Source organism: Molossus molossus, unplaced genomic scaffold (genome assembly GCF_014108415.1).
Source record: "Molossus molossus isolate mMolMol1 unplaced genomic scaffold, mMolMol1.p scaffold_m16_p_5, whole genome shotgun sequence".
In the NCBI taxonomy this organism is placed as follows: Eukaryota; Metazoa; Chordata; class Mammalia; order Chiroptera; family Molossidae; genus Molossus; species Molossus molossus.
The window spans coordinates 67,609,696-68,763,128 of NW_023425388.1; the positions used below are offsets into that span (position 1 = coordinate 67,609,696).

Below are 1,153,433 nucleotides of genomic sequence, written 5' to 3' on the forward strand. Positions count from 1 at the left end.
CTTGGCCAGTCTGGCCACACATAAAATTTCTTCCTCAAGCTTCCTTTTCTACAAAACTTCTACAAGTTTGTTTTATATCCATTTATATTTTTGTCTTCTGTTTTCTCTTCTTTCTCATTCTAGAACAAAGTCATTTTACTTTCCATACATGATTGTTTTCTTTCATCCTTATTATTTCTAAGTAGTTTTAATTACTTATGACTATAATTTTTAACCCTTAGAATCCTTAATTTTCAGTAAAAACTGAGAAGTAAGCAATTTTGGATCATTACATTAGCATTCTGAGGGTTGGCAAACACACAAATACATTTTATGCTTTTCAGAAGTATATTCTTTTACACATTAAATTTTTTTAATGTGGCACAATACATATTTATTAAAAGACCCAAATACCTTTAGTCTGACACCATTGTAATTAATCTAGTTATTAATAACTGGAAAGGATCAAAAGAAAGACCAATTTTTATAGACATGCTACCTGGGCAGCTTTGCCTGGAATCGCCAGTTTAATACTCCCCAGGGAGCCAGTGGTCCCTGGAGATCTCTGGGGAAGGGACTGGACTTGGGGAGAATAGAGGCATGCCCAGTAAAGTCTGGGTAAAATAAGAAAGGTACTTGCCTGTAAGTCACATCTGGGAACAGGTCTTTGGCCAGAGGAGGCATGGCCACTGCAAGCGTGGGAAGATTTGAGAGATTTAATCTCCTAAATGAAGAAGGTCACTCTCTTGGCTCCTGGCTACCTTGGTTTACTCTCTTGGTTGACTCCTGGCTTGCAGGGCTCTGATGCTCCTACTCTCTTGCATTCATCCACATGGCCCACAGCCATGTGGACCCCACACAACAGACTAATGGACTGCAACTAGCCTAATGCTAAACCAGACACAATTCTAAGATGGAACAGAAACTCTGGACACTGGCTTGGCTTTTAGCTCTACTGCATCCCCATCTGTACCTCTTCTAGGATTGGATGAAGGGAAATGGGACTTTGGAAACCCACAGATGTAATTCCTCATGAGTCAAAATCATTCATTCTCCCATATAAGTCTCAGAAAATGCTTTTTCTCAAAATATCATAAGGACCCCATCCCCAATACCCAGTGGGGAAGGGGATACCCCACTTCCACCAGTAACTGTTCCTCTATAAAAGAAAGCCAAAACTAGATAAACCTATATCCACCAATTAATGTTTCAGTGTTTTATCTTATTGGGAAGTGATCTAGATATTCAATGAATATCCATAATTTAATTTATCTCAGTATACTTTCAACATTTCAAGTTACCAAAAAGGTTTGTTAAGTGACTTGTAAAACAGACATACCAAGAAATACAATTCATGCTAAAAAGCTTATTTATAAACTGTTATCTTACATATATTTTATTATTTAACAATATGTTTAGATTACTTCTGAAAATTTCATGAAACTTTAGCCAACTAATCCTCAACTTAAATTATCTTTCTTGTTGACAAATTCTATAACAGATCCGAACTATGTTTCTGGCAGATGGAATAAGTTAAGGTTACCTACTCAGATGTCTAAAGCTTTTTACTATTTGTAGAAGAGACTTTTAAGGCTTTTTATAGGGATAGTTTTCAAAATAGTATTTCCTTTTTTCCCCCCCCTCCTTTTTATAAGAATTACCTTGGTTCCTGGAAAGACCAGGTAGAATACTTTCCTATGTCAATATAAAAAACATTCAAGCCTGTAGAGAATTTTTATGAGTTTATTTGAGGCAAACTGATGACAATTGCCAGGAAGCAAATTCTCAACTGATTGAGAAAATGTTCTGGGAAATGGCAGTTTTACCACTTATTTTATATATCAGAATGAAAGGAGAAGACATACGGGGGTTACATGAAATCCACTGATGATAGATTAGGGAGGTGGGAGAAAGCAAAGAGAGGGGAAGTCTGTGGGATTGGATTAAAAATAAAATGATAGACACATACTTCTCTTACATTGGTGGGTATAAGATAGTTAGCAATTACAATTAACATAACAATAACAATGAGGGGTTCTGTGGTCCTGTGCTCTGGTGCAGTAATTGTGCCCTGAGGGAGTCTGGGAAGAGGAAATTACCCTCAATTCCAAAGGTATTTTATCTTAGATGCAAAAGGACAATAGAGGGGCTCAGTTAAGGTAAAGCTTGATCTTTGTCAGGGAAGATACCAGTCTAGGACATGTCTACCCACCATGACTTTCTTTTAGTTAGGAAGTTTTCATTTCAGACCATTTTATGTGGTTACTTCCTTTTTGTTTTTGTTTTTTTTAAACTGGATTTATTTGGGGTGACATTGGTTAATACAATTATATAGATTTCAGGTGTATAATTCTATAATACATCATCTGTATATGTATTGTTAGTTCATCACCCCAAGTCAAGTCTCCTTCCATCTTCATTTATATCCCCTTACCCTTTTCTACCTCTCCCACCCCTTTTCCTCTGGCAATCACCATACTGTTGTCTGTGTCTATGAGTTTTGCTTAATGGCTTTACCGTTTAACCTAGACCCCTATCCCACTCCCTGTGATAGCTGCCAGTCTGTGTTCTCTGTTTCTATGCCTGTTTCTATTTTGTTTGCTCCACTTCTGGGAATATATCTGAAGAAACCCAAAACACTAGTTAAAAGAATATATGCACCCCTGTGTTCACTGCATCATTATTTACAATAGCCAAGATTTCAGTGGATGAGTGGATAAAAACCTCTGGTACATTTGCACAATGGAATACTATTTGGCCATTAAAAAAAAAAAAAAAAAAAAAAAGGAAATCTTATCATTCAGGACAGCGTGCACAGACCTGGAGATTATTATGAGAAATAAATAAGCCAGTCAGAGAAAGACAAGTACCATATGATTTCACTTGTATGTGGAATCTAATGAACAAAATTAACTATGTGGTTACTTTTGGTCCATGCAGGACTCCTCTGAGCTTGTCAGCTTTAGTATGTGGCCCCCTTTTTTGTCTACACTTTTCAAAAGGCACAGGGAAGGAATGCAAGTTCCACCAAGAGGAATTTGGGGAACTTTTGGAATATGTAAAAAAAAAAACAGGTGGGTTTTGAATAGTTTCTAGAGCCACATTTCTGTTCTTGTAAAGATTAGATTGATAAGACAAGTACAGTTGTTTTTAATTCCTCAGAGAATTGGGTTGGGACCTGAATGGTGTGGAGGTTGACCCACATATCCAACTACATGATCTTCAGTTTGCTTCTTTGTATCAGGCAGTAGGTCTTCAACTCAGATACAGATCAAAAGATTCCTCGCTACAAATGAGTGCAAACCATATTTCTGTTGGCCATATCTAGCAGTAAATGGAGTACAGCCCACATTTCTATACAGGCATATTTTTGGGGCCCCCAACCTGACAGTTGCCAAACTAAGTCCTCAGAATACAAATGACACAAATAAGAAGGCAATACTGTCCCTTGAGAGAAAGGATCAACAACCAGTGAGTACCTGAAAGCACATTTAGGGTCACAATTCAAAGATTTAATTCTTACAAACGTTTTTTCCTGCCAATCTGAATTTGGAAAGGAAGGGACAATGTAAAATGTCACCTTCCTCTCCCAACCAGGCACAGAGATTGAGATCTGGGAGAGCTGATTTTGTTCTGGACTCTCACTCTTTGCAGGCTTTTACCAGTTTTAGGCTCTGGAGCAAGTGTATTGTCCCACAGGGTGTCACCTGACCACCAGAAACTGTAGAGAGGGAAAAATAAATTTCCCTCAACCCTGTTGGTCAGTGCTTAGCTGAGGCCCCTTTATCTTTAGAGCACCTCATAAATGGATAAGCTTATCTAGGTTAAAAGTTCTTTGTGACCACTGTTAACTCAAGGTTATCTTTGGTAAGATTAACCTGCTGGTTCAGCCTTGAGACTCATTTTTATTCACCTGAGGCCTCACAGTGGACCTAGTTCAGCTTAAGTTGGACTTTTTCTGACCTCAAACCCAATTAAATTTCTAGTCAGACCCGGACTCTTCTGGACCCAGTCTGACACTGGCCGGTTTCTGGACCTGGTCAGAAAAAATAAAGCTCAAATAAAGGCCGAAAGCTCACAACACAGAAGCTTCGCAGATGGGATCCAAGAGAGACTTATCCAGGACCTACAGGGTAGTGAGAAAACATGGAGCTCAAGGGGCTCAACAAGTACCTATGCCTGGTTGCTAGTTGCTCCCGAGGGACATTGGGGCTCTCCTTGGTTCCCTTTCCTGACATCAGAATTGTTATAGGATAAACTGGGGCATATTAAAAATTTTAAGAATTTATTTGAGCAAAAATCAATTTGAATTAGGCAGTATTCAATCTAGCAGATAAAAGTAGCTCTGAGGAGCTGGAGAAAATGAAGAGAACTAAATGTTATAGTAGGCAAAACAGTAGCTGGGTTATTGCAAAGTTCCTTTTCTTTAGGGAATGTGAGCGGTCTGTCAGGCAGATTACCTAACTGGTGCTGATCAGGCAGTTCCTACTTGACTGGTTGAAGATTCCATTTTTGCGAGAGCCAAACCTGTAATTAAATTAAGTATTGGTGTGGTGACATGGGGCTTAGTGTAAACAACCCCATTTTGAGCCAGTTGTCTTGTTTTTAACATTAGGAAAGGGGACAGGATATGACAGAAAGTTTACATTTATGTTCAATCACCTATGATAATTTGCTTCATGACTGTTTGTGCTCCTCAAACATATAAAATTCCTCTCCTCTAGTTTCACAGTTTTGCAATGTGTGTATTTTTGCTCTGGTCCAGGCTTTCTCCTATAGCAACATCTCAGCTGTGCCTGGGCTTCCACAAAGTCCAGTGAGAAGAACTGCTAAGGCATTGTCGTGTGGGACAGCAAGTCTCCTTAATTCTAACGGGAGCGAGAGAAGACACCCGATAGCTCCAGGACAAGAACCCACTTATTAAAAAGGAGGGGCAATTTTGCGTACAACAAATCTGTCACTCAAATTGCCTTTGGGTTGGGTTGCAATGAGTGGAAAACGGACAACCAAGGGCTTTTCCATTGTGGTCTCTGTAGCTCATTGATGGCACAAGGTTCTAGGAAGAGATGTGCCAGGGCCATCTGCAATGCTTGTAAGCAGCACTGCTGCCTTAGTAGTGACACTTGCCAGGGCTCTGCATGCAGACAGTATGCCCTCATGACTTTGGCTGCCTGAAGGCACACAGAACTGGGCTGCAATATCACTATTAGCTGTCCTACTGCCTTCACCGCACATACCAACGGTGTACCTGAAATAAAGGGGAATCCAGTAATTCAAGTCATATTGTAGCTTAGAGGACTGGTCCGTAAAGAACATGGATGACACTTGCTGATGATTCCACAACTGGAATTCCTGTAGAGTGAGTGGGGATAATACACCCAGAGATATTGAGCTTTGTGATGACTGTTGTGATTATCTTCTTATATGTTTATTATATTTATTTATAACTATGTCAATACAAATATACTTATGCATATATAACATATACTCAAAATGTATTTATTGTTATTTATTTAGTTATTACATAGGCTAAGAACTACCTACTGCAGTGCTGCCTGTTCTAAACCACCAATATACCTGCTCATTCTCAGGTCCTCATTACACTGGCGGCAGTGAGAATGGCCAGTGGGGTCAGACTGTACTTGAGTTCTGGCTGGGAAAGAATTTAGAGCCAAGACTTAAACTCTAAGAGAAAGTTTATTTAGAAAGTCACAGAGGTAGAAGAAGTGAGTGGTAGAAGAAATGGTCTCAGGAAACAAGTTACAGAGGCAAAAGAAGGGCCCTTGGCGCTTAGGAGAGAGAAGGGTAAAGGTAATGATTGTGGTGAGAGCTGGGGACACACAGGTGTACTTCAGGGAAGAGAGCCGCCCTGGGTTCTCCTTCATAAGGGCCTTTAGGGGTGGAGATTGTAGGGGATGTCCAAGGGGAGGATCTCAATGGAATATCTGTCAGCTTTCCAGGGTGTTCTTTCAGAGTCATGGTCTCTGCTGATGGTCAGTGCCAGGGCAGGGGGTCCTTAGTCAATGCAGCTGGTCCTGAGGTCAGCCATAGCATTGCTTGTCAGGTTTTACTGTTTTCTGGGGGCCTGGAACTGAAAAACAACTGAGGCCTAGATATATTTGATGTAGGTCAGAACCTCATTGTCCCAGGGGCCTAATGCTTAAGGGCTATTCTCTGGCCCCTTGTTCCTCCTCCAAGGGAGGCTAACCCACATGACTAGCAACATGGTGGGGGAGGAAAGGTCAGGGGGTCTGAACTGCATGACCAGCAATATGCTAGGGGAGGAAAGGTTGCCCTGGAGACAAGGTCCTTGTTTTCCCAGTTATGTCCATTGCTGGCAACCCAGGACTTTCCACCCCGGCGATCTTCTATACCTACCCTGTCATTTTTACTCATGTCAGTCTAACTGCCTACCACAATTACATTTGAAATTATTTTGACTTGAAGATTAGAATTATTATCTCATAGGCTGAGTTTCTTATATTACCCCTCAAAATTACCTTTTGACATTCTTACCTACCTATTTTTTCAGATGGTATAGATTTTTTTCTTATAAGGCTCAAATCTTTTGCACAGATAAGGTAGGGGATAATAGATAAATATTGATAAATACATTCACATGCATACTTTCATATATTCACACACATACTGAGCAGGCAAGTTTTTTCTTAAACACTTGGTTATTTTCCCACAACTATCACAAAAAGGCCCAGATTCTTTGGGTTGATATCTAAAAACTTTTAGAATCTGAGTTGAATTTTCCTTTCCGTCATATCTTTGGGACAGTTTTTATTTTCTTAAGTGATTTTGCCCATGCTATGAGTCTTTTCTGGTTGCTTATACTTCCTACTCTGTCTATTAAAACATGTTTATCTTCTATGTTTCCCACAAGGGCATAACCACTAGGTTTTTCCTGAGCTCTTTTTCCTTTGAATTCAGAGCCAACTGTAATTCATGAATGTAATTCAACATGTACCACTTGGTGTCTAGCCTTTTTTGGTCCTTTAATGTTTATGCCTTATGTTCTCAACAATGATGTACTTTCTTTGGTATCAGGGAGAATATCTTGTCTATCTCTGTGCCCCCAGGCCTTCATGGTTCCTGGGGCACAGTGGGGCCTGAATATGTGCTTACTGCTTTCTTGATTGATTGGAGTGCATAAACTGAGAAGAAACTCCTATGGAATTGGAATAGGTTAAAAAAAAAAAATAGAGAGAAATGGCAGGAGGGCTAAAATTTCTTTAGTTTTAACTTCAAGGTTTACTGCTAGCCATAGATAAGCTGCTATTACAGATAAGCCTCTTCAGTCCCAGAACTCTCCCTCTGTGCTGCTCCAGTAATGATAACACTGGGAGGGGAGGGGTGAGCCAGAGGAAGGAGTGAAGGAGGAACTGAGGCTTAGCATCTGCTCCCTCCTGAAGAAGCTTGGCAGAGGCTTCTGTAATCCAGTGCTGAGTCAAAAAGTAAGCACCTTTGAAATGCTTCCCTGACCCCCATCATCAGATATACACAACTAGGGGGATTCACTCTGGGGACTCGTTTTTTAGAGTCAGTTCATTATTTGAACCATTTACACACATACACTTCCTTGCTTCCTTTTCTGTTTAGTTTTTTTCCAACTTTGCTCTCCTTTTTACCCCTTCTTTTCCACTGGCTTTTCTTCTTCAAGTTTGCCAGATCACACGAATGGGAACTGCTTAGTTCTGCTGGTGACACAATGCATGAAAGAGCTGCTTGGCCTAGATTAGCTCATGGGGTCTCTCTCAAGGAATTATATAATACAGTTGTACAGTAGAGGGTTGTGCTATGCTAGGAAGCAAATGAGGTCAAGTTTGCAAAGTGAAGTGAAGAGTTGGACATTACCTTGAGGAACTGGGCCATAGAGAGTACTATATCAGTTTATTCAGGCCAGAAGAATTTTCCTCCTTGTTTCTCTTATCCATTATATAATATAACTGTCTACATAGCCAGCATTTATCAGGTATTAGCTGCTTCATGGGACTGAACTGATTTAATGTAGTATCTACTCCAGTTGGGTCCTTGGCCTTGAACAAGACTTTTGGGCACCCTGGAGTTAAGCCACCAAGGGCTTAATTGCTTCAGATATCTCTGCTTGTTTGTAATTTGGATTTTGTTTGCTGGTAGTCCCTTGGGAGTGCTTTATGCTGTTCAGTTAATTGAAAGTGGCTAAAGCTGAGTGAGGCAGCAGCGTTGCAGGTGGCGTCTTTGGGATCAGTTTGAGAAGACTATTGAAATTCTCTTGCTTAGTTTAATAATTATCTCTGATTGAGATAGGATTTCAGTCCTGAGACTAATAGGAGATTCCAAAGTTTCCCATTGGCTTTAGGGAATAGCAATTCCCACAGCAATTAGATTTTCCTACAGGGTGTTTCCATTAAATAGTACAGCTGATGATGTTAGAAAGTAGAGTAGAAACGGCATGGAGTGGGGGCATTACATACAAAAGAGATGGGAAATGAAACGGCAGATATGAAAGAGTTGGCGTGAAAGATAAGAGACTACAAAACATATCCTAAGCATCCCAATACAGAGAATTAGAGGAGCATATGTTGGAGAAATTAAAGCACAATTCAAAATTTTATTTTAAGTTACATAACAATATAGAAGAAAATAACAGGTAAAAAATAATACTAGTATTTTCAAAGAATAAAAATGGAGTGCCAGTAGTATGAAGAGAGAAAAAAAAAAAAGGAAAAACTTAAAAAAACAATAAAAGTGAGATGGTGACAAAATAGTAGGTAGGAAGGACACTGGTATCATCTTTTATTTTATTTTTGGATCCCTCTGTCAAAGTGTGTATGGCTGTGTGTGTGCGTGTGTGTGGGTGTGTGTGCATGTGTGTGTCCCTCTGAGTTCTTGTAAAGCTTTGAAGCTATACTTCCTGTTAGTATTCTAGTGTCTCAGACGATATTTGCTTTTTCCAGCCTACAAGTGGTAGACCAGATCCACATTTTGTGTATCTTAGAGTTGAACAATATAAAAATGCCACATAATCCTAATTCTTGGTCCAGGTCAGTTATAGTAATTCAATGAGGCCACTGTTTTTCAAAGTAGTGAAGAAAAGAAGAAGGTACCTCTTAGAATTTGCTATGTGTCAGGGATTCTGTTGGTTACTTATTTTACTTTCCATTTATCCCCTCTTCCCCGCCCCCCCCCCCACCCCTCCACAATTACTACACTGCTGTTGTCCATATCCATGAGTTCTCTCTTTAAAAAAATTATTTTTCTTTATTGATTTTAGAAAGAAGGGAAAGGGAGAAAGAGATAGAAACATCGATGAGAAAGAACATGATTGGCTACCTCCTACATGCCCCCCCACTGGGGATTGGGCTCATAACCTGGGCATGTACTCTGACCAGGAATCAAATTGGCGATCTCTTGGTGCAGGGATCGATGCTCAACCACTGAACCACACCAGCCCCGTCTCTCTTTTCTTTTTTGCTCAACCAAGCAAAATAAAGATAGACTCATAGACAGAGAGTGAGCAGACAGCTCTGGTGTGGTGGTGGGGTGTTGGTTACTCTTATAACATTGAGATCTGGGAGTTGATGGGAACTTCTTGTGTGACAGGCATCACGCTAAGGGCTGTGCATATATGGAATCTGTCAACCCCACAGTGACCCTATTACAGATAGGTTCCATTTTATACTACTTAGAAGTCCCCTTTTTTAAAAATCCACAATTATGAATTGACAAATATGTGTGAAAGTGGATATATCCTTAGAAAAAGACAGAACAATCACAAACATTTGCAAATTTAGAAAAGCTGACAAATACCGCAAACATCTCTCACACACACAAAATACCACATCTTTATTAATGAACTGCTTAACTGCCTCACACAACTCCATAATACTTTGACTTTTGGTATAATCAATAAGTATAAATATGTGTATTTAGTCTGAAATCAAGGAATACACAAAAGCAAATCAAATGCATTTAAAATTTGCAACTACATTGAATTGAGCTACATAATTATGGAATCAAATGATTCTTAAATTGCATGCATTGACTTACTGATACATGTGTGTGGGGGGTTGTCACTGGAACATTTGTTTCTTCAGGCTGTTTTGTAGCTTTAGTAGCAATTTTGAGCAGTGATGTGTCTGGACATGTCAGACTATATGAGGACAAAATGCATCAGGTTTGCTAGGATATAGTTCAACACCTTGGGATGCTCACACAGACAGCTTCACATTCCACTGTCCTGGCTCTTTGGAATACTGTGACAGGTGTCTGCCTTATAAAAACTAATTCTGATAAGCTTAATTTTGTGATAGCTTGATAATTGCATGTGTTGCATTATTGAGTATATTCTTGACAGGTGGAAACTTTTGTTTTGACTAGACTCCATGAGAATTGAATGCACTGCTTATAATTTTATAAGACTGATGACTGGAAGACATTTTCACAGGCTGCCTCCTGCCTCCTGGCTGCACACATTTCAACCCTTTTCTCCCCGTTACCCTGATACTTCCAGTACTAAGAGCTGTGGGGCATGGTCATACTATGACAGGCTTCTGATACTGCACCACGTGTCACCTCACAGGGTTAGTTCATGCAGCAAGAGGTACCTTTATTCTGGGATTGGTTCCTACACTAGGATGGCTGACAATAAGCTCACTCTACACAGGACTGATTATGAACCACATAATACATATGCTACTAAACCCAAAAGAAATGCATTCTCCATTGAAATTCTTCTTTGTAGAATTCCCTAAATGCCTACAGTTACTCCGAAGCCATCTGCCATAAGGGAAAGTGCGAAGAAAGGGAAATCAGAGAGTAAAGAGACAGTCTGTAAGTTATCTTCTTGTTCCAACTTTTATATTAACATGTGACCATGAACATGTTTTTGGAACCCTCTTGGAGCCTTGTAAGAGCCCTATGGTAAAGAGTTTCCCTGAATTCCGAAGTTACATTCATTTCATGGCAAACTCATCCTTGGTGTTGAGTGATTTAGTTGAATAACTCAGGAAAGATTGCAATAGAAATATCATGACTCGATTTTCTAATTGGATTTCAATAATAGGATGTTACCTTTTACTATTTTTTATATTTTCCCCCACGAAATGTTGATACCATTGTAAATTAACCCAGCTATTAATTAACTGGAAAGGAGCAAAGGGAAGACCAAATATGGGCATATCATTTGTGCAGCTTTGCCAGGAAGCTGCAGTATAGACGCATGCCCAGTAAAGTCTGGGTGAAATAGAAAAGGTACCTGCTTGTCAGTCACAACCGGTTACAGTCGTTGGCCAGAGCAGACATGGCCACTGCAAGAGTGGGAAGATTTAATATAGTTAGTCTCCCAAACAAAGAAGTTCTCTCTCTTGGCTTTTACTCTTGCCTCTTGTGCTCCTGGCTGTGGGATTCTCTTGTTCCTGCATTCATCCACATGGCTCGCAGCCATGTAGACCCTGCACACAATTGACTAATGACTGCACTAGTGATACACTGGACCCAGATCCACCATGGAACGCAAACTCTGAACTCTAACTTTGCTTTTAGCTCTGCTGAATCTCCAGATATGTATCTTCCAGGACTGGATTAAGGGACAGGGGACTTTAGAAACTGAGGGATGTAATTCCACGCAAATAAGTCCACAGCTCATCCTCCCATGGGGGCTTCCAGAAACTCTTATTCCAGTAGTTCCCTGAGTACCCTACTATCACTAGCAAGAGAGAAAGACCATTCATGTATTTTTCTGATGACCATGTTACTTAAATCTTCTATGAATTATGGTTTTCACCTATTATGTTATCATTCCACATATGCTCCTAGAAGGCAGTCACTATTATAAATCTTTCTCTCCTGCAATATGCCTGAGTGCTTTGCATAGTCAGTAAATATAGTTAACTGATTAGAAACACATTAACTAAAGAAACAGAGAATTGACTGCATATCTTTTCCTCATTACTGTTAAATGCATAACCATTGATATGAGAAAATTAGGCACCAAGTATAAGCAGGTGAGATGGCCTTGAGTGTTTACACCCTCGCAGCACAAATGACATTGAACTTGGTGACGCTATCTGGGGTTCCTTCTATGGGATTAGTTGAAGATCGACATGAGTATTGTTCTTTGGGACTTATGGTAATGGTAACAAAACTAATACTTATACTCTGGTTTTCTTCAGATTGCATAAATCTTTTGCCTTTTACAAAACTAATACTTATCGAATGATTATTCTGTGGCTTGCGCTGTCCTAAATGCTTATACAGTTATTGTCAATTAACCATCAAAAGAACCTTGACAGGTAGATACTATTATTATATTCATTTTCATTCTGAGGCAACTTAGGGAGAGAGTTTACATAGTAAGCTGGAGAACCCATGCTTTGAAACTTGAACCACTTCTTCATAAGAGGAGCATTACATTGTAAAAACCAAGGAACCAATGGAATTCCCTTGGCTCAGAATTTGTTCTGTTTGCCACCCAGTTGAGTACTCTGCCTCTGAGACCATCAGAAAGATATACATTTTATTATTCCACAGTGCATATGTATATCAAATAATCTTGTTGTATACTTTAAGTATACATATAGTTATGTTTGTCAATTATGCCTCCATAAAGTTGGGAAAAAAAGAAATAAGAAATAAGAGATTCAGATTCATCTCCATTTACTTCAAAGCTCCAATAAAGTCATGATTTAGGTACAAGAAAAGGATAAGCTCACATGAACAATAACTAGAGAAGAGAATACAGAAATGCATTTTAGAAGCTGAAAAATAGATGGGCATAGAAAACAGAAACACAGAAACCAGGTGATTTATATCACAGGATTTCAGAGAGCCTGAGGAATGGAGTACCAATACCTTTGAAAGGGGTGGGGAGCATGAGGGATGAAAACAGAACTATCTGGAAATCTCCCTAAGAATCCGCTAAACAGATCCTTTCCCTGCCCTGTTTGGAACATTGATGATGAAAAGTGATAAAGGTCAGCTCTTCAATGAGGTAAACTATAAATAATAATAATAATATTTACTATTAAATAAAAATAATAAAATGGATAATATGCAAAATTCATCTTTGATACACTGTAAGAGGTATCATTACCTTCCATCCCATATGAGTTTGACTATCTGTTCTCATATTTAAATGGCACTTTATACCTTTTATTTGTTAATTATTTTCCCCATTTTCCATCATAGTTTTGGTTTTCTGTCCCTCAGTGTTTTTAGAGTTCATTATATATTATGGCTTAATTTTTTTTTTTTTTTTATCCTCACCCGAGGACATTTTTCCATTTTTTGTTCAGGTAGAGTGGGAGGGAGAGAGAGGAACAGAGAGAGAGAGAGAGAAACATCGACATGAAAGGAACACATCGAGTGGCTGCCACCCGCACAACCGACCAGGGCCGGGGACAAACTGCAACCGAGGTACGCGCCCTAAGCGGGAACCGAACCCAGGTCTCTCAGGACCGCAGGTCGACGCTCTAACCGCTGAGCCAAACCGGCCAGGGCGAGTTCATTATATATTATGAATAGTATCCATTTGCAATATGTGTTGCATAGTTTTTTTTTTTTAATTAGTTTTTCAGTTGTCTTTGACTTTGCTTATAATATTTTGTCATTCAAATGCTTTAAAATTTCTGTAATGTAGTCAAATTCATCTTTTTATTTTTTTAAATATGCATTTTGAGTTTCATTTAGGAAGTCTTTACCTACATAGAGGTTATGTAAAATTTACCCATAATTTCTTTTAGTATGTATATTGTTTAATTTACTTCATGAATATCCCTGATCCAATTGGAGTTTATTCTAGTGTATGGTGTGAAGTATAGGTACAATTTTGTCTTCTTCTGAGTAGCTAATGATGTGTTTCTGAACAACTTATTAACTAGTCTATCTTTGTCCTAGTGGTTTGAGATGCTACCTTTATGAAATCCTAAATTTTTATATGTACTTGCTTTATTTCTAAGCTCTCTATACTATTCCACTGGTTTATTTGTTTATTCATGCATCAGAAACACATAATTTTGATTGTACAGGTTTTATAGTATGTGTTTTTTAATATTTGGTAGGGCAAGTCCATTCCTATAGTTTTCTCTTTCTTTGTTTTTTATATTCTTGCATGTTTATTTTACCATATGAACTTTATCATGAATGTGGACGTGACACAATATCTTGACTAGTCCAGCAATTGTAAACTAATATCAACGCAGCCAAAATGTCCATTCATAATGCACTAATTTCATCTTCCTCATGGAGAAAGAGACACAGACTCCCAAAGGCAAGTAATTAGAATAATCATTTGTAAGAGTGTGTAAAGTTAGGGGATGGTCTGATATTTTTCCCTAGGTTTTGTTTCCTCTACTATTTAAAAAATCTTTTTTCCCCCTGAACAGAAATGGTAATAGTAGATTACTGCTAAGACAAAACTGTGAAATCTGCAAACAGAAAGGCCCACAGTAACATGATTGTGTAATAGGAGGGAGCAAGGTGCCAGCTGATGAAATGGCTGTTCCGTGTCTGTGGCTCATTTCATCTTTTCTCCCTTGTCCTGCCTTCTCTCTGTGGGTGTTCCGGAAAGAATTCACTTCTGTGAGCAAGACAGTGACTAAGCTCAAAGTCAGACACTCGACTGTATTTATCACTAGTTGCCTTCTAAGTTCTTACCTGCCAGGATTTGAAGAATATTTAAATCAGTGATTTGGTAGCAAATTATGGCTTCAATTTTTCTGCTTCCTCAGACTGCAATTCATATGGAATGCATTTCATTTCAGGGAAAAAAATAGTTTATGCTGTTTTGTTTTGCCTGTATGAAATAATGTAATATTGTTTTGCCTGTGCAAACTAACTTAATAGCTTTTTTCTTGGTTGTGCCAACCCAGAGCTGGGAATTCTAAGAAAATCAAGTTGACAGTGATGAAGATGATTTAGAAAAACACCTTCTTGACTTTCTTTAGTCTCACATTTTTGTTTTTATTTTAAAATTTATCTTTATTGTTGAAAGTATTGCAGATGCTCCCCGCCTTACCCCCATTGACCCCTCCCACACTCCACCTTCACTGTGGACAGTGGCTGACCAGTATTGGGAAGGAAGAGTTCTTTGAAACTGTTCTAAGAAATAAGGCTTTTTAAAATTACAAACACACCATTTTTCCTTGTTAGGTTATGAGAAAGGAAGTTGATTTAGAGATGTTTACAAAACTCTGACTCGAAGTTTATGTTGTTGACAGGCCCATTCATTGTGATCAATGTCAGACTCTAATTCTATATTTTTCAACGTGCTTTTAATTTCAGAAAGAAGAGACTGTTAATAATAAACTTACATGAAAAATTAAAGTGACACAGGCTATGTATTTGAGATGGAAAACCTGAAATAGCACTCTACAATTGTACAGCCTCCTTTCATTTTTCTAAAAAGTTATTTATGAAATATTCACACCAGAATTTTTTTCTTGTACATTTTAAATTATGAATGAAAAATAAGAAACAGCAGTATTTGCTTGCAAATTCAATCTTATTTCTTACCCTTTAAAAGTATTATTTTTTTCTCCCTATCTGGGTCCTCTTGTAATTACTACTTTATTTAACAATGTAATTTTTATATAATAGTTTCATTAAGATAGTATAAAATTTACCTTTTATAATGTACAAAATGTACAATTTGGTGGTTTAAGTATATTCACAGAGTTATGCAACAACCATTGCTGCTCACTAATTATAAAACATTTTCATCATCCCCAAAAGAAGCCCCATATCCATTAGCATGCTCTCCAATCCTCCTTCCCCCTACTCTGTGGAAGACACGACTTTTCTCTCGGTCACTGTAGATTTGCTTATTCTGGATATTTTATATAAATGTAGTGTGTGTTTTTATGATTGTCTTCTTTCACTTAGCATAATGTTTTCAAGGTTCATTTCTGCTGTAGCATGAATCAGTATTCCATTTCTTTTTATTGCCGAATAATATTCCATTGCATAGATATATTTTGTTTATCTATTATTCAGTTAATGGACATTTTGGTGGATTTCACTTTTTGATTATTATAAATCATGACCAAAGAACAGTTGTGTACAGGTGTGTGTGTGTTTGTGTGTGTGTATTTTTATTTCTCTTTGGTATACACCTAGGAGTAGAATTGCTGGGTCATGTAGTAACTCTGTATCTAACTTTTTGAGTAATTTCCAAACTTCTCCAAAGCAGCTGCACTATTTCATATTTCTTCCAGCAATGAAAAGGGTTTAATTTCTCCACATACTCGCCAACACTTGTGATTACCTGTATTTTTTATTTTCACCACCCCAGTGAGTGTGTATCTCCCTGTGGTTTTTATTTACATTTTCCTAAACACTAATGATGTTGAACATTTTCTTCTGTGCTTATAGGTCCTTTACATAGCTCATTGGGGAAAAAGTTTATTCAGATGCTTGGCTCTGTTTGTCAATTGTATTGTCTCTTTATTATTTATATGAGTTATACGAGTTCCTAATATATTTTCTTAATACCAATCCCTTAATAGATATACGATTTACAAGTATTTTCTCCTATTCTGTGTGTTGTTTTTTTCTTTCTTTATGGTATCCTTTGAAGAATAAAAGCTTTTTTAATTATAAAGATGTCCTTCAATTTTTCTGTTGAATGTATTTTATTAACAAACAGTTGTCTAATCCAAGGTCACAAAAGTTTACTACTATTTTTTTTCTAAGATTTTTATAGTTTTAGCTCTTACAGTTATGTCTATTATCCATTTTAAGTTAATTTTTGTGTGTCTTGCATGGTAGGAGTCTAACTTCATTCTTTTGCACATCAAGATATATAAGCACAATTTGTTGAGAATACTGTTGCTTTCCATTTTATTGTCTTTGCACCAATGTCAAAAATCAATTGACTGTACATCTAAGGGTTTATTCCTAGACATGACTCCCCCCCCCCCCCATTTATCTGTATGTCTAGGTTTATGTTATTATCACTCAGGTTTGATTAATTTAACTTTGTAGTGAAGTTTGAAATTGAGAAATGAGTCCTTTAACTTTGTTCTTTCTTTCAAAATTGTTTTTTGCTATTACAGATCACTTGCATTTCCATACACATATATAGAAGATCTATTTGTCACTTTCTGCCAAAAAAAAAGACAGCTAGGATTTTGACAGGGACTGCATTGACTTTGTAGATCAATCTGAAGCATATTTTCATCCTAACACTACAAAATCTTCCCATTCATGAATATTGGCTATCTTTCCACTTATTTAGATCTTTAATTTTTTTCAATGAACTTATTTTTAAGTATTTTGATGTTTGTTGCTCTTATAAAGGGAATTCTTTTATTAATTTTTATTTTTCATTGGTAATTCCAGTGATTTCTGAAACAGACTACTTAGACTTGTGCTAAATTTCAAACATTAAGGGCACAGTCCCCTACAAGACTGCTCTAACTTCAGCCATCAGCTCCCCGTTCAGTGGTCCCCAGGCTGCTCTCACTTTTGAACAGCTAATTACAAATTGCATATTTCTACTCTCCCCTCAGGTTTGCTAATTTTCTATACTGACACACAGAACTCAGGAAAGTGCTATACATTTTTTTTAAGCTTTCATTGATTTGAGAGAGAGAGAAATGGAGAGGGAGAGAGAGGAACATCTATGTGTGAGAGAAACATCAATCAGTTGCCTCCAGAATACAACCTGACAGGGGATTGAACCATAATCTGGGTATGTATCCTGATCAGGAATTGAACCCATGATCTTTGGTGCATGGGACAATGCTCAGCCGACTGAGTCACACTGGCCAGGGCAAGGTGCTATACTTCTTATTACAGTTTTATTATAGTCAAAGATGTAAATAGAACCCAACAAAAGAAGAGACACATTGAGCAAGATTCCAGAGGGTCCCAAATGCAAAGCTTCATTGTGTTCTCCCATAGAGTCAGCACGTATTACTCTCCCAGCACATCAATGTGTGACAATATGCAAAGCATTGCCAACCAGAGAAACTCACCTGAGACTAGTGTGCAGAGTTTTTATTGAGGTAATTACCTGGGCAAAATAATTGAATCATTTACCATGGTTGAAGTAAATCAACCTCTTTCCATCTTTTGAAATTGGGTTGATATCACATGACTCAAAGCCTCAGCTCTCTAGTTGTGTGGTTGGTCTTTTTGCTGTGGCCTCATCTTGAGTCATTTTGTTAACACACACTATCTAGAGCCCACCAAGTGTCACTTTATTAACATAAACTATCTATCAGGGACCACTGTGAGAGTCTCCTATCAGATGTCCAGTGAATTCCAAGGATTTAGAGGGTACCTCTGATACTGGGGATAAAGCTAGCCACATTCTTTATTGTATAGGACTAGTTTATAGAAATAATTGATTTTTATATATTCATTTTATATTGTCCAACTATACTGGTGTGTGTGTGTGTGTGTGTGTGTGTGTGTGTGTATTGCTTAGAGTTTCTGTATACAGTATTATGCCATCTGTGAAGAGAGCACTACTTCTTTCTTTTCAGTCTGGCTATTTCCTTTTTCTTGCCTAATTGCCCTTTTCTGAACCTTTAGTACAATGTCAAATAGAAATGGTAAATAATGGATCTACTTGTTTTATTCCTGATCATAAGGGGAAAGCATTCTTTTCATCATTATGTATATTAGCAGCGGTTTTTTTAATAGATGCCCTTTTAACACATTGAGGAAGTTCTCTTATAATCCTAGTTTGTTGAGTATTTGTAATAATGAAAAGATAATGGATTTTTTCAAAAAATTTTTCTGAATTTATAAATATGATCATGTGTTTTTTTCCTTTATTTTATTTTTTTGTGGTGTTTTACGTTGACTCATTTGGGGATGTTAAAACAAATTTGCATTCCCAAAATAAATCCTACTTTGTCAGAATGTATCATTCTTTTTAAAATTTTCTTATTACTGGTAATTTAATTTGACACTTTTGCTTAATTAGTTTTGTTTTTGTTTTACCAGTCATTACTCTTTGTTGATACATAAAACGGAGAATATAGAATACATAAAGAGGAGAATATAGCCCAGCCAGTGTGGCTCATTGGTTGAGTGTTGACCCATGCACCAAGAGGTTGCCTGTTCGATTCCTGGTCAGAGCACATGTCCAGGTTGCAGACCTAATTCCAAGTGGGGGGCTTGCAGAAGGCAGCTAATCGATGTTCTCTCTCATTGGATGTTTCTCTCTCTCTCTCTTCTGTCCTCTCTCTGTAAAATCAATAAAGAAAAAAAAGGGGGAGGAGGGAAATAAATCAGTTAGGATATTTTCCCCAACTTTTGTCACATTTAAGCTGTAACTTTTCTGAATCCTTTGGACTCAGAATCACTGATGTCTGTGCTTTTCCACACAGTGAATTCTCCTTCCAACTAAAGTGCAGGTAGTGTAGCATTTCCAAAATGAACCATAAAAGAACTAAAAGTCTTTAGCACTGGGCTCTTATGCTGCTTTTGAAATTACTTTTAATTCCTGGTACTGGAACAGTACTAAACATTTCTAGTTTACCACCTCCCCTGACTTTTCCTTGCAACCATTTGGTTTCTGAGGGTGTAAATAGAGCCTCCAAAACTTTCTTCAACACCCATTCTGCAAGTATTTTTTCTGTGTTTTTGTTTGTTTTATCTTAATTATCTTTAAGTGTACAGTACTGTAATCTTAACTATTTGCACATGTATAACAGATCACTAGAACTTTTTCATCTTGCAAAACTGGAAATCTATATCCTTTGAATAATTCCCCTCCTCCTCTTCTTTTCAGTTTCTGACGATCACATTTTATTGTTCATTTCTAAGAGCTTGATGTATTTAGACACTTCATATAAGTGGAATCATACAGTATTTGTCTTTTTGTGCCTGGCTTATTTCACTTTGCATATTGTCTTCCATGTTCATCCATGTTGTAGCATATTACAGGACAGGATTTCCTTCTTTTTCAAGGCCAAATATTATTCTGTTGTATAAGTATACCACATGTTCTTTATCCATTCATTCCTTGTTTTCACTAAAAATGTGCTGCAATTAACATGGGTCTGTAAATATTTCTTTGACACCTGTTTTCCATTCTTTTGGATATATACTTAGAAGTGGGATTGCTGGGTCATGTGATAATGCCACGTTTAATTCTTTGAGCAATTTCTAAAATGTTTTCCCTAGTACTGGCACCATTTTATAACTCCACCAACAATGTACAAGGTTTCTCATTTATCTACATTCTTGTCAACACTTATTATTTTCTGGGTTTATTTTATTTGATTTTTAAGTACATATCCTAACAGGTGTGAGGTGATATTTCACCATTGTTTTACATCAGCTCATTGTCTTTCATAAACAATATGAGCAAGAATTATGCTCAGTGTCAGGGTCAATTAACCCCTCCCAGAGCCTCCGGATGCATCCTTTCTGGACTGTCCTAGATCACACTAAGGTACTTGGGAATGGAATGAATGCTTATTCACATCCTGGTTTTGCCTCTTATGACACAATCTTGTGACAGTTACAGAACCTCAGTTACTCAGTTTGTCATCTGTAAAATGGAAATAATATGCCCTATAGGATGGTTTTGAAGATTAAATGAAATAATGCATGCAATGTGCTCAAAACCATGTCTTGCACAGAATAATCTCCCATAAATGTTAGCTCTCTTTTTTTATTTATCCTCACCTGAGGACATTTTTGCGTTTATCCTCAGACAGAGTGGGAAGGAGAGAGGGAGGAAGAGAGAGAGCGAAACATCGATGTGAGAGAGACACATCAAGTGATTGCCACCCACACAACCCCAACCAGGGCCAGGGACAAATTGCAACTGAGGTATGTACTCTTAGTGGAAACTGAACCCGGGACGCTCTGGTCTGCAGGCTGACACTCTAACTGCTGAGCCAAACTGGCCAGGGCAATGTTAGCTCTTAATAAGATTATTTAGACTTTGATGTAGTTGTCTTCTCAGAGTGTCATTAAGTAAATGTAGGAAATTCACATTATATGGTATGGAGAATTAGACTTGATTAAAAAGGCATGACCTATACAGGAGAAGTATCCGCTGTCAGAGGTATGTGTCAGGAGAAAAGTGGCATTAGGCTTTTGCTCTAGTGGGCTTGGTGGCTCTGTTGAAATAGATGTAAAGCCTGGATAAAGTTAGCAGAGGTTTCTCGAAGATTCAGATAACTTTTAACTATCAGTCTTAGTTTTTATAAAATGTTTTTAGTAGTTCCACATTGTATGATTTTCATAGGTATTTTCAGAGGGAGAGGCGGCTTCCGGGGTTGTTACCAAGATTTTTAACCAGAAGTCACTGGGAATATTTAAAAATTTTAAAACTAAAGCCCAAGTGAAAATGTTTGTATCACACAAAAGAATTTCTCATAAGAATTGACCAAGCCTGTTCTCCACCGCTGACCCCATCTACTGAGGTTCATTAGATAATGTCCTATTCGAAGAAAGTAAAGATGATAAAGTAATCAGCTGATGACATCAAATGACAAAGATAATTAAAAGAAATCAAACTACTTTATGATATAAATGCATTGATAAAAATTATAAATTTTTGCTTGGCAGTGATGGAAAGCCTTGAAGACTTCTCAGCTTTGTGGGTTGCATTCTTTCCTTCTTGGTAATGGCCAGGTCTCCCTCAGCTTGGCATAGTGCTAACCCCTAGTGACTGCTTAATGAATTACCCTCTACTGAACATGGGGCATCCAGGATGAAAAGAATCTGGCAACAGTAGGATGACTACTAAGAGAAGAGAAGAAGGGAATGTTGTATGTACAGCTTACCCAGCAAACCTCATACAACATAGTGGCCAAAATGTAAAAGCCATGTACTGTACATCTCATATTTAAGGTAGAAACTGGAAACATTAACTGAGAATGGTCAATCAAATTAGACAGGAGAATACTGTTGGAAGACTTCAAGTATCCGGCCAATAGAGACTAAGCCAGGATAAAAGCCTAAGTTGAAGCAAGTTACGTGGATGAGTTCTATCCACTTCCTAGAATACACCATCTGAAAATTCACAAAGAAAATCTATATTGGCTTGATTCTTTGTAGGAAACAGAAATTTGTTTCTTATTCATCTGTAAAGATAAATAAGAGGAAACACCAAGAAGCATTAAAATTTAACATAATGATCATATGGGAAAAGGAAAATAAAAAGCAAAAAGATATTTAATATACAATTTAAATTTAGGGATCAAAAATGGACAAAATAAGATGTTAGGAACAACCCCATGAAAATGAAAAAAAATAAAAGCCAATACATCACAGAAGCCTGAATCAAGTTTTCAAAAAGGAGTTCTATTTTTACAGAAAGAGGAAGATCAGTTAGGAAATGAGAACTGGGTAGCTAAGAACTGGACAGGTCAAGAGCATAGTAAACATTTTGGCAAGTAAAAAAATAAAGGTAATTCAAAGAAAATTTGTAAGAGTTTCTAATGCTGATGATAATTTCTTTAAGCATTTCAAAGGCAGAAAACTGGAGGGAAAAACACTTGGCAATGTTGGTGTGAAAGATGCTCTTGGGAATGAAAGGGAGAGAGCAAGAAAAATAAATGAATTTTTTGCTTGGTAGTTTTCTGAGGAAGACATTAGAGGAATCTTCACTCTCAAATTATCTCCTAACAAAGACAGATCAGAGATACTAGATCAAATGCCAGTAAATGCTAGGTATGTTCTTTATGTAACTGAAAAACTAGATGAAGACAAATAACTTAGACTGATACCATCCATCCCAGGTTTTTGTGAAGAAAATGCCTTTGTTTCACCTACTCTTAACCTCACTCTCCAACGTGGCAGCTATGTGCAGGTGTCTTCCCCTGGCCAGGCTCAGTATGGACTGGCTCCCACCCCAGTGCAAGGAACATGATACAGCCGATCATCTTCAGCATCCCAACGTAGGCCCTGCTTTTCCCTCTGCTGCATGTTCTCTCCCTATTTCCTCCCTGTGTTCCAAGCTTCTAGTTGTAGACTATCTCCCCATGTGCACAGCCACTAGCCTTCTGGATTTTAAAATCTCTCTGATTCTGCTTTATATAAGAGTATGCACTTGAGACCTATTGGATATCTGACTCATGACTTTGTCTAGGTCCTGGTGTTTGGTGAGGGTTTAGTTTTTTCCTCCCTGTTCTATGGTCCTAGCATCTCTCAGATTCCCTAGGCCCTAGCTGCTAATGACCTGTTGAGAGAGTTTTAAAGGAGCTCAAGGGTGAAATTGTGGAGTCATTGGCATAAATATGCAAACTGCCATAAATGGGCCACTCTGCTGTGTGATTGCCAAGAAAACTCTCAACCATGAGAGAGAAGGGTTCCCTGGAGACCAGATTGTTACAGACCAGTGACTCCCATTCTCTGCTAGGCAAATAGGTAGGATTTGTAACAAAGGTTTACTCCACTGACTACTGAAGCCAGCGCTTCTGAGACTTTCCCAAAGAGGATTTATACTGGCGGAGTAAATTGAACAGGTACACCCTGGGTGTTGAAGGTACACCCTAGGCATGATTTAAAGAAATCTGCTACAGGAACAAAATGTATTTTAATTTTTGTATTTTATCTGTGATGTTCATGTGAACCTTGCATTCTGCTCTATAATAATATTTTAGGAGATATATTCTTTTTTGGGTTCTGGTTCCTGGAAAAAAAAAAGTGATGTAGCATGAACTAGCTGCTCATTCCTTCTATAAAGTCAACCATAAAGAGGTTAGAGGGCAGCTCAAATCTGAGAAATGAACACAACAATAATAAGAAACCTTGAGCTGGCATGTATGGAGAAGGGATGGGGGTTTCAGTAGCTTAGACTAGAGGTCAGCCTGACACAGTGTTAGAAGATGGATGGTGGCTTGGAAATTCTGTTTTTGCTTTTCCTGAACATCGAGTTAGGCTATCATTGCTGACTCCATCAACTCAGCAGCAGCTCTGGCCACCTAGTGTTCCAAGGTGTTGTCAAGCACTACAAAGGTCTGCTGAGGCAGCTAGGTGATGGCCAATGGCATGGCTGACTGCACTCAGGCATCCACACCTCCATTCCATTTTCTTCCTAACTCGCAGAGCTACTGGATAATTTTAAAAGAGGATGCCTGTCCAGCACTGCTTTTTCCAATAAGTTAAAAAAACAGACCTTTAATTGGTAACAGTGGCCACAAGTGGGAGCAGTAAATGCTGCTATTATGGAACCATCCCCAGGGCTCATGCCTTCACTTCTTTTGCAGCTCATTCAGAAGAAGGACACAAACTAGGGACAGAATATTGTCCCTTCTCTCTTACACTTTATTTGATAAGATAGCTGATATTCTTAAGGGCACGTGAGCCCAGTGATCAAAATAACTAGTCATTTGAGAGGTCAAAAAAGAAGGCCAACAACTAGACAATATGGAGCAGATTTACTGGAACTGATGAATTACAAATTTACAATAAGCAAAATAATATGCTTAGTGAGCTATAGGAGGATATGAAGCAGAAAAATGCATACAAAGAATCAAGCAGAAATGTTAGGTCTGAAAAATATTGGGAGTGAAAATCAAGAACACAATAGCTGAGAGAAACAGCAGGATGGATAGAGTTGAAAATGAATCAGTGAGCTAGTACAGATTGAAGAAATCTGTTAGTGGGTGGCAGGCAAGAATAAAGACAGAAAAAATTAATACAAAAGTTAGAGAGAGAGAGAGAGTAGAAGTAGTTGATAAGGAGTTTCAGAAAAAGACAAAAACTATCTTTTAAAATTCTGACTAGTTGACAACATTTTTCCTCTAAATTTTATAGTAAAGTTGATATCTCAGGAGGATTTATTACATTTATCCTACAGATACATATCAAGCCTTTACTATGGAAATATCAGGGGAAAAGATATATTAATTCCACAGTATGTATATATGTGTGTGCATTGATATGGGAGGAAAAGTGATGTGCTCGTGGCCATGCTGTGTAAATGAACACATGAACAAGGAGAAGTCAGATAATATGATTTATTTTGTCTTAAAACTGTTGCCAAAGATTTACACCAAATGCACACGTTAACACATGTGCATGTGTACACACACACATACACACAGAAATTATCCTAATAACTTCTTATCAGAATGGTATTACTTGTACCTGGGTGATTTATATAGGAAAAGAAACGAGGAAGTCAACATACAAGAATATATGAAAAACTGGTTATTTCTTTGGCTCTAGGAGTGTTAAAGTGAGTTCCAGGAGGTATTTGGCATGTTTGGACCTCATGAAAACTTTTAACAAATATTGTAGAAGTTTTCAAGAGATTTTCAGGTTTTTCAATACATTGAGGACTTTCTAACACTAAAATTCCAAACAAATGTGCTGAGTGGTTGTACAGATGAGTAATGTCATGTAGATTGGTTTCTTGGTCATGTTAGACTAAACTCAGACCAAGACATGCATCCAAGTTAACATCTTATTCTTAATATCTGTGTTATTCTAGAAAATTCAGAAAGCTTACAATTGCTTGAAGAAGGAGGTATGACAGAGGGCCTATAACATGAGAAAAGTTGTAAATTATATATGTATATATATACACACACACACATATATATGTGTGTGTGTATATATATGTATATATGTACATATGTATATATATATATACACACACACATATACATATATTTAAATCCTAGGGCTAAAATAAACCAATGTTTTATTAATGTTTGTTTAATGAAGCTAGTACATTCACAAACATTTCATATAGATTTGTTCACTAGATTTCAAAATGCCAAACTTACAGGGATTCTCTGCCATACCAAAAGAGGTCAATTTATATATGGCTTATGTGATGGTTAATTTTATGTGTTAACTTGGCCAGGCTGTGAAGCCCAAGTGTTTGGTCAAACACTAGTCTAGATGCTGCTGTGAGGTGGATGCAATGAACATTTACTATCAATAGACTTCAGTTATATGGATGGGCCTCATCCAATGACCTGAAGGCCTTAAAAGCAAATTATGAGGTTTTCCCCAGAATAAGAAATTTTGTTACAAGATTAACATAAAAATCCTTCCTGAATTTCTAGCCTGCTGGCCTGCCCTACACATTACAGACTTGCCAGCCTCCACAATTGTGTGAGCCAATTTCTTGAAATGAATCTCCCTTTACACACACACACACATACATATTCACACACATATATACATATACATATATATGTATATGTGTGTGTGTGTGTGTGTGTGTGTGTGTGTATCCTATTGGTTCATTTCTTTGGAAAATCCTAACTGATACAGTGACACAGCTCACAAACTCAGAGAGTTGTCTGGATAGAGGAATGAGACAACTCACTTTACTTAAGTATAATTTATAGGCAAAGATAGATTTAGATCTGTTCAAGTCTTACTGCTTTTACTTTCTAAATATCTCCCAAATACAACCAATTTTATCATTTCCATGGCCCTACCAATTCAAATAACCTTTCTCTCAAATGGACAAGTAAAATAGCCTCATAGTTTACCGCTTCTACTCTGCATCATGATACTTTTCCCATCTTGCCAAATGATCCATGAACATTTGAAATAATAATTCAATCATAATCATATTTTTACCCACTCTTTTGAAGGGAGTATGTGGTTATTTTTTCAGGTTTATCTCACTCCAGTCTCTTTTTCATCATGCTTCTCTTGATTCTGGCCACATGGATCTCTTCTAGTCTTTTGCACTTTTGATATTTCATCCCACTAGAAAGCTTTTTGTAATATTTTAGGCATTAAGCGTTTTTCCATGTCTTTTTTGTCAGGAAGAACTTTTAGACATTTTTTTTTTAGAGATATTGTAATGTCGTCACTTCTTCAGGTGAGCTATCCTTGACCTTGACCAGGTTTAATCCCATTGTTAATATGCTTTCACAGAACCTGTAGTTCACATTCATTGCAGTTATCACAACTCAAATATTATGTTTGCTTTTGATGTAGTATGATTGATGTCTGTCTACTCTACTAGACTGAATGGTCCTTGAGATCAAGGATCATGACTACTTTGTCTTTTATTCTGAGAGTTTGCACATGTAGCCAATCAATAAATATTTAATGAATAAGTTGATTTATTAATTTATGAGTCATCCATTTAGAGTATGAAAATCAGAGATATTTGCAGTTACATCTTAAAACCTGAATTTGGCAAAACAGGCTCCAGTGTGATTTCTTTAAAAATGTTCGGATTAAATGGATCAAGGAGTAATGTGTCCTTTTGATTACATTGTATGCAATAAATTATACATTTAAGTTCCCAGCATATCAGATACCCTGAATCTAGGTAAGCTTTATCTTGATTTTTGTTGTTAAAATGTTATGAGGTTTCAGATTATACTCAGCAGAATATATTCATATACTGTTATAAAGTTTTGCTTGGCAATCAGTAGAGAAAGGAAGAAGCAACCTTAATCAATTAGAGATCTGCTGATTCACAAAATCTAGGTTTAATGGAGACTTTGGCCAGCACATTAAATGTTATTAAGTACATGGTAGTGGTAGCATGCTTGGTGGATTAGCTGAGCTGGTTAGATTGAAGGATACGATGGGGAAAAATATGAGTCAAGCAGGAGCAAACACATACAAAAACATGATCGTTTTTATTGTTGCTCTTCCAGTAGCTCAATAATTTTTAAGAAATGGGTAATAAATATAAAATAGCATCATCCTGTTATTACAGATATTTATAACATGCCTGATAATAAATCTTATTTATTTGACAATTAGTATAATTAATTTAATAATATGATATCAAATCATAAGGGGTCTATAAAGGTCATTCAGCTGAACTTCCCACCTCCCTACTCACCTACAGGTGCATGTGCATGTAAAAATGATTATCAGGAACCTTTGCGGTTAGTGAGTTTATTGCTTCCATAAAGAAGCTTCTGTTTTCAGACAGCTCGGATTGTTAGAAAATCATTTTACTTCTTAAGTCTAAACCTATAGCTCTGTACTTTCCATCTTCGAGTCCCAATCCTGGATCTACATAGAATAAATTCAATACCTTTCCCACACGTCTTCATCTCTTTGATTAAGTAAGTGAGTTGCTATGCAGTCTGACTCTCCCGAGGCTAAACAGTCTCAGATTGTTAACCATTACATGCTTTCTTGATAATTGTCCTTTCCCTCTTCTAAAAGCATCTACTTTAAAAAATTTCTTCCTTAAATTTATTAATTCAGAAGTGACTACACGACCCATGTTTACTCTGGTAAAAACGAAAGGCAAAATACACTTGGTCTATTAATTACTTCAGCTGATCTGAAGATTGTGTTCCTATTAAGATTGCAGATGGATGTATTGTTTTTTTTTGTTTTTTTTTTTAACACTGTTATAGAAAGATCAGTTGAACTTGCATCCAAATGAAATACCAGGCATTTACCCACAATGGCTGTTAGACTCTTTTTCTTTCTCTGTGCTTACAAAATTAACTTTTTTAGTTTTTATGCTAAGCTATTCATTTATCCATATAAAACAATATCTCATTAATTGCAACTCATTTTTTCTAGGTGTTATGGTATCTCTAAATCTTCATTTAAAGTTATGTAATTTATTGATGACTCCTAGATTTGTACATGTAAAAATTGATAAATATGTCATTTGTATCTTAATCCAAGATTATGATTAAATGCTGATTAAGACAGAGCAAGAGGGTTGGAGAATAAATCCAACCCACAGGTCCACAATATCATTTATCTACATTCTATCTGTAACTGTTCAGGTAGTTGGGAATCTATGTAAACATACCATCTTCTAGTTTGTACTTCTTCAACAATGCTAAGAGACTTTATAAAAACTCTATTGACATTTAATAATAAAGATTATTTTAAAAATTATTTTGAAGTACAGAGGACACGGTTTAACTATTGCTGGATGGTTCCAGAGGGCAGTACCTGTTTTTTTTTTTAATCCTCACTGGAAGTTATTTTTTCATCTATCTTCAGATAGAGTGGGTGGGAAGAGAGGAAGGAAGAGAGAGAGAAACATTGACGTGAGAGGAACACATTGACTGGCTACCTCCCAAAGGGCCCTGACCAGAGCTGGGGATGAACCACAATTGAGGTTCGTGCCCTTGACTGGAACTGAACCCATGACTCTTTGGTCTGCGGGCCAATACTCTAACTGCTGAGCCACACCAGCCAGGGCTTCAGGACCTGTTTTTTTGTTTGTTTGTTTTTTCCTTTGCCATGGATCTGCTTTCTTCTGGCCTGTCCTAATTCTGATGCAGGTTGTCTCTACATGGTAATCTTCAGCATATCTAGGGTTATATGCATAAACCTCTATGTATAGTCCATATATAGCAGATAAAGGGTGTACTTTTTCATTGCCAGAATTCCCTGATTGTTTCTCGGTGCGTCTGTGCTCATCCCTGAACAAATCACTATGGCCAGTAACATGTGATAACTCTCCTATGTTATAAAGCCTACACTAAACAATTATTTCTAATAATGAAGGTCAGAAAATATATAGTACTTTATTTGATAAGTGTGTGAACTCAAATATATTTTCTGCTTTCTTAGTATATCCAATTAAATTAAGTTTATTTTCAAGTTATGATCATAAATAGTGATTTTTTATGTCTCATTTTTCTCCTTTTCCTTCATATATATATATATGTGTGTGTGTGTGTGTGTGTGTGTGTGTGTGTGTGTATATATATTTTTTTGGCAACTTTTATCACAGAGAATTTCAAGCGTATACAAAAGTAGGCAGAGCAATATAATGAACCTCCATTCACCGACATCCAGATTTGACAATTACCAATTACAGCCAATGTCGTTTCATTCTTGCCCACTTATCCTTTCAATATTATTTTGAAGCTAATCTCAGACAATTTAACTGGTAAATATATTAGTGTATATCTTTAATACATAAGGACTTTGCAAAAGTTACCATAAAATTATCTCAACTAAAAAAAATTCTGAATTATTTCTTCATATCATCAAATATTCATCATTGTTTAACTTTTCAAATCTCCAAAATAAAGTTTTAATTTGTTTTAAATATATGTATGTGTATATATATATGTATATATAGGTATATATATGTGTCTGTATATATATATACATACATTCAGATTACAAATAAGATTCAAACTTTATAACTGAATGATGTCTTTTGAATCTCTTAATCTCTTGGGGGCTTCCTTCTCTCTAGACTTTCTTCTCTTCGCTTTTCTTCTTTTACTCCGCTCTTTCTTATGTATATACTGTATTTGTTTGTTTGTTTAATTCTGCAATTTCTATGTTGAAGAAAATGAGTCATTTGTTCTAGAGCATTTCCCACACCCTGTGTTTTGCTGATTGCAGCCGCTTGGTGGAATTTAACATTTCTTATTTCTTGTAACTTGGCATTTGTCCTAGGGGCTTGAGATTGCAGGTCAGTGTTATCAGCATGACTATTTTATTTATTTATTTTTTACTGATATTGTCTTCTTCCATTAGGAGGCAATTAATACCTGGTTGTTAGAAGTCCCTATTATTTACTGTCTGGGTCAATTATTGATCCATTTAGGTATGGTGCTGTTTTAGTTCTATCATTCCTCTTCATTTGTTACCAAATTATTTCTATAAAAAGATACTTTCCTTCATCCTGATTAGCTCACCCTGTGGTATAATTGGATGGGAAGTTAGTTTGAATATCTGACTTTTTCCTTTCATTCCTCAGTTCTCAAATAATGAATTGAATCACTAACACAGTGACCAATTAGGTTTTAAAACATTTTTACTATTATTTGAACTAAGTTTAAAATACGGTATGTTTCAATCCACTGCAATTTTTATTCTAATTGATGTTCAAATTCCCCATTTTTGGTAGTAGGAACCTTTTCAAACTGGCTCCTGAGTTATTCTGACCCCAAGTTCACAGTCTTTGATAGTTTTCTCTGGTATGTCAAAGTGTTCCAGACTCAAACAGAAATGAATCAGCCAATTCTCTAAGAAGTCCTGGTTCCTTGAAGTGAGAAATTGTCTATAGAGACTACATCATGGACAATATGAGTGCAGACTGCTATTGGTTTGGACGTTGTTTCTAAGTCTTTCAGGTGAACAGAGCTAGAAAATATTTTTTAAAGACAAAATATATCCTGAGTTTATTTTGATACTTCCATGTGTTTCAAAGTGAGGATAACTGGGTTTTTACTTATTTCTTTGATCTATAGTGCCTTTATCCCATAGCAAGAATTACAGTTTTCATTGATGATCCTAGGAAAGAGGGACTGTCCTATCATTACTCACTCACTTTACCCCCTAATACACTACATGACTGCAAATAATATTCGTTAGTAAAAATAGTTTAAGACCCTATTTGCACTTTTATTTAAAAAATCTAGAATTCTAGTATTTAAAGTTGAATTAGTGTGTTTTAAAGTCTCTTGAAGTAGCCTGGTTGGTGTGGCTCAGTGGTTGAGTGTCGACCCATGCATCAGGAGGTCACCAATTCTATTCCAGGTCAGTGCACACATCCGGGTTTTGGGTCTGATTTCTGGTGTGGGGCATGCAAGAGGCAGCCAATTGATGTTCTCTCTCATCGATATTTCTGTCTCTCCCTCTCCCTTCCTCTCTCTCTCTCTAACATCAATTAAAAAAAAAAAAGTTTCTTAAAATAGTACATCCCATTGACTACACAGGTTCATTTCTTTTATTTTTAATTGAAGGTATTGATTCATAATCTTATTATTTTAAATACTGTTTGGAACATATTGACAGTTTCAAACTAAAATTTTAAAAATATATTAAAAGAATTCAAGCTTCTTTCTTTGTTCCCATCACTGTATTCTGTTTCTTCTCCTATATAGCCACTATTTTCCCATTATTTGTTATTGAAAAATCTTTCTTGAGTATACTTTCTGGTGTTTAGAAGGGCTGAATTTTTGTATTAATGTTTATTTCTATAATAACACATTTATAAGATATTCTAAGTTCCTTTTAAAAAACTTAGTTATTTTCTATTGTTTCCCTACTATTAGCAATATATAATTTGTAACCACTTCTTTCTAGACAGTCTTTCTCTACAAGTATCTGATCTGAAGTAGTATTCTTTTTATCACCTATTAGGTGATCCATGATTTTAACTTGTTACACAACTGATGACGTTATCTTTGATTACTTGATAATGTTGATTTATATAAGACTTTTCAATGTAAATTATCCTTTTTCCTTTGTAATTTATCAATATTTGGGGAAAAGGTTCTACTTTGGAACTAGATGTAAATGTCCTGGTGCTTCTCAAACTTTTCATATTCTTTCTATCAGTATGAATTCATGGATTCTTATAATGTGTAGTGGATTATAATTTGTTGATATCATTGTTTATTTTAATGCTAAAATTATGTTTATTACTGAGAGCTTCTCTTAGCTGGCTTTGACATGTTCTCATCATGATTTAAGCACTTCCTTACTTCCTATCACAACAAGATATTCCTGGCTTATTTTGTTCTATCCCTACTCCAACCTTGGAATCAGCCATTTTTCCAGGGATTCTTGGTTTCTTTCAGTGGAGAATGGTATTTAGTAATTAAGATCTAAAGGCTAGGTGTGCTCATCACTTTTGAGATGTCATTGCCCCGGGCTGTCTCAGTGAACAGAGCTAGGTAATATATGTATACACATAGGCATATTTACATCTATATTTGTTTCAATAGGTATCTATGTATCTATATTAAACACCCTAGACTTTCACTGGTCCCTCCAAATCCAATCCAGTGCCACAGGATTCACTTTCTTTTTCTCCCTTTGAATATTTGTAATTGTTTTCTGAGTGAGAAAGCACTATCCTTATTCTAATAAATGTATTTATTTTATCATTTTATGCATATACAACTAATATCCTGTTGCTGATGATGCCCTTCTTAAATTGTGTGTTTGTCATCTTTACCCCTCCCTATGCTACATGGGGCCATCTTACTGTGAGGAAGCTCTCTTATTCTGCCTGTGTTTGAACTCTCTATACTAGCTTACTTGTCAAACCCTTAATGTATACCTTGCTCAGCACAGTCAGGCTCTAAAATCCCTAGCTGGTCACCCATTTTTCCTCCAGTGAGGATGTCATCTTCACCCTCCTCAGCCTCAGCCAGTGTTTCCTCTCCTTCTTACCACTGTGCAGATGCCTGCCTGGCTTGGTTTCACCTAATGCCTTTCGGAGTGAGTTGTTTAGTTAGCTAAGAGAAGTGAAAGACAAAAAAGGAAGAAGAGAAAAAGGGGAAAGTGGAAAACTGACACTAGGCTATTTTTAAAAGAAATGTGTCCTGTATTGCTGTTGTGCATATCCTCCTTGTTGACATTCGAAGTGTTGTGCCAATTTTATTATGTCAAATGTAACTTGAGAATTTCCCACACATTGTTTTGTTAGATACGATGCATTAAATTTGGGGGCTGTACAGTTTCCTATAAAAATACCAGCTGAAAAATATTACACTGAGAAATGTATAGGTTTTATAAAGTTTGAGTATTAAAAACCAAGTGCCATTCTACTAGTAAATATTAACTAGTAAGATATTCTGCAGATAGTAAAATAATAATATTCCTTGACCAAATGGAACTTTATTATAGATATATAAGGATGGGTCAACATTAGGAAATCTATTTGTTAAGCACCATGTTAATAAATTTTAAGAAAAAACTCATGTCAAAAGATGGCTGTTGGGAGGATCAGAGGGAGGGTGAGTGTGTGAGAGAGTAAGCAACTGTGTGAGAGATTGTGAGTGGACGTGAAGGTGGACAACCAAACCCAAGCAGTGCAGAACGGCAGAGCAGAAAGTTCCTGTGCTGTGGACGGGAACAGCCGGCTACCGCGGTAAGTGGTTCTTTTGGGCACTTCTTACTGCTCCACGGGGAGGTCCCACCATTTTGGAATATCCTGGGTCTTCCCTGGGAGGAGGCAGTGGGAGCGGCTAGGGCCCAGCAACCTGAGCCCAACAGCACACCGGGCACCACTGGACCAGTGGACACTCTGTGTCAGCACAGACCAGTGCACAGTAGTGGACCTCCCAAGGTGCTGGTTGCAGAAGCCACAGACAGCTGGGAGCCCAGCACCATCCCCATAGTAGCAGTCCAATCAGAGTCGAGATATACCCCCAGCAACAGAGGCTGGGGAGCAAACATTCATCCCCAGGCAACAGAAGAACAGACCAGCAGCTAAGACCCTTCACCAAAAACTGCAGCAAAAGCTGAGCAGGAGTTAAACCCCATGGTGCAGAAGCACTCCCCAGCCATCAGCAGCAGGACCTGGGACTCCACAGAGGCTTTTGCTGTCCAGTAGCCCACAAGAGTAGTGGGAAACCGGAGCCTGAGAGAAACTGGTGCAATCCAGCTGCCCACCCACAGGAACTGCAGGGTGCGGGGACACAAGAGAGGCCTGTGTGACCCAGCAGGGATTGTGCAATCCAGCTACCTCCAGGGCCTGCAGGGTGCTGGGGAATAAGAGAGGCCTGTGTAACCCAGCTGTGCATAAGATAGGCATTAAGGATGTAAAAATGGAGGCAGAGTGAATAGAAGCTATACAGAGGATCTCCCAGGACCAAATGGGAATTACAACTAAAATAAAAACAAATCCTCGGAAAAAAGCAACAGAAAAGCAGCAGGACAGGACCATATAACCATTGACACTGGTAGGATCTGTGGAGGCATGAGAGGGTGGTGGGCTGAGAGCCCACGAACAGCAGCAGTCTTAGCCATGAGAAGCACCAATGAGGAATAAAAACCAAGCCCGCTCCACAGCTCAGAGAGCCAGGACGAAGTGATAAAATGACCATAGCTACTCACCTGGGGGCTCCAGAAGAGGGATGACAAACTGGGCTGGAACTCTGTGGGGACAACCAGAATTTGGAAGGCACTCAAAGTTTTGGCGGAGTTGCGGCCAAAAAGGACAGAGGCCAGTGTGCTCCTTACCCTAGCTGTGAGTAAAAGCAGCAGTCCCCCCTTCATCGGAGATTCACCCTTTCCCAGGTGAGGCAAAGAAATGCCAGTTGAGGCTCATTAACAACCAGCATCTATCCCACCCTCTGGAAATCCTCTTATGCAGAACACCAGGGCTACACTCCAAGGCACTGAGTAACTGAGACTACTAACCTCAAGGAAAAAGCTACAGGATAACTGAACCTTTCCTGGGCTTGCATATCTACCCAGGAAAGTAAGACTTGACAGTGGTGTTTAATGTGGACCCGCCCAGGCCCATCCAAACCCAGTGGAGGGAGCCACAAACAGCAAAACACCTACACGCACAGGGAAAATTTGGCAGGCTCCAAAATCCACTTATATAACCAAAATAGTGAAACAAAGAAATAAATCACAAATGAAAGGACAAGAGAACTCTATCAAAGATGAGATCAATAAAATGCAGTTAAGCAAATTATCAGAGGTAGAGTTCAGAGCCATGATCTTAAGGAAGCTTAACAGCATGAGTAAGGACATCGGCACCATGAGTAAAGATATAGAAACATTGAAAACCAACCAAATGGAAATGAAGAATGACATAGCAGAAATTAAGAAAACATTAGAAGGAATAATCAGCAGAGTAGAGGAAGCTGAGGACCAGATCAGTGAATTAGAAGACACGGTAGATAAAATCAACCAATCAGAAAACCAAAAGGAAAAAACAAATAAAAAACAGGAAGATAGCATAAGAGAACTGTGGGACAACTGGAAACATAATAACATTCACATCATAGGAGTCCCTGTAAAGGAAGAAAATGGGTAAGGGTTAGAGAATATATTGGAAGAAATAGTGACAGAAAACTTTCCTAACTTGGTGAAGAAAGAAGGCATTCAAGTTCAAGAAGCACAGAGAGCCCCAAGTAAGAAGAACTCACACCAGGCCCACACCAAGACACATAGTAATTAAAATGCCAAAAATTAGAGACAAAGAGAGAATCCTAAAGGCAGCAAGAGATAAGTAACAGGGTACCTACAAAGGAAAGCCCATAAGGCTCTCAGCTTATTTCTCAACAGAAACACTACAGGCCAGAAGGGAATGGCATGAAGTAATCAAGGTCATGAAAAACAAGGATCTGAATCTAAGACTACTCTATTCAGCAAGGCTATCATTCAAAATAGAAGGTCAAACAAAGAGCTTTTCAGACAGAAAAAAGCTAAGGGAATATATTAACACCAAACCAGCACTGCAAGATATGCTAAAACGACTGCTGTAATTAGTAGAAGAAATAGGAAGAAAAATAGAACCACACTAAACAAAAATGGCAATAAATAAGTACATATTAATTATCACCTTAAATATGAATGGTTCGAATGCTCTGATAAAAAGACACAGAGCAGCTGACTGGGTAAGAAAGCATGACTCACATATATGTTGTTTACAAGAGACCCACCTCACAACAAAAGACTCACACAGGTTCAAAGTGAAGGGATGGAGAAAAATTTTTCAAGCAAACAGAAAACAAAACAAAACAAAAAGGTGGGGTAGCAATACTCATATCTGATAAACTAGATTTCAAAATGAAGGTCATAACTACAGACAAAGAAGGCCACTACATAATATTGAAAGGATCTATTCAACAGGAAGATATAACCTCAGTAAATAGATATGCACCCAATACAGGAGCACCAACATATATTAAAAATCTTTTGGAGCACTTCAAAGAACGAATAAACAGCAATATAGTCATAGCAGAGGACTTCAATACCCAGCTGACGTCAATGGACAGATCTTCTAGACAAAAAATTAACAAGGAAACACAGACTCTAAATGAAGTGCTAGATCAAATGGATTTAATAGCTATCTATATAGCATTACACCCCAAAATTACAGAATTCACATTCTTTTCAAGTGCACATGGGACATTCTCAAAGATCGACTACATGTTAGGACACAAACTAAGTCTCTACAAGTTCAAGAAGATTGAAATCATATCAAGCATCTTCTCAGATCACAATGGCATGAAACTAGAAATCAATTGCAACAGGAATATGCAAAGACATTTGAAAACATGGAGGCTAAATAGCATGTTATTGAACAATGAATGGGTTACCAAGGAGATCAAGGAAAAAATTAAAACCTTCCTGGAAACCAATGAAAATGAACACACAACAACACAAAATCAATGGGATACAACAAAAGCAGTTCTGAGAGGGAAGTTTATACCACTACAAGCCTACCTGAAGAAGCAAGAAAAATTTCTAATAGACTATCTAATTTCACAACTTAAAGAACTAGAAAGCAAACAAACAAACAAACAAACAAACAAAAAAACCCCAGAGCACGTAGAAGGAAGAAAATAGTAAAGATCAGAGCAGAAATAAATGACATGGAGACCAAAAAATTCAAAGGATCAATGAAACAAAGAGCTGGTTCTCTGAAAAGATAAACAAGATTAGATTGAGGAACACTTAGCTAGACTCATCAAGAAACAAAGTGAGAGAACCCAAATACACAAAATCAGAAATGAAAGAGGAGAAATAATAACTGACACCACAGAAATGCAGAGGATTGTTGACAAATATTATGAACAATAACACGGCAACAAATTAGACAATCTAAGTGAAATGGACAAATTTCTAGAAACACATAGCCTCCCAAAACTGCACCGGGGAGAGATAGAATACTTGAACAGACCAATATCAGCTAAGGAAATTGAAGATGTAATCAAGACTCTCCCAGCAAACAAAAGTCCAGGCCCGGATGGCTTCATGAAGAAATTCTACCGAATATTCAAAGAAGAACTAATACCCATTCTCCTAAAACTATTTCAAAAAATTCAAGAAGAAGAAAGACTTCCAAACTCGTTTTATGAGGCCAGCATAATTCTTATTCCAAAACCAAAAAGAGACACTTCAAAGAAACAAAACTACAGACCAATATCCCTGATGAACATAGATGCTAAAATCCTGAACAAAATACTAGCAAATTGAATCCAGCAAGACATCAAAAAAATTATTCACCATGACCAAGTGAAATTCATCCCAGGGATACAAGGCTGGTACAGTATTCGCAAATCAATAAATGTGATACATCACATAAACAAAATGAAAGTTAAAAATTATATGATTATATCAATAGACACTGAAAAAGCATTTGACAAAATCCCGCACCCATTTCTGATAGAAACGCTCAGCAATGTGGGAATAGAGAGCTCATATCTCGACATGATAAAGGCCATATATGAAAGACCTACAGCCAACATTACACTCAATGGACAAAAATTAAAAGCATTTTCCTTAAGAACAGGAACAAGACAAGAATGCCCACATTTGCCATTCTTGCTTGTAACATAGCACTGGAAGTCTTAGCCACAGCAATCAGAAAGGAAAAAAAAATAAAAGAGATCCAAATTGGAAACGAGGAAGTGAAACTGTGATTATTCACAGATGACATGATACTATATGTAGAAAACCCCAAAGACTCCATAAAAAATTTACTAGACTTAATAAATGAATTTGGCAAAGCAGCAGGATACAAAATTAACGTCAAGAAATTGATGGCATTCTTATACTCTAATGATTAATTCACAGAAAGAGAAACTAAAAAAACAATCCCATTTACCATCATGGCAAAATATTAAGATATCTAGGAATAAAAATAAACAAAGATATAAAGGACCTGTTCATAGAAAATTACAGGTCATTGAAAAAAGAAGTAGAGGAAGGAATAAAAAAGTGGAAGCACATACCTTCTTCATGGATTGGAAGAATTAACATCATTAAAATGTCCATACTACCCAAAGCAATCTATAGATTCAATGCAATCCCCATCAAAATACCAACAACATATTTCACAGAACTAGAACAAATACTTCAAAAGTTCATATGGAACCAAAAAAGACCTCGAATATCCACAGCAATCTTGAAAAAGAATAACAAAGTTGGAGGGATCACAGTACCAGATTTCAGGTTATACTACAAAGCCACTGTAATCAAAACAGCCTGGTACTGACATGAGAACAGGTATATAAACCAGTGGAATAGAATAGAGAACCCAGAAATGAACCCAAGACAATATGCTCAATTAACATTTGACAAAAGTGGTAAGAGCATACAGTGGAGCTGAGAAATAAATGGTGCTGGGAAATAATAAATAAATGGTGCTGGGAAAATTGGACAGCTACATGCAAAAAAATGAAATTAGACCATCAACTTATACCATACACAAGAATAAACTCAAAATAAATAAAAGACTTAAATGAGACTCAGGAATCCATAAAAATCTTAGAAAAACTGTAGGGAACAAAATTTCAGACATCATATGCAGCAGAATTTTCACTGATACATCATCTAAGGCAACAGAAACAAGGAGAAAAGGAACACATGGGACTACCTCAAACCCAAAAGTTTCTGCACAGCAAAAGATACAATCATCAAAATGGAAAGGCCACCCACTGTATGGGAGAGCATAATTGCCAATGATATATCAGATAAGGGGTTAATTTTCAAAATATAGAGAGTGCTCATAGAACTCAACAAAAGGAAGGCAAAGAACCCAATTAAAAAATGGGTAGAGGAACTAAATAAACACCTCTCCAAACAGGACACACACAAATGGCTAAGACATATATGAAGAAATGCTCAATATCACTAATCATGAGAGAGATGCAAATTAAAACAACAATGAGGTATCACCTCATACCTGTCAGAATGGCCACCATCAACAAATCATCAAACAACAAGTGCTGGCGAGGGTGTGGAGAAAAGGCGACTCGAGGACACTGCTGGTGGGAATGCAGACTGGTGCAGCCACTATGGAAAACAATATGGTGTTACCTTAAAAAGTTAAAAATTGAACTTCCATTTGAACCAGTGATCCTACTTCTAGGAATATATCCTAAGAAGTCTGAAAAACCAATCAGAAAGAATATATGTACCCTCATGTTCATAGCAGCACTATTTACAATAGCTAAGATCTGGAAACAGCCAAAATGTCTATCAGTAGACAAATGGATAAAAAAGCGGTGGTACATACACAATGGAGTACTATGTAGCTATAAGAAAGAAAGATCTCTTATCTTTTAAGACGACATTGAGGGACCTGGAAAGTATTATCCTAAGCAAAAGAAGCCAGGCAGAGAAAGACAAGTATCACATGATCTCACTTATTTGTGTAATATAATGAACACAACAGTCTGAGGAACAGGGTAGTCCCAGAGAAGTGGGGTACAGACTGACAATCCCCAGAAGAGGGGATGGTGGAGGAGAGATAAACCACAGAACTTATATGCATGTGTGCATGAACAGTGGACATGGACAACAAAGCTGGGACAGGTCAGGGGGGTGGGGGAGGTGGAAATCAGTGGGGGAAAAAAGGAGAAACATCTGTACCAATAATAAATTAATTAATTTAAAAAATAAAATATGTATTTATTTAAAAAAAGAAAAAAACTAATGTCATTTGAGATGATGAAAAGTCTTTTGAGAAAATCTATTGACAAAATTAGTTTTTAAAATAGAAATGTATTTATCTCATACCAAAAAACAGCATCATGATTATTGGTGAAATCCTAGAAATATTTCTACTGACATTAGAAATTAAGAAAGGATGAGGATGTTCATTAACTCCCAGATTCTTGGATTTTTTTCCCCTCAGGCAATAAAAATGTAAATATACAAGACCAAGAATAGGAATATATACAAATAAAAATCATAAGTATGTAATTATCTGCAGAAGTTATAAATGTTTACTTAAAAATTCAACATCATTAACCAAAAAAGACTATAAATAAAATTTCATTAAGGTGTCACAATATAAAATTAATGTACAAAAATATGTTGTCTTTCTATAGAAAAGCAGAGCCAGTAAAAAAAAAATAATGATGGTTAAAAAGATCTTACTTATAATAGCAACAACAAAAATAAGAAAATTATAGAAATAAATTGAACATGAAATGTTCAAGAAAAAAAAAACAACATTACTGACAGTTGAAAAAAATAATTCAAACATATGAGAAGACTTTTTTTTTTTTGCATAGGAAAATTCAGTCTCTTAAAGATGTCATTTTTCTCTTAAACTGGTAAATAAACTTATAATGCCCCCCAAATATTACCAGGCCTTATTTTAATACCTAAACAAGGTAATTTAAAAACTCATTGAAAAATTAAGAAAAAAAATAAATCCAAGCAAAGCACAAAGAGAAGAGTCACAGAGAAACTATTGTAATTAAGACAGGATGGTACTCATGTATGAATATCCAGATCAATGGAATAGAAACGGAATTCCAGAAATAGATTCAATATATGCAAATTTATTATATTTTATAGATAAATTGCATCTAACAGTTTAGAAAACGTGTTTACTTAGTAAATGGTTTTGGGACAACTGAGTAACCTTGAAGAAAAACATCATTTTCTTACTTCTTATGTCTAAAGAAATTCCAGTTAAATCAAACACTAAAATATAAAAAGAAATTATGAAATTTATAGAAGACAATATAAAAAGTTATATTTATATTGTTGGAGTAAAGTAACTTTCTTAAATATGACACAAAATCCTGGACCCACTAAAATGAAAGAGTGATAAACTAGAATTCCTTAAGATTTAAGAAGCAAACTCAACAACAAAAAATAAAATCAAAAGACAATTGATCTCCTGAGATAGTCCCTCTATATGGGTACAAAATGAGGATTTTTTTTTTTATCCTCACCCGAGGACGTTTTTTGATTTTTTTGTTCAGATAAAGTGGGAGAGAGAGAGAGGAAGAGAGAGAGAGAGAGAGAGAGAGAGAGAGAGAGAGAGAGAGAGAGAGAGAGAGAGAGAGAGAGAGAAATCGACGTGAAAGGGACACATCGAGTGGCCGCCACCCGCATGACCCAACCAGCGCCGGGGACAAACTGCAACTGAGATACGTGCTCTTAATGGAAACCGAACCCGGGTCCCTCTGTACCGCAGGCTGACGCTCTAACTGCTGAGCCAAACTGGCCAGGGCCAAAATGTGAATTTTTATAATTTATAAATTTATAATTTATAAATGACCATTAATGATATTTCATACAGGCTGCTCCCCTGTCATTCCAGGGGAGCCAGTCAGATAGATGTGAATCTTACATACCTATTCATGGCATCCCCAACCCACAGACCAGTGGAAATATGGTTAAAGGACATAAAAAAATGGTGCACAAAAGATAATAATCTTGGCTCTTAAACATATATCCCAAATGACAACCATACAAAGATATTCATTATAACATTGGTGTGTAATAGGACAGGATGAGAACAACCTAAATATCTATCAAGAGGGAGCAATCAAGAAATTAATGATAATCCTATGTCCATTCAATGGAATACTACGTTGGCACTAAAAAGAATGAAACAAGAATGATGGAATAATTTATCTATCTGTCTAGCATGTATCTCTATCTATTCCTATTTTCTATTTTTATGTAGATGAAGAAAGATTTAGAATAACAAAGTCATCATTCATGTGTGTTTATATCATTGCATTTCCACATACTTGCCTACACATTGATTATCTCCAGCAGGCTATACTAAAAATTGGAAACATCAGTTTCCTCTAAGAAAGCTGACTGAATGGCTGAGACAGTAGTAAGAGAGATATTAGTATCTATCTTATGGTACACACTTTTGTTCCTTTCGTTTTTTTTCCGGTTACATCCACACAATAAAAATACAAACAACAGAGCTCTGCTTATGATGTCATCTATTTCAACTGTGTAATTTTGACATAAAGATATACAATGGGTATGTTGAGTGATATGTGTGAATCAGTTAGTAGGTGTGTTTATCAAAGTAGAGCAGGGGCTGTGTGGAGAGGGTCAAAGGGTGTGCAAAATAGAGAGCATCTATAATATCAACATTAAAAAGGAGAATTATCAACAAATGCAGCAATATACTACAGAAAATCTATCTAAACCCAAATGCAATACCTTACACACATTAGAGGAATTCATTTTTGTGGACTGGACCTATGCTCGACTGCTTATCAGGTATGTGAACTCAATAAATTTTGTTAACCTCCTTGTCTCAGTTTGTCCATATATACAATGGTGATAATAACAGTACCTGTCTCTAGAGTGAATATGTGTGAAATGTAGTAGATTTACATAAAGTATAATAAACATGATAATAAATTCTCTATATGTTTTCTCCCCCCTATTTTCTTTCCTGCCTTTTTTTTTTTGTCTTTTTAAATTTTTTTCTTTATTGATTTTAGAGAAGAAGAAAGGAGAGGGAGAGAGAGATAGAAACATTGATGAGAGAGAACATCAATCTGCTGCCTCCTGCTTGCCCCCGCTGGGGATTTGGCCAACAACCTGGGCGTGTGCCCTGACTGGGAATTGAACCAGCGACCTCTTGGTTCATGGGTCGATGCTCAACCACTGAGCCACACTGGCTGGCTGTCTTTATGTCTTTCTTTTACCTGTATGTTACTCAGTGGTTCCTACATTCCTTCTTTCTTTCCTTTCTTTCTTCTTTGCTTTCATTGTCTTTATATACTTATCTCTCTCCTACATTATCCAAAACTGTTTTCACAAGTCACACGGTATATATAGCCTTGTAGATTTAACTCTCTGCCATCTCGTGTAACAAGCTTCATATGGGTAGGTTCATGTTGAAGCTATTCAGTGACTATTGTCCTGGGTTCCAGAGCCCTATGGTTTCACTGCTCTGTTACTTGAGTCAGTCCTAATGGCACACTCTAGGCCTCTGGCCACGCTGTCCTGTCTTCTCTCTTTGGTAACAGTTAGTTCTTTGACAGTTTTGTCCACCAAAGCACATCAGTCCCACTGTTCAGTAGCCATCCCAGCTCTCACTTATATGTCACAGATGGATTTTCCTGTACTTGCCCAGAACACGTTTACATAAAAGGGGTTCTTAGAGGCTGAGGAGGAGCACATATTATAGAGATGTGTTAATACTTAACAAAAATAAGACCCGATCTAATTACTCCAGAAAGTAATTGGCTTCCAGCACATCAGTTATACCCACCAGCACCTTTTCTACCTACCCTTTGTCATAGTTGGAGCCCCAGTAACTTCCACTAGGACTTTTCTTATTCAAAAATAGTATGTCCAAGATGGCAACACTTCCTTCCATCTTGCCAAATGCTGGTTTGTCTGTCCATCTCCCCTGGGACCAGCTACATAATTTGTATTCACTCACGTCTCAACATTTGCTTACCAAGGTAACATGACTAAACCACTCAGTTTCAATTTTAGGTTTCTCTAGAAGTTACCTGTCTATGGAAATCTGGTCTGTGTAGTTTTTGCAGAGGGACTCAGGGGATGCAAAGATGGGGTGCACAGGGATTGAAGTGCCCAGAGCAGAGATTAGGTGCCTAACCAGACCTGCAAGGCAGGGACTTCAGGCTCATGCCTTCTGGGGATAGGGGTAGGGTGAGGGCCCTTTGACTGAGAGGGTGAACAAAGCCATGAGCAATGAGGAGTTTATAGTTTCCCTGCTCTCGTGATGAGATGCAGAAGATATTAAAACATGAAAATGACCATATTTTCAGACAGAATATATTCAGCTGAACTTTTGTAAATTAGAGAAATAGAAAACAGATAACATTTTGTACATTATTTTTATCTCCTTTATTTAAAACCAAGTACTGTGGGGCTAAAAATTAATTAGAAGTATAAACTTATTATGATGAAAATCATGTAATGGATTTCTAGACCAAATATAAAAGTAAACTGGACTATCTGCTATTTAAAATTTTTTCCAGTTCTTTTATTACAGAGAATAATGGGTTGTAAAGAAATGATTCCTCTAAGAGTGGCAAGAATTCAAGGGTGTTGGAAACAATACCTGGTAATACTTTTAATTTCCTTTCTAAGAGTTCATTGCATAGCTCTGCCAGGAGGTGAGTGGATGTATAATCAGTTTTTCAAATTTGTTAACTGACTGCAGTGTTAACTTTATCAGCATTCGGAGTAGTATTTATTTCTAAATGGTTTTGTTATTAATGTTTTGATAATAGATAATTAATGTTTTGATAATAGATTAACAGTAAATTAATAGTCAATAATGTAATAATATATCTCGAGTCAAAGACATAAAGCCACAACAACCTAAGAAATCATATCATGTATTTATTTACTTCTTCTTATTTGCTGTATTTAATTCTCTTACATAATGTCTGCTGGAAATATGTCCAGTCTTTTATTAAATTGGACTCTGTGTTTTAGATGGTTTCCCTTGTCCACAGTGCTTTACTTTTTGAAAATCTCAGAAGAGGCTGCTCTTTGTCTGAGAGCTACACTCTCTCAGATCACACTTGCCCCTACCAGCCTCTTGTCTGACTCTCCTCTGTCACACTCTTGATGTGCTCTGACCAGCTACCTGCTGGCTCTCTCAAAAGTGGAGGAAAGTTCTATCATATTTAACACTTAAACTATCCATGAGAATATTTTTCTTTTAGTTTATGTATTAAAGTCCTGTCCAACTATACCAGCATCTGATTTAAAGAGCATTGCATAACCCAGTTTAGGGTTATGAGTATTGCATAACCCAGGCCAGTTTAGTTCAGCAGTTGGAGCATCAGACTGGGGACCGAAGGGTCGCAGATTCGATTCCTGGCCTCAGTCGGGATGGTGATAGAAGCAGCCAGTCAATGTGCCTCTCTCACATCAATGTTTCTCTCTCTCTTCCTTCCTACCTTCTATTCTGTCTAAAAGTCAATGAAAAAATATCCTCGGGTGAGGATTAACAAACAAAAATGAATAAATAAAATGCATTGCATTAATATAGTTAGATATGCCCATTGCCAGTCCCTCCTCCCAGCAATCTCAATGATAGGTAATTTCATTTATGACTTGTGCAATAAAATGTGCCACCCTCATTCCACAGCAAGGCATCACTGCTGCCACCTTATTCTACAGAACTCACTAAATTATACCCCCAAGTGATTGTGTTCTTAAGTGTACATGTACCACTTCCTAAATTGCCCTTTTTATTTTTATTTTTTTCTTTATTGATTTTAGAGAGAGAGGAAAGGAGAGGGAGAGAGCGATAGAAACATTGATGAGAGAGAACATCGACTGGTCACCTCCTGCATGCCCCTCACTGGAGATTTGGCCCCAAAGTAGGGCATGTGCCCTAACCGGGAATCGAACTGGTGACCTCTTGGTGCATGGGTTGACGCTCAACCACTGAGCCACACCAGCCAGGCCCAAATTGCCCTTTTTAAAATCCTTACCCTGTCACCACAGGAAAAATCTGTCCTTCCTCCCCTTCCTCTTTCTTTGTGAGTTTGACAGTGACAGCTAGGAGGCTGTCCAGCATAATTAAACAACTTGGTTTCTCATCCTGAATATTCCTCTTATTAATGATGTAGTCACATAACCTTTAGTTTTCCCACCTGAAATTTGGGAATAATGATGTCAATATATGGGAGCATTTGCACAGATTTAATGAGTAGGTCTGACTGGGGCACAGCATAGTAGTGACAGTTACTGGGCCAAGGAAATCCATGGCTTTTTAAAGTAAATTTAGCATAAGTAAAGGATCAGGGAGAACAGTCAGGGCATGACTTCCATTGTCCGTAAGAGAGATGAGGTCCTCTTTTAGTCTGTTTGGGCTGTTGTAAGAAAAAACACTATAAACCGGATGGCATGTAAACAACAGACTTTTTTTACAATTCTGAAAGCTGGGAAGTCCAAGGTCAAGACTCCAGGCTATTCAGTATCTGGTGCAGGCCCACTCCTGGTTTACAGACTGCATATTTTTGCTGTGTCCTCACTTGGAGGGAGGGCTGAGGGAGCTCTTTGGGGTCTCTTTTATTAGGGTACTAATTCCATCACACGGGCCCCATTCTCATGACCTAATCCCTCCAAAAGCCCCACCTCTAGATACCATCACATTGGGCATTAGGGTTTAATATATGAATTTGGGGGAGGGCACAAACTTCAGACTATAAGCAGGGCCTTAACTAAGGCAGAGGCAATAAAAGATGACAGAGTATAAGACTGATATAAGATTTCCTAAGGTTATGACTTCAAAGTACTTTGTTAATTAGTTGAGTGTCACAAAGAAGTGGAAGTCAATGAATAAAATAGCTGCTTGAGAATTGGATGTATGGCCCTGAATCTCAGGAGAGATTTCTGGGCTGGAGAGTCATGAATTAGCAATCATTACTAACTGCTGGGAGGTGAAGCTATAGGAATCCATGAGACCACCAAGGAGAAAACATCAGGTGGGACAAGCAAGGTTGTCATTGTTGAACTAACAGGTTTTTCATTTCATGTTTTAAGTACCAGCAACCAAGATTTTTAAAAATTGTATTGTCCATTTAGTTTGTTTTCTTATGCTGAGTAGTACTCCCAGCTATTGTCATGCCTTAAGACGGCATTGTGTCCGTGTGGTAGCACTTGCATCGTTTTCTGCCTTTTGGATACCTGGCTCTTGTCCATAGCAAATTATTGGGCTCTGTTATTTCACTATAAATATTTCCATGCCATTGACTATAATGGAAACCATTGCACTGATAACAAATTTTTAGAAAAAAAAATATTTTAATTGGGAAGCAGATTACAATTTTAATATCAAAATATGAAAAATTTATGCATTTTGGAGCTGAATAAATACAGTGTATTTATATAGCAATGCCAGGAATATTGTTTAACTTATAAGTTTATACAGGACCACTCCATGAAATGAGAACCACATATATTTGACTACACAGACAATTCAAGCAAACGTGAATAGTTTATGGCAGAGAACTGTTATCAGATGTTAGTGTTTCTTCACTAAAATGATAAGCTTTACTGAGAATATTGAAGAAAACAATCCTTGGTTCTGTAGACTTCCTTTTCTTTCTTCTTCCCTTGTTCTATGAGATGGTCATTCTTTCCTGTGTGCGATGCAGTTTTGTCCCACGTTGTTCTGAATACAAGGGTCCACATCACTGCTTATGACTTGCAGTCAGCTTGCATACCTAACAGTGCTAAAGTTTGTTGTTTTTAAGTACTAATTCTTTATCAAAGAGAAGATTTATTAGCGTCCTGATTCCACTTTTCTACATGAGTTCCCACAAACGGGAACATTTAAATGCTTTGATTACAACATTTCGATAGAATGATGGTTTTTAAATTTTTCTTGTACCATGACATAGTTACATGAAGTAAAATCAGAAGTGAATGATAAAGCAGAAAATAAGAAGATGTGTCTTCAAGTACCTGATCAGTATTTTATCTGCCTTTATCCCAAGGTATTTTAATTAGCAACTAGCCACGTTAGTATTTTATCTACCCCCAGTTTTATTTAAGACTATGGTCTCTGCTCAGAAAGGTGTGTAGCTCTCCCCAAACACTTTGCAGGACTTGTGTGTCTAGAAAGTTAGAGCAGTCTCATCTCCAACGAATGGTGTGAATCAAGAGTATTTCTGAGGTCAAGGACTTGAACACCTATAAAACTGTTGGTGTGTATTAATTATGATGCTTGGCTACCAGCACATTTTCACCGTATCTCCTACAGAGGGAACTGTGAAGTTAGTGAACTGAGTCCACAAGGCCACCCTTACTTCTGTCCCCAATTACAAGTTTAAGGAGTTCCCCAAACCACACTGTTTCAATGGTTCACTAGAAAGGCTCACAGAATTCACTGGAAGCTGTTATTACACTCAAAGTTACAATTTGTTACAGAGAAAAAATACAGATCAAAATCATCCAAGGGAAGGTAAATAGAGTTGGGGTAAGTACCAGGCACAGAACTTCGCGTCACCCTCTCCGTGTGCAGTCAGGGCAGTCACAAAGTGTGACAGCATGCGTGGAGTATCGCCAACCAGAAAGCTTGCTCAAGCCTTGGCAACTCCCGTCTTTACATAGGAATGGTTGACTGCCCACATGGCTAACTTGTTTGCAGCCTTCAGGAAGTCAAGCTGTGTGAACCTCCCTGCTTTCCTTTTTTTTTTTTTAGTTCATTGAATAGGAGGAAGGAAGGGAGAGAGAAAGAAAAACATTGCTTTGAGAGAGATACATCATCGACTGGTTACCTCCTGCATGACCCCCTCTGGGGCCTGGGATTGACCTGCAATCCAGGTACATTCCCTTGACCGGAAATTGAACCCAAGACTCTTCATTCCTGCAGCCAAGGCTCTAAACACTGAGCCAAACTGGCCAGGGCCTTATGATATTGATATGACTCGCATGCCTTGCCCAAGTCACATTGTTATCTTCTTGCTGGCTCAGGGCCCTCAGGCAAACATCGATACTCTTACCTGGCATGACATTCCAAGAGATTAGAGATTACCTCCAAGAAGTTAAAGGCAAAAGTCAGACCTGTGGTCAAGGTTATATTCTTTACTGCCTATTCTTTTTCTGATTTCTTTGGTGACTCCTCCTCTCTTCTGTGTGGAGAAGCAAATACCTTGTGTCTTGTACTCTGACTGCTGGGGTGGGAAATGCAACCCAAGCTGGGCCCGTCAGAAGCCTCCCCAGAATCTTTCTATCGGACATGGAGATCTAGTTTATGATGTCTTTCAGTTACCTTCCTGTCATGTGGAGAAAAATCTGTATGCAACAGGAGACAATCAGAAGGCAAAGTGAGAGACAGAACACAAGGGAGAGATATAGATGTGGAGATGGAAATAGAAGTGAAATCAGAACCCCGTTTCATATGCTGTCTGAATCAGTGAGGCCACTTCTGCATCAGTTGGGGACACCCCTGAATTTTATCATAGGATATATGATTCAATTTCTTTGTTTTCCTCAAATATTTTGAGGTAGTTTCCCACTTGTAGCACAAAGTTCTATAACTAATACATACAAGGTCCAAAGCATAAACATTGGCTGTTGTTGGGAAGTGATCTGAACAAGAGAACTCATGGATAAGTGAAGCTCTTAGGACCCTAGGTGAAGGGACAAACAGGCCATTCCCTTCTCTGACCTTCGAATGACATAATCACAGCATTAGTCCCCAGTACCTGAGACCTCCTACAGAGCCTAACTCCCTGGCTTTCACATTCCTTCCCAAGAGGCACTGTCTGAGCACTTACTATGCGTCTTTAACAAAGCCTTAGAGGAGAGATTGTATCAAAATTTCCAGAAAGTCTGCATACATTTAACTTATCATTGGACACTCCTATATCAACGCTTTCATTAAAAGGTAACTCTTGAGAGAAGAAATTTGCTAAAATAGATTTTGGAAACAGAAGTGAAGCTTAAAATAACAATGTTTAATATAAAATGTGTTAAAAGTTAGCAGTGGTTCTGAAGGATAATCCATGCCTCTCTGGTGTTTAGGTCTTTAAAAAATAGATGTCGACTGTGTTTTAATCTTTTTGTCTAGGCATGCAGGCCAGGAACACCAGTTATAGAAGTATAACACAAAGGGCATAGCCTTGATGAGATTCCTATGAGCTTGTGCTCTTACTAATATGTGGTACCCTAGCTCACAAATGTAGTATAACAAAAGTTCTTTAGGTCAGTGTACAGGCACACACATCTGCACACGGACCTCTGACACACTCAAGGTCTTGATTCAGAAGCATATAACAATGTTCTTGGATAGTTGGTGATGAATATGCCGACTTACATGCTCCTCTTTATAAAACTAACAAAAGAATGTCCAAATGGCCATTAAGAATAGAATGAATAAACTGTAACATAAACATACAATGAAATACAATACTGCAATGAACATGGTGAATTATAGATACATACAACAGGAATGACTCATAAGACATACTATTGAATTAAAGAAGCCAGACATAGTATAACAAATAGTTATTACACTATTCACATAAACTTCATAAAATAGGTAAAATTAAACCATATTGTTTAGGAGTGTACAATTAGGTAGTAAATCTGATTAATACTCAGAAATTAAATTTCATAAAATTGAACATATTGATACTGCTAGGGGGGATGGAAGAGATTTTATTTGAAAGGGAACATGCAGAGGGTTATGGAGTCCTGTTAATACTTAATTTCTTGACTTGGACAAAAGTTAAACAGGTGTTTGTTTTACAGTTCATTGCATTATACTTTTTTAGGCTTTCTTTTTATAGTTGACATTATTATAGATGCCCCCATTTTCCTCCTCTTTGCCCACCAACACAGCCCCCAACCTCCTTAGCTCTGGCTCTCACCACACTACTGTCTGTGTCTATAGGTTATGCATATATGTTCTTTGGCTAATCCCTCACCTTCTTTTACCCAGTCTCTCCCTCCCCATTCCCCACTGACAGTTGTCAGTCTGTTCCATGTATTCTTGCCTTTGTTTCTATTTTGTTAGTTTATGTTGCTCCACATATATGTGAGATCATATGGTATTTGTCTTTCTCTGACTGGCTTCTTTCACCTAGCATAATATTCTCCAGGTCCATCTATGCTGTTGCAAAAGGTAAGCTTTTCTTCTTTTTTATGGCCATCTAGTATTCCATTATGTAAATGTACCACAGCTTTTTATCCACTTTACTGATAAACACTTTGGCTGGTTCCAAATCTTGGCTATTGTAAATAGTGCTGCTATGAACATAGGGGTACATATATTCCAAATTGGTGTTTTGGGATTCTTAGAATATATTCCCAGAAATGGGATTGCTAGGTCAAAAGGCAATTCCATTTTTAATGTTTTGAGAAAACTCCATATTGTTTTTCACAGTGGTTGCACCAGTCTGTATTCCCATCAGCAGTGTACTAGGGTTCCCTTTTCTCTACATCCTCATCAACACTTGTTTGTTGATTTATTGATGGTAGCCATTCTGGCAGGTGTGAGGTGATACCTCATTGTAGTTTTAATTTGCATTTCTCTGATGATTAGTGACACTGAGCATTTTTTCATATATCCATTGGCCATCTGTATGTCTTCTTTGGAGAAGTGTCTATTCAGGTCCTCTGCCCATTTTTTAATTGGATTGTTTTCCTGGTGTTGAGTTGTGTAATTTCTTTATATACTTTGACAATTAACTCCTTATCAGATATATCATTGGCAAACATGTTCTCCCATACAGTTGGTTCCTTTTTCATTTTGTTTCATTGTTCTGTGCAGAAATTGTTAATTTGATGTAGTCTCATTTGTTACTTGTTTTCTTTTTTCCCCTTTGTTTTCCTGTCCTAGAAGACAAATTGGTAAAAATATTGATACAAGAGATGTCCAAGATTTTACTGCCTATGTTTTCTTGTAGGATGGATTTTTATAGTATACTTTTATACTTTATGCACTTTTCTGTACATTTGTACTATTTCAGATATTAGGGGTTTACAAAATGACTATTAGTAATATGGTTTGTGGTGCAGAAACAGGAAGGAGAATAGAACAGAGTCTCTGCTCTTCATCCCCATCCAGGATTGAGCCCTGGATTTGGCTTCCAATGAAATGAACTTGCAGCGAGCGAGGTCTCAGAGAGGAAGAGAGAGGAGAATGGTTCTTGCAGACAAGGAAGCAGAATTCTGGGCTCTTTTCTGGACCCTAATCTTAATCTCCAGAGGAAGCATGCTGGGTCTCTGTCCAGTTACACTGTCTCACAGCAGTGTGTGCCCATTACTCTGTTTCTAAGGGCCCTGCTCTGTCTACCCACCTTCCCACAACAAATTTTCTGGGCACAGAAACCAGACAGAACAGGACTCAGTTAGAACCCCCTCAGCCATCACCCCTCCTGGAACCATCTTCCTATCAGAAAGGTCCCACCTACCCTACTGCATCAAAGAAGGTACACATACCTCCCTTGGCTTAAATGTAGGTTGGGGCAAATCCTCTCAGCTTGGGCCCTATATTAAAGTCATTCTTCTCCACATCACAGTACTCGTCTCCCCAGAGACAAAGGGGAAAAAATAATTCCTGCTGTGGCTATTGGAAATCATTAGCAAACTCCCTGCACTGGACCCTTCTGTTCTAAAATTTGGCCAGCAATTCCCCTAGCAAGAGAATTAATGACTCCCACCAGAATTTGCTGGGGAGACAACCATTCTCACTGAAATGATAATATGATCTTCCTTTGAATAAATTTATGATCAAGAAAATCTAAGACTGTTTTGGAGTGAGGAAATCTGTGTTAGAAATGTTCATTATTTTATAAGTGCTTTCAAGCTTGAGTTCTGGATATTTCTTTAAAGTATTTTATAAGTATCTATTGAAGGAACACCTTACATGGTAGAAAATGATATTGATCATTTTGGGGATGTAAAGATGAGTAGATAAAAGTCTCTTCTTTTTTCTAAAGAAATATATATTGGGTAGAAGTGGGCAAGATACAAAGAGCAAGAACAAAAGTAGAAATGAAAGGGATTGAAAGAAATCACTTGGAGAGTTCAAAGGAGAGAGAGATGGCATTAATTTAGAGAAAACTAATTCAGACAGGAAAAGGAATCTGGTGTGGACTTGAAGAACAAGTGGTTTATTACCAGAGAAGTTTCCATGCAAAGGGAATAGTACAAGTAAGAGCACAAAGGCAAAAGATTTGGGGCAAGGTCCAGGGTGACTGGCGTGTAGTGTATGTGCATGAAAGCCTTGGGTAATAATAGCAAAAGCTCTGTGACTAGATCATGAAATGTATTGAATGTCCAGCTTAAGAGCTTGGTCTTATGTTGGAATACAACATATATTCACTGAAGTTTTGGCATAGGAGATGGTGAATATTAAACCAATATATGTATTGTTTAGATCTGACATTTCTCCCTTTATGTCTACCTGTCTGGGATGTAATAGCTGTGATTTGTCTTTCTTTTTTTTTGTTTAATTATATATTTTTATCATCCTATCATATTTATTTATTTAACATTTTCTTTATTCATTTTTAAAGAGAGAGGAAGGGAGAGGGAGAGAGAGATAGAAACACTGATGAGAGAGAACATCAATTGGCCACCCCCCTGCAAGCCCCCCACTGGGAACCCAGCCCACAACCTGGAAGTGTGCCCTGACCTGGAATTGAACCAGTGACCTCTTGGTGCATGGGTCGATGCTCAACCACCAAGCCACACTGCCTGGGCCATCCTTTCATATTTATTTTTCCAATCACTTTTTAAAAGGGAAACAAATAAAATATATGTGGTTGTATTCCTGTGGTATTACTGGTTGGACGCCCATAGAAAAACATCTAGCATCCCTTCAGACTCCTGACTTGGGAAATATACTCCAGGCTCCTTGAAAAAGTGGTTGATTTCAGAGCTGGAGCAGGGAAAATCCAAGATACTTTTGGAAAATTTAAAAGTTATAGAACTAATGAAATGTAATCCACATACCTCAGGATTCAGAATTCTGGAACTCTTGGCTATTTTTTTCTCCTTACTCTACCTAGAATTGTATTTCATCTAACTAAAAAAACTGTTGATTTCGAAATAATTTAGATTTATGCAAAAAATACAGTGTTTCTATTTATTCTTCCCTCAACTTACCCTGAGGTTAACATCTTATATAACCATAACTTATCAAAATTTTCTAAATTATATACTTTATTTGATTCTTACCAGTTTTTTAATTAGTGTTCTTTTTTATGTTTCAGGATTCAATCTAGGATCCCTAATGCATTTGATGGTCATATGTTTTTAGTTTCCTTCAGTACCTGACAGTTCCTTAGTCATTCCTTGACCTTCATGAACTTCAGAGCTTTGAAGAGTAGTGCTCAGATATTTTGTAGAATGTTTCTCATTTGTATTTGTCTGATTTTACCCCCGATAATTAGGTCTAGCTTATGCATTTTTAGTTTGCATTTACAGAGAGAATATAGCTTTGTTAGTGCAATCAAACAGGAATTCCATAATGTTGATAGGATTTCTCACTGGTTAGGTTAAGCTTGATCACGTGGTTAAGTTAGTGTCTTCCAGTTTCTTTGTTGTAAAGATACTAATTTTTCCTTCTTTATATTTGAAGGAAATGCTTTGAGACTAGGTAAATACTTTCTTTCTTCTTAAACTTTCATCAGTAGATCTCGTTGTTGTAATGGTAATGTTCCATTTTCCTAGTTCTTTATTTATTAATTAGAATGTTTCCATAAGGAAGAGCTATTCTTACTCCTCCTTATGATTATTACATCAGTCATTCATTTATGCCAATAAGGACTCGTGGATATTTATTTATTATTTGATTATAGTCCAACACTATTTTTTTTTTTTTTTGCTCAATTTTTATTTTTATTTTGGGCTCAAGTCCTCTTACATGTTGCTTCCTGTGTCCTTTTCATATCTTTTTTCCTCTCCCTCCTTTTTGAGCACTTTCTAGACTGCTGGGTGCTCCAGGCTTATTTTGGACTTTTCTTTCTCCAGCTCTGGTATCAATTACTTCACTAAGGGGACTAATTCCTTTCACTAGAAAACAGTATTTATAAATACATTTGCATATTGCTAGTGAGGTATTATTGCTATGTGCAGACAGAGCAAAGAAATGTCTGTATGTCTACCAAACCATGTAAAAATAGACATATATATTTTTTTATGTGTAATCTATCTGACCAGGTATTTAGAAACACCTCCTCCTCTTCAAAAAAAAAATAAAAACTAAAAACAAACAAACGAATGAAACAACTCTGTAAATTCACACCGATACCTCTGATTCTAATCTAGTAACCCACGGTTCATTCTAACCATTCACTTTTACTTATTTATAACTTCTTCCAACAGTGAGAACCCTGGCTGTCAATATTTACAATATATGTCTTTATTGTTTAACCTAGTATGCATAGAAAGTAGTTTCAGAATTACTGACTCATACCACTGTGAAAAACAAGTTACCTTAGTGCTTGTGTACAGTTCTTTCTTGTCTTTAGCATTATAGTAGACAGTCAAAACAATGATTTTCCAAGGTCACTTAGGCCAACGCATTTCCTCCCAACCACTTTGGTGTGTTATGTCACTTACTTGAATTACAGTTAATCGCATTGTCACACCCTGCATTCCATCTGTAGTTCTTTTCACAGCCTGGTAGATATTTTAAAATTTGCATGCAGTAAAACTTAGTCTTGATGGCATATAATTCCTTGGTTTTTAAAAAATTAAAAGAATACCAAAAGTTTCCTTCACTGCCCCTTTCTAGTCAGTGCCTTCCCCTCACACCCCTTGACAACACTTATCAACGTCTTAATAGTTCTGCCTTTTCCAAAATTTTATATAAATAGGATCATATAATATGCAGACTTATTCACTTGTTGAAAGACAAGTGAATTTTTGCTTCCATGCTTTTTTGTAATTATGAATAACGTTGCTATAAATGTTCATGTACAGGTTTTATGTGAACGTAAGTTAAGTTTTTATTTCATTTGGGTAAATGCCTAGGAGTAGAATTGCTAAGCTGTATGGCAAATGTATGTTTAATTTGGGGGGAAAAAGCCAAACTATTTTTTAAAATGACTGAACCATTTTGCATTTGTAACAGCAGATAATTCCACTTTTTCTGCATCCTGTATGGCACCTGTTTTGTTTTATTTATAAATATGGTCGCTGTAGTAAGTGTGTAATCATATCTCATTGGGTTTCAATTTTCATTTCCCTAATGGATAATGTTGTTGAGCATCTTTTCATATGCTTATTTACTATCTGCATCTTCTATGGTTAAATGTCTTTTCAGAACTTTTACCCATTTTTATTGAGATGTTTGTTTTCTTATTATTGAATTTTGAGAATTAGTTATATATTGTTAATATAAATTCTTTATCAAATTTGAACATTTCAAATATTTTCTACCAGTCTATGGCTTGCCTTTTCGTTATCTTAACTGTTTTTCATGGAACAAACAAGTATAATTTTTTTTTTATGGATTGTTTTTGGTGTCATAACTAAAAATTCTTTGCCAAATTTGAGTTCACAAAGATTTTCTCCTGTATTTTCTTTTGGAAGTGTTACAGTTTTACCTTTTACACTTAAGTCTATAATATAAGTAAAAAATTGAGTTATTTTGTGTAAAACATTTGAGGTATGTTTGAGGGGCTTTTTTTTTTGTACGTATGGATGTAAAATTGTTCCAGTCCCACTGGTTGAAAAGATTAGTATTTTTTCAGTTTATTGCTTTTGTACCTGGGTCAAAATTCAGTTGACTATATTTATGTGAATCTATTTCTGGGCTCTGTATTCAGTTCCAATGATATTTGTGCTCATTCCTTTGCCAAACCACATTTTCTTGATTACTGTAGATTTATGATGTTTTGATATCAGATAGCATGACACATTTACCTTGGTTGTCCTCTGTCAAAAATATTTTGATTATTCTAATTCTTTTGCATTTATGCATACCTTTTAGAATCAGTTAGTTGATTTCTTCTCAGTTGATATCTATTTCATCAAATTGGAAGTCATTGATATCTTGACAATATTGAGTTTTCCAATCCAGGATCACAATATATCTCTCCATTTACTTAAGCACCCCCCTCCCCCAGTATTTTTCATCCTAAATGGCCTTAACATTGATTTGATATATTAAAACTTAAATATTTCATTTTTGGTGGTATGTTAAGTGGCACTTTAAAAATTTAAACTCCAAATGTTCATTGCTAGTATATAGAAATACAATACAATTTTGCATATTAACCTTATATCATTGCTAAATTCATGTAGTATTTCTAGGAGTTTATTACATTCTTTGGATTTTTAAAAAATATGTTTTTATTGATTTTAGATAGAGAGGAAGGGAGAGAAAGAGACAGAAACATTGATTGACTACTTCCTGCACAGCCCCTACGAGGGACTGAGCCCACAACCCAGGCAAGTTCCCTGCCAGGTACTCAAACTGGCAACCTCTCAGTGCATGGGGCAATGCCCAACCAACTAAGCCACACCGGCAAGGACTATGGGCTTTTATATGTATACAAATATGCCATCTGTGAATAGATACAGTTTAATTTCTTTCTTTCCAGTCTATGTGTTTTTTATTTGTTTTTCTTGCCATATTATATTGTATATGATTTATGTTACAATTTTGAATTACAAAAAAGAGGACGTTCTTCCATTGTTCCCAATCTTATGGGAAAACGTTGTCTTTCAACATTACATAAGATATTAGTTCTAGGTTTTATGTAGATATCCTTTTATCATCATCATTTTCTGAGTTTTTTTTTTTTGTGTGTGAGCAGAAGCAGAATTTTGTCATATGCTTTTTCTCTCTCTCTTGAAATCATCATGTGGTTTTTCTACTTTAGTTAGTTAATAGAGTAGATGTGATTGATTTTATTTCTTAATATATTTTCATTGATTATTAGAGAAGAAGAATGAGGGAGAAGGAGACAGAAACACTGATATGAGAACCATCTACAGGCTGCTTCCTGTGCACCTCTTATTGGAGACCAAGCCTGAAACCTGATCGGGAATCAAACCAGCAACCCATTGATGCATGGCTTGTCACTTGACCACTGAGCCACATGGACAGGCAATGTGACTGATTTTTAAATCTTGAAGTATTTGTGTAGAATTAGTATTTTTATTTTCTTAACTGTGGTAGAATTTGCCAGTAACACCATCTAGGTAAAAAGATTACTTTGTTTGAAGTGATATAATTATAGAATACATTTCTTATAGTACTATTCAGGTTATAATTTTCTCTAGTGAGCTTTGGTAGTATGTATCTTGCAAGGAGTTAATCCATTTTATCTACTTTGCCAAATTTAGAGATTTAGATTCATTGGAATATTTTTGTTATGGTACTTTTATTTCTTTAAATTAATTTTATTTAATTAAATAATTGATTTTGTTACAGATGTTTCTCCTCCCCCCCCCCACTGATAACCCCTTCCCCCACCCTCCCCTCCCTATCCCCAGCTTTGTTGTCGATGTCCATTGTTCATGCATACATGCATATAAGTTCTGTGGTTTATCTCTCCTCCCCACCCCTCTCCTGGGGATCGTCCGTCTGTATGCCACTTCCACGTCTCTGGGACTACGTTGTTCCTCAGACTGTTATGTTCATTATATTCCATGAATAAGTGAGATCATGTGATATTCATCTTTCTCTGCTGGTCTTGTTTCGCTTAGGATAATACTTTCCAGGTCCCTCCATATTGTCTCAAAGAATAAGAGATCTTTCTTTCTTACAGCTGCATTGTACTCCATTGTGTATATGTACCACTGCTTTTTTTTATCCATTCGTCTACTGATGGACATTTGGACTGTTTCCAGATCTTAGCTATTGTAAATAGTGCTGCTATGAACATGGAAGCACATATATTCTTTCTGATGGGTGTTTCAGAATTCTTAGGGTATATTCCTAGAAGTGGGATCACTGGGTCAAATGGAAGTTCAATTTTTAATTTTTTGAGGTAACATCATATTGTTTTCTATAGCGGCTGCACCAGTCTGCATTCCCACCAACAGTGTCCTAGAGTCTCCTTTTCTCCACACCCTCGCCAACACTTGTTTGAGGATTTGTTGATGGTGGCCATTCTGACAGGTGTGAGGTGATACCTGATTGTTGTCTTAATTTGCATCTCTCTGATGATTAGTGATGTTGAGCATTTCTTCATATGTCTCTTAGCCATATGTCCTGTTTGGAGAGGTGTCTATTTAGTTTCTCTGCCCATTTCTTAATTGGGTTCTTTGTCTTACTTTTGTTGAGCTGTATGAGCAGTCTATATATATTGGAAATTAACCCTTTATCTGATGTATTGTTGGCAATTATACTCTCCCACAGAGTGGGTTGCCTTTCCTTTATGGTGGTTGTTTCTTTTGCTATACAGAAGCTTTTGAGTTTGATGTAGTCCCACGTGTTCATTTTCTCCTTTGTTTCTGTTGCCTTAGGTGATGTGTAAGTGAAAATTCTGCTGTGTATGATGTCTGAAATTTTGTTACCTGCAGTTTCTTCTAGGATTTTTATGGATTCATGAGTCACATTTAAGTCTTTTATCCATTTTGAGTTCATTCTTGTGTATGGTGTAAATTGATGGTCTAGTTTCATTTTTTGCATGTAGCTGTCCAATTTCTCAACACCATTTATTAAAGAGACTGTCTTTATTCCACTGTATGCTCTTCCTCTTTTGTCAAATATTAATTGAGCATATTGTCTTGGATCCATTTCTGGGTTCTCTATTCTGTTCCATTGATCTATCTGCCTGTTCTTGTGCCAGTACCAGGCTGTTTTGATTACAGTGGCTTTGTAGTATAACCTGAAATCTGGTAATGTGATCCCTCCAACTTTGTTATTCTTTTTCAAGATTGCTGTGGCTATTTGGGATCTTTTTTGGTTTCATATGAACTTTTGAAGTATTTGTTCTAGTCCTCTGAAGTATGTTGTTGGTATTTTGATGGGGATTGCATTGAATCTATAGATTGCTTTGGGTAATATGGACATTTTAATGATATTAATTCTTCCAATCCATGAACAAGGTATTTGCTCCCACTATTTTATATCTTCCTCTATCCTTTTTCAATGACCTGTCGTTTTCTGCAAATCGGTCCTTTATTTCTTTGGTTAAGTTTATTCCTAGGTATCTTAATTTTTTTGCTGTGATGGTAAATGGGATTGTTTTTTTTTTTAGTTTCTCTTTCAGAGAGTTCATCATTGGTGTATAAGAATGCCATCAATTTCTTGATGTTAATTTTGTATCCTGCTACTTTGCCAAATTCATTTATTAAGTGTAGTAAATTTTTGATGGAGTCTTTGGGGTTTTGTATGTATAGTATCATGTCATCTGTGACTAATGACAGTTTCACGTCCTCTTTTCCAATTTGGATCCCTTTTATTTTTAATTCCTGTCTGATTGCTGTGGCTAAGACTTCCAGTCCTATGTTAAATAAGAATGGTGAAGGTGGGCATCCTTGTCTTGTTCCTGTTCTTAAGGGAAATACTTTTAGTTTCTGTGCATTGAGTATGACATTGGCTGTAGGTCTTTCATATATGGCCTTTATTATGCCGAGCTATGATCCCTCTATTCCCAGATTGCTGAATATTTTTATCAGAAACGGGTGCTGGATTTTGTCTAATGCTTTTTCAGCATCTATTGATATGATCATAAGATTTTTATATTTCATTTTGTTTATGTGGTATATCACATTTATTGACTTGCAAATATTGTACCGGCTTTGCATACCTGGGATGAATCGCACTTGGTCATGGTGAATAATTTTTTTAATGTCTTACTGGATTCGATTTGCTAGTATTTTGTTCAGGATTTTGGCATCTATGTTCATCAGGGATATTGGCCTGTAGTTTCTTTCTTTGTAGTGTCTTTTTCTGGTTTTTGAATTAGAATTACGCTGGCTTTGTAAAACGAATTTGGAAGTCTTCCTTCTTGAATTTTTTGAAATAGTTTGGGGAGAATGGGTATTAGTTCTTTGAATGTTTGTAAAAATTTCCCCATGAAGCCATCAAGGCCTCGGCTTTTGTTTGCTGGGAGAGTCTTGATTACATCTTCAATGTCTTTTGTTGTTATTGGTCTGTTCAAGTTTTCTGTCTATCCCCGGTGCAGTTTTGGGAGGCTATGTGTTTCTAGAAATTTGTCCATTTTGCTTAGATTGTCAAATTTGTTGCCATATAATTGTTCATAATATTTGTTAAGGATCCTTTGTATTTCTGTGATGTCAGGTATTATTTCTTCTTTTTACTTCTGATTTTATGTATTTGGGTCCTCTCACTTTGTTTCTTGGTGCATCTAGCTAAGGGTCCATCAATCTTGTTTATCTTTTCAAAGAACCAGCTCTTTGTTTCATTGATCCTTTGAATTTTTTTGTCGGTCTCCATGTCATTTATTTCTGCTCTGATCTTTACTATTTCCTTCATTCTACTTGCTCTGGGGTTTTCTTTTTGTTTGCTTTCTAGTTGTTTAAGTTGTGTGGTTAGATAGTCTATTAGAGGTTTCTCTTGTTTCTTGAGGTAGGTCTGTAGTGCTATGAACTTTCTTCTCAGAACGGCTTTCACTGCATTTCACAGATTTTGTGTTTTTGTGTGTTCATTTTCACTGGTTTCCAGAAAGTTTTTAATTTCTTCCTTGATCTCCATGATAACCCATTTATTATTCAATAGCATAATATTTAACCTCCATGTTTTCAAATGTCTGTGCATGTTCTTGTTGCAACTGGTTTCTAGTTTCATGTCGTTGTGATCTGAGAAGATGCTTGATTTGATTTCAATCTTCTTGAACTTGTAGAGAGTTAGTTTGCCCTAACATGTGGTCTATCTATGAAAATATCTCATGTGCACTTGAGAAGAATGTGAATTCTGCACTTTTGAGTTGTAATTCTATGTAGATATCTATTAAATTCATTTGATCTAGTGCTTCATTTAGAGTCTGTGTTTCCTTGTTAATTTTTTGTCTAGATGATCTGTCCAGTGATGTTAGCGAGGTATTGAAGTCACCTGCTGTGATTGTATTGCTGTTGATTTCTCCTTTGAAGTCCTCCAAAAGATTTTTTATATATGTTGGTGCTCCTATATTGGGTACATGTATGTTTACCAAGGTTATATCTTCCTGTTGGATAGATTTTTTTCAATATTATGTAGTAGCCTTCTTTGTCTCTAGTTATAGTCTTCATTTTGAAATCTACTTTATCAGATAAAGGTATAGCTACCCCAGGTTTTTTTGCTTTTTGTTTGCTTGAAAGATTTTTTTTATCTCTTCACTTTCAACCTATGTGAGTCTTTTGTTGTGAGGTGGGTCTCTTGTAAACAACATATATGTAAGTCCTGCTGCCTTATCCAGTCAGCTACTCTGTGTCTTTTTATCAGAGCATTCAAACTATTCACATTTAAGGTGATAATGGATATGTACTTATTTATTGCCATTTTTTTTTAGTGTGGGTCTATATTTCTTCCTATTTCTTCCACTAATTATAGCAGTCCCTTTAGCATATCTTGCAGTGCTGGTTTGGTGTTAATATATTCCCTTAGCCTTTTTCTGCCTGGAAAGCTTTTTATTTGACCTTCTATTTTGAATGATAGCCTTGCTGTATAGTGGAGTCTTAGATTCACATCCTTGTTTTTCATGACCTTGATTATTTCATGCCACTCCCTCTGGCCTGTAGAGTTTCTGTTGAGAAGTTTGCTGAAAGCCTTATGGGGTTTTCTTTGTAGGTAACCTGTTGCTTATCTCTTGCTGTCTTTAGGATTCTCTCTTTGTCTTTAATTTTTGGCATTTTAATTACTGTGTGTCTTGGTGTGGGCCTGTTTGAGTTCTTCTTACTTGGGGCTCTCTGTGCTTCTTGAAATTGAATGCCTTCTTCATTTACCAAGTTAGAAAAGTTTTCTGTCACTGTTTCTTCAAATATATTCTCTAACCCGTGCCCATTTTCTTCCTCTTCGGGGACTCCTATGATGCAAATGTTATTACGGTTTCAGTTGTGCCACAATTTTCTTAAGCTGTCTTCCTGTTTTTTAATTGTTTTTTCCTTTTGGTTTTCTGATTTGTTGATTTTTTTTTACCCTGTCTTCTAAATCACTGATTCAGTCCTCAGCTTCCTGTACTCTGCTGGTTAGTCCTTTCAATGTGTTCTTAATTTCTGCTATGTCATTCTTCATTTCCACTTGGTTGGTTTTCATGGCACGATGTCCTTACTCATGCTGTTGAGCTTCTTCAAAATCATGGCTCTGATCTCTGCCTCTGATAATTTTCTTAACTGCATTTCATTGATTTCCTCTTAAATAGAGTTCTCTTGTTGTTTTAGTTGGGATTTGTTTGTTTGTTTCTTTCTTTCTTTCTTTCTTTTTTTTTTTTTTTTACCATTTTGGTTATCTCAGTGGGTTTTGGATCCTGCCAAATTTTCCCTGTGTGTGTTAGTGTTCTGCTGTTTATGGCTCCCTCCACTGGGTTTGGATTGTCCTGGGCAGGCCCACATTACACACCACTGTCAAGTCTTACTTTCCTGTTGCAAGCCCAAGAAAGGTTCAGTTATCCTCTAGCATTTTCCTTTAGGCTAGTAGTCTCAGTTACTCAGTGTCTTGGAATGTAGCCCTGGTGTTCTGCACAAGAGGATTTCCAGAGGGTGGGATAGATGCTGGTTATTAATGAGCCTCAATTGGCATTTCTTTGCCTCACCTGGGAAAGGGTTAATCTCTGAAGGAGGTGCTGCTGCTTTTCCCCACAGCTCTGGGAAGGAGCACAGTGGCCTCCGTCCTTTGTGTCTGCAACTCAGCAAAAACTCTGAGTGCACTCCAAATTCTGGTTGTCCCCACAGAGTTCTACCCAGTCTGCCTTCCCTCTGCTGGAGCCCCCAGGTGAGTGACTGTGGCTATTTTAGTGCACTGTCCTGGCTCTCTGACCTGTGGAGTACGCTTGGTCTTTATTCCCCAACGTAGCTGCTCATAGCTAAGACTGCTGCTGTCCTTGGGCTCCCAGCTCACCACCCTCTTACCTCTCTGCAGAACCAATCACTGTCACTGGTTATATCGTCCTGTCCTGCTGCTTTTCTGTTGCTTTTTTTTTTTTTTTTTTTTTTTTTGAGGATTTGTCTTTATTTTAGTTATAATTCCTGTTTGGTCCTGGGGGATCCTCTGTGTAGCTTGTATTCACTCCGCCTCCATTTTTACATCCTCTAGGCCTATCTAGTGTGCAGCTGGGTTGCACCAGCCTAACTAGTGCCCCAGCATCCTGCAGGTCCTGGGGGTAACTGGATCCCACAGTCCCTTTGGGGTCCCGGCTCTATGCCTATGTTATGGGCTGCTGGGTTGCACAGTTTTCTTTGGTGCTTCAGCACCCTGCATGTCCTGTCAGTAACTAGATCGTGCAGTCCCTGCTGGGTTGCACAGGCCTCTCTGGTGATTCACCACCCCACAGGTCCCATAGGTAATTGGATGGCACAGTCTCTACTGGGTCGCATAGGCCTCTCTGGTGCTCCAGCACCCAGCAGGTCCTGTGGGTAACTGGATGGAAAAGTCCCTGCTGGGTTGCACAGGCCTCTCTGGTGCTCCCGCACACTGCAGGTCCCATGGGAGGGTAGCTGGACTTCACCAGTCTCTCTAGGGCTCTGGCTTCCCACTGCTCTTATGAACTGCTGGACCACACAGGTTTCTCTGCAGCCCCAGGTCCAGCTGCTGGCAGGTGGAAAGTGCTGCTGTCCTGTGGAGCTTAATTGCTGCCCAGCTTTTGCTATAGGTTTTGGGGATGGGTCTCAGCTGCTGGTCTGTTCTGTTGCCTGGGGATGAATGTCTGCTCCCCAGCCTCTGTTCCTGGGGGTATATCTCAACTCTGAACAGGCTGCTACTATGGGGGATTGTGCTGGGCTCCTGGCTGTCCATGGCTTCTGAGACTAGCACCTTGGGAGCTCCACTACTGTGCACTGGTCTGTGTTGACACAGAGTGTCCACTGGTCCGATGGTGCCAGGTGCACTGGTGGGATCAGGTTGCTGGGCCCTAGCTGCTCCCACTGCCTCCTCCCAAGGAAAACCCATGATCTTCCAAAATGGTGGGACCTCCCCACTGCGCAGGGAGAACAACCCTGAAGAGCAGCTTACCGCAGTAGCTGGCTGCTCTGTTCTGCAGCACAGGTACCTTCTGATCAGTGTCTCTGGATTGCACAAGTTTGGTCGTCCACCTTCAAGTCCACTCACAATCTCTCACACACTATCTCACTCTCTCACACACTCACCCTCCCTCTGGTCCTGCATGCCACCATCTTCTCCTTACTGTACTTTTAATATAATCTTCATTAATGTCTCTACTTTCATTCCAGATATGGCAATTTATTTGCCATCCCCCTCTCATTTTTCTTATTCTTTATTAATTAATTAATTTATTTTTGTTACAGATGTTTCTCCTTTTTCACCCACTGATTCTCCCCTCCCCCTCCCTTCCTGCCCTGTCCTGAGCTTTGTTGTCTATGTCCATTGTTCATGCATACATGCATATAAGTTCTGTGGTTTATCTCTCCCCCACCACCCACTCTTCTGGGGATTGTCATTCTGTACCCGACTTCCATGTCTCTGGGACTACCCCATTTCTCAGACTGTTATGTTCATTATATTCCACAAATAAGTGAGATCATGTGATACTTGTATTTCTCTGTTTGGCTTGTTTCGCTTAGGATAATACTTTCCAGGTCCCTCCATGTCGTCTCAAAGAATAAGAGGTCTTTCTTTCTTACAGCTGCGTAGTATTCCATTGTGTTTTTTATCCATTTGTCTACTGATGGACACTTGGGCTGTTTCCAGATCTTAGCTATTGTAAACAGTGCTGCTATGAACATGGGGGTACATATATTCTTTCTGATTGGTGTTTCAGGCTTCTTAGGGTATATTCCTAAAAGTGTCATTTTTCTTTTTAAATTTTTTTCTTTATTGATTTTTAGAGAGGAAGGTAGGAGCAGAGAGAGATAGAAACATCAGTGAGAGAGAACATCAATTGGCTGCCTTCTGCATGTCCCCCACTGGGGATTGGGCCCACAACCTGGGCATGTGCCCTGACTGTGAATTGAACCAGCAACCTCTTGGTGCTTGGGTTGACAATCAACTACTGAGCCACATTGTCTGGGCCCCCCTCTCATATTTTATGATCAGTCAAGCTAGAGATTTATCAATTTTATTTATTTTAAAAAACTAGCTTTTGATATAATTCATTTTTATATTATTTTTCTTTTTCTAATTGTGTTGATTTGTTTTCTGAATCTATCACTTTTCTTCCTTTTGCTCTCTGTATTTAATTTCCTCTTTTTTCTCTAGTTTTTCAAAGTGGGAGCTATTTAATTTTCTAATATAAATATTTGATGCTATATATTTTTCTCTAAGTAATGATTTAGCTGAATTCCACATTTTTTTATTAATTTATTTTTGTTACAAATATTTCTCCTTTTTCCCCATTGACACCCTCCTCCCCCCCCCCACCCTATCCCCAGCTTTGTTGTCCATGTACATCAGTTATGCATACATGCATATAAGTTCTGTGGTTCATCCCTCCCCCACAACCCCGTCTTCTGGGGATTGTCAGTCTGTACCTCACTTCCACGTCTCTGGGACTACCCCATTGCTCAGACTGTTATGTTCATTATATTCCACAAATAAGTGAGATCGTATGGTACTTGTCTTTCTGTTTGGCTTGTTTTGCTTAGGATGATATTTTCCAGGTCCCTCCATGTCGTCTCAAAGGATAAGAGATCTTTCTTTCTTACAGCTGCATAGCACTCCATTGTGTATATGTACCACAGCTTTTTATCCATTCTTCTACTGATGGACACTTGGGCTGTTTCCAGATCTTAGCTATTGTAAATAATGCTGCTATAAACATGGGGGTGCATATATTCTTCCACATGTTTTTTTATACCTGCTTTATTATGTTTTTCTGAATAATTTGATTTTTAATCTTTTAAAATTTTTATTGAATTTATTGGGGTGACATTGGTTAGTAAAATTATATAGATTTCAGGTGTACAATTCTATAATGTATTATCTGTATTTTATATTGTGTTTTTACCACCCAAAGTCAAATCTCCTCTGTCTCTATTTATCCCCCCTTTAATGTCTTCTACCTCCTCTATCTCCTTTGCTTCTGGTAATCACCATGCTGTTGTCTGTGTCTATGATTTTTTTTTTTTATTTGCTTAATCTTTCACCTTTTTACCCAACCCTTCATCCACATATTTTAAATTTAGTATTTATTACTTAGTTCAAAATAGTTTTCAGTTTCTCTTGAAAATTCCTATTAGACCAATGGATTATTTAGGATCTATTGTTTAATTATCAAGTACTTTAGGATTTTCCACGCATCATTCTGTCATTGACATTTCTTAAAATTGTGATAAAATACATCTAACATAAAATTTAGCATCATAACTATTTCAGATGTTCAGATGAATATTGATGGTGACAAAAGAGCTCATAAAGCCTAAATAATTTTCTTAAAAAATTTTGCTGTCTGTCCAAACCATTTAGATTTAATATAGTTATGGTGATGGTTGGGTTAAAACATATCTTAATCTATCCTTTTTAAAAAATTTATCTTCCTGTTCGTGGGTTAATTTAGCATTTTTATGATTCTGTGACATTGTTTATAATTCTTTAAGAATTTTTTTAGTGCTTTGGTTTAAAATATATATCTTTAATTAATCATAGCCTACGTTCAAGTACTGCTTCATGTGGAGTATAATGACCTTTTACTAACATATTCCCAATGCTTGCAGCTTTTACTTTGTGCTAGTTCATACCCCTCTCACAGAGGCTGCTGTGCCGTCTGTAGTTGCACACCACGAAGGAGACTTTTCTCTGAACTTTCCTAATGTTTTCTGTGAACATATGTTAAATGCACTTCTATTTTGCATCTGTATATATATAGCTCTGCTATCCCTATGTTTGCAAGCTACTTGTGAGGGGTCTCACCACATGGTAGTTATAATTTGTGTGACTAGATATTGATGTTTTATGGTTGGTGTTGGGAAGAGGCAGCACACATTGTTTAATACAGTAGTGTTTGTTTTATTTTTAGGGTAAGACAATGGAAATTCAGAGACTAAAGAATGAGTGAGTGTTTCTTGGTGTGAAATGAGAAATTTCAGTAATTCCTACAGAACTATAGAATCTGTATTTCACAATATTTAGTCTGATTATATTTTTTCATCTTGTTTTGAAATAACTTTTATGTATGTTTTCTAACACTGATGATATAGTTAATTTCCTTGCTATTTTTAGTTGTTTGTTTTTCCTCAAAACAACCTGTATCCTGTTTTATCTTTCATATATGCCAACTGTTATATATTCCACATTGCTAGCTGTCTTCATTTTATTTATGTAAAATACAATCATACATTTTTTATTTAGAAATAATTTTCTTTTTTATTGGAGTTATACTGTGTTAAATTTCTTTCCAGCAACATAGTTAAAATACAGTATAATTATAAGAATTTTGGAGTTTTAGTATGTATGTTTTCTTTCTATAACACTTGAGAATAATTAATGTATATCTTGAATGGAAAAGGCATTTCTGTTATGAGTGGGAATCAGTGGGATATAGTCTTCCATTCTGATAAGAGAAAGAAGAGCTCTATCCTTACGCATTTACAATTAATGACCTAATCAGAGAATTGGTTGACTCATATCTGTATTTGATTAGGCTGCAATGGACTGGGAATAAGATCAGACTCTGCCCATTTATTCTAACAGTGAAATTCAAGTTTCTTTTCTGTTTCTCATATGACAAAAGAGAAAAATAAGAACAACTATAATACCCTGAAATGAGAAAGGAGTTAGAAGTTGGTACATTTTAGTATGAACTTGAGAGATTCACAAAGGGTCTTAAAAGATAGGTTCACATTTGTCTAAATTATATGTTTATGCTTTTTACATTGACATATGTAATAATATGTTGGTGGAGATTTATGATCAGAGAAAACAGGTAGAAACAAAAGCCGAGCAAAGACCTTTTTACTTTTCAGGGTTATTTAAATAAAATTTTTCCTTTGTGTGCAAATATAGATATTGACTATAGAAAACAAAGAAAACATCAATCCACAAAAATTGTGCATGCCACAATAGTTTTTAGCATAGTAATGCGATTAAAAGACTGTAACAATTAGATTCCTGCTAATTTCTTGTTTTGTGGCAAAATTGCCTTCATAACCTCATAAGGTAGGTTAAGACTACAGGATTAGAAATTTTCATAATTAATTTTGAGAAGAAAAAACCGCTAAATCAACACTGCCTACAATTTTATTTTTATATATAAGCCAAATTGTACTTCTACATGCAAAAAGAATTGTGAGACTAACTTTTAACACTTGGAAGTCTGTACATCCCACAAGTTATTTTGAGGTGATAAAAGGGTTTTTCAAATCCTGTCAAATGTAATATGCATTTCCAACTGCTACAAGGATGACCAAAAATCTTGTATGTAGGATGTGTCTTGTAGTCACTTTAGATTGTTGTCTCAGGCAGGGCCTTGATGATACAAGTGGTGGTTTTATTGAACTTGGCTTTTTAACAGAATCCAGCTGCTGCTATTGCTGCAGTACAAACTGCACTAACCATATTGGTTACCCATTCATCATGTTACACAACATTAAAGGAGCCACACATAAGCACACTTGATGGTATAATTCATGCCTAAGAGGAATCTGAAGATTATGGGAAATTTGATGTGTATACCAGTCAGTATTCAGTGTAAGTAAGAATAACTTTCAAGGTATTACAGGGAATTAGGTGTATACAAAAATTAAGTAAATAGGAGCAAGGTCTAGACTGGGCCTACAGCAATGATTTTTAGAATGCTGTATACTTTACTTGGCATAGCTGTTATTCCCTTTAAGACTGCAACTGACGTTTTTTATTTCAAGAACACTCAGCTATAATTATGATCCCAGAATTAGGAAGTCCCTGGTACAACTTTCTCTTATTACTAACAAACTGAATGGTTATGGAGATGTGATATAGGAAAATCCCATGTCTCTATAACTTTATTTGTTTGTTAAAACCAGCCAAACTGTCAGTAGAGTGGGTTGAATTGTGTCTCCCCTATAAAAATACAGTAGGTTGAAGTCCAATCGGAGAGCATTTGAAGTCACAATGTGACCTTATTTGGTAATAGGGTCTTTGCAGGTATAGTTAAGTTAAGATGAGGTCATTGGAGAGAATCTTAATCCCACATAACTAGTGTATTTATCAAAAGGAATATTTAGATACAAAGACAGACATGCACAGAAGGAAAACAATAAAAAAGATACAGGGAGAATGCCACATGAAGGTCAAGGTAGAGGTCAGATTGATGCTTCTGCAAACCAATGGACACTTAGAATTGACAGTCATCACCAGAGTCAGGGAAGGAGTCTCCCCTACAGCCTTCAGAAGGAGCATGATTCTGTTGATACTGATTTTGGACTGTGAGACCTCCAGAATTGTGAGACAATACATTTTTGTTATTTTAAGCCATTCAATTCTTGGTACTGTTTTAGCAGACCTAGGAAGCAAATACAACGTCCTATACCTGTGGTCTGCTTTCAAATATTGAAATTGCATTTGATTTATGGAACCTTACATGCATCCAGAATCCTAGCTGCAAGATGTCTGTGAAATTGAATGTTTAGCATTCCACCCTTTGCTGTATAGTAAGACATGCTAGAATGAAACTGGAAAGGAGGCTGAGTGATTTAATTAATACTGTCCACCTTAGCCATTTTTTTTTGCAAAATTAACAGCAAATGAAAATGTGGAATAGCAAAATGTTTTAATGTCCTAAATTCCATCATACATTTTTTTTTTGTAATTGAGTAAGAATATCATTGATAAAATTGGTCTAAGAAGGAATCAGGGACAGGTGTGGGAAAATATATTTTGGTGGTACTTTTCCAAAAACTTATTTTACAGATGTAAACTTGGAGTGTACAATAATAATTTAGACAAATTTTTAGCCATAAATAGAGCTAATAGATGACTTATCAGTGCATTTGATCTAGGAAACATGTTCCAGTTGGATTAGTGGCAAAGAGAAACCTCTCAATCAATGAGAGAGAGAGAGAGAGAGAAATGTAGGGTATTCTAATTTCAGAAATATGAAATTTATAATAGCCATGTTATTCATGTGCCACTTATGGAAATAGGTGTTAGGGAAGGAAGCCTGGCCAGATCTGCAAAAGCAGCAGGCTCATGAGGGCACTTATTGAATGATGACTTGAATGAGCAGCACCATGCAGCTTTGGATGGGCCTAGTGTGGAAAAATGTGATAGACAAATGGTAATATCTCTATATTTATTAAGAACTGAGTGAATAATAAATAAGGAAAAGAAAAACATATATTTAATAAAAAATATAGGAAACTGAGAAGATAGGGATTGATTTGAATGGGTGTGTGTGTAGGAGGTGGGCAGGTGGAGAAGTAATCACTTGATTGAAACGTTGGTTCGTGAGAAGTAGATGTGATTTTCTGTTGGCCTGCTCTGTACCACAGAGCACCGCATTTTCTTTACTTATTTTTTTTTTATCCTCACCCGATGACATTTTTTTTTTCATCCCTGCTTGAGATAAAGCAGGGAGGAAGAGAGGGAGGGAGAGAGAGAGAAACACTGATGTGAGAGAGACACATCAAGTGGCTGCCACCCACACAACCCCAACTGGGGCCCAGGACAAACCGCAATCAAGTTATGTGCCCTTAACGGGAACCGCACCTGGGCCTCTTAGGTCCGTGGGCCGAGGCTCCAACCGCTGAGCCAAACCGGCCAGGGTGAGCTCCGCATTTTCTATCTACACTCCCAGGAGTTTGAGAAATAAATAATATGCATTGCCAGAATTATTGATATATCTGAGGAGGAGAAGCTCCCAGACTAAAATAACAAGACATTAAAAACTTTAAAAAATAACCAACACATCGGAATACGCAGTTTCACAGAATTAGATATATTAGAATAGATGCACCAACATTTTAAAATTGCACTGTTAGAATTAAACATTAAGAAAGGGAGGTTATTAGCCATATATCACAAGAAAATAAAACAGAAAAGCAGAAATATTAAATATGAAAAGTAATGGTTAAAATCAAGAGCTATTCTAATTAAGGCACCACTGAGCAGATTTTGTGCAGCTTTCAGAAATTATTCATAAAGTTATATGGAAAAGAATTGTCTGGGCACTTCTGTGAAGTGCGGCAAGAAGAACTTGTCACATAAAATGTTATCACTGAATGTATTCCTATTGTAATTAGCATAGTGTGGTATTAGTGCAAGGGTATATACATTGACTAATGAAAACAAATACAAAGTCAGGAACAGAATCACAGATCTATGGAGTTTGGCAGATGACAGAGGTAGCACGGGAGATAAGTTTGGAAAAGGGGAAGTATTCTTCAATTGAAAACAGAAAAAGTTATTTATCAAAAGAGAAAATTGTATTCTCATCTCAATTATCAACTCCAGTTGTACTAGAGACTCAAATGTAAATAATAATTGAAAAAACAAATAGAAAACATGTTATTAAAAACAAACAATCATTGTCCATGAAATCAAAGACTGATTTCAATATATAAAATTAAAGTCAAGTCCCTTCACTGCTCTGCTTCTGTCCTACTTCTCTGGCCTCATTTTCTTCCCATAGTTCTCGCATGGCAACAGTCCCTCTCTGCCTTTGCATTATTGTATCACACTTTTCTCCAGAGACTCCTTTCTCCATTTTCCAACCCAGAAAAATTCCCATTGCACTCAGAAAAATAAAGCATGTATAGTCTCATAATCTACCTTTGATTTCAGTAATAATTTTTAAACTACAAATGTGTCAGTGTATTTCTAAAAATACAGAAAATTAAACTATATAAAATATAGAATGCAATTTATGTTATAGCCATAATCCTTTACAAAGCAATAAAAAAACACTAAAGTTCTGTAGTAAAAACTGACAGAGAAGAATCACTATGTCATCTATAATATTACTAAAATTAGTAGAATTTAATCAGTAAACAATAATGGTTGAGGGTCTTTAAAGAAACCACAGATGGGAAGACCAATTTACTTGAGGGTGGTTTCCAGATTTAAACACAGAACTTCTCCTAGGTTCTAAAGCCAGTTTCCTCAGCAGTCATCCAACATGTCAACCAGTTTTTACCAAATGGTCTAGAAAAAAAAAAATAACATTCTTCAGGAGCAAAATGTATTTTTTCTCATAAAGACATAAAAAATACTTTATTAATAAATTCAAAACAATGCTTCAAACTAACCCATGCTCACAAAATGTCTTGAATCTTAAATTTAAATGCAGACATGTGCATTATAATATCATTGTGCTAAATTTGACTAGATTTACAAAGCAAGGACACAAATAATAAGCAACACAGTAAGGGCTTAAAATTGAAAACATATTTTTCAGATATTTGAGATTCAGAATGTCATTGAGTGTTTAGACCAGAAATGAAGTCTGGGAGAAGCCACTTCTGATGATTATCAAAGGGTGGCATGAGACGTGCAATAAGTTATTTCCCCCAAGTAATCACTTAATGGAGAAAATTATTAAAAAAATAAAAATAAAAAAACAATGATATAAGTCTCTTGAAATTGTCCTAATGTTGGTTCAGCCAATGAAACAACAATCATTACAATAAATATTCTACATCTTGGTAAGAAAAGTAAGAGATTGTGGACTTGAGCCATGGATTTATTCCTTACCTCCTTCTGAATTCTGTTTTATGGGAACTCTATTTGGGGTGGTTAACTCTGAGTGGATACAACCAAAAATATCGGACTCTCCACTAAAATCTAGTCTAGGGCTATGGTTTCAACTTAGAAGAGGCAAGACACTTGGGCTTCTCTCTATCCAGCTCTAGGTTGCAGAAACTCTATTTCTACTGAGTGTCGTAAAAGGACCAAAGGTCTTTTAACTCACCCAGCTCCTTTGTATAAGAGGTGAAACTGACTCTAGACACAGCAGGCTGAGAATACTGGGAAACTAATTGCCCCTGTACCCACTTAGTCATAGGGTAGAGTTGCCACACCAGGAAATTAAGAGGGGCAATATGAGCATGCTCGGGCTAGCTACCACCTTCACCCACGACCCATTTAAAACAGAGAGGTTGCTCCGGGATAAGGGAAATCACTTTTACTACTCCCAGTTCCTGTTTAGTGTCAAAGATGTTCTGTCTGAGAGAGAGGCCTTATTTAAAGACGAAGCTCCACAGCTCTGTCTGAGGAGACTGGTTTATTTAAATCAAAGCGTTAAAATTCCATGACTGTTGGTTTCATTGCAAACAATGTTGGACAGACTAAAAAACATTCCCAAACAATGCACAGACTCATTAGCAAAAGGGGAAGACTCAGTGACACAAGGGACTTAAGCAAACAGATTTATACCCAGATACATCATAATAAAAATATTTAAAATTAAATATAAAGGGAAAAGATAGAAAGTGCTAAGAAAAAAATGACTCATCATGCACAAGGGAAACCCAACAAATTAACAGTAGAGTTTGTAGCAGAAGTGATGGGGCCAGAGGCAGTGGAATGACATATTCAAAGTGTTGAAAGTAAAAATCTATTGATCAAGTGTTTTATATCCAGTAAAACTACCTTAAAAAAAAAAAAAAAAGATGAAATTTAGACATTCCCAGATAAATAAAGGATGAAAGAATTTGCTTGTTTTCAGAACTGCCTTACAGTACTTAAGCATATTCTTCAAATGGAAAGCAAGCAACTTCAGACTATAATTTGAATCTATGTAAGTAAAGCATTAATGAATGTAATTGTGCAGATAATTATAAAAGATAATAGTACTGAGTTTTTTTCCTCTTTTCTCTTAACTGATTTAAAAAATAGTTTATAAAAGTATGTATCTAACTACATTGCTGAGCTTAGAATATATAGCTGTAATATATTTGACAATAACAGCACAGAGAGTAAAGATGGAAACAAGAATGTATTGGAGTAAGGAAATGACAGATGGTATCCCAAATCAATAAGAATAAAGAGAATCAGAAAGGGTAAATAAAGTAAATACAACAAACTCTATAAATATATGTTTTCTTCCTTCTCTAAGTTTCTTTAAAAGACATAGATTATATTAAATAGTTTTAACAATGCATTGTTGAGTTTGTAACATATATATAGAGGAAGTGTGTATAATAACAATAACAAGCAAGGAAGGAGGGAATGGAGTTATATAGGAATACAATTTCTGAATTTCACTGTGATTAAGTGAGTATAAATCCAAAGTATATTTTGGTTATTTAAGATGTACATTATTTACTATAGGGCAACAACTAAAACTTTTAAAAAATATGATTAAATATTATTTATGAGGTTAAAATACTACACTGGGCAATTTCTACAAAGTACAAAACTTTCTCAACCTGATATAGGATATCTATAAAAAACACACAGTTTAGATCATAACTAATGGTTAATACTGAATGCCTCCTCTGTAAGATCAGACACAAAGCAAGAATATACACTCTTGCTATCTCTACTGAATTTTTTCCTGTAGTAATTAGGCAAGAGAAAGAAAAAAACGACATCGAGTGGAAAGGAAGAAGTAAACTCTCTACTTGCTGGTAACATAATCTTATACAGTATATATACAATTCTAAGAAATATACTAAACATATAGAACTAATACATTCAGCAAGTTTGCAGGGTTCAAGATTAATATACAAAAATCGATTATATTTCTGTATACTAGTAATGAAAAATCTGAGAATAAAATTTAGAAAACAATTTTATTTACAATAGCACCAAGAAGAATATAATATTTAGGAATACGTTTAATAAGAGCAAGACTTGTATATTGACAACTACAAGGCACTGCTGAATAAAATTAAAGTCTAAGTAAGTAGAGACACATTCATTGTTCATGGGTCTGAAGCTTTAATGTTAAAATGGGCAATATTACCCAAATTGATCTATATATAGATTTGATGCAATCATTATCAAAATTCTTCCTTGATGTTTTTGCAGAAATTTGAAAGCTGATTCTAAAATCCATGTGAAAATATAAGGTAAACAGAATAACCCAATTGTTTTTGAAAAAGAACAAAGTTGGATAACCTCGCAAATTCAAAACTGACTCCAGAGCTACAGTATTCAAGACAGCATAACAATCACTACCAATACAGAGATATAGATCAACTGGATCAAATTTAGTGTCTAGAAATAAATCTATATATTTATAGATACAGGTTTTGGCTAAGATGAACAGAATACAATACTAAAACAAACAAACAAACAAAAAACAAGTAATTTTGGCACAACTGTAGAAGCATATCCAAAAAACAAATGAATTTGGAACCTGATCATGCATCATACACAAACATTAACTTAAAATGAACCATATACCTAAATATCAGAACTGAAATTATTAAACACTTATAAGAAAACCATCATGATATTTGGTTGAGCAATGGAGTCCTTGGTATGACATCACATGCACAAGCAGCAGCAATAACAACAAAAAAGTAAAAAAAGGTAATTGAAATTAAAAAAAGTACAATGAAATTAAAAACCTTGTGATGCAAATCATACCATCAATAAAGTGAAAAGACAACTCATAGAATAGGAGAAATCCTTTGCAAATCATATATCTCTCAAAGGACTTATATCCAGAGTATATATAGAACTATTTGAACTGAATAATAAAAGGACAAGTGACTCAATTTAAAAGTGGGCAGAAGATTTGAATAGCTATTTCTTTATAAAAATAGATAATTGGCCAATAAACACATGAAAAGAAACTCATCATTAGTCTTTAAGAAAATGCACATCTAAGCCACAATGATATAATACTTCACATTCACTAGGCTGGCTATTCTCAACAAGTCAGACAATATGTGTTGGTGAGAAAACAGAGAAATTACTAGTAGGAATGTTAATGTGCAAAATTTGGAAAATCAACAACTTTGGAATATTCTCAAATGTTAGTTATTGCACATCCCAGCAATTTCACTCCTAAGTATACAACCAAGAGGAATGAAAGCATATGCCTATACAGAAGCATGTGCAATATGTTGATAGCAGCATTATTTATAATAGCCATGAATTGGAAACAACCTAAAAGTCTGTCGACTGATGAATGAATAAGCAGAATGTGGTATAAGTAAGCAGTGGAATACTTAGCAATAAAAAGAAATGAATTACTGATACAAGCTACAACATAGATGAACCTTGAGAGCATTATGCTAAGAGGAAGAAGCCAGTACCAAACGACTGTGTATTGTATAATTCCGTTTATGTGGAATAGCAGAATAGGCAAATCTGTAAACTCAAAATAAATTAATGGTTGCCTGGGGCTGGGGTGGGGTTTGGGGAGTGATGGTTAATGTGAATAGTTTTTTTACAGGGGATGATGAAAATGTTCTAAACATACATTGTGGTGATGATTGCACAACTCTGAATATACAGTGAATTGTACAATTTAAATGGGTCAACTTTATAGCATGTGAGTTATATGTTAATAAAGACGCTAAAAGAAAGGAAGAAGGAAAAAAAAATCCTGGGTTTTGCCATGGTGATTTAAGAGATTTGCCAACTAAGATTTCAGACAGAACACATTCCACAATATTAACTACAAGTTCTGGGGATCCCCAAACTACCCTCGAGTTTAAATATTCACTAGAAGGATTTACAGAATTCCCTTGAAAACTATTACACTTGTGGTTACAGTTTACTACTGAAAAAGAATATTGATTAAAATTAGCCAAGGGATAGCTCTGCCCAGGTGGCTCAGTCAGGTGGAACATCGTTCCTACACACCAAAGGGTTGCAGGTTCCATCCTCAGTTGGGGTGTGTACAGGAGGCAATTTATGGAGGTTTCTCTCTCTCATCGATTTTCTCTCTCTCTCTCTCTAAATTCAATAAAAACATATTCTAAGATGAGGATTAAAAAAAAAAGAATAAATTTTAAATAAAATGAGCCAAGGGAAGAAACATATAAAGTGGGGTCTGGGAGTAGCAATACTGCTATTATTGGTGGATATGCCTGGAATATCGCCAACCCTGGATGTTCACCTGAATCTAGGTGTTCCGAGTTTTACTGGGGTTCTAAACATAGGCATGATTGATTGATTAGCCTTATTGGTTGTGACTTATGGCCTCCACCCTAAATCACATTATTTCATTATCCATCTTGGCCTAAGATCTCCTATCAGGCATGATATTTTAGGGAGTACCTCCCAGAAGCAGAGAACAAAAACCAAACCTCTTTTTGGTTAAGATTAAGATTTTTACCAAACAGGGACCTTTTTATATCATATTGGCAAGACAACCCCATTGGAGTCTCAGCTCTACTCTCTCAGCTGTCTCAGATTCCTTCTCTTTTGTGCTCAGTGAATGAAACTGCTCCCTCTGTAGAGGTGTGCTCATTGAATAAGGATAGGTGGGGTTGTAAGTGTGTGTAATCTGGTGCTGCTCATAGCTGTCACACAGACATCAAAACAAAGCTCCTGTGATGCTCCAGGTTTATGTGATTTGTGTTATCCTTGGGAATAGCTATCAGAGCACCAAAACAGACAGCAGTGTTTTAAACTATGTATTATTTAACATAATGATATGGTTTATTATAAAATTGAAGTCATATTAGCAAATTTAAAAAAATACATAAAAAATTATGTATTTAGAAGTTGATTTAGAAGTTGATATGTAAAGCTACCAGATCCCAATTCTATACCATGGATTCTTACATTTTTTTTAATTTTTTACTTGGACCTTGTCATTCTCATATCTATACTCTTTTAGCACTCAAATTGCAACCCCATGGGGACTGTCCACTGTGTTCAGATCCCCCTCGACTCTGAGGTAGGCAGACAGCATGCAGAGTGCCCACAGGATTCCTGAGCAGGAAGGGCTTCTACTCTTCTCTCTTGTGCTGACTGCTTTCCTGTACTCCTTCTCCTACTGCTCTCGCCTCATTTCTCACAAGCTCATGTGGATTCCAACCACTTGGGAGCTATTTTCTTTCTGATCCACCTTATCCAGTATCTGGCAATTTCTGCTCTCCACACCCACCTTTCCCTGGACCCACCTTGTTGGGTCAAGCCTCTTTCCGGTCCCACTCCACCTTGTCTCATAATGCTGGAAAGAACCTTGCATTTCCCGAGAAATGCTCCAGTGTGCTCCAGGTCACACTGCCTAGAACTCAGACATTTGTCTCTAAGACCAGTTGTTTTTCTACAAGAAATTCTTCAATTTTCAGAATAAAGCATCTGAGGAAGCAAAAACTGCTTAGGGAGATGACTTAGAGGTGGAAAATAATTGAAGTCTCGCATGGTAAATCTGTTCAGTGAATTTTTTTTCTTTTATTCCAAAGTTATTTTGAAAATGACTGCTTTCTATATGTGCTTGACATTGTACTGAAAACACTGATTCAGGAAAATACAAGGACTATCTTTGTTATATTATAATATTGATGTTTCTTCTTGTCTCAAAATTTTGCTTATTATAATCTGGCAGAAGTGAGAATATATTTCTTACAGTTCAGCAGCTTGTAGTTTAATTTACTACATTTTAAGGAATTCTCCTAGTAAGTTTGTAATTGTCTGAGTAAACTATATTTTAAAATTTAATATATAAAACATGAACATTTTATGAACAAACCAATTAGGCCTAATATGTTCTTATGCTTCTAAGTTAACAAAATTGCTTTAGATATACAAGAAATGCTAAAAAGTAAGCATTGCATTTGTTTCTATCTTCCTTGAAATATCTTTAACTACAGTAACAAAAAAGTAGAAAGATTTTTGGGGACGCAAAATTTTGTAAATTAAATCTCTATTCCTTTTCCCTATGAGATTCTAAAGCAAGTAAACACATGTTCTTTCCTATGTGCATAAAAAATGGCATAGATTTGTATATGCAACTTTCTCTATCTAGAACACTCCTTCACCTACTTGGATGGTTCTATCTAGATGTTGTTTATCTCAGGTCACACTGCCTATTGCATAGTGGAAAATCAACAAATACCTATTGGAATAATTAATGCATAAATAAAGGAGTGGATGAAGGGATAAGTGATAAAGATAGCAATTGGTGATGAGAGTAACCTGTGCTCTGTGCTGTCCTGGCATTGCTTCTGGAGTAGGAGGTTCGAGGGCTACAGAAGATGTTGCAGGGAGGGACATTGGAAGACAGACTGAGGGTTTGGGAGATTTGCAGCAATGGATAAAGGATGAGAGGAAGAGACCAGAATATCTGGATGCTATCTATACCAGGACTTGTTGAATCCCTTACAATAATCCTTAATGTTCTTTCAATTTTTATCATGTTGTTTTATACCAATACATATGGTATTTTTCATGGTAGATTTTTGCTTTGGCCCTGTTCTTTTTAATCCTCATCTGAGTGTATGTGTTGTTTGTTTGTTTGTTTTTAGAGAAAGAGGAAGGGAGAGGGAGAGGGAGAAACATCAATGTAAGAGAGTAACATTGATCGGTCACCTCCCACACTCACCCTGACCGGGAATCAAACTGCAACCCTAGTAGGTGCCTGAGTGGGAATTAAATCTGACATTTCGGTGTATGGGATGATGCTCCAATCAACTGAGCCATACTGGCCAGGGCACTTTGGTCCTGTTTTAATGTCCTGAAAGAACATAAATCCTTTTGGCAAAACTACCATAAGTTTTAATTTGTCATGCCCAGTTCTCAACCCTTCTTCCCTCACCCTCCCTCAGCTAACCCACCTCAATGCACTGATGTCTGAATTTGAATATGTCTAAGCAGAATTTGGAGTATCTGTGTACTATTATAAATAACCCTTGTTTTTTTTTTTTTTTTTTTTTTTCCAAGTAATTGCCAGTTTTACTTCAGGAAGATCAAGGTTTAGAAAAGATATACCTTGCTTCCGGGTTCTCTTTGTTTCCCATAATCACCCAAGGCTTAAGGTACATTTTATCTATCTAATATCCACAGATACAATTAAGTTCTCTCTATTAGGTTTCCATAATCAAGTCAAGTTCTTACATCTCCACTTGTTCTCTAGCATGCTTAGTTCCCTTGTGAAACCATATTTCTATGAACTTTTTGACTAGTCAGTGGGAAAGGTGGAGTAAAGGAAAGTGTGTGAGTTGGCTTCAGTTGTTGGATGAAGCTGGGTGGATGCTAATGAGGACTAAGCAGGGTGTGGATGTCAGAGAGCAACAGTGTGTCTGGGCTCCTGCCCTCTGGTTAGGGATCTCTCAAGTTGCACCTTTACATACAACCAGTTCTGCATCATAGCCTCCCTTTTTTGATATCCTAAAGGACTAAAGACTATGCAACTTAAGTTATAGTTTGTGTTTCTAAATTTTTATTAATATATATTTACCTGGTCTCTTCAGCTAGATGGGTAGTTTCCATAAGAGTCTACCCTTCATGGTTAGAGTGATGTCTCAAATATATTCTATACCTCAAACAATTTCTAATACAATTTCAGATAAAAATATAAAATGCCCAAATCTATAAAATGGAAGAAGACTTAAATGGGTTGAACAAATACAAGTTTATATACAGAGTATTTTTCTGGTATGCAGTGAAACCTTGCCCTGTAGGAACTAAAATGTATTTTGGGGAAAGATACAGCACACAATTTGAAGGTACAAAAATGTGCTCCAGGCATTTAGAAAATGAGTCCCAACTTGGGAATGGGTGTTATCTAGAAAACTTATAGAGAAAGCCTTGAAAGATAAGTATGATTTAATAGGTGGGAAAGAGAAGATACATTCTATGCTCAGGAAATACTTATAGTTATTTTCCCTACAAAGTGTTTTCAACAGAAAACTAGTTTTAATGAATATTATTAGTCACTTACATGGAAGGATTTTTTGTATAAATATTCTAGAGTGTGCTGAGCTAAAAGAGAATTCTTATTGTATTTATTATAAGATTTCACCCAGCAGTTCCTATTATGATAAGTAATATAAATCTTTAAAATCAATGCAGAGAAAGCATTTTCATAATTTATTTGATTTTAAAACTATCATTTCCAATAGTATCAGAGGACTAGTGTTCCTGAGAACAAGCTTTGGGAAATGCTGAGCTGGATGAAAGACTCAGAGTCATGAACATGCGTGGGATTTTCTGTGGACTCTCCAGTAGCGAGCAATTCATAGTAAACTCCTGTGATAATGATAATTTAAAAGTATTGATGTGATTATAGGTTGCAACATAGTAAAAGGCCTAATTTTAATCTTCCTCCCTAGGTTACAGAGGCACTACAGGGTTCTGAGGATAGGAGTGAGATTATCTGATGAGGAAGATAATTCTGGTTTAAATCTGAAGAATGCATTACAGAAGTCAAACATGTATGACAGTAACACCAATTAGGAGGTTATCACAGTAATGCAGGTGAAAGATGATGGCTACGGACTAACACCAGGGCAGCAAGCGTATCATGGAAAGAGATCGAAAACTTAAAAATAGAATGGACAGAAATGTGAAAATTGTTTACCTTTAGAAAAACTATTAATGAAATTCACTGCATGAATAGATGGAGAAAAATCTGTAATCATCTTGACTATATCTGCAATTATTATGTAAAATCCAACACTTTTCTGTTTTTAAACAAAGGAAAAGAAAACAATCTCATAGTAAATGTGGGATAGAAGTAAACATTCTTAACTTGATAAAGAGACTCTACCAGAAGCAAACAGGCTAGTTTATGGTTTTACATTAGAGTTATTTTTATTATAGTTAAGATTTATTGGAGGTCTTAGCCTATGAATAAGATAAGAATTAAAAGGAATAAGAAAGGTGAAATGAAGGCATATTTAATTGTGAGTGATACATTCTATATAGGAAATCTCTCAAACATTTAGACATATTATGAGAATTAAACATCATTTATACAGCATGACAAATTGCCACTTTTATAAATGCGGTTCCAAACTTCTGTAGCATGACTTTACTGGATACTAGAAGCTAGAAATCATAAGATTATATTTACCAAACTCTCTTTCAGCTCCTGTTCCACACGTGATCTGGCTTCTAAAGCAGGTACTCATAAGAGATATTTAGAACTGAAAACGAGGCACAAAACATGCTTCTGTTGTTCTTGCTGGCAGTGAGTGTTGAAAAAACATTTGGCTTCTGGGGTGGCAGTAACAGTTCCCATGTTCGGACCCTCCCCCACTTCTAGCTGCTGAGAGGTTTCCATCTCGGAGGCTAAGGAAGTGTAGCCCTGGGGTCAACAGCTAGATGAGCTTCTTGATGCCTGGGTGTGGCTGAGCTGTGCTCTTGGAGTCAGCACTTGGACAGTGAGTTTCTGATTCTCCAGCATTCAATTTCTGGCAGAGATATTCATCCCATTGGTAGGCTAGTTTAAGATGCTATTCTGGGTGTCGCTCTGGAAGCTCAGCCTGAAGCTCATTTGGGACTTTCTACAATTGTACAAACACTTAATTCTCCATCCTTTTCTCTGGGAGAACAAACTAGAGTGGTATCTATTATCCATAAGTCCTTGACTGATATAGTTAGATTGCCTGATATAAGATGAATACATTTCAATTTTTATTTCTACAAAAGAACAAATAGATTGTTAATAAATTTTAAACTTTTTTTTTTACTTATTTAAACTTTACAAAAGTTTACTTTTATGTAAAAGTTTCTGTGTAGCCACCTTTTTATTTCTCTTGGTTCACTATCTAGGAGTAGAAAGATTTCTGAACCATATGGTAGCTGTGTATTTAATTTTTCAGAAACTGCCAAGTTGTTCTCCCAAGCAGTTGTTTCATTTTACATCCTGAACCATGAACATATCACTTCCATTACATTCTTTCAGCACTTGCTATGGTTAGACTTTTTAGTTTTACCTAAAACATTTCAGAGTAGCTCATCTGGTTTTAATTTGAGTTTTCCTTTCCTAATGACTAGTGATGTCGAGCATCTTTTCATGTGCTTATTTGCCATATCTTGTTAGGTGAAATGTCTATTCAAATATGTTGCTTATTTTAATATGTATGCTGCTCATTTCCTTTTTCTTGAGTTTTGATAGTTCTTTATATATTCTAGATTCAAGTCCTTTGTCAGCTATATGATTTGAAAGCATTTTTCCACTTAGTTGTTTGTATTCTACTTCTTTTAACAATGTCTTTTGAAGAACAGAATTTTTAATATTGATAAAGCCCAATTATCAAGTTGTTTTTTTATGGATTTGCATAATCTCAACCACTGTTTTTCTTCTAAAGTTTTCTTTGAAAAATTTTATAGATTTTGGTTTTACATTTAGATTTATGATCCATTTTTAGTTAATTTTTTTGTATGGAGTGATGTATGAATTGAAGTACATTAAAAATATGATCCAATTTTATAGCATTATTTGTTGAAAAGATTATCTTATTCTACTGAATTGTCTTGTACTTTTGTTGAAAATTTGTTGTATGGGTCTATTTCTTTATACTCTATTGTGTTACTTTGAGTTTTTTATCTTTTTAACTATAACAGATTGTCTTGATTACTATATTTTAAAATACATCGTAAACTCAGTTACTTTTAGTCTACCAATTTTCTTTCTATTTTCCAAAGTTGTTATGTATATTCTAGGTTCTTCCCATTTTCATAAAGATTTCAGAATTAATTGTCTATTCAAAAAATAGAAAAAACTATGGGATTTTCATTGAGATTTTGTTGTATCTATAAATAATTTGGGGAGAATTGACATCTTAACAATATTAAGCCTTCTGTCCTATGAACATTTATTTAGGTCTCCAGTAATTTCTATTTGCTAAATAGTTGAGGTGTTCTCTCTGTTATCTCTGGAATTCTCCCTTTATGCTGTTCTTCCCTCCCTGGTACTGTGTCAAGAAACTTCAGCTTCCTGGAGGTCTCATTGGAAAATCAACTCTGTCTCCTCGACTCATGGAGTTCACCAGGCTTCACATGGATTTTTCATTCTTCACTGTAGCCTGAAAATGTGTTCATAGCAGTGAGCGTGGACAGTGGAAGGTCTCATCTCCTCTGTTTTCTGTCTCAGTTTTGGCTCTTATACTTGAGACTACTATGTATATTTGTGTACAGGTCTTTGAATGACAGGTGGTTTTTGTTTCTTTAGGTTAAAAGCTAGGATTGGAAAGGCTAAGTCATATGGTAGCTAGATTTATAGATGTACAAAATCTTGCAAAACATGGGTTCATATATTTCTTGGTTGTTTCACATGAAAACATAAATACAGTTCCTGTTATTCCATTCTGGACTGAAGAAGTTTCTTTTTAATGACTGTAGGATCTTTAGTGATTTGTCTACCTTCTTAATTTGATATTGGTTATTTCTGTCTTTGATGTTTTATTGGGATCATTTCACTAAAGTTTTATTAATTTATTGATGTTTTCAATTAACAATCTTTTGGCTATATAGTTAATCTTTTCTATGTGTGTTTGTTTTCTATTTTAATATCTTTCCCTAATGTTAATATTTTTTCCATTCAACTTTTTTCAGGTTAAATGTAGTGTTCTATTCTAAACTTTGTAGGTGGATAATTTAAACAGATTTTTTTTTTTTTTAGTTTTTTAATGTATTTTAAGGATATAAATTTCCTTCTAAGCCTAACTTCAGCTAGACCCCAGAAGTTTTGAGGTATCATGTTTTAATTAATACTCTACTTACAATGATTTATATTTTGAGTATGATATTTCCTTTAACTTACGTGTTGTATAAATTTTATTTATTAATTTTCCCAAGTATAGGTAAATTCCCATTATTTTCTGTTATTGAATTTCTCTGGAGCGACACTCTTGTTAATTTCAGGTTCTAAATCATTCATATTTGCTTTATGGACAAGCATGTAATCAATATCATGTGATTTTCAGAAAGTGTGTATTCAGCAATTGCTGGGTACATGTATGATTATTTAGGTCCAGTTTATTAACGGTGTTGTTCAAGTTTTCTGTATCTCTACTGACTTTTTATCCTATTATTTATTCTACTAGCTACTTTAAAATGTACGGTGCTATTCACCTCCTTGCAGATTAAGAATTTGCTATTTTGTATAATTTTCTATTTTATTGTATTAGTTTTAGCTTTATGTATACTGAGACTATATTATTAGGTGCAAACATTTCAGATTGGAATTTTTTGGGGTAAATTTACCATTTAATTATTAAAAATATAATCTTTATCTCTAATAATATTTCCCCTAAGTTCTATGTTATAGAATATCAATATGGATTAATATCAATATAAGAGCGACACAATTGATAAAGCTATCCAGGTTGATCAGGGGGAAAAAGACACAAGTGAGCAATATTAAGAATTAGAGAGGTGACAAAACTAAAGATTTTATACATATTAAAAGGATAAGTGAAAATTAAGAATGGAAATCATGCCAATAATTTCAATTCAAAGTCATTGGACAAATTCTTTGAGGATAGAGTTGACATATCTATTAAAGAAATTGTTAAATTTGTATTCAATAATCGTTCCACAGAGAAAACTTTAAGGCAGTAAATTATACCATGCATCTAATGAAGAAATGATATCACTTCTGAAAATCAAAGGGGAAGATAAATATTCCAATTCATTTTATGAAGCCAGTATTATGCTGCTACCAATGCCAACAATATTAACAGATACTATAAAGATAAAAATAACAGGCCAGTATCCCCCATGAGCATAAATAATAATAATAATAATAAAACCTTAAAATTTTAGCTAACTAAATCAATGACATTTAACAATGATAACACTTTATGTGTAACTGGGTTTTATCCCAGGAATTTAAGTTTGCTATAGCATTTGAAAAGGAGTCATCATATCAGCAGACTAAAAAAGAAAAACAAAACAAAAAACAACAGCACATAATTAATACAAGAAAGAAACAACATTTGGCAAAATCTAACATCAATACCTGGTAAAAACTCTCAGGAGGCTTATATAGGTATCTTTCTCAACCTGATGTAGGTCAACCACAAAATTTACTCCTAATGTCATACTTCACAGCTAAAGACAGTTTTCCTTTTAAGACAGGAACAAGGCAATGATATCTGATCTCACCACTTCTCTTCATTATAATGGGCATTTTAACTACGAGAAATTAATAATACAGTTAAAAATGGAAGGAAAAAAGGTATCTGAATGAGATGGAAAAAAAAGAAAATTGTGCTTATTCACTCAGAACTTGATTTTGTAATATAAAGTTCCACACAATAAACAAAAAAAGCTTCAGAATTGATAACTGAGTTGCACATAAACTCAGGGAATAAGGCCAATATAAAAAACCAATTGCATTGCTATATATTTGCAATTGCAAATTGAAATAAAAAATGGCACTTACAATAGCCTCAATATTGAAATAATTAGTATATTAGGTCATTGCAGTGCTAGAGGCATGAGCCATTGAGGATGAAGACAACTAGGATAAAGAAGAGGAACGTGGTTATGAGAGGGAATCTAAAGTAAAAAATGGGATCAATAAAAGAAGGGGCACATCTGTAATACTTTCAACAATAAAAAACAAATAAAGTAAAAATGGGTAGAAAAGGAGAGGACTATTAAGACCATGACACCATAGATTGCATACTGAGTAATAGGAACAATGTTGACTCTTAACAAAAATAGAAGGGCAAATGAGAAACTGATTTCAGGAAGAATATTTAATGTCTTTGAGCAAATGAAGTTTTAAAAGCCAGAATGATATTTATGTGAAATGAATCCTACTGATCTTTCTTCTTGCCTGCCCCTTAATAACTGATTCCATTTTTTTCATTAGTGTTATATCCTTGCCTCTCCTCTCTTCCTTTATTCTTTCTCTGAATACCTTACTAGCTCTCAATCAAGGCTCATACATGTTGAAATCCATTGTGTTTATTGCCAATATCATTTTGAATTCTCATCTTAACCTGAATGTTGCTAAATATCTCTACTAACATACATTTTTTTCCCCATTACTGAGGACACTGATGAATGTAAAAAAATTGGTCCCAATATTCACCTAAGCAGAACACTGCTTGCTATGTCCCCTCCGGGTAACATTACTCTTATAAAGGAAATTTATTATGAGTGACCCTTCAACTAGCAATTAGGCAGTCTGGGCCATAATTTCTCATTGAATTGATAATGGTGTCGTGAAGGGAAGAATGTAAAGCTTTGCTAAAGTCAAAGGGGGCTCCATTGTCTCTCTTGCATCTACCTATCCTGTCATTTCTTCATAGAAGATTAATCTTGTAATTTCATAAAATGCTGACACAAGCTTTATGGCTTCATCACCAAGTAGTTGATGTCCTCATTATGGCCTGCTTGTGGCTAGGATGATTCTTCTTACAACATAATGGAATTCAGACAAAAGACAGGATTTCAGGGGGCTACTAGGAGTATGCTTTCTTTATCAACATTTTTCTATTTCTTCATAACCAAGAGGAATGCCTAGCAAAGCTTCCACCATCTTAAATTTGACTGATATGGTCTTTACTACCTGTGATAGAATGAAGCTCTGTTGAGGTCTATAATAGTGCAGCATAGGCTTTGTTTCTGTTGTCTAACAGTCATTCTCAAATGTGCCAGAGGAAGAGATAATAAAAACAGATTTTATTTATTATTTTTATGTTGAAAGTATTACAGATTTCCTCCCTTCTTTTCCCTTTGACCCCCTCTTCCCCACTCCCAACCCCCTCCTGCTTTCCCCAAACTAATGTCTGTGTCCATTGATTGTGCATATATGCATTGTAATATTTACAATAGTTAAGATCCGGAAATAGATTTTATTTTTTGAGTGCTAAGTTCTAGAGATTCTTTTTTAAGCACAACTTTATATATCATGAACACAAGTCATTCAAATGGGGCAAGGGGACCCATTTACAGAAACTGTATGATAAAAGATGGTTATGATGTCAGAAAATAAGTTTTTTCCTAATATTGTTCGTCACATTGCTGTACAGGCTGAGAGAGTCAGACTCACTTAGCTTTAATTGGCCTGCATTGCAGTACATTTCCGTGACACACAATCTATACTCTGGCATGTTTTTACTTCTCTGAACAGTGACTCCAAATAAGGCCATTGAAATGAGCAGAGATTAGTGTGTGTGTTCACTGCACACATCTCCAGAGCTAGCCGAGGTTTAATGTTCCTTCATCAGGTACTATGGTGCCCTTCACAGCCATTGCCTATAGTAGAGGTTCTGGAGACACACCGCAGAACTTGTGGCTATATGGGTGCTTCAGAAATGAACTCCTTGGTGGACATGGCCTTTGAATTGGGTTTAGTTTGCGTCTTAATTGAAACCATCAGGTCTTTTTTGTTTTGTTTTGTTTTGTTTTTTTATCCTCACCCGAGCACATTTTTCCATTTTTTTGTTCAGATAGAGCGGGAGGGAGAGAGAGGAAGAGAGAGAGAGAGAAACATAGATGTGAAGGGACACCGAGTGGCTGCCACCCGCACGACCAACCAGGGCCGGGGACAAACTGGAACCGAGGTACGTGCCCTTAGCGGGAAGGTACGTGCCCTTAGCGGGAACCGAACCCGGGTCTCTCAGTACCGCAGGCCGACGCTCCAACAGCTGCGCCAAACCGGCCAGGGCCCATCAGGTCTTTTAATCTTTCTTATCATATCCTCCCTTTATTAAACAACAACAACTCGGTTTTCTCATGCAGCTCTCCTAACAAGCCCTATAATTAATTTGATTTGTGATGTTTATGTATTTTACTATATTTGTGTACCATTTCTGTTCCTTTCTGTTTTTTCTAATTTATTAGTTTTTGACTTCATCTTTTAGCTATTGCATTGATAGATTGTGCAATTTTTCATACGGCTTACTTGTAGTTGATGCTTAACTTGTTTTCATTTTTTCTTAATTATTAATAAAGAAATTTAATGCTGTGAAATTGCATTAATAATTTTCGCCACATGGCTTCTTAGTGAGAAGGTAGGTTAAGTTGCTGTAACAAACAGGTCTCAGAATGCAATGGCTTAAACAAGGCAGTCATGGATGGGGGCTGGCAAAAGTAGGTTTACAATTGTGATTACGTGAAACATACAGTTTATTCTTGTATTATTATTTATTATTTTATTTTTCATACAAACAAATGTAAACCTACTTTTGCCAGCCCTTGTATATTTTTTCAGTATAATAGTCCAGGTATGTCCAAGTCATTTAGCGACTATACTTTATGGTATCATTGTGGGGCCTAAGTGTCTTTCATTTTCTGATTCTGTCTTTGCAGTATTGTCTTCATCTGCATGGTTAGAACCAAGATAACACAACTCCCAGATCTAGTCCACAGTAAGTGACTTCATCTATAATTATGATGATGACCTGGAAATTACACCAATTATTTCTCTTAACCCCATTGACCAGACCACAGTTACATGGCCAAATCTAGTTACAAAGAAGGCTGGGAAATGTATTCTCTAGCTTTTTTACCTTCTAAATCAATAGGAAGAAAGGCAAAATCAATGTTATAACCCCACCCCATATTTTAATACACAATGTTCTCATTTCCTAAATAGTTTATAATTTAATTTTCTTCTTTGACTAAGAAGTAATTTGGGAGGATTCTTAAATTTCATTAATTTGAATTTTTTAAAAAGTATTTATCTTTTTTAATTTTTAAAAAATTATTTTTAGAGAGCAAGGAAGGGAGAGGGAGAGAGAGAGAGAAACATTTATGTGAGAATGAACTATCAGTAGTCTGCCTCCTGCATGCCCACTACTGGTGATTGAGCCCACAACCTGGGCATGTTCCCTGACCGGGAATCAAGCGGGTAAACTTTTGGTGCATGGGACGACACCCAACCACTTGAGCCACACGGGCCAGGGCTTAAAAAAGTATTTCTTACTGATTTATAACTTGATCCTCTAGTGCCTTAAAACTAAATCTATTTACTTTCTTCTTCTTCTTGTTTTTTGAATAAGAGACCTTGGGTCCTTATCAATTTTTACAAATGTTCCATGATTCTTGAAAAGAAAGCATAAAATCTGTTGGTAGGATTAAAAAACCAAATGTACCTTGTAATAACTTTCTTAATTATATTATCACTTGTCAACTTGTCAACATATCTCAATACTCTTTGTCCATTTATGTAGCAAAAAAGATAGTTGCATTAAAATCCCCCTAATAATTGTCACTAACATTTTTGCTTTTATGTAGTTTTCTTCTGTTATTTGACACATAAAATTCCATGATTCTTTTATTCTAAAAGTTGTAAGTTTTATTAATATAAAACAACTATTTATTTTTTAACATTTTAATTTGAATTTAATGTTTCATAGTGTTGCTATTTATGTTTCTACTTTGTTTTTATTGGTTTAATGAGGTTAGTAAGGAGAAAGATGCATTGTTTTGAGGTGTAAGAAAATCTATTCAGCATGAAGGGTTCTTGGTGGGTGGAAGGAGAGTGTATAAAACATTTTAAATAATAACAATAAAAGGAAATCTAGGCACTTTCTGGTAAGAAAGGAGTTGAGAAAACTTTTCCTCCCCAAGATTTAAGTTACTGAAATCTCTGAATGTAGACAAGAGTGACCTGTCCAGATTCTAGTGACTTGGAATAGATAAGCTTCCTGAGATAACATCACCACCAGAGCTTAAATCAGCTGGGTCAATAGACTTACCTGAACACTAAATTGATTGTTAAAGATGAAATATGCTCTTATGTTCCTGATACAGTGGACATGGAACTTTCCCAGTTCGTTCATTTTTAGACTAAGCTTTTGCCCAGAAGAATCAGGTCTACCGATGAATCTAAACTATTTTGACATTCAAGATAAATGTTGGCTAAGAACACTTGGTGGATCATAACATAGAGGGAAGGATGTTCTTTGTAAAAATTTGCTGTGGGAGATTGTATTATTCTATCTTATACCCAAATATGGATGAAATATATTTACCCACCCCATTCTCAGGCTTTGCCATGTGACTTATTTAAACTGGAATTGACATAATGCACCATACTATCACCAAACAAATGTTTTAAAGAAAGTTGCGTTTCATTTCAGATCCTTGTGGTTTTTCCTTCAGCCATAAAAATCGCATGCTCTAAATAGGAGATGCTTCTTCTGCCAGACCCTAGTATTGAAGACCTGTGAAACATATCCTAACTGACGCCCAGCATAGAGCAACTTATCAGCCACCTACATGTAATGTGAGTAAGAAATAAATCTCAGTTGTTATAAGTCACTGAAAAAATTTTAAATATTTTTGGTGGTGTTATTTGTTACATAGCCTAATTTAGCAAAACTGACTAATACAGAAATTTTTATCCGGAAGTTTTGCCTCCCATGACAATATGGGAGGAAATAGAGTATATCTTTTGAACATGTGTAAACAATGGAAAGATTTTACATATATATTTTTCTTGTTTTGGATATATGGGAATGTTTTATTAGCTACAAGTAAAACTTAGTCTTAAAAACTGTTTTTAATAAATTTGTATATAGACAGATACAAAAGTTGAGAGTATAATAAAATGAATCCTTAAACTTCACACAACTTCAATAGTTATCAATATTCTACTATTTTCACTTGAATTACTATCTGAACATTCTTGTTCCGGGTGACTATACAACTCTGCCTATTAATATCATTTTTCACCTTTCCTTTTGAATTTGCTAAGCATTATTAGAGCATATTGCAGGTATCTTATCATCTAGCTTATAAGTACTTCAGTATATATTTTTTTCTAAATTTGCAGTATTTAGAGCTAGCAGGTAAGACTGGAAGCTTGGTGAGGTTCAAGTTAATTTTTGTTATTGATGATGATGTTGCTGATGTTACATTACATTACATCAGGATGCACATGATATTTGATGGCTGTACTTTTAGTGATGGGATTAGTTTTGTTGGTCTGTTCCCTCCATTAAATTTCTCCAACAACATTTCAACTGATGGTTTGAGCTATTGGTGATAAATGTCTGAATTTGTTGTTTAATTAAGGGTTTCAAAGTAGTGATTATTTTATTTTTTGCACTTATTAGCTGAGTTTTTGTTTTTGTAGAGATAATTGTCCTAGATTAACTATTTGGTTACAGTAGAATTTTGTCCATACAGGAAAGGCAGAATAAGTTCTTGAGTCTTTGCCCTTATTAATTTTCAAAATAATTACCTTTAGTGGTGCCTGATAAATTTATTTTAGTATAACTATGAACTCAAATGATCTTATCTTTGGTTATTAGAGACCCTTTAGATTTGGCTCCTGTGTTGCTTTGACATGATCCTAGTAGTCTTTGATAATTTCTTTCTTTAAGCCACAATATGTCTACATCTTACACATTTATATTCCTGCCCCAAACATGGATTTGGGTGTTTTTCCCAGAAGTCTTGGATCTTCTTCATGTTAAATGGGAGTTAGAAATCATAATATGGGCACTCAGGGTACAAATTGCTACTGAGTTGCCATTGATTTTAATCTTCTTCCATGGACAAAACTAAAAAAAAATTATAATATTTGCAATAGAAAATAAAATAAAGAGTTTCTGTTCATCTTTCCAACTCGAATGAAAGATTATAGTTTTTACTTAGCCCGTCAATCTTTGATTCTCATGATATTAATATTTGCTTCCTTCTCACTCTATCAATCATCTGCTTTTCTTTCTATCTCTATGTATGTATGCATGTGTCTAAGTATAGAATTTTCTTTCCTAATACTTTTCTTCAATCATTTTTTTGAGGCCAGTCATTTCCCCTTCCTGGGCAGCTGATTACCACCCCCAACCACTTCTCTTATCAGGGCCCTTACCCTCCCAGGTTTCTGTGCATCTGCTGGAATCATCCTGGAGCCAGGAATCAGATAACCATCGACATCCCCTATGCCAAGGAACCCGTGAAATTATTTGAGTTAGCCAATCCACCAGCTGCCTGTGAGACCTAGCTAACCTCACCCTGTTTGTTCTATGTAAACTTCCCCTACAGCTCCAGCTTGCTGTTATCTTGTCTGTAGTGTAAACTCCTATGTGGCCTGTGTGTCAGCCTTCTCTTGTTTTGAGCTGTAAATAACAGAGTTCCGCCTTTCGTCTCTCCAAGTGTCATTGTTTATGGCTTGCCAGCAAAAGGATCTTTAAATCCTGTAACACGTTCTTCTCTCTCTCTTTCTGTCTCTTTCTCCATTAGTTTCAAAACAATGAAACCAATATTATTATCAAGAATAAGATAAATGAATGTGGTTGAGGTATCTTTGTAATTATTTTGCTTTTAGAACAATTCTCCTGGGGCGGTACAACCCCAAATACTTCTCTTCACTTGAAATAATTCTCTGTATGGCTTTGCCAACAATTTGACATGCAGTTAAGTTAATTTGTTTCAGCTTGTTTTTGATTTTAAGGATTGGTTTGCTTTTCAAAAATTTTATTTTATTTTATAGCTTTGCAAAATATTTACATAGTTGCAAAGTTAAATATATAAAGCAAGATATATTGAGATGTCTAATTTTAATAACTGTTCCCAGAACCTCTCCCATTATGTTTTTTCACTATTGGTTACCATTTTACTAGTTCTTGATTTCTCATTTCATTGTTTCTTTATGAAAAAGTGGGTATGTACACACACAGAGTCACAAACATGCATGTATATTTTTCTTACTTTTCTTTCATCAAAGGTAGCATTTGATGCACACTCTTCTGCACCTTGCTTTCTTTATATTTCCTGAAAATGACTGTATATAATCATTTTTCTTATTCTTTAAAGACTCTTTATTGCTTAGGACAGTTTTATATTTACAGAATAACTGCAGTGGTGGTACAGAAGATGCACATATAACTTGCATACATTTTCCTCTATTAACATCTTGCATTAATATGGTAAATTTTTTATCATAAAGGAACCAACATTGGCATATTATATATTATTACCAATATATTATTATTTTAATATATTATTAATAATGTATAATTACCAATAAACTATATTATATAATATATAATAATAGCAATAATATATATTACCAATATATTATTACCAATTTATTACTAATAATATACCAAGATATATTAATGAAATTCCATACTTGGCTCAACTTTTCTTAGATTTTTATTTAATGTCCTTTTTCTGTTCTGGGATACTGTTTAGGACATAATATTACATTTAGTTGTCATTTCTCTTGAGATAATTCTTGGCTATAATAGTTGTTCAGACTTCCCTTGTTTTTGATGACCTTGATAGTTTTGAGGAATACTGAACCGGTATTTCTTAGAATGTCTCTCTATTGGAATTTGTCAGATATCTTTTTAAAATGATTACACAAAATTAACATATCTTCAGTAGAAAGACCACAGAGATAAAGTGCAATGTTTAATATATCATATCAAAGGACTATGCCTGGGTATACTAATACATTTATATACAATGCTCATAAATAATTTCACATATATCTTTTGTATCTATACTAGTATCTCCAACTGATCAATTACCACATGGTTCATTCCAGCTTCCTCTTCTCACTTTATATGTCAACTCCCACTAAAGTTTAATGAGAAAACTGTTAACCCAAGGAAAACAACTTTATAAACAAGTGTGTAGTGCTTACTGGTAGTGTCTGTTATGCTTTCTTTTCCCCACTCTTTAGTTGACAGACTAGTTATTTCTAAAGTGACTTAGGTCAACACCTTTTTCCCTCAACCCTTTCAGCAAACTTGTTTCATATGTTTGTAATACAGTTACATACTCTTCTCAATCTGCATTGTATGCTGAGATTCCCTCACCAGAAGGTTGTTTGTTTGTTTTTTCTTACATTAAAACTCAATCTTTATGCTATAAAGTTATATGGATTTTGACATATGTATAATATCTTATATTGACCATTATATCATACAGAATATTTTCACTTCTTGGAATGGCAGAAAACTTCTATTTAACACATCTTCTGAATGCCTGGCAATTACTAACATTTTTACTTTCAGTGTTTCATCTTTTCCAGAATATCATATAATTGGAATCACATAGTGTAAGGCCACTTCAGAGTATCTTCATTCACTTATCAATATGCATTCAAGGTTGTTTCCTAAATTGATAGCTATTTTTTCTTTAACTGAACATTATTTCATTGCATGGATATATCAAATTGTTTTCCATACACAGATTGAAGATAATCTTTATTATTTCCAATTTTTGGAAATTATGAATAGGATACTATAAACATCTGTGTTCAGGTTCTTGTGTTGGATATAAATTCTGATTTTGTTTGATAAATCTGTAGGAGCATGATTGCTGGATTATATGGTGAGACTTTGAACTGGGGAAATGAATTCTAGTAACGTATTTTATTAAATAGGTAATGTGTTATTACCCATTTTTATCTATATAAAATGTATTTTTAAATTTTATATTTTGTCTTTTACTTTTAATTTTTTTATCACATTCTATTCATCTATGAGCTAACAAAATCACCCCAATAATTGTTTTAGAGTATCATAAGGAGGCACTTCTGCCAGACTCTAAGAATCGGCTACTATGATACTCTATCCCCTAACAATCAACCTATGTTAAATACACTCTTGTTTCTTCTATTTTTGTTTTGTGACACTTCTTGAATTCTTGATCAGTTACCCGATGAGCCCAACTCTTCCTTCTTGTGGCTTTTTCTCTCAAGCACATTTACTGAATGTTATTATAAGATCATCAGCAATTTTTTTGTTAAGATTATCACTGCTTATTGCTAGAAAACTCTTTAGCATTAGAGAATTCTTCTAAATAATAAAAGTAGTTGCAGTGCAATTTTTTTTTTTTTTTTTGCTATGTAGTAATTTGGACAGAACTCTACAATGATTTAGGCCTACTACAATGTCATAATTCTTATACTTGCAAGCATTCTCTTCTGCAAAAAACCATGTTACCCAGCATGCCACTTCCCCCCCATGAATCTGCAGCTTTGCTTTTGTGTTAACAGAAAACCTTATTAATCCAATATTGGTTTATTTAGGATAGCAAGAGGACTGCCAGTCCCCAGATATGCAGATGCTCTGTTACTTTAATAAAAATTTTTTAGATAATCTCAAGCAAGTTAATTGCAATTCTGTATTTTTTTTTTCTTTCTCTGGTCCCCTGTGTTAAGAATTAATAAGACTTTTACGGTATTATGTTAGCATTTTCCTGATACTCAAATTAAGCTTATAGAACTGTAGTTTCTAGGGTAATTCTTTTTTACATTTCAAAATGAAGGTAGTTATATGATTTTTATAAAATATTCTACTTGTTTTTTATGATGTCTCAAATTATTACCAATATATATGTACATAATTTTATGGGTTTATATTTTCCTTTGTTTAATTTAATCTATTTTTATACTTTCACCAGAAAAGATAAATTAGGAGTACTTTCTAAAGTATTTTCTTCCAAAAGTATTGTTCTCATTATAGAAACAGTCACTATAGATTTCCTTTAACTAGCACACTTACCTCTTGCCAAAGTGCTGGAATAAGGTTTATTTGTGCATGTTTGTATCCTGAAGAGGCAGAGTGTATGGAAATGGAAAGAGGCTAAAATACCAATGAGGGAATTGGTAACTGTGAGAGGGAGGGAAGGAATAAAAAGCCCAGCAAAAAGTATCTTACTTTAGCAATTGGGAGGCACATTTCTTCGAGCACTACCTCCATTCTTTAGGTAATTAACAGTCAGAAAATCAGGACTGGCACTAAGGAAAATTAAGTTTTCCCATATTTATGGATAAAATGCTGAAAAACCTGTAGGCACTTTTGCCACTTTACTTGTGATCACTGTCAACAATTAAAATAATATAGAAATTTACGGAGGCTTGAAAATAAGAAAGAATGCACTGGTGTGCTAATTTTGAGCTGCACCCTTCCAAAGCTCACTAAGTGCTAAGGAAAGTTAATGCAAAGGGAATACATCTGTGCAGGCCAGACACATTTCTGAATGTCAAGGATTTTAAAGATAGCAGAAACATTCAGGCCCCTATATGATAAACAAACACATGAACAGACAATCCAACAAATAAAACCAGGTTACCTACAAATTACAAAAATCAATTTTATTTCAAACTTCTCTCAAACATTAATCCCTTAAAATAAAACCTCGGTGGGTTTGTCTAGTTAATTTGTTTTCTGAAGGACACAGAGAATTGTTCAGATAAGAAAGCATAGAGACAGCAGAAAAATCACATTCCTTATTGAAAATTTTCTTGAGACATTTTAGTGTACACATTTAAAACCTCAACAAAGTAAAATTGTGAATAATCGCTGACACTGGTTGAATATATAATTTGTGTTACTTCCAATTAATTTTATTTGTATTAATGTGTTGCATGCATATTACGGAAAAATCAATTAATGCTACAACATTCATAACAAAAGCAGCAATCACTTGCTCCGTTCTCCCAGTCTCATCGTCCCTTTGCCAAAGGCAACGGCTTTCAATTCTTGAGGCTGTTTCTTCTGGTAGTTTAATATATATTTCTATATAACACTTATAATTTAATTTTTAAACTATTAAATTGATACATTATTTATTGGCATTTTTAACCAGAGCTGAGACACATCTTTCTACTATAATTATATCACATATTTGTTAAATAAAAAAATCTATTTTTTTTTTTGGCTAAATGAAGAATTCATATCATATGACTATGATTATGCAATACTCTTTCTTATTGAGTCAAGTAGTATACCATGATTCTTTTTTCCTTTTAAAATACAAATGTTGCCCTAGCCAGTTTGGCTTAGCGGTTAGAGTGTCAACCTGCGGTCCAGAGAGACCCGGGTTCGGTTCCCGCTGAGGGCATGTATCTCGGTTTTAGTTTGTCCCCGGCCCTGGTTGGGTTGTGAGGGTGGCAGCCACTCGATGTGTCCCTTTCACGTAGATGTTTCTTTCTCTCTCTCTCTTCCTCTCCCTCCTGTTCTATCTGAACAAAAAATGAAAAAAACATCCTTGGGTGAGTATTAAAAAAAAAAATACAAATGTTAATTGGAAAAAAATATAAAATACAAATGTTATTTTCTTGAATGTAATAATTTTTTATTATTTAATTTCTTTAGTTTTCTATAGAAATAATCTGAGGTTTCCCTGAAATTTGAATACATCTTTCAAACCCCCCAAGAAATTTCCAAATATATACACATATTAGGCATATCATTTCCCATTTAATTATTGTTATTATTATCATTATTATCTTAATCCCAGAGGCCTTCCTTTTTTGTTTTTCTTACCTTATCCTGGAATTTGAATTGTTTTTTTTCTTCTTCAAACTGTCACCTGAGGATTTTTGTGTTATTTGTGTGTGTAGATCCAAGTCCTTCTCTATGCTTTGCTCTCTCGTTTTGCAAGAGTAAACTTCTTAGGAACTTCTAAGTTAATTCTTTGAGAGATGTATTTTTGGATTCTTTGAATTCTGAAATTGACATTATTCTATTCTCACCTCTTATTTAAAATTCAGTTGAATGGAGAATTTTACATGGAAAGTTATTTTTCCTTAGACTTCTAAAAATATTGCTCAACTTTCTTCCGGCATTGTTATTGTTTACTTTCTGGCTCCTATTATGTGGATATTTCCTGCTGTAATTTTTAGCTTCTTTTTATCCTTGTATTCTGAAAGTTCACAATGGTATGTATGTCTTTGTGAAGTCTGATCAATATATCTGTGTGTAGGTGTAGAAGAGAGGTTTGCTACTTTAACAGTTGTATATAAAGATTTCAAGCCATCACTGTGTTAGACCCTGTACTCCTCAATGCCACTTTCCTCCAAGTGCTGAGTCTAGAGGTTCAATAGTACTATGGGGTTAGGTACTAATATCCCCGGCTGTAGGCACATAAGTAGTAGCATGTCTATTATTTCTCCTGTTCAGGTTTCTTACTCTTAAAACTATGTTTATATCTCATATTTATTTTTGCTACCTCTCTAGATTTCTTTGTTTCTGTGTGTGTATTAGTCCTGGTTTAAATCCATTGATACCATATTAGTAGGGTTTAATTGTAAGCACAGATAAATACATGTCATCATCTACAATTATTAATTGAAAAGAAAACTGATTTTATGGTTATAAAATAGCATATGAGACTATCTAATATGTGAAATAAATAATTATTAACTGAAATATTAAACAATAGTAATCTGGGACTAAAATCACTAATGATTTAAAAAAATTGTGGGAAGAAAAGAAAGTGGTCAATTTTTTTTTATTATTGTTTATCTAGAGTAAATGTCTAGAGGTTCCTTGGGGAAAAGACATGAAGAGTAATTACTGTGTATTTTGCTAAGGGAAGAATATCATATATTCTTCTTCCTTGGCACCTGGATTCTCCTCTGGTCAATGGATTCTGGGTCTGAAAACTGAGGTCCTGTAGTCACTCCTGACATCAGTAAGCCCAGATCTATAATTGCAACTCTAATTACCATTCCTGGTCTATAGATGAGAGCCCAAACTGAATGTAGTAGTGATGTTGGTGCCCTCTTTACCAGCACAATCTTTGGGGGGCTTCAATAAAACAAAGATCTCTGGTGTGTTTTCTGGATTTTTAATTTCTTTTACACCCTTTCCATTGGAATTTTTGCATTTTCACCTTACTTTGTGTTGACTATCACTTTTCTCAAGCTTTTAGCAGATACCCTAGCAGCATGCTCATCCTGTCTTCTGGAATTTTTGCCAATGTGCCCCTTACCCTCAGACAGTGTTCTCAAAGTAATGGACTTTGCATCATCATTCCTTATATTGCACATAATTTGATAAAAAAAACCCTCAGAATCCACTTCCATGCATATTCTTCCAGCTTTTTCCAATACATGCAGATTAGGTACTGCAGATCCGTTGTCATACAGACTTTTCCTTGTTTATCGGGTCTAGCCCAACTCTCGTCACATTATGTTATGACTTAACCCCAGTTATTGGCCTAGTGATCTGGAAATGAGTTGGGGTAGATCCTGCGGTGGGCATAAGTTGTATATTTGGGGAGAGGATTTCCATTTATTTTCAAGCAAAAAAGGAGTGCTAATTGTTAAGGGAGAGGAGTGAGAGACTTCTGCAGGTTCAGAGGGTTCAAGGCACTCTGGGAAGTCAAGGCTTTTGTGTGTATCAACTGAGATGTCCCATTGTGTCAGAGTGTCCAAACTCCCAAACAAGAGTTCTGACCGTGGCACAGTCGACCTGCTACAGCTGAGTTTAATCTTTGGGGTTCTTATGATTAAGTTCTAGAAATGTGCTTATCTTTCTCTGCCATCTTTTTTTTTTTTTTTTTCATGCTACCAGTGAAGCACTTCAACTGTCCTACTTAGTTTTTGTCTGTGACTGGTCACACTCAGCTTTTCATTTTCTTTAGTTGAGCTAGTAACAGTCACTCCATTCCACTGAACTTATAGTTACTGTATCCCACACATTTCTTAAATACCTGATACATTGTACCACTAGTAGATTCACTTCCATGGTATACCCTCCTAGTTCACATAGGTAAAGATTTTAACAATTGCTTTGCTACCTTGTAGTGGGGCTGTCAGTACTCCGCCTTAGGAAGTTATTGGTTTCTTGTTACCAACAGAGTCTACTTTCTGTTACAGATTGTATTTCCAAGGAAAGATATTCTGAGATGGAGATTAGCATGAAAGAGGTTTCTTAAGAGTGTTTTTGTTAGTAACACCTGAGAAAGGGCTGGAAGCAAAATTAAAGAAAAGAAGTTGAGCTAAAATATAGTCCTAACAGAAAACTCAAGTAGTTCTTTGAAGATCTTTGAAGCTGAGATGATTCCTCAGTTTGTCCTGAGTTTAAACATAGAGTCAGACATTTATACCACCACAGTGGACAGTTATCAGATATGGGCTACAATTAGGAAAGGCATGATCTTGAGTGTGCTGTCTCTCTCCAATTAAGGCAATCCCCAAAGGGGAATGAATGCTGAAGACTTTCATCTAGGAAAGACATTTCTCTACTAAAAGGGGATCTAAATAGGACCTCAGATTATTCACCACATATAGAAATAAAAGGACTAGAATACTCAAGACAGTTGTGAAAAGATTAGAACTAACTGGAAATATATCAGGAGGAATTTTAAAGCTATAGTAATTAAATAATTATTGTTTTGGTGTAAGAATAGATAAATAAAAGTTCGAAACAAAATAGTATATAAATCAACCCACATATATCTGAACACTTGACTTATGATGATAAAGTTGGCATTATAATGAGTTTGTGAAAGTGTATATCTTATCAAAAAATAATGTTGAATGAATTAGATATCCATATGGAAAAATATATTGATATTTAAACTCGGACCATGAAAAATATTCAATTCCAGATGGAATATGAAAGAACTTACTATAAAGTCTACAAAAATTAAAGTGTTTAGGGAAAAAAACCACACAAGATTATATCTTCATGCAATTGAGTGAGGTGTGAAGCACTAATCATTAGACTATTAAAATTAAGGTTTTTGTTAAACAAAACACACCAAAGACCTTAAGAGATTGTAAAGCAAGCTACAGAATAAAAGATGTTTGCTACAAACATATGATTAAATAATTCATATCCAAAAATATGAAGAAACTGGGCTAAACCTGTAAGAAAAGATTTTAAATTGATTAAAAAAATGGAAAAACCTCTTAAATAAGCACTTCACAAAAAAATGATTTTCAAATGGTGAATTAATATATGAAAGATGTTCAACTTTATTTCTCAATTGGTATTACAAATTCAAATTTACTTTGATGTACTTCAAACACTTACCTGAATAACTAAAATTAAAAGCAAAATTAACAAATTAAAACAAGTGAAGGTAAGAATGTGAAATAGCTGGTACACTCATATTGCTTGTAAGTGTTAATTGATACAATCACTTTAGAAAACTGTTTGACAATATATACTAAAGCTGAACATATGCATAACCTATTCAAAACAGAAATGTGTATGTTCACCGAAAGATGTGTGTAAGATCTTTGTAGCAACAATGTTGGTAATATATAACTTGGAAACAACCTAAATGGCCATAAAAGAAATAGAATGAATAAATAAGCTGAGGTATATTTATAACAGATAATTATAATGATCAATGACAGTCCACAAATTATTATTATAGATATATAAATTTTGATGAAACTCACACAATATTGAGTGATAAAGAAACAAGACACAAAAGAATACTGTGGGGAAAAATGTGTGTGTGGTATATCTTTTAAAAGCAGGAAAATTAATATATGGTATAATATATCATATTATTTATTTATTTTGTTTGGGAGTATAGTAATTCTATGGGGGCACCAAGATAATTCTAGAAGGTTGAGAATATTCTCTATCTTGCTGCTGATTACATGGATGTAAAATTTTATTGAGCCCATGCATACAATTTTATATATTGTATTTTATTCCTGTAATACTTCAATTAAAGTAGTATTCACACAAAATTTAGGAATATAACTTCCTTAACATGAAAAAACTACCATTAAGATCAAAATGGTTTTGTGATAGCGATGGTTCCAAGATATCAGAAATAAAAAAACATACCCTTTTTTATTTCTAGTATTTAATTTTTTTTCTGGAAGTTCTATATGATGCAATAAGGTAAGAAAAATAAATTAAGGATATAGTTACTATAAGGTAGTGTCAAAATAATCCTTATAAGTAAGTAACATATTTGACAATCTGAGAAAATAAAATAATTCACTATAAATGGTTACATTTAATAATAGATGTGGAGAGTCTGGCTTGTTTAAAAAATATATATGTATATATACACCATTGCTATTTAGTTGAATTAACCTACTAAAAAACAAATGACAAAATATCATATTTATATAGTAGCTTTGGGAATCAATTTATACATGTTATTATTAATAGTGTTCCTTTTAACTAGTAAAGTCTACTGGTTTGAATAACAAATTACATGGTCATCCTACTAACAAACACTTAGAAATATAATATATGTACAAATAAACCCAATAAGAAGTATAAGAAAAGTGCACAAAAAAACACACCCTACCAAATATGAATTTATGTAGGCAAATACCAAGACTCAGTACTAAAAAATATTAATTCTCCTCCACATAACACAATTTATAATATGGTATAATACCAGCCAAGGTATCGATGGATGTTTTTGAACAGTTTTAAAGATGTTTCTAAAGGTCATTTTGAAATATTTATGATTATAACATCCACAAATCCTGAAAATAAAAGAATAATGAGAAATGATTTCTACTGGTTAATAATAAAATGGTATTAGAATGCCAAAGTCATTAAAATAGTTTGATGTGGGATAAGAACTGACTGATTAATGTACCAAGTAGAAAACATAAAGATAGATTCATCACATTTATATTCAGAATGGCATAGTTCAAATAAAGTCAATATATAAAGTAAGATGTATTTGGGTAAATGATAAATTCTAATTAATAAAATAGTTAAAACAAGAAAAAGGTGGCCAACCATAAAATAGCAAGAAGTAAATGAAGGATTGGGGTTCAGGGAAGGTATTGTATGCATAGTAGAAAAAGCAACAAATCCTACAGCCAGACTGATAGTTTGCATAATTTTAATTAAAATTGATATATTCTATTAAGTTATTGTCAATATTAAAATGATAATTTAAAAAGATAGAATTTGTGGAAAATTAATAATGTAACTACATAAAATATTTTAGTAGTAACAACATAGATGAACATAGTAATAAAAATAGCCAAAATATATGGCTATGGACTAAATGCTTATGTCCTCTCAAAATGTATATGTTGAAACTCTAATCTCTAATGTGATATTTGGAGATGGGGCCTTTAGAAAGTAACTAGGTCATGAGAGTGGAACCCTTAGAGATCTTAAATGAAGAGACACAAAAAATTGTTGCTTCCTCTCTCTGTTCTCTGCCATGTGAGGATACAAGAAGACAACAATTTGCAAACTAAGAAGAGGGCCCTCAACCAGATCCCTACTATGTTGGCACCCCGATCTCCCAGCCTTTAGAACTGTGAGAAATGAACTTAAGTTATTCAAGCCAGCTAATCTATGGTATTTGTTATAGCAGCCTGGACTAAGACATATAGAAACAGGTGAGTAATAATAATATTACTAATTTGTCACTGATGACAAAAACATTGAGTTAAATAGTTTTTACAAAATTCAAAGAGATATGCTCTAAGAAAATAAGACTCTAGTCAATCTATCCTTTTAAATTTTATCCTCAGTGGCTTAATCCTTAACTTTATGCAGTTGCTCTAGGATTTTTTAGCTTTGGCAATGGATTATAAAATTTTTCTAGCAAATCAATTATTTCACTTACTCCCATTTTTTTGTAATTACCAATAGGGGGTGTATTTTGTGGTTTGAATACTAAAGGAAAATAACAAATTCAGAACAATAGTAGAGTGTTTTTTTATCCTTATAAAAACACTTGAATAACAATAATTTTATTATATTCATATGTGTATTTTATTTTAAACCTATTTACAAATCCAAACTTTCTTTTCTACCACACAATGAAACCAAAATCAGAAACTAAAATTAAGGTTATCTGTTTATTTTTAAATTCTGGTTTATTTGTAAAATGCTGTATTAAAAACATTAATTTTAGGAGTCGTAGATGCAGGCAAAAATAATTATGCTGCCCTGGCTGCTTTGGCTCAGCGGTTAGAGCGTCGGCCTGTGGTCCTGAGAGACCTGGGTTTGGTTCCCACTAAGGACATGTACCTTGGTTGTGGTTTGTCTCTGTCCCTGGTTGGGTTGTGCAGATGGCAGCCACTCAATGTGTCCCTTTCACATCAATGTTTTTCTCTCCCTCCTACTCTATCTGAACAAAAAAATGGAAAAAATATCCTCGGGTGAGGATTAAAAAAAAATTATGCTTAATGGCAAAGAGAATAATTTGTCACAAAATATGGCAGTCACAAACTTTATATCTCTAACAATATAGATGTGAAATACATGAAGCAAAAAAGCAAAGAATTTCAAGGGGAGGTTGACAATATTTTTATTGTAGTGTAAACTTTTTTTTAAAGAATAGTTTATTGATTCATTTTTAGAAGAAAAGGAAGGGAGAGGAAGAAAGAGAGCGAGAGAGAAACATCAATGTGCAAGTGCAACATAGATTGACTGCACGCCCCCTACTGGGCATCAAGCCCACAACCTGGGTATGTGCTCTTGACCAGGAATCAAACCGGCCCCTTTCTGGTGTATCAGATAACACCCAACCAACTGAGCCACACTGTCCAGGGCTATAGTGTAAACTTTTAATAAATGAATCTCAGAATCTAATGAGTCGTTCAAAGAGAAAATTAGTGAAGATGAAGAAAAATCAAACAACACAATTACTATGTTTAATGCAAATGATTTTTATAAAAGCTACATCCCCCAGAGACAATACTTTTTAAGGACATGTAACTGACCAAATATTATATTATAAAAGAACTTTTAATACATATAAAATATTATTATGCAGACCAAATTCTTTTAAAAATGCATGATGATTAGAAATAATAATACAAGTTGGTCAATATGACCTGATAAGTCTGGAATCTAAATTTTACATAGTTCGTGAGCCACATAGGAACTCCTAATGAAAATACTGTAGAAGTGACCATCAGGTTTGCAGGATGAAGTTTCAGTTTAGAGGACATGTATAGCCTTAAATCCTTTTGTTAGAAAGGAATTATATAATGAAAAATAAAGTTTAAGACATCTGCATCAGACCAGAATAATTGAAACTTGATCTGTAATAGTATCAACAATAAAATAAAAAATTAAAACAAACAAACAAACAAACAAAACAGAAACACAGTACTAAGAAACACACACAGAGTTTTGGTCTAGTAGGTCTGAGGTCTGAGATGGGGTCCAGGAATTTGAATTTCTAACATGTTACTAGTTAACACAGATGCTGCTGATCTCAGAACCAAACTTTGAGAACCACATGCTTACAGAGAGGAGGGATGCACGCCTGGTCAAAACTGGGGTTCTGCTAAGAAAAAAAAAAAAAAAGAAAGAATCAATATTGGTGTGCCAACTCAGAATGTCAACTCAAATAAAAACTTGAAGCTTTATTCTACTTTTCCTGAATCTTAAAAGAGCAACAAGATATTGCACAAAGCTATAGATGGAGATGACAGGAACATAAAAAACAAAACAAGTAAACAACCAACACTCTTACCTTAAACAATTAGAAAATTGAACAAAATACATGAAACGATGATTTTCAAACACTAGACAACAGGCAGCACATGATAGTGAGATCTGAGAGAAGAGAAGGAAATATGTGAGCTGTTACTTCCAATTTAATGATTGTAGATACTTTCCAGATGCAGAATACAGAAGGGAAACCAAAATAAATCCAGTGGTTTATAAGACAGAATATAGATGTTGGGAGTCCAAGGTGCTGAAATTCACAGGGAAGAGTACTAGAGAAATGAAAATTACACAAGGAAAGAGAGCTCCAGAGATTTGCACAAGGTTTCTCCTGATTCTCCAACTGACTACTGATTGGCACATGTGGGTGAGGAAAATCCCATTAGAAAAGATCTTGTGGAGCAATCCTCACACAGGGCTAGGTCCAATCAATCAGAGTTCTTATGAATCAGAACCCAGGCTATCTGGATTCACCTAAAAAATCTTAAAAAGGTCACCAGAAAGAATTAAATTGTTTCTACATAACTGCATAATAGAACAAATCCCAAAAGTACTTTAAAAATTTAAAAAAAAAAAAAAGTAATATCCAAATTTTAAACTTGACAGAATCTGGCATGGAAGAAAAAGTTAGCAGGCATGAAAAGAAGCAGAAATATAAAAACAATAATGAGAAGAAAAAATAATCAATAGAACCAGAAATAACAAATGTGGGAGAATTAGCAGATAAGAACATGTCTTATAGATACAAACCATAAGCTCAATATGAAGAAGAAATCATGAGCTTGTTACAGACATGGAAGATGATAGATAGATGATTGATAGATAGATAGATAGATAGATAGATAGATAGATAGATATTCCAAATCAAGTTTCTAGATATAAAATTTAGACTGTATAAGTTGAAAAATATATTAGATAGGCTTCATGGCAAAATAGAGATTGTGGGAGAAAAAATTAGCGATCTTGAAGACATGGCAATAAAAACTATCCAGAATGAGATACAGAAAGAAAAAAAGATTTTAAAAAAGAAGCAGTGTGGCAGTGAACAATGAGAAAACATCAAGTATTCTAATATGTATAACTGGAATCTCAGAAAGATAGGAGAGGTGGGAAAGATAAAGACATTTAAAGAAATACTGGAAAAAAAATGTCAAATTTGATAAAACTCTGAAGCTACAGATTCAAGAAGCCCAATGAATCACAATCCGAAAAAATCTACACCAAGGGGCATAATAACATAGTTGCATTAAACCAGTGATTAAAGAGAAAATCTTCAGTGCCAGACATAGGAAAAAGGTCCATGATACACAGAAGGAAAACAAAAAACAAAAACAACAGCACATTTCTTCTCAGAAACAATGTAAATCAGAGAAGAGTGGAATAATATCTTCATAATACAGAAAAAAAAAGTCAACTTGAAATTACCTACCATGTGAAAATATCTTTCATAAACAGAGAAAATAATTTTTAAGATAGAAAAATGTTTAGAGTATTATCACTCGTATACCACTGTACTACTCACCATTCTAACTATAAGTAATCTTAAAAAGAATCACTTAATGAGAATAAAAATAATACCCAATGTAAATTTGAATATATATAAAGAACAAAAAACATCACAAGTAGTAAATATGTTGATAAATGTAATATAGTTTTCTTATTTTGTAAATTCCCTTTAAAGATCATTAATTTGTTATAAAAATAATAAAAATATACTGTGAGTTTTTAATATAAGTAATATCAAAACATGTGACACTAGTACAAAGATCAGGAAGGGTGAAATGAAATGATGTTTTAAAGTTATTATATTACTTGGTATATTATTACATTAAGGTAGACTATGATAAATTAAACCTTAATACAAGCACAAAAAATATGGTATGTCTAATAAGCCAATGAAGAAGATGAAATTGAATAAAAAAGCAGTGGTACATATACACAATGGAATACTATGCAGCTGTAAGAAAGAAAGATCTCTTATCCTTTGAGACAACATGGAGGGACCTAGGTAGTATTATGATAAGCAAAATAAGCCAATCAGAGAAAGACACATATCACATAATCTCACTTATTTGTGGAATATAATGAACAAAATAAGCTGATGAACAAAACAGACCCACAGACATAGAAGTACGAATCAGGCTGATAAACCTCAGGGGTTTCGGGGTAGGTTGAGATAAACCAAACAACTTATATGCATATGTACATAACCGATGGACATAGACAATAATATTATGAAGGGGAGGGGCGGAAGCAGGGAGGAGGATGTCAATAGGAAAAAAGGAGAGACATCTGAAACAAAATAAATTAATTTAAAAAAATCTTAAGAAAAAAATTCAAGGGAAAGCTAAAAAACAAGAAAAATGAAACAAAGAATAGATGCTGCAGTAGGAAGATGGGTCAGTAGATCTATTCTCACCTTATAAAAATAGAAGATTAGTTTATATCAAAACTAATCATAATAAAAGAACTACATAAGAACAGACCAATGTAATACCAAACAAAACAGCAAAGAAAATTGAGGAAATCAGAAATGGGTTCTTAGAAAATAGCAATTAAATGGATAATTATCAAAATAGATTGATCAGAAAAGCAGAAAAGATAAAGAGAAAAAGGAACACACCAAATTTAAGAATAAAAGAGCTAATATAGATCCTATGGACACTGAAAAAGTAATAACTAAATATTATAAACATATTTCATAAATTTCACAACATATGCTACATATTGATATTCCTCATGACCATCAACAAAAAAATTTTACACAAAATTTTAGCAAATATAATTGACACAATATATGAAGCTAATTTATTTTGGCTAAATAGGGTTTCTTCTTTTTAATTAATTAATTTTTGTTACAGATGTTTCTCCTTTTTCCCCCACTGATACACCCCTCCCCCTCCCTCCTCGCCCTGTCCCCAGTTTTGTTGTCCATGTCCATTGTTCATGCATATATGCATATAAATTCTGTGGTTCATCTCTCCCCCCTACCCCCTCTTTTGGGGATTGTCAGTCTGTACCTCACTTCCACATCTCTGAAACTACCCTGTTCTTCAGACTGCTATGTTCATTGTATTCCACAAATAAGTGAGATAATATGATACTTGTCTTTCTCTGCTTGGCTTGTTTCGCTTAGGATAATACTTTCCAGGTCCCTCCATGTCTTCTCAAAGGATAAGAGATCTTTCTTTCTTACAGCTGCATAGTACTCCATTGTGTATATGCACCACTGCTTTTTTATCCATTTGTCTACTGATGTACATTTGGGCTGTTTACAGATCTTAGCTATTGTAAATAGTGCTGCTGTGAACATAGGGGTACATATATTCTTTCAGATTGGTGTTTCAGGCTTCTTAGGGTATATTGCTAGAAGTGGGATCACTGCGTCAAATGGAAGATCAATTTTTAATTTTTTGAGGTATCACCTTATTGTTTTCCATAGTGGCTGCACCAGTCTGCATTCCACCAGCAGTGTATTAGAGTCCTCTTTTCTCCACACCCTCGCCAACACTTGTTGTTTGATGATTTGTTGATGGCGGCCATTCTGACAGGTGTGAGGTGATACCTCATTGTTGTTTTAATTTGCATCTCTCTGATGATTAGTGATGTTGAGCATTTCTTCATATGTGTCTTCGCCATTTGTATGTCCTGTTTGGAGAGGTGTCTATTTAGTTCCTCTGCCCATTTTTTAATTGGGTTCTTTGTCCTCTTTTTGTTGAGCAGGATGAGCACTCTATATATTTTGGAAATTAACCCCTTATCTGATGTATCAGTGGCAATTATGCTCTCCCATAATGTCCATAACTAGGGTTTCTAAAAGGTTGATTTGGCATTATTAATTCAACTAATATATAATTCACTAAATTAAGTGATGAAAAAAAGTTATATGAGCAGTTTAAGAGATACAGGTAACTCACTTAATAAAATTAAACATCCATTTTTGATGAAAACTCACTGAAAATATGGAAGAGAAGGAAACTTCTTCAATTGGATAAAGAGCATGTATGTGAAATTTACAGCTAGCATCATATTTATTGGTGAAAATGAAAATATGTTTTCCTAATTTCAGGTGCAAGCAAGGATGACTTTTCCCACTTCTCTTCAACATTTTCCTGGAAGTAGGGCCAGTTCAATAAGACAGGAAACAAATAAATAAATATTAAAATTAAAATAAAATGCACCCAGATATTAGAGGAAGGTATAAAACTATCCTTACTTGCTGACAACATAATCTTCCACGTAGCTAATTTCAAGGAGTGGATAAAAAAGCTTGTAGTTTCAATGAATTTGCAGGATAAAATGTCATCACATAAAACATAATTGTCATCATCAAAATTATAACTACAGCACAACCGTCATTCAGAATCACCTAAAATCAAGCTGAATGGAAGTCCAACAACTACGAAATTAAAGAAGAAGCCTCTTCGAGACTGGTAGGAGGGGCGGAGGCACTGACAGGCTGGTCCCACACCCACATGTGGCAGATAAAAATCAGGAGGACACCTCAGCTGTGAAGGCTCTTCCTGAGGAGTGAGGGGTTCCTGTCCTACACCAGGCATCCAGCTCAGGGTTCCAGTGCCAGGAAGAGAAGTCCCCATCACTTCTGGCTGTAAAAACCAGTGGGAACTGAGGCTAAGGGAGGCTGAGGCTTTTGGAGTTCCAGGTAGCTCATCTTAGAGGGCCCGCGCACGAACTTACTCAGACTTGCTCCCTCTAAGCTCCAAAATGAGACAGCTTGAAAGGCATCAGAGACATACTGGGAAGAACTAAGCTCTTTGACCTTGCTTGGGTCCTGGGCTGGAGAGGCAGCTTTCTATCAGACAGATGTGCTGGTGGAGGCCATTGTTCCTTTGGTGAGCCCTTCCCTGGGGCGACAAATGGCATCATATCTGGGACTCCAACAACCTGGCTCACACTCTTTGCCCTGTCCTTGTGATTCCCTGAGGCCCCGCCCCACCCAATTTTCAGGCCCACCCAAGCTGTTTCTAAAGGCTTTATCATAGGATTGGCCTGTCTTGGCTCCTGCTTCAGAGCTTTCTAAAATCTTTCAAACAAGCAGCATCTGGTCACAGTGAGCCCCATACCTCTCGTTAAGTGGCCCCAGGCCCTGCACTAGAAGCAGCCAGCCTTGGTTCACAATTTGGCTTTTCCTAGGTACCTCCAAGCCCAGAACAAGCAGCATCCATATGCAGGTCACTTTGTAGCTTATGCCTGGTGGACCCAGGCAGAGGCTGACCTTGCCCCAGAGCCAGCACACCCAGTGGATAGCTTCAGACCACATCAAAGCACCATCAACAAAACACCTCCACAAGTGACACACTCAATAAGTGGACTCAGTGGGTACCAGAGCCCTGCTGAAGTAAGTCTTGCTCTGTGTGTTGGACTCCTACACCTCTGATCCTCCAAGGAGTCAGAAGCCATTGGTCAGTGGGCACAGCCAGTCCTTGTAGCTAATCAGCCTGAGTAAATCCCTCCCATTGATGTGCCAACAGCAATTAAGACTCAATTACAACAGAAGGGTATAAAGTCCACAAGAGGGGTGCACCTCAAGGGCCCAGCTGGGGTGATCAGGGAGGCTGTGCCACTGGATCCAATAAGACATCTAAAACAATAGGCCACTCTACAAAGCCTAGGAGACAGCAACCCCACCTATTACATAGAAACAATCACAGGGAAGCAGCCAAAGTGAGCAGACAAAGAGACATGTCCCAAGTGAAAGAAAAGAACAAAACTCCAGGAAAAGAACTAAACAAAATGGAGATAAGCAATCAATCAGATGTAGAGTTCAAAACATTGGTTATAAGGTTGCTCAAGGAACTTAGTGAGACCTTCAAGGAACTTACAGACACCTCCAAGAAACTTCGTGAGGGCCTCAAGAGCATAAAAAAGTACCAGTCAGAAATAAAGAAAGCACTAACTGAAATACAGAATAATTTACAGGGAATCAATAGTAGAGTAGGTAAAGCCAAGAAGCAAACCATCAATTTGGAATATTAGGAAGAAAAAAACACCCAATCAGAGCAGCAAAAAAATTAAATAAATAAATAAAATCCAAAAAATTGAGTATAGTGTAAGGAGCCTGTGGGACAACTTCAAGAATGCCAACATTCATATCATAGGGCTTCCAGAAGGAGAAGAGAAAGAGCAAAAAACTGAAAACCTATTTAAAAAAATAATGACATAAAACTTCCCTAACTTGGTGAAGAAACCAGATATACAATCCAGGAAGCACAGAGAGTTCCAAACAAGATGAACCCAAAGAAGTCCACATCAAGACACACCATCATCAAAATGTGAAAGTTTAAGGACAAAGAGAAAATCTTAAAAGCAGTTTGTAACCTACAAAGGAGCTCCCATAAGACTATCAGCTGATTTCTCAAAAGAAACTTTGCAGGCCAGAAAAGGAGTGGCAAGAGATTTTCAAGGTGATATAAAGAAACGCCCTACAACCAAGATTACTCTATCCTACAAAGCTATCATTTAGAATCGATAGACATATGAAGAATTTTCCAGACAAGAAAAAGCTAAAGTAGTTCATCACCACCAAACCAGTATTATATAAAATGTTGAAGGGTCTTCTTGAAGGAGAAGAACAAAAATATGAACAATAAAATGGCAATTAATACACATCTATCAATCAACAATGGAATCTACAGACAAAATGAGCAAGCAGAACAGAAACAGACTCAGAGAACTTTTTGTTGCTTGCCAGATGGCTGGGGGTTTGGGGGATGGGTGAAAAGATGAAGGAATTAAGAAGTACAAATTGGTTGTTAGACTGATGAACCTTAAAGGGAAAGGGGAAGAGACGGCAGGATGAGATAAACCAAAGAACTTCTATGCATATATGCATAACCAATGGACATTGACAATAGTGTGGGGAGGAGGGGGGTCAATGGGACAAAAAAGGGGGATGTCAGTAATACATTCAACAATAATAATGAGTTAAAAATAATTGTGTGGCCCTGGCCGGTTTGGCTCAGCGGTTAGAGCGTCGGCCTGCGGTCCTGAGAGACCCGGGTTCGGTTCCCGCTAGGGGCGCGTGCCTCAGTTGCAGTTTGTCCCTGGCCCTGGTTGGGTTGTGTGGGTGGCAGCCACTCGATGTGTCCCTTTCACATCGATGTTTCTCTCTCTGTCTCTGTTCCTCTCTCTCCCTCCCACTCTACCTGAACAAAAAATGGAAAAATGTCCTCGGGTGAGGATAAAAAAATAAAAAATAAAAAAAAATAATTGTGTGTACTAGCAACAAATAATTGTAAGTCAAATTAAATATATATATATAGATGTTAGAGAGAGAGATTAAGGGAGAGGGAGAGAGAGATAGAAACATCGATGAGAGAGAATATCAATTGGCTGTCTCCTGGATGCCCCCCACTGGGGATCAGGCCCACAACCTGGGCATGTGCCTGGATCAGGAATTGAACCCGCGACATCTAGGTGCGTGAGTTGATGCTCAACCACTGAGCTGCACTGGCCAGGCTATAAGTCAAATTTTAAATAATAATGCCATTTAAAATATAAGAACATGGAACAAGTATTACGTTAACAACTTATGTGCAGGGCCTATAAATTGAAAACTAAAATATTGCTAAGAGAAAGCAAAATGACTTAAATGTGGAGACATACCATTTTTGGAACATTCAGTATTAAGTTGTCAAGCCTTTCCAATTCTATCTATAAAGGCAATGAAAACTGATTAAAAATCCTACATAGTGTTTTATTTTATAGAAATTGACAAGCCAATTATAAAAACTATATGGAAAAACCTAGGACTGAGAATATCAAAACAATTTTGAGAATTATGACCAAATTTGAAAGAGTTGTAGTATTTTTTTAAGACTTAATATAACACTACAATTATCTAGACATCATGTTATTGGCATAAAGATAAATATTTAGGTCATTGGAACAGAATAGAGAATCCCAAAATAGATTTGGTAATAATGTTAAGGCCATTCAATAAGGAAAGGACACTCTTTTCAAAATATGATGTTGGATACACAAGTGCAAAAAACCCCCTTATCTCTTCTTACCTTACACTATATGTAAAGCTAAAGCTTAATATGGAGCAGAGATCTAAATGTAAGGTATAGAATGATATTGTGTTAGGTAAAGATTTTTAAGAAAGAGATAAAAAGAATGAACTATAAAAGAAAAAAATAATAAACCTAATTTTATCAAAATAAAAAATGTTTTCAACAGAAATTTAGGATATCAAATAAATCTATTGACTGAAAATATATTTATAAAACTTATATCTGAAAAAGGACTTGTAACTAGAATACATAAAGAACACATAATTAAATAATAATAAGAAAAAACAAAAGGGCAAACTATTTGAATACTTATCCAAAGAAAATATATAGATAGAAAATAAGTACATGAGAAGATGCTTAACCTCATTAGTGATTAGCAAATTTTAAATTAAAACCACAGTAAAATAATGCTATACACCCTCTAGAACAGATAAAACCATAAAAGGCTATTCTTACCAAATTCTGGCAAGAAATTGGAGCAACCAGAATTCTAATGTACTACTGTGAAAGACAGTTTAGTATTTTCATAAAAATTTAAACATAGACCTACCATTAGAAACAGCTGCTTCATTCCAAGATATTTAACCGAGAGAAATAGCCATGTACTCCAATATTTCTGTAACAAACAGAAATAGAAGGCAATTCAAAGTTCTTCAATATTGAATGGATTAGCAAAATGCTGGATCTGTTCGATAAAATAATATTCAGAAATAAGAAGAACAAACTATTGGCACATGCCTGAACATAGATGAATTTCAGAAGGAGATTGTGCATTAGGAAGAGAGAATAATGGATGCAATTGAGGGGCAGGGGCTTGGTACTGATGGGCAAAGCAGGAGAATGGGGACACTTGTAATAGTGTCCACAATAAAAATAAAATTAAAGAAAAGAGCATAAGGAATCTTTAGAGTGACAAAAATGTTCAATACCTTGATTATATTGATTATTTCGCATACATACATATACATGTCAAAACACATCAAATTGTAGACTTAAATTATGTCTAATTCATTTTGTATTAAGCATATCTCAATAAATCTATAAAATATAATAGAAAAGTAAACCCAAAACAAGTATTACAAAAGAAAGAATTGAAATAAGTCAGGATTTTTGAAACAGAAGACATTACCAGGAAAAAAACCAACCAAACAAAAACAAAACAATAAACCCAAACCAAAGGCTTGTTATTTAAAAAGACAAGTGAAATAGATGGTCACCTGACAATATAGAGATAAAAAGAGAGAAACTGCAGATAGTATTAGGAATTAAAAGAAGAGTTTGGCAAGATATATAGAGAGGTTTAAAATCTTAACAAATGATATCAATTATTTAATAATAATTTTTAAAACATAGATAATATGGACAATTCCCAAAAGAATAAAATCCATCAATTTAAAAAAAAATTAATTGAAAATGGAAATAATTTTCCAACACATTTTGGAGGCTAAGCAGAATTGGTATCAAAACTGGATGTAGAGATTGGCAAAGAGTGTTTTTCTGAGAAATGCAAGAACAGTTTCATATTATAAAAACTGATTAAATGAGAAAAAAATATATAGTATGAGTAGTTTTAGGGAAAGTATTCAACTTTATTTAATGCTCATTCATAATATAGCACTGAGGCCAACTAAAAAGAAAATAAAACTTTCTCAGCTTCATGAAGTATTTCTATAAAAAACCAGCAGAAAATATGCACAACTAAATACAGAAGCATTCCTTGTGAAATAAAAAAAATAATTTAAAGAGCCCTGGTCGGTTTGGCTCAGAGATTAGGGTGTCGGCCTGCAGGCCAGAGAGGCCTGGGTTCAGTTCCCACTAGGGGCACATACCTCAGTTGCAGTTTGTCCTCGGCCCGGTTGGGGTCATGTGGGTGGCAACCACTCAATATGTCTCTCTCACATCGATGTTTCTCTCTCTCTCTCTTCCTCCCTCTTTTCCTTTCACTCTATCTGAAGATAAATGCAAAAATGTCCTCAGGTGAGGATTAAAAAAAAAAAAATTAAAGAGACTTAATATTTCTTTTCTTATTCTACACAGTATTACAAGTCCTAGTCTTTGTAATGAAGCAAGAAGTGTTCCTAACACACGAATGGTAAGGTTTTTAAAGAAAGAATTGAATTCTTATTATTCAGGGACAATATGACTAAGTACATAAATAATCCAAGAAGATCTATGTCAATCTATCAGAATTAATGAAAGAATTTGGCAAAGTTGTTGGAAATTAATCACTTACCAATATCAAGAGCATTCCTATAGATCAATATCTTAGTAGTGGTTTCCCCTGAAAGCAGAACCTAAAACAAGAATTTGGGTATAGCTAATTCATTTTTAAAATCTTTTAGTTTACTTTTTTATTTTTTAAATTGATTTTAGAGACAGGAAGGGAAAGAGAGAGAGAGAGATGGAGAGAGAGATTCATTGATGTAAGAGAGAGACATAGATGGGTTTCCTTCTACTCTCACCACAACCAAGGATAGAAACTGCAACCTGGGTATGTGTCCTGACTGGGAATCGAACCCCATCCTTTGGCAAATGGGACAGCGCTTCAACCAACTGAGCCACACCAGTCAGGGCAGCTAATTGTTTTGATATGAACTCAAAGAGCAGTAATCGGGACAGGTGAGTAAACAAGGAAAGGAACAAAAGTCAATGCATGGGTGAAGTATTGAGGTCACTGCTTTAGACAGTGGGTGTTTGATTTATAAAAAAATTTTTTTTAATCCTCACCTGAGATATTTTTACATTTATCTTCAGGCAGAGTGGGAGGGAAAGAGAGAGAGTGAGAGAGAAAGAGAGAGAGAGAAACATCGATGTGAGAGAGACACATCGACTGGTTGCCACCCACACGACCCCAACCAGGTCCAGGAATGAACCACAATGGAGGTATGTGCCCTTGGCTGGAATCTAACCCGGGACTCCTTGCTCCATGGGCTGATGGTCTAATCACTGAACCAAACCTGCCAGGGCTGGGTGCTTGATTTTATTATTGGGACATCTGGGAAGCACACAGACTTTTAGAATATCTGGTTGAAAGGAGAGGACTCTGGGTCATTTATCCATGGCTCCCATCCCCACTGGTTAAGATCTGTCCTTGATGGCGTTAACTTCTCCAAACTGCTCTGCTGTGCATGTGGTGTTTGCCTAGTGGGCTTCTGTGGATTCAGAGAGGGCTCTAGGAGTCTCTCACTTGGAACTGTCTGCCACAACTGAATTTGCAGTCAGAGGTGAGTTGAGGGGATGTAACATGAGACCCCCAAAGGCATCAGTGACAACAAAGAAGATAATGAAGTTTAAAAAATATATCTATCTATCTATCATCTATCTTTCTCTATCTATCTATCATCTATCTATCTATCTATCTATCTATCTATCTATCTATCTATCTATCATCTATCTAAGACTAAGCCCAATAAAAGACTTGTGCAACATTGCAGGAAAAAAATTATAACATTTTATTAAAAGACATAAATGGAGAGGGTATTATGTTCATAAATGAGAAGATAATATCTTAAAGACATTATTATCTTAAAATTTAACATAATTCAAAGTAATTAAAATGTAAAAGCAACACTTTTTGTGGAATTTGACAAGACGTATGTATATGGAAGCAAATGTAATGGAAGCAAAAGGGAACTAGATTAGCCAAGATAACTGAGTGAGAATCAAGGAGGACTTGCCCTCTATAAGATGTTAAGACTTATTACAGAACTGGAGAAACATTTAGGTAAGTCTTTTGATGCAAAGAGAGGGAAAAACCTTTTGTTTAAAGGCAAACCTCAGACTGGGTGATGATATTTACAACCCACTTAACTGATAAAGGATTAGCGTGTGCATCCATAAAGAACAATACAAAAATAAGTGAAAATACAACCTAACAACAAGGTGGGTAAAGGACATGAGCCAGAAATTCAATGAATAGTATTACAAATAAACAGTAAAACATGAAAACAAATCACCAGTAATCAGGGAAATGTTATATTTTTACAATTTCACACATTTATCAGATTGAGAGAAAAAAAGTCCTAAAATAATAACTGCTGGTAAAAAATATGATAGAGGGAATGCTTTGCGTGAATTGCTGCAAGTGAGTATTGAAACCAACCTTTGTGGATCAATTTTCCTGTATCAATGAAGCTGATGCTGAATTTACCTGCTAAAGTGGATCACAGTTTTGTTCATTTTGTATCTCTAGCACCTGAATCAATATCTGGTATATATTAGGTTCTAACTAACGAACAAATGAATGAACGAAGTGCCTTGTATGAGTAACCTTTTTTTTTAAAAAAATGGGGTTTTAAATTTATTTTTAGAAAGAGAGGAGGGGAGAGGGAGGGAGAGAGAGAAACATCGATTGGCTGCCACACCGGCCTGGGCAGTAGCTTTTTAAAGGTAACCTTTTACTGTACAACTGACCATCTTCAAAATTAGTGGTATAAAACAATTTAGTGCTCATGAGTTTGAGTCCAAACAACTTGGCTCGAATGGTTTATCTTGGCTTTCTCATAATGCCATCTCTCCTGAATAGTATTAGGCCTTGACTGGGATGTGTGGGGCTTCTTTCCTCAAGTTCTTTATCATCCTTCAGAAGATTAGCCTGGATTTTTATCACATGGTGTCAAGAGTTTCCAGAAGCAAAAGACTGCAACCCCCAAAGTGCAAACAGGTTTTAATCCTCTCTTTTATCACACTTGCAAATGTCTATTGAAAAATGTGAAGGCTATAATATTTTACCTGTAAACTAACAAATTAGCTTGCTATAGTTTTCTGGAAACTGGTAGAAAATACAAGTCTCTTGGTCCAGAGGCAAAGAATTTTGTTACTCGGAGAACAGCAAGTAGCATGAGCATTGCATTCATGTGTTTTCCTTGCCTCTCAAATCATATGAGAGTGACACAGAGGTGGATGCTTCAAAGCAGTTGGTTTCCATCACAACTGAGGAACTCTGAGCTTATGGGACCTAAATCTTTTACAAGCAGCTGCAAGCAAATCTGCCTTAGCCCCACAGGAAGACATCATCTTTATGGTATAAGATGTTAAGCAAATCTGTCTTTTGCTCTGCAAGGAGACACTGTCTGTATCTCTTAAGGTCATTTGGTGTACAAACATCCTTGCAAACATAGTCTGGAACAGAAGGCCAATTACTGCCTTACTTGTTAGATGTGTAGAAATGTAAGAGAGCCATAGAGAATTATTTTCCAGCAAAATCCTATTGGACAAAGAGTCACATGAACAACTTTAGAGTCCATATGGGAGGAGACAATATGGGGACATGGATGCATTGAAAGCCATTACTCCAATGTTCTATCACATCGTTCAATCCCACGATTCACATCTTGGAATAAGATATTCTCACACATATATACAAGGAGGTGTGTACAGGGATGTCCATTACAACACTTTTTGGGGTACAAGTAAAATTTTGGATACTATTTAAAAGTTCATCAGTAGGGGAATGGGTATATAAATCATCTATTCATGTGACTAAATGACAATAATAATGAAAATAATAATGATGGGTAGCCTTTATTGAGTGTTAAGTACATGTAAGACATTGTTAAAATAACTTACCTGTATAATGTCAGCTCTCGAAGAGATTATGATGTATCAGAGGCATGCACTTGACCAACTTTTGAGATTTAGTGAGATGGTTGGTCTGAAGTATGCTGTAACCAAATGGGTATATGGAACCAAAAATTCAGTGAAAATATAAATTGTGGGTGGAGACAGTATGAATCCATTATATAAAATTTAAGGACATACAAAGCAATATTTGTTCATTTTTTTCTTTGCATGTCTTTAGTCTTCTCTATTTTTTAATATATCTATGTGGGAGTTCCAATGTAATTTTGAGCTTTCCTTTGCTTCTCCTGCTGAATTCTACCTCCTCCTTCCACCATTAAAAATACATATTTTATTTAAAGCTGGGGGTCTAATGCTGTAGCCAAGACAAGATTAGTAAAGGAGAATGCCTTGCTCAGCCTGCAAGTGGTCCTTCTACAGTGTTTCTTTGGGCTCCTAGGAAGATTAACACATCTCTGCTGCTATTCCTAACTTATACACTTATTTTTGATACAAACATAATACATATTCTTTTCACCTTAGTCTTTGACATTTTCTGTTATTTACATTACATTCACCCAACTTTTAGATTTTTCCATTTCTCTATGAAAATGACTGCACATTTTTATCATATCCTCTGATATTCTTACCATTTTTTTTTGTCTAAGATTTTCACAATAAATCTTGCTTAAACATATTGATGTCCTAAGATCTCCAATAAAATTCAACAAATATTTATTGAGCCACTTGGATATTCTTGTCATAGGTAGCCCGGGGATGAATAAGATATGGTCCCTGCCTTTGAAGAACTCACAGTCTACTGGGAAAGAAAGAACCATAAACATATTAGCAAACCATGATGTGATATGTGCTAAGACAAATGTGTTTATAAACTACTTTGAGCTCACAGATAAGAGAATGATTAATTCTGCCTTCAAGGCTGAGGGAAAACTGTAGAAATTAAATGACATCGAGTTGAAGCTTGATAGATAAGTAAGGGATTCCACAAAAGAAAAAGTGAGCAGGGCTATTCTGGGAAGGGTAGATCACACACAAATGACTAAAATATGAAAGAATATGAGGGATATAGAATATTCTTTGCAAAATGAGGGTCACACTATGAGACAAAGTTAGAAGAAAAGACTGGAGGCTGGTGTGGGGAGGAGACTTGGGCCTCAGGCTAAGGAGTTTGACTGTTAGTACGCAAGCAATAGGGACTTTTAAAGAATTGGGGTAGGAAAGTGTCATGGCCAGATTTTTAGTTTAATAAGGTTTGTTTTTGTCCATTGGAATGTAGGCTTTGTGAAAGTAGTAACTTTGCTTGTTTTATTATTATACCCTGTGCCAAAGACATTCCAAGCATATAGGAGGCATCTAGTAATAGTTGTTAAATCTATGAGGAGTGGCAGCTAAGAGTGGAGGCAGATAGTTCAAGTTGGAAGTTTATACAATAGTCCAGGGAAGTGACAATAAGAGTCTTTATTAAAATGCTTTGGTTAATCCCACTCAAATTAATGAGGTAATATAATTTATTGTCCAAATTGGGAAACCTTTGAAAATATAAGCTGGTGCAGTTGAGAGTATTCTGAAGGTGACAGGTGAATATTGGGTTATATGGTGGGTATATCTTAAGCTCTTATGTTGTCAAGGTCTCAGCCTCAGGTCAGCACTTAGTGTGAAAAATGGTGAGAAGATACCACCAGGGAACAGGGGAAGGCTGAGAAGGATGTGTCTTATCTTTGTGAGTATGTGTATTTATTTGGCCTGGTCTGCTTTGTAGTTATTACCTACCCTTGGAGTTCTTACAGCTTTATGAAATGCAGTTCATTAATATAATTTAGGGGCAAATAGAAAGGATAATACCCAATGGATGGGACAAGAGTTTTTCTCTGAAGGGAATCTTCCCATTGAGAGATCAATCCTGGAGCAAGAAGGTAGTACTCAGGAGGGCCTTAGATTGACAGTGGTGGAAACCATTTCCACTTTTTCTGGGTCTTTTGACAGCTGGGTGGGAGGACACCAGCATGCCTGAAGGGCTTTTGGTCAAAGCTGGCTTCTGCTTTGAGGAAGCAGATGAGCTGTAAGTCAAGGCTGTTAACTGTTAAAGAAGCTTAAGTGGTAGGCATAGGTCAGAACATACACACAGCTAGCAGTAGATATGAGTTATTCTTCCTGCTGTGTTTCTTCCACTATCACCAAACCATCTGTAAAATTTTCTTAAAAGTTGCATATTTTCCCTAGCTGGTTTGGCTCAGTGGTGAGAGCATCATCCCGCAGACCGAAGTATTGCAGGTTCAATTCCTGGCCTACGGCACATACCTGGGTTGCAGATTCAGTCCCTGCCCCCGGTCAGGGTTGTGTGGGAGGCAGCCGATCGATCGATGTATCCCTCTCTCTCTCCACTCCTTCCATGCTATCTGAAAAAAAATCAATGGAAAAATATCCTCGGGTGAAGATTAACAACAACAAAAAAAACCTGCAGATTTTCTCAGCTCTGCTATGGGAATAGGGGAGAAAGCTGGGGAAGATTCTGAAGGTGCCGGGGACAGAGCCAGCAGCAGCTACCTGAGGTTAGCCCTTCGGAAGAGGAAGGGGGTGGAGGGGAGCAGTGAACTGAACCAGGCAGTGAACAGAGGCAGGTGTGTCGAGCAGCAACAAGGCCAGATTTGTGGTTCCTTGTCACATTCTCCAGAAACATTTTAGAAAGGAAGCCTAGGGAAAGGCAGGACTTTTCAAAGTCAAGTTGACTGCGGGTTCAAATATCATCATTGCATATTTCATTTCATAGCCACAGGATGGTCAGGCTGAGATATTTGGGTTGAAAAATTACTATTTTTTGACTTGATCTTTCTAATTCCCAGAGCAGAAGCATTTTTCTTCACTCTTGCCTTATTTTCTTCCTGCTGCCAATGGCCAACATAAACAAAAGCAATTGTATTTTTTTTCCCCAATTCTCCATTCCAATTTTTCCTCCTTACCTTTTCCCCATCACAATTCACCAGTCTTTTTCTGTACCCCTGTTTTTAGTCTTCACTTACTGATGCTGATGGTGGCTGTAAAGCGAGGTGAACTCTGGGCTTAACGTACTCTGATCCTGCATTTTTCTTCGCTTTTGTCACCTTACCGGTTTCTGTGTGGCTAGTGTGCTGTGTTCGCACTGGCCTCCTCCTGGTTTATCTTTTGTCCTGCTTGAGCTGCTATCACATCTTATAGAGCTTGCTCTTCTCCTTACATGAAGGCCTCATGAGCCACTTCCCAGAAGACCTCAGTAACTCCCACACTCACACAGCATTTGTTTCTCTGACCATTCCTAACAAGGAGCACTGGGAATGGTTTATTATTATTATTTTACCAATAAAGAAACGTAAGCGCAGAAAGGTCTTGAAAGCCAAGCAGCCATAAATGGCAGACCACAACATTATGTCAATTAGAGAGAAGTCTACTTATATGTGTTAGAAATCACTGAAGCTGGGACATTACAGTGGCATCTAAAACAATCTCAAGAGAGGGCACTTACCAAATCGACCAATGAAAGAATGTGAAATATGAGTTCCTGGTGGCCATAGGTCACCAAGGCAGTGTGGCCACTCTCGTCAGCCTGGACACAGTAGCCCTGTTGCTGTCACTAAGTGCCACCATAATGGCAGGAGTATTGTCAGTGTAACCAGCTGCCAAGTTAAAATAAACAGTGAGGTTTGGTAAATGTAAAAGCAGGAAAACTGAAATATAAAGTGAGATTTGCACCGGTTTTAAACAACATTAGCTCAATTTGCGAGAAATGTAAATATGACCCTTTGGAAATGTCAGGTGCCAACTTTAGTGACTCTAGCATTTGTGTAAGACAGAACACACAGAAGACTAGAGCTCATCTTCGAGAATTTAAGAACCATCGTCATGGTCCTTTAACAACTCTGTGGCACTTTTACAAATGTCTCCTTGACAATGTTTTCAGGTCATAAAGCCAGATGGGAGAGATCATCTTTTATTTATCAGCCTCACAAGAAAATGTTATCATCTCTGAGATTTGAAAAGAATTTTGGTGGCTTCAGTTTTTTTTCCTCATCCTTTCATCACCACCATTCCCACCCCAGCCAACTTTCTGTTGTTGTTCTGAATTGCTCTGTTCCAATGGGAAAGCCAGCTAATTAAACTGGTCCTGTTATTCATCTTGGCTCTATCAGCCATCCAGCTAATTTAAACCATTGATTTCCACCCTTGGCTGAGCCTCAGGATTATCGGGGGATCTTGTTTAAAATACAAATTCTTGGGCCCCATTCCAGATCTCCAAATGATAATTTCTAGGAGTGTGGCATGGAAGTCTCAATTTTAGGACATTCTGCAGTAATTTCTATATAGACTTGTATTTGGGAACTACTGAAATTTGCAGCTTCCCCATCTGATCAATGTCTGACCTGGGGTGTGTGAGGGTGTCTCTGTTGATAACTCTGAGATTGCCAATAGGCCAAAGAATGCCAAAGGATCATGGCGAAAGCACATGTCTCCTGCAGAAGCTAAGAGCCATGGGTTGAGTTGCAGATATGAAGAAGAATAAATTTCTTCTGGTATCAGTCTGGTAAGTCCATCTTTTCTGTGGACTGCCTTCACTGACCTGGTGGACAACGTAAAGCCTGCCCAGGGATTAGCAAATTTCTAGGTTGGTGATAGCAATATAAGATGTGTTGGGGCTATGTGTTTTGGGATAAAGTTAGAAAGTATGTTGGTTCCATATTGAATGCATGTTAAGTAACAGGGTCTTTCAATTTTGAACAAGTAAACTTTTATATACGTATCTATTAAATATTATTCTTTATAGTGCAATAAATGGGGAGTTTTCAAGCAAAGGAGTGACATCATCACATACATGTTTTAGAATGATAGCCAGATAGCCATGAGTGGCTTTGAATAGATTGGAAAGGAAAGAATTGGAAGTGGGGAGATCAGCTAGTAGCCAGTGACATGACGCAAAGGGAAACTCAGGCAGTGGCCATTGGAATATAGAATCAGGAACAGATTTCAAAATCATTTCTTAGGTAGGACTGGCAGAAATTTTCTAATTAACCATGTAGGGAGACTGATCAGAGAACAGGAGGAATTTAGAATGACTCTGATGTTTTAATTTGAGTGACAGGGGAAATGATCATGCTCTAGAGATAGGAAACACATTAAGAAGAGCAGACCTTTCCCTCCTGAACGTGAAATGTCTGTGAGATGTGGAGTTTGGCCTCTTCGGTGGAATGTTAAGCAGGGCAACTGAGACTGGAGTTCAGGAGGGAGGAAATGAGGAATTCAGAGAGACTGGCCATCGAGGGTAATTGGATCCTTGGGATTGTGGAATGATGGTTCAGAGGGAATGCCCAATCATAGAAAATGAAGGATGAAAACAGGAGTGCACAGAAAAGGGGGAAGTATAAGTCAAGGGTCCGTCAACAAGAAAAAATATTTCCAAGGAAGTGTTAGAATGCTCAGTTCCCAGTGGAGCAGGTGCCCGGCCGTTGGTGTGATGCCAGCATGGGGTTTGTGTGTGGCGGTGATTGAGATGTGTCAGGAGGGAAGTGTGTGTGGCAGTACCCAGGTGAGGACTTCTCATCCACCAGCTTTAAGCTACAGGAAGTACCAACACTAGGGCAGTGAGCAAAGCCAAAATCTGAGTGGGAAACTAATGTCCAATAAAACAAAAAGAGGAGTCTAACCAATCATGAAAACCTCAGTGCTAAAAGTAGGCGATGCATGCCAGAGTACTGTCAGCTCCCAAGGGCCAGCATGTTGAGAATTAGCGGTGGACCTAGAACTCATTGCTTTGGAGACATGTAGCTAAACATTGTGTCCTGCATCTTCCTTTATATGAGCCAGCTGCAAAATGCTGTGTGAGCAAACTAGTCAAATGCAAAGGTCCAGGTAGATCACAAAAATAGGTAACTGTTGCAAAGACTTCCTTGTGTTGATTTATGAAACCTTGGTTCTGTGCTTGGCACATAGTAGGTTATCAATCAAGATCAGATGAAGGAATCTGTGAATGGATTAAAAGTAACAAATAATTTCTGGGAGTAAACTAAATTCCCAGGAATATCAAAGATGAGTGCCAGTGCAAAACAATTCTATTGAGGAAGTCTGGGGATGCCAACCTCTGGCTAAAATGTCAAGGTGAAGTGCATTCACTGGAGAAAACATCCAGGTCACTTTTGCTATTCTTCATGGAATGGAAAACCTGCCATCCTAATGCCCCTGTGGAGCAGGACAGATAGTCCTCTTTTCTCCTGATGAGATTGGAGAGGTGATAGATAAAGAATAATGAACCCTATCAGAATCCATAATTATATCACACGATTTTAGTTTTATAAACTTGTAGTGCTATAATTTTCTGTCTTTTCTTTGAACCATTGTTTTGAAAGACTGCAGTGTGTGCTTTATTTTCCCTGCACGAGGACTGCCATCACCCGGCATATCACATCCACTATATCATATTAATGGCTGCCAGCTCAACAGTCTGATACTCAATCCCATATATCAACCACTGATATAATCCATTGCCATACAGTATATTTCATTTGCATTTATCTTTTCCATATACAGCCCTCTCTTTTATCACTCTTTCAGAAGCCCCTCTCCCCTTCCCCCCTTGTTTATTCTCACTGGCACACATCTATACATTCTTCCTGGCTGTGTTATTAATATTCCTTACAAAGACCTTTCTCCCCCTTTTACCTTTTCTCCTCTGAGTAACTGACAGCTCCTTACAATTTGGCCTTTTAATGCGGTTGAGTCAGGCCTGAATGAGGATGTTTCTTTGTTATTTTCACAGACATTAGCATAGCTGCCTGAGTTGGAACTCAGGCACTTTCTCTAGATATGATTTATGAGATCAATCCAATTTATGGCCATTTAAAGGAATGCTGAACTGGCTGTAAATCAGCAAAAGCACATAAAATACTCATGAGAACTGCTGGAATCCATCTGCATCGGCCTCCATCACCTGTAACAGCAGCCAATCAGCAGCAAAGGGACGGAGCTATCATGTGGGCAGAGGGAAGCAATGGTAATGATAGCCTTGCATCAAGGAGAAACAACTCACCTGATGACAATAGAACAGCCGTGAATTTCAGGTGCATTAAGAAAAGTATAGGGGCAGAGTGGAGGGTGAAATTTTGGACTAGTAACTACTATGTGTACATTCAATCGATGTTGCAAAGGAAGCAAGAATCACTAACGTGTTTAGTGGTTTACAATTTATAGAGAAACTTCTTATGTAGTTTCTCATGTCAGCCTATTGGCAAACTTGATAATTGGATTTTATTTTACCTATTTTATCTATGAGAAAGATCAAGTCTATAGTTACAAAGAGTCAAATTAAGTCCATATCCTCCCTAACATAGACAGTTAAGCCAAAACAAAAACAAAAAAGGTGAATTATTTTGCATTGTTGTAGCCAATTAGTTGAAGAAAGACATTGCGATACCTTTAAATACATTTCTAGGCACTGAGTAGCATTTTCGTTAAAGATCATTTACTCTGCTTGTACAGGTAAATAAGCTCTTGAGAGGTTTCGGTTATTCTTAAGATATTTGTCTTCCAGTGCATTGTTGAAAAGAAAAAATAATAATCCTATAATAAAGCTAGTTGTTTCTTCTTCCACCCTTTGGCTCTCTACTTGTACATCCATCCAACAATTTTGTCTTTCTTTGTGATGGTACACATGGGTGGATGGAGAATATTTTGACTTATTAACTTTTATTTCTTGCTCCCTAGCCTTTTCTTATCTCCCCTTTTCCACTCAAATAAGTAACTGATGTTCTGTTTATTCCCTCAGGGACTTGTGTGGCAGCAAGGAAACTCGATGTAAGTCAAAAAGACCGCCTAGCTTTCATTTCCCAAAGCTGTTTCTCTTGTGGCTCACTCTCACTGGTGTTCCATCACTGTTCAAAATTCAGAAGCTCTGAATGGGAGAACATTTTTGAGTAGAGCAGAGTGTCTTGGAGAAGCAGAAGAGAGAGATGGATTAAGACCCTGCTGTTTCCACTCTTATCTATAAAGAGATTTCTTCATGCTGGGAGAAGGAGAAAATGGGAAAACGGTCTCACAGAGCTCTGGAGATCTGGGCCCTGCTTCTTGGCAATATTGCTTGGAGATCACAAGACACCAGGTGCTTTTATTACTTTAATTAAAAATATTTTCAGTTAATTATGTTTAAAATTGTGTGTGTGTGTTTAAACATGTGCGTGATTGTATGTGCATCGTGATTTTTTTATTTGCCTTGTGATAAACGAGTTCAGCTTTTTCTCCAGGTCCATGGCTAACATATTCCCTGACACATGCATTTTCCTCTGCCTGGTCTTTCAGAAGGTTGTATATTTCCTAATGATTTTTTACTATTTCTCTCACTTGCTTCCCTCACCTCCCATAAATTATATCCCTTGGACAAACTTTTTCCCAACTGTGCATACGTTTGTTGAACCTTTCAAAGGAAAGATGCTATAAAACATCTAATCGATAAATAACCTGTTCTCTTCATAGAGCAAAAGAGTCAATCAATCTTTACTTCTCCTCATAAATGTGCATATCTTATCATAGCTCAAATCCCATTACAATTATTTCCATGGGGGATTTTTTTTTTTTTTTGGTTGCAAGGGAGATTTTGGAATAAGTAAAAAGGATTCCTTATTTACCAGAAGTCTTTGCCTCCTTTTCAAACAAGGTGGGGGAGGTGAACAGAAAAGCAGACTAGGTTTTGGTATTTGCAGGTGCTTAGTACCTATGGAAGACCTTGGATGAGCTAACCCCAAACAGGTCTATTAATTTTCAAGCAGCATCCAGGACATGAACAGTAATTCCTAGAGGGCTCAAGAGCTTTCCTGAATAAGACTCTAACACATTAAAAATTGTAGATGGACTGTGCTGGATTATGTAGTCATTACCCTTGATTAAATTTAATCACTATAATTTATGAAAGACATGGAGTTGTTTGGTTTTGAATTGTAAAGACTGGTTGTTTATGTTTTATAGATTTGGTGGACATTTGCCTTTACACTACTTCATTTTGGGTATGTTTCTGTGTCTTACAATTTTCATCATCCCACTGTGGATTGAGTCACCCTTCCGGGTGGTAGAATGAAGATATCAGAAGAGGCCTTGCTGGGGAGTCACAAGTTAGCAGTCACATGAAAACAGAACATTTCAGTAGGAGAAGATTCTCTAAGACAATGGTGGGGATCAAGACTGGAGGGCCATGGTGTGAGGATATGTTGTATGTGAGATAAGCTGCCTTGAGGTATAATTTCAAATCAAATGTTATTGCCTCAATGACGTAAAAGGTTTGTGACCTTAGTCAAACTGATTTAAACTAGCTCTGCCTCAGTTTCTTCATCTGTAAGGCAGAGACAGTAATAATACTTATTTCAAGATTAACCGAGGTATTTCATATAAAGTGCTTCGAACAGTTTGTGGCACAAAGGAAGTGCTGAGTAATGCTAGTTATCAGTAATTTTGTTATTATTGTTATACACTTTTTGTTCTTGTTACCTCCTCTTATTAAAGCCAAACTAAATTATATTACCATGATTGATTTGGCCCATAGTTGTTCCATATTTTTTTGTAGATTGTTATCACCATAGTATTTCCTTCTCCAAAAACTTCTATAATCTACATATGGTGCAATTTAACATTGCATATGTTCTCACTCGATGCCTATACATTGAATTAATTCTTTCCTAGCCCATAAATCCTCCTCAGTGAACAGACTGATCCAACAACATAGATTCCTATATGCTACCCATCTGGTTTTCAAGATAGTCTTTGCAACCTAACTCTTTTGGTTATTTATTTATTGGAATTTATACTCTTTTTTTTTTTTTTTAAGAAAGGATTTGAGGCAGTAAACATCAGTATCAGAAAGCTAGCAACAATTACAAAAGGAGTTAAATTGCTATATTAAAGATTTAGTATGTGAAATTCTCTTCCTAAGAGCAAGGGGTATTGAATGCTGGAGAGGGTTGCCAAATTGTTTAACTAAAGTATCAGGGCTTTAAGCTCACATATTTGTGTCCAAGTAGTATGTGAGCACAGGGCCGAAAGCTCAGACCTACAGTGAGCAAGGACCCTTACTCAGATCATATCATATCAAAACATCCCTTTATTTATTTATTTTTTATTGATTAATTTTTGTTACAGATGTTTCTCCTTTTCCCCCCACTGATTTCCCCCTACCTCCCCTCCCTGCCCCTTCCCCAGATTGTTGTCCATGTCCACTGTTCATGCATACATGCATATAAGTTCTGTGGTTCATCTCTCCCCCACCTCCCCACTCCTTAGGGGATTGTCAGTCTGTACCCCACTTCCGCGTCTCTGGGACTACCCCATTCCTCAAACTGTTATGTTCATTATATTCCACAAATAAGTGAGATCATATGAAACTTGTCTTGCTCTGTTTGGCTTGTTTCACTTAGGAAGATACTTTCAAGGTTCCTCCATGTAGTCTCAAAGGATAAGAGTTCTTTCTTTCTTACCGCTGCGTAGTACTCCATTGTGTATATGTACCACAGTTTTTTGATCCATTCGTCTACTGATGGACACTTGGGCTGTTTCCAGATCTTAGCGATTGTAAATAGTGCTGCTACAGAGATCGGGGTACATATATTCTTTCTGATTGGTGTTTTATGCTTCTTAGGGTATATTCCTAGAAGTGGGATCGCTGGGTCAAATGGAAGATCAATTTTTAATTTTTTGAGGTAACACCATATTGTTTTCCATAGTGGCTGCACCAGTCTGCATTCCCACCAGCAGTGCACTAGAGTCCCCTTTTCTCCACACCCTCGCCAACACTTGTTGTTTGATGATTTGTTGATGGCGGCCCTTCTGACAGGTATGAGGTGATACCTCATTGTTGTTTTGACTTGCATCTCTCTGATGATTAGTGATGATGAGCATTTCTTCATATGTTTCTTAGCCATTTGTATGTCCTGTTTGGAGAGGTGTCTATTCAGCTCCTCTGCCCAGTTTTTAATTGGGTTCTTTGTCTTCCTTTTGTGGAGTTGTATGAGCACTCTATATGTATTCGAAATTAACCCCTTATCTGATATATCATTGGCAATTATGCTCTCCCATACAGTGGGTAGCCTTTCCGTTTTGATGATTGTATCTTTCGCTGTGCAGAAGCTTTTGAGTTTGATGTAGTCCCATGTGTTCATTTTCTCCTTTGTTTCTATTGCCTTAGGTGATGTGTCAGTAAAAATTCTGCTGCATATGATGTCTGAAATTTTGTTGCCCACAGTCTCTTCTAGGATTTTTATGGATTCATGAGTTACATTTAAATCTTTTATCCATTTTGAGTTTATTCTAGTGTAGGGTGTAAGTTGATGGTCTACTTTCATTTTTCTGCAAGTAGCTGTCCAATTTTCCCAACACCATTTATTAAAGAGGCTGTCCTTACTCCACTGTATGCTTTTGCCACCTTTGTCAAATATTAATTGAGCATATTGCCTTGGGTCCATTTCTGGGTTCTCTATTCTGTTCCGCTGGTCTATATGCCTGTCCTTGTGCCAGTACCAGGCTGTTTTGATTATAGTGGCTTTGTAGTATAACCTGAAATCTGGTATTGTGATCCCTCCAACTTTGTTCTTCTTTTTCAAGATTGCTGTGGCTATTTGAGGCCTTTTTTGGTTCCATATGAACTTTTGAAGTAATTGTTCTAATTCTGTGAAGTATGCCGTTGGCATTTTGATGGGGATTGCGTTGAATCTATATATTGCTTTGGGTAATATGGACATTTTAATGATGTTAATTCTCCCAATCCATGAACAGGGTATGTGCTTCCACTTTTTTATATCTTGCTCTATTTCTTTTTTCAAAGACCTGTAGTTTTCTGCGAATAGGTCCTTTATTTCTTTGGTTAAGTTTATTCCTAGGTATCTTAATTTTTTTGCCGCAATGGTAAATGGGATTGTTTTCTTAGTTTCTCTTTCTGTGAGTTCATCATTGGTGTATAAGAATGCCATCGATTTCTTGACGTTAATTTTGTATCCTGCTACATTGCCAAATTCATTTATTAAGTCTAGTAAACTTTTGGTGGAGTCTTTGGGGTTTTCTATGTACAGTATCATGTCATCTGCAAATAATGACAATTTCACTTCCTCCTTTCCATCAAAACATCCCTTTAATTGACAGAGGATTTTCTATCTTTATTTTTTTTATCCTCACGCGAGAACATTTCTCCATTTTTTGTTCAGATAGAATGGGAGGAAGAGAGAGAGAGAGAGAGAGAGAGAGAAACATCGACATGAAAGGGTACACATTGAGTGGCTGTCTGCAAGACCCAACCAGGGCCGGGGACAAAGTGCAACTGAGATATGTGCCCTTAGCGGGAAACGAACCCAGTTCTCTCTGGACTGCAGGCCGACGCTCTAACCACTGAGCAACTGTCCAGGGCAACAGAGCATTTTCTTAAAACAGAGACAACAAAGTAGAATCGATATAGGACTGACTTGGATTCTCCTGGATTAAAGCGGCAGATATTAGAAATATTAAAAGGGCATTTTTACTTAGTTATTATTCTAATCCCAATTGTAGATTGATTAGTTAAGAATATCAGTCCTCCCCTGACTTTGCTAATGAAAGAAAAATATGGATACACATGCTTAAAAATACAAGTTCCCAGGCCCCATCCAAGATATTTGAACCAGAATTTTCAGATATACCCGGTGAAACCAGATGTGTAGCAGGCACCTATGTAACTTAGTTTTGAGTGATTTTTGGAAATCACTGCATTGGGTGGTCACTTGGTAATCTCACCAATCTCTTTTGTCTGTTCCTATAGGTCATCATAGAATTTCTCTTAGATTAGGACAGTCATCATGCCACCATAGTGGAAGAATGTGAGCAGACATCATCAAAGGCCTACTTTTGACATTTATTGTCTCTGTTTAGGACATTGACCTTTTATGCCTCAATTTTGTCTACCTGAAAAATGAGAATAATCACATAATAGGTCCTTCAAAATATTGTGAGACCAAATGAGACAAAGAGCAAGTATTACATTAATATTAATTATTATTATTATTTCTTTAGTGGGGCTTCATCTCTGGGGATGATTTTTCCACTAATCCTTAATATTTTCTTTGTTGTCATTTTAATAACACCACTATAATGTTTTCTATGTCCTGCAGATTCTATTCTCTCTTTTATTCCTTCCATGCTTTCCTTCTCCATCCAAAGAAGAATGCTTAGAGTTTCTATCCTTTTCTCCAAAGCTGAAGGCTGATGCTAAACGATCAATCTTTATCCCTTAGATGCAGGGGTTCTCAACCTTCCTAATGCCGTGACCCTTTAAAACAGTTCCTCATGTTGTGGTGACCCCCAACCATAAAATTATTTTTGTTGCTACTTCATAACTGTAATTTTGCTACTGTTATGTCTTAGGTGACCCCTGTGAAAGGGTCGTTCAACCCCCGAAGGGGTCGAGACCCACAGGTTGAGAATCACTGCCAGGGGAACTGTGAACTTGGCTATTGGCACTGCTGCTTTCTATGACTTCTATATTTTTGTGTTTTAAGGCAAAGTTATTCTACAAATCGACTACTTGTAGCGGAGAAAAACAAGCTTTCCAAAGTCAAAGAACCCAGAATAGAACTCAGATTTCTGACTCATCAGAGGCAGTTTAGAATTTGTCTCCATCTGCTCTAAAAGTATAAAGAGCCTGATGGTTCTGTGCCTCAGTCATCAGTAGAGTTAGGAAGGAATACCCATCCCACCTTAAAACACCTGCCTCCTCTGTGGGTGCATCCGCCCACGACCTCATTTCGTGGGATGCCTTGCACATCTGAAATTATGTAAATCACAATATGAAAGGACTGAAAATTCTCTCTTGTTTAGGAAGTCTGAAGATCTTGAGTGATGGAAAGGGGAATAGTATGATATATCATCCAGGGGAAATATGGACGACTGTGAAACTGGGGTAGAAGGGCTTGGAGAAAACGTGCGCTTGTGCACACGAATACTGGTGTACATTCTAAGACCCTGAGAATCACTTCGAGGTCTGGTTAAAATTTAGATTTCAAAGCAGAAGTTTGACGTGGGGTCAGAGATGTACATTTCAGCTAAGTCCCAGGGGATCTTAAAACTATTGCTCTGTAGACCACATTATGAGCCAGAGTACCAGCCCAGACCTTAGGCAACATTATTCTCATTATGTTTGAGAAACAATAATCAAGAATGATTCTTGGTCTATACATTAGAATCACCTGGGGAACTTCAAAATACAGGGGTGAGCCAAAGTAGGCTTACAGTTGTTTATACGGAAAATAATACAATAACAAATAAATAATAATATAGGAATACACTTTTTTGTGTACTCCTAACTATAAACCTACTTTTGCCCATCCTGCATATGGATCCCCACACAGATATTTTGATTTAATTATTTTGTAGTGCATCCTGGTCATTAAATCCCCAGGTAATTCAAATATATGTGTAGACTGTCCAAACAGATGGCTGCTCCTCTTTCCCGAGTTTCTGACTCAGTAGGACTTGGGTAGGACCATAGACTCTACTTTGAAGCCACAGGTCTAGATGCAGAAGGGACCATGGATAAAGGGAGATTGTAGCTTTAAAAGAGCCTAGAAACACCCCAAATAGCCACAGCAATCTTGAAAAAAAAAAAGAACAAAGTAGGTGGGATTACAATACCGGATATCAGGTTATATTACAAAGCTATTGTAATCAAAATAGCCTAGTACTAGCACAAGAACAGGCATATAGATTAATGGAACAGAACAGAGAACCCAGAAATTGATGCAAGACATTATGCTCAATTAATATTTGACAAAGGTGGTAAGAGCATACAATGGAGTAAGACAGCTTCTTTAATAAATGGTGTTGGGAAAATTAGACAGCTACATGCAAAAAAATGAAACTACATCATCAACTTGCACTATACACAAGAATAAACTCAAAATGGATAAAACACTTAAATGTGACTTGTGAATCCATAAAAATCCTAGAAGAAAATATAGGCAATGAAATTTCAGACATCATATGCAGTAGAATTTTCACTGACTCATCACCTAAGGCAACAGAAACGAAGGGAAAAATGAACACATGGGACTATATCAAACTAAAAAGCTTCTGCACAGCGAAAGAAACAACCATCAAAATGGAAAGGGAACCCACTACATGGAAGAGCAGAATTGCCAATGATACATCAGATAAGGAGTTAATTTTCAAAATATATATACTCATACAACTCAAGAAAAGGAAGACTAAGAACCCAAATAAAAAATGAACAGAGGACCTAAATAGACACCTCTCCAAACAGGACATACAAATGGCCAAGAGACATATGAAGAAATGCTCAACATCGCTAATCATCAGAGAGATGCAAATGAAAACAACAATGCGGTTTCACCTCACACCTGTCAGAATGGCCGCCATCAACAAATCATCAAACAAGTGTTGGTGAGGGTGTGGAGAAAAGGGGATTCTAGTACACTGTTGATGGGAATGAAGACTGGTGCAGCCACTATGGAAAACAATATGGTGTTACCTCAAAAAATTAAAAATTGAACTTCCATTTGACGCAGTGATCTCACTTCTAGCAACATACCCTAAGAAGCCTGAAACACCAGATGGAACTGAGGCTGAGGGAGGCTGCGGCTTCTGGAGCCCTAGGCAGTTCCTCTTAAAAGGACCATGCATGGACTTAACTCAGACTTGCTCCCTCTAAGCTTGGAGGGGAGGCAGCTTGAGGAGTGCCAGAGTCATATAGGGACGAACTGAACTGTTTGGCCTCAGGACTAGGGTTGGAGAGGCAGTTTTCTCCTGTATAGACATGCTGTCAGAGGCTGATGTTGCTTTGGAGAGCCCTTCCCTGGAGCAGCAGATGGCTGCCATATCAAGGACTCCAGCAACATGGCTTACACTGTTTGCCCCACCCTGGTGATTCCCTTAGGCTCTGCCCCACCCAACTTACGGGCCCACCCAAGCTGTTTCTAAAGGCTTTACCATAGAATGAGCCTGTCTTGGATTCTGCTTAAGTTTCCTAAATCTCTCAAGCAAGAAGCATCTGGTCTTGGTGAGCCCCATACCTATTGTTAAGTGGCCCTAGGCCTGGCACTACAAGCAGCCAGCCTTGATTCACAACTGGGCTTTTCCTTGGAACCTCCAAGCCCAGCACAAGAAGCAGCCATCTGCAGATCACTTTGTAGCTTATGCTGGGTGGACCTGGATTGATCACAGGCAGTGGCTGACCTTGCCCCAGAGCCAGCACACCCAGTGGACAGCTTCAGACCATGTCGAAACACCAGCACCCAACCACTTCTACAAGTGACACACTCAGTGAGTAGATTCAGTGGGTACCAGAGCCCTGCTGAAGTAAGCCTTTCTCTGTGTGGTTGGCCCCTACACAGCTGATTCTCCAAGGTAGTCAGAGGCCAGTGTTCAGTGTGCACAGCCAGTCCTTGCAGCTGATCAGCCTGAGTAAATTTCTCCCATTCATGTGCCAAGAGCAATCAAGACTCAATTACAACAGAAGGGTATACAGTCCACACTAGGAGTGCACCTTGAAGGCCCAGCTGGGGTGAGCAGGGAAGCTGTAACACTGGATCCTACAGGACGCCTATAATAATAGGACACCCTACGAAGCCTAGGAGACATAGAAACTCTACCTAATACATAGAAACAAACACAGGGAAGCAGCCAAAACAAGGAGACAAAAAAAAACAAAACAAAAAAAAAACAAAAAAAAAAAACATGTCCCAAAACAAAGAAAAGAACAAAACTCCAGGTAAATAATTAAACAAAATGGAGATAAGCAATCAATCAGTTGCCGAGTTCAAAACACTGGTTATAAGGTTGCTCAAGGAACTTGGTGAGACATTCAAGGAACTTAGTGAGACCTTCAAGAAACTTAAGGAGACCTCCAAGGAACTTAGTGAGAGCATCAACAACATAAAAAAGAGCCAGTCAGAAATGAAGGAGGCACCAACTGAAATAAAGAATAATTTACAGAGATTCAATAGTAGACTAGGTACAGCCAAGAAACAAACCATCTTTGGACTATAAGGAAGGAAAAAACACCCAATCAGAACAGCAAAAAGATAAAAGAATTCAAAAAAATGAGGATAGTGTATGGAACCTCCGGAACAACATCAAACTTGCCAACATTCCCATCATAGAAATGCCAGAAGGAGAAGAGAAAGAGCAAAAAATTGAAAACCTATTTGAAACAATAATGATAGAAAACTTCCCTAACTTGGTGAAGGAAACACACATACAAGTCTATGAAGCACAGAACATCCCAAACAAGGTGAACCCAAAGAGGTCCACACCAAGACATAGCATCATCAAAATGTGAAAGTTTAAGGACAAAGAGAGAATCTTAAAAGCAGCAAGAGAAAAGCAGTTTATAACCTACAAAGGAGCTCCCATAAGACTATCAGCTGATTTCTCAAAAGAAACTTTACAGGCCAGAAAGGAGTGGCAAGAGATAGTCAAGGTGATGAAAAGCAACGCCCTACAACCAAGATTACTCTATACTATAAAGCTATCATTTAGAATCGATGGACATATGAAGAGTTTCTCAGTCAAGAAAAAGCTAAAGTAGTTCATCACCACCAAATCAGTATAATATAAAATGTTGAAGGGTCTTCTTGAAGGAGAAGAACAAAAATATGAATAATAAAATGGCAATTAATACATATCTATCAACAAATGAATCTATAAACAAAATGAGTAAGCAGAACAGTAACAGACTCCTAGATACAGAAAACTTTTTGTTGCTTGCCAGATGGCTGGGGGTTTGGAGGTTGGGTAAAAAAGATGAAGGAATTAAGAACTACAAATTGGTTGTTAGATTGATGAACCTCAAAGGGAAGGGGGGGGGAGGACTGGTTGAGATAAACCAAAGAACTTCTATGCATATATGCATAACCGATGGACACCTGGGGAAGGAAGGGGGGAATGGGATTAAGGAGGAGGAGGTCAATGGGTAAAAAAAGGGGGACATTTTTAATACATTCAACAATAAAGATGAGTTACAAAAACAAAATAGAACAGTGAATTAGCCTGGCCGATGTGGCTCAGTGGTTGAGTGTCAACCCAGACACCAAGAGGTCGCCAGTTGCATTTCTGGTGCAGGCACATGCTCAGCTTGTGGGCCCAGTTTCCAGTGGGGGGCATGCAGGAGGCGGCCAATTGATGTTCTCTCTCATTGATGTTTCCATCTCTCTCTCCCTCTCCCTTCCTCTCTCTCTAAAATCAACAAAGAAAAAAAAATAACAGTGAATTAATAACAATAAATAACCTGTAAGTTTAATTATAAGCAAATTTTGGCTAAAAGCATTTAAAAATTAACAGGGTGTTCATTTTTACATATGTTATAGGGACTAGAAATTTTGTTCATTAAATCCGAAGTTCATTAAATCAAGGTCCACAAAATTGAGGGTTTAGTGTACTTATATTTATTAGTTAATTTGACAACCATGTATTGCATTCCTGTTGTATTCGGCCTTGTGCCACATGCCAGGGAAAGCAGGATGAATAATCACAATCCTTTTTTTAAGGAACTGATAGTTCCTCTGACCTTCATTCACTTATTCTGCGTTTATTCTTCCCTCTCTTCTGACCTATTTGTTGAATACTTACTGTGTCGAGAAACTTCTGAAGTGCCACATACAAGTTAGCAAACAAAACAATTCAACCCTACCTTACTGTTTAAAATAGTTACTTGAATGAACAGATAATTTCAAATTATAACGAGGGCTCTGAAGAAATGCACAGAATCTTGTTGGAATAACAGAAGAGAAGACTTGAGTGGCAGGAAAGAGTCCTTGGAAAGTGCAACACACTCCTCAAAAGAGAAGAGACACCGTTATAGTAGTGGTTCGAAACTGGGTTCGGGGTCTGATCTTGGCTGGAAAACATAGTAGTTGTATAATCTTGAACCAGTTACTTTAATTCTCTAAATCTCAGCTTCCTCATTTTAAAAAAGAGAATGGTAATAGTTCTACCTCACAGGGTGCTCAGGAGTATTAAATGAGATCATCCTTATAAAGTATTTACTTTCCTCTATGGCATATTTGAAGTCCATGTGGTGTGATAGAGATGGATTCAACCATGTGAATATGTGTTGGCTTTGTTTACATGCTGGAAATACAAAGAGAAATATGAAGCATGGTTGTCCTTGAAGAGCTTACAGTATTATGATTAGATAGTTTACACTGAATAACAGTCTTTTTAAAAACTTTTTTCTTTATTGATTTTTGGAGAGAGAGGAAGGGAGAGGGAGACAGAGAGAGACAGAAACATTGATGAGAGAGAACATCGATTGACCACCTCCAGCATGTCCCCAACTGGGGATTGGGCCCACAACCTGGGCATGTGCTCTGACCAAGAATCGAACTGGTGACCCCTTGGTGCATGGGTCAATGCTCAACTACTGAGACACACTGGCCGGGCTGAATAACAGTCTTGCACAGAAGATCACCGTGGTGCAAACTGCATCAAGTATTATGGGAGAAGGTAGCTCAGACAATGAAAAAGAAAAAAAAAAAACCTCAGATTTTAGGCTGGTCTTTTGGCAGATAAATCTTTACTGATTTCTTGGATCCTGACTGTTGAAGAGTTTTTCTGGTAATCAAGTCAAGATATCAACCTTCTCTTTGGGGAGCTAGGGGGAGGGCTATCTTTTTATGCATAACCATGCATGGAAGCAATGCCATGCTCCCTCCCACACTGGATGCTGTCCCTGGGACTATTGAAAAAACGTTGAATTGTTGGACAATTCATTAAGCATTCAACATTTCTAAAGGGCATTACACTTTATATTTTGGTAGTATCAAGAGGTTAAAAAGTAGTATTGTGTGGCTTTAGTGTTTATGAATTTTAATAGTATTAATTAACTTTAATAATAGTAATGGTAATATAATAAATGCCATTTATTGAGCATTTACTATATGCCAGGTATGGCTATAGATGCTTTATATACATTATCTGATTTTATTGTTAAAAACAACAACAAAAAACCTCACGGAATACATATTTTTCAGACATATGGTAATGGAGGTGCAAGAGGTTAAATGACTTGGCTAACGTTACCAGTAGAAAGAATGAAATATGAAGGCAGTTCTATTGAGTGTAAAAGCCTTTGCCCCACTCCCCTCTACCCCTCCACTGTTTTTATTCTGTTGCTCTTTTGATATTAAGTTTGGGATGCATTATTTACCCGTTACCCTAATTTTCTCTTTTCTTTCTAAGCAATGCAATAATGTAGAATGAGGCAAATAAAAGTAAAGCGCTCTCTCTCTCTCTCTCTCTCTCTCTCTCTCTCTCTTGTGATTTCTCACACCTATCTGGCTTGAAGCAAGGGTCAGATTGGGAACAAATATCACCTTTTCCACAAAGCCTCAGAATTTATCTCCATATCTTTTTTAAATCTATAGTTCTGGGTGTTTTGCTAAGTAGGGTCAGTTTTTCTTCTCATATACTTCTTGTCTTTTCATACAAAGAGTAAAATGGAGAACTAAGAAATTTTTTAAAGTGCAGAATAGAAAATTGGTCTACCTCCATTGTCTGTCTATCTGTCTGAGACCCCAAGATTGGCAACTAGGAATGTATGGTCCACGAAGGAGAGGTAGCAGTTATAGTCAGAACTGAACTGATTGATACATTGTTTGACTTTAGTGTTGTGTAGAAAGAATATAGTACACCAAGATGTGGTCATAATTTAAAATGCTTTTAGTGCTCACAAAATAATAATAATACTTACTGCTTCATCATTATTAAGCTGCAATATATTTTCTGAAGTGTTCCAGCATCAGAAAGTGTTATATACATAGGAGAGCAGGTGGCACCTTTTTGGAAGTGGTACATCTTGGATGCTCTTCCTGCTGTGGAGATATCAAATAGAGAGTGTGGTTGGTTATCATGATTTATTCTGCCCGCATTCTGGCTGGAGAAGTTTGACTCTAACACCTCTATTTTATGAGAGAATCAAATTGTGATATTTTGTGAATCCATTCTCAAATAATCACAGTATTGAATTAAGAAAATACCTCTTCACTCACCCTATATTTACCTTTCAAAGCCTCAATTTTGTCAGCTGCCCAGTTGGTTCAGTTCCTTCCAGCTCTAATATAATAGTTCTCAGGTTGAAGATAGCCAAAATGACTACCAGTTCTTCACCTCTACTTTTTGTATTTTCCGGATATCATTGTTGATGACTGATTTCTGAGCATTAATGTCATTGAAAAGTGATGAATTTAGCCAGGTGAAAATGATGCATTGGTGCATGACATTAACGTTTGCAATTTCTCTTTACTTACTGGACTGTGAAATTCATGAGCACCTAAGCACTTTGAAGTTTTTCAAACATTTTTTATCTTTTTTTTTTCTTTTTTACAATAAATGTGAGAACAGCAACTTTGAGCTAATAGTGGACTTAAAATTCCACATGTTTTCCCATGTAATGTGTTAATCTATGAACTGGCCCCCTTATACTCAGTTGACAGATGAAATGAAGATGCTGTGACACAAGGTCACACAGTAGAAGCATGGGGTTTGGAGAGTGCTAGTCCAAACCTGGCATGACCACTTTTAGTTACATGGCATGGATAAGTTAACAAACTCTGCAGTCTCAGTGTTCTCATATGTACTGAAATGGAAATAATGGGATATCTTACTTCAGAGGGTTGTTCTGAAGATTCATGGAGATAATGACTATGAAACTGTGGCATAGTGTCTAGTTTATATTAGGAATTCAGTAAACATTGTCTGTTATTATCATTGCCTGAGATCACAGAGCTACTATGTGGTGGACCTGGAATTCAAATTCAATGCTCTTTTTCTCAAAAGTCTCTTCTCTTACCAGCATACTGAAGAGGAGAATATGCCACCTCAACACATGCCACTTTGGCATAAGTGTTATTTCGAGCTGAAAGCAATTGAGAAACAGCACACTTGGAAAAAAACTCTCTACTCTCTCCCTTTGGGTCTAAAAGCAGGGCATAGATTTCCCTTATGAAGGTGTCCCTATTACCCTCTCCTGTATCTCAAAGTAGAGACAACTTGCATCACTGCAGGTGGTACTGACACAAATCAGCATAGACACATGTTAGTAAAATAACCCTATCTTACATTAGTTTCTCCCATATATTTACCTTCCGACAATTTACCACCTCTGGAAGCCAAAAACCCCTTTTTTATGTCTTGTCACATCTCCACAATTTATCACGCTTTGTTAAAATGATATATGAACTCTGAAGCCTAACTGCTTTTTGAGAATTTTAACTTCTTTTCTGTGAAGTCCCCCATACCACATAGAAATATTAACGTCAAATAAAATTTGTATGTCTTTTGTCTTGTTAATCTGTCTTTTTCAGTTTCACTTACAGAGCCCTTGGTCACTGAACATAGTAGGGTAGAGGGAAAATTTTTTTTCTCTTATAGTACCATACCTCCAGAGATGTCATTAGCCTAAGATGGGTTGTGAGCAATTATACCCAACACTTGCATGAATATGGTGGTTCGAAACTATTGTCTCGAAGGTCAATTCTCTACCTAGCAGTTAATCTTCTAAATCTGTAAGTCAGATCATAACACATTCCTTCCTGAACTGCATCAGTGGCTTTCCATTGCTCCTAAGGTTAAGTCCCTATTCCTGACCTTGGCCTCTTCCCTGTGTCTGACAGTTCTGCTTTCTCACTTACTCTGCTCAGCAATACAGTCATCCTTCAGTTCCTTGAACTTGGCAATCTGTTCACAGTATCAGGGATTTTACACGATGTTCCCTGTGCTTGGCAGAATGTTTCCCCCAATTTTCTCCTGGTTAATTCTTATTAATTTTTTAGGCCTCAGCATAAATATTTGATCTCAGAGAAGACATTCCTGACTATACCACTCCCTCAGCCTCCTAGTCTCCAATAAATGTCATCTATAGTTCATAATACTTACCACAGGTGCAATTATGCATTTATTTATGTTTACTTGCTTACTGTCTGCCTCTCCCAATATACTGTTAACCTTATAAGAGTAAAGACTAAATCTGTTTTGTGTAACACTGTGTGGGGTGCAGATTATTTATTTGTAGGCATCCTTCCCCAGAAATTCTACCATTCTAAAGAATATGACCCTTTTTGAGGGGTGTAGAGGTGTGTGTGTGTGTATGTGTGTGTGTGAGTGTGTGTGTGTGTGAGTGTGTGTGAGAGAGAGAGAATTTCTATTATAAAGTACTATAAGCATAAAGAAAGGTTTATAGAAAATATAAATATATATGTATTTATTACATAACATTATCAATTTTTAACCATGTTTATTTCACATTTTTTAATTATTAAAAAATTCAGATACAGTTGAAGACCTCTTTCTATCCAGAGATAGTCCATGTATTGAATTTGATATTTATTATCCTCATGCATATTTTTATATTATTATTACAAATAAACATCTTAACCAATATGTAGCATTGTTTAGCTTATTAGTGAACGTCAGAGAATTCATCGTAGTGTCTATATCATACTACAATATTCTTTTCATTCTTTTTTCCTCTGGATATTATTCCATAAATGTTTGATCATGTTGGTATTAGTAGTCTAGTTAATTCATTTTACCAACATGCAGTATAAAATTTGGTAAATACACTGCATTTATTTATTATCCTGCTGATGGACATAAGTCATTTCCAATGTTTCCTTCTCTCTAGCAAAGTGTAATGGACATGTTTGGCATGACTCTTTATGAATAACTTCAAATTTTCTCTGGGAAAGATAGCTCAAAGTAAAAGTGCAGAGTTAAAGAAAAGCTCATTTTCAAATGTAGTACATATTTTTAAATGTTCTCCAAAATGCACACATTTACTCCCTGCCACATGAGAGGTTTTTTTTTTCTTTCTCAGTAGTTGTGTTAATGCTTGACATTGTCAAAATTTTAAGATTTATCTATCTGATGGTTGAGGAATGGTACTTTACTGCTCTAAAGGCTCTTTGTATTCTTGAAATATGGTAGGCATCAGACACACAGTTATGCTTTGTTGTATGGCTGCTACTTCTTTTATATTAGCCTCAGAATTCAGTTTTTATACATATCAGGGAGAAGATAAGATCCTTGTAGAGTTATCACTAATAATGGGACACCAAAAGTAAAGTTTCATTGTAAGACTTAAGAAATCCTTCTCCTCTTCTGTTATTTCTAAGCGGAAAGTGAAATATGCATCTCTCCTAAATTATACTTTTATTAAATAATAATTTTTTTTTTTTTTTTTTTGGTATGTGCCCCTAGCAAGAACCAAACCCAGGGCTCTGGTCTGCAGGCCAACGCTCCAACCGCTGAGCCAAACCAGCCAGGGCTAAATAAATTCTTTTTAATAAAAAGTTTATTGTTTTCTTTTATTCTTTCCCCTTTAACTTCTTTCCCTACCCTAGGAGGCAGCAGTGTGGCCTGAGGTGGTGAGGAGGCAGCAGGTAGTATGAGGGCTAAAGAGGTGTAGTCTTGCCCAAGGAGTGAGTGGCAGGGTTAGGGGTGAAGCAGTGCTGAGCTTGAGAAAGCGGTGGAGCTTGGAGGCGAGGGCACAGGGCCAAGGGCTGTGTGGTGTCCAGCATGGTCTGGAGATTGGTTACATACAGGGGGATTACATACTCCAACCCCTTGAGATACCAAATGAACGAAAATCTGTTTGCCTCATTCATTACCCCTACAGTAATAGGGACTACCTATTGTTGTTCTAATTATTATATTCCCAACCATTTTATTCCTGTCAACGACCCAACTAATTAATAACCGCATCACTGCAATCCAGCAATGACTCATTCACCTAACATCAAAACAGATGATGACTATCCACAACAAAAAAGGCCAAACATGAACTCTCATATTAATATCACTAATTACATTTATTGGTTCAACAAATCATCTAGGTCTTCTCCTACATTCATTCACCCCAACCACACAACTTTCAATAAATTTAGGCATAGCCATTCCTCTCTGAGCAGGGACCGTGATCCTGTTCAGTATGTATTTAATCCAGTAGAAGCAGACTAGCTTGAGCATGTTCTCATGACAATTAAAGAGAAGCAAGAGAGGAAAAGGAAAGGCAAAATGCATTTTCTACCTATGCTGGCATCAAGTCTGCTCAGACACTAGTGACTAAAAGCAGGTCACATGTCTAAGTCCAGGGTCAGAGAGGGAGAGAACTACACATTTACAGGGTACAAGGTTTGGATATAGAAGGAGGTCCCATTAATGCAACAATCTCCCACATTCTTCTTCAGAAGATGGCATGAAAATTACAAAGACAACCCTATTCCTCTTTAAATGGGATACCAAAGGAGTGGGTGAATGAGCAAGTGTTTGTAAAATATGCATGCTCTATGTACTTTTTTGGGTCATCTTATCATTTTTAATTTATCTAGTTGTTCAATTTAGGACCTTCACCTCTAGTTCTTGATTTATTGACTCTAGACAGTTTCTATTTATTTCCTGATATTAAAATTAGAGAATCAGAGTAATTGCCCCTTCTTTCCATCATTCTTCTTTTATCTTAAGTCACTTTTTGCCATTTATGTTATATTTTACATTAAGATCCTTAATATGTATCAGTTTTATATCCATTCATTTTTCATACTTAATCAGTTAATTTCTAAAAATTGAAAGCAGCACATAATTCACATTATGTACATATTGCTCACTCTAAAACAAAAAAAAGTATGCTTAACCCCGAGAAGGAATTGTTACCCAATATCATTTAAACTCTGTGGTAGAGGAATTTTCTCAGCATCTCATTTTAATCGATTCCTTTTTCAATGCTTTTAAGCTTTCTTCCCTTCTTCTGGGTCATACTTCAATATATATTCTAGGTCATCCTCTTTCTTGGCTCCTTGTTTTTTTTCATTTTGTTGGAGTTCCTTGTTGAGTAATTTCTTTTTCTCATAAAGACCATGTGAGTTGTAAACTTTCTAAGTTCTTGCCTGTCACCTAGTGCCTTCATTTTTCTGTTGTATTTGATTGATATTTTCTTTAGGCATCAAGTTTTGGTTTATATTCTTTTCTCCTTGAAAAAGTTGAAGGTAGCACTGCATTTTTCTCTGCCCTCTAAGTTGTTGAATACATAGAATTATCTCTAAATTGTGCAATTTCACCTGGATGTGTTTTTATTGGTTCTGCATGTATTTGATTGGTCCTCAATCTAATAGATTTTGTGCTTCTCTTCAATATGAGGAAATTATTTCTTCTTGTTTCCTCGTACTGGCCCCTACATTGCCATTATTTCTATGTGATTGATATTTTATTAGATCATCATTGACTATCAAACATTTTGTCCACAATCTAAAATAAGAACTACAGTTTACATGCTAGTTAATATGTACATGCATATTACAATACGTAGTACATTCGGATCTATCCTATTTCATGTTCTTTTATTTTTTGGTTAATCCTCACACAAGGATATTTTTCCATTGATTTTTAGATAAAATAGAAGGAAGGCAGGGGGAGAGGGGGAGAGAGAGAGAGAGAGAGAGAGAGAGACATCAAGTGAGAGAGACATCAATTGGTTGCCTCCAGCAGGACCCTGACCCTGACAGGGGCTAGGACTGAACCTACAACCCAGGTACATGCTCGGGGACCCTTTGGTAAGTAGACCAATGCTCTAACTACTGAGCAAAACTGGTCAGGGCCCCATTTTATGTTTTAAAGTGCTACTTGTCTAGCACTATCTGGATATTGTGACTCACTAAAGGGCTAAACCTGCAGTTTAAAAAACAATGTATTTGATCAATGGTGCTCTTTGAACTATTCTTCAAACCTCTTTAATATACTTTCATATGTTTTAGTTAATTCCTTTGATATATATCAAATATATATTTAATCCTCACCCGAGGATATACTTTTTATTGATTTTAGAGAGAGAGGAAGGGAGAGAGAAAGAGAGAGAGAAGGGAGAGAGAAACCTTGATTGGTTTGATCAGAGGTTGAACCTGCAACCTAGGCATGTGCCCTGAACAGGAACTGAACCCACAACCGTTTTGGTGTATGGGAAGACGCTCCAACCGAGCCACCTGGCCAGGGCTTTTGTATGTTAAGCTTTTAACTTTATGTTTGTGTTAATAAATTGATTTTAATCTGAATCCAATTTATTATTTTGCCAATCCATTGGTTATTTTTCTTTCAGTAATAACATTTTTAATTTCTAAGAATAGTTTCTTACTTTCTGAATACTATTTTCAAAATAGTATATTCTTGTTTTATGGCTACAATTGCCTCTTTTTAAAAATAGAGATATAAGTTCACATAATAAAAATTCACTATTTTTTTTATTAAGAAACATCTTTATTTTAAATGATAGTACAAAAATTATATATATATATATATATATATATATATATGTATATAATATTGACCTGTATAGATATATATACACACAAAAATATGGAACGCTTCACGAATTTGCGTGTCATCCTTGTGCAGGGGCCATGCTAATCTTCTCTGTATCGTTCCAATTTTAGAATATGTGCTGCTGAAGTGAGCACTCACTATTTTTAAGTGTGTAATTCACTATCTTCTTCCCTGTATATTCACTATGTTGTGCAACCATGACTATTAGCTAATTCTAGAACATTTCCATTATGCAAAAAGAAGCCCTGTACCAGTTAGCAGCTAGTCCCAAAAACCCTCTTTCCTTAGCCCATGAAAACCAATAATCTATTTTCTGTCTCTATGGATTTACTTAATCTAGGTTTTTTTATAAAAACATAATTATATAACAGGTGGCCTTTTGTGTCTTGTTTCGTCCAGTTAACATAATGTTTTTAAGTTTCATGCATGTTCTAGCATTTAATATAGTACTTCATTCCTTTTTATAGTGGAATAATACTCCATTGCATGAATATACCACATTTTGTTTATCCATACTCTGGTTGGTGGACATTGGGTTATTTTCAATTTTTGGCTATGATGGATAAAGTTAATATGAACATTTGTGTACAAATTTTTATATGGACATATATTTTCATTTTTCTTGGGTATATATATATATAGGAATGGAATAGCTGGGTCAAATGGTAATTCTATGTTTAACTTTTTGATGAATTGCCAAACTATTTTCCATAGTGGCTGTACCATTTTATATTATCACTAGCAATGCATGAGGAGTCTAATATTTTAATATCTCCCTCACTTGTTTTCATTTGTTTGTTTATTTTAATTCTAGCCATCTTAGTGGATATGAAGTGGTATCTCATTGTGGTTTTGTTCTGCATTTTTCTGACAGTTAATCATGTTGAACATGTTTTCTGTGCTTAGCCATTTGTATATTTTCTTTTCCTTTTTTTTTTTTATCCTCACCTGAGTACATTTTTGCATTTATCTTCAGATAGAGCAGGAGGGAGAGAGGGGGAAAGAGAGAGGGGGGAAAACATCAATATGAGAGAGACACATTCACTGGCTGCCATCCACATGACCCCAATCGGGGCCAGGGACAAGCTGTAACAGAGGTATGTGCCCTTAGCGGGAACCGAACCCAAGACTCTCTGGTCCATGGGCCCACGCTGTAACCGCTGAGCCTAACTAGCCAGGGCCAGAGTTTTTAATTTTGATGAAGTTCAGTTTATTTTGTCTTTGCTTGTTTGTGCTTTTGGTGTCATACCTAAGAAACTGGTCTAATCCAAGGTGACATAGTTTTGCTCCTGTTTTCTTCTAGGAGTTTTATGGCTTTAGCTCTTAATTTTAGTCTTTGATTCATTTTAACTTAATGCTGGTATATGGTGTAAGAGAGGAGCTCAAATTTATTCTTTTGCATGTGAACATTGAATTTTTCTAGCTTTCATTTATTGAGAGGACTATTCTTTCACCCATTCAATTGTTTTGGTATCCTTGTTGAATATCAATTAATCAAGGGTATGTGGGTTTATTTCTGGACTCTCAGTTTTATTCTATTGGTCTATAGGTCTATCCTGTGCCAGTACTATGCTCTCTTGATTACTGTAGCTTTGTAATTGGGAAGTCCTCCAAACTTTTTCTTTTTTTCAAGATTGTTTTCAGAGTCCCTTGAATTTTTATAAGAAATTTATATTAGCCTGTCCAGTCATTGTAGCTTATTGAATCTCTCTGAAGCATGAGACTAGTTTAAAATACTATTTTCTAACACATTTTTTTTTACTTTAATTTATCTATCATTCCTCTTTTTACTTATCTTGATTCTTTATTTTTGCTCTTTATTTTCCTCAGTTGTTTGATCTTCTATTCATAGTAGGTACCTGAGTGTATCTGTTGAAGTAGTGAGTGAATAAATGGCAAACTTGATAAAAATGGATTACTGGATTTTTTTTTAGTGACTTAGGTCAAAATTTACTGCCTACAGATATATTCTTCATTGAAATGCCAGTAGTGACTCTGATCAATGCTCACTTTATACAACTCATGATTTATGTGTTCAGTTTCAGGCATAAGTATTATGAGTGTTCTTAGTTATTTAATTCTGCTTGCTCCTTTAGATAGAGATAGGTCTTCTGTGTATCTGTTTCTCTCTGTCTCCCATCTTTGTCTTCGTCTCCCTGTTTTAACTTCTTCCCTCCTCTGCTTCTCATTGCCACAGTGGTGCTCAATAATTAAGATTAATTAACACTGATATTGACTTTAGCTGAACAGAAAGAGCAGTTACTGGATACACAGCAGCTTTACTAAATCTTTACAATTTCACCTGAGTTCACACATTTGTATGGTAATCATTCCTTGTCAGGTGGTTTAAGTAATAGAGAGCTTCATAATATACAAATTGATAACTGATAGAATACATTTTTATAAGAAAACTCTTCTTGAGAGAAAATGTAGTAGAAACTATACAATCTTCTAAGCACACTTATCATTTTGTGTGTGCTTGTTTTGAAACAATCTTCCTACATTGGGGGGATCCTGTGAGGAGTCTGCCTCCCATATGGAATCCATAGGTGGAGGGCAGCTAGCATACAGAAATCACCCTGTGAAATACTGCTCCCAAACACTTTGGATCTTGAGAAAGTGAAATAAATATTAAGATATGCCCACCTGCCTTGGCTGTGTAGCTCACTTGGTTAGAGCATTGTCCTGATACTCCAAGGTTCAAGATTTCATCCTTGGTCAGGACACATACAAGAATTAATCAATAAATGCATAAATAAGTAGAACAACAAATCTCTTTCTCTCACACATACTCTCTGTCCCTCCCTCCCTTCCTCCTCTCTCTCTCAAAAAAAAAAAGTATGTCCAGAGATTGTGTGGACAGTGCTGTGGAATCATAGCTTTATGTCCCAGCAGTGAGTGTTCATGGGCAGTGTCATCCACGGTTATGTTGCTCTGGTAGGATCTTGAACACTTCTTTCTGAACTTGGCTCTGTGGCATTCCTGATGATTTTGTGAGCTACTCAATATCCTTCAAATAAATTATCTTCTAATAAAACCAATATAGTTTGGTTTCTGTGGTTTGCCACAGCTACTGATACAAAAAAAATCAATATAGTTCTCCAACTAAGTCAAATTTATGACATCAGAAATTCTTAAATTATGAATAATGTGTATGAGCTCTTACTTTTCATTTGTGAGCTCTTATATCATACATTTGTTTTTGGATTATTTTTCCCAGATTTAATTTCTGTATTTATTTAATTCTTATATTCATTTGATTCCTATATTTATTTTTAATATGTTAAACAAGACTTTTCCCCCTTCATCTGGTTCTTCAACCACATACTTAGGATTGTGTCATTGGAAGCGCTCAGCTCTGTTTTCCTCTCACTAAGCATCTATCCTTGCATACTTCCTACACACTCCTCAGCTCCCTCCCTCCTCACACTCCATCAGGGTAGAGATGTACTTTCTCCTCTCTTCCTTATTTTTCTTAGAGTATCACTAAAAACCATTTTATTCTTTTTCTGTGACACATTGTATCTACTGTTTCTATACCTTTCCCCGCATTTCCTCTTCTCATAATTCTCTCGGATAGAAACAAGTCAAAATTCACACAATTCACATATCCGAGAACAGTAATTTCCATTGCTGAAAATTCACTGGTAATTCACCAATATTGCAGTGTTAACACCTAGAACGTATTGGATGTAATAGTTGGCTTTAAATCTAGTCCGCAAATGCCTCAAACTTGTAAGAACATCCAGCATCACTCATTTTGCAAAGGTTTTCTATGCATTGCTTCTATCAGAGATGAATCTGGGAGGCTTATTTTGTTCCCCAAAAGGAGATGAGGAAAACCCTGCCTTTCTTTGTCTATGGGTGCTATTATTGCTGTTGCTCCTTGTTCCAAAAAAGAGGTATATGTTTCCAAATAGCCACAGCTAGCTCGAACTGAGAGCAGCATCTCCCTTGAGGTAGGACAGGAACTCTCGGGCTTGCTCAGCCTGCAGCACCTCCTATTGTCCCCTGGAAAGCCAGAGGTCAACTAGAATTTATCCTACAAATTTAGCATTCATTTCCATGGTCTGCCTTTTCCCAGAAAGGCTTTGAATTTGTGAATTCTGGCTCAGCAATACAAAAACAAAAACAAAAACAAACCCTATTTATTATCTGAGTGACTCAGATTTACTTAGCAACTTCTCTTTTGTCTAGAAACACATAGCTGATTACTGCCCTGCTAGCCCCATGGATAAGAGTGGTCCAGATCTTAGAAGCAAAAGAAGTGTGACTTTTCTTTAGTAGGAAAAGAAAAAGGCTTCCATATTTCTTTGTTTTTCCTGGCATATTAAAAAAAACAGAGCACCAAGCAATTTCTTAGTAGGCTTTCCAGCTACCTTAACTTCATAATTACTTCATTCTGTTATCCATGTAAGCCACATTTTATTTAAGGGGAACTCATGCTTATAGAGGGTTTACTGAACCACATATACTTCCTCCCTATAGCTTCCACTGGTCAGTGGATGCTTATAAACAACAGCAAGTGTTCCGAGCACAGAGCGTAGAATTCTGAGATCCCAGGGAAGGGCTGCCAGCTGACGAGATGCCAGAGCGTGCACTGTCTAACTGCAAAGTCCTTTGGGAGAGAAACCAGCTTGCAGCTGCTGCCCCTCTGAGGGTGACCAGGTACAGCTGCTGTCTACTTTAATTTATTAGGGAAAGTGACAAGGAATTGAGAGGTTCTCTCAGGATTCCCTTATGAAATCAACATGGGCAGCCAGTTTGGGCTTCCTGAGGAAACATCTCTTCCCCAGGTCTCTCTAGGGTCCTACCTGTAACCTACTATTTGGCCTTGCGAGTTGGCACTGGAATGGATGGTGTATTTGTTCCCCTGGAAGCACCATAAATGGCAAGGATCCAGAGATGGAGGTAGTGTTTTCATCTGTTCCTGGAAGTATATCCAGGGCCTTTGCTAACTGAGAAGATACTTATGTTTGTTTCAAAGCACACTTGCAATTATAGAGAAGAGAATAAATGCAATTTCCTCCTGAGTCCTCAATTGCCCTTTTTGGAAAGCTAAGTGGTGTGTTGAATGATTCATTATTCATTATTATAATGATTCATTATTAAACCTCCACATCACTTTTTGTTAAGGCCTTCTCACATTTTCTGAGAAGTATTACCACATTTGTAATATTTGTACTTAAATTTTGCTGGCTGAGTAGACATAGGATTCCAGTGTAACAGGAAAACAGATGCACAGACCTAGAAAGTTACTTCAATCAAACTAGTGGAGGAACAAAATCTGGGCAATGGTTCTCCTCCTATGACTAATTGAGGTTTTGAAGACCATCTTTGCCTTTTGTGGATACTTCTCGAATAAAGTTTAGAAGTCAGAGATATCTTAAGAATCCCTTTGGAATTACCATAGAGTGTAAAGCTGACTCACCAGTCAGGTACTTCCCTGCTTTTTACCACTAATTGTAGCCATGGATACTCCAGTAGGCAGGTTTCCCCTGGGCCAATTGAATTAGATATTTTCCTCCTAGTGCCCAGTGTAACAGAAAACCTAAAATATCAATAGTTTACTAAAGCAGCTTTATATTACTTAAAATTCTCTGGGTTAGCCGGAGCAGTTTGATTTCAAGATACAGTTAGCTGGATTTTGCTTTAGGTTGACTTCAGGTCATCTCATTTGTCTGTTAATCCTTTCTGGGTGAATGGCTATTAGGAAATATTTCCATGGTGAATTGCTAGAATACAAGAGGTCAAGTGGAAACACATCAAGCCTCTTTAGGACTCACCTTAGAACTGAAACTTTCACTTTTACCTGCTTCCACTGGCAAAAGCTAAACACCCAATATCAATGGGGAGGTAATGTACTCTGCTCAATCTAGTAAAGTCACATGACAGAGGACACATGTAAGTAATTATAATACAGAGTTGTGAACAATGATTTACTTTCACAACAGTGAAGAATATTGGAAGAGAATCTCCCTGAAATAATGGAATAAAGAAAAAATATTTATTATTCAACAATGAAATTATAAATGTTAGGGATATCAGTCATTCACTCTTGGAAAGGTGGATACAGATTAAAAGGAGGATGTTGTATACAAAAGACAGGACCAATTAGGTGATGGGAATGAATGAGTTATTAAAAAAAATAATTCCCCCCAAAAGTTTTATCTGGCAAATATAACATTGATAAGAAATGAAAGAATAGAAGAGAATATATGGAAAGGAAAAGAATGAATAAGAAAAATTTGGTCTAGAAACTGACAAAGTATATTCGTGACATACAATTTGGAACAACCTTTTGGAAGGTCAGGAGGTTAAAATTCCAGAACTCTGCTTTCTAATTCAGGGTAATTGACATCTAAGTTGCAGGGGTTCTATGTTCAGAAAATTTGGCCTAATGCTTTTTGTCTGTTCTCAATGACTTAAAAAATGCAATGCATAAAAGCAAACAATGACTAGAAATATAGAATCTTAGAGATTACAGCATATTATGCTTAGATTAACTACCCAATATCTATTATCCCCTTTTTACTAAGAGAATGCAATGTTAATATGGGTAGCAATGTACTCAATTAAAAATGTATATTTTCCAAACTCTCTTGCAACTAGGGATGGATTTATGACACAGTGATAGCTGGTTATATATAAGTTATTGGATGAAGCTTTTAGGTAAACTCTTAACAAGGGGTTATGCTCAGCTGGAACTGTCTGTCATTCTTCTTCCTGCCTAGATGCAATTGCTGGAGATAGAGCAGTCATCTTGAAATCACAGGTGAAAAGCATGAAATCAAAAGCCATTCGCTGAGCAGAAATACCAGAATATGGCTCTCTGTTTACATTTGGGGAACCTTTATACCAGCTTTTTCATTATCTAATTTGCATACCTACTATCAGTGTGAGGAAAACACTCTACATGTGTTTCAGCTCCTGTATTTAGATTTCTGCTACCAAATGCATCACCTTGCTAAAAAATGGTGAAAGGTCATTAACATTAAAGATCATTTAATCAAATATTTATTTATTTATTTATTTATTTATTTATTTATGTTACAGATCTTTCTTCTTATTTCCCCCATTGACACCCTCCTCCCAATCCCCCCCCACCCCCAGCAGTATTGTCTATGTCCTTGTTTACACATATATGGGTATAAGTTCTGTGGTTTATCTCTTCCTTCCCCCTACACCCACCTCTTCTGAGGTTTGTCAGTCTGTATCCCACTTTCATGTCTCTGGGTCTATTTTGTTCCTCAGCTTGTTTTGTTCATTATATTCCACAAATAAGTGAGATAATGTGATATTTGTCTTTCTCTGACTGCCTTATTTCACTTAGCAAAATACTCTCCAGGTCCCTCCATGTCATCTCAAAGGATAAGAGATCTTTCTTTCTTACAGCTGCATAGTACTCCACTGTGTATATGTACCACCTTTTTTTATCCACTCATCTACTGATGGACACTTGGGCTGTTTCCAGATCTTAGCGACTGTAAATAGTGCTGCTATGAACATAGGGGTACATATATTCTTTCTGATTGGCGTTTCAGGCTTCTTAGGGTATATTTCTGCAAGTGGTATCACTGGATCAAATGGCAGTTCCATTTTTAATTATCTGAGGAAACACCATATTGTTTTCCATTGTAGCTGCACCAGTCTGTATTCCCACCAGCAGTGTACTAGAGTTCCCTTTTGTCCACATCCTTGCCAGCACTTGTTGTTTGATATTTATTTTTATTTTTAAATGTGTTTTTACTGATTTTTTAGGAGGAAGGGAGAGAGAGATAGAAACATCGATGTGAGAGAGAAACATCGATTGGCTGCCTCCTGTGTAACTCCTCCTGGGGACTGAGCCCACAACCTGGGCATGTGCCCTGACCTGGAATCGAACCACGACCTCTCAGTCCATGGGACAGAGCTCAATCTACTGAGCAACATTAGCCAGGCTATTATTTTTTTAATCCTCATCAAGGATATGTTTTTATTGATTTTAGAAGGAGAGGGAGAAGGAGAGAAAGAGAAACATCCATTAGCTGCCTCTTGTATGTGCCCCAACCAGGGACTGAAACCAAAACCTGGGTATGTGCCCTGACCGCGAATCAAACCTGTGACCCTTTGGTACATAGGCTGATGATCCAACCAACTGAGCCACAACAGCCAGAGTCACCCTTTCTCTATTTTACAGTGAATTAAACAAAATCAAGGTGTGTTTTATACCTTGAGACAAACTGCCTTTCATACATTTTAAACTCTTACCAGAGTACATGATAGTGCCTGCTTTTGAGAAAAAAAAAGATAAAATTTCTTTAAGAATTATTATTATACCATGTGGAATATGGAATTCCGAAATGTTGGGATGGGGGTACAGGGAAATCTTTGTGTATCTAATTGTTGCCCTGGAGCCTTGGCTTTAGATTTAAGTTCTCTAAAGGAGGACAGAAAGTGGTGAAAGGTCATTAAAGATCACCTAATCAACCCCTTCCATTTCATTTTACAGTGAATGAAACAAAAGTTCTGAAGAGTAAAGTGATGTGTGTAAGAGCAGGCAGCTGGATATCTCAACAGTCCCTCAGCGCTGTGATCCTAGGGTTGGGACCACAGAGCTATGTGTGAATTAACCTAAAAAGCATTAATGCACAGGACTTACAGCATAGCTATGTTTTGCTCCAAAGTCCTGATTCACAGCATGATTTTGCCCATATGAATATGGCCATTAGCATGCTGGACACTTCTAATTTCATAGGCCAAAGTCAATTGACCTCCAACTGTGTTGACATTCCCTGTGCTCTCTAAAATGAACCAAACCCAGAGGCGCTGAATTGTGGACAGCCTTGCAGAGAGACACGCTTAAACGTATACCAATAACCAGAAATGGTAGTAGTTCAGGGCAGCTAGAAAACCTCCTTCCATTTCCCAGGAGGTGTAGCAACTGGCAAACCAGCTGGCTTCACCCTCAGCAGATGCTCTTTGAAACTGCAGGTGGGCTTGAGTTGCAGGAGGACAAACACAGCACGAGCTTCCTGAGATCAAATCCATGGTGTGAGGGCTGAAATTTAATTGACTGACTGGAGTTTAGGAAAGCTTATCTGGGCATTTCAGTCCCTCCATTATAATTATTGCTTAAGGAGCCTCTGCAAGGAAACCTACAAAGGAGCCTATCACTTCTGCCTTGGGGAGTTCTAGTGAGATAATTTTTTTTTATCCTCTCTGGAGACATTTTTGCATTTATCTTGAGATAGAGCAAGAAGGAAAGAGGGAGGAAGAGAGAGAGAGAAACCTCGATGTGAGAGAGACACATCGAGTGGTCGCCACCCACACGACCCCAAACGGGGCCAGAGAAAAACTGCAACCGAGGTATGTGCCCTTAGCAGGAACTGAACCCGAGACTCTCCAGTCTGCAGGCCAACACTCTAACCACTGAGCCAAACCTGCCAGGGCTAGTGAGATAAATTTTATGTTTCAAGCCTCCTTGAGGAGTCTAACACCTTGGCCTACATGCCAACTTTCAGGGTACAAACACACACACACACACTCACACACACATACAGGAGAGCCATTATTTAAACTTACATTATGAATCTTTGAGCATATTTTACACTTCCTTTTCCTAAAATGGAGGCTACTGTTTTCCATTTGGGGGAAGAATGGGCAGGAGAAATATATTTCTAACTTCCAGACTACCTCACTCAAATTCTTTTTACAAATAGCAGTAGTTTTCTTACTGACATCAGTTAAAAGGCCTTTCAATTGAAATTGTCAAAGTGACAAGATAAATGGGTACATTCATCTTCAAGCTTGAGAAATACACAAGGGAATGAATCTCTGTAAGAATTAGAAAGAAGCCATGACAATCCTTGGACTGAGCTAAAAATGCAAATGCAGTGAGTTTACTCAATGTTAATTTACTTACAAGAGAAATCAAACCCTGTAATGATCAGATTTCAACACATTGTTTTCTTTTTAATAACTAGACTTTTTTCCTTCTTCCTGTCTTCTCTTACATAGTTGGTCATTTATTAGCCAATATTTTTTTCTTTTGTACATCATATCTTTTATTAATATTTTTTCTTTATTGATTTGAGAGAGAGAGAGAGAGACAGTGAGAGAGATTGACATTGATGAGAGAGAATATTGATTGGCCGCCTCCTGCATGCCCCCAATGGGGATTGGGCCCATAACCTGGGCATATGTCTTGACCGGGAATTGAACTGGTAACCTCTTGGTGCATGGGTCGATGCTCAACCACTGAGCCACACCAGCAGGACTATACATCATATCTTTTAAAGGAACTGAATTTGACATTAGGGAGAACTCAATTTATATAAGTTCTGGCAGTGGTGCATATATTTAGATATTAATGAGGGAATACGTAATAACCCAGCACAATAAAAGGAACTTTCAGAAGAATTTAAGAATGTTTTATCTATTTGGGAAAGACAGTAACACCTGCTTTTCCAGGACAAGTAAAACTACATAGTGATAGTTAAGTCATGTGGTTGGAAACATGCAAAACAATGAGGACTGTAAGGTATTTGAGGTCACTCTTTCTTTGAAAACTTCCCAGGTAAGGTTTTCATATTTAACAAATATAAAATACAGGATGTCCAGTGAAATTTAAATTTTAGGTGAACAATGAATTGCACAGAACATACTAATAGTACTAGCAACTATTTATATTATCTGAAATTCAATTATATTCAAATTATATTATCAGAGTGTCCTATATTTTATCTGGCAATCTTATCTTCAGGACATCCCCCGTTTCTCCTTGTTGGTCATTAAATGTCTCCTAAGCCTTTGGTTCTCCTTTCTCCATTAACACGATCCCTGTCATACTGAGATAGAAGAAAGATTCATTACCAGCTGTTACTGTTCTTTTTAGACTGTCACAAAGGGGGCTAGGGCACTATTTCAGTACCTCCAGAATTAGGATATTTTTAAATGAAATTTACTCTCTTAGATTTTTACCTGTTTTTATTATAGGGTATATTGGAACATGTTCCCAGTTACAGTTTCACTGACATTATACAAAACCATGAAGTCATCTTTTCTTGACAAAAATCAACCTCTGTGCTAAGACTATACTCAGATTCCTTGACTCCATCCTTCTTCAGGACAGGTCTACCCATCCTCCATGTGGAACACCTCTTTGGAAGTGAGGGGTTGACCCCTCTTCATTTAAAAGCCCTTATCCTTTGTCAGATTCAACCAACATGTTTCACTTTTTTTTTCTCTCTCTAAGGAGGAGTCTTGGTTATTCATTCCATGAAAATGCTAGAAATGCACAGTATGCATGTTGGAAAAAGAATTCTTTTTAACATCATACTAAATATGATGAAATTTGCTCTCTTGATAAAAAGTTGGATGAAACCTGTAGGATAAAATCATAGACTAAGTAGACCTTTAGCTCTTATTGACTCCTAGCCACCCTGATCACAGTTAGATAAATTCAAAAGCGTAGTGAACATCTGTATTACCTAAGACATGTTGATTAATGGATTATGGTCAACCTGGAGGTGGATTTCTTGGCTCAGATCATTGTCCCATGTCTGTTTTGGTCAACATTATTCTTACTGACATGGATTTAGATTGTGCTTTTCTGAAATTTAACTGGGAGATGCCCAAATGTTGATTTTTAAAAAGGGATAAAAAGGTTAATATGTGTTACATGTACAAATATCATTTAAGCTATTTCCTGTTATATCATGTAGGAATTGCTATGTTGAATTATAGATAGCTGGACATAAAATTAACTGTTGGGGAGAGATGCAATAAAAATACTACATTCTAGCAACATTATTTTCAATAAAATTTAGCTTTTTGAGTTGCTTTTGAACTGAGCTCGTCTCTTCCAGGTGCTGGAAACTATATCATGCTAGGGAGCTATATCATGGGAAAGCTGAAGGAACTTATTAGTTTCACTTTGTGTTCATAGCCTTATGCAGTAAATAATATCTATGTATTTCTGTGCATTCATAGTCATTTGGTATATATATGTGGCATAATAATCACTGTTGTTGTTTTTATATCACCCGAGGACATTTTTCCATTTTTTGTACAGAGACAAACTGCAACCGAGGAACGTGCCCTTAGCGGGAACCGAACCCGGGTCTCTCCGGACCGCAGGCCGACGCTCTAACCGCTGAGCCAAACTGGCCAGGGCATCACTGTTGTTTTTTTAAAAAATTTTCTTTATTGATTTTAGAGAGAGAGGAAGGGGGAGGGAGAGAGAGAGAGAGAAACATGATGAGAGAAAACATTGATTGGCTGCCTCCTGCATGCCCTCCACTGGGGATTAGGCTCACAACCTGGGCATGTGCCCTAACCGGGAATTGAACTGGTGACCTCTTGGTGCATGGGTCGACGCTCAACCACTGAGCCACACAGGCCGGGCATAATCACTGATTTTTAATGTTTGCATCAAACTTTGACATTTCAACCAGATAAGCAAATTTCTAGAATTAGCAAAAATTTTGTATATGGAAATAAATATGTTATAGAGAAATGGTCATTATGATGGGATCTATTAGACTAAGCTAGAATCCCTTTCTCTATTTAGAATACATTGGGAAAAAGAATGCAGCTCAAGTTAAGTTATTACTGGAGCACACAGAGGGAACAAGAAGATCCTGAGGGGTAAAGAATAAATATGGATTATTTCATGATGGTACTCATAAAAACTATGTTTGTATTTTGTTTTCCATCCACACATGCATGTTTCTGTGTTCTTACTTAACATTAAGCATTAGTTGAACTTAAAAACAGGTGGACTACATCCCTACTCACAAAAAAAAAATAAACATAGCAGCAGGTAGAAGCAATATAGTGCAAAAGAAGTCCATTAAAAATCAGCAAACATAGAGTAAGATGAATGAATAAAAGCCAAATTTATCAGTTGTAACAATAAATGAAAATAAGTTAATGCCACATTTTTAAAAAGGTTCTGAATTATAGTAAAAAGCTAAAATAAACTGCTTAAAATAAATGCATAATGACACTGAAAATATAAAAGTATAAATTAATATCAGGCAAACTGTTATTTAAAATAAAGCAAAAGATCTTAAAATTTAAACAAAGACAAAGGAGAATTGTTTGTTTCTTCACTAATAATTTTGTATATACTTCAGTAGCAGAAACTTTATCAAGAAGTTCTCAGTGGATATCAAATCCAAAACAAAAGACAATAAAGTGCATAGAATATTACTTTATTCTGATAAATAATATAATCCTCAATAAAGATTCAAGACATAAACATTTATGTCCAAAATACCACTATATCAAAATGTATAAATCAAAAGCTATTAGATAAACAAAAAGAAGTTGGCAATGTCATATCTCTGTAAGTCCTTTATAGACCCCCAAAAAAGAGATGATTGCCCTGGCCTGTGTGGCTCGGTTGGTTGGAGCATCATCCTGTACACTGAAAAACTGTGGATTTGATTCCTGTCAGGGCACATACTGCTTTTAAGGTTTCATCCCTGGTTGGGAAGTGTACAGAAGTCAGTCAATGGATGTATGGATGTTTCTCTCTCTCTCTCTCTCTCTTTTTCTCCCTCCCTCCCTCCCTCCCTTCTTTTATTTCTAAAATTAATGAAAATATCCTCAGGTGAGGATTTAAAAAAAAAAAAAAAGAGGGGATGATGATCTCAATAATATAATTAATGAGGTAATTTGATAGAATATATATATATATATATATATATAATCTGATCATCTTTAAATAGAAAATATGAACATTATAGCCTCAAGTCCATCTTAAAAATAATTTACTGTGTTAGAACACAGTAAATACTCAAAAATTCCAAAATGCAGAAAATCAATGGACTACAATCCCCTAATATCAACAGCCTCCTAATTAGGCTTTCTGTCTCTAGCTTTTGTCCTTCTCCAGCCACTTTCCACTTTTACCCAAGTAATCTTTCTTCAAGTCAGAAAAGCTCATGTAAGTCCCCTGGATGAACTTTTTTACCGAATCCCTATTTTCTGTGTGCTTCCTGGTAACCTGTTGCTGACTCTTCAACTTAATCTTTTCTTCTTGCACCACATCTGCAGGCTTGGCAGAATTACTCCCAAGTTCTTTTTCATAAGTTGTTTTCTCCTACTGGAATTCTCTTCCTCTATTTGTTGTGTAGTTAATACCTACTCTTTTAGGAATCAGCTTAGATTCCACATGCATGACAAGTTTTCCTTGCTGCTCTTCCTCCATGACCCTCTACAAATGTCTTCATCACAGTACGTAGATGGTTTGGTCCCTGCCTGTTACTTATTTGCCTCAGTTATTGGTCATACTGATCCCTGGAAGGTGGGGATCTCTGCCTTTTAATACTTTATCTCCAGTTGTTAGCATAATGCTTAGTGTATATTAACTATTCTAATATTTTTGAATGAATCAATGGATGAATGAATGGATACTAAATAGACTATAGGCATTTTTATCTATATTACACTTTCTTAATCAAATGTTATAAATTATTTGCAGACAGCATTTCATATACTTTTTAGCTTTATGTAGAGTGAAAAAAAGAGGTTTTCATTTATTTAAAAACAACAGTATACAAGTGCTAACTATATTAACCACATGTTTTATTTAATCTTTCCAATAAACTTGAGAGGTGGTGTTTATATATATATATCTGTATATATATCATCTGTATTTATATCTAAGAAAAGTGAAGCCAAGAGAGTTAAATAACTTGCATTATCCCATGCAGTAGGAGCAAAGAACAAGACATAAAACTCTGGGTTGTCTGATTCTAAAAGCCAATACCCACCACAATTTCCTAATTTTTCCTATTTTACAAATAATAAAAAAATCTAACTTTATAAATATTTATTATGTACCAGGCCCTGTTATAACTGTTTTTCACATATTATTGTATCAAATATTTATAATTACTCTGTGAGTTAGGTATTATCACTATGACTCTAGTTTTATAGGTTAAAATTAAAAGGAATATTTTGCACTTCTAGGAATATATCCTGAAAATCCTGAAACACCAATCAGAGAGAATATATGTTCATCCTTATGTTCATAGCAGCATTATTTAAAATAGCTAAGATCTGGAAACAGCCCAAGTGCCCATCAATAGATGACTGGATAAAAAGTTGTGGTACATTTACACAATGGAATGCTATGTAGCTGTATTACCTTCTGAGAGAGCATGGAGGGACCTGGAGATGATTATAGTAAGTAAAACAAGCCAGTCAAAGAAAGACAAGTATCACATGATCTCACTCATATGTGGAATCTAATTAACAATAGGCCCAGAAACATGTAAACATGGAACAGATTGATGAACCTCAGAAGGAAGGGGGGAGAGAGGGTGGGAAGAGATTAACCAAATAACTTTATATATACATACCCCATGGGGCAGGGTGGGAACCAGGTGGAGAGGGGAAATGGGAAAAAGAAGGGGGGGGGCATCTATAATACTCTCAACAGTAAAATTAAAAATAAATAAATAAAGGAACAAAGCCTTTAAGTAACTTGCCCTATCACATTCAGCTAGAATGAGGAAGAACTGACTTTGAATACAAATAGTCTGACTTCAGTATCCAATATTTTAACTGCTAAACTATACTATCTCTCAGATGAAGCAGTCTAATTAGTTCTCAGATTTAAAAAAAATAACATATCAAATATTCATAAGATGTATATTGATCAACATTTCTGAGATCAAAATGTGAAGAAAAGACATTTTTGATTAATTATAAGTAATCAAGATTAATGAAGTGATACAACTTCAAATAAAGTTTTATTGATCACTGAAAGAGGAGCCAGCCCAGCCAGTGTGGCTCAGTGGATTGAGCGCTGTCCCATGGACTGAGAGGTCCTGGTTCGATTCCCGGTCACGGCACATGAGGGTTGTCATCTCTACCCACAGTAGGGGGTGCAGGAGGCAGCTGATCGATGTTTCTGTCACATCAATGTTTCTATTTCTCTCTCTCCCTCTTAAAAAATCAATAAAAAACATTTTAAAATGTTTTAAAATAAATAAATAATATAATAATTAAAGAGGAGCCAATATAATCTTATACAAAAGCATTAATAGAATTAGAATAATTAGAATGCCAAAAAGACTCATTGTGAAATGTTAAAATTGATGTCAATGAAATGGAGATTTCCTGAATTTTAAATGTCATTACTTGCTGAAATGTTCACCTGATATAATAGTGGTCTGTCAAGAATTAAAAAAAAAGAAATGAAAATCTTTTGTCTGAAATACTTTAACTTTTATCAAATTTGATATAAGAATGCAGTTTTTAAAGTTTTTATATATGTTTATATTATTCAGAGTCTCTTAAGTTCCATGGAAGATGATGGAAGATGTGTTTTTTAATTCAATTGTCACTTTTAAAGAAATCTTTTTTTTTTTCTCCTAGACCACCGAGGTACCTGGTACATCTAGTTTCACATGGAATCTCAATTTAGTAGTGCCCCCAAACTCAATTATAAACCCAGCTCAGTGACATTGGGAGAGATCCTTAAACATGCTGAGCCCCAGCTGGCTCATCGGTACAGTGGGTGTAATTGATGGCACCTACTTCTAAGGGTTGTTGAGAAGACTCAATGAGAATGCTTGCTAAGGTGCATGGCACCCAATGGTGCCTAAGAAACATCACCGTCCTGGCTTTTTAGTTGGCATTGACTCAAAAAATCTTTTTTTTTTTTTAATTGATATTTTAGAGAGAAAGGAAGAGAGAGAGAGAGAGATAAACATGAGTGTGAGAGAGAAACATCCACCGGCTGCCTCCTGCAAGCCCCCAACTGGGGATCAAGCCCTCAACTTGGGCATGTGCCCTGACTGGGAATCAAACCGGGACCTCTCAGACCATGGGACGGCTCTCAATCCACTGAGCCATGTTGGACTGGTTGATTGTCACCTTTTTTTTCTCTTTTAAATCTTTATTGTTGTATGTATTACAGATGTTCCTCATTTTTCCCCCATTGACTCCCTCCTCCCCTGTCCCACCCCCCTCCCATCTTTTCCCATACTATTGTCTGTGTCCATTGGTTAGGCATATAAGTTCTTTGGTTTATTTCTTTCCACCCCCAACCCCTTTCCCTTTGAGGTTTGTCAGTCTAGCAATGAATTTGTACATCTTAATCCCTTCACCTTTTTCAGCCATTCTCCCAACCCCCCCTTCGATCTGGCAACCAACAAAATGTTCTCTGTATCTATGAGAATTTTTCTGTTCTGCCTATTCATTTTGTTTGTAGATTCCATTGTCGATAAATATGTATTCATTGCCATTTTATTTGTTCATATATTTTATCTTTTTCTTCAAAAAGACCCTTCATCATTTCATATAATAACGGTTTGGTGGTGATGAACGTCTTTAACTTTTTCTTGTCTGGGAAACTCTTTATATGGCCATTTATTCTAAATGACAGCTTTGCAGGATAGAGTAATCTTGGTTGTAGGTTCTTGCTTTTCATCACTCTGAATATTTCTTGCCACTCCCTTGTGGCCTGCAAAGTTTCTTTTGAGAAATCAGCTCACAGCCTTATGGGAACTTCCTTGTAGGTAACTAACTGCTTTTCTCTTGCTGCTTTTAAGATTCTCTCTTTGTCTTGAACCTTTTGCATTTTGATGATGATGTGTCTTGGTGTGGGCCTCTTGGGGTTCATCTTGTTTGGGACTCTCTGTGCTTCCTGGACTTGTATGTCTGTTTCCTTCACCAAGTTAGGAAAGTTTTCTGCTATTATTGTTTCAAACAGGTTTTCAATTTCTTGTTCTCTCTCTTCTCCTTCTGGCACCCCCAAGATGTGAATGTTGGCACGCTTGAAGTAGTCCCAGAGGCTCCTTACACTATCTTCATTTTTTTGGATTCCTTTTTCTTTTTGCTGTTCTGATTGGGCATTTTTTGCTTCCTTATATTCCAAATCAATGGTTTGCTTCTTGGATTTACATACTCTACTATTGAACCTGTGTAAATTATTCTTTATTTCAGTTAAAGCCTCCTTTGTTTCTAACCGTGCATTCATCAGTTCTGACTGGTCCTTTTTTATGCTCTTGAGGCCCTCACTAAGTTCACTGAGCATCCTTATAAGCAGTATTTTGAACTCAGCATCTGTTAGGTTGCTTATCTCCATTTCGCTTAGTTCTTTTCTTGGGGTTTTGTTCTGTTCTTTTATTTGGGACCTGTTTCTCTGTCTCCTCATTTTGGCTGCCTCCCTGTGTTTGTTTCTGTGTATTACTTAACGAGAGGTATGGGGCTATCTGAGACCAGATGCTGCTTGTTTGAAAGAATTTAGGAACACCTGAAGCAGGATCCAAGACAGGCCAATCCTATGGTGAAGCAACTGGCAACAGCTTGGGTGGGCCTGAAAGTTGGGTGGGGCAGGGCCTCAGGGAGTCACCAGGGTGGAGCAACCAGTGTGAGCCAGGTTTCTGGAGTCCCAGATATGGTGGCTGTCTGCTGCCCAGGGAAGTGCTCACCAAAGGAACAAAGGCCTCTGACAGCACGTTTGTCCCAGAGAAAGCCCCCTCTCCAGCCTTCGCTCCAATGCCAAACAGCTCAGTTCTTTCCTGTATGTCTCTGGCGCCCCTCGAGCTGCCTCCCCTCCAAGCTTAGAGGGAGAGAGTCTGATAAGTTTGTGCATAGAACCTTTAAGAGGAGCTGCCTGGGGCTCTAGCCGCCACAGCTTCCCTGAGCCTCAGTTCCCGCTGGTTTTTCCAGCCAGAAGTTATGGGGACTTCTCTTCCTGGCACTGGAACCCTGAGCGGGGCATGTGGTGTGGGACAGGGACCCCTCAGTCCTCAGGGAGGACCTTCCCCGCCAAGGTATCCTCCTGATTTTTATCCGCCACACGTGGGTGTGGGACCAGCTCGTCAGCCTCTGCCCCTCCTACCAGTCTCGATGCGGCTGCTGCTTTAATTCCGTAGTTGTAGGACTTCCATTCAGCTTGATTTCAGGCGGTTTTGAATGATGGTTGTTCTGTAGTTTAGTTGTAACTTTGATGTGGTTGTGGGAGGACACGATACCGCGTTTACCTACCCGCCATCTTGACTGGAAGTTTTTTTTTGTTTGTTTTTTTTAGATAGAGCAGGAGGGAGAGAGGAAGGAAGAGAGAGAGAAATACTGACATGAGAGAGACACACTGAGTGGTTGCCACCCACACGACCCCAACCGGGACCAGGGACAAACTGCAACTGAGGTACTTGCCCTTAGTGGGAACCAAACCCGCGACTCTCTGGTCCGCGGGCTGACGCTCCAACCGCTGAGCCAAACTAGCCAGGGCCTGATTGTCACTTTTTGAACTTCCATCTCAAAATAATTTGAGCTAGGATCACTTGCAGAGAAAAATAAATATCAGAACAATCATGGAATTGATTGAATCTGTTGTCTTTTTTTATTTCATTGCTGATAATGTCTGTGTCTACCACCACATAGAATGGGTATGTCAAGTATGAAGAGCAACACTTTTAGAGATTGGGGTGTTTTAAACATTTGTTTGCATTGTTTAAATGTCTGATTTAAGACCCACTCATATGTCTGGCCCTTTCAAGACAAAGTGGTAGAGCTACCTCTTTCTCTATTACACCTAACTCTCATAATTAAAGAAGAGAAAAACCTTTGGCAGATTGGGCACAAGGCTGTATTAAACACATCCATAGATGCAGGTCAAGCTAAGCATTTGTATGCAACATTTTACATACAAAATTTAGCTCATGTAAAGTCATAAACTATTGATTCAGTAGGGATTAGTGGCCAGTCCTAATAGTGGGCATTTTTGTGCCTACTAGTTAATGTAAAACTAAAGATTGGACGATAGACCAGGAGTGTGTCAACATCTGTACCTGGAAATAATTTATAAAGTCTGGTTTAAAGAATTTGCTTCTGGATACATAAAATTATCTCAAAATTTTTTCCAAACCTCCCACCCACTACTACCTGCAAGGAGAAGTCTGGAACAACTACCTTGCTTTTCCTCATATATCTTTCAGACAGTTTTTAGTGGTTCATGTCCCCTTAGCTACAAATGCTGTCAAACTTCACACAGCAGGTCAGCCATAACTAGACGTAGAGCCTAGCCTAACCGCACCTTAGCCCTGGTCTTAGGAGCATCATCTTCAAACATGAGTAGAGCCCAGATGTCTTGATGCTCAAGGTCCTATTCACTGTGTGTCTGGATGATATTCTAGGCTCCATTTCCACTGAGCTACAACCGCTGCTACCTCGCCGCCAACCTGCTTCTACAATATGTATATGACTGGATATTTCCATTTCCCAGTGTTTATGAGCTCAGCATTTGGAACCAGATAGAGATGGGTACAGAGTTTGGTACCAGTGACTAATTGTATAACCTTGAGCAAGTTACTTAAGCATTTTATGTCTCAATTTTTATTATTGCTATGTCCTTATTTATTTTTAGTAAGTAGGAGTTAGCATTTATTTAGTGCTTACTATGTGCCCGGTATTCATTGAAGTCCTTCATTACATTGACTAATTCGTTTTTTTTTATCCTCACTCAAGGACATTTTTCCACTTTTTGTTCAGATAGCGTGGAAGGGAGAGAGAGAGAGAGAGAGAGAGAGAGAGAGAGAGAGAGAGAGAGAGAGAGAAACATCGATGTGAAAGGGACACATCGAGTGGCTGCCTCTCGCACGACCCAATCAGGGCCAGGGAGAAACTGTAACCGAGGTACGTAGGTATGTGCCCTTAGCGGGTCTCTCTGGACTGCAGATTGATGCTCTAATCGCTGAGCCAAACCGGCCAGGGCACATTGACTAATTCTTAAAAGAACAATTTTAGTTAGGTAATTATTTTCTCCCCATTTTACTAAAATTCACTTTGAGGTCATGCTTTTAAAATTTGACTACCTCTCAGAAATAATATTATAATTCTGTTTTTCTATAGAGTTACTGAATAGAAAAAATCATTTATATTTTTTATGGGACAAGCCTAAAACAGTGCCTGGGACATGGTCCTCACTAAATCATATTATTATTATTAATGTGCCTCAACTTCTTAATTCACATTGTAGTTTCTTTCAGCTACAAAAACCATTCCGAGCATCAACTCTCTCCCTGGGGCTCTGAAAATCTCCCCAAGTCTGCATTTATTTCCACATGATCCCACTTTAAAGTGATTGGTGCCCCTGGCACTCAGGTCTGTCTACATATTTGATGCCAAATATTACTACTTTCTGCTTATACTTGACCTATTGCCATGTGTGACTACAAAATTCAGTCTATTAGTAACCAACTCTAGACTCTTTGGCAGCTTGGACCCTGGGCAGCTGGTTAATCCCTTTAAGATGAAACCTGAAAAGTTAAGTTTCCTGGTCCTAGACTTTCTGGTTCTTGTTATCTCCTCTCCCTAGAGCTCCACATTCAGGAGGTCTCACTTCATCACAGCTGAAACAGCAGAGTTAATTATTGTAGATGCAAAAAAAAAAAAAAAAAGTAACAGAGGATGGAAGCTATCACCCCAAAGAATGGTCCTGACTTATCCATTTCAGCCATACCAACAGAAAGAACTTCATGTTTCAGAGGACAAATAGATAATTCAAAGGGCTGTCAAATCTAGATGCTCTTATATAGTGATTTTGTATTATACAGATATTCCAGAGAAACCTGATGCAAAAGCTTTCTACAATTGGCCTATTGTAGGAATAGGGATTTAATCACATTAATATCTTAAGAGAACTGCTTAAGGAGGTGAGTCACTTAATCTTTCTGAACCTCAGTTTCCTCATTTATGAAGGGAGGATAATATGATGATTTAATATAATGAAGATAATTATGCAGTGATCAAGAACAGAATTATAGGCTTAAAAGCTGTGGGAAACAGAAAGCAGAGTGGTAGCACTCTCCTTTGTCATAGCGTTGTCTTTGCCTTATTTGAGACGAAAGTGGAAAATGGTTCTACTCCCTATGAAGGGGCAAGAAGAATAAAATTGAAAGGCAGATAATAGATGGCAGCGTGATCTCCCTACCTTCCCTCTGAATTTCTCACAAAACTAGGAACTTTCCTTTGACTCATCCTACACTACTTTAATGTAAGCTTTTGTTACTGGGGGCCTTCGCCCAGTGTTATTAGAGAGCCTTTTACTTTCAAGTCTTTTAGCATTTTTTGATGATGAGACTGAGGCGCTACCTACAGTGCTAACGAGGCACTATATTTTTTTGTCTTTTGTGTTTTGAGGGTAACACTTACCCAAAGATATGTTTTCCATTGATTTTTATAGAGAGTTAAAGAGAGGGAGGGAGAAAAGAGATAGAAAGAGAGAGAAACATTGATGTGAGAGAGACACATTGATTGGTTGCCTCCCATATGAGCCTCAACTGGGGCCAGGGATCAAATCTGTAACCCAGGTACATGCCTTTGACCGGGAATCGAACCTGCAACCCTTCCATGCATGGGCTGGCATACTAACCATGGAGCCACACTGACTAGGGCTTCTTCTTATTATTATTATTATTTAAATCCCTGTGAAGAGCTGCTTCAAACTTTTGTTTCTCTTATTCCTATATTTGATCCTATTTCTCTTTATTGTTTGGGTCATTTCTCATTGGTGAGCTAAGCACTGTTAACCACCGTCTGATTTTATTGAGCACCTGTGCTGTGTTTCCTTCTGGGCCAGGTGCTGTAGTATTAGAGAAGGAGTGTAAGGAGCTCCCTATTTGGTTGTGATACGATTGTGAGGCAAGTAGTATTGTCTTCATTTTATAATGAGCAATCTCAGGTTCAAAGAAATAAATAACTAGCCCTGGCCAGTTTGGCTCAGCGGTTAGAGCGTCGGCCTGCGGTCCGGAGAGACCCGGGTTCGGTTCCCGCTAAGGGCACGTACTTCGGTTGCAGTTTGTCCCCGGCCCTGGTTGGTCGTGCGGGTGGCAGCCACTCTATGTGTCCCTTCACGTCGATGTTTCTCACTCTCTCTCCCTCCCACTCTATCTGTACAAAAAATGGAAAAATGTCCTCGGGTGAGGATAAAAAAAAAAAAAAAAAAAGAAAGAAATAACTTGTCAAGGTAACAGCTAATCAAGGGAAAGCCAGGATTTCAATCTAAAGTTTTGTGACACCAAAGACTCCGAGATAAGGCTGTGCTTTGCATGTGTGTGACTCGGGAAGGAACCAGATTGACCACAAGGAGATAGGATGTTGAAAGCAGTCAGAAACTGGGCAGCAAATAGTTTGCTTATTTTTGAGTCTGCATCTAATCTGGCAGAGGATTTTAAACCTGACATAGGAGGAAACAGAACCCGTGCATGTTTTAGATCTGGGCACAGTTTCTGAAAGGTGATTAGAGATGATGGCGATGAGAAATGGGAAGGGTAAGGTTAGAACGGGCCACATTGCAGTGAAATCTAGCCACAGAAAGGGAGGACCTGGAGCAGTATTGAAAGTGAACACGGAAACTCAGGGATTCATGACATTTGAGAGAAAGTAAAAACATTTTGTACCTTATAACTGACTAGTGGGGGAGTGGTGTGAAAGAAGGAACTTAGTCAAAGGTAATTGCTAGGTTTGAACTGGAGCAGCAGAGAAATAATGTACACATTGATATACAGCAAACAGAAGGGAGCTCTCCACCGACAGGTGTTTGCCTGGAGGGAAGGGAGGTAGACATCAGTTACAGGCCGACCGCATTTGGTGTGCCAGTGAGACGTCTGAGAAGAAATATCAAGTACTAGAGTAAGAAAGGGTATGATCTATGAGAGAAATGGAATATTAAAGGAGCAACAAGAAGATTAGTATTGAGCATTTGGATACTCACTGAGAAAGGGGAGAGAAGGAGCTCATATAAGAGACAGTGAAGTACCTGTTCAGGGAGAAAGAAACCAGAATCGTCAAGGAGGAATGTTCAAGAAAGAAATGTTGAACACAATTTACTCTTAAATACTTTGGTTCTGATGTGGTCTCCATCTTCCTGGTGGTTAGAATCCATTCAGAGAAAAGGAGGCGAACCGCTGAGGAAACAGAACCCGTGCTGAGGACTGTAGAATGGTGGTAATAGAAGCAAAATGGAAAAAAGATAAATAAAATAGCAGGCAGGAATATACATCCAGCCCTTCAAAGATAGTTTGGATTTTAACAATGTCAAGTGTAAGACAGAAATGATTAGTTAATTGTGGCAAAAAGTGGTGGGGTTTGGGGTGGGAGTTCCCCTGTAAACTTGTAGTGCCCTAGGAGGACAGGAGGCGGACGGCTCCAAGTGAATGATGATGCTAGAGAGGCCACCTGGCCAATCAGAGGCCTGGTCACAGTAGGAAGGGATGAAATGAGCATTCACCAGGGGCTTAAGGTCAGAGTTTGTGGAAGGAGTGACTGGATGGAGCTTAGAGATGGCCAACTGCTGGGGAAGGGGCGTTTGGGCAGGAACATGGTGTAGTGAATGAGTTGGGGCTGGGTGTAGAGAGGAGGAAGGGGCATGCCATCCTTTGTCTTGGGAACAAAGGATATGAAATTGGGCAGAGGGAAAATCAGGGAAGCTTTCTGAACACCTATGGCATGGTGTTGACTTTCCCATAAAAGTAGGAGGAGAAATTGTCATCTTTTGAGGCCTGGGACATGAAGAAGACCAGGGCATCTTTTGATGTTCCAAGGTGCTGAGAAGAACTGCTTGAGGTATTACTGGAGGCGACTTAGAATAAAAGTTTTACTGAAAAGTGGCAGTTAAAATAAGCAAAGAAAATGTTCTTCAAGACCAGATCTTTTTGGTTTGGCACTTGACCCTAGCAGCACTCAGAACCTAGGGAGGAGGAGACAGTAGGTAGTGGTGGTTGATTGAGGTTATGGTAGGGCAGTAAACAAAGACAGTCAGAGACCATGGGAGCCTTGGCTGAGGCAGTTGTCAATGGAGAAGAGAATGTGGTCATGAGGTGGAGCCAACCTGGTTAACAGGACTGGCCTCATGGATTGCTGAGTGGCCATGTGAGTTCACTGAAGACAAGCATCTGACTCATAGAAATGGGTGTGGAGTGGAAGATAGGAAAGGGTAAGAGGTTGTGAAAGAGAACTAGACCCATTTGTTGGATTATTCAAAACTCCACCGTCCAGGCCCTGAAGATCAGACCATCTGACTTTTCTCATGTTAATAAATGGGAAGAAGATTGTCAGGATCACTGTGTATAGTTGAGGGAGGAGACAGTCTTTTCTCTCGTTTCTTTTCTTCCTTTTTATTTTTATTATTTTTCTTGTATTTAATTGCCACCTTTATTTTCTTTGAGAGTCAAGACATCTGCTTTCCCAGTTGAGAGGTACAGTGCGTGGAAAAGACAGAAAAGATGAATACATTTTGCTCCTCTGTGAGTCAATTCCTTTCTCCTCCTCCCCCCCCCCCACTTTTTAATTATTCACTTTCATCCTTTCTCATTATTCACTTATCCTCTTATTTCAGTGTTCATGTCACATTGTTATTCTTAAATCATAGCCACAGGAGGGGGGAGAGGGTTGTCTAAGACCTAAAATATGGAGGTTACCAATTTATAATGCACGCATGTAGAGCAGAGCTCAGCAGTGATTTCTCTGGCCTCTTCAATACCACTTCTGGATGTTATAGCGGAGCAAAGCACAAGGACATGAACATTTCATTTGCCTCTCAGTCTTTCTCTCTGTCCCCCTCCCACAGGCAAAAGACCTTTAAGCACAGGCATTCATAAATTAAAGTGTGTTACTAATTATTCTTAGACACCAGAAGCAGTTCTTTCAAACAGAACATATATTAGACTTCAGAAATCATTTCAATTTCTAGCTCTTTAACACTAACTCACTAGTGGTTTCTAAAGAAGAAATAAAAGAGGTTTAGAAAATAATTAATATAAATATGTAGAAGGGATTCTTCATTCCCATTTTTGCAAACTCTCTCGGGGGGTATTTATGTGACTAAAAACCAAAGAAGAGTAATAAAAATGTGATATTTTGTCTGGGGTAAATTAGAGTGGAATAGAGTAAAAAATGAGCTCATTTCTTCCTAAAGCACTGGCATCTCCTCTCTCTCCCTCTATTTCTCTGTCTCCATGTCTAGATTGCTACCTTAGTGCTTTCACTTCTCCCATCAATCATTTATTCAACACTTATTTATCAAACACGATGCTAGGCTTTGAAGACAAAAATAGATCCAGCCCTGGCAGGTTTGCTCAGTGGTTAGAGTCTCAGCCCTCGGACTGCTAAGGGCATATACCTTGGTTGCAGTTTGTCCCTGGCCCTGGCTGGGGTCATGTGGGTGGCAACCACTCGATGTGTCTCTCTTACATCGATGTCTCTCTCTCTCTTCCCACCTCTCTCCCTCCTGCTCTATCTGAAGATAAATGCAAAAATGTTCTCGGTTGAGGATAAAAAAAAAAAAAAAAAAAGACCCAACGTGGTCTCTGCTCTCAAAAGCTCACAGATGACAAAATAACAAGTAATTCAATTAATTTTTTTAGAATTAAGCTATTATGTAAGATGACGAAAGGTGCCCGGTGGTGTAGCCATGTGGTGGGTAACGCCATGAGGCAGGCTTGCTGCCTTACCTAGATCACCAGAAGGTGGCATTCATTACCTTGATGTACTATTGTGACCTCGGCTCTGTTGTTCTCTGCAGTCTCAAGGCTTGGTATCAACCGATCAACCCATGACAAATAGGTCTATCTGTAAAGAGCAGGTTTATGTAGTTTGGCCTCTCAGAGATAGAGTATAACCAAGAAATTCAATAAGAAATACAACTGTTGGGAAAACAGTCCTGCTCTCTAAATAAAATATTCTCTCCCTGAAAGAAAGACATGTGGAATACTGAAGAACAGCTAGACAATTGTTGGAGGACTTGGGCTATCCATACTCTGATGCATTAGCTGATGGTTTCCTATTTTACATCCCAGATGGAATCTTGCCATAGACTTTCACTCCACTGATTCACAGACAGCTGAGACCCAAGCCTCCAATCTGTGGCATGTGACCAAGACACCATCTCCAATTTGTCGCAATACATTTTAATGAGAGAGTAATTTCTATGCAGTGCTTGTGTCTCAAACACTGAATCAGGAAAAGCAAACACATAAAGTGACAGCTATATCACCACAATCGTTTTGGGTCAGATTTCCTAAGGGGCGGTGAGGAACAATCAAATCCTCTGTTCCTTTTTTCTGCTATTTTTGAGTCTTGGTGGCATGTGGCCTGTCTGTCATATCTAAAAGTACTCAACCTCTGGAAAACCTTTTCTCCAATTATAGGCTTGCAGGAATGCTTTGAAGAAGAGCACTCTTCAGACCAAAGGGGAGTGACTGCTTTCTTGGTGAAATTCAGAAAATTAGAGCAATGACAGTAATAACCCTTTGCAATGACGTATGTCAGTGTCTCCCACTTAAAGCAGCCTCGTTGGTATTAACAAAATAGGAAGGCACGGAATAGGGCTTGGAAATGAGTTCAACTGGCATGGCAGTGATTTCCTGTTCTAAGAAAAGGGTGATCGTAGAAATCTGTTTAAAACATTTTTGACATTAGAAATGCTTGAGGAGCACAGGTAAATGTTCTTTATTGTCAAAGGTCTGTAGCTCTTACCCCAGCTCATAGTACAAGGCTACTTGATATCTAAAGTGAGAGAAGGATCATCACTTTTTTTGTTTGGTTTGTCCCTCAGCAAGGGAGAAAGATAATGGCATTGCTTCAGGAGATTTCGTGGGGAAAACCTCAGAACTTGTCATGAATTCTTGAGACAGCTGTAGAGACTGCAATGTAACCTATCTCAGAATTTTTAAAAATACAGATGTGTAAAATCAAGATACCCACAGGGAAAAATCAGCAACAACAACAACAACAACAACGGAACATCTTTTTATGCTGCAGTTTAGAGAGAAAAGAACACAGAAAAGGTTTTATCTAGCAGAGAAGTTTCTGTGAGCCTTCAATTATCTTCTGTGATTGATCTGTCAATAAGGTATGAATCATTTTCCTCCCTCTCCACCCATCTCAGGGTACCAGATCTCCTTTTTTGGTTAATTCATTATAAACTGAGATCTCTCTATAGTGTGAGACTTACTGGATTCTCTTGCTAGAATATTTCATTCTATATGAGAAATCATGCATAATATTTTTTAAACATAATATTTTATTTTGACTGTAGTGTTTTGTAAAATATGACTTCACAGAACATATAAAGGAAATATAATATTATTACCCAGATTTCTATGATTATATTTTTGTATACTTTTCTATATAAAGATATCATGTGTACCACATAAAGTATACACATGTGGATATATATACACATATTTATGCATATACATATATAAATGTGTGTATACATAAAATGACATAGCCTGGCCGGTGTGGCTCAGTGGATTGAGTGTCATCCCATGGACTGAGAGTTCTCAGTTCAATTCCCCATCAGGGCAAATGCCCTGGTTGCTGGCTCAATCCCAGTAGGGGACATGCAGGAGGCAGCTGATTGATGTTTCTCTCTCACATCAACGTTTCTGTCTCTCTCTTTCTTCCTCTCTCTCTAAAAAAATCAATAAAATATATTTTAAAATAAAGACATAAATATGTTTGCATATATGTATAAATATTCATATATATGAAATATAGATTATTTTACAGTATAGATAGTTTGGTTTTGATTTTACTTAAGTTATATTGTATAAATTTCTGGTATCATTAGATACACTTTAAAGCAGGATTTTTAAAAACCACATACTGCTTTATAGTTTGGGTAAGCCATGCTTTATGTTGTTATTTTCTCTGAATTTTTTTTTTTTTTTTAATCAAGTACCATGTATTACTCCCTTTTCATAGATTTGTTTGGTGATTTTATATTTCTTTTTATTTTTAAAGAATGTCATAAGTAGAATAATACTCTTCCCAAAGATATCCATGCCCCAAATCCCTGGAATCTGTGAATATCTTATACTACCTAGAAAAAGAGAATTTTCAAATGTAATTAATATTAAGAACTTTAAAATAAAGAGATTATCCTGGATTGTTCAGGTGGGTATAATGTAATCACACAAGCACTTAAAAGCCAATAACTTTCTTTGGCTGGAAGCAAAAGAGACATTTGGCAGAAGGAGAAGTTAGAAAAATTCCAATTATGAGAAAGATTTAACAGGTACTTGTTAGCTCTGTAAAGTAGGGACATGTGTGCAAATGTAACCCAAACACAGTTTCAGCTGCCTGCTGCAACAAAAGCAAACTCTTGAGATAGATGCAACTGCAAAAGGAAAGAGGTTTATTCAGGTGCCACAGCTTGGGAGAATAGTGGAATCCCATCTCAAAGACTATGTCCCTTTCCTGCTCAAGCCCGGTGCTTATAAGGCTTTTAAAATCCAGTTACTTTGCTAGTTTTTGGCATGCTTGGGCCCTATTCATTTATCTTTCTAGCCTTTGGCTCACTCGGTGTAAGAACCTCCCCCTGCACCATTTTGGCCAGTGGGGAGGAGGGGGCTGCAGATCCACCATAAGGAAGCCTGGAGCTGCCACAGGCTTCAACCTACCTTTCAATGCTGGACATCCAAGGTAGCTCATTGAAATCCCTGGGGCACCCCTGGATCATAGCACACCAGCATCTTCTAAGCAATCCCTGCATAGCTTGCCCATCAAAAGTGGCTAGCCAACCCATGCACAGCCTGCTGCAGGTTGCCCACACTCTGACTGACTGTCTATGGTAACACAAGGACTGAAAATAGGACTTGAGGAGCTAAGGGCAGCCCCCAGCTGAGAGCCAGCAAGAAAAGAGAGACATCAGTCTTATTAGCTACAAGGAACTGAATTCCACCAATAGCCTGAATGACCCTGCAAGAAAATTCTTCCCAGAGCCTCCTGATAAGATACTAGCCAGCCCAAAACTTGATTAGGAGCTGGTGAAACTCAGAGCAGAGAAACTTGCTGAGCCAACCCAGACTTCTGACCTACAGAACTGAGATAATAAATTTGTATCATTGTAAGCTGCTAGGTTCGTGGTGATTTATTACAGCAGTAATAGAAAACTAATACAGTGGCCTATAATATATTCACTTTCATTAATAATAACTTACTTTATTTTTATTTTTTGAGCTTTTCAGATTGGATGATTATTATCTTTAGAAACCAATTATTTGAAATTTTCATGTATGAATCTAAATTTGAGATATACAATGAATAAGATAAAAACTAGTACCGTATTATAACTATTTCTGCTGGAGTTATACAAATTAAACTCCACTATGGTGTTCCCCAGAGTTTACTGACAAAAAGTTGAACAGTGTTACCCTAATTTGTGAAAAGTTGCTTTTGATGGATCTTTCTGATGAACTATATGATCCTACAGTAGTAACATTATTGTGCTTAAAAATAAATGTAATGTGAAACCAATTAATCAGTTGACTTCTAAATTTTATGTTAAAGGGACACTGGTTTATAATAACTTTTTTATTATATTCACATCCTTATTTCACTGGCACTTAGAAAGGTTCTATCAGAAGAAATTGTTATTAGGAAAATTGTCCTCTTACATCTTCCTTTCCTGGAAACCATGTGAATTTTCCTGCAGAATGATGGAAAAATATTGAATTACTCCTTTACATATTGGTTAGCTAATCAAAGCCTCTCATAAAAAAAATTACGTTTTGCAACATTATATAAATAGAACCAGTATTTATAGACCTTTTCAGGAAATAATTTACTCTCCTGGGCCCTCTAAGAAATCGTAGTTTGGTGTAATTCACTCATGATCCCACTCTTAAATGGCAACCCTAGAAAAGTTGCAAAAAATGACTTTAAAAAAATGCCTTTTTTTTTTTTTTTCCTGAGAAAGACTTCTGTTCTAATAAAGGTATTAAATTATAATTAGTGCCATGCAACCATCAGACACTTCTTTGTGCAGACAATGCTTTATTCTTTTTTAGGCAAATAGAGTTAAAATTAGACAAAATCTTTCTAACAACACTTAAAATTTTGTCATTGAGAACTCTGCATTGGTTATATACAAAAGGGAGAGTTTTCAAGGGCTGGAGAAATAATGACCAAAAGGAGACACCCAAAGGGTGATGCTCCTGGTGAGGAGTTGAACACTGAGGAGACCAACTTAAGGGAAATAAATCTGAAAAGGGACCATAAGTACCTTAGGATTGGAAGCAGGATAAGGCAGGCCTTAACAAGCAGGAAAAGGAGAACAAATGCTTATATCCTCTCAATTTTGGTGGCTGCTGCAAGGGAATGGTTTCTTTCCCTGTCAATGATTTCTGTTCAATGAGGAATATTCTCCATCAACTCCACCTGGTCCTACAGTCCACACCTTTTGTGAGGGGCCACTATGCATTGGTCTAACCTCTTGCTTTTTCCCATTGTAGCTGTTTCTCTTGCCATCAAATTACAACATGCATGCCAATTACTGTTGCCCAGCACAGCTGCCACCTGCCCACCTTGTGACTCCCAGAGCCACTCAGGTTCTGCTAAAACTCTGTGGGATTTGGTGAGGTCAGAGAGTCCACAAACCTTAAGGGTTGTTGGGCTAAAGTCACCGAGCCTGTATCCCTGTTTTCTTGCATCTCACATAATATGAAAGATTTAAATCTCTTTTGCACTTATCCCATCGGTATTCTCTGTTTTCTGAATCAGACCAAATATTTAATTCCTCACTTTTCTCAAAGCTCTTTTGCATTTTAGAACATATTCTGGGATTAATAAACTCCACTAAAGTCTTAATCTTTCCATCCACGTAAAGGGCCTTACCCTGAAACCTGGGGTTCTGCAAATGCCATGTTTTCTTCATTTATGTCAAGTGGAAGCTGCTCCTTTTCCCTCATCCCAGGTACTCAAAGGTAAGGATGTGGCATAGGCATTGCCTTCTCTCTTCAGTTCATAGTAAGACAATCATACATTCAGTTTGATGTTAAAAACTAAGTATAAAACTGTAATTATATCATAGCCTCATATCTTTTAAATACTGTATGCTCTTGCTTTCTTTATCCTGTCATTCAATATTTCCTCATTTCGCTACTTTATTTACTCAAGTATTTCTTCTGGTTCCAAGTGTCTTTGAACCAAGACCTACTCTCATTCTGAATCACTTCAAGGTCATAGTAGAACACCATCCATCCAAGGCATCTCAGTTCTTTGATGTTGTAATATCTCCTAGCCTTGTTCCTTACATCTTTTCAACAATATTAGATTATGTTGTTATTAGAAACCATCAGCATTTCTTACTTTAGTCATTGAATATAATGACTTCTACCCCATCTCCTTGCTTCCATGATGGCTCTCCTCCAATTTACTCTGTATACTAGAGTAATCTTTTAAAAAAGGAAAATAGAATCACACCATTATTCTTATTTAAACCCTTTGAAAGATTCTGGGTTTTGGGTATGACATATAAAAAAAGCTATCATTCCTGTCACACACACACACACACACACACACACCTTGACAAACTGAAAATCAATGACTTTTCTTGGCCCCATCAGAGAACTGAGGTCACAAGGCAAATTGCCCTCCTGATATCTGAAGAGAGAGGCATATCCAGAGAGATGCAGACCTGAGTTTGCTCACCTGGAGCAAAAGCCAATGGACTCCATTTAATTAATTACATTGCAATTGAATCGTAAATATGTTTAAAACTAGATTTAATACTGAGCAAACCTGATAGAAATATAAGTAATGGTATAAATAAAAATATAAGTTAATAATTTCTAGAATTGTCACATATTTCTTCAGCTTATCTTCTTGTTTCTTTTCATGATATTCTCTGTTCTTACATGGTATTTTCAGGTGCTAAAAATGTAAAGTTCTAATATCTCAGTTGACCCCGAGCTTCCTGACAAGCCACCTGCCTTTCAAGCCCTTACTGTACTTTTTCTTGCTGTTAATTAGGAGTTATTCATGGCATGGCTTCTTCAAGTCTGTTGAGCTTCACCAGATAGGCAATCCCTCTCCTTAAAAAAAAAAAAAAAAAAAAGTTCTTGTTAGCCTCAGAGAAACCTGAAATAACATTTTCTCCAAATTTATTCTTTTCTTTTTTTCAGATGAAAAGAGGTGATCCTGTGTCTCTCATCAGTTTGCTTATTTTTTCTAAACCCATGACCTTCCACCAGTAAAAAAAAAAAAAAAAGAAAAGAAAAGAAAGAAAAGGTGGGCGGGGGGCCAGGGTTGCTTATCTCTGTGACTAAATAACTAATTCATTCAACTTCCTTTCTCAATGCTCAATTAAGAGACACTATCTCCCCTTATTTCTTCCAGTTTTGCAACCTGCTTAGACCAACTTGATTTTCCTTTGACTGTTATAAATATGTCTGCCCATGGAAAGATAATTACAGTGATTGCCTCACAATGGCTATTTTAGTAACCATGCCTGACACGTATTCCTGGCATGTAATGTCATACAATAATTCACTGTGATGGTAGTTCCAAGGATTACTTGTACTCTTTTTTAGAAAGATACTATACAGATTTGTGCAATGTTAAACTACTTTTAGTGCAGTTTCTCCAGTAAAAATGTATACAACTGAAAGCTTTCTCATATATTTCACAATTATGCATCATTTAAGATTTTGGAAAGGGCAACTACTCTTAGCTCCACTGACGGTGCTCAGAGCGCTCCTTACATATTTTACCGTCTCTTTACTTACTTGGTTCCCTATTTGCCTGAGGCTTCTTGCCAACAGAGACCTTACCTTTCTGTGAGTTCACAACAATGCTTTACATGTTGTTCAGTAAATATTTGTTGAGTGAATGGATGAGTGAATGAATACATGATTCAATATATGCATGGAGAAATGAATAAATGAAAGAGTATGTTAAGTATAGTTAGTATTCTAAAAGCTAGGCTTAGTATGAAAGGAGACTAGAAATCTTTTTGGCTTTGGAGATAAACCAATAAACAAATGCACTCCTGGATTCAGACATACCTGAAGACACTACTTCTGTTGCTCAGTAACCCCCTCTCTGGCTGCTTTCTGCATTGCACCTTAACTTAAACCTTCCTCAAAAGCAGCTGCTTGTTACCTCGTTCAGTTTCCTTTCCTATTATGTGAGAGTTGGAAAAAAAAATGAGAGAAAGAGGTCTCTTAAATAAAACAGAGAAAAGGAAAATAAAGGTAGCTGGCAAAACATGTTTCTCTGATTTGCTTTTTAAAAACAGTGGGTACTTTGTGCCATCACACATTCTTTGCTGTCCAGAGCTCTCAATTTCATATGTATATTTAGTGAGGTCCAGACAGAAGGGCTTAGTAGTATGAAGTGAATGCCACATATTAAAATATTATGAAAAATTAATGGTATGAGCGCCAGAGATTGATGTCTGAAACAATTTGCTCCTTACTTTATAGTATGGAAGTAAGGAGGAAAGATTCTTGTCAACGCAGAGTTTTCCTACAGCTCTATGATAAGCTCTCTAATGAGAATAAGCAGAGTATCCAAGAACAAAGATTTTAAAAATTGGCTTGCAGTGAGTGCAGGTGATGAAGCAGCTGGCAGAGTTAATAACATACCTTCTATAATTGCCAAAGACCTAGTTACAAACAGAGTGAGTAATGCCACATTGGAAAGAGATGAAGAGAAAATTTGGTAGGGGTGAGGGGCAGAATGTATGGGGGGGGGATGCATAGAAGTTACAGGAGGGTGCAGAGTGTGTGAATGGGTGTCTGGACAAGGAGTCATCTCAGACTGAAGATATGGGAAAAGAAATTTTGGGAAGGAGTGTATTGATGGGTAGGTAGGAAGACAGGAAACAAAATATTTGGAAAGAAATAATGTTTTGAGCAGGAAATGAGAGTTCGGGTTACTAAGACCCAGGCTGCTTTTGGCTCAGAATGATTTGAATTGGAAGAAGCATGTTTGGAGAACTCAGAGACTGAATCTTAATGTTTATTTGCAAAATCGGGGTAAATATAGAACTAAGTGTTTAGACTGGGGAAGAAAAAGATAAGGAAGGATTAACTTGGGTTAATAGTTGATTTTTGGAATATTTTGCCACAGAGATAGAGCAATAGCAGCCTAGCATGTTTAAAGTGATTACAGGGAAACCTGGAATCAGCTGCAATTTATAAAAATTCACTATGCAAAAATGTTGCCAATAACTCTGTCCTAGCAGGAATAGCTATAGCGTTGTGTTCACCTTGAATCTGGGTTTAACATCTCATTAAATTCTGCGTAAATGTTTTCTCAAGTAATGCTTCAATAACTTTAGTTTTGTAGCAGGAAAGAGTGTATGATTTGTTGGTGAATAAAACAAAATATAAAAGCAATCCTAATAGTACTTCAGATATACAAAAATATAAGCCAAACAAAACATACTGTTTAAAAAGCAGAAACAAAATAAAAAGACCATGGAAAACAGACAGTCAGTTTAACACCAGCTGGCATCAGTGAAGTGTAATGGAAAAAAATTTGTCTAGTTCTAATATAGTTTTGATTACTGAAGCATTTTACTGACTAAATATGCTTCAAAGAAAGATAAACTACATTAGGGTTATCAACAGGAAAGGACCCTACCAAACCAAGTAGACTTTGGTACCAAACCACCCTCCATATTATAATGTCAAGATGGTTAAAGGAAATAGAGGTACTTGCTAACGTGGTCCCACAATAATATAGCCCTAAGGGATTTGGGACCAGAAGTTGACAAGTGGAGGGTAGAGGCTTAAGGAAGCGGGAGTTCTGTTTTAAATATCTAAATCCAAGTTTGAGATCTTTCTTGATGCTGCAGACCTATTGTTCTTCTTTCTCTGGATGCGTACGAAGCATTGATGGTCACAGGGACACAGACCCATGTTGCTAATGCACAGTGGACTCTCCTGTTCTCTTAGACAGTCAACATTGCATTGCAGAGGACTCTATAGATCATAAGCTTGCTTTCCAGCTTCCCTGGTGAATCAGTCTGTACACAACACAGTCTGGGCAGTCCTACTGCTGAGTCCTATTTTCTCTGCACTCACCATTTCTCAGAAAGGTAGTTGTATGTCCAGAAGGAGAAGTCAAATAAGCATCATTTCTTTATAAAAAGAGAGTTTTGTACCAGAAGTGATGATCTAAAGCTACAAGTAGTCTATTGACTTGAAAAATAATTATATGCAAGTTTGAGGCAAATAACTAGAGAAGGAAGGAAATAGTAAAAGATAAAACTGCATAACATTTCACACACACACAGACACAAAAAGAGAAAATCAGAAAGAGACAACTGGAGAAAGAAGCCTGGGTTAGGTAACATGGTCTGTGCTTCAATTCCCTGTGATTATGCTCTACTTTTCTGCCAGAGGCTTATGTAAAAGCTGCTCACCCATGCATCTGTGTCTCCCCCGGAAATCTTCACCCCTCCCACAGCACTATCTGCTAGGGTATTCCTGAAATTGATTGCCACGTCTTCCAGTTCTCAGTTCTGATGGCCAGACAAGACGGCCCCAGGTCTACTGTTGTGTCTGCTCCAGCTGTGCCTGTCCCAACATGAGAGGCAAAGCCTCTGATTCTGCTCCTTTCCCATCAGGTTCACAGCCGTGACTGGTGTGGTTCATGACAGGAAAGTCTATACCTAATGATTTTTTAATTGTTAGATGTTAAAATATCAGCATATGGTTTCAGTGATGATTTCTTCTTTCTTAAACATTTGCTCATTTTTGGATTTTGCCCAGAGTCATATAGTAAGGGAACTCAGCAGCCATCAAGATGGCAGGCATGATACTATCAGTTCTCCCGTTTTTTAATTTTGAGTTTTTCTGGCCCGTAGGCTGACTTCTCTGCTAAATTAAACGATCTTCATATTTAGACTTGTTTTCAATGAATTTCAGTTTAGCAAGGTTTGGATTTCTGTGACAAATGACAGGTGGCAAAGCCAAATGCTGACAGCTATGGCAGCTATATATTTGACACAGCGAACTTTTTTTCAAGAATCAGTATTGTCACATTTTTCCAATTTCACTTGAATGCTAAGAGCAAGCTAGGAATCAGTTGTAAAGAACGCTCAAAGAAAAAGAGTAAACAACATGTTACCTGGATTCCCCTATTGTTGTTTTATTAGGCTCTACCATCAATATTAGGCACAAAGGAAAAAGAGGTTTTCACTGTTCAACTTCCATGTCATTGATGGCATCTGGGAGATGTGCCCACCTTGTACATGAGGATGGGGAGAGGAGTGTGGTGTATACCACTTGCTGTGTTCTCACTCTCCTATGCTCCAGGCCAAGGTCTCTGTGGCATTGCACATTCTCAGTGGAGAAATGCTGCTATTTCAGAAGGGAAAAGTGGATCAAGTATAGGCTAGCAGATTGCCATTGGCCCTTGAGAGACTGCTCAGTTATGCAAAATTAACTCAGGTCTTTTGATATTCAGTGCATTAGTCCCAGTTCTATCAGGATTTGTATGCATGGCCTTGGAGGCAGGGAATGCTGTATCTTCCTAAACTCCAGTGTTATCATCTATGAAAGAAAGATAAACATCTTCAGTTTCATACTTCTAGAACTACAGTCACTCAAATTGTATAGCTTTAAGAAAGTTCTTAATAATCTGTAATGAGCTATAGTGTTACTATAGAACTCTCATTTGGTATCATAACTGTAGGTCTGAGTCCCTTTAAATGGGTCTTGGGGTTGAAGAGGCATGCAGTTCCTGTTTACAGGTTGGTTCTTACTCTCCACAGCTGTCCTACGATGTTGATGGGTTGGACAGCAGAAGCTGAGACGCAGCTTGTTTGTCACATCCCATCTGCATCACTTCTCAGCTGCTACCACTAAAGATTTTGTGATCAAACAAGGTAGAGAGGATACTTGACAATTAGTCTTGAGTCCACTCCCCTCACTGGCTTTCTTCCCAATATCAAACACAAGGTTTTCTTTGGTTTTATTGCCCCCAATCCCAATCCCAACTCAAAGTGTTTTTACTTCGTTGAGAAAGTACCAATTACCCAGCACAAAAAGCATTCTTGGAACTGAATTGCTGAAAGCCATCAGGACCAGATATTTGAGAGTCAGGGCCTTATTAAGTGGACACTCAACAGTCTATTGTTTTGACACTTCCTTATGTCTTATAATAAATACTAGTCAGCTCTAGGCACTGAAAATCTGCTTCTGTGAGTCAGGACAAATAAACTGGTATTATTTGTTCCACATTGCAATGTGGATAGTAGTCATGAGGTCAGGATGGCTTCAAGATCTGGGTGAATCCTTTTATCTACATTATTAAAGACCACTAGTCATCTTTCTAAACTTCCCTGTCCATCACACACACACACACACACACACACACACACACACACACACACCTCTGTAATTAGTCACATGTGCTTTTGAGTGTTCCTCTTAAATGCCTTTTGAATCTTTCTTTTCTCTAGAAGAAAGACTAACTTTTTCTTGCCCCATCAGAACCATTGCAATAACCTTCATGCAGTTGACCTTGTGGCAGCAGCATTCCTTCCCCCAATCCATCTTTGCTCCACTCTACTACCAGAGACATCTCCAAATACATAAACCATGACTTTGTTATTCCTCTGTGAATGCTCCAGTGCTTCCCTGGAACCCAAAGGATTATGTCCAATGCTTTAGCACAGACTACAAGGTTGTATTGTTCCACCTAATATAGGTCTGTGCTTCTCAAGCTTGACCCTAAGATCATCTGCTTTAAAGTAAACCAGATTGCTTATTTAAAATGAGTACTGAAGGGCTCCACCCTGAAAGTGCTGAATTATGATTTTGGAGGAGTGGTCTACCAAATCCACATTTTAAACAATGGTCCTAGGTGACTTTTACACGTAGTAAAATCAGAGCTGCTGCACTCGACCATGAAAAAAGAAACCCCTTGGGGTCAAGGAAGCAACTGTGTCTATTCTTCTTGTGTATCTTTCCCATATTTTTCTGGCACTACTATGAACTCAGTAAATATTTGTTTAATAAATAAGACATAAAATGAGCCTAATTCAAAATACACCAAAGGGGATGTTTGTTGACTAGAAGCAGGCAAGAGGAAACTTTATGGTGAGCTGGGAATATTCTGTATTGATCTGAGTTATTGCTTCATGTATTTATGTAAATGTGAAAATTCACTTAAGATTAATGCATTTTTATGCAGTTAACTATACACACGTTATACCTCCATATGAGAGAAAAAATGACTCAGTGAATCAATGAATCCAGCCCAGCACTTTGTTTCTCCTCATTTCTATGCCCAAAGTAGATTTTTTTTCTCCAGTCTTCCTTATCTTGGTCAATTCACCTCTCTAGCCACAAGGCTTAACTCCTCAATCATTAAAAAAATATATATTTGTATTTATAATCTTGTTGAAAATACTCCTAATCCATCTTTTTCCTCTACAATGTCTCAGAAGACTTTCTTCCTTGCCCTTCTCAATGACATTGCCCAATTCAGGCCCTAATTATTTATAATTCAGCTCTAATTATGCCTTCCCAACCCAATTTGAACTCCAAATGGCTCTGTATTGCATAGAAAGTGCTGCTCACTCATATTTGACCTTCATTAGCTGATCTTAACCTATGTATACCCCTTGCTTGTTAATGTCTCTTGGCCTCAACACCCAATGCACCTTATACTTAAATCAATCTTCTTGAATATTATTTCATGTCCTGTGTCTTTGCTCATGCTCTTTCACTATTCAGAATGCCTTTATACCATTTTCATCTTCGGAGGGTCTATACAGCCCAGCTCCAATGCTGTCTCTTTCTTGAAGCTGCCTCTGATCCCGTCTGCAAAGAATCATTTACTACAGAATATTTTTAATGTGTGAGACTGTGTTAATTCAGAATAAACATTGGTTCTGCAAGTCTCCAAGTCCAGAGAAAAAATATTAAGGTGGTGGGGAACAGCATCATTTAACTGTTGTCTAGGAGCAGCATCATTTAACTGTTGTCTACACTTTGCAGAAAAATAAGGGGTGTAGGACAATTAGTGTGCATTAGGCACTAAAACAGAATGCCTAATGGCTGTCAATCTCCAGCAGCCATATTTTTGGAAGTGTGAATGGAAGAGAGAGTGGCCTTTGCTTACAGTCAAGATGACTGCAGTCTCCATCCTGTGAACATGAGCTCAAAACCACCAGAGGACTTCAAAGGAGAGAAGAAGTAGGTTCTTCCATTATGAAATTCACTTTGCTGGTACATAAATCTAAACAGGAGATACAGTTGTCCCTTGCCACTTTGTGCTTTAACTTTTGAAGCTTCACTCTATCGTGGTTTTTCCAAATATATTCATTAAAAAGTTGATTGAGACAGTAAAAAATGATACAGTGCATGCTCAGTTGTCTGAGTCAGTTATACACCCCTGTATTACAATTAAAATTAAAATTATTGTATGTATGGACTGTAAGCCTGTGTATTCAAGCATCCCAGGTGCAACCGCTAGAGTCTGGAACGAATTAACCGCAATAAATGAGGGACAGCTGTACTTGTAAGTTTATGTGCATATGAAATTGTTATGACTGATGCGTAATATTTGTAAAAAATTTCAACTCAAAAATTTATTTTTTATATCTCTCCTTTAACTTTAATAACAACTTCATGGAGAAAAATGTTACTTATATTCCATATTTTAAAAAATAAATAATATGTGCCCTGGTCGGTTTGGCTCAGCGGTAGGCCTGCAGTCCAGAGAGACCTGGGTTTGATTTCCGCTAAGGGCGCGTACCTTGGTTGCAGTTTATCCCCGACCCTAGTTGGTCATGCTGGTGGGAGCTACTTGATGTGTCCCTTTCACGTCGATGTTTCTCTCTCTTTCTCTCTCTCTCTCTCCCACTCTATCTGAACAAGAAATAAAAAAATGTCCTCAGGTAAGGATAATAAATAAATAAATAAATAAATAAATAAATAAATAAATAAGATGTTATTTAGAGAAGTTAAGTCATCTAAGTTTTTATAGAAAGTGGTACAATGGAGACCCAATGCAGAATTTGTTATAAATCTTGTGATTTGAAGTAAAATGAAATGTTTTCTTAATATTATAATTTTACTTAAAATTTTCAAGTTGAAACTAGAAGTAGAAGGTGTACACATACATACATATGTGCATATCACATACATGTATATATGTTATAAACATGCATACTTATAGGTATAATATATATGAATCTTCTGTAAATTAAACCTGTGCTGAGATTTGAATTTTGAGCCAACTAATTAGAGAATAAAGCTTATGTTCTTTTAAGAGTTTAAACTGTTTTTAATATTTTGTCTGGCTTCTTTTACTCAGAATAATTATTTTTAATTAATTTATTGAGTGACATTAGTTAATGAAATTATATAGGTTTCCGGTGTACAAGTCTATAATACATCATCTGTATTGTATTATGTGTTCACCACTCCAAGTCAAGTCTCTTTCCATCACTATTTATTTCCCCCTCTACCCTCTTCTAACTCCTTTCCCTCTATGATCCCATATAAAAAAAAGAAAACAGTGTCAACTTTATTATATGTGATAGTAGTATTAACAGTAGGAAAACATCCTTCCTTAGAGATGCATGCTGAAGTGGTTAGAGGTAATGTGTTATAATATCTGTAATTTAAAATGGTTCAGCAACAAAAATAAGAGAGATGATACAAATGTGGAAAAGGTTTATGATTATTGAATCCAGGTGGTAGACTGATGATGTTTTTACTAGTATTCTTTCTACTGTTATGTATGTTTGAATTTTAATGGTTAAAAGTTTTAAAGGCTTAAAAAATAGTTAAAGCTGTTGGAAATCTTAACTTTATGTAGGTCTCTTAAATTAAAGTTTGTGCAGGCAGTGGGACTTCCTTAGTGACCCTAGCATTTCTTGAGGCTTTATATATTAGAAGGAAAAATGTGGGGATGTCTTGATCTTATTTTCAAATCAAACTGTTATTATTTCAGCACTGAATTTTTTCTAAATGATCTATAAGACCCTAATTTTGTATTTCAGAAAAAAAAACTTAATAACAGTAATGAAACAGCTAATATTTATTTTGTATTATGTGTCAGTAATTATACTTTGTTACTTAATCCTCATAACAATTACCTACCATTAATATTGCTATTGTATATTGATACAAATGAGACAAAGAGAAGTTAAGTAATTTTCTAACCATCACACAGTGAGGTTATAGGAATGGTATTTGTCTTAGTCTAGTTTCCTCCTTTAGGTAAAGCAGATTTCAGAGTGATGATTTGTGAGAATCAAGAATGAGGGACTGGGGAAAATAAAACTGGGAAGGATGAAAAGTCAATTTAAGAATCTGATATCAAGTCACTGCCACAGTGAAGCTGTATCCCATTAGGACCTTCTTTCAGAGAGGCAGTCGAGCAATCCTCAAATTGTCTTCCAAAGGATTGACATGGACAAGCATTTACTCCATGGCTCCCATCATTCTTCACTGAGTGTACCCCATGGACCTTTAATACCCACCTTAATACACACACACACACACACACACACACACACACACACACACACACACTTCTGGACTGCACGAGCTTCACGCTACTGAGTTCCAACTGGGTTCTAATGCTTTAACATTGGAGAAGACATAGGTCAAAGAGAAAAAAGTGGAGGAACAAGTCAAAGTCCACACAGAGTTTGTTTATCAAGCTAGTGTTGGAATCAGAGATGAGGTTGAGAGGGTATGAAGTCAGACACATTTAATATAGTTCACACTTGCACTACTAAGAACTTGTGCCTTACATAAAACCGAAATCATAACTTCTTCAGGGTTGTGACTAACTGCAGTTTCCAAAAGACTTAGTATTCACCTGAAACAAATATAATGTTATATATCAATTGTACCTCAAAAAATCAGTTTTTAAAAACATAATATTCAGTAGTGAGTAGAGCAAGCTACTAGCTACTGGTCTCAGGGCCATAGTTGATATTTATATTTTGTCTCTCCATCATTCTTTCTAGATGTCTCTACCTTCATTTGGCACTTTAGTTGGTATAGTTTGCTTGCCTAGTAGCGTGACCCAGATCTTTATTCCTCAGTGGTCTGAGCCATGCTAGGCTGAGTTTGCTACAATTGTGTATTCACCATTATCACAAGACTTGAAGCATCAAAATATATCCTAATAATTTTTTTTTCATTCTAGACATATCCTTTCTTGTTTTTTATTATGGAGGAGTCACTTTTGCTCCCTGTGAAAATCTGATCAATTTCTCATAAATATAGTAACTTTTTTTTCTCGGCTTCTGGACCCTGACACCAGGTGGTACTTACAGCAATTGTTTAGTGAAGCCCTTATTGTGTTTTCCTGTAGATTTGTCTCTGTTTTGGAAATCAGGATATTTGCTCCTTCAGACCCTAGTATTTTAGATTTGAAAAATGTACATTTCTCCAAGGGATCATTAAAAAATGGTGATGATAAGTGCCAGCATTCCACCCTTTGTTTTTTAGGTCAAAGTATTTATTCTAGATTTTGGAGGATGAGTCACCATATAAAGGTTAATTGTAGACTATAAATGAGTTAGTGGCCTGTAACATATGCCAAACATAGATAGAATAAACAGCCAAGATGATGGAACAAAAATGAGTACTACTTATAGATAAAAAAGGATAGAAAGAGGTTCTTTCAAATTGATAGCACCTTATGTATTCTATGAAAGAAATGTAAATAAAATCCAAGGTTGCTCAACAGGCTAATTGGCAACTTCCAGCTATGGCCAATTGTTCTTGTCCCTGCTTTTTTTTTTTTTTTTTTTTGATAGAGCAAGCATGAGTCATTGGCCCAGAACACCTTCTATGAACCCCCTGCTTTGACTTCAACTCTGGATCTTATAGTGACACCAGGACGCAAGAGGCTGATACAGCTGGGAGAGATAAGACGAATGCATACTAATAACCCAGCACTCAGGTTATTCTGTTCACCTGTAACCTATCCTAATAATGTTAATTAACCCTGCTTCTCTCCCCTTGCTTCTTGCTGTGTGTAGTAGATGATTGTGTAACCACTATGCTTTATACCTGAAACTATTACAAAATCATATTCAGTGTAAATTGTAATTAAAAAAGAGAACTTAAAGTTCTTTTTAAAAAATGTACCTATTTCTGTATAACCCAGTAATTTTACTCCTAATTATTTTACCCAATAGAAATGAAAATATACTTCCACATAAAGACTTGACAGTAATGTTCTTAGCAGCTTGTTCAAATTAGCTCATAACTAGAAACAACATAACTATTTATCAGAAGGTGACTATATAAAAACATTGTGGCAAATTTGAAAAATGAGGTGATAGTAATAAAAAAAGCATGAGTTACTCTTACATATGATGACATGTTTGAAACTTAGAGTACTATGCTGAGTAAAAGAATACATGCATGAGAGCACATGCTATGTGAATTTCTTTATATGATGTTTTCAAATGAGGAAAACTGATTTATAGCTGTAGATATCAGATCCACATTGCCTGAGCGCAGGGTGGGGAAAATTTACAGCAAAGGGCACAAGGGAAATTTTTGTACTGATGAAATATTTTTATATTAATTAGAATGGGTGTGGGTATCTGAATTTATTAAAAATCCTGAAACTACACACTTACAATGTGTGCATTTATTGTATGTAAATTGTACCTTAATAAAGTTGATTAAGACTTTCACAATTCCCACATTTGACTTCAATTACTGTAGACTATAAGTATATTAGAGATTTAAGAAACCATTTCAGCAGCATACTAGAATTCGCTCTAGTTATTCAGGCTAGAATATGACATCTGTGTAATGGAGAGGGCATCTATGTGAGTAACTTCTGCCCCTCTATCCAAGGAGAGCTCTCATGATTCTTTGTACATTTTGGCCCAAATCTGCAATTCTTTTTTTTTTATCCTCACCCGAGGACATTTTTCCATTTTTTGTTCAGATAGAGTGGGAGGAAGAGGAAGAGAGAGAGAGAAACATCGACATGAAAGAGACACATCGAGTGGCTGCCACCCGCACAACCAACCAGGGCCGGGGACAAACTGCAACCGAGGTACGTGCCCTTAGTGGGAACCGAACCCAAGCCTCTCTGGACCACAGGCCGACACTCTAAGCGCTGAGCCAAACTGGCCAGGGCCCAAATCTGCAATTCTCTTAGTGAGTAAGCTATTACCTTCTGGAGCAGAAACTCTGTTTCCTTGCTTAGGTTTTGGTGATTTGATTCTAGTTATTGATTTGTTGGAATGAGTAGAGATGAGCTGGATTTTGAGGAATGCAAATACAACCTTACAAAGCATTTGCCTTGGGTAAGTTCTTTGCATTGTCTTCAGGCAAGGGGAGGCTGCTGTCCTCTCTAAGGGGCATTGGGGGATTTGCTTCTTCTGGCCTACAGGACTCAGGGAAATTTGGGAGTTCAATGTTCTTAGACTTGTCCACCCAAATGTTCTCATACCTGGTATCAGGATTGCATTCCTTCTCTATCCTGATTCCTTTGGTATAGGAGTCATGTTGAGTCTTCACATTAATCTCCTTTAAAGTTTTCTCACTCTTAAATCAATCTGGGATCTGAGCTTCAAAATAGGCTGCCTGCGTCTGCTGGAGAAGAGGTTTGCTTAAAACTTTTCTGTGAAGGCCTTTATGGCTTTCACAGCTCGCTCTGAGTTAGCAATTGGTTCACCAGACCAATCCTTTTTCTTTTTCAGTGTTTCCGATGCAGCCAATAGAACCCTGCCTTATAATTACCACTGCCGCCTATTCTATTTGATAGCATGCATTACCCCAGACTTCACTTTTCACCTGTATTTCATTCCAACACACCAGAGGTGACAGTATATCTAATTGTGATTTTATAGCATGCCTGGTATTATCACCACCCCACTGGTCTCCAGCATTTGTTGAGTGATTCAGGTCAGAAATCATCCTGGAGGTCTAATCTCTAGGGCTACTTCTAGTATTAATTGTTGTAGCCTGGGTTCTAACAATCTACCCCCATACAGCTCCTCCTCCCTCCAAAAGAACAGAGTTTAAAACAAAGACTTATGAGCAGGTAGTTTATTTGGGAGGTGATTTCAGTAAATAGAAGTGAGAAACTGTACAGAGTTTAATAGAGAAAGACAAAAAGTCAATATATGAGAGCATTATTGAGTTGTTTACCATTATGGAGAACTAAAGTTCAGTCCTTCTGGGATCGTCTAAAGTCATATAAAAGGCTTCAGAGAACAGTGACTCTAAGGATTGACAATGGAGACTATTCATCCATTGGCCCCCATCCCAGATTGATTATTCTTTTTACCCCAGAGGTAATTCTTCCTCATTGTGCAGCTGTGCATGAGTTGTGCTGAGAAAGTTCCCACTGTAAACCCATGCTTTGGCACTGGACAAGTCATGGGCAATAAGTAAAGACGCATGGCCTGTCATGAAGGTGAAATGCTGTAACATTCAAAATGAGTCCAAGCCTACCCGAAAAAGTGTGTTACTGCTGTGGCTTATTAGTGGTAAGGACGTAAAGATTTACAAAGGGGCACAAGAGGCAACAAACATCCGCCTGTTTGGCTTCCAGGCTGAGACATCAGATTATCATATATAATATCTCCAATGAACCAAGCCAAAACTCTGACCCCCAAAACTCTTGTATCTTCAGATCTCTTATTTAGTTTGGGTGAATTTAAAACGATCATATTTATAATAACACTAAATGTGTTACAGAACTTTACATGGTTTTTCAGATAGAAATCCAGGATATTTTCCAAGAATCTTTCTTTAAGCTGCTGTTTGGTGAAATGCAGTATAAAAAAAAAAACAAAAAAAACTTTTAAAATAACTGATAATTAGTACACAGTAAGGGTCATACAAATATACTGAAACACAACCCATGGTTTCTAAGGCTTTTATGAGAACATAATTCTTTCAAAACCTTTCACAGCCAGAGTTAATTTATAAGCATTATTCTCTTAGGTCTTTGAGACATGGCCTGTGGCCCTAAAGAATAATGTGGCAGAACTAATATTTGTGTTTTGGCAAGGCTTTATTAATTTATTTTTCAGAAATGCTAAAAGTGAATCACCCCTTTCAAACTCAGAGGGATGTAATTAATGAGTGCAGGGGACATGGAAAATCCTCCCCCAACACTGGAATAAAAAAAAAAAATTATATGGAGAAACAAGCTCTTACATAGCTGGAAAAGGCCAGAATTATACTCAAACCAGTCTCCAGACTCTCAGTCCAATTTTTGTTTCTGATAGTCTGAAGGAATTAGCATCAGAAAATGTGAATTTAAGCCCTGACTCTGCCTCTTATACAATACATGAACTTACACACGCACATGTCTTCATTAGCTTTAGGATCTTCATGTGTAATATGGGGATACATGTAAGGCAGCCCTTTCTACCTCATGAGACTGCTGTAAGGGTTAAAGTATCGACTGTATATAAAGCCCTGTGCAAATGTTTTCTGTTGTGGTTGTAGTGGTTACCAGGTTAGCCCTAGACTAACTGTGGTTTGACTTCTGTACCTTCTTGCCTTCACATTCATTGTTTTCTCCTCTCTTCCTAATTTTCCTGTTTAGTCACTTCCAGTTTATTAGGGTTATGCCCTCTCCTCCCACAACACCCATTATTACTTGCTCTCCTGTGCAGCTGTCTTTTATAAGTGAAGCTGATGAACAAATCAGGCTAAGCTGCAAAGAAGTGATTCTGATTTTTCCATGTTAATCTCTCTCCTCCATGAAGTATTTAGCCACAAGGACTGAAGGTCAGAATTGAAAGGACCATATGAAGATCAGATGTTTACCTCAATTTATAAATGAGAAAATCTAAGCCCAGAGTTGGAAAGACTTGTCTAACAACACAGGAATAGTTACTAGAAAAGCCATTTCTCAAACTAATTCTTCTGATTTATTCTCCAGTGGGCCTTTACTTGAGGTAAAGGGGCATTTTGGGAGGCTGGTTTGGGGGTGAATGCTTCCAAAGTTGCATGTCTGCAAAAAGCCAAAGGACTAGCACATTGCACAAATGAAAAATCTTAAACTTTCCCAAACGCCTAAGAATTTGCACTAAATTTTCCAAGGCAGAGTTTCTCAACCTCGGCATTATTGACATTTTAGTTTTGATAATTCTTCGTTGGTGGAACTGTCCTACGCATTGTAAAACTTGAGCAGCATCCCCGACCTCTGCCTTTTAGGTGGCGATAACCCCTCCTGCAGTTTTGACAACCAAACAAGACTCCAGAGGTTGCCAATTCCCTTAGGGATTCACATATCTAGGTCAATCTATAGGTCAGGCACAACTATTGCAGCAAAACTGTAATTTGTCATGTTAATCCTCCCCTTATATTTCCAGTAATTTTTGCCATTTAGAATTGTGAAGAAGCTTTAACTCTCTAGGGTGAGCATATTGTGATGAACAAGTACAAATGAACAGTGCAAGGGGTGAACCATCGTAGATGAGTTGATGCCCCACTCTGATCCCCTTTATTGGCTGGTGTATGATTCCTCAACTTCTGTGATTGGTCACTATTTACAGCTGCCAGAGGATTGCTCTCAGCTCAGTACAAGCCACCTGCTTGGTAGAGTACATTCCAATTCCATTCCCTTTGGGACAGACATTGGCCAATAAATAAACGACATAAGTACAAAAAGTCAGTCTCTCCTAGCTCAGGGTGAGACTATATGGTGTAATTTCTGTGCCAGAACTTTTCTGTCAGATCAAATTGAAGCAAATCTCAACCAAGAACATAGCCTTATGTAGCCTTTTTCCTAGTCTACCTTAGTTTTCACTCCTCTTTTTCTGAGAGCAATCTCCAAAAAATCATATATATGAATATAATATATAGTTCTGGTCTTTTTCAGTGTTTAAGTTTGATAATTTGCATGTATAAGGAACTTTGTCCATTGCCTATATATTTTCACATATTTCGGTATAAACTTATTGAAATTTCCTCTTACCTTTTAGTAATTGAAATAATATTTTTGTGGTCACACTTTTTTCATTTCTTATATTAGAAAATTGTGTACTTTTTTGTGCTGCTAGGGTTATATAAAATTTAATAGTAATTTAAAACTATAAACATTGGACTTTGTTGCTTTTCCCTTTTATTTCTATTTCCTGCATTGTAGTTCTTATATTTGTTATTTTCGTTTTCCAATTTTATGCAGAATTTTTTGCTACTTCATTTAACTTCTTGAGATGGGTATATAGCTTCTTGATTTTCAGCTTTTCTTATTTTCTAATATATAATTTTCTTAGGCTAGTTGGTATTTAAATGTGATTTTTAAAACTTTTTTTTGAGGATGAGTGTTTTTTATTTATGTGGAATTTACATTTCTGTTTATGAAGTCCCATTTCCCTTAGTCAAGTTATAGAGGAGGTGCAGCTGGGGATTCAGTAGAGCTAAAAGCAAAGCCAGTGTCCAGAGTGTTTGTTGCATGTTGCAGCTTGGCCCAGTTCAGCATCAGGCTAGTTGCAGGCCATGAGTACATTTTGTGTGTGGGGGGGGGGGCAAATGCAGGAAGCAGGAGCAAGAGAGCACCATAAGCCAGGAGTCAAGTGCAACATGCCAAGAGTCAAGAGCACAAGAAGAGCTAACTTCTTTGTTTGGGGAATTAAGTATCCCAAATTTTCCCTAGCTTGCAGTGGCCACACACCCATTCTGGTCAATAACCTCTGTTCCTAGGTGTGACTGACAGCAAGCACCTTTCTGATGTTACCCCACCTTTGAAACTTCCTAGTTATATCTCTGTTTTATATGCCTTAATTCTACTGTGATCAGATCATACAAGTTGCATGACTTTAGTTCTTCAAAATTTATTAAGATTTTTTTGAGGTTTGTAGAGTTATTGCCCTGCCTATTGTCCAGTTCAAAATAATGTACATTCTACAGTTGATCAGTATATTAGGTTAAATTAGATTAAGTGGGTTGATTTAAATGAAATTTGCTGTGTTGTTATTAGATCTTATCTTTACTCATATTTTGCCTGGTTGTTTTATTAGTTATCCACAATGAATGTGGATTTCTTTATTTCTTTTTCTAGTTCTATGTGTTTTGTCATTATATATGTTGAGACTATGTTATTAGGTGCACACACATTTGTAATTATCAAATATTCCAGTTAATTGACTTGTTTACCTTTAAAAGAGGTAATGTAGAAATAATTTGTTACTCTACCTTAGAGGTTTTTTTGTTTGTTTTGTTTTTTTAGTTTACTATTGCCTTCAACTCGACTTTGTAGAATACCTTATAGTTATGGCAGTTTTATCATGGTTAATATGTGAATATTATGCAATTAAACACATTGAAAAGGAGTGGGGTAGAAAAGGAAAATGCTCTTTTTTGCAGAAGGATGCCAACTCCTAAATGCAGAAGTAATGATGGAAATGTAAAAATCACCATTTTACAAACAGCATGGTAGTGATTAAATAAAGCAAGAATCATCAATAGATACTAAAACCACTGGGTAAAATGTTGGTGAACAAGGTATTTATAGAGTTTCAACTATTACCTCACATTAGTTGTTAACTGTGAAGTAGGAGGTACTCTAATAGTAGAAAAATCTGATGGGCATATCTTAACCAAATAATCAAAATTAATATCACTAATAATGGGATAAACTGATAAATATGTCTATCTATAAGATACACTAGATGAGAGACTGCATCATAAATGTAGAATTTCTTACAAAGATTTTGTTGTTGTTAATCCTCACCTGAGGATATTTTTTCATTGATTTTTTTAGATAGAATGGAAGGGAGGGAGGGAGGGAGGAAAAGAGAGAGAAACATTACTGTGAGAGAGACTCATCAATTTGTTGTCTCACACATGACTGAGACTGGGGCCAGGGATCGAACTTGCAACCCAGGTATGTGCCCTTGACTGGGCATTGAACCTGCAACCCTTTGGTCTGAGCACCAGTGTTGTAACCACTGAGCTAAACTGGGCAGGGCATTAGAAAAAATTTTAACCTAAAAGCAAACATAAGAAAACCATCAACCAATCAAAATTGTGAGACATGCTCCAAAAGGCTAAGGAGCTATTCTAGATGAAAAGAGATGAACAGTACATGACAATTTATTGAGATTCTTGATGAAATCTGTGAGCTATAAATTTACCTTCAAATGCAGCTTTTTCTGTGCCCCATTATAAGGAGAAAGTGAGAGAGTGAGTGCACATATATGTGGCTAAATATTAAACAATTGGTTAATTTAGGTAAGGGAATATAGTACTTCTCTTGCAACTTTTTGGGGACATTTAACACTTTTTATTAAGAAATAAGAATTGATGGGAAAAGATCATTTTATTTCAGATACTAAAAACATTCTAAATATCTTCTAACAGTAGAATTGATAAGTAAATTGTGATATATCATTCAATGACATACAGCACAGCAATAAAAATAAATAATAGGTACAAGTATCAACATGGATGAATTACTAAAACATGAAAAAAGTCACAAAACAATATGTACATCATGAGTCTACTAATGTACAATTCAAAAACAAGTAAGCTACATGTTATATTTTTATTTGACAAAAGGGCAGTCATGCAGAGCTATGTGGAAAGCATCTAAGATACAGGTAGCATTCTATTCAGCTGTGTGGTGAGTATACAGGTGTTTGTGCTATTTTTATTTTTCACTATTTGTTTAATACACTTTTTTGTTGGTCAGATAAAATTCACAATAATAACTTACAGAAGGTCAAGAATTGCATGAATTTTGGGTGACTGTAACAATTTAAATACAAAATGCGATTTATGAGGTTTTATTACCCAGAGCCATTTTTTTTTCCCCAAGAAGAATGCTTATGTCCACTTCTCCTGGCCCCTAACTGTATGAACAGTTGTCTAGAGCGAGACTGACTGGGTAGAAGAGTAGGAGGCCAGAAGCATGGTTTAGAAACTGCCTTTCTTTCCCTTAAACTCTTTGAGGCAATTTCCACTGGAGATAAATATTCCTTGGAAACGGCTGTCTCTCCCACACATGCCCTGGCAGTTCTTTCTCCCCTGTCCTACCAAATCCAACACTGATTTATTCAGCCAGCTTTTTCTTACTTTGCGTTTGACCCTGAGGGAGATATGAGACTTGATTCATTCCCATCGCAACCGTCCTTGGGTTTTGCTTTAAAATGTCACTAAAGCTCCTTCTACTTTTTATTGATTAACTTTTCCCCCACTTAAATTATTGACCATCGAAAGGATTAGTTAATCTAAGCACTTCCCTAAATTCTGCATGAAGGAAATATTACAGAAAATGTCTTTATTTTTTGGTCATCTGTATTTATACCAAAATTTTTAAATAAAGTAGCATTAATAAGCAAGTTATTTCTTATCGATGCATGCAGGTGTTTACATACAATTTAAAAGATCCCAGTGTAGCAGGAAGGAGGGGGAAAAAAGGAGGACATCCATAATACTTTCAACAATAAAAATAAAATAAAATAAAATAAAATAAAATAAAATAAAATAAAATAAAATAAAATAAAAGATCCCAGTGTAGATTAACTTTGGAGATGTATCAGAATCTTTAGTTTAGAGTGTTAACTATCAACATGGGAAATGTATCTGGTATTTAAGGATGGACTTCGGGTACTTTCAAACTTTCTTTAATGAACAGAGAAAATAATTAACTCTCAGGTTGTTTTAATGCTACCTGACTCCACCAGAGCTAAATTTAAGAGTACTGTAGAAGAGGTATATTGATTTTTCCGAACACAGAAACCTTCCCTGAATAGCATCGCCAAGCCCCAGAACTGGCATGGCAGCTTCTAGGAAAGGGTTCTCTGAAACTATTATTTCTACAGTCGGATTTTCTCAGAGACGGCCCCACCATACCTGCAATGGGAAGGCCTCTTTCAGTTTCATCAAGAATAGCTTATCTTGCACTTTTAAAAGCATATCAAATGTGAAAGAATAATCATTAAACCTTTATTTTTATGAAGTCTCCAGAGATTTGTGGAAAAGACAGCATGCAGTATTTTGTAAATGTCAAATCTCTTTACAGAAATGCGAAGGAGGTATTGCAGGCTGTCATCTGTTCTTCATGCTGCCTACTGACCCTCATTGGGAGCTACTGATTCCCAAAGATTCTGTGGCCGCTAAAATAAATAGCTCTCTCATGTACCAAACAAAATGTTAGACGACATTCAGCGGAACAGAACCCACTTTAATTATCCTATGCAATGTGTTTCATAAAGAAACAGAGATCTGAAGGGTTACACATTGAAGGACAGTTCCAGCTGGCAGGCAATGAAGGAGAATGTTTCCAAATGACTGTGGCAAATGACATAGAAAGCAAGGGAAGAAAAAGTGGGTTTCAGGCACTTGAAGAAAGAAAAAGGATGATACAGATTTTGGAATGTCAAATATCAAAGTTTGATTGTGTTGCTTCCAGGTACATGTGAGTAGCCCAGAGGATGGGGGTCAGAATAGAGTGATTGGGCAGGTGTAGGTGCTCACCAGCACCTGCCTGATCTTCTGGGTTAGCCCAATGGGCTACAGACACAGTCTCACAGTCCTGGGCACACAGCACCACTGTGTTTTCCCAGCATTATTACTAATAGGCTATTTCACTAACAAAAGGTACTGCTTTGCATGAAAATGTATATGGTCGCCTGGGATGTAGACCACACTATTCATTTACAGCATAGTGAACAAAGTAGGTTTAGTCTCCCAAGGTCCAAGAATAGCTATGAGTCTTACTGGATATACGGACGTTAGGGAAGTTACCTGAGTGCTCAGAACTCCAGTTTCACTGTTTCTAATTCTTATACTCATCAAAAATGTTAACTTATGGGGCCAGATTGTAATCAGCAGCACAAAAATCTTCATTGTGCCAGCTTTGTAGGTCATGGTGTCTTTTTATGAGTCATATTTTCTTTTGCTTTTGTACTTGTTAATTAAATTACTACATTTAAAAACGTTAAATGCCATATTAACCTCCAGATTTCCCCTTGATTTAGAAACTCTTCTAGATTTGATCAGTTTATTATAGAGAATTTTTCAACTCTAACAGCTGTGAAGCAACTCTTTATACTTCACCTTTCTTCCTGTACTCAGATCCCAATGGTAACTTTATCCTTTTTCCTGAACTATCTCTGTTTGTTATACTCTCCTTCCCATGCATCGAGTTTCTCAGTCGTAGAGGTTAGCCCCCAGTTCAGTGCAGAAAATTCCTCAACGTTATCTCTCGTAATGGGTTCTGTAGTTTCTGCATGAACATAGAATTCCTAACTGTTGTACTTTTGGATAGCTGTCAGTGCTAGAATCCTCAGTCTCATATAGTCGTGCCCCTTACCTGCGGGGCATGTGTTCCAAGACTCCCAGTAGATGCTTGAAACTGCAGATACTACCAAACTGCATATATTTTCTGTTCATGCGTTCCACCAGCAACTGCAAGGCCCTTTCCGTATTAACTAAGCCCTCATCACCTACTGTGGCTATCATTTTTGCAGTGTGAGATGCAACACAAACTAGCACACATTTCTTTCTCCTTCACAATTTCACAGATAGAAAATTTGTTCCTACAGTAGCTCTTAGTAACCTCAGCATACAATTTTTTTTCCCCTAAGTGGAGAACTTTCACCTTTTCACTTAAAAAAAAAACACTTAATGGCTTCTCTTTGGAATATCTGAATTGCCAGCATCACTACTCTTGTGCTCTGAGGACCTCACTAAGTAATGTAGGGGTTACTTGAAAACACACACTGTGATGTTATGACAGTCGATCTGATAGCCAACATTGCTTTCCACTCTCCCTTCTTTCAAGATCTGTATGTAACCTTGTAATTATCCCCCCCCCCGACACCATCTAGCATTTCTATGTGTTTGAGAGGAAAGCTATATTCTCCTTATCAATTCAATCTCTCATAATAGCCAGGTGTCCATTAGATCTGTTCCAATACTGAGATCATTGTTTTCTTTCTATTTCCATTATAGTTATTATTAAATTTGTTTCAGGGCTCCACTAAATCCTCTAAAATCATTTCCCCTTTTAAATCTAAGGCTCTAGAACAAAATATATACAAAATATATACAAAAATATATATTTCTTCCTGAATCTCAGACCAATATCTACATGATGCTTGCATTTCCCTCTGTGTTTATCAGAATTCCTAGTGGCCAGCAGTGGAAACCCACATCTTTAAATACAGGCAGATACGGTTGTGCGGGTGGCAGCCACTCGATGTGTTCCTTTCACATCGATCTTTCTCTCTCTCTCTCTGTTTCTCTCTCTCCCTCCCACTCTACCTGAACAAAAAATGGAAAAATGTCCTTGGGTGAGGATAAAAAAATAAAAAATAAATAAATACAGGCAGATAATAAATGCATTAAAGGATATTCAATAGTCCATAGTTTCCCTGGGATTATGCTCAGAGATTAGGTACCAGAAATAATTTTCTGAGACTGTTCCAGTGGAAAAACATACAGTACCAAGACTGTTGAGCACAGACTCTGGCTGATTTTGCACACCTGATACTGGGAGTTGGACCTTTCTGCTAGGATCTTAGCCACTGCGGCCTCTGAAAGTTGTGTCTCTCCTGCCTCTCATACCAGAGTGGATTCTGTCCAGCACCTTGTCTACAAGGTGCAGCATTCTTCAGTAACATAGTTCACTGTTTGTATTGAGTAGGGTGCTATCAAAGAGTAACTTCAGTTCAGCCCAATTAGAAATTTATTCTATACTCCTGTATGCTAGAGTGGAAAGATCTAATGGTTTTTTCAGTTACTTTCACCAAATTAAAACTGAGCTTTTCAGGTGATGAAAGCATTAAATCTTCAGGCCTAGACACCTTATGGGGAAGTGGTCTATGGTTTCTTTTCATACTGTTTCAAGACCTTGTTCTTTGGAAACTTCTCTCACTCATTAAGCTGCTTCTGGTTAACTCCAGGTTAGGGCCAGAGAAAGGGAGGAGAAAAAGGCACAAAAGGTCGCACATGAGTAGCGCTGTTGATATCTGGCATTGGTTCCCCCTCTGGCACGAATGCCCAAATGCTGTTTCTCTCCTTGGAGTGCTTTTGTGAGTTATACAACACTGATCACACCTGGCACAGGTGATAAACTCTCCTGATTAGATCATTGTCTAATTCCCTTCAGCTTCTGCTTGGGGAGAAAGCAGACCCATCCTCTTCTCCTGGGGTCATATTGTTATAGCAGGCTGTCTTCTTGGGATGGAGGTCTTCACAAGATGGCTACAACAGGCTCCTTTTAGCAGCATGAAGGAAGGTACTTTGTTCCCTCACATTTCTAAGCCATGACTGTCCCCACTGTGGCCCCTGTTCTCCATTCTCTGCCTCAGGCTCCTCCAGCCAACCACAATTCTTTAGACTCTCTAGGCAATAGCATCATTCTTTTTTTCTTCTTCTGCTACCCTCCTCTCAAACTGCTTGGCAAATAGATGAAAGTCCTTTAAGGCTCCTCTCCATGGTCTACATGAGGCAGGTCTTCAGACAGGTCCCACCAGGGAGTCAGAGATCAGCCTCTTTTTCAGGCCAGCATTCTCAGTATCTGGATGTCTCCAGGATTCTCTCATTTTGCTTGGAAGAAGAAATGTACATGATGATAATTCTCTTTTAAAAACATACAAACATGGAGGGACCTGGAAAGTATTATCCTAAGTGAAAGAAGCCAAGCAGAGAAAGACAAATACCACATGATCTCACTTATATACGGAATATAATGAACATAACAGTCTGAGGAATACAGTAGACCCAGACACGTGGAAGTAGGGCACAGACTGACAACCCTCAGAAGAGGGGATGGGGGGGTGGGGGGTGGGAAGAGATAAACCACAGAACTTATATGCATGTATGCATGACCAATGGACATGGACAGCTAAGCCGGGGACGGGGCAGAGGTGGGGTGGGGTGGGGGGTGCCAATGGGGTAAAAAGTTAAAATATCTGTAACAAAAAAATAAATAAAAATTCATAAAATAAAAACAACAACAACAACAACAAAAAACATACAAACATCAAAACGCTCTGACCCAGTTTCTGGCATTTTCTTACATATAAGTTAGAAGTTAAGAGCTAAGGATCCTAGAACATTTTGTGATCTCAAAACAGTCCTGTAAATATGTCTGGCAGGTAACTATATTGTCAGCTATTATTCTCACTTATGAGGCTTCAGTCGAAAGGAAAAGTTTTCATTTAACATCCCAAGGGTGTTCATCATGTTGGGGTAGAAAACAATGTCACTCCTGATATGGCCATTCTCATGTATGATTCGCACTGCTTCTACTTACCAACCAGATTTCTGTGTTATCGTTAGGTTCAGATAACTATTCTCACTACAGATTTTATCTTTTGAAATAATAAATTGTGTTAAAAATGTATCAGATGTTCTCCCATTGGTAAAATAGCACTGTTACCAAATGTCTGGATAGTTGAAGTTGCTCCAGCTTTGCCAAACTGTGGCTGTCACATTACAGTCTTTATTATGAAAGCTTTATATCTATCTTATGATCAGTACATTTTCATAGAACAAATATGTATTAACACTGGTGGTAATTAGGTAAATAACACACAACACAGGCATAGACTCTACCCCCATGGGGCTTTTAATCTAGCAGGCAGTACAGATATTAAACAGCTAATTTTACATTTGATTAACTATTGTGATCATAGTCATAAAGGAAAACAATAGAATATACAGAAAGCAAATAAAACAGGGAGACTTTATCAAAATGAGACATTCTGGGGGAAATTATTCATTCATTAACTCACTCATATATTTATTGAGCATGTACTTGTCATACCCTGGGATTCCCTAAGGAAGAGATGAGAAGTTGAAGTCTGAAGTATAATGGGGAGTTAAGTTGGTAGAGAAGTGGGGAATAGAAAATTCTCCAGATGCAGGCAACAGAATGCTAGATCTCCCCAAGGTAGAAAGAAGTGTAACTCACTTGAAGATATAAATTTTTCTTTTGCCCCTGGCTGGTTTGGCTCAGCAGTTAGAGCTGTTGGCCTGAGGACCAGAGAGTCCCAGGTTCAGTTCCCACTAAGGGCACTTACTTTGGTGGCAGTTTGTCCCCGGCCCCGGTTGGGGTCGTGTGGGTGGCAGCCAGTCGATGTGTCTCTCTCACATCGATGTTTCTCTCTCTCTTTTCCCCCTTCTCTCCCTCCCGCTCTATCTGAAGATAAGTGAAAAAATGTCCTCGAGTGAAGATTAAAAAAAAAAAGATATACATTTTTTAAAAGGCTATGTTTTTGAAGGGCATAGATCAAGAGAAAGAGGGTGGTGAAACAAGCATAATGAAATAAACAGAGACCAGATCTTATAGGATCTTATAGATCAAACTATGGATTTGGGAAATTGTGTGAAAGTAATGGAAAGATTTTCAGCAAGGAAAAGTCATGTTATAGACTGAATTTTAAATGATAGCGTTTAATACTTTCTGAAGAATTCATTAAAGAATGACAAAAATTTTTAGCTTTTTCTTAACACTTTGAGCATTAAATGCCAAATATATTTTTCTAAATCAAATCAAATCTTGGTTTGCAAAATCACTTTTCAAGGTTGGTAAGAAGTATAATATTGGTTAACTTTTCTTGCCGAGGTTATATCTAGGTTCTAGGGCTCTGTGCCCGCATACAAGCTCTAGTTTGTGCCTGGAAATTCGAGAACATGCTTTTTTGCACAGGTCATTTAAATTTATGTGGACCTATGGAAGGTGCCAATATTGTCCTTAGTGATTCTCTAACCAGTGTCAAAGCTAGAACCGTATCCTCAGAAGCATGTGTACAACTCTTAGACTAACTAAGACTTTAAAAAAAGTAAACAACACCTTTGAAAACAATGGTATTTAAGATATGCCTTTAAGGTATCACTTCTCCACTTTTTTGGTCTAACCTGAAATATAACACAGTGCAACTACATTGCAAATACCAGAGAGAATGGAATGAGGGCACATGGCTTAGGTATTAGGTCTGACAACTTTGTGGGAAAGAATAGACGAAAGCAATTTCTGAAAACTACAGAGGAGAGTTTTTAATGTATACGGTGGCTGTGGTTATTGCAAATGTTTTTTCCCAGTCTGTGGCTTGTCTTTTCAATTACCTAATGGTGATTTTCAAAAAGCATATGTTTTTAGTTGTGACAAAGTCCAATTTACATTTTTAAAAAATGGTTTTCCTTTTCAGTGTAGTCTATAAGAAATATTTGTTTTCCCAGGGTTCTGAAGTTTTCTAGTTATGCTTTCTTCTACAAATTTAATAGCTTTAGCTTTTGTATTGAGAACCATGATCCATTTCAAATTAAATTTGTGTAAGGTATGAAGTAAGCATATGGTTCATTTTTCCATATGGATAACCAGTTCTTTCAATAACATTTATTGAACATACTATTCTTTACTCATTGAATTATTGTAGTGCCTTTGTCTAAAAACAGGTGGTCATGAATACATAGTTTTATGGCTGGATGCTCTATTCTATTCCATTGATCTATATGTCTATTTTTATGACAATACTACACTTTTTAAAAATACTATAGTTTTATGGTAAGTCTTGAAAACAGCATAAGTCCTCAAAATTCTTTGTTCTCTTAAAAAAATTAATTTGGCTATTCTAGGTCTATGTATTTCCTACAGGTTGTAAAAAATCTAGCTATCAATTTGAAAGAAATTTACATCTTAATATTTAGACTTCTAATCTATGGACATGATAAATCTCTCCATTTACTAAGATATTTAATTTCTTTTAGCAATATAGCTTTCATTATACAGGTCTTATGTACATTTTATTAAATTTAATCTGAGTATTTCATGTTTTAGGATGTGATTGTAACTGGTCATTTTAATATTGATTATCTGATTATTTGTAGCTGGTATGTAGAAAAAAACTAGTTTCTGAAAAAGTTTTTTTTTTTTTGCAATTTTTCTTAATTATTACTATTAATAGCTATTTTAAAATACCTTACAGTTTTCTACATATATCATTGTCATCTATGAATAAGGACAATTTTACTTTTTTCTCCCCCAACTTTATGCCTTGTATTTTTATTTTGTTGCCTTATTTTATTGACGAGGGTCTCCAGTTTAATATTGAATAGAGTGGTGAGATTGAGGACCAAAATAAGTTAATGACTGTGAAAATGCTAAAAAAATTAACATTTTTTATTATTCCTTTCACATGTCAACAGTAGTGGGCAGTGGGCAGAAAACATGAGAAAGCTTCTCACAGCATAGCACATAGATGTTCCTGAAGAGAGCACAATTTACACCTATTATTTTTTAAAAATTCTGATTTGGCCTATGCCACTTCCTAGTTTCATAGTTTTGAGTATCTTATTTAAACTTCCAAAGATGAAGTTAAATGAAGAAAATTATGTTTGCCACAGAACGTGTTCCAGCCATGACTCTTCCATATTTAAGTTCCAGGAATCAGCTCAGTTAGTTCAAGTTAAAAACAAAATAGATTGAATTTATTTACTGCTGAAAAATGTTGTAGCACATCTGGCTTCAGGCCAAATGGTATTTTCAGATCCCACTCTCTCCCCACTCCTCAGATTTGCTCAGCAGGCTCTCTCCATATGGGAGCCCATATGACTCTCGGGGGCTCCTTAAAGCAGAGAGAGTGCCTCTTTCCTCATAAGTCTTGTAGAAGTCCCAGGCACTGATGCTGTAGGCAGAAAATGTCATAGTCTGATTGCCTGTGTGTCTGTGCATCCTTGGAACTGAGGGTACATTTAGTCCCACTTGAACCACTGATGTAAAAGAGGGAGAGGGGTATTTCACCCATAGAAGACACAGTTATTGTTATCAAAAAAAAAAAAAAAGGAGAAGGGATAATGGGAAAGCAAATAAACAAACAAACAAACAGAAAGCAACTAAAATAGATCAGTACCAAACAAATCTGTTCTATTGAAGCAGGGTTCCACCTACTACCACCACGACACATCTCTGATTCTTAGGATCTGTAGAAGGATTTATATAATACCTGTGGCTCTTTCATATGATCCATGAAATGGGTATAATGTAGTTTCTTCACAAGAATTACATTTAATGTTTTGGTGAAGAACCTTATAGCTCCAAGGTTTCTTGCCTTTACCTTTTATATATACATCATATTTTGATGATCTCTGAACAACTGATATTATTCTTGATTCCCCTCTGCCTCTACAGAATGTTTTTTTTCCATATTCTGTTACCTAACATATGTGGGCTTCCCAGAATAGACAGTAATGACCCCAAGCTACTCCTTGAGCCACTTGCTACCATAGGGGTGGCAAATGGTGCTCATGGTTATATATTGTGGCATATATTTTAGGTCATGAACTCCAAGCAGAAGGGACTTTCTCTTCAAAATGGGTACAAAGCATACATCTTATCACCACAGATCACAAAACATACAAATTCTGGCAAAAGAGAGAACAGGTATACATTTTTCAATATACGTGAACAAAGGCAGCATTTTTCTCATAACCTGTTCTTTTGAAGAGCATATTAAAGTGAAGCAAACAAAGCCTTCTGTAAAATAAATTAGTAGATATTCAGTCCTAAAATTTTATATTTCAGGTATTGAAGAGATACGTTATAATTGGATCAAAGAATTAAGGAATGAAACGCTACAAACTGTAATACTTGAAAGCATTCCAGCTACACTACACAGTTCCCTCAGCTAAACTGTTTAAGGGTCCTTCCCAGTTTTTTAATGTAGAGAATGGAAAGAACTATCAGAAAGAATTATACACTCATTTTCTTTTTGTATGTAAGGAATTGCATAGTTCTCATTTCAGATTATGGGTGCCAGCATTTTCAGCAAATAGTTTTTTTAAATGAATTTTTTCTTTATTGATTTTTAGAGAGAGAGAAAGGGAGAAGAAGAGAGAGTTAGAAACATCCATGAGAGAGAACACCAACTGGCTGCCTCCTGCATGCCCCACACTGGGGATTTGGCCCGCCACCTGGGCATGTACCCTGATGGGGAATCAAATGGCAACCTTTTGGTGCATGGGTTGATGCTCAACCAGCGACTCATACCAGCCAGGCTCAGCAAATCTCTTGTCCTCCTAAAGCTCTGACTTAAAAACACACACACAACTTTATTGTTTCTGTATATAGATATCTGAAACAACCCATCAGTAGATGAGTGGATAAAAAAAGCTGTGGTACATTTACACAGTGAAATACCATGCAGCTGTAAGAAAGAAAGATCTCGTACTCTTCAAGATGACATGGACAGACCCGGAGAGTATTATACTGAGCGAAATAAGCCAGTCAGAGAAAGACAAGTACCACATGATCTCACTTATTTATGGAACATAATGAACAAAATAAGCTGTTGACCAAAAGAGATCCAGATTCATGGAGGTAGGGAAGAGACTAACAAACCTTAGAGGGAGGGGGTTGGAAGGGGTGTGAAGAGATAAACCAAAGAATTTATATGCATATATGCACAACCAATCAACAAGGACACTAGGTTGGGAAAAGCAGGAAGGGTTTGGGAGCAAGAAGGATGTGGTAAATAGGGAAGAAAGAGGGACACCTGTAATACTTTCAACAATAAATAAAATGAATTAAAAAAAAAAAAAAAAGGAAGCAAATCTTTCTTTGGTTGCCACTAAACCCTGGCTGAGAAATAGTTTGAAGGAGAGTTTTGTTAATTTTCACTAGCATTAACATGAGCAATCTTGTTTAAGAGTCCACAATTTCATGATCTTTTAAAATATGATTTGGTCTTTTCAGGGTACCCAAAAGGCGTAAAAAGGGTCTTCTTTTTATTTTACATTCACAGCCCTGGCCGGTTTGTCTCAGCGGTTGGAGCGTCAACTCTGCGGACCAGAGAGTCCTGGGTTCAGTTCCCACTAGGGGCACTAACCAAAAAAAAAAAAAAACATTTACATTCCAGTGGCTTCACTTTCTCATCAACATCAACTGGAGCTTAATGATCTTATGTGCTCTTACTATGAGGATATACTGAGTCGACTGAAATAATCTTCTTCCTTTAGCCAACTTTAGGTAATTTATGGAACACATGCTTTCCTTAACCCTTTACTTATAAAATTATTTAACTTTTACCCAGTTGTTAATATAAGGCATTTAAGATAGCATTGTTTATTTTTGGATTGGGGGGAGGGATACTTGAATGTAAACAGTATGAGTAAACATCCACTTTACATGAATAACCTTTCAGACATCCCAATAGAAAAAGTAGCAAAGACTATGAAGAAGCAATGCTGGCTGTTTGGAAGATTGTATTTTTAAAATAAAGAGTATTTTAAAAATCTCAAATTTAACTTGATAATTTGGGGTCTAAGTTTTCTCACTATGTAAAATGGAGACACACGAGTATCTGACTTACTAACAAGTTGGTATAACAAGTGAGTATTATAAACCATCTCCTTGAAGATCAGAATGTCATTTCTTTATGTCATAGTGGTGCTTAAGTCCCAACACAAGTATACAAATTATATTTAACATTTGATTTATTTGAAATGTAACTATAAAACTAAACTTTATGTGTAAAAATGCTTTCTGAGAGAAAACATTTTGAGTTCCTTTTTGAAGATGTCAAGATTACTTCTTGCCTGTTACACAGTAGAAATGACTGAATGACTTCTTCTACTCATCCATTTGGTGGGTAGCATGATTAGAGGAGCCCACCAAGAAGAGATTATGCATTGTGTTTATGACTATAGTGAATGTATAAGCAAAATGAAAGTCAACAAGTTTCTCTGGGAAGCTCTGTTGGGTGTCCCCCAAATACAATTCACTAGAGACTGCCTCTTGTATAAATTCCTGCCCTGTGGCAGGGGAGCAGGGAAGGGGGGGAGTTTGGTTTTAGCCCACTGGTAGTATTTATAATACCATATTCAATTGCCTGTTTATTTACTTCTCTCTTTCCTAGTATACTGAGCATTTTAGGGCAAGACTGTATTCAGTTCACAATGGTATCCACAGTTCCAACAATAGTAACTAGCACATAGAAATGCAAAATAAATATTGGCTTATCAATGAACTGGGAATGGAGAACACAAATAGAATGATGAGCGTGGAAGTTGGAGGATTTCAATGATAGAGGCTTATGAAGCTCAGGAACTGCAAAGGTATGGGGACTCACAGGATCTTTTTGTTTTCAGCTATTCGCCTGGTTGCCACCCCACTCTCCTTTGGGGGTTTCTTTCTGGCTACCCATATCCACAAGCTTTGGACTGTAGCCTCCCATCACATTGTTCAGCCTTCACTCATTCCTCTCTCTCCTTTCCTGCTCACCATCCCACATTTTTTTTTTTTACCTCCCTTGAAGAGTAGTATAGTTATTGCTTTCTCTCTTGTTAGACCATGCCCTTATCATTTTACTGAGTGCACACTCAATAGAGTCAAGAAAGGCAATTTCTTAAATGAAAACCATAAAAACTCTGGTACTGTTGTTTAAATAATTAAGAGAACTCCTTCGTTAACGTATTTATCAGGCATTGATGGCCTCTCACTTTCTGCCAGGAGTGATGCTGGACACTTAGCATACAAAGATGTAAAAGATGTTAAGACTGACCTGCACATTATATTCTAAGAAAAAGACAAAAACAGAAAGAGGCTATTGATTCGTATATGCTACACTGGTGGTAAAAAATATCTGCAGGACATTATGCGTACACCAAGGAGCTTGGCAGTAAGCATCTGATTGGCTTCTTGGAGAAGAGGACAACTGAATTACGTCTAAAAGGAAATTAAGACTTATCCAGAGGAAGCGGTGGATGGTTTTGGTAGGGACAGAAAACAATACTTTAAATAGAGCCCATGCACAAAGGGGAGAAACAGTGTGGCCAGTCTAAATATAGCAGTTTATTGTCACTGTAATATCATATGGGAGGAAAGGACTGATGGGAAAAACAAAACAAAACAAAAAAATATAGTGATGGGCAGAAATCAGCTCATGGAGTGCCTTCTATGTCACACTGAGTACCTTGGGCATTGTACTGTAGATGTTTTAAGGAGGGGGCTAAATAGATTACTTGGGTGGCAGAGTTAGACACAGAACTGAGGGAAAAGGAATAGCAGTCATGCAATGTGTTCAGCACTTAAATTAGGGCAGTGATAGCAAGGATGGAGATGGTAGGATTTGGATTGGTGTATTACTTAGAAGATAAAATCTGTACACTTGAATGGCTGGGTTTGGTGAGCCCAGGGACAGGTTATCTAAAGAGAGCTGTCCATGGTAGTGACTGACAATAGATATTATAAGGATAGAGATAACTTCCTTTCAGATCCTTGGATGAAATTTCATTGTTATCACCCATTAAGATATAGGTTCACTTTTTTTTTTTTTCATGCATACATAGAAAAGTTAGCAACTATTCTTTTAAAAATGTTTTTAGTGGTTGTTTTTGGAATCTGCCCAGGGCAAAATTGTGTTCTTGATATATTGGCCAGTATTTAACATGGAATACATCAATATTTCCAATCACAATAAATATGCTATAAAGACAAGTTCAATGCTTATCTTAATTGGCTAACAGATAATCAGGCTCATGGTGCTTTTTAATCCATTAGCATTAACAAGATAGAGGTAGGTTTTATCAATACTGACACTTGTTCAGATCCCTAGGCTCAGGAAAATAAGAATTTACAATCACAACCAATGGTTCTTCATTAACAATAGTGTGTTACCCTTAATTGTTTCAAACTCTAAAATTCTGCTAGATCACACTGGAAAATTTACTGCCGGTACTTCACTGTTAGTAGCCTAAAGCCTCACTATTCAAAGTGTTACCTGTAGACAGAGCATCCATATAACCTTGCTAAAAGTGTAGCACCTTAGACTAACCCGGACCTCCTGGAATCAAACTTGCATTTTAGCATAATTCCCAGATGATTAATTTGGGCACTAAAATGTGAGAAGCATTTATGTAGGATGTTGATTTGTCTAAACATAAAAATTACGTAGAGGACTTCCAGTTTCTGATTAACGTCAGAGGATCTGGAATGAGAATAATTCTCATACTGAAAACAACGATACACTTTGGAAAACTGCTTTAAGCCACTGACAAGTCTGGAGGCACAGGGAGATACTGGAGCAATTAGGTTCTTTCTTTCTTTTTCATGAAATGTATTGGGGGTGACATTGGTTAATCAAATTATATAGTTTTCAGGTATACAATTCTACAATGTGTCATCTATAAATTTTATTGTGTCTGTCACCGCAAGCTGAGTCTCCTCTCATCACCATTTATCTCACCTTTACCCTCTTCCACCTGCTTCCTCTGGCAAGCACCACACTTGTCTGTGTCCATAAGTCTTTCTTTCTTTTTTCTTTTTCACCCATCTCACTCAGCCCTTACTCCCCTCTCTGGAGCAATTAGATTCCTAAGTAAAGAGAATCACTGCATTTATACAACTTTGCTCTGAAGGTACTAACCAGTAAACACAGTGCACTGGCAGGTACAGGTCAAGCAGAAACCGGAATCCTAAGGCATTTAGAGATGCTACCATGGCTGGAAATGGATAAAATCCCACAAAATAGGGAACTGCAGAAGAAGGGCCCCGGATCTTGATAAAAAAACATTCTCAAATTCTAGGCTGATTTTTATTTATAGCCATAGGGGTTGAAACTCCAAACTTCCAAAGGGAAAACAAACAAAAGACTGAAGAAATTTGATAGATTTCAGCTGCAGAGGCAACAAGGGAAACATAATTTATTAATATCTTATATTGTTTTTTTCTTTTGTTAATTTCTGATCTTTATTATTGCTCTCCTTCTTCTTACTGTGATATTACTTTATTCTACTTTTCTAGCTTCTTAAGGTGAAAACCTAAGTCATTGATTTTCTACCTTTCTTCTTTTCTAATATAATCATGCAAGATTAATAAATTTCCCTGTAAGAACTCCTTTTATTGTATCTCATAAGTTTCGGTCTGTTGTAATTTCATTATCATTCAGTTAGAAATATTTTCTAGTTTACTCTGTGATTTATTTTTTAGACCCTAGGTTATTTAGATGTGTGTCATTCAATTTCTTTTGGGATTTTTCTAGATAGAATCTTATTGCTATTGACTTCTAATTTAATGTCATTGTGGTAATGGAACATACTTTGTATGATATTGGCTCATTCTAATTTATAGAGACTTGTGTCATGTCCCAGAATGTAATCTATCTTGATCGTATGTACCATGTAAACTTCAAAAGAATGTATATTCTGAAGTCGTTCATCATATTATTCTTGTACATTTTAATTCAATCAAAATGTTTGGCAGTGTGTCTTGGATCTTCTATGGTTGCTCAAAATGCTGTTCTCTCTTTCTTTAAAGCCAGAAGTATTGTGGTTTCAACATTCTACAACTGTCCTTCATGAGGATGTGACTGGAATCTGCTCTCAGGACAAAATGATGAGAAATAACCCTGTGGTGATAACTTCTGACAAGTTTTAACTCTTCTCCAGAATCTGACTCCTTGTTTTTACTCTCCAAAACCATTAGATAAGTGCTTTTGTATTTTCCAGAGTAAATAACTATTTTCTTTAGGATAGTTTATGTGAATAGGACCTTGCTTGGCCCAACCAGAGGAAACCATGCTTGGAGTTCAGTTCCTAGAAATCAGGTTCCAACTAAGACCAACTATACTGAAATTTTTATTTTAGCATAATTCCCACATGAGTTGCATATGTATTTGTGCTGGTTGTCCATTTATTGTCTCTTGGATAAAAATTCACCTTTAAGTCCTGGCCAGTTTTGCTCAGTGGTTAGAGCGTTGGCCTGCAGTCCAGATTGAGCTGGGTTCGGTTTCTGCTAAGGGCATGTACTTTGGTTGCAGTTTGTCCCCGGTCCTTGTTGGGTCGTGCAGGTGGCAGCCACTCAATGTGTACCTTTCACGTCGATGTTTCTCTCTCTCTCTCTTCCTCCTGCTCTATCTGAACAAAAAAATGAAAAAATGTCCTCGGGTGAGGATTAAAAAAAAAAAATCACCTTTAAAAATCTGCTTTGCAACAGTGGAGATTGATCCTTTAAGCATTTCTTCTATGTAGAGAGCAACATATTGAACTTTAAGAGTAGAGGGTGCTGGGGAGACATTGCAGAAGAAAGGACACACCCTTTCTCATCCCAACGTGTTTTCAATTTTGTCTCTTTTGCTCCTACTGCATTATTCCCAGGGGCACACAAACGTAGGAATGTTTATGACACTGCCCACACCATATGCCCAGAGCACACAATGCCTTAGTAAACGAGTAGCCTTAGTCCAGGCCCAGTGAACACCTCACTGTGGCACTCCTGAAATGGACACTGAACCTCAGACCTTTTATTACTGTGCTTGCAAGTAGGTTCCCATGGTCTTGATGCCCTCTGAGCTTACCTGCCAACCTTGGCTTACCTGTGCCCCAGAGAAATATTTCCTACTGGCCCGGCAATGGTAGACCAGCTCTGATGCAGGCAACCAAATAGCCTTTGCCACAATACAGTCAAATCCAGTTACACCTTCTCAGCCATGTCTGAATATCCCCAGTGGGCCTGATGTTAGTGACAAGATTCTGAATTTACAGCCGATTTGACAATGAGATGGGACATCTGAGAGATGGGGATGGGAGAAATGTATTTTACATTTGTAGGAAGATAGTGAAGATTTTGTTTAAAGTTTGGACTGTGATTGTTGTAAAAATCCCCCAAATTGTTTTATACTCCTTCCTTTAAGGGGAAGATCTTCATTCCCTCGCTGTCGAGCGTGGGATAGACTTAGTGAACAGAATATGACAGAAACTGTGAGGTGCCATATTATGTATGAGATTAGATAATGAAAAGAGTGTCGTTGCCATCTGGCGTGGACGTTCTCACTTTCAGATCACTTGCTCTGTGGGCAGCCAGAGCCTTGCCATGAGTTCACTCAGGCAGCCTATGGAGAGGGAGTAGCACATGGTGAAAAACAAGTCTCCGGCCCACAGCCAGCAAAGCCCCAAAGCCTGCGAACTGCCATGGGAGAGAGCTCGGAAGTGTACTCTTTCTGAGTTGAGCCTTCAGGTGCGACTGTAGTTCTAGCTACTCAATGAAGGACCTTGAGGCAAACCACCTACCTGTGCCATTCCTGCTTTCCTGACCCCTGGGCCCCGTGAAGAAACTGTTTTCAGACGCAGCATTAGAGATCCAGTACAAATACTTCAGGGAAAAGTCTCAAATCAATAGCCTTTGCCTTCATTTTGGAAACTAGGAAGTGATGGGAAATTAAACAGAAAGTAAGCAGAAGACAAGAAATCATAAACGGTGGAAATGGATGAAAGTAGAGTCAGAAAGATAATTTTAAAATACCAGCAGAGTCAGAAGTTTGTTCTTTAAGAAGGTAAATAAAATGGAAGAGGAAAAGAAAAACTCTCACAAGACGGATAAGAAAATAAAATGAGAGAAGATGCTCTGATAACAAAAACGAGAAAGGTGACATTCTCAAAGATCATTTAGATACTAAGCAGATAATTATGGAGCACAGTCATGTGTCACATAACAGTGATTTGGTCAGTGATGGACCAAATATAGGATGGTGGTCCCATAGATTATAATGGGATTGAAAAACTCCTATTGCTTAGCGATGCTGTAGCCGTTTCAACATCGCCACACAATGAACGCAGTACTCACCTGTTTGTGGCAATGCTGGTGAAAACAAACCCGCTGCACTGCCTGTCATACAAAAGTACAGCACATACAGTTGTGTGCCGCACATTATAATTAATAATGATACTAGATGACCATGTTCCTGGTTTATGTCTTTACTATACTATACTATTTAATTATTATTTCAGAGTGTACTCTCTCTACTCATATAAAAACAAGTTTGCTGCAAAAGAGCGTTCTGTGACACACCAGCAGCAGCCTCATGTACCTCGTGCTTGCCACAGCTCTCCACCGCATCATTTTCTCTTGTGCTTGATTTAACCTGACCTTGTTTTATAAATGTAATGTAGCCTGAATATACATTAAAATCTTTATGAAGTCGACTTTGCAACGTTTACAGTAGTGTACAGTCATGTCCCAGGCCTGCACAAGCACTCTGCACTCACTCACTGATTCCCCTGGAGCAACTTCCAGGCCTGCAGGCTCCATTCATGGTGGTGTCTGTACAGGTTTGTCATTTTTCTTCTCTGATATCATATTATTATTGTATTTTTTCTATGTTTTGACATGTCTAAATACAAATACCATTATGGTATAATTACATACAGTATTTAAATTCTGAAATGGAAAACTCCATTCATTTTTATAGCTTTGACTATTTTGGGCATTTAAATTCCAACATAGAAAACTCCATTTTTTTTTCTATAGACTTGACTATTCTGGGCATTTCATAAAAAATGGAATCATGCAATATATGGTCCTTTATGATTGGCTTCTTTAACTTAGCAGAATGTTTTCAAGTTTCATCCACATTATAGCATATATCAGCACTTCACTCCTTTACTGCTAACGTTGTTCTGTTGTATGAATAGACCATATTTTATTTATCGATCAGTTGATGAGTATTTGGATTCTTTTCACTTTTTTACTATTATGTATAATGCTGTGTGAACATTCAAAAAATTTTGCATGCCCATATGGTCTTATTTCTCTTGGATGTATATATAAGAGTGGAATTTCTTGGTCATATTGTAACAACATGTTTAACATTTCCCTTTTCCAAAGTGACTTCATGACACACCCACTAAGAGTGTTCCAGGATTCCAATTTCTTCATATTCTCACCAACACTTATTATTATCTAACTTTTTTTATTTTAGTTGTCCTTATGGATATAAAGTGATATCTTATTATGGTTTTGATTTGTATTTCCCTACTGATTAAGGATGTTGAGCATATTTTATATGCTTATAGGACATTTATATATGTTCTTTGGGAAAATATCTATTGAAGGCCTTTGCCTGTTTTTGAGGCATTGGTCACCTTAATTGTCCACCTCAGCAATAAAAACATCCATCTTCTAATATATCCAACAACATAGATGAATCTCAAAAACATGCTGAGTGAATGAAAATGCAAAAGAGTCCGGCCGGTGTGGCTCAGTGGTTGAGCGTCGACCCATGCACCAAGAGGTCACTGGTTCAATTCCCAATCAGGACTCATGCTCAGGTTGTGGGCCCAATCCCCAGTGGGGGGCATGCAGGAGGCGGCCAATTGATGTTCTCTCTCATTGATGTTTCCATCTTTCTCTCCCTCTCCCTTCCTCTCTCTTTAGAAATCAATAAAGGAAAGAAAAAAAATGCAAAAGAGTTCATATTCTTTGATCCCATTTATATGAACTTCTAGAGTAGGCAGAACTACATTGTGGTAAACAACAAAGCAGGAGAGTATTTGCATTTGGAGGTTTGGCTGATGGGGACGGAATGTGAGTGAACTATCTGGAGTGATAGCCATGTTCTCTCTTTTAGTGGGCATTTGGGTTCCATAGATGAACACATTTGTCAAAACTTAATGAATGGTAGTTGAGGTTTCTGCATATCTGTATTCTAAAAATACCTCTAAACAAATACTGAACTCTAGTTAACGACACATACTGAAATGTTCACATGTGTGATGAAGTGAGGTGTACCTCTTCTTTACGTGTCATGTGGGGATTTCTAAAGAAGTGGTGGTTGAAAGAGATGGGGGAAAAGGGAGAATCATTTCTTGAGGACTGCTCCTGAGTGGGATTGTTCTGACTCCATTCATTTTAGGAAGGTATTTTTTTTTTTTTTTTTAACATTTTGACACTGCTTTCCATGTTGCTGGATCCTTATTTTTCACTTTAATAATTCCATTTATTGCAGGAAGGATCTTATTTTGTCTTCTAAATCAATGGAATTCTATTGCTGCATGTGTATAATTTGGCTGCTGTCTGTTTTGTTTTGTTTTATTATTTGCTTGGTATTATTGATCCTTTGCTCTTTTTTCACAAAAAAAGTGTTTTATGTATTTACAAGTTTAAGCAGAGTCTTTTTATAGTGAACCACATTTTTTGAGATATAATTGATACATAACATTATATTAGTGTCAGGTGTACAATACAATTTAACCAACATTTTTAAATTACTCAGAAAATAATTACAATGTAATGATTCCATATTTGTATATGTTGTGAAAAAAATTAGTATAGATAACATAGATACATCACCATAGTTACACTTTCTTCCTTGTGATGAGAACTTTTAAAATCTACTCTTAGTAACTTTCAGATATACAGTTCAGTATTATTACTGTAGTTAATGTACTTTACATAATATTTCCATAAATTATTTATTGAATAAATGGAAGTTTGTATCTTTTGACCAATTTTACTCATGTCACCGCTTCCCCCACCCCCTACCTCTGGCAAACACTAACCTATCCTCTGTATCTATGAGTGTGGGTTTTATTTTGGTTAGGTTCCACATATATGTGTGATTATATAATATTTGTCTTTTTTGCCTGACTTATTTCACTTAGCAAAATACTCTCAAAGTCCATTCATGTATCCACGTTGTCTTAAGTGGCAAAATGTGCTTAACTATCTTATTTGGAAAAATATCTGCTCAAGGCCTTGGCCTATTTTTTAACTTCAGGTTATTTGTCTTTTATTGATGAGTTGTAAGATTTCTTCATATATTTTGGACACAATCCTTTGTCAGATATATAATTTGCATATATTTTCTTTCATTCTGTGGATGTCTTTTCACTTGATACAAGTTACTTTTTTCTTTCTTTTGCTGGTATTAAGAGGTCATTATTAAATTTTGTTTATTTTTTAAAATTTTATTGAATTTATTGGGGCAACATTTTTAATATGATTATATAGGTTTCAAGTGTACAGTTCTATAATATATCATCTGTATATTGTATTGTGTGTTCACCACTCAAAGTCAAGTCTCCTTCCATAACTATTTATCCTCCCTTTACCCTCATCTACCTCCCTTTACCCCTTTCTCTCTGGTAATCACCATACTGTTCTCTATGTTTATGAGGGGTTTTTTTCTTCCTTTTCTTTTTTGTTTAATTCCTTCACCTTTTTCACCCAGCCCTCCAATCCCTCTCCCCTCTAACAGCTGTCAATCTGTTTTCTGTATCTAAGAGTCTGTTTTGATTTTGTTAGTTTGTTTTGTTCATTAGATTCTACATGTAAGTGAAATCATATGGTAGTTATCTTTCTCTGATTGGTTTATTTCACTTAGCATAATACTCTCCATGTCCATCCATGCTGTCACTCACTTGATGATACAGTTTTCAACACAAAGTTTCTAATTTTAATGAAATCCCAATTTATATACTTTTATTTTTTGTCACTTTTTCTTTTGGTATCATGTCTAAGAAATCATTACCTAATTCAAGATGACAAAGATTTTGTCCTGGCCAGTTTGGCTCAGCGGTTAGAGCGTTGGCCTGCGGTCCGGAGAGACCCGGGTTCGGTTCCCGCTAAGGGCACGTACTTCGGTTGCAGTTTGTCCCCGGCCCTGGTTGGTCGTGCGGGTGGCAGCCACTCGATGTGTCACTTCACGTCGATGTTTCTCTCTCTCTCTCTCTCCCTCCCACTCTATCTGTACAAAAAAATGGAAAAATATCCTCGGGTGAGGATAAAAAAAAAAAAAAAAAAAAAAAAAAGATTTCCTCTTTGCTCTCTTCTAAAGGTTTTAAAGTTTTAGCTCTTATATATTGATCTGTGATCCATTTTCAGAGAATGTACAATTGTCTTCTGCCTCCCACTCCAAGTCATCTTGCTTTAAGATGTGTAAGCATAAGAGGGTCCTGACCAGTAGTATGGACTTGCGTTTGGACAATGGGGAGGAAATGGTAGTTCAGGCTGTGTCTGTGTGGATGTCTTTGAATTTGTTCTCCTTGGCGTTCATAGAACATTTTGGATCTGGATATTAATGCTTTTTTTAAAAAATCAAATTTGGGTTGTTTTTAGACATCTTATTTTCAAATATTATTTCTGCCCTTTTCTTTCTCTCACCTCCTCTGGGACATTCATTATGCATTTGTTAGTGCAACCTGGGCTCACCATAGGTCTCAGAGGTACTGTTAATTTTTGTTAATTATTTATTTTTCTGTTCCATCTTCTAGACTAAATCAATTGTTCTCTCTTCAAGATTGTTCATTATTTCTCCTACCAGTTCATGTTCACTCTAAGGTCCACCTAGTGATTTTTCAAATTTTAGTGATTATATTTTTCAATTTGAGAATTTCTATTTGGTTCTTTCTTTAAAATTTGCATCAGTTTGTTGATAATCTTTTTATCAATGATGAGAATCATTGTCAAACATGTCTTTAATGTTTTAGACATGCTTTTCTCTAGTTCTTTGAACACACTTACATTACCTGATTTAAGTCTCTGATTCATCTAACATCTGGATCCCCTCGAATATAATTTCTATTGATTGCATTTCTTTCTGTGAATGGGCAATACTTGTAATAATTACATGTGTCTTGTCATTTTTGTTATTGTTGTTGCTGAAAACAAAATGTTTGAGATAATATAATATGGTAATTCTGGAAATCTCATTCTCCCTCTCCCTCAGGTCTGTTGTTTTGCTATTTGTTTGGTGATTTTTCTAGACTGATTTAATAAAGTCTGTATTCACTATAATGTGCCGCCACTGAAATTTCTACTTGATTTACTTAGTGCTCAGCTAATGATCAGTTAGATATTTCTTTAAATGCCTTGACCAATAAATTTTCTGTCTATTGAAAAGGGGCTCTGTGAATGTTGTGGCTAAAATATGCCTTCCACACGTGGTCTGTTCACAGCCCTGCCTTATCCTTCACTTCCTGTGTACATAGAGTTTCAATTTCAACCACATCTGAGATTTTGGGGTCTGCTTAGGTCTTTCTTGGGCATGTGCACAGACTTCTTTAACTTCAGGTACAGGTATGTCAGAGGTTTTTAAAGATTCCTGTGGACATTTTGTGCCATAAGTCTCTTTTTAACTTTCTGTCAATCTCTTATTTGCCTCAACTAGTTCTGCAGACTTAAGAGGCTGCAGTGATAAAAAAAAAATTGCCATTGATTTTTTTCAGCAATGGCCACGGGGATAGAGATTTTATAATGCAGTGAGCTGTAAGTCAGGTTAAATGACAGGTTAAATGACAATGTCCTGTAAGTCAAGCTTTTCTAGATAGCTATGATATAAATCTCATACGGACAGTACTCTGGAAAAGGGGGTTTCTGAAGAACTAAAATCTTTGTCTGCTCTTTCTTGTTGTTCTAAGACTTCCTGGTTTTCACTGCCATTGTGGCTGTGAGGCTAGTTCTTTTCACGGCTACTGTGAAACTTTTAAATTGCATTATTAAGTGATATCTGTGGAGAGGGAGATGAGAATAGGCCAAGCATAAAGGCCCCAAATCCTGATTTTGTTTTTAAGTTACAACAGTTTTTGTTTTGTTTAAAAAAAACAACAAACAAAAACAAAAACGCTCTTCTCATTGCACAAGCCTATGGATGATTTCCAGTCTTGTGAAAGTTGATGGTGACAATTATTCTTCTAGAATTTTTATTGATCTTTATGAAGGAAATGATTCACAGAGGTTCTCAATGTCTCATTTGGGAAACCCTATTCCTTTATCCAAATTTAAAAAAATATAAATTAAAAAATGGATTCTAAACTTTATTTGGAAATACAGAAGAAATTGAATAACCAACATTTTTGAGGTATTAATGAACAAATAGGTTAAAGAAGGAGAATGGAGAGTTAAGAAATAATTATACACCTTTATGGAAATCTGCTTTTTTTATTATTGATTTTAGAGAGAGAAGAAGGGAGAGGGAGAGAGAAACACTGATGAAGAGAACATCCATTGGCTGCCTCCTGCATGCCCCCCACTGGGGATCAGACCCAGAACCTGGGCATGTGTCCTGACTGGGAAACAAACCAGCAACCTCTTGGTGCGTGGGTCAACATTCAACCACTGAGCCACACCGGCCAGGCAGAAAACTGCTTTTTTTTTTTTTTTTTTATAAAGTTGCAAAGCTAGATCAATGGAGTAAAAATAGTATTTTCAACATTGGTTAATCATATTTGAAAAAAAAAAGAACACAACAAAAAAACTTCATTTCATACCTGACCTGATATTAAAACACACACATACACAAAAACCCAAATAGCACAAGAAAGGTCTTAAACCTAAATATAAAAATCTAGAGCTAGATAAGTTCTAAAAAATATAGAAAAATTTGTGTGATTTGAATTTAGGAAAAGGCTTCTTAAATGTAACACCAAAGGCACAGTCCACAAAAGAAGAGATTAGAAATTTGAACTTCATACAAATAGATAACTTCTTGTGCAATCATATATATAATAAAATATTTATATCCATAAACATATAATGAACTTTTAAGCTGGCTAGGTGGCTCAGTTGGTTGAATGTCATCCTGTGCACAGAAAGGATGTCAGTTCAATTCCCAGTCAGAGCACTTACCTGGGCTGCAGGCTCAGTTCCTAGTTGGGACAAGTATGGTAGGTGACCAGTTCTCCCTCTCATTCTCTCTCTCTCTCTCTCTCTCTCTCTCTCTCTCTCTCTCTCTCTCTCTCCTCTCCTTCCTCTCTCTAAGTAGGTCCTTGGGTGAGGATTTAAAAAAAAGTACTAACAAGCAAATTAGTAAAAAATTTGATTTGAGCAGATATTTCATTATAAGATAAATAAAAATAAAAAGTATAATGTAATACCACTACATTATTAGAATTGCTAAAAATAAAAAGACCTACTATACCATTTATTGGGAAGTATTTGGAGAAACTGGAACTCTCATACTGCTAGTCAAAATGTAAAAGAGAACAACTACTTTGGAAAACAGTTGGCAGTTTTTGAAAAAAGAATTACATACTTCTACCATATGAATAGCTATTTCATTCCAAGATATTTATCCAAGAAAAGTGAAAGACTATGTTTATACATAGACTTGTACATGAATATTCATAACAGCTTTATTTGTAGTAGCCTAAAACGGGAAAAAATTCAGTTTATATCAATAGATGAATGGATATAATAGCATTCAGCAATAAAAAGAAATAAACTATTGGTACATGATGCAAAATGAATGAACCTCAAAACAATTGCATTGAATGGAAGCAGCTAGACCCAAAAAAAGATTATATATTATATGGTCCTATTCATGTTAATTCTAGAAAATGCAAACTGTATTGATGGAAAGCAGATCAATGTTTTACAGGATAGAGTTAGGGACATGCAGGTGAGAGAGCAGGAGGATGAATTACAAAAGGACGTGAGAAAAATTTGGGGATTAATGTATAGTTTCATTATCTTAACTGTGGTGATGGTTTTATTGCACTACATATATAAAACCATCAATTTATATACTTTAAATATATTCAACTTATATGTAACTATACTTCAAATAAAGTTGTTAAAAATAATTTCAGCCATTTTGAAAAATTTTATATATTATATTCCTCACCCGAGGATATGAATTGAGAGAGAGAGAGAGAGAAATGTGTTCAGTCGCCTCCCACATGCACCCTGGCCAGGGTGAAATATAATTTTTGTAGTAAGTGATAAAACAATATTCTGGGATTAGAAAAATGTATACATATACTCAGAGGTAGGCTAAAACATGGATAGTTTAAAGCAAATTGCTGAAGGTGTCTTAGACTCGAAGTCAAACAGGTAAATAAATAGGTTATTGAGTTTCAGTTTGAATGTAAATATATGATTTCCTTAAAAAGGAATAGTGAGTTATAGGTCAATAGGAAACAATTTAGGAAAACCTGTGATACTTTATTTTATTTTATTAAACCGTTTTTGTTCTTATTGTGTTAAGAACACTTAACATTAGTTCTACCCTCTTGACAAATTTTAACTCCACAATGAAGTCTTATTAACCATATTATATTATTAGCTATATTGTTGGCACAATGTTGCACAGTAGATCTATAGGACTTATTTGTCTTGCATAACTGAAACTATATACCATTGAAAACAATAACTTCATTTGTTGATGTGTTCTAAAATATTTCTCCAAAAGTGTTGTCTGTTTTAAGGTTAAACATCACTCAAGTTTGGTTATTTTCACAGAGAGCTATATTTGAACCTTAAAGGCATTGGCAATCCATAACCATAAATACATCAATATTTGTGCAATGCCTGGAGAGAAGTTTTGTTCTTGAGGAAAACTATGCAATACTTGCTGCTCCCTAGTAACACAATGTAAAAATGACAGGTAAGGTTTAAGAAAGTAAAATGACCATGCTGACCCTGAAATTAAGTAGCAATAGGCATGCATGGGTAGCATGAGTTCCTTTTTCTAGACTTAATGAGGTTACTTATTTCATTCACTCTGGAATTTGACATCTTGTTTATCTAACATTTTTTCAAAGAGAACCACACTTTCCAATGCTATTCATTTTTATGCTTATAAAACATTAACATTTAGGTTTTCTCTGTCTCAGGTAACAATCCAATCCAAGTGAGAGTGAGTGTGAATGGCACCAGAATGGTGATAGAAAGCAGTTAAAGAATTGGTGGGTAATTTGACCTTTACTTTCACACAATAGTCTGGTTACTATCTTCTTTTTTCGTTACAGAGTTTCAGTCATGGGGATTTACATTCATCTTGCTATTCATTAAAAGTATTTAATCTAATATTCATTTTTTAATAATATTGAGAAATGAAACAAAATGACTTTCAATTGAATTTGTTCAGTATCATTATGTGTTACTTGGGTTTCATAATCTTTAGAGACTGATATTTCCTTTGGAAATTCCCCATTTAAAAATTAGATGAAAATTTCACAGACTTAGAAATATAGAGGAATAAAGCTAGTTGGGTTAGCTCAAATACTTGAGTCTGAGTTATTAATATCTTATTTTCAGCCTGTGAGTTGACTGGCATAACTGTAAGTGAATCACGTTTAGATAAAAAGACTGATGAACCTCAGAGAGAAGGGGGCAGAGGGCGGAAAAGGATAAGCTAGGGAACTTATATGCATAACCCTTGGACACAGAAAAAAGTGTGGGGAAGGCAAGGGGTGGGGCAGGAGCGGGGAGGAGGGAGTCAATGGGGGAGAAAGTGGGGACAACTGTAATACTTTCAATAATAAAGATAAATTAAAAGAAAAGTAACCATTGCAAATCTTTTTTATCCTGGAAGTATTTGATTTTAAATCACAGTATAGTTTTTCCTCTTTATGCTAGGGGTCTTTGAAGCTAGTATACTTCTCTCATTCTTGGCAGACAGGAGAGTATCCTTCCCAGGTAAGATAGGTATACATTTCACTCTTGTCCTTGGAGTAGAAATTGAGTTGCAATATAATATTGAGTGTGGTATCATGCAAAGAGGCTTGGAGGTTAGATATTCTCTGAAAAAAGAAGATGAATATAGGTCCAAAAATAGCTGGGTTCGATTCTTGGCTTTATTATTTGTGAAATGTGAGTTTGAGCATGTTATTTAACATTTTAATCCAGTTTACTTCTCTGTTAAATGGTGATAATACTGACCTCATGGGGTTATTTTGAGGAATAAATGAGATAAATGCATATAAAAAATTGACCACATGTGTTTAACAAATACATATTCCTTAAAAAATTGCTAATATATTCCTTAAAAAATTATATACAACTTGTTAGCATTGCTACACTGGGGATATTATATTAACATGTCAGATACTGAGTTTGCTTATACATGAAATTGAGATATTATTATTAAATCATTCTTAGAACTTTTAATTAAATAATATTTTAAGCATATTTGTAAATGGATAGAATAGCTATGTTAACTGGAGCTGTCTTAGCGCAGTGTCTCAATTGGAATAATAATGATAATAACTGCCATTTATGAAGCTATTTTTATGTTCTTTGTACCAAGTATACTTTATATAATTTAATTAATGCAATCCTTGCAACAAACCTATGAATTGGTTGAGTTTGAAATTAATCTACTTATATGGTAGATATTTCTATTATACTAATTTTACATATTGGGAAAACTGAATCATAGAAAGATTATACAACTAATAAGAGTGTGACTCAAGAGTCTGTATGCCACAATATATAAGCCCAGGTATTCTATCTGGCTATAGGACTATATTCTTATGATAATGTCAGAGGCGGCGGTGTCGAGGGTGGGAGGTGACTTTAATTTCAGAGAGTGTAAAAGAGTGGAGGAAAGAGATTGCAAAATGTACAAAATGAGTGAGAAATATTTATGATGGATAAAAAGGGAGGCTTTACGTTTGCCCTGATTGGAAGCTGTTGACATGGGGATGTTGTAAGCAGGCTAACTAGAAGTGTTCCACTTCTATGTGGTTGGTTAAGGTTACATTTTTGGCTTTCTCTGATTGGTTCTAAATTGGAAATAGAGACAAAAATTAGGGAAGCTGTCAGTTATTAATCAATCCCTGACCATTTTAGAACAATTGACACAGAAGTCATTGTTTAGCTTCCTAGATTACCACTAGAGACAGCAGTCTCTGCTTTTACAAGTCTGACTTATAGCAGGCTAACTTTCTGAGTGGTTTATTATAGATTAGGGTTGGTTTCCTGAGCAGGTGACTCCAGGTTGTGGGTCAAAATTCTGTTTTTATATATGTTCTGGCCATTGTCTGTCTGTATAGTCAATCTCTCAATAGATCTGAAACAAAATGTAGCACTCCCCTATCTATGGGGGTGGGGGTGGGGGCAGAATAAACAAAGTTGAGAAGAATATTGGACCATGGAAGATAATTATAAAACATATAACATGTAATTATATGCTAATATATTTATCACAAAGAAAGTTTTTACAATGTATAAAGAAATTTTTAAATATCTCAATGGAAAAAAATCAGGGTAATATTAACAGGTAATTCACACACACACACATATATATTTAACTTCAAAGAAATGCAAATATAATAATTTAATTTTTAGCCTATTCCACTGACAAATACTAGAATGACAGGCAAAATGGAGTGACAGCATGGGTTAAAAGAAGCAGACATTCTGCTCCACTGCTAATGGTAGTCTAAATTGGTCAACTTTCCTGAAAGGGAATTTGGCAACTCTATCAAGTGGTGTAAACATATGCCTTTTGGGGAGGGCCAGCAATGTTCTTCTACAAATTTACCCTTAGAAATAATGAAGCAAATGCACAAATGTGTAAGGAGAATGGATGATTTCAAAGCAGCCTATGATTCCAACTATAATGGGTTCATTAAATAAATTATGGTACATTAAATGTAGTCCTTAAAATGGTGATGTAGAAATATAAGTAGTGTGAAAAGTTATATATCAGGTCTTAAATTGGCATAATCTATTTTAGAAAACAACCTGGAAGAATAAACATCTGAAATATAACAGTTGTATTTGAATGAATCGTGGGTTTTGAACATGTTTTATGAGTATTATTTCTTTTTATCAGTGACTTCTAATTTCCAATAATGAATGAGTATATGAGTATTGCTGAAAATAGCATTACGCTTTTGGTATACAAAACTACAAAAAAGAAAATACACATAACTCACAATCTATCCATCAGGAAAATACCTGTTGGCATTTAAAAAAGTTACCCATGCACATTATTACAACATTAAAATAAATCCAAAGTTTATAATGAGAGCCTTCTTTCTCTGTTCCCGTATTCCTCCTCCGAAGATAATTATTATTATAGAATTTTACATATTTTTGGTCACATTTTTAAATGGTTGAGGGGACATCCATACATCAAAAAAGAGAAAAAAAATTAACCAACAATTCTGAAGTTAGTTGGCTCAGGAAATAAGTCTCCGTTTCAGTTTCTCTTTAGCTTTTTCCCATGTTTCCAACTCATTGGCTTCATAGTAGAGAGTTCTAAATTATACTTTTCAGTTTATGTTACAATATGTAACTTCTTATACGTCTTTGAGTTCAAATCTTTTTTTTTCACTCAAATTAAAGGTACATTTAAAAAGGCACAGCATTTTCTACATAGTGACTAGATGTTCCTTTGGTTGCAGTACCAACGCACATTGCATCATTCCTCAGATTATCCATGATGCTAAAAATTCTTCCCACACTTGCATTTGACACAGGAATTGAAATAGAAAACTGAACCCATTTAAGCAAATTTAGAGCTGCAGTTTCTGTGCTAAATGCAAGTTTTAATTTTTTTAGTGTTGTTTCCTCAAGGGAAATAAATGTTCTTCTTATGGCCAAAGCACAGACTTTTCATAAGGAAATTTGGGGAGTGGGCTCTTATTTTTGTGATGAAAATGTTCTGACGTGAATTACTTTATCAAAAGAAGGAGATGACGCATGACTAGGCAAACATAAAGCACCCAGAGCAATATATGGTGGATTTTCCAAAAGAAATTACTTCTCTCTATATGTGAGAGCTCTTCTATTTATATTTAATTTTTCACAGGTAAATGTGCCCAGTACACAAACTGGTAAATAGTTATTTTACAATGTGTATAAATCTCCTGTTGAAAAACTACATTGATTTTTTGTTCTCCAAAAATTTTTGAACTAAATTAAAGAAAAAAAATATTGGCTGATGGCAATTTTGTTTAATGAAATTTCCAAATATTCCTTAACTTAAAAGAGAGTTACAAATGTACCAGCTAAATGAGAATCCAAGAGCTGAAGGTTTATGTGAAGAAAGTTCTATAGTCCTGCTGCACATTAGCATATGGCCTCAGGGCATGACTTCAGAACCTTAGGTTGGGCCTCCTAGGCTGCATTATTAAGAAGCACCGTTACCCTAGCCTGTATAGCTCAGTTGGTTAGAGTCCTCCCATCATGTACCAAAGGGGTTCGGGTTTGATTCCCTGTCAGAATACATTGGTATTTCTCTCTAAAAAGAGGCAATATTGCATTGATTTAATTCTCAGATACTCCTGGCTAATCAGCTCAGTTGTGTGAAGTGCCCTTGACTTTGACTGGACAATATTACCCTCAGCTCTACAATAATCTCTGTACCTCCTGTCATATACCACTTTGTCTGTCACTCCTGTGCCCTGGTTGCTGGACATGTACGCCATCTAGAGTGAGGTGCATTCAGATGAGGAGGTGCTTTTCTCTAACTTACAAGTGGCAGACGTCTTGTGCAATATACAGATGGCACATTGAAGTGGGCTTATTAAGGACCATTACTCCCCCCCTCCCCCCCGCCGCTAGGATGCCAACTTCATTAGAAATAACTTCTGCCAGGCCTGCTTTAGCCTCAAATGTGTCACCTCTGTGACTGTTCTTTCCTAGTTCCATTGATCTATTGATCTTCTGAAGTAGATCTGAAGTACTGACTTGTGGATATCATTTTTCTGAAGCCTACAACCTCATGAATATCTAGAAGATATTTTATCACCATTCTTTGCTCAATGGATTACTAAGTCACCATAGCCTGGCACCATCTTATGTCTTGATTTGGCAGCACTACATAGGCCTCTGGGGTTCCTGTCTCCTAGCCATTATTCTCTGATTGATAGCATAGCTATCCATCAAAAGCGGGAAAACTACCTCCTATGAATAAAAGTTCTCTTCATAATTCAGATCAGTTATAATAACTCACTGACTTCTCCTTGAGAATTGGCCTTTTCAAAATAATCATGGCTGCTTTTCCCCTTATAATAGCTGAGCTGCATGGAGTTAATGCTAAATAATCCATGGGATACCATGTGATGGTAATATGAGTGTCCCCAATGGAGTTGAGCAATATGGTGCTTTCACTGACTACTTAGAGGTGTCACATCTAACCAAGATGTAGATGATCAGAGAAGGTATACCAAAAGTAATATAAAGGGATCCTCTGTGGAGCCTCAGGTTCACTTAAATATCTATCATTTCCCTGTTTATGGTACTTGTCATATTGTAGTATAACTGGTTATTTTAATTCTTCACCTCCTCAACTATACCGTGGATTTCATGAAGGCATTGTTTACTCACATTCTACCACCAACAGATAGCAAATTACCCTGCATGTTTTAAGACTCATTGTTGACAAACAACAAGTGTTGGTGAAGATGCGGAGAAAAGAAAACCATAGTGGACTGGCTGTTGGTGAGAATGCAGACTGGTGCAGCCACTGAGAAACAGTATGAAGTTTCCTCAAAAAATTAAAAATGGAACTGCCTTTTGACCCAGCAACTCCAATTATGGAAATATATTCTAAGAATTTCAAAACACCAATTGAAAAGAATATATGCACCCCTATGTTCATAGCAGGGTATTTATAATAGCCAAGGTCTGGAATAGCTCAAGTACCCATCAGCAGATGAGTGTATAAAAAAGCTATGGTACATTTCACAATGAAATGTTAACTGGTTATAAAAAATAAGGAATTCTTACCCTTTGCAAAAGCATGGATGGACCTGGAGAGTATTATGCTAAGAAAAATAAATCAGTGAAAGAAAAATACTATATGATGCCACTAATATGCGGAATATAATGAGCAAAAGAAACTGATGAACAAAATCAAACCAGAAGCATGGATAGATGGAACAGATTGATGGGTGCCAGAGGGGAGGGGGATGATAGTAACTGAATAAAGAAGGTGAAGGGATTAGCTAAAAACCATATATGAATACCCCATGGACATGAACAATATGTGGTGAAGGCCAAGGGAGGGGGAGGCAAGGATGAAAGGAGGTGGGCAAGGGGAGATGGGGGGATATCTGCAATAGTGTCAACATTAGAATTTTAATAAAAAAATATTTATTGTTGAAACATATAGACTAAAATACATTCAATGTTATGGCAAATAGCAAGAAGAGACAGTAACTCTGGGGGATGAGACTGAAATGGTAGGCCATCTAATCATTGCCCCAGTAAAAGTCGTATGCTTATGTCAATATCTATAATTTAATATCTTATAATTGCTGAAGATGAAAAAGGTCATCAAATCTCAGAGTTTCAAATCTAACCATGCCTTCCAAATGCACTCACACATTTTTCATAGCTCTTATTGATGCTTAGCTCACTGAGGATGCAACTCTTTTGATAACCCATCAATTTTCCCCAGTGAGTCAAAAGTAATATAGTACACAGTGAAAACTTATGGACACTAGTAGCACCATGGACAGCACTGTTACCTAGATCTGCTCTAGAGGTACATAGCAAAGGATCATGCATATGAACTTCACTTTCACCTAGATAACACACTTGAGACAGCAGAGACCTTTGCTGGAGAAATCTAGAGACAGTCCATTCTTACCCTAAGAAGTATGAATGAACCCTAAGGAAAGTGAAAGTGTAGGCAATAATAAGCATATATTATTATATGCAATAATTAGTCAAGTCCAAATTAAACAAAAAGAGAGTCTACATTTAAGTTGTATTCTTAAATTCCTCAGAACCAGCTTCACCTACAATTTTAAGAACAATAAAAGTCACTATAATTGCATATTAATCAGCTTCAGAAATATATCCAGTCTTTGACCCTTCAAATCTCATCTTAAATCTCTGTTATCTTCATGGTTTCCCTATGTTCTTTGTACATGGAACTATTATCATAGACAACCTTGAATTTGATCTTCCAGTGTGTGTGTGTGTGTGTGTGTGTGTGTGTATATATATATATATATATATATATATATATATATATTTTTTTTTTTTAGTGGTAGGAACCAGATAACCAGCCCTGAACAATCAGATCACCAAGAATGATACTTATGTTTTTGATAGACATCCACCAGCATGTAAATACAACAAGTGCAAGGACAATGCTTATTAATTGATTTATTCTGTTATTTATTCATTTAAATCTATATGGTTTAACTTCCATATTTCAGGCCCTATACTAGATTTAAATATTCAGTAATGTCTAAAATGGGCATAGTCCCCATATACATAGAATGTATGGCCCAGTAGCCCAGTTGGGAATACAGATATTTAAAAAAATACAGTTACAAAATTTAAATGCTATGAAGAAAATTAATATAGTGTCATGGATAACTGCAAGATTATATACTCAGAAAAATGTCTGTCAATTTTTTAAAAAGTTAAGTAAAGATGTTTACTGAAATAAATATTGGAATAATTAGTCACTACAAGATTATCAGTTATTGAAAAACCTAAAAAATAATTTTCAGGTCAAAGAAAGTGATCTCTGATTGAATATCTGTGTTACAAGAAGAAATAAAGATCAAAGACAGTATAAATGTATGGGTAATATAAACAAACACTGAACCTATAAAATTAAAATAACAACATTTGGAGGGGAGAACATATATATAGAAAAAAATATTTTAAAGTTTCAGATAACCAAAAAAAATCATTGAAACATAATTGGAATTAATGGGCTAAAATTTCAAATATCATATTTTCAAAGAAGAAGTTAAAATAACTAAACAATTAAGACCTTTAATAAGTTAACTATGCATGTTATAATTTCTAATATTACCGCGGTAAGACTGGAAACAGAGGATCTAAATTTAACAGTAATCATGGATGAAAACATTATTAAAAATATTCATAAATAGTAACAAATAAATAAGAAAAGAGATAAAAACAAAGATGACAAACAGAAAGTGTCACATAAGATGGTGTAAAGAAATGCAAATATTTCTTGCAGTGCTGTTTTGGTGGTGGTAAATTCCTTTCGCTTTTTTTGCTCGTGTCCATCAATAAATGAGTGGATGGAAAAGCTGTGGTACATATACACAGTGGAATACTATGCAGCTGTAAGAAAGAAAGATCTCTTATTTTTTGAGATAACATGGAGGGACCTGGAGAGTATAATCCTAAACAAAACAAGCCAAGCAGAGAAAGACAAATATTACATGATCTCACTTATTTGTGGAATGTAATGAACAAGACAAGCTGATGAACAAAATAGACCCAAAGACATAGAAGTAGGGTACAGACTGACAAACCCCAGAAGAGGAAGTTGATGGGGAGGGAAGAAAGAAACCACAGAACTTATATACATGTATGTATATCCATGGACATAGACAACAATGATGGGGATGGGGTAGGAGGTGGGGGAATCGGGAGGAGGGTGTTGATGGGGGGAAAAGGGGAAACATCTGTAAAAAAATAAATTAATAAAATAAATTAAAAATTAAAAAGAAATGCAATTATATCAGTAATTGTTCTGAATACAAATGGAGTAAATGCTCTAATTTAAAACAAAAGATAATCCCACTGGAAATAGAAAGTTTGTACTCTTTACCAGAAATAAATCTAAAATACATGGGTATAGAATGTGTTGAAAAGCAATGGATGGAAAATACATCATTAAATTCTAATTTTTAAAAAGTTGATATAATTTTATTAATAAGCAACAAGAGACTTAAAGTGAAATAGAATTAGTTAAATTAAAGGAATCATTTAAAAATGATAACAGATTCAATGACCAGAATAATACAGCAATTTTAAAACTGCATGCATATATTAGTAAAGTTTCAAATTATTCAAAGCAAAATGAACAGAAATACAACAATGAATTGATAAATCTCCAAAGTCAGAAAGTTCAACAGTTCTCTCTTAGAAAATAATAGAAAATCACTTAAAAATATCAGAATATAACATTTTTGAAAAACATCATTAACAAATTCACTCATCAACTGCAAAATATACATTAATTTTAATTATGCACAGATCATTTATACATATTTAACACAGTCCACAAAACATGTCTAAACTCTTGCAGAAAATTGAAGAAACTATTTTCCAACACATTTTACATGCTAGCATTACTCTGATAGCAAAACCAGACCAACACATTACAGAAAAGAAACAAAACAATATCCCTATGAACATACATGCAAATATTTTCAACAAAATTTTAGCAAATCATATCCAACAATATATAAAAACGATAATACATTATGCCCAATTTGGATTTATCTCAGGAATGTAAAATTTGTTTAACATTTAAATATCCATGTAATTCACATTATTAACAGACTAGACACACACACAGACACACAACACAACAAAATGAAGTGATCATCTCAGCAGTTACAGGGAAAGCATTTAACAAAACCCAACATCCATTACTGATAAAAAGTTCCCAGAAAACAAGGAATAGAAGAGATGTCCTTAATCTGAAAAATGTCATCTATGAAAAGCTTTCAGCTGACATCATTCTTAATGGTGGGGGAAAAAAAAAATGTTTCCTTCTAAGATCAGTAGCAAAGTAAAATATTCATTCACACAAATTCTACTTAACATTGTACTGGAGGCTCTATTCAGCCCAATAAGTTAATGAAAGACATTATCGGAAAAAAAAATTATTGAAAAGGAAGAAGTAAAATTGTCTTTATTTTCAGAAAGCACAATTGTTTGGGTAAACTATCTTATGGAATCCAAAATAAATAACCTAGTGAATCTAGTATGTGAGGTCAGCAGTTGTGGGATATACGATTAACTAACAGAATCAATTAGATTGCTATGTACTAGTAGTAATTAGTAATTGATATAGTAAAAATGCCATTTGCAAGAGCATCGAGAATATTAAATACTTAGATATAAATCTGACCAAAAATGTACAGAGTCTTTATACTGAAAAATAAAATTAAAGAATGCTGAGAGAAATTTAGCTCTACAAAGATAAAGATACAATGTCCACAGATTATATGACTCAATATTGTTAACCTGTCATTTCTCTTTAGTTTATAGATTCAGTGTAATAGCAATCAAAATCTCAGAAGAAATTTTTTGACAGACTGCTTTTTAACATTCATATTGAAATGTAAAGTATCTAGAGTAGACAAAAGAACATTGAAAATAAGGCTGTAAAGTTGGAGGACTATCTGATCAAGATTTACATTAATGCTATACTAATCAAGATAGTAATCAAAATAAATAAATAGAAACTAATTGAATCCAGAATAGACCTGCAAATACATACTTAATGTTTCAACTTAATAAATATTTATTTGAATTTGACAAAGGTGAAGAGGCATTGGAGAAGCATAGATACTTTCAACAAATGGTTCTTGAACTATTTGTATATCCACATGCAAAAAATGCCTTAACTGTGATTCATTTCATTCAGTTCATATCTCCCACTTGGTACCAAAATGAACTCAAAATAGATAATGGGTATAAATATAAAACACAAAAACCATACAATTTCAAGAATAACACCCAGAGTGTGCCTTGGTGACTTTGGGTTAGGCAGAAACTCCTTAGATAAAATAGCAAAAAGTACAATTCATAAAAGGACCTATAAATTAGACTTTATGAAAGTTAACTTATTTCTGCTCTTTGAAATACAGTTAATAGAATAAAATAAATACACACTACAAATTGTGAGAAAATATTTTCAAATTACATGTCTAATAAGAGAATTTTATCTAGAAAATATAATGAATTCTCAAAATTCAATAATGAGAAAACCAACAACCCAATTAAAAAAAAAAACAGTGGTAAGAGATTCGAAGAGACACTTTATAAAGTGATATACAGATTGCTACTGAGCACGTGAAAAGATGCTCAACATCTTTAACCATTAGAAAAAGGAAAATTAAAATGCCAAGGATATACTCCCATACCTGTTAGAATGACTAATGATAAAAAGACTAACAATAACCAAGTATTGAAAGAGTATGAAAGAACTGAACTCTTATGTACTGCTGGTGGGAATGTCAAGTTGTACAACTAGTTTGAAAACTAATTTGGCAATTTTTTAGAAAGTTAAATGTATACCTACATATGACCCCAACCTTACAGATTTAGCTATTTACCCTAGAGAAATTAGAATATTTATTCATATACACACATACACCAATATTTAAGAATAGTTTTATTTGTAATAGTCAAAAGTTGTACACAACCCCGATGCCTATCAATAAGTGAATGAATGAACAAATTGTGGCATATCAATATAATGACATATTATTCAGCAATTGCAATATCAAACTATCAATATGTAGAGCATTTATGAGTATCAAAATAATACTATTGAGTGAAAGTATCTAGACCATGATAAAGTACATAATGACTGTCTAATTCCGATTATATAAAATTATAGACAATGCAAACTAATCTATAGTGATAGAAAGTACTTCAGTATCTGCCAGAGGATTGGAAGTGAGGTTTAGGATGGATTGAAGGGAAAGATTACAAAGGGACAAGGGGATAATTTGGGGGGTGATAAATATGTTCACAATCTTGATTATAGTGATAGTTTGCTAGGGTGCGTATGTATCTCTCTTTGTGAATATAAACACATATATACATGCATAGATCACAACTGCATACTTTAAAATAGAATTTTTGGTGTATATAGTCATCCCTTGTTTATCACAGTTAATCCATTCAAGACTCTAGCGGTTGCACCTCGCATTGAAAGATTCTTGGGGTGCTCGAATACATAGGCCTACAGTCCATACATGCAGTAACTTTAATTTTAATTGTAATACAGGGTGTATAATTGACTCCGACAACCGAGCACACGCTGTATCATTTTCACTGTCTCGATCAACTTTTTAATGAATATATTTAAAAAAAACTGTGATAGAGTGAAGCCGCGAAAATCCAAGCGCAAAGTAGCGAGGGACGACTGTATATGTTACACTTTACTAAATTGTTTTAAACTGCTAAGGACTCAGCAAAAATTTAAATTAAAGTTCAATACTAATCAGAGACTACAAAAGCAAAATTTCAAACAGAATGATAGCAAAAGAAAAACCTAAGTGTATAGTACTATATAAAAAAAGATAAGACATTATATTCAAGCTCAGGGATTACAGTGAAAATATTGTTAATTTTCAATATATATAGAAAAAGCATTAGACAAAAGACAACACCCAGTTTTGGTTTTTAAAAAAATCTAAATCTTTGGTGATTTAGCAATCAAGCGATAAGGGTATCTATAATAAAAGCTTCCACCAACACATTACTTAAGGATCAAATGTTATAAGCTTTCTTTTAAGTTTGTGAATCAGACAAAGATTCCCCGCTACCATCATTATCCTCATGGCCTCAAACAATGCAATAAAGAAAAAATAAAAAGGAAAGGGTAAAAAAAAAATTGAAAGAAAGAAATAATTTCTCATTACCCATAAGTGAAATGATTGTGACTGTATAAAAATGTATAAGTAAACTATTAAAATTTACAAAAGAGCTTAGCTGGTTAAGTATATACAAACATCCATGTAAAATATCAATTGTATATTCACATACCATCAAATATTTAGTTAATACAAATTTTTAAATCAATCATTTATATATTTATATAAATTACCTAAATCTTGCAAATGAATTTAATAAAATATGTGTAAGAGCTCATAGGTAAAATTTATACCTTTATAGGAAAACATTAAAGAAGACTTAAGGATGTGGATTCTTCATAAAATGATATATGCAGTCAATGAAATTCCATTCATAATCTCAACAAGTTCATTTTTAAATTTATATGGAATTGTAAAGAGCTAAAAATAGCCAAGTCAGTTTTGAAGGAAAACAAGATAGGAGAACTTTCTCTGTTATCCAGAACCTACAGTAATAAGGACAGTGTGGTTTTGGCAAACACAGATCAATGACTCAGAAGAGAGATCTTAGAACGAGCACTAAGTAAAAATGGAGTTTTGATTTATTAAGAAAATGTTACTGCAGAGAAGTGTAAGAAACACAAACTTTAAATAAACCATGCAGGCAATATTTTTTTAAGTACACTGCTGACTCACATCATATTAAGAAAAATCACAAAATTTTAAAGGTAAAAAGCTATAAAGTATTTAAGAGTGAATGTAGGAGAATATCTTTAGACCTCAGGTTAGGAATGATTTATGTAAAAACAATACAAATAACAGAGACATAATGATAATGACTTACAAGGAATGCATTAAGTTAATAATTTCTAATAATCAGAAATAATTTATTATGGAGACATGGCTTTCATGAGGAACCAAATTGGCTGGCAACATGATCTTAGACTTCCCAGGCTCCGAAACACTGAGAAATAAATAAATGTCTGTTGTTTAAGCCACCCAGTCTATGATATTTTGTTACCACAGCCTGAGCAAACTATGACAATGACCAAAAGGATGTTAAAAGTTGACATGAATAGTCACTCGTAATGAGAGAAATGCATATTAGAATTAAAATAAGATTCTAGTACACATATTCCATGTTGATAGATACTAAAGCGTACTTAACTACACCAAGTGATAGCAAGGATATGGAACAAATAAACTTTCATGCATCACTTAGGAATGTAAATTAGTACATTTTGCAAAGTAGTATAGATTATCTAGTAATGTTATAGTTATAAAAAAAAAAAAAACTAGCAAAGTTGAAAAAGCATGTACATGCTATGACCTAGTCTTTCCATTTGTCAAGGTATACCCTATACATCTGCATGTTTATATGTAACAAACAAGATGCAAGAATGTTCGGCCCTAGCCAGGTAGCTTAGTTGGTTAGAACATCATCCCAATTTGCCAAGGTTGCAGGTTCAATCCCCAGTGAGGGCACATGTAAGAATCAACCAATGACTGCATAAATAAGTGGAACAACAAATTGATATTTCTCTCTCTCCCTTCATCTCTTTCTCTAAAATCAATAAATAAAAATTTTAATAAAGAATGTGCAAAGCTGCATTTTTCAAATTTTCCAAAAATTGAAAAGAGCTCTTTAATAGTAAAATGTATAAACAAATTGTGATATCAATAAACCATAAAATATATACAGCAATAAAAATTAGTGAACTAGTTCCATGTGCAACATTATAGCTAAAACTTACAATCTTAATAGTGAATAATAATGAAAAACATCATGTTATAGAAAATATATGCAGCACAATTTCATTTATATAATATTCAAAAGAGACAAAACTAAAGTCTTTTGTGTAGGGATGCATAACAAGAACTAAAACTAAAGAAAAAAAGGACCTGATTATTATTAATGTCAAGTTAATGATTACCCAAAGGGAGGGACTGGTGGGAGGAGACACATGTGGGGGTTCTGGAATGTGGATGGTATTATTTTGCTTGACTTACATTTACGCGAGTGCTGCTTATAGCTATTTATTAAGCTGAAAATATATTTCATGCACTTCACTAGATGCATATCTATTCTATTACAACATAATAAAAGAGTTTCAAAAGCAAATACCACCAGTCTTTATAAAACCTAGTGAGAGATTTGGGCTCATTTCCTGGCCCAGGCTAGGCCTTAGCATGTTAGTCTCTTATGAGGCTTCATAGGGCCTATGAGCAAAAGAATTGGGTTGGGGGACGGTACATGCATTTTTAAGCCCACTCCAGCACTCTCCATGTGTCAAAAGTGAGCTCCCTGAAAATCTTTGTTTCTGCTTCTTGCATTCACCCATACCTACAATGTAAAACTTAAGGTCTCTAGACTGTGACTCGCAAGCTTTAAGAGAAAATGCAGTGCTTCTTTGAGCCGAAGGTAAAGACTCGTAACTTGAGTGTAACCAGTCATGATGGAGCACTTCACCTGCTCAGTAAAGCCTGCAGATTGTCCCTTCATGTGAACTGACAGTACCTCGAACACTAGATGGTTCGGCAGTGAAGCAGGGAAAACTGTGTCCAAGTGAAAATAATGTGATACACAAAAATGCTCTAAATCGCTGTAATAGTAGAGAAATGTTATGGTTGGTGCAAAAGCAAGTCATTACTGGAGGCAAATGACTGAACTAAAGAAATTTGATTTCCCCTGGATTTTAACTTCATGGGTGGCTGCCTACAAGAAAACTCAATATATCTCTAAGACTTCTGCCTCTTTGTCAATTTGACTGAAATCATCCTATGAAATCCAAATGATTTTATTCCACTAGAAACTAGGAAAAAAATATTTGAAGGCTGTATTTTCCATCAAAATTCAGAATTCCTTGAAGACTATGGTTTCTTGGTCAGATGACTTTGTGGAATCATAAAATGTGATCCCCAGCTGAAATAAGTCATCAGCTTGAGATGAAGGTTGGACATCACTAGATGATCTATGACTCAGGAGAATTATGTCTGCTCACTTGAGACATGCTAGTTTCTGGAATGAAGAAAAAGTGATATAAGCTAAAAACTGAAGGGGAAGATTCCAGTCACTACCCTTTCTGGTTTCAATGTCAGTTCCAGGCTGGCAGAGTTATGGATTTGTTGAATCGAGTGAAAAGATTATTGTCTGCACTAGAGTGTTCTAACTCAACATTCTAATGGCAGAATCAGTAGGACATGAGGTAGGACATAGACCTCATCCCGAGCTCTCTTCCCATAGGAAAGCAGACTTCAATTATAGGCTGGAAGTGCAGTGCACAGAGAATTGCTCGATTAAATAGTAAACTACTTGAGGCCATGGGTCATGCCTTTCTTGCATTCATCTGTATACTAACCTAACTGACAATTTCTGTGAATCATGGACTCAGTGATTGATTTGCCAACAAATAGGAAACCTGCTTATCATGGGGCTACTAAGAAAGCAACACATGGAATATTAGTACTTCATGATGTAGTCCTTGCTTCCATCGACCTCATATAGGCCCTAGAAGATAGCACTTTCATGTCAAATGATAAAAAATGGTATCCTGTTTACCTTATGATCATGAAAAATGATTAGCAAGACTGTTTCCATAGCCTGTAAATTCTGAATGAGGATTTGGGCATCTTCCTTTAAAACTAGCCCTGGTTTAAAAGAGAGGCGGGAAGAAAAACAACACATGAGGGTACATCTGTTGGAGCATGTTAGCTTTGCATCCCCATGGACTTAAATAAAATGGCCCTTTGTTGACATGTCTGAGTGGAATCTTAGAAATAGGGTAAGCTTGAGGATAAGCATAAGCTCATGACTCTGGCTGGTGTTCTGCATTTCTGTGGTTATGTCTTCTCAGTACCAGTCATATCCTCAGCTGTGTCTGTCATGGAGAACAATGGCTATAGTGGTTCCTCGCTTCTCATCCACTCCCTACAATGTCCTGGGGAAGAAAGAAAATCTTTTTCTCACAGACTCTTAAGCAAATGTCCTGAGATCTACTGTGACAGGGCTGTTGATGTGCTGACCCCTGGACCAATGATGGTGGGTAGAGGAATGGAATGAATTGATGACCACAAGCCAAGAAGGCTTGATCTTGAAGCTGAGAGGAGTCAATCTTCCTAACATTTTCCTAAATGAGTAAGAGCAGAGGCTTAAACGAAAACTTAGTTGTTGGAGGAAAAAGAAAATTTATTTTGGGTAGACAAAACAGAATAAAAGAGAAAGAGAGAACGAGAGAAAGAATAACCTATAGCAATGGTTCTCAACATTGGCTGCCTATTAGGATCCCCGGGGAGCATTTACAAATCCTTACGTCCAAGGCAAAGCACTGGGCCAAGCAAATCAGAATCTCGGGGGGAAGGGAGAGCACCGTAGTTTTAAGGCTCCATGGTTGCTTCTGATGTGCACTCCAATGAAACCACTGCATTGCATGCTAAGACTTCATTACAGGGAGACAGAACTAATACCTGTCAGCTGCTCTCTCGAGTAGGGATTTTGAAGAGAGATGGGTTGGTTTTAGCCCTCAAGCTCTGGCAGCTTAAAGCCACCTGAGCTGACAGTTGCATTTCCCCTTACAAAGTGGCTTAAATGTTGCAGGATTGTACTTTCCTGGCCTCACAATGAACAACACAAATATTACAATGGTGGCTAAATCTCACGTGGGAGGCACAGAGAAAGCCAGGGTAAGCACTGCTTTTCCACAATGACAGAAAATAGAGGGGGATTACAGTTGGGTTTGAAATACAGCTTCCTTCTCTCCAGCACTGAAGGCATTTGTGGAGTATGCAGCTGTGAGGTGCCTGGTCAGCAGTAGCATGGCTTTGTTTTGTTGTCTGATTCTTAGCACTATCCTTTCATCTATTTACCACTTATTTCCTCACTCTGTTTGCTACTCTGGATTCAGTAGTTTTAGTTTCCCCCCTGAGAATTTAGCAGGTGAATCAGGCAGAATTACAGCAGAGAGCAACCAAATCCCCTTTAGATTTGTAAACTTGTAATTAATTTCCTACTTTTTTTTGTCTTCTCGTTTTTTTTTTTGGGGGGGGGGGGGGGCAGGGGCATGTAAAAAGAATAAAGAAAACACTTTTTATTCTCTTGTCTGACTTCTAAAACTGTTTGGTATTTATTTATTTACTTATTTATTTATTTATTTATTTATTTAGAAAGCCTTACCTTCTCTTTAAATTTCATTTCTATGCAGAAAATAGTGTCCTAGAAAAAGATGGGCTAATATTGGCTTTCATACTCTTCTTATTTGCCCATTATTTATAAACAAAAAATTACGGAATGCCTAATATATGTCAGGTGCTGCATGAGGGATAGAACCAAAAAAATAATGTCCCTATCCTTATAAACCTTATATTGCAATGAGGGAAAAATGATTCATAAGCAAATACATAGCAGGTCAGATAGCAATGAACTTGATGTAGAACAATAAAGGAGGTTAAGAAGGACTGAGAACTGTGACAGAAGGGTGCAGTGGAAGGGAATAGAAGTCACCAGTTACTATTCTAAGCAGAATGATGAGGGACAACCTCTTATGAGGTACCGTTTGGAGAGAAACCCGAAGGAACTGATGGAGCAAGCCATAGGAACATCTGGGGAGCACGCCAGGCAGAGAACAGAGCCGTGCAGACACTCTGAGGCGGGAGCATGCTCGGAGCCAGGGAAGTGAGGCCAGTGGAGCTGGAGCAGAGTGGAGGCAGGAAGTGGTTGGGCAGAGAGCAGGACTCAGATTATGCAATGCACCATTTGAAGAACTTCAGCCTTAATCTGAATGAAGTAACTACCCTTAGAGGATTTTGAACAAAGGAGTGTTGACACCTGACATGTTTTAGAGGGACATCTGTAATAATGTCAACAATAAAAAATAAAAACAAATATAGACATAACTAGCAAAAACAAATAAACAAAATGGCTTAGGTGGGTAAGGATTGACTTAAGGAGGATTAAATATTTATTGTTTAATAATTTCCATTTGACCCAGTGATCCCACTTCTAGGAATTTACCCTGAGAAGCCTGAAACACCAATCAGAAAGAATATATGTACCCCCATGTTTGTAGCAGCACTATTTACAATAGCTAAGATCTGGAAACAGCCCAAATGTCCATCAGTAGACGAATGGATAAAAAAGCAGTGGTACATATACACAATGGAGTACTATGCAGCTGTAAGAAAGATAGATCTCTTATCCTTTTGAGACGACATGGAGGGACCTGGAGAGTATTATCCTAAGCGAAACAAGTCAGAGAAAGACAAGTATCATGTGATCTTACTTATTTATGAAATATAATGAACATAACAGTCTGAGGAATAGGGTAGACCCAGAAACATGGAAGTAGGGTACAGACTGACAATGCCCAGAAGAAAGGGTGGTGGGGGGAGGGAAGAGATAAACCACAGAACTTATATGCATGTATGCATAACCAATGGACATGGACAACAAAGCTGGGGACCGGGCAGGGGGTGGGAGGGAACAGGGTAGAGGGTGTCAATGGGGTAAAAAAGGAGAAACATCTGTAACAAAAATAAAATTAAAAAAAAAAGAGCGAGAGGACTAGCTAATGGTAGTACCCAAAATGCCCATTTCCATATGTTACCCAGGAACTCCAATATTCCAATAATAATAATAATAATAATAATAATTTTATGTTTAATGCTGGGTTGTGGTATAAGATTAAGATTATGCCTTAATTTGTTGAATATATTTCGTCTTGATATGTGAGGTTCCTTTGCCATATATTAAATTTTTATACTAAACTATAACCTGTTTCCGAAGTCTTTATTCACTTCATTAAGCTAACTATTGATTATTGTACTAATCCCTTAATTATTGAATTGCTGTGGCTTTTATTAGGCAGCAACAAAATCTTAGGTTTTTAGTGAATACTTGATCATTCAGAAAATGCTCATCATTTAATATTAAGTCACTGGAAGGAAATATACAAAATTACAAATAGTCCTGTTCTTCGGTGGTAATATTATGCTCATCTACAGCTTCCTAATTTTCTATGATAATCATATCTTCAATTTTATAATTAGACAAAAATGTACAAATATTCAAATAAGACAAATGATCCTTTCTCCCTTACTTGCCTTTAGTATAGCCACATTACTTGTTAATTTACTAAATATAAATGCCTCAGGAGGAAAACTAATTTTTCAATAAATTAAAGATTCCAGACTCATATATCTCCTCCTACTTAATGTTTCAACTTGAACATGTAATAGGCAAATAACAAGCTTAACATGACTGAAAAAAGTCACATTCCCCTCTTTCCAAATTCCTTCTCTGTAAATGTTCCTCATACAATAAATAGAAGCACTTGTCATTTGGTTACCCTAGTCAAACCCACTGGTGTCACCCTGACTACTCACTTTCTGTCATATCTGACCTCTGTTCATTCAGCAAAAATTGTTGCTTCTACCCTAAAACACTCAACTAAGTCCTTTTGCTTCTCACCACCTCAGAGGACACCACCTTCTAATTTATCTTCCTCTGCTACTCTCAATTTTTCATGCAGAAACAGGAGTGATGCTTAAAATACCTGAACCAGATCATGTTAGTTATCCCACAAAACATTTCAGTAGTTTCCTATCACACTAAAGGCAGAAACCAAAGTTGTTCCATGGCCAAGTAAGTTCCATGTGTGCTTGTTCCATGAATGACTCCAAATTGATGACCTATTGCCCCTCCTCCTCTCGCCTGGCCCCTTCCACCATGGCCTTCCAGATATTTGTCAACACAAACAAAGGCATTCCTTTAAGACTTTTGGTATTTCCTGTTCTTTCTGCTTGGAATGCTCTTCTTCCAAGTGTTTTCACGGATTGTTCTTTTACTTCATTTAGTCCCTGTTTAAAATATCTTCAGAGAGGACGTCTATGATCAACCTTTTCTGAAAAAGCATCCTGAATCATGCTCCATCCTTTCACCTGACTCATTTGTCCTTAAAATACCTATCACTACCTATTTATATATTTTGTGTGCTTTTTAATTTCCTCCCAACCCACTTGAATAAAATTATTTGAATGCTGACAGAATGTTATGTCCAACATTCTGAGCACAAACACATTCAATTTTTTCTATTGTGTTACTTCCACATAAAGAAAATTCAAGATTATAAAAGTATTTACTTCTCTTTTGCTTTTACATTTATAACCATAGTTTTATAAACAAGACAAAACAAAACAAAACACCAGGTCTTGGTCCATATTTCAGGGCCATCCCTCTCTACCTCCGTCTTCATCACTCACTGCTAAACACGATTGTATCTTCACCTTGTCGTTCAGCTTCAGTTTATATTTTGGGTATTAGTTAGAGCCTAATGTAGGAAATAGGAATGACTCAAGGCATTTCAAGCAGAAGATAATTTAATAAAGAAACTCTGTTGCTGACAAACTTACAGAAGTGCTTTAGGGGAAGTATGCTATCTCTAGACCTTTGGGTTCAAAGTCACCGCACCTGGCTGTGACGGAGAGATCAAAAACTTTTACCGTACTGCCTCCAACCCCACTTCTTCCAGAGAGATGATGGAGAAATGAGGAGAAAAGTTTTAAATAACCTATGATGGATATAGCCAGTGTTAAGAGAATGAGTTTCAGTCACAAAGCAGAAACAAGAGGTTTTTAAGAAATAAAAAGAAATGGAAAGAAAGAAGGAAAGAGAACAAGAAAGGAGAGAGAGAGACAGAGAGAGAGAGATCAGAAACCAACACCAAAATGCACTTGGGATTTGAATCATGGCACTACTCGAATCCTCCCATGACCACATCAAAATGACAACTAAACTACAGAACAACCAGCATTCAGAACTGCCTGAAATCTAGATGAACAGAAGTCCTACAACTGAAGATATAAAGATATCACACTGAGACTGGTAGAAAGGGCAGAGATGAGGTAAGGTTGGTTCCACACCCGTGTGTGGCAGTTAAAAATGGAGAGGGATAATTCAGGTTGGAAGGCTTCCCTGAGGTGGGAGGGATCCCAGCCCCAACCCAAGGCCCCCCAGCCCATGGTCCAATAGCAGGAAGAGATGTCTCCATAACTTCTGGCTGTGAGAACCAGTGATCGTGGTTGAGTGAGATGGAGGGCCCTGGAGTCCCAGCCATTCCTCTTAAAAAGCCCGTGCATGGACTTGGACTCTCACTCTGAGCTCTGGTGCTGGGGCAGCAACTTGAAAGGTACCAGGGACAAATGGGTAGGAGCTGAATTTTCCAGTGAGGGCTAGAGGGGCAGCTTTTTCCCAGATAGAAATAAGAATAAGAATAATAAAAAGACAGAACAAAAGATTATTAAAGAATGAAACAAACAAAGAATTTATGATAGAGGACGCAGTTTTCCAGAGTAGAATAGTCACTGAGTACTCAGCCAATAATAAAAAAAAAGAAAGAAAAAAATTAAAAAAACAGTAACTCACACGAAGACACAGTATCATGAAATACCAGAGCACTAAGAAAGAAAAGTAGCTCAAAACTTTCAGAGGCAAAAAAGATTAAGTCTTTAGCAAAAGATAGGGAATCAATATGGCAACAGCTTTCTTTAAGGCAACTTTGGAAGCAAGATGCTAATGTTCTTCTAAATTCCCTAGTACAGACTTTACAATTTTATACCCACAAAATTATCAGTAAGTGTGGGATGTATTGGACTAGGTATATAAACAAGAACATAGGAAAAGTCAAATAATTTAAAAACAGGAAGAACCCGAAGTTTAGCAGAGCCATTCTAATGAGTAAGGAAACCAGATCCCGAGAGTGCCAGGAATTTTAGCAAAGGAAGTTTAAATGTTTTCAGTGCCTCATCACTTACCCTACTCAGCTGCTTCCTACTTAGCAAGGGCTATGAGCAAGGCATTTGTAGTTACAGCAGTGGTTCTTCATCGGTGTCACCTGGGAACTTATTAGACATGCCCATTTTGGGCTCCACCTCTGGGGTAGGTCACAGCCATCGATGTTTTAGCAGACCCTCTGAGTGATGCCATGCACACTAAGGTCAGAAGAGGGGGTGGGGGGTGAGAAGAGATAAACCACAGAACTTATATGCATATATGCATAACCAATGGACATGGACAACAAAACCGGAGATGGGGTAGGGGGGATGGGGAGGGGGGTGCCAATGGGGTAAAAAAGGAGAAACATCTGTAACAAAAAAAAAAAAAAAATTAAAAAAAAAAAAAGAAAACTCGACTTCAGGTCAAGATGGCGGCGTAGGTAAATGAGGTATCGCATCCTCCCACAACCACATCAAAGTTACAACTAAACTACAGAACAAACATCATTCAAAACCACCTGAAATCAAGCTGAATGGAACTCCTACAACTACGAAATTTAAAAAAGCAGCCACATCCAGACCAGTAGGAGGGGCAGCGGCTCCAGGGGAGGTGGCAGCGGCGGCGCCACGGGCTGGTCCCACACCCACGTGTGGCAGATAAAAATCAGGAGGCTCCCGCGGCTGGGAAGGTCCTTCCTGAGAACTGAGGGGTCCCCGTCCCACACCAGGTGCCCCGCTCAGGGTTCCAGTGCCAGGAAGAGAATCCCCATAACTTCTGGCTGGAAAAACCAGCGGGAACTGAGGCTCAGGGAAGCTGAAGAGGCTGGAGCCCCAGGCAGCTCCTTAAAGGGCCCGCGCTCGGACTTATCAGACTCTCTCCCTCTAAGCTCGGAGGGGAGGCAGCTCGAGGGGCGCCAGAGACATACAGGGAAGAACTGAGCTGTTTGGCACTGGAGCGAGGGCTGGAAAGGGGGCTTTCTCGGGGACAAACGTGCTATAAGAGGTCTTTGTTCCTTTGGTGAGCCCTCCCCTGGGGCGGCAGACAGAAGCCATATCTGGGACTCCAGCAACCTCGCTCACACTGGTAGCCCCGCCCTGCTGACTCCCTGAGGCCCCGCCCCACCCCACCCAACTTTCAAGCGTACTCAAGCTGTTGCCACTTGCTTAACCATAGGATTGGCCTGTCTTGGATCCTGCTTCAGGTTTTTCCTAAATTCTTTCAAATGAGCAGCCTTGGGTCTCAGCGAGCCCCATACCTCTCATTAAGTAATACACTGAAACAACACAGGGAGGCAGCCAAAATGAGGAGACAAAGAAACAGGTCCCAAATGAAAGAACAGAACAAAACCCCAATAAAAGAACTAAGCGAAAGGGAGATAAGCAACATAACAGATACTGAGTTCAAAATACTGCTTATAAGGATGCTCAATGAACTTAGTGAGAACCTCAGTGAACTTAGGGAGGGCCTCAAGAGCATAAAAAAGGACCAGTAAGAAATCATGGATACACATTTAGAATTGAAGGAGGCATTAACTGAAATAAAGAATAATTTACACAGCTTCAATAATAGAGTACATAAATCCAAGGAGCAAACCATCGATTTGGAATATAAGGAAGCAAAAAATCCCCAATCAGAACAGCAAAATGAAAAAAGAACCAAAAAAATGAGGATAGTGTAAGGAGCCTCTGGGACAACTTCAAGCGTGCCAACATTCGCATCTTGTGGGTGCCCGAAGGAGAAGAGAGAGAACAAGAAATCGAAAACCTGTTTGAAACAATAATGGCAGAAAACTTCCCTAACTTGGGGAAGGAAACAGACATACAAGTCCAGGAAGCACAGAGAGTCCCAAACAAGATGAACCCCAAGAGGCCCACACCAAGACACATCATCAAAATGCAAAAGGTTCAAGACAAAGAGAGAATCATAAAAGCAGCAAGAGAAAGGCAGCTAGTTACCTACAAGGGAGTTCCCATTAGGCTGTGAGCCGATTTCTCAAAAGAAACTTTGCAGGCCAGAAGGGAGTGGCAAGAAATATTCAGAGTCATGAAAACCAAGAACCTACAACCAAAATTACTCTATCCTGCAAAGCTGTCATTTAGAATCGATGGACATATAAAAACTTTCCCAGACAAGAAAAAGTTAAAGGAGTTTATCACTACCAAACCGTTATTATATGAAATGATGAAGGGTCTTTTTGAATAAAAAGATAAAATGTAAACAAACAAAATGGTAATGAATACATATCTATCATCAATGGAATCTACAAACAAAATGAACAGGTAGAACAGAAACAGTCTCATAGATACAGAGATCATTTTGTTGGTTGCCAGTTGGGAAGGGGGTTGGGGGAATGGGTGAAAAAGGTGAAGGGATTAAGAAGCACAAATTCATTGCTAGACTGACAAACCTCAAAGGGAAAGGGGTTGGGGGGGTGGGAAGAAATAAACCAAAAAACTTATATGCATAACCAATGGACACAGACAATAGTGTGGGAAAAGGTGGGAGGGGGGCGGGAGTGGGGAGGAGGGGGTCAATGGGGGAAAAAATGTGGAACATCTGTAATACATTTTACATCCAACAATAAAGATTTGGAAAAATAAAAAATAATAAATAAATAAAATAAAATCATGCCATTAGAAGGGGCTTTCACAGTATTGTTGGATATTTAGTTTATAATCTCTTTGTCTCTAAGATCTTTTAACATTAAAAGGTGATAAAATGACCCTCCTTTCATTTATTCTTCTGAAAATGTAATGGCTTTCTGTATATTACCCCTTCTGTTTTTTTTTTCCTTTTCATTCTTTCTTTATTTTTTATTTTTCATTTTTATCAATTAATTTATTTATTTATTTTTGTTACAGATGTTTTTCCCTTTCCCCCCACTGATACTCCCCTTCTTCACTCTCCTTGCCCTGTCCCCACCTTTGTTGTCTATGTACACTGTTCATGCACACATGCATATAAGTTCTGTAGTTTATCTCTCCCCCACCACCCCTTCTTCTGGGGATTGTCAGTCTGTACCCCACTTCCACGTTTCTGGAACTACCCCATTCCTCAGACTGTTATGTTCATCATATTCCACAAATAAGTGAGATCATATGATACTTGTCTTTCTCTGTTTGGCTGGTTTCACTTAGGATGACACTTTCCAGGTCCCTCCATGTCGTCTCAAAGGATAAGAGATCTTTCTTTCTTATGGCTGCATAGTACTCCATTGTGTATATGTACGACTGCTTTTTTATCCATTCATCTACTAATGGATATTTGGGCTGTTTCCAGATCTTAGCTATTGTAAATAATGCTGCGACGAACATGGAGGTACATATATTCTTTCTGATGGGTGTTTCGGGCGTCTTAGGGTATATTCTTAGAAGTGGAATCACTGGGTCAAATGAAAGTTCAATTTTTAATTTTTTGAGGTAACACCATATTGTTTTCCATAGTGGCTGCAGCAGTCTGCATTCCCACCAGCAGTGTACTAGAGTCCCCTTTTCTCCACACCCTCACTAACACTTGCTTGATAATTTTTTGATGGCAGTCATTCTGACAGGTGTGAGGTGATACCTCATTGTTGTTTCAATTTGCATCTCTCTGATGATTAGTGATGTTGAGCATTTCTTCATATGTCTCTTGGCCATTTGTATGTCCTGTTGGGAGAGGTGTCTATTTAGTTCCTCTGCTCATTTCTTCATTGGGTTCTTTGTCTTCCTTTTGTTGAGTTGTATGAGCACTCTATATATATTGGAAATTACCCCTTATCTGATATATCATTGGCAATTATGCTCTCCCATAGAGTGAGTTGCCTTTCATTTTGATGATTGTATCTTTTGCTGTGCAGAAGCTTTTGGGTTTGATGTAGTCCCATGTGTTCATTTTCTCCTTTGCTTCTGTTGCCTTAGGTGATGTATGATTGAAAATTCTGCTGTGTATGATGTCTGAAATTTTGTTGCCTACAGTTTCTTCTAGAATTTTTATGGATTCATGAGTCACATTTAAGTCTTTTATCCATTTTGAGTTTATTCTTGTGTATGGTGTAAGTTGATGGTCTAGTTTTATGTTTTCTCATGTAGCTTTCCAATTTTCCCAACACCATTTATTAAAGAGGCTGTCTTTTCTCCACTGTATGCTCTTTCCACCTTTGTCAAATATTAATTGAGCCTATTGCCTTGGGTCCATTTCTGGGTTCTCTGTTCTGTTCCACTGGTCTATATGCCTGTTCTTGTGCCAGTTCCTGGCTGTTTTGATTACAGTGGCTTTGTAGTATAACCTGATATCTGTTATTGTGACCCCACCTACTTCGTCCTTCTTTTTCAAGATTGCTGTGGCTATTTGGGGTCTTTTTGGTTCCATATGAACTTTTGAAGTACTTGTTCTAGTTCTGTGAACTATGTAGTGGGTATTTTGATGGGGATTGCATTAAATCTATAGATTGCTTTTGGTAGTATGGACATTTTAATTCTTCCAATCCATGAACAAGGTATGTGCTTTTACTTTTTTATACCTTCCTCTATGTCTTTTATCCATGACCTGTAGTTTTCTGTGAATAGGTCCTTTATTTCTTTGGTTACGTTTATTCCTAGGTATCTTAATTTTTTTGCCGTAATGATAAATGGGATTTTTTTTAGTTTATCTTTCTGTGAGTTCATCACTGGTGTATAAGAATGTTAATTTTGTATCATGCTACTCTGCCAAATTCATTTATTAAGTCTAGTAAATTTTTGATGGAGTCCTTTGGGGTTTTCTACGTATAGTATCATGTCATCTGTGAATGGTGACAGTTTCACTTCCTCCTTTCCAATTTGGATCCCTTTTATTTTTTCTTCCTGTCTGATTGCTGTGGCTAAGACTTCCAGTACTATGTTAAATAAGAATGGCAAAAGTGGGCATCCCTGTCTTATTCTTGTTCTTATGGGAAATGCTTATAATGTTTGCCCATTGAGTATGATGTTGGCTGCAGGTCTTTCATATATGGCCTTTATTATGCCAAGATATGATCCCTCTATTCCCACATTGCTGAGCATTTTTATCAGAAATGGATGCTGGATTTTGTCGAAGGTGTTTTTGATATAATCATGTGGTTTTTATCCTTCATTTTATTTATGTGGTGTATCATATTTATTGATTTGCGAATATTATACCAGCCTTGCATCCCTGGGATGAATCCCACTAGGTCATGGTGAATAATTTTTTTGATGTATTGCTGGATCCGATTTGCTAGTATTTTGTTCAGGATTTTGATGTGTATGTTCATCAGGGATATTGACCTGTAGTTTTCTTTCTTTGTAATGTCTTTTTTTGGTTTTGGAATTAAAATTATGCTGCCTTCATAAAATGAGTTTGGAGGGCTTCCTTCTTGAGTTTTTTGAAATAGTTTGAGGAGAATTGGTGTTAGTTCTTCTTTGAATGTTTGGTAAAACTCCCCTGTGAAGCCAGTTGGGCCTGGGCTTTTGTTTGCTAGGAGAGTCTTGGTTACATCTTCAATTTCTTCTGTTGTTATTGGTCTGTTCAAGTTTTCTATCTCCTTATGATCCAGTTTTGGGAGACTATGTGTTTCTAGAAATTTTTCCATTTTGCTTAGATTGTCGAATCTGTTGTCATATAATTGTTCATAGTAGTTGTTAACAATCTTTTGTATTTCTGTGGTGTCAATTGTTACTTCTTCTCTTTCAGTTCTGATTTTGTGTATTTGTGTTCTCTCTCTTTGTTTCTTGCTGAGTCTAAATAAGGGTTCATCAATCTTGTTTATCTTTTTTGAGAAACCATCTCTTTGTTTTATTGATCCTTTGAATTGTTTTTTTGGACTCTATGTCATTTATTTCAGCTCTGATCTTTACTATTTCCTTCCTTCTACTTGCTCTGAGGTTTTCTTTTTTTCCTTTTTAGTTCTTTAAGTTGTGAGGTTAGATAGTCTATTAGAGGTTTTTTTTTGTTTGTTTCTTGAGGTAGGCCTGTAGTGCTATGAACTCGCTGTCAGAACTGCTTTCGCTGCATTCCATAGGTTTAGTGTTGTTGTATGTTCATTTTCATTGGTTTCTAGGAAGTTTTTAAATTCTTCCTTGATCTCCATGGTAACCCACTCATTGTTCAATAACATGCTATTTAGCCTCCATGTGTTCAAATTTCTGTGCATGATTTCTAGTTTCATGCCATTGTGATCTGAGAAGATGCTTGATATGATTTCAGTCTTCTTGAACTTGTAGAGACTTAGTTTGAGTCCTAACATGTGGTCTATCTTTGAGTATGTCCCATGTGCACTTGAGAAGAATGTGAATTCTGTAGTTTTGTGGTGTAATTCTCTGTAGATATTTATTAAATTTATTTGGTCTAGTGGTTCATTTAGAGTCTCTGTTTTCTTGTTAATTTTTTGTCTAGAGTATCTATCCAGTGATGTCAGCGGAGTGTTGATGTCCCCTGCTATAATTGTATTGCTATTGATTTCTCCTTTGAAGTCTTCCAGAAGATTTTTAATATATGTTGGTGCTTCTATATTGGGTACATATAGGTTTATCAAGGTTATAGCTTCCTGTTGGATCCTTTCAATATTATGTAGTTGCCTTCTTTGTCTCTAGTTATGGCCTTCATTTTGAAATCTATTTTATCAGATATGAGTATTGCTACCCCAGCTTTTTTTTTGCTTTCCATTTGCTTGGAAGGTTTTTTTTTTCATCCCTTCACTTTCAACCTATGTGAGTCTTTTGTTGTGAGGTGGGTCTCTTGTAAACAACATATATGTGAGTCATGCTTTTTTATTCAGTCAGCTACTCTGTGTCTTTTTATCAGAGCATTCAAACCATTCACATTTAAGGTTATTATTGATATGTACTCATTCATTGCCATTTTTGTTTAGTGTGGTTCTATTTTTCTTCCTATTTCTCCTGCTAATTACAGCAGTCTTTTAAACATTTCTTGCAGTGCTGGTTTGGTCCTAATGTACTCTCTTAGCCTTTTTTTTTTTTTTGGTCTGGGAAGCTTTTTATTTGACCTTCTATTTTGAGTGATAGCCTTGCTCAGTAGAGTAGTCTTGGATTCAGATCCTTGTTTTTCATGACCTTGATTTCCTCATGCTATTCCATTCTGGCCTGTGTTTCTGTTGAGAAGTCACCTGAGAGCCTTATGGGGGTTCCTTTGTAGGTAACCTGTTGCTTAACTCTTGCTGCTTTTAGGATTCTCTCTTTGTATTTAATTATTGACATTTTGATTACTATGTGTCTTGGCGTGAGCCTGTTTGGGTTCTTCTTACTTGGGGCTCTCTGTGCTTCTTGAACTTGAATGCCTTCTTCCTTCACCAAATTAGGGAAAAGTTCTGTCACTATTTCTTCAAATAAATTATCTAACCCTTGCTCATTTTCTTCTTCTTCAGGGACTCCTATGATGTGAATATTATTACCTTTTGAATTGTCCCACAGTTCTCTTAAGCTGTCTTCCTGTTTTATCCTTTTGGTTTTCTGATTGGTTGATTTTTTCTACCCTGTCTTCTAATTCACTGATTCATTCCTCAGCTTCTTCTACTCTGCTGTTTAACCTCCCAATGTGTTCTTTATTTTTGATATATCATTGTTCATTTCTTCTTGGTGTTTTTTTTATTTCCAACTGGTTGATTTTCAACCTTTCTATGTCTTTACTCATGGTTCTCATGTCCTTACACATGCTGTTGAGCTTCCTCAAGATCATGGCTCTGACTTCTAGTTCTGTTAACTTGTTTAACTGCACCTCATTTATCTCATCTCTGGTAGAGGTCTCTTGTTCTTTCATTTGGGTTTTGTTTCTGTGTTTCACCATTTTGGCTTATCACAGTGGGCTTTGGAGCCTGCGAAATCTTCCCTGTGGGTGTTGGTGCTCTGCTGTTTGTGGCTCCCTCTCCTGGTTTTGGATGAGCCAGAGAGGACCCATGTTAAACGCCACTATCAAGTCTTATTTTCCTTCTTAGAGTTGGTAACCCAGGAATGGTACAGTTATCCTCTAGCTTTTTGCCTGGAGGCTATCAGTAGGTGTTACTTGAAGAGCCTTGGCCTCTCAGTTGAATGAAAAACTCCCACAGGTGCTCAGTGTAAGGGGATTTCCTGAGAGTGGGGCAGATGCTGGTTGTTAATGGCCCTCAATTTGCATTTCAATGGCTTCCTCAGGGTGGGGTTGAATCTCTGAGGGAGGGGCCGCTGCCTCTCCCCAGAGCCCTGGGAAGGAGTAAGATGACCACAGTCCTGCATGGCCACAACTCAGCAAGAGCTCTGAGTGCCCTCCAAATCCCGAGTGTCCCCACATAGTTCCCGTCTAGTCTGCCCTCCCTCTCCTGGAGCCCAAGGTAAGTGGCTGTGGCTATTTTAGTGTGTGTCCCTGCCCTGTGCTGTGGAGCCACTTGGGAGTTTAACCTGAGGGCACTGCTCCCAGCTACGACCACTGCTGACCATGGGCTCCCAGCCCCCATCTTGCACCTCCGCAGTCCTACCAGGATCGATCACTGTCCCTGGTTATATGGTCCGCCAAGCTACTTTTCTGTTGCTTTTTCCTGATGATTTGTCTTTATTTTTGTTGTAATTCCAGTTTGGTCCTGGGAGATGGTCTGTGTAGCTTCCATTCACTCTGCTGCCATTTTTAATCCTTGTATATTACCCCTTCTTAATTGTAGGATAGGCATGGATAGAAGGCAGCTGCATGATTAGATCACTGTGTACTTACCCCAATAAGACAACACTAATATATACAAACCTCTAGCAATTCCAGAAACATTCTAACTAGCATCAAATCTTAGTTCCCTTGAATATTTCCAACCACAGGAAAGTCATTCCTTTTGCTTTAACTTATTGACTCTCCAATCCATAGTTCTATATTCTTCCCACTAGAGCAACATAGAATGAATTTAGATTTGATTGTCACTTACTGAGAATCTTGTATGTGCCATGTTATCTCTCTTATCTCCCCATTATTCTCTGTATTAGGCATTTTTACAGCCTTTCTATATGGAAGCTTTTGAAACATTTGTAGACATCCTTATGCATCTCTTTCCAGGCAAAACAACCCTAGTTCTGTCAACTGCTTACCATATAATAAGATTTTAGGCTTTTTAAAGTTCTGGTTGCTTTTCCCAGATCAGATTTGAACTTCCTAATATGGTGCTGTTTCTCATATTTCAATATTTAGATACTTCATATAAAAGCATATTATCATGTAACATTATCTCTTTTGTCCTGGACATAATAGTCCTATTAGAGAAACCTAAAATTGCCCTCAACTCCCAGCCATATAACTGTGGTTCATATAAACTGATGTCATAACAGGTCTCCCTTGACATGATTTTTTTTAACTGAAGTGTATTTTACATCTATTCATATTAAATATCATTTTAGTAGTTTTAGTCATCATTCCAATCTGTCATGATTTCTTTGAACTTTGATTCTATCTTCCTTTCTTTTTATTAGCTATTCCTCCCATATGTCTATCATCTGCAACGCTTATAATCGTGCTTTTATGTCTTTGTTCGAGTGGTTGATGAAAATGTTGGGTAGAACAGATTCCCATAATAATGCACATAATACTAATATTTTATATTTGCTAAAGCATTCACAAAGCATATTCATGTACATGATCTCATTTGGTACTATAATCCTTAGTGGCAGGAAGGACAACATTTTTGTTTTTCCTCTTTTACTGTGGATATGCTAAGAGAACACAAGTCCCACTGCTACTGGTAGTGCTATCATTTAAGTGTTTTAAGGAGGTTTTTGTTTGTAGTTCTAACCAAACATGAATTTGAATCCCCATAACTCCACTACCATTCAGCCCATCTTCATACATCTATAATTAGTTTCATGAAGCAGGAAGGACTAATTCATTCTTCTGGAAAGAAAATGAAGTTAAAACAGGTAGGACAGACCAAAGAGGAAAGGTCCCTGGTGACAGAAGTGATGGATGAGGCAAAGGGATGCCAGACGGCCTCTGACTCTTTCAATACAACATGAGCAAAATGGGCCTAGAGAAGGGAAGTCAGGAGAGCTGGTGGGGAATCTGCTGGAAGTGGAGGTGGTGTGTGTTCATGTGGACCACGTGCACACAAAGAGCCATGTGGGGGATCTCCTTTGGTGACATATAAGGTGCCACATATTTCTGGTTTTGAAGCCTAATATGAAGTTCTAAGAACACGTTTGACAACAACTCTCACTGATTGAAAAAGTTCATTTTGACAGTAAGCGTACAAGGCCAGGACTGAGTAACACCCCCTCTGCAATGAGCCTGACTAGCCCATACCTGCTCCTATAAGGCTTCATCCCCAAATGATGCACAACAGTGAGGAACACATGGTACTTTAGTTACCAACAGCATAGCAACCCTGCTCTCCAGCAAACAGGAATGCAGGCGAGAAAGGGTCTGGGTGCTAAATCAGGACCCTATCCTTACCAGGTTGAAACCATGGGGATTACCAAGGAACTTGAGAAAGTAGCTATCTATTAGGTTGAATCCTATAAAACTATTAATCTTTAAGTCTTTTTGACCAATGGCCATTTAATAGAGTTCATTTAATACTTTCCAGTTATGTTATAAAAGAGTTTGAAAAGACCAGGACAAGGGAATGTGCCTAACGTACCAGAGTTTCCTTCCTTATAAAGGTCTTTTGAGAAAGAAATAATTTTAGCTGGATTTTGTTATTTCAGATGAATAGTATATTAGTTCACAAACAGCTTAGCAAATCTATCAGATCATTAAGTAATGGAAAAATATCAGAATAAATGCAATCAAACAAATATATATTGAGGATTTTCTGTGTTCTGAGCACTATTGTAGGTGCTAGGGATAGAGAAATAGGTAACATAAAATTCTTAACTTCAAGAGTCCCTAACAAAATTGAGGTGTCAGACAAAATCAAATAAATTATAATATAATAAAATTAATTTAAGATAAAAATATGGAAAGATAGATCACATTTTTCTGGGCCAGCCAATGTTAGGGAGATAAGTTGACAACATATCTGAATTGTGAAGGACGGATATGAGTTAGCCAGATAGACAAGAGAGATAAAGGGCAGTCTAGGTCAGATAATGGAGAGTTTGAGAGATTCACAATTGGAAATGTTTTCTTTTATTGATGGTATCACATGCTTATAATGTTAATTAACCTTGGCCTAATGAAAATCTTAAATATCTTTAATTTGTTTTTTTTTGTTTTTTTTTTGTTTTTGCATTTAATGCCCCTGTGTTTTCGATTTAGGAAACTAAATTGGCAGAGTTTTTTAAGAAGGAAAAATTGTGCCTTGATTGAGTTACCTAACTTTATTTGCATACCTACGTACATTTTAAAATAGAGCACAATATCAAGACAAACAATAATATCCCTGCCATGTTACTCAGAGGTATGATTACACAATTTAAAACTCAGTTTTATCATGCATATATAATGACTGATTTTTTGATTGCTCATTTTTCTCCCCCAAAACTCATAACAATTTCATTCTTCATCTTAAAGTTCTAAGGTTCAACTATATTTGAATTATCTATAAAAATCATAAGTATTTTCTCTGTGGGAAAATTTACCCTATAGTTCTTAACTTGAAAATGACTAAAGCAGTTTGTGCACTAAAACAGGCAGGAGGAAACCTTCTTTGTTCTCAGACAAGGGCAAGGGAGTTAGAGAGAATCAAAGGATAATATCTTGAAAGAAAAGGTTGAACAGGTCAAAACAGAGGTGACACTGGATGTTGTTTTGAAATGCTAACAATAGCATCCCTTCTTGCTTGCCCTTTCTGGTACCATGGTCTGAAATAAAACTGTCTGGGGCTAGCATCCCAGGATCTCTCTGCAGACCCTCTTTAGGAGCCATAAAGACCCCGTGTTCTTCATTTCCTCGCTTCTACTTTGGAGTGAGAGAAACTTATGCGATTGAAGATCAAAAGGAAGGTTAAAATCTAAGGCAGACAACAAGGAAGCAGTAAAAGGGCTTGTTCAGCCTGCGGCGTAATGAAAGATGTTGGTTCTGAGGTGAGAACTAGGCTTTGTTGGAGACTTCTGGTTGCCTAGAAGTTCGCAATCAAAGAGGAGCCGGAGTCTGATGCGGTTGCGAGCAAGCGGTGGTGCCTCTGGTGCGTTGCACTCCTGTGATGCAGAGGCCAGATCCAGGCGAGGTGCTGAACTGGGAATCCCTGGGAGGTCCCCAACTCAAGGCTTCCAGGTGTGTTCTGCAGAAGCAGTCAACTCCAAAGGGACCCAGGGCTCCTACCTCAAAGACGGCAGGACTGAGACGCATGGCCTTTTCCCGCCACTTGTGTTGTTTCTACCAATAGTGGTAACTGACAAGCCGTGCCAGGGTACACTGACTATTTTACTGCATTGTGAGGAAACCTCAAAAGCTAAACCATTAATGAAATGGGTTTGGTTAAAGGTATATAGACAGCCTAATCATAATATATGAATCAGTCTCTTCTGGTAAAGTGACCGGGATTTAAATAGGGCCTTACTTAGATATTAATAAATCTCAAAAGCCAATGGTACATTTTGAAATAGGAGTAGTGTGGTAAGAAAATATAGTGTGATTAAGACATGGGCAGATCTCAACATTAGATACTGTGAACTAAAATATTAATAGACTTGAAATTAAGGTGGTAATAGGTATCATACAGTGAAAGCTGAAAATTAGGGCAGAAGGGGACCTGGCAGTGAAGGACCGGAGACCACACCGTAACTGGTGCAAATTGCTGCAGCTTCAACACAAGTACAGCATCCAGGGAAATTAAACAGTATGTGAGTAAGGTGGCTTAAATTTTGTCAATCTGGTAATATATTGTTGGCGAAATGAACTAAATAAAATTGTCACATGAAATTCAGTAGTCTCTCATATTGCAGTAAGAGTTTGTTGTGCATAAAACCATCTACCCTAGGTGAAGCTTTGGGGTTAGGGGAAATGTTAGGGCTGAGGGGGAAGATATCATACCAATTAAGTAGGCTGAGAAAAAGTGGAGAGCAGGAGAAGCTCTTGGAGCAGCTTGTCTTAGGCGAGAATCTTCCCTATCCCACCAGCCTTTACTTGCTCTTTGAATTGAGACATTGGAGAAGGAAAGCTAACATTGTATCATAAATGAAGTAGTAGTGCTCAGCAAAACTGAATAGTGACTCCATGCCCACCAGTCTATGTTAGTCAGAGAACACGGACACCAAAGAGCATCCTTTGTCTGGATCCATCTTGTGCTAACATTTTACTTGCTTTGCTTTATCTCCAAAGATATTTTGATTGGAAGAGCATTCAAAGGTTCCTAGATGCTTGAGTGACTTTTCTCCAAATCCAAAAGAGATACTGCTCTATCCTCTCTCATGTCTGTACTTCCTTACTTTATTCCCAAGCCCACTGAAGCCTTCTCTTTTTGCTGGACTGCCAAGACTCCTTCCTCTCTGGCCTTCTAATGGAAACTACTCTCCTCAAAGCTCTCAGCATCCCAAATTTATCCAAGGTTATTTCCTGAGTCCCCCGCCCCTATTCATGCCCAATGTATCACTGTTGAGCTCTCTGCAATCTGAGTTCTGCTTTCTTAGAGCCTTTTTTTCCTTTACTTTACAGCTCCATATGCTTGCCTAATTTTAACCCCCAGCCCCCACAAACCTCTCTCCACCGGCTGCCCCTCCCATTTGGAAGCAGTCCTCCCCCAGTTACATTAGTATTAAAAAGTATCCTAATGCAGTCCACACATCTGACCTAGGACTCTATCATTGTCTCTCCCCCTGGAAGCTGCACATTTGCATTTTATCACATCCACCCCAGGCCATATGGGGTCACCTTTCAATCCTCTGATATTTTTAGAGAGGGTTTTGCTACAATTGTTAGTCTGATATTCGTGGGTTTTTAGCTGAAATTTTAGCTTTCTAGTCACTGGCTGCTGCAGAGACGGAGAAGTGGATTATAGCTACTGTCATGGAGAAAAAGGATTGCTGGACATTCTAGAAACCTGAAACCTGTGTCTCCTCTTTTCTCCTGTGTGTTGAACTGTTAGGTAGAGTGTAGAACTATTAGGTAGTGGGATGAACATGGCTGAGAGGAAGAAATGCACCAAGAAAAGAGGGGGCCACATGCAGTTTGGGTTAGAATCTTCTGAATTCTATTAGCACTTTCACCAAATAAAATTCTTGGGGATAATTGTTGGTCTTAGGGTAACAATAACTTTCTCTGCCAGGACATATTCAAGGTGTTGCTTTTTACCTTTCATCTTAGATGTATTTAATGATACATTGAGAATATGGAGTGGCATGATATGTCAATTTGAGTTATCTATTCATCTCCTAGAACAGCTGTTTACTATTAGGTACTGCTAGCTGTCAGTTTGCTTGCCTGTGAAATGGGGACATTGGATTGATAATCCTAAAGGGCTAGTCCATTCTATTTCTAAGAGTGCATGACCATTCTGAAGCACTTTGGAGGGTACTCAGAAACTCCTTCCTTGGAAGAGGAAACTGTAGAAATAGGACCAGGAGTATTTATACTCCTTGTTTCTACATAGAATTATCCAACTGGGACAAAGAGAAGAAGAGTTCTTCCTTCACACCCAAAATGACTACAGTTGTTTCAGCCTTCTAAGGGAAATTGGATAAAATAATCTCTATGTACTTTTCCTTTCCTGTCTTGGAGATTGGCTGTGAGGATAGAAAATAAGGACATCTCAAACTTTTCCCAGTCCATTTATGTTCTTTTGAGGGCCCTGGAAGAGTCTGTTGCTTTGCACAGTCTCCCAGTGAATCTTTGGCTATGCAGTGTATGCAGCAGCAGGCCTTGAGCTGGGTAGGTGGAAAAGAGCTAAGGGGCTCTGCATAGTCAAATGAGGGGAGTGTCCTCTCTGGGAGACGTTGGGAAGAAACTCCAGAAAGTGGTGAAGCGAGGAGTTTTGAGGTGGCTGGGCAGCAGAATGAAGCAAACACCTGTCACTTTAACCCTTTAGGAAAGTCTGTTCCATGCAAATGCTCTAAGTGAGAAGGTTTGAGTAGAAAGAAGAGACCAGCAGAGTGGAGTTCATTAGGAGATAGAGCTCAAAACCGGAAGAGATGATTTATGAACATTTTGAAATGAGCATTGGACATTTGGGATAGTGGAATGAAGCCACATATGGAACATGTCATATTTACCCAACTGACTCTGGTTTCTAAAGAAAATTATCACTCCTGGGGCACACCTTTTATATACTTTTTATTCTTATACCTGAAACTTGTAAAAAGCCCTGCATATGTGAGCATGTTTGCCCTTTAAATGTGGCATAATCAGCTGCAAGGGTTTTATTCGGCAGTTTGTAAACTACAAGGGCTAATTAGATATAATCCATATAAAACATTACAAAGAGAGACATTTAAATGTCATAATTTTTATCTATAATATAGACTTAATACCATTTTACCACATTAATTTTTTTCCAGATATAATGTTGAAGTCAGTGTTAATGTTCAAATCTATCAGCACACCATCAAACATTTTTCATTCCCTTGGAAACTTGGGAGCTGTTCAGGGTAATAATCAATACTAAGTAGATGGAACTTTTGAATTACTTAATATCAGAGCTTTAGAGAAAAACACTGACTTTTATTGAAAGCATATTCATAATGCTTTAGTATAGAGCCTGGCACATAGTAATCATGCAATAAATATTAGTTATTACCAATATTATTATTTTTGCAGTTGATATTGGATGCCAAATATAATTTTTTTTACAATTATTATCTCATTAAGACTAAACAACATCAAGGTAAATACCATATCCCGATTTTATAGAAAAGGAGTCTCAGGTTCTAAAGCCCAGTATTACTTACTTGCCTGTATTTTAATAAATAGCAAATGCCAAAGTCACTATTCAAACTCAAAACACATGTTTCTTCATAATTTTTTATAAACTTAGTCTACCTCCCACTGGAGATGAAGTGATTATAGGTGGTACATAGAAAAACATTAAAATATTTACTATTTAATAGATTTACATTAATTTTAAATTATATAAGAAAAATGTTTATGACCAATAACAATAGATTTCTGACTATAGTAGTGATTATACCTGTTTTCTTAAAATAGTTTTATTGGAGTAAAAGTGAACTTTTAACTTAAAATATTAGTAATACTACAACTCTGGAAAAGTAACGAAGGAGGTACTTGAATGGGTAAAGCTGAGATAACACTGAAAGAAATTCACATACTGGAATTCTCAAATCTCCGCTCAGGAACTCACTGATGGCTTTAGGCACTAGAAAAATCCGCTCAGATATTTAAAAATATTTCTAAAAATCGTGTTTACTAAATTGTTATTATAAAGGAAATGCCATTTTAAAAGCAAGTACACTTCTTATGTGTTCTAACATTACTGTTCCGTCTTTCCCCTCACTAGCCACTTCTTACACTAATCCCCTGCCTCACTGGGGTGGCTCCAGACAGCAGAGAAAAGTTGTTGTCTGAGCATTTTAGGGACTTAATCCACTTTAAGTGTTGAGGTTTATTTAGGCCATCACTCTCCCAGAGGGACTCATGACACAGCAATGTGGGTAAATACATTCCTCACCACTACTTGTTTTCCTGTCTGTGGAAGGCACACAGTGATCATCACCCCCTGATATCCGTGGCCTCTCCTTCATTCAGTGTGGAATAGACATAATTACTTGCTTCTAATGGATAGAATATGACAAAAGTAATAAGATGGCACTTCTGTGATTAAATTGAAAAATACTGTGACTTCCATCTTGCTGGACTCTCTTCCCTTTGAGTTCCCCATTGGCACTTTGATGAAGTAGCTGTCATGTTGGAAAGGCCCACCTTGCAAGGGACGGAAGGGAGCCTCCAGCCGAAAGCCTACAAGGAGCTGAGACCCTCGTTCAACACCCACAATGAACAGAATCCTGCCGATAACCATAGGAGTGATCTTGGAGCGGCTCCTTCTCCAGTTGAGACTTAGAGTCTACAGACACAGCCTACACCGGGGTTGCATTGAAATCCATGGGAGACCCTGAAGGAAAATACCCCACTGAACTGGGCCTACATTCCTGACCTTCCGAAACTTTGAGAAAGTAAGTGTTGGTGTTTCAAGCTCTTAAGTTTGAGAGTAACTTGTTATGCAGCAATAGCTAAACAATATACTGTCTTACTAAGTTAGACTTTAAAAAGGCCACCGTACGGACCTTCTCTGTACCCATGGCTGTATTTTACTCACTTAGGGAGAACTTGCCATCAAATATGTTTTAATAACATTTAACTTCCTACAAGATATTCTTCATCTCAAACCCCACTCTATCACATCCTCAATTAACTTCTGGCAGATATCCTGGGTGTTTTCTCTCTCACGTTCACCTATAAATAAGTTATATCAGATATAGTGTGGTTTCTGCCTTTTCCTCCTCTCTGTCCACATCCCTTCTGCTGGTGGGCCTTCTGCTGCTGAGCCTCTGTTACCTGTAAAGCTAAGGAAGAATTCCTCAGCCCTGCCCCTGGTAAAAAACAATTCAGGAATGTCTACTTTTTCTGGGGCACTGACCAAGGTTCTGGAGCCTTCAATGATTCGGGGCAATATGGGAAAGTGTAGTTTTTGATAGGCCGAACCAGCTCCATGTCCTGAGCTGAAAAGGGCAGAAAGCCCGTTTCCCCAGTTTTTACTTTAAATTTTTCTTATTGTATTACATAAACATTTAAAGCTATAAATGTTTTTTTAGCACTGCTTTAATTGTATTTCACAAATTGTGAGGAGTTCTCCTTTTTTTTTTTTTTTTGTCACTTTCTTCCTTGCTATTCATTTTGGACAGTTTCTGTTGCTGTCTTTTCAAGTTCACTGATATTTTCTTCTGCTGTGTCTTATTTTATGTTATGCCAATTCTTTGAATTTTTTTATTTCAGATATTATATTGTTTTAACATGAAAAATTAATTTTTTCTTATACTTTTTATTTTTTCCTCATTATGTTCATGTTTTCTTTCAAATCCTTGAACATACTATAGCTCTTTCAGTGTTCTTTATTCTAACATGTCTATTTTTTCTGACTCTGTCTCCATTGACTGATTTTTTTCGTGATTATGGGTGCATTTTCTGGCTGCTTTTATCCTAGGAACTTTTGAATTTCTACTATATAATATAAAATTTACATTGCTGAGTTCTGGGATTCTGTTGTCTTCTATTAAAGACAATTAAGCCTTTGCTAGTTTGCTCAGCATTTAGAGCATCGGTCTGCGGACCAGAGAGTCCCCTCATTTAGTTCTTGCAGTTGCAGTTTGTCCCCGGCCCCAGTTGGGGTTGTGTAGGCGGCAAGCAGTTGATGTGTCTCTCTTACATCGATGTTTCTCTCTCTCTCTCTCTTCCCCCCTCTCCCTCCCACTCTATCTGAAGATAAATGCAAAAATGTCCTCGCATGAAGATTAAAACCAACCAACCAAACAAACAAACAAATATAAAAAGAGAGCTGGTATTTGTTTAGAGAGGCAGTTAAAATTACTTGCAAGTCAGCTTGCTCATTTTACAACTTGTTTTAAGCTTGAGCCTTGTTTGTTAGTTTAGGCCCAGGGTGCCCTTCATTACAGGGCTTGTTTACCTCCACTACCAAAGCAGGAACATTCTGGGATCTCCACTAAGTGTCCCGATGAGAACTATCCACTCTACTTAGTTGGAAATCAAATGGGTCCCAAGCTTGTGTTATCTTGGAGAACTGTTCAGGTTACAACTCTTTAGTAGCTGTTTTTTCTTTAGTGGTTATTCTTTTTCCAGTCTTGTGAAGATCCAACTATGCAGACTTAACTTACATTCAGCCAAAGCCTAAAGGAACCCTTGTGTAATTTCTGGAGATCTTTTTCTGAATAGCTCCCTCTTCTCTAGTACTTACTCTTACAAAGTCTAACCATCCTAGCCCCCCTCAAATCACATCTCTGGCACCTCAAATAAGCAAAACTTTTGCATTCTTTTTGGATTTCTCTTTTCTGTGCTTTGCTATCCTATGGCACCCATCATTTGTTTACTTTTTCTCAAGGGTTAAAGTCCAGCCTATTTATTGCACAATGTCTGAAAATCGTTGTTTCCTATTTTGTACAGTTCTATATTTTATAAGGTTTTCAGTTGTCTCAGCAGGAGGGCAAGCTTCTCTCTGCCATCTTGGTTCCTAAACAGAGCTTACCTGTGTCCTAATATCCTGGAAGAAATGCACATACATTGGTTTATCCATTTGTACTTCTCATCTCCTTAGAATAATATATAAATTCATTGGGGCTTAGCGGGAAGGTGACTCCAAGTTACAGGCACCAAGTTTTACTCAGAAGCCACTCCTCCCTTTTAGAAAACGTTTCATTAATTCAAGCATTTCACCTACTCCTTCCTCCATTTAAAGGAGTCTTCACTTAAGAGTCTTCGATTACTCATGCACATAGGTGCTTGTCAGGACAGTGCCATCAGCCTGTCAGAGAAGTCTGAACATGCCTTCCTGCATCCAGGCACTGGCTATTCTCAGGTTCAGGAGTTTCGACCTCACTCCTCACCCTTTATGCAGTTATGAGATTCCCTTACTCTTGAACACTCTGGCTCATTCTTCCTCCCATTGAATATTTGAGGTAGGGAAAATAACTCCCTTTTTCATTTATTTTCTTTAAAAATTTGCCTGTAAGAGATGACCAGTTTTGGCATTTACTTTCTGTTTGTATCTTAGGGAAAATATCCTGCCTAAAGCAAGGGTTCTCAAACATTAGCAGGCTGAAGAATCACATGGGCCACGATTACAGATTCATAAGCAGGTAATCTTTATTTTTCTAATAGTGAATCAAATCTGACACCAAATCTCTTTATTTCCTAAGGCTAATAAGAAATTGATTTTCTGTCACTAATTGGGATTCTGCCCTTCAGGGCATGACATGATTCTAGGGGATTTAACTCAAAGCGTAACTTTTAGGGAGATGACTCTGGTTTTTGTTGCATGTAGTATAGTTTCATTTGCTAAGCCTGCGTGGTTCCTGAAAGGAAATGGTCCTATGGCTTTTTGTGTCACACTTAGAAGGATCTTTGTCACACCTGGAAGAAGCTGTGCTCATGTGGTTGCCCTCTGGGAATGTTCCATACAACCAGTTCCCTCCCAAGATGTTCGACCTCCTCAGGCTCTGCCAAGGAGGAGTGCAGGCCCTCCTAATTTTTGCAGGGCTTCTCTTCTTCTCTGGTCCTTAGGAAGTTCCTCTGCCTCTCTTTGTCCTTTTTTCACCAAGAACTTGCCTTACTCCTCGAAAGCATTACAGTATTTCCCACCTTCCTCAGATATAGGTGTTGAGGTGGTGGTAGCGGTTTCTCTACGCTTCCATTAGTCCTGACATAAGAGGACACTAACAACTACTACCACACACACATGTTAAGGTTTCCCTAACTTACCTGGCCATACATCCATTTTTATGTCTAAATTTAGTAGCCTTCTGGGGGTCTCACACATGATGATTGTGCTATGTTTTCTAAATAGTTTTAGCTATAATATCTAATATCTATTATTTTGAAGTCTATATTATTTTAACATCTTCAATATGAATGTTTACAGCTTGCTGCACATCTCAAAGAAAATTGGTTTTGTTTGCTTACTGGGGATAGAACCTGAAGGAGAAAGACAGACAAGGGTAATTTTGTAAGACATGGAAACATATCCCTCTGATGATTTTGGCAAAAGAGCCCAAGGATCTCCCAATGTGGCGAGTTTTTTTATTCCAGCAAATGTGAATTTAGCATCTACTATGGATACATTACATAGCATACTATTTTAAGTCTTGTGGGAGGATTCAAAATGGTCTCTCCCCTTCTGATGTTTGCATTTTGACAGACTTTCAGAGAGCATTTTGAATGCCTCCTACTTTCCATTTCTACACTTACTCCTTTCCTTCTCTCTCTGTCTTTCTGTGTGTTCCTCTTCCACCCCCCTCTCCCTCCACTTTCCTCCATCATCCTGTTCCTCCCCTCATTGCTTCTCTCCTGGCATCTCTACTTCATTCTGCCTGTCTTCCAAATTCTTTTCTCCACTGACAGTTTTTCTCATCTTAATTAGAGTCCTTTCCCTTATAACGGTTCCCCACAGCTAGCATGGCAATAGCTACCTGACCACTTCCTAGCTACTTTCATTTTTATCCTCATTCTTAACTGCTTCCACCATTCAGGTTTATAACTTATAACTCACACCAATGTATATGAACTTGTGTGTTCTTCACAGTAGTGTCCTGCAGTAGGCAGGGCAGCTGTTGTTATTTACACATGGCTGGTAAGTTCATTAAGGCACCAATAGATAATGTTATGACCATAGTTTAGTAGGAGAAAGTAAAGAACAGAACAAAAACCTTCCAATTCTCAATACCAAGATCTTTGCAAGTCACCACAATGTCTTTCAGGAGCCTTCTCGTGGTTGGTGTGGCCCTTCACAACATGGAAGGTTGTGTTGTCAGGGCCACCCATATTGTTTTAACCATTCACCATCTTGAGGCCAGGGACTATGACTAACTCATCTCTCCTCTGCCAGAGTAGCACATCCTGAGGACTTATTACTCCTCCACAAATAGTTGATGACATAATCCCAAATAATCCCCTGGCAAAAAGTATTACATTGGGGTTGGGCAGTGTGGTGGCACAAGGACAGGGGAGGGTCTCTTGGCAATCCTGTCCATTGTGTTTACAGGTTCTGTACCTCTTTATACTGAGCAAAGAGGAAGGATGCCGCAAGTGATCAGCCAGTGTTACTGATCTTTCTTCTCACCTGCATGGAATTTCATGTTGTGGACATCACTGAATGAACATGGAAATGGAGTTCCAATAGTGGGAGCAAAAATTACCCTTTTCCCCAGAAATAGATGAATTTGACCTTTAACAATGATGTGATAAACCATGAAGCTTCTTCCCCTACATACATTGCTGCCCTTTGATTCTGGGAAGGTTATCACTTTTTCTTCAACGACTCTCCCCTGCCTCTCTGCTTTATTTATGTTGCTCCTACTGGTGTGTGACAGGGAACTTGAGCTTGAAGGCAGTGCCTCATTATGTAGATCATGTGGCCATGGGCTTTGTGCCTGTGAACCGGTTCCTAGTTTGCTGAGGCTACATTTTTACTTCAGAATGAATTCATGCATCACCGTCTTCTTATGCAGCTTCGTGAAAACGACACCTGCCTTCTCCTTGCTGCAAAGAGACTTATGGAAGATTGATGTTTGTAAGAAGGATTGAACTCCTTTGAGTTAGTTGCCACCAATGAAAATGTTATTAAGCCGAATTTATGTATGGAACAAGGTGAGTGGATTGATTGTGTGGTTTATTCAAGGTTATACATTTAAAAAATATAGTTATCAAAGCAAAATAGAGAGAAAGATTGAACAGAAACTGTCTCCCAACCAAACAGGGGTTTTTGACTACTCAAAAAAATATTTAAAAAAAAATGATTTTGCAATGTGTGGTCAGTTTCTGTTTTGTTTGTTTGGTTTAAGATTAATGGTACACCTCAAATATTCTTTCCGATTTTCTCTGCCACTGCACATAATTTCGCTTTTTCATAAAGCCCGATTCCAAACTCACTTACTATCCAAATTAATCTCACCTTCTTGGATGCTGAAGATGGAATGTGGTAGGAGAAAGAATAAGGACTCAAAGCCCCAGTGTGACCAGAGTAGTGAGAAACTCTTAAGTCCTAGTTTGTTCATCAGCAAGGTACGGATAATATAAAGTTAGTCTTTTATATGACAAGGTTGTAGCCAAATAAGGTAATAAAGGTATTTGTAAATTAGAAAAGACTATATAATTTCAGTTATTATTTTCATTATCCTTCCTTTGCTCTGTAGATAATACTTTATTTACACTATATTAATGGATATATCTATTTGCAAATTGCTTTCTAAGCCTTCCCAAGCCCTTTTCATGACTTAAAAATTCTCCAAGGACAGGACTGTGTCTTTTGTTTCTTTTCTATCTAGTGCCTCCTTCTCCCACCCTGGTGCACTGTCAATCGATACCATCTTGAATGTAAAGTGCCCTGAGAAGCAAGTGATGGAAAATGACTTTGGATCATCCGCAGACCATGACATCAGCAATCTAGACAGCGTGCTTCAGTCTGAAGAGTGAGAGCAGGAACTGGACAATGGGGCTGTAAACTACAGCAGCCTTGACATGAAACTACAGAGAAAATGGTTATTAGCTTTAGCAGCAGACTTTCGGGGGTAAAAGGTGAGGGAGGCGAAAACATTTTATTGCTTTACGGATAAAAGCATTACTCCCTTATTAAGCCAGAGCACGCAGACCTCATTGCTTAGCAAGTGGAGAGCAGTGGCCCCACAGAGGGCCCCCATATTTCTTCTCTATGAGGTCTAGCTTTCTCCTATGCACTTCATTATAAATGAGGCTCTGCTGTAATGACACTGCTCTCTCCCTTAAAAGCTCAGGCCCAGATTCAGACCACATCTCTTCAGTACGGTTAAGTTCAGCAGGAAATGTCAAGGAGTTTACCAAAAGATAAATGAACATAGAAAGCAGGAAATCTCAGATCAGTGCATCTGACAAAGCATAGGTTCCTAGCCCATGAGAGATGCCAACTTGTTCCCAAAGCTCACAGCTTGGTTGAGGACTGAACAGTATCTTGATACCTTCCACCAAAAGCTGCTACAACTTCATGAACATCTTGCTTTGCTTTCCTGCTTCCAAAATGCCTGTGTAACTTCATGTGGTTGCCATCTTACTGCCCTGTTGGTTTCTGCTACTTGGTTACAATCTGTAGTATAAAGACTGGAGGAAACTTTGTGCATCTACACTCATCTCCCAGGACCCTTTTTTTACTAAGTGGTTCATTTCATGAGGAAAAACTCTTCCACTGGTTGTTGCCATCACTTCTGCTTGAGATTCCATTTCTTTTACAAATGAGAAATGGCTCACTCCTTTGCATAAGGGCATCTCATTTCGCAAAAAAAAAAAAAAAATCACATCCATGTCACATGAATTATGCACATGAAATAATAAGGACTCCTTTCTTCACACGGGAGAAAATTAAGTCTTACCTTTTCAAGATTCCTACATTAATTTTCAGGAAAACCCATGGATTTGAGGATTTGAGTATCCATGTTTTCAATTTCTCTCTATAGCCCACAATTAGGTAATTACTAGTTGTTTCTTGATGCTCTTGCTGGGACCTGTCTGTGCGGCTATTGCTAGCACATTAAATGAGAGGAATCATTTGCTTTTTTTCTTGTAGTTTCTCAGAAATTTCAGTGTGTTAAAAATGTGCCCCTAGTTGAAACTCTCTGGTGTATCCAAAGACTGAAAGGAAACTAAGTCAAGAAAAGTTCTTTAAAAAAATGACTTGTTTCCAATGACAATTTTTCAAAATTATAATAATATCACAATCATGATATATTCACTTCTGTTCATATTTCTCCAATTTTATCTGGCCGTGTGTGTGTGTGTGTGTGTTTTGAGTACTACATGATTTTGTCACCTTTGAGGGCTTGTGTATCCACCACCACAGTCAGGAGACTGAATAATTCCAGCAGTACAGAGACCCTTCATATTGTCTTGTTATAACCACACCTGTAACCCATTCTTGTCCTTAAACCCTGACAACCATTCATCTGTTCTTCATTTTTTAAGTTTTGTCATTTCACAGGTTATAAAATGGAATCATGCAGTGTAAGATTTTTGAGCTTGGCTTTTTTTTTTTTCTTCCACAGCTTAATTTCCTAGAGATCCATCTAACTTGTTGCTTTCTTTCATCACTCATTTCTTCTTATTGATGAGTAGTGTTCCAAGATATGTATTTCCTATAGTTTGTTTAATCATACCTGTTGGATAATATATGGGTTGGTTGCAGTTTTAGGTACTATAAATAAAGCTGTTATGAATATTTGTTTTTGTGGGTTTCTCTGTGAAAAGAAATCCTTCATTTCTCTGGGATAGAAGCCCAAGAGTGCAATTGCTGTGTCATATGGTAATTTCATGTTTAGCTTTTATAAGAAACTGTCAAAATGTTTTCTAGAGTGGCTGTTTCATTTTAAATTCCCATCAGTAATATATGAGTGATGAGTTTCTATAGATCTTCACCAGCATTTGGAATTGTGGCTACTTTTTATTTTAGCCATTCTCATAGGTGTGTGATGAAATCTCATTGTGGTTTTAATTTTTGGCTTTGCAGTGTGGCTAATTATGTTGAATATATTTTCATGTGCTTATTTGATCTCTGTATATTCTCCTGAATGACATGTCTGTTTATATTTTTTGCCCATTTTGTAATTGGATTGTATATTATTTATTTAACTAGTATTTTTTACAGTTCTGTATTTGGAGTTATTTTTATATTTTATATACTAGTCCTTTGTCAGATATGTGGTTTGCAAATATTTTCTTTCTGTCTATAGATTGTCTTTTCACCCTTGCTACAAGGGCTTTCAGAGAGAAACTGTTTTTAAATTAGATGGAGTCCAATTTATAATTTTTTTTCTTTTATGGATCCTACTTTTGTGTCAAGTATAACAACTTTTGATTAGCTCTAGAGTCCCAAGATTTTTCTCCTATCTTTTTCTAAAATTTTTGTTGTTTCATGTTTTACATTTAAGTCTGTGATTTATTTTTATTAAACTTTGTAGCGGTCTGAGGTGTGAGGTTTAGGCAGAGGTTCATTATTTCATCTATGATATTCCATTGCTCCAGCACTTTTTGTTGAAAGGCTATCATTCTTCCACTGAATCGCTTTCCCCTTAAAAAATAATTTGAGCATATTTCTGTGGGTCTATTTCTGGGTTTGTTATGCATTCAACCAACCTATGAGTTTTTAGCTCTGCCAATATCATACTATCTTGACTACTGTAGCTATATAGCAAGTCTTACTATTGGGTAGAGTGATTCCTCCCCTTTATTCTTCTTTTTTTTTTTTTGGCCAAGTTTGTTTTAGCTATTCTATGAGATGTGCCCAAGCTTATGTACAAAAAATTTTGCTGGGATTTTAATAAGAATTACATTAAACTTATAACTCAGTTTTGGGACAACTGACATTTTCACCATGTTGAGTTTTTTAATCCATGAACATGATGTATTTCTTCATTTACATAGGTCTTGTTTAATTTTTTACATCGTTTTTTTATAATTTTTAGCGTACAGACTCTATGCATATTTTGTTAAATGTATCCCTCCCTAAATCTTTATTTTCCTCTGAAGCCATTATGATTGGTATTGCGCTTTTAACTTCAGTTCCTCTATTCAGTTCCCGTATAAAATGCAATTGATTTTTGTGTGTTGAACTTGTATCCCATGACCTCACTGAACTCACTTAGTAGTTTTAAGAGCTTTTGCAAACTCTTCGGGGTTTCCTATGTAGACAATTATATTATCTGCAAATAGAGATAGTTTTACATCTTTTCTGATCTACATGCCTGGCTAGAACTTACAGTTCTATGTTGAATAAGACTGGTGAGAGTGCACATTGCTACCTAACTAATATGTTTTAAAAGCTCACTGAGAAATGGAATTTATTCAAAGGAACAGAACTTGGCTTGGTCCAGTTCCTTGGAGGAGCCTGGCTTGTTTAATATGTATAACCACAACCATATTAAAAGCCTGTCTTTTAATATTTGAGAGATAAATTTGGAGGAAAATATATAAGAGTTTTATGTTGCCACATGACAATGGGAATTATTTGAAAAAAAAAAAAACATGTAAAATTGAAGATTTTGGCTTAGAAAAAAAATAGAAATAGTAGGAATACCCTCTGGCATTGGGGAAGGACGTCTCATGGAATATTAGTTCTATTTCCTAAAGGTATTCAAACAGAGGCCAGATTATTTTCTCTGTAGAAGGACCATGTAGAAAGTGCTCCTCCCTGAGTCCCAAGTAGTCAACAAGGAGCTGTGCCATTCTCCATGCTGGTATTCTGGAGTCAATTACTATTCTCTCTCTAAAAACATAGTCAATTGCATTTCTCTTTTATGCAGTTATTGACTCATGCTGTTTTATGCACTTATGACTTTGGACACAGATAAAGTTCTCAGCTCAGAATACTAATTAATAATGGATGGTCATGGTGATGATAACCCCAGAGTCACTATGGCATAAAAATAATAGAACCCTAAATAGGCTTAATGGGTATTAAGTACAGCAATTCAACCTCAGTCAATTTTTTTGGATCCTCACCCAAGGATATGTTTTACTGATTTTTGTGAGAGGGGAATGGAGAGAGAAAGAGAGAAACATTGATGTGTGAGAGAAACATCAATTGGTTACCTCTTGTATGTGCCCTGGCCAGGAATCAATCTTACAACCTAGGCATGTACCCCAACTGGTAATGGAACAGGCAATAATTTCGTGCATTGGACAATGCTCCAACCAACTGAGCCACCCCAGCCAGGGCCTCAGTCACTTTTAAAATCAGTTTCTTTTTTTTCTTCTTCTTCTCTTTTAACCCCATAGTTGCCATTTTTTGTTCAAATTTTGCATTTTTCTCCCCAAAGCAACGCGAGTGATCTTTCGCCCCATGCACAAAGAATAGATACTGCCTTAGAGTTCTGTCTCATAATTTTTATTGCCTGCCTTGTATGGTTTGGGTACGGAATGAACAAAAGTGGAATAAAAAGAAGAGAGAAGAAATAGAGATGAAATATGAAGCCAGGACTAAGATGAGCAAAAAAGGCACTAGGTGTGAACATAAGAAGGCACATGCTCTGGGGCTCATGGTGGCTCAGTACCTGAGAGCCACTATTTCTTTAAATGTTGTGCCCTGTTGTACCTAGTTCCTCTCACCCAGGTCCAGCCTGCTGACTTCTGATTCATCATTCAGTAACACTAGCAGGTAGGTGTCAGCTAAGGAAGGAATTTCCCATCGATAGTTGATAGGAAATTTTATTTCTAGTTTTATCAAAATGCAATTCACTAAAAAAAGCAAATTAACTTGTAAAACGTAATGTTCATATAGCTTTATTTCTTTGCCGTAATTCCTTTTATAGTACTTTATTTTCTTTTAAGACTTTAAACTTATTATATTAACACGATACAAAAATTAAAACTTTTGTTGGCTAAAAAATTGAATACTGGCTCTTTCATGTGATTGGTTCAACCTATCACTACATGGTATAGTGGAAAGAACATGAGCTAAGGAGTCAGATCTGTATTTTAATTCTAGGTAGGTCATTTGGCAGCTTTGATTTTGGTGTTCTCATCTGTAAAATAAAATCACTATTATTGCCTGGCCAGTGTGACTCAGTAGATTGAATGTCATCCCATGGACGAAGAGGTCCTGGTTCAATTCACAGTCAGGGCACATGCACAGGTGGTGGGCTCAATCCCTGGAGGGGGGCATGCAGGAGGCAGTCGATCCAGGTTTCTGTCTCACATTGATGTTTCTCTCTCTCTAAAAAAAATCAATACAAAATATTTTTTAAAAAATCATGATTATCTTTCAGGATTGTTTTGATTATTAAATGAGGTTATGTAGTTAAAATACTGCTGTGAATGATCAGTATCCACTACACCTGATTGCTGAAGAAACTCCAGGGTAGACGTCCAAAGGAGTTATGATTGTGCCAGCAGTAGAAGTAAGGTGAGTATTCTTAGATGCTTAAAATTAGAGAATTCCAAACCTGTTCGTATCAGATTCTGACACAATTATTCTAGCATGGAGCTTGATTAACTATATTTTTAATGAGCATCCCTGATGATTGACATGTGCTGCCACGTTTGAGAGGGTTCCCCAGATAACAACAAAGATCCCTTCTAACTTTGTCTTGTAATTGTTTATCAAATTCTCTTTGGGGCTTTTTTTTTTTTTCTTTTTTTTTTTCCTTTTTAAATATACACCCAGGATTCCTTTACTCTGTAATTTCCTTCTAAAGAAGGCCCCAGGCTGGCCTGCTGTGTGCAGTCCTCATGTGCACAAGGGAAGCCTTTTGTTCTTGCTTCGTCCTATGAATCTGCCAGGTCTGCTCTGCATTTCTGGGAGAAGCACTTTTAATTAAAAAAAAGTCAAACAAGATTACTCAGTTTTCTTGTTTAAAAGGCATCATTGTCAGTTTCCATGAAATCTCTTTTCTCTTTAACTCTCTTTCTGAAGATATTTGAGTTCAGCAAGATCCTCTGTGTCAACTTCTGGATAAAAAAGATGTTTCTTGGCCTGCTCCTATTGTCCGTGGCTGCCACGGTAAAACAATCCCTGCCAATAGCCTCGCCTGCGGGGCAGCCACGATAAGAACCCCGCTTCCTTGGGCTGGCATCTTGTCCTGATACTATATCAAAGGCTCTATTACTCTCTGGGGAGCAACTTGAGTGTCATCGTGGTGGCTTGTGGCCAATGTTCTGCCCCATGGAAGGGGATCCTTGGGCACAATCCAGAATGAAGACTGTATTATGTTGTCCAGAGGACTGTTCTCCCTGTATAGTTAAACCTGTATTTCTGACCTTCAATTCTGACAGTTTGAATTTTATTCAAGCAAATATATTTGCCTGGATTAAATCTAGCTCACTCTGGAAAAAGAAGCTTTCAAGGAAGTTGTCATTACTTTAGGACTAAACATTAAAGACAAATTGTAGCTTCCACCTGGGTTATATCAGAAATCTAATTTTCAAGTAATTGAACTTGTTACTTTATCCCTATAATGTTGTCATTCAAACAATAGACTCTCAGCAGCAGAAATGTACTACAGGATATTTGGAGGTCATTAATTCTAACATTCACTTCATGGAGAGTCCTTTACTAAAACTACCTGATAGACTGTCATCAAAGCCTTTGACTGAAAACTTCATTTGATTGGCAGCTCACTGCATTATAGGACAACCCATTTGGATTTGAAGTTCCTTATTTTTTACAAGGTAACTCTAAATATTAATCAGGCTCTCTAATATCAAACCATTTATTTTATTTATGCTCTGGAAATCCACACAGAATAAATTTAGTTCCTCTTCTCTATGAACTCTTCAAATATTTAATCATAGTTATACTTGCCCATGTATTCTCCAGTTAAAATAATGCTAATTCTCTCTCCTTTATATGTAATAGCTTAAAACCCATATAATTCTGTTCACTTTCTTTATAGCTTACCTGGGTTCTTTTAGGTACTTAAATTCATGAATATGGTTTGACCAGGGCAGACTGCAATGTATTATAATCTTCCTTATACTAGATATTGTACTTTATTAATACAACCTCTTATAACATTCACATTTTGACTGCCTTTTAGCCCTTTTACATAAAAATAAATTTTTAGTTAGCTGTAATTCCCTATGGTGTTTAACATAAATTTATATTAAGTAAATAATTTAAAAAGTATGAAGAGAAAGGAGACAGCTGGATTGGGCTCCAGTTCCAGCTTTGCTACTACTTTATTTGTGGTCTTGGGCAAGTATCTAATTCTCTGTTCCTTCAACTGTAAAAAGGAAAGTTTGGATTCAATGATTTCTAGAGTCCCTACCAGCTCTAATAGTCTGCTATTCTCAGAAATCCTATGTATTTCTCATATAATTGCTTGCTTTTTAAACTCAAATGCAAGACTTTTTGTTTATCTCAACAAATGTGTACTATTGTGGTGGTGTTTATGTTTATTATTATTTCAATGTATTATTATACATTCACCTTTTGAAAATTGAATCCATAGACACACAGATATGGAATTTGGTTATGTACTGTGAAACTCCTAAGGGTAGAGGGGGGCACAACATCTTTCACTGCAACATGGGGTAAAGAGAAAACGCCTGTGTTAGAGTTGAATCAAGGAAGTGTATCACTACTATGAGTGGTATAAAATAAGGGATCAGAATGCGTACGATTGTGGGTATGTGTGAAGATGTTTATGGAAGGCCTGTGCATCTGGTGGCTGGCCTACCATCTCTGTATTTTAGTAGGGCCGTTTGGGGAAAAAATAAATGTGAAATGGAAAGAATAAGGACAGACTAAAATTTGTGAAGGTAAAATGAAATCCATGTAGACAAATTAGAACTCACCTCTGTGTGTTGCACCCTCTAAATTTGACAGCATGGTGACTTGTTGGGACATGGAGTCCTCTTCAAGGAATTAAAGTAGACCCTTGATAAACATAGACTGAAAGTGCATGGGTCTACTTAAACACAAGTTTAAATATCTACTTATAAGTGCTCATACAAAGTTCAAACCATGTGTTCAAGGGTCAACTGTATACATGCAGCTGACCCAACCCTTGGTGAGGCTTGATGGGGGGTAGAGAAACGTCAGGTCCAAGTGGTGCCCCATACCAAGAGGAACTAGCATATTAGGAATAATTAGGCACGTTTTGGTGATGACTTAATGCTACACAGCTTTCACTTTACTGCCTTCCAAATCTCATGCAAATTTCCTTGTGGTCAATCCTACTGATCCAGAACTACACAGGGAGGCTATTCTGAAGTATGTGCTCCCAGATTAGGCAGGTTAACATAGAACAAAAACACAGCAATAATAGCACTTTCTGAATATCTTAGATAGTAGTATCTGAAGGTTTAGAAAAAAGTGAACATAGACAACTCAAAACAAACATGAAAATGAAAAGAGCTGGTAATGATTGCTTTGTTGCATCAAATGTAGTAATTACTGAAAATCTAAAATAGCATTCTATGTATGTAACATCTATTCTACATACTATTTTTTCTACATAATAACACTAAGTTGAGCCACATAAGGAAACTTTATTAAGCTCTCTGGTCAGTATAATAAATGCATCAACAAATATAAAATGTTATATTTAAGATAAGTGTGAAATTGAAATCATCTAAGTGTGACTCATGCATTCAGGACATTTGAAATGTGTGTGTGTGTGGAGGGGGTGGATTTGATGACCTTATCCTGTGTCAAGAATTAACCTTGTGTTAGCCAAGAGTCCTAGTAGTCTTCCTTCTGGAGTTTCTCTCTTGATCCTTCTCTCCCTTATGTGAGCGACTCTTTTCCTACTTCCAGCCTTCATTGGAACATTTTCCCGCTAGTGTTCATTCCACCACACCTCCTGATTCCTACTTACAATAATTTTGTAAATTACATTATTTTGGATTGTATTCATTATTATTATTATTAATTATTATTTTACCATGGAAAACAGTGTTTGGTCTGCTACAGCCTGTCATTGTGGTTTCAATTGCAAGGCATCTTCATTCTGGATAGATATAATAACTTGTGGTATTCAAAACACTAGTGTCTTGAATACTCAAAGAGCATTCTGTAGTCTATGAATGGTTCTAAGTGCTTTTGAGTATGCCTTTAAAAACACAGAAGGTCAAGGTATTGTGGTTTCATTAAAGGTCAAGGTGGGGTTTACAATAGTTTAAACTAAACTTGTTGTGTATTTCAGCCTTAGTTATTCTTGATTTGCCTTCAAACAGCTCAATCAACCAAAACAAAAGAATTCTTTTAAACTCCACAAGATGATCTGGGCTAATGTAGAAGAAAGGGTGGTTAATGCCTTTTCACTGAATAGACTGAAGGTAAAACACATATTTTCTCTTTCCAAAACTTTTATGTCAGGTGCATACCCTGAAGTCTTCCCTTGATTCCTTATCATCTTTCACGTATTGCTGGTTTTTCCTGACTATTTACACCACATGTTACTCCTGGAATACTAATTGTGATTATTCCTGGTGATCCCAGACACCATAGAACTTTCTGTCTATAGTAGGCAAGATACTGAACAAAAAAGAATTGTTTGCATCTCTGCTATATCAGATAAGGACAGTTAAAAAGGGATTAAAAAGTTCAGGAGGTTATTCAGAGAAACTTGAGTTCAGAAGATGATAATAAATGAGATTTAGATGCAGGTGACCTATTTAAGGCTTCAGGGAGGAACTCTTAGAGCATACTTATGTAAATGTCAGGAAATGGTGGTATTTACCTAATCATCAATTTACAGTAGTAGGCTTAAGCTTTGCAGACATTTACCAAAACAATATCAACAAGATCAACTAGTTTTTGACAGCCAAATGTATCACATACCATTTGCATTTTCTTTTAAAGCTCTATTTTCTGGATAAACTTTTAGAAGAAGAGAAATTTCTTTCTGCCCAATTAAGACCACTTAAATTTCTCCTATTAATTAAACATTAAAGTTTCCCTATAGTACAGCTAATTAATTCTTGAAATATGAAAATCACCATGAGGAAGACAATTTATGTAATAATTTACATAATTTAAGCCTTTGCTATCGTGATCAAGATAGGGGATACATGAAAATTAAATACCAGTGGGAGGAGAGGGTGAATGTTTATTTTCATATACACTTAGCACAAAATGATGGACAATCAGACTGATCTTATTTTTTTCTCTTAAGTATTAAAATCTTAACATATATGTATCAACTTGACAATTTAAATTTAAATTATAGTAGTTTTATAGATGTAATAAATTGAACTCTTCTTGAAAGAAATGATATTCAATATGAAGTCAAGCTTTATAGATTTTCAAAATTTAGATATTTTAAAAAGAATAATCACACATTAACTTATTTTAATTTTTACAAAGTTTTCTTATTACCATCTTTTCAAATAACAAAGAAAGAAGTTAAGGAATTGCTCAGTCTCTCCAGTTAGTGGATTTCTTCACTGATAGTCCAGCCCAAAACTTGATGTAACTAATGAAGTAGGTTGCCAAGGTGCTATCCCACGGGAGCCATTTAGGATTAGGACAGATAGATCATGCTTTATGCTATTTTCTTTCTTTCTTTCTTTCTTTCTTTCTTTCTTTCTTTCTTTCTTTCTTTCTTTCTTTCTTTCTTTCTTTCTTTCTTTCTTTCTTTCCTTCCTTCCTTCCTTCCTTCCTTCCTTCCTTCCTTCCTTCCTTCCTTCCTTCCTTCCTTCCTTCCTTCCTTCCTTCCGTCTTTCTTTCTTCCTCCTCCTCCTCCTCCTCCTCCTCCTCCTCCTCCTCCTCCTCCTCCTCCTCCTCCTCCTCCTCCTCCTTCTTCTTCTTCTTCTTCTTCTTCTTCTTCTTCTTCTTCTTCTTCTTCTTCTTCTTCTTCTTCTTCCCTTAAATACTAGTATTGAATAGGAGGAGTCAGCCTAACACACACTTTGTTGGTAATAATCAAGGGGCAAATATTTTACAGGGGTGATTGACTGGAAGATGGAGATGAATTCTATCAACTTTGCCTTGAGGATGGTTCCACCAATTGCCAGGTCAACACTTCTCCTTGTTCACCTTTCAGCACAGGACCTTGGAAGCTGGTGATGGGACTACTGGCCTGAATGGACCAACTGAAAGATGCTTTCTGCTTCTTGCAAAGCCTAGGAAGTGGTAGCATTGCTGTTGTTGACTCGTGTGATTGATCATCAGCAATCTGACTGAAGATCTGAGACACAGATGTGACAGAATGCTAATCTGAAATCTCCTGAGTTAGAGCTAGAAGCCTAATTGGGAGATAAACACTGATGAGGTTAGTATAGAAAGCAACATAAATTATTTCTCACCCTCAAGTCTGTCCTAGCCAAGAGGAGTACAATTTATGCCTTATACTAATGAGGGGGTGAATTGATCTAATTATTATAGATCTTTATAGAAAGTGTCAAGAGAAAAAGTGAGTGAATTTTTAGCCATGGCTAGATGTTTGGACCATTTAGAATGTTACTTGCTTGCAGGCTTATGAAGCAGAACTAGAATTGGTCATTGTTTATATATAGTTGGTTCATGAAAAAATCTGAGAAATGTAGACCTATTTTGCCTTTAACACAGGCACAAAAAATAAATTGCTGAATCTATCACTTCCTGTTCCAAAGTGTAATTATAATCAGAAGGAATGCAGGGGCCAAGTAGGCAGGTAAAAGGAGAAGGTGGGAGGGAAGAGCAAAAGTGATAGGCTCAGAGGATATGGGCTAAGGTGTCTTAGGTCTGAAAGCAACTAGGGCAGGAAAGGCTGATATATAAAGAGTGATGTATGGAAATCATGTAGGAAGAGTTTAAGTGTATTTTGTCCTTTGGTCTGGAACAACGAAGGCAGAGAGGTGAGAGGATAAAGTAGATACAATAACTGAGAATGTGAATAGCTCCAAGGGGCTTCATTGAGGCTTGAAGAGCAAATTTAGGATAAGAAAAATGCTGTATTTTATAGTCTGTGTCAATCCAAGGAATTTGCACTGCCGCTTATATAGAAATCCTCTGGAAAAATATAGATAAAATAATGAATAATATCTTCTCAAGGTGCTATCATTGCTAATAAAGCTAACTTACATATGCATAATGCTTAATGGTTTTCAAACTACTTTCATATAAATTAACTTATATGATTTCACAATCCCTGTGAGATATGTAGGACAGGTATAATTTTACAAACCTTATAAGTAAGGAAATTGAAGTGAGATTTAGAAATGCTAATTGTCTTATCTTCCATCACCACAATCTGCAAACAGCTGAATTTGCACTTAGATCCTGATTTTCTGATTAGGACTATAGTCTTTTTATTAGTAAATATATATATATATTTGGTAAATATGTATGTAAATATATACTTATTTACATATATTTATTTGGTAAATATAACAACTATATTTGAAAAATATATATGTAAATATATATAAATTTTGTAAAAGTTAAATATGTTTGATGATATATTTAGATTTTCAAAATGTTAAAATAGGGGATATTTATGTTATATTTGAGTGTCTTTCTGCTGGGGCCAGAATTTTGGTCTGGAGAAAATTTTGGCCTAATTCACTGTACCTTCTGATTTTCTCATGAAGTGTTTGAAAAGAGAAGGACAAATATAAGTAGGTCAACCTGGGAACCCAGTGAATAAAAAGTACATCAAGCAGGAGGGCCTTGGTGCTCTCCACCATTTAGAACACCATTCTGGCATGGGATGGCATTTTAGTCCTTCAAAATATCTGGATTCTTGGAAACTGAAGTCAGAGAATTGAATAAGCTTCTTTTAAGAAATAAAATGTTGGGAGATCTGTAGGACTTTTGAACACATTTTAGAACTGAGACTGTATGAATTTTTCCAACCATGCCCAAAGACAATGCAGGCAACTAGGTGAATATGGCAGGCCAGTGCTCAAGACCTACCTTTGCTATTTACTGCATGTCAGTTGATTTTGCTAATGCTCAAGTTTACTTGTCCATATAAAGGCAATAATGACATCTACCCCATGAGATGTTTGGAGACTGATTCTATGTAAGTAAATGTATTTCGGAAATATCAATTGTTGGAAATATCAGCCTATCAAGAAGATACCCCCTTTGAAACATTTCATGTTAAACACATCTGAAGTCATTTATACAATTTCTGAATTGTATCACATTGAGGCAAGGACAGAAACTTAAGAAAAATGCTGTGTATAATATTAACAGCTCTTTATTTTTCCTTTTCTATAAGCCTGCTGGGGAGATTTTCTGGGCTGGACAAGATGACAGCCACTAGAGAGGAGAGGGAGGTAGAAGTAGCAGCTGCTTTTGCAGCTGCAGAGAGTTGCTGACACAGGACTCAGTTGGGAAAGCAGTGAATGGAATGCAGTAATTTGATGGAGAAAGGAAAGAGAAGGCAGACAGCACACAGTGAAGAATGATGGGGAGAGATTTTCCTACCCAGAACTTGATTGTACTGGAGTTCTCTTTAGCGTTTTTGTCATTGAAAATTAGAAGCTTAGAATCAACAAGAAGACTAAAAAAGAGTCTCTGATGAACCTCCAGATGGAGGTGCTTTGTTTTAAAATTAGTAAAAATAGAAAGAGAGGTGAACTTGCATACCAAAAAGAGGCACAAAGAGTAGATGGACATCTGTAGATAAAAGAGGTTGTTCAGTGATTGCAGAGGGAGAAGCACCCCTCAGTATTCCTCAAGAAGGTCTTAGGAAATGGTTCAGAAAAAGCAAAGGGACACTGAAACTTTTCAAGTTGATGGAAATGTTCATTACCTTAATTGAGATGATGGTATCATGAGCACATGCATATGTCCAAAGTCATCAAATTATACACATTAAATATGTGCAGTTTTTTATATATCAATTATACCTTAAGACAGCTGAAATAAAGCAAGAAAGATGAAAAGAAAAAAGGTTTTATTCTGTCTTGTTCCCATTCTTTGAAGTAGGGGCTAAAATTTAGCTCTAAACACTGTAAAAGAAAACTGACTTCATTCAACATCTAAGCTTATATCTAGCTCAATAAATTAGAAGAAAGAACTTATAGCTGGTGTACAAACTGTGCCTCCTGTGTTATTGATTGGTGGAGGTTCAAAGAATGTATTTAGAGAATTTAGTGCTAAAATATGTATTCATATTTTTCTAAACAGCTTTGTTGAGAAAATTTTCATAAAATAAAATTTGATGATTTAAAATGTACAGTTTTATGAGTTTATAAAATGTGTACAGTCATCTAAGTACCATCATAATCACAAGATAGAACATTTCCATCATGACAAAAAAGTTCCCTTACAACTGTTTGCAGACAATTCCCCCTTCCTGCACCTGGCCCCTAGATAACAATGGTGATTTGTTTCTAACATGACAGTTTGTCCTTTTCTAGAATTTCATATGAAGCATCTCATACAATATAGAGTCTTTTATTTTGAGATTTATTTATTCTGAATCCTATGTCAGGTTCTTTTTATTGCTAAATAATATTCTTTGGTATGAATATACTACATGTTTACCCTTCACCAGGCGATGGACATTTGTGTTGTTTGCAGTTTTTGGCTATTATGGATAAAGGTTGTATGAACACTTATGTACAGAATTTGGTAAGCCGGTTTGGTTTCTCTTGGGTCAGTAGCTATAAATGGGATTGTTAGGTTACAGTGAAGTACAGGTTTAAAAGAAATTACCCAGTGATTTCCAAAGTGAATGTACTGTGTAGGCTTCCCACCAGCAGTGCACGAGAGACCAAGTTGTTGAATTTCTTGCCAACATTTTGAATTATCGGTCCTTCTTATTTGCATATACCCAATAAAGAGTGATGCTGAATATTGCTATTGATATATCATATTTGGTGGTGTGTTCCAACCTTTCCCTCTATCTTTATTTGATTTTGACTTACTATGGTTCAATTTTAAGATACCGTATATTTTGGACATAAATTCTTAATTACTTAGCAGTTTTGCTGATATTTTCCCCAGAGTACCAGGTGCCTTTTTATTTTATTAACCGTGGCTTTTGAAAAATAGAAGATATTAAACTTAATGAAGTCCAATTTATTGGTTTTTATTTATGGTTTATCCTTTTTCTGTACTTCTTAGGAAAAAAATCTTTGCCTATCCCAAGGTCATAAAGATTTTCTCCTATATTTTCTTCTCTAAGTTTTATGATTTTTAGCTCTTACATTTTGCTTTATGATTTATTTTAAATTACTTTCTTTGTATGGTATGAGGTTAGGGATAGGGTTTATTTGTTACTTATTTTGCATATAGCTATCCAATTTTCCCAGCTTCATTTGCTGGAATGACTAACCATTTACAACAAAACACTTTGGCATCTTTGTTGATAATCAACTGGTCCAAACATGTTTGTGTCTATTTCTGGACCCTGTTTTTTCTTCCAGGCATATGTTCGTTGTTGTTATGTGCCATTGAGGGGGCTGTGATTCCTAGCAACATTATCAACAGGTGCTGTCCACGGTGTTCATTTCTCAATTATATGACAATATCACACTGCCTTGATTATTGTTTTTTATATTAAACCTGAAATTGGGTATATCTGTTCTCCAGTTTTGTCTTCCTTTCAAAATTGTTTTGACCAACTAGGTCCTATGCATTTCCAAACTGATATTAAAATCAGTTAGTCAGTTTCTTCAAATGACCTACTGAAAGTTGGTTCAAGATTGTTTTGAATCCATAGATACATTTGGGAGAATATATTTTAAAAATATTATTGAATCTATGAACATAAATATTTGTCCACGTATTTAGGTGTTCTTTAATTTATTTCAGCAACTGTTTATAGGTTTAAGCATATATATATCTTTCACATATTTTGTCATTTTATCACAATATTTCATATTGTTGATGCAATTATAAATTATATATTTTTAATTAATTTATAATTGTTACTAGTATATAGATATTTCATTGGTTATAATATATTAACTTCATGCATGCAAATTTGATTAATTAGTTTCTTCTAGGGTTTTGGAAATTTGGGGGAAGGATTATTTATCTAGGAAAAGATAATTTCACTTATTCCTTTCCAATCTCTTCCTTGCATTTTTGCACTGACTAGGACCTGCAATACAATGCTGAATACAAGTTGCCTCTTTACTGGTCATTGGGAGAAAGCATTTAGTTTTTTACTATTAAGTATAATATTAGTTGTAGATATTTTATATTCTTTATGAGATTGCTGTTCCTAGTAGGCTGAGAGATTTATTTTTTTCATGAATTGTATATCTATTGAAATGATCATGTAATTTTATTTTTTTATTCTTTAATATTGAGAATATAGTCTGATTAGATAAATATTAATTTTATTAATCTTAGAAGAACTTGCTTTGGTTCCATGGACTTTCTCTATTTTTAAAAATTTCATCCATTTTACCATTATGTTAATGATTTCCTTCCTTATGCTTACTTTGTATTTACAGTACTCCTCTTCTTCTAGTTTTAAAGGAAGAAGCATAGATCATTTATTTGAGATAATTCTTTTTTTTCTATTATAAACCTTTAAAACTATACATTTGGCTCTAAGCACTGCTGTGTTGGCATTGCACACATTTCAAAGGTTGTATTTATTTTTTTTATCAGATCAAAAGATTTTCTGAATTCTTTCGTGATTTTTTTCTTTAAGTCATTAGAGGCATATTATTTAATATCCAAATATTTGGGAATTATCCAGATCTTTTTGTTATCAATTTCTAGTTTATATTCATCATGCTGATAAAGCATGCTTGAGATTATTTCAATTTTAAAAATTTATTAAGAATTTTAATGGCTATAATTGTCGTCTATCTTGGTGAATGTTCCATGTGCACTTGAAAAGTGATGTATTCTGCAGTTGTGAATATAATATTCTTTGAATGTCAAGTAAATTGGTTGATAGTGTTGTTCAATATTCCATATACTCATGGATTATTTACTTGCTCTATTAAATCCTGAGAGAAGAGTGTTGAAATCTCCAACTATAATTAATTGTAAATTTGATTTTTTCTTTTTTTAGTTTTAACATTTGTATGTGTTTTTGCTTCAGGTATTTTGAATCTCTATTATTTAGCATATATACATTTAGAATTATAATGGCTTCTTGATAAATTGGTCCTTTTATTTTAAAAATGTCCCTCCTTATCTGGTAATATCTATTGTTTTTAACTTACTTCTTCTGATATTACTGTATCTATTCCAGCTATATCATATTTTAATTTAGGTTTATAGATATATAATTAACATATAATAAAATTTAAAATTTATAGTTTTATGAGGTTTGAAAAAATGTGGACATGTTTGTAACCAGCAGAATAACAAATATAAAAGAACATTTCCATAATCATAAAAAAGTTCCCTCACTTCTTTGAAGTCAGTCCTCTCCTTCCATCCCTTGTCCCTTTGAAGAGGTCATCTACTTTCTATCCCCCAACATTTGCATTTTCCAGAGTGCAATGTAAATAGAATCAAACAATATGTAGCATTTTTGCCAGTAATATTAGTAAGTTTCTCCTTTTTTATGACTGAGTAATATTTCATTACATTGATGTACTGCTTTTTGTCTCTTCATTCTCTAGTCAATAGATATTTGTTTTATTTTTCCAACTTAGAGCCATGTGAATTAAGCTATATAAGCTATATAAGGTCTTCCTGTGATGGACATTTTCATAATGTTCTAGACCTTAGGATGTAAACAGCATGAACCTTCACAAAGCACGTAAGAACAAAAAATTGAAATACCCAGACAATTTTGAAGACATCTTTTGTGAATCTGGTCCTAGAGCAAGTTCCACCTTCTGTGAACACAATCTAATAGTGGCTGATTTAACTAAAAAATGTAGTTTAATAAAACCTTGTTAGGCAGCTACCATGATTTTGGAAGGGCTGGATAAAGAAGTGCCAGCCAAGCTTGTAGGAATAATAATGCCACAAACCAACTGAAGAATGACGTAGTATGAAAATGCTGAGGGTGTGTCTGCTACCTCATGAAGCTCTTATGAAATTACTGCTATAATCACACCAATGCCATTTTTATTCCAGGACTAAACCTTGCAAATATTGTCAAACCCAAAGTCAGACATCACTAACACATTTGCAAGCAAACTTGATTCTCCTCTGTTCCTCTCTGAGTCTACTTCCTCAAGCTGCTCACTCTGTCATAATAGGACTGAGCCTAGCAGGTAGAGCCCAGGCAAACTGCTTGTGCTCTAACTCCAAAGGAGGCTGGTGGGGTAAGTTTTCCAGTCCTATTTTGGACAGGAAAAAATTGTAATATTAAGAGTTTGCCAAATATACTACTATTTTATAAAATATTTTGATCAGCCAGAAGTGTACTCTTTTCTTATTCCTTTCATCACTTGCATGAAACTCAATCTTCACCCCATATTCTACTTAAACAAGAATTATTAAAGAGAATAAAAAAAAATACAGAGAGTAGTCACCACAGATTTGATCCTAACAGATTTAGATTAGTAGACAAAATGGACATAAATCAGAGGAAGACAGACCATAAGCCCTTTGAAGACAGAGGTGTTCTATTTTGTTTTGTTTTTATTTGTTTGAGTTTTGTTTTTTGTTTTTTGTTTGTTTGTTTGTTTTTACCATTATCTTTTTAACCTAAAGAAACAAAGTACCTGGCACATAATAGGTATTTAATTAAAAATATTTTCCAAGATCAATAAGCCACATGGAAAGAATAATACAACTAAATGCAACTTTTGATTATTAAAAAAAAAAAATTCAGTGGGAAAGAGCTATGTTATTAAAAGAGTTCTTACTTTATAAAATAAAGTTTATATGTTCTATTTAAACAAATAGTTTTCTCAGTCGAATGATATTTAAAATGTGTTTTAATTTAGAACTGTTATTTACACATAACTTTTCCAGATATAAAGTTATTCCTTGCATACGGCAAAATCTACTTTATCTTATTGCTACTACTTCTTGAAAGTGTTTCATTTAATTTTCCCATATGCATTTAAGAAAGCTAATAGTCAAATTATACATGAGCGAGTCAGGATGTTCAGTTCTAATCATGCCTGACAGAAAAGTAGGGTGGGGTTAAAAAGTAAAAATGAAAATTAAAGAGAATTAAGAAGATAGGTAATATCTAAAATAGTACGTGTTTATATTGTTATAATTGTATGTTCTTTGCATTAATATACAGTTTGGAATTTTTATTTTTTCTGAGTTACTATTGTAATCATGAAGATAACCCACTCAGATGTCCCTTCAAGTGAACCTAATGTGGGTTACATAGCTGATTGATAGCCACCAGCTGCCAGCTCTTCAGAGGGACCATGGACCATGGACTCATCTGTGCTGCTCCCAACTAATGACTAAGCATGATTAAGGGAGTAGAATCACACTATTCCTGCTTCATGTGAGATTATCCAACAAGAGAATGACTGAAACTTTCTTAGAACTGCATTGTGGTCTGAGAACCTACCTTCACAATCCTTCTTTCTCTCTCTTTTTTTCCACAGGGGCCAGACGTGATTCATCAACCCTCTCCTGCTCTCCTGCATCAACCTGCTCTTTCTCCCCTTTCCATTTACCCTTTATAGGCATTCTGCGAAAAAATTGCTTGCTTGAATGGTCCCATCTTACTGTCTTGTCTTCTTCATTCAGAACATCTAAATTACATTAACAAAAAAGGAAAAACACATTTTTTTTCCCATTACAACATGAAAAGAATACCATTAGGAATGGTCATTGGGTTAATGGTTTTAACTCAGTTAGCCACACCTTAAACACACACACACACACACCCCTAGGATTTAGATCTACCAGAGCCAAATTGATGTAACACTGTCGCAAATGATTTATCATAAATCTTGACATTATAAATAGAAAGAAATAACCAACATAAGGAATTATCATTAGCTCATAATTAGCGTCAAATATCATATGCCCTTCCAACAGTAAGAAGGTAAGTGATTTATTTTATGAAAATTAGTGCCTTACTAATTATGGGTAGTTTTTATAAGATGTTTATATGGCCTAGATTTTTTTTTAAGAGAAAAGAATACAGATTATTGACGATGGTCTAAGCCAGAGGTTACAGTCTGGAAGCTGGAGTGCTGAACTGGGCCAGCAGATATGATCAACTATGTATAAATTCCATGTTCTGCTAAATTTTTCTATAAAACCAAACCTGCTTTAGAAAATAAAGTCCATTAATTTAAAAAAGCAAAAAAAAAAAAAAAAAAAAAAAGCTAATGATATTAAATGTCCTTAAAAAGAGCCAGCCCAGTTAGAGAGACTGAGCCCATGATATACCTTATATTACTTCTCCACATATTTATTACCCGGCTCTGAAGCTGTTACAGTATTTCATAAAATGGGCCTTCAGGGAAGGAAGTAAATTGGTTGAATGAAGATTTTGGAGGAAGATGGCTCCTTTATGCCTGGACGAGCTGGTTGGGTACACATTTTGGAAGGCCATGAAAGATAGATCAAAGAGGAAAGGTTTTGTTTGTTTGTTTTGGTTAACAATGGAAAGTCAAATATTTGAATCAGAAGAATGATATTTAAATGCCAACAACACACATACACAAAAAGAATAAAGCATTACCAGAATGAAATGAAAAGTTGTAAAGCACTTTCAAATGGTTTTTTGATTTGTGGTGTAAAAAATTAGTAGAAAAAATAGTACCCCCCAAAATGGATTTTACAATATGTTTGGCTGTATCTGGTTCATTAAAATTATTATTGATGGATAAACCAAGAGATGATATAACCATCAAATAAGAAAGAATTGGTTGGTTAGTGTTTTTCTAGAAATTACTAGACAATTAGAAATTAATATCTTCCCCCTACTGATAACCAAACTTACTGTTTAAAGAGAAGTACGTGAGTGAGAGCTACAAATCACAAAGATTTTCCATTTCAGTTCTGCGATCTGTCTTCTGTCTGCAAGTGTTGGAAACCACTGTAGGGATGACTTTTAGACAGGGATCAGCCATCTCGGCGCTACCCACACAGACTGACATTGAATTTCTCAGTGATGACCCAGAGGATGGCAATGTTTACTGTAGCTTCAGGGGCTAGCTCTTACTGTGTTTCTTTAAAGATAAAGAAGAATGTAAAATTTGCCAAATGAACAGTAAGGGGATGAAGGCAGCACAAACTTGGTGGGTAAAGGACACACGGGAGATCCTCCCAAAGACGACTTTGTCATAGAATCAGATTTATGAGTGAGGGTAGTAAAAGCCCACAAGCAGAATATGGAATAAAAACATTGATAGAAACCCATTAGGAATGTCTCCAAAAAATGTCTGAGTAGCAATTCAACTTCACTGTTTTCTTTCATTTTTTTCTTGGTTGGACTTTATACTCCACTCCACCACCAAGCACTCTTATCTGGCTGCCTTGCCCCCCTTTTTCTTAGCATGAATTTCCTTCTAAATAGGGAATGTTTATTTAACTTGGAATTATTGGTAAAAATGAGCAGAAAAAGGAATAGCAGAAATGCAGCTTGGGGACCACATATTTTTCCTGCCGTAATTGGCTATCCTTAATACTCTTCTGTTTGCACTAGGATCTTAGTTGCACCTGCTCTAAAACATGATAACAATTCCATAACATTTCCTTCAAGCCAAGCTCCTCGAGGCAACTTGCCAACATTCACCTTAAAATGTTTGGATAAAGAATGCATGTGGAAATCACTTCCTGCCAACTCCCACTTTCATGCTCATTACAAGGCAAAGTTTATGTGTGCTAGTAATCACAACTACTATTTATATGTGTCTTCTCTCAACTGAGCCAAGTACTTTGAATGTTTCCTACACATTCTTAAATTTTTAGGACTGTGGTAAACACAATTCTAAATAAGTACCTCCAATATTTTCTGGTTATTAAAAAAAATTTTTTATTTCTAGGCAGTGCTGTGACGTGACTTTGGAGACGGACTTTTAGTTACTAATCAGCTGGCCTTCAAACAAGAAGCTTATCCTGCTGGGCCTCATGCAATCACATGGGCCTTAGGCACAGACAAGACAGGCAAACGGATGTGGCAGAATAGGCAAACAAAGGAGGTAGGAGGCAAGAGGGAAAATCAGAGAAATTTAAAGTATGAGAAAGATTCTATTCATTATTGCTGGCTTTGAAGATAGAGAAAAGGGGCCAAGGCTAAGGAATGTAGGGAGCCTCTAAATGCTGAAAATGACAGCTGGCCAAAATAGCAAGGACATGGGGACCTCCAAGCTACAACAACATAGAGCTGAATTCAGCCAATAATCCGAACTTTTGTGGTGATTCATCCACAGGATCCCCAGAAAGGAACACCTTGATTTTTGGACTTATGAAGCCCGGAGCAGCCATATTGCACCTGGACTTCTGGTGTATTGAAATTTTGAAAAATTAAATGTGTGTTGTTTTAATAAAGTTTGTGGTAATTTGTTACAGCAGAAGGACAGAATTAAACGAGTCAGTCAGGCAGAACATTTTTATTGAGCACCTATTATATCCAAGTATTTGTGCTAGCCACTGGAAGGGACAGAAAACAACAAAAGGCAAGAAGTCTTTGCCCTTTCTGAGCTTTTTTTTCTAGTGGATGGGACTATATATGTGTATATATGTGAATATATATATATATATATATATATATATATATCTATATATATCTTGTCATTAGTTAGCAATGATCTGTTTGGTGAGTGTTGAGAAGGGACGAATGTATGAAATAGAATAACATGAGTGGTTGCTCTTCATGATTGGCTAGTACGGGCCCTTATACTGTGCTTCCACTTCTTTCTGAAAAACAAGGTGCTTCTGACTAATGTATTGACTTATTTCTAAAATGCATTAACTTTGTAAATGTATGCACATATTTAAATATTTTTATCTTCCTACTCTTTTTTGGGTGGGGAAATATAGTATTTATATATATTAACATATATATCTATAAAACTGACACCTATATGCATAATTCTATGTATATATAAGCATATAGATATAGATATAGATATAGATATAGATATAGATATAGATATAGATATAGATAATTATAAACCTTTTTTGGGGACAGTCATTAGCTTTTGAAATGAGCCTCTAACTTCAAAAGTGGTAAGATCTTATCTAAAATCTGTTCATCTAACCCTTCCAATCTGAGGCAGTGTAAACTGTCTTCAACTATATTTTTCCTTTTAAAATTAGCTCCTACTAACAGTTTCTTGCATGGTAGATCTGTTTATCACTAGTGCCTTTGCTAGTGTTGTATATACTTCAACAGTGTTAGGATTACATTACCCTCAGTGAAGCATAGTGCTCTGGAAAGAAAAGTAAGGTGATTTGATAACAGGAAAGACAGAATATCTTAAAACAAATTCCTCAACCAACTACCAGCACTTAAAATTGTAAACATTAGCATCATTCTGTTTGTATGGCTTAGGGTAAGTTGATGATGATATTGATTAAAATGCAGATGTATCATATAGATAGGATAACCTTAACTCACTGTAAACAGTGATTTATTATCTTTGATTAATTTAAGGGTTAGTTATAAAACAGAATAGTTACGTTTTAAAAAATTAATTCAACTATAATTACATAAACTGCACAAATCTTAAGTGGAGAGCTCACCTAATTATTACATTTATATGCACCCAGGTAACACCAAGCCATAAAGATACAGAATATTTCCAGCATCCAGGAAACTCTATGTCCCCTCCTAGACAGGAGCCCCTCTCCAAAGTTAACCACTCTTCTGATTTCAATAAGAAAAAAGGAGTTTTGCATCAGAACAGGTTATGTTTATATTTAAGTTGGGAGGTGGTTAATAAAAATGAGGAAGACTAGCTTGGGCAGAGGTTTTTGGCTACTCAGGTGTGTATCGCAGATGGAAAAAGAAAGAATCAAAGACAATCGTTGCCTACTCCCTGCTCCAGAGTAGCATGGGAAAGCTCAAATCACAGAGGTAAAACATTTTGCAAAGATCACATATTGTGCTATTGAAAATATGACGTCTCCAATTTCAAAAAAGCTCATTTATATGTTTATCACTGGGAACTTGGAACCTACTTCCCTATAGGAGCAAAATCACAAATGGTGGTTAGGATCCCAGGTTATTCATATAAACCTAAATTAACCATAATGTATCTGAAACATTGCACTTTTAAAATGAAAAGTAGTTTCAAATCCATGACACACATAAATAAACTAAACAGACAAAAAATGAATAATTATTTCTATTTATCTTGTTGTTGGTACTTCAGAAAAGCCAGGCTTAATTAGAGGACTTATGTGACATTAATTTATTTGGGTTTTGAAAGGATTTGAGGCGTATTTTCAAATACTTTAGATGATGTTTTCTTTTATTTTGTTTTTCTATTTTTACTCTGAAAATATCACTTGTTTCCCTGATCCAGGTGAATCACTAACCCTAGGCCTATATTCACCCGCCATTTATGAATAAAAACAAGTGGTTTAGGCAGACACATTAGAAAAAAAAAGAGTAATGCTAGTGTTTTCTTCCTCCTTATTTAAAAATCTCTTTCCTCTTCTGGGAAAAAAAAATTGGAAGATGGGATGGGGAATTGTGCCCTGAAGCTCTCCAAATATGCAGGGCTTCATGGGTCAAGGGCCCCAGTGTGGTGCTCTGAAATATGCCAGTGCACTTGTGCTGAAGCAAGGGTTTCCAACCAGTGACTGCATACCGCTAAGGAACTATGGTCCTTGAAGAAAAGTCACAGCTCTACTCTGATAGTTGACTTTGGCTAGAGGATGCCCTGATGGCATCACAGAACCTGCTCTTCACTGTAGGGCAGACAAGGATCTTCCATCCAGTATTCTTACCTTCTCTCCTTCACTCAGGCTTGACTTGCATTGCATTCTGGAAATTCTCTGGACCTTCCCCAGCTCCTTTCCCATTTTTTTTTTCCTCACAGTGTTTCCTCGAAAAAGATCTATGTTTCACCTCATCTTGGCATCTGTTTCTCAAAGTATACAGACTAACATAGAAATGTTCTCTACAAGCTGTGCTACACTTGGGAGTGGGGGAGGTATTAGGTGAAAACAAGCTGGAAATAGAGTAATGAAAACAAGAAGTATGTGTTCTATAAGGCTTTAGAAAGAAGGAATGTAAGGAATCCTTATTCTCTTTTACCCAATCTACAGAGTTAGGAAATAAATAGTCAAGCATGTGAGCAGAAGAACAAATTAGCAACAAAGTTTGGTGGGCATATGCCCCTTGTATTGTCTGGCAGAAAGAAGATCAAGCAAGGTGGTAGGTGGGTGGAGTGAGGGTTGAACAGAAACAATCATAACTCTTAGGTATGTGTAAGGGGATGGAAAATGAAAAAGAATATAATGAATTACATTTGGAATTTAGGAGAGAAGAACTTCAGAAAGCAGTTTTACATTTTTAGAATTGAGTTGCAGATGGACAATGAGGCTCATATCCTGAGAAGGGTCATGGTTTATGTGTTTTGTATTCAGTGTGTGTGTGGGTGTATATTCATTTTCTATTAGATTTTTTAAATATTTATCTGAGACATAAAGTAATAAAAGAAATCTGTAGCAGAGACAATAAAAAAAAAAAAAAGACACAAAAATTTCTAATACCTAAAACAATACTCGTGTCCCTCTCTGAGTTACTAATGTTATTTTGAATTGCGTGTGAAGTTTGATCAGGAGAGAGTCTTCATTTTATCATAAACGGGACATTCAAAGTCTTACATTTCCAGCAGTTGACTTTCCCACTTGTCTCTGTTTCTACCAGGTAGAATTCTAATGTCCTGGCTGCACTGCCTTCCCAGGTGTCTCCTCAACAGCTGCGGAACTGTCCTTGGAGGTACAAGTGATAAGTTCCAATAGCGTACAGTTGGAAGTTGTGGTGGGGACACACCAATTACTATTTCACAGAGAATCATCTGGCCACACAATTTTCCTGGAGGCACCTTCCAAATCCATGCTTTTAGGAAAACTATAGAAATCAAACCAGCACTCTTTTCATTTTTGTTGTTGTTATTGTGTATTTGTTTCTGTGCTGGGTTCTGAATTTCTTATCTATATCTATTTCATTTGGCAGCTAGTGCCTCCATTACACAGACTTGCCATGGAGAGCTGCTCTTAAGTCAGTAAAAATCAAAACTTACTCCTCCTAAATATTATGTTTTTCTTCAGCTTTAATTTCCCTGATGTTGGGTAAGGTTCTGATGGGAGTATATATGTCTCCAAGCACCATGATCTCATTTTATGCCACTGTGGGAACTTAGAATTATAAAAAATAGCAAAGAGGAATAGCGAATAAGTCAGTGTTGGAAATAAAATGTACTCCAAAACAACAGCAACAAAGACAACAAAATCACAAACCTATTAAATCCAGAAGAAATCAGAAAAAAAGATAAAATAAATAAAAAGAACTGATAGAATAAAAAGAAAGCAAAAGGTAAGATAATAGAATTAAACCCAGTCATTTTAATAACATTAAATGCCAATAGTCTAAACACTGCAATAAAAATCAAAGATTGTCAGAATAAATATAAAGCAAGAGTCAAATATATGCTGTCTGTAGAAAATGCATTTTAATAGCAAAAATACAGATGAGTTACAAAATAATTCTGAAAAATGTATTCCATAGACAATAGTTGTAAGAAAGCTATATATATATATATATATATATATATATATATTTTAAATACGGTTTCATTGATTTTTAAGAGAGAAAGAAAGGGAGAAATAGATAGAAACATCGATGAGAGAGAAACATCGATTAGTTGCCTCCTGCACATTCTCTACTGGGCATCAAGCCCACAACCTGGGCATGTGGTCTGACCAAGAATCAAACTGGGGCCTCTCAGTCCATGGGATGATGCTCAATCCCCTGAGCCACATTGGCTGGGCTGGAGTGACTATATTAATATTAGACAAAATTGACTTCAGAACCATAAATATCAACAGGGGTAATGAAGATAATCTCATAAGAGGATAAATTCATCAAGATTACTTAATAATCCAAAATGTTTATGCACTTAATTACAGAGCTTCACAATAAAATAGATCATACTTGAGAGCTATAAAAGAAAAATAAATAAGCCTACAATTATAATTGGGAATTTATATATTCTTCTTTCATTTTTATAGAAGTACACTGGAAATTATTAAGGATATAGAAATTGTAAACACCTCTATCAAATAAATTGAATTAATTGACATTTTTTGGAATATTACCTCTGAAAAGTCCAAAGAAATTTCAAAAGACTAAAATAGTTTATGTTCTCTGACCACGATGACATTCAATTAAATTTAATAAAAATAGATTACCTCAAAAATAAAAAATAAAAAGAAGGAAAATAAACAAAATACTTTAAACATAATTGATGGGATGAAAGATTGTAAGGGAACATGAAAAAACATTTTCTAATTGACTGGTAATGAAAATGCAGCATATCAATCTGTGAGATGCAGCTATCACAGTGTCAGAAAGAGTCATAGCTTTAAATACTGTGTTCTATTACAGAGATGGAAGATCTGAAACTAATAATCTGTAATTCTATCATAAGAAGTAACAAAATAAAAGCAGAGCAAACAAAATATAAGTGGAAGGGAAGAACTGATAAAGATAAGAGCTGAAACCAATGAAACAAAACCCAGAAAACTAGTAAGAAAAGAAGGTGTTGAATCTAAACTCTTTCTTTTTAAAGAGAAAAATACAATTGATGAGCCTCTAGTCAGTCTGATCAAGGAAAAAAACGGCAAAAAGACACACATTACCACAATTATAAATGAAAGAGAGTGTATCACTGGAGATACTACAGACATTAAATAATGATAAAAGACTGTTATGAACAACATCTTACCAAAAAAATCTGATGATTTAGATAAAATTTAAATTTCTTAAAGAACTCATGAAATTCGTGAATCTAGCCTAGGAAAATGTAGAAAATTCTGAATAGTCTACATCTATTCAGGAAATTGAATTAATAATTAAAAGCCATTCCACAATAAAAACTTCAGTTTGAGATTGCTGGAATGATTCATTTCTTCAGATGTTTAAGAAAGCAATAACACCAATCATGCACTAACTCTTCCAGAAAGTAGAGGAAGAGGCATTATCTCCCAACTCATATTCTGAAACCAGTATTATACTGACACCAAATCCAAAGATATTACAATAAAAGAGCACAACAGATATATATAGAGAAATCTATATCTATCTATCTATCTATCTATCTATCTATCTATCTATCTATCATCTATCTATATATCTATCTATCTATCTAAAGAGATAGATATACCTCATAAATCCAGGTGTGAAAATACCTAACAAAAATTTTACAAATCATATCCGACAATATATAAAATAAATAACACATCTGACTGAATAGAGTTTCCCTAAGAAATGCAAGGTTGGTTTGACATCCAAAAATTGATCATTGTAATTTAGCGCATTAATAGAACAATGCATTTTCATATATGCAGAAATGCATTTAAAAATTTAATACTCATTTATTTAAAAAAAATTAAAATGCTCAGCAAACAAGAAATAGAAGGGAATGTCTTCAGCCTGATTAAGGGCACCTCTAAAACCTTGCAGCGAACATTATACTCAACAGGAAAAGGCTCAGTGCCTTCCATTTTTAATCAGGACCAGTCAGGGTTTTAATCAAAATTGTTCTATCAGTTCTATCTGGTGAAATTTGGTAAAATAAAGAAACACACACACAAACAAACAAAAAACTAATAAAAGTAAAAAAGGAAGAAAAAAAGTCTCTGAAAAGAACATGATTGTGTACATAAATAATGTACTAAATTACTAATATGCTACTGAGTTTAGTATGTCAAGGGTGCATATGCAAGGTCAGATTAGAGCTATAAATTGTGTTTTATATACTTTCTATGAATAATTAGTAAGAAGAAATTTTAACTCCAATTACAGTGGCAGCAAGAAAAATAAAATACTGAAAAATAAATTTAGAAAATCTTTACATGATCTCTACACTGACAAGTATAAAACATGACAAAGAGAATAAAAGACATAAACTTCTTAAACATGAACTATAAAATAAATAAACTTGGTAATAATTTAAAATTTTTTCTATTTTAAAGACAATTTAGAAAAGAGTTGAGCTATTGACTGAGAGAAAACATTCACAAAACCAATATCTGGCAACGGGCTGAAATCTAGAATATATAAAGAATACATATTCCAGCTCATTAGTAAAAAAAAAAAATACCATTTAGAATGGGCAAATGGTTTAAGCAGGCACTTCACAAAAGAAGATATATGAATGCGCAATACTCATATGGGCAAAAGATGTTCAAGTCTTTAGTCATCATGGAAATGCAAATTTAAATCACAATGAGATGCCACTAAACATCCACTAAGCTAAAGTCAAAAGGGCTAAAAATATCAGGTGTGAACAAGGATGGGAAACAACTGGAACTTTTATATCTTACAGGTGGGTTTGAAAAATGATAGAGCCACTGTGGAAAACAGCATGGCAATATCTTATGAAGTTAAGTATACACTTCCCATGTAACCCAGCAATCTCACTCCTAGATATTTGTCCAAGAGAAATGAGAGCATTTATTCACATTACCATTTCTACCTAAATTTTCATAGATGAGTTATTTAAAATAGCATAGAATTAGCAGTACTACATAATGGAAGTAAATATTTACAACACATATATCTCACTTTTGTTACTATAAAGCAACAAAAAAAACAAACAAATAAAATTTGCCAAAAGTCCTAAAAAATCATTGCAAAAGTAAATATTTTAATGCCAGAAAACACATAAAGAAATGCTCAAACTATTTAGTTAACTGGAGAAATGCAAATTGAAACCACGATGAGATATCATTTCATAATCCATAAAATGGCTAAAAACGAACAAGTAGCAAATAATAAGAAATAACAAAACAAAACTATGAATACCAAATGTTGGCAAATGTATGAGGAACTAGAATTCTACATTGCTTATGGAAAGCACACCTACCAAACATCCAGTAATTCTACTCCATACCTAAGTAAATAAGAGCAAATGAAAATATAACCGTAAGTGCTCCAAAATGTAAACAATCCAAAAGCTTATTTATTAATAGAAGCATATATAAACAAATTGGGATACTACTAAAAAGAAAACAGAAACCAAAACTACAAATAAATGCAGATAAGTCAAAAAATATTATGTAAAAAAAGTCAGAAACAAAATGATACATATTTATTTCATGTATATAAAGTTCAAGAATATGCAAAACAAATCTTTGATGATAGAAATTAGAATAAGTTATGCCTCCAAAGGGTAGAGATTGACACAAAGGGTACAAGAGGATTTTCGGGGTACAAAAATACATCTTCATTGTGGTAATGGTTAGATTGGTGTATGCATTTATCAGAACTAACCAAGTTGTGTGCTTATATCTGGATATTCCACTATATGTACATAGTACCTTATTAAAAAATTTAAAGCCGTGATAATATAATAGCAGCGAACATTAGAGCCTCTCAGTGTGTCGTCCATTGTATTTCAAATGCTTATTATGAATTAAACTAATTTAATTCTAACCTCAACTTTATGAAGTTTATATTATTGGTGCAATTTTTGATTATTACTATTTTACAGATTGGAAAATTGAAGATATGAGAGATTAAACAATTTACCCAAGGCCACACAACTAGTAAACAGTGAAACCAGAAATTGAACCGAGATGTTCCAGGTCCACAATGTAAATTTTGAAATGTGATGTTCTAGTAACTCTTGAAAGCAGTTCAGGCTCATGGAAAAAATGAAATCAAATAGTAGAGAAGAATAATCAAATAAAAATTCTCATCGCCTTATCTACCTTACTCTTTAACTGCTATTAATAGTTTTTTCAGCTTTCTTGACATTTTCTATCATATACAGATTTGTATTATTTCAGATTACATCGTTATAGTTTATTACATAAAATACTATATGCCTCACATAATTTTATGCAAATTAAATAGCTTTACAAATATGCTACTGCAACTTGCATTTTAACAATTAATATACTTGGGTATATTTTTCTGATCAGTATATGCAGATATACCTCTTTCACATTATCTTTGAAAGACTATAATATTGAAACATGTGTTGGTTCACAACATCTGGAGTTTCCTGGTACAATCTGAAACTGGACCCCTGTACACAGAGAGCAGGGAGAAACAGAAGAAAGAGGCAGGCTTTAATAAGCAAGGGAACTTACAGAGGAGACTTGGCTTGGTAGCCAAAGATGAGCAGGTTTCTGCAACCTGCCAAATCTGGAGAGTACATAGAGTCCTGAATTGGGTTCAGTGTGGTGTGCAGTCCGGTGGTCTCAATACCACTTGCTCTCTCAAGGATACCTCCTCATAAACAGCTCTCACTGTGGGAACTGTGGGCAAAAAGTACATTGCAAGGGACAGGGAATAGGGTGAGGAGCCTCTGATTGCATGAGCCCAACTGCAAAGTCAGCTAGCCCTCACAGACCGTCCTCCATGTGTACCATCATATATTTACTTAGTTCTTTCTTGATAAACATTGAGAGGTTTTTAATTGAATCATTTTTTTTCTACTTTTATAAACAGTGCAATAATGAATATATTTGTGATATATTTTAGGAACTTTGGCTGGTACTTCTGTAGAAAACTTTGTTCTTGGAGAAGAAAAAGGTATGAGAGTTTAATATTTTGGTGCACATTATTAAAGTCTTCCAAAAAGGCTGTGCTAATTAACACTCTCCTCACTAGCATAGAAGAGTATCTATTTGTAGCCCAGAATTTTGTCAAAACAATTATAATTTTTAATCATTTCAATTTAATAAAACAATGATTGTTTAAAATGGTATATTTAAATATGAATGAAATGGAGCATCTTTTCAGATGTGCACATTTCTATAAATTACCTCTTTGTGCCTTATGCATGTTTTTATTGTGGATTATTCATATTTTCTTTTAGATATTTAAAATCTTTTTTCTTGTTGAGATAAGTTTGCCTTTGTTATAAGTGTTACAGATAATGTCCTCACTTATTTACATTATCTACTTCTTTCCTTCAGAAACTTCTTTCTGTTTTTATGCAATGGTGTTCAGGATCCTTCCCTACTCTGAACTTTAACATAAAGTCTCCCATGTTTTATTCTAGTACTTTTATTATATTTAAAATTTTATTCTATTTTTTATTATTTAAAATTTTTTTTAAATTTATTGATTTTAGAGAGAAAGGAAGGGAGAGAGAGAGAAAGATAGAAACATTGATGAGAGAGAACATGGATTGGCCACCTCATGCTTGCCCCCCACTGGGGATCAAGCCCACAATCTGGGCATGTGACCTGACTAGTGACCTCTTGGTGCACGGTCAATGCTCAGCCGCTGAACCACACTGGCCAGGCTTAAATTTATCTTTATTGTTGAAAATATTACATACAAATGCCCCCTTTCCTCCCTGCATTGACCCAGCCATTGATTCCCCACACTATTGTCTGTGTCTATTGGTTATGCATATATGCATACAAGTTTTTTCAGTCTCTTTCAAACCCCTCTCCCTTCTTCCCATTTTAAGCCTTTACTACATCTCAAAATTATTTTAGTTTAAGTACTGAAATTTTGTTTCAGTACAAAATTATTTTAAGTTTAAATCTAAGCCCCACTTTGCTAGTACCAATACTGGCCAATAGTATCAAGAAAGAGAATTAATAATGGGTATTTTCTCCCACTGATTTGGATTATTCTTTAATATATACTAAATTACTATTTTTAGAATTTCTATCTGTAGGTCATAGTATCTTCTATTAATTGATTTATCTTACATCAGTAAAAAAAGATTTTTCTAGTATTAATTTATTTTAAATTTTACTAATTTTAAAGGTCATATGCTCTCATTTCTCTTTTTTAGAAAAATGTTTCTGATTATCTCTTCATGTTTGTAAAATTAGACTAAATTTAGTATCAACTTTTCAAAGTTTCAAGAAAAATTCTGTTAATATTTTGATTGAGGCCATATTAAATTTCTACATAAACTTGAGAAGGATGGATAGTTTTACAGTGATAATAGGCTTTTCTAGTTTGTTTTTTTTCACCCACAAATATAGTAAATTTTTACTTTTATTTAAATCTTCCTTTAGTCTTTTGGTCATTAAATTTTTCTATTTTATCATTACAAATGCCATACAAGTTTATTCCTGGTTGCATGTTTTTGTTGCTATGACTTATAGAATCTTGTGGTATATTATATTTTGTAACAAAAAAAGCCATTTCCATTTATAAATTAGTTTTGCAACCAAGTCAACTTACTAAATTCATATTTTTTCCTATAGATTTTTTTCAATGACTTCTCTTTCTTTTCCCAGTTTTAAAATCATATTAATATCCAATAATAAGGTAATCGTTTCTATTCAGTGTTTTTGTCTATGTAATTCTCCAGAGTGTTTGTGTAGACTAACTTCCAAAGTATTGTTCAATAACAATACTGAGTATAGGTATCCACATAATTTTGTTAGTTTTAGAGGGAATCTTTTCAGTTTTCTACAGTTTGACATAATGATGGCTGCTTGCTAATTTAATTCTATTTAATATGTCAATAAATTATCTATTTGGTATTATTAAGTGTTTCTATCAGGTATAAGTATTTAATTCTGTTAAATGTCCTTGCATAAGCTAGTGAGATAGTTCTTTCATATTTTTATTTAGATCTATTAATATTGGAATCAAATAAACAAATTTTCTTATTTTAAAACATTTCTGCTCTATAAACATTACATGTTTACAGTTATCTGTTATTTTAAAATATTACTTAGTTTTTTGTGCTAATATTTAACATAAGAGTTCTGCGTGCATCCATATCCTTGGGCAATGCCCAGTCTTCTTTTTCTTCTTAAATGTGTTGCTTTTGTTAGGTTTGGGAGATTACTAATATATGGGTTTTATGAGATCTACTGGAAAACTTTCTTTTTTTTTATAAAGCAGTTTTCCAAATGTGTTGTACATGGACCATCACTATTGTAACTACCCAATTGTGCTTTATTTTATGAGTTTTTAATTATGGTGACTATATATTTTCATTAGTTTTTCTTTCAGTAAACTAGCCCTTGAATTTTCTTTTCTTCTTTCTACTTTTTGTCTTTTCTGCTGTTTCTTATATTTATTATTTATTTAGTTTTAAAATATGTTGTTATTCATTTTTATTTTATTTTTTTATTTAATTAATTTATTTTTGTTACAGATGTTTCTCTTTTTTCCCCCACTGACACCCCCCACCGTCCCCGCCCTCTCCCCAGCTTTGTTGTCCATGTACATTGTTCATGCATACATGCATATAAGTTCTGTGGTTTATCTCTCCCCAACCCCTCTTCTGGGGATTGTCAGGCTGTACCCCACTTCCACGTATCTGGGACTACACCATTCCTCAGACTGTTATGTTCATTATATTCCACAAATAAGTGAGATCATATGATACTTGTCTTTCTCTGCTCGGCTTACTTCGTTTAGGATAATACTTTCCAGGTCCCTCCATGTCGTCTCAAAGGATAAGAGATCTTTCTTACAGCTGCATAGTACTCCATTGTGTATATGTACCATTGCAATTTTATTAGTGTACTGATGGACATTAGGGCAGTTTCCAGATCTTAGCTATTGTAAATAATGCTGCTACAAACATGGGGGTACATATATTCTTTCTGATGGGTGTTTCAGGCTTCTTAGGGTATATTCCTAGAAGTGGGATCACTGGGTCAAATGAAAGTTCAATTTTTAATTTTTTGAGGTAACACCATATTGTTTTCCATAGTGGCTGCACCAGTCTGCATTTCCACCAGCAGTGTACTAGAGTCGCCTTTTCTCCACACCCTCACCAACACTTGCTTGATGATTTGTTGATGGTGGCCATTCTGACAGGTGTGAGGTGATACCTCATTGTTGTTTTAATTTGCATCTCTGTGATGATTAGTGATGTTGAACATTTCTTCATATGTCTCTTAGCCATTTGTATGTCCTGTTTGGAGAGGCGTCTATTCAGCTCCTCTGACCATTTTTTATTTGGGTGCTTTGTCTTCCTTTTGTTGAGCTGTATGAGCACTCTATATATATTGGAAATTAACCCATCATCTGACATATCATTGGCAATTATGCTCTCCCATACAGTGGGTTGCCTTTCCATTTTGTTAGTTGTTTCTTCTGCTGTGCAGAAGCTTTTGAGTTTGCTGTAGTCCCATGTGTTTATTTTTTCCTGTGTTTCTGTAGCCTTAGGTGATGTATCCGTGAAAATTCTGTTGTGTATGATGTCTGAAAATTTGTTGCCTACATTTTTTTCTAGGATTTTTATGGATTCATGGGTCACATTTAAGTCTTTTATCCATTTTGAGTTTATTCTTGTGTATGGTGTAAGTTGATGATCTAGTTTCATTTTTTTGCATGTAGCTGTCCAATTTTCACAACACCATTTATTAAAGAGGCTTTCTTTACTCCACAGTTCTCTATTCTGTTCCATTGATCTATGTGTCTGTTCTTGTGCCAGTACCAGGCTGTTTTGATTATAGTGGCTTTGTAGTATAACCTGAAATCTGGTAATGTAATGCCTCCAACTTTGTTCTTCTTTTTCAAGATTGCTGCAACTATTCAGGGACTTTTTTGATTCCTCGTGAACTTTTGAAGTATTAGTTCTAGTTCTGTGAAGTATGGAATTGGTATATTGATAGGGATTGCATTGAATCCATAGATTGCTTTGGGTAGTATGGACATTTTAATGATGTTAATTCTTCCAATCCATGAACAAGGTATGTGCTTCCACTTTTTTATACCTTCCTCTATTTCTTTTTTTAATGACCTGTAGTTTTCTGCGAATAGGTACTTTATTTCTTTGGTTTAGTTTATGCTTAGGTATCTTAATTTTTTTGCCATGATGGTAAATGGGATTGTTTTTTAGTTTCTCTTTCTGTGAGTTCATCATCGGTGTATAAGAATGCTATTGATTTTTTGATATTAATTTTGTATCTTGCTACTTTGCCAAATTCATTTATTAAGTCTAGTAGATTTTTGATGGAGTCTTTGGGGGTTTTCTACGTATAGTATCATGTCATCTGTGACTAATGACAGTTTTACTTTCTCCTTTCCAATTTGGATCCCTTTCATTTTTTCTTCCTGTCTTATTTCTGTGGCTAAGACTTCCAGTACTATGTTAAATAAAAATGGCGAAAGTGGGCATCCTTGTCTTGTTCCTGTTCTTAAGGAAAATGTTTTTAGTTTTTGCCTATTGAATATGATTTTGGCTGTAGGTCTTTCATATATGGCCTTTATTATGTCGAGATATGATCCCTCTATTCTCACACTGCTGAGAGTTTTTATCAGAAATGGATGCTAGATTGTGTTGAATAATTTTTCAGCATCTATTGATATGATCATATAAATTTTATTCTTCATTTTGTTTATGTGGTGTATCACATTTCTTGATTTGCGAATATTGTACCTGCCTTGCATCCCTGGGATGAATCTCACTTGGTCATGGTGAATAACTTTTTTGATGTATTGCTGGATTCAATTTGCTAGTATTTTGTTCAGGATTTTGGCATCTATGTTCATCAGGGAAGAAGGAAGTCTTTATTTTCTTGAATTTTTTGAAATAGTTTGAGGAGAATGGGTATTGGTTCTTCTTTGAATGTTTGGTAAAATTCCTTTGTGAAGCCGTTCAGGCCTGGGCATTTGTTTGCTGGGAGAGTCTTGGTTACATCTTTAATTTCTTTTCTTGTTATTGGTCTGTTCAAGTTTTTTTTTTTTTTTTATGAATTTTTATTTATTTTTTTGTTACAGATATTTTACCTTTTTACCCCATTGGCAACCCCCCCCCACCTCCGCCCCGTCCCCGGCTTAGTTGTCCATGTCCATTGGTCATGCATACATGCATATAAGTTCTGTGGTTTATCTCTTCCCACTCCCCCCCCATCCCCTCTTCTGAGGGATGTCAGTCTGTGCCCTACTTCCATGTTTCTGGGTCTACTGTATTCCTCAGACTGTTATGTTCATTATATTCCATATATAGGTGAGATCATGTGGTATTTGTCTTTTTCTGCTTGGCTTCTTTCACTTAGAATAATACTTTCCAGGTCCCTCCATGTCGTCTCAAAGGATAAGAGATCTTTCTTTCTTACCGCTGCATAGTACTCCATTGTGTATATGTAGCACTGCTTTTTTATCCATTCGTCTACTGGTGGACACTTGGGCTGTTTCCAGATCTTAGTTATTGTAAATAGTGCTGCTGTGAACATGGGGGTACATATATTCTTCCTGATTGGTGTTTCAGGCTTCTTAGGGTATATTCCCAGCAGTGGGATCACTGGGTCAAATGGAAGTTCAATTTTTAATTTTTTGAGGTAGCACCATATTGTTTTCCATAGTGGCTGCACCAGTCTGCATTCCCACCAGCAGTGTATTAGAGTCCCCTTTTCTCCACACCCTCGCCAACACTTGTTGTTTGATGATTTGTTGATGGCGGCCATTCTGACAGGTGTGAGGTGATACCTCATTGTTGTTTTAATTTGCATCTCTCTGATGATTAGTGATGTTGAGCATTTCTTCATATGTCTTTTGGCCATTTGTATGTCCTGTTTGGAGAGGTGTTTATTCAGCTCCTCTGCCCATTTTTTAATTGGCTTCTTTGTCTTCCTTTTGTTGAGTTGTATGAGCACTCTCTATATATTGGATATTAACCCCTTATCTGATACATCATTGGCAATGATGTTCTCCCATACAGTGGGTTGCCTTTCCATTTTGATGATTGTTTCTTTTGCTGTGCAGCTTTTTAGTTTGATGTAGTCCCATGTGTTCATTTTCTCCTTTATTACTGTTGCCTTAGGTGATGTATCAGTGAAAATTCTGGTCTGTTCAAGTTTTATACCTCTTCCCAGTTCAGTTTTGGGAGACTATGTGTTTCTAGATATTCATCCATTTCACTTAGATTGTCGAATTTGTTGCCATATAATTGTTCATAATATTTGTTAACAATTCTTTGTATTTCTGTGGTGTCAATTATTATTTCTCCTCTTTCATTTCTGATTTTGTGTATTTGGGTTCTCTCTTTTTGTTTCTTGGTGAGTCTAGTTAAGGGTCTATCAATCTTGTTTATCTTTTCAATGAACCAGCTCTTTGTTTCATTGTTTGTTTGTTTTTGTTTTTTTTTGGTCTCCATGTGATTGATTTCTGCTCTTATCTTTACTATTTCCTTTCTTCTACTTGTTCTGGAATTTTATTTTGGTTTGCTTTCTAGTTCTTCAAGTTGTGAGGTTAGGTAGTCTATTTGAAATTTTTCTTGCTTCTTGAGGTAGTCCTGGGGAGTGCTGCTGCCCCATGGGGCTCAACTCCTGCTCAGCTTTTGCAGTAGTTTTTGGGGATGGGTCTCAGTTGCTGGTCTGTGCTTCTGTTGCCTGGGGATAGATGTCTCCTCCCCAGCCTCTATTTCTGGGGGTATATCTCGACTCTGATCAGGTTGCTACTATGGGGGATGGTGCTGGGCTATGCGGCTTTCGCAACTGGCACCTTGGGAGCTACACTACTGTACACTGGTCTCTGTTGACACAGAATGTCCACTGGACTGATGGTGCCAGGTGCACTGATGGGCTCAGGTTGCTGGGCCCTAGCCGCTCCCACTGCCTCCTCCCAGGGAAGACCCAGGATCATCCAAAATGGTGTGACCTCCCAGAGGCACAGGGAGAAGCGCCCTGAAGAGCAGCTTACCGCGGTAGCCGGCTGCTCCAGTCCACAGCACAGGAACCTTCTGCTCAGCTTCCCTGCACTGCAGGAGTTTTGTCGTTCACCTTCACGTCCATTCACACTCTCTCACACACTAGCTCGCTCTCTCACACACTCACCCCCCCTCTGGTCCTGCCTGCCACCATCTTTATCATTGATTTTTAGAGAGAGATAAAAACATGGATCAGCTGCCTCCTGCACACACCCTACTGGGCTCAAGCTCAAAACCTGGACATGTACCCTTACCAGGAATTGAACTGGGACCTCTCAGTCCATGGGTTGATGCTCAATCCACTGAGCCACACCGGACGGGCTGCTTCCTATATTTGATATGGCCAACTCAACTTGTCATGTTGCCCTCCTTTTGCATTCCTGGTTTGTGATTTCTACCTTCTTAAGTTGAGCACTTAGTTTCTTTTCTTTCTTTCTTATTTATTTTTGTTTATTGTTGTTTTCTGTAAAGCTACAAATCTTCTAATGGGCACAAAATTGAGTCTCAATCAATGGGTTCTGATATACAATATTTTTACTACTATTGTTCTCTAGATATTTTATTACCTCAGTCTTGATTTCCTCTCTGACCTGGGAGTTAGAATTTTTATCTTTTAATAGCTATAGCTGGTAATATTGTTTTTTTAGCTATTTGTAGTTCTAATTGTATTATAGTATGGTTAGCAAATGTTATCTGCACTGTTTCAGCATTTTAGACTTGAACTTGTGGAGCTGTTTTTAGATTACTATATGGTAAATTTTTATAAATGTTCTTTGATGGTATCACATACCCTATGTATGAGAGATTTTATGTATGTGTCGTATTCATATATATCATATTATTTAGATTATTACATATTTTTATTATGAGCAGAGAAAAGTGAATTAAAATGTCCTATTCTCTTTCTTTGATTTCTCCTTGTACCTGCTGCAGTCTTGGTTTTGTGTTTTAATGTTATGTTAATTTCTAGCTTAAAGAATGACAGCAATATACTGACTGTTAATTATATTCTTTATTATTAAAAATACTCCCCTCTGTCACATTTAATACATGCATTCTTTGAATCAAACTTGTTTGATATCACTACAAAGATGTCAGCTTTCTTTTTATTAGCATTTGTCTGGGTTATCTTTGTCTTCCTTTTACTGAGAAGATTTTGACTTATTTATCTTAGATATATTTGTTGTCTGTGACCTACAGTTTTGTCTTTATGTTTTGTTTTTGAGTCATACAAACTTAGTACACATTTTTATAGGGGAGTTTATCAATTACATTTACCAGTATTTTATTTGACACCAATTAGCAAGTATTTTGCATTTTAAGCTTTATTGTAACACATCTTTCTGTTTTTTTTTTTTTTTTTTCTGTATTCTGCCATATAATCTATGTATTCTTTCTTCTACTCCCACATCTCTCAATTTGAAAATCATATAATCTTATTACTTCCTTTGATGGTTATATTTATAATTTAAATAATATAGTAATATCTGTATTTTATACTTTTCAGTTTTAAAAGTGAGCATTATATATTATATTTTTTTTCTAAAAGATGAGGAAATTAGTCATACTCCACCTCTTCTTCATTCCTACCCTTAGACTTTTATTGTAAAGCTGAAATTTTGGTCTAATTCAATGCAGTTATATTTTCATTTTCATCTGGTGTATTTTTTCTCAGTGTCTATCATTTTCTTGAAACATAATTTACTCATTTATTTTGCTGTAATCCAATAATTCCATAATCCATGGTGTTGAATTTTTATTCCCACCTTTCATATTATGGTGTCTGCATTCCCCAGTTTTGTTTTTGTTTTATTTACTCTTTTGTTAGATCTCTCCATCAAGTTGATTTTTAAGGATTTATGTTTATTATATTTCCTGATTTGTTTAACAATGTCAATCTTTATATGTTCAAAATCTTTTAACTACATATAAAAATCTTGATTTATATTTTTTCCCTTTATCCATTCAGAATTCAGAACTTATGGCTATCATTCTTATGTCTATTTGGAGGTAAACGCTGCTGTCCTAAAGTATTAGGACATTTTTTTACTCTTGATAAGTAAACCGCTTTTTTTTTTTTTTTTTCCTCTCAAAAAACTCCCTTGGGAGTTTTTCTTTAAATTGAAGTCTAATACATTAATCAGGAAACTTTTCATGAAAAAATAACAGAAATTAAGTTGAAACTGACATGAATAAAAAAAGATGAATTTGAAAGCTCACACAATGAACTGGGAGGGGCAGAAGATTGTTACTTTTAAAGATGTCTGTAATGAATACTCAAATGATATCAGGTTTTGTTATTTGTTTCTACATTGTGCTTTGTGCTTTGTGCTACGTTATTATTTCCAATTAAAGACTTATGTGGGAGATACGATTATAAGCAGCTCCAGACATACATTCTCAAGGGGGGTTAGCAACAAAAAAGGGCAAGTTATTATCTTGTAGATCCACCTAGAAAAATATCATAAACTCTCTGATTGTTCTGAGGGTCATCTCCATATGAACCTGTCCTTGCAGTCAGTGGAGTTATACACTCTTTTTTTAAAATTTTTTTATCCTCGCCCTACGACATTTTTTGATATTTTGTTCAGAAAGAGTGAAAGGAAGAGAGAGAGAGAGAGAGAAACATCAACATGAAAGGGACACATCGAGTGCCCGCCACCCACACAACCCAACTGGGGCCGGACACAAACCGCAGCCGAGGTACAAACTGCAACCGAGGTATGTGCCCTTAGCAGGAACCAAACACAGGTCTCTGCAGACCGCAGGCTGATGCTCTAACCACTGAGCCAAACCAGGGCGGGTTATACACTCTTAATGAACTACCCCGTGATCTTCTCTCCACCAAGCACAGAGGTGTTATGATGGTGCATCCCCACTATAATTGAGTTGGCGAGTATATTTTAAAAATTTTGAGGGTTACTTTAATCGGAAGAAGAACTAATTGTGCACTTTATTCAGTAATTCACTAGGCTATCACTTATTATTTGAGATTCTGAATCAGTAATTTTTTAACTGATGTTATTTCATTTCTGAATACTTTTCTCCACTTTTTCTTGGGCCCCTGGTCTTCCTTGCAAATTTATATCATTTTGTTATGCCAAGAAATTCAACCTTTTCTTCACTGATGCCCCTTTGATACAATGCAATAAGCATTCTCTTTATTCCCAAAGATTCATTAAGGTATTTTGTCAAACAAAAGACAGTGTATGATTTAAATATTACCATAATAATATGTAAAAAAACTTAGTTGTATACAAAAATAACTATTTTATGCTCATGGATCTTAGTTAGGCTTGGATGGTCTAAACTTCAAACTGCAGGTTGGGCTCAGATCATGTCCAAGAATCACTCATCCTTCTTGAAACCCAAACCTGCCCAAGGCATAGTCTTCACCTGTGAAGGGCAGGAATACAAGAATGCAAATTCAGCTGCAAAGAACTTTTCAAGCCTTTGCTGGTGTCACATCCACTTACATCGCATGGTCAAAGTAAGTCTTGTGATCAAGCCCAAAGCAAGAGTTAGTTAGTTCAGTCCTTCCAACCATGACGTGAGTGTGAATGTATAATATTGCTGCAGGAGAGTTAAGAATTGAGAAAAGGGATTCAATGTTTTGCAGTTTCTTTTTGGTCGCAGTTATTCACATGTAAAATGTACTCATCCTTATGCAAAGACTCCCAAAAGTTTCATTTAATTGGAGTAGCAGACGCAAAGTCCAGAATCAGAGGATCTACATTATGTCCAGATGTAGTTCCTTATAATCCAGAAACCTATGAACCATTAAAAAGTTCACAAGTCTCCAAAGTACATTGGTATAACAAGAATGGGACAAATACTATGAACATTTCCATGCAAAAATAACAGTAATGGAATGTACTTATCAGTCAGTGGTCCACAGAGAGTTTGTTGTCCTGCTGGATAAATATTTCCAAGTCCACCTGCCGAAGCGGCAGACAATGTTCTTTGATTAGGTCCTCTGTCTGCCCTCTGGAAATGGTTCCCTGGAACATTGTTCTCCACGGCTCATTTTCTGTCATCTTAAAAGTCTTTCCTTATCCAAAAATCTTCTTGATCACTTCTGAAGAACACGGGAGAACATGCTTTCTTCAGAGTAAAGGAGGTTTTTGAACTTGCTTTCTGTATGAAAAAGTTGAAGGTCTTTGACTCAAAGATCTTATTTCTTGGATATTTTCAGTCTCTTTTAGTCCAAAATAGAGAGATTTTGCCAATACAACTCTCTCAAAAACAGTAACATTTCTATGTATTTTATTCAAATCAGTTTTATCCAATAACTTATAACCACAATTATTTCTGAGACATGCCTCTCATTGTAATTGCAATTATAGTTTCCCCAAGAGTATAGGATGTCTGGTAGACCACACTCCTAAGTTTTCTAGGAGCTTTTCCTTCTTTTCTAGATAAAAAGATCTACTAAATGTTCATTTAATTATTTCAGAAGTGTTAAAAATAGTATCACAGCCATACATTTAATTTGTATATACTCTGAATCTGTATCTCATTGGAAGTACAGATAACTATTCTTTCCCCAAGGGTATATTTTAATAACCATATATTTCATATGGTGAAAACCAGTTCAGCTTTTCAATTTTATAGTCCTAGAATTTCTGGGTTCTTCATATGTCCTCCCAGTTCCATATTTACCTTACCAGCTCTTTCTTGTCTTATAAAACTTGATCATGTGCAGCATGTAGTGGTCACCTAGGAATTTCAGGAGTCACCACACAATCTCAGTCAACATGACAAGTTCTTTAGATTTATTCTCTGTTCTCACCCATTATCATGAGTGACTGTTTTTGCCAAATGTTTGGCCACTACATGGCATAAGTTGACATTTTCCCACTTCTTATAACTTTCTTCAAAATTTTACTCACCTCTTATTGTTATTTGCTTGCCACCTGTTGCCCAGTTCCCAAACCCCTGCCACCAATTTTAGGTTTCTGTTATAGCTGCTCTCCTTAGAAGCAATTGCGGGAATGATGCTACATAACCAACCACCCTAAAACTCAGTGACTTATAACAATAAGCATATTTTCTGTCCATGCCATTGTGGGGTAGCTTTAATTCTACTGATCTAGACTGGGTTTGGCTCCAAATTTCAGATTAGATCCAGGTCTGCACAATGTGGCTATCATTCTTCAGAAACCAGCAACTATCTGAGGCATGATTTTCTTATGACTAAAAGCAAGAGTTCAAGAAGGTAAATCTACATATGTGAACACATTTCAAGCTTTTGAGTATGTCAAATATGCCAACATCTTATTGCCAAAGTAAGTCAATTGGCCAAATTCATAACAAGAGGTGAGCAATTGTGCTCTGCAGACCACAAAGGTATGACAACGATATGGACGTATATCAATATTAGAGGAACATGAACCATGTAGAGCTACAATTCAATCTATGCAACATTTTTGTTGTTAAGAAGAATTCAATATAGAACTTCTAAAATTATAATACTTTCTCCCAGATGCATCTTAATCAAGGCTTCCTTGTATCGAAAATTATCGAGGAGAGGGTAAGAGGAGAATTATTTAATTTTAATGTTAATGCCATATAAATTTTTTATATTAATATTCTCATATGTCATTTTGACTTATCATAAACCTATGACTCTGGCTTTCCTGTTTTCTAATGAGAGCTAATCAGAACCAGTTTAAGAGCAATTATTGGAATTCCAGCATTTCATAAGTTAATAACAACAGTGTAAGTCAAGATTTCTACACATCTCCCAAAATAGCCAGAGATAAAAAAGAAGAAGAACTAAAACCACCCAGGACATATGCCTCCAGCATAACACAGAGAGCATGACAAATCATAAGTCATGGATAAGTAGAGTGATGAACACTCAAGTAGCACAAATATATCTCCCGAATTTATGTTTATAAATAGGGAAGGAGACCCAAGAACAAAGGGGCCAAGAGCAATGGAGCAGAGGTAAAATTTACCTCAGAGAGTCTTACATCGAGTAAGAGAATATTAAAGATAGATTTGTGACTAGTAACTCAGAGACTAGTTATTAAAGAATTGAATGCAATTCTGTGCACAGGACTCAAGGTGACAGATCAGGAGGTACTGCTTCTAGTAAAAAAAAAAAAAAAAAAGTGGAAAACTTGGGAACTTGAGACTTTGTAGTTACAATGAATAAAAAAACAAGCAATACATATTATAGAGTATTATTAAGAAACTCAAGGAAAGGAAATATGTATCAGTATGTATCAAGGATTGTGTATACAGACAAGTTTTTGTTTTTTTGTTTTTTTTTTAATATCAAGGGTATATAAAAATAGCTTTACTCTGTAGAACCAAACAAACAAATACAATCAGAAAGCCCAGCCATCATCCCCTAAAAGACTATATTTTACTATATTAAGAGAAAAGAACAAAGTTAATCACAGAATTTACCAAGCTCTCTAGAGCCTTCCAGTCATAGCTGCATACAAATACTTGCTAGTCCCAGAAGATAAGACATCACAAAATGAAGCAGCCATTTCTGTCCACAGGAAGAAAATAAAAAATAACAATAAAAATTTTGAGCTTATGAAAATTTTATTGAAAGAACATTCATGAAACAGAAGAAGGAAACTATAACATAATACATAATACCCCCACCTCAATTAAATATTGTTAACAAGCTTTTTCAGATAAGTAGAAACAACTTAAATCAGAAATTTTAGAACTCAAAAAAAATTAGAAAGCTTTTAAATAGGACCATAATCAGGGATGAAATTAAAAAAAAAAAAAATCAGTAAGAAATGAAGACAGAGTACAAGGTATCCCAAAGGGAATAGATTAAATTTATTACCTAAAAAAAGAATATTGAGAAAAGACATGAAAGCAACCAGAAGAACATGAAGACAATAGAGATAGTAGTATAAAAGGATCTGATAAAAGGGATTCATAAATAAATTGGGGAAATAAAGACCAATGCATATTATTGAAGTCCCTGAAAAATTTTTTAAAAAGCAATAAAAATGAAATAGAATTATTTTAAAAATTATTTTCCAGGAATTTTTCTACTGATCAAAGACCTGAATTTACTTACTGGAATTGCCCATGATTTCTGGAAAAACTAGACCAGCAAAGAACAACTCTAAAACATATCATAATGCAATTCTTGGCTGCCAACTTTATGAGTGTTTCTTGTTTTTTTCCTCCCTCCTTAGGTGGGACAGGTTTTCTAGAGTGCACTGAAGTTGGGTATTTCCCTTCCCCAGGTCAGTTATGGTCTGATAATAACCCCAGCAGCTCAACTAGTTTCTCCTAAAGATAGACCTCCTTGAGAAGAACACAGTGCTCTGGAGTGGTCCCCCCCCCCCTTTGATATTTATTGTGGGAACTGGTTAAGGTTTTGGATATAAAATTTACAAAATTGTTGGGTTCCCCATGACTGGATCCCTTGGCATTTTAACTCTGTGTTGTCTGTACTGAACGTCCAGTAATTTGTTGAGTATAGTTAAGGTTTTCCTAACCCAGCGCTGGTTCCTGGGGTGGTTTCCTCGAATGAGTCTCCGCTCTGGTAACTGTGCTACCCTGAAGTCATCTGTCCGTCACTCCAGTCGTGGGGACAGCAATTTGACTGTGTTCTTCTTGCTCTTAAGATTCCATGAAGGGTTGCTAATTTTCAGTCTATTCAGTTTTGTTGTGAGGAGAGAGTGGCAACTACCAGGCGTCTTATATGTAGAACTGAAAAACTGACATCTTAATTTGTTTCTTTTTTAGCTAATATTAGGTTCTCTAAACTATTTTTACCCAGAGGAAAAGCCTTATTATGAGGAACAGAGTGCTCTGACATATTTCAAAATTGTTCTTTCTTCCTCCTCTCCCTGCTGGAAGCAAGAGGATTTTTCTCTGGTGTTTAGAACTGTTGGGATCCAGTCGAGCTCCTGGAGTTATCTCACAATATTAAGGGAGCAGTCCGGAGACTGAGATCCTGATGTGTTGAGCTCTTGGATAACTCCAGCTGTCCGTGCATTACAGCTCAGGGTTTTCTGCCCGGGCACTGGTTCCAGCAGTTTCTCTTTGTAGGTCTCTGCCCTGGCAGTTCGTAAACTGTGCTGCCTTGTATTTGCCTTCCTATCTGCCCCATCTTGGGGGCAGCGGTTTGCCCTTTCTCCTCCCCTCTCTATGGATCCAAGGAGAATTGTTGGTTCTTCAGTCTGTTCAGCTTTTTCCTTGTCACAAAAGTGGTGAACTCCAACTCCTTTCATGTGGAACTGGAAATGGAAGTCCCCAACAATATGGTTTTAATTTGCATTTTGCTGATGGCTAAGGATATTTTCAACACATTATTTGCCATTCACATTGTTCTATTTTGAAACGTCTGTTCAAATCTTGTGCCTTTTTTTTTTTTTCATTGCTTTGTGTGTATTTTGACTTTGTGAAACTCTGTGCAGATACATTGCAAACTTAGGTAAGAGACAAGTTTTCCTAGAAAGGTGCAGTTAAGTAAAAATAATCCTGTTGCACACAGAGATGAAATAGACTAGTTTCACAGGAGAATAATGAAAGTTAAATAAAAATATTCCCCCAACAAAACAGCACCAAACCTAGGATGCTCCAAAAAGGCAATATCTTAGCCACAGCAATCAGACAGGAAGAAAAAAATAAAAGGAACCCAAATTGGAAAGGAGAAAGTGAAATTGTCATTATTTGCAGATGACATGATACTGTACATAGAAAACCCCAAAGACTCCACCAAAAGTTTACTAGACTTAATAAATGAATTTGGCAAAGTAGCAGGATACAAAATTAACGTCAAGAAATCGATGGCATTCTTATACACCAATGATGAACTCACAGAAAGAGAAACTAAAAAAAATCTAATTTACCATTGCGGCAAAAAAATTAAGATACCTAGGAATAAACTTAACCAAAGAAATAAAGGACCTATTCGCAGAAAACTAAAGGTCTTTGAAAAAAGAAATAGAGCAAGATATAAAAAAGTGGAAGCACATACCCTGTTCATGGATTGGGAGAATTAACATCATTAAAATGTCCATATTACCCAAAGCAATATATAGATTCAACGCAATCCCCATCAAAATGCCAATGGCATACTTCATAGAATTAGAACAATTACTTCAAAAGTTCATATGGAACCAAAAAAGGCCTCGAATAGCCACTGCAATCTTGAAAAGGAAGAACAAAGTTGGAGGGATCACAATACCAGATTTCAGGTTATACTACAAAGCCACTATAATCAAAACAGCCTGGTACTGGCACAAGAACAGGTATATAGACCAGTGGAACAGAATAGAGAACCCAGAAATGGAAACAAGGCAATATGCTCAATTAATATTTGACAAAGGTGGCAAGAGCATACAGTGGAGTAAGGACAGCCTCTTTAATAAATGGTGCTGGGAAAATTGGACAGCTACTTGCAGAAAAATGAAACTAGACCATCAACTTACACCCTACACCAAAATAAACTCAAAATGGATAAAAGACTTAAATGTAACTCATGAATCCATAAAAATCCTAGAGGAGACTGTGGGCAACAAAAATCTCAGACATCATACACAGCAGAATTTTTACTGACACATCACCTAAGGCAATAGAAACAAAGGAAAAAATGAACACATGGGACTACATCAAACTCAAATGCTTCTGCACAGCGAAAGATACAATCATCAAAACGGAAAGGCTACCCACTGTATGCCAGAGCATAATTGCCAATGATATATCAGATAAGGGGTTAATTTCCAATACATATAGAGTGCTCATACAACTCAACAAAAGGAAGACAAAGAATCCAATTAAAAAATGGGCAGAGGAACTAAATAGACACCTCTCCAAACAGGACATACAAATGGCTAAGAAACATATGAAGAAATGCTCATCATCACTAATCATCAGAGAGATGAAAATCAAAACAACAATGAGGTATCACCTCACACCTGTCAGAATGGCCGCCATCAACAAATCATCAAACAACAAGTGTTGGCGAGGGTATGGAGAAAAGGGGACTCTAGTACACTGCTGGTGGGAATGCAGACTGGTGCAGCCACTCTGGAAAACAATATGGTGTCACCTCAAAAAATTAAAAATTGATCTTCCATTTGACCCAGTGATCCCACTTCTAGGAATATACCCTAAGAAGCATAAAACAGCAATAAGAAAGAATATATGTACCCCCATCTTTGTAGCAGCACTATTTACAATCGCTAAGATCTGGAAACAGCCCAAGTGCCCATCAGTAGATGAATGGATCAAAAAGCTGTGGTACATATACACAATGGAGTACTACGCAGCGGTAAGAAAGAAAGATCTCTTATCCTTTGAGACTACATAGAGGGACCTGGAAAGTATCATCCTAAGTGAAACAAGCCAAACAGAGAAAGACAAATTTCATATGATCTCACTTATTTGTGGAATATAATGAACATAACAGTTTGAGGAATGGGATTAGTGATGATGACGGAATGATGATTAGTGAGACGCGGAAGCAGGGTACAGACTGACAATCCCCTAAGGAGTGGGGAGGTGGGGGAGGGATGAACCACAGAACTTATATGCATGTATGCAAGAACAGTGGACATGGACAACAATCTGGGGAAGGGGCAGGGAGGGGAGGGGGAGGGAGGAATCAGTGGGGGAAAAAGGAGAATCATCTGTAACAAAAATTAATCAATAAAAAAAATAAATTATATAAAAAAAAAGGCAATGTATGAAATGGGTAATGTCTAGATGATCCTAATGCTACATAAATTGTTCTGGAATTTTCAAAGTAAAGCAGAACTTCCAAATCACTACTTCTGAGACAAATATAATCTTAATTGCCGAGTCCAATGTGTAGCAGAACAGAAAACAAAATAAAAACCAAATATCATTTGTGAAAGATGAAATAAATATTCTAAATAAAACATTAGCAAATGGAAGTGAACAGTTTCATTTAAAAATAATACATCATGACCAAGTAAGGTTTATTCTTGAAAGGTAAGGATGGCTCTTTGGAACTCTTCTAACATATCTCTTCAAATTATTAAAGATAATTTCTTTATATTAGTTACTGGGAAGAAAAATCGTAATTACTCATTGACACTTTGAGGACCTTTGACACACTGACACCCATTTCTTCTGATAACATGTAATGGAATAAGAATGCACACACATATACACACACAAACATACACATGATAGAAACATTCACACTGAGATCAAGAATAAGGTAAAGACACCTAGTCCCTCACTACTATTTAACATTGTATGGGAATATTGATCAAATTTGAAAAGAACAAGTAACACTATATCCTTCTGCAAATGATAAGATAGTATCTCTGGAAAATGCAAAATAATAAATTATAAAACAAATTTATATAATAAAAATTCTATAATGTATCAAGATATTAAAAGTTAACAGAAAAACCAATAGCCTTTGACGACATAAACAATAACCAGTAAAAATATATAATAGGTAAAAATCCCATTAAACAGCAACAAAATACATAAAATACTTAGGGAAAACCACTCATGAAAGACACAAAAATAGATTTGAGTAAAAGGAAAAATATTTCTTGGTTTTGGATTCAATACCATAAGCATGTCAATTTTTTAAAAAAGTTAATATATGTACCTAATAAAATTTTAATAAAATGTGTTATAGCTACACAAGTGAATATGAGAAACTTAATGTGGAAAAATAAACATGAAAGAATGATAAATTCTTGAAGAGTCATGGGGTGGGGGTTGGGGAGTGGTGCATATATATCAGATACTAAAACAGACTGAAAATCTTCTGTAATCAAAGCAGTCGTGTATTGGCAGATGAACAAACAGAAAGAGCAGCAGAACAGACTAGAAAGTTGAGGAAAAAAACCTCCAAGTAAATAAAGAAATTTATTAGTCACTGGAGAAAATATAAGCTTATTAATAAATGCAAAAGGCCAACTGCATAGCTATTTGGAATAAACAATGTCAAATTTATACCTCGTAAATTACACAAGGATCAATTCCAAAAGAATCAGACATTTATTTATTTTTTCAAATGTAACCATACTCAGAGTCAGAAAAAAACACGGAATACGAATAATTTAATTAAGCTTGAATGTCCTGTGTCACCTCTTGCAGGAACCTGTGACCAAATATAATACACTGCTAGCAGAGATAAATAACATTTAGAACAGGTAAAATAAAGATTGCCCAACATAGAATTAATTGAGCCATGTCAGGTGAAAGGAAGCAAGACCCTGAGCAGGGAGAAAGGAGACAATGTAGTGTGGAATTTAACTTGGACCAATTTCTCCTATCATCACCTGGCATCATCAAAGGCCAGGAGGGTGGTGAGGCATGTTGATGGTAAGTAAGTGGCCTCTTACATGTCAGGCTGAAGAGAGGACACAGCACAGTCAGGTGTTCAGAAAGGGAGCTGTCCAATAATTATCCCCAAATTATGCTGTTTTTAGTTAAGAATTTGAAGGAAGTGGGTTTTCTTCAGACTAGTTAATAAATATTTACAAGTTATTATATGATAACTTGAAAAAAAATAGTAAATCCTGATGAAGGGAGTTGATCCTGAGACCTAGCCAATATTAAAGTTTTTGCCAAAACAGCCCTGACATTTGGCTTCATCACAAAGGCAATCTCGTGGATGAGGAAGCATCTGCTCTCCCACTTACTGCTTATGTGAAAATGAAAGCTATTCAATAAAATATTTATAAGTACCACTTCCACTGGTGGCTGGATGGAAATAAAATGGCGAGAAACCAAATTTCTAATAAATATATGAATAGTCACTCAGTTGACCACTCTTTGTCATGAACATCATTCATAATTCCTGATTCTTTCTCAGTGTGTGCTGTCTTATCAAAAGTTAAATAAATATATTCTAGGTCTCCTAAGTGTCCAACAGAAATATTTCTAACAACCACTAATTGGTGTGTTTTTTCTCTTTAAAAATTAGATTGTTAATCATTCGTTAGTTAATCCTTTAAACATGCATTTTGTTCCAGATACAGAGATAGGTTCTGTGGATAGACAACCAAACTGGATCCTTCTAAACTTACCTGTAGCTGATAAAAGGGAATTAAGAAAAGAAATTAAAGCCCTGCCTGTGTGGCTTAGTGTTTGATTGTTGACCCATGCACCAGAAGGTCACTGGTTCAATTCCCAATCAGGGCACATGCCCAGGTTGTGGGCTTGATCCCCAGTAGGGGGAGTGCAGAAGGCAGCTGATCAATGTTTCTCATCGATCTCTCTCTCTCTCTCTCTCTCTCTCTCTCTCCTCTCTGAAATATATATATATATATAACATATATATATATAATTTATTTTTAATTAGATAATTTATTTTTGTTACAGACATTTCTCTTTTTTCCCCCCAGACACCCTCTGCCCTGTCCTGTCCCCCACTCCGACCCCACAAGTATTGTTGTCTATGTTAATTGGTTATGCATACATGCATACAAGTTCCTTGGTTTATCTCATCCTTCCCTCCTGTCCCCCTCCTCTGAAGTGTGTCTGTTTTGAAAAAAGGAATTAAAAAAAGAAAAGGAAAAAATATGCTTATTCCTTTGTAACGCATAAAGTCAGGTTATTTAGATCTTGCCTTCAAGTTAGTCTTTAAGTAATTAAAAACAGTTTGGTGCCCAGCCAGGTGTGGCTAACTAGGTTGGGCATCATGCTGTGCATCAGTAAGTTGCCAGTTGGATTCCTGGGCAGGGTACAAACCAGTGTTTGCTGGCTGGCTCCCTGGTAGGAGGCGTGCAGGAGGCAGATGATAGATATTATACTCTCACATAGATATTTTTCTCTTGCTCTCCCTCCCCCTTCCCCTCTCTCTAAAAATCAACCGAAACAAAACAAAACAAAACATAACATACACACATACAATTTGGATATTTTATCTAGACTTTTTCAAAATGTTATTAAACAGAGCTCAATTCTAACATATCATAAATTTTCTAAAATTATATTTTCTTTGGCTCTATATGTCAAAACCTTTCATAAGTATTTCCCTTTATTCTGTAAGCTCTTTAAAAGCAAGCCTTCTCTGCACCCTATATATACAGGTTCTGAGTGCTTTTTCCTTCCCTCACTACCTCACTTTGTTATGGCATGGGTCATCTTAGCCACTCTGGCTTCCCTATTTATTGAGTGGTGGATCAAATGGTAAGGTTTTACTCATATCTTTTGTCAGCATTATATAGGCCTCTACAGAGAGGTGTAAGATATATATTTATAATACCTTTTACTCTCTACCAACCTATCTGCTTAATTTTTATTCTTCTTTGAGTGAGATTCATGTAGGACAATTCCAGAAATCTCCCCAAATTCAGCTTTGTAGAGCCCACCCCATTTCCAACCAGAAATTCTATGAACTTAGAGAATTTAAATTTCTTATAAGAGAGGGACCAGGCAAAGGCAAAATGGCTTGCTCTTACTTTGAGCACAGACTTAAAAAATAAGTAGTCAAAACACACAAACTAATTAAAAAACACACTAACTAAATTAATTAAAAAATATTAATTCTTTCCTTTGTTTTTCTTGCCCTAGGCGATGTATTGGTGAAAATTCTGCTATGTGTGATGTCTGAGATTTTGGTGCCTACGTTTTCTTCTATGATTTTTATGGTTTCATGACTTACATTTAAGTATATATTTTGAGTTTATTCTTGTATATAGTGTAAATTGTGGTCTAGTTTCAATTTTTTGCACATATCTGACCAATTTTCCCAAAACCATTTATTGATGAGACTGTCTTTATTCCATTATACACTCTTGCTTCCTTTGTCAAATATTAATTGAGCATAGTAGCTTGGGTCGATTTCTGGGTTCTCTGTTCTGTTCCATTGATCTATATGCCTGTTCTTGTGCCAGTACCAGGTTATTTTGATTAAAATGGCTTTGTAGTATAACCTGATATCTGGTATTGTGATCCTTCTAACTTTGTTTTTCTTTTTCAAGATTGCTGTGTCTATTCAGGGTCTTTTGTGGTTCCATATAAATTTTTGGAATTTTTGTTCTAGATCTGTGAAATATACCATTGGTATATTAATAGGGATTGCACTGAATCTATAAATTGCTTTGGGTAGTATGGACATTTTAACTAAAAAGTTTCTGCACAGTAAAATAAACCAGCATCAAAATGAAAAGGGAACCCACTGTAAGAGAGAACATATTTTCCAAGGATACATCAGATAAGATATTAATTTCTAAAATATATAAAGTACTTATATAATTCAGCAAAAGGAAGATAACAATCCAGTTAAAATTGGGCAAAGGGTTTTGGGACTGGTACAGCCACTATGGAAAAAACTATGGGGTTACCTCAAAATATTAAAAATTGAATTTCTATTTGACCCAGTGACCCTTCTTTTAGGAATATACCCTAAGAAGCCTGAAACACCAATCAGAAATAATATATGTAGCCCTATGTTCATAGCAGCACTATTTACAATAGCTAAGATCTGGAAACAGTGCAAGTGTCCATCAGTAGAAGAATGGATAAAAAGCTGTGGTACATATACACAATGGAGTACTATGCAGCTATAAGAAAGAAAGATCTCTTATCCTTTGAGACAACATGAAAGGACCTGGAAAATATTATCCTAAGTGAAACAAGCCGAGCAGAGAAAGACAAATATCATATGATCTCACTTATTTGCGGAATATAATGACTATAATAATCTGAGGAACAGGGTAGACCCAGAGACGTGGAAGTATCACACAGATTGACAATCCACAGAAGAGGGGGTGTGGGGGGAGAGAGATAAACCACAGAATTTATAGGCATATACACATAACTAATGGACATGGACAACAAAGCTGGGGTGGGGTGGGGAGGGAGGGGGAGGAAGGTGGCAATGGGGAAAAAGGAGAAACATCTGTAACAAAAATAAATAAATTAATTAATTTTTAAAAAATGGGCAGAGGACTTGAATAGATACTTTTACAAAGAGGACAGACAAATGGCCAAGAGATATATAAAAAAAATGCCCAATGTCATTAATCATCAGGTAGATGTAAATGAAAATGACTATAAAGTATCACCTCACACCTGCCCGAATGGCTACCGTCAACAAATCATCAAACAACAAGTGCTGAGGAGGCTGTGGAGAAAAGGAGACACTAGTACACTGCGGGTGGGAATGCGGACTGGTGGAGCAATTATGGAAAACTATATGGTGTTTCCTCAAAAAATTAAAAATGCAACTGCCATTTTACCCAGTGACCCCACTTTTTGGAATATATTCTAAGAGGCCTGAAACACCAATCAGAAAGAATATATGCACCCTTATGTTTATTATAGCACTATTTATAAAAGCTAAAATCTGGAAACAGCCCAATTGCCCATCAGTAGATGAGTGGATAAAAAAGCTGTGGTTTATTTACACAGTGGAGTACTATACAGCTGTAAGAAAGACCTCTTACCTTTTGAGATGACATGGAGGGACCTAGAGAGTATTCTGCTAAGCTGAATAAGCCAATCGGAGAAAGACAAGTATCACATGATCTCACTTATTGTGGAATATAATAAAGAAAATAAGCTGACGATTAAAATAGATCCACAGACATGGAAGTAGGGAACAGATTGACAAACCTCAAAGGAATGGGAGATGGTAAGGGGGTGGGAAGAGATAAACCAAAAAAATTACATACAAATATGCACAACCAATGGACACAGACAACAGTGTGGTGAAGGCAGTTGGGGGGATGGGAGCAGGGAGAAAACAAGAAGAATATCTGTAATATTTTCAACAGTAAAGATAAATTTAAATAGAATTTGGCAGCAAAATCTTAATTAAGAGCTGTTTGAGTCTTGACTATAAATTGTCTCAAAAATTCCACAATAGATATTCCAGTTATAATGCTTTCCAAACTTCTAGGAAGCCTCTCTTCCAACACTTGCTACCGATTTCACTTGTCTGGCAACTATCTACTCTCCACTGTTTCCAAGTGTCATTTCATCTCTGGATTCCCTAAATCTCTCCATCTACCCTACCTCCATAAACTCCTTTAGTTCCCCCTCGTCCTCCTGCTCCTGGCCTTTACTGTGTGGATAACATTTACATTTTGTTACTATTTTCTCCCACTTTACTCATTATCTGGATTCTTCCCAATAAAGAAGGGCCTGAGGAGGCGTAGAGAGGACTCTCAGAGGAGGGTAGATGGCTAACATGTAACTTACTAACAATGTTATCCCCGTCACAGATGAGAAAATCATGGTAAGAAGGAAAGAGAAATAACATTTCTGAATACCTATTGTATGTTAAGAACCATATCAGAATATTTTTCTAAATTATGTCACTTAGTTGAAATTGGGCCTTTAGACATGTTAAATGCAGTGATTTCCATATTTATGGGCCAAAAATGTTGAGTGGCTGTAGATTTGTTTTCAGTCATATCAATGTTCATATCAAGCAGAAAGTCAAGCAATCACTTCTTTCAAGAAAAGATTCTCAACCTTTTATTTTTCTTATCAGGACACACCTGATAGACAATTCCACGACCCTTCTGAGAGGTAGACTTTGGTAAAGATAAGCAGAGTATTAAATGGGGTTCTATTTTTAGTATGCTTCCATTACCCCACCCATTTTCCTCAATTAGGTATTTTAGGATGTGAAGGAGACACATTTAAATACAATACTCTTGAATCTCTCCTTATGTACATCAAATAAATTAAACATTCACTGTCACATTATTCACAATAAATTACTTGTATCAAAACTCCAAACAAATATATTGGTTCAAAATACATAAGTACAAATGATCAGTACAAGTACTCCTGATGTGGTCTGTGCCACCTCAGAGGAAACAGTACTTTTTCCTGCCATTTCAGAAGTATTTGCTAAGAAGCTACTAAGTGTTGATAGTGGACCAACAGAAAACATACCTGCCCTAGTGGAGCAGGAAGTTTCAGGTAGTAAACAAATAAGCAGATATATAACATCAGGGAGTTTGTGATGGTTTAGGCCGTAAAGTGGTTCTCAATCTTCCTAATGCCGTCACCCTTTAATATGGTTTCTCATGTTGTGGTGACCCCCAACCATAAAATTATTTTCATTGCTACTTCATAACTGTAATTTTGCTACTGTTATGTCTTAGGCGACCCCTGTGAAAGGGTCATTCAACCCCCAAAGGGGTCACGACCCACAGGTTGAGAGCTGCTGGTTTGGGGTGGGGGGGAAGAGAAATAAAGAGTGAGGGTGAAGGTTGCTGGAGAAGGTCATGGAGGGGACGCGACAGCCGCTTGACCTGTGAGCTGCTTCTGGGCAATCGGAGGTTCTTCACCTTCTCCCCTGTCCTTGGAATGTCCCTTCTGCCCACCATTCCCAAAATGGGAGCTGTTTTCAAGGACATAGCCTTGACAGAGCAGTGTGTGGTTGAGACCATGCGGACTGAACGCAGTTAAGGCCTCTATACAAACTTTTAAGATTCTGGCGGGCAGGTGCAGAGGTCTACGTGCTGCCACCCAAGGCAGAGCTGCTGTGTACATTCCCTTCCTTATCGAACCCGCCACCTAACAATGGGGAACAGGCTGCCTCTTTTTGCAGTCACCCCTTGCTTGACCTTCGTGTACAGGGGCCAGTTTGCAAACCAAACCGGGGTGTTAGTCTTTTAGAGAGGGAGAACCTCTCTGAAGAAGTAGTAGTTGAGCTTCCACGAGAAAGAGTTGAGGGAGGCAGCTCTGTGGGAAGAACATTTCAGAGAGGAGAGCCCTATCAGGAAAGGACCTGAGTAAGCATATGCTCAGACAGGGATGAGTGAACTAAGAAGGGTTGAGGAAGGACCCTTCAGGTAAAGGGCTTTGATCTTATACTCAAGTGATGGAAAGTCATTACAATGCTTTCAGCAAGGGTGTAACATGATCAGATTAATGTTTTAAAAGGATCACTCTGGCGGCTCTGCAGAAAATAGCTGTTGGGGGCAGGTGTACAGGAGTTCAGGAAGCTACTGCGGGAATCCACAAGGGAAATGTTGTGACTAAGAGGCCTTGGGAATGACTGTTTTAAAAGTACATTCTAAGCTGCAGCTGTGAAAAATAGAACATCCTCATCTCGGGATGGGGGGTTTATTTGAGATAGGAATAGGGGAGAACATAAACTGGTCGTTGATGGTTTTGACAATAACTGACAACAGTGAAATGGTCTTCTGAGAGTGAGCACAGTGATATGGCTACATGTACCTTACTATTTAGGGATAGGTATAACTTTACTGGAACGGGCATACATTCATCATAAGAGGTTAGTAGATATAGGAGAGAAACAGGGTAAGTGGAAGGTAGCCCCATAAGATAATTTTGCATATTTCCAATACTTCTCACTGGAATCCCTCTGTTCTTTAGTCTAGTTTGAATATGGTCTCTTGCTTGATTGTGGCCTACCATTTCCCACTTGTTCCTTGAGATTTGCATTGTTGCTCCGTAAAAAGTATCAGGGTTCAACAAACTTATCTTTCCTGTGACAGCACTCCAGGAGAAGTTCTGTGAGAGCAGGCAGATATATTGATGGGTATGCTGGAAGGTGAAGAGATGCACGTCTTTGGCCAACCACTTGCAAAGAGAAGACACACATTCTGTAGGAATTATCATTGGCTCAGGCCTTATGTGAGCCTGAGCATTTCAGAAGTGTAGGAAGTAAATAAAAATGTCTCCAAATATAATCACTGTCTTCAGTCACATTACTTCATGTGCAGGTAATGTTGATACCCGCATGACACTGAGATCCTCAGGGCCTTAGAGCCGAGTTGTGGTGTCAGATGCACGGGCCACCTGGATGCTGGGGTTGGATTCAGAACCATCTTCTGGTGGTCATGCACAAACACAAATGACTTGGCATTTCTAACCCTCAGTTCCTTCATCAAATATAATAATCTGGATCCATTGATTCCAAAAGTCCTTTCCTTCTCTAGCTTCCTGTTTCTGGGTTGAATAGAATCTAATGGTGGGCTTAAATCTCAAATACTGAATTTTTTCCTTGGTGTATTTTCACCCTCTTCTTTGACTGTTACAGCCATTTTTTCGTCTCTGCCTACACGAAAATTGAAATAAAGAGCCACGAGACACATTTCTTAGAGATTTTCAGACTGGGCTTTCCTCTCCAAGAAACCCAGTAAGATTGAGTGCTGTGGTCTGAAAGCTTGTGTGTCCCCCAATTCATATGTTGAAATTCTAATGCTCAATATGATAGTATTAGAAGGAGGGGCTTTGAGAAGTGACAAGAGCCTGGTGAATGAGATTAATGCCTGTGAAAAAAGGAGGTCAGAGGAGCTCCTTTGCCTCTTGTACCACATGAGGATGAAGGAGAAATTTGAAGTCTTCAGCCTGGAGGAGGTTCCTCGCCTCATCATGCTGGCACCCTTATCTCAGACTTCCAGCCTCCAGACTGGGAGAAATGAATACCCAGTGTGTGGTATTTTGTTACAGCTGCCTGAACACACTGAGACATTGAGTTTGGATAGAGGGAAATAAGAGAAAAAGTTGCCAGTTGTACAGCAGGAGGACTGATGGGAAGAAGGAGAGGAACTCAACTTGAAGTGTGTAGGGTTAGAGGGGAAAGGAGAATTCTTTGTGTTGGGCCTGAAAGTGGACTCCAAATTTGAATCGTCTTCTGGTGTAGGCTTCTGCTTTCACTGAGTTTATCCATTACTTTAGACAGTGCCATTCAACTATTTTGAACACATGCAATTTTCCCTCTGACCTGGGCTTGATACATTGTCTCTGAAAAAAGGAGCATGAATGGGAGCATGGTCTCCCCACCAAGGTAAACTGAATAGAACAGTTGGGAGTTTGTATCTGGTCCATTTCTATCAGTAATATGCAAGTAGACATAATGCATATTGCAATCACTTTGTTATGGGAAGAGAAACATACTAGTAGAAAGACTAGGAAAAGAAAAACTTGATATATTATATTATATTACTTACAAATAATGTGAAGGTTGTTTTAATGTGCAAGGATATCAGAGTAAGTTGGTGGCACTGGGCTGGTCTGAAAACAGTGTGAATCTAGGTTAACCACTACCTAATTGTATGATCTCTGCAAGTAACTACACTTTCTTTGGATTTCAGTTTTCTCATTTATAAAACAAGGGAGTTGGAATTGGCAGTCTCTGGGATCCCTTTTAGTTGTAACAATCTCTGGTGCTGTGGATGGAATCTGATAAGATATGTTCTATAAAGTTGGGGGATGATTTAAATAGATTGCACCTGGACTCAATTCTTTCTTCTGGGCATTTCTTGTCTTCTAAGTTGAATTAACGGTGAGGCAAATTCTCAGTAATGTAAAATGTCGCTTAAACATGTGCAGAGTTAAAAGTGAATAAGAGAAAATATACCAAAATGGCATAAAGCTTGTATTTGAGAGGTGAGTCTATGGGATAGTCTTTTACTTTTTTATTTCTCAGAGTTTTTTATTTCTATTTTCACTTAACTTGTAATTCTTTAAAAAATAGCTTTAACTAAAATTTTTTACTATAGAGAAGAAGTTATTGATATTCTCTGTGTGTGTATCTCTTTCTCTTTGTGTGTCTCTATGCAATGAAGAACAGCTGAAACATTTTCTGTAACAATCAAGCTTTTGTATTTAGAGGTCAGGAAACCTTCTGTGAAGGTCCAGTATCTCTTTCAGACTTAGCCTTGAGCTTAACAATGTTCATGTTGAATTTTCCTGTCTCCAATGTGAAGGAGACACATTCTATACTTTTTTATATAGTTAGTCCTAGATTAATTTTTTAAAATCCGATAATAGATTAGCCTTTTAAAAAATCTGCTTATAGTTTATTTCTGGAAAGAAATAAATGACTGAAAAACCTTTTATTTTTCTGTATTGATATTAAAGAAAGAGAGAAGAAGGGAGAGGGAGAGAGATGTAGAAACATGATGAGAAAGAACATCGATTGGCCACCTCCTGCATCACCCCACTGGGGATTAGACCCACAACCTGGACATGTGCCCTGACCTCTTGGTGCATGGTCGACGCTCATCCACTGAACCATACTGGCCAGCCTGGAATACCTATTTTACAAGACTCCTTTCTGCAATAGCAGAGTACTAATTCCTTATGGGGATGCATTTACCTGTACAATAACTTTCTTTTTATATCAGAAAAGTCTGATGTAAAGCCAAAAAGTCTGCCCTAGCAATTAGCAACTAGTCTGTTTAGAGACTAAATATTATTGGACAGCTTTCTGTAATTCCTTGTCATACTTTCTTGTTATAGATGGTCACTCTTGGTGTCAAGACCTCTACAAGGAGTAATGTGGACTCAGGGATATGGTTTCCATAGCAGCATGACTCTCTAGTGCACTCATATCAACCATTGCAGCCACTTCTGCCAACTTAAGCTTGATACCTTCAGATGACAACAGACAGCTAAGTAGTCTACTTCAACTATCGGAATGATCCAGCTAAATAACCTTTCTTGTCTCCTTCAAAACTATCCTTACATTCCAACTCTGCTAGGCAATTTTGATTAAGTGGGAATAAGATGTGTTTAAATAGGTAGTCCTTGCACATTCATATAAATACCTTTCTAACCCTTATCCTTGCCACAGATGTAAATAAACACTAGAACATGAATAGGGCAGAAAGAGATGTGGCATTAACAAGCACTCTAAAAACAGTCTCCTTTCTCTTCTTGTCTTCGGATGCGAAAATGATCTCCTTGAGCGTGAGACTCTGACCAGTTATGTCTAATATATGGGAGTGCTTAAAAAGTCTAACTTAGATAAGCTAATTTCAAGTCAAATTACTTTTCTGCTCTGTATTTGAGTATTTATAAATCCCTCTTACATTAAAAATGTACCTCCGTTGTGATCTAAAACTGTTAGGGCAAATTAGATGCCCAAATTTGGATAACTAGTGTCACCAGCTTTTACAATTTTGGGCCTATCTTTTGGAGGGAGTGGAGAGCCATTCAATTAATATTTGTTAATTATTATGACCAACTGCTTTTGTTTTAGCTGTGGTCCCTTCAAAAGGCTCAGGCCTGAGTGTTATCAGAGTTGAAATGGACAGCCATAAATTCATAACTACTTTGGATTGTTATGTCAAGTTGGCCCATGAGGTGTGTATGAATTATTGAAAGGAAGCTGTAACCTAGCAAAAAGCTACAGGTTTTCTGACAAAAGAAACTTTTAATCATTTTAAAGTAACTTTCCTCTATTAGTCATGCAACCTTCTTTAATTCTTGACTTCAGCAATTTTGGGAATTTTATTGGTGTTGATTCAGATTCAAACAGCTATCACCCCAGAATTGATTTCTATCAAAAAGAGAAGGAATTAGGCTCCCTGGATTCGAAGGACAGTTTATACAACGGATGATCACAGCTCTCTAAACTTTAGCTAACATATACTTGCTGGTGATTTTCCAAGAAATACTAGAATGTTTCTTTTTTAGATTAAGGGTAATCTATAATAGTTGGAGAATAATTTTAACAATGTTTTTGCTATTTTAGATGCTTTTCTATGTGTTGGTCTGATAGCAGTACAACGATGACAGTCTTATAATCAGTTTGTATTTTATAATGAAAGGATAAGAGACAAGAGTAGCCAACCACAAGTTCCAAGGCAGTGAAATAGGATCTCACACTGATGGTTCTTTATTGCCTCTCTAGTTATCTATTTAGCATTTTGTGAATCGACTGTCCCAGAAAAGGGAAATTCAAAGCCAGTGAAAACTGGCAGAGAGACTGAAAATTGGCCCCTTCAGCAGGAAATTTGTCTTGTTATTGTTAATGTTGATAAAATAATAAATAATAAAATAATACTTTTACATTTCTGTAATATACCCATTCCCAGCCTGGGGTCCTAGACGCATAGAGAACTTATCAAGTTTGTAGTTGTAAATTGTTTACAATGTTTTAAAATAATTCAATAAGGATAATATTGCAGCTCTTGATTGTTTTACTACACAGTATGTTATGTATTTATCTGATTAATAAAAGTAAGGAAATAAGTTACTTATTAGTAAATATATACAGTTTGATTTGGTAGAGAGCTTTTCAAATGATGGCAGGGAGGGGTAGTAAGAGGCAACTTAAGAGACGTAGAAGTCATTGGAATATTTATAGTTAAATAATTAATTTGATTTTTATACTGCTCTGTGAAGGGGGCAGATGAATATAATTAGTTTCATTTATTAGACCACATGAAAATTCATTAAAAAAAGAGGGACAAAGTATGACTTACTCATTTTTCTATCTTGTTATAGTTTCAATGATATCAAAGAGATGACTTGAGAGATCCTACACAAATATAAACAATTACAAAAGGATAGTGTAAGGCAACATATGATTATGAGACAAATAAATGATGCAAACAATGTGAATTTTCAGGAAGGATGGGTGACCATAAGTGCAGTTATTTATTTATTTATTTGTTTGTTTGCTTGTTTATTTATTTATTTTTATTTATTGACTTTTTAGAGAGAGAGGAAAGGAGAGGGAGATGGAAACATCAGTGAGAGAGGCCATCGATTGGCCACCTCCTGCATGCCTCTCCCTGGGGTTTGTGCCCACAACCTGGGCATGTGCCCTGCCTGAGAATTGAACTGGCAGCCTCTTGGTGCCACTGAGCCACAGCGGTCAGGCTGTAGTTATTGTTTAGGAAATAATTTGATGATCATAAGCCTAACCTTGAGTGATTGGTCTATGGTAAGGAAAAAGGGATAGAGAAAATGATTTGGGGGGCAGCATATGGATTCTGTCATATGGCATGCTCTTTCTAAGTAAGATGTTATATTTGAATATGTTCTAATGTCATATTTTTACCATTTTTTAACTTTTGAAAACTACAAAGAAAAACATAAACTGGAAAGATAGAAGTAAATGCATGAAGAATGAAAAATTTGAAACAGGTAAAGAAGGATTACATCTTTTGTCATAATCTCTACCCTCACCGTACTAAAGAGGAGCCAAGGAAGAATCGGACCATGTGTATCACATACGTTAAAATGAAATTGGGTTCAGGTCCTTAGACATCACACTAGATATAGCAGAGGGTGAGCACAGCCAGACAGAGCTGTTAAAGAAAGGTGGTGAGTAACACGAGGGCGGGGCAGAGAGATAGTAATCTTGTGAAATGGGCCAGAAAAATAATGGCGACCCTAGAGCAAAATTTGGAAGAAAAAGTCTGCCATGCAGAAGGTCATAAGCCAACACTGGGGTGGGTTCTGCCAGTCATCAGGTAACAGACGAATAAGGAATTTGAATTCAGTTTGCTCAGTCTATCAGCCTGGCCAGGTGTGAGAACATTCATCAAGCTCCTGATAGACTATGGCACCCATCCATGAGAAATCTCATTTCTGGACATTCGGCAATCCTTGACCTTGAAAGCAGTTCCGGACTGATAGTCAGTCTAACTTGATAAATGATGATTTCTCAAAGAGAAATGTAATTCCCCAACTCCACTATGACCACACACACACACACACACACACACACACACACACACACACAACATAAAAATATATAGCTACGTACATGAAAAATCCATGAATGTGTGACATATTCATTCCGCCAGTAAGTCACTGATAACAATGGTGCACTTGATGCATTCAACATAATTACAGATGCCAATGCCAGTGCCTGCCCTGCTCTAAAAGCTCCCAGAGAAATCTTGGCTGTCTGACAGCAAGATGTACAAGGCAGTCTTTGCCAAAGAGTAAGAATACAAATGTTTATTACGAATAATATCTGGGGTTATGGTCATGTTCTGTGCAGAACTCGGGGGCCTGACCAGAGCACCTGGCCAAAGAATAACAAAATGTGCTGTGATTTTATTTAAATATGTATATTTTTAGTCAAAACAGGTAAGGTTACAATATTTTCTGTCTCCTCTTTTTCACAGTATTGTAATTGATTTATTTTATTCTTGTTTCTCTTCCTAAATTGTAAACTCCTATGATGATAGTGGCTATGTGTCACCTATCTTGATTTCTTGTGCATCTGTCATAGTTTTCTCTCTTTCTCTCTCTCTCCCTCTGTGTCTCTGTCTCTGTCTCTGTCTCTGTCTATCTCTCTTTCCCTCTCTATCTTTGAATGATATGTGATCAGTGATTGCTTGTGACATGAGTTATTCATTAGTCTTCCTTCATCCCTGAAATAATAAAAGTAAAATAAATATGTATGAATATATGACATTTAATATTCGTAAGAATTAATTATTTCTACAACCAATAGTAAGCTTAGGTATATTTTATAGATGAGTAAATATAGGCACCTTTTTATTAATAAAATATCAAATTTAGGAATATATCTGAGGCCCATACATGGATTCCCTTTTTATTGTTATAAATATTCCTTTTTCTGAGATATCTGAATTCTTTATGCACTTGATATTATAGATGCAGAATGACAACTATCTCTAGATTTATTTGTGTTACAGGAAAAGATGTCTTAGCCACTGTACTTATATTACTCATCAATTAACCAATACCCTGCTTCCTCTATTCTGAGGACGGTCCACTGATTAGTAGACCCCCTTAGTACTGCATGTTGTTCTTTTCCCATTAGCTAAATTATATGTTTATCAAGTGTTAAGCATTTTTCCAAACATATTTATTTCAGCTTTATAAGCCATTGCAGTTACATAATTTAACTAATTACTATTTAAAACAAATAAAGAGACAAAAAGAAAACTTTGGTGTTTAAATGAAAACTATGTTGAATGCTTTGGACATATTTGTTAAAGGTAATCTATAAATGCTGTTAAATTAGGTGGGGGTGGTGGTGAGACACTATGAAAGACTCAGGGAAAACTCTAAAAATGTGGAAGAAATTCCATACTCAGATTTTTCACATGTATCATAAATTTTGGTAAAAAAGATAATGAGCCTTTTTGAAAAAAGGGCCTTGGGCTTACATTAAAATTGCGGTAAATAAGTATACTTTTATAAAGTTTTAAGTCAAAATAAAGTATCTATATATTTATAGAAAAATAATAATCTGCCTTAATAGACTTTTAAAAACTGACTTACTCTAAGATGGCTAGATATAAAGGCTTCTACTCTTTATTGGTCTTTGCATTTATTCTATTACAAATAATATTTATTGTTGTTGATATACTTCAGGAGACTCTCTCAAAACCTCAACTTTAATGCATTGATTAATTACTTTATTCATTCACTTTATTGTGGCTAATTGCTTACAACAACACTTAATGTTGCTGTGGATACCTTCAGCAGCATGTCCTGCCCTCAGAGAGCTTGCAATTGAACAGGGAAGATGTGCTTCCTATACACACAACTACAGTCAATTATTTATAAGTTGTACAAGGCAAAATATGGACTCGCCTACAGAAGCGCAGACGAAAGACTCATTTCTTTATTCAAGATATTTTTAGACATTAATTCTTTGGTACCAGGAACTGTGCTGAGGTCCAAGGACACAGCAGTGAATAAGGCAGACACGTCCTTGCCTCATGGTTGTAAGTGAGAAGATGCTCCTTGAATATAAGGTAGGATTGTCAAAGGTAAACACAGGGTTTGAAGAAAATAAAAACTGAGGTAAGTGGGTGGCTTGAGCAAAAAGCTCAATGTGTTAAGGGGTTAGTGAATGATTTGGCTACAGGATGAGGTGTCTGTGGAAGTATAGGGAGAGATGGGGATGAAAATGTATGCAGCTCTCTCTTTCCATGTAAGCACACATTCTTTGAAAATTATCCTCGTGCCCTTCTGAGCCTGTTTCCTCATCAGTGAGGTGCAGGCAGAGTTCAGGCTCCATGATCATCAAGGTCCTTTTACAGGTTGCAATGTTTTATTCTGAATTCAAACTCCTGTTTGTGGTCTTTGGAACACAATCAAAAGTGCAAAACCTTCCTTCCAAGTTTGACTTGCTCTTTCACTCTCACCATGGACTGGAATTAACACAAGGAGTGAGGGTGAGAAAATGGAATTTCTAATCCACATTGCTCAGTGCAGGTCGTTAGGTCCTGCTATGGCACTCCATTCACTGCTAAGAGCACACTATAAAAAAGGGCAGCAGGAACACGAGAGAGAAAACCAGAAGCCTTTTTAACTCCATTTGGTTCCTATAAATCCCTGTTCTTAAGAGTGTGTTTTGCCCCCCTGAGCTTTACATACAAAAGTGTCATCTAGATTTGGAATTTATAGCTTCTTCTCCATTTATGTTATTTGCTTTTATAGTTTAGGCTTTACAAATTCTAAGACTATGTCTATATAATGCCCCAAAAGATTTATTGGGCAACAAATTTGCTTGGCCATTTGCATCCTAATGGCAAAAGCAATTTCTTCAGCCAGAATAGTTTATTTTCTTTTCAGTTGCAAATGGGGATATTTTAAGGGAAAAGAAGTTATTTTGGTTCAAAGGGGGGATATTATAGCTCCCCATTCTGACACCTGTCAACTTCCATTCTCAGCAAAAGTTCTTTATTGGTCAGGAATGAGTGCCCTTACTCAAATGACCCCAGGCTGTATTATCTATCTGGTCCTTATCTAAAATAAACTTTGGAGTGTTTTTATTTTAGGTTTATGTAAATAGTTTAAAAATTATACCACATACAGAAGAAAAAGTGTTATTTTATGGAAGAGGGTCAGTGGGAAACCTTACCTTGGGCTGTGTACTTACAGCACTATATTAGGAAGCAGAAGGGCTAAGTTCTATATTTTTTTTGTTTAGTTGTAGGACTTTAGACACATTGCTTGAGTTTTGGAAGCCTTAGTCTTTTGATGAAATTGAAAGGGGAGTGGGTTTAGGGAAAGGAAGAAGATGGGTGGTGGTGTTTGAGGTAGTGTCACGGGTAAACCTACACTGAGTGCCTCAATTTATATCGTGTCTTTCAATAGATAGTCAGAACACCCTGAAGGGGAGAACTAAAGTGCAAAGAAGCTGGGTTATGTACCCAGGTGTCAGAGGAGGTCATGGAGAGGATGTGACCTATGGTCCTATGGTTGATCCATGAGCTGGACCCACAGAATCAGAAGTTTCTCACTCCTCCCCACCCCTGACAGTGCTTAGAATGTACATTACAGTCATCATTCCCATCGCTGGAGCTGTTTCCAAGGACACAGCCTTGAGAGAGCAAGGTCTTGTTGAGACCATCTGGGTGGAATACACGCTGAACCCAATTTTAAGACCTCTATATGAACTTTTAAAATTTTGGCAGATGGAAGCAGAGGTCTACTCGTCTTGCTGCCACCCAAGACAAGGCTCATATGTAAGTTCCCTTGCTTATGGAAACTGCTGCCTACCAATGTGACTGCTTTTTTCTGCAGTCTCTCATGGACCTCCGTGTACAAGGACCAGTTTGCAAACCAACACCAGGCTTATATAGTGAGTGGAAAACCCCGCATATGTTTGAGGTTACAATTAGATTTTTCTTCTACATCACAGCACATGGCCTCATCTAAAGTCCCTTCATACTGAAGTTCTTTCACATGAAGCTCTCCTCTTTGGGCCATTGACAAATTAAATTCCAGCTTTTTCTTCTTTAGTCGCAAACTGCCAGGGTGAAACACATCAAAGACAAGACGAACTCCCACCCTCTGAAATTTCCTCCATGGCTGCGTTATTGAGCTCATGCCCATGAAGTAGCTTTGTGGCATTAATGTATTATTATTGTGAGCTGAGCACAGCTACACACTTCAGGCTCTTATTTCTGGAGCTGGACTTGTTTCATTTCAGATGCCTACAAAATTCTGCATTCTTGTTCCTGATTCTCTGATACCACATAAATTATGCAACCATTTCTACGATCTGTGAAAACTTCTCTGGCAGGCACTGGGACAGCCTGTGGGTTGAAGGCTGATTGCAAAGTCTGTTATGGAAGATATTGTGCATCTCATGTCTTATCTGAAATCAAGTAGTGGGAGCACAGTACAGGCAGGAATGAATGGCAGTTATACAGGCTACAGGATGAGAATTCTTTTGTTTAAAGGAGGAAAATTGCTCTGATGTAGAAAAGATTAGAATAGGTAATCTATCCGTTTTAAATTTTTGTTTTTCTTTTTTGGCTTGTTGTCTCATATTAAGGGTTCTCTGGACAAAATGCTGTTCTGTGTATAATATAATTGTACTGACAATAAAAATTTTTTATTTTGTTCTTAAAATTTTTTTTTTCTTTATTGATTTTAGACAGAGGGGAAGGGAGAGGGAGAGAGAGATAGAAACATCGATGAGAGAGAATATTGATTGGCTGCCTCCTGCATGCCCCCCACTGGGGACCTGGCCCACAACCTGGGCATGTGCCCTGACCAGAAACCAAACCTGGTACATGGGTCAATGCTCAACCACTGATCCACACATCCACACCGACCGGCTGGGCTCTTTTTTTTTTTTTTTTAAAGGGAACCTTTGAAAAGTATTTTATTTAGAGATAGTTCTGCTGACTCAGTATGTCATGAATTTGGTATTCCTTTCCTCTCTTGATTTTATTTTGGGTATATTAGTATGAAACCTGTTTTCTCTTAAACCTTTCTTATGCTTTTTTTGATAACTGTGGAGGAAAACTCCATGTAAGTTAGTTTAGACAAAAATATTTTAACCTAAATAGTCTTCCCACTCAACGGGGGAGGTGATTGGAGGTCTATTAAATAAAATATGAGACGCCAGCTCAGGTGTCTCTGGGGCTCTTTTGAGTGGGAGAGGAATTTTTTTTTTTTTTTTTTTTGTAAGGAAATTTGGGTTTCTAATGAAAGGAAGAGAGTTGATAACGACATCCAGTACTATTAGCTTTTTTTTCTTTTTTTTAAACCTGTTTTTATTTTCTACTCAGAAGGAGAGAATCCAGTTGAACAAGAGAGAGGGTGCAACTTTTAGGAATTCCTGGACCCATCAGAACACAAATCTTTTGACAGAATGTAAATGATTTAACAGTAGTACCAAGAAATTTCTCAGAGCAAAGTATAATCCCATCACTGAGAATTAGCAATGGGAGTCGACAGATTTTATAAACTTGGAGTGGAGGCAGTTGCAGGGAAGGTAAACCCTTAGGTAAACAGCTAGGAAGGACTCTATGTCTATATTTAATTCTTCTTACGCTATGTGCAGCTTTCTAACCAAAATTTGCTTTTTATAACTAGATGATAATGCAGAATCACATTATTTTTGCCTATTTACACAAATATATACATATATACAGGCATGTCTTCCATCATGGTTTTAGGAAGGATTTCATCCACATCAGCTGAACTTCACAGAAGGTAGGTTAATTTTTGCATTCAGAAACACACACACGTCTTTACGTACAATGCTCCTGAACTAGGGCAATGCATTGGACTGACCTGTGGCCCTATCCACACCTGCATTAAAACTTCTGGGGATAGGGTCTGAAAATCTGCTATTTATAGAATTTCTACAAGTGAATTTACCCAAGCAATCTGAGAAGCATCCTTCTGTGTTGTAAACAGTGTCCCTGAACTAAAGTGAAGGGTATGGGAAGAAATAGAATTGGATACTTTCTTTCCACTAGAAAAGAATATTTATGAGGAAAAAAAGTATCAAAGCATATATTATGATTGAAAAAATTTCTGATAAAAATATTTGGACAATTGAGACATAAATACATAAGTGCTCTATGGCCTCACACAAACAAGTAATTATTTAATTGTGAACTATATTCAAGAAAGACCTGCCCTACATCTTGTACTCTGCTAGGCTCTGTAAGGGATACAAGATAATTAAAAGATGCGTTTACAATCAATTTGGAAAACTATAATACTAACATAGAAATTAGAGACTGCTTCTTTAAAGCAATACAGAAACAAATAGAAGATATTATAGCTGATAGAGTATATGTTTCTGGCAAATGTCTAGGCATCACAAAATTTTTGAGAGAACTTCTAAATAATTGTTGGAGTCCATTCTAAGCATAGTTTAGAGGGATCGCAAGGTCTGATATAACCCACCTCTTGGCTCTGACAAATCCATATCTAAACTGTATGACCTTGGTAAGTCATGTGACTTTCCTGGGACTCCATTTCTTTACCTAATAAAGGTGTTTGGACATGCTGGGTTGTCTCCACAGAGGTGGCAGAGTGGGGATGGGGAAATTATTTTAGCAGGAAACATGTGAAATGTCTGGAGATATTTTTGTTTATCACAACTGGAGGAGAATGTTAATGACATCTAATTGGTAGAGGCCAGGGATCATGCTAGACATTGTGCAGATGTCTACATTGTGCAGGTCAGTTCCACACAATAAAAACTTACCTGGCTCAAAATGCCAATAGAACTGAAATTGAGCTTAAATAATTTTCACAGCTCTTAACAATTTTTTGGTGCCTTGATAATGTTTCTCAATTATTTGAAGGCACAAGAATGACCTAGAATAAAAATTAGTTAAATGCAGATTGCTAGACTCCAACATCCAAATCTATTACTACATTAGGTCTGTGGTGTGTGACTAACTAATTTGGATTTTTAGCATGCATATTAAGTGATTCTGTGGCATCTGAGTCCTCCAATGACATTTTTGAGAAACCTTACTAAGATATACATTGATACTAAATAAATCTAAGTTGATTCTTGAAAAATAATACTGTTAGACATTATTTGTTAAATACATCATGAGTCATACTCACAACCCTTGGAGACTTTATACAAGGTTAGAGGCAAGGTAGATATGAATCCAGCTTGTTCTAGCTCCCAAGTCCAAGCTCTGGCCACTGTGAAAACTGCCTCCTGAGAGTAGTACAGTCTTGGCAAGACAAACAAGCAGCTAAATGGAGGAAGTACATGGGACTAAAAGAAGATGGGGCAATCTGGAAGACGGGATCTAAATTGGTGATAGAAAAGGGAAGGTGAATTGTTAAAAGTGAGAGTTTAAATTAGGAACCGAGGACTCTGCAATCAATCTGGTAGGCCAGGTGTTTCTCAGCCCTAGTTGAGAATCACCTGGGATCTTCTAAAACCAACTGATGTGAGGGCCCCATCCCAGAGATCCCGATTGAATGGTTCTGGGTTGGGGTCATGTATCAGTAGGTTTTAAAGGCTCTGAAGACCATAGGGAGCCACCATAGCTATCAAATAGGTAACAGCCTTAAAGAAGGTGTTAAAGAAAAGTAGAGGAAGGGGCCAGCTGTAGGACCGTGGTGTGTAGAGATAAAGACCTACATCAAGGAGATGGGTTAGAAATAGCACTGAAGTCAGGAGACTACCCTTAGCTCTGGTGATGTCACTTCATTTTTCTGTCCCCATTTCTCACTAATGCAAAAAAGCTAATGTTGTCCCTGAATATATCACAGTATTGTTATGAGAATCAGAGAACTGATATTTTGTATAGTGCATCACACATGCTCAATATATTATAAAAATGGCAGCAGTGCAGCTTGTAAAAGATAGAGACAGCTTAGACAGTTCACGTCGGTGAGACTGATGACCAACCAAAATGAGAAGGGAGGACACACAGATACTTCTAAAGGCATGCGCCTGTGGAATTGGATGATCCTTCCCACATAACAGGGAAATTGGGGGTGTGGACTAATTCCTTACAGAAAATGGCAGTAGGTATAGATCACAGGTTCTCAGCTGAGGGCAATTTTTCTCCATAGGAGGCATTGGGCAATGCCTAGGGACATTTTTGTTTGTCATGACATGTGTATGTGGGGGTGCTACTGTCATCTAGTGGGTAGAGGACAGGGGAGCTACTAAACGTCACATACTGCACAAGACAACCTCCCACAGCAAAGTTACCTGGTGCATCATGTCAGTAGTGCCAGAGCTGAAAAATCTGATACAAACATTACAAGCATGTAGAGTTGGAAGGGGCCAAAGACATCATGTTTATGCAATTCAACTATTTTATTTCACTGAATAAAATGAAGCTTTGAGATTAAATGACTTGGTTAAGGTCCCCAACCAGTGGAGTCCACAGTAACATCTTGAATTCAGCTCACCTGACTGCCAGACAGGACTCTTTCCTGGGGAACCCATCTGACCTCTCAACTCAGACCTGGCCTCAGGGGGATTCCATTGGAAATGCTTGATGCCCACCCCGCTAGGAAGATAGATTTGAGGGCTAAATAGGTTAGTGGTGAGGTCTTCATCTTGGGGGAAGCAGCAGGATTGTGTTAGATTTCCAAATAACTTACATTTGGGAAAGAAATAAGAAAATATAACAGAAAATATGAATAGAGGAGAGCTGGAGATCCAGGGGGCTAATGGAGGGAAGGGCAGAAACCAGGAAGGCTGTTTTGATTCAGTGACTTTGAAATCACGTAAAAGGGAACGGTCAGCAGAGTGAAATGAAGCCTACACAAGTCAGGTAAAATGAGGCTTCAAAGAGCCACGAGATTGCTGAGGTGGAGGAGCCTTGCCACTGAGTCGCTGGGGAAAGGACATTTCAAAGCGAGAAGGAGTAATGGGATAATGGAAGACATGTGGGTAGTAAATTACCAAAGTTCCCTCGTGAAAAAGAGATAATCAGGACCTATGCGCTAACAAGGTCATGTCAAGGACTCCGGAGGGCAAGAATTTCACCTGTATTTGCTGAGAGCAGGGGGGAATTGGAAGCCTTGGATGGACCTCGCGCACACAAGCAAACGCAGAGCTGCGGTGATACCAGGATGTGCACACTAGATGGCAGTAGCGGGGTCCTTTCGGCTCGGTTCGCGGTCCTATAAAACGCTGCTTGTTTAAGTACAGTCGCATTTAGTTGGAGCTGCAGGGGAGTGAGGGAGACCAGGGCAGGAAGGAGGACCGCGGGAGAGCTTGAGGGAGAAGGCGGCTCGCTGTGTTTACACCGCGCACGGGCTCCGAGCGTCCTCCCCAGCCCGCGGCTCGAGCTGTTGCGGAGGAGAGTGAGGCTGTTCTGGGTCCGGCCGTCGTGCGGCAGGAGCCTGGTCTGTCCGGGCTGCCAGAGCCCCGGGAGCCCAGAGGGAAACCGAGGGAAACGAGCAGCGCGTTTTTCTGGACAGAGCACGAGTGGAAGAGGACAGAGCCCGAGAGCGTGAGGGAGCATCGAGCGCGGCGGAGACATGAGGACCTACTGGCTGCACAGCATCTGGGTGTTGGGCTTCTTCCTGTCCCTCTTCTCGCTGCAAGGTAAGGGCGGGGGGTTCCCCGGCCCCTCGCGTCCCCTCCTTCCCGCCGCGGGGTTCGGAGGTGGTCGGTGGAGTAGGAGCGCTCGGAAGATGGACCGGCCGGGCTTATTGACAAGTCCTGCGGTGCGCTCCCTGCCCTCCCGGCTCTGCGCCCTGGCTGGTCCCCAGGCGTGCAGGAGTGTGCGGACAGACTTGCTGCAATATCGGTGGTGTGTGTGTGTGTGTGTGTGTGTGTGTGTGTGTGTGTGTGTGTGTGTGTGTTGGCGGGGGTAGGGGCTGGGGCCAGTGGTGGTGGCGGAGGAGCTGCGGTTTGGGGTTTCTGCTCTGGAAACTCCAAGCGCCTCCACGTTCGCTGTCCCCGCGTCCCCAGTGCTGATACCACTGCATTCCTGCTCTTTCAGGAGGGAATTGGCGTTAAGTTTAAGAGGAGGTTGGGTATGAGCTTGGCACCTGGTACTTGTATCTCTAAGCAAAATAACCCCTACAGATTCTGCCCGAGGTAGGTGAGAAATGAATTTTCGGGTTAATAGCTATACTGACTCGGAATGGTCAATATGCTTCATGCTCAGAGGACTAGTGCTGGGTGTTTACTTTGAAGGGGTTTTAGGGCTTTATGTTTTGGGAGGTTGTGAAATGAATTCACAGAGGTTAAAAAAGAAAACACACACCCAGTGTGCGCAATTCACTTACAAGCTGGCATCCAGAGCCCACATGTATGTGCAGGAATACACAAAGTAATTCTAACAACAATATATTATCTTTCTAATCCACCTGTCTCACACTTTCCACCCATGAGAGGAGCCCTGCACAATTAGCCATAGAGATTCAGTGCTGTTTGCTCTACTCCCAAAGGTTCCACTACATCTCATGTTCGGGGCATTGTGCCGTCACTAGGACCTGCACCCGCTCACATTCCTCATGCTACTGCACATGTGAGGCTATTCATTCACATACACGTGCATGTACACACACACACAGCCCTTCTCATGAACACACTGACATGAAATGACCAGAGGCAATCCTACTCCTGATTTTCTTCTGACAGCTGGTTGCTAATGTTACATTGGTGGGTTTCATTTTTCATTGCTGGGGATATTTTGTGTAGCTATAGAACCCTCTTGCCAGAGGAAAAGAACATAGACTCCCTGGCTCTTTGCTAGTTGAACCATTGCAAGTGAAAGAATACTATGTCAAAGTTACAGTTTGAAATAAGCGTAGCCAGCTAGAACTCACCCATAACACAATTACAAGTTACAGGTCCTAAAAACTTCATCTGAAAACACTGACCCATTCCTCCACCATCTAAATTGTGGGGTCTTGTAATACATAATTTCTCTACTATGCTTGCCTATGTGAAAAATAGAATCCCAAACCTCTTTGGCTTTAAATATTTTATTGTCATATTTTTTTCCTCCAAAGCTCTCAGGACTTTTCCTGTGATTTCAGATATTGCTGCAATTCAGCTTTTTCATGCAGAGACATTAGCATTGAGACTATGCTATGCCAGCAGCAGAGGTTAATCCCTCGCCTTCTTATTCCATTTAACTCTAGGAACTTAACTCTTCAGATAAAATGCTAAGAATGAAGTCACTAATACATGCTACTCTTAAGTTTGAAAAAAATCTAGATATTCATTGCACAGCCATGGGACCACATGAGTGAAAGGCAATTCAGAGTGTGGGCTGATGTTAGTAGCACTTCTAAAGGATAGGGAAGGTTTGTTTTTCTATATCTGCACCAAAGCAGATATTTCTATTTTAGAAGATCTTTTGCTTAAATAGTACAGCTTTATTATTATTTTTTTATTTCGTAAACCCAATGCTATAGTGGCAGTTCTCTGAAATTGAGTATCTGGTATTACTTGGGCAAAACAGACAGTTTTTCTCCCTGGAAACCTTGTCCTTTCCAACGAGGAATTTTTAAAGGTTTCCTCAACAGAGTTCAGTGAAATTATGAGACATGGTCCCAGTCCTCACGGTTTGTGTGGCACAGACCAGGCAGCAGTAACTTTCCACTGTGGGGTAGCAGGAGAGGGCAGTGTGTCCTGATGCAGCTAGAAAACACGGGGTCACTCACAAAGAGTTGCTATACACTCCTTCCTTCTGCTGTCATCATGGCTGTTCTGGGACTGGAGGCCTCACCACACGCGCTCTTAGCACGCACGTTCCTCAGCCTTATCCCTGGCGACCGGCTCCCTCCTGAAGCAGGGCTACTTCTCCACAGATGCCTGCTCTTCTTGGTGTTCATTTTCAGTTAGACTCCATTTGTTCAAAAAATGTTCAATGTACGTATTTGGGGCTGTGTGGATGGATGTTTACTGAACAGCTTGGGCTGGCCTTGTGGGACAGAGGTTGTGCAGTCTGTCCTACTTTGTGACCACGACTGAGTCAGACATCCATTGGTGTGTTCTCAGTAGTAATTATGTTTGTTTTTTTGGTGATGATGTAAATATTTGTTGCACTTTTTATCCAAAAACCCTAGAGTTCTTTGCTAGAGTTGATTATATTTCATCCATGCAATATCTTGGTTGCACTGGTGGAGAAACTTCTGAGCAATGAAGAAATGGTGAGAAGGTGACAGAGTTAGCTGGATTTTATCTGTGATGTGTTGGTAAATGTACTAATCAAAACTCTGTTGAGAAAAGCACACATGATTCTCAGAAGAAAGTTTTCACACTGTTATCACATTCACTTGTAACCCTCTGCAAGAACAGAGATAAAAGTTCAGCTGGACGGTTTCAAAGGCAAGGGAAGCAGGGAAACAGCGGGAAGCGCTCCTCAGAGCTCTCCAGTCGTGCTTGGTTTCGTTTGAGGGCCCTGTTCCACTGGCTCCGATCTGGCTGGGTCTCTTGTCATCTGGCATCTGTCCTTTTTTCTCATGCTTCGGAGCCAGAGGGCAGCCGCTTTTTCTACTGAGCTTGGCTCCATTTTCTCCTTGTGGCATCTGGGGTGGCAGTAACTGTGTGCCCTTTGGGACTGCAGAAGAGATGAAGTCCACTTGGCCCACCCCACCCCCATTTCTGGTTTATCTGGGCATGAAGGTCGCCTTGGCTGCTGCCTGCAGCCAGATTTGGGCTGCTGAGTGGCCAGGACCAGAGTTTGGTTGCACTGCAGAGGCAGCAGGGCCAACCCCTGAGGGGAGCCCTGCAGCAGCTGCAGAGTGTGGGAGCAGGGGAAATGCCTAGGAGTGAGCGTTCTATCCCACTGCTGAGAGGTGCTCCTTCAAGAACATCTTCCCAGAGCTGTGCCGACATTGCCCACAGGAACACTCTCTCCCCTCTCCGAAAACAGTTCCATTGCAGATGTTTTGGGGAAACCTCTCCTGTGGTCATTGACAGCTCCCTCTGACAAGGACAAAAAACAAGACCCCTTTTTGAGTCCAAGAAACATGTTATTTTAAAATAAGATAGTAGCAAGTCATTAGGAAGTGAAAATAGAAAGTTTCTCATTTTACCCCAAGTAACGTAAAAAGCATCCCTTAGTCCCGATTCCCTGCTAGGTAGGAATGGTGATGATTTCGTCATCAGCTTGGTAAACAACCTAGCACAGGTTCAGTGAGTAAGGCCCCTCTGTGTGAGATACAGGGAAGCATAGTTTCTTTTATCTAAGACTCATATTTCAAGGAAATGTCTGACTTCCTTATTTAAAAACAATACTGCCGTTAGCATTCCGAGGAACCTAGACACTGCCCTCTTTGTGGAGCGTTGTATTCTCTCTAGATTTTATAGGTGGTTGAACAGAACTTGTCATCACAAGCTTTCAGTGATGATTATTCCCTTAATACAGAACCCCAGCTCAAATGACCATGATAGCTGCTGAAAAATGTATCTAATGTTTTTGTGTGAGTTCTTCACAAGTAGCTTATTAATCTAGAAAGGCACAGTACAGCTTAGAAGTAAAGCAGTTGACCAGAAGGCCTTAAGATTTATCTTATTTTATTTTAGAACTGTTCACAAGTCAATCAAGACAACTATAGTTCATTTCTCAGAATTGTGATTAGATCCTGAAGCCAACCATGGGTTGGGTAACAGTGATGTACTGTGAAGATCTTGTTTATCATATTTTGCCACATAGTACATGTTCTTCACTATGTACTTATTCTCCTGCCTGACATATCTGAAATAAATAAAAAAAAAATATTTTCCTTACATGATTCTTCCCTTCATCCCATTACCCCTCCACCACCCATGATTCCCCTGTGTTCTCTTTCATTCTTTACGATTTAAACACATCAGTGCTGCCAAGAGAAGCAGGGCCAGGCTGGACACTCAGGTTGGGAAGGTGGTCAAGTGAGAATACCAAGATTTGTATTTGAAAACCTAGATACTGAGTTTGAATTTGCTAACGATTTCCTGATAAAATGTGGACCATAATCTCACATAAGTCTTGGATTCCCCATTTACTGCACTGGGGTAGGGGTGCCGGTCAGATGTCATTGACGTGCTTTGAAAGGTCTAAGTCTTTAAGAAAATGCATTATTTGTTTTGCCAGAGAAGATAAAGAGTTAAATTAAAAGGGTTATCTGGCTGCTTGCCACCGACTGAACAGAATTTGCCAGTGTTCATAGCTGTCTTTCTCCCCGCCTCCATCCTTTCTTTCTTTCTCTGGACTTGGGTGAGAGCCACACTGAGCTCCCAGGATACTTTAAAGCTGGGGGGAGATACCATTACTGATATGGGGTTGCATAAACTGCTTCTGACTTCTCACTCTGCTCAAGGGCTGAAGCCAAAACACAAAACCAAACTAAATAAAATCGTATTGAAAGAAAATGTGTCCACTTTTAATGCTGGGCTAACCACCCTTTGTTTCTCTTTCTCATAAGCCTACAACAGTCTCACCTAATATTTTAACTTGGCAGTACTGAGGAATTGCTGAAGGAAGGAAGAAATGTTAAGGGATCTAGATTCCAATTAACTTTGCTACTGTGGCTGTGCAACTCTGTGTGAATCACTGTTGTTTAGTAAATGAGAGCGAGAATCTCCAAGATTAATGAATCTTGCTGAGGATGTCAACAGACCAGAACTCACTGCTCAAATAACCTCCATCCCTTCTCTTCTTTTATTTTTCTCCTTTCTTATTTCAGTATGAAAAAGTCACAGAGAAAGTTGTTATGCAGGAAAAGAGGCTGGTATTGTTGACATGCATAATTAGTGTCTGTCTCCCATTGACATAGCAATGATGTTAAGGGGTTCTCTTCTAGGCCATTTTATAGCCTTATTTCAAGTGCAGGGTTTTGTACATTTAAACCAATGATAGGACTTTGTTCTAAGTTGAATTAATGCTGAGCATTTTATGAGGAAGCAAGACGAATTCATATAAATGTCTTCCCTGATCCAGGCACATGCTCTCTTTTCTCTCCTTGAAAAGGCAATTATGTACTCCCATGGGTGGGAAGGAAGAGAGGCTTACCTCTTCCCCTCCTGTCATCTCTCCTTCCTCCAAACTGGCAGCCCCAGAAGCCGTGTCCTACTCCCAGGAGAGGTGGTAGGTGACTTTATCTCCCGAGAGAGTGGCAAGCTGCTAGGAGGAAACCCAGATTAGCTGTCCCTGACAAAGTCCTCAGAGGGATGCTGGCTGGGTCAGCTTGGTCCAGGCAGCCTGCAACCAGGCCTGCTTTTCACTGGGGACATTCTGTCTGAGTAGGAATGGAGAGAAACTATGATTTCTGCCTCACAGAGCCGAGATAAGACAATTCCATTGACTTGACCCAAACCTGTGCTGGCATATCAAATGCAGGCTTAAAACTGTTCCTCGCAACAACTATGGTTTTGTTACTGAAATTTTAATTTCCTATCTTTCCCATTAGGCAATAATGTGGTTTGAACAGAGGAGGAAGGAGAAGAGTGGGCACTCTGTGGGTTGACATTGTTTTTGTTTGTATGATGTGTGCAGCATGATGCTGGGGGAGTTATGTCAGCGAGCTGGGGTATGTACAAGGTGCAGGGCATAGGAAAGGGGGTGGATATACCAGAAACAGCTACTATCCCCTTCTTCCCTCCCTGCCTCCCTCCCTTTCTCCCTTCCTTTCATAAATATTTATTAGTCTAAGCAAACACTGTTATAAACCTTATAGCAAAGGAGACAGACACTTAAAAGATAAGTTAATTAACATTGTAATGCAATATAATGAAGGGGATTTTAGGGTACCAGGAGAATAGATTTTAGGGAGATTTTTAGCTTAGTTTGGGGAGCTAGGAAGGGCTTTCCTGAAGGACTTGACATGTAATTGTATTTGAATGATGAATAGGATTTAGCTATGTGAAGAGAGGGGCAGAGAGCGCTTTTGCAGCAAAAGGAGTCTGCCAAGGTCTTGTGGTCCCAAGGAAACACAAATTGTAGAAACTGGAGGAGAAGAAGTGCTGAGACCAAAGGGGAAAATGATAGGAGGTAAACCTGGACGGGTGAACTAATCCTGACATGTGGGGTCTAGAGAGCATTGCAGGAATGTGGGGTTTTGTCTGAGGGGCAAAAATGAAGGGTGGCATTGAAGGGCTCGGAAGTAGGAACGTGCCGCATGAGGTATGAGTTTGTAAAAGAAGACTGTCTAAAGTATGGGGAAAAGAAAAAGTGATGGGAAAAGCCAGTTCAGAGGCTTTTATTAGAGAAGAACAGTGATGATGGTGGTTTGGACTAAGGTTGTGGCATTGGGGAGAGAGACTGAGTGCATCGGTGAGAGGGATCCTCAGGGCTTGGTGGCGTGAGGTCCTCTGGCTCACAAGTGTGTGAAAACCATTGCATTTTGGGCCCAGGATGCAAAGTTGACAATTAGAATGGCCATGTTTATATATTATCTATCATCTATCTATTACCAACAACATTGTGAGGTCATATGCCCTTATTTCCACTTGACAGCTGAGGAAAGAGGATTAAAGCAAATAAAACTGGGCTTGACTCAGGCCTGGGCTTCTCTCTCCAAATCCAGGTCTTTACATGGAGTTACTCTAAGTGGTGCTGCTCTGGGAATGACTCATGGAATTAAAAAAATCACTTTTGACTAACCATTTACGTGGCCTTGGGCAAGTTACTCTCTGATTTCGGAGATAATCTCTAAGGTCTCTTTGAACTCAAAAAATTAGACAAGTCTGTGATTTTATTCTGATTGGGAAGAAGTCTAGTCTTAATTAGCAAAACGACTGACTTTGCTATTTTTAAAGAATGCCGTTTTATTACATTCAGGTACATATAGAAAAAAAAGTCATTCCCAACAAAGTCTCTACAAGGAGAAGATCTTGCTGACCTGATTTTATGACTAGATTGAAAAAGAACCAGTCTTTTTCATTATAACACCATTTATTTATAATTACGTTGCTAAAATCATAACAGCAGCTCATTTTGGGGTACATATTATACTGTATTTTTATAAAACTTCATGCCAATGGACATTTAAGCTTCAATATGTATTCATTGGGAGTCTAGTATTCTTTTTTTTAAATTTATTTATTTTTATTAATTAATTACAGATGATTCTCCTTTTCCCCCCACTGATTCCCCCTTCCTCTCCCTTCCTGCCCTGTCCCCAGTTTGTTGTCCATGTCCACTGTTCATGCACACATGCATATAAGTTCTGTGGTTTATCTCTCCCCCACCACCCCCTCTTCTGGGGAATGTCAGTCTGTACCCCACTTCCATGTCTCTGGGACTACCCCATTCCTCAGACTGTTATGTTCATTATAGTCCACAAATAAGTGAGATCATATGATACTTGTCTTTCTCTGTTTGGCTTGTTTCACTTAGAATGATACGTTCCAGGTTCTTCCATGTAGTCTGAAACGATAAGAGATCTTTCTTTCTTACAGCTGCTTAGTACTCCATTGTGTATATGTACCACTGCTTTTTTATCCATTCGTCTACTGATGGACACTTGGGCTGTTTCCAGATCTTGGCTATTGTAAATAGTGCTGCTACAAACATGGGGGTACATATATTCTTTCTGATTGGTGTTTCAGGCTTCTTAGGGTATATTCCTAGAAGTGGGATCACTGAGTCAAATGGAAGTTCAATTTTTAATTTTTTGAGGTAACACCATATTGTTTTCCATAGTGGCTGCAGCAGTCTGCATTCCCACCAGCAGTGCACTAGAGTCCCCTTTTCTCCACACCCTCGTCAACAATTGTTGTTTGATGATTTGTTGATGGCGGCCATTCTGACAGGTGTGAGGTGATACCTCATTGTTGTTTTAATTTGCATCTCTGTGATGATTAGTGATGATGAACATTTCTTCATATGTCTCTTAGCCATTTGAGAGGTGTCTATTTAGTTCCTCTGCCCATTTTTTAATTGGGTTCTTTGTTTTCCTTTTGTGGAGTTGTATGAGCACTCTATATATATTGGAAATTAACCCCTTATCTGATATATCTAGCCCAGGGAATAGTAGTTATCCTCTAGCTTTTTTTGCCTGAAGGCTATTAGTAGAGGTCACCTGAAGAACCTTGGTTTCTGAGTTGCCTGAAAAACTCCATCAGGTGCTCAGTGTAAGGGGATTTTCCGAGGGTGGGGCAGATGCTGGTTGTTAATGGGACTCAATTAGCATGTCAATGGCCACCATGTGCGGTTGAATCTCAGAGGGAGGGGCCGCCACCTCTCCCCAGAGCCCTGGGAAGGAGTAAGATGACCACAGTCCTGTGTGGCTGCACTCAGCAAAAGCTCTGAGCACCCTCCAAATCCCTAGTGTCCCCACACAGTCTCAATCCAGTCTGCCCTCCCTCTGCCGGAGCCCAAGGTGAGTGGCTGCTGCCAATTTAGCCTCTGTCCGGACTCTGCATTGTGGAGCCGCCTGGGACTTTAACCTGAGGGTGCTGCTCCCAGCCAAGGGCGGCTGAGGCTGCTGAGGGTGTAGCACCCAGCCGAGGGCGCAGCTTCCAGCAGAGTCCCCTGATCCCAGCCTATTCCACTGGTCCCAGCCCAGGCCTCTGCGGACCTTGGGCTCCCGGCCCCCTCTCGTGTCCTCGCAAGCCTACCAGGATTGAGTCAGTGTCCCTGGTAATGTGGTCCTCCAGGCTGCCTTTCGGTTGCCCCTTCCTGATGATTTGTCTTTATTTTCGTTGTAAATCCAGTTTGGTCCTGGGAGATGGTCTGTGTAGCTTCCATTCACTTCACCGCCATTTTTCCTCTCTGGGAGTCTAGTATTCTTAAGAAATAATTTCCTAAAGAGTAGTAGATGCTGTATGATAATGTATAAAGCAGAATAGTTCAGAAAATAAGTTTGAGCAACCAGATGGTGAGAATGTATCACTGACATGGCTTATGCCTGATGTTGAAGCATAGGAGGATTTATAGGAGTATGGAAAAAGACAAAGGATACTTCCACTGGAAAAAATAACACAAACTAATAGAGGAAAAAAATATTCATTCTGTGTTTAGGTTGTAGTAGGGACTCCAGTATGAGGGGAGTTAAGAATTTATGTTAGAAAGTATTGACAAAGAAGCCTGGAGACTCAAGTTGACCCTTGGATGCCTGGCTGAGCCATTTGTACTGGATTCTGAAAGAAATAAAGGACCATTGATTGGTCCAGGAAGGAAGTGACATAAAGGAAATGTTGCTTCTGGAAGACTAATTTGATGCCATTTGCATACATAATACGGAGTCAAATTCAAGCCTTGCCTTTGTTTGCTGCAAATTTCATGCTATTTAGTTTTTATTTTTTGTATAAAATCTATAATATGTGAGGCAAGGATGTAATTTTTTAAAAAAATGTCACTAGGGTCATATGATGTGTAAATAGCTCTATAATGTCATCTTCCAAAGACACACACATACACACAGATGTGTGTGTGTGTCCTGTAGGAGCTATGTAAGACTTTGACATATGGGATTTATGTAAGACTCAGTCATGTATGTTATTACTAAGGCAACGAGGAGGTGTGTGTGTGTGTGTGTGTGTGTATGTGTGTGATGTATAGTATGTAATATATGATGAGTAGGTACTGTGAGGATAGCTGTTCCTAGATTGCTGGGTTTCCGATGTAGACCATCTGTTTAGTTCTGTTCTTGTATAATATATGGTGAGAAAATATTGTTAAATAAACCTTGGCAACACTAAAGGAACTTTGAAGTACTTCCCATTTTATTCCAAAGCAAAGCTTGCTTTTATATTCTTAGAATGAGTGAAACTACAGTTTTTCCTGACATGTCTTAAATAATCATTTATATTTTTAAAAGCTTCTCATTACAAATTAATGTGTTCATTATAGAAAAATGAGAAAACACTGAAAAGCACAGGAACAAAATGAAAAATTAATTATATACTCAATACTACAGAAACCTCTATTAACTTTTTTTTGTTGTATACCATTCCAGACTCCCTCCCACCCCCACACATATATATTCATAAGTTACAAAATTAGAATCATAGTTTACATATACCTTGTGATTTACTTATTTCTTTTAATAGCATATCATGAAATATTTTTTTATTAAATATCCACCTAAAATATCTTCATTAATGATTGAAAAGTGTCCCATACCATAATTTATTTATTAATGCCCTATTGAATATAATTTTGGGTGTTTTTTTTTAAATAAGAAGATATGACATAGTGCGATCCACAATTAATTTGTTTTTGCTTCATGATCATAGTAGTTTTTAGCAACCTTAGGAAATTGACTAGCAAATTAACTCATGTTGTATCATGTTTTGGAAACCATGTTGATTTTCCTCCAACAGCTTATGTTTGGTTGCTTATTCAGTGACACATTCTTGTTAATAGATCCCATGGTCTCTTCATAAAAGTATATGTGCTCCCAATGATTTAACACTTTATGAAGTACTTTCATATACATTAATTTGTTTGGGCTCCAAGAATACTCTGTGGGGAAGAAAGAAAACTAAGAGTATTTAGCACCTACAATGTGAGCATTGCACTAAAACATCTAGTCCAGTACCTGGCAATATAGTGAAATCTCTAAAAATATCAGTTCCTGCTGTTATTTGGCAGTCATGATCATACTGTCTCCTTGAATCCTTACTCCTTTTTTTTTTTTTTGGTTTAGAGATTAGTAAACTCTTTTGAAAGGTGAGGAAACTGAGATTTTAGAGGTTCGATAATTAAGATAAAAAGCTAGTGCCTGGCCTGTGTGGCTCAGTGGTTGAGCATCGACTCATACAACAAGAGGTCACAGATTCAATTCCCGGTCAGGGCACATGCCCAGGTTGTGGGCCTGATCTCCAGTGGGGGGCATGTAGGAGGTGGCCAATTGATGTTCTCTCTCATTGATGTTTCCATCTCTCTGTTCCTCTCCCTTCTTCTCTCTCTCTAATATCAATTAAAAAAAAAAAAAAAGATAAAATGCTGGTTAATAACATAGCAAACCATGATCTCTCTCCTGGCCCAGTGCTCTTTTGTCTCCACAGCGCCACCTCTGGTGGGGATGGAGCATCAATTGTTTCATGCTTTTCACAGGGATTTGACTTCATTATGAAAGGGCGCATCACTAGCTCTTCTTTGAAAACATGCTGTGGGAGAATCTCTCTGGCAAATGTCAAATTGCCTACAATGTGGAAGTTAAAAGCACATCTACATTGATCTACAGTTTCAAGGTCCCAACTTTGAATTACTTTTAGAGTTTGTAGATGGATGCCATCCAGCCAGGATGACTCATCTACATTTGGTTTGTCAATGTGTTTTCAAAGATCACATATATCTAGCATCCTTTTGATCTTATTATCTCTTTAAATATGAAACAGGTAATGACCTTGAGATAGACTGAGGCAAAAGATCTAGTTCCTGGCTTTTACCTTATTACCTTGGGTATGCCCTCTCATTCCTGTGGTCAGGTGGTTTGTGTAATTCTGCACCTGATTGCTTTCTTTTGCTACATTTAAAACTTATATTAGGCTCTATAGATTTGTCTTGCACGCTATTCCTTAGTTTCTTTTTTTGGACACCTATAATTTCTAAGTTGTACTTGAAGTACCGCATTTTTGTGGCCTTCCTTGTGTTTTTTTTTGTTTGTTTGTTTGTTTTTTTAACTCTATTTATATTTTGTGTATATTTATTTTTATTTTTCCTCTGCCTTTTAATATCTCTGGTACTTCATCAGTTGGTAATAAAGGACTTTTTCAAGCTCACTCTCTTTCTTTCTTTTTTCTTCCTGGGCCTACATTTACTCCAGGCTTTAAAATGTTTCTAAAGAGCTTTAAGACATCTTGTGGGTTATTTATTTTTATTTGTAGTTTTTCTTTACTAATGATGTCATTTTTTTCACTGTTTCCTTTTCTAAAATTAAATAACAGTGTGATTGATTTCATTGGATTTCCCTGTACCGCTAGGATGTGGGGTTGAGTTTTGTTATATATAGCTCAGCCTCATCTGATTTCTTTGTATAAAGAGTTTTTCTCTCTCACCCTACCTCCCTCCCTTCTATTATTCTAGAACTACCTGCCATAGGGAGCGATTACATGGCCTATCAAACACATACAAACACATGCATCTGTGTGCACATCTACACACATATGTACTTAATCCTGTTTTTCCTTCCAGTTGTACTAAATAATTAAAAAAAACCTTATTAATATCTGCATTTGATTTTAATTTTTCAAATTATTTCATTGTCATAATTTAATGGGTTATTATATCGCCTAGATGTAACTTTTTTTTATCCTCACCTGAGGATTTTTTCATTTATTTTCAGACAGAGTGGGAGGGAGGGAGGTTGGGAAGGAGAGAGAGAGAGAGAAAGGGGGGGAGAGAGAGAGAGAGAGAGAGAGAGAGAGAGAGAGAGAGATAATAGAGACATATCTATTGGATGTCTCTCACATGACCCTGACCAAGGCCAGGGGCCAAACTGCAAACAAGGTATATGCCCTTGACCGATCATATCAATAAATGCAGAAAATATATTTGATATAATCTAGCACCCATTTATGATAAAAACTCTAAGCAAAGTGGGAATAGAGGGAACATACTTTAACATAATAAAGACCATATATGACAAACCCACAGCCAACATCATGCTCAGTGGGCAAAAACTACAAGCATTCTCCTTAAGATTAGGAATAAGACAGGGATGTCTGCTTTCACCACTCTTATTCAACATAGTACTGGAAGTCCTAGCCACAGCAACCAGGGAAGATGAAATAAAAGGCACCCAAACTGGAAAAGAAGAAGTAAAACATTATTTACAGATGACATGATATTCTATGCAGAGAATCCTAAAGATTCCATCCAAAAAATTACTTGAAATGATAAATTCAGTAAAGTAGCAAGATACAAAATAAATATCTAGAAATCAGTTGCATTTCAATGCATCATTGATGAACTATCAAAACAGAAAATTAAGAAAACAATCCCATTCACAATTACTCAAAAAAAAAACAAAAAAAAAAAACCCTAGGAATAGATTTAACCAAAGATGTAAAAGACCCATACTTGGAAAATTATGAGACACCGAAGAAAGAAACTGAAGAAGATACAAGTAAGTGGAAGCATATACCATGTTCATGGATAGGATGTAGTAACATCATTAAAATGTCCATACTACCCAAATATATAGATTCAGTGCAATTCTTAGCAAGATATCAATAACATATTTCACAGAACTAGAACAAATATTCAAAAAAATTAATGTGGGACTCCAGAATACCTCAAATAGCCATAGCAATCTTGAGAAAGAAGAACATAGTTGGAGGAATTACTTTACTGGATATCAAACTATACTACAAGGCCATAGTAATCAAAACAATGTGGTGCTGACATAAAACAGACATATACCTACATGGAACAGAATAGAAAGCCCAGAAATAAACCTTTGTAGTCAAGTAATATTTGATGAAGGAGGCAGAAACATACAATGGGGTAAAGATAGTCTGAACTATAAATGGAGTTGGGAATATTGGGCTGACATATGCAAAAAATGAAATAGATCATCTTATTACCCCATACACAAAAATAAACTCAAAATGGATTAAAAACTTAAATTTAATCTCAAAACCATAACAATTCTAGAAGAAAACATAGGCAGTAAAATCTCAGACATTGTTCTTAGCATTTGTTTTCTGATGTATTTCCTCCAGCAAGGGAAACAAACAAACAAAAAATAAACAAATAGGACAACATCAAACTAAAAGTAAACTATCAATAAAATAAAAAGGAAACTCACTGTATGGGAGGACATATTTGTCAATGATACATCTCATAAAGGGTTAATTTCCAAAATAAAGAAGTTGTATAGCCCTGGCCGGTTTGGCTCCGCGGTTAGAGCGTCGGCCTGCGGTCCAGAGAGACTCGGGTTTGGTTCCCGCTAAGGGCGCGTACTTCGGTTGCAGTTTGTCCCCGGCCCTGGTTGGTCGTGCGGGTGGCAGCCACTCGATGTGTCCCTTCATGTCGATGTTTCTCTCACTCTCTCTCTCTCTTCCTCTCTCTCCCTCCCACTCTATCTGTACAAAAAATGGAAAAATATCCTCGGGTGAGGATAAAAAAAAAAAAAAAAAAAAAAGCTTCATTGAAAAAAAATATTTAGCACTGGCCAGTTTGGTTCAGCGGTTAGAGCGTCGGCCTGCGGTCCAGAGAGACTCGGGTTCGGTTACCGATAAGGGCACGTACCTCGGTTGTAGTTTGTCCCTGGCCCTAGTTGGTCATGCGGGTGGCAGCCACTCGATGTGTCCCTTTCACATCGATGTTTCTCTCTTTCTCTCTCTTCCTCTCTCCCTCCCACTCTACCTGAACAAAAAATGGAAAAAATGTCCTCGGGTGAGGATAAAAAAAATATATATTAAAAAAAAAAAAGAAGTTGTGTAAAGACCTCATACAACTCAACATCATGAAGACAAAAAATCCAATTAAAAATGGGCAAAGGACCTGAATAGACACTTTTCCAAAAAGGATGTACAGATGGCCAATAGACATATAAAAAGATGTTCAATGTCACTACTCAACAGAGAAATGCAAATTAAAACCACAATAAGACATCACCTCACTCCTGTCAGAATGGTTATCATCAATAAATCAACAAACAATTGTTGGCGAGGATGTGGAGAAAAGGGAACACCTCTTGCACTGTTGGTGGAAATGAAGATTGGTGCAGAGCCACTCAGGAAAGCAATATGGAATTACCTAAAAAATTAAAAATGGAACTCCCTTTGATCCAGTGATCCCACTACTAGAAATATATCTGAAGAAATCTGAAACAATAATTTAAAAATATATAGGCACCCCTGTATTCGTAGCACTGGTATTTATGATAGCCCAAGGTCCATCAGTAGGCAAATGGATAAAAAAGCTATGGTACTTATACACAATGGAATACTACTGAGATATAAAAAGAAAGAAAATCTTACCCTTTGAGACAGCATGAATGGACTTGGAGAGCATTATGCTCATTGAAATAAGGTAGTCAGAGCAAGACAAGTACCGTGTGATTTACTCATATGTGGGATCTAATAAACAAAGTGAACTAACAAGAAAAATAGGTTCATAGATAGAAAGCAGGCTGACATCTGTCATAGGGGGAGGAGTTGAGTGGCTGGGTGGGGGAGGGATTGAGCAAAAAAGAATAAAATAATTCATTGACCTGGACAGAAGTGTGGTAATTGCTTTGGGGGGAGTTGGTAGGGGAGGTAGAATAGGGTGTAGCTGGGGTAAATGGTGATGAAAAAAGACTTGACTTGGGGTGGTGAACACATAATACAGGGTACAGATGATGTGCTGTGAAATTGTGCATCTGAAGCCTGTATAATTTTGTTAACCAGTGTCACCCCAATAAATTCAATAACAAGAACAAATAGAAATAGGCAAAATACCTTCTATTTCCATTTGTGCCATGTTTTGTAATTAGAACAAATGTTGTCTTTGTCTTTCAATAGTCTGTTCTCAATTTTTCAAAAAAGTTGACTTCATTATTAAAGTGCTTCTTTCCAAGTGAGGAGATGTTGCTTAATGGCTGTCCCTTTTCAATTATGCCAAATGTGTAAGTTTTAGAGTGTGCCTACACAACATAGTGCCTGTAGATAACAACACTGTAGTGTGCTCTAGAATGTGTATTAAGTGGGTAGATCTCATGTTAAGTATTCTTACCACATAGCAAAACAAATAAAAACCTAAAGAGGCATGAGGACATTTTGGAGGTAATGGATATGGCTATTATCTTGATTATATTGGTGCATTAGTTGTATGCATAGGTCCAAACTCATCACATTGCATACATTAAATATTTTTTCTTTTTCTTTTTTTTTTTTTAATCCTCACCCGAGGACATTTTTTTTTTCTTCATTTCTGTTCAGATAGAGTGGGAGGGAGAGAGAGAGGAAGAGAGAGTGAGAGAGAGAAACATCGATGTGAAAGGGACACATCAAGTGGCTGCCACCCACACGACCCAACCAGGGTCAGGGACAAACTGCAACCGAAGTACGCGCCCTTAGCGGGAACCGAACCCGGGTCTCTCCAGACCGCAGGCCAACGCTCTAACCGCTGAGCCAAACCGGCCAGGGCTTCAATGAAGCTTTAAAAAAAAAAAACAAAAAACAGTAAGCAAGACAAAAGTGCTCTGCTCCCCAAGCTGACCAAAACTTCCAAGCACCCAGAAGACTTAAGCATGAGTGTATGGAGATGGGTCAGAGAGCATTTCATTCACATCAAAATTATAGCTTCCCCCCCGCAACTTCTCATCCTTGTACTTAGGTGTATTTAGGTTTTGTAACCTGAATCTTTCTTCTTGTAGTGGTAAATTTCTTCCTATACAGTGTTTTAGCTATTCATGCAAATAGTCCCACCTTGAAGTTCCATTATAGAGCATCGGGCATTCCTTCTAGAAAACAGTAATACAATTGGGTATTTCAAAAATGATTTCTGATATAAAATGAGAGCTCAGATTTTGTCGTTCATTGATGAGAGGAGATAGTGCAATTTTCTATATTATCTTTGGATCTTTTTAGAAATTCACTCTTCGTCCTCACATGAGAACAGGGCTAGGAATGCTCTCACCACATTGGCCTCTTAAAGGTAGCATAGAATTCTAATATCACAAGACCAGCAGAGGTGGGATGCAGTTGCTAGGGATGGAATGACAGGTTGTGGATAGAAGCTTCATGATATCTGAAAGTCAGGAAGCCCGAGCTGCAGCGAAGGACTCTGCAAAGTGGCATTGTACCATTTTACAGTAATAATAAAAACAAAATAATCACAGTAATAAAATACTTAGTAATTTAAACTTGTTAATCAATTTAATTCTAAGTATTAATGATTTTATTAATACAGGTGAAGAAAATGAGGTATAGAACAGTTTATGTTGTCTAATGGAACACGACTATAAAAGGCACAGGGTTGTTACAAATATTAAATGAGATATATCATTTGAAATACTATGCTGCATTGTATAAATTAGGCTCTCATTGTCATTAAATACATGCATCCTTTTGGTACAATGTTCTTTTAACAGTGTACTCCTTTTTAAATTTGTGATCTTTTATTTTGAAGAATGTTGCTAACAAGAACTCCTCTCTATTAATTCAACCAAAGAGACTGATGTGTAACCTTTCCTTGCTTTCCCAAATAAAACTGTGCTGGGTTGTTTACAGTCTTGTCAATGTTTATTCAATTCTGCTTCTTAGATGCCCTGTTTCCCCAAGCCTCCGCTTTAAAAGGCCTCCCTTTCCTAGACCCTTGTAAACAAGAGGCCTGTCAGTGTTTTCCCTCAGCAATCCACACCTCTGCCAGTGTATTTGAAGCTTGGGTTCAGTGGATTTTTGTTTTTTTATCCTCACCCAGGACATTTTCCTATTTTTTGTTCAGATAGAGTGGGAGGGAGAGAGGAAGAGAGAGAGAGAGAGAAACATTAACGTGAAAGATACACATTAAATAGCTGCCACCCATACAACCCAACCAGGGCCGGGAACAAACTGCAAGTGAGGTACATGCCCTTAGCAGGAACTGAACCCTGGTCTCTCTGGACCACAGGCCGATGCTCTAACCACTAAACCAAACCAGCCAGGGCGGGTTCAGTGGATATTTGAAGGCTGACTTCCTCTTCCTGGCAGATGTAGGTCCCACTCCACCTCATGTGTAGCTGCAGCAGAGGAATTGCTGTCCTTCTCTGTAGGTATCCTCTCTGGCAGAACTGTGGGGCTGGGAGCATCACTTCCAGACTAGTACCCCTGCCTTCCAGACCAAGTACCTTCAAATTGGAGCTACCATGTGGAAAAACTGAACTCCACAACACTTGGGAGGCTAAGTTGTGCTTGATAGTAGAAAGAAACCTTTTTCTTTTGGCTGAAATTCTTTTTTTTTTTTGGTAACAGCTTTTGATAGATTTTCTGCTGGGGACTTGGCTGGCTGCTTTCTCTCATGCTAGGGTGAAATTCTATTTATCCCTCAGGTAAATCTTTAATAATGATGCCCTGTTCTCCAGCCAGCCTGCAGGACAGTGGCCTACAAATGTACTTTTGCCCTTAACATCTCATTTCTTCTCATCTTCACTTGAGTTCTCACTTTACCTTTCATTTCATAAGAAGAACTTGATTTACCAATAAGCAAATTTTTCTACCTAGACAGACTATCAGACACAAGTGGTAAATGTTGACAATTTTGAAAGTAAGAAACACTCCTTATTGGAAGTTGTTCTTAGATACTGTTGTATCTACTTCAGTGTTGCAGCACCAGACATATTGCTACTCAGACAGAAGTTTCTTTGTTGTTGTTAATCCTCAGGGGAGACATTTTTTCCCCATTGATTTGTAGAGAGAGTGAAAGGAAGGGAGGAAGAGGGAGAGGGAGAGAATGAGAAATACCAGTGTTAGAGAGACACCTTGATTAGTTACCTCCTGCATATACCCCAACCAGGGCCGGGATGGAACCAGCAACTGAGGTACATGAAACCGAGGTATGTGCCCTTGACTAGGAATAGAACCCGCCACCCTTCGGTGTACAGGCTCTAATAGCTGAGCAACACCAGCCAGGCTCAGATAGACTTTCTGAAGAGTCCTAATTGGTTCTACATGCCCAGTGTTTGAAAATATAGGGTAAAATATATTGAGGAATATCTGAGAAGCCCTATGGTTATAGTTCCCAAAGTGTGGTCCCTGGACCAAAGGCATCATCATCTGGGAACCTATTATTATCAGGTTCTAATAATAATAGTCATAAAATCAGAAACTTAGGAGGGAAGTCCCAATAGTCCCATTTACCTAGTTTAGCAAGCCTTCAGGGTGATTGTGATGAAGACTACAGTTGGAGAATCACTGACCTTTGAAATGAGACACAATGAGATCTTAACTAGTTCATGGTGGTGATGCTAAGTGAAGACTGCCCAATGCTAGATTTTATATACCTGATAGAAAATGTGAAAGTCAGTGTGGAATAGTCTTTTTCTTTTTCTTTTTTTTTTTTTTATTGCATAGTCCAGATGTTGGAAGATATCGATTTGATAGGAATGATGAATTTTCCTCTACACAGAAAATTTGAGATAAAAATAACACTAGATGCTGTAACCCCTCCTCTCCAGTAAAATATACCATAAGTTAAATACAATAGGAGTGAGTATGTGTCTCACAGTCCAAGGGAGTTTCAGGTCAACAGGCAGCTCATGATCCTCACAGTCATTCAGGACCCAGGCTGATATTTCTGAAAGCTTTAACACATAACTGTTGATTTTTAGAGAGAGAAGAAGGGAGAGGGAGAGAAAGATAGAAACATTGATGAGAGAGAACATTGATAGGCTGCCTCCTGGGGATCAGGTCCACAACCTGGGCATGTGCCCTGTCCTGGAATTGAACCAGTGACCTCTTGCTGCATGGGTCAATACTCAACCACTGAGCCACACCAGCTGGGCCAAGAGATTTTTTTTTTTGGTGAATCTTGGAAGTGCTGCATATCACTTTTGATCACATTCTATTAAGTGGAACTAAATCACATAGTTACCTCTCATTGCAGTGAACTCTGGGAAACCTGTGTTCCAGGAAGGGGAAGAAATGCACTCTAGTAAATAGCAGTCTCTGTCAGAAAGTACCGGTTTCCCATATATCTTCTTTGGTGTTCTCATTAGAGAACTTTATTTTCAAGTTATTGCCATCTAAGAAGTCTGGGCAAAATAGTTCTCATTCTGTTAGCCCCAGGATTGTACAAGTGACTTAGGAGCTCTGATGTTCTCACACAGAAATACAGTGGTGACTATCCAAAGCAGGATATGCACCTCTGAGCTGGTAGTTGACTCTCTCTACTTCTGTAATTTGGATCCCTGTTCCCTGGTCCCTGATACCTGAACATTAAAGTGAATTGATATATATCATACCTTGAAACTCATTTCCAGGTATCATCTTAAACCTTGAAACTCATTTCTAGGTGTCAGGGATATAAGACTCATAAATCTAAAATTTTATAAACTATAAACATTGGAATAGGAGTTAGGAGACCTAGAGAACTTTGTGCTCATCAAAAAGGTACCTGGCTTTTCTAAGTAAGAATTCTATTCTTTGTAAAATAGTGGTGTTAGGCCAGATAATATTAATTGTCCCTTTCAGTACTATAATGTTATATTATTTCATTTCCTATGCCTGAAATTATTTGTTGACAAACATTTACTGAGTGCCAGATATGTCCAAGACATTTCACCAATTGCTGAAATAAACAGGGGACCAAACCTCTGTCCTCAGGGAGACCATGGTTTATTTGTGAAGGAGGTGAACACATTAGCAGATAAGTATTAATCAGTGTAGTACCTAAACTGACTTATATATTTGAAGCACTAATTCAGCAAAATAGAAAAATTAGTATATTGAATGCATTGATGATGTTCATTAGTAAAAATCTTGGCATTATTATTATTTTTTAATCCTCACCCGAGGATACATTTCCATTTATCTTCAGACAGAGTGGGGGGAGGTGGGGGAAGAGAGAGAGATGTGAGGGAGACACATCAATAGGCTGCCTCCCGTACCACCCTGACCAGGGCCAGGGCCTGAACCACAACCAAGGTACGTGCTCTTTACTGAAAACAAACCCACAACTCTTTGGTCTGTGGGCCGATGCTCTAACCACTGAACAAAACCAACCAGGGCTTGTTTTTGTTCATATTTCAAATATCTTACTAAAAGTAATTCATGCATATAAGTCACTATTGTGTGTAAGATAGGAATCCAATGTTTTCTTTTTTTTCTCAAAACACCAGTATATTAAATAATTTTTCAACAAATTCGACAATTTCATTAAAATAGAAATCAACCCTAAGCTAACTTAAATTGAGCTCAGCTACTCCATTTGGGTTCATTTTAACTGGCTACATGAGAATAGAAATTTTGGAAGAAGCCCAAATAGGATTTGTAGAGATTCATATTATATCAGATTTTTCTGTTTTATATGGATGTTGATATGTTCTTAGTAGAAATTTATAACTGCAATAGAAAACTGAATAGCTATTGATTATTTTTTAGTTACCTAAACTAATTGACACATAAACCTTTGTAAATCCTTTTAGATGAGTATGGGTATAAATTAAAAACTAATTAAAGCAGAGGCTTATAAAGACACCATCTCCAATTCAATGGGTTATATATTTTGTTATGTATTAGGAAGATAACCCTTGGTCTCCCCACCCAAAGCTCCTGCCAAACAAGCAAATCCTAGATATAAAAATCATTTTAATTGCTAAAAGCCAATTTAAAAATAGTCTTTTATAAAAAAGTAAGTAGAATTATTTTAACAAAGTAATATTAATTTTTTTTTTTTTAACTCAAGGAAAATGCCATTCAGAGGCAACAGGCCTGATTAGTCTGTTATCTGTAATCTCCATACTCACTGTTAACAAGGCGTTTATCTTTGAAGACACTGAACATCTGGTATCTGAGCCCTGACACCTATTAGTTACAGTGGTTTCTTTTTACCTTTCTAAACAATCCGATAGATAAACCTCCAGGAATTCTAAAAAAATCAGGCCCTTAATTGACCAAATGAGTGGCTGTCTCTCTTTTTCAATCTAAATTGAAAAGTGTACTCCTGCAAATTAAGACAATGTACAGTGGAAAAGGTATTCCAGCTGTAGCCCCACTGGCAACTATCAGTCTGGTCTCAGAATCTCTCCCTACTTCACTCCCCTAACAGCTACCAAAGTGATTTTTCTAAAACTCACATCCATCTATTTCACCTTCTTTTGAAAAATTCCTGAGTAAATGGGAGGATGAAGTCAACAAAACAGGGTACCTTGTTCTCTTCCAGCCTCTTTCCTCCATACCTTCTTACACCCCTTAAACGATATCCGTAATGAGGATCTTACATTCCAATGGTGTCTCCTGCTCCATAACTTCAGTCTTGAAGTCCTTATGTTTCCCCTGCTTTGGTGTCAAATTTATTTAGCCTTCAAGACTTACCTCAATAGTACAGCTGTCCTCCTTGTAGCCTCTAAGGCCAGTCAATAGCTTCATGCAGTAATTTGGTATACATTCACTGAGCTGTTGCTATATGCCAGGAAATGTTCTACATATTGGATATTAGGTAGTGAAAGAAGCTCCTGTTTCCTTTGTGCAACTCACCATAAAGGTAGGAAGATAGATGACAATGAAGAAATCAGCAAATGAGTAACATAATTTCAGATGGAAATAGATACCATGAAGAAAGTCAAACAGGATGATGAGTATTTCTATTGGACTCACCACATTGAGCTCTCCTGGAATTTAGCAGCCATATGTTATTGATCTTAGTCTCCAGTTCTTCCCTGCCCATTTCCAACATGATGACCAACACATTGGACACACTGGATATACCTGGACAAATAAATTAATGGTTAATATTTTCAATTTTTATGCTGTAATTTTTCATCCAAGAAATGAAGGGATTGGAGGAATGAATATGAAGATCCCACCACCTCTGGGATTTTAGAAGCAGAGAGTCTACATTGTCTGATGTATTATTCATTTATAATTTTCAAAGGAGCTGGTTAATTTGACATTTGTTTCATTGAGTTCTAAGTCAGAACTAAAGTTTACACGATCTTTAAAATACTTAACAAAAAAAAAAAAGATGGCAGTTGAAAAGGTATGATAAAATGGTATTTTCTGAAATGCAACTGAGTTTTCTCCCCAGATTCACTGGTATTACCTTTTGTTGTTTGAAACCTATTTTTGGAAAGTTTTTGAATGATCGGGGACTCATTTTTTTAAAATACTGAATTAACTAGATATTACAATTCATATTCAATGACAATATTAAAACCTTAACATATTTTAAATTAAAATGATTTTATTCACTTTAATATCAAGTTCAATTAAAATGAAATAGCTGGGTAATGTTACTTTTATAAAGATGCATTAAGTCATATTCTTTGGTTAAAATACTTTATACATTTTGAATACAAAGTGAATAATAGAAGGAAAGAGATAAGAAAATGACAGCAGAAATTAATTAACTGAACACAGAAAAATAATATAAAAAATCTTTGGATAAAAACATAATAGGAAAATATCTGGAAATATTGGTAAAAAAAACAGAAAAAATATACAGCATTTTGAATGATCAAGGGGCTCTAACTATTGAGAATAAGATTAAAAACTAAGTAAAATTTTCTCTGTGTAAAACTTCTTTGGATGCATTTGAAATTATGATAAATTAGATGAGTTTCATTAGGAATTTGTAATTATCAACATTCACTTTAAAATTAACTGAGAAATACTGAAAAAATTAAAATTAAAATGCCAAAGAACTATCTTTTAAAATGTTCTTACTCTCTGTAGTTTTATAGGAAGCTTAAAAATGCTAAGGCAAAGTTAATTCTCATAGTAATTTGTTAAAAGCACAGAAACATAAAATTATGGGTAATAGACATATCTGTTGTTATGGGGTTATATAATAATGATACAAAAACTTTATAAAATAGCAAAATGCTTATAAAGATACAAAAATTCTAAATAAAATAATGAATCACATCCATCAATATATAAATAGAAGAGAAATAAAAGAGTTTATTCTAGGAATGTGTACCTAAACGTAAAATAAAATTCTTAAATTTTATTGTTGGTTAAAGGATAAAAACCATGTTTACCTCCTCAGTTCTCAAAATGATATTTGATATCAGTTAAAACATGTTGTTGTTGAATACTTTAAACTTTATTGCAAGTTAAGAAAAATCAATGAACAACGTAATTCTTAACGATGAAAATCTACAAGCATTTTTATTAAATGAAAAACAAGGTGAAGAGGTTTGTTATGAGAGATATTGTTTGCTGTATTCTAGTATTTTAGCTAGTAAAATAAAATATGAAGTTTAGAGCTACTGGAAAGGAGACAAAATGATCCCTATTTATATAAGACTAAACACATGGAAAACTCAAGAGAGACAACCACTATAAAAACATCATTTAAGACTAATAGTAAGCATATTTATAGGTATTTGGCTACTTATATAAAATTAATATTTAAAAATCAATACTTTCCCAAGATAACAAAAACAGGTAGAACATATAAAGAAAAATAAAATATATTTTTGACTATGGCAAGAGACTGTAATGAGGATTAGCATGATTTACATGTAAGAATTATAAACTACTTGAATTGCAAGTCTCTGTTTTCATAACTGAAGATATGTCATTGTTCTGTGAATATTGTAAATGTGTCCGTTCTTTTCAACTTACTGTGTGTATCTTATGCCTTTTCCAACCAAAATCACAAATAATTTCTCAAACTTTTCACAATGATTCCACAGTGAATTAAATCGATGTTTGAGACTAATAAAAGATAATGATAGTTAACTCTCAATGTGTCACAGGCAATCTTGTAAACTTTGTGTGTGTTGACTTGTTTGCTCCTTACAGAAACTCTGTGAGACGGAGACTTGCATTAATCTCCATTTGCAGTTGAGGAAACTGCACATTCTATGATCTTCCCAAGATTACGTAACTGACATTATGAACCAATGGACAAAGGAAAGAGCATTCAAATTAAGTTTTTCAAGGAGTGTTGGGTGATCATTTGGAAAAAGTGAACTGAGTTTCTCATTCATAGCAAATAAGCTTCAAATAAAATGGATTTAAAACATAAAAAAAATACATCTTTGGAAAAATATTGACTTTCATGAAATGGAAAGATTTCCAAAGCAATTAAAATAGGGGAAAAAGGTCAAAATAGAAAAAATAATTAATAATAAAAATAAATTATTAAATCATTCAAAATTAAAGTATAAAAAATTTGAATATTACACATGTTTATATTCAAATCCCATAATAAAAAAAAAAACCAGAAAAAAATAGACTTAGAATATAAAATATAGACAAATAGTAGCAGTCTTAAACAAATTAAATTTTACTATTAAAGAAAATGGAATAAATGACTTTGTAAACTATTGATCCATAGTGCCCAGTTGCATCCCTATAAAATGGTCATACTTTATTTGGTTTTCTAATATAATGATAACTGTCCCTGGACTGAAGCTGAATTCAGGATTTTTTTTTCAGTTTGTACTCCTCACAAAGTTTCTCTTTTGCTAGATTTACTACAGAAACAAGTGCCTCTAGGCTGGCTGTCAGCCCCGATGATTGTGCAGGCTGAGCTGAGGCCCGTGATCTCTTGCATATCTTAACAGTGTGGCTGCTCCTGGAGCAGAATGATTGGCAGACAGCAATTCCTGAATGACTGCAACTAGGATCTCTGAACACGGTTACCATCTGTTGAACAGGGATAGTGTATCAGTACACCAGAATGTATTTAATAACTTCTTCCAGGTTCTTTCCTGATTTCCCAGGATAATCACTGAAAATATTGGATAAAATTGGTCCATAAATAGGGCTTCATCCATTGCACGAAAACAAAATGTTATCCTTAGAAACGAATATCTTGTAGAAGTCTATTATCTTTATTTAGGGGTTGATACATATATTTTTAATATGAAGATGAAAGCCTTCAGATATTTTTCTCACTCATTTCCGTTGTTAAATAACCAGAATATATTTAACATTGTTGTTTCGGAACAACATTGTTGTCTCAGAAAGGGATCACTGATCATTTTTACAATATCTTTTTAGAATTACATTAGTAACAACTGCACATATGTCAGTTTTAGTAAGAAACTTGGGAATTAGATTTTCTCTCATTTCCTTTTGAAAACATTAAACACTGAAGAAGAAACATGTTGGAATACTCACACGAGTGTGTGCTACATTTTCTTGTTGAAGCATCCTAGCAGATAGAACATTGCACCCGTCTTTTTAACTCTGATCTCAGTGACTTCTGCCAATTTGAGGTGCTGGGCAAGGTTTTTACTTTAACACCATGTTTCATCATTTCAGATCGCACAGGGTTAATCCTGTGGGAAGAGTCTTTAAGTGTTATTAATGCCTCTCTTAAAGATTCTAAAAAATAAGTCAGTCAAAAGTAAATGTGTGGGCTTTGTGTTAAAATTCAGAGTATCATATGTAACCAAAGCGATGGTGTGTTGGTGAATTTTTGTAGTACACATTAACAGTGGGTTTTAACACACTTGTTTCAAGAAATGGATTGCATAGGCATTTTCATAACATTTTCGAAAACTTTAAGCACTTGCTTTTCGATTTCATTTAGCCTTATGTATATGCTGTATTGTTGGCAACTCAGACATAACTGCCTGGAGCTAGTGCATAAAGTACCCCCTAGGTTGGTGGTTTAGGAGGCCAGTGTGGGTTTGGAGGTTCTGTTAACATGAATTCTCTTCATTCTTGGCTTTTATTCATTATCAAACTGTGGACCACATAATCTGCATCGTTATCCTAAACTCTGCATTCTAACTTCCATGTCTCCAGGTATAACATCTGGAATCCAAATATAGAATTTCCAACTAAACGATGGTGTCTGAGGACATTGCAACCTAGGACTTACAAATAATATCATGGTTCTATGTAGAGAATAGAAGCTTTCCAGCCCGGAGTCTTTCCAGGCAGCAGTAAGCTGACCCTGGCATGTTGCATATAGATACACACCTGTCTTCAGAGTCAGTTTAACAGAGATCTTAGAAACTCTTACAGTTTAATGTAACTAATTTTTCTCTTCAATCTGCAGGCATCTGTGGGCAATTTTATTGATATGGCAGGATCTCACATTGAGTTTTGGAGTGTAAACTCCCATTTCCCAAATATTAAACACAACACAACACAATTTCTGAAAAAATAAAATAAAAAGGGATGTATGACTTACAAAGTTCATATGGAAATAGAATGATTTTATTTGTTTTATTCTTGAATACTTCAAAACATATGAATGGCATGAAATTCCAGTCTAGTTAAAGATTTTTTTTCAGGACTTATATCATATGCAATTCAAAACTATTGTTTTAAATCAAACATTAAGCTTTTCTCCCAAATGGAAAGTGTGATAGCAATTTCATGTCTCATAGGATTTATTTCTGAGGCAAAGATTTACAGGCTTCCCAAAGAATTGGCAAAGGTTATAATAAAGCTTGTTTTCCGGACATGTTAGAAGACAAGGAATGTGATCAACTGACTAATGAAAGGAGGGTGGTGGAAGTGAAGGGGTCCAGACAATGTCTGCCCATCCCAATTAGCCTACGTGTGAGACGTGATAGCCGGTCAAATCTGTCTCTAGTATTTCTTTCCAAAGCATAACCAAATAAGGATGCATTTTCTCTTGTTCTATTGAAAATAAAGTAAAAATAGAAAAGAAGGGGGGAAAAGCTATCAGATGAGACCCTGAGAGTTTAGACTTCTCTATTTTTCAGAATTCATAGTTAGGAAAGAGATTCATAGACAGGTTTTATTTTAATTTTAATTGAATTTATTAGGGTGGCATTGGTTTATAAAACCATACAGGTTTCAAGTGCACACCTCAACAAAACATCATCTGTACACTGCAGCATGCACCCATTGCCCCAAGCAAAGTCTCTATCCATCCCCATTTAACACTCCTTTGCCCACCTCTACCTCCCCTCACCCTCTTTACATTCTAGTTACCACCACACTGTTGTGTGTGTGTGTGTGTGTGTGTGTGTGTGTGTATTTAATACCTTCATCTTTTTTCATCCAGTTTCATCCAGCTCTCCAACCCGGTCCCCTCTGATAGCTGTCAGCTGTCAGTCTGTTCCATGTATCTATGCCTCTGTTTCTGTTTTGTTTATCAGTTTATTTTGTTCAAGTGGACTGGTGCAGCCACTGTGTAATTCAATACAGAGTTGCCTCAAACAATTAAAAATGGAACTACTTTTGACCCAGTGATCCCACTTCTAGGACTATACCTGAAGAAACCCAAAACACTAACTCAAAGCAATATGGACACCTCTATTTTTGTTGCAGTGTTATTTACAATAGACAAGATCTGGAAACAGCCCATTTATACAATGGACTATTTCTTAGCTGTAAAAACAAAAAAGGAAATCTTAGCCTTTGTGACAGCATGGATGGACCTGGAGTTTATTACGCTAAGTGAAATAAGCCAGTCAGAGAAAGACATATACCATATGATCTCACTTATACGTGGGATCTAAGGAACATAGTCAAGCTTTCAGTTGACTTGCCCTTGCCCTGTGTCTCTACCCAGAGTGGGTGAGAGATTGCCAAAGGGGGAGATAACTGGCCTCAAGAATTATATGGTTTCCTTTCATGTAAACACTTCTGTTGAAGAAGCCTTGTGGTGTTTGACTGAAGTCACCATCTGTATATTTGTAGTTTATGAGACAACCCCACTTTGTGTATTTTCTCCACAGAATTACATTATAAGAACAAGAATTATCCTTGTGCTTTCTCACCCCACACTGAAGGTCCCCACAATGGTAGCTAAGAAAACAGTGTTACTTAATATTTTCTTTGATCATGTGTTCTAATGGGAGCCCTGGGTACATATTGCTTGACTTTATTTTCAAACCCTTAGGCAAGAAGCCATTTGTTTTAACATTTAAGCAAGACCATGCTAAATGTGGAGCACAGACTAGAAATCCTAATTTGTCAGTTTAAGTGACATTCACCAAGAGAAAAAACCTGACTACTTAAATCTATCTCAAGGCATTAAACAAGGTACATACACTCTAGTGACACTTTATATTTCTTCCTCTGAAGAGAAATTTGGGATCCAATAAATAAAACCTGAGTAGAAATCTGAACCCCTTTTAAAGAAAAATGCATTTATGGAGGTGGAGGAATTACACAGGGAAGAATGGGGTACATGGCAAAGCAGCTTCTTCCTGGATGTGTTTCCTGATCCTTTAACCTGGTTCAACTCCTGTCTCCTCTCATGCACTGTGATTGGTTGTACATGCTCTTCCCTCTGCTTGGAGTGCACCCCTCTCCTCTCCATTTGGTAAGCCCTACCTATCAAGTAGGCCTTTCTCTTTGGTTAGAGAAAACCCCACTGACCCTATACCATTTAGGTTCTGTCTTCCTCTGCTCTTCCCTTTCATGTCATGGTCTTATTTTCCTTTGTAACACTTAGGAGTGTTTGTGATTTTACATTTATCTGTGTGCTTACTGGTTTGAAATCTTTTTTTTTTTTTAAACTAGAATGTTGTATTGTGAGGTCAGGGCCATTCCCTTTCATCCTTACCTCTAGTGCACAGCACAGGCTCAACTCCTTTGTAAATAATAATATTTAATCTTATTTATAAACAGTAATATAAAATATTACCTATGGCGAATAATACATGATTTATTTATAACAACTAATTTACAATATACCTTCATGATCTGAGCTCCCCCAATTATTGTGACAACCAAAACCACCCCAGCTAAATTCCAAAGTCCTCCAAAGCATCAGCACTTTTAAGAATCTTTGCCACACCTATCATAAATGCTTCAAATATAATGAGTGAATAAATGTATTTATACCTCTCCTACTGTTTTTTATTTTATTTTAATTCTCACCCGAGGATATTTTTCCATTGATTTTTAGATAGAGTGGGAGGGAGGGAGGCAGAGAGACAGAGAGCGAGAGAAAGAAAGAAACATTGATGTGAGAGAGACAGTTTGATTGGTTGTCTTTTGCATGACCTGAACTGGGACAGGTCATTGCACCTGCAACTTGGACATGTGCTCTTCACCAGGAATCCAACCTGAGACCCTTCTATCTGTTGGCCAACACGTATACCTACGCAAGTAGCCAAATTACATTGTCTTCTCCTTCTAAGGGCTGCCAGACCCTCACCCGTACATCCCTTATGTAACCCTGACTGTTACAGATACCGGCGCTGACCCCACCTTAGGAGTCAACCCGGCAGGTAACTCCCCAATAGAATTCTCTTGCCTGAACCCAGGTGTGTTCCTCTTTCAGCCAACCTTTCAAGAATGTCCTGAAGAAGACAGAAAAGTGTAGTTCTTTGAGAAGGAATAGCAAAGAGGCAATCTGACAATTATTCCCTGTACTTGGAGGACACAATTCTCATTGCAGCATTTTAGGGCAGCTGCAAACAGCAGATATTTCGCCTGATCTCTTTGGGTCTTTTCCGCCTTTGCCTGTTTTTCTCGCTTATCATAGATGTTAAAAGCCATACTAAGGAGATCTCTTTGAGGGGTTTGAGGGCCCTCCTCTGCCTTTTTAAGTTTTTTTTTTTTCCGAATATTGGGGGCTGACTGGGAGATAAAATGAGTGTTAAGGGCTATAGCCCCCTCGACCGAGTTGTGGTTGATTTTAGTGAATTTTAAGAGTGCCTCTGTTAGGCGGGCCAAGAATTGGGCTAGATTTTTATCTGCCCTTTGTGAAATTTCTTGGAGTTTTTCATAGTTAACTGCTTTGTGAGCGGCCTCCTGGAGCCTGGTTATTAGGCAGGTGGCCATATGGTTATGGAGGTCTCTGCCAGGTTTACCCACCTGATAGTCCCAGTTGGGGTCTTCCCACAGGTTGTTGGTTGTCTGCCCTGTGGAGGTCTCCACGTGTGCCTGTGCAGCCACCAGACCCGCTCTTTCTCTTCAGGTAGAAAGGAAGAAGAGAGGATGATATAGAGGTCGTGCCAATTGAGGTCACGTGACTGGGTTAGGTATCTAAATTTCTTCAAATAAGTGTCCGGATGGTGGAGAAGGAGCCTAGTCTCTTCTCTATCTGGGACAGGTCTGAGAGGGAGAAGCGGACCTGGACTCTAATGGTCCCCTCAGCGCCTGCTACTTCTCCAAGGGGGAGGAGAGGTGCTGGAGGGTCCCAAGGGCCCCCCTGTCCTGTGCGTGAGCAAGTATGAGAGGAGAAGGGGGGCCTGGGGAGTCAGGATCTGACTCTGAGCTCGAATGGTCCCCAGATGGCAGGGAGACATCTCGGAGTGGGGGGTCTTGAGGAGGGGCATAGAGAGGAGGAATAGACGGGGCTGATGGTGGGACACTGATGGGCAGGATCAAAGAGCGGAGATTCAGAGTCGGCTGGAGGAGGAGGTTTGGAGTGTGCTAAAAGAATTTGATGATAGAGCAGGACTGACAGAGAGGGGCGAGATCAGAGGGTAAAGAAGGCCTGAACATCGGGGATTTCCAACCATTTGCCATTGTGTTGACAGAAGCTATCAAGATCTTGAAGTGTGTTAAAGTCAGAAGTGCTATTTTCGGGCCACCGAAACCCGTTATTTAGCCAGTACTGGGGCCAAACAGTATTGCAATAAAAGATGAGTTTTTTGGATTTGACTGCATCTCGAAAACCGAAAGAGTTTACATCCCAATGGGGTGTCTTTCGAAGGAAGAGACTGCGAGGTTCCCATGATGTGGAGTTGGAGGGTGAGTGCGAGGGTCCCTAGGAGGGGAAGGGTAAAAAAAGGGGCGTCCCAGTTCCCCTGGCCAGTCTCCGGGAGGCCAGAGAGGGGGATCATTCACAAATTGGGCGTCCCCGAATTAGTGAGGATCAGGACCCGAAGGTCTAAAGGATCTTGCTCGCCTAGCATTAGGACCTTCGAGGACCGAAGCCGACAGAGAGACAAGAGACCCGGACTAGGAGACCTCGTTACTCACCCGTAGGAGGAGAAATCACATCGGTGGTGTTTGTATCTTCAGCAATGGCAGGGGTGGGGAGCCCTGGAGAGAGTGCGTCCTCTTGGAAGGTTCAGGACGGACGCCCAGTAGGCCGATGAAGCCTCCTTAAAGGGAAAGAACAGCGATCCAGCGGGTCCTGGCAGGCACCCCTCCAGGGTTTCTGGCACCAAGATGAAAGAAAGGTTGGTCGAAGGAGGAACGCACCTGGGTTCAGGCAAGAGAAGTTTATTGGGAAGTTACCTAAGGCGGGATCAGCGCCGGTATCTCTAACAGGCAGGGTTATTTAGGGGTGGATGGGAGAGGGGCTGGCAGCTCTTAGTGCAGTGATGCTCCACCTTCCTAATGCCTTGAACCTTTAATACAGTTCCTCATGTTGTGGTGACCCCCAACCATAAAATTATTTTTGTTGCTACTTCAAAACTAATTTTGCTACTGCTATGAGTTGCCATAGGAAATAACGTGTTTTCCGCTGGTCTTAGGCGACCCCTGTGAAAGGGTTGTTCCACCCCCAAAAGGGCTGCGACCCACAGGTTCAGAACCGCTGCCTTAGAGGGAGAGGGCAATGTAATTTGGATACTTGCGTAGGTATATGCCCAAGGAGACCAAGGGGGGTCTCCACTCCCACTGTGATTCAACCTGGACACCTGGGGTAGTGATCTGGACCATCCTGTTTCTCAGAATTCTTTTCATATATCAAGGGAGGAGGGAGTTGAAGACTTTGGCTGCAACCCAATCAATTCTAATCTTTAATCCCCTTAGCTTCCATTAGAGACATGGTGAGGTGAAATGTCACCAAATTTTTGTCTGGCCTACCGCTGTTGCTCCTATTCGAATCACCCATATGCTGACGAGTCACTGATTTCATTTAACAACACGAGGTCAAGTTTTATGAAGACATCTACCTGTGAGGTCTCAGATCTTCCTCATATTTGCATTGTTCCTGTTATTAAAGATGTTTTGTATTTGAACATTATTCTCTTCAATATACTGATTTTCATGTCAGTGGATACAGACACACAGAAGCAACTTTACTGGGGAGAGACTGTGAATGATTGTAAAGACGATAGGGTCACAGGAGAAAGGACTTTTTGGATTATTTTTCTGTACTTATACTGATGCCATGTTATAATTTATTATGCTAGCATGTCAATCAGTATTTTAAAGTGACATTTTGAAAGGAATTCAAGTACTTCTTGCTTGTGCCAAGTCACTAGGCTAGAGGTGCGAAAGCCTATACTTCTTACTTTAGGAACTACGCCATCTCAAGCTACACAGTTAACTTATTTCATGCAAATTATCTTTCTCTTGTGAGGTTAAATTAATGCTTGTAAGTAGTGCTGGGAATGAGCTATTTCAATAGAAGATGTTTCAGAAATGCAAAGTGTTATTGTTACAATTTGTGCTTATGTAGATACATCTTTACTTTCAGTGCTGGGCCACGATTGTTCAGGGATGGCTAAACCTCAGACTGAAAGTTTAGATAATGAGACCAGGTATTTTCACAGTTTCTTGCATCTGAGAATCTCAATATATGCAGCCCCAATGCAAATGCAAATTGGATAGCAAATATATAAATATCTATGCGTATAGTGAGTCACCTGATTTGCAGCAGGAGTCACTGGCAGATGGTCGGGACAAAAGTGCCTGTGTTATTCTCTCTGGCTACCTGGTGAGAAGAGTCCCAATTCTATAAAGTCTGAACATGCAAAATCAAAACAACAAGTTAAATACACTTAAGTCAGGTTGATTTTTATAATTCAGAATGTTTTATATCTATGAAAATAGTGAAAGTTGATTTCTTCTTCTCTGCTACCCTAAGAGCACCTGCTACCTTTATTACTCGTCATTTATCATGGCACTTCATCGTATCTCCCTTGTGTTGTTACCTGTTTTATGGGCATATATCTTGTTTTTCTAATTAGATTGCAAACTCCCAAGAGATAATGATAATCCTTCCTTAGAAAGAAAGAAAGAAAGAAAGAAAGAAAGAAAGAAAGAAAGAAAGAAAGAAAGAAAGAAAGAAATTCATCTCACTATCCAGCTTGCTTTTTTGGCCCATAGTAGATAATCCATATATTATTTGTCCATACCATAAGATAATGAAATAAAAGTAAAAATCCTACATTGAACAGTAGTATAGCTGGTTTCCCACAGCATAATTTACTTAGCAATTCCCAGGTGAGTAAAATCATCATTTATATCATCTTCCTTTACTATGCCTTACTCTGCAAAATACCTGATGAAACATGGATTTCAAAGAATAATTGAAGTCACACCCAGTCACTTCAGATTATGCTAAAGTTTCCATCTTGGCATTCTGTATTCATTTGAGAGGATGTTATATTTCAAGAGAAACATGTTTTGGTAAATTGCTTGTCACCACCTTCCTTTTCCACACTGGACTCTGAAACGTCAAAACCATATGTTCTATATTCCTTTATCAACAGAATTCCTTGTAGAGAGGTTTTCAAAAAGTGTAAACTTAGCATTGACTGTTTGCTGTACCCCTAAATTGTTTATATATACATATACCATAGCGTCCCCCCTTATCTACTGTTTCTCTTTCCAGGATTTCAGTTACTCGTGGTCAACTATGATCTGAAAATATTGAATGAAAATTCTATAAGTAAATAATTCATAAGTTTGCAATTGCACACTGTTCTAAGAATGATGAAACTTGGGGCATTCCCCTCTAGACTTGAATTGTCACTTTGTCCAATGTATCCCCTCTGTAGGCTCCCCACCCATGAGTTACTTAGTAACAATCTCAGTTATCAAATCTTCTGTAGCAGTAGCACAGTGCTTATGTTCCAGTAACCCTTATTTACTTAATAATGGTTCCAAAGTGCAAGAATAAGTGATGCTGGCAATTCGGATATGCCAAAGAGGAGCCATTAAATGCCTCCTTGAAGTAAAAAAGGTGATAGCTTGCCACTTAACAAGGAAAGAAAGAAAAGCGTATGCTAAGGTAGCTAAAATCTACAGTGAGAATGAGTATTCTATTCATGAAATTGTAAAGAAAGAAAAAAGAAACTCATGCTAGTTTTTCTGTCACACTTCAAACTGTAAAAGATACAACCATAGTGCATGATACTTGCTTAGTTGAGATGGAAATGTTATTAAGTTTGTGTGTGGAAGACAAACAGAAAACATGATTGATGGAAACGTGTTTTGCAGGAAAGAACTGAGCCTGTACTCAAACTCCAGCCTGGGATCCCCTGAAATTGGTGACCCCTTTCACATAACCTTTATTACAGTATTATCATAATGATTATTTTTATTATTAGTTATTGCTGTTAAACTCTTCCTGTACATAAATTATCAAATAAACTTTATCATAGATATATACGGGGGTGGGCAAAAGTAGACTTACAGTGGTGCATATGTGAAACAGAGTTTATTCTTGTATTATTATATATTAATTATTGTATTATTCTTCATACAAACAACTGGAAACCTATTTTTTCCCATGCATGTATAGACAAAAGCATGGAATATGTAGGGCTTAGTACTATGATTTTAGATGCATTTTGGGGGGCCTTGGAACATATCCCCCATGGATAAGAAGGGGACTACTGTATGTGTATGCAAGAATTTTCCCACAAGTAGCATTGTAAAGCCAATAGAGGGTACAAATCTAGGGCTGTTAAAACAAACAAACAAAAAACCTCAACATCAGCATCTCTTCCGTTGATCTGGTTGCACCTGAGCCATCTGTCTCAGCTTGAATGTCCATCTGACTGCAGGGCAGACTACAGGGAGAGAGAAGGTATTTCACATCGCTCCACTGTTAGAGGTGTCACTGTAATTAGAGTACATGGCCACCATGCTATACTAGCAATCAGCAGTTTCTGGCACGTCTTAAGCAACACTCTTTGTGCTGGAGGTGGATAGATATTACTAGAAAAATAGCTTTCGTGGTCAAAGGCATTTGGAACAAGTCTGGGATTTGGGCTAAGCTAAATGTTGGTTTCCTTATGGCTTCTTTGAGCCTATAACATAATAATGTATTATTTAAATCTCCAATAGGACCATGTATCATACAATATTACCCAAATTTACTTAGTCACAAGAGATTTTTCCAAAGCATCCTCAGGGACTGATGTTTCTTAGAACATATTTTAAGAAATATTTTAATAGATTAATTATGGATTACCACTTTCTAGTTACATTCACTAAATCTAACAAAATACATAAATAGGAAATCCTACCAACATGTTTCTTTATTGTAAAGCAACTACATAATACATACTTATATTTTGAATGAACCAGAAAAATTAACAAACTTAAATAACTGTAGAATTTGTTCTTTCGCAATATATGATTATCTCCCTTTTCCCCTTTAAACATTTTTTTTTTTTTTGTTATCATTAGAAGAATCTTAGTCATTCTTGGGGAGTTCTAGATAGCAAGGAGTTAACCATTACTGTTGACTTTTTCTCATATTCTCTGCATTGGAAAGTCCCATAGAGTGGACTCAGTTTAACCCTTTTGGCCTGGATCTTGCAAAATCTCATGGTACTCATGATCAGTTTTCAGTTTATGGAGCTGTATTTCTATGAGGTTTCAGGGCTCTTTGATTCAGTGTTGTTCTTATACCACATCCTAAAATATATACTTTGGATTAAAAAGTTCTATATCAGTTTATTTCCTTGTCATTTTCCCATAAAACAGTAAAGAATGTGAAATTATATGGTCTCCTGGTAGGTGGACCAGGGATGTTCTGTCACAAAAATGATCAATTTTGAATGAAAAAGGACAACGCACTTGTGTTGATTACCTACTATGTGATCATCACGCATAATGACTATGTTTAAATTATACATAAAGAATCCAGGCTTTCCTCCCCATCCCAAGAGCTAGAAAATACCAGAAATGAAATGTTAATGTAGGTATGTCAGATTTCAAAGTTCAGCCTCTTTTCTTTTAACTATATTGCTTTCCAACCAAAGGCTACAGTCTTCTAGAAAGGTAATCTACATGCTTCATTCACTTTTTTTAATAATAGTTCATTAGAATTCAACTTTAAAAACACCCTTACCATATCTACATTGTTAATGTATTATCTATCTCTATCTCTATCTCTATCTCTATCTCTATCTCTATCTCTATCTCTATCTCTATCTCTATCTCTATCTCTATCTACATCTATATCATCTATGTATCTTTATCTTCAAGAACCAAAACAATATAGTAGCTAAAGCAAACAGGAATTATATATTTTTAAGTCATGGGGATGTGAAGTACAGCATAGGGTATATAATTAATAATATTGTAATAACTATGTATGGTGCCAGGTGGGTACTTGAAATATCAGAGGGAACACTTTGTAAAGTATACGACTGCATAAATGCTGTGATGTACACCTGAAACTAATACAAAATAGTTTTAAATGTAAACTGTAATTGAAAAACAACATTTAAAAGTAATAATTAAAAAAGAAGTCTATGCTGTAGAATATTGAGGCTAACATTGCTGCAATTCTTTTAGCCTTTCCTTCATGATTTTTGTCTTCAAGTTCACAATGGCTATGGTATTCTCAGGCATTGTATTCACATTCGAAGCAGATGACAGTGGTGGTGGAGGAAGGGGAGGAGTGGAGTTGTCAGCTACAAATGGTTTCCATCCCTTCTATCAGCACGAGCAAAGGCCTTGCTAGAGTCCAGAGCAGATGTTTCCTTCTCTGCGCCTGTGTAAGATGGTCACACAAGAGAGGTGGAAAGTGAGACCTTACCTTGGCCTGAGCATTATCAAGGTTTTGTTAGAGGAAGAGAACAGATATGGGTATAGTGTCTGCACAATATGCCGTGTACTGCCTTATCAGCTTCAACCCACGTTCATGTCTCACTTTTATTAAGTTTATTGATTGGCTGTGATGAATCAGCCTTCACCATGCAAGGTTTGTTGGAAATAGGCTATTTCTAAACACAAAGGAGAGTGGAATTTTTCCTTTAATATTCACTTTACATAGATTTCCAGATGTAGATAACATTTAAATTGAATTATGTGTTCTGTTATAAGAAGGTAAAATGTCCTGGGCATATTTTCAGAGTGTGTCAACACTTTCTGATAAAATAATGTGGGAGATAGCATTTGTTATTTGAACAGCACTTTGTTCTGGGGGAAATCGGTGAGGTGATAAGATAGGGGATAGGGATAGAACTTTAGAAGTTTTAATAGGTAATTTGAAAATACCTATCAAAACTTAAAATGCAAGTTTCAGTATTCAAAAGATAAAGGGGTTTTATTGCAAACTTAGAACGAAGCTAGAATAGATAAAGCTGGTGAGTTTATATGTGCTCTGGCGTTTAGTATATGCATGATAGCCAAGAAATTGGGGGTGATTTGGATTTACTTGAATTGAATTGGAATGTATGGACCAACCATATCAGAACGTTTCTCTGAACTGGACACCTGTATGGTGCAAATAATTTTCTTTAATGTGTGTGGGTTAGATTTAGGCTGCTTCTTTCTAGACAAATAAGGCCCCTGATGCCCGTTTGTAAACTTGGAAGCAACTGTCTCCACTCCCTGAGACAAGCGCGATGGAAATCTCTGAGACAAGGTGGAACCTAGGGCCCTTATTCTGTATCACAGTCCAAACCCCTACACCACAAGTGAGACTATCTTGTTGCAAGACCAAAGCATCTTCCTAACCTTTAAAGCTTGGTCAGAGTCCCTTCCCATTCCATAGTCCCTTCCCTTTGTGCCTTTACATAGCACTCCCTGCACTGCCTCACGACAAGTCTGTTAACCTTTTCTGCAGAGGCCCCCTGAAAACCCTGTGCCCTTATAAGTGGAACCTCCATTTTGTAAAGATGTTAACAGGATTGTTGGCATAGTTGCATTTCCATGCTTGTGGCTAGGCATTCCTTTGAGGAAAACTTTCCCTGCACCTTTACCTGGGAGTCCATGAACCAGGGTCGGGTGGATGGATGATCCTCTGGCTCAGGCTGTTGTTTGCATCTTCCTCTTTGAAGTTCTTGCCAACTGACATTGTCACTTTCTACCTTCCTCAGTACTGCCATTCATGAGTCTCCCCTAGTTTTGAAGAGTTTGGAATCAAACTCACTATTTTCGTTTCTACCTCCATCAAGGGGATAAACACATTTTTGGATGTTCCTTACAATACACTAGTTTACAAGACCTTGATTTCCTCAATTCTACACCCTTCACTTCAGCTTCAGTACACCCACCCACTCCTAGGTCCCTTACTCAGGAATGCTGAACTCCAGTTGACCACAATCTCGAGGAAATTTCAATAGAATCTTCTGTATCTTTCACATTCACTTCTGTTATCTCTCATATTCAATCTTCCTGACAATTAAAGGCCTTTGCTATGCTCACTTTCTCATTATGTCAGCTGCCTCCTGACATTACTGGGTCCTCTTTCCAGCTTAGGTCTTTTGAATATCTGAACTACGCCTCTTCTGGCAGTGCTGGTATGCTTGCCCGCTCTACTGCATCTGTCCAGAAAACCATACATCTTCATGAAGGCTGCAGTCCACTTTGAAATACATTATATCATTCAATCCTCACAACCTCTGCAAGAGAGACAAGGCAGAGTTATTTTCCCTGCTCTACAGTGTGGGAATCAGAATATCAGCAGGGTTAGGTCACTTGTCTAAGATGAAGGTGATGGTACCTAGGTGAGTACAGAATACAGCACAACTCTTGGGATACGGACTCCAAAGCCCTTTCTCTGGTTTTAAAGCTATACATTTTTTTAACGGATTTTTTTGGCTCACAAATTGATGTCATGACATATAAAACAGATAACCACAGAGATGCTTTTGTTGAAAATAAAGTCCAAAGGGTCCAAGGTTTTATTTGTTCAGTTTTTTCATTGCTACTCAAGTTGGCTGTCCCCTAAGAGTTTTATAGAGGAAAAACTTTTGGCAACATTTTATATCTCCATATCTCAAATAGCTTTAGTACACAGAAGAAACATATACATATATCAATAGAGAGTGATTGTACTGAACTTATTTTAACAAGGGAGGAAAAACAGAGTCTAGAGATAAATAAGAGCTCCTCTGAATGAAGAAGTAAAAACAGTTTGGTGTTTTAGGGATTGGCCCTGGAACCTGTCTTATTTTACATTTTCATAAATGATTTGGAAGAAAGAATGCATGATGAATTATCCAAGTTTGCAGATGACACTAAGCTCTTCCAGGTAGTGAAATGCCAAGCAGATGGAGATAAACTGCAGGGAGAACTTGCCAGCCTGCATGAGTGGGCAGAAAAGTGGTAGATGATATTCAATGTGGGCAATGAAAGGTAATTCACTTAGGAAAAAGTAATAAAAGTCTATGCTTATAGAAAAATAAATTGAGTGTTTTGGTAGTCTCATAAAAGATATAGACATTTTTATAGACCATTCTTTGAGTTAACCCTTGAGTAAATTGACAAATCAGGAAGGGGATTGAAAATAAACACACAGAAACATTAATCTTGAATTAAATAATGTATCATAATATGAGATATTTAGTCCATTTGTCAAGCATTGCTAATTGAGTGCCTAGTATGTGTCAAGCTCTCTTCTGGGCATTGAAGTCTGTTTGGCCATTGCATCTCAAAAGAAAAACAAAAACAAACATCTATAAAATATTTAGAGAAGGCCAATGAGGATAGACTACAAATTAGGTAGCAGCTGTCAAAGCTTAAAAGAAACTAATGCACAAATATATTTATAAAATGTTTTGAATGTTCTAAGAATTTTTCTTATCTAATTTGATATACAAAAGAAAGATATATATATATATATATTTTTCTAGTAGGCTTACAGATGTAGACTCAACGAGTAAGGGGATTCAAATGGCTTTCCTAAGTTCATAAAATAGTGGAATGTTAAGATTTAAGCATGAGTTTTCTGATTCCAAGGAACTTGTTACATCCAAAGGTAGGAAGATTGGAAATGTAAACAAGTTATGAATCATTGGATAATGGCTTGCTCTGTAAACCGTGGATGTGGCTAATGTTCATAAAGATGCATGCAACTCTGAAGCGTCTGTTCCAATATTTTTTTTTTTTTTAACTAATAAGTGGCTTTAGAGAAGTGTGTCTTCTAAGCCATCACCAAGCACATGTAGGTCAAATAGCACTTTACAACTCCATTATACTAGTAGAAGCAAAGAAAAGAAACATACATCTCAAGGTATCCAAAAAGGTGGAATACCTGCCTATTTCCTATGCTAGCACCCTGCATGAATGTTGCTTAGTGGAACTACTGAAGCTATGTACTTTATCCATAAATGAGTGAAGAATAAGATCAGAAAACCTCAGCTGATATGGTAGACAATGGTTAAGAATCTGGAGTTCAAAGAGAAACCTGGAGGTGAACCAAGAAATAACCCAAAGGGAAGCTCATGAGAGTGAAAGTAGGAAAAGGAAGGCAAAGGAGTGAAGGGAGAGAATGTGGGATCAAGAAAGTGCATGAATAAAAATTAATCTAAAATTAAATATTACTGAAATCAATCATACTCATATAGTTTCTACGATGCTATTCTGGGCCCTCATATCCTTAAGCTTATGAAACTATTACCCTGGATTAATTTAATTGTTACTATAAAAATATAATTTGGAATCAGGATTTTTGTTTTTTTAGAGTGTTAACACGTACTTATAAGAAATATACATGTGTTCTTTGTGTCCTCTGACCTTTTCTCCATTTTAGCTTGTTTCTGTTATGTTGGCCACAAAAAGTGCAACCTGTCTACCTGGTTTCCATTCCTTCATATGGTCCCTGTTAATTCTTGCACATCAAATATATTTTCCATTAGCTTTAGCTCATTGGAGCCTACCCACCTCTCGAGACTGAACCCAATTACCATAATCTGTTCATTTATTTATTTTTTAATCCGTTGTACAATTATTTAGCAAAAATCTAATATATTGATGGAACTGTGCTCATTTATTCCCATATATCTGTAGTGTGCATAATTCATACAGTTTTACAGTGAATTATTTGTGCTTTGGTTTGCCACAGTACAAAGTATTGTAAATTATTGGAGGTAAGGGATCATGCTTTCGAATTCTCTGTACCTATCTTGTTCATAGTGCTGGAATGCAGTAAAACCTTTCACTTGGTTGATTGCCTCATAGGTTGAAATTGTCATCTGAAAGAGAACAGATATGTATCATCTACTTTGTTGTAGAGAATAACTATGTATTTTGTTTCTCTGAAGAATCATCTCTTTTACTTTGTAAATAAGATTTCCCTCAACAAAAGGACAATAAAAACAAAACAAAACAACATCATCAACAACAAAAAAAACTTGAAACAGCCTGACTGTGCTTTTTCGAGTTCTAGAAGTTTTCTTCTTGTTATACTACTATTCAAAACAATTTTTCACTTAGAACTATCTTTTGATTTTAGAGGTTTTCCCAATTTTATATGCAAAGCTTTCTTTTTAATTATTCACTTTGTCATCTTGTTCATCTCTCATATTCACAACTTCTTTTGGTCATTTGTGAATAATCTTGGACTTTTTCCTAGAAAAATCAGGTTGTGACAAGTGGGTGTCACAAAACCTGGTGTTGGTCATTTAAAATGTATAACCAAGAAACTCAGATGACAGCCATTACTTGTACCCAGGACATAACATAATTGCAGATTACAAATTTAAAAAACAGTGAGAGTGCAATACGAGGAGCATTTAGGGTGATTGGTGAAAAGCAAAGTGGGGGGCAATAGATGAAAATCTTAGATGTGAGTGTAAGTATCTTGCAAAGAGCAACAACAAAACCCCTGAATACCACAAAACTCACTAGTCCCAGCCTATAGAAAAGTCGCCATTTGGAGAATTGTCATTAATCTATAGCAGGTACCTAGAAGCCACTCACTCAGGGTCCTATGCTAAAGTATGAGCACAGTTCTCATCCATCTGCTTGTATTAACTCTGAGATGGCTGTGCAACTTCTGTGGACAGCTCGGCATCCTCTACAGTGCCTGACATGTGATAGTCATTAAATAGAAAATAGTGAATAAACTGGGTTAGCCTTCAGGGATTTGTTTAACTATACCTAGCTATTGTCTTAGCAGAAAACAGAGATCTAGGAAAGAATGATAAGCCTGGAGGGGAAATTACCTTTGGTAGCCCAGTCAGCCAGGACAGCTGAAAAGCACTAGACAGTGTGTTGGGTCAGGACAAATGGGCAGTGGACAAATGATGACCATGAGAAGAAGAGGTCGGTAGTCCTAGTCACAATTTTGGACTGTTAAATAATATTTCATAGGGCCAGCACTCACCCACTATTTCTTTGGTAGACTACCTCAGCAATTTTATCTCAAAAATGTTGTAACATTCTGCTCTCCTTTTGCTCTCATATTTCACTTTCAAAAATCTATCCAATTATTCTCCTTAGTTTGTCCCATTGTACTGTGTTCGATCATTCTAGCAGGGGACTCCTTATTTGTGAGTGTTCGTTTGTTCCAAGTGTTTTCGTACCAGCCTTTATCAATAGCTATTTTAGCAGTGTCTTCATTACTTCCTAATTGTCTACTGTTCTTTGGTTTACTGCTTAAAAAAAAAAAAATGAATTTAGTATTTCAGCCATTGTTGAGTAGTCATTGATTTCAAGCCTACCCTATTTATTTAGAGAGTCTATTTTCTCCTACTATCTTTCTGATTCAAAATTTTACATATAGTTAGCTTTCTCATTATTTTTAATCCCTTTGGCTAGTACTAACGCTTCTATTTTTCTGGCCATTATCTGCTTTCAGCTGTGAGAAACTGATTCATATTCTTCTAACCAAAAAAAGCTATTGTTTCTCATTAAGTGCTAAATAATAATACATAATGATAGTAGTGCAAGAAAATAGAACATAGTTTCCTGTCCTCATAGTGATCAGAGTCTAAAAGAGGAAAGAAGAGACAGATTCACATGACTAAAATATACCTATCATCAATTAATTGCTGCTATTCAGAAAACACTAAGAATTCAAGGATCAGGGGAGGAAGGGTTAACAGCATCCAAGTGGAGTGATTTTGCTGAGTGGAGGCAGGGAGGTTTACTTGGAAATATCTTCATGGAACCAGTGAGTTTTGAGAAAAATGACCTTGGTGGAGGTTAAGACAGGGGATTAAAGTGTTAACCTTTGCATATTTGAAAGTGTCTAAGCACCTGAATCCTAAAGTTTTCACCAAATATTTGATCTTGGAAAGTAAGAGAAGAAAATAGGAGATTTTAACCCAGAATGAGGACATGCCTTTCTTTGGTTATTCACTTAAACCAAAGAAATCTTCTGAACTATTTTAATCATAAATTAATGCAGTTTATTGGACGGCATTTTTTTTGTTGTTGTTCACTACCGCTGTCCTCTAGGACTAAAAGCAACAAGAATCTGGATATGTTTCCTAGCTAGTGCCTTTCATTGTGTTGACATGGCCTCAATTGCAGTGTGGTAAAATGGAGATGGCAGACGTTGCCTGGTTTGTAACATTACTATCATGTTACATCAAGTCCCAATACTCTCACCTAAATTTTCTAAAGTATCTAAATATTCATTGTGTTGAATCAATATTCATTTCTTTTCAAAACACACCTAATTTTGGTCACTGCCCCTACCCATGTTTTTTCACACAATTATTCTCTACTTTATGCTGTTCCTCTCCATGTTTTGTAGCCCTCTGCATCCTTTAGGCCTAACTTTAAGCATTTATTCTTAAATATCCCTTTACTCAATATTCTAACTGTTCTTGTAAAATTACTTATAAGAGTTACTGCCATAATAGTTTTATGCTTAATTATTACCATGTGATTGTTTCGATCTTGAATCATCAGTTAAATGGAGGTACCATGGTTTCTTGTATGTTCCATAATGACAGGTAGGGGGTTAAAATATAATAGATTTCTAATACAAGTTTGTGGATTGAGCAAGCAAAGAATAACAATTTCTATGTGTTGTGGAGGTAACTGGAGTCCGGGCAGAAGCATGAGCCTTTTATTGCCTTATGGGTTCTGTAGACATGGATTTTACTTACTAGTTAAATATTAAACCAAAGCAATGGTATTGCCATGAAGTCTGGACAATCAAACTGTGTCTTAGTGAACATAAAATGCTACTCACTTCTGAAATCCTCTCCCCACAATAAGGTCCTCTTCGCTCTCCTGAAGGCTTATAGCATTGCTTTTATTGATTTCTGTCTGCAACAACCCAATGCTGTTCACTCGGTATTAAATAATAGCAATGACAGCAACAGATAACAAAGTGATCCATTCCTTTTAATGTCAGAATACCCTGAAGGGAGTTCAGTCATTTGTCTGATGGCTTACTGGTAGGGTGACTATATAATGTATCATTCAAGCTGAGGCACTTCTGAGAATGCAAGGGAACTTTACCAATAATTACACTGGGACCATTGGTATAAACTAGGACTGTCCAAAACAAACTAAGACATATGATTATCCTATATATTAGAATCTCAGAATTTCTTTATGGTGTAATAAAGAAGGTGTTTAGGATGAAGTAAAGTCCATTCTGATTACTTAGTTCTTTTCTTCCAACTCATAATCCACTTCTGAGTGGCTTTGTTGTTGTCATTAGAAATTCCACCCAGTAGATTGACAGCACAGGCATTTATTCCATTTTTTTTCTAGCTTATTAGAAATAGTGCTTTCCAATTATTATGTTTAAGACCACTTTTTTCTTTTTCATCATAAATTATATATATATTTTAATACATTTTAATTAAATTTATTGAGGTGATATTGGTTAATAAGATTATATGGGTTTCAAGTATACATTTCTATGATGCATGATCTGTATATTATATTGTATGCCCACCACCAAAAGTCAGATAATCTTCTATCACCATATATTTGACCCCCTTTCCCCTTTACTATTCTCCAACCCCCTCTTCCCTCTGATGACCACCGTACTGTTGTCTGTGTCTGTGAGTTTTTGTTTGTTTGTTTTCTTGTTTGTTCATTTGTTACTTCAGTTTTATATCCTACATATGAGTGAAATCATATGGCTCTTAACGTTTTCCATTTGACTTATTTCACTTAGCATGCTATTCTCAAGGTTTATTCATGTTGTTGCAAATAGCAATATTTCATCTTTTCTATGGCTGAGTAGTATTCCATTGTATAGATGTACCACTTCTTCTTTATCCAACCATCTATCAGATGGTTGTTTTCATGTCTTGGTCACTGCGGATAATGATTTAATGAATGCAGAGGTGCTTATATTATTGCAAATAAACATTTTCAAATTTTTAGGGTAGACACCTAGAAGAGGGGTTGCTGGGTTGTGTGGTAACTCTATTCTTAATTTTTGAAGAACTTGCTTACTATTTTTCATAGTGGCTATTCCAGTTTACATTCCCACTAGCAGTGAATAAGGGTTCCTTTTTTTCTCCACAACCTCTCCAACACTTGTTATTACCTGTCTTGTTGATAATAGCATTTTAACAGGTGTGAGGTGGTATCTCATTGTAGGTTTTTTTTTTTTTTTTTTTTAATCCTCACCCAAGGATATTTCTCCAGTTATCTTCAGATAGAGTGGGAGGGAAGGAGAGAGAGAAACATTGATGTGAGAGGGACACATCAACTTGTTGCCTCCTGCACAACCCTGACAAGTGCTGAGGGCAAACAACAACCGAGGTACATGCCCTTGACTGGAAATGAACCCGAGACTCATTGGTCTGCAGGCTGATACTCTGTTGAGCCAAATTGGCCAGGGCTCATTGTAGCTTTTATTTGCATTTCTTTAATAGCTAGAGAAGTTGAGCATTTTTTTCATATATCTTTTGGCCATTTGTATGTATTCTTGGGAAGTGTTCAGATCCTCTGCTCATTTTTTAATTGGATTGTTTGGTGTTGAGTGTATGAGTTCTTTACATATTTTGGATATTAACTCCTTGTTGGAGCTGATGTTTGCAAATATTTTCTCCCATGTGATTGGCTGCCTTGGTGTTTTGTTGTTGGTTTCTTTTGCTGTATAGAAGTTTTTTAGTTTGATATAGTCCCATTCATTTATTTTTGCTTTCACTTTTTTTTGTCTTTGGAGTCAAATTCATTTGTGATAAAACCCTCAATAAAATAGGTATAGAAAGAAAATACCTCAACATAATAAAGGCCATATATGACAAACCCTCAGCTAATATCACACACAATGGTGAAAAACTGAAAGCTTTTTCTCTAAGATCAGGAACTAGACAAGGATGTGTAATCTCACTATGACTCCTAAATCAACATAGTACTGGAAGGCCTAGCCAGAGCAATCAGGCATGAGAAATAAATTAAAGGCATTCAGATTGGGAATGAAGAAGTAAGTGTCACTTTTTGCAAATGACATGATTCTTAATATAGAAAAACCTAAAGACTCTATCAAAAAACTATTAGAAACAATAAAAAATGCAGTAAATTTGCAGAATACAAAATCAATGTGCAAAAATCTATCACATTCCTATATACTAACAATAAAATTTCAGAAAAAAAAAATGGGAAAAGTCCTATTACAATTACAACCAAAAGAATAAGATTTCTGGGAATAAACTTAACAAAGTATATGAAGACTATATATTCTGAAAAGTATAAAACATTATTAAAGGAGATTTTAAAAGACACAATGAAATGGAAAGATACTCCATGTTCATGGATTGGAAAAATCAACATAGTTAAGATGGCCATGTTACCCAAAGCAATACACAGATTTAATGCAATCCCCATCAAAATTTCAATGTCATTTTTTTAAAGAAATAGAACAAAAAATCATCAGATTTGTATGAAACCACAAAAGAATGCAAAAAGCCAAAGCAATCCTGTTAAAAAATAATGAATTCGGGAGTATCACATTCTATGACTTCAAATTATACTACAAAGCAATAATAAACAAAACAGAATGATATTGGCAGATAAATAGACACAGACCAATGGAACAAAATTGAGATCTTGAAATAAATTCACATGTTTATGGGAAAATAATTTTTGACAAAGGAACCAGAAACACAATGGAGAAAAGAAAGCCTATTTAATAAATGGTGCTGGGTCAATAAACAAAAAATGCTGGCAAGGATGTGGGAACAAGGGGACTCTAGTATACTGCTGGTGGGAATGCAGACCAGTACAGCCTCAGTGGAAACCATTATGGAGTTGCCTCAAGAAAATTAAAAATTGAACTGAAGTTTGACCCAGTGATCCCACTTTTAGGAATATATTCTAAGAATCCTGCAACACCAACCAGAATGAATTTATACATGTCTATGGTCATAACAGTGCTATTTATAATAGCTAAGATCTAGAAATAGCCCAAGTGTCCATCAGTAGATGAGTAGATAACAAAGTTGTGGTACATTTATACATGGAATACTATGAACATATATAAAAAAAGCATCTCTCACCCTTTGAGACAGCATGGAGGGACCTGGAGAGTATTATGCTAAGCAAAATAAGCCAGTCAGAGAGACGTGGAATCTAATGAATGAAATAAACCCACAAACAAAATAGACCCAGAGGCATGGTACAGCCTGATGAATCTGAGGGAAGGGGAGAGTGGTGGTGGGTAGAGAGTAGCCAAAGAATTTGTATGCATAATCCATGGACACAGACAGTAGTGTGGTAAGGGTCCGGGCTGGGGAGGGAACAGGGTGGATGGGAGAAGTGGAGATAGATGGGGGTACCATGGAGCTGTAAATTAAATGAGAAACAGCATCCAAGGAGTGAGGCAGATTATTCTAAAATCAAGTTCAGTGTCAAGTGGATGTGGATTTTTAGAAGCAACATTGGAGCTGCACAGAGACTTTGAGATACCTTTTATCCCAGTGGTGTGTCGCATGCTAGGCAATACTCTACTTGGTGCCCAGGGAGAATTCAATTCGATTTCTCTTTGTTCTATGAAAGACTCTTTCCTCTACTGTCAGAGGAAGGGGTGTAAATTCTCTGACCTAAAGCCAATCCCTCAACCTATGTACTGGATCACTTCTGCTCCCTCCTCTGTGAGGGGCCTTGCTGGCACCTTCTTATCTGCATCCTTTCTTCCATGACTCAACTTAGTGTACTCCCCACTTGAGCTCTTCTATCCTCTTTCAAATAAAGCATAAATTGAATTATGTAGTTTTCATGAACATCCACATTATTTAAAAAAAATCATAATTGTTGTTACCTGGTTTGTATAATTAAGTAATTTGTTGACATAAACAGGGTCTTTGGCCCAGCAGAAGCTGTAACAGATGGCATCTAAAACCAAAAAGTCATTAACCTGACCTGTGGAAGGTATGAAGCACCATGTGTAGAAACAAGCTTGGCTGTAAGATGGCTCTTTTGAAATATGTGAGCAGTGCATTCTTCAGACATTTATAGGATAAGGAGGTGGAAGGGACAGGGGTACAAAAAAAAAAAAAAAAAAGGGACAACCAGACTTTTATAATATGAGTGAAGGGCTGTGAGTTCTCAAGGTATTAAAAGTATTTAATATATTTTAATACAACAGTATAATATATTATAATATAATGAACATAGAACATATATTTCAATATTATCAATGTTATGTTATATATATATGACTATGACTGCATATTTCATTAACTAATTTATAATATTTAATATAGTATAAAACACTAATAAAATGGGAGTGTACAAATATCTATGTTTATAAGTACAACCCTTAAAAAACCAAATGTGAATTGATTTTTGTTATCTGTAATAGTGTTTATTTTCCTCAGGGTGTTTATCAAGGTTTTTCATTATTGTATGTATTATATTTCTTATTTTAATATATAAAACTCTTTCTTTGATCTTCTTCTAACAGAGTCAGTAAAAGGTAACCACATCCATCTAATTTTAGACTAATATTTTTAGAAACAAAAAGAAAATAAGAAACATATCAACTCTAGGTTAAACGTCATTGTGGCAAATAAATATTCTGTTATTTCAAATTATTTCTTGTTAAATTTAGTCTTTCTTTTTATTTATTTTTATTAGTGTTAAAGTGTGATGGTAACATTTTACCCCTTGGTGTTAAATACACATAACTTGTTAGGTATTCTCCTACCCCCAAAAAATATTCTGTAGGGAAGAGGCTGCTAAGCCTCCCTTCAAAGGTAGCACAGGAATATTAATGTGGGACACTGATACCTCCCAAGCACAGCTGCTCATGGAATCAACATTAGCATCCTTTTCTGGGCTGCTTTCTCAGTGTTAGAGATCTCAGTCGTATAATGAACACAGAGCCAAACCTTCACTTTTAAAAGTGGGATCCCCTAAATGAAGGCACTTAAAATTATAAATACAAACTGATATCTCTACCAACTGCATGTTCTCGCACCTGCTCTTAGGTCAAGCTTTCACAGTCTAGAATAAGAATACATGTAACCGCAGATCTTTATTGAACTTTTATACAAGACACTTTTTCTGTTATTTATTCCTTACACGACACAGCAGAATAGGCATGCTTAGTTCCTGTGTTCTTTCAGGTGAAGAAATTTGGTTTAGATTAGGTATATGCCTTGCTCAAGATTACTCAACCAATAAGTGGTGGAGCCACAGTTTAATTTTTGGTATATTTTACTTTACAGCCTATGCTGCTTTGGAAGGGAGGAAAATTCAACTGTTCTTCAATTAAATTGCTGTAAAACACTATTATTTTTTGAGGAAATGGTCCCTGCTGAAATGATTCCTCTTATGCATTTTAAATATTGTTGCATCAGTCACTTGAATTTTGTGCATGTATGGTTTGTAGGATTTTAAATTTTGTTTTGCCAAATACATACCTCCCCCTGTTGGTGCTGACATGACAACTCACCTGAAGATTTTAGTAGAAAATGCTGGGATCTCTGATATTTGAACATCAGAAACTTGCTGTTAGCATTCCCAGCACAGAAGGATACACACCATTATAATTATACCCATAAATCTAGGTGTGATCTGGGTAACCAGAGAAGGAGTAGCACTGAGAAAGGAAGGGGATTTATCTCCCTACTTAAGGACTTAGGTGGCAATGATCCTGCCTCACACCTGGACTCAGCAACTTTTTAATTTTATTAAAGTTCCTAAAATGATAACTCAGTTGTCATTGGGAATAAGCAGATGAGTGAAGAGAAGCTGTCTCCACCCTTCCATCCATTTATTCATCCATTATTTTTATAATGAATACTATTTGTCGCTCATTTTTCTAAGTGGATAAAGCAGCTGTAGTCGCACGACTAGTCAATTACAATTATGGTAAGTGCACTGAAGGACATGGGACAGGAGGATGGGATTCCTCAACCTGGTATGATGAAAGCTTTCAGTATCAGTGTATATAATGTGATGCAGGATGCAGACCAGGTGAGTATGGACCACTTCTACTGCCTTGCCAGAATTGCTTCTGCTTGAAAAAGGGACATCCCTTAGTAATCGGGAAGGTGAATTTGAACATAACTATGCAATCCTCCAGATTATTTTAGTGTCAGACAATCTTTTATTCATCTCAAAGTCAGAAAACCTATTTCAGTATACCTTCTGCCCAAGCTAGAGAGAAGATTCTATAACATTTGGAGTGAGGAACCTGCCCAACTGACGAGGGGAGGATTCTCTTTATCTCCAGCATTTTACTTCATGAATATTGTTTAACCCAGAAGATCCAGAGTGAAGCACCTTCCCATAGTCCCTGAAAAAAAAAAGAGCTTATCTTTTTATTTTTCAGAGTAAATCTAGGAATGAGTGTTGCTTACATACCTGCTTGAACACTAGAGTCTTCTCCAAAGGGCCAGAACTTTGAAAATATAGGTCATGCACTTTGGCTTGGGAAACAGCTAAAATAAAATAATGACCCTTCTATTTAGTTTTAAGATTGTATTTTTACAGGGTCAAGGTGATTCACATTGAGCAAAAGTTGCTATATTTGATGATTTTGTTCAACTGACTATGGCTTCTTTGCCTTGTCAGTGAAATAGACATACTTTAATGACCAAAATTTTTTTGAATTACATACATCAACTCTGATTATGAAGGTGTTCTGATTTTTGTTAGTTCCTTGACAATGACTTTATTTTTAAATTTTCCTGGAGAAAAAACATATACAGTTCACATCAACCTTTCTCTTCCCAGGGAACAGTTCCTTTTTAATTACCTTTTGCATGCCAGGTTTTTTAAACATTGTAATTAAAGTTTGTGGGGAGTTACTTGGGTCAGATATAGCATGAATTCTCTTTCTCTGAGAAAGCAAGTAAAAGTGCACTGAAATGTAAACATTTCTGCTGACTGTTCATAGTTTCATTCTGCTGGTGCTCCTTATGTTGATGTTCTGAAGTACGTGCCTGAAGAAGAAGAAACAAGAGAAGGTAGAGTTGTTCTAGCACTCCACTTTTGTGTGGACTGAGGGTGTGTTCAGAAAGGGAACCCTCATGGCCAAGCAGTTGGACAGTGTTCAGGACTCATTCATCATTTGTTCTTTGCCCAGTTGACCAGCGGTGGTAATGGGTCCCTATCTCTGGATGGTAGCATCAACCCAGCTGTATGGCTCAGTGTTGTATTCATGCTATACATTTTGAATGCATGCTTATTGGAAATTTTTAAAAACTTTAGATACTTCTGGATACTTTGGTAATACCCTGAAATTGCCTTATCCAATCCTGATTCTCAGTGTAAAGTATCCTTTAACCATTTCATGCACTTCCTGCCTGCATCTAGACATAGGAATAGCAAATGGCAACTGTCATGAAGAAGTGAGTGAAGTAAAGGCCTCAGACCCTGCACGAATCATGAAAAGAAGGCACGAAGTCAGTGTCACATAGTCCCTCCCTCAGTGAGTCTCTCTGACTTTCTCCTCATTCTGCCAAGTCCCTCATTCCCCAGCTTTTGCCAACTCATGTCTCTAGAGCAGAAAGTATTGCTGACTCAGGTTTTTTTTGGTGGCAGCAACATAGTAGCAGTAATTGATGGATTTCCAACAATTACAGGAAAAACAATAGCATGCCCATTCCTCGATTTTTTCCTGTCTAACAACATGACTCAGTGACAGATCATCTCCAACATTTATTTAAGATAGAAGTCTGAATACCCAGAAGATTTAGATAGCTTGAGACAACTTCCTGCATTGTCAGAGAAAGCATGTGCTTCTGGGGATAAACAGGATTCAAAGAAAGCTTCTTTTGTACAAAATTGTCTCTTGCACCTCTGAACCCCAGAACCTGATATTTATCTTGTCTCTTCATTTATCTGATCACTTATAATCAAATACTTGCTATGTGCTACTCTGCTAGGTACTGGGATTGAGTAGTGAAAAAAAGCAAACCTCTCGGTACCTCCTGCTCCCCATTTCTTGGGACTCACATCCTGATCACGGAGGACAGCAAATCTATAAAAGGAAAAGTAAGTTCTACAGTACATTAGAAGCTAGCTGCATTGAATAAAATTAGGTAGGAAATAGTGGGGTTGGGGTGGAAAAGGAAATTTCAGTTTTTAAAGGCAGGTAAGGGAAGGTGGCAAGCAAACTCTTGAAGAAGATATAGGAGCAAGTCAATGGTATATTGGAAGGAAAGTGGTCCAAGAAGAAGGGAAAGCTACTGTAAAAACACTGATGCCAGTGTTGTAGGTGCAGGGTAAGCAAGTGGGTGAAGAAAAGATGAAGTTAGAGTGATGAGTGGATTGTGTAGGGTCTTATAGACCAGTGTCAGGATTCAATTTTTCTCTACTGAGATGCAGAGCTGTTGGAAGTTCTTAAACAGAAAAAAAAAAAAGAAAGCAAGCCATGTTCACATTTAAAAGGATAATTTGGGTTGTGGTGAAGGGGATAACCTGGGGGCAGGGAGGATGAGAGTGGCAAAGATGCAGTGGCACCATCTACAGATGTATTTAGAAAGCTATTGCAGTGATACAGGTGATATATGATGGTTATTTGGACCAACATGAAAATGATGATAAATGGTCAGATTTTGGATCTGTGCTGGAAGTTGAGCTGTCAGTAGTAGTTCATAAGGGATTGGATGTGGGCATAAAGGCAAGAACGAAGTCAAGTGTTAGTCCAAAGATTTTGGTCCAAACAACTCAAAGAGTGGAGTTGCTATTAACTAAGTTAGGATAAACCTATAGGTAGAAAGTGTTATTAGGTAGGAGGAAACAGTCAGAAGATTCTGCCCTGATAACAGAATGTTGTAAATACATGTATTAGTCTCATCCTTTCTTAGTTTTGTTACATAAACACAATAGGGAACATTTTAAAAAATAGTACAAGGAGGAATAAGGAATGGTGATTTTTCAGTGTGGTTTTAGAACCCAAAAATACATTTGTCAGCTCAGCCAGAGAGTTGGCATAGTTGCCAGCAGCACATGGGTCCCATGACCATGAGGCACTGCTGAGGCTGCTACTGACCTTGGACAACTCGTTTATTCTCTCTGGATTTTGTTTATTTGTAACTGCAGAATGAAGGCTCTTCGTGTCTCTGATGCATTCCTTTGGCATTTTTATGCCATGAGACTCCATAGAGAAGAGAGCCCCAGTGGCTAAAAAACAGAAACAAAAACAAACAAACAATCAAAAAACCCAACTATTTCACAATTTTTCCCTTATTCATATACCACCGATTGGTAATTCACTAGTGAGGAGGAGTTAGGGCCATTGTCTAGTTAACTAAATCAAGACAGACAACCAAACTGGGTAATTCAATTTTTAAAATCTACCATGGCATCTATATTATTGAGTTTGGCCATCTGTCTTGATTAGATTAAAACAATGCTTGTAGATCTCCTCTTATTTGTGTTGAGAACACACAAATAGGTTTGATTTTCAGAGAATATTCATGCTTGAAAATTTGTCACTATGTATAAAGAAATAAAGCCTCTTTATATTTTGGACAATTTATGATATGATATAATCACTATTTGATGCCCTATGGGATGTGATAGAATATTTAAGTGCCATAAATCAGAGTGTTCATCCCAATTATTATTGTGGTACTACCATTTTGTGGTACTAAACATATAGAATGCTATACTATCAGCTCATCTGTATATGAGATGTGTTAATCACAGGACAGATGAAACTCTGGCATCCAGACAAAGTCTACTCTGTGCCTCTGAGTATGCTACATATTTGTGTTGCTGCTGTTTTTGGAATGTCCCCCTGTATTATATTTTTTGAATTGAGAACTTTTCTGGTTGAGCTGTATCGTCTTGAGGGGGCAACTATGAAATTACTGTGAATTCTGCAGTGCTATTAAACTTCACATCTCTCCAATGCTCTGATGCTGACATTCCAAGCACACAAGCAGTTATGCAAGAATTGATTTTTGCCATGGATAGGGTGGGGGGGTTTGAGCAAGCACCTTGGTCAACAACCAGCTCTGGAGGGGATGTAAAACCCATTATTGATCCAAAGCTGCAAAATCAGTGGCTGTTGTATTATATAATTATCGATGGAGCCAGAAAATGCCACGGGCAAAGCACAACTTACTATTTGTTATGCTGGGTTGTCTCTCTTGTCTGTGTCAGGCTGCGGTGTTCTGCCCTTGTGTTCCCATACCATGTTTATTTATACTATGTGCAGTTAGCTTTCATATTTCTCTTGTGATTCCATCTTGGAAAATGAATACTGGTTTTGTTTAGGAGCTGTAAAAGAAATAATTTTTTTCAGACTGAAAAATGGGCCCAGGCTGAATACCAAAGACTGGACAGAGGGGAGATGGGCCTCTAAGAAAGACGATCAAAAGAGGGTTCGAGAGGAGTGACTCCATTATCCCATCCAGAGACACATTTGTTGCAGGGGCAGTGCACCAACCACAAGGAACGACATTTCACCAAGAAGCTAAATTGACATATAAGAGCAGGACTCCTGGCTTCAAGTTCAAGATGGTCAAATGGGAAGATCCTGAGCTGACCACCTCCCATTGACACCAAACTACAACTATATAGAGAACAACTACCTCTGAGAATTACCTGAAGACTAGCAGAACAGATGCTCTACAACTATGGATATAAAGAAAAAGCCATACTGAAACAGGAAGGAGGAGTAGAGACTAAGTCTAGTCAGGGCCTATCCTACACCCACTTCACATGTAGTGATTCACAAGTAGAAGGGATATCACAACTATGGAGGTTGTCTTGGTAGAATGAGGGGTCCTAGCCCTAGCCTGGGGGTCCTCTACCAGGAAAAGGAGCCCCTGTAACATCTGGCTTTGAAAACCAGTGAGGTTTTTGTGCGGGAGAGCCAAAGGGCGGTAGGAAACCCAGGCTTCACTCTTTCTGAGTCCTGGCACTGAGGCAGCACCTGGATCATATGTGAAGGTGATACCTTGACTTATTTTAGGGTTTGTGCTGGAGGGACAGGGATCTGTTGGAACTTTGTTCTGAGTCAGAGGTGCTTATGGGCACCATTTCCCCCCCTTTCTTCAACCTCTGGTCTCACATTGGCAGGCTCCATTTCTGACACTCTCCAGTAAACTTGCTAACACTTTTCACCACACCATGAAGAACCACCCAGTTTAGCAACCCTCCAAAGCATCTTCTGCCTTGCCACACCCTGTGGGTGGCCTCATTTGGCACAAGCAGTCTGCAACAGTGTGGCTAGGTCTTGCCACTGGCCACACCAAAGGCTTGTTCTGCACACCAGGGACCAGCCTCACCTGCTAGTGTGTCTATAGAATTTGTGGCCCAACCACAACATGAGGACACACTATTCCACACAGAGAACACCTTCTGTCTCTGACTCTACCACTGGGCTCCCTAGGACACCTTCTAAATAAGGCCACTTTTTTAAGACCAGGAGATTTAGCTGACCTACTGAATACATAGAAACAGAGACAAAATGAGGAGAGAAAAGAATATGTTCCAAACAAACAAAAACCAGGATAAAATTTTAGAAAAATAAATGAAATTGTGGTAAATTGTCTACTAGAAAAAGAGTTCAAAGTAATAGTCATAAAGATGTTCATCAAACTCTGTAGACCAGTGAATAAACTCAGTGAGAACTTCAACAAAGAGATAAAGGTTACAAAAAAAGTACCTATCAGAACTAAAAAACATAACTGAAATGAAAAATAGTCTGGAGGGAATCAATAGCAGATCAGATGATGCAGAAGAATTGATTAGCGATCGGGAAGCAGAATAGTAGAACTTACCCAACTGGAAGATCAAAAAGAAAAAAATAGCCCAGCTGGTGTGGCTCAGTGGTTTAGCATCAACCCACCAAGTGGTCACTGGTTTGATTCCCGGTTAGGGCACATGTCCAGGTTGTGGGCCAAATTGCCAGTGGGGGGCATACAGGAGGTGGCCAATCGATGTTTTCTCTCATTGATGTCTCTCTCTCTCTCTCTCCCTAAAATCAATAAAGAAAAAAAAAAAGTTGGGGAAAAAAGTGTTTTAAAAAAAAAAAGAAAAATAATTAAAAAGAATGAGGCTAACATAAGGGACCTCTGGGACAACATCAAGCATATTAACATTCACATCATAGTTGACCCAGAAGGAGAAGAGAGAGAAAGGTTTTTCATCCCTATTTGAAGAAATAACGGGTGAACATTTCCCTAACCTAGTGAAGGGAACAGACATTTAAGTCCAGAAAGTACAGAGTCCCAAACCCAAAATGCCCTCACCACACGGAAATATTACTCAGCCTTAAAAAAAGAATGAAATCTTGCCATTTGCAATATCATGGATAGACCTAGAGTATATTATGTAAAGTGAAATAAGTCAGAGAAAGATAAATATTGTATCATTTCACTTATATGTATAATCTAATAAACTAACAAATGAACAAATAAAACAGATCCATAGATACAGAAAAACTGATAGTTGCCATGGGGTTGGAATGTGAGACTTTGGGCATTTATACCATAAATAAGTCATGGGTATATAAAGTACAGCATAGGGAATAAAGTAAATACCAAAATCACTTTGTATGGTGAGAGATAGATGTGGACTTTTTGTGGTGGTCACTTTGTAAGGTATTTAAATGTGAAATCTCACTATGTTGTACACCCGAAACTAATAAAATACTGTATGTCAACTGTACTTTAATTAAAAAGAGCTTTACATTCCAGAATGAAAGTTAAAAAAAAAAAACAAAAAAAAAAAACTGAAGAAAAGAAGATCCTTCTTGTGTACCACTGGCCCACACTCCCTCTCCTCCCTTTCCTCCCGTGCCCCAAGAAAAGAAGGGTACAGATCATTAGCATGGCCTAGTGGTGGAGAATTCTGACTGAACATCTACTGTCTGTAAGGTCATGCAGTAGGCCCCTAAGGAAGGGTAAGACGTGTTTGAGAATGAAAAGAGAACATGGTTGTAGCCCAGATGCTGGATAAATTGCTCCATTATCCTCTTTTCAGTTCTACCTCCCCATTTCTCCTTCTTCCCTTCTCTTGGGTGCTGTTCTTTTCTTTGCGCTTACTAGCTAACTTGCAGTTCCTAGATAAAATGCTAGCTTCTTTTATGATGAATGTGCATCATTGATTCCACTGCTATCTATCAAGTTCATGAACACAGAACAAATGTTTACTATAAACAGGAGGGCCTATGAAGAAATCTTGACCACTGTTTAGCTGCTTCAACTGATGTATCTCTAAGCTACTGAGATATGAGAATGTTATGGACAGTGAAAGGCTACTAGCACTTGTCAGTGTTACAGCTAATTTTCATCACTGGCTTATGTTCACAAATGCTTAGGGAAAATTATTAAATTGCATTTAAGGTATCAATCAAATGATTTATTTAGCTCATACCTGCCAATGAAATTAGGAAGGCTTAATATGTCAAAAGTATCTTTTAAAGAATTTAAGAAGAGATAGCTCTGAGAAGAAAGTAGTTCTTGAATAATAAAACAGCCTGCACTAAAAGAAAGGCAGTCTATATTAGGTGTAGGGGAACTATTTTCTGTTCTTTTGGGTAATGGCACTGGACTCATAATAAAAATGTATCTTATGGGCATGAGCATTCAGAACCTTCACTCGTGAAATGCACATGTAGAGATTCATAGTATTTATTCTATAATAGCTGACGTAGAATTTCTTGGAAATGAAACTTAGTAAATGTGATTTTCTCAGTGCCACATTCAGTGTTTTCATGTTGAACAGTTAAAGTGAGTTCTTTGGGATGAAAACAAGTTCCAGCTGCTGCCCTTGTTGCTTTATGTATGGATAGCATGACACTACTGGGCAGTTCCTGAAAATCTTCATTTAAATGTGAACTCTGCATGCATCCATGAATACTTTCAGGTTTTTATGGGAATTCTTTCACTTCAGAAACCATACAGATGTCTTCAACTTTTCTTATGCAAATTTAACTGTTTTTATGAATGCTGTCTTATAAACACTCAAGCACTGATCTTATCTTTAGTTATTTATTTTCTGTTTAAATTAATTGAAAATAATTTAATTTCGATATCAGAAATGAGACTACAATAAAATTTTAACAAATCACTAAACTCTATGTCTAAATAAAGCAAAATATTTTTTTTCTCCTTATCAATTGTCTGTAAGATGCTAGGCAGTGGTAAAGGAAGAGGCTAATCAAATTGGATAAAAACAAATTCAAATATTTGCTAGGGAAAGTTCTTGTAGTATAGTAGACATGAATGTTTAGAATTGAAGACTCAAGCAAAATATTCCATTGTATGTACTTACCTACAAAATTCAAACTCATACCCACTCACACGAGTTATTTAATTTTCAAGCCATCTTTCCCCGTGATTATAGTCTCATCACCATAGTATAAAAATAAGTGAGAGCTGAATTCAATCAAACATTGTTTGACTAAATATTTTAGTTACTGTTTGGCTAATTAGTTTTTTTTCTTTTCTGAGCATTTTATAAACTCGTGGAAATGTTTAAACTCCCATAGTTGGCTCATTAAAACCAAACTAACACTATTATAAGAAAGACATTTTTTCTTGTTTTTAAGTTTTGTCAAATGCAAAAGGAAAAATAATAATCAACACATTGTGAAAGCAATTGGTCAAAGTTATGAATGAGGCAATTCTTTATGTATAAGGCATCATAGAAAAGTAATGAGGGAAAATATGACAATAAATTGAAGGCTGCTTTGGATTATGTGACATTCTTATTAGTAAAAGAGTCAATTCAGGGGAAGAAATCAACTTTCTGTAAATTACAAATACAAATTTATGCATTATAGACGGTCATGTGCTTTTATCAGTTTTTCTGTACCCTAAGGCTTTTATAATTTTGGGGTCTGTTCTTAAAAAAAAAAAAAAAGAATCCAAAAATTCCTTTTGGAAAAATTTACAAAATATTTGAAAAGGTTCCTAGGACTTTCCCAGGATCTTAGAAGAATGCTGTGGGGGTGAAGTGTCCTTTACTTTAATGATAAGAAGTAAAGTTTTAATATTTGACATCAATAATCCCACTATTAATGAGGTACCTAATTAATTAATTAGTTGAATTTTGTGTTTTTTGTATTAGTTAGGGTTACTCTAGTTGATGTAGCAAATAGACACATTTCAGTGGCTTAACACAATAAACATTTATCGGGGATGCACTTGAGAAAGTAGCACCTGGATGGGCAACCACTTGCTAGTGACATCTTTGTTCTATGAATGGTAAACACAAATCCCATGAGCATTGAAAATCTGTCATATTCATCTTTTTCTTTTCTTTAGAACCTGTTGAATATCAGATACTGCAATAGGTACAAGGTAAAAAATACTGAATCTTGGACTCTACGCTAAAAAATACATGGACTCTGTGTCAAAGAGCCAGTCTAATAAGTGAGGTATTATGTTTACAAATGGCTTCAATGCAGGATAGAGAATTAGTATATTCACAGGAGCATTAATATAATTCATATATAACTTGTATATTTAAAGACTCAAAGTTCAGAAAGATTCAATTAATATTTTAGGTAATAAATTTATGTATTCCACATGTTTAAAAGTTTTGTTTATTTAAGGATTTATACTATAAGGATTTATAATTTATAATCTAACCATAAAGCTTTTTTATGTGAGCTGGCAGAATTGACAGCCAACAACAGGTGATCTTTTTCATTCTTTCTTTATTTACTGTTGCTGTATATACTTTCAAAACATAGGAAAAAGAGTTAGGCTGGTGGGAATAAAGGAAGAGAAATCCCTTCCTCTTCTTCCTTCACAGCTCTTCCGCAATTTTCATCCTCTTTGCATCCTCCCTGTAGGATTTTAGAAGCATTTATGATGAGCTGCAGGAAATTATACCAAGTTATAAAGGAACAGCCTAGAATGAAGTATTGAAATATGCTTTATAGAGGAAACATACACATTTTTTAAGCAAAAGTTTTTCATATCCCATTTCATGCTGGCCAGAGAAAATAGACCCTATGACAGATAACTGAGTCCTTACATAATACTGTAGTCTGTAAAAGGTCCAAACTCAGAAGAAGTTCTTCCTCTTCTTGATTCTCAATTCTCTCTGCAGTCAGATGTGTTCAGCAGTCTTGGCCTGCAGTCAGTCCCAAAGGAGTCTGAGTTCAGAGTAGATGGTGGCCCTGACCAAATGTACAGAAACTCCTTCTCTAAGGCATCATTATCCATGTCCCTTGGGTTACTGAGTTCACAAACCTACATTCTTGTTCCAAACATCTGGCCCTGACAGATCACTCCAGACCTTGAGCAGAAACTGGAGAAAGGAGGCAGGCTGGAGAAGTGAGCAGCATGATCAGGGAGAGAGAGAATCAAGGCAATTGTGTGATGGTTCACCAAGTCTGTCTCTCTCTACAGGTCTTAATGTGCACGCAGAATTTAAATCTTAGAAAGGACAGGGTTCATATAGGTGCTGCCATCTGAGTGTGAAATCTGATGGATGGAGAGGTCCTGGTAGCACCTCATCCATATAGATGGTATCACTCCTCTTTTGGATATTCTCTTAGTAATGGCTAGACTCCACCTAATGGCTGAGAGATGTCAATATGTTCTCTAGGGTTTGTTTTGGGTGTGGGGGAAGACGATGAATAACAGGAACTAAGTAGACTATATAGACTCTGCTGAATGGGCTGAGATGCAGGGGAAAACTCTAAACTAAGTAGGAAGCTGAGTCAGATATTTAGCCCCTGTCCCTGGGCTAAAGCCTGTGACAGGTAGGAAACACCAGGTTTAGGGCATGGAAGCATATTATTTTGAATCTCATGAAGGCAAATGATTTCTGAATGGTGAGACTGAGGTGCTCCACACCCCTGTCCCAGGTTTGAGTTACAGCCCAGGAACTAGAATAGACCTTAGTGGATGGAAGAAGTCATCATGGAAAACAATGTGGATTTGAGGAAAGAACCCAGGCTTTGGATTTAGGAGGCTTGGAATCAAAAGCTATTGCATCAATTCACTTAACTTGTCCAGCCTTTAGTGTCTTCTTTGTAAAATAAAATGAATGATTCTAACCCCAACAAAGGTATTTTAAGAATCAAATGAGCTAATATATTTGCAACTGGTTGCTAGTGATAACGCAGGAGATAGCAACAGATACCATTTAATACAGCTACAGAAAGTGCTAAGAGATTTGAATGTTCTTTTAGGAGAGACAAATTTGAGCCCATTTAATTTATTAGAATTGAAGTTCAAAGGGTTTAAATAACTAATTTTATTTATATATAAAAAAAAAAATGGCAGAACCAAGATTCTAACTCCAGAGTGATTGACCTCAAATTGCACGTTAATTCTACTTTATCATTGGATCCTAGAGCACCAGCAATAGGGTATGTTCCAAGGCTACATGCAACTTCTACCTAGCTCCTTAATAAAAAAAATCTACGATTAATAATTTTGTGGAGATTTGACTCTTCTAAATCTTTTCCAGTGGCTTGAGTTTTTCAGGGAAGTATTGTTTCTAGGGTGTTAGTATGTCAGGGAGTGAACAGATTGCTGAGGAAGCGAATTCTGATGTGGCTGTGTGCGACAAGACCAGGCTGGTCCTGGGATGAGGAAGAGGAGCATTCAGGTAAGGCCACTCTGCAGGCCTCTTGCTGTGGCCCTGTGTTGTGAGACGTCACATTGAATAGTAAGGAGCACAAATCTGTGTCCTTCTCTTGTATCACTTGAGTCTTAAGGTAATTAGGTAATTTCAGAGTTTGAGGTTATTCTATACCTACTAATCTGGATATAGATTTTCAGCTTCCACATAAATTGTTCTCAGGAAGATGAAAGTTATATGAGTTACGCTCTTCCTGTCTTACATTCATTTCCTCCCTCCCTCCCTCCCTCCCTCCCTCCCTCCCTCCCTCCCTCCCTCCCTCCCTCCCTCCCTCCCTCCCTCCCTCCCTTCCTTCCTTCCTTCCTTCCTTCCTTCCTTCCTTCCTTCCTTCCTTCCTTCCTTCCTTCCTTCCTCTCATTTTCTCTTTTATGAACATTTATCAACTTTTTCTCTTCTCTGTCTCATCTGGTATCAATCTCTTGACTCACTATCCTTTTTAGATGGGGTAAGGCTTCTTCTTGATCTGAGAACTAGCAAGTTTGAACAAAACGTAGTCACCTTCACAGACCCTACCGATGATCAGCAAAACTGCCAGACGATGCCTCTATTAATTGCTGTCACTTATGTATTAAAGTTAAAATGAAGGACCAGTACATCTAACAGCCAGAATGACTTTAAAGGGACAATGGAATATTCCATAATGCATGTTATTTGGCTTGGCATTTGACAGAAGATGAGTGAAAGTCTGCCCTGTGAAATTGGTACCATCCATTCAAATACAGACTTTGGAATAGCAGTGATGATGTACTCTCTTTTGTCAAAAACACTATCAGTGACCTAGAGTAGGATCAGCAAACATTTTATGTAAAGGGCTAGATAAGAGCTATTTTAGGATGTGTGGGCCATTCAGTCTCTGCTGCGATTATCCAACTCTGCTTTTGCAGCACGAAAGCAGCCATAGACAATATGTAAATGAATACATATGGCTGTGTTCTAATCAAACTTTATTTGCACAAAACAGGTGGTGGTCTGTATTTAGCCCATCATCTTTGGTTTGCTGGTGCCTGGCTTAAAGTCAATGAGAGGTAAAACTGGAAACACTTCTTGCCAACCTTCTCCTTTTGGAGATAAGGGAAGTAAAGTCCAGAGACAGGTGAATGGTCTAATATAACTGAGCTGGTTCATGCCGAATGGAGAATTAGAACCCAGTTTTGTGATTCCCAGTCCAACGGTGTCTCCACTGTAATGAATTGTATCTTGCCTTTTGATTAATCTTTCCCCAGGCCTCTCTTCTCAGCCTGCAATCATGATGCAAGTCATGTGTGTTCTTAATGTAGGCACACCGAGTTCTGAACCTATTTATTTTTAAAATCAGAGAGAAACATCTCCTTTTAAAAATATTTTTCCCTGTTGAAACTTTGCACAGGCAAACCACCTAGATCTGAGTGAAACATACTTTAAAACATGAAATCTTGTAGGACCGTTTTGAGAGAGATTGCTTGAACACCCCCTCCTTCTAATACTTCCCGTCCATGGCCCAAATCCCCACATGGGATGTTTATCTTAAGTTCACAACTGAGACCTACACGATTACTAGAATGAACTCAAGAGAATGACCCAGATTTACTGAAGCTCTTGGTATGAGGCATTTGTTATTTTTTCACCATGCAACTGGGCCTAATTATGGTTGATTCACATGGAGGGATAAAGTCTTGATGAAACAAAGGAGCTGGATACAGGCAGTGTGATTGCTTTTGGAGAAATTCTATACTGTGTATGCGTTTAGTTCTTCTAGCATTTTCTCTTGACTTACCGATAAATAAGAGATTTGGGGTAACTCTCAAATCTGTCGTGTGGATGGAAGATAGGTCCATTCAGATTTGTACTTTATAGTTACCTCAGTGGTGCGGGTGCTACTATTAATCGTGAAATCACAATGCAGTGCTTCTCCGGCTCCAGGCGCCCCGCACAATGTGGAGGGCCTTTTCGGCCTTTATCCAGTTTATTTGGTCAATGTAGGCAGTCAGGGAAGGTAATTGAGGACCCAAATTGGATTTTCTGGCCATAATTATCTCTGTTTGTCTGTACACATCCATCAAATTTATCGGATAATTGCCATATAGCTTCATTTTGTGCTGTCCTGAGTAAGCTTGGCTAAAGGGGAATGTGGACTGGCCTGAGACAAGGAGCCTTGGGTCTGGTTCTGATTCTGTCACGCGATGTTTCTGTGACCTTTGGGTGAATTGCCCAACGTCTCTGGATTTTTGTTTCTTTCTGGATCTGGACTTCTAAAGGCCTCGTGGTATCTGAGGTTGCCTTCAACTTTTATGGTCTAGGACTGGATTGAGTCTATGTCCTGTAACTGTACCCTTAAAATGATTAAGGTATTAAGATGTATGTTAGTGTTTGTTTTTTATTTGGTTTTTGTTTGTTTTTAGGTTGATTTAGGGAATCACAGACCCCGTCAGTCACTTAGTGAATAAAAAAAACTAAATGCTCCATGTTTTAGTCATTAAAATAACCAGAGAAGTTTGACCGTTTTATATTTGATCTATGGCTTATCATTTGTCTATATGATTTTGCCTGAGTGCTGAGTGCAGTCAGCCCTGGTGGCCTGGACTCCTCCCATGGTGTCCAAGATGTATAGAGGAAAAAAGAACAGATCATATTATTAAGCATCCTCACTTGTGCAACTTGTAACATAGTAAAAAGCAAACCAATGTGGCTTCCCCTCTAGGCCAAAAGTTGAGAGCTGACATCTTGTGTTTGCTTCCTGGATGGAAGGAAAAAAGAGGTGATCTGATCAAAATGAGTTACTTAAAGATAAACACCAGCATTCTAAATGTCAAGGGTACAAAGTAGCTGAGTAGTGCATACCAGGTATTACAGTGAATCATAAAATTTAGTGCAGGAATTAAAGTATGCGTTCATTAACATACTGGTGTCTTATAAATGACCTTAACTTAGAGTCTTGAGAACATAGCTTGCTATGGGATTTAAAGGAAATGGCATAGTTTTCTTCCTCCCTGATCAATCCTTATCCTTCCCATTTTTCATTTCCGTTGGCTCCTGACCTCACCTACTCTGACTACCTTGGTATGGTTGCCTATTCTTTTATTCTGTTCACCCCTTTATCTGACTAGGTTGTCCCTGATTGTCTCATCTCTGCGCTGTACCAGCTGTCAGCCTCTTAAGGGCCTTTTCATCTTGTACTTTCCACCTTCCGTCATTTTCTGCTCCAGCATGGTGAAATTCAGAACACAGTTATCTATGACTTAGAAGTCATTCATTCTTGGAGGGGGTGGGCTGTTTTTCAATGGCCCAGTGGTTATTCATTAGGCCAAGGGCAATTAGAAGATAATGATGGGAGGGAAAGTGAAAGTGTCAGGAGGTCTCTATACTAGTTTTCAGCTGCTAGAAGAATTTAAACTCCTAAGAGAAGTGAGAATATTATCCAGCCTTGCATTTTTCCACCTCAACTCCACTGGAGACTTATAAAAACAATGAAACCCTGTTTTATTCTCAAGTCACACCAGATCCTCAATATTTCTGGATAGTTAATCTGATATTGCAAAATCTTCACATTATCTTTTATTCCTTGATATAAAACCTGATAGATATATGAAAACCAAGATATGCTAGCTATGGCTTAGCTACATAGAAACACTAGAGCTCTTGCCTTATAGTCTTGCTATTTAAAATAGTTTGCGTCCACTGTAATCACTGACTCCAAACCAGCTGATATTCTAAACATAAACATCGATAAAAGTTTCTAAATACTGTAGTAAAGAAAATAAGCACAATATTTTAATCAACAGTTACGAAAAAGGACTAGAATATTATAATCTGTTTAATTTTTCAAGGAACTGTAGGTTAAATTAATTTTTGTATGGAGAGAGCCTGGAATAAATTTGCCTCTGAATAGGATTTGGGGACATAATTTCCTCTGTAGCATGCTCCTCATTCAAGCACAAGGTGCAGGCTCCACTCCTTGTGTTTCCGATTAAATAAGCGTGAGATGGGAGTCCAAGTATTTTCATTTCTAATAAGTTCTCAGGTAATATAGATGCTGTTGGTTTGAAGACTGCACTGAGAGGAGCCACTGTTCTACAGCTTTAGTGATATTTTATTCTAGTAGGTATTACTTTGCTGCAGCAGAATATTTATAGACCTATTTATAAAACTTTATGGTAATTTATTTATACAATCATATTCCTTTTCTTTTTTTTTTTTAATTGTCTTTTTTTACTTTTTAGGGAGAGAAAGATAGAAACATCAATGTGAGAGAGAAACCTTGATCGGTTGCCTCCTGCATGCCCCCTACTGGGGATCGAGCCAGCAACCCAGACTTGTGCCCTGACCAGAAATTGAACCCAGACCTCTCAGTCCATAGAATGACACTCAATCTACTGAGCCACACTGGCCAGGCCATATTTCTTTTCTAAAAAAATGATATTTGTTCAACTAACATGCATTCTAAATAGTTGAGATTTCATTAAATTTAGGGAGTAAATGACCTGACCTATAAGTGATAAGGTCTGGGTCTTATTTCCTACATTTGACCTATCAGCACTGGGTTTACAGTTTGACTCTGGTGGTGAGTCAAGGTTCCAAAGTCAGCTTACACACAGATCATCTGATTTCTGTCTGCAGCCCAGCCTATGCTATTTTCTGCCTCCTGAACTTGATTTGTGCTTTTTTTTTTTTTTTTTTTTTTTTTAATCACTCCCATTCCCTGGGTACCAGTTCCCCAGGAATCTTGTGTGCTTAGTGCCTTTATTCTCAATTTGTGTGGCTGTGGAACACAAGCTGATTAGAAATAACTTTTGTGGACCAAATGAGATTGGAAATATATACAGGGCCTAAAAGTGTTTAGAGAAATATGACCCCAACCTGAACCATATTTTCCAGGAACAGCAAAAGGCATAAGTGATTAAGAAAATTTGCTACACATTCATTTCTTGTTTGGACAGGCTTTTAGAAATCATTAACACTAAGAAACAGTATTTATTGTCATATTCTGGCAGCGTTTCAGTTTTCATGAAGTTAGCACTGGTACAATATGGTGAGAACAGATGCCTTTGCAACTTGGGGTCATGGGCATTCTGGATCCTCTGGGACAACCGAAGGTTTGAAAAGGCTGCTTGCACCTTAGGGATGCCTGGGGTGAAGGCTCAGACTTCGAGGTGAACCAGAGATACCTCTTGTACTCACAACATCTGTGCATGTCATTACACAGCCACCTGTCATCCTGGCAAACTTCAAAAAAGTCTACACTGTCTGGATTGCTTTCTGGTAAAAATCAACCTAGATACTGAGGCTAAGACTTCCCAATCTAATTTTGTATGTTATTTCTCCTTATCTAACATTGTTTTATCCTTAACAATCTATTAGGACTACGATAATGGAACCATGAGAGTAATGACAATAACTTTGCCCATAAGAAAAGGGGATAGTATGTTAGAAACAGGTTATTTAAAATAGAAGTTAAGTTAATCAAATAAGAACTGGGAAGGTATGCTATTCAGACTCGTTTTACTCATAGACTAGAGTAGAAAGACAAGGGCTTCCCTGGTTTACTTTGTCTTGTTGGTTCATGAACCATACATTATCCCTTAACTTAGAGTAAATTAATCCAAAGAAAAAGCAACTTTGTATACCTACTGAAGATGGCCTTATGATAAAACTGTATTATCATTTCAGGAACCTCTTATGAATCTATTTGCTTAAGTGACTTTCATCAGTGCACCGATGTAATTTCTTTAAAACCTCAGCATTCAACATATGTTTCTTGAATGGTTCATATCTTAGCCTTAAAATCTATTATAATTTTCAGTTTTAGAGGAGAAATTTTTTCCATTTATATCAAAATAAAGCCCTAGGTTGCAGTAAATGATTGACATAGTTATTGAAAATAATGGCAGGAGAAGGAGCTAATGGTGACACCATCACTACTTTCCACATCTCTCAGCCGCTAAGCTGCAAAGTCTAAATTCCAAGTCCTGTGTTTTATCTGAAAATCCTGGTTGCTTTATAGTATGTTGTGTGGATTCTTTATCATCGTCTGCAGAGAGCTTACAACCAAATGGAAGAAAAAACTTGCATACACAAGTCAAAAATGTAAAGAATGGTGCTAAAATCCCACGTAAGTGTTAATATACATGTATATGAACCAACACTGGCATACATATGGTTGATATTTGCTATGTGCACTCATGATACCTCATGGAATTTATTTTTGTCTTATTTTTGTTCTTGATAGAGTTCTTGATTTTTGTTTTTTACAGAAGTTTATGTTCCTTCCCTTTAAGAGTTTATTGGGAACATTTTGCTCATTTTCCAAAAATTGGAACACACTTTTATTATTTCTTGGGTTCATTTTCCAGATCTTTGTCCTTCCTGCAGTCTTCAAGGACACTACCAAGTCCTTAAGCTTGCAGATAAACAAACACTATATTCATACTTCATATTCACAATAGATGACTAAAGTATTTAGGAAGTTATTAGTATGTACTAAAGTACTTGGCACAAAATAGATGGTGGGAATTAATATTTATTATTTACACATGCAGAAAGATATACATATTTCTTTCTCTTTAATCCTATCACTGTTTTATAAATATTGTACTTAATCCATCAATAATACAACATGCTTTCATTAATCCCAAGAAATAATTATAAAACATTTATGATAATGATAATATTACTTTGTACAAATAATATATCAATCCATTAAACCCTTAGGGAAAATTGCAGCTGGTAAGAATGTCAAATGCCCTGTCTGCTCTAAAATGGATAATAGTGTGCTGATTTGATATTTAATGGAAAAGTATGCTAATTATACAATATTTAAAAAGAGCCATTAATGCCCCAGCCGGTTTTGCTCAGTGGTTGGAGCGTCGGCCTGTGGACCAGAGAGTCCCGGGTTCAGTTCCCACTAGGGGCATGTACTAAAAAAAATAAAAAAATAAAAAAGAGCTATTAATACCCTGACCACCTTATTATATCTTAGCTAAGACAGATCATCTTTTTTTCCATATTTTGTTCAGATACAGTGAGAGGGAGAGAGAGAGAGAGAGAAACATCGACGTGAAAGGGACACATCGAGTGGTTGCCACCCGCACAACCCAACCAGGGCCAGGGACAAACTGCAACCGAGGTACATGCCCTTAGCGGGGACCGAACCCGGGTCTCTCCGGACCGCAGGCCGATGCTCTAACCGCTGAGCCAAACCAGCCAGGGCAAGACAGATCATCTTAAACATTGAATCCTACCTTAGAAATTGTCCATGTTGAAGTGACTCCTGTAACATATTCTCATTTCATATTCCTTTAAAAGTTGTATTCTATGACATTTATCTGTTGATGATGGTTTACAGTGATGGGTCAAGATTTTCACTGAGACACTGCCACTTGACTTTTTTGTTTTCCCATGGCTGCCATACTAAACTATGTGTTACGATATGTATTACAAACATAGTCAACCTGTTCCTCTCATACTATTCTTAGAAGATGTTTTCAAGTAACCATTTAGTGACTGAGCAACAATCTACATGGTTTAACATAATGCTGACAGTTGACACTGGGTGTTGAACACAGTGCAATATGCAGGTGATGTACTAACCAATGTCACCCCAATACATTTAATGAAAATAAATAAATGAAAGTATTTACACCAGTCCACTCAAAGATTGATACTCTTTGGTAATTTATATAATGTGGCATTTCTTAGATAGTTAGTAGTAGTAGTATGTTTGAAACTACCAACAGGATTCCAGATTTTATATTGTGAATATGCTCTTGACCTCATGAGGTAACATTGACATTGACAATTGAGAAAATCACTTACCTGTTTGATTATCCATTTTAATATCTGCAAAAATAATATCTCATAGAGTAGTTGGAAAGTTGAAATTATGTAACCTATATGGAAGCATTTAGTGTACTGATGATGAAAATATACCAGTCCCTTCCATTTTTCCCCTCTATCCTTCCTTTTATCAAGCTGAAATTCCTTCCTTCCTTCCTTCCTTCCTTCCTTCCTTCCTTCCTTCCTTCCTTCCTTCCTTCCTTCCTTCCCTCCCTCCCTCCCTCCCTCCCTTATATCCCTTTTTCTACCTCTTAAAGGCAGTGAACTGGGCTTGATACATTGTAGCCCACTATGGGCAGCACCATGCTTTTAAGAACAACCTACGTCATAAATATGTGTTTTAATTAAATTGAACTTTGAATTGAGCTAAATTAGTGAGTATTTTAGAATTAATTTTTCCTGGAGAAGGAATTATCTTCTCTCTCACAGTACCCAGTTAATCACTGTAATCTCTCTACTTTCAGAGGGGAGGGAGAGAGAGGGGGAGGGAGGGAGGGAGGAGCCTGCTAAGGCACAGGTAGACACAGGGAGGTGAGAGAGTAGCCCCATCAATGTCTGTCCCTCTACCGGGTGAGAATGTGATTGGGGAATTTTTTCTACTCTAGAAAGAATATTTTGTATGCTGAGACAATTGGAAGAAGAAATATGATGTGAGAGAGGTGGAATCAAAACCTAGCAATTGAGATGAGCTGAAGCACAGAGAAACAGCAGGTCCAGGTGGAAGAGGGAAGTGAAGTGTGTAAGGGTATTGAGCCTCTGAGCAAGGCACTGCTGGTCTCCGATTTGGGAAGGATTCCCATGGTGAGGCTGCGAAGAAGTCTCACTCTGCTGTAAGAAAGCGGTGTACAGCATGTTCACCGGGATGCTTACAGGGAGGCGTGGGGGCTTCGAGTCTGCAGCAGCACTGCCCAGTGCTTCAGAGTCCTTACTTCATCATTTTCTAACCAACTAGCCTCACACCGTGCTTCCTGTTTGCAGTGGGCTCAACAATCATGTTTTATTAATTAATCCTTACGGCTTTGCTCTGGGCTACATCTATATTATTATCCTCATTTTGTAGACAAGAAGGTTGATGCACAGGGACATTCAGTAGCCATATACAGGCAGAAAATTAAAGCCTTAGACAAAGCAACAAGAGACCCCTGTGCTCTGACACCTTTAGAGAAAGAAGCAGAGGTAGGCTATTCTGCCTTTCCCCTTCTCAAAATATGTTTCACTTCTTTTTTGGTCAATTCACTACCTCTCAGACCCAACATGTTAAGAATGGGTAATTCCATTTTTAAAAAAATATGTTCTTATTGATTTTTTTTTTAGAGAGAAAGATAGAAACATTGATGTGAGAGATACATCGATCTACCTCCTACACATGCCCCACTGGGGATTGGGCTGCAACCGGGGCATGTGCCCTGACAGGAAATTTAACCGGGACCTTTCAGTCCATGGGACGACTCTCAATCCGAGCCACACTGGTTGGGTGTAATTCCATTTTTATTAAAGCATAATCAAACCAAAAAAAAAAAAAAAGAAAGAAACATGCTACAAAAACTGCCATGAGAATCCCATTCATCATCCATGCAATCAAATTGTGGGGCACTGAAGTCAGTATTAGCAACTTATGTCCGAAGCTCTCCAGCCATCCTCTCTGTCACCAGCAAACACACCGAGTTCCGACCGAGTGGAGGAGGAGTGGAAGGGGGGAGCCAGGGACTGGTCTGCTGTCTACTCTGGTGGAGAGGGCTACACAGTGGCCTACTCTCCAGGGAAGAGGGGTAAGATTTTAAGAAATATAAATTTAAAAAATATATATTTTCATCTTTGATTTTAGAGAGAAGAGGGGAGAGAGAGAGAGGGAGAGAGAGAGAGAGAGAGAGAGAGAGAGAGAGAGAGAGAGAGAGAGACATCCATGCGAGAGAGTAGCATGGCTGCCTCCTGCACGCCCCCTGGTGGGCAATGAGACTGTAACTTGGGCAAGTGCCCTGAATGAAAATGGAACTCACAACCATTCTATACACCGGAGGACGCTCAACCAACTGAGCCACACTAGCCAGGGTTTAAGAAACATTTAAAAGGAAAATTCACCTATCAAAAATTTTCAGCTTATTTTGTGAAGGACCTGAAACATGACTGTGGATTTTATTCGACAAATTCAACCTGTTCACTGCTCAGTCTATCCTTACTGCTTCCTAAAAGTCCAGCCCGGTGCCATGAAGCTTGCAGGGCACTTCATTGTCTCCATCAATGACCACCGCTGTTTTCCCATTTGCGTGTGTGCACACATGCACCATATTAAAATTTTTCATCACTCTTTATTTTTGTAAATAAATTGACTGTGGATAAACCCAGTTTTGAACTGCATGGGTTTTTACAATATATCCTATAAATGCATTTCTCTTCCTTATGATTTTCTTAACCTTCTTTTCTTTAGCTTGCTCTATTGTGAGAACAATGTATATAATACATATAACATGCAAACTATGTGTTAATTGCCAATTTACGTTTTCCATCATTCCAGTCAACAGTAGTCTATTAGTGGTTATGTTTTTAGAGTCAAAGTTATGTGCAGATTTTTGACTTTGAGAGGGGTCAGTGCCCTAAGCCCTGTATTTTTATTTGGTCTTCATACTTGAAAACATCTGTTTTGAGGTAAAAGGTGCTATGTATTTGTTTACATTCTCATTCATATCTAGCAAGTAGGTGGTCTTGTGGAATAAAAAGGCTGGCTATGCAGATTAGAAAAGAAACCCTAATATCTTTCCTTCTAATTCTTTGAGTTACGGGCATGAGGGAAAAGGAGAAGCCCCCACTCTCCATCCATGTTTTGAAATTAAAAAATAAAATTTTTTTTCTTTATTGATTTTAGAGAGAGCAAGTGAGAGGGAGAGAGAGATAGAAACATCGATGAGAGAGAACATCGATTGGCCACCTCCTGCATGCCCCCCACTGGGGATCGGGCCCACAACCTGGGCATGTGCCCTGACTGGGAATCGAGCTAGTGACCTCTTGGTGCACAGGTCAACACTCAACCACTGAGCCATACCGGCCAGACTGTTTTGAACTTTTAAAGAAGACTTTTAGTCTTCAGGCTGGTGATAGATAAATAGATTGAAGAGAGGAGTAAGAGTTTGAACCTGTAGAGCGTACGTTCTGCAATATTCAACCCACTTTTTTTCATTGACAAATGGGAAAATTTTGGATTAATAAAAATTACAGATAAAAATCTAAGTGTTATGACAACGTGCTCTCATGGTGTATTACCAGAGTCTCTGTCATTCCCTTCACCACACACACAGAACGCAACCTGGAAGGCTGCCAAAGCCTCTCGGGAGTGTCGTTTGTCACACCTGAAAAAGAAAGAACTGTCAAGATGACCAGAGATGCCGTGGTGGCCGGAATGCTCTGTCAGCCTGCCCACCCTTGGGCCTTTGGCCTCAATGCAAATCAGTGCTGGTTGATGGGAGACGCACAGGAGAATGTAAATAGGACCCACGAGCTGGGCTGCTGCTTGCTCCAGTTCACCTCCCCTGTCCCCCACAGACGGCGGGCCGGTGTTCTGGAGTCAGCCTCCCACAGTATTTTAAATAAGACTTTATGTTGTCTTTTTTCTGTCAGGGTTTCTGGTGGCCAGATTTCCAAGCTAATTAAAAGGAGCACAGACAGGTCTTGCATTCTTTCCCTCCTTAGTGAGTTATTGGCAGCATTTCCAGTCTTTCAGGTCAGAGTTTGTGGAAACAAGTCAGAAAACACTGACTGACTGGCAGTTCAAATCACTATGATGGCCCTCAGCGAGCCACAGGGGGAACTCAAAAGGATCTGGCATTACTCAGGTGACGCTGCCTCCCACAGCACGGCTGCCTGCTTCGGGTTGGCAGTATCTGATGAGGGCAGCCCTCTACATCGCAAAGGTGGAAATCATGACCTCCTCACTGCCTGACGGGGGTTTGTCACAGAGTCAGTACTTCAAAAATGTTTGAACTGAGTTGATTTATTTTAATAACCTACCCCCAGAAAAAGTAAATTGCCTCAGGAACATCTAACTCAGAACGGCAACACTGATGATGAGGATGGACACCTGCAATTTACTTTCTATCTTGATTCTAGTCCTGCTCTATACTATTTAATTTTACTGGACTGATTTCCCCTTTGGTGCTTTATAAGTTTTTTTTTTTTTTTTGGGGGGGGGAGGAGATATGCTCAGTTATTGGTAACATTCCAGGCCATCTGTCTGCCTAGGCCAGTCATGTATAGTGGCATCAGAGATTTCCCTATGCATAGGGGTCACAGTCTCAGAAGGAAGAAGGTCAGCTATTGTTGGACAAGTTCTGAGGAACCGTGGGAGCCAGATCAGTGCAGAATGGGCTCCAGAACATAGTATTGGGAATGGGAAACAGGACAACAACATAGAAATTGAGCAAAATAGAGGTGAAAACACGGAGCTATACATATATCAAAAATGAGGCACAGTATTTCTGTTCACATAATAGGCAGATATCACTTTGTTAGATTCTTTTCAGACTCTCTGCTTGCTTAAATATATGGTGCTTTATTTTAATAAAAAACTTCTATGAATATATACTTGTTATTTTTAACCAGAATTGCATAGCTGAGTATGATTTTTTAGGCTGATTTTTGTAAGAAAACTTATTTTATTTTTTTGTAGTCTTGTGTGGACAGTTCCTCTTTACTTTTTAAAAATCTTTATTATTTAAAGTAATACAGTTCTCCCCTCCTTCTTTTCCCCACATTGACTCCTCCTCCCTTCTCCAATCCCCCTCCTACTTTCCCCAAACTATTGTCTGTGTCCATTGGTTATGCATATATGCACATGAGCTCTTTGGTTTTAAAAGCTTGTTTTAAGAAAATTCCCATCATCATATCACCATTCTACTGTGACTTTAATTTCTGTAATGAGGTCCCTTTTGTCACTAAACAAAGCTTTCAATATTATTTATTCATACTAAGGTGTGAGTGACCTGAATTGATCCTCCCCTTAGACATATTTTCATCTCATAAGATGAAACACAACAGTGATTAAACCAAAGATAGGCTGCTAGTACAGAATTCAAAGTGTCAACTCATGATCAATGGGAACATATTTTTACAGCTTGGGTTCTTTCATGATACTCATCAACTCCCACCACCTAAGCTTATTCTGCTAACACATGAATATAGCTCAGCCCCTGTGTAAAGCAAGATACAAACATATATTTATGCTAAAATGGATGTGATATGATTTTCAGAAATTATGAAAAAATCATCTTGATATGTACTGAATTCAAATATTAGATGAATATTCTTCCTTTTAGTTACTTCCTCTATGACTCAATTTTTACACTTGAGTGATCTCTCTAGTTTCTTGGTAGAGTGTTAGCATGAGTTATATTTGTTAAACTCTATTAACTCAAGTGAGTTATACAGACCTGTATTATGTCATGTTGTTTTCTCAAGCCGCAGGACACTGGTATATTCTGCATTAATATATTTTCCAGGTGGGAAGTATTTTAGTACATGCTAATATATATTATTTTAATAAAATATTTCTCAATAGTTATACACTTATTCTTCAACTATTTTTATTTATTTTTAGTTTTTTCATCACCATTTATCCCTTCTATGCCCTCTACCTCTATCCCCCCAACATGCTACAATCACCACACTGTTTTTAAATAAAAACTATTCATTTTTTTAAAATTCTAAATGTGAATATTTACAAACTATTTTGTGTACCCCCTCCATTGTTAGATAGAGGGTACCAAATGCTATCCATCTTTTTAGTGATTTATTACCCAGACCATCAGTACAATGGGAACTTGTACTCTGAGAGGCTGTATTAGTGCCTTCAGCATCTGTATTAATATCTCTGGATTCTTTGGATACCTCGACCCTCCAAATACATACTATGTCTTGTTAGGTTATTGGAGTCTGATGTGTTCCTACACTAAATGCTTCATAAATTATCCTGTCTGTATGGAAGTTTTTCCGCCTCTTTCCTCAGTGTTCCTACTATTTGTTGCCACTGTACATTCACTTTGGTACATGGGATTTATAACCTCTGTTCTGGACAGTTTTCATTCTTGACAGAGTTTGGAACATCTCATGTCTTAAGTTGGGTTCTTCTTGAAGTATACTCTTTAAACAAGATTTGAGAGCAGGTAGTTTGTTTGGGGAGATAATGTCAGGGAAAGTGAGGAATGGAGAGTGGAGGTGTGACCAGGAAAGGGTGTGTTCCAATACACAAGGGTGTATCATGCACAGCGAGGGCTCAGCCTCAGTGGGGAACATTGGGACACAGTGAGGAACAGGTCTCAGAGCCTTCCCACCTAAAGGCAAGGACACCAGGATCTGTCCTTCACTTTCCACCTGTCATTAGTTGGGAGCTGTTCCCAGGGACTTAACTCCTCGGTGCTACTGGCCTCCCACACAAATGCCAGTGGAAAGGCCTCAGGTAGAGTGTCTCAGGAGCTTTTGCAGTAGGACATGGTCAGAGTTCTCTGACATGGTATGTCCCAAGTGAACTTGGGCACTTCACAAATAACATCTATAAGCAAAATACCTTTAGGAACCTGTGAATACATGAGGGGCCACTGTATTTAACTCCTCTTGTTTAAATTCTGGTGATTTCTATGACTAGATATTAGTTAAAATTGTTGAACCAATCTCTGCTTCTGATATGTAGGCACTCAATTAATCACATTTTAGTTTAAATTTTTAACCATATGAATACTTTATTTCTTTTCTGATTTCAGTATGGATATATTGGCTTAATAGCATGTTAAATCTGATTTATTTTTTAAAAATATTCTACCTAGGTCAGCCAGTTCTCATCATGGGGCCCTGTGTGTGGAAGGTCTTGTTTACATCTGACGGGTGAATTGAGCTTGCCCTGTAGTATTTCCTTATATTCCCACAGCGATGTCCAGGATGCCATTTTGTACAGTCTATTTGAGAAGCATCCTGTGACTTTTTATTTGGTTGCACTCTGCCCCATTATGATTATATGTGGTAACTTTCCACGGAGTCCCTTTGCCCTCTACCCTCCAAGTACATATTATGTCTTATGCAGACAAACTATCTTTTCTCATACACGGGCGGCAGCAGATGTGATTAGAAGGAAATCTAATTTATCTGGAGCATTCCAGAAATGGGAGGAAATTACTTCACAGCAATATTTGCAAATGCATTCATCACAGACACCCAGCCATTTCAACACTAGCAGATGATGGCTTTGTGATCTCTCTGTGGTCTGTTTAGAACCGCTTTCTAATGGTCCATATGAATTCTCTCCTTTTTATGCTTCTACATTGTGCTTAGAGCATAAGACAGATGTGTCCGACAGAGGGAGATTGGCGTGGTGTGGACAAATTTCTATTCCTTCTATCTCTAATTGTCTTCCTAATTGGTGTGGTAGATACCTCTGGATTTTTTGTTAGGTTTGTCTAAATAGACTGTGTTTGGATAAGATAGAATGAGTGCTTGCTATTTTCTCTTGTTAGAATAGATTCTTAGATTTCACATCTCCTTGAATTTAGGAGTTTGCATATTTATTCAAATTCAAGACATTTGTGATTTTCTACTGTATTAAGCATGATGTATTTGTGTTTTCTAGCTTTCAGTCACCTTATCTGCAACTCACGTCTCACAGGTGTGTGGTTAAGAAGGAAGATCCAAGGGGGACAATGGAAGGAGGAGGCTGACAGGGTCTTAGAAAGTCTTATGTAGTTGACGTACCTTTTAGAGGTGGGAAGAGGAGAAAGTAGGAGATGAATACAGATTTTAAGTGCAACACAGGATCATGGAAGCTGAACTAAACAATTTTCTGTTGAAAGGAATCACTGCCCTCTGGTCCAGGTCCTCTGAGTCAGCCGCAGAACAATGACCCTGGCCTGCTGCGTCTGGGTACAGGCCTGCCTCTCTGAAACACTAGGCAAAACCCTCTGAGCCTCAGTTTTCTCATCTGCAAAAGGAAATGTGCAGATTACAGTCTCTTCCAAATCTGTACTGACATAAGGTAGCCTGTTTTTTAAATACAAGCCTATTTATTTTGCTTTTCTTCCATTCATGTCCTCCCCCTCCTTTTTTGTCCTGTCTCATCTCTCTCTTAGACACAATAAGGCAGAATTCACTTACATTGGTTATAAACTCACTTTTCTTAGCTATACCTAATTAATAGGAGATCAAATAAACAAATATACACCAAAAAGAATAAACATACCTGTGTTGCAGGAATAATATAATTATACACTCACACATATCAGAGTACAAAGGAGAACATATTACCATTTATAAACATTGAGAGGCAGGAAATAAATGTCGCTGATGGAGATCTATTTATTCACATCTGACTCTAACCCGACAGTATGTATTTTATTTTTGCATTTTTCTATTCATACAGAAGTTTCCCAGAATGTTGTGGAAATTGGAAATAAATGAATGCCCATAAAAATAATATCTCCAGGCAATTGCAATATCTGATGTAAAGAGTATCTACAGGTTGTGAATTTTAACCACAGTTGGCTTCTTCTGAAAATGCTTATAACAAAACCCACAGGCACTTAAATCTGATGCTTTCAATGGTTTGGGGACCTAGTGGATAGACACTCTCAACTCATATTTAATTAATACATAATAGATTTAGGTGTAGTCAATTTTATTTTGGATAAGATGGAGCCAATCCAATTTTAACAGTTTGGGAATGTCTTTTGAACAATTTGGAGAACTGTCTTTGGGGAAGAAGTGAGAGAGGCAAAAGCTGAGAATACTAAATGGATGTACAAGAATCTCAATCACCTTAGGACTCGTAATATCAGTAGACAATGTCAGTGGTTTTCTGTCTCATCACATCTGTGGTTTTTGAAAACATGTTTAAAAACCAGAAAATGTGGATATCTATATACTGGAAACAAAAATGGGATGAGAATATAAGAAACAACTCAAGTAAAAGGACCTTTATTTTTTTTTTTTTTTTTCACTTTTTACAAAATAATTCTGTCTTTTACACATTGCTTTCACAGTACTGGAGAGTGACTGCAACCTAACTAGTAGAAGAGGCAGACACCAGGATATCTGTTAAATATTTATTTACTAAACACATAATTTTTCAGAGGGCAGTCAGGGAAGACAAAGCTGTGTGTTAAATATGAGCTCCCTGTCCAAAAGAGAATATACACCAGCTCCGTTTAGCAGGGCTCCCCCGGGCTGCAGATGGGGAGCCGGGACCTTACTCACATACAGTTATTAACAATCCCGATAAATCCCCAGGATCCCGATCCGGTTGATATATGTCATGGCAGAAACAGCTTAGTACACGGAGCGACAGTCAATGCTGTTCCTGTCAGTGGCAGAGATACTGCCGTTCACATTAAATCAAGGGTGGATGGAGACACTACAAGCGCTGAGTTCATAATGCCAGGGCTTCACGCCTGCCGCTGTCCCCACTCTGTCTTACACACTCTGTTCCCCACCAGGGCTTTGACAGAGAACACTGCCTCTGAAATCAGGGTTGCCAAGCAATGCTATGCCAGCCCGGGCATCTGGAAACTATTTTTTTGTTTGCTTTGTTATTGTTGTTTATGTAGACGTCCGGCAGACTTCCATGACCTTGAGCAAGCCATGTCAACTTCTTTCTCCGCAGTATTATCATTGGGGAAACAACAAATATGGTATTTACTACATACAGAATGACTTCTAGGAAAATTATACAACCACAAGCTTTCCCAGTCACTAGGGAATATAAGTTCATTTCCCAGAAGAAAAATAATTGCCTTCAATATTGCTATTCTTGCACCAGGCTTACATTTGCCCTAAACACAGACTCACTGAGCTCTTGAGACAGAGGCCTTTGGCCAAGTCACTTCAGTATCAGGTGTGAAGTGATACCTCTCCCACAGAGGGAAAGTTTTAGGGGCTCCTGAACATCCAAAGGAGGCCAGAAGATCACCCCCAGCACTACCAGTGGTGGTGACCGTCACCTACTTCGACTCCAGAGACAAGGATAGATGCATTCAATTAACAGACAGTTAATTTCTCTTTCTCACCCCGTAAATGTCTAGCCAAGGTGAAAGCCACAACTCAGCTGGTAAGAATTCTCCCAAGAATAGTGTGGTGGCTGAAGGGGAAGAGGACGAGGGGAAGCTGTGGTGAGGCAAGGCACAGTATTGTTCCGTTAGCTTTCCCTGGCCAGGCAGAAGGAAACCACCGCTGGGGGATTATCAACCACGTGCTGAGCACTAAGCAGAACACACGATTTGCAATCAAAATCAGACCTATCAGACAACCTGCTGTTCTCAAACGTCCAAGGCAGGGCCTCACTTATTTTACTGACGCTAAATCTAGAAATGTCATGGAAAAGGTCCCCCTCTAGGAGAACTACGGGACTTCCCACCGGGGACTGTGCCGATGACAGTATGAAAGTGACCTTTTCATGCTAGCCTGGACTTGGCCTTCTGGTCTCTCCAGGCCTGTGAAGAGGAATATACTTTTGCAGATAGGAAAATAAAACAATAAGGAGGTGACGATTAGGATGACTGTTTTCAAAAGCAAGTGACAGTGTATATGTAAACCTCTAAAGGTGGACCCGATACCAGGCTGAACAAAGAGACAAGGCAGACAGAGGGGAAGAAATAAAAGGCCCTGGACTTGAGAGAAGACGTTCAAGGGAGGCGCTGTGTGGATGCTGATGTGGGATGTGCTTGGAGGGTATATGCAAGCAGACACTAAGCAGGCCTGAGATTGCACCCCAGTCATTTTTACAGCTCCGTTAGGGAGGATGCTGTTTTCTATTCTTCTGCACTACCCTTTTTATTTTTTATTTCAATTTTTTTGCCGGTGAGGTATGAAAGCCCAAGGTGCTCTGGTGCTAACTTAAGTGCTTTTGATTTATTGTCTGAAGCCAGGTTTTTGAGTTCCAGAGGCACTTGTTCTCCCCCAGCTATTTACTATTTGGAATAGTAAGCTTGTTGTTTTGTGGAACTTTTTTTCTTTCTTTCTGGTTCCAGATGAACGACTTTGACCTCTTCTCCACATTGCCAGAGAATGGGAAAATGTAACCCAAAATGAAATGGAAGAAAGCACGGGGTGTTTAGAATAAAAGCTGATGAGAGAGAAAGCAAGGCCTGGAGTTGGCAGAGGGAAATGTGTACAAGGACAGGTCACTCGGCTGGCCTGGGGAGAACCGGAGGCACCCCCTGTCTGTGGGTGAGGACACATGTTCAGGGGGCCTGGTTCAAAGCCCATTGGGAACCCATGCATTCGAGCTGACCCTCTGGATTTTTGTAATGTGATGTTGCTATTTTAAAACGATTGAGGTTTATTATTCTAAGCATTATAGGAGACTTGTTGGTGATGCTGCTGAGCCTTGATGAGGACCCCTGTAGGTAGATTCTCTCCGTCCTCAGAACTGTGGGAAAGAGGTTTGTTTTAATCTTATGGACACTATGAAACCTAACATGAACCACATTGCAAAGAGCCAAATGTGCCACTTAATTCAAAGATGCAGAAATATATGGAACGCTGTGCTGCCCTTTGTTGTCTTTCCCCATTCTTTTTGTTTTTGTTTTTTGTTTTTTTAAAAAATCATATTTGATCTATTCCTTTTATCTACTTATGTGTGTATATTTCTGAAACCTGACTCAAATTTTTGGAATGATGCTTCTATAAATAATTTATATTCCGAAATACCACAGATGTGTATCTGGAATGGGAAGGATACTCATGAGAAGGCGCACACACCAGAGCACTGATCTGGGTATATAGTATTACCTCCCTTATGTGAGATATTTTTAACCTCTGTTACAGTAACAGGTAACCTTGATTGAGCTCACTGTGTACAAGATGCAACATTAAGAATGTTATACTACTGATTATTTTTATACTTCTATTTGTACTTTATTACAATCATATGTGTTATATAGAGATGAAATGATTTAGGAGGTTAGTTATTTTATCCAAGGTCAAAATATTAATAAGTAGTGGAGCTACATTTCCAGCCAGGGTAAGTCTGACTTCAGAGCACCTTCTCTTCACCTTGGGGATTGTAGGTCTGAGTTCAAATCCCTGTTCCATCATTTACTAATGATATGAGCCTGGGAAAATGATATAACGATTCTTATCTTTTCTTTTTTCTTTGCAGTCTTGAAAATGGGAATAAATATAGTATTTAAATCAAATATTTAAAATGCTTACAACAGTGTTTGGTACTTAGAAAGTGCTCAGTAAATCAATAAATATTAGCTATTGTTAATCATATTTAAAGAGTATGTCCATAGTATACATAATTAAACTTTCCCACCAGTAGAGACATTTCTTCAATATTCAATTAATCACATCTTACGACTCCCCGCACATATGCACTGGCAGTGACTGTTCCCAGGAGAGCCGTGTTGGAAGGCACATGTCGACATTTCAGATGTAAGGTGCTGCAAGGTCAGTGTGTCCCAGGAGGAGTCCAGCTGCCAGGAGACCTTGCAGGGTAGCATTTCTAGGGTGAAATCATCACAGCTGGAGTTCAGACCACAGTGATGCAGGTCCCAGCGTTTAGTCTAGTCTGTGCCCAGAGCTGATTATTCAGGGGAGATGACTTGTACCAACTAACAAAAGCCTGAAGCATATAAATTGGAAGGCCACTGTATTAATTTACAGTGAAAAATATTACTGTTAACTGGACTGAACATTTGCATTCGTCTGACCAGTGAATGCCTGCCCTGTAGGCAAGCTACATAGGGAGCCACATTAGCAGACGGTTGCTTGGTGAGTGAGATGCTTGTTTCAAATGCATAGTCTCATCAGGCTCTAAGGGCAGCCTGCATCCATCTTCTTCTACCTGCCAGAAAGAACAGATATCCTGAGCAGCTTGGCAGGGATAGGATGTCCCCTTCCTGGACAGGAGCAGAATGTGCTTCTGTGAATTTCCTTGTTCTGTGGTACAAAGGTGGACCAATCTCAGCTTCAGATTGTCACTTTCTTTTTTTAGATATGTAAATTGTCCCAGGAAGGTTGCTGTGGTCCAGAAGACATCTTACCTCTTAACAGGAATCTTTACTGATTAAATAGTTTAACTTTTAAAGGGCATCTTCATTGCTGGCCATTCCAAAGTCCCCTGGGCACTTCATGTGCCATGAACACAATGCATACTCTACCCTGTCACCACAGCCCCATATCTCCAGCTATTTATAGTTTTCTCAAAATGCATGTGCATTTTTGTTAAATGAACCTCCTGCTCTCTACTAAAACCCACCCAGAGCCTGTATTTTAACTATCTTAACTACCAATGTTACCAAAATGCAGCCCCATTAATTGTTACTAGCCTACTTAAATATATTTAAAACAAACTGGTTTGTAATTCATGAATATATCCTATAAAGACTTGATACTTCAATAATAATGAAAAAATGTTATGGAATTATTCAAATTATTTTGGATACTTTATTGAGCATCAAAATGTTATTAGGATCCTGTCACCCATCACAGTTTTTGACCTTCCCTTTGCTTCCTGTGACATCCAGCTTGGAACCAAATGTCCCGGAATGGCCGAGAAGAACCTTCATGATCTTGCCTCTGGCTGCCTCTCCGTATTGATTTCCTCCCGCTCATCTGCCTTTCACATAGCTTTACAGACTCCTTCATGGCTTTGGAATATGCCAAGTGTATAGGTGCTTGAGATTCTTTGCCCTTATTGTTCTCTGCCTGGAAGGCTCTCCCACTAAACATTTGTACCTGGTTCATTCTTCCATTTATTTAATTCTGTAAAGATTTTGGTGATCACCAGACATTATTATTCATGTTGTGCCAGTCAGCCAAGCTTGCCGAAAATGATGTATAGGTGCTGACGTTGCCATTATTATGATGCTTTTCATGGCATATCAAAGGAAGCCAGGGTAATGTTCAGACCTGCCTAGATGCTCATCCAAGAGTGGCCATCCACATCTTTGTCACTGTCATGAGTTCTTATTTAATCCCATCCCCCTTCCTTTTTTTGCATCTGGCTTATCTTTATTCTTTCTCACTATAAGCCATCCTTCAGTTATTATCATTCTTCACCACATTAGTTCCCATGAATGATAAGAGGGTTTGTAGGCACTTCAAATAACCAACAAGCAATTATTTGTACTCACGTGTCTCCAGCCTCCAGCAGCTGAAGTCCTACATTTCCCTTCAGGTCATCCGTTGTCATCTCCCTTGTCACCACTCTCACTAACTTACACTGAGACAGGAAACTGCAGTGCTTGATCTCATGTGACTGTGGGAGGCCTTGTAACGGTCCATCAAGTGTCACAATGTACATGAGTGGGGCCATCACATCGCAATGTCTTTTTAAGTCCAGTTCTCATTTCTGTATTATTTTTTACTGTTTTCCACCTTTCTCTCAGCAGTGTTAATGGAGAGGTTGTTAACTACAAAGCCTGAAACTTCCAGTTTTAATTTTTTTTTTCTTCCCAGGGCAAACAGGTATCTTAAAAACGATTGACATGTACAAGTTCTATTTGTTAATATGCTGGGAGAATCTAGTTCAATTTGGTTATTATGGGGAGAATTAATTCTAAGAGTACTTTTGAATATTAACTTTCTTTTTTGATGGGGGGAATCTGTAGCCCACTGAAACTCCAACAGATCAGTTCACAGATTCTTCACTCAGGACATTGTTGTTCTTTAGATCTGACTCTTCTGAGTGGCATGACATTTTGCTAGACAGCGGGCACTAAAAGATATACTCATCTTTCAGATTTACTCATCCAGGAATACCTAAGGAATGCTGCTGGGATGTCTTTGAGCAGGTTCACAGATGCTGCTGAGGATAGTACACAGTGTAAAATGCAAAAAGGAGTTGTTTAAAAGCCTTAAAAATGTCATGAACTGTGAGAGAAATGTGAACTCTGTTTTAAAGAACCGTGTTTCTAAATGCAGTGGGACCTAAGAGGTAGAAAAAAAAATCCAAGTTTATTCTGCAACCTTCTGTCCATAAACACATGCCTGTTGGAGATATCTACCCCCCACCCTCAGGTGTGCGTTTCTTAGAATCTATAAGTGAGCCAGAAAGATGGGCTTGTGGCTTTGTTATTATGCAAGACACGAGCAGGCTGCTAGACGGCTCTGTGCTTCGTGTCTGTTGCTCTTATCTGGACAGTCTTTACTGTTACTGTTTGGCCTATTGGCTTGGGCTGCAGGCTGTTCTTCCAGAAAAAGACATTTTCTCTGAGATTGATTTAAAACAACCTATTCTATATGTTGCTGCTGCAGCTTCCCAAGGTTTCATGTGATGTTACTGAAGTTCGGTTTACTATGTCACCATACTGTTGCCTTCCTCTGACCCTGGCTATACTCAATCTGCCACACAGCTGCCACCCATCCTTTGTGTGGGTCCAGAGGGGTGGAGCTGTGTTGCAGCAGGACTCACTTATGCGCCAGTTGACGTTCTAAGATTTCATTGCACCGTCCTGTCTTGCCTTCCCAGGCGAAGTCCAGGATGATCTCAGTGGGACTCTCAGATGGGAGAAGGTAGTTACGTATATGGTATGATGTTAGAATGACAAGAAGGCTTTCTCTCCCTAAATCATTTCTATCCAAGTATCAATGTGCCTGAGATTCCATTTCCAGAAGCATTTTCTTGTCAGGTTAAGTTTGTCTGTTCTTTCCTCAGAATGGGTTGTACATTAATGCACTGATATGTTGAATGGGTGATACTATTAGCATGATTTGGAAAGACCTGTGCCTCAGTTCCAGGATCTGAGGATAACACTGAGTTATGGGAAATGATTTCTTCATAGATTTTAGGGGGCAGACATTTTCCTTATTATATTATACTTATTAAATCAGGTCAACAATCCCACGAAGATGGCAGCTACACTTTTACAACATCCACCCTGTGTGTGTTTCCCATTTAAGCAGATGAGTTTGTGTGAAGGACAGAACACTAGCTGTCATGAGACAGTAACCTATCCATTTTGCACATAGTGAAGGGGCCATGACTACTGTAGCAAGTCCTGTCTGTGGATGTTTTCAGACAGGGTGGGAAAGGATGGAGCAGTTCAAGCTTCTGTATGTTTCCTCACTATGTGCAACCCAGAGGAAATCAGAGAAGTTCGAGCATGTCCTGTTCTCACTACCACTAAGCATTAAGGTGAGAACATTGTGGGTTATTCACTGTTTTCCACCATTGACAATATCTTGGCCAGAGTTCACAGTACCCATGTAATAAAAATAACACTTAATGTTTATTGATCAATTACTTTATGCCATTAGGTTCATTAAATATATTGTTTTATGATATTCCCAAGGGCCTTATGAGATCAATAATATCATTATCTAAATTTTATTCACATTAGTTAAATTAAGTAAATTGCTCAAAGTCCTACATGTAAAGGTTGGCTTGAATTCAGGTCTAACTCCAAAACAATGTTTTCAAAGATTACACTAAACCTGTTTGGACTGAGAGCTAAGGACATATTGGTCATTAACTATAAACAATGTGAGCGCACACACACACACACCACACAACTAGGCACAGACAAAGGATTTACAACATAAACAACAACAAAACCTAGGGAGAGCCAAATATATTTATAGACAAAATTAATTACCAAAATATAGATAAACAAATAAGTAAATAAACAGAAAACAGGTACACAGCTGACACCAATTTCTCTGTTAGGTTAGCTTTCAATAAAGAGGTAAGAAGTAAAAATTTAAATAGAGCACAGTGCTCAAACTGAATACTAGGATTGGAATCAACTATATAAAAACAATGGCAAGAGGATCTTCTTCTAAGCAATGACTACCTAACCTTATGGTTCTTAGACTTGATTGACCTGGACTTAAGTCATCTTTGATTGAAGTCACACTCCAGGCCTACCCAAGGTCATGTAACTCTTCAGTGTATCCTCCACCCAGCACCTAAGAATTTTATACTCTCTTAGAATCACATGTTATCATCAAGTTTAGTAAACTCATTTAGAATACTTTGTCACCACACATGACACACCACATGGTGTCTTGTTTGTACCTTGATTTTAAACTATTTCCCCCCAAAATGAAATTAACACATGCTTATTGCAGACAAATTAGAAATATAGAATTGCATGATCAGGAAAGTGAAAGCCTTGTACAAAGTCAATCACTGCTAACATATCAGTGTATGCCTTCCTAGTATTTAAATGCATGTTTTATTTAGCTGAAATGATATTGAAATATAATTTTGTTTTCTGACTTTCTTCCATGTTAACATGATAACAAAAGCATTTCCTATCTTCTTAAATCCCTTCACGAGCAGCATTCTGATGGCTGCAGAGCAGTGTGTCTAGAAGTACTATCGTTTTCTTAATACTTGATTGTTGAACACTGACGAAGAGACATCAGATATGAATATTCTGTGTTCAGCTACCAATTATGGTGTGTGTTCATGTGGTACAAGATGTTGATAGAGGTTTGGGCTGAAGGCAAATGTACTTTATCCCAGCCCCTCAATTTCAATAGGATTTAAATGGACACCGGTCTGGGGATGAGGAGAGACATGGAACTGAGCAGTGGGGATTGAGGGCAAAAGAGAGAGAAAAGTGGAGAAGAGAACAGAACAGGGAAGCACTAGAGAGAGAGTAAAGTAGAAGAGAGAGAGGGACAAAAAAAGGTGTGGAAGAGGGTGAAATAATGGATCAGTTATATGCTAATACTCACAGAGATGGCTCAGCTGGAACTAAGCATCCACAATACTGAGTGTAAACTAGCCATCTTCTTGCTTTCTTTCAAACCTGCCTCAACTATTTGGTACCAGTCTGTGAATTTATGTGACATGTTCTGTCTTCTGATATGGGCGATGACATCATTTCAGAATCCAGCTTTATTTCCAGGAATCTGTACTATGTTACAAAACTCCGAAATTAGATTTCCTGCCGCCCTTCCACCTTCTCAGCTGCCTGGCATCACCACAGACGTCTTTGTGATGGAGATGGAGGCCCGAGTACTGGCCTCGGACCAGCAGTGGCCCCCTGGGGCTGCACACAGCAGTGCTCTGAAATTCCTACTTACTCGCTCCTTCAACAAGACTGATGCTGAAAGGGCTGTGTTTCTGCTTTCAGCATTCATCACATTCCTTATAAATGAAACATGAACGTAATTCATATTTCTTCTAGGGAGAGGAGTTTTAGAGGCTTCATTTATTCATTCATTCAACAAATATTTATTGGGTTCCCTTCTGCCCTTAAAATACCACGGCAGGCACTGAGAGGGATACAAAGCAATGTAAGCACAGTTCCTACCCTTAGGAGTCTAATCTAGCTCCAAGCCTTGTTAATTTGATCTTTTCAATATTTCCTGCGTCCATCCACTTCTGTTGATACTAAATACAGTACTCTTAATTTAAGTAACAGTTATCCTCTCCTGGATTACTATATTTTAAGAATTTGGTTAGATTATTTCTATGCTTAAAAGCATTCACTGCCAGTCCAAATCTCTATATTATTATTGTCACCTATAAGGCCCCAGAGGATGTGGGACCAATCAACCCTCAGATGCTATCTCTTGACCCTTGACATTTTAGCCATCTAGATTTTTTTTATTTTATCCTTAGAATGCATATCTTACTACTAAATTCGCATATACTACTACTTCTGCTTCCAGAATTCCACTTTCCTGCTCTCCTCTGCTATTTATGTACCAAATGCTATTCATTATTTAGGTCTTAAATTAGATGTTGCTTCAACTAAGATATTCCTCTCTGCTCATGTACCTCTTCCATTTCAAGACCAGATTTGGTTCCCCTTCTTTGTGTCCCATGACATGTTGTACTACCCTCTTCACACCGCTCATCATATGTTTTTATTGCTTACTGATTTACTTCTACTAGGCTAAAGAGTTGATGAGGCAGGTACCCTGTCTACCTTGTCTTCTACTATGTCCTCATCATATAATAATACAATGCCTGTACATTCTATATTTAGTTGGGAATATTTTTAATTGAACTTTTGCATTCAGAACCCCGTATTATGATTTAGGAGCCCTTGCAGACACCAAAAGTGCTTCATACACTGTATATTCATATATTACACATAGGGTAAATTACAGGTATATAGGGAATATTACAGGCATCAAAGACACAACATACCACAATCAAGAAGTTAGACACTCAGAACTGGAACTTCTAACTTTTTATGTTTATTGCCTTTTCCCGAGTCTACCCACCTACTACTCTGCAAATTCAAAAGTATATATTTAATGAGCTGCCATATGCAAATTTAATAACATATTATTTCAACTATTGTGAATGAACTTAGCACGTGGAAGTCTATGTCTTCTTCTTCAAAGAGTGCTCACTCATGGATTCCACAACCATCCCTAAACCTATGGTACCCAAATGTACAGCTCCAACCCTGCCTTCTATCCCATCATTTGCTTTCTTAATTTTTAATTCCCCCCTGAAAATTTCCATCAAGATATACACGAAGGTGTAATATGTTGTGTCTCTCTGAGAGGGCATAGGATATGAAGCTGGGTGCTAGGTTGACTAAATCTTGGAGTAAATCTAAATGACTACAGATTCAGTTGCATTCCTACTACTATATAAAGGTATTGGTGGTGTTACATAACTTTCACATATTAAGTGAAATTTGAATAAATCATGTTGAGAAATGTGATCACAGACTAAAGAGATACAGAGAAATAAGAGGTAAGAGAACAAGGAAATAGATGTGGATCTAAATGAATTAAATAAAAGCCAGTGTTCACTGACATATCACCAGGTTTTTTAACATACATGACTGTAATAATCTTTATAGCAATATAGCAATAATAGAGTACTATACTGTTTCCTTGTATCCATGAGAAAATCAAAGCCAATGAAGGTTTAATAACTTGCCTACGTTTACACATGTAGGATGTGGAAATGATGAGGTGTGATACAGGACATGTGATTGCAGCATCTGAAACCTTATGAAGTCCACTGAATGGAGGGATTGAATGAGTTAAAGGAAGTGAGAGTTAGGGCGAGAATGAAGGTAAAGGAAAATGCTAGCTTGCAGGTGTGAGGATCAGAAGAGTAAACTAGAATGTCTGGACAGTGTAGATGAACTAACTCCATATGGTCATCAAGTCCCATATTGTCAGAGCATATGCTCCACTTGCCAGATGCCTTAAAAGCTGGCACAGGTCAGACCAAGGAAACATTACCTGGGAAAAGGGCAGGAGGGTTTTCCAAGTTGAAAACCGGAAACTCACTACTGACATCTCAGGTGTTCACAGAGGGCTTGCAGGATGCCTCTGGACATCAACAGCCCCTTACCGTCCCCTAATATATGAGGAAGTAAAAATATGTAGAGAAATGAAATGTATCTGTAAAGCTGAATTCGTGCATACAAGGGATATCACAGCAGAAATATCAGCAGTCATTCCTGCAACAAGCATGAGAGTACCTTGAAAGTATACTTTCCAATTTCCTCAGCCCATGTGCTTCCCTTAATCCATGGATGAAACTACGTAAAAGACCCTGCCTTAGAGAAAACTACAGGAATAAGGGAGAAGCAGCTTTCTGGCCTCAAGTGACCTAATAACATGGAAAGTGAATTCAACCCATAGTCAATGAATCTCCCTGGCTAAAAGGAAGAGCACTGAATGAATTTCTTACTTGACAGCAGCACAAAGCAGAACCCTATGATATGTGTGGGGCCATTTCTGAGTAACCTTCACCTTCCTTGACATGCCACTATTAGATGCTGGTGATCCATGTGGCCACTGTGCTGCATAAAGGCTGGTCCAGACTGGTTTTTAATTAAATCCCCCTAAAGGATGGTCAAATCGACCTGTCTTCACTGAAAAAGTAGTTGTGATCCAGGGCCCTGAGAATACATACTACTCCATGGCCTTCCTCTCTCCCCAGAGGCTGTCTCGTTGCATCACTGATCAATGTCTCTCTCTTTCTCCCTGGCTTTGGAGCAGAAGCGTGACGGAGACAGAATAGAAACTCAGTGTAGTTTCCATAGCAACATTTTTAGAAAGAAAGGAATGAAAGAGGGAAACAAGTGGAACTCTACTATGAATTGGGTTCTGAACATCAGTGAATGAGGTGCCTGTTCTAAGCAGTCAGTGCTAAGGTTTGTTTATGTAAGCAGTACAGAATCAGGATTCCTTCAATTCCAGATTCTTCCGGCAGGGGGTGGAAACATGAATAGCCTGAGGCCAAGATGAAGGAAAACAGTCACGCTTGTACCTGCTTACTCTGATATTGGCCACACTGTTAAATAGTAGTCTGTAAATATTTATTCTGATATCCTGGTACCTTCACGAACCTTGGGGAAGATAGCATATGAAGTCTTGGTGACCTTGCTTCAGAGAGCTTATTAACATAAAGAACAAGCAAATATTGAATATTTTCCCAAGCAAAGCAATGCACAACACAACAGCAAAGTGTGAACTGAAAGCAAATATGCTAAGTGAATATAGGTTAAAGAACCCAGCACTGAGTGGTATTAATTTGGAAGCCTTCACGGAAGGGCTCATGGTTTTGTAAAAAGGAAGAAACTTGATCTTGATAGTAACACAAAGCAGAACTCTTCCCACCCCCACCCTGGGTGGAGTAGAATAGAATGCAAAATACATGAACTGGCAGGTGAAATTGGTAAAGTGTGCCTGAGATAGTAGGATGAGCTTGGCTGTCCTACAATACATTGTCAATGAGAGATAAGGAAAGGGTTTGGTGTGATTGGCAGAATACATGTTTAGTGAAGAGCAGAGAAATTTATATTTAATATTGAAGGCCATGGGAAGTTCTAAAAAGTTCTAAGACACTTGAGTCTTATGTAGTAAGTGCTTAAGGTAAATGATATGAAGCAATGCACAGAATAAATTTCTTGCCTGGAGCATAGACAATACTAGAGACAGAGAGAAGAACCTGAAATGAATGCCATATGCCTAGGCCCTTTAAATGGAAGGGAAGTCTGGTCATTCCAATAATGGCAAGGTGGGAGTTAATTCAATGTTTTAAGATGAGCTTCACATATGATCATAACACTTGCCACCATTTCAGAGCTCGTGATGTACCAGACAATGCAATCAGTATATGTAATATAATATCACATTTATAGTCTTCAAATAACCCACTGAGGTTTTACTATGGTGCCCATTTTATAACCAGGAAACTGAAAATCTGGGAGGTTAAATGCACACAGCTGATGAGCATGAGACTGGCATCCAGATGCCCAAGCTCCAGAGCCTTCTGTCGGAGCGCACTGTGTGATGCACGTGTACAGTTGGTTGTAAGAGATGAGACACAGAGAGTGCTGCGGCTTGACATTAAATGGTCAGAGGGTGAAGGAGAAATCCCCAAAGAAAGTGGACAAAGGCAGTGTCATCAGGAGTGATGGAGATATTTGCAGGAGAGGATTTTCATATGTTATTTTCAGTTTGGGAAGAAACTGTCCCTGTAGTTTTCATTGATTACATTTTAATTAATAGCAGCAGGGGTAGCTATGTGCACCTTTTGATAAGCTTTCTGTAGTTTGGAAAATTTCAAATTTTGCATGGGGCTGGGAGCACTGAGTTAATGCACTTTCTGGACATTCTAATTACGACCTAGGAGGAGGAAGAAGGTCAGCCGAAAACAGAACCACCAACAGCTGTAGTTTGAATTGTTCTTTCCACCAGCCTTTGACAAAATGTCCTTTTAACTTTTTTTATTTCTCATCTTGCAGAGATGAAGGCTTTTGGTTTAAGTTGTAATAGAAGTTGAACTAAGTGTTCAATCCTAAAATCTTAATATGCATGTCTACAATTTATCCCAGTCCCTATATGAGCATGGGAAGAAGGAAAACATTTCATGTTCCTTTGCATATTTCCCTCAATTCTTTTCCGAAATGATAACCCTAGGGTCTAATAGCATGCCTTCTGCTTTTCTACCTAATTTGCATGGTGAATATTTTATAGCGCAAAATATCCATTGATGGGCAAGAACAGGAAAAAAGAGATAGTGACTGTTTCATGTCCACAGCAGGGGAATGTGGGTTGGGTTTAGTTCGTTCTGAACAGTGATAAGGAAGATTAGCACTGAAATGCAACAATGCTGACTTTAGCAGCTTCTCTGCCCCTTGAGGCAAACAGCAGTTTATTAGCAGGGTGTTTAGAATGTGGATTCTGGAGGCAGAGACCTAAATTCAAGTCCTGGCTTCACTATTTGTACTTCTGGAACTTGGGCAGTTGCCTAATATACATCAGCCTTTGTTTCTTTATCTGGAAAATGGATATTAATAACAGCACCAATTTACTCAGTAAGTATAAGTAATGCTGCATATAAAGTTATGAAGTGTTAAAAACAGTCTGGACCATTATGTGATTGGAGACTGCTATTATTAAGAACACAGATGGCTAGGTGGCGGGGTGGGGTGGGGGGGTGAACCTGATGTAGCAGGAGAGCCCTGTATACCATTTCAGAGCCACAGTGATTGCCTCAAAATGAGGAGCTAGGAGATGGGGTTCAAACAAAGCTGGAAAAAGAATTTTCTCAGATATAAGAACCACACAGTGCAAATATATAGTATGTGAGGGAAGCAGTGGGGAGTCTCAAAGTTTAGCAGGCGGGAGTGTGTGTATGGGTGTGAGTGTGCGTTCAACCCAACACTAGCACTAATTTGCAGAGAAAAGTTTACTCTCTTTCCCCCTTGCTCAGTCTTGAATATAAGTTTAAAAAAAAAAAAAAAACAATGTCAGAAGGAAGTGTAGAAAGCTTTCACTCCTTCACATACTCATACACAGAACAAGATTTCCCAATCAAGAGCAAAGCTGACAATAGCAACCATTGTTAGAATAGTGCCCCATTTAGTTATAAGGGATAATTGTCATCCTGACTTCAAGCCACTTCATCATTTGATATGTCAGTTACTTTGGCAGTTTTACAGGATATGTCTTTGAGGAAATTTTTCTCTAATTACTCAGGTTGTTCATGGGAAACCACAACCCAGGTAAGAAGTGTTTCAAAGAAATTGCATATTGCTTTGGCCGGCATGCCTCAGTTGGTTGGGCGTCATCTTATGAACTGAAAGGTTGCCAGTTGGATTTCTGATCAGGGCACACATTCGGGTTTGTGGGCTTGATCCCTGGTAGGGGCATGCAGGACACAGCAGATTGATATTTTCCTCTTAGATACATGTTTCTTCTCTCTCTCTGTCCCTCCCTCTCCCTTCCTCTTTCTAACAATTCAATAAAAGCTCTGGCCAGTGTGGCTTTGCTGGTTGAGTGTTATCTCATGAACTGAGAAGTTGCATTTTCGATTCCAGGTCAGGGCACATGCCCAGTTGCAGGCTTGATCCTCAGTAGGGGGCATGCAGGAGGCAGCTGACTGATGGTTCTCTTCTCTCATCGATGTTTTTCTCTCCCTCTCCCCTCTTCTCTCTGTCAAATCAATGAAAGCATATTTTAAAAGGTTTGTAAATTACATATATGTTACACACACACACATATGTATAAATGGAACTGTAGTTTTGTCTAGCAACAAAGATCTGAAAAGTCTGTTTTGGAGATAAACAGTGGGCTACTCTAGACTTTTCCATCATCTCAAATAAAAACCAATTGACAATGACTTTGGGCTGACCAGATACCTAACATTTTGCCCAATTTACAATCTGTAACCATTTCTCTCATGTTTTTACTCCCATTTCTTTAAATTTTTAATTAGTGTCCCTATGGTATATCATACTTTAGTATTTCAAGCTAATAACTTCCTATCGAGATTCAACCCATCCTTCATGTGAGCTCCAGGGTTGATACACTGTACAATGTGTTCCCCTCAATAGCCTCTAAATAATTAATTAAATGCTAATATTGCCCTTTTTTCTTAACAATTGTTCTTCACTGTTAAATGAATCACAGATTAGTTGAAACTTCTTCACCATTTTCCCTTTTTTCTCCATAAATTAGATTTTATTTTCATTTTCTTTCATGGACCTTTTTCCCCTTCTCCTCAGGCATTCTCGGAGGGCATCTAAATTTCTTTGGCTCTGTGGTTTTGAAGTGTGCAATTTGGAAGGGATGTGGGTCTGGAGGGAATTAAATTAACTAGAAGCACTCTGATTTTTGATTAAATTGCTTTTTTCAAAGATATTATAGAACATTCTAGGTATTTATTTTGAAATTTTCTTCAAAAAAGAGGGAAAAGGCATTAAAGTTCAGACAATTTTATTTTCTTTTTTGCTTTACTTTTAGGGTTTATACTCAAATTACTTTTATCACGCTTTTACTACAAAGTCCCAAAACATTAAGAAAATACGTTTATTGAATTTAATTTGGTGAAAATGAGGGAGTGCAGAACAACCAGAAAATGATGAGAATGTAAGAAGCCAGAGGAGAAAGACATGAAGGAGCTCTGTGCTAAAGCTGGATAATTCTCCACATGCTGGAAAATTCAAACAGTGCTCACACGCAGTAGACCAATGTGAGAACAAAGAGCGTAATCCTATCGAGGAAATTCTGAGCATAAGACGGTAAGACAGAGCAAGAAAATTTTGTTCAGTCTGGGTAGAAATATCTATAGGGGGCCATAATGAAAAACAATGAGGCCACCAGTCAGCACATATTTCCCCCCTTTGTACTGGTAAAAGGTAACTGTGTGATTATGAGAAATGAGTAAGTAGTTCTTTTGCCATAGTCAATATGACTCAGGCCTTGGCTGGACTAATGTATTCATTCGGTCCTGGGATTCTTTACTGGGGACATAATAAAACACCTCAAGAGAAATGGAAAAATAGAATCAGCCAAAGAGTGCTTACTGAACTTCTGCACCTTTGAAGTTTTCAGTTATTCTCACCACTTTTAGTTTGCTTGCTTCATGTAGGCATTCAAAAAAGGTGTGGTGCATTCAGAGAACTAAAATGTCGATTATAGTTTAGATTGGCTAGATTGCCTTCTCTTCTTAAAATCCTTTAGTGAATTTCAGTTGCCTGAGTGTAAAATCTACATTCCTTAAGATGACTTAAATGGTCCTGGTCCCTCTTTTCCAACCTGTCTTCCTGGTTGGCTAATTATTTTCATTATTTCTTAACTTTTTCCTCCAACCATTACTGATCAACTTCAGTGATCTTAACAAACACATTCTCTCATGATTTCAAGTCATTTGGCTTGCTGTTTGCTCTGCTAGAGAGCTCTATTCCAACCTTGATGTCTCCTACTTTTAAATCAAGAATTGTCTGACATATAAAGGCATCCAGAAGATCTTATGATGCCTGGTCAAAAGGTCTTTCCCTATTTTTAGTACTGTCCGCACCATGGCATGGATACCTCTTTACTTCTCCATTTCTCCCATTAGACTGTCAGTAGTAGCTTTAGGAAGATGCCATGAGGTCTGTTCAGTTTTCGCTAGCCATTGCCTAGCAAAGTGCCTGCCATCTAAATAACATTAAATGTTGTTTGAATGAAATGTCAAAGAAATTAGGATAATTTTATTACAGGAGAAGACTGAAGAGGTAAGTAACAGCACTCAATAGACTGAGAGATGTACGTAAAAATTAGTCACAAGTTCCACATCTCATCAATTGATGGTGATGACCACTATTTTATTAAAAACAACAACAACAATAACAAAAAACAGACCTTTCCTAAAAACAACAAGCTATCCCACAACATTTTTATTATGCTTGTATTTTATGACTCCTGAATCTTCTTGTATAAAATGTTATTTTACCTTTTTATATGCTATGATCTCTCTCTCTCTCTAATCTTTAACTAAACTAGAGACTTGCATCTTCTCTTTTCAATCTTCCAAAGGATTTGACAAAGTACCATGAACATAGAAGAAATTTTTAGTTTTATCTTCAATAAAATGCTTTTTGGATATAGTACCCTTGGAAGATAGGCTTTGTGAAATTGTTAAAAATTAAAAACCAGTAATGTCAAATCTATATTCTTTCTACACATTGGTCCTAATATTTATTTAACATATAAAGAAACTGACATTATAAAGGATGAGGCCATACCCCATATTTTATTAAAAAAATTTTTTTCCTTTATTAGTTTTTAGAGAGAGAGGAAGCGAGAGGGAGAGAGAGAGAGAGAGATAGAAACATCAATGAGAGAGAACATTGATTGGCTGACTCCTGCATACCCCCCACTGGGGGTTTGGCCCACAACCTGGTCATGTGCTCTGACCAGGAATCAAACCAGCAACCTTTTGGTGCATGGGTTGATGCTCAACCACTGAGCCACACTGTACAGGCATACCCAGTATTTTAACTGTCAGTGGAATTAAATGTTCTTTAACAAAGTCTATATAGCTGTAGAGTAAACCATATCCAGTTTTGGGTATCCATACCACTCAATTATATTTTATAAAGTGAACGTTTGATACCAAGTAGAGAAAAGTTAGCTTATTAAATGTTTACTTTTCAATCCCAGGTTGTGGTGGTGGTATTATTATTATTTTTTCTAGTCTGGAGATGGGATTCATGATGTAGATCCCAAGACAAGATTGGCCAGGAAATCAGCATGTAATTGAATAGAACAGTGATTCACAAAATGTAGTTCTTAGAGCAGAATCATGAAAGTTACCTAGAAACTCATTAGAAATACACATTCTCACCCTGGCCAGGTGGCTCAGTTAGTTGGAGTTGTCCCATATACCAAAAGGTTGTGGGTTCAACTCTCGGTCAGGGCACATACCCAGGTTGCTGGTTCAATCCCTGGTTGCAGGGCAAAAGGGAGGCAACTGATCAATGTTTCTCTTTCTTAGGCACCTTAGTTCTACCAAGTCAGAAACTCCCTCATTTTCTTAAAGTTTCAAAGTGTATTTTTTCAATTACAGTTCAAATATTTCAAATACATGCAATATTATAGTATTTTCAGGTATACAACATAATGATTAGACATATATAACTTAAGAAGGGATCACTCCATAAGTCTTGTACCATCTTACACTTAGTTATTACAATATTAGTGACCATATTCCCTATGCCATACTTTATATCCCTGTGACTATTTTTATTACTAATTTGTACTTCTCATACTTTTCATCTTTTCTACTCATTTCTCTAATCTGCCTCCTATCTGGCAACCACCAGTTTGTTCTCTGTATATATGATATGCACCCCTATGTTCATTGTAGCTTGATTTGAAATAGCCAAGATGTGGAAGCAACCTAAGTGCCCATCAATAGACGACTGGATAAAGAAAAAGTGATACATATATGCAATGGAATAATACTCAGCCATAAAAAAGAATGAAATCTTACCATTTTAACAACATGAATGGACCTAGAGGGTATTATATAAGTGCAATAAGTCAGAGAAAAACAAATACTATATGATATTACTTATACATGTAATATAAAAAATAAAATAAAATGAACAAACAAAACTGAACCAAGTCACAAACTCTTGGGATAAGGCCCAGAATTCTGTGTTTTAACAAGCCCTTCAGATGATTCTGATACACAATACATTTTGAAACCCACTGGAACTAACTTTTCAGAGCAGTAGTAACTTCAGAGCTGACCATGGCCGCACTGAGGATCTCAGGGTTTTCTAGCCTTGAGCATCCCTGGGAACTGCCAGTGCATTTCCATGCTCCCTCTCAAGTGCTGACTCTTGATTTAGTCCACATTTTTATGCCAGTCGAAAACAACAAGAACTGTTTGTTATGTATGTCAGAGACTAAAACCTATCTGACCCTGTTAACTTAGAAAATATTAGAGTAATTAAGAATAGAAAATGTGTATGGGAAACTGTTCATCAAAACAGGATGATAGAAAATGCATTTACTATTCTTCCTTGCTATATAACTGATAGCACACATAATAATAAAACAGGTGGATAGTTTGGAAATATACTTATTTGGACCCAATATCGACCAATGGCACAAATTCTTCAATTCTTTGGACAGTGTACACCTGTCTATTTTTTTATGTTAAGTATCAATACAATTATATTCCTTTTCCATTTATTCTCTTTTTTATACTATTTTGTTTGGCTATACCATTTTCTTCCTGTCCTCATCTCTCCTCTGATAGTCTCCTATGTAGTAAGGAATCATGTCAAAGTGAGATGTCTTACTTACAACTATCTAAGAATATTAAAAATGACTGCTGTTTCTCAAACTGTGATTTCAGAATTAGCTCTGCAGTCCTGTAACATGCCTTGTTGTTATTTTTGGACTCCACTCTTTGGAGTGGTCAATGACAAGAGCTATTTAGGAAACCACACACTATTAGTGGATAGTTTTATTTTGGTGGCTAATTTATCTACTTTTTATTTAAATATTTGTGGATGAGAACAAAGCTTTTAAAAAATAATATGGAAAATAATTTCAACCCTTCAGATCAAATAGCTAAAGCAAAGGAAAAGTTTTTGATGTATATGCATATTCTTAGATACATCACACATGATAGAGAGAAGATGAGAAGTTATAGCTCCATTTTCTTGTATCTCTAGAAAGCTATAAAAGTGCATATGTGACTCAGGTCATCTCATAAAGAAAAAATAATATGCAACATATAAAATACAGAGATGTTTAATGGGATTATAAAATCTGGACTACCTACTTATTTTCGAGTAGCAAATTTATTCATTATGGTCGCTATTAATAATAGCAATATCATTATGAAGCTGTGCATATATTTAAAAACCCACTATTTGCATTATCCACAAAAGATAATTTTCCCTCTGAGATTTAATTGTGGCTTTTGAAGGAGAGAAGTGAAATCATTATAAAATGCTGAGAGATTCATACCTTTCTGCTCATGGGTCTAACACATTAATATTAATGTGAGGATTTTATTTTGTGGGAAAGAAGAGGAGGTGTAATAGAAGGCTCTTTGATGGGTACAAGGTGAGGAAATGTGGTATGCAGCACAGTACTCTGTCACAAAGATCAGTAGTTAGTTTGGGAAGAGGAAAAAGTTCTCTTTTGAGTAATAAAGTATAATATTTCCATTGCATTTTGCCCATCCACAAATGGAGAGCTGCCTGTTCAAGAAACTCAGAAGGCCCCTGGTACACTATCTCAAGAGAGATGTGGGGGCTCAAGATAAGTGTGTCAAAAAAGCTGGTTTATTCTTGCTCCATTCTTTGTGACTGCGCTTCTTTATTGGCACAGAGTGCACCTTGCCTTAATCTAGGGCCAGTGTGGCATTCTCTTCTGCTTGGTTTCTCTCAGTTGAGCACAAGCTGTTGAGGATATAGCAACAGACAATCCCTTTTGAAGTGAGGCCTTTAAGCTCCTTGGTCTGTTTGCTGATGTACACATTCATACGACATTGTGAGAATTTCATACTATTAAGAGGTCATTTTGTTAGCAATAGTGAACTAGTTATTAACAGGTGGGTGAACTGGGTCAGGCAAAGGAGGAACAGACCTTAATTTCTACAGCAAACACAATCTGCATCAAATTTCAAAGACTGGTGTGTGTATGTGTATGTGTGTGCTTAATAAAAATTTCCCATTGTGTTACTTAAGGGATCTCATGAACTAAGTGGATGAGGAATCACCAGGACTGGACAAGAGATAATCAGAAAGGGAATTCAGGACAGAGCTCGGTCTTTCAAGTGACTCATGAGCTGAGGTCCTGACTTAGCACCTTCGATACTGTTCTGAGTCAGTACTGAACTACTGCCCCGTTCCAGTAATAACATGGGGATAAAATAAAACATCCTCCAAGGAGGCATTTGGTGGTGAGCTAAGGCTGAGAGCCTTCAAGGACATTTATCTCCATAGCAGCAACGTTTGACTCTTTGTGGTTTCCACAAATCTCTGTAAAAGGCATTGATCGCCACTGTCAATGTGATTAGAGGAAGCACTGATGCATAGCATGTTTATGATTAAAAAAAATACAACTCATGCACTTAATGCATGTCACGAGGGGGAGTTCACTCTCCTGGGGAAAGATAAATTTTACTTTTTAAAGAGACGCTTTCTATTTTTTATGTTTTGCTTATATAGCTTTGGCTTTTATTTAAGATATATGGTCCGAGGACCAATTTACTTGGTTCTCATCATCACATCTTTAAAATGAGATTATCTAATATGTTCTACACCTAGAAAGTTTATGGAATTCAATGATACTGCCATTGTTTTGCATAGCTCTATCAGTGTGCATTTTAGGATTTACCTTAAAGAGTCTGTGTTAGAGTAATCATCAAAGATTTAGCCTCCTCCATCTAATACCTGTTGAACACCTATGTAGTTGAAACTCTTATCACTCTGGAGGAGAGGGATGTAGAATACAAAATAGTATAATCATAGTCTTTGACCTCTGTGAATATTTAATATATTATATAAATCAAATGCCGTAAAGATGTTACAAAGACCATTATCAAATACACTAGGGTTTCTCAACCTTCTACTATTGACATGTTAAGATAGATGGATAATTCTTTGTTATAGAAAATTTCTTATGCATTAATCATTGCATGTTGCATTCATAGACCATTAGATACCAGTAACATCCCCGCAGTTACAACAACCAAAAATGTCTCTAAAGATTACCAAATGTTCCCTGAGGGTCAAAGTAGCCATTATTGATAACCATTGCATGAGAAGGAAGAAATAGTATCTGTGTAATTTTCAGAGAAGACATTTGAGAGGATTTATTTGACCTGGGTCTAAAATTATGAGGGATATACCTACAAATACATATTGAAGTAATAATTTGCCAAATACTCATTACTCTTGCCATTGGGGAACATCCAAAGTTTTGAGATGGAAGAATGAGATAAAGAGTCATTGTAAATATACACAAGTGGTTGTGCATCATCTTTGGATTAAGACAAAACTGGATTTAAGTCCTGGATCTAAAACTTTACTACTCATATGACTTTCGGCAGGTAATTTAATACTTTCACTTGTAACAATGATTCAGTGTAACATATAAAGTCCTCAGCACTGTGTTGGTCATAAATGGCATATACTATGATTATCATGGTAACTCACACATCAACCAAAGGGTCATGACATGCTAAAGTCTGCCCAGGAGCTGTGAATTTTATTGCAAGTATTTTGCTATTCATAATGAAATTCTAACATAATGTGGATGGCTTAAGTTTATATTCATTGGACTTAATATTTCTAATAATGATCTATAATTCACTAATATGCTTTCTTTAGTATTAGAGAAAAAAGAGTGGCATTAAAGCTAGCATATGAAAACTGAGTTGAACCTGCAGTGTTCATGGAGGGGTGACACAACACATAACCTGCAATGTTCATGGAGGGGTGATACAACACATAACCTGCGATGTTCATGGAGGGGTGATACAACACATAACAATCTTAATGTGAATCAGGGTTGGGAACTACTGCTTCAGCAGTTGCTCAGGCTGGAACCAACAACTTGCCTCGCTGACCAGTGCTAAGAGTTTCCAGTGCTATAATGACATCAAGATAGGAAGTCAGGCCCCGTTATGTGGTCTTCATGCTGCTGGACTGAGAATCTTGGAATGTTCAGGTGTATGGCTTTGGTATTTTACTTGGGCCACAATCCTAGAAGGGTATAACTTGAAACTGGAATCTTGGATATAATGTATGTAAGTATAAACTGATTATGGAGGTCTAGCATTTACTATTTTTCAATACACTTTAGTTAGCTGTACAAATCATGTTGTCAGTGCCGTCTTGATTCAAGTAATTGTAGAGATTAAAACCCATAGTTTCCAATGTTGAAACTTCTACTCTTGCAGTTTCAGTATATTCGAGTCTTGAAATAAATGGTCATGCCAAAATTAAGTTAACGCAATTTTATGTAATGCTAAAAACTGATGACAATCAATTCCCCAACACTGGTGCCTCTTCCAAGCATTGAATGTTTTATTCCAGTGGGGAAAGTTTTTGCTATGTGACCTGTTAGGTGTGAGCCTTTCTTGCACTGATGTAGGGTGTTGCTTTTTAAAGTAGGGTTGTTTCACTGATGCCAAGCCCTGCAACACACACATGTGACTATTGCTAATAGGTGACAGCTCCAGCAGCGGCTACTGAACCACCCCTGGGAAAGGCTTGCCTGAGGAGAAAGTGATAAATGTCACAATAGGAGATTAATTGCATATGTTCTATGTGACATGACATCCCATGGGATTTAGGAATATGTTTGTGGTTTCATAAAGCATACTGTAAATATCAGACTCAGCTTTGCCTGTGACCCTGCCAAACATGGGGCTAATGTCATTTGTCATATTCAGACATTGCCTTTTAAAAAACATCCTTGTTCAGGCTGCTATCAAGGTATGATAGGTTTGATGGCTTTGAAGAAATCGTTGTCCTTATAATAGGGGATTCAAGAGACAGAAAGGTAGCAGGAGAAGGGAGATGAGGAAATAGGCCATGGGATGGAGCCAAAACATGTCACTCAAGGGAATGGGAAATAGTGTCTTTACTATTTGAATAATGAACGTTATTAGGCAGATGTTTTTGTCTTCCAAGATTCTCATCTGTTGACCTATGCTTAATGGAATATATCTGAGAGAAGAGAACCTCAGAACTTGCTAGGGAGGGGTTAGGGTGCCTCTAGTGTTTAACTATAATGAAGTATTTTGGATTTCTCACTGAGAGGGAGAAGACTGAAATGAAGGGACAGCGAGTATATGGTGAGAAGTAACAGTATGATTTCACTGTTGTCCAATTATTAGCATACTAGATGGTTCACAGCTTCTATCACTTGGCTTCAGATTTGATCCAAATCAAATTTTGTCAGTATTTGAGTAAAATCTGCATCCTATGTCTGTCCCCTAAGTAATCTGTTATTCCTAAACCTCAACACCCCTTGCTGCAAAGCCTAAATGATTGGTTTGTCTCACTGAATTTCTACCTCTATGTGTATCTTACACTTGTCAGACTGAATGGAATCAGAACATATTCTTTCTCGTTGTAGACAGATCGATGTTCAGAGCATGAAACCCCACCCAAAAGTGGGGCAGCAGTGTGATTCCATCCATCCGGCTACTGCAATGACCAGCAGTGGCTGTACTCCATTAAATATTCAGCTTAATTTTGGATAATACTCCCTCCATCTGAGACCCTGGAGGCTTAATTCCATTTTGCCTGTTTCTCTTTCTGTGCTTTAACAGAACATGCCACTTCTCATGGCTGGTCGTTTAAATTTCTGGTGGCAATAGGAAAGGCATGATATGATCTGAAAATACTTCCAGGGGGAAATGAGGCTTACCCTCTTATTGCTTGATTTATTGTGATCATGTGTACCTTGAGCTGAAGCAGAGTATAAGGATACTATGTATGAGACTGAACTATGTCATCACTGTAAGAAGCTGACTCCTCAGATCTGGAAGATGAAGATTGACGAGGGTGTTACATGCAATATTATCTCTGTTTCTTTCTTCTCTTCTCTGTTTTATGTGTCTCTCCTCACACTTTATTTCCTCCTGTATTTTTTTTTTTTCATTTTTAGTCTTCTTTTCCATCTTTTGTTTTCAAGATCAGTTTCAAGTTTTGATGGTGAGCATTGTGAGACACTAGGAAGGATAGAAGTGCCTCTAGGCTCTGCCACATTGTAAGTAAACTTTTTACTTTTCTGTGATTTTCTTGGTTTACCTTTCTTTAAAAACTAGGTATTCTTTTAAGTAATTCACTCATTCACTTATTTATTCTCAACCATTCTTTATTATATATTTTCTGAGTATCAGATATTGAGCTAAGATGAGAAAGAATAGCCTTAAAGCACTTACAAACAATTGCAAGGAAATATGGTGAGTATTAGAAAGGGACTATTTACCAGTGCTAATAAAACCCAGTAGAAGGAATTTCTAACAGTTGGGGAAGGGACATATTGGAGACAGTACCTCAGAACAGTGCTCTTTGGGATAAAACTTGATGGACTAGTAGGTGGGTAGACCCGTTGCAGTCAGAGGAATTTACAAAGGCATAGGAACATTCAAGAGCTTTGCAGTGTGTCATTGAAGAAAGTAATTTAATTTGATCTGACTTGAAAAAATCAGAATAGAGTGACTAGAGATGGCGTTAGATAGCCGGTTTGGCTGGGCTTTCTGTTAAATTTCTATTAGAAAATTAACACCAGTAGAAATGTGCCATTTAGATTCAAAGGGGGAAGAAAAACAGGCATGGATATCTATATAGAGACATTTTCAATAATCTAGGCATAAATAGAACATTATAATCTTTTATGGAATTTATATACATAGACAGTTATATGAAAACATGTGGACTTGAGCCTTGTATTGGAGGTTAGAAAATACTTTTTGGGGAGAAAAGAAGACTTTCTCAATAAAGTAGGGTAGAAGTGATTTCCAGTTATTTAGATAGATAGGATAGGATAGGAATGAGTGAGTGAAAGCACAGTTCAGTTAGTGTTCCTGGAATAACAGGAGAGGTAAGAGTGATAAGGCCAAATACAGATGGGACGAGATCATGATGAATCTTACATTCCATGATAAGAAGCTTGAACTTTTCCTTGTAGGTAATGAGAGATTCTGAAAGCCTTCAGTTAAGTAATTGACACAGGAAGATCTGCTTTTTAAAGACCTTGCCCTTCTATCAATGTAGAGGTGGGATCTGAAGTAGGCAGGATTAGAAGCAGAAATATGAATGGGAGGCTTTTGAAAAGACCAGGCAAGAGACACAGAAAGTAAAACTCATGGTAGAAATAATGTAAATAGAGACAAGGCATAGTTATCAATTCAAGTCAAGTGTTTGACTATGTGATCAAATGAGTTGGTATCTTGGTTTTGGTTTTTTTTACAAATAGACTCTGAATTGAGAATGGAAGTGGACGTGGTGTAGTTTGGAGATGGAGAAAATGCCAGGAGGCAAATGGGGAAGTAAAACAGAGAAGGAAATTTGGCCAAAATAAAGACATGTTTTCAAGCAAATTACCACTGTGGGTAACTGATGCTTAATCCTTCTAAGGAACTTTGGAAGGCAGTAGAGAGCACATGTTTTAAAGTCATCCTACCCAAGAAACACTCAGACCAAGATGGAAACATAGAAGATTTCAGAATCAACCTTCTTCAATGAACACTGAATATATGGCTATCAACAGAGCAGTTGCCTCGGAGAAATACAGAAACTAATTGAGTGAATCTTACACATGGAATGACTAAGAAAATAAGCACATCACAATTGATAGGCAAGTCTGAGACATACTTTCACTATACACCCCAACCCTGGCACAGCACCATATGATCAGAAGGAACCCCCAACTTCCAGCTTGTTCCTAAGGAGTGAAGGGTTTCAACCACATGTCTAACATTTCAGCTTTTAAGGCTCTGAAAGCCAATGTGGCTTGCATTCATGAATCTCACAGTATAGAAAACAAGGCGGATTTTAAGTGGGTGCAGAGCACCCCCATCCCCAGCTATATACCTGGATTCAGTGCAGAGGGAGCAGGCAAAAAGATCATGTCCCAGTTTTTTCCTGGAAGGTGTTTTACTGAATAACTTTCCAACTGCTGCTTAAGGGTCCAGCTTCTTTAATCAGCCTACATCTAGCTGCTGAATGTGATCATCTCCTTCCTAGGATACTAAAAGAACTGGTGGTCACTTGCCCCATATTCAGGCCTGCTCTAACAATGAAACCAAGTAGCCACCTAGTTCCTGGAAGGAGATAGCCCACGCATCTAGTGCACCAACACTTGTAGTGGTCCATCCAATGTATAATCCCTCAAATCATCCAGCTCTGATATATAATAGGACTCAGCTTTCTTGTATCTCATCGTACTGTATTAAACAATAATAACAAAAAGCAATTTTCAAGCAGATGCTTAAGCACCTCCCACAGATCCCTCTCCCTAACCCCAGACTTTGTACAGAAAAGCAGGCAAAAGTACCTATCTCCCAGTTTCTACCTAGAAGTGATTTGACTACAAACTTTCTCAGAACTATGTGATACTCAACTTTTTATTAACCTGCATATGGGAGCTGACTGAAATCCCCTGGGGAGCCTGATAGAGCTGGTAGGTATGTTCCCTGCTGTCTTTCTTTGGCTCACTCTAGGCTTGCAACTTCTCCTGGAAAGAGCTGGTCATTACACCCGCATGCTAAGAGTTATGGCTGACACCCAAGAAACTGGCTCCCAAATTACATTGCTCTGGGAGCTGATGGGGCAAGGCACTCAGTCCCCAGGACCAGAAAAAACAAAGTGGTGGTTCTGTTTAGACACAAAAGATCTCCCAGTAACTATTTTCTCTGTATAAGTACAGAATAAATAAGCAAAAAATTAGCCCTTGGTTTCTCCTTGACAGCAGATAAACTGCATATATAATGTCCCAAACTTCCCAGCTGTTGCATTAATGTCAGTCTTCCAATTAGCTTGCATTTGGAAGCTGAAGGGGCAGGCAGTTAAGAGTCCTCAGGATGACTGAACAGGTATATGGACATTTCCTATGCCTTTGGGAAACTGAGGGGTCTTAGCACATTCTCAACTCCTGGGAGCAACTAATAACAAAGACAGCAGCTAGGATAATAAAAAAGTTTGAGAGCCAACCAGGAGCTAAGGTCAGGTTAATTGACAAGGTTTATATTCTACATGAGATCAGTCTTTCAAGACTGGGAGAAGTGACTCTTTTATCTAAGGCACACAAATCAATACAGACAATGAAGGGAAATGAACAGGAGAATATGTTCCAACAAAAAAACAAGATAAATCTCCATAAAATAATCTTAATGGAACTAAAATCAGGTATTTGTTCAGTGTAGAGTTCAAAAGAATAGTCATAAAGATGCTCACCAAGGAGAGCAATGCATAAACAAAGTGAGAATTTCAACAAAGTAATAGAAAATATTTAAAAGTACCAGAGAGAAATCAGAAAATTAAAAAATACGCCACCTTAACTGTGGAATTCAATAGGAGGTTTCAACACAGACTTGATCAAGTGGAAGAAAGGACCAATGAATTCAAATACAGGGCAGTGGAACTCATTCGATCAGAGAAGAAAAATTGAAAAAAAAAAAAAAAAAAAAAGGAGTGAAAATAGCTTATAACCATAAAACACCATTAGATGGACCAATATATGCATTATAGAAGTATTAGAAGGAAAAGGGGTGGTGATGGCAGAAAGTTTGTTGAAAGAAATAATGGTTGATAACTTTCCTAACCTGGTTTCCAGATCCAGAAGGTACCCAATAGGATGAATCAAAAGAGACTCACACAGAGACATAATTAAATTGTTAAAAGTTCAAGACAAAGAGAGAATATCAAAAGCAGTAAGAGAAAAGCAACTTGTCACATACAAGGGAACCCCAGTCAGCAGATTTTTCAGCAGAAATTTTGAAAACCAAAAGGGAATGGGATGACATAGTCAAAGTGCTGAAAGGAAAAACTGCCAATCAAGAATGTTATATCCAGCAAAGTTATCCATCAAAATTAGAGAGGTTTGCAGTACTAAATCAGGTTAGCATGCACTGAAATTTTAAGGCCCTAAAGAATAAAGCAGGTAACACATATTCTACCAAAGTTGTTTAAACTGGATTTTGTCTTGGGTCAGCGGGTAGATGTTAATTCAATTAATTTAGAAAATATGAGAAGGATAGGTTTAGGAAGAAAATGAATAAATTCAATTTTTGACATATTATCTTTGAGCTCTCTACCTACAGGATATTCAGTTGGATATCAAGCTTAAGAAAGTGATCTGGAAAAGATTTAGGTTTAGAAATCATGAGCATATAGGTAATGTTGAAAACATGCACACAAATTAACTCATTAAAAGAGAATGCACAAAGTGAGAACAGTGGGTGAAGAAGATAACTGAATATCAACAATATTTTAAGCTTGTTGGGAGGAACAAGTATCTTTGACAGAGAAGGAGAGGAAATAGACAACGGTACATAGAGAACAAGGATAATGTAGAGTCACAGACCTGAAAAACTGGACTTTTAATAATAAAAAAAAATCAACAGTTTTTATTTAAACTAAGATTAAGATAGTGGTTTAATAATGTACATATTATTTGCAATTGTTTTGCCTTTACTAATTCTGGTAAGAATAGTTTGCAGTAGAATGGTAGATGTAAGGTTGTAGTGATTTAGGAATGAGTCTACTTCTCTTCTGTGAATGTGATGAGCTTATGAGAGCTAGAGGGAGAGTTAATTTTAAACTAGGGTTAATGGCTTAGTCATAGATTAATGGGGGAAAGAATCAGTAAGGCGTAACAAGTTGAATCCAATGGGAGGATGAGGACTACATAGTGGAGCAAGGTCCAAAAAGAAGCAATACTTAATTGTTTAGGTGAAGGGATTGCTTAATCAGAAGTAAGGACATTTCACTTATAAAATTGAAAGAAAGAGGATATGAATGAGTATGGGTAAATTTAAGTTAGTTGAAAGGGGCAAGAGAGAATATACAGAAGATTAAATCTTGCAGCTATAGTGCTCTTGACGCTTCAGGGGACCAGATGCTCTGCTGAGACTGCATGGAGTCTAGAGGACAATGATTGAGGTTTGGAAAAGCTGTAAAAATGGGAGTGGGAACTGTCTGAGTTTAGATAAAAGACTGAGACCCCACTGACTTTTCAGATTGAAGATTTGTAGTAGTGTAATTAACCGGATTTTTCTTAGTAGTGTTGAGCCATCTGAATGTAGAAACAAAAAATATTGAAATGTAGCATTGATCTCTGCATGAGGTTTTATAAGGTAGATGAGGTCCATAAGATAGGATGCAAAGACATCTTGGTTTTCCTTGCATCCATGTTACATTTTCAATACGAGTTGTAGGTTGAGGCACTCTGTACATTGCAGTCATTCTATAATCCAGGCTAAAGGAGAATCCATCTCATGATTTTCGTAATCTCCACCTTCACTATGACAGGAGGAAAGGATATTGGCAAATCCCAAATTATGTCCTAAGCTTCTACCCAGAAGTGACACGCATTAAAGCTGTTCAAATTTTATTAAATAAATTAAACCATCTGGTCACTCCTAATCTCAAAGTGGGCACAAAGTACAATCTTACCTTATGCTCAAAAGGAGAGATGGGATACATGGTAGTGTGGCTCAGTGGTTGTGACCCATGCACCAAGAGGTTGCCAGTTTAATTCCCGGTCAGGGCACATGCCCGGGTTGTGGGCCCAATCCCCAGTGGGTGGCACGCAGGAGGCGGCCCAGCGATGTTCTCACTCACTGATGTGTCTATCTCTCTCTTCCTCTCTCTCTAAAATCAATAAAAAAAATTAAAAAACAAAACAGGAGAGACAGTGTATCTGTGAACAGCTCCAATGACTACTTTTACTGAGGCTTCTGTGATAATGTACTTTACCATTTAGATCTTCTTACTATCTTCTGCCTCCTCCAATTCTAGCCTGTTTTACTTATTATGTGTTCACATATTTCTTGGCTATGTATTCTTCCATTTTTTTCCTGATCTTCACTCTCTCTTGTATTTAGATGATTTCCAGATTCATGATCCATGTCTTGACCTTTTCACTTTCTTTAGTCCCATACTATTAAATCCTATATATTTCCATTTGAATATATTGCTTTTACTTCAATTAAATATAATGTAAAACAATAGTAACTAACTAACTTCTCCTGTATTTCACTATTTTTCTTATTGGTTCTTTCTTCTGTAGAAGCTGCTTCTTAGCCTTAGAAACCTGTCTACATTCTTTCTGTCCCTGGAGGTCTAATGTCTGTTTGTATTTCATTATTCATAGCTATACACATAGTAAGTATTTAAAAAATACTGGCTGGTTATTTTATTTTTGTATTTTTTTTCCTTCAGTTTCTTTATTCCTTTAGGCATCAAAGAATAACACTAGAACAACTTTCTGATTAAGTTTTTCTTCTTTTTATCCTCACCCGAGGACAATTTCCCATTTTTATTCAGATAGAGTGGGAAGGAGAGAGAGAGACAGAAACATCAACGTGAAAGAGACACATCGAGTGGCTGCCACCCGCACAACCCAACCAGGGCCTGGGACAAACAGCAACCGAGGTATGTACTCTTAGCAGGAACTGAACCTGGGTCTCTCTGGACCACAGGCCAATGCTCTAACTGCTGAGCCAAACAGGCCAGGGCAGATGAAGTAATTTTTACCTATACATATTTTTTACTAAAGTCAGAGTGGACCAAAAAAATTAATAAATTACAAGTGTACCCCTGTGTAGCTATCACCCAGATCAAGAAACAGAACACTGTGATTTCTCAGAAACTATCCCATGCCCCTGACAGACACTGAAGTACCCCACCCCCAAGATTAAGCATTGTCTACCACCATAGATTTTTTTTGTCTCCTTTGAAAATTTATATAGATGGAGCCATATGATATGTTCTCCTTTCCCTTTGGATTCTTTTGCTCAATGTTTTGACTGCAAGATTCACCCATAGAGTTGCATATATCATCACTTTATAATATATTTATCATATAAATATATTTCATTTGTCTATACGACAATGAATATACATTTGAGTTGTTTCCAGTTATATGTTATTATAAATACAGTTGCTATGAACTTTCTTGTACTTGTCTTTTGTTGAATATGTGTATATATATATATAATGCATGCCTATTGGAAAATGTGGCATTTGTGGGTCATAGGGTATTTCTATGTTGAAATTTACTGCCAAACAGTTTTTCAAGGAGGTTATACTAATGTATACTCACACTAGCATGTATAAGAGTATCAAATACTCCATATCCTGCCTTCATTTGAAGCATCTTTGTTGTATTTTGGTGATTTTGTTGGATGTTTTATCATAACTATGTACCTTTCATTTTAATATCTCTGATAACTAGAAAATTTGAGCACTTTTTCATGTGTTACCAATATTTATATATCCTCTTTTGTAAAGTTACAATTCAACTTCCATGCCCATTTTTCTATTATCTGCCCTGTTCTTATGGATTTCCAAGAATCATTTACATGTCATGGATAAGAGTTCCTTGCCCGAAATACTTGTATCATGGGTAAAGATCCATACCAGATGGATTATTAGAGCTAAGTAAGGATGGTAAAATAACAGAATATCTTAAAGGCAGAGAGTCCTTAAATATGACACAAGTGTTAGTGATAAAAGAAATAATTGAAAAATTGAACTATATTAAAATGAGAACTTCTGTTCAACAATCTACATTTTTTATTTTTTATTTATTTTTATCTAGGAGATTTGACCAGGGTTTTCCTTTTTCCCAAACACCTCTGTTTTCTGACTGTATCTGTGGGAAGATGCCTCACTGCATTCAGAAAAAAAAACAACAGGCAATTTATGAAGCTTTTATTTTATTTGTAGTTTTATTTAGGTTCATGCTTGGAGAGTTTCCAATCTCAAGAAAATTATTTGGTGAGATAAAAAATCAATATCTAGACCATCACTAAATTTATGACTAAACCATAACTAATTGAAGTTTGAAAATGATAATTTTGGAGAAATTTCAATTTTTTCACATATATGTGTTCTGTTTAAATATGGTTTTGAGATTAGAATTACATAGGCTCTGGAAGACAGGAGTCTGTTAGGTTCACATTAGGTTGTTCACATTAAATTGTTCTTGGATATGGTTAGATTAGTAGACTAGTAATTTTTTTTTTTAATCACATATTTTGGTAGAGAGAATTAAACCTCCATTTCCCTTACACTTTCTATATGGGGCTATGTTTATAAGTTACAAAGAAGGAAAAAAGGCAAAGTTGACATGAGGCTTAGAGTCAGTTTTTCCTGTTTAGACAGTAGACTCGAGAGTGTAATTCAAAAGCCCTGAAATATAGCATTCGAGAGAATATGATTGAAGTCTTAGCTGCACCACTTAAAAACTAGGTGACTTTAGACTGAGTTTATCACTTGTTTGTGCTTATGTTCTTTTCTTATAATAAAATAAATGTACTTAGAGCCAATTTCTGAGTTTTAGGTACCTTATTATGGTGAGGGATAATGACATTTTCTTAACTGAACAGTAAAGAGCGTAAAAAAAGCAATACGGGAGTGGCCCTTTCTATTTGCTGTAAGAGTTTGTTGCTTGTTCAAAGAGCACCTGGAAAAAGAGTGGGAAGGATCCTCCTTTAATTTCTCTCCAGGCTACCTCAGGGTTATATGTTCAGGAGAAGTATTCTGTCTTCATAGACAGAGGCAGAGGCAGTGACTGAGGGCAGGTGTCAGACTGATACGGCGAACAGCTGTTGAAGACAGCACCCTTTATTCATGTCTACTCTGCCCAGAAGGAATCAGACGAGCACCTTCCACACAGAATTAAAAAAAAAAAGAAAGAAAACAAGTTTCTGTTGTTGTTTTAATGAAAGAAAAAAAACATTTACCAATGAACAAAATGCAGGGAAACTGCAAAGGACTGTGAAAGAAAAATGACAAACCTTCGAAGATTTTCACAAAGACAGAATAAAAAATACTATCTTTATGGCTGGATTGAGAAGAATGGGCGGAATGGAATAAGTAATTACAAATGTGTGAGCACCAGAGACTGGCAAGGAAAAGACAAGTAGCACCAAGGTGAAAAAAATAAGGGGGGGAGTCATGGGACTTTGAATTAGAAAGCGAGAGCTGAAAGTGAGGTGAGGATCTAGAAAATGGGAAGGAGAAAGTGAAAGACAGTGCATTTATGAGTCACTCACTCTGAATAGAGCAGGTTCCCATCTTTAGGTGAATAATGATGGATAACTAGTAGGGGACTGGCATTGCTTATATGTTAATTATCCTTAAAACTGTCAGGAGAAGCTCTTCTTGTCGGGATCATTTCAAAAGCCCCAAGGCCACTGTAGGAAGGAAAAGGAGAAGGAGGCTTTATACAGTAGGTGTGAAAATTAGGGTTGGAGAGCAGCTTGGGGAGGGGTGCTGTAAATAGAGTCTCATTAGCACAGTCAAGCCTGGTGCCTGATTAATTATGGAGCACTTGATAAATAACGTCCTGGAGTCATGGAAATCAGGAGAAAAGGTACAGATAATTGACTGGAATTGAAGAACTGGCAGTGTTGAGAGCGTTATTAACATATTTTTTGCTGTTGTTCTTCTTGGTATCTGCCCTTGTCACAATTGACTCTGGGCTTCAGACGTTGTGCATTTTGGTGGGAAAAAGGAAATAGAGACAGGGAGGGATGATGGCGAAGAGAAGCTGCTGACCTCGATAGAAGCCCAGAGGTCCACTGGGTTTACAACCTCTCCTGTCCTCGGGAGCCCTCTCTGACTGTCTCTTTGCATTATGCAGAATTAACTTTTGCCTCAAGCATGTCAATACTCATTTTCTGTAGAAGGTCAGCCTGGGTGTGTCCAAACAGTTTGGGAAATGGGCCGTTTTGGATGTGTTTAGAAATGTAATACATATCACATAGGTCTTCTCTGAAGATATCCTTGCTGGTGGTCATTTGCATGCTACCTTGAATCAGACAAGTCAAGTGTCTGTTTTAGACAATATACTAAACATTATGCATGTCTGGGGTCTGAATAGACAGGCTTTGCTTGGCACTGTATACACACCTTTAAAAATGTGAATTTTGCCCTGGCCGGTTTGGCTCAGCAGTTAGAGCATCAGCCTGTAGTCCAGAGAGATCCGGGTTTGGATCCCACTAAAGGCACATAACTTGGTTGCAGTTTGTCCCCAGCCCTGGTTGGGTTTTGTGGGTGGCAGCCACTTAATGTGTTCCTTTCACATCGATGTTTCTCTCTCTCTCTCTCTCCAGCACTTAATGTGTTCCTTTCACATCGCTGTTTCTCTCTCTCTTTCTCTCTCTCTCTCTCCCTTCTACTCTATCTGAACAAAAAATCGAACAATGTCCTCAGGTGAGAATAAAAAATAAATAAATAAAAATGTGAATTTTTTTGTTGTCACAAATTTTTTTAGAACTTTGTGTGTGTCTGTGTTATTGATACACTGTCAATAAAATTTTTGAGAGAAAATTTACAGTACAAGTACCTTCAGATTAGTCTAGGAGGAAATTTGATGAAAGACAGGGAGACGCGATTGTCATTTCTTATCTCTCTCTGTGGGAGGAAAGTTAGTCTATCCAGGGAGCATGTTGCACTTGTGTGTGGAGATTGAGCTGCCTTCTGAGACCCTGAGTATGTTCTAGGTCACTGGGATATGTATGGCTTGACATGCTCATTCTGCCTGTGGCCTGCAGCAGGGTGGTGTGGAGGTGGGAGGCAAATGGAGAACACCCTGGTCTGCAAGCAGCAGCTGCCTTGGCTGGCTTTTTAGTGCAGATAATAAAATAGCTTAGAGAGTATTACGTGAGCTAAAACTGTTTATAGAAAATGCTCGCACTTAGGATACTGCCAATCTTTATCCACCCTGTTTTTCTCAGTTAAATTTTTCTCTCTTTTTTATTATTGTTAAATAAATAGAACCAGTTCAGATTGAATAAAGGTTGACCTAAATGCTCATTAGAACAGAAGCTTACTCAATCTCACTTAAGATTTATTTTATTTACGCAGAAACCACAATAAATCTTTCCTTATACAGTAGCCCCAGGACACGGATAAACAGGATCTGGATTCTAGAAAGTGACTGTTGGCAAATGGATAGAGAGTGTTTCTCTGTAGTTTCGAGGTCTTTTCTTGAAAATCTTTGTGTTCCATCTGTTTTGCCTCATCCAAGAACTTTTCTTTCATTTCCATGTCTTTGTAAGAAGTCTATTCAATGGTTATTTTCTTAAAGCACTCTAATATGTTTCCTTGTGTTGAAGAGGAATGTTTCATGAAGAAGTTTCACCAGATAAATCATACAGTTCTTCCACAGGTACTAGTGGGCCAATCAGAGGCTCTAGAATGGTTTGTGTATGAAAACAATCCGTCAACTCCTCTCAAACATCTACTAGGAAAAGGGTAACATGCTGTGTCTCAGGATCTAATGTGACTGGATCCTGATAAAACATGTGTGTAAAATTTCACAAATACTCAATAATCTAGAATCTTTAGATCAGCCATATTATTAATGTACAAAATCTACACTGTGGTCCTGTGATTTATCCTGAACTCTAGCTAACCAGACAAGATGTTTTTTCGTTTGTTTGTTTGTTTTTAATGTGGGTCTGAAATTCAGACTTAGACAGCGGCAATGACTACTTTAATTTTTGTTGTTGTTTTCCTTCTTGTTTTGGTTCTTGCTCTTGTCTTTATTAAGTTTTGGCACTTCACAATTTTCCCAGAGGCACAGCTCAACAAGAGACTGTGAAATGAACCATCTAGATTAGCTATATTCATTCTTTGCTGCACCTGCATTTGCTCTACTAATTTGTTCTAGGGTCCTCATGGAAATTCCTAGGGCCATGTACTTACACTCAGCTCACAACCACCTTGTACCACTAGGGGTAAAAATGCATGAAAAATGTATCTCAAGTCCTGACCAAAAGCACTATTTTTTTTTTTCATAGATTCATTTTTCAGAAGTTGTATTTGACACTGAAATTATAAATTGGAATTTCAATAGATTACCTGGCTGAAGTCATTCCCATGACTTTTCCAGGAGAAAAAGTTCTTGTTCTATTTTCCCCAAAAATTTTGTCAGGAATTGTGTTAAAAAAAAAACACAAAACATTAAAATTTGAACAATAACGTCTTTGAGAATATATATTTTTTCCTTTAATAGCCTTATTTTTCCTGAAATTCGAATGTATCTAAAGAAGTGTTCTAATAGGAAAATGGCTATTCACCAGTGATTTGTCAAATCATTAGTGTTAGTAATAAACCTATATCTCAGTATGCTCCTCTTTCTTATGCAGACTGATCTTAACTCATAGAGTGGCATGCTTTCCTATAACTTGGTATAGGAAAGACCACATGTAGACACTGCTATAATTAAAATGTAACAGATACCGATGTGATTCAAATGATTTCTTCTCACTTTTTATTGTGCATCGCAGTATCACTTTCATTTGTAAACAGTATCTCATTGTTTACATTAGTCCAATTTGTGGTTACTTGTGCATTTTTAAGCTTCTCTTTGAGTTTCACAAATTCATTTCATACAATTCTCTTCTAAACTCTTGTGTTTAATTCTACCAGTCTGAGGTAGAAAGTCCTTGAATCGTTGAGGAGATGTAATGAGCATACTTTATTTAAGAATGTAAATGAAATTGTTGCTAGAATTGACATCTTTGAGCCACAACTCATAGCTATGCTTTATTAAAGTAAACATCCAGAAGAGAAGAGGAATAGATAATCAGACGTTCAGATATTTTGTCAACATGCTGTTAAGTGTCCAGATGTTTAGTGAACATCTGGTGTTTGACAATTTTGTTTAATTCCACGGCTGTTTAGTGTTGCAGAGGCACAGAGATGTCCTCTTAATTGAATAACCCAATAACCTCTGAGAGCAGTAGATTTCATATTAGATACCAGAACCCATAATAAGAAATATATTTTGTATCATGACCCATTATATTGGTGCATATTTATACCTACATCCACACCCACTCCCACACACATAAATGCATAACTGAAATAATAGCTTCAGTAATATATAACCTTACTATATGTGATGAAGTTTTATATTTTTTAAATTGTATTCCATTATTTCAAAAAAATGACTAACTTTATTAATTTCATTGCCTGTGGAAATAATGGGTTGCATCTCCCCATCTCAAAAACTTTTATTAGAGTGTACCTTCAATCTGTGGTGTCTTCCTTAGTGTGTAGACATACCATTATGAGATGTAACCATCCAATAATCAGAAAACTGGTACAGGTCAAGCTTGAGTTTAGACAAATACACAGTATACATCCACAGTATACTCCTTGAGTAATGTAAGGGTCTTTTTAGCTCCTATAGGGTTCCACCAAGGAAAAACAGAAAGGTTGGAGTTAGAGAACAAGATCTCCCATGTTTCATTGCCTTTTAACAGTTTTAATTGCCAACATTAGTGAAGATTCCATGGAGAGAAAAATAGCTGTCAGTAACAGCAGACAAGATGCCAGTTCACTCAGGAGCTGCCAGCAACCTGTACCCATAGATAACATTTCCCAGCATCACCCTTTATTTAATAAGAAGGAACCTCAGTGTTCCACATTTGGTTCTGCAGGTGGGGGATGACCAACTGCCCCATTGTCAGAAGGCTCTTTAATATTTTCTTTTACGAGCACTTAGTACTTACAAATTACCTACTGATTACCTGCTTGCATTAAACATGTCACCTGCTTCATGTCTTGGTGACTTAAAGGTGAAAATGTCAGATGGCATCTTATATATCTGGTAGCCTCCTGTCCAAAGTATGTAGGCTTTTCATTCAGCTACTGACCATTCTTCTGACCATATTTGTTCTCTAGAGCTAAAGCATATCTCTCTAGGGTCCTCATTACCTCCAGAGATTCACTGAAATCTTTAAATCAGGTTACTCTTATTAATCCCAGAGAAATTAAAATCTCTCCTATCTTTAATGATACCTATGGAAGAAGAATAAACTTTGGGCTTTCATACGGTATACAAATATCTTTTCTGTAAAATATTATTTGCAAATTTCTTAAATAATTTCTGCTTTAATTTGAAGATATTTTCTCATTTTCTCTTTATGGAAAGAGAAACAACTCCTCCTCACCACTTTTGTAAACATAAAAAAATTTTAACCCCCACAACCCCACATATTTATGTATTTAATTAAGGGATAAATAATCCCAATCTCTTAAGTTCTTTCTCAAATATTTTTAAAAAGCATTATCCTTTCATCTCTGTATTTTTCTGAATCATTTTTCTGTCTTTACCTTCTGTCCATTATTGTTGAGACCAGAAGTCTAGCAAGAATGCTAGTCAGGCTTTGTTATGACTATGAGTGTCAAGGTTACTAAACTTTAGCCTTCCAATCATGCAGTCCACCTTTTTCTAAATCAATGATTTATGTAGAGTAGAATGCCAAGTACATATGGATACCTTTAACTGCATTACTATTTAGCTAGTCAATTGACTTCTGGACTTGTACATTTGTCTTTTTTCTCATTCTTTATTTGTTTTCAATCATAACATTATTCATTTATTTTCCTAGAACTTCCTATTTGTGCTTGGCTCCTTCTCTAATTTCTCAAAATAATTTGAAAAATCTAATTTCTCTGTTACTCATAATGTTTGTGTAATCTGAAAAATTAACAATCAACTTTCTAATTCTATTATTTAGATAACCAATGAATAGTCTTGTTTCTACTACTGACTCATCTTGAATATCAATTAAGTGTATCTAAGACTGTAATATCAACTGATTAATTCTTTGTATTTTCAAACAGCCAGTTGTATCTATATAATACAGAAAACTACTGGGTCTATGATCTTAATACCTCTCAGTGTATGGAAATCCCATGGCAGCTGTATATCCACCAACATTCATTGAAGTATGTTAGGAATTATGAAAATCTTTGGCCATATGGAAAATGCATTGGCTGCCCGCTTGTTTTCATGTGTCAAAATTGAATTGGCTTCTTGTTCCTTTTATAGACTATCACATTTGGTCACATTTAGCTCATGTGAATGTTATTATGAAATGATATAATGCATTCTAGGTACTAACTGTACATAGTAACTGAACTCTAGGATAGAAATATTGGAATAATCAACATAATTAAAATGCCAATATTACCCAAAGCAATCAAAAAGAGTCAATATAATCCCTATTAAAATACCAATGGCACATTTCACAGATCTAGAAAAAATATTCCAAAAGTTTATATGGAATCAAAAAAGAGCCCAAATAACAACAACAATCTTGAAAAAGAAGAACAAAGTTGAATATCATATTATAGTACAAAGCCATTATAATCAAAACAGTGTGGTACTGGCACAAGAACAGGCATATAGATCAGTAGAACAGATCAGAAAACCCAGAAATTGACCCAAGACTTTATGCTCAATTAGTATTTGACAAAAGAGGTAAGATAATAATGGAGTAAAGACAGTCTCTTCAATAAACGGTGTTGGGAAAATTGGACAAGTACATGCAAAAAAATGAAACTAGACCACCAACTTATACTGTACACAAGAATAAACTCAAAATTCATAAATGACTTAAATGCAAGTCATGAAACCATAAAAATCCTAGAAGAAAATGTAGGCAGCAAAATCTCAGACATCACACATAGTAGAATTTTCACCAGTACACCACCTAGGACAAGAGAAGAAAAGGAAAAAAATGAGTAAGTGGTACTACATCAAACTAAAAAGCTTCTGCCCAACAAAAGAAACCAGCATCAAAATGAAAAGGGAACCCCCTGTATGAGAGAACATATTTGTCAATAATACATCAAATAAGGGGTTAATATCCAAAATATATAAAGTACTCATACAACTCAACAAAAGGAAGATAAACAATCCAATTTAAAAAGTAGGCAGAGAACCTGAATAGAAACTTCTCCAAAGAGGACATGCAGATAGCCAAGAGACATATGAAAAAATGCTCAGTGTCATTAATCATCAGAGAGATCCAAATTAAAATGACTATGAGTTATCACCTCACACCTACCAGAATGGCTACCATCAGCAAATCATCAAACAACAAGTGCTGGTAAAGATGTGAAGAAAAGGGTACTCTATCTAGTTTACTGCTGGTGGGAATGCAGACTGCTGCAGCGACTATGGAAAACAATATGGCGTTTCTTCAAAAAATTAAAAATAAAACTGCCATTTGACCCAGTGATCTCACTTCTAGGAATATATCCTAAGAAGCCTCAAACACCAATCAGAAAGAATATATGCACCTCTATATTCATAGCAGCTCTATTTACAATAGCTACAATCTGGAAATAGCTCAAGTGCCCATCAGTAGATGAGTGGATAAAAAAGCTGTGGTACATATACACAATGAAATACTATGCAGGTATAAGAAAGAAAGATCTCTTATCCTTTGAGACAACACGCAGGGACCTAGAGAACATTATGCAAAGTGAAATAAGCCAGTCAGAGAAAGACAAGTACCACATGAGCTTACTTATTTATGGAATATAATAAAACAAATAAGCTGATAATCAAAATAGATCTAGAGACATGGAAGTAGGGAACAGACTGACAAACTTCAGAGAGAAGGGGAATGGGGAAAGGGTAGAAAGAGGTAAACCAAAGAACTTACATGCATATATGCACAACCAATTGGCACAGACACTAGGCTGGGGAAGGCAGGAGGGGGTGGGAGTAGGAAGGAGGGTATCAAGGGGGAAAAAGGTGGGACATTTGTAATACTTTCAACAATAAATATAAATTTAAAAAAAAGAAGTGTTGGTTGGGAGGAACACTTGATTTGTGTTCACGATTGTTTTGGAGTTAAGGTGATGGAGACATATTATAATGAAAGAAGACAAGGGAGAAAATATTCTCCAAGTTTGAGAATTCTATTTTAGATTTTTACAATGAAATGTACAAGATGCAAATGAAACTATTATTAGAAAATCAAATATCACATTCTGCTGTACAGGACCATAGAGATAGTTAATGGTCCCTGGGCCGGGGTGAACACAAGGAAGAGACGCATATGAAGAAAACAGTGCTTTCTGAGTCTGAGATGTTGGAGGAAGAGACGTGAGCTGAGAAATGACACAGTGTAAATATTTTCCACATGTATGATAGAAAATTTAACTATATGTCAACCATTTCTTCTAGTTTCTCAGGAGGAATCTTAGTTATAGATTTTATTAATATATATATAAATCTTCAGCATACGTCTTGCACACAGGTTTTTTGTTTTTTGTTTTCCTTTTCTATGAGTGATTCATTTTCAAAAATGCTATTAGCAGGAATACATAGACTCACCAACAAGGAAGAAATAAAGTAGGGGATTCATTTAAATGGAACTCTGGGGCAATATTTAGAGTTTTGTTCATCTTATTAGCACAGTTTATATCATTATATACTAGATATTTATTGACTTCATACTCTGCAGCTGAGAATGAACAGAAATTAAAAAAAAAAAAGAAATGTGAAATATAGAGCCTGCCTTCCAGAAGTTTATGGATTACATAGGAATGTAAGTCGTATTCATATGAAACAGTGCATTATGATACGATGTGTTATTTATTTAAGGCCAAAGTTAACAATGAAGAGAGCAATAAAAAATAAATGTGAACTCTTGTAGGCTGGGGAGGGGGGATTAGATAATAAAGTCTTAAGAATTACCACCTCATTCCCTCCCCAGCCTCATAAAGTCTTAAGAATTATTACCTCTCCTCCTCCCTAGTCTACAAGAGTCTATACTTTATTGTTTATTGCTCTTTTTATTGCTAACTTTGGCCTTAAGCAAATACCACCTCTTATCATGATGCACTGGTTTTGTATGAGTATGACTTGCATTCCTATGTAATCTGTAAATTTCTGGAAGGCAGGCTCTATATTTTACATTTCTGACTTAGAGGGTATTATGTTAAGTGAAATAAGTCAGTCAGAGAAAGATAAATACTTTATGATCTCACTTATATGTGAATTCTAAAGAACAAAATAAATGAACAAATAAAATTGAACCAGACTCATATATATAGAGTATATAGAGAACAGAGTGATGGTTGCCAGAGGAAAGGGGGGGGGGTGTTAAAGTGATGAAAGAATTAAGTAAATATTGGTAGTTACAGAATAGTAACAGGAATGTAAAGAACAACATAGGGATTATAGTCAATAATATTGTGATAACTATGTATGGTGTCAGGAGGGTACTGGAAACATCAGGGGGGAACATTTTATAAAGTATCTGATTGTCTAACCCCAATGCTGTATACCTGAAACCAATACAAATTAATATTGAAAGTAAACTGTAATTTAAAAATTTATTGCTTTTTCTTTTTACTCCATTGACGTCCTCCTTCCCACTCCCACCCCCTCCTGCCTTCTCCAGCCTAATGTCTGTGCCAATTGGTCATGCATAGATGCATATGAGTTCTTTGGTTTATCTCTTCCCACCCCTCCCACCATCAGAATCTATGATTCTGGATCTCTTTTGGTCGACAGCTTATTTTGTTTTTTATGTTCCACAAATAAGTGAGATCATGTGGTACTTGTTTTTCTCTGACTGGCTTATTTCACTTAGCATAATACTTTCCAGGTCTCTCCATGTCATCTCAAAGGGTAAGAGATCTCTCTTTCTTACAGCTGCATAGTGTTCCACTGTGTATATGTATCATTGCTTTTTTATCCACTCCTTTACTGAAGGACACTTGGGCCATTTCTAGATCTTAGCTATTGTAAATAGCACTGCTATGAACATAGGGGAGAATATATTCTTTCTGATTGGTGTTTCAGGCTTCTTAGGATACATGCCTAGAAGTGGAATCACTGGGTCTATTGGCAGTTTTATTTTTAACTTTTTGAGGAAATGCCATATTGTTTTCCATAGTGGCTGCACCAGTCTGCATTCCCACCATGTAATTAAAAAATTTAAATTTAAATCAAAACAAAATATGATTTAATACATATAAGGCATTTATAGTGTCTGGTACCTGGTAAACTCTCAATAGATGCTAGCTGATATTATTCCCAATAGTAAAAGCAAGAGGACCCCTTTTCATATTGGATATACCAATAAAAGATTTTGAATTAATAAAAAAAGAAAAGAAAGAGTTACCACCTCAAACTGTAAGCTTGCCTTAGGCCGCATTTTGGGACAGTTCTCTCCTTAGAGAGAATAAATTGACGAAACTTCACTTTATTCATCTAGGTGACTCAGAATCACATCAGTCTGGCTAGGCCAACAATATCCTGTGCCCCAGTTCTAGTTCTTGATCCCCTCTGTTTAACTTGGGACAAAGCCATAGTCATGTACTCTGCTGCCATTTGTTTAATCTTGTCCTCCTATGCTTTTGTGCCTTTGCTGTTTAAAGTAGGAATGTAAAGAGAATTGCCAAGCCAAGAAAGGAATTTGTGTGTATGTGTGTTTACACACAAGCATGCTTTTGCAGACTTTTCTATAAATACTTTGAATGTAACAGTTCTATGACGATAACCCAAGGTAGTGTGTTAGCAGTTGGGCATGCTGGAAGGCCGGGACATTTGTTTATTTCTGAAGTTGTTTAATCATAGATAGAGCACGGTCATCTGAGACAGAATGATACCAATGATATAGTAGAATAGTGAGGGTTAAGCAACCAGAGGATAAGATGAAGATGAAAATTGCCTTCTGTGGGAAGGCAAAAGTAATATAGATGGAAGGATGGATGAAGCCCTGTAGGGCAGAAACCATGATGTATTTTTCATTGAGTCCTCAGTGTGTAACACAGTATTTAGAGTATAGTAGCTATAAAACAAAATCTGCTGAGTGACTGATTGAAAGAGAATATCAGATTTGAGATTTGGGTAGTGGATTAATTTCAAATGAAGATAAAAGCTAAGGGGCAGTGCAACCAGTGGATGCCAAGGTTGAACTATGACTTCAGAGCATGTCCTGGACGTTGAGGAAATGGAAGCTCGAGCTTCGCCTGGAGGCCAGTGATTTCACTACAGACAAGAGGAGAAAAGGGAACCTCAAAGATCATAAAGTAAGAAGTATGTCTGAAGCCCAATGGGTACCCAAAAAAAGCAGATCCCAGCCCTTTGAGTTGAAGAGGGTGGTTGAACACAGGGGAATTACAGGTACACATTTAGAGAAGACTGGATATAATATGGTAATTTTGGTTAAAACATGTTGACCAAGACTGAGAAATCGTCTTAATAAAAAATGCTAATTTATAGACATATGCAACCATGTGGTAAAGGCGGGAGGGTGGAGGGTGCTGTCAATGTGGGGGAAAAGGAGGGACATTTGTAATACTTTCAACAATAAAGATATATAAAGCAATGTTAAGAAAAATTTTCTGAGGAGAATAGAGATTCTAAATAAAATACCAACAGAGAGCCAATAAAATTACCTGAATAAGGTTTAGAATACCAGAGTACAAAGAAAAATAATAGTAGGAATTAAGATAAATGGTACATGGGGATAGGAAAAAGATGATTATTAAAATCTAACACATATTTCTTTTGCTACAATTACTGGGTATCCAAGTGGAAATATCCAGTGAGCAGATGAACATGTTTGAATGCAATTCCCTAAAATGTTTTATAATATCTATTGTTTTGATTACTTTCTTTTCAATGTTGAATATTTTGCAAAAGGAATGGGCATTATTACAAAACATAAATAATCAGTCAGTGGTGGAGAAGAGTTTAAGATTGTTTAAGCCCATAAAGTCCCACATAGTGAGCACTTATCTATTATGGCAGGCTCAGTTTGGAGAGCTTTAAAGACATCACTTTATGTCATCCCCAAAAAGGCCCTGTGAGGTAAGTACCAGTGTTGTCTTCATATCATGGAGTAGAAAAAGGTAAATAAATTAGCCCACATTTCATTATTGAACCTGGGGCGGCAGCCTGTTTTACTTCTTAGTATTTAACATGGCTTTTACTATTAAATCTCTCTGACAACCATCAAGCATTCTCTATTACTGTGGTGTATCCTCTTCTTGGCAGGGATGATTCATTTTTCTGCATTTAGCAAGAACAGGTAGAATGGGTCAAACAACAGAGGGAGTAAACACTGACAGGATGATGTGAGCCAACGTGCAAGCATTACAAAGAGATGAAGGATGACACATCATAATTCAATGGGATGATAAAATGTGATGGATTTCCTCACCTCCAGATCTCACACTGACAGGCTTGTCCCATTCTTTTTTGTGCAGCTCGATTATATGATACTGAATGACCCTAGTGTTAGAAGCTACTATAATACACTGTTGATGACTCACACTCAAAGGTGAGATGAACTGAGTTACACACAATCCCTAAACTTTTTCTGAAATTATCAGAGTTATTTATCTTTGCGATCCTAAATTCACTTAATATCCACAAAATCTTTGGAATTATAGGCCTGGGAAATGAGAGGTAGTGTATCTAGTGAAGTTGGGAGATTTTAGCTCCATAGATTGTAATTTTCTTGCGAGCTACTGGGAACAGGGATCAGATAATTTCTAATAGTAACATGCCTAACAAACAGATTCTTCATAAGTGTTTATTGAATTGAATTAAATTTAATTAACATAGAGCCAATAAAACACTTTATATGAGATGTATAAAATTATAGACTCTTTCTAGCACAAATTTGAAATGTTGATTTAGATCTATATTTATTGACTTGGAGTGGTGTTCACAGTGTATCACTGAGTAATAGAAGGAAGTTTCCAAAGTATAATGTATACTGAGATTACATTTATGTTATGTAAGTAGAATACTATGTATGGCTAGTGTTTTTTAATTGAATGGTCTTGAGGCCTTATAGCAGTAGTTGAGTATATGGAGTCAGCCTGCCAGAATTTTAATTCCAGATCTATCAGTTGTGTAATTATGAGTCAAATACTTAAGTTGTCTGTGCTTCAACTTCTTGATTTATAAAATGGGGAGTAATAGAAGCTGCCTCATAGAGTTATCAACATTAAAAGAGATCATAAGTATAAAAATCTTCAATATCATGTCAGGTTTATATAAAACATCCAAATAATTTAGTTATTACACTTGTTATGAGAGATGTGTGAAATAAGTTTTATAAAAATGTTAACATGCTTCTTTGTCCTTTTCCTCCTGTATTATTACTTTAAGCAAGCATATTTTAGTCAGATAACAAAGACATTTTTATATTTTGAGGAATAAATAACATAGAATGTTTGTGTTGGAAGGGAACTTAGATGGTATTTGTCTCAATTTTCCAACAAGTATAGGAACTCCCAATGTAAATTCCTAACGTTTAGACTTTGAACATATATATAAAGTTCTCATGCTAGTTTCCTTCTAACTAGACTATAATTTATCTCAGGACAGACCCTATAGCTTTCAGTTCTTTTGACTGTCCATGGTATAGTCATTGCATAAATACTACCTTAATATAAATGCTTACAGAAATCAAGAGTTTGGCATTGCCATCCCAAGGTACAGCCAGCCACCCTATCCAAAGACCTACTTAGATTCTTGAATACAATTCTCATTCTCTCTTTACACCTGAGAGGCCTCCTGGGGGTTAAAAAAACACAAAAAACACACACAAAAAAACATCTCTTATCACTCTCTTGGGTATTTTTTACAAGAAGAGCATATATATAGAAGAGTTTAACTTTCTTTGGCATTGTTAGCCTTAACAGCTATCTCCCTAATAGTATCCAGAGTCCTTAGAATGCAGATTAAGAAGATTAGTCCATAAGGGAATGTTTGTTGGGCAACCCTCTCACAAGTTCCCCCCATACAAATAAATATTTCATGCAGTAGTTCCCAGAGTCATGTAGGGATCTGGGGTAGGGATGGGGAAAAAGAAAGCTATACTTTAAAATGTGTATTCTAGGTTATCTTTTAAACCTGGGTTTTAACCTATTGAACTGCAACTCCACATCTTTGCCCAGACTCAAGGGCCCAAGCCCCTTTAAGGAATAAACATTTAGTCAAGAAGATACTCTGTCTTTGTGTAGAACGGTATGGTGCAAGCTTTGAGAAGGGGGGCAGTAATATTAGTGTCAAGAGTAGCATTAAATTAGAGATAACATATACAGCTCTCAAAGAATCAGAAGCCATACACAGTACTTAAATAAATATACAGTGTAAAAGATTAGATGTACACCCCTTGCACTTAGAAAGGCATTAAAGAGATTGGGCTTCTTTTTTGCCCAATCATAGATTTTATCTGGATTTTTCCTTAGGGTGGAGTAAGCCCTGATTTTAATCAACACATGTTCATATAAAGCTGCCCACGTAGGGCAAGAAATAAGAGCAAACCATCTCAGCTCAGGCAACTCTTCTTAAGAATACATTCATTAACCCTCCCCTCCCTTCTTTCTTTTGGTGACCTCCAGGATTCATGTCTCTGATTGCCTCTTTGAACTCAAGGAAACCCTAACCAAGTTTATTCTTTAAGTTGATCTCTCTTGGCTGGCCCTGTAAAAAGACACTATGGCTCTGCTGGGACAGTGATCTTAAAAGTAGCAATGTTGAGCCTGGCCGGTGTGACTCAGTGAATTGAGTGTCTAAGAGATCCAGGTTTGATTCCTGGTTCAGGCACATGTCTGGGTTGCTGGCTAGATCCCCAGTAGGGGGTGTGCAGGAGGCAGCCAATTGATGTTTCTCCCTCACATTGATGCTTCTGTCTCTTTCTCCCTTTCTCTCACTCTAAAAAGCAATAAAAACATATTTAAAAAATACCAATATTGAAAAATAAATCAAAAGACCAGCAGATGCTATTAAAATATATATGTAACCTTCTGGAAAACTCTTTCTGTCAGAGAGATGAGCCAATTTTTGGACTTTGAGAAATAACAGTTTGCCATGTTTATTCTAAAGTACTCGGAAGAAGACATATACTTATTGTGGCTTTCTTTTGAAAGCCAATACAAAATTGAGAGAGAGAGAGAGAGAGAGAGAGAGAGAGAGAGAGAGAGAGAAACATTCATGTGAAACATTAATCAGTTGCCTCCCGAATGGACCCTTACTGGGGATGGAACCCACAACCTGGGCATGTGCCCTGGCCAGGAATCAAACCCACCACCTTTTGGTACACATGATGATGCTCCAACCAACTGATCCACCCCAGCTAGGGCAACATGTATTATTTTACAAATGCATTTTTTTTGCAAATTCATTTTTACAAATGATGTTAACATGCTTGTTAATGGTGGTACGAGCCTTTCCACTGTTGTTGGTAAATTTGATTTGTGCTATTAAAATATTACAAGGGACAGTTTTAGTGTTAATTAAGCATATATGAGAAGTTGTATAAGAGGTACTGAGACAGGACTGAACTCCTGGGGGTCAGTGGTTTAATCTTGTTCCAGTTGGCAGTGATTTGTTTCTTGAAAGAACATGGATAATCAAGCACAAGTACAGGTGGGCAAAAGTAAGTTTATAGTGGGGAGTACATGAAACACAGAGTTCATTTTTGCATTATCATTTACTAATTATTGTATTTTTCCATATGAACAACTGTAAAGCTACTTTTGCCCCACCTTGGAGGGAACATATTAGAAGTATAATTGTCTGAAAAGATATAGGCTACCCTCTTCTTTCCATAGTTTCTATTTGCTCTTTTAAGCGATTTATACAGCGTAAGAGAACTGAACTTAATTTGCATATTTTATTCTTATAGGCTATCTTCATTGTATGAACATAGGAGACAAGCACTTGTGAATATTTTGAACAGTTACTGTACATCAGATGAAAATATTTACCCTACTTATTTATATGTAGATTAACCTGAATAAAAAATATATATATGTTAAGCCTATGGCTATACCTGGCGACTTGATGTTTTCTTATATTTCTTATCTTTATTCTTTTATGTCCATTGGGATGCTAATCATCTAATTTGAAATGAAATAAACTGGTCACAGTTCACTTATTATTTTAGCAATGTCTGAGCATCCAATGTGTGCCACACTCTCTCTGTATTGGAGATACAGAGATGAGAAAGGCATAATGCACATCTTTCATGAGTTTTAGTGTGGTAAAAGGCAGAACTGTCATCTAACAAATAAATATTAGAAACATTTTCAAGTGCTCTGATGAAGTGATAGAAGTGTGTAGAGGACATAGTAGTAGTTTTAAGGCAGGCGTTGTCAATTACATATGGAAGTATTGTTTAAGAAGTGATTCTTCAATTTAGTTGTCAAAGTCAAGATTGCCTCAACCACTAAGAGGAAGCAGGAAAGAAGAAACTGGTTCTACCAGAAAAAAAATATTTGAAAGCATGAAAGAGTATGGGATCTGGAAAATCAGCTTTAGTAGACTGTGCCAAGAGGTAGGATAAATTATAAATAATCAGCCTTATACCACATGGGGGCTACCATTAAGGCATCTGATTTTGGAGAATATGATCTGATGGTTGTATTTAAAGATCCAACTTAAAGAGAATGAAAGATAAATAAGAGATTTTACAAAAATAATTAGTTACCTGACATAATCCAAGAATTAAATGTAGAAAGCAGGAACAAAGCAGAGTTATTGATAGAGAGATGGATTCAAGAGTTTTATAATGGAAGGAGTTTGGAGAAAACTTGGACCTTGCTTGGAGATGGGGGAAAGTGGGAAGGGGGTAAGTTGGTGAAGCCATTGGCTATGTGGTTTGGATAACTTAGTGGGTAGTATTGCCAATATCTGGTACAAGGAATATATAAGGGGGCAAAAAGTGTTGAAGAAGAGTTCAACTGCTGTATAACAAAATATTCCTGTATTTAGCAGCTTAAAGAAAGCATATATTGTCTCCTATTTCCCTTGAGTCAGGATTTAGGACTGGCTCAGATGAGTAGTTCTGGCTCAGAATCTTTCATGAGGCTGCTGTCAAAATGGCTTGCAGCCATCTGAAGTCTTGACTAAGGCTAGAGAATATATTTTTAAGATGATTTTCTCACATTGATGGTGATAAGAGGCTAGTTTCTTATTACATGGGTGTTTCCATAGGTCTGCTGCAGTGTCCTCATGACATGGTGGTTGGCTTTTCTCAGAGCAAGTAACCCAGAGACATCAAGAAAGAATTCAGTGTCTTTTATGATGCATCCTCCTAAGCCACATGTGTCATTTCTGCAATATCTGAGTAGTTTGCAAAACAAGTCAGCACAATTTAATGTGGGAGGGGGTGTCAAAAGGGATGAATGCTAGGAGGCAGGGATCATTTGGATTGTCTTGGAGGCCGGCTACCACGAGGCAGACTGAGCTTAAGTGTCAGGAAGGAGTAAGCTCTGTAAGCAGTCAGATATATGGAACACAGGAGAGAGTTCAGGCTAGAAAAAGGAATGTCTAGAAGGATAATAAATAAAATGCAAAAACATAACATTCAGGAATATTTGAATGCATAATTTTGTCATGGGGAAGCACTGTGTTAACAAAGCTGAGAAGGAGGGATAAGGGAGTAGGGCTGGTAACCAGAAGAGAATTGCAGCACTGAAATAAAAAATGGTGAGTTTCACAAGGTGGATATAAGGATTTGAAAGAATCACTGGATTTGGTAATTATGAGATAATTAATGACCTTTGCCAGTGAATTAGGAGAGTGATAGAAAACTATGACACTAAATATGACAAGAAAGTGAAGAGGTGGAGAGAGTAAGAAGTGATTGTACTTACAAGGACTTGGCTAAGAAAGAAGGGCCATATCAAAAAGAGAAATCAGGAGAGCATCATATAGGTGATGAAAGGAAACTGAGGATGTAGGGAGAGGAAGACAGACATTTAGGGAATAGAAAAGCTAATGGAAAGAGCAGGGTCCCAAAAGACAAAGGAAATTTTTATAGCAAGAATCCAGACAGAAGGCTTATTCCAAATTTACATAAAACTCTCCTTTTCTTCAGAGGTAAGTATCTGCAGAAATATGAAATAGGTTATGTGTTTGGTTAGTGGAAAGTTGGGATTGCTCCTGCTGGAGACAATCAGTTTTCTCTGGATAGTGTAGGAGTTCTGACAATGTGGCTTAAGCTGATGTGGACTGAAGAACCAAATAAATGAGTTCCTCAGGATGGCCCCATGTTTCAGGGGCTCCGCTGAGATGGAAGATTACAAATTTAGGGTGGCACCAATGGGTGCTTTTGAACTTGAAAATATGGAGTTCAGAAAACTAGGTAAAGGGGGACCAGACAGTTAAAGCAGACTCTGGAACTGGGTTTCTGATTTTAAGAGCCGTTTTTCCACTTAAAGCTGTATAATCAAAGGCAAATGAACATCTGTGAGGCTATTTCATGTCATCTATACAATGGGCTAACAGGAGTATCTGCATTATACTGTTGTTGTGAGGATTAAATACATTAATATATGTTAAACATTTAGAAAATCAAATGGTTGGTATATGGTGAACACTCAATTAAAAAGTAACTATTATTATGAGGGTTATTAATGAGAGTTGTTTTTTTTTAAGCCTCACCCAAGGATATGTTTCTTGATTTTTAGAGCGAGAGGAAGAAGGAGAGGTAGAGGGAAAGAGAGAGAGAAACATCAATGTGAGAAAGATATATTGATTTGTTGCTTCCTGTATATGCCCTGACTGGGGATAAAACCTGTAACATTTTTGGTGCATGGGATGATGCTCCAACCAACTGAGCCACCTGGCCAGGGCATTATGAAGGTTATCGTATTTTATGTGTCTGTCTTAAAAAGGTTTACTTCCAAATATTTATTTCTGTTTTTTAAATAAACAGTTTCGTTGATCTTCAAGCATTTTTAGAAACAAGTTTGAAATATAACAGTGAATTCTCTTGGAAGATTTGTAACTTAATTTTATAGATTATGGCATTGTGTGTAAGTGCTGAAAGGAAATGCAGTGACTAATCAATAAATCAACACCCAAACCCACCACGTGGTACAAGATAGTATAGATAACCAATAAACAGCCACCACTTCCTGCCTCTCTACTTGCCCCTGATTTTTGCAATGCTTTGTCTAGATAAAGACTTCAGACTCCAAATTATTATGACTATTATCCTATACCCCCTCATTTTTTCGAAATTGGTTAAAATTATTGCTATTTTTAATTTTTTTTGTGTGTGTGGAGCTCCTTCTGTTAATTCCAGGGGGTTCTGAATTCTTAAATTAAGCATCAATATGTATATTAGTTTCATGCTCAGGAAATTTTTTTTTTGTAATTGTCTTTCGATTGTCCAAGAAAGTTCTGCATGGTGCTGGACATAAACGTACGTTCTATGATGATGCATAAGAATTGTGTTAACTAAAGCTAACTTTTAGCATCTCGCGCCAATATTTTACTCCATGGTTATGGCCCAGAAGGGAATTTGTTACATTTATTTATTCTAATGGAAAAGAAAGATTTTCTGAGTTGATAGACTCTTATGAAATGCAGCGGTTGACACAGAGGCAGTTGGGAACATTGTGGAAAGATGAGCACACTTTCAGAATGGATCATGATGAATGTAGGAGACAGGACAGCCCAATATTTTCAAAAACATCATCATATCTTCTGTGTGAAACAGATTACAACACTGTACTTCTTTGGGGCTAATCTGGACAGTAGATTTTGCCTTGATGATAAATTTTTTTATCAGCTTCCCAAGCATAGAAAATGAGGAGATTAACAACTGACTTTAGGGTGTGATTTGAACAATCCACTAAACAAACCCATGTTTTGCCAAATAAATTGGAAACATTGGAAAGAATCACTAGCATGTGAGTGTTGTTTTTATATGGGGAACAACTGGATTATGTGGTGAATTTTATGTGTCGCAGATAAAACTGTCGAGAACTTTAGAGATGAGGTGAACCTCAAAAATGAAACTCTGACCTCAAGGTAAGAAAGTGGTTAAAAAAGTTCAAATAGTTTATTGTGTTGAGTTAATCCAGGTTTATTATCATAGAATGTACATTTATGTCAAATACCATGTAGACATTAAAATGCTTTAGTCAATTGTTTAAAAACAAATGAACAAAGAAAAAAACAGACCACCATGATGCCCTGGCCCCCTGGGGTTGAAGTGTGACTGCTCTGCTTATCAAAAGTGTGATGCCCCAGGCTGGATAAGCATGTTGGGGCACAGTGCATTTTGGGGTGAATGCTGTGTATTTCCCTGCTTTCTCACAATGCACTGTTCGATGCAGCACTGTATTTCCAAAGGTTCACATTGATCTCTTGATTCTGTGGTTAATTAAGATGTATTTTGCAGCAGAGCCTACAGGTTCCATGGCTCAGAGGATTAGTCGATAGTTTTCTATGGCTTTGCCATTAGCTGGGTAAACTGTCTTAAAGATAGTGTGCTTTCTTTAGTCTGCATTTCCATATATTTCAGATTTGATGCACAACCATAGCAGTCAGAGATGGAGATAGGCAGGTGTGATAAGGTAGACACATAAGGGGAGTAGGGTTCTAATTTCAGATCGGGGCATTACACACTGAGAAAACTTGGGCAGAATTAATATATTTAAACCTGAGCCTTCAGCTATGTAAAGAAGACAACATCTCCTGTTACAAAGTCCTAGTATTATTTTTGGCATCAGATTTGTTAGAGTAAGAGACGGGACTTTGACATCTATGAAGCATTATAGGGTGAGTTGAAAAAAGTTCAAACTATCACTTTAAAATACATATAATGCCCAGCCAGTGTGGCTCAGGGGCTGAGCGCTGACCCATGAATCAAGTGGTTTCCAGTTTGATTCCCAGTCAGGGCACATGCCCAGATTGTGGGCCCAATCCCCAGTGGGGTGTGTGCAGGAGGCGGCCACTCGATCTCTCATCTGTTTCTATCCGTCTCTTCCTCTCCATTCCTCTCTCTCTAAAAAAAATCAATAAGACATATTTTTAAAAAGTATGTATAGAAAGCAAATGAGGCACAGATTGAGAAGTGAAAGAAAGAAATGAAAAGTAAATAATTGGAGCCCAAGACTTAGGAGGGAGACAATGCGGGGTGAGAGAGAGAGCGCGCGCGCAAAGTTGTGGTTTTACAGGGAAATAAAAGAGGATTACATGTAGGGTCATAGAAATAAAGAGGCAGACTAGTGAAAGCATGAGGTGAAAAAAGGGAGGGGGTGTTTACTTTTAACAAGTTCAATCCATTTGGACTATTGTGCTGCCTCAAATCTAACTATTTCTGTGCCAAAAAACTACTAATGTCTGTCTGTGATAATGCAGGTTCATGAGGATCACATAGATGGCATGGCAAATGAGTACTCCCTTACTTTCCCAAAAGCTCTTGTTGGCTGAATACAGCGGACTGAAAGCTGTTATCTCAGTGGGCTGTGCAGGTCTCATGGCCGTAATTGTCTTGCAGCAGCACAGACTCAGCTGATGGTATTATCACCATAAACCTCCAAAGAGTCTGGCAGACGGTGCTTACCATTACCACATTGGTCTCTTAATGTATTTACATGCCCCTGGAAAGAGGTATTTCTGTGGTTGCCAATAGCTGAGCTGTTGCATGTTGATTAAAGAAAGGGGGCAATGGGGATTGGATAATTTGCCAAGGAAATATTTGTTTACTTAAGAGCTGGCCTATGCAAAGAAATAGTAGTCTGTTTGTTTGCAAGATGTGTGTATGAAGAAAAGAAAAAAATGATGGACTCATTCCACTTCCCATATTTGAGAGAATCTATTTCAGAGAGGTAAGGGGAATTTACACGTGACTAGCTGTGTCAGTGCGACCCAGATGCATAGGAGAATGGATTTTCTATGTTTAACTAGCACATATTAGTCTCTACTGAAGCACCTGTCAGTGAAACTGGAAAGAAACTGAACTTTGAGTTCAGGTAACTATTGGGTACATTTGTCCACAGTTGCCTAAAATTACATAATGATTAAATGTCAGGTTGTTGTTGTTGTTGTGTGTGTGTGTGTATGTTGTTTTTTGTGTGTGTATAAATGAATATGGTCCATATTTGGAAGTGTAAATTTTTTCTTTTCTTTTTCCTGCCTTTAGTCCTCAAGTAAATGAATACATCAGGTGACTGTATAAAGAATCTAATTTCTTCACTATGATTTCACACCCTTGGTGGAGATGGAGGGAACATATGTTAATGATGACATTATGATTCACTTATGGGTATAACACATCTACTATTGGGATTACCACATTTGCTGATATAATCTAAATTAACTCTTCAGAATCACATATGGAAAATCCCAAATGTCTGTCAGCAAAATGAATGCTGAGTAGTTTAACCTTCCATAAGGTCTCCTTTATTCCTTCCCCCAAATTATTTTTTCCAAATGGGTATTACATCTTTGTTACCTAAGTCCCAGGAGAATGCTATTCAGGGACAGATTCTAAATAGGGAGTCAGAGAAAATGAATTTATAATACCACAAATTTCTTCTGAAGTGCAGTAGATACTTAGAATTCCAGGACTTAACAGTCCATTTTAAAGATTTGTGAACAACCCAAAAGCCTATTTCAAGGAATAATTTATAATGTTGGTGAGTCTAGGATTTGAAGCACGTGCTAGAGCTAGGTGCATAGGAGCCAATGACCAGCACATCACTCAGGGACCACACTTCAACAGAAATTCAAGGTCCCATTTATTTCCATGGTCTCTGAAATCTTCACTAAGTATCTGAAAAGGTTGCTTATACAATATAATGTCCAAGAGTTTGGGAATTAGAGAAAGTCTCGGAGGCAATCTTTGAGTATATAAAGTATGTTTTTTTAAAGCACAATCACTTTATTATTCTTATCTCAACTCCTCCTCCTTCCCCAATGCCCAGAAATCTCTGAACAGTACTTAACCTAGAGTACTGAATGGATGTCCAATATAAACTTCTTTAGTAAGTGAGTAGACATGCTATGTTTGATATCCATATCTGATTTCCAAACCTATAGATCCTATTACACTGTGTGATTCGGTTTTGTTGCATCCAATTTTGTATACCATAGTCAGGAATTTGGTCTGTCAATCTCATGTCTTACAACACTGCTTACCCCTTTAAAGACTGTGCTCCAGAGGCCTTGATTAAAAACTATTTAGCTGCTCCAAGTATCAACTCTCCTTTCTCCCTGAAAACATGTGTCCTTTGGCAGTGGGACTTCCTGGTGAAGGGGAAGAAATTTAGGGACTCTGGAGTGCTGATCTTCCTTTATTTCTAAAAGAGTAGATGGTTTTCTAAACCCAAGATTTTTCTTTCAGGACATTCAATGTTGGCTTTTTGGAGTACTTTGAATCTTGCTTTTGTGGAAGCAGAGCCCTGGGTCTCTTAAAAATACACTTCCTAGAGAGAAGTTGTGTATCTCTCAAATCCCACAGGCATCTCTACACTTAGCCCGAGAAAGAAACTGCTAATGGAGTTTAAAAGGTTGCCTTCATTAACTAAAAATAAATTTAAAGTGAATGGCCTCCCTTCAAAGAAAGAACATTCAGAACGGGCAATGTTAAAACGAAATGGAAGACAAATTAGTCTGTGCGATGTTTTCCTGGTGTGTTTTTCTCCTTTCTGTTCATAAGTGTCTGCCACCTCAGAATCCTCTCTGGAACCTTATTAGGCTTCGGGGCCTTCATAATGTTTGAAGGTGAGCTCAGATCAATTTCCTGCATCTTCTCTGCCATGGTAAATCATTTATTGGGACCAATGTTTTACAAAGCCAGGCAAGAGAAAACTCATGAAAAATAAATACGGTAAAGTTCACGGTGCTGTCCTGCAGCAATCTTCAAGGCTGCATCACATTTAAACTCTCCATGGCATGAAAGCAGTTAGAACATTTCCCCTCACTGGGTCTCACGGTGGTCCGTTGAACTCAATTAATATGTGGTGCTACTGAGGCCAAGAGCATCCATTTTATTCCCTCACATACTGTTTGATTCACTCCGTTCTGTGGCCACATATCTCTTGGTCTGATCCAGCAAACGACATGGGAAGTTAGTCATCACAGTGAGGCCTGAGCAAGATGAGGCGGATGGATGTAAGTTCACTCCATCCTACTGAAAGCAAAACAAACAAGTGAAGAAATGAAAACAAGGAAAGTACCTTACCTGGTGGTCATTAAGCCTTATTTCTAAGAAGAATAGACCAAATGAAATGCACATTAGACAAATTCAAAGTTAAAGTTCTTTATAAATCACTTATTTTTCACCAGTTGGCAAAGTTACAAGAATGTATTTTCTGATAATATAGCTATTTTGCCACTGAATGCTCCAATTTGTTTCCCGTGGGCTAATAAAGTGCACAGTAACTGTTACAAAGACCAAAAAAACCCACTGGCAATAATAGCTACATGAACAACTTTAGACCTGAATTGCATCAACTCTATTTGTGTTTACTCTTACTTTTGTCAGAAATACTCACAGTCTGGTGTCAGAAGATAAAATGAGGGATGAAGGAAATAATATATGCACCCATATTATGTATCAGATATATCCCATAGACTCTTTTAATTTAATTCTCATGACCCCCTTTCCAAATTAGTAGAATAATTCCCATTTACTGATAAAGAAACTGAGACTGAAGTATGTGCTTGAGGTTATATCATTAGTGAAGTGTAAATCAGTCTTCAAATCAGATCTGTCTGAAATCTGCAACCCAATTTAAATAAAGCCTTTAGACATTCCAAGTCTAGACAGGTAGAGGTAAAAAACTGCAAATGTGTCTAAAGCAGAGAGGAACATGTCAGTCATGTTGGAAGACAAACAGGCAGGATCAGAGACAATCAAAGTAAAATTACAGCATGGGGAAGAACTCTCATCCTAAGATATTATAACAAAAGAATGTATATTAGAGGAAAAGCCTTCTGAATTTCTCTTGTGGATAACAAAAATTCACGGTTGTACCATCTTAAATAGTTCTTGATTAAATCTCTCCCGAGCTCTCCTTTGGGAATATGTATAGCTTCACTGATGATATCTTTTGACAAGAGGAGAAACTTAGAATATTTCTGCTCATTTCACTCCCAAAAGCATTTAGTAGACTGAATTAATAACTCTTCTGTATCTCCACTCCTTTGCTCCACCCAGTCCACCTGCTACCCTGCCATGTATTAAAGAAAACCTTGTATTCATCAGATCAATACTCAATGAAAAAATATCAATGGATCGTCCTGATCTTCAAGGCTTTGTAAAATATATACACAACGTTAGCTGTACAACCACATTTCCAACTCCTTCTCCAGAGCATAAACCCTTTGCTACAGTCACATTTTCATTGTTTTCGGGAGGCACATCCTCACCTACCCACCTCTGTGTAAGTGTTTCTGTTGTCTTGGAATTTCTTTCCAACTCTGACTGCAAATCTGAGTTAAGTCATTTATGAAATATTTTAATACTTAGAAAATATAGGGAGGTATGAAGAATTATTTTAAATGATGCTCACAATCTCAAAACCAGGTAACCACTTCAAGGCTTTTGTCAGCCTTTTTGTATATTTTCTTCAGTTATACAATATAGTCTTAGAAAATATCATCTTATATAAATAGTTTTGTCTTTTTATTGGTATCATTAATTTTTAAAAAGTTGAGTGCTTGAATATTATATCATACCTAATTTATTAAAATGTTGTGTTTTTATTTGACAGCTTTAGCTCTAATTTTCCTGTATTAATGATATTACAATAAATATACTTTTGTGTAAATATTTATCTGTATCTTTGATTCTGTCCTTAAAATATTAGGTGTGAAAATACTGTCTTTAACAATATAAACGTTCTCAGGAATCTTGTTATGGTATTATTTACAAGCTTCTCTCCAGAAAAATGTATTATAATTTATATTCACATCAAATGAATATAACAATGTTATCTAAATTTACCCTAAAGCTCATTATTTATATTTTCCAATTACTATACTTATTATAATTTTAATTTTTATTTATTTGATACTTAGTAGGGTTAAACTTTTAAGATAATATTTATCAGTTATCTTGGTTTTTCTTTAGTGATTTAATTTTATAGTTTCCCTATTTCTTGTCCTTAAAAAAAGAAAATGTAAAAGAGAGAAAATAAGTAGTACCAAATTTTTGTTCTTTTTTAAATTTTCTAAAATCTTATTTTTGATTAGAAAAAAATGGTAAGCCTAATTAAAAATACAATTTTAACCAGTCAATACAGTGGCTGCTTTAAAAAAAAAAAAGAAAGAAAACCTTTGTGGCATACATGGGGTGATGATTGCCAAGTTCTCTCTTTGTTAATGAGTTTGGATCACTGAGCCAGGAAGTAGAAAGTAAAGGAGTAATAAAGTAAATTTTTCTCTTTTCTTTGTTGTTCCTTTCAGGTAGGAAGACTGATTTAAAGCAGAATATGGATAGGTTTCGGTCTGTTTTTCTTAATCTTGTTCCAGACCATAGAGAAAAAGAAGGTTTTTTTCCAATTTTAGTTCTCACTAAGAATGCAGGGCTATTATTTTTCATTGACAGTCCAAACAAATGCTATTTCCTTGTTGAATTTATTCCCAACAAAACCATAACAAGGACTTTTTTGTTCTTCATTTTAATGTTTGATTACATCCAATTCAACAGTAGCTATTTCTGTTTTTTTTTTTTTTTTTTTTTTTTCTGTTGTTTATTTTCTTTCATAAGAAATGAAATTATAAGTTCCCTAAGGGCTTGTAACAAAAAATCCTTGGTTGTTGGTAGGTGACATGTTTATGGTTGAGATGGTGGAGTCTAAATATCAGCTAAACCAGCCCTTGGCTATTGGAATTGGAGAAGATTATGGCTTTTGTTCATTTACAAAAAATTAAAATATACTTAATATACAATTTTATATTAGTTTCAGGTTTACAATATAGTTATTCAACATTAATATACTTAATGAAGTGATCACCACAGTAGATCTAGTACCCATCTGTCATCATGCAAGATTATTACAATATTATTGACTATATTTTCTATGCTGTACTTTACATTCCATGATTTATTTATAATGGAAACTTTGTATCTCTTATTTCTCGTCTCCTTTTTTGCCCTTCCACCCCTTCCCCTATTTTCAGAGCTTCAGATTTCTCAACTATAAACCTTATGATACGATTACATCAATTTTTCTTTAGTATCAAGACTTATTCTTTTTTGGGGGGTGGGTAAAGCAGTAGGAATATATTCTCTCACAGTTCAGGAGAGTAGAAGTCTGAAATCGGGGTGTCAGTAGGGTTCCTCCTGGAGGCATGGAATCCACTCCATGCTTCTCTTCCAGCTGCTAACAGCTGCAAACAATCTTTAACGTTTCTTGGCTTATTGGTCTCTCTAATCTCTGCCTCTGTCTTACTTGGCCTTTCCTCTTCATTTCTGTGTCTTCCCCTTTCTGTCTCTCTTTTTCTTTCTTTTTTAATGCATGTATTGGGATAATACTAGCTAATAAAATTATACTGGCTTCAAGTGCTCAATTCCACAACACATCATCTGTACACTGTATTGTATGTTCACCACCTCCAGTCAAGTCTCAGTCCATCACCGTTTATTCTCCCTATTCCCTCCTTCGCCTTCTTCCACCTTCCCATGGAAGTCACCACACTGTTGTCCTTGTGTACTTGTCAATGAGGTTTTTTTTTTTTTCCTCTCTCTTTTTTTTTCTTTTTTTGCTCAATCCCTCCACCGAAAGAAAGACATCTCTCTTTAGAAACCCAGACCCAAGATGTGAGCTAGATTGTCATCAGGCCTTGATAGAACATATATTAAATAATGCCTTCAACTTCCAATGAGTAAGTTTATTAAAAATGTTTTTTATCTGTAGGGTAGAATCTGGGTTTAATCATGCTTAGTAAAAACTATGGGGAAATTGGCAGAACAGTTGAGTAAAGCTAGTGATCTGATCAGATGGACACCTGGGTACAGTCCATACCTGTCTCACCCATGTGCATTTGTTTTTACCTTAGACAGAAGGGTCCTGGATCGGTCTTTGATGGGTCTAGCTCAGTGCTACAGAGCTGGACCTGCCATGCCACCTTGCACAGTTAATACCCAGGCACCTGGCCATTGCACACCTCCTTCAGGAAGCTTTTAAGAGTGATGTTACAAGACACATTGCTAGAAATGAAGGCTTTGCAGCTGCTTGGAAAAACTTTCTCTGACTTGCAAGTGGTAATATAATTTCCAATTTTCTTGACCAGAACGTTTCTTATAAACAGATCAGAGGTGAAAGGGGTAGCCACTTCATCCCCAGTTAATTTTAGAATTTCCATTTCCCCCAAAGATTTCTTTTATTTAGTGAGATGAGCTTAATATTTTTCATGTGCTTTGTGTTGAGTTTCAATATCTTTTCTTACATTTTAATTAAAAAAACGTATACACCAATCAGAAAAAAATAAATGTACCCCTATGTTTATAGCAGTACTATTTACAATTGCTAAGATCTGAAAACAGCCCAAGTTCCCTTAAATAGATGAGTGGATAAAAAAGCTGTGGTACATGTACACAATGGAACACTATGCAGCTATAAGAAAGAAAGCTCTCTTATCCTTGGAGACAACATGGAGGGACCTGGAGGGCATTATGCTAAGTGAAATAAGCCAATCAGAGAAAGACAAATACCACATGATCTCACTAATTTGTGGACTATAATGAACAAAATAGACCCAGAGACATAAAAAGGAGTACAGTTCAGACTGACAAACATCAGAGGAGGGGGGCGTGGGGCGGAGAGGAATGAGATAAACCAAGGAACTTACATTGCATGTATGGGTAACCAATGAATATAGACAACACTGTTTGAGGTGGGGGGTGGGATTGGGAGGAGGTTATTTAGGGGGGGGGAAAGGAGAAACATCTTTAACAAAAATAAATTAATAAAAATTGCAAAAACCAAAACAAAACACGCATTTGTCTCTAGTATGTTATAACACTGATCCAGGCAGTAAATTATTTTTCTGTACTATCCCAGATCTCTTGTGTTCGGCCAACGCGTGGTCCTTATGAATTATTTTTACTATATTTCTGTACTCTCATGTCTCTTGCTTCTTGTTTTTGGAGTCCTGGCTTGCCCTACAGATGTATATCTCTAATAAGCCAGTACCTATAAGTGTCAAAGTGAAAACAAAACATTTAGTAAGCCATGAGCAGTATGGCTCAGTTGGTTGGAGTGTCATCCTGTGCACCAGAAGGTTGTGGGTTTGATTCCCAGTTGGGGTACATAATGGAGGACAACAATGATCTCTTACATTGATGTTTCTCTCTCTCTCTCTCTCTCCCCCCCCTCCCTTTCCCCTCTCTAAAACAAACAAACAAACAAACAAACAAACAAAAAACTAGTGATTATGACGCTAAAACATTAGTGATCATCCACACAATGAATTAGCCACTCTATATGTCACTTTCATATGAGATATAAAGTTTACTGTCTTCCAACATGGTTTCTATTTTGGGTCAGTGTTTTCATAGGATCGTCGTTAGAAATCCTGAGGTGATGTACATATCCAGTCAATTGTCATAAGATTAGCACAAAATTTACTGATGTCCCTGGCATGTTCTTATAGTCAGTTTGTTACAAGTAAATTAATTTACAACTGCTACTTGTTAGATTTCATAAACATTGAGGTTTTTTTTTTTTTTTTTTGTTTTTTTTTTTTTTGCTTTCCTGGAACTTTAAATACTTAAAGAGTGTTGTGAGCATTGACTGGGGTATAGAAGTTGAAAACTTGATTGATGACAGAAACTAATTATCCTTCCTTGCTGTATTCCTATTAATGAGATGTTTACAGAAAATTTCAAGGAGTTTGTCTCAGAAATAAAATAAAATAAAATCTATTAATGAGATTTTTTTTTTTAAATCAAATGTTTCTCCTATCAATTGTTAGTGAATCATAGCAACTGAAGCCGCAGGCTTACTCATCAGGTTTTGAATGTGTCAATATGCACAGTGGTGCCTGAAGGACTCTGAGAATTACCTTTGACCATAACTTTTGTTTAGGCTAATTAGTTGCGTTGTTTTACATGGCAGCACCATAAAAAAGATCTTAATTCTCGGCTTACATTTATCACATTCTGTCTAAGCAATGTGTACTGATATAAATTACTCCAAGTAAGAGATTCCTTTAAATTGTTCTGTGACCACTGAGAAGGCAAAACTGTTAACCTTTAATAATGACACCTTAGAATAACAAAGTATATTCTCATAAGAAGGTATTTGTGCCTTTACTGATAAATTACGCCCAAGAATTTTTATGTTTAGTTTTTTGTTGTTGTTGTTAATCCTCACCTGAGGATATTTTTTTATTGAGTTTTAGAAGCACATCAATTGGTTGTGTCCAGCATGACCCTGACCGGGGCCAGGGATCAAACCTGCAACACAGATACATGCCCTCGACCAGGAATCGAACTCAAGACTCTTTGGTCTATGGGCCAATGCTCTAAACGCTGAGCCAAACTGGCCAGGGCCATATTTATCTTTTATGAACTCAAGAAAATTGAGTTTTGAACTGTGTTGTTTAATGAATTTGTAGAAAACTCCATAATCATATTAAAAGGAATAGCCTAACAAATATATGAAAGGTATAACACTAACATATTTAAATTCATAGTAACCTTTCAAGTATTATTTCTCCTCAATATGCTTTTTACGTCCTCACAATGATTAAAGTGGGAAAATGACGATAGTCCCATTATAAAGATGAGAAAAACAAGGCTTAGGTAGATTAAATAATTTATGTAATAATAGTTATTAACAATTTTTGGGTCACAGACTCTTATAGGAATTTGATTATGCCTGTGATCTCTCTCCCCTAGAAAATGCATATAGAAAAATTTATAAATATGTTTTTGTGTAGAATTTAATATAATTACCCATAGCCTAAGTAACATAGGTATTAATCTAGCTTGGACTAAAGCCCAGTTAACTTGGCTTTCAAACCTATGTTCTATTTCCCGTTCATGTACTGCACAAACTATTAACTATAATAGAGTTATGCCTTTCTTCTTCTTTCTCTTAATGTTGTATTAAGATTAAATATCTTCTTTTAAAAAAATCTATTTCATATTTCCTCTCTATACAATATGCTACTAAGCTATATAAAACGTCTGTAAATTAATTCTGCTCATTTCCTCTTCTACACAATTTCTACTGAGGTTTCTTTTTCCTGTGTTACTTTCCTTGTCCCCACGGGATGTGGAATCAGCACACGCTGATATTAGAGTTTCACAATGTGCAACTTATACTTACACATGAAAGAACGGGACTCGGTAAACTGTGTCTCATTTTCCTGTCCTGCCATAAGAAAGAAGCATTCTATTAGGTTGCTAAGTATCATTCTTATATGTTGGAAAAAGAGTGGAAAGGGGGGAAAGCAGAATGGATGTGGTACATAGCACTCCCCGAGACAAAACCTTACTGAAAAGACATGTCTGACCTTGTTACTGTTTGCTTGCTTCCCTGTTTCTGGACAGGTTTTAATTTCTTGCATGTAGTACTCTCAAACAGAATAGCATCTTTTTCTCTGTCCTTTTCCCTCTAAAATAAATCTTCATTAAAAATTAATCCAAGGCTTTTATTTTTTAGAGTTTACTCTTTTTCATTTTTATCACTAGATTTACATGAAGGAGATTCTACAAATTAGAAAAGCTGCAAACAATTAACTGAGTACACAAACGCAATTGTTACAATTAATTTCCATACAGAGGTTGGGTTTCCTACCATATCTCTTGGTAATTTTAGTTGAGAGATGCATTAATGCCGTAGATTTGAGTGTACATTTGTGTTACTGTGCACTTAGTTCTCTGTTCTGTTCCACTGTTCTTTTGAGGAAGGCTAGGGATATTGTAGCTCTCTGCCCCTCACAACCTGCACTCAAGACCTTATTGCACTCAGCTTAGGCCAAGCTAGAATTTCCAGATATTGCCCACCCAACAGCAGGATTTGAACTGTACTGCATCCCACCGTCCTTGTTTCATCTTCTCAGTGAGGAGGACCTGGGCTTCCTTGCATGATGCAGATGACATTTTTTTGTTGCACTTCCTGTCTCACTGCTGCTCCCTGCTGGCAGCCTGAAGGATAGTCAGTCAGTATAAGCCATCTGGAGTTGGGAATGGGCCCAGACCGGAGGAAAGGTGAGGGGCAGTCAAGTGTGAGGGCACAGATGGCAGCTGCCTATCAGCAATCAGAAGTGAGAAGAGAATAACATAGAAATGGAGTCAATGAGGATGACCGTAACCAGCTTTTTTACCTCCAGGTTCAAATATAGGAGTTTAGCTTTTCATTTTGTTTGTCTTTTATATTTGTCTTCCCGTTGGTCTCTTTCAGTTAACCCTTTTACTTTTTGTCTTGGAATTCCATTCTCTTTTTCCTGTTGTCTGTCTATCATTACCTACATTTATTTATGTTTTTAATTAATTAATTAATTTTTGTTACAGATGTTTCCCCCCCCCACTGATACCCCCCTCTTTATCCCTCCCTGCCCTGTCCCCAGCTTTGTTGTCTATGTCCATTGTTCATGCATACACGCATATAAGTTCTGTGGTTTATCTCCCTATCCCCCTCTTCTGGGGATTGTCGGTCTGTATCCCACTTCCACGTCTTTGGGACTATCCTGTTCCTCAGACTGTTATGTTCATTATATTCCACAAATAAGTGAGATCATGTAATATTTGTCTCTGCTTGGCTTGTTTCGCTTAGGATAACACTCTCAGGTCCCTCCATGTCATCTCAAAGGATAAGAGATCTTTTTTTCTTACAGCTGCATAGTACTCCATTGTGTATATGTACCACAGCTTTTTTATCCATTTGTCTTATCAGTAACTACATTTAAGCAGACTGCCCCTAGTTAGTATTTTCCTGTGGACTATGGAACTCTTTCCTCAGTAATAAGTCTTATGACTTTCCAAAGAAGACCCAGCAAAAGATAGCAAAGGACCCTGTGAGGCTCTGACTTGTGCCTTCACAGAATCCTTTAGCAGAAGCCTTGCATCTTCCTAGCCAGATCATTGGTCAGTGCTGCACCTAACACTTATCACCCCAACTACAAAGGACGATACACGCAGCTGTACTTCCCATTTCTTAGAGTAGAGATGATATAGGAGAAGGAGCTCAAGAACATGAGTGACTTAATAGATGAACAGTGTTGACTACATCACTTTACTGGAAAGTAAAGAAAATATTTGAAGACATATACACAGAAAATATAAAATAAGCAATTGAGCCACACAAAGAGAGAAACTACTGTGGTACCTTACTCATGCTTAGTGTTGTGCTCATGGTAACATTTCCCTGTACAGGGGTGAGCGGAAGTAGAAAAGGAGGTTTATAGTTGTGAGTACAAGAAACAGTTTACTCTTGTATCATTTGTTCATCATTGCATTATTCATTTGTATTGCAACTGTAAACCTACTTTTGTCCCACCCAGTATATAGAGTTTGTATGGAAAATAATGCAATAATAAATAAAAAAATAACACAAGAATAAACTCTGTGTTTTGTGGACTCATAACTGTAAACCTACTTTTGCCCGCCCTGTATGTCATCTCCCTTTTAAAGTGGAATTCTCTACTCTCCAGCTTCTGACATTGTCAATAAAATTGTAAAGATAGAGGAGGGCTAATGATGAATCTGAGGAGACCAACAAGATTTCCAATCAGAACTATCATAAATTATTCTAGAAATCTTGGTTCTTCTCTGATTTCCCAGGACGGCCTACTAAAAGAGCTCTGGAAAACGAATCTAATTGTCTTATCAGACTTTTTCTTTCTACTACTGAAAGCCACTTTTTTTTTTTTTAAGCAATAGAGAGAGTGACAGATGTGTTACTCTCATGCCCTGCCTTTCCCATTCCCTTACTCTCAGAGGACACGTCTGACATGTTGAGAATTTTGGTGACGCGATGACTCAGCTGACTGGTATGCAAGCTCTACTCATGTTGCTTCAAACAGTTAACAGGAAGTCTGGGCAGGGGTGAGGGAGTTCCATGGACCCCCCAAGTCCATTTATTATTATTGAGCTAGAGAAGACAGGGAGGGAATGTGTCTCACTGAAAGTAACAGCTGGGCTCGGAGAAACATCTAAGGAGAGTTGTCTGAGTCTTTATGTGCTCAATTGCTTTAGTTTGTGCCTTTCTGATTCTGTAAGGAACAAATTGATGAATTATAGGTTTGCAGTGAAGGGTAATCATTTGTTAGCTTAAGTAAGGTGCCTTGCCTTGATTGCAGTGTTCACTATTAAATACATTCCTGAACCTCAGATCCAGTGGTTGAAATGTAAATTATGTGAAGTGTTTGTGAATTTATAAAAGTCAAACACATGATCGAATGCCACGGATTGTGAAGTGAAGGCAGTGGGTTTTAGCTTCAAATGAACACTTTCTTAGACTTGGCAGTTTAGAAATGGACATTAACATTTTTACAAGCCTACTGCTTGCCCAGGCAAAATAATCCTGTAAGGTAATTATTTCCGTCCTCATTTTATTATCATTATTATTTTTAAATCCTCACACAAGGCTATTTTTTCATTTATCTTCAGATAGAGTGGGAGGGAAGGAAGGAGGGGGGGGGGATAGAGAGAGAGAGATCAATGTGAGAGAGATACATGGATTGGTTGCCTCCCTCACAACCCTAACCAGGGCCAGAGAATGAACCACAACCAAGGTATGTGCCCTTGACCGGAATCAAACCCGCAACTCTGGTCCTCCAGCCTGACGCTCTAACTGCTGAGCCAAACCAGCCAGGGTTCTATTATCATTTGAAAAGATGAGGCGATTGAAACTGAGAGGGGCCAAATAATTTGCCTAAATTCACACAAGTGAAAGTATTCAATACATTTCCCATTTTTTCTTTGTTATATTCCACAATTTAAGTGTATTCAGGTTTATTCTTTTAGATATGTATGAGTTAGTTATATAATTTTATAAAAAGATACATCATGGAATTTTTATGTTTATAAGAGAAGTCTTCAGATATAGACCAGGGTAGCACATGGTTTCTTCCAGTACCTGCTAAGATATTGTTTCCTCCTAGAACAATTGTATATATCCTACCTCCCCCGAAGCCACCGCCCAGCCCATGATGATACTTAGTGAAAAGCTGTACAAGATTCCCCTTGACTTCCTAACACACAGTCTATAAACGCACTTATCCTTCACTGATTATGAATTAACTGGTGCTTCGGCTTTGCTGTCACCGCTGATGAGAACCTAAAATTAGTGCTCCCAGGTGTGAGCATTTTGGTAGGCACAGAGGAGAGGTACATTCTGGGAGCCCTTTCCATTTCCTGGCTGTAGCTTCTCAAGATTACAGCATTGGCAACCTATGGATGCTGTAGACATGCCAGGCAAATCCCATGAAGGCTAGATAGATGGAAGCAAAGTACCAACCTGTGCCCATGCTGTCTTTGGTTCAAAGGATTCGGGTGCCATGTTTCTTTATGAGGGCCATCTTTCTGTCCTGCCTCTGGAGCTGGCAGCAGACTCGTTCTGGATGATGTGCTGCTGAAGGGCACTGGAACTGTGAGGTCTGTACATGGAGGAAACACTCTTCAGTTTGGGGAGTTTCTCAAATGTGTGAAATATGAGATCAAGTTTTGCACAGTACATCATCTTAATAAGCTCTGCATAGGAGTCATGGGATGGCAAGCCTTTCTTTGTTCAGAGTATCCTCATGTCCCAGCAAAATGAAGACATTACTCTTATTTGTCTCATTTGTCTTAGCCCCTACATAGGGGATTAAGTCAATTTCCCAAGACCTGGAGAGCAAGCAGAAGGAAATGCTATTAAAAAGGAGATTGAACATGGTGCTTGTCTTTACTGACAATGATTTTTATGCTTTGTTGGAGGAACAGGATTATTATGGAATGCCTCCATGCCTATTTCTTTTTTCTTTTTCTTTTTTATTTTTTATTTTTTATTTCCTTGCGATGCCTGGGGAGACAAGTGAATATGTATTTACCCAAATTATATGTTGTTATTATTTCATCAACACAGTTGTTCCTCTTGACATTTGTAGAGTGTCTTTTAGTAGTATTTATTAACAGAAGTGCTCATAACTCCCTGGTAAAGAATAGGAGATTTCTGTACACCCTATTCACAGGTAAGATCTTTGAAGTACAGATGATTAAATATACAAAGATGGGATGATGAGGCACATGGCTAACATCATGTGTGTGAAGCAGTTCTTTTCTTGAACATAGATTTATTGTGTTCGTTATATGCAAGACAGTGTTCAGGTGTTGTGGATAAAAGATGAATAAGATAATAAGATACCCTGCCCTTATGGACCTCAAAGATTAATAGCAGGAATCATGTAAACGATTAAAAACAGTATTGTGCTGCAAGTACTCTAATAAATTACTGTATAAACTGGGTGATGCTCCTATAATGAAAGTGCTTAGGAGTTAATCTGTGAACTGCATGGTATTCCATGCACAACTTCGTGTGTAGGTGTATGTGTGCATATATACTTTGTTTTGTTTTTAATAAAAAGTCCATTATTGTTTATTAAATTCTCTTTTAAAGACACAAAAATTCTCATTAATGACATAAAACAAGTTACCCATTAGCATAAGGTAGAATTAAGAAGAGATATTAAGAAGATCTTATGTTTCATCTTTAATATTTCTGTATAGATTTTTTTCTAATTCACTTTATTTATTTATTTATTCTTCCTTTTCATTAAATTTATTGGAGTGACATTGGTTAAAAAAATATACAGGTTTCTTGCTAGAGAATAAAAATCAGTAAAGCTAGTGACAATTACAGAAAGAAAAAAAAAAGAGAGAGAGAGAGAGAAAGACAAGAAAAAATACCTTATGGGTAGAGGCCCAGAAATGTATAAACCCTGCCTTGTTCCAATTGCTTCTCTAACATAAAATTGTCAAGAAAGTGCTACGTATAAAGAACAAAATCAAACTATGGTCCCTAATGCCTAGTACAGAGCTTTCTATTAAAGCTACATGGACACTTGTCTTAGGACCAAATCCAAACCAGGGCTCTTTCCCCATAAGTTCCAATCCTGTGAATAAAGTTGGGTAAACAATGTAAAAAATACACACACACACACACACACACACACACACACACACAAATATATATATACACACACACACGTATTTTTTTTTTTTAGATCAAATTAGCCACTCCTCCCCCCTTACTTCTGGAGAGAAGATTTACATGGGATGTGGTGAAGGACAGTTGCCTCTCTAACTATTGGTGAGAGGTATAGGCAAGGGCTGTTGCTCAGAAACCATCTGAACAAGCTGAGATTTAAAACATAAATAAACTTTCCCTGAAGAAACAATGGCAAAGAAAAATTTTGGAGAAAGCCTGATGGTGAAGGTTTCCCTTCTCCCAAAGTAACTTTTCTTTAAATGTTTACCTCCATTTACCTTGGTGCAGAGAATGCAGATTTAATGCAAGAATAAAAAGAGATTGATGGATGACTTGTTTTTGAAGCTGTCATTTCTTTCATTTGAATCTGGTATTGGATTAGGAAACCAATTACCAAACTGGTTTCTTTGGTAACATGACAAGAAAATAGGTTTAGGTGTGGGGAGGGCACCAGCATCAGTGCTTGTGAGTCAGTGGATGACATTGAAGAATGATGTGGAGGTCATTGATGGACCAGTCAGTGCTTTAGTTGGTAAACAAAATAAATAAAATAACCATGCTAATGTAAACAGAACCAGCAGACAACCAGTCCCAGCTGAGAATGAAGGGAAGCTGTGCAGCACAGGGCCCAGCTGTCAAGCCAAAGGAAGTCTGCCTAGAATGCTCCCGATACCTCATCATTGGACAGTATGCACATCTGCCCTTTCACTATGCAGTGTCCACCACAGTACTGTGAATTCTTGTTCTTTGAAATACCCATGTCTTTTTTTTTCTTATTTAGATTCAAAGTCCTAGGCATGGACCTCTGGTTGATAGAGTTATGTGACCATCAGAGGTAAAAGAATAGGATGTTTGAGCCATTTTAGCTTCTGGAGCATGAGAAAGAGTCCTGTATTTACCAGAAGATGTGCACTGAGTCATATCCTTAAAAAAGAAAGATAATTCAGGTACTGATTAGTCAGAAAAACACCACAGATGTCAAGTACAGTTGGGAAGCCTTTTGTTCTTTCTGAAACCTCAACTTTATTCCTTTCTTATATGTTAACCAAACTCAGGAATAGGTGATGAATCTGCTATTCAATGTAGGAATAGGCTAGTTTTAAAAATATGTATTTTTATTGAATCGACTGGGGTTATATAGGTTAATAAAATTATATAGGTTTCAAGGGTACAATTCTATAGTTCATCATCTGTATATTGCATTGTATATTTACATCTCAAAGTCTAGTCTTCTTCTGTCACCACTTATCTCCCCTTTACCCTCTTCTACCTACCCTCACCCCTTCCTCTCTGGTAATCACCATCCTGATGACTGTGTCCGCCAGGTTTTATTTTTCTTAATCCCTTCACCAGCTCCCAATACCCCTCCCCCCAAAATGTCAGTCTGATGTCTGTGTCTATAGACTAGCTTTTCAACAGACCTATTGAGTCAAGAAACTTCTTGACAGGCTCGAAGTATGGGGACAAGAGGCAATGATAGCAACTGAGCTGTTAGATATGGTCGAAGAGTCGGTAGGCCAGCCTGCCACTGATGCACCAATGACTTGGGAAAATCACTTCATTTAAATCGATCTCAGTATCTTCACCAATAAAATGAAGGGGAATTTTTAACAGCTTAGAAAGCCTCATACAAAAATTCACTTACTCATCAAATATTTATTTTGTACTTTCTCCATGATAGTATTTTGGGCTTTAGGTAACAGTAGTAAACATGTGTAAAAAAAAAAAAAAAAAAAAAAAATTGTTTTGGTAGAGTTTGCAATACACTGCATAGACACGCAACATGGGGAGAGTGAGAATCAATAATTCTATTTTATATATAAAATGAATCTGAAATGACTGTTAATCACAAGGAAACGCCTGGATTTCAGGCTGAAGGGAGGGCTGAAAATCTAAATTTGAGTTTTATAAGCATATTATGTGATATTTAAAGCCATAAAATAGAATGGGGTAATCTGAATTGTGAGCACAAATTGAGAAGTGAAGAGGGCTGAGGACTTAATCTTGGAGTATTCTAATATTTAAAAAGCTATAATAAGAGAAACCACTGACATACATGGATAAAGAAACTCCTGTGATAAAGGAAGACATGTGAAAACTAAAGAAGGTGATTCAAGAATTTGGGAGTGACCAACCTTGTTAAAGGCTGCTGATCTGTCAAATAGACCCTTATCTTTTTTTTAGACAAGGGCCATTGGGAAGCGCAATAAGTGCTCTTTCAGTCAAGTGATGAAGATGAGAACCCAACTCAGGGGAGTGAGCAGAGAATGGAAAATGAGAATGTGAGAACACAAAGTATACACAGCTCTTTCAGGAAATGTTGTTAAGTCACTGGTGCCAGATGCTTTTACCACCGTCTTAGATCTTATCTCATTATCTGTCTTTGTATTATGAGGTCCAGATTTGAAGTCTTCAGAGAAAACAATGTGTTCGTTGAGTCATATGTTCTCTCTCTGAATCAGGGACAGGAAGGGTGATGTTCTAAAATGTGAGGTGGAACCTGGCCAGTGTGTCTCAGTGGATTGAATGTCTCCCCATGGACTGAGAGGGTCCAGTTCAATTCCCTGTCAGGGCACATGCCTGGGTTGTAAGCTCGATACCCAGTAGGGGGCATGCAGGCGGCAGCTGATCAGTGTTTCTCTCTCACATCGATGATTCTATCTCTCATTCTCCAGCCCTCTTTTTATAAAAAAATCAATTAAAATATATTAAAAGATAAATTAAAAAAATAGCAAGTGGAGTCCTAGTTCTTAACCATACTCACATATGGGGGATTTTCCTAATTAAAAAAGGCTATTCAGATAGTTATCCCCACAAATTAACAGATGTTCCTGGTTCTTCTCATTGTATCTTATATATCCATTATGATCTTCCATTCCAGCTACAACTATAATAATTTTAATCACCATTCTTTCTCACCTGCTCTACTATTTTTTTTCCCCTCTTCTAGCCTCTATTATGCATCATTTCTGTTAGATGAATATTTATCTGCAACTGTAATCATATCACCACCTGCTGGAAATTTTGCATTTCCTCCTCATTGTCTATAGAGTCAAGTCCAAACCCTGTAGTCTAGAATCCAAGGTACTTTATGATTAAGTCATAGCCATTTCTTTCTATTCTTATTGTCTGACATCTCTTTAAGCATGTCTTATTCCAACAAGACTGAATTACTGCTTAATGTGCATTTTTATTTTGCATAATGCTATTCATTGTCCTTCTTGAGCTAGTCACCATATCACCATCTACTATTAAGACTTCCAAAATTCTCTTTCAGTTGCAAATAATCCATCATTTTTTATATGTAGAATGTTACCTAGCAATTTTTTATATGTATACGTATGGGAGAGTGAGAGAGAGATTGCTTTCTACGTTGCATTTAGGTTTTTATTTTAGCCAGGAAACAAATAAGTTCTCCTAGTTTGAACTTCTTGTGTCCTATAGTCCTGTAGAAAATAAAGACTCCAAACTTCTCAAGGTTTCTATGAGTGTCCTGGGGCTTACATCTCTTGGTCACTTTTGCTGTGGGAGTTCTGAAAGCTGTCGTTTCTAAACAACATTTATCAAATGTGAAACTTGTATCCCTCTCATTTTTATAAGATCAAACAATCAATTAATCAATCAATAAAAGCAAAAATACACAACACAACAACAACCTACTGAAGATGTGGTAGGTCACAAGAAGGGTTCTAATATCTTTAACACACAGGCTCAATTTAAAATTGCATGTTAGACATTCCTATGCTTAAGTAATCTTGGCTGTCCTACAACTACAGGTCCTCAACTAATTCTTCCCCTATTTAGCAACCACCTTTGTAATACCTTCTGAGTGAGCCCCTTGCTTTCATTATTTTACATTTTAAAAGCAATTTAATTTTATACTTACTTACCAAGGCTTTTAAAGCACCTATGGTTTGGGGTTCATCCTGTATACAAAATGGCCATCAGGGCATATTTAAAAAAATAGTTTTCTTCTCCAATGGAACTAAGGGTCAGCTGTTAAGATTTTCTTTTTAACTTATGTTTTTGTAACTCCTTTATCTCTTTCACTAGGCAGCAAATTTCTCAAACACATAGGAACAGAAGCTTCTTTTTTTGTTTTTGTTTTGTTACATGCCTCTAGTGGGAACCAAACCCGGGACTCTCTGGTCCACAGGCCAATGCTCCAACCGCTAAGCCAAACCAGCCAGGGCTTATTTGTGTTTCTTGAAGTCCAACACAGTGCCTAACACATTTAATATGTGTTGAAAGAGTGAATGGTTGATACTGAGTCTTTCTTCTAGGTCTAAAATTCTATTTCTCCAAAGAATTTATTCTAAATTCATCAAAATGCTTATGAAATGCCTATTAATTGTTAATAACTGTTGACCTAGAATAACTGGTTGAGTAAATATTGTTTTAAAAGGAGTGATTGGAGATTACTGATCCTAGGGCATAGGACATCTGGTTATGCTGAAGTCAGAGTCAGGGACAATGATGTTTGGCACCAGTCTGATGGTTAATATCTGCATTAGTTTATATTTGCTTTTATTATGACTTTTAAGTGAAAGCCCATCAGAAATCTTTGGGTTTTAGAATAAATACATTTGTAGCCCACTGATACCCCATAGCATTTATGTAGAAGTTGCTGTCACTGACCCTCTTTGCTTCCCCAGGGCATTTCAGATCTCCCCATGGGAGAGTATTGCTTCCTTCGGGGCAGGAGCTCTTGTGTGTTCCAGATAGTGTTCTACAGTACTTAGATGTTCAGTAGATTCTTGTTCAGGTGAATTGATTAAAATTGGGACGATTCTCTCATCCACTTGGTATTGACTCTCATCTTTGTTCCATTCTAGAAATGGCTAAATCTTTTATGTTCTCCAGAGACCAAAACATATACCCTGTGTTACCAAAGAAAAAGAGAGAGAGACTTTTTTTCTACCTTCAATATTGAAAAAATAGAAACAAAACAAAATAAAAACAAACCAAATCTATAAAGATGAAGTAGTGGAATATCCTTTTTTAGATGAATCAACAAAAACAATACCCTAAGGACTATATTTAATCAAATAAATAAATCAAATGCTAAGTTAAATTGAGAGCCATCAAAGAGAAGCAGTTTTTCAGATCTTTAACAAGAATGAAAAATTGAACCATATGTCAAAAAATAGGAATGCTTTATATTTGTATAACATAGCGACATTTTTCAAAATGTGGTCTGCATGAAGAAGAGTCAGGGAGGGAGAGCTATTAGGCATAAAACAATGGAGCTATTTAGCTGGAGCAATGACTGTGATGGAGAGGAAAAGACACAAAAGTGAATACAAATGCATTGTTTTAAGATGTGCTGATAAGATCCATGAAAGTAGAAGCCTAAGTGATTTCTAAAATAAAATTTACTTTGCTTACTCAAATAGATAACAGATATTTTACATATTTTTTTAATCCCCCAAAGAAATAAATATGCTTAATAGCATTATGATGCCTGGTGTGTAGAAGAAAGCTTATGGAATTTATTGTCAACTAGGCATATTTGAATCTTGGACTCATCACTTACTACTTGAGTAACACAAGGCAGTAATTTCAGGTTAGTGTAATTAATGTAGCTGTAGCTTCCTCATTTATGAAATAAGGAGAGTGATACTTTTCTCAAAGTTTTTTGAGAATATTATATGGCTTAACATAAAGTTGATCTAGGACCTTAGTCTCTGAAGGGCCACATAGTATTTCAGGCTTTGCAGACCAGGTGGTCTCTTGTAACTGCTCAGCTCTGTCATTGTGGTGCAAAGCAGTCATAGGCAATATGTAAACAAACTGCTGTGGCTGTGTTTCAATAAAACTTTATTTACAAAAAATAGGCAATGGCCCAGGTTTGCCCTGAGGGCCATAGTTATACAACCCATAATCTCAGGCAATGGCTGGTGTGTTGACAATGCTTATAAATAAATTATATATATATATATATATATATATATATATAATCACCCAGCAGTTTCTGCCACATAGAAAATCCTGAGTAAATGCATTGGATCAATCAATCAGTCAGTCAGTCAGTCAAGAAATCAGGGAATGAATATAGTTTGGTAAGTATAAATACCATTTCAAGATTACCACTTAATATTTTACTACTTCACATGTCATTTTTTTGCTGTTTTTATGAAATCCTTTGACAGTTTCTACTAATGTCTCAGATATAAGAAGGTAACAGTACTGCAGTCAGAATTTAAAAAAAAATAACCATCTTAAAACATTCTTAGAACAGTTGGCTTAAGATATGGTGTTTTGAAAGCTCAGTCTTAAAATTGGAGGACATCCCTTATAGCATTCTTTCCTAAAAACATTCCATGGATGACTATGTCCTAGGAAATAATATTAGGGTTCTATAATACAACATTTTTGAGAAATGCTATGTTGAACAAAATTAAACAGATTTCTTTGTTACATAAATTCTTGTAGGCTTTGATGTTAAAGAGAGTAGAAGAATATATTCTGTACAGCTACCCAGGTATTATTTAACTGGGAAAACTTTTTTCACATACCTGTTTAAAATTTTTCAGAATATAGTCTTTGGAGACTACTATTTGGGCTATACTATACTGTAACATTAATGAAATCCTGGTACATTTGAAATAAATTGTGTGAATGGACTCCTCAGACAAGGAACTTTGCAAACCAAGGGGCAAGGGGTGGGAGAATGCTAACAGGTAACTGTTAACATTCCTTCATTTTTTTTCATTCCATCATTTCTTCAACACTCATCTAGTATTTATACTCTTCAAGTTAGAACCTTATTCTTATTCCTATTCAAAAGTCAGGGGTAGCTTTATGAATAGAAAGTTTAGATTCTATAAAATGTCTAAAATCTCAAGCTCTTTGTTTCACTTCTATAAAAATCTTTTCAAGTTTCATGGGAAGATAAACTTTTATTTCCAAAAGGAACTTCAAAGTTATATGAAGATAAAAGAAGAGCTCCAGTGAGTGCACTGGAGTAATATTTGGCAATAACTTGCAGAAGAGCTCATCTGAATTAGAAAGAACTGTGATAACAGATCTCTCATAGTTGGGTCCATAGAAGCTTGAAATAGGTTTGAAGCAGCTTAGTTGAAAGTAACACTCTTGCGTTAGAATCATTTACACAATTTGATAATGAATTTCATTTAAGCAGAAGTGAAGATGAATCATTTTCAAGCAACCCTTCATGTAGCCAAAAGAACTGCTTTTTTGCCTGGCCTCAGAGGAGAGCCAGAAAACAAAAGGAAACTATTTTCACCAAATATTGCTATAAATTCAGCATCACCAATCACCAATATTTCTATCATAGGGCTTTCCTATGATATTGGTACCAAAAAAGAGCACACATTGTTTTATAAATATTGTCAGGCAGAAAAATAACGTATTTCTACTTCTTCCTCAGCCCTCAAAACACAGACAAACATACACACACAGACATTGGTTAACTTTTCAGTATTCCTTATAAGGGTTTTCTTTATAACAGTTCTATTCCCTCTTGTTCAAGATCATCAAGAAACAATATTCACTATACTGCCATTGGGACTGGGACAAGAAATTGGATCTAAAAAAGTCATCTGATAACTTATGTTTATCTAATGACTTCATTATATCTTTATATATTATGTATATTTAGTAATCTGTGCTTCTGAAGTGCTGGTGCTAAATGTACACAATGCATTTAATTGATTTCTATTTTTATTTATTTATTTTTTTATCCTCACCCGAGGACATTTTTGCATTCATCTTCAGATAGAGTGGGAGGGAGAGAGGGAGGAAGAGAGAGAGAAGCATTGATGTGAGACACATAGACTGGCTGCCACCCACAGGACCTCAACCAGGGCCGGGGATAAAACTGCAACTGAGGTACATGCCCTTAATGAGAACAAAACCCAGGTCTTTCTGGTCTGCGGGCTGATGCTCTAACCACTGAGCAAAACCAGCCAGGGTTTAATGTCTATTTTTAAATGTAAACTGGAATTGGTGACTAAGATGATCCACCCCAAACTTAACAATGTTGAGCCATTCTTTAAAAATGTGAATTACAGAAAACCAGAATAAAAGGTACACGTTCCAAATACTGATGGATTATCTGAGTTAATTAGATGGTTACAAGTGATGTGCATACATATCTCATTGCCAGATGTTGCATAATATACTTTCTCGGAGATTTGGGGGAATATAGACCTCTTTTAATTTCAAATTTTAGAAAGAAAACTCTAAGTACCCCCTAGAGATATAATTGAATAGGACTGGGTAGGTGAAGAGTGAGACTTGACATTCACATTGAAGATTGTGGATTCCATGACTTTACTTTTACAGGGAGTGGGGACAACTTTTCTATGTAACTTAATGGGTACATTAAAGGGATTTAAATGCAGGCAAGAGAAGGGTTATGTCTGAGAGAATGAGTGGCCAAATCCAGACAGAGTACCTTTGCTTTTACTGAATTTGGTAAATAATTAGTTCCATTCTAGAATTTATCATGACTAACATTAATATCAGATGTTGAAGGCAACATATGCAAATAGTCTAAGTCAGATTACATATTTCTTATCATTTTTCTTAGTCTGTAACCCTTGAAAATTATATAGCTGTTATAGGTCACATGCTCTCTTTCTTTCCTTTTTTTGATATTTTAAGGGTTTATTTGAGCCAAACTGACAACATATGCCAGGGAGCAAGAATTCAAATACTCCGAAGAATAAAACTTCTGCAGCTTCGTTTATGCATTTGAAACTAAGAAGAGAATGTAAGGAACAGTACATGGAGGTGGGACAAAGGAAGGCAGGGATGGATTGCAGAAATTAACAAGATTATATGTTTTCTTGAGGGTGGCTATGCTTTTAAAGGGTATTATTTCTGGCATCTCAAAGGTGTGTTAACCTAAATGTACAGGAAAGATGGATAGGGCTTGCCTAAAAACCGTTTGCTAAAGAAGTTGTATGCCTGGCCTGGCCCGTGTGGCTCATTGGTTGAGTGTCAACCCATGCACCAAGAGGTCGCTGATTCAATTCTTGGTCAGCTCAAATGCCCAGGTTGTGGGCCCAATCCCCAGTGGGGGGCATGCAGGAGGTGTCCAGTTGATATTCTCTCTCATGGATGTTTCATCTCCCTCTCTCCCTCTCCCTTCCTCTCTCTAAAAATCAATAAAAATTAAAAAAAGAAGTTATATGCCTGGGGCATGACTACCCATTGCCTGCCCAGTTAGGAATTAAGACCAGGTCACCCTGTGAGGTCATAGAACCCTTTTTTTAATCCATAGTTCCCCTTGTTGCTCATTAATCAATCTGAAGGACGTCTTGATGACCTACCTTTTGGTCAGATGGTGTGCTCTCACAGCACTAGAAAGGCTCATTTCTAGGAAGTCTCAATCATCTTGTTGACCATTGGAAATGAGGCAATACTGTAACCATGGGATCTGAGTTGAGGCTGAATATCTTCCATAAAGGGAAGTGCAGGTAAATGGAAGACAGGTCTTTCGGCTTTTATTGTGGAAGGAACACTCTGGGATTGTTTGTGTCTGTGAATTATCATGAATCAAGTTAGGCCTTCTATCTCATTTTTCTGTATTTGGCATCTAGTATTACATTGACATAAGCCATAAAAATAGTCTTGACAGTTATCTTATACATGTTCAGTCATCATAAACAGTTGAACTATATAGAGAAACCAAAAGAATAAGCATAACTATTGTTATGACTAATATTAACAGACAGATAAGGACACAAACAATATTAATCAGTAGATATATAGGCCTGTCTGCATTTTGGGATAGCTGTCTCCTTCTGATGTCAGCAGCTTTTCATTCTTGAGGAGTCTTTGATGTTCTTTGCAGGCAGAGGCCTGTGTCAGAGGCCTGCCTTCTTTATGGGGTAAGGAGAAAAGTGAAGGAGAAAACATTGAGAAGTATTTGTGACAGAACCTGAAAAGAGTTGATGGCATTCATGACAGAAATGCAGAATGATTGTAAAAAAGAACAGTAAGTTAATCTTAATAAACCCAGTATAAATAGCAACTGTGATATCATTTAATTATTTTTTCTCAAATAGCATCATTATTATTTACGATAATAACTTTTCTGTATTTATTTGGCAAAACAGCAAAAAATAAATGGAAACTTACATTATCAATCGAAAAAGTGGCATTATAGTGGATTGGAAGTAATTTGAAATTACACCTAATAGAACAGAGCACACTCCAAATTAATGTATAGTGCTACTAGAAAATAAATGAATCCTTTACTCTTCAGTCTTTTGTTTTATGGAGAACCTTTAGACATGAAGGCTGAATAATTGTTGTTAAGACCATGAAATGAATCAAAGCAGTTGTAAATGACATTTGCGATTACAGGGAAAAGATTTTCTTCTCTTTGAGTGTCTCTCCTTTCACATAATGCAGGAAGAGTCTAGTTGTATGACACGGAGCCTCTTAGGTTGTTTCTTCTTTTGTTTTTTGGTTTTTTTTTTTCCATAACTATTCTCCTTTGTCTGGTTTAATCTTTTACAATGCACTGTCTTCTCTTTACACTCACTTCCTAAGGCTGTATGTGCATGCCCATTTCCCACTTTTTATAAGTGTGGGTATATTTCAACTTATAAACAAGGAACTGCTGTTAGTAAATTCATTAATTAAGGTCCTGTCTGAAGTTCTCCACTGAAGGATAATAACGTGTTAGCTTAACTATGACCCTCTTCCTTCCTGAAAATTGTCATTCTGAGGAAATATTGATTGAGGTGGACCCCTGCTAGGTAATATATATATATATACAATTTATATACACTTAAGGATATTCAAGTATGTTATCTCTCTTTTGATAGCTGGTAATAAGTATAATAAATTAAAACCACCTCAATTAAAAACAACATGTTTTTAGGTGATAATGGAGGTATAATTCACAAACATGCTAATAATTATAGCTGAGTTAGGGGACTTCAGTCCAAATCTAAATAGACACCTGTATGTACTCTTTTCTGCTCCATGTAATTTAACAGTGTCATTGTCTTTGCAGTTTCTGAAACATGAAATGCTATTTTCTCAGCTTATTAAAATTGAGATAATTTAAACTCATCATAAGTTCTATCTATGCATGTTCTTTCCAAAACTTCTAATAAATATTTTCCTCGACTTCTTGACTACCTTTAGTCATGGTAGGAAATCTGTTATTTCATCCCAGCTTATCTGTTTTTTTATTTTTTAATTTTATTTTTGTTACAGATGTTTCTCCTTTTTTACCCCATTGACACCCTCCTCCCCATCCCCCTTACCCTGTCCCCGGCTTTGTTATCCATGTACATGGGTTATGTGTACATGCATATAAGTTCTGTGGTCTATCTCTTACCTACCCCCACCACCCTCTCTTCTGAGGGTTGTCAGTCTGTACCCCAATTCCATGTCTATGGGACTACACCATTCTTCAGACTGTTATGTTCACTATATTCCACAAAATAGTGAGATCATATGATACTTGTCTTTCTCTGTTTGGCTTGTTTCGCTTAGAATGACACTTTCCAGGTCCCTCCATGTCATCTCAAAGGATAAGAAATCTTTCTTTCTTAGAGCTGCATAGTACTCCATTGGGTACATGTACCACTGATTTTTTTTATCCATTCGTCTACTGATGGACATTTGGGCTATTTCCAGATCTTAGCTATTGTAAATAGTGCTGCTACAAACATGGGGGTACATATATTCTTTCTGATTGGTGTTTCAGGCTTCTTATGGTATATTCCTAGAAGTGGGATCACTGGGTCAAATGGCAGTTCAATTTTTAATTTTTTTGAGGTAACACCATATTGTTTTCCATAGTGGCTGCACCAGTCTGCATTCCCACCAGCAGTGTACTAGAGTTCCCTTTTCTCCACACCCTTGCCAACAATTGTTTGATGATTTGTTGATGGCAGCCTTTCTGACAGGTGTGAAGTGATACCCCATTGTTGTTTTAATTTGCATCTCTCTGATGATTAGTGATGTTGAGCATTTCTTCTAATGTCTCTTGGCCATTTGTATGTCCTGTTTGGAGAGGTGTCTATTCAGCTCCTCTGCCCATTTTTTAATTGGGTTCTTTGTCTTACTTTTGTAAAGTTGTATGAATCCTCTATATATTTTGGAAATTAACCCCTTATCTGATATATCATTAGAAATTATGCTCTCCCATAGAGTGGGTTGCCTTTCCATTTTGATGGTTGTTTCTTTTGCTGTGCAGAAGCTTTTTAGTTTGGTGTAGTCCTATGTGTTCATATTTTCCTTTGTTTCTGTTGCCTTAGATGATGTATCAGTCAAAATTCTGCTGCGTATGATGTCCAAAATTTTGTTGCCAACATTTTCTTCTAGAATTTTTATGGATTCACAGGTCATATTTAAGTCTTTTATCCATTTTGAGTTTGTTCTTATGTATGGTATAAGTTGATGGTCTAGTTTCATGTTTATGCATGTAGCTGTCCAATTTTCCCAACACCATTTATTAAAGAGGCTGTCTTTACTCCATTGTATGCTCTTCCCTCCATGTCAAATATTAATTGAGCATAATGTCTTGGGTCCATTTCTGGGATCTCTGTTCTGTTCCACTGGTCTATATGCCTGTTCCTGTGCCAGTACCAGGCTGTTTTGATTACAGTGGCTTTGTAGTACAACCTGAAATCTGTTAATGTTATCCCTCCAACTTTGTTCTTTTACAAGATTGCTGTGGCTATTCGGGGTCTTTTTTGGTTTCATATGAACTTTTGAAGTATTTGTTCTAGTTCTGTGAAGTATGTCATTGGTATTTTGATGGGGATTGCATTGAATCTATACACTGCTTTGGGTAATATGGACATTTTAATGATGTTAATTCTTCCACTCCGTGAACAAGGTATGTGCTTCCTCTTTTTTATATCTTCCTCTATTTCTCTTTTCAATGTCCTGTAGTTTTCTGCAAATAGGTCCTTTACTTCTTTGGTTAATTTTATTCATAGGTATCTTAATTTTTTTGCAGCGATGATAAATGAGATTGTTTGTTTAGTATCTCTTTCTGTGAGTTCATCATTGGTGTATAAGAATGCTGTCGAGCCCTGGATGGTTTGACTCAGCGGTTGGAGCATCGGCCTGTGATACAGAGAGACCCGGGTTCGGTTCCCGCTACGGGCACGTACTTAGGTTGCAATTTGTCCCCGGCCCTGGTTGGTCGTGCGGGTGGCAGCCACTCGATGTGTCCCTTCACATCGATGTTTCTGTCTCTCTCTCTTCCTCTCTCTCCCTCCCGCTCTACCTGAACAAAAAATGGAAAAATGTCCTCGGGTGAGGATAAAAAAAAAAAAAAAAAAGAAAGAAAGAAAGAATGCCCTCGATTTCTTGACATTAATTTTGTATCCTGCTACTTTTCCAAATTCATTTATTAAGTTTAGTACATTTTTGATGGAGTGTTTATGGTTTTCTATGTATAATATCATGTCATCTGCAAATAATGACAGTTTCACTTCCTCCTTTCCAATTTGGATCCCTTTTACTTTTTCTTCATGTCTAATTGCTGTGGCTAAAACTTCCAGTACAATGTTAAATAAGAGTGGCAAAATTGGGCATCCCTGTCTTGCTCCTGTTCTTAAGGGAAATGCTCTTAGTTTCTGCCCATTGAGTATGATGATGGCTGTAGGTTTTTCATATATGGCCTTTATTATGTCGAGATATGATCCCTCTATTCCCACCTTGCTCAGCATTTTTATCAGAAATGGATGCTGGATTTTGTCTAATGCTTTTCAGCATCTATTGATATGATCATGTGGTTTTTATTCTTCATTTTATTTATGTGGTGTATCACATTTATTAATTTGCAAATATTGTACCAGCCTTGCATCCCTGGGGATGAATCCCACTTGGCCATGGTCAATAATTTTTTTGATGAATTGCTGGATTTGATTTGCTAGTATTTTGTTCAGAATTTTGCCGACTATGTTCATCAGGGATATTGACCTGTAGTTTTTTTTCTGGTTTTAAAATTAGAATTATGCTGGCCTCATAAAACAAGTTTGGAAATCTTCCTTCTTCTTGAATTTTTTGAAATAGTTTGAGGAGAATGGGTAAAACTCCCCCGTGAGGCCAACCAGACCTGGGCTTTTGTTTGCTGGGAGAGTCTTGATTACCTTTTCAATTTTCTTAGTTGTTATTGGTCTGTTCAAGTTTTCTCTGGGAGAATCTTGATCACCTTTTCAATTTTCTTAGTTATTATTGGTCTGTTCAAGTTTTCTATTTCTTCCCAGTCCAATTTTGAGAAACTATGTGTTTCTAGAAATTTGTCCATTTCACTTAGATTGTCGAATTTGTTGCCATATAATTGTTCATAGTAGTTGTTAATAATCTTTTGTATTTCTGTGGTGTCAGTTGTTACCTCTCCTCTTTCATTTCTGATTTTGTGTATTTGGGTTCTCTCTCTTTGTTTCTTGGTGAGTCTAGCTAAGGGTCCATCAATCTTGTTTATCTTTTCAAAAAAACAGCTCTTTGTTTCATTGATCCTTTGAATTATTTTTTTTTGGTCTCTATTGCATTTATTTCTGCTCTAATCTTTACTATTTCCTTCCTTCTACTTGCTCTAGGGTTTTCTTTGCATTTGCTTTCTAATTCTTTAAGTTGTGAGGTTAGTCAGTCAATTAGAACTTTTTCTTGTTTCTTGAGGTAGGCCTGTAGTGCTATGAACTTCCCTCTCAGAACTGCTTTTGCTGCATCCCATAGATTTTGTGTTGTTGTATGTTTATTTTCATTGGTTTCCCGGAAGTTTTTAATTTCTTCCTTGATCTCCTCGATAACCCATTCATTGTTCAATAACATGTTATTTAGCCTCCACGTTTTCAAATTTCATTGCATGTTCTTGTTGCAATTGATTTGTAGTTTCATGCCATTGTGATCTAAGAAGATGCTTGATATGATTTTAGTCTTCTTGAACTTGTAGAGACTTAGGTTGTGTCCTATTATGTGGTCTATCTTTGAGAATGTCCCATGTGCACTTGAGAAGAATGTGTATTCTGTAGTTTTGGGGTGTAATTCTCTGTAGATATTGATTAAATCCATTTGGTCTAGTGCTTCATTTAGAGTCTCTGTTTTCTTGCTAATTTTTTGTCTAGAGGATCTATTCGGTGATGTCAGTGGGGTGTTGAAGTCCCCTGCTATGATTGTATTGCTGTCGATTTCTCCTTTGATGTCCTCCAGAAGATTTTTAATATATTTTGGTGTTCCTATATTGGATGCATATATGTTTATCAAGGTTATATCTTCCTGTTGGATAGATCCTTTCAATACTACATAGTGGCCTTCTTTGTCTCTAGTTATAGCCTTCATTTTGAAATCTATTTTATTAGATATGAGTTTTGCTACCCCAGCTTTTTTTTCTTTCTGTTTGCTTGGAAGATTTTTTTCTCTTTTCATTTTCAACCTATGTGAGTCTTTTGTTGCGAGGTGGGTCTCTTGTAAACAACATATAGATGAGTCATGCTTTCTTATCCAATCAGCTACTCTGTGTCTTTTCATTGGAGCATTGAGTCCATTTACATTTAAGGTGATTATTTATATGTACTTATTTATTGGCATTTTTGTTTAGTATGGTTATATTTTTCTTCCTATTTCTTCTACGAATTACAGCAGTCCTTTTAACATTTCTTGCCGTGCTGGTTTGGTGTTAATATATTTCCTTAGCCTTTTTTGGGGAAGCTCTTTATTTGACCTTCTATTTTGAATGACCGCCTTGCTGGGTAGAGTAGTCTTAGATTCAAATCCTTGTTTTTCATGACCTTGGTTACTTCATGCCATTCCCTTCTGGCCTGCAGTATTTCTGTTGAGGAGTCAGCTGAGAGCTTTATGGGGTTTCCTTGTAGGTAACCTGTTGCTTATCTCTTGCTGCCTTTAGGATTCTCTCTTTGTCTTTAATTTTTGGCATTTTAATTACTATGTGTCTTGGTGTGGGCCTGTTTGGGTTCTTCTTACTTGGGGCTCTCTGTGCTTCTTGAAATCGAATACCTTTTTCCTTCACCAAATTAAAGAAGCTTTCTGTCACTTTTTCTTCAAATATGTTCTCTAACACTTGATCATTTGGTTCTTCTTCGGAGAATCCTATGATGCGAATATTATTATGTTTCCTGTTGTACCACAGTTCTCTTAAGCTGTCTTAATGTTTTTTAATCATTTTTTCCTTTTGGTTTTCTGATTGGTTCAATTTTTCTACCCTGTCTTTTAATTCACTGATCTGGTTTTCCGCATCCTGTACTTTGCTGTTTAGACCTTTCAATGTGTTCTTTATTTCTGATATGTCATTCTTGATTTCTTCTTGGTGGTTTTCTATTTTCAACTGGTTGATTTTCAACATTTCTATGTTCTTACTCATGCTATTGAGCTTCCTCAAGATCATGGCTGTGAATTCTAGCTCTGTTAACTTGCTTAACTGCTCCCCATTTATCTCATCTTCAGTAGAGGTCTCTTGTTCTTTCACTTGGCTTTTGTTTCTTTGTTTCACCATTTTGGCTATCACAGTGGGCTTTGGGGCCTGCCTAATTTTACCTGTGGGTGTTGGTGTTCTGTTGTTTGTGGCTCCCTCTCCTGGGTTTGGATGAGCAAGGGAGGACCCAAGTTAAACACCACTGTCAAGTCTTACTTTCCTGTTTAGAGTTGCTTGCCCAGGAATGCTACAGTTATCTAGCTTTTTGCCTGGAAGCTATCAGTAGTGATTACTTGAAGAGCCTTGGGTACTCAGCCGAATGAAAAACTCCCTCAGGTCCTCAGCATAAGGGGATTTCCCGAGGATGAGGCAAATGCTGGTTGTTAATGACCCTCAATTTGTATTTCAATGGCCTACCTGGGTGAGGTTGAATCTTTGAGGGAGGAACTGCCACCTCTCCCCAGAGCCCTGGGAAGGAGTAAGATGGCCTTCGTCCTGTGTGGCTGAAACTCAGCAAAATCTCTATGCCCCCTCCAAATCTCGAGTGTCCCTACACAGTTCCAGTCCAGTCTACTCTCCCTCTGCCGGAGCTCAAGGTCAGTGGCGTGGCAATTTTAGAGTCTGTCCCAGCTCTGAGCTGTGGTGCCACTTGGGAGTGCAACCCTGAGGGCACTGTTCACAGCAAAGGCCACTACTGTTTGTGGGCTCCCAACCCCCTTCTTGCCCCTCTGCAATCCTACCAGGATCCAGTCAGTGACCCTGGTTATATAATCCTCACAAGCTGCTTTTCTGTTGTTGTTTTTCCTGTCGATTTCTCTTTATTTTAGTTGTAATTCCAGTTTGGTCCTGGGAGATGGTCTGTGTAGCTTCCATTCACTCTGCCACCATTTTGGAATCTTCCCCTGTATCTGTTTTTAAAATTGTTGCTTTTGGATAGACGACCAAGTCCGGCTTACTATTTGCAACCCTACGGTGGGGCTGCTAGTGATCTTTCAGGCTGCTTCAAACATTCAGTCCTTGGTACTAGGCTCCTCTTGAATATGCTATGTTCTTAACTTCTACATCTTAGCCTTCTTAGAATCATATGTTTAACAAACTCATTTAGAATACTTTCTGTCACCATTCATACACACCATATTCTTTGTACCTTGATTTTAAAATATTTTCCTCCAAATACAATTAACACATATTTATTGCAGACAAATTGGAAATATAGAATTGTATGATAAGGAAAATTAAAACCCTGTACAAAGTTAATCACTGCTAACACATCAGTGTCTGACTTTCTAGTGTTTAAATGCATGTTTTACTTAGCTGAAATCATATTGAAATACAATTTTGTTTCCTTACTTTCTTCCACGTTAACATAACAAAAGCATTTCCTATCTTTTTAAATTCCTTTACAAGCAGCATTTCACTGGCTGCATAGTGGTGTCATCTAGAAGTACTATCATTTTCTTAATACTTTATTTTTGAACATTGGTGGAAAGACATTAGATATGTATATTCTATGTTCAACTACCAATTAATAGTGTGTGTGTGTGTGTGTGTGTGTGTGTGTGTGTTGCAAGATGTTGGTAGAGGGTTTGGGTGAAGATAAAAATAATTTACCTGCCCCCACCACTTCAATTTTTATAGAATTTGAATTAATCCTTGTCTTATTATCTGACCGAAAAAAACTGAAACCAGGCTAGGAATGAGGAGAGAAATGGAACTGAGAAATAGAGATTGAGGGCAAAAAAGAGAAAAGTGGCCCAGCTGGTGTGGCTCAGTGGTTGAGCATTTATATGTACTAAGAGGTCCCTGGTTTGTTTCCTGGTCAGGGAACATGCCTGGGTTGCGGCTCAATCCCTGATAGGGGGCGTGTAGGAGGCAGCCAACTAATGTTGATCTTTTACTGATATTTCTTTCTCTCCCTCTTCCTTTCTCTCTCTGTGAAAATCAATAAAAACATAAAAAAAGAAAAGTGGAGAAGAGAACAGGGAGGCACTAGAAAGCTAATAAAATAGAAGAAAGGGAGGAACAGAAAGATGGTGTAGAACAGGATGAAATAATGTGTCAGTTATATGATTATGACTTGCCAAGACCTACCAATGGAGGATTCATCTTGCCATTTGATCCATGAATGTGAATATCCCATTGTAGGACTCAATAAAAATTTCCAGTAAGACAAGAAAGGACTTTAAAATTCCATTTCTTAGCTTCAAATTTTGCCATTGAGGACCTTTAATAAGAACATTCTCTGGAGCCACTTTGGTTTACAGTAATTCTATCAGTTTTCTAAGTACTTAGAAAGCACTTTACTGAGGGAAGTGTTAGTGTCTGTGTGTAGTTTGGAGGGATTTTGCAATAATCAGGCAGTTAATGGTCCTGAACTGTTCAGCAGGCCCAGACTTCACTGCCATAAACACAGAGAAGTACTTTCCCCAACCTTAACTTGTAACAAAAAATAAGTTTTACTTTTTTTCTTTTCTTTTTTTTTAAAATCCAAAGTTAGAAACTTTACTCAAGTAGAACTTTTTTTGCTTAATCTTCACACCCTCCTATTTCAGAGAGCAGAATTACCAAGTAAGCCAAGAGAAGATTATACTAAAAATGGCACTCTCAGAATTGTGAACTTATTCAGCAGAGATTTTACAGGAACCTAAAGGGATTTTATTCAAAACTGAACTTGAATAATTTTTAATAACGCTTTCTGGTTCTGGAAAACTGCCTCTCAAACTCTCTTTTAAAAATTCTTCTTTAATGTGTATAAAAAATGAGTAACTAATGTAATAGGAAACATAGAGTTAAAAGAGAATTTTAGGGATCTAAGCTGTGAGTTTGAGTTTATGAAAAGATTTATGATAACAGCTGTTTTGGAAAAAGAGTATGTTCAGGAACAGGAGTCAACAACAATGTGTTAAGTGCATACTCTGTAGCAGACTTGGTCACAATTTCCAGATACCCTTGGTAATAATTTACAGCAAGCCCAATCACTTCATCTTTGTGATTTTTCTCAAGCAGAACTCAGAAGCCCAGATATAGGGAAAGGCAACTGTGGCATTACCCAAGATTGACACGATGTGTAGGAGAATGAGAAAGCAATGGATTTCACAAGGAGTGTGCATGATGGAAGTGGCTATTCTTTGTCCTGTCCTAGAACACTCTTCCTCCAGATGTTTCCATGATGCTTCCTCCCATCACCCACTTCTCCAGAGAGGCTTCCATAGGTAGCCCAGTCGGAAAAAGTGGCACCACATTCTCTGCCATGCATTGCGGGTTTTTTCCTTAATCACTATTAAGCCATATATTTATAGTTATGTTTTTTTTTTATTAATTTTTCATTATTGGATTGTAAGAACAGCTTTTTGAGGGCAGGCTCTTGATCAGTTTTGTTCATTTTTATATTTCTTGTGTTTGGATAAGTGTTGGTGGGTAATAGGACCCACTAACTATTTGCTGAATGGAAATATTTATTCCCAGGTGAGAGGTAAGTAGTCCCAGGATACCTGCCCATAAAAGTGCAGAAGAGTTGAATTCTAATTAGCGGTAACAATGAGAAAAGGGCAAATACCAGGAAAGATATAGGAGAGGCAGACATACATTTAGAATTAAAGAGGTTAGGGTTAGAGATGTCGATCTTTGAGGAGAGCTAAGGGAGAGATCATGAGGGCTAAGACAAGGCTGCCTAAAGTATACATCATGGGAATTCATAAAGTTCAGGGGCTGTGAGACCCAGGTTGCAGGGAATAAATCAATGTGTACCTTTCAGATGATTTAAGATTATTGTGGTGAGTGGTGTGTTGGGGGAACTGTTGAAGTAGGCAAGAATGATTCCAAAGAAGGGACCGGAAGAATGCAATCAACATTTGATGAGGGCCTGTGTAGGATACTGTCATATCTGTTTATTTTTTTCAGAGGAGAAATGTTATCCTTAGAGGACCAAGTGCCTAGAATTACATAATAACAAACAGCACAGCCAGGATTAAAACAGTGTTTTGTGGCTCCAAGTTTCATACGTACTCTACATGATCATGTCTCCTCCCTACTCCTTCCCTCTCAGTAATGCTTCCTCCACTCTCCCACTCTTCTTTATTTTATTTCTCCCCCTTAACTTACCCTCATTGGCCTAAACATGAGGTAGTTTTAAATTCAAAAAAAACATTCCAAGTCATTTATCTCCCTTTCCCCTTAGTTTAGAGGGAAGATTTAAGAAAACTAAAAAGAATATAAGGTAAACTACTTTCAAAAATCAGCAGGATATTTAGCTTGTATTTCTATGAATAAAAGAGAGAAAAGCATCTGAGAGAAAAATCACAATAATAAAGAGAAAATGGTGTCAACATTTGTTTGGAAAAATAAATGCACTGTAACTTAAATTTCTAGAATTTAGTCAAGAAAAAATGCATCTCCATTAACTTAAAATATGCTGGTTCCCAGAGATTGAGCTTTGCCTGCAGAATACTGCATATGACATATTTAGGAATTATGGGGATAATCATGATTGAGAAATTCTCTAGGAGGTTCCAAAAGGATGGGAATAATTTAAGCATAAAATAAAATTTTAGCTAAGTTTGTAATAACTGTATAATATGTATTAAAACACTTTTTTTGGGCTTGCTAGAGGACAAAATGAGAGGATTTCACAGAACATTTTGTAAAGTATATATTGGCTAACCACTATGCTATACAACTGAAGCTAATACAAAATAATATTGAATGTAAAATGCAATTAAAAAAAAAAACAACAACAATAACATGGAGCTGATTTGTAAGAGAGGCAAAATTAAACATAATATCCTTTTATACTGATGATCGTAAGTTTGAAATAATGGTACCATATAGGAGCGGACATCTGGGCATTCATCAAAGTTAGTGTGATGTGGTTTTGCATAGGTGTGCTCATAGTTGCTTATTTGTAAGTTCCTTAGTTAAGGTTCCTTAGTTAAGGTATAATGAAGACATGGTCATGACTTTTAAAAAATTTTGTTTTTTTAGCCCTGGCCAGTTTGGCTGAGTGGTTAGAGCATTGGCCCATGGACCAGAGAGTCCCGAGTTCAGTTCTCGCTAAGGGCATGTACCTCGGTTGCAGTTTGTTCCCAGCCCCGGTTGGGATCATGTGGGTAGCAACCACTCGATGTGTCTCTCTCACATTGATGTTTCTCTCTCTCTCTTCCTCCCTTTCTCCCTCCCACTCTATCTGAAGATAAATGCAAAATTTTCCTTGGGTGAAGATAAAAAAAATATTTTTAAATTAGTTTTTAGAAAGAGAGGAAGGGAGAGAGAGATAGAAATATCGATGAGAGAGAACATCTATTGGCCTCCTCTTGTATGCCCCTCACGGGGGTTCGGGCTCACCACCTGGGCATGTGCCCTGACTGGTAATTGAACTAGTGACCTCTTGGTGCATGGGTCGATGCTCAACCAGTGAGCCACACTGGCTGGGCTTTTTTAAAATTCTCACTGGAGTGCAAATCTGTTCTGCATGCCTTGTGTTCCTTGAGATTTCTTTGCATGACATCCTTGAGAATGCCCTATTTGAATTGAGATCTAACAAATATGTAATAGATAACTAGCCAAAAGGTAGAAGGAACCAGAGAGGAAAATTTTGGACAGACATGAGGATTCTAAGAACAGTACATTGAGGGGATGGATCAAAAACCAAAGCAGCTGGTTTGTAGAAGGAGGAGAGGAACTGGGTGCCGGCTGTACCTGGAGAAGTAGGCAGAAGCCAGATGTTAGGGGGCTGTCGAGGCCACACTCAGATGTTGCTTCTTATATAAGCTTTGGGAAGTAAGAGAATTTTGGGGTTTCTTTGTGTGTTTTGTTCTTTTTGGCTTTTTAAACTTTACAGTGAAAGATGCTCTTTTCGTTATTCAGCTTGACACGTGCATACAGGCATGCTAAACTACACACACAATCAGGTATAGACCAACTCTAATAGCCCCTCTGCACACCATATTTCCTCATGTTACCTCTCTGTAGTCAACCTCTGCTCCTTTGCTTGACTCCTGACAGATGCTGGTTGGACAGAGAGGTCCTCGGCTGTGTAAAAGCTCAGTTGAAGGGACAAGACTGAAATTCAAGTGAGAAAAGTGATAGCCTAACACTGTTGTGGTAGCATCAAAAGTAGTGAAGGCATATGTTGAACAGATATTTAGGAGCCAGAATCATGAGAACTTAGTGACATTAAATATTTTAATTCACTGAGGGAGAAGGAAGCATTCAGGAGAGTCTTAGGTCTCTGGCTTGGGCAACTGGAAGGCTAGTGAGGCCCTTCAAGATGTGGGAAGAACAACTGTTGTGATTAAGAATAGACAGAGATCAAGTTCAATTTATGGTGATAGACATTCCAGACTAATGGGATAGTTGGTATGATGTTTGGGGTCTTAAGCTCATTTGAGAAATTTGAAATAAAGATTTATATTTGAGAAATGGGAGCTTTGAAAAGAAATCTTAGCACTTTTCTTAGCTCTTTTTCTTTTTTCACTGCATAACAAACTTTTTTTTTTTTTTATCACACTTCATGTATTGTTCTGCAAATTTTTGTCCCATTAAAATAGGTTTTGAAAAACTAAATGTCTATGTTTGTAAAAAATTACCTACCTTGTTCTTGTTTGTTAATAGCTAATTCATCCATAATGAGTTTATGGCAACATTTACATAACTGTTTCCTTATTGGTAGACATTTAGTTTCTTCTCAAATGTTCACTTGCCTTCAATACTATAACATACAGCCTTCTGCACACCTATTCATGCTCATGAATATAGTTGTTTCCCATATTCTGTGTACTTTTAGAATGTTATTGTATTGCTCTTATAATAAAAAAATATTTTTAAACCAACTAAAGTAAGAATAAGAGGAACATTACCTTGCTCTCCAAATTCAAGAATTTTACACTGTAGTTTGTCCCTTAAAACATGACACACAAGTGACTATCAGAACACCTAAGTGAATAATGAATCCAATAACACCCCCACACAAACAAAACATTAATCATTTTCCTCAGGAAGCTGCAGAAAGTAGAAATATACATCTGCATTTTAGCCAAACACACAAACGTCACAGCACTAATTGTCCATTGGGATGATTAGGTACAGACGGCATAGATGGGAAAGGCAGTGAAAATTAATCATAATTGTCTCTGAAGTTTTTAACAATATAAATGCAATGTGTATTCATGACCCCTTCCTCCTTATCTGCCTATCAAAGCAGAGGAGCAGAACCTGGAAGAGTTCTTTAAATGTTTCCTAGCTGATTCTGATCAGCCCTTCATTTTCCTCCATCATCACCATACACCACTGGTCTCAAACACATGAAAGTTGATATCCATTGGGTTGTTAGTTGGTCCTGAGATGATTGATTTATTGTAGATATTAACGGGCCATAGAAGTATTCTGCCAACAGATGTAGACAAACAATTATTCTGGGCTAGAGGGCGCTCCAAGTATATCTTGTAAGTATGTACCTGGGCACTGATGACCACCAGAAAATGGCATTCTTGCATAAGGCTGCATTATATGGATCATGCGTTGGCTACTAATATTATACCATGAAATTTATAGGCATAATCTTGAATCAAGAGGTAAAAGTAGCGTGGCCAGTGTGGCTCAGTGGTTGAGCATTGAACCATGCACCCAGAGGTCACTAGTTCAATTCCTGGTCAGGGCACTGGCCCGAACCCCAGTGAGGGGCATGTAGGAGGTGGCCAATCGATGTTCTCTCTCATGAATGTTTCCATCTCCCTCTCCCTCTCCCTTCCTCTCTCTCTAAAATCAATAAAGAAAAAAAAATGAACCATCATTTTAAAAAAAGGAAGTAAAAGTAGGGTGGTTTATAGTATGGCCACTGGGTCATATGGCCATAATTCTGTTAATCTATCCAGGCTATAGCATGTTACATAGACTGCATTTGGAACCTGCTTTTTCTTACAAACATATTCTTGAAATTTATACTGTATGTTTTCACATATTATATTTATATTCACCATTGAAGAATTATATTTAAAGAAATATTCTCCTCTAAAAAGTAGACCTTCACAAAATGAGTAGCTTTTCTAAACCATCTACTTTGCTAATCTACATGTTCATATAATGTGTTTGGGTATCTTCTTTCACATTCGTGTTTATGGGATGAACTTTTAAATGTTAACTTATAGGAATCTTGGTAATTTTTCTTCTCTCACCTTGTTTTTTGAACAGCTAAGGGTCTCTTTCATATATCCTGACATGGCAAGCATAAAATATAAATGTTTATTTTGATTTTTTTTTTTCTATCACCATCAAAAACTAAAACAAAAATAAAACCAAAAGCAAACAACAGTGACAATGAAACATGTCAACTCTATTGGTGTCTGTTGTAAGACCTAGACTAAATTTAAGATAAATTGATCATTTTAACCTATGAAATTTGCCTCTTTTTCTCAATATTGAAATCATCCTTTTCAATGTGTCAGGAATAACATGGACCTTATTATTGCATCATGCCTACTTGTTTATTTAGTATTCACCTGTGATGAGAAGCACAGATCGAATTGGTAAATAGATCATTGGAGGTGACTTTTGCAAAATACTACTAATATAAAAATGGATTTATAATCCTCTCTCATTACAAAGGTTGAATAATGATTGGTCTATAACATTTTGACCTGCTGTTCACATTCCAGCATATCATGGCCCAGATATCCCACTTGGTCTAGTAGAATAGATAATGTACTTGGTCCCTAGAGGGAGCTAAATGCAATATGTCAGCGATATGACCTCAGAAATTGTCATTTTGTTATTCTTCCATTTGATTCATTTCCTGTTTTGTCTTTAGAAGAGGAAGCTAAAGAAAAATGTGTGGTTAGTCCAAAGTGACCTCTTGCACAAGACGGTCAGAGGACCCTTGAGATGCAGGTTTCTCCCCTCCACAATAATAATTTACAATGTTGTAACTGCTACTTTGGGGTGGGGAACAGTAAACAGAATGAGTAAAAGAGAGAGAAGCAAGTTATATTGAGTGGTGGTGGTGGTGTTGGGGCAGGAAATACTTGGCCATGATGGTAAACTATTAAGTCCTATAGAGAAATAACATGGGAAACACTTATAATGTAACATAAAACAAGATGTGAATGTGTGCATGTTTTGTCATCTCAGCTGTTTTTCAAAAGTTCCAAATTATCGGCATAGGGAGAGAAAAATCTAGAAAGAAATAGATATGTTAACAGTTGTCATATTTTGGCAGACTATATATATATTTTTTCCATGTTTTTTCTAAATGTTTCATTTTAAAAATTTTAAATGAGTTTGGCCAACTTTTATAACATAAAAAGATACAATTTAGTGATAGTAGCTATGGTTTGATTGGTGATCCATGAGTATAATCAGGATTCAGGGTAAAAATATAGAGAAGTAGGCAAAAATTTAAGCACTGTCTTCAAATACACTGCATTCTTTCCATTGCCTCCTGCATTTCTGTCCTTATCACCAGCATTACCCCGCTCAACCAATAATCTGTCCTAAAACTTCCAAGATCTCCTTCTGCAATATCTTCCCATCCTTATGAACATAGAGATCCTCCGAACTCTCTACTCAGGGGCAACACACAATCTACAGCTTGTACCATATCAATGGGTGGGATGATAGTTCCTTTTATCATGTTGGGAATTTAAGATGTTATAAGAGATGTCTGTGGAAATATTTCTGGTAAATGGAGAATTTGGACCTAAATGTGAATTTGCAGAGACATTTCTATAACTACTTCTATCACTTCATAATTGTATAATCTTAGACAAGCTGCTAACTTATCTTTTCTAAGCCTCAGTTTTCTCATAATTACAATGGGAAAACCAATACTTAACTGTTTATTATGAGGATTAGTAAATATAGTTTATATGAATTAAATAAACTCTTTTGAATCTTTGTGTTACTCCTCCACAAACGGATGAGACAGGTATGATAACGATGGTAGAGCTAGCGCATCATTACAACCCAGCCCTAGCTCTTCTATCCATCAACTATCAGAGACCCATAGGCCTACCCCCTTTCCCAACTCAGGTTACAGTAAATTAATTTAATTCAACCCTTATAGAACATTGACTGTATACTAAGTCATATTCATGTATGTTATGTATTTATTTATTTTTATATATTATATTTGGCCTGGTGATTAGCCAATATCTGGAAGGCAGTGTTTGTTTTAATTTTGATCTGCAAAAGTGCAGGTTAGTGATAAGGCCATGGCATCCTTCAAAAAACACTTTAGATTATTCAAATCACCACCTTTGTGAATTCTTGTTCCTTTCCCAAGCATGTCTCATTGACTACGTGGAAAGATGTTGTGAGGTCAGGACTTCATTCCATATTACCAATCATTGAAAAGATTAACGTTTAAAAACCATGAGAAACATTTGAAAAATAATAATAAGTGAATCTCCAGTGGTCCCTAAATGTACTTTCAGAACTTTCTATATCTTGGAGATTACAAAGAGATGAGAGCAGGGTGTGGGGAGGGGAGGCACATGGGGGCAGCTAAGTATTGGTTTTCATTTCAAAATGTATTTTTCTGAGGATCAGAGGATTTCTTATGATATCAATTTCACCTTCAAAATGGCATCTCCGAGTTCCCTGTAAAGGTTACTCGTGAATCTGAAGATTTGCCTTTTTGACTCAGAGTTTACTGGCATTTGCTAAATGTTTGGCTTTGTATTCATCTTTGTCTTTGACCATAATAAAAATACAGCATCATCTCATTTATTAGATTGTACTGGCTGTGCTGAATTAAGGTTGAATCATTTGACATTGACTCCTGCGGGGGGCTGGAGTCTTCTGAAATGTTTTGCAGCTACAACCTGTTTTCATTAGATTTTGATTCTACCTGTCCTCTCTCTAGCCTCGTAGAGTTGTCTACGGCCATACATTAGATGTTGGTGAGTAACTTCCTTGCTTCTTTCCACAGACCCTTTGCAGGTAGCCTGAGGCGTTTCCTCTTGCGAGTATTCCTGAAACATTGATTGCTCCTACATCCCCACATCTTGGCTCTAATTACCACATTTGGGAAACACGGTGTATAAGTGGAGCAGCTCCCCAGTTATGAACACTAAAATATTCCTTTCTAGGTTCTCGTGGAAAAGGTCAAGAAATTAATTTTAGATGAATATCTTCACCTTCTTAGCCAGTTGCTGTATTAATGATCTCATGACGGATTGCTCCTTAAACTGGCCCCAGCACAGGTCAGAGTGGAGTGAGAATATGCTGTATTTAATGAGGCAGGGATCAAAGCCTCTAATATTTTATCACCGGCATATAAATGGAAGGAGTCATTGAGGTATAGAGAATGGCTAAAAAAAAAATAAAAAAAAACCACCCCCCCCAAAAAAAAACCTGTGCCCTATTCAGAACTGTGTGTTCTGCTGAAAGTCTAAATATTTTTTTTTCTTTTTACTTGAGGTTTTTTTTATCCATCTTAAGAAGTTAACATTCGATTGATTTTTAAAACTTTTTATTTTTATTTTTTTCCCAAAATACAGACTAGTTGAAAGAATTGAACAATCACCTGTGTACATACCACTGAAATTAATTACCACTAATGTTGCTTACCTTAAAACATAGATTTCACTGCATACTTAGCAAACATCTTTTAATAATAGCCAATTCACACATAGCCACAATCCCATTATTCCATCTAAGAAAATAAATAGTGAATCTTTGTAACATCTGTATTCACATTTTCCAATTGTTCCATCAACATCTTTTCTTTTTCTTTTTAAAAAATTATTTCCATTAATTTGTTTTTGTTACAGATGTTTCTCCTTTTTCCCCCATTGACAACCTTCTCTCCATCCCCCTCCTTGCCCCTTCCCCAGCTTTGTTGTCTATGTTCATTGTTTACGCATATATGCGTGTAAGTTCTGTGGTTTATCTCTTCCCTCCCCCCTGCTCCTTTCTGAGGGTTGTCAGTCTGTACCCTACTTCCACGTCTTTGGGTCTACCCTGTTCCTCAGACTGTTATATTCATTATATTCCACAAATAAGTGAGATCATGTGATATTAATCTTTCTCTGCTTGGTTTGTTTTGCTTAGCATAATACTCTTCAGGTCCGTCCACGTCATCTCAAATGATAGGAGATCTTTCTTTCTTACAGCTGCATAGTATTCCATTGTGTACATGCACCACAGCTTTTTTATCCACTCATTTACTGATGGACACTTGGGTTGTTTCCAGATCTTAGCTATTGTAAATAATGCTGCTATGAATATAGGGGTACATATATTCTTTGTGATTGGTGTTTGAGGCTTCTTAGGATATATTCCTAGAAGTGGGAATCATTGGGTCAAATGGCAGTTCAATTTTTAACTTAATGAGGTAACACCATATTGTTTTCAATAGTGGCTGTACCAGTCTGCATTCCCACCAGCAGTGTACTAGAGTCCCCTTTTCTCCACACCCTTGCTAACACTTGTTGTTTGATGATTTGTTGATGGCAGCCATTCTGACAGGTATGAAGTGATATCTCATAGTTGTTTTAATTTGCATGTCTCTGATGATTAGTGGCATTGAGCATTTTTTCATTTGTCTCTTGGCCATTTGTACATCCTGTTTGGAGAGGTGTCTATTTAGGTCCTCTGCCTATTTTTTAATTGGGTTCTTTGTCTTCTTTTTGTTGAGATGTATGAGTACTCTATATATTTTGGAAATTAATCTCTTATTAATGCATCATTGGTAATTATGGTCTCCCATACGGTGGGTTTCCTTTCCATTTTGATGATTGTTTCTTTTGCTGTGCAGAAGCTTTTCAGTTTAATGTAGTCCCATGTGTTCATTTTTTCCTTTGTTTCTCTTGCTTTAGGTGTGGTATCAGTGAAAATTCTGCTGCATATGATGTCTGAAATTTTGTTGCCTACATTTTCTTCTAGAATTTTTATGGATTCATGAGTTACATTTAAGTCTTTTATCAATTTAGAGTTGATTCTTCTGTATGGTGTAAGTTAGTGGTCTAGCTTCATGTTTTTGCAAGTAGCTGTCTAATTTTCCCAAAACCATTTGTTGAAGAGACTGTCTTGATTCCACTGTATGCTCTTGCCACCTTTGTCAAATATTAATTGAGTATATTGTCTTGGATCAATTTCTGGGTTTTTGGTTCTGTTCCATTGATCTATTTGTCTGTTCTTGTGCCAGTACCAGGCTGTTTTGATTACAGAGGCTTTGTAGTATAACCTGATATCTGGTAATGTGATCCCTCCTACATTCTTTTTTTTTTCAAGGTTGCTGTGGCTATTCAGGATCTTTTTTGGTTCCATATAAACTTTTGGAGTGTTAGTTCTAGTTCTGTGAAATATGTTGTTGGTATTTCGATGGGGATTGCAATGAATCTACGTATTGCTTTAGGTAGTATGGACATTCATCCCAGGGATGCAAGGATGGTACAATATTTGCAAATCAATAAATGTAATACACCACATAAACAAAATGAAAGATAAAAAAAATATGAGCATATCAATAGAAGCTGAAAAGGCATTCGACAAAATCCAGCACCCATTTTTGATAAAAACACTCAGCAATGTGGGAATAGAGGGATCATATTTCAACATAACAAAAGCCATATATAAAAAACCTACAGCCAACATCATACTCAATGGGCAAAAACTAAAAGCATTCCCCTTAAGAATGGGACAAGACAGGAATACCCACTTTTGCCACTCTTATTCAACATAGTACTGGAAGTTTTAGCCACAGCAATTAGACATGAAATAAAAATAAAAGGGATCCAAGTTGGAAAGGAGGAAGTGAAACTGTCATTATTTGCAGATGACATGATATTGTACCTAGAAAACCATAAAGACTCTATCAAAAATCTACTAGAGTTAATAATAAATTTGTCAAAGTAGTAAGATACAAAAATAATGTAAAGAAATCGATGGCATTCTTATACATCAATGATGAACTCACAGAAAGAGAAACTAAAAACACAATACCATTTACCATTGTGGCAAAAAAAAAATTAAGATACCTAGGAATAAAGTTAACCAAAGAAGTAAAGGACCTCTTCACAGAAAACTACAGGTCACTGAAAAAAGAAATAGAGGAAGATAGAAAAAAGTGGAAGCACATACCTTGTTCATGGATTGAAAGGATTAACATCATTAAAATGTCCATCAATATCTTTTTTTTTTTTATCCTCACCTGAGGACACTTTTTGATATTTTGTTCAGATAGAGTGGGAGGGAGAGAGAGGAAGAGAGGGAGAGAGAGAGAAACATTGACGTGAAAAGGACACATTGAGTGATTGCCACCCACATGACCAAACTAGGGCCGGGGACAAACTGCAACTGAGGTATGTGCCCTTAGCGGGAAGCGAACCCGGGTCTCTTCGGACCACAGGCCAACATTCTAACTGCTGAGCCAAAACCAGCCAGGGCCATCAATATCTTTTATAACTGTTTTTCTTTTCAACTATCATCCGAGCAATTTTTCTATATTATATTTGTTTTGTATCTTTTAATGTAGGAAAGACCTCAAACTTCCTCTTTTCTTGGTTTTTGCTTATATTTAGAAACCAAATAAATTTTCTTGTGACACATAACATAGTCTTAACTTGTCTGTTTTCTAGTAGTGTTTTTTAACTTGTTTATTTATTCTCTGTATTTTTTGTAAAGTGGATGTTCAATCTCCAAGCTTAAGAAAATTCATATAAAACACTTTTGGCTAGAATTTTATAGATGATGTTGGGTTCTTCATATTATACTCAAATAAGAAGTACATAATGTCAAATTAACCCATTTTTGATAATACAAAATTTGTTTATTTGGTTAAGATGGTGACTACTAGACATCTCCATTACACTAGTATATTCCCTACATTCCCCCTTCAATATTAGCAAGCAAACTTTGGGGTGATACTTTAGCATTATGTGCACATGCTGTTCCCAGAGGATGCTGACCTAGTAATTTTATATCCACTGATGATCCTGGCTCTCCAAATCATTTATTTTTTTCACAGTTGCTGAATGGTGACTTTCTAGTTTTATTATTCCTTCTATATTTATTTTCTGGTATAATTTTGTAATCTGTTTTTGTTTGTTTGTTTTTTCCTCTAAAAATGTAGAGATGAGCTCTGGTTTTTCCTAAAAAGAAAAAATGACTACTTGATTTTTTTTATTCCAATATCCATTTTCAGAGTACACAATTGATATAAAAGTCTCCTCTAATTATATATATAATGTTCTGTCTCTTCATCTCTAGTATCAAAATAACATATTTTTATTTATTTAGTATCATAATATAACTTATGGCTGTTATTATTTCTGATAATTGATTAAATTTGAGACAGTCAGCTCCTCTTCAAACTGGCTCCTATGTCTTTCCATGTGTCCCTGTTGATCGAAAACATTCTTGCTTTGCAGCACAAGATTCTGGACTGACTTTGTACTTTCCTCGACTGAGGTCAGGAAGCATTTTTCCAAGGATCCCTGTTTCGTTTTATTAGGAAATGATATTTAGAAACTAAGATTTGAACGCTGGGTGTGTTCATTACTATCTGGAAGCCATTGCTTCCAGAAAAATTCCAACTTCTAATAACATTTTAATATATACATTAAATCATGAATTCATATTCAACACTTCAGATACTTGCCAAAAGTTTTTTTATATGTTTTGTTTTCTCTATTATGTTAATTTTTTAATAAACTGAATATAAACCTCATATTATTATGCTAAGAACTGTACATTCCTCATTTTATGCACAGAATAGAATGATCTGAGACATATATCTCTTCTTGTTTCTAACTCCTTCTCTTCATTCAAGATCTACTCTCATCCAGATACATGCTGTCTTTAAAATGCCAATGCTTTCAAGTAAAAATACATTATTAAAGTTGATTTTTTATATTCATAATTTCAAATAACATTTTGACTAAATTTCTTGTTTTGTTTAAATACAACTGGTGATGTTGATGTTGAGGAAACTCAGTGAATGTCCTGTGCAATACCCTTGTTCATAGGAACTACCACTAGTGATCATTTCCTGGGCACTGAGGTTTGGCCTCTGATTTTCCCTTAATTTAGCTGTCCAGGCAGTCAACATATATTGGCATGCTAACTTGAGCCTATTTACCATCCCTAACCTAGTTTGTCGGACTCTTGCCTAAGATAAAAAATCACAGTTCAACTTAGTGATTGGTGAGGTGCATTAGGCTTATAGTTTGTATTTATGGCCGTTGTGAAACTTGGCCAAACCTGAAGAGGGGTTAGTAGCAGGAGTTGAATATCTTTAGGAAATCTTGAGGCCATTATGAAGATTAGGAAGCCTACATGCAATTTGAGAAAGCTTAGCTACCAGAACAGAAATGGATATGAATCATCTCAAAGTCTCACTCCATTGTTATGATTTAGTAAACTTAGACATTTTTAAAAGAATAAGACAAGCCTGAAAATAATTTATGATGACTCAGTGTTGCACTTAATAAATGTATAGAGAAAATCATGCCCTTAGATATGTATAAAGGAAGACTGCCCATTTACCAAGATTTGAGTAAAAATAGTGGCTGAGGCTATTTGTATTGGTGCCATGGATTTGCTTCCCTTAGATGCTATTTTCATTGTTTTGAATAATGGCTAAAAGGATGGAAGTTTAAGATTTAGTTATCTTTCTAATGTAGAGACTCTTTCCTGTGTGCCCAGACTGCATCCAAATTCCCATTGGGTACTTTTTAATGTAAATGATGAGATCTGTTGTGTCTTTGCAGTGCTGCCATTGGCTCACTATCCCACATTTTCACTGTTGACTATGTGATCCTCAGGGCACATCATCATTGAAAACAAGTTAGTGTTAGGTATGAAGAGAAAAACTCTCATCAAAATTCAAAATAGAAACCCTGAACTGCACCTCCTGCTCTGAGTGAAGAGAAGCTGCAGGGCTGCCCCATTGCCCAGCTCCAGGGTGGGCACCATTCAACAGGAACCTTTCAAGACATAGAGGAGAAGACCATTAAAGTGTTGCTGGAGAATGGAACTCCTCCCTTGCTAATGGGAATGGAGTTTTTGGGGTGCAGTCAGAATAAGCCTCTTCAGAGGCCCCCATTGGAAGATGAAATGTGGTAGAAGACTTTATTTGTGTGAAATTACATTCCTTGGCTTCCAATGTCCCATTTCCCTCAAGCCAGTCTTGCAATAAGGGTAGCTGGGGCTTTAGCAAAGCTGAAAGCAAAGCCTGAGTCCAGAGTTTCCATTCCATGATGCAGCTGGGTTTAGATCAGAATCAGTCTAGATCCAATCCATTAATCTCTTGTATGGAGTCCCATGATTGTGGGCCACATGGCAAGTGCAGGGCATGGGAGCCCTACAAGGCCAGCTACAGCTGAGAGAGAGAGAGAGAGAGAGAGAGAGAGAGAGAGAGAGAGAGAGAGAATGGGAGAAAGAGAGCACTTTACTTGATGTATGGGATTAAATATTGAGTTTTCCAGTGTGCTTGCAGTGGCCACGTCTATTCTGGCCATTGACTAGCTCCAGGTGTGACAAACTGGTAGGCACCTCCCATTCATCACTCAGACCTTACTAGGCATGCATCTAAACTGCCTTTGTCCAGTTCTTTTCCCCATCTATCAGTGGGAAATAGACCTGGAGTGTTAAACTAGCAAATATCCCCTTTAGTCCTTTCTTGTTGAATAATAACCCAACTATTGCAAGGGTATCAAAACTACCCCCTTTTATGTTCTTCCAGAAAGAAGAGAAGATACAGCAGTTGGACACAATAGGTCTGGCCCTGCTTCCCAAACAATGCTCTTGACCAACTGCCTCCCTGTCTTAGATTTCTTAAAACCATTCTCATTGATTTTCCTCATCTTATCCTAAGTGGTTCAGTTTAGCTGGGTATATCTAGAAATGTGGGTATATCATAGCTAGGGATGCAGAAAGTGTTTCATTCAGTCAACTGGGCATTTATAGTCTCAGCAGTGCAGTGGTATGGGCTACTGTGGAGGATCTGGCAGAGTGCAATTAGCCAAGCTTATCAAGACAAGCTTGAGTTGACTGTAAGTGACATTTTGAGCTGGCATATTTAACCACTTGTTAACATCATATTAGTTTTATTTCAATGTAGTTCTGTTAAGAATGGATACTAATTTTGCTAGCATTTAATTACATGCAATAGTCTTTTATTCTCTAATTATGTTAAATATGTATATATTGTTTTTCCAAGTTATAAATTTTTTCAGGACAGGAGCTCTATTAATTTATGTTATTTACTCCTCACAAAACCTTGGACAGTACAGAGCACAGAGTAGGTACACACTGAACCATTGAGGAGTGTTTGTGAAGTTCATTCTATATTCTCTGTCAGACAGAATGTCAGGATGAACAAAAGATTAGAATGGTAAACTGAATAATACAGGAAAAGCAAAGTATAACCATGCTATGCTAGGGAATTTAAACGCAGAAAAAGTGCTATGAAATAAAGTATATGATCTGAGATGAGTAGAAGGAAAAGTCACATTGTAAGACCTTGTGGTTTCTAGGGAGAAGGAGAAATTCTACTAGGGAAATTAATAGAAAGAGAGAATATAGGAGTATATTAGAGCATGAAAGATCAGTCATGTCCCTGAATGGTATTCAGGAAAACAGAAAAACACAAGAATGTAAGACAGTTATATATCTAGTTTTAGCAAAATGGTCTAGAAAGGAGTTGTACCAGAATTGATTTTCATAAGGTAAACTGTGAGGAAAATGTATTTTGGATACATTTAAAAAATATGCTTATATTCCTTGTGTTGTGTTTGACAAAACTAGCTGTATCTACTAAATGAAAGTTTATAGCTAGGTAGACCTATTTTCCTGCAGATATAAGAGGTGAGTCGTTTATTGAGGATTAGTGATGGTGTAAGGGTCAGGAGCACATTGTTCAAATGATGGGGTGCCAGGGCAGTGGGAATGTTGGGCAAGGAAGCCAGCAACACAGGGCTGGAATGCCAGGCAGCAAAAAAACTGAAAGGCAGGGTGAGCTGAAGCAATGCTCTAGGTTCCTCACTATTGTCCCAGGGCTGATGACTGTGAGTACTGTTATTCTAAGGAAATCCAGAAGACCATATATGACCATTCAGGTAAGAGAAGTGCATCTGCAAAGACACACCCTTATCCTCTCACATGTAGGGGTGGAGGAACCCTAGCAGGGAGGGGAGGGCTGGAGAGGGAGAGAGAAAGAAACACAACCTGGGCCAAAATAAATAAAGTTTAATTATTGAGCCATGTAGATATACCATTATGTAGAATGTTTACATAAAACACAGAAATATATGTCATCCATGAGAAATCTGCAAACTAAACATAATAAGGAACATATAATAATAAGATGACCAAAAATAGAAAGGGTAAATGGTACCAAATAACTTATTCAAATGTACATAGAGGAAACTTGGCCTAACCCTGTTAATAATGGGCTGACCATAGTAGGGAGATGCTTAATGCACAAATAAAGAAGAGAAGAATGGAGATCTGAAGTGAGAGGAGGGAGAACTAAGACATTCTGTCCTTTGTAAACCTCTAATTTGCAAGTCCCGTTCACAACACAAATTCACTTGGAAGGCAGTTTGGAACTTGGAATACGTTTTTCCTGTAGGAACAATATCCCACATTAAGTTCCCAGGACTATTCACACAATCATTTTTATGTAATAGGAATCTGAAGCAGAGTACCAACAGTACTATCTTGCTCTGTTAACAGTTTGACTCTAATTTACTACCACATGTAAGATTATTTCCGATAAACTTGTTTTATCGGACATACTGGTTTGTTTCTGTATGCACTGATGACTTGTTTTTGTAAGCTGAAGAGACCCTCTTCCCCTGTTTGAGTCAGGACACGTGAGTTGTCTGCTTTGCCTCCTGTTTCCTATGGGAAATACAAGTTCTACAGGGGTAGAATTCAGTTTTTGCAAGTGCCATTTTAACATCTGGATCTGTATAACAAGACTGTTTCAAATCCTCCTGACTGCCCTTACATATTATATTTTGCTGACATGGATAAAAACAATCCTTTGAAAAGAAAACGACTGTAAAACAGATGTGTTCAACAACAGTTCCTGAACATGGAAATAGTATAAACCTTTAGGAAAAACAAGTTTGGGAGTGGCAGGAATAGGGTGGGGTGTCGGGGGAGAAGTGTTAGAGTGCTAGGGAAGAAAAGAACTGGGCAAGTTCTTGGGAGGAAAAAGTGATCAGAAAGGGGGCAGATGGCAAACCCAGGGGTCACCAGAAGATGGGTTTAAGCTGGGGCTCCAGCCAAAGGGATGAACTCTCTTCTGTTGCAGGGCAGTCAGAATGCTGCCTCCTGCTGCAAACCAAGTATATGCTGTTTATTCTAGCTAACTATAACCTCAAAACTGGCCCATGTTCTTATCTTGTCCAGATCTCTTAGAACTAAGTCTTTAAGTCAATCTTTTAAATAGAAATCAGAATAATTCATTAAACTTTTTGCTTGTTTTGGTTTTGCTTTGCTTGAAATTGGTAATGTAGACTTTATGCAATTAGTTTTGTTTATCTTAGTATACAGAACCAACTGAGGACCTTTGGCGTAGCTGATTCTGTCTAGATGCCGAGAATGGTCAACTCTGCAAAGGATTCCTGTGCCTGCTTGGGCCCCTGTGTTCTCTGAATCCTCTTTCTTTTCTGGAATTTCCTTTTTTCTGCCCTATATCTTTACCTGGATCATCTGAGGACTGATTGTTTTTAATTGTCTTTTTAGTGTCAACTCAGATACCACCTTTCCAAAGAGGCCTTTACTAACTAACTAAGAAAAATGACTCCAGTACTTTTTATTCTATCATTCTTTCTTATTTTCCTCATAGAATGTATCACATCTGATATTATTCTGTTGTCTGACTCTTCCTATAGGTCCTTGAAAATCTTATTCGTTGGGGAATCCCCATCATCTAAAAAAAGGCTGACACCTAGTAGATGCTCAGTACCTAATAGGTAAATGAAAGAATGACCATTTCTCTGTACCTTTTCCTCAAATCTATGTAATTACCCTCCACCAGCTATCTGAGAGGATGTCTCTTGATGTGCTCATCTATTTTTCCCTAACTGTTTCCCCTATCCTATCTTGAAATCTGCACTATTTCCTCAATGCAAAAACATTTTATCTTTTTGTTTTTTGTGGTCATGGTGGTTGTGGTGGGGGGTGGCAGTCTTAAAACCTTTTTTGTCCAATCATTGACCATTAATAATTAGTATATGGTTCATAACATTAAAAAGGTCATTTACTCAGGATAAATAACATTTAGAGGGTACCTATTCTCTCAGGGGGTTTATCAGTAAGGCTACCGTTTTGGACAGTCCCCTTTTTGACCTTCTAAGAGACGGTGGATAAGGGAGTAGACTCAGGTACAATTTGTGAGGAGCAGTAGAAATGCCAAGGTGTCTGATGCCTGGTGCTGTGATGGAGAGAAAGCAATGGGGGAATTCAGCATGTAGAGCTGCGTAGGATGAAAGTGTTGTAGCTGGGACTCCTCTTTCTATCCTTATGAGTTTCCGGACAAGGTAAACTTGCCTAAATATTTGGGTATAAAGCTATGCCTTGGTTTACTTTTTCTCTTTTTCTCCCCATTTGTGACTATTCATTGGAAGGAATAGAGAGTGCTTCTCTTCTGCTTTTGGCATCAATCTTAAAGTATTTGCTTACTTTCCCTGTATTAAATCAAAGTGGTAGAAAATGAAATGGGCTTTAAATTAAAGATCTTTCTTACTCTTTTAACATTATTTAATTGGCACAGAAACAAACATGGATATATTTGTAGAGTAATAATTGGTTTCATTTATCCAGAAAATTATCTATTTATGTAGACCTTTTAGAAGTCCAGCCTGGCTGGTGTGGCTCAGTGGATTGAGCATTGTCCCACAGACTAAGAGGTCCTGGTTCAATTCCCAGTAAAACACATGCCCAGGTTTCAGGCTCGATCCCCCAGGGGGAGAGCAGGAGAGAGCCAATTGATGTTTCTCTCTCACATTGATGTTTCTGTCTTTCTCTCTAAAAAAAATCAGTAAAAAAAATATATTAAAAGTCCTATTCATTTGCCAAAAAAAACAAACAACAGAAAAAACAAAAACAAAAAACAAAAACCCACTATGTATTCTAACCTTATTTACTTAAGTAGTGTTTGGTACTTAACTGGATAATAACATGAAAATGAGTTGTGTTGCATACTCTTTTGAAAGCAGATTTTCCCGGGGGTACCAAACAGCACAGGGGAGAAACAAAATGCCTGTAAAATATTCAATTATTTTCATTTTTAGTGCCATGTCTTCTCTGTGAACCTCTTCCTCTATCTTCTATTTTGTCCTGCTTGCTGGGGAATAGAGGGAGAGCTGCGAGGTGAGACTGTCTAGCATGAGATGAACAAGTGTGGTAACCAAGGAGGACGATGGAAAGGGGATCCTGTGGCTGGAAGACGTGGCGTGAGAGATGCGAGATACTCCCCCAGAGAACTCACACGTGTACGCAGAGGCAGAGGCATCTGATGACCACACACACAGCCGAGCTTCTCTCTTATTCACAAGGGACATTGAATTTACTGTCCAGTTCAAAATACAGTAAATTAAAATAAAACAAGAAACTCTTCATAATTAAGTATCAATAATGACAGGTGTCAATCAGGATGTATGATTACTTATGTAGAGATTAAATCATCATAATCTCTTTTACAAAGGTAAAACATAATGACTTTTATGTAAAACATATTACACTCTGAGCAAAAGGCTGGATTTAAGATGGAAAAGATAAATGATAGTATCTTAAGCCCCAGAAGAAAGGATGTATCTACCCTTCACCCTAAACTAATATTTTCAAAACCAGATTTTGAAATGCTTGGGAGTTTTCTCTATTAAAGTAAGTTAACCATTTCAACCCTTCAACCTTGGTGTAAATGGACTTAGAAAAGCCTTTTCTGAACTTTGTTTTGACGGCAATTCTGAAATCCAGAGAGCCTAAAGCATATGTACCAGAGAGAGCTGTGTGTTTGCGTGTGTGTTAAGAGATGGCGGTTAAGAGAAATCATCAGGTAAAAAGCCGAGAAGGAGATACAGGCATTCTAGCATGTAGGTCAGCAGTGTACCACACAGAACTAGCTCTGATTATACCAGCAGACTTCTACTAATGATCTCTACCTTCTTACTACTATAGAAATTTACTACTTTGAGTCTAGTGTCACAATTTAATGAGAAATTAATTTTACTGTCATTTCTAAAAGTTCCAGTGACAAGAGAGAGAAAAGCTAAATAAGAAACAACTTACCAGAGAAGATTAAATAGTATCTGTTAAATCTGTTGAGTTCTGTGAAGAGAGAAAGTATAGATAAAATGAAATTATCACAGGTTTCCTCTGCTCATGCAAAGTGAGATGGAAAATCCATATGGTTGCATTTCAGTCCTACCAACAAGTAATGCTTTACAAAGTCTGGCCTCAGTCCTCAAGATATCCCAGGCACATGTTTTTGCTTTAATATGTCTAGATGCTGTCTCATTCCTTCATTTTTTTTTTACACGTGTGGAGTCGGCCAACATGATTTTCAAGTGAGCTTACCTTTCTCCCTTAAGCATGGACTGAGCACCTGACTTGGAATTACACTTTTAACATTTTGTAGGTCAACCTTAAATCAGTGATGGAGCAGAAAAGGGAACTGAGGATCCATTGTGGATTTCTCTGTGGGGAAACATGAAAAAAAAAGAATGGCTTGAGAAGCTATGGTAACTGAAGCTGCCAGCAGAGAAATCTGACAGTCACGGAATGTTCTTGAAGCACTGGGCTAGAAGAACAGATTTCTGATTTATGCTTCAGAGTCTGGAGATTGTGAAAATCTATTTGGGAAAGTTTAATATGCGGAAGGCATATACTCTGAAAAATTAAGTTTACAGAAATCACACCGCATATAAAATAATCACTTACACATGAACTGTGCTTAATTATTGAATTGATTAGAAAATATAGGTTTATGTCTGTTTCTATAGTCTATAAAGAAACACAGTTTGTTAAAATGCCCCATAAGTGATGCGATCCCATTACATTTGTTCCACAGATTCGGTAAACCACTCTGCTATCTATGGCAACTGGTACACCTGCACTTAGAAGAATAACAAAACCCCAAGTGCAGAGTTTGGTGGATGGGCAAAAGTGTTACCTGAGCTGGCCACACCTGCCTCACCCTCACTTTCTGTGAAGTAAAAGGGAGAAATATTCCCTGAGGTCTCAGCAGTACTTATTGCAGAAGATATATGCCCTCTTGCCTTTTTCTTCTTTCTAGACTTACAACGACAGTTATAGAAAGAAAAATTGCTTTCTGGGAACGTTTCCAGAAGAGAAAGAGCCTAAACAATATACTCATTAGGTAAAGGTAGAGAACAAGATGTAGCAACACAATATTTATGGGAAAAGATAGGGAAAGAAAAAACCAAAAAAAAAAAAAAATTGAAAAGAGAATCAATTTATAGTGAAGAGAATTTTAATAAAAAAATATAAAAATATGCCCTGGCTGGTTTGGCTCAGTGGTTAGAGCACCAGTCCATGGACCAGAGAGTCCCAGATTTGATTCTGGCCAAGGGTGTGTACCTCGGTTACTGTTTGTTCCCAGCCCTGGTTGAAGTCATGCAGGAGGCAACTGATCCATGTGTCTCTCTCACATTGATGTTTCTCTCTCTCTCTTCCTCTCTCCCTCCCTCCTGCTCGATCTGAAGATAAATAGAAAAATATCCTTGGGTAAGGATTAAAAGAAATAAAAATATACATATGAATAAAAAATAATTGTAAATTCTAAATAAGATATTGACCACTAGCCTAAAAAAAAATAAAATAAAAGTATTAATTCAAAAATATGATACTGATGTTTAAAATTAATTCAGTATATGACTGTTTCCTATAAATGTCATAAAAGACCTAGATGTTACTGCATATTAAGATATTTCAAAATATTTACATGCTTAGAACTGAGTAGACAAAAATCCATTTAAATTATTTGTTAGTCTTCACTCAAATGTCTGAGTATTATATATACAGACAGTGGAAAAGAAAAAATGAAGAAAAACATTAGGAAAGGTATAAAGTGAAAATTGTATAAAAAATAAAATACGTGTGACTAGAAGCTTTTGTTCATATTTAAATTTTTGCATTGCTAATATTTTTCTTAAAGGGTTTGAATGTAACATATGTAGTTGGTGATTCCAGTTTCACCCTCATTTCAAATAGAGTTACTGAAAGAGATATTCATTTACTTACCTTTTCTAGCAGAGCAAGCTGTGAGACATGACTGGGTACGTTTCATGTGCTTTCACCCTAATTTCTCAAATATTCGTATATTTGGACTGTGGGAGAAACCTGGAGAATTACGGTATATGAAGTTCTTAATAGTTGACAGGTCTACTAATAATATTTCTTTGTTTGGTTCTGATTCTGTTTTAAACCTGATCCAAGTTCAATGAAAGTATAATACAATTTTCTAAACACCGGTATGCAGGCTTAGCATCTTCTTTTTGCCAGTGTACTTTCCTGTGTTTCCTAAGAGATTCTATTCTGGAATTTTTGAAATAAGAACTTACCGTGACCTTGTGTACCTGGGTAAAAACACCTTGCAAGCTTTGTGACATTGAGTGAGAGTCTTGAAAAACCACTTTGTTGATTAAAGAAATTTACTGGATAAGTGCATTTGTTTTCCCTTTCTGACTTAAGTTCAATTTTCCCCTTCATTTGCTAAAAGGTTGGCTGTCTTAAAGTATGAAATGGATCTTTGCCCTTCACCATGCTTGGACAAAACAGACATTATGGGTCCATGCTTGACTCGGTGCTGTCCAAATGGCACCGCGCAAGCCTCAAGACAGGGCCTGGATTGGAACGGAAACTTCACACCAATCACAAATGCTGCTCTATAAACCAGCAACCTAAAAAATGTAAAGATGCCCCATTAAGTTTGGGATTCTTGTCCTCTTCTTATTCAAAGGTCTAAAAAGCTTTAGGAAAATAGAATGTTGCTTCTCCTGGGGAAATTGAGAAGAAAGGCAAAAGTAATAATGTATGCAATAAATACTATGTTAAACATTTTACATATATATGATTCTATTTATACTACATGACCATCCTTTAGACGGCAAGATATACATGAAGAAGTTCAAAGTCAGGTAACTAAGTGTTTCTTCAAAATTACCCTGATAGTAAATAAAGAGATTCAAAGGATTCAAATTATTAAAGGGAAGAGAACAAAAAACAAATATATAACAGAGTTTTTCAGGATAATTCTGATTGCTAAAATAGTGTGTTATGGTCAGAATATATTCAAATATATTTAAAAAGATATGGTATGTAAAAATTTGCATATATCACCTGGATATCACATCTTGTACCCTTTTACCTACAACTTTATTAAGGTACTTTGGGAAAGTAAAAATTGTATGTATTTAAAGAGTGCAACTTGATGTTTTGATACACATATACATTGTGAAATAATTATCACAATCAAACTAATGAACAAATCCATTACTTCACATAGTTTCCTTCCCACCCCCACTCCATGGTGAGAACACTTAAGATCTACCTTATGAGAAACACTTTAAGTATATAGTACAATACAGTATTATTAACTATAGTCATATTGCTGCTATACATTAGATCTCCAGAACTGAGGTGATGTGAGTGAAGGAGAAATTGAATGATGGACTTTTTTTACTTGTAATAGGAAAAATCAGTTTAGTCAACCACTATGAAAATTGGAAGAAAATGTGCTGTTTGGAATTACATTCTGATAGTAATATGGTCACATTATCTCACTTGGGACCATAGGCAATGTGATTGTAGCATCTGTTACCAAGCTCATCACCTGGGCTGAGTCAGCCATTTTGGCTGCTGGCAATATCTGACCCTTCGTCTGTGACACTTAACCTTCAGACAAAGACCTCACATGTGCGGTGACATTTTCATAGATGAACTGACCCTCTTACCCTCTGTGTCCGTGATTTTATCCTCTCTGATGGAGTCCTGGTTGCTCTGCAGTTACCAGATTTTTATAGTGTTTCTTATACGTTTGGGGCTTGACCGGTACCACATCAACACAATGTAACCTCAAAAAAAGTCATGTCAGAATGTCAGTAAGTGACTTTCAGATGAAGTTGGGTGATTATTGTCAGATGATCAGATGAAGTTGGGTGATTATTGTCAGATGATCATCTAAGATACAGTCAACATTGATAAATATTCTATGTTTGGTTTAAATGATATTAAGTCAGAATCAACAAAGCTTCACCAAAATGGTGAATCACAGCTTTGGAAATAGTTTTGTAATTTGAAATCTTAGGTCAAAAGACTTGAGTTCAAGTTCCAGTTTTACAATTACCTGGCCAGACAACTTGGAGTCAGTTACATAATCTTTTTGGAGCTTGGTTGTTTTCCCTGCAAAGTGATGGGGAAGAGGGTTTGAACCAAATTGCTTTCAAAATCCGTCTCTTCCACTACAAAGTTCTGTGAAATGTTTAAGATAATTCAAGATTCTAACCTGTGTTTAATATGAATCCAAATGTCTTAGGCAGTTTTTTTTTTTTTTCATTTAAGAAGCATGCTCTTCATGTTGCCTACTGTTTTGCCAGACATAATTATATTATTTATCTATTGCTATGTAATGAATCACCACAGACGTAGCAGCTTGAAACAACACATTAGTTATTTCACAGTTTCTGTGGGTCAGAAGACCGGGCATGGCTTCGCTGGGTCCCCTGCTCTGGATCTTCCACACCTGCAGTTCTGATGCCTTGTGGATTGTGTTCCCTTCTGGAAGGTTGACCTGTAAAGAAACCACATGCAAGGTTATTTTGGTTGTTGGCAAACTTCATTTCCTTACAGCTGTATGATCTAGGGCCCCAGCTTTTTGCTAACTATTGGTTGGAGGGCAACCATTAGGTCCTAAAAGCTGCCTGCAGTTCCTTGCCATGTAGACTTTTTACATGGCTCTTTACATCATCGAACCTAAAAGAAGAGTCTGTAGCATCAGTTTTCTAAAATAGGGTCTTACATAATGTAATATAATCATAGAAGTGCCATCTCTGATCACCTTTGCTGTTGAATGTAATGTAATCACAGGAATGACATTCCATTACCTTTGCCATATTCTGTTGGCTATAAGCAAGTTACAGGTCCTACTCAAATTCAAGGGTAGAGGATTACACAAAGGAGTGAACACCACCGGGGGGGATGATTGGGATCACCTTTGGTTCTATTCACTACAGTAATATTAATAATAAATAATGTTTATGAACCTTCACTTTGTGACAGAATTTTTAAATCTTGATAAACATGTGACACTATTAATATCTTCATTTTCTCTATATGAAAACTGAATCTCACAGAGGATGGGTAACTTGTCCAAGGTTACACAGAATGAGAATATTTTTTATCTTTCTGTGTTTAAGTTTCCAAAACGTGCCCTATGGGAACTGTTTTTATTCTCCTATTACATATACAGTTAGGGAAGCCAATACTAAGTGGCTGAGTGTAGGTTGATTATGTGATTTCATTGTCCAAATAGCTAAGCTCTCCTAGAAATAGTAGTAAATAGACAAGAAAGTAGCATATATCTTTTTTTAAAGAAATCAAAGTATTTTTTATACATACAGAAATGAGGGGCAGGATGACATTGGGGAAGGAGGTGGGGATCATGTGTGCTCAAGGGCTGCTTTGTGTAGATGTTTCCATGGCAAATTCTAGTGTAGTTACAGCAGAGTGTAAGAAGAAAGGCGTGCAGACTTATACTGTGTTGGGGCTATTTACCCCGGCTACAATGTGTACATTTGAACACTTTACTTCTGACAACCTCGGGCATCATTTTAGACACTCCTTTTGAATGCTTGAGGTGTTGTTCTCCATTTGTTCCTGTGGAACTGTTAGTAAGACCCAGTAGAGGAGATATTTTTGAGTGTGAAAACTTCGACAGGCTCCAGTTGCTTTTCCTCTAGGATTTTTTAGGCTCAATCTTTTCAGCTCCTTGCATTCACAGAGCCAACACAAACGTGATTGTAAGATAGCATTGCCTTTCAGTCAGAAGCTAGCTGGACACAAAGGAGGATTCAAGAGAGGAAATTGCAAGATTTCTTCTGTTCTCCCTACAAAGGCAATACGTGGAGCTGGAATCAGGTTCATTAATACCAATGAGAAATATTGGGTTTAGTCTATTTTTCAATTCACTTCGCTTTCTTTTTAAAAATTGAGAGGTTTGTCTTTGTCACATGGCATGTCATGATTAATCAGATATATTGGATAGGCAAATGGTTTAATAGTTATTGCAATTTGTCACACCAGACATGGCTTATCATGCATTATTAATATCTAAATGTAAAATTAGTTAAACTGGGTCTGGCTTCTGTTCAAGTCAGTTGTGTGTTAGCAGTAACAAGTTAAAAAAAAAAACACACACAAAAAAAACTCCCACAAGGATGGTTTAACCAGTACCACCTTATCCTTTCCATTTCAGTGTCAGGGCATTCTCATATGGCAACTAAGTTTAGGAGGTCTTTATACAGCAGGAGGACAAATAGCCATCCCACTAAGAGGAGGAGCTTTGGTCTTCATTAACCTGGAGACCCAGGAGGTTACATAATCCAGAAAGGTGCAGTTTGTTTTTTCCCAAAGCAAGATAGATGTTCAGAAATGTATATATTTTTGATGCATTTTTATTTGTGAACCCTAAATTGTGTTTGTTTTGGTATTTATGGGTATTTTTTGGTAAATTTGGTCAATATACAGTTGTATTTTGAAAACATATCAACTTTGGCACCTTCTTCAGAATTGGATGTAATTGTAAAACAAATAAGAATTATGTTACTGTTAGTATCTAGGCAAGAATTAGCAAGTTCACCTTGAGGACTGTGAAGGGTGATCTGTTATTTTTCTACAGGAAAGTGCCTCCATTTTGTGTATTATTATTATCCATTTTGTTGCGTTCTCGGGTGTTTGTTACAATCAGAGAAAGGAGATTGTCTCAATATAGTGCAAACTCTATCTGAGGCAATGATTGCTGCCTCGTGTTTGTGTTAGTTCTGATTCCAACTGCTCATATCAATCCTTTCTAGGGAGATGACCATCTCTAGCTAGGAAATGGTTAGGCCATCCAAAGATGACTCAGCATTCCACCTCTCAAATTCCTGCACAATTCCCAGCAAACCCATGGTAGGCTTTTAATATTTCTCGAAAACTGAAGTGTTCCATATAGTATCATAAATACACATATTCTTATATAATTGTTTGAAAAAATCAGTTTCCTAAAATCATCATTTCCTGTTCAGTGACTTTTTTTCCTATAAAAGATTATATTCATGTTGAAAACTCACTATGCAATTAGAGTCCTACTAGATGCAGTGAGATATTTGGAAGAATTACAAAATGTGAGCCCAGCTCGCAGAGAGATCACACTTTACTTGGAGAAGAAAAGATTAAAGAATTTAAAGAGATGAAATATAATTTATAGCTAGTTTGGAACATATAGATTCTGTGTTCTTTGGAAATGCAGAGGACATCAACTAAGGTTGGAGTTGTCAGCTAAGTGCATAAGAGTTTGAATTTGAACTCAGGCTGGAGGATGACTGGTATTTAGATGGATGAAAGGACAAGAAAGACATTAAGAAGCCAGAGAACAATATAAAGAAAGGCTTTGGAATATAAATATAATGTGTGCCCCAGGTGAGCATATTAGCCTGGCTTGTTTAGGAAGAAATTGACTTAGGTAGAAAAGATAAGGTCGATGATACAGGACTTTTAAAAACGTTGGACAAAACAGATTTCCTATACCGGTTATTCAGAAGCTCCTGGAAATTCTGCTCGCCTTTAATATTGGCACATAGAAAGTAGGGATTCACCTGACAGTGGTATAAGGTGTTAATTTTGAAACATAAATTTATGTTTGCATCTGCTTGACACATGGGCTCTAGGCTTAAGAGCATATACATATTGGTTTCTCTAAAGTGCCTCTTGTATAAAAGGGAAATCAACATAGTTAAGAGCATATTCTGTTCTGCTGAAGGGACATAGGATCATGGTGAATTAGTACAATAATCACTGAATATCTGCAAACCCATCAGGAGTGTTGAAAGCTTCTTGTTCATTCCAGGAGAAATGCTAAAAGAAGAGAATAGCCCTGGCTGGTTTGATTCTGTGGTTAGAATATCGGCACATGGACCAAAAGGTTGTGGATTTGATTCCCAGTCAAGGACATGTACCTGGGTTGCAGGTTCAATCCCTAACCCTGGCCTGGGTCTTGTGGGACGCAACCAATTGATATGTCTCTCTCACATCAAAGTTTCTCTTCCTTCCACCTTCTTACCTCCCTCCCTCCCTCCCTTCCTCCCTCCCTCCCTCCCTCCCTCTCTATCTAAAAGTCAATGAAAATATATATTCAGGTGAGAATTAACACAAAAGGAAGAGAACAATAAAATCCTTTTTTGGTGTATTTGTTTTTTTTACCCAATCTCTTTAGAAAACTGTCTTAGAATTTCAAAAGGTAATAATACAATTATGTTATTTCATCAATGAAGCCTAGAAACACTTTGGCTATGATGCTTTGAAAATGATCACTATCGATTGGATTTTCCTCAATTTTAGACTTGATGTTATCTATGAAATTGCATAATCAAAAGTAAAATATCATTCTGGAAATTGTGTTATCAAAATAGATTTGCTGTTTAATATGGTCAGTTACAAAGCTACTGGAATCCCTTCCCCATAATGAATTCTCAATGTACTTTACTTTACTTGTAGCATGATATAAAAAATAATATTGGTAGCAGATATAGTCACATTTTCAAGTACTTTTTCTAATCCTTCTATCTATGTGGTCTGTCAAATTTGTCTTTTATAACTTGTATACAAACACACATTCAGCCTTCTTCATATAATAGAAGAAGCTAAAATAACTCTCCTTACTAAATGTTGGTACTTTACCCAGTGGGATTCTATTTTCTATGCAAGAGGATTCTTTCGGTAAGAATTATTTTTTATCAAACCAGAAACCTACCCGATTTTGGATTAATTTCCCAAAGAAAAAGAATCTAGTAAGCATAGCACAATATTAACGAGATCATTTTAATCCTATTGAAATACTTCAGGGATGTCTAATATTTATGTCACCCAGTGCCTGTTCAGTAGTTATTTCTCAATTCCAGAAAGATTGTTTGAGTTCATAGTAGAATAATAGAATGTTAGAAGAAGTTTTAGGCTTCATTCCTTGCATGGTTTCCTAAAAGTGGACCAGTAGCTCCAAGTTGTTTGCCATATACTTAATTTAATTCTGTTCAAGCATATAAATGTCTTTAGGATACATGGAAAGATGCCCAGTTACCTCAGTCCTGAATACCCCCTGCTGCCTATCACCCAGCTTCTTCCTACCTAATGTCACCTACTTAACACATTTATTTTTGTGTCTCTGTATAGATTCTCCTCTTTGTTTAAGTGATTAAAATATTGGGGTCAAGTGAGTAAAAGATCTTCTACAGAGCAATTTCTGAAATTTAAAAATACGGAGTCTCTCCTTGGCTCAGAAAATATCCAGAATAACAAATGTAACATACTTTTCACCCAACTATGATTTACCTGATATTTTCCATGTTCACAATTTATTGTCATCCATTACCAATTTACACACAAAGAAAACTTCAGAAAGTTGCATTTTATTAACATTGCACCTGTGATCTAAATTTAAACAAGATCTTGAAGGTGATGCAAAATATTGAATGAATCATTTTCTTTTGTTATTCAAAAATGTTTTACTATTAATAAGAATTTAATTCTACCTAAGATTAGAAAAAGAAAGTGAACAATTCTATTTACCTATAATCGCACTGGATGTAATGGATATTCTAAGGAACTCCTGAGATGTCTGCCATTTGGTTGACTTAGTTCTGTTAGGATGTGTAGTTGCTGGTACTTGAGACTCATTCAAAGCGCCCAGCCTTTCAGAGTGCCAGGACTTGTTTTCCTCTGAGTTGCCTTCTTTTTATAAAACTCTAATTCTTTTTCAAGGAGAATCTTTGAAGGATTATTATTTTTTAACTACTGAGAGACTGGCAAAAAGAATAGAGATATGATGAAATAGATTCTCATGAACTGCAGAAGCTGTGAGATTGAGATACCAGCTTAGAATCCTACTCACGAGGCATCTTCAGAAAAGTGGGCATGGAACTCCGGGGTTCTGTTGCCCACTACTTTACTTTCACCATCTGATATTGCTCTCTCTTTCTTCCCACACCAATGTATCATGTGAATGCAAAAGCAAAAAAAAAATGTTCTTTCGTGCTAAGAAAAGTGAGATGGCAAGAAGACAATGAGGCGTTGGGAAAGACATTGGTTCCAGAAATTGGATTCTAGGCATGCGGTGCCAGGATAGAGGACTTTTATTTAATTTTATAGAAAAATGTTCATGTTATTTTACACTGAGATGTGAAATCTCATTTGCAGCTAAGCCCTGGAGGGAATGAATGGAAGTAGGAGAGCTCATAAAGACAAGTGTAATCGGATTAATAAGAAAAAGGCAAAGGAGACATAAGCCTTTATTGTAGGAACTCAGTACTAAATTTTAGCATTGATGAAGGGTGAAATGTTGATACTTATCCAAACATTTGTGCCTTCAGGGTACAACAGCTGAAGGATGGTGTCTTCATAGGTCAGAGCTGATTGGGTCGGTTACTCTTCTCGGGAGAGAGGCCGCTCTGATAGAACAAGGAAAGAAAGTCACTGTATAGCAGCGATTCCTGAACCCTCATTCACAGAACTAATTTTCAGAATATATCTTAAATAATTACAGCAAAATTTAGGGTTGAATAATAATCCATTAAGTTAAAAATTGAAAAACCATTTAATAATCAAGGGCCCAAATGTTAAATTATATGTTTATGTATGTAGTGGCATCAATAATAAAAACACAAATAGATTTCTCAATATAAAGAGTCAATTTATAGGAGACTTCCAGGTCACTCATGAACATGGATTGGAGGGTAAGGTGGAAATCAAATTGTAAGCACCATAGTGGGTTCTTTTTCTTCTTTTATAAAGGTCCATTGCTACAAAATAATTTGAGCTGAAAATGTGGCTGCTGAAGCAATTTAAATAACTATACCAAAGGGAACATCATCTAGTTATTTCAACTGCATAGTCATGCCTATTGTCAGGGTAATATTTATAGCACCTATTTCATTAATGGGTAAAGAAGATGATGTTGACTCTAGGCTAAGGGAGAGTCAGGTACTGATGATTTCAATCCCCAAAGGGCTTCATTCGTTTTTCTAATTTATGGCGTGGAATTGATTTTCTCCAGTACTATTACTTTCCTAATAAGATCAGTGTACTTTTTGAAAAGTATTATTTTTAAAGCAATATTATTGCTGCCAAATTGACAGTCTAAGTGAACAGGAGTATTATAGTTATCAGGGGAACCACTTCGAGCATTTTATATACTAATGATAATAATGAAACTTAAGTTTAGAAATAGAGCTAGGCATGAAAGGACATCTCCCACTATCCCCAGCATCTTTGTCTATTTAGCTAGCAGATTTCATATTTATAATAGATATGTACTATGGTTATAGAAATATAAACTGTGAACAGACAAATATACATTCTGGAATGTGGAAATGTACATTTTAGTTTGGTGCAAGGAAAGAACATAGGTATAATGTTTTCCTTGATTTTAATTTTTTCAAATATAAACATTTAAAAAGTTTTCTTAAAATAATATGATAATAACATCTATACTTCAAAATGCAGTAGAAACATCATTGTATGGCTTTTATGAGATTATCTTAATGAGGTAGTGTCAATTAGAATGGCCATATATTTTTTCCACGTTTAATTCAAAATGCTTTTCTGATCAATAGGCCTATATGTAAATAGAAGAACACCAGCTTTTAATCTAGGAGGGCTAATTTCCAATAGCAATGCCTGGTCCCGAAGTGTCTATTGAAAAGGTAGTTTTGCAAAAGGACACAGATTTTAGTTTGATTATCAGGAGGTCCTATTTTTAAGGATTGGAGATATAAACTAGAATCCTTTTTAGGAAAGCTAACCATTAAATTCTTTAAATCGATATAGAAGCGTTTATTGTGGAAGTGAAGACCTTTCTATATCCCATTTTACAAGCCTGTCTTCAATGGGGTGGCATAATGATCATGTGACCTCCGTGTCATCACCATTACTCTTTTTAGCAAGTCAACACCCTTGACCTTAAATCTCTTGATTAAAAATGATTGCAACACGCACAGCCAAATCTATTAGGACCAAGCCATCCAGTCTGGCTGGTTCTTGTGCGGCTGTTTTGGCCTCACATGCAGATGCTGGGTCCAGAATTCTGAGTGTCCACCATGTGGCTTGGTTCTCAAGATGAATCCCAGCCAGTGTGATGCACTGAGTGTTCTGGCTTCACCATATTTATATAGACTCAGCCATAGTCTTAATTTTACAGCTGTATTCACTGGCTCATACTTGTTGAAAGTGGTAAATAAAAATGAGATATGACCAAAATATGCCCATTTCTATTTGCATGGGTCATCAGTATAGCCAGGCCAATGGCGAGGTCCTGCAAACACCAGCCATGGTAGTGACTGGGCGGCCCTAATGAGTCAGTTGGAGGAATACATCTAATTCAGATGGGAACACGGGGTTGAGGACTGGTCTCTTGCCAAATCATTCTCTCTAATTTTGTTATATTTTGACTTGGACTTCCTTTTCAGCACTCCTCTCCGATGATTCAGTGCTCTCCCCCTGGAAATATTTCTCTCTGTCCCTTTATGAGTAAAACAATGAACCCTTGATCTTCCCTTTCCTTCCTGCCTTTTTCCGAACACTCCAGGACTCTTGCATCAACAGTCAGTTTTCAAGAAAGGTTCTGCTCCTTTCTTATTTGAATAAAGGACTCACTGAGAAATGGATGATAGACCCAGTGACAAACGAGAGAAAATGCAATTGGGTGCCTGAAGGAAGAAGTGAATATCTACCCTCATCTATCACTACTGATTAGCTGCAGCATGAGAGAGGCAGAGACAGAGACAGAAAGAGATCGGAAATAACAAATGGATTCGGGAGAGAGGCTGGGCTTTGCTGCCTGGTTTTTTGGGCTCATCCATCATCTCCATTGTGGCTGATAGGTGGTCTGTCACTCCTACCTCCATCCCGCCCACCAGAGAATCTGTAACAGTGACAAGCATTCCCTTGTCCAGAGCCCTTTCAGCCGCAATGGCAGATGCAGCCCCTGCACAAAAAGTCTGAGATTTGCTGTCTTATTGCTTGATGTTTCTATTACCGTTTACCTTAGGAAAGTGTGTTTATGTGATTCCAATGCATTCTCTCAGCCTGTGGCCTGGCTAGTGCCTCCTTAGGGTGAATGTTGGCACCATGCCTGTCATGTTCACTGTGCCAGTACAACTGATAGGCTGACATTACATAAAACATTTACAGGAGGTGAGGTAGGGTTTGGGAGGGTCCATAAAAATGTTGAAGCCATCCAAGTGTGAAATGGAAAGATGAAGAAAGTGTTTTCCCAAAGTCATTTATATCTGTCATCTGTCTCGGGGCTCACTTTTCATGTGCCTCCTGTTGGGTCCCTTTCTCTCACCTTTGCAGCTGAGGCTGGACCTTTCTCTGGAAAAACACATCTGGAGAGGCACACGTGTGAGGAGAGAGGCATCTTGTACGTAACAAAGATTTTCGTAACAAAGTGTTCTGTTGACATCATTTATTTTCCAAGAGGCTTAATAGCATGGCATTCAGGCACATACCTGTAAGTGGTTATGGAACCACATGGTTAAAATTTGAAATGTATGAGAGGGAGCACATGTGTGCTTTCCTTCGATCTTGGCTACATCTGCTGTGAAGGAACATCATACCACTTAAAACACAATAATGGGAATATATCATGTCAACTTAAAGCAAGAAGATGAAGCACCTCTGTGAAGACACCCTCCCGTTTCTTCACCCTGGTCTTGGGTTCTGCTTCCTTTTTTCTCTAAATTAGAAACAATGAGTACCCTGTCTCTCAGATGGATATGAATTTTCAATCAGGGCAGGTTGACTCTTCAGTACAGATTAGCTGTTTGTGTCTTTTACATTTGTCTTTACTCCTGGAGAATTTTTCCTGCCAAACAAGACACGGGTGAGCTCCAGTGAGGATTAAGTAGAGATGCTTATACTGTCTGCTTTCTTATTTAGACAATGACTGATAGGATTTCCACATATTTTCTGTTGACCCTTCCGCTATCTGTGAGAAATAATAATGCCCAATTCAATCTTACGCATGTGGAAAGCGACCTCTGGACACACACTACAGAGACAGCACGTAGCTCCTTGTGATCCTAGCTCACCTACTGACTCCGCTATTTATTATACATGACGCCTTTACTGAGTGGCATCCCCTTTAGCTCTTCAGGCATTGTTTGCCTACTACACTGATGCTTTAGTCATCCTTTGGGAAGACACTTGAGGGCCAATGTCTTTTGGATTCACCCTCAGACACTTTAATTCTCAGCCTCTTTCCAGCTCAGACAGTAAGAAGATAAGACTATAAAATAATGAGATTAATGAGTAGCCTAGAATGTCTACTAGAAAACACTGTTGTGGATTTCCGGGTCATTAATCTAATAATGCTATTTGTACTCTTATTAAGGAAATTCATGTGTGCCAGTAACAAAGGGTTCTGTTGACCTCATTTATTTATTTATTTATTTATTTGGAGGGAGGTGGTAAAGTCATATTAAAGATTAGACAAGAAATTTATTCACTCTTTATTTCTGACCCAAATGGCATTACTCAGATTGAGCACTCACAATCTTCACAGCTTGATTAAAGATTCATATTTATTTATTTTTATTAAGATATTCTGGGTTTGAAAGTCAGAATGTCCTGGAATTTATATCTTGGTTTAACCACTTACCAGTTGTGTAGTCTTTGATCCATTGATTTGAATCTCTAACTCCCAGTTTTCTCAGCTATAAGTTGGAAATAGTGATATCTATGCTATAGGATACTATCAGGTTTAAAATGATATGATGCAATATAATTTACTTACTTAGCATAGTGCCTAATATAGATTAGGGTTTAAATAAATGTTAGTGTTTTTACTTTAAAAAGTGACATTTAGATTACCAACATTCCAAAGCACATATAATTCTTTAAATCAATATTAAAAAAGAAGTATGAAATTGTCAAGTGGTTTTAAAGAAGGGTATAACGCATGCATAATACAAAGGGGTCTGATTTGATTAAAGAAATATCTACTTGGTTAAAAATTCCCTTCTATTATTTATAGTTAATTAGACTCATAAAGCATATGCCAGGTAGGCAATAGCAGGAGTGGTTCACTGATTTTATGGCTGTAGATACATTTAGAGTAGGATTGGCTGGCAATTTTGAGAACATATATGCAAAGAACATGATGATCAAAATAAAATAATTATGATATACTACTTGTTTTATACATTTTAATGTTTTATAATCAATGTGTCTATTTTTAAATGGAAAATCTATGAAGGCCAGGGCCATATTTTTTTGTGCATAGTATCGAGTGTGGAATCCACTTTGTGTCTTTTTTTGGTTACCTTTAAGGATGCCTGGCTACTGCAATCCTTTCAATAACCTTGCTGGATTAATAGTCAAATATTTAATCACTCTAAATTCTAATTGCCTATAGTAAATTCAAGGTTTTGGGATACATTCATTATTTACCTACATGTTCCTGAGGGGATCGACCCCACTTTAAGAAATCCAATGCATGGTCCTAGCCAGTGTGGCTCAGTGGTTGAGCATTGACCCATGCACCAAGAGCTTGGCAGTTCGATTCCCAGTCAGGGCACATGCCGAGGTTGTGGGCTCAATCCCCAGTGGAGGGCATGCAGGAGGCAGCCAATCGATGTTTTCTCTCATTGATGTTTCTATCTCTCTCTCTCCCTTCCTCTCTTTCTAAAAATCAATAAAGATAAAAATATTTTGAAAAAGTCCAGTGTGAGATACTTTAAATTTACAAGAATATCAGGGGTCAGTGTTTGTATTCTCAAGACATATCACTGTGTCCATGTGGTATTTAAAATAGACACATTTGAGAAGACCGTTACAGTGCTGAAGTGGGTAGTGTCTCTGTCATTAAGCTGTGTGGTCATGACACCTATCGCTGTACATTTTTATGACACTAGCTAGCTCTTCATCCTCACAGTGTATCTTTAAATTGATGTGGTAGCATAGGTATATTTCACTTCCTATAACCTGCTTTCTCATAAGAATTGTATTTCTGTGATTGGAGGGTTCAAACTAAGGTATAACAAGCTGGCCTAGAGAAATGCCTTCACAGGCTAAGGTGAGGAAGGAGGAAGGCTGTCTCTGAGGGTACAGTTGCTCTGCCTGTGATGGTGCCAGGATTGGAGTTGCATCGCAGAAACAAGGGCCCTGAGAATTCATGTCTTTCTCTACTGTGCCTAGACGGGACCATTATTGGGTTTTTCCTGAGGTGTCATGCCAAGAGACACTGAAAGTAAAGTTCTTGAATCTAGGCCAAGCTGGGAACTGAGAGAAGGCAGCTATTGGTGGAGGTTGTGATGGGCGTACATGGCAGTGCCAGTTCTTTGGACTCTTATCCTAAATGTGTGGCTACTAGAATGTTTCAGATCACATGGGCTCACACCTTGACCTGCACCTGTCTCCTCTGGTCAGTGCTCTTCCAGAGTCAGACCAACCTAAAAAATACTGTTGCTGCCATTTTTTAGCAAATTTAGTCAAAACTCAACAATTCAGAGGTTCAGTTTCCCACATATACCAAAAAAAACCCCCCAAAAAACAGAGAGAATTATAAAATCATATCTTCTAAGACATTGTGAGAATTGACTGAGATAATGTAAAATATGAACCCAGCAGGTGTCTGGAAAAAAGCCAGCATTCAATAAATGTTAGTTACTTTTACATCCATCTCCTACATACGCACAAATATACATGATTATGAATATATATATGTATTTATATGTATGCGTGTGTGTGTATGTGTATGTGTGTGTATCTTGGTCTTCAGGGACAACCAGAATGCTGTTTTTAAAAACACTGTTCTTTTAAAGCCTTTATTTCTTTTTAAACATTTTCAAATTTATTTTTATTGTTGAGGGTATTACAGAGGTCCCTATCCCCCCCCCCCAACCCTTTGCTCCCTTCAGGCCAACTCCTGCCCTACCCCTGGTCTTCACCACTCTACTGTCTGTGTCCATGGGATATGCATACCTTTGGTTAACCTCTTCCCAACCCCCTACCCCACACCTTTCCTCTGAGATCTGTCAGTCTGTTCTCTGCTTCCATGTCTCTGGACCTATTTGTTGGTTTGTTTTGTTTACTAGATTCCACATATAAGTGAGATCATGAGATATTTGTCTTTCTTTGACTGGCTTAAAGTCTTTATTTCAAACACAGCGCTGTCACTCAATAGTTGCATACTTGGGGGATTTATTGTGTGTATTATTAAAGGGTTAATAACACCTACCACCTAGAGTTGTTACTTGAACTAGAAATTATTTTGTAAAACATGAAATGCATTGCCTAACACAATATTAGTACTTAATACATTTCATATGCTATCATCCTTTATGTCATCATCATCACCATCATCATCCAACAAAGCAGCTGGACATCTCTCTGACTGGATATATAGTGTACTGTTCTGTTTAGCTGCCTCAGTTGCAGGGAAATCAGTTTAATTTCACCACAACCCTATCTGGCTGTGTGTAACATAGGTAACACCTTTAAGATGAAAACAGGTTGCGGCCTAACAGTTCCATGATGGGCATTTTAGTCCAGATTGCTTCCTAGAACTGTGTCTTATTTCTTCATCATTAGGTTGCAGAACTAATGTTCAGTCTTTCTATGCTGGTGTGCTATTACTCTGAATGCTTTCTTTCTCTTTTTTCCTTCCTCTCTCCCCTCTTATGTAGATTGCCACGTTTCCTCTTTCCCATGGTGATGTCTCTCCCTCTCTTTCAGGTTGTCACTGTGTACACAGAACACACATTTTGCTCTAGTTCTCTAGTTAGTAAATTAAGATACCATGTTTTAAGGCTGTGTGTGTGTGTGTGTGTGTGTGTGTGTGTGTGTGTGTGTGTGTTTTCTTTATGACTTGCTATTATTTTTCCTGATTCTGCCTTGGAAACTATATTTATTTGAAACATAATGTGGTGTAATTTTCTTTTCTAATTTTCAGTGAGAGCTCTCCTGGTTACATGGGGGTCGGATTTTCAAATGGCTCATGCCAGAAAGCTGGGACTACACACAGAGCTCTGAGCTAGGCAAGGAAATATTTCATTAGACTTGTATTCCACGAAGACACTTTCTCTCCTTAACGCCTGTGATTTTAATTAAAACCTGGAAAGTAAAGAATCCTCTGGTTGTATTAATGCTTTCATTTCCATTAGGACGGTGGAGTTTATAAACACTATTCGGGTTTATAAATTAGTCCTCATGCGAATAATAAGTATACAATGTCACATAGAAAGCAAAACTCTGTTGGCCCATCTGTTCCTCTCTACTTTTTCTTCCAATGTTGTTTTTCTTTTTGGAAACTCTTGTAGGAGTGATACTTGCTTTCTTTTATCTTCAAATTTCTATCTCCCACTTCCTTTAACTGTGTTTCATTGGACTAAGTAAACTAAAACCAAATTTTAGTCTGGGTTGGTAGAAGGAGACATTAGTGACTCATTCAGATGTAAATCTAAAATAAAAATAAATAAAAATGCAACCATTAAATTCACCCAACAGACAAGATTTTCTGTTTCTATAAATCCATATTTCTTAGAACATTTAAGATTTTCATAATAAAAAATTATTTGTGTGCACACAAACATATACATACACAGACATATTTCTCTTTCTAGAGCTACAAGCTCACCAGACACAGGTTGATACACAGTGTTTGATTCATGTATTATCATGTGCCTTCATGTACATCAATAGATGTAACTAAGTAAGCAAATAAAGATTAAAAGTTAAGATGTGACAGAAATACATAGAATTAGTATTATAACAAATGTCTATGCACGCAAAAAAAAATAGATATTACCAATCTCAGTGAACACTTTCAATTCCAATGATATAGGGATCAAAATGAACCAGGAACTGGACATAAGTCAGTTCAATAGACATATTGGTCTCTTGAATCCTTTTTGAATGTTAGACATTATAAATTATAAATAAATGTAGACATAGTTAAAGAAATAAGTGTTCTATGGGGAGGAATAAGCCCCTAGATCTAACTTATTGCTTAGAGACTTAGGTAGCTTATATTCCGTACGCACTTCAGGGGTATTGCTAATTCTAGAACTTAGAAGAGTTGATCTTAAAGGTTAGTTACATTCTACAGGTACTTTCTCAGAATTCAATCTCAGGTAGGCTATGCAACAATTTGGGTGAAAAAATTTTCAACTGCTGGCTTTACCTTCATTTGAAATGACTGAGGAACACAAAGAAGGTACCCTTTTGAGGGTGCAAGGATATCTGGGTGTCTACCTGAAATACCTGCACCACACATGGAGGAAAGGCTCCCTCCTCTGACAGGATGTTATATATCTAGTTTATTTCTCGTCGAGAGTTAAGATCCAGGCTCATTTTGTCTGTGTCTCACAAATGTAGGAGTATTTTATGTAGGAGGGCCATTGGCACTTTCCACATATGCCTGGCACAAACAGACAGACAGAACAGAATACTGCTAATAGGCACGTCTGTGATGAAATGCACCCCAAAGGAACGTTTGCTCATAACAAAATATGTATAACACAACAAACATACGTATGGCAGTGTGATTTAAAAACTTTACAAATTACCATCATACAAAGTAGCAAAGGGTAATAGTGTATAACTTAATTATTAGCAAAATTATGTGGATCTTTCACTCATCAATGAATAACCTTCTTAGAGGTATTTGAAAGAAACTTTATGAGCTTGAGTCAATGTTTTGCAGTTATTCTCTATTCAGTTTTAATATTTTTTTTTTTTGTAATCATCATCCGAGGATATTTGTTTTTAATTTTTTTTCTTTATTGATTTTAGAGAGAGAGAAAGGGAGAGGGAGAAAGAGATAGAAACATTGATGAGAAGAACATAGATTGGCCACCTCCTGCATGCCCCCCCACCAGGGATCTGGCCCACAACCTGGGTATGTGCCATGACCGAGAATCGAACTGGCGACCTCTTGGTGCATGGGTCAATGCTCAACCACCGTGTCACACTGGCTGGGTGATGATATTTTTTTTCATTCATTCCTCGAGGCAGTGGAAGGGAGAGAAGGGAGTGGGGGGACAGAGAATGAGAGAAACATTGATGTGAGAGAGACATATTGACTGGTTGTTTCCCGCATGTGCCCCAACTGGGGCCAGGATTGAATCTACAACCCAAGTACATGCCCTTGACCGGAAATCAAACCCAAGACACTTCAGTGTGTGGACTGGTGCTCTAACCAATGAGCTACTGGCCTTTCCAAAGAGCAAAATAACAATAACTTTTATATTGGTACACTTTAGCACTTTACTATTCCAAGGAGCTTTTTATTTTTTTTACATATATTATCTAATCTTACTTGGATAGTGAGAAATGTGTGTGTGTGTGTGTGTGTGTGTGTGTGCATGTGTGTGTGTGTGTAAATATATGTTAGAGATGAGAATGTGGTCACTGGGTCAAATGTCAGGTTTATGTAAGGTTCCTAAAAATGTGTGTGTTGTATTGTCTATATCTCTCATATTCTATTGTTGAAAAGCACTCCTATGTATTGCCTGATTTTCAGTTTTCAGAACACATTGACCCAGGGAATGTTCCCACTGTCCTATCACCTAATTGCTTATCCTCATGTTTGTGAGTTATAATTTTCTTCACAACAGTACAGAATTTATCCCCAAAGGGTACAAAGGCCATTTCATTCACATGATAACAAGACTATTGGTGCTCTAATTATTTGTGTATCCAAGGGCTCCTAGTCAATAGGATCTCTTGTATTGGCCTGGGGTCAGAACAATTTAAGAAGAAAATTAAAGGAAAATGGATACTAGAGTTGCATCTTAGTACTAATAATAGCTAAGTTCTTGTCTGTGGTGTTAGATCAGCTAGCCATGTGGGTTTGCTAATACTGAGTCTCTGATTTAGGAGATGTATACCTGCTGAGCATTGCAGGACTGGACCCTGGCAGCCTGCCCCATGGAGGAAGGCTCCTGCATGACTAATAGCAACGAGATTCCAAGGAAGCTTTGATCTTAGTGATTAGGACCCTTCCCAAATGGAAACAAGTGAAACCAAGCCAACTGTGTGTTATTTTTCCTAAACTTAACCCAACACCTACGTAAGGGGTTGAAGTGAAAGGATGGAGAAAAGCTAGGAGTATGCTTAGGGAGAATCTCCCCATGTGGAAATGAGGAAAAAAGAAAAGGTAACCCTTATGTAACTGATCAGATAATCACAAATAATCTGAAAGATCTGGGCCAAGGAAATATGGCATGTCCTCATTTAAAACAAATCTTGGTAATTGTTCAGCAAGGTTTGTTCTACAAGAGGTGCTATTGGCATTTTCAGAAGATTGGTTTGGAATGAAGATGGGGCGGTTTACTTCTGGGGGCGTGCATATAATTTTTTGTTTATAATTGAGCCTCATTGTGATCAATGGATGTGAACTAATTGTCTAAATGCATTCTTACTTATGTCACTCAGACCATGCTCACAAGTGTCTGTCCTATTTGTTAACCTGATAAGAAACTAAAGACAACTCTTCAGTTGAAGGTCCTTGTCATCTTTGTATCATCAGCTGGGGTTGAAAGCCAGATGCAGAGAAGATGGCAGATGGATTATCATCTCCTGTCTTCTGGACCTCAGCAAGGGATGCTATTGAAATATGTTTTCATAGTTTAAATAGACATGTCTGGTGGCAAAATTAAAATAAATGGAGAAGCCAGTGAGATCCATATGGGGGCTCAGTGTCCTGGTGCTTCCAGCCCTCACGGGAGAGGCAAGCTGGCACGTCCATGCAGAGCAATGCATCTCAGTCAGGGAGGGAGCAGGCAGATTAGTGGGGAAGAGGGGGTATTGTTCCATGATCATAACCTAAACTCCTTGGGATTCTCTGACAGTGTTAAACCCCTTAGAGGCTAATATGCAGGCAGCTTGAATAGCTGGGCTTTTTGATTCCTCAAAGATTCCAAAATCATCCATCAGTCTAATTGGGATATCTCTATCACAACCACCCACGGGGACCTCTACACATGCAACAGTTCCATCCTTGTTACTGTCTCAGACTGTTCACATTCATGGGGAAGCTGATGAGAACACACAACCTGCTGGCTCCCTTCAGGAGCTGCTCAATTGCACTTTGTCTCTTAGACACTTGTAGTTCTCAGCATGGCCCTCTGCTCAGCCTCACCACGGTTGTCCTCTTCCCTCTTGCTGCTTTCTGCCCCTTTCCCCACATCTGTCAGGAGAATTTTCTGGGAAATTCTTAGCATCTGGGGATGTGAAAATAATTCCAGGCTCAGAACTCCCTTCTGCACTGCCTACCTGCCCAGTGCCTGTTGCTCTCTGAAAAGGAGGTTAGTTTTGTGGTTCAAACCGTTATCTCAGCAGGCTGATAACCATGCCCCTGAAGGAGATGGAAATCAAGGGTGCAAAGTGGGAAGCAATAGAAGAAATTATTACCAAAGGAACAGAAAATTAGCCTTTTATAGGATCAGGCTCAACGTTTGGGGGTTGGGGGGAAGATATTTTGAAGATGTAAACCCCACATTACACATTTGGATGCCAGGATTTTTGTCAAGGTGCCGGAAAGCTGAGGAAGAACATTAATAAATGCAGAGAAGCTCTTATTTGCTGTAGTTTTGCCTTCCTCTCCTGCTAGTGAATTGTGTGCTATTAAATTGATTTGAAAGGTTAGGAAAATAGAACTCTGGTTTTAAAGATCAGAATGCCATGTCAAGCATGTTATGGTGCTCTGACTCACATATCCAAATTTCATTCTTCCCTTTCTTCAAATGATAAAGGCAGAAAATGGTGTGTGGGACCAGGGCGTGATAAAGATCTGTTACTTTTCCAGGGCACATTTGAGGGCCAGTGTTTTCTTCCATAAGCACATGAGACTGGTGGAAAGCCAAGAAAAATAAAAAAGAGTAATTTAAAACTGTGCTTGGATATTATTTGTATTTTATTTCTTCTTCCCTAGAGAACAAACAAACAAAAAAAACTAGTTATAAAGCCCTTCTGCATATACTATCTCATTAAATTTTCACAACAACCTTTTAAAATAAGAACCAGTTTATTTTTAACTTAATTCCTATGTGCCCCTTTTCCATATTGGTAACACGAGGATAATCATATTAAATTCAAAAATTTGTTAATGGGAATGAAATGAGATTATGTCAACTGCTTAGTATATGTTTCAGTTTGGGTCATCGAGAAGCAGACGCCAAGATGGGATCAGATGTGCAAGTGAAACATTTGCGAAGGGCGGAGGAAGTGGGAACAGAGCAGAGAAAGGCCTCAGATTGCAATGCAGGTCTGACACCTGTGAATGGCTGGAGGATTGGGTTGGAAGACCTCAGACTGCAGTGCAATTCGGAGAAAGAATTGGTCCAAGCAAAAAGCCACCTGCTAGAGGAGTCTGGCAGTGGGTGGAAGGAGTCTGACGCAGAACCCCTATGGAGCCATTGTCTGTGAACAGCCTGGGTGAAGCATGGCCTCGGGGTAAGTGCCAGTGAATCCGGAAAGGTGGCAGTTGGTACCTCCTGGTCAACATGGACAAATTCCAGCACATTCTCTTGAAGGATGACCTTTTTGAGGGTTGTACCTCCTTGACCCTCACAACACAGGTGCCTGGACTATAGTAAGCACTTGACATATCCCAGTCACTATTGTCCCATTTTACAGGTAAAGACATTTCATTCCCAATGACCTTGTGCGATTTAGTTAGGATCTCTTGTAACAGAGTCAAGACCTAAACCCAAATTTCTGCCTCTGGAGCTCATGCTCTGTCAGGGACCTTCCACAGCTGCTCTTCAATAGCATTTACTTAACGAATCTCCTTTTGTGATCAAGTAGATTCTAATTCCACGGGGGACAACAGAATCCCACCTTAAGCCCTTTGGGGTGTGTAGCCTTGCTGCCTTTGACAAAGCCTTTGATTTATTTCTGTGCCTTCTCCGGCACAGCATCACGCCCTTAGCTTCTAAAGTGTCCATGTTCCGGGATTTGAGCCAAGGCAAACTAAGGCTGTATCCCAGCTCCCAGGAAGCCGTGCCACTCTCGGCTTCCGCACTCAGAAGGACAGTGTGCAAAGCTTCTTTTTGCCTGCATGGAGAGAGCTGTGGGTCTCTTCTGATGCCGTACTAGGTTGCGATACCGATGTATAATTTTCACTTAAATCTCTTCATTTTTGCCAAATTCTTTTAAGTGACTAAAGTAATTTCCTATGGCCTTTAATCTGTTTTTCAGTGGACAGATTTTAATTTCCCTTTTCTACCTAAAATATATATCTATCTATCTATCTATCTATCTATCTATCTATCTATCTATCTTTTAAGGTACGTGTTAACAAGTCCTTTTAAATAAATGTCTGAAGAGAGATTCACTGGGTGAATTTTTTTCCCATTTTTGCGAGATAAAAATGTAACACAGCCACTCTCCATCAGTATGTGCTTAGATTACAGCAGGCTCGCTTCTAATTGTCCCAGCTGCATTACCGATTCTTGGACAGGAAGTGGGAAGTGTTGTCTTGTTTAAATAATTAAAATCACTTACCTTTAAAAATAGAATTGAATGTCCCTGAATTAGGGTATGAGAAATTCAACGTGCCCATGCATACACACAGAGACACATGCACCTACGTAGACATTTTTGGCTCGGAGGTGTACAGGCATACCTCAAAGATATTGCAGGTTCGGTACCAGACCTCCACAATAAGGCGAGTGTTGCAATAAAGCTATGTACAACCTTTTTGTGGGTGGAGGGCCTTGCCTTCAGTTTGTAAAAAGCACAACATCTGTGGTGCGCAATAAAGCAAGGAGCAATAAAACAAGATATGCCTGTGAGTGGGAGGTGGGGACAAACTTGAGAGAAATATAGTGCAGATATTATTAGGCCTTCTTGTAGAGAATTGCAGACCCCCACCCATCTGTTGGAGTGAACTTTCCAGGATTATATTAGTAAATTATGAAGGGCATGTCCTCTTCATTTCTGTGTACAGGCTAACATAAAAGCATGAGTCCTACTAGTCCAGTGTTATTTATGACTTCCCAAAGATGTTTAGAAACTTTTAGTAATAATTCTCTACAAGATCACAGGTAAACAGGCAAGATCTTTTCTATTGAGCATATTAAATCTACCATTGGAGTAGGCTCTCTGAAAATAGGTTTGTTTGTTTATTTGCTCCCTGCTTGTTCAAAAAAAGATTTGAAGTGGCCAGGAGGAAGAGGTCACACTGCGAACCTGGCAAGATGTGCCCAACCAACAAATATCAAAATGTGGTTGAGGTGAAACTGAGCAACCACGAAGAATCAACAGGGTCATTTGGGAATCAGATTAGTGCTTGATGGTCAAATAAATGTTTCTGATATTTTATTTCAAGCTTACTCAAGAAAGGCCTTACAACTGAGACTTGAGATACTGGCCATTTTTAGACATTCTTGGCCAAATAAAGTACAGGCCTATGTACCTCAGAGATCCTGCAGATTGGGTTCTAGACCATCACAATAAAGTGAGTGTCACAATTTAGTTGTAATCGTTTCGCTGGTGGAGGATGTTGTCTTTAATTTGTAAAAAAAAAGTGCAACATCTGTGAAGCGCAGAAAAGCGAAGTTTGCCTGCATAAGCCTCTTCGGCAGAGCTGAGTGTTAACCTGCCGGAAACACTGGGAAAACCACCAAGACTCACTCAGCAGCCAAGGGTGCTATTGGGAGTGGTGTTGCCTGAAGGGATTTGAGGAGTGTGAAGACTTAACTCAAAATCGGACAGCTGTTCCAATGACTTCTCACCCGCACAGGCTTGGCATATCTCTATTCATTGTCTCTGCCCAGGATCAGGGCCATCTCTCCAAGTGAGCCCGGTAGTTCCTGTTTGCTCCAGGAGACTAAGAGATCAGGCCAAGGGATTTCTTTCTGTAACCCCTTGCTTTTTCCCTGGCTAGTACCCTTAGTACCCTTATCAACTCTCATATAAAAACTCTTTCTTTTTTTTTTTTTTTTATTTGAACTGAGAACACAGGAGAATTACCAATAACAAAAGATCCAAATCACAGTACAAGAAAAAATACATCTGTACCTCTAGCCATGTGGCCAACTTTAAAGAGCAATCTTTAGTGATAATTAGATAGGTAGGGTAGTTTCTTTAAGGTCACTTATAAGGATTTAGCCTCTGTAATTTATTTATGCGATTTGTGCTTACTAAAGGACATTTTAATCACTGAATTCTAATTTTTTATTCTCTTCCCCATACCATGTCCCTATATTTTGTCTCCAGTCTTGAAAATCACCAACATTTTATTTATTTTCACTGAAGACCTTGAGAACCAAAGGCAAAGTTGTTTAACTAACAGACCATATGGTCAAGTTTAAATTGTCCTTTGGTTACCTTAAAGGGTTTTAGAGGCACCCACAAACCTTCTTGTTTAGCTTTTTTTTTTTTATATCCAAGGGAAGATAACCTATGTTTAACTATTTGAGATTTTCAGCATAATAGCACAAAAACAAATGAGATCTCTTCAAAGGTAGATTGTACAGTAGTTGGATATGGTATTTATCATTTCACACAAGAAGAAATCAAAGTTCAGAGGGGTTAATTCATTCTCTCGTGGTCAGCAGATAAAACTAGATCTTAACTCTAACACCTTTCTGCTGTCTGTTTACTGTAAGACCGGCATGTGTTGTCTCTAGAATTCTGCCTTTGTCTCCACTGTCATCCATCCTCTCTGCAGTAGTGAAAAAGAAATTTTTTAAAAGTAAACCAGATAAGGCCTTTCCCCTGCTCAAATACTTTCCAAAGACTTCCCTTTGCATGCAGAATAAAATCCACAGTCCTTGCCAGGACCACCTTAACTATTAAGGTGGTCTCACCTTGTACCACCCTCCTTCATTCTGACAAACTCAAGCCACACTGGCCTTATTTTTATTCCTGGAACACACCAAGTTTATTCTCACCTTTACAGGCTTCCATAGTTGCTGTTCCCTCTGCTGTGGGGTTGTTGCATTTCTTGTTCCTTCTTGTTCCTTTTGTCATTCAGGTCTCTGTCCAAATGTCATACATTTTAGAGGTACATTTGTCAAATCAAGTATCTTTATGGAACAAATGTTCTTATTTTATTTGCTTACTTGTTTGTCTATCTTACGCTCTTTCTCAAACACACCCTCAAATGTCAAGTCCATAAGAGATATCTGTCTCTTATGTTCTTTTTTCCCCCTTTAGTTCTTTGTGGACTCCCCAGCACCTAGGACAGTGCCTGAGAATCTTAGATATTGTAGATGCTTTGTTTTAAGGTAGGGTGGTGGGAGCGGGGAGGCAGGGGTCAATGGGGGAAAAATGGGGTAACATCTGTAATACTTTCAACAATAAAGATAAAAAAATAAAAATTTATATTTAAAAAAAAAGAAAAGAAAATTTAAAATCTTAGCCATTTCTGCACATGCTTATAAAATGTTCAGACTTTAGTGAGAAGGTAAACATTAACTTATATAGTAAAGCTTTCATGCTATAATGCTAAATGATTATATACAAACTTATATAGAGTACAATTGGAAATCTATGCAGAGACTGCCGTGAAACAAACCAAATAATAACATTATCTTCTTCTGCATATGGTTATATATTTCCTCAATTTTCTAGAGTACAATAATCAGAGTAAAATCACTTTTAAAGCACAAAATTAAAATGGAAAGGAGAAAAACTATTTCTTATTTCTGAAATGGTTGTTTTGTTAGTTTATTCATTTTTTCAATGGGTGCTACACTAATGTCGACCTGTTCGCTAGGTCATATGGCCTCATTCCTGTACTATGTCTCCTGTGATGGTTATGAATTCCTCTCTTCAGAATGTATTTTAGTTTATTTATATCTCTGCTGCACTCAGCATTGTGTATAATTCTCTAGGAATGATGTAAATGATGCAAAGTAGAATTATCTCCTTACACTTTCTAGTTAATTCGTAGATGTTTATTGCTGCCTAAGTTTGCATCAGATATTTTTGGCAACTCATCTCGTGGAATTAGAAACCTAGACCATTTTCTCCATAGGCACAGCTATTATTCCTGCACTCATCCCCTCATATTCACAAACGGGATCTAACATCATGTCTAACATACATTTCATTGATTTAAATTTGTTTTACCCTTCTTATGTATTGAGTTATTCTAAACTCCTAGTTCTGGCACCTAGAAGATTCATTATTCCTACCTCTATAGTTGTCTGTGTACAAATAGGATTTTCAGTTAATTGAATTATTATTATTATTTTAATGTTGAGTAGATGAGGGTCAAAAACAGAGCCCAATGTCAAACTTCTAGGTACTTCTTAGTTCATACTGATTCATTAATCAGATATATTCTGTAGTTGTCATTGATCAGTCAGTTAATCCAGCTCCTATAATCTAGTTCTCATAGCTTGACCTTTAACAATAAGGAGATCATGAGGATGGTGAAGAGCACCTTACTAAAATCCAGATTAATAACTACTGCATTTTTCACATGTATTCAATCTTAATACTTGTGTGGTGGGGAAAGGACTTATAAAAACTCTAAATTGGTCTGTTTTTTAAAGAATCCATTATATTTCTTAGTGATCATTGCATTAGTTTCTAACAATCAACATCAGACTCTCAGTTCACATGATTAAAATTTTCTCTTCTGAAAATGAAGTGCTTTGCCTACCTTTGGTCTTTGCATCCTTGTACTTCTCCACTATTTCTTTAAAAAATACTCCCAGTAATTAATTTACTTCAATTGTGAGGTTTATCAGCACCTCAAGGTTGTAATTTGTTTCAGTAGGAAAACTCGACATCATTTAAAGCAATTGGATTTGTTTTCCAATTTCTTCACCCATCTTGAGCTTCATTTGTCTCTGACTAATGTTTACTCTTTTATTCTCAAAATATTATTCTTTTTAACAGAGAAGCCTTTAAAAACTATATGACACATGACACAGACAACAATATTGATAGCCAGAGGGAAAGGGTGGTGGGGGGAAGGGGGAAGTGGGCAATGAGGGGATAAATGAAGAAGGAAAGAGACTTTACTTTGGATGGTGAGCACACGATGCAGTATGTAGATGATTTTTTATTTTTTGAGTTTTACATTTGAAACCTGTATGGTATTATTCACCAATGTCTTCCCAGTACATTCACAATCAAATTTAAATTGTACTGTTTCTTCCTGTCATTTTTAAGCATTACAATCTTTATACTCTATAGCAACTCTCCTTTTTCTTATCTTTCTTCTCCTAACAGAGACCTTAGCAGTTTTTACAACGATGTTATTTTACAGACGTCATTGTTATTTTTCATTTCACCCTGTCTTGCTCACTTTGTCCCTTGTTTGAATCAGTAGTTTTTGCATATCTGCATATTGCTACGCTTCATTCTATCATTAACAAAATCAATGTATTTATTAAGGATTAAGCTCCAACCAAAATTTGTTTTTCTGGAACTTTGGAGAATATAAAGATTAATAGAACATGGCCCTGGCTTTAGGGAATTTATAAAATTTTTATAGTGGTGTGTAGTGCATCTTATTTTATAGCCTGGATGATTTTACCAAAGAGGCTGTTAACTGTTTCTTCATTAATGACTCGGCTTTGAGGTGATGCTCATTGTAATGTTTGCAACCACTCTGCATATCATGCAGTGTATTTGTATGTATTATCATATTTGACCCCTTTACCATGGAGTCACAAGGAGATATCCTGTTTATAGTCATTCTGCATAGATCTATTAACCAATTGGATGTATGTCTTAGTGACAATTTTGGACAAATTTTACAAATTTTTTCACTCTTGCTCTTTTTATGCATCCATTGTTGAGCCCCTTGTGAACTAATTGGCCTGCTTCTTAATAGCCAGTGCCCAGAGAAGGTGCACTATGCCCTCTGAGCCCTGCCCGCAGAGACCAGGGACGTTCCCTTTCCACCTGGACTTCACTCCCAGGACAAGGTGCATAGTTATAAGAAGAGTAACATCAAGCTTTACATTTTAAAACTAACTTATATTTCATTTTTAACTTTCCCTTAAAAATGTCACTCTGAAGCCACTTGGTGTCATACCTACTGGTGACAGTTTACACCAAAGACTGCTGCTCCGGTTAATAGTGGAATGAAGCCTACCCCTGACGCAGCATCATGTGAACAAGAGTTTTCAGTTGATAGGTTCTGACACTCTGTTTTTTCCTCCATGGGTTACAAAACATCTCCTCCAAAAGTATCCAGGCTTATGGACAATCTTCAGTATAAGTAGTGAAATATACCCTTTTCCTGTCTTCCCCCCAAGGAAAACATATTGGAAACCAACTGAGTGAATGTAGGAGTAGCCTTGATTCAGTCAACTGAAACTTCTAAACTAACTTTAATTAGTAAGATTGTTTCACACTTAATAGTAATAGTCTAGTATTTTGAGGTGTTAGCCCAAGTTCCTTCAAGTGGAAATCTTGGATAGTTTAGGCAATGGTTCAAGAACGAGAAACAATCATTTTGTCTTTCTCACAACTCCAATAAGATCAGTTTAACTGTCCACCAAGTAGAAATGTAAGAACCAAGAAGTCAATGATTACAGAATCAGTAATTTTTTTCAGAAAATGTCCTCAGGGAGGTAGGTAGGAAAAGTAAAAATTTATGCATAGAAGTATTACTTTTTAATTTTTTGGTGTATTATTAGTTGTATCACTCTATTATTAGCTTTGATTTTTTTTTATTACCATGGCTATATAATAATAAGAAAACAAACAGTAAAAAAATGTTGATTAGTCCTTGGTTGTGGCTCGGTTCCAAGCCCTGGTCAGGGCTGTGCAGGAGACAACCAGTTGAGTGTCAGTGTTCTCTCTCTCTCTCTCTCTCTCTCTCTCTCTCTCTCTCCTTTCCACTGTATCTGAAGATAGATGGAAAAAATATCCTTGGGTGAAGATAAAAAAACATGTTAATTAGATAAAGCATACATATAAAGCCTCAGATTTCTAGAAATCTACTACCTGATTTGAAGGAACTTGAGGCATTGTTTTCCTTCCAACCAACTAAAACCTTCCAGGTCCCCATATTTTTGTTCTCAGGCATGCATCTGAAAATTTCTAGATCATGATACCAAACACAAGTATACTCAAAATACCCCATTTCCAAAATCGTGTGTGTGTGTGTGTTTCAACTTACAACATCCAGACAACGATAAGAAACTTTTAGAAATAAAATTGATCAAAGCTATTTGGAAGACGTAGTCTCATAGTCCGTTAGTGACTCTGGTTGAAAACTTTGAGATAGCAGGGTTCACTGGTTGAGCACCAGGTTGGCACTCTGCTGATGACCTGTCAGCATCATTCCAAGTGCCAAATAAAGTATTCAGATAATTAAGAATAAACTGAGTAAATCCTATGGCTACTAATAAAATTTGAATGTGCCCTCTGGTTTCTAAGTCAGCTAAGATTTTCTTACCTTCTGAATTTTCCTTCTAGACAGAGTTGAATTTCCCAGCTACCAGTATACATTTTCACTGGGTATACATGGGCATCGGCACGGAAGAAATGAAGACAGGCTGTTTGATTCTCTGGATGCCCAGGATGTGTACTCCAGGCAACATAGCATTACACGGTCATGAGACATATTAGAAAAATAACCATTGAAAGGAAGACATCATATTTTTCAAACTCTAGGTAAGCCCAGATGCTTCACTGGGAAACAATTCTAAAGCTCACACAACTGCAAAGGCTTCTTTTTTCAGACTATCATCATCATGACATTTAAAAATATAAATACACATTAAAGGCTTACTCAAAATGCAGCTGGCTGGTGTAAATCAGATGTCTGGTGATGGGCAGTATGATATATAGAATATTTTCACCCATTAGGAATGAACCATTTTACACTTTCCAGGGGTTTTTTCCACTTAAGAAAATATTTTATGACCCTACTCCATGTAATTTATTTTCTACGAATACATATACTATACACGTAAAGATTGTATTTATTTTGATTTATTCACCTCATTCTGCATTCACCATATATTTACTTCATTCTCTAGAGAACTTATTAGAATAAACAATGCAGTAAACATTAAGTAGCTAATCTTTAACATTTTCCCTATTATTCCAATTTCACAGATGATAACACTGAGGTAGAAAAAATAATATATTTATCATTTCAGAATACAAGATTATAACCAAGAAAAATTTGAGTTTCTTTAATAGCACAGCACTATTTTGGTTATGTATTTCTGCCCTAACTTCTAACTTGAATTTAATTAATTTCCTCCTCCCTCCCTCCCTCCCTCCTTACCTCCCTCCATCCCTCCCTCCCTCCCTCCCTTCCTTTCTTCCTTCATTCCTTCTGCTGTGTTTTCATGTGACCAGTTAACTTATTGCTTGTAAAATACATTTTTTTTTCAGTTCTCTTAACAATCCATTTCTTCACCATTGCTGGAATGGACCGCACAATCAACGTCTTCTGTTTTTGAGATAGTTCAGATCACCAGGTTTACAATCCTCAGGCTAATATGTTTATTCCTAGATTACTGTCAGTTTTTGTAACCTCAGAAACCCAGACATCAAAAATGACACTGTGGACATTTTATACATTGTTCAAACACGAAATTCAGCATCAAGTCCCTCTGTTTATTTATATCTTTGCTGCTCTGCTTATTGATGTCTTTATCAACACACGTATTTCATGCTCTAGCTGCAAGTAATTTTCAAAGCTGATCTGCAGTCTATGTACAATGTGGTGTTCCTAGGAGAGCCCTGTCAGCTGAGGCCAGAACCCAGAGGGAGCATACAGCCTGAGAACAGACACCTGGTGATCCTTTCTCTGGGCAGTTCCAACCATGCACCCTTACCAGATCTGCCTCTAGTGTGTTATCCAGGGGAACTGTAAAATGTCCTCATATCACTGTCTTTTTCTGGAATTTTCTCAGTTGGGGTTATTTACAGAATTCCCATCAAAATCCCATAAGGCAGTGTTTTCTCAGCAAACTTATTTATTTATTTATCTATTTATTTATTTTTTATCCTCACTCGAGGACATTTCTGCATTTATCTTCAGATAGAGTGGGAGAGAGAGAGGGTGGAAGAGAGAGAGAGAGAAACCTCGATGTGAGAGAGACACATCGAGTGGTTGCCACCCACACAATCCCAATCAGGGCCCCGGGGCAAACTGCAACCAAGGTATGTGCGTGCCCTCAGCGGGATCTGAACTGGGACCTCTCTGGTCCGCAGGCCAATGTTCCAATTGCTGAGCCAAACTGGCCAGGGCTCAGTAAACTTATTTTTAAAAAGGAACATCTTTCTTATTCTCAGTGGGCTTATTTAACTAGCAATCCAAATGCATGTAGGCAGAGCATTGTGGGGGTCGTGGCACTGAGTAGGGTGGAAATGTTCACTAACTGGTTTTGCAGCAGTGAGAGGAAGGGAAGAAGAATGCTGCATGGAAGCCGGGTTGATTTCCAAGATCAAAGTCAACCTGAGATACAGGGGGACTATTGAAGAGGAACATATGTGTTTTTGTCTGGAGAGTTCCAGAGACCTGATCTACTGGGAGACTGTGGTAGGGGATATTTTTGGATCAGGGTCATAACTGGTTAATTCAAATAGGCAGAATAAGTCTGGAGTAGTCTTCCCCAGTGATGATAAAATGGGTTTCTTACAACGATAGAGTTGTGGTAAGAGAAAGAAACTCAATATCCATACCTTAGAGGAAACCCAGCATACTATGTTGAGGGACATGATATGTGTAATCATGAATTCTTCATGCAACAGAAAGAAAATATAATTGTTTGAAATAACTTTCTGAGAGATTATAGTCTAATGGACATAGTGTCTACCTAGGGTTGATATGCTCTGTCTAATGGCTTACAAATTGAGAAAACCCCACAAAACTAAAGAACCTGGTACTAGCTAATTAAACCTCATAGACCAGCTAGGTTTTGCCTTCAAGCACCTATTTGGAGGCTCTAACTAAACACTGCATCATATTGTGTAATATATGGACTGGCAGTGATAATTCACTATGTGTGTGTGTGTGTGTGTGTGTACACCAGAGTATAACAGCTTCTCTTGGGGATTACATTTATAACTTTGTCACAACTAATTCATAATAGCTGATATTTATTGGGTTGCTTTCCATGTGCCAGACCTAGCATTAAGAAATAAATATGCATATATAAAATTTTTATTTCATAATTTTGTAGGTGAGAAAATTAGTGCTCTAGGGAATCCAAATGAGTTGCTGAAGGCCAAGTTATTTTTTTAATTTTATATACACACATATATACATACATATAGATATACATATATGTACACAAACATACATGTATATTATGTAGTTGTATCTTAAATGAAATTAAACATAAAATTCATTACAATTGACCATTTTATTACCATCCGAGTACACTCTAGGTTCTTCAAACCTGAGGGGTTTAGGAGAGCCAAGAGAGAGAGTTATAAGAATCCTAAGAAAGAATGAGATGTGAATATCAAGAATCAAATGCCAAATTTACACTGTTACATCCCATACCTCTGTGCAAAAATCTGACACGTCTCTTTTTATTTAGTTATTTATTTTTGTTACAGATGTTTCTCATTTTTCTCTCCTAGACACCCTCCTTCCAATCCCATCCCCCACCGCCAGCATTATTGTCTATGTCCATTGGTTATGCAAAAGTGACTATGAGTTCTTTGGTTTATCTCATCCCTTCCCCTCAACCCCATCTTCTGAGGTCTGTCTGTCTGAACCATACTCCTTTCTATGTCTCTGGGTCTATTTTGTTCATCAACTTATTTTGTTCATTATAGTCCACAAATAAGTGAGATCATGTGATATTTGTCTTTCTCTGATTGGCTTATTTCACTTAACATAGTGCTCTCCAGGTCCCTCCATGTCATCTCAAAGGATAAGAGATTTCCCTTTCTTAGAGCTGCTTAATTGTTCCATGTGTATATGTACCACAGCTTTTTTATCCACTTACCTATTGATGGATACTTGGGCTGTTTCCAGATCTTAGCTATTGTAAATAGTGCTGCTATGAACATAGGGATACATATATTCTTTCTGATTGGTGTTTCAGGCTTCTTAGGGTATATTACTAGGAGTGGGATCACTGAGTCAACTGACAGATTGATTTTTAATTTTTTGAGGAAACACCATATTGTTTTCATAGTGGCTGCACCAGTCTGCATTCCCACCAGCAGTGTACTAGAGTCCCCTTTGCTCCACACCTTCACCAGCACTCATTGTTTGATGATTTGTTAATGGCAGCCATTCTGGCAGGTTCGTGATCTGACACATCTCTTATCACATCTGTTTAAAGCCCTTAATGGCTTTCCAATGCACTTAGAATAAAAGCTATACCCCGTAGAATGGGCTGTGGAGTTTCTTTCAGTTACACTTTTTCTTACCTTAGCTCACTCTTCTCTCCCACTGCAGCAGGAGGGAACCACTGAGCTTTCTTTCAGTTTCCCAAAATGACAGCTTTCTCCCACCTTGAAGCCATTGCACATGGTGTTAATGTCCATATAATGCCTTTTTCTGTCACTCTTCACCTTGCTCTTACACATCCCGAAGGTCTGATCTTAACTGGCCCTACTGTAAGAACCTATCATGAGCTATTCTCCTAAATTCTCTCCCACTCCCACCCTCAGCACTTTATTATTTTTTGTTTGTTTGCACTCACTATGTATTTTGACATTGTCTAGTATCTTCCTCCATTACTGAGGACAGGCACCCCCCCGGGTTGTCCACCATTATTACCTGGCTCATGGTAGTCACTTTGTTGCTGAATAGAACATGGATGGTTCTTCTAGGTACTAGCATGCAATTGAAAGTGTCAGTACTTAGAGAGATGTATAACTCGCTGAAAGTCACACCCACACAGCAAGTGGCAGAGCTGGGATTTCAACCTCGGGTTGCTCAGTTCTCAGGTGTACATTCTACTCGGTGCTTTAGAAACCTTGAGAGCTTAAGGGTCTATCTAAAGTGATGGAGTATCAGAAGAGTCCAGGTAATTCTTCTTCTAAAATAATTAAAGCATTTGTTGCTATGTGCATTAAACAGCTTGTTGAGGGACTAATTTAAGACATCACTCTGCAAAGGCTGACCTGATCTAGTTTCTTAGAAGAGTGGAATATAGTGATCTAAATTTATGTTTTATAATACCTAGCTTTTGTTTTAAAAATATTCAGAAAAGGGCCTTTCTATATATTCATAAACCACATTATATCACTTTATTTATTAAATGTATGAGGAAATGCAAAATAGGTAGAAGTATAAAGTTTAAAAAAGTCTCTCACTACCTAAATTTTGATGACTATTTAAATATAAAAACATCTCATCTAACTAGAGATTGATTTCTAGCTACCTGAGAAGATGGCAGATTGTGAACTGCTTAGGAAGGGCATTGATTTTATAGCCAAATAGATCTGGCTTTGAATCTTGTCACCACTTACAATAAAAGACTGAATTTTTCTAAGTCTCAAATTTCTTATCTGAAAATAGGAATAAAAATGAATATTTGGTACACAAGTTTATTGTAATAATTCAATCAGCCCTCCCAAGTTGCTAGGAAAAAGTAGACAATCAACAACTGTTCTCTCTTCTAGAAAGTACACTATGTGCCCAGCAGGTGTGGCTCAGTGGTTGAGTGTCAACACATGCACCAGGAGGTCGCTGGTTCAATTCCTGGTCAGGACACATGCCCAGGTTGTGGGCCAAATCCCCAGTGGGGGGCATGCAGGAGGCAGCCAACTGATGTTCTCTCTCATCGATGTTTCCATCTCTCTCTACCTATTTCTTCCTCTCCCTAAAATCAATTTTAAAAAAAAGCCCTGACCAGTAATCTCAGTGGTTAGAGCATCATCCCGTGGACCAGAGAGGCCCAGGTTCGGTTCCCGCTAAGGGCACATACCTCGGTTGCAGTTTGTCCCCAGCCCTGGTTGGGGTTGTATGGGTGGCAGCCACTCGATGTGTCTCTCTCATGTCTATGTTTCTCTCTCTCTCTCTCTTCCTACTCTCTCCCTCCTGCTCTATCTGAAAATAAATGCCCCCCCCCAAATTATTAAAATCAATAAAAAATAAAAAATAAAAAACTTGGCTATGCCACAGAGGCCAAAATGGACAGGGACTTCCCATTGCACTGTTAAATTTACCTGTGTTCTATTTGTATTTGCCATTTTTCTTGAAGAAATATCTAAATATGCCATATTATTAATAACATTTACTATTGTACATTAAATGTTTTCTATAGCTTATATATGAATGTTTCTTACCCTAAATGTTTTATACTCATTACCTCATTTTATTTTGAAAACCAAACAGGAATCTAAGGTTCTGGGACAATATAAAACTTCCCTAAGATACATAGCCAATAAGTGGCCATAAATGCTTGAACTGAAATAGAAACTGTGTCTCTTTTTATTTTGCATTTTTTTCTTAATGTTTGTATTGATTTTTTTAGAGAGAGAGAAAAGGAGAGAGAGATAGAAACACTGATGTGAAAGAGATACATTGATCAGCTACCTCCTGCATTCTCCCTCCTGGGGATTGAGCCGGCAACCCCGGCATGTGCCCTGACCAGGAATCAACCTGGGATCTCTCAGTCCGTGGAATGATGCTCAGTCCACTGAGCCACACCAGCTAGACTCGTTCTATATCTTAATGGAATGCTTTCGAAGATTCCAAAGACTATTGCTTACATGGCAATAGACATCTGTAACAATAGGTATTGTTATAAATAGAAAACTGAAGCTTAGAAAAATTGTTTTTCAGGGCCTTTCATAGTCTAGCTCATAGTCTACCAGCATGCATTACTTAATCTCAGCTTCAAGGCTTTGTGTGGACTGTGCTCTCCGTGTGTGTGTGTGTGTGTGTGTGTGTGTGTGTAGGAGGTTGCTCTTTTTTCTTTGTCTTTCTGAATATCAAGACTGATCCAGGTGCTACCTTTTCCACAAGCCTCTAATACCTAGTGCTTTCTTTTATTTCTGAATAGCTGTAGTTCATGCCTGACACTGGATTGTGGGTCATTTTGCTTAATAACAGGGCTCCCCAACCATTCTGGGGATTCTGGTGGGTCAGTGAACATAAAGTGATATACAAATCAAGAAGTATTTATTGAGTGACTATGGAATGAAAAAGTCTGTGCTTGATGTTGCCATAGTGTATAATATTAGGTAAGATATTGTTCCAGCTCTATGGAATCTTACATCATCATCTCCTAACCACTATGAATATATATATATATTTTTTGAGATCTCAAATCCTTTGAATGAATAAATAGACGGTTGCATAAATGCTGGTGGGAAGACAGCTTTCCTAGACACCAAGGAGACTTCAAAATAATAGAAAAGGCACTCTCTTTCTTCTTATGATTTATAGTCAAGTTCAAGAGAGAATACAATCACTGTACAGTGGGTAGACCCAATTACTTTTCACAACCTTAATGGGGGAAACTGTGACCCTTTGGGTTCAGAGCAATCCTCTGAGTGAAACCACAATATGACCTTGAACAGAAATGATTTGGCACATTTGCTTCTGACTAAAAAGAAGTGGGTTCTGGCGTTTGTGGGAAGCTGATGTGTTGGAACCACTAAACAGCTTCCACTTTGCATTATCACCCATTTTATAAAGCAGGAAGACTCTTAATGTTAATTCTGTAATTTGAGCATTAATACTGTGGTTTTACACCCTGTAAATTAAAGCTCCAGGATGACCAAAGAGCCGGCTCACAGAGCATCTGACAGCTTGCATCAGGACACAGACATCTCAAGACGTAGGCCAAAGACAGGAGGCCTGGCCACTTCCGGAATCTGCTCCTCTTACTTCCTAGAATGGCTAGCCACCCCCTTCTTTCCTCTAGTCCCTTTTCCTCAATCCTTATGTTGACCCCCCCCCCTTTTTTTTTCTGCACTTCATTTTATCTTAGGTGAAGTTATACCTGCCAATATGTTCCTATTCTGTTCAATAACAGAAGCTAACTGTTAATACAACTTCAGAGAACTAATGTAGTCTCACAATAGTACATGTATTGGCTTTGAAAAGGGGTCTTTCCCCCCCTCAAACCCAGCTAATGTACTATCATAATGCTGGGGTCGTTCGATAGTTGTTGGTCCAGCCTGCTAGTCATTGTTCCAGATATTCTGGAATTTTAGGGAAAATCTCTCATTGGCATGAGAGTAGTCATTTCCTTGAGCAGGCATTCAGAGCCATGCGTTGGCCTTTTTTCCAGGTTAATGCATATTTATTTTTACCTTTTAAGAGTTTCTTATGAATTAAGTCAAGGGTAAGAAGATTGGAACTTATAATTTTAGAAGTGAAGGATATGAGTAGATTTTTAAGTGCCATCAATGTGGAGACCACTCTATCTTGCTTATGTGTTTATTTTTTTCTCTTTACTCTTAACTCATATTGATTAACTGAATGAAAAAAAAATACCTGGGGCATCTAAGTATAATATGGAGATATTGTTGACAATTTATGATACAAAAGAGTGTGATACACTTATGTTGTGTGTCTCTCCTTAAGGAAAGATGAACGCATCTCAACAAGACAGCTGGGGGGGATGGGGTGGGGGATGGGGAAGGGAAACTGGGACCCAGAGGTAGAATAAATAACACTTGCTAAAATGTATGTCTCTCTGAATCCAATCCTTTGTCTCTGTTGTTGAGAAAACCGGTACATCTTAATGGACTCAGGAGAAATAAGTCATGGGTACAAACTGAAGAGAACTTCAAAATACATCTACTTCTGAACATGGCTGCGACTTTCTATGACAGAGGCTTCATTTGTCATTCCCTTGTGGGTCATTTATGTCACGATCTTGGGGTCCTCATTAGTCACAGAACTGTGGCCAATCTTCTACCACTCCTGAGGATGTCAGAAAAGATGTCTACCTTTATACCTTCTTGATTCAGGTATGAAAGAAACCCATTTCCTATAGAGATTTGGTGTTTATTTCCGAGCAAGCCAAGGTCTCTAAGTATTAAAGTGTCATGCCATGGATTTTATCACATGTATAGTGTTTCGCTATATCACATGTATAGTGTTTTTCTGTGCTACATAATTAAGGTTACAAAATGGCTTGTGATCTTAATAGTCAAATTCACATACCCAAATGTTATGGAACTACTAAAATGTGGCAGTGGTCATTTTCCTAGGGAATGTAAGCCTCAGAGAGAAGAGACATGTATAGAGAGAAGGAAGTGGCAGGGGCTTGAAGGAGAACAGTATATGCTTTGGCATAGACAAAGGCCAGCAGGGGGAGCATACATAGCCCATAGTCACAGTTGTCTAAAATAACCCATTAGTATAAAGCCTAGTGGGAACCGAAGTGGTCAGTCTTAAAACAACAAACTTGACTTTTTTCATTTCCACTTTTTGGCAACCTCTTTATATTCCAAGGCCAGCATTATGGATCTTGTGATACCCAACTAAAATAGGCAAATTATGGGAATATTCCTTAGTGCCTAGGTTGGCAGTTGGGAACAGCTCAGCATCATTCATGCCACAACCAACTGGCTCATGTTCATTGCATGAGGACACCGTTTCTAACTTTCACCTGACATGCCCTTTAACTCAGGACGAAGAGACTGGGCATATAATGTTCTGTGATTATTTCTGCAGTTGACCAGGCTGTCAATGGGCTCTTAAAAGGTGTGGGGTCACTGTAACTTGATCCACAGCAGCAATTTTGGGGGATCCTCTTTGGAGTCAGGCACCCATAATCAACTCCTCCTCACAGGTCTGCTTCGGGTGAGACTGCACCCGGATTTGTTTGACTCCAGCATGTCTCCTTAGGGACAGAACAGATGGCATTCAGTGTCACAGCTCAGCGCGGAGGAACTGATATGAGTATTTTTAAAGACGCCATTTTATAGCTAATAAAATACGTATTTCAATATTCAAATGATTACAACTGGTATTTACTTTCACATTTCAAATATGAATGCAATTTAGCGAATATGTCATGAAGCAGCTTAGAAGAGCCTACCCTTTCGTAGTGGTCAGTGGGGGAAAGAGAATTTGAAGAGGGTGGCTTTGAAGGTAGACTCGGGGAAGACAGAGGGAGGAGGTTAATCAGTTGCCATGATGAATTTGGAATAGATTCAGAAGTTTTGAATCGATTATGTACTTCAGAACTTGAAGCAGAATGCCGGGTTCTGTGGTTTTTCTGAACATCTTTCAACACTCAGAGTGGATTAGTGGAAAATAATGATTATTCTTGTTTTCAATGTCAATCAGTAGGAATTTCAAGTGGCTACTCTGTCTATAGTACCTTGAGGTTGCAGGGTAAGTGTAGGCCCAACTTCTGTCCTGACAGAGCATATAACCCAGCTGTAGAAACACAATGAGAATACATGTATCTATTAGAGAGCAATAAAGCCAACCTATGATTAAAAGATACATTGTGTATCACTCACTCTAAATTATATAAACATTCAGGGGAGGGGATTTAAAGGAAGAATATTCAGGAAAGCAACAGGAAGAGGTTGTAGAAATAGGAAAATGTTACTTAACTCTTAAATCCTCAATTAATGTAATTGCCAAGCCCTGGAGAAACAATTACAAATCCTTTTCAAAAAATTATCTCTTTATGATCTGGTCTTTATTACCTCTAAGCTTCAGTATCCATCCACCTCTATGCACTTTGCCCACTATACGCCAAACATAAAATATGATTTTCAGTTCCCTGAAGGCCCCTGCAGTTACCAGATTCTGCCCTTGGCATGTCTGAGTCCTTCGTATCCTCTAAGGTCCAACTGAAATACTACTACTTTGGTGAAGTTTCCTTGTCCCCCAGAGGTTTTCTGTCTCTTATGCTACCACTGAACTTTGCTCAGAATTGTCTTATTCCACATTCAGTGTCTTGATATTATTCGTTGTAATGTCTTCTACCTCACCAGCCTGCAGGTGTGCTGAGAGTAGGCACCTCCTGGAGGTCCTCTCATTCTTGGTGTACGGCACCAGGGAATGGTGGCGGTTGAAGCAATCATGTATAAATGTAAAGGAGGCTTTGAAAGTCAAATGGTCTGGTTAATTAGGATTGCTAATTAACTGAGCATTAAATAAAGTTTCATTTTCATTTTAACCCTTGGTATTGAAAATATTTATAATAAAGAATTTGTCTGTTTTCCTGCCTAACTATGGGACAGACAATACAGTGCTTTATTTATTTATTTTTAAGCCTTGAAGATGATTTGTTTCATTTTGAACATCAACTTTCTCACTTTGCATTTTCATGGAGAAAATGCCAATGGGTTAAGTTGAATCTCTACCAATATAAACTATATATACCTGAAAGTGCATCTTGTAAAGAAATCCCTAACACTGGTTTTTAATATTATTCATCTTCTTTCCCCTAAAATCTGAACATGAGGAAAATTTCTGTTTAATGAAAAATTCAAATCAGAATGTGAATTTTCAGAGGGATGAAAACAGGTGAATAGCAATTACAGAGAGAGGGATAAGAGATTTACAAAGTGCAATAGATTTCTAATAGCAAGATTATCAGTCCTGTGTTGAAAGCATTATCAACCAGTTGTATTTGGCCATTCATTATTTATTCAAGAAATTTTATGGAAAATAAAATGAAAGATTAATCTTACGTTCACCATTTAATAAAGGAAGAAAACAAGGAAGAGGCCCAGACTGGTGTGTGTCAGTCGGTTGGAATGTCGTCCTATGCACTGAAGGGTTGCAGGTTGGGTTCTCTGTCAGGGCACATACCTAGGTTGCAGGTTTGATACACTGTGGGGATGAGTACAGGAGGCAATGGATGATGTTTCTCTCATACATGGATGTTTCTCTCTCTCTCTCTGTCCCTTCCCCTCACTCTAAAATTAGTGAAACATAGATGCAGATGAGGATTAAAAATAATAATAGTACTACTACTAATAAAAACAAGAAAACAAGGAGGGGTCCCCTTTACTTGTCATTACCAATTTGCCTTTCAGACCCCTGTGTATGTTCCTTAAACATTGACTCGCTCTTCTGCCCCAGTGTTTTCTTGAGCACCTATTTATTTCTAGTTTAGTTGAATGGAAGGACGTGTAACAGTTTAGATTGTGTGTGCTTTTGACTGTGATCAGAGAGCCAAGTTAATACACATGCACACACGCAGAAGCCAAGTGCCATGGCCTGCTACTGTGCAGACAGATTTCAACATTCACTTGTCCCTGGCCATCTTTCAATCAGATTAGGAGAAACAAGCATTAAAAAGACAAAAACAAAAAACTTATATTTTATTTTCTAAACATATATTGATTATGCACTATGTTAAGCCCTTTTATGAGTTTGGGGGCTATGTTCTATTCATCCATCCATCCATCCTCAGTACAAGGCATGTTTTTTGAACTTTTGAGAAATATATAGTCCTGTGGTAAAGCAAACATAGCAAGAATCTCAGACCAGGTGAGCACTGGCTACGGTAAGAGCATATTTGATGGAGTGACTTCTTGGAGGTGCTGCTTAAGCTGAGTCTTCGTGGAGAAACAGACAGTGTCAGGCACACAAGCTTAGGAGCAGCATTCCAGGTAAAAGTGCAGCCATGAACTTATGAAGAATCCTGGCATACTTTTCAATAGAGTCAAGGGCTCCCAGCAAGAGTAGCTGTGAAATTGGACCTTATTGGGATATGGTAGATTTCTTTGAACATCCAGAGGGGAAATAAGTTGAGGGAGTAAACTGGCCACTGGAAACCTCTCATCACCCTGAGAGTATCTCTGATGTTTCCCTGTGGACCTGGCTGAGAGCTGAACTGGCCCAGGCTTCTCCTTTTTGGGGTGTCGGGGGCCCTGACGGGGAATCAAACCAGCAACCTTTCAGTGCACAGGACGATGCCTAACCAACTGAGCCACACTGGCCAGGGCGCAGGCCCCCTCTTTTAACTTTCCCTCCTTACAAATCACAAAATGAAATGGAGTTTTCTTCACAGTGACAGCTAAATCTCAGCCCCTTGCCAGCTGCTGTACTGGTGCCGCTTAATTCTGTAATCCTTTTGCCCTCCATTCCTTGTTGTGGTTAGCAAATGCCAGGAAATGTTGGAGTGACAAGTGAGTTCTCTGTGCCTGACACCTCTGCGGGAAGACATGATAAACTGCAAATACCATCACGGACATTTTTCAGGTGCAGGCTCAGAGACATGCACAGGAAGGAGCCGGTCCTGGGAGGTGAAAGGCTCCCCCACATCCCCAGCTTCCTTCCCCTGCCTTACCTTTCTACAAACTTGGCATGCTGCTCAGCAGTTTTCAAGGTAATACTTCTGGGGACTATTTTCCTTTGCATCCTTATAATTGATTGACATCAAATCATATGCTTCCTTGTATTTCCAGGGATGATACTCTTCCCTGCCTAAAGGGGGAGGCTGAGAATGGACCAATGCTTAGCTCACAGAGAAGTTAGTAGCATTATCTCACATCCTGTAGCATTTCAGGAGTGGCTATGATTGCCCTCAGTCTCCACCCCACAGCACAATTTCTATACAAGCGTCCTCTGCTGGAGGAACGTGGAAACCCCTCTTCATTTAACACACTGTCAACCCATGTCATTTTATTTTTCACTTGGCTCCTCCTAAGTTCTTTTCTTCTTTCTCTTCTCTTTTCCACTTGTTGCTGTTGTTCTTCTTCTTCTTCTTTTTCTTCTTCTTCTTTTTCTCCCCCCTCTTCCTCTTCTTCTCCTCGTCCTCCTCCTCCTCCTTCCTTTCTCTCTCTTCTCTGTCTGGAACAGTATTAATATTCTATGGTACATTCTTAAGCAAAACCTGAGAAAGGAATTAATCTGTCACTAGGAATGAATGTACTGGACAGTGATTTATGCAGATGCTATACTCAAAGTGATGGCTGCATTTCCTCTGTTCTTCCCACGGCCCTTCTGAGAGGCAGCACATAAAACTTGCATTTAGAATAACATTGCAGCTGGTGACTGGGCACTACTCAAAGTTGGGCTACTCTGGCTCTAGCCATTAGATACACCCAGCAAGTTGGGAAGACAGCTTATCAGCTGGGTAGCATTCTGAAATTCCCAAATCTACTCTGCAGGTCTGATGAAGAAGCTGATCCACACATTCTTTTTTAATCCTCACCTGAGGACATTTTTGCATTTATTTTCAGATAGAATGGAAGGGAGAGAGGGAGGAAGAGAGAGATAGAGAAACATCAATGTGAGGGAGACACATCAACTGGTTGCCACCCACACAACCCCATCCCGGGCTGGGTAAAAACTGCAACCGAGGTAGGTGCCCTTAGCAAGAACTGAACCTGGGACTCTCTGGTCCATAGGCTGATGCTCTAACCACTGAGCCAAACTGGCCAGGGCTGATCCACACATTCTTCGGTAGCTCAAGTCCATCCACATTTCTGCCTCTTAAGCCTAGACTCAGAACCTCGAATCCCATTGGCCCTTGCCCCTCTTTTCCACAGCTCTCGGTGCTTTGAGATTCTGGTCATAGCCTGGGAGAGATTCATCAGGGCTGGCATTTCTCCTGGCTGGCTGCCTTCTGCACTGTGTTCTAGCAGCATGGTTGGGAGTATCCCTAGAGAGCTTATTTTCCTGAAATTCCCCCTGTAGTTTTACATACTTAAGTGGGCTGTATGAGGTTGTGAGAAACAGCCTTGCTTTTGAACACTAATCCAAATCAAACTTCCAAATCCCTTGATGTTCAAGCTATCACTAGAAGAAACCTGAGGTAAACAAGCCTCTCGCTGCCCCTTTGCCCACACCGGCCACCCCCGGCTCAGGACCAGCTCCTCAGAGCCCAGAAGCCTCTGTATTCAGCTCCCACACTTGCAAGAAGCTTGTGACACTGCACGCCCCGCTCTTCTAGGTGGGCATGTTTCTGCAAACGTTTCTTTTGCTATTGTGCTTGTGATGACTAGTATTTTTCCCACCCCGTCTGCTGTCTGGAGATTCATCTGGGATTTATTTCCATAATGAGAAATGGGAGATAGGAAACACTGGGGCATTTTTCTCTGACTTAGATTCTTTGTCATTTTGATATTCATTTTAAAGGATGCCTTTCAAATATTTAAATGTATGTGTGCTTGCTCACATCGCAGCTCCTGGGGACGAATTGCAGGTGGTGTGCTCACTGCTTTATCTCTCTCATGCTCTAGGTCTCTCTCCTAAGCGGGTTGCCAGGAGCGACTCGGTCGGAAAAAAAGCAGAGGTTCAAAAGAGTATGAACTCTGATCTTTGTGGATAGCAGTTTTCTCTTATTTCCACAAAGATCCTAAACCCTACTAGTGTATTGGGTGTTTTACCTGTCATCTCCAGAATGCCCTGAACATTCTGGAACTGACTGACAGGGAACAAAACTTAAACTTTATTCATCTAAATAGCCTCAGTGTCTTTCTCCCTCATACAGACACACTTCACAAAACAGAATCAACTACCTAAGGTCTTCTCTCCACTTTTCTACATCCTGGTTGAAGATATTACCGAGGTAAAAGAGAATAAGCCTCACTTATAAGCAAACTCCCACTTTATTGATAGTGGATCAATGGGAGCATGCATAGGTTTAGCTATGCAGACAGTGAGCAGACTTTGAAATGCAGAATGTTAAAAGGTCTAAGACCAATTACTCTGAGATTGGTGCTTCTGTGTAGAAGAGCCTAAGAGAAGATTACAAATCCACATTACCAAAGCACATAGGCTGAATCAGGAGGGAAACAGCACTAGAATCTTAAAAAGGCAGTTTCATAAAAAGGCATGTCATTTTTTCAGCAAATATTTATTGAGTGCTTAGTATGTGCCTGCAACTGAGCTGAGTAATGTGGTTACATTGAAAATAAAAAAGAAGACTCCAGGGTGTGGGGGTAAAGATACATAAAATGATGGTGTAGCAGATCATAAAGAACAGACACCAACAATACGTGAGTGAAACAGGGATGGAGAGAGCTGTATCCTGGCCTCGACTGGAAGTAGGACCAGAGAGGGAGAGAGAGGGTGGACAATGTCAGCTACTTTAAAACTCTAAGAAGAGACAAAGATGAACTCTCTCTTGCCAATTCGTGGTGGTTCCAGAAAGGACAACCCTGATTAATCCTTAGTCGTAGCATTAAAAGGGGTCAATTTAAGGCAAGATAATGGAGGTCCTGTGAACTCCATTATTAGAAAGCCAAACTTTGAGCAGAAAATTACAGATCTCTCCCATACACATGACATATTTCCCAGAAGCATTCTAGCTTTCTGGAAATCATAGAAATACTAAGATCATAGGAATTCCATAGAAATACCAAATCTCCTGTCAATTAACTTCAATAACTATTCATTTAATGCCTACTTTGTGCAAGGTGTTATGTTGCATGCTAAAGCCTTATGGTGGCTGCAATGCCTTTGAAATATCAACTGCACTAGCAGTCTTTAACAACTCATCACTCTCTCTCTGCATCCCTAAGTTATCATATATCTTCTACACAAGTCAACAAGCCCTCGGGCAATCTGTGTAATTAGCTGCATGCCCAGTTCTATATATATCTTTATGCAAGTCTGCAAGTCACAAAAATAGAGACAGTGTGGTCTCTACACTCAAGGTGACTACCATGTGTCTCAGAAGAGGAGAGATTTACATAATAAAATTAAAGAATGAATGGTCATGGTCACGGCAGTATATAACTAAGTTCTGAACTATATGATAGAGCCTAGTATAAATTTGATACTGAAAGATATAAAGGTTTTCAGAAACAGGGCATTATAAATAGAGCCCCAGGATATGGGTGATGTGGAAGAGGGCATATGCAAGATATGCCCTTAACTCAGTGTTCCTCTGCATAGAATATTTTATACCACTTCTCCATGTTCTAATTCTAGTTGAATGGATTTTTCAAAATCTAGCTTAATGCTTTAGAAATTGTCCCTTAAAATTGTACCCTCTGTTTTTCTATTAGAGTCTGAATTCTTTGAGGACAGTCTATCTTCCAGCTTTCCTCATTTTTACATGTTCAACTGTCTACTGCACTGAACTTGGCAAGTGGCCGTCATTCAATATACAGTTGATGGATGAATAATTTGTGTTATTGTATATCTCACAGAGCAGTCCAAGAGTGATTGCCTGAAAAATGTTTTCTGAATTGAATTGAAAAACTACCTGATTCCTTCCCTGAACCATGTGAAAGAGTTGGTCTGGCTTGCTGGGTTTGGGAACAGAAGATGGTCCTCACAGAGCTGAGAGAGACTACCAGAGATCATGGGCATTGGAGAGGTCCTGCATACTTCCCTGGCAAAACAGTGCAGGCCATGAAGATAGGTTGTATTTCAGGAGTATATCCCAGGTGATGGTGGTGCTGCTCTGGGGTCTTTGCTCAGGTGTGCTGGTGTTTTTATTTGCACATAGCTGGCCCATGGCTGAGTTCTTGGACAACTGGGGAGTGTTCTACATCATATATCATGTCATATATATAATATAGAAATATTTAATTATATATATACATATATACATATATCTATATATCTATATCTATCTATTATACTATTTGACTTTATTTTAGGTGCATCCTGATTTTTCTACTTTCTTTAAAAATTTTGACTCACTGGACTTTTTAGGTTATAATAGGGAAACCCTTATGCTTTCAATAGTCCTCTGTTGGTGAGCAAAGTTGTCTAGATGTCCTTTATACAACAATTTATAATGTCTTTGCATACACCAAAAGGATCTCTCTGTCTGAAATGTAACTTTGCATCTCCTTCAAATTCTTAATATTTTCTCAAATGGAAGGCAAGCCCTGGGAGCCTCCCATACTGGAATGTTGACATGATCCTCTAACTTTTTCTTTGTCTGAGCTGCCAGAGGGCACAGGAGCTCAGGATACTCCCAGTGATTCTCTAGGTGGGAGATGCTTTTGGCATTTACAGTAGGCCAATTGTTTGTTGTACAGCACAGCCCCTTGCATTGCAGGGCATCTGACATTTCTAGTTACTAAACACCAGCAGAAACCTTCAGTTACTGTGATAATCAAACATGCAACAACCCCCCCCACACACACACACACCCCTACACATGCACACACATGCATACCTTTTCAAATACTCCTGGGGAGTGATGCTAATTTTGTTTAAAACACTGGAATGACTGCCCTGGCCAGTTTGGCTCAGAGCATCGGCCTGTGGACCAGAGAGTCCCGGGTTCGGTTCCCGCTGAGGGCATGTACCTCGGTTGCAGTTTGTCCCCGGCCCTGGTTGGGTCATGTGGGTGGCAACCACTCGATGTGTCTCTCTCACGTTGACATTTCGCTCTCTTCCCACCTCTCTCCCTCCTGCTCTGTCTGAAGATAGATGCAATCATATCCTCGGGTGAAGATAAAAAAACAAACAAACAAAAAACACACTGGAATGACTGAGACTGTTGAAAGGACTGACAATGCCTCCATTCTTTCTAGTTGCTAACACTGGTGGTACAATGTCCACCCCTGGGTCGCACTATGTAGGAGCTTTACATCTACAGGTAAAGAGAATAAAGGGGCATTTTCAAGCACACTGTAGACCCTCTCAGACAATTCAGAGAGGTGGTAGAGGGAGTCGTGCCAACAGGCACAGATGGGGAAGAACACCAGCCTTGTCATACTGATTTACCAATTACACATTGTCTTCAGTGTACCCTTCACTGTATTCAATCTGGTTTCCTAACCCCCTAAGCACAGTGTTTGTTTTTCTGTCACATCTTTATTATCCTGGATTTATTCTATTCTTGGAAATGTTAAAACCTCCAAAGTCCTATGGGAAGATGCAATACCAGAGAGATTTGTACAATTAACTGACACAGTTCAGACTGTTTCAGAAGGCTTGGCAATATCAGTGTTCTTGTTACCACTGTTATTTATTTTAGCATATTGGGATGTATATTAAAACAGCTTGATATTGTGGAAAGACTGAGACTGAGGAGACCTAAGTCTTGCACTTTTGGGTTCTGGGTCCTGCCACCAAATCATTGGGTAGCTTTGGGCAAGACACTTGCCTTCTCTGGCCTTCAGTTTTTCCAATAAAAATGATATAGAACTAGACTTTTGAAAATTTGAGTACATAAATTCTATTAATGTTGAAATTAAAATATATTGTGCTTCAATGGATTGGGAAAAAACAAATAAATGAATCTCAAGGCACACACATGAATTGTCCATCTTTTTATTCCTCCTTCCCTTACCTCACCAAGACCCCAGCATCACTATGACAAACTGTTGCCTGAATCTAGAGCCGAGTTCTGTGGGACTATACTTGCAAGGACTGCAGTTGTGGTTGTATGCTGCACACTGAGCATGGTCCTACTCTGAGTCCAGCTTCGTCATTCACTAGCAGAGACCCTCTTAGCAAGGTCCTATTTTGTACATTTGTTTAATCATTTTTATTGTGTCTATTGTATATTCGGCACCATGAATTAAAAAGTGAAGGTAAAATCCATACCTTCAGGGAGCTCAGAGATAGAGAAGAGGATAGGCATGCAAAGAGATAAGTGGGACCTGACATGTGCGTGAGTTGGGATTTTGTTGCCATGACAGCACCCAGGAAGGCAAGCCATCATACCTATGGATGGCAAAGTGAGAGAAAGTGGCTCAGTGGAGGCAACATGGAAGAGAGACACGATAGGGCTTTACCTTGCTTGAAACTTCACTCATACCCTCTTTTTGAAATTCGTCTTTCCCCCCTTCTCTTTCACTCCTGTTCTCCCCGTTCAGTAGCAGAAGCTTAAGTGGCAGAGTAAATATTGGTAACGTTTTTCCCCTCTCCTCTTCTGGGGCAATCCCTCATCACCGTCTACTGTACGGAGATGACAACACCCCAGTGTCCAGTCTGGATACAGCCAGTGGGGTTTTCCTGTTATAATTTACACCAACCTATTTAAGATTTTTCTTGTTATAATTTTCTTGATTCAGATTTTTACTGCTGCTTGTTCTTGAATCAAAACCATTGGTTTTTTAGGTCTCCCCTAAGTACATAAATCTGTAAGTATATGTAAATTGAAATCACAATTCAGAATGTTTCAGTGGAGTTCTCGGTATCATGAAGCAGTATAGATAGACATGCGATACTTTAAGGTAGGGAGAGGGAGGTCAAGACTCTCTGAGGATATCTATGAAATTAGATCTCCCCAGAAAAAAATAACTATGACCAAACATTGCATATTCAATCTTAGCTTTTTGGAGTCTCCCAAACTTCCTGGAGCTTACCATGAATCTTAGCTTGCCTAATTAAAGCCTTTAAGGGAAGGAGAGGTTCATGGAAGACATCTCTCCCAGACTCATTTGAGAGTGAAGTGTGTCCCTGTGGCCACCACATTCTCCTCCCCCCCACACACGGTTGTCTCTGCCCTGTAGCAATCTGCTGCCCCTCAGCCCAGCCATCTGCTCTGAGCCATGAGAGAGCTGCATGGTAGCCATGAATCCTGGCAGACACTGTAGTCTGGCAGTGTGAATGACAACATGCAGTACGGAGCCTTTGGCAAAGGGTGAAGCTGTGGCTATAAATCCAAACACTGTAAACCAGAAGATGGAGTAGAAAGGAGCATCTGGGTTTTTCCTTAACCACCAGGTGACATTTCCAGAGCAACCATGCATTTTTGTCAGTGACCGTTGGGTTATGATGTGTTGTAACTGTTTTCTCAGAAAAATTCATGCAGCGGATCCTGCTTCTTTCAACATTTTTCAGCATCTCTCATACCTCCCTCAGAATAGTTTGTTGTTCAGCTTAACATGTGTTTATACAGCCTTGTAAAAATAGTTGTTTCTCCTTTGTGGGGGAGGGAGGCCCTTTTATTATTGATTGCCCCCCCCCCCAAATCATTTCAACCAACACATTGAGTTCAAGTTTTTTGGATCCAAACTCTATGCACTCTTAGACGGAAAAAAGGCCAATTATATTTTAAACACTTTTTTTTTTTTTTCATTTTTTCAACTTGGTAGCTAAGTAAAACTGAATAGTCAGCAAACTTGCAAACTGTTTCTGTTAGCCACATAAGTCTGTCTACTGCAATGCATGCTCAGGCAGCGCAGGCCTGATGGACCTGCTGGGGGTCATGAAGCTTACTGGTGAATGGCAGAAACTAAAGCTGAAGAGGAAACATGGGACTAGGTCTTAAGTGATGTTAAATGCCATATATTTAAAAGATATCTTGAAGGCTACCAAAAGTCAACCATAGTATGATGAGTCAGATTAGTTCTTAGGATGATAGATACCCAATAAAAAGGTTTTTTAAAAATATTTTTTCCTTTATTGATTTTAGAGAGAATGAAAGGGAGAGAAAGAAAGAAACATCAATGAGAGAGAATATTGACTGGCTGCCTCCTGAATACCCCCCACTGGGGATTTGGCCCACAACCTGGGCCTATGCTGACCAGAAATTGAACCAGTGACCTCTTGGTGCATGGTCTATCTCAACCACTGAGCCACACTGGCTGGGCATAAAAGTTTGTTTTAATCAGTATTTTAAAAGTCCTTTTTGTCTCTGTTTTGCTTGTTAGTTCATTTTATTCATTGGATTCCACATATAAGTGAGATCATATGGTTCTTGTCTTTCTCTGACCGGCTAATTTCATTTAGTATAATGCTCTCCAGGTGTAACCATGATATCTCAAAGGGTAAAATTTCCCTTTTTATGGCCTAGTAGTATTCCATTTGTGTAAATGTACACAGCTTTTATATCCACTCAGAGACTCATACATAGAGAACAGGGTGACAGGGGTGAGGGTTTTAGGGGCTGGGTTGGCAGGGTGGAGGGTTTAAGCAATAAGGAAACAAAAGAGAATAAACTCATGAATATGGACAACAGTGCAGTGATTGCTGGGGGGAAGGAAGTGGGGGAAAGTGGAGTTGGATATAGGGAGTATAAATTGTGATGGAAGGAGACTTGACTTGTGGTGGTGAACACACAATACAGTGTAAAGATGATATATTGTGGAATTGTGCATCTGAGACCTGTGTAATTTTGTCAACTAGTGTCACCTCAATGAATTCAATAAATAGAAAAAAAACATCCTTTGTGTTTCTAAAGGAAGATTCCAGTAAAGGCCATAACAACAAAACTTAGACATTTACAGGTAAACCCTAGGATATGGAGTAGCCAGGATGACATGGGGGCTATGGGTGTACAGCCCATGATGTGCTTTTTTAAATTTAAATTATTTTTTTAAATCCTCACTTGAGGATATTTTTCCACTGATTTTCCAATAAAGTGGGAGGAAGAAAGTGTAGAGAGAGAGAGGGAGGAAGAGAGGGGGAGAGAAAGAGAGAGAGATTGGTGTGAGAGAGACACACCGATTAGTTGCCTTCCGCAAGACCCAACCAGGGCCCAGGATCAAACCTACACCCAGGTGCATGCCCTTGATCGGAATCAAACCTGAGACCTTTTGGTCTGGGCCAATGCTCTAACCACTGAACCAAACTGGCCAGGGCCCATGATGTGCTTTTTATTCTCCAGGATGCCCTGCTCTCTTTTATTCCATCAAGGCTTCTTTCTTCCCACCATGCCCAATACATATGCAGTTTTTGCTTAATATATGTTAAATAAAGAAGCACCTAAGTGGGTGTATTTTCCTGTATTTCCTATGTATGTGTATACTAGAGGCTGGGTATACTACACTTGAATATATATGTAAAATTCAAAATATCCAGGTGAAAATTCAAGTCTATAGTAAACTAGGTGAATTGTTAACAAGATCTATATAGTTTGGCATTGCATAGGTAAAATATTTATGATGTTTTCTGAATATTTCACTTCATAGTTAGATATTTTGCTAATAATTTAAAGATAGTATTTTACCCTACTTCAAGCAAAAATGTCTAAATCCAGAATATATAGTAGCTGTCTTTAAAATTTAATTTTATGTACATATTAGACAATTTAGCATGCTATCTATAAATTTAGTTTTTTTCCCCCATACTTGCCATTGATATTTTCTTAGACATCTAATGATAATAATTTTATGAAGTAGTGGTTTATCTATAAAGTAGCATATGCTCATTGCAAGAATCAAATTTCTTAACTTCAATCACCCATTTATTTATTCAGTATCTGAGGCATTTGGGATACTGTTCTAGGAAATTTACAAAGATAGCATTTCTTCAGGAGCAGTACCAATGGCAAATACCAGATGCGGATGTTTATAGTGATGAAATAGGCAGTGGGGTCCCAGGGCTCAGATGGTGGAACTGTGTTCAAATCCAGTGTTTCCGAACTTCATTTTTGAACCTATAAAATGGAAAGGATAACATTTTTGCTTCTTGAGAAAATGATAAGGTCATATCATTTTAAGAATGATGAAAACTATTAAGGTTCTTTCCAAACTTAACCAACATTTGCATAATCTTTTATAAAAACAATAATGACATATCATTTGCAATATTATATGACATGCATCATAATTTGTATAGTATAATAATACATATTTAAAAATCAAGTAAGTTGATGCTCTCCCGTCTCCCTTTGATCTGCTTACTTAAACAAGGAACAAGTACTTTGCATTTTAGTCAATATTTTAAAAGCAGTTCCCTAAAGGAGAATCCATGTAAATGTCAAATAATTATAATTTGTGACTCACACTAAGGTGCTAGAATGGCCCCAGACATTAAAAATACTACAGTGTTTATTTTTATTATTGATTGCAGGTGCCTCATTCTATTCACTAGGGGAGCTAAAAAAGAGGCCAACATGTTTTTCAGTGTTAGGGTGCAAATCATTTAACATTCCTAAGGGACATTGACACCTAGATGATGTCAGAGAGCCACAATAACAATGTTGCCTTTCATCACAAACCATTCTTTTCTATGTTTCTAGACTACTTTGTACTTGTTTCTACTGTGGCAGTGACTGAAATATTTCCTAAACTTATATTTATAGTTCTCTATAAATTCTATCCTAAGCACATTGAGAACTGTGGCGTTTGTCAAGCGTCTGGCACATGGTAGGCACATTGTCCACTAATAGACTTGTATTTAGGTAGCACTCTTTCCTTTGCAATGTGTACATATGCCCAAGGAGGCTCTGTTTGTGATTCTCAGTCTAGTGTATTTGTTAGTGACCAGTCTCACCGCTGTGAATCTCTGCTGTCTGAGATTCTGAGCTCTGATGGAAAGGTGTTCCTGCTGGGCAAGGGCAGACACTTTGCTCTTGCACTGTTCCCCTTCAGTGTGCGCCCTCAACCCCCACCCTTTTCTTTCGTGATGTTAGGGCCAGAATTGCTGAGATGTGAAATGAAATTGATGCCAATTCATTACGGTTCATGAAAGGCGCTGTGACATGGCTGATTCGACTTGCCTCCTGCTATCCTGTGTGAGAGATCTGGAAGGATCGGCAGATAGATTAATTTAAGGCAGCTTTTGCTGATACTGGTTACCTCTAAATAGATAATCATTTATCACCGAATTACTTTTTTTCTGAGCCGGGTAATTTCTGATCAACGTGTTCATTCTCATTCTCTCTCTCCCTCCCCTCCACCCCCCTCCCTCCTTTCACTTCTCGCTCTCACACACCCACACAGATACATACATATTCACAAATACATATGCCTTCCAAAGTAAGCATTAGTTGAGCCCTCGATATATTAATAAAAAAGCCATTTCTATTTGCTAAGCCAGAGTCAAAATTGAATGTAAATGGCATCAAAATAGGTAGATGTTACAGTGCCTGTTATAAGGGGGGAGGGTATTAAGTAAAGAGAAACCCGTCTCTGTGATATTGCAGTAATCAAAATGAGTTTAAAACCTTATGAGCACTATAACATTCTTGTAGACCATGAAAAATGGGTGAAACTTGATCTTGGATGCCATCGTCAGTCTGCTTTGTAAGTGTCTTGATTGCCACATAATGAGGACAGCTCTGTTAAACTAACACCCCGCTTGCACTCTGAGAGCCTGCCTCCTAAATGTAGGGTATGGAGTGATGGAGACAGGTTTGATTTACTTACAAAGAGTTCTGGGAAGGAAAAGATAGCAAAGAATCCAGGGCTTTTGCAATTCTGAAATGAAATGCTAAGCTGGGGTTTAGAGAAGCCGGAGAAAAAGAGAAGATAACAATTCAGATGGAAAAGTACATTACAGAATAATTTAGGTGAAATTATAGCTTTGAAATTTTGTTAAGTCACTGTTGCCAGTAATGAACGCTACTTGCAGCCCAGGTCCCCACATCTGCCATTCCCAGTGGTACAACTAGACTCTTGTCTTTTCTCGTAGACAGTGATGACATTTCCAGGACAAAACAATCTTATCCCTGTACTATGGCATCATAAGCCCCATGTATTTCATTGCCATTAATTTTGTATTATCTTTTCTCTCTCTCTTTCTTATACTGCATTTCAAGGGAGTAAAACCTTCCTCTGAGTTAAATCTATAGGTCAAAACTGCCCCACCTGTGGACGAGCTTTAGGAGAAAGAAAGCTGTGCTGGGAATTTGGCTGCAGACAGGGCCAGGCCACAGTGCCCGAGTGAGTGAGACTCCAGAGTGCTAATTTGAATAAGACAAAGAAAAGGGCTATTGGTAGCTTTAATTTTATTGCCTTGAATATTTGGAATACATTGGTAGTTGAGATGTGGGTGGGTAGCTATTAAATGCCTAACAGTTTACTAGTCATTTAGGTCATTGGTGGAGAAAAATAAAAAATAATAGCACTAGGTCATTTTTGTCCCTTGATATGTGTGTGTGATTCTTATTAATTAATGAGTGCAACATGCTGTGTTACTAGACTGCCGAGTCCCTGGAGGAAGGTCTGTGCACAGCCCCAGACCTAACACAGCACCTCACACCCACAAAAAGTGTGTTCCCTATGAATTGCTGAGTGACTAATTTAATGACTAAAGGCAGGTTATATGCTAAGTAGTTTCTTTGCTCACTTTTTAGTTCATGAGAACCCTGAAGAACAGAGTGGTACACACACTCTAAAGAATCAGATTATCATTGGAGGTAGACTTGAGGGGGGGGGGGGCAGACTGGGAATTAGATCACGAATGAAAGAATCACTGTAGAGGAGACAAAGACACTTTTGTTGACATTTCCCATACAAGTGCATATGCTTCAAGGCAACTGGGAGTCACTCAATGTGTTTAGTGTTCAATTTTCCATCCTCAGCCATCCCCTCTTCCTCCACTGTAGGCATCTGTGCTGAGTATATTCCTTAACACTCTCCTCCTAGGCCTGCCTACTCTCTCTTCTCATCCCATCAATATCTTTTCTAATACCCACTGTCAGAGCCACTAAAAACTGCGAGGTTTGTTTCTTGACAAATGCCCCATTTTCACAGGCAGTTGAACTGAACTGCAGCTTGTGCTCCGTTCAAACATGTCAATAAACATTATTGCAAAGACGTAGAAGCAATAATGGGGATGTATAAAACTCACCTTTATTGCTTCTTGCCATGAATTTACACGCTGCTTTAAGCAGCTTTCTCTCCCTTAAGAAGAAGCTGCAGGAAATCTGCTTTGGATTGTGAGGAACAAAGATACTGATTTGGTTGCAATCTTTCCTGGAGACTGGCAGCAGAAGCGAGCAGTGCCCTCCGACTCCCAGTATGCATGCTGTTTCATGCCAAAGTAGCCTTTTAGTAATAATACTAGTTGTCACAAGTGGGACTCAGGTCTTGCAGGATAGACCATCCACTGTCACAGAACATCAACACTCACTACAGTGAAGATCCCAAGCATGGTGATGCTCTAAACCCGGGTTTCCATGGCTGCAAATCTTCTGCACTGGGAGTAGCATTGTATGGAGGGGATATAAAACGTAAAGACTGGCAGCAGTGGTGGGAGAGAGCTTCACCCTGCTGTAACCCACTCTGAACCTGGGGGCCTAGGGCCTGCAAACATTTGGGGTGGTCAAGTAAGATAAGTTTGAGGTAGGCTCTAGAATACAAAGTGAGTCTTTATGGATAGAGTGTCTGAGTGAGGACTGGTTTATCCCTGGATATGAGACATCTCCCGGGTTAGTGTGTTCTGTGGTCTCTGAGTAGGGTTGTGACCCTACAGCAATGGGTTCTACTAACAAGAAGCACTCTCTGGAAATAGACTAACCTACATTGGCATAGACCTAAATCTTCGTATGGCGAAGTGAAGTCAGAGAGGCCCTCTGAGAGGCTGTCAGAGTTACTCGTGTTCCTGGTCGTGTGTGTGTGTGTTGATCACATGATGTTGCATTCTTCAGCTGTTCTGAGCACTTTCCTGCAGGGAATTTGAGGTTGTTTAAAGCTAATGCTTACTCTGACACTGCCACATCTTTATAGTTTCTCCTTTCTACTCTGCAGAGCCAGTAACGGCATTCAGAATCATGTTAATTTCACTTCTTAGCTCCGCATGTACCCAGTTATTTTAGGAACTTTATAGTGACAGTGAGTCACGGGGCATATGTTTTGTATGCCATGGTTGACCACAGTTGGTTTTGGGGTGGAAAGTAATACGACCTTAAAAAGAAAACATCTAAAGAGGAAAAGCATTATCAAAATAACCTTTATTCATTCTGATAAGGTGACAGTATCACTAAGATAGAACATACCGTAGATATAGTATATAGTAACTTCATTGATAATTTTTATGCTCTGTGGTACACTTCTCCTATGGTGTACCTTTCAACATTAACTCAATAGTAGGTAAGTAATAGATACTAGACAATTTTAGAAAATTAGTTTTAATGAAGAATACTATTTTCTCTTTCATTTAATTCACTAGTTAGTTATGTTTAATCAAAGTGACCAAACATTCAGAAATGAGAGGTAGAATCAGTTATAAGGGTATTTTTAACATTGTGCCAGTGTTCTCTACTTAACATAAGATTAAGTGATAATCTGATTATTCTTGCATTGGTTTCTCTGTACTTTGTACAGTTTCTTTCTTTTGTTTCGTAAGTCCAAGTCCTAGAGAAACTCCACCCTGATTCTAGGAGAGATGGGCAAAAAAAGCTCACACCCATCAAACTCCACAAACAAGCATGGTGGCCTGAGTCTTGCTTTTCCAACCAAGACTGTTTTCACGGACCACAGTCAATGAATATGATCTTTAAGGCATTTCAGTCATGCAAGGGAGGACTTCTTCTATTCTCAACTAAGAATAACACAAAATAGCCCTGGCCGGTTTGGTTCAGCGGTTAGAGCGTCGGCCTGCGGTCCTGAGAGACCTGGGTTCGGTTCCCACTAAGGGCGCGTACCTCGGTTGCAGTTTGTCCCCGGCCCTGGTAGGTTGTGCGGGTGGCAACCACTCGATGTGTCCCTTTCACATCGATGTTTCTCTCTCTCTCTCCCTCTCACTCTACCTGAACAAAAATATGAGAAAATGTCCTCGGGTGAGGATTAAAAAAAAAAAAAAAAAAAGAATAACACAAAATAATAAGCTGGTACAGAAGGACATAGGACATACAGCATTGTTGATTTCTGCTCCAGAGGGGCAGGCATTGGTGTAGCACTTGTTATTTGTGCTGTAACGGAGAAGCACTCTGTGCATAGATAGCAGATAGAAAAACCATGCAGCGTACCGGGGAGTCAGAAAAATAACCTCTAGGAGGAGCCTGGAAGCATGAGTAGTTGTTGATCAATCGAAGGGAAAACCATGGCAGAAATGTGCCAGAAGGAAATGCCCAGAGGAAAAAAAAAAGAGGAACTGCATGGAGGCCAGGATGTCCAGCATACACATAGGTAGCAGGCCAAGCATCGGGGAGGTATTAGGAAATTGTTGACACTGGAAGAGATCTGGATCCAGATCATGGGAAATCTGATGAGAAAACCATTTTACTGCTGTGCCTTGCCTTTTTTAAAAAAAATCCTTACCCAAGGACATTTTTTGCATTTATCTTCAGATAAAGCAGGAAGGAGAGAGGGAGGAAGAGAGAGAGAAACATCGATGTGAAAGAGACACATCTACTGGCTGCCACTCACAAGACCCCATCTGGGGCTGGAGACAATTGCAACCGAGGTACATGCCCTTAGCAGGACCCAAACCTGGGACTCTCTGGTCCGCAGGCAATGCTCTAACCACTGACCCAAACTGGCCAGGGCAAGAAAACCATTTTAGAGGTGTGTTCACCTACTGTTTAGAGGGATGGAAGTCATAGAAGAATTTAAAGTGTGGTCCTGTATTAAAACCAAAATGTGCATAAACTTATCAGATCTATTTTACTTTTTATAGCAGGTATGCATACTATTTCCTTGGAGTCACAACTTTCCAAGTTTTTATTGATTCTTGATTACCACTCATTTTCTTTCACCACGTCAGCCACCTTCATCTCTTCCCCAATATTCTCAACAACCAAAGCAACACCTTGCAATTGATTCTTATAAATCAATGCAGAAGGGAAGGCACATTCTGGGATTTCTTGGTACCCCACCTCAAATCTCATGCTAGATAGAGCCAGGGGTCAAGCAATTGATGTCATCATTTGCTGTGGTGCAGAATAGACTTTCTAAGACAGGTAGTTTTTACATTATGAATTTAAAGGAAGAGGTAATTTCTGACCTGGTAGCACAGGGTCTTAAAAGGAAAAATGGACGTATAACTATAATATGACTGTGGCTTTGCTTTTGTTTAGTTTAAGTTTTAGACTTCCTGCTGGAAGTAGGAATGGCAAATGTTAAAGTGCTATGTTTTGTCCTGCAGCACAGATGGATTTATTCAATAAACAGGCCAAACTGGAAAAACTACATCCTGGAGATGGTGCTCAGGGAGGTGATATAAGTTCTACAAAAGGCTACTCCAGCCAAAGGTGATGGAGAGTAGTTTAGGCCATCACATAAAATATGCAGGAGCAGAGACTGAAAAGTAGAAGGAGCAACGTATGTTTGGTAAAAAGACAAAACCAGCATTTTCCTTAGGTAGTTAGATAACCAGGGACCTCAGAGTGGGAGGATGGCATTGCGGAAAACAACAGCATTTGGGACACCCCAGTCTCAGCTTGGAGCTGGAATTTGGTGTGCAGAGAGAGACCTGCAGTTTCCTGATGACAAGATTGAATGGATTCTGAAGCAAGGCAGAGATTCAAGACAGGGTCTTGTAGTTAATGATGAGAGAGAGTTCAAACCTCAACATTTTGACTCCTGTCCAGTGCTCCCAGTTTTTCAGGCTGTGCTTGGCCACTGGGAAGCAGTGTGGATGAGCCCTATGGGCTTACGCCCTCTGTGTGTCCTCCGTGTCTGCTGCCGTGATCCTTGCCCGGCCACACTTAGCCGTGTGTATGCAGCGCTCTCTCTGCCAGAGGCCTTCGGTTGGTAGGAAGCTGATATTTCCTCCGAGACCATTTTGCTTACTTGGCACAGCTCAAATCATGTCTCTTGGCTTTTGTACACTGCTGTCCTGTTTTGCTAAAATGTACCACCCTTGCCAGTTGGTGGACTTCCGTGAAACACATGCTGAGGCTATTGCCCATCTCATGTTCCTCTGGATGCACTGATTCTGCCGCTGGCGCTGCTGTGACTACCTCATAGACTGGCTCGCTGTGCTGCCATGGGCTGGCCTGACCTGATTTAGATGTTTTCCATTGAGCTATACCCTGCTTGGCTGGCAATGTATCGCCTGTGCCAGTGGGCATATTCCTTCCTAGGGGCTACTGCCACCGTGGGCTCCATCTTCCACTTCGGCTGGCCTTTCCGTTGCTTTTTCCATCCTTCTTGGCAAGGCTAACCTCCAGCATTCAATTGCTTCCACGCTGTGGCCGGCCTTCCCTTCCGCCTACTGTCTGCCTCCTGGTACCTGCTGACTTGCCCCATCTCTCATGTGTAATGTGTTCTTCAGATCACATCAAAATTGAATTGGACTGACTCAGTGGCTACTGAGAACATTTCACACTATTACCTGGAAGGTTTCTTATGTATGACGGTTATTGTTAACAATCAGATTCTCAGCATTATTCAGAGAGTCCCCTGCCCAGCAATATTATCTATCTATTCTCAGTTCAGAAAGCAGTTAACCTCTGTCAGATACCTACTAATTTGCCAGGTTCTGATTTCTCTTTACTGGACAACTTGTTCATTAAGAAAGTCTCTTAGAGATTCTTAGATTATTGATCTCAGGAGAAACTTGAAAGAATATCCAGTCTATCATTTTTTATTTTATTTTATTTTTTTTCTTTAGACATGGCAACACCACAATTATTCCAGACAGATGAGTATCTAATTTCTAATGGCCTCAGGAAGAAGCTCTGGGGAATTTGTTCTAGGATGTAACAACCTTCTCTGTTAGGAAAACGTCAAAACCAAGATAATGTCTTACATTCTTTTTCACCCCTTTATATTAAGTCTGTTGCCTTTCTTTTGACCATCAGTGGACATAAATAACACTTTTTTCTTTCTTTTCTTTAAATTGAGTCATTAAAGTAAAGTAACACAGGCACTAAATACTGACTTAGTTTCTTGTTTTATCATGACTGCATGGTTCAACTTCCTTTTAGGTTTTTTTTTTTTTTTTTTTCCTTTTGTAATTTGGAGACTGGCTTGGAGTACAAGTGAGGGGGTAACCCTCAATTGGTTGTTCACATAGAAACCAAACAATAGCAAAACCTGTAAAGACCACCCACCTGTCTGGAAGTCTGGTATTAGAATACCTGAGTTCTCCGTGGGGTCATGTCACTGCTGTGCTGAAATCCAGCAGTGGTTTCCCCATGATGCTCTCTGACATCTGAAGTTTCAGGCACAGCCATGGAGCTCTGGGGGCTTGGATCCCTGCCTTCATCCCAGATCAACTTCCTCTTGTACCCTCTGCTCTGCCTTACTTGGCCTTTGAATATCCTAAGTAATTTTCTGCCACAGGCCTTTCATATGGCTGCTTCCCCTACCTGAAAGTCTCCCCTCTCCCTTTGCATAGCTGATCCTGCCTCATAAGTTTTCAGCTTAAATATCACCACCTCCTAGGTGCCTACGTGACCACCCCATCTCATCTGTCTGATTGCACTGCTCCCCTCCCACCCCTTAATGGGATCTTGAATTGGCAATTGCATATGTGTTTGATTACATATATGTTGTCTCTTGACCCAACAGGCTGTGAGCTTTATTAGGGTAGCGACCTTTATTACTAAGCATAGTGGTTGGTATATAATAGGCATTTAGTAAATACTTACTGAATGAATCCTAAATGGAATAATGAATCTGCTGGCTGTGGAAGGAGGCCCTGTGAGTTCCTGGCGTGTCCATGGTATTGGAACGGGCCTGTCTAAGAATCTGTTTTTACATTTGCTGCCTATCTTTCCCAGCCATGCAGAAAAGTGGAGAAGCCAGGAGCCAAGTGCAAGCTGCCAAGATCTGAGACTGCGAGCTTGTCCTGGAGCCCATCACTTCACACGTTTAAGGCTGTAGTTAATTTAGTGCTAGTTAAGCTGACATCCTGTTTCCAGTACGAGTAAGAACAAGATAAAAAGACAAACAGAATAAGATAAAAGAGGACAAAAGGGAAGTGATAAAGAGATCAAGGAGATGGGCCCGATCTAAAGTCACCTGCCCTTTTCTTTATGTACATTTTCCTTTGGAAAGGCTCCTTCGTTCTCAAAACCACCAAATGCCTTCTCTCCGATGCTGCCACAACTTTACCTTGTGTTCCATTTCTTCTTCTTATCCACAGATACATATCTTAAAGTGTTTGCTGAACGTTACCATCTTGGCATCTTTCTGTTGATGGAAATTTAATAGGTCTGGAACTCAACTTAATAACTTCATGTATTTAATAGTATTTATTGAATCTAAATGTGCTAGACACTACTCTGGGCACTCAGGTTACAGTGATAAACATTCATTCCAACAGAAAAGACTGAGAACAAATAGATGATCCTTCAATAAATGTCCCATTATTAATTCTCGCAAATGCTACAAAAGTGTAATATGACCAGGAGCCATCATTTCACTTGTGAAGCTGTGGGATTCTTCTGTGGGGAAATGAGAGCATAAGGAGGAATATAATTAGAGAAGGGAGAGAGGAGGAAACATGTATTGAAAAGGAGGAAGGTGTGTGTGAAGACCTAAACAGAGGGAAGGATTGTTGTGCTCAAGAAATAGGAGGACTGCTGTGTGATGGGAGAGGGGTAGGTGGTGAGATAGGCAGTCACCTACATATTTTACTTTTCTGCCCATGACGGCATAATTCTCTTCCATATTTGAGATTTGTTCATCGAATTAGCCCTCCACAGCCAGCCACCAGGTGGAACAGTCCTACCTTCTGTTTGCACTGTCCATTGCTTCTGCCGAGACTGGATGAATCCTATGGGCTTAATATCTCTTTATCCAAAATACAGAATCTTTTATTAAAAAATAATGCTTTTTAAAATATACAATTCACATTCATTGTAGGACAATAAGTAAAAATGAAAAAATACTTCCCCTCTCCTTCCATCTCTTTTCACTGCAAGAAAGCCACTGTTAATCCTTTGTCACTAATTCATTCCATTACAGCTGTAGAAGGTACAGTGTCACACACACACACACACACACGCACATACATTTACATACTTTTGTAATGGATCTTTTTTACACTTTAAAATTTTTATTAAATAAGGAACATAGACCTTCTATAACTTCTATAATTGTAACCTGCTTCTCTTCGCTAAACTTATTATAAAAATTTTCAACATACAGAAAAGTTGATAACTCTGTATATTAAACATCCACATACTCATTACCTGATTTCTATAATTAACATTTTGAAGAATTGCTTTATCACTTCTCTATTCATTCCTCTATCCAAGCATTGTTTTCTGATACATTTCTGATATATTTTCAAATAAGTTGATAATTTTTTTTTAACATTGACGTGTGAGGGACACATTGACCTGTTGCCTCCCGCACGACCCTGACCAGGGCCGGGGATGGACCACAACTGAGGTATGTGCCCTTGACTGGAATCAAACCTGTGACTCTTTGGTCCGCGGGCCAATGCTCTACTGCTGAGAAAAATCAGTCAGGGCTAAGTTGCAATTTTTTAATTGAGTTGTAGATGTTCTTTTTGTATCATGGTTACCAGTCCATTATCAGATATATAGTATTAGAATATTTTCTCTCCATCTGTGCTTTGCCTATTAATTTTCTTAGTGACATCTTCTGATCAACATAGTTTCTAATTTTGATGAAGTTTAATTTATCATGTTATTTTTCTTTATAAGTTGTTGCTTTCTGAATCCTGTTAAAAAAACAACCTTTTGTACAGCTGAAAATAGAATATTATATTTATACCTATTACATTTCATTTTGTTGGCTTAAGCCAGTATTCCAACCTGTTATGATTATTTTGAATCTAATCCCTGCATGCTGCTATATTAGATGTTGCTTTCAGCTTTGTGGCACCAGCAAATTTCACAAGGTATTGAATGTTGAATGGGAAGAAACCTCTTTCAAGTGTAATTAGAGTCAAAGATCACATTTCACCTCTTATCTTTCAGAATATCATGGGAGACAAAGTCAAATTCCCTGCTGAAATCAGTCGCACAGTGGACTGTTTGTAGCAGTGGCCCATTTCACTGCTCAAAAGCCTTATTTCTGGGGTTTGACATCCCTTTATAGAGTTACTATTTACACCTAGTTTTTACTCACTTCCATTTTTTTTTTTCTAAATTGTTTCCAACATAATGTAAACTTCATCAGAGGGGACTCCCTCCTTGTCTCTTAGTTACTACTGTGTACCCAACAGCACAGAGATACTTTAATAAGATTCAAAAATCATCTACTTAATGCTTTATTTTCTAGAGTTTTGCCAGAAATTGTCTATCTCTTCAGCCTGAACTTGGAAATCTTACTACTTTAGCTTCGTGACATCTGGGACATTTTCCTGGCTCTAGTGTTCTGTCAGCTACCTTTCTTGCTCTTCATCATTTTCTTCCAGTTTTATTGAGCTTTAATTGACAAAAAAATGTAAGACTTTGGAACGTAAAACATGATGATTTAATACACATATACATTATGAAAGGATTCTTCCCTAGCAAGTTAATTGACACATCCATCACTTCACAGATTTGCTATTTTGGGGGGTAAGAAATTTTAAGTCTATTCTCTTAGCAAATTTCAGGTGTTATCAGCTGTAGTCACAATGTTATATGTTAGATCCTCAGACCTTATTCATTTTATAACTGTCAGTGTGTCCCCCTTTACCAGTCTCTCCCTGTTTCTCCACCTCCAGCTCCTGGCAACCACTGTTTTACTCTGCTTCCATGAGGTAGACGTCTTTTAGGTCCCACATGTAGGGATGCCATGCAGTATGTGTCTTTGTCTGCTTATTTCATGTTGTATAATGCTCTCCAGGTTCACCCATGTTGTCGCAAATGACAGAATTTCCTTCTTTTAAAAAATGGAGTAACTTTCTGTTGTGTATGTGTACTGTATTTTCTTTATCAACGTATTCGTTGACAGACACTTAGGTTGTTTTCACACCTTGCTTATTGTGAATAATGCTGCTATGAACATGGACTACAGATACCTCTTTGAGATAATTTTGTTTCTTTTGGATATATTCCAAGAAATAATATTGCTGGATTATATAGATTTTAGCTATGCATTCAATAATTAAAAACAAACAAACAAATCACTGTAAGAACAATAGCTAGACAGTTAAAAACAAACTTAAAAATTTTAGACCCCAGAGTACTAGAAATAAAATATGCTAAAATTTTTTAAAAAGAGAAGGAAGTATGATGATAGAGACAAGGGAAATCCATGACAGACATGTGTTAGATTTAGGGAACAGACGAGGGCATTCTAGGTGGGCCAAAGGGTTGAGTAAAGTTACTCATGGGCAGGAATGGATTTGGCATACTGAGTAGACTAACCAGAGAAAAATGTATCTTCTTTGGGAGCTTTGGGAAATATGACTGCCAGACTCCAATGGGGCCTAAGGTGCCAGGATGAAGACTTTGTATTTGATCTGAAAGACAAAAATGACATGCTGCAAATTTTTAAATTTTAATGTATTTATTTTTAATCCTCACCTGAGGACATTTTTCCATATTTTGTTCAGATAGAGTGGGAGGAAGGGAGGGAGAGAGAGAGAGAGAGAGACATCGACGTGAAAGGGACACATCGAGTGGCTGCCACCCGCACGACCAACCAGGGCCAGGGACAAACTGCAACCGAGGTACATGCCCTTAGCGGGAACTGAACCTGGGTCTCTCTGGACCATAGGCTGATGCTCTAACCGCTGAGCAGAACTGGCCAGGGTGACATGCTGCAAATTTTTATTTTGAAGAATGATTTAATAAGATGAAGTATTTAAAGAATGATGGTGCTCTATAATGTAGGTAATACAGAGGCAATGCAGAAAAGGGTCACCCATGAGTAGCTATAAGCTAGTAGCACAAAATTAAAATAAATACAATTAGATCAATTTGATGAAAAAATACAGAGGTATTAAAAAGAAAGATAGAGATACAATGGACTATTTAGATGTTGGGGTGAGATGGAGAAATAGTCACAGGATTCTCTTCCATGTCAACTCCAATGGACTAGAAAAAATTCCCATTTACTCAAATGGGGTGGTCTTGGGAAGCACGTTGAAGTGGTTACAGATATGATGGAATTAAGGTGATATTCAATGACCAAGGAAAAGATATCCAGTAGGTTTGGGACCTTGTGAGAAGCTGATTCTAGAGAGAAAGATTTGGAGGTAATTTGCTGCAGGATACAATATGAATAAGAAAATATATGAGCCCTTTCAGAGAAAGCAGTAAAAGGGTGCATAGAGTCAGTAATTGTACCCCAGAGAAAGTTAGCAGTTGAGGTCAAGAATAACTGGAATTGCCAAAGGGAAGTGGGTAGGAGTAATTCATGAACTGAGAGAAGAAGGTTAGAACAGTAATACAAAAGCCAAAGGAAGAGGCTGATCAAAAAATGTGACAGAGCATTTAAAGAGCAGGTGCAAAAGCCACTGGATGTGGTAAGAAGATAATCACGTCCTTTTCATCTAAAAGGAAGCCAAAGCACCCAGACAAAGCTAATCTAATCCTTCTCCTGGGATTATTTGAAAGAAATGTGTAGATGTTCCCAAATACAAGTCAATTATAACATTTCCACTTGTCAATGGCAAAATGAACACTACAAGGACAGAGCAATTACATAGAGCCATATAAGGTGAATTCTGTCCTCTATACCTTCCTAAATGACCACATGCCCTCTATTGCTGTGAAATTATGGAAACCATTTATGATGAATGATCAATATTTGGTTAGAAAAACACTAAATGATAGGCACAGCAGTTTTACTCTTCCTGTTTTTATTAAGTAAGGTCTAGTAACATCTGATCTGATGATGTTTTTGCTTCCCCTTGGCTGGTTCTCCAGAACATGAAGGAGGGTATTTCTGCAGAGAGGCTTCCTTCTGTGCTCACAAACTATTGGTAGTCAGAAGGCAGGATAAGTAATAATTTATTCTGCTTGAATTGTTGAAAGATTCTCATATTAATACAAAAACACCACATCCTGGCAATTGCAAAGCCCAAGTGAAGGTTCGGAGCCCTGTCTGTCACTTATTTTAAGTTTCTATGGAAAATAAAGATCAAATATCTATGAAGCAATGCTTAGTGCTATAGCTATTTCTGCAAAAAACAGTACATTTTTTTTCCCACCCACTCAGTCATTTTCACTGTGTTATCATCTGAGTTTCCAACGCATGATTTTCTTGAGGTTCTTGAGTATACATGTGCAGGCAGATTTGGGTGGCGAAGAATACATCTTTGTGGTTGGAGCCTCAAGAAATTGTTCCTTTATGGATCCCTTTACCTCTTCTGTGGGGTGACACTTTGCAAGTCATCTTCTGTGTCTTTGATATAATAACTGTAGTAGTGGTAATAATGCCTAAAATAAAAAACATTCTTGGCTTTTTGCCTCATGCCAGATTCTATTCTAATGTCTTACATAGATCAATTTTTCTCTTTGATCTATGTAAGATGGGTTCTATACTATAAAGATGATAATATTAATTTCCAGGTAGATTAAATAACTGCTTATTGGCATGGCTAGTGAATTCCTATGGAAGGAATTAAACCAAGAGTCTGGCCCCAAGTGTTATGTTTTCCACCCTCACAATTCAGTGCCTCAAGGGGCAAAAAGTTTAAAACAACATAAGCTTACTATAGAAGGATATATATATATATATTCCTCACAAAACAAATATATATATATATTTGACTCTGCTATAATATTCGAGACATCTCCAGAATCCTCTTTCCAAAATCTCCTCTACATACATATATTTTGAATATGTAAAACTGTGCTGGAGGTATTAAGTTAACATTTGGACATAATAAGTGTCAAAGATATAATAAACTATCAAAAGAGGCATTTTAGGTTAAAAGGTATAAACTCATAAACTAAAAACCTTAAAAAGGAACATTCTAATGGGATGTTTCCTCTATTGTTAGAAAATCAGTCATACTAGCTGTTGGTCATGTGATATTGGATCTCTCCCAACTTGATTTTTATGAAGACACTTCTGTTCTCGAGTCCCAGGTAACCTCCAAACGGTAGGCCTTTCTTTAGCAGCTGCCCTTTAATGCCAGCAGGGCTCACGTTTCTGGCAGTACTTTCAGATGTCCTCACAAAGTTGCTGGGACATCTGAATGGATGCAAAAGTAATTCCTATAAAGAAAGACTACATGATAAACACAATTTTTCCTAGTCTATTTACTAATGATGCATCAACCTAACTTGATGGAGCTACTCATTTTGATGACAATAACTAGGGTTTAGAGCAATGGCATCATTTAACATCTTAGTCTTTTTCTCTCAAACATGTGGTAAAATATAAAGTTCTACATGATGTTTCAGAGGAATCATAATAATTGGTATGGATTACCCTTTGTATGTGACAAAACATAAGCTCAGTCACATGCTGGTCAGGCAGATAAATGACCAGTTCTTTCCATTCTGGCTACTGAGGCTCAGAGAGGTGAATGAATATTTGCAAAGGCACAGTAGATAAATGTCAGAGCAGGAAACAGAAGCCAGCTCTTAAGTTGTTATTCAGGCAGTAGATACAGTTGAATACTTTTCAAATCAAACAATACAGGGAGACTGTATACTAACATGTTCGGTAGACACTTTGAGAATCTCTACATGAAAATATGGTCTCATTAGAAAATATGCATCACTTGTTGCTTGGTGATGGAAGATGACAGTCAACCATGTGTTCTCAGAAAAGAGGACTCTGAGAACACGACCCCAACCGGTTATTTTCAGGCTGATTTGAAATTACCGATGGGAAGTCAGGAGGACAGGTAAACCTTCAATTCAGAAAGAGCAGGACCAACCTGTTTCTTGACCCAGATGACAAATCGTTTTTCACCTTCACCTGTAACACAAACTACTCATTTACTAGCTGCTCCTTCCCTTCTCTGTATTCTCTCTGCATAGTAGCACCAGCCGACACATAGAAAAGAAAGGAAGAGAAAGAGAACAAGTTGGCAGGGAGTCAATATATTTCAGTGTTTTATTACTATGGACGCTAGTAGCATTTAGTTGGTGAGTCTGAGAAGCGAATGAGTGTTTTTAAAGTGACTCAGTTATCAGTGAAAATGATTAAAGGCACAACAAAAAATCTATAAATTAATTAGCAGGTCAATGGTGGTTGAGTAGCTATTACTAAATTACATGGTTTGCATGCAAGAGAAAGAATTTGTCTTTGATGTTTTCCAGCTTGGGTGACTTGTGTGTTAGGATTCCAGGTCAGTAAGAGGAGATTTTCATTGATTGGTTGATGGGTAATGAGATCAGAAACAATAGTACCTGGATTTCCTTCAATTCCACACATTCAAGACTTAATCTTGTTTGCTGTCAGTTGTACATCCTTCTTTCTATGGTTACTGACAGTGACATTTGAAGACTTGATTAATAATAAATAAAGAAAGCACAGCTAACGATACAGGGGGGGGGGGGGGCAGGATCAAGGTCAGCAAAATAAGACAAGTGTTTGGTGCCAACAGGGACAAACAAGGTCTAGGAGAGGGAAGGACAAATAATAATCTATTCTGTAGAAAGCATGCAGGTTTCAAGAAGAAGGAAAGAAACATATTCACTAAGAGCCCACTGTTTCATTAAGTCATGTAACAGATATTTATGGGGACTTGCACTTACTAACATGCACATGTATACACATACACTATATATATACACAAACATATATGTACATACAGACACACAGAGATATGTACCCTTTATATATACTAATTTATATAACTTTCAAGTACATAAATAAATTTATTTACAGGTTACTAAGTGAAAAGTGCTAGGAATAAATGGAAGAAAGTAGAGCCAGTTAAGGGATTGGGAGTTCAAGGTGGTAGCAGGGGTCAGGTGTCAATATCAAGCAGGGGAGGTTAATGGAAGCCTCTTTGAAAACTGAACATTTCAACAAATACTTGAAGGCAGTGAAAGAGTTTAGATAGATATCTGGGGGGAGACTGATGCAGTCAGAGGTCACAGACAAGGTGAATGTCCTATGCTAGTATGTGGCTGGCACAGTAAGGTTGCCAGGGTGGCTGGAGGAGAATGGGCAAAGCGTTGGTGGGATGGTGGCAGAGGTAGGGAAAAGTAAGTTCAGAAAGAAAACTGGGGTGCTGTAGCAGAGGTCCTGACTGGCCTTTATAAGAACTCCAGTTGGAGGACTAAGCCACAGTTCCAGGTCCCTCTTCCCTACACAGGTACAAAAATGGAGTGAGATATTTAGGGTAGGGAAGTGAGAGATAGTGTTGCAGCAATGATCTTGGATTAATCAGAAGAAAATAATTACCCTTGGGGTTTTAATATAAATGAACAAAAAGCAAAAAACCAGGAGAAACATTTATGAAAGCAAGAAATGTCACCCTAGGAATCGGGAGCCAACTAGATTGCACTAATGGGTGTCACAATCAAACTGTCAGAGTGTTTTGCTTTAGGTCCACATCCAGGCAGACAGTGCCTAGAACATTCTATCTCATTTTCAAGTGACTTTTAGGCTCATTAAAATGATTTCATTCAAATAATTCAGCCAATAATACAATTATGTGATAGAAATTTTGCTGATAGCCTTGAACTCTTACTCCCCTTTTTTGGTTGCTCAAGTGAAAACTATTAAGGCATCAAATAAAATGGATAAGACAAAGTGGCTTCTTTAGTCTACTGACTCATGAAAGCTTCTCTGCAGGGCCACTGTGAATAATGTAGGTATCTGTTGTTCCTATAGCGGGGACACAGAGAGCAGTGGCCTCCCTGAAGCCACTGTCTTAATTGAGGAAATCGTCTCATAAGTTGTATGACTTGTGTGTAAAATTTGGGGGTAGGGTGCTGGCCCTGTAATGCCTGCCAGCACCTCCAGAGTAAGTTGTTCAGGAACTATCAATCCCAGCTCAATGAGTTCTTTTGCAAGAGTTTATATACGCTTAGCCTCTCTTGCCACGCCAATATCTTGGCAATTCCTCATAGTTTTCCCTTTCTTGTCACCATAAAAACCTGTATGCAGTATTATTCAGTGAGACCAAGGCTGTTCTCTGAAGATATAGGAGAGATGAGCCTGCATCCATGACAGTTTCTTCCACTCCAGTTGTTTGTTTCCAGGATTTTAGCCAGACAGTATGTGGACTTTTAAAAAACCAAGCTAAGAAGCACTCACCAATCTGTACTGGAAATATCTCTTTTGGGTCAGGGCCTTCTGTCTTCCTGTTGTGAAGAATATTGGTGAGCACCTCAGGTGTTCTCTTCTGGAAAAAAAAAATAAAGAAAGAAAGAATTTAGTGCTGAATGGCCCATTCACACAAACAGGTTGTAATTTGTTCAAAGATCAGGGGACATGTACGATGTCATCAGGATCTAAAACGCATCTCACAACACTGTGAAATGCCAAGGTGGGTCTACAAGATGCTATGTCCCTGCCCATTTCTGCGGCCGTTCTCTTTCCAAGGCTCTCCAGCACCAACAGGGCAGTAAATTACCTATGCCAGCAGCAGGGCTGTGACCCTCTGCCTTGCTTCTCGGGTCCTCATGTTTTGGTAGCGCCATCTCAGGAAACTGGTGAGTTATAAAGTGGAGGTTGGAACAAGACAAAAATTATTATCAACTTCTCAATCTCTACTGATATGAAATCATTAAAATGCCATAGGCCGGAAGGAAGGCAACACTTTTATCCCATTGTCCTTTAAAGTCATACCAGGCTCAGTTAGGGGGAGCATGAATACCAACTGTTCCATTAAGTATGGAGTAGAGTGGTTTCCCACCAATAATTTATTAATTAAAATTGTTGATCGTCATCATAAAAATGTTATTGCTGGCTGTGCTGTTCTCCACACATTCCTTTAAAAAATCTGTTTCATTAATGATTTATTATAAGTCAAAGAGGGGATCGGCAATAGATGCATACAAAACTTTCAAAAATAACACAATTGTGTGAATCTTCTCAAGATTTTTGTTAGGCATGTTTTATGAATTAGTAACACTAATAAGCCTGTTACTTAAAAAAATTATTTTCATTTCGTGGAATTTATTGAAAATAATTCCTTTCTCTTCCTACTTCCTTCTTATAAATTACCATTTGTCAACTTAAGAGAAATGATGTTTTCCTGAAAAGTTGAACAAATACCTTGCCAACACTAGCACTCTTTTAAAGTAATCACCACTGATACTATTAGGTTGAAAATAAATCACTTTGTGTAACTGAGTGCATTTCATTTCTAATGAAGTTTCTACAGTTCAACAATAAATATTTTTGAGTGCCTATATTATGCAAGGTCTTCTGCTATGCCCCATGGAAAATTCAAAGATAAGCAAGATATGTGGCCATGCCTCAAGCAACATATAACCAAGTAGGTGGATTTACAGTACACAAATAAATTATTTTAATGAAAAACAATAGTCTAGTGAATCAATCTTTGGCACCTTGAGACTGATGACATCACTAATTCCATTTAAGTCACCAAATGGTGGCAGAGTGCAGGGTCTGTTGATTGATATTTAGTTAAATGATATGCTGAGAAGTAATCAGCATGATGGTCTACTTAATTACCAATCTCCTGAGCAACTTTTCTTTTTCATTTTGGATTAGTTTGCATTCTTGAATGAAAAATGTCTTTCTACTCCATTTTTCTTGACTGCATTCTTTGGGTGCTTCAGCAAGCTTAATTCTGCCCTAGGTTGGCTGCTATGTGTGAATGTGAGTGTGTGTGTGTGTGTGAGTGTGTGTGTGTGTGTGTTTACTGGAGCAAGCTCTAATGGAAACACCTGCTTGTTCTTGATTCACTTAATGAATTATCTTGGCATTACTAAATGGCACCACAAACCAATTTTGTTTTGCTGTGTAGGAGACATTCACTGACATTGCTTTCTAAAAAACAGGCCACTTCATTTTCTGATTTTTTTTTTCTGAATTTTATGCATGTATAATGCATAGTCTCCATGTAGGAAAAACTTACATTTCAGTAGCACTTTACAGTTTACACAGTGCTTTTACTATCATAGCTCACCTAAAGCTAATTCTCTGCTTGAATTGTACCATCATGTATATTGCTCAACCTAGAAATATTGATGTCTTTTTTGTTAGTGTCTCCCTGTAACACCTATATACAACTTATCTCTGATTAAGTCAGTTTTACCACTGAAATAATCTTCCCACTTTCTCCATTCCCTTGCTCACTGTTTTGGCCAAACTTACCACAATGTCTTGGCTGGCTTAATGCTACAGTCTCCAGCTGATCTCCCTCCCTCCACTTCCACATTTCCCCATCAGATCCATTCTCTATAGGTATCTGGAATATTCCCATTGGGTTACGATGCTCCCCTGATTAACACACATCCCTGGACCAGCATGGCTCTTAAAATAAATTCAAAACTTTTATCCTGTCCTATCAAACCCTATTTTATCCCGATCTTCCTTCTTACTAGGTTATTTGTTCACTACATCACTCATACAGCCAGGCAGATTATTATTTTAATCACGTAAAATTGCCGCTACTCAACCATTTTTGAAAAACAAACATGGCAGCTGTTCAAACCGAAAGAGTGAGTTTTTTGTTTGTGTGTTTGTTTGTTTTGCAGTCACATATACTCCTTCCACCTGCATATGTCCTCTGTTTATTTACCTGGACAATTTCAATTTATTCAGATTTGAGTCTAGACTTAAATATTCACCTTGGGAAGCCTTTCTAGTTTAAACTAGATATCCCTGTGTTTGATTCTTGTACAAATTGAACTTTCTGCACAATATTTTAATTACCTAATCTTTCTATGTTTTCACACTATACATAAGCTCCTTGAGAGGATGGGACAGACATCTTTTGATTTCAAATGTATGTCAAATGTACAGTGCAATACTTAGCATATGGTAAATCATTAGGAAGTAACTGTTAAATAAAAAAGAATTAAAAAGATAATTATTTTCAACATCTCACCTGGCTTTCTTAGCAAATGGTGATGTCTCCTGCTTTTCATATATACTGCAATTATATATGATACCATCATTAAATTAATTGAGAATGGGGAAAGCAGGAGGGGGTGTCAGAGTCGGGAGGAGGGGGTCAATGAAGGGAAAAGGGGGGACATCTCTAATACTTCCAACAATAAAGATTAAAAAAAAGAAATTAAGGAAAGGTTTGCAAAGCTCTGTGTACTAATTTGCAATTTTCTGTATGCCTATAATTACTTCAAAGTAAAAAGTTAAAAAATGGTAATGTTGATAAGCCAAATATAATAATTTTTGTTCACATCTGAGGAAAGTAAAGGTTGTAGATTGTGATCATTTGTACAAGGTCATGGCAGAAATGTGACATGGACACTCGTGAGTGGAGCCACTCAGAGCTGTTCTATTTCTCTGGATCTTCAAATGCACCCAGTACTAAGGACCATGTTTTGTCCCTGAAAAGCTGAATGTTCTAGCCCAGAGCTTCTATATTTTCTGTGATTGTTTTTCTAACCTGAGAAGCTGAGCAAAAAGGAAACAGAACAATACCTTTAGGGCTGTCTCTTAAAACCTAGATTGCAGAGTCACTGTAGGCTGTCGGCTCTTACCTTTTTCTTAGCTCTGACTTACGCTCTCCTGGCTTATTAATTAGTTCACTTATTCATTCATCAATATTTATTGAAATTTTCCATATCACAGATCATGCTGTGGAAAGTATGGAAAAAGCAGACTCGATTCTGTGGGTGTTCATATTCTAGTGGATGACACACAAGTGAATGGTTAGCTATAATAGGTCAGTATCATTACTACTGTTTACGCAGTAGTACTCACGGAGAACTAGGCACATTAAAGAAGCACTTAACTTGGACTTGAAAGATGTATAAATGCTTCTTATAGGAGGTTATTTCTACACAGAACACTGAAGATGAGAGAGCCAGAGAGATCTGTGTGCATAGCAGGTCTGAAAGGCAGGTGGGTGGAGTGGGGTGGGAGGAATTGGAAGAAAGGGGGTCATGCACAAATAGAAGCATCTCTTTCCCATGCCATCCATGTGATTTTTGATACCAATAGTGAGATACTGATAAGGCTTTCCTGAAAAGTGAAGAGGATGTGAAAAGGGAGGAAAAGGAAGCAAAGAATAAACATAGGTTTCAAAGAACTCTATTAACATTTTCTGGGTTTTTTTTCTCTTTTTCTTTTTTCTAGGTAAGTGTGACTGATTTTTACAACAGAACAATGGTTACTGGACTGCCTCAGTACATATGACTTTCTCCACTGAATATGCTACAGAATAACATCTCAATACCTTCTGTCACCTCTGTTTGATTTGTGTGTTTACCAAGAAGTGCTAAATAGCATAAGATTAAGAAGTATTTAAATAGTTATGTCTACAACATCATACAATGTTCAGTTGTACCTTTCTTTAAGGTAAGTGAACCCTATTCAAATCATGATTTTGCACAAAAAAGCACTGAGGGGAATGTTATTCTTTTTTCAGCGGTATGCATGATGGATTTCTGTTAAAGAGCATTTTTCTCTAGTGCATTTTTTTTTCATTTGATTTTTATTAAAGGGAGCCTTTAGGTATGTGTCTCCTTTATCATTTGGGGGCACACCTCTCTGTATTGTCGATCCTTCCATTTTGTTCCTTTCCTCCTCACAAGAAAGACTCGAAGCTATGGCGCTGGCATGGTTTCGGTGTGCTCTGGAGTCTAGAACATTAAAATGCATAGCTTCTTTCCCGTTGCATTATCTAAATCTACTTGGAGGTCAGAGTTTTAGTCTTGAAGAAAATGAGTTCTTAGTGCAGTGTAGAGGAGGATTTAGTTGGCAAGATGGGAAATAATAGTAAAAAGAGGGAAAAGAATACATGGAAGTTATTAAATATTTGAACAGTGACTGCTCCTAGAAAATTGGCAGCGACTCTTTTGGCCTCTGGCCTGGGCTTGGCCATTCTCTTGGCTTTTCATGCTTAGCAATTCTTCAGTCCCTTATCCTGCTTTCCAAATTCAGGTTTTTTTGTTTGTTTTGTGCATAGACAACGTCAGCCATGTTGTATTTGGCTATTTGCGTTTACGGAGGATATCTCAGATGTTCCGACAAACTGACTTGTGTGTAATTTGGTACAGGCATCCCTGCCCTTTTCAGGGCGGTGACACACCTCCTCATCCCTAATAATTATCCTAGCTGATGGAGCTCATCAAGCCAGCCCCTCTGTTCACTTCCTGGGGACAGATTTTCTGAGGTGCTGCTAATTCCCTGTTTGAATCCTGTCGTCAATATCCATGTGTGAAATTATTAATTACAAAACACAATGGAATGGTCTTGCAGCAAAAGAGTGAACAGCATTACTTGAAGGTTGCTGTTGGAATTGGCCCTCTGTGATACATTATTATAAACTAAACATTTCATTTTGTTTCATTGTTAATTGAGTGCTTCAGGCAATGGGTGACTATTGTGTGTCAAAACGAGTCTGCTATATTTGGAAAATGTAGGATGGAAGTATTGCTGTGCATTATGTAGGTTTTAATTCCAGAAGTGGAAAGGGGAAAAACTGTCCAAGGGAAAAACAAAGATAGGTTAAATGGGTAGAATGTAATTACTTTCTGAAGTTATGGTGAGTATGCTAAAAACAAAATTTCTTAGATAATCAGTAACTGGTAACTAATATAAAGAAGACAGTGATGGTGATGATGACGATGATGATGATGGTGGTGGTGGTGGTGGTGATGATGTAATGCTGTTCTGAACCTGGAAGTATCAATGCCCTAACTTCTTTTAGGCATCGCTTTTGTTATATCTTTATCAGTTTTACGTAAATGTGAACAGCCACTTAACATAATTTCCATTGCCAAACTCTTGCTATTATTTACCAAAAAACTTTATACAAATTAATGAATGGTTATATTATTAGGTGTTAGCCATAGATTTTCAGAGGAAAAGATTTAGTTGTGATTCAGTGATGACCGAGCCAGCTGTGTCCTAATGTAATCTCTGAGGAGTAACTATGAGATCTCAGCTGGTCATTTGAGGTTGCCACCGAGGCACGTGAACCACGAAGGGGAAAAGGATGTGTCAAGAATCAAAGTGATGAGACCCTTCCAGCACTCACTTCTTACCATTCTTCCAGAGAGCTGTGGCTTTCTTACAAAGCTGTGTCTCCACAGGTTTGCATGTTCTCACCTCCACTGTTGGCAAGGGTAGTAATAACAATAATAACAGTAACAATAAGAACACCATTGTAAGTGTTTTACATGTGTTCTTTCATTGAATCTTCACAGCAAATATATGAGCTTGGTACTGTTATGGATCTCATTTTAGGTGGGAAACTTAAGAATAGAAACCTTGAGTAGTTTGTCAAACTATTTGGTTTCTGAGTCTGTCTAAACCACTATGAATGTTGACCATAGGACTGAGTGATTTGAAATGTCCTGCCCCTTTTTTTTATCCTCACTCGAGGACATGTTTGCATTTATCATCAGATAGAGCGGGAGAGAGAGAAGGAAGAGGAGAGAGAGAAACATCAATGTGAGAGAGACACATCAAGTGGTTGCCACCCACATGACTCCAACCAGGGCCAGGGACAAACTACAACCTAGGTACTTGCCCTTAGTGGGAACCGAACCCGCGACTATCTGGTCTGCGGGCCGCAGCTCTAACCACTGAGCAAAACTGACCAGGGCTGTTCTTGCCTTCTGACTCACCCACATTTGTGATACCATTTTTTATTACCAGCATCATCATTGTCACTATTATTTTTAACTTCCTCCTGAGCTTTATATCCCAATGACATATATACACTGTCATTTTAACTCCCACAGAAATCAAAGACCATTATCACCTTTTTTATCTATTTTGTAGTTGAAGAAACTAACACTCAGAGAAGTGACTCTACAAGACTAGATGTACAGCTAGAGAGTGGCAGTGCCCGATTTTAAGCCAGACTGTGTGATTTCAGGTCCACAACCTTATTCGCCATGTACACCAACCACCATACAACGTTGCCTAGAATGCCCTCAGGGATTGCTGGGGCTACTCTGGTGCCATTTGATGAAGGGATGAGAACTTGTGTGATCAGGGTGTGTTCTCTCTGTGGTCTCCCAGCTTGGTGTGGTAAACCTTTTCAGAATAGCTCTGTGACAGAGCCTAGGCCCATGTATCCAGGGCAGCAATGACAACAGGCATTAGATTTCATGTGATTCCGGACCACTCAGTTACGCTGAGCAAGCTTGCATTGGGTGACAGTGTAGTACTGTTCATTTCACTCTGTAATCCAGTGTGGTGCCGCTCTGCGCTCAGACGTATTTGCAGTTTGGGTGTACCTCCACCATTTAATGGTTTCACTTCAACTATCTCTCCTCTGTGGCAGTTCAGAATGGGAGCAAAGACCACTTTAAAAATATTTTCATTTTCGGTATTACCAAAGAGAATTTATAAATCCTTACCATCTTCTTTCTTTTGATTATTTTTCTATGTGGAAACCTTCAAAGGGTCTGAATTTGGATTCATAGCATATGCTTCCATAAAATACTTCTTTAGTTAATGCCTATACCTCTCTGAACTGTGTCCCTTGAGTATAGGCTTTGATTTTCTGCAATCCGGTGCTGGTCCTTTATACATTTGTTGGGATGAGTTGATCAACTAATTTTTCAAAGTGGATTTGGGTCAGGTCATGGGGAGTGAGATCATGAAGGTCCTGGGCACCTGGGGAAGTTTCAAGGAGCAGGGATTGCTCCACTGGAAGGAAAAAGAGAGAAGAGAACTCTACAGATAATCAACCGGAGGCATTTTGCCTACTACACGATTTCCCCTTAGGTCAACTCTGTGTATAGTTTCTGTCATAATTTCTGTGTTTTTGAGAAAGGTAGAAGTTTCCCGGTAATAATGATCTGATTTTAGAAAGTACATGTATGTTGAAATTGTCTGCCTCGGGCTACCTGTATTGATTGTTTTCAGGAAAATGTGTAATGAATTACGAAGGCTCGTCGGCACATATTACACTGTCTTTTCCAAAGTGGGTTTATTTTTCTCAGTTCTGTAGGGTTTTAGAGGTCAAGGGTGGAGATGGTGGGATAGCAGAACAGATGCAATATAGATTGGGTATATGTTCTTCATAGTTTTAAGACTAAAAAAAACAAGAAGACTCCAACCAATAACATAATATAAAAATGCTTTTAAAACAGCAAAGTAGTATATACGTGTCAGTTATTTTTGAGGGTTTTGTATTTCTGTTCATGCTGGAAACTGAAAGAGTTCACGGAAGCCACACTTACAATCACGTGAGGAATTGCTCTGTGTAAATCTGGAGGAGTTTGGTGTGTGATCCTTTTAAGGACTAGAAGAGAAAGTAATTTTTCAGCTGTCCTGTGTTCTTATGGAGTCGAATAATGATAAAGTGATTACATATGCAAGTATCTTCTGTAAAACTAACACAGTGAACTAAACCTGTTTAATTGAATTTTTGAAAGACCCCTTACACACACACATATACAGTGGTCCCCCTTTTATCTGAGAGGGTTATTTTTTAAGACCCCCCCCCCATGGATGTCAAATCATAAATAGTAGCAAACCCTATATAGTCTATGTTTTTTCCTATATATACATACCTATGATACAGTTTAATTTATAAACAGGGCACAGTAAGCGATGAAAAAAATTTGCTGATAATAAAATGGAACAAGTATGAAAATATACTATCATAAAGTTATGTGAATGAGGTCACTTGTTTCAGGGGTCCCTTGCTGGAGTCCTCGCAGAGGCTCGGCTCCTTCCGGCACACATTGCCATTGGCAGGAGCACGTGTCTGTTTCACCCACAAACCGAATGCCTTTTCCATCCATATGAAGCATGTGCACACACTGTGGCTGTAACTTTTGCATTGTGAGGTGTGACAGGGAAACCAGCACACATTTCTTGTTATTCACATCTTCACAGATAGAGGATGCATTCTTACAAACATCTCAGCAACCTCAGCATAAGGTCTGCTTCTTTCCTTAAAGAACTTTCACCATTTCATTTAAAGGGAGCACTCAACAGCTTCTCTCTGGCAGATCTGAATTGGCAACATCAGGACACATGGACTTTGGGCCATATTAAATAAATAAGAGTTGCTTTGCACATGAGCACTGAGATACAGTGACAGCCGATCTGATCACTGGGATGGCTACTAAGTGACTAATGAGCAGGGCAAGCACAGGGGCTGGGGCACTGGACAAAGGCATGAATCGCATCCGGGTAGGTCAGAGCAGAAGGGCTTTATATTTCTTCATGCAATTTAGGAGGTATGACTTGTTTATTTCTTGAATTTCCCATGTAATATTTTCTTTTTTTAAATTATTTTTGTTACAGATGTTTCTCCTTTTGCCCCCACTGATACTCCCCTTCCCCTCCCTCCTCGCCCTGTCTGCAGGATTGTTGTCCATGTCCACTGTTCATACACACATGCATATAAGTTCTGTGGTTTATCTCTCCTCCACCACCACCTCTTCTTTGGATTGTCAGTCTGTACCCCACTTCAATGTCTCTGGGACTGCCCCATTCCTCAGACTGTTATGTTCATTATATTCCACAAATAAGTGAGATCATATGATACTTGTCTTTCTCTGTTTGGCTTGTTTCGCTTAGGATGATACTTTCCAGGTCCCTCCATGTCGTCTCAAAGGATAAGAAATCTTTCTTTCTTAGAGCTGCATAGTACTCCATTGGGTACATGTACCACTGCTTTTTTTATCCATTCGTCTACTGATGGACATTTGGGCTATTTCCAGATCTTAGCTATTGTAAATAGTGCTGCTACAAACATGGGGGTACATATGTTTTTTCTGATTGGTGCTTCAGGCTTCTTATGGTATATTCCTAGAAGTGGGATCACTGGGTCAAATGGCAGTTCAATTTTTAATTTTTTGAGGTAACACCCACCATATTGTTTTCCATAGTGGCTGCACCAGTCTGCATTCCCACCAGCAGTGTACTAGAGTCCCCTTTTCTCCACACCCTCACCAACACTTGTTTGATGATTTGTTGATGGCGGCCATTCTGACAGGTGTGAACCATTTTTCGAGTGCAGTTTTCCAAAGCCATGGAAAGCGTAACTGTGGATAACGGGAGACTATTGTACACACAGCTAATTTCCCCCTAATATTGAAGTGGCTAATATCAGACTTTGTAGAGGGAATTTATGTTTTATTTAATATTCACTGATAAAATGTGTCAAACATACTCCAGGCAGTGGATTTTCTTCAAGTTGAGATCCAGACTTGAACCTAATGTCCCAGATATTGTCCAGCTGGGGAAACTCAGGTCCATGCAGTGAATAAATGACTGATCCAGGAGCAGATAATGGGCATTGTGTCCCTTCCCCAGATGTGGATACCTTTCAATCACACTTCAGAAAATAGGAGTCTAGGTTGACATATACAGGTACACTGCAGTTAGATGGTGTCCATTCATATCCTGCTCCTCCGTTTACCAATTCCGTGACTTTGGGCAAATTGCTTTACCTCTTTAATGCAGAGATTAAGAAATTAATCCATAGAGAACACTCATAATATTCTCTGGTCAATAGTAAGTGCTCAAGAAAAAATTAGTCCTTATAAGTAGGCAAGGCACCTAGCAGGATTTTTGAGTGTCTCTCTCATCATCACTGTTGGCACTAATGCCGTCATCATTCTATAGGAAAAATAGTTCCTCTGGGGTCTTTCTGCTTCTGACAGTGGAGATGGCTGTCTAGATTAATTATGAAACTTTCTGCGGCGAGGCACCGCATTTTTAACATTCATATTTCTTCCTGAAGGAAAAGAAATATTTTGGGCTTGGGTTTTTAAACTATAATATTTAACTGGTGGTTTGTGCAATTAATCAAGTGTTTTCATAATCTGGTTACTCTCTTGGACTTATAGAATTTCAAATTAGGATGGCAAGAATTTTAAATTACTTTTGCATATCCAAGCTGGGCCATATGTGTAAAGGAAGAGAGAGAAAAAATAAAGGGATAAGTTAGATCACTGAAGAGAAGAAAAACATTCCACAATTCAGAATTTCTCCAAGTGTTTGTCTACTTTTGGTTTGAGGTTTATGAGGAATGATTTGCCTTTGAAATGCATTTCATACAACAAGGGGTTTCGGAGATCTCAGGTCACTGAGCCCAAACTTGAGTGTTGCTGATTGCAGTGTGCCATCTTTGTCCAGTGATTATCCAGCCAGTGCTGGAACAACTGCCTCATTCCCAATGTTGTCCCTGTTCTTTCTTTGGATGCCTCCATTAAAAAATGCTTTATTCTTTAGACCTATGTTCTCCTTTCTGGTCGTTTCTGTCTTTGGTCCTTTTCTTCCTCCATGGGACCATCGATCCTGGCCTTAGAATTCTAATCTAAAATATTGAATATATTTCTCCTGGTCTTTCTTGCTAAGATGTGTTTCACATTCATCAAATGATTTAACTAATTTCACTAATCCTCAATACATCAAGCAATTAACTACTAGGAGTTTTCCTTGAGAATCGGAAACAAGATGCCCCCATGCCCTGCTCCTACCAAAGAATATACCACGGCGATTTCATGGGGACAGGGAGCAGATGTGCTATTTCAAAGCCCCAAGCAGCGTTCTGATTCAATTTTGATAGGGCAAGGTTATCCCAGGACAAATAGCTACAGATGTTGCCTTTTTCAGAACTGCACTTTCTTTGAAATTGGTTTTATTTCTTGGCTTAAAGTAGTTACCTTTTATTCTCTTGAGAAAGCTCTTTTCTGAAGAGCCTCTGGTTTGGACATTTGTTTTAAATTACAAAAACAAAAACTGAGAAGAAGAAAAGAAAGAAGAAAGTGTATACGGGAGAAGAGGGAAAGAGAAAGAGAGGGAGGAAAGAGGAATGGGAAAGAGGAAAAGAAGTAATTGAGACATCTGTGTGTGAAGAACTGACCTAAATCTATGTCTCAGAGAGTAAAAATGTTCCAGCAAAGAACATCCTTGTTTTAAAATAATAGCTTGAGCACTTCATATGTGGTGAATATGTGTGTGTGTGTATCTTTTTTTTTTATCCTCACCCGAGGGCATTTTTTCCATTTTTTGTTCAGACAGAGTGTGAGAGAGAGGGAGGAAGAGAGAGAAACATCGATGTGAAAGGGACACATCGAGTGGCTGCCACCCACACAACCCAACCAGGGCCGGGGACAAACTGCAACCGAGCGGAAACCAAACTCCAGTCTCTCTGGACCGCAGGCTGACACTCTAACTGCTGAGCCAAACCGGCCAGGGTTGTGTGTGTATATCTTAAGTGTTCCCTAAAAAAACCTTGAAGTAAGTTGAACCATTTTATTTTATTTTATTATTTTTTAAATTTATTTATTTATTTATTTAAATCCTCACCTGAGGATATTTTTACCTTTATCTTCAGACAGAGTGGGAGGGAGAGAGAAAGAGAGAAAAACATCAATGTGAGAGAGACACATCTACTGGTTGCCACCTGCATGACCCCAACTGGGGCCAGAGACTAACCACAACCTAGGTATGTACCCTTGGCTGGAATTGAACCTGGGACTTTTTGGTCCACAGGCCAATGCTCTAACCACTTAGCCAAACCAACCAGGGCAAGTTTAATCATTTTAAACAACTGAGATACAGAGAGATCAAGTAACTCACTTAAACTTGCTCAGCTGAGAACTGATGGAGCTGGGAGTTGATTCAGGGAACATTGTCTTAGAGCCTACACTTTGAATGGCACCCTCCTCCACAACAACAATGGCTAACATGTATTGATCATTTAATATTAGCCTGGTGAAGAAACAGAGGCACACATATCTTAAATCACTTTCCCAGATTCACACATCTAGTTAGTGGTGGAGATAGAATTTGAATCCAACCTTGACATGATGCTGGAGAGAAAAAGCTTAGCCAGGGCCTTCACGAGGATAATTGTGATCTAGTGGATAATAAGGATACACCCATCAACACTCAGTGTGTGGAGTACTCAGAAATGGTTTAATAATACGTGTCCATATAGATCAGTGAGTAGAGATCATTGCAGTGCATCTGATGGCACAGTGCGGACAGAGTGCTGACTAGTTTAGCTGATGACGGAGCATAGGTGTGCTCTTAGAAAGCTTAAGTGAAAGACAGGTGCAGCAGCCAAGTGAAAATCAATTAAGGAGGTGAAGGTTTAACTAACCATCCCTCACCTAGCCACACTGCCTTAAGAAGAAAGATAGTCATGGAGTTGAGGGAGTGCAGAAGAATTAAGTTCATCTTGATCCTGAATCAGTCCCAAACCAGGAACCCTGAAAATTCTGTGCTGAGACTTTCCTAGGGTGGTTACCTCCTTCCCCTTTCATCTTGCTCGACTCTGATATTTTTGCAGCATTATTTGTATCCCAGTTTGATCTTGAGAAATGTACTCAGAGACTAAGCAACAATGTAGGGATTTTACATAGCAAATCTTCCCTTCGATTTATCTCACTCAACCCCAGTCTATTTTCTGGACTGAAATGAATCCATGGTCACCCAAGTGCTCATAGTTTCCCCCCTTCTTCTGAAGGGAGGGAACTTGACTATACTCAAGTCTTCACTTGGTCCACGTTGTACTGGACCTATTATTTATAATATAACTTCAATATCAGTACTTGCCCTGGGTGCCCCTTCTGCCATTAGCCTTCGAGCCTGCTCCCCTCACTGAGCTCACAGGAACTCACGGTGGGCCTCTCCCTCCTAGGATCTACTCTTCGTGAAATTAGCTACTCCAGACCTTCCCACATCTCTCTGGGGATGGATTTCATGTGAAGTAAGATTGATATACGCCTCATGACTTGAAATGTCTTACTTTTCCAAAAAGTCCAATGACATATGCTATTTACTATCACTATAATTTTAATGAATGCAAAGCACGTTCATCCTGAAAATATAGAAAAAACATAATCTCAAAATAAAAGAAAGTCTTTTACAATGAAAAAAATTTACCTTCATGAACTCAAGGTTTCTCTGGCCAGTTTTGCTCAGCGGTTAGAGCATTAGCCTGCAGTCTGAAGGGTCTTGGGTTTGATTCCCAGTCAACGGCACATACCTGGGTTGCAGGTTTGATCCCTGGCCCCAGTCAGGGTCCTGTGGGAGGCGGACAATTGATGTGTCTCTCTCACATCAATGTTTCTCTCTCTCCCTCCCTCCTTTCCACTCTCTCTAAAAATCAATGGAAAACTATCCTGGGATGAGGATGAACAGCAACAGCAACAACAACACAAAAATCAAGGTTTATTCTTTATCATCACAGGCCAGAATTTTAGAAATACTGAACTAATATTCCTAGAGGTGTGCTGGCATACCCATGGCCTTCTGTAACTATTCTAAAATTTCTGTTAGCAAAAGCCATTTGTTAAGGATTTGTGGTTGCATGGATCTCTTCCTGGCATTGTTTCCACAGCTGAATGCCAGGAGGTCACAGTGTCACCGATCCTCGGAGTGGTTGGTAGCCACTGAGATCCTATGCCAGTCTTCTTTTCACAGGACTTTAGGGCCATGTACTCTCTTATGTGGATTACCTGGAGCTAGTTTCTTTTGAGTCTCATTGTTATTTAACAAGTGTTGTTCTCCACTCTGTGTCAGCCCTTTGTGCTAGGCATAGAGTTGACAAAGAAAATTCAAGTGTCACCTTTGCCCTTGGCTATTCAGGAACTCAACTTCACACCTGGCTGCCTGCTTGCCCTGTGGATATTTTTACTCTCTAATCTCACTCTCTGTCATAGCTGAGCTGAGACTTCCCGAGGTGAGACTCAGGGAACCCTTGAATCAGAGGAAAGAGTAATGTAAAATTACTATTATGCTTAGGAGTTTTACTAGTATACCAGTTTTTTATTACCTATTGTGCTTAGGTTTTTTACATAGTACATCCATTTTTATTACCAAGAAAGCCTTTGAGTAGGTACTGTTTTCAACAATTTGCAGAGGAGGCAGCTACCTAAAATTGGTTCAGAAACTCGTCCAAGGTTTCTCTTAAGTAGCCTTAGGACTGTTCCCAAGTTCTCTTGTTGTCTAGTTCCAAAGACACTGATCTTTTTATTGCATATGGATGCCTTTAAGAGAGGAGAACACAGAGATCTGCAGTACAAACCCACAGAGGCTGAGCCAAACTGGGTTCCCATTTTGAATGTCTTTATATTTACATACCCATCCTTTGCCTTCGCCTTCGCCTTCCAGATCTTTCGATTGCTGCTCTGTCTACATAAACATGTTACATGAGTATTTTTTTTTCTACCAGCATATAAGTTTCAATTCATGTTCCACTTCTTCAGTGAAGCAATCCCTGACCACCCTCCCTACACTTACCTTCTCCTCACTCTATCTTCTTTCCATGTTGTGATGTTTCAGCACACGCATTGCAAACTGGTTATCTCATATAACCATTTCCCCCCAAAGATGGAAGTTCTACAAAGCAGGGTCCTTGACTGATATAAGACAACTGTGCGTCTAACACATAGAATAATGTCAAACGCAGAATATGCCCTCGATCAAGTGTTTGGGAAAATGAATGTGTTTTTCAGACAAAGTTAACATTATCAGTATTCGTGCTTTCTTAGAATACCACGTTATCTTTGAAAATTCTAGATAGTATTGTTCTCACAATATCTGTATATTTGTAAAGAGTTATGCAATGTTTTTATATTAAAAACAAACCAAAATAGTAATTTGATATAATGTAAGACACATTGTTTAGGAAACTTATAAACGTTAAGCAAAATAGAAATCCCAATGTGTAACAAATCCTTTATTTTAAGAATTCACCTTTATACAGTAATCATATGGCGATGCACCTTTCACATGTGAGAACTGGCACGCATGCTTGAAGTGACTAGGCTAATGCGGAAAATTACGTATTTACTTGCTGGTTAGGGCAGCATGGATGCAGTTCTCATCTGCTGTCAGCAGGGGTCTCAAAAAGCTTTCCTCCCACCAAAGTGTCTATTTAATTTTTCTTTTCTCCCCCAGATATGGCATTTGTTTTATTATAGTTAAAAGAATGGAACATGCACACTCTAAAGTTCCTTAAATTAATTTAATTTGAAAATCTTTTTAAATGGTACATCATCGGATTTTTTTGGCTCATAAGTATTGGTAACTTTTTTTTTTTTTTTTTTTTTAGTATTTAGTGCTAAGTTGGTAAGTATATCTTAACAAGCATCAGAAAATGAAACAGTCCTTCTTTGTGTATCTAGAGTTTATAAATTCAATGTTTTTAATGTATTTCCTGTCCTTAAACAAGAAATGAATAGAATTGGTATAAAAACCACCTGCAGCCCTTTAGGTTGTCTTTCAAAACTTTTCAGTGACTTGTTTGGGAAGCAGCCAATGGCACTTATCTTTTAGAAAGTGTCCTCCACTCGGCTGCACTAAGATTGGTCAAGCTCAATGCCTGCCTGCCTGCCACCCATAACCTCTGCACCCCCAATTTTGGGCAGGGGAGCAGAAATCCCAGCAGCAATTTTACCTGTTGTCTACCACATCCCACCAGTTTTGACATTTTCATACTCTCTCTGTCCCCTAGTGAGTAGGAAAGGACAAATGTTCCTAGCCTCACACTCCTTTCTAAGTTTTTTTCTTCCTATGCACCCATGTTAGTTATTCACATGGCTCTGACACCCTTTCCTCAAGGTGCTCTTCTTTATTACTCCCATTAACCAATAGGCATGCCCAGTTACAAACAATTATCGCAAAATTTATCATCTCCAAAGTGCATCTTTACATGTACTTGCATAAGATTCATGATAAGGCATTATCCCAAATTAACTTTTGATTATTGATGTATTGCTCTATTTCACTACATCTCTTTAGTTTGATGGATGGAAAGATGCAGATGGGTGGATAAATAAAAATCTCTAAAAAATTGTGTATATACACACAAACACACACCTTATATATTAAACACTCATACATAGATACACACTGTGTAAGTGTGGAATATATATATATATATATATATATATAAATGTCTATATATATGTATATATGTGTGTGTGTGTGTGTGTGTGTGTATACACACATCCATTTACATTTCTTTTCTTAATCTTTATTGTTGAAAGTATTACAGATGTTCCCCCTTTGTCCCTCTATTGACCCCCTCCTCTCAGCTCCCACCCCCTCCCGCCTTCCCCACATTATTATCTGTGTCCATTGGTTGTGCATATATGCATGTACATTATTTGATTTATCTCTCCCCCCTACACGCCATACCCCTTCCCTCTGAAGTTTGTCAGTCTGTTCCCTACTTCCATGTCTCTGGATCTATTTTGTTCATTATATTCTATAAATAAGATCATGTGGTTCTTGTCTTTCTCTGACTGGCTTATTTTGCTTAGCATAATACTCTTCAGGTCCCTCCATGATGTCTCAAAGGGAAAGATATATTTTTTTCTTATGGCTGCATAGTATTCCATTGTATATATGTACCACAGCTCTTTTATCCACTCATCTACTGATGGGCACTTTGGGCTGTTTCCAGATCTTAGCTATTATAAATAGCAAAGATATGAACATAGGGGTACATATATTCTTCTTGATTGGTGTTTCAGGCCTCTTTGGCTATATTCCAAGAAGTGGGATCACTGGATCAAATGGCAGTTCCATTTTTAAATTTTTGAGGAAACACAGTATTGCTTTCCATAGTGGCTGTGCCAGTTTGCATTCCCATCAGCAATATGCTAGAGTTCTCTTTTCTCCATATCCTCACCAGGACTTGTTTGATGATTTGTTGATGGTGGCCATTCTGGCATGTGTGACGTGATACCTCATAGTCATTTTAATTTGCATCTCTCTGATGATTAGTGACATTGAGCATTTCTGCATATGTCTCCTGGCCATTTTTATGTTCTGTTTGGGTTGTTTGTCTTTCTTTTTGTTGAGCTATATGAGTACTTTTTATATTTTGGATATTGATCTGTTATCTGCTATATCTTTGGCAAATATGTTCTCCCAAAGAGTGGATTTCCTTTCCATTTTTATGTGTAGAAGTTTTTACTTTGATGTAGTCCCATGTGTTCATTTTTTCCTTTGTTTCTCATGCCTTAGGCATTGTATCAGTGAAAATTCATTGCCAACAATTTCTTCTAGGCTTTTTATGGATTCATTGGTCACATTTAAATCCTTTATCTATTTTGAGTTAATTTTTTTTTTTGGTGCAAGTTGGTGGTCTAACCTCATTTTATTTTTTTGCATGTAGCTGTCCAATTTTCCCAACACCATTTATTGAAGAGGCTCTCTTTACTCCACTGCATGCTCTTGCCACCTTCGTCAAATATCAATTGAACATAATGACTTGGGTCAATGTCTGGGTTCTCTGTTCTCTTCCATTGATAGATATGCCTATTCTTATGCCAGTACCAGGCTGTTTTGATTACAATTGCTTTGTAGTATAACCTGATATCGGGTATTGTGATCCCTCCTACTTTGTTCCTCTTTTTCAAGATTGCTGTGTCTATTCAGGGTCTTTTTTGGTTCCATATAAACTTTTGGAGTATTTGTTCTAGTTCTGTGAAATATGTCATTGGTATTTTGATAGGGATTGCATTGAATCTATAGATTGCTTTGGGTAATATGAACATTTTAATGATGTTAAAGCTTCCAATCCATGAACAAGGTATATGCTTCCACTTTTTTTTATATCATCCTCTATTTCTTTTTCCAATATCTTGTAGTTTTCTAAGTACAGGTTTTTTATATCCTTGGTTAAGCTTATTCCCAGGAATCTTAATTTTTTTTTATTTTTTGCAATGGCAGATAGGATTTTATTTTTTATTGATGTATTTTTTTAGTTTCCCTTTTTGAGTGTTCATTATTGGTGTATAAGAATGCTATCAATTTCTGGATATTAATTTTCTATCCTGCTACTTTGCCAAAGTTATTTATTAAATCTAGTATACTTTTGATGGAGTCTTTGGGATTTTCTTTGTTCAATATCATGTCATCTGCAAATAATGACAGTTTTACTACCTCTTTTCCAATTTGTATCCCTTTTATTTTTTCTTCTTGTCTGATTACTGTGGCTAGGAATTCTAGTACTGTGTTGAATAAGAGTGGTCAAAGTGGGCATCCCTGTCTTGTTCCTGTTCTTAAGGGAAATACGTGTAGTTTTTGCCTGTTGAGTATGATGTTAGCTGTAGGTTTTTCATATATGGCTTTAACTATGTTGAGATACAACCTCTCTAGTCCTGCTCTGCTGGGCATTTTTATCCAAAATATAAGCACTCCATCTACATTTCTATATTTATGTTTCTATCAGCTTTTACATCTATATAGTAAAACTTAGGGATACTATGAGTTGACTATTAACCTCCAAGACAACTTTTTCCTTTGTATTGACCATTGAAATAGTCAAGAAAGGTTAAAACACTGCATTTTTAAAAAGTTATAAACTGTAGAACAGGAAAACTTCATGAACACTTACAAAAAACATGTAGTTAAATTCGGACATTATATAAAGTGCATATATGCTGAGAGCAATGACATAACCACATCATAATACTAAGCTGGAATGCCGAATGGATGATATCCTGATAAAAGAGTATTATGAATCCAAATTTGAAAGAATGAATTAGTCACAGGTTGTCTTAGGAGGAGCACATGTATATCCAGAAAGAAAGGAGATGCAGCAGGACCTAGGAGGGAGAGAGTGGAGGGACACTGGAGGGATGTGAGACTGCACTTAGCTTGGATGCTTACCTTGGGTCTCCTAGACTTTCTCATCCTTGAGAGGATAAGAGCTTAGCCTAGTAATGTTCACATTTGTGAAGAGGGAATGACTCAGAGGTCACTAAAAAGCAATGTCAAATTCATTCATTCCTTCATTTATGCATTCAACCACTAACTTTCTCCTTTGCTCACTAAACTGCAGGCACGCCCCAGCCTCTCTTTCTCCCTAGGGCATTGGCACATATTCTTTGCATCTAAGATCTTTCCCCATTTTTCCTCACACAATGGGTTCATCCTCCTGTCTCATGTTTGAATTGTTTTAATTCATTACATTAGCTTTTCCTTACCAAGTTTTACCATATAACACCCTTGTTGATGCTCACAGAAACTCATAATTTATAATTATTTACTCATTTGTTCACCTATTTATTATTTGTCTTTCTCGGGAGATTGAAAATTTACAACAGGCGGAATGTTATCTATTCTTCTCGCCACTATGTGCTCATGACCAGGGATGGTGGCCAGCATGTAGTAAGTACTCAGTAAATATTGATGTGGATAAATATGTTTCTGGGGGTGGGCAGAGAGAGTAATAAGAAGAGATCAGAATCCAAGATGGAAATTCAATGTAGATTTAATGTAGCCATGATTTGAAAAATAAAAATTTTAAGTGCTCACATATAAACTATGTTATATATTGAACATACATAGGGTCTAGAAATCTGCATTTGAAGTATAAAGTCATGCACATGTTTACTGAGGCATGGTTCCATATTTCCCAGAGGTATACATACCAAACAAACAAACAGACAGACAAACAAACAAACAGAAGATATATGCTATATAGCATTTTAGGCTCCTGAGATATTATAACTGATATTAGAATGTCTTTGTCTTATAAGATTAACTTCCACATCTTCAACATACTCTTTGTAATGTACAAAATCTGTCACCATTGGCAGCAATATCAGCTTCATGAATATTTATTAATTACTCTGCAAGGACTTGAGCAGTCTGGTTTAGAAATAATTCCTGTCCGTATGAAAATTTGCAAGCTGTAACAAATGACATTTGTGTGGGTGACAAGGTGAATTTCTATGAACCAGCAAATGTCCATCAACAATTAACATATTAGTGCATTATGCCTTTGTTGACACTTCCAGTCTCAATAAATGGTTTGCCTCATTATCCAGTGGTTGTTATCGAGCTATTACTGCTATTGCATGCATTGGAGCAATTGTTTGTTGAGGCAAGTGAAGTTGTGAATTAAGTATGGGCTTTATTCTTTATTCCCAAGAATGATTTCTATTTTCTACCATCTTCTCCTATTCTAAAGGGAACATAAGTTCCATCAGGACAGTGAGTTCATTTATCACGTCCACAGCTACATTTCCATCATCCAGCATGATCCTTAGAAGTTAGGGCTCAAGAAGTATGTGTTAAACAAATGAAAAAGTTAAAGGTTTTTCAATAAATTTTGGTTGGCAGACACTAAGCAAGGTTCTTGGCATATATTATTTTATTTAATCTACAGTTTTGTGATATTACTGTCCTGACCTTACAGACAAGGAAACTGAGTTTTAGAAAATTGTCTACCCCCTGAGGACACCTCCAGGCAATGATGGTGAGAGTATTAAGCCTCAGGATACGTTTTGCCATCCTACTGGTGCTATTAGAGTAAGAAGTACTGGAACTTGATGCAGTTGAGACTCATGCAAGACAAGGCTTGTGTTTTGATATTCTCTAGTAAGCAGGTGAGGGAATATATAATTTACTAATGCCCTCCAGAAGTGTCCACAAAGGCAAAATTAACCATTTTATAAGTCAGTGTTAGTAGAATCCTAGAACTTATGGATTATATTAAAAACAAAAACTGATTAGAGTGGGAGAAGAGTGTGGTACTTTACAGAGTACCAGCTGTGAGGACATGAGCCTATATGGATTCCCAGTTCTGCCTCTTACAAGCTGTGTAGTTTACGAGACATACTGATTTTCACTGTATCTCAATTTCTTCATCTGTAAAATGGAGATAACTGTGACATTTTAAATAATATAGTGACTATAAAGTGTTTATGACTGAGGCTAGCATACACTAAATACTCAATAAATATTAACTATTATCATGATTTATTCATTTTATTGCAAAAATAAGACCTGGAAAATGTCCTCCAACTTCCATGGATGAAGATACATAAAGTTTTTAAAAGAGGCTGAGTCCATCTCTATGTCTCTATGACTGTGTAAAGAGCCTAGAGTTATACAAGACTTTCAGTTATGGACTAATTATTAGACCAACATAGAGACCTTATCTTTCCTATACTGGAAGTGCCTGATTCTGTGCTTTTCTGCAGAAAATTTGCTACATGTTCCATTCACTATAAAATAAAAGGTAGTCAGGAGGTATAGGGATGGTAATTGGTCCAGCAGAGAACAATTTGTTACTTCACAAACCATATCCCTCATCAAATATTTCAACCACTGTTCAATCAGTTTTGGCTATAAGCAGCCTAGGATTCAGCACCCCGTGTCACGAGTGACACTGTCACACCAAGGACACTGTTTTCAGTGAGGTTTTATTTATAGTAAAATCTCTAATGAAAACTCCTTATGCATATTTCACTCGTGAAATTATCACAGCATACATTTTCAATGAGGAAAAGTAATCAGAATTCTATCAATTTAAAAACTGGACTCTCCTTTTTCTGTCTTCTTTCAAGACTGATCATATTTATTTTTCCACTCTGCATTTTTGATTAACATTAAATCATAATCATTTCTCTATGTAGCTCCTTGTTCTTCACAAATACTCTTTCAATTGGTTATGTGTGTTTAGAATTTGCTTAATTAATCAAACTGCCTTGATAAGCATATACATTGTTTCTCTTCCTCTTTTTTTGTAAATACCATTGCAAAAATCTCCTTTGTAAATATATTCATATTTATTTCTGTATTTACCTCAACATGCTTCTTGTAGGATGGCTCTACTTGGTCAAAGGGTTTGAAGCATTGTAGGACATGTGAACTGTAAGGCTGAATCCTCTCCCAGAGTTCTTTACCCATTGTTAGCAGCAATTCATGAGTATGCAAGATTTAAGATTGTCCTCCTGTAATTTAGTTTTTGTTGTTATTTATATTTTATCCTTCCAGTAGCATCAGCCAATATCTCAGTTTTGTATTGACTTCTGTTTGGGATGTCAGGTTCTTAATTTCCACTGTACAACTCAATTGTAACTACTCTTGTATAATTTGATTTATTGGCCTTTGTCCATTTAGCTGTTGCTTACTTGATTTTCTTATTTACATGAATGGGACATTTATATAACATAAACTTGAATCATTCAATTTTTTTTTATTAAATTTCCTGTCTCCCATTTTACTTCGATTTTTCTTTCTCAGAAATATAATTTTATGTAGAAAAATAGACTTCCTCTTTTGATTTATTTTAATATCTTAGAAATGTTGTAGTTCTTCTATAGATCTGATAAATAGTACGTGTTCTGCTACATTTTTCTTTACCTAAAATTAAAATCTGTTTGCAGCTCGGCTGGTGCGGCTCAGTGAACTGAGCATCCTCCCATGGACTGAGAGGTCCAGTTTCAATTCCCAGTTAGGGCGCATGCCCAGGTTCTGGGCTTGATGCCTAGTAGGGGGCATGCAGGAGGCAGCCAATAGATATTTCTCTCTCCCATTGATATTTCTATCTCTCCCTTCTTCTCTCTCTAAAATTAAATAAATAAATATTAAAAAATAAAATCTATTTGCATATATGGTATCTAATGAACATCTTTATCAGGAAACCTTTATCAGTAAACCTTTTCCCCAGTATATTTTACTTAATTACATTTTCCTACCCATTGTTTCATATTGCTTGCTCTGTTGTAAATATGGTTCTTAAATAAAATTAACTCTTTGTATGGGCCCTTTAAAAACAGGATTTGACCTTTATAAAATAGTCACAGCTGGACAGTGCTGTGAGATGTTGATTGAATGCTTCTATGTGGCGTCTTCTCTATGGCAGGTTGTTAGCATCTGAGTGTTTTATAGAAATGAATTCTTGAGTAGGTGTTGGAGAGTGTACTGGAAACCTTTTAAAACGGTTGTAATTAGCTACTCTGGGACAATATTATGGGCTTTCATGGGCCCCTCGGTGGCAGTTCCAGTGGCCTATCCTGTTGACTGACAAGATTGTGGGGGACTATTTAATGCTGTTTTAATTAAAACTCCTAAAAGAAAATGTCAATTATATTACATTAGCCCAAGGCATTATCTTTCCAAAATTTTCCCTCACCCCCTTTAACATGGTACAGAAAATTATTTTTTAAAATTCCTCCATGGACATTCATCATCTTTTGGACCTGAGACTGGTGTTTAGTTTTTACATCTGAGTTAATGATGATTTTAAGCGTAATCCGGAATTTAAAAAGAAAAAGAAAAGAAATTATTCTGCCTTCAAAGCTTGGCAATAATAGGGCCTTGATTTTGGATGTCTATTTCTCAGAAGGTGGCCAGGAAGCTATGGAAGACACAGAACATAATTAAACATGTATGAAGCATACATTTGTTGCTGTAGAAAAGGATTGTGAACAAAGTTATCCACATGGAAGACAGAAGACAATAAATTATCTATCAGACGTGGATATTATAATTGAAATTGGAGAGAGGTGAGGTGCTAGATACTACTTTCTAAACATGTGGGATTTAGAATTAAACAGACATTGGATGTCATCCTTATTTCTTCACTTACTATGTGTGGCTTTGGGCAAATAATTTAACTTCTATTAGCTTCAATTTTTCATGAGTAGAGGGGTGATAACAATAGCACTTACCTCAGAGAATTGTTGTGGAAATTAAATGCAAAGCTCTCAACTTAGTGTTTATTACATGGTTCAGTGAATGGTGGCTACAGTTATCACTGGCTACATGAGATGTGAGTTTGAAGGTCTAGATGCAGAGAACACAAAAAGGACGATATTTCAAGTAGAGACATTGTATCTCTGGGCTTTAGCTCATGCTAACATTTTTGCATGTATTAGAGAGACTAGTTGGGCATTGCAGAGAGTTTAAAAGAAAAGATTTCTTAAATCAGGGAGTTCTAAACTTTAATGCATCATTTATGAGCATAATTTTCTGTTTTCTTGTGGTCATATGTCACAGAGTATGTCACTAATTAAGGAAAAAAAAAAAAAAAACATCAGCCTACAAGTTCTCAAGGTCTCTGGTGCAATGAAATCATCCAGATTTGGTGGTTCTCTGTGTGGCCCATGGTTCTATCATGGACAAATATCACCCTCCTATTTCTCATCAGTAATTGCAACTCTACATACTTATGAGTTTTTTACTTAAAAGTCCTAAAGAGGTAGGTATTTGGGGGCCCTAAAATTAATACTTTGCTTTAAGAGAGTTTTAAGAGGGGAAGTTAATAATTAGACAATGTATGGTAAAGTATTTGGTCCATTTTATAAAATGTAAATCAATTACATTCCTCTACTAATAATAGTTTACACTGAACACACGGGCTATGTAAGTATTTATTAGACCTCAGATACTAATGGAAAGACCTAGGAAGTAGATACTATTTTAACTCTTATTTACTGACAAGATATCTGTTTGCCAGAGATAGAACCTGAATTTGAACTCAGCAATCTAGCCCCAGGGTAGCTGCTCTTAACCGATACACTTCTTGTCTTTCCACATTAACATAGGCTTACCTTTTGAGGTAGTAAATAAGGGCTTTGGGTGTAAGGGCCAAACTGGAGATATTTAGGATGCCATCTTACCCAGATTTCTTTATATCTTTTTCTGAAATTGCCCTTTCTGAAGGTCAGAGATCTGTCCTTTTCTATAGTAAAAAAGTAGGCACCATTGTCCATTTCTGAATTTCACATTTGCCCTTGCACCATTTCGTGTCCTCCCTGGTCTTCTTGATTATTTCCATCATATGCTCATAAAATCTATGGGAAATACTCTCTTTGGTTGCTGAGCTTTTGATTCCATACTTCTTTATTCCTAGATCTTTAGGGTCTGAAATCCCTACCATTAACAGGGTCATCAGTATAGTAAATCAACTGTCCTTTCCTTTTTACCCCCCTTCTTTTCTCTTTCACTTTGGTGCCATAGCTGGCTTACTGTGGCCAGCATTTTGTAAACAGTGACTTCCACACGTCACACCTGATGTTTAGTTCATCTTTAAAAGATTGTCAGCATGGGACTGAAGGGCAAACCAAGAGGAGAAAAGAAGGTAAGGGACCTGGAAAAGATGAGGTGAGGAGCCCAAGGAGAGAGAGGGCATTAGCAAACTTGCCTCTGCAGGTTACTTGTTCCAGAGAGTTATCACACTGGAATGTATAGTTTAGTTATCTCTTGAAGGAAGAAGTTAAAGCAAATGAAAGTAAGAGATGTATCAGGAAGAGTGAGTGTGATGAGCAATGAGCATGTTGAATCAAAAGCTTTTTAAAAAAATTTACCTAGTTTCACACAAAGATCTTGAGTTTAAGCTCATTTCATTTTTTCTCTTCCCTACATGGGACCAATTTTGTAACAAGGCAAGATAAAAAGGTTGGTATTCTGAAAGTGTCTTTGAACCTTTTCCCCTCTGATAAAGACTTAATGAGGTGTTGGGTACAAAGAACTGACCCAGAAGCCTCGGTTTCATTACGTCCTGCCTCATCCCAAGACCTCGCAGCTCACCTCTCTCCTCAAGCCTCAGAGACCTGAGAGATGCTGAGTGCTCACACAGCTCTGTGCTCGGGATCCTGTCAGGTTAAATATTTCTGGTAAATGCCTGCAAAGGACAATAACAGTCACAACCAGAAAAAGCTGTGTAATACCAGAGTATATATTGCTTTCAACAGGCTGCTTTCATTCTAAACGATAAGAAGTCATGGAGTGAGAAGGCAGTTGCTCTCTAGCCATTACGAAACAGTTGCTGGGATGCTTCGGGACTGGGGGCACTATAATTACGCACATGTGTGACATCGCCTTTGCCTGGGTTATAAATGACAATGGCACACCTACCTACGTTATGATATAGGAAAAATACTATGAAGAAAGGAAAGGGTCCATGCTCTGATGATGATGATAATAAATATTACAACAATGCTTGTATCATAGTGGCAGCTGCCGTGTTTTGAGGGCCTGCTGAATATCTGTCCCATGAGTAGGCATTTCTCTAATATTATTTGTTTAATTAAAACAAAAACATCGAGAATCAGACACTTTAGTAACTTGCCTTAGTTCATTGTCTTTTAATTACCCAGCAAATGTTTTTACCAGGTATGTCTGATACCAAATCCATTTCTTCCCTGCACCCCTGGCAGACACTGTATTGTTAACATAGAAGTATCAGTAGCAAAGGTTAGAAGGAAGGGATGACTCACTAATATTTAGAGTGTGTGTTGTCAAATGACTTATCTACTGGCTGGGTGGAATGTAGTCCCTCCTGTGCAAAGGTTTAGAGACCTGAGAGAGCCTAGCCTGTCTTCCTGATTCTGGGTGCGGCTACTGTGTTGGGAAAGAAATGTATTGTGGAGTACATCTAGAAAAATCGCATGGCCCGAAAATATATTCCGCAGTGGAAAACTATAATGATTTCATACTTAAAAAATCAATCTTGCATGAATTCTCTGCGCGTTGTTTCCAAGCCTCAGTGGGAAACAGGTTAGTCTCCCATTGAAATGAAGAAATGTTTGTCCTTCAGTGTTGTATATGTCTCATTATCTTCCATCATGTAGGGGACGAGAGTGGGAACAGCACCTATAAACAGTGACTTAGCTTATTCCTTTACTCGTCTTTACCAAATCGTGACAGCACAGTAATTATATAACTTACACATGCCTCGGAGCTGATACTTTAACCAAGAATATTTTGAATATTTTATGTAGTTTTTAATGTTAAACTTTGGAATGGTTATTTCACTTCCAATAGTTTCTCAGTGGTATTTAGGTAGCACACCAGAAAATAAGTAAGTGTACCCTGGAATTTTTTAAATTTTCAAATTACACACACGCACGCACACACACACTTTCTTCTAAATCCCATCAGGAACTATGTTAAAAATGAAGTTCAAGTTGATTTTTATAATGTTATATGCCTAGTCATAGTGTACTGGTGACAGAGCTGTCCACGCACACCAGCCCACACCACAGATTCCCGACAGGACAGGAGTGGAGAAGTACCTTGGTGTACTCATGGAATATCAGATCACCCTTAAAAGTACTTCTATGTGAAAAAGTGACAGCTGTTCATTTGAGGGAGGGGTCTTCATGCTCAGCAAAGGAGAGGCACTCCCATGTTTATTTCTGAAAGGGGATGGGAGCAGCTGGCCGTCCTCAGCCCCCCTTGCAAGAAGGCATGGACATTTGAGGTATCAGGTTTCTTTGTAGCTATGGTCCCTAGAAGAGACTGTAAAATCAGGAATTTGGGGGAGCATTAGTGTGAGTACTTCCCAGTAAAAGGTTGACTTAAATCAGGAAGTCATTTAAAAGGATTGTGAGTGAAGATGCAGATGGTTGGTTGCATCACTTGCGGTATTGTCAGTGTTTCGACTTCAACACCCACCCCAAGCCTTGCACTCGTGGTAATAATCCTGTTAGATTAAAACATTAGAGAGAAATAAGTAACAAAATAACACATAAAATATTAAGTTACCTTTTCACACAAATCTGGGGATACTATATTGTTATAGTGGTTGGACTCAAAATGGTAATTATATAAATTCAGGTGACAACAAATTATTTGTATCTTGTACAGTCAAGGAGGGTACTTACCAGGGCAAATATGAAGGATAGACTTCCTTGAAAAACAAGCTGTTTAGATTAATTAATTCATTCATTGGATTAATTATGATGGTTGATTTTTGCGTCTTATAAATTATCATATATATATATTAAACGTGACTCTGCTGCTTCCTTCCCCTCAAAAGAGAAAATTTGCTACAAAATATAATTTTGTACAAACCTAATTGAGTTGGAGAGATTCTGGGAGCTTATTATTGTCAAACAAGTTCTGAAAATATGTAAATGATGGTCAAGACAAGAAGTCATATATTTTCAGTTGTTTAAGCCTAGAGCCCAAATAATAGGAAATTTATTTTAATATTTTCCCCAAGAGTTGACACATGAAAGAAGTGATCATTAACTTAGGATGCTTGAATGAACATAGAAAGTTTTTGTTGCTGTTTTTTCTATATCCTCACCAGAGGATATATTTTTATTGATTTCTAGATAGATGGCAAGAGAGAGAAAGAAAGAGAGGGGGAGAGAGAGAAACACTGTGTGAGAGAGAAACACTGATCAGTTGCCTCCCATAAGAACCCCCACCGGGGACTGAACCCACAACTTTTTGGTGCACAGGACAATGCTCCAGCCAACGGAGCCACACAGCCACAGCTAGAAAACAAAGGATTGATTGAACAAATTTCTAAATAGTTGATTTAAGAAAAAAAAAAAAAATCTGCAAATCTGCAAGTGCCAGATTTTCTTAGTGTCCATAATTTTGTAGGAAGCCTAGTTCAGAGATCACAGCAGTGAATCTTTCAGTGTGCCCCCTGGTGGACTCTTCATCTATAAAGTAAAACATAGAGGGAAAAACCGTGCAAACACCTTTGGGAAAGCTCTCCGGGGCACCTAAACTCATGGTATAAATGAGGAGTAATCCAGGGGTAAGTAAGGGTTTTTTTTGTTTGTTTGTTTGTTTCTGAGAAAGTCATGGTACAATAAGAGCATTTAAAATAAATAATTCAACAGTAGTATTCATGGAGCACTTTGTAGTCCATCCAAATCTTTTAAATATTTTGAACTTAATGTCTTCTTATATACTTGTTTAGTCTTCATAGCACATTTATGATACGCATATTAGTTTTTATATTTTTAGAACTTTAGGAACTAAGGCTCTTGAGAGAGGCCGTGTAAGGGAGACAAGACTCGAGCATGGGTCATCAGACTCCAGGCCACAAGCTCTGTCTGCTCTGTCACACTGACTCGGTGTGTGGTTCCAGTCATCTCTCTTCTCGAGCCCCCATCTGATAATTCACTGTGTTTCCTTTTGGGTCCAGAGTTTCTGATTCACAAGGAATGATCCCAGTGGTTCACTGCTAACCTATTACTCCATGGAGCACGTCAGCATGTTTAGGAAGATGTCAAAGAGGCAGAGGGATTAGTGATTAAGAACATGTATGGACATGGGAGGCAGACCCCTTGAGTGCAACGCCCAGCCCTGCCACTTACGAGCTATGTGGCCTGGGGTAATTTTTTTTCTAATCTTTGTTTCTAGGTTTCCATGTAATATTAGTATAGGACTACCCTACAATGTTGGGGTAAGGATTAAGTGAGTTAATTAATGTAAAGCTTTTAGTATACTACCTGGAAAATGGTAATTGCTGAGGCTTGACTATTATTTTTATAAACCCCAGTTCTCTTTGCAAACATGCAATGGAAAATGTTTGGTTTTGTCCTCCCCACTGCCCAATTTTCTCTTCCTTTAAGCACAGCTTTTAAATTTATTTTCAATAACACTAAGAGAGAATAAATTTTAAACAATGCAACTCCCTAATGGTTCTGTGCACTTTTCTGAGTATTAAAGTACAAATGATCCTCTTTCTGACCTTGGTTCACCCTCGGAAAGAAATCATTTTCAGATAGCACTCTTTACTTTTACCTATTCGATTCTGTTTGTTTTGGCAGGGATTTTTTTTTCTTTCTTTTTTTAGATATTGTAGAACATGCTCACAATGACCACAACTGCATTTTGTACCTTGTGTGTTTTGGAAGCCGGTGTTCCCTCAGATGACTACAGCTGCATGAGGACACTATTCTGCACAACTTCGTGCACTTTGGACAGCTTCCTCGATCATTTTCTCTCCACCTTCCACAACTCATTGCTCTGCTTTTCTAATACTGTGTTCCCAACTGAAACACAATATTCATTTACTGAACCCAAGGCTTAGAAAAGATGATTCAACTGCAGGCCAGTATACACTCTCAGCTACTAATTCGCTTATATCTAGTCAATGAGGAATACATTTTACCTTTTTGATTCCATACTGCCATCCTCTGTGTATCACAAAAACAACAAATTATATTTCTTAAAGCTCCTTTGTTATTCATTCTCTAGCTAACAAACTTGAAGTGGTAACTCATTACATATGGGATAAAGTGCAAACTCTTTAGTTCAGGATCATGACCAGGATCTACCTACATACCCTTAGTCTGTCCTAAGTAAACCAGTATTCTATTCTCATTTGTCCTTGGTTTTTCCTTTCTAGCCTGTGAGTGTCCCTATCTTTTCCCCTATGTCCCTGTAAATTCTCTCCATCACTAAAAAACACCCTTTCCCCAAAGCTGCCTGTGTTTCTCCTAAATACAGCTTAGTAGATTGGAAGATATTTCTGTGTTAGCACTTATTCATTCATAGTGTAAGTGTGCTCAAGTTGTTGAAAACATCTCTGGGTCTTATGAGGTCTGAATATTGGAATGAATATCATGTAATATTCATGTTTATGGTGAGGACCTAATGAGAAGATACAAGTAAAAATGATGGCTGTAGTACCAGAAACATGGCAGTCAGTCAATCAGTGGTACCTCCCATTGTCACTTTTTAATGCTACTAATTTGATAAACAAGTATTTCTGGGCAGTCATCATTTTTATATTATATTTTATATTTCCAAAGAGGTCCAAACTTTATAATAGCTAGAATGATCTTTTACGCATCTTGCATCATTCATGCACCTTTGCAAAGGGCTTTACACATGTTAGAAGCTGAGTAAACGGAGGCAAGATTAACCATAGGAATAGTTTTCCCCCAGTAACTGTACCCATGAAAGCAACAGAGCAGAAAATATGCTGTGGTCCCTGAGAGGGAAAGTCCAGGGCCCTGAAACAGTGGTCTTTGAGCCTATTTTTAGAAAAGAGAGAGCACATTTTAAGCTGTAGGAATTTTGGAGCCTGTCCGGGATAGTGGCTTCTCGTCCAGTGTCACCTTCATAAAAGTGTGATTGCATTACAGTCACATTTTCCCACCTCATGAGTGAAGATATCTGTAAATTTCTCATAGCATTGTTTTCTCTTGGATCATATCTTCATTGGTACATTTATTTATTCATTTACTCACAATAGTTTTCTTAGTATTTAGTATGTTCCATATGTTGAGCTAGATATTATAAATGCATGTATGAGCCTTAACCTTAAGGAGATAAGAGTCAATAAGAAATATGTATAGCCATGGCCGGTTTAGCTCAGCGGTTAGAGCATCAGCCTGCGGTCCGGAGAGACCCGGGTTCAGTTCCCGCTAAGGGCACATACCTCAGTTGCAGTTTGTCCCCAGCCCTGGTTGGTTGTGTGGGTGGGAGCCACTCGATGTGTCCCTTTCACGTCGATGTTTCTCTCTCTCCCTTCCTCTCTCTCCCTTCCACTCTGTCTGAACAAAAAATGAAAAAACATCCTCGGGTGAGGATAAAAAAAAGAAAAGAAAAATAAATCTGTATTATTTACTTCATGATGAATGTGGAGGAGAAAGAAATTACCCTCTATTCTTCAGTTTTGTTGTTTTGGTCTGGTCTAATAATTAAATCTACATGAGACAGATAAATACAATTATATAACCAAATTTAATTATATTTGTATGTATGGGAACCCCATATACATAATATAGTTAGAGATCCTACATACATGAGAGGTCCAGGGGGAGAGAGTTACAATGAGGTAATACAGGGCAATCTGAGCTAAGGATGAAGTAGTTGCCTTGGGCTACAGAGGGGAGGAAGGTCATTTGCGGGACTATAAGATGAGCAGGTGTTCAGTAATTAGAAATGTGCCCTGCCCTATAGATAGATCATAAAAAGAAATTTCTGGCAATAGCTCTTGGTGTGGACAAGGCCCCTATTTATATTCTCCTCGGTAATTAAGGAGGTGCAGAAGTTTTGCTTGAACCCACAGAATCTCAGTTGCCTTTAGCTCAATGTGATCTGCATACCACAGAGGCGCATCTTGGGGCAACTCATTCTGAAGCATTACATGATCATGTTCAGAGGAAATTATGAAAATTATAGATTGTTGTGGTTAGAAGGGATTCTTATTCCTTCTAAAGCATTAATTAATAATGAACACATTGCTGACATTTTTGCAAAATTTCAGAATATATCAGCATTATTTTATCTCCTTCACTGCTTAAAAGTTTACACACACACACGCACACACACACACACAAAGACACACACTTTCTTCTGTTTTGAGAGACCTTTGAGTGTAACTAGTCTTGAAGCTTCACTTTGTAGATGGAGCATCTCAGAGGGGTGCAATGTGTTGTCTTGGGTCATGGAGTTGGCAAGGGCAGAATGAAAAGTGATTTCTTTTGACTGCAGTCCATCAATTCTCCACATGCTTATCTTGCCCAACCCAGTATTTCTGGGCAGGGATAATTCAATTCTCTCTCTTTTGCTCTGAAATGCTATTAGAGTTTTACTTCAAGCCACCAGCAGCTGCTTTCTGCAAGTAGCATTAGAATGCAGCACTGAACCTGAGGAGGAAATGGTTTCACTGTGGTTTGAAGTCTTCTACACTCTCTCCACCCACATATATTTACATCTCCTGCATTCTTAACTGAATTACAGTCAAATGGTTCATTATAGAAGCTCAGCCAGGAGGACATGCCCTGGGGAATTTATTCACAGACAAATGTATTATTCACAAGCTTGATCTGATCATACAAAATTTGCAGGATAACCGTACTCCCTGAGGAAATTCCTTTCATAAACCTAAATGATTATATTTAAAAGAATGGTGTGGAAGAAAAGAAAGAGCCTGTGAGCTGGAAGGGGGTAGAGCTACTGTAGTTTGCATTTAGGACATCCACAGAGGAGCCTATGCTGAGCCCCTTACCTTACTCCTCGATTCTTGTACGACACTATTCTCCTCTTTAAACAATCACCTTTTGACAGTTTTGAAGGGAGGAGGGAATGATGAATTAAGTAGAGTTGATGGATTATTTTAATGATGGTTCGTTCCTATGACGAGACAAACAGTTTCCACATACTTTGTGTTTCAAGCAATGGAGCAAAAGACATCTAATTTTTTGAATGGTGAATGTGGTGAAAACAAAACAATGAAAACCTTATAGGCATTTGGTTACCATCGGGTAGGAAAGGTTTGTACAGTGTTACTGCACCTGCTAATAAAAGTTGTTCTGCTTAGAATCAGAGTCAACATCTTCATAGCATGAAAGCCTTCAGCATACCTTCACCTGAAGAATTTAACCGTAACTTGTACCTTTGAGTGCTTCAGACCCAGGCCTCTCTAATTTCCTCCTTAGGTAGGCTATAACCTTGCACATGATATCTAAGGAGAATTCTTGATTTCTTCTTCTTGCAGTCCTTACCTATTCAGGGATCCCTCCGGCCATTCTATAAGTCCTGTCCTGACTCGAACTAATAAGCTTAAACTGACAGAACGATTGCATTAATGTAACATTTTGTATCTAGTATTGGTCAGCAGAATGCTGTGCAATTGATACTTCTGCAACTTCCAACTCCAGCTCTGCAGAGAAAAACCTATCTATTATTAAAAACCCTATTAGTAGTGGTAAGATTGTACTGCTCTCTCTTACTATAGCTGCTGAGTGTTATCTAATTGGTTTTTATTACTTTGAAAACCCTGGGAGTGAGGAGCTAAAATGCACATTTGCTAACAGTTGTGTTCTTTCCTCTTGTACACACTGGAGATGCTTTTAGATTGTTTAGATTTTGTCAGCAGGAAGGAGGGGAACTATTAAAGAGCATTTGGAGAGTACCAGGGAAAGAACAACAGACCCCAGGATTAGGTTAGCTGTGACCACTCTAGGAATCATCTATATGAATGCATGTCACATGAGTGGCTTTTCTCATTATTATCTGATGTACAGAAAGTTTTTTGCTTCCAGAATTGTGGCATTATTTATTTGGCATGTGAATGCCATTGTCGTTTTTTTATAGAATCATTTGCATTTTATACTTGATACCACACAAACTAAGCTCTCTATTCCTATTGGTGTATGCATTAAATAGAACAACTGAATGATGAACTTATACTTGCTACATACAAGATTTTTTAAATTTTATTTATATATGTAATATTAGAAAAGACACATTCTTTGCCCGGCCTCAGTGATTATTGTAAACTTCACATTTATTTTCCCTTGAGAGATAATGGGATTCTTGCTTAAAATTATTATTATTATTATCATCATCATTATTATTATTAGCAGCAGTGGTATTACTATTTTTCTCTGGTGATTCTTTTCTCAAAGGGCTTTGCTGCTTTGCTTGAAAGACGGAGCCAGTATAAACATTCCAGACCACCTCTGTTTTCGTGACTCCTGTCCTATGCGTCAAAGTTTGATTTGTGAGTGTTCTTTTGCTTGATGATTCATTTAGCGCACTGTCTCCTTCCTTCTTCACTGCAGAAACCAGGCTTCCCTTTTTACCCCTCACTGAAATGGCTTTCTCTAAAATCATAGGCAGTACTTGTACTCAGCTCTCATTTTTTTCTATGCTATCTCTGCCTTGCCTTTAACCAGGTTCTCAGTAAGTGTTAATAACAGGAAAACTTTTCGAACACTTTCTATGTAGTAAATGCTGTTCTAATCACTTTAAATGCAGAGTCGAGTCCCTGAAGTATTTCATTAACTCCCTGAATTCTCACAATGCCCCTTAAGGTGAAGAATACTATGCTTTCCAATTTACAGACAAGGACATGGAGACAGAACAAGGTGAAAATACTTGTTCTAAATTCCCCACGTCTCGGGGAGCTGACATTCCATCCCAGGTGGCCTCAGGGGCCCGCAGGCTCTGCCCTTGGCCACACCGTGGTGCTGCTCTCAGAATGGCCTCTGGCTGGGCGTCAGTGATGCCCTTGCCTCTCACACCTCAGACCAAATTCAACTGAACAAACATCACTTGAGTGCCTGCTCAGGGCCGGCTCATGTCTCCTTCACAGTCTCCTCTTGTCCCTTTGCCCATTAATTTACTCAGGAGGGAGAGATAAAGGCCAGAATTATGCTATGGCTTTTAAGGTCCAGGAGCTCTTTCTGGGTGGGGAGAAGGGCCGTGCTGGGAGCACCGAGGGGCAGTGCCATCAGTCCTTCTTCATCTCCTAATCATTAATAATGCCACTGCGGCCCTCTCAAAGCCCAGGCTCATCATGGCCAGTGTATGCATTTGCTCCCTTTTCTTTGACCTCCAAATCTAATCAGTGACTAACCGTTACTGATATCTCCCTTTAAAATTCATCTCCACAGCCATAACTCTACCCTGGGCTCTAATCACTTCACTTCTGAAGTGCACTAATGGGTCTAAAAGGCCTTTGTTACCCTAGCTTCTGTCCACGCCAACACACAGTCCTACACGCTGGCTCCTTCCATGCATCGTCCGTGGCCCAGAGCACATGCTTCCTCCTCTCCCAAGCCTTCCCCGCCCACCCCTGCATCGTCTGGGACCACTGAGCCAGTACCATGTACATGTTTGTCATTCACCGTACTTTAAATTGATTGTGGACAGTATTATCATACATTTTTTTTTTTTTTTTGGTACACATAACATCCAGGAGTGTGTCTGGTACATAATAAGTGCTCAGTCTAAGAATGAATCTATAGCTGAATGTGGGAATGAATGAATTAATAAATACATCAATGAAACAAATGAATGACTGCAAGGACTTTCGAGTGCCTGCCTTAGCACATCCACCCCCCTCAGCAAGGTCAAGGAGACCCAGTGCCCTGCCTTTCCTTCCACTGGACTTATCTCTGACGCCTGCTGGTTTGGCCCTGCTTTGCCTAAACAGGGGTGTTTACTATTCTTTCTATGTATTTTCTTCTTGTTGTTGTATTAAAAAGCTCATGGGGTTCCCTTCTCTTGAAACATCCTTTTCACATTTCTTCATCATTTTCTTTCTCCGCAAAGTCTGCTATCATCTCCATTTCCACTACTCACGATTCCTTTGTTCGCCTCAATACTGATCACAGTAGACTGGTCAGGATCTGTTATTTTCCCAATAGTGTACTGAGGTGAACCCACCCACTGGAGAGTTGGTGTGATGACATTTACTATATTTATCAAGTGTTCAGTGATCAGGATGGCCGTCGAATCTAATATGTGACCTTGGACAGACAGCGCTTCACCTGCCATGAGCCTTGTTTTACTCATTTGATGAATGGAGATGAAAACTCCTTGCTACTTAACACATTTGTTGTGATGTGAAGTGTTTCCCAGCACCAACAAGCCATACTTTGATTCTTCAGACACTACTGGGAGTCGAACTGTTCAATTAAAATCGGACACCATCTATATCAATGTCAGGTCCCACTGGTAAAGGGTACAGTCCCACAAGAGTGCCCACCCCCTTCGGAGAGCAGTCATATGTCCTGGGCCTTACATACTTCTGACCAAGTGGCTGTAATTAGGAGTTCCCATGACCCCTTCCTAAGGTTCAATAATTTTCAACAATAGCTCGCAGAACTCAGTTACATATTTACTATAAATGTTCATGTAAATGAACATTAGATGAAGGGGTACAAGGGTGAGGTCCAGAAGGGTCCCTAATACAGATGCTTATGTCTCTGTGGAGTGGGGTACACCACGGTTCTGGCACATAGATGTGTTCACCTATTCAGAAGCTCATATTACCACCTTGTGTAAGAGGTTTTCTATCCAGTCTTTTCCCATTCCAGAGGTTATTGGTAGGCCTGAAAGTTCTAACCCTCTGGTCATTTGGTCTCTGGCATAGCCCTGTTCTGAGGATATCTAGGGGTCCCACCCTGCATCATCTTATTAGCATGAATTCAGGTGTGATTAAGAGTGGATCCAAGGGTATGAGGAGCTCCTAGCCATGAACTACCTGGGACAAAGATCAAATACATTTCTTACTACATCACATGATGATTAAATGAAACTCTCTATGTAAAATATAATTTAGTAAAATATTTTGAAAATAATTTTATCCACTATAAGCTATTACATGTTATTGTAATAAATGCTTCAAAATGCCTTTTTTTTAATTCAATATTCAAAAAGCATAAGGCAAAACAAAACGCCCCTCCTATCATCACTGCAACACTTAACTGTATAGTTCCCATGTCTCTATAAGGCTTTCTTTCAAAATATCCCAACGAATGGTCCCAGAAAATAGCCCTTAATTTGTTAACAAATACGCTTTACACTCATTCTTGTTCAGCAGTCATCCTCCCTCAGCAGAGGAATAAACTGAGGCTCAGACGAGTCAACTCACTTTCACATGGTGGCAGGGCTGGTGACTTTAGAGCAGGGATTCAAATTTGAGATGATCTCACGTAGAAGTCCACACCCTGCTCCTGGCACCCTGATGCCTGTGACACAGGGCCCTTATTATTTCTCTGATAATCCCATTTTACTGTCAAGACAGCATCCCTGCCTTTGAATCATGTATTATGAAAGGAGACAAAAGAGTCGCATGCTGATCTGGGTGTCTGTGTGGAGCACTGTCCTGTTGGGGTCAGCAGGTTGGCTTCTTGCCATCCAGGGATGATGCCTTTTATAATGAAGAAGTTAAAGAGATAATTATGGAAATTAATTTCTGAACTGCTGTGGCCTGTGAACTCTACCGAGCAGAACTTTGAATGTGAAGGGCAGTGCTGCAGAGAGAGGAGAAGCCGGGACACCACCTGAGCAGTCTCTAGGGAGGAGCTGAGCCAGCCTCGTATGCCCCACACAGTCTTACTGGACAGGAGTGTGTGTGTGTGTGCGCGCGTGTGTGTGTGTGTGTGTGTGCGTGTGTGTGTGTGTGCGTGTGAGAGAGTGTGTGCGTGTGTGTGTGTGTGCGTGTGAGAGAGTGTGTGTGTGTGTCTTGTGGTTTAATGCATGCCTGTGAGCATTCCTGTCAACCGATGCATACAGATGTTCTATTAACCACTTAACGTATTGGACTAAATAGACTAAATTAAACTAAATGACATCAACTTGCTCTACAAGAATAGGAATAAATTAGGATAAGTGTGTTTTATATGCCAGTCAGAGGAAGAAAAGAAAAGATAAAACAGAATCTAATTCCTAATCTACTAATTTCTTGCCATTCCGAGAAACTGCATACTCTACTTTTGCAGATGGATTGGGAAATACCCCAGCTTGCAAAAGCTTGTCAGCACGACACCACATTGCGCAGTGAGCCAATGCCAAGCTCAAGGCATGAAGAAATTCAAGATCAATGCTGAGAAATGCATTTCCTAGGTTTTGAAATATTCTTTGGTCATAATCTGATTTCTTTTCAACCAGTCCAAACTCTTTCCAGCTCTGTGCTTTAGCGAATATGAAGGGCAATGAGCATACTCTAAATGTGGATTCTGAGAAGTCACTTCAGAAACATTCTTCCTGGAATTCTGCGGGGTTTAGAGGAAAATGTTCACAAATAATATCCATGTATCACTAAAAATGGAGGGAGAAAGGACCATACATTTCTATTTTCTAATACTGCCAAGGTACACACCTATAATTTTCAGAGACCTACACTATAATTCACTGTGTGTCCTATGATCTGCCTCTTTTCTCTCTCTCATTAGATTTAATTCAATAGTTACCCACTATATGCCATTCAGACAGAAATACCCTTGCTGATTGCAACCTTACCTGCCAGTCTGTGTATATGGCTGTGGTGTATGTGTTTACACATGTGTGTGTGTATATCTGCATTCAGGAGAAAGAGAATATTTTCTACATCAGCAGCTGCCTTCTCTTCATGTTTTTATTTTGGTCTTTCCACCTATTTCCCTTTTCCCACTTTGTGTCCATGGGAGCTGGACTTCCATTCCTGGAGAGTGGGAATATCAGTAGACAAATCCTCCTTCCTCACTGGCCAGGGTGAAATTACTTGTCTCCTTTTGTTTTATAATGACCCCATCCTTGTGGTAATCACAGGCTATCACCCCTTCTGAAAGACTACCATTTCTGTGCCCCGCTGTGCTCGAACGACTGAGATTCCTGCCTAAGCCTTTCCTGCTTACATTTCAGGCTCCCGCTATGCCTGTTTTTGTCCAGGCTACTCTTTTAGTTTCTTGCTCACCCACAAATTTGTTTTCTGTATGTGATTATTTATTGCTCAGCCCAGGTGATCTTGTGAGCATTTTTTTTTTTTTCCTCTTACCTCTTATGTGGCAAGTACAGAAATTCTCTGCTTTTTAAAGGTTTGAGTTATGCCCCTTTGCCTTCTTTTAAATGTATTTTTCAGTGACAGTTGACATACAATATTCTGTTAGTTTTAGGTGTCCCACATATCTTATGACATTTGTATATCTTACAAAGTGATCACTCCAATAAGTCTAGTACCCACCATAGATAGTTTGCTTTTATGAAAGACTGGCATTGGTGCGTGCTTTTGCTAACCAAAAGATATCTGAAGATGATTTTTGGGTTTGTGAAAATAGTGTTCAGTGTTGGTTTTTCAGGGAGCAATTGTAGAGGCAGCGGACATCCGAGCAGTCAGCGGCCCCGCCAAGCTCCTTTCCCGGGGACTATGCTCAGCATGCCAGCATCAAACGCCATAGCTCTGAACTGTGTGTGTGAGCCTCTGTGCTGTATCTTGATTTAGCTTCTGCATCTATGAGCAAGATGTATCCTAAGGTATCAGAAAAAGCCTAAGAGACTGTGGAAGGGTGTTATGCTTAGTGTAAAAATGGACATAATTTGTTCATTCATGGTGAACAAAATGAAGAACTAACGCAAGCTCTGGTTTCGGGGTCTGGAAATGCTCAAAAATGTTTCCATGTCAATGAGATGGCTTGTTCACTTTATACCATTTCAGCTTATGAAAGATTTCATAGGAATGCTCTATTTTCGGGTAGTAGGGGAAAGTGTGTGTATCAATGCCCATGTCCTCTGGGAGAAGTGCAAGAAGTAGCACTGGGGAGTAGTGTGTGCATTGCAGTTTAGAAGATGCATCCACACCTCTCCACTTCCTTATCTCATATCTTTATGCATGAGCAGCAGCATTCAGGCCTCGCTAAAGCTTGCAGCCTGACACTACACGATGCATGTCTCATACAAAAGTGGTTCGGGTTCTCAAAGAGATGTGAAGCACTGATTTGTATGCTAAGGAAGTTAAAGGGGCTAAGGAGGCCAAAACTTTATATTTTTAATAATGCTCCTTTACACAGAGGCCTAAAGAATTGTTGATTTACATTCTCGAGGATCAAATAGAAGCCATAGCATATTGTCCCTTTATACTGAGCAATGACACTGAAGATTCTAAATGCATATTCCACAGGAAGAGTGAAATCAGCTAGAGGTGGTGGCAATGTCTCACTGGGCAAAGGCAGGGCCACCCATTTGACACACATTTGCCTTGTGTGTAGCCTTCAGCCATGCTCATATAATTTCTAACTGTCTTTCCTAGCAAATGTGTTCTCTTTCTGTAGTTAGAAAAAAAAAAAAAAAAAAAAGCATGGTGAGAAAGGAGAGGGAGAAAGAGGGGACGGGAAAATGTATAGAAAACAGAGTTCTAGGACGTTCTAGTCTCATCGGTCCATTTAATAACTTTTAATTTGCACAAATTTGGATCAGTGCACACTTTTATCTTGCATGTGAATATGTGTATGTGTGTGTATTTAATTTTAGTAAGGAGGGATAAACCCAAGGAGACAAGAATATCACAATAAATACAGATAGTTTCTCCTTAGTGAAAACAATAAATACATAAAGACAAAATGTGTTTTATCAAAGAACCCTTAAGAATCTTAGAGTGAAAATATATTTTCATTACTTTATTAGAAGGGCTTTCTAGCAAATGGTACTGAAGAAAATAAGGGTAAGAGGAAGGGAAAGATAGACTAATGTTTATTACACACCCAGGATGCACTCAGTGGGGTAGCTGGGTTTATACATAATAGATACAACAGTATTCTCAACACCTAAAAATAAGTTGTGTTAGCCCATTTTTATAGCCATGGAAACTAAAACTCATATACATTAAATCATTTAACTAAAATCACACAGGTGACTTGACTTCAGAAGATATATATTTTTTTCGTATTTATTTGGGGTTTTTCTACCCAGGAATAAATGTCTTTTCTCTGTTGATCAGGTTATTATCTTTAGATAAAGATGATGTGGTGGATGATATATGATGTTTTGTCTTCTCAACCGAGGAAATAAATATAAAATTCTGCTGGTCCACATAGTGTTCATAGAAGTTCAGAGATTTCTCAGCTGAGCAGTTTTCTAAGTGTGGGCTACCTGGTTATATGAAGTAGATTAGACCCAGGGAAGAGGAGCCCTTTGCTGGGTCCCATACTTCGACTACTCTGTCTGGTCCTTCCATATCCACATCCCTTCTTATGGGGTAAAGAGTCAACAGCGTAAAGGAATACCCACTGGCATCCATACCCACATTCTAGACCATGCCCAGTGCACCTGTCATTCCTGTGCAGAGAATCTCAGATCCATTTCCTAGGTCTGTGCTGGCCTCTCCTGCCTTCCCTCGAAAGGGCTTGCCAAGGGAAGGTCTCAGGGGCTGTCCCAGAAGGCACACATGAGGACAAGTGGCCCTCACAAATGGATGTGATGTGGAACTGTGGCTGGGGAAAGGCTAAGAAGGAGAGACATCCATGGGCAAGCACCATCAGTCAGGGCCAGTTCTCTTTCTCCCCCTTTCCCAGTCCCCGAACTTCAGGGATTCCAAATGGAGACATGCCTTCTAGGAGGATATGATTGAATCATTTTGATAAATGGCACAGAGGCCTCATTTGTGATATTGTTCTGGGCCTCATATATCATAGTAACAGTCTCAAACATCACAAGATAGCCTGATTATACTTTACTAAGAAGCAAAGGATCCACTCTGGTACTTTCAACTTTAATTATAACCTTCACCATAACATCATATGATCCTTGTTTCTCCAGCTCCCTCCAGTGTCGGAGAACAAGGAAGCACAAGTAGCTGTTTGGTTCTGACCTCACAGAACTGCCTCCCCAGAAGGCAGCATCCCACACGCATTTCCTTCCCTGGCTGCCATGGCAGGCACTGTACACCCTCCCTGGATTCCTCAGAACTGTGACTGATTAAGATGGGACTCTCTTAAAGCTCACCTTTTAACACTGTGATGAAAATTCAATACAATGAATATACGATGCTAAGTACAGGGTTTGAGAACACAGACTCACATAATAGAGACACAATAAATAGTCATTTTCTTCCTGTCTCCTCCTCCTGCTGAAGCAGTCCTCTTATTTTTATTTTATCTTTTTTTTTATGTTTTTATTGATTTTTGAGAGAGAGGGGAAGGGCGAGAGAAAAAGAAACATCAATGTGAGAGAAAAACATCAGTTGGCTGCCTCCCTCAAGCCCCCCACTGGGAATAGAGCCTGTAACCCAGGCACGTGCCCTGACCAGTAATTGAACTGGGACCTCTCAGTCCATGGGATGATGCTCAATGCGCCGAGCTATAGTGGCTGGGCCAGAGCAGTCCTTTTATATTAGCTGGGAAACATGAATGTTAATAACTGGGGTCAATTGATCTTTTCCCTCCCAACCTTTGTTCAAGTCCTCCCAGCAGACACATAATGAACAGAAGATGCCAAAAGGACCTGAGATACCATTTTACAAGGTCACGCAGCAATCAACCCAAACACCCAGCTCCACTCCAGAGCCACCTCTGTGTCCCCTCCTGCCTCGTCTCACCCATACCCTTTGTTTCACTCTTTAGACCACACTCTAGCCCCATGCACTTATTTCCCTGAAGTACGGTCACTTCATCTCTGTTATTGAGCTTTTAGTCAGATGAATTTAAAGCAATTATCCAGGAGACCTGTCCTGATTAAGTACAAAATGTCACAATCCATTCCCTTAAAAAAAAAAGGAAAAGAGAAAGTCATCTGCCCTGTTTATCCCCAGCATTCCACAGAAAATGGCACTTGCTGACTTGACTGTATTGTGATGTAATGTTGCTTATCCTGAAATCCACTGCTTTCCTCACACGGGATGCAGAGCTGAGACCCACCAGCGCAGCCTTGCCCGTTGTTGGAACCGTTGGTGCGTGAGCTTGTCGTCCCAGAGAGAATTTCCCTTTTCTGGTTTTCTGCGTCCTGTGCTCTTAGCAGAGAGAGAGGAACTTAGATTTGGGATTGCAGCTCTTCCTGTTTGTGCTTTAAATCAGCATGCAGTGTGTGACACATTTCAGATTTAAATATGCAGTGACTTTGTGCAGAGCAGTGTGGGGAGAGAAGTGTGCCCTGCAGTCTTGCCTGTGTTTTAAACCAAAGTGATGAGAAGAGAATGTAACCCGAGGCAAGTATTCTGAAGATACTATTATTAGGGACATTTCTCTGTTGATTCCTTAAGCAGCCTCTGTGTTAACACGGGTTTTAGTATTAGGATAGCTTAATGAGCTGCTAATGAGTGAAGAAGCACTGAGCCCTCTGTGAAGTCACCACACTGCATTGTTTACGAGGGGTCAAAATATGCTCTCTGCATATTTCTACATGAGCAAAATAGTTACAGTACTTTCTAATCTCACGTAAAATGGTTTCCAGCCAACGTGTTTTCAGCCTGCACGTTCACACATAGTGTAAGTCGGTGTAGGCACAGTGGACTGGAAGTGGATTATAGAAAATGGAAGGAAGCTGATCCCCTCATCTCTATTCACTGCTCCTAGAGATAACTGCTGACTTATTGACAATGAATTTGTGCTCAGCTTGAGTCAGTCACATATTTCATTCAGAACCGACAGGTTACAATCTACCTATTGGCATCCTGCTGGTATCACCTCTGATACACTTGTGATAGCTTCTGCATGCTGGACATGCTCAGGATGGACGTCTGTGGGAGAGAGCTTCCCCCAAAAACTGTTAAACAACTTCATATTCGAAACAGAGAAGAAACAGAGTGTCTTTAGTAGCACCAAAAGAGCCTCTTTGTACACTAAACTCAAGAAGGCAGTGACACAGAATAACTTCCTACCCATTTAAGAAAACCCATTTATTTAATAAAAGGCTAGTAGTTCTTTGCACAATTAGAACGAAAGCTTTAAAGATCCCTGAAAGATATGTTGGGTCCACTCAATCATGCAAATGCATTTCTAGGGTAACTTAACAGAAATATGGAGCATCTACTATGTGTCTTGAGAAACTGTTTCTGTGTTATGTGCTACTAAGCAAAGTCATTTAAAAAAGCATACTGATTTCCTTATGTTAGAATGGTTACAATTTTTGAAACACTTTTATTTCCCATCATTTCAAATTAGCTCTCATAAGAGATCACACAAAACTTCAGTGACTCAGAAGGGGCAACTTCATGTGATTTGAAAGGATAGACATCTATTACAAAGAAGCTGGCATTTTGCCCTAACCGGTTTGGCTCAGAAGTTAGAGCATTGGCCTGAGGACCAGAGAGTCCTGGGTTCGGTTCCCACTAAGGGCACGTAGATCAGCTGCAGTTTGTCCCTGGCCCTGGTTTGGTGGCAACCACTCAATGTGTCTCTCTCACATCGATATTTCTCTCTCTCTCTCTTTCCCCCTCTCTCCCTCCTACTCTATCTGAAGATAAATGCAAAAATGTCCTCGGGTGAGGATAAAAAGAAGAAAAAAGAAGCTGGCATTTAGCACGGCCCAGAATGATGAAAGTCAGCTCCTCAAATAGACTTGGAAGCAGCGTTTCTTAGGTATCCATAATAACAGCAAAGCCATAGAGATTAAGAGAACTCTAAGTTGTGTTTTAGAAGGCGTCTGTAGTTTTATTTAGCTGGAATTTTGGTCATGCTGCTTCAAGTCTATGTTATGTAGGGTCGTAAGTGTGAGGTAAAGTAATTAGGATATCATTGAAAGTGATGAGTGGCTAATGATGGTTTTTAAGCATAAGATAATACGATGATAGCTGTATTTTAAAAAGATTATTCTGTCTTCAGTGTGTAGAAGTGAGAAGACCAAGTATTTCAGGTAAGGGGCTACTTGTCTCTCCATTGTAGTGATACTAGCATGGAAAGGGGTCTGTTCTGCAGATGAACTGCTAAGCCTCTGGTGGCCCAGGTGATGTGGCAGAATAGGGAAGAGGCACCACGAGGTTAGGAACTGCCTGGTCTAGAACCGATGCCTGAAGTAGTGAAGGTAGAATGAATAACAAAAGACACTAAGAAGAGAAGAGAGAGGAAGGTGTAATCACATTGAGTTTGGGATATTTGATGAATGGATATGTACCAAGGCCAATTTTTTTACAAAATGTATTAAGTACCATCCATGGAGATACACAGATGAGTTAGGTTAGAGGTAAAGATTTCATTACCACATTCAAAGAGATGACATTTAAATAGGAAATTGATGAAATCACTAAGGAAAATACTATATACAGTGAAGAATAGAGGCTCACAACAAGCTTTAGGGGGTCCATAAACTTAAGAAGTAAAGAAAGAGGCAGGTTATTGAAACAATGGTGGAAGAGAAGAGTTCTAGGGAGAAACTAATAGCATCAAAGCAAAACAAGGAACAAAATGCTAAAGAACAGTAGAATGGGAACTTCCCCAGAGCTGTTGGATTAGATTCTTTAGGGCTTGGTGGAGTCTTTCAAGAACCCAGCTTTAGAAGATGTAGAGACTTCAAAGACTAAAGTGATGAGGAATGAACAGTGGAGAAGGTTGAGGAAGTGTTTGTGGAAAAGGCTTTATGAGCCAGGATAAAAGAATGGAATGGAGACAGTATTCCTTTGAAGGGGTTGAGGGAATAGAGGCTGTGTGCCAGTGTCTGTGTGTGTTGTTTGGTTGTTGCTTGTTGGTGTGTTGAGACAGGGTCAACTGAGTGTATCTGTGAAAAGTGGGCAAGCAGTGGAGAAGGAAAGATTGAAGATAGAGAGAGGGTAGGAGAGTTCTGATGGATAACGATTCATCAAGAAACCATGGACTTGCATTTAAGATTCTCAGTGAGGGTATTAATTAGGTCTGAAAAAAAAAGGGGCTGTTATTTTTCATGAGCAAGTAGAGAGAGTGAGGACCGTTTTAAGTAAAGAGGGATGTTGCAGTGGAGGGGACATTTATTGACCCTTTTTTTGGAACAGATCTGATCTAGAGTGATGCCATAAAGACCATAGTTCCCTAAAGAGAAAGGAGGAAGAAAACAGAGGTAGAGCATACCAGACAAACCTTTCCTAGTTGTCGATTTTGCCTAAGGCCAGCTGTTCTTAGAAATCTTTCAACTCTAGTGTTATTCTGAACTCCGCCAGGAAAATCAATGGACTAGATCATATTGACAGCACTAAGCATAGCGGGATTGTTCCTGCCACCTTCAGCTGCCCTAGCATGAGGTCCACAAAGGACCTCCTCTCACTCCAACTTCAGAAAATAAAATTGCAAGTAAAACTAAACAAAATATGGTATTTTATCTTTAAAATGTAATGAATGTATCCACTCTATATACATAAGAATAAGGAACATAAACATTTGTTCAAATGGGAGAAAAACAGAGAAATAAAGATGAGGTGGACCTAGGAAGAAGATCTCTAGGAAAAGGTGGATAGAATGGAGGCCGTTCCTTGGGTGTTTAGAGAAATGGTCTTTTTTGGCAGAAGCCAGAGCATCACTGCTATTTAGTTTTAATTTAGTTGAAAAGGGGGTTTCTCATTGCTGCCTTAGATAAAAATGGAAATTGTTGATGGCAAGAATGTCTATGCCTTAACCCAGAGATTTTCATTGCAAATGTATTCTGTCTGGTAAAGCTGGTTTTGACATTTCCAAGGAAAACTGGAGAGAGAACATTGATTTGTCATAGTCAGAATGGTTTGAAGAAGTGTGGCCAGCTCTGTAGTTAGTATAACTCTTTATAAACATTAGCTACCATGACAGTGCCAGACCCAGGGCTGTGCACTCCAGAGATTTTCCTTGAACACGTGTTTCAAAAGTAGCCTTCTCAAAGATGTGCGAGTGCCACTTAGTTTCTAGGCTACGCAACAAAGCCATTTAGAAATTGTGAATACCCATTTTCCACTCAGTAACCCTTTCTTCAAAACAAGGCTTTTTTTTTTTTTTTTTAAGAAACTATCATTCTAGGACCTACTTGCCTATCTTCTTATAGCACTCATTACGGGGTTATCAGCAATGTGGCAGCTGAATTTATTGTCCCTATCAATTCCACAGGATGTGTGGGAGTTTATGAAATAAGTTTGTGGCTTTGGTAGCTCTCCACATTCTGGCTAGAACTCAGTTGCCTGGAGGGACCTGTTAAAGTGGGTCTCTGTGTTTGTGTGGAGTTCCCTTTCCACTCTCTTCTACCCCAGCCAGCTCACAGGAATGGTGATTGGTGTGTTGCCTGTATTACGCACCTCTACCGAAGTTCTCTATTGAGGGCTGACAGAATGGTTCATTTAGCATCACCACCTCCCACTTCCATGCTGATCTCCCTCCTCCTCCTCTTTCTTCTTTTTAACAATGTACTTTAAAATGGACTAGCTGTTTCATGGGTTGGCCCACAGTGGCTTTTCATTGAGAGTATTACCCTGGGAATCCAGGAATTGGTTCAACGAACCCCCTGCTTGACAGGGATAAAGAGTACTTTGTGTTGTCTTGGGAATCTTAAAACAAATTTTATGAATAAGATGTGAGACTAAGAGAGCTCATCAACTCAACTGAGATTGCCCTGTCATCCGCTTTCCCATATACCTTTGACTGGTCAAGCCCCAGGACGGGCAAGCAACCCCAAAGGAGCAGTTAATATACATTTTAGGCCCAGGATAATATACATGTCTGGCAAAGGGAAGATATCAGGCCAGAGGTGATAATTATAACATTCTGTTTCCTTGGAAATTCAACAATTTTCGCCTCGTTTGAACCGAGTAGAAACAATTTATGAGCCATCCTGGTTCTGGACAGCTGCCTATGTGCTGTGATTTGATTAGAGGCCTGGGCAAGACTCTGCCTTCAAAGTAACAATATCTACTTCTTACCATGGCAACATCTTTCTATTGGATTTGGGCCCATCCTCGATTGAGAACATACTTTCACAGGCAGAACACAGTCCACAGACTGAAAGTCCCCTGATGGCAGAAACCTAATAACGTAAGGTACGTACGTGCTTGATAGAAAGATGGTTGGTGGGTTTTGAAGCCCCTAATTACATGCATTGTTTTGTTTTATTTTTTTAATGACTATATCAAATACAGTATTTTGGTTATGGGTTGATGCCCTGAACCGTCAGTGAGTTCAGCACATTGTAGTTGAACATAGTAAAATGCAAAGCAGAGATGCATTTTAGGAAAGGATTCTCCATCTTCAAAATGTAGTTTAATTAACTAAGAAACAAGTTGCAGTATATTGGTACAGTGTGATGGACAAGCATATTATATTTCTTCAAATGATATAGGAATAGAAGTATTTTTAAAGTTAGTTTGCATAGAAAACATATTCAAATGCCCTGGCAGGGCAAAAAATGTACATTTTCATTAAAGTTAGTGAACGTTTGGCTTCCTTTTAGTATATTAGAATAAACTTCAATTTACAAAGAAAAAAAAATTAGTAAAATAAATACATCAAATTTAAGTTGGAATATCACTTAAAAATTTGAGTTTATATTTTATTAACCAAAGTAAATAGAATATATGGTTATTACTATTTTGAGTGTTGTCTTTGTAAAGAAGAAATGTTTTAAAGAAGCAATTTATTAATTTTTTGGCTATTATTGAAGCCAGAGTGTCATCTGACTATTAAACATATACATTATTTTCTAAAACATATGGAGATTTAACTTTATGTATTTATATTTCATCTAATGCCTTGAATCAAATAATGGTCAGTACTTTTCAATGGAATAATCTCTTACATTGTAAGTATGGTCACAAATTTGAAATATAGATATCATATTTCATCTGTGAAAAAATACATGCTTTTTTCCACATAGACAACTTAATAGTTTCATGAGACTACTCATTGGAAAGTTGAGGTAAGGCATTTTTGCAAATATAAATAAAGATTAAGTTTTTATCAATGTTCCTAGAAGTCATCTGTGAAGAGACTACACAAATTTAATTGTAAATATTCTTTTAACATAAAAGTACATTATATTTTGATCTACTTTTTAGCTCCACAGACACCAACCATGAGCTTATGCAAAGGCTGCGTAGTTCAAAACATGAATTCAAAGTTCTCCAACAGGAGTATTACATAATTGGCTTGCATGACTCTATCCCCCTTTTTCCTAAATTCAAGTGCTACACTGCCTGGCCCAGGGACTTGATTCCATAGCATTGTGAGAGGCAGGCATTAAAGTGCTAAATTCTAACACCATCTGTATGAGTTAAATCCTAAGAGATAGACTGGCTCTGCTGCCAAGGCCAGAATCAACCTCAGCTGCCAAATGCTAGACTGAAAGAGGAATGTAAACAGCTTGATGGAGGGGTGGCTCCTGGTGCACCTGTGGTTTTGACAGTTTTTGCTGCTGCTTGAGGAGGAAACAGGTTGCCTGTTTGTTCTTCAAGAGCACTCCTGGCATCCAGGTATTATGCAGGCATGCACAGCCAGCTGTGAAAGATGCTGCTCCCTTGTCACTTCAGAGAGAGATGCTCCTCCAGGAAGATCCTTCTTGCTCTTTCATTCAAGGAGCCTGAGAAAGGAAGACAAAAAAGATCAAACATAGAGCACAGATCACTAGAGGGGCAGGAGTCTGACATAACTTGTGTGGAAGTCTTGTTTTCAAGCTCAGGAGTGGTGCAATAGATAAGAATTACTTAATTATAGTCACCTTTTAAAGATATGAGTTGTCCTGGATAGTTTCGCTGAGTGGTTAGAGCATCAGCCTGCGGACCAATGAGTTGTAGGTTCAATTCCAGCCAAGGGCACATATCTCGGTTGGCCCTGGTCAGGTCGTGAGGGAGGCAGCCAGTCTATGGCCTCTATCACATAGATGTTTCTCTCTCTCTCTCTCTCTCTCTCTCTCTCTACTCCTTCCCACTCTATCTGAAGATAAATAGAAAAATGTCTTTGGTCTTTGGGTGAGAATTTAAAAAAATAATAAAATAAATATATGAGTTGACTGATGGATGACATAAAGAAAAGAAAATGTGCATACTCCTAATTTGTCTACCCATAACTTTATAAATCTAATGTTCTGTCTTATTGAATAGCGAGCAGGACAATCTGTCTACGTCAGTGATTTTCAACCTTCTTCATCTTTCAGCACACATAAATGAATTACCAAATTCTACAGCACACCAAAAACATATTTTTTGCTGATCTGACACACATAAAAAAATAGGTATAATTTTGATTCATTCACATCAGATGGCTATTGTTGTGTTGGCTGTTGTCATTTTGTTATTTGACAGTCTAAGGGAAAAGAGGTCAGTGACTTGACTAAATAGTCAGGTATTGCATGTTTTAAAATTCTTGTGGTGTACAGGTTGAAAATTGCTGGTCTATGTCAAGACATCATAAATGCAGGTAAATAAAATATTGAATCATCAGGTCAACTTTTTAATTAGAAGTTTTTAACTGAAAGGATTTGCTTCACAGATAGTCTAGCACTGTTGCATATATTATTTATTTCACAATTAAATTAAACATACATACCTTAAGACAGATTGCAAAATTAAATTTAAAACTTATTCTAGCCATTATTAAATTTATTTTAGAACTTAAATACATAAAACATTGTGGTTTAATTCATATAATGGATCAGTAGAAGAGAGTCTAAGACCAATTTAAGACTATAAGAGAATGTCATGTATGATAAAAAGAGCTTTTCAAATCTCTCTAAAAAAAGGTAGATTATTCAATAAATTGTGAGACATCTAGCTAGCTATTAGGAAGAAAGTAAAGCTTGTTTCATTTCTTATCTTAGACTAAAGATCTTGTATTTACTTGAAGAAAAATAAAAATGAATGAAAGACTGAAATGTAAAAATTAAAAATACCCACAAACAGTTAGGAGATTGTATAATTGAATTTTTAAAAGCCTCATTAAATGACATTATAAAATTAGAAACAATACAGAAAACGATTTATAAATATTATCACATAAACACACACCACTTTTTATGAAAAACAAAACAAAACAACGTGTGGTAAATTTTAAAACAATGACAATTAATGGAAAATATTTGTAATAGCATCATGGATAAAATATTCACTTTCTTAATATATACAAGCTCTTACTTACCAATCAATAAAAGTAAAAATGGTAATCCCAACAGAAAAATTGGCAAAGGGTCCTAATGGGCAGTAAACAAAAGATGAAATGTGAGTGATTAGAAAACATAGGTAGATAGGTAGGTAGGTAGGTAGGTAGGTAGGTAGGTATGCACATATGTGGGTAGGCAGGTATGTATGTATGTACGTGGGTAGGTAGGTATATATGTACGTAGGCAGGAAGGTAGGTATGTACATGAGTAGTTAGGTATGTATGTATATGAGTAGGTAAGTATGTATGTATATGGGTAGGTAGGTAGGTATGTATATGGGTAGGTAGGTATGTATGTATGTGGGTAGGTAGGTATGTATGTATGTGGGTAGGTAGGTATGTATGTATATGGGTAGGTAAGTATGTATGTATATGGGTAGGTAGGTATGTATGTATATGGGTAGGTAGGTATGTATGTATGTGGGTAGGTAGGTAGGTAGGTATGTATGTGGGTAGGTAGGTATGTATGTATGTGGGTAGGTAGGTATGTATGTATGTGGGTAGGTAGGTATATACGTAGGTAGGTAGGTGTGTACATTTGTGGGTAGGTAGGTAGGTACATGGTAGGCAGATAGGAAGGAAGGAAGAGCTGGGGAGAGCAAATCCAAGGAGAGAGGCAGTGGAGTGGAGGGAGCAGGAGGGGAGGGAGGGAAGAAGAAGGATAGAAAGGAAAGAGCAGACAAAGAAAAGCAAAGGAAGCAGGAAAAAAAGAAAAAAAGTCATTGTTTGTGCAACAAATTGGACAAAGATTTGGAAAATGGGCTATTCTTGTGAACTAATATATAATATATAATATATTCCAGTGCTAATTTTACAGATTTGAGCTAGCAGTCTGATTCTAGAAAGTTATTCTAGCTAATATTATAACTATGAAAATATTCATAGCAAAATACTCTATAATAAGAATGAAAGAAAACAATCTAAATATTCATCAATTATTTAATTGAATGATAGCACATACTATAATTGGATTTTATAGTTCCACTGAAATAATTATGTTGAATTAATTTATTTGAAAAGCTGTCCAGAACATATTGTTGAGTTGAAAAAAACAGATTGTACATAGGACATTTTCCAAGTCGCATATACTCATGTTTATATTAATGTATGTATACATGCATCAATATCTAAAAGTTATGACAAAAAAATCAATAATGATCATTTCTAGGTGGTGGCATTTGAGGTAATATATCATTTTACATTTCTACATTTTGTGACTTTTTCTATGAAAGTATATTATTGTTATAAATTGAATAAAATTTATTTTTAAAAGATAAAAATCATTTTGTCCAGCTAGTGTGCCTCAGTAGTTAAGCATCGACCCATGCACCAAGAGGTTGCCGGTTCGATTCCCAGTCAGGACACATGCCCAGGTTGTGGGCCCGATCCCCAGTTGGGGACATGCAGGAAGTGGCCAGTCGATGTTTTCTCTCATCAAAGTTGCTCTCTCTCTCTCCCTCTCACTTTAAAATCAATAAAGAAAAAAAAAAAAAGATAAAAAACATTTTACTAATTTTAATTTTGATTTGCCTTTATTTTTCAATCCTCACACAAGGATATTTTTACATTTATCTTCAGAGTGGGAGGGAGAGAGAAATGTGAGAGACACACATCCACTAGTTGCCACCCACAGGACCCCAATCGGGGCTGGGAACAAACCACAACCGAGGTATGTGCCCTTGGCTGGAACTGAACCTTGGACTTGTTGGTCGGCTGGCCGTCGCTCTAACCACTGAGGAAAACCGGCCAGGGCATTGATTTGCCTTTTGATGGTTGTTTTAATGACTTCTACTTTTCACCTTTAGTAAAGTAAGATAATTGACTATGCATTGCTTTTCTAGCAACATTTTATCGGGAATTACATTGCCTGAAGAATTAATCAGGGAAAATTCTATGCTTATATCTTTCTGTATTTACTGTTTGTTCACTCGTGGCATATTTGGCATTTTGTTTAATCTATAATTCATATATACTCAGCATATTTTGTAAGATTTGATTATCTAGTTTATAAGTACTTTTATTATTGCAAAATCTTGAAATTTGTTAGGGCAATAAATAGGGTTATAAATAAATTATTTTCAACCTCTTCTTTACAATTCAAAATGCCTTCATTTAATGTTGAACATGTCTCTACACATCTACAAAAAGCCTCTAAACAAAATTAACTTTAATTCACTCTAAAGGAAAGCACTTCTACTTCTACGGACCATTTTAAGAAAGGGGGAGCCAATTAAAATAAATTATCAGATACTCATTTTATATAGATGAGTGCTGCTAATTACGACTAGTCTCATCTATTCATTAAAACTCGTCCAGCAAGCTTGGACAAATTTTGTCAACAGTTAGTCACTGCATTTATATGAAAACCTTAAAACAACATTTTGTTAAATATATAAATTTAAGTTTTTACTTACATCATTTTCCAGGCATCCACAAATAGTGAAGTTGTACAAAAATTTGATTTGTGCCTGCTGCTTCTTGTTTGGTATGGTTAGTCTTTAAGCATTTTCAATACACCTCTCTCAATATTCTTCATTATCTCTCTAATTCTCTACCTTTAATTCATCAGTTGTTTCAGGTTATCAGATAGGTGTCTAGAACAGCTAAATGTTTCAGGAGCATCCTCCCATTGTTCTTGCATGCAGTTCAATTTGGTGTCATTTCTTATTTGACTGTCCCAGGGTGGTGTCATCTAAGTTAACACTATCTATTCCCTTACTTACTAAGTCTGTGATGGAAAAATCAAACTGGGGTTAACATTTATGTAACCACTACACCATACCACTTGTTTCTCTTTCCTAAATTATCTAAATTTCCTAGGTAATATTGGAAAACCATGTACAGATTTGCTTTTGTTTTATTTAATTGTTACTGTAATTTCTTTCCCTAAAAACTTCCAGTGTAAACAATTCCAAGTAGATTAAATGTCTTTGTTCAAGCAAGTTTCCCACAAACCTGCTTTTGATTGACCATGTGACTAGCTGGAATGACACTTTCTTTACATAACCTGTTGGTTTTTGTTTTTTGTTTTTTTTTTGTTACAGATGTTTCTCCTTTTTTCCCCATTGACACCCTCCTCCCCATTCCCCCCACCCAAAACCCGGCTTTGTTGTCTGTGTCCATCGGTTATGCGTATATGCATATAAGTTCTGTAGTTTATCTCTTCCCTCCCCCCACCATGCCCTCTTCTGAGGGTTGTCAGTCTGTACCCTACATCCACATCTCTGGATCTACCCAATTCTTCAGACTGTTATGTTCATTATATTCTACAAATAAGTGAGATCATATAATATTTGTCTTTCCCTGCTTGGCTTGATTTGCTGAGGATAATACTTTCCAGGTCCCTCCATGTCGTCTCAAAGGATAAGAGGTCTTTCTTTCTTACAGCTGCATAGTACTCCATTGTGTATATGTACCACAGCTTTTTTATCCATTTGTCTACTGATGGACACTTGGGCTGTTTCCAGATCTTAGCTATTGTAAATAGTGCTGCTATAAAAATGCTGCTGGTTTTAATAAGCTCACCAAGCCAGACACCTGCTGAGGGCTTTCTAACCAGAGAGACATGTCTTTGCACCTTAGCCATAGCCTACACCACAACCCCCTCCTTTTATACATTGTCAACATATATGCAAGATAAACTAAGTGACATGATTGTACAATACTTTCGTCAACTAAACAGGTCAGGGGCCATTTCTGTCGGTTTATACTTCTGTCTCCAGTATCTAGCATGGTGTCTGGCACATTATGAACACTCCTTAAATATTTTTGACTGAATAGATGTTTTATTTATTAATTGGACAAAGAAAGTATAAAAGTGGAGGAATGCGTGCCTCAGTTACAGTTTAAGTAGCAAGGGTAACAAGCATGACAGAGGGCCTTTCTAGAGTTGTGACTCTCTACAATTTACCAGCAGCAACATTGTAAGTTCTAAAACTTTAAGGTTCCTTGGGAATTCCTTTAGCAACTTAACAGTTAATTTAAATGTGCTGTAATTAATTTCTGAGAAACCTGCAAAAACCTATTAGCTGGTATTTATAAACCAGCTGATACTAACTTAGGAGAGCTGGTTGGAATAAATCAGCCTATATAACCAAGATATTCTACCCTGACATTTGTCCAAATAGAAATAGACTATTTCCAAGTTTCAGAAAAGGTAATTAGATTCAGCTTACAATGCATCTAAAAGTCATTGTCTGGTGTACTGGTCCATGGAAATAAATAATTAAATATCACATTAATAGAGTATCTATGTACCAGGAGTTCAAAACAATATTTTAATAAGTAGATCTTCACAATAGTCTAGTGAATGGAAAAGCATATTTACTGTGTATACTATTTACTGAAAAATAATACTTCATGGAAAGTCATTGGCAGATCATGAGCTATCCATTCTCTTTTGAGTTATGATTTCATAGTCTCCCCAACAGAACTTATCAGCCAGTACCTGTCATCAAAAATGCTGAGATTATAGCTTTCTTTTTAAAAAATAAATGACACTTTGCAAACAGATAGTACCACCCTACTTTTCAGCACTTTTTGTAATACAAATGTTCTCAAAGGCTTAGCCTCTGATTGAGCTATTCTTCCAAACAAAATACATAATAATCCAAATTTGCCTCCCTCCCTTTCAACTGCCCACTAATCTTCACCCTCTTCTCTCTCCATCGCCACACAGATACACAATAAGAAACATAACATGAATACAGTTCCTGACCTTTGAACTCTTCCCTAGATCAGAGATTAGAATTTTGTTCTCTTTCTCCTTTCATGTTAACCTATTTTTTTTTTTTTTTTTTTACCTATTTGGTCTTTTATTGACCTTCAATGTGCAATCTACTTGACTACCTGTACTCATAATTTCTCTACACTGGAAAATGGTAAGTTTCAAAATTACTTGGTTTTTTGTTTTTTCCTCTAAATTAGATGGCACTATGTATTTTGCCTCCCTGCCATATCAGAAAGAGAAAGAGTTCCTTGAAGTCTTTGCATCCTTGATGTAGTGTCTTGGTCATTCTTGCCACCTGCAGATGACTGTGTCCTATTACCTGACTAATCAAGAACCCTATTCCTTAAATTGACTCTTATCATAGCTCTTTTTAGAATTCGGTTAGTTACCCAAACTTCACCACAACTCCTTAAAAGTGTAGGGATATTGCTTATCCCTGTGGCTACTCACCACAGTTGTTAGGCATCTTCTATAACAGTGGTTCTATATCTGTGGGTCGCGACCCTTTTGGGGGTCAAACAACCCTTTCACATGGGTTGCCTAAGACATATTACAGTTATGAAGTAGTAAAGAAAAATAATTTTGTGGTTGGGGGTCACCACAACACGAGGAACTATATTAAAGGGTCGCGGCATTAGGAAGGTTGAGAACCACTCACTGTTCTATAAGAAGACACGAGGCAGATTGTTAGGAACTGATGGAATGTTGTAAGTATAGAATGATTTAAAAGAATATGCACTCCCCCCAAAAAAACCCAAACTTGCAGATCTCGGGTAAAGAGGACACATCATTAAATGTAATATTTTTATACCTGATATTTCAGTGCACTTGAAAACAGTGTATCTTAAATTTTAGGTCATATAATCCTAATCATAAATCATAGTTAATAAAAAATCCATTAAATGTAGATTTAAAAATTCATTAAAACAGCCACTTTTCTGTACACTTGGAATTTCAAAAATGTACGTGCATTACCTTTATAATACTAAAATTAATTTTTAGAATATGCAGTTAAATAGAAACAAGAAGTTGAGTAATTATTAGATACATTTATTCTTCATTAGAGCGATTTCATTTAAACAAGTCTGACTGTGAAACCATGCTTAATGTCCCTCTCAGGTAATTTCATCAAGGGTGTGGGAAACCAACAAAGACAGTGGTGATAAATTAATATAAGCAAATCTTTCATTAACATACATGAATACATATCTAAATGTTGGTGTTCAAAATCAGTGGTTCTGTGTAATTTCCCCTTTGTTTTCAGAAGAAAAGAAAAGGAATTTGGTTTAATATTATCAATTTTGATTGTGGAAGCCCAAAAGGTCTAGAATGGAGGACATATCTTTTGAATTCCAGGTGTTGCAATCACTGTGGAAAATGGTGATTTAATTCTATTAACTGACTAATTCAATTAAGAGGAGACTGGCAAGAATCAGGAGAGCTTCTGAGTTCTTTACTTAAAAACTACAATATAACCTCAGGGTTTTGCTGAAGTGGGTATTGTAGACGCAGACTCACGGATAATTTTGTGCAATTATACTTTGCTAAATGAGCAGAGCTGCAGTTTAGGTAGGAAATGTCTACGGATTCCTGGTGTCCAGGAAGAAGCCTTTTGGCCATTTGGGTATTTGATGTAAATGCAATTCTTCCTGAGCTTGAGGAACTGATCTAAACGGAGGAGCAATCCTAGAAAGAGCAGGAAATTCCCGGAGGCCCCTTCAAATGATTCTAATGTGTCTCCAGCCTAGTTTTAAGGTTCATCCCTCTATCTTTCCCTCCCTCAAACACTCAACTCTTAAGTAGTTCTTTACAAACAGTTTTGAGACCTTAACATGTGCTAGAAACTGCTCTGAAGGCTTTCATGTATTAACTCATTTACTTCTTTACAACTATGAGATAGAACCATATTAATTGAACCCACTACTCTCTACTACTTGTTTGTTTTCATCCAATCATAAAAACTATAAACTGTTCCTCGAGGGCAGACAGCAAATTGGATTAGATTAGCCACATCTAATTCCATGGCATGCTCTGTTAAAATAGATATCATATAATTCACTTTGGGTCTTGTTTGTCAAACAAAATTAGGAAGCAATTGTATCAGCCCGTGGAAATGCAAAGTTTAATTTTGCAGAACAGACTTTGCCACTTGTGAACTCTGCCGCCCATTGACGACAATGAGAGTGGGCATCTCTGAGCCACCGTGGCTTCTTTCAGCTTCTAAGTGGCAATCGGGTGCCTTGCTGAATCTTGCCAAACTGGCGATCTCTAAAGTCCTAGTTATGATTCAGAATGTTTGTCTGCCCAGATATAATTCAGATGCAAGGCTGGATATTCTCCTAGCCAAGTTACAATTAATACTGGAAGTGTCTGCTATACCAAAAGCACTGGGCTAGGAAACATGAGTTTGGAGTTCTAGGCTTGGATCTGTTTGTAATTAGTTCTGTGGCAGTGGACAAGTAATTTCCATTCATGGGGTCTTGATTTCCTCACACGTGGAAAAAGAGGCTGGAATAAACAATCCATAAGATTTCTTCTAGCTCTAAGAGTCTATGATCCACTGAATTGAAGGAAGGAAGAATGTATCATAACTACCGTAAAAAGACAGAGAGAACATTTTCAAAGCTTTCATATTTAGATGAGGAGGAACAAGAGGGATTCCTTAATTTCTAATATTCTAAAACATTTTCCAGGGCTTACACAGTGTTGAGTTCTATGTTTTACTATTTTAAAGTTTTTTCTTGAAGGAAAAGAATTTCCCAAGAAAAAGAGAGAGAAAGGTAAAAGAGCAAGGGTCGTTACTTATTAGTGTTCAAGAAAACAGTCAACACAGCTTAGGACACTTGAATAACATGAATTTTTTGCAAAAAGAAAAAAAAAGCCTTTCCTCAGCTTGGCGGTGGGGAAATTCTGTAACTGCCTATGTCTCATGAAAAACCAGTTGCTCTTCATTGGAGATGTGGATATTCCTAGTGGTGACTAAGTGTGCAAATGGGCTTTCTGAGCCACCGAAAAGCATGCCACATATTCCTGGGGTGTCAATTTTATTCACTGATTTCAAGAAAGAGGGTGGTTATTTCTATATTAAGACAACCATAGATCTCTTATGTAAGAGAATAAAGTCTGTGTTCCTGTGGAAGAAACACATGGATTCCAAGAGATTGCTCTTATAGCAGATGCATCAGGTGAGTGCAGTCAGCCCCAAATGTATGTGTTTCCTCTCCTCTGCCTCTAGGAGACTTAGATGGACATGTCTGAGAGGCAGTGTTCCAGAGTGTGTAGAATATTTATTGACATGGTCTGCAATATACATAAAATGTAAAGCTTGTCTTTCATCATCGGCTGCAGTTTTACGTAGTGAGAGAGCATTGTGTTCAGAGTCATGCAGAACCAGGTCAGACTGACAGGTCTGCCACTGGCTTTGTAGACTGGGCACGTCGCTTCATTTTGCAGAACCTCAGTTTCCTCACGTAAAACAGCGTGATGATGACTTAATAAGGTTGTCAGGGGGATTAAATTCGATAAGTTAGGTAAGGTGCCTTGCTCAGCACCTTGCACAGTTTAAGTCTACAGTAAACATCTGTTCCTGTCTCTTTTCCTCGTCTTGCTTGAGAGGTTAATAGGACCCTTTTAGATCATCTGAATTTTGACACATAAATGTCTTTAGGATGTATGTACTTGCAAGTTTTCAAAGGAAAATTCTGAAATGTTGATTAATTGCAAAACTTGTGTCAGAAATTTTTTGTTAAACAGGTCATCTCATTTTTGTGGATTTATTGTTTTTCTACATAACACTGCAATACACTACATACACACCATGCAAAATGCATATACAATATAACCCCTTCACTCACTTCCATAAAATACAATGCTAGGAGAAATTTAGAGATAATCAAATCCAACCATTTTAGAGTAGATACATCTATCTGTAACCCATAAAGTTTGCCTAAGTTGCCTAATTATTGACTTAGATCCCCTAAACCTTTCTTACTAGTGAGGTTACTCCCTTCCCTCCCCTTCCCTTCCCTCCCCTTCCCTTCCCTCCCCTTCCCTCCCCTCCCCTTCCCTCCCCTCCCCTCCCCTCCCCTCCCCTCCCCTCCCCTCCCCTCCCCTCCCCTTCCCTTCCCTTCCCTTCCCTTCCCTTCCCTTCCCTTCCCTTCCCTTCCCTTCCCTTCCCTTCCCTTCCCTTCCCTTCCCTTCCCTTCCCTTCCCTTCCCTTCCCTTCCCTTCCCTTATTTCTTTCTTTCACAAATATTCATTAAGTTTCTAATATGCTTCAGCCACTGTGTTAAGTACCAGAGATACAAAGAAACCAGAAACCATTTTGGTCCTCAGAGAGATCAGAGGTTAGTGAAGGAGAATGGAGAAAAGTAAAAAAAATAAATAAAAATGACATCATCTTAAAGCAAGAGCACACAGAAACATGTGCAAAGCACTGGGGAACATTAGGAATGGCCCTTCTTTACTCCCCAAATAAGAAACAGTTGTTCAGCTCCTTTCAGCTATAAATTGTACCAGATGTTTCTCTTGGTCTAGAATGTCATAACTAACACCTACTTCTCTATGATATCATTTATTCAGGAATATTTAAACAGGGAATTGTGCTAGTCATTGCTACTCGTGTAGAAGGCTACATTGTGTGGGTTGGATGGACATGCTCTATTAAGAAGAACAAAGATTGAAGATACAGAGTTGCTTAGATAAGAAAAGTTTGGGAATCCATGATTTGAAAATCAATATCAAAATAGAAGTCATTTCTCAAAAGACTGAAAGTAGAATGACCCACAGAGAGCGGAGGCAGAGGAACACGAAAGCAGGGGAAGAAGGCATTGTGATCAGCTCTTTTACAGGAGAAGGATTTATTTTGAATACAATCAGTAATAATGGATGAAGATTACAGAAGGGTAATAGTTTTAATTTTTTAAAATTCAAATTGAAAACATATTTGGAGCTTTTCCATTTTTATTTTTTAGATTTTGATTTGTATTTACTAATAAAGTATGGTATTGCTGTTCACTCCGACTTGTGGCTTACATACAACTCAGTGTTGAAAACCGATCTCCCTAGTTATTTCGCTGGCCATGTCTACCATGTATCTCAAGTCAGTGACTATCAAATGTTCAGTGTGCTTAAGTATATCTAATGACATGGCCACTATGGGCAAAGGCAATAGCAAGGGACCCAGAGCCAGGTCAACTCTCACACTGACTCACACAGAGACCGTTGTCCCAATGGAGACTTGGCAATATCCTTTGAGTAGTCCTTATATGAAAGCTATGGAAGGAATTGGGGGGAAAGCGACTCAAAAGCAACTCATCCATTTTCACAATGATCTGGTGATAAGCCTTGCTTTCTCTGGCCAGTTTCCAAGGATCCTTACTTAGGGTTACCCCAGAATGGTTCTAAAGGATGATTAGGCCTCACACGTAGCCTTGGAAGCCATCATTCCCCTCTCTATGGGCCCCGTAACCGTAGCATTATCCTCAGTGACAGGAGGAAATTGGCCTTTCTTTGTACTTTCATTAGCTTTTATGGCAACAAGTCTCAGCAGGAATAAGTAGATGCCTGTTCGTGCTGCCAAGGATGGAAGGTCAGAAAGGATCTATGTTGTGTTTTGAGTCTTTGAAGAAGGATCACAGGATATATTTTTCCTGTTGAAATGTTGTTATAAATGACTATTTGTTTATAATTTGTTTAAAATCCCATTATAGCCCATTATAGTTTTTAAAGTCATTTGTAGTAGGCATACCTTGATATGTAATTTATCTCATTTTTTTATATGGGAAAATTATTTCAGTTCTATCCTGACTCCTCAGGCTTAAATCTCCTTTATTTATGCTTTAATATTCCTCATCATTTTTTCGGTGTAGCACATGCAACAAATTTTAATTGCATAGTTTTGTAAATATTTGCTGTCTTCTTCATCAATCATAAGCTTTATAAAAGCAGAGTACATGAATCTTTAACACCGTGTATCCTTAGCATCTAGTCCAGTGCCCACCGTAGACATGCTACAAATTCTAGAGTAAAGGAAAGGGTGGATGGGGAAATGGGTGTCTACTGTAAAGGACTGTATTAGATATGGAGATCTATTCTGATGAAGGCATATGATCTCCCTTCAGGAAGCTAACAGTCTATGTTGGACCAGGAAAGAAGGTAGAAGGGGAACAGGTATAAGTAACTCTGATCTATGGCAAAAATGACGCATGATAAATCGTGGGGGAAAATAGAACTATCTAGGAGAAGACATTAGTTATTTATAACATAATTTTAATGGGAAAATATATATATACTAAGTTTTGAATAACTGACTTAGAAATTGAATTTTGTAAACTAATTGGAAAATGTTTATTTATTATTTAGGTATAACCTTGTTGTAATGTTCACTCATATTTAAAAACTGGTACATAAAATATAAAATATAATAGTAAGCAGAATTATGGTACTATCTTAATGTCAAAAATGAATATTTCAGTAAAGTTACAGAACAAGATTGTTATTGTTTGTAATCTAACAGTGAGGCATAGGAAGATATTTAAATGCTTTCTTCCATTTTTAGGAAAAAAAATAAATTGTATAAAGTATAAGGTTGAAAAAAAATTGTTACCTGGAGCATCTGTGTATCCTTGTGGAAAGGATGGTAAGTTATGGAGCAAAATGGATTTGTATTGCAACCCCACCCTACTAGAGTGGTCTTGTGAAAGTTTCTAATTCCTTTTATCTTTATTTTTCTCATCTAAAGAGCATTAAAATTTTATTTTAGGATTGCTATAGGATAAGATTTGGTATATGTACCAGTACTTGGCACAGTCTAGATGCTCAACAAGTATTAGCTCTTATGATAACAATGATCATTATTATTTTTAAAAACCCACTGTTTGCCAAGGTTTCGGAATCGGTCACTATAGAGTTGTACTAGAAAACTGTCCAGCTCCCTGCTTGTAAGAAGTCTATTCTAATAATACTTTTATTATTTTATTGTTTTTTTATTTATTTTTAGATAAAATGGAAGGGAGGGAAGGGAGAGAGAGAAAGAAACATCAATGTGGGCGTAATACATCAATTGGTTGCCTCCTGCATGACCCCAACCACCAGGACCAGTGATTGAACCTGCAACCAAGGTATGTGCCCTTGACCGGGAATCAAACCCATGACTCTCTAGTCTGAGGGCCAATGCTCTAACCGCTGAGCAAAACCAGCCAGGGCTCTAATAAGAATGTTAGATTTATCTGCAGAGAAGGAAGTAAGAGCAGAAACAAAGTTGACATAATATCCAATCAATTTAATATAATACAAAATATGTGATTAGAATACTTTGGGGATAATCTTAAAGGATTCCATTAGTAAGGTGTATTGAACAGGATTATTCAAAAAAGTGCAGAAGCCATCCCATTAGTTAGAGAATATCAATAACTGATTTAGGAGAAGGAGCTACCAGTTCAGGAGAAGAACCAAACCACTTCAGGTTCGAGGAGAAAGAGCAGCGTTCTTTACAGCTGGGTGTAGTGGTCATGGTCTCTCCAAACGCCTGCCGGGAAACCATGCATGATATTCTGTGGGTGTTTATTATGGATCCCACCTATTCTTTTTCTCTTCCGCTTCCCTACCATCTTTGTCCTTCAGTAACCTCCATCTTCATTAATAGTGTCACCACAGACTTTAACTTTAAATTTTATTATCTTTTTACATTTTCTTTTTTTTCCCCCACCCCTCATTAAGCTTGTCTGTTCATCTCTGTTCCTTTTTGCATCCCACGTATATTCTCTTCTTTCTAGTCCCACAATCCTATTCTTAGGAGAGGTCCTCACCACTCTTACCAGGACCATATTAACAGTCTAAAGTCCCAGGTCACTCTCACCTAGAAATTCTGTTCAATGTACACGTGTTCAAGTCAACTCCCTGTTCAAAGAAACTTTGCAGATTTCATATGGTGCGAAGGAAATGAAAAATAAACACATTTCTGTGCTTGCATAGCAAAGTTCTCCAAAGTTCAGTTCTAATTAATATTTTCTTCCTCATTTCCCATAGCAAACATCTCTCTTCTCTCCTGTTTTCTTTGCATCCTTAGATCTTAATTCTGTCCATACCACTTTATTTTCCAAACATGTTCTGCATCTCCTGCCTCTAGGCTTTGGTTTACTAAGACTTTCTAATTAACAGCTGTTCTACTTACATGTGTTTCCAAGTGCCACTTAGCATTTAAAGCCCAGTTTAGAATCCACCTCTTAAGAGACGCCTTTATAGATCATCTATGTCAAATGAACTGGTTTAGCAGAGTTTTATTACTTGATCATCTGCTGAGTTACTAAGAGATATGCTTGATTTCACCACTAGACTATGAACTCCTAATAGGTAAGGGGCATGTCCTACTCATCTATGAACCTTCCTCAAAAGAGAAGCCAGCTAGTACATCATTGCAGGTAAACAACAAAAATTGAATTGTCTAACCAAATACTGAAATTCTTAGTTCCATACATGATTTATAGGGTTCCTTGGTTTCTTATTTGATATATTTTCATGTTTGGATAAGAATTTTTATGGTTGCTTTTAAGAGTACTTAAGTTTTAAAGATGCATTTAGAGGTCAATTTGCCTTAAGGCTAATGACTCCTAAGCTTCATATATCTTCTCCCATCTTCTTCACTGTGCCAAAGCCCTGGGAAGGGTGCTAGAAATGTGTTTTTATGATTATATGATTTTGTAAAGTTGCAAAAGCATGATCATTAAGGTGCAGGTGTCTAAGATTTCTGTGTTCTTGTACACACAGTCTAGAATCCATTTTCTTAAATAGAGCCTATACAACATTATACAATAGTACAAAATCCAGGTCCCACCGGGAACTAGATCTGTGTGTGTGTGTGTGTGTGTGTGTGTGTGTGTGTATGTGAGAGAGAGAGAGAGAGAGAGAGAGAGAGAGAGAGAGAGAGAGATGGGATGTCTCTACCATGAAGACCACTTAAGGCTCTTCACCATGTATAGCTGCTTAGCTGGTATTGATTAGATCTGAGTAAAGGTGACTTTACCTCAAAGAAAAAGGTGGTAGCCCTGGCCAGTTTGGCTCAGCGGTTGAGCATTGTTGGCCTGTGGACCAGAGAGACCTGGGTTTGGTTCCCGCTAGGGGCATGTACTACACACTCACACACACACACACACACACACACACATAGAAAAAGGCGATATGCCTTGGTGCTTTTTCCCACCTTCCTAATCCTTGATGAGAGCTTATTACCTTGATATGTGGTGATGTTGGTAGGCTGAGAAGCAGTGATGTGGCAGAATTAGTGATGCTCATAATGAGTTGGTGGCTTGTCCACCTGTGGGCAAGGCAGTATTTCTCAGTAACCTGACCGGGGTCTACACCTGGACGTGGCAGCCTGTGAGTTCATCACTCTGGCTACCATGTTAATATTGTCAGGTACCAAGTCACCAATTCCAGCACCTGGACCTCCTAGTACTCTGCAAGGTACCAATGTTGGACAAGGACACCGTCAGGCCCTAACCTGAAACTTGGTCTTCATTATTCTGAATTGACTGAAACTCTTGGGTCCCAAGAATATGGTTGAAAATGAACCGGAAGTCGTTGCTATCTGTTTGAACAGCAAAGGACCCAACATGGGCTTTAAGAAGAAGCTTGAGGGAAGAATGTCTTAGTCACCAGTCTTCAGAGGCTGCTGGATGCTGAGACCGTCAAAAGTTTCTTGGTGTCTAAGCCACTGCAGAGTGATGTCACGGCGGATGGCCTCACTGGTGTGATGGAAGTAAGCAGAGTATTATCCTTTGTATCTCTGGGCTGAATAAGCTTGAGCAGATCTCTGCTGAGAAGCGGGATATTGTCTATAAAAAGACTTACCAGTGATCCTTTTCTACCTACCACCATGGGAATTTTAACAACCCCTTGGAGTAGATCTGGGACTAGTAAAGGATTTAAACCAGTCGCAGAGGCCAGGACTGCTCTCCAACTTAAGGCCATAGTGAAGGACATTTTAAGGACAATTCACCAAAACAAAATACAACAAAAACCTACATACACTGTGGCCTCCTCACAGTGACTAAGCCCCCACTTCCACGCTCTTATCTTGATTTTGACAGCTGGTAATCTAGGATTTAGGGAAGAGAAATAAGGCCCAACCCATAATTTCACTTTTCTGATCTCGGTCACCCCTTGAATATTGAATTGAATTTTATGCAAATAAGTAAATCACCAACTAAGTTTCTATATAAAATATACTAAATTCTTGGAGTTGTTTTCCTCCTTTTCTCCACCTCTACTTAGAATTAGGTAACATTAGCAACTTGTGAAAGTCTTGATCTCTAAACCTCTTTGAAATATACTGACTTTTTTATTGCAAGAAATCAAAGGAAGATATAAGGTTAAGTTTGAATGAAGTACAGTATCGTGGTATTCTCATATTTATGTTCAGGAGAGAGCTATATTTTACCACCAAATAGTTAAAGTAGCAAATATAGTTCAGGCTCACTGAGACAAAGACAATAGAGCACAGTGCTCCAGAGAGTTAGTACCCACTCTTGCAAGTGTCCATTTCATTGTCATAGCTCAAGGTGGGGGTCGTGAATGTGCGGGATATGAAGTCAGCATTTCTCCTGCTATTGGCACAAAGGGGAAGCAAGATTAACAACACTCTGCTAACACTCTGCAATTGTTACTGCTCTAGTGGGGGACCATAAGAACCTACCACTTTAACCTTATTACCCCAAAGAGGGTTTTCAAAGTAACAACCAACCATTTCATATCTAGAGTACCACCACGTTTTTTCTAACCACTGACCATTGCACTAGACACACTTCACGAGTTTATACAGTAATTAAAATATTGTTCTTTTCCCTTACCTAGTAAAGAAAATTATCTTTGCAGAATTTGAGACCAAGGTGTCTAGTAACACAGAGCGGTGATTTTTAACCTTTTTTTGTTCTATGACACATCTAAATTAATTACTAAAATTCTGGGGCACACCAAAAAAATATATTGTATTTTTGCCTATATGAAAAAAAAAAAAAGGCATAATTTTGATTCATGCACACTGGATAATTATTTTCGTGTTGGCAGCTGTCATTTTTTCATTTTTTTTATTTGACAATCTAAGAGAAAAGAGGTCAGTGCTTTTGACTAAATAGTCAGGTATTGCATTTTTAAAAAAATTCTTGCAGCCCTAGTTAGTTTGGTTCAGAAGTTAGAGTGTTGGCCTGTTGACCAATGACTCGCAGGGTGGATTTCAGTCAAGGGCACGTAGCTCGGTTATGGTTCATCCTGACCCTGGTCAGGGTCCTGTGGGAGGCAAGCAGTCAATGTGTCCCTCTCACTCACGTGGATATTTCTCCCTCTCGCGTCAATGTTTCTCTCTTTCCCTCCCTCTCCCTTCCTCCCACTCTATCAGAAAGATAAGTAAAAAAATATCCTCAGGTGAGGATTAATAATTAATTAATTAATTGATTATTGTAGCTCACCAGTTGAAAATCACTGACATAGAGAGTTAGTACCTGGTGACAACAAAGTCAAAGTCATTTGAGCCTGATGGTATCTTGCAGTCAGGGAAAGCTTGATGATCGAATGTCACTGCCATAGTATCACACTTTGTGCCTTCTTACTCTGAGAAGTACTGTGTAAGTGGTGGTAACATTTTACACATTAAAAACAAAAAACTGAGGCTCAGAGAAATTTGAAAACTCTTCAATTAATGACCACACGGTAGTAGAGTGCAGATGGAATAGCACTCTAACTTTTAACTAATTAGAAATTATTCCAAGGCACCCAGTGTCTTTTAATGTTTGTTTACTGATGATATTGTAAACCCCTTGTTAGAAATGCTGGTTATGTTGTGGCTGGATCAGAATAAACCCAACGCCACTTGAGGATAAACCAGGAAAACTGGAGCCCACTATGAGGAGTTAAAAACTTTTTTTAGTGTAAAATAGACAGAAAGGTTCAAACCTAGTGGACTATTTATTCTAGTGGAGCACAATCTCAGAATTAAGAAAAGCTGTAATTTTTTTAATGAGATGGTGATATTGTTAGTAAAAAGATGGGGGTGGGAGTGGGGAGGAGGGGATCATTGGGGGAAAAAGAGGGGACATCTGTAATATTTTCAACTATTTATAAAAAAAAAAATTCACACCATATTTAAGTGTAGTGGTAGCTCACCCTTGCATAGTACTTTACAATGCTGGCCTCTAATTCTATCAGCTTATAATCATGACAATATATTTTGAAATTATAAAAAACTAGTGGACAGATGTCTTACCCCTCTGTGAGCATCCTTCAGCTGAAGTCTGCAAGCAAACTTACTTGTAAAACAGAATTAGCCTTTTGTCAAACAAGGAACATAAAGTTTCTGGCCAATGGAGTGCTGCCATTTGTATTGAATAAACCGTCTCTTACCCTCGGCTTCATAGAATGTTATTTAGACACAACCCAACAGTGGAATATAGTTTTAAAATCTCGTCTTGGTACCTGCTGAACTGAACAACATATAGATACTGCCATCCACACAAATTCTATAAGAACTTAGGAAATTTTATTGCACTGCAATGATAAATTCTGAGAAAAAAAATAGATTGATTTTCACAGAAATGATCCAACATTTTATTAAAATCATCATCTTAAAATAATTTATTATTGTTGTCATCATAGAAAATATTTTATAACCCTCCCCTCCAGAAGAAGGTGTGTGATCCATCTGCAGAAGGCTTGGAGTGGGCTCAGAGTTTGTGTAGGTTAAATAATGACTTGGTTTGAGTGAGGGGGGCAGCTGTCAAGGAAACAAATCAATTGGCCAATTGAGATGTCATTTCTCCACTCACTGTGGATGTTGCCATGTCTCTTTGCTGTCTCTCTCTTTTTTTCTCTTTTTTTTTTTCTTGTATTTTGATTTAGATATAAAAGCTGAGACATAATTTAAACTGACAGCAGAATCAAACAGTGTGACCTTGCCAGGATTGTCTCAGGCCTTCAACACAACCCACTGGGGGCACAGCATGAGCAGGGGGAGGGGCGAGCGAGAGAGAGGAGAGGAGAGAGCGAGCTTCTCCAGATGGCCCTGCTGCCCACGTGGTCCTCGGGGGGCTGGTCTCAGACCTGGACATTTCCAAATCTGTCTGACAGGAGATTAAGAGCTGGAGCGAGAAGGGAAAGAGAAGAAAAAATAGAACAGGGCAAATGATAAAGATTGGACCAACAGAGTGGTGATGATAACAGAAGACCTCATACGTGGCCATGAATGACTTGGTCTGTAACATTTCAGGGGTTTGTCTTGCCCCAGCAGAGAGAAATAGTCAATGTCCCTTTGGTAACTGGGTAGCTAGATAAGCACTGCCTTGTCGGATGACAGATATTGAAAAGATGGCTGGCAAGAGGGGACTTAAGGCCTTGGTTCACAGTGCACCCCCAACAAGGTTCTGGAAAATACCTGTAATCTTTCTATCCAGAGGAAGGATGGGTTGCCTAATAGGTATGTTTGAGATCATTGCAGACAGGATTAGATTGTTTCTGGCTTTTTTAAATGACTCAGAATGGCATTATTTTAGTTGGCAGTGTTGTTTGATGTAGGATGACTCTCTCCGGGTAGCATGTGACCTGGAAAGCCAAATCAGCAGGTGGCTGGGTTGAAGGATCTTCACCCAGGGGAGCCTGGAGGAATCACCCTGCTCACATCAGACAACTCTTTGCTAGTACCACTGTTTCTCTACCCTGGAGAATGTTAGAAAAACCCAGCCAAGTTCCCTTTCAGATGAAACTTTTTTTTTTTCATCTGAAAAAACAGCAGAAAAAGACAGGACGGTGTGGTGCATATAGTGAAATGTTTCTCAGGAGAAACATCAAAGGAAAGCCAGGAATGAAAAAGGATTAGGAGGAAATCTATGATGGAGGGCAGATCTAGGGTGCATTCCTGCTCTGACCAGATTTAGCAATAAAGTTAATAACAGTAACAACAGAAACAACAAAGTAACTGCCACTGGATGGATGAGTGCTTGCTTTGTGTTTGGCATTGTTTGAAGTGCTCCAGGCGATGTTTCATTTAACCCTTACAGAACTATGATGAGGTAGGTGTTTAGAAAGTAGCAGAGTTGATAGTTGACAGTATGAACTGACTCCCAAACTCCTTCAATTTCCCACAGAAGATTCCAATCCATTGTCAACTAATCCATAGACTTCATGACCCCTGACTTTGAACCTAGGATTTTGAAGGTAAAAATGCAACATAGACATAGCTTGTGTTCCTTGAGAAACACTATTGAGCTGCTAAAGAAAGACTGAAACTTGAAACTACCTCAATGTTTTTTTTAGAATGAGATCATATATAAATATAATCAGTATTCTTTGTGAAATAAAAGAAAAGAATAGGATTTTGATCCAAATGATGCATGGTGGAAATCATGACACAAAATGAGAATCAGGCTGAGAATCCACAAGAAGGGTGACACAGAGCTGAATCCGCAGGATGGCTCAGGTCTTGCAGATGGAGGGACGAGAGTGGTGTTCTCAGCAGCAGGTGCACCATGAACATTGGTGTGAGAATGAACATGCTACAGTCAGGGACAGTGAAATGCTGGATGAACTGAGAATGGAGGGCCTGCTTGGGAGCCAGGGGCTACAGTACCAGGTTAGGAAATTCACTGAAAGATAGTCTGAGGAAGGAGAGGAGACTTGATGTAGGAGCAAAGCTGTGGTGGATTTCTGAGCAAATGGGTTACACAGGACACAAGTGGTATCTCAGGAGGTTGCTGCCATTGCCAAGCTGGTGGAATGGAGATCAGGAAGACAGAGAAAAGATGGCATCCTTGGATGCTTCCCTCCCAACACTAGGGGAGAAGGGATGAGAGATGAATTGGGGGATGTCTGAATAGCAGGGGTGAGGAGAGGTTGGAATCCAATAGGATCACTTAGATTCTCTCCTCCTTTGTTCATTTTTTTATGGCTCCATCATACTGTGGCTTTGCCTAAAGAAACCTATAACTTGGAATCTGACATTCCTCCATAGGCCACAAAAATGGAACAAGTGAAAATATAGGGGGCCCCCAAAGTTTTGACAGCTCTGAGCTCACAGCCAGAACATCATGCACCTGGGTGTCTCTTAATTAAGTGACAGGTGAAGCTTTTGTCTCTAAGCTCTGCAACTTCTAACTCCATACTCCTGGTCTGCATTAAAATGGCATTTGTACTGTGGCTTCCTGGTCTCTTAGGATATAATTGCCACTTTTTCCTCCTTCCTTTTACTACCAACTCTCCCAAGTTCAGCTCTCTTGACCTAGTACTTAATCCTTAGTAGGTGCTTCATCATTTCTACACAGCCATGTGACATTGAAGGTGGAAAGGAGGGTATTAGACAGTTGATGCAGATGACGGTTTTGATAGCTGTGAAATACACAGTCTAGTTTATCTTTTTTTTTTTAAAAAAAAGCATCTGAAAGTTAGCATAACTCCTCTGAGATGCAGCTTTAAGATCTGAATGCTCAGCTTTTGCAGTGAAAAGCAGATGCCAATAGAGCTTGTGTTCCACGCAACAGAAATAAATCAGCTCTGCCTTTTTTATAGTCAGCTCGCATGCCTGAGATATAATATATGGGCTTCCCCTGCTCATAGCTCCAGAAGTGGGAGTGGGGGGAGGCCTGGGGTGGAAAGGTGCTAGTTTCAGGCTTGTAAACATACCTTTTAATGAAAAAGAGCTATTGTGGGTAGAGCACACTCCTCCCCGACTCTGCGAGGTGCCCTCATTCTTCAGCTAACAGGGATTAGTGCATCTTTTCACTCCACCAGGTTTCCTTGACTTGGCAGTTTTTCTGATTGCCTGGCAGTCATAGACCATCTGTCTTCTGCTGATACAAAGACTGGAGAAATGAGGGAATTGGAAATGCACAAGGCTGTTCTGGGGACCCCAGCACAGAGATGTCCCTGAGCTGGGACTTTGAGTTGTTGCTCAAGTCTAGAGTCAGTGTTCTCCCTAGTGCTCAGACAACTCATTTCCCTTTTGCTCCTGCCAGTTCCCATTCTCTCCCTTTTACCTTGTCCACCTCAGGCAATCCTTAGCACACGTGTGAGTGGAAGATGCCCACAAGCAGCCTCCTTCCTGAGTGTGTAGTGGGGTTTCATCATTTCTGTTTGAAAGAAAATGAACATCTCTATGGACGAGGACAGCAACTCATGTCCGGAGCATAAGGCATTTAAAAATATGTCCTCCATTTCAGCTCTTCGGAAATCTTTCCTAAACCCACTTTGTCACCATAGGCTTCCCAGGCTCAGGCTCAGAGACCCTTCTTTTAACAAAGGTTTCTTTCTACTGTCCTGTTAGGGATTCTGTGAAGTAAAGAAAAAACAGGTAGTGAAGGCCTCTTTAAATATACACTATCCTCAGTGTCTAATTACAGCACCTCTGCTGGACTTCCCCTGCATTTGCAATTATCCCGCAATTGTTATAACAGAAAAGAAGGCACGAAACATTTCAAAATACTTTATAACTTTATAGTTTTTATCTTACAGTGGTTTTAGGTTTGCATATAAAAACTTCAAAGATGGTATAATAACTTCTCCAAATACCCCACCCCTATTTCCCTCTATTATTATCCTCTTGCATTCGTATGGTACATTTGTTACAATTAATAAACTGAGATTGATCCATGATTATGAACAAAAGCCCATACTTGACTCAGATTTTCTTTGTTGTTACTACATGTCCTTTTTCTCTTCTGGAATCTCATTTGGAAACCACATTGCATTTAATCATCTCTCCTTAAGCTTCTCTAGACTGTGACAGTTTCTCAGATTCCCCTTGTTTTTGATGACCTTGACAGCTTTGAGGAATACTGGTCAGGTATTTTGTAGAATATCCCTCAAATGAAATGCATTTGATATTTTTCTCATAGATTGAGGTTATGGATTTTTGGGAAGAAAACCACAGAGGTAAAGTACCATTTTCAACATATCATATCAAGGGTGTACACTATCAATATGACTTATCATTGTTGATGTTGACCTTGATCACCTAGCCGAGGGAGTGTTTGTCAGGTTTCTCCACCATAAAGTTACTGTTATTTCCCCTGTCCACACTATACTATTTGGGAGAAAATCACTATCCACAATCCACCCTCAAAGAATGGGAAGTTATGCTCAATCTCCTTGAAGGAGAGGCATGTGTGTCACTTTTTGCAACTGTTCTGAACATGAAATTTATCTATTTTCCCCATTTGTTAATAATTCAATCACTTATAAAAGCATGGACTCATGAATGTTTATTATATAGTTTGTATTACAATCCAATACTACTTTATTTTGTTGTTTAAATTGAGTAGCTTTGGCTATTGCAAGATCCTTCAACTGTTTTTCTGTGTCTCTTTGACATCTCCTCATCATTGTGGGGTTTGGGTGTATTTGCTTGTGAGAATTTCCTTTCTTTCTGGCTTTGTAAACGGTTTCAGATTCATCTTGAGTATTACCTGCCCCAGTCCTAGAATAAGCCATTTCTTCAAGGAACGCTGGTTCCTTTGATTGGAGAATACGATTAGAAATAAAGATCTGAGTATCATGTGGTAATCAACATTTTTAAGCACCTAAATCTGACACGTTGTGTCAAGGTATATGAGGCAATGAATATAAATTTCACAATAACCTTATGAGAAAAGCGTTAATAATTCTTCTTGTAAAATAAAAATAGGTTGCTTGGAGAGATTAAAAAATTTTCCAGGTTTACATAAACAGTGCCTGCCAGTGCTAGAATCCGAACTTTGCCCAAACCTAGAACAATACCTGCCAACCACTTACTCTGCATTGAACATTGGGACATTGCAAGTGAGAAATATAAAGAATGGGTTTCCTGGATTAAAATAAACACGGTTTTAAATATTAGTGTGTGTGTGTGTGTGTGTGTGTGTGTGTGTCTGTACTAAAAGGTTGTCAGGGCTATACTTGCAAAGCTTTTAGCACAAAGCCTGGCATGTGTTAAATATTTGATAAATTTCAACTCCTGTATGTTACCATTTTTATTGTCTTTCTTATCTGCTGCCATAAGTGTGTGTTTCTATTTTCCATTTTTCATTCACCTGCCATGGGCATCCTCCAATGTCCCTATCTTGACTATGAAGAAAGGGCAAGTTGACAGGGCAAAAAAGTTACCCATGGGTTCCCAATACCACCACACACAATATTTGATATATGAATAAATTCCTTTTAATTAAGTAGTTTCTTACTTTCTTTTGTGGACTCATGCAAGGAAACTCTGGAGAAGGTGGGGAAAGAATACTGGCAGAAAAGAGCTAGGTTCACCTTTGACTTAGTGAAAAGATTGGTTGGCAAGTTGCCCAAAATCTGGTTTTCTAGATCCTGTTTAAACTCCTTCCTGGGTGTCTCTTCATCACATTCTTCTGCTCCCCACCTGAGGGTGGGTAGGTAGGGACAAGGAGGAAGTGTGTGTGTGTGTGTGTGTGTGTGTGTGTGTGTGCATCCATATATATCCCACTTTCCCTCCTGTGGAAATACAGAAAAACCACATGCTGTGTGAGGGAGGGTATGCGAGGATCGACGGCAGAAACAAGGTCATGATGATTAGCAACCTTCATTAATTCTGCTGATATTCTTATGTTCTGAATATTCACTACACATTACACACAACCATCATTCACAAAGCTACTTGAAATAGAAATCTCCTATTATTTTTCCTTTAGCTTAGGAACATCCTGAAAGTCCTCTTCCCAAAGCACGTACTTGAAAGAAGTAGATGCCGGCACCGGCTGAAACGTGAACAGAAAGGCAGAGAGAAGCCGTGCTTTGCTAATGAACTAAGGTTAGGATTTTCTTTTCTTTCAAGTGTCATGTTTAGAGCTTAAGCAACTCTGATCTAGTGAAGGAGATCAGAAGATCTTAGAGATGTGGGGGTTTTGCGAGGTCACGCTTCCCTACTCTAATATTTCTAATGCGGGGGAGATGATCAGGAGGCATCAGTCAAGAGGTGCAGCCTGACTGGCTGCTCCATTGCTGTCCTGATCACTTGAAGGTGTTCTGGCCAGTTTATCACTGCCAAGCTCAGCCCCAGGTCCTGGCAGAACATAACATGGGGACAGTGCGGGATGCGAAAGGAGCAGGCTTTGGGCAAAGGAGTGAGCCCTGGTTTGCTGTTCTCATCTTTCGCTGATCCTTCCTCTGGCCAGTGCCAAGCTCCTGGCTGCCGTGTCAACAGAACCTCTGTGTACCTCTGGCAAGAAGGAGCAGCACACCACAAGGTTTGTTTCCACAGGGCCTCAGTAAGCCTTGGAAGGCAGCTGAGGCTGATATTGAAAAGAAGCAGAACAAAAGCAGTAAGGAAGAAGAAAGGAAGGGACAAAAATGAAAGAAGAAAAAGGAGTGGTAAATGTGTACAGTTGTTCCTCATTAAGTTCCTAATTATGGAAGAGAGCAGAAGCTTGTAGGGGTGAATCTACCTGGTTCCAGTCAAGAGTGCAATCATTTTCTCTCCTCTCTGTTCCTAGAATTATAAAAATATAGGGGGGGGGGGTCTCAGCTAAAGCAATTTGTTTTTAATAAACATAACTTGATTCTTGAGAAACTGAACTCAAGCCCGTATTTTCAGATTCCTGCTGCAGCGTCCAAGGCCAACCTTCCTGGAGCCTGCTGTGTCTTTCTTTGTCTTCACCTCCGCGTCCTACCACCGCTCCCAAACACACATGGGGCTAGTCCTATATTTGTTTCTGTTTCTGCTGCATTTGCAACTTAACTTATGGATGGGAACATGGAACCCACTGATTCTGGCAGAGCTCTGCCTCACGTGCTGACGAGCACGCCCCGGCACTGGGCACCCGGCCAACAGCAGGTGCCTTGCTCGGGAGCTGCGCCTTGCTCGGGAGCTGCGTCTCAAAGGAGGCAGGTGGGAGTCCAACGCTGTCTTCCTGCTGCTTTGAGGTTATGCTCTACCACCGCATTTCTCTCACCAGATGAAAGGAAAGGAGGCATCACTGCCAAGGTTAGGAACATTAGACATGGGAGGTGGCCATAGGGAGCATCTGAGACAGCTTAAGGATTCTTAGCTTGATGGATGGCTAAGAAGATAAGATGAGACACTGAGTCTGTTTACATAGGACTATTGTCCATGAACCTGCGTGGGCTGACCTTCAGGTCATGAAATGCCTACATGTTTTCTCAAATTGACAGTGAACTACAAGGTGAGGCTCAGAGGACCTGAATTTACATTATGATAGGGCTCTTTGGGACAAATTATTCTAGTTTAATAATATGCATTTGCTTTTGTAAGTTACACATTAAAGTTAGATAAATATAAAACATGTGTGACAGTTATAGTTTTAGAAGAGCAATGGAAGGTAATAAAAGCAGGACTTAAAGTTTCTATGAGGCATAATACCTCAGAGTTAAAAGGTTATAGGCGCACAAAAGAAATGTTAGCACATACCATGAGATGGATGGCAGAGGCAGGGAAATGCAAGTCGTGTGTAAAGGCAATAAGAAAATAATTGTTTTGAGAGAACGTAAGGGTTTTGGTAGGGTAAAATGAAAGAAAACTTTGAAGAGGATGACATACCTGGCATGAGGTATGTCCTCTTAAGATCAGTGAGCCAATGAAAGTATTATTTATCAAGGGAATGATTTGACTTTAAAAAGTTACTGGTAGCATGTAAATAATTCATTAGAAAGACTAAGGAAGAGCGACATGGTTTCAGTGAGAAAAATCTTCCAATTGCCCAAAGATAAGTTAAAGGACCTAAATTAGAGTCCAATGAAAAAGGGAGGTAAAGATGGGTTGATGAGTGCATGGGAGAAACACCACACAGAAATAATGGAGCAGCTCCATTTACTCTGTGGGCCCAAGGAGAAGGAGGAGGTACAGCTTAGATGTGAGAGTCATCTGACTATTACATAATTCTCCCAACTGTGTCACAGGGCCTGTTTTTTTGACATGATCAACTCAGAGGTTTTGAGTTTGGCCGATGAGGAGGACGGTGACATAACCAACGACGTGAAGGAAAGCCAAAGAGCAGAGGCATGTTGCAGGGCAGTGGAGAGGATGGATGGTAGGGAACAGCAGCATATGGACAGACGGCTGTGGGTCTTATGCACAACCAATGCTCAGGAAAGTGTCAGGTTGGAGCTAAAGGCTTAAAGCCATTTATGTACACATATTAAGCCATGAGCTGAGACAACACATTGAAGGTTGAAGGCAAATAACAGAGAACCAAGAAATGAGCCTAAGTCACAACCTCCCTCAAAGGTCAGGAGGGAAAAATGTAGGATTTATAGAGATGGACCAGTCTAAGATATGGGGGAAAAGTCAGAATTCCATGTCGCTGAGGATAGATTCTGAATTATAAGAGTTAAGGAGAGAATGGGTATAAAAATGGAGGCTACTCTTGTTGGCTGATGTTCAACAACGGGAAGTTAACTGCGTCCACAGTGATCACGTAAAACCTTTCTATTTGGAACAAGACTTGGGCTGCTCGCTTATTTCAAACCCCATCTCATGTTTACTTTACTTTTGCATTTGCACGCAATACTTTTTATTGTGTAAGATTTAGCAGATGATAAGATGTATATTCCTCTATATCCTAGGAAATAGCTTGAGAGTCTAGAGGGTGTGAAATAATTTTCTGCCCCAGCAAATTTGCTTCTCTGTCTGGCCTGGGGAGGCCTGATTCCAACGGATCGTGTGGGAGACACTGCCTCTGGGCTGTGTTTGGTTTCCCTGAGCTCCATCTGCCATGTGAGCGCACCAAGCTTTCTTATATTTTTTTCCCCTCCAATGGATCTTGTTTCTCTGACTCTGCATGATCTCCTTTACTTCTCCTTGTGTCTGCAAATCGCTTTTCTGCTCATATTTGCATCCTCATCTATCATTTAAGAAACTAAGATATTGATGTGTCTCTTCATAATGTTGAAATAATACTATTTTATATTTATAGCTTTTACAGCTTCCTAAGGGCTACTGTGTGTGTATCTCTCAGTTGACTTTCTGGACAACCCGGAACTTGAGTCAATCAATTATGCCCATTTTACAGATAAGGAAACACATGTCCCAGTTAAGGTTGTGTAATAAATGCACATTGGAACCCAGAAGCACATTCATACTAATTGACTTCCCACCCAGTGCCCTCATCTCAGGATCACACACTGCACATGATCTCAGCTTTGGAAAATCCCACAGGCCCCTAGTTCCCAGTGCGAAGTAGTCCTTATGAGTGCTGGTTTCAGGGTCACATGGACTTGGTAGTTCTAATTGCTGTGTGGCCATGCACAGGCTGCATGAATGCTTTGAGGCTCAGTGTTATTACCTGTGCACCCTGTCATCAGGTTGCTATGAGAATCAAATAAAATTATGTTACAGAGACTGCATAGTGGCCATTTTGCTAAAGTTAACAATAAAAGTAGGCTCCACACTGATATTTGATTAGGAGCTAGGCGTTGATCCTGTCTCCCCTACAATTCACAAAGCATGCCCTCAAATGTTCTTGTATAGTAAGGGGAACTTGCATTTGGGTGAAATAAAGCATGTTTTCAGAGACAAGTAATTTATATACACATATTGGCACTGAAATTGTAAGTTCAGTTAAGTCATGAAATAGTGGTATTATTGATTAAATAATTCTTAGTTGAAGCAAGTTTATTTTATTCTAGAGGTGAGTTTTTTTATTTTCATATTGCTTTGTCTTTTCCGGGCCTTTTTCATGGTTTTCTTTTAATCCATGGCACCCTGCGCTGTAGTTCTTGCCCCTCACAAATAGACAAGATCTCAAAGCTAACACTGACAGTGGAGAGTGAGGACAGAAATTTCATTCAGACACAAACACTTTGATTAATTACTGGCATTAACAGCAAAAACAGGAATGAAGAAATGTATAAGCAAGGAAATCAACTTCTGGTTTTGAATGTTCTGTCTATTTCTTCATGATCACAGCTTGAAGTTCATTTTCTTCTGGGGGCTGGTAAATGGGACTGGAGATGCAACGGGGTTTGGCACCTTCAAGAAGTGTCAAAGTTGTTTCCAGATCTTAGCTATTGCAAATAGTGCTGCTATAAAAATGGGTATACATATATTCTTTCTGATTGGTGTTTCATCAGTAGACACATGGATAAAAAAGTTGTGGTACATATACACAATGGAGTACTATGCATCTGTAAGAAAGAAAGATCTTTTCTTATCCTTTGAGACAACATGGAGGGACCTGAGTATTATCCTTAGTGAGGCAAGCCAAGCAGAGAAAGACAAATATCACATGATCTCACTTATTTATGGAACATAATGAACATAACAGTCTGAGGAACAGGGTAGATCCAGAGACATGGGAGTAGGGTACAGACTGAAAACCCTCAGAAGAGGGAGTGGTGGGGGCAGGGAAGAGATAAACCACAGACCTTATATGCATGTACGCATAACTGATGGACCCGGACAACAAAGCAGGGTATGGGGTGGGGAGGTGGGGAGGAGGGTGTCAATGGAGAAAAAAAGGAGAAACACCTGTAACAAAAATAAATTAATAAAAAACTTTTTTTTAAAAAGTAAAATTTGTTATGTTCCACTGGTTTCCAGGGCATAACTCTCGCCTGTGCTCCTTCCTGGGCAAGACCCAGCTTGAAGGTGGTAAGGTGGTAGAGAGGGTCAGACAGAGCTGAGAATGAGCCCTGAGTGCTAATCAAGGAAGGCTGTGAGGAGCTCTTTTTGCAACAAACCCTGTCTTCTGGGGCCAGCCAATAAGGTACTTGTTCAGGAGGCCAAAACACCAAAACCTGTATGAGTCACTGAGTGTCTAAAGGATGAATTCGAGATGCATGTATACTAGGAATTTCAGGGTTTGTTTTTGCCATGGCTGACCAAAGCCAAATCCTGGGATATTTTTAAAGCCCTCATACCTGTCTGCTGAGAAGTTTTGTCAGCAGTACCAGCTAGATGGGATCCCCTCGGGGCTACTGACATCAATTAACTCTGGCATCTTCCCTTTGCTCTTCTATTCACAAACTGCTCCAAGTTGCAAGCATTTGCCTTTCTAGGCCACTAACTTCTCACCTAAAAGTTAGGTGATCTCAGGATGACTTGGTGATATGCTGAAGGTATTTTATTAACTTATTTATTTATTATTATTTTTTAAACCTTATCTGAAGACATGTTTGCATTTATCCTCAGAAAGAGCAGGAGGAAGAGAGAGAGAGAAACATCAACATGAGGGAGATACATCGAGTGTTTGCCACTCACACCACCTGAACCGGGGCTGGGGACAAACTGCAACCGAGGTACATGCCCTTAAGTGGGAACCGAACCCAGGACTCTCTGGTCCACCAGCTGACGCTCTAACCGCTGAGCCAAACCAGCCAGGGCTGTTGAAGGTATTTTAAACAAAAACAGAGGAACCCTATTGAAGGAGCTTATACAGAAACTCTGCCTTGCTTAGGCACATGGCTTTAAAATATATTTTTTAAATAGTCATAAAAGCAATCTATTTAGGAAACTAATGTTTCTATACAGGAAAAGATGGATCTTTGGAAACATACAGAGATGAGAGAATGAGGAAAGATGGCCTTCAAAGTTAAAGGGAGCAAGAGGGAGGGTGGCAAGCTGTACCCCGAACATTGAAAAGTTATGTGATGGGGCTTTGTGGGAGGTCTGGCTCCTCTGTTGACTCATTTGGCAGCTCTCAGTGAGCAGGAGGTACTGTGGACCCCGGTGGGAAATAAAAAGAACAAAGATAACAGCTGCCCTCAAAGGCTATTCCTGCTACTTTTGTTTTGAAATCAAAGAATGGTAGACCCAAAGGCAAGCTTAGATAGCCAACAGTTCAAACCTCTTCATTTCCCAGATGAGATAACTAAGGCACGAGAACGTGATCTAATTTGCACATTTTTAGCAAATCTGCTAGTTGCAAAATCAAGACTAAAATCCTGACAGACCTTATAACTCCAAGTTCATTGCTCTGTTTACTCTACCCTTCACTTCATATGTCTGAGGAGAGAATAGGTCTTTGTTCTAAATTTGTTCCAGAAACATTTTGTTTCTCATCTCTTTAGGTAGGGAACCCTGCAAAGGTGAGAAAATTTCTTGCCACCCAGCCTTTGCTCTACTTACGCAATGCCGTTAATCACCTCTGTCCCCCACACACTTACAATGCTCACACTTCGGTGTTTCCTTGAGACAGTTCTCGAAACTGTACAGTGTGATTGAATATAACCCAGTGGCTCTGCTCAGAGGAAGGGAGCTTAAGGGTGCTCTATGCTCAGGGCAGGGTCCCTTCCTGCTTGCTGCAGAGGGTCACTGCGTTAACCAGAGTGTTCCTAGACCCAGTGACTTCCCATGGGAGTCAGTGTGTCCTTGCTGAGTGCTCCCTCAGTGACACATACTGGGAACAATCTGGTCGTATCCACCCAGCATAACCCTTCTCTGCTTTGGGACACCAAATGTCTAGGCCCCTCAGTTTAATTAATAAATGTGGAAACACAAACTAGGAAGTCAGTTTTTCTATCAGATGAAATGATTGCCATTCTCCTTGTACATCTTTCCAGTATTTTGGTTACTTATTAGAATTTGAGTCAATTTATTTGATTGGATATATATTTTCTTTTGCCAACTATTTAGGGGCAAATGTGCTGTAAATATGGACCAACACTAGTATACACTAGTTTGCTAGTAATCCTTTAAAATTCTACAGTCTGGGATTTTGTATATTGTTTTAAATTGAATAGCCATGAGCTTTTATTCTTTGTGAGTGCACCATGAAGTTAGTTGGTAGTGATATATTCAGTAAATTGGCGGCACTTATGACAATAATACAGTTTATAATCTTTATTATCTATTATAAAGTCATTAGACCAGTTGGAACCTAGTTGGTCAAGTGCACAACAGTTTATCATTAAAATTAAAATGTCTCATCACATTTTATAATATCAAGAACTGTCATTAATTCTCATTTCTAAACTATGCTGAGAACTGAGGTATGTAATAATAGTTATCACATAGTATAATTATTGCTAAATAATATCATGAAATATTATTTAAAGTTTTAAGTATTTTGTGATATGAAAAGATAGAACTTTGAGGCTCTGACATGTATTTCTCTTCCCTACTGGCAACATGCAGAGATGAATTGAATGTCAAATCCATGTTTGTTTATTTGATTACCCGTGGCTTCTGGATATTTATACCAACCTTTGGTATGTTCAGCAATAGCTGTGAGTTTGATGTTCTTCCTATAGCCAGGACTGAGTGGCTCCACCACCATATCTCTAAAAGGGAAAACCAATAAAAGTGGGCAAGGCTTTCGTAAAGCTTGTAGAGATCATATAACAAGTTGTACATAAGTAAATGGAGGAAGCAAACATTCATTTAAGCCAGACAACTGAAAAATTATTTTCTAAAGATTGTTAAATATTACTGTGTCTGGGAAACATGTAAGTAGCCTTAGACATGGGCCAAGGCCCTTACAAGCTTTAATTAGTGTTATACTATTGCACACTCTTCTTACAACTTGAGAATTTGAAAATAATCAATAGTCCCAGTTCTCTTTTTCTGCACATATCGTGTTACCTTGGCAACAGGTATTATATGATTTAAAGAATTTCCAGAATGATTAAAGCAGTCTATTTCAAGAATGCGCTTCTAAGTGAATAAACTTTGAAAAAAAAATTAAAAGGAACCCTAAAGATAACTTTACAGCACATTAAATGAAACCTGAAGGATCAGCATTTCTCACTTGCAAGGTGTTGTAAGAACAGCCGGAGTTCCTGGCGTGTCCTTCACGTGCCACTCTTCACAGGCCATTCGAGAGGGGAAGGGTTGTTCCATTTCTCCTCCAGCTCCAGTGGGACTTGGGATGGGTCTCATTTGGTTTGCTCAGAAGATGAGAAGGACGAAGGACCCTAGCAGAAATAGAAAGGAGCAGGGGATGACGACCGAGGACGTTAGGTGGAAAGAAGTGGTAGTGAAGGCGGTGTTGATGGGAAGTGGCCAGAGAAGCAGACGGGGAGGAAAAGCAGAAGGAAAGGACATCCTATATCAAGAGGATTTAACTGGAAGAAGCAGGGGGTTATTTATTACTGTGTTGTGTCAATTCCTGTGTTCAGGTCACATGCGGGGATGAGGCATGGAGTTGCAGAAATGTAACCCATTCAGTGCACCACTAGGTGTGCATGCAGAAGCTCACTGCTGACATTCAGGGAGTGTCTTGAGCTCAGAATCTGTCTTTCTTTACCAGACTAAAAGGTAAACTAATATGATTTGATGTTTAGAAAAATGTGCACCCGAACATCTGGAATAGCTGGCAATTTTTATGTCATTATTTTTGCTGATTTAACAAATAATCTAATTAGTTTTTGGTGCCTAATATGTGCTAATAATTATTTTGTTTGCTCTTATTCTCATTTTAATTTTTATTTTTTTTAATCCTCACCAGAGGACATTTTTGTATTTCTCTTCAGATAGAGTGGTAGGGAGAGAGAGAGAGAAACATCGATGTGAGAGAGACACATCAACTGGTTGCCACCCACACAACCCCAACTGGCGCTGGGGACAAACTGCAACCGAGGTACGTGCCCTTAGCAAGAACTGAACCCTGGACTCTCTGGGCCGTGGGCCGACGCTCTAACCGCTGAGCCAAATTGGCCAGGCCTATTCTCATTTTTAAAAGGTGACTTTAACTGTCAAAGGTTCAGTGGATGTTTCAAGAGTTCTAATGTGGTGAAGACTTTCCTCAGTGATTCCCTATTGAATGCTATTATAAAAATATAAAATACACATAGTTGAGTGTTTATATTGGCAATTTTATTTATACTGTTGACACTGGTAAACAAAAACAAAATATATTCTAGGAAGATTATATATTGTCTAGATCTTAGTGATCCTTATTTTTTGAGTTATTAACTTTGTGGGAACAAACTTTGACCTAAAAAGAAGCCAAATTCTGTAATTTTGAGTCATGTGAAATCGTTTTGCAATCTCGGTGAATGCAAAGTTTAATTAAAACTGAAGGCATGGTAGAATGTATCCACATATCATCACTATCAGTTATGGCTATAGCCACTGTGCTTGAGTGGTTCATCTGGGCAGCTGCTGAACAGCCCTCTTGATCTTGTTCCTGGCTGCAGACTAGAGTCAGAAATAAGAAGGATGAAGTGGTAGTTGGATAAATACTTTAGAAAAGTAGGGCATTTTCACTTTAGTTAACTCCTGGGCGAAAATGTGTTCCTATAAACTTGAGAATGATACATTTTCTGGACCTTGGTTCCCTTCTTGCATCATGAGACGTTTCCAGTGAGTGATGTTTAAGCACCCATCCCTTGCTGGACCACTAGGTGGTTTCAACCATTAAAGGGACCACTGCAAATCACTTGTGACAGGATACAAATTATAACCTTGGCGAGAGGTAAATGGTGATGGACACCTCCTCACCCATCTAAATTAGTGGGTCCCTTGTCTCTTGTTCACCAGCACACTTAATTGTCCTTAGTAATTATGCTGTGCTTTGCCAAGACTGTCATAACTGAGAAAGCAAATTTTCTGACCTTATTTGAAGGTACTGTCAGCTAAGAACACACACTGACCTTTCTCTGCAAAGTCTATAGGCAATATTTGTAAACAATTTTTGTGTAGCTAATTTATTCAACATCTTCTATTGATCTTATACTCTGCCTTGCAATTTCCACATTGCCTTTCAGTCATTAGTAATTTTCTTGCAATCTACAAGTAACGCTTAGCACTCGGAGGATCTGCTCTGATTCAGCTGGATCACACTGTGTTAGCTATTTCCATGCAGTGTTGATGGGTGGGTTGGGCAGTAGTAAAAATAGTTGATAGATAGATAGATAGATAGATAGATAGATAGATAGATGATAGATGGATGATAGATAGATAGATACATGTGCTGTGAAAATCATTTTCTTTTAGCCTTTAAAATAAAATCTAAATTTTTTTCTTTCCTTGAATGTGTGTAGGACATAAAGATTCACTCCCAAAGAATACAGTATAAAGAGGGAAAAATAGTAACTTTATAGGGAGAGATCTTGCCAACACTATCTTAACCTGGTTATCAAGGTTAACATCACCTTCATAAGTTGTGCTGACATCATTAATCCTGATGTGATGATGTGCTGAGGAAGGTGTTACCTGTCTTATGTTCTCATCCCAGACCTATGACCAGAGAAGAAAAGAGCAGGCAACCCCAGTTGGGGGATATTCTACAAAATACCTGACCAGTACTCTTGAAAAACTGTCAAAATTATGAATAAAAAGGAAAATCTGAGAAACTATCACAAATAGAGACTAAGGTGACATACTGACTAAAACGCAGTGTGGAACTTTGCGCTGGGTCCAAGAACATGAAAGAGACGGGAAAACTGGTGGAATTTGAGTCCAGTCTGCGTTTTCCTCAATAGTAAATTACCATGTTAATTTCTGAAGTTTTTGGTTCTTGTGCCTTGGTTACATAAGATGTTCACATGAAGAAGGCAGAACTCTGTGTGATTTCTTCGCTGTGTCTATGTGGAAAGAGCGACTCAGGCTGTACGTGCCTGTGTTAGTTTGCTAGGGTGGTCATGACAAAGCACCACAAACTGAATCCCTTAAACAACAGAGATGTGTTGTCTTGCCGTTCTGGAGGCTTGAAGTCTGAATTACGGTGTGGACGCGTTTGCTTCCTTCTGAGGGCTGAGAGGGCAGGGTCTCTTCGGGCTTCTCTCCTTGGCTGGTTGGTGACCACCTTCTCCCTGTGTCTCTCCACGTTGTCTTACCTCTGCCTCTGCATCCAATCACATTGGATTAGGTCTACTCTATGTTTACTACCATTTTTACTTGATTACTTCTGTAAGGCCAGGTGTCCAAATAAGGTCACATTGTGAAGTAAAAGGAGTTAGGATTCCAACATGTCTTTCTGGGAGGACACATTTACACAATTCAATCCATGACCTCATAACCATGCCTCCGGGTTCTTCAGCTTTTTCCATTCTGGAAGTTCCTTTGGCACCTCCCTCTTCCATCCGCTGCACCCGCTGTGTGACTGAACCGCATTGCTTTCGCTTACTACTTGCTCAGCGCTGCTCATACCCACACGCTTCTTGCCACACCAGTCCAAACTACCATCCCAGTGACCCTAGGCCTGACAAAAGCCTCGTAACTTACTCCCCCAATTCTACGGCTTCCCTCTTGTTCAATCTCCATGTTGCAAGCAGAGAAGTCTTTATAGTGAGAATCACCGATGCTGAGAAACTTTTCAAGTCTTCCCATTGTTCAGAGTCGAAAGACCAAAATCTCGATCATGGCCTTAGAGCCCCGTATGGCCCCAGACAGACCTCTCAGCCTCGCCTTCACTTGCTCTGTGCCTCATTCTTTCCGCCTGGGCTGCTCTAGGCAGCTCCAGGCCACAGCGAGCCCGGGCTCCCTCCTACCATGCACCTTTGCTCAAGCTGTGCTCCCCTTACTGTGAGCCCTGGGCCACCTGCTTACCTCTGCCCTCCCTCACCCTTCAGATCTCAGTGCAGGCATCAGCACCTCGGGAAAGCTGTCCTACCCCCTGCATTGCCCCAGACAAAATCAGGTTCCCTGTTATATGTTGTGAACAACCTGACATTTCCTTGAGAGTGCCTTTCACAGTTTGAAATGTGATATGTATGCAATTACTATATTGATGTTTGTCTCCCCACTGGATTGTAAGGTGCATGAGACAGGAACCATGCCTATTTTACTCAGCCTTATATGCAGTACCTAGCATCATGCTTAGCTCATCGTTGGAGTTCAAACTTTTTAATTTATTAATGCATCTATGGGTTTCTGTCCAATTTATATTGTTCAATTTAACATTTTATTCTTTCTCCTAGTTCCTTATATTGTTACATGATACATTTGCTGATAATATTTAGTTAAAACTTATAGTTAATGTGCTTATGTCAAATCAATCATACATAATATAGAATAAAGAAACATCCTTTTTATAATTTCCCAACCTACTTTCTAATTGCCAAATTTAGTCTGTTAGTATAAACAGGAATTTAAACTTAGAAAAGTCTCATATTTTTAAATTAACTAAGATCTATAAAAATTATTTTATCGGAAGTTCTACACATCTAGAGAGAGAGGACTAAAGCTTTTTATTTAAGTATATTGAAAATGCACTTAAATTATATGTGACCGAGTACAAACCTACAATTTATTACTGACTTTGAAGTATGTTTATGAAAGATGTCCTTTGAGCCTTTTCTCCACAGCACGGAGAGAGCTCCGACATTTTTAGAACACTCATCAGTACTTACCACCCCAGCACATTCCTCCCAGCAAGTGTGTCCCAGAGAAGTTTCCCATCCCAGGGGAACTCTGATCAAGCATGGAATGCTCTCCACTCTACGGTAATGGATTGTGTCAATTCTCCAGACAGCTCCGAGTTCCAAAGTGTTCAGGGAATTGTGACTTCTGTAAGACTCTAGGGTTAGATTACAGCCAGTGTTTATGTACAATGATGCTATTTTGTATACGTACAAGCTGGAGAGAGAAGCCTGACTGCTCATGGAAGGAAACGATGATTTTAGTTTAAATAAACATCCCTCTCAGTGAATGTGCTAGTTTAATAAGTATGTAACAAGCACACGATGCTGGCTCTGTGCTCTCTAGGTTGTAAACAGTGACTTACTGGACAGGTCTGACCCTCTCATGGCACTTTCGTCCTCATGTGGCAGCTCCTGATGTATGTCAGTCAAGCTTACCAGGAGTTCTGGTTCTCGGGCAATTTCAGAGATACTAATAAAGTTCTGTTCTCTTGCTTGAGGCTCGATGTCTCTAGCTGTGTGCCTGAAATCAACATCTTGCCAGAAACCTACTTGTCCAACAGGAGATGGGCCTGCAGATGAAGGCAGGAAAGTCACGGCCAGGCCAGCCAGAGTGACTTCCCTCTGGGAGCCTGGGCAACACAGAGTCCAGCAGTTGTGAGTGTCCGCCCCTCGATTGCTCTTGCACTATTCATATGGAACTGCCCCTCTTTGGCAGGATGTGTGGCCTGCTTTTCTCAGAGTGATGTGAACTTACTAAGGCCTCAACAAGGATTTGTCCTTCCTAATTTTTATATTGTCCACCTATAGAGGAATCATAATGGAGATAGAAGTAACATAAAGCATGTCAATGACCACCCAGTAGACTGGGGTTGTGTTTGTCTCTGTGAAAAAAACCTGTGTTCTATCTGTCTCTCTAGCACTTTTTATAGATCATGTTTTACTTTTCCAGGTAATTTCACCTTCCAATATAAAATAAGTCAGATGAGTTTCCCAGATGAGGAATAGCCAGTCTGTAGCAACAAGAGGTCTAGATGCAGAGCTTCCTGTTCCTCTTTGCAGAAGCCTTGCACCACTACCCCCATCGGCCCCACATGAGGGTCACACGGCTGGCACTAACCTGGCCCAGCCTACTCAGTGCTCTCTGTGCCGGGAGCTCCTCTCTGCTGCCCTGCTCCACCCTGACCAGAGTCTTCCCTCTGCCCTGAATTCCGCTCTGCCCTGTGTCTTTATTCTTTTCAGGGCATCCTCAGGCACATCCAATCAAAAGATATCATAGCTGATAAGGCCAAATATGCAAATATTTGTAAATATTTTTAATCTTGTCAAAATATTCCCTTATATTGTTGTGCTTGACCTTTTCACTGGAAAGTGGAAGATTATATTACATTGCTTTTCTTGGTACCTAGCATGACTGTGGGCATGTCAGTTCTTAAAGTCTTTATGGAGGACTCCACATGAGGAAAAAGTGTAACTTTTGCAGGTGATTGTAGGTCAGTTGAGCAGCTTATTTTCACCCCATATCACATGTGGAGTAGAAGGGTAAGTTTGTAGATATCTTTAGAAGACATGATTGTGTTATTTACCTTGTAAACTTAGGGATAAGTTCCTGATTGCTATTCTGCTCATAAGAATGCACGCGACACTCCATTCTGTTTGTCAACTAGTGTGTTTTCTGTTTGCAAGAGAAACTTGCTGTAGAACTCTGCCATCCACCTTGACAAGCTATTTCATTTGGCAAGATATGACAAGGTTACTTCTAGAGGTAACGCTAGGTGGCAAGACCCCTATTTACTTAGAAATGAGATTGAATAAGAAGTTTGCTTAATTTTTATTAGACACTATTTGGTGATTGCAGTGTTTGCACAAGCTATTTCTCAGGAACAATTTGCTCTCACCCTAACCCTGTTCTTCAGGAAGGCGTGCTCAGGCATAACAGCTGCAGAATATAGGCCGTTGTCTTTTCTTTCAATGACACTTAGCAGATTCCCTCCGTCTGACACGCACGACACTGCTTTTCTGCTTCCTTCCTTTGACAGAAATGAATGCCGGCCAAAACATGGAAACCAAAATAGCAAAGGAAAAATATTTTTAAAGTGGAACAATTTCAACACTGGGCACATGGATAAGAAATGAAAAATGAATACAATTTGAATATGCTCTGACCTAAAACCTCTTCAGTAACTTGCAGCTCTTTCAGTGAGAGGGAAAACATGATTTTCCTGAAATTCTGCACAGTGCGGTTGGTGGGGAAGTGGCGGGAGTGGTAAGCTCTTGCCTCCCCTGGCCTGAGCGAAGTGCTGACCTCACAGCCATCTAGGGGAGGGGGGAGAGCAGGGTGTGGGAAGAAGGAAGGCAGTGGCTCCTTTGCAGGATGGCCACCACTGAGCTGCAGGAGACATTGTTAGGATGAAAGCAAGGAGCCAATATTTACAATTGGCAATCAGTCAGGGTTCCAGCAATTAAAGGAATATATGAGAACTGGAACAGAGGAAAGTCTTCTCAAGTTTATAATCCCCAAGGTGTAGACTGTTTAAGGGTTAGAAGATCTAAAATCTAAGCTGCAAATGTCCTCTTAGAAGCTCCTGAGCACCATGTACCTCTTGGGAACTCAATGCCCTTAACTATAAATTCAGAGAGCGTATGGGTCAGCAAATGAGAGTCCAGCTTGTTTTGCTTGGTCTTTATTGTTTTGTTTTCTCTATGAAATTAAGTGCTGAGTTTAAAAACTCAGATTTGAGTTTAACTTTTCTTGACAAAATTAATCATCTTGTCATTTGGTAACATCATTTCTGAGTAGTTACGATAAGCTGAGTTTGCAGCACAGTCGCCCCCTTTAGAGTGGACATGCCGTAGTCATTCTGCTCCGGATGCCATCGTTTTCCATAATCAACCTGCTAGGTATTCTTCTACCAGCCCACTTCCCCTGCCTTTCGTATGCATTTGGGATTTTAATACCTCCTGTGATTGCAGGTATCACTTCCAACTATAGCAACTGTTATCCTTTGATAGCGAATGATTCTTCCTCCTGCGTAGTTACTTATAATCCCAATAATAATTGTCCTCTCATATGTAGTCTTTTCAGGTTGTAGATGTCTAGGGTACAAGGACAGTGTATATTTAATTTGCTTTGTGCAGTACATATCATAATACCTTTTGTGGGTGCTTTTCCACGATTTCCACAGACATGCTTTTTTTCTTATTTCTTTTTAAAAACACAATCTTCATCAGCTTTTTAACCAACCCTATAAGCAATGTATTTGTCATTGTCCCTCACAAACAGTTCCTCACATCACAGGGTAACTGAAGGCTTGTGGGGTAGGGAGTTCTCAGAAATTACAATGAGCACTTAACCTAAATATATCAGAGTGGTAGGATTTAGTGAAGTTTAAATTGACCAACTGATTTCATTTAGTTCTACACCCTGATTCATTTACATCTACAGGCATATTTACATGTGCTCATTTACATGGCCAATGCACAGGTGCACATCTATGAATATTGATTTTAGATAAGTGAGAATGTTAATTTTATAGATATGATAATGCAATTTTAAGTTCGGAAAAATCACAACATAGAAGTTTGGCAGTGTTGGGAATCCATAGTGTTTAGTGATACACATATGCAATGTAACTGTTACAAAAAATAACTTCTGCCGGACTGGTATGGCTCAGTGGTTGAGCGTTGACCCATGCACCAAGAGGTCACTGGTTCGATTTCCAGTCAGGGCACATGCCCAGGTTGTGGGCCTGATCCCTAGTGGGGGGTATGCAGGGGGCAAAAAATCAATGTTCTCTCTCATCCATGTTTCTATCTCTCTCTCCCTTCCTCTCTCTCTAAAATTAATAAAGAAAAAATATTTTAAAAAATAACAATTTCTCCATTATGCAAAATGCACTATTTCTATTACTTTTATTATTTTTAAATAGACACTTTATATATGCTATTTTACTTAATCCTCCCCAACAATTCAAGGAAAATGATGTTTTCTAAAAATAGAGAGGGAACGCATCCAATAAATATGTCTGTAAGTTTCTTTTTGGATGTCAGACTATGATACAGAATTAAAAAACAAAAGTAGAGCTTTCCTTTTTGGACCAGGCTCTGAGCCCTGCGTGTTGGCGCCTGCTGGCCTCTCGGCTGCCCATTCCCGGAGCCCGAGACAACTCTAGTGTCTGAAAACCTGTTTGAAATCAGTGGATTAGACACTCTCTGGTGTTTTATCAGACCAATATTCTGTAAACCTGGAAGTTATTTGCATATACCTATACTTCTTTTGTGAAATAATTTGATATCAATAAATATCTTTAAGGAATATATATTAGCTGCACATTATGTCTGATGACTAAACAAGTATATTAAATTTATGAATGCATAAATACTTTTAAATTTTGCTACAAAAATAAAATTTGCCATTAATCTTTAGGGTAGGATTTTTTCTTAAAACATTTTTTGAAATTCTGTAGCAGAAATATGATACATGATTCTGTATGTGCAGCTTAAATACTAGAGTTTCTTAACACCAGCTTTCCAAATTTGATCTGATGGGTATTATATCTTTTCTACCTGCGGCTCTGCTATTGCTTTTATATTGTCATAGAGACTTAATGATGTCCTATCAAGACATATTAACATTTCCCTTAAGTTGGGATGATATGAAGCCTACCTCAATCCTTTGGCTTTTTGAAATCTCTTCTCAATAACTACTCTTATATTTTAGAGCAAGTGAAGAGATTGTTTGAGGAGGTGCCGATGAGCAAGGCAAAACCCATACATTGAGTCTGAAAAGACAGAAAAAGAGAAAGCCCCGAGGAAGATAAAGAAAGTCCTTGGAGGATATCCAAAATAAAAATAACAACATCTCATGTGCCCCTCTGAACAACCCTTTGTTTCGAGCCCAGGAGCCCATGGCTTCTTTGTCCTGGCTGAGGTATAGGTGCCCAAGTCACTGGCAGACAGAATAGAAACCACGAAATTCGCTGGAACATGTATGTATGGACAAGACCAACGATATTAGATGAAAAACATTCCGGTGTACAGCATTGTTCTCTTTAAAATTGAGTATATTAATATTTTATTTTCACCAAGCTGTGGGGAAAGTATATATTATTGATGATATCGTGTTTTGTACAGTTTCAGAATCTCTAGCTTTTCCAGCTCTATTATTTTCCCAGCATTTTACACTGAAGACAGCCTTGGAAAGAACCTTCCATGCTCCTGGGGTGCAATAATAATGGGAGAATAGACTGAATGAAAGGTTTTCATTTTTATCCTTCCTAGCTCTGTCATCCTTTTGTCCTCATCTCCCCTTCACATTCTTCCTCCACTGTTTGCTGAAGGGTGGAGACTAGAAGCCAGTGAACGGAACGATTGATTGCTGTGCAGAGTTATTTCCGGAGCTTTAAACAAAAAGAGAGGCGGTGGGAGATGGCCACACTGAGACCAGCCCAGTGTCTCCATTAGTCTTCCAATGACCTGAACGGTTTGCAAAGAGAGCGAAGGAATAGACTGTATTCTGATCGAGAAGCAGAGAGCAGAGACCCCCACATCTACCCCTGTGTTTTGTCACTTCTCTTTGGCTAAAGGAGTATGTCACAATGATGGCCTATCATATTCTTATCTAGTTCTGGAGGTAAAGTAAGCTAGAAGTAGTGATCTCGGGTCTCAGGCACTCGTTTCATCATCCAGCCACGGAGACAGTCTCTGTCTTCCAAGCACAGAGTGAGAGAGGAAAGCGCCACTTGCTGTCTCCTCCTTTGTGATTGGATAACGCGTGGTTCCAGTACTCTTTTGGACATATTTGTTTCAGACCATCGTTTTCTCAAGTAATGCTTTTTAGCAGTCATTCTTGTCCTCACTCTATTATTCCCCAGCTGCTTGGACTTAGAAGTTAGAGGAATGTGGAAGAAATGTCAGACTTGCCCTGGCCGCCCCAGTCTGGGTGGCGGTCAGAGCGGCGCTGGGCACAGGCTGCAGGGGGACAGGGGATTATTGTCATCATACTCTTATCTTTGCAACTCCACTTCTCTCTGCCGCCTCCAGGCCCTTGCACTCTTCAGTCACTTGAGCCTGAGTGTGTCGTTGGAAGCATGGCAGTGCTGACTGCTTGGTTTGGGGTCCAGGTATCCCTGTGATCAGCAGGTACCCAGAAGAGCTCTAAGAATATGTAAAACCTCTCCTCTGGACAATTAGTAAATGGAAATTTGTCCTGTTTTCCTTTGGTTCATCCTGCCCTTACATATTAAGTGCCTTCATTATCTAAATCCATAGATTGCAGCTGTCCTCTGACTTGTAGCCACATTTTCTCTGTATTGGGGGAAATGACAGCTTGAAACTTAAGTGTATCTCAAATTGTTCAATGTAAACAATTCCAGTGCCAAAGGTGGAGGGGGATAGAGAATTATTATACATCTGTCTTGTACTTTTCTATTCCCAGTGTTCTTTCTCCTACTTGGACAAATCTTCCTCTCAAGACTATCTAACAAATTATTAAAAATCACACAGGGTGTATCACATGATCTCACTTATTTGTGGAATATAATGAACTAAACAAACTGCTGAACAAAATTAACCCAGAGACATGGAGGTGGGGTACAGGCTGACAAGCCTCAGAGGAAGGAGGGGTTTGTGGGGGAAGAGATAAACCACAGAACTTACATGTATGTATTCATGACCAATGGACATAGAAAACAAAGCTGGGGATGGGCAGGGGGCAAGGGGAGGAGGGTGTCAATGGGGGAAAAATGAGAAACATCTGTAACAAAAACAAATTAATAAATAAAAAATTAAAAAAAAAATCACACAGGGCAGATGAATCGTCATCTGTCCAAGACAGGTGGTCTGACTGTTCAGGCCCCAGATATTTCCTGACTTAGTTATTTCTAACTTCACAGAGAGGCATGGTTGTCCTCTTCATGACTGTCCTTGTAGTTAATTTAATTTACAAGGAGTCCAAGATCAGCACTTGGGTAAGTAAATAAATTAATTACTTAATAGAATTTCTCAATCATAAATCCTGCACCCTCTACAATTCAGATCAATAGATATTTTTCTTGAAACCCACCCTGGCTTTGCAAACCTGAGAATGCCAAGGCTGCTCGCAGATCCCCTCAGGGGCTCAAGGCATTCATCAGCATGGCCGGGCCCATCCTGGCTGGCAAAGGTTTCACCTTCAACGTGACTCCACCCATCCTTTTATCCTTCTCAGGGCTAATTTAGCCATGTTCCACAATTTTTTATACAGCACATATTTATTTTCATTCAGTTAAATGCTCTTATTTTTAATTTCTCTTGAGACTTCCTTTTTGACCCATTGATTATTTAGAAGTGTGTTGTTTAGTTTGTATTTGTTTGGAGTTTTTCATGTTACCTTTCTGTTATTGATTTCTAATTTGATTCCACTGTGGTTTAGTGAACACACTTTGTGTCATTTCAGTTTGTCTGAGTTTATTGATATTTGTTTTATGGCTCAGGAATTTTACCACCTTATTTGGGGAAGAGCGAATAACACATCTACTCCATCTTCCCAGAAATTCAAGTCTGAATTCCTATATTTTTTGTTTATGTATTTACATTATTCTGGGACTAGGTCCATTGGCTTTATCAAAATGACAAAAGAGGTTATGGTGCATAAGAGGTGACAAAGCCCTTTGCTAGGCCTTTCTCTTAGAGTAGCACATAGCCTCTCTGCCTTTCATCCGCCCCTAGAGCTGACCAACGGAGTCACTATTTTTATTGGTACTAATCCCACCCTTTACACCCTGCTCATGAGCCATCACAATTGTCCATCACAATTCCTGACCTCTCAGATACACTCCTGAACTTAAAGCCAGCTTCTGTCCCAATCTACATCCTGCCTGGCTAGGGGCAATCTATTTGCTTCCCACCTGCTTGGACATGTGAATTAGCCTGATTTCAAATCTGACCCATGATGTAAGCCATAAACTGGATTCCAGGTCAGCGTCCCAATCCAGGATCTTATCAAAGCTACCATGGTCTTTTGGTGGAGAGGGATGGGGCTAATTAAATGATCATTTCCAAGAACTGAGGAAAAGTAAGATTCATTCATTCCTTTCGAAACATTTATTTACAAATGAAAAGAAACATCCACATAACTTAAGCTTCAAAGTCACTGGGGTTATTCTCAACCTAGGGCATGACTTCCAGTTTGAAGAAAGAAGGGTCCGCTAGCTGTTACATATCCAGGTAATTCTTTCACTTCTTTCTACAGGGATAGAAGTTCACCAGGACCTCAAAAAAGCCCTTCACAGATAAGCCTTCTTAGTGACAATAAGCACAGTTTCAGTAGTAGAGATGAGGCCATGAAACAAATAACAATAAACTCAGACAAACTGAAATCACACAAAGTGTGTTCACTGACCACAGTGGAATCAAATTAGAAATCAATAACAGAAAGGTAACATGAAAAACTCCAAACAAATACAAACTAAGCAACACACTTCTAAATAATGGGTCAAAAAGGAAGTCTCAAGAGAAATTAAAATAAAAGCATTTAACAGAATGAAAATAAATGTGTGATATATAAAAAAATTGTGAAACATGGCTAAATTAGCCCTGAGAAGGAAATTTATAGTGGTTAATGCTTACATTTGAAAAGGGAAAAATCTCAAATCAATAGACTCTTATCTGGAAAAAAAAAAAAAAAAAAAGCAGAGCAAAATCAACCTAAACAAGTAGAAAGAAAAAAATAAAAACAAAGAGCCATGAAAATAAAAATAAAAACAATAAAGTAAGTTGTGAAACCAAAAGGTTGTTCTTTGACAAACATTGGCAAGACTGACCACTCACCCCTCCCCTAGAAAAAAGAGAAGAGGCAAATTACCCAGATCAAGAATGCAAAAGAGGTTATCACCTCAGATATGAAAAGGTGATAAGGCAATACTATGAACAACTCCACAAACATAAATTTGACAGTTTAGGTGAAATGGACCAATTTCTCTAAAAGCAAAAACTACTATGATTTATCCAATATGAAGTAGAAAATGTAATGGTCATGTAACTATTAAATTATAATTTATAGTTTAAAAACTCTCCATAATAAATCTCCATGATAAGATGGTTTCATGAGACAATTATTCCAGACATTAGGGAAGAATTAACACCAATTCTGCAGTCTCTTCTTGAAGAAAAAAGGGGACAGAAGACATACTGACTCATTTTATGATGCTAGCATTCTCCAGATACCACAGCCAAAAAAAATTTTTATTTGCAATAATGAAAATACATAAAAATGACCTTTATAATTATAGATGCACAATTCCTTAACAAAATATAGATAACTCAGCAATCTATAATAAGAAATTTACACTATGATCTAGTGAAGTGTGTTTCAGAAATAGAATATTGGTTTAGTATTTGAAATCAATCAGTGTAATCTACCACCTTAACAAGCCAATGAGAAAACGTCTCATAATCTTATTAGTCTATACATGAGAACATTTGACAGAATTCAACACCCAATCATGATAAAAACTCTCAGAAAACTCGGAATAAACATGAACTTCCTCAACTTGATTAAAAATCTACAAAAATGCTACAGCTAACATTTCACTTAATGATGAAAAAACTTGATACTTTCCCCCCTACTGCTGTCAGTGAGTCAAGTATATTATTTCTTACCAATTTTATTCAACATAGTACTAGACACCCTAACCAGTGGAATAGCAAGAAAGGGAAGTAAAGGGCATAGAGATCAAAATGGAGAAATAAAACTGTACCTATTGGCTGACAGCATAATTTTGTAGGTAGAAAATCCCAAGGACTCTTTAGGAAAACTCCTAAAGCTAATAAGCAAGTTAAAGGATAGAAAATAAGAGATAAACATACAAAAAAAAAATCAGAATTTCTATAGACTAGCATTGTGCATGTGCATACTAGAATTAAAAATTCAATTCTATTTATACTTGCTCAAACATTAAATTCTTAGATGTAAATCTAACCAAACATATTCAGGATTTGTATGCTGAAAACTACTAACTCTAAGGTAAGAAATTAAAGAATAGCTAAACAAATAAAGAGACATACAGTATTCATGGATTGAAAGATTCAGTATAAATCAATTCTCCCAAATTTGATATTTTAATGCTATTCCTATCAAAATTCCAGAAAAAACTTTTGCAGATATAGACATGATTACTCCAAAATGTATATCAAAAGGCAAAGGAACTAGAATAGCTAAAATAATTTTGAAAAAATAAAAATAAAATGTGAAGTATTAGCCTACCTATTATCCTGACTTATTATATAACCACAGTAATCAAGAGTGATGGTTTCGCCCTGGCCGGTTTGGCTCAGTGGTTAAAGCGTCGGCCTGCGGTCCTGAGAGACACGGGTTCGGTTCCCGCTAAGGGCGCGTACCTCGGTTGCAGTTTGTCCCTGGCTCTGGTCAGTCGTGTGGGTGGCAGCCACTCGATGTGTTCCTGTCACATCGATGTTTCTCTCTCTCTCTCTGTTCCTCTCTCTCCCTCCCACTCTACCCGAACAAAAAATGGAAAAATGTCCTCGGGTTAGGATAAAAAAAAAAAAAAAAAAAAAAAGAGTGATGGTTTGGGCAGCAAGATAGATTCATAGAACAATAAAACAGAATAGATAACCCAGAAATACATGCACATGGATATGCTCAACTGAGTTTTACTAAAAATGTGAAAAGCATTTGAGGAAAGATAGGCCTTTTCCCAGATGGAGCAAAGAACAATTGAACAATCATAGACCAAAAAAAAACTTCTAAAATTAAATCTCACACCTTATGTAAAAAGTAACTGAAAATAGTCATGGACTTAACTGTAAAACATGAATTATAACAACTATTAGAAAAAAATCATTGGAATTTAGGGCTCGGCAAATAATTTTTGTGCTTGACACCAGAAGCACATCTATAAAAGAGAAAATTGATAAGTTGGGTTTCATTAAAATTAAATTTTTTCCCCCTGCAAATAACCCAAGGAAGAAGATGAAAGGACAAGGTATACACTAGGAGAAAAAAAAAAAAATTCAAACCACATTCTATAAAGGACTACTATCTAGAATAAACAAAGATATCCCAGATTTCAAAAGTCAAAAGCCAAACAAAGAGTCCCATCAGAAAATGAGCAAAAGACATGGGCAAATATTTCACTGAAGAAGACATACAGATGGAATATAAGCATATAGAAAGATCATTAGTAGGGAAATACAAATTAAAACCACAATAAAATGTCCCTACACACCTATCAAAATGGCTAAAAAAAAAAATTAAAAATTTGATAACCCCACATGTTGTTGGGAATGCAACATTTCCTACAGTTTGGAAACAGTGGTAGTTTTTAATAATAAACTAAACATGAAATAACCATGACAGTAATTGAACTCCTAGACATTTTTCTAAGATTAATGAAAATTTAAACACACACACACACACTCACATACACACACATACAAAACTGGACAGAAATGCTCATAGCAGCATTATTGTAATATCTCCACACTGAAAGCAAGCCACATGTCCTTCAATGGGTGAACGAGTAAATACATTATTGTATGCATATACCATGGACTACCACTCAGCATGCAACAACCTGGATGTATCTTCAGAGAATCATAGTGAGAAAAGTAAGGACAATTCCAAAAGATTACATACTGTATTATTTGCTTTATATTACATTCTTGAAGTGATAAAATTATAGAAATGGAGAACAGACTAGTGGTTGCCAGGGAATAAAGGCTATGTAGGGGGCATGGGAGAGAGGGAAGTGTGATTATTTTAAAAGGTGGGAAACACAACAGAAGTGATCCTTGTGGTGATGGAACTGTTCTTTACCTTCACTATATCAATGTCAACATCCTGGTTGTTAGATCATGCTACAGTTTTGAAAAATGTTACCATTGGGGACAATTGTGTAAAGGATACATGATATGTCTTTTTGAAGTTTCTTACAATTAACTGTTTATCTTTAGTTATCTCAAAGTTTATAAAATAGACATGGCAACAACATTAATTCTTCCAATCCATGAACACAGGATGTATTTCCATTTGTCTTTAAATTTCTGCTTTAATTTGTTTTACAAGTATTTTAGTTTTCAGTGTATATGTATCTTACCTCCTTGGTTAAGTTTATTCCTAAGTATTTTGCTTTTTTTGATGCTATTGTAAATGGGATTATTTTTCCTTTTCAGATAATTCATTGTTAGTGTAAAAAATGCAACTGTTTCCTGTGTGTTGATTTGTATCAACAGCTAGAGCTTACTGAAAACAGTGATGTAATATTTCTTTCCTGTCCAAGTTCACAGATCTCTTGTTAAAAGAAAAAGAAAGAAAAACCTTGTCCAGAGGGGTATTCGGTAGGCTGTCAAACTGCCTGGATGTTGCTCCGTCCAAAGTGTTGTCTTCAGAGTTCTCATGCATCTAAAATGTTGGTTGGTAAAGGGTTCTGCTTTCTTTTGCCAGATTTTGTTTTTATGGAACTAGGAAATTAGCTTTGCCTTAATGGCCTCCTCTCTTTCCAAGACCATCATCTGACACTGTTCCAAACCTATAATTACTGATAGTAACATTGAAGGTTAGGGCACACTTTCTAGAATGATGGAGGGTCCCTCCTGTGTGGTGATATCATCTACCAGGCAAGGAGAGAGTCCTATTTCAATTAAACCTTGGCTGGCAAGATATATGTTAGTAGATTTTAGAAGTAAAAGAACACGTGTTGATATTGTGACCACAGAAGAATGTCTTTTTGTTTATTAGTATTGTTGTTTTTTATTGTTGTTGTATTAGTGAGGACACACTTAAGCATATTTGAAAGGTGCTGGAGAATCAAGACAAAGGAAGAGTGTGACTGCACATTCATAGTCTAGTGGAATGATCACTGGACCCAGGAGTCAGATTGGGTTCAAATCCCAGTAACATGAAGTGTCACTCTGGGGAATATCACTAACCGTACACCTCAGTTTTCTCATGAGTATAATAAGATGATGAGGACTCTCTAGTCTCTTCAGATCAAACATTTTATAATTCTACAGTTTAAATTTTAGTACTGAAAATACGGCAATAATAGTTTTAATGTTTTCCATCTGTGGCCACTCTTTTTATCGTTTGAGCACATAAATGTTATGTCAAAAACTCCAATTTTCTTTCTGAATTTGGAGCTGACTAATTTATCTTTCAACACTTCAAGACTTTGGATTGTCTCCTTTAAGAAGGGTATAACTCTACCTGTCAAAGATTAGACCGGTCTTCTGAGAGATAATAGCATCAATAACTTCTTTCAACACCATAAGGATCATTTCCCCCACTACTTTCCTTCACAGGGGTAGTCTAAGCTGGATCCCTTCCCTGATCATCACTGGTGTTTGATCTTTGGCTATGATTTGCCTAAAAAAAGTGTCTGTGTTAAAGATAACTTCTGTGAGAGTGGCTGTGTGTGCACCTCATAAGTTATCTCATTGATCCGCACGGTGGGATGTGGCAATGTTTGTGTGCGGAGATTCTCTAGCATGGTTAAAAAAAGTGCTTTGCATATTATACCAGGTGTGTGTCTTATTACACTATTTCCAAAGAATTTACTAATTACATACAATTTCAAACAGGAACTGTCAAATTTCAGAAGCAGTAACAGATGGGAGAACCGAATCACAGAGCTTCAGAAGCCAGAGGTGTCGTTGCTACAACACACGGTTCAGCTGGATTAGCTATTTTGTCTCATGCTCAGGCTGTGCATTTCACACCATTTGAGAGACTTTCCGTTTCGAGGAAATTCGGAGCAATGGGAAGCCCGCTTGTCAGTCAGAGCCTTGCCTGACGCAGGCTTCCTCCTTTGCTCTCCTATCTTATTCATGCAGCTGTGAGTACATTTCCAGCACTCTCCACCTGCCATGGTGACGAGGCATCAGGTGCCAGGTAGGGTTATCAATCTGGAGGGCTTTTAGCAGCACATCCTGCCACTGTTTGACAGCATGTCTCCGTCAAGGAGACTGTCTTCCTTAGATCGATAAATCAATCAGTCCTTTTTACATCTTATGAAGCACTCCTCACGCCCCGTGTCACTCACAGCGCACCACACAGAAATGGAGAATCGGGGTTGAGGTCGGTCCAAACCGTCCCTATTCACATTCCGTACCATCATCGCATATCCTTCCCTAAAATCAATTTCTGGCACGGTGGCAATGGATCAAAGTCCAGTTCTTCATCCCTCTGAGCTGACGAGTAAATCTGTCTCAAGTGCGGGATGGTGTAGTATGTTTAAAACTAGATAAATCACAGCTGTAATTTAAAGCAGACTAATTGCAAGCGTTATGATTAGAACTCTTCAAAGGAGACAACAAAGGTGTTATTAACAAATAGATTTTTCGATACTGCTCCAAGGGATCACTGAGTTCCATAGACTTGCAAAGTTGGGAAGGGGCTCAGAGACCACCTAAGGGATGTAAACCAGATGTGTTGCTCCTGTGTGTTAACAGGTCCCCAGCCACCTTGCTGTCGTGGGGTGGCTGGAGGGGTGGTAGAGCACCCTCTGCCACCCAGAGAAAGCCACTTGTGTCTGTGTCTTTTGTTAGGTTTGGGCCTAAGCTATTATTTAAACAATAGATGCTGCCGGTTTGGGGGAAATAATAAAAATCAGTAATTTACATTATGCCTGGGTCTTCATATTACAAATGTAGAATCTAAAACCTATCCATGTACCTTAGTCGCTATCACACTGGTAAGTGAAAGATCTGGGATGAGACCCCTACTCCCCACCCCTCAATATCCATCCATATTAAATCCTGTTTAGGAAGCGACAATGGACATTCACAATGTTCTGAAGCACAAACATTTTCCTTTTCAGAGCATACCAAACAGCATTGCTCAACAGTTTTGGATGTAGGGTTGAGTATGTTAGGAGGAAGGATTTGACTCATGTGTATTGTCATTCTATATCCAATCACTGTATGTCTTCATTATTAGAAGGCAGCCAGACCTAATGTGTAGAACATGAGTTTTGAACCAGATAAATATAGAAATGAAGCCTACTCCTCCTTTCATTCCTCACACTGAGGTTTACATGCAGGAAAGCTCCATGGTTAGTAGGATGAGGTGCAGAGTCAGACTAGTGAGGCATATATCTGGCTCCTCCTTTGCTATGTAACACTGGGCAAGAGATTTAAGCTCTCTGGATCTGGGGACTAAAAGAGTTGATGTGCATAAAGAGAGCAGCCAGCCAGCCCCATGGCAGGCTCCAAGTGTTGGCCTCCACGCCCTCATGCCTGCCACCTGTCAGTGCCGTGGTTTCCCAGCACCTCCGACTTGGTGTCACCATGCCAGTTTAGTGCTGAAGCTTTAACATTAGCCTCTCTTTTCCGAAAACCCAATCTCCTAGGTTCAAATTAGTAAATGAAAAAAAGTAAATCCCATACCATATGATTTTATTTGTATGTGAAATCTAATGAATAAAACAGACAAAGAGAAACAGACTCAGATACAGAGAACAGACTGACAGTGGCCAGAGAGGAGAAGGGTTGCGGGGCTGGGCGAAAAAGGTGAAGGAATTAAGCAAAAAAAACAAAAACAAAAACAACAATAACAAAAAAAAAATATCAAACTCTCAGAGACAGTCAATAGTATGGTGATTACCGGAGGGAAAGGAGGGCGAGGGGAGGTAGAAAAGGGTAAAGAGGGGATGAATGGATTTATGTGATGGAAGGAGAATTGATTTGGAATGGTGAACACACAATACAGTATCACACAATACAATATACAGATGTTGCATTATGGAATTGTATACATAAAACCTGTATAAATTTTATTAATCAATGTCACTTCAATAAATCCAATAAATATCTTAAAAGAGAAACAAACAAACAAAATAATATACAATTCATGCTGTCTTCTCTCACAAAGAAATGTGGAGCTTTCACTGAGAGCAGTGAGAAATAGCCCGTGAAAGGGCAGACCTACAGATAGGTTGTAATTAGACTATTGATGGGCAGTTCTGTCCTCATTGCTGGTTTTTTGTTTTTTGCTTTTTTAATAATTGTGAGCCTCTCAAAGAGCTGAGGACAATTTTGCATCACAGGGACTCAAAACTTATCACATGTATCATATTCCATTTAAAGGACTGATAGAAGTACTTCATGAACAATATAGCATTATTTAAAAATGTATTTGAAACCAATGTGCTTTGGCCAGTATCCTTACACCTGTTTTAGTAGGGTGCTATATTATAGAGATTAAAGAACAAGGCTTGAAGAGTGAGATAGATTTTACAACTAGCCTGGATTAAGGAATAGTTTGTAGGTTACACATTAGAAGGGAAAGGGAAAAGATCACATCCTAACCCTTATATCCACAAGAGAAGGCAGTAATATCTAAAGTAAGATCCAAAATCAAGGCCAGGGATGATTGGGGGAAGATGAGAACAAAGTTCTTATTTTTAAAAAAGCCAAACAAACTTTTCTATACAGGAAACCATTACGACTAGAAGGGAATTGGGAGATCATCTCATGCTCCCCTCTCACCCTGCCCGCTCTGCTTGGAGAAGTGATACTCATGTCACTTATCTGTTAGAGGCATAGGAGGAGCAAACCTGATCCCCTGTTTCCCAGCCAATGGCTCTTTTAAGTGTACTATATTATCTCTCCAGGCAGACATGTGTCCACATATCCATTAGGGTTATCCAAACCCATATTATGGTGACGGCTAACTGAAATGAGCATCTAAACTGATAATGATAGTTTATTTCATTTGGGCCATAAAGTAGCAATAACTGTCTTCAGCTTCTTGGTTAAAGCCAGACCTATAATTTCAAGATAAATAGCTCTGCTTGCTTTTTTACCAATTTCCCAAGCAAACCAGTCTCCCTTGTTGCTCTACTCAGGAGCACATATGCTTAATTTTTAGACTAATGAAATAATTTCAAGGCGCTAAATACAGCTGATGTGTTTAGTTGATTGTTATTAAGTGGATCCTTACAGTCCTGATGTTGTTATGTTGTCTGACTGCTTTTTTTTTTTTTTCTCTTTCCTAGTTAAACATCTTCTTGGAATGCATTTGTAGCAGGTTCTCTTGTCTTCCCCCTTGCATGCCACATTCACCAAACAAATTATTCTTTTCAATTCTCTGAATACTTTTCCAAAAAGTAAATGATACACAGGCTTATGCACACAATGCCTCTGTAGTTACAAGCAGGGAAATCAGAGCCAATACGAAAGGAGTGCTTTGACAAATATAATATTGGATCTAATGAGAGACAGATGTGCATGGAACAATTTTTCTCCAATAATATTAAATGTAGGCCAAAGCTATTTAGTGGTAGTTTCTTCAACCACTTTAGTCTTCAGCTTGATTATTTTCTAGATCATTGTTAGATAACTTTGTATTTTTCCTATGCCATTGTAGTCTTGAAATGTAACCTGAAGTTTCTTTGTTACTTAAAATAACGGCAACCTTTTCTTTGCTATGTAAGGTTAAATGTATTTTTGATATTTGACGTGAGTTTTGTGGTGATATTATATATAACGTGGTTTTCCTGTGTGCTATACAAGTAAGTTGTGCTACAAGCACCCAGTTTTCAAGTACTTGCAGAGAACAAGGTCTTGTTTTTACTTGCCTTGATGGAAACACAGTATATGCGTCAGGATGAGTTACTTTTGAAGCCAGTCAGAATGGAATACTTAATGCTAGTAGAACCTCTACAGTACACAACTCTGTGAGTTCTGTGAACTGTGTGGTTGTGCAAGGAAGACACTTCAAATATGCTTCTTGCCTTTAAAGAATTTACAATTGCATGAAAATGGCAAGTGTAACAAAAATGAAATTATTTTAAAATATTGCAAGATATTTATTAATAGATAAATGCTTATGTGTATAGTACAAATAGACTCTGCTGAGGAATATTAAAAGATTTAGTGTAAATTGAAATGGGAACATGTAGTAGTGGCCTTTGAGCTGAGAGTTACTAGATGAGTAAGTTCGGTGTAGAGGAGTAGGCTATATTTCTGTTCTCAAATATTCATTGCCTATCCCTGGAGGAGGATAGTACTTTTCCGGGCTATTGGGATAGGACTTTGCCATGTCACTTGCTCTGGCCAATGAATGTGTGTCATTTCTAGGGGGAGACTTTAAGGATCAGTGCATGCTTTTTTATGGTGTCTTTTCCTTCTGCCACACAATGGGCATTATTCCAAATAAAGCTTTCCCAGTGGAATGGAATGACAGCCAACCTATAATGGGCTTTGTTTTATAAGACACTGAGATGTTGGGGTCATTTGTTACTGCAGTGAAAATTGCTCTGTCCTGACTGATACAGACAGGTAGAAGCAGGCTTTCAGGCAGAAGAACAATGAGACTTAAGCAATTAGAGTGGTATTCTTTGAGTGGAGTGAAAAAACAAGTCTAATTTTAGAGAGAGCATTTCTATGAAAATAATAATAAATAAAATTTAATTGCTAGAGTGGTACTAGACATAATTTTAATCTTGAAACTGAGTGCAAGTTGCTTAAAGAACAAGACTGTATCTTTTACCTCTTTACGTTCTTATCCTCTAAAAATGACAACTATTCAAAAATTTGTTGAATTTATAGTTTGAATTAAGTTGACGAACTGAAATAGGGAAAATTTAGTTTGTAAACAACTATGAGGAACACACACACACACACACACACACACACATACAGAAACCCCCATGAACTCTGATTGTGACCTGAAGAAAATAGTAACAAGGTGTAGAAAGACAATCATAGGTTACAATGGATATGCTAGAATCCCCATCTGCAAGACAGTTAAGTATTATTATGTAGTTTGACCATAGCCTGAAAAATGTCTACTGACTATAAATAAAATGTTTCTACCTCTGCTAAGTGATTTATTACGTTATTAATGAAAAATGGCAAATGTAGGTAGATTTGCCTCTTTTATATAATTTAAAGAGTTATCAAGGGTATTAAGAGATAATCCTAATGAAAATATGACATGCTCTTCATGACATTCGCCATCTGGCCAATCTGTCAGTCTTTAGTGCCAAGCCTATTGGTTCTCAGCTGTCATCCCTACTTCCTGTGGTTTATGATCACTTCTGCTAGCTGTAAGCAAGGGTAGCAATCTCTTGGTCCTCCTCTTTTTGTCTTTTTGGATCTATAGTACTTTCCACTTACAGATGTGATAAAAATTCTGAGTAACATTTATACAACCCTAACTGTGTTTCTCTTTGATCTATCATTGAACTTCATAAACTCTGAAGCTGTAGTTCTGGCCTACATAAGTTCTAAGCACACACAAATACAATCTCCTTTATGACCACAGCCATATTCCGTATTATGAAGATATTAGACCCAGGGACTCATAATGTTACAGTTAAATCAGCATCTGCTTCATCTCACACTGTGCCATACTGACTGTATCAAAAGTAAATTAATTCAATTCAGAATTCAATTCAGTAGCCAACAGCTAAGTTACACTGAACTCCATGAGGAGCAGGAGGACGTGCCACTCTGAGCTCCCACACTGCTTTGCCACAGAATCCCAGTATCAAACAGCTGAGCAGATTTTTCCTTGTGTGCACCTATGTACTCTTTCTGCTATTGAGTCCTTTCTTCCTGGCATTGATTTTCCTTTCAGAAACAAGGGGAAAACAAATGCACTGACTTCCAGAGAAGGATACTCTTTTATTAATATTGCATGTTTTGCAGGTACTGGTCTCGGTGTACATATGAAGTAGGGGGTGGGGAATAGATAATAGAATGCAAACTGGTCTTAAGCACCAAAAATGATATGCAAGCAACTGCTTTCAGCCTGCACCTGGAACATCTGCAGGGTGACAGCTCAGTGTCCCAGTAAAAAGGTCACGTGTCAGAGAGTGGAAACCCTGATGCTGATTGGCTGGATAATTGAGTGAGACGCAGAAATTTTGGCTTGGAATTCTCCCTTCAGACTTGAGATATTGTGTTGTTGGGTGCTTTCTCAGATTTCTGGCAGCCTGCCATTTAATAGCAGCTATTTAGCTTTCTTTGCTTTTCTTTGTGCTGACCAGCTCAGAGAATGAAATGAGTATTCATGCTATTCAGGGAAATGCATCTGGGAAACCAGAAAGCTGTCCAGAGGCTTCAGCAGTGCCCATAAGCTACACTTGGGGTGTGTGCAGGGCAGCGAGGTAGGACTCCTAAACAGCCTCCCCTCCTCCTGTCCTGGATTCACATCCTGTCACTCTTCTGCATTTGTTCCAGCAAGTAAAACCTTAGGGCCACACAGAAAGAATGAGGAACCTTAGGATCAGGAGAGAGAGAAGAGGGAGAAATGTGTTTCTGCTATGTGCATCCCAGACCTTGTGTTTGATCTCTCGGTGTTCCATAGTCATGGATTTATTTGGTTGTATGTAGAGCCTCATGCAGTGTCTAGTATAAAAGGAAAATGAAACAGCATTGTGTAGTGCCCTTGATACTCTGAAAAGAACAGCAGACTTAGAATCAGACAAACTTGGTAAAGTTCCTACTTTACCACTCAATAACAATGTAGCCTAGAGTAAATAGTCTCTTTTTGATTGCTTAGTGGTGGAAATGTTCTTTCTACTACTTCAATAAAGGGCTATCATCTAGAATTATTGGTGGGTTGCACAGGTCATATATGTTGCACAGGTAGAGTTCATCAAGGTGGAACCGTGACATAAATGGGGAGAGGAGGGCAAAGAGTATACATTCTCTTTTATAGTTAAAAGAAAATGCAAGTAGCTGCACAAGGAACATTGCAGATTGACTAGATATTTTTGTGAAACATTGTAGAAGTACCTCTGAGGCATTGGACACATGGTAGGCATTCAAAAATACTTATTTTATTTCTTTTTCTTTGCTTTTTCCCCATTCTCGCACCACAGCATTTTACTTCCTAAAAACCACTTTGTTCAATGAACATTTACCTTTCATTTACCTTAAGGAAAATATAGGAAAATTCACAGTATGATATTTTCAAGCAAACAGTATTTGTATTATAAAGTTTTCTCCTTTAAAGAGAGCAATGGTGACTTTTATTTAATTTAACATGTCACTGAGCATGACCTTGTCAGCCCAACATGGAGCTAGGAACATGCTGGTAAATATGTGAAAGATAGGATTTCAATAATATTGTGACAAGTGAGTGGGTGGGCTAGTGAAAGGGGAGATGATGGTGGTGATGATGATGATGATGATGATGATAAAACTTAGTAGATAATTCAGGTTTTCAAAATTTTTTCTCTTCTAAAAAGTGTAAACTATGATCTTTAGTAAGGTTATTTTATTCCTGGCCGGGTAGCTCAGTTGGTCAGTGTGTCATCCCAATACACCAAGGTTGTGGGTTTGATCCCTGATCAAGGCACATACAAGAACCAAACAATGAATGCATAAATAAGTGGAACAACAAATCATTTTTCCTCTCTCTCCATTCCTCTCTCTGTAATACTAACCAATACTTAAAAAAAAAAACAAAAAAAAAAACCGGAAAGAATATTTTAAATATTATCTAGTGAGCATTTCATAATGTTTCTGCATGGTTGGGAGGCAGTATGATAAGAAGTGGTTTCCAAAGTCCGGACTCCAGGCCAGCAACATCACATCACCTGGAAACTTGCACATTCTCTGACCTCACTCAGATCAACTGAATCGGGAACTCTGGCTGTAGAGCCAAGGAGTTTCCAACTTAACAAGCCCTCAGTGTTTCTCAGTGTTTTTCTGATACAACCTAAAGTTTGAGATTCTGTGAGATAGAGAAATGTGGATTTGGCTCTGACTTATCTTGGGTAAGTCATTTCAAGGGTCTCTCTGTCCACTAAAAAATAAAAGCTTTGGGGACTAAGTAGCCAAGCTCCAGTCATGTTAGTATTCTGTGATTCTCCATAGAATGCAGGTGGTTCGGGAGGAGGGAGGATACTTCTCTGGGCCCTGAAATGGCTGTTTGATTCTGTAGCTCCACTCCTAGAAAATGTCTGGGCTTTGAAAGTCATTACAAGAATCCATGCCACCTATTAAATCCTCTATATGTAACTGTACTCCTGACCCCACCAGATGGCTTCCAAATAAAAACAAGCTTAATTACCAATGAACTAAGAACTTCCTTTTTGTTTCCTAGAGAGGGCATATCCACATACTTTCAGCTACCAGGAGTACTAGAGCGCAGATCAGACAGGGAGTGGTCAGAGGCAGTTACCTCTGTGAGTCAAAAGCCTTTTTAGTTTCTCAAGAGTTGGTAACAATTAAAATCTCTAGACTTCCTGGGGTTTGGAGAAGTTATGGTTTGGATCCTGCATTTTTTCCTCTCTTTAGGAGAAAAAATACTTTCTGGGCAGTTCGGGTTGGTGTTAGGGGAGAAGGAAAGAGTGATGGGGAGGGCTTGTTTGCCTGTAGCCTACAGAACAAGTTTAGAGAGAAAAGAGTAGAAAGGGAAGGAAGGTGGAGGAGAGCAGCCAGAAAACGGGATGAGTCACAGTGGGTGGGACTCATAAGATAGGGCCTAACTTGAGCATAGGAGAGTCAAGGAAAGGGGTTTAAGGAGCTCATACCCTGGCCCACTTCTGAGTTTCCACATCAGCGTAGCACTGGTCATGGATTTCGCGTTAACATTTGCAGAGGGGCTTACTTCTGTCCTTTCTTGGTCAAACTTTTCCTTATTTGAAAGGCCTCTGGCTTAACGGCAGAATCACTATATAGAAACATGGTTTGTTGTAAAAAAGCAGAGCCATATTTTTAAATTTACAGAGTGTGGTTTTCTATCTGCCTTGGGTATGATCTTCTCATCACGAGTGAGGAGGAGGAGGCTGATTAAGATGTTAATAGTAGCAACACCTATTTTAGGGATCCAACTAGGTACCAGGCCTTGTGCCAACAATCCTGTGGAGTGGATAATGTTTACTTCCATCTAAAGATGCGGAACTGAAGATCAAGGACGTTGAGCCACCAGCCAATGTCACACAGCACCTGTGTCTGGCCGGAAAGTGCCTTAGCTGGGTCAAACCCAAGTGTGGCGCTGCAGCTTAAGATTTCGCTGGCATAGAAAAGGTGCTTCCTGAATCAAAATGCTATAGTTTACACCCACTTTTGTTGTTTTGGCTACAATAGAACATGGGAATAAAAGGAGGCGTAGCGAGCACATGGGTTTCAGCTGAATGAATTGAACAGAAGTGCAGTAGTGCCATTAAGTAACATTTTTAGAAACTTTATTTCAATGAAAGAGCTCCTTAATTGAGGCAAATTCAAATCAGCATAGTCATTGTGATACAGTGGTTTAACTATATTAGTCTCTGACATGTAATTATTGTTTTTAGGGCCTTTGCCTATCTTTCGCTAAACAGACATTAATTGAAGCTTCAGATCCCATACCAAGGCTATTTATAGCCTCTACCATCCTGTCTCCCCCACCTCCCCCCCTCAGTCTATCCTCCCTACCGTGGGGCTGAACTAATCACTCCTGAACATAGACTTGAACCAACTCAATTTCACAAACGGTGAGCATTTATGTGCAAAGACAGGTTCTAATTCTGTGATCTCCTAGTCTGCATATTTTCACGAACAGCCCATGGCTCTTCTGGTATGAAAAATAAACTCCTCTAATTGACTGTCAAAACTGCCCCACACTTTCCGTTGAGCCCGATTTTCCACAAATCCCCAGTGTGTATCCTTCACTCTAGTCAAGCACGTTTTTTGTTCTGCATAATTCTAACCCTCTTTGCCTAAAAATCGTCAATGCACTCTGTGGAGGGGGCACTCTTGTTCTTTAATTTTGGATGATTTCTAGACGTAGTTCCTGCATGGCTTCCTTGGTGATGACTGGAAATCATCATCTTGTCTAAATTCACATCCTACTGTTTGTACTAACTACTATCCCTGGTTGTTACTCGGTGATTTTATTGTCAATATTATGGCCAAACTGGGCAGTTAAGCTACTTGAAGATAGCTCTGTGTCTTACCATAGAGATCCCTAAACTTGAATATGAAAGTAGATTCTCATTCTGTAGGTCTAGGGTGGTGGCTGAGATTACACATTTCTAACAAGCCCTCAGGTGATGCCAACTTTGAGAATCAGGATACCACTTTGTGCTCTTGACACAGCAAACACAAACTGCTTGGTGAATAGTAGGTGCTCAATAAATGTTTATTCATTAAACACAAGTAAGGGGTTTCATCCAAAAAACAAATTTTCAGTAGATGAGGAGTACTACTTTTTCTTGTTAGGGTAATTTGTTGAGGAGCACCATAAAATTTGCTTCTTAGAATAAGTTTGCTTTCGTTCAATAAATAAACGGCAACATGACATTGAACTGTAACATAGTAAATAAATCTTATGTGTCCTCTCCTTCCTAAAGATAGCAAGAGATGCTTTAAAAGCTCACCTTTGGGAAAACCTTGTGATAAACTCTAAGCAACTCAACACATTGAAATCACCCAAGGGAGAATGGATGATGACTGTTTTCTTCCTTTCTTCCTTCTGCTCCTTAGCACATCCTCTGCTATCGCTGCTTTTCTGCTTGACATTTCCTGCCACTCAGGCTACCTGTGTGCTTGCTCTTTGGCCCTTCTTCAGCCCTAAGTATTCATTCTATAAGAGAATTAGACATTTGCTCTCTCGTCATCCCACTTGCGGTTTCTATGAAACATTATTTCCAAAGATCATATCATGAGCACAGTCTTTGAAGCAGACATTGAACCCACTATGTGCATAGGGTGCTAACAGCTAGGGAGCAACATGTTTCTCCTTTTCACCCTTCAAAGCAAGAAGAATGCTTCAAATCATTGCTATTCTTTCATTATTTCTGTTGTATTCACTTGCTTTATTATAAGATTAATATTTCCTATAAAGACTACTTTTTATTTACTATATTTTAATAAACACTTTATTATTACTCTGAATATAAAAATCACTAAAATGTGCCATAAATAAAAAAATATTAAAAATGATCCATTCAGTGACACCAAAATATTACTGATTTTTAGCTAGACAAAATTGTCCTCAGAAAACGCTGAGTTTAAGGAGGCTGATTTATTTGTTAAAATGAGAGATCGGCAAATAGAAGTGGTATTAAACACATAAACTACCCAACAAGACTTTCTTTGATTTGATATAAGAACTGAAAGAGAATATGGTCCATACTATATGGTTCAGTGTTATGTAAGGCTGAGATACCGGACCGTTTCCAGCTGTCTGTCTCTGTTACACATATCACGCTTCAAGAAACAAGCTTCTCGGCCACCAGGATACAGTAATCTGTGGGAAATATTCAGTTCGCAAGAAAAGAAAGAGAAAGTTCTTGTTTCAGTTTGAAATTCACCCTTTATGTCCAGAACATGCGTTAAGACTTTCTCGGGGTCTTTCAGACGGGAACGGGAAACAGCGTTGGTGTGTTTTCTGTTTTCAGCCTTGGAATTACAAGTATCATGATGGAAACTTCACTGTAGCCCGGCTGGTATGGCTCAGTGGTTGAGCATCGACCCATGCATCAAGAGGTCACTGGTGCAATTGCCAGTCAGGCCCCATGCCCAGGTTGTGGGCCAAATCCCAAGTGGGGGGCATGCAGGAGGCCACTGATCGATGTTCTTTCTCGTCGATGTTTCTCTCTCTCTCCCTCTTCCTTCTTCTCTCTCTCAAATCAATAAAGAAAAAAAAATTAACTTTAGTATAAAATAAAATAAACAATGAATATCCTTACTAGGAATTTCTGATCTACAAAGAGATCATCTGGGAAACTCAGCTTATGCTGAGCTAGTGGCTTACCTGGCCCAGTAAGGTGTAATATGATGCATAACATGCATTAAAGGTAACACAACATTAGTACTACAGTAAAATAGAAAATGACCCATCTCAATTACTTTGGGGAATATAATTCTGTTGAAATAGATAGAGCATAAGGAATAGAAAATCAGTTTTATAATAAGTTTTGCTTTGAAATCAGTCATAACTAATATTCTCAACAGGAAAAGAAAATTAGAGGAAAAGAAATAAATGAGGTACCAGGCTTCTTTTTCTTATCTTCCCGAGAAAGATTCCTTTATTCCACTATTGCCCAGTGGAGAGATATAGGTGTAGATATAGATATAGATGTAGATGTAGATAAGATTGGGATAGAAATGCATTATATATTTAAGGTATCACATCTGCCTAGCTACTTCCTACGTGTCTGTGACTTGATTCACAATTAAAATACTAAGGATTCTGCTTTTGTTTCCATCTTGACCAAGTACTTATGGATGACTTATTTAATGAGTTGGGCTTATTTCTTTATCCTTTTCTTCTCTTCCTTCTCTCCCCTCCTTGCAGGCACAGCCAGACAGGTTTTGAAGTACTAATGATTAGTTCATTTAAGCCAGCACAGACCAACAATAGATTTGAAATGTTAATCTGATGAAGGGTTTATTGCTAAACAGCCCACAGAATAGCAAATGAACTAGGAAAGGAAAGCAGGGAGAAAAGGAGGCCAAGTGGAGATTTGACACGAGCGTTTTCAGCTGCCAGGCCTCTTGGAGGAGTGAGTGGGGCAGATGCACTGCTCTTCTCCGCAGAGAACCCTCTTTGTACACAATAGTGTGCTGATTACTATCACTCCACTCTTCCTCTGAGAGCAGCAAGCCTGGCTCTTAGTCATTCCTTCTTGTTGGGCACTGTTGGACTCTCTTCTCTTTCCTGCTGTTAGGGAACTGTCATCCAGTCTCTGTCTTCTTTATCTAAAAGCTCGAACTCAAAGAAATCCCCTCTTCCATCATCCCTGCCCCAAGTGTGTGTCTTGCAGTGAGGTCTTTCTATTTGTCTTTTATGCAAAGGAAACAGTAGATTAAACCATTGACACAAAATATACACATGAGAATATGGCTATAGAGGGGTGGAAAAAACGGGTTCAATCAAGGCACCCCCCCCCCCTCGCATTGAGTCTTCTAGAGAGTGAAGGAAGTGCTCTGCATCTGTGCTTCCCATGGAGATACCGCCTACCTCATGTGCCTGTGGACACCAGGCATGTGGCTAGTGCGGTGGAAGAAATGACTTTTAATGTAACTTGATGTTGATTAATTTAAAGGTAAATGGCCACACATGACTATATTGAAGAATGTTTCCATGTTGGAGAATATATCTCTAGAGCATCACCATTAAAAGTGTGGCCTGGAGACCAGCAGCATTGACACGACCCAGGAACTGATGAGTGGTGCAGAGTCCCCAGCACTACCTCGGACTTTCTGTATCAAACTCTGGATTTAGGATATTCCTCTCATGTGACTTGTAAGTGCATTACATTTTGAAAAGGCTTGCTCTGGAACAGGTGTTGGAATGTGATAATAAATCTGACAATTTTCACCGAATGGCAGTGATTCTAAATTGTCTGGTTATATGCCTCCTTAAAAAATGCTTTTTCTAAAAGATGAAGGAGTCAATTTTTTTTGTTTTGTTTCTGGGGAAGACTTACATGGTAATTTGGGTCTAATGTCTCAGGAAGCAATGCATGGTGACCCTTCTAACACAATGGAAATGTGTTAAGAAAAGTATTAGGGATTTATTAGGCTCCCAAAACCATACCATCAGCCAACTAACATTTGAACAGCTCTTTACTTTTTTTACAAAGTTCTCTCAGGTATGTCATTTTAGATAGTATTATTTTTATCCCTACTTGAGGTGTGAGGAAATGGTCTCGGCAGGTTTATTACTTGAGCGTAGTTACTGAACATAGTTGCACAATGAGTGAGTGACAGATATATAGTTCTCGGCCAGACATTCTGCTTCTTGGGTCTTTCTAGTCCACAGCAAAATGAAATGAGCCCACATTTCTTTGAGAATTTCATGGTGACAGAATTTAGGAGCATGTCGGATGAGAGAATTGTAAGCCCACGTCTAAACCATGGAAAGAAAACAAGACTATAGGCCCTTCCTTCTTTCTTCTCTGACGTTAAAATATCTTCTATGTTATAGCTGCTATGGACATTTGGTTTCATATCTTATTTACATATTATCAGTTATAAGTCACTTTTTTCTCTCTTATGAAGGCCAAAGAAATGATATATTGTGATTTTTTTCCCAACAATATTGGAAGTTATTTCAAAAGCCCATCACATTTTATTCAACAGGTATTATAATTACTTTCTAAATGAGAAAAACTCAGAAGGCTGTAACTCTAATTTAGCAAGTTAGGAAAGGTCAGTGTTGGTATATTCAATTTCAGGAAAATAAGATCTGGGTAGTCTTCTCAAGTCTGACAGAGCAAATGTGCGGGTCCCTAAATAGGAGACGTATCTATTCAAAAATTAATAAGCTTACAGAAGTCGTCACCTACAGCGATTGTATAGACTAGTATGATGTATGTTACCTGCCATGAACGGCTCTGACTCCTTGGGACTCTGAGTGAGTGTCATCCACAATGTCCTGCCCTCACAGCCCCACTCGGTTCCTGCAGACACTTGTCTATGGCATCTTTTATGGAGTCAATCCATCTCCTATCTTCTCCTCCTCTTTTCCAGCATTTGTGTCTTTCTGAAGAACTCTCCCTTCTCATGGTGTGCCCAAAGCGAGACAGTGTCAGCTCTGTCCTTCATTCCTCCACGGGCGTTTCAGGCTTCCTTTGCTCTAGGGCCCCCTTTCTCATCTGTCTGGCAGTCCAACGTATCTGTAGAGCTCTCCTCCAACACCGTATCTCAAATGAATCTTTTTTTTCCCTATCAGCTTTCTTCTCTGTTCAATGTTAGCATCTGCACATAGTAACTGGGAATAATAGGGTGTCAATGATTTTAGCCTTGATTTATTTTGATTATTTTTATCTAATTTTTCTTTATTGATTTTAAAGGGAGAGGGAGAGAGAGCTAGAAACATCAATGAGAGAAAACATCAATTGGCCGCCTCCTTCATACCCCCTACTGGGGCCTGGGCCCACAACCTGGGCATGTGCCCTGACTAGGAATCAAACCAGCAATCTCTTGGTGCATGGGTCAATGCGCAACCACTAGCCTTGGTTTTTAATGACACATCTTTGTTCTTGATGATCTTTCCTTATTCTTCCATCACTGCCCTTCTGAGTTTCAGCCTAGTATTATGGTAATCATTAAATATGTTGACATTGGTAACGAATCAGGATTGGACTATTAAATAAATCTGGTACTATTTGGATACATGCCTCACATTCAAATGCTGATGTCACAGGGCAAGAATTTTTTTCTACAAATTATCCTGAGTTGCCTCTGTAGAATTTAATACTTGGCTAAATATACATGGATCTGAATTTGTGCTACTTCTCACAGTTTCAGTAAAAGTTATAATGCATATTAAAGACTTTTTAAAAAATTTTTTTTTTTTTATCCTCACCCGAGGACATTTTTCCATTTTTTGTACAGATAGAGTGGGAGGGAGAGAGAGGAAGAGAGAGAGAGAGAGAACATCGACATGAAAGGGACACATCGAGTGGCTGCCACCCGCACGACCAACCAGGGCCGGGGACAAACTGCAACCGAGGTACATGCCCTTAGCGGGAACCGAACCCGGGTCTCTCCGGACCGCAGGCCAATGCTCTAACCACTGAGCCAAACTGGCCAGGACTATTAAAGACTTTATTAATTTTATATATGCCAGAGAAATGTATTTATTAAGCCTGAGAAACAGTTTCTGATTTAGATTTCTGCCATAAAAATTCATCTTGGCAAATACAAAGTCCTCAATATTTTTCCACATCCTTCAAGTCCCAAACTCAGATTGAAATAGGTAAGCATTTTATTATTATCTGTGGTTCTTCACACATCTCACCATCTTCCTCTATCTCCATACAACCCTTTGATTAACTTATCACTGACAATTGTAGGGGTTCCCTCACCCCAGTATGGAGAAGGTATTAGTCACCAACACAGCAGGATTACAACAGAGCAGAATGAGACCTTAATTACAGATTTAATGAGGAGAAAGCCCAGTCTTCAGTTCTTGCTGATTTCCCAGCTGTAAGATGATGTCTGATTATTTCCAATACACCAATGGTTTCCTTTCCATCTGCTGCTGCCACCACCACTTTTGGTGGCAGCTCTCCCCTGGCTGTCCTATGCCTTTGTAGCATACTTGCTTTCAGAAAAGGAAAATCTCAAAGTCAGGTATTCTCTGCTTTTGCTAGAAAGAAATACCTTAAGAGATGTAAGACACTACCTTCTTTGAAATATTGGGGTTAAAATGAAATCTATTTCTGATTTTCTAAAAGAACACAATGTATATATTACTCATTTCTCTTTGAATGTCAGTGAGGCTAACATTTCCCTTTTTATTATACCCCTCTGTTTTCATTTGGTTGTAAATTTTGGAAAGTGTATCCAGGCGGTGAAAATTAGCATTTTCTTTCTTTATCTAGAATATCAAATTTTCAACCAACCACTTATTTTTTGAGGTTTGAAACTGAGTAAAAAGACGCAATATAGGTGTACAACCCAGTCACTTACTTGCTCTCTCTGTGCCTCAGTTTTATCATCTGTAAAATGGAGACAGTAGTATCTACCTCATCCTGTTGTTAGTATAAATAACCACTTCCTTTCATAAAACAAGTTGACAATAAATGTTATTTATCATTTTAAGAGTATTTATAAATATTATTCTCTATTAAGTATTTATTCAGTTTTAGACAACATGAATTTTATGGCTAAATTATTTGGACATATTTTGTTTAAAAAATTTCTAACAGACTGGAAAAAAACAATAACTCAGCACATTTAGTTGGCATATAATAAAACCTTGCAAACCTTTGGAAAATAATTTCTAATCAAGAGGCTGGTTAAGGAGCAGAAGTGCTATTTGAGATTATTCATGGAGGATACAATGACTTTTAAGCCAAAAAAAAAAAAAATGATATTTTTCTGAGACAGTCATTTTACATGAGCTATCTTATATTAGTAAATATCCACATAGATGAAAGTAATATAAAATCTAATATTGATTAGCGTTATCATTTCAAGACACAAAAGTCGTAAATGAATGCCTTGGAAAGCCAATATATTCTGTTGCTCTTTGGCTTAAAAAGGTGATAAATATTGAATTGCTATGACTTGTTTTATATTTAATATACTGGGTTTTCAAATATTACATGTTTGAATTTTATTAGTCTTGATAGTCTAAACACTTGGGATCAGAGACTGAATTCTTATTTATGTCTGTAGCCAAGCCTCGCCAAACACACACACTTACACATGCACACACATAAACACACAAAATAGCATTGCTTTTACATATGTTAGGTACTAAATATTTATTGAATGTTGGAATGATCTTTTGAATTTATGAATGTGTTTATTACTTTTATGTAATCACCCTCTTTCTTTACTTATCATTGTTCATTCAGTGAACATTTACTCAGCACCTATCACATGCCATGCAGATGGGTAAGCTTTTTTCTTATTTTTGTTTTGTTTTCTTTAAATGACATTTACTAGACTAGACCATACTTCCACGTCTGCCATTAGTTTTCATCTGTTTTTAACCTGCTGCTTTTTACCTCCCTGGCTTTGGCACCTCTCTCTGACCTGCTGCTGATGCTGGTAAGAATAAATCTGCCTGCATTTGATTTCTGTACTATCTTCTCTTCTCATTCCCAGCACTGTCTGCAACTTCCTGGTAACCAGGAGGTCTAGAACTAGCTCCCATTGATTATTCTGTCTTCCTCGGTTAGCCTTCCATCTTCACTGAGGCCTTTCCTGGATCAATAGTGTACCTCCTGAGGGCCCAGGGACGCTCTACTTCCTGGGTTTTTCGTTTTTTTTCCCACAGAGCCTAATGAATTGTAGGCACCTACTGTCATGAACAGCAATAAGAATGAAACTGTCAAAGCAAACAAAAATCCTTCTCTTAACTTTTTGTGTAGTTTACCTTTTCTACTTTATTTGATTAAATAATTTTTCTAGTCCATTTTACTTTATCTTAAAAGAAACTTTCTGTTTGGCTTTTGGTTCCTTAATGCCATGTGGTATTGTTTGGATTTAAAAAAGCAGAATAAGCCCTGGCCGGTTTGGCTCAGCGGTTAGAGCGTCGGCCTGCGGTCCGGAGAGACCCGGGTTCGGTTCCCGCTAAGGGCATATACCTCGGTTGCAGTTTGTCCCCGGCCCTGGTTGGTCGTGCGGGTGGCGGCCACTCGATGTGTCCCTTTCACGTCGATGTTTCTCTCTCTCTCTCTTCCTCTCTCTCCCTCCCACTCTATCTGTGCAAAAAATGGAAAAATGTCCTCGGGTGAGGATAAAAAAAAAAAAAAAAAAAGCAGAATAAGAAAGTATAAGGACCAGTTGTTATTTAATTTAAAAATATAAAAATAGAAGATATTTCATTCTTAAGACATACAAAATAATTTTAATTGTTGAACTCTTTAGGAATTAGATAATTTTTAAAAAGTACATTATTTTACTTAATCCCAACAACTTCATAAACTAGATGTTATCAATCCCACTTTACAAATGAGGAAACTGAAGCTCATAGAAGAAAATCAGTATAGAGACGAGATTTTAACCAGGATCTCCTGGCTTCAAAATTTACCCCATTGGTTGTCAAAGATTAGTTTCTGAGTCTACGAAGATGGTTTTTTAAATATTCCAATGCCCAGGTCCCACGTCCAGGAGATTCTTATTCAGTTAGCCTGGAGTACAATCTCAGGACTTTACTTTGAGATGCCCATCCTCCTTTTAGGTTTTCAGTTTAAAATCAAACCCAAGTTAGTATCAAAACAATTTGAGAGCATTTAGCTCTCCTCCTAACAATTCTTATATTAGGTTAAATGTAGACTCCAAAAATACCATGGATTGAAGATCAATGTGTGTGATTGCCATTTTCTCGGACAAGCAGGGTACATGCTTGTCTCAGCCCTGCCTGGTTTCAAAGGAGCATTGTAAAAATTATCTCTAATTGTTATTTTAATATACAAGGGCATAGAAAGGGCAGAGAATAGCCCAATAATATCCTCTGATCATATCAACTGTGGCATTGGATAAATTGAAAGTGACTAATATGAGATTAGGATGATTGTATATGAGTAAGGAGCTAAAAAAAAAACAAAAAACAAACAAACAAAAAAAAACAAGGGAATTTGTAAGCCTGCTCTGGAAGAGGAAAAAGAGACTAAAACAGTAATTACATGGGAGGCTATTAATGAATTAATGGACAGGAAGACAAGAAGAAGAACAAGAGACAGAGGTAGGTGGATCCTGCGACTGTGGAGGGTGAGGCTCTGCCACCACCATGAGCCCAAGTTTGGGAAGCTAGACAGGTGCAGCCTGTGATGACCTACAGTTTGTGGCCCTTGGAGCAGTGTACCTTCAGTCCTCCTTCAGCAAGGGCATCCCCAACATGCTGCACTGCATTCAGGCATCCATCCTTCATGTCGTGCCACTCTTCCTAGCTTTTTATCTTGTTTACACATGGGGAATCAAGGAGGTTGAGGAATCCAAGACGTAGATTTCAGCTGCCTATGAAAAGGACAAATGAACCTGGCCAGTATGGTTCAGTGGTTGAGCATCAACCCATGAGCCAAGAAGTCACCGGTTCAATTTCCAGTCAGGGCACATGCCCAAGTTGTGGGCCAAATCCCCAGTCAGGGGGCATACAGGAGGTGACCAATTGATGTTCTCTCTCATCGATGTTTCTATCTCTCTCTCCCTCTCCATTCCTCTCTACAAGTCAATAAAGTTAAATAAAAGAAAAGGACAAATGAGCAACTCATCTGGAGGATGGTTCCATGTTCATGAAAGACCTGTCTCTGGGAGGGGAGTCTACATTGTATAGTGTCTTGAAGACACAATAAACTTGCTATAGGCTGCAGTGTGGTGATTTTGCATTTTTGCTAACAGAGCCCTTGGTGTGACTTGCTAATATTCAAGTTAATAAACTCCCTTCTTCAGATGAGCTCTGAACAATGTTGGCTAGTCTGGAGTCTGTGCCTCCCAAATTCCTAGCTTTGTGCCTGGCTCATATTAAAGACTCAATAATTGCTAGTTGCATGAGGGAATGAATGACTCATGACAAATTTAAAAACAAAGTGAAAGAAGGCAGAAAGACTGAGCAACTAAAAGGAGAAGAAGAAGTAATTGTGGATAGGGTGAAGAGAATTGGCAGTCCTAGAAGAGAGAATAACCATGAATGGACAGAAAGATGGACACAAAAGAAAAGTCCTGGCAAGAATGCTTCCCTCTGGGTTTGCTGTGGACAGGAGGTTTTTCCATTCTAGAGTAGTTCTTTATAACAATGTTTTGCATATGAAAATCTGGTTAAGCTAATGAGGTCCTTAATTAGGACTTTTATTATCCTTTAATTCCTTGCTTAAAGGAAAATGATTACAAAGCTCATCTTTATGATTTAGAAAACTAATCTTTCATTTCTGAAATGTTTCCTTCTCTCACTGCAGATATTAAATAAGAAGAGAAAAAAAACCCACGGAGTGATGCAAAACTGTACAATAGTAATAAATAGAAACAGTTAAACCTGTGTATTAAAATTTCCATGAACTACAGAAAATGTTCTTGTATCAGACATGACCTCTTCTCTAGATCTTAATTTAATGAGGACCTATAGTAGCTCTGTATAAGGCGCTACTAAAATGATCTCTGCAAACCTAGATTCTTTGCATGCCTTCTTAAAATTTCAATTATAGAAATGCCAATAAAGAGTCAATCCCCACCCATCCTTTAGAATCATAATTCAGAACATATAACCCTGTGGCTCCCCTGTCACACAGCTGTATTTTCCAGATAAAATCAAGTTGAAATAAAGATCAGAGAATGGCCTATGAGGGAAAATAATTCTAAAACATAATGTCTACATAATTGGTCTAGGGAAAAAAAACAAAAAAACACAGTGATAGTTTGAGGATTGTCTATTAAAAGGTGGAGAGGCAGTGATAATTCTTTGCCTTTAGTTCAGTAGACACATAATGACCATCTACCGACGTCAGCTGTTTTACTATACTTTGTGGATATAACTATGAATAAAGTTTACTTTGGGAAACGGGCATATGAACAAAAATTCATATGTGCAAATTGAACTATGGGGGTAAGATATGGAAGTTAGGGAACAGTGGATTTCAACCTGAGGGCTCAAGGATGGCTTCTCGGAAGAGATGACACACAAATCGTAGTGCACGTGATGCATTTAAGAGGAGCTATAGACCAGAAAGGCCAGGTAAAAGACTGTCACAGGATTCCCAGTAGGAGAGAAAGGAGCCTGGAACCAGGCCTTGACAAGAAAGCTTGGAAAAGGGTGATAGGGATAAGGGATCAAGAGGTGTTGAAAGTGAGAGTTGGTGTTAGTTGTTTGCAGATACGGAGTGGGCAGAGTTTAACAGAGACTCCAGGTATTCTGGTTTGGATGACTAGATAGACTGAAATGAACTTAAGAATCTATAGGAAATTCTGAATAGTCTGTTTATTGATTTGACTGTTGTTTTCATGAAACTTGACACCCTCTGAAAATGCAAGCTGTGCACTTCTGATGTGTTCACTTTTCTTTATATATAATTAATTAAATAAAAAGAAGTGGATAGAAATTTCATGATAAAGAACTTGGATGATGTTAGAGGTGCCTCCTCTCTTGTGTCTTTTAGTACTATTTAACTGTTTATGAGCCTCGGAGTGCCTTACCTACTTGCTCTCTGAATTACTATGATAGTTTTAGTTACTCAGGATGAGTGAGGCCTTCATTCCACATGTTTTGTTGATTAGTCTGCATAGAATAATTATGCTTAATGGGATTTCAATCTTCCTTCAAGGAATATTTGATAGTTTATGGATGGTGACTCTGGCGCATGCCTTAAAGAGAGTAGACATGGATGACCAGATGGTTCTAGTTGAGCAAGATCTACATGCAAAAACCAATTATGATTCTCTACATAAACAATATCCAGTTCAATGTGTAATCTTTTAAAATGATATAATTCACAATAGAAAACAAGTAGAAACCTGCTAGAAATAAATATTAGATATTAGCACAACTTTTATGAAGAAAATTTTAAAACATTTAAGAAAGACATATGGTACAATACATCATGTATAGTTGAGCAATCTCAATATTTTAAGCTGTAAAAGTCTCTCTGAATCAGATTTTAAATTCAAAGCTATTACATTCAACATTCCAGGGGAGTATTTCTTGGACTGACAAACTCTTCTTGAATTAAATATAATGATCAGGTGTTTAAAAAGTTTGATTATACTACTCCATATTTAACAACCACTTGTTTCTTTTAAAAAAATATGTATTTTTTTTTATATATATTAGTGGGCTTTTAGCCGTAGTATTACTGTGTAACTGGGAAAGTGACTTGGCTTCCTAACCATTTCCTCACATGAAAAATTGATGTAAAATGGCACCTCCCTCCAAAGGTTGGTAAAAAGCTCATGGGAGATTACCCCTGCAAAGTGCATATCAAAGAAAGCACTTAGGAAGTACTAATTATAAGCTATTTTAACTGAAAATAAATGTACTCTTAGCTTTCATTGCTATCAAAAGAATGCGAATTGCTATTTTATCAGTTTTTCCACTAAATAACCCAGCAAGTTCATGTTCATTAGAATCAAATTTTTGGCATAGACTTCTACTTCCTTCATCCAGTTGACCTCACATTTGAATACCTCCCCTTTTTCCCTCAGACTCAAAGTGTAGATAATTATTTTCTTCTTTCACTACAACTTAGTTGACGGACTTCTATTTCCTCAGCTACAACCACATCAACTCACCATTTTCATTTTCATTTGGCTTTTTTGAATCATATTCTCTGCTTTCAGTCTTTTGTTTGTTCAGACCTCTGTTTTTCCCATCAGTGAGGAATTCCTGTTAATGAACTGTAGGTCCCTAACAGTTCATTTTCCTTAACAAATTCCTGTGTCTTCCTCCCCAAGTTCAGCCAAGCATTCTTACCTGCTGTTTCCTGGCTTGTTTATGAACAGAAAATAATTCAAATTTGAAAACTAAGTGCCAGAGAACAGAAAATGCACTCTGATATTCTCTACCAAGTTTGTGACAATGGGTAAGCAGTGACTTATGATTAGACAATGGGATCAATTAAAGTGATTCTCAGGGTCCAATCTCTTATGATATTTTGCAAAAGAAAGGTAAGTTCTACCTTAAGTAATATACATTGTCTTTAATGTCAAACTGAGATGAATTAACAAATCAAAATATGCCTGTCCCTTGCAGTTTTTGAGGAACTCTCAGTACACATTATTACTTTTAAGTACACTTAGGCAGTTTTAATTTCTCCTCAGCAATTATCAATTATTACTTTACTTAATCAAACTCTTGGATTCCTTCCCAGGCCTAAATTACAATTTATTCTTATATTTTTTGTAAAAGCCAGGAGCCCCTGGACTGTGGCTTTGACAGTGGGACATCTAAGCTAGTTCAGGGCTTTGTTTGAAAAATCCCCACCAGCTGCTCTGCCTGATGCTGGGTTAATTGCCTTAATTAGCTTTCTTACAATAGCCTTCTTAATCAGTCCTTGTGAGATCTTAAACTCCATTCTAGTTCTTTTCTCACAGTACTGACCCTTTGAACATATCCATTCAGTCTTTTTGCACAACTGCTCTTGAAATCTAAAATAAAAGAGAAAAAATTCCCTTTGCCAGTTTATTTTTTTCTTTCTGTAGTAATCCTCCCCCTAACTCTGACCCTTAACTTCTAATCAAGACAGGTTATTCTCACTTTCTAAATTACTAACAGCCAGATCTTACTTCCTCTCTTTTCCCATGGCTCACTTAGCCTTCTTTTCTAATGAATGCTTAATTAACATTGATACACATCTTTTCTGATAAGCGTGTAGTTTTCACAATGTGCAGGTTGTTGGAATCTTCCTCATTAAAAGGCTCGACTATTGGTTATAGAACTTTGCAATTTATAGACTTTGTTGGAAGCATAAAGACAATTTTAAATTTTAGTTCCCTTTGTAGAATGTCATGCAGACCAAGTCTTTAATGGCTCAATCAAGCAAGAGCATCTCTGTCACTCCTCTACAGTCTCTGACATTGTCATTCATAGAAAGTGATTAGATTGATCCAAAAAACTTGATCTTCATAAACATATTATCTTTGCTATTGACCAATAATAGTTTGTCCTATGACATGTTAATTGATAGTTTTTAATTTATTTTAAGTTTTTTTTCTTATAATACTTCAACAATATTTAAGTAACTGTATACATAATAATTTGGTTTGTTTGTTTATTTAATTAATTAATTAATTAATTAATTAATTAATTAATTAATTAATTTATATGGCTAATCCTCACCTGAGGATATTTTTTGCATTGATTTCTTTTTTAGATAGAGTGGAATGGAGAAAGAGAGAGAGAAAACAAAACCATCAATGTGAGAGAGACACATTGATCGGTTACCTCCTGCACAACCCCGACTGGGAATGGGGATCAAATCCCAACCCAGGTATGTGCCCTTGACCGGGAATCAGACCCTCAGCACCACAGTTCACATGCTCTAATTGCTGAGCCAAATCGGCCAGGACGATGTATGTATTTTTAGTATATGTGTAGGAGTTTGTGTGTATATAGTATCCTGAATTTACTTTTGAGTGTACTGAAGTTTTCAAATGCCATTGTCAGATGAGTATAAAGGAAAAAAAAAAAGACTATATGACCTTGTTGTCAGCGAAGCAAGGAAAGAGTGAGAGGGAGAAGAAAACCGGAGAACGGGAGAGAGAGAAGAGAATAAAAAGAGGGAGAGGAAAAGAGGGACAGGGAGAGTGGGGGGAGGATGTGCTAGTCAGCTAGCAATCCCAGGAGAGGGAAAGGAGCTGGGCAGAGGAGGAGGAGGAAAAGGAGTCCAAGGAAGATGAGAGGAAAGGAAGAGGGAAGAGGAGGAGGGAGATGGGGGGGCAGAAGCGAGTGGGGAGGAGGGAGAGACAGCACTGAAACTTGGGCATGAGCACTTGCCTCCAGGAAGCATGTGCTGTTACTTTATGGGTTAATAATCACGCTGGTGTTAATTTTATGGAAGGCTTTTATTTCATTGAAATGTCACTTTTTATTGCTCCTTTTGTCAATATCTGGATATCATAGAAGTATTTACCCATACCTTGCCATAATTGGTCTTCCTCTTTCAACCCAGCCCCCAGGTGATCTTCAAATAAAACGTTTAATTTGACATAGAATGTTCTGAGTATTTTCCAGGGCAGAGGTGCTGAGGTTGTATAGCAGTCTAGGAAACATAACACAGGGGATATTTTTTGTGGATAAGGTAATGACAAAGAAATGTGGTGTGCTATGGAAAAGAGACATATGGACTGTTAGAAGTGTATAATAAGGATGATAAAGAGGATCATTTGAATTCACAGCTCAGTATGTTTCAATATATACTGAACCTTGAACAAGTTCTAAATTCTGTGTAACACTGTTGGAAGCCACAATCTTTATTCAGAGAGTTGGTAAAATGATTATTTAAATGATAAGATGATTATTTAAACTTTAAAAATTAAATCAATAGACACCATTCAAATATTTCCTCCTAAATTTGCTTGGCATTCTAAAAGTATGGGTCAGCTTAACCACTGATACAAGTAAATAAGGGAAGAAACAAGAAACATGAAACAAATTGAGGAAACAGTAAGGTTTGACACTTTGCATCATTACTTTATGGTGTTTATTGTTTACTGTGTATCAGGTTGGCCCACTCTGAATTGCAAATTAAATCTCAAAACTCAAGTGCCTGTACTCAGAGCAGAGGGTTTTTAAAATTTTAATTTCTATTTTTTAATTGTAGAATAATATTGCTCTTATCTAAAAACATCACTTTTCCCTCAAGTAAGCAAAAATAAAATCTCAGAAAAGCAATGAATTGTGCTAATTAATGGACTGATATGAACAAGCTGTGTTAGCTTGTGTGTACCCTAACTGTGATCACACGCCCTCTCTGTATGCCAGAATGTTGATGCAATTGTCATTTAGGGTCCCACTGGTACAGTCATTGATAATAACATTATAATGATACTTGATGGGAACCTTCGATCTAGAGACTTAAAAAGACCGAATGCACCCCATGGATTGAAGTTTTAATATAACTTATTACCATTAATTTAAGCATAATGGAATACAGTGGCAATATATACAGTAACATGAAATGGATTTCTGTATTCTAACTTCTTCTCACTCAGTCTGACATGAATACAGTGTGCTGTATCCTGCTTCCCCTTGTCTTTTCATCACATTGGATCTTTTCATTCTGTCCCTGTCTCCCAGAGTGTACCCAGGGTGAACGCTGGCTGCAGTCAGGACCCTTGCTATCAACTGCAGACAAACCTAAGCCTTGGCTTCAGTAATTACTCAGAGTTGAGATCTTTTTATAAAAGAGCCCTTACCAGCTATCGATCAAGAAGTATTACATTGTGCCTCCTGCTGCTTAGAGATCAGGGATAATTTCTCTCTATTTTTGTGAAGCAGATATTCTTTGGTTACTTTAGAACATTCTCTGATGTTGTGTATATGCAACTGTTGACCAGAGTACTTTATTCAGAATGGCTTACTTTTGATCTTCTGTGACCCTGTCCTCCATGTCTGGCCCATGAGAGAGAAAGATATCTTGTGGGATTTACCCACCCTGCCTGTGTATGGCAGGAAGAATTAATTCCTAATTTAGTATAGGATGCACAGGGTTTCTCATGAGCCCAGACAAGGTTGGTATTTGAGGGATATGGAGCAGCCTGTACCCACAAGGACCTTTTCCCACACCCACAGTTGTGTATGTTACACATGTATCAAAGTTTGGGGAGTTTTTCCTCCAGACTCTTCTTCAGAGCCTGTTCCTCTTGCATGAGATGATTTGTTTAGACTTGGTTATCAGGTTTTTCGGCCCATATCTTTTCATCATCATAGTTGGGACTCATTTAAAATAAGTCTAGTTCCCCCCCGGCCCCAAGGTATGCATCTCTGCAGACCTGGCGTGTACCATGATTGAACTTTAATTAAGCAGAGGATTTTATTTTTGTGTAACCCCTTCTTCTCTGGTGATGTTAAGTAAGTGAGTTTCCTGCAACTAGTAATATTTTTTTAATTATGTAGAAATTTGGCAATAGCAACAATTAGTAGATAAGTTAAACTGTACCCACTTTAAAAATTTTACCTTAGAAACAAGAATTGCCCATTCGGAAATGCACCCAATAAACTCCATGGCTCGTTTAACAGCCATTGTTTGAGGGACACTCACAAGACGAAGCACGGCATTTTGGTTATTTAAATATTTTCCATTCAGCAGGTCACTCAAAGCTGGGATTGATGTCAACTTCTCTGTGTCCGGGCCTCCATGTATCTTATTTCCTCCAATATATTTGCTAATGTTCAATATAAATGTAAAGAGTCAGCCATTCTAAGCATTTGTACTTGTTCTTCTGCTATCAAGTATCCATTTTGTAAAAAGTATTTTCTTTGTTTCAAGGACCTTAATTAAATGAGATCTAGGTAGCTGAGGGATTATGATGGGATCCCCTTTATGGAAACAAAATCTAGTCTGTGAGCTCAAATCTTAAAATAATGGTATTTTCTGTCCTTGGGGAAATAGTTCCATATATATGAGTCCTATGAGGAGATCTTATCAGGAGATGCATATCAGTTACTGTATAGCTTATTCAGAGTGGTAGTCTCATGTTGGCCAGCATTTCTGGCCATTGTCTCTACTGTGACATGCATAACAGATGACATTCAGATGCTCAACACACTCCCATGGGCTTACCCAGATTTTGATGAAACACCACAACATTTATACTGAAGTCAGGCACTGCAGTAATTTATAGTCAACACAATTATTGGAGTGGTTTCAGTATCTGCTGCTCCCTGTGGGCCCTTCAGAAAGTCTGGATGTTAAGGGTAAATAATTAATTTCATACAAGCTGTACCATACCTCCACCCCCTTTTGATATCACTCAGGAAAGAGCATGAAATTCCAATGAGTTGGAATGGCATAACTAGATGTAATTTTGAACCATTCTAAATTGTATTTATTATAATTTTTTAAATGCACCAACTTTGATATTCTATTACCAGTACTGAATTATTGGCAGCCACGCACCTCACAACTTAGAAAAAGCCAAATTTCCACCGGTTTGGAATCTTATATGCTGGGATGGATGATTCAGTTCTGGGCGGGTAGCAAGCACATGGAACCTCAATGGCGAATTTATTAAAACTGAGATAACCCTGGCTTCGCTGAGATACTTTATATGTATGTGTGTGTGTGTATGTGTATTTGCTATGATTAAATACGTTCATAATTGTATCCTGTTCTTTGGTGCTTTATGATAACATGCATGCATGCGCGCGCACACACACACACATATACTTTTATTTGTAATTCTTGAGACCCCTGTGGGATATTCACAGTAGGTTTTAATCTATGTGATAGATAAGGGAACAAACTAAGACTATTGCACTTCTCTTTAATAACTTGCCCATGAGCTGTGTCTTTCCCCTTCTAATCTCAATATGCCCGAACTGTTCCTGTCTCTAGCATGCATGCTCTTGTATACTAATATTCTTGAGACAGTGAAGAGAATTTTTAGAACATCAGAAGTCATTCATTTGTTTACAAAATAAAAACTATTAACATGAATCACTATAGAGTTAGAAGAAATAATTTAGTAGAGGGGATTTGATTAGAAGAAAGAAGAAGAAAAGAAATAAGAGATAAGAATAAATATACATTTCTGTATGTAATGAAAGGCTAATAATTAGGACTCATAAAAAATACTCCTGGGGCCACTTTTGACACTTTTATAAACAGTCTAGATGGGAGCATTCACATCGAAATATCTACTAAAAGCAGACTCTGATAAATGATTGACCTGACTTGTTTTGCTGACAGTTTCATCTTTCTTAAAGTGTAAGATGTTATAGTGGGTAATTGTTACTTTGGGCTTAATTCTAATCTCAAGGGAAAGCAATAGGAGATGTAGTGGGGAAATCCACAGAGAGGCATGATTTGATTTTTGTGTCAGGATACCCAATCTGGGGGGCAAGATGAAGGAATAGGTGGGGTGATAATATGGGAGGCACAAAGATTGCATCTTAAATCCAGAGTATTAATTTATAAATTACCATCAACCTAGAAAGACCTCTCAGAGTCTAGCCTTAACATGGCCCTAGTTAAAGTGTTTATCAATGTTATTGATTATGTATAGAAGTAACTTATCAGTTGTAGATGTTAATGTGACAAGAGGTTAATATAAGTAATATGTTAATGAAAGAATTAAAACTTAAAACAATCCTGACAAGCTAAATTCCCAGGCGAAAACCAATATGATAAAGATGTCCTGAATATAGGTTTTTTTTTTGTTTTTTTTTTAATACATAATGCCTAGTGATGTTTGGGATGTTGCTGATGGAATTATAAATCAGTTTCATCCTCATGAAGAGAAATGTGAAAATATACAGCTAAAGATCTAAAATGTTTAAAACCTTTAATCTGGGTATTCAACCTGAGAGATTTAGTCTAAGAAAATAATCAGGAATATGTTTAATGACAGATAAGTAAAAAACAACAAAAACATGAATAGTCAAGTGAATTATAACACTATCCTGATGAAATACCAAGCAGTCATTAAAAATTATGCATAAAAATTTGATGCACTCATTAAAAATTACTTTTTGACCTGAAAATATATTAATGTAAAGGAGATATATTAAAACAAAAAGACTACAAAAATGTTGTACTCTTTATTTTTTTATAAAATAAAAATTTATAATTAAAAATCCAGACCTGGCCTGGCCGGTGTGGCTCATTGGTTGAGGGTTGACCCATGCACCAAGAGGTCACTGGTTCAATTTCCAGTCAGGGCACGTGCCCAGGTTGTGGGCCTGATCCCCAGTGGGGGCATGCAGGAGGTGGCCAATGATGATCTCTCTCATTGATGTTTCTGTCTCTCTCTCCTTCTTTCTTCCTCTCTCTAAAATCAATAAAGAAAAAAAAATCTTTTTAAAGTTCAGACCTGATTCCTCTTAACCATTTTATTTTCTGTAAAATAAAGTTTATGAGTATATAGACATGGAAATATATGAAAACAAAAATGTGTGGAGGGATGTCCCGGAACACCTTGGTGGTTTTTGCAGTTGACAATTTTAGGAATGAGATGTTCTTCTTTATGCTCATCTATATCTTCTAATTTTTCATGACATATATGTATTGATTGTGTGATAAAACCTTATCCTAAAAATGTAAGATTGAGGTGACTGCCATTGTACACGAAGATTTTCCTGGGTTATTTGGAGGGCAGAATTACCACCAGTATGATATAGCAGCTGATAAAAAATTGTATGATTAGATAGCACAAATAACAATAAAGATTTAATGGGAGTTGGTGGGAGAGGGATGTCATAGAGTTGTAAACCCACATGGCCCTGTGGCATTCCATTACAGGAGCCATGTTTAAATAAGAACTATAACAATATGTATAATTCAATGAGTGGGAACTTGTCATGCAAAGGAAACTTTTGTAACTCAAATATCTAGCCCACACCATTGTAAACTCGGGATGTAAGGAGGACAAGCCAGGCTAGCTGTGCTCAAATATTAGAAGGAAAATGGAGTGAAAGACATTTTGAGTATCTGTGTCAAGCTTTAAATTAAAGACCGGAGCAAGGGGACACAAGATCTCAAGAAGGAGATATTCAGAAGGATCTCCTGGACTTTAGAAAACTGTAACAGGCTACAATAGAAGTCAGTGAGTTTCCGTCATGGCCCTATCATTTGGGATTCTCTCGGGTGCAAATGATTGAGACCCCTGCTCAAAACCCCTGCTCATTAGCTGCTCAAAATGATGTTAATCAAAAGGGAAGTGTATTGGCAGAGAAGTGGCCGGCTTAGGCACAGAGGCTAGATGCATAGTGCTGAGGACGCCCAAGGACCCGCTTCCCCTCCTTGCTTGTGGTTTCGTTCTGGAAGGAGCTGAGTTTTATGATGACAAGATGGCTATTGCACTTCAGGCCCCCATCCCCCATTGTGCAGTCACAGGAAAGACCTCTATCATCCATGGTGGAATAGAAAGTCCAGACTTGATTCCCCTTAGCCACAATTGGCCCATTTCCACACCTGCACTAATTACTATGGCCAGGGTGGTCCTGTATAGAATAATTGTTCCATTACATAAGTCCATCAGGGCCCACCATCCCCCAATAGAGGATGGGTTCACACTCAGGCAAACCACCGGGGCTGAGACTATGGCAGGTAGTTTCTGAAAGGTAATTCAGGATAATATTTTACCAGAAAAATGGATGAATAGGCAACAGACTGTAATAATGACAGGTGCCTATTAAAACCAGGATGACAAATATCTCTGGATGATTTCTTAGGTTCTTTCCAATGCCAAAATGCTATGAGACTGACATTCGTTTTGTGGTTGGTACTAGGATAGATTTGCAGGGAGAGAAAAATAAAAGGGAACACAGAAGAAATTTTTGATGCATTCCGGGAAGATATTACCAGTGTACAAGAGAAGATGGGCAACTAATGCCGTGAGCAGGTGACAGTATTAAAGAGGGAAATAATTTAAAACATAGAAACTCTTCCACAGTTGTGAGATTGGAATTTTGAAAAGTTGAGATCCTATCAGTTACCATGTATCTTTCTCCTAAGCCTTTACTGAATTCAATATGCAGTTGCAATTCAGGATCTGTTTTTCTCTCTTTATAAAACATGAGCAGGCACACACATGCACACAATCTCACCCCATCCCTGTTTAGCAGCAGGCAAAAAAGAGCAGTAGCAACCTCTTCAAAATGCAAAGCCCCCCCACCCCCCACTGCACATATGCATAGTTCTGAGGCTTCAAAAATGTGATCAATCATAGATTATTTGGGTTTGACAAGTGCCTTTCAAAATCCCTATGTCCCTGAAGGGTTAAGATTCTTTCACACTCAGAGAAAATTGCTTTAATTACATAATCAGATCACCAGCTCCTTAGGACTGGCTGCCAGCTCAGCAAAATTTCTCCTGCAAACTTGCACTTTTCTTTTGAATGGGAGGAGAGTAGGGAAAGTAGGGGTTTGGGAGCAGATGGTGATTTGGGGTACACTTTGGGCAGTGTTTTTAAAGAAATGGAGGGGAAGGCAAAGGGAAGGATGGAAACCCAGAGGTGGGGGGGATTTAGTAAGACAATAACAAAGACAATGTTGCCTAGAACCCTCTCAACTCTGTATGGACCAGCTGGAAATAATGAACATCTCTGCTTCCGGAAGTCACTGCAATGCCTCTAATGTCCCCTCCTCAAATCCTGCTCTGTTTTCTCCTAAGATGTTAAGATGTGAAGAGGAAAAAGAATAAGCTAAAGCTGAAAAGAGGAAGAGTTTTTATTCACGTGCCCGTCTCCTCTCCCTTTGTATTTTCCATACTATTTCAAGCTGTAGACCCTGGACTTGCCTTTTTTAGAATAAGTACATTGTTTCCCCCAGGAATACTCAGGGCGATGCCCTTGTTACAAAACCTTAGTTCATCTGAACTATATATGGTTCTGGTTGATGAACCTTAAAAGAGAGGAGATGGAGCTAGAAAAGGTCTAGAGAAGGGCAGATAAAATGATCAGAGGGATAAAAAGGGTGTTGTGTGAGAGCACATTGAAACAATGACATTCTTTAATGCTGACCTCCATGAAAGCCCGAAGGGCACAGGTAAGGTAAACCCAGACTAAATGATGAAACCCTACATACAGTTCCGTAGCCATGGGACAGCACAGGAGCTGGGGGATGCAAAACAGGCCAGAGGAAGTTAATCATTCTGTGCACAGCAGGGATACATTTATGCAACTCCCCACCCTTAAGTATTGTACAAACTAAGCCAATTTGAATGTTTTGATAAGGTTGTAGTTGAAAAACCCATAATGAATTATCAAAAGCCATATACTATTTATGAGCATGTCTTTACTTTTTGCTGTAGATATCTTCAGATAGTAGTCTTCAAACCTGATTGATCATTAGACTCACCTGGGGATACTTTTAGACCACATATCCATTCCATAGCCCCACTTGACATGGCAAAAGTAAACATTTCTGGAAATAAGACCAACACATTTATATTTTTAAAAAGATTCTTCAGCTGACTGTGATATTCACAGGATTTAGAAATACTGGTCCAGCAACTGACTCCACTGTACCAGAAGACAGCACTGTGATGGAAATAGCATGACCGACAGAATCGGGCAGACCTGGATTTAAATTCCGACTGTTGCTTTTTGGGGGTGACTAGGACAAGTTTTCTACCCTTTCTGAGCCTGAAGTTATCTACTAGGATGATATATAGAGGATCTGATGCATATTGGTGTTGGGCTAGGTTCTGCATCCCCTCCCAACGTCCACCAGCTCCTGTGGACTGTCAAGCACAGAATTCCAGTGGTATTATGGATTTAAGCATACCCATAGTTTTCATACATCCAAGTGTTTGTCTCTGAGTGAGAAAGAAGACAATTTATAGAAAGGTGTGATGCCACCTTCCTCTCTGCTCTAGCTCTTCTGTACTTCCAGTTAGTTACAGGTAGAATGAAAGAAAAAGCAGATGTTTCAAAACTACCAGGTTCCACTTCATGGTGTTTTCAGATCATGTGTCAGTATTGTGGGTTTTTGGTTCATGTTGAGGTCTGTGCCTCTTAAGGTTAGTTTGTTGATACAACTGTGAAGTTGAAACTAAAGGGGAAATCAAATCAGTGGGGATCTCAAAATGTGAGTGAACACCTATTGGGCCGATGTGCACTGAACCCTCAGACTTCCCACCAAGTTGCAGCAAAGATCTAGGGAAATAAGCAGAAAGAAGAAAACCTAGGAATGGGAGGGAACAAGGAAAGATGTGGGGGTTCCTTTAAGAGATAGGTGCAAGTAAGGCAGATGGAAGTATTTGGAAGAAAGCAAAGCAAAGAAGAATGTGTCTTCTAAGCTGTCTGGAAACAAGTGAGATAATCTGAAATGCAGGGAGGGGCTGGGCTCTAGTGCCCAGCTGGTCATGAGCCACCACTGGATCTGAGGTCACACAGAAGTTCACAAATTTCATTTCCTTGAGTGGAAACACAGACATGCAGGGAGAAATCTGCATGCTGGGATGAGTAGGAAGGGATGGGGAGGCAGCAAGCCTATGGTCCTGAGTCTTCCCCAAGCCGTGCCAGATGGGGAGTCCATTCTCCCAACCTTCTCTTCTCATCATCTCACGTGGAGCCTTTCAGGGAGTCTGTTCAGCAATCTCTGTGGTGAACCTTAAAGAATTATTGAGGAAGATTTATGCCTAGATGGAGAATAAGAGGTTTCCTCTTATATTGGAAAAGGAGTTGGAACACAAGCACAGGTCAAATGATGCTCAGTTTCTATGTGTGACTAGACACTTTCCCCAAAGAGCTTCTAGAGGAGAGGCTCTCTGAGAGTCTAGGTGGAAGTTTCTAGTTTTGGAATGCTGCCTATGTGTTGTGTGTTTTTTTTTTTTTAATTTTATTATTGAATTTATTGGGGTGACATTGGTTAATAAAATTATATAGTTTTCAGGTGTACAGTTCTATAATACATCATCTTTATATTGTATTGTGTGTTCACCACCCCAAGTCAAGTCTCCTTCCATCCTCATTTATCCCCCCTTTACTCTCTTCTGCCTCCCCCCATCCCCTTCTCCTCTGGTAATCACCATACTGTTGCCTGTGCTTATGAGTTTGTTTGTATGTTTTGCTCAATCTCTTCACCTTTTCCATCCAGCCCCCCAACCCCCCCTCCCACCTGACAGCTGTCAGTCTGTTCTCTATGAGTCAGAGAAAGACAAGTACCATATGATTTCACTCATGTGGAACCTAATAAACAAAATAAACTAACAAACAAAATGCAGCATATGTTTGAAAACAATTTCCTTCCTACAGGCGTAGCTGGGATGAGGAGAGAGATAAGGTTTAAATGAAAAGGGCTGGTTCTCAAGTAATTTGTCCCTCATTTGGAAGAGGAGTTGATTTATCATCTGTTCTCTGTTTTAGGAAAAAAATTCTAGGCTTTGCATTAGGCCTGTTTCATTTTAATTCTTTGTAATTATACGAAAGAGATACATAGATGTATTCTTAATTTAGAAGTTAGACAGAGAATGACAATCTCCCTTTACCAGACCTTAGACTATATATATATATATATATATATATATATATATATATATATATGTATATATATACATATACACACACACATATATACATATATATACACATGTATATAAAGATATATATGTGTGTGTATATTTATACATAAATATGCCTACACATATATAAATGTGTGTGTGTGTATAATCTCCAGGAAGTTTCCATGATGGAATATGATGTAGAATAATATTGCTATATGATATTTTTTTAATGTGGCTTTTTAGTCTTACTTGATTTGTCTCTTTTATAAAAAAAAAAAAAAAATGACTTGTCTTTAAAAAAAACAATCTGTATAGTTTGGCTTAGGCCAGAGAAAGTAAAAGCATTTTATTAAAAGTCTGGTTTGTAGTGACAGACATCCTGGCTGTGTGACCTTAGACAACTTGTTAATATTTCTATTTCCCATTTCTTCTTCAGTAAAATTAGGATATAACTGGATCCACCTCACAGATTTGTTGTGATAATTAAATGATTTAATACATGTAAACCACTTAGAACAGTGCCTGACATATTTTAGAAGGTTGCAAATAGATCACGTTCATTTTTATGACAGAAAATTCTAACATATGAATAAACCATATTTTATTTATCAATTCCACTACTGAATGACATATTGTCTCTTTTCTAATTTTGCATTTTCACAAACAACCCTGCAACAAATATTTGATCAATGTATAACATGTGTTTTCACAACATGTGTTACAAATCATATAGCAAATGCTACTATTCTAGTAAATGCTTTGAAATCACATTGATGCTAAGAATTTAATGTAACTTCTCTCTGATTTACACACTTGAGATCATTTTCCCTATCTCTGAAATGACTTAAGAGAAGCTATATCCCAAAGATTTAATGAGGTTATGTCCCTTTTAACTGTCAAGAGTCCCTGTTCTTTGCACTGATATTCTTTTGAATTGTTGATAATTAATCAGGAACATCAGTGGTGAAATGTCACCTAGATATCACTCCAACTCTTCGATCTGTAGCTTTAAAGGAAGACTTTCTCCCTGCCTGCTGGCTCTGTCACTGCCAAGCGTTCCTCTTATTAACCTTGAAGTCACAAGGAACAGCCTCTCCTGTGCTTTCATCCTATCTCCCATCTGAAGAGATGCTATCACACTCAGAAAAAAAAAAAAAAAATTAAAGGGACCATATCACACCACAAAGAGAGAGGTCACAGGTTTAATTTTTTTGGTATATTTTTGCCCAATGAGACTTCTTGCCCCACCAGTCACAGAGAAGCATTTAAACATTCAATCTGTACTACAGGCCTTTATATCAATTTGCAGAGAAAATTTTAATACTAATAATTGTTCCTGCAATTTTCTTTCTTCTGACGAAGTTAGACTTCTCTGAGCTTTATGGAAAGGAGTTATGTTCTTCCTTAAACATTTTTAACCTCACGATGATGGTGATTTGATTAATAAAGTTGGTAAAGCACAAATTTTAAAAGCTTTCCAACATCTCTATAAACTACACAGAGTAGAAAAACCTCTTTGCCAGTTTCAAGCAGGCAGGGTGAACCCAAGCAAAATGCTGCAGGCTGTGAAGCTTGACTTCAGCATCCTGGCCTTTTCCCTTAATATCTAAAAAATCCTTGGCTGCTTTGGTTTACAAATTCCTGTTTTCTGTAATACTTTTCAGCCAAATGTCTGCACTCTCTCTATTAAGAAATGTCAGGGTGAGACAACGAAAGAATTTCCAGGAAAGGGCAAGATACAGGGGCCAGAGCATGATCTTGGCATGGGATGAAGGAGATTTCAAATGAATTGATAAAGTGGAACAATTGTCAGCAAGAAATATTTGAGTAAGTGCCGGGTTCACTTTTCTTTCCAAAGCGTCAGACCCTGGATTTGCACAAAACTGACAGCTACAGCAGACTGGGGAGCAACCTGTAGCCCAAGTTTGTTGAAACTACCAATGAGAAGCTTCCCAGTTTGAGTTGGGATTGAATACAGGTCCACAGAACCAGGATCAAGCAGGTATCGGGTCTGCAAGGGTTAACATTCTGGAGTACATGAGTGTCACGGGTCAGGCCTCAAGAACGGGCAGATTGGTTGTGTCCTGGCAAGTTGTAATGACAACATTAGTTTTGTTTTGTTCTTTAGTTGGATGAAGAAGGGGTTCCTGTTCACTCAATGTTATCAAACCCCTGGGTCTTCAGGGGTCCTAGAGAACTTGGAACAGACTTTTCATCTTTAGCCATCACTCCTGCTATGGGTGGAGCTGTCTGCACTGCTTAGTTTGCTACAAGCCCTGGCTCTTTCTATATATTGAATAATGGCGGCCTGGACACCCCTCAAAGAAGTCTTTAGTGCCGCTGGCATGCAGCCATCCCTCCCCAGTCTCCTGCTCTGAAGCTTCTAAAGTTACTGGAATGCTCCTGTCTTTCACTACTCCTCAGCAGTGCCTGCTTTGGGTCAGGGTCGCACCACCCCCACTGTGAGAGCACAGCCCTTTTCAAATCCAGGCTGCCTCCTTGGCCCCTCCCGCACTCGAAGGGCCCTTGGTTGTCCCTTTCAGAGTCTAACTTTCCAAAACCAAGGTTTTCACCTTGGCATCATAAACGCTATCTATACCTAAGACAAAGGAACCCAGAATAAGGAACAGATCTAGGCTCGTCTTGCCAAAAGAAAAAAACAAACTCCTTTTTATTAATTTTTAAAATTATGCCACAGCAGAAAGATAAAAATGAATCTATTAAGAACTCATATATATATATATATATATATTACTTTTTGTTGGGATGAGAGAATTCTAGCCTTTACCTGTAAAGTTTGGAATCAGGGACAAAATGGGGAGTTACAGTGTTACATGAGGCATAATACTATAGAATGTTCTTTTTGGTAAACTCAACAGATAAAAGTTTTGACATGATATTGAGCTAGATGTAGAGAGACACAAGACAGTGACTTCTGAACAAATGAGCTCTGAATTTCACTCCGGTAGTAATTTTGTGGGCTTTTTGGCAAGTCATTTAATTTATTCCACAGACAATTTCTTTATCTGTGAAATGATAATAAAAATACATACTTTATAAGGTTGTGGAGAAGATGAAATGCACTGATATAAGGAAATCCTTTGTGTACTTTCGAGCACAGAGTCTCATTTCCATAAAGAATATCTGTAATGAACTTTGTTGCGTGTTTTCTAACTTCTGCAGCACAGACAGCACTTTGGGCGGGCATATGAATGTACATGCACTTACACATTTACACACACAGGTGGAGGGGGAAGTTGGCAGGGACAGTTGCTTTTGGAAATTCTAACCTCAAGGGTTGCATTTTCTTTTTTGTTTTTGTTCTCACCCAAGGATATTTTTTCATTGATTTTTAAATAGAGTGGAAGGGCGATCGAGAGAGAGTGAGGGCAAGAGAAAGCGAGAGAGAAAAAAATATCAATGTGAGAGGGACCCATCGATTGGTTGCCTCCCACACGACCCCAACCAGGTCGGAGATCAAACCTACAACCCAGGTACATGCCCTTGACCTGGAATCAAACCTGTGACCCTTTGATCCGAGGGTCACCACTCTAACCACTGAGAAAAACTGGCCAGGGCAAGGGTTGCATATCTTACCAGGCAAAATTCTACTTAACTCTTTTAGGTACTTAAAGAATATAAATGTGTTTGTGTCTAATTTGAGAGAAAAGTAAACTAGGACTAGCTGTGAATTGTATTTCTGTAGTGAGGACTTCTATCTTTAGAATCAGTCTCCCAGCAAGGTGGGGATTCCTTCCTTTGCATGTTTCTCTGGAGGCTGTCCAGCAGGTGCCTGTGCTCCCGCACAGAGTTGTTCCCATGTGCATATACAAAGCCCTTTTATATGGAGAAAAAAAGCAAATGAAAAATAGTTTCACACACCCCTAATACAACTTCGGGATATTCCAAAACGGTTCTATTTCTGTCTGTACTGTTGGATAGTCTCTACATCAATGCCTTATAATGTCACTTGACCTTATGACTTACAAAAGATAAAAATACGGGCATGCAATTGAGTGAGAAAAATTGAGGTATGAAGTGTTCTTCTAAATGACTCAACATATGCTGATGTGGATTTCTTTTAACTTTATTTCATTTCGTCAAGAAACAAAAAAGCAAATTTAAAAATTATTCTATTAAGTTGGAGACTATGAGAAGCGATGTGAGAAAGATAGCTACAACCTGGGAAGTATCTGAGACTGGCCTGGGCACATCCTTCTGAAAACCAATGGAATTGAACATCTCCTCACAATGGGTGAAGGGAAGGAAGGAAACAGTCAACGTGACCCCACACCAGCTCAGCGCTGTGAGACTCAGCTCCACTTTGCAAGTTAGAGAAAAGCTCCGAACTCCCGCGTTACAGAGAGCAGTTATTTTTCTCAGCTCTCCTCTCCATAAGTAACTTCCCCTCATTTCTACTGCCTCTCATTCCATCTTCTTTATTATTTTTCTCAGTTAATCAATTTAGGTTATTCCAGTAAGGATGCGAAATTGACAGTCCTAGGCTGGCCTCTGATTTACCCACAAGACATAGTGCTGGAGAGCCCCTGCCATGGGCACCATCCCCCAGGTGCTGCGGTCCAGACCCATGGAGGCTCAAGCTGCTAATGAGAGGAGTTTAAGTCTCCCGACTCATTCAGCCCTTGTCCTCTCTCCTGGGACTGCCAACAAGAGAAGCAATTAGGGCCAATTGTGGTGGTGGTTAGCTGCCTTTTAAAATAGAAACCATCTCAAAATCCTTCGAAGGGCTTGCCTTCTTTCAGCTCCCTTCCAGACTGCAGAGACATTCGGTGACAATGCTGAGAATTACTCAGATTATCCCAGGATGCCTGTGATAGCCCAATTACCAACACTTGTTTGCTGTCTTTTTGTGACCTTTCTCCAAAGTCAGGAAAGGATACCCTGCAGCAGGGCAGGAGGTGGTCGAGGGACAAGGGGAGAGAAAGGAAACTGTTCTGAGAATGAAATTGTTTCCATCGATGACTCCAGACTCTGACTGATTAGGTGACTGCCAGAGGTTCTGATGTGTTTTATTAACCTTTACCATTTTGAGAAATGGGTTTTCCATAGGCTATGAAACCCCCCATCAAGCCTGTGCTCATTATATGTTTGTTCTATTGACTCGAGGGAAAGGTGGTGTTTATTTTTTAATGTTTTTAAGATCCTGCATTTTTCCTTCCTGAGTTAGATAATACCAAGCTTTCTAGGAAGCTCAAAAGAAAACCTGAGAATGATTGTGCTTATTTGTCACCTGCTTTAATTCTTTGAATAGGGTTCTCTTGCTTTGCATTTAGAGGAATGATAACCCAATTCAGAATAAACTAGAAAGCGAGGAGGCCCTTGCCAAACTGTGACAGACTATTGTTCAAATTTTCATCCTTCAGGGAAAGAAACAGAAACCAAAATTTGTTTTTCCTTTGAGCACATTTGCCCTTGTCAGTTCCTAGAAAGGATTATATAGATATCTACCAAATGCTTAATTTCCATAATAAAGTAGTAAGTGATGCTTTTCCTTTTCTTCTTTTCTTAAGTAGAGCTATTAATACGCTGTTATTTGGGGTCTCTCATCTTCTTACCTCTAGCTGTCTGATAATTAATCAAGAGCTATCATTCATGGACACAGGAGATGAGTACTCAGCTTCACTCAGAATTCTTCCAAATCCTTATTCTTATCCATCAATTTCTGTAGTGATAAAGGAACCACATGTGAGGCTCTTTCCATTTTTTCTTGTGCCACACCTGTTTACATCCAACTTCACCTTTAAAATTTGTTTTCTAAATTTTTCTTTTTTCTCATAGTCAGTATCTTTTAGATTACAGTATTAACATATATGCAGACAATCATAGATATATTTCTGGAGCTTTGGAAACTGTGCAATTATGTGCATAAGCCATTTGCTCATCTCTTCCTTTTAAGAGCATCTGTGTTTCTCCATGACTGCTCATTTCTGCAGTTTATAATTTTCATTTTGGAGCATTCTGTACCCTAGACCATTCTACACTGGGCAATGGCAGCTGTATCTACTCAGATCGGATTACACTGAGAAAGTCTTGGGTTTTGCCCATAAGTATCTTGGAATGAAAGTATAGGGGGGGGTCTGTGTGTATGTGTGTGTGTGTGTGTGTGTGTGTGTGTGTGTGTGAGAGAGAGAGAGAGAGAGAGAGAGAGAGAGAGAGAGAATGCATGTGTTAATGGAGGTGTTTACATGTTAACATGTAACATGTAAATCAGTGTTAATCAATCAGTGTTAATCAGGATATCAATTTATATAGGGTGGGGCCAAAGTAGGTTTATATTTGTGAGTAAGCAAAACAGAGTTTATTCTTGTGTTACTATTTATTAATTACTGGGTTATTTTACATAGGAACATCTGTAAACCTTCTTTTGCTCCGCCCTGCATGTCTCTGATTATTCCCTTTAGGCCTTTTGCAGCTTTTTAGCTCTTTGCTGGCTCAGGGTCCCTGTGGCTGCCAGGTCACTGCCCTTTAGAGTAGGAGCAGAGATGCTGGTGGGCCTGGACTTCTTTGCATTGAATGCATGTGTTGTTCAAGTAGAAGGAGACCAATGTCCCAAAATGTCAACCTTCATGTTACAGGTGTAGAAAAAATGGGGCTTTGCAAATTTTAGTGGGTTGAATGATGACCACCCAGAGATAGCAAGTCCTAATCCCTGGAATTTGTAAATCTTATTTTATTTGGAAAAGGGGTCTTTGCAGATGTAATTCAGTTAAGGATCTTAAAATGAGGGGATTACTATGGCTTATTCCAGTGGACCCTAAAAGCTTTCCCAAATCCCAGTAGCTATTTACAAGTGTTATAAAGAGAAGCGAAGAGCTACGGCAGACCAGGGGGAGAGGCAATGTGGAAGGAGGCAGAGATCGCAATGGTTCTGGGACAAGCCCAGGAATACCAAGGCAGCTACCAGAAGCTGGAAGAGGCAAGGGAAGGTTTCTTTCCTAGCATCCCTGGAGAGGGTAGCCCTGCTGGCTTTGAACTTCTATCCTCCCAAACAGTGAGAGAATAAATATCTGTTGTTTGAAACCATCGAGTCTGTGGTAATTTTTTTACAGTAGTCTCAGGAAACTGAACTGAGGTGGGAAAACACAAATGCAGAATTTAGTATTCATAAATATTATGCCTCATAGACTTATATTATCAGAATTCCTTGCCATTGTCAGCAGCACTGCTCATGGGCCTTACCACCCTTCTCCTTCCCCCACAGCTGCACCGTTCGGCGCTGTGGCCACCGGCCACATGTGGCTACTGAATAATTGAAATGCAGCTACTAGGACTGAGGAATTGAATTTTTAATTTTCTCCAATTTTAATTAACTTAAATTTTTAAAACTTGTAGTAGATTCTGTTGTTGGAAAACTTTTAAGTATGCTTGGAACAATTTAGGTCTATGAGTTTACTTTTTCAACTATACATGTTATGAAATATAAATATATATATCAAATATTTCCAGAAAAATTTAGTATCCAATTTGACATGTTCTCTCCGTGTAAAATATATACCACATTTTAAAGACTTATTATGAGAAAAATGCAAAATATGTTACCAGTGAGTTTTATATTGTTACATGTTGAAATGGTAATTGTTGTTGGAGGGATGAGAGGACCAGGTCCCTCCAAGACTCATGGGCAGGAGTGTCTTGGGGTGCATTCGGAATAAACGTATTCAGAAGTGCTCACAGGAGAATGGATGGTTTTTATTGGCATGGAGTTACACTGCTGGGTTGTAAAGTCTCGTGTCCCTCAGTCCAGTCCTGGAAGAGGGGCAGTTATGGATTCAGCAAGGCTAGAAATAAAGCCAAAGTCAGAGTGTCTGTTCTAGGATGCAGCTAGGTTCAGAGCAGGATCAGGCTAGATTCAGTCCATCATTCCATTGCCTTGGTCCCACACGGCTGCAGGCCACATGGTGGGCACGGGGCACGGGAGCTCCACAAGCCCGGAGTCTAGCTCAAGGGCAGGGGAGAGACGGGGGTGGGGGGATCTTTTGTCTAGGAGATTAAATGCTCAGGTTTTCCTAGATTGGCCATGCCTATTTTGGCCACTAACTCACTCCCAGATGTGAAGGACAGGTAGGCAACTCCCATGTCACTCAGACCCTACTGGGCATGCATCTAAACTGCGTTTGTCCAGACCCTTCCCCCACAAGGTGAACAGACCTGGAGTATTAAATTAGTTAAACTTATCCTGGCCAGTGTGCTTCCACTGGGTGAGCTTTGTCCCAAGCACTGAAGGTCTCCGGTTCTATTCCCAGTCAGGACACATGCCTAGGCTGTAAGCTCCATTCTCAGTAGGAGGTGCACAACAAGCAGCCAATTGATGTCTCTCTCTCTCTCCCCCTCTCCTTTCCTCTCTCTCTAAAAATCAATAAAAACATGTTTAAAAATTAAATTAGCTAATCTCTTTATTCCTCTTCTATTAAACAATAACCAGTTTATTGCACTGATATCAGTAATATTTTGGATATGTTATGTTAAATGACATTAATTACAATTATTTTACTTTTTAAAACTAGGGCTACTAGAAAATTAAAAATTACATACATGAGTCACATTTTATTACTTTTGGACAGTGCTGCCCTACAGTGTCCCTTCTGAATGACCCAGACAACTAGACTCAGAAATAAATCTGGTTTCCTGTAGCTTATGGACAAAGATATTTCCTCATCTTGACATTATCTTGGGAAGAACTATTACTATATCTCCATTCTCGTAGATGGACAATTTATTAGTCTTTTATAATGAAAATAATCATGTTTGAAACTAGAACTTAAACATTAAATACTTCCTTTTCTTACTTCATCACGTGGGAAAAAAATAATTCAAAATTATAAGAAGCTGTTCTTGACAGTTGTCATACAAGGATGTTTACAGGGTTTGGAAAGTAGACACTATCAGGAAACAGTTGAGTTACCAGAGGTTTGTCAAAGATAGTCTAGTCCCATTTTTTATATCTCTTCATAGTTCTATGTCAAACAGTAATATTTCTATTCTTGCTTTGCTTTATTTGCCTCATAGATCTATTTTTAAAAAGTTTTTTTTTGTTGTTTTTTTTTTTTTGCTTTATTAACTTTAGAGAGAGAGAGATTGATTAGAGAGAACATCAATTGGCCACCTCCTGCATGCCCCCCAATGGGGATTGGGCCCACAACCTGGGTATGTATCCTGACCGGGAATCAAACTAGCGACCTCTTGGTGCATGTGTTGACACTCAACCATTGAGCCACACTGGCTGGACTATTTTAAATAATTAATAAAGGAACATTGTTAGGTATTGTGTAAATTAATAAATTAATTTTAATTAAATTGATTTAAAATGTTATTTCATTTGAGAAATGCAGTAACATTTCAAATTTTTTTCTACTATTGCACTTAATATAGTCTATATTTTAAAGAATTACTAGTTTTAGGCAGTTATCATAGTAAAAAAAAAAATAACTCAGTAAAACCAGAATTGCAAGTAGAAAGAGTTTTCTCTACTAGTTTCTGCTGGGCTGATTGTGGAGCTGAAAATTATAAACAATAAACAATATTTAAGAGTAGAAAATCTCTTGAACTTGGTATTTGAAAGTGGTTTGATTTTGTTTCCCTTCTTTCTCTTCTTTTTAAAAAAAATTTATTTATTAATTTGTTTTTGTTACAAATGTTTCTCATTTTTCCCCCATTGACACCCTCCTCCTCTTCCCCCCAGCCCCATTCCCAGCTTTGTTGTCTATGTTCATTGGTCATGCATACATGCATGTAAGTTCTGTGGTTTATCTCTTCCCCCACAAACCCTCCCTCCTCTGATTCTAGTCAGTCTGTACCCCACCTCTATGTCTCTGGGTTAATTTTGTTCAGCAGTTTGTTTAGTTCATTATATTCTACAAATAAATGAGATCATGTGATATTTGTCTTTCTCTGCTTGACTTGTTTTGCTTAGCATAATACTCTCCAGGTCCTTCCATGCCATCTCAAAGTACAAGAGATCTTTCTTTCTTATAGCTGTATAGTATTCCATTGTGTACATGTACCATACCTTTTTAATTTACTTATCTACTGATGGACACTTTGGTTGTTTCCAGATCTTAGCTATTGTAAATAGTGCTCCTAAGAACGTGGGGGTACATATATTCTTTCTGATTGGTGTTTCAGGCTTCTTAGGGTATATTCCTAGAAGTGGGATCACTGGGTCAAATGGAAGTTCAATTTTTAACTTTTTGAGGTAACACCATAGCATTTTCCACAGTGACTGCACCAGTCTGCATTCCCACCAGCAGTGTACTAGCGTTCCCTTTTCTCCACACCCTCACCAACACTTGTTGTTTGAAGATTTGTTGATGGTGGTCATTCTGACAGGTGTGATGTGATACCTCATTGTTGTTTTAATTTGCATCTCTCTGATGATTAGTGATGTTGAGCATTTCTTCATATGTCTCTTGGCCATTTGTATGTCTTGTTTGAAGAGGTGTCTATTTAGTTCCTCTGCCCATTTATTAATTGGGTTCTTTGTTTTCCTTTTGTTGAGTTGTATGAGCACTCTAGACATGAAGAAAAAATAAAGGGGATCCAAATTGGAAAGGAGGAAGTAAAACTGTCATTATTTGCAGATGAATAATATTATATATAGAAAACCTGAAAGAATCCATCAAAAATCTACTAGACTTAATAAATGAATTTGGCAAAGTAGCAGGATACAAAATTAACATCAAGATATCAATAGCATTCTTATGCATCAATGATGAAATCACAGAAAGAAAAACTAAAAAGACAATCCCATTTACCATCTTTCTCTTCTTGATTCTTTAGTTAATGCATGCCTTCCCATGGGTTTTCCCCATTTCCTTCACACCTACCCCAGCTCCTGCCTGCTGTAGATGGGACCTTAACAGAGAACTGACAGGTGTATCTGTTACATCACAAAAACTACAGAGCTCAAAAGGACTGAATAGTCTTCTCCTTTCACAGATGAGGAGCAGTTAAGAGTCAGAGCCAGGACTAACACAAAGGGTCTTCTGACAGCAAATCTAATTTTTTTCTGCTAAATCATATTTTCCATTACAAATGACCTGTAAGTATCCTGAATGTTAGTTATGCTTTTACCAGATCTCCCAACTTACAAAGGAATCTGATCACAACAGAAAGGCCAGTTCTGGTGAAAATTAAAAATTGGGGGGTGGCGGTTCTGACATCAGTGCAGCTGTGGGTGTGTGCTGAATTCCCAGGGGTCCCATGCTCACTCACCCCTCGTAGTTCACCCAGAATGTTTGCTGCTATAACAGGGTTGTATGTAAGGCAGGCACCCAGGGCACAAATCGTTCCTACAATTGCACTACCTGTTCTCAGTGGTTTTTAGAAAGTCCCATGTAAAGTTTCTAAGATGAAACCTAAATTCTTAATCATATACACACATGTTCTGGACTTGGAGATTAATATGTATGTTTAAAATTAAACTTATTATTTAATATAGCATTCCAACTTGCAAAGCTAAAAACTAGGTATTTGATTTTGTAGATCCAAATCTAATAGCAATAGTTAAAGTACAATTTGAAAAAAAAAAAAGTAATACCTTAGTCCACACTGGCATGCTTTTAAAGGGCTCTATATTTAATATCTAAGTTCGTTTTTCTGTGTTCACGCTCTTAAACGTCAAAGCTATGGATTGCTCTTTTAAAATGTTCTTTACTTTTGCACTTTGCATCTCCTAGATTTGATGTGATGTTCTGTCTGTTCTAATGGCTAGATTGTTGGTCCACACTCAGAGATCTTACCCAGTGGGCACAGGAACTAGAGTGGGGCCATATGAATGGAGTCCTGGCGGCTCAGTCAAACACCCCCCCCCCCCAGGTGTATCTGCGGTATCTGTGGTAGCTCCAAATGCTGGTGTGTAACACAATGTGTGCACATCCTTGAGCTGTTCTCTCTGGGCTTTATATTCCTAGTATGGAAAACTAGTCATGCAGCTGTGAGGATAATATGCAATAGCATGTTCATGTACACTGTGAAATAAATGAACTGTGCCCTGGTCCACGTGGCTCAGTTGGTTGGAGTGTGGTTCCTTACACTGAAAGATGGTGGGTTTTATCTCCAGTCAGGGCACACACCCAGGTTACGGGTTCGATCCCTGTTTGGAGGCACACGGGAGGCAACCAATGGATGTTTCTCTCTCACATCAATGTTTTTTTTTCCTTCTCTCTGTCCCTCCCTCCCTCTCTTAAAAAGAAAAGAAAGAAAGGAAGCAAAGGGAGGAGAAGAAGGATGGAGGAAGAGAATAATACAAACTAAAGAAGTAAGTTATAGAGAAGACCAGGGGCTTAGGATGAGTCAGGCTCATAGGTGCAGCATTGATGTGGGAGTCATTTTGTTTTTTTTCCCCCTAAAAATCAGCCTACTGTGTATAGCTGTGAAAAATGTTCCAAAATTTTTTCACATATTGCAGTAACAGATTTTAGTAAAGAGATTGAACAGTGACGTTAATTTTATTCTTGGCATTATTAAAAAAAGATTATGCATGCACGCACAGGGCTTTGTAAAGAAAACATCCATTCCAATTGTATGGATCAGCATTGTTGTCTGATGATGCATGTGGGGTTGGGGTTGGTTGTGGAGTGCAATTTGCATTCATTGGAAAAGGGGGTTCTTGTAGATTAAAATGGAGGGCTGCCTAGGAGAGGCGATTCTGGGGAGTTACTGCTTCGGTCTTTTCAATATCCTGATGTTTCTTGAAAGTCCTTTTTTAAATTTATTGATTTTGGAGAGAGAGAGGAAAGGAAACAAAGAGAGAAAGAGAAACACTGATTTGTTTTCCCACTTATTGATACATTCATTGGTTGATTTATACAGGTGCCCTGACCAGGGATCAAACCCTCAACCTTGGTGTACTGGGATGGTGCTTTAACCAGCTGAGCTACTCAGCCAGGGCCTAACGTCCTCTGTTTTTATATGTAAGGTTAGAGTACTGTGTAGAAAAAACAGGAGAAATAATTTCTTTAGTCAGAGAGTAAATATACTATGATAAATATTTGTATGGCATTTTATGTTTGCCTTTTTAAATCCTAACAGTTTAGTGGTTTTCACATATATTTTTGTATTTTACTGCTTTTATCATTAACCATTTGCCTTATCTTCCTCTTCTGTTTTTCATAAAGTGTACAACCATTTAGTCTTAATTAGCGGGTGCCCTGATCAGTCATCACGCCGCACGACCTGCAAAGGAGTCCTGAGTGTAAACATGATATGTGAATCGAGGAAGGTTTGTCTGATGGTCTCTTTGTACACAAAGTTTTCTTCAAAGCAATAATGAAAGCTTTTTGCCCTTTTCAAACTCTCCGATCCTCTGGAGGTTATTTTCAGTGAAGTGGTGAGAAAGAAGAGTTCAAATAGGATTGGTTTAATAGAGCTATGATGTGAAAAATCTCACAACATGCTGTCTGCCTGAATTGGCCAATCATGGGAGCATTAAAATCAGAGAGGGGAAGGAAGCCGAGGCATTCCAAAGAGGCACCTGAATTAAAGAATGACAGCAGCTTGCCATTCCTGTGCAGAAAAATAAAGGTATTACAGAATGAGAAATAGCCAGAGAAACATTTGAAGGAGTCATCATCTATGAGCTACAAACAGCTTCAGCCATAAATTTAGAGCAAGAACATGTCCCTCCTATTCTTCCACCAATGACCAATGAAATGAAAAGAAAACCTTCGTATTCGTTTTTGCTCCCCTATCTATTTCCTCCATGGGATCTTTTCACTTTTCCGCACCTGTATTTCATTCTTATCATCACAGAGCTCTACTCTCTTAATATTTTAATGGTATATTTGGGTTCCTTCTCCTGGGCTATTTATTAACTGCTCTCAGAGTATTATTCATCTAGACACTCTTTAAAGCTGCTTGTCTGGGCATGACAAATCTAGCCCGAGGACAGGGCTTTCTAAGAGATTACTGCCGAAGAAGTATGGTAATAATGGCAGCAAGCATATGGAATGGCAGATGATTGAAATACAATGTGGAATAACCAGATAAAGTGTGAGCAATGCGTCCTGCCAGAACTGTGGGAGTGAGCAGTCCTGAATCTTTGGGTGATTGCCTCTGTCCCAAGGTCACGTAACCCAGTAAGGCAAAAATAGAAACTTGGGTTTCAGTAGCATGCCATAATTCACAAAACGTGCAGGAAATTATTTTACCAACCAGAATTCCAGTTAAAGCAGTGCTTTTATTATTACCCATTTGTATGCATGAGTGTGTATTTACAAATATAGAAAATGTCTGTAAGCGTAAAGAAGAAAATAAGTAGGTCCAGTTCCATCACTTGGAAAGAACTGTTCTTCTGATGTCTAGATTTCCAATCCATGTATACATGAGTGTATATATTTTAAAAACAAGGTGTCATCATATGCACTTTGATTTATATAACCTGCTTTGTCTGGAATGCATTGGGAAGTGGAGGAAGGAATTAGAGAGGACATGCACAGATCTTTTAAGTCGTTTATCTGGGACTGAAGTTGGGAACTAGGTTGGAGAGAGAGAGAACAATAGAAGAATCTGTGTTTTTGAGATGGTCACAATGGGCAAGATCCCCAGAGATGAGGGTACTGGGCTTTAAAGAATGAAGACCACCTCTTCTGTTGTAACAGGAGGAGAAAGGGTATAGATGCAGGTGGCTTTAAAAAACAGATAAAGTAACAAGACAATGAAGAAAGATGTTGATGATTTGTCCATGTCTTCTCTATTGAAGTTCAAGGGAAAGTCTTCAACTGATTGAAATGAAGATGGGGGTTTAGGGGTTTTGGAAAAGAAGAAAATGTGTGAAAGTCTTCTTGGTGAATAAAAGAACGAATTGGCTATTACACTGTGGTGGGATTACCAGACAGTACTGAGTGCCCATCTGAAGTTCACATTCATGCAATTAAAAAGAAACTGGTGTCTTTAATGGTGTGGTTCTTGCAGAAATGTTTAGCTGTTTAGATGCAAGTACAGCAAAGGTTAACAATACAATTCTTTCAGAGTTGGAGTTCTGCCAGGTGGTGGGAACAGTGGAAGCTGAGAGCCTTTGCAAGAAAATGTTAATAATAATAGAAAGGCAAGGAAGTGGAGACACAGGAGGGTAGATGGGATGTTTGGGGAATCAAATAATTTTGGCAGCAGGGGCACCAGAGCAAATTCGGGAAAGGTTTCAAAGTCGTAGTCAAATATCAGAGCATTTAAAAATTGAGTTTCTAGTGAGCACAGGGTTCTCAGTGTGCCCTTGACCATGTACTTGAGTCGATGAAAGGTTAGTGGAGGAAGATGCAGGTAGTGGAGGAAAGGAGAGGCAAAGTGAATGACGCATGACTGTGAACGGTGAATTCACTGTGAAAACAGCAACTGTTGTGGTGAGAGGAGCTATGGAGTAAAATTTGTGATGAAATGAAGTGAGAAGGAGATAAGTAGGTAACTGTAGCAAGTTGGGTAAGACTGTGATTTATGAAGATGGTTTGCATTTTCAAGGTGTAGTGGTTTGTGTGAGGGGTGGGGGGTGATAATCGTCTGGAAGCCACAAGGGGAAGCCAGGAGGATACTTTCTGAGGTAACAATGCATGTAAGATGGAACACAACACTACCTGTGAAGGTGATAGCAGACAGTTTGTTCTCAGGGGAATTAGGCTTCAGCTAAGAAAAGGAGGTAAAGGGATGTTCTGAGAAATGAACAGTGAGGAGAAAGTTGGGGAAGTGAACAGGAGATGAGCAGAAAAATATGAAGATGAGTCTAGGTTAAAACAAGTGGCCAGAGATCTAGGTTACTGGTGGTGGCTGAAGCAAGCAAGGCTGAGAGTCACGGGGCAGGGCTGTGCCGATGGATCTGGGATGAGTGCTGTTCACAGGACTGTGGCTCTCGGAGGCTTGTTATCATGAGACTTCTTGGGCCTTGGAGTCCTTAAAGAAGGGGAAGACTGAGCCAGGCAGCTTCACGTCATCTATTTTATATATGAATTTCCTCATAAGCTTTTGTGTGAAGGAAGTGTCCTGTGACTTTAGAAAAAGTGAACTACTGCTACAGGCCATCTTTATCAAGCCTCATTTAGACAAATCCCTGGGCAACCCAGAAAGAAATTCAAGAACTTTCTTCTTCATCTTTCCTTTCACACTGAAAAGGTAGAGTTGATCATAATTGGATCTTGGGTTGAGAATTGGAGCAGAGGAAACAACAAGAACCAGGAGACAGGAAGTCCAGTTGAGTAAGTAGAGAATTCTGATTTTGTTTTTCTTGTCAGACATGTTTCTCTTGTCAGGAAAATGGCACTGTAAACTATGGACAATACTATCCTTTAGGGAAGATTTATACACATCAACTTTCATTCTAGGCTCAAAGAGAGCTGAGGGCCAAGATAGACATGTCTTAATGGTACTGATTCACAAGTAAGTTGAAATATGCCTCATTCCCCTTCCTCCTCATCCTGTACAGCAGGTGACAGTAGCTTCTATTAGCTAACGTTTCATTCAGTGGACAAAGTTTAGGCACTAAGACAGTCCATTTTATTCTTCCCTAGACTAGTTATTTTCCATCATAGAGACTGTTCCCTCAGTGATATTAGATCTCTTAGCCACCCCCAACCTTCTTCTTATTGTTCTTTTTTTCACATCCAAAGTAACAACATCTGGATAATTAGAATGATTAGTGTTCTTTTATAGCTAGAATTCTTGAACATTTGTGTTGGCTGAGATAATGGAATTTCCCCTCACATAATCTCCTATCTTTAGCAATGCTCAGAATTATAATTTTCATATTGTAAGAGCTCAGTTGTTCCTCTTGACGCAAAAACCCAAACTATCTCTGAGCATAGATAAGAAGTGACTTCCTAATTCAACACCTGTCATAGAAGTTTCTCTTTCAGAAGTTTTCTATAAATTAATTCTTATCACTGTGTTGCTTGATCACACCATTTGGCCTCTCATTTTATTTTATTTTTCCCCTTTATTGATCTTAGAGAGAGAGAAAGGGGGAAGGAGAAAGATAAAGAAACATCAATGAGAGAAAACATCAATTGGCCACCTCCTGCATGCTCCCCACTGGGCATCTGGCTCACAACCTGAGCATGTGTCCTGACCTGGAATTGAACCAGTGACCTCTTGGTATGAGTTGATGCTCACCCACTGAGTCACACCAGCCAGACTGGCCTCTCATTTTAGATATAACTTTGATGGTCTCTTTTTATCCCTATTATTAGACTGACTTTCTCCTTTGTATCCTTTACCACTCTTTCAGGGAAGCTTCCATGATAACCCTTAGACCAGGTTATGTGCTATTTCCCTTTGCACCCAGAACAGTATTTTTGCCTGTATCTTATCACTAAAATAATTTTTGTTGTTGTTGTTATTGCTTATTTAGGCTGTTTGTCTGGGAGGTTGAAGCACATACCTTGTTCTTTTTTTATCGTCACCCAAAGATATATTTATTGATTTTAGAGAGAGAGGAGAGAGAGAGAGAAAAAAAAACAAAAAAACAATGATGTGAGAGACAAACATCGATTGGTTGCCTCCCTAACATGCCCCAACTGGGGGTTGAACCTGCAAGCTTGGTATGTGTGTGCCCTGACTGGGAATCAAACCTGCAACTTTTTGGTGTGGGGACAATGCTCCCCCTAACTGAGCCACCCAGTCAGGGAAATCATGTTCATCTTTATATCCACAGTAGCCAGCACAGTTCCTCTCTCAAATATATTCTTCAAACATATTTATTAAAGGAATCAATGCCGCCTTTTCAAATGTTGAAAATTAGTATTTGTAAGAATTCATCTTGAATCATCTCATGAAGATACTTTGATCTGTATTCTCTCATTTTCAATAGGTTAATTTATTTTCTAACTCAAGGCTAATTTCATTGTCAGGTATTCTGAGGCCACTCAGTATTTGTTGACTGGACAGTAGGAGTACATTTACAATGGGTATCCCAAGTTGGGAAAGAGGAGTTCTAGAAAGGAAACTAGAGACACAGTTCTTTTGTAGGCTAAACAATGCCCATGTTTATAAGAAACTGCTTTAGATTTCCCCTTCTAGGTTCTTACATCCATCTTCTTTCTCCCTCCATTGAGTCTGAAGAAGCTAGATTTTACTATCGAGAAACTATTTTATTATTTTCTCCTTTAATGGTTTTAATCAAGAAAGGATACATTTATTCAGGAATCAGGCCCCTTCCCTATTTTCATACACTATCCATTAAACTTCAAGTCAGGATCCAGTACTGATGCTTAGAAAATGAAATTTGATCGTGCTGTGCCAGAAGACAAATCAAAAGACTGTTCCTTGTGGGTGCAGGACAGTTGTTTCAAGTACAGGACAGGACCATGAGGAACAGAATGTAAGTCACATGGCAATTAGTGTTTTAAAACATAAAAAGACTAAAATAAAATCCAGAGAATCAGCATAAAATCAGAATTCCATGCAAATGCCCCTGTGGGAATATGATTATCAGGTAAGGAACAGACACAGGTAAGCAGGTTATTTTGTTTGTTTGTTTGTTTTTAAGCTACAAAGATCTTGTCATCAAGGGACTGAGAGCCTTTACCTGCCCTCAGCTGTAGGATGAAGCCTATGGTTCTGACTGGATCAGATGGTGTTTGGAAACGGCTGATGCTTGACATTCCCTGGCGCTTGCCATCTCTGCCTTGTAGAATCCATCCAGGGCGGAATATCCCTGAAGTAATAAATAATTTGATGTTGAGGTCCAGAACAGGTTTTGGTAATTTCAAAATATCACTGACTGTTTTAAATTTAATAATGGCCAATGAGCTTATATTTCAGATTATATATCTTCTTGGGAGCTATATTACTCTCATTTTAACATTTATTGAGGGTCTGTTATCCACTGAGCACTGAGATAGCTACTGGCCCATTGCAGTGTGTATGGATTAAAGATCATGTTCTAGTAGAATGAGAACTGATATGCAGTTAGAAATTCAATAAAGTGTATAAAGAGAACATGGAGGAAAAGTACTGAAACCCAGTTTAAAGCTCCAAAACACACTGCTTGAGCATAGTACCTAAACTGACTTTTAAAGATGAATATGCCTTTGCCTTGTGAGGAAGAGGAAGCTATTCTAGGTAGAGAACGTTATGGGAAGTGTCTGGAGATGAGTGTATGTATGTGTGGTGGGGTGCAGGGTAATTAGAAGCCTCTCCACAGATCACAAGAAAGGAAATAGTGAGTTAAGGCTCTGATTATGAAAGGTCTTTTATGCTATATTAATGAACTTGGAATTTATCCTGAGACAGTGATTGATGCATAAAGGAGGTGATATCAAATCTTCATTCAGGCGACTCTGAGAAGTAGATATTTTAAGAAAATAAAACATTACAGAATAGAAGCCTAATATAATAATCTTGGTGTGAGCTATAAAGACCTGAAATAGAGGTTGTTTTTTTGTTGTTGTTGTTGTTGTAGTTGTTATTTTTAAAGTGGGAGGAAGAAGTATTTGTGCCACTAATACAGTTATTCTTCTATTACTATTTATGAGGTTTATTATAAGAAATAAAAATAATAAAGTGTTGAAAATATATTTAGATAAAGTTGAATGATGGGCGCATACTGGGTTCTTAAAATAACAAATGTATTTAGGAATTACCATTGAAATGTATAAGAGAATCAGGCCAAGACTAAGTTATACCCTGAACCGAGACAGATGGCATTGGATCTATGTGCAAGGAAGAAGATGAGAATGGAGTAGAGGGAGTAGAGATTTTTTTTCCCTTGTCAGGAATTGCTCTCATAGCTTCAGTTAACAGTTATTCCTGTGTAAGAGCTGCTACACAGCAACCTCTAATATTTCAGTGGTATCACCTATTCTAATCACGATTAGCACTTTTAACTTAGATACATAGAACTCTAGGAAAAAAAAGTTTACTTTTTTAGTACTCAAAAATGTCATATGTTTTACATCATTTCTGTTAAAACCCCAGCTGTCATTCTTATATTTGTATCGTTTTTTTCTCTCTGACTTTTTAAAATTTTTCTCTCTGTCTTTTGTTTTCCATAGGTTTGCTATATTCTACCCAGGTTTTTGTTTGTTTTCTTTTGTTTTTTCCCTGTCTTACATGGAGTTTGTATACCTTGCTGAATCAGTGCTTGATACCTTTGATCTGATTTGAAATATTATTTGCCAGTCCCTGTTCAGATATTACTTTGTTTCTATTTTCTCTGGATTATGCACATATTAGAGTTCTAGTATGTTGTAGGTAATTTTTTATTAAGCCAAATACTGAGTTCATAATTTCCATTACTGCAATTTTTAGTCTAGAATTTCTATTTCATTGTTTCTTTAAAAAATAAGTTCATAGGTTTAATTCCCCATCTTGTCATCTATTTTTTTAGAAATATTTGTCATAGTCATTTTAAATTTATGCTCCAATATTTGTTTTTCATTTGTGGTCTTTTTCTATTGTCTATTTTTTTATTTCTTGGTCTTAATTGTTTTTTCCTATTTTCTGACATAACTGCTAATTCTTTATTATCAGACATTGTGAATGGCAAAGTTTGGAAGTTCTGGATGATATAAGAAAAAGATATTTTTCTTCAGAAAAAAATAATTTTTCTTTGGAAGACAGTAATGTTAACTTCTTAGCCTTTGAAAATTATTTCCTTACTAATGAGACAATTTTTTTTAAAATCATCCACTTATGAAATGTAATAACAAAGATATACTATGGATTAGTTTCTGAGTATCTGTATATCTGTGTTTTGGTGGTTTTTTTTTTACAAAAAATGAGTAAGCAAAATTTTACTCTTTTTTTATTCAGTACAGGACTGAGATTGAGTAGATAAAAAATTTTTAAGTTAAGAATTAAAAGGTAAAAAGCTATTAACATTTAACTTTACACTATATTTGTGACTTTCTTTTCTTTTATTTTTTCAATCCTCAAAGGAGGATATTTTTTCATTTATCTTCAGATAGAATGGAAGGGAGGGAGGGAGGGAGGGAGGGAGAGAGAGAGAGAGAGACAAAAAGAAACATTGATGTGAGAGACACATCAATTGGTTGCCTCCCACATGACCTCGATCAGGGCTGGAGACCGAAACAAAACTGAGGTACATCCCCTTGACCAGAATCAAACACTGATGCTCTAACCACTAAGCCAAACTGGCCAGGGCTGCATTTGTGACTTTTAATGTGTTAAATTATAAATGCAAATTAGCCGTTTATATAAATACATAGTAACAGTAGTGAAATCACATTTAGAAATTATTTAAAACATATTTCTGCATTAAAAGTTGAAAGCATTAAATTTATTTAAAAAAAATATTTTTAATGAATTTAATTTAAATTTTTTGCACAATATGAGAAAATAACTAAGTCTTCCAGGTGACTATTCAGATATTTTTGACATTTGTTCCTTTAAGCACTTCAGATGATTAATGATGTTTGAATAACTTTTGCAGAAAGAAATAATAAGTCCACTTGGTGTGGCTCAGTGGTTTAGCATTGACCCATGCACCAAGAGGTTGCTGGTTTAATTCCCAGTCAGGACACATGCCCAGGTTGTGGGCCCAATCCCCACCGGGGGCATGCAGGAGGCAGCCAATTGATGTTCTCTCTCATCAATGTTTCTATCTCTCTCCCTTTCACTTCCTCTCTCTCTAAAAAAATCAATAAAGAAAAACAAATTAAAAAGAAAGAAATAATAAAGTGTAAACAATTTTTATTTAATTTTCAAAGCTTGTGTCGCACTCAAAAGTACTGAAGATAACACTTAAATATAACCTATGAAACAATAAAAATCCTAGAAGAAAATGTAGGCAGAGAAATCTCAGGCATCATACATTGTGGAATTTTCACTGATACATTGCCTAGGGCAAGAAAAACAAAAGAATAGCCCGAATAAATGGGATTATCTCAAACTAAAGAACTTCTGCATGGCAAAAACAAACAAACAAACAAACAAACAAACAAAACAGCATCAAAATGAAGAGGGAACCCACTCTCTGAGAGAACATATTTGCCAACAATATACCAGATAAGGTGTTAATGACCGAAATATGTAGAGTATTCATACAACTTAACAAAAGGAAGATAAACAATCCAATGAAAAAAATGGGCAAAGGACCTGAATAGATACTTCTCCAAACAGGACATACAAATGGCCAGGAGACCTATAAAAAAATGGTGCACATTTCTAATCATCAGAGAGATGCAAATTAAAATGACTATGAGATATCACCTCAGACCTGTCAGAATGGCCGCCATCAACAAATCATCAAACAAGTGTTGGCAAGGGTGTGGAGAAAAGGGGACTCTAGTACACTGCTGGTGAGAATGCAGACTGGTGCAGCCACTATGGAAAACAGTATGGTGTTTCCTCAAAAAGTTAAAAATGAAACTGCCATTTGACCCAGTGATCCCACTTCTTGGAATATATCCTAAGAATCCTGAAACAACAATCAGGGAGAATATATGCACCCCCATGTTCATAGCAGCACTATTTACAATAGCTAAGATCTGGAAACAGGCCAAGTGCCCTTCAGTAGATGAGAAGAGAAAACAGTTGTGATATATTTACACAATGGAATACTATGCAGCTATAAGAAAGAGAGATCTCTTACCCTTTGGGACAACATGGAGGGACCTGGAGAGTATTATGCTGAGCTAAACAAGCCAGTCAGAGAAAGAAAAGTACTATGTGATCTCACTTATTTGTGGAACATAATGAACAAAATAAACTGTCTACCAAAAGAGATCCAGAGTCATGGAAGTAGAAAACAGACTAACAAACCTCAGAGGAATAAGAGGTGGGAAGAGATAAACCAAAAACTTACATGCATATATGCACAACCAATGGACACAAACATTAGGTTGGGGAAAGCAGGAGGGGAGTGGGAGAGAGAAGAAGGGGGTCACTGGGAAAGGGGGGACATATATAATACTTTCAACAATTAAAAAACCGTGTCTATAGGGTACTCATATTTTAGACACCTTTTAAAGTGACACTGATATTGCACAATCGATCAAGAGATAGTCCTTTAAGTATAACCATCCATTTACAATAGTTTTTAGCATTGATCTTCCATATGTGTTGTGTATCTTCTGTGAACTCAATGTCAGTGTTTCTTTTTTTTTATTTTACCATTTATTTAATTTTCTTAATTAATTAATTTATTTTTGTTACAGATGTTTCTCCTTTTTCCCCCACTGATTTCCCCTCCTCCCCACCCTGCCCCCAGCTTTGTTATCCATGCCCATTGTTCATGCACACATGCATATAACTCATGTAGTTTATCTCTCCCCCACTACCCCCTCTTCTGGGTATTGTCAGTCTATACCCCACTTCCACAACTCTGGGACTACCTCATTCCTCAGACTGTGTTCATTATATTCCACAAATAAGTGAGATCATATGATACTTGTCTTTCTCTGTTTGGCTTGTTTCACTGAGGATAATACTTTTCAGGTCCCTCCATGTCATCTCAAAGGATAAAAGATCTTTCTTTCTTACAGCTGTGTAGTACTCCATTGTATATATGTACCACTGCTTTTTAATCCATTTGTCTACTAATGGACATTTGGGCTGTTTCCAGATTTAGCTATTGTAAATAGTGCTGCTATGAACATGGGGGTACATATATTCTTTCTGATTGGTGTTTCAGGCTTCTTAGGGTATATTCCTAGAAGTGGGATCACTGGGTCAAATGGAAATTCAATTTTTAATTTTTTGAGGTAACACCATACTGTTTTCCATAGTGGCTGCACCAGTCTGCATTCCCACCAGCAGTATACCAGAGAATGTCAGTGTTTCTTATGTATTACCCAAGAAAACCCAATGACAGAAAATAAATATTAAAGGATAAGATTTTTTTTTTTAGTAGAGTTGCATTTTGGAGGGAAAAACTAACATCTAAAATTTTTTTTCCCACCCAAGGACCAATCTTTATTACTTTTTTTGAGATGCATGGATTAGGGAGTGTTCTTCTGGATCCAATAAGACATTGAGGTGACTTGAGGCTAAATTTCGATCTTTGGGAATGTTTTCACTCATTCCTAGACTGTACACTTCCAGATTTTCCAACAAAAAGTCTTTGGCTCTAAACTCCTACTTTGGTCTTTCTGTTATTTTGAGACTAGTGAAAGCTCTGCTTAGCTTTATAGCTTCCTCTTCTATCAGTCACTTTTTTTCTTCTAGATCTATTGCTTAGTATAGTTTAGGAATCTTGAAATGTCTCAAGGGAAGAAATGGCATGTAAAGAAGGGTTCACCTCTCTGCAGTTCTAGTTTTCTCTTCATTTTCAGCCCCCTGATGCCCTGACTACCTTGCTAATTCCAAACTTCATTTTACATCGCCCACGTCTCATTAGCCTGTCAAAAGTGTCGAGCTGCTACTTTCTGTGTTCGCTGTTCATCCTGCACAGCTTACAAATGGGCCAATGTCTTGAGGGAAAAAGCCATGGAGAAAGCTGGACTTACCTCAATGTGTTTTTCTTCTCAAGATCTTGTATTATTACATTATGACTGTCTTGGTTGCTCTCTGATTCATTCATATACTTTTTGTATTTTATTCAACTTTTATAGTTGTTCACAGTGGGAGAGTTAGTCTGTTGCAAGCTACTTTACCATAGCTGAAAGCAGAAGTCTCAATGCAATGATGTGGATTAGTTGGAGGTTTAACTTCTGCGGAGGACACATAGACAGTCTCAAGGCTGGGTAGATAGATGTAAAAAGAAAGGCTGAATTTTGAAGTAAGTATTATAATTTGTAAATCTATTTTTTCTCTGAAGGTGAGCCTCAAATATTTTTTCATGAGGTTATTCATATGCTTCATTTTAATAGAAATCAATAGGGAAGTGGAATTTATCTTAAAATGTTTACTTTATACACACCTTCAAACTGCATTATGAAATGAAACTGGTTTTTGTCTGGTCAGAGTTATTGCTCTATTTTCATAACCAACCCTGGAGGCTGAAGTTTCCTTGAATTACTCGGAGTGGAACGCTAAGAGATTGTGTGTTTATATCTGATATCTGTTTTCTAATAATTTGGGATTGGCTCCACACTAAGACCTTTCCAATTCCACCATTTACTAGTTGCTTTTTTCTCTTCTTTTATGCCCCTGGTCTAATTCTCTGCCAGCAGGCATAAATGGAAGTTTCATTTTATTTTAGTTTTACCCCATCTCTATCCATAGTTGAAATACAGCATTGAACAGTTCCTAAAGTCATTCCCAGATGCTATTATAAAACTGTTTCATCTCTTCACTTCCTAATACTGTTTTTTTTTTTTTCCTTCTTCTTCTCTTTTAAAAGAGGTGATAGAATGCTTTTCTGGTCAGTCATAAAGGTTTAGTGCCGTTGCCTTCTCTTTGAGGCCTGGTTATAGCACCTAATTCCACTGATATAATGTGATCTTGTGTGTTGTTACTGAAAATAGCTTCTGCTATTTCTTTTGTTTGCAATTTCCCATGAAATATGTCAAGAGTCCAACTTATTTTCTTAGTGCTTTAGTAGTTTTAAATCAGTTAATAACTTTGTGTATATCTAATTAAAATATTTTTTCTTGTTGAATTTATTGGGGTGACATTGGCTAATAGAATTACATAGGTTTCAGGTATACAGTTCTATAATACATCATTTGTATATTGCATTGTGTGCTTACCACCCCAAGTCAAGTCTCCATTCATCACTAAAGCCACTGAGTTGATAGGATTTTCTCCACGTTCTTTATTAAATTGTTCTAGGTTTTTTATTCATTCATTCAACATTATAAATTAAGCAGTTCCTCTGTTTTAATAGTTTCTGGTCCAGTGGGATGAACACAGTAATATAAGTGTTGGTTGCTGTTAGCATGAGGAAGAGCAAAGGCCTGCCTGAGCAGAGAAACTGGATAAGGCTAAGAGAAGAAGGCGGGACATGTTTCTACACTGCCTTCTTATAAAAGAAAAAGGTTAAGAAGAAAGTAGAAATGCAAAGAAAGGTGTTAATTTTAACAAATGCAAAAGTGATAGAGTCATTTTATTATTTATGTATTTATTTATCGAAATTGACCTTTATTTATTGTACTAAAATCTGTTTAACGTTTGATACAAAGTAAGGTTTCAGTACAGAAAATCCCAGTCTGTTGGAGTAGTACTTGTTCACACTGTACCATCACAGTGCCACTGTCATTTTAAAGAGTGATTTTTTTCACCCTGGCTGGTTTTGCTCAGTGGTTAGAGTATCAGCCTTCAGACCAAAGGACCACAGGTTTGATTCCCAGTCAAGGGCACATACCTAGATTTCAGGTTTGATCCCTGGCCTTGGCTGGGGTCATGCAGTAGGCGACCAATCGATGTGTCTCTCTGACACTGAATGTTTCTCTCTCTCTCCTTTCTACACTATCTAAACATCAATAGAAATATATCCTCAGATGAGGATTTATAAATGCTTATTTTTTTCCTAATTCATGATAAAAATGGACCAGTTTCGACTCCACTTCCCTCTACCTTTTGGCCTCTTTGAATATGGCTCTCTGTGGGAAAATGTGTTATAAAATGGGTGCTAGAATTCCCACAAAATCCACATATTGAAACCCTGATCTCTAATGTGATAGTACTTGGAGGTGAGAACTTTGGGAAGTAATAAAGTCAAGAGGGTGGAGCCCTCACTAACAGGATCAGTACACTTGCAAGAAGAATCATGAGACAGAATCTTTCTTGGTCGTGTGAGGGAATAGCAAGAAGATGGCCATCTACTAACTAGGAAGTAAGGTCACACCAGGCCTACCAGCTCCTTGATCTTGCACTTCCTAGCCTTCAGAACTGTGAGAGGTAAAGGTTGTTCAAGTCACTTATTTTGTTGTAGCAGTCTGAAATGTCTAAGACAGTGAGCAACCGCAAAATACATCCTCACAAAAAGAGAAAGGTCAAATAAGGCAAAGAAGCCATAGGCTCAAGGAGGGTGTTGTTAAAGGATCCCTTTTAAGTGTCTGGGGGCTAGATGGACAAGCCTATGAGATGGGATCACCCTTTTGATAGAATATCCATTCCACTAAGTCACACTCTAATTAAAAGTGTTGTTTGAGGAGGTTATGCATATGTGCAGAAGAGATACTGGTAAAAGCAGTGTCTAATGTTTTGTTGTCCACAGTGATTTTACAGCTCTTATTATTAGAACTCTCTTTGCTGTATCTATTCTAACACCCACTTGACTGGTGAAACAGCAAGGTTGGGTTTGAACATCAAAATCTTCTTTTAGTATAGAGAAAAGTAATCTTTTATAGCGTTCTGTGACATGTGAGAGAAAAATGGAGGTAAATTGCCTAGTCATGCTTTTTTCTTATTATTTATAATTAACAGTTGACCTACATTTCTATACATGCAAAATATGTAGTTTTTTTTTTTTTTTAAATGCATGTGCTCAGAGCCATTTGATTTAGTTGAGGTGCACAAAACTTCATTTTCTAGAAAATCATCATCATCATAATTTTTAATTATGTTCAAGGATTTCTAACATGGTGTAATTTTTGTTTTCCACTTATTTCGATTATAAGTGTGCTTCACTTTGCTAGGTTAGCAGAAAGCATCACAAACTTATCTTCTAATCACTTTTATTCAACATAATCCTAAAGTAGACTCCAATATTGTTCCATAGAATTTATCCTACATTTTTAAAATTGAGTGGAAAATATGAATTGTGCTCTTCACTTCTTAATATCCAGCTCTCTGATATTAGCTGGAATGTCAAGTACAAAGTGTTTGATAATTATCTATTTTTATTCAAAGGCAGACTATTTCTGAAACACGTTTGTACTTTTAACAGCATTTTCTACTACCATACATAAAAAAAAGGACTGAAAATTTTTTCTCTAGAATTGAAGTCTCAATTACAAGTTCTCTGTGTAGAATTTTCCCTGCCCCCTAAATATCTCCTTTAGCACTACTTCATTTAAATAACGGAACAAATGCCTTCTCCCAAGCCCCTCTGTTAACTTTGAAGGAACTCCACCTAGAACTTTAACATGGGAAAGACCTCTCTGATCTTCTAGTTCTTGTGGCTTCCAATTTAGTAATCTCCACTGAGAAGCCATGAATGGCATTCTTGGGATGTCTGAAAAATTAGGGTGTGTTTACGGGAAAGACCACGTGGTCAGAGTAGGGAGAGTGGAGCTACTGAGAAAAGATGATGTTATCTTAAAATGGTGAATGCATATACAATAATTTCTGTCACTGATTTACTTGACAACTTTATTTCCTCCTTTGGAATTAAGCATACTGCTCACATCCCTGTTGGGCCTTCAGGACTATTTCAGGGGTTGCAATCCTGAGCTTGAAAACTAGAGGATTGTTTCCATTTCTCTACACAATTTTATATGCATGACAGGAATAATTAAAATGCTGAGGCCTTTCTAATCATATAGAAATAATGGAGAAAAATGCGTCACAGAAATAATCCTCATGAAGCATTTCCAGAGTCTAAAGAGTCTGAGTAAATAGAGAGTAATGTTATTTATTTATGCTAAGGAATGGAAAAGTCTGAACAAAGCGTATGGTCCAGTGTTCAATGAGGGCCGAATCTGAGCAGGTCAGATCCATCTAAGAGAAGGGCCCGTAGGGAAAGAAAGCAGAGTCTCCACGTCACAGGTCGACTGCTGCCTGTGCTCCTTACCGTTCTGTCTACCTTTCCTTCTGACTTTCCTCTGTTGTCTCCTCCACTACCATTGCTTTTTCCTTTCTGCCATCTACAACATTTTATCAGTTTTGCCTTTATTTTCCCATTATTTCTCCCCATCACCTCACTTTTGATTTCGTTTCTTTACTCTCATCTGCCATCCCCTTTCTGTTTGATTCCTGTGTTTCCCTCTCTCAACCACTAAACCACATTTCCTCTGTTAATCTTCTGTGATATGGCTGGTGCTCAGATGGTAGCACAAATCCACCAGCAAGTAAATTTCCAGGAACTCCTCTTTTCAGAAATCAGGTAGGAAGCAGGGCCCAAGGGAAAGAAATCTGTGGGCTCTTGGTCCAGTGTCCTCACTCCAGATTGCTGTTCTTTCGTAGTGTGGCTTCTTCACTTCTTCTGAAGTGTCCTCTTTTCCTGAAGTAGTGGCTTGAAAAGGATAAGACTGAGCTCCCTGCACATCCAAGTTAAACTCCTTTAGAGGAGAAGCATTATACTTATCAGTGGCTTTTATAGGATCACTAAAACTGCATTTATTTTCAGAAAGGCTGTCTTGATATTGGCTTGGAAATGCCAGATCTTTCCTAAGGACACACTGGTGAGGGTTTCCAAAGCAGAACAAGATGGCAATACATCTTCAGTCATGCTACTTTAAAAAGTAAATCATGCTTTATGGATCTAAACTTAACCTATCCAAATACATGTGTCCGCAGACACTGGTGATTAATAGACGACCCTGAAGCCTGGCACCACAGGGCCTGATTAATGGCAGTGACATCATGACTTTAAAATATGCTATTCATGCTGGGGCCTATGACAGATGTAAATGTGACACATGGATTTTCATAGCATTTGCATAGATGTAGAAAAACATGCAATATAAAATGACCTTTCCCCTTAGATTAATCACTGATTTGTAAAGTCAGCATCTGAGGACAGTGAACTCCACCTCTCTGGCATCTTAGGTGGAGAGCTTAACATGTTCTTGTGGTGTCAGAGAGACTAGTCTTCCACACTCCAAATGATTCTAGGACATAAATTTGTTTATAGAATTCTAAACCTTGGGTCTTCTCCCAGAAAGTTCATATCCTAGGAATTTGAGTGCTTGTCCTGAGGAAAATGAAGTCCCACTTAACTAGGTGTTCTCTTGCTCCTACCCTTAATTTTCCCAAATAGGCAAGAGGAGATAGGAGGAAAATTGATTAATTCCATATACCGACCGAGAGAAAAATGTCTCAACCTCTTTCTGCTGGAGTTTGGGGTGTAGATTCTGAACACGGTGTGCTCAACTGCATATGGATTTAGCTCTTCCTAGAAATCCTTTCCAGGGAACCTAGCGTTCCAGTTCAAAGGTCCCTTTCCTCTCAGATGCATAAGCATCCGGTGCATGCAGAGTGCATGCCTGTTTCTGCACACAGAAGCCACAGCCCTGCAGACACGTACCTCGCTCTAGAGCAGGGTAGAAGCTCCACCTGCCAGGAGGGAGTCCACCCTACATCAAGCATATTCCAAGACATGGCAACAGACAGCAGTGGTGGCAGGGGACAAGGGTGCCCGAGAACTTTTAAATTCCCAGTCTGACCTATTGGGGGACAAAGAATATCCAAAAATTTGGGGGGGTCCCCTCAGGTTGAGCAAGATACATGAATCATTCAAGGAAGATGGAGGTGGATGGAGAACAGAGCTGTAGAAAATGTTAGAAGCTGAGAAATACTGGAGAAATGCCTTAGACATCACTACACACTGCAAAGGGTAAAGAGCCCTATTTTTTGTTAAATACCTACTCAGTACCAGATGATTTACCTATATCATCAATAAACCTTACAGTTCCCTCCGGGTATCATCCCCTTTTTTCTATGGAAAATTTGGGATGCTGAGAAACTAGTTAAATTACCACAGGATCCAGATCTAAGAAATGGTAGAGTTGGAATTCATCTCTAGATTTGTCTTTTCCCACTGTGCTTTATTATTATTTTTTGATTACATGTTTCCTTGCATAATTTATGTTAAATTGAAATACTATTACTTGAAGTATCTAAATCTCTGAGTCATCAGCTCAGGCGTTCACCTTGTTTCCAAAGCCCGGGAACAGGCCAAGGATATATTATTTCTGACACCGTGATTTCTAAGATCTTGTTTAGCTCTAACATTCTGTACTGCTATGACCGTTCCTCTCTATGAATACTTCATCCTGACCTTTCTCTCACCTCACTGCCCTTGTCTTTCACCCCGGCTCATTCTTCGACTGGCTTCCATTACTTAACAGGCCTCTTCATTTTGACTATGGCACACACATTATTTTAAGGGAAAAATAATTGGCTTCTAACTGCAGGTGTAGTAATTGGCATTCACTACTGCAGCTGGGGTGGCTGGGACTTTATAAGCTGAGGAGTCTGACCTCTGATTCCAGGGAAGAACTAAAGACCTAGCAAAGAGACTGTTTCTGTGCAAAAGTCTATATTGTGGGGACAGACACAGGAGACCTGGTTAAAAGTTATATACACAGTCTAAAATGCAAGGAATTAAATTTTGCCTCAAAGGATTGAGTGTTGCAAGTCAGATCCTCTTGCTTGAACTTCTTGAATATTAGCAGAATCCCAAAGATATTCACAAACACAAAATGCTGAAAATAAAAAAGGCTTTAGAGAGTTTTATCTACCTGTGTCATTTTTGATGAGGAAATTGATGCCTAGCAAAACTGTGACAAAAAGAAAAAATAGTTAGAATCTTAATGATAACCATATATTTCCGCTTTTTTATTCACGAGTGAAATATTATAAATCAAGTCATATAAATTTAGCACTAGAAAGTAGTTCCAGTAAATTCTCATAGCAATTTCAGTAAAATTTTATGTATATGCTCTTTGGCAAAAAAAAAAAAAAATAGATGAGAAGTCAATTTTTAGCATTATAATAAGACTGCTGTTTAAAATGCTGTTACCTGTATGCAAATACATTTTGAGGTGTTTTGTTCTGAAAGAGCGTCTTGCCATTTTAGACATCTGTTTCTGGCATCTCTTACAGAGGCAAAATAAAAATTGCTCTTGCCAGAGAGTTTCTAAGGAACCACCGCTTCTTCATAAGCATTGGCTAGGAAGAAAGTGCGCAACATGAAAACTCCCTTTAAATGTCTTCTACCTGGTTTTAATTTCTCTTCTCCCCTCTTTTGAGTATGCAAACAAAGACAGAAAGAATGAAGGTATAAATACATGCATTGATCTGGGAGGAAGATTGGGAAAGAAGTATAAGAGAGCTCTTCTAGAGGAGCGTGACAGGAAGAGAATTCACAGAACTAACTCAGTTCAATGACTATATTGAAAGCACATTTTACAACATAAAACAACTGTGAGGCACCTGTGAAGATGGTACTGAGGTTTAAAGAGCTGGTGTAAAGACTGGGGATCTGACACATGGAGTCCTTCTGACCCCTATATTTCTTCTGTGCCCTGCTTATAATCTTAATTAACAAAGGGACTTGGATTTACCTTCCAATTACATCCTTGATCTGGCCTTCTCACTACCTCTGTCACTGACCATCCTGGTCCAAGCCACTATCATCATTTTGATTTGATTGTTTAATTGCCTCCTAACTGGTCTCTGCTTTCACATTTGCTTCATATAATCTAGTCCAGGATTTGACACCCTTGTATGTAGAGGACTTTGGAGGTCACACAATCTTTTCAACAATGACTTCATTCTATTATTGTAGTGTGAGCGCAACAATAAGAAGTAGGCAAATACATGAGCATGTTTTCTAAAAAAAAATTGTTGGGATCCTGAAATTTGAGCTTTATATAATTTCCATGTGTCATGAAATATTATTCTTCATTTGATTTTTGTCAACCACTTGTAAATGAAGAAAAGATCTTTAGATCTTGGGTTGTACAAAAAATAGGCAGCAGGCCAGAGAGGTCTTGTAAAATAATGAGTAAGTGCATACTATGCTTCCACTCAAAACACCCCAAGGCTTTTCATCCCATTTAAAGAAGAGAATATGTATGGTAGTCTATAAGGCCCTATCTGATCTGTCCCTATTACTGTCCAATCTCTTTTACTGCTCCTCTTTCCTGACTGTGCTCCAGTCAGACTGTCTTACTGGTCTTGAACTCATGGGCCATGCTTCTGTCTTAGGCTCTGTGTCTTGTTTGCTCTGCTTGGAGCACTCTTCCTCCAGGTGCTTACTTGGTTTGCTTCTTACCTCTTCAGACCTTTGCTCAGAAAGTCCTCTGCCAATCACCCTTATTTAAAGTTGCAAACCAACTCTTTAAGGAAAACCACGTTCCCAATTTCCCTTTCTTCTTTGTGTCAATTTTTTTAAAAATCCTTTTAATTTATTTAAGTTATTATCTGTTTCCACCAGTAGGTTATAAAGTTAAAGGTGACAGGCATTTTTGTCTACTTGTATTTGTTTTGTGTACATAGGTCTGAATCTGGAACAAATAGAATGCATTAGATAAAATCCTGAATAGTGTTAAATAAATTCTGGTACACATGATCTAGTGCTGAACTATAGAATATGGATCTAAGTAAACATTATCTTTTGTATTGGGTGACAATTGGTTGTAGAATTCGAGGGAGGAGTTTGGTTTAAACAGATATTAAGAGGCTCAGCATATGGAATACAAAAGGGATCAAGATGCCGAATCTCTAATTTCGCAATGTAATTGTATTTCTAGGGCTTAGACCACAAACATAGTATATGCCCAATATTCATTCATTCAACTGAATAGGTTTGATAGTATCCATTTTTGATTGACATGTGCACTGTGGTGACATCACACACACAGCACACAGGAAGCTGTTCCAGTGTCAGTGCAGATGCGCTCTGAGCAGCTGGTACCTTATGCCTCACTTCACAGGGCACCAATGCTACTCAGGGCACCACCATTTACCCTTGTAGCGATAGGTACTCATGCTGCCATCAGCAAACAGGCTGGCAAACATACAGCCATATACTTAGTCTCATTCACAAATGGCATGAACATGATGTGGTCCAGGTAGCTTCACCACATGCTACCATATTCACCTTATTTGTCATGGCACATGGAGAAAGAGAGCATCCTTTGTTCTACCATATGGGTCTGCTCTTAAAGTCTGTTAGGGCTGAAAACTTAACTGATTTGCTAAGGTTTCATAGGATTTGAGACTTCCATTACCATTAATTTAATAAATAATTTAACATAATGGTAAACAGAAGGAAGTATCCCTTCACATGTACATTGTTTTCTAGAAATTATTAGTACTAGTGTAGATATGTTAAGAGCTGTGGCCATGGAAGCAGTCTTGTTTAAAGTACAGTGATACCTCGGTTCTCGAACATAATTCGTTCCAGGAGGACGGTCGAGAACCAAATTGTTCGAGAACCGAAGCAATGAAACCCAATAGGAAATAATGGAAACTGGATTAATTCGTTCCAAGCCCCAGAAAATGCCTATTTACTGGCCTAATTTGTATATAATATGTAGAAAAACATAAGTCTCAACAAGAAATAAAAGTGTACAGTATGTCTAAGGGTTAAATTCAGTGTAAAGCGTGACTCTCTCCACAAAGCGTGACTCTCTCTCTGCACTCACACTGATGACGCAAGCAAGGCGCGCTGGGCCCAATGAACGCCATTCGTCTCAACTCGGCTCATCTCGGAAGTTCGAGTTCCAAATATTTGTTCGGATTCCAAGACAAAAGTTTCTCGAATCTCCTGGTCGAATACCGATTTGGTCGAAAGTCAAGGCGTTCGAGAACCGAGGTATCACTGTATGAGCTCTGCCATGTTCTTGCTTTATTTTGAAATAGTACTTAGTATAAATGGTGATGATAATAACAAATAGCATTTACTGGAACTTTATAATATGCCAAGTACTTTTCTTGAATTACTTTCTTTTATCAACTCTATGAATTTGGTTATCCTGATTCTACAGATGAAGAAACAGTCTTAGATTAAGCAATGTACCATGATCACATAGCTTGTGTCAGAATATAGATTCTAGCCCAGGTCTATATGACATCAGAGCCCACATTCTTAACCGCACCCCCCCCCAAGTGGCATTCTCAAGTTATTTTTTGATACTATAAGCCATGAGTCAGTCTTGATATTAAATCTTATTCATTTAAAAATTTTTGATAGTAATAGTTTTCCTTATGTTAAGTTATTGATTTAGATAATATATTAAAATGGATTGTTGTTTGGTGTGTATGTGTTTGTGTTATAATAAGGTAAAGTATATATGTGGGAGGTATTTTATCAATGCCATTTTGTTGAGGATATGAACTCTTATTTTGTGTTACTGACAATAGCAAAATGCAAAACTCCCCTGTACCCACAGAGCTCTGAGACTTCCAGAATAATTTAGATATAATAAGATCATGCCAAAATAACATCATTTTTTGTGTTTAAAATTAATCTCCATTACTTTTTTTTTTTAATCCTTACCCAAGGACATTTTTGCATTCATCTTCAGATAGAGTGGGAGGGAGAGAGGAAGGAAGAGAGAAAGAGAAACATCGACATGAGAGAGACACATCAAGTGGTTGCCACCCACACAACTCCAACCAAGGCCAGGGACAAACTGCAACTGATGTACGTGCCCTTAGCAAAAACCAAACCTGGGACAATCTGATCCGCAAGCCAATGCTCTAACCACTGAGAAAACCAGCCAGGGCAATCTCTACTACTTGGATAAAATAAACAATGAAGGTTAGGTTTGTGGACGGGGGTGGGGGGACTTCCCATATTTTTTAGGCTCCTCTTTATAAAGCAATGATGCAAGAAGAAATCAATTCTTTTTCACTTCCTCTTTCTGCACAGAGAGCATGGGTGTCCTTTTTCAATGGACTATTTAGTTAATTATTTTAACTGTATGCCATGGATCCTTAAATGACAAACACAGGTTATATTTAGCTACTTTTAATACACATTTGTGTCACTCCCTTCCAAAACACCACACACACACACAATATGCAGTAAACTTCTTTTCTTTCAGTGAAACTAATGTTTGATAATACTTAAATATGTGGTTGTTTTTTGTTTGTATCCCCATAGTCTATTTATAAAATGTTTTTAATTTCTTTGGGCAGCTGGGAAAAAATATGCACAAGTGGCATATCCTACAATTCACCCCACCTGTAGCCCCCATGATCCTTTCCCTGTTGCTGATATGATGGACTCAGAAGCATTCTTTCTAATCTAGTAGATCATTCCCTGTAGCAGCCCCACAGGGCACTGACCTCAGGCATGGTGTAGGCAAAATACGTTCTCAACTTAATGCTCCTCTGACGTCCTATTTTCCAAGCTACTCCACACTTTAGATTTTTTTTTCCCCATCTCCTCAGGTTCTTACATTCTGCCGCTCTTACTAATTGAATCTGATTTACTAATCTGTTTTTTTGAAATGGCTGGCTAATTGGATGCTTCCTTCTTCGGAGAACAGTAACCTAATCTGCCTAATGTTTGTGGAATTTGAAGTGCATGGGAGACTACTTTGGGTAATACTGTTAGGCATTACTTTGGGTTCTCCTCCATGAATGGGACTCTTGATGGCCTCATCCAACTCATATCCAATACGGAGAAAGGGAGAGCTCATACTCCATGTCTGTTGAATAAATAAACATAATAATTAAATACAGAACTTGCAGTTTGCCAAGTTTCTATTAATGTCCTTACATGGAATTTCTCATTTAATCCTCACTACAACCATATGAGGAAAAGACCCTTAGTTATCACCATAATATAGGAAACTGAGCATCTTCAAGCTTAAGAAACTTGAAATGAGAAATAAAGCCCGATTTGATGTGAAAAATAAGTGTCTGAAAATGGAAGTAAATGTCTGACAAAGGAAATTAAAGTAATTGAAGCAGAAGGGCTTTTGATCAAAGGCATTCCCTTTGCCTAGAATTGTCTTCTGGCCCATGTCATTCACCTGTATCCACTTGCAGTTAACAGCTCTTTTGTCTGTGTTTCTCTTCTCACTCTTCCTCCCCTACTGTGTTCCCACAGGAGTCCATTCTTGTCTATGTTAGGGCACTCACCACCTGTGTCCAGAAATATTATTTAGGCATCCATGAGCAACAGCATTTGAATGCCTTGAGAGGTAGGAATAAACCTATTCCACTTTCCATGCCCCCTTCACAGCACTTGATATGTAGCAGATGCTCTGTAAAACTTCGAATGAGTGAAAGAAACTGTACCAAAATGGATTTTTAAAAAAGTGACAAAAACATAATGAAATTGCCAGCTTATGCTTAAGCCAGAATGCCAGGATTAAAGAGGGTCAGTGTCGTGTGACCTTTAGTGACTAATAATGATTAGCAAAAGGCAGTCTAGCAGAGAAAATGCTTTTTCCTTCGTGCAATATATATATTTTTTTCTTTTGCTGTGTCATTATTGATAACATTTTATCACTCTCTAGGGAAGCAATCAATTCCATTTCTATTGCTGCCCAGTTTGCTGCTGCAATTCTTAGGCTGACCTCTCACTCTTAAGGTTCTACTTTGCATCAGGACCTCTTCAGATAAACTTTCAAAGTGTCTGGTGATTAGATCAGGAGGCTGGTTTCCAGCAGTCTATTTTTATCTCTATTGCTTCTCATATTGTGTCACCTTGGAGGAAATACTTAGTCCAGGTTTACATGTAAGGTTTTTCACTTAAAAACCATGGCTCATGATAAATTCTCATCCAGACAAAAGGAAGCAATTTTTCTTAATGCTTTACTTAATTGGTTTCCATCCACACATGAACCTCCAAGACTGCACTTACATATCCCATCATGCAATATTGCCTCTATAATTCTCAGTCTCTCAGGAAGGTACATGACTCTGGTAGTTTGTTTATGGCTGCCAAGTTCATTCACTGATGCTTGTTCTTTATTCCCCGTGTTTTATCTCTTTTATGCAGACAGCAATGCGTTGTTTATTGGGAACAGGGGTTGGCCCTCTAAAAGTCACACTAGTAGTGCTGTAAATGCTCAGTTACCTAAAATTAGCACCCAAGTCTGACATTCTGACAGGTGGAATTCTCCCTTGAGGTAGAAAATAAGATCCTCACCTGAAGAAGAATGTACACAAGGCCTTTAGGGTTACAGACTGGGGAGAGTATCCTGCTGGGGAGATAACCTCTGCGTGATTATTGGGCAGTACAATTTATTATTATTAGTGTTGAGGGTGAACCTTTTTCTATGGAAGACAAGAAGAGCCTGGGAGAAAAAAAATATGTAATCAATTGTATGTTATTTTCACTATTCATGTATGAGTTTAGTGCTAACTCAGCTGAGTCTGTCTAATGGGGGCAGGGATCTGGGAAGAGATATCTCCTCCAGGAGATAATAACCATAAGGAATGAATAACGGTAAATTTTTTAACCATGAAGTTTTTTTGAAAGATTTACCTTGAGTATGAACCTTAAATGGTTTTTCCATTTGTTCAAAGCGGTTTCTTTATAGGCATCTGTCATCCAACTGCCTGAATCAAGAATACAGACCATAGTAAAGAACAGAAGGGAAATGCAAAGTCCTGTCTGCTTCTCTCACTGCAGCTCTCATAGCCACAGGAATGAACTTTCTTGGCAACAACACTGATCTGAGTGCTTCCTGAGACAGAGGTCAGAAGGTAGGGCGTCTGGGTTGTCAGAGATGTTATAGCTCATTTGTCCATGTGATCAGTAAATGTATGAATTCAAATAGAGCAAATAAAATATATATCCTATTGTTCATTAGACTATGGGTTATAATGGAGAGGGATGTTCTTGGGGATGGTCAGCTAAAATTCAATTTGTTTCCAAAAGTGTTTCTAAAAAGGATACTTAAAAATCTCTTCAAATATGCCACACACACAAAAAAAGAGTATGGCCCAACTTTATGCTGCTATGTTTTAGTTCTCTTTTAAAAAGGTAATGGAAGTACTAACTCAATTTATAATAATAGTGTATATACTCTTCTGTACTCTAATGTTTTTGAATGATCTTTAAGTATCGCTTTTTGTGAAAATGTTCCATATTTATCTTTGGCGCCTGCTTTTACCTATTTAGGTCAACTAACAATATTACAAAGTACATTCTGATTCTGACTTTATCCTGCAACGTTGAGTGGAATCCGTCGGGGTCCATGTCCCAGTTAGTTTGGTAGTTCTCATGATTACACGTTGGTTCACATCTATGGTGTCCTTATTTCTGAAAGGTGATAGTGGAAAGAGCTCATTGGCACCTGTCAAATGTTGACCTCAAAAGCTGATTGATGAGTCTATTCTTGTGGCAAATGGAGTTAGTTATTTCTGATATACATTTATTTCTGTTCTGCTACCTAAGGGATGGGAAGGAATACTTATCTGAAAACTAAAAAATACTGTGACTTTTTCTGGGTTGGATAGGATAAGCATTATCTTGTGTATGCTTCGAAAGCAGAGGTAAACTTGATAGCTAAGCTAAGGAGTTATGATTCGAATTGAATTTGTGGAATATCACTACTTATCAGAGTACTGAAACACATGTAAGTACTGAAACACATAAACAAAAAAGTGAAACACATTTTTAGAAACTGCAATGCCTTTATTAAATACATAAATAAGTAGAACATCTTTTTCTCTGAAGAAATGGCTGATGAAACAGGGTTTTGAAAGAAGGTATATAAATGCAACATAAAGTTTTATTTTTCAGTTAAAATATAAATAATATAAAATGTAACTGATAATGAAATTATATTCAGTTAGCTACAAATAAAAATAATTCCATCACCATTTTCACCTTAGAGGAAACACATTTTTACTTTACCTTAAGGAAGAGGCAAGCCATCTATTCACTCTAAATTCATGTACTAATACTCTATAAGTGACAGTAGAGGCTGTAATGTTGAAGGAGGCTGTAATGTTGAAGTTCCTGCATTTAATGAAAACAGTATAGTGGCTACACAGAAGTGATAGTCTGTGCTAGAAAGTCATCAGTGCTGTGGCAGAGTCACTTTGAAGGTTCAGAAGATTCTTTTAACACCTAAGGGGTGTTTTAAGAAAAAGCTGACTTTAAATGAGTCCTTGGAATATTATAATTTCAACAAGAACATAGAAATATAATTAAGAGAAATGGCTGGGACTGGATCTCAAAGTATTTTTTTGAGAGACAAAGGGATTTGAAATGCATTTGGTAGACATTAAGAATCCAATGGAGCCCTGGACGGTTTGGCTCAGCGGTTAGAGCATCGCTCTGTGGTCCAGAGAGACCCGGGTTCGGTTCCCGCTAAGGGCGCGTACCTCGGTTGCAGTTTGTCTCAGGCCCTGGTTGGGTTGTGCGGGTGGCAACCACTTGATGTGTCCCTTTCACGTTGATGTTTCTCTCTCTCTCCCCCTCCCACTCTATCTGAACAAAATATAGAAAAATGTCCTCAGGTGAGGATAAAAAAAAAAAAAAAAAAAAGAAGCCAATGGATGGCCCTAGCTGGGTGGTTCAGTTGGTTAGAGTGTTGACCCATGCACCAAAAGGTAGAGTGTTCAATTTCCTGGTCAGGGCACATTCCTAGGTTGTGAGTTTGATCCCCAGTTGGGGACATACAGATAGATATTTCTCTCTCATATCAATGTCTCTGTCTTTCTCCCTCCTCCCTTCCTCTCTCTCTAGAATCAATAAAAAATAAATAAAAATAAATAAATAAAAAGCCAATGTATGAGTTTGAGACTAATATGATCAGAGCCATTGTTAAGGAAATGTATCTGAAAATTGTATGTAGGTTGAACTAAAAAACAGGAAGATCCTGGAAGCAGGAAGAATCGTTATTGAATGATTAAAATGATCTAGGTGATCATTCATAAGGCCTGAATTTGAGTAAGCCACTTGAGAGTGGTGAATCGATGAGGGACTGCAGGAAGGTGGAAACATGGCAACTGATTAAATGGAGGAAGCAAAAAGCCGAAGTCAAGGCTGACTCTGAGGCAGCGATTCTGAGTGATGGGTGCTCAGTAGTAGCAAACTTCTCATCGAACTTTGGCCTACAGTACATATAAATGGGTGCTTGGTTTTATCAAATGCTTTTTCTGCATCTATTGATATGATAGTGTCGATTTTATCCTTTATTTATTTGCATGGTATATCACATTTTTTGATTTGCAGGTAATATACCAAACTTGCATTCCTGGAATAAACCCTACTAGATCACAGTATATAATCTCTTTAATGTATTTCTGGATTTGGCTTGCTAATATTTTGTTGAGGATTTTAGCATCTATGTTCATCAAGGATATTGACCTATGATTTTTTTCTTTGTACTATTTGGTTTTGGAATTAGGATAATGCTGGCTTCATAAAATGAGCTTGGGAGTCTTTCTTCCTCTTGACTTTTTTTGAATAGTTTGAGAAAGATGGGTGTTAGTTTTTCTTTGAATATTTGATAAAATTTACCTGTAAGCCATCTGGCCTAGCACTTCCTTTTGTTGGGAGTTTTTTTTTTTTTTTGTTTTTTTTTTGTTTTTAATATATCTGCTTCTGTTTCACTGATTGGAATCTCTCTACCAGATTCTCTGATTCTTCCTGATTCAGTTTTGAAAGATTGTACATATCTAAGAATTTATCCATTTTGTCCAGATTGTCCATTTTGTTGGCATATACTTTTTTTTTTTTTTTTGGTAATATTTTCTTATAATTCTTTCTATTTCTTTGATGGCAGTTGTTACTTTCCCTCTCTCATTTCTTTTTTTTTTCTTTCTTTCTAATTTTTATTTATATATATTTTCATCACTATTTATCCCCCCTATACCTTTTTCTACCTCCACCTCACCCCTGCTCGTAATCACCAACTGTTGTCTGCATCAATTAGTTGTTTTTCTTTCTTTTTTTTGCTTAATTCCTCAAGCTCCCCTCCAGCCCAGCCCTGACACCTGTCAACCTGCTCTCTATCTATGAATCTGTCTCTATTTTGCTTATTAGTTCATTTTTAAATGAAATTCTACATATGAATGAAATCATATGTTACTATAATAAATAAAATCAGAAGTGGGTCCTATCTCTTTTTTTCTTGATGAGTCTGGTTAAAGGTTTGTCATCCTTCTTAATCTTTTCTAAGAACCAGCTCTTGGTTTCATTGATCTTCTGTATTCTTTTCTTAAGACTCTATTTAGTTTATTTCTGCTCTGATCTTTATTATTTCCTTCTCCTGCTCATTTTAGGCTTTTTGTTTTGTTTTGTTTTTCTAGTTTATTTAAGTGTAAATTTAGATTTACACTTAAGTGTAAATTGAGTCTTTTCTTGTTTCTTGATGTTAGCCAAAAACTATGAATTTCTCTCTTAGGACCACTTATACTGTGTCCCATAGATTTGGGGTTGTTGTGTTTCCATTTTTGTTTGTTTCAAGGTACCCTTTGATTTATTCCTTGATCCCATTGCTATTTAGTAAAATGGTATTTAGCCGCCATTTCTTTGTGTATTTTCTAGTTTTTTTCTAGTGATTGATTTCTGGTTTCATACCACTATGGTCAGAGAAAATGCTTGATATGATTTCAGTCTTCTTAAATTTACTGAGACTTGTTTTGTGTCCTAACATGTGACCTACCCTATAAAATGTCCTGTGTGCACTTGAAAAGAACATATATTATGCTGCTTTTGGGTGAAGTGCTTTGAAGTTATTAATTAATTCCATCTGTTCTAGTGTGTCATTTAAGGCTTCTGTTATCTTGTTGATTTTCTGTCTGGAAGATCTATCCATTGATGTCAAAGTGACGTTAAAATCCCCTACAATGACTTGACTGTATTACTGTTGATCTCACCCTTTATGTACATCAAGATTTACTTTATATATTTAGTATTCTTATGTTGGGTGCATGAATGTTTATAAGGGTTATATCCCCTTTTTGGATTGCTCCATTTATCATTATGTAGTATCCTTCTTTGTCTCTTACTATAGACTTGTTTTAAAGTCCATTTTGTCAGACATAAGTATCGCTACTGAAGCTTTTTTTCTCCATTTCCTTATGCGTGAAATATCTTTTTCCATCCTTTTACATTCAATCTATGTGTATCTTTTATTCTAAGGTGGGTCTCTTGTATACAGTATATATATGGGTTTTGTTTTCTCATTCATTCATCTAACCTATGTCTTTTGATTGGAGCATTTAAGCCATTTACATTTAAGTGATTATTGATAGGTACATATTTATTGCCATTTTATTTTTTTAACTATGTTTGTCTTTCTCCTCCTCCTCCTCCTCCTTGCAGGCTTTTTAACATTTTGTAATATCGGTTTGTTGGTAAAAAAAAAAAAAAAAAAAAAAAAAATCTCCATTATCATTTTATTGTCTAGAAATCTCTTTTTTTTTTTTCAATGTTAAATGATAGCCTTTTCAAGGTAAAGTATTCTTGGTTGTACATCTTTGATTTTCATTAGTTTGCATATTTAATGCCAGTCACTTGCTGCTCCGTTATAGGTAATTAACTGTCTTTCTCTTGCTGCTTTATGGATTCTGTCTATCTCTTTAACTTTTGCCATTTTAATTATCTATCTCTTTAACTTTTGCCATTTTAATTATGATGTGTCTAGGTGTGGACCTCTTTGGGTTCATCTTGTTTTGGACTCTCTGTGCTCCCTAGACTTGTGTGTATTTTTTCTTGACCAGGTCAGGGAAGTTTTTGGTCATTATTTTTCAAATAGGTTCTTGATGCTTGATATGATTTCCCTCTCCTTCTGGTGCTCTTCTGGTGCAGACTTGTTATGCTTCAGGTTGTCCCAAAGATCCCTTAAACTGTCCTCTGTCCTCACTTAAAAAAAAAAAAAATTCTTTATTGAGTTTAGGGACAGAGGAAGAGAGAGAGAGAGAGAGAGAGAGAGAGAGAGAGAGAGAGAGAGAACATTGATTGGCCACCTCCTGCATGCCCCCAACTGGGGATTTGGCCCACAACTGGGGCATGTGTCTTGACCAGGAATCAAACTGGTGACCTCTTGGTGCATGGATTGATGCTTAACCACTGAACAACACCAGATGGATTGATGCTTAACCACTGAACAACACCAGCCGGGCTGTCCTCACTTTTTAAATATTTTTTTTCTTTCTTCTGCTCTGCTTGGATGTTTTTCTACTGTGTTTTCCAAATCTCTGGTTTGATCCTCTTTTTCATCCAGCCTACTGTTTATTCCTTCAATTATGTTCTTCATTTCAGATATTGTATTAATTTCTGACTGGTCCTTTTTTATGGTTTCTAAGTCCCTTTTCATTCTGTTGAGCATCCTTATAACAATTACTTTGGACTCTATATCTGAAAAATTGTTTGCCTCCATTTCATTTAGCTCTTTTTCTGTTGATTTCTCCTGTTCTTTCATTTGGGAGCTGTTTCTTTGCCTCCCCATTTTGGCTGTCTCTTTGTGTTTGTTTCTATGTGTTAGATCTATCTGCTATGACTCCTAGTCTTGGTGGGGTAGCCTTATGTAGTAGTTGTCCCATGGATTCCACTGGTGCAGTCTCCTTGATCACTTGTGCCTGGTGTTTCAGGACTGTTCCTTGTGTGGGTTATGTGGGCCCTCCTGTTATAATTGAGTCTTGATTGCTGTTGGCCCCTTTATATGTGAAGTCGACCCTCAGGTTGGCTGACTGTGAGGCTCAATGCCAACCACAGAGTGCAAGTTGCAGTGCAGGCGCTTACCACATGAAGTGAAATTTGCCTTGGCAGGATTTGGTGACTGCCGAGATCTCCCTTTGGATATGCTGCTTGTGAAGTTTATTGGATCCTTCTCTGATATTGTCTAATGCTGGCCACTGGGTGTATGGGTTTTGGGCCTTTTGGGGGGGACTCTGGTGCAGGACAATTTCAGACACTGCTTGTGACTAGCCATGGGGAACCTGTTTGGAGCCGTGTCGATGTGGCTTTTTCTATTTTTATATTTATTTAGCTAGTTAGTTATTGTTATTGAATTTTTGGGAGTGACACTGGTTAACAAAATTATATAGGATTTAGGTACACAATTCTATGACATATAATCTGTACCCTGTATTGTGTGTTCACCACCCCAAATCAAGTCTTTGTCCATCTCCATTTATTTCCCCCATATACTCTTCTACCTTCCCCCTCCTCTTGGCAATCACCACACTGTTGTTCCTGTCCGTGAATTTTCATTTTACCTCCTTTTTTCTGCTGAATCCCTCCAACCCTCCCTATTTTGACAGCTGTCAGCCTGCTCTCTGTCTTAGTCTGTCTCTGTTTTGCTTTAGTTCATTAGATTCTACATATGAGTAAAATTATATGGTACTTGTCTCTAACTGGCTTATTTCACTTAGCATAATGCTCTTCATGTCCATCTGTGCTGTCACAAATTGTAAGATTTTCTTCTTTTTTATGGCTGAGTGTTATTTCATTATAATGTGTCTTCTTCTGTAAATCCTTGGTTATAAGACTGCTCTTTAGCTAGTCTTTAGTTGGTCATTCAGGATGATTGTTCTATTATTTAGTTATAAGTCCCATTTGGTCCTGGAAGGAGGTAAGTGCAGTTCCCACCCACTCTGCCACCATCTTGATTCTCTATCCTTTTTTTATTGTTATTTAAATATGCAGTTAGACTTTTTGTTCTGGAGGGCCAGTTATTTCCCATGGCATCTAATGGAATGTTTTTTTGTGTGTTATTTTTTGTTTGTTTGTTTACTTTTGTTTTTGTTTTTTTAATTAATTTATTTATTTTTGTTAAATATTTCTCCTTTTCCCCCACTAATGCCTCTTCCCCCTCCCTCCCCGCCCTGTCCCCAGCTTTGTTGTCCATGTCCAATGTTCATGCATACATGCATATAAGTTCTGTGGTTTATCTCTCCTCCCTCACACCTTCTTCTGGGGATTGTCAGTCTGTACCCCGCTTCCACGTCTCTGGGACTACCCATTTCTCAGACTGTTATGTTCATTATATTCTCAATTGTTAGGGAGCACCTATATCAGTTATTGATCAGAATAATGAAAATATACCTTCAATCAGGGAACTAGAGGCAATAGAAGTGAATTTCCTGAGCATGCCTACTGTATTGATGGATCCCATTGTTGCAGTCTTCAAAGTTTCAAAACTACCCTCAAGTCTTGTCACCACATCTTGTTCTTTTGGCCTTTAAATCTATGAAATAGTAAAGATTGGACAATAAAATTAATTATGACAGTACTTGATACAGAAAGCTTCACATAAATATCACTATAGGGGCCTGAGGAGAATTGCATTCTAAACATAAAATATTGCAGGTGAATTGATCGGAAAAAAAAATAATAATGGAAAAATGCAAAAAGTGACTCCATGGAAACTTTTAAAGAAAATATATTCATATAACTGGACTTATTGAAAAGGGTAGCTGGGCAAGATTTTTCAAATAGATATAAAAGTTTAAATGCTAAATGGAAATAAAATAAATAATTTTTTTAGCCAGCACAAAGGGGCAAAGTTATATGGTTAAGGTGAAAATAAAAAGTCTTCAGTGCAACACTCAATGGATTAGGATTGAACTTCTCCAGAAACTGGAAGAAAAATGTCAAAATTAGAATTACACTTTTTTACACTATATTTCCCTTACAAAATTTCTCCTACCTTCAGACATCTTAGTCAACCCCATAAAGAAATTGCTTCTGATCTTGATTTATAACAGGAGAGTCTGAAGCTCATAGAGATTATCTGACTAACTTCATATCAAAGTAGTTCCAAAAATTCCTGTCCCTAACACTCACTGTTCGTTCATGAACATAATCTGTATTTCTCAGATGGGTATTTAGAACCAACGTATTGTATAGTCAAGATCCTTGCCCTAGAGGAGTTAGCAACTCGGTGTGAAAGGCAGGGCCAACATACAAAAACATCTATTATTCACACCAGGAATATATATTTACACTGGCACACACAGAAGAAACTACAGGTCCACCTTGACATGTGTGTCTCTATGTGCATGTTTATGGTGACATAACACACTCATACAAACACTTCCACTAATAGAATTAGTCTGGAATGTTTTCCAAAAAAAATTTTTACTTGGATCATAATTTTAGATGACAGTGAGAGAGACACAGTGTGTCCAGAACCAAATCATCTTCCAGAAATGTGGGAGAAAAGTTCTGCTCAGCTGGGAATTGTACCCCATAGCATTTATTCCCCCGTATGAGCATCACTGCTATAGAGATGAGAGGATGAGGAAGTTCACACACAGTCCTGATTTCTGATTATGTGCTTAAGTCTACTGAGGTGCATCATCCTGAACCCTTGTTTCTAACATCTTCCCACCTCTCTGTACTTTTTCATACCTGAATATGATTTATTATTGTAAGGTAGGTTAGTAGACTGGATTCTTCTGTGCACCAACCTACAGAGCTTTAGAGCTTGCATTCTAAAGAGGCCTGGGGCAACACTCCCATCTACTGCAGCATGTCTATGGATATATATACACTTTGTTTTAAAACGTGGCTTCCATGGACATTTTTCAAGCCCTGAAGACAACATAAGAACATCCCCTGGGATGTGGTAGCTGACTTGCTTTACTCTCTTTTGATGTGGGATTGAGTTTAAATTGAGCTACAGACAGTAATATTGGAATGTAACAGCACTTTATTGCAAAATGGATTGTCCGGGTTGGTTCATAATGCTTTGCAAGAGCTAGGACAAAATGAAATGAATTGTGTCATCCATGAGAGACAGTGGTCATTATATACCCACAGAGAGATGCCCTAGCCCTCCTCCCAATTCAACCCTAATTCCTCTTCTCTTCCCACTCTTGTTCACAAACATACACTGAAGGATTAATTTTTCCTTCACAAAGAAGGCGGACTTTAAGAAATTGAAAAAGAGTCATTGCTCATGTACATCAGATCAAGTGGTAATCTTGCAAACCCCTGCCAAGTGTAGGACCTTTGTGACTGAGAAGCACTGTGAGCCATAGTTGTACAAAAAGTGGGCTGGAATTGCTGCGTAGGCTATAGGAGATTGTGCCAAATGAGGGAGGGAGAGTGGGAAAGAGACATTCCTGTTTTCTAGGAACAGCATTTTCCCAAACGAAACTCAAGATCTGAATACAATGACTCATGCATTTTGAATAAACATTAGGATTTTGATGAGAGGCACATGGGTATAGAGGCAGTCCAGTCTCAGAATGTAACTGAGAATGAGGACAGAAAGTCACATGCACATTTTGTCAGCCAGGACAGAGAACCAGAACAAAAACTGAGGGAGGGGGAAAATATGTGAAATAGCTAATCTTTATTGAGTTATTTCAGAATCATCTTAGATTTCATGGGTGTGTGATGGCTCACTTTCTGCCACAGTACCAAGGGGTGGCTTTGAGAGGCAAATTATAAATAGTGGGATTGTTCATAGAGATGACATTATGATATTGGCAGAGGTATCAGGGAAACAAGAGAATTTTAAATTGAGAGAGGAGCAAGGCCATCCTAGGAATCCAGAGTATGCCAGTATCTACACAATGAGTCGAAACATAAAGAAAAAAGGAGATGTAGATCACTCTGCTCACAGGGACCGAAAGTAAAATCAAGACATACGCGCTTAGGTTCTATCAGAAACCAGTAACTTCTAATATCTCGAGAGATAGGAGCTTTGTCCCTCTCATCATCTTTAAATCCACAGTCCTTAGAGCAATTGCTTGCTGCGGTTCAGTTCATTCTAGAAGCAGATGCCAAGATGGGAGTGGAAGTAGAAGAGTTAGTTGGGAAAGGGAGAGCATAAGTGGGGGAAAGGGAGAGATTCCGACTGCAATGCTGAAAGGAGACAGGGAAGAAACAACTTTGTAGTAAGAGCTCTGCTCTGTAGCACAGTTCTAAGAAAAATCTTTGCTATGTTGGATGAAAAAGCAAGCATTACTTGTTAGAGAAATGCAACAACAATGCGCCAGAATCAGTACCCCTGCTCTGCTCATGCATAGACTGATGAGCAGCCTGGACAATGGTGGCCTTGGCAAGAATGAGATGGTTGATCCAAAGGGGTAGCAGCCAGGGCTGTCAGTCAACTGCACTCTATAAGAAGGCAGGGCCCATACTAGCAGGGCTTCTGAGTGCCACATCTATGGCCTCCATAGACATGCTCAATACACTTTGGTTGGAAAAGATTAAGATATTTACAGCCAATGTTCTAAGACAAGCCTTTCTTCATGCACGCATTCCTCCTGTTCTCTACCAGCATTGTACATCATCCACTGCTTTTAAAGGCTGCTATCAGCTGTGGAGTTTCACTTATAAACAAACATTGGTGGTAAAAGGGTTGTGATTGAACCTGAGATTGGAATCTGTCCTTGGGGTGACCCTGTAGAGTCCCATGTCTTCCTACTTCCTCTGAGAGTTTTGGTTCATAATTTTATTCATTTTCACGTGAATTTTTTTTAAAAATGCGTTCTTTGCTCAAAATACACAACAAGATATAATCTGGTATTCTTTATATTGTTAAAAAATATCCCAGTTTACTCGCTCTTTATGCTTTTGTCATATTTTATCTCTTAAATGCTGAAGTTATTTTGGGATTGGTCTTACACCCTCTTTTATCCTCTCTCTGCTTATATGTTTATATATCTAGAGTTTCTATCTTCATCCAGGAAATATTTTCTAGACTTTAGATCTTTATATCCAGTTGTCACCAAAACATTCCATGTGAATAGCTCACAGAAATCTCAAATTCAGAATGAACAAAACAGAATTCTCACTCCATACCCAAAACCTTCACCTTCAGTCAATAATCAAGACTTCTGCCTCTCTGTCTCCTAAATATCTCTTGTTCCAATCTCCTTGATCCATTTTTCCTGATTCTGACTTGGTTCACTCCCTTCTAATTTCTCACCAGAATTATCCTAATAACTCCCTCACTTTCTCACTGGTGTGAGCAGGGTTCAGTTCGAATCTGTCCTGCAAATAGCCACCAAAGTAACCTTGTTAAACCAAATATATTCATGTCACTTCTTTGCCTTCAAAAGCTCAGGATACATTCTCATTCCTTAACATGATACACAGGACCTCCGCTGTTCTACCTCCTGCCACCCCTCCAGATGCACTGTGTACCTATCATAATAGGAATGCTTGGAGTTCTCTACGTGATGGCACTTGGCTCCTCAATTGTTTTATAAGTTCTCCATCAGAGGGGAATTATGCATACAACTTTCTTATACACTGCCTTTAGAACTTTAATTATTCATAATATGAGATCAGTTCCCCAAATCATGACAGGAATAGCTACTTGATTAGGCCAACTCTAAGAAATATCGACTTGGAATAAGAAGATGGTGGCTAAGTATATGAGTCTGGCCAATCAAGACTCATAGATTCCAATATAGGAAATATTTATTAAAATACTACTATTATCTTGACCAGTTCTAAGTGATTTTATGCATAATATGTAGTCTACATAACAACAAATATTTTAACATAGAGTAAGCTAAGAGAGTCTTGATATCAAATAGAATGTAAAATCCCTGTTAACCAGAAATAATCCAGATTTTGACATCTTTCCTTCATTTATAACTAAGATTCGACATAGTAGTCACCTAAAACATAGAGTGGTTTGAATCTCAAGGTATGTTGTTGGTTTCCCTGTCATTACTTCCTTTACTCTGCTTCAGTGGTTGTCAAACTTAAATGTGTTAAAATTATTACACAGGGTGGTATAAATAAAAAAAAAAAATGTATGCTACATTTCATGGGAAAATTTGGGGATTTTCATGGGTAATTTTTACTGCCAGCAAACTTTCCTCATATATTTTAACACTAAAAAAATCTAAGATTTGACTTGATTGTATTTCCTCTGCTGGGAATTCCATACCACTTATGCATATTTCATTTCTCTGCCTAAATAACATCCATTCAGATGTCACTGTCTTTGGAAATGCACCAGCCAAAATGCATTAGCTCCCTGGCCTTCCTCTATAGTCTTATGGAGGAAAGCCTATGGATGTCTGTCAAATATGTTTGCCAGTCTATCTGGTAATCACTGGTTTTCTTATTTCTTCTCCTCAAATGGGCTTTGAGTTCTTTGAGGGTTAAAACCATGAGTCTAGTCTATTCCCTGGCAGGTAGGGTGATGCTTGGCATGTAGTAATTCTCATTTAAGGTTTGTTGAGTGAATACTAAATAAAAATCAGTTTATGAGAAATATTGTTTGGTGATAGTGAGGAATGAGGAAGTCAATGAAACAGAACAATAATATCCCTTAAAGTAAGTTCCATAAGTAACATAATTTATCTAAATGACAGGGTTGAGTTACAGTGGCAGCCAATTATCATGCCTTTCTATTTGCCTTGCAGTCTCCTAGGACATGGTTGCCAGTAGAAAGTGGACAAGATGGAATGAGGTGCTATTTAGACAGAACACTACTTCACTGGGCACCCTCTACTTTTCCCATTTAGTAAAGGAGATTGTGTATAGTTGAAGAGAATATCAAAGGAAAATAAAGGAACTTGGCATAAAGTAAAAGTCATTAAGTCTCAAGGTTACCCATTACTATCTGAAGTAAAATGCGTGAAGGGGACACAAATGTGCTCCAAGCATAACAATCTATATTCAAACAGTGAGAGGAGGGGTCATATGGTATTATTCATTCATTGTCAGTTTGTTTACACAAAGTACACTCAATTTGCAAATCAAAGTAAATCTGAAGGTGGTTTAGAACAAACAAGTATTCTCTTGAACTCAAAGAAGTAATTCCCCAGAGAACAAATTACCCTTCAGCTCTAACTGTATTTGATTATGATATAAGGTATTTTTAATCAAAATAGATGTTTTTCTACATGTTAAATGGGGTATATTAAGTTTTTTGTTTTGTTTTGTTTTTAAGACTATGAGACATTTCAGATCTAACCCTAGTACCAGAAACAAAGACTTGATGTGGAAACCATCTTTTTAATGAAATGACAGCACAGGGCCTGTATACAAGGAAGAACATTGGCGCTGGGATTTGACTTCTGGGTGTACAGGAGAAAGTCACTGGTTAGATGTATTCTTCCCTGGAGTCTTCCAGGCTTGGCTAAGGCCAGAGGAGACAAAACCTTCTTGTCCCAAAGTGATGTGTTTTCTATCCTTCTCCCCAACTCTTCTTCTTCCCACCTGGCAGACGTTCTTACTGTTTCTAGATGTGAAAGCATCTCACCTTTGAGAAAAGAAATTCATACTTTGAGGACTCTGATATTTCAAGAAATTAGACACGGGGCCCAAAGATAAAAGAACAGTGAGTAGTGGTTTTCTGTTTGTTTCTTTTTTAGTAGCTTAATAAAAAAAATTCTCTCTCACTCTCTCTCTTCTCTGGTCTTACTTTCTGTCTCTTAATTTTTCTTTATTGTTTATAAATACCCTTAATCTGATGAGCAGAGAATGATCGTTGAGAGTGTGCAGAAGGGAAAGAGTAGGAGTGTGGAGAAGGTGGTACATTTCTCTCTTAAAACTGAACATCATTCGTCTTAACTCTGTAAAAGAAGTCCTCACAGCAGGTTCACTGTCCCTTCTCTACGGCAGCTCAAGTTCTCACCTTCGCCTGGGTATGAGATGTTTGATGATTTCTGCACGTTTGTGTGACAGGAACTGCACCATCATTTTTGTGGTTCGCAGCCCTCGCTGTACATTGAAATCATGGGGAAGCTTCCCAAGATTTTTGTTTTCAACTCACTTCCAAGATGAGTCAGAAACTGCATGTATGTGATACAGGAGTCAGAGTTTTCAGTATCTTAAGTGATTCTAAGATGTAGTCCAGGTAGAGAACCACTATTTACAGTTATAAGTGTATCTCAGCAAATACATACAATATTGTAAGGCCGAAATCACATGCACACATTACTTGCCTTATTAAGAGCATAAAAATATGAAAAACATATCAAACTGTACTTTGAATACTTAGTATTTTTTAGGTATGTACATGAACACATGGTACATAATACCAAAATGATATTAAACTCATTGCTGCCTTATTGGACAAGGTCTTGTAATCCTACCATTTAACAAAGGGTTTAAATTATTTGTGTACACATGATGAATATAGTGTGGGCTAAGACATGGACCAAGAGGATATTTTTTATATTAAATTGCAGTGCTAGAGAGCTGTTTACTAAATCAACTGACTTCTTCTTTTATGGTGCTATGCTTGATAAGAAGAAAAATTGGCTGACATTTCTGCAAATACTATGCTGAAACCCCACCCTCTTCAAAATAACTGAAACATGAAGTGAGCTCTAAGTGGAAGTATTTGGAGAATTATAAAGTCTTTCCTGACAAGTAATGATTAGGCTTTGATATTTTAAGCTAGTGGTTTGTTTTCAATTTGCAATTTTCTTAAGATATAGAGTATTATACGGTAGGTATTGTACTGAAGGTAATTTTCTGGTACGTGTTTTTTTTGTTTGTTTTTTTAGCAGTGGATATCAATTTATTTTATTCAACTTAGATCTACCTTGTTCTTAATTTTTGCATAGTATTTTATAATTTGGATGTGATATAAATTTGGGGGCTATCTAAACAATTCTCTATTACCAACAGAGCCACAGTGAATATCTTTGTGGAGCCTCTACACTCTGGAGAAATTTTCCATGATGTCAAGTGTAAGCTTACAGGGCAGTGACCTTTTAACAAGAAGTCAGTACCTAAACACTGGCTATTAAGGAAAAAATTACCTGCCACAAAATGTTAAACTTTTTTTTTTTTCTTTCATAGGTCAGCTTCACAGAAGTAAGTGCTAGGATTGTAGCAAAATGAAAGGAAAGTGGCATCTATTTCATGAACACATATTCTAATTTCATCAGTCAAGTGATCAAGAAACATGTGTCAAGGACCTGCCTACCTAGTGCTAGGCTGTGTGCTATGAGGAAGGAAAGCAGTGCTGAATGAGACACAGTTCCTTCTCTCAAGGCGCTCACGATCTTAAAGCAAAGAGAGAAAATAATGTTCCGTTGGTTTTCTCATCTCAGTGTTCTGGTAGGTGTGTGCCTAAATTGGTATGAGAGCATCTCTGAAGATGTCTCAAAAGGGTGAGAATGTCTACTAACGTTTTTCAACGTGTGAGTTCTAACTTGAGGTCTAAAAAAGTATAGGAATGATAGCCAAATTCTGGGGGAAAGGTGTTCCCTGAAGAGGAAACTGCACATGCAAACACATAGATAAAGAACTTGCATATTGTGAGAGTAGGGGTAGCTTAGCACTGCCAGCGTTGATGAGAGGTGCATAAACTTTTACGAACATGTGGCCTTTATTTTAATGCTGTATTTTTTATGGCATTTACCAATTTTTTTATAGTAACCCACTCATAACTTAATGTTATAAGTATATGATCCTTGGTCATTTATTCAACATTTAACAAATATTTATTTAGGTGTGCCCTAACGCAATATAATGTCTTGGATGTTAAATTAAGATGTCACTCAAGGAGGGGCTATTCCTAATTAAGTAGAATTTGTATTTCTTGACACCATTTGAAATGTAGAGAGAGCAAGGAAACAAAGTCAGTGTCTAGATATAAAATCAGGAGCCAGATTCCAAAAGTCTTCCTCATGAAAAAAATTAAAAATTGTACAGTGGTTTACAAGATGTATATTGCTGATATTTTAGAAAAATAATTATTATTAGGAAAAATAAAAACTACCATTAGTTCTGTAAACCAAAAAATTAAATAGAAATGTTTTTTTGCAATGGGATTTTTATAATTACCCTGTTAATTTCATCCACTTCATGTGGCAATCCAATTCATAGGTATAAAAGTATTCAAGTAATTTGAAAGTATGTACTTTATTATATTTATTTCTCTTCTTTCACTTTCCTTTGTTCTATCCCTTAAGCATATCTCATTATGTTATGTCCTAATGATTCTTTAATTTGCATTTGGTCAAATAAAATGTGAGACAACTGTATCACAATAGCCACTTCAGTAATCAAGATGATAATGTAATAATGGACTGTTAAAATATTGTCTCATTTAAAATAAATGTAATTAAAATATCATGGCATCTACTCCAAATTGTTTCCAGACACCCAACTGGACATCTAATTGGAACACATGGGTAATAGCCCAGTGAAGTATCACTGTGGAAAATAACAGAAAGGGGGGGGGGGGCAGAAGCAGCAAGACAGAAGTTTAATGGATTTGATCTTTAAGTGTTTGGAGTAGTGCATTTAAAGTGACATATCTATAAAGGTCAAGAGGAATTCACATTTTTCACACATATTTGTTAAGTGCCCACTTAGTACCTGGTACTATTCTAGGCACTTGTGATTCATATTGACTAATTTAGTAGCATTTGTAAGTTCCTTTTGGATTTAGAAAACTATTGTTAGTATACAGTCTCTTGGATACCTTTGTGTCTTAGATTGTCTTGTCCAATAAGAGCAAGTCTGGGATCTTGAACTCAGTGAAAATAGATGACATTGGATTGATTGACAGTTACAGTTTATGCTTACTATTTCATATCTCTAAAGCTTAAATGCATTAATTTCTAACTTCTGGTGTTATATTTATAATTCTGCTTGGTTTGGACTGTTTTGTTTTATTCATACATTTAGTCACTTATTTTTAAGTTTATACTTCTAATTCCTTGGAACAATGAAAATTTTATTTCCCACAGAGCTAACTTCATTTTGGTGTTTTCCATGTTAGTTTATTTAACTAAAATTGGAAAATTTTAAATAAGTATTGGATCTTAATCTTACATTCTTCTCCCAGTAAAAAAACTATAATATTTAATCACTATTTTCTAAGAGAATTGAGCAGAAATTTAAGACCTGACTTCCTCCCATACTCTCCCTCCACATTTTCATTGGATATACTATTTTTCTTCAAACTTCACATGATAGAGAAAAAAACAAAACTAAGGGAGAGAGTGGATTAGTAGGAGCTTAAGCGAAGGAAAGGTTCAAGATCCTTTAGGCATAAAATCAGATTTAAAACACTTGAAACTCCTAAGAGGACAAGAAGTTAGATAAGGCCCTAAAGTTGCATACAGACAATATATAAGCCATAAGAATTTATACATGGGAAGAAACATATGGCATGGGTGGATGAAAGATATACTCCAAATATAATCTCATAGAAAAGTAATATAAGATTACCTCTTTAAGAAGTCATCATACAATCACACACACACACACACACACACATACACACACACACACACCTCTACAATGATTTCAATGAGTTCAGTGATAGATGGGTTATTTTCTTTGTGTCTATTTCTCAATCTCTTTTTCTCTTCCTCTTTAATTCCCTCCCTCTCTTTACTCTCTCCCTCCTATGTTCTCTCTTGTATTAATGTTATTGCTGAACTGACATAGTATTTGTTCAATCCTACCTACTCAATAATAAGATATATCAGTATAAAGTCCTTGTGGAGCCCTGGCCGGTTTGGGTAAAAGGTTAGAGCGTGGGCCTGCGGAGCAGAGAGTTCCTGGTTTGTTTCCCGCTAAGGGCATGTACTTTGGTTGCATTTTTCTTTTTTTTTGTCCTCACCTGAGGACACTTTTCCATCCTTAGCTCAGATAGAGCGGGAGGGAGAGAGAGGAAGAAAGAGAGAGAGAAACATCGATGCGAAGGGGACACACGGAGTGGCCGTCACCCGCACGACCAACCAGGGCTGAGGATAAACTGCAACCGAGGCATGCTCCCCCAGTGGGAACCAAACCAGATGTCTCTGGACCGCAGACCAATGCTCTAACCGCTGAGCCAAACCAGTCAGGGCTTGGGTGCAGTTTGACCCCAGCCCCGGTTGGGGTCATGTGGGTGGCAACCAGTTGATGTGTCTCTCTCACGTCGATGTTTCTCTCTCTCTCTTCCTTCCTCTCTCCCTCCTACTTTATCTGAAGAGAAATGCAAAAATGTCCTTGGGTGAGGATTAAATAAATAAATAACTAAGTAAGTAAAGTCCCTGTGGAACTCAGCATGTTACTTTATAACACATGTTAAGTGCACTCAAAATCTTTCTGTTAAATCAAGAAATGTATCAATGAATGACTGACGTGAATGAATGGATGAATGGTGAACAAATGAGTGAGTGAAAAAATAAATGAATAGCATATTCTGTCTGGAAAACTATGCAATATAAACTTAAAATGATAGACTAACAGCCAAAATGGAGACAGACTTATAGATAAGAGAGCAGGCAGACAACTCTGGGTGGGGGTGGCATTGGATGAGATGGAGGGATTGAGCAAAAAGAAAAACAAAAGAGAAAGAACTCATGGACATGGACAACAGTGTGGTGATGGGGGGACAGGAAGGTGGAAGAGGGTATGGGAGATAAATGATGATGGAAAAATAAAATAAGGAGTAAAAAGAAATATGATTGCAGCTCAGGTGTCCTAAAAAGCAGCCTCTAAGACATAGGTCAAAGTTTATTGGAAATGCTATTGAGATCGACACCTGTGGGAGTGAAGAAGTGTCTTTGGGCAGAAGGAGGAGGAGAACCACAGTGATTCATAATAGTTGCCTCAGCTGACTCAATTTAGGGCTAGGAGACAGGCCTTTTTGCCCCTGCACAGACAAGTCTTTGAACAAAGATGGTCCCCACAGGAAGGTCATGCATTTGGGGAGAGACTCAGTCGATGTCTCAGTAACAAGGGAATGCATGTTTTGGTCCTGAGGATGGGCGATCCAGAAGTGCACAAAGCACCCACTACAGATTCATAAGACACATGATGTTTACCATTTTTTTTATATAAGATAAATCTAGGACCGATAAATGGAAGAGGAAAATATTTTAGCAAAAGATAGATATATTTAAGTAATTATGATTTTAGAAATCCTAATGAAATATGCTCACTGAACTCTGGTAGTGTTTTTTTGTTCTGTTACATAAGTATTAAACATCAGATAGCAAGGGAGGAGTAGGATTTAAGGTAATTCTCAACTCAGGGGATCTGAGTTTACATTTTCATATATGTATATATCTCACTATACTTCAGACTCAATAAAGTCTAAGTAGGAGTTCATGTTGAGATATTTTCTTATTTTCTCACAACATGACTTCATCAGAATTTCAAGATGAACCTATAAATATTAGTCACTAGAATCTTGGACTATCTGGGGGTATATGTGAATAACACTACATATATTTTCCCACAGGTAGTAAAAATCTAAGGTAGGGGTATAGGAGAATTAGAGAACAGGATAAATAAAAGTATATTGAACACCGAATGAGCTTAATTTAGCTGCATTTTTTTTTTTTGAGGGAAAGCAGCTTTATGCTTTCATATAAGAAAAGAAAACTAGAAATTGTTGAACCCTGCTGACTATATACTTCATCTATATTATCACTGTACTAATAGCAACATGTTGTACAGCATGAACTGAGTACTAGGTACTTTACATGTAAACTTTACATATATTGTAACAAAATAATTTGAGGTATGTATGCTTATATTATATTCTCATTTTATAGATGGGAAAACTGAGACACAGAGAGTTTCAGTAACTTGTGTAAGGTCATGCAGCTCAGAAGTGATAGTGATGAGAATTGAACCCAGGGTACTTTGAGATACTGTCTCTTATTTAAAAGGCTGGTCTTGCCCAGCCAGTGTGGCTCAGTGGTTGAACGTCGACCCATGCACCAAGAAGTTGCCAGTTCAATTCCCAGGCAGGATACATGCCCAGGTTGTGGACCCAGTCCCCAGTCAGGGATGTGCAGGAGGTAGCCAATCAATGTTCTCTCTCATCAATGTTTCTATGTCTCTCTCCCTCTTCCTCCCTCTTTCTATAAAATCAATGATTGTTCTTCATGAATGGTTGTAGAATAATGGGATGTATTTTAAATTGATAAATAACACAAAAATGCTGAGATATACATGCCAATAAAAATAGTCCAAAATGCAATAAAAAATTCCCCGTAAAGAGAATTTTTAAAGTCAAGTTTGACATATCTGCAGTGATAATAAATCACTGTTTTGTGTTGTTTTCTGAATATGCAGGTTGTATCCTGATAGATTGTATGTATAAAACCTGCCCACTTAAGAATTCCCATTGTATAAACTCTTCTTTAGGGCCATACAAGGCTTTTTACTGTTCCCTATTGCCTCCAATATAGAAAAATAGTTAAAAATGAAGCATTGTAGAGTCAGTAAGACTCTACAGTTCATCATTTGCTAGCTGTGATTATTTGGTTAAATTATTTAACACCTTCTAAATCTTGGATTTCTTGCCTCTTTAAGGAATTATGACACATTTTAAAATATGTCATAAAGTGCCCTGGCCGGTTTGGCTCAGCGGTTAGAGCATCGGCCTGCGGTCCGGAGAGAGCCGGGTTTGGTTCCCGCTAAGGGCATGTACCTCGGTTGCAGTTTGTCCCCAGCCCTGGTTGGTCGTGCGGGTGGCAGCCACTCGATGTGTCTCTTTCACATCGATGTTTCTCTCTCCATCTCTCTTCCTCTATCTCCCTCCCACTCTATCTGTGCAAAAAATGGAAAAATGTCCTCGGGTGAGGATAAAAAATAAATAAATAAATAAAATATGTCATAAAGTAAACAGTGGGGTAATCCATAGCTTCTGACACATATCATAGAGGCTGAATACACTATATGTTAATTATCCTTTATCTCTTGGTCTGTTAACTGCCCCAGGCTTTAATTCATAGAAGTATAGATAGATGCCTCCAAAAGGAATTCTAATTTAATAGTTTGAAATATACTTACCCAGCATATTTCTGTAAACCATAATCTACCTTCTTATGTCTGTGGTCAATTTCAGTGAGTATTTGTATTTTCCTTGAAGGGTACTTATGAAAGACAAGAGAGAAATAAAGCAGTCTATTTTTCTTTGATTAACTTTTTCTAATATATAGAAGACTGACATCTTCAAATACCAAAATGGAAACTCTAAGAAGGTTACAGCCATTAGCTAATGTCAACCTTGTGCTTTTCTGTAGATTAATTTACACTATCATTACCCTTCCCAACATGATAAATAAGAATGAGGTTATGTGTAGCAGGAGAAGTAGATAGATTGTGCTGGGCAGCTTGATGATGGGCCTGGAACACTTTTCATGGGAGCTTCACACACTTATGGCTATTTGGTTGTTTTTTGACAATAAGAAGGAAAACTGATGGAATCCCTGCTTTCCTGTTGGTGAGCTATTCTAGGCTAACAGTGAAGTTATAATTAATCAGTTGAATGAACGATAACCTTTGTTTTCAACATTTGATGTTGAGGGCATATTTCCATGTCATCAAATTACCTATTTTGAATGGTATAATTTTTATTATAGACCTGTGTGTTTTTGTTAACTAGTAATTTATGCATACAATCAGCTTTCACATTTTCAGAGGCCAACTATTCAGTCCTATAATGTGCTAGGCTCCCTGGTACCAATGTTTCCCTTTGTTTGCCTTTTGTTGGCCATTCATGAACAGCTGTACCCCAGGTCACAGGGAGGAGATAAGTTGCTTAGGTGAGTCTTATATGGATTCAGGGTTTAAAAAGGTCAAAGAGTGAAAAAAAATCCAATCATATCTAAAGTGAAATTGCATTTTCAGTGGTGGTTACTTTTTCATTATAGTATGGAAAATAACATACAGTCTTCTTGCTCTCAGCATTTAAAGCCAAATTCATCATTCGAACAACAGCAAACAACAACAACAAATACCTGACAGACTGTGTGTGGTTGTATGTCTGTGAGTATGTGAGAATATATTTTGTCAACATGTTGTCTCCTTCATTGAATCCTTATAACACCAAAGCTACATCATTCTAATATCACTTATCACAGATACATTATTTGTAAACATATCTCATGTGCATATCTTTGGCAGTGCAATTGTATCTCATTCATCTCTGCATCTTCATTGCCTAGAATTTGTCCTACCGTTTTTAGAAACAGAGTGTTGCTGCTGAATGAGTAAATGAATGAATGATAAATGAATTTTTAAGGAACGAAATTACAGCATACTATAAATAACTCTTCATATCACATATGAGATGCCATATTTCTGATCACTATTCTAAGCCAAAAAGTTGAGTCAGTGGTATTACCAACATTAATCCTGGAAAGTCAACCAGTAAGGTAGCCACCGTCCACAGAACTGCTCTGCAGAATTCCAGAAGGGGTGCTCTCCATTAGTGTCGCCTGGGCACTGGCTCCTGCGGTCACAGTCCTGGCATTGTCAGGAGGCAGACAAAGGATCCATCCAAGACTAGAGACGGGTTTGATATATGCAGCTCATTCCTCATCTTGCAACATCACTGCCAGTCATGGTTTTACAGCTGCTGGGATTTTATTCATTTCATAGCACCTACAACAGTACTACATAAGCTTTCATAATCTGACTGTCAGACATATCTGAGGGTGAGTATTGTACCCAGGATAGAATGACATAGCATGGCCAGAGACACAGCTAGCGAAGCATGAGAAACTTAGGCCTTTCTAGTACAGGTATTTTTTATTTTGTTTCTGTTTTTCTTTTTTTCTCTCTCTTCTTCTATATAATCAGGTCCAGGGAAATATCTGGACCAGTCAGACCCAATTATTAGTACTGGTCCTTTACACTGTGATCTTATTCTGGCTCTCTGTGACCCATTAAGGTATTTAAAAACAAGGTATTTTGGCGATGATGGGAATAACTGGGAAAATTTGTGGATGCCATCATCTGAACTATTTTTATAGTTGTATTTCACATCTTACTCTGAGGGAGGAAGAGGAACTCCTGCACACACACACACACACACACACACACACTTTAATGTATAGTCAATCTGCGTGTTTATGGGATCTTGTCTTCCATGAGCACATGAAGGCAACCTATGAAAATGAAGTTACTCTCTGTAACATCCCCAATGAGAAGCCAGACTGGTGATAATTCTGATTACTTTGTCTCAGGGGCCTGTCTTGAGAGTGGAATCCTGGTACCTGGATTTTCATCACAGTGGAGGTCCTGGGCCTTTCCCACATGCCTGAGCCTGTTGGGTGTAGGCTGAGGTGGACACAGGGCAATTCAGTGAGTGCGGGAAGTCGGCCCTGCCTGAGTCAGCACCCAGTACTGGAATAGCTTTGGTACTAGGAGGGCCCCAGCACAATAACAAATACTTCCTCATTTCAGTATGATGAATGACGAGTTTTAATGAAACTGGCCCAAACTGCTCTGGCAAGCTGCCTTATTTTTGTGTTTTAAATGGGAGTGATCCATCAGCACTCAGAGCATCTCGTCTCTGCATTTCTCCTTGACGCGGTGACCGTCTTCCTCTCCCACCCTGGGCTGCTCTGCTCCTGTCGCCCCTCCATTCTCCTGGCTCCCCCGCCTGACCAGTAGGGCAGGGGTTCTCTGCACTGTGCCCACTTCATTTCACTGATTGCTGCCGATGCCCGGTGAGTGGCTGCGGGCCCTGGGCCTGCAAACCCCGCCTTTCTTCTCCCCCAGCCCAGCACCCAGGCCGCTAACGTGCTAAAATGTCTGGCGGGTATTAATTACACTTGCCGGCTGCTCTTTCATTAGGGTTGCCTATCTCCCTCGAGAGAGGTTGTAAATCAAACTATGATTTATGATTTTTTTAAAAATGGGAAAAGGTACACAAACCCTGATGGGGGACAATCTCCCAAAATAATAAATATAAGCAAAGAGGAGGTCTGACACCTTCATTAAGCTGGCTGGTGGCTGCTGTGGAGGCAGGAGTCGTGGTAGATGGTTCTTTGTCCTTGTTATTTGTTTCATTATCATCATCAAAGAGAAAGAAAGAGAAAGAAAGAAAGAAAGAAAGAAAGAAAGAAAGAAAGAAAGAAAGAAAGAAAGAAAGGAATAGAATTATTTTTCTTTCTTTTCGGGGGTTGTATAAAACAGAGAGTGTGATGAAAAATGCAAGTGCCTCTGCATAGTTGGGTGAGTGATGAAGCTGAGGCTGGAGTTTCATTAAACAGAATTAAAATAAATGAAAGGAAGAGGTAAATAAAGGGGGGGTTGGTGGAAAAGTTGGAAGTTCCTCTCTGAGCAGAATTTTCTACAGAATACCTTCCCCTGAGAATCATAGTCCTAAAATCTACTCTGAAGCTTTGTCAGAGACGGCCTTCTGACTAATCCCAAACCATCAATCCTGTTGTAAGAAGCTCTGTCTCGGGGTTGCCGTAGGATAACATGGAATGATATGAATGAAAATATTGTTTGACTGTAAAGGCATCACTCACATATTTGTGTTATATGATTTGGCCACAGACATATTCATCAAAATAATCAGAACAATTCCTGTTATTTCAGAAAGAAAATCTGTGTTATTCACCTATTGTATGTTTAAGAGCAGAGCACATGCTATGAAGTGGACCAATGAACTAGGAAAGAAATGATAACTGTCTTTATTGCATTTTACTATTTGATTTAGGAGAAAAGTTCACCTAGGCTAAGTGATGCAGTAGCATCAACAAGGCCCATGGGGATTCAGAGATTAATGAATATTGGTTTTATTAGGAAAGGTTTCATAGAAGAGGTGGGGCAAGAAGGTTGTCCAATGAGCAAATCAATCAGAGAAAAGACCTTGGTGTGTTTGGGGAACAGTGTGGAGGACTGTCCCTTGGGCAAGAGAATCATAACCTTGTGTAGTACATGAGACTACCAGCCAGGTCTTCGGAGGATAGATGAGGGAAAGTTTTCAAAAAACCTCCAACCGGCACAGGTACTCCAGGTGACATATCTATCTCCTTTGTGTTTGGTTTGCCTGCTGAAATAACCATGCTCACGTTATTAGGAACATAGGAGGTGGAGGGAGAGGCGCTGGGCTCCCTTGCTGTTTTGCTATTAAATGTTGGTCTGTGTAGGGGCAGTGGAAGTGATTATTCCTGGGCCATGTTGGCAGGAGGAGCCACTTGGGGCTTGGAGATTGGCTTTATTGCCCATTACACAATCTGTCATCTGCCTTCCATGTCTGCCTTTAGCTGAAGACAGACAGCCAGGGAACCATGAGGAAGCGTTAGACCATTTAAACTGGTCTGTACTCAGAAAGGTTGTAAGGGGATAGCAAACCACCATTTGGGTTCAAATAAAGGTTAGTTTGTTAGGCTTGCCTTAAAAAATTGCCACAAACCAGATGGCTCACACAACAGAAATGTATTGCCTCACTGTTCTGGAGGCTAAAATTCCCAAGTCAGGGTGTCAGCAGGATCGATTCCTTCTGAGGACTGTGAGGGAGGAGGTGTTCCATGCTTCTCTCCCAGCTTCTGGTGGGTTTCTGTCAATCTCTGTTTCTTGGCTTGTCGATATGTCACCCGATCTCTGCCTTTATGTTCACATGGCATTCATCCTGCATGGGTCTGTGTCCAAATTTCTCATTTTTATAAGGACACCCGTCACCATGGATTAGAAGCCCACTCTACTGCAGTATCACCTCATCTTCACTAAATACATTTGCAGTAACCCTGTTTCTGAATAATGCCACATTCTGCGGAACTGGGGGTCAGGACTTTAACATATGCATTGGGAGAGGGGCACATGTAGCCCATAACAGCACAGATAAGCAATAGTGCTTTTTCTGTTACTGTGGGGATGATGCTGTTTTTTCTCCACAAACTGCAGTGATTGTAGATTCATGGATTACTTTGGTATTTTTTCAGTAATTATTTAAGTTGGTATTTTGGAGAAAGTAAGGGACCAAAAGACCTCCCAAACAAATCACTTTATTTTTTCTTTTCTTCTTCTTCTTTTTTTTATTATTGAAATTAGTGAGGAAAGGAGAGGGAGAGAGAGATAGAAACATCAGTGAGAGAGAACATCAACTGTCTGCCTCCTGCATGCCCCCCCACTGGGGATTTGGCCCACAACCTGGGCATGTGCCCTGACCAGGAATCAAACCAGTGACCTCTTGGTGCATGGGTCGGTGCTCAACCACTGAGCCACACCAGCCAGGCATCACTTTTTTATTAATCTTCCCAGACTGCTGTGGCTGGGACCTTTTTCTGGAAAGAGATGTGCCTTACCTATAAGTGGGTATTCTCACAGCAGACTATTGTCTCATATACTCAGGCACTCCAATAAATAGAGCTTTGTACTAGCAGAACCAGTGGGGGTGGGGGGGTGGGAAGGAGGGTGGAATGGAAGGAGGAGAGAGCGTGAGAGAAGGGAAGGCAGATGTGGAAGGAAGTGAAGATGAACTGAGGGGAGGAAGAAGAAGGCCCCCCATCATCCCACATGTTAGAACATAATGCCAACACCCTCCCCCAGTTCTGATCCAGAGAGATTGCAGCAGCATTTCAGACTACATCCAAAGCAAGGGAGCACATTCTAAACACTGCAGTGATGAATCAATACAAAGAAAGGGAATTTTGAAGACATTAACATTGGAAATATGGCTCTGGGTGTGCTTTGTGTAAAACTAATATTTTCAAAACACATCTGCCTATTGAACAGAACAGCCAAAACACGTGGCAAACATTTTCACAGTTTTCCACCAGGGGGTGCTCCCCCCAATGGAAAGAAACAAGAAAACTAAAAAAAAAAAAAAAACAACAAAACATTTATTGAACAGCCCCAAAGAAAACATTTATTTCTGCCAAAATCCTGGGGAAGGGGGGGAGGGCATTATTATTTGGGAAACAAGCATATTGAATCATGAAATGAGGTTTTGGGGGAAAAAATACTGCTTTAGAACTTATATGTATATATTGTAAAGTTGCCTAAAGGATGAAACAGAATTTGCTGATAAGTTTGATTATTTTAGAAATTGAGAAATAGAATCCAGAGAGACCTTTCAGACCATTCCTTTCCAGCTTAGGAACTTTTAGAATGCTAAATGCAAGCAGAGAGAAAGAAGCCAGTTCTCCTGGCTCCCATAAAGTACTAAAAAACACCCATTCCATGTAATGTATATGGACGAAACCCCTTAGAAGGTATGTAGGGATTACTGCTAACAAGTAGGCATTCTAGGATCTGATTTTTCTCAGGCTCTACAAAGTACAAATTTGATATGTCATATATCTGAGATCCTTCTCTTGAGAATGTTTTTGGTAAGTCACAACCAGCCCTATTCCATAGAACTTAATCTTAAAACTTAACAACCAATATTATTCTCATGGTGTGGCACTCAAGGAATGAATTTATTTTAAGGTCTAGTATTTGATTTTTTTTTTTCCATTAAGATATACTTAAAATTTACAGTGTGAACCTTATTTATTTCATATGATTTATTTTAAAATTTAAAGAGTACGACAGTATTTTCTGGAGAAAATTGCTGTAGTCCACACCTCCCCAACCCTCCACCAAAGAAGAAAATAAATTTCCTCAAGCTTAAAATGAACTGTGTGAAAGTTCCTGGAACAGCCAAGGCAGGTGTGAGAAAAAGGAACCTGATCCTCATCACTGCACTCAAGTCCACCCATGGTCCCCACCTCCTTTCCTTGGCCATTCTTGCTTCCATTATCATGTCTGGAGAAGGAAAACAAAAGGAAAGAGGATGTTTTATGGCTAAAGTTGTCTTGAGTTTTCTTTGCTTCTTGCAGCAAAATATAGTGATAATTCCCTCACAGTTCATAGGCTTGATACATCTAGTCCTATAGCCTATTGATACAAGAAGATTAAAACCATCCTGACTTTTACAAACGTGTATTTGACCAATTCTAGAACATTCCCAGCAGCTATAATGCCGCAGTAAATCACATTGCTGTTCCTGGCACACTATTCCAGAAAATGGCTCCGGGTTCTCACTAGCAAGATAGCTATTCTACACAGGCGCTTTTATAGCAGTATGTGGAAATTTAGAAACTTAAGAAATTTCCCAAATCTGTTACTTTATTGGACTCTGCTTCCAAAAACCAGGGCAAATGAATAGGTATCTGAGTGAATTAGTTGGGGGAGAAGGGGAGGTTTAATTTCACATTGCATGTGTGTGTGGTGTGCTGTGCTGCTTTTTGTTGCTCCTGCGTAAATCAGCTTAAAAAATAAAAAATAACCATAAATCAATGGGCTGAGATGTATTATTACTGAAAATGCAACCTTGAGATAAATAGCTATCCTTCCCTGCAGTGAACAAAGCCTGCCTTGGGGATCTCAGACCTTTGCCGTGGCTGTGTGTGGTCTCTTTATACGGCTTGCACCCTCGCCTGGATGCTGCATCACCATGCATTAAATTAGAGGGGTCATGGCTGAAACCTCACTGCAGTGAGAATTAAAATAGGGAGTAATAATTTTAGGAAGTGCATTATACTTAACTTAATTTTAATAATAACATCAACAACTACCTGTGTGCCAAGTACCTCTTGTGCATTATTTTTGACCCAAACATCACCTCATTAAGCATTAGCTCTAGTTTTGAGATGAAAACATTTCCATCCTCAAATAAGTTAAGTGACATGTCCAGGAATCATACAGCTAGTATGTGGCTGAATTTTTACTTTAACCCAGGCTTCTCGGGCTTAAAAATCCATTCCCTCTCTTCTAAGTCAAGTGCATGTTATGTAGCATCATCATGGAATTTTATGTTCTTGTGCAAGAGTAGCATTTCATGGAGTGGCTTAGTGTTCTGTGTGTGAGTCTGCACAGGTCACTTAACCTCTCTTGATAACTGATTCCTCATTTGTGAACTGGTGACCCAATGTTATTACCTAGTGCATAGGTTATGATAAGTAAATATATGCAAAGCACTAAGCAATATATAAAATGTAGCTATTATATTAATACTATTGTTGAAAGTGAACATTAGTGAAAAGAGCTTTTCTGAGAATACTGCAGAAAACAGAAATACATCTGTATTATAAGCTCCCTGAAGACAAGGCGTGTGTGTGAGTGTGTGTGTGTGTGTGTGCGCGCGCGTGTGTGTGTGTGTGTGTATTTTTTTAACCTTCACTTGAGGATATATTTTTTTCAATAGAGAGAGGAAGGGAGAGGGAGAAATAGAGGAAGGGAAAAAGAGAGAGAGGAAAAAAAACACACACACAGTTGTGAGAAACATTGATCGGTTGCCAACTGTATGTGCCCTGACTGGGGGATAGAATCTAGGACTTGGGTGTGTTTTCTGATCAGGAATCAAACCCATGACCCATTGATGCAGGTGTCTATGCTCCAACAAACTGAGCCACGGGAGCCAGGGTAAGGTGCAAAGGACTTGGGTCCATACAATTTAGTTGTAAATGGTAGTTACTTGGGATCAAGGCAATTTCAGGAATGAAACTCTAATCTTCCAGGAGTTTGGCCCAGGGTACTCTGAGGTTTGTTAAATATTCTGCTAACATAAGTTGCTTCTGGCAGGATCTGTTACATGGGCCCAATCCTTTATTCTGAACCTAGACAACAAGAGGAGAAACAGCATGGCAGAATGATGAGGAGTTGTAAGACTGAGGTCTCACAGTGAGCCAATAGAAGAGGGGGAAAAAAAAGGAAAACATTAGTACAATATAACTTATTTATAATGTAAGTTTGGAGAGATTTCTCACAATTTGGGTTGGGAGACAGATATCTTACCCTCTGACTTTTCATTCTTCACTGCCATCTTTGCTGCTTGAATTCTGGTTCTTTGTTTCCTTAAAAGGCAGCTGGTTTGACTAGCTTTCCTGGTGTTTTCTTTTGAAAATAATAATAAAATAAAATAAATTGTATAAGCCACTCTCCCATGGAAATACCAAGATGTGTTATTTATACACACTTCCTTTTTTCTGCTGTTTAAGTGGTGTTTCTCGAAAAGTGAGGGGCCTCGAGTGCATTGTGACCATGCAGGGAAACACCCTGCCCTCAAGCCCTCTTCCCCAGCTCAGGCAGCTTGACCCCAAAACCGTCTCTCTCATCCTCAGTCACAGCTCTGCACCCGAGTCACCTCTTTCCAGGACCCACGATTCAATCTTAGTCTGCAGCAGTTGAAGCATTTTAGAAACCTCACGGTTCTGCTTCTAAACATGCCCTGCAGTATTTCTTGTTATTTCATAGGGTGACCATTCACAAGCGTGTCTCTCAGATGCTCTCAATGTTGCCCAAGCAATCTGGTCATGATTCATTTGACAGGTACATAGTCCGGAAAGCACAGAACAAAAATGCAGAGTGTCACAACTGAAAAGATGGCTCGGTATCACCTTGTTGACCAGCTGCAATTTTCAGATGAGGCAACTGATACCCACATCACTGTTGGTGGATAACCCCAAACTGAGACCCAGGTTTTCTGTAACTGATACACTGTCTCTTCCTGTGTCACATGACATGAATCCTGGTTAAAATGATGCTCTGTTTTGAGAACTATGACACATGTTGCTGTCAGAAGTACCTTACTCTAAACTCCAAATAACCAATTAATTTTTTAAAAAATCTCTTTCTCCTCAGTATTCCTGTAGGTAGATAAAATGAGTGTCAGTTTATATGGTATATTTAAAGAAAGTCTAAGAAAGTTCTGCTGCATATATTTTCAGGGACTGGCTAAGTCTAGAGACTCTAAAAAAAATCAATCTTTCTAATCTTAATAATTTATAATAGCATAAGATATTATTAAATATGAAATTTTATAGGCTTTATATCAGAAAAATAATAGAATAAGGTAGTTATTAAGTGCTTTTTATTAAAGAATTTTAGAAATGTGAATAATATCACTGGTAAATTTTTAGATTTATCAAGAAACTATCACTGAAATAATTGTGTTCAGGTTCTCATGAATTAACAATAGCGAAACCAAGTGCTTCTGAGTAATATATACCAATTTTCTCATCTCTAAATAGAGAGATCATGATATAGGAAAGTATCTGATGCATGTTGCACTTACATAAAATAGAATTTAAAAAAAATAAAAATGATAGCTTTAGTTGATGAGTCACATCACACATTTTAGAATGTATGGGAATAACTGTAAAAATGTTTAAACTGAGTCTGGACCTACTAAGTCTTCAATATTGGTGGTGGCCCCTGGAATATGCATTTTAAGCAACTATTACAGTTGATTCTGTTACACCAGAAACTCACTTTGATAAAATGTAGTTTAAGATTCGTTTGCCTGTCCTGGGCAGTGTGGCTCAGTTGGTTGAGTGCCATTTGGTGTACTGAAAGGTGACAGGTTTGATTCCTGGTCAGGGCACATGCCTAGGTTGCGGCTCAATCCCCAATAGGGGGCATGCAGCTGATCTATGTTTGGCTCACATAGATGTTTCCTTCTTTCTCTCCCTTTCTCTTCCTCATTTTTTTTCTCAAAATCAATTAAAAATTAAAAAAAAAAAAAGACTTGTTTGTCCAATGGCAAAGGTTTTCTAAGAACACTAAATTTATGACTTAACATAAGTTATTAATAACTGTTGCTTTTTACTTTTAAAAATGCTAATAGCCCTGGCCGGTTTGGCTCAGCGGTTAGAGCGTCGGCCTGCGGTCCTGAGAGACCCGGGTTCGGTTCCCGCTGAGGGCGCGTACCTCGGTTGCAGTTTGTCCCCGGCCCTGGTCGGTTGTGCGGGTGGCAGCCACTGGATGTGTTCCCTTCATGTCGATGTCTCTCTCTCTCTCTCTCTGTTCCTCTCTCTCCCTCCCACTCTACCTGAACAAAAAATGGGAAAATGTCCTCGGGTGAGGATAAAAAAAAAAAAAAAAATGCTAAGAATACTACCCAAATTTCTACTTAAAGCCCCTCCTAAAAATGTCATTAGTCAAAGGTACAATTAAAGATTGAGGAATTGGGGTTCCAGCTATAACCACATCCACTTGCCGCTGGAATCACAAAAGCCTGCTGTGGTAGAGACGACATCCTAGACCGGGGCAGAGCGTGCAGGGGGCATTGAGGCTTACTTCCTTGGCCCAGACTGCTTCCCTTGAGGTCTATGCTCTAGAATTGACTAGCAAATGTTTATATGCATAATTCCATTCATATTCTCTTGCTGCCCAGAGAATTTGTTCTTTGAAGAGGTAGGAGACTACAACAGATAGCAGTGCTATGGTGTGAGCCCCCCCCATTAGTGGTAAACCCTGGTGGCATTGAAGCCTAAATATTTGTATCCAATGCTGGCTAATATAAGGATGATACAATTCATATATGTGATTTTGAAATTTCTAGTAGCCACATGTCTAAAAAAAAGAAATTAAATAGGTAAAATTAATTTGATATCTTTTATTCATCTGTATAAACTATTATCATTTCAACATGCAATCAACTCAAGAATATTAATGAGCTATTTCACATTCTTTTCATAACAAGTCTTCAAAACCGATGTGTATTTTATACTTACATCCCAACTCAGTTGGGATTAGTCACATGAATAGCCTCGCATAGCCAGTAGCTAGCTACTGTTTTGTATAGTGAAGTTCCAAATGACTAGAATTTGTTTTTAATAATTACTTTACAAACACTGATGTCAAACATAACTTTTGGGCATGTATGGATTATTAATCACTCATTTAGAAAATACTTTGCCAAATTACTGAAACTATTAGTGGTGGTTCCATTTGTGCTTTCATTTTATTGGATGAACTTGTCCCAAATATGTGCTATGCTAATAGGCAAAGGAAAGAAGGGAGGGAGGGAGGAAGGAAGGAAATTTACAATTGTTTTTATTTTTTATTTTATTATTATTTTTTAATCCTCACTCAAGGATATGTTTTAATTGATTTTAGAGAAAGAGGAAGAGAGAGAGAGAGAGAGAGAGAGAGACAAACATCCATACGAGAGAGAAATATCCATTTGTTGCCTCCTATATGCGCCTAAACAGGGAATCGAACCCACAACCTTTTGGTATACAGGATGACACTCCAACCAATGGAGCCACCTGACCAGGGAAAATTTACAATAGTTTTTAAATGTCCAAGGGACTTTTCACTTCAGATGATAGCTACATAAATCAGCACTCAGTAGTTCTTTCCTACACTGGCTGCTCTACTTATTTAAAGCCATCAGAGTCTGATGGAAATTGGTTGGAAAAAAATCACAGTGGCCTCTGAACAGAGCAGCAAGCACGCTGTTGACAAGAGCGTGCTGGGGTGGTAAGGAAGGGCTGTTCCTGTAGATTAGATTGCTGGAGAGCCAATCAGACTTTCACAGGCAATGACAACAGGCGGTTTATTGTGGTGCTTCTCAGCTTATGGGAACCAGCAGGGGGTGCCGAGAATGGTTTGCCTCAGAACTACACCTCATAGTTTCCTCCAGGATTTTTTAAATAATTATAATGTTTATGTCCACAGAAAAGAGCAAATGCATATATTTTGGAACGTTGGCCTTGGCCCACAGGACCACTAACTGGGGATTCCGCACTGGACAGGTCTCAGGAAAACACCGAGTTGCTTTGGACATGTGAAGTAATTCCTCAGCATTCCCTTGCTTGTTGTCTAACAAAAATGGTATGCCAGGAGGAGTTCTGTGGAGGGAAATACCTTAATTTTTTTTTTTTAATTGTGTGGAAGGAAGGGTGTGAAGTACAGTGAGTAAATACAGTACTTAGCTTCTCCAGGAGTGAGTTAGCTGTTCTTCATTGTTCTACATCCCAGAGAGAAGAGATCTCAAAGAAATCAGATTCGGAACCATTAGCTGTCTTACAAATTACAGCCATACATTAATTGGCTAATTAGAATTCCATTATAACCTAAAAAGTACAGGTTGTTTCAGTTGGGCCCATTACCTCTAATAAAAGGTTATCCGCAGAACCCCTAGGTTGAAAGGGCACGGCAAAACTCCACATGAAAATGTTTTGGTCGTAAAAAGATCCATCTCTTCCACGAAGGTTTTGTAAAACATTCCCATCCCATTTAGATTGCCTTTTTCACTCCATGATTCTTCAGTGCTAATCCTATTTAGAACGAGTTACTTTGTGATAGTCACTACTTAACTTTAGTACTAAACAATAGAAAATAGCAATAAAATAAAAAGCATAAAAATATAATAATTTTCTGTCCAGCCAGTGTAGCTCAGTGGTTGAGTGTCAATCCATGGACCAAGAGATCACCGGTTTGATTCCTGGTGAGGACACATGCCCAGGTTGTGGGCCCAATCCCCAGTGGGGGCCTGCAGGAGGTGGCCAATGGATGTTCTTTCCCAGAGATGTTTCTATCTCTCTCTCCCTCTCACTTCCTCCCTCTGTAAAATCAATGAAGAAAAAAAATTTTTTCTTTTAATATGTAATAATTTTCCTCCAGTAAATGTGGGAAGTAAATATGTCTATTTATTAATGACTTTAACAGATATTCTATATCAGGCACTAGAATTCAACATTGAGCACTACAACTATGAGAGCTGCCCTCAAGGAGCTTACTGTCTCCCTGGGGAGACAAGCATTAAACACAATGCCACAAAAATATTCACTGCAACTGTGAAAAATTCTACAAAGAATATTATACCAAAGTTTATCAGTGAAGAGTTCAATAGATAAATAAATAAACCAAACGATATATAATATGAAAAATGTCTTGCCTGTCTGGTATGCCTCGGTTGGTTAAATGTTGTCCCATGCATGGAAACATCGAAGTGCCATTTCCAGTCAGGGCACATGCCCAGGCTTCTGGTTTGATCCCCAGTTGGGGTGTGTACTAGAGGTAACTGATGGATGTTTCTCTCTCACATTAGTGTTTCTCTCTCTCTCCCTCTCCTTTCCTCTCTCTCTCTCTGAAATCAATAAAAACAGTAAAAAAGAAAAGAAAAGAAAAATATCTTATTTCACCAATAAAATAAATGAATATTAATCAATGAGATTAAATATCATTTCTTACCCATTAAATTGGAAATAATTGAATACTCTTGAGATTTGTCTGTTATGCATTTCTGAAGGCATGTTAATTCATACAACCCTTTTGGCCAGCAATTTTGCAATATGTATAAAATACCATAACCATGTTCACACTTTGGCAATTCAATTCCAACACTGTGTTCCAAAGGAGCAAATCTAAATATGGAGGAAAAGGTACAAGAGGAAGCTATTCATCAATGTTAGAATGGTTGGAAATTAGAATACTTTTAAATGTCAAAAATGGATAAATAATTGAGTATACATGGAAAAAAGTAATTATAAGAGCAAAAGGCGCTCAAATCAGTCAGTTCTAGTTCAAATCCTAGATCTATTTTTTTTTTAAAGTTTCCTTGTCTGTAAAGTGAAGATAATTTGTCAAGTGCTTATGAAAACTAGTGGTACATTTAGAAAGTAAGTTCATAGAAGAATGTCACCTTTTCCCTCTTTGCCCCTTAACTGAAATCTGTTCCTTCAGGGCAAGCACAAAACACTTGATGTTATGTTCATCTCAGGACATTTAAAACACAGAAGTTAGGGGCCAGTGTAGATCTAGAGCCTGTGTGACAAGTACTGAGCTAGGTGCTTTCATTCCTGCTTTTGGTGGGTTGGCTGGTTTTGTTGCTCACGTAAAGAGGTACTCCTTCAATCCGTGTTGGCACAGCCTGTATACTACCCTAAACACACCTGGAAAATACCACCCTTGACGAAAGCCTTCCCAAGCCTTTTCCACAGAAACCAATGCATGTGCTGACATTTGGAGAGAGGTAGCGAAAATCCAAAACCACTGGGAAGCATTTTGTTGTCTTAGCCCTTTTCAGATGGCTGTCTTCATAGAACTGCAGACTCTGGAAGGACACTTAGCACTTTAGAGATGCTGGCTCTTCCATGACTTCTCTGGTATATAGTCTTTCATCCCATGTTTTGTATTCCTAGCTGCAGGTCAGGATGACTTGGGGACATTTTTGTATAAATAGCCTCCTCTCCCACCTCATACTTTCCCCATCTTCCTTGGCCTGAAGAGATTCTGATATTTTGGTGTGGCACAGGATCTGGGCATTAAGATTTTTTAGAAGCTACCCAAGTGAGTCTAATTGCAACCAACTGACACAGTTACCTTTGCTCCAAAACTCCTGAGAAAAGGAACAATAAAAGTTCTTCTTTATTAGCGCATGTCAAAAATACTGCGTGGCTCCTTCCTTCCTTTTGTTCTGAACCAGGAGAGTAAAAGACAGACAGTAATTAGCTTGTTTCTCTCTATCTGCTCACCCAGGCTCTCTGGACTCGGGAGATTCATGGCAGACTTTTTTTTCTTCTTCCCTCTTTTGAAGTATCGTGCATCATTTTTCTATTTCCTTCTCAATGAGATAAATTCTACAACTCATGACACACTTTTCCCCATTCTTGTCAGATACTTTTCGCCTGCAACATTTTCTTTTGTTATTCTGTCTTCACAGGCATTTCAGCATTCGCCCACCATCTTCTGGAAGGAAGGGGAAATGTTTTGAATTCTAATTCCCTCCCAGATACGGCATGCAGTCATTAAAGGGTGCAAACCATTTTCCAGACCTTATGATAATTTATCCACAGGTTTTTGGCTTCTTTAGATAAAAGATATTTGATGTTTCTAATATTTTGAGCATACTTTTCCAGCAATTTAGCACACCGATTAAGCAGGCCAGTGATAGCTGACCGGCTCTGAGAATATACTGTGCTGCTTTGTACTAAAAAAGATTTTATGGTCTCGGAGCCTAAGCACACTACAAAGTTATTTTTAGTGTCCTGGAGCAGAAGTTGTCCCCAGTTGGAAAAAGTCATTCAGTCAAACCTTTGGTGAGGCTACAATGTGGCGAGCCCTGTACTAGATGCTGCAGAAACAGTTAACAGCAAGACAGAAAAAGCACCTACTTTGTATAGCTCTTAGACTTTAGTGATTATTTTCTAAGTTAAATCCCTAGAAGTTGGATTATATAAAAAGAAATTATTATAAATAGTTAAAACCATTTTTAGTACTTAGATATGTGATAAAGCAAATATAATAAAATTTAATTTTAGAATGTAGGTTGCAGATATCTGGTGTTCATTATATAATTTCAGCTTTTCTGAATGTTTCAAAATTTTTTAAAAGAATAGTTTATTGAATTTTAAAGAGAGAAGAAAGGAGAAGAACAGAGAGAGAGAGAGAGAGAGAGAGAGAAACATTGGTCTGAGGGATTAACATCAATCTGCTGCCTCCTTCATGCCCCCTACCGGGGATCTAGCCAGAAACCCTGGAGGTGTAGAACAGGCGAGCTCTTAGTGTATAGGTGCCTAGGATGACACCCAGCCAACTGAGCCACATGAGCCAGAGCTGAATGTTTGACATTTTTAATAATACAGTGTTCAAAATAATTTCAGGAAAATAAAAGTATATCAAAATGAAGATTAATATTTAAACTAAGCAAAACTTAAAGGCAAATTTCAGTCTGGAAAAACTTGTCTAGCTTATTTCGTAAATAAGAGTATATTTTCAAAATGTACAGTGGCTACATTACACCAAAACAGTACTGGTGCTCCATTAGAAAAGGAAGCAAAGCCAATGTGCAGAAAAAATAAAACAGATAGTGAGTAAAGGAAAGAGGATCACTCTTAGAAGTAATCAAAGACATTCAAATTAAAAAGAAATTTTCTTTAGGGTTTATTCATAGGGCAAATATTTAACTAAAAAAATAAAAACCCATTACGTCTCTGGTGTTGGACACAATGAGATTTCTTCTTGAGTAGGAGGGAGGTGAGGGAGTTTAAATCCAACATTTCTGGAAAGCCAATGAAAGATATATATAACATGAGATTTAAAAAATCTTTCTTTTCTTTGACCCAGTAATTCTACCTCTAGAAATGGCTTCTAACAAAATAATTAAAGGTGCAATTGAGATCTATGTGCAAGAATGTTCTTTGAGATTTTGTTTATCTTTATTGTTGAATGTATTATAGATGTTCCTCATTTCCCCCCCATTGACCCCTTCCTCCCCACTCCTGCCTTTTCCAACACTGTTGTCTGTGTCCATTGGTTATGCATATATGCATATAAATTCTTTGGTTTATTTCTTCCCACTCCCCAACCCCCCCTTCCCTTTAAGGTTTTTCAGTCTAGCAACCAAACCTTATAATAGCAAAACAAAAGAAACTAAATATTTAATAATACAAGATTATTTAAACAAACAATAGAACTGTTACTAAGACATATAGAGAAGTTATTAATCATCATTTGTTTTAAATACTATTTGAGTATTTGAAAATGTACATGATATAATATTACATAAAAACACTATATAAAATCTTATCAATTTTAAAAGTATATTTCAAGGAAAATAGAAACACATACTTCAAAACAGTAAACATGTCTTTCATTGGATGGTTTTATATTTAGCCTTTATGACTTTTCAGCTTTCTGAGCATTGATTTTGGTTAGTTAAATTATTTTGAGTAAATACACATGAAAACAATAAACTCAAAGAGAGGAGATTATACAATATTTAGCCTATGTACTTAAGTTATCACTGAACTATCCAAATTTGTGTAATAAAATACTGAGCATTAAAAATGCAGTCTTTCTGCCCTGGCCATTTTGCTCAGCGATTGAAGTGTCAGCCTGCAGACTGAAGGGTCACGGAATCAATTCTGGTCAAGGGCATGTACCTCAGTTGTGGTTTGGTCCCCGGCCCTGGTCGGGGTTCTGTGGGAAGCAACTAATCGATGTGTCTCTCTCACATCGATGTTTCTCTTGCTCTCTCTCTCTCTCTCCCTCCGGCTCTATCTGAAGATAAACGGAAAATTATCCTCGTGTGAGTATTTAAAAAAAAAAAAAAGCATTCTTTCTGTATTTTATACAATTGAAGAGGGTTAAAAAAGAGATATGGCTGCTAAAATACAAGGCGGAAATCACAGATCCATGGTGGTAAAGCAGACTCAGCCCATGGAATCTGCCTCCCGAAGGGGAGGGTCTTCTCTCCACATTAGGAACCATCACCTAAACCAGGACTCTCGTGGCTCCCCCGGGCCCTTTCCATGCTTTCCTCATTTGGCTGGAACTTTGAATCATGGCTTAACAATGCCCTGTAGCTCACCCTGCCCTCTGCTACATATGCTAGCTTGCCAGTTAGGTGTTGCGATCACTCCCATTTTGGTAAGTGATGCTCCTAGAGATTAAGTCACCATGCCCCTATGCCCAGAAATGTTAAAGCGAGTACTGCCTACAGCAAATACCACTACTTTTGCACTATACCAGGTTAGCTGCAGGGATAGTATCTCAATGAGGGGAAAATACTTTAGACAATGAATACATTATTCTTTGGTTTACATTTCTCCAACTATAAATATTTTAAATAAGAAAAGTGATTATAATCAAAGCAAAAATGTTAAGAAAATAATTGTTGCATTGCGTTATTCTGTAAAATGTGCTTTTGTTCATTTAACTAAACACTGTGAATGACTTAAAAAAGTTATGCTGCCTTTTCTAAAGTTAAAATTACCTGATGGGACAAGGATTGGAAGGAAAGGGATTGTTAAAAATACAGATTATTAGGCCACCAGTCTTGAGATTCTCCATTATTCACAAGGTCTTACAAAGATCTGAACAGTAATTCTTACTGGGGTCTCAACTAATTTTTAAACACTGGAAATTTAGGGAAAATGTGTCTCTAGGCCTATTGTTTTCAAACTGTAGCATGCATATGTATCTCCTGATCCCATAAATGTAAAGGTTCTAGTCCAGCAAGTCTAGGGCAAGGCCCAAGAATATGCGTGCTACACTTGATCTTTGTCTAATTCTCATGTGGTTGTCCATAGGCCATTCTTTGAGAAACCTGCCTTATTTTAATTTGTATGAAGCATCTACTATAGTTGGTATTGAGGAAATACAAATATATTTGTGTCCCTTGTACCCAAGTGGACATAGGAGAGAGGAAATTAAACACTTTACAATAATATGTACCAAAAATAAAAGTATGGGAATGGAATTCATACAAGAGGGATATTGATAGCTGGAGATATATCCAAAGAAGATACCCCTCAGTCTGGCTATTAAAAAATGTGTATGGTTAATGGGAGATGGGGGTGTGTGTAAAGTCTTCCAGACTGAGGAGAGCAAAAAGAGGAACAGAAGTGGAAACAAACAGGGCATTAGAATCGGGGAGAAAGTGGAAAATATATTTGGAGGGGGAGCATGGGCCCCCCTGTGATAATGTGGCCTCTGAGATTCTCAGCTTAAACCCCTGAAGGGATGGGCGCGGGGATCACTGACAAGGCATGATGGATGGTGCCCTCCCATGATATATTGCATTGTATACACTGACCTTTCAAAGGTTTACATACCTCTTAAATTAGAGTTGACATATGCTAGATAGACTGGTTGTTGAGCATGTGTCCGCCCCAACTTTTATCAGCTTCAGTTGATGGATTAGAGCTTTGCCTTGCCTTCCCAAACTGCTTTCCCCAATGTCAGACTCTAAATCATTTATGATGGGGGAAAAAGGGCTATGATTTCCAATTTTGGGGGGATATTAACTAAAATGCAGATTTCAGGGCCCTATGCCAGACCTGTAGATTTTTTTTAGAAATCACAGTTTCCAGAAACTTCTTGGGTACCCCACATTTGAGCACTGACTTGGAGACAGAGACTGTGTGTTGAAACATGCATTTCCCTCCCAACTGCACACACACACATGCAGACAAACACAGATTCAGAGGCAACATTCTAAATCAGTCCTTCAGGGGCCCGGCTATGAGGACCATCTTCAAGGATCTTCTTAGGTCATGTGGTACTTTTCCACTTCCGATTATGCAGCATATTTTGATATGAGAGACATTCTCTAAGCTTATGAGTTGTCTCCTGCACCTTTCTTTGTCTCTGAATTAACTTGCTAAACACTCTTTAAGACTAACTCTGACAGAACATTCACCAGACTGGACCAGTAATTATTTTACTCTTTGGTGATGGCCAGTGTTCTTAATTATGAAGGATAATAAGGCTTTATACTGACCTCTGCTGAGAGGCTAAAAAAGTGATTATCTTTATGGTGCTCACTGTGTATAATGGCCTTGCTCATATAAACAGATACAGATAATTAGCCATGGCTGTATTAATTAATCTTTCAAAGAGATATGAACTTTAGCAAATACAACTGTGGATTAAAAAAGATTCATGTTGATTTTAGCTGAATAGGTCAGATAAGTATGTATGAAGGAGAGAAACATTTGAGAGCAAAATGTATTCTATACACTAAGGAATAACTTTTCATTTAGTAGCCCAAACACTGATGTGTATGTGTATGAGAGAGAGAGAGAGAGAGAGAGAAGAGAGAGAGAGAGAGAGAGATATCAAGGCAACTGATGACTTAGTTATAAGACATTTTATATGGGAGATTAATTATCATTCACTGTCTTATTGAGAAGATTTGCTGAATAACTAATGAAAATGCAGTAGAATTTGTTAGAAATATATTTAACATAAATAAAACAAAACTGCTAAATAACAAGAGCATCATACATATTTTCCTGGCTCTAAGGAAAGTGAACCCTGAAATGAAAGGAGAGGAGGATTTGCTGGACTGTATATTTACCTTTGTAATTTCAACCTGTAGACAGTTATCATCAGTACTCACATCTCTAATTCTAATGTGCTGAGAAATTACAGTATAAATCTTCTGCCACAGCAAGCAGGAAGGAGGACTAGAGGTCTGCATGACATTCTGGATTTGTAAGATAGATGTATTCAGATCAAGATTAGAATGCTTAACAGTCTAAAGCAACAAATATGTATGCCTCCTTTTAAGTCATAATCAGATACGTAATAGGTGATGACCACAGGGAGGAAAAGACTCCAGAAACTAATGTTTATGAATTAGAAATTTCCAGGACAAGAAGGTAAAGTATCTATTGAAATCTGTCCCTTACTGGTTTAGCATAACAGATTACTTATCCAGTAGTCAAAATAACATATGTGAAAGTGTTTGGTCCTGGAATGCCTATAAAGGCTTTGGTGACTTGTGATGATGCCATTTATTGTCTAAAACCTGCACTGAACAACTCAAATTAAGCCTCATCCCAATATAAGATCTATTACATGTTCATAATGATCCATATAGGACCTGTGGGACTTTTTGGCAGTGCAAACACAACTGTTTGCGATGCTTATTTCTGAACCACTATTTTTTTGTTTATTTACCCAGCACAGATGTTATGGCTCATTGAGAACCAAACGGCTTGTGTAGGTGGCCATGCTTTCATGGTCAAAACAGCTCATGCAGAGATATGTGTGCACGCTCCACTGATGCTCTCACCCTAGAAAGAATGATATATAGAATGCAGTTTAATTTAGCACATATTGAGCACCTATAACACATAAGCAAGAGCTATTACTGAAAGACATAGACCCCTGTCCCATTTGAAATAAAGAAAAAGACAGAATAGTGCTTTGAGTTGTTTAATGGAAGGGGAATGCTCTGTCCAGCAAAATAATAGCCTTGATCCTTAGAGACAGACCATTTCATTTTTGAGAGACAGCAAAGTCCTTAGTCAAGACTGGCTGATACATATGAATATGCATGGGACTCCCTAGAACATGCATATTTATGACGTTTATAGGAATGTATAGTCAATAGAAGACCTGGGCTTCTAACTGGAGCTATTGGTAGAACTTGAAAATATTTTCATGTTATTCTTGACTTAGTGAGAGGTTCAACCACTTCCCAGTCTTATTAAGACCCTTCAACAGCATGAGAAGATGTTGAACCTTGAAAGAAAGTAGACATAATGAGCAAAGCAGGGACCTTATTTTTGACAGAATCTCCTGTATGAATCTTATGGTTTATCCAAAGCAAGAGTTGACAGGGAAAACATGCATTTTCACATAGCACCAACATATGATTGATAGTTTAATGGATCTTCAAAGTAATCCTGGACACAGATTACCAGTGAATTTACCACTGTGGCCATATTTACACCAATATGGACATTTTGTGGAATTAGATTTTCTGTAGGTGCCATATGTCTGTATTGTTTCTATTTAGCAAGCTTTAATTAGTTACCTCCACAAAATTACTTAGTAACTTTATTCTTACAAGAAGATGAAATTAGCTTCTTGAAAGGGAGAGTGGAGTCAACATGAATGTTTTCTGGGATGAGCATGATATAAGATTTAATTGTGGAATCAATTTAAGATGGTGTCTTAGCTCAAACTCATATTACTGATAGAATAGACTGGGTGGCTTAAACAACAGACATTAATTTCTCATAGTTCTGGAAGCTAGGAAGTTTAAGATCAAGATGCAGGTAGATTTGGTTCCTAAGGAAAGTTATTTTTGACTTGCAGATGGCTATGTTCTCTCTGTGTCCTCACATGGTGGAGAGAGAGAGAGAAAGAAAGCCAGCTCTCTCGTGTCTTTTCTTGCAAGAGCACTAATCCCAACATGAGGGCTTCACCCTCATAACCTCACCTAAATCTAATACCTCCAAAAGGCCCCAGTATCCAAATACCATTATAGTGGGTTTAAGGCGTCAACATATGAATGTGTGTGTGTGTGTGTGGGGGGGGGGGGTTGTTGCAATTGAATCCATAGCAGAAGGTGACTAAGACTGGGTCATCATTAGCAGACAGTGACTAAGACTGAGTCATCATTTCAGAGAACAAATTCACAAGTATTTTTCTTGGTTGAAGACATGCTGAAGGTCAAAAGAAGGATGCTCAGTTTTATCCCACAAAGTTTTGTTATTTCCCAAATCTTTAGCTGTTTCACTGGCAGATTATCTCTTCCTTTGGATTAGACCATGATATGGGTATCAGATTGTTTTATTTCCTCTTAAACAAAGATCAAGAGACTCCCTGTGTAAGGAAGAGTACAGCACCTAAAGAGTACTGCCGTGGACTAGGAAAGTCTTCCGTCTGCATAGCTCAGTGGCTGAAAGGAAGATATTAGAAATCTTAAATGTAGGTATCTTCTGTAATCCTCCCCTTTTTTGCTAGAAATTCACATCTGTCCTTGTTTTCTAAGCTCATCTTTTCTCATTAAGCTTTAATGATACCAACTAATACTTCATTCTTCTAGGCTAGAATATGTATTCTTTAGTTCTATAACTGTAATATATGCTTTCTCATTCATTGTTGACAATATAATACAACTTTTTGTTAATTCCTTCAAATAACCTATTATTTTACATTTAAGGAATGCCCTGTGGTGGACATTATCTAGTCCATTTTAATGTGGCTCTTGTGGGGGGCATTGTTCTAGGCCTAGAACTGAGTCAAGACCTCCTTATTCAAGCTTGCTTCAATAATCCAGCAGAAAAGGTAAATTAAGATTTGTCTATTCTGAAAGCTCTTAATTATATAAATGAAGATGTCTTTTTCAGCAGCCAAAGTCCAACTTTTATGTTCTTGGCTCCATCAAAATTCATTTTGTCTTTTTTAAAGAACTTATCTCACATTATTCTTCTATTGTATGATCTAGTTTTCTGGAATATTTCATGATCTTCCCAAGAGAGCCTTCAAACATGAACACCTTCTTCAGCCAGTCTTTCTTCACTATCCTATCCAATTAATGTCTCTTCTTCTTCTTCTTCTTCTCTATCCCTCCTATTACCCCATGATACACATACCTATTTGTTATTGCTCATTTTAAAATTTGTTTTGCATTTTCCTATGTGCTCCTCACCTGACTGCCTCACTCCCCAATTTCTCTCTGGCACAGAGTAAATGTTCAATATACTTTGTTCAGTCAACAAATGAATCACTGATCTACTTCCTAGATATGCATCTCTCATTCACTAATCTTTCTAGTCCTCTCTAGCTATTAGCCTCAAAAGAATGAAGCTAAAATTTGAGGAAGTGGGACTGGAACTTAGACTGACACCTTTGTAAGTTGTTTTAAAAGTAATAATAATGATGATGAGAATCCCTGAGTGTTTAAGTTTTGCCATTATGTGCTGCATAGTTTATTCAATCTGCATTAAATTTTTAACTGAGAAAAAGAAGAACCCCGAGCTTTCAAAGCTTAAGCTTTAGGGTCCTTGTTTGTACTGCTTCTTTCCAAAGTCCAGGAAGAGCGGTCTGAGCTGTGTACTCATTGACATTTTGCATGTATGCCTTTTCAAAAAGAGGCACCATTTCCACAATTATATAAGAAGCGGGTCCTACAATACCTAATTCTGCTCTGGAAACTGGAAAAGATACTTTGAATCTCTATTTTACAGATGAAGAAACTGAAACGTAATTCAAGTTAAAAAGAAGTAGGAACAGATGGAGAGGGGTTCTGAACCCTGACCAAATAACTCCAGAACTTATGTTTTTAACCATTATACTGCATGAGAAGCAGCAAGTAAATACACATTAGTAAAATAAAGGGCCCATGAAGGCATGGTTTATATTTCGACTGATAAGACTTTTCTTTAAAAAATAAATGAGCGTAGTTTTATGGCAGAGTGAGTTTTAAGACTAGAAATCAAGGGTTGCTGTCCCCTTACTATGTCAGCCTTTTATTGGCCTCAATTTCCTTGAGCTCAGAACTTTGACCTGCAGTGCTCCATTTTATTCCTCATTTTCTTTAACATAATGTCAGCTCCTTTGTGATTTCCCTGAGCGACTGACAATGGAAACTGTCTTGCCTAACTGCCTTGTTTTTCAAATCACTGTAAATGAAGGTGGCAGTATCATATGCTAGTACTACGTTATAGAACAGCCTTTGTAAATTGACTATCAAATGGTATTGTAGAAAGAAAAAAATAATTAAAGACAAAACAAATACAAACTCATATAACAAGCTGTCCTCCAGGGCATGGTTTACCTTTGCCAGTTGTTACAGGGCCAGTTGTTAAATGGGGATCATAATACTCATGCACATCTATCAGTTGTTTTTCTTTTGTTGTTTTTTTTTTTTAAATAAACAACACAATAGTTGTAAAGACATTTGGAATTAGAAGTGCTTTATGAATGCAAGAACCATTATATCATCAGTAAGTTGAAAGTTCTTTAAAATATCAGTATCTTTCTCAAGACAATAGATATTGGCTACAATAAATGAGCTTAGCTGGGTAGCCACCCTTATTTTGAAAAGATGTTAGTGAAAGTAAAAACAAAAAGGAATTTTCAGTATATAAAATCTTTATTATATTTATCTCATAAATTTAATGTCTCCTAATCAAATATAATAACCAAAAAAAAATACCTCTCTGAAAAATGCTGATGCTGTTCACAAAGGTAAGCAAGGATCCTTGTGTACTGTGCTCACTGTCCATTCTCAGTTCTGTAAAGGAGAACCAGAGGCTCATTCGTTCATGTATTCATTCATCCAAAAAATCTTTTTTAGGAGCTAGTGTTATGTGCCAGAGTTTCCCCTATATCCCAGGAACTTAGTGGTGAGCAAAATGAGCCACATTCTCTTCCATCATGAAAATTAGAGTCTAAGAGGAAAGCAGACTTTAATCAAATAATCTCAGTAATGAATTCATTATTTCAATTTGAGTTAAGTGCTTTGAAGGAGAGGAATGTGGTACTCTAAGTATTGATAGCAAAGTATATAACTCAGGAGTCAGGAAAGATTTGCCTAAGAAAATGCCTGATTAGTTGAAATCCTAATGAGCAAGCTTTGTCTAGGGGAGGCAATGGGCGGAATAGCATGGATAGTGTGGCTCACTTCTGCAACAGAGGATGTCCAGTGTGCCTGAAATTATGAGAGCCAGAGAGGTGTGTGGTCTAAAATAGGAATGAAGTGGGGGGCAGAGACAGACTATAAAGTACACTCTAGTCTCCTCTAAGGATTTGTCTTTATCATAAGAGTAATGGGAAGCCATTCATTGGTGTGAGGGAATAATGATTTCATTTGTGATTGAAACTATCTCTCTGATTTAGTGTACAAAATTAATTGGGGGGGGGCAGTGTGGATAAAAGGAGACCAAATAGAAGACTGTTGTAAGTAAGAAATGAAAGTAGCTTAGACTAAGGTGTTGGCAGTTGAAAGAAAGAAAAGTTGCTACATTCAAGGGTTAACTATTTCAGGACCCTGGATAAGGTATGGAGAAGGGAGAGGGAAGAATCAAGGATGTTTCCAAGACCTCAAACACCTAAGTCTGTTGTATAGAGAGTGAATATTTATTAACAGACCTGATTTCTTCACTATACTTCATTATTGATTTAATCAAGATTAGAGTACTCTCTCTGTGCCAATGTTTATGCCAGTTGAATAAATAAGATTCTCGCCTTCAAAGAGCTCACAGTTCCATTGAATCATCATCTTCAAAGCAGCTGCATCTCTGTTCTGAGGAAGCTGGAGAGAAATCTTGTTTTGCATGCATCAGACAGCTATTTCTCTCACGGGTGGTGTCCTTTTTTTTTTTCTTTCAGAGCAAGCCTAGTATCAGTGGTGTTTTACCAGAAGAACCAAAAATATTCTGATTTTGTAGAAAACTCAGCTGCCATTATTGTCTTGAAAGAGCCCATTTTTGGTTGTTTATTTCATGGAAAGGCATGACTGGATATAAGAAATGCTTATAGAGGTGTAATGTTCCTACTATCAAATTCCAGGACCAAGCAGTAGCAAGACACCACAAAGCAATAGGACTTTTAATCACTAGACCCGACAAGGAAGAAAATTACTATTTAGGTCTAAAAATTCAGGTTCTCCTTGCCTGGTTTTGATTATTTCTGAAAATATATACAACTGTATTTACTAGGATGTTTTCATGCTTTGCTGTACTTTGCCCGTTATTTGTGCTGACAGCTAAAGGTAGACAGATGGGTATTTTTACTGAACAATTTTTTGCACAGAGAGTATCCATTATTGACATCCAACATGAAGTTACCATACTAAGTACAAACTAACCATAAACTACCAATAACAGTGAGTTAAATTGTCAAAGACTTCTAGGGTGTGTTTCATCTTTCCTTAGGAATTGTGAGTGCTTTTTATAGGAAAATAAGAAGTATTTATTTAAATATCTGGACATGCCTGGTGGTTTTAGGAGACAGAAGTGTGTGTCCCACAGAAGCATAGCTGGGATATGCTGAAATAAAATGGCAGAAGACAATTTTTTTATGGCTCTTTACGCAGGCATTTATGTTTTTTATTTGTCAAAACAAACCTTCCCTTGTAAATGGAAGATGGTATGATTCTAGACATTTGTTAGATTCAATTCAAAAAGTACTCACATTATTTATAATGTTGTTCAGAGAAAAAGATTTAGAAAAGCAACTCAAAAGAAATTAGGCCTTTGTCCTGAAGGAGCTGTAGTCAATAAACATAGAGTTAATAGGTAAATATTAAGATCGGACACACAATTCCATATACAAATGATGTATTATAGAACCATACACTTGAAACCTATATAATTTTATTAACCAATGTCACCCCAATAGATTCTATATAAAATAAATAAAGTAATTCCCATAAAAATAAAAGAAGGCAAAAAGAACAGACATAATTTATCTGGCATCCAAAATGAACTATTCTCAGAAGTAAGGATAAACAAATGATTCAAATGTCTGAGAAATAAATGTATTTCTGTGTACATCAATTTTTTTAATATTTTTAAATTAAATGTAAATTAGCCATGGTGGGGGTTAATTGATCTAGAATAAACTCTCATTTCAAAGAATCTCCTTCAATAACCAGTTCTGCATAACAATGTTATGGTATCCAAAATAACTGATGGCAGTTGCCCTTTCTAATGTTACCTATATAAATGGGTGTAATAAAATCTGTTTCAGTTGAACATATTTTATAACAGATGCTTCCATAAGTCACTTTAAACTTTGCAATTATTTTTTATTCAAAGATCTGTACAATATTGAATATTCCCAATTAAATTAGACTTTTGTTTTGCTAAATGTCATTTTGATACCATTCTGGTATTTCACTTTATCTGTTATCTATTGTTATCCACTTCTGAAAATATATATATATAAAAGCAAAACTATCTGGTCTTTTGTACCTATCAAAACTTTTGGCAGTATAAGATGGTTAGGGCTGATCTTTAAATAGTCTGCCCTATCATTGGAATGTATATTAATTTAATTTTTGTGCTTTAAAAAATATATATATATTTTATTGATTCTCTAGAGAAAGAGAGAGAGAAACATCGATGTGAGACACATGGATCAGCTGCATCCTGCACGCCCCCTACTGGTGCTTAAGCCTACAAGCCAGGCTTGTGGCCTGACCAGGAATCTAACTGGAACCTCTCAGTCTATGGGACAGTGCTCAACCCATTGAGCCACACCAGCCAGGCTATATTAATTTCCTTACACAGCATGATTTGATGTAATCAGTGAAACATGCCAATCAATGTATGGGGTATGCAATTAGATATAATATTACAATATTTTGTATCACCAAAAATAAATGACCTTTAATGAAAATGTTTTACCATTTCTGATGGTTAATAATGGAATATACGTCATTGATATGAAGTATATTAACTGCTAGTGAATATTTTTTTCCAAATAGAAAATAAATGTTTTTTAAAAAATTTATCTTTATTATTGAAAGTATTACATATGACCCTGGCCGGTTTGGCTCAGCAGTTAGAGCGTCGGCCTGTGGTCCAGAGAGACCCGGGTTTGGTTCCCGCTAAGGGCATGTACTGGGTTACAGTTTGTCCCTGGCCCTGGTCCTGCGGGAGGCAGCTACTCGATGTGTTCTTTTCATGTTAATGTTTTTCTCTCTCTCTCCCTCCTACTCTAGCTGAACAAAAAATAGAAAAATGTCCTCAGGTGAGGATTAAAAAAAAGAAAAGAAAATATTATATATGTCCCCCTTTTTCCCCATTGACCACTCCTCCCAGGTACCACCCCCTTATGCCTTCACCACACTGTTATCTATGTCCATTGCTTATGCATATATGCATATAAGTTCTTTGATTTATCCTTTCCTGCCTCCCCTCCCCACTTCCCTCTGAGATTTGTCAGTCTGTACCCTGCTTCCATGTCTCTGGATCTATTTTGTTTGTCAGTTCATTTAGTTCATTAGATTCCACATTTAAATAAGATCATGTGATACTTGTCTTTCTCTGGCTTATTTTGCTTAGCATAACACTGTCCAGGTCCCTCCATGCTATCTCAAATGCCAAATAGAAAATAAATCTTTAGCCCTGGCCGGTTTGGCTCAGCGGTTAGAGCGTCGACCTGTGGTCCTGAGAGACCCGGGTTCGGTTGCCGCTAAGGGCGTACCTAGGTTGCAGTTTGTCCCCGGCCCTGGTCGGTTGTGCGGGTGGCAGCCACTCGATGTGTCCCTTTCACGTCGAGGTTTCTCTCTCTCTCTCTGTTCCTCTCTCTCCCTCCCACTCTACCTGAACGAAAAAATGGGAAAATGTCCTCGGGTGAGGATAAAAAAAAAAAAAAAGAAAGAAAGAAAGAAAATAAATATTTAATTTAAATGAAAAAGAACTGAGTATGAGATAACAAATGCTGTATTGAATCTGTTTACTCTGTAACTCAAAATAAAAATAATCTAGGAAGGGAACAGTGGTTTTTCACTTTGCATGAGGTTAAAATTTCCTTCTGAATATTTTAAAATAGTCCCTACTTTGGGATGCCTTCCACTTGTATTCAAATCAATGTCAATAACAAATTATTAGCATTGGTTCTAATAAGAAAATTATACAATTTTATTCGCCTTTGAGCAATTTATTAAACCATGAAGTAGATTTTCCTGGTCAACAGAATAAAAATGGTCATTTAATGTTTTGTCATCAAAGTTAGGAGAAAGAAAATACTTTCCTATTTTCAACAAACTTGAAAATCTAAGTGAAAACCAAATAAATTAGTAATACCAATTTGGCAATGAATAACATTGTATGAGAAATAAGTTTATATTTGGAAATAGACTGTTGCTTGAAATCTCAATGTATTTTTATAATTATGATTTTAATTTTTTTTTTTTTTTTAATGTTTGGCTTGGTTTTACCCATGAGACTCACAATGAAGTAGCTGAGATGTACAGTTTTTGTTTTGTTTTGTTTTTTCCTGGTGTTTTTAACTTAATAGATCCCGAATCTTCATAGTCCTTAGAATGCTGTTTCTATTAGGCATGTCTGCAACTCAAACAACTAACTTTTTTGTTTCCATGTGTCTATAATGTGTATATGCAAATGGTAAATAAAGAATAATGCCTAATTTGTTTTGTCTTAGGTTTTTTCAGTTGAAACAAATATTTTGTTTTTGAAGACTATATATGTTTTAACCACAATTTTTCTTTTTTTTTTTATTGGAAAACGGAAGAGAGTAAACTCTCAAATCTAAGTCTCTGTCTAAAAGAATCTTACATGTGGACACATCTGACCTTACCTTTCATGTGACTCTTCTAATTTCTCATTAACCTGTTACTGTCAGTAGAGCTACCTGGATGGAACTACGGTGATGGCTTTATTAAACAAACATTTCTTGACATCCATCTTTCATAGTATTTAACCTAACTCTGGTTACTTTTTTCTTTGGTCCCTTAATATCCTCTCTTCTTCACATTAGTAAAAAGGAAAATAAGCAAACCAACCAAACAAGCAAAATTTCTGGCAGACGAAGCTGAGAGAATCTGTGTTAAAAGAAGGGTAAGAAGGAAAGATATAACTAAGGAAAAGGTTATGCAAACAGAAAAAATAAAATTAAAGCCAAAGCTCATGGCTGTCAAACATTTTTGAATGAAAAACTATTTCAATCCCAGAAAGAATATTATAGTGTACGTATTGCAAACCTATTTTAGTATGTTTAATAGAAATTAAAATGATGAGTAGTCAGAATGTTACCATATCTGCTGTGAGTTTTTTAAATTTTCATTTATTACTGCCGAGAACACATCTCAAGTAGAAAGAAAGGAATCAGTAAGAGCGATGTTAGAGAATAGAAAGGACATGATTTTTTTATCTTCCTCTCCGTCATGCCTTAGCCCCTCCAGGGACACGGCCCAGGCCCAGCACAGCAGCCTCTTCTGCAGAGTATGGGTTTTGCTGTTTGGCCTCCTGCCACTACCAAGTGCCTTGGAAGAGATGGAGAACTTAGGAAGGTCTTTATATTCTACCAACAGCATATTTTAAACAAAATCAGAATTCAGAACTTAGTATCTTCCAATTTGGCCTATTTCATAGTAGCTATATTTAGTAGATAACTTTCTCATCTGTCTGTTGAAAACCAAACCTTTGGCACATTCTGTTCCACCAACAGTGCATTCAAGGAATGGATGAAGTATATGCAGACACGAAGTGAAGCCCATTGCTAGGCAACAGTCATAGAACAGCAAGTTCATTTATTCTTGCTAATTATTTTAAATGACCTGAACTTTCCAGTATTAATAAAATCCTGTTATCATCTGCCATTTATTCTTGTACCTTACAGCTTTATTCACGTATCCTTTTCTAAGAAACGGACATAGTTTTATTAAGCTTACGAACAAGACCGTTTTGTAACACAGGCCTCAGTACTGTTCCTTGAAACAACTGAAATCTGCTCTTACCAGTTAAATGAGCATATGTGCACTTTAGGTTTGAAAAGACAGGGGCTAAGCTGCTGATTTGGTCAAGTCACACAGTCAGCTCATAAAGTCTTAATTAAGTAAGCACTGTGCTTTCTTAATTCTAGTATCTGAAATCTACGGCATCCCTCGGGAACTTTTAAAACACTCAACAGAGACTCAGCACCTCATTTAGCAGCCACTGACTTAGGCCAGTGATTTGGATGGATAGTGTCTGGATTCAATTACTTTGAAGTAAAGAAACAAATAGAAGTCAATTTAATTATCATATTGTCTTAGTTGGGATGTTTTTTTAATTTAGAAAAAGGGGTGGGAAAGAACCTATGATCAACTCTATTCAGTAGGCTTGCAGATACCAGGGATTTCACAGTAACCAGTACTTTTGTTGCTGGTTGCATCTCTGTCCCCAGGAGCAATGGCCTCATCATTCATAGCACCGGCGTCATCCCTCTAAAAGAAGACTTCCTGGAGTGAAGATATTGCCATGGTTTTCATAAAACCTTGTGCAATAGTAGCAGAACGAGTGAGGGACCTGTTGGTACAGGAAACTTTTGTGTATGAATTCAGCATCAGTTTTCACTGGTGAACTGGGCAATGCTTGGTTGTAAAATCAAACAGACCACTTCAAGTTCGAACTCCACTCCTTCCTAGTTATTCATTGAGGAAATTACTGGACACCTATGGCCCTCGCTTTTGTTTGTTTGTTTTGTTTTTTTAAAATTTCTGTAAAATTGGGTTAATCAGACCTCAAGGATATGGTTATAAGGATTAATGTATTGGCAAACAGTCTTGGCAATATAGCTGGCACTCACCAAATCTTAGCTTTAGAGGTTGGCAATGTAAGGAGTTAAGAGAAATATATTTTAAACCCTAGTGTAACTTGCCAGTCACACCCACACCCACACCCACCCCACCCCCCCCCCCTCTCTCACATAGACTGTGCACTCAGATTTGGTAAGATAAAGCAAAGTGTGCTAATAATTTACGCAGTTAAGAACTCGGGGATCCTGTGCCATTGGAGGCAAATTGGAGGTTAGCATTACAAACGACCATCTTGATAAAGAGGATATGGGTCTGAAATCAATAAAAAGGGATTCAATAAAAACAAATGCAAACTGCACAAACAATTGTTCCATAGGGACAGAGAAGCAAGCTGTAATGAATGATAAATTGAGTATAAGTCGACAGTATGATGGTGCCATATAAAATCCCAGACACTGCTTTAGGATATATTAATAGGGGGAGCCTGGGGGAAATGAGAGGTGAGTGTTTTGCTTCACCAGCACTCTTTAGACCTCAATTGAAGAATTGTGCTCTGTGTTGGTTCCTGTGTTGAAAGAAAATCATAGATAAATTTGAATGAGTTCAGAAGAGAGCAACAAAAATGATAAAAGGTTTAGAAAATGAGATCTATAAGGAAACATTAAGGGAGCGGGGCTTGTTCAGACTGGAAGAAAGATAACGGTGAAGAAGGGTAACTGCTAACGCAGAGGGAAGAGATACTCTAAATGAGAGAAGGGATCAATAATTCCCACCAGCCACTCAGATGTGAGTAAGTTGGGTTGCGGATGTAGCTGGTAAAACTTAAATATTAAAGACAACTTTGCGAGTGTAGAGCAGTTTAATACAGAAACAAGCTATCTTCAGTGATTATGAAAACCTACTTTTTCCATCATTTCAAAGTGTCAAACTTGGAATTATCCTTTTGTCGTTTTGATACAGTGGAAAGGAGATGATTCTGCTTATCATCAACTCTATTTTATACTAGTCACAGATCTACAAATGTGCCATAGTCCATGCCTCTGCTGGTGTAATTATCAGTGCAGTTATAACCAATCTGTTGGGGTTTTTTTTTGTTTTTTTTTTTAACTTTTTTCCCTTATTGGTTTTAGAGAGAGGGGAAGGGAGAGAGAGAGAGATGGAAACAGTGATGAGAGAGAACAACGGTTGGCTGCCTCCTGCATGCTCCCCACTGAGGATTTGGCCCATAACCTGGGCATGTGTCCTGACCGGGAATTGAACCAGTGACCTCTTGGTGCAAAGGTTGATGCTCAACCACTGAGCCACACCGGCCAGGCCCAATCTGTTTTTTAAAGAGTTTTTCATTATTTCAACATTTTACTTTGCTGACTGTTTTGTCTTAATTTGGGTGGTAGAAGTAGTATTTTTTTCTTCAGTATTTCTCTGCATTGACATTCTTGTTCTTTATACTCTAAATATTATCAGATTCAAGTTCTGATATAAAGCTATAATGGTACCAAATGATATGATCAAATTTTCTGAGTCAAAAATTTTATAACAAGGCTTTACGTATTTTTATAGCTTCCTGGTTGGTCAGGTTCAGTAAAATAAAGTAAGTAAAGTAATCAAGAGGCAGACAGTGGGCTTCCAAGGCCAATACAAGTAGGTCTTTTGTATTAGCCTTCGTCATGAGGGATATAGAATTTTAAAAAGCACCACCATGTATTATGTAAACTTAGACATTGTCTTAGCAAGCTGAGATGCAGTTGCCTTTTTTGTAAAAGGAGAATACGTCCTACGCTTGTAAGACTCACTGAGACTAGAGTTTCTGCATAGAGTAGACATTTGATAAACATGGGGAAGGTTCATTGCCCACTGCTTCTGCTCCCAGCTGTTCCCTCTGCTTGTCTTTCTTTGGGAACATTTTGAGTGTCACTTCTCTGCGCAAACTCAGTGGCCCTCTCGCTCCAATGTAAATTTCAGTCTCACTGAAGCTTCATTTAAGGTCCTTTATCATCTGACACAACCCTCCTTTCTAGTCTTAATGAGCTTGCTTTTGGGTTGGATAGGAGTTTTGTTGTCATTGTAGCAGGCTCTAGCTGAAATACTCAAACACACCAAGCTCTTTCCAACATAGGGTCATGTGCTTTTTATTATTTGTCTGGAATGTTCTCTCCTGGCCCTTGCATGCCATCTCCTTTTGAATTACGTAAGATTCAGATTAAAACTGTTTTTTTTCTCAAACTGTCCTTTTTTGATCTCTGTGTGTGTGTGTGTGTCCATTTTATTAAATCTCTAACACAGCCCCCAAATGTTGTGCCTTTATTGTACTCCTTTCAATTAATAAGTTCAATATGTATTGATTAGATTACCTCTTTGTCATCTGCCTCTTGCACCACAACTGTAAACTCTGTAAGAGCAAGGTCTCTGCCTTTCAAGTGGACATTGTCTGCCAAATGCCTTGCACAGTACCTGGGTATCAGTAGGAACTTACAGGGTACTGTATGTCTGGGTGACTGAAACTTGTAGCCTCACACCTGAGCCCCTGGTCACTAGCCTATTTGTTGTGCCTGAACCATTATCAATTGGCTATTGAGACTTATTTTATTCTTTGTTGACTTTGGGTGTTTCATTTTTTTATTTCTGATTTTGTGGCAATGTTTCTCTTCTATGGCTCACACTAAGAGTAAGAAACCCTGTTTCAACTTGTTTCAAATATCTTTCACTCACTAATTAAGTACTTATTTCTTCGTTGTAGAGCTTTTAATTTATTTGTGAAGTGGCAGTGACTCACATAACTCAGATTCCATAAATAACTTAATTCCCCCAAACATTTTTAAAAAACAGTCCAATTCGTATTACTAGTCCTGTGAGTTTTCCAGGTTCTCTCTGATGCCTCGTCATTTACAAATGCACAGCGAGTAGAAGTGATGCAATATTTTTCTGCAATAAACAGAACAAATTCAGCAGCAGATATAAAACAGTTTACTATCAATGCTAATAATGATCTGATGCCACAGAAGTCTCTCTGTTACTTGAGGAGGATTATAAAACTTAAGAGAAAAGACAAAATGTGCAAGTCATTTTATTTCCCATTCTCCCAGTTTATACATGAATGCTTCTATTCTCATATCATTCACTCTAACTAGAAAACTATATCATAAATAAAAGAACAAGACTGTCCATATGCTCAGATTCCTGGCATTAGATGAAATGTGGTATGGGTTGGAGTGAATATAGGCACGTTTTACTCCCAAATATAGCGTCTGAGAACTAAAATGCAAGTAATGAATATTTGTTAAATAAATAAAAGTGTGTATATATGATTTATGTAAGCTTCACATTTATGCATGGAGTAGAAATTAATCAGCACTCTAGTGAATATCTGGATAATGTATCTGTTGACTATGATTTTAATATAAATTTAAATATTTAGTCTATAAAAAATAATTGTGGATTTTACTAGAATTTCTTTATGCTAAGATTTTAATATGGTTTTAGTTCTAGCCTAAATGTCTCTATTCTGGAGGAGTATGTCCATTTAAATTATGGCTTTTATCTCCTGATAAAGAATAACAATTATTTTATTGATCCTCTCTGATGCCCAATTTCTTGTTCAATATGAAAAAAGAAAATAACATTTTTGTGATCAAAAGTATACTGTTGCTTATAGGAAACCATTATTCCATTCTGCAATTCACTTCTGACATCAAAACCCAGCATATTAGATCAGTGTTTTTGTTTAAACATAATAAGAGATTGTTGGACTCTTAAATTCTAGCCATTCTGTTTAGATAATTTGTGCATTTATTTTTAGTCCCGCAGTTTAGTAAGCTTTTGATAAAAAAAAAATATATGTGTAATTTAGAATATTGTATAGTGGTTATTTTCACCCCAGACAAAGGTGGGTTTTTGTTTGTTTGTTTTTTAATGTATAAATCACACACACACACACACACACACACACACACACACACACATGCACCTTGAGTTAGTTCTAAGTCTTCTCTAAAGTTGAGGGACAAAGATATAGAGGAATAGAATTTCTAAATAATTCTCTCCATCCACATAGCAACATAGTGAAAGTGGTTAAATGAGAGTATGTTCCATACTTAAGCCATTGTTTCTTAGCTGGCATGAAGATAATCCAGTGCCATGTATTTAACAAGTGATTGTTTCTTTAATATAAATTCTGCTGTTCTAAGAATTTGCTAACTTGGCTAAGGGGCATAATATTTGATATAACATACACTTCTCATACATAATAGTTTGCAGCTAAATGAGGACTGTGATTTTTTTAAGAGAAGAAAAATGGTGCAGATTGTGAATACAAATACATTTGCAGTTATATATTAAGCCTACCTTATTCAAATGTAAATTAAGATAAAATAGAAAAATACAAAAACAGAGCCAATGTTTTTAAAAGGGATGATGCTTTATAAATCAACTAACTGGGCACTGAAAGTCATCATTTGTTTAGAACTGCTAGAAATAGGCTTATTCTTTTTATTTGGTTTTAGAGTCATTTGATTTGGGGGGAAATGTCAGCTAAAATGGCATTTGTATAAGAAATAGCCAAGAATGAAGAGATAATTATGGCCAGTCACCATGTCAATAATCGTAACTCTCATTTATCATTTCAGTAGTGCTCTGTATTTGCAAAATGCTTTACAGTTATAATTCCTTTTAGTTATCAAGCCATGAAGGTTCTTGGTTTCTGCCTTTGATGCACAGCAGCAGTGGACGCTACTGCTGGCTGGTGTCACTTTTCCTTTGTGAAATCTCCGTCAGAAGGCCAGGGTCTTTCACACCTTATCTCCAGAACAGAGTAGACTTTGGGAAACATATAAAAAACCCTGGTAAAATCCTGAAAGCTATGGTTTCTGGTGATATTGAGGAAGAATGGGAAGGAGACAAATTAGCAAAAACTAAAAACCAAACATTTTTTTTTTCTTTTTATAAATGGAAGCATGGGAACTAAACAGTTGCAGGGTAAAGCAATACAAATGAGAACAAATATTTCATCAAAGGTATCTATCTGGTGAATAAATCTAATAAAGTGTCCAAATCCAAAAAATATATAATAATAACCTCTGGGAAATATATTAGTACAATAAAGCAGATGGCTAAAAATGTATTGCTTATTACATCCATTCATTAGGAGGATCAGGAGAATCTTTTAAAATATCTGGAGTAATCAGGTAGCAGTGTCTAAGAAAGCCTTTCAGAAGTGGGGAACTTTTTTTCTGCCAAGGGCCATTTGGATATTTATAACATCATTCACAGGCCATACAAAATTATCAACTTAAAAATTAGCCTGCTGTATTTGGTCAGGCCAGTTCGGGGAGTCATGTGATGTTAGCTGGTGTTGGTTTCTCAGGTCTTATATGACCCGATGGCAAGACCCACCCCTGAAACAGTGTTTTAACATTTTACAGGTGTGTTTGAATTTTTGTTTCCTCCAGAGGGCCTCAGTTTAAAGAATGTTCCTACTTTCACATAGATTGTAAAGGTATGATATCATGTGAAGTTAAGTACTTTCATCACAAGCGGAGAGGACAGGACCATCTTGGTGATGTTAACTAGACCAGCACTGAGAGCTGTTGGGTTCCCGTTCTGCTTGGGTGGCTTCTTAGCTCTCTGACCACCAATCAGACACACCCATGTTTGGCCTCAATTTGTCCATCTTTAAATCATACAGCTTCTAAGAGTTCATTCTGCTCATATGACTTTCTTCTTCTAAACTCTTCTGTGCCAGTCATTATCCTGCTTTGGTGTTTAGGTATGAAAACTCCATGTGTCTGTCTCTTCAGTTGACATCTTGTATATGCAACATAATGAGTAAATGTGATAAGTACACACAGACTTGAACATATGAAAATTTCAAACACTTTGTGTGTGTCTTAGTCCATTCAGGCTTATATAACAAAGATACATAGACGGTGGGGTGTAAACAATAAATGTATTTTTCACAGTCCTGGAGACTGGGAAGTCCAAGTTCAAAACGCTGGCAGATGCGGTGTCCCATGAGAGCCCACTCTCTGGTTCATAGATAGCCCCTTTCTTGCCGTGTCCTCACATGGAGGCAGGAGCAAGGGAGCTGTCTGCGGTCCTTTTCATATGGGCACCAAGCTCATTCACAGGGTCTCGACCTTCATGAACTAATCACCCTTCAAAGGCCCCACTTCTTGTACCATCACCAGGCAGAGTAGTTTTCAACATATAAATTTCGAGGGTACATAAACATTTAGTTCATTGCAATGTATCACTGCGGTTTGTCTTAAAGTGGTATGTGAAATGATTTGAATTGGTATATAACACCGAATGCTATCACAGTAGCCCTGACTCACCTGGGGAGAGAGTCATTCTCTTTTCTCTTCAACTATATGATTAAACCACAAGGATTCTTGGTGCTAATAAGTCTTTAAAACCTTTCTAAACACTTGATAATTAAACAATGAAAATAAAACCACAACAAATGCAGTGTCGGCCTTAGGCTCAGTGTTTTTAGCAGTCTTAGTAAATAATAATACCATTATTTTGTGTTTATAGTATTTTCATGTTTGTTCATTTATAGCAAGTGACACTTATCTTCCATGTATAATAATCATAATTTATAATTAAAACACATATCGTTAAGTTAAAAAAAATGTATAGATTTAAAAGAAAATATCACTTAAATAATAGTTCAGACAGTATGTGAACATGGCAAAAATTGTGCAACAGGATAACTTTGAGAGAAAAACTGAGCTACTTTAAATGTTCTTCAAAATAGCCTTGGCAAACATGCTGGACGTTTTGAAATCCTGCCCTATAAATTTGATGAGCATATTCTTTCAAAATCTGAAGTGTTTTTACTCATTTTGGCTGTGAAGCCATTGACTCAGTGTTAAATAAGCTGAGTTTCTCAGAGCTAATAAAACTTGTAATCTTATTCTGATGACAACCATTTACACCTGAAATCTGTAACTGCATTTTAAACTGTGATAGCACTATGCCACACCATTCCGGCACAACTCTCTCTTCCTTATAATTTCAAAAGCCTTCCTTCAACGCCTAGAAAGTTGATGTCTGTAAACTACTTTATAATCAATGGGTTCTGCTAGACACAGGGGAGTTATATAAATTATTAGACACACAGTAAATAAAATTTTGAGGTTGTGAGTACTTTTACTCAGGATAGTCAACTCTTTTTAGCAATGGACCCATTTTAAGTGTATTTGTATTGTATTTACTGCATTTAAATGATATATAAAAGTCAACTTTTTAAGGGGTAGCGGTACTTTAACTTTTCATTAAAAATGATCATGACCATGTCTGGCCAGTATGGCTCAGTGGTTGAGCATTGACCCATGCACCAAGAGGTCACCAGTTCGATTCCTGGTCAGGACACATACCCAGGTTGTGGGCCTGATCCCCAGTGGGGGGTATGCAGGAGGCAGCCAATTGATGTTCTCTCTCATTGATGTTTCTATCTCTCTCTCCCTCTCACTTCTTCTCTCTCTAAAATCAATAAAGAAAAAAAAATTAATATCATGGTCAAGGCAGAATTGAACAAGACTGCATTATTTTTTCAAATATTCAATCAAAAGACAGAGAAATGCTAGAATATAGGGGTGACCAAAATATAGTCCTTGTTGTCATAGTGTGTACGTTGTAGTGAGTGAAACATATAAGCAAGTGATAAAAATAGATATGTTCTTAAAAACACATAATGGGGATACTCAACTTTTTCCATTAATTACTAGGTCCTGAAACACTTATGATGCACTCAGTTCTCATAATGAGTCAGACTCTGAAGTTTGTAAAAACCTAGTGAACTGATACACCCAGACAAAATACAACTTTCTGAACAAGTCTGATAAAACCAAATAGGACAGTCTACAACACATCCTCTCCAATATGGGATGAAAGCAGAGGTTGTGCAATGATGGAATGTTACCTTACTACGTTACTTGTATCTTCTTTAAAACTCTTTAGAATATATAACATGTTTCCATGTGTTATCTCATATCCTGATAATGGCCCAGTGGAAGAGGTTATCACCCCACTTCCCATTTTACAAATGAGGAGACAAAGTCCAATAAAGCTAAGCTACTTGACTATTATGTAGAAATTGACAATAGTAGGACTTAAATCTTGGTCTTTCTACTCTGTTGATGCTGATTCTATTACTGTGAAATGTCAGAAGTAGATGGTCCAGCTATTTATTTATTTATTTTTTATCCTCACCCAAGGACATTTTTCCATTTTTTGTTCACATAGAGTGGGAAGGAGAGAGAAGAAGAGAGAGAGAGAGAAACATCAGCGTGAAAGGGACACATCAAGTGGTCGCCACCTGCATGACCCAACCAGGGCCGGGGACAAACCACAACTGAGGTACGCGCCCTTAGCGGGAACCAAACCCCGGTCTCTATGGACCGCAGGCCCACGCTCTAACCACTGAGCCAAACCGGCCAGGGCAGATGATCCAGCTCTTTAAAATTTATTTTATAACTGAGTAAATTCATATCTATAAATGTTGTATGATTTATCCAAAACTACATTCCTGGGTGTTAGGGAAAACCCAGGTATTTAGATAAGAAATATCTATTCTAAGTTTTCCTTATCTGTTTAAATAATTTAAGAGGAGTGACCTGACCTGTGAACTCTATAACTGGATAGAAGCAATGTCTTGGAAAGATCACTGGTTAGAGCTTCAAACGTTGTGGGTTCTAATTTTGCCATATTATAAACTGTTTGTTGAACCCTTGAACACACTTATTGTTTTTCCATTAAAGGATTTCTGTTAACTTCACTTGCTAAAAAATAAAAAAGCACATGTGTGGTGGTACATCTTTTTTTCCTGTAAGAGGAAGATCACAAGTAGAGGAATGAAGGCCTATGGATTATAACATTTCATATGCAAAAAGAGACTAGAATTTAGGCATAAACGGAAGGACTACATTCTGAAATTTCTGAAACATTCATGCATCTCTGCAACTGTCAGTTTCATTACTCAGGTCTCCTTCTGGATAGATCACTGACAGTAGAATAGTCAAGCATTTCAAAGGCAGTATGGGAATATGGAAATGGAACTTTCTATAATTCTTAGAATTAACTTGTCCTTTCCATAACTTTTCCCAGTTATGTTCCCTTGGTTTTTCTGGTAATGTCCTGTATTAGTTTCTAGGGCTGCCATCAGAAATTTCAACAAGTCCAGTGACTACAACAACAGAAATTATGGTCTCACAGTTCTGGAGGCTGAACGTTCAAGATCAAAGTGTCAGCAAGACAGCTCCCTTCTGAGGGCTGTGAGAATCTGTCCCATGCCTCTCACCTACCTTCAGGTGGTTTTCTGGTGAATTTCGGCATTCCTGGGTTTGTGGAAACAGCACTCTGCCCACCTTCCTCTTCGCGTGGTGTTCTCCCTATGTACCTGTGTCCAACCTTCCCTTTTTATAAGGACACCAGTCATATTAGATTAAGGCAGACCCTAATAATTTCATCTTAATGAATTATATCTGAAGATCTTATTTCCAATCATGGTCACATTCTCAGATACTGGGGTTAGGAATTCAATGTATGAGTTTAGGGGGATACAAATCAATCTGAACTCAGCCTGTAATAGGCCTCTGGGCTAAGCCAATCACTGCACATATACTTGATAAGTGTATCAATCAGGGTTACACCAGAGAAATCAGAACCAGTAGGGGAGTGTGTGTGCGTGTGTGTGTGTGTGTGTGTGTGTAGATAGATAGCAGATAGATTGATAGATAGGTGATAGATAGATGAATAAATAGACATATTTATAGATATGTATATATGTGTACATATGTGTGTGTATATAGCTGTATGTGTATGTATATATGTATATATATGGAGAGAAACAGACAGATGTGGGTGTAGGGAGAGATTGACTGATTGTGAGGAACTATACCACAATTGTGAGAAATGTCTGGGCACATCCAAAATTCATAACACAGGCCATTAAGAAGGATAGTCTTGGTCAGAAGCTGCTGCTGCAATCCTCAGAAAATGTTACCTTTTTCAGGGAAGCCTATTGCTAGTTCTGTTCTTATGGCCTTCAGCTGAAAGGGTTGGGCCATTCTAGATTAATCAGGACAATCTATACCCAAAGCCAACTGACTGATGGTAGATGTTAGTCATGCCTACACAACACCTTCACAGCAACATTTGGATTGCTGTTTGATTGAATAACTGAGTACTATAACCTAGCCAAACTTACACAAAAACTGACCCTAACTAAAGTAACTGGGAAGGAGGGGAAAGGGAACTACTACATGATTCCTCAGACCTGGATAAACTGGCAATAGTAATCTTGGGTTTGTTACCCAGTAGTTTTGGGCTGCTGGTCCTTGTTCGGGAGGCTGGGTGTACGCAAGGTTTGCATGTGATTTTGTCACAGCCCAGGACCCTTGGTGTATTACTCTTTCCTAACACAGCCTTAATATAACCTGCTCTCTTCCAGTATATATCATCAAACTGTAGATTCATTCTTCCAATTCAATCTTGTGTTCTCTGAAGAAAAAATGCCCAAAGCAATTTTCACCCCATCACACACTGGTAATCATTTTATTTTTCTGATTATGTTTCCTTCTCTCTTTCAGCCCTTTGGTAAATTACACAGGGACCCTTTATTGTCATTCTCTGTGTTTTTTTTGTGGTTTTTTTTTCCTTCTCTGTGTCTCTATGCTAAGTGCCAGCTGTCATTGCTTGGCAGATAATTACCATTTTACAAACAGTATTTAGGGAAATGACATCAGTTTCTGAATGTATGGCTGTCATGTTATTCACAGGCCTTTCTTCTGTTAACCACCTTCTCTGTGTGCAGGCTGGGTAGAAGCAGTGGGAATTAAGGGGAGGAAAAAAGGAAGACCCCTTGGCTTCAAGCTTTTGGAGAACAATTGCATCACATTTGTCACTGTAATTCTGACAACCCTCATCTCACTCCTCCCAAATTCCCCCAGCCATATTCTGCTTTTAGTGGATGACTAAATGGTTACTTGGATGAGTTCAGTGGGATAGCTTCCCCGTGTGCAGTTTTCTGTAGCATGAAGAAGCCGGTAGGTGGAAAAGCAGAGGTACTGGTCTGTCCTGCATGATAGTATCTGTTGGATAGTGTAGATCTCTCCCTCCCATGATGTTCTTGATTGTTCTGTTGGATGAAAAATTTCTAAAATATTATGAGATATAAAGTATGTTAACATGAACTTCTTAAATTAGTTCAGTAATCTGATTCCCAACAATGTTGGTTTAAATATCCTGTTAATTGCAAAAGACTAAGTAGCTAGCCTAAGAAAATAAGAAATACATTTATTAACTTCATGTTGGGGTCAACTGACATCATCAAAAGAACACTGGATTTTGACCTAGGAAATCTGCATTCTGTGATGTGCTCTTCGTTGAGAAAGATGCATCCTTTTGTCTATACAGCCCTCAGTGTTCCACTGTAAAATAGTAACAATAATAATAATGATAATGATAGCAAACTCTGCATGTCAGGCACTGTTCCAAGTACTTTGTTTATGTTAATTACTTACTCTCTCAATAACAGTACGGATAGAGTCTCTTATGCATATTTCACAAATGAGAAAATGGAGGCAGAGAGGTTTAGTTACTTCTTTCACTGGGTTTGAACTTGGGCAGTCTAGTTCTAGAGTGTAGACTCCAGCTACTATGGGCGATGACTAACTCATTATTTTTTTAAAAAATGATTTTATTGACTTTTTATAGAGAAGAGAGGAAAGAGAGGGAAAAACATCAGTATGAGAGAGAAACATTGATCCTGCCTGCCCCCTCTTGGGAAACTAGCCTGTAATCAGGGTGTGTGCCCTGACCCAGAATTGAACTGGGACCACTCAGCCCATGAGAGGACACTCAGTCCACTGAGCCACACTGGATGGGCTAACTCATTATTTTCAGTAACCATAAGGGAAATGGGTGGTGGAGGTGTTGGAGACCTTGCATACTAATCATTGGGCAGCCTTCCTAGTTATGTAGCCTATCATTTTTCCCACTCCACATCTCTGTGATAAAGGTTCTCCTGTTCTTTGCCAAGTGCCATGCCACTAGAAGGGGAGGGCTGCAGAGTTTGGAAAAGCTTACTCATGCCAGGTTGATAGCTATTGTGCTAGAGAGTTCCTAGTCCTTTGACGCCTAAGTGAAAGGATTCTGTGATGGCAGTAAATTGAACTGAAGAGCTAACACTTTGTGGAGTTGAATTACAATTTTCATTGAATCAGAGAAGTGATCAGAATGAACAAGTATAATGAGTTCAAGCTTGTGGTAAGACACTTGATTTATTTTTTACAGTAGGAAATATAAGCACTTTCTGATTCACTAATTGCCAATTTACCTACAAAGATCTCTTTAATAAAAACAGTCCCTTAGTTCACAAAGCTACAGCCCCAGTGGCCTGGTTTCTTCCCTGCACAGCTGAGAATGTTCTCACTTTATATTCTGCTAGAATTTCATGTTTGAGTTCTTTCCACCACAGCTGCGCACTCTTTGCCCTTCCCATGACCCCTTTTTCCTGTTACTTACCTGCCGCCAGGATTGCACCAAAGGTACATGCACTTCTGTCCTTAAACTTGGCCCTGAGGATACATTTGATATAGAATAAATGATACAAATGGCTCTTAGAGTTTATACTTCCATGAACATTGTAACTTAGTGATGTGGTATGAGGGGTTAAATCAGATTCTGTAGGTAGAAGGCAACCCTAAGAAGCTTCTGGTTTGACAGATAAAACATAGACATGGAACATGGGTGGCTTCCTCTCACACACTGATCCTGCCGAGCTTTGATTCTAAAGCCATCGGTAAGTCATTTAACATTAACTTTTCTCAATTATAACACGGAGATAATTTCCTTGCAGTATTGTTATGACAAAAAGAGATAATATGTCTTGCATATGTTGAAACACATGGATAGTAACTATTATTATCAATCATGCTCTTAAGAAATTACTTCTGTGGGAAACCATAGATCCATATTCCAAATAAACAATTTCTATCATGGTATTATAAGAATTCTTTTACAAATTGGGGGTTACTCATGCAGTATTGCAAAACACTCACCTTCATTTAATTTTTTGTTAATGGGTTATATATAGAAGAAGCAAAACTTTGGTAATATCAATTGAGTTAAATGTAATGATTCAGAGTTTGTGTATATCTAACATAAAACTGCTCACATTTGACATTCTGGTGAAACAACCACACACACACACTCACTGCTCACATGACTCTGTCTCAAAGGCTCCCATTTCTGACCTATCTTAACACAACATTTTTTTCTTCTTGTCCCAAAGTTTTCATTTAGGATCACTTCCCAATTAGACCACAGAAGTTAGAAAAAAAAAAAAAAGGCTCCATAATGAACACCATTAAACTATCTTCTAGTGCTTGGGACCTAGAAAGAAATTGCTCCAAAATGGGCTTGTCTAGACTTTTTCCATGAAAACATAAACACGTGTAAAATTATCAGATTAGCTAGCTTTATGGATGTGTTGAAATGTGAGGCAGAAGGAAAAATGGGAATTGGGCATTAGAAAAAAAAGCATTAGCACAGAAGACAGACTGCCTCCCCTCCCACTTATGATGCCTGGGGATGTGAGACCGTGAGCAGGAATCCAATACTTTAGGCATTTGTTATACTCTGGTTCAAACTTTCTGTTTATAACTTTTCAGAGTATTAATATATGACTCAATAGTAAAAGGTCACAAGGTGTTCGGCTAAAAAAATTCTTCTAATGAAACAGGGTATCCATGTACTGATGAAATATTTCACTGGGTGGACAGTTTTTACATTAATGTTGGGATGTAAGAAGTAAATGAGATACAAAAATGAAGTTATTATTCATTTATACTCCACCTTTTTCCAGAGAAGATTTGGAGTGGAAACTAAAGTAAATATCTGATTTTCAAGCAAAAGCAACTAAAAAGTAAATAGTGTGTGTGAGTGTGTGTGTAAAACACTTAGTAGTGATATCAAGTAAAAGCTCAATAAATGGTAGAATATAATCACTAATGATGACTATGAAATGTTTATTTCCTGAATCCATCACTGGGAAGAAATGCAGAAATCCAGGAGGTGGTACTTCTTGCTCTCTCTGTAGTGTTGGGTGTTCTCTTCACTGCTTCACAATTACCCATGTGTCATGGGCCATGGTGCTTAGATTGTGGAATAATAGTCTAATGCAATTTCTAAATGTCTGAGACGTATGTACATGTAGAGACAGGGTGCCGGCCTTTCTCTTCTTGCTAAAGGAACTTCCTTAACAATAAATATAATAAAAAGTAATGACCGGAAACTTCACAAAATCAAAAGGGGATGTCAGGAAGTACAGTATGTGAGGTTGTTTTATTTCCTTCAGGTTTTTTTAATTAATCATATATATGTTTATAACTTTAAAAAGCAGAAAAGGCCAGGCTGGTATGGCTCACAGGTTGAGCATTCACCCATGCACCTAGAGGTCGCCAGTTTGATTCCTGGTCAGGGCACATGCCCAGGTTATGGGCCAAATCCCCAGTGGGGGGCATGCAGAATGTGGCCAATTGATATTTTTTTCTCATTAATGTTTCTATCTTTCTATTCCTCTCCCTTCCTCTCTCTCTACAAAAAATAAAATCGATAAAGAAAAAAAATAATAATAAAATGAAAAGCAGAAAAGTTCACTATTCCTTTCCCTTAAAACCCAGTTCATAAAATAAAAAAGCTGTGAAAAAAATGTAAATAATTCATGTTTTAAATTAGCCATGCATGTGTGTGTGTGTGTGTGTGTGTGTGCGCGCGCGCACAGGCATTAAATATATGTGTGTCTATGTGCATGTGTACATGCATGCTTGTGTATTATACTCTAGATTTAAATTTTAGATTTTGCTGTATACACTCAAGTTTATAGGAACAATGAGATGACTAGAGACTGCTAATGACACAGGAAATTATCATCTGCTGTGATTTGAAGTAGGTCATCTATGCATAAAGTTGAGAGAAAACAAGGTTATGGTGGGGTGAGGAACCTTTAAGGAAGGAGAAAAGTGCATCATTTTTTTTCTCTTATTTGCAAGATCCATAGACTACACTCTACATCTGTGCTGCCTGATACAGTGACCACTTGCCACATGTGACTACTGAGAGCATAAATGTGGCTGGTCCAAGATGAGCTATGCTAAGTACAAGATACACACCAGACTTCAAGACTTAGTATGAAAAGCGTACACTAGATTGCTCATATTTTTGTATTGATTGAATATTGAAATAATATTATATATGTATTGGACTAAATCAAATGGGCTTATGAAATTAATTTTCTTGCTTATTTTTATTTTACTGTGGTTACTAGGAAACTGAAAAGTATACACCTCTCATTTGTTGCTTGCAATGTGTTTCTATTTGAGACTCCCGGGCTAGGCAAGTAATTTAAGCCTAGAACCCCATGAAGGGCTGTAACCAAGGGACGGAGTTGGAGTCAGATCTTCTCTGTTGTGGATTTGGTTGTAGCAGGGCAGGTTTCCAACCTGGTGGTAGGGTGAGAAGGAAGGCTTTCACTGTGATCATACAGACCTAATTAGCTGAGACACACTTTCACCAGATTCAGAGCCCATAGTTAGCTACATAAAGGAAAATGAAAAGGAGTAATAAAGGACTTTGCCCCTTTCCTATTTCTACTTTCTTCTTCAGAGAGAATGCATTTGTGCCTGAATATGATTATATTCGTTTATTGTTGAGTTTTTCATTCTAGATCGAGTTTTCCATTCCTTTGGGTAAGAATCCCCTCAAAGGCACTGTGGTGCTAAAGGGAAATAGTATTCCTATTGCACTTGGAACACAACTGTTTTATTTGTGGGGAGGCAAGATCATTTATTTTTTTGCCCAGATGTGCCCTTATTTGAGGGCTTAGTCATTTAACTTCTCCCAGCCTCGTTTCCTCGTGCATTCCAAACTCTAACATTTGATCCTGTTGTGAAAGGCACTGGAGCACTCATGTGCCCACTTGGAACCCTCATCTGCCTCCCTCAGTGAAGGGGCATACATGCAGAACCCCAGCCACCCCTTCTGCTCGTTCTGCACCTGGGCACCACAAACCTGGGGACTCGAATTTGCTCAGAAGTTGTACGGCTGAGGAAAACATGTCTAGGTGGTCTCTCTTTCACTCCATTCTCTAAATTGGATCTAAAATGGTAACTATGGCAACACAAACCCTAGAAACTTGATATGCCTTCTTCCATACATCCTACTTTGAGAAACCTATACAAACAATATTTCTAGATGGTTCCAGGGTCCAATTCATTTTCATTTAAGGCCGATGCCAGTTAGAAAAGAAATATCTATCAAAATAATTGCTTTGTTTTTTATTGAATTTCTTGGGGTGACACCGGTTAACAAAATTATACAGGTTTCAGGTGCACAATTCCACAACACATCATCGCTACACTGTATTGTATCTAAACCTGTAGGAAAAGGCCCTTTGTACAGTCAGGATTAAGAAAGGAACCACTATATTAGAACGATGCCTGCAGAGCTGTCAATCTGTGAGTGTTAAACAGTAGGAAATTTCTTTGGAAAAGAGAAAAATCTCTGAGAGATTTAAAGATCCTATTGAAATTCACACCATGAATTGCCATTCCCCACAAAGGCTCCTAAGCTGAGACAGTGAATGAACACGATTCTCTGTAACTGGGGCAATGCTGACAGCCCCAGCACCACTCCTCACATTCCAGCAGCCTCTCCTGTCATCCACACAGCCCGTGGGACCCTCAGAGGCCGAGGAGGGGCAGGCGGAAGGTTTTCTCAGGACCTTGTGAACTCCTGGCTGGTCTATGAGCTAAGATGTTCCTTCAGTCAGATTCCCTCTGTGCTTTAAAAATAAAATAAAATAAAAATACAGCTGATTTCAAATTCACTTTAGGATTTAAAATCTATTATGTTTTTCAGTGGTGTTCTTTGCACACCTAAAACTCCCTTCCTTTAAGCACTTTCTACCAGCATTCAAGTACCACTGGTGGACGGACCAGCAAGATTGCTCTTTCACAGCTAATACCACCCGAGAGGGGCTGACTTTTATGACTTTCCCTCTTTTTATTTCCAGCCCTCATCTGATTTCCTTCACATACACCCCACTTTGACGTTTCAACTCTCATTGGCCTTGACATATGTCTTTATATTCCTTGTTTCATTGTTCAAAGTGTATGTGAAAGCATTGTATTGGGCACCCAGAGATCTGAGTCCTATTTCTGGATTTTCTGCATTCTCTACCTATGACTTTGAAAGGGAGGGCTTTGTTCTTCTTTCTCTCTGACCAGAATTTGGTAAAGATTTATGTGATATAATTGATCATGTCTAGGATGGCAATGAAATTGAGCAGTACTGGGTTCTTTTAGACAGCCCTCAACTAGGGATTGAGAGATATGGTTATTCTCTCTAGTCCCCCAAACCTAAACACAAATAAGAAGCAAACTAGGAGGGCTTGGTGACAGCTGAGACAACATAAGAATAAACATACAGACTTTACCACAACAGTCAAGATTAAATATAAGGCAGAATTATAAATTTTAAAATATACTAATTTATATAACATTTATGTGTAATTTTAGAAGTGCCTTATCCCATTTTAACGCTTTGATAGTTCTAATTAGAAAGACATTGTTTAATAAAGTCCTATTTCAAAGCCTCTTGCCTGCCTGGCCAGAGTTTTGTCACTGGGGCTGAAGACTGGCAAGTACAATAATATGCAGTCCCTGAGAAAGGCAGATGTGACAAGCATCGGGGCTTTGGAGATCATTAGTCACTTACTGAGATATTCTATGCAAACCTCTACGCCAGTCTCTATTATGGATTTCTAAGCAACACTTTACAGCTACATATCAGGAATGACATCCCTGGGGAAAAACAAGTCTTACAGGTTATAGATGATTCTCAAGATGTCTGTAACCCACCTAACAGGTGCTTCAGGGGTTGCCAGCTACTTTCCTCCCTAAGAACAAATTAGCAACACTCTGGAGGCTTCATTTGTTTCCTGGCATGCTTACTGGGGGAAAAGCAACATCCTGCTTGATACAAATGATTCTGTGTAAAATCTCTTACTTTTGAAGTCATTTTGGAAGTACAGAAATCTGTGTGTATGGCAGACCTAATTATTTCCTTTTGCACTGTGATGGTGGAAGCATCTCATTTTTTGGAATAGATCTGACGCTAAACAGTTGTCTGTAAAGCAAGTTTTGTCAATTCTGTATATGAAATATTATTTTCCCCATTATGCATCATTTAAATTAAGTTTAATTCAGAAAACACTTTCTGAGGGCCTATTACATGCCCTGCACTATGCTGAACGTATGGGCTTCAGAGATGAATGAGATGCAGCTGCTGCCTTCAAGAGCTAGCTCTCTAGCTGGAGAGTCAGACCTCTCAAGAATTAACTCTGGCAGAATGTGATGTATTCTCTAATGACTGTATGAAAAACTATTATAGAAGCAAAAGGCGAGAGTAATTAATCCTACTCAGATGGGTCAGGGAAAGCATCACAGAAATGAGATTGGAGCTGGGCTTTGAAGGATGTGTTAAGATTTTTCCAAGAGTGAAGAGTTGGAGAAGGGCAGTTCAGGCAAAAGAATGGCGAGTGGAAAGTAAAAAGACATATTGCTGGGAGCTATGATGCAACAGCACAGGGAAAAAGGGAAAGAGAGAAAGTGCCGTCAGTGTAATGTAAGGTGAAGGATCAGCAGGAGAGGGGATTCTGAGCATCCATGCCTGTGTCCTGTAAATGAATCTCTTTAGACGGCATGCCGTGTTAGATTGTTTTTACAAATATGACTCTGATGGCACATGGAGAAATTCAGACTAAGGAAAGAGATTGAAACCAGAGAAACTGATCTGTGAGACGATGTGGATCTACACTAAGGGAATGGCTGTGGAGATGAGATCAGGAGAAAGGAAGGTGGGAGACATTTGAGGAGTGGTGTGGAGTGGACTGAGCAACTGGGTTGGTGAGTAAGAGGCAGGTGAGATTTCCTACCTTGGTGGATTGGGTGGATGAAGGTGTTTTGACAGAAATTTAAAACACTGGAGGAAAGAATACTCGCATTAGGAGAGGAAATGGATCTAATTTAGCTGTGATTATTTGCAGTTTGAGATGCTTGTTAAACATCCAAGTAAGATGTCCAGTGTAGAATTCAGGAGAAAGGGCAGGACCAGAGACATGGATTTGGGAATCATCAGTACACCGGTGGGAGTTGTAACTCTGGAAGCACACAGTGGCCTTGTCATAAAATACAAAGAGATAGGGACTCTGAGAACTCTGGTACACCCCACTATGTGAGGGGCAGGGGGAGGAGGGAAGGCAGGAACACGATAACACACAGGAATCAGCCATATATAAGAAAAGCTCAGAAAAAATATGATTATTGAAGCCAGTGAAAGAGAGTGTATTACTAATCTAGAATGTGAGGAAAGTGGTGTTGTTTTTGAATTGTATCTTAGATAGCCAAGGAAGTATGAATTCAGCGGAAGAGAATGTCTCAGCAGCAAACAGACCTTCATCTCAGCTCACCACCTCTGCTCTCTGGGATCTTGGACAAGGGTTTATCTTCTGTGAGCCTCAGTGTTCTCATCTTCAGAGAAGGGTATGTCATGATGGTGAACTGGAAAAGATATGTATATAAAAAACCTATAAAAGTGATGGTATTTCCTCCTAGTACCAGGTAGACAGCAGAGATTATATGGAGAAGCAGGTGATTGTAGGCATTGAAGTCACAGAATAACTGCGGTAAGAATCCTGGTGAGGGAGAGCTAGGTCCTTGGAAAACAAACTACAGGAAAAGGCAGTGAGCCAGAGGGCTATATGCCTTCTGCTTTGCCCTGCAGAGGGTACCCTCTGTGGTCAGTCTGTATTTCAGCATCTGGAGTGTTTGTTGACTGTATGAGCCACCGTGCAGGACTGTCTCAGTGCCCACAGGAGGTGTTGAAATGTGACAAGTCAGTGGGGATGACTGAAACACTGATAGCCCACGATTGGGCGGGGTACTGGGAGACAAAGAGAAGTTAAGGCAGGGTCTTATCTTTGAATAGTTTGGATGTTAGTGGGATAAAAGATGTACACATAGACAACAATTAGGAATTTTTTCCAGGCTCAGGGGTTTCCGTATAATAGGGAATTTGGAATGAGGTAGAGGAGGGTGAGACATAGGGGGGTAGACTGAAGACTGCCTTGGATTCCAGGAAGCCAGTTGCCAAAAGTTCAGAGGAATGGGTAGGTATGCCTCTAGGTCAGAGACACTAAAATGGTAGAAAACATGGGAGATTCTAAAATTTATATTCTAGCTCCATGATCACAAATATCCCAAAGAAGTGGAAAATGAGGGGCATCAAAAGACACTGAAATGGCAGCTCTCCCTTCCAAAGGAGCTCCCTGGCATCACCCTTCTTTGTTCTCTGACACTAAGGTCAAGTTGCCTTGTGTTCTTCTTCCCTACCATCCCGCTTCTGTCTCCATCATTTCAGGTTTTATCTACTTCTTTTGAGGACAGCACTACCTTATCAGTTCAAAGAAACTTTTAAAAGGGGACAGGAAAAAAGAGAACACCCAAAGCTGAAGAGAAGAGGCTGATGAGCAGATATTTATGGAAATGTTGAGGCGCCAAAGCCTCAGAGGTGATGAGTCGCTTGTAGCTCTGAAGTAAACCTGAGCAGGTGCACTGAGGGAGATTACTGTTTTCAGATGCACCTCACAGTACTTTGAGAACTGGCAGGATATCCACCTCAACTGGGTAGAGGCCCCACCCATATCTATACCATGGGCTACTCAGAGCCACTAAAAGCAGAATGCACCTGTGGCATGTCATCTATATACAGGGTCCTGATCTCACATGGGGATAGCCCCCATCCTATGACACAAATATCTGAGGGGCAAATACTCAAGATTCATTAGTTCTATGAGGAATTGCACTTACAGAGACCCCCAGAGTGATCAAAATGAGAAAGTGGAACAAGCACAGATTTGAAGCCTCACTTTACAATCTTCTAGCTTTGCCCTGTAGAAAAATGAGTCCCCCTCTTCAAGACTCAGTTTTCTCCTCATTTCTTTTCATATGTAGAACTTTGTCACAGGGTTTGTGTGAAGATTCTGTGAGATTGGCGTATGATAGACGCTTAATACATATGTATTGATGTAACTTTTCCAAGATTTTGCTGATCTGACATTTGCTATCTGGCTCATGTGTCCATCTAAATGTCAATGAATTCCACATTTCAGTCCCCAACCTAGACGTCTTTCTGAGGTCCAGATTTATATATTTTATTATCTACTGAATATCCTGCTGAAATATCTAATACATACCTCAGGTATGAAATATCAAAACCTGAACTCCTGTTCTCACACCTTCTCCTCCCATATGCCTCTTCATTTCAGTTGGTGGAAAATCCAATATTCCAGTTGTAATATCCAAAGTTTTCAGAATATCTTCCTGCCACCCCACCTGTGAGAGATACCACCATATCCTGTGGCTCTGCCTTTCTGTACATCAGAATCTGACCACCTTTCTCTACGTTGACTGCCACCATCTTTATCTGAGCTGCTGTAAACATGTCTCTAGTATTACAAAGCTTCTGAATGTCATTCTCTGTCCTAACTCTTGACTCCCTACAGGGAATGTCAACATAGCAGTCAGAGAAGACTATTTCAACATGTAAGACTATGAAATAATAATTTTAGGTCCTAATGCAAGCCCACAAATTTGTGCTCTGTTTTTTGTTTGTTTGTTGTCTTCTTTCTTTACTCCTTTCTCTTGTGAATGTCAAGAATAGGTGAACAGAGAAATATCCAAAAAACCCAGGTAGCATAAATGTTCATGAGTAGATCTAAGAAATGAGCAGCATAATTATAATTGAATGAAGCAAAAACGTTAAGAGTCATGAAAACTAAGAATGAATTACTGAATTTGGCTGCTGTGGAATTACTAATGATGTTGAAAGGGGAGAAATGAAGAGACACATGTTGATAAAGTTTACCAGGTATGTGACTGGAAGTGAAATTGTAACTGTCAATTGTTCTTCTCAAGTTTGGTGGTCAAGGGAATGGCAGAAATGAGATGGCAGTTCAAGTACACACTGAGCTGGACCATGAGCCCTTTCATAAAAAATTGTGCCTCACCCTGGCCGGTTTGGCTCAGGGATTGCAGCGTCAGCCTGTGGACCAGAGACTCCTGGGTTCAGTTCCCACCAGGGACACATACAAAAAAAAAAAAAAATGTGCCTGTGCATAGCTGTCAGCAGTCTTAGAATTCTTAAAGTTCCAGAGTATGTTATTCTGTTTCATTTTGACCTTTTAAAATGTTTTTGTTTTGTTTTTTTTTAATGCCTTAATGGGACCATCTGCATGTGGTTCATTATTTACTTGTCCCAAGAATCAACTTGGTTTAATTTTTTGCAGCCTGTGTTCTAGGTCCACCCACTTTGACTCACTCTGCTCCATCCTTCAGCACCCATAACTCGTCCAGGCACCCAACACTTCAGCCCTTGTCTACTGTGATAGCCTCCTGCTTGTGGAAGGATTCAGTCATCTGGGAATTAAGAGATTTTACTTATTTATTTATTTTGGTAAGTGCAACCTGTAGGCAGAAGAAAGTAGCTGGCAGAATCTGAAGATGCAAGAGAGGGTGCCTTATTGATAGAAGATGACAGAGGGAATGGGGGACAGGATCAAAAATGCAGGTGGCAAGCGAATGTGCTTTCCAGAAATTCGGTGCATTTTATTTGTGAGCTTAAACTATTTCAGTAAAGGTGTCTCTAAAAGACCTCTTAACTGAATCTCTAGGGTCTGTCCAGACACCAGAGCACCCCTTCAGGACCATACACCCACTGCCTTGCCCTCCCTCCTCTTTCACTGGCCATCTTCCTTCCTAACACCCGACTCAAGCTCACCTGGCTGGACTATTGCTCGGCTTGTTCTTCTAATTGGAAGCAGGAGGTCATCCAAGTCCCAGGTTCAGTAACAGAGAAGCTTTTTTTCAATTTCCGTTCGCCATGTCATTAGTGGGAGCTTAAAGCTGAGCTGAAGGCATTTCAAAGAGTCATTGTTCCTCTTCCAGATATATTGTAAATGTGGGAAGAGGTGAGACGATGATATCGGTTTTTTTCTTGTCTCCAAGCCAATGACTTTCTTTTTCACATAATCCGAGCTTCAGAAAACTAAACAAAGAATGACAATAGTTCTACTTTGCTGCTACCTCTGGACCATTCTATGGCCAGGACATCATCCAAAGCCTCCAGTGATTACGAAATACCTTTTGAGCTGAAAATCTTTTTCCTCTTTTCTTTTCCTTCATTAACTGATTGTTGTTGTTAGTATAATTTTTTTCTGGGCACTCTTCCTCAGAAGACACTCACACTTCCTCTTCCTCTTGTCTCAAAGAGCACTTCCAGTAAACACCATGACTAAAATGCACACATTAGCTTCATCAGAATGCATCACAACTCAAGGTTCAAGTTCAAGATGACATGCTTTAGAATTAGAACTTGTTTCTCCTGCTGTTATGTATTTCACGAGCACTTTTTTGTGTGTGTGTGAATTATAGTTTACACCAAAATATAAACCTCACTGCACTGTAAGCAACTATGAACAAGACTTTTTTTAAAATATCCATGGTATTTTGTACATGATAAATTTCCAGTAACTTGGCTGAATGCTTCCCATATAGAAAATTTTACTTCTCCTGGAAATTTTCTTAAGTCTTTAGCTGTGCCACTGATAAAACATGATGATGATGATGATGATTATTATTATTATTTTAATACTTACTTTACCTTTTCTCTGCACTGCTGTGCTCAATGGGTACAGAAGTCTCACTTATGTCATTGACAAAGGTTTTCCATATGACCCAGGTCTTCATTAGCTACATGCTGTTAAACAATGGTGTTGCTGTCTGTAAAGAGGCAATGCCATTGCTGTGAACCCTCAATATAAAACTGAATCAATATAAACTCTCTTCATTTGCTGAATTTGTAGTTCCAGTCATGTGTTTGTGATAATAAAGACACTCAGGCCTTGGAAATGCTTTGGACTCTGGATTCTGTTCTAATAATTGCGAGGTGGATGATTACTGGCAGAGGCTCATTTTTCATCTTCTCTGTGAAAATAGAATAGGACAAGGAGATTTTCCAGAGATAGGCTATAGAATAAGTGCAGGAAATATCAAGGGCAAGTAAAGCATCAGGATATATACAAGGTGTGGCAAGGCCAGGAGTGGGGCATGAATGGAGATTCTGCAGAAGCAGCCACAGAACTCTGAATTGAGCACACACTTCGGATATGGTACATCTCGGGGAGTCAAGAGACATTTCCTTTCATAAAATGTCCAAAAACTATAAAGATTTAGAGAAAATATAGCAGGTTTGGGAAAGGTGTTTTGCACATTTCATTAAGTCAGAGCACTAATTTGAAATTTGTGACTAAAGCATTAAAAATGTTTTTGTTTAAAAAAAATTAATACTATAAAAAGATTATCAGGGGATCTTTTTTAAATTTTTCAAGATAATGGTTTTTAAGGATGTCTAGCATATTCATTATATGGAAATTGAACTCCTCATTATAAATACGTTTTTCTTATATAATATACCAAATTAAAACATGATCTCTGCTTTAGAAATACTTTGGTAGTCATAAATTTAAATTATTATGAGATCTTATAGACTAAAGCTGCTTTTCATTTTTAAGTGCATATCTAATTTAGACATTAACTGATTCTGATGGGCTTCCCCTCCTGAAGCCAAATTCATGATTCTGAATTTTTTTTGTTATCATAAACAATTTAATTATCAATTAACATTTATCAATTCCTCTAATATCCATGTCATTGCTCATTTGTTTAGGAAAGAAAACTTGATATGGCTTATCACACTTAAAACTCATTCCAGAGTGTTTACAAATATTAATTAAAATTGCTTAATTGGTGCTGAGTATTGAATCCTTCTCTATATATTTGTTCAATGTGGTTTCATTGGAAGGAGTTACATTTGTGGCTTCTCCCTAACACTATTGTGCTTAAAAATAGGACATTAATTTTTAAAACATTTATGTCTTATATTATATTATTATAGAGCCCCTCTCTTAAAAAAATCTAAGGGTTCTTTCTGCCAAATATATAAATTTAAGATGTAGTTTTTAATAAATTGAGATATATTTACACAATACAATGCTATGCAGTAATGAGAGCAATCTAAAATGACACATAATAATATCAATAAATCTTATGATGTAATATTGAAAAAAAAAACACACCCAGATTTCATATATTTTAGTACATAAAATACAAAGTTAATCTGTATGAATAGAACTCAAAAGCAGGGCATAATAAGTAGGAGGACATATGAAGTATTGGGTGATACTGGTATCCTATTTCTAGATCTGGTACTTTGTACACAGGTGTGTCAAGTTTGTGAAAATGCATGAAGCTGTACAATTATGATATTTGCACATTTATGTATGATATGCTATAATGAAAATATTTAAAATAAGATGTGAGTACAAGTATAAAGATTTCTGATTTTGTACTCCAAATATCTGTTCAGATGCCATTAAGCATGAGGAAAATAAGGAATAGAATATCATTTTTAAATGTCCTTTTTGTCATGTGTCTGGAGACTTGTTAGATAAAATAATTTATACAATTAATAGATATTGTGAAGAAAAAATGGAAACATATTCTATGTCTCTTGCCATCAAAGCTTGATTATTTTGACCTTTCTCATCTGAAATGAGGTTATACCCCCTCAAATGTGCAGCTTTCCTATTAAAATATATTCACTAAAATAATGCAATTATCAGATTTAATTAACATTTCTTTGTTATTTTAAAGAGCTCAGACAGTTAATTGATTTGCAAAGAAAATGTACCTTAAATAAATAAAATAAACATAGTTATATATACATGGGCATCTGATTTACAATCATGTCTCCTCTGTCTATAACCTGTTATAGATCATAGTTGACTTTGACCTAATTCCAATCTTGGTTTGGTATTTATTTTTAATCCTATGCATTGTAAATTATTATTTTTTTATATGACCACATTTATTGAGTGCTCTATACTAAGGGGGAAAGGCTGGGTTGGGCAGTTCAAAGTCTTTATTTAGAACTACAGTGAGGACAATGGAGAAAACAATCGCCACATTACACACTTCAAATGAATATCTTTACTGTGTGTCATACCTCTAGGTGCATCACTGAAGAAAGGCCTCCCTAGGTTTGTTCAGAATAAGAGAGTTCAAGGGCCGCAGAAATGCTAGTTGCTGCTGGCTGCTAACCTCCAAGTTTACTTTTTTCCCAACAGGACACAGGATATCCAACAGGTAAGTTTCTGCAGATTGTCCGCTCTCAGCAGTGCTAATTCAGTGGGATTCCAAAGCTGGCCAGGTAGCTCAGAGAAGTTTCTCTCCAAGCAGATTGGCTTCTCACTGTAGCTGCAGGGTCTTTCCCAAACCCTGCATGGCTTTCCTTCTGTGTTCAGAGGATCAGGCAAGAAAGCCACAAATAAACTAGAATCATTACATCCATCTAAAATCACTACCTGCCTGTGATCACTGGAAGGCTTAGAATGTCTTTCTTTCTGTGGTGCTGCACTCATTTTGTTGGTTGGTTCTTTGGTTAGTCGGTTTTGTTTGTTTTGCATGAAATCATAATCTCAACAAATAAATATCTAACAAATAAAATATTTATCTTCTAGTTAAACAGCAGTCATTTGGAAGCAATGGAACCTATATCAGAATCATATTTCTAGATACAGGCCTGAAATCTTATAAATGCTGAGAGATATTTTATTGAAAAAAAATTCTTCAGTTTTAAATTTTTATTATATTTCCTATTAAAATGGAATAGAAACAAATAAATTTACATAAGACATATGGCCTAATAGCTCGATTTCATAAATTACAATAACGGAGGTCAATCATCTGTCTTAAACTTTCAGTCATCGATGATCTTGTATTTATAGAGGTCTATAATTAGGCCCTGTGCAAGGTTCTGAGAGAATTTAAGTGTTTTCTTTCATGCAACTGAATCTTCATCTTGTGTAGGTCAACTGTGTTATAAATATCTGAAGAAAAACAAAGGAAAAGTCCACGGGAGGAAAAGACAACAGTTTATGAAATTATTAAATTATTTCATTTCTTAACTTGTTAGTTTACTATGTAATGTAGACTTGGAAAGGATTTTGAAATGGATCCAGCCTTCTTTAGATCTGATTCATCTGTCATTACATGGCCTTCTTTCTTGGTTCAGTTGTCCCTCTGGGCATCCCACTTAGAACTTAGGCAGTACCCCATTTTTTTCAACATCTCTTGATTTATAAAACTTCTGTGATATGAGAAGTTAATAAAGAAACAGAATAGCCACTAAGATACTCTCTCATTACCTCTCCATAATGTGTATTTTAATGTGCTTTTTGTGTACCCAATGGTTTAGATAAGTAACTTTAAATAAAGTTCTTGGTATTTTAATATAGGAGATATAGGAACCTTTTTAGAGAACTCAGATCTCAGCATGCACATAGCTGGGCTCTGTCTAGGGTAGAGTCAATCCAGCATATTAAAAATTTAATCCTGATTCTATTCATCTTCATTAACTCTAGCATTTGGCCAACATATTTAAATGAAGCAAATTTTGAAGATTTAAGGAGCAACTAGCAGTTTTTCAAGATACTGAGAATAACATTCACAGTTTAAGAAAATTTGTGTCGACTCAATTTACAAGGAATAAAAATGTCATGAATCTCATCATTTTGCAGAAACCATTTTGTGTCATCCTCAACACAAAGACTTGCAGTTGCTTAATGGAGAAAATGAATTAAGATTTATCATCAATAAATGAAAGCGTTTTCTCAATCACTTAAATGACTCCTTTACACAAATTGAGATTTTAGTGAGACCCTGTCTCTCATAATAGAAAATATATCTTTAAAACATTCTTCTTTGGAATGTTTTTGACATGTGTTCTGGGTGGGCTGATTGCTGGACTCATGTCTCCATGCTTGTGTATCAAGAATGGCATGTGTCTCACGTGTTTATTTCTCTGAGATTTCCATTTTGACTCTATCTCGTGTGCTCTAGTTAATAGGTACTTAAAATAAAGTGGTACCAATTTTGCTTTATTACTTTAATTTCTTTAGAAGTAAGTTCTTTTCCTCCTCTATTTCCAGTTCAAAGGCAGCATGGAGTCTTAATAAATTTCTAATGTATTTGGATAGCTGATAAATTTAATGGTCTCATCAACTTAAAAAATTGCAAGTAAAAGTAAGTGATCTTGAGAATAATTAACAGGGCAGTGATGGGAGAGGAGAGTATTACGCAGACTAAATGGAGGTACCCTTATTTCTGTCAAAATTTCCACGGAGAAAAGTAATCATTATTTGCCTTCGTTAATTGTAGCATAAAATGTACTCTACATATAGATTACATTTTATCCAAGCACTTGAAAATAATTTACAAATGCAACACTACTATAAGTGTCCTCTTTTTATCTCAGTAAACCGAGAAGCAAATGCTTGCAGCCCACGTTGACCGTGAGAGAAACCAAAGCCGAAGAATGATTCACAGCAGTCCAGTGATGGCTGGGAAACAATTGATATGGAAGGGATCCTGTGGCTTTAAATGAGATCTGTAGTGAATCTAAAGAGACTATTTTATCATTCTACAAATGTCTACGGTTTTATCCCAAAATACATTAATATGATAAATTAGAAACAATACCTATTTTCTTTATCTAAAGCCTCTTTATTCCTAGTATATTCTTACCATAAGGCTTCCATTGTATACTAATACCCAGGGTGGAAAGTTTCTGCCCTGAAGGAGTATTTTCTCTTTGTTCAGAATTACAAAGTACAGGTTGCAATGAAACTGTTGTTCAACCTTTAGTTTATTTTAACATTGTTTAAAATTTATTTACAAAGAATCCCCTTATTTCTTACACTCTGGAGAGAGTGCCCCCACCATGCTGTCCTGGACCCATCACTGACTGGACCAATTTTATTGTGGCACAGTATAAGCCTGTGAGAAAAGTGACATTTTCCCTGATCTACAGATGACAATGCTGAGGTAGAAAATGGTAATTCTCATAATTCGTAAGGAAGCTTTCCGATTCTAGACTCCATTCCTGGGTGCTACACTCGACCGTCCACATAAACATCAGTGAGCTCACCCTGAGTTTAGCCATTTCACTGTGTTCAGATAGTATTAGTCTTATTTTCCTGAATTAATATTATTTTAGAATAGGCTCAACTGTCAAAATGACAAATCCTAGTACATTACAAATACTAGTACATTACAAATCCTAGTAAGTTTATAGGTTTCTTTAGCTGACTTTCTGATCATTCTGTCACATTTGTTGACATCATCTAATGGGATCTCCAATACCTTTCCATGGAGTTGTGTTTCTATCACCAGTTCATTAGTGAAAGTCAAGTAGGGTGTGCACTGCATCTGAGTCATGTAGTCAAACTCTTCTATCAGGTGAACCCAGACTGCCTTAAAGTATGAAATGACCCTGACTAATCTAGTCTTCAGTGATACTGGCAGTAGGCATTTTATTAGATAGAGAATTGGCATTAACTTGTAAGTACTGTCAACGAGTCTGCTGAACTGGGCTTCGGGGCCCATCTAGGGAGAGAAAAATGGTTTGTTTGAGCTTCTGATGTACGGTAATTACACAGGTGTATTCAACTATGATCTGAGCCTTTTCATTAAGTGTACATGCATGACTGCCACTAGAGGCACGGTGCTGAGCAGGTTCTGTGATAGGCTCAGTTTAGTGGGGCAAACATCTGGTTCCAGGACAATTATCTTGGATTTATGTTTAATATAGGAATGACAGGAATTTCCAAATGGTCATTTTCCACTATAAACTTGGTTTATTATTTATTTATTTATTTTTGTAGTTATTTTAGAGAGAGAGGAAGGGAGAGGGAGAGAGATGAATACATCCATGAGAGAGAACATCAATTGGCTGCCTCCCGAATGCCCCCCAAGTTGGGGACTTGCTCCACAACTGGGGCATGTGCCCTGATGGGGAATTGAACCAGGAACTTCTTGGCACATGGGTCGATGCTCAACCAGGGAGCCACACCAGCCGGATTAAACTGTGTTTCTTTTACATTGTATTATTCTACCATGTACCACTTTACATAATTCTGGCTACTATTTTTATATTTTTATTTTTACCATTATGAGCATCATCATTAATATATTTTCTATATGCTTTAAGTGTCAATTATTCCTAATTTTGCTCTAGTGTAGATCTTTTACGGTGTCTTGAAAACCTAAAATTAAAAAAATATATATGTGTTTGAAATAAAAGACTAATAAATAAATATATATTTAAAATTTTAAAATATGTTTGAAATAAAATTCCTGATGTAATTGGTTATGTGAATATTTAAGTGATAAGAAAGTTAGGGATTACCATTCAAATAGATATTAATTTACCTATTTAGCATTTATGGAGTACCTCCTGTGACCCAGATAATATATTAGATATTATAGGTACAGATCCAAACATAGACTATTTTTATCTGGAGCTCCCAGTCAGGTAAGTGGAGAGAGACCAGTAAACAGAGAATTAATGTGGCACCATAAATACTATTATAGAGGCATCAGCAGAAAGTTTCCTAGATGCTCAGACATGAATTTAACATGTTGTCTTGGATTATCTTTTGATATGTTAATTATGTGATGCGAAAGAAAAAAAAAGAAAAAACACGTTTGATATGTCCTCATGATTTGCTTGCTACAAAGGGCCGAGGACAGGGTCTTCAATGCCTTACCTATCCCCAAGTCTAAAGACGGCTGAGTGAGCAGGGGAAACTTGGGGTTCCTCTCAGAACAGGTGTGCCCACCAGCACGTGCTTTCAGTCCCTTAGGAGCTGAACCCTGGGGGCGAGGAGTGTAAATCTGTGGTAGAGGTGTAACAAGAATACTAGCAGGAGAGAGGAGGTGGTGAGATTGTCCAATGGTCTGGCAATGCCACTGTATATGGAAGAGCAAATGCTTTGAGTCCCCGCTGTAGTCTACCCTGATGTTCTGTTGCCTCTCTTCAGAAGAGGGGACACATGGTTGGCTGTAGCAGCCTGTGGGTTGGGACACTTTCTCTTTCATGTGTCTAATGCTAGGACAGGTATTCATTTCCTTTTCTCTAAATGATATTTGCTTCCTGCCTGCGGGTAATATTTAAAATCATCATTAGCTGTGAGGTAGACCAGATGCAATGCTCAGAGCCCAAGGCCTGGAACCATTAAGATTGCTGCCATCACTGCTGCCCTAAGCACTTTCTTTTGCTGACAGTGTTAATTTCTCTTTCAGATTTTATCTCATCAGCAGGACTTGTCCTGAAATTGTTTATGACACAGACTACTTGTATAGCATCATCGCTACTCCATTTTTTCCCCTTTGGCACAAAAATAAGCCATCTTAAAGCATATGATCACGACCATTACAATGCCAGTTAATTTTAAATATCTGAATATTTTTTATACTCTGGATATCCTCAGGTTTGTTTTTCACTATATATTGTCTGCTTTTCAAAAAGCATCAGTAGCTAGCTTATATCTTTTCCAGACTTTATAAGCACCTTTTCCCTTCTGTTTCTTTACCACTGTTATAATAAAATGGGTACGAAAAATGAGATTTTTAACCTGGTCCTTGATGCCAAACATAATCAGTTTCTAAAATGATCCAGATGTTCTAATGATGTTCCACAATCCATTTTCCACTTGGATTATAAGCATAGATCAGGTTTTATGCCTCGAACCTATGTTTCATTACCTTACTTTAACTTAAATTTCTTGACATTTCATTATATGAAGTATTATTCTTCTGTCACCACAGTTCCATTTTACAGTATTGGGATTCTAAACAACTAGCAGAAAAGAGATATATCACCATGAGAGTAGGCCATAAATAGGTTTGTGTTCATGGTGAACTATTATAAAAAGCAATTGTGTAGATGTATGGCCAATATTGCTATAGTCATAGTGTAGCCAGGCTTCCTAATTTTTAGTCTGAAATGATTTCTTTTCTTTTTCTAATTCCGAGGGTTGCTGATATTGATCTCACATAATATCTTCTTAATATTGAACATCGATCGTCTTAAAATTTTAATTGAAATATAAGTCCTTGTACTTTCATGAAAGGTGCTACATATACAACATATAAGGTTTGCATGTTATCTGATAAATATTGCTGCTTTGGCCATGTAGCTTTATAGAGATGTAGTCATTAGAGGATGCCCTATGAACAAACCAGGGATATCAGAGTAAGAAACCACACGGTGACTCCAGAAATACAGGTCACTTTAGAGCATGACATGAATGTATTACAAAGTGAGATGAATTTCCTTTTTTCACTTTTCAGTCACTACTGAATATCGATTTCTTCCCCTGCAGCTCTTACCTATATCCTCTAATTTCCCCATAACTCCTAACAACCTCCGATGTTTAAGGAGGGGGAAGAAAGGCACATTTGTATTTATATGTGGGGATGGATGTGTCTGCATGCATTTTATAAATTATGTGTATGTTAATATTCATAGTTGTACACACAGAGGTATTTGCATGTTCCTTGCTGCAGTCTCTGCTACACACTCAAGCTTACTTCAAAACACGGCCGATGTGTTTCAGCGTTACTCACCATGTGGCAAGATTCTCAGCAGGTTGTTAAGAAATATTTGTTTAAAATGTTTTCCTTCCAGAAGGGCTGATATACTATTCTTTTTTGCACCATTCCACATGATGCCATTCTTTTAAATTACCCCAGTGGCGCCCATTGGGTCAGTGTAGGCACATGGATGAGTGCTGGAAAATAATTGTAATTTTACCATCTTCTAACAGAGTACACCCTCAGGCCAAGTGGTAAAATACCACCTCCGCCAGCCCCGACATTCATCACTGTAATGAGCTACAAAATCAATCTGTAATTGACAGAAGCATTTTTAATCAAAGTATGAGGCATTTAGAGTCTCCAGATACTGCCTTTTTGTCTTATGTCAGTATTTACTTTATAGCAGGATGGAAGGTGTTTGATTTTGTTCAAGAGCATGAGTTATTTTTGCAAAGGAATAAAGATATGCTTTTCAGAAACTCTCCTCACACCCACCTCCCCCCACCAAATGTAACATTGCATAATTGCTGCGATTTATCATAAACCATCAAATCAAGAAGATCATGCTCTATGACTTTAGGGAGAAAAGGGGACTTATTATTGTGAATGATTGTCGATGCTTCTACCAATTGCCTTCCTATTCGAAATTACTACTCTTTGAGTCAAACTATCACTATAATATCTTCAGAAAAAAAATGTTACTTTTTTGTATCCACCTCCCAGTTGCTTAGATCCATCCTTAGGAATTTAAAGGCATCACAAAACATTCCTCTTATTAGTGTTATTCTTTCTTGGTCAAGTTAAACTCTCCAAAGTGTATTGGTAGGTAGGCATTTCAGATGACCACACATTAAAAGTTTTAATGTTTCCAAGTCATGGGAATTGTAGCCAATGCAAAATATTTATAGAGCATGCAATGACTTTCTGGGCACGAGTTCTTATGTTTTTGTGAGTGGCTCCAGATGTTTAGTATCAGCTCTTCAATTTGGAGACCACATTAGTATGATCTGTTGGAAAGCAAGGATCTAGCATACTGAGCCATGCCCGGAATCTCTCGGATACTTTGGCCTTGATGTTTATGTATGCAATAGAAGCTGTATCACTGTCTGACACAGGAAATAGAGCCTTTTCAAGGCAAATCATCCAGAGGTTGCAAGAATAACTGAACACAAACTACATAGTCTGATGTTCTCATTTGTGGATTCTGTAGTTAATTGTGTATGTGTATGTGTGTGTGGGGGGAGGGGTTAAGAAAGTACCAACTTAAAACCTTGCAAATCTTATCTAAATGACTTGATCATTTCCAGAACCTTAAGTTTTTAACAATTTTGAGCATATTCTCACTTTACCTTGTTTAGAATGCTACCTCCATGTAAATTAATGAATATTTCTCATAATGTAATATTTAGGGAAAGCTTACTCAAAGTCAAGTGTTATACTAATTACTTCAGATATTTCATCACATGTAATTTTATGAATAATTCTTTGACCTAGATTCTGTTATTACACCCACATAATAGATGTAATTGAGGGTTGGAGTAGTAATATAATTTGTCCAAGTTCACATAGCTTATAAGCATGAAAATATGATTAGGCATAGGCCATATGAATCCAAGGCCCAATCTCATAACCTTTACATTGATGGAGTATTAGTACATATACTGAGCCCTGTTATCCATAATATTATACCTTATTACTGGGTTTAAATCAGCCTGTTTCAGTTACACATTTTCTTGACTTTGTCCATTTTACTTAAATGTATTTATTAGGATGTCAATAAAGAAACCATTTCACATCCTTTGTTGTAGTTGAGTTTATAATCTAGCAGAGTAGATATTAATTATTAATATAGAAACTGTGTTGCAGTTCAAGTATACTAATGGGCCTGCTTTGGGTCTCTTGATGCTTTTGCCAAGAAGAGGTAAATCATTAAAAAAATTAAAGAAAGCTTAACTTTCTCCTGGAATGAAGCGGCAGTTAAAGGGGGTAGACATGAGGATAGAGCTGAGGCAAATAACACTTTACTTTGTCTCTAATATATAGCCCTTAACTTGTTTTGGGGTAGATGGGTGGGTTTTAAATAAAAAAAGAGTCAGGATTTTCTTAGTCTATAAGTCAGTAGCAAGGATGACAGCTTTTATCTGAGAGCTTATATTCTAGGACACCTTATTATATTTTATATTATATGATACTATATTACACTTTATTTGATAACAATTGCTTATTTTTTGTTGTTTGTTTTCCAAGTTTTATTAATTTATTTTTGTTACAGATGTTTATCCATTTTTTCCCCCAGACACCCTTCTCCCCATCCCGCCTCCCCCTTAACCTCCCAGCATTGTTGTCTATGGCCATTGGTTCTTAAATACTTGCTTTTGAAAATATGTTATTTTAACCAACATATCTTGTAAGTGAATCATGGGCAATTCATACATAATTATTTATACTTAAAAACTCCTAATTCTTGTGTATTCACCACAGTAACAGATACCACATTCCAACATTGGTAAAAATGTATTTACTCAGACATTGTGTTTAATTATTTGTTGTGTATAAGAAATGTATTGAGCAACCCAAATACATATAATTTGCTAATTACTATTTTAAAGGCTGAATTTTTAAAGAAATGCATTTTTTATTGTGTTTTTTTTTTTTCTTTTTTCAGAAAGTCTGCCTTGTACTTTTTTAAAAATATAGTTTACTGACATTTTCCTATTTTTCATTCCTAGTTATATGATCTTAAAAAACATTTGGTTATTAGATATCTTTTATTTTAAAAGATCTTATTTATATTTATTTGAAAATTCTATTAAAATAATATTTTTACCATCTAACACCTAATCATTATTTGTATCATCTAGTTCCATAGCTGACTGGTCAGTTTGAAACAGTTATAAATACATATCAATGTAAGTGTGTAAAAAAATAAAATTATTATTAATGACAATGAATATGATTTCTATAGCCACTGTGATAATCCAGGTCCAAACTATTCTTCAGCCTCCCCTAACAGGCATGACTACCTGTTACACAAATGGTTATTATGGATGATGCAGAAAGATAAGAAAGGCATTAAAATGCCTAAGAAATAAGAAGGGGAAAATCCATATTTTTATGGTAGTAGAGAAAGGTAGTATGGTTCTTATCTAAAACCTTTATTGGAATTGACAGGAGTTAGAATTCAGAGCCACCTACTGACCTGAAAGAGACTCTCCTTAATGACATCCCCATCAGAATAATAAGAATAAAGGGCACAGGCCTCTATTGTCAGTTTCAATGGAGACTCTGCTAACTGGAATATACACCTGCCTTCTCTCTTAATAGTCATCCTAATTGATATGGCATATTATGGTCCCCAAAACCTTTGGCTGCTAATGACTTAATCATAACTACTCTGGGAACTAGTGTTTCATGGGCAATTCTGGGTTATTCAAGTTGACAGAGAAAAGATAGCAAAGTAAAGGAAAGGACAACATATTGAAACTCCTCACATAGTATTATGTTTATCTCATGTCTCCCCTCTCTTTCTTCAACTGATTCCTGTCATTTCTAGGAAGAGCTTACAGTCAGACTGATGAAACCGACTTACAAGAAACTAGACTTGAGATGGGGAATGACATTCAGGAGTCCAATGGCCCAGTCCCAGTCTCACGACTGACAGCTTTCGGAAAAATACATAACTTTCTTAACCTCAAATTTAATATTTACATAATGGGTAAAATCTCTTCCCAGGTGAGTTTCAGTGGTATGTTGGAATAGTAAATAGCATGTTAGCAAAGATGTTACAAATACCTAAACCAAACTCTTCAGTCATGTCAGGCATTTTGGAGACTGTGATTTAGGGCAACAATAAATTGAATGTTATTTCATGTCTTTTCTTATCATGCATTTTGATGAGTTGGATTCCCTACAAATCAAAAAGCATGAGAGATCATCGTAACTTTTACAATCTGTGGTCTGTGGACTCAAACTTTCCTGCCTTCCACTCTGGAATTTTCTTGGCCAGTCCACCTATTTGGGTACTATTGCAGAAAATAACATTGACTTGGCATATTAAATATCTGGCTTCTGATGCCACCTTAGTCATTAATTAGCTATATGATCTCTGATAAATGTCTCTATTTCTTTCAGTCTCAGTTTCTCAATTTATATAATTTGGCAATTGGGTCAAATAAATCTCTGGCATATTCAGCACAAGAACTTATTTAATTATTTATTCTTATATATTTATTTTGAAATATCTAGCATATCAAATCATAGTAAATAATTTACTTTCCTGTTTTTATTGATCAATACTTTATTTTTATTGAATATGTATTAAGAACAGTGAAAAACATAGGAAGGATCACACACACACAAATTAGCTATTACATGAGATAGTTGCTATTTTGGTGATTCCATGGGACCATAATGAAAATAAATGCTTGCTTTTTACTAGCCTTTTAAAATATTAGTAGTAGATCCCTGACCCTCTTACTACCTAAGTAGGCCCTTGCAGAGACAAGAGTCAATGGAGACTATGAATCACTGGAGTGGACTCTCTTTAAGGTGTCGTCCAATTCAAACAGTTTATGATTCTAAGTATCCAACTTCATCCATCCACCATTTTTTCTGCTTCTAGGCTAGTTTTCTTTTGCCCTTTGAGTAAACAGAGGTTATCATTTGGATGTCCTGACCCAGGCTTCATAAGTTCAGAAATCTTCCCATTTGGTAGCTTACTGTACCTGTGTATTTTAGAATTACAGATTACTTCATCCAGTTTATAAAAATAAAAAGTACAAAGGCAGATAGTAAAATTAGTGAAATGGAAATAAACACAAAGAAAACCCCAATATACTTTCTATTACCACTATTATTGTTATTACAAAACATTCCTAAAAAATAGAATTTTAGGGATAAATGTTCAAACAGATGAAGTCTCCCTGCAAGGCCATAGAGGAGACCAAGCATTCATAAGGTGTTGCTTCCCCTTTAATATAAACTGCCTTAGCTTTGAGTTGCCAAAATTGGAAACTGGGTAATCTTTTTCAGTTACAGGTCTAAGAATTGTTATAGACCTCACTTTTATCTGCCTTTATTCTTCATCACGCACTGAATTCTCCAGCCAAACTGTCCATCCTGTTTTTCCTAAAGGCTTTCTGGCCTCAGTTCCTTTTCTCACACTGTTTCCTACACCTGGGCATAGCCACGTGTCCAGAATTCAACCCACACTTCAAGGTCCTGCTCAAAAAATTAGTCCCCCAATGAAACCTTATGTTTTCTCCCCAAAAAACACATTTTACCATATTGTACCATGTCCCACTCTCATAGCACATTGCTGTAATTCTCCTTCATGCTTCTCAGCTGAAATTTCACTTAGACTCTCTGTATGTGACTTGCCTTGTCTTTCCCTACCAGGCTTTCATCTCCTCTAGCATGAAAGCAACACCATATTCATCACTATCGTTCCTTGTGCTTCGAGTCGCAAAATAAATATTTGTTGAGTGACTAAATGAACGCTGTTCAATCAGAAGGTGTAGCAGTTAACTAGTTATGGTTAGGATAATTTACAAAGGAATCACTCCAGAACTGGGTGTACTTATTTTTTTCTTGATTATAATTAAAGAAGACCCATCCATTCTCCTTCTGTTTATGTTATTCTCCACTTGGACGGTTTTGTTAACAAGAATTTGCCAATGAAGCAACAGAGTAAATTTGAAAAATGGAGAAAAAGTACATCAGACTTGCAGCATTTGGGAAAAAAAAAAAAAAAAGATGTATGTATCCTCTAGTCACTTTTTCTGCTTGCCAATTTGGTACAAGGACAAGTCATTTCTATCCATTCTATACTAACACATCACATTTTATCCTCTGAAATGAAAGGGAAGGAAGGGAAAGAGATAGTTCACTCTTAAGATAGTTTTAGAAATGCAGTGAAGTATTCAGTTATAATATTGGCCATAAAGATAACGCCAAGCACATAAGCAGCTGAAGGGCTGGGTAGTCTGTTCTGACATTTGTTTTCTATTGGAACCATTTCCAGTTTTTCTTTCTTTTTGTGATTAGAAAGTGTGATTGAAAATCATACAAGCACAGTTTTAAAATCATTTTATTGAAGTAATTAAAAGTTACACAAACACACTATCTCATTTAGGAAAGTAATAAAATCAATCAATCAATTTTTTGGACCACTGAGGTGTGAGGAGAAAGGGACAATAAAATTTTTATTACATTATCATTTTGGGACTGGCTCCTTGATAACTTATTAAGGGAATATTATTTTCCATGCTTTTCTATCAATCATTTGATATTGGCCTTGTGCTCAAGAAAATGCTCAACAGACCAGAGAAGCCTGTGCACACAAGACAGGCATAGAGGATGTGAAAATGGAGGCAGAGAGAACGGAAACCATACAGATGATCTTCCAGGACCAAACAGAAATTAAAACTAAAATAAAGCCAAATTCTTTGAAAAAAGCAACAGAAAACCAATAGGACAGGACCATATAACCAGGGACACTGAAATAATCTGTGGAGGCGAGAGAGGGTGGTGGGCAAGGAGCCCACAGACAGCAGCAGTCTTAGCTGTGAGCCGCCTTAGGGAATAAAGACCAAGCCCACTCGAAACCACAGAGAATCAGGACAGAGCACTAAAATAGCTACAGCCACTCACCTGAGGGCTCTGGCAGAGGGAGGGAAGACCTGGCTGGAACTCTGTGGGGACACCCAGGATTTGGAGTGCACTCAGAGTTTTTGCTGAGTTGTGGCTACAAAGGACAGAGGCCAGTATGGGGGAAAGGAGCCCCCCCCCCCCATTCAGCCTTTCCCAGGTGAGGCAAACAAATGCAAATTGAGGCTCATTAAAAACCAGCCTCTATTCCACCCTTTGGAAATCATCTTATGCAGAACATCAGGGCTACATTCCAAGGCACTGAGTAACTGAGACTACTAGCCTCCAGGAAAAAGCTAGAGGATGACTGAACCTTTCCTGGGCTTGCAAATCTACCCAGGAAATTAAGACTTGACAGTGGTGTTTAACAAGGGCCCACCCAGGCTCATCCAAACTCAGTAGAGGGAGCCACAAACAGAAGAACACCAACACCCACAGAAAAAAATTGGCAGGCTCCATAACCCACTGAGATAACCCAAATGATGAAACAAAGAAACAAATCCCAAATGAAACAATAAGAGACCTTTTTCAAAGATGAGATCAATGAAATTCAGTAAAGCAAATTATCAGAGGTAGAGTTCAGAGCCATGATCTTGAGGAAGCTCAACAGCATGAGTAAGGACATCAGCACCATGAGTAAAGATATGGAAACATTGAAAACCAACCTAGTGGAAATGAAGAATGACATAGCAGAAATAAAGAACACATCGGAAGGATTAACCAGCAGAGTAGAGGAAGCTGAAAACCGGATCAGTGAATTAGAAGACAGGGTAGAAAAAATCAAACAAACAGAAAACCGAAAGGAAAAAAAACAATTAACAAACAGGAAAATAGCTTAAGAGAACTGTGGGACAACTGAAAATGTAATACCATTCCCATCATAGGAGTCCCTGAAGAGTAAGAAAATGGGCCATGCTTAGAGAATATATTTGAAGAAATAGTGACAGAAAATTTTCCTAACTTGGTGAAAGAAGGCATTCAAGTTCAAGAAACAAAGAGAGCCCCAAGTAAAAAGAACCCAAGCAGGCCCACATCAAGACACAAAGTAATTAAAATGCCAAAAAATTAAAGACAAAGAGAGAATCCTAAAGGCAGCAAGAGATAAGGAACAGGTTACTTACAAAGAAAACCCAATAAGGCTCTCAGCTGACTTCTCAACAGAAACACTACAGGACAGAAGGCAGTGGCATGAAGTAATCAAGGTCATGATATACAAGGATCTGAATCCAAGACTACTTTATCCAGCTAGGCTATCATTCAAAATAGAAGGTGAAAGAAAGAGCTTTCAAGAAAAAAAAAAAAGAAAAAAAAAAAAGGCTACGGGAATATATTAACACCAAACCAGCACTGCAAGATATGCTAAACAGACTACTGTAATTAGTAGAAGAAATAGAAAGAAAAATATAACCACACTAAACAAAAATGGCAATAAATAAGTACATATCAATAATCACCTTAAATGTAAATGGATTGAACACTCTGATAAAAAGACAAAGTAGCTGATTCGAAAAGAAAGCATGACACATATATATATGTTGCTTACAAGAGACCCACCTCACAACAAAAGACTCACATAGGTTGAAAGTGAAGGGATGGAAAAAAATCTTTCAAGCAAATGGAAAGGAAAAAAAATCTCAGGTAGCAATACTCATATCTAATAAAGTAGATTCAAAATGAAGGCCATAACTAGAGACAAAGAAGGCCACTACATAATATTAAAGGATCTATCCAACAGGAAAATATAACTTGGTAAACAGATATGCACCCTATATACGAGCAGCAACATATATTAAAAATCTTCTGGAGGACTTCAAAGGAGAAATCAACAGCAATACAATCTTTCCAGAGGACTTCAACACCCCGCTGACATCACTGGATAGATCTTGTAGACAAAATTTAACAAGGAAACACACACTGTAAATGAAGACCTAGATCCAATGAATTTCATAGATATCTACAGAGAATTACAACTCAAAACTGCAGAATTCACATTCTTCTCAAGTGCACAAGGGGCATTTTCAAAGATAGACCACATGTTAGGATACAAATTAAATCTCTACAAGTTCAAGAAGACTGAAATCATATCAAGCATCTTCTCAGATCACAATGGCATGAAACTAGAAATCAATTGCAACCAGAACATGCAATGACATTTGAAAAAGTGGAGGCTAAATAGCATGTTATTGAACAATGAATGGGTTACCGAGGAGATCAAGGAAGAAATTAAAAACTTCCGGGAAACCAATGAAAATGAACACACAACAACACAAAATCTATGAGATGCAGCAAAAGCAGTTCTGAGAGGGAAGTTCATAGCACTACAGGCCTACCTCAAGAAACAAGAAAAAGTTCTAATTGACTGTCTAACCTCACAACTTAAAGAATTAGAAATCAAACAAAAAGAAAACCCCAGAGCAAGTAGAAGGAAGGAAATAGTAAAGATCAGAGCAGAAATAAATGACATAGAGACCAAAAAAAAAATTCAAAGGATCAATGAAACAAAGAGCTGTTTTTTCAAAAAGATAAACAAGATTGATGGACCCTTAGCTAGACTCACCAAGAAACAAAGAGAGAGAACCCAAATACACAAAATCAGAAATGAAAGAGGAGAAGTAACAACTGACACCACAGAAATATAAAGGATAATTAACACATATTATGGACAATTATATGGCAACAAATTCGACTCTCTAAGCAAAATGGACAAATTTCTAGAAACACATAGTCTCAGAAAACTGAACCAAAAAGAGATAAAAAAAACTTGAACAGACCACAACTAAAAGCGTTTGAAGATGTAATCAAGACACTACCAGCAAACAAAAGCCCAGGCCCGGATGGCTTCACAGAGGAATTTTACCGAGCATTCAGAGAACTAACACCCATTCTCCTCAAACTATTTCAAAAAATTCAAGAAGACGGAAGACTTCTAAACTCATTTTATGAGGCCAGCATAATTCTAATTTCAAAACCAGAAAAAGACGCTATAAAGAAAGAAAAGTACAGGGCAATATCTTTGATGAACATACATGCCAAAATCCTGAACAAAATACTAGCAAATCGAATTCAGCAATACAATAAAAAAAGTATTCACCATAACCAAGTAGGTTTTATCCCAGGGATGCAAGACTGGTACAATATTCACAAATAAATAAATGTGACGCACCACATAAACAAATGAAAGACAAAATTTATATGATCATATTAATAGAAGCTAAAAGGCATTCGACAAAATCCAGCACCCATTTCTGATAAAAACGCTCAGCAACGTGGGAATAGAGGGATCATATCTTGACATAATAAAGGCCATATATGAAAGACCTACAGCCAACATCATACTCAATGGGCAAAAATTGAAAGCATTTTCTTTAAGAACAGAAACAAGAAAAGGATGCCCACTTTCACCACTCTTATTTAACATAGTACTGGAAGACTTATCCACAGCAATCAAACAGGAAGAAAAAATAAAAGGGATCTAAATTGGAAAGAAGGAAGTGACACTGTCATTATTTGAAGATGACATGATACTATACGTAGGAAATCCCAAAGACTCCATCGAATATCTACTAGACTTAATAAATTAATTTGGCAAAGTAGCAGGATACAAAATTAATGTCAAGAAATTGATGGCATTCTTATACACCAATGATGAACTCACAGAAAGGGAAACTATCAAAATAATCCCATTAACCATCGCAGAAAAAAAAATTAAGATATCTAGGAATAAACTTAACCAAAGAAATAAAGGACCTATTCACAGAAAACTACAGGTCATTGAGAATGGAACTAGGGGAAGATATAAAAAAGTGGAAGAACATACCTTGTTCATGGATTGGAAGAGTTAGCATCATTAAAATGTCCATACTACCCAAAGCAATCTATAGACTCATTGCAATCCCCATCAAAATACCAACAACATACTTCACATTATTAAAACAAATACTTCAAAAGTTCATATGGAACCAAGAAAGATCTCAAATAGCCATAGCAATCTTGAAATAAAAGAACAATGTTGGAGGGATCACATTACCAGATTTCGGGTTATACTACAAAGCCACTGTAATCAAAACATCTGGTACTGGCACAAGAACAGGCAGATAGATCAATGGAACAAAAGACAGAACCCAGAAATGGACCCAAGGCAATATGCTCAATTAATATTTGACAAAGGTGCAAGAACATACAGTGGAGTAAAGACAGCTTCTTTAATAAATGGTGTTGAAAAAATTGGACAGCTACGTGCAAAAAAAAAATGAAACTAGTCCATCAACTTACACCATACACAAGAATAAACTCAAAATAGATAAAAGACTTAAATGTGACTCATGAATCCATAAAAATTCTAGAAGAAGATGTAGGCAACAAAACTTCAGATATCATATGCAGCAGAATTTTCACTGATACATCACCTAAGGCAACAGGAACAAAGAAAAAAAAAAATGAACACATGGGACTACATCAAACTAAAAAGCTTTTGCACATCAAAAGATACAATCATCAAATGAAAAGGCAATCCACTGCATGGGAGAGCATAATTGCCAATGATATATCAGATAAGGGGTTAATTTCCAATATATGTAGAGTGCTCATACAACTCAACAAAAGGAAGACAAAGAACCCAATTAAAAATGGGCAGAGGAGCTGAATAGACACCTCTCCAAACAGGACATACAAATGGCTAAGAGACATATGAAGAAATGCTCACCATCACTAATCATCAGAGAGATGCAAATTAAAACAACAATGAGGCATCACCTCACACCTGTCAGAATGGCCACCATCAACAAATCATCAAACAACAAGTGTTGGCGAGGGTGTGGAGAAAAGAGGACTCTAGTACACTGTTGGTGAGAATGAAGACTGTTGCAGCCACTATGGAAAACAATATAGTGTTACCTCAAAAAATTAAAAGTTGAACTTCCATTTGACCCAGTGATCCCACTTCTAGGAATATACCCTAAGGAGCCTGAAATTCCAATAAGAAAGAATATATGTACCCCCATGTTCATAGCATCACTATTTACAATAGCTAAGATCTGGAAACAGCCCAAGTGTCCAGCAGTAGACGAATGGATATAAAAGCAATGGTACATATACAAAATGGAGCACTACGCAGCTGTAAGAAAGAAAGATCTCTTATCCTTTGAGATGGCATGGAGGGACCTGGAAAAAATTATCCTAAGTGAAACAAGCCAGACAGAGAAAGACAAGTAGCATATGATTTCACTTATTTGTGGAATATAATGAACATAACAGTCTGAAGAATGGGGTAGTCTCAGAGATGTGGAAGTCGGGTACAGACCGACAATCCCTATAAGAGGGAGTGGTGGGGGAGAGATAAACCACAGAACTTATATGCATGTATGCATGAACAATGGACATGGACAACAAAGCTGGGGACAGGGCAGGGAAGGAGAGAGAGTGGGGTATCAGTGGGGGAAAAGGAGAAACATCTATAACAAAAACAAATAAATTAATTACAAAGTAAAAAAAAATGCTCCACAATTTTTAGAAAGCCAGAGAGATCTGTACTAACCACTCTTGCTACTGTTTCTCATGCTCATATTGTACTGTTCTTCCCACAACTGCTTTTATTTGACTCAGATCTACTTAGCATGACCACCCCTACAAGCTGTAGGGTAGTAGTAGCTGAAATATAAGCCCTGGAGTCAAACAGTCTGGGTTCAAATTCCATTTTCACCAATTCAGGTTGCTCACAATAGTTACTTAACCTCTTCAAACCATAGTTGCACTCTGTAAAATGCAGCTAGTAATCTGAATCACAAGGATGCTTTGGGGATTAAGTAAAATGATATTATGTATCCACAATAGTTGGCAAATCATCACCACCTCAGTAAACTGCAGTTACTCGTGCCAATCTTCCTCTTTGCTCCTTCCCACTGCCTGAATCTACATTTGTCAGTGTCTCCACTCACCTGTCACAAGCATTTTAACTGCCTTTCTTCCTGATTGGAATGCTTAGATACCAAAGACTTGGCAGGCTCTCTCATGCTCACTTTCTCTCTAGTCTGTTTCTAGACTCTCCTTTTGGATGCATCTCTTCTTGTGCATATTTTATTATATTATCTGTCTGGGGATGGCGTCTCTATAATTTATTAAGGGAATATTATTTTTCCTACTATGCTTTTTTGTCGTTCACCTAAGGTTGGCCTTGTGTTCAACAAATAGTTTCTGTGTTACATTCTCCTTGTCTCTTTAGTTTCTGTTTCTACCCGAATCAGTCTCAAACTGTCATCACTTCTTGTGTAGAGAAACACTTGATTTGGCTGCCACCCACAAGTCTGGAAACAGCCTCACCTTGCTCTGCACTTCCCAGCTCAGGACTGAGACAAAAGTCATCGTCAGAAATATTTTATTTGGAAGGTGATAGGGAGCTCACCTGGACTGGGTGGGTGAAACTGAGCACCAGGAAGGAAGCGATGATAGAAGTGATGAGCAATAGAGCTTGACAGAACTGGAGGGAGGGAGTGCGAGCACAGGAGAATAAGAGAGATCACAGCACCAGCAAAGATGCAGTCATTCTCAAGTAAGGACGTGGAGAGATGACACTCTCAAGGGAGAGGTGATAGAGGAGGCTGAAGAAAGGTAAAGTGGGAGAATATTTTAGAAAGCTCCTGATAGACAAATATAAAAGCCACAGAAGTACTCAACAAAGGGAAGTTAATGTCAAGCTAGGTAGGTGCAAAGGCAGAATACATGAGATTGGGAAGGTAACAAAGAATCAAAATTTTTCATCTCCCGTTAGTATTCTACGAGATGCATAGTCCAGAAAACTCCTCCAGGACTCAAATGATGTGGACATGGCCATAAGGATGCTAGTGCCGAAGAAAGAACTTTTCATTTTTCAGAGTTTCTGTGGGAAAAAGCTTAGGACTAAATTACCATATCAAGGAAATACCAAGAGAAATTATATGGAATTTTGAAGGAAGGAACAATATGAATGGATAATCTGAAAATAGCAAATGCTTTTATACTGTGAGTGAAATGGACTAAGTGTTCTAGGGTATTTCAAAAAAGACCAACTACCATAATGGACAGCAGGAAAAAAGAAATCTAAGGGGATTAATATCATTATTATTGTATTATCATTGTTATTATCTTTGCTGTTGTTGTTATCTTTACTGTTATTGCTATTCTAGAAGTTATCTGGTATTTTGTCACTACTGTTTTAAGATTTCTAAAGGTAGATCCCTGCAACTCCTGCAGTTATATCTTGGATTATTTATGATTTCATTAATTTCGGTTGTTGAGGTAAAGTGATAACATATTTCTCAAAATGTGAGTCATTTGTATTTTAAACCTAGTTTTACAGATTGACCCTATGCCCAAAGTTTTCATCCTGGCATGATCCAACCCCAGTTGATACATGAGAGGTAGATGTTACCCAGGGCACATTAAGCATAAACAATGCATAAGATCTCACTGGGGAGTTCTTTCCACATTCTGAAAACATAGTAAGAGCCCAGAAGGGGAAAGCCACTTAGTATGTAGTAATGTGCGGTGACACTTACTTAGGCCTATTACTGAGATGCTAGATTGCGCAGTACTGTTGGGGATGTTTTAACCTTCTATGCCTATGTGCTCCATTCAAGTTTTTGAAAAATATCATTTGAGAGAACCTACAATTATTTGCTCTATTTTATTTCTAGGTAAGAAGGTGCCCTGAATCCCCATTTTCTTTCTATACTTAGAACCTTCACTGTATAACCAAAATAGAAAAGAAATAAATTTATTTTATAGGAAGCCAACTCCTAGTTTCTTTTCTGAGATCCTCCGGTGCCCTTCAATTCTACAGAGTTGAAAAGAATTTCTAAGAAAAACTAACTCTAGGAAGAGATGCCCCTGAAGTATCAGGAAGTTCTATAGTTACAAGTTCTAGTCTTTCTTTTTTTAAAAAATAAAATGAAAAATCCTTATAAAACATATACATACAAAGCCATAGTCTATCAAAGTTTTGAAACTTTCCACATTTCCTACCAAAACTCATTGTGAACCACTAACAAGTCAGACTCTTAACAATAGATAAAAGGAAATATTGTTCTGTTTTTTCTGCCTATATTATGATACTATGATTTTTTTATTTTATTTTATGACCTCTACTTTATATTGAGAGAATACACCTGACTTGTTTAGTTAGAAAGAGGTGGAAATTTGTACCTTTGGCTCAATATTTCAGTTATTTTGTGTGTTGATTACCATTAGAAATATTTCTACATCTTCTCTTGACCAGTTGCCTCAGTATAAACTTTAACTGATCATGGAGTACCAAGAAGCATGATGTAAATCAATGCACCTTTAATATGTAGAAAAAAGCACTTATAACAGCATTTGGAGTGCTGACTCCATGCCTCGTTTTTGTTTAGTTTGAACACAAGACTTTTGACTATAATAGAAAAAACAAAACAAAACAAAACAAAAAACTGATCATTCCAGTTATTTTTATGTTGAAAATGCTAAGACAGTAACTCATCTTGAGACCCCCATGAAAATATCTAACTACTTGAGAAACTGTTGGAAGAATTTGAAACACTCTTTCTATACAATTGTATATACATCAGTGAAAAAAATCCTTGGACTTCGACACTGTCTAGTTTTCTCTCCCAGGAACAAATAATAATTGGCGATCAGAGGGGACCTGAGAATGTTCTCCTGCCTGATGGATCCCGATCCCTGTGTCCCTAGTTTGCATCCAAGAGCGGATTCCCGGCAGTCCATCGCTCTGCCATGTCTTCCCTCAAGGACCCATGCAAACTTGAAACCTTTTGTTATTCACTTTTTCAAAATGTGTTCTTTATTGTTGTACAAGCTTTTTCAGACAGAAAAAGTATATGAGACTTCTTCCCCATCTAATCTGTAGAGCCCAAGGCCTTTCTTTCCTTTCTTACTGATACTTGCGTTCTGTATTCAGGTATGATACTGGCAGGAAATTTTTCAAGCCTTTTTGGTGGAAAGACTCTTCCTGATTAGCTCTGAGCTGACAATGGGTTTAGTACATTTATGTGTGAGAAATGCAAAGCCTTCTTACTAGCGAAAGATAGGCCAATTAAAACCACCTATAGCCCTGGCCAGTTTGGCTCAGTGGTTAGAGCGTTGGCCTGTGGTCCAGAGAGACCCAGGTTCTGTTCCCGCTAAGGGCATGTACCTCGGTTGCAGTTTTTCCCCAGTCCTGGTTGGGTCATGCGGGTGGCAACCACTTGATGTGTCCCTTTCACGTGGATGTTTCTCTCTCTCTCTCTCTCTCTCTCTCCCCCTCTCACGCTATCTGAACAAAAAATAGAAAAATGTCCTCGGGTGAGGGGAAACAAAAAACAAAAAAAAAACCCACCTATTATCCTACAACCTAAGAATGACCACTATTAACATGTGTATATTTAATCCATTTTGATGAATATATAAGCATTTTTTGCATAAATGGAATCCTTACTCATATGTTTGATAGTCTGCTTTTTATAAGAAATGATGTATTAATAACATTTTTCCATCTCATTAAATATACTTCTGCAACATCTTTTTAAAAAATTTTATACATTTGCCCTTAAATAAGGCTCTTCAAAAATAAGTGAATATAAAACTGGGGGGGGGGGGGACTGAAGTCTATATACCTGAAAACTTTGTACATGGATTAAATGAGCAGATTATCAGTTTAGGCAGGGCATTAGTCCACCTAGTCCCAGAACACTATTCCAAATTGTTTCCTCAATTAAGCCATAAGCTTCTGAATAGAAAGGGCCCCTTTTTCACCAAAGCTCAAGGTGCTGGAAACAGAACAGGAAGAGTTCAGAAGAATATACCAATACTTTTAATCTGAAGGTAGGATTTTTTAGATTGAATTATAGTTGACATGCAGTGATATATTAGTTTTAGGTTTACAACAAAGTGATTTGATATTTTTATACATCATAAAACGATCACCACTGTAAGTCTAGTTACCATCTGTCACCATACAAGGTTATTACAATGCTATTGGTGATATTCCCTATGCTGTATTGAACATAGGATATTTTAAACCTTTATTTTATTGGTTCAAATTCAGTTGCAGAGAATAGAATCTGCTCTAACTTTTGTAGACTAGAAGGAGTTTATCAAAAAACAACAAAGGCTTACATAACCCATGGTTGGGTTGAAGTAATAGATTTTATACTGGATTTTCAGGAAGAATACCCAAAGACATGTCATTAAACCATCACACCAAGGGAATTAGTGTCCCTTCTATGGTTCCAGCAGGTGCTGTATTCAGGAAGTTTCCATTGCTGTTGACTGGTCCTTAACCATCGTCCGTCTTATATCACACTGTTCCAAATAGAAGATGCTCCTTACCTTCCTTCACAACACCCATGAAGCTTGTGATTGGACACTGGGACCTCTGCTAACACTGCTGCCAAGCAACAAAATTCCTCCAGTCTCTCATTTTCTTTCTAAATCTCACTGAAGTGTTCAAGTTGAAGAAATTTAAATTGCATCTAAAATTTTCACTACAAAGAAGTCCAGTAAATGTTGTTTATAGCTGTCTTATCTTGGCATTATAGGAAAGCATGCTAGAAAGAACATAAAATACAATTTGAGCACTAATCCGTGATATCCACAACAAATATCTTATGCGTTTGGAAAGATTTATTTATGTCTATTCCTTAGGATGCTTTCCAACTTGCTTGATGGTATGTAATTCATAGGCCAGTTTTTCTCATCCAAGTGAAAATTAATTTAAACCCAAATCTTGGCTCAGAAGCTAAGGAATCATATATTTATAATCAAGCAATTTTGGAAAACAGTGACTTTTTATGTATCCTTTTTTTAAAAAAAATTCTTTTTTATTGATTTTTAGAGAGAGAGAGAGGAAGGGAGAGGAAGAGAGAGAGAAACATCAATGAGAGAGAAAGATCACTAATTGGCCGCCTCCTGCATGCCCCCCACTAGGGATTTGGCCCACAACCTGGGCATGTGCCCTGACTGGGAATCAAACCAGCCACCTTTTGGTTCATGGGTCGATGCTCAACCACTGAGCGACACCTGCTGGGCTGATTTTTCTAACACTTTTAATCTGGGGAAAAAGTTTATCTGGGAAGTTTTTAATGTTTTCTGCATTTCATAAGACTATTTGTGGTAGGAGTGAAGAAAAATAGTATATAGATGAAGAACCTCTTTCTGATCTTTTTTTTTTTTTAATTTATTTTGAATAAATTTGTTTTCTCTCTCCTCTATAAGAAAATAGAAGTTTTATCTCACTATTAATAGTATAAAGTGTGAATACTTCCAAAAGGTAATAGAACAGTTTTAAGCAAGTTGTCCAAGCCTGTCATTATTACATTATTGCTACAAGGAGATATTTCCAGTGACCTATCATTGAGAATCGTATGATGTTGGAATTGTTTTCTTCTACTGAGTAATTGTAGATTGCATCTACAATTGATCTATCTACACACTCTAATATGACCTTCCTTGAGCACTTGCAAGAATGCAAGCTGGGACTAGATATGTAGTATTCAGCAGGAAGACAGACTACAGTTGACTTTACATTCAGCCTGAAAAGTAAAACCATTGGATACAAGCAGACACTCCTTGCAGGAAGAAGAGAAGCAGCCATGCCCTGCTTCGCTAGAGGCCTAAATATTGTGTACTGATCAAGTAAGCGAATGTACTTGAAAGCTTAGCTAAAGTGAGTGAGGAATTCCTAATATTACATTTTAGGGTTTCTTCAACCACTAATAACTCTCTTCACCCTTCTCATCATGAAGAGAAGACGGAAGTAAATAAAGATCTTGGTTCTTATACGTCAGGTCACTTGAAAATTACTATTGTGAGCATTCAATTGAGAATACCCTGGTTTGGTGTTTATGAAGAAATTAATATACTTGATAATACCCATAGGTACCACTAATTTTAAAGTTGTGGCTGAGTGGTTCAAATAAAGGGGGGTAAATAAAAGAGTGTATTCTCTACTCCCAGTAGAATCTGGGAGAACAGAGCTTCTTAAATTCTTTCCTGATTCCCATTAACAAATCTCCTCCTCTCTGTCTGTCTCTCTCTGTCTCTGTCTCTGTCTCTGTCTCTCTCTTACACACACACACACACACACACACACACTCACAGTTCAGCTCTTCAGCTCTTCTCACTCTATCTCACACACTCCTGATTTTCCTATTACATTCAGTGTAACATCAGGCATGTAATTTCATAAAATGAGATATTATATTCAGTGTATTTTTTTACTTAGCAGTCTTTTAGAAATAAGGTGTTTTATTTCTTGTGGGTTTTTTTAATGGCAAATAGTTAATCATTTAAAGATATGGGATCATAAAATAAAGTTTCTTATTTGGTTAAAATGTCCTTATGCTTTTAAAAACAGAAGTTTAATTGAAATTTCACAGATGATTAGTTCATAATATAGATTAATTATTACTGGTAATGAGATTTGTCCCCAACAGATTAAATGCTAGAACTTTATAAGGTTAATTCACAGTAGTATCTATTAAAACGTAGATTCACAACTGAAACAGTTTTTGACTTTCAATAATTCATTTGTTTCTTTCTTGGAAAATGACTCATCCAGGCTAACCTGGAAGTGAACTACTCCAAAAGTAGCCTAAAAATCACATATGTCCATGAAATAAATAAAATAGTTCTCAGGTCTATGAATAAAGCCAAATTACTTTTCATTATTTTGCCCTTGTTGGCCAGAAGTTTTATATACTAATTTAGCAATGCTACCAACCTCTTTGCCAGGCACACAAAATCAAGAAACTTTGATTATGAAAGTTAAAGGAAAATTCTTCCTTTTGATTAAATTAAACACTGAAGTGAAGGATTATGCCATTTGGGCCTTCATTAGTATCATGCTGTTGACCTTGAACATTTCTTCTTCAATTCTCTCCTCCTGGATTCTGATATCACACTCTTATTTTTCCTTTTGGTCTTGTTTTATATAAATTATTTCCCAGTTTCTAGTTTCTCATTACATTTTTTTTTTCTTTTTCTCTCCAAGATTGAATTCTGACACATCTGGTGTTTTTTCCTTCATACTTTTTTTCTGATAATCTTTCCTTAGTTATGCCTTGTTAGTAATAGTGGAGAGGGCTTTATATACTGTATTATGTATGGTCCTTTAGCATTCTGACACTCAGGGATCTTCTCCAACTTAATGTTTCTAATGCTAAACTACAACTGAAATCCAATCAGAACTTTTTTATTTGTTTATTTAACAAGTATACTCTAAAAAATTACTAAATGTCAGGCTCTGTGTGAGGTGTTCAGAATATGGGAGAAGGCAGGAACAAATATAGTTTCTGTTTTCATGGAATTCATCCTGACAAAGTACTCTGTCTGCTCCTCCAAATACTCTTATGAGCAGCTCTTCTAGCTGCCTGACTTCAGAGGAAAATGAGTAGCTATCTCTCTGTAGGAAAGCATGGAGATGCTAAGGACAGACAAATACTAGACTGGAGGAGGGAGCATGCGGGAAGAAGGAGGATGTTGAGAAATGAGAAAGAGAGACAAAGGGGCAGGTCTAAAATTTGGAACCGGTTCAAGCACATGCTATGATGTGTGGTGTGGAGCTCTGGGAGGAGAGACATGGGCAAGGGAGGCTTTTACGAAATCTTTGCTGTATGTAGTTGGTAGTATATGCTCTTCTTTGCCGCTCCCTCAATAAAAATTTCAGTACTGAACAATAGTACTAGTTAAGGTTCTGAAAGTAGATTTTTGGATTTGAATTAGTGTTAATTTGAATGTGTCCTGAGTTGATATGGCTTTGTGATTGGGGCGGGGGGTGTCACTAAGCCCTATTTTGTTAAGGCTGTTTCTGTGATGAAAGTGTACTCTTGTACTGCACATGTGTGCCTCTTGTACCTACGTTTAATTTATTGTGTTGTGTTTTATATGATTGACCTTTGGGAGCCATAAACTAAGATTCGACCCCTATATCAGAGGAGGGAGGCAGGTTAAATACCAATAAAGGGAATGTATATTCCCCAGGCCAATCATGTACAGATAAAAATGGACCTTAAAGGGCCAAAGAAGAAGTTCCTTCCTGCTTCCCTCAAGTCTTCTTTTTCTCTCCAGGCTTTGGCATTTGAGGAGTCTAGGCATGCTGGAGGAATTTCTCCATGACAGTGCAAAATTGTGTATCTACATAAGGAGATTTATCAGATTCCCAAAGCTGCCCAAAAGAGGTTGAAAAGTCATTGATCTAATTATATGTTATATACTTTGTGTTAATTTCCCTTTCCTTATCCTGAGCCTTTAGTCTTTGGGGAATATACCAGCCTGATCTTAACTCTAAATTGAAAATTAAGAAAAGATGTGAATTAAGTCCCAGGCTAGAATGTGAAAGAGAGGACATGCCCCTCCAAACCAATGCAGGAGTGACAATTTCACCTAAATTCAGTCTCTGAGGAGGAGCTGAAGCACAGGGACCAGTGTCAAGGCTGAGAGATTAACTCTTCTCCTTCTCCGCTACCTGCTGTGCAGGCTGACCTCTCACCTTCAGTGATTCTGTCTTTATCTGATCTGGAAATCAGTTTCCCTTATATTGCTTGACAGATATGTTTCCATCTGAATCCTTCACCAAAAACTCATCATGTTCAAAATCAAGTTAATAGTCAACCCACAATACCTCCAAATAATATAGCTCTGACTTCCTCAGGATTGCAGTTTCTCTGAATTTTCCGAATCACTTAGACTCCTAACAATTTCTTATTTTCCCACATATAGGCCATTGTTTACATAGTTACCTTCCTCTCCTCTTCTTGTAGATCTCTAACACTGTCACCCTTGAGCATCCTTAAGGGGTCCCTCATTCAGACAACAGCTCAGGCCTGTCCAGTTTGCAGACGTGCCTTGAAGATCCTTTACCCCTTTAACTCCTGCAAGTGAGTTTGTGTGTTCTTTAATGTGAATGACATTCATCCGTCAATGTCTTCTTTTTCCAAATATGCATATTTTTTTTAAAAAACAGAACTAGATTGCCAGATCTCATCACCGTTATTTCAAAAAGAAAATAAACATGAAAGCAGTGTATCCCTTTATAAAGAAAAAGTTTAGCTTTATGAAATGTTTTCATTTTATGCTTAATTTTCTCATTTACCTGAACACTGCTGAAAGTTTAAGAGTTAGCACCTGCCCTAGCACTGGAGTTTGGAATTCAAATCACTGACTTGCACCACTTGGTAGCGCATGTGGATGAAGAGTATACACGCCCTGGGGTCAGAGGCATGTACATATCATACACTGACTCTGAGACTTCAGTGATGTTTCTTTACCCTGTTGATCCTAATCTGTTTTAATCTAAAACAGAGTAATTTGGAGATATGAATGGTATTTACCCTCTGGGATTAAGCCATAGATAAATGCGCTAGTGAATATAAATCACTCAACATAAGCCTTGTCATACCGTAAGTTACCAATAAATTGAAGATATGATTATTACTATTACTGCTTTTGAACTCATGTTATACTTCCTGTGATTGACTTTTCATTAATGGCAAATTTTCTTAAATATATGTGTTGATTATTTAAACTAGGCCAATCCCTTATATACCTAGTTTATCTTGTGCAGGATCATAAATTCATTAATGTTTATTATATTGAGAAAGTATTGCTATGTTTCATATATTTAAGGTAAGAGACACGTTTTAAGAAAAGTTTTTATTTTATTGGATGTCATTATTCTTAATATGAGAATTTCAATTATGTGACTATGTTCAGAATATTGACTTCAATTTGGCCTTTGCTGTGACCAAAAATAAATGAAGATTTTACTGTCTGGTTCAGATTTAACAGCCACCTAACAGAATTCCCCTTGGACAAGGCTGCAGAAGGGTTTCTGCACCACTAATTCCAAATGACCTCATAATTCAAAGGGTGGGTAAAATCCTTTCTTACCTATTAAACCCAAAAATGTTTACCTATGCACATCAAAAGAATAGTGGCCTTTTTCCAGCAGAGAGAAATAGTAGTTTATTAATAATATTCCTTAGAGTGATAAAAGATTGTGAAAACAAAGACTCATTACAACTGAAAACCCTTGGCTTTCAGGCAGAATGTTACAACAGAGTTGTAAATGGTAATGCATAACCGTATTGGCAAAGCTAACATGGCTGAGTGAAAGGCAATGAAAAAATTGTTAAATCAAATGCATGTTGAATAGTCAAATTATTCCTGGGAACTCATTAAATATTAAAAAATAGCTTATTTCATTGAAGGAGCATTATCGATGCTACATATTAGCATAAAGCTGTATTTGATGGGAATAATTAATGCTTCCTATTGCATAACAAATGTTCTCATAGAAGAGACAGGTATGTGCACCTTAATTCATGCCACCTATCTTGGCACAGAGGAGCTGAAACATGAATGAGTTGGTGAATATCATGGGATGATGAACAGAGATTGGAATGTTGAGTGTCACATCTGATTCTAGCTCTTTCTAGCTATGCGGCCTTGAATTCAACCAACTCTTACCCATTTGACCTTAAATTTGTGTTATGTGTAAAAACAGTATAAGGATAGTACCTAAAGCATATGGCATAAAGTGTTTCATCAAAGTAGTAACTATCATTAGTGAAGCGTGTCATAAATATGATGAAGAAAATCATGTGCATGGAGTCTAAATACCCACTGCACACACACAGATAAGTCAGTGATCTACCAGTTATTATAGGTCAAGCTGTGCCAGGCACTGGTGGTAGCAGTGCAGTTTGGGACACTAAACTCATGGGGCTTTGGAGCTCCAGATAAAACTAGATCACTACATATAGGTTTCTTTTCTTTTCTTTCTTTCTTTTTTTTTTTTTTTTTAAGTGATTATGTAGTTTATTTTTTTTCTTAATTAATTAATTTATTTTTGTTACAGATGTTTCTCCTTTTTTCCCCACTGATTTCCCCCTCCCCCTCCCTTTCTGCCCTCTCCCCAGCTTTGTTGTCCCTGTCCATTGTTCATGCATACATGCATATAAGTTCTACACATGGGTTTCTTAATATGCCTTATTAAGTTAATCAATGTGTAATCAAAATGTAATTTCTTTTTTCAGAGCAATTGTTAAGTTAATGACTTCACTTGCATTTTCTTAACAAAATGTTTTCTCCTTTCATAAAAATTCTAGTCAGCAATGCAATTTTCACAAGGACCTAGAAGAAATCATGACTTCAATGGGACTACACATAAAGGTTAATGAAACTAAATAAACCAGATTAGATCAACTGTCCCTTTTTGTGTGTAGAACATTCAAAAAATATATGTAACTTCTACTTATTTTCATTAGTCTCTAGAAATAATGTAAGTTTTAAGCCATTCCACGAACCTGATTATTAGTATTATTATTATTATTTTTTGGTAAAAAAATATTTCTACCTGGAGCATTAACAAGTCCAAAACTATAGTATATTCTTCTTATTTAAATTTATTTTTGTTACGGATGTTTCTCCTTTTTCCCCCATTGACACCCTCCATCCCATCCCCCACACCCCATCCCCAGCTTTGTTGTCCATGTCCATCGGTTATGCATACGTGCATATAAGTTTTGAGGATTATCTCTTCCCTTCCCCTGTACCCCCTCTTCTGAGAGTTGGCAGTCTGTACCCTACTTCCACGTCTCTGGGTCTACCCTGTTTCTCAGACTGTTATGTTCATTATATTCCACAAATAACTGAGATCATGTGATATTTGTCTTTTTCTGCTTGACTTGTTTCACTTAGGATAATACTCTCCAGGTCCCTCCATGTTGTCTCAAAGGATAAGAGATCTTTCTTTCTTACAGCTGTGTAGTGCTCCATTGTGTATATGTACCATTGCTTTTTTATCCATTCGTCTACTGCTGGACACTTGGGCTGTTTCCAGATCTTAGCTATTGTAAATAGTGATGCTATGAACATGGGGGTACGTATATTCTTTCTTATTGGAATTTCAGGCTCCTTAGGGTATATTCCTAGAAGTGGGACACTGGGTCAAATGGAAGTTCAATTTTTAATTTTTTGAGGTAACACCATATTGTTTTCCATAGTGGCTGCACCAGTCTGCACTCCCACCAGCAGTGTACTAGAGTCCCCTTTTCTCCACACGCTCACCAACACTTGTTTGATGATTTGTTGATGGCGGCCATTCTGACAGGTGTGAGGTGATACCTCATTGTTGTTTTAATTTGCATCTCTCTGATGATTAGTGATGTTGAGCATTTCTTCATATGTCTCTTGACCATTTGTATGTCCTGTTTAAAGAGGTGTCTATTTAGTTCCTCTGCCCATTTTTTAATTGGCTTCTTTATCTTCCTTTTGTTGAATTGTATGAGCACTCTCTCTATATATTGGAAATTAACCCCTTATCTGATATATCATTGGCCATTATGCTCCCCCATATAGTGGGTTCCCTTTCCATTTTGATGGTTGTTTCTTTTGCTGTGCAGAAAGTTTTTAGTTTAATGTAGTCCCATGTGTTCATTTTTCCCTTTGTTTCTGTTGCCTTAGGTGATATATCAGTGAAAATTCTGCTGGGTATGATGTCTGAAATTTTGTTGCCCACTTTTTCTTCTAGAATTTGTATGTATTCAAGGGTCACATTTAAGTCTTATATCCATTTTGAGTTTATTCTTGTGTATGGTGTAAGTTGATGGTCTAGTTCATATTTTTGCATGTAGCTCTCCTATTTTCCCAACACCATTTATCAAGAGGCTGTACTTACTCCACAGTATGCTCTTGCCTCCTTTGTCAAATATTAATTGAGCATGATGTCTTGGGGTCAATTTCTGGGTTCTCTGTTCTGTTCCACTGGTCTATATGCCTGTTCTTGTGCCAGTACCAGGTTATTTTGATTACAGTAGCTTTGTAATTCAGTATTGTGATACCTGATATCTGGTATTGTGATACCACCTACTTTGTACTTTTTTTTTTCAAGATTGCTGTTGCTATTCAGGATATTTTTTGGTTCCATATGAACTTTTGAAGTATTTGTTCTATTCTGTGAAATATGTCATTAATATTTTGATGGGAATTGCATTGAACCTATAGATTATTTTGGGCAATATGGACATATTAATGATGTTAATTCTTCCAATCCATGAACAAGGAATGTTCTTCCACTCTTTTATATCTTCTTCTGTTTCTTTTCTCAATGACCTGTAGTTTTTTTGTGTGTGTGTGAAAAAGTCTTTTACTTCTTTGGTTAAGTTTATTTCTAGGTATCTTAATTTTTTTGCTGCAATGGTAAATAGGATTTTTTTTTAGTTCTTTTTCTGTGAGTTCATCATTGGTGTATAAGAATGCTGTCAATTTATTGACCTTAACTTTGTATCCTGCTACTTTGTCAAATTCATTTATTAAGTCTAGTAGATTTTTTTTTGTATCCTCACCCGAGGACATTTTTTCATTTTTTGTTCACAAAGAGTGGGAGAGAGGGAGAGGGGGAGAGGGGGAGAGAGAGAGAGAGAGAGAGAGATTGACATGAAAGGGACACATTGAGTGGCTGCCACCTGCACGACCCAACCAGGGCTGGGGACAAACTACAACCAAGGTACACGCAGGAACTGAACCTGGGTTTCTCTGGATTGCAGGCCAACGTTCTAACTGCTGAGCCAAACCATCCAGGGCAAGTCTAGTAGATTTTTGATGGCATCTTTAGGGTTTTCTATGTATAATATTATGTCATTTGCAAATAATGACAGTTTCACTTTCTCCTTTCTAATTTGAATCTCTTTTATTTTTTCTTCCTGTCTGATTGCTGTGGCTAAGACTTCCAGTACTATGTTAAATAAGAGTGGCGAAAGTGGGCAGCCTTGTCTTGTTTCTGTTCTTAAGGAAAATGCTTTTAGTTTTTGCCCGTTAAGTATGATGTTGGCTTTAGGTCTTTCATATATGGCCTTTATGATGTCGAGATATGATTTCTCATTTCCCGAATTGCTGATAATTTTAATCAGAAATGGATGCTGGATTTTGTTGATTGCTTTTCCAGCTACTATTGATATAATCATGTGGTTTTATCTTTCATTTTGTTTATGTGCTATATCACATATGTGAGTATTGTACCAGCCTTGCATCCTTGGGATGAATCCCACTTGGTCATGGTGAATAATTATTTTGATGTATTGCTGGATCCCATTTGCGAGCATTTTGTTAAGGATCTTGGCATCTATGTTCACCAAGAATATTGGCCTGTAGTTTTTTTTCTTTTTCTGGTTTTGGAATTAGGATTATGCTGGCTTCATAAAACAAGTTTGGAAGTCTTCCTTCTTCTTGAATTTTTTGAAATAGTTTGAGGAGAATGGGTATTAGTTCTTCTTAGAATGTTCGGTAAAACTCCCCCGTGAAGCCATCTGGGCCTGGGCTTTTGTTTGCTGGGAGAGTTGATTACATCTTCAATCACTTTTGTTGTTATTGGTCTGTTCAAGTTTCTATCTCTTCCTGGTTCAGTTTTGGGAGACTATGTTTTTCTAGAAATTTGTCCATTTTGCTTAGATTGTCGAACTTCTTGTCATATAATTGTTCATAGTATTTGTTAACAATCCTTTGTATTTCTGTGGCGTCAGTTCTTACTTCTCTTTCATTTCTGATTTTGTGTATTTGGGTCCTCTCTCTTTGTTTCTTGGTGAGTCTAGCTAAGGGTCCATCAATCTTGTTTATCTTTTCAAAAAAAACAGCACTTTGTTTCATTGATCCTTTGGATTTTTGTTGTTGTTGTTTGGTTTCTATGTCATTTATTTCTGCTCTAATCTTTACTATATCATTTTTACTACTTGCTCTGGGGTTTTCTTTTTGTTTGCTTTCTAGTTCTTTAAGTTGTGGGGTTAGATAGTCTATTAGAAAATTTTCTTGTTTCTTGAGGTAGGCCTGTAGTGCTATGAACTTTCCTCTCCGAATTGTTTTTGCTGCATCCCATAAAATTTGTGTTGTTGTGTGTTCATTTTCATTGGTTTCCAGGAAGTTTTTAATTTCTTCCTTGATCTCCTCGGTAACCCATTCATTGTTCAATAACATGCTATTTAGCCTTCATGTGTTCAAATGTTATTGCATGTTCTCGTTGCAATTGATTTCTAGTTTTATGCCATTGTGATCTGAAAGATGCTTAAAATGATTTCAATCTTCTTGAACTTGTAGAGACTTCGTTTTTTTTTTTGTTTGTTTGTTTTTTTTTTTATCCTCACCTGAGGATATTTTTCCATATTTTGTACAGATAGAGTGGGAGGGAGAGAGAGGAAGGGAGAGAGAGAGAGAAACATCGACGTGAAGGGACACATCGAGTGGCTGCCACCCGCACGACCAACCAGGGCCGGGGACAAACTGCAACCGAAGTACGTGCCCTTAGCGGGAACCGAACCCGGGTCTCTCCAGACCGCAGGTCGACGCTCTAACCACTGAGCCAAACTGGCCAGGGCGAGACTTCGTTTTTGTCCTAACATGTGGTCTGTCTTTGAGAAGGTGCCATGTGCACTTGAGTAGAATGTGAATTCTTTAGTTTTGGGGTGTAATTCTCTTTAGATATCCATTAAATCCATTAGGTCCAGTGCTTCGTTTAGAGTCTCTGTTTCCTTGTTAATTTTTAGTCTAGAATATCTAGTCAGTGATGTCAGCAGGGTATTGAAGTCCCCTGCTATAATTGTATTGCTGTTGATTTCTCCTTTGAAGTCCTCTAAAAGATTTTTAATATATGTTGGTGCTCCTATATTGGATGCATATATGTTTACCAAGGTTATATCTTCCTGTTGGATAGATCCTTTCAATATTATGTAGTGGCCTCTTATGTCTCTAGTTATGGCCTTCATTTTGAAATCTATTTTGCATCAGATATGAATATTGCTACCCCAGCTTTTTTTTCCTTTCCAGTTGCTTGGAAGATTTTTTCCAATCCATTCACTTTCAATCTATGTGAGTCTTTTTTTTGTTAGGTGTGTCTCTTGTAAACAACATATATATGAGTCATGTTTTCTTATCCAATCAGGTATTCTGTGTCTTTTTACCAGAGCAGTCAATCCATTTACATTTAAGGTGATTATTGACATGTATTTATTTATTGTTATTTTTGTTTAGTGTGGTTCTATTTTACTTCCTATTTCTTCTGCTTATTACAGCAGCCCTTTTAGCATTTCTTGCAGTGCTGGTTTGGCGCTAATGTATTCCCTTAGCCTTTTTTTCTTTTTTTCTTTTTTCTGGGAAACTCGTTATTTGACCTATTTTGAATGATAGCCTTGCTGGGTAGAGTAGTCTTGGGTTCAGATTCTTGTTTTTCATGACCTTGATTACCTCATGCCATTCCCTTCTGGCCTGTAGTGTTTCTGTTGAGAAGTCAGCTGAGAGCCTTATAGGGGTTCCTTTGTAGGTAACCTTCTGATTATCTCTTGCTGCCTTTAAGACTCTCTCTTTGTCTTTAATTTTTGGCATTTTAATTACTATGTATCTTGGTGTGGGCCTGTTTGGGTTCTTCTTACTTGGGACTCTCTGTTCTTCTTGAACTTGAATGCCTTCTTCCTTCACCAAATTAGGGAAGGTTTTTGTCACTATTTCTTCAAATATAGTCAATATAGTCTCTAACCCTTTTTCATTTTCTTCTTCTTTGGGGACTTCTATGATGCAAATATTATTATGTTTCCAGTTGTCCCACAGTTCTCTTAAGTTGTCTTCTTGTTTTTTAATTGTGTTTTCCTTTTGGTTTTCTGATTGGTTGTTTTTTTGTTTGTTTGTTTGTTTTTACCCTATCTTCTAATTTACTGATCCAGTCCTCAACTTCCTTTCCTCTGCTGTTTAGTCCTCCCAATGTGTTCTTTATTTCTGCTATGTCATTCTTCATTTCTTCTTTGTGATTTTTCATTTTCAGTTGGTTAATTTTCAATGTTTCTATGTCTTTACTCACGGTGTTGATGTCCTTACTCATGCTCTTGAGTTTCCTCAAGATCATGGCTCTGAATTCTTCCTCTGTTAACTTGCATAACTGCATTTCATTTATCTCATAGTCAGTAGAGGTCTCTTGTTCTTGTTTCTTTGTTTTACCATTTTGGCTATCTCAGTGAATTGTGTAGCCTGCCAAGTTTTTCCTGTGGGTGTTGGTGTTCTGCTATTGAGGCTCCCTGTATTGGGTGTGGATGAGCGAAGGAGGACCCTTGTTAAACACCACTGTCAAGTTTTACTTTCCTGGGTAGAGTTGTAATCCCAGGAAAGGTTCGGTTATCTTCTAGCTTTTTGCCTGGAGGCTATTAGTCACTGTTGCTTGAAGAGCCTTGGGTTCTCAGTTGAATGAAAAACTCCCTTAGGTGTTCAGTGTAAGGGGATTTCCCAAGGGTGGAGAAGATGCTAGTTGTTAATGAGCCTTAATTTACATTTCAATAGCCCACCTGGGTGGCCTTGAATCTTCACGGGAGGGGCAGCTGCCTCTCTCCAGAGCCCCGGGAAGGAGTAAGATGACCCCAGCCCTGCGTGGCCGAAACTCAGCAAAAGCTCTTAGCCCCCTTCAAATCCCGAGTGTCCCCACACAGTTCCATTCCAGCCCACTTCAGGAGCCCAAGGTGAGTGGCTGTGGCTATTTTAGCACTCTGTCCAGGCTCTCTGTGCTGTGGAGCAAGCTTGGGAGTTTAACCCCGAGGGCACTGTTCACAGCTAAGACTGCTGCTCTCCGTGGGCTCCCAGCCCTGCTCTCACATCTCCACAATCCTACCAGGATCGATTCAGTGTCCTTGGTTATATGGTCATCACAAGCTGCTTTTCTGTTGCTTTTTTTTCCTCACAATTTGTCTTTATTTTAGTTTTAATTCCAGTTTGGTCCTGGGAGATGGTCTGTGTAGCTTCCATTCACTCTGCTGCCATTTTGAATCCCTCATAGTATATTATATAACAATTCCCCTCAGGTTCCAATGTTAGTAGCTGCTGCTATGCTGTCTTCAATTGAAATGGATAGTACTTGGTACAAGAACACAGCCAGTGGCATCATAAATCAGAATATGCCAAACCATAGGCATTATTAATGAGACTCTTAATATCTGGTATTTATTAAGCACATACCAAGCATGAAGCACTGTCATTGGGTGTTTTAGGAGTAACTCATTACTTCTCTCTAATAACCCTATGAAGCAGGACACAGTGTAAATCTTTTGTGTAGATAAGGACATGGGGGCTTTGAGAGGTTTAATGACCTATTCCAGTTGCACAGCTCATAACCAATTATGTGAGATTCTGAACCCAGGCTGCCTGCCTTGAAAGCCTGCCCTCCTACCCACAATGCTAAACTTCTTCCCGTGAAACTGAGGTCTCTGTTGGGAACCAAGGTATCTTTCATACCAGGTGTCCTTTAAACTTCGCTGTATTTATTTCTACCTTTCTCATAACCTCTGTAATCATCCACTTATTGAGTTGCAGCTCACAGTATGTGTGTGGGAGGTTGCAGATAACATATCAGCGGTTTGTGCTCTTACTCCTGCTTGCCAGCTGTCCAGGCACAGTATTTATTTGCCCCATAAATCCTAGACTGTTCATTTTTATATAAAAAAATCTTTCAATTGACAGTTCATCTTATTTTTCTACTGCAAACACTAGAGCATGAGGTATCCTTGACTTCAGGTTCACAGTCTCCAAATAAATGGGATTCTGGGCAGAAAGCCGGACAGCATGGAAGTATGAGATGGCAGTATTCGATCTACTCACAAAAATGCCACCGCATCTAAAATCAGGGCTTCATCCTCCCTCCCAGAATTTTCTAAATTACTCTCTGTACCTTCATCAACACAGGTAGGTGCTAACAAAGGTTAAATCATTCTAATTTAGTTGTAAATATGCCAACTCAGTGTTTGGGCTTTGTGACAAGTGTCAGGAATGCACGCTTCCTCCCAAAGCCCCCCACAATGGCCTCCCAAGTCACTGGCATCAGCTTTTATCACCTAGTGCCATATGGCAGAAAAACCATTCACCTGATGGAGAAGAATAGACCTTTATCTTTTTTTTTTCTTGTCACTCTCTTCTACTCAGGAACACAATGCGATATAATTTTTCTGAAGTTATGAGTAGTAATGCGATAACCAGTCATGACATCTCCACCTCCCCCAGAGCTTAGTCCTTAAAGCACACTGCTTTGAGTTTCTAGGAAAACATTTTGGTACATTCATTTCCCCCCTTGGAAACCATTTCATCTTTCCCTTGATTTGTGGAGTAAGTATGGCTCCCTTGTTAATTCATTAGGTTTAGTTTTCCATTAAGCTTTCTGTGGGTTTTTTTGTTTGTTTGTTTTGTTTTGTTTTTACAATACCTTCTAGCAGCTAAAATGTTAACTGCAAAATAATTTTGGATTAATGAGTGTTGCTCACTCATTCTGTAGTGAACAACAACAAAATATAGACCTCTGTCTTTAGGATGGAATTTGAAAGGTATACTGTCATTACGTTTCTGAGGAATTTTCTTCAATATATCAAGACTAAAAATTCTCTAGAGAGATTATTCCTAGAGTAGAATGGAGAAAATAGGGACTAGGGGAGAATAAGACATTGGTTGCCTTTTTTCCAGGAGCTGAAATAACTAATGTTTCTGTTATTTGCTGTGCCTCTGAGCTGGTGCTCAAATTCCCTTACATGTGCCAAATGTCTTTATAGCCCTGGCTCAGCCTCCAGATATGTTTATATAATAGGAAAACTCTTGATAGTCGATATGATGGACTGCAGTGCACCTGTGTCCTGCTTGCATGTGGGCTGGATCTTATATTCAACATTTTAAGGAGGTGTTCAGGGGAAAATAGGCTTTTAATTCTGTTCTGCTTTCAAAACCTATTGGGCAAGCATGACAGTCCTCTGATGTTCAATATCGCCTAACAGTACCTCTGTCAGGAGACGGAAACAAAAATATACACTGTTTTATTCTATTTTGGAAAATCTGTTCATGTACCAATGCCCAGGGGCTTCATTGTTTCTGACCATTTCCTCCTAAGCTGCAAATTGCTGACTCACCTGAGTGGCGTATTTAAGTATAACAAATATTTACAGAAATTCTCATGTGTGGTGTGCTATGAAAACTTGTTCAGTGCTGCTTTTTTGATTTTAGAATATCTGAGTATTTGGGAAAAAATGCTTAATATAGTTATACATCATGTATCCATGTATATATCAATAAGATGCAATACTGAGTTTTCTTAACAACATCTAAAATAATGTCTTCTAAACATATTCAGTTGATGGACAATTAATCTGTAGTCTTCTGTTTCCTTGTGTCTCACTTAGAAGTTGTCAGAGTCCCCTTTGGACCCTTTCCCTATACCAGGACTTAAAGATATGTTTTTGTCATCCTCTTCTAATGGAGGGGATCCTCAAATATGGTGTTGAAATGAGAACTAATCATCCTGTAGTACTTTCTATGGCTGGATAACATCTGATTTGGTAACTGTAGCTGTGTCATCCTAAGGAAAGCAATGACCCTGTGCCAGGAGTTTGAAGGAGGACGTTCTGTAGAATGCATGTGGTCACTGGCCTGTGGGGGCTTAGTGAGAACACTGAGAACAGTTTAACTAGAAAGAGAAGTTCTAAGAAAGAAACATGGAAGCATGATGGCTGCCTTCATGTAACCAAAGAACTGACCATAAATCATTCAATTTCGTTCTGGACCAAGAGTACAGAACTGGGACAATGGGGTGGCAGTTATAAGGAGGGTCATCTAATTCTGTACACAGAATTTTCCAACAAAACAATCTTTGACCTGCAGTGGGTTGCCTTGTGTTAGAGAGATGCCCCTTCTTGGCTGTATTCTGGCAAAAGCTAAGAGGATTCTTTAGAGGAGAGTCTTATATTGGGTTACACAAGACAGTATCCTATTGGTTTGCTAAGGATGCACAATGAAATACCACGAACTCAGTGGCTTCAGCACTTGGAATTTTTCTCATAGTTCTCCAGAGAAGTCTAAGATCAAGGTGTCAGCAGGTTTCATGTCTTCAGAGGCCTCTCCCCTTGGCTGACAGGCAGCTGCCATCTCCCTGTGTCACCCCATGGCCATTCCTTCCTGTGTGTGCTTCCCTGGTGTCTCTCTGTGTATCCAGATTTCTTTCTGTCAGAAGGACACACGTGGGTTTGAATTACAGTCCACTCCAACAGCCTCACCTTAGATAAACCACCTCTTTAAAGACCAGATCTCCAATACAGTCACGTTCTGAATACTGGGGGTTAGGGCTTCAACATTTGCATTTGGGTTGAGGGGATACAGTTTAGCCCATACTCTATCTAAGTTCACTTCTGATTTCTAAGACTTCTTCCTGTGGAGAGAAGGAAAAATTCAGACTGCACAAACCTATTCCCTGGAAGAAGATAAAAACAGCCACCAAATGAAGGATTGAGTAATTTTGTAAGCCTCCTTCTCTAAATTAATTTTTATCATCAGTGCGTTCTCTCATCAGATGCAGATTTACTGGTAAACTGTGCTCTTTGGCTTCTGGTTAAAAGTGGAGAGGATTAAATTCATTAAAATATTAAATAGATCAGGTGGAATTCACTCCGTGGAGAGCAGCTGCTGGCTCCAGCAATGTTGTGACAGGCTCTACCAATTACAGTATGGAAATATAATCCTCTGACTTCAACCATCCCCAGGCCTTGACAAGCCCCACAGGTTTGTTTTGCAATTTCTTCTGATCTTGACGCCTACACGTTGGTTTGACAGTGTCTATCTTAGACGAAGCCCGCTATGTTTGATGGTCATTCAAAATGAAAACCAAAATAAAAGAAGAGGTTTGAACCTAGAGTGATTGAAGGAGAAAAATCCACGCTCAGTGTGCATTTTGCTCTTATTAATACCGTTAGTATTGATTCAGCTACTAGCCACGCTGCTTGCTTTTTGCTTAGAGCAGCAAAATGCAGCTTGGGACACCACTACCTTAGCATCCACTGAATTATGAAGGAGGTTTAATTTTGCTGAGTTTGTGCATGTATAATTTCATAACAGTAAATTAGTTTGAAAGACTGTGATTAATTTTTTTGACTGAAAGTACTGGAAAATGAATCTTTTGGTTTACTGGATCCGATAGGTCTAGGTTGAGTTGAAATCATTTAAGTGGTAACTAGAATGACATCTAACCACACTGAATGGATCAATGTGGACCCTCACATAGAGTTTTAGAACCAATTTAATCAATATTCATAGATGTTAATGAGCATATTAGAGAAATATTTTTTAGTTTGAAGGATAAAGTCTAGTTTCTCATTCTACCTGAAAACTTGACCATTTAGAGAGACTAAGTACAAAGCAGGAAAAAGATTGTGTTTACTGAAATTATTCATAAAGGCAAGTAAAAGGTTATGTACTCTTTTAATGAGAAAAGGCTTCAGTGGAAACCGATCATAACATCAGACCAAAGTAATACTACATAGAACTCCTTTTCTTTTGTGAAAATGAGTTTGCTTATATATTTTTTTCTGTGCCTGCATGTGCTTTTCCTAGGGTTAGATTGCTTCTAGGGAGGTTATCTTCTATTTTCATGTTGATATCTCAGTAGAAAATTACAAGAATAAAAATACAGATGGTTTGTGAAAAAGAGGGTATCACCTCCCTTTACAACTAGCTTGTCTGATTCAAAGTGAGTTTGAAGCAACATCAGAAGTGGAAGGCAGCATTTTCTCTGTTTCCTCCATGTTGGAAAAAGTCTCTGCACTCGAATTGCCTCCCAAGTAAATATTCTGATGTTTACTGTCCCTGTCAGTTTCCTGTCTTTTATGTGAGCCTTGTCAGCATGGTGCCCACAAAGGACCGGTCTGGAAGTGAAGCTCACAGCAGGAACAGTATAATAGTGATGGGGTAGGTGTTTTATTCAGTCATTCACCTAGTGGTTGTTTAATGCTTACTCTGGGGAAATAGGGATAAAAACAATACACCCTTCCCTCTAAATGACTTCATTATCCTTTCATCTTTAATGAAAACTAAGTCATTGCAAAGTAAGTTTCCAAGGCAATGGTATATCCAAATTGTGGAAAAGTAGAGGCATTGGAGCAAATCAAATCCATATTTAAAACAAGAGAGCTTTCTTTCATAAGACTGTCATTTGATTTCTCCACAGAAACATTAAAGGCCACAGGGATTGGCAAGAAAGGTGAGGAAAAGCAAGACCCCACAACAAAGATTACTCTACACAGCAAAGCTATCATTTAGAATCGAAAGACAGATAAAAAGCTTCCCAGAGAAGAAAGAACTAAGAGAGTTCATCACCCCCAAACCAGTGTTACATGAAATGTGAAAGGGTATTCTTTAAGAAGAAAATAAAAAAACATGAATAATAAAATGGCAATAAATACATATCTATCAATAATTAAATCTAAAGAAAAAAACAAAATGAACAAGTGGAACAGAAACAGACTCATAAATCAGAGAACATTTCAATGGCTGCCAGATGAGAGGGGTTTGGGGAAACTGGTAAAATAGGTTAAAGGATTAAGAAGTACAAATTGATAGCTACAGAGTAGTCACAGGGATGTAAAGTACAGCACAGAAAATATAGTCACTAATATTTGAATAACTATATATGGTGTCAGATGGGTATGAGATTTACCAGGATGATCACTAAGTTATATAATGTCTAATCACTGGGTTATATAACTTAAACTGTTATAATATGGCATGTTAAACATATTTATTTATTTAAAAAATAAATTAAACACATACACACACATACACACACACACACACACACACACACACACACCCCTATATCCTTGGCAGATTTCTTCGAATCTCTGAGTCTTATGACCTTGATGATTAACTGGTAATAGTAATATCTGCTTCATAAGTTCACTGTAAGGGTTAGATAAAAAAATAAACATTCAAAAATAATACATATTATTTCATAATAGCATGACATAATAGGACCAAGTTCCTGGAGTATGGAATCATGGCCCCTGTGCACATGTAGAGCTTCATCCCTTGGAAGAACCTCAATTTCTGTCTACAATTTCCACATCCTTGAGTATACTATTTTGCAGTCCATATATCATCTTTGTTTTTATCAGACCTAAGACTATTCACATCTGGTGGTTGTTCTGTGAATAAATATGAACACATACAGGTATACACATGTCATGACCTCAAGCTCGAAAGATTTTTTCCTATTATGACCAAAAGAAACATGATCATAAGAATGCAAAGTTTTATGACTATTTCACTGAAATCTTTCTCTTTCAATAGAATGCATTAATTAGGAAATCCTAGATACTACATGGCTTATCAGATTTGTGTACATTTTATTATTCTTTATGATGAAACTCTGTCAGAATTTGAAATATCAATAATGTAAAACAAAACAAACATACAAAATTGCACCTTGTGAAAATCATAAGAAAAAAGACTGAGGCAGAGAAAAGAAACAAACAAACAAAATTATAGCCATGAATTGCCAGGGAGAGTATGACAGTGAAACCCAGAGCTGCAATTTTATTGTTTTTTTTTCCCCTTTTCCTTGACCCCTGGAGAATACACAAATAAAATCAATTAATGGGCCTTGAAGAAGAATCACTTTAAACTGTTCAATTAAACCCCGCAATGCAGAGAACAGAAGGGAGGGAAAAAAACAATAAATACGTCTTAAAAAATGGACTTGTCAGAGGCGCCAGGGTCCCGACATGCACCATTACTGACGGATCGAATCGCACTTCCATTAACACCATAATCTTATAGACTCCACAGGCTGTAAAAAAGGAATTTACTTTAATCAGGTTTGGTTAGGACTGAATTTGAAAAGTGCTACAAGTGAAATAAAACATGACCTCCACCTCTTTGTTGTTTCTCCGCATTGGTTCCCCAGTATGTAATTTGCTGTCCACTGATGGGTCATTTTTTTTAGTTTTTTTTTTTAATTGAATTTCTTGGGGTGACATTGGTTAATAAAATTATATATATTTCAGGTGTACGATTCCATAATACATCATCTTTTATTATATTGTGTGTTCACCCTCCAAGTCAAGTATCTTTCCATCACCATTCATTCCCCCTCGACACTCTTCTACCTCCCCCACCCGAAGGAATCCTTCTTAATGACTGATCTGCTGGCCACTTCTCTCTCTTTTAGTGTTGGAAATCATTACTGCAAACCTGCAATGTTCCTTCTGAACTATTTCTCTTCATCTAATCACTTGCTTTAACCATCAAGACCACCTTCAAAATTTCAAAGTAGTTCTCATGATGGGATCTTCTTTTAGGCAACTTCCTAGTCTAGGCTTTCCAAAAGTTTCACAGAATTATATATTTCACTTAAAATAATGCCGAGGCTATGGATATATGCTGAGTGTCAGATTGCACTTTACCGCGTCTTTTGCTACACTAATGGGTTCTGCAGGAGGTTAGGCCTGCAGTGGTGAGCCCACTGCCCATCTATGGGACATTTTTAGAGCTTCTCATGAGACACATGTTCCAGTGAAAGCACAATGAGACACACAAAGACAGCTTTTATTTATCTCACATGGTAAATTACCTACAATAATTTGATTGCTACCTTGTTGGTAGTAAACACTCACCCAGAGGGAGGCTGGAGTGACTCTGGCAGGCCAGAGAAGATGAATGGCCCGTACGGAGCCTGGGAAGTCTATAAATCCAAAAAGTGTCAGATAATCTTTTTCATTGCTTTTTGCTTCATACTTCAGCCTTTCCAATTTATCAAAAGATTCCAGCTCAATATCAAGTTGGATTTTTTCCTCCCTTTCTTTACAGAGTGGGGGGTCTAAGAAGACATGTAGGTACTAGTGTTAGGAAGCAGTTGTGGTCTTGTTATTTACCTCATGTGTGTGTTTTTCAGTATTAAGATGCAATCTTTTATTCACCATAGATTTTTAAAGGCCATTGAGTCATACTGTTTTATTGGGCCACATACTACTATATGGACATGAATCATTATGACTGAGTACTGGCTACACAATAGTTGGGCTATGACTTTGGATCACTTGTTCTTAATGTAAACCCTGGTCCTTCATATAACATATTTTATATGTTTATGTCTACTATCTACCCCTTTCAGAATTTAATTAAGATAATTCCCAAACTAAAACAAGTTAAATTTCTTTGTTATGCTGGTGTTCTTCCTTTATCAACTAGGAAGGGCCACATGTATGTGGGGGGGGGGGTGCTTATGAGAAAGAGATAGATGGGGTTCAGCTGTGCCATGGAAAATTCTGCTGCAGAACAGTGACTGCATGCCAACAACTGGAAAATTCTAGGTCATCTGCATGGTCACCTAATTAGGATTATCTGTGTCCAAGGTACGAAAGACCAAAGGATATATCAGAGGAGAGGTAACTAAAAGTAGATTAAATGAATAAAAAAAATAAAAGAAAAAAAATAAAGGAAGACTAAGTAAGAAATACTGGCAGAAAGATGAAGAGGCAGGAGCTAGGAATACATGCAATGTATAAAGCATTGAGAAAGCCACTGATTGGTAATAGTGTACCAAGGACAGTGGCACAGGGAAGCTGAGCAAATAGGAGCAGTATAACGAAGTCCCCAAATTAGAGGATTTAATGGAAGATTTGGTCATAGAATTGCAAGGTTAATTCTGGAAGCATTTTTAAAAACCCCCCAAAGCATAAAAGTCACTTTAAAAGAGCTCCAATTTTGAAAGCTCCCTAGAGGCACTATAATAGAAATGGGCTTCTAAATGCTATTTCTATTTTTCCCCTGTTTTCTTTAGGGGCTGCCTCTGAGGGATGATTTATTGTCTATTATATTTAAAGTGACAAGGCCAATTTTGAAGGTCTGCTGCAGTGGTGGTAGCATCAAAGTACATGGGATTGAAGAATGTACCCTGTATACAGCCAATCAGTACCTGACTTCTGTTTGGTTTGGTGTGGCATGACTGACAGAAATGGAATGAGAGGCACATGGGGCTTTATTTACTATTATAAGTACAGTCCTGTGGTTCACACGTAAGTGAAGCTAATTATTAGAGAAAACAAATTGTTTGGTCAAGGAAAGTTTTGAGTGGATTTTTTTTTCTCTTGAAAGGTGAATGAACATAGTTTCTTAATAATGAAGATCCAGAGTCAAATTTCCTTCAAGTCAATATGAAAATCTCCTCTTTTATTATTTAATAAATACTTACAACACATGTTCTATGTCGCACACAGTAACCTAACTGCTTTGCAAAGATACAGATGATATTGCTCTATGGGGAAAATAGAGGTGGGGATGAGGGAGGGAGGGAGGGGGATTAGGGGGGAGAGAAAAAGAGAGAGAGAGAGAGAGAGAGAAGAGAGAGAGATTAAGTACATTAAAGAAACAATGACATGATTTTTTCAAAACCTTTAAATGACTTGAGTTAGAGTTTGATTCCACTTGTGAGGTGAGAGCTGTGAGCGAACTTGAGTCATTCAACCCCTTTGAGTAAGAAAAAAATTAATACAAGATCTGATTATCTTGAAGAGTTCTGCAAGACTCAATCCAGTATGAGATAATGTGTGCCAACACATTGAAAAGCTTCACAATTAATAAAGTTAACCATGACTGTCCAAGTTTGATTCCAACTATTTCTTCCATAATTTTTAGTGCTTTGTGAAATTGGGGGTGTTTTGGCCAATGTACATTATATTAAAACTCAGAATTATTCTAAATACACTAATCTCAGAATATAATAAAGTGGAATAGTAAATTCATTTACCTAGATTTTATTCATTCTGCCATATATTTGTAAAATTTATTTACATTTAACTCTATTAATGTTATACTTCCCATCATTGTAGTTAACAAAGAAATGTATATATCTCAAGATTTAGTATGTTTCCCTAGACATGCAATAATTAATTATTGAATTCTCCTATTGTGATAGAATCAAGAAGTTGTAGAATTAGATGTGAATGCAGAAGTCATTTAGTCCAGATGCTTAATTGACACACAAATCTCTGTTACAATGTGGGTTTTTGCATGCTGGTGTTTTGTTGTTGTTGTTTTAGCCCCCTTTAATGTCAGAGAAGTTACTGGGTTTTATTTTGTTTTGTTTTAGAAAATGTATTTTAGTTGTTAAAGAACCTCTTCATTTGGGTCCAAGTTTATATCTTTGAAATTTCTATCCATTGATTTTTTCTTATTGACCCATTTAGAATAAATCTAAATCATTTCCCCATTATCTTGTCACTGTTTGCCTCAAACATAACACTCCTGTGATTCACTTCCCTGATTATTTTTTTCCAGTTGACAGTGTTCCGTGTTTTCTCTACCATTCTAGGTACTTTTTACTAGACCTAAAATGTGTCAGTATCTTTAAGGGTAGTGACCAGAGTTAAAATGTGCATTTGATCTATGCAATGACAATGATGAAATAGAGCAAATCTGTGACCATCCTTACTCAAACAACCCTGCGTACCTTAAGCTTGAGAATGCATGGGTATTTTTGGCAGCATCAACACATTGTTGAATCCTAATGAGGCATGCAGTCCGTTACAATGACTAAGATGTCATACTGTAAAATTGAACTCAACAGATGGTAGTTATTGGGAAGTGGTGGACCAAGGTGAAAAAGTTTATGTTTGTCCATGCTGAATTTTCTTTTGTTGACATGTTCAAAATGAACTAAATTTCATTTTGCACCACGCTTCTAATATGCCTTAGCTTTATTTCTTAAAATTCTATTAGGAAAGAATGATGCAACTAGATCTTTAAGTCATAAAAAATATGTTGAATAGAATAGTGCCTAGAATTCAGCCTTTGCTAGGCTACTAGTCTTCCCTTTAGAATGTTATAAATCCCTGTATTATCTTAGATGGTTAGTCTATAAATTTAGAGAACACCTACCTAGATTTGATCCATGTTATGTTATTCCATTTATTTTTAACAACTGAAACATTTACTGTGTTACTCCATAAAGTATTTGTTGTTCAAATATCATCCCTCTCCCTTTCTTTCAGGGTTTAGGTAAATTACTAGGAATTAATGTTAAATCAGATCTTTTCAGAGTCAAAAACAGATGTACTAATATTCTATGGGGTTATAAGTCTGTGACTATATCTGGAAATCATAGCTGTTTCTTGACATAATGTTACTTTGAAATGAGCTTGTTGCCTGCTATGATGATTACTATGCATTGATACAGAACTTTCTTTTCTAACCTGGTGTATAGTAGTGTTTATTAGCTATTCTTTTCGACAGTCACATGAGGTACTTCAGTGTTAAATTCATAAAAGATTTTAGACCGTCATCACTTCAGTCAAGACATTCTTTTGAACTGTTAGGTAAAGTTTGATTTTGTATTTGTGAGACCACAAAAGTGCCTCTCTGCCTCCATCAGCTTCCCTGAAAATGATGAAAAAAGCATCTTGCTGCAAAGTAACCAACAAGCTCTTAGCAGGGGTGGGACTAGAACTCACAGTTCCTGAGTGTTTTCATTCATGCATAATAACGTGCATGCTATATTTCTTCCCTGTCGTTTTTCTCTAAAGTGTTCTCCTGTTCCATTTCTTGACTCTGTTTTAGATGATCTCTTTAAAGGTATAACTTGAACTAAGTTAAATACAACTTTAGCCCTGGCTGGTTTGCTTCAGCAGTTAGAGCATTGGCCTGTGGTCCCGAGAGACCCGGATTCGGTTTCCGCCAAGGGTGTGTGTGTACCTCGGTTGTAGTTTGTCCCCGACCCTGGTTGGTCATGCGGGTGGCAGCCACTTGATGTGTCCCTTTCATGTCGGTATTTCTTTCTCTCTCTCTGTCCCTTTCTCTCCCTCCCACTTTACCTGGACAAAGAATGGAAAAATGTCCTCGGGTGAGGATAAAAAAAATAAACTTTATTTCCTGTTTTTAATTTAATAACATTTCATCAAAAGTGGTTTATTAATTGGACAATCTCAAAGATAAGATGTGAAGTGTTGGTGGGGGACTTACTTTTGCACCAGCCGTAGATCCCTTGCATAGTTCTCCAGACCTTGTTTATTGCTCATGGGGAGCTGAATCTGACATCCAACTTCCTTGATTAGTGCACCGAGAGCTGAGTTTCAGTAACTCTCCCCCTGACCTTCCTGGCAGTATTGGACACCACCCTTGCTCTGCTTGGCTCTGTTTAAGCCAAGCTCAATGGGCTGCTTAGCATGTTCTAAATGCTGTGTGGTGCTTCCTCCCATAATCAAGCTGAGCATCACTGCTTCCCCCAATCACCCACTGCACTTAATTGACCAATAGAGCTAGACATATGGAGGATGAAATCACAAACCCAAATCAGCAGTTGTCAGAAGAAATTAATTCAAACAGGAGGCAGCAAAACACTTGTTTTTTTCCCTCTCACTCTGCACTCATTTGCAGCGGTCTGATGAGAGAAATGATTATTAATATCTCCAGCTGTGCCCTCAGGCAGATGCCAGGAACTTCAGTGAGCTGCTTTCCACTTCCCTCGGTCCCTTTAGTCTTTCTTCTGGTGATACTTTCTGGCCCTTTGGTTAACCAGGTGGCCCTGGGGTGAGTCTGGCCAGTTTATGTCTATGTGTCAAGCTCAATCTGTACAATCCTTTTGGGAGAGTCTTCCCTATGAGCCATGAGCACTTTTGTTCTCTGACTCCCACTCAGAGCCAGAAGTGGGAAAGATGAGTGGGTACATTTTTACTGTCTAATTTCTCAACTTGTCCATTGATCTTGTTCATATGTATTCATTTTGTAAGTGTTTTCAGCCCTATTCTAGGCACTATGAAAAATAGAGAAACATAATGTATAATCATTGCTCCTGAAAAATCATGTAAGAAAAAATGTAAAGTACTTTTATTGAATACCCAATATGTGCAAGATACTTGGTTAAGCATTTTAGAGCTTTAAGTCAATTGTTATTTGCTCACTCATTAAGGACTTGTTTTTTAGTGACACACACACAAAAAAGAAAGAAAGAAACAAACAAACAAAAAACTCAACCTGGCTTATTAGAGAAAGGAGTACATCTCTGTTGTAGGCACAGCTGAATTCAGGGATCATCAGGACCTCTTTTGCTCTTGATCACCACCTGCAGTGCCAAGATGGTTGTCAAATTTCATGGTTACATCCTATACATTTAGCAGCAAAGTGGGAAAGAGAGAGAGCTACTCTTCCTCAGTAGTTTCTAGAAGAGTCCAAACCTAACTCTTACCGTCCTAAAACTGGTTTTGGGATCTGAAATACAGATTCATGGTCTTAAGTCATAGTTCTCTCTAGTGCATTGCTTGAGTTCAAATACCAGCTCACACATTCAAGTTCCTTAATTTCTCTATAATTTGGTTTTATCACCTGCAAAGGGAGGGGAGAACTAGTAATATCTGGACTGAGGTATTAATGGGTTAATTCATGGAAAATTCTTGGAATGCTATCTGGAACTTAGTTGATTATTATTGTCTGACATCCAGTTTGGTGACACAAGCATGCAGTTTGGATGCTCTTTTACATTGAAAAATGAACTAAATGTCCTCAGTACTCAGCTCAATAATATGATTTCTTTACAGGTATTACAGTGGAAAAATTTGACTTGGGGTAATAGCATTTATTGTTAAGCCTGGAAATAAGCTACTGAGTGTTTCCATAAGGCCCTTCTCTGGGCCAGGAATTCCTTTCTCACCACTGAGAACTGAATATCGTGCACTTTGCATCTTGCTGGGAGGGCATGCTGCCCTGCTCCTTGGAAAGCAAAACAAAGATGGAACCCGACTGCAAAAATCCCCATACAGTGCCACCACTTTGTCCTCCAGGATGGTGATGACTTGGAAAGGCAATCTTGAAAGTGGTGCTCATTGGGTTTGGACAGTTATATCCATTCAGCATGACTTCATCAGTTCTGTGTCTAATGTAAACTGGACAAGGGAGAGAAAGCAGAAGACACAATAGAATAATAAGCAGACCAAACTGAAGAAGGAGTCATGGAAGCAGAGACATTATGTTGTAGGAAGGAAATAAAAGGCCATTGTTAGCAAAAGAATCTCAAAGAAGGGCATGACATCAGTAGAGAATGAGTTGTGTTTGTTGAATGTGTTGTTTCTCACTTAGAGATTCTCCTTTAGAGTTGAAAGAACTTCCCTGTGGCAGCCAAGAAAGAACTGTATGCACTAGATATGGTGGGAAGAGACTCTGCATTCCCGTGGTAACTAGTAGTTAGTGATTGTGATTCTGTTACCCAGTGCTTGGAATGTATTCATGGATAGAAACTAAGGGATACCATCTATACCATCTGTATGTATCACCACCTGCTGATTTGCAGTATTAAGAGAAGTGACATTGTTAGCTAAGAGGAATATTATTAGGTGTCCCCGAAAACAACAATGCTGATATCACTTTTATTCGCCATAATCTTATATAACTTACCTTAATATTACAGTTTACTGGGGAGAGGTCCTTATGCCTCCTCTTATCCATGCTAGAATATGGGAAAGAAGGACAGATTTATTTTCACTGTTTGTCAGTGAACAGATCTTGAAAGGAGGTCCATGGGATCTTCTATCATCTTGAACATACTTTTCTGCCTTTACATGAGTGTATTTGTTGCCCATAAACAGCCCCTCAGTCATTCCTACGTTTCTTAGCATTATGTTTCAACTGAGAACATACATATAGCAGTGCATCTAAAGCATTGTCCAGTGACCCTCTGCATCAGAAATATCTCGTTTCTTGTTGAAGATGCAAATATCTTGGCCTTTGAAATCAAAATCATTGAGACCCCAAACATTTGAGCTTTCTTCAAGCTTCTTGGCTGGCATTTATAAACACAGTATACATGTATGCATAAAAGCTATTAAGAACCATTGGTCCAGAGAAGGGCTGCTGCAGAGATACAGTAAGAGTCACATATAATTTTTAATGTTCTAGTAGACAAATTAAAAGAAGTAAACAGAAATAAGTGAAATTAATTGTAATAATAGATTTATTTAATCCAATAGATCTAAGATATTGTTATTTCCATCTGTGATCAATATAAAATTACTGCGAACATATTTTTACCTTCTTTTTTACCTACTAAGTTTTCCAAAGTGCAGTATGTATTTTATTCTTACAGCACATTTCAACTGTGAGCAGCTACTTTGCAAGTGCTCTGTAGATACACACAGCTAGTAGTTACCACATTGGACAGTGCAGGTCTAGAGACATAAAGCACTATTTCTTTTCAACGTAAACTTCTGGTTTAGTCAGTGTTTTCATGCCACATGGCTTTTATTTATTGCGGAACACGTAATTCTTACTTCTGGCTAGTGATCTGACTGAAATAAATGGTCACAGAAATCCCACAGTCTGTTAGTCATATATCTCTAAAATTCCAGCTAGTAGCTTTTTATTACATCAAAGATGAGATAATTATTTTAAGTTTTTTTCTCATTTGGGGCATTTTACTTCCCTTCTGTCATGAAGAGAGTGATTTATTCACAGAAATGTGTAGCAAGAACAAATGTTCTTTCAATGACTATAATAAAGGACTTTCTGGGGCAATAATAATAAATAATAATAATAATGCTGATGTCTATCGAGCACTTAGTTTGCACCACATACTATGTGATACTCTATATATAATGTATATATTTTGTTTCTTCTGACCTCACCAAATCCATATAATTATCCTCATTTAACAAACTGGGAAATGAAACTTCGGAGAAGTTAAATAACTTGCCAAAGATTACACAGTTATTAAGAGTCTATCATGAATCATATTAAAATCATGCAGTTTTTATGTAATCAGAATTCACAAAAGTTTCAAAGTAGTTTATTAAGGAGTACTGGGTTTGGGGTGTTTGTGTGTGTGTGTGTGTGTGTGTGTGTGTGTGTGTTTTCTTTTCTAGCTTTGCCACTGGGTACTATCTCAATCAGCAGATGCTTGACCACAGCGATCTACACATGAGGAATAAGTGAAGTGTATACTGTGGCTTTGCGAATTACCATATTCCTGCCTAGGAGTTGTCAGCAAGAAAAGAAAAGCAACACTTCTGGTTTTCTTCATCCTTGTCCCCTGATGTCTCTTAAACTGTAGATCTTCTGATTGACTTTCTCAGTCTTCAACACTCAGTTTTTTGGTAGAGCAAATGCTGAAGCTGGAGCAATCTGAAAGACATTATCTTTTTTATCTCTATTGCCTTTAAGTGCCATGTAAATGGAGATAAATGAAATCCTAACAAAAGCACAGAGCCGGTCTGAGAGTTGGGCTGTATCCTATGGGGAGGAAGGGGCACTGAGCACACATGATGGGGAGGACTGAGAAAGAAGGTTGAGGAGAGGGAAGCAGCTGTCTGGTAAAGCCGCACAGGTGTAGGGGGTGCTCATTAGGTTCCCGTAGGCTCTGTCATTAAGGCTGTGGCAGATGTTCTGGAATGTGACTGGCATAGTCACAGGGGAGGCAGTAAACTCAGCTTAATGTTCAGAACACTGGTGTGGCACTGCCGGGCAGAGGGCTGGCAAGGTTCCCCTCTCTGCCAGAGTGGCAGCGGCTCTGGTCTCCTTAGTAGCAGAGTCTCTGTGGAATTCCTCTCTGGCAGCCTCCTCATATTTCACAGGCTCCATTCTACTCCTTCACAACTGGACGAGAGTTATTAAAAGAAACTCCCACATAAACAGAGGCGACATAAACAGAACCCTTGATACTTAGAGGCCACAATGCAGGCCTTGGCCCAGAATCCTGTGGGAGCTTTCCCATCTCTAGGAAATCTTAGGGAAAAAAATTGCAGCTGAGAGAGAGTTGCACAGGCTGGTAGCATAAAGCCCAGAGCAATCTTAAAAATTACATTTGAGACCCTGGAATTTTTTCAGTTATACTTCATGCGGGATGGGGGAGGGGCATGTCAAAAGTTGTTTGTTTTTCCTGAAAGTGACAAAATGACTATGTAACTCTAAATCTGCAATAGGAATATATTCATGTTTTTGTCTTTATTTCTAAAAGAAGGTTACATCACAAATTTCTAGGACCACACTCTAGGAATATAGGTTATTACATTCTCTGTTCATAGGCAGAGATGAGGGAAATATTTGTTCCTAGAAATGCAGCACTATGGCCCTTTAAAAGTGAAAGGTGAAAGAAAACTAATTAAACATACTCGGGTTTATTTGAAGCAGGAATTTGGTATGATTGCACTAAAAATTATCAATACCTTTGTGAACATTCATTCAGGTATTGGCATTAGACAAGATGAGGCAATTCTTGGTGATTGATTATATCACTTGTTCAAAAGAATCGTGTATTGCAATGTATCTCTAAGACATTCTATTTCTTTTTTATTTTACTTTTTTTTCCTTTGAGGTATTCTAAAACACTTGGCAACTAGAAAGATCTTGCTTGTCAATTACTGACATTTGAAGGAAGATAGATGATAGTTTTCGGGTGATGGCTTTTAGCTGTTTGCCAGAAGACCTTACAGTGCACATCTTTAGTGAAAGTAGCAAGGTTCTGAGTCTGGCTCTCAGCCTCCACGGTCCAAATGTCAATCTTATCAGTGTCCAGAGTTGATTGGATTTATAAAGCTGACTAACAATATTAAAACTCAAAAAAGACTGAACTATCAGCCAAAATGCCAAGTTATAAATGTAAAGTTTTACAAGATCAGAATAGCAAATCCATCCTGCTTCATGCATCCCTCCTCATAGGCCATTCCTACCAGGGACAGAGAGTTGCTTAGTGCCCGTGGACTCGAAACAGGAATAATTAGTTGCACGCCTCACACATGTGTTGACATAAACCATATATCCATCTTCAAGATGGTAGCTATAACTATTTATTGAAAGCTAACTATGGGCCAGGCACTGTCCCAAATGCTTGACATCTATTAACTCAGTTATATTCACAGCAACCCTAATGGTGGATTCTACAATTATACTCATATACAGAGGATAAACCTGAGTCACAGAGATATGAGTACATTGACCAAGGTTTTTTATTTTTTATGTTTTTATTTTAAATGGTATGAAGTAGAATCTACGTAATATGGTGGCAGACTCCAGTTTTTAAAATCTCTGCTATAATGTAAATAATGGAAATTGGGCGAGTTCCAGACACACAGACTCTCTGACAGCATTAGGTACTCTAGCAACTTGCCCTTTGGTTTCCCTTTTCTACAGCCCAAGCTAATCTTTCTTGCTGTGTTCAGCTTTTTTTTTTTTTTTTTCCTTCAGGAAAAGATACACAGTAATTGTTTGGAGTCCAGCTTATTAAATTTCAATCAAACTGCTACATATATTTCTCTGGTTCAGGTTGATGGGCGTTGGAGAGCATTCTCAACCTCTTTGTTCACATGTTTATGAATACCATGACCTAGTTTCTCTCTCTCTCTCTCTCTCTTTTTTTGGTTGGAGGTGGCCAAGTAGACACACATTATCTCATCATGAAGTAGTTTCATTCCAGAGGTCAACCACATTTCCTAGTCCTCAATGGATTTGGCATAATTTTTCTCTAGGTTGAGCATTCCCCCATGTGTGAATCCAAAATTCTTGGAATTTTCTCAAATGCCACTCCTGTTACATAATAACCTCTCCCTTGACTGCTCAGATCCCAGGAATGACTAATCTAGGCATAATTTTTCACTTCCCAGGAAAGTGACTGAAAAGCATCCCACTAGGGAGTCTCTAGCCTGGGGTTCAGAGATGCAAAGTCAAAGGTTCTGTTTAGTGATTTGTTTGCATGCAAAAGAGAAGTGCTGAAATACCCTGACTGGTGTCTTCTAAGGTTTTTTACTGCCCGCTCTGAATATGGAGAACAATTTGATTGTCTGTATTTGTTTAGCCTTGCTTTCAACTGTCTAGATTTTATTTCTAAAGGAGATACTTTATCCTTGTCAATTCACCTCTATGCTGTGCATATCATATTGCTTTTTAAAAAATCTGTGTGGGTTCTTCTTTTAAGTCAATAGAAATGTCCTATCATCAAGAGCTTCTTAGAACATAGAGGGAATTTGGCTGCAACCAAATTATTATTAAAAGGGCCATTGTTTTACTGTGTTTTCCTTATGACAGAAATTTGAGATTGTTATATTTTTCAGAGTTTTATGTGTATGCTGTTTTTAAGATTAAATAAACCAATAAGAAGAATCTTATCATTCAGATATCTCATGGCCCACTTTACAGAAATATTCCCTGTCTTAATTTCTTGTATCAATACAAAAGGAAAAACAGCCCCATTTCCAAAGGGGCTAGCAGAATTTTCTTGTCAGTAAATGTGATCTGCAAGCATCAGCTGAAATTTGGAGCATGTCTTCTTGAAAGGCACTAATAAGAGTCAGTGAGGTCAGCAATCTCTGCAGGAGAATTGGAAGAAAACTATTTGTCATCTGAGAAATATAAAATCCACAATTCAGAGCTGGTAGTAAGTTTGTTCATATTCTCAAAACTGTCTTATTTTTTAACATACTGATTCTGCATTTGCTTCTTTTCATGGACTCCATATCTCTTTTTCGTATTTAGGATGTAATTGTGAATTATGATAATATAATGTATTATCAATTGTCATGCTTACTTTATCATATAACACATTTGTTCCTCTAGATCTGTGCAATCCAGTATGTTAACCATGAATTATAGGTGGCTATTTAACTTTATATTAATTAAAATTAAGACCTAAAAGTTCAATCTCTCAGTCACACTAGTCACGTTTCAAGTGCTCAATCGCTACATGCGACCAGAAGCTACAGAGCTGGAATCAGCACAGACATGGATGTTTCATCTACCCTCCTACCCAATGCCAGAGCCTTCTGCGTTAGAGCTCTTGCAAGTCTTTTTTCAGGTAGTGCTTGAATACAACCCACTGAGAAACACATTGGTCCACTAGGCTGTAAGATAGTGCATTTCTCAGTTGGATGCCTTCAGATTAAAAAACCAAAATGACAACAACAAAGAATTCTTTAAATTAAAAAAAAAGGAAGACATATTTAACTCCCTTTAAGTTTTAAGTTTCACCCCATGAGTACCAACTAAATAGAAAAGAGTATAATATATCCCACTGAATCAAATTATTGGGCTGTTACTTAACCACTATGTTAACATACCTTTACCTATATGAGCCTGTTTTTCCATCATTGCAGAAGCAGAGGAGAAAATCAATGGCATCATCAGTCCTTTGACCCTGCTTACAAAACACAATGAAAACTCTTCTATTTAGTGAAGCTCACAGTTCATGCTGATTTGTAATTTGCAAAGAACCATTTTACAGATGACAACCCTCATTCATGCCTTGAAGGATGCATTTCACGAGCATCTAGTCTGATTTCCTCATCTCTCCAAATAAGCAAATCAACTATGAAACAGTTAAGTACTTACACAGTGCTGGGTCCATAGTGTAGTGGTTTCCAAATGACAGGTCATAACCCATCATTGCATTGTGAACAGCATTATTTACATTGTTTTTTTTACATAAAAAATAGAAATAGAACATAATAGGTAGTATAGGGTAGTATAGGTTGGGGCATACATAGGTTTACAGTTGTTCCTATGGAAATTGATACAATATTAATAAATAAGAACATAAGAACAAACTGTTTCACAACTGTAAACCTATTTTTGAACCACCCTGTATATCAGAATTCACTGCACATATTAAAATACAATTTTTTTTTTAATTTGTGAAAGTATTGAGTCATGATGTAATATATTTCTTGCTGAGGGCTGCAATCAAGAAAGTTTGAGAGCTGCTATAGGAACATGCCTCTTTGGGGTATTATTCATTAGATATGGCTTATCCTAGGCACATTTTGGTAAAGATTTTGCTGAAAAAAATCTTAGAAATCTAATTTGAATTCATGTGATTCCCCCCCCCCCCCCAGTTTATTCTTGGCCCTGAGTAGATTTGACACCTTGTAAAATTTAAATTCATTAGGTCATTTTATTTGCTACATAACAGATGGTCATATCCCATTACATTGTAATCTGGTCAGTATTTGGAAGATGCTCAAATAAGTATAGCAATGAAATTTTAGTCTTGCCTGTACATATTTATTTAGCACCTACAGGGTATACAGCTGTGCGTGTCAGTCTGTGTGTATAAAATCTGTGATATTCAGGGTAGGGAGTGGTGTTATTAGTTGGATGACACTTTAAATTGGTCTTAAAATGTGAATAATGTAGACTCAAACTCTGTGTAGGGATGGAAGCTAAGAATAGGAATATATCTTCTGTTTCTTTAAAAAAAATAAATATATTTATATTATATTACCTGTTTATATGAGTTAAAAAAAAAACTTGAAATCATTTATTCCACATTTTAACCTCATTACTAGTATCAGTCTTTATTACAAAAGAGAAATTTGAAATTCCAAGATGTTAAGTGACTTGCCCAAGAACACAGGGCCAATAAGTTGACCTAGGGTATAGATTTTGTATACGTATGCCTTTTTCCAAGCAGCCATGGCCATGTGAAACAGGATTTGGATATTGAGTAATCTGCAGTCAGGTTTTAGAAGGAGAACAAGAGGTTGATAGTAATTCTTTAATGCTTTACTAAAAATGCACTCTCTATAGTTTACTACAATTTTTCCCAGCTCCTGTGATTTTACTAATTTGCAAAAGTTCACTAAGAATTATAGCACTTCAATCTTGTTATATTCCCTATGTTTTCCCTCCTCCCTTTTCACAAAGAAACATTAGTGCAGAGAGGCACAGCTTCCTGAATTTCTCTTAGACCTGCCATCTGATATGTTTTAGGCCTTGGGCATATGAGCTCATAGTAATTTGCATGGTAATTAAACTCATTTAGACACTACACTGCTTAATAGAGGACTGGACAGCTTCTCACCTAACACTTCATTAAGTTACCTGTGCCAAACCCTTCCTAGATGACAGGGTCAAGTTCACATCACAAGCTAACCCCGATGTTGAATTCAGAAATGTTCTCTTCCAAATTGCCTTGTTCATCTGCATATGTAATGGTGCTTCCTTTATTTTTTACTTGTACCTCAGTCTCCATTTTTCAAATCAACACATACATATAGAAAGCTAGTTAAATCCAGCTCTGTTCAGTAGGAGAACCAAAAAGTTGAATAAGACAGTCCTTGCCTTTGTGAGTTCACAGCAGAGAGTTTATGACAATGAAGATACAGACAGGAGAAGACACATTGTTGTCAGTGAATTACAGAGGCAGGATTAATTTATTAGGGGATTGCCAAGGAAGAACAATAAACTCTAATTTAAAGTTTATCAGAGAAGGCGTTTTGGAAGTATGTTTTCATTTGTGTTAAATATTACTGAATTCTAATCAAGTACTAAATATTCTTCAAACCTAATCCTTCGAACATTCCTATGAGATCTGAATTCCCATTATTTTCATTTTACATATGGGAAACTGAAATACAAATCAGTTAAAGGTCTTGTCCAAGGTTACTCAACTTTAAGTGATGGAGCCTGGATTTGAACCTCACATTCTTAACCATACACTATAGGTCTGTGAACCTTGAAAGATCAGAACTGTTTTGACAGATGATGAGTCTAATTCAGGGCAACTGATGATGTAGAATCATGAATAATGCCTCAGGTTCACGCACAGGCACATGCGTGTTGTGAGCTGCTCTGGTCCTGGTCACTGGTAGGTAGAGCTTGTGATAACTCCCCAGGAATGAAACTCCTAAAAGAGGTCTTATGAGAAAATGAAGCTTCCTTGGTAAGAATGCAAACCAGAAGGGGCCAGGGATAAAGCCCAGGAGAACATTTACATTTACCAAGTAGATGGCAGGTGGTGAAATTGAGGGATAGATACATTTTTTTTCTTCATCCTCACCCGAGGACATTTTTCCATTTTTGTTCAGATAGAGAGAAAGAGAGAGAGAAACATCGACGTAAAAGGTACATATTGAGTGGCTGCCTCCCACACAACCCAGCCAGGGCGGGGGACAAACTGTAACCGAGGTATGTGCCTTAAGTGGGAAGCGAACCTGGGTCTCTCTGAACCGTAGACCGACGCTCTAACCGCTGAGCCAAACCGGCCAGGGTGAAACATGTCTTTTTTGTATCTTTTATAGAAAAGTAATGGAAAGGAATTAAAATCAAGATAATGAAGCAAATACAAACTGTGAAGACTCATGCCTGCCAAATATGTATTGAGAAGCTCCCCTTGACATGGTGCTCAGCTATCACTCTGCAGAGCTCACTCACAGCAGATTGAAAAGGAAAATTAAAAATCCTGTAGTGGCCTGGCCAGTGTGGCTCAGCTGTTGAGCATCAGCTCATGCATTAAGAGGTTGCCGGTTTGATTCCCGGTCAGGGCACATGCCCAGGTTGTGGGCCAATTCCCCAGGGGATGGCATGCAGGAGGTGGTCAATCGATGTTCTCTCTTATCAATGTTTCTATCTTTCTCTCCCTCTCCTTTTCTCTCTCTCTAAAATCAATGAAGGAAAAAAAATTTTTAATCCTGTAGTGAAGTGTTCCAATAGCATATTCCAAACCCATCCAACTTGTACTTCCAAGATTTTAACACGTTATTTGCCCCCAAAATGTACAAAGAATCACTACTACAATGATATATGGAAATGGCAAGAAATTCAAGACATAAGTGAGTAAATAGTACTTCTAAAGAACAACACTGCCCTGGCCGGTTTGGCTCAGCGATTAGAGTGTTGGCCTGCCGTCTGGAGAGATCTGGAGAGACGCTGGTTTGGTTCCCGCTAAGGGCACGTACCTCGGTTGCAGTTTGTCCCTGGCCCTGATTGGGTTGTGTGGGTGGTGACCACTCGACACTCGATGTGTCCCTTTCACATCGATATTTTTTTTTCTCTCTCTCTCTCTCCCTTCCACTCTATCTGAACAAAATATCAAAAAATGTCCTCAGGTGAGGATAAAAAATAAAAAATAAAAGAACAATACTAATATGCATTTACTTCAAAAAAGTAAAAATAAACAAAGTTTAGTCAATGGCTCTTTGGTTTTTGCTGTGTGTGTGTTTGATTTTAGGACTTCAGAGTCTTTAATGTGCTGATGGGTACAGTGACTCACTGTGAGGGAGGAGATGGCTTACAGTGTAGTTCCCAGAGGAAGTGGCCCTGGGACCTGTTCTGATGGCCACCTTGCAGGGTCACTGTGGAACACTGAATTGCTGCTCTTCCAGCTTGTGTGCTAAGGCTTGCGTCCCATGCATTGGGTCTCTATTTGGTGTATAAAAACAAAAGAGATAAGCACCCATAAGAAAGACTGTTCTTGAAAGTAGCATTTTCTGTTTTCAGTTAAAATGTTGTATGTTTTCTATAAATTTCTGCAGCACTTTGTACCAGGCATGCAACTTCCATCTTCTGTTCTACTAAAAACCCCTTGATCACAAAGATTGCTTCTTCAGATTTTGAGCAAAACTATTTTCTAAATGAATGAATAAATAAGAGGTATAAAAACTTCTAGATATATGACAGCACTGAAAGAATGTTATGGGTAAAGAAACAATGGTTCTGATCATATTGGTTTCTTGCTCATTGTAAATACACAGGAAGAGGGGTGCATAAATCATAGAGTCAAAGAAAGAAAGCCCTGCATTGCTGTCTATAAATTCACTTTATTTGTTCATCCATCACTATCACATAATAAGAGATGAGTCAGAGGTCTGTGATGCTTGTCTGAGCATGTTAGCCTACACCAGGTGACCTGAGGCACCCTCACTGGGAAGGGGTGGTGGTGTAGGTGGTGGAGTGCTGGGGTGCAGTACAGGCAGAAGAAACATTGACATTGAAAGCTGCCTCTAGAGATTGATTAGATCATGAAGGAAAACCTGTGCCTCTTTCTCTGTTAAGATACTAACCTAGTAAAAGCAATTCATTTGGCAATAGTCATCAATAGTGACAGGTGCAGATTTAAGCATAGCTCCTGTACAAGAATGAACAGCTCCTGGGGGGTAGGGAGGTAAGGCAAATAACAATTTATCTTTACAGGTAAAGATGGCAGTCAATCAAAGATACATCTATTTAGGAGCCTAACAAATTTATTTTATTATATTTTTAGTTTAAATTGATATACTATTTTAGAAGCATTTTATATGGATGCTTTTTTTTTATTGAATCATTACTATTTAGAGGAATATGTATACTGTGTGATTGTTTCTGGAGCTACAAAGAGGAACCTTAGCTGTTATATTGTAGCATTTAATGAGTCAACAGTGACATGTAGAATCCTGACCCAAAGACCCTGTTGCCTTAATGGGGCTCTCAGGATTGGTTGTCAGATGCAGTTCTATAAAGTGGCACAAACCTCACACTAAAACAATGTTTTGTTTTTGTTTTGTTTTTACATATGTATGTGAGACAAAATTGAAGCAAGGAAGTCATTAAATAGAATGAAAAGAAATAGATTGTCTTTAAGTAAAATACTAATTACTCAATCTGAACATCAGTCCACATAAATAAATCAGCTTGCACAGACAACTACATTTTGTTTTTTGTATTTTTTTTACAACTGCAGTTTGTACCTTCCCATTCAAACTTATATTAAGCATCCTCTGCTTATCAACTGATATAGGTGCTGGCTCTTAGTTTAATATAGAAATTGTCTTTGAAAGCCAACCTGGACCTAGAAACACGTTAATGGATCCCACTCATAAGAAGTTTCCATATAGGACCATCACGCAATACAGTTACCTGTGTTCCCCTTCTCTGTTGTTTCTAACCTCCACCCCATAACCAAGACTCATTCTTTCTCATTGTCTCTACCAATCTTCTACTTTTCATTTTTTAATTTTATCCCCCTTTTCTGCCCAGAGCCAGTATCCAAGACTTGCTTTTCCTTTCCTGGGTCTCTATATTCCTTGTTTAGAAGGTAATAAGTTTATTTGCCTTTGCTTAGATGGTTTTCCTTAATAAATACACCAAAAAAAATTAATATAGCATTACTTTACTTTGCAACTTCGTGAGCTTCTAATCTGTAGAGAAGGTGTCATCACAACATTCAGATTGGGTCTGGCCATGGCTGGCGATGTGTTAGATATCCAGTAGAGATACTTCTCACCTCACCCTCTTTCCTGGGTTGGTGACTTGCTAAGGGTAATATTTGAAGTGTAACTCTGACTTTCATTTTCATTTAATTCAAGAAGCCTTTGGGAAATGAGCGTGTTTTCTAAATAATGGAAGAGAAAAGCCAAGAGATTTTTGCAGGGAATTTAGCAGAATTTAGGAAGATTCTGATGGGCTGTAAGTATAGAATAATCTGTTAGTCATACCTTTATCCAAATTACCCCCACCCCCATATTGAAGAATATGGAGAAGGAGTGAGGTGAAGAGGAAGGAGGAGAAAAGGGAACAGGAAGAAGAAGAGGAGGGAGAGGGAAGCAGAGGAAGAGAAAGAGGAGAGAAGAAGGAGTGGAAAGAAGAGAAAGGAGTAAAGAAGATAGAGAGAAAAACATAGAGAAAGAGGAGAGAAAAACATACTAAGGTACTCTGGGGAAATGAGAGGTAGAGATGGAGATGGAGAGAGAGAGAGAGAAAGAGATAAAAATGAAAATATAACTACTAAATCTTTACTGGGGTTTCCTGAACTCTAAAGTTTTCCATTCGGTTTCAAGGACCCCATCTCTAGACTCTTGACCCCAATCTTCAGTCAGCACCAGCATCCTCACTATCATATCATGTCATTAAATGGCAGCCCTAGAGCACACTGTCTCTCCCAATATTCAGTGACATTCCTGCAGAAGTGGAGAAGGACATATAAAAAGTAAAATTAGAGAAACCTAGGAAGAGCTGATATGGGTTGAATGTGAGGAAGGGGAGGCCAGCTCTTTGTCCAGGGCTCGTAAGTGCTCACCCACTCCTCCACAAATTCTCCCTTGGTCCATGAGGACGCTCAGTCTCCTCATGCCCAAGGTTCTGCTCTGATCCTGCTGCCTTGCACCAAGACTTCTAGGGGAACAGTGAAGGAAGCTAACATTGTTTGAGGCCCCTCTTTATGCCTGATGCTTCCTGCTACATTATCAATTAATTCTCACTACAGTGTGCCATAAGTATTATCTTCATGTTACATTCGAAAAAAAAGCACTCAGAAAATTGATGTTAGTTTCCAAGATTTTACACATGTAAGGGGCAGAGCAGAGACTAGACCCAGGTTGTTATGGCTTCAAAGGGCATGCTTTTTATGAGATATCAAATCTGCCACCTCACTATGCTTCAATGGTGGGATTTTCTTTATTCTAATTAGAACTGTTAAATGAAGATAAACAATTACTTTGGGTATTTTCTTCTCCGGATACACAACCCACAGTGCATGAGGGTTTCTTTTTCTCTGTGTCCTTGTCAACACTTGTCATTTGTGGATTTATTGATGATAGCCATTCTGACAGGTGTAGGGTGATATCTCATTGTGGTTTTAATTTGCACCTCTCTGGTGATTAGTGATGTTGAGCATCTTTTCATATGTCTGCTGGCCATCTGTATGTCTTCTTTGGAGACGTGTCTATTCAGCTCCTCTGACTTTTTTCAGTTGAACTGTTTTTATGAGTGTGTGTATGTTGAGTTGTTTGACTATAAATTTTGCATATTAGCCCCTTATCAGATATGTCATTGGCAAATACGTTTTCCCATTCAGTGGGTTGTTTTTTTCATTGTGTTGATGACATACTTTTCTGTGCAAAAACTTTTTACTTTAATGTAGTTACATTTGTTTATTTTTTCTTTTGTTTTTCTTGCCTGAGGAGATATGTCAGAAAAAATATTGCTATGAGAAATGTCCGAGATTTCACTGCCTATGTTGTTTTTATTTCTAGGAGTTTTATGGTTTTAAGTTTTACATTAAATCATTTCATTCATTTTGAATTTATTCTTGTGTATAGTGTAGAAAGTGGTCTAGTTTTATTTTTGCTTTTGCACATATCTGTCCAATTTTCCTAACATCATTTATTTAATAAATTGTCTTTATTTAACAGACTGTCTTTTTATTTTTTATTTAATTTATTTTTTAATTAATTAATTTATTTTTGTTACAGATGTTTCTCCTTTTCCCCCCACTAATTCCCTTTTTCCTCTCCCTCCCCGCCCTGTCCCCAGCTTTGTTGTCCATGTCCATTGTTCATGCACACATGCATATAAATTCTGTGGTTTATGTCTTCCCCACCACCCCCTCTTCTGGGGACTGTCAGTCTATACCCCACTTTCACGTCTCTGGGACTACCCCATTGCTCAGACTGTTATGTTCATTATATTCCACAAATAAGCGAGATCATATGATACTTGTCTTTCTCTGTTAGGCTTGTTTCGCTTAGGATAATACTCTCCAGGTCTCTCCATGTCATCTCAAAAGATAGATCTTTCTTTCTTATAGGTGCATAGTACTCCATTGTGTATATGTACCACTGCTTTTTTAGCCATTCGTCTAGTGATGAACATCTGGGCTGTTTCCAGAACTTAGCTATTGTAAATAGTGCTGCTACAACATGGGGGTACATATATTCTTTCTGATTGGTGTTTCAGGCTTCTTAGGGTATATGCCTAGAAGTGGGATCACTGGGTCAAATGGAAGTTCAATTTTTAATTTTTTGAGGTAACACCATACTGTTTTCCATAGTGGCTGCACCAGTCTGCATTCCCACCAGCAGTGTACAAGAGTTCCCTTTTCTCCACACCCTGGCCAACACTTGTTGTTTGATGATTTGTTGATGGAGGCCATTCTGACAGGTGTGAGGTGATACCTCATTGTTGTTTTAATTTGCATCTCTCTGATGATTAGTGATGTTGAGCATTTCTTCGTAAGCCTCTTAGCCTTTTGTATGTCCTGTTTGCAGAGGTGTCTATTTAGTTCCTCTGCCCATTTTTTAATTGGGTTCTTTGTCTTCCTTTCATTGAGTTGTATGAGCACTCTATATATATTGAAAATTAACCCCTTATCTGATATATCATTGACCATTATGCTCTCCCATACAATGGGTTGCCTTTCCATTTTGATGATTGTATCTTTTGCTGTGCAGAAGCTTTTGAGTTTGATGTACTCCTATGTGTTCATTTTCTCTTTTGTTTCTGTTGCCTTAGGTGATGTATCAGTGAAAGTTCTGCTACGTATGATGTCTGAATTTTGTTCTAGGATTTTTATGGATTCATGTGTCACATTCAAATCTTTTATCCATTTTTAGTTTATTCTTGTGTATTGTGTAAGTTGATGGTCTAGTTTCATTTATTTGCATGTAGCTGTCCAATTTTCCCAACACCCTTTATTAAAAAGACTGTCCTTACTCCACTGTATGCTCTTGCCACCTTTGTCAAATATTAATTGAGCATATTGCCTTGGGTCCATTTCTGGGTTCTCTGTTCTGTTCCACTAGTCTATATTTCTGTTCTTGTGCTGGTAGCAGTCTGTTTTGATTACTGCGGCTTTGTAGTATAACCTCAAAACTGATAATGTGATCCCTCCTACTTTGTTTTTCTTTTTTAACATTGCTGTGGCTATTCGAGGTCAATTTGGTTCCATATGAACTTTTAAAGTATTTGTTCTAGTTCTGTGAAGTATGTCGTTGGTATTTTGATGGGAATTGCATTGAATCTATAAATTGCTTTGGGTAGTATGGACATTTTAATGATGTTAATTCTTCCAATCCATAAAAAAGGAATATGCTTCCACTATTTTATATCTTTCTCTATTTCTTTTTTTTTCTTTTTTCTTTTTTTTAATCCTTACCCGAGGACATTTTTTGTTCAGATAGAGCGGGAGGGAGGGAGGGAGAGGAAGAGAGAGAGAGAGAAACATCGATGTGAAGGGACACATCGAGTGGCTGCCACCTGCACGACCAACCAGGGCCGGGGACAAACTGCAACCGAGGTATGTGCCCTTAGCGGGAACCGAACCCGGGTCTCTCTGTACCGCAGGCCGACGCTCCAACTGCTGAGCCAAACCGGCCAGGGCTCTCTATTTCTTTTTACAATGACCTGTAGTTTTCTGTGAATAGATCCTTTATTTCTTTGGTTAAGTTTATTCCTAGGTATCTTAACTTTTTTGCCACAATGGTAAATGGTATTGTTTTCTTAGTTTCTCTTTCTGTGAGTTCATCATTGGTGTATAAGAATGCCATCAATTTGTTGACATTAATTTTGTATCCTGCTACTTTGCCGAATTCATTTATTAAGTCTAGTAAATTTTTGAGAGTCTTTGGGGTTTCTACGTATAGTATCATGTCATCTGCAAATAATGACAGTGTCACTTCCTCCTTTCCAATTTGGATCCCTTTTATTTTTTTCTTCCTGTCTGATTCCTGTGGCTAAGACTTTCAGTACTATGTTAAATAACAGTGACAAAAGAGGACATTCCTGTTTTATTCCTGTTCTTAAGGTAAATGCTTTTAATTTTTGCCCATTGAGTATGATGTTGGCTGTAGGTCTTTCATATATGGCCTTTATTATGTCAAGATATGATCCCTCTATTCCCACATTGCTGAGTGGTTTTATCAGAAATGAATGCTGGGTTTTGTTGAATGCTTTTTCACCATCTATTGATATGATCATGTGGTTTATATTCTTTATTTTATTTATGTGGTGCATCACATTTATTGATTTGTGAATATTGTACCAGCCTTGCATTCCTGGGATGAATCCCACTTGGTCATGGTGAATAATATTTTTGATGTATCGCTGGATCCAATTTGTTAGTATTTTGTTCAGGATTTTGGCGTCTATGTTCATCAGGGATATTGGCTGTAGTTTTCTTTCTTTGTAATGTCTTTTTCTGGTTTTGAAATTAGAATTATGTTGGTCTCATAAAACAAGTTTGGGAGTCTTCCTTTTTCTTGAATTTTTTGAAATATTTTGAGGAGAATGGTAATTAGTTCTCCTTTGAATGTTCAGTAAAACGCCCCTATAATGCCATCAGGGCCTGGGCTTTTGCTTGCTGGAAGAGTCTTGATTACATCTTCAATTTCCTTAGTTGTTATTGGTCTGTTCAAGTTTTCTATCTCTTCATGGTCCAGTTTTGAGAAACTATATGTTTCTGGAAATTTGTTCATTTCGCTTAGATTGTTGAATTTGTTGCCATATAATTGTTCATAGTAGTTGTTAATGATCTTTTTTATTTCTGTGGTATCAGTTGTTACTTATTTCATTTCTGATTTTGTGTATTTGAGTTCTCTCTTTTTGTTTCTTGGTGAGTCTGGCTAAGTGTCCATCAATATTGTTTATCTTTTCAAAAAAAAAAAATAGCTCTTTGTTTCATTGATCTTTTGAATTGATTTTTTGAACTCAATGTCATTTATTTCTTCTCTGACCTTTACTATTTCCTTCCTTCTACTTACTCTGGGGTTTTCTTTTGGTTTGCTTTCTAGTTCTTTAAGTTGTTAGATTAGATAGTCTATTAGAGATTTTTCTTGTTTCTTGAGGTAGGCCTGTAGTGCTATGAACTTCCCTCTCAGAACTGCTTTTGCTGCATCCCACAGATTTTGTGTTGGTTTGTGTTCATTTTCATTGGTTTCCAGGAAGTTTTTAATTTCTTCCTTGATCTCCTCAGTGACCCATTCATTATTTAATAACTTGCTATTTAGCCTTCATGAGTTCAGATGTCTTTGCATGTTCTTGTTGCCATTGATTTCTAGTTTCATGCCATTGTGATCTGAGAAGATACTTGATATGATTTCAGTCTTCTTGAACTTGTAGGGACTTAGTTTGTGTCCTAACATGTGGTCTGTCTTTGAGAATGTCCCATGTGCACTTGAGAAGAATGTGAATTCTGTAGCTTTGGGTTATAATTCTCTGTAGATATCTATTAAATCCATTTGGTCTAGTGCTTCATTTAGAGTCTCTGTTTCCTTGCTAATTTTTTGTCTAGAGGATCTATCCAGTGATGGCAGTGGGGTGTTGTATTCCCTTGCTATGATTGTATTGCTGTCGATTTCTCCTTTGAAGTCCTCCAGAAGATTTTTAATATATGTTGGTGTTCCTATATTGGGTGCATATATGTTTATCAAGGTTATATCTTCTTGTTGTATAAATCCTTTCAATATTTTGTAGTGGCCTTCTTTGTCTCTAGTTGTGGCCTTCATTTTGAAATCTCTTTTATCAGATCTGAGTATTGCTACCCCAGCTTTTTTTTTTCTTTCTGTTTTCTTAGAAGATTTTTTTCCATCCCTTCACTTTAAACTTATGTGAGTCTTTTGTTGTGAGGTGGGTCTCTTGAACACAACATACAGATGAGTCACGCCTTCTTATTCAATCAGGTACTCTGTGTCTTTTTATTGGAACATCAGTTGATTTACATTTAAGGTCATTATTGATATGTACTTATTTATTGGCATTTTTGTTTAGTTTGATTATATTTTTCTTCCTATTTCTTCTACTAATTATAGCAGTCCTTTTAACATTTCTTGCATTGCTGGTTTGGTGCTAATGTATTTCCTTAGCCTTTTTTTTTTTTTTTTCCTGGACATCTCTTTATTTGACCTTCTATTTTGAATGATCGCCTTGCTCGATAAAGTAGTCTTGGATTCAGATCCTAGTTTTTCATGACCTTGATTACTTCATGCCACTCCCTTCTGGCCTGTAGTGTTTCTGTTGAGAAGTCAGCTGAGAGCCTTATGAGGTTTCCTTTGTAGGTAACCTGTTGCTTCTCTCTTGCTGCTTTTAGGATTCTCTCTTTGTCTTTTATTTTTGACATTTTAATTACTATGTGTCTTGGTGTGGGCCTGTTTGGGTTCTTTTTACTTGGGGCTCTCTGTGCTTCTTGAACTTGAATGCCTTCTCCTTCACTAAATTAGGGAAGTTTTTTGTTACTATTTCTTCAAATATATTCTCTAACCCTTGCTCATTTTCTTCTTTTTCAGGGACTCCTATGATGAGAATATTATTATGTTTCTAGTTGTCCCACAGTTCTCTTAAGCTGTGTTCCTGTTTTTTAATTGTGTTTTCCTTTTGGTTTTCTGATTGGTTGGTTTTTTCTACCCTGTCTGCTAATTCACTGATTCGGTCCTCCACTTCCTCTACTCTGCTGTTTAGACCTTCCAATGTGTTCTTTATTTCTGATATGTCATTCTTCATTTCTTCTTCATGGTTTTTAATTTACAACTGGTTGGTTTTCAAGATTTCTATGTCTTTCCTCATGGTGCTCATGTCCTTACACATGCTGTTGAGTTTTCTCAAGATCATGGCCCTGAATTCTAGTTCTGTTAACTTGATGAACTGCACCTCATTTATCTCATAGTCAGCAGAAGTCTCTTGTTTTTTCATTTGGCATTTGTTTCTTTGTTTCACCTTTTTGGCTCTCTCAGTGGGCTTTGGAGCCTGCCAAATTTTTCCTTTGGGTGTTGGTGTTCTGCTGTTTTGTGCTCCCTCTTCTGGGTTTGGATGAGCCGTGGAGGACCCACGTTAAACACCACTGTCAAGTCTTACCTTCCTGGGCAGAGTTGCAAGCCCAGGAATAGTTCAGTTATTCTCTAGCTTTTTGCCTGGAGGCTATCAGTCAGCTTTATTTGAAGAGCCTTTGGGTTCTCAGTTGAATGAAAAACTCCCTCAGGTGTTCAACTTAAGGAGATATCCTGATAGTGGGACAGATGCTGGTTGTTAATGAGTCTCAGTTTGCATTTCAATGGCCACCTGCTGGGGTTGAATCTCCAAGGGAAGGGCTGCTGCCTCTCTCCAGAGCCCTGGAAAAGAGTAAGATGACCACTGTCCTGTGTGGCCACAACTCAGCAAAAAGCTCCAAACGCCCTCCAAATCCTGAGTGTCCCCACACAGTCCCAGTACAGTCCGCCCTCCCTCTGCTGGAGACCAAGGTGAGTGGCTGTGGCTATTTTAGCATCTGTCCCATCTCTGCACTGTGGAGCCACTTGGGAGTTTATCCTGAGGGTGCTGCTCATAGCTAAGGCCGCTGCTGTCTGTGGGCTCCCAGCCCGCTTCTCGTGCCTCCGCAATCCTATCAGGATTGAGTTAGTGTCACTGGTTATATGGTCCTCCAAGCTGCTTTTCTGTTGCTTTTTCCTGATGATTTGTCTTTATTTCATTGTAATTCCAGTGTGGTCCTGGGAAATGGTCTGTGTAGCTTCCATTCACTCTGCTGCCATTTTGGAATCTCCACTAGACTGTCTTTATTTAATAGACTGGATATACTGATATATTCTTGCCTGCTTTTTCAATTAGTAACTGACAATAAAAGCATGGTTTTATTTCTAGGCTCTCTGTTCTGTGTCATCGATACGTATGATTTTATGCCAGTAACATGCTGTTTTTATGACCTTGGCCTTTATGTATAGTTTGATATCAGGTAATATGATATCTCCAGACTTTGTTCTTCTTAGTATTGCTGTGGCTATTTGGGGTCTTTTGTGGTTCCGTATAAATTTTTGGAATACTTGTTCTAGTTCTGTTAAATAAGCCATTGGTATCTTGATAGGAATTGCATTGAATCTACAGATGGTCTTGGGTAGTTGTGAACATTTTAATGATGTTAATGGTTCCTGTCTGTGAGCACAGTATGTACTTCCACTTATTTGTATCTTCCTCAATTTCTTTCTGCAGTATCCTATAATTTTCTGAGTACAGGTCTTTTACCTTCTTGGTTAAACTTATTCCTAAGTTTCTTATTTTATTTATTATTATTATTATTGCAATTGTAAATGGCATTGTATTTTTTAGTTTCTCTGATAGTTTATTATTGGCATATAAAAATACAACCGATTTCTGGATATTTATTTTATATCCTGGTACTTTACTGAATTCATCTATCAGTTTTACTATGGAATCTTTTGGTTTCCTATATATAGTATAATGCCATTTCCAAATAAAGACAGTTTTATTCCTTCCTTTCCAGTTTAAATTCCTTTCACTTTTTTATTTTGTCTGCTTGCTGTGGCTGGGACTTCCAGTGCTGTGCTGGATAAGAACGGTGAAAGCAGACATCCCTGTCTTGTATAAATATGTATTTTTACTAGTAGATCCCTGTGAGTACTTCCTGGTCTAGCCAAGCTGTGAACTCTAGGTTCCAGATTTTAGTCTCTGTGGCTCTTTTCAATAGGCTGGTTTCAGGAAGGATGGGGAGATGATATCATCACCCATTTAAAAATGCACAGAGCCTGGTGTAGGATGCAACACTTTCTCTGGCAACTTTAGCTTCATAGTTTCATGGGAATAATAGAAAACAGGAGGGACTGTCTATCACTTTTCACCTAATGTGCTGGCCCAAAGGATGAAACTCTCGTTCAGTGCCTAGAGCTTGAAGCTCTGTGCTTGCCTCCTCATAGGCCCTGGGGAGCAGCCCACATAAGCACAAAAGAAAGCCTCCCAAGGTCCTTCCCGGGCTTGCCTTCAGCTGCACCTCTCTGAGGACAGTTACCAAGTTCGGGCCAGCTCACCGGGTGGTGACAGTCACTGCCTAATCATCCCACAGATGATGTGAGTGAACTGGGCACAGCTGGATTTTCCTGGCATCTATAGAATATTGTGAATGTCTGGTTTATTTTTCAGGATACCAGAGAATGGTTTCAAAGTCCCCAAAATGGTAAAAAGAACATTGATTTTGGAATCAGATGGAGGTGAATTCCAAATAAGTAATTTCTGACTTAAACCTCAATTTCCCTATTTGAAAAAAAAAAAAAAAAAAAAAAATGGAAATAATATAATTTCTGTCTCATGCTCATTATAAGGATTAAATGACACAACACACATGTAAGATTTTGCATCATAGAAACTCCTGTCTACTCAGACGTATATCATGTGTTTAAGTATTCATTTTTTTTATGCTTAGCAGGTATCTTTTTCATGAACAAGGTGTCATAGAGACCAAATTTTCTCCCAAGGACGTTATCCTGCATTGATTTGTCCCTTTTTGTGGAATCCTCAGTACTGAACTCAATCTTTGACATCCCAGCCCTCTTTCTAAACTCCCCAGGGAAAGAACTCTCTAAGAATAAGAAAGAAGTTTTTCGGCTTCTTCTGGTCCTGCCATTTCGCAAGCAGTGCTCCTTGCTAATCTCTACAAAAAACAGAGTTTGACAAAAGGAAAAACAAAAACAAACTAAATAGTTGCAATATCTGAAAGAACTTTAAGATAATTTTTTTTTTTTAATGAATTGGTTGAAACTGTTTCAACCTTTAAATGTAAATGAGGTCAGAACTTTCTATCTCATGATTTTTGTCCTTCCTGAATTTCTATACTTGGACTAGATGTTGGAAATCCTGGAACCTATTTCAAAAAGTCAGTGAAGGTTCATGAAATGTGAGCTCTTTGAAAGCAAAGATTTTGTCTTGTCATTTTTTTGGTTTGTTTTTTATTTAATCGCTAATGACTAGGGCAAGGCTAGGCCTAGAGTAGTCAACTGTGGAATATAAATGTGGGTTGTTCTACTTATTTAGAGAGAATGAGCTGGTTGTATGTGAACCAGACAACAAAAAGTAAGCCATCTTACCCTTATAGGATGTATGTGTATTTGGTCCTAACATTTTTCTCTAAATATCATGTATAAGCAAAAGGGATAAGTTTTAGACTTACAATTGGTATCAAAAGTAATACAGTGAATAATAATGTCCCAGGCAGGAGCTTGTGTGAATCAATGAAGAGGGAGCTCGGTGTGTAGACAAATACTGAAGAATTTAGAATTTTCCTCTGGATCCGAATACTGGTCACCATACAATAAATAGAGTCAGCTTGAGTAAAGACTTGGAAAAAGATGTTATTCATTACAACTGGAGTGACTCTAAACCATTGGTTGATCTAAAAACTATTAGGCAGAGTTAAAAATTAAACACAGGTGTGAGACACAGGCCCTAAACTCTTTCTTCTTAAAAGTCATAAATGAGATTTTTTTTTTTTTAATTTATAAAAGTTACCTGACATTTTAGTCAGGGATATGATGCCTTCAGTGGAGTGGATTCCCTTCTCATCTACCATTCATGTGCAATGTTTATAAATTAGCAGAAAGCCTTGTATGGGATCAAGAGAAATTTATACAAACAAATGTGGTCTAATACATTAGCAAGACTATTCCACTGAGAGAGGTAGATCCTTTAGGTCATAAAATATTAAATTGGATCTTAACTTGTTCTTTATCCAGGAATTTTATGACTAGTTAGAAACCATGAAACGTATCATTTTCTAATACCAATTGCAATGGTGATAGTCATATATTTCTCATTAGATAATTAGCACTTGTTTCCATTTACTGTGTATTATTTCTTCTGTGATTGATCAAAACTTTTCCTCCATCTACTTAGTTCTTGTATCTGTGCTTTGTGGATGGGATTGGGCTTGAAGAGGGGGATATAAAAGGAGGAAGATCATGTGAGCATGAATAATCCTTAGACCACTTGTTCTTGTTGGGAAAATTTGTCAATAACTCTGTCTCTACATCTATATCTTAAAAAGAAAAATCATCCTAGAAAATGTTGAACAAAGTGCTTTAGTTTACCTTAATATGAAAGTGATGGAGAGCTCAGGTCCAGACTTTTAAACAGTCTTTTTATCAGGCACAGAGATGAAATGAGCAATGGCTTCCTTGAGCTAAAAATCTCATCAGAGCATTTGACTCCTAGGGAATCTAGCAATGCAACCCATACCTCAAGGTTGGTACTGAAAGTCTAGTCCATTGAAGGTACGCAATCTATTCTCATGGTGTATGTAACTCTCTGCAAATAATCAGTTATTGTGTAGTGATTCAAAATAAAGCATTCAAGCATAGAAAGGTTTATTATGTACATATTCTATATACGATACTATGCTAGACTCAGATTGGATGATTGAAAAAGGTAGTATCTTTGCTCTCAAGGCCCTAAAATTAGAAAGGCAGATGGACATTTATAGAGAGAGCTATAATAAAAAAAGCCATGTTTGTTACATGAGGATTTATATATCTATACATATGTGTGTATGTATAGATATATATAGAAGCATATATATAGTATATACATACTTTATATACTACATATGACCATATATTATATATGTTAACACAAATATTTCATATATGTATATGTAGAAGTGAACAGATAAACTCAGACCTCCTTAATGTCAAACTTACTTTCCACTGAGAAAAAATGGAGACACATAAAGCAGAATGTGGAAAAGTATTAATATTATGATATAAAAAATTTAAATTGACCTTGATGGGCACACATATGTTTGTATAGATGTGCATATGTGTGTGTTACAGCATATTAAGAGTCTCTCAACATCAATCTGTGCATATGAAAAAGTGGAAGCAGAATAGAATAAGCTATTACTTAAACTAAAAGGTGGTAGAATCCTTTAGTTAACAGATTTATAAAGATGCAGCTGTTGTGTTTCCCTTGATAATGGGAAGAAGAAGCAATGCTGTTTTCCATTTTATTCTTCTTCCTCAACTAAGTGATTATCATGACAGCTTGATAACTGTGAGCTGAAGTGATGTTACTTACAGCAGACTGCTTGGTATCTAGCCGGCTCCTTCACAAGTACCAAATGGCTAGTTAGCTATATCTGGGGAAAGGGAGGTATTACGGGAACACTATCCTCTCATGTAAACACTACATCATAGGGTTAGCTTAGTGATTAATAAAAACTAAAATAAATGTAAGTACTTATAATGTACAAATAACAGGAAACATTACCATAATTAATCTTTAACAAACTGCTTCTCATGACAATGGTTGAACAGTTATATTATCATACATGTTTAACAGATAAGAAAGCCAAGACCAATGTGAGTACGGCTGTCTTGCCTTGGGGTACATAAAAAAAATCAATATATAAAGTTTTCTTTACCCTGATTCTATGCCATATTCTAATCACCCTTGGACAAACTCTAAAATTTCTTTTCTTTACATAAATGTTTAATATTCTTTTCGTAGATCTTCCGTATCTAATCCTGTTGACAATATTTGACCGTTTTCCTGTTTATGGCAATAGATATTTTTATTGGTAAAATTCTAGAGAATTTTCTTTCATTTATTTATTTTAAACTTATCTTTATTGTTGAATGTATTACAGATGTTTTCCCTTTGCTCTCCCATTGACCCCCTCTTCCCCAATCTCACCACCCTCTTGCCTTCCCCACACTCTTGTCTGTGTCCATTGATTATATATATATATATATATATATATGCATAGAAGTTCTTTGGTTTATCTCATCCTGCCCTCCTTCCCCCTTCCCTTTGAGATTCATCAGTCTAACAACCAATTTCTGCTTCTTAATTCCTTCATCTTCTTCACCCATCCTCCACCCCCCTTCCATCTGGCAAACAACAAAAAGTTCTCTGTATTTATGAGTGTGTTTCTGTTCTGCTTGCTCATTTTGTTTGTAGATTCGATTGTTGATAGATGAGAATTTTCTTACTTTCAAATACATGGACTAAAAGTAATTATACTGAAACATTGTCCTCATAGTACTAAATTTAAGAGTAAAGCACAGTCAATAAAATGGCACATCTCCTCCGTGCTACCCAACAGAGGAGCAAGCTAAGGAATTCTGCGTGAGTGGCCTTAGCAACAGTTTTGTTTGGAGCAGGACCCAGCTCAGGTTTGGACAAGCAGAATTCATCAGTATGCAGACTGCATCTTTCCTCCTTGCTGGATGCCTTCCGAGATGGGACCTTGAGATGCGAGTACCTGGAATCCTTGCTCTTTTCACTGTAAGAAATGAACCCCCGTGCCACAGGATCTCATTGTCCTTCGGATACTGATGTATTTTAATTCATCATATCTCTGCAACCTGGTGTTGGCTCCAGCTCTGAAATGTAAATCTCATTCTCTATGCCCCGGTGGCTGCCTCAGAGGTGACTTAAAAGAACACATAGACAGTACCTCTGAAGATCTCTGCTTTCAAGTGATCTGAAAGGTGAGAATTTCTGTAATGTATGCTTTCATTTATGTTGCCCTAGACCACTCTGACTTTCACAAGACACATATAGGCCAGAGTACATTAAATTTGATTAAAACTGTGGACTTTGTTTACACGGAGGGGAGAATTTTGAGCTCACTTAAACAGATGCCTTCGCAACCCTGATACCAATCAGCGGAAAGTGCAGAGTGTGCTGCGAAAATCAATATACCATTTGCTTTGGACATTTCAAAAGAAAGATAGAGTTTCTGAAGTTAGAAATATGTTTGTCCTCAAATAATTCATTTTAGCTCTACTTCCAGAGCTCTCTTTATAACTTTTTTGTGTTTCTTTTTTCTTTCTCTTTCACCCCTCCATATTGATTAAAGCAAGCACTGGCAAAATGAAATCCCTAGACAGAGCGCCAATACCAGACCAGAGCAGGTGCTTCAACATGTTAAATGAATGAGCACATAATATTTATCTTCTTCTATGATATGGGTCTTGTGATCCAGCAGCAAAGGAAAATACTAATTGCCAACATTTTTTCAACATACACTACCTTATTTCTGTCTGGGAAAGTACTTTTCCTCCCCCACCCAGTAACCATGTCTTCTGATTCATATGCATGAAAATAGTTCAGTTTTAAATGGTCTGATCACTGGAGTGGAGAGAGGGGTCTGATTCAGTTTCTAGAACACAAATAAGCAGAAAAACCTGTTGGGTAAAAAGCAATAAGTTCAAAACAGGGGAGTTACACAAGTAACAGCTTTTTGTTTTGTTTAGATTTTTAGTACAAGGTAAACATATTTTAAAATTCAGCAGCTTGCCACTGTCCTGGATGTATTTCTTTTCTGTAAATGTGCTTTTTAGCTTATACCTTTGGAAAGATTTTATTTTCCAATTTATGACAATACCTCCCAAGCCAAAATGAATTTGTATTTTTTTTCTTGGCAAATATGGGCCTGAAATAAACTAAATACTAAAAAAAATTATTGTTTACAAACTCCTCAGGAAAAGTTTCAGCTATTGCTTTGAACTATCCAAATTGCTGTATTAATCATAATCACTTCATAATGAGCTCACGTGCCATACCAGCTTGTCCTTTATGTGAGCAATGGTGCCATTTCTATAAGAATGAAGTGCCATTACACAATCCTTAAAAAATGCAGATGCGTATGGGGATTGAGAATATTTTTAAATAGTGGATTTTGTTTTTTTTTTATTACAGTGTCCTTCATTTTTATTAAGAATGTTTGCAAAACCGCTTTCAGAATAGGCGCATTATGACAGGGACTGTGTCAGCATGAACTTAAGCAATAGGGAAGTGGTGTGTCTTCGCACTGTTTCTTCCAGCCATTGTGTGTGACATTGTTGATCATGTAGGCAAAGAGAAAGACTGTTATGTACAAGCAGATTTACAGGCCATATTCTTTTGATGGACTCTTTGGTTTGATTTTATCCTATCCATTTTGCCAAATCTTCATTTATCTTGCTTGCTTAGATAAATCCAAATGACACCAGGGTCTCACAGCAGAAATAGATGTGGATTAAAAAAAAATGTCCAACCCCAATCCTTTGGCTGATTACACAGGCAAATATTTTCAGTTTTACATAGGCCCGCAGTGGACATCTTGCCATGAGACGAACCCCTCCTTACAGAAACTCAGTCCATCAAACACATCCTCTGCCTCCTAGTGTACAGTCTGTTGCCTGCTCTGCCTGAGTTACCACACAAAGAAATCCAGGAGTGAGCACTCTTATTGCATTGCTGAGAGTTCAGTGGCTAGCAGATATTCCAATTTCTATATTCTAAGTGGGAAAATAGAATTTAACCTGTCAAAAATTTTATGTAGTTCAGCAGATAAAATTGCAAGGGTATGTGCTGTGAGATCCAATTGTACAAACATTTTGAAGTACAGGGCTTTTGATAAGTGAGCTCAACAAAAACTGGTTTCTAAGAAAAAGGTATGCTTCATATTTTCCTCATGTGAATGGGTCAGCATTCCGTTAGGTTCACTTAACTTTGAATGAATGGATAAATGAATGAGTAAATGAATGAATGAATGAATTTTTTTCCAGGATGACATTATTTTGGCTATTCCTACACAAAAACTGCCCTGAATATTATTAGGAAGGGAGGGTTGGCTACCTAAAGCATCTTTTGTACATACTCTGTTTTTGTGGTGTTGATCCCAGCTATTAGCAGCAAGAAAAGATGAAAATGAAGATTTGGCTAACATGCTTTCTGTCCGTGCTGCTTTGCAGTTCTCCCTCAGAGAATCGCTTATTGATATTAGCATGTTTATAGGGCAGACTGTATGAGACTCTAGGTTCCATGATAATTAAATATGTATATATGAATAAATATGTGTCTGTGTGTGCATGAGAAAGATAAAATGAGAAGGAGATATCCTTTTTTCCTGACGATAATTTATGCTTGGAGGCGGGATATCTATGTATAACATCTATTAGGTGGCTTTGACACTAAGTTTTTAAAAGAGTGGGCTTTGACATCAGATAGGCCTGATTCAAATTTCATCCTGTCTTTTATTAATACCTGGTATGGACAAATTTAATAACCTCATAAACTCTCTGTGCCCTTATATGCAAAATGGGGTCATAAAACTACTTCCTCATAAGTCTGTTGTGAGTATTAAGTGAAGCAATACATGTAAAGCATGAAAAATAGTTACCACTAAGCAGCTTTAGTGGTACTAGTAGTACTAGAGAGATAAATATTGCAAGAGCATGTGCCCAGACCAGAAATCGAACCAGGCCTCTCAGTCCATGGGTCGATGCTCAATCCACTGAGTCACACTGGCCAGGCATCATGTGGTTTATTTCATCGTCCTCAGTAAACAACAACAGCAGCAGCAGCATCAAATTGTCTTGCTGCAAATTAGTTGTAATTTTGGTAAGTTCATGTTTGTTTAGATTTATTTTTATCACCAAACTAACTGGTATTTCAAGAAGTAATAAACCCAGTGATTTCAACACATTTGAAAACAGATGCCATTTGTGTACTTAAAAATAATCACAAACAACAAGCACAACAAAACTTTTTGACTTCTTATTTTAAGAGTTAATGTCATACACCCAAATGTGTGTGACACTCCGTGGTCATTCATCCTTGTAAAGGGAGAGGCAAGACCTAAAAATAATAGTACTATAAGTAGATACTAGGCTAGGAAGCTGTGAAATAGACATTATGGGACCCACGGTAATATATCCTTTCCACTTCATGTTATGCTATATCTGGGTCATCATAAAATACCCAGAATAAAGTTTTGTCTTTGGAGAGACACATTTAGGTTGGCCACTTTCTGCCGGGATGCCACATTGCTCTTGGGAGCAAATGTCCCATGGCAGAATGAAGACCGCAGCACCTTTGAAAATGGGAGACAAAGAAATTGAATTCAGAGATAATACCATCTTCTTATCCTAAAATATGTGAAGTTCAGTAACTCCACAAAAATCTAAAACCTACCAGCACTTCTAATATCTCTTCAAAAATGCCCACCCTCCCCTCAGGACTGAGCAATCTTTCCAGAGTTAATGTGCAATAAATTTTCAAAAAGCATTGCCTCACCCAGTGCCTTCTTTACCTTTTTATTTTCTGCACCACACCTGTAAAATAGTTTAAGCTCTCTGGCCCTGTCTTCGCAAATGCATTCAACTCTCAATTACCGTCATCAATGAAGGGGAGCATTAGTGCACATAATTGAAACTGGTGAACTGTCTGCTCCATTGGACTGCAGCCGTATCCTTCTACCCAGGCTGGATATTTTCTTGTGAGAAGCAGAGTCAGGGCCTATAATCTGGGAGACAGTCTTAACTGAAAAAAGATCTAGTCTCCCACCACTCTGGCTAGATGATGATCTGGTCTACATGCCTGAAGACTTCTCAAGTGTGCTTGGAATAGCTGCCTGTCAGTCTACTCCAAAGACCATCATCCAGATTGGAAACTGGGTGTTACAAGGTCAAAGAGGAGCTGTTTAGAGCTGGAGATGACAGGGCAAGTGGGTATCAACTAGATGCTCCAATATCTATCTCCTTCTTCATAAGCCTATGGCTTACTTGTGATCTCTACGAAATGGAGACACAGTCTAGCCTCCTCATTTCTACTTTATTTTTTTATCACAGACTACCACAGAACAGCTATTAATATTGAAGGCATTTCTCTCCTTGAGGGATGTTAACAGAGGCTACCCAAACAAGTTTTAATACATTTTAAAAAAATAATGCCACCACCTGGCATGCACCAAGAGGTTGCCTGTTTGGTTCCCGGTCAGGGCACACACCTGGGTTGTGGGCCAGATCCCCGACGTGGGGCATGCAGGGGGCAGCCAGTCGATGTTCTCTCTTATTGATGTTTCTCTCTCCCTTTCTTTCTCTCTAAAATCAAGAAAGAAAAAAATAAAAATAATGCCACCAAAATAATTAATGTCAAGAGTGTTCAAGACAGAACAGGCTTTTCTGTATGAGTTTCTGGGTGGTGATGTGTCATAGAAACGAAGACCACTGATCTGAAGTGCTTGACGGGAGCCTTGTGAGTCCATCAAATGGTTCTATCTGGATCTTAACCCTGGAGACCAGAGTGCAGTCCATTGGAAAGATCATCTCCACCCTAAGACCGAGCTCCCGCAGACTGTGCAATTGATCAGAACCTTCTTCATTCTTTCCAGCTGTTCTCCATCTGCTGCTGGCCTGTCTTTCTCTTTTTCCCATCTTCATCCAACTTGATCTCGTTTTCACACATCTTTCCCTTGTTGTTCTTCCTTGATCTTCACCCTGACATTATCTTTTGGCTCCCTCCCTGATTTTCATTTTCTATGCCCCCTCTTTCTTTTGTAAAATGTCCTCCCTCCTTGATTCACTGTAAACATCTTATTTAATACCTTTCTTAGCTTCCCACCCCAATATTTTCACTTTCCTTGCTCCCCTCTGCCCTAACATCCTGCATTCTGATTAGATGCCATATGTATAACAAGGTAGACAGATGCTTTGCTGTTAAACTAAAGGGCTTTTTAATCTAGCAGAACAGAAACCACAGCTTTCTTTTTGTTTGGGGACATCAGCAATTCATGGCAAAGGGCTTAGGAATACAAATGAGGGTTTTTCTTCAAGCAGCATGGAGTCTCAGCATGTCTCTCTTACTTGCTCCTTAGTTTACTTGATCTGCAAAGTAAAAACCTGCACATGTGATGTCTTCCCAAACACTGCTAACGACATTTAGATCTCTGCACACACAGTACTGTCACCAGCGAGGACAGCTGCATATGTTCATAACTGTCCATGGAGTTTACCTATTTATCCATATCCATATGTATATTTAAATTTCTGTTACCATTGATGGTGTTTATTTTGATAGGGGTTTTTCTGTTGCAATCTCCCAAAGCTGTATCCAAAGTGAAAAAAAAAAAAAAATGTTTCTTTCTGGCACTGTCTTTGTAATCGGGCATGTCTTTTCAGTAGACAGTGAAGGCACACAGACAGCCTGTCAGACCCCATAACTGGATTAGGTCATGGCCATTCTGCCTTTTCTGACAGCCATTAATTACTCCACAGGGTTCTCCTGGGGCTTGCCCCATCCAAGAAGGGAAAATGTGAGGAAAGAGCCAGCAGTCCGCAGGCAAGGCCGTCTGGATAAAGACTGGTCTGTTTGGAGAGTCGTCCTCCCAGTAGAAGTCAGCCTGGTCTCTCTTTGGGTGGGTGTGTCACCTGACACAGTGATGGGCCGCTCTGCTGCTTGGCCAACAGTTAGCAGCACAGAGTTAAGGACAAGGTTTCTACGGAGGCAGGGTGTCCGTACCACACCCAGAGCCCTTCGCATGGAGCATGCATCCCCAAGTCATCAGAAACTCCAGTGAGAGTTCAACTAAGATGGCATTTCAGGGTCTCATGCCTTTCTGTGCCTGCAGTTTCAGCAAAGTTGCCCGATGCCTTCAGCTTCTCATGACCTTTCTCTAATGGCAGGTGCTGGGTCTGCCCCTCTGTTTTCTCTCTCTGCCATGTCGGTTCCTCCTGCCTCTACTACACCTGAAGTCTTCATTCAGTAGCAGCGCTGGCACACTAGCCCCTACCCATTCCCCTGCTGAAGACGATGGCACCATCGCCCTTGCCTTCAGGAATCCAAGTGACCCCAGGGCCTCTTTGTACAGATTCCAATGCTGAGTGTAAGGAAGGCATGTGTTACAGGGTAGTTTAGACTTTTTCTAACTTGTGAAAACTTGCCATCAATGTTGGAAATACAACCCTACTGTGCATACCTCTGGCTGCCTGGCACAGCGAGTTCTCACCAAATCATCCACAGCCATGAATGGCTTTAAGCCTAGTAACATTTTTCTTGACTGTACTTTACTCCTGAATATGTTTACTTGATATTTACAACATGTTTGTCTGTCTGTTTGTGGTGTTTTTGTTTTTTTCACTATTGTAAAACTTTCCCTAAAACACTTTATGAACAGAAATAGAGCAATTAGTAATTTCCATATTTCACAGATATGGAAACTGAGGAATAGGTAAGGAAGTAGCCTTTTTCTTTTTTTCCTTAAAGGGAGAAGAAATGTTCTCTTTTCTAAGTAAGCTAGGACACTATCTCAAACCTGGTGCTGTAGGACCTAGAAAGGGCCACCTGTTGCGGAGGTGACATAGGCCAGGAGATAATTCTCAGCTGTTCAAACAAATAAATGTCAACAGCACAGGTCACTTCTTCTACCTGCTCTTTGTGTCCACAGCAGCCTGTCATGCTGCTAAGCCATTTACCCCTTGTTAATTGAGCAGACCTGGTCTTTTTCTGCCTGTGCCTTTTTGGCTTATTCCTGCTACAGTTAAAAATTAACACTTGACTTGGAGTGGTGAATGCACAATACAAAATACAAATGATGTATTATAGAATTGTTCACCTGAAACCTATATAATTTTATTAATGTCACCCCAATACATTCAATAAAAAAATTGACACTGTGATAGAAATAATTGCCTATGATAAAAATGATTGCCTACTACATGAGCCCAAGTCCATTGCCATCAAGGGGCTGGTGCTGGAGCTTGTAGGTGCTATGGAAAGCCAACCTGTGGGAAGGAGACTGGGCAAGATTGCAGAACGATGGCAGGGACACCGCCCCCCTATAACTGGGAGAGCACACTGCATACGGAGTTCACAGCTGTTACATTTCTCCCAAGAGACGCCTCCCTCGCAGTCAGGAAGACCAGGAAACCACTCCCTTGGTTTCCTAAGAGCAGCAGATGATGTGACGGGGAAATACCCAGCCATCTGGGTGTGGTCCTTTGTGCACAGCAGGAAGTTCCAGTGAAGATCAGAAACTGGACCCGTCTGGGAGCATCATAAGAGGCACCCTTCCCCTGCCAGCAGCCAGCTGTCTCTCCGGGGAACAGAACCACCAGGGCACACAAGCCTCTGCTCACTAAGCTATTCTGGTTGCTTTGAGTTAGCTATCTCTTCAGTGTTCCTCTCCGAGGGAGCTTTTCCACCCCCACACACTTCAGAACTTCTGTTCGCTTTCAAGTTTCTTTGCTTTTTTTTTGTTCTTTTGTTAAGATCCATGTCTCTTCAAGTCTTTCAAAGCTTCTTTGAGGATCCCAGAGACACAAAGGCACTCCTTTTGGATTTTACTCCTGGTTATTTCAAGGAGGTGGCTGAGAACAAGATCTGCATGTGCCTGGGAGCACATGGCCCCCACATCAGGAGCATTCTGGTGTGGGCCTGCGGGTGCACAGGGGCTCGTCCTGGCACAGCTGATGGATACAGGGCAGATCACCTGTGGGGTCTGAGGGAAGATAGATTTTCATTCTTTTATTGCACTTGTTTGTCATTGTAACCTTGCAGAATTTATATCACCAATCTTCTCTGTAAGGTCAAGATAATATATTGCGTACCAAGCTTCATTTATTCACAGCTAAAAGGAATACATGTCTTATTATTTGGTTCTTCTACTGCCTGATCTTTAAATACTTCTTGTGCAGATACATAGTTTTTAAAATATGTATATTTTTTTTCTTTATTTTGTTTTAAAGAGAGAGGAAGGGAGAGGGAGAGAGAGATAGAAACATGGATGAGAGAGAACATCGATTGGCCGCCTCCTGCATGCCCCCCACCCCCGCACTGGGGATTTGGCCCACAACCTGGGCATGTGCCCTGACCAGGAATTGAACCAGCAACCTCTTAGTGCATGGGTCGATGCTCAACTACTGAGCCACACCTGCTGGGCACAGATACATAGTTTTTAAATGCATACTTCATTGAATCCTCAACATACCCATTTAAGCATAGAATTCTGTTACAGAGGAAGGCAGCAGTAGTGTTTAGAGCCTGGATTCTGGAATCCCAGTTCTACCACTTGCTGTGGCTAAATGTAAGACATGGTACTATTCACTGCGTAGGGCTGTTTAGGGATTTAATGAGAAGTTATAGGAAGAGCATTTAGAATAGTGTCTGACATCTTAAGACAGCCTGATAAATGTGAGCAATGAAGTTACTGCCCTGTATATAACTTTCATTCAGCCTTAAAAGTCTATCTTGTTATTTCAACACACCAAGAGTTTTCCTACCTCAAGACATCAAAGTCTTTTTACTTGCTCCTCTCTCACTCTCCATCTCCAACTTCAACAACCATCCCATGTTTAGCTTTACCTTATCCTTCAAGTCTCACCCACAAGAATGCCTTTCGTGAACATTAACTCTAAGTGACATCTCTCCTTCTATGCTCTGTCTCCATATCTTGTCTGTTATTTATAGTTCTTGTCAGAGTCTGAAATTATGGGTTATTTGTCTCTTTAAATGTGTATGATTTCTCCCAGTAGATTGTGATATCCTGTGGGCAATAACCATTCCCTTGACCATTTAATTCCCTGTCCCAATTTCTTCATTCATTTAATATTAATTAAAGGTTTATGCCAAGTACTTTTCTAGGTACAGCCATCCCTCGCCACTTTGTGCTTCTACTTTTGGGGCTTCACTCTATTGTGGTTTTTTCAAATATATTCATTAAAAAGTTGATTGAGACAGTGAAAATGATACAGCATGCACTCAGTTGTCTGAATCATTTATACACCCCTGTATTACAATTAAAATTAAAATTATTGTATGTATGGACTGTAGGCCTATGTATTCAAGCACCCCTGCAAATCCTTCCATGCCAGCGGCAACAACTTGACCACTCCTTGTGTGTTGCAATAACTTTTTTCTAAAAAATCTGGTGTGGTGAAATCAAGCCAATCAGGGCATGCTGTTCACTAATGGGCTATTCTGTCCTCTTCCTATGCTGGCCACTGAGTGGCTCAGCCTTATCCACGTTCATTTCTCTCATATATGCTTCTATATCACTATGTATCAAAAGCATCTTTCTCTTGTGTTTGCAATTTCTGAGAACGTTTATCTAAGCCCCACGATAGCTCCTAAAAGTGCTGCTTCTTCTAAGCCTTCTGCCAATAAAACTAAGTGCCAGAGGAAGATGCTTACCATCCAGGAGAAGGTGAAACTCTTGGATATGATCAAAGATGGCAAGAAAATCATGGAGGTTGCCTACCATTATGACTTGAATGAGTCTACCCTTCACTCCATCCATAAAGATTAAAAGAACATCCGTGCAACGGCTACTATCTCTTTCAACAAGGAAGCAAAGCACATCGTGACAAGTCATAATAAGTTCATAGTGAAAACAGAGTCTGTCCTACCTGTTTGGATCAGTGACAGCCACAAGAAAAACATTCCGCTGGATTCATTCACTGATCATCTGACCAGCCTGCAGCAGAGGACTGCATGAACAACATGTTCCAGTAGATCCTTGAGGAGGGCAAGTATCATCCAGAATAGGTGTTCAATATGGATTAAACAGGACTGTTCTGAAAAAGAATGCTTTCCCGGACATTCATTTTCAAGAATGAGACCAAGGTCCATGGCTTCAAGGTGTATAAGGATCGTGTGACTATTGTTATGTGTGGAAATGCTGAGGGATTTTTGCTCAAGCCTGCCCTTATCTACAAGGCCAAGAACCCTAGGGCCCTGAAGAATAAAAACAAGAACCTGCTGCCAGTTCATTGGATGCAAAACAGCAAGGGCTGGATCACAAAGCAGCCAACATCGGACTGGTTCCATAAGGGCTTCATCCCCTAAGTCAAGCTGTATCTCACGGAGAAGGGACCTGAGTTTAATGTCCTCTTCTTAGACAATGTTGAAGGTCATGCACAAAACCTATTCTACAAGGAAGAATCGAGTTCCATTCTCCCAACACTACTTCACTGATCCAGCGTTATTGACGTGTTCAAGGTCCTCTACATGTGAAACACCCTGCAGCATCTCATTGAAGACCTTGAGGGGAACTTCTTGCTGAAGGAGTACTGGTGGCAGTCAGTATACCATCGTGAGCTGTCTGAAGACCCCCAGGCCGCATTGAAAAACATAAAGACAGAGACCATGAAGGCCAGCTGGAAGATGTTGTGGCCTGAAATTGTCCACAACTACAGAGGATTCACCCCAGAGAATATAAGCAACTTGGCAATGGATAAGGCAGTTGGTCTAGCATGGATGCTGGGAGGAGAAGGTTTCACGGATATGACCCGTGTGACGTGGATGAGCTGCTGGAAACACATTCAGATCCCTTAACTGATGAGGATCTGGTGGAGATGACTAAGTCTGTGAGTGAGAAGGAGGAAGAGCAACCAGAGGTTTCTGGGGGTCAGGAGGAGGAAGTTGGCCTTACACTTGAGCATCTCTCGCAAGTCGTGAAAACTATTAAGGTAGTGCAAGACATGATTGGTGAATGGGACCCACAAGTGATGCGTGCGTTGCAGTTCCACAATACACTTGATGGAGGGATAGAACCCTACAAAAGCCTCCTTACACATATGAAAAGAAAACACTAGCCACTGCCTATCACCCGGACACCCACTGCCTACTCCTAGTACTCCTTCTGTGGAAGAAGACGACGCACCTGCTAAAGATATTGTGCCACCTGAAGACTCTCCTACTGAGGTTGTGCCTTCAGAGGAGCAATACCCTTGCTGTTCTTTGCTGTGTAATACATCTCTTCATCTTCATCGCTTCATCATTGAACAAGTGGCACTATTTTCATAGGTTAGTGGTTGTGTGTAAGAACTGTGTATGTGTGTAATTAAATGCACAATAATAATATATTTGTGACATCTAATGTCTTTTCTCTTATTTTGTCTAATATATTGGGTAATACAAGTGTAATGGTGACAAAAATGTGTTATTTCATGTCTAGAGGGCTCTAATAATGTTTAAAATGTATTTAGAAGGTCGTAAACAGGTTTTCTATGCTCTGACAGTGAAAATATTTGATTTATAAATAAAGAATCCTACTTCATAGAAACCCATTTATCACGGTAGAGTCTGGAACTGATTAACTGCAATAAAAGAGGGCCGACTGTACTATAGATAAAGCAATAAAACAAACAAAAATCTTACCTTCATGCTGCTTACAATTTATTTGAGAACATAAAAATAACAAATAAAGTAACTAAATATATATTATGGTATGTTGATAGGTGTTAAAGAACATAATAAAGCAAAAAGAAGGGATAGAGCGTGTTGGGGGATGAGTTGCTATTTTAGATAGAATTCCCAGGGAGGTCTCACTGTAGATAGCTATAGGAAGAGTATGAGGAGTAGAGAGATGAGCAAGTGCAAAGATGCTGAGGTGGGAGTTCACCTGGTATCTCTGAAGAACAGTGAGGAAATCTTTAGGATCAAGTCAAGTAAGTAAAGAGAGTCTAACAGGAAATGGGTCAGAAAGATGACTGAAGACCACATACAGGGCCATGAAGAACCCAAACTTTTATTTATTTATTTTATAAATTTATTTTTATTACAGATGTTTCTCCTTTTTCCTCCGTTGACACCCTCCTCTCAATCCCACCCCACCCACCAGCATAGTTGTCTATGTCCACTGACTATGCATATATGTATATAAATTCTTTGGTTTATCTCCCCCCCCCCCCCCCGCCCTCCCCATTTGAAGTTTGTCAGTCTGTAACCTACTTCTATGTCTCTGGGTGTATTTTGTTAATCAGATTATTTTGTTCATTAGCTTATTTTGTTCACTGTATTCCACGAATAAGTGAAATCATGTGATATTTGTCTTTCTCTGATTGGCTTATTTCACTTAGCATAATTCCAGGTCCTTCCATGTCATCTTAAAGGATAAGAAATCTTTTTTTTTCTTACAGTATTCCATTGTGTATAGGTACCGTAGCTTTTTTATCCATTTATATATTGATGGACTGTTTCTAGATCTTAGCAATTGTAAGTAGTGCTGCTATGAACATGGGGGTACATATATTCTTTCTGATTGGTGTTTCAGCCTTCTTAGGATATATTCCTAAAAGTGGAATCACTGGGTCAAATGGCTGGTCAATTTTTAATTTTTTGAGGAAACACCATATTGTTTTCTATAGTGGCTGCACCAGTCTGCATTCCCACCAGCAGTGTACTAGAGTTCCCTTTTCTCCACACCCTTGCCAGCACTTGTTTGATGATTTGTTGATGGGAGCCATTCTTGTAAGTATGAGGTCATACCTCATAATTGTCATAATTTGCATTTCTCTGATGATTAGTGACATTGAGCACTTTTTTATACGTCTCTTGGACATTTGTTTGTCCTGTTTGGAGAGGTGTCTATTCAGGTCTTCTGCCCATTTTTCAATTGGATTCTTTGTCTTCCTTTTGTTGAGTTGTATGAGTATACATTTTGGAAATTAACCCCTTATCTGGTGTATCATTGGCAATCATGCTCTCCCATATAGTTGGTTCCCTTTCCATTTTGATGCTTGTTTCTTTTGATATGCAGAAGCTTTTTAGTTTGATGTAGTCCCATTTATGAAAATTTTCCTTTGTTTCTCTTGCTTTGGTCATTGTATCAGTAAAAATTCTGCTGTATGTCTGAAACTTTGTTGCCTACATTTTCTTCTAGGATTTTTATGGATTCACAAGTCACATTTAAGTATTTTATCCATTTTGAGTTATTCTTGTGTATGGTGTAAGTTGGTGGTCTAGCTTCATTTTTTTTTTTTTCATGTAGCTCTCCAGTTTTCCTAGCACCATTTACTTAAAAGGTTGTCTTTCTCCATTGTCTGTTCTTGCCACCTTTGTCAAATATTAATTGAGCATAATGTCTTGGGTCAATTTCTGGGTTCTCTGTTCTGTTCCATTGATCTATATGCCTGTTCTTATGCCAGCACCAGGCTGTTTTGATTACAATGGCTTTTTTATATAACCTGATATCCAGCATTGTGATCTCTCCTACTTTGTTCTTTTTTTAAAGATTGCTGTGGCTATTCAAGGTATTTTTTTTTTTTTTTTTTTTTGGTTCTATATAAACTTTTGAAGTATTTGTTTTAGTTCTGTGAAATATGTCATTGGTATTTTAATGGAGGGTTGCACTGAATCTATAGATTGCTTTGGGTAGTATGGACATTTTCATAACATTAATTCTTCTAATCCATGAATAAGGTATATGCGTTCACATTTTATGTCTTTGTCTATTTCTTTTTTCAATGGAAGGGCCCGCATTTTTAGTCTGAGTGCTCTGAAGAGACTTGTAGGAAAAGAAGACTAAATGACTTAGGCTTTAACAGGATCATTCTGAATGCTGCGTTAGAATAGCTTTAAGAAGAGCTTGAGCAGAAGCAGAGAAATCAATTAAAAGACTATACCAAGAATTCAGGGATAATGGAAACTCAATAAGTACTTGAGAATAAATGAATAAGTAAATACATTTTGTACATTCTTGGAAGACTATGAGTCTCTAGGTGGTTAGTTTGGGTGTTGGCACACAGAGGTTCTTGAATCAGGGCTTCTTATAAAACCCAGGGTCTCTTTATATTCAGGTAATGAGATCTGTCCTGTCACCATCAACCTCAGAGCTGAAAAAGATGAAATGTTGGAGATGATGGACAAAGCCAGAGAGATTTATAATATAAGACACTAAGCCAGTGTTGATGTTAAGCAGTGCCTTGCTTTTAATCTGAGAAACAGGCATGTCTTTCTCCTTCATCACCTACCATCAAAATGAGCACCATTTTTTAATACAGAGACAAAAATAGGGTGACCAAAAAAAAAATGTAGGAAAAAAGAACAAGAAAATGTTGTAAGTATATAGTATCAGTAATAGCCGTTGGTCATCAGGGCTCTGACTCAGATGAACTTGTTTCACTTTCTTATCCTTGAAACAAAGAAAAAATCTCTTAGGGTTTTTCACCATTTATGAATGCCTTCGTCTAGTGTTTCCACTTTGTAATAATTTGCAAAATATTTAACTACCAGCATAATGACTTTAATTAATGATGACAACAATAACTTCAAAAATAACTAGGTCATTGAGATTCCTAGACCATAAATCTATTTAAAAATCAGTACTACTAAATGGTATAAGATCTGAAACTCTTTTTAGACAAGAATATTATGATCATCTGATGTTATTTAAAAAGTGTTTTGGAGTTTCATAAAATTCAAATACTAAATTAATACAAAATTACATTCAAAAGACAAAATAATAATAAATGATGGCTAAAAAGCTGTAGTGCACTATTTCTGAATCTATGGCAACAGTTCAGTATTTTTGTTAATAAGCATTCCCAGTTCATTGTATGTAGACTTGCTCACCTCCGGCTTCTCTATAGGAGAAGAATGAACATGGAAGTATGTTGGGGAGGTGAGGAAAGTCTATAAAGTAGCTCCATGCATTGATGGCCAAAGAGTTCATTGAATCCAATCTTTGTTCCTGTTTTTCATAGCACAGACATTTTACCTTTGGCTTAGAAAATCAAATTTTCAAAATAAAGATTGGAAAATCAAATTTTTAAAATAAAGAAAGAGACCTGATAAAGTTGTTCCTGCCAACATTAAAAGAAAAAAAAAATCTACTTGAGCCTTTAAGCCCTGAATATTAGAAAATATTTTCTTCTTTCCAAACATACTCATATATCTACAGAAAGAGCATTGCAAAGGTGATGGTTCAATGGCATTTGTGTCACAATCCTATCCTAATAATCTGACCATTTGTATTAATCTAGTCTTCCACAAAAGACTTGGGAACATTTTCTAAAGCTGTCCTGTTCCCATTTATTTTCCATCAGAGTCGGCACCCGTTTTCTGTTAGATGGTGGTAGGTTGTAAGAATGTTCTCAGTGGGAATGATTGAGCACTATGCCAAAGCTGATGATGTTTCTGCCTCAAGCCTATATGTCTTAAGTTTCCCAAATGGACGAATAAAACATAATATATTGGTGTTTCTTTCAAAAGCCTGAACTTGCAGAATATTTCTGGGAGTAAGCATCACAGACCGGTACTCATTCACATCCTGACTACTGTAGAATATTTAAAGATCTGAAATAGCAGATAAGTGGAGGGAAATAATGCTTAAGAGGAGGAAGCACAGTAAAGAAAAGGAGGAGAATGAAAGGGACGTGAGGATGCTGAGAATGAGCAGCCATTGAGAACGAAGAGGAGGGAAGTCATAAAGATTTTTATTTGCTTTTCATCACTCAATATTTCCAAAAGCATTCATACACTGTGTCGAGCACTGCACTCCTTCTGCTAGAAATCAAAGAGGATAAATACAAATAAACTATAATATAAGGTGAAGAAAAATTTTAAAGAAAAGGAAGGCAGGATAAAACAAAGTAATCGTTTGTAAGGTAATAAAATTGAAAGATACAGGTGATTTGAGGGAGAGAGAGAGAGATGTATGGTGAGAAATCAAGCAAAGGGGAAGAGAAAGCTCTGAAAGAATCAACAGATAGAAAAATAGAAAAGGGACAGAGGCACTTATGACAGCTGGGAACAGCTTGAAAAAGGTTACAAATGCCCTCTGGGCTGCCAGCTACACAAGAGCTACAGTGGACTGTCAGGGCAGATAAACAAGGGAGAGTGGGATTGAATACAATTTACAGCTTGCTTGTCACCTGGGAAGGGAGCTGAGATGAATCACACATCCCTCCCAGGTTGTCAGGACCTAGAGGGGGACACACTGTGGCCTTATCAGCAAACAGTGAGTGGAGAAGGACACCCCCATACTCAGCCTTCCCTGGGAGATGGAGTCCCTTGTGGTGTTGGCTGCGTGCTGGCATTAGGGCCTTGGGTACCTTCCCAGTGGAGCTGTGCTCTGGATTATGGCTAACCATGCTGACATTCTTTGAAAAGTACAGAGTTGCCAAGCTGAACTGTTTGGTGTTTCGGATTATGAAAAAAACAAAATAACGACACCATGTTCTCTGACTGAACATGGACTTCCTTCTGGAGAGGCAACTCTCTCTAGGTAGACACTATTCTCTGGAAATGTGAATGCAGTGAGCAACAGAACTTTGATCATGGAAATCCCTCGTCTTAATCACAAAGCAGCACATTGAAATGAAATCTTGGATAAGGAGAAAATGCACAGATGTGTGAAAATCAACAACAGAGGGTGACATTCAACATAGCTAAATTGTTTTCATTTTACTTCAGATGCTCAGTGCTTTTCTGGTTCCCACACTTTGTGGGAAAAACATAATTCTCATCTTGGAGTGAACCATGAATTTCCCAGATAGGAGGTCTGCCAGTGTAAATGGGTATGCCTCATCTGGCCTACACTGTTCTTAAGAGGAATATAATTTAGCTTCATATGTTCTAAAGTTGGTCACATTGCTGGCAGTGTGCCTGGTACCGTAGCTGTAGCTCAGCCACCAATACTTGATGGGCTATCCATATCCTGTTTAAAAGCCTGTGAAATACAGCCCACTGTCTTGGAAAGGATAATGGACTGGAAATAGACGTTAATTGTTCCTCAAAGCTAATGCTCTTGAATTTCTCAAAATCAGAGTAAAAGAACAGCCATCTCATGGTGAGGACATCTGATAAAATTATTTTCCATGTTGGCTCTCTGTTTTGAGGAAGAGAGGATGGGAGTTGGAGAGCTGATGGAATTGTGGGGCTTTGAAAAGAAGTTGGGGGGAATCTAGAGATTTGTATTTTATTCAAGTAATGATCTATAGATGCCAAAATCTCTCTGTGGCTTAAATGACGACAAGAAGCAGGAAACGGTGTTCAAGGCGGCTGCCGTCTTTGTCACCAGGCCCTGGGGACACCAGGAAGGCCTGCTATTTCTGGTTTTGAAGTCATGCGACCCTCCCTGTGGAACAGGGACAGTGAAGGGACAGCAAACTCTGTTGTTGTGGAACTCTGTCATTCCACGGGCTGTTTATCACGTTCAACATTATCCATGTGCTCTCTCAGCTCGTTGAGAGCACCATGGACTGAAGTCAGAAAAATCAAATCAGTTCTCCTTCTTCCCCTCTAAGGGTGCCAGTATTTCACCAACTTTACACACACACACACACACACACACACACACACACACAGTAGCCAGATAGGTGCCAATGTAGTAAAGAACATAAAAATGCTCTCTTTTAAGCATCACTTGTGTAAGGTATACAGAAGAGAGAAAAAGAAACAATCCCCTTACTTGATTATGTACCGATTGGAGAAAAAACTACAGGTTTCACATAAGATAGCACTTATCTCTACAGGGCATCAGACATTTTAAGGAAATAGGTTTAAAAAATCTGAAAACGGTGCAAATGGGCATTCTTGGATGCTCTAATGTTCAGGACTGTGAATAAATGGGATAGAATGAGAATGATAAAGCCACCATGACCGTCCCCTTCCTTTGAATCTTGCTTATCTGCTGGTGAGACGGACTTGCTGCTGTATTTCTTGTCGTGAAGGGTGGAAGCCGCCTAATGCCCTTTTCAGAGGTGCATCTGAGATGACTGTTCAGGGGAACAGCTTCCTCAGCCTTCAGTTCTCTCATTTAAATGACACATGGGCCCGTGCGGCTTCCGGCAGGTCCCCTCACTTTCGGAGCTGGTTGCATATAATTCTACTGTGGAAATGGGGACACACTTTCTGCGGAGAGAACCGTGCGCTTCCTGTTTTCCTGTGACTTTGAAACTTTTGAGTTTCATATTTTCTTTGCTTTTCTAAAAAGTTACAAGTTAATGGAGATACAGGAATGGGAAGGATAAATGCAGAAAGCAAGACAAAAAAAAAAAATGTAGACAGGAACTAAAAGAGAATGGTGACCACGGCCAGCAGCATCAAGAAAAGTGAAAAATTCTGCAGTTGCCACAGAAACAAAGAGAAAGAAGTCACTAGGATTGGAATAAACAGAGAGAGAAATGGATGGAGAGGAAGGCAAAGAAGGTGGGAATAAAAACAAGAAATAAAACGCTGATTGAGATATAAAATGTCAGTTGAGATGAGCAAGTGAGGCTGGAAGAGAGACCCACGGGAAGACAGAAGGTGTGTGGAAAAGAGAAGCTGTAAGCAGTGTCCCTGAATACAGGATCATGGATTTTCAAAAATCAGTTAAATAAAATAATTTCTTGTTGGGGAGCCATTAAAATCGCTAGTCATAAACAATAGAAAATAAACTAGATTAACCTGCAAAGAGCTGAGATATACAAAAAAATAGCTGCCAATAAAGAGTAGCAATAATATATATTGACCTTTCTCCGTTCACCACCCCCCACTCCATTCCACCTCCTGATCCCTTTCTACACATGGAACACATATTTTGATTCATTTTTTGGGGTACATTTAAATAATAATTCTGTGTAGAAAAGAAAGAGAAATGTTTAGAAACATTCATCTGCCAAAGGGAAACACCAATTTCAGCTCCTATTTGAAACATCACATGTATGAGGTCTGTTGACAGTTATTTAACTTATGATGACAGGTTACAAACTTCAAAAAAGAAACAGAGACTGCAGGTTTATTTATTCTACATGCCACATGCTCTTCATAAAAAAATAAGTATTTATGGAAACTTATTCCTTCACTATTGTTTACCTGTCGCTCAAGCTTGTCTTTCTGTCTTAGACTATAATGTCAAAAAGCCACAGCTTTATTAATTGGATGCTAGCTGACTTGATGAAGGAAGGCTGGAAGGGAGAAAGTTGTATATAGCATCAAATCTGAAACATCTATCCATGTTCATCCCGAGAGGTCTTCAGCCCCATCAGCACACCCTGGCTGCCCTGGGACTCAGACACACACTGTCTCATGAATGATAATATGGTCAGTATCAGAGGTCAGCATCCTTGATCCTCTGGGGACTGCAGCTTCAGTTCACTAAATGGATGGGAAGGTGACCAGAGAGGGAGAGAGCCTATCCCTGGGTTATTAACTGTTACATGGAATTGTGTCTCGTTGCCATGGGTCCTTCAAGCCAGGGTAGAGATAGCTGTGCTCTCTGGAGCTACTCCAATCTCTCTCTTTTTCTTTGGCATGCAACTTAAGCAAAGGTAGGCTCCTCGAGGTGAGGTGAGAGGGGGTATACTTCCCACTGTAGATCATTTGCAGTTACAACCACAGCTGAATTACAGTGCGCTATTACAACCACTGTGGTTTTCTTTTTTGGTAACTGACATAGTTTACCAAGAAAATGTACCACACTCTGTTTATATTTGGTAATGTAGAAAAGAGTTATGGATAGTATTTTATCTACTCATAGATGAGTCACAACCATTCCACCAAAAGTTTGCCATTTCTACTAGGGAACTATGGGTGTGTACCTGAATGTATGTGTGTTGGTGTATAAATGATAAGGGTTTGCTTGCATGCATAACCCTGAAGGCATTGTGGCAGGTGGAGAAGGCTGACTTATCTAGGTAAATGTGTGAAATTTGCTAAAATAAGCTAGATTCTTCATCTGTAAATGGGATCAATAACACCTCTGTTGGTATCGTACCTCAGGACAAAAGTCTGGCAAGGCTCATTAGATGGTAGCTCTCAATGTTGTGAATAGCTGTGCCTGCCTTAGGGAAGAACTGTTTTCTGAACAGATCAAGTATTCTGTCCGAGTTTCCAAACACATCTGGTACCCTGCCCTTTTTCAGGCACCCTTAGCGGGTCCTCATCTCACTCCATCCCTCTTGGGCTTGAGCTGCTCAAGCAGCTCCCTCTATTCAACATTGTCAGCTTCTCTACGGGGTTAGAGGAGAGTACAGGCACCCCATATGGTGCCTAGACTCCCCTCTCTCACCTCATTTAAACCTGGCACACATCCAAGAAACACAACCTAGGTCGCGGGAGGCATTTTCTTCAAAAGAGGAGGGGGGAAATCATTAACATTTTTTTAAATCGGTGTGATTTCTCTTTAGGGATAGAGGAATGATGGTCAATTACAAAACTATGCTTTTGAAGGATACTGTGAAATGAAAGAATGGAATTGACATCCTGTCTTGGGAAGGAAAAGTCTTAGACTGGTCAAGGCAAAGGTAGTCAAGAAAGGAGACACCATTACAGATGGCCACAGTGCTGCAGGAGGCTGGGGTCAGCCCTCAGCTAACTTTCATGCACATGCTCAGGCTGTTCTTAATAGAATTGGACCCAGTTTTTTCATGGCTGAAATTATATGTGTGTGTGCCCACTATATTCTAACTTTACAAATTAGAAAGCTGGTTTCGGGGGGAATACAGATACATCCTGTGTTGTAATAGCCCAACCATGCCACAGACACAGACCCACACACACACACACACAGACACACAGTACCACCACACAGTGACAATTTGAGAACTGAATGCATAATAAGGCAGGCTAAATTTGAAGATGTGGAATAATATTGCAAAAAGCACACAGAGCCTTCAGAGAGAAGCATCATATCAACTTCACAAAGGCCTGGAGGCTTGTCTTCTCTCGTGTTGCTTGGAATTTATTCTTTACACTCTCCTATATTGTAGACGTGTATAAAGCGTTTGGAGGATAGACAATTTGTATGAAAGAGGCTATAGAAAAGAACGATGATTCATTCTAAACATATATAACCTGCAACCTTTTTTTTTTTTTTTTTTCTCCAGTATGTCACAAAGGAGGAAAGTGAGTCTTACCTGATATACAGTATTGGGCTTAAAAGTCAATGGGAATGGTTCATAGGGATCAGCAACCAATTTATGCTTCGTAGGTTATGTATTAATTTGAAAACTATTTCGAATGGTTTATGGTGAGCAGTCTCAAATCAATTGCAATACCGTTAGTATTAGGGAAAAAACAAAAGACTGAATTCTGTCTCCTGTGAAGGTCAAACTGAAGATATACTTGCCTGTTTGTTCTGTAGCCCTGCCTTTTATAAAATGTGAAGGGGCGAGCCCTAAAAGGCAGGCAGGGTGAAGGAGGCAGTGAGCAGATCTTGCCTCCTCCCCAAGGCCGCATTCTGCCTTAATGACTTTCCTCTTCAGGTTCCAGTGTAGAGGGCTGGTGTGCAATGGCCTCTGTGCGGTCTGCACTCAGAACTTTTTCTAATTAAATTTTGAAGTGTTTAGTGTGTTTTCATTTTGGTTTTCTAATTTGATAGGTCTCATTTGTGTCATTACTATGGATTTCTTAAACCCTTGCTTTGGTTATTAATTTCTCAAATCGCCCCAGACCAGGTCGTTACTCTTTGATCTACACATAATTGGAGAAATTATCCAGTGAATTTAAGTCCAAGTAGCATGATTGTCTGAAAAAGCCTCCACTGGAGAGAAAGTGTGTGGTTTACGTGAATTACTTACCCGGTGCCTTGACCCTCCACTTCTCAGAATGCAATCATGCCCTTAAACTTTGGGGAACTGACTCTCATTCTAATGATTTAGAGAGAATTTGGAAGCAGGGAATTTACAGTTTCAAGATTGTGACATTGTTTCAATCTGGAAAAATCCTGTCCTATCTACTGAGCAGTTTCCAGTGTGATCCAAAAGAAAAATTTGCAGCTCTGTCCTCATTTCGCTCTTGGGCTACTATGGTGTGGAGGGGAGGTGATTCCATCACTGATATGACTTTTCAGAGGACTCCTCTTTATAGTCTATGGCAAACAGGATCCTATATCTGTGGGCCCGAAAATTGGACTGAATATTGTTTATGAAATTTAGTTTGACATGATGTATTCAATGACTTTGGGTTAGAGTTCCTTGCTAGCTTAAAGAGGTCAGCTTAACAAATGCTGTAGGACTATATTGGAACCTTGGAAAACCAAACCATCCTTTATCTCATGGTGTCTCTGGGTCAATTCTTGTTTTCAGTTGAGGTCACCAGGAATGTTTTTGCCTATAGACTCTAATGGGGAAACGATGTTCCAGTTTCCTTTGAGGAAGTTAGGACTCTCCTGAACTCACGTATTGCTCTGGGAGTGAGCCACCCTTCCCAATATGCCCTGCCGCCATGACCTCTTTCATGGAATGGATTTTCTGTGAGTTGTTGAGAGAAGGACTGATAATGGGTCTGGGATAATGAGGCTTCTAGACGAGTAGCTGTTCTGAGTAGTTGTGCCTTTTAAGGTGTCTTAAAAAGCTAGAAAAGAGAAATCTTTGGAAATTGCATGTCAAAGTAGTCAGAGGCTAGGGGAAAAGGTGAGAATTGGGGACAGCCAGGTAAGGTATAACTGCATTCTTTGGCAGAAGGCGGTTATCATTGAAGGACACATGTTAAACTCTTACTTGACAATAACTAAGCATGAGTACATTCAGTTGTTAATATTGCCCAATCTTTAGAGGGATAAAAATGTTGTTCATGCATTATGAAGAAGGATTTTGTAGAAAGAAACATTAAATGTATCATACAGATTTATACAGAGAGAAAACAAATGCCTATATGAAAGTTATTTGAGGTATTAACTTAACTAGCTAAGTCATACTACCTATTGCTAAGTAACTTCCAATATCTTTTTCTGAAAGGAGTCAGATGTCCTTTATATAATCTATACATTATATAATGTTAATACTATAAACTGCTACATTACCAATAACCCCCTACCTCCGGTGCAACTAGCACAGGTCAAAAGACAAGATTAGTTGATGGTAAGTTGGCAGAACACGAAACAGTCTCTCCCGAGTACTAGAAAGTTAATTAGATAACGCCACCACATTTATCAGAAGCTTCCAGCACAAAATACACAGCACATTTGCAAATGGGGAGTTTTCTCCTTTCTCTTCCTCCATGCAGTCTTTAGGATCTTTTTAGTCCCAAAGTTGGGATGCTAACAATAGACATCATCAAGCCCCTCTAATTGTCTCCAGGCATTGTGCTGCATGTTGGGGGTAGAAACATGATTAAGACACAGGTTCTACCTTTTATAAAGAGAAGCAAACATGAAAAGCATAACAGTATTGGGTGGTGAGTTCCAGTACAGAGGAGGGCTCAAGGTGCAGTTGAAACCTAGTGTGTGGGAGCACTTTCAAACCTCAAATAGAGGTGGGAGAAGTAAGGGAAGTAAGGAAGCTTTTCTCCTGAGAAATGAGTAACAGCCTCACCTATTTCATGGGCATGGTAGCAGATGGGAGGTGAGGATGTGAAGAAGGGAATAAAGGATATCCATTCACGTAACTCTCCATGAAAGGAAGGGGAGAGAGAGAACAGGAGAAAGTAGAAGTGAGGGTGGATTTTCTTTCAAAATAAAAGATCCTTGAGTATATTTATATTCTGAGAGAATGAAAACATTAGAGAGGGAGAGTTTGACGATACAGGAGAGAAAGAGAAGAGGTGCAGGCAGATCTACTGAGTGATGGAGAGGTAGGGTAAGGAATACGGAAGGAAGGGCTAGCTATTGACATGACCGAGGACCTCAGCTCCCAATGCTGAACAAGGAAACATAAGTTGCAGCCCCATTCACACACCTCTGCCAAATACAGTGTAGCCTGAGAATTCCTTTGTGGTCGTGATTTCAAAGCACTGTTATTATTGTAACCCTGAAACAGGTCTGTAGAAAGGTATCTCTATTTGTTGCTTGCTCTACAACTGTCTAAATAATATCACTATCACTGTCAGAATAAAGAAAGTAATCACTGTTAGCTATGGATTTAGATTTATTGATATTCTCAGATAATATTCATAGAAGCACCACAGAGTGCTACCACATTAGGTGCTTAAAAATGGGTAAAGGTGGGGGGACTCCCATATGATACCTATTCCAGCAATCATAGGCAATTACTGCAGACACACATAGAACCAAAAGGATGTTTAACATGAGCAAACAGGCATACACCTTTTGAAGAAGGATGTCACAGTGTTCAGAATGGTATGCCCTAGCTGTGAAGTGTATTCTAAGGACAGTATCTGAATGTATTCGATCTCAGAGTTCATAGCTTATTTTATGAAATGCCTGTTTGCTGGATGAGGAGAGGAGAAGTAATCTTCTATAAAACAGCATGCACAGTATGAGAGCTGGATTACAAACTGTATACCTGAAGCTGCCGTTTTTAGGTGTGAAAATTAACCCTGTGCAAGTCAAGCATGGTGTTAACCCCTGGAGGTACAGCCATGGACAGTGTGAGGTTCACAATAAATTCGCAATCTGGGAAGAGGTGGCCAAATTGCATTACACGGAATTATGAGATATTGCTATCCTCTAACGTGCTGATAGGCTTTTGATCAGAGAAGATACTTTGTGGTCCAGCACAACATTCCCTAAGGAATTTGTTTAAGTAATTATTTAATTTGCTGTGGACTTTTCCAAAGCCTTCTCTAGGAATGGCAACTGATCATGGTGACTTATCAAGAGGTGGATTTCCTTCACCAGGTACCTTTAAGTCTTTGGAACATGGAATGTCTTTTTTTTTTTTTTGCCATAGAACTACAAGCAATATCTTGTACAATATACTGATCCTTGCCAGTACAATCCAGGCCTTGCATTCACTACTTCACCATAATAGGAGCATAGCTTTGACAATTTTTATCTTACGAATATAATGATATCAAATGGCTGAACCAAATAACTCACAAGGTGGCCATTGTTCTTTCAATAAAGGAGATTGGTATAATAGAATAGAATCAACCACTGTCTAGTGAGTTTTTCTAAAGTATATCCAATCCAGGTAATTCAAGCCATTATTAAGAAAATTTTTTCTCCATAATTGATTTTAAACTGAATCATGCCAACCATAGTTCCAATTTTCTCTTGGCACATGAAGAGATGTTGTTTTTCCTTGTCTTTTTTTTATCAGGGACCACAGGTAAAGAAGGACTAATGAGGTTGAATGGAAATATAGCCAAAAAGAATAGTGAACAAGTGGAATCATAGGTTGTCAGGCAGCTCGTCTATCCATATCAGCATCTGTTCATTTCTTCCTGGTGTTGCAGTCCTGCTGAGAATACCACCCCTTACAGAGTATGCTTCTAATGTAACTCCTCCCTGATCACCCAGTAAATCCACTTGGCAACGTGGCAATCTGGTTTTCAAGTAGAGTTGAATAAGTGGGTTTTTAAAGGAAAATATTCATGACACAATTTTTTTTTTGTACCCCTGTCCTTCAAGTTTTCATATTTAGCAATTAAATGGAATTTTAAAAATAGTCTGTTTTACACACCAGATTAGTCAGTTAAGTGCTACTCTAAGTATTAAAGTTTGCCTTCAATAAACATTTTCTCTTTTCCTTCCAAACAGTATGTGCCCATTAAAACTCAGGAACTGTCCTACCAGAACAAACCAATAGCCCACTAAGTCTAGGATCCTGATTCCAACAGCAGTTAATAGTGAATGCTTCGAAGGAAGATGGAAATATTTGATAATGATCTCTATCCAGTGGAAAAACCCCTACCTCCCACAAAATGAATACTTGCAGATAAGCAATGAAATGTGGAATGAATCTGGTTTTAGACAGGTAGCCCTAAGTCCTTAGTTAATACACTATATTATTTTGAAATGTGTTTTTGTTCAAGTCAATACAGAAACCAGTGGTGCACACCTGACCCTAAAATGAACCAAGCTATTAACCAAAGGCTAAGAGATGTAAATTTACTGATTATTTTGCAGAAAATGTCTGTTCTCTTTCAGAACCTTTGGTGGCAGTTACCCTTTTTTATTCATCTTTCCCCCCCTTCCCCATATTTCCATCTTCTAGCACAGTCCCATAGAGCCAGGTTGTAGTTGTAAAATTGCATCAAATATGATTTACTCTTAAAAATATAAATATTCACTGATCCAGGTCTTCATGTGTGCATGTATGTGTATATAAAGTCAATATGTGCACATAAATATATGGACTTTATATATGCATAAATGTACATACATATCCATATCCATAGCATTTTAATAGTTTCAACACCAGTCTCAGGCTTAAACATAAAGTTATTCATGTCTTCTAGACCTTCATTTTAAGTTGAGGGATTTGCAGATGGAGGAAAAGAAAAGCGGAAGTTGTTTCTATTCATATGTGTAGAGTTCAGGGCATTAGAGTTCAAGGAATTTGTGATATACTGATTTTCACCATAAAATGTGTTCACATTATTGTACATCCCTGAGACCAGACACTCCGATTAATTCACAACCTATGCATTGGGTCTGACAGACCCAATGATCTTTTTTTGAGGATAAATGTTAAAAATGTCAACTCCATAATATGGGAAAACCTGATTTTTCTCTATTAAAGGCACCACAAACCATTTATTGATTTTTTAAGAAAGAGGAATAAGACAAATCATGTACCAATTGAATAGGAAGTCAGACAACCCAATTACAGTTATGAAGCTGAAGCATTGGGTCTGACAGGACCACTGATTGCAAACGACTGCTGGGAGATGCAAGAGAATAGTTGCCCATCACAAACACACGTGCCTAAGGATGTGTCTCCAGGAGCAGCGAAGTTGCTGAAAGGCACAGTCATGGAAAGCTAAAGGCCAAAATTTTATTACCTTTTACTGTAGTCATATTGAAATGTGTTATAGAATTCCAAGTTCAGCAGTGGCCAATGTCCGCTGAGGGGATTTTGTTTCAATGATACTCTCCTATTGAATAATCTGAGCATTCAAAATCTGTACTTTAAATTACTATTTATTGTGCTGGATAAAAACTGACCTCTTCCTGCTGAACAGCATAGTCCTTACTGTGTGGTTTAAACTTTATCCATCATCATCCAATAGTTATTGATTGTCCATTTGATTCATAACATTTTATAAAGGTGCTTCAGAAAAAGCTTGTTGAAATGGATCACAGAAAGATTTGATACCTAGTCTTGGAGAGGGGAGGAGACTTTGTTAAGCAAATAACCTAGTAATGATCATATTGAGAGAAAGAAGGGGTTTATTTTTAAAGATTTAAGTGTTAAAATTTAACTCTCCCCTTTATCTCTACTCCATATAAGGTGTGGGAGTGGAACTGAGTACTAGCCATGGACCCTGATAGTCATGGTGGGGAATGAGGACTCTGATGATGCCCTCTCTGGATGATGGGAGAACATCTGTGAAATGTTGGCATCCTCTGTAGCCATCCTTAGGGGAGATGAACTTTGCTTTCTTAAAGCAACATATTTCCTCCTCTTCTAAGAAGCGAGTTACTAACTGTTGAAGGAGCAGAAGGAAGAGGAACCTCTAACAGATTGCTTACATTCTGCATTGTTTGGGCTCCATTTGCACAGGAGGAAGTGAAGCCTGCCTCACATCAGCTGTCTCTCTGGAATGGCAAAAAGCTTGTAAGGACCTTTGGTAAATAAATGAAGGGAAGTTCGGTTTCTAACCTATGTGAGTTCAGGGCTCTGTTTTCCCATTAATAGAGAGAATTTGCTGCTGTCATGGGACACTGACGGTGACCCGTTCAGAGTTGAGCAAGGTCTTTCAGATCCAGGGCCCAGTGTCTCTACATAAAATTAAGTGGAATCCCCTGCCACTCTTAGGGTCACTGAAATCATGGGCTTTTTTTCACACTCCCTATCTGTAGTGTCCACGGAACTGTGAAGCATTAACTCTTTGACCCCAGTTCCTAACACTGCCTTGTAGACATTTCAGATACAGCAGAAACCTAGACAGTAAAAACCATGCTTCTTCAATCTTGTAACTTGGGTTCAGAGATACTTTATCTGATTATTCTACCATAACTTTCCCTTGACCCCTTGTGACCCACACTCGCTGCCTAGCAGAATTGTACCTTTGGTTGACACACTATACTAATTACAAACTGTTAGCTCCATCCCACTGAAGTTCAATGACAGAGTCCAGGACATATTTTCTTCTAAAACCTAAAAGCTAAGACTCTGATCAGCACCAGTGATTATCGTCATTGTAAAAAACTCAATAAAAGCCTTAGGTAATAAAAACAATAAATCTACAATGGAATTATTACCAAAAATATAAGATAGTTGCAGGAATTGAAAAGATTGCCACAGAGGCAAAATGTGTCTTCTTCAGCTCAAAATTGGGAAATAGGGAGAAGGTACTAGGGAGAGAGCTCATTCAAACCCTTATTCTGGGAGAATCAGTTTCCATAACAACTGGCTTTATTTCTTTATTCACGTTCCCATGTTTTCTTTACTTGTCACTCTTAGAAAGTCCCTTGCCATAACAACAAATAACATGTAAAAGGCAGCCAGATCTTGTTGGGAAGTCACAGTATCTTCTGCTTTGCAAGCAAATGTGTTATCCTTTCAAAAGATAAAAAAACACATGAATGACATTTGGCTATATCACGTTTCACTAAACTCTGTGGCAATACTCGTTTTCTACATTTATTTAAAATCCATATTTTAATTGCATACGTAGAAATGGTAAAAGTAAATAGCACTCTATAAAGTTAGAGATTCATCAAGGAATAGAGCTCAATTTATTTTTTTTTTATGACTCAGTGCTGCATGGGACGTCAATTATGATAGCGGTTCTTGGCCACACATTGTTCTTCTCTCAGTCCCTCTCATATTAGTGGGGTGGGAGGAGAGAAACCACGTGGTGTGGATGGTTTTGAAATGCTCCCAAATTTCAGAATATGTAATATATCACCATTTTGCATGAGAAAATTAACATGTAAGAAAAAAAGGTTATCTATAGCAAAATCCCATTCAAGGGATTCAAGGGCGGAATCAGATTTTGAATTTAGTTGTTTAGGTTCCAAAGCCTGATTCTTTCTAGACCAACTTGCTGAAAACCATGTAACTCTCCTGATCTTATAACTAACATCCTCCCAAATGTATAGCTTTTTAGCACTGGCTTAATTAAGTCATTAAAGTTTATTGAATCTTCAATTGTGTTTGGAAACTATAATTTCCAAGGTGAAAGTTAGAATACAGATATCTCTCGACTTCTTTTACTTGCCTCCACGTCAAAGCTGATGAATCAACAACAAAGGGATCTAAGTCACCCATGTAAAACGACCCCATTTAAGAATGTTAAAGCTGAGGTGAAAAAGCTGAAGATGCAGAAGTAAACACAGCGTAAAAATAAATATTCATCTATGAATTAGATCTCTGTTCAGATCATATCTGTTTTGAAGATCAATGTAACTTATTTGATCATAAACTTCTAAAGGAAATGCAGTGTCAAAGTTGAATCCTTAAGTACCACAAATGTGCATGTCTGTTAATCCATCTTACCACATCACACGGGAGGACATGCAACACAGCACAAGGAGATGGGGGACTTCACTCAAATCATAATCAACATGTAATTTTAAGGCATCTTTTTCTTCTCTTTTTAAGACATTTGTTTTATTAGCAGTTATTTCGCTTGTTTGTTGAGACTAGGGAAATACAATGAAGGGATTTGTTCTTGGTTCTCAAGAAGAATATACTCTTGTGGGAAGACAGACATACAAATAGTCACAGGATATCTTTATAGGTACAAATGGCAGTGGGTGCAGACTTGCTGGGTTACTCCCACAGTTTCACAGATAAAAATGTTTCTGTACATGGAAGATGCTCAGTAAGTGTGTGCAGAATGAATGACTGCAAGGATATGGGGTTTCATCAGCATTTTGTGTCTGCGCCCATAGATATCTATATCTAGAAGTATCTGGAAGTCTGAAGATTATTTCTGAGTACAGTGGCATGGTGACCTTAAAGTCATGGGTGACAATGGCCAACGTTACAGAAATGTGATGTTCTTTAACTCAGATTCGGGACCCATGGACTATTTAACTATACCAAAACTCAAAATTGGAGAATTTGATCATAGAAGTCCTCTTTCTTCTTCATCAGACCGATTACACTTTGTAGTTCTCAGATGAATATTCTGCAATGTTTTGACAACTTTCTTTACTCAGTGCTGCATTTGTTATGAAAATTGTATTCCCTACTGGCAAAAAGTGTCTTGTATTCACAGGGAACAGAAACAAATTGATTATTTTTTTTTATTGCTCAGAGATTTATTATTTTTAGAATTTAGCAAGTAACACTTATACTTTTGGCAAAACAGTCCTTACATGAGAACCAGACAGTAGGTGCTTTAACATGACCAGACCGCTTGATATGGAGTAGCTTAATGTGGGAAGCTTTTGGAGAGAAGTCAGAAATTGACTGAACTGAAAAACAACTTCACATTGTGGTTATGTCTCCCTTTTATAGTCATAGATGTATATATACAATGGCCTGCAAAAGGTTCACAGGAAGCTAAGACACACAAATTTCACCTACATTGTGTCCAAACTTCATCTGTTTTATTTAAAACAGAAGGATGCCTAGAAATATGCTTTAAGAGCATGAGTTTAGAAAGGAATAGAGAAGAGGGATCCCAAGGAATGGCAAAGTGGAAATGTTCTCCAGAGAAGACTAGAAGATGCCTAGTTCACTTTAAAGAACAATTACTATGAACACCATACAGATCAATTGTCCTCTCTGTCTACTAGGAACACAAAGTATGTTAAGCCTATAGCATCATTGATATAAAAGTGCTCGTGATAACAAACAGGCTACCGAGAGAGAGATTTGAATCATCTTGTTAAAATCTTCTTACAATAAAATGGAAGCTGTGTTCAGCTCAGAACCTTCCACTTTTTAATCACAAAAGGGTGCTTTCCTTCACTTCAAACACTGAGATTTCTAGACACGGAGCTAATTTTTTTTCTCTGTAGCAATAATTATAAAAGTGAGAAAGAGCTGCCACCCCTGGACTTGTGCCCCCACACCCAAATACCAGCAGTTTACCAAAAGTTGACAAAAGGGTGGTACCCAGCAGGCTCATCACTACTATGGCCCCACCTACTGCTTTCAGCCATTATTATTAGTGTCTATGTGAATGTCTCAGTGAACTTGCAGTCCCAGGTTCTCTTCAGGGCGCTAATAGAGGAGAATCAATTGATTCTCCATTTGAGATGAAAAACTAATACTTTTTAAAGGCATTTTGTGTGTGTGTGTGTGGTAGATTAAGGAATAAAAGCCTGAGAGACAACAGGGGTCTATTAAGGCAAATAGGAAATAAGAAAAGGATAAATTACAAAGTAAAGATTTGAAACAGGGCTCTGAAAATAAAGAGCAATTGATAATTGCTCACAAAAGAAAAAGAAAAGAAAAAGCTTTCTCGACGTATTCTGAATAACCTTCCATGAAAATGTCTGTGCTCTCTATATAGATGGTGTCAAAAAATGGGCGACGGTATGCAATCAGCTTGTTTAGAGGTAATTATTGTACGGGTAGATAAAAAATAACTAGTGTTTCTTCAAGATCCCTTAATTCCACAAATAAGGCAGGAACAGGTTAGTCTCTGGGAAGAAAGTAAGCACATAAACATAGATGAAGACATAACAAGCTAGACTGAAGAATTATCACTCCAAAGTCTGGTCCCAGAAAAAGGTACCATGCTTTGGAAGTTGGCTCTGGTACTAGGGTTTTAGTATTCCCTAGGATAGCCAATGTGTGCCATGGTAGTCAGCAGTGATAGTAAAACATAGGTATGATCTGTGACACATTGCATTTTTGTATAACAGTGATGAACTCATATAAATAACCAATTAATAAATTGTGTGTGGCCCAGCCAGTGTGGCTCAGTGGTTGAGCATCAACTCATGCACCAAGAGGTTGCTGGTTTGATTCCTGGTCAGGGCACATGCCCAGGTTGGGAGCCCAGTGGCAGCCAGGAGGCAGCCAATCAATGTTCTCTCTCATCGATGTTTCTATCTCTCTCTCCTCTCCCTTCCTCTGTCTCTAAACTAAAAACAATAAAAAAAAAAAGAAATTGTGTGTGTATGTGTGTTTATATGGAAGCAAGGAAAATGGAAAGAAAGTATAGAAGGATAGTGATAGAGAGAAATAGACAGAAAGAAGAAAAGTTAAACTGTGGTCACTTAATATTTTTATGTTTTAAATTTTATATAAAATTTATTTTTGTCCTTTCCATAATAGTAAATTTAAGAGAAAAAATATTCAAAAAGCAATGATTAAATCATAACACTGATTTGACAAGGTAAATGAGAGAATTAAATGAGTTCACTTTTCCAGGAATAGAACCTTGGAGACTTTCATTTAGATTGTGCTTTGTATGCTTAATGCCCTTTTCATTTTATCTCCAGAACAACCCCATAGAAGAAGACCCTTAGCACAGCATCTGACACACTGTCAAGGCTCAGTAAAGCATTGATAACACAGATGGCAACAAGATGATGATAGGGGAACCAGATTGGGATGGGTCTACAAAATCGAAGAGCTAAAAATGTGGTACTTTATGGTCCCTTGGGAGTCACGAAAGACAATTAGGAATATCATCAACAAAGTAAGCCTCAATGCAGATTATGGAGGGGACCTGGGTCAGATGACTTAGGGCTAGTGGGATGAGGCACTCTGACCCCTGGAAGTGGAGAATGGAAACCATTCCCTCCTAGCAGGAATGCAGGTTTCATGGTTAAAAATTGCACAGTGGAAAGAGGCGATCTATTAAATACAGTGCTTCCCACCCCAGCCACCCACAATTTATCATTTCTAGCAACTGTGATTATTTTGCATAAAGCCCAAAGATTGCAATCTGGCAGGTTTGTGAGCCTTGAGACTCCAACAGATTGAGGCTGAATTCTTTCTTGTTTGTCAAGGCAACAGAGCACGCCCCCGTCAGTCAACATGCCTTTTCTCACGTTCTCGAAACCGTTGCACCTCTATGCCGGTGTCAGGTGCATTTCTCAGAGATGGCTCCAAAATATTATAACAAAAGTTGCTATTTAATTTGAAGTTGCTTTGGCATGTGAGTCCTGCTGTTGTAAATTGTGATTCTAAATCAATAATTTATAGAGGAACAAGCCCTTGCTGAAATATGAATGTTATTTAACGTCTAAAAAATTTTAAAAACTGCCCTGATCAGTTTTACCCAGTGGTTAAAGCTTTGTCCTGTGGGCTGAAAGGTCATGGGTTCAATTCCTGGTCAGCAGTACATACCTGGGTTACAGGTTTGATCCCTAGGTCTGGCTAGGGTCCTGCAGGAGGCAACCGATCAATGAGTGTCTCTCACTTCTCTCAAATCAATGTTTTCCTCTCTCTCTCTCCCTCCATCCCTTCAACTCTATCTAAAAATCAATGAAAATATATCCTCAGGTGAAGATTAACAACAAAAAAGAAAAAAGTAAAAAACTATGCAGTCAGTCATTTAATCAGTTTGGTGACAATATTTTTGGACTACCCACTAGACACTGAAATCATAGCTTGTACATTGGAGAAATACAGGGGGAAAATGTTGGTTCATCCCTCTAAGGAATTTCTGCATTTGGGAAAGCAGAATATATTCAAATAATTAAGGACAGTTTTCAGTATTAACTGGCTTGGTTAAAGAAAAACCATTAACACAAAATACCAGAATGTGGTTCATTCTTAAACAAAAATGTAATTTGGTGAGTGAAGGCCAAGGACATGGTGCAGGGACGAGAGTCTCACTCCTATGTTTCCCTGCTCTGTGGCTCAGCTTATGAGATTTCAAATACCAAGAGCAAATGAGTATAAATAAACACATGTTCCTCTTACAGTAGAATAAAGCTGCATATATGCCAAATAGTTTCTTCCCTTAAACGCCTAAAAGTGTCTCTGAATAACTGAGCACATGACTGCCAGAACTCCTGGCTGTATCCGCCAGTTGGCATGGAGAGATGTGAAAGTTTCCAGCAAAGTGAAGGGTCCCCTTCCAGTGACGGGGCACCAGTGAAGGCAGGCGGCTTCCCATTGTGCTTCCTGTCCCTCCAGAAGGTTGACAACCACAACTACGGAGGAGGAGAGCATGGGGTTAGCTGGTAACAGAGCACAGTGTCTAGGTTGATTCAGTGGTCCTATGAAAAAGATTAGAGTGATGACTCCAGAAATCATACTATACCTGGCCTGCCTATCTCTGAAATGCAGTTTTATTGTTGGGGGGACATAAAGGTCAGGGGAAGAAAAGAGGAAATGGCTGTGTTTTGGCTCCTGTCATAGGTGTGACTAATAATCTTGAAATGTTGGAATGACTCTAACCTGATTGGTAGATGTTTCTCAGACCTGTTCACCAATCTTCCCTGTTTTCCAAGAGAACTTTTCTAACATGCGTCCACTTACATGTTTATTTCCCTAGCTTTCCTGCTTTCCAACACAACATTTTGTTCTTCAGGCATATCCAGTCATTCCCCTTGGTGAAAACTTGAGCTCGTTTTTTAATCTTCTGGGTATGTTTCCTAAAGTCACTCTTTAGAATAGGTGCCACTGTAGGCAAGTTATAACACATGTCAGCTGGAATCAATAGAGGGGACTTTTGGCCGAGAGGAACTAAATACCTGGAACCCTCAGGCAAATCAGTCTTACTCAGCCCTGTTTGAAAATGCCAGGGCTTTGGAGAGGTCCAACATGCAATTTTATTAGCAGGTGTACAATGAAAAGTGAACCTGATGGACGAATTCGTTGCTAGAGTTGGGACAGTGAGAGGACCACATGCGTTGGAGCACTTTCAACATTCTAGCACTTTGTCTTTAGAGTTTCCTGTTTGATGCTTATGTGGTAGGCAATGTGTTTAAGAATGTGTTTCCCTGGCTGGTTTGTTCAGTAGTTAGAGCTTCATCCCGTGGACCAAAGGGTTGTGGGTTCAATTTCCCATGAAGGGCATGTACCTGGGTTACAAGTTTGATCCCTGGCCCGAGTCAAGGTCGTTCGGGAGGCAACCAATCGATGTGTCTCTCTCACACCGATGTTTTTTTTTTCTCTCTCTCTTCTTCCCTCTCTTCCACTCTACCTAAAAACCAATTGAAAAATATCCTCAGGTGAGGATTAACAACAAAAAAATAATGTGTTACATTAATGTACATATTTCCATTTAGAAAGTACTATCTGATACATAATATGTTGATCTTTTATTCTTATCACACTGCTGTATGATAGGTAAGGTAGACATTATTATCCTTATATTATAAATACAGATAATTCGTCTCAGAGAAATTAAGTGGCTAGATGGATTATAATAAGAATCATATTCAATATTGTTCACTGGACATCTAATAAGTGTTGAGGAATTTGATATATGCTAACACCCAGATTGACTTCCTATTATTGTTTATAACAATCCAGTGGAATTAGTGGTATTACTTGCATTGAGCTAATAAGTTTGAGAGCATGTATGTCACTGTTGAGAATCATGCAGTTCTTAAGGAACAGAGCTGAGATTTAAGCCCAGGTGGACAGAATCCAATTTCACTGCACTTGATACCTAAGATGTTGAACGTAACACTCCAAGCTATTATTACGGTGTAGCATTTGAATCACACCACCAATCACTCAAATCCAGTCCTGTGCCTACTGATTTCTTTTTAGATCCATGTCCTAAAATTCTTTTCTCATCCTGCCAGCCAGGCAGAGGGAAGGAGACATGGACATGATAATTGTGTTAAGAATAATAATAAAAACTAGCACTTATTGGACATCTACCAGGTGCACTGTGCTAATTTTTTTTTTTTTCTTTTTTCTTTTTTGGTACATGCCCCTAGCGGGAACCGAACCTGGGACTCTCTGGTCTGCAGGCCGATGCTCCAACCGCTGAGCCGGTTGGCCAGGGCTGTGCTAATTTTTTTACATGCCTCAACAAAGAGTCTGACTGCATTTTTGATGTTTGATTGCTGACAGCTTTCAAGTTCCACCACTCCTTTTATCCTTCTGCTCATATGTGGGCAAGCTATTAAGAAAGCCTGGTGCTCCTCCCATTGGTGTCAGCAGGAGGCTCAACCCATGCACTTCCTGGCCTGAGCAAGGAAATTCTCACCTCAGCCCTACTTCCTGACCACCAGAAAACCATAAGCCACTGCTTCTCTCTGCTCTCTCCAATCATTTTTAGACCTGCTTAGGAGCCTATCCTGCTGTCTCCAGTAATCCTCATTATGTGCGCAGTAAACCTTTGCATACTTCCTTGGCATGTTATCCATATCAAATTTGGGTTGAGAGGTCCATCCTACTTCTCTGGAGTCCTCACCATACTATTCTACTAATCCTACAACTGTGTAGTTATTAGTATCTACCTACAGATGATAGACTGGGAACACAAAAGAACTTTCTTCTGTGTATGTACCATTCTCTGTGTATGTACAGAGTCATAGAAGTTGGCTAGATGGCTTGGAAAGAATTTTGTTTTTCAACCTTAAGAGTATCCTCCTTAGCTTTTTCTGAGAAACAGCAATGTGAGAGACTTGAAATATCAGATGACTAATGGTAGAGATAGATAATGTCAAGTGAAGTTTTATAAGGTTCTCGGTAGGTGTTCCAAAGAAAGACAAGAATAATGAAATTGTTATTTCACAAGTTTTTGCTTGTGCATAATCCAGTTGTGTCCTTCAGTTATATGAACGTTCACCCTCCAAACAGTTTCTAGGTGTGTTCTCTGAAGACACCTAGATTGGAAAATAAAATTCTGACCTAATTTTCTCTCCTTGTTGGTTTGGAGAAAGCACAATTAAAAAGTATTACTTTCTACGATCACTCATCAAAGCTGCCGTGAAATTAGAATGGTGTATTAAGCGTCTTTCCTTTCTTCAACTGTTCCCCCTTCCCCTAATTCTAAAACTCTATCACAGTACTGTGCTGAGCTCCTCTGGTAACTAATAACTCTGATGTCATTGCCCATCTGACAGGAGCATGCATGGCCAGTGTGAGTTTCATGCCTGAGAAGCAGAGAAGATGCCCTCTCATTGCCAACATGACAGCATTATCTGAGTACCTTGCCCCTAACAAGTCAGAGGGATCTGCCATGTAGACATGGAGGGAAGCAATTATAAGAGCTGCATCTGAGAACTCGAGTCAGAGTTCATGAAATATTACTTACTTTTCAAAATTTTCTATTGAGAATGATTCCACATGTGTTTTAGTAAAAGATCATAAAACATCTTGCTAATATATAACTAATTCCAATTTATGCTATTTGCAATTAGTTATTCTTAAGACATAGCTTCATTTTCTTAACATCAATTCCATTCCAACGTGTTAAATTCCTTTGCTAATTTATATTTCTTTCTTTCTTTTTTGGTTAATCCTCACCCGAGAATATTTTTCTGTTGATTTTTAGATAGAGCGGAAGGGAGAGAGGGAGAAAGAGAGAGAAACAGTGATGTGAAAGAGACAGATTGATTAGTTGCCTCCCACATGACCCCGACCAGGACTGGGCATTGAACCCACAAACCAAGCACATGCCCTTGACCAGGAATCAAACCTATGACCCTTCAGTCTGCTGGCCAGTGCTCTAACTGCTGAGCCAAATTGGTCAGGGTTAATCTATATTTCTTTATAATAGTTTTCTCATGTAAACATCATTAACAATAGTCTTAAATTTGTTTTGACCTAACTGTAGAAAACTTATCCTCTCTAGTTTTTGCATTTATCCGCATATTTTTATTCTACAAGTTCATTTCCAATGTATCTTTTCTTTTTACATACTCTTAACATATCTAGTGTAAGGGGTCTCTCTTGGGCTTCTTCATACATGAGCCCGAGATGTGTACAGTGAGTTTGACTATAGCTGATAAGAGAAGATGGAAGACAGACATGAAAAGCTTACTTCCTTGAATTCAGAGAAGCCTAAAAATAATAGCTTCAACTTCAAATTTAATGCAAATCAAGATGACTATTAAAACCACATTATGACTTTAGGTATTGCCAAAGTAAATCATTATGATCTAGTTGTAGTTGTCTACCTGTAATACTTACTGTATTAGTCAAGATCTTCAAGCACTCACTGTGGAGGACACCTGCTACCTGACTGTAAGCAGTAAAGCATGTGTAGGAGAAGTACTGCAGAGGAGGGAAGAAAGGGCATGGTCTTTCAATAATCAAAAAGCTTTACTGGTGACTCCCAGAGTGTGTATTCATAGATCCCAGAACAATATGTAATATATATATATATATATATATATATATATATATATATATATCTGCATTACTTTATTTTTCTTTATTAAAATATATTAAGATTTACTCTTCTAATATACACCTGGAGACTTTAGAGAATCATGATTGGGACCCTGCTAGTAACTCAGGAAAGCTATTTAGAAAGTCCATGTAGCATTGAGTTTGGGAACAGCTCTAGGATTTATATCAAATCCTTTTAATCAAATACAAGGAAGGTAATTTCCATTTATTTACTCTCCAGTCCACTATGTGTGTATGGAAGAAAGGGTGTGTGTGTGTCTAGGGTCTGGAAACATATTCAGAATTGAAATGAGGATATTAGGGTTCATATTATACCTCTTCATGTAGTCTTTGCATAGCTAAGTAAGTCAATTAATTCTTCTGAACTACAATTTTCTCTTCTTTCAAATGGGAATATTATACTCAATCTCATAGAAGCAATGTAAGGCTTGAGTAAGATAATGCTACCAGACTCTGAACTCTAAAACATGTTGTGGCTTTTCTTTGTCCCTCGGTGTAGAAATGAAATCAACTTTCTATTATTCAGGTGTGCATTTTTCAGTCCATGAAAATGTGTGTTTGTTTGATTTGATGGTAAGGATGTTGTTGGAAATAATGGTGTTTTAAAGTATACTTTATATGTAATTCAACTAAGCAGCTAAATTTTCTCTTTCTCTCCTCGTTTTCTGAGCTGTGTTAATATGCACACTAAAATGGATCACAGGAACACATGACTAGGAAAAAGCTAGGACAAATACATCCTAGGCAGTGTCCTTTAACATAAACCAGAAAGCACCTTCTTTATAAAGTTGTGTCAGGGTTAATTAAAGCAAAATTTAATGAACTAAAAGAGACTTCATACTCTGTGGACATAAACACTAAACATCTAGCCCTAAGCGAGTATTTAGAATGCCCTAAAGATCTCAAAATATTATCAAAAATTGGTGTGCTTCCAAATGTGCCATAGAGGTACTTAGTTTTGAAAGGGGCGGGGTTGCAGAGAAGGAGAAAAGAGATACATGCACCGGCTCTCACATCACACTGAAAACTGAAACACTTCCACACGTCAGCTTTTTGCCATTTGGAATCGAAATGTCATAGATTCAAATTAGCTTTGCTTTGAGAGAACCAAACTTCTCAACAACAACAACAACAAAATTAATCAATTGATTAAACAAGAAGTAGGTTGATATAAATTCATGGGGTGTGTGCTGTAGGGAAGAACACAAGCACACTTCATTAGAGTCAGATGAATGTATCTTTCTCTAGGTAGTTTGAAATATAAAATGCCCAGATTTTATTCCTTTCTCTGGTTTGGCCTCAGGACCTTAGGTAATCCAGGTGACATTATCACCTTGTGGATGACAGATAACGGGAAGAGATGTGAAATGGATTTGCCAAGGAGGTAAACCCACAGGTTCCAGAACTGAGTTTTGAAATTCAAGTTTTCTTAGTAAAGTTGTTCCTCTCTACATTGGCCTATTTTGAAAAACCAGGGATATAGCTGTTTTAGTCAACTCAGTTTACTAATTGCCTTCTTAGAAAAACCGGGACATAGCTTCCTGGGAAATGCAGGTGTATTTACCCCAGAGGGTAACGAGCCATTGCCTGGTGACCTGCATCTGTGACCTGGCCACGGAGAAGTGCAACCCTCTCGATGTGGAGGATGTGCCCTCTGCCTGGTGACTGGACATCTGTGACATGTTCCACGAAGAGTCAAGCCCTGCCTCCCGTATGCCTGTGGGTCAGGTCCTACTGCACGAGCTTCTCTATTGACCAACACTGCCCTTAGAGACTAGAGGTACTTCCATAGATATGTAATCTTCATGCACTCTCACCCTGAAAAACCATCTGATAAGTAATTTTAGTACTCTCATTTTCATTGTGAAACACTGTTTTGTATAAAAGCATTTTAAAACAACTTCTATGTATTTAACTCTGGAACTGCATGGTTTACTGTTCCTCAACAGAACCCAGACCAATGTGTATTTTATATATATATATATATATATATATATATATATATATATATATATATATATATCTGCACTGTTTTTTCTCTATTAATATATTCAATTTACTCTTCTAATATTCTGTTTTGAGAAACCAAAAGGATCATACTGAAATTAAGCTGATATTTTTATTGAAACCAAGAAAAGAGTTACCACAAAAATCGCTTTTATAAAGGAATGTGAAAATAAATGAAAAAAATGAAAACACATATACAAAATTATCTTATTAAAAATGGACATTTGCTTTTTAATTAACTGATTGAGTAAGAAGATGTTGCCCTGTCCCATGTTTGGATTCAATAATATACTCCCAAATCCAACTTGAGTAGGTCTAAGTTCGTATTTTCCCTTCACTCATTTCCTTTCATTCAGGGTTTGTAATGACCTACTAGAGAAAGATGAAAAATCTGACCAACAGCCCAGTTTGGGTGAAACTGTAGCCTTCATGGTTCTTCAAGTGGTGGTTAACACAGGGTAAAGGATCAGGTGGACACAACCGGTATGAGTATGAGCTTAAAAGGACCCTGCATCTCTCTGGTCTAGGAGGGAGATAAATTTTGTAGTTTGAACATTCTGAGTCCATTTCCTGTGTTGGTTTGGAAGCCTGACCACAGAGCTACAGGCATACCTTGTTTTATTATGCTTCGCTTTATTGAGCTTCTTAGATGTGTTTTCATATATATATGTGTGTGTGTGTATATATACATACATAAATATATATGTGTGTGTATACATATGTGTGTATATACCTATATATGTGTGTGTGTATGTGTGTGTATACCTATATATGTGTGTGTATATATATGTGTGTGTGTGTGTGTGTGTGTGTGTGTGTGTGTGTATGTGTATTTTGAAGGCAAGACCCTCCGTTAGCAAACGTTTGCCAGTCATTTTATTGCCATTGCCATGCTGGCTCCATTGCAGTGGTCTGGGACAAAACCCACAGTATTTCTGAGATATTCATGTAAACACCAATGGAAACAGATGCTGATGGGGAGCGGCGTGCTATGTAGTATAAGGACATGCTTTGGGTCTGAGTGAACTGAGATCCAATGATTACTCTGCTGCTTTCTTGCTGAACAATCTTGAGCACCTGTTTGTCTCTCAGAGGCTCAGTTTCCTTATCTATAAATAGGACTAATAATGTTTTTTGTTTTTTTTTTCCTGAGTAATTATTATGGCTAAGTGGTACTTGTCTTAACTTAAATATACAGTACATATTAAATATTACTATTGATAAGTCCAGGACTCTGTCTTCCTTATAAAACTATCACATTGCAAATCAGCTTCAATGGGAGAGGGACACATTCGTCCATCACTCCTCTAAGTACAGAGTTTTAAAATAAATTGTCCAAATCAAGTGATGAATATGTTGACATAGCAGTTACTTTCTTCTTCTCTGTGAAAACAGCAACACCCAGGTTTAATCATTTTAAAATGCCATCCTAAATGCCATCAACTCACAGGCCAGGGCAGGTCACAATAGAGAACAAGTTTGCTTTTGATGTACGTGTGGCCCATGGAGGCAAGTGCCACAATGTACAGTGTCAAATGCTAAATCCTCCACTTTTGAGCTCCAAATCGTGCTAGGAAACAGACCCAAACCAAATGCTGCTTTTTCCTTCGGAAAATGGACTGAACAGACCCTCCCTAATAGAGGTCAGACCCAAGCACCTGAGAAGGTACAGACAGGCTTCCCCCGCCTCCCCTGCCTGTCTCCTTCCTCCCTCTCTCCATTGTTCAGGTACCCTACAGAAGCCTCCTACCACTCGGAATTCAGAGTAGAAGTGGTGGCTGCGTAAAGAGGACAATAAACGTTAATGATACCTGTGGGTAATAGGTTTGAAATTGCTGTGCTCCTTGGTAACTGGATATAATTACAAGTACCCTGGATTCCACCGGCTCCAGTGCAATTATCACTCTCATTTTCAGAATAAAAGAGAAGGATTGCAACAGTGTTGCCACAATTCAGCAACGTGAGAAAAGGGATCTTACCAGAAAGATACCAGTAGTTCTTACATATTTTTCTCAGTGTTGACTTCACATTGGGCGCCTGTGTATTTATAAGTCTAGAAGCACACAAATCCATGTGATTAAATCCGAATGAGTTGCAATACATCACCGTTATAGTAAGGCTATTGCAGGGTTCCTTCGTAAGTTAAAAATTAATTTTAAAAAGCGGGAAAGTAATGAGTGATATCTCTGTATTGTAGCAATGGGCATGTTCCTATATATTTTGGAAGTAATTAAAGACAATTGAGTGATACTTCCCAGCAGAATGAGCGATTCTGCCAGAGCCTCACAGCAGGGAGACCCGTGTGTTTGTGTGCATTCCCATAGCACTTGCAGGGTAATGAGTGTCATTGCTGGAGTGTAACAGCAGGGTGCACTGCTCCCTCTGTGTCCCAAGAGCTCTGCCATGATTAGGAGGCAAAATGTGACTGCTGTTCTGCAAGACACCAAACATGATCTCTTTCTATCTTGTTCCATAGTAATTACCAAAATGACATACTGCTGTTTCCCAGGGTGTTTTCTTTGGAAAAACAAGAAAAAAATGTTAATTTAATGAATTGTTATTAATATTACTAGTATCTTTGCTGTTGTGGCTTAATGACATCCTTTCCAATTTGGTTATAGAATATAGAATTGAGAAATGGTTACTGAGTTGTCATCCCTGACTCTACTGCCACGTTTGCCGCTGATTTTCCTAGGGAGGACGTGGGGTTGCCATTGCATTGGTGACGCTGTTCAAGTTTCACAGTGAAGCAGGGGGGTGGGGATGGTGAAAGGAAGAAAAATAGACCTGCCGTAGCTGGTCATCCTGTACACTTCAACGGCAATATTAGAATATTCTTGACTCACATGCCCCTTCTTAGAGTCTAAGAATAGTACAATGTAGCAATGGAGAGGACACACCAAGCAGAACAAAACCTCAAATTGGCCAGTAGTGTTATTTGACCTTCGTGATGCATGTCCAGGGAAAGGTCATCGTTTAAAATACTTTGACTTTTTGTGCATGCGAAAAAGAATCTCCTCCCACCTTTCTAAGTTGTTTTAGCTGGGCTAATAATCAAACTCACATGAGACAGATTAACAGGACAAATGACCCAACTGAATACCTGTGTGCATGCAGGGTTGCCCTAAGAATATGAGGCCAGAGGACAGTTTGGGGAGTTGAAGTTTATGTGCTGTCTGGAGCCAAAGAGAAAGGGGGTGGTGGTGGTTTGGGACTTCAAAGGGTAGAAAGGCAATTCACTTGGACATGGAAAAGCAAACATCTGGTAAATATATGTTTGCTGGGCCATCTTTAACAACAGGACACGGAGTAGCTTGAATAAATGGACCTTACTAGGTTCCTCCCCGCCCATCACACACTAGTGCATATTAAACTGCAGTTATCTGTGCTGATATCTCCCTTCCTGGAGCAGGTCCTCTATCTAAATTCCTTCTAGGCAGTTTGAGGGAGGTCCTTTCATTTCTTTAACATAACCAGCTTAAAATACTCAATATTCCAAACGACATATTTTGGGGTAGCAAACTCTGCTTCCCCTCAACGTCCTGTTTATATCAGTGACTCTACTATCCCATGGGTTCTGATGTTTCCACTCCAGGGTCTGCCACTATCTTAAGCCCTGATTTGCATTTAGGAAAATGTGACTTGAGAGTGTAGGAGAAGCACTGGTCTGGCTCTTCCTTTACAGAGGTTGCACCTGACCCTGAAGAGAGGCAGGAAGAGATAGGCCTTGGTTTCTGACTGCCTGTGTGAAGTCCCAACTTTACCACATGGGTACGAGCCGGGGCTCTGTGGGTCAATGTCTGTATCCCTCTGAGCCTTGTAAAAAGGGTAAAACAATAGTACCTGATCATATGTTTACTATAAAATTCCATGAGAGATACGTCAAAGGTTCTCCTTGAATGTCATCTATGATTACTATCCAACTTGTTGAATCTTACTAGGAAAAGTTATTTACTCCCGAAGATCCCTTTTACCTACCCAAATCTTGGATTCAGTGATTTCTTGTCTTTGTGGATATGTCAAGCACAGAAAATAGATACATACCCATAAAACTGGGGCTCCTTCCTAAACTGAAATATCTTGTTTTCTCAGCTCTCCACTTTACGCAGAGACCAGTCAATAGATCTGAATTCTGAATTCTGGCTGTAGTAGAGACTTAAGAGGAAAGAACCTCAGATTGATCAAATGCGAGGAAGAAAAGTCCATTCACCCTTGGCACTGGTATTTATAGCACTCTGGGTGGAATTAAACACAGAAGTGACAGCCTGAGAGAAGGCTGTAATGAGGTCGAATCAGTGAGGTATGCAGCATGCTTCTCCTATAAGAGTCTGTGTGAGGAGCGTTGAGATTTCTTTCCTTTTTAGAACTTCTCTCAAGAAAGAATTTTAGGTTGAACAAGACTCATCTATCCATTTTTTTTTTCCTCATGTACAATTTTGTTTCCCCGTAGATGTCTTCAACTTGAAACTGCTTTGTGCCATCACAGGTCCTGGGGCTAAAAGAACGTCTCTCATTGTCACATAGCACAGAGACTTAGAAGGCGACCCTCTCAACAGAGAGGCTCCAACTCTAGTCAGGGCCAAGAAATAAACGTCTGTAGTTAGTATTGCGGAAAGTAAATAGCAGAGTGCAGCTTCTCTATTAATGGTTCTATGCAATGCTAGACCTTAGATATTTGATGAAAACTACAGTTGCATAGACATGAGAAATATGAAGAACAACCCTGAATTTCCTGCAGATAGGATTAAAACTACCTAAAAAGCAGACAGCAAACAGCACAAAACTGAATGTCCAGGGGTTGGCCAGTGACATACATGGGATAGATCAGAAAGTTAGTAAGACCCAGTAGCATCAAGCTACTTATGTATGGGTTTTACCAGCTTATACCCCATAGTGTCCCAGTGTTGTGTATATAATAACACCCTTTTTTTTTAATCCTCACCCAAGGATATTTTTCTATTTATCTTCAGACAGAATGGGAGGGGGAGAGAAAGAGAAAGAGAAACATCAACATGAGAGGGACACATTGACTGGTTGCCTCCTGCATGACCCCTACCAGGGCCAGGGACAAACTGCAACTGAGGTACATGCCCTTGGCTGGAATCAAACATGTGACTCATTGATCCTCGGGCCAACGCTCTACCACTGAGCCAAACCAGCTAGGGCTATAACATGCATATTAATTGTTCAGTAAATCAGATGCATTTGAACTTACAGTGAGTGAGCTCTCAAAGTGTGAGTAAACTCTTTTTATTGTCTTCTTTAAGACCCTGGGAAAAGTGGTAAATGGAACAGACCAAGATGACAATGGCAATCAAGGATTCTTATATGCAAAGAAGTCAGGCTTTGTGGATGGTACCCCTGCAGAATTGTTCCTCCATGTGGCTTTTTTCTTGTCTAGGGAGGCCACAAGGCACATGTGGCCCCTGCAAATCTATTCCCTACTAATGCTGTATCCTCCATCATTTCACATGGCATGTCCTTCCATCTTTGTGAGCACAATTTTTTATTAATCAGCGAAACGTTTGGGGCTTTGAAATTGAAATGGATTTCAGTCTTCTTTATATATTAATTATTGATAAATGGAGCCTGGGAGACAAGGAAGAAGACTGGCATGATTAAAGACAGATAGTTTTTAATTTTATGTCTCTTGCAGTGACAGAGAAATTTAGTTTAATAGGAGTAATTTTTCAAAGGAGATGTAATCATGAGGGAGGGTGTAGAGAAAAATGGGCAAAGCATACTAAAAAAGAAAGAACTTGTAGGAGACACTGGCTGACTCCATAGATTACCTAAAACCTTCCTAGAAGGCATTTTCAAGAGGTAGGGGTACAAATCTCATGAAAGTTGCAGATATGAACTGTAATCCAAGAACCAGATTCTGTTATATTATTTCCAAAAGCATATATTTCTAACTAAGACCATTTCATATATTTTATATTATTTTAGACATTCTTAAAATATACAAAGTCTCAAACAGCCTTAATTCTGTAATGTTCCAAATATAATATAAAAATGCCATGAGGTAGAAAAACTGTCAAGCAATTAAGTTTTTTTTTTTTTTTTATCCTCACCCGAGGATATTTTTCCATTTTTTGTTCAGATAAAGTGGGAGGGAGAGAGAGGGAGAGAGAAACATCGACTTGAAAGAGACACATTGAGTGGCTCCCTCCTGCACAACCCGGGGACAAAGTGCAACCGAGGCACCTGCCCTTAGCAGGAACCAAACCCAGATCTCTCTGGACTGCAAGCCGACACTCTAACTGCTGAGCCAAACCAGTCAGAGTGCAATTGAGATTTCTGCATTTCAACCTGGTTTCTTCATTTATTAGCTTGCCTTGAGGCATTCACTTAACCTTATTGAGTCTTGGTTTCTCCATATGGAAAACAGAGATACCATCTCTTCCCCCAGGACCATGGGTAGTTTCTGAAGATCAAATAGAGAAATTATCATGAACAGTTTCTGAGGCTCTTCTCACCGCAAGAAATCTAAGATTTCCTGATAAAAGATAAATAAATCTTTGTATAGGTCTATACATTACTAACTAGTCCATGCCAACATATTTCTTCTTTATACTTCCACATATATGACTAATCCATTTGAACATCACAAATATATCCGAGATGTACGATGATGTTCCAGAGTCTATCCTGGGATTTGAAAATTGAAAGAAAACAAGAAATAATACCCTGTACCTATAAGGATTTCTCATTTCTTGGATCTCATTTATTATTTAAGAGCTTCATTTTTATAGGCTCCTATATAACACACAGGACCACGCCTCATCCCACCATTTCTAGTTTAGCACAATGAGCCTTCGAAGCATTGTTCAATTTAGAAGAGTCAACCAAGAAGAGGAAGAAATCAATATGTTAGGATGAAATCATTATGTTAGGATGAATAAAACAGAAAGAAGAAAGTAGAGAGGAAGAGGAGGAGGAGGATTTGCTTGTGTTTATCAGAGTGAGAACAGCACTGGGCACTGGGCGAGACTTCACTTCAAGTCTGCTTACTTCCGATTTGGCTGTCTGATTGATAGGAAGTCCCTAGATACTACCCAGCCTTGCCTATTTTAGTGATTATCTCTTAACTGGCCTTCCTTATTAATCTTCTTAAAACCTGTTTATTATGTTCTTACCCTGCTCCAAAGCCTTCAATGGTTCTCACTGGAACCACACTAAATCCATCTTTATTTCTTTCCTCCTTCCCAGCTGTTTCCCTCTTCAATTCATTTTATGTTTCATTGTATCTCATATCTCCTCAATGATATTGCCAGCTTCCTTAGCATGTGAGGGCTGCCTGACACAATTATTCCCCTGTAACTTTCATAGAGTCAGAAATCAATAAATGTTTCAGGATTGATTGTAACTCTGTAATTTAGCGCTTCATTTCATACTTATATTTCACTCTAATTTTTATGAGCATTACTATTTTCACACTGGATTATATATTTTTAAAGTATAACTGCTGCCCTGGCTGGTGTTCTCAGTGGTTAGAGATCAGCCACACGCTGAAGTGTCTGGGTTTGACGTCTGGGTTTGACTCCCCATCAAGCTCACATACCTGGGTTGCAGGTTTTGTCCCCAGCCCCAGTTGGGGCACATGTGTGAGGCAACCAATAAATGTGCCTCTCTCGCCTCTCTCTCTCTCTCTCTCTCTCTCTCTCTCTCTCTCCCCCCTTTCCTTCCGCTCTCGCTAAAAATTAATGGAAAAAAAAATCCTTGGGTGAAGGTTAACAAAAAAAAAAACAAAAAATAAGTTAATTAATAAATAAAATACATAAAGTAATGCTGTTGTCTTGAACTTTTATACATCCAAAGGATCTATCAGCATTTGATTTTAAAGAAATCTTTGAAAGAAATCTTTGCTCATTGATTGATACTATGATGTATGATTTCTTTGGCAATAAAGCCAGATTTTCTTAGTAAACTCATCACAGGCAGTATTATCATATGACATTCTTTTCTGGTCTACTCCTTCCTTTCTTCCAGCTACCCAGCATACATGAGCATACACAAGTAGACGGAAATCCAACTAGGGATTATTATTGTTAAGCCTGCATTCTGTAGAGGTCATCACAACCCCAGTTTCTCTACTCTGGGTACCAGGGTCTCTTTGCTCTTGACCACCCAGCACAGGTACCTGTCTCAAACACCTGAAAGCACACTTTAAGGACTTGAAGACAACAACAAATATAGGAGTTGTGGAAGACTAAGCCTGCACGTGTAATGAGAGGTGAATGTCTTTTATCACAGTTTAAATATACTGCTAATGACAGACACTGCTTAATATTCATAGACATGAATTAGCACAAGAGATTAATTGTGCTTCTGGTCCAGTCTCTATTCTTTTTTTCTATTGTTTAGGTTCTGCATAGTTTGGTTAGTATGTTCCACCTTTTTCTTTCCCTGCCATGAATTCTGGGGTTGGTCCGGTTTTTATATTGAGGTCTTATTACTATTTTTAGAAAATTCTAATTTGTTATCACTGTTTCGCCAAAGGAGGCTTCGCTCCCTCCAAAAAGCTCTGCCTTATTGCTGGCTGTCAGCTTTATTTATTAGGCCAGAAATGACTGTGTGGTGCCCCAGCTCACCCACTTTCTGATCTGAAGATTGTGAGTTCTAGCCAAGAGCATCAAGGGCCTGTTTCCTTTATTCCCCCCCTGAAGTTATGGTGGGGTTAGTGGAATATGAGCTGAATACACATTCTTCCACTCTACAGACGCAAACATACTTTCTGTGTCAAAGTCCTAAACACCCTCTCTGCCACAAATGTGTGTGTGCGTGCGTGTGTGTGTGTGAGTGTGTGTGTGTGTGTGTGTAGGAGGATCCTGTGTAATTATGGCTTGTGGTATTGGGTGCACATGTGCTGAGAATAAGCTCTCTGTGAATTACCAAGGTAAGTCAGTTTCCAAGAACTCCCAGACTCCGAATATAGACAAAGCACTTCTCATTACACTGAATACTACCCCTGAGGCTGAATGAAGAAACACAGACCCAAAAGAAACTCAAACTTACAACAGGGAATGTAGGGCATTTGGCTCATTGGTAGTCTAGGTTTCGTTTTCAAATGCAGATGAAAGATACCCCAGGTCCAAATGGCATTCTGTGAGCTAAATCACAGTGCAGATTGTGAATTGCACCACTCACTAGCCCAGTAACCTATATATATAATGCAACATTTGTAGGAGCCCAAGGAAAGATCGAATCCGACAGTAATTTCAAACACAATTGGTTTCTTTCATTCTTTAATTGTCCTCACCAATTTCAAGAATTAACCTTAACTGGAAGTTCTGTAGGTTTCCTCTTTTGTATTTGTGTTTCAATTGTAGGCTATCTAAATGTTAGATGGTAGGGGGTTTTGTTTTGCTTTGTTTTGTTTTTCTCTTTCTGCTGAATAGAGATATTTGTTCCTAGTTATTATCATCATAATGACCCTGGCAAAAAATAATAATATTAAAGGCTGAGAGGGTCTCCAGCAAGGCTGTTGTGGGACCCCTGATGCCAGAGTTAGATTGCCTAACCGAAAAGCATATCTCAACATAATTGACTACAGTGACAAAAAGAGAAAGTGAGAAAGAAAGAGAAAGTCAGCAAGTCTGATAGGGAGGATGCCAGCAGTTATATCTCAGTGCTCTCCAAATATACCATTTGCTCCTAATGACACAGGATTAGTAAGAGAATAGAATGAGTTTCTATCAAATGTTCAAATAAGTAGCCTGATCACCCCTCCCCTCAGTTCCCCTTTTTATCACTTATATAGATTTAAATACAATAATGTTTAAGGATTAAGAAAGACAAATTTAGAAAAAGCTGGATGTCTTTTTTTACCCTTCTCTGCTGATGTAGTAGTAAACCTTTGGGATAACCTCCCTTACGGGCTGGTTACACTACTCTTCTTTTTTTCATTGCTTACGTTTTTGATGCCAGCATTGACCAAGCATCTTGATGGATGAGTGATTTCTGGCAGTTGTTTTAATTTATCTGGGACACATCAGTGTCCTGTTGAGGTGACAGCAATACCTGAGTGTGACATATAGACACATGAACATGTGCAAAAAGAGCCTACAAGTCTGGGACCCATAAACCCATGATTTTCCCACCTTTCTCTTTACCAGCCAACTGCTGCCGCCCCTCTCCTCAGTGGTACCACTTCCTGCCAAATATCCCTTTCGACTTTCTACAACTTACCTTCTCTTTACTGTATTTACTTTGCCCTTCCTCCCCACTGCTCAGTCCCTCTGGATATATACTCCCTCGTTTTCCAGCTCATGGGGCAGCAAAGACCTGAGCTCACACGCCATTCAAGAGGTAGAAGAGCAATTTGCAGGCATTTGTCTTAGCATTTGAAGATAATAAATATCCTGTGCCTAAATAAAATCGTCTCATTATTTGGCAATAGTAGATCAAATAAATCATTTGTGATACAATTAGAACACACACACACACACACACACACACACACACAGCCATTATAAGTAAGGTATTCTGCTAGACACCACGGAGATTAGGAAGGTAAATTAAATGTGCCCTTTTCTCACAGGTATAATTCAGTAGTTCCTTGCACCATCTGCATACAAGTGATTGTTAGAGCCATAAAGTGGAGAATGTCCTAGTGAGAGAGTAATAGGAAAAGAGCAGAAGGCAGAGGTTGGAACCACAGGGGTCAGTCCATGTTTAAAATGCAGAATGAGTGGGGAGAAGCCGGTGAGAGAGACAGATAAAAACCGGCTGCAGTGACGGACAGGGGATCACAGCGCTGCAGTGTCAGAGATCTGAGGGGGAGAGAACTGCAGGAAGGAGGCAGGCATGACAGTTTCAGACAGGCTGAAGAAAATCACAACCCAGACAAGGCTACTTGCATTGGGCAATAAGGGAGATGCTGGCATCTTGGAGAAAATTGGGTTTTTTAGATAGTGAGAATGCAGTTGAGTTGCATAGGTTGAAGAGTATTTGGTGGGGAAATAGGTGTGGCAAGTAGGTTTGGTTTTTTTTTTTTGAGAAGTTTGATGTTCAGGGGAATATATAGAAGACGGGATCATATGATAAAGTGATATGTGTGCTTTGCTGTGTACTGTGTTGTAGCTGTAATATAAATATGATTTGAGGACAGCAGTATATTGTGTGTGAGTAAAAAGCAGAGATGGAAGGGGCTGGAAGAGAGAAAAGGAGAGAGAGAGAATCCAGAGGATGTTGGAGCCAGATCCTGGGAGAAGCGGAGCATATAGACTAAAGAGGGAGATCTTTACATATTTTAATCTTTGGAATAAAATGGAGAATTTTTCTTCTCTTGAGAATGAAAAGATAGTGACATTTGGTGAGATGGCAAGATGGGTAACCAGTGTGTGGCTCTCCTGGAACTCCTCAGTTGACAGGTTTGAATCATTCCTTGAGTGTTCTGGGCTTGAGTACACAGTGTTTGAAAGCTCTGTGTATGAAATGCAATAGGCAATCAATAGATGCATCCAAGGATACTGAATTGTTCTGAGGATTCAGTTATAGAGTAAGAATTTTTGGTCAAACAGTTGAGCATAGAATTATGCTTATTTCTCTCACACTGATAGGTAATTAATAGTTATACGTACACAGTCCAGAGGATGCAAATCCAGCGTTCTCGAGAGTTATCCAATAAACAGGTATCCTGAGTACCTACAATATATTCCAGACACTGCATTAGGCTTTATTGAGTCTGATTTTCTTATGGCAACCACACCAGATAACAGCAATCCTGTTTGATCAACAGGAAAGTTGTCCCAGACAGGTAAGTCATTTGTCTCAGATTATACTACTTGTAGATCACAGAGGAAGAATAACATGAAATCGTAGACTATGCAGCCTAATTACCTGGGTTTGAATTCCAGTTCTATGTACATTTGGACAAAAAAAATTTTCTGTTATTTCTCACCTAAAAATATTTTTCATTGATTTTGAGATAGAGTGGGAAGGAAGCTGGAGGGAGAGAGAGAGAAAGAAACATCAATGTGAGAAAGCCATATCAATCAGTTGCCTCCCGCCCAACCCCGACCAGAGCTAGGGATTGATCCTGCAATCCAGGTATGTGCTTTTAACCAAGAAGCAACCCCTCAATCTATGTGTTGATGCTCTAACCACTGAGCAAAATTGGCCAGGGCTGGACAAATGTCTTATCTCTCAGAATCTTGGTTTCTGTATCTGTAGATGGTTAACCAGTGTGTGGCTCTGGTTAACCATTAAAGATTAAATGTGTTAATATATGTAAATCACTTACAACTGTCCTTGGCTTAATTTAATATTAGCTACTAATACTATCATCATCATTCTGATTTTCCAAGGTAATTTCAGGATTTTTTGATGTTTGTCATAATTTCCAAAACTTTGACCTACAAACCATAACTGGCCTAAGGTGTTATCAGACAAACAAGATACCACAGCTACAGAAACCTGAGAAATAGATACAATTCATTTAGTGTCTTTGCTATAAATACTTAGAAGCTCTAATAGGTTAATACATCCTGGGAACTTCTAATATGGAAATATAACTAAAAGTACTACTTAGCTGAAATTTATACAAAACATATGTTTTCCATTTAAAACATTTATTAACATTTTCAGGATTATTATTTTCCGCAGAAAATACTTGTGCTACTAAACAAGGTAATTTTGAAAAGAAAGATCCTGTCTGACATAGATGGGTTTTAGGAAAGTGAAGTCAGAGAAGGTCTGATGATCTTCTAAAGATTGTCAGGCTTTGGCAGAGTCAGGCTCAGAGCAGGGCAGAAAGTGTATTCAGGGATGTAAACAGGAGGACATGGGGGTTAGAAGGTAGAGAAGAGGACATGGGGTGAGAAGGTAGAGGGGACATGGGGTGAGAAGGTAGAGAAGAGGACATGGGGTAAGAAGGTAGAGGGGACATGGGGTGAGAAGGTAGAGAGGACATGGGGTGAGAAGGTAGAGGGGACATGGGGTGAGAAGGTAGAGAGGACATGGGGTGAGAAGGTAGAGGGGACATGGGGTGAGAAGGTAGAGGGGACATGGGGTGAGAAGGTAGAGAGGACATGGGGTGAGAAGGTAGAGAGGACATGGGGTGAGAAGGTAGAGGGGACATGGGGTGAGAAGGTAGAGGGGACATGGGGTGAGAAGGTAGAGAGGACATGGGGTGAGAAGGTAGAGGGGACATGGGGTGAGAAGGTAGAGGGGACATGGGGTGAGAAGGTAGAGAGGACATGGGGTCAGAAGGTAGAGAGGACATGGGGTGAGAAGGTAGAGGGGACATGGGGTGAGAAGGTAGAGGGGACATGGGGTGAGAAGGTAGAGGGGACATGGGGTGAGAAGGTAGAGAGAAAGACATGGGGTGAGAAGGTAGAGAAGAGGACATGGGGTGAGAAGGTAGAGGGGACATGGGGTGAGAAGGTAGAGGGAACATGGGGTCAGAAGGTAGAGAGGACATGGGGTCGAAGGTAGAGGGACATGGGGTCAGAAAGTAGAGAGGACATGGGGTGAGAAGGTAGAGGGGACATGGGGTGAGAAGGTAGAGGGGACATGGGGTCAGAAGGTAGAGGGGACATGGGGTCAGAAAGTAGAGAGGACATGGGGTGAGAAGGTAGAGGGACCTGGGGGTGAGAAGGTAGCGGGGACATGGGGTGAGACGGTAGAGGGGACATGGGGTGAGAAGGTAGAGGGGACATGGGGTGAGAAGGTAGAGGGGACATGGGGTGAGAAGGTAGAGGGGACATGGGGGTGAGAAGTAGAGGGACATGGGGTGAGAAGGTAGAGGGGACATGGGGTGAGAAGGTAGAGGGGACATGGGGTGAGAAGGTAGAGGGGACATGGGGTGAGAAGGTAGAGGGGACATGGGGTCAGAAGGTAGAGGGGACATGGGGTCAGAAGGTAGAGAGGACATGGGGTCAGAAGGTAGAGAGGACATGGGGTCAGAAGGATAGGGTGAGAAGGTAGAGAGGACATGGGGTGAGAAGGTAGAGAGGACATGGGGTGAGAAGGTAGAGAGACATGGGGTGAGAAGGTAGAGGGGACATGGGGTGAGAAGGTAGAGAAGAGGACATGGGGTGAGAAGGTAGAGAAGAGGACATGGGATGAGAAGGTAGAGAAGAGGACATGGGATGAGAAGGTATTGGGGACATGGGGTGAGAAGGTAGAGGGGACATGGGGTGAGAAGGTAGAGAGAAAGACATGGGGTGAGAAGGTAGAGAAGAGGACATGGGGTGAGAAGGTAGAGGGGACATGGGGTGAGAAGGTAGAGGGGACATGGGGTGAGAAGGTAGAGGGGACATGGGGTCAGAAGGTAGAGAGGACATGGGGTCAGAAGGATAGGGTGAGAAGGTAGAGAGGACATGGGGTGAGAAGGTAGAGAGGACATGGGGTGAGAAGGTAGAGAGGACATGGGGTGAGAAGGTAGAGGGGACATGGGGTGAGAAGGTAGAGAAGAGGACATGGGGTGAGAAGGTAGAGAAGAGGACATGGGATGAGAAGGTAGAGAAGAGGACATGGGATGAGAAGGTATTGGGGACATGGGGTGAGAAGGTAGAGAGAAGAGTATGGGGGCAAAGAGTTAAATCTGCAGTATCAAAACCTTGAAGGCAGACCCGTTCTTCAGAATGACAAGACCCACTACATGAGGTATTGCGTGTTTGTTTTAAAAGAGGTAAAAATCACTGGTGCTAAAAAAGCCAAGGAGATATGAGATCAAAATTTCAGGTGGTTCATCATATGGATACTGACACGTTATGTGCACCTACTGTTATATAATGCTATAAAAAAATAATTAGAGGAGAGAGAGAGAGAGAGAGAGAGAGAGAGAGAGAGAAAGGAAGGAAGGGGGCAGGCTTGTGCAAGCAACTAAAAACAGCATTTGAATGTCGTTAATGATTATAATCGGAGTATAATAAAACATCTTCCCTCTTTCCTGCAGCTTTTCTATAAGCAGTTGTTTCCTTTGTTTTTGAATCTAAAGTCCATTTTTAAAATGAAAAACCATATTTGAAAGTACTTGGTGTCAAGAATCAAAATAAGTTTTTGTTGTTTGCATGACTAGGTAGGATGCAAAGATGCTGGTAGCTATGTGGAGATTGTAACACCAATTATCTGAGATTATTTTAGCCAAAGGGATGAAACTGAAAGGAGTTACCTTATTTTTATGGCTCATCTACTATAGCTGGAGAATGGGCACAAGAGCCAGAGATAAAAAGGACACCTTTATTTCTATGTTAATCATTAAAAACCACAGTCATTCTGGAAACCTCTAGGAGTGTCTGAGATAGTCCAGTTTTGCGTTGTTTTGATAGATGTGCCTATTGACTAAATTTGCATATTGACCACATTTAGTAGAAAAGTACATAATCAAGCATCGGTGTGATTTCCTAAAGCTATATAATGTAGAAATGACTGATATTCATTGAAGTACACCAAAAGCGAAAGATAGTTAACCGTAATTACCATTCCTTTCCTTCCTTCCAACAATCTACTTATACTAACTCTGGGCCAAACACTGACCTGGACATTGAAGATCAAATGCTGAATAAAATGTAGCTCCTGCTTTTAAGGAATTCAAAATCCAGTGGGGATTAAGTCTGATTCAATTCTCTCTAAGTTTAAGGAACGACCTCCACGCACCAGGCAATGTTCTAGGAATCGGAGGTGCTAGTTAGTAGCATTAATTACCAAATACTAGGAAGGTTAAGACTGAGGTGTCAAAGACTAAGGGAGAATGAAAAAGTAATGCCTAAAATGAACGTTGGGAAACAGAAAACCACTTTTAGAATTGCAGAAAGGGTACAAGTAAAAATACAGTGGTGTCATGGAGTGAGATCTATTTTAAAAACTTCAGGTAGTTGTGTGAACCTGGAACAAAGGGAAGACATGATTGCAAGTGACAGGAGATAAAGCTGAAACAGCCAGAGTGGAGGGGTGGGTGCTGACATGTATTGGGAAATGGCCAAAGCACAACATCTTTAGAGAAGAAGGGTGAGTAAGAATTGAATTCCAGGTGAGTAAAAGGGATACAGAAAGGCTGAGGGGCAAGGGCAGTGCATAGAGAACTACTTGAGAAGAGAGGGATGCAGGAAAGGGATGGTTCTGCCAGAGTGTAGATTAACCTGTGTGACTGGAGGGCCTAGAGCAGACACACAGGAAAGAGTGGATGCATTTAAGGGTCATAGACCATGAGAGAGGTAGCCTTGAAATCCACAGAGTAGACGGGTTACTTTGCAAAGTGTGTGACGAGGAATGGTTAGTGTCCTCAGAAGAGGTACGATGGCCCTAAAGTGGTGTACTCTATGAGCTACTTAGATTCTTACTTCAAGAGAGCCAGGTGTCAGGCAGGAGCCTAACTGGAGCCTAAAGAAGTTAAAAGACTAGATACAATTCCAGCTATCTGCCAGACTCACTCCCTAGGGAAGCCCAGAGAAAACCCAGGAACAGGTGGTATTCTTAAAATAACATGAACACTGGCTTGTGCCAGTTAATTAGGGAAATTAAGGAGCTGTTAAGGTGCCCACTCTTAAACAATTATTTACAATGATTGGTACGCTGTGCACTGTGATGTACCAAAATAGTGAATCTTTAGCACTCACATATTCAGGACATCAGTAGCCAATGTGAGAAATTTTCCACTGTGAACTTCTTATCTAGAAAAAAATATATATTTATTTATTTATTTTTAATCATAATTTGCAAAAGTTTTAACCCAGGCTTAAAAATAAACCTTCTCCTACTAGCCTAAGGTGAATAAATTTTTATTTACTCTTACTACATAGAGATAAACTTTTGATATTATGTGCTTTTAAAATAATAGAAAAGGACAGAACTGTCTGGCTGGTATGGCTCAGTAGCTGGGAATTGTCCCATGCACTGAAAGGTTGCTCGTTCATTCTAGGACAGGGCACATGCCTGGGTTTCAGGCTCAATCCCCTGTAGGGGGCATGCAGGAGGCGACTGATCAATGTTTCTCTGTCATTAATGTTTCTTCTATCTCTGTTTCCCTCTCTTCCCCCCCTCTAAAAATCAATAAAAACATTAAAAAAGGAGAGAAAAGGGGAGAATTATTCTCTTTTTTCCTCTACTTTCCCCTTAAATAAATATGTGGGCCAAATAAAAATATATATTTAAAAATGGTATAATATTTTAATATATTGCATATTCTAATGTATAATATTTTTTTACAAGACTAAAATAACATTCGAGTAACTACTGCTTTTCAGTACCAGGTTTACACAGACACACAAGTAAATGAAGAAGTTTGTTTTGATGAACTAAAAAGGAAGAGCTACCCATGGTTCTGAATTAGGCTTCTGCTTATAATCTAGCCATTTCTCAGCAGGTGGAGCCCTTGCTAACCAACAGGAACACTGCATGATATTATCAGTAATACAATAGGCTTTCAGTATTTCAGTTTGAAAAAACGTGGTAAACAGTCTCGTAGAGAGAGAATTACGGGAATAGATCTTGTGGAGTGCACCTTCCCGTCACCAGCCTGGAGGGATGGTGCCCATCACTGGATAAGGACTGTTTAATGAAACTACAAAATTTCTTGTCTTCAGAAAGTGGCAATGGTACCTGAAGCCTTGTCCTACAGATTTACAGTGTAAAAAAATCAAATGGCATACTTTTGACCTAAAGAAAAAAACAAGAATATCTTAAAAATTTGTATAGTAGACCCCACAAAAATCATGCTGAAATGCATTAAGAAACATTTTTGAAAATTAGCATCACAAAAAGTACACAGGACTGAAAGGCAGGGGCTATGTGCATGTGTGTTCAGTTATTGAAAGATCAGACAGCCAGATCCTAGATGCTCTCTTAGCCCTGCCATCCACTTGTTTACACAATACATTTTGCTGTCTTCTGAGCTTCAATTATAAATTAGTCATACATATAATTCCTGGGATTGAAAAATAATCTTTGGAAATTTAGTCCCTATTGTAAAACTCACTGGACTCTAGTTCAGGTTAAAAGCCCCTTTCTGGAAGAGGAAGGAGGAGGAGGAGGAGGAGGAGGAGGAGGAGGAGGAGGAGGAGGAGAGAGGGAGGGAGGGAGGGGGAGGGGGAGGAGAAAAACTTGTGTTAATTATTTGTTTTGGTTATTATGTTAAATCTGGAATGGTGAGAGAGGTGAGCTTCTCTGTGTGTCCTCAGTGTCTAGATAGTTGGCCCATTCACTGGTGGCTACCAGAGGGGAGGGGCATCAGGGGACTGGGTGAAAAAGCTGAAAGGATTGATAAGTACAGTTTGGTAGTTACAAAATAGTCAAGGGGATGTAAAGTACAGCATAGGAAATACAGTTGATAATACTGTAAAAACTATGTATGGTGCCAGGTGGGTACTAGAATTATCTGGGGGAGCACTTTGAACATACATGATTGTCTAACCACCAGGCTATACACCTGAAACTAATACAAAACAATACTGAATGTAAACTGCAATTGAAAAAAGAAAAAAAAAAACAAGGAAAAAGTAGCCTGTAAACAATTCTGCGGGCTTTTTTCATTGAATTCTTACTTCTTTGTTCAGTAGTAGAGGAAATTAAGGATACATCTTTCTAGAAAAAGGAAATAGAAGAGAACATAGAAATTTAATGTCTACATACAATATTGCTAGGCTGTCTCGGTCTCTCTGCAAAAGATTCAAAATTCAGCAACAATTGTCTGACCGTCTTGGAAATTCCACAGATGCTTTTAGTAGTAATAGTTTTATGAGCAGACCTTGCATCATATGTTTAGAGAAAATCAGTTCTTTGTTCTTTTTGCTCTCTCCCTCCACTCTGGGGAAATCGGTATGCTGTCAGCAGAGTGGGACCTGTACACTTATTTAACTTGTTTCAGTGGCAGGAGACCTCAGGGACTTGATTTCAAATGAGGGAAGAACTCCTGGAGTGACCACTCCAAGCTTGCAGGGAGCTGATTCCTTTCACTGTTGTCTGCGTACTGGCTAAGCTTTAAAAGCATCTGATAACTTTGATGGCTAATGCTGAGTATATCAGTGTTTTTAGGATGTATGAACATATGAAGTGGTTTTCTCTTTAAGATTTCTCAGGGACTAAGAGATAATGTTAAAATAAAACTATTAACATTACAAATTCCATCTCTTACTAAACTTATTTTGTGTCCTATATGAAAGTCTACAAGGGGGCAAAAACTATTTTGAATATTCACCACATGGAAAAGTGTCACCGTTTTGAGTCCTGATAAGGCTTTGTGAGAGCTAAAACCAGCCCTTTTCATCTGAACTCAGAAAATGTTTTAAGAAACCAGAGTCTGGTTAGGGTTTCATTACTGACTCCATTTAAGATACTAGTTTAAACATTTATCATCGTGAATTACATCTTCTTAGAAACCGTACAAAGGCTCAATTTTCCATTTCATTGAGGACGTGCTAATATCAAGAACCCTGTTACACAAATAAACACCTCATTCTTGTACATTTCCTCTTGCTTTGGAGAAAGGCAATAATGGCTAAAAGAAATTTATTGCCCCTCTTTCTCCTTCACAGAGTTACTCCTATGTAGATGGTATAGCCTCACTTTTTTGTATTAAAAAGTATGTCTTTACTGTTACCCTTTTTTATTTATTGTTTTAATTTCTTCTTTTTCTCTCTTTTTTCCTCCAGGTAAGTCCTGCCGCTTTCTAAATCTTACCAGAATGTCCTTTAGAAAAATGGTAAGTCTCACCTGTAATATGACTTCATTTTCCAGGGTGCAAAAAGATTACCTTTTTTTTTTTTTTTTAAAGCTGTGTTTGGTATCAGCTCATTTCTTGGCTTTTATCTATTAACACTAAAAAATACTTCATCATGAGTGGGGTGGCAATTTTCTGTTTGATACTTTGACAGATCCTTGCTACTTTGGGTTTTCAGCATGTCATTCTTAAGATTTCCTAGAAAATTGAGAGTCGGCCAGTGTGTTGTATATTAGAGAGCGAGGCTGCTCAGTTTCTCACAGATATTGAACTTTGTGTGGTCAGAGATTACAGATGGTTTGTGATTGGCTTGCATTTTTGAGCATCAGACTTTAGAACTCAGCAGTTAAATATTATTTCAGTGATGTTAGATAAAACTTGCCTGCGGAAGCTACCAAAGGAAATGTGAAAAGTGACAGTGAAAATGAGAAGCTAAACTTCACAAAAGCTGGTTGCTTTGTTTTGTGCTCCAGAAGGAAGCAGTCTTCATCTGGAATTAGCTTCATGGTCCATTAAAAGAAGCACAAATTTAGCTTTGTGTATTGCAGTCCTTCATATTCAGAGATGACGCAAGTTGTAAGGAATTTTGATTCATCTTCCTTAAGATTAGAGTGTGTATAACAAGCTGAAATTATGACTTCTTAGTGTTGTCAGCTATTTTATTTTGTGTCCTTGGTTGCATTGCTGTGTTGTACATAATTATAGTAGAATCATATTCTGTACTGTTCTAGAAGACCATTTCAAATTCTCTGCTCATGAGGTTTAACATCGATTTGATGGCATCAAAACAAGATAACAAGCACATGAAAGACTTAGTTGAGACCCTGAGAGATACCTTATTTTTAATGTTCAAGCTTTTAGCTAGAATTCTCTTAAAAAAGAATAAAAAAATACCTTAACATTTAGATAATGTTTATATTACATATTATTATGTTATAAAGTCACATATATTTTGTAATAACTGCTTCCAATAACACAATTAAATAAAAATCATCAATGTATATATTCCTTTGTATACAGCTCTTTAAAAATCACTCTGAACAAGGAGTGTTCAATGTGTGTTCTATTACTTAGGTCTCTGGAATTCTTTACTATTTTTATGCTTATACGCACCACAAGGTCATCTCTTCCCCATATATTTTTCTTCCAGTATCATTTAGGCCTCTTTCTGTTGCAAGTAACAGAAAATTCAAAGCAAACTGGTTTAAGGAAAAGGGGAATTTGCAAGGTCATGTAACTAAAAACTATAAGGATAGAACTGGCTTCAGACACAACTTTAAGCAATACTCAAATAACTCATCAAGACCTGGTTACTTTATCTCAACCTCTCAAAAGTTATTTCTGTGTTGGCCTCTTGGTTTCTGTAAATTCAGTTTCAAATCTCCTGAAGAAAATAATAAGAGAGTCACTCTGATAGTAGTCCCTGTCAGAGACACATTGCTTCTCATTGGCTCTGATTTTTCAATGAGTTTATCTACAAGGACACTGCAATGAACAAATTGACATAGGTCTAAGTTATGTGCTTTATCCCTGGTACTGCTGAGTAGGAGAGCCCACCCAAACTTAGGGACGAACTGGAGAGGGAGTGAATTCTCAAACTGCTCATATTATATTAAGACGAATCCATAGATAGAGAGATTATTATATATATCTATAAATTTGTATCTATTTATCATCTATCTGTTATCTATCTATCATCTATCTATCTATCTATCTATCTATCTATCTATCTATCTATCTATCTATCTATCATCTATCTATCGTATTTCCCTTCCCCTCTTTGGAATGATATAATGAACCTGACTAGTTCTGCCCTATCAGAACTGGCCACCAGCACGGCCAGGAAGCATGGTACCTGAGGTATAGATGGAGTTGTGGCAACTTCTAGTATTTCTTCCGTTTGATCCTAAATACTTGAGCCTACAAACTTGTGATATTAAATGATAGATAAAACCATCATATTTTTTTATCCTCACCTGAGGACATTTTTTCCATTTTTGTTCAGATAGAGTGGGAGGGATAGAGAGGAAGAGAGAGAGAGGGAAACATCGACCCAACCAGGGCCGGGGACAAGCTGCAACCAAGGTACATGCCCTTAGCAGGAACCAAACCCGGGTCTCTCGGGACCGCAGGCTGACGCTCTAACTGCTGAGCCAAACCGGCCAGGGCGCATCATATTTTAATCATTTTCACCTCTCCCTTCTCCTCTTCTTTATATGTTCACTAACTATAATGAGAAAATAATGTTGAGACTTCATTGTACTGCTGATGTCATTCTTGTTTTTAAGATCAAGTCATTAAATACAAGAACATTGTCCATGGGAAAAGAGCATCTAGAAGTTGCTAGTTTCTAGAAGAATAGATTTCTTCTGGACACATAGCAATTATTAACCCATGAATTGTCTACTTTAACATCCTTAAATAATTATCACTTGCCTTTCCCTATGTATTAACACTTTGCATGCAGGTTGATGGAATTGTTCCTTCAAAGTAAAAAAGAAATTTAATATTTCACATTTCTTTGGAATCCTGTGGAGGTTGTAGGAGGGGGTAGTGACCCCTCACTGCAGCACCACAGCCTGGAGCCAGTGATCAGGATCTGACATTAACCCCCAAGTGCTAAGGTTGCCACTAGAAAAAGTTATTGTTGTTTTTTTTAAACATAAACTACCACTGCTTAGAGAATTAAGCTCCAATCAAATTTTTAAAAATGTTATGGGCCTTATTAAGAGAAGTCTCTAAATTTTTATAGTCAGGTTAGATGAAATTAGACATTTTTATATCATCTTTGAATGTCATTAACCTAGATGAAGCCAAGCTACACAGTTCAGTGAAAGCCCTTAACAGTCAAGCACTGAAAGACCACTTACTTCCTTAGACCTGGATTATGCATTTTTTAATGTTTGTTTTTATTTTTAAAAATATAATGTATCCTTTGAATGTAGGACAGTTATAACAAGAGTTACAATGCAAATGCTAAATTAATAAGGTTAAGACTGATTTATTATATTAATATTTTCTTCATTTAAGGTGCTACACAATATATTTTTGAAAATATAATTTTGTAAGACAAAAATGTGTTTTACAGTTTTTCATTAGATATAAGTTTATTAAAATATATCAGCAATAAAGGTTCTTCTTGAAAACTATTCATCTTTTCATTCCCCAGTGCACCCTAAACCAAGTTCTGCACATAGTAGATACTCTGCATTCTTAACTGGTAAATGTAGTAATAAAGAATGATGGATAAATGAATGATTTCTTAGAAGACAGTTTCATATATCAATCCAATATAAAAATATGAGAAAATTCAAAAATATACATAATAAAAGCATGTATGTGTATTTCACTAATCATACAACCTTCATTTATATACATATTATAAGATACAGCAACAATTCTTTTTGAAAAAGATAACAAAATGGGAAGAGCATAAAGTAACATGAAAAAGCAATATAGTAGCTGATAAAATTGAAAGTTGCTACAAAAAATCAGAGGTCTAAACCCTATTAGATGCATGTTTTCAGCTTTTTGAAACTGGCATAGGTCACAAACACAGAGCCTTCTCCGGTGTCAAGGCATCATTTTCTGATTGCTTATCTCACTTTTAGTTTCTAGACCCACCTATAAGAATTGGTAGGAGTGCCACAGTGTTTATAATATGCTGTTTAAATTTTTTTTTAAATTTTATAATATTTTTAAGTATCCAACATTATAGGGTGGGGCAAAAGTAGGTTTACAGTTGTTCATATGAAAAATAATTCAATAATTAATAAATAACAATATAAGAATAAACTGTGTTTCACCTGCTCACTACTATAAACTTACTTTTGCCCCACCCTATATATTAGTTATATTAGTTTCAGGTATAGAACATAGTGATTTGACATTTTTATACCTTACAATGTGATCATCCCACTAATTCTAGTAATCATCTGTCACCCTGCAAACTTACCACAATATGATTGGCTATATTCCCCATATAATGTGCTCTAGAATGTAACAAAATGTATCGAGAGTCAGACTGGAATTTTACATGAATCTTCTAGTAGCAACTCAAGGTCACTGGCACATGAATATATGATAAATGTGGATGTATAAAAAGCCATGGCTTAACTTTCGATCATAGTTTCAACATGTAAAGACCTAGGAAATTGGCAGTTCCATCATCATCATCATCATCATCATCACCATCATCATCATCATCATCATCAAAATCAAAACAGCTGGACGAATGGAAAAATCAAGTACCTTTTCTTGGCCAATCAGAATACTGAGGTTCCAGGGTAAATCTCCATTCCATAATCTTGAGGAAGGTGAAACCTGAGAGTCACAGTGAAGGTCTGATTATCTGGGAAAGAAGCACTGGAGCCAAACACTGGTAGAAACACTTAAGTGATAATTTTGGCAAATTGTTAGAGACTGAGTATGAATTACTACAAAGTGAGAAAGTCTTGGTGTCGGTTGTCTTATCAAAGCTCTCACTGTTTCTTGGGATTTACCTTCAGGACATAGATTCTTATAATGAACAATAGAAAATGATCCCCAATGGCTTTGGCAGAGGGAGGAAGAGAGTAATCCAGGGAAATAAACCCAAAGTCTTCTTCACAACAACAGCTTACTCCCCAGGGGAAAGGACTTGACTAGAGCCTGGTCTCAGAGCACTAATTAAAGGTCCTTCTTCATACTTCGCTCCTCCAGTCTTTCTAAGGTTGTTGGAGATGGGGATGTGCAGGAAAAGAGATGTTTATAAGACATAGGCCAGCGATAGAAGGCTTACTAAAATACTAACATGTAACTGGAACATGATAGAATCTACCCCCTCTACCAACCTTACCACCATACCAACAGGGCTCCAATATATTAATAAGGACAAGGAGTGACATTAATTACACTGAAAGAGCTACAAACACAAATTCTCTCAGACTGAGGAGTGTTTATTTTAGTAAGCCCAAATCAAAAGGTGTGACAAAAACAAGGTCATTTGAGGAATTTGAAGTCTCTGGCACCTATAGCTACAGCAGACCTTAATAAAAGCTCCTCTCCTAGTCCCATGAACCTAAATCCTCACACTAGCAACCTCTTTACCTGTTATCCAAAACAACATGTATGGCTTTAAACAAAAAAATCGCAACGCATACAAAAATCAAGAAAAAGCACATAACCTGAGGAAAAAGCAAGTAACAGAACCATACTCGCATATGAACCATGTTGGAATAATTGCACAGGAAGTTTTAAATAACTATGATTATACACTGCAGGATTTAATGGGGGAAAAAAAGACAACACGCAAGAAAGATGGGTGATGTAATCAGAGGGATTGAAATTCTGAGAAAAAAATCAAAAGGATGAACTACAGCCCTGCCAGTGTGGCTTAGTGGATTGAATGTCAAGCCATGGACTGAGAGGTCCTGGTTTGATTCCCAGTTAGGGCACATACCCAGGTTGTGGGCTTGATCCCCAGGAGGAGGCATGCAAGTGGCAGCCAATTGATGATCAATGTTTCTCTCTCACATAGATGTTTCTATCTTTCTCTCCCTTCCTCTCTCTCTCTCTACCTCAAAAATAAATACATAAATAAAAATATATTTTAAAAAGGAAGAACTAGAAATCAAAACCAGTAGAAGAGAAAATGAAAGGATCTTTTACTGGACACATTGGTAGCCTTGGAATCATTGGGCTTGCAAATAGGTCAAAAGACTCCTCAAACAGAAATGCAAAGAGAAAGAAAAGAGAAAAAAGAACAGAACAGATTGTCCAAGACTGTGGGACAATATCAAAAAATATATGCCATTATAATATCAGGAGGATAAAAAAGTGAAACAGAAGAAATATATAAAGTTATAATACTAGGAGTGTCAGCTATTAATAACAGATACCAAACCACAGATCCAGGAAGTCCAGAAAACACCAAGTAGAATAAATCACTGAAACACTGTACCTAGGCATATCAAACCGAAACTGAAAGAAATCAGTGAAAGTAGTAAATATTGAAAAAAGTCAGAGAAAAAATAAAACAAATTACAAGTAGCAAAGATAGGATACAAATTATAATGGACTTCTCATAAGAAACTGTGCATAAAATATCATTGAAGGAAATATTTAAAATTTTTAAAGAATTAAAAAAAAAAAAACCCTAGAAGTATATATCCAGTAAAATTGCCCATTAATATTGAAATAGAAATAAAGATCTTTCCAAACAAACAAAAACCAAGGGGATTCTTCACCAGCAGACAGTTTTTGCAAGAATTGTCAAAAGATTTTTCTTCAGGAAGAAAGAAAATTATGTAGGTCAGAAACTTAAATCTATGTACAGAAAGAAAGAACATTAGAAAAGGAATAAGGGAAGGTAAAATAAAACTTTTATTTTTAATTGATCTATACTCTGTTTAAAGTCATAATAAATGTACTGAATGATTGCAGCATATGGATAAGTGAAAAGTATGACAGTGATGTCACAAGGGATGAGAGAGGGAAAATAGAAATGCAAGTAGAATAATATTGTTTGAAGGTAGAACTAAATTAAATAAAAATAGTACTGTAAACTAGGAAAAGCACTGAAAGTTTTTTTTTTGTTGTTGTTGTTGTTGTTTAAGCATAGTTTATATTAAAACCAGAGAAGGTACCCAGCCAGTGTGGCTCAGTTGGTTGGGCATTGTCCTGTGCACTGCAAGGTTGCCAGTTAGAGTCCTGGTCAGGGCACATGCCTGGGTTGTGGGCTAGTGCCCCAGGAGGGGGTGTATAGGAGGCAGCCGATTGATGTTTCTCTCTGATAGATGTTTCTGTGTTGCTCCCTCTCACTTCCTATCTCTAAAATCAATAAAAACAGCCCTGGCCGGTTTGGCTCAGCGGTTGGAGCATCCACCTGCGGTCTGGAGAGACCCAGGTTCGGTTCCCGCTAAGGGCACGTACCTCGGTTGCAGTTTGTCCCCGGCCCTGGTTGGTCGTGTGGGTGGCAGCCACTCAATGTGTCCCTTTCACATTGATGTTTCCCCCTCTCTCTCTTCCCCTCTCTCCCTCCCACTCTGTCTGTACAAAAAATGGAAAAAAGTCCTCGGGTGAGGATAAAAAATAAAAAAAAATAAAATAATAAAATAAAATCAACAAAAACATATTTTAAAAAGGAACAAAAAAATCAACTAGAGAAAACAAGGAAAAAAGCTGCTGATAATGAATAGAAAAATTGCAATCATGGTTAATATCAATCCAAATATACCAATAATTACTTTAAATTTGGATAGTCATACACCAATTATAAGACAAAGATTTTCAGAGTAGGTAGATAAACAAGACCCACTATATGTTGTCTACAAGAAACTCACTTTGAAAATAGACTCTGAAAATTTAAAGAAAAAAAGATATCATCCTAGCACCAATTAAAAGAAAGCTAGATTAGTTATATTAATTTCAGAGAAATCAGAATTCAGAACAAGGAAAATTAACAAGTATAAATAGAGACATTAGTAAGAATAAAGGGTCAATTTCCCATGAAGACATGTTGCCTTTAATGTATCTTCATCCCTAAATTGTGCATAAATTATGGGAATCATAAACTGATAGAACTGAAAGGAGAAATAGACAAATCTATTATATTTGGAGACTTTGCTATCTCTGTATCAGTAATTGATAAACCAAGTAGGCAGAGTCAGTAAGAATATAGTTGACCTGAACAGAAATACGATCAACTTGACATAGTTGACATTTATAGAATATTCCATCCAACAAAAGCATACTACATGTCCTCCTCATGCTCACATCTTCACATATAGAGCATGCACTGCCATAGAGCACACCTAGGCCACAAATCAAACCTTAACACATTTATTTATTTTATTTTATTTATTTATTTATTTATTTATTTATTTATTTATTTATTTATTTATATTTTTTTATCCTCACCCGAGGGCATTTTTCTATTTTTGTTCAGATAGAGTGTGAGGGTGAGAGAGAGAGAGAGAAACATTGATGTGAGAGAGACACATCAATTGGTTTTCTCCCACATGTCCCAGATTCAGGCCAGGGATCAAACCTGCAACCCAGGTACATGCCCTTGACCAGAAATTAAATCTTCAACCTTTGGGTCTTCAGGCTGATGCTCTAACTGCTGAGCAACTGGCTAGGACATTTAAAAGAATATATATTATGCAAACTATGTTCTCAGACCATAATGAAATTAAACTAAAATCCCAAAACGTGGAAATTGAACATTACACTTATAATTGACATGTGGAGCTAATAAGAAATCTAATGAAAAAGTAAAATACATATTTAAAATTAATTAAAACTAAAATGAAAATTATAGAAATTTGTGAGAAAATTTTGAGTTTTAAATATGTGTATTAGAAAAGAAGAGAAATGTAAAATCAGTAACCTATGCTTTCACCTTAGGGAAGTAGATGAAGAGCAATATAAGCCTACAACAAGTAGAAGAAAAGGAAAACAATAGAACAGCATAAAATGGAAAACAGAAAAATAATAGAGAAAATCAACAAAACTAAAATCTGTTGCTTTTAAAAGAGCAATAAAGGCTGATATTGGTCATATGACCAATATCAGGAATAAGAAATAATTTGTTACTGCTGATTCTACAGGCATTAAAAGGAAATGAAGGAGTACTGTGAACAACTCTATGTCCACAAATCTGATAAATTAGATGAAATGGATCAATTCCTTGAAAGATATAAACTACAAAAACCCACATAAGGAGAAGTAAACTGAATAGCCCTTTATGTATTAAATAAATTGGATTAATAATTAATAATCTTCCAAAAATGAAATCACCAGGTCCAGATGATTCACTGGTGAATTTTGCCAAATACTTAAGGAAGAAATTATACTAATTCTTCAAAGTCTCTTTCGGAGAATAGAGGAGGGAACACTCCTGAACACATTCTATGAGGTCAGCATTACTCTATTCATTGCTGGTAGAAATTAAAAATAGCACAGACACTTTGGAAGGCAGTTTGGCACTGTCTTATAAAACTAACCATATGAGGCAGCAGTCATTTTCTTAGGTACTTACTCAAATGATGTGAAAGCTAATATACATATACAATCTGCATGTGAATATTTGTAGGAGCTTTATTTACAATTGCTCCAAACTAGAAGCAAACAGAATGCTCTTCAAAGGTGAATGGATAAACAAACTATGGTACATTCATATAATGGAATACTATTTAGGTACTAAAAACAAACAAACAAAAACAAAGGAGAACTATCAAGCCACAAAAAAGCATGAATAGATTTTAAATGCAAAATGCTAAATAAAATAAGCCAATCTGAAAAGGCTCCATTCTAGAAATAGAATTTTTGAGACAGTAAGCCTTTCAGTGGCTGTCAGAAGTCAGGGTAGTGGGAGAGAGGAAGGTTGAATAGGTGGAGCACACAGGATTTCTTAGAGTGAAACTATTCTACATGATACTGTAACAATGAATATGAAGCATTAAGCATTTGTCAAAACCTATACATTTTTACAGCAACAGAGTGACAGGTTATTACTAGAATTAGCAGGATGATCACATTGTGAGGTATAAAAATGTTGAGTCACAACATTGAACCCATGAAACTAATGTAACTAATATAATATTGGACACCAACTATATTTAATTAAAGAAATTTTTTTAAGAAATAAACTTTACTTTTTAAAAAAGATTTAATGACACCTTTAGGGAGCTTGGGGAATTCCAGGGTAGAATGCAGAATGTGACAAAATAATCTAAATATATTATAAATGTATGGAACAACCTCACTAAATGGAGTGAGGGCATAAGGAGGCAGAGGCTATAAGCACCCATGTAATATGAATGAGAGTGGAGACAACAGTATGAAATTATGTTTAACTCAGCATAGATACAGATTCTCTGCATATAAGTGAACAGATATACTTCAGAATGGGCAAGAACACAGTGAAGCATTAAGAGAAAATAACAATCTGAGCTATTCTCCTATCATGGATCCTCTCATTATGCGGAACAAACAATAAAATCAGGAACAAAGCCTGCCAGGCACCACACTCTAACTCAAATTCTCTTGAGCAAGATCTCTAACTCAAGGGAAGTACTTTTACAAATGAATTTTTATTCAGATGTACTTTCATACAAATTTATGTTTTAATACAGTACAGTTTTATAAAGATGATGAATGTGTTTAGACTTTATAAAATGTATTAATATCTGTCATTTGGACAATAGGGCTGTTTATCAAATTCCAGAAGTACGCGATTCTGTGTGTTTGAGAATAGAATATAAGGGTCAAAACACATGGAATTAATTGTTGGAAATTATGGTAGAGACTAAAAATTCATACATGACAGATCTCTAAGAGATTAAAAGGTGAAGTGAGTCAGTGTTCCTCAGTGGAGACAAATGGTGTTCTTCTAGATAACGCTATCTAGCTCCACCAGCAATGACAGAGATGACCTGGTCTGTAGCCTCTTATTATTCAACAGCTTACTACAATTGGAAACTATAGCAGATGAGAGTTAGACACTCATTAGCAGAGCTTTCTATAAATATCTGCAGTACCCTAGGCTCCAGAACACCCTTTCACGCTACCTAAAATTGACTTCTCAAGATGTTTAGGGAAGCGTAGAGATAGAAAAGGACTGGGTGGATATGAGATAGCTGTGAGGACAGCTAATTTTTCAGAGGGAGAGATCTTTTAAAGAGTTATGGAGATTTAATATGAGACAGTTTCTTGTAATTTCTAAAAATGAAAATATGGACAGACCTTTGTATGCGGAGGAAATATTGGTGATGCCCTAACAATGACATATACTTTTCTCTAGTTTCCTAGCAGTATGAATACATATTCAGTAACCCAAGGGGAGTACTCTACTTAACCTTTAGGGATCAATCAGCCACATTTACAAGGTAGCTAACCACATAAACTCCAAATAAGGACATATAGTATGTGATATTGGCCTCAGGAGTGTGACATTTTAATCCCTTGTAAAATGTGTAAAATTTTGTGCCTCTTTATCATGCTTACTGCTAATAATCTTCACTTTTATTTTATTTATTTTTAATTAATTTTTGAGAGAGAGAAAGGGAGGGACAGAGAGACAGAGAAAGAAACATTAACTGATTGTCTCCTATATGGGCCTCTACTGGGGACTGAACCTGCAACCTGGGTATGTGCCCTGATGGGGAATCAAACCCACCAACTTTTGGTGTACTGAATGACACTCCAACCAAATGAGCCACACCAGCCAGGGCATGATGTACACTTTTAATACATTTCTTAAAAGTGGAGGTAGAGTTATGTCAATATTTTTAAAAATGTGTCTTTGAAATTCCAAGTAGAAGTAGAAATATTTCCATTTCATTAAATTCTCAAGCTAGTCATAAGGATTAAAGGTGTTTTTATAGTATAGTTTCTCAAAATTAAAGGGGGTTAAAATCTATACTTTATAATAGATTAAAATACAACTTGAAATTTTAAATTCACCTAGAAGAGTTGAATGTACAATTCACCTAGGCAAACTTAGTTACTGTAATTGGATAATATATTTTCCATAAAAGTCCTACAAGTAGAAGCAGTAAAAGCAAATGCAATAGATTATAAAGTTTATATTATTAATAAAAGATGACGTGTCAGTTCTTCAAGAGGAGCAATAACCTTATACTGTATTTGGGAAGAACATTTTCATGTTGCTTATTGGAAACCATAGAGACTAATGCCTTTATTAGTAATTTTTTAGACAGTAAGGAAGTAGCCATTTTATGCATTGACCCTTGATTAGGCTAAATCCATAAAAGTAACTCGCAGCTTGTATTTGTATTGGTATAAGCCAGTAAGGTCTGAGAATATTACTTTCCAATGCTCTAACTTTATAGAAACTTGAATAACATCTAGTATGGTGGATAGCATCTCCCTTACACTATCTTTGTAGCATAAATTTACCATAATTTAAGAGCGTCGAGTCATGATTATAATCTGGTTAGCAGGTGGGTGGTTACTTTTCTGTGATGCTACTTAGAGTACTCTCCCAGAAATGGAGGCTTTAAATTCCCTCATTGTGTTCAGTTACATTTATTTTTTTTAAAAAGGAAATCATTTCAACAAATTTATTTTAAACAGAAAATGCATATTTTAAGATACCTAGTTTTACATTTGAAAAGGAAGGAGTTGATGACAAAAGAATTGGTGAGTTTTTGCCAGGGTCAATGTCAGGGAAGTAGGGAATGTGTTAAGGGTCATTTGACTGGCAGCTCATTAACTTTCAGATTCCTCAGTGTCCCTGATGAATAGGATTAGTGGGGAATAGTAAGTAGCACCTCTGACCTCAATTATCTTCACCTATGTGTCTCTGTTCCTGTATTATTTTTAGGAACCAATTTCTGTCTACGTTTGGGGAAGAGGATTTCTGAAATCAAATGTAGATACATGTGTGATTTGGTACAAGGAGGTTTTCATGGGACTGTAATGCTAAGAAACAGGAAGTGGATTTAGTCGTGCCTCGTTCTACTCCTTTCCAGCCTTTCACTTCTCTTTCATAGCCCTAGTGTCTCTTTGTTAAAATAATTATTTTTTCTCTGTGTGAGGTTCCGTCATTAGATGAAAGGTCATGGTTATCATATATATAAATGCAGTGCAAAATGGATTGAAATGCATAGAGCAAAATGACTTTCCAATTAAAAAACACTTTGCCAAGCTTGCACCCAACAAACAGCCATACAGACTGTGATTTCTCTTCACTTATAATTAGCTGCCACTGAAAGTTAATTACTTTCAGGATCAAAGGAAACAAAACTAGAAATAAAATGGAAGAATTCCTTTTAGATTTAAAGTTTAAATAAATGTTTGCCTTAGGAGCAGACCATATGCTAAATTCATCCCAGAGGGAAAATGAACTTAAGGTTCTTTAATACATATAGACTGACTTTAAAGTTCACTGAAGGTGGGCGAAGAAATAAGGCAGATTTTATTTCCTCGGGGAGTATCAACTGGGAGATTTTATAAGGGTGTAGTAAAGCCTCTTTATATATTCTCATTTTTTTTTTTTGTTTTATCAGCAGAACTGAAATGATTGTACTTCTTCAAAGATTTATTCTTAAAATGCTTTCTTCTAAGAAGACCACTAAAAAATCTGATTAGAATTCTGATTTTTTTAAACAGATCTGCCTTATTAGAAAGGCTAATTAATTGTAAAGATATGAGTAGCTCTAATCATGCACTTACCTATTTAAAAATCAATATTTCTTACCCTGGCAGGTTTGGCTCAGCGGTTAGAGCATCGGCCTGCGGTCTGGAGAGACCCGGGTTCGGTTCCCGCTAAGGGCACGTACCTCGGTTGCAGTTTGTCCCCTCGGTTGCAGTTTGTCCCCGGACATGGCTGGGTCGTGTGGGTGGCGACCACTCCATGTGTCCCTTTCACGTCGATGTTTCTCTCTCTGTCTCCTCCTCTCTCTCCCTCCCACTCTATCTGAACAAAAAACAAAACAATGTCCTCAGGTGAGGATTAAAATCAATACTTCTTGAGTCATGGCAAACATTTTTATTGTTTTACTCTCCTAAACTTAGCATACTGTTTTCTTCCCACAGAAACGATACAAAAAATTTTAAAAATCAAATATGGAAATATAAATGGGAATTCTGTAATCATATTTTTTCAGTTTGTTTCTAAAAACCAGTAATGATCTTTTGCAAAATGCATTTTGAAATAGAATGATGAGGTTCTGCAGTGTTCATGGAAAATTAATAGAGTGTATGGTTAAAGTAGTTCAGGACCTTGGATAGAGAAGTGTAGCTGAGTAAGAAGCAGAAAGGCTTAGGTCTCCCTGATGTTAGGTTAAACTGTTCATCCCAGGTCTGTGGGCAACAATAATGTGGAATAGCCTTCAAATACTCACCATAATCATCACCATCCTGAAAGCTTTCAGGAAGCTAGCAGTCTCATCTCCAATTCTTCAGTATGCTTCCTCTTTCTGATCTGCTGATCATACAATATACTATTGACTCCGTGCTTACTAACTGACTAACACTGAACTCAATGTTGCACACTTATTGAAAAAAAAAATTCTAACAATATTTACACAAGGAACAATCAGTATCCCAATTTTACCAAATAGAAAGCCTGTCTGAGAGTGTAAGTAACATGCTGGGCCTATGTGGCTAATATGAAACTGAATCCAAACTTACACCCAGGTTATTTGGAATCCAATGCCTATGTTAATAACCACTATGTATTAATGTTCCCTTCCTATAACATTATCCTATGGTAAAACAACAACAACAACAACAACAACCAAACTAAGATCTTAACTCTTTTTAAGTAATGCTAAATATATGCATGTTGTGATGCAACAGATTTCTACAACTTTTGTTATCTTACAAAACTAAAACTCTATACCCACTGAATAGCAACATGCCTTTCCTTCGTCCTCCCCAGTCCTTGGTAACTAAGTTCCACTTTCCTTTTCTATGAATTTGACTACTTTTGGTATTTTATGTAAGTAGAATTATACAGTATTCATCTTTTTATGACTAGCTTATTTTACTTGGCAGCATAGAGTCCTCCAGGCTCACCCATGGAGCATATAACAAAATGTCCTTCTTTAATAAGTTGAATAATACTCCATTTGGTGTATATTGCGACATTTTCTTTATTCATTTGTCTACTAGTAAACATTAAGTGTGCTCCCATCTCTTGGTTGTTGTGAGTAATGCTGCAGTGAACATGGAGATGCAAATATTCCTTTGAGATTTTTTAAAAAATTATTTTGGATATATACCAAGAAGTGAGATTATTGATTCATATAATAATTTTATTTTTAATTTTTTGAAAAATGTCTATGCTATCTGTTGCCTATTTTAATTGGGTTATTGCTGTTATTTTGTTATTGAGTTGTAGGGTTCTTTATATATTAATATTCCTTATCAGATACATTGTACATATTTTCTTCCATTTTATAGATTGCCTTTCCATGCTTATTCCCTTTGCTACAAGAATGTTTTTAAGTTTCCTGTAATCCCATTTGTCTGTCTTTGCTTATGTTACTTGTGCTTCTGGTGTCATATCCAAGAAATTTTTGCCAAATCCAGTATCATGAAGTTTTCTTCCTTTGTTTTATAGTTTCAGGTGTTACAATTAGGCCTTTAATCCATTTTGAATTGATTTTTGTATACGGTGTAAGGTAAGGATCCAACTTTATTCATTTTTAAATAAACACCCAGTTTTCTCAACACCACTTGTTAGAGAAACTATCTTTTCCTCATTGTGTAGTCTTAGTGTCTTTGTCAAAGATCATTTGACCATACTTGTAGATGTTTATTTTGGGGCTCTCAATCTTGTTCCATTCATCTCTATATCTATCTCTGTGTCTGATTATTGTAGCTTTGTAATGTGTTTTGAAATCAGAGAGTGTAAGGCCTCCAGCTTAGATCTTCTTCTAACAGGATTGTTTGGTCCCTATCATTCAATAAGAATTTAGGATTTTTTTCTGTTTCTATAAAAAAAATACTGTCAGAATTTTGATAGAATTGCATTAACTCTATAGATTATTTTGACTAGTATGGACATTTTAACAATATTAAGTCTTTCAATCCATGACTGTAGAATATATTTCCATTTATTTATGTTTTCAATTTCTTTCATAAACATTGTATAGTTTCACTCCTTGGTTAAGTTTATTTCTAAGTATTTTATTATCTTTGATGTTCTTGTAAATGAGATTTTTTTTAAATTTTACTTTCAGAAAGCTTATTGTTATTGTATAAATATATAACAAATTTTTGAGTGTTGATTTTGCATCTTGCAACTTTGCATTAGTTCTAAGAGGTTTTGTTAATTTTAATTTTTTAGGATTTTTAGAGTGTTTTTTCTTTTCCTCCATACAAGGTCATGTCATCTGCAAACAGAGATAATTTACTTTTTCCTTTTGCATTTGGATGATTTTTATTCATTTTGGCTGGACTTTTAGTATCATGTTGAATATAAGTGGTAAAAGTTGCCCTTTGCCTTGCTCCTGATATTAGAGAAGAAGCTTTTAATTTTGTCATTGAGTGTGAAGTTAGCCTTGACCTTTCTATATATGGCCTTTATTATGTTGAGGCAAGTTCTTCTATTCCTAGTTTGTTTAGTGTTTTTATCATAAAAGAGTATTGAATTTCATCAAATACTTTTGTGGCATCAATTGAGATTATCATGTGATTTTTATCCTTCTTTCTGTTAATGTGATGATGTTTCATATTGCTTGATATATGTTGAACCCTCCTTGCATAATAGGGAAAAATCTCACTTGATCATGGTGTATGATCCTTGAACTGGGCTTCTAAATTTGGTTTCTAGTATTTTGTGGAGGATTTTTACATTATTTATCAGGGATATTGATCTATTGTTGTCTTGTAGCATTTTTGTTTGACTTTGGTAGCAGGTAATGTTTGTCTCATAAAATAAATTTGGAATTATCCCCTCCTCTTTGAGTTTTTTGGAGGATTTTGTGAAGGATTGGTGTGTATTTTTTATAAAAAATGTTTGGTAAAAATCTCCAATGAAGCCATCTGGTCTTGGACTTTTCTACTGTGAGAGCTTAAAATAAAACTTTTTTAAAATTGATTTTTAGAGTGAGAGGAAGGGAGGGGAAGAGAGAGAAACATCAATATGAGAATATAAAATCAGTTGACTGCCTCCTGTATGCCCCCTACTGGGGATTGAACTTGAAACCCAGAAATGTGCCCTAACCAGGAATTGAACCTGCAACATTTTGGTGCAAGGGACATCACCCAATCAACTGAGCCACACTTGCCAGGGCTCTTGAATGCTTTTGATTATTGATTTATTCTTCTTAATGATTACATGTCTGTTTAGATTTTTAAAATGTATTCATGATCTCATCTTGATGAGTTGCATGTTTCTAGGAATGTATCTATTTCTTAGTTTATTGGTGTATAATTTATAGTAGTCTTTAATGATGTTTTTATATGTTATCAATTCTAATATTTACCATTTCTTTTATGACTTTTGTTGAGTTTTTTCTCTTTTTTTCTTAGACTAGCTAAATGTATGTCAGTTGTGTTTGTCTTTAAAAATAACTCAGTTTTGTTTTGTTTTTTTCTTTTGAATTTATTTCCATTCCAACTTATATTATTATCTTTCTTCTGTTTTGTTCTTTTTTTACAAGTTCCTTTTAAGTTAAATATTTACCACTATAAATTTGTGTTTCACAACTTGTAGTATATTGTGTTTTGGTTTTCATTTGTCTGAAGATATTTTCTTGTTATTTCTTCTTTGACCCATTGGTTATTCGTGTTTTTAAAATATCTTATATCTTTTAATTTATATTCATAAGTTTTCCTTTTATTACTGATTTCTAAGTTTCATTATATTGTGGTCAAAAAGACACCAACTATAATTTCAGCTTTCTTAAATGAGTTAAAACTTTTTAGAAACAGAGGCAGGGATACATGGAAGAGTTTGACAGCTGTCAGAGGAGAAGGAAGAGGGGGCTCAGTGAAATAAGGTGAAGGCACTAGCCAAAGAATATAAATGCACAATCCATGGAACAGTGTGGTGATGGCCAGAAGGAAGGGAAAGGGTGCTGGGTAAGAGGGGAAAGGGAAGAAAATGGGGATATCTGTAATAATATTAACAATAAAAATAAAGAAAAAATGACATGTTTTGTGTCCTAACATGACCTGTCCTAGAGAATGTCTTGTGTGCACTTGAGAAAAATGTGTATTCTGCTGTTATTGGATGGAATTTTCTGTATGTCTGTTAGAACAAAATGGACTATAGTATTATTCAAGTCTTTTTTTTTTTTTTAATTGATCTTCTGTCTAGTTGTTCTATTCATTATTGAAACTAGGATATTGACATCTACTGTTGCATTACTGTCTCTTTCTTCAGTTCTGTCTGTTTCATATATTTGGGAATTCTGATGTTGGGTTCATATAAAATTGTTACATCTTTTTTTTCTTTTATCCTCACCCGAGGATACTTTTGCATTTATCTTCAGATATAGCAGGAGGGGAGTGGGGAGAGAAACATTGACATGAGAGAGACACATCAACTGGCTGCCACCCACACGACCCCAACCAGGGCTAGGGACAATCTGCAACTGAAGTATATGCCCTAAGCAGGAACCAAACCCGGAAATCTGTAGTACACAGGCTGACGCTCTAACCGCTGTGCCAGACTGGCCAGGGCTATTATACCTTTTTGATCCATTGGCTTTCTTATCATTATATAATGTCCTTCTTTATTTCTTGCAACAGTTTTTGACTAAAGACTATTTTATCTCATACAAGTATAACTATCCTTCCTCTTTTTTGGTTACCATTTGCATGGAAAATATATTTTTTTATCCATTTACTTTCATCCAGTGTGTGTACTTATATCTAAAGTGGTTTTCTTGCCCAGCCAGTGTTGCTCAGTGGATTGAGCATCATCCTATGAACTGAGAGGTCCTGGTTTGATTCTCAGTCAAGGCACATACACGGGTTGTAGGCTCAATCCCCAGTAGAGGGCATTCAGAAGGCAGTCAGTTGATGTTTCTCTCTCACATCAATGTTTCTATACCTCTCACTCTTCCTCTATGTCTAAAAAAATTTAATAAAAATTTAGAAAATAAATAAATAAAGCAAGTCTCTTGTAGCAAGCATGGAGTTGGATCTTGTTTTATCCAGACAGATACCCAGCATCTTTTCATTGGATAATTTAACCCATTTACATTTAGAGTAATTACTGGTACAAAAGATCTTATTATTGTAATTTGTAATTGTTTTCTGTGTGTCTTACAACTTTGTCACCTTGTTTTGTATTTTATTGAATTATTTTTGTACTCACATGATTTGAATTCTTTCCCTTTTTTTCAATTATATTCTGTAAGCATTTGTGTGTATGTATTTATGTGTGTGTGTGTATGTGTGTGTGTGTTTACCATGAGGATTACATAAAGTATCTTCTAGTTATACTAATCTATCTTTAACTGATAACGATTCAATTTCAATTTCATACAAAGCTTCTACTTCCTCATGTTAGTCATATACTTTATGTTCTTAATGTCACAAATTAAATTTTATATGGTGTGTCTTTTAACATAATTTTATATATACAGTTATTTGTAATACTTTTATCTTAAATACACATAAGAATTGAAAGTGGTTTATGTACCACCATTAAAGTATTTTAGGATTCTTTGTTTGTGTATTTTCCTTTATCAGAGTGTTTTACATTTTTGTATGTTTTCATATTGCTGTTGAGCACTCTTCTATTGCAACTTGAAGGATCCCCTTTTATATTTTAAGGCATATCTAGTGATACTATTTTATTCAGCTTTTATTTACCCGAGAAAGTCTTTGTTTTTCCTTCATTTTTGAGGGCAGCTTCTCTGATAAATTCTTGGCTAGTATTATTATTATTATTTTTTTTTCTTTTAGAACTTTGAATGTATCATTTCACCCACTTCTGGCCTATCCGGTTTTCTTACTGGATCTTCCTTGTATGTGATGAGTTGCTTTTCTCTTGTTGCTTTTCAGATTTTCTCTTTGCTTTTGATTTTTGACAGTTTGTGTATTAATGTGAGCTTCCTTTGGTTTATCCTAGTTGGAATCTGTTGAGCTTCTTGAATTCATATGTCTGTTTTGATACTCGGACTTGGGAAGTTTCAGCCATTAGTTTTTCAAATGTACTCTCCCATTTTCCCTCAGGTTTTCTTCTTTGTTGTTTTTTCTAATTTGAAAATTTCAAATTGTTATTTTTTTAATTTGCCAATTTATTATTCTGTTTGATTAAGTCTGCTATTTAACTTGTCTAGGAAAATTTTCAATTCAGTTCCTGTATTCTTTAATTTCAAAATTACTCTTTGGTTCTTTTTTTTTTTTTATAGTTTCTATCTGTTGACATTTCATTCTATTTACGCATGTTTTCCCGATTTTGTTTAGTTATTTATCTATTTTCTCTTTAAGATTATTGAATTTCAAGACTGTTATTCAGAATTTTCTCTCACGTAATTCATACATCTTCTCTTTACTTTTTTACAGTTTGTTTTTGGAGATTTATTCTCCCCTTTTGTGTCTAGTTTTTCTGTTTTATCATGTGCATTATGATATTTTAATTTTTACATATTTATTTATTCATTTATTTATTCATTTATTTATGAAACTTAAGCATTTGGGGAAAAAAACCTACCTCTCCTAGTCTTTATTGACTGGCTTTTTATAGGGAAAGACCTTCACCAATTATCTTCGCTAAAAATTCTGAGGGCCTCCCAAACCGTTCCTGTTCATATGTTTTCTTTGGGTTTTGTGGTTGTAATTTCCCAATTATTGACTAATCAATTTCTTTTTTAGTGTCTCATAATCCCTTCCTCCCTCTGGCATTTGTCTGCAGGTTCTCTTGTGCTGCAACAACATGCTTAGCTCTCTTGTTCTCAGAGCTGCTCAGATAACCAAAGTATTCTATTTCTATCCGCCACCCCCCCACCCGCCCCCGTGAGGTGAGACAGAAACCAGTCACTCAAGCAGCCAGCCAGTCAAAAATCCAGAATGCTAGACACATGTTTTACTCTTCTCTTTCCCTTCCAAGGGAGAAAACTCAAGTTGGGTGTTTCCTTTCAGTCAACCTGAGCTATGCCAGCATGGGGGAGGGTGATTACAGGTAGAATAAAAACTTTCTTACCTGTTGCAATATGGCTCCCCTGCAGTACTGTGACTTCTTCACAGGTTTCTGAAGTTCTTATAAAAGCATTTTGCTATACTGCATTAGTGTTAAGTTGGTGTTTCTATGGAGGTAATCAAGACAAAATCTTCTGTCATCTTGCTGACGTCACACTCCCCTCCAATAACATATATATATATATTTTTTTTTATCCTCACCCGAGGATATTTTTCCATTTTTTGTACAGATAGAGTGGGAGGGAGAGAGAGGAAGGGAGAGAGAGAGAGAAACATCGACATGAAGGGACACATCGAGTGGCTGCCACCCGCACGACCAACCAGGGCCAGGGACAAACTGCAACCGAAGTACGTGCCCTTAGCGGGAACCGAACCCGGGTCTCTCTGGACCGCAGGCCGACGCTCTAACCGCTGAGCCAACCTGACCAGGGCTCCAATAACATTTTTGATGTCACAGCAGGATTGCCTTGTTTTAAAACACAAAATCAGTCTAATCTAAAAATAGTCTGCTGGACTCACGTGTCCAGTGAACATGTTATTGAGGGTTTGCCTTAAACATAATAAACAGGTTCAAGGCAAAGATGGAGAGAGAAGCTTGGGTTGTGTCTGTGACCAAGCAAGCCTTAGCCAGTCATTAGTGAATCTTGATATAATAAGCAGCTAATGTTTTTAAATCATTTGAATTTAGCAAGAAAAACCAAAGACAGTTTAATAAGAAGCTCATTCTGACCCTGGCCGGTTTGGCTCAGTGGTTGGAGTGTCGGCCTGCAGTCCAGAGAGACCCGGGTTCGGTTCCCGCTAAGGGCATGTACTCGGTTGCAGTTTTTTCCCAGCCCTGGTTGGGTCGTGTGGGTGGCAACCGCTCGATGTGTCCCTTTCATGGCGATGCTTCTCTCTCTCTTTCTTCCTCCCACTCTATCTGAACAAAAAAGAAGAAGAAGAAGGAGAAGGAAAGGAGAAGGAGAAGGAGAAGGAGAAGGAGAAGGAGAAGGAGAAGGAGAAGGAGAAGGAGAAGGAGAAGGAGAAGGAGAAGAAGAAGAAGAAGAAGAAGAAGAAGAAGAAGAAGAAGAAGGAGAAGAAGAAGCTCACTCTGGATAGATATTTGGCCTCTTTGAAAACATGCTTTGGAAATCTTCCATGTGACTTCTCTTCTATAAGAGAGCTATGGCTTTTACGAATCTTATTTATTAAATATATCTATTTAAATCCTGCTCTGTCCTCATTTATTTATGGAGAGAATGTATGGATATTTTAGAAAGATAACAAATGTTTAACAGATACAGGTTTGTATGTGGTTACAGTGGCAACAACAATGAAGGCTTCTGATCACCAATACAGCTACAACCGAGGAAAGAAACAAAGGAAAGATACAGTAATACTGATGGAAACATGAGGACAATGGGAAGAACTCATTGTAGTGGTTGTACTTAAATTCTAGACTCAACATTACTTTCTAGTTTGTCTTCCCTTTGTGTCTCTTTAATTTCTTGGATTCACTAAGATGATATATAGGTCCTGGCTCAAGAAGAACACGCTTTGACTCCTCTCGCACTGACTATGATATAGCCCAGAATTATGCTGTGTTTAAAGAAATGTTTTCGACAGATTTAGCCATTCAATTAATGGCCGCTGAATACCTTGTCACCTTTTACATTCTGCTTGCCCTTAATGTGGTCTTTATTGTGTTTTAATCAGGAGCCATCATGGGAATATTAGGAACAAAGGTTAGAATTTTATGCAAAATAATGAGATAGGGCATGAGAGGAATAGAGACTGATAAAAATAAAGATTTGAAAAATAGTAAAATTCAATTTAATAACATTAAAATGAAAGTACTTGGGTATTCATTCTCCTAAAAATCCACTGGCATTTTCACACCCAGTCATGTGAGCCAAATGCTAGGTTAATGATAGTTTTACTAATCTGTCATCAGACTATTAAAAGACTATATGGGGCAATGACCTTTGTAATTATGCTAATAGAAAAATCTTTCTTTATATCAGAAAATATCTGAAGCTGTGAGAAAGAGCCTCCTTTCGTATATTGGCTCTATATAAACTCTTCATTTTAGATTAAATACATGCACGGGAAGAGTTAGATTTCTTCCCATTCCTTTCATCTCCCAATTATTATCATCCATAATTGCTCTTGCATCCAGTTATTATTGTGAGGCAGGAAGAAGTCACTTTTACTATAATTTCAAAGGTAAATACTTTAGTACTTGAAGGACATGGATATTAGCATTCCTGGAGCAGGACCCTCGTGAATTGAGTAAAGAATAGACAAGTGCTAAAAGACTTGTAATTTGGGAATGTTTCGGTGGGTTCTAGGTCCAACTCTTCCACTTATTGGCTATGTGAATTTAGAAAAATTAGCTAAAATTTTAGTGACTTTATGTATCTAAATTATAGACATAGTTTAATGGCATAATTATGAATTTCAGTGTAGAAAAATAAAAGAAATAGAATGTAAATAATTCTAAATCCCTCCTCCCAGAGGCAAGAACTATTAATAATATAATTCCTGCTACTTTTAACATATAAGTACACACAAATATGCACAGATACATACACACAATAAAATCACGATGGATTTATACATTTATGAGCACCTTTTTCCCTCTTAACATCAGCTTATGGATATCTTTCTTTGATTCAATATACATAATCACTATCACTATTTAATGTATATAAAGTATTCTCTTTTTAAAAATATGTTCTATTGACTTCAGAGAGAGGAAGAGAGACAGAAATATCTATGAGACAGAAACATCAATTGGCTGCTGCCTCCTGCACACACCCCCTACCAGGAATGAACTGGTGAGCTCCTGGTGCATAGGATGACACTCAACCAACTAAGACACAAGGGCTGGGCCAAGTATTCCCTTTTAAAATCTCATTTGTATAATTTATTTAGACAATCCTTATTTATCAGATTTTAGTTTATTTACTGAATTTTGCTGTTACAAATACAGTTTTAATGAATGCCTTCAGGCATACTTTGAAATTTTTTCTCCAAGTGATCAAGTCCCAGAATTAAAAATGCTACACTAAGAGGTATTTACATATTTGGACACGAGCCACAATTTGGAAACAATCGAGAAAACTGAGCAGGAAGACACAAACCAGCACATGCTGAAAGAGGAAACATTATGGCCAATAATATGTAAAAATTAACGACTAAGGAAATGCAAGTGAAGGCGCCGATGATAAACTACCTCACACATTTTCAGTTGGAGAACATAAAAGTCTGATAATATAATGTACCGGGTATGTTTCACTGGATTGTTCAGATATTGACATTGGGAGTTTAAAAACTTTGGGAAACAGTTCACCTTTATATTCTAAAAATTGAACATTTTTATGCCTGACAACTCAGTAACTTCCTTCCCATGTACCTAAAGGAATTCTTGTACATGTACAACAGGATACATATACAAGAATGTTCATAATACTAAAAATCTGAAAACATTCCAAGTACCCATCATTTGGAGAGTTGAAAACAAACCGTGTTAGATCCTCACAATGAAAGATTACATGGTAGTCAATAATAGCATACGAAAAATAAAGCTCTATATCTCTAGAAAACAGAATAATTAAACTGATGTATGTATATGTGTGTGCATGTCTGTGCTTACATGCTCTCTCTCAACACACATACACACACATACATGTGTGTTTACATGTATGTATAATCAATAAGATGATATTTTAAAAGAAACCAAGAGGAATGATCAATATGAGATTCAGATGTGGAGAAGAAAAAGGATGAGATGCAAAACACAGTCACACATAAAACAACAAAACCATCTGCCAAAAGAATCCCACCAGAAAGAATATAACAATACCTGTTTCACAAAATTGCAGAATACTTTTGGAATTATAATTTTTTCCTAATATTTCCCAATTTAATGATTGAAAAGGAATAATCCACTGATATTTTTATTTATCACTATTTAGTTTGCACATTTTTTCATCTGTTCATTTGAATAAGGGAGGGAGGCTATTGATAATAAACTGAGCATTAATATGGAGTAAGAACTGTGTTCCTGTTGTGTATACATTATTGTTCCAAAATTATGGGAAGTGGAATAATTCTTCTCACTTTACAAATAATGAAATTCTGAGAGTTCAATGGCACCAGGAGTCTGAACACATCAACACTGGGCCATGCTGCCTCAACACTCCTACAGTGTTAGCCTACTTTTATGATATGAACGTGATGAAAATGATTCCATGTGCAGTTCTTATCAAAGGATTATCATGTCATGAAAGCCCTGGAGTCTAATGACAATGTCTCATGAAGAAAATTAAGGAAATTAAAGTAGTTAGGAGGGATGAGGAGGGCCAGAGGGCAAGTTAGATTAGCACAATGCCTTTTCAGTGGACTATGATGTATTTTGAAGGATTTAATAGCATGAGCTCACAGGGAAATATAAGTATCTGAAAACAAGCCCACAACAGGGAGAGGATCATCTATGACAAATGACAGCAGAAACAAAACATGATTTGCAGATACAGAAATATAGAATAGATTCCCGGTAAAATAGTCCACAAGACACAGTGACCTCTGAGCCACAGCCTTGTGCTAATATTTTTCCAAGTTGGGGGCTAGGGCCTAATCATGACCCATTGATCTGAAAAGTTAGTGGTGTCTACAAGACAAAATGTAGGTTATACTGTAGGAGAGAGAACTATGCAGAGTCAGGAAGGGCCATAAGAGCCCAAAGGGTGAGTGGGAGGTCCTGAGAAAATCCTGGTCTAATGTGTCTCTCTGGGACTCTATGTTTTCATCCAGAATGTAAGTTATATTCAGTCTCCTTCTAAACCTCAGATTCTTTGATACACATGCTTACTTCTGCCCAGTGGAAAATAACACTTTTTGCTGTTTAACAGAGGCAGTATCCTCTAGCCATCAGGAAATAATCAGTTGTTGTGGATACAATTGCAAATAGAAAATGGGGGCTTTTTAAGTATCTATAGTATTGGTCCAAAGATCTACATACTTTTTATAGGATGAACACCTTTTACTGATGTGAGTCCAAAGTGATGTAAGTCCAGTAACAGGTAGTGATAGCTATTAACACCTAGCTGAAGCCACACTAAATCCATGGCCCCACAGCACTCTTTCCAGCTAATCACCCACCTCTATGCATTTCTTGCTATTGCAATTAAAGCAATGAAGCTCTTCGACATGTAGGAGAGATGGGAGTCTATGGAGTTGATCTTTTATAAATAATTTCAAAAGAAATGATCATGAAAGGGTAAATCTAGTGATTGAGGAAAATAATTGATAAGAACTCAAGTGTCTACTTACCCTATTCTTGTTGCCCGGGTAGCAGCTTTGTGGTCAAGTCAGATCTGTGATTATGCCATTTAATGTGCATTCACTGCTCTTTGCCTCTGAAAAGTCAGTGTGTGTGTTTGTGCAGAGGGAGGAATGAACGGGAGCAGAAAGAGGTCAGTGGGAATGATGAAGTTATGTACTATGTTTGTGAGCAAAATTTGGACTTGAGTTTTAGGGGATATAAAGGTGAATATGAAATTATGAAATGATCTCCCATGACCCAAAAGGTTTTATTGCTTTTCATTGGAGAAAGAGAGATTCTGTAGTTACATTCAACCTGATGGAACTTTCAAGAGAGGTAGTTTGGCTGTTTGTGTTTTGGAATTAAGATCCTGCAAAAAATTGGGTACTTATTACTTTCTTTTTTTTTTTTTTTTTTTTAATAATAGGTAGGAGTGACTCACAGGATAGAAAAGAAGGGATTCCCTCTTGATCACAGAGTAGGGGATTTTTATTTTTTATTTATTTATTTTTTTCCCTTTGTCAAACTGAATAGAACCCAGAATCTGTGAGGTTTCACCTTCATATCACAGACTTGACAAGATCTGCTCATGACAGAAGGAAGGGACTTCCCTTAGTTCTGACCCTTTCCAGTTTGAGTTTCTGGTCATCCACTTGCCTCATTCCCGCCTGACTGTTTCTCCCAGAAAAACTCTTAACAACTAAGGATACAGAAGATCATCACCTGGATCTTGGGAGATTTTTGTGTTATGTAAAATTCTAAGGGTGGCAGAGCAAGGTAGTGGAAAATCTGATGACCTTGAGGGAAAGCATGATGACTTATGTAAAGCTGAGCCTCAGAAGAACCCTATAGCTTCTGGATTCATAGCGAAAAAAATCAGTAACAGCAGAGAAATGACTGAATAATTTATCAACAACATATGAACGTATATATTCAATTCTTAGGCACATAGAACTATAATAGAGATGACTATAAGTTTTCAAGACAGGGATAGAGAGTAATAGCATGGTATTGCGTCTCCACTCTAATAGGTACTGAGACTTGCAATCGCTTGCAGAATGAAGGGTGATGCACAAGAAAGGGGAACTCCAAGGGTATCCTACAAAAGAAAATTAAATAACAACTGAAGCATGCACGAAATCCCATACAAATGTGTGTTTTACCAAAGGAGGGAAGATGTGTTGACAATGCAAAAATATAAACAACTGGAGAGGTAAATGGGTTAAAAAGAGCAAGCTTTCCTTGTTGATCTAAATTTCAGTGTTCTGAATAAGAAGAGGGGCACAATGCAGCAAAAAAACAAGAACAAAAAATCAGACAAAGGTGAAGATGAGCAATTGCAGAAGCAGAGAAGTGGAAACAAACAAAATCTGTAAAAATAAATAAATAAATAAAAGAAAAAGAATAAGAAAAAAGTAATGATTTTGTGTAGCCTGGAGAAATCATGTTGAATTATAATAGAAGATGGGATTAATATATAGTATGCATACTGTTGAAGAGATTTTAAAAGCTTAGAGAATTCTGACATTAATATGCAATGGAGTACTATGCAGCTGTAAGAAAGAAAGATCTCTTATCCTTTGAGACGACATGGAGGGACCTGGAAAGTATTTCCTAAGCGAAGCAAGCCAAACAGAGAAAGACAAGTATCATATGATCTCACTTATTTATGGAATATAATGAACATAAAGTCCGAGGAATGGGGTAGTCCCAGAGACGTGGAAGTGGGGTGCAGCCTGACAATCCCCAGAAGAGGGGTTAGTGGGGGAGAGATAAACCACAGAACTTATGTGCATGTGTGCATGAACAATGGACATTGACAACGGGGCTGGGGACAGGGCAGGGAGGGAGGGGGAGGGAGGAAACAGTGCGGGGGGGGGAGAAACATCTGTAACAAAAATAAATAAATAAATTTAAAAAAATACAATGAGATATATTCGTCTGTATTTGTCTGGTGTCTTGATGCACACTCAGTTGAAGAAGTTTGTTACAGAAGTTACATCTTGGAGGAGAATGTAGATTGTTAATGTAATGTTAAGTTGGGTCCCAGAGAAAAAGTCAAAAGTTAAAAATTTCTGTTGGGTACTAATTTGCTGGGATTATGTTGCTTCCCAGCACTCAGAACAGTTGAAATGTCAAGATTTGAAAACATTTTGCTTTTTGTAGGAATTTTTTGGGGAAATTTTTATTTTATTACCATACTAAGATCAATTTAGCTAAGAGGGGGAGATCCAATAACCTTTAATCCACAACATGAAGTACGATAGACAGTGGCATGATCCAACATGATTTTCTTGATTCTGACTCCACTCGGGACACCTCAGATGTTCCAGAGCTTTCATGCTTCAGTTTTCTAAAGAATTCTTGAAAAACACCCCTTTAATCATTGTTCCATAATCCCTCCCCTAATGTCATTCTCCCTTTCCTCTGCATTTCCAGCGGTATTTAATTCTAGATTGGTTTGAGTAAAATCAATCATATAAAATGGAATTTATCATGACTTATCATTTTTATCTTATTAGATTTTATTTGTTTTATATATGGTTAGTGAGTATCAAAATTAAACTATATCCCAAATGTGATCTACTAAAAATTTACTAAATTAATATCAATTATTCTTTTCTTGTCTGCCAGCCTGCCAAAAGAACATGAAAAATGAAGTCTAATCTTGGATAAAAACTTCTCATCTTACTACTGAGTTTTGTTTGTTTAATTTTTTTCTATAATCATTGTATTTACTCATTAAAAGCAATTTCTCAGAGTGTCCATATAGAGTCAACTTTACACAGCATTTTTCTCTTGTCTTTTTTAATGAGTTCTGTTCTTAAAATTTGTTCATTTGCGCTAACGTCACTGGGCTGCTTCTATAAGGAGAAGAATGTCCATTAAAGCCAACACAAAGCAGGGCGTACCCTGCCATTTCTAAAATAAAAACAATTTTCTTTGTGTTGGGCCTCACATTACGTATTTTAACTTTTGACTTATTATCTCAGTCATGTCAGAATGAAAAATGGATCTCTCCAGGGACTTCCATTATGTCAGATTGAAAAATCATCTCTCTTGAGTGCTTGGGGCAACTGCACGTTCAAAGCCCCTTTGCCTCATTTCACAGCGCGCCTGGTATGGCTATGCCATCTTCCTGTGTTCAGGCCATTTCCATGGCTGATGACTAATTTCACACTCAGGGGTCAGCCCTGTTCCATGTGTACACAATAATCCCCGAACGATTGGCAATGCTTTATTTATGAGTTTGATTTATTTAAAATATTCACATTACCTAAAGCTATCTACTCACTCCAATGTGATGTGTCTATACACATGTGAAGCAGTGAATTCGAATGATTTTCTAAACACACACGCAGTAACATACAGATACATTGGGTTGGGCAAAGGTCATGAAAAAAAAAAAAAAGATTTTCTTAAAAAAACATATTGGTAATTTACCCTAAGGAAACACTGCATGAGCTTTCTGATCTGTGCATTACTTAAATCCAAGCCTAGGATACTGTTGCATTGTTATTTTTGGAGGACTACTGTGTTCTTTCTAGAAGATCTGAGACAAGTGCAGCCCTGGGATCTAGTTCAAATCCTCTTGAAACAATGGGAGAGATTGTATGTCCTTACTCTCTGGAGCCAATAATTTTACCTCTTGAAGGTGGCTCCATCTTCTTCTCAACATTTTTATCTACTTAACTCTTTTGATCACTTATGGTTGTCATAAGAGGCAGGAAGCTTTCTCATATGCCTTTCTTATCCCTCCTATTCATACCAGGCAAAGCACCATAAGTCGAGTGTGTGCTGTAATTGGCCTGCTCTACAATCATACCCCTTGACATTATTTTCCATTCTCTGAGGCCTTCCTCACATCTTACTCTTCTCTGATACCTTCATGATCACTCCAGCCCAAGGGGATTCTTTTCTTTTCTGGCCTGATAATAATACTTCTTTTATACCACTCACGCGGCCCTGGAACCATTCTACATTGTAGAATAGCTATGTGACTACAGATACTGCTGGGTTCACCAGATTGTCAACTCCTTGAGAGCTTCCGCAACTTTATATCCTGAATAGCATCTACATTAGAGCATATAGTCATTACTGTTTGTTGTAGCTGATAGCTATTCTCTGAATGAATACATCAGGGAGGTCAGGAAAGCTGCAATAAATTAATGAGACTTAAACAGGGAAATTTAACTACAATACCCAGTGTAATGGAATGCTCATCAAAGTGTAATGATTCACTCTTGAATTTGAAATAAAGGAGGCATATATGTTTAAAGGGCATTTTAGCTGGAAAAAGTCACTGAGGCATTAAACATTATTATAGTGACCCTTATTACTGAAAATTGGCATTTCTGTTTAAATGGCACTCTATAAAATTAGATTTTTCAATAACATATTAGGTGAACACACTATTCTGTAAGTTAAGTTGGAGATTCTTTAGCAAGCAAATAGTAGAACAAAGTATAAAATTCCTATCTAAAAATATAACTATTGATTTGACATTAAGTTTAATGACAAAAAAGAAACTGAGTATTGTGAGCAAGGAAATAATTAAAATCATGTGCTATTTTCTTCTTGAGTTGCTCTTATAAATTTTATCCTATTTTTTAAAAATTATTTTTCTGTATTGATTTTAGAGAGAAAGGAAGGGGGAGGGAGAGAGAGATAGAAACATTGATGGGAGACAACATTGATTGGCTGCCTCCTGCATGTCCTACAGTGGGGATTTGACCCAAAACCAGGGCATGTGCCCTGACTGGGAATCGAACTGGCAACTTCTTGGTGGATGCGTCGATGCTCAACCACTGAGCCACACTAGCCGGACTTTTTCCTTTTTTGATTAATCCTTGGAGTTCATCTAATTTGAATATCTTATTTTACATATGGAGATGATATCTGAGGCTTACAGATGCTAGATGGCCTAGAGGCCAAGACAGAAGAGACAGGAGAACATGAAGAAGAATGGGAGGAAGGTGTCAGATAACATGAATTAAGAACAAAAGGCACAACCCACAACTATTATTCTTAGCTAAATAAATTTATATTTTGTTCTATATGGCTATGATATGGTTAAGAGCAAATAAGCAACCAGCAAAAGAAAATAGATTAGGCTTTATTATGACATGTAACCCTTAATGTAACCCTTAATCTGAGGTTTTGTTTGTATGGGGATCAGCTGGCTACATGCTGTAAAGCCAGTTGTATGAGACAGAGAGAGAGAGAGAGAGAGAGAGAGAGAGAGAGAGAGAGAGAGAGAGAGAACATTGATTTAATCAGTGAAAATTCCATTGGGTCTGTCATGGTTGGTTACTTTGCTCGGACACAGTTGTTTGTCCCTGGAGTTCATATTAGTAATAAGGATAATGATTATGTTTAATGATGTTCTTATGCTTTTCATTCATTTATTTATTTAACAAAATTTGAATTGCATTGGGCAAAGAGGTAAAATCCTCTTCTCATTAAGCTCGTATTAATTCATGGTGCAGAAGTCACAGGACACAAGAAGCAATAAGCAAATCAGTATCTATGTCAGGGGTGGGTAAGTACAACATTATGTAAAGAGCAGCAGAGTAGAGGTGTGCCATTTGAGAGAAGGTGATCAGGCAACAGCTACCTTATATAGGTCATAATAGTGTTCACAGACATTGTTTCTCTTTGGAAAGAAGGCTCAACTGAATTAGAAGATTGGGAAACAAAATCTATTAATGATTTGACAGCATGACCTCACAGAGTAGAGAAGATGGGGTTCCAGGATTCGTGGACTCATTCCTATCAAACACCCTGCCTCAGGACACCATGCCTGTGGTGACAGGCCTTGGGACAAGAGAATAAAGCACATTTGCAGAGTGGTCTCAGGCACCTGTCCCGTCACTTTCTAGCCAGTATTATCCCCCCCAAGACCTGGAGAATTGTATCTATCAAAAGAAAGCAGATTCTAAAATGGTGCATTGTCCAGAGGTTAAACTTTGTTTTTTATTTTAATTTTTTTTCTTTATTAATTTTTTTTTAGAGAGAAAGGAAAGGAGAGGGAGAGAGACATAGAAACATCGGTGAGAGAGAACATCAATTGTCCGCCTCTTGCATGCCCCCACTGGAGATTTGGCCCACAACATGGGCATGTGTCCTGACTGGGAATCAAACCAGAAACCTCTTGGTATATGGGTTGATGATCAACCATTGACTCACACTGTCCAGGCTGTTTTGTTTGTTTGTTTGTTTGTTTTGTTTTGTTTTGTTTTTTGGTATGTGCCCCTAGCTGGAACCGAACCGGGGAATCTCTGGTCCACAGGCCAACGCTCCAACCGCTGAGCCAAACTGGCCAGGGCCAGAGGTTAAACTTTTAAAAATTATAACATAGAAATACTCTGAAATGAAAAACAAAACAAAGAAAACCAAAGAACATATATGCATAATCCACAGACACAAACGGCAGTGTGGTGATGGCCGGGGTAAGGGAGGGGCTGGGGCTGGATGGAGGCAGGCAAAGGGAGGAAAAATGGGCACATCCATAATAGTGTCAACAATAAAAATAAAGAAAAATAGAGCAAATCAAAAAGAAGACTGCATATTCACTGGGCTAATGTGCTTGTGCCGTCAGTGGGGTGAAACCAAAAACCACAAATTGCCTTTTGTTCTTCCTCTTTTTCACTGTCTGATCTTTTCTCAACTCTGGCACAGAACATGTATATATATATATATGTGTGTGTGTGTGTGTATGTAATGTGTATACACACACACACACATACAAACACATATATATTAATTTAATAAAGCCCAGAGACAGGCTTTTATGCATATTCATGGACACTTGATTAATAATTGATGGAAGGCCCGGGCAGGTGTTTGAGAATAAAAACATTTATCAGAGAGCGAGCTGAGTGGAAGAAGGAGATCTCCCAGGAGCCTCAGTCCTGAGGGGAATAGAAGCAGAGAGGAAAAGGAGGGGGAGGTTGGGGAAGGCGCAGCTCTGAATGTCATCAGTTCAGCGCAATTTCCTTGATTTACATACTTAATTGCTTCCTGTCTGTAGGAGTTGGGCTCTAGGATGCTGACACCCTTTCTGGGATGTGCACTGAGGCTGGAGCGGCTGGGCTATGTGGGAGGAAAGCTGGCCTCCGCTCTGCGGGTTGTCCGTGAGAGCCGGAGAAGGGTCACTGCCATGAGTCCTGGCATTGTCACGAGGCTCTAGTGACAAATTTACTCCCGACTTGGTTCTCACAGAAAAAATCATTGTTATGATAATGAAGGATGAGTCTACATCTCAGAGACCATGAGTTTTATAATTGACTAAAAATATATTTACCCTAATGTCTTATTGAATCATAATTTATTGCATTTATATGGCCATTTATGGTGTATAAAACACTTTCACTTAATCCTTGTGAAACTCATTTCCATATTTCACGTGAGGTAACTTAAATATAAAGAGGTTAAGGGAGTTGTCCAAATCTCCTATAAAATGCAAGCCAAGTTCTGAGCACAGTCTCTCTGGATTCCAGCCCAGGGTTTTTTCCACCATGCATATGGCTCCCCCTGTCAGGACTAAACCAAACGGGATACCTTCACATCTGTTTGGATACTTCTGGAGATCCCCATGATAGCACATCATAGTTTGAAGTATTCTGCTGTCTTATTGAGTCAGATAAAACATAAAACTTGAAAGTATCACATGTATAGTAACGATTAGCAATGGTAGTTACATTATTTTAAAACCCCAAATTGAAACCTATGACTTCTCATAGATTAAGCCAATCATCATGGAAGGTAAGCTCCTTAATTCTCTTGACACCAAAAATCAAAACAAAAAAACCTCTGAATTTTACAAGGATTCTCTCTCATGGTCAGAGAGCATTTGAGCAACTGATAGCAGTCAAATTATTGACTGTGACACTCAAAGTAGGAGAGGTGTATGTTGGCCATGGTACCATTGCCTGGGAATGAGAAGTGGCGGCAGAACCGGTGTGATCTGAGTATTTGTTTTCATTATTGTGATCCACTCAGTCCCAAGAAGCACATAGTTTTTTCTAAATCTGGAAGCTGGAGTTTAAAGCTTAGTTCATGTGGAGTGCACAAGTAGGCCAGGATGAGGCTAATTCATCTTCATGATTTTTCTAATGCAAAAGATAATTGCTGATTTATAATCTGGGTAGTCAAAACATCAAAGTTATATATATATATATATATATATATATATATATACACACACACACACACACACACACACACACACATATTTATATATATTTTTTCAATAGCATTTTTGACCACTTAGTCTCATTTTCTCTTTTGGAGGTGATGATAGGTAATAAACGAGCAGTTGATGCATATTTTAACAGAAATGAATCATTGCATAAATGTTAACTACTTATGTGTTAATACTTAACTACTGTGCATGGTACTTAATGACAAGTCCTGAAGCAAGGGATATTTTCTTTCTCTCTGACATGTCCAAAGCAAAGAAAGTTTACCCCAATTTTCCAGTTGTTACCATTGTATATGATTTTTTTCAAGTACCATTTCATGAAGCTTTTATGTATCTGTTTCCCAATGGGTAATTAGTTGACTATATTTTTATTGTCTGAAGGACATGAATGAATGTCAGCATAGCTAAATCCTGATTTTATATAATGCTTCCCATTTCAAGTTTTATTTAAGTAACTTCATCAGACCTACAGTTTCAGATTTGCTTGATACCCAGGTATTAGTGGCTTCACTCAGTGACAGAGCAACTTTGTCTCATTTGAAATACCATTTAAACCCATTTGCTTCCATGCTGCTCCTGACTCCAACTATCCAAGGATTCATTCAGTAATCCTCTCATTACTGACTTCATTTTCTCTTCTGGTGACTCTGAAACTTGCTTGTATTTGCCATTTTGGGTAGGGCTGGTTCTCCCACTAGTTGTCTTTTGGGAGGTAGGGGGATCTTCAAGGTCCTGAGATTATTTCTTCTTCTCTAACAGATTATGGATTGCATAATATAAATGGAGGCTTTGGGTCAAAATTGAGAATTTTAGTAATGAGGGAATTCCAGCAGAAAGCAACTCTTCCTTTGATGACAGGCTGTTTCAAAAAGAGTGGACTGGCCCGAGGAGGCAGGTTTAGAGTTATGTTTGAAAGTAACACTCTCAGCCTTTGAGAGGCATTTTCTCACCTTCTGCTCTTGGGTGGTTTGCATTTTGATGACAGAGAAGCCCACCCTGGAGGCCCTCCCTCCTTCATACCTGCTTACCCACTTCTTCAGTCCTAGCACAATAAGCCAAAATCAGTTGAAAATATCTTCAGTTGGAATTTAAGTACCTATTTATCTGTCTGTGTCTATCATCCGTCTATCTATCTATCTATCTATCTATCTATCTATCTATCTATCTATCTATCTATCTATCTATCTCTATCATCTATCTACATCTATCTATGTATCTATGTATCTATCTATCTATCATGTCTATCATCTATCTATTTATCTACCTATCATCTATCTATATCTATCTCTCTATCATCTACCTATCTACTATGTATATCTTAACTTTTGTAGCATACTCTTAAAGAAAGTTGCAGATTTTCATTTTAAGAAAAAGTAATTCCTTTTGTGAAAGAAAAGCTAAGGAAAACTTTTCTCTCTCCTTTCTTTACACACCAGTGGTTCACAGGTAACCTCCAGCTTCTTAGAATGTTGCCCTCCCCACTATATCTGGACTGCTTGATGCCGTCCGCTCTAGATGGTCCACAGGCGGAGCACAGAGTCACAAGGCTTCTACAAACTAGAGGTTGTTAAGCACACTATGCATTAGAATTACATTAAATGCTTTTGAAAAGGAAGATCCATATTACTTCCCACTGGATTTCAGAGTTAGTGTATCCAAGTATGGGGCCCACATCTGTAATTTTTTAGAGCTATTCAGTGATTCTGAGGTATGAATACTGTAAATGGTGTTCTATTGTTTACTTTTACACATAATAGCTTAGATTCCATTGCAGACTTTAATCCTCTATGATTTAATTTAAAGTTTATTTTCAATTTCCTCTAATGATTAATTTATCTAAAGGAATTTTGTGTTTTTTTAGTTTTGTGTGTGTGTGTGTGTGTGTGTTCAATAAATATACAGGGTTTTTAGCTAATGTATGCAAACCTTATTGGAGCTACCTATGCCTTCAGACCTATTTAGGATATTTATAATCATTAAAGAAGGAGAACCTTAAGGTTTTAAATTACTTTAGTTAAGGTATTTAAAATATCAGAACAAATATTTATAAAGTAGTGGAATGAAATAGGCCACTAAAAGTTTCTAAAACTTGCAATGAGCAGTAGCTGTCTGTTTCTATAACAGTGGCAGGAAGTAACTTGAGAAAGATATTGAAAGGGTCAAGAAAATTGGTGTGAAAGTAATTGTGCTGCCTTATCTGGTACCTTCCCAAATGAACATGGGGAATTTCAGCGAGGCACTAGAAATTTTGCTAGGGTAGAACATGCGTCTTCAGATAAACAACAAACCTTTATTTTTCACTTAGTCTGCTACCATGCCTTTACTCTCTGGTATTAGAACACAGCATGAGCTTCCGGGGATACTACAGAGACTTGTAATTTACAAGGTAAAAGGAAGAATGAATGCACGCCATCATAATCATCTTACAAAAGAAAGTTCGGCTTTTCACAACCAATATATACTAACCAAAGTTTCTAAAGAGAGGGTGTCTTTTATGTCTCTGAATAGGGTTGAAATGGAGGTAGTACATAGCCATATTGAGCCTACAAGAGCAAAAAATGGATATGTATTTAGAGATGAGACACAAGAGGTGGGCCAAGTAATATTAACATAGCCGAATGTGCTGGCTTTTGTATAAAAAAGATCTTTAAGCATATGATATAAGCAATCTAATAGCAGTGCAATGAATGTCCATAGAAATGAATAAAACTACATGTGGTAATTAGACTTGAGCCGTATTTATATCTTGGTCTAACCAGTTGAACAACTCACATACACACTCTGTCTTATCAACGCACAAAAGTCTCCAGAATCCCATGTGGTATACAGGCAACAGGGTTCATAACAAATGATTTCTTAGAATGACTTTTAGGGGAGCATGAGGTTGGGCTAGGCAAGAGTGGGAAATGAAAATGCAGTGCCATGAAGACAGTCTAAGAGTAGGGAATGGAGCGGTCACCTGGGATCAGTAGGCTAATACCAGCTGTCATATGCTAGTAACACTGCCCCGCTCTGCTTTGCTTTTGCCCTACTCTGTGGCCGTCTTCTCATGTTCACACTGCTGGTGGGTATTTACAAATGTCCTTCAATATTCTGTGCCTCCACCATGATATCATTTCCATTTGCCTTCTTTATTAAAAGTCGCATTATATTATGAAATTCTGTTTCTTTGGCATCTCCACCTTTGTAAGATTATGAAATGTAATGTCCTTAATGCATAAATGTAAACTAGATATATCTCCTTCATGCATTAATTTGTTAATCTAGTAGAGGTGATAGGTTTAATGAAATAACCCATACTTTCTTGCCCCTGTTCTCTTTTTATGCATTTAACAAATATGTATTGATTGCTTTTCTGAGCTTTTGCATTTATGAGCAAGAGTGCATGTCCAGTAACTGGTCCAGTGTTCTCACACACCTACCTCAGAAGGGAACACCCGAGGACAGGATGGTTAATATTAATGGCAAACAAATGAATTTCAATAGAAGTATTTCAAACATGGGTACAAAAGGAGACTTTTCTGTGGGAATAGGGGCAGACAAAGGAGCTTCCTAGACTACATCAACTCTTCCCAAAAGGCAGATGCCTACTCTACTTTAGCCAATCTCCCAACAGTTGGGGTAATGAACTAAGTACAGTTGAACTTATGTAACATATTGATTCCTACTTGTTTTCATTAGCATACTAAGTGAGCTAACTGAATTAGAACAAAATATAAGACCCATAGTACAGCATCTGTAGGAAACCTAATCAGTATAACGATTAATAATATGGGATCAAGAGCACACCTGCCTGGGTCTGAATTCTGTCTCCAATACTTCCAATAGAGGTGACCTTAGGAAATTATTTTCCTCCACCTGTCTCAGTGTCCTCCTGGGTAAAATGGGGATAGTAACGGTAGATATTTTACTAGGATTTTATGAAAATTAAATATAAGCAAAACATTCAGAGTAAGTACATTTTGAATAGAGTCATCTTTATTGTAGTCTGAACTCACGGTATGAACTAGAGTATATAGTCCATGTGAACAACAAGCGTATTTTGTGTCTTGTTATTCCTTACAGTGGGACACTTCTCAGAAGATCTTTGATAACTTTGCAGATCCCATTTATAGATTCGAAAGACACTTGTTTGTGCCTCCTGTGGAAATCTGTTGTATTGTCAAAGCTTTCCAGTTCTAACACAGTTTAGGACCTTTTCTTCCTGTTCTGCATCCTGTGTAAGATCTATCAGAAGCTATAGGAGAACACAGCGCAAGGCGAACATTGGATGGCGCATACACACCAATTCTTCTATTCCTTGATAATAAAGACAATGAATAATACTTGTTTGATGATAGGCTTGACAGAGTTCTCTAAACAGTCGTGCATTTGTTACATTGTGTCAAATTAAATATATGAAAATGTGCCCAGAGCAATGTGTGACATACAAAGAGTTGTGACCTTTTGTAAAAAGAATAATGAAGTGAGATTAGCATGGGTGGAAGGTGCTAGTTTGACTGCCCTACAGGCTGAAATTCTTTATCTGGAGAGTAAAAATAGTATGGCAGCCACAGCAGCTGCAGAAACTTTCCCGACAAAGTGCTTCCTCCACAGAGACGACGTGTAAGAGGTAAATGAATTTTCTGAAAGTTGAAGATTCTGCTCAGATAAATACTCACATATTTCAGACATATAAGTATGTTTGGTGTGGGTTATATTTAAGAGTGTTTGACTTGACGAGGCCATTTTATGTTTTAAAAAATACTTGCTATTTTCTTTTTACTCTTATTTTCACAGACATTGAGCGGTATTTATTGTATATACATGTTGTCAGTGAGACATATTAGGTATCACAGAGGATGTTCTTCTTTACATTCTAGCAATGTATAAACTAAAGAGAAAATATTTACAGGTAGGGTAGGGATTTGTGTTTGCATTGATGTGTACATTTTATCACAAGGAGTATAGTTTGTGGTACCTGTTTGGAGTTGTAAGAAATCTATATTTATTTATTAAAAATATATTTTTTAGTGTTTTTTAGAGGGGGAGAGAGAGGTAGACAGACAGACGTTGATGTGAGAGTGGCCGCCTCCTGCCGCCCCCACCAGGGATTGGACCAGCAACCCAGGCATGTGCCCTGATGGGGAATCAAACCAGCCACCTTTTGGTGCACAGGACAGCATCCAACGAACTGAGCTACACTTAATTTCTTAACAAGACAGATTCATTAGAGAAAGTAAAATTAAGTACACACTTTCATAAAAAATAAAAGATTAATAGGTGGGTTTTTAATCCTCACCTGATGATATTTTTACATTTATCTTCAGAGAGAGAGAGAGAGAGAGAGAGAGAGAGAGAGAGAGAGAGAGAGAGGTGAGAAAGACACATCAATTGGTTGCCACCCAAGTGACCCCAACTGGGGCTGAGGATGAGCTATAACTGAGATAGATACCCTTGTCTAGAATCGAACCTAGGACTCTTTGGTCCATGGACCAATGCTCTAACCTCTGAGCCATACCAGCCAGGCCAGAATAATAGGTTTGACATGTGACAAGAGGTGGCTCCAAAGAGGAAAAAAAAAAATGGACAAAGCAGATTATGATTCCTCTAGGAAAAATAAAAGTATATAAGTAGACTTAAGGTAGCAGGAAGCAGAGAGAAAGGGTGAGGGAGAAGGAAAGGGAGAATGAGAGAGAGAGAGAGATTTCTACAAGTGTTTTCTGATAACTCGAAGTTTAGCAGTGTAAACTATAATTTCTACCCTTAAGAGACTTACAAGGGTAACATACCTGAGATATGGTAATACAGAGCAGTATGTGATAAGCACATTAAAAATACAAATCTACTGTGGGTATTATAGTTTCTGTAGATGGGAGGTATATGGTCGAATAAATTTGTGATAGAAGATTAAGAGGGGAATTTCAAACTGGTTTTGATATCACACATTTAAATTGTTTGATCTCAGAGCAGGAAAGGACAGGCAGGGTCATGCACTGAAACTTTCTCCCATCCATAAAATATTATTAGTTCTCATAACATCACCAAGAATTGAGGGCAAACTGACAAGAATATGTCATGTACCATTAATGAATAATCTCATAGCAAAGGGTAAGGGAAAAGAATTGATGTTAGTACTGCAAGAAGGATTTAGTCATCTGTGTTCTACAAGCACAGACTAAATATAGGGAATGTAAATATAGAGTATACTTGATAATGACAGTGAGAGAGAGGAGACTTGCAGTCTTCACTAGGAAACATTTCCAGACGGGGGGGAGAAAGAGGAAAAGAAAATGCCCAGAAGTAAATGCCCCAGAAATCAGGAAAACTGAAAGGAAGAGACTCATAAACCTCCATCAATTCCAGCATGGCAGACCAAAGGAAACCTTAGGGTTTAATTAGTCCTATTGTATTTCACATGTTCTCCAGTCTTTGAACTGTGTTTTTGTTTCAACTCGCTTTTTTGTGTATTGTACTCTAACCCTCCTTTCTTTTATTTTCTACGTAATATTTAAAATTGTGAGGTCTTAGGATATCTATCAATATTTAGATCTGTAAAAAACACTATGAGTTACATATTCTAAAAATTAGGACAGTAACAGCCATTTACAACTTTCATTTCTTGAAAATCAGTAAAGGAAAAAGTAAAGATAGAACATTTCTTGATATTTAATAGGGCAATTAAGTAATTCTAATTATATATAAATAGCATCATAAATTATTTCATTGGTTGAAAGCCAAGTTGCTGAAACATTTAAGACTATCAATATCTACAGTTGACTCTTCAGTGAGAGAATACTGAGAAAAAAGAGGATGAGGAAGCATTGGGAAGAGAAACATATGTTAGAAATTTTGAAGAAAACAATGTCAGGTTCATGATATACTAAGCCTAATAGTCTATTTCAATGTAATATATAAACATGATTTATGGTACAAGACAAATATCCTTCATCAAAAAATATTAGGTCTTGACCAGCTTCCTCAACTTAACCTTTTTGACAACACTTTTAATTGATTTTATTTTTATTATTGATGAGAAAGAAAGATGTGAGGAAGAAACATTGATCAGTTGCCTCCAGTATTCGCCTTGACTGGGGCTCGAAGCTGCCACTCTTTGGTGTACAGGGTGATGCTCCAAGCAACTGAGCCATACGAGGTATGGCTAGACAATGTATTTGAGATCCATTATCTATATAGTCCATATACTTATTTGAGACATTTATTTTTATATTTTTGTAATCATCTTTTGATGACATTTTTGGGATAAAAAAGAGGCAATGTGGAGTATTAGAACAATCATTACAGTAGGAATCAGAATATTTGTGTTCAAGTCACAACTTGGCTGCTCATAGCATTTTTAAGTCACTACACATCACTTTTATCAGTACATGAGAGCGCCAAACTAGGTAGTGTTTGAATTTTTGTTAGATCTACGTGACCATGGTTTTGTATTCATAACTTATTGGGTAAATGACAATTGAAAAAATTTTATCCTAAAGTGATCATTTTATGATCCCTAAATCTAAGATATCTGATATCTGTGTACTTCCTAGTTGTTATTCTCTTTTTATAAATTTAAATTGTGTCTCTTTCCAAGTACAAAAGGCCTAGATCTGTTCCCTTAAGTAAAAGACCTTTGCAGACAGAAAATAGATAACTGGTTGTCGGTATGAAAGCTGCTCTGTCTTCCCATGTTTTTGAGCTGTTATCTCATCTCCTATCTTTTCATTTCTTTTGACTGTTTTGTGCTGTAATCGAAATTATTATAGCTCCATGGGTATAAAAATCATAATGGGTTGAACAACAAAAAGGTACAAATAATGATTTTATTGGCTTTTCTTGCTTTCGTCATAAATACATTGGGCTGATGACTTTAGAGAATAATCTGCAACAACTTTTTTGCTCTTTTTTTCTGAATTATAGCATGACTTCAGTCCATAGAGCTTGAATTACTTTCGTCTATATGTATTCACTAGTATGCACCCACCTGTATGAAAACACTTTTGACACTGCAGTGTGAATTTTTTCTGCAACTCATCACTAGCTGCTTGTTTCCCTATTCAAAGGGCATACTGATATCGGATTGTGAATAACCTAGCAAGCAATATATAGAGAGAGAGCCATTGAAGACCTATAGAGATGTTTTAGATAATTATTGGTATAAAGTCGGACTGGGGAAAGAGAATTCATCTTTCCCCAGCAAATACTGGAGTCCTGTTGCTGCTGTTCTCGTTTTCCATGTCTTATCAATTAATTGTCATCAGTGCCAAAGAGCCTTTCTGTCACTGGCTCTTTTATAGAGAAATAGTATTAAATCCACCGATTACTTTTCTACTACTAAACTATAGACATTGTTGACTGCGGAAAAATGTTTCATATGAATATCAATTTTCACAATATTAATCCTTTGAGAACAGTAATATTGATACTCTAGTTACCCTATCACAAGCTATTGCTATAATATTGGTAGCTTACAGAATAGTTTGATATACTCCAGATTCTCTATAGATATGCCTATCTTAGCTATTATAAAAATAATGTGTGCACTGTATATACTCTTTATTTGAATTTATTAGCAATTAATTTTTTATTCCCAATACTAATGCATTTTTTATTGGTAACAGTTAATTTGGAATTTTATGTAATTGCATGATTTTGAATTATTCAGTAAATCATTTAAGTAATATAATGGAATCATTCAGTCAGAACTGTCCAGAAACCCTGGAGTTAATTTCTCATATATTTCTTTTCAACATTATTGTCTTTCTTACTCTTCTTATTTTATTCTTATCACATCAGGTATCTTATAGGACACATTCTAAACTTGATGACAGGGAGAAATCATCAGAGTATGTTTTCATAGAGATTTTGTAAACTTTGTGTTGGTTTTCCATTGTTACAATGTTGTAACATTTACATTTCTTCTTTAATCTCCAGTTTGAGATTCCACAAAACCTCACTGTAACACTCAAGTTCTACTTTTACCGGGCTTTTGTATTAAACTTGGGACAAAGTAAATTTCTTTGAAATCGGCAGAAACTTTTATCTCCCCAAAAGTTCTGTGACATTTGAAAGTATTCTACAAAAATGTCAGAGTTTGACTGGTTCTCGTTTTATCAAAAAAATTCAGGTCTATTCTAATGCATTCTGACCCCAGGGAAAGAGTATTTTATAAATGAGTTAATGCAACATGTAGCACATCCAGACAGACATAAGACTCGTTAAAACAGAATTCTATAAAGGGAACTGCTTCTTTCTTATTGCCTATTCAGGACAATCGAATCTTGACACTTCAGGACTTGTGTGCCCACACACTCACTTGGGGAGATACAGTGACTTAAAGCTTTATAAAGATAACAAAAGAATTTGTTACAAATGACTGAATCCATACTTTAAAAAAAAAAAAAAGAACATGTGCATTTTATAGTATATATATTTATATATGTTGAACTACTATTAAAGCTATAATTTCTAGTTATTTTTAACTAAAAAAAGTGATAAACATTACTTGTAGATGAGTAGAGATTTAGTCTATGTTTCTGAGTTATTGACTTCCCCAGTTTTATTTTATATGTCTTTAAATATCTATACTTGGTCTGTGTATCTTGTCTAGTGTGCATATGAATATACAAACATTTATTCTTTTTCTTAAAACTAATTAATTTATTTTTGTTACAGATGTTACTCTTTTTTCCCCCATTGACATCCTCCTCCTGTTGCCACCCCCACCCCCAGCATTGTTGCCTGTGTCCATTGGTTATGTTTATATGCATAAGTTCTTCGGTTTATCTCTCTTTCCCCACCCCCTCCTCTGAAGTTTGTCAGTCTGTACCCTACTTCTATCTCTCTGGGTCTATTTTGTTCACCACCTTATTTTGTTCATTATATTCCACAAATAAGTGAGATCATGTGATACTTGTCTTTCTCTGACTGGCTGATTTTGCTTAGCATAATGCTCTTCAGATCCCTCCATGTCATCTTAAAGGATTAGAGACTTTTCTTTCTTACAGCTGCATAGTATTCCATTGCATATATGTACCACAGCTTTTTTATCTACGTATCTGTTGATGGACACGTGGGCTGTTTCCAGATCTTAGCAATTGTAAATAGTGCTGCTGTGAACATGGGGGTACATATATTCTTTATGATTGGTGTTTTAGGCTTCTTAGGATATATTTCTAGAAGTGGGATCACTGGGTCAAATAGCAGTTCCATTTGCAAGTTTCTGAGGTAACACCATAGTGTTTTTCATAGCGGCTGCACCAGTCTGCATTCCCACCAGCGGTGTACCAAAGACCCCTTTTCTCCACACCCTCACCAGCACTTGTTGTTTGATGATTTGTTGATTAAAGCCATTCTAGCAGGTGTGAGGTGACATTTCATAGTTGTTTTAATTTGCATCTCTCTGATGATTAGTAACGTTGAGCAATTTTTCATGTGTCTGTTGGCCATTTGTATGTCCTATTTGGAGAGGTGTCTATTTACGTCCTCTGTCCACTTTTAAATTGGATTCTTTGTCTTTCTTTTGGTATTTTATAATGAGCAAGTAGTAATTTGCCCTTAGTTACTTTCTTAAAGAACAATGACATCAAGCTACATGCTACTTAGATAATCCATGAAATTATGGATCCTCCTTTCTTTTCCTCCCTGCCCTGCTAGTTACTGTCCCTCAATAGGGAAAAAAATTTCCCCAACCTTGATTTTTGGTTTCCAAACTTCAAGCTTTTATAATGGTTTTCTTTCTACTTTTGAAAGTCATAATTAATTAAAAGAAGAAGCATGAAAAGAAAGAGATAAAATGATATGTGATCCAAGACATTTCCTGGTCAAGTTAAACAAGACATAATTAGGATGATCTTGCCACATCTGGTTCTTAATTCACAGCCTCATCTGTGGGTTTATGAACCTCCAGGGGAGAGTAAGACCAACTGAGCTCTAATTGTGCTTTGTTAATGTCATCATTTAAATGTTTCTTTTTCTAACATGGTCTTTTCAATAGCTATTGTATCTTTTTATGATCTGGTATAAATTGTTCATTTTCTTTCTGCCTTTGAAATGGATGTTACAATTTCAGCAAGGTATATAAAAGAAAAACCTTAATGATGTGATACATTGTCCACCAAATTTCAAGTCAGACATTTAACAAGGCCAGTGCCTGTCCAGTGGCTGGACATTCTGGTGGGCCAGATATTTCACTGAAGACAGACAAGAAGCCACTTTAGTGACACCAAAGGCCAGATCTTATATGAGGGAATGGGTAAAAAAGATATCAGTTAGCCCAGCCAGTGTGGCTAAGTTGAATAAGTGTCATGCCATGGACCAAGAGGTCCCAGTTCAATTTCTGGTCAGAGCGCATGCCAAAGTTTTAGGCTCCATCCTCAGTAGGGGACATGCAGGAGGCAGCCAATTGATGTTTGTCTCTCACATTGATGTTTCTATCTCTCGCTCCCTTCCTCTCTCTCTAAAAAAAAAAAATATCAATAAAAACATATTAACAAAAAAGAGAGAGAGAGATCAATTATGTTCATTGGGACAGAGAGGCTTTGCTCATTGAATTGTTCCATTCATTTGGCTGCAGAAGCATGCCCTAGGGAGTCACCTTTGGGTAAATGAAATAAGAAGTTTCTGTCTTAGTTTGTTTGTTTGTTTGTTTTTTATCCTCACCCGAGGACATTTTTCCATTTTTTGTTCAGATAGAGCGGGAGGGAGAGAGAGGAAGAGAGAGAGAGAGAGAGAAACATCGATGTGAAAGGGACACATCGAGTGGCTGCCACCCGCACGACCAACCAGGGCTGGGGACAAACTGCAACCGAGGTACGTGCCCTTAGCGGGAACCGAACCTGGGTCTCTCTGTACCGCAGGCCAATGCTCCAACCGCTGAGCCAAACCGGCCAGGGCTCTGCCTTAGTTCTTAATATTTTCTCTCTAATTCTCTTCCTGTGCTCTCTACCTCCTCCTCCTCCTTTTGTTCCCTTTGTCCTTTCCTACCATATACCCTCCCTTCATCTTCTCTCTTGGCATCCGTGACCACTCCCTTTTTCTTTCTCCTTTTCTATTTTCCAGAAAACTCTTCTTTTATACTTTATATGAGGCTAGGAAGTATCACAAATAGCAAAAAGATTGATTGACAGAAATTAATGAATAGATAAGATATCACCCATGGTACCTTGCTTTTAAACAATAATGAATGCTACCTTGGCCCTATGTAATCATTATAGAATTTTCTCAGGCAACTAAAAGATACATCTATATATCTATCTATAGCTATATCTCTATCTATCTATCTATCTATCTATCTATCATCTATCTATCTATCTACTGCTTGCCTCATTTTAATATGAGCAGAAACTCATGAGGCAACTGTTAAGATATTATTAGTATCATCACTACTTTTATAACTGTATTAATTACATTTTGAGAAGAAAACTAGATATATCTAAAAGAGATGCTAATTCTTGAGGAGTGAATTGACTTGTGGTGACTCTCCACTCTGGCTGCACCTTAGACAAATTTAGGGAGCTTCTTAAATATTGATGATTGAGTCTCTTCTCAGACCAATTAAACCAGAATATATGGTAAGATCTAGCATTATATTTTAAGACAATTTTCAGATGATTATAATGTTCAACCAGAACTTTGAATCTCTCATTTGGAGAAATTTCTAAGTAGGTCAAGATAAACTCCATCAATTCCAAAATTTTGAATTAATTCAAATTCATGCACCTTCTATTTCAATGGGGTACATTTTATGTAAATGAAAGACAGATTAAATAAAGGAGCTATGTGGGTCCCACCATGAGCCTCCCCCTATTGTTTCCTCTGGTGACCCTTTTAATCTGTGTTTGAAGCTTTAGCTCAGAAAGAATCAGTATAAGTGCAGCCATTGGGTCAGCACATTCTTCCTCCCATTGTTTTTTGGATGTTTTTGCCCCCCAGTGGCACCCTGATGGGACTCAGAGAACAGATTACTGTGGGAAGCACAAGTAGAATGGCCAGAGAAAATCGATGGGGGTGATGGCTGCAGCTCTTCAGTTTTATAGAAGAAATTGGATATAAAGTGAAGAGAAGAGGCAGTGTTAATGTTCACATATACAACAGAGAAGCTCAGTTAATTTCAATTTTAGAAAAACAATGAATAGTTTGTAGTATAAATATATTCCATGAATTATTTGAGATATACATATACTAAAAAAACAAACACAAAAACAAATGTGTTTATCTGAAATTCTAATTTAACTGGCTGTCCTGTGTTCAACTTGCTAAATTTGACAACCTTAGGCAGAGCACTGAACAATTGACAAATGCTCAGACCCTGAGGATAATAAAGAATAAAAAGTCAAAGGTGTAATAAATGGAAATAATGGGCAAGACTGGGACATAAAGAATTATGAATTGGTCTGATTTTTTTCTTTTCTAACTCAATACCCATGTTTCCCTGATAGGAAGAAGTGTGGGCTTACATTTTATCTTCGTACTTCAGAAGCTAAAATATAGCCCTAGCTGGATTGGCTCAAATAAAGCATCAACCCACAACCTAAAGAGTCATGGGTTTGATTTCCAGTCAAGGGCACATACCTCTGTTGCAGGTTAAATCTCTGGCCCTGGTCGGGATCCTGAAGGAGGAAACCAATCAATGTGTCTCTCTTAGATTGATGATTTTCTCTCTCTCTCTCCTTCATCCCCCCTTCCACTCTATCTGACAATCAATGGAAAAATATCCTCAATGAGGATTAAAAAGAAGAAAAATGTGTGTGTATACACATATATATACATACATATATATATATAATTATATATATATATATATATATATATAGAGAGAGAGAGAGAGAGAGAGAGAAATTTTAGTTGCTGTGCCTTTCCTATAGTAATGAAACTTCACAAAGAATGTCCCAGGAAGGCCATAGATATATTGGATTTTGGCCCAAGAGATCCTTGCAAGGACAAGTGCTTCGGGTTTAGTTCACAGTCCCAATCCCTACAAAGTGTGCTGCCCTAGAGCCCTTGCTGATGTGCGAAGCAGATGCAACATGGTGGAAAAGCATTTTTACCCACAGCAGATGCCCTACCATAGGATACATAAATCTACCTCATTACCCTTAGGGCAGAGAAGTACACAGTAATTGAAAACTGGCATTGGATTTCTGAATAGGAAAATGGGTTAGAATTGTGCCTCTTTTTTCTACTTTCTCTGTGAATAAGATTGAGCGATTTCCAAAGTCTTGTTTATAAATTAGTTAACTAACTGTTTTAATCTATTTTCTGACAGTCCCAGTGATTTTTAGTCAAATGCAGTCCTTGGATGGAATCCATAATGTCAATCATTTTAACATATTTAAGCAGCAATCTATATTATTGTGGTTGCTACAGAATTGTGGTGAAGCCAGGACTCATTCTAAGCACGTACAGAATAGGTCCCTGTTCTCTTGGAGGGATCCTACAAGATTGTATCTTACTTTAAATCAACCCGCTGGACAAAAGACAGAGATATACTCTGAAATTTTCATGTGATTTTTATATTTAATTAATGTGTATGTTTATATTGATCAGTCTTTATGTGTTCTTTTTTTTTTTTTTTTTTTTTAACGAGTGAATGTGTGTGTTTATGTAATTAATAGTCTGAGTTTTCTTTCACATTATCAGGAAACTTTTATTTCCAAGAATAGACATGTAATAATAAATTCTTCTATTTATTTATGTTTTTCATTGATTTTGAAATAGAGTAGAAGGGAGGGAGGGGGAGAAAGAGAGAGAGGGAGAGGGAGAGGGAGAGGGAGAGGGAGAGGGAGAGGGAGAGAAACATCAATGTGAGAGAGACACATCAATTGGTAGCCTCTTGCACAACCCTGACCAGGGCTGGGGATCGAATCTGCAACCCAGGTACATGCCCTTGTCCAGGAATTGAACCCACAGTCTTTCAGTCTGTGGGCCAATGCTGTAACCATTGACCCAAACTGGCCAGGGAAAATGCTTATATTTCTTTGTTATTCTAATGTTTTAGTCTTATGAGTCCCACTGCAATATATTTGCTACCTTTACGACACTTGAGAAAACCAATTTAAAATTTTAGTTTAAAATTTCTCTCTATTTACCTATCACAATATACAAAATGTGACAAGTATTTACTTAGATGTCCTTATTAGTAGCAGGTACATTGATAAGGTGTAACATAATTATATGCTGACTTATGGAGTGTTGCTTTCACCACCTCAGCTGTGATAGAGTTGATAATAAATGGGTCTTCCTAATGTTCTGAAACATTGTTAGGGACATAGGTCTTTAATGTTTTGAGAGTCAGTATTTGAATTACATCTATGGCATGTGTTGAGTATCTGCTAAGGCTCTAGATCCCTAGACCGGAAGAGATCATCACAGGGAAGGTCTAGAGTTTCAGTTTGCTATATTCTATGGGCGATTAATTATAAATAGCTGCCTGGGAAGAGTTATTTGAAATAAAAATAAATAAAAAAGGCGTTGTTAGGAGAGGAGAAATCCCTGACGATGGCCAAATAGAAAACAGATCTGTATCTCTATTATCTATGTTGTTTTCTGTGTCTCTTTCTCTCTATGCCATCTGACTCAAATGCTATCTGCATCTAAAGGAGGATCATTAGATGAAACAATTTAATTATTTCCACTTCTTTATAATATAAATGGATAATATGAAATACATGAGAACCTAAGTTTTTAATAATTCAAAGGAACACACATTTTGAGCTAAGAACAAGCCTCTCAAGCCACTCAAAAGTGGTTGGCAATCTTAGAATACAGAAACAAAATGTAAATATATATATATATATATATATATATATATATATATCCCCAACCTTAAATTATATATTTATATATATTTATTTTTAAACTGCCTGCAATATGAACAAAAAGACAACATTTAAACTAATACCTATGGCCCATTGTAACTGACATTTCAGCTATTCCATCTGACAACTTTCTCTAAATTTTTGGACATTGAAAATAAACCAATATAGAATCTCACCCTGAAGCAGAAAAAAAAAGGAATGAGCAATTCAGGGTGTAAAAAGCTGAATTTATATTCAAGTTGCTTTTACCTTAACAGAACAAACATACACATGCACACCCGCCCTTCTCCATGGCTTCTTTTAAAAAAATTTTTGTAAAAAGACTGGCACTTTTAGTATCTATAGTAAAGAATAAAAACTGACTCATCAGGGAGATAAAATTAGGAAGTGAGGGTGAAGATAAGATTCATTCATCCAACAATAACCAAGGTCGGTTCCACTATGGACTAAGACAATAATGGGCCCCATTTAAGAAAAGCTGTTTATAACAGTCATCCTTAGAAAGATAGCTTTTACTGAGACTCAAAGGATAAGAAGAATCAAGGTAATTTCCCTTTACTCTCTGAGTTACTTGTCCATTGTCTTTTATTTTAATTTTAGTTTTTCAATTACAGTTTATTTTCAATTTTCAATTACAGTTTATTTTGTATTTACAGTTAATTACAAACCATTTTGTATTGGTTTCAGCTGTACAACATTTAACCACAGGTTTGAATATTATGATGATTAGTTAATAACTTTTTTCTCTCCCCCACACAACAATGTACGGGGAGACAGGAACCTTGACCTGAGTAAGGAGGGGATGATAATTGTGCAGGTGAGCGAGTGACTCAAGATAAGGTAGAAGACATAACGAACATGCAGGGGCTACTCCAGGGGTTAGATGAGATCACGGTTTTCCAGACTGTGCAGGAAGTTGAGAAATGTGGACAGATTAAAAACAATATTTTGGAGATAAAACTGAAAGAAATTATTGATAAATTGAACATGACAGATAAAACAAAGGGAAGAAAAAAGTATATCTTCAAGTTTTCTAGCTTAAATAACTTGGGTGATAATGCCTTCTGAATTGAGTGAGATTTCCAATGAGAGACTGGTTTGAAAAAGGAATTAAAAGTTTCACTTTCTACATTTTAATTAAATATACATATGAGTCAACCAAGTGAAGATGTCGAAAACGTAGTTAGATATGCTGGCCCCAAGTGCAAAATTATACAGACTTGAACTTAAAATTCCTTTCCACAGATATGTTTTAAGCACCTACTATGTTCAAAAACAATAACTCACCTTCAACTTCAAGAAACTGAAACATTAGAGGGACAGAGAAACATTAGAAGACTGAAGAAAAATTAGAAGATAAACTAAATGAAAGAATCTATGGTCCTGGGAATGGATTATGGTGGGGGAGGTGTATGGAGCAGAGTGAAAGACATATGTGGGACCACTTCTACAGATATGTTGTTTCAGGCAACATAGTTCCTCTACTTTTGAGTATAAATGGGGGGTTGAAGAAAAGGAAACAGCAGAAGAGGGGATTATACTACGGAGATCTGCCAGCCAGAAGATAACTGTGCTCATCTGAATGTAAGAACTACCCTTGGCATTCCCTGACCTTCCCCCTGATTTTTCAGCCACATCCAGCACACCTTTTCTGAGTTACCTTTTCTGGGTTGCCTCACATGTGGCAGGGTGGGCAGCACTGAGGTTACACTGTCTTTAAGTACAATAGAGGGGCCCAGAGCAGGAGTGACGCTGGTGACTTCCCCATTCTCCCTCTGCAACCAGAGAACCAGCCTGTGTTTATGGAGACAGAGCTGCTGTGGAGCGAGGCCCCATGAGCGGCAGGTGTTATGAAACAGATCGCTGGTGACTCTCACCTTGCTCTGTTTCTTTAAAGCCCAGGAGGAAAGTAAATCAAAGGGCAAGTTAACAAATTTCGACTGGACAAAGCTCACGCTCTTTTATGTGGGAATAATTAACCTATGAAAACCACTGATGCTGGACACTATTAAGAAGGTAATTTAGGAAGACTCTAAAAGGGGATTGAACATTTATATGAATACAATTAATGAAAGTAGTTTTAGTCTCTAGGATAACAGCCTGTGCATTGGTAAGTCTTGATGTAGAGAATAAGTCCCCTAACTGCCAGAGACGAGCCAGTCCAGGTTGCCCACACCCACAGTAGAAACCAAGCATCTTGTATATTAAGCCTTAGAGGCCAAGCAGCCTTTATTAAGAGTGACTGGAAACAGAATGTTCTGCTGAATAACGATATTCTTCTTACCAGTGAATGGATATTACCATTTATCCACGAATTGCCCTCTCTCAAAATTTTGAAGTGGCTGTTACCTAAGTACCTATTAGCTTTTCACAGGAAGATGAATCAAAGACTTACTGAATTTGGGGATTGCAAGATTCTAGATAAATAAAGATGATTATACAGTCTGTCCCATTCCTGCTTCTAATTACAAACTAGACTGCTTGGCATCCTGAATAAAACAACTTTTTTTTTTTTTTTTAAATCTAGAAAGGCAGTTTCTGTGAATATTTCTGGAAAATAACCTTAAACTGTTACATGGAGATATCACAGAACACACAGACATTGCTGTGGAAAAAGGGGAAAAAAAAGACAGAAGGGCTCAAATTTATTAAAAGCGCATTACCTTGGAAGACCTCAGGCTCAGGGCGTAGCGTTGCACTCAGTCTGCCTGACCATATTTAAGCTGAGCCATTACAGATGCTGCTGCCTCATCCAGCTGTTTGAGGACAATTAGCCATGTGACGGCCAGACGGGAGAGTAAGAAGGCAACAGCCCTTTCAGCACAGACACATGTCTCTCCTTCGCTGTGGAAAAGAAGGAAGAAAATGCCCAGTGAATAACCCTGGTGGAAGATATTAAGTTACCTCTCCTCTGAATGGCTCAGGAGTTTGGCTGGAATTCGAATTATCTTCCAACCACTTGTAAGAGTGTGACAGGCCTTGACTGTTTTAATACTGTTCAGTGATTAATTGAGTATTCCAGGTGATGTGAATTTAAATGCAGCCAAAGTAATGATCCTTAATTTTAAAAGGCCCTGATGAATCGCTAACTACCATTAGCTTTAGAACGAGGGCTTCAGGTGAAAGTGTTTTTAAAACTGCTAGATAAATAAGATTTTGTGTTACCCCACCAAAACTAAAAGGAAAGCTATCATTCAGATGTTCTTCCTTTCACTTTAATATATCACGCAGGCAGATGTGTATTTCTCTCTTAGTTGGGGTAAATGATTAAATAAGGCACAATGGAGAGCGCGCGTGAGGTGGGTTCCTTTCTCCTTGCTGTCTTGCCACTACGCACGCTGGCGTATCTCCAGGCAGGCCCTGTACTATGACTCCTTACCCTCTGAGTGTTAGGTTTTCATCGAGGCGACCGAAGCCAAAGCTCTCTTTACATTTCCTCTCTAGCCCATGAGTACTACATAATGGATGTGGAGAGGCAGCCGCCCATCCCACTAGACATCAGCAAGGAAGAGAATAAATTTTCCACTCTGGGCCTCTGCCAAAAGCAGTCATGATTCTGCAGTCCCTGCTCTCCTGGCCAAGGAAAGTCACACAGAGCATTAGTCTCAGTCTCCAGATTATCATTATCATATGGGGTGGGGCCGGGAGAACCCAGAATAAGGAGAGAAGAGAGTGACCTTGCCTCTGGAAAGTCTCTGAAGGGTGTGGCAGGACGGTAGAAACACTCACAAAAGATGCTCTGCCTTTAGCATCTGTTAGAGAGACTGCGCTTCCCTATTCTCCAAACACTACCCACAAGCCCTGTGTATGTTTCTGCAGCCTTTGTAAGACCACACATTTTATGATTTGTTATTCTTGTAAGTTTCAATTCAGTCTGCTTTTTCGATCCTCCTGATACGTCCATACTTCATTTTTATGCTGTTTCTCAAGCCTTCTATGAAGGTCTGAAGTCCTCTTCCAGCTGGACTTTTAATTCTTTTCATAATTTGTTTCCCCCCTGTGTCTTCCCCTTTATATGGCAAGAATCCAGTCTTGCTCTCCGAGTCGGAGAGGAGTAGGTTTGTAAAGCATTTGGTCTCAGTGTGTAAAGTGAATGACATTTGCTATCGTCTGCTCAAAACAGCTTCAGTGACTCCGCAATATATATGACTGTAGCACTGCTAATGCATGGAGACATTAATATCACTGATGGCCTCATCAGGCACAGAAAAGCCAAAATCTTCCACCCTGGATGTTGCCTTGCGTGCCATGGATGAAGGGCTCCTCTTGCCTCTGCTGGAGCCAAGTTTTATAGACGAGGCTATGGATCATCAAATGAGGTTTTTACAGTACAGTAAAGTGTGACTCTAATTGCAGCCAGAGCGAAAGAATTGTAGCAGAGAGGCAGTTTTAGACAAGAAATAAAAAGAGCCAACCTGGGCATGTTTGTGTGAAGTGTTAGGCATGAGACCATTAGGGTTAGGGAGCCCCAAGGCATCTCAGCTCTCAGAAACACTCAGGTGATGCCCAAGGGCATTTAATGACATTATTCTAATTTGAATTATTAATGCTAATGTTACAGCACAGGCAGGCAGTTTGGGGGGGGGAATTTGGAAGAATACAAGACGGCATAAATCTTTATTTCACTCCAATCTCATTATTTTGCGGAAGCACAAAAAGCCAGCCGTTGTCTCGGGCTCAGGCCCATCGCTGACCTTCATCGACACGGAGAGAGCGACATGCCCTCAGGAACAGTGCTCAGTAGATAGTTGCATGTTGGCATCACCACTCTTCCCTGCAGAGCATTTATTCTGCCGAGTTGAGAATATTGCCCCTGATGTTTGGTGTCTCTTAAAATCATGTCGATCCCTGTAAGCTGAGCGAAGGAGCCAAGGCGAGTGATACACCTGGGTTTTTGTTTTTTGATTTTGTATTATTGTTATATTTTTTGCTGTATCCTCTTCAATGTTCAGGAAGAATCTTGATATATACTAGAATGAATGGATTTGGAATAAATGCATAAATGAAATGTAAAGTCCTTTGTTGAAGAGATTTTTTTTCTTACCAATTTGCATATTTCTCGATGGATAAATGCCAGCCAGGGAAGTATCCAAAAAGAAGAGCTCAGATGTCCTGCTCTTCCTTTTCAACCAGAATGACTGGGTTGGACCAGTGGTCCTTGAACCAAAGGTCCAGAGAAACAGCAAGTAAAATTAATGTAATTTCTGAGATGTGACAGGTCACTAATGTATTTTTTTTTAACATGGTGAATAGAATGTCTGAAAATAAAGCAAATACTTTGTACCTTTCATTGTAAAAGGATATTTCTTACAAAAGCAGCGCGGGAGGAAAAGGAAGGGAGATACCCTACGGAGGGACGAGAGCTCTGAGTCCCTGGCTGGTTTTTACAATGGGCCTGATCACACTGACACACCTGAAAAACGATCTCAGCTTCATGTGACAATGCATTTCATGTCTTCTAATAATCCAAACAAGAAGTGTTTATATGTTCCCAAAAATGTCACTATGCAGTATTACAAAAATTAAAATCAATATAGCCATTTAGCTCACTCTTGATTTTTTCCTGGAAAAGGTTTTAGAAGTAACAGCAGAGAGATGCGAAGGAGAGATATGAGAATTGAGACAAGGGTGGCAGGAGAGAGTCACCTTGGGAGCGGAAGTAGGAGAAGGAATAAAGAAGTGGGAGGGCCAAGGCATCACTACTGTTTAAAAGGATAAGGCAGAAGAGGTGTGGAAAAAACAATGTGAAAGAGATAACGGCTATCTTTTTTACAGAAACTTTAGGAAAATAAAGATGAATGTGAAAAAGAATGAACAGACTAATGCATGTGGGCTGACAAAAGGGGAAATAACAACAGAATAATATCTTAATAGTGCTTACTATGGGCCAGAGACTGGACTAAGATCTTATACTTATTCATTTACCACTAAAAACAAGCCTATTAAATAGTGATAGGTTCTATGATCACCCCAATTTTTTGTTTGTTTATTGATTTTAGAGAGAGAGGAAAGGAGAGGGAGAGAGAGATAGAAACATTGATGAGAGAAAATATTGATCGGCTGCCTCCTGCATCCCCCCTACTGGGGATCGGGCCCACAACCTGGGCATGTGCCCTGACTGAGAATTGAACTGGCGACCTCTTGGTGCACGGGTCAATGCTCAACCAGTGAGCCACACCAGCCGGGCTCATCATCCCAATTTGATTGATGAGGAAACCAAGGTGAACAAAGTTAACCAACTAGCCAGGACCGCAAGCTGGAGGAAAAGTTCGGCTCCGACCAGAGTCAGGTTGCAGAGCCCATGAAGTAGAGCACTGAATGACACCACACGTCCCTCACAGCATTTACAAGACAAGGGCCCAAGGAAAGGACGGAACAAGGGCAGTGTGAGGACTCGATGATGCTCGATGTTTGGTTCGGGTGAAAAACTGATTGGAGGCCAGAAATGTGTGTCATCAGCCCTCAGCAGCCTTGCAGCACAGAGCAGAGGCTGTGTCTGTCCCTGCAGTGAGAGAAATGGATAAATAATTGATTAGGCACAGCGTGCTCTGTGTGTGCAGATCTATAGGGAAGAGAGTGATCCAAGAGGCAGAGCCAGATGGCGAGCTGTAATGTGCCCATATTAATAGATGTCTTCATTAGATGACATACTCACAGGAGTCCAGGGCAGGTGCCTTTCAGCCATTGCCAGGGACAGACAAACAAGGTCTGGAGGTGAAGATGACACCAACCTAGAAGGCAATGGTGGTCAAGGAAATAGAGCTAAGGGAGGCTCCCTCCTTCACCTATTTGTGCTCAAAAATAGTCACGACTCTTTTTGTGAGTCCATTTTCAAGCTTGAAATAACAAGCTCTCCTACCCACCCCATTTTCATTTGGCATCCCTGATACAAATCCCTTTCTTCATTGCATTTTTGTGAATATGACTTTCCATTTTCTCTCCCACTTACAGCTTCTCCCCTCCTCTCATTGCTTTCCATTCAATGTTAGTACCAGGCATCTCCTTGGACATGTACTCTCTTGTCATAACCTTCTGTACTATCTTTGCTGATATTGTGCCTGGCCACAATCACTAGCAGACAACTGATGGTCAACTCAAAACTGTTAAACAAAGATTGAGGCTGAAACATTTGCATTACATGAGAATCAATATGGATGACATTGCCCCAGCCAGTGTGGCTCAGTAGGTAGAATATTGTCCCATTCACCAAAAGGTTGCAGGTTCAATTCCTGGTCAGGGGTCAGGACACATACCCATGTTGCAGTTTCGATCCCTGGTCAGGGTGCATGCATATGAGAGACAACCACTAATGTTTCTCTCTCTCTCTCTCTCTCTCTCTCCCTCCCTCTCTCTCTCTTTCTCTCTAAAAATCGACAAAAGCATAAAAAAATATAGATGGCATTAAGCTTAAATACCCTTGAAACGTTGACTGAGCATATGTTGAATGTTCTAGGGACTTGTGAAATGTTGGTAACAGCACATCATTTGTACCTGAAAACCACACAGTATTGTGCAGGTGCTGGGTGTCATGGAATTTAGGAAATTATGTCAAAGAGCATAAGTTATGGAAGAAAATGGGTTGCATCATAAAAACTACATGAAAAACTCTATATTGGCAACTAATTTCATCATGGGGCAGGTATAAAAATGCTTCTGCTCTTCTCGAAACCTCTGTTTTCCGAAGTTCTTTCCAACTCAGCCAGTGTTCCTGACGACCAGATTGCCAACGTACTTGAAGGTGCACATTCAGAGACAGTGCACAGGTGAGCAGCTTCTTCAAAGGGCGCATCTTCAGGATTTGTTTGTGTCATTACAGGGACAGCTCTTCCCTGGGGGCTGTTCTACCTAATGACAGAACTCAGTGTACTCTTGGATTAGTTGTGAAATACTCAGCAACAGAGGCAAGGCTAATTTTACCCAATCAAGGTTTTAAATGGACATGAAATTCTGCTTGATTTTTCCTAATTATTTACCTGGTTCTGTAAAATCCTTTGTCTTGCTAACAATCAGACCTAACATTCCTGAGCACGTTTGACCTAAATCGAAGCCACTGGGAGGAGATTTGTGTCTATAGTTTGGACCTTGCTCAGCCCAAGTTTTCAGTAATTCTCAAGGTACTATTTTAATTTTATTTTCTGAGTGGGTTTATCAAATAGATCTAGATCACTTTTGCAAGACATCAATAATTTTCTAAATTAGGAATGACTTTTGAATACACTTAAAAGTTTCCTTTCTGAATAATGCTCTTCAACACGTCATTAATCATTTGCGTTCCCCCCTCAATTTTAACTGTTGAGCCCCCTAAACTATTTACACACAACCTGTTCTCACCAGGCTCTGCTACTTCTCTGTTCCCCTTGAGGCTGTTACATTTCTGCGTTGGGATTAAGATATGTTGTTATTCAGAAACCCGTTCTGGCCTCAAAAGTGGTACTGTGAAAACACTGGCTGAGATCTTGGTTGGCAAATACCAAGCTTCAGTCTTCCTAGAAATATTCTATGCCTATTGCCAGACCCCATGTCTGGATCTTGCCCTTCATTTCCTCCATCTATGAGCTAGAAGGCTTGTTCATGAGAAGAAGAAAGCACAGTGATTGAGAGCACTGGTTTTAGTCAAGAGTGCCCGGGGAAAAATCCCAGCTCTGCCACATTCTAGCTCTGTGACTTTAAACTTTGTAAACCTCAGTTTTGTCATCTGTAAAGTGGTGCTTCTAATATCACCTCCTCTTACAGTCATTGTGAGGATTAAATGAACGAATGCATGTAGAACATTTAATAAGTTGCCTGGCATATAGCAATAACTCATAGATATTGCTTGTTATTACCATTACCAAATATTTCTTCACAAGCTTTTACTCCACCCTGCATGAACCTCTACACTCTGATGTTTTTGAACAAATGTTTGTTGGATACCTACTATATGACTAGCTCAGAACAAGCTCATTCTTGCCTGGATATGGTCTTAATTTTCAGTAGTTTGAAAATAATGATAGTAACCAGCTGGTGTGGCTCAGCAGACTGAACATCATCCCATGCACTGAGAGGTCCCAGTTCCATTCCTGGTCAGGGTACATGCCAGGGTCTCGGGCTCGATCCCCAGTGGGGGGCATGTAGGAGGCAGCTGATCAATGTTTGTTTCTCACATCAATGTTTCTATCTCTCTCCCCCTTCCTCTCTCTATAAAAAATCAATAAAAATATATTTAAAAGAAAAACAACAACAAAACACTTAAGAATTAGAAACAAAGAAAGAAATAAAGAAAATAATGATAGTAACACTTTTAGTTTCCTTTTGATAAAAATTTGGTATAAAATTATTTTCCTCTCATTCCTGAAAGTTTTCAGAGAAGGACTCACCTGTGCCTGGGCAGTCTACTTGGAAAGTGATTCTGAGATCCTCCTCCCCAGGTTTGCTGTCTTGGTATTTTATAAAAGAACAAAACATGTAGACTAAAAGCTGGTTTATTAAAATTAAAAGAAGGGGTTAATCACATATTTAATACACATCAATGAACCTAGATCTGTAATTATGTTAAGTGAATAAGAAATGATTTTTGTAAACATCTAATTGGCTAAAATTTTGAGGTCAAAGACAGTTCTCTAGAAATTGTTGAACTACGAAATTGTTGTCAGGCAAATATTTTAGTGGCAGATAAAAAATTCATCTCTGGTAAATATTTTATCAATATGTTATAGTTTGTGTATGATAATATTATATACAAACATTTACCTGTCAAAATACCTGACAGATAAATATTAACATGCTTGAATATGTATAAGTTAGCATTGACAAAAAAATAAAACCAGAAGAACAGCTTTTATAAATAGAAACATGTAGTCTGACTGGTGTGACTCAGTGGTTGAGCATCGACCCATACACCAAAAGGTCACTGGTTTGATTCCCGGTCAAGACACATGCCCAGGTTGTGAGCCAAATCCCCAGTGGAGGGCATGCCGGAGGCAGCCAATCGATATTCTCTCTCATCCATGTTTCTAGCTCTCTCTCCCTCTCCCTTCCTCTGTCTGTAAACTCAATAAAGGAAAAATAAAATTATATATATATATATATATATATATATATGTGTGTGTGTGTGTATAAACATGTCAAGTATTCAAAGAAGTTATTGGAAATGAGACAGTAATGTAACCCATCTATTACACTATTTTAGAGACTACTTGGAAGGGTTTAAATTAAAAAATGGCAAGTAGGAAAATAATAATAAATAATATAATTCAGGACACTGGAGAATAAGAAGCATGATACCAATTATTAATACCTGATGCATAAATACTTATATAGTAGAATTATTGTTTAAAGAAAGGGTGGACAAGGCCAAGTGTTCATTTCTTCTGGATGTGATGAAAGAAACAATTTTGTCAAACATACTATAGATAACTTCTTTTTGTTTTGTTAATCCTTACCCAAGGATATTTTTTCCGCTGACTTTTAGAGAGAGTGGAAGGGATTGGGGGGGGGGAAGAACATTGATTTGAGAGAATGAGAGAGACACATACATGCACTTGACCAGAAATTGAACTCACAACCTTTTAGTGCATAGGCCTGCACTCTAACCACTGAGCAGCCAGGACTGGATAATTTCTTTTGAAAAGAAGTTCTTATAGAAATGGGAATGTAGACTGGTACAACCACTATGGAAAACAGTCTAGCAATTCCTAAAAAAATTAAGAATAGAGTTATCATATGCTCCAGAAATCCCTTTCCTGGTTATACAGCTGAAAATCTCAAAAACATGTATTCACAAAAATATATTCACCTCTATGCTCTCTGAAGCATTATTAATGGTGATCAAGGGGTCCTTTGACAGAGAACTGGATAAAGAAGATGTGGTATATATACTATGGAACACTATCCAGCTGTAAGAGAAGACAAAATACTGCCATTAGCGACAGCTTGGATGGACCTTGAGAATATTATTCTAAGTGAAATAAGTCAGGCAGAAAAAGCTGAGAACCATATGATTTGTCTCATATGTGGGATATAAAACTAGACTCGTAGACACAAACAGCAGTATGGTGGCTGCCAAAGGGAAGTTGGGGGGGGATTGAACGGGGCCTAATATATGGTGATGGAAGATGATTTGACTTTGCACGGTGGGCACACAGTGCAACATACAGATCTTATAACATAGAAATGTACACTTGAAACCTATATGACCTATTAGCCAGTAACATCCCAATACATTTAAATCAACAAAGAAAGAAAGAAAAGAAAAGAAATAGACATAAGAAATCGGATCTCATTTTAGAATTAAATCATCTGTGTCACAAGGTTTTTAATTTTTAAATTAATTTGTTTTTATTTAAATATTAAGAAGGGTTTAGCTAATTCAGAAAAAAAATGGATGCTGTTGAAAAGAAGGAAGGTCTGGCAGTGTTGCTGGCTTAGTTGACAGCGTCTTTACGATACTTTATCTGTCGATGATTTATGTGATGCAGGATAAGCAAGGCAAGGCAGCCCAGCCCTGATTTAGAGGTTTTCAATCTAGGTTGGAGAAAAACAACTGCAGCATAACATTCATCAGCTGATAAGATGTCAACTCTAAAATGCAAAACTCATTGGCATTTATGCCTCTGGGTTTTGAGGGGTAGAAGTAAAAAACTGGTTCGAAGGGAGGCCCTTGGGCAAAGGAGTCATAGAGGCAGAGTGGAAGGCAGAAGCAGTCAGAGAAGAAGAAAAAACGGTAAGTGGCTCAAATAAGATCAACTTCTCAGACCAAAGCAGCACCTTTCTATCTCTCGTTCATTGTTTCTTCTGGCGATGCAGAGAACATACTGGGAAATTCACACTAGGTAAGCAACCTAACTGATGCCCTGAAGACTGTAACACAAAGTTTGCTTGCCATAATGAATGATGGGTACATATTAATAAACTTGTATTACAGAGACAATGAAAGGAGTTGTGTTTACCTTCCAGAGGTGTCGCTGTGATGTTGCACGTCGACCTGAAATAATCACCCAAACGATTCAACCCAGCACAGTACTTATAGATGATATTTATGGAGCACTCGATACAGGCTAGGCACTGAGGGCAGTGTTCTGCCACACCTTTAATCTTTGCAACATGCTGTGACTGAGACACTATTTTTGTGGCCATTTTGCACATGAAGAAACTGTGGCATAGAGGGAATGGTTGATTTTTTTTTCTTTTGTGCTCTATTTATATTCTGGTGGTTTCCAAGCCAAAGACAAGATTCATAAAAATCATTCTCTGATGTAAGAGTGTACCAAGACCTGGAAGAGAATCCAAGGTCTTCTCTTGTTATAGTTTTCTTGTTTTCCTATCAACCTGTCTTTCCAGATGAAACTTATTTTTTTAATGAGAGTAAAATTTTACATTTAAATGCAAAACAAAGCTGAAACATAAACTGGGCAAATTAAAGCAAGCAAGAGATCAGTGATAGGAATTGCATACAATGGCATTCAAAATTCCTGGTGGGAGATTTGGTTTCTCCAGTGCATTCTGGAAGCAAAGCTGTCAAAGCAGAGTGCAAAGACTAGCCTAGGATTGTTTTCCCACCCTAACCCTAACCTCTTCCTGATGAAACACTCCTCCTTGTCCTCAGGGCTTAGTTCCTTATTTTCAATCACAGAAGCAAAACAAATATGAACTGTGGCATTTGCAGACATTCATTAAACCAGAGTGGAAACAATAAATGTAGCAATGCATGTTGCATTTAGGACCGAGCAAACCAACAGAGGAATTGTGCTCAGAATGCCCACAAAGGAACTAAGTGTTATTCAAATTACATTTGTGTACTTGTCTTGCCTATAGAAATTATTTTTTCTTCACTGCTATATTCCCAGTGTTTAATACAATGAATGTCAATAAAGGAATCTGATAGCTGTCTATTGAACTAAAAAGGGTCAAAGAAAAAGTTTGCTCAGCAAAAATCTTAGGCAATGGGGATATGAAGAAATAAATGTGTTCTGAAAAAACACCTCGGATAATTTTCTGGGGTGAATGTACACATGTGGAAAATCACAAAGAACTTAAAGAATTATATAAGAAAAAATATTTCAAAATTTAAAAGAATAAATTGGGAATATTTATGAAGAACATTGAAAAGCATAAGGTCTTAAGAATCTTTGAAGTGATGAGGTTATATCCCAGAGATACTGGGCAGGGTGGTGGGCATCTGGAAATATAAACCTGAAAAAAGGAAAAGACAACACATTTTTAGTGTGATGTGGCACCCAAAAGGATAATGTTATTTTTAGATGCGCTCTATTTAGAGCATTTCGTCATGGAATCAAGGGTGACAGTTCCATTCTTGGCGACATCCATGAGACCTATTCTAGAATGTCCCATTCAGTTTGGTTTGTCTGGCTACCAAAAATAAGTAGACAGATTGGAAGGAATCCAAGGAAGAGTTTCACAATTGATTAGGGGAAAGAAGCTGACTTATGGGGAAAGTTTGAAAGAATTATGTCTACACAGCTTGGCTGAGGATGGTATGTGTGTACGTGTTTGAAAACCACAAACACAATGGGGGAAGACATAATTTACTCTGATCAAAAGAATACAGGTAGAACTGCACAGTGAAATGGATTTCGAAAAGAGAATCTGGATTTCACATTGGGTAAAAATTGGTGGTGGTTAATGACGTCTGCTCTGTGGATAGAGTGATTTCAAAGTGACATTGAATGGGAAGTGGTGGGTGACCTGAAATGAAATACTGAAACACATTCAAGAGAGCGGTGGGAGGCAGGGTAAGAGTTGAAAGGAACTGATGTTGTGTTAGATACTTTCTATCTCAAATCACATCCCGCATTGTAGTTGTGTGTACAATTAACATGTATTTCAGTTGTTTCCATTTTTCAATGATTTAATCCCAGATACATTAAAATAGCATGTCATTCCCCCCTGCTTTGAATACCCTTTGGGAAAAACTAAGGTGAAACTATGTTTACCACACAGATATTTGTAAATAACATGCAAAAATATTTATCGTTAAAATAACTCAAATATCTAATAAATTCAAAATAATATTGGCTGAGAAGTTATTGTTAAGACATTATGATTAAAATTGTCTTAAACACATGCACATGTGTAGATACTTTGCATGTATTTTTTAATTATGAATTTGGAGTACCTCATTCCTTTGGCTAGAAGGCATTCTTCAGTTTCTTATATTCAGCCTCCATCTCATGATATTGAGACCTCTCAGAGAAGTAAATTCAAATTCAGCAAGGGAAGCAAACGATCTAAAGGTGTAGGTAAAGGAAGAAATAAAAAGACTAATGATGCCTGGCCATGTGGCTCGGTTGAGCATTGCCCCATGCACCAGGAGGATGCAGGATCGATTCCCTGTAATGGGCATGCAGGAGGCAGCCGACTGATGCTTCTCTCTCATCAATGTGTCTCTCTCTCCCTCTCTCTCAACTCAATAAAAAGATATTTTTTAAAAAGACGAACAAAGTAGCGGTATAGTAGCAGAGTCAGGGTTGTTTTGTGTGATGAAGTCCACAGTCATGTGTCCACGTTAAAGAAAACAGTGTTCTTATAATCCTTCACACACCCATCTTGGACAGTCATAGACCATGTAGAAATAATATCTGGTATTGCAGAAAAGCTCCTTTGTATCTTTCCTTAAACTATCCAATGAAAAACAACAAACAAACAAAAAAACTCTTAAACTTATCAGATAATGACAGTGGGATAAAAATGTTTCATTGCTTTGTTTTCTCTTTGGGGCATATAATCACATTAGCATCTTTTTCCATATTTTTCTTTGCCCTTGGCTGAAATTTACTGTCCCTGTATATTAACCTACTCATGAAAATTAAGAAGACGAAAAAGGAATAGGGTTCCAGCAGCTAAGCCTCAGAGAGGTAATACTGATTTAAAAATGACTCGAGGGCTGAATATTCAGTTTTTCTGTAGATCCCTATGGAAATTATAATGCCTTGGGTGAGGTAGGTTGGAATGGGGGAAATAATCCCTAGAGTAAATCTGAGTTTACTAGCCATAGCTTTACCTTGAATTTCTGGTAAAGATACACATATGTGTTATATATTAAAGTTTTAATAATCCTAAAGGAATCCTGGGCTAATATCAGTTATGTCTACCTCTGGCCAAGTATCATCTATTCATTCATCTGTATATTTCTATTGTATGCTCAGCACAGACTCAGTGTTGTAGAGATACCATGACATAACCTTGTTCTCCGTCCTCCATCTATTATATATACTTGGAGTAAAATGTTGCAACAATTAAAGAAGATATTCAGTGGTATTATATTGCAGCAAAAATTGCTAATGAAACATGCAATATTAAGGAGAATCCTAGTTTCTTGCTGAAAGTCTTTAGGAAACAAAATTGTTTATTGCCAGTATGTAAGGCAGGGAAGTAGACAAGCACATGGGGAAATATGAGACCGTGTAGGCCAGAGAGAGGGCCTTCTTGGAGAGCAATGGCATACCTTCTAACTATATAGTGGAAGCTCATTATTATCTATTTTTCACTGAAAAGCTTTTAAATCTCTTGTGACAACACATTCTCATCAACTCCCATTTCTAACTTCCCACTCATAGTTTGTGAGTGGAGAAAAATGACTGTCTAGAAAATGATTTCCACTATAATAAAATGCAATCCACACACCCACAGTTCTGAGTCCTCCAGATACAGATGTCAAAAGTATCCAGTGGATTAGATAGAGCACTGTAATCTTATTTTAACTCTTACACTTATCCTCAGGCATAGAGTCTCCCTCTCAATGCCAATGGCACTAAACTCTCGATTTTGGTACCTGCATGTCTTGCACTGTCATTTCATTCATGTTTTGAGTTTATCTCCTCATTTAGATTGAAAGTTTTTGAGAACTGGTATAGGTCTGATAAAAAGCCAAATATACAATAAATAATGAAAAACATATGTTGAATTCAATGAATGTATGGCATTGTGTTTTGTTTCCTTTTCCTCCCCTTTTTTGAGGGGGCAAAATTCTTATCTCTAGAAGAAATGTGGGCAGGGCAGGTTTCATCCCATCTCTCAGCTAAGCAGGTGATTCAACCATATATGTATTGATCTACTTTATTTAGTTTTTTTTTTTTTTTTTTATGATGCCTTTGACTTTGCCCTGACAACCCTATTAAAGCGAGTCTGTGGAAACTGGGCAAGAGGTGTCCCATTTCCTCTGTAGAAAGTCATGGAAAGTGTTAGCGAGCACACTGCTTTGCGTACAGGAGGTGTTCAGCAAGTGGCAAGAATTATGATAATGATCTCTTCCTATCTCAGGGGAAAAAAGTCAAAGAAAGGAAGCGTTGCTTGATTATGCTCTCTTTAATGCTTTTATAGATTTTACTCCTTTCAATTCCCCTGTCATCTTCCGATATGTTGTTTAGATATACCCTTTGAAGCTGCATGTTCATGGATATATGTGAAATTACCTTGTGCCTTCAATATTGTTATGATAAATATTTCATTTTTCTCCAGTTTCCTATTCCTTTTGGCATATAAAAGTTCTCCCTGGTCCTGAGTCATACTGTTTCTATAGATTCAACAAACATTTGTACATACTCTTATTCATCTCTTCACACCTGTGTAATAAAACGTGCCTTTCATCTCAGCCGACAGGAGTGCCAGTGACCCGGGATCAGCTTTGTGCAATATAAAGTTCATCGGGTTTTAAATGACAGCTTTTCCTCTCTCCGTCCCTGCAAACATTCCTTCTGCCACATCTCTCAGAGATTAGGTTAAAATCTTCCTACCTCTCACAATAAACAAGATTACTTTTGTAACTTGGTATAGAGAGGCCGTGGTGTACCTCCTGGGCACTCAGAAAATACAATCTCACAAGGCTGTGAAGGGAATAGAAAATTCTGATAATGCTGATCTCTCGTTTTATGACCATGTCCTTCCAGCACCGATGTGAGGCTGCTGATACACCACAATCACACTTAGCAGAGCTCAATAGTCATTAAGAGCAATCCTAGATCTATAGCTATAACCTGGGGAGTGAAAGGTTGTTGCATATGCCCGCTGCAATGCAATGCAATGTCTCATTTGACTTCAGTACTCTCCACCTCAGAGAATTTAGGTCAGGGAACCATGGGGAGATTTGAATATTTATTATGAACGAGTGGCAACCCCCAAATACACTGTTTTACATGTGGGAACAGATCAGTGTGAGAAAAGAGTTTGAAAACACAATTTATATTACTTGAAGAAAAGGAATATAATGGTAGTGACATTGTTGCTATTCCACTGTTCACCTCATGACTGACAGATAAAACAGTCTTGTGTCAATTTGAAGCGGCTTCTCATCTCTGAAACTTTCCCTTTGCAGTGAAATCTCTTGTGGGTCCCTTCAGCTGCCTCAGTAGGAAAGAAGCAAGCAAGATTACAGGGAGACAGGAATACCTTCTCTTCCCTCAGCGCTGCGCTTTGGTTGCGTTTCTTTTATTTTCTTTTGTTCTCTTTGGTAGCATGTATTTATTTAGACTGCTAAAGTATATCCAGTTTCTAAAAACCTGTTAAAATGAGCCTATTACACCAATATGTTTATATAAAGGAAAGGATTCTGGAAAGAGTGTTAGACACAGGAAATATTTTTTTTTGGTTATAAATGATACCCTTGTAAATGGAAATTGTTTTGAGTAATTGTCTTTAGTTTTACGATCATCAAAGGTGTTTTAGAACATGAGGTTCTGGACAGAACGTTGAGTTGTCATTCTGAATGTTACTTAGCCCGTAGTGTCGTACAGTTTTGACACAGGAGGCACGTTCTTGAGTGGAAGAGCCATGAGGAGAAGAGAGTGGGAGGCGAAGGGATTAGCCTTGAAGCTGAAATGTGCATGGGACACACAACATTTGCTTTAGACTGTGTTTTTAGAGGGATGGTGTGGATGTATGTCTGATAGAAAATCAAAGTAAAGTCATTGAGAAGAGCTTAGAATTTCCAGGACCATTCCAGCAGGTTATGTGTATTTCAAAAATTCAACAAGGAACAAGCAATACTAGCCTTTTAAAGCATGAAATTTAGATTGAACTAACATTTGGGGCAAATTTGTTAGTTTTCAATTAAGAATTTGGCATAGTTTAAGGAATCAGTGGAAGCTAAATGGTTTTATTATAACTACCTGGTTAGAAATAAATGAAAACCACAACATCTATTTCTTCTGAATTGATCCAACAGTCTCTATACACCTCTTAATAGATGCCCAAGATGGTTTTTGATGATGAGCTTCAAAGGTCTTTGTAGCCCTGGCTTCAAATTAAGTCTTTTAAATGGCCCAAACTATTTTCTTGCCTAGGAAAATGGTAAGGACAAAAAATGTGGCTCTTCTCTAAAATGTCACTGACAGATACTGGAAAACAACGAGTGCCAGTACCAATTCCACCTGGCGAACTTCATTCTGTGTTGGGGACTCCGCGTGCTTTTCCCCTTCATCATCTTCACAATGCCCACAGCTCCTATTCTTCTCCTGAGATCTGGCCAGACTCCTTTGCCTATACTTCTCTGCTGCTTTTCTGATCCCTAACACAGGAACTACTTACTGTCCGTAATAAAACGAGAGCATCTGCCTAACTTCGTCTCATTAATCTTGTTAACTAAACAAAGCCAAGTTGCCCTCTTGTGCTACCTTTATCCTTCAATTAAGAGCTTGTTTTCTTACCTTCAGCTCTTTCCTGCACTTCAGCTTCAGCTGAGCCATGGTCACTCCTCTCTCCCTACACTCTCCTCGTCTCAATGCTGTCAGTTGTCAGTTGAAGAACAAGGTTCTTCCTTTTTACTGACAAATAAAAGGCCAGACTCCTTTGTTTCTAATTTAGCAGAGGTTGCATTAGAACCATGGCATCCATGCCATGGTAGATTATAAATCTTAACCCTTATTAAAAATACCACCATTGTTTAATTCTGCACTTGAGGAAGGAATATGACCAAGCAGGCTTCAAAAATTCCCCACACGAGCTGCCCTTGCTCCCAGACAACATCTGGTCCTGGAGACAAAAAGATGAAATTGTAAGAGTCAAGTCAGAGGCAGGTATTCCAGACAAATCTTGAGAGTGAATAAAGGTGACCAACCCTGGTCCCATTTTCCAGTTCTTTACACCATACCAATGGAAAAGCAAAGCGCTATGGCTTTGTTTGATGATGGCTCATACTCCATGCTCATGTTGTGTTGACAGGGAAAAGGAGAGAGCTGGCTCAACTGTTGAAGCTTTCATTTTGTCTATTCTATCACTTCTTACATTTCTCTTCTACCCAGGGAAGTCATTTTAACCCTGAAAGGATCTTTAGAACAGGGCTAGAGACACTCTTAGGAAGATCACAAACATTATCTTCTCCATCCATTTATCTCTTCCCTTTCATGCGCTACTCTGGCCATAATTGGTAAGGTGTGTGGCAGTTACTTAGAAAATGGAGAAATGAAAAATCATGTTCAAGAGGAAGCTATACCCCATTAAGTGGCAAGTGAAAGTTTGTTAAGAAAATAAATAACCAAGGGTCTATATAAAAGATCAAGAGAAGTGGGGATATCTTCTCTGGGAGAATGTGTAAGCATTCTTCCTTTGTTTGATTCAGAGCGCAGCTAACTCTGGAATGCAATGAAATGACAAGCATGCCTTCTCCCCATTGCTAGAATTCTTGGGTTCTTTTCATCTGCCTACTAAACTCAGCATTTCCGTTATGCTGTTTATTCCTAATTCTATGTCTCTAAATTCTTGATGACATACACAGAGGTAACCCTTAATGTGTGGTTTTCATTTTTATGTTCTAATTAATACTGCACAACTCAGTTGTTGTCATAACATAAACTAAATGCTTTCTATACAACCTATACCCTCAGTTAGTCACCATAGTAGCTGCTCTGTTTTGTTTCTTTGCAAATACTGGAAACAAGTCAAAATTATCTTCTTCTTTTGAATGATTATCTGTGTTCTAATAGAATGTAAGCTTCCTAAAGGCATGAAGTTTGATCACTGCTCTATTGACACCCCCATACTCTGCATAACAGTGCTGACAACTGGTGTGTATTCGATGATAGAAGGATGAGTGGATCCATCCATTCATTAATTAATAGTATATAGTTAGATCTTTCTAGTCAAAGAAAAAGGATAATATGCATAATATCCTGGATAATTTGCAAGTGTTTTTAGTCACAACTCCCAATTTATTTTGTTTATATGTCTTCTTTAGTCTTTTTCTTTTTCCCTCTGAAGGCTTAATTGGATTTGGAGTAAGTTTGGCTTATCCATAGAATTACAAATCATGAATGTATGAAATATTAGTCTTGTCCCTCTGTGCCTAGTTCCTGTATGTGTCTTTACCCATCCCTCCCCTCCCCATAACATTTTTTACATTCACCACTTCTCAGTGACAACATTGTTGATGAGAACTCAGTGGCTTGGCTTCCTTTTGCCTTGATGTTTGTACTGTACGTTTCAGTACTCAGCCTTCTAAAAAGATTGTCTACTCTGTTATTTTTTTTACTGGAAAACAGCACTTGAAAGAGGCTACGTAGAAGCAAATCAAGTGGAAACTTTTAATCAAATTGTTCCATGACTTTTGCACGTTGTTTTCCTATCTAAAATTCTATAAATATATTAATTTGAAATAACATTTTCTTTGCTCTCAATTTAAAAAATGTCTTAACACTTTTCATGTACTAAACAATAACTAACTAACTAACTAACTAACTAACTAACTAAGGCTGTTTAAGAATCCAAATATTATCTGGATGTGTGTTGGCTTTTAAATAGTAAATGATAACTTTGAACACCAAGCCTATTGATCTGCACGTGATTTGACCAAACCAATTTGCCTCAGCTCAGTAATGCCCTTGACGTTGCAGAGGCCTAATTCCTGATCACTGCTTCCTGATCTTAACCAATCACACTCTATATCTGCACCCATTATTAACAAAGGCTGTAGGTATTCACTTTCTTTCCCTGGCCCCAGAAAAGAACTTAATGCAAAATTTGTCATTGCTCTTTAAACCAATTTTATTTCCATATTGCCATAGTGAATGGCAATAGTCTGGGTAAATTTAATGTACAGAAAGTAAAGCAGAAATGTCCTATTGGCCAATGGTCCAATGACCCTTTTGACCAATACTTTTACCAGAACAAAGAGATTTAGATTTTTTCTTTTGTTCTATCCAACTATGAGAAGATTATAATAAATAGCATATGTTTTAGTCCAAAATGAGAGGAATGAGCAAGAAAGTCAAGTGGTCAAGAGAATCAATATGCTAAAACCAATCACTTTGTTATCAAAAGTTGTTTCTCCTTTATTTAAGACAGGAATAAATATTAATCATTTAAAGGGCACTATATTTTACATGATGCACATAGATTTTGAAACTGCCTATGAGGAACTTATGATTTAAAGCAGATACACTAATAAAATAAAATCATTGTCACTGTATTTAATCTGAGGATATCTGTCACCTACTGAAAGAATGTTCCTAATCCCTCGATTTGAAAATATTGTTGCTGATCTCTGCCTCTCTAGCACAGACCTGCTGGAATGGAAATCAGGGCCAATTCAACTGCCAATTAATTCAAGAAAATTTGGAGTGAAGAAAACTTATTATTGGTTTTTTAATAAGTTGTTTCTCCTCTTTACATATAACTTCCCTCAAATATTAAAAAACTGGGTAGACCACATAGCCTCTACATTTCTTTTCTGTTTTTATATTCTGGGTAAGAAGCAAAATGAGGTCATATTGGAGTAACTTGGATGCAATATTGCCAGGCAGTTTGCTTAAGTAATCATTTTCCCCTACTATTTCTAAAAATGATTGTGAATCAAATAAGGCCAAACCTGGCTTACTTAGCATTCTATTAACCCGATATTTCTATTAACTAGCATGGAGGACAAAAACCTCCTCGTTGCATATTTTAAATTCCATGTAGAAGAAATATACTGATATTGACAATATTAAAAGCGATTTGCAGACCACAACAAAAAAACAGTCAACTTGATTAGTTACTCCTATTGATAGAAGATCGAGCGACTGCAGGGTGCTAAAAGACATTTTCAGTCAAATAAATATTAAAATATATTTTGTTTGTTTTCAATGGTAAGCATTTTAAATTCTATTTTTCTCAAAATATTTATGAATAGAGTAGACAAAATAGTATAAATAGGGGTCTATTTGAATAATCTGGCTCTACTAGATAGAACTTTGATTTTTGTTTTGGGTTTCAATATGTAGCCCCTGAAGCTGTAGATAATGGAATCATGGAGGAGGATGCCGAGAGCTGGGATTCTCTCCATGTGTATGTGTGATTCCTGAAGCCTCATGATATGCTAGTAACTGGGTCAGACTTCATCTCTGGATCTCTTGCTTAACGAGTTACTCTACATGAGATTTCTTGGGCAGATGATGCGACTTCTCCAAGCAGCAGAGTGCCCATCTGGAAAGTGAGGGTAAAAATGTTCATTTCACTGGGAAGTCAGGATGATTGAATTTAAAAGGTAATGTAAAAATTATGTAAATAATTAAGCTATTGTGTCTTTGAAAATGTAAGGCGGCATTATTTCTAAAGTGCTAAATGAACCCTAATTACTGAAATCACATGTTTGTAATTCCTTTCTTTAAAAGTGTAAATATGTTTCCTCTTCATGGGAAGATATACAATGAGTTTCTACATGGAAGCTCTGTCCCATATTTGTGCAAAGGGAGATTTCTGTTTAAAGCACTGTGAATATAAAGGTAACTGTAGTGAAAAGCAAATACTTTTTTTATTCAGGGTTGTGTTTTTAATAGATTGTAAAGTTTAGGTAGGAAGAATGTCTTCCTTATTCTTCCTTATTTCTTTTTGTACCCACAGTTCTGAACACAGAGCAGGTACTCAATAAATGTGTATTGATATGGAATCTGTGGAGTAAACCAGAGGCAAAGGAAACTAAACACTCTTACAGCCCAGTTGGCACAATTCAATGTCTTGACTGGCAAGTCGGTCAAATTATCTGCCTACTTTTGTAAAATGAGAGAAGCATAATTGCTTTTATTCAGCTTCTTTGTCACTTTCCTGGGTGTCAGACTTTTCTGAGATACATCCTCTTACACAGACACCTTCACTGAAAACTATTCTAAGAAATGTACACCTTATGGTAAGGGTCTTTGTTTTTCTATATATCAAAAGAAAAACAAAGAAATTCACCATAAGAAATACACCTTGAATATCTATGTGCCTACTTCACTATTAAGTTATAAACAGAAATCCAGTTTTCTGATTCTGAGGATGGGCTGTTAAATAACAGCTACCTAATATGTCCCTTCACTCTTTGACATTTTTGTGGATGTTGCCCTTTCTTTCTTTCTTTCTTTCTTTCTTTCTTTCTTTCTTTCTTTCTTTCTTCCTTCCTTCCTTCCTTCCTTCCTTCCTTCCTTCCTTCCTTCCTTCCTTCCTTCCTTCCTTCCTTTTCCCATTGAACACATTTTTACTGAGCATCTACTTTGTACACCAGACAGTGATCTAGGTGCTGGCGAAACAGCAGACTACAAAACAGACAAATTCTTACCCTTACAGAGCTCCTGGAGCTTACATTCCAGTGACATCACATTAACCCATGGAGAAAATGATCAAGTTCTGAGCCAATACACAAAGGACCAAGTTCTGAGCAGTAACGAAAGGGATTCCCTACTGTTTAAGTGAGCAAGAAGCAATAGAGTCCCTAAGAAGTCATCTAAAAAGTCAGGGCCCTGCTGAGCTCCCTGACATATGTCTGAAAAACCAAAGGGCTCCTCTTTGCCGCAGTCCTAGGGCAGAAGGTCAATGCACAGGACACCCAGAGGATATGCAGAGTGTTTAAAAGTCTACCCCCATACCAAGGGCATTTCTAATCAAAAAGTAAAGCAATGGTTGTACACATTTGTTTCAAGGATCAAGACAACCATCTCTGAAATATGGAATTCAACAAAAAGAAACATAACCTACAGGTAATACAAAATAAAAAGAACCATAAAACTAAAATTAAAATGTTACAGTGTAATAGTTTAAGATATGAAATGGGAATGGTGAAAAGAGTTTTTCTTAGGAAAATATTTCATCCTTAGCCCAAAATGTGATAAAATAGAAACTTACTGTAAGGTAATTTGACAACTTTACATGCAGGCAATTTCTGATTTAAAATGTTCTATTTTTCTATGCAAGGCAAACTTGAAAGTAATTTGCTCACACTTGGCTTTATGTAATGGTTTAATACAAAGCTTGGTAGGTGTCTTTGGGACTTCAAACAACAGAGCAGAGCTCACTGAGCTTAAAAGAGGTTGTGAATAAAAGAAACTATTCTAAAACCAAAATGGAAACAAGCAAAATAGATAGCAAGTTTCACTGAGGAAAAAAAAAAAAAAGCTACAGAATAACCTTGTTAATTAAAATTCACTAAGGACTAGGTGATTTTGGGTAGGTGACAATGTAAATAAATCTAAATAAAAAATACTTAAATACTTCACAAACCACAAATGTATATATTTCAGGAATAAAGACTAAATTGAATATATCTAATACAATAGTATGGCCTCATAAAAAATCTTCATGACAGGTATTTTAATGCAATTGAAAAGAGTGATTAGTAATTGGCATATCAGCTGGTAAAGAGATGCTTTTAAAAGAGAACTTTAAAATTGTTTGAGTAGTTCAGACACGATAGGGTTCCTTACAAACTATCAATTTGCTCCAGGAACCCTTTCCTTCAGCTTAACTCATTATCTTAAGTTCCAGGAGGAATTAATGAGGTTTTGATGTAAAAGCAGAAAAACAAAGATTTCAAATGTTGCGATTCCAGCATCACCCAACACCAACAAAGTAGTAATGAAACTTAAGTTCCGAAAGCTGCTACGGTACAGCTTAGCAAGGCCCAGATGTGAACACAGCTGGGAGCAGCTGGGAGCAGAATGAGGTTAAGAGCAGGAAATCCTCACAGTATTATCCCAGTGGTTCCTTTACTAATTAGAAATACAAAACTGCAATCTTACAACGGCACAGTAGAACTGCTGCTTACTAGGAGGCACTAGGTTTTCAGTTTCTCAGGGGGAAGAGAGAGAAAGAATATATTTTTGAATGGAGTCAAAGTGGCGTAAGCTGTGGAAATTCAGTTAGGTTTTAACATCACACATCAGCAGCCTGATACACCAGCGCTTCAGATTTCTGAGTGACATGATTACAGTTTAAATCAAGCAAATAAAAAGCAAACAACACATGGATTCTGAGCTTCCACATGCCCCTTTCATTTAAGCCACTGATGCAGGCCATCACTGTCCAGGAAAATGTGGCTTTCACCAAGGTTACATCTTCATGTGTCTCCCAAACAGAGGGTTTATAAACTGGAGGGTTTATAAAATAAATTGTTCTAAACCATGTACAATAAACTTTGGAATGATGGGGAGACACACAGATATAAGTAAACGCAAAGGGAATCAGTCATGGAGTGATGTGGATTCTGATGACGCCTTGGAAAGACTCTTCACTAGAAAGGGTAGTGTCCTCTCTGCTTATTGATGAGTTTTGTCACCAAATGCAGAAAAGATTAATAACTGAAATCTCCCACGAGTAATGTACAATAGGACTGCTTCTATCTGTGACCCTTAAACTCTTCTTTTTAAAGCAACAAAAGCACCAAGGATAAGTGTGAAAAGTAATTCAATAAGGCCAATAAGCTGAATGAAAAAAAGGAAAGTAGTTTCAATTCAAAAGTCTATTTTTAATAGTTGTGCCTTTTTATGTATTTGTGCTCTCTGTCTCTTGGCTACTGATACTTGAATTGCTTGTTATGCCCCAGAATTTCTATGCTACCTAGACATGAAGAATTGATGAATTAACTTTATTTAAAAATGTTTAGGTCATATCAGCCACAAATGAACTGAAATATGCTTCAAGTCATTTTAGTTTTGTAATTAAGGTATATTAAAAATTTAAAGGCCTCAGAGGTTTACTTAAATTAGCATAATTATTCTCAAAAAAAATACTAGCTATTTAATAAATGGCAACTATTAGTTTGTCATGGACTATGCAAACACTTTACTTATACATTATTTTATAATTCTTTGAGATAAGTATTATTACTCCAGATATTAGAGAGGTTGAGAAACTTACCCAAGGTCACACTGCTAGAAAAGGATTTGAGCTCAGGTCAGGCTGCAAAGTCCATGTCCTTAACCTTTGTTCTTCCCATACCTCTATACTCTGGAGATTGCTCTTATTTGATAGTATGGACACTGGAAAGCCTCCTATAGCCCTAATATTTTCTTCATCTTGGTTAAAAGCCTGGATGTTCACCTTTGGACAACTCTCATTTAATTGAAATTGTTTATGCTCTTCACATACATATAACCCAAACTGGGAAGAAATTGTAGTTCCATAAAGACATAACATTCTCATGTCCCACTAAGTTCAGTGTTTGTGTAATGACTTTCACATAGTTAATTTTGCTGATTAGTTAGCTATTCTTTCAAGTATTCTTTAATGTGTATATTAAATGAAAAACATTGCAGAAATTCTGAGAAGAATAAGATGAAAACCTTATTCCAAGGGCCATGAAACTAGTTACAGAGATCCGCATAAGTCACAAATCATAATGCAGTGAAGAATGAAAAACTGCTGTCACCCAGGTATAAGTGATGGTGTACTAAAGAAGCATGCCAGCAGCACTGAATGCCAGCCGTTGGCATCATGAAGTCTAGGGGTGTAAGAGGCATGAAGGGATATGTTGGGCTAATTGAGAAAAAGAGAGGGGGATGGAGAGTTGGCATGATCGTGGCACAGTGTCCTCAATGCACAGAGCACATGTTTGGAAAATGGCAAACAACTCAATGTACTTGAAGCATGGCACTTATGGTGAATTGTGGGGCAAGCGAGAGAGAGCCCAGGCCATGGGAGTCTTGACTGTAAGAGAGGTTTGCTTCTGTGAGTCATGGAAATGCTTGATGATGGTAGTAAGCATCTCATCTATATTTTAGGAAAACTAAAATTCTATGGAAGGGGAACAGAGAAATGAAAAATGACAGGTTTTTTGCACCAGTTCATTAACAGCAGCAAGAATGTCCTCAGTAAGGACCTTATAGAAAATAAACTATGTAAACGTGGTCTGATATTGCACCTTCAGAAGTTTGGCTATAGTCAGAGTGTAAAGTGGGTAAAGTTAATCTTTCTACATGGTGTTATTGTTTGCCCCCCACCCCAGCTCCTGCTTTAGTAGCACGCCCTCCATGCAGCCATTGGGAAGCCCAGCCAAGCTTGGGCTTTCAGATCATCAACGTGAGATGCTGTAACAACACAGCATCATTGGACCATAATCAGAGTGGGTGCCCTTCCAGGGGAGAGTGTATAATGGAGGCCTATACCAAGGGTTTTCTGAATGGATTGGATGTCATTGTTTTCTAGCTTGAATTTTCTTCCTTATTTTCCATATGTCACATCATATGTGTACCCCTTGTTCAATATGTCTCTTCCCAAAGGTCAGAGACAAAAGATCAAAGAAGGGGAAACAATTTGGGACCACATCTGTGTGCTTGCCTTGCCTCTGAATAAATAGTATGCTGAAGACCTCCCCGGGAAGCCCCTTACCTCAAGAGTTCCTATGCACAACTCTGGGAGGCACTGTTCACAGAATGATGTGATAGAATACAATCTAGAGCTTCCCCTGCTATCCCTGCTTTTCAGGGTCCTGAGCGTTTCACCAACCTAACCCCAACCCACTATTCCTGCTTAGTCTCCCTCAAGTGTTCATCTTCCACTCACTTTCCCATACCACAAACCCAAGTAAAACATGAAACCACTCACGGGCCAAACAAAAATAGTGTCTGCTTCCGATTAGGCTTTAGGCATAGTATGACCTGTTTACAAGTCCTGTCTCTGCCTACCTCTCCAATATTTTATGTGTTTGCTCATTTCGATCAACACGTATTGTCTAGGACTATTTCAAATAACCTAGTAATTAATGATTCAGAATAGCCAGCCTCCCCCAGCCCTGCTCCCCAAGAGAATGAGCCTTATAAAGTCTCTTAAGAGAAAAAATAAAAAATAAAATTTAAGGAAAACAAAGATTCACCATTTTCCCCCTCACCCAAGGATATGTTTTTATTGATTTTAGAGAAAGAGGAAGGAAGAGAGAAAGAGAGAGAGAGAGAGAGAGAGAGATGTGAGAGAGAAACATTAATCCTTCCCGTTCAGACCCTTACTGGGGTGGAACCGGAAACTGAGACATGTGCCCTGACCTTGAACCAAACCCACAACCTACTGGTGCACAGAATGATGCTCCAACCAACAGAGCCACCTGGCCAGGGAAAATTTTACTATTTTTAAGAGTATTTGTGTCCAAATTACTTCTGTTACCATAAACACATCTTTTCAGGACAGTTGGCTAATATCTTGGATTTATTGGATTCATCTTCACAATTGTGATTAAGAACCACAAGTTGAAAAAAAAAAAAAAAAAGAACTCAACTAAAAGAGAATCTTATATTTTATTGCTAAACAAATGTAGCATTCTTTATTTTGACCCTTCCTTCCATATTCCAAGACTAGGAAGATACATGGCAGCAGGTTTAATACTATTGACAGAAGCCTTTCTGCTGTGTAAACCTGCTTTCTCTACAAATGCATCATGCCGTAGGGGACAGGGAGAGCAAGATTGAAGATTCATTAATATATCCCCATAAGCAAAGAGCAAATGAATCTCATGCCTGTCTCTCAGAATATGTGGAATGACTCACTCAACCAGCTGTCTGGAGCCCTTCTGGCTGGAAATATCAGAACTGGAATTGAATAATTTCATATTAAAACATGAAGAAAAATTACAAGTTACTCTATGTGTTTATATTGTAGAATATTATTGTGTCTAACTGCAGATGTACTGCAAAATATTCACTTTATTTAGATTATTATATGATGAGGTGTAAATTTTGTGTGGGGATATTTTATTTCGTTTATTTTGTTTTCTGATTTTATTTTGAATTTTGTGGTTATGAAAGTTACGGGAGATTTTGATATGGGGTGACATGTCTATTGCTTTCTTTCTAAATGCAATATTAGTGAAAGATGGCAGCTTTGGATATGGACTGACTTATTCTTCCCCCAGCTCCTTGTGGTTAGTCTAAATACAGACTCATTTTGTGCCTCTGTTCTGGAGAGAAAAATGCTACAAATGAAAGGGCATCAGAACTGCCATCTGGTCCTGGTGATTTTTCTTCGTCTTGTTTATCTATTAGGTATAGAACATCTTGTACATTGACCACTATTTGATCTAATAATTCTCATCTGTTTCTCTTGCCTGTTTCCAAAGACATTTAGCAAATGAGACTTCCTCTACATGTTACTTAAAAAAGGGAAACAAATAACTCATTTAATGTCTCAGCACACTCTCGTTTCTTAGCAAGACCAAGCAAGGAATACATGACCTTCTGTTTCTTCTTTACACACCACAGCATATCTGTCCTGTGTTGTCAGCTGGGTCCCCTGTCTTACACTCTCAATTCTTCCTTTTTTTTTTTTTTTTTTTTTTTAGCCTTATTCATGAAGAAGTAACATATATTTTTGTGATGAAGAAATTTCTTTATTAAATGTAAACAAAAATGCTAAATAGATGTTTGGCTGATTGAATTGGGGGTCATATTCTTTTTTCTAATATCCTAAAATTATCATGTATTGCTTTTATTTTTAAAATTGTAATAAATTTTATTTCCTGTTTATTTTTCTTATTAGAAATAACATTTATTTATTTTTTAAATGTAGTATTTAATCAACAAGTAACACGGGATGCCTACAGTATACCAGGTTCTGTGCATGCAGTGAGAACACACTGGTAAGAAAACAGGGAAGGTTCATTATCCCACATGCAGAAAATGTAGTCTTGAGAGGAATCTAGGAATAAATAAAATCACCTCACACTTAAATCATATCATTGCACCTATGGTAAGTGTTGTGAGGAATAAGTATCAAACGCTGTACCTATGGTAAGTGTTGTGAGGAATAAGTATCAAACGCTGTACCTATGGTAAGTGTTGTGAGGAATAAGTATCAAACGCTGTGGGAAGAGAGCAGCATTCTATTGAGAGGAGTAAGAATTCAATTAAAGAAAACAAAACGGTCTTTATTTAGAGTGAATGTGTGTTAAAAACACTTCTATTGATATACACACATTTTTCTGCAACTATTGATTAATAGCATGACGCTTTCCTATTAAGACTAAGCTTCAAATATGAAATAGCAGCTACAAAGAAAGTAAACAGAAGACCACTGTTTGTTTTTATTTATCTTTTTGCAAAACAATAGAAAACGTATAAAAGGCACCCATACTAGTTTGGAAGGTCAGGGAGAGCTCACCTGGAGAAGGGACTTCTGGTCTTAGATTGAAAGCCAAATGGGAGACTGTATTGTGCTTATTAGAAATAGACTCATAGATAGAGAGCAGGCTGACAGCTATGGGGGCAGGGGAGGTTGGGGGGCTTGGAGGGCATGAAAGGACTGAGCAAAAAGGAAAAGAAAAGAGAAAACTCATGGACATGGACACAGTATGGTGGTTACGAGACGGAAAAGGAGTGGCTAGAGAGGGTAAAGTGGGGATAAGTGGTGATGGGAGGGGACTTGACTTGGTGTGGTGAACACACAATGCAATATACAGATGATGTATTAGAGAATTGTACACCTGAAACCTATATCATTTTATTAACTAATGGCATCTCAATAAAGTCAAGAAAAAGAAAGGAAGCTGAGTGGGAGAGAATGTTCCGGCACTAGGAAGAATGGTTTTAAGGCCCTGTGGCAGAAAGGAAGACCTTGCAGGTGTGAAACACTGTGAAACGGCCAGTTAGTTGGAACAGTGATAAGTGGTGCAGCGCCAATCAGAGAGGAGGCAGGAGCTCCGTCATGGGCTTTGCATTCTGTGGCATTTTGGTATTTATCTTAAGTGTTTTAAGCTGGGCACTTGTAAAACCTGTTGAAAGAGCATTTTAGGAGTTAAAGTTGAACCCCAAATTTAACTCTTAGAGACAGGCTCAGAAACATTTGTGGGATTTTGTTTTTGTTTTTGGTTTTGGTTTTGTTTTTAATCCTTACCCAAGGATATTTTTCCACTGACTTACAGATGGAGTGGGAGGCGGGAGGTAGAGAGAAACATTGATATGAGAGAAACATATCAATTGGTTGCCTCCCCCATGACCCCAACTAGGGCCAGGGATTGAATCACAACCAAAGTACGTGCCCTTGACCACAATCAAACCTGTGGCTCCCTGGTTTCTAGGCTAGTGATCTAACCATTGAGAAAACCATCCAGGGCAGAAACACATATATTTGTATTCTAGAATATGCCACAGAGTCCTGGCAAGTCTAGATATCCAACTTCAGCAGGAAACCTACCCTTGATCTGTGGAGCTTTGAAGCTGCATGATTAGGGAAGCATTGTGTGACCAAGAGCAGAAAAACTAGAGCTATACATGAGGCAAAAACTCGACCCCACCCTAGCCAGCATTCAGTGGTGGGTAGAACCAGTCCCTCCTATGACCTGATCAGAGCACTAACATTTACAAGTATATAACGTAGCAAGTAAATAGAATTCTCCACAACACTCCCACTTTGGGGAAGCATTGGCATGTCTTTGGCTTGAGAAGGGCCTGGAGATTAGCCTTGTGGTTGGGAAGGGTTGATTGCCTTAGCTCAAGGCCTTAGTCATTTCCCATGGATCTTTACAGAAGGCCCAGGGGATCTCTCTTGGCTAAGCTAACCCTTGCCTCTCAGGTATGACATGCTTAATGTGTTTCAAAATATTCCTCTGGGTACAATTTGAAAGCAGACTGGAGGTGGCAAGAGCGAACCAAGAGCACATGGCCATTGCAATGATCAGGCCAGAGACTGGAGCAATTTAAATTAGTGGTGATGTGCATGCACATGTAAACGGGATGTAGGAGACTGATTTATAAGTAAAACTGGCCAGATTTTGTGAGGAACTGGTTGTGGAAAAGGAAAAGGAGAGGGACAAGATAGAGTCTCAGATTTCTAGCTTGACCTGAATGCTTGGTTCTTCTTTCCCCTGAGATAGAAAGTATTTGGTTTAGAAGTCAAGGTCATAAACTCAGCTTTATATGTGTGGCAGGGGCAGTCTAAAACTAAATGGGATAAAGCTCAAATGAGACCTCTTGCTTTTAGGGAAGGCCATATGGAGCAAAGCCACTAATAAGGAAAAACCAGTCAGGGCAAAACGGAGGCCTAAAAATGAAGGTAATTAGCTCTTATTCCCAACTCCATTGTCTTGTCATTACTGTCTGTTCATAGCATCTTTTCAGTCTCTTAGATTTGTCTAAAGTAATTGCATTCAGGAATGCCACTTATTTTCTAAGTTTCAACCTTGAAGTGTGTTAGTAGAGAAAGCATCCTATCAATCCACCAACTTGCTTTTGCTTTATGCAAGTGGAGATTTAATGTAGTTCCAGGAGTCACAAGTCCATATTTTAAAGATGTCATTTTTTTTGCCCTGGCTGGTTTGGCTCAGGGGTTGGAGCATCGGCCTGCGGACCAGAGAGTCCAGGGTTCAGTTCCTGCTAGGGACACTAAATAGATAAATAAATAAATAAATAAATAAATAAATAAATAATAAGTCATTTTTGTCCAAGCTACTGTTTACTCTTCTCTGCCTACACCAGGATTCCATGAGTTTGAGAACTGAAGGAGCTCTGAAAGCCCCTGTTTGCCTCCCTTGTCCTTGAGCTCTCTTTCTCTCTGGCCCTGCCACAGCCTTCATCACTTACATGCTTACCCTGAGTCCGGAAGTTCAACTGTCTATAGGGAGGGAGCGATCACATGTAATATGTCCCAAGTCATCCCTATAAGGCGCTCTCCTATAGTTACAATAGATTCCCTAGATGAGCTGTGTGTAACTATGTGTGTGTGTCTGTAAAAAACTATGGTTGAACATGCATTAATATAATTTGTTTTCTAAGTGGAAAGATTATTCTTCTCTTATGCATTTCTCAAAATGTTAATATATTGTTTCATTCTTTGATGATAATCCTATCTAAGGCTCTTTAAGCTTTAAGAGCACTTGAATAGACAGTTTGAGATATTTATTTTCTCAGTACACTGTTGAAAGACCTGACTGATTGTGAAAGACGGGTTTTGAAATGGATATTTCAGTAACTCAGTGGGAGATGTCAAAGCACTTAAGTATATGTATATCACACAGGTGCCTCTTGAATTTAATAAGAATTAAAGTTTTTAGTGAACCATATTTAAATTATGTTATAACATTTAGTATAATCCTATTCTTTTAAAAAATGTGGTATATATATATTGTTTAAGCAATGGTTGAATTAGTGATCTACTGAAAATATGATGTGGTTTATTATATTTATGAAAAAGAGATTATCAATTCAACACCTAAACACACCTTTAAATTATTACACATTCCTATATGAAAAAAATGAGCTAAATAGACCATATCATAGAAAAGGGCTTAAATATTGTATCTCAATTATTTCTGGTTTATTTTCCTTGTGGATCATAAAATAGTCCCAGCTTAAGTTGGCAGTCAAACATAATCTTCTACTCATCTTAACTAATGCGTAAGACAAGCACGATCAGATGAACATGTATTCTTACATGGGTGTGGCCACTTGCTTGGTTCAGGTGAAAGGTCTTAATCATTAAAAAGTACCATTGATAAAGATGCTCTTACCACTCCCAAATTTAGCAGCCAGTGTGTGAAGTTCAAAATAACAATAATTTTAATAATCTCAGCTCTTCAATTTTGGAATTAGATTCATGAGAACTCTAAGTTAAAGTGATTGAACCCGAATCCTTAAGAAGAGAGCGCAGAGCCCTGGTCAGTGTGTTTTACTTGACTGGGTGGAGTCCCTTGCACCAAAAGGTTGCCAGTTCGATTCCTGGTCAAGGCACATGCCCAGATTGCAGGCTTGATCCTAGGTGGGGGGTTGTGTGAGAGTCAGCTGATCAATGTTCCATATTGATGTCTCAAAAGAAAAAAAAAGAATAGAGAGCAGGAGGCAGTAAGAATACACAGGTGTCTTCTGCATATAAAAACTTTTTTTTCTTTTCTCCCAAAGAAAATTAATTTTATTTTACTCTTGATATTAAGAGTTGTGTAAGTATGCCTTAATAATTGAGATGGCATACACAAAACGAACTGATGATTTGATGTGCGGAAGGTAGATAATGGAGCTGAAGAGTGGACTGCAGACAACTGCCAAACCTCCAGACCCTGGGGTGAGGAAAGTACTTGGAAATGTGTCAATACCCTTAAATCCACAAACTGATAACAGAGTACCAGAGGAACATTATCTACATCCCAAGAAAAGAACCAGACTAACAATTTTCTAATATCACTGAATGGGAAAGAACATTTTAGACTATGAATAGTGAGACCACTGGAAATCCACAAACTACTTTGATGCAATAAACATTTTGTTTTCAGGGGGTGGGAGTGGGGAGGAGGGGTTAATGGGGGAAGGGGGGGCATCTGTAATATTTTCAACAATAAAGAAAGAAAAGTTAGAAAGAAAATATTAGATCAGACATTGTTGTATAAACCTTAACAAATGGTATAGCAATAAGAAGGGAAAAAATAAACTGGAGCGAAGCTATAATAAGAGCTGTTCTGCTTATTTTTGGCTATGATAAAAAAAATTGTTTTCAGGTATGTCAAATCATTTTTGACACACTCACCTGCACCTTAATTCATATTGTGTCTTTGTCATTATAATGTAGATCACATTCTCATTCTGATGTAACCACCACTATAATGAGGACCTCTGATATACATTATACAATGGCAAAGTCTTTTCATAGGCATTAATAACATAATATTTGCCTTTATGTAATTTATAGAAATTCTGTGTTCAGGGTCAGATTAAGACCTTTGAGAACTGTAATATGGAAAGCATTATGATACCCCCTTTCCTACCCCAATTCCAACTATCAGCAGTAGTAAACTACCGTATCTATGCTAGCAAGTACAAAAACTTCTTTTCCTAGGATGTCTCACTGACACTTTTGCATTGAAATTTCAGATATTCTTAAACCATTATTAAAGTTATTAGCATCATTGATACTTGGTATCCTTGTGCTTTGCTAATACTCCAAATAGTTGCTTATTTTATTACTTGTCTAATCCAGCAGATTTGCCTGTTACTTTGTATGTTTTATTTTGCATCTTGTCCTATCAATTAAAAAATTTTTTTTAAACTCTGCAGGTGTGGGAGAGTACTTGCCACAGTCACACATTTGCTGTTCTCCCATGATCTGCTTCCTCTATCCCCACCCTTATTACTGCTTTGAAATTAAACCTTAACTCTTTCAGCCCATTTCTTCCCATAAGTGGTTTTCATCTTGGTTTGGTTGTTATTCAGTCTTGATTTTTAACTTTTTGTTATACCGGCATTAGTATATCTACTTGTTTATAAGCAATCAAACTTTTCAGTGTAGTGTCAATCAGTAAATCACAATTTGTACAAAAGTTAATTATTTGACATAAATTATAATGGGGGAGGGGATAAGTACCTTACCCCAAACTATGCTTCGAGATTTTTTGAACATGAAGTCATTTTAAGTTCTGGGCTGATCTAAGACTGGTCTATTTAATTGCAGGAAAAATATTAGAGTTAAAAAGAAAGATATAAAAAATTTGCTTTCTGTTCCTATCTAGGACTTGACCTTCGGCCCTATTTCTAGATTCAGCATGTGTGGTATGGTGCAAAATGGTAGAGCAGAGAGCTGCTTTAAGGTTTGAAAAAACTAGGCAAGGATCGGGGTGGACGGTTTGCTTGTTCAGCCACATGGCTCACCCTGTCTTCTCCTAGCTCCCCACCCCTTCCCATCATCACCTTCATCTTCATCATTTTTTCTCCTCCTACTTCTTCTCTTTTCTTTCCACTTCTCCCCTCACCACCTTCTCACATGCACTGTCCCCTTTCATCTCTCTCCTTCCACCCCATTCCCTCTGCTTCCCCTCATCCGGGTTTGCAGCTCCCCTAGCCAGCGCCAGCCCGGGTGTGGGTGGCATTCTTCTTTCTTGGTTACATTTGGCAGATGATAGACTGTGATTTTCAAATAGATTTCATCAAACACAAAGGAAACTCAGAAGCAAGGACTACTGAGACATAAAAACTGTTCTGCTTATAAAGTGCAGGTTTCTGTCCCTTAGAATAGAGAACTTACTCATAGATCTTGTTTTATTTTATACATTATCTTGGATGCTACAGGATAATCAAACTTAAATCCCGAGGGGATGGCACAGGTCAGCAGGCAGCCTGTATGAATTATTCTCTTTACCCATCTCCACAGGAAGGTTTCCTATGGACCAAGAGTTCTCTTTTGTACATTTTATACCTTGATAGGGTTTTGTTCTCCCGGTATTAACTGGTGTTGTTCTGTCTATTTATATATAGACAATTCTCTAAAAACCTTATTCCACTGGATTGTCTGATTTCCTCCACAAATATCTGTACATCCCAGAGAGTTTATGATTTTGCAGCCGCATCTCACCCGAACCATCTGCCTCTATTGAATTAATTCACTTCATAGTCTCGTTTACCCGCCAACATCAGTTATTTTTGTGACACATGGTAAGAACCCACATGCGGAGCACAGAACTAGCATTTACTTTTAACTTAACCCAAATAAAAAAAACAATACATATGCACACAAACAAGAAACAACTCATTCAATATACAGGGTGCCCCCTCAAAATACATACACAATTTGAATGTTTATAAAGTCAGTGTTTATTGACATACCATTCATTTTCAAAATGTAAAAGAATCTACAGAAATGAATAATATTTTGTCAACGCCTGTTTTCAAACTGATGACTGTTCTGGTCCAGGCACTGCTGGTAATGGGAAGCAACGGAAGAGCAAACACCAAGAATCATTTCATTCGGGATTTGTGCGTGTTCTCTTTCAATAGCTGCCCTCAATCAGTTGACTGTTACTGGTGTTGTGCCATAAACTTTATCTTGTGTGTATCCCCCTAAAAAAGTCTAGTATATAAATTTCCTTTGTACAAAGCTTAGTCTGGCTTCACCCATTATTTTAAATCACTGAAACCTGAAAAAGAGGGAAAATTAAGTGGGTTATCAGCTGTTAAAGTGTGCATATATTTTTTGGGACACCCTATATTTGTGTTTTCTAACTTGTCGATACAATGGGATTTGCATTTAAATGTGAAAAACATTTCAAATACAACGTTAGATGACTTTGTTCCTAAAAATTTCTGATTAATTATGTGAATATGAGATCAATCTCCCAATTTGTACCCCAAACATTTTATTTTTATGTCTCTTCTCTTTCCTGACATTTTTATTTTTATTTTTTATTCTCTGCTTCCTAGTTTTCTGGTACAAAACCAAATTAATGCCATTATTAATAAAGAAAATGTTCCACTCTTCCACCTCCTCTTCTTGGCTTCCTTTTGCATACTTTGTTTTGCTGAAACTTTGAAATTACCTCTTAGAAGGACCTCCTAAACCTACTTCAGGCTGTATTATTTTCCTTTTATTTCCCACCCCAGGACAGTAAAGATTATTTAAAATTTTTCATGTGAGATGTGTTTTGAAAACTCCTAGTTTTATTTTATCCTTATAGATCTGATGTTTTGTTTTTGTTTTTGTTTTTAGCATATCCTAGTAGAACACAATACCATTTAGTTTAATGAGAATTATACATGTACAGTAATTGAGGGCTCACCTGGTTTCAAATCCATTAGTAAGATTATATACTGGCCCAGCTTCTTAAGTTTGTGAATAAAAAGTTTCTTCCTAAAGCTTCTTCTATAGTTTTCAGTTGCCATAAATTGAAGTCTCGGCTATCCTGTGTGGGCTGTCTTTGTTGGATATTTTAAAAATATGGAAGCAGTGACTAATTCTTTCTCAAAAGAGAACAGGAACTTTGTTTAATGTTACAAAATGATAAACAACTAATTTAGGGGTTCTATAAGATGCTCCCAAATATCCCAGTTCATGCAGTCATGCGCCATGCATAGAGATTTACTCTGCCATCAACCCAGACTTCTCTCTCATTCTCTGTAAAAAGCCTTCGTCCTAATAAGGAAAACCTGACTTTTCTTTATGTGGCTCAGTTTTTATCATTCTTTGAGGTACAGACCATGTCAAAATTTTTGGTTTACTGCTTCCAAGTGCTGCCTTGGACAACAACATCAGACAGAAGCGGAGGGAGGGAGGTCTTTAGAGCAAGTGGAATTCCTCACTGGCTGTGTCTATTTTCATTACAGAAAAAATAACAAGAGCAAAATTATTAAGAAAGTTTCCAGAGGGAAATATCTCAGGATAAGCCCTTGCCACAGAAATCCTTCTTTTCCTTCTTTTATTTTTGATGCCAAGGCCTGAAATCAATTTCCATGGATACAAGGGTTTCTTCTATTACTGGTTGCAAGACTCAATTCAAATGGGCCAAGCCATGTATGGAGAAATCATAAGCTTCTCCCAGAATGGGTTATTATAAAGTATTCACATTCAAATGTACATGTCATCATTTCGCTTAGCAGATATTTCATTAGAAACATTTTACTAAGAAATACAGAGGACTATAACAATTCATAAATGACTAGCTTCTGTAATATCACCCTTATAAGGATAATCTGGCCATGTTGGTTTTGCAAATGAGGAAACAGAGTCTAAAAGGTGTTTATATTTTTTTCTTCTTCTTCTTCGTTTTTTTTTCTCTAAAATGATCCACCTACTAAGTGACAGAATCAGGATTTGAACAAACCTGACTAAATTCCTGGCTTTGTCTTCTCAAAATCCCCCTGCCTAGCCAGATCTAGAGGTCAGCTCAAGGAGGGTGTGGAAATAAACACATGAGCAATACCTGACTATACTGGTTCCTAGTCACCTCGCAGTCTTAATGTGTAATTATCCTACCGTTGTTACTGCTGCTGGTTTCAATATCCATCAAGTTCAAAACCCAGCACATGTAAAGCTCTCTTCACTTACTTCCGAATACATAATTGATTCTGAAGCTATTTTGATAATATTTACTTAGAACAACACATCACTTATTACCAAGTAGAAAACCATGTAGTGTTTTAGTCAGAGAGAGAAAAGACCCATTTGAGTTTTTAGGTACTGTGGTTTATATTCACATTTCTGTTTCTCAAAATGTATACTGCTGGCCGAAATTGGAAAATAAAGAAGTAAGGAAGAGAAGGAATATGCGTGTTCAAGATCAAGACCCTTGGCCAGAAGGGAGTGAAAAACAATTACACGGAAAACGTAGGCTCTGCTTCATTTTCTCCTCTGTGGTCTGCTCTCTGCTAATGGAGAAACCCACAGTTCCAGAACTAATATGCTTGCTCTCCTCCCAGGATCCCTATGGCCTCCATGAGGGCTCCCACTCCTGTCCTCTCTCTAGGTGCCATTCCCATCTGCCCCGGGAGACTCCAGGTCATTGCCACTCTCTGTATTTGCTGATGGCTCTCCCTAGAGAGGAGGTAAAGATAAAGTTCATAGAGTTTATCAAAGATAGAGTTCTGAGAAAGAAATATTTATGCAGAAACCCATGTCCTGGAAAGAGCGATGGCGTGGGAGAAATGGAGGTGGCTGGGGCGTTCAATTTGGTCAGGTGGTGAGGCCCACGGTTCTGTGAAAATAGGATGGAGACTTATTTTCCTTGTATTTGTTAAGGAGCTTTCTCTGTGTATTTTCCAGCAGCATGTTTCATGTGCCCTTGGCAAAGGAAGCTGACTGATGTCAGTAACAATGTCAACGTGACCCCTAAGATATGAAGAAAGCCTGGGTTGGGACTTAAACTGAGGGCTTGCTCCTGCAGGTGGACAAGGGACAAAAGCATGCTCCTGATAAGAATGGGTCACCCTCGAGATTTAAGCTGGGAAATCTAATGAGGAAGGACTTTAAAATCAACCCCCAAGGGAGATAGCGACATCATTCACAGCAATAGGTGATTTGCTTGTATTGAATTATATGTGAGAGTGCATACCCCACTAGGTTGGTGAGGATGGTTGCCCCGGTAGGAAGTGCCAGACCATAGTGCCAAGCCACAGGGCCCCATTGGGATAACTTGAAGCCTGACCTTGCTGAGGATTCAGCTCTTCTTCCTCCCCTCTCCTCCAAATCCACTTCCCCTTCTCCTTTCTTCGTAGTCCTTTATTTTGGTAATAGCCTTCTACCTCATACCTTTCCATTGCTTCCCCTTGTCGTGCCAACCAACCATTATCCACCATAACTTCAAGTGCATCTTACCTTTATGCCTGAGCTCCTCAGAGCTGTAATGAACATTTATATCTCTCCCCACCAAATTCATATGCTGAACCTCTAATGTCCAGTGTGATAGCATTAGGTGGCAGAGCTCTGGGAGGTGGTTTGGCCGTAAGGGTGGAAACCTCGTGAATTGGATTAGTGCTCCTGTAAGAGAGACCCCACAGAGGTCCCCAGCCCCTTCCAGCACGAGAGGACACTGCAGGAAGTCTGCGACCTGGAAGAGGGGCCACCGTGACTATGCTGGCATCCCCATCTTGGGCTTCTAGCCACAAAAACTCTGATAACTTCATTTCTCTTATTTATAAACCACGCAGTCTGTGGCATTTGAGCCTAGTGGCCTGAGTGGACTGAAACCACGGTATAGCTCCCCACAGCATCCTTTGTAAGACAATCCTCAGGCCACTGAAAACAGACCCTGCAGTACCATGAAGGCTGGCATTCCTAGTCAAATCTGTAGGAAACAGCTCTTTCTCTGCTAAGACGGTGTTTGACAACAGGCTTGGCATGGGTGGGGTAAGGATGGAGGCAATTTTAGTTCATCCACATAAGCTCCTTTCAAATTTGCTGGGGAAAAGAAAAAAAACAAACAAACAACGTCAGCACCTTGAGTTAATGATGGCATTAGGAGAGAAAGAAAAGGAAATGAAATAAGTAAAGAGACCACGGGGACACCAGAGGGGCAGTGACAGAGACTGGGGAGCGGGAGAGAGGAAAACAGAGCTGACATGCTCGGAGTGATGTGAAGGGTCATTATGTGTGTTCTCGGAAGAGGCCTCTTGTCAGCCTCTCAGCTATGGTAAAATTCTAAATAACACGGAAAGATAAACATGACTCCTACAAAGGAAAGACTGCCTTACATATCCATCCTTGACCCCTCTTCCTCACCCTGGGTCTCTCGTGAGAATGCTTCACACAGGAGACAGGGCAACCTGATATCACATCAGCCCCCGTCACTGGGTGGGCACCACGCTGGAAGCAGAAGAGAAGAAATACTACTCCGATGAATAGCAGTAACTTCTGTGTCAGCCTGCCACGCATGGGGGGCGGGAGGAGACTTGAGCGGGTTGGCACCGTGCAGACTTGATTGGATCGGTAAGCTTTCCACCAGGACCTGCGTCTTTGAAAGCAAACAGCATCTCCCTGCTTGCAGAGGTAATGGAGCTGTTAGGGTGCTATTCAGGATTAAGAAAAGACCAGAACTCATCTGCCCACAACAATGGGCTATCTCTTAGCCTGGTTATGAGGTGAGACAGAGCCCCCGCCTCACCTGCGCTGGAACAGTGAGCTAATGAAGTCAAGCTGCGCAGCTCTCCAGGGAAGCAGACAAAGAAGAGGCAGAGATGGAGGGGAAGAAATGGAACTGCAACAAAATAGGAAAATGGACAAGAGTGAGTCTGAGAAAATAAAGATGAGAAAATACCAAAAAAAAAAAAAAAAAAAAAAAAGGGACCCAATAGGCAACAATCAAGTCAGAAGAATAAGAACAGAAAGGAGGATATAAAGGAAGGGAGGGGAAGTCAAATTGATCTGAAATTGTGTCCACTGAGGACCAATGGCCCCACATCAGCCTCACTATTTATTAGCTGCACATCATAATTTCCAAAGTGCTGTTTGTAATGGACAGACCATAGTCAACTGTTTTCAACAAAGCTCACTGGGGATACTTCATAAACTTGGGCTCCATGGTTCTCTTTGGAAAAGAGTTTGGGAGAGAAGGACATTTCCTTTGAGTGACCAATGATTTAAAAGTCTTAGAAGCAAAAATGGCATCCTTTCTTGGGGTTAGGGAGAAAAGATCTTAATGCATTTAGGGAGGTTCTTTTAATAACCAACTATGCCTTTCTTTCCTCATCCTCCTCACTGGGCCCTCAGCAAAGGACAAATTACTAGAGCAGAGCAGATGAGAGAGAGGGAGAGGGAGAGGGAGAGGGAGAGGGAGGGGAGGGGGAGGGGGAGGGGAGAGGGAGAGGGAGAGGGAGAGGGAGAGAGTCAGCCACAGGAAGAGATCAGCAGCAGCCTTGGCAGGAGTTTGGGTTTTGAGTATTGCTCAGCTCTGCTGCCCTCTGGTCTCCATCAGGATTGCAGATAGAGTCCAGTTGGTTGTTAAAAGACTAGTGCTGTCTGTGCTTCTCCACACCTGTAACCAACAGTGTGGCAGCCCTGCTGACCTGTTGTCCACTATTATGCTCCTTTTGTGGAGCTTGGAGAATGAGAAAGGGAGGAGGACAAGAAGGAGGAAGTTACTAAAGGAAACACCTAATGTTGTAAAGCTTTCAGAGTTACTGACCAAAGCAAAGACAGGAAATCCATTTTTTTCCCCACAGGGAACAAAGATGTCAGTTTATAGTTAGTCTAGAGGGGAACAGAGATCCAGTAGTTTTCCATTTTCCTCCCTGGCAATTGTGCTAATCTAAGTGTGCCACAAGGGAATCCAAAGATACACTTCAGGTGTCTGATTTGTATTGTACATTCATACACAGAATTAGGAGTGGGTTGAGATGGTTCAACGAAATTCCATTTTCTCTAATATAAAAACAGAACCCCAAATCATTTTGGGAAGTTCAAAACATTCAAGAAGCTATACATCCCTATTTTATTTATTACACATACATCCTTTCCTAACTTCTAAATTTGACTATTTCAAGTATGAGGCCTCATAAACCCTTTCAGATAAGAATCAATATTAACTCTTTCTAGGATGTTTAAAGCCAAGAATATCCCTAGAAGGTTTGGTTCCTTTATATCTGTAGAATTGTTTCAAAGCCAGTGAAGAGCTTTGATAATGAGACCGGGAGCTGGTTCCATGGCTGTGCTTAGCCATGCGCTTAGCAGCTCCCCGGTTCAACGCAGCATTGCAACCCCAGCCCAGAAAACCAAGCTCGTCCGCCCGGCTCCTCTAAGAAGGGGCCTCACAGTGCCCTGTGAAGGGCCGCAGGTCAAGCAGCTAAGGGATCAGAATCATCGTAATTGGATCTAAAAGGATGTGTGAAAACAAATGTGTTGCTCTCCCAAGAGTAAGACCGGAAAAAGAAATAAAAAACAGAGGTTAAGGAAACTCAAGCAAAACTATGTCAGTAAAATCCACTCTTCTTTCCATGTTCAAAATACCCACATTTATCAAACCCCATGAGGTTGCATCTCTATCATGTGTTTAGCCTCCAAGCTCATCTCCCTGCCTTTGACCCAGCTGACAGAACAGTTCTAAGATATTAGTTAGAACCGCATGAAATTATCATTGGAGTGAATCGAGAGTGGTCAAATATTGGCAATTTCATATGGTCCAATTGTATTCTTCACTTATTTCAGTATGTTTCTTTCTTTTACAAAACTCTGCAATGTCAAACTAACACCTTAAAAATCAAAACCAAACATCTGGAACATGGAACCTATAAGTCCCCTTGACCTAAAAGATGTTCTGCTTTCCGGTCCCTTGGCCAATGAAGACCTTCTCCAGAGCACCCTCTCTCTATGCTGCAAATTCTGCCTCTGAAATGCTCAGGGTTGTTTTTTATTTTATTACTAGTCTTTTCTTTTCTATTATAGTTCTCCATCCCTTCTATGTATTCTATAAATTCCAATCTTTCTTCAAGTACTTGCACATAATCCATATTAAGCAAGAGGATTCCCTGAAAAAATGCATACTTCATTGAAACTCCCTTTTCTGGAACATCCCCTCAAATGGATGATTGCAATTGCCTCAATAGCATCATATCCATAGATACATAGTGTTTGAGGAGACATCATGATTTAAATTGTGAGTACCTTCTGTACGCCTGGCTAAACTTGAAGTACTTCTAGGATAAACACATCTTGGCTTTTCATTTATTTATTCATTTATTTGATCCCATCTGCCCTCAGTACCTGGAATAGTTCTGAGACACCAAGCAGATTACACTGGTTACATCGGCCCCTCTCCAACAGTTTATTCTGTTTAGTAATGCCACAAAATGCCAATCTAAACACCATGAGCAGCCCTTAAATAGCAACTTCCCTTCCAACTCCTGGGACGGCAATTTGTGAATACATATTAAGCCAGTAAGTACTGGTTATGGGTCACAAAAGAAAGAAAACTATCACAACAGCAGTCAGCCGGACTCTTCTTCCTAAACCTGCCTCCAGTGCTGATTGTTCCAATCCTTACTTACCTGATCTGTCTGTTAGTAAAATGTCTGGCTAAACACAGAGGAAATATTGTTGTTGGAGATGATGAAGCATCATCATAACAAGAATCACCAAAGTCATGGAGTGCTTACTCTATGCCAGGTGCCACTATAAGCTCTTCAGAAGATGTATCTCACTGAATCTTCACGAAGCCCTAAAAGGTCTGTGCACTTCTACCCTTGAAAAAATTGAGATAGAGGTAGCTAAGCAACTTGTCCAAACTGACTCAGTAAGAAGCGGTGGAGCCTAAACCATGCACTTGTATAGCGTGGTCTTCAGGAGATCATATGATCTATCTACCTCACAGAGTCCTACTCCAAGCTAAATGCCTTGTCCAAGACTTCACAACTGCTCACTGGCTCAGCTAGGACTGAACACAGTTGCTTTCATTCTGCGTGACTCCTAACCCAGTGCTGTTCCAACTTCACTGTGGCTCAGGACAAAATGAGAAGAGTGAAGTTCTGCTTTGACCTTGTGGATAAATAGTTTATTATTTTTAAAACTTTATTATTGAGTCACTGCTTTCCTTAGATGATAGAAGAAATCTTGCCCTAACACGAGGAAAAAGAAAATGGGAAATAAAAGGCTTTCGCTATACCTGGCCCTGCATTTCCTTTGGAGCCCTGTCAGGTTATAAATATGCACTATACACATGTAATTTTTCCATTGAATGTGGGTTTGCAATGGCCTTTCAAGTATGCTAAGAACTGTCCACAACCAGAATTTCTCCAAGTGTAATGGGAATTTGGCCTACAAATGATTTCAATGCAGTTCATGTTTTCAGAGGACTGTAAAAAGTAGAAGTGCTTTTAAGACAGACAATAGTGAAAAAACACCAGGTTGGGTAGTCCTGATATGTAGATTAGTGAGATTTTGCTAGTCCAGAAAAAAAAAAAAAGTAGGAAAAATCATTACAACTAAGAACAGAAAACCACCGTCGGGCTGACTTTGGTTGCTCTTGTTGGTCCTGATGGCGTGTGGACTGCTCTAATCTAGACACCTTCATTATTTCTTAAATTATTCCTGGACCCCAAAAAGTAAACTGACCCTGAATATATTCCCTTTGTTTGGCTATCAAGAAAGGGTCAAAGCTCCAGGACAGGGTAAAGGAAAAACACTCCCCTCCTGCTGAGCGCCTTTTTCTTTCATAGTCTTCTACATCACAGCTTCACTTCTGACACCAGACCTGTAGGTTTTCCACACAGCAAGCAATTCTGCAACATCATCTGGGTGTTCTGCAATTCAACTCACTCCTGATACTGTCTGCCTAGAGATTGTGTCAGATCCCACAGGTTAAGTGCTCAGTCCTACAAGAGTACACTGTCCCCCACCCCCATCCCTGCACATCTGCATTTCAGATGCTAATTACAAGTCCAGGTTGTCACCTGTTCTTCTGAACCCAACACTTATAGATCAGAGGATCCCATGTTTCCCTCATTCAGTCCAATTTATTTTTTAGAGCAGCTCACAGAACTCAGAGAAGAAAACAAAACATTTTTCTTAGTAGATTATCCATGAATAATAAAAAGATATAACTCAGGAACAGGCAGATGAAAGACATGCATAGGACAAGGTGTTTGGGAAGAGCATGGCGCTTCCATGCCCTGTCCCCAATCTCTATGTGTTCAACTACCAGGAAGCTCACCAAACCCCATCATTTTGAGTTTTAATGGAAGCTTCGTTATATGAATGGGATTGTTTAAATCATTGGTCATCGGAGAGTGAGCTCCATCTCCAGTCCCTCTCCCCTCCCCAGAGGTCAAGGTAGGGCTGAAAGTCTCAATCCTTTAATCACCTTGTTGTTTCCCCTGGCAACCAGCTTCCATATTTAGGGGGCTTTCCAAAAGTCACCTCATTAATATAAACTCAGGTGTAGTTGAAAAGAGTCACTAACGAATAATAAAGCACCTTTATTGCTCTTACCATTTTTGAAATTCCAAGAGTTTTAGAAGTTATGTGCTTTTTTTTTTTTTAAAGGGATGAATAACAAATGAATATTTGTTATTATAAATCACAACATCACCTCTCCTATGCCATCTCCCACCATCCAGGCTCCTTTGTGCTCAGTGCTCCGTGGCACTGAGATATCAGACCATGGTCTGTATCATTCTCTGACTTGCTCTCTACCTTTTCTTCCTCCTTTCACGCTCTTCTCTTTTCTCACTTCCCTCTCGAGTCACTGGCAAAAAGAAACCACAAAAACACAAGCACAGAGTTGGCAAGTGTTTTGGAGAGTTGTCATTGTTTTCCTGAGCTCTTTGTTTCATTCCTAATTTCTACAGTATATCCTATGGACAGTCGGCTGATGTACTTCATTTTCTTCATTTGTGAAGTGGGGTCACAGTGCTGGCTTTTCTCTGAAAAGATCACAGTGATATGTTCCACTCTAGAGAACAAAGCCCATGTTAGTGAAGAGATACATCACTCACACGTGGCGCCTGAGCTGAGCCGCTGGGCAGTGAGCTGAAGTAACAGCACAGGGTAATGAGGCCAGGCCTGGCTGTGATGACCAATGCCCTAATGAGATTTCCTACAATGAACACACATCCCACATTTTGTTTTATTTCATTTTAATTGAAAGCTTAGGAAACGCTTCATGCTTCATAAACGTTTTGTTATTTTCAGATCATTCTACTACACTGGAAAACTTAATAAACAAATAAATAATGGTCCTGCTGAGTTGTTCAGCATTTCTTATTCATATCTCACCCACTTCAGCTCTGCCTGCAGAATCTCTTCTCTCTCCTTCTCTCTCTCTCTCTCTCTCTCTTTTTTTTTTTTTTTTGCTTCAGACATTAATTTTAAGTAAGAAATGCTCTGCTGTGGGAAAGATGGTAAAGACCACAGCAACCCTCTTCTGAACTACTTTGCATTTGGCTGGCTTTTTAACTCTTTGTAATGTCTCATAGTTAACACATTCTTCCCCCCTCCGCCCAATAAACAATCATGACAGGATTGTTTCCTCCATTTTTTAAAAAAAGACAATGACAGCATTTTTGGAAGTCTGCCTCCAGGCATGTGTGTGATGTGTCCTGGTTTGGTACATCCAGCTGGCGTGATGTGGGTGCATGTGTGCCACAGCAAATACGAGGCCGTCCTCTAGGTATCTCAGGGTTCTGCCCTGGGGCTCTCCTGGCCATGCTGCCTCTACATATACCATCTTGAAAAGTTTGAAACTTAATAGAATGAAATCAAATACGTACACAATATAGATTGCCTATGATAAGCGTGACTAGGGGGTAGGAGATCCCAAAGAAATCCTGCTCTCATTTCAGTTGGAGAACATTAATGGTAAATCCTGGCTGTTTTCTCAATCTCAAAGGTCCAGAAAGGAAAATTCTTGGGCACAATTATTCCTTGGGTAAAGAAACTATATTTTACTTAGTATTTATTAAAAGTTAAGAAGTGAGAACAGTGTCTGACACATAATAAATACTCAAAAAATATGGTGTTGATGATGATGAAGATTTGTATCCCATGTGTCTAACCCAGAGGTGGTATATAGTAACTACTTGTTAACAATTGCTACATTGTTAGAAGTGGATAGGTATATAATTGTATTCCCTGTACGTCCCATAGAGGTGGTAGGAAATTTTTAGTACTGTCCCCAATCTTCTTGATAGACCTTCTGAACCCCATGCCTCAGAGCTTCACTAATATAATGCTGGCCCATGAGAACTATATTTAAGGCACTGAAAAATGCTGAGGACTCAGGACAAGATCCTTGCCTCTGTGGCCTATTCAATACAAGGGCCAGAGTCTTATGAGTGATAAACCAGAACCAGGGATACAATTCTCAGAATTCCTTGTCTTCAGTCTATGCTTCCATGGCTAGAATGTGACATTTTCATGAAATTTTCAAGGGCAGCAAAGGGCAAAATAAATGAGAAAAGCAAAGACTAATAGAAAATACTGATCAGTTTTTATGTTGATTTGGGATGGAAATCATCTCTGTACACCTAGTGTTTGTCTAATGGTTGCTTGCTTAAGCCATAAGATCTTGGAGAACTGAGATCACAGGTGATTTAGTAGAAACTAAAATGTGCAACATGCAGTCTTGATTGATTGGTGGGAAATCTCAGGTGAGAGAATCCCAAATATAAAGGAAAAGGTGAATTCACTTTGAAACAGAAAATTTAGAAGTGGTTAGAGCTCGAACCATTACTGACAAAGCAGAGGGCCTTTGCTCCCCTGAGAGTTATTCATGAGTTACAGATGCTTTAATTCCTCAATTTATTCTGGGTAACAAACGACTATGATGACTCAAATGGGAGATCTTATATACCAATATAAGTCTACGTCCATGTGTGTCATGACCACCACCAGCACCACTACTTGCCTTACTAAGTGGACCTCTCTTTAGGCTAGCATATCAAATGCTAAAGAAGTTAGATTATTCTCTTATTGGTTTCTAGAATAATTAGGGCTCTTATAAAGAAGGATCAAAGTGAAAAAAAGTATGGGTTTGACTAGGACATAGACACATAGCTAGACAATTCCTGATTCACGATTTATACTTGTTACCTATTTCTGTATGAAAAGATGGAAGACTAGGTTACTCAACAATAGAGACCTTACACTTGCCCTGCCATGCCATGCTGTCTTTCCCTGCCCTCTTATTTAAGAATCGTAAAGAGAGAAGAGATGAACAAGAGGAAGAGGTGAGATTGTGCTTTTATTTTCACTTGTTCTTATCTGATAAGTGATTTTAGTTTTTTCTCTGTAAGAGTTTCCTTGACCCATCTGAGATGTATTTGGAACCTGGGTGTATGTTATTTTTGCCTAATGTCTAAGAGAACAGCGCTATGTTTAGAAAAAGGAAAAGGAAATTCTTGCTAAAGCCCTGGGTAAATGTATCCACCTCTATGAGAAGCACAACTCAAACAAGTATGATCAAGGAGGATGAGTAGGAGAGGAGGAGCAGAAGATGCAGTCATGGGCAAGTTGGAGACTCTATACATACACGTGACCTTCAGTGAATACTTGAATTGAACAACCATACATGTTGATGTTCAAGGTGTACATGAGGAGAGATGGGAAGTTAGAGATTGCGTAGGCCTCAAGCTGGTGCAAATGTTTGACATAAGGGTAGGGAGAGGGGCTGTATCAGTATGCAACATCACAGTGAGAGACCAACAGGCAATGAATGAGAGAGGCGGATGAGGCTCTGCTGTTACTGGCATTTTTCCACTAGTTAAGTAAAACAGTGCCCTTGACCTTGTATCGGCAGTTCTGGCATGGATCTCACCAGGGAAAGATTCTTTGCAATTTCCCATGACAACCAAATAAAGAAGGTAGGCAAGGAGAAACGTACCATAAATCTCTCCATTAATGAAAATCTGTTTTTAGGCAATTTGCCTTGGTTAACAGCTTATTTTCAAGATCAAGATGAATATTAATTGTAAATTTATGGAAAGTGAGTGTACTTAAGAGACAGCAGGTCCTCTGTGCATAGCTGTACATGCCCTTTGGGGATACATGGTTTGGAAGGACCAGGCCTGCTTGGCAGGTTACACAACTGGCATGGTTATGGACTGTGTGTGCTCTTGAGGTCCAGGAAAGCTGCAGGCTTATAAAGGTGTGCATCTTGAGGCTGTGACGGAGTCCCCGGGGCATTGTGAAGATTTGCATAGAGGGTTCAAAACAGCTCACATCTTCATGTACTCCATAATCACGATAACAGCTATATTAATAGAAAATGCGTTTGGGGTACTTAACATGTACAAGGCACAGTTTAAGTCATTTAATTCTCACAATAACCCCATGAGTTGGATTTTATTATCATCTGTGTTTTAGAGAAAGGGACTAGGATCTACTGAAAGATTAAGAAACTTTCTCAAGGTCGTCCAGCTACTAGGGGGCAGAGGCACATCTTGAACCCAGACAGGTGGTTGCAGAGTCTGGACGACCAACCACGGGGTCAGCTGCCTATGCACACACACTAGAACTGGAACTGCATGAAGGATAGATGAGTAGTGAGTTGTGTGTGTAAATTACCTCCATGCAAAGAATTCTTAGCAATACATCATGCTATGAGAGTGATATACCCTATTTCACCAGTTCCAAAGCACACATTTGATTAATATTTCTGAAATCAAATTACGTGTAAGAGTTGATAATAAGAAAGCATTATATTATCATTTAATTGACTGTATATGTTCCTTTCATGGTGATTCATAAAATATTTATTGATGTGTCTGCAATCCATGTCATCTTATTGTCAATGAAATATAGGAGGTAGTTTTTAATATCTGAGTGCAATAAAGTAAGGGGTGGCATATAAATGCAGATCAAAGGATGTTGCTCGATCTGTGTATATGTTTGTTTTTTGTCTGAAGTTTAACATAGCTGCCCTTACTCAAAATGCACAGGAGGCTCATTTTCTCCAGGACAGGGTCTGTAAAATAGGGTAGCAAACCTGGAGTAACATTATTAAAAAATCAGAGGGCAAAATGAGGACTAAAACAGGTAGCCTATACGGTGTGAAGAGTAGATAAGTCCATTCTGGTAAATAAGCAAAGAAGGGATGATTATTTCATAAGGCAGAATGATGAAGAAGCTTAGAAGTTGGAGTCATGTTCTCCCTGGTCAGGTCCCAGCTCTGTCCTCATTAAGCTCAAGCATGCAAGTTATGTTCTATCCCTGGACCCTGTCCTAGAAGACATGTGCCTCCCGTGTTCTTTCGGTCTGAGCAGGCACGTCAAACTGCAGCCAGAAAACAGACATATACACTTTACAACCTTCTTTTCATTTCTATGTCAATATTTCTTAACTCTAGAAGCCTCTGTTTTCTTATGTAAAAAAATGGGAAATAAGTCCACCTTTAAAATGTTTTATAAAGAACAAAGGATAAAATGTTTGCAGAATTACTGACTGGTACTTGATAGGTACTCATTAAAATACGGAGGTTATTATTTTTTGGCTAATGGGGCTGAATCAGAAGCATCACATTCTGCCCCTGTGTTCTCTTGTTCAGTTATTGTTGAATGGTATGTGATGTCTCCTTATACTGTGTTGCTGGCCACATTCCTGATGCATTAATTATAGGTCATTTTGTGGATCATTTCCATGGGCAACAACAGCTTCCCACAAGAGGGCGCAATATCCATTTCTATGCTAAATGTTTATATCATTTATAGGAATCCAAATTTGTGCAAACTCTCACAATAATTTAACATAGCTATAAGTTCTGTTACAATTTTCAGATTATCTCTCTGACCTCTATATACCTGGTCTAGTTACTCTGCAAAATAGTGTCAGATGGTATCCTTATTTCAGGCTCAACGTCTATTTAATCATTCCTACTTTTATCTAGGAACAAGTCCCGAACTAGAAACCTGTCTAACATTTTCACAACTCTGTTTCCCCAGAGGGTTTGGTTGAGAATATATATGTTTCCTTATTGACCCATCACTTCTACTGGAATGGGAGATGGGCTGTGGACCTCAAGCATGAGTCTAACGCTAAGAGTGAATTAGTATTTCAGTGTAGGGCACGATACACATGACTCACCTATTCAGCTAGAGAAATCAAAGCTCAGAGTGATTTCGTTACTTCCTGGAAGACTAGCTATTCTGCTTGTTTTCTGTCTCAAAAGTTAGCTCCCAGGTGCCTAAGCTTCATGGGAATATTGGAGACTAAGACAGACTCACGAGGTTTACCTCTGGTTCCTGATGTCTGCTTCCACCTTCTAAAAGGGGAACCTGGGTTCTTCACATTCAGAAAACATAATGAACCAAAGAGCATACTGTACTATTGTTCAAGCCCCAAACTAGAATAAATATTTGCTGCTTCAGCTTTTTATTATTTGTATCAGTCTTTAGAGTTAAACAAGATCTTAGAGATATAATGTCCAGCTTTTATCTATACAGTTTTGCTGGCAGATACTTGGGTTTGGGGATATCTCAAGGTGGATAACCACTGCCAGGAATATTGGAGACACATTGTGTCTTTGTTACAGTTGTAAATGAAGTAACTCCCATTTACCAGCCATGCAAAAGGCACTTACAAAATATGCATTTAATGAGTTAATAACTATCTGATTTGAGTTAAGTGCTATGTCCTATTATACAGTACATTTATTCTAAATCTAGTGTCCTATATTATATCTAAGTCTAATCTATACATAAGTATGCTTATATCAAAATGTAACATTCTCTATCTTTTTCAAATTGTCTTCTTATTTCTTCTGAAACTGAATGATGATAGAGAAAGAGGTTGTGATTTAAGCTGGCACACCTGGTTTCAAACACCAGTTACACTGCTTTTCTGTTGCATAACTTGGGGCAGTTTGTTAAAGGACTGAGCTTTAGAACCTAGGTCCATAAAATGGAAATTATAATACCTACTTCCCAAGTCTGTTGTGAAGATTAAATCCACTCATATGGCATATGATAGAAACTCAACAAATGTTACTTCCCCTATTCCCCTCTCTAAATCAATCAGAAAATCTTAGATGATCAGCCTTCCACTTACATACAATCTGGGCACATTTAGATGGCAAAGAATACTTTTTGATAAAGGAAAAGCAAACATTTTATGCCACCATTAATTAAACGGCGCTACATTATATTCTGTAGCCGGTTCCTACTCCTGGCTTGCAGGTGCATTTCTGAGTGCATTTAGGTAACATGGTGTATGCACCATGTGATGCTTCCTCTTTCAATGCCCTTTGGCAGAAATGACCTCTTGTTCTGAGTGTAGAAGGTGAGGCATACAACCGATCAGCAGGGAGGCCAGCGACATCCTAAGTCAAACGCTTGATTACAGACTGTCTTACTTTCTTCCAGCTGCTATAACAGAATACCACAGGCTGGGTGACTTATAAACAAGAGAACTTTATTTCTCATAGTTCTGGAGACTGGGAGTCTGAAATTATGGCACTGGCGGATTTGGTGTCTGGAGAGAACCCAATTTCTGGTTTGTGAACAGCCAACATTTTTCTGTCTCCTTATGTGACACAAGGGGCCAGGGAGCTCTCTGGGGTCTTTTTCATAAGGGTACTAATTCTGTTCAAGAAGACTTCATTTTCATGATTTAGTCACCTCCTAAAGGTCCCACTTTCTAATACTATCATATTGGTGTTAGGATTTAACATAGATTTTGGGGAGGGGGCACAAATATTCAGTCTATAGCCCAGGCAGATCTTTTAAAAGGTAGTCTAGCTGAAAAGTTTTTGGCTGGGAATTACAGAGCCAAACGTAGAAGTGTCATTTTTGCTAGAAAGCATACCTAGCTAATTAAATCCTTTAAATTTTTTATGAAATACTCCTTAGACAGTAGGGGTGAGAGGGCTGCCTTGTGACTAAGATAAATATTCCTGACTGGGGAGAATATCAGGGGGTAAAACCACACCTACTATTTTCAGATAAAATAGTTATAAAGAAGGAAAATACTAAATATAGAGAACAAAGTCCAGAAAGAGTCTGCTCTTCTCTGGGGTTCCTGGGGAAAATGAGGGCTCAAAAGGAGTGCAGATATTACTAAGATGGTAATTGATATATTTATAGCAGTCCATAATTTTCAAGGAGTTACCTGCTACCCCTTTATAAAAGATGAACATGGGCCCTAGCATCAAGCAAAAAATGATCTGTAGTTGGATCTTAACCCGGACCTTTTGATTCCTAGGGCACAGTAATTTACTCTATAATTAAGACTCTGTAATGGCTTGTATGATAAAATAAAAATTTTCAAAATGAAAAATAAAAGCCAACACTCATTCATTAAATCCATCTTTCAATAAATATTTAGGAAGTGCCTGTTATGTACTCTGTTAAGGTTGAGCAGCATATTAAAAATCTCTTCTAAGGGACCTCTTCATGAAGGCCAGATGCATTATTGATCAATATTGATCTTTCACTGGCAAGGTCAATGACTTGAAAAGATCCAGAGTAAATTAGAAGCACAGAATTGTGTTAGGAAGAGATTGATAACAAGCAAAATTAAAATTGAAAAAATTTACTACTATTGCCTTTTGTTTCCTTTAGATCTTTATCTGCATTAAATCTTTGTATTGGTTTACATTTTATGGTAAATAGTTATATCTTCTGGGAAATAGTTAATCATTCAGATAGATAGAAAAACAGATTTATATATGCATATATGTATTTGGATATATGAGAATTTTTATATATGTGTATATACACATTATATGTACACACACATGTGCAGAATATATAGTATACATATCTCAAAGGGGAAGGGGGAGATGGGAAGAGATAAACCAAACAACTTATATACATATATGGGTAACCAACAGACACAGACAATAGTGTGTGGAAGGCCTGGGCTGGGCTGGGAGGAAGGGAGTAAAGGGAGGGGGAAATTGAAGGACATCTGTAATATGATCAACAATAAAATTAAAAGAAATAAGCAAAATAAATTTTAAAAATGAATAAAATATTATACATTTTGGAGTCAAACTGAATTTAAACTTTCAGCATATCAATGGAATAAGCTGTCCATAGAGTCTATGCAAATATAAGTCACTCAGTGTTTGGGGAGGACCAATAACCCGCCTGATAGGCAGAGGAAATTGGATGGTGAGAGTACTGGATATTTCAAAGCTTTGAGGTTCTGCTGCCAAGGGGATGTTGAGAGGTGTGGGAGGCTGAACTTGATGTTCATCTCCACGGGCTTCTTTTCAACCTGATTATTCTTTCCTGTCCTAAGAGGTAATATCTTATTTGACAGAAGGGCCACTGCTTATTAGAAGGTTTGAAAACGACAGTTTTAGGAGGTATGCTAAGAAATCAAATCCAAGTGTCAGAAGTGTCACCCTCGAAAACTAACAAGCATTTCCCTGACTTGGGTGTATGAATAATCATCCTGCATGCGCGAGGCCCGAGGCGGGTTTTATTTTAGGAGCACGTCACATCTCTGCTCTTCCTGCCTATTCTATTCTGGACATAGAATATTTCACCAGTATGCCCTTAATTGTCATATGGGTCACACAAGGTGTTATTTTTCTTCTATAAATGATTACAAGCCTGTCCTCAAGTCTGAAAGTATTTAAGCAATTATATGCCTCCTACATGTACACTGTCAGTGGACTTATGCTCCACATGGCCGTGATCCTTTGCTTCTTTGGGAAGATATTTTATATTTTATTCTAGCTTCTGTTCACCTCAACTTTCCCTCTGTTTCCACTGCAGGTTTTCTGTCTGCCCATTATGTTATTTTGTTGTTGTTGTTAAAATAGCTCCAGGAAAACCACAATTAGATCTGTGCATTTTGTCATTTATATTCTTCATCATCTCTTTGAACATTTCTCATTTTTGCATTTCTTTCCCAATTTCATTTGCTCAAAATGGGTGTTTTATGCTCTTGGGCTTTCTCTTCTAGAAAAACATTTTCTGGCTGCCCACCCCATTAGATTATCCCAGATAACATTTTTCTGGTCTCTCTGGACAATGGTCTGTATCATCTCTCACCCATTCTCCCATCCAGGGTTACAATTGTTACACACTCACTTATTTATTCATTTATTTATTAATCATTTGCCTAACGAGGGTTAAGCCAGAAAAAGAGGATAAAATCATGTGGAAAGCAAAACAAACATGGTCTGCATCCCCAGGAGATTTGAGCGCAGTGGTGAGGACTTACCAGTGAACTGAGCGTGGCAGTGTGATGGGTGTCCTGAAGGTGCTGCAGGGTGCCGTGTAGCAGAGTCTCTCATCCTTGACTCTGGGCATCAAGAAAGACTTCCCCAGAGGGATAAAAAGGAATAGTAAGTGATGAAGAGAGTGATGGTGGGGGAAGAGAGCATGTCAGGAAGAATCAATAGTATTTTGAAGACTTGGGAGGAAGAGAACACATGCTACCTGAAGGGCTAATAGATGTTTGGCAGGTTCAGAGCTTAGAGAATAAAGAAGAGAGTGATAAGGCGTGAGGCAGTGGCCAGATCCAGGAGAACCACATAAACCATTTTTAGAGTTTGTACACTGTCTGTACAAAATAAAGAGGAGGGGGCTAATTAAAGATTTTTTAAAGGAGTAAAATGATGATTTAGTGTTTTCAAAAGATTACTCTGACTCCAGTGTGGAGGATTGGTAGTGATAGCAGGACTGGAGGCAAGTCTGAAACACACACTTATACAGAGTCACAGACACACACACACACAGAGTCACATACATACACACACTTACAGAGTCACACACACACACATACACATACACTTACAGAGTCACACACACACATGCACTCTCTCTCTCTCTCTCTCTCTCTCTCTCTCTGGCACCAAAACATACTGGCTTTGAGCTGCAAGTCTTTAATCTATCTCTGCTTTGATAAAGAGTAGTTTTCATTTATATGTCTAGTTAGAAACAGATCACCTATAGAGACTTGGTTTTCCTAAGTACTCAAGCTTTACTGCTCCTACCCTTTCTCTCCATTCATACCAACTTTTACCACTGAAAATCTGGTTCATGAACTAGCACAGTTAGCATCCACTGAGAGAATCTTAGCTCTGTTTACAGCAATTCCCACCCCAGACCTACTGGACCTGACTCTGCATTTCAAATAGGTTCAGAGTTGATTTATTTGCACATTAGTGTTTGAGAAGTCTGTTCTAGAAATCTACCTGACTCCCCAAACCTTAATTCTATCTCTAAGTCATAAAGACTAATATATATATATATATATATATATATATATCAGTGAGATTAAACGTATAACATATGCACATGAATAAACAGGAAGATAACTTTCCATTTTATATCTTCACATACAAGTAATGCCCCAGATAATATTTCCACAGCACTCTGGATCTCAAAGTAGGAGGGGCCTTGAGAGTCGTAGAAGTGGAGGCCTCAACTAATGAGGATGTTCCCCCAAATTATCTCTAGCATCTTATGAACTTGTGTCTTCCAATATTCCGTCTGAGTGCCCTGTGATGGCCTTGCAGTACCAAACTGTAGGCCTGTCGGCAGTTGCTGCCAATATATGTAATAAGCCTTATTTTAATGATACTCTTTTCAAATGTTTTCCGAGGTACCAATTTTATTTCTAAATTTCTACCTGAAGCTACTGTTTCTGCAACACCACAAAGCCTCATCACTTTTATTTGCATATTTTACAAAATCGTTTATAAGAGAGAAGAACCATCCAAATAGGAAGCTTGGGAGTACTGAATTGAGTGGGCGAGATTTAGCTCAGTCTCCTATGTCTATAACTTCTATCCTTGAGCCTGGTCTAAAAAAACAGATGATCAGTACCTCCAAGGCACTTAAAATTCTCAACCACCAAACATTATTCAAGAGCGTTAAGAGTTCCATAACTACCTGGAGTAGTGGAAATAAACATTGACTTAAACAAGTGAAGATCTGGGTTCTGATCTTGGTTTCATTACTAATTAGCTGTGACTTCACACATATTATCCTTAACAGGACCTAAATGTCCTCATCTATAAAATGGAAGCAGTAGACCAGGCAAATCTCTGAATATTTTAAGATTCCGCATGCATTTCACCCCTCTGAAAATTGGTAATCCATATGCACTGCATAATGATGGAAACACTTGGGAAGGCCTAATGTCCAATTAACCAGCACACTGCCATTTCCCAGACATCCTGAATTAGGGGCGATGTACACGGCTGCACGCAAGCTGCCGCGCTCAATCATGCTCCCCTAAGTGGCAATTTTTGCCAAGTCTAACCAGCAGTTCCTTTGACTTGCTGCTGTTTATTTTTTATTCCAACCTAACTAACAGATTATACCTTTCCTGAAGCTTATGCCAGATGCTTTTATCCATGTCATAAAAATCAGAAAGAAAATGTGTCTTGGAGTCAAAAGCATTGACTCTCTCCACGTTCTCGCAGTATCATCCTTATGCAACCACTGGCTGGTGTATTTCTTCTTTAACGATAGTCCTGAACATGACACAAACTCAAAATGGTTCGGTTATCTTGTCTTCTTCTCTGTAGAGATCCCAAGGAGGGATCCCAAGGAGGCTCCCCCTTCTCGTTAAAGGCTTATTAACTGCTCTCCACCCCTGGGACCACACAGAAAGGTCTATGCAGTGAGTGCATTGGTGTCAAAGGCTCCTTTAGCCTTTGCTTGCTGTCATTATACTTGTTAACTATTTGTTTTTATTTACAATAACCCAGGCTTAAATAGTACGGTGAAGACAGAGGCACAACAAAATTTGTTTCAGACTTGAAGTTGAGGAATTTAACACTGTGTTTAACAAGAAGGAACCCATTTTGACTGATTCATTTCACCAATCTTTCTTTTTTTTAATTTTTTTTTTATTCCCAACGAGGACATTTTTGCATTTATCTTCAGACAAAGCAGGGGGCAGAAAGGGAGGAAGAGAAAGAGAAACATCAATGTGAGAGAGATACATTGAGTGGTTGCCATCCACACAACCCCAACCGGGGCCAGAGACAAACTGCATCCGAGGTACGTGCCCTTATCGGGAACCGAACCAGGGACTCTCTCTCTGGTCCACAGGCTGACACTCTAACTGCTGAGCCGAACTGGCCAGCGCGATTTCACCAATCTTAATAAAAAGAGATTTTTTTCTAGGTCTACTGGTCGTTCTATAGTCTTCTAACAACAGTGGCAATAACCAAAACAATGTGTGTCATACGTGCAGACTTATACCAGGTGCTTTAACTAAGTCATCTCACTTTATCCTCATAATTCTGCAAGAGAGTATTTTTGTCCTCATAGTATAAGTAAGGAAACTGAGACTAGAGAGTGTGTGCTTGCCCAGTTTCCCAGCTGGGGAGTGGCTGAGCAGGGATTTGAACCTGGATTGTTCTGACTTCAAGTTCTTCATCTTCCTCCATGTCATGTGTTGCTTCTTCTCTCCTAATATGGGTTGGATCCAGGAGTTAAAAGCCTAAATGTGATCCAACTCTGTTTCCATCTAAAAAGAGTATGTCCAAGAAGTAGACTTAGTGTTTATGGTTTAATATAATGTCCCGGATTTCCCTTTTTGGGTCTCTCTCATCTGTCCCGAAATCCTCTGCCTACATGTGAGCTTTAGTTGTTGAGTACAATCAATCACCTCACCCATTTTCCTGGGTAGCATCCAGATTCTATTGTGCTTATGTGTCTTCTGGGAAACTTGGGGCTGAGTCTCAGATAGTAGGACCCAGTGATCTTCTCTTTACAAGCATCCTCCTCCACCAATGGAGAAATGTTATGAAAAACACAAGAATATCTCATCTGTCTTTATCCTGAGTCAAGAGTGGGAAAGTCCCAGGTCTGGAAAAGAAACCACAAGCGAGTCTTTGCACTTTTTTCTTGTTGAAGTGTGCCCTAAACCAAGATATGTTATGATAAATACATGAACTGGTATTACTGGTGAAATCGAATGCTTTTTCAGCCCGTCTCTTTCTCGGGAACCCTCAGGATCTCGGACTATTCTTCCTTTTCCCTGGACACTTTCATAAAGGTCATGAAGCTACTTTCCTTTTGGTCCCAGGTGATTTCTCATAGATTTCATATATTATCCTGCCTATATTAAATACAATTTTTTGTTTCCCCATTCTGATTATTGTTTTGTAACTTAGGAAGAATAGCTCTGGATCCTGTCTCCAACACTCTTTAACTGTGTGACCTGGATGAGTTATTCTCTAATAGTCTCCATGTCCTCATGTGTAAGGGGACAGTGTGGATGGTAGTGCTTATGTTACAGAGCTGTTAGAAAGATGGAACACTCAGTGCTCCTGTGTGGTCCATTAACATGATAGCATTGCACAGGCTCCCTCTAAAGTAGTGTAGCTATGTGACGGATATCAAAATAAACTATTTTTATTTTTTTAATTAGAATTTTTATTTTTTTTAAAAAACATCAACTTTGAAAAATTAGTAAATAGTAAACAAACTTGAAAATAACATAGCAGAACCATAACCAATATTTTTAAAAGTTTAGTACAATTCCTGGCATTACTGTCCCAAAGTGGTACCTATTATTTAATCCTTACTCTTAACCTTTGACTGTTTCTGTCTGATATGTTTTTATGATCTTGGAATATATCTCGAAATGCAAGGCAAATTCTACTTGCTTTCCAAGCCTGACTCCTTGATTAGGGGTCCAGGATAAGTGAGCTACTTATGAGAGTGGTCCTAGTCTTACCTGAATTGTGGATTTGCCTAAACTCATTCCCTTTCTCTCACCACATCTGCTTGTAACCAATGACATGCCTTTGTAAGATGGCTAGTGGAGGTAAAGAGTGCAGTCCATGGCTGTAAAAAGGGTTTTTTCTTTGTGAAATACTGACTAGCCTGCCCTGAGATTGAACCTACTACCTTGACCTCATTAGCACTGCATTCCAAACAGCTGCGCACTTTGCTTTTGTTATTTTAATAATGTGATGATGATTATAAAGATACAGCAAGAGCAGTACTGAATCTAGAAACTTCATTATTCCCATTAATGATGTAAATCGGGAGATATATGCATGACAAAGGGTGCCCTGGAATCTTCCATGGAAATCATAGATCTGACAATAGGTTGAAGGATGCATTGAGATGTGTGAGTGTGTGTATGTGGGGTGAAGTAGGGAGAGAAGGGGAAGAGACAGAGGCACAGAGAGAACAAACTGCTTCCTTGAAGCGGAGTCAGATGTACTAAAACAGATCAGTACAGGTGTGGAAAGGCAATGGAACAAACCACATAATCTACATTCTTACTATTTTGCATTGTTATATCCTTTCAAAGCTAAATTTTTAGGAACACCTTGGTAAGAGAATAACTATTTAATTTGTTTGGGATTATACCAAATTTATTTTTTATCATTTTGCACTAAAAATATTTATCAAAAAACTTGCACAGGTCATTGGATATTTCTCTATCTATCATCTATCTACCTAGTGTGTGTGTGTGTGTGTGTGTGTGCGCGCGCGCGCGCGCGCGCGCGCACATTGAACTTCTGGTGGAAAGGCACAGATCAGGGAACTAGGTACTTAAAATGAAACAAACATAGTTGTTTTGTGTCTAGCTCCTCCTTTTAGAATGTAACCCACCAGAAGCTTATATTCTAAAAGGGGACTGAGACATATAATAGTTGTGTGAGTGAGTGAATAAATAAATTAATTGATAAAACTTATGCCACAACTTAAAAACGTAAATGTTTAGGAAATAGTGGGGGCAAATAAAGATACTGTCACGAAGCTTATTATACATTTTAATCAGGGGGCACATTTTTCTTAGAATATTATAATTGGAGAAATTCCCCCCAGTTTTGGGGCACCTCACAGGGCTGGCTCTAGGACTATGTAGGGAGAAGGTATCTCTGCATTATAAATGGATTTAAGTCTCAAAATACAAAAAAGTGCACCTACCCTAGCTGGTTTGACTTAGTGGTTAGAGCGTTGGACCAAAGTGTCACAGGTTTAATTCCCAGTCAAGGGCACATGCCTAGGTTACAGGTTTGATTCCTGGCCCCAGTCAGGGGGATGTGGGAGGAAACCAATGTGTCTCTCTCACATTAATCTCTCTCTCTTCCCCCTTCTTCACTCCCACTTTATCTATATATCAATGGAAAAATATCCTCAGATGAGGATTTAAAAAAACAACAATATACCTATACAGCCACCCATTCACCCACAGCTTTCCATTGCACAGGGCAAGGTTCATTGACCCTTTCCACACGTCCTCTCCGACTAAGACTCTGCTGACCTGTCTCTGGCCTGGGCAGACCCAGATGATTCTCTTAGCACTATTTACAAATGGTGGCATACAAAACACATAGCCCCAGAGATGACTTATCCCCAGTGATGATTCTGTCCTCCTTCACCTCATTCCACCCCTTACCACTAGGGTTGGGTCTGTTCCTGTGACTTTGAGACTTTACGATTGCAAGTTCAAGACTCATCAAAAATTGGCCTCTTAGTGCCTTAGTCCCATTAACTCCAGAGACCTTCATTCCTTCCCCACCTCAGTCACCTAGCAGCACAGCCATGTACTCATTTCCCATTAAGGCACAGTCACTTTAACTTCTCCTTTCTCCCTCCTGTTCAGTCAGCTCTGATTTTCCCCATAACCTCTATTCCCTTGACCATTTTTCCATTCTCATGGTTCATGAGCCTGCTTCTTTCTTCATTTGTCTCTTTACACAACATGGACCCTATTGCCAAGCACTTTGGTTCTTCATAAATTTGTATGCCCATGTTTTCCAATTTTCACACCTCTGGGACCCTGTACTTTCCCCTTCTCTGTTCTAATAGGACTGCAGAGAGGATAGGATTTTGTGTTTGTTTTGCCAATGGGTTTGCTAAAATTTCTGTCTTGCCTAGGACGGCTATAACAAGACATCACAAACTAGGTGGCTTATAAACAACAGAAATGTATTTCTCACAGATCTGCAGGCTGGGAACTCCAAGATCAAGTTACTATCAGATTCAGGGTCTGGTGAAGATTTGTTTTCTGGTTCACAGACAGTTGACTTCCCACTCATGAGGGCTGTGCTTCATGACCTCATCACCTCCCCAAAGCCTTTTCTCTAAATACCTTCACATTGTGGATTGAGTTTCAACATGTGGATTTGAAGAGGGCACAAATATTCAGCCTATACAAATTCTTTGTATCTAACTCTAAAAATCATTGTAATCCACTTTTTAAAATTTTGTATTGGTTTCCGGTGTCTAGCTTAGTGGTTAAATGAACATATACTTTACATAGTGCTTCCTCAATATTTCCAGTACTCACCTGAACCATACATAGTTATTGCAATATTACAGGTTATATTTGCTATACTTTACTTACTTCCCTGAGACTATTTTGTAATTCATTTTTATACCATTCCTATCCCTTTGATCACAGTTGCTGGGCAGTCTTCTCTACTTCTTATTTCATTCTCTTACTTGGTTGGACTGAGAATACAAAAGCCATTGGATTCTGAACCATTAAGTTGGTTCCACTCTTTATTAAAATCTTTACATCCTCACCTGTATTCTCTCTTTTTCTCCTACTTTGGAACTTACATTTTCCCATGTCCAAAGTGAAATTCCACCTGTGTGCTTGTGCTCACTCTTCCCCGCCCCAACACGCGCGCGCACACACACACACACACTTCCTTAAGGACAGCACTATACTAATTTTCATTCTTCTCATAAGCCTAGAAGTATATGTTTTCTTGCTATGTACAAAAACAGATTCTCTCTAAATAATGGTACTATTGTCCTCTCTCTTCTTCCTCTGATGGAAGAAATTCTTGAGATATTAATTATACTCTCTGTCTTCTGTTCCTGCCCACATGAATCTGTGGTTCATCTCATGGAATCTCATCAACCTACTAAAATATTATATTCAGCAAATATTGAATAAGCACTTGCCACAGTCCAGGCAGTTTTAGTGCTAAGGTTATATGCCCAGTATTGAGCAATCAAGACACATCTGTCCACAGTGATTGGTCCAGAAAGTTCAAATCCCAAGAAAGTGAAGCAGGGGTAGAGGTAGGGAGGGGGGTGGGAGAGAGTGAAAATGAGAAGAAATTGATATCACATGAGCCCAGAATTTAGCAGTGCCTGAAGACCTACTCAAAGGCTATTTCATTTTCTGATTCAATATATTTTTTTCTGTTTAACTAACTTTGTGTTTGAATTTTGTCATTTGCAACTGAAAAGAGTCCTGAATAAAATAATATAGTTATTTGCATATATATATTATTCTCCCCTATGCAATCATAAACTGTTTGAGAGAAAAGACTGTTATTCATTTTGTGTCCTCCAGAATGCTTTGCACATTGTAAGTTTCCAATAAATATTTATTGAATGAATAAATCAATTTATAAAAGAGCTTACATTTAGATGGATACAGTCTTCAGAATTCTCTCAACTTTTCAGGATAATGAACAGCATCACATGGCAGAAGTCTTAGAAATGTTCTCTACCTCCAAGTGCAAATACCTAGCCCACATCCAACCTTCCCCTTCCATCATTGTCACCTTGTCTGCATCCCCATTCAACTTTCTCTCAGAGAAAAAGAAAGATACCTGGGTAGTCACCTAGTGTCAGCAAAGACAATCCCAGGCTCTGCATATAACATAACTGAGAGGAAAAGAATACTGGCCCTTTTTGTTTTTATTCTCTCTTGATCCAGGTATAAGCTTCTCTTTGCAGGCAAAATGCTGAGATCCTTCTTTAGAAACACATCCTAATAAATTTTAACAAGAGCAAAACGTTGGGAGAGCTTATAATTTTTAATCTCCCTCTGTGTCTATCTCTGTCTCTCAAACACACACACACGCACACGCACACACACACACACAAGCACACCTCAGAGACTAAGGATTAAAAGGAAACCCAAGAGATGCCTAGGGTACACATGTACAAAGGCTCACCCTGACTCACAAAGTTACAGCTTTCTCTTTCAGTACATATGGAGGCAATTAAATACAGTAACACATCTTTTAATTTAGAAAAACGCCCCACTGCACACTTCAAGAGTCAGGGAAGTCAAAAGGACCACAAACTCATCCCCAAAGCAGACAGAATGTGGGTGGAGGCAAATGGAATGATATAGTGAAACATTTAGCAGGAAGGAAATCTCAGATAGTCAAAGCAGCATCCTTATTAATTGCCAATTTTAGAGGCACTCTAGCATACAACCACTTTCTCCTGTGTTATTACTTGTTGAAAATACAAGAGGATTGGGATGGTGGGAGCCAGCAAGTCATGTGTTTTTTTCTGGGTGTGCATGTGTGTTTTAATTATCCCTCTTGAGATGCTTCTCTGCATGGATGTGTCTTCAATCCGTTGCTTGCAGTTTTGTGTTTGACAGCAGAGCCTGCATGATCAGTAGTTGCCAGTTTTATTTTGCGTTTTGTTTTTTTGAGGGGGTGCAGGCAGTTAGAGTGGCCACCAAAGAGTCCATGCCGCTCACCTTTTGGAAAGGTTCAACTGCTTACCATTTAAAGGAGCTCCGAGTACATGAGCTTTTCCTACACCTTGCTTCTGGGGGTCAGGAGTCCTTGCTGCCAAGGAATAGATTGCAGGGATTCTGTGTGAGGACCACATGCCTGTTTCATATTCATGGATTTCTTCTTTGAAGAAGTAAACAGTTACTGCCAAGACAACTCCAGTAATAACCACTAAGTCGGTTGAGTGGCAGAGGGCACCCTAATAAGCAGTCAACTACTTATATCACACAAGTATATAGCAGTCCTCTCCCTAATAACAAATGCTAAATATTCAACATTCCACATCTGCTTGTGGCGATGAGGATCTTTTGAAGATGTTGATGCATAGGAATTCTCCCCAACTCCTGCCGTGTTAATAATGCAAATCATCCTTCATTCAAAATAGGGTACATTCTTAGAAAAGCAGTGCTTTTATTCCAACAGATTTCCTCAGTGATGTGGTGGAAACTGGATGGTTCTGTGAAATGATGTGTGTTATTGACTGAAAATATGTAAACGTTTACTCAAATGTAGTCTCCTTCACTGGTAAGCACACAGATGTATGTGATGTGCTTGACACATACAACATCACAAAACTGCAAAGAGCCAGGTGTAAAGATAAACTCGTGTAACAGGAAAAGCAAGGACTTAGAGATAACAGTTCATAATATTACAAATTTAAGTATGTACAGGATGTCGATTTTTGCGTTGCCTTTGATCTGATTATGAGATAATACAAAAACACTTTAGAATAAAGTAGCTAGGAAACAACCCCGCAGCCAACCATCCATAGGTTACCCTTCTTAATGGATTAGAAAAGTTCTTTCTCGTCTTTTTCTGTTCACTGTATATTTGTAAGTGCATGAGGTACTTTGGATGTGAGCTGAATGCGGGTTCTGTAATAATGTGACTCACATCTCTCCTACCTTCTATTACAGGTTCAGCTTTCAGTCCTGTTTGGCTAGGGTCTTGCTCTTATTCTCCATCCCATTCCTAATCTCCATCTATAAATCAAAATTTAGGAAATAATATGGGAATAATACCAGAGCCTTACCCTATCAAGGCAAGATTCTCAAACACTTTCAGGAGAGTGAAAACAGTCATCTCAGATATCTGCCCAGTACATTCCCTTAGCCACTCAAGTCCAAGCAAAGGTGGCTAAGGACCACCCCGGGCCCAGTCTCCCTTAGATGATGGCAAAGAATAGGTGGGCAGCACCTGGGCCACCTTGTGTTTGTGCTAGGCAGTGCTACCTTGCATAAAGATGAGGTCTTCAAACCTTTGTTTTCATCTTCCTCTGGTCATGGTCTGATTTAGAGACTCTCTCCTCAGGACCGCTATCTATCTGTATTAGCCTGCTAGGGTTGCCACATAAAAATACCACAGACTGGATGTCTAACAACAGAAATTTATTTTCCCCAAGTTCTGGAGCTAGACGTTCAAATTAAATTGCTGGCTAATTTTGTGCCCGGCGAGAGCTCTCTTCCTGGCTTATCGATGGATGCCTTCTTGCTGTGGGTCTTTGCTTTATGCCTCTGTGCAGAGAGAAAGACAAAGAGAAAAAACACGTATGTCTCTTTTTTTATCCTTACCCAAGGACATTTTTGCACATATCTTCAGATAGAGCAGGAGAGAGGGAGAGAGGGGGGAAGAGATACAGAAATATCAATGTGAGAGATACAGTGGTTGCCACCCACACGACCACAACCGGGGCTGGGGACAAACTGCAACCAAGGTATGTGCCCTTAGTGGGAAAGGAACCCGGGTCTCTCTGGTCTGTGGGCTGGTGCTCTAACCACTGAGCCAAATCAGCCAGGGCAGAACACTAATATCTCTTATAAGGTGTGCTAATCAGAGCTCTCCAGAAAAGCAAAACCAACAGGAAATATATTTATATATACATTTAGCCCATAACAATACCCCTTTCACAATATTCTTCACCTGTTTTGCTTTAAGAATATGTATTTGGAAGAAATATATGAGAACATTGGGCAAGTGGGCAGGGAAAATATAGAAGAAAACAACTATGGAGCTAATTCCATAATTCCAATAACTAAGGGAAAAAATGGCAAAAAATTGAAAAGGTATACATGACCACTATGTGATAGGAGCTGAGGAATCAGTAAGATAAATAAATAGCACAGCCAAGTAACCACAAAGACAGACTGACATTTAAAAAAAAAAAATCAATTTCTAGCAATCTAGGCTTATTCTAGCAGTGTTCTGTGGCTTGGATGTAAAATAGATGATGATAATATTTGGTTGGACACATTTAATGATTAAACAGTAGAGACCAACTGTTGGAAAAAATCATTCTTGATGTGCTAACAATGGAAATTTTGTCATGATGCAGTCGATGGTATCTTCTAGAAAGATAATGGAGGGATTAATTAAAGATAAATGGTCATATGAGCAAAGGACAAGGTTATAATGATTAAAACTGCTTTTTCTCAGGAAGGCAGTTTGATATATAAACTTCTAAGACTTAAACTTGCTGCATGGAGACTATCAGGTGGAATTATGGGTGCAGAGAAGAGAAAAGATTAGGAGCACAGGGGCCATTTTTAACAATCAGTGATCACAACTCATTGTGGTCTGTTCTTCCACTTTACAGCATCTACCAGCTGTGTCTGACTGGACCACTTGAAAGTGTCAACAAGCACAGGGCATGCATATATTATTGGTTTGAGGAATTGTTTCAGACAAAATGAAAACACTCTCTAACGAATAGGAAAAAGAAAAAAAAGATTTCTCTTAAAAATGCACAGGTGTTTTTCTCATGGCAAACGAGGATCTTGGTGGCACCAAGCAAATGTGCTACTAGAAACATTTCTAATTAAAATATATAACTGAGGAATTGCATGAAGACCGAACAAAAGGTGAAATAAAGTCATTTGATATAGTAAAGGATTAAAATAAGTTTCTCTGTTGGTCAGAAACAAGGTCTGGTTAAACAATATGCCCTGGAAGGTGAACAGTCACAAGGAGGGCAGAGTCTGCTAGCCTTTCTATAGTATAGAGCCTTTTACCTTTATGTAGGTGCATGATTATTCATAAAGAGATTGTAGTTCTCAGGTACATCTCCCCTCAAGGTTGCTGTGACCTTGTAACTAAGTTCTAGTCAATAAAAGGTATGCAGGAATGTTATGGCAACCTTGTGGAACCTAATGAGAAGGCAACTTGTGCATGCCCTTGGCCTTTTGCCCCCTCTTCTTAGCCCCTCCCTCCTGTTGACTCCAATCTGAGTGCACTGGGTTATAGGCTATGTTGGGCTATGACATGACCTTGAGAATGGAGGCCACATACAACAGGACAAAAAGATAGAAGGAGCCTGGATGTGGGACCTTGGGGACCAAAGATGCCTGACCAGCCTAATGTATCTCCAGATTCTTACATCACAGGGAAATAGGCCTCTATTTTGTTTTCATTTATTTTATTTAAATCTAATACTTATGCTAACTGAAACTAAAGGCCATCATAAGAAAGATGAGCTATTGCCCTGGCCGGTTTGGCTCAGCGGTTAGAGCGTCGGCCTGCGGTCCTGAGAGACCCGGGTTCGGTTCCCGCTAAGGGCGTGTACCTCGGTTGCAATTTGTCCCGCCCTGGTTGGGTTGTGCGGGTGGCAGCCACTCGATGTGTCTCTTTCACATTGATCTTTCTCTCTCTCTCTCTGTTCCTCTCTCTCCCTCCCACTCTACCTGAACAAAAAATGGAAAAATGTCCTCGGGTGAGGGTAAAAAAAAAGAAAGATGAGCTATTGATCAATGTTCTTCCCATCTTCTAAAACTGTAAGACTGATAGACTGGGTTGAGCGACTTCAGTGATAAGCCAGAAACAGAAGACAGCTGCACACCTGAATCTGGATTGAAACATGTCTTTCCACTCTTGTTATGTCCTCTGGATCAGAAACAAAGAGTCTGTATCAGACAACTAAGTGCCCCTATAACAAAACAGGTGATGGTTCAGGCAGCCAAATGCTCTCTTTTTCAACTACCATGTTATATCTGCCCAACTTTCTGCATTCATTTTGAGACTATATCTTTCAGAAAATAAATAGATGAAATGCGCCGGAAGATAAGGTATAATGCATTGTATTTTTAGATGTGTAATTGCAACAAGTAAAGAGCTAGGTGGGGAGTGGTGCAGAGACAAGAAAAATATCCTATCAGCAGATACCAAAACTCTAGTTTTGCCATGTATAAGTCTGTTCTTTGTGTCAGAAAATTAGGCATTTGAGATAAGGTACTCTCCTATTTCAGTCCAGTAGAGCTACACAGAACAAAAGATTAAAAGATCAGGAATGAGACTAAGAGTTACACATATTCATTTACTATCTATCTGTGAATCTAAAAATATTTTACCAGCACCCAAGTGAACAGAGAGTAAAGACAAAGGCAATCTATACACCGTATCTGTTAATAAAAATGAACCTGAATCTTTTTGCTCTCTATTCGTCATAGACTAAATAGAAATACAAAGAAATTAAAGAAAAGAAGGCACAGCCTAAGAAATAATACCAACTTGACAAAGAAGACATTAGCTTGAGACAGAAGAAGATCATGCCTCTAATAAGCATTAATGATAGGTAGCTGAGTCAACCTAAAAAATTATTTATTCTTTCAATAATACAGAAGAGCACATTGTCTTTATGGAGGAAAAAAAGAAGATAATAAGAGAATTGACTGAAATGTAAAGACAATAGACTATTTGACAAAAACTAATGGAGGACTTGAGGATTGATGGCAAAGAAACATACTTGTGATTTAAACTTGAACTAGATAATTTGAAAAAAGTCAAATTAATGATGTAGTGATCTAACTTGAGAAACTCTCACATAAAGTACTTAAAAAATAGAAGAAACAAATTTGGAGGTAGAGAAAAGAAACATGTGTAAAAGAATCCAATTGATAAAGAAAGCAGAAAGTACTCTTACTCAGGCTGAAAATTAAATGTATTCATTAGGATAAAAGTCCTGTAAAGTTTGAACAGAAGCTACGATTAAAGACATAATTGAAATAAACTATGTAGAACTATGTAAAACTGAAAGATAAACTGAGAAAACAGATCAAAAGTGATTGCTATAATCAGCAAAATCAGTTAAAAGATGGTTGTGTTCTATTTTCAGAAATATACTGAAAAGGTTGTGAGTTACAGAATAAGAAATGATCAATTTCAGGAGGGGGTAGGTAGCAGAGGTGCTGATTGCTGGCTGCCCCCTTGCAGCACCAAAGCCAGCAGACAATAGAACTGTGTCCAAAATGTATCTAGTGGGGAATAACATTTTGGGATATATTTTTTCCCCTCATAGCTGTTTTATTTCTTATGAAGAGTTTTATTTTAATTATTCTCAGACATTCAATGGCTTATAAAATGTCATATATATGTATCAATTTAAACTACTTTAAAATATACAGCAACTGATCAACAGGAAAAACAACATTAAGGAATCTATTATAGAGTAGTAGCATGTAAAATAGATTGGTAGGAAACATTAAAATTATTTAAAAAGAGAACTAAATAATTGTAGTTAATTAAGTTATTAAACAAGTCAGTTATCTAAAATAATTATTGAGTGAAAAGGCATATGATATAAAATTATAATGTAATAAGACATAATATTCTGTATCTAAAACTTGGAGTTATAACAAGAATAAGAAATATAGTAGTACAATGAAAAAATGCTAAATTCCTAATTTTACACTAGGGTGACTCAAGAACACTCTTTAGTTATTACCTTAGATAATTCAAGAAATATAGATTCCTATCGTGAAATTACAAAAACATGGATGGGGATAGTCTTCCCCAACTTCAGGATGTTGGTTCTCTCTGGGGAGTGTGGAACTGGGTTTTCACACTATCTGTAATATTTATTTCTTTAAGACAAAGATTTGAGCAAGTAGAATAAAATGTTAACATCTGCTAAATTTAACTGAAACAGTGATGTCTCTTGTCAATGAGATTACTTTCTGTAGTTTCCCATATGTTTGTAATATTTTACATTTTAAAAGCTTACTTTTGTAAGCTTAAAGATAACCACAAAGTAGAAGTTAAAACAAAATAGGTACCAGTATATCAACTGAAAAAGAGGAAAGCAAGCAATGTGCTATGCATGAAAGTGCAGTATAGGAAATACTCGCTGACTTCTCTTCTCAGGTCTTCTGTTATTTAGTACATTAAGTCATTTGTTATAACTTTATTGCGGAACTGTTATAAAATTAAACTTTTATTTTGCTTGAATCTATATATTTTTTTAAATCTTTTATTTCTAACTTTTTCTTGTTTCAATTCTCCTTGTTTCCAAATATGTAAACACACACACACGTATATATAATCAACAGCAAATCTTATTTTGATAGATGCAAATACATGGAGTTCTTACCTTGATCTTGATTTTAATGTTCATACTCCTAACTTTTCTGGTGTTGTATCACTTAAGTATGAACTGGGCTAACTAAGCTCATGGTTTTAGATGCTTAGTCTTGATCAGGTTAAAAGAGCATTTGAATGTGATAACCTTTAAACCTCTAATTCTCTTTGAGAAATGTATTCCAAGAAAGTAATCAAAATATTAGTAGAAGATTTAGGGAAAAGGTTATTTATTTATTTGTTTTTATGTTTTTATTGATTTTTTGGAGAGAGAGAAAAATCCATCAATTGCCTCCTACATGATTCCTATTGGGGTTCGAGCCCACAACCCAGGCATGTGTCCTGACCGGAAATCAAACCAGGACCTCTCAGGACATGGGATGATGCTCAATCCCCCGAGCCACACAGGCTGGGCAAAAGGTTATTTACTTTGTACTCACTTTTTATAGGAGTTATTTATAATAAACAATAACGTAAAAATAAATTCTGTGTTTCACATACTAACAACTACAAACCTGCTTTTGCACATTCCTGTGTAGTTAGATAAATTGTGGCACAGTGAGATGGCAAAATGTAATGTAAAATCATGTTTAGGGAAACCAGGAAATAAAGCAAGGAAGTGCTCAGGATACAGTAGCAATGTAAAATAAAATGCACCATACTGCATTTTATCTTCTATTGTTTTTTTGTTGTTGTTGTTTTGTTTTTTAAAGAGACAGCTTTTTAGGTGTTTATATAGTTGTGTGAAAAATAAGCAAAGGGAAATTCACCAGTCTATGACAGATGTATACCTAAGAGGTTAAATAATACATTAATTTACTTTCTGTAAAGAGTAATAGATAACTTTTTTTTTTTTTTTTTTAACAGTGAACATACCTTTCACTCTTGGGAAAAAAACAATGGATTCATAGATCATAGTTATAATTTATTTGTTTCCTTTGTCAGGAGATCTCTTTTTTGCATGTAGGAGGCTTGAATCCAGATCTGTAATATACTTTTAAAAGATTGTTGGAAGAAAAACTAAAAATTAAAGATTTTGAAAATGGGTTTAGAGGTGTCCCTTGTAAGAGGGACAAAATGGCATGGTCTTTTTTATCAACAAAGAATAAGAACCAAAAACAAAAATGAAGACTGGCCTCAACAAAGAAAAAGAACAGTCAGTGCCTTATTTAAAAACCTGAAAAATCTGAGAGCATAATTGTCTCTAGAAGAGTTCAAATGCTGATATTATACATTAAAGCAATTTAGGGATGTTTATACCAATATTCACCAGGCTTATAAACCAATTTAGCATTGTCTTATATTCAGATTGCGTGAAAAATAAGTTTTCCATTTCTAAGAATATAAAAACTAAAGCAAGAAATAGATTGAGAGTTTTATGCTTATGAACATAAACTGTGATTGTTTACTGTGCCTTAACAATGATGAAATCACTAAAGCCTTCATAGCAAGACCCAAAACCCTGGGGAAGCTATTAAGAATTCAGTATTAAGAATTTAGTATTAACAGTTCATGGAAGAAAATGGATTCCACTTACTAAAATGATTTTAAAATGTTTTCTACAAAATGCAAATATTGCATCATTGTGAAGTTGGACATTTTAGATAGCTTTTATTTGAATCTTTGTTCTTATACAAGTGCTATCTATTATTCCCAGTGGAATTCAAAGATTACAATGTCTAGTGAATGATGGCTATATAATAAACTTTGGATAAGTACACAGAGAAAGAGATTCTTCAGTTTGAAAGGAGTTGGGCCACCAAAGCCATTTCTAGACCTCCTGGAATTGCCTAATAGTGTATTGCGCCTAAAGATATGCAAAATATCATGCTTTGGTCCAAACTGGAACATCTTTGATGCTTCACCCACTGACATATCTTCTTCAATGTCTCATTCCGTTCAGAGATTGTAATACCCCTAGGCAAACAGTAGAAATTAGTATAACCCCGACTGAGCCTAATTTTTGTCATAATGCTCTAGAATCCTCTTGCACCGGCAGGAAAACACACACGCACGCAACTGATAAAAGGGAAGGCAAGCACTTTCATCTGGGAATAAGTAATCCATGCTTAGAAAACACCGGCAAATGTTGCTTTGCTTCATTTGATTTTTATTAACTTCATAATGACAGATAAGCGAGCAAAGTGCCAGGTCCTGAAATTGCTCTTGGTTTAGGTTCTGGGTAATGTTTCGTTTTTGCAAACAGCTTGTCCGAGCATAAGGAAAATGAAGAGCTTGTGTTTCTGGAACGAGAGAAAAGCAGCATGCAGACACAAACGAGCGATTTCTGTGCCATCTTGCCAATTGTATCAGTACTTAATTAAAGCTAAATGGACATCTTTCTTGAAAACACCACTTTTTTGTTTGTTTTGAATTTAGTCCTATATAGAGAATTTCCTAATTCTTACTGGGGGTAAATCATGTTGAACAAGTGAATTATCTCTATTGGATAGAGATTTACTGAGGGTTCAGAAAAAGAAAATAAACAGTTAATAAACTTGGGATCATTTTGTTTTCTGTCTACCCTCCTCTCACGTTGCTGGGTGTGTGTCTCTGTGTTGCCAAATGTGTTAGTGTGCATGTGTGTATCTGTCTTTGTCCTCCTCTCTGTCTCCTTCTGTCTCTGGAAGTCCCCTTTCCACCACTTCTCCCTCCGTAATGGAAGTAGAATACTGTATTTATGTCGGATTCCGGAGTTACTGCTGAACACACTGCTTCGAGCCTGGCTTAGAGATGTGTCTGCTCCGGAGGCCTCCCTCACATGTCACCTGTGAGACACCACTCAGACCTGCTGTAACCTGACATGACATGTCGACCCCATGGGTTCCCTCAGGCTCCTCGCGTCTATTTGCAGAGACAGTGTTCCAGACCATTACATTCCACACAACCAGCCAAGGTCATGAGCATTGATTTGCAATGGTGACATGCCAGTGCAGTCACCTCTCTGTGTCATTGTATGTCCTGTTTGGTCTCAGGGCCAGAAAAAAATAAAAGAAACAAAGAAAAAGTTTTAGACTTAGCAGTGGTGATGGGGGAGGGGGGAGGGGGGAAGAGTCCTTTTTTAAAACTCCTGAGAAGGGAAAATAAATTATGTAGAGTTATGTCACATCAAAAAGTAAGATTAAAATAACCTGGTATGAATATTCATCCATGGCTTGGCAGAGGGCAGGAGCAAGAAGGGTGTGCAGTTTATGGCTGAAAGAGATGTCTTCCAGAGAACTGCATTTTCAAAGAATTTGTGATTAGGTCTGTTGGCCGAAACTGTGGGAGACTATTTTTTTGTTTCTTTTTCCTTTAATCTTGGCATTTTGGATGCCCAGTTCCCTGCTGAAATGCATTTCTCTCTAATCACAACAATCCCAGGTGGCTTGCCTCACTCACACCAGGCCCTCAGGCTGACTTGTTGCAGAGGAGGAAAAAGCACATTATTATGGCAACTGATTACCCTTTGTAATGTAGTCTCTTTCTCCACACAATGAACATGATGCTCAACATGTGATTAATTATTCCTCTATCTGCAATGTTTAAAGAATCACCATAGCATTTGGGTTCAGCCCCATCATTTTCCTATTCCAGGAATGGTTTCCTTCCTTAAACTGTCTCCCAATGCCACCTTCTGCAAACACTGTTCCGCTGAATTCTCTGTGATGGGCAAAGATTCTACACCTGCACTGTCCAATACAACAGCCACCAGCCACATGTGGAGAGCACAGCTTAAACCCCTGAAAATGTTAGCATGGAATTCCAAAGTACAAAACTGTTAGGCGATGTGAATGTGTAAGCCTGTGCACAGACCCATGTTCTTAGTGTCTAAGAACACTTTCTTTTAACTTTTTTAATCATTTCAAAACATTCATCATCGTTTGTCATCAAATCTCAGCCTCACTAGTCAGCTGATATAGTTGCAGAGGACTCAAGAAGATAAATGTGACATGATTTTTAACTTCCCTGTTCTCCAAAAAGCTAACATGCAGGTACCAGAAAGCCCAATTACACTTCACATCAAGATGATACACATTGAACAGGAGCAATCATTTCAGATGTAAATTTTTCATGGGGATTTTTCAATAAATCTGAGAAAAGCACACTTTCTTTTATTTAACCTAGTATTACTAATCTTTACAATGAATTAAGGTAAAAAACACTGTCATTGTTATTTATATATAAATCAGTCTATGCCTAATGAAAAGGGTTAAGATATTCTTAGGTTTTATTTATATAACACTGAAAGCAATCATTCAGTTCAGTCTGAGTAGTGAAATGAGACTTAAAAATTGCTTTTTAAAAGTTGATGATAAGCCCTGGCCAGTTTGGCTCAGCGGTTAGAGAGTCCGCCTGCGGTCCGGAGAGACCCAGGTTCGGTTCCCGCTAAGGGCATGTACCTCGGTTGCAGTTTGTCCCCGGCCCTGGTTGGTCGTGCGGGTGGCAGCCACTCGATGTGTCCCTTTCACATCGATGTTTCCCTCTCTCTTTCTTCCTCTCTCTCCCTCCCACTCTGTCTGTACAAAAAATGGAAAAATGTCCTCGGGTGAGGATAAAAAAAAAAAAAAGTTGATGATAAAAATAATAGCTATTATTATTGTTGTTATTCTTATTACTTGTTGAGTAACTATTGAAGCCAGGCACTGTCTTAAATGTTTAACTTGACATCTATTACTTAATTTGCTCCTTAACACAAGTCTAAGATTGAAGTACAGGTTTTATACCTATTGTATGTATAAATGAAACAATGAAAAATCAAGTGACTTCTCAAACACAACCCACACTAACATTCCATGCAGCAGTCTAGCCACAGAACCTGAGCTTTCATCGTGTCTACCCTAGGCATGGGGAAAGCGACAAACCAGAAGACTAATGTGTTGTTTTGAAACGACAGATAAACAGCACCCTCAGCAGAAAAATTCTGATTACATAGTCCAACTTGTTGTTACTGTATTAATGCTTTAAGACAATTAGGACTTATGCCTGTGACTACAATTGTACACTTATTGATCAGAGCAATGAGATGCTCAAAGTGACCATTAAGAGGTTGTTAGACGACTACTGTAAGGCAACCAGTCTTCTTTGATAACAGTTACATGATTTAAAAAGTACATGTTGAGAAAAAAATTACAGTCTATTCCTACCTTTTACAAATAGAAAATATACCATGTTCCCATTCCTCAGTATAATTTTCTGGAATTTATATTCCATTGACTTAGAAATTCTTTTTTTCTTTTTATTTGTGGTAAGTACACTTAATATGACATCTACCCTTTTAACAGATTTTATAAGTATATAATGCAGTACTGTTGGCTATAGGCACAATGTAATACAGCAGATATCTCACACTTATTTAGCTTGCATTTCCCTATCTCCACAGCCCCTGGCAACAAACATGCTACATTCTATTTCTGTAAGTTTGACTATTTTAGATACTCATGAAAGTATTTGTTCTTCTGTGATGGGCTAATTTCATTTTGCGTAATGCCCTCCAAATTCATCTGTGCTGTTGCACATGGCAGGATTTCTTTTTTTTTCCTTGAGGTTAAATAATATTTTATTATATGTACATGCCACATTTTCTGTATCTGGATCCGTCGACAGACATTTAGATCATTTCCATATCTTAGCTATTGAGAATAATGCTTCAATGGATGTCAACAGTCTTTCCTACTAAACAGGTGGTATCCCTCTTCTTTCTTTGTATTTATTTAATTAATTAATTTATTTTTGTTACAGATGTTTCTCCTTTTCCCCCCACTAATTCTCCCCTTCCCCTTGCCCTGTCCCCAGCTTTGTTGTCCATGTCCATTGTTTATGCATACATGCGTATAAATACCATGGTTTATCTCTCCCCCACCACCTCCTCTTCTGGGGTTTGTCAGTCTGTACCCCACTTCCACATCTCTGAGCCTACTCCATTCATCAGACTGTTATGTTCATTATATTCCACAAATAAGTGAGATCATATGATACTTGTCTTTCTCTGTTTGGCTTGTTTCGCTTAGGATGATACTTTCCAGGTCCCTCCATGTTGTCTCAAAGGATAAGAAATCTTTCTTTCTTACAGCTGCATAGCACTCCATTGTGTATATGTACCACAGCTTTTTTATCCATTCATCTACTGATGGACACTTGGGCTGTTTTCAGAACTTAGCTATTGTAAATAGTGCTGCTACAAACATGGGGGTACATATATTTTTCTGATTGCTAATTCAGGCTTCTTAGGGTATATTCCTAGAAGTGGGATCACTGGGTCAAATGGAAGTTCAATTTTTAATTTTTTGAGGTAACACCATATTGTTTTCTATAGTGGCTGCACCAGTCTGCATTCCCAGCAGCAGTGTACTAGAGTCCCCTTTTCTCCACACCCTCACCAACACTTGTTGTTTGATGATTTGTTGATGGCGGCCATTCTGACAGGTGTGAGGTGATACCTCATTGTTGTTTTAATTTGCATCTCTCTGATGATTAGTGATGTTGAGCATTTCTTCATATGTCTCTTAGCCATTTGTATGTCCTGTTTGGAGAGGTGTCTATTTAGTTCCTCTGCCCATTTTTAATTGGATTTCTTGTCTTCCTTTGGCTGAGTTGTATGAGTACTCTATATATAATGGAAATTAACTCCTTATCTAATGTATCATTGGCAATTATGCTCTCCCATACAGTGGGTTTTCTTTCCACTTTGGTAGTTGTTTCTTTGCTGTGCAGAAGCTTTTGAGTTTGATGTAATCCCATGTGTTCATTTTCTCCTTTGTTTCTCTTGCCTTAGGTGATGTATCAGTGAAAATTGTGCTATGTGTGATGTCTGAAATTTTGTTGCCTACAGTTTCTTCTAGAATTTTTATGGATTCATGAGTCACATTTAAGTCTTTTATCCATTTTGAGTTTATTCTTGTGTATGGTGTAAGTTGATGGTCTAGTTTCATTTTTTTGCATGTAGCTGTCCAATTTTCCTAACACCATTTATTAAAGAGGCTATCTTTACTCCACTGTATGCTCCTGCCACCTTTGTCAAATATTAATTGAGCATATTGCCTTGGGTCCATTTCTGGGTTCTCTGTTCTGTTCCACTGGTATATATGCCTGTTCTTGTGCCAGTACCAGGCTGTTTTGATTACAGTGGCTTTGTAGAATAACCTGAAATCTGGTAATGTGATCCCTCCTACTTTGTTCTTTTTTTCAAGATTGCTGTGGCTATTTGAGGTCTTTTTTGGTTCCATATGAACTTTTGAAGGATTTATTCTAGTTCTGTGAAGTATATCGTTGGTATTTTGATGGGGATTGCATTGAATCTATAGATTGCTTTGGGTAGTATGGACATTTTAATGATGTTGATTCTTCCAATCCATGAACAAGGTATATGCTTCCACTTTTTTATATCTTCCTCTATTTCTTTTTTCAATGACCTGTAGTTTTCTGCGAATAGGTCCTTTATTTCTTTGGTTAAGTTTATTCCTAGGTATCTTAATTATTTTGCCGCAATGGTAAATGGGATTGTTTTCTTAGTTTCTCTTTCTGTGAGTTCATCATTGGTGTATAAGAATGCCATCAATTTCTTGATATTAATTTTGTATCCTGCTACTTTGCCAAATTCATTTATTAAGTCTAGTAGATTTTTTATGGAGTCTTTTGGGTTTTCTATGTATAGTATCATGTCATCTGGGAATAATGACAGTTTCACTTCCTCCTTTCCAATTTGGATCCCTTTTATTTTTTCTTCCTATCTGGGTATCCCTCTTCTTAGACTATTTCCTCCTTTTATTTTTAATTAGACCTTCTTTCCTATAACATTTCCAACAACTGGCTAGCACTGTATATAGCTAGGTGAAAACTGCAACTCCCAACTCCAAGACTGGAGGATGCCTGTGTCAGCTTAGATGATGGACCCTCTCACTCTGGCTCATCTCTTCTATACCCACTGTTCATGCCACATTTCATGGTAGGCGTCTGAACAGAAGCTGCCCCAAGGACTTTCGTTTTTGAAAACTTAGATTATATGCAATTAAAAACACTCAAACTGAGAGTAATTAGTGGTGACCATTTCAAATCTTTCTCTTTTTGCTTAGACCAGGGAAATATCACAATGAGAAGTGACCTCAGACATCATCCTGCATTTCTAATACTGGGATTATTTTACTGTTTCAACATCTCCAGTGATATAAAAGCAATGTCCTTGGGTGAGAATAAAAATAAAAAATAAAAATAAAATAATAAAATAAAATATTTCTTTCTCTACCTTTTTCACATTGGATCTAATTGTACTCTTTAAGGTCAGAAATAAATCTAATAATCTTGCTTACATGACAGCTTATCAGATATTTGCAAACAACTCTGATGTACCTCTTAAGTCTCCTCTTCTCCAGGCTAAATATGCTCATTGTTTTCTTTATGAAGTGTTGTTCATCTTCAGGATGTCCATTCACTTCATGTTCTAAATGGTCTCCCCTAAGTTAACTCAGTTGACCAATGTCTTATTTGCTCACTAAAAGCAAGTGTACTATGTTAGCACCATTTGATCAGCCACTGTAGAGCTCTTCTGCTGTTCCGCATGTGATCTCTTTAATGATGAATCTTCAGGACAACTGAATGAGCATTCATATGATTTTTTTGAAATCTTCCTGAGTCTATCTTATCAGTTTCCCAACTATTAGAAATCTGGCAGCCATTTGGGCATCACAAAACTAAAAAAAACTCCGTTAATGGTGGTGCTTTCCTTGTTCTCACTAATGTTCTTAAAGTGTTTAACTATTTGTTCCTTACAGACACCTAAATAGTTTACTAAAATGGTTGCAGTTTTTCATACTGGGAAAAGGAAGAGGTCTAGATCCAGATTTGCCTAGTCCTGCCATGTGCTAGTTTTGCAAACAAACAAGTTACTTTAGCTCTCTACATTTCTGTTGTCATCTGAAAAGTGGGATAATTATACCTAATTTGTAAGGCTGTTTGAGTCAAGTGGAATAGTATATAAAATACCTAGTGCTGTGCTCAATACATTGAGAGTGCTCAAAAAAATGTCAATAATTATTATTAAGATGTGAACTCATTTGTAGGTCTCATGGAAGAAATACTTCTGGCTATATGAGACCATTCAAGACTTGGACTCCTCTCTTACAAACTAAGTAGAAAAAAATGATGATGTTATACATTAATTAATTAAAGGATAATTCAGGACATTGCATCCTTAAATATGAAGTAGGTAAGTGTACATAGACTTATTTTAGGTATTTCAGAGATGGGAGATCTCAGGCACACAAAATACCAAGAAAGTTTTCTACATTTTCAGTGACATTGTTCCACCTATTGTGAACATCCTAAGATATACTCTGCCATGCTCAAACACAACTCCAGACAAATCAGATCCTCACAGGGTAAATTGAAACAATGTTCTTTGTTGTAGTGTGTTCTGAGGATCTTCAATTGTGAGCTTTAACAAAGGATTAGAAGATTTGGGGAGGGGGGCAGCTGAATTGAGAAATACCAATTCTCAAAGATTGGGTTAATAATTCATAGAGTCTGGACCTGGACAGAAGTATTTGCAGACTGGATTGATGGACTACTAGAAACAGTCGATGACAGCTCTTGGGAGACCTTGAGAAAAGTGATCAGGAAAGGTGGTACTTGTTTTAATAAACCTCAGTTTGCTCAGATACATCTCCTAACTAATGGATTGTGACATATGTAGCCTGGGCTTTGGCCAGCAGTGATGCCCAGTGCTATAATTGTCTTGCATATAGAGTGTCTGTTTCTAAAAAAAGTTGTTGCTCTGTTGAGAGAGTAATTACAAAGCTGCCAGAAGGAAGGGCAGTCACCTCACCAAGCTCACCATGATTTATTGGGTATATTTGTACTCTTAAATGGATCTGTCTTTTTCTTCCTGGAATGTTTTCACACTTCTATATGAATCTCTCTTCCCTTGAGCTCACCTCATTTGTGTTTGAAATATCGATCTGGTTGACAAAGGACAGGGCAGTATAAGTGTGTGTGTGTGTGTGTGTGTGTGTGTTTGTGTGTGTGTGTGTAGTTGGGAGTGGGGCAGAATGTGTACATGTACATAGTATTCAATGACAGGACTCTTTCTTCCATATCATTTTTCATGATCTAGGGAGATTTGGCTCAGAGACTGCCCTTTCTCCTTGAAAATTCTGCTGATTGTTCCTGCCTTTGAGAAACAAACCCCATTGTGAGAATGAAAAGGACCTTCAGTCTTTTCTATGGCTTTTTTCCATGGAGTCTGCAATGAGAAATGATTTATGAAAGCCCACCAATGCAAGAAAATCATAATGTTTGTGACAAATTCTTTCACATTCATTGCGGATCAGCAGTTTTAGGAATGTACTCTCCGTGGTATCCTAAATACCAAATGTCTTCTATTACACTAATGCATCTTGCTAAAGTTTGAGGAGAGCCTTGGAAAGTTTTAGTTACCCATATCCCCTTTGGAGCAAAAGTTATTTTTAGTTTACTTCAATATTTCATCTCCCTGTGAAAATACCTACCCTTTTCCCAGCTTGCAGTCACTGAGGCACAGTGTGCAGAAACGCCAGCTGTATGTCTGCCTTCGTCTTTTTTCTCTTTTCACAAAGGAAAACACTTGTATGTTTCTCACTTTCAGTTGTGATTTTTAATTGCAGTCTTAGAAAATTAAGTCATCTGGGTGGGGAAAAAATGCTTATATGCCATTTGATCTAAGTGGATCAAATTATCAAACAAAAGTAGTACCATACACAGGTTATAAATCAGAAAATTGGGTTCAGCATACCTCTTCTCTCAGAAAGTGCTTGTTGACAAATGTTTTGTGTTGCTCATCAGCACAGGAAGGGGAAATCTGTGAAAAACAAATGAAACCATGGTAATCACTGTAGATTCCTTGTTTTTTTGGAGAACATTGTTTTAGAAATGGTTAGTGCCATCCCTGTCCTCAGGACAAAGAAATTAATTAAGTGACATTTCTTGGTACTCTCTGCAGTAACAGATATAATGTGACTATGGTTCAGTTTTAAATTATTTTCTATTTTACCCACACAGTTTCAACCCTGGGTCAGACCCAGCCCTCACAAGTTCAGCTGACCATATACCCAGCAAAAGCTGTGGATGTTGTGGACAAACATGTTTGATGTTGAAATAAAGAGACATGGTTTTTAATTCTGCAAACATATGTAGTGATTCAGTGAGGATAGTTTCTTTAAGGTGAAAATTATATTCAATTAATCTAGTTTTCTTGAGGCAATTTTAGGCTCAAGGACATTAGATATATTGTAATTAAGATATTTCCACAACAAGATTTGTTACTCTCACCCACAAGAGGTTTGAGAGAGAGTGGAATTAGCTGAGAAATAGAAAACCAAGTTTAGAGATACATTTTCTTCTTCCTAATAAATGATAACAGTGTTATTTCTGGATAAAAGTGCTGAGATTAGTTTGACTTAACACTTGAATGAATGAATTTGGAGGAGTTTTATATAGCAAAATTGCCCAGTTTGCAAAGAGAAATGTCAAACTAATGAACAAATTTAACAAAAAACTCATAAAGTCTGTTCATTTGATATATATTTTTTAACACCAACCATATGCCAAAAATTGTAAGAGATACAAATGAATAGTTCCTACTTTTAAGTTGCTTATATTCTAGTATATGATTAAAATATTACTTTTGAAACTAGAAAATTAAGCAGAAAGTATTAACCTGTCCCGCTAGAGAGGTAAATAAAATACTCTTAGGTTTCTAAATGCAAAGTTTTTAGTTCCTGCTTGATAAAAGTAGAAGGTTACATTTTTCTGAAGGTGGTGGTATTCACACCTGGGCTTTCAAACTCTACTCTGTTTAATAAAGCACCAGGGCTTCTAAAGACATGAAATAATATGGTCAAGGTAGAGTGGTAAAAATCAGGTATGATTTATATATGTGAGCATATTGTGGTTATTATTTTATTGTTAGCACAAATATCATGCAAACAGGAAATATAGAGAACAGGATTGGGGCCAAATGAGGAAGCACTATGAAATGTAAAGTTTGGGAATTTGGCCTTAATCCTGAAGACTAAAAGTTCTCAACGCTTTTCTTCCTCACCACACTTGACAAATGACATAAAAACTTACAGGATGTAATCATAGATGAAGTTATATACAAATAACTATAACTCCTCAAGAAATCACCACATATGTCATTTTCAAACATGCATATTTTAATTATTAAATGATAGCAAATTACTTTTGATACATGTCAAATTAGATGACAACACCATCTAGTAGGTTGAGGTAAGTGGGTTTAGGTTCAATGTTAAGAGGCCATGGAGACAGTCTTTTTGTTTTTTAATTAATTAATTTTTGTTACAGTCTGTCTTAAGCAAGAAATTGTCATAATTAGGTTATTCAGTTGAGTAATAATAAAGATCTGAACTTGGGAAGCAATGATGGGAATGGAGAGGAGCCTGGAGGTGTGAGTTGTTAAAAGACAATACCTCTTATGACCTCATTGGATTAGAGGAGAGAATAGAGTGGTAGTGGATGGCTGAAGTCAGGAGAATAGTCACAAATTAAGTAAAGATTCGAGTAGGAATTTAAGTGGGTAGATGGTGTCATTAAAAAAATAATAAATTTAAAAGGAAGAATGAGTTTAGGAAGTGATAAAGTAAGTTTAGTTTGGTATAAAATGAGTTTGTGGTGCTTAATATAACACAGATATTCAACAGGCAAATTGAACCATAGAACTAGCAATCCAGAATAAAATACAAGTCAGAGATTGTGATTTGGTAATCACCCATGATGGGTGATAATTAAAACCATGGTACTGAATAAGATTACCCTCTTTTATCTCTCATGTTACCTCCCTTGATAATTAGTTTCTTGGGGGGGGGGTCATTTAAATTTAGAGTTCTGAGGAAGAAATCAATTCACAGAAAGTTTAGTCATAAAGTTGATAGAATTTTAAAAAAAGAAAAGAAAAAGAAAACCAGTAAACAAGAATTCTACAAAAGCCAGGGGACTACAGAAATTCAAGCTGGTAGTGGTCCATTATATCAAATACCATGGGACACTTGAAGAAAAAAGAATGGAGGAAATATCTGTTGAGTTGGGAGAAACATGATTTCAAAAATATAATTAGCATGGGAGCCAGATAATGGTCATTAATGGTCAAGGAAATAGAAAGTATAGATTGTTATTTTAAGTTTAGTAATGATTAAAGTAGAAAGAAAATGGTCCTGAACCTATATCAGGGTGAAGAGACCTATTTTATGATTTGAGGTTTGAGAAAATTTGTAGTGAAGGTAACACAAAATCACATAATGACAGTGGAAGGATTTAAAAACATTCATAAGTCTGGTGTAAGAGCCATCAAGGAGTGTGGTAAATTGTGCGTGACAAGGAGGGATTTGGGTAATTGTATTTGTTTGAGTCATGCAAGAAGCAGATGGGTGAGTTTAGATGTGTAAGGGATATATTAAAAAAAAAATCTTTGAAGGACATAGGGAATGGACCTGAATAGAAAGGAGAAGCCTCCAAATCACAATGTGGATCCGACATCTGTAAATGGAGATGAAGAGGGAAGAAGCATCTTATAGGAAGAGTCTCAGAATTTGGTGCAGTTCTAAAAAATGTTTAGCCAAACCAATGAGCACTCTTTGCTCCAAAGTCACCCATCTGCAGACACCCACATCTCTCAGACATGGACATGAATCAGTATCTTTACCACGCTTTTTCACTGAGGGGGGCATCCCAGGGGATGGGTGGTCTTGGTGTAAAGATAGTAGTGAATTCAGAGGACAGCAGCCAGGACTATTAGTTAACTCCATTTTCTGGAACAGAAAATCTAAGCAGCTAATTTTCATGCCCACCATATTAATACAAATTCATGTGGTTAGTTTCAGAAGAGGAGAAGATATTAAGATTGGTCAGACCAATAATTTGTTATGGTGGTAAACAGCAAAAAATAAGCATCCTGACTACTGCGTCCTTCTGGTGCTGTGAGTTTCAGGGGAAAGGAGCAGATGCTACTAAGGAGAGTTTTATTAAATAGATAGTCTTGTGGCATCCAGTTCTGATTAAGAAGTCAGTCTTAGAAACAACAAAATATTTTAACAGTATGCTAGAATGAAAGACTCTATTTATGCCTCAAGTGTCACAAGTAAAGCCAACTCAGATAGGAAACACCTGGTTTTGGGGATTGTCTAGACTGCTGGTTCTTCCTTCAGTGCCTAATACTCTTACTTCACATCCCAGCTTGGCCCTATGCTGTCAGTGCCACATTGGACATGTTGCTGAGTACTTCCAGCCTGCATCTTCACCTACAAATGGGAATACCATAGCTTAGAGAGTTTTGTGGGTATTAACTTATTTTGTATCCCCTTCACTTCTAGTTAGAGTACTGTCATTTCTCTTCTTTCATTAAAACATTAGTCCTAGGCTTTGGATTGCTTTCTCCCTGAATAACTGAAGTACTGATCTTTAATTCCTGACTCAGTCCATCACCACTCCCCACCCTCCACCTTTAATATCCATATCACCCCACATCTCTGTTACCATGACCACCACATTTATCATTTCCTACTTCTGCTCCAACACCATCAGACATTTTCCATGTGCTTTGACAGCTTATGGATTCTCTTCAGGCAAATTCCTATGACAGAACAACCCTGATGCTAAATTTCATTTATGTTAAACCTAGCGTTACTCATAGAAGGACTATTTCAAGAAAAGACTGAGGCTGATGCATTTGTTCCCAGTAGATTAGAGATTCCAAAGTCCTCTTTGTAAAGGGGATAAACAGAAACAAGTAGGCATGCATTAGACTAACCTTTATAGAATTAGAGTCCAAAAAGAAAGAAAGAACATAGTTCAGATTGGTCAATATGGTGATAAGTTTCAATAATAGGGATTGAAGCAGATACTTAGAAAGTATTTGGAACAGTGATTTTCCACTGATAAAATCCATTAACAAAGTAGTAGAAATATCAAGGAATTTATACCTTAAATTCCTCAAGCAGTTTATGCCTCTATGCTTCAAGAAATATAGCACAAAAAAAATCACAAACTAAAGAGAATTGTTTGAGAAATCTGATAAAAATGATCAAGAAAAATAAATATTTCTCTGAGCATAAATAAAGATAATTATATTTAATTTGGAAATAAAAGGATTGGAAGATAAGACAAATTGTAATCATGAAACTTTATATATTTGTTTATAAAATCTGATTATACAAATTAGAAATTATGTTAATATCTGAATAATATCTTTTTAACACAAACAAAAGTTAGTTATACTTCTTGGGAAGAAGAAAGTGTATAGAAATAATTAGTAAGTGACATAATACTTCCTAAAGGAAGGTATAAAGATCAGGAAGAAAATTAATATTTTAAATATATACCAAATTTCAGAAACTGTGATTGGCAATGTGCTTGTGTTCTCTCAGTTAATTCTACCAATAAACAGATGAGAAAGGCATTAAAAAAACCCACTTTATACGTGAGAGATTTATGGGCCGGCCTGAGATCAGTCAGCTAGTGCTATGTGGTTGACTTAGAATTGAAATACAGTTCTGACTGATTTGACATGCTGTCTAGGTTAAAAAAAGTTTCCATTCTTCAGAGCTATAACTTGTAGGATAAGCTAAATGAGTTTGTAGTTTTGGTTTATTTTGAAATCACAGGGCTTAGTAGACTTGCCTACACACGCCTTTAGGTGCTCTTCTTAGAGATAAGTTGCTGATCTGAATAGACCAGGCAACTAATCAAGTATAACATTTTGCGTTATAAAATTTACTATTAAGAAGTAGGCCCTCTGCCCTGGCCAGTTTGGCTCAGTGGTTAGAGTGTCAGCTCACCCACTGAAGAGTCATGGGTTTGATTGACAGTCAAGGGCACATATCTGGGTTGCAGGTTAGATCTCTAGCCCCGGCTGGGAGGCGTGCAGGAAGCAACCAATTGATGTGTCTCTTTTACATCAATGTTTCTCTCTCTCTCACATTCCCTCCCTTCCTTCTACTCTCTCTAAAAATCAGTGGAAAAAAATATCCTTCCTCGGGTGAGGATTAACTAAGGGAAAAAAAAAAAAAAAGAATAGGCCTTCTGCCTAAATTAGTATAAGAATCATGCAATGTTTAAAATATTCACTCAGGAAATATTCATTGTTGATGCTGAAGATGATGCAGAAGAAACTATATGTAAATTAGGCAGAAACATATAGTATATCAGAGCAATTAACAAATCTTTCAAATCCTTGGAGGCAATAAGGACAGGAGACTTAAAGTATGAATACATATGCGCACAGACACTCACACACACTATTTACCTTCTGGATGAGGCAGTATAATTTGATTTCAAACATATCCTTGAAGTTATATTGCTGTATTAAAAATATATTTGTCAAAATTGTCTATATTTTAAGTATTTTTTCCATCTGTGTCAACGAACCATTCATTACAAATGACCTTAAGAACCAGAAAAAAATTAAATGAAAATAATTAGCAAAGTTATTTTAAAAGGTATTTAATAAGAAACTGCCCCTACCTTTTCAACAAAGAGTTTCTTTGTCCTCCTCTTGGTCAAAGCCAGATTCTATAAGCCATTTTCAGCCCAATTTGTAAATTGCTGTCGACTTCAGTAATGGAATTTCATAAATAAAAATTTTTTAAAAGATGAGAAAAATTACTGTACTCCTGTAAAATGAATCAATTCATTCTGAGTTTTGACTTCCAAGAATGTTGTTCAGAGACATGTTATTTACATTATGGAAGGCTACAGGCAATCTGGATGAAACAGATATTCTATCACTTTAATTACTTAAATTTTCTGGTAAGCATTTTTTAATTCAGCACTGGAGAAATGTTCTTTAACCACCACTCAAACATTTGCTGTGAATACACTAGTGACTGGCAAATATACTGTCAAACTGAAGACTATTTAAATAAAATTCAAAGTCTATAACACCATTAATGACATTTAATGAATTTCTGTATCATGTGGAATTTCACTTCCCATTTCTAATATGTCCTTTCTTTGAAAAATTTTCTTTGATGAAGTAGGAGTATTTTTGAAATTATTGATGGAATCTCTCATCAAACAGTTTAGCTTTGTCATAGCACAACTCTTGAGTGCCCTGGAATCTTCATACAAAATGTGCTGGGAATCAAACCTTGCTGGGGTTTGCTAAAAGGAAATTTACTTTCACATAAAAAAATTGCATAAAATATGGTCAGAATATTCTTATTGTGGTATATAATTAGATATTTCTGTCTCTATTATTGATTTATTTGCAGGAACTAGTAGTTTGAAGGCAGTCCTTGGTATAAAATTAAGAAACATAGATTTGTCATACAATCCTGTGTCTTGGATTTAGTCATTCTTGCTGCCTGAGCATCGTCCAAAGTTCCTCTGGAGTATAGTCTACACCAGAATTAGATCAAAAAGCTTTCTTCATTTGGTTCATCATTTTTAGGTTTCCTCAGGCTGCAAATTTGCTCCTGATTGTACATCCTCTCAAGAGTACCTTAAGGACTTATGCATACCTTTCTCCACTATTGCCAATGGCTGAGTGTTGAGGATTTCTCAGGTGCACCATAGGACTAATCACTCTCTAAAACAATTTTACATTTTAGATCAATATAAACCAAATTTTGTCTGCCATAGTGTAAGCTAGCTGGCCATGGCCTTCCAGAGTGGAAAATAAGATATAATCTTGAACAGCCATGTAACCACATGGAATCTCATTGGAAGTCATTTTACAGTATATGGGTAATTCATGTCATCTTTTTATTTAAAATTGCTTTCTGTCACCAAATATGACAGAATTTTTAATAATGTAATAGCACTGTTTTGAGGACATGTAGATTCTGGACATATATTAATAAGATGTAAATTTCTAACTATGAATCAGATAAATGTCCTTTTCTGTGTTTATTAACAATTATTTGATGTCACTTAATAAAAAAACAGGGGGAATATTTTTTAATAAATTTGCAATCCCCTTTTTAACTGAAGTAGACACCTAGTACAATAGAGTAAGTAACTGCACCAGTTTTCTGTTGCTGCTGTAATAAGCATCACTAAGTTAGGGGCTTAAACAACACATATGTATTATCAAACAATACATCAGAAGTCTGGTGTAGGTTGCACTAAGCTAGAGTTAAGATTCAGGCAAGAGTGCATTTCTCCCCAGAAGTCATAGGAGCAAATCCATTTCTTTGCCTCCTCTGGCTAATGGCCACATTCCTCCATCTTCAAAGCCAACAATACCAGGTAGAAACTTCTCTTCACTTTACATCCTTCTGACCTCCTCTTTCCTAGTTATGGCCTTCTGCCTCTCTCTTTCACTTTTAAAACCCCTATGATTATATTAGTCCCACTCCACCCAGATAACTCAGAACAATCTCACCATATCAACATCCTTAACATAATTACATGCTAAACTCCTTTTGTCATGTAAAGTAACATATTCAAAGGTTCCAGTGATTAGGTCATGGACATCTTTGGGAGGCCATTATTCTACCTACCACAAATAAGAGTTCAGAGAGTCCTAACAGCAATTACAAAGAATACTTCCCTCAATAATCTCTACCTCCAGTTGATCAATCTTTTTTCCATCAATAGCAAGGCATTGTGTTGTGCATACCTTTAAACACACTATTATATAATTCTTGTTATCTAATTTCAGTTCTAATGTTTTTTTCTTCCCGCGTCCACTTATGGAAGCATGAGTCTACTCATAGCAATTGTCCAATAAATTTCTTTTTATTAATGAACTTAATCTCTTTGTTCTCAAGTTGAGAGACCATTACTTGCTGTGTTTAGATGAAGAACTAGAATGTGCTACAAAGAACAACATTGTGCTCATCCTCTTCATAAAGGGAAGTACAAAACTCTCAGTCCAGGCCAATGCTCAATCTACTCCATAAATATGCCTTTTAGAGTGCCTCTCCTATTACTTGATCAAGCTCAACTACTAAGTTTACTCTCCTTAAAAAAATAAATGCTTGCAAAGTTTGCACTCTTTACTTTTGGGGGCGGGGGAGGTAGGAAAGCAATTCCAATATGCCCTCTTTCTTGCTCTGCCTTTCAGGATCTCTGCTAGTGGGGAAGCTTAGGAAACATGGACACAATGGAGCATGAAGAGGAGTAACATTGGGTCAGATTTCTCTAAGCACAACAGTAGGAAAACTGTTGTGAAGCTCTGCTATTGGCAAACCAAGTGGTTGTTTTTGAGCCCTTCAGCATCTCAGAAACACAAAAGAAAACAAAACAATCAAAACATATAGTCTTCCCTATATGGTGTCGATGTGAGTAAATGAAAATGGAAAACATGAGATGCTTTAAATAGTATACCCAAAGGAAGACTGGCTGTGAGTGATTCAGAGCTCAGAAAACACCTGGGAATCTTGCTAAAATGCTAAATCTGATTCAGTGTGTCTAGGATGGGATCTAAGAGTTTACATTTCTAAAAAGCCTGAGGTAACATGGAGTTTGATGGTCTCTGATCATCCCAGCAAAGATTTGGAGTGATACTCCATTTTGTCGTGACAATAGGAGCTCCAATATACAAGAAGGATGGCGAACGGGGATCTCTCAATTTTGCTGTCACTTCATATTACAGGATAAGGAAGAGCACAGGTGAGGTTGCATGTGGGGAGTTTAGTTTGTGTTAATTTGTGTCCCCCCACCTCCCCGAAGCAGTATGCCTGAGTGGCTACAGGACAGCATTGAGCCCCTGACTCATTAGAGAAGCTCTGTGCAAGTCATCATTCTAAATTTTATTTAAAAAATAAGCATTTGGATACTTGTTCCAGGCTTCTCTCACAGATGTTATAAATATTAACAAGGAACTAGTTTGAGGAAAGAGTAGATACAAATAGAAGATATTAGTACTCACTGTCATCTTTTCTACTTCTCATTCAGTTTCCTTCTTACTACTTATGCATGATTTATCTTTAGACCATGTTCTCTCCATTTTCTTGGTACTCTTCTCATGTGACCATGTGATGCATTATTCAAATGCCCCAACTTCTTTTATAGCTAATTATATATTAACCAGGTTCTAACTTCATTCTTCTCGCTGCACTGAATCCTGGTCTGGGTATGACACTGACAAAAAGGATTCCTAGAGCTCGGAGGAAATTTTGGCAAATGGCAGTTCTCTTTTAGGGCTGTTAGTCTTAATGGAATATTTGATAAGATGGTAATAATCCCTGAGATCCTTTTATAGAAAACCCAGAGAAACCCAGAGGCGAAGTGTGTGTGTGTGTGTGTGTGTGTGTGTGTGTGTGTAACAGTCTCAATGACTTTTATTTATTCATTTAAGTTTTTAGCGAGGTCTGTTCTTGAAGGCATTTTACAGTGAGGATTTATTCAAACGTGCTAAACACGTATGATCTAAATTGTCTTCCATTGCCAATTATACCTATTGATGTGTAGAGAAAATTATTCTCCATGTGTATGAATCATTTTTAGTTTAAAACTTATTTTCTCAGCTCATATTTACAAGCGAAGAACTCCTCACCATTCTCTAGGATATCTCCTCTGAGAGATTGTAGAATCAGCAGTTTGGTTCCTCAAACAGATATTCTGACCCATGTATTATCCATGTATGTCCACCATTATAACGTCTCTTCTCAAAGACTGCTTGTGCCTCTCTCTAGTAACCAATGGTTAAAATGGGTTTCCTCTTGAGAAAAAAAATATTTATTGTGCTTGTCAATTGTGTATAACATAGTACAATTCTTTCTCTGTTTCAAACATAAAATCAGGTGTTTAACAATATGAATGGGCAGGCAATATAAACATTTTGAAGATAATAAAAACAGTGATAAGTCTTAAAATTTATTGACTCCTTTACTGTTTCAGGCGCCATGAAAGATGCTTAACATAGAAGTTCTAATTTAATTCTCACAACAGTAAGATAAAGAAATAATAATTAATACCCTCATTTTGCAGATATTGACACTAAAGTTTAGAAATGCTAAGTAATGCTGCTCAAGATCATATAGAAATATGTAACAGACTCTGTAGTCAAAAATAAACCATTCTTATTTTAAAACCCATGCTCTCTTAATCATAGTGCTAAATTATTTTGGCAAAAGTTGACTAATTCTGGGTCTAGATATTGCCACTGTCCCAGCAGAAAATACATTTTCATCCCAGATGCAGTGCCCTTCAATGGTCACACTGTCATTTTAAGGCCTTTATTGGAGTTGGATTTTCCAGGTTCCACCTATGGAGTATGTGGGAAGTTAACAGGAAACCTGTTTCATTACACTGTCAACCTTAATTAATGCGTTTGTAATAATGGCTTGGAATTTATTTAACCAAAATAATAACTTCATTGAACGTAATGACTTGATGCACAGGCAGCCCTGAGTTGCAGCATGCCTGCTGCTGTTTCCAGAACATTTACCATGTGGCTAATGGGAAATCACCTTTGTGATCCTGCAACACCTGTTAATGCCTTGTTTCACCTCCGAAGCCTGATCCTTTTATGTGAAGTTAGGCAGTCATGGTGAGTTAAATAGGAACCAAGTGAATTATTAATTATTTTTAATAGCATTGTTATGGTTGCTTTGTTATTAAAAATTTTGCAATGCTGTGATGAGAGATTCATAAAGCACATCCTTCATAACCTTTATAAAGTGGTTTGAGGAGCCAAAAGATCAGTGCGACATAGCCAGGCAGACTTTGGATGTGTTTATACAAAGGGATATTCTAATTCATTTCAAGTCTTCTCCTCTCTGGAGCCACTGAGAGTTGTAGGGAGGCGGTAGAAAAGTGATTACTCCAGACTGACATGCATCAGAGGGAAGGGGGTGGGAGGTGGGAAGAGATTAACCAGAGAATTTATATGCCTATATACATAACCAATGGACAGAGGCAACAGTGAGGTGAAGACAGGCGGGGGAGATGGGGGGTAGGGGGAGTAAGGAAGAGGGTGTCAATGGGGAAAAAAGGGAGGTAATACTTTCAACAATAAAAATACATTTTTGAAAGATGAATTGCTCACTCTATCTCTTAACTTTGTTTCCATACTTAATCAGTGAAATAAGGACTATAGGCATACCTCGTTTTATTGCCCTTCGTTTTGTTGTGCTTCACAAGTGTTGCTTAGTATTATTAATATTATTATTATTACTAATTGAGAGCAAGCTCCTCCCCCAGCAAAAAGATTAATGACTCACATTATTGCGATAGTTGATTTATCATGGTGGGCTGGAACTAAACCCGCAATATCTCTGAGGTATGCCTGTATTCAGTCAGACTTTCAACCAGTCAGTAGGAGGAATAAAGTGGTGTCTTTAAATATCCCTCAATACAGAGCACAGGGATGGGAAAAATGTAAGGGACAAATCAAAGTATGAATCATTAATAGTTAGAAAACTAGTCTCCGTGATTGAGGTGAACCAGCTGAACTCAGTCAACTGATTGATAACTTGGCAAATGTAGCAGAAACAGCTAGTGTCTGTTAAAACCCATTTCTTCTTTCTCCTGGAGAGAGAGCTGAAGCTGGGTATGTGCTTGCTCATTGGAGCCTACTATTTCCCATCCCTCCTTTCCGTGATTACGTCCTCACTAATGGAATGAGTGCAAGTGATGTGTAATTTCTTAGTCTAGGCCCTGAGACATTGGTTCTGTGTTCCTCCATGTTCTCTATTCTCTTCTCACAAGCAAAAAATGGGGCGGTGGAGGTGGCCAGAATTTGTGGCAAGAAGGTAGGCAAGGATAGGGCACTAAGAGCAAAGTAACACAATGGAAAGAACCTGACTCTATGAATGATTGCAAGGAGCAAAGCTGCCCAACTTACCTCTGTTGTATAAGCGATTAAAAAGCCTTTGTTTTCCACCTAGCTGATGTGGCTCAGTGGTTGAGCATTGATACATGCACCAAGAGGTCACCGCTTTGATTCCCAGTCAGGGCACCTGTCCAAGTTGTGGGCCCAATCCCCAGTGAGGGGCATGCAGATTGGCCAATCAATGTACTTTCTCTCTCTCTGTCTCTCTGTCTCTCTGTCTCTCTCTCTCTCTCTCTCCTTTCTCCTCTCTCTAAAATCAATAAAATGTAGATTGGCCAATCAATGTACTTTCTCTTCGATGTTTCTCTCTCTCTCTCCTTCTCCTTTCCTCTCTCTCTCTAAAATCAATAAAGGAAAAAAAAAGCATTTGTTTTCCTTAAGCCACTATTTAAGCTTATTTTTTGGACAGCAGTTTAGCCTTCACCTTAACTGATACAACAAGCTTGACTAAAATTGCCCATACCATTCATTAAAATGAGTCATTTCTAATAATGTTACAGGCTAAGATTTTATGGGAAACAAATCTACTTAAAGAAATCTCACGGAAATACCAAAATATTTTAAGGGAAACTACAGTTAGAATGAAAGAGGTGTTTATCTGATTTCACATATTCCATAAGCTGTTTTCAAGGAGTGAGTCATTAGATATTTCTCAGAAAGTACAATGAGCAATAAATAAAATATATTATAGAGATGAGCAGAACTTAATTTCTGTGTTTGGACATATCCTCATATGGTTAAATAAGACAATATTTAACATGATCTTGCTTCTGAAATTATAAAACTCAACCTTTACTTACTCAGATAATATATAATGAGCAATTATTATACATTAAATTTGTGTTAATGCTGTTAATTCCAGAAGTGTGTGTTTTATGTTTAATAAAATGACTTTGAAAAACTTAACATAGACCACATAACTCATAGTAAAACAAGCCATCAGTGTGGGACATAGGTAGCAAAGGTCTCAATTATTATTGAAAATAGTATTTTATGATGTGGAATAAGAACACCTCTCATCTTCTATGCTCGTTCTTAGTGATAATAAATGTTAGCAGAAAATATGTACAGGCATGTTAGAATGGTTTGTAAATGGAGAACAAAACTACATATGGAATGTAATTACCAAATATAGACATACAAAGCTATATATTTATCTTTTTCTCTATCTATATGTTTACTTCTGGAGGAAAAATATTTAATATTTTATATTTTCTTAAATCCAAAAAGGCAGTGACATCAGGCATCAGGTTGGATCTTGGGCCAATTATTGATTACCAGGATTAAAAATGTCAGTAAATCCATTGATACGTGGAAACGCAAAAACCATTTCAAAAGTCACTGAATATCAAGTTTAAAGGGGTAGAAATTTTAGAATGTGATCTTTTCTAAGCCCTTTCAACAAATGCTATGCTAAGCTTATATGGGCAAATTGAATGCATGAAACTGTATGTGAGCATAACCCTGAAGAAAAGTGAAGAAAGAGCTCAACAAATATTAAATGAATTTGAACAGTCTGAGCACAGTAGTTGAAATTATTGAGAATCTCCCTTGAATGTATTAAAGGCATTGATTCTCAGGAGTCTGATACATAAATGTTTTTCTTTCTATCATTAAGAAATCTTTTTTAAAGATTATCAGAAATCCCTTTTTATAAGTAAAGAATCCATAATATTCTGCTTTGAACTTGACATCATTCACTTTAGAAGATCAACTTCCATGATAATTACAACTCTGTGTACAATATTATTTTCCTAATAATGAATTTAAGCAGAGGTCTCTATAGTTTCTCTGAGTCAGCCTTAGATTTCTTAAATTCCAAAATTAGAGCTTATAGAAATAATTATAGTCTTGGTATGTATGTTTTCATGTTGAGGCTATACCAAATTAAAAGGCCATTACAATTCTCTACAATAGCAAAGAGTTTATCAAAAAAGAGATTTGGAGTCAAGACACAATATATCAGAAAATATTATCTTATTTAAAGAGATACATATCTCTACAGACATATTTGAGAAGACAGAGTGTCTCATCACTTAGGCAGATAAGAAAAATGGTCATTACTTTCATTTACATGGGATAGAACTCAGTCTATTTTTTTTAAGTGTAAACAAATCTATGAGAAGATCAAGATAGAATCACTGAGAACCCTGAAGAAACAAATTCCCACTACGCTCTCAAGAATGACTTCTAAAGTCACACCATAGAGCTAAGTCACCAGCTGAATTGCTGTCATTGTCATGATCTAGATTCTAGAAAGCTGCTGAATCAGGAAGCTACCCACCCAGTGCGAAAGCTTTTATCACAGCTGCTGGCACCAGAACGATCCCGTCTGCCTTCATCAGGAAGTTGTAATATCAGGAAACTGCCTCTAAAATCCATGGCTCTAAAACTATGGTTTCTCTGCCAAGATCCTCCCCAAAAATTCAGATACCCTGTGCCTTACCCTTTTAACACTTCTCAGTTCCCAATTAAAATGTCATAGGTGTTCAAATGATTGGTGATACAAATAACAAGTGATAAATTGCAATAGAGCCCATGCTTTTCTTTCCTTTTTTTTTTTTAAAAAATATTTTATCTTAAGATTTAAAGTTTTTATCTGTCAGGATGATGTAGAAGTAGATGTCTGGCAAAAACCATTTATGGTATGTGCTATAGGGCTTTAGGACAGAGACTTTAGCATGAATCTCCTTATTGCGTTGTTCAAGTTTCCCATTGGGTTCTGTCATAGATGTGGTAGGTAGGTAATCCTGAAAGAAGGGATATGGAATAGTTTGGGGTGGGAGTGTCTCAGGAACAGAATGCTAAAGAACACCACTCTTGAGGATGCCAGGTGAAAATTTAATACTAGATCACATGTTTGAGTCTTCTATTTTCTGGATGATTTTAAAAACCATTGTCCTGTGTTCAGGTTATTCAGCCTCAGCAAAGACTGAAAAATCCACTTCACAGATTCTCATGATGCATGCATTTATTTTTATTTTTATGGAAAATGGTGTGGCTTAGGGCTGTGACTAACCATGCACATTTTTCTCAAATGGTTTTAGCTTACACATATATCTTAAACCTCATATTAGTTGTCAGGCCCGTGGAAATCTAGGAAAAATGATAATTGTGCCTTCTCTGAAGGTGATCACAACCTTAATTGGATGGATTCCAATTATAGGACTGCATAGTGAATTAGAAACAAAATAAAGAATACTTCTTCCTGAGTCCTCGTCAGACTACAAACACCCTCCCTTGCTAAGCTAATAGTAAATAGTCCCCTGTACTGCTAGATGGAGTTAAGATTTTTCATTAACATTGAACTCCACATTGTGGTTTAAGACATTATAACTCAGTCATAGCTTCAAACATGGGAAGATGGTACAGTTCACTTTAGTTTTTAAAAAAATGGTGCCATAATACAGCATCTCAAACTTAATAGAATGTTAGTCTTTTCCACCCATTAAAAGACTTCATTCTGGCATGTGACTAAGGGGAAAACATGTCCAAAGAAGCATGCATCATATTACCCTGTCTCCTATCTTCTGTGCTTAAGGTAATTCTGTTTTGCTTCCAATATTTTCAAAAGAGTTTATAAACTGTGTTCAGCTAGACATAGTGAATCACCACCAGTTTTCAATTAAGTTTGAGGAATATAATGTTCGTTATTATACCTACCATAACTACTTCATCAGATTCACTTTTTTCCCAGAGCTTTGCTATCCTAACATATTCATTAGCATTTCAACTCAATTGTCTTGCATATTGCAGTTGTTCAGTAAATATGTTCTAATTATCTTTTAAAAACAATTATTTCTTCCTCCTGAATGTTATGCAGGGTTGGTTTAACCTCAGATGGTTGCATGTGAGGTCAGGAGTGACAGCTCTTCCTATGACCTTGAATGAAAGCAGTATGAAACCTTTCCTGGTCATCAGCATCTCTATGTGCCCTCATCTATCCTCTTTCCTGTGACTATCCCTGATTGCAATGCTTGGTTTCCTTGCTGGCCCACAGGCATATGTGTCTCAATATCCATTTGACTGCATTGTCACTGTAATTATTTCTTTTTGATTCAGCTAATTGTGTTTGCAGCCTTTTCTTCTTCCTTGCTCTGCAAAAAGTCCCTCAGATGGTGTTTAACAAGAGTGCATGTAACAAGAAACAAATTGTTTCTGGGGAATGCTATTTACCTTTTTTATTTTCTGCTTTGTTAGCGACGCAGAGGTTTCATTAGCAAGGAACAAATGAATTGCAAAGACAGCTAATCCTACACACACACACACACACACACACAGATGATATAGAACACAACCAAACCATCTTATGAAGGAGAATAAAGGAATGAGAGGTACCTTGGGGTAATAGGGCTTATTATTGCATCATTATTTGGATAGATTGTATTCTAAGTAATTGGTGGTCCAATCACATAACAGAGCTCTATTATTTTCCCCTATAAAAAATGGAGCCAGATTGTAGTACTTCACAAATGAGGTGAGATTGAGCCCTCCAGCATTTTTATTGGCTCCAAATCCCATGCATTCCCATCAGAGGAATATCTTGGATTTAAAATAGCAGATAAAGACAAACAAAGCTTGGATTATGAGGATTAATCTCTGCCAAAGTTCCAAGAGAAAGGCAGAAAATGCAGAAATGTATATGCGATGATTAAGGCTTTTTGAGAGAGGTTGTTCTATGTTGAAATGTGTATCTGTCATTCAATGCTGAACTGAATTCCCAGAGAATATTAAAGTAGAAATGTAGTACGTCCCAAAAATCTCAGCTGAAAGGGGAGGAACAATATAGTACCATACAACAGAAGGAAGACCATACAGAATTTCTAGTATTAGATGATCCAGAGAGGCCCTCCCCTAACCAGGGCCCATTTCTATCAGTATATATAAGACTCTGGGTTATCCTAGTGGTATTTATCTCAAACTTTTGAAGGATGCATATCATGAAGTACAGAGGAAAAGAATTTAAAATCTGAAAATTCCACAATAAGAAATTTAATAAGCTGGTATGCAGAAGAGATAATCAAGTCAAAACTATTGACTCAGAGCCATGATGAATCCTAATGGAAGTTACAACCAAAGTGATTTTAATTCATTATAAAGAAAAAATGTACAAATAATTAAAACACTCTTCAATAATGGAATATTTAGTTATGAAGCAAATAGCTCCTCATCACTATAAAGATATAGCAAAACTAGATGACAGTGAACTATTCACTCATTGATTTATGCAGTCATGCATTTATTTAACAAATATTTATCGAGTTTCTGATTATGTGTCAGGGGATGTTAAGCTAGAAACATCAAAGATTTATTCAACTCAAAAATTTCATAGAAGTTTTGAGTTTAGGGCTAGAATTAAAAATGCAGGAATTAATCATGTCTGAGGCAATTCTAAATGTATGTGTCTTATATACCTGAATTTTGTACACTTTTGTAACTCAAACGATTTCTTTTCCAGTCCATGTAGTGGGATAAAATGCTACACAATGCTCCCAATTTCAATAGTGGTTCCCTTTTCATCTTTACCTTATTGTTTGGTAGTTACTTTTTCAGACAAATTGAGTCAGGAACATTGCTTTGGTGCTCTCATTTGCATGGGAAGTTGTCAGGCCTGATCTGACCTGCCTTTCCATCAGGATTATAAAGGTGACGGATAGTCAATTTCAGGGATTCATGATCCATTTTACCACGGCGCTTCACCTTGCAGCTAAGTAATACAGCTGTGATAAAATCAGCCATAATCACGCATCTTACTCAGCACTGCCTTGGCTATAAATACAGGTTTCATAACAAAAAAGCAAATAGAACAAGAGAGGAGATAGAAAAAAGATGAAGGAATATGTGAAGGTTTATTCATTGTGACTAATGGGAGAATGTGTTTATGGTTTTTACCCTATTCATTTTTTTTTTCGTAGAGAAAATAGGGACATATATCACACAATCAAGACCTTTGTTTGTGGTTGATTCATCAAAATCAATTATTGGCATTTTATTAAGTATATATACACATTTAAAAGCATATGTGCATGTACATATAACAAATCTCTTTTTGCAGACAGATAGACAATGCTATAGATACTAAACATGGAGAGAATTAAAGGAAGTGATAAAAATGTCTTGGATTCAAAATTATTCCACTCATTCATTGTTCAGCTGCACACTGTTCTGGATTAAAAAGGTAAAGCAGTGATATCAGCAAAGAAAAGACAAGCCCTCAAAGAGCTCACATTTTAGAGAAGGGACAGAAATAAAATAAATAATACTACAATGTACTATATACATGTAGTTCAATAGATATACATACACATTTGTATATAGAGAGATATATAGATATATAGAGAGAAAAGGCATAGGTATGGAATAATTTTCAGATATCCTGGCTAAAATTTTAGACACCTCCCTGATAGTTGAGTAAAAGACTTGAAATAAGTTAAAAATAAGCCATGCAGATGCTTAGGAAGTAAAATATTAAGTTCAAAACAATGAAGGAAGTCCCTGGTATGTGTGAAGATCTGGGAGGAGGCTGATGTGGTCACTGTGGCCTGAGTAAGGAGAAGAGGCCAGAGAGGCAACAGCAGCCTGGATGTGAATGGCCCCTAGAGCACTTTGCAGGGACTTGAAAGTTTTCTCTCAATGAGATGTTATACCATCAGAGTCCTCTAAGCAGAAAAGTGACAAACTCTTACCTAAATATTTAAGCAATCACTCTGGTTGATATGAGAAGGATATACAGTAAAAGACAAGAAAGGACCAGATTGCCCAGTAGGAAGACAACTGCGTTATTTCAGGCTAGAGAAGTTCCGACACACTCCAGTGTGCCAGGATCCACGGAGGTGGTGAGAAGCGATCAGATTTTGGCATTCTTCTCAGTCATCCTCAACGGATCTCATGACAGAATAAATGTGAGAGAAGTCAGTGCAGATAGCAAGGTGTTCAATATCAGCCTCCAAAGGATGGTTTGCCATCAACATGGATGGAGAGGAGTACAAGAAGATCTGAAGAAGGCTAGGAGCTCGTTTTAGACAAGCTCAGTTTGAGACGTGCTATCAGGGATCAAGGTGGAGATGTCAAATAAGGAACTGGATATAAGAGATTGGATTCCAAGGGAAAGGTGTAGACTGAATGTTCAACCTGAGGAGTAATTCTCATATTCAAACTGTGTGACTGGATGAGATGACTTAAGTAAACAAAAAAAGAGACATCCATGACTGACCCCTGAGCTTTTCTGCTTTTAGAGATTCTCTTCTGGAATTTGTAACCAGCCAACTTTGTATCCTAACTCTGCAAGCTACTAGCCCCTCTCGTTCTAAATTTCTTCTTTCCTTAGATTAGCTCTTAGGTATAAACATATTGGGTAAGGGGAAAGTTTGGAAGTGGCACAGATAACCTAAATGTGGTTACATTAATAACAGTAGAATTATGTATTCTTTACTTACTGAATATACTCTGTCAAACAGACATGTGCTGAGCATCCCATGTGTGTTGCTGTTTTAACCATCTCAGTTCTGAAGGTATGGAATTATCCTCATTATAATTATTATCCCTATTCTACACATGTGGAAACAGAGATTTTGAAAGTTGCAGAGTTCCTCAAAGTCATACAGTAAGCAAGTTTTATCTGATTTCAAAGCTGGGCCACTTAAGAAATGACCACTTTGCTATCATGATGTTCCTTTCCATGAAACAGCACTCATAGTCCTTCTAGTGATTCTCTTATTTTTGTCAATAAAAACTTTTTCTGCACTTCAGCTCCACACACACACACACACACACACACACACACACACACACACACCCATCTATACCCCTCTAGAACTATGAGAGCTTTGAACTGAGGTTGGATGATGTGGGTTAAGTAGAACAGGGGAAAGGATTTTAAACCCACAGGCAGAAGCAGATTTGAATGTACTTACTAATTGTATAATTACCAGGAAACTTAACTTTTCTGAACCTGGAATTTTTTTATCCGCAAAATGGGAACCATAACATCTACCTAAATGGTGTTTAGCCACAGCATGATGAGAGGACTGAGTGGAGAGCTCTGATGTAAAGGACCTGGTATAGAGCCAGGAGCAGAGTGGTAGGCACAATACAAATTGCTAGTGCTGATCTTACCATCCTCATTACTAGTACCTGAATTACCTTCTACCTACTCACCATGCTCTCCAAATATTCTGCCCCACCTGGTTGTAGTTATTTATTATGTACAGGTGAGTTTGTCCCCTTTCTGCCACCCTCCACCCCCACCTGAGGCAGTTTCCAAATCTCAGTCTTTATGCAACTCACACTTTTGTTTTCCATTGTTTCCTATATTATGGCATCCTTCATCTTGTAAGGAATTCTAAGTGTGTTATAAATCCTTGAAACACAACCATGAGGCAGATTGGTGTGGTTATAGAACACATTACAAGGAGAAGCAAGGTCTTTATCATCATTTTCTCCAGTATTAAATATTTACTGAATTTATATTATGTATTCTTTATTCAAAAAAATAACACATACCACTGACATTACCATCGTCCTCTAGAAGCATCTATTTTAAACATGAGTCTCCTAGGTCTCACATCATTGAGTTGAGTGTCCCTTCCTTGCCAATACACCTACATACCCAATAAAATATCGTTATAAAAAAACCTAATTTGGTAAAATAATTTCCAGAAAATTTATTTTGTAATTATTTATTTATCTATCCCTAGTTCATGTTGAATTCTTTTTACTAGCCAGAGTACATATGAAATTAATAAAACCGTTGCTGAGTTATAAAGTTAAACTTCCCATGTTGCAATTTCCTTTCTTCCTTCAGCATTTCCCAACCTGCTGGGCTGCATTTCACTCTTTCTGTTCTTTGCTAAATTTGAGGGTTAACAATCAACTCCCCTAGGCCTCTCTCCATTCCATTCATTTCCACTCTGATTTTTTTCTTCATATACTCTCTTATAGTCTATTTGTTTTGAAATGTATCATTGCCCTCTGCCATCTTCCACTCCATTTCCCTCAGGTTCCCATTTCATGTTCCAGTTTGTTTTATTTGCATTTTCTCTATAGGTTTCTATTCCTTTCCAGTGCAATTTCCCCACTGGGCTCTGAAGTCTTCCTGCAGCTTTTTCAGTATTCAGTGTCAGAGTCATGATGATATAATGTGCTTTAAAGATCTCTGTAAAGTGTAATAGGTTAACTAAATGTTATTTGCTATTGTACCATTTTATCTTGAAGAGGAGCAAGGTGAGAGACAGGAAATAAGGGTTCAAGATAAATAGCTACATTTTGGGAAAGGAAAATAAAAAGATTACTGCTGGATTCAGTAACTGGATAGGAGCAAATGCAAATCTCCTAATAGGCTGTGATAAAAAGTGACTGAAATTTCCAAGTTCACTGATAGAATAGCGAGTTCAGAAAGGTTTCAGAAGTATTTGAGTATGAACTTACAAGTAGCTGGTGGGCCCTGGCCGGTTTAACTCAGCAGTTAGAGCGTCGGCCCACGGACCAAAGAGACCTGGGTTCGGTTCCCGCTAAGGGAATGTACCTTGGTTGCAATTTGTTCCCGGCCCTGGTTGGGGTTGTGTGGGTGGCAACCAGTTGATGTGTCTCTCTCACGTCAATGTTTTCTCTCTCTCCCTCCCTCTCTCCCTCCCGCTCTATCTGAAGATCAGTGCAAAAATTGTCCTTGGGTGAGGATAAAAAAAAAAAAAATTAAAACAACAAAAAAGTGGTGGACACCAGATAATTGATAGAAAAATATAAACTTAAAACACTGATAAACATGATGAGTTCTAAAGATCCACCATTAAAGTACTTGGACCATGAAAATTATTCTAAGTCAATAATATGAACCCAAAGTGTTTCTATAATTAAAGAAAAAAAAATGAAATGGTCATCATTAGAAAAGTTATAACAAACCAAGATCTGTCTCTGCCCCTCTGCAGATCTTGTTGCCAAAACACAGAAATACACATGACTGAGTGAGTGAGATTTAGCGTGCCTAAATTTAACAAAAGAGTGACAAAACGACCAAATAAAAATAGAAAAAAATTTTTTTTTCAGTTTGAAAAGGCAAATGCTGAGATGGATTTTAACATAAGCATCTGAGATATAAATAAGTTTATATTTTTTACAACTTGTGTTCAATGGAGCACTAGTTACACTAGGGGTTAATGACTACCTTTTGAAAATAAGGACTGAGCATTGTTTGGGTTCCTACTTCTCAGAGGGTTCAATATTTTAGTACATATTTTAAATCAACAAGAAATATTTGGTATGCTTAGTTTCCAAACCTTATTTGACCATGGAGTCCTTTTCTTGTGTGTGGAACATCTTACAAGACAGAATTCAATTTACTCTTTGGGGAATTTTTTTCTTCTTCCTATGTTAAGGATGCCATTTAAAGTAGGAAGAGTAAATGTCTGGACTCACTGACAACCTGAAGTAATAAAAACTGAAAATATAAGTAAGTTCAAGGAAGCTTTTATTAAATGTTTGTTTGAACCCTCCATGAGGAAATCTGAACTGCTAAGTTAAAAAAAAAAACAAAAAACTGTTAGAACCTTCAAGATCAATTGACCTTTTAAGTAATACTCTTGGCAATTCAGGAAAACTAGCAAAGTGAGTTTATTATGACCCACTTTCCAATGCGTAAATATTTATTTTCTAATGTTTTTACTTAAGTGAAGTATCTGAAGCTGGGCTTCTCCAACTGGAGATTTTCATAATTCAAAATAAATACTACACACATTTTTATTTGATAGTAAGTAATTTAAAATGTTATTCCTGGTATAAGAACAAAGTCAGATGCATCCTGAAAAAGAATAAAAACTTTATAATAATTTTGATGATAAAATACCAACCCAGCTGGTGTGGCTCAGTGGTTGAGCATCGACCCATGAACCAAGAGGTCTCCAGTTCAATTCCTGGTCAGGACACATACCCAGGTGGTGGGCCCAGTCTCCAGTGGGGGACATGCAGGAGGCGGCCAATCAATGTTCTTTCTCATCAATATTTCTATCTCTCTCTCCCTATCCCTTTCTCTCTCTCAAAAAGCAATAAAGAAAATATAATTTAAAGATAAAAAACCAGATGTTAGAAAAAAGTGCAAGTTTTGGTGGATTGTGCGCTCAGCTCCCTGGGGGAAAGTGTGTTTCTCTTATGTCATAGGTATTCTTTGGTGCTAAAATTTGATATACATTAGCCTAGAGTAACGAAATAATACCTAGGAATACTAATAACAATTTTAACACATCCTGAATAAAAAGTATGGGAAAATGCATTACTTTAGTAAATCTCCAAGATTTATCTCTTGACTTATTGGCAAGCTC

General features: G+C 37.6%; 1 non-coding gene across 1 annotated transcript; it reads right to left on the bottom strand.

Annotated features, from left to right (window-relative positions):
- Positions 1-147,950: 147,950 nt before the first annotated feature.
- LOC118618062 lies at positions 147,951-148,057 on the bottom strand. The gene has a single exon (XR_004956984.1). It is a non-coding gene; the product is annotated as a U6 spliceosomal RNA (small nuclear RNA).
- Between the last annotated feature and the right edge of the window lie 1,005,376 nt (positions 148,058-1,153,433).